This window comes from Macrotis lagotis, chromosome 5, assembly GCF_037893015.1.
Source record: "Macrotis lagotis isolate mMagLag1 chromosome 5, bilby.v1.9.chrom.fasta, whole genome shotgun sequence".
Classification (NCBI taxonomy): domain Eukaryota; kingdom Metazoa; phylum Chordata; class Mammalia; order Peramelemorphia; family Peramelidae; genus Macrotis; species Macrotis lagotis.
The window spans coordinates 161,204,475-162,357,907 of NC_133662.1; the positions used below are offsets into that span (position 1 = coordinate 161,204,475).

At 34.5% G+C, this 1,153,433-nt stretch overlaps 2 protein-coding genes, 2 long non-coding RNA genes and 1 other non-coding gene across 8 annotated transcripts; 4 read left to right on the top strand and 1 right to left on the bottom strand.

The window, feature by feature from the left end:
• Window positions 1-43,307: 43,307 nt before the first annotated feature.
• On the top strand, window positions 43,308-65,019 carry LOC141489956 (uncharacterized). Of its 2 annotated transcripts, XR_012469029.1 has the most exons (4): window positions 43,308-43,342; window positions 58,568-58,739; window positions 63,167-63,218; window positions 64,925-65,019. It is a non-coding gene; the product is annotated as an uncharacterized LOC141489956 (long non-coding RNA). The 2 variants fall into 2 exon arrangements; XR_012469030.1 differs by lacking the exon at window positions 63,167-63,218.
• A 37,056-nt stretch (window positions 65,020-102,075) lies between these two features.
• On the top strand, window positions 102,076-297,223 carry STXBP5 (syntaxin binding protein 5). 2 transcript variants are annotated; one of them, XM_074187788.1, is made up of 28 exons: window positions 102,076-102,526; window positions 105,551-105,648; window positions 121,852-121,933; window positions 123,931-124,031; window positions 160,738-160,872; window positions 163,555-163,618; window positions 168,178-168,261; window positions 175,228-175,351; window positions 198,446-198,524; window positions 214,220-214,374; window positions 222,865-222,937; window positions 223,943-224,090; window positions 224,284-224,351; window positions 224,657-224,697; window positions 225,812-226,032; window positions 228,547-228,725; window positions 239,318-239,443; window positions 240,570-240,721; window positions 247,928-247,993; window positions 252,809-252,868; window positions 252,971-253,018; window positions 268,323-268,373; window positions 270,559-270,798; window positions 273,655-274,024; window positions 276,969-277,134; window positions 289,331-289,442; window positions 290,263-290,483; window positions 292,941-297,223. In XM_074187788.1, the coding sequence occupies exons 1-28, from the start codon at window positions 102,374-102,376 to the stop codon at window positions 292,980-292,982; spliced, it is 3,459 nt and encodes a 1,152-aa protein (XP_074043889.1). In that variant the 5' UTR covers window positions 102,076-102,373; the 3' UTR covers window positions 292,983-297,223. The 2 variants fall into 2 exon arrangements, with proteins under 2 accessions (XP_074043889.1, XP_074043890.1); XM_074187789.1 differs by lacking the exons at window positions 252,809-252,868; window positions 252,971-253,018 and having other exon boundaries at window positions 102,078-102,526.
• A 103,561-nt stretch (window positions 297,224-400,784) lies between these two features.
• On the top strand, window positions 400,785-881,670 carry SAMD5 (sterile alpha motif domain containing 5). 2 transcript variants are annotated; one of them, XM_074187797.1, is made up of 2 exons: window positions 400,785-401,813; window positions 879,517-881,670. In XM_074187797.1, exons 1-2 carry the CDS (start codon window positions 401,316-401,318, stop codon window positions 879,568-879,570), a joined length of 552 nt encoding a protein of 183 aa, XP_074043898.1. In that variant the 5' UTR covers window positions 400,785-401,315; the 3' UTR covers window positions 879,571-881,670. The 2 variants fall into 2 exon arrangements, with proteins under 2 accessions (XP_074043898.1, XP_074043897.1); XM_074187796.1 differs by lacking the exon at window positions 879,517-881,670 and adding an exon at window positions 434,302-447,447.
• On the bottom strand, window positions 566,414-573,067 carry LOC141489957 (uncharacterized). Its single transcript, XR_012469031.1, has 4 exons — window positions 572,948-573,067; window positions 572,799-572,849; window positions 568,648-568,769; window positions 566,414-566,569 (listed from the first exon to the last, which is right to left on the bottom strand). It is a non-coding gene; the product is annotated as an uncharacterized LOC141489957 (long non-coding RNA).
• Window positions 881,671-1,042,377: 160,707 nt separating the features above from the next.
• LOC141490247 (U6 spliceosomal RNA) lies at window positions 1,042,378-1,042,486 on the top strand. Its single transcript, XR_012469106.1, has one exon. It is a non-coding gene; the product is annotated as a U6 spliceosomal RNA (small nuclear RNA).
• Window positions 1,042,487-1,153,433: the final 110,947 nt, after the last annotated feature.

Sequence of the window (1,153,433 nt, forward strand, 5' to 3'; positions counted from 1 at the left end):
CTGGGTAAACATATCTATTTATTGTTCAGCTTACATACCATTATCTAAACTCTATCACCATCACCCTAGTTGCCTAGCTCTGGACACTTTCCAACCTTAGAATGTTCTTCTCCAGAACTGAACTTACTGATTTAGGTATAATCTAACAAGGCAGGGCATAGAGGAATATTGTTTTTCTACTATTGAAAACTATACCTCCTTTATAGAAAGCCAAGATCCTTTTAGATATTTGGCTCCCAAAAGCTCACTACTGACTCATTGAGTTTTCTTCTTCTAAATCCTCTGAGTGTTTTTTAGATGAACTGGTATCTAACCATTCTTCCCTCATCTTGTTCTTGGGAAGCTGATCTTTTGAATTGAAAGGAAAGACTTTATATATTAACAAATGCAATCACAAAGGAAATTGTGTTCAGTGACCCTCACACTGTTAACAACAAGCAAGACATAAAATAGGAGATATATATTTACCAAAAGTGTGCACCACTTTCTAGAAGGATGTCTTTTCAAGGGTCAAATGGAAGAGGGTTTTCTAAAATTAGTGGATGATATTGTCTTGACTGTATTAAGCCAAGAAAATTCAATGTCTTTTTAATAAGATCCCTGATTATTTGAAAGAGCTTGCTTTGGCAATCCATACAGGAAAAACTCAACAAAAGACAAATGTCAATATATTAGAAAGAAAGCTGAATAGATTGGATTGGAAAATTACACTGTGTTTTGTTTTGAATTATCCCAAAGATGCTATCCATGTAGAGAGCAATCTTTTCAACACAACTATTCTCTCAGTTATACACTACCTTAGATACACCACAATCTTGGAAAACTAAAAATATCTAAGATATCAAGGTAAAAGGAGAAAAGTACAGTGGGGGAAAAAAAGAGTAAGCACAGTGTGTTTGCAAAAATGACACGTGCTCAAGGTTATTACTGGGGAATGAAGGATCAGAAAAAGAAGTCACCTTGCAAACAATAAGTGCTTAATAAATGCTTATTAATTTGACTTGACTTGATCCAGTCCTGGAAAATCAGCAAGGGTTAACAGATGACAACTCAAGTGTTCCCCTGGCATCCTCAGATTGTAAAAAGACTGAAAAGAAATCCTCTAGCATTATGAATAGATCTTCCAGGAAAGATCAAAGAAGAACATGGTTAAAAACTGTAAGGACTGAGAAAGTGCTGATGGATTGTGAACTGTGACAAAAAAGAGAATATCCACAGCAATGAAATAAATCACAGATTCATTTAGAATCTACTGAAATATTGAGATATCTGGATCTTTTCCATTAAAGTAAATTCTACAACTCAAATCAGTTTAGCAAACTTTACTAAGTTCCTACTAAATATAAGGCAACTAGTTGGTATAGAAGTTAGAAAGAACTGAATTTGAATCCAATCTCAGATATTTAATAGCTATTATGCCCTGGATGTGTCATTTATCTTTTTTTCAAAAGATGGAGATTAAAATAATATTTAATTCTCAAGGATGTAAAAGGATAAAATTAAGATAAAATATAGTATATTTTTATGTCTGTGTCTTGATTAGCTGGTTCTGGATCATTCTGTCAATTTTTATTAGCTGTTTCCACTGTCTGTTGTTTCTCTATTGTAATGATCGCAAGTTCAGCTGATTCTGTGTGTTTTGATCTGTATTGTATACTCTCCATTTTTCCCCCTCTCCTCTGGGGAACTGGAGAGACCTAGTTGTGCATTTCAGGGTCCTGAGAGAGATCAAATTGTGAATTAGCTAGGATTCACAGCTCATCTACCTCTCCCATTCCCTTTCCACTAGATTGAAAGTGGCTTCATCCACCCATTCTCCTGCTCTCCAGTTCTGCTACACCTCTGCCTCACAGACATTTGACCCTGCCCTATATTGAGTGTCAAAAACTGTTGTTGACTGAAAGCTTCAGGGTTCAAGTGAACAAGAGGGAATTCACTTAAAAGACTGATTCTTGACCCAGAAGAATTTAGGGACAAAAGAAGTTTAGTTACTCATCACTGTGGATATTAATATAAGAAGGATATTGAGTGGTAACATAGACTAGATTTCTTAGGAAAATCATTAGAGTTCCTGAAGGAAGTAGCAAAGCTAAGAGAGAGAAATTAAGGACAGTTTCAAGGGCCTTGTAACTGGGCTGATAACAACAACTGCCACCAGAGCAATTGGACTGAAAGCAGGGATAAGAACAGGATTATATAGGGTAATTGTTGGGAAAGAGGTTAGGGAAAAGTTAGGGTGGTGCTAGAGATAGATTAAGGAATGGGTAACATAAAATGTGTAGGTCCTTAGCAGTCATTTTAGTATTATCAAGTGGTATGTATGAGGTAGACAAGGGGATGGGAGTACATGTAGTAGCTCAAAGACTCATTCCTTTCAGTCTAGGGCAGGGATCCATTGTTTTGTTGATTGTAGTTCCTCATGAGCTTGAAGGACAGGATTTAACTAGTCCTTGCTAGGGAGGGACAACTTACTTTTCTAAAAAGTTCATTAACTTGGACAATGGGATGGAGGTAATTGTTAATGTAAGGCCATCTCAGTGGTTAATTATTTTACATTGTCAGTGCCAAGGGAATAGATTAGTTATAAAAGTATTTCTCTGTCCCATATTTCCTCTATTATAATACTAGGAAGTCTAGAATAGCATAAATTGGAACCAACTACAGAAAACCACAAATGCTAGATCAATGAATCTTAACTTTATTTGGTAGACAGTAGGGAACTACTAAAGGTTTTGAACAGTGAAGAAATGTGATAACCAGTACATTAGAAAGACTGATCTCATATCTTGTGTAAAATACTTGGGAGGGTAGAGAGATTGAAAGCCAGCAGACCTGTCAGGTCTTGCTTTGTATTGAGCCATACACAGTCAATTGCACAGAAGAACAAAGTAAATGCTTAAGTATATGATGAGAAGGAAGGAAGTCTCTTTGAGGAAAATATCCTTTCAAAAAATATTATCATTGATTCTACACTTTTTCTCATAACAATTAAGGAAACCAATGTCAAAACTATAATATGGATAGAAATTCTAAAATATAAAAAGTGTGTGTGTGTGTGTGTGTGTGTGTGTGTGTGTTGTGTGTCTTGAAAAATTAATAGGGTGGCTATCTGTAAAACAATTGAATGAGAATCAGTGAAAGGGATTCTAATATAAAATACAGGTGAACAGTTATCCGTGTATTCCAATAGAAGAAAGAGGTCCCCCCTTGTTTTGTAAGAAAACTGATAAATTAAAAATAATATTGAACTTAATCCTTTCCTCAATGTCAAAAGGATAACTTAGAAATAACTAGACTTCTAATAAAAGGAGAAAAGATAAGTATCCCTCTATTCTCTTGTCCTGGATTTTTTGCAGCAAAAAATGGTTTATATCTTGGCCCTGTCCAACATTTACATCCCTCTACAGTCTGTGCTACCATTCATTGCCTGTGCCCTTAATTCTATCCATGGCCTCCATGACATGCCTACCTCTGATTTATTTTACACAGAGATTATTTTACAGATTATTTTACACAGAGACCAGTTGGGCACAGCTAGAGCTAATGCAATATGTATGCCATTCTGTCATCCCCAAGTCCCTGTGACAGTAGTGAAGCCTTGCCATGTCCTACAGTAAGAAGTTGTTCAGTCTGTCTGACTGTTATTTCATTTGGGAGTGGTTTTCCATTTTCTTCTCCAGGCCATATTACAGACAAGAAAACTGAGGCACACTGTTAAATTACTTGCCTAGAATCACACAGTTAATAACTGTCTGAGATAGGATTTGAACTCGGGTCTTCTTGACTCTAGGTCTGGCACTCTATCTTTTGAGCTACCTAGCTTCCCCTAACAGAAAGAAAAGATTGAATCAAATGCATAGCTCAGTAGCTGCTACTCATCACTTCCTCTCCAAAACCTCCCTCTTAGCTATGATTACCCTGATGAGCCACATGACTGATCACTGATGGGGGTGTTCCAACCTCAAGTATAACTAATTTTTCCCAAGGAGTTTGCATTGTACCATTGTAATGAGTTTAATTATATCAGTGAAATAAAAATTTCTTCAGACAGGAACATGCTGTATAATGTTTGAATTATTGCTGAAATTCTCTTTTCTGCAGTATGATTCAACCCTGTTTATTCACTGCAATTATAAGCAGGGCTGGTTTTGAAAGGAGTGGCTGTTTAAACACAGGATACACACCCTAGCTGTCCAGACTAGGACCAGGTTAAGAGATGCAATTTGCGCTTTAATTAGTATTTTTATTTAATGGAAGTAAATGATTAGTGGCTAATGAATCCTCTTTTAAAAAAAGAAATTATGTCAGCAAATATGACAGTGATATAGTATCAATCAACAAGTATTTATTGAATGGAGAGAAACAGAAAAATGAAAAATAATCTTGAACTCAATTCTTTGCTTCATTTCAGAAGGAATACTAGTAATAAGACTTCCAAGATAAAAAGAAAAGATAAATATCTCTCTATTCTCTCATTCCAGATTGACTGTAGCTGACTATGTGTCAGCACTGTCTTAGATGCTCTGAAAAACACATAAAAATTAGACATGATCTTGAATTTCAGGTAAGGATACAAAGGGAGTGGGGAGGGAATAAGCATTTACATAAGAACCTACTAGGTACCAGACATTAAGTGCCTTATAAATATTATCTAATTTGATCTCTGAAAGGTAGACATTATTATAATCTCCTTTGATACAGTAGAAGAAACTAAGACAAACAGAAATTAAATGACTTACCCAGAGTCACACTGTTAGTATCTGAGACTGGACTTGAAGTCAAGTCTTCTTGACTCCAGGACTATTGCTCTCCCTGTTGTGTGACCTAGTAAGTTCAAACTAGGCTAATTATTTCTACATATTCCTCCAAATAAGAAAACTCAGCCTAATATCCCTAATATGTCTTTTTAATTTTCCAGTCAACCACCTGCCTCTTTCATCCAAGAAATTCATAATTATTTACCTAGGCATAGACCTTTCCTACTTTCATTATCCTATTTATCTCAGGGCCACCTTATGCTGTTCCATCTCCTATCTTGTTCAGCTGTGTGCTTTGGATTGCATCCTCCATTCTATTGGATGCAAAGACTCCTAAACTCTCAGTCTTCTTCTCAAAAACCAGGTAACACCATGTATCTCAAGATTTTTATGGGAAGCCATTTTTCCCTTTTATTCATCCCAGTTTGAAGGACAAAGTAGAGAGGTTAGCATAGTTTTTCTTTCCCAATACCACTTCCAGTGAATTTTCTTGCAAAGACTTATTCACTAACTACTCCATACAAATCTATCATTCATTTATTTGTTAAAAAAAAAAGTTTGGAGAGACAAGTTAAGACTTTTGGGCCTGAAAGAGTATCAAGATAAACAAAAAGACTGAAAATGCTAACTCAGAAAAATTGTTCAGAAGTATACTAATAACGTGATTACAATGCAAATGCAAGCCCTTCCTTTTGATACAGGAATCTCATTGTCAGGATTATGCTCCAAGGGAATCAAAGGTATTAAAAAAAAGACCCAATATGTTCCAAATATTTGTAGCAGCCCTGTTGAAGTAGCAAAGATCTGAAAACAAAATATATATTTACTGATTGAGAAATAGCTCAACAAATTTTTCATGAATGTCATTGGAATATCACTGCAACACAAAAGATAACTATAAAGAATTCAGAGAAGTATGAATTGATGCACAATGAAATTGGAAGAATGAAGAAAATATTACAACAAAAGCAATATAAATAAAGAAGGAAGGAAGGAAAGAGAGAAAGGACACTGTCTGCTATAAAATAATAACAACTGAGATTGATCCTAGAGAAAAGTGCATTTTCCTCTCTTCTTTTCAGAGGAATATTGCATATAATACCAGTTCAGATGATGTGCTGGTTGGTGTTTTCATGGATATTTTTACCTCTTTTAAAAATTTTATTACAAAGAAAAATTTGGGGTTTAGGATATGAAAAGTATGTTTAAAATAGCTAGAAAATCAAAAGATTTCACTAAAATAGGGATTTTTGAATGGAAGGGGGAAGAGATAACCAAAATTATTAATTCAGAAATCAAAATACAAATCAAGAGAATCTATAGGATTTAGAAAGGAACACAGGCCCCAAGTTGAAAAGAAAAATGATGAAAGCAGTCAGGAAGATATAAAGTAAATCCTAAAAAAGCATCACTCAAAATCTTTCTTTATAATTGTTCATCAAAAAGGAAATATATATATATATATATATATATATATATATATATATACATATATGACAACAAAGGAAACTGACTTTGGTCCAAAGATAACTGATCCTGATTAATGAAAATGGTCTTGCAAACTTTCACTCTGGTCCATCTTTCTAGTTCAAGAATTTCAACTCTAGCGGCATAATACAAATGCCCTTGGCCATCCCTCTTAATCATGGCCCCAGTTCTGCAAGTCAACAAAATAGAACTGGGTCCTATTCCACTATTCCTAGCTGGGGTATCCAGGGAACTTGGTACTGCTTCAAACACTCTAATTTTTTCAAAGCAAAAGTTTGCAGCTTGCAGAACACTCAGCTAAGAGAATTGAGGGAGCTCCAAGAGATAGGGGCTATTACAGACTGTGGTTCACTTTCTGGCAGATCACCAGCTTGATTCCAGGTTCCATCTAAGAGCTTTTTAACTGCAACAATTTTATATTCACTATTGGAACTGGAATTATGTTGGTAGACTTGCCCTCCAATGTATCCTCGTTAAAGGAATGTTTTCATTAATCAAAAAATGTCAGAGGTTCAAAGATGATCAGATACCATTGCTGTTCACACCATAAATAATGCTGACTAGCAATTTGTCGTCATTATTCCCATGATCCACAAAGTCTTTGGGTTCTGGGTGTGGGGGGTAGGAATATGGTTGTAGACCTGAGAGGAAAAGGCTGTACTGACAACTATACCATTGTGTGACATGTTTGGATATACTGTGTTGTTGCCATTTTGTAACCAGAAAATCATATACTGGTTGGTGCTTTTGTCCTTTGTTACTGAAGCACTATGGTAACTTGCTGCTATGGAAGGGAACCATATCCATAAAGCCATGGACTCCCACAACATCTAGAACTTCACCAGAAGTTCCATTTCCTATCAAATCAAGCCATGGAGTGAAATAGTTCTGGAAAAGACCATGAAAAGAATGTCTTTGTGCAACATTTCTCTCACATTCATAATGTGCATGGCATGCCATCATTCATCTGATGTCATCATCTTCTTTGATTATGGACAACAAGTAATCCTGACAAGGTGAGAATAATCCAAAGTGAATTTGTAAAACATGATTGTTGATTTCCAAACATTCATTATTAGAAAATCAGAGTTGGAAAAGAGTTAGAAATGCAAACACAATGAAGAAAACAAATTTAAGAAAAGTAAACTGTGCAAATACCCTGAACAGTCTAAGTGATGATCCCTATGTACTGAAAGACAAAAGAAAGCAGTAATTCCATCCTATGTGTCATTGAGGAAACAATAAGAAAAAAATAATGATTTTGGATATCTGGGCATGACCTAGTAAAGGATAGAAAATAGAGAGAAAGAATTTAATGTTTCTTGAAAGTGAAGTAACAATGCATACCTCTTGGGAATTTTGTGAATCACATTCTTATCTGAGTCAAAAAAAAAAAACATTAAAAAGAATATCAGAGACTCTCCCCACCAGCCCCTTCTTCCACACAAGGACATGATAACCAAATAAATTTCTTTTTTTCCCTTAATATATTTTAGTTTATTTTAAATATATCCCAATTTTATTTTTAAAAATTTTAACATTCATTTAAAATTTTTGAGTTCCAAATTCTCTGCCTTCTTCCATTCTTCTTGAGAAGGCAAACAATTTAATATAGAGTACATATGTAAAATAATGCAAAACATATTTCCATATTAGCAATGATGCAAATGAAAACAAACTAAAACAAAAAAAAGAAAAAATGTTTCAATATGCTTTCAAATTCCATCTACTTTTACTCTAGAAGTGGGTAGCATTTTTCATAATAAATCTGCAATTATCTAGGATCATGTATTGATTAGAATAGCTAAATCATTCAAAGCTGATCACAAAATTTTGCTGTTACTATGTACAATGTTCTCCTTATTCTGTTCAATTCATATTGCATAAGTTTGTAAGTCTTACCAGGCTTTCCTGAAAGCATCCTGCTTGTCATTTCTTATAGCACAATAATATTCTAACACAATCATAAACTACAACTTGTTCAGTCATTTCCCAATTGAAGAATAGACCATCAATTTTTAATTATTTTCTACCACAAAAACGAACTGCTATTAATATTTGTGTGTATATGTATGTGTGTGAGTATATATATAGATATATATATATATATATATATATATATATATATATATATATATGAAATCAATTCTTTTCCTTTTTCTTTGATTTCTTTGAGATATAGACCTAGTAGGGGCATTGCTGAGTAAAAATGTATGCACAATTTTATAACCATTTGGCCAAAGTTCTTAACTGCTCTCCAGGATTGTTAGTTCAGTTCACAACTCTCCAACAGTGCAATTGTGTCCCAATTTTCCCATGTTCTTCCAACATTTGTCATTTTCTTTTTATGTCAAATTAGTCACTTTGATGAGTATGAGGTAGTAACTTAAGAGTTGTTTTATTTTCTGTGTCTCTACTAGTGATTTAGAGGATTTTTTTCATATGGATATAGATACCTTTGATGTGTTTTTCTGTAAATTGTCCATTTGAACATTTTTCAATTGAGAAATAACTCATATTCTTAAAAATTTGATTCAGGTCTCTAGAAATTTGAGAAATGAGAGCTTTAATAGAGAAACTTACTAAACAAAACAAAACCAAAAAACCCCTTCAGAAACTGATGAATACTACAGTTAGTTTTTAAAAAATTTCTCTTATGTACTTCTTTCCTTGAATCCTAATTTTTCATACAAAAATGACTAATCTGTAAACATGTTTAACACAAATGTATACGTACAATATTAACCTGTTTGCCATTGAGGGGAGGGAGTGGGAAGGGAGGATGGATAAAAATTTTGGATTTTAAAAATATAGAAATGCATATGGATGAATGTTGAAAAACTTTTATAACATGTATTCGGAAAAATAAAATATCATAAAAAAAGAAACTCACTGCAAATAATTTCCCCATTTTCCTACTTTCCTTCTAATCTTGGCTGAATTTATTTTGTTTTTACAAAACCTTTTTAATTTAATGTATTCAGAATTATAAATTTATATTTTATAATGCTTTCTATCTTCTGTTTAGTCATAAACCTTTTCCTTATCCATAGATCTAACAGGTAAAATTTTCTAAACTCCCTAATATGCTTATATCTTTTATGACCAAATAACATACTTATTTTGACCTTATTTTTGCATACAATGAGAGATATTTGGTCTATAACTAATTTCTACCAAACTGCTTTCCAGTTTTTCCAACAATTTTTGTCAAATAATGAATTCTTGTCCCAAAAACTTATATCTTTGGGTTTATCAAACACTGGATTCCTATGGTCATTTAATTCTGTGTTTTGTATACCTAATCTTTTTCACCATTCTGTCAATATATTTCTTAGCCAGTACCAGATTGTTTTGATGATGACCACCATGTAATTCAGTTTGAGATCTGGTACTGCTAGGCCACCTGCTTTAACTTTTTTTAATTGATTCTTTTGATATTCCTGTCTTTCTGTTCTTCCAGATGAATTTTTTTGGATCTATAAAAAATGATGCCTACAAATATGTCTCTATTTCCTTGACTTTTCTATCTTTTCAGGTTATCATTCTGTAATTTTTCTCCTTTTCACAGCCAAATCTCTAGACAAAAATGATTCTGCAGGGGCGGCTAGGTGGTGTAGTGGATAAAGCACCAGCCCTGGAGTCAGGAGCACCTGGGTTCAAATCCAGTCTCAGACACTTAATAATTACCTAGCTTTGTGGCCTTGGGCAAGCCACTTAATCCCATTCGCCTTGCAAAAACCTAAAAAAAATGATTCTGCCTCCTTAAATCTCACTCATTTCTCAATCCCTTGCATTCTAACTTCTGACTCTACCTCTGATTAATTTTCTCCAAAGTAACCAATACCAATAACTTTTTAAAGCACTTCAGATGTGGCCAATCACTTTACATATATTATCTTATCTGATCTAACAGTATTTTTGTGATATAAGTGCTATTATTATTCTCATTTTCTGCATAGGGAAACTGAGGCCCAGAGCAGTTAAGCGAATTGGGCTAGGTCACATAGCTAGTAAGTATTTGAGGCAAGTTTGAAACTCATATCTGACTGACTGAGATCACTACTCTACCTATTTCATAACAGCTAAATTCACTGGCGTTTTTTTAAAAAACTTTTTCCTTACCCGTGTTAGAAACATTTAACGTGGTTGATCATTCTCTTCTAGAATCTACATTGCTTCCTCTTATCTTCTTTCTCTTGATGAAATTTAGAAAAGTGTCACCACTGATGGTGTGAGGTTGAAGGGCAGCTGTTATGTTGATCAGACCAGATCTGGAGAGAGTCACTCTGAGACAACAGTCTGCTTTCAGAAGAAAAAACAACTCCCCAAACTGATCTCCATAAAAAGTCTAAAATATTCAGTTTTCTACTGGTGAGCAATGCCATCCACAGACACATATCTCTTCCCCAGTAGTCTCTATAATTCTCCTCATGGTCATTGACACATATTTCTATGTTATATAAAAAAAAGTGATTGCTAATCATTTTTGAATTGGTAATGTCAGTTTCTACTATGAATGAGAGGAATGGGTAATTTGAGAAAAAAATGAAGACATATCCAGCCTCAGCACAAAGTATAGGAAAGGGGCAGAGTAATAATCTGCTCTACCAGCACCTACTTCTGAACCCCAAGGAACCACAAACTTTTTGTTATCTCTGCCATAGAATTCTATAGACTGCTCAAGGTTATAAGTAGGAAGCACCTAGAAATAGGAGACTATATTTGGAAGGAGAAAAAAGGGGAGGGAATAGCAAGTTGTGCATAATAGATTTTCAATTATATGTGCAGTCATCTTTTCTTAAAATTATAATGTTATGGAAAAACATAGTATATGCAAATGTATTTCATAAATTAAAATAAAATTTTTGAAAGAATATATTTGGTGACTTGGGGAATATTCTGGGACTAGGGGGAAAAGAATGCCTTCTAGGGATAGTTTATGGATTGAAGGAAGGAAACAAGCATTTAGTGTGTGTGTGTGTGTGTGTGTGTGTGTGTGTGTGTGTGTGTGTGTGTGTTAGTCAGTGGGCTAAGGGCTTTTCAAATCGTAACTCATTTGATCCTCACAATAACCCTGGAAGGTAAATTGAGGAAACTGAGGTAAATAGTGGTTAAATAGCTTCCCCAGGTTCCTACAACTACTAAGTGTCTCAGACCAGAGTTGGACTCCAGGCTCAGCATTCTATTCATTATTCCACCTAATTGCTTCCATTTGGGTTTTACTATTCCTTTACTGGTGCTTAAATGAGACTCCTGACTTAACCCACTTCCCTCTAGTTTACCAATGGGTGTGGTTTTACAGGTGAAGAACTCCTTTCACCCACACCTATCCTGAGTATTTATATTGCATATGAAGGCATAGACAGGATTATTTGTCCTAGATTATCAATTCCCTAAACGCCCCTCTCTGAAGTTGAGAATCTGTCCTTAAAAATAAGTTTTTCAAGATTTTTTCTCTATTGCTTCCTCCTCCAGTTATTGAAATTCACATATAATTTTATCAGTGCTCTTAATGTTGGTTGTACACTTAGCAGTCCCATGGATCAGGTTTTCTGCTGATGATGGCTAGCAGTAGTGTTTTTGTGACTCAGTTGCTTAATTGTATTGAATATCTTAATTTCACCGAATTACCTATTTACTTAGTCATACAATTTCATTTGCAGTGGAGTCTGTAAATAAAATCAATGATTTTCAAATTTACTGGAATTTGTAAGTCATTTAGAGATTTTTTGTCACTTTTTTTGCTTTTATTATTTTGCCTCGAAAGTAGATTTTTAATTCTACTCTGCTTCCTTTTACCTACAGTGAGCGAATTGTTGTCTTGTGTCCATTGAATGCATTTTCTATTTTTTCTTCTTCAATTTCCTTTTTGGATGTAAATAAATTCTGTTACATTTACTGGTTATATACTGGAATTGTTTTCCTGATGATTATTCCAGGAATTTTTTTTCTTATCCTTGTATTTGGATGCTATTTACTAATCCTTCCCAGAAAAGTTCTCCGTCCCATGATCTGCCTGCTGTTAATGTGAAAATATTTTTATAGAAAATGTATATTGTCAAATACTATTGATCTTTGAATGTGATTATGAGTATTCTGTATAATTATTTGCAGCATTTTGATACATAAAAAGTTAATTATACAATTTTTGTAACTTTGAAATTATTCCTGCTGCACTGGTATTCTTATATTACTTATTATTATGCATCCTATATTTATTTACAATCTTACTTACTGTGATGGTATGGTATAACTTTGAATGCATTTGTTTAAGTTTAATGTTACTGGTTTTGTTGATTTTATAGACATGGAGCATCCTCTTGTAAAGAAAGATGTTGAAGAAGTTAAAATTTACTGAAAGTATTAAAAAATATTCAAAATCATAGAACCCATCTGATATTAGGAGTAGAGCAAGCTAGCAAAGTTAAAGACTTTTAAATATTCAAAAAAGTAAAAGGATTAGATTACATAACATAAATCCAAATGATAATTTATATGATGCCCTGTGAATTTCCAGAATTATCTAATCATTCAAATATCTCTGATTGACTTGACCCTCATCTCTTCCAATGGTCTTCAGTATAATTAATGTAAGCGCTTTGAGAGTTTATGAGAGGCAATATGTCTAGTTTTCTTTGTATCTTTACTGGTTAACTGAATTGCATTTTCTAGGGCAACTTATCTTCTTCATACACTTTGCTTTCCCTTGTGAATGATTAGAACAGCTTATGAGAGGGAGGGCAGGTCAGAAGGGATTATGGATTTTATTGAGGAAGTCCTGTAGCATTCTATGGTTTTGCAAATTTTAAACAATTCTATTAAGATGAGCTGTTTTTAAAGACTACTCATTCCTACCCAATCCCCAGATGTCAGATAAAAAATAGAAACTAAATCCATTTTTTTCCTGAAAGTAACACAGCAAAGAAAGCTCCAAACAAAAAGCACTTCTCAACCCGACACTCTCTGGTGCTTTTATAATAATAAATGCTGTTAGAAGCTCCCAGAGGAGTCCTGGCATATCTCACATTCACCTAATAATTGCTGTTAGGTCCCTCCACAGTTGGAGGCTTAGTTTTATTCTCTTAACTCCACCTCTAGAGGGCAACTCATCACAGTGTCTCCTGCCAAACCCTAGGAGCAGTTAAAGTGTTAACATTATTCTTTCAAAGGAGGGCTATTTTAAGGAACTTATTGACAATCTTCTAAAATTGCATTAGGAAAGTAAGACTATATAACAACACAGTATCATTTTCCTTAATGCTTTCTGTTTTACCTCTGAAATGACTTCAATGACCCTCCTTTGATTCAGTTCATTCTCAAAGAGTATACTTTGTAGAGCCATCCAGACTTAATAGTGTCTAGGAGACTTAATAGCAACCCTCCAATTTTTTCCGCTCTATCTTCATCCAAACTCTTGGAGTTTCCAAGAGAGAGTTTAATTCAAGAGGGGAAAAAAATATACTTTCAGTGAAGTTTTGTAAAATGTCTTTGTCAGGCCTTGTGTCCAGATTTGAAAACTCTAACATATATCAATTAAGTACAGAAGCATATTTGCTAATAGAGAAAAAGGCAAACCATTGGCTGTTCCCTCTTTCCCTAGGTCAATAATATTCTAATAATTATTTAGGTCACATCATTATTATTGTTAAATGGTTATCTAGGCAAAGGCAAAGGAAAAAACTGATTTTTTTTTCCTATAGACAAACTTCTTACAGGTTGGTTGATCAGAGATAGTTAATCAGATCCTGGGAATTGGGAACATTGGATTCTAAAACATTTTTAGTGCAATGCTTTAATAACATTTTATTCCTTTTTACAGAACTAAATCCTTCTTGCAACTTAGATTATATCTATGCAAAGGCAAGTGACTGCCAAGGAAAATTAAATTTGTAGTGAAATTGGTTGGATACATTGAACTAGATCTGCATTTCCACTCCAAAAGATTTCCACTCTAGCAGGATCTGGTTAAGTGGATCAATGTTGGCTGCCAATTTACATAATTCAGTCCCCAAATTGGTGCTTCTCCAATTATTTAGTTTGTCTATTGACATCAATCAAGTAAATCATAGAATTATCAGATATTGATTTTCATTATATTCACTGACTTTGGAGTCTAAGAAACTAGTTTCAAATCCTGTTCTCCACCAGTTAATTCTCATATGACCATGGGAAAATCAATGAACTTTCCTGGGGCTTGGTTTGCTCAATCTTAAATGAAGGGGTTTTACTGGATAACCTCTAGATATCCTTTCTGTTCTAGATTTAAGTTGTGATCTTTTGACTATAGACTTAGCTGGGGTGTACATATACATATATATATATATATATATATATATATATGTATATATATATATATATACCCATATATTAATGGTCTTTTTAATTGAAATTTCATTTTATTTTTTCAATTACAAGCAAAGGTAGTTTTCAATATTTATCCATTTGCAAGTTTATAAGTTCCACATTTTCTCTAAAGTTCCAAGTCTTTAAAAAAACATTTATTTCTCAGATCACACATAAGATCATATCCATTTAAACATTGGCTTAACACACAATTTCCTTTCCTTTGATGTGATAAGACGATGTTTTCCACCTTAAATTTTGTTATCCTTATACTTGTTTTGATAATATCATTTTCAGAGGAAAAATATTTTGTCTTACTCTAGTAGACATTAAATTAGTATCAGCAAATTGTCTTTTCTTAGATTTATTTCTTTTAGTTTTCCTTTAGGAAAACTCCAATGAAATTCAATAAGAAGTACCTACTATGTGTGAGGTATTATGCTAAATGCTGGGGGTACAATTAATAAAAAGAGAGTCCCTGCCCTCAAGGAGCTTACACTATAACAGAGGGAGACAACATTCAAAAGGAGGAAGGAAATTAGGTGTTGGGGGTTGAGGATGGGGGGGCATGGGAAATGGGTCACAAGGCATTTTGATCCATGGAATTGAAACCAGGAAGGGCAGCAGACACAAAGAGAGTAGAATAAATAAATAACAACTAACCTGGCAATGTACCAACTAATTCAGACTACTGATATGTTTCAGGTATTTGAAGAATTTTTAAAACAGCTTTCAAAGTAATAGCACAGATTATGTTTGTCTGTGTACAAGAGGCAGTGTGATATAAATGGACTAAGTAGATCCTAGCGTCCTAGGACAAAACTTGAGTCAAATCCTTTCTCCCTGCCTATTTGATTCTGAACAAGTCACTCAATTGATCAAACAACACCTATTTATTAAGCACCAACTGTGTGTGTTTTGTGCTAAGCTCTAGGGTACAAACACATTGATTAAGCACCAACTGTAGGTTTTATACTAAGCTCTAGGTTACAAACACATTTATGTAGTTAGTTTTTTAGTTTTTGCAAGGCAATGGGTTAAGTGACTTGCCCAAGCTCACACAGCCAAGTAATTATTATTTATCTGAAATCATATTTGAATTCAGGACTAGCTCGTGGGTCACTTAGCTGCCCCTACAAACACATTTATTAAGCAGCAGTTATGTTTTGGGCTAAACTTGAGGTTACAGGGGCAGTTAGGTGGTGCAGTGGCCCTGGAGTCAGGAGGACCAGAGTTCAAATTTGGTCTCAGAAATCAATAATTACCCAACTGTGTGAGACCTTGAGCAAGTCACTTAACTCCATTGCCTTGCCAAAAAAAAACAAATATAAACTCTAGGTTACAAACACATTTATTAAGCACCAACTATATATATTATTCTAAACTCTAGATTATAAATATATTTGTTAAACATCAACTATGTGTTTCATGCTATGTAGGGATACAGAGACAAAAAGTAAGTATTCTCTCCCTTCAAAGGATATCTATCATGGGAGATAAAATATACATCCATAAATATATGTAAATGACATACAAGATTATTTGGACTAGGAAAGCACTAACTCCTATGGGCATCAAAAAAGGTGTTGGATAGGGATTGGTATTCTAGCAGAGTTTTAAGGGAAGATAAGGATTCGAAGAGATGGGGGGTACATTCTAAGAATCTGAGATAGAGCAAAAACTTTTAGACCTCTCTGAGCCTTGGTTCCTTCATTTGTAAAATGAAGAGAGTAATATTCATAGGATCAGTGTCCCAGTGTCACAGTATTGCTGTGAGACCATGACATAATATAATTAAAGCACATTGCAAACTTTGAAATGGCATATCAATGTCATCTATTATTACTATTACTATAAAGTATCCTTATGCTAAAATTTTGCCATGAAGACAAGGTGAACATGACCCAGATACGAATAGAATGATGCCTATCAAAAGAGATAACCAGAGAGATAACAGAGAGCTAGATCTGCTCAAGGATTTGGAGCTTTCTTTTGTTTTCCTTTTCCTGAAATCATTTGAAGTGAATATCTTGTTAATTTATGTAAAGCATTTTCCCATGGCAAATCCTGAGAACCAATAGCTGAAATGGAGAAGTGTACTGTTAAGTGTGGCTGGAAAGCACTTGGATGAGATACAGCCACATTTTGAAAAGGAAATGAAGTAACCAGAGCCCTGCACAACAGCTCCTTGCAGCAGGAGAAAGAAAAAAAAAAAAACAACCACCGCACGGAACTGGATCTTACAACATTCCTTCCAATGGTGAATAATGCTCCAAAACAAACTTTAGACATGAATAAAATTAAACATAGTGCTGCTTTGTAAACTGGGTCATTCTCACTGCTGCTTTTTTTCAAACAATGCAAAATTTGTAATATTTCCTAGATTTATTGGCATAATAACTAAAAAATGAAACACTGAAATCCTTCTTGGCAGAGAATTTAAAATTTAGACTAAGAAGACATAATAATAGTTTGGGACTAATGTATTTAATGGGTTTTTGCCTCTCTAATTCTTTCATTCTCTTTTCCCTTTCCAAAAGAAAATGACATGTTAGTTATGACAAAATTGAGGTTTTAAATATTTTGTTTAAAATTGTATTTCCTCAACAAATCAAACAATACAAATAAGTTCAACTCAACCAGTCTTTATTAATTATCTACTATATGTCAAGCACTCTTCAAGGCCTTATAATTAAAGACAAAAAAGAAACATTCATTGTTCTCCAGAAACTTATTTTCTATAGTGGAAACTTAAAGTTTAAAACTATCTCATGCTAATCTAGCCATTCTAGTGTCTAGCTAAGGCAGAAATTCTCTCCCCAACCTCTTTGACAACTGATTATCTTTTTGTGAGATAGGAATTTACAACCTAATGAAAATAATTTAGTTATTAATAAAAGTTTCTTAAAGTAAAAATCTGTCATTAATAACTTCTTTCTCTGGACCAAGAAAATTGCTCCTCTCTCTTCCATGTAACCAGCCTTTAAAAGATTTTAAGACAATAATTATGAACTCCTTAAGACTTCTTCAGACAAAAACATTCTAAGTTCTTCCACTTTTATTGTGTCTTCTAACCATTCCAGTTACCTTCATTTAGTTTGTTGATTTTGTTGTTTTTCAGTCATATCTGACTCTATGTGACTCCATTTAGGGTTATCTTGACAAAGACACTAGAGTAGTTTGCCATCTTCTCTCCAACACATTTACAAATAAGGAACAGAGTTAAGTATTGCAGCTAGTAAAGTTTGAGGCTCATTTCAACTTAGTTCTTCCTGATTCCAGGTCTGGTATTCTATCTATTGTGCCACATAGCTGCCTATAGTTGGTGTCATCTTCTTGCATGATCTATCACAGGATACTCTACTAAAGTTGGCAAAGAAAATAAAAGGTATAACTAATATATATATATACATATATATATACATATATATATATGTATATATATATATAAAACCAAGGAAGACAGAACACAGAAAAGGTCATAATCCAAGAGTTTGGATTTTTGAGAAGAAACTTCTCCATTTTGTATTCTTGATTAGTGGGAGGTTCTAGCAAGCTTCAAAGAATCTTGGGAACAATGAGATAGAGAATCCCTAAACAAGGAAGGATAATAGTGTGATGGGTCATGTTTGGTTTTGCATTTGTTCAAGAGAAAAAGACAACTTACTCAAATCCAACCAACAAATACTTATTAAAGTTTGCCTATTATTTACAAGGCACTGTGCCAGATGCTGGAGATATAAAGATTAAGAAAAAGTCAGTCACCGCCTTCAGGAAACTTTCATTTTGTTGGGGTGGAATATAGTGTACTTTTGTTGTTGTTGAGTCATTTCAGTAATATCCAACTTTTGGTGACCCCATCTGGGATTTTCTTGGCAAAGGTACTGGAGCAGTTTGCTATTTCCTTCTCCAACTCATTTTACAGATGAGGAACTGAGGCAAACAGAGTTAATGATTTGCTCAAGTTCATCCAACTAGCAAGTGTTTGAGGCTGTATTTAAACTCAGGTTCTCCTGACTCCATGATATCAATATAATGTATACAAGTGAATATCTATAAGTATACAGTAACACTGGGGGGGTATTGATATAATCTTTGAAGGAAATTAGGGAGGCACAAGTAAGAAGAGAATGTATTCCAGACATGGAAAATATGAATAAATATGAGAGTTTATGGGGATCAGTTAGTTGAATGACTAAAAATGCAATGTCATTAATAAAAATATTAAAAAAAAAACCTCACCCATGTATGGAATATATCCAGGACCCTCATGTATTATGGTTATAAAGTCAATTAAATATCTAAGAGTAATATAAAGAAAGGCCTTCCCCTGAATCTGGTTAACAGTATTGAGGAAAAATGACATGACCAAGTCACTTAAGTCTTTGGTATGTCACCAACTCACAATTAATACCCATAGGCAAGTCATCTCCCTAAGGCTAAAAATAAAAGACAAGTCATAAGTTTATCTATAGAGGGAATTCTCATTCCAATATTTCCCCACATTGATGAAATTGTAGTTCTCAAAGACAACCCAAAACTAGCTAAAAGTAACAAATATGTGAAAACGTTAAATCTCTCATTTACTAGCCCCTATGAACTTAACTACATTTGTATTCAAAGAGCTATCAAGCTAGTTTGGGGAAGAGGAAACATGAAGAAAAGTTGAGAGATTTCTTTGAAAAATAAAGTAGTTTTTCACTTGACCTTTCAACCAAATCATATTAATTCTTGGAAATATTGTAATTATTACTTCAATTTCTCTAGAAGGAATTCAATACCTCTTATGAAATTTAACTGAAGCCCTTATAAAGTACATTAAATTAGCATAAGAGAAGAAAAAGGAAACTTATAAAAAGATAATATGTAATTATTACTGGGAATGCAGTTGTGCTTAAAAAAAGAAAGTGTAGACTATTCAATGAAAATGTTATTACAAAACTACTATACTAGTAGCTAGCTGGCACAGTGGATATATCACTAGACACACAGTCAGGCTTTGTCTGCCTCAGTTTTTTCATTTGTATAATAATAACAATAATAGTGCTCAAGTCTGGATTACTGTGAGGATACAATGAAATGATATTTATAAAGAATTTTGCAAACTTTAAAGATTAGATAAATGTTGGCTATCATTATTGTTGTTGCTGTTATTATTATTATTATTATTATTCTGAGTTGTTTGTGCTTCTGTGAACTTAGATGAAATGGACAGGACCCTACTTTAGGTCTCTTTAAATAAAAAAGAAATCTGCTTTTCTAACACCATGTTCATACCGTTCCATTGAATCCTCAGATATGCACACCAAATTAATAGTTCTCCACATAAATTCTCTAATATGCACATAACTAGTACTAAAATAGGAAGAAACCAATGCCATATCTGTATTGAAATCAACATTTCTGGAGGGAGAAAAAATTGATCTTTTAAATTTTTTGTTATTCAGTCATTTTGGTCACATCTGACTCTTTGTGACCACATTTGCATCTTTTTGGCAAAGATACTGGAATAGTTTTCTATTTTCTTCTCTAAATCATTTAGAGTTGGGGAAACTGAAGCAAGTAGGTTTAAGTGACTTGTCCAGGCCAGATTTGAATGTCTGAGGCCAAATTTGAACTTAGGAAGATAATACTTCCTGACTCTAGACAGGTCATACTGTCTACTGTGCTACCTAGCTGTAATTTAAATGATGACCTTTTAAATTATAAAGTAAAGAAATGTCCAGTTATTATTTCCTTCTACAAATCATTTTACAGATGAGGAACTGAGGTAAACAAGGTTAATGATTTGTTCAAGTTCATCCACCTGGCAAATGTCTGAGGCTGTATTTAAACTCCAGTTCTCCTATCTCCACTGTGCCACCTTATTTTAAGGAGTGCATTGATAAAATGGAAAACATCCAGAAGGAAGCTGCCAGGATAGTGAAGGGACTTGATTCCATGCCACAAAAAGTCCAAATTTTAAAAAAATCCAAAATAGAAAAAAGTAATTATAAAGATTTAACATAGAGAAGAAAACCTTAAAAGGCACATTATGACTGTCCTCAAGTATTTGAAGGGCTATTGTTATATGAAAAAAGAATTAGATTTGTTCTAACTTGGCTTCAGAGGGTAGAATTTGGAATTAGGACTGATGAAAGTTATAAAGAAATAAATTTTTACTTGATATGAAGAAATAACTTCCTAATACTCTGAATTGACTAAAAGTGAAATTGGATGTTTTAGCAAATTATGAGTTTTCCTTCATAGGAATTCAAGAAAGTTTAGAACAACAGCTTGCCAGATTTATTGCAGAGTGAATTCTTAATCCTATATGGATTAGATTGAGTAGTCTGAGATGTTTTCCAACTCTTAGGATCTGTAAATCTGTGAAAAGATTCAGTTGCCAAGTTTTAAGACATTACTAGAAGTGGCTATTGAATGTAAATGAATGAAATTTATGGAATTCAACATTGTCTTATTTTCTTCACATATTGATATTATTATGGCAGATCCCCTAATATAACTTTCAGAGTAATCTTATGGTTCCCATTTAAACTTTGGGTCCCCAAAACTTTCAGGAGATGTCTGAGTGATAGAATTACCTCTTCAGAGAGTCATATACATGCATTTGTTCTTTTATCTAAATTTTTTTTTTAATTTAGGAATGGTACTTTTCTCTTTTATTCATGTCACATGTGGCATCTCCCATGTGAGGAATTTTCCATCACAGACTCTGGCTCTGGTTCTAGACTGACATAGATGGGGTAGAGTTTGTCCCAAAAAAGAGGAATAATACTTTTATTCATTTCTCTGACTCATTGGTCCCACCTTAGTGTTCTGAGGATACATCTTTTTTTTTTTTTTTAGTTTTTGCAAAGCAATGGGGTTAAGTGGCTTGTCCAAGGCCACACAGCTAGGTAATTTATTAAGTGTTTGAGGCCAGATTTGAATTCAGGTACTCCTGACTCCGAGGCCGGTATTCCATCTACCTAGACGCCTCCCAAGAAATTCTGAGGATACATCTTAAACAAAGTTTAGATGTGGTTCATGTCTAAGATCTCCCCAAAAGAAATCATCAAGATGCTTTCTAGAAAAGATACTTAATATGCAAAAATAGGTATAAAAATATAGTAAAAAAAATAAAATGTTTATTTCTCCCAACTCAGAAAAAATGCTTTATATCAAAGACTCCTAAGCACACATAAACAAATTTGAAAAAAATACAAAATAATCATTTGTTGCAATCAGACTGTGTTGGGAGGTTAAAGATTTGTATAATTGGGGAATGTACATTTTACAGCTGTACTATTAGAATAATTCACAAGTTCCAAACAAATTGGTCAAGTGGAATGGGTAGCATCTGACTGGTTATCATCTTCTGTGAAAAACAATGTGCTTTTAATAGACAACTCTCCATGGGAAGCCATCATTCCACTTGATCCATTCCTGATCTATGAAACTCAAAAACTTCTTCCAAAATTTGTCAGCTTTCAAGGACTGATGTTTAGTGTCCTGGAATTAGGCAAAGAAATAAAAGTCAGGGACTTGAAACAGTCTCAGGCTTACCTAGGCATGCATATACTCCTATTGCCATACCCTGGTAGCCACAATGGCCAGTAGGAAAAAGGTTCCCTTTCCCCATTTTTGACCTTTTGATCAAGGTCTCCTAGCAGTACTAGATGTGATCAAAGCAGAGGCAAAATTTTTCCCTTAACTTCTCTTAACATCCCTAAGATAGGAGGCTTTTATTGACTGAATTGATACCATCCCAAGGACCAAGAAGGATCCTGGTTGCTGATTCATCTCATCAAAGCAGAGTACATATCCAGCAAGAGATTCATGAACATACATATAGAATATATATCCAGAGTGCATGTCCAGCAAGAAATTCATGAGTATATAGAATATATATATATATATATATATATATATATATATATATATATATCCAGAGTGTATGTCCAGCAAGAATTCATTCCCACAGAACCAGCATGTTGACCTAGTTCCATGAGATCCTTCCTATTAAACAAACCAACAGAAAAGATGAATAATTATGCTTCTGAATATTTTATCCCTAAAGGGTTGAGGATCTGTGTGTGGGTGCTGCGCAGTGTTCTGAAGATTGTGGGTACTCAAGTACCAAATAATAATTACAGTAAATGGATAATTTACATTGCTGGAAAAAATTCTGCCAGTGCTCTGACAGAATCTTTTAACTGTGCCAAAACTTTTGCATAAACTCTCTCTAAGTTTGGAAATAGTTAGATGCTGATCAAGAATTATTCCTAGGTGAAAGCAGTAATTTAACTCATTTTACTGTCAATTAATCTGTTTACTGCTAATTTTGTGGTGAAGTGTGGGAGCATACTGGTAAAGCAATTTTGTGTGGGATGGTAAAATTTTTATACTTCTTTACAAAGCTGGTTTATGAAGAAAATTTGTGGTAATTAGTGCATGGTAATTAGTTTTAAAATTCTGTCCTCCATTATAATTCTATGGGAAAATTTAGTTTTCCATAGAAGTAAATTGAGACTTTTATTGAAGCAAAGGTTACACCCACCCACATGACTAACACTGTCATCATGAAAACAGCCCCATTTTCAAACAAATAGAAAACAATCTCTGCAAATATATTTATGTATATATACACAGCAAAGAGCTATCTCTACATATTTACTTATGTATATTCAACTGAGACAAAAGCTGATGGAAGATAGGAAAGAAAAAGATGGCTGGAAGAAATGAGGAAGTAAAAGAATTTAACAACCTAAGTCTTGACTTGCATAGGAGTTCCCTTTAAGAAACTATAAAGGAGAAGTATGACAAGTCTACCAAATATAGCAAAATGCAGAAGTTCAGTATCCTAAAGGAAGGCCCCATGTGTAACAGAGATCAAGATAGGGATGAAACTAGAGATAGAGATATAGTTAGTAATAAAAGCAGAAATTTGAAGACCATAAAGTTTGATGGGAAAAGATATTGTATATATATATACATACAAACATATAAACACAATTACTTGTATTTATTGTTATATGTTACAATAAAATTATCGATAATATTATAAGATTTCTTTCATCTAAATTGGTTAAAAATACTTTAATTCTGTAAGAAAATCCAAATTCTTCTTTTTTCACATAAACTTTAACTTCAAATTCTTTCCTCTTCCTCTTTTTTGTCTTCAGAGACTATATCTCCTTTATCACATTACTTATGGTCAAGACAAGTTCTTTCCTTATGAACCTCAAACATTTGTAATTACCAAAAAAAAAATCATGTGATTTTATTTTTAATCTTTTGCTTTCTTAATAGAATCATTAGATATTCTAAATACAGATATTCAAATCCTCACAATACACTACAGTTTCCATTTTATATTTACAATGATTGAAGCAAGAATGGTTCTTACGGATCATCTAGTGAAATCCCATTATTTTAACTGATTTAGAAACTTTTAAAGAGGCATAACCTGAGTGGAAACCTGAGTGGTTACAGCATTTCCAAAGTAGACTTTTCTTAATGCAATCATTCCCATACTTGAAGAACACTGAAAAACATTGTATAGAAAAGGCTTTTTTCAGTGTGTATATTATATACAGCTAAGAGGATGATAGCTACAGAGGGTATTCTGTAAAGCATGTTTTAAAGTTTAGAGGTATTCTCAGGAAAGTGAAGAGTTAAGTTATGAACTTAGGTTAGAGACAAACTTATTTATGCTCATATCTAGTATCTTTATTTGGAATGATAGATGGCATATTTAGTCTTACTCATGCATGCTATCTTAAAGTAACAGCTGGTTTCCTGATCCTTTTGTGTTCTACTCTATATTTTAGATCTATAATTATGTATAAAGTGATTTTATATATATATATATATACACAATGCTATATACACAAATATACAGAGAAATATCATATGTAATATATGTATATATTCTGTACAAATCATTTATAGCATATTTGTGTATATTACATATTTTAATAATATCATATATTGTGTAATATATGTTTTCCTGTATATAGTTTACATATTTCAATGTGTTTTTGTAGGTTCAGTTTATTATTTTGTATACCTTATAATTTACATGTATGCCTTCCTAGCTGTTTAGAACAAAAGTTGAAGAGCAGCCCTTTGTTGATTTAGGGATAGTGAATAAGTAGATAAAACCTAATATGGAGTAAGCATGAGAATGTGAGGATCATAACTGGGGGGAATTCTTGGAAATGTGTTGTCACAAGTGATGCTGCCCTTATAGACCCATTTTCCTCTGGCTCATTGGTTGCATTATGGACTCTTTAGCTTGTAGACTTCTCAGAAAAAAATCATTATTTTTTTTTATTAAAGATTTTATTTGAGTTTTACAATTTTTCTCCCAATCTTACTTCCTACCCCCATGGAAAGCAATCTGTCAGTCTTTACTTTGTTTCCATATTGTACATTGATCCAAACTGAGTGATGAGAGAGAAATCCCATCCTTAAGGAAGAAACAAAAAGTATAAGAGATAACAAGATCAGACAATAAGATATCTGGTTTTTTTTCCTAAATTAAAGGGAATAGTCCTTGAACTTTATTCAAACTCCACAGCTCTTTATCTGGATACAGAAGGTATTCTCCATTGCAGACAGCTCAAAATTGTCCCTGATTGTTGCACTGATGGAATGAGCAAGTCCATCAAGGTTGAACATCATCCCCATGTTGCTGTTAGGGTGTACAGTGTTTTTCTGGTTCTGCTCATCTCACTCAGTATCAGTTCGTGCAAATCCCTCCAGGCTTTGCTGAATTCCTGTCCCTCCTGGTTTCTAATAGAACAATAGTGTTCCATGACATACATATATTACAGTTTGCTAAGCCATTCCCCATTTGAAGGACATTTACTTGATTTCCAATTCTTTGCCACCACAAACAGGGCTGCTATAAATATTTTTGTACAAGTGATGTTTTTACACTTTTTCATCATCTCTTCAGGGTATGTACCCAGTAGTGGTATTGCTAGATCAAAGGGTATGCTCATTTTTGTTGCCCTTGGGGCATAGTTTCAAATTTCTCTCCAGAAAAGTTGGATGAGTTCACAGCTCCACCAACAGTGTAATAGTGTCCCAGATTTCCCACAACCCTTCCAACAATGATCATTATCCTTTCTGGTCATATTGGCCAATCTGAGAGTTGTGAGGTGTTACCTCAGAGAAGCTTTAATTTGCATTTCTCTAATAATTAATGATTTAGAGCAATTTTTCATATGGCTATGGATTGCTTTGATCTCTTCATCTGTAAATTGCCTTTGCATATCCTTTGATCATTTGTCAATTGGAGAATGGCTTTTAGAAAAAAATTATTGACAGAAGATTATAAGACAAGTATTGAAATGAGATATTTGCACACACACATAGGTATATATATATATATATATATGTATATACATATATATATATACACACAAACAAACACATATATATATACACACATTCGGTTGAACAAACTAGCTAGCATACTAGAGTCAAGTATTCTGAGCCTCAGAGGGGAGCTTCATGGTGAATGGAGTCTGATTACCTATCTTTTCTCTCTGTTAGAGCCATTAAATAAATCAATCCCTGGGGATAGTTTAGTTTCTATAGAAAGAATAATTTCTTTTCCAAAATTTCAAAAATAATTAGTCATGTGGTCCCAGTCAAGAAACTCAATCATGTGGAAGATGAGGGAGGGTGAGAGAGAAGGAAACAAGGTAAGAGATTGTTCTCCAGCCTCTTTTGGGCTCACTTGTGAAGAGACGAATTTTTATTCTTTGTCCAAAGCACTTTGTACAGTCAGATCTGAAATAAATGCTTCAAACTTCATTTTAAAAAATAGATGGAGATAAAAAAATAGAAAGATCAATAGAAGAATGCTCTTGAAGTACATTGCCACAGTGGCCAGTTATTCAAAATTATTGGTGCAAAACAGGAGGAAATGGTCCTCTCTTTTGGCAGTAGGGAAGGAGGTTGGTTTAGAGATAAGGCAGAACTTCCTGATGAGAGGTTAAAACCACAGTAGTCATTCAGTCAACTGACATATAACTATGATGTGGGAGGCCCTTGGCTGGGTGTTGTGGAGGATGCCAAGACCAGACCAATTAGGGAGATGAGACAAACACTAATTCAAGCATTGGCTCAATAGTACTATCATTAATGAGGAGAATGGATTCTAACAACATATCTTGTCTGAAACTATGTTATCACTGGTAGAAATAAAAAGATTGGTAAAGTACTGTATCTTAGGGGATCAGAAAGGTAAAACATGGTACAAATATGCAACTTACACACACTAAATAAGATCATGATAATGTTTTTCCTTTATTCTCAAAGAAGACCACAACATCAGGGAGATGATGCCATGAAAAGCAAGTGAATTAGATTTGAGTGAGGGGTTGCTATGCTGAGTTACCAGTCTTACTTTCTCCTGTGGAACTATCTGGGTCCAATGACCAGATATGAATAAGGATGATTCAATAGGACAAACATACAAAAATGCATACTCTCACAACTCTTCCCATGCCTCTTCATCTTGAGTGATTGCTGCCCATTCCTTTGTTCTCTCCAAATATGAGTTATCCAGTACATTTTCCTTCTCCCTTGGATCTACCTTATAATTAAAGATATTGATGCCAATACTTATTGTCTCCATCTGTTATCTCCCATTCTTTATACATGACCACCCTATTTCATTTTTATGGTTGTACTTGAACTTGATAATACATTTTGCACCATTTATTGGATGCAGATCAACATTATTGATAGGCTATAAGCTAGTTATTTATTGGTAAGCTACATATTTATGTGTATCTTTGTTCTTTGGGAAAACTTCAGCTTTTGAAATCTTGGTGTTCCATGATTTGCAGAACATTAAATTGCTAAGAGAACCTTAGTTTTTAAGAGATGGGTTGCTGTGGCATAGAATTTTTTAATATTGAAGGTACTGCATCATTATGCAAATACCAAAAAATTTGGTTTTTTTCAGCCTCTTTAGTTCTCATACCACTTCATTGCTCATCTTAAGTGGACCTATGACATATGTGCTTATAAACTAGGCAGATGGGGTGGCCTTCCAACTACATGTCATAATCTGGGCAAAATTTATTCTTCATCTACTTGGTTTTTCTTCTGAGTGTTATAGAAAATAACATCTTTCATGTGGTCTTAGAACTCATAAAGCCCCATAATTTTCTGAGTTTGAATGCAATAGGTACAATATAATGTAAATGTTGAACATCCCCAAAGGCACTGACGAACACCTTTGAGAAACTTATCTTCCTGATTTATGCCTCACTTGATATTGATAATCAGAGGATCATTGAACATAATAATCATTATGATTGTATCTGTTAAAGAATCTTACATATGTAGGAGACACCTTATCACAAAAGATTATCTAAGGCTACATTTTACTCCATTAAATCAAACTGGCATGCTAGTTTTTTTCTGAACTTAAGATTACAGCTCCTTTATTCACACATTTGTATAGTCTGGTCCCTATGCATGGATTCATGTAGAGGAATAGTATTGAAAATAAAAAATCAACTTCTCAAGCATAGGCACTGGACCAAGGGCTGAGGATATAACAAAAAATCAAAATTAGTCCTTGCTCTCAGAAAGTTTCTATTCCAATGGATGAGAAAACATGAGCATAAATAGGTACACATAAGATGCATGCCAACCACCAGTAAAGTAACTTTAGGAGGGAAGATATCATCAGACTGGGAAAAAGCAGATCCTTTCTGATGGAGACTTATTTCCTATAGGGTAATAACAAAAGCGATGAGGTAGGAATAAAGAGTAATCCAGTAAAAGAGAGTAGGGTAAAACCTACTTTTGTTATACATAACCAGTTTCCACTGCATGTAATGATTAAAAAGGAAAGATCTCTGTGGAATAGTCAAGACGAGCTCCATAGAAGACATCAGAAATAAATTAGGAAGGAATTAAGTAACTAGAAAAGAATGGAGAAGGTACTTCAATTGTGAGGACTAGAGTAAACAAAGGTGTGAGTGTGGGCATGATTTTGGCATTTGTTTAGCAACATCAGGGTTTTCTTATAGCTGAGTAATGGGGGATACAGGCAGAAAATCTTGTGGAAATCAGATTAACAGGGATCTTAAATGCTAGAGTAAACAGTTTGAACCCTATCCTGGAAGCAATAAGAAACAAACTTAAACACAGGAGTGGCACATAAGGTTATAGATTTAGACCTTAGGGTCTTAGAAACCATTAGGTCTAACCCCTTCATTTAATAGATGAGGAAACTGAGGCAATTTAGAGACTTTAGAAGCCAGTGAGTCCAATTCCCTTGCTTTACAAATGAACAAACTGAGACAAAGAGAAGTTAAATAATAGTGCCTATGGTAGAATTTGAATACAAGTCTTCTAGATCTCTGTGAAATTTTATCTGGTATGCCAAACACTGCCTCTCTGATTTAGAACAATTCTTTAGATGAACTTTTTTTTTTTAGGATTTTGCAAGGCAGTGGGGTTAAGTGGCTTGCCCAAGGCCACACAGCTAGGCAATTATCAAGTGTCTGAGGCTTGATTTGAACTCAGGCACTCCTGACTCCAGGACCAGTGCTCTATCCATTGTGCCACCTAGCCAACCCTAGATGAACTCCTTTAGATTAACTTTATAAATACATATCATGCAATTATGTATGTATAAATATTGGAAAGAGAAGAGCCTGGACATAAAGAGATTTATTAAGAAGTTATGATGGTTTTGAAATAAACTGAACTAGAGCTGTGGCATTTTAAAGGATAGAAAGACATAAGAAGGGATGTGAAGAAAGACTGATATGTCTTGTTCTTAGAAGGAATTAACTAAAAATGGACTAGCTGACCATCTGACCATCCTTTTGCTTTGAATATCAAAAATCCTTTTTAGATCATGTCTGAACATAACAGGCAATTACAATAATAAAAAAGAAGAGTTAATTTTGATAGAATGCTCCAAGGTTTGTATTACATTATGTATATATACATATATGTGTGTATATATATATATATGTGTATATATATATATATATATATATATGTTATCTCATTTGATCCTTGATCCTTACAACATCAATGTGAGAGAGGTACTATTATCTCCAACTGACAAACAGAAACACAGAAAGGTAAAGTAAATTAGTTACCCAGAGTCACAGAGCTATTACGTATCTGAGATAGGATTTGAACTCAGGTCTTCCTGATTCCAGCTTTCCCACTATATTCATTTCTCACCTACCTACCTTCAGTGCATGACAAAGAATAACAGTTTGATGCTTCAATGAAGCAGTCAGAAGACTTTAATAAATAGTGCCAGAATGATCTGCATAGGTCTGGCAAGATGATTACATAATTATAAAATACATAATTATATATAATAATATAAAATACATAATTATAAAAATATATTAAACCATCATTACTTATTACAAGGATAACCAGGACTTTCCTTAATAGGCAAAAAGACAAAGCAGTTAAAGAGAGTCCTTATCTTTTCAGAACTAGCTATAGAATTTATGAATATAGAATTTAGCTGTCAAAGGACAAATATTTAGGAAGCCTCATTCATTTTCAGATAGCTTTAAAAGCAAAATATTCAGCAATAAAATGCAGTCTATTATGAACCATTTTAGTTTTGCTTATAAGGCTGACTCATCACAGGAAACATTCTTTATACATCTAGCAGCAGCCATGCCTATATCAGTGAATTCTTTTACTTTATTTGTGAGAAATACAATTTATTTTAATATTACAAGGGCACACAGTTGGCAAGAGCAAATAGTATGCTGTTTGGAACCAGAGAAATTCTCTCCAGGCCAACAGAGGTCAGAGTCACATATTGTTTCTGACATTCTTCCAAGCTTTTTGTTGTGGTACATTTCAGAAGAAAAAGCAAGGGATAAGGAAGCCTTTAATATGCCAGTCCCTTATTGCTGCAAACCTCTTTTGAGTAAAACCTCCCCTTAAACCACTACGGCAAATAAGTATAGGAACTCAGAAGAAACAAAAGCCTAACGTTAGACCACAATACCCACCTCATTTAGCTAAAAGAATCTGTTGGTTAATCAGAGGTTTCTCTTTTTTCAAAGTTGTCTTTTTATTACCATAATAGATATGGGAATTCCAGGTGACTTAGTTCAGCGGTTGTGGTAACCAGAGAGGAATTATTGTTCCCTCTACTTCATGACTCTTGTCAAGTCTCAGATGTAGCCAAAGTATCATTGTCAGCTGACTCTAAAGGAGACAAGATCCTATTGTTTTTCCTCTCATCTGGGATTAAATGTTTTCCAAGATGATTAATATGACAGTGCCACAAAGGCCTATCTCCATGCTGGTTTGTGTCTGAAATGGACTCTTGACTTTAGTGATAATCAACCAATCAATCAATCAACATTTATTAAACACATACAATGTGCAAAGCATTGTGCTAAGTGAATTAGTGCTAAGTATGCTAAGTGAACTCTCCATGCAAAACAAAAAAGTCAAAAGACAGTCCCTACCCTCAAAAAACTTATAATCTAATGAGGAAATAACAAGCAAAAAATAAAAAATGCAAAGTAAATTATTTATAAGTTAAATAGGACATTATTCACAAAGGGAAGCACTAGAATTAAGAAGGGTTGGTGAAGACTTCTAATAAATACAGGATTTTAATTAAGTCTTAGAAGAAGCCAGGGTGGTCAAAATAGGCAAAGTACAGGAGGGAAAGTATTACAGGGATGGGAGAGAGATAGAGAAATATCCAGAGCCAAAAGACATAAGGAATGTGCCATTCACAGAAAAGCCAAGACATCAGTGTCACTGGATCAAAGAGAACGTTGATGTGGAAAACTGGAGAGGTAGGAGCGGACTAAGTTATGAAGTTATGAAGAACTTTAAATGCCACCCAGAAAATTTTGCATTTGATCCAGGAAGCAAAAGGAAGTCATGGAAGGGGTGACATGATCAGAACTGCATTTTAGGAAAATCACTTTGGTGGCTAAATAAAAGATGGATTGGAATGGACAGGTAGATTCATCAGCAAGCTATTACAACAATTCAGGCATAAGGGAATTAGGGTCTATGCTGAAATAGTGGCTGGTTCAGAGGAGATAAAGAGTTTATAAGAGATGTTGCTGAGATGAAAGATAAGAAGTTTCTGTTGGACAAGTTGAGCTTAAGATGTTTACTGAATGTCCAATTTGAGATGTCATCCACTTAGGGGTGGATACTGGAGGTCAGAAAGTTTGGAGCAGGATAGGTGATTTGAGAATCATAAATTTAGAAATGGTAATTAAATACAAGAAAGCTGATAAGATCGCCAAGTGAGTGTTTGGACCGCACCTTGGTTCCCTTCCATATATTCTAGTAAAGATTAACTGGTTGTAAAAAGGCAAAAAAACAATACCAAACAGAACAATAACTATTAATCTTACAAATCTCTAGATAAGTTTAAATAAACTTTAGAGCCACCTGTTGTACCCACCTGGCTATTACAAAGTAAAGGGGAAGAGCAAAGCTATCTTACTTCTTTCCTTGCTTATGGAAAGATGCCTGTCATCAAAGCAGAAAAGCAATATAAGTCCATGTTTGTGGATGGAACCCAAAATCTTCCTTGTTTCTTCCTGCCTTGTTTTATCAGCCCTTATAACTCTCATGTTATTACTTAGTTCTACAGGTTCCTGTCTTCCTCACAGGAATCATTTTGAATTGAACTCCAAGATCCAAAATTTCCTCTGACTCTTTGAGTAACATTGCTTCCTCATGCTGCTTGGTCCAGAAAGATTTTCTTGCTGCCTTTTTGACTGAATCTTGGCTGAACTGAAGTTTGTTAATTCATTCCTCGATGTATTTCCTTCTCTTGCCAGATGTGGATCCTGCTCATCATCTCACCAACTTTGCTTTGGGTCAGGACAAAAAAAAAGGAGATGATAAAGGCATATTATGAGCTACAATCCAAAGTAATTCAGTAGAATTTATTCCTCTTGATGAACTGAGTTTTCTGTTGAGAAACAGGGAAAATTTTAGAAATCACTCTCAGAATCAAAGACTCTTGGAATTGACAAAGAACTGAGGTATTCTAGCCCAACTTCTTCCTGAAGACTTTCCTCAAAAAGTTTTTTATTAAATGCTTACTTCCTTTCTGATGATTAAGGAACAGTATGCTAGACAGGATAGAGATCCAGCCTTGAAAATAGGAAACCCTAAAGTCCCTCTTCTAACAAAAGCTGACTAGGTGGTCAGGGTCAAATCATATAATAACCTCTCATTACTGTTAAAAATTCAAGGACATATGGCATTCTGGATTATCTTGTAATTTGGTAAAGGAAATTTTCTCATTGGGAGTTACTTATACTAAAGCAATCCTGGGTTCAGTTTTAAAAAATGATTTATCACAGATGTAGTTAAATTTCATCTTGTACTCAGAATATGATTTGAAATATTTCAATATCCTGAGTCATTTTGCCATTGATGCTCTGAATTGAAAACCCCTCTGGAGCCTTACTATCATGCATATAAGACCACTAAAAGTGGGGCCTGAGCACAACCCCCTAGCAGCCTGATAAGGAGGTAGTCTTCATGATCCTATCTCTAGTTACCATGATATATTTATTTCCTGTGTTCTCTTGACCTTGTTGTCTAGTATTTTCTGCCCACATGATTCTATCATTTCTGGAACAGGCAGTGATGGAATCTCACTAGTTCTTGCTTTCTATTGTCCATTACATAGGTAAAGTTGAGTCAATCCATCATGACATGTCATTGGAGAGCTCCATGTGAATTCCAGATCCAAGATAATCATACTATATGCCTTCAAAAAAGTCCCTGAAATTGCAGTGTTGAAATAGCACAAACCCACAAGACAAGCAAGAATTATAAACAGTCTACTTCCTTTCTCATCTGTGGGCTCTCTATAACAGAATGAAGGAACTTCAGTCAAGTGTGCACTAACAAGGTCTAGATAATTTTTTCATTCTTCCAACCATATGATCTTCCTTCAATCCAAACCATGTTGTACCATCTTCCCAGAGATAAACACAGACCAACAGAAAACTCAATATAATACTAACAGCACACATTTGTATAATTCTTCTAAGTCTGCAAAATTCATTCCTTTCAATGATCCTATAGAATAAGGTAATATAAGCATTATCATTTCCATTTACAATTGAGGATTCTGAGATGCTGTGGAATTAATTGACTTGCTCATGGTCCATTCCTCTTTTCAATTCAACTTCACAAATGTTTTTCAAATGACCACTGTGGATAGGATTTTGCAAGATAAAAAAATAAATTAATTCCTGCCCTCAAGGAGTTTACATTCTACTGGAGAAATACATTTACTAGATAAGCAAGTTCAGAGCACAAAAAAAGTGAGATAGAATGATTTCAGTAAGGAGAGAGTGGAATCAGGAAAGACTTCATGTAGGAGCTGGCACCATTTTTGTGTTTTGAAAGAAATGTAGTACAGTAAAAAGAGCTAAATCTGGAATCAGAGAAGCTAGGTTCATATCTTGCTTTTGGTGCTTACTATTTCTCTGATCTTGTGAAAATCTTAGGTTTTCAATTTTCTCCTCAATAAAATGAAGGTATTAAACTATGTGGTCTCTGATTTCCCTTATAGGATTAAACATGTTCCTATGATTCTGCAAGGAGGAGGTGAGGTGGGAATACCTATGTACAGAAACACAGATTCATTGACATAGAAAACAACTAGTGGGTTTCTTTTAACTTGAGCTGGTTTAATTGAAAAAGGGGTACACAATAGGGATAGGGAATAATATGAATTATTATAATTATTATATAATAATTATATTTTAAAATAAATATTATAAAGATAGGCGGAAGAGACTTTAAACATCAATTATAGTCTCCTCACTTGAACACAACCAAAATAGACAAATCCAAACCAAATCCAATTCATTGAGGCCTAAAAAAATGTATCCTTAGCTCAGAAGCCTATCAGAAAACTTTCCCTATCACATTCTAAGAGGAGTAGAAATGGTTAAAAATCGCACATACCTAAACCTATTTGGAGTCCCAAGCTAAGTATGCTGTTCATGCTCATAAGAACTGAATTTGTCTACCAAGCAAACTACCAAAGAATTATTTTATAGAGCCAGAAAAAATAATACCAAAATTCATCTAAATGAATTTTGAGTGAATGAAAAGCTGGACTTCAAAGAAAAAAATGTGAAAGAACATGGCCTAGCAGGTTCAGATTTCAATTTATGTTACAAAGCAGTAATCATGAAAATAATTTGGTACTAGTTAAGAAATAGAGTGGTAGATCAGTGGAATAGATTAATTATATAATATATAGTAGTAAATGACCTTAGTAATCTAATATTTGATAAACCAAAGATCTTAGTTTTAGGGAATAGAACTCACTATTTGACAAAAACTTCTGAGAAAACAAGAAAGTAGTTTACAGAAATGTCTCATATCATATACCAAGATAAAGTCAAAATGGACAAATGATTTAGAAATAAAGGGTATATCATAAGTAAATGAAGGGAGTATGGATAAAATAACATGTCATATTTATGGGAAAAGGAAGAAATTTTGTTTTTTCTTTTTTGGCTTTATTTTGTTTTTGTGGGGGCAATGGGGTTAAGTGACTTGTCCAAGCTCACACAGTTATTGATTTGAAGTCAGATTTCCTGATTTCAGGGCTGGTACTCTATCAACTGGGCTACCTCACTACCCCCTCAGTGCCCACCCCAAGAGTTTTTGACCAAATGAAGTAAACAGAATCACAGGAATTAAAAATAGATAATTTTGATTACATGAAATTAAAAATCTTTTTCAAAAACAAAGCTATTATAGTAAAATCTTAGAAGAAAAACTGGGGCAGAGAGGAATTTTATAGCAAACTCTTCTAATAAAGGCTTTACTTTGCAAATATTTAGGAAACAGACAAATTTACAAAACCAAGAGCCATCACCCAGTTGATAAATGGTCAACTGATATGGATATCAGTTTTCAGAACAAGAAATCAATACTATCAATAGTCACTTGAAAAAATGCTCTAAATCACTATTGATTAGAGAAATGACATTTAAAACAACTCTGAGTACCATGTCACAACTGTCTGATTGGCTAACTTGAACAAAAAGGAAACTGACAAATATAGAATATGGGAAAATTGAGACATTCATATATTGTTATAGAGTTATGAATTGACCCAAACATTCTGGAAAACAATTGGGAACTACACCCAAAAAGTTTTAAAACTGCAAATATTCTTTGACTTGGTCTGCATCCCAAAGAGAACAAAGAAAAAGTAAAATGACCTATTTGTATAAAAATATCTATAGCAGTTCTTTTGTGATGACAAAGAATTGGGAAGTAAGGGGATATCCATCAATTGGAGAATAACTAAATAAGTTATGATATATAATTTTGGTGAAATGCTATTGTATTATTAAAAGCAGGATAGTTTTAGGAAAAAAAAACTAAGGAGACTTATATGAACTCATCCAAAGTGGCTTGAGCAGAATCAGGAGAACATTGTGTAGCATTAGTGGTAAAATTATAAGGATGATCAAATGAGAAAGACAACTTCTCTCATCAGGAGTTAACTTCTCTGATCTAAGACAATTTGAAAGGACCCTTGATAAAAATGCTGCCCACTTCCAGAAAGAAAACTGATGAATTCTGAATTCAGAACAAAGTGTATTTTTAAAACTTTATTTTATTTTTGTAGAGTTTTTTGCAACATGGCAAGTATGAAAATATAGTTTGCTTGACTTTGAAAGTGGAATGTATATCAGATTGATTGCCTTCTTGAGAAGGGGGAAGGGGTAGAAGGGAAGGAGAAAATTTGGAGCTCAAAAATTTTGAAAATGATTCTTAAAATGTTTTTGCATATAATTGGAAATTTTTTAACAAAAAAATAAATTATATTAAGGAAAAAATGGTGTTAATTTTTCAAAAGAGTTATGCTTGTTGCTGGTCAGTTCCTTTGTTTAAAATGTAAATGATTTTGGCATATTGCCCAGAGTACAATGTGAACACAAACCATATCCCCAATCCAAAACACTTCTTTAGGGTCTTGAGGAGACAAACATTGTCCTTTAATTTCCTAGCCAGTGCCATCTAGAAGTCTTGAAATAGTCAATATAGCACAACATCACATATAAAGTTGAAAAATCACTAATAGGACTTTCAGCAATGTGAAAGGATTCTTAGAAATCTTGATGTTTATGGGAAATACAAGTTAGTATGCTGGTGGAAAGTTATCCCATATCTAGTTGGGGAAATATTAGGCAATTTGCCTATTTTCAAAGTAGCCACTGAGGGAGTCTTATGAACACAATGCATCAAAATCACATTGTCAATTGATGATAAACTTTGTCTTCTAGATAAAAGTTGAAACTGAAAGAGAGCCTTCAATTGAAGGGGAAAAGATTAGATGCTGATAACAAATTCTGTTTGATCCAAACTCTGATTCTGAAAAAGATATTCCAAATGACAAAGTAGCTACACCCCCCCACACACACACACACAAATTTAAATAAGAGTACTAAATTCAGAGGCAAATGCATTTTCTTCCTATTATTCCAGTCTTAGATTCTCTTAGGGAAGAGATGTTCATGCATACATATACATATATGCATACATCCATATACTGTATATACTGTAAAACTGTCTGGCACTCAGAATAAGGGAGCATATGGTAAATTATCACTTTTGCATATCAATCTGATTGATAATTGATTTGCAGTAAATGAAAGTAGAAATACTTACAATGTGTTAGAAGCTACTGTGCCTACATACCAAATCTCTCTACAAATGACTTACAGACATTCATTACCTCTTGTGCCACTCATCAGATAGCAATGGATTCAAGACAATTGACACCAATTTTGAATTTTAAATCTCTAAACAAAGGCTGATGAAATATACACCTTCTATAATATAACAAATTATTAAATGTCTTAGCCTTAAACAAAATGAATGCAATGATATATTTTTATCAAGATTTATGTTGGGTTCTTCAGATTTTCAGGGGCAGAGTATGCTTCTGTTCTAAGTCTTCTGTTTTGTTTGCTTTAGCAAGGCAGTTTCAAATCCATATTATGTAAGTATCAGACAAAGGAACTAGAGATATTTTTCCTGCAGAAGAGAAGACTCAGGAGTAGGGAGAGGGGAAGGCAAGAGGGCTTTCTTCACACATTTGAAGGAAGGATTAGGTTTGTTCTTTTTTTTTGCCTCAAGTGGCAGAAAGTGAATCTCATCCCAGAATCTAATCTTTAGGTGAAGGAACAAAAGCAGAAGAACCAGAATATAGATTATAAGAAAGTTTTCGCAAAACTATGGGAAGAAATACAGTCTATAAATAATAAATGGTTAAATAAATAAACAAAAATAAAGTTTTTTACCTTTAATTTTTTTATCTAGGAGTGCATGGAAAGGAATGAACTCCGCAATCTTTATCTAATTCAGTAAGACACTCAGTTGGCAGGATTAACCTTTTCTCCGGCATGGCTTCATTTTAACTCAGCTGATACAAATTGCTTTCATTAGAGTATTAACAGGCTTCTGGCTGCTAGTCTCAAAAAGAATCATTTGACTTAGCCTGATGAAAAAAAAGGATCAATATTCTTTTAACTGTATTTAAACTAAGGAGAGGAAGGAAACACACCTATAAATAATTGTAGATAATTAATATCTGTATGAAAATTCAGTAACCATGTTAATTAGTCCCATGTAGGACCAGGGAGTACACAAAAAGTCACATTCAAAGGTGGAAGGAAGAAAATAGATCTTCTAGAAGCTTTGATCAAGTAACACCAGGTACATTGTATGATTCAGCCTTTCAGGCATTTGGTCTTGGAAATTTCCCCTGCCTGTAACAAATCGGAATAAAACTAAAAGCCCAGGAAAGGACACTGGTAATACAGAAGTACACAGTATCTCACTCTTGTCTGGAGAGACCTGATGTGTTTATTCAGTAATTTTGCTGATGGCTCCCAGGTAGGCTTGGAGGAAAAATAGTGATAATCATAGATATTCCTTCTATCTAGCAATCTCCAGTAGAGAGGTATAGTGATTGAAAAATCTCAGAGGTCATCCACTCATTTTAAAGATAAGGAAACTAAGACAAGGGAGTCTGTCATTTGCCTAAGGTCATATTGGTTGTAAATGGAAAAACCAGAATTTAGCCTCAGAGCTTATAACATTAAGTTCTTTGTTCTTTTCACCACAAGTTGCTGCCTTCTGTGTTTTGATAGGGAAAGAACTATAGAATCATAGACATGGAAGGGTCCCCAGAAGTCATATAATCCAATATTTACTTAGCATATAAATTCTACATTATTCCCATGCTTCAAGACTTCTAGGGTGATGGAACTCATTGTACTCTGAGGTAACCCACTCTACTGAAGGACAAAGGTTTCACCTGTTGCATCAGTGTTCTGATGAAAAAGATTCCTTTCTGTTGTTTGAAGTTGGATCCAGTTATTTGCATACAATTTGAGATAGAGCTTTAATCTGAACTTGAGAAATACATTGAAGCTTAACTGCATGATACAGAAGAATGATTGCTAACTGTGGAGTCAGTTGACATAAATTCAAATACTACCTCAAATATTTACTACTTATGTGACCTTGGGTAAATCACTTACTCCTCTGAATCTGATACTTTATCTACAAAATGAGAAAACTGGACCAAACTGACTCAGATATCCCTTCCAACTCAAGATTTATGCTACTAAGATATCTATGTCTCTATATATGCATATATATAAAATATATGAATGTATATATCTCTATATAGATTTAGATATATTAACAGATAGATGTTTATAGATTTTATTTATCTTTATAGATAGATAAACACAGTTGTAAATATATGTTATGTACATATTATAAATATGGGAGAGGGAGGAGGGGAAGGAGGGAGAGGAGAGGGGAAAGAGAGAGAGAGAGAGAAACTTTAATAACTTCAAATTGCATTTATAAAGTTCAAAAACCACTTCATATGGCTTATTATTTGATCTTGTCAACATTCTTATAAGATAGATATTACAGATATTATTGTCAAAGATGAGAAATCTGAAGCTGAAAGAGGTTATGACCTGACTCGGTCACATAGTGTCAGGCAAAAGTCAGATCCATGTCTTTCTTACTACAATGTGGCATTATGTCAAATTTTTATAGGGCTGGGGGAAAGTTCAAATTATTATTATAGAATTGAATAAATTTTTGAATGGAAAGACTGATTGGCTTGGAATTTCTCCCCTTTCTATTCTTTTTTATATATTCTCTTTTATTTCTTCTTGAAAACCACATATTGCATAGGAAACAAAAATATTCCTTTTTAATAATATTATAGTGTATTACATGTTATATTTTATTATTAATATATAATTTTAGAGTATATTATAATATATAAGACCTTGGAATCAGCCATTCCCCCTCTCCTCACATATTATAGATGAGGAAGCATGAAAATTAAAGAACTACTTCAAGGATACGAATTAAGGCAGAACCAGGATTAACTTTTATTTATAATTTATACAAGTTTCTGATCTTTTTCTCGCTTGCCTCACAGCATACTATTGCAACTACACCCTGTTTAACCCCTCATGGGCACCATAACAAAACTGGCTTGTTAGAGCTTTTAATGGAATTTCCATTGATTCTTTGTAATTCAGTTGTCCCTTAAGAAAGATGTGGGGGCAGCTAGGTGGAGAAGTGGATAAAGAATGGGCCCTGGGGTCAGGAAGACCTGAGTTCAAATCCAGCCTCAGACACTTAATAATTACCTAGGTGTGTGGCCTTGGGCAAGTCACTTGCAAAAAAAATCCAAAAAAATCCAAAAAAAAAAAAGATGTTATGGAAAGACAGTAAGAGATTCTACATAAGAGTCAAACTTAGAGTCAAGAAGAATCAGGTTTTGGTCTCCTTCAAACAAACTGCAGAGCTTGTGTCAACCTACATTGGGAAAGAGAGTTTACTTCATGAAGCATTCCCGTCTAGGGAAATCATAGGTCAGTTTCAAAAGTAAAATGCTATTGTTTGAACCTCTGAAGCTTCTTTTTATGAATTGTTCTTCTCCATTATAATATAAGGTCTCTGAGAGCAAGGAGTAGCTTTCCACATGATCTGAATTAAATGCTTGACTTTTTTGACTTCTACTAGCTGCTTATATCTTTAGAGTACTAACTTTAGGTTGTTTGATTTTAAAATCTTTAAACGGTGGTATAATGGAGGGGGAAAAAAGCTCTAGTGTATTGAGTCAAATGATCTTGATCTAGTTCCAGCTTTATATTAACTAGTTGCATGGCCTGCATGCAACTAAATGTTCATGAACTTAATTTTTTATCTGTAATATGAAGGGCTTCATTTAGTTGATCTTTAAAGAAGCTTCCAACTCTAATATTGGCAGCTAGATGGTACAGTAGATAGAGCCCTAAACCTGGAGTCAGGGAGACCTGAGTGCAAATATGACACTTCAAATTCTTATTAGCTATGTGACCCTAAGGAAGTCATTTGCTTCCATTATTCCATCTATATTATGAAGATAATCATACCATGTCTCCCAGGGTTGTTATAAAGATCAAATGAGATAATATCTATTCAGCTCCTGGTACATAGTAGGCACTATATGAACTTAGTTATGATTATTATTGCTTGATTACTACCATTTATATTCTATTTTCTTTATTTGGGGAAAGGATATGTCTACATCTGTGACTTTATCAGTTTAGGCAATTTGTGTTGTAGAGATTCCTTTCACCAATAGAGGCTGGCCATTTGTCTATAATTTATAAACTTAAAAAGTTGTCTGAGAATTTTTCCTCATGATCCTTCATTGTTACAGTGACCCTCAAAGTAGTAGAATTTATTCCTGCTGGGTTATTTTCACTATCCATTCCTTTTAAGTCATGGCAAAACTGAAAAGCCTCATGATCTCAGAACTAGTTCTTATTTTTAATCAATCCATCCATTACAATGTAATACAAGTATCTCTAATGGAACTTCCATGGAACTGTACTAGATCTTCAGGTAAAAGGGAATTCTAAGAAATTCTGATTGTAAAGGGCTATGATCTCAACAGCATAGAGAATGAAGCTGACCCTTACTATCTATGACTAGAATAAGTCATGGATTATAATGGATAAAGCCCTGGCACTCAGCTCAGAAAGATCTGAGCTCAAATCCAGCTTCAGACACTTTACTAGCTATATGACTGGACAAGTCACTTAACCCTGTTTGCCTCAGTTTCCTCAACTGTAAAATTAGTTGGAGAAGGAAATGGCAAACCATTCCAGTGTCTTTGCCAAGAAAACCCCAAATGGAATTACAAAGAGTTAGACATGACACAAATGAATCCTCCACAATAACAACAAAAAAAGTTAATCATACAGTGATTAAGTGATTTGTTCAGAGTCCACAGCTAGTAGATGTCAAAGATGAAGACTGAAACCCATGTCTTCCCAGGCCCAAACCTAGTGTAACTCTATCCACAATCTCACACTGCTTTTGTGTCTCCATAAAGACCTTAAAAATTTAATCATAGAGATTAGGGACAGCATTTTATATGGAATGTGACTAAAATGTTATATATTTTAAAACAAAAAATAGCAGAATTTATATATGTATAAATCAATGTTGTTTCTCTTCATCTTGCAAAGTGGTTATCTTAAAGGACTTTACACCAATTCTAATAATATTTTTTTCCTTTTTCCTTCCAATATTTTGGAAATTTTTCTTTTGGAATTTCTTTCACTACTAGGAACACATTTTTTGAACTTCATCTGTGGTAGAAAATCTTATATTTTGAAGGTCATTTGAGTTAATATTTAGAAATGATTGATTATCATTTGTAGTCAAATCTGATGAATGAGTTTAATAAGATTAAATTGGGTAATACTATTTGGGGAAATTTTTTTGAAGGAGGAAGTAGATAAGTGGAAGAGATGTGAATGTAATTAAACTATAAGGTAGAGCAATGAATTTTCTTATTGACTAATCAATTAATAATCTTTTTTAAAGTTTATATATATTGTGCAATGGTTACAGTGCTTAGGCATTGGGCTAAGAATAGAAGATATGAAGAAAGTAAAAGAGTTATAATCTAATAAGGGAGATAATGCAAACAACTGTGTTCAAACAGGCTAAAATAGAAGATAAAATTGGAAAGGAGCATGAGAGGAAACCAAAGAAGTCAAGAGATGGAAACAGAGAAGGAGAAAATTCCAGGCCTAAAGGACAGTCAGTTCAAAATTTCAGAGCTGGAAGATGGAGTATCTTATGAGCTAAACAATTAGTTCAATGTTACAGTACATGGAGAGGGAGTGGTGTATAAGAAGTGTGTAAGTGTAAAAGATGAATGGGTCTAAAAGTCTTTGTAAAGCAAACATAGGATTTTATATTTGATCTTAGAGGAAATAGGGAGCCACTGGGTTTGAATATATAAGATTAGGATGACCTTGTCAGACTTGTGCTTTAGGAAAATCACTTTGATAGTTAAATGGAGAAAGGACTTAAACAGGGAAAAATTTGAGGAAAAGAGGCCATTAAGAAGGTTATTGTAATAGTCCATATAGGAAGTGATTATCATGTGCCCAGGTAATGGTAATATTAAAAGAGAGAAAAATTTATATAGGATTGTGATTCAATGTGATTCAATGATTCAATTGTGATTCAATGATTCAATTGTGATTCAATGATTCAATTGTGATTCAATGATTCAATTGTGATTCAACAGGTATTGGCTACAGATTAGATAAGAGTAGAAAAAGGGAGAAGTTGAGGATAACACCAAGGTATGAGTCAATATAATTGTGAGGATGATGTCGCTTTAGCTTCCAACAATAACTGGAAAGTCAAGAAGAAGGGGGGACTTAAAGTACCCTCAATTATAATGGGAAAATTAAAGAAAAGGGAGGGTTTTAGGGAAGGAGAAAATAATGAATTCTGTTTTATTGTTTTGAGATATTTGGGATCCAGTTTGAGATGTTCTACTGGATGTTGGAGATGCAAAACTGAAGGTTAGAAGAGAGGTAGGAATAGGATAAGTAAATTTGAAAATCATTAGCATAGTGATCATAAAAGAATCCATGGGAACTGATGAAATCATTAAGAGAATAGTGTAGAAGAAGAGAGCCCAAAGAAGAGCCTTAGAGAATATCCATGGTTACGAGGCACAACCTGGATGAAGACAGAGAAAAAGAAATGGAGAAGATGTGGTAAGAAAGGGAGAAGGAAAACAAAGGTGTCATGACATTCTAAGAGAAGAAAATATTGGGGAGAAGAGGGTGATTGACAGTATTAAAGGTTGAAAAGAGATGGAGAAGGAGAAGGACTGAGAAAAGGACATTTGATGTGATCATTGACTACCGGTAACTTTCTGAGAAAGAAATTTCAGTTGAATGAGGAGATGAGTAGTAAACTGAAGAGTAGAAAGAAAGAAAGTGAAAGGAAAGGAAATGGAGGTACCTATTGGATATAGTTTTTTGAAGGAGTTTAGTTACAAAAAGGTAGGAAGAATATGGGATAAGGGATGGACAGATCAAGTGGTGGGTTTTAAGGACTAGGGGAGAGATAACTATATCAGTTGACAATAGGAAAGCTGCTAACATATAGAGGGTGACTGAAAATTAATAAGAATAGGAATGCTACAGAGGGAAATATGCTTAAGACAGAATGGAATAAGATCACTTGTAAATACAAAGGAGATAACTTGGCAAGAAGAACCACTTCTTTGGGGGAAATCAGGGTGAAAGGATATAATAATGGAAGGTATTTGAGTGATATAAAATGAGAAAGAAGGAAGAAGAGGAAATAGTGAATGACCTCAATTCTTTCAGTAAGATATGAAGCAAGGTTTTTCAGATGAGAAAGTAAGTGAAAGGAGAACCATGGGCAGTTTGAAAAAGGATGAAAATATTTAGATTGTACATTTTAGTGAATAATATAGTGAATCAATTAAGGAGGTAAAGAAGGATTATCTTTACATGTGAGGAAACAGTTGAGATTATGTAACATAAATCTGTAGTGAATCTAATCATCATGAAGATTTTTCTCAGTCTTGTTTATGAGTAGGAGCAAAGGTATTGAATGGGTGATGGGAGTGATTCAAGACTGAAACTTGGTAGAACAAGATTACTGGGACTTTGGGGGGAGGATGTGCTGAGATGAGGTGGAAATAAGGTAAAGGTCAATGATGACTGAAGAATGAAGTTTTAATGATGACTGATTTTTAGCATCTTACCTCAAGACATTTAGAATCTATCTATTCACATTGAGAATTGTAAAAGTACCCTATATGGCCATATACATCCCACCCCTTCAGGCAATACAATGCACAAAGATATAAATTCATCTCAATTTCCTTCTTCTGTTTGTCTTTAGTAGTAGATGCCACATCCTCTTCTAAATGACAAAACTGTATATGTATATATGTGTATATGTATATGTGAATATTTATGTATATATAGGTATTATTCAAATACTAGTGATCAATAATATGTGAAAAGGTTTTTTTTAAATCATTTATTTTAAAGTCAGGGACATTTTGTTCCAGAGTTAGAAGTTAGAAAAATCAAAGACCTTTAAAATGTTATTCCTTTATGGATTAGTGGAGCATGAAACCTATTGACAGATACTTGAGCCATGCATTGCAATGCTGTTTCATTCAAGTTCATTTTCCCATTAAGTGATATTTGTCATTTAAGTTCTTTTAAAAAATAATAAGAACTTTTTTAGAATTCTAAGAAATGAAACTAAAAGCAGATGAGTACTATTACATTTGGCTAAGTTGTCCACAAAAATCCTTATGCAAGCAATGAAGCAATGCAAAATCAATGTGGTTTCAGGATGGATTTTCTCCAGAATTTAAATTTCACTTCTAATGCTTAGTATCTATGTAAAATCACAGGCTTTTAACATATCTATTCTCAATTTCCTCATTTATCAAATAGAGAGAGTTGGGTCAAATGACCTCTGAGATCTCTTCCAATTCTACATCAATGATCCTATGTGTCACTTATGTGTTAATAAAACACATAAGATGCATTTCACCATTTTGAGAGGCAGCAGAGCGTATTGAATAGAAACTTTAGAGTCAAATTCCCTCTGACACTAATTGTGAAACCATGGTCAAGTTTTATAACATCTCTGAGACAGTTTCCTTATCTGTAAAATGAAGCTAAATTATTAATCTAATAGTACTTTTTATGAAGATCAAATGAGATGTATGAAGTGCTTTGCAAATAGTGTTATATAAATATCAGCTTTTAAAACTTAACATTTAAAACTTCTCCAACTTTTTTCTTTTTTCTTGTTCAATGAAAGAAAATGACAAATGCCAGTTCTATCAAATTCTCCTTATATCTATCAGCTACCCAGCTCTACTTTCATGTAGAAAGACACCTTGTTTTACTTTTTTTCCCCTTTTAAAAAATTTCAATTAACAAGCATTTCTTTTCTTTCTTTCCCCTAATTGGAAAGAAAAGAAAAACAAAACCTTTGTAATAAATATGCATGATCTGGGGGCGGCTAGGTGGTGCAGTGGATAGAGCACTGGCCCTGGAATCAGCAGTACCTGAGTTCAAATCCAGCCTCAGACACTTAATAATTACCTAGCTGTGTGGCCTTGGGCAAGCCATTTAACCCCCATTGCCTTGCAAAAACTAAAAAAATAAAAAAAGCAATGCTAGAAAAATAAATAAATAAATATACATGATCAAACAAAAAAAATCACATTGGCATATTCAAAAATATACATCTCATTTTGCATCTCAAGTTTATTTCTTCTCTTTAAAGAAGTATGCTTCATCTTTAGATTTTTAGTATCAGTTTAGTAATAACTAATTAAGCTTTTAAATTTTTTGAAGTTACCTTGGATCATTTATAAAGACTGGAAAAAAAGTACCTTCTTCCACAAAAAAGCTGCTATGCAATGACCCTAAGTTTACACAAAAACCTAGACATATAGGCAAGACAAAGAAGTAAGGAGAAATATGAATGACTTAGTATGAACTAGTCCCTATCCTGAGAAATAATTGGTGACAATATAAATATTTTTTTTAGATTAATGCTGTCTGTTTACAAAATTGGGCCTGTAAGCAACTGTTATAACTTAGAAATGAATCTTCAGTTTCATCATTAACTCCTTTTCCCACTCATAACTATCCCACAATATCAGTCTCTAAAGTTACTTTTATATTTCAGTGGAGCCAAAACTCACTTAATGTGGATATTCTTTTCACTGATGTAAATTACTATCCAAATCTTATTGTCCTGTATATATCTTTCCATAAATATAGCATAGAGAATTGGTGCAACTCCTTGAAGACCTTCCTTTGGATCTAAAGGAAGGTCTTCAAGGAGTTGCATAACTTTTCTTAAACTACTTCTTGCATATGTCATCTTATTTAACACTTACTAGTTGTGTGACTTTGGCAAGTCACTTAACCCTAATTGCCTCACACCCAGGGTCATCTTCAGGAGTCCTGATTCATATCTGACCATTGGACCCAAATGAATCCAGAGGAGAAAATGAAGCTGATGACTCAGCACAGCCCCCCCCCCCCAACCCAACTCAAGGGCTTATCATGGCATCACCTCCCTGATGTCATGATCTTCTTCTAGAATGGAATGACAAACATTATCATTGTTATTAATGTATTTAGCCTACTCACACCATGCAGCTTTCCTGGATGATAGTTTAGTTAAAATTAAGTGAATTCAGTCACATTTTTAGGATACAGAAAAATTCCAGATTTTACTATTTCTTGACACATAACTAAAAAAAAACTTTGATGTATTTAGAAACCTCAAACTTCTACATTTAGACTTCCCTAAGGAATAACTATTCTATTGTTGAAAATAATGATGCAAATGATTGCAAATTTGTTCTCACATGCACTTAAGTAATTTTTTGTTCAGTCAATTCCCCATCTAATTCTGAGCCCTGTGGAGTAGATCCAAGTATGGATCTCCCTAACCAATCAATAATAGTACTAAGTTTATATTGGTTGCATAGGGATAGTGAGACAAAATAACGGATATGTCATTATTATTTTATCACTGTACGAATTTTGTTGTTGTTATTTTTCCTTCCTTTCAAAAAGGACCAATGACATCCCAGGTGATGTATTGACTTCCCTATGAAGTGGATTTAATGAGTCAGAGTTGTACAAAGTCATCAGTCTCACTCTCTCTCCCTGAGTCATTCAAGTCCAGTGGCAAGAAAAAAGTCAAGATACCTGGTGATTGTCCAGGATGCAGTAGATGACCTTGATGTTTTCAATGCCTGACTAAGTTCAAAGTGCTCCACAAAACCTGCTTTAGCCACCTCCATGAATGTTTAAACAAATTATTCTTATCCACCCATTCTGCTTGATAATATTTTCACATGCTTGGGATAGGCATCCTCCTAATGCACCAGCAGTTTTGAGACCTGTAGGTTACCCTCAAGCTGGTTTAACCCCTCTGTTGAATCAGTTTATTGGTGGCCACTAAGCTATATGACCCTGAAAATGGCTTGGCAAGCTCTCATACCAGAGGAATTTAGTCCTCCCTGAAAAACCTATGTAACTCTTAAGAACCACAGAGAAAATAACCAGCAAGTGACTCAATAAGGTTCCTAAAAGATTCCTTGCACAAGGGTCCACAAAGTTTTAAACCTAGTGTTACATAAAAGCTATAGTCAGAAGGTAATGAATGTTAAGCACTGTAGTTATTATTTTTCCTTTTCTGTTATTAAGGAAAAGAATGCCTTTAAAAAGGAAAACAAACTGTGGTTAAATTTAAAAGTCATTATTTTTGTAGATTAAAATGTTTGCCTATAAAAGCCCATCAGTTCCTTGGGATAAATACCCTCATCAGTTATGCTTTATTATATTTTATAAAAAATGAAAATATATAGTTCGGAAAGTAGATATGTAGATTGGTAGTTATTTATGTTCTCTCAGTACCCTTAGTATGGCGTTAATACAGTCTCAGATTTTTTCCCCACATTTCTATTCTCTTCCTTTCAAAGACCATATGAATTGATGCTTTGGTGTCCCAAAAGCTGTACTGTATATTTCACAGATCTCTTATAAATTCACTTTGTCTAATACAGCCCTTTTCCCCTCTATTTGTTCTCTTTAGTGCAATTATCCTATAATTCTATAGCATAGAATTCTATAGCATAATTCTATAAGCATATTTGCAACTCAGATGTTTCCAAACAAGTATATTAGAGGCTATAACAGTTCTGGATAGTATAAAATGTTAATTATAAAAAAAAACTGTAAATCTTTCCCCTTTTTTCTTCTGCTTATTTTCATTTCATCTTCATCCTTAAATACTCTTGTGATGACTAGTGCAACTCCCAAAATCTCTTTACATTAGTGTTATCCTCTACTATTTCCCTTTTATAAGATGTTACTACTCCCCTTAATTCTATCCCAGATCTTCTTTTCTCTCTAGTAATCTTATCAATCCCAACAACTTTAATTATCATATCTACACAAATGCTGTCCATATCTGTTAATCAAGCCACAAGAATTCAATCGTGGATCACAGATTTCTTATTGGACATAGATGTCCCAGAGACTTGTTAAACTCGATAAGTCTGAAACTGAAATCATTATCTTCCCCCTCTAAACTTTCCCCTCTTCTAAACCTGATTAAGTCAAGGCATCACTTTCCTCCCTGTATCTAAGGTTCATAATCTTAGCAATATTCAGAGCTCCTCTCTCTCTCCCTCATACCATAAATAGAAAATCAGTGACCAAATCTCACTGTTTGTGCCTTCCCAACCTCTTTCGCACTTGATCGCTATTTTCTTTGCTCAAATAACTATTGCTTTAATTGGTCTTTCAATCTCAATTCTCTCCCCATTCCAGTTCAAACTATAGACTGCAATCAATATAATTTTCTTTAATCTCAAATATGATCACGTGATTTTCCTACTCAATCAATTCTATTGACTTCCTGTTGACTCTAAGGTAAAATATAAACTCATATAACTTTTGAAATTCTATACAACATGGCCCCTACCCATTTTTTTGAGATTCATTAGGCATTAATCCCTTCCCACATTGCAATCTAACCAAATTATTCTTTATGTTCTTTTTTTGGCATGACATTTTAGTTTCCATCTCCATCCCTTTACATTTACTGTCCCTCTTGCCTGGAATACACTCCCTTCCTACTTCTGCCTCACAGAGTCCTTCTCTTATTTTTTCTACTTGTTCCCTTGTGCTGCCTTCTCAAATTCTCTCTGTCTGTCTGTATGTCTATCTCTCTCTCTCTCTCTCCTCTTTTTTTGTTGACATAGCTTTGGAAATTAGAGAACCAATTGTTTGGGGGATGACTGAACAAATTATGTATATGTATATAAATATATATGTGTATAAACACATACAATGATGAAATGGTGAAGAAATGATGTAAGGGGAGATGTCAGAGAAATCTGGGGAAAACTTATAAGAATAGATGAAGAGTAAAGTGAGAACTAGAAAAACAATCTTTAATATAATAACAACATAGTAAAAACTTAAGATTTTGGAAGATTTGAGAACTCAATGATCAGCCATGATTCTAGAGACCCAAATGAAGAATGTTATCCATCTTCTGACAGAGAAATGATGGATTCAAGAAGAAGAATGAGACACATTTTTGGACAAGACCAATATGAATATTTGTTTTAATTTATTACTTATCTTTAATATATGGAATTTGTTTCCCCGCCCCCGGGGGAGAAATGGGAAGGAGAGAAAATAAATGTTCATTTAAAACATAATTTAGAAATAAGGAACTATTAAGAAGAACAAGAATAAAAGGCATCATCTAAAATGTATTTCTTCAAAGAAGAGATATCTTTGCATTTAATATGCATAAATGAGTAAATATATGCATATATATATATATATACATATGCATTAAAATATGCCAGAAATAAGGGATAATTGATGGGCAACCCATTCATTGGAATGTTAGAATGTTAGAATGGATAAGAGTACACAAGATAAGTAGAAAAAGAATTGTGATTTGCATCCTTGGAAGGAATATCCATGCTAATGAGATCATAAGGTTCATTTGAAGATCTGAGTAGAGAATTTTTATATATTAATAATAAAATTCAATAAATTTAAAGTTAAATTTCTTATAACTTATCTATCCTATATATATATCATAGATTCTATTATATATTCAAATATACATATGATATATAGAATATCAATTTATATCCTAACAATATCACATTAAATATATATTTCAATATTCCAATATATCTATGATATCATACATGTGAGTATTCTCTCCAATACTGCTGATTGCAATCAATACATTTTTGCTCATTCTATACAATTCTCACTGGGTTTTTTTGTCATTTCAACTCTTCATGACCCAATTTGGGATTTTCTTGGCAAAGATACTTAGAGTGGTTTGCCATTTCCTTCTTCAGCTCACTTTATAGATGAGGAATTCTCATCTTCAAGAATGAACGACACACATCATTTATCATATTTGTGTGTGTATATATATATATACACACACACACACACACACACACACACACACACACACACACACACACACATATATATATATATATATATATATATATATATATATATATAATTTGTTCATAATTGTTTACATGTTGTCTCCTCCATTGGGTTGTGAAACTCGAGACTCCCCCCCCCCCCCCAGCCTTTGTATTCTTTTTATTCCCACAGTTCCAGGCACATGGTAGGGACTTTAAAAAAAATGCATTTTGACTTGACTTGTTTGTCTTTCAAGCAATCTTGTAGGATTTTAACAGGAATGGGACACAATTTGGAAAAGAATCTCTTTGATTGGTTTACCAAATCAAATGCCTCTTTAGAAAAACAACAATACTAAACTACAATAAGCCTTTATTAAGTTCTTAAGACTTAAGTATCAGGTACTGAACTAAATGCTAAATATACAAAGAAAGGCAAAAACAGTTCTTGCCCTCAGGGAGCAAACATTGAATAGGCAATTGAGTAAGCAATAACATTCTAAGGGATAAGATATTTTGTAAATAACATGTACAAAAATATTTATAAGGCATAAATCTGAAGGTTATCTCAGAGGGAAGGTGAAGTCAACCAAGCACAGTGGAATCCTAAACTCTCCACATCTTTCAGGCAATTGTGTTATTATACAAAAGTATTTAACTGTGGAATATTACTTGCCAAAGCCTGCCTGTTTCCATTATAAAAACCTTATCAAGAATGCCCTTGATCTGTTTATAGATTACTCTCATAAAAATTTTGAATAGACGAGAAAATTGGTGCATGGTTTAGCAGCTTTTTTTTTCTATTCTCTTGGTCACTTTTTCCCCTGCTAATATTAAAGCCTATTCAGGTGGGGTGGGGTGGGGGGTTTCCCCTAAGTCTTTGTTTTTTTTTTCCTTTTATCAATATCTCGAAAATTGATTTCTCATTGCCTTCATAATTACATCACCTACAGGACAGACTTCTTTTGTGTGAATATCAGCTCATATTTAGAGCTGAAAGAGACCTTATAAGTTATCTTGTCCTAAACTCTCATTTTGCAGATGAGAAAACTGACATCCAGAGAAGTTATGCTACTTTTCTAAGATTTATAAGGAGCAAGTAGTAGAATAGGGATTTGAAACCAGGTCTTCTGTTTGGAAGTCTACTTCCTTTTCCATTCTACCATGTTGTCTCCTGATTTAGCCCATTTGTTTTCCCTTCTTTGCTTGCTTCAATGCTATATCCATTTTCTCATGCAGCTTGTTTGGAACTCCATGATACAATCAAAATGGAGTGACTCCGCTGTTCTTGATGATGAAAAATAATTTGTAATTAAAAATCTTTACATATGTTTTCCATTTTTAAAAGTATGATTATTGTCCTTCCAGTTCCATCAAATACATTTGGGTTAACATTGCTTGGCTGTGTTTCTCACCAAGATTTCTCTCTATTTATAAGAAAGTGTTAAACCTAATTTTTTAGTTCTTCTCAATATGACTGTACAAATAGTCGATCTAGTAGTTTAGCATTAAGAATTTCTCTGAAATTCTCCATCATGCCTTCTTTCTCCAGGAAATTCATTATTGGGAAATCTCATTATCCTGTAAGATTGAATCAATCTGTCACTCACATCTCATCAGTACTCTCTGTACCTCTGATTGGACCTAGAATGGAACCACAGTACAGGGGCCATGAGCTCCAGGGCCTCTATTTTAGAAAAAGGGCTTATTGCACAGTCCTCATTTTATACCAGCAACACTGCTTTAGGATTTCTTTGTCATATAATACCTCTATTCCCTCCCCACTTTACACTTCCTTTTGTATTTTATTTCCCATCAGCACAATCCTTGAGGTTAGGGACTGCCTTCTTTTTAAAATTATTTTTGTATCCCTAACACTCAGCACAGTAGATACCTAATAAATGTTTATTAATTTACTAAATTTATATAAGTTATCATCGGCTACTCTTATTAGTTCACTGGACTGGAAATGAAGTGTTTATGTTTAGGAATTCTAGGTGCTTTTGGTTTACTAGTTTGGGCAATTCATTCAACTTCCAATTCCATTAAACTTCCATGGAAAATTATTATAACTGATGTTCCTTCATCTGTTTCCTTTTTTAAAAAAAAGCATTAATAAATTATTTAAATAAATCAAGTTAGAGGAATTTTTTAAATTTCAAACCAAGTTTTCTTCTTTTTTTCTTTCTTTTAATTTTCTATCAATGGTGATCTTTATTCTGTTAAGTTGGTCGTTGTATTGTACTCAGAAAAGTGATTCAAAAATCATTCTCATGAATCATTTCTGCTAAAATGGAATAAATGTCACATTTCATGTTATTTTGTGTTCATCATATACTATGCTTTTCAATTCTTTTCTTGAAGAAAGTAAACATGATATATAGAATTTGAAGGATTCTGTTTGATCTACCAATTTTTGAAATGATCTTACCATGCTCCAGGAAGTTCATTATAGGGATAAACTCATCATCCTGTAAGAGCTCATCAGCTTTGATACTCTGCCTCAGTCCTACCCTCTGCCTCACTGCTTGGATGGTAGGGGCATGAAGTCCAAACTTACATTTAAAAAACTTAAACTCAGAAATCTCTTCATTTCTCATCTGGCTATATTTCTTTGGAATACCTTTTTCCCACTCACATTTTCAGTTTCCTTTTGTAGTTTATCTTCCCCCATTAAATTATAAGCTTCTTGAGGGTGGAGACTGATTTCTCGCTGTATATTTGTGCCATATATTAGGAATTTAATAAACATCTTTTGATTATTATCTATTGGTCATATTCTTGAAGTATATTTTCCAAGAAATTTTCTCTGCCTTCCTTTTTATGCCTGCTTTTGCACTGAACCAGCAAAGTCCAAACATTATGTGTGGATTTATTTTTTAGAATGTATACTTTTTGAAATAGTTTATGACCAAGGAAGAGATAGAGAACATCATTCAAAACAAACTAGATAATTTTGATTATGTTAAATTAAAAAGCTTTTGCTCACATAAAACCACTGTAACCAAGATCAAAAGAAATGTAGAAAATTGGGAAACAATTTTTGCAACTAGTATTTCTGACAAAGAACTCATTTCTAAAATATACAGAGAACTGAGTCAAATTTTCAAAAAAAACAAGCCATTCCCCATTTTTCAGCTGAGGAAATCAAAGCAATCCATAGTCATATGAAAAATTGCTCCAAATCATTACTTATCAGAGAAATGCAAATTAAAATATCTCTGAGATGCCACCTCACAACCTCTCAGACTGGCCAATAAGACAAGAAAGGCCAATGCTCAATGTTGGAAGGGATGCAGGAAATCTGGGATACTAATACATTGTTGGTGGAGCTGTGAACTCATCCAACCTTTCTGGAGAGGAATTTGGAATTATGTCCAAAGGGCAACAAAAATGTGCATACCCTTTGTCCCAGGAATACCACTGAAGAGATGATGAAAAAGGGTAAAAACATGACTTATGCAAAAATAGCCATAGCAGCCCTGTTTGTGGTGGCAAAGAACTGGAAATTAAGTAAATGTCCTTCAGTTGGGGATTGGCTTAACAAACTGTGGTATATGTATGTCATGGAACACTACTGTTCTATTAGAAACCAGGAGGGGATTCAGGGAAGCCTGGAAAGAGTTGCATGAACTGATGCTGAGTGAGATGAGCAGAGCCAGAAAAACATTGTACACCCTAACAGCAACATGGGTGTGATAATCAACCTTGATGGGACTTACTCATCCCTTCAGTGAAACAACCAGAGACAATTTGGGGCTATCTGCAATGGGGAATACCATCTGTATCCAGAGAAAGAATTATGGACTTTGAACAAAGATCAAAGACTATTACCATCAAATTAGGGGGGAAAAAGTTATATTATTGTGTAATTTTACTATCTCATACTTTATTTTTCTTCCTTAAGGATATGATTTCTCTGTCATCACATTCAACTGAGATTAATGTACAACATGGAACCAATGTAAAGACTAGCAGAATGCCTTCTGTGGGGGTGGGGGAAGGGAAGCAAAAATGGGTGGAAATTTGTAAAACTCAAAATAAATAAAATCTTTCTTATAAAAAAACGAATGTCTCCTTTTTTTGTACTCTATAGCTAATGATGACATGTAATCTAGAATTATTTTCATGGTTGTCTTTTTTGTAAATATTTTTCATGAATACAATAATATTTGAACAAATATAACCATGAAATTTGAATAAATATACTTGCCTTTGGCAAATGGTAAAACCAACTCTATCAACTTTTTTGTTTCTCAGAAGAGAAAATCTGAGCCATCTTATTTAGCTTCAACTTTCTTTCATCATCAGCTTTTGTTTATGGGGATGGATATAAAGTTAGTGATAAAGAGAATGTTAATATTGATGTGATTCAGTTTTTTTTTTTTTAGTAGTTTAGCAAGTCATTGAATTTTGGACAAGTGTTTCCCATTTAGAGTGGAAATAGGAAAGTTTTATAGATAGTTTAAAATGTATGTGATTCCTTTTCACTACTCTGATTCCATCACTTCAGTGCTGGAAGCATTGACAGCCCATTTTATACTTTTGTGTCCTGGGTTTCCATGGCCAAAGATGAATCATCAAGTGGCCAGTCTACTGGAATTGAGTCTCTCCCAAGTTAGTTAGGTCTGTCTTTAGACAGAAGAAATAGGCTGTTGCCAGGACTATATTAAAATTGTTTTTAGCTTACTAGAACGTGCCAATGCTTGAACCAAGCTACAGTAGTCTTCAAAAATCTAGGGCCATCTCTAGGTCATGTTGAGACATTACAATGACTTTTGTGAAGGAGACTATAATGATATATAAAAAATACTTATCAGTTTTTATAATACATTTAACATTATACATTTAAGTACCTACTATAGGCAAAGTACTGTGATATATACTGGGGGTATAATATCAACACATGAAAAATTCCCTACTCTCTAAGAATTTACATTTTATAGAATTTGTTAAACTGTCTGAATCATTTCAAAATGGAAAGGATTTTATTTTATGGATAGATAATCTACTAATAGATCGTTATTCTAGATAATCTTTAACCCATAGCTATTTTTATCCTTTTTTATCTGATCTTTTTAATTTTGCCTTAATATCTTAGAGAAAAATTTTGGCTCTATCCTTATTGGCAGATTGCTTCAAAAAATTTATCTTTAGCATTTATAAATAATTTTATCTTCAAGCTAAACAATAGTGATTTGTACATACACATGCACACATAAATAGAATTTAATTATGAAAGATCTATTAATTTTATTCTCTTGGATATTATAAAATGCTATATTTTTACCATTCTTAATTAATTAATCAATTAGGATTTGATAAGTACTTAATATGTACTAGATACTATAGTCGGTACTAGGGACAAAGCTATAAAGAATAAAATGATTCTTTCTCTTAAGGAATTTATATTCTATTGGGGAATAAATACAAATAAATACAAAATAGTTGCATGTGAAGGAATTGGCAAACCACTCCAATATCCTTGCCAAGAAAACCCCAAATGGGATCACAAACAATTGAATGTGACTGAAAATAACTGAACTACTACAATAAATGTACAAGTAGCTTGGGACAGAGGTACTTGCTGCTGGGGGTGGGGAATCAAGAAGATTTTCACGTAAAAAGTAGTCTGTGAGCCATTTCTATAAAATAGGGAGGGATTTTTATAAAGCAGAGGGATTCCAAACCTAGAGGATAGAGACAGGAAAAAAACATGGAGATAAGAGAGGGAATGTCTAGTGAAGCTGGAAAGATAAAGGTTGGGGAGGGGTGGGATTTGGTTTTATGTAGGGCTTTAAAAACTGAACAAATGAGTTCACATGGTTTTTTTCCTGACCTAGTGGCAATAGGAAGACACAGTGAATAGTCAAGTCACATGGTCTTATCTTTAGTAAAAATCTTTTTTGGCAATTGAGTGGAAGCAGAAATTTGATTGGGGAGAGAGAAATTAAGAATTGTACTAGGATATGAAACTTGGAGACCAGAAAAACTGTGTACCTTCCTACCTGGATCTAGCAGCAGTAACTTTTATCACCTCTCCTCACTTTGCTGTCTAGTGAGATCTATATTTTTCCTTGTTTATCTTTTCAGTATTTGGAATTGGATAAATCTAATCATTTACAATTCTTGTAGTACCATCAATATATTTTTCATTTAATTAGCTTTCCTCTCAGAACTTTGATACTATGTTTTCAATGTTTATGTCTATAACTATATCTAAATGTATATTCACACCATGTATATAATTAATCATGATATGGATTCATTGTCCATAGTATGTAGATTTAAGTAAGTTGACATAAGGGAGTTTCCTGTTTTTCTTGCTTGAAAACGACTTATCTAAAATTATTATTGGAATCTGTTGCTTTGGGGAATTGCCTAAAGCATGAAAAACTTTGTTCCAGTCTTTTATTTAACTCAGTGTATATCTTTAAGTTTTAAGATGTTGTTTTTGATTACTTATCCATTTAAATGTTTTTCTTGTATTTTACTAGAGAATCTGATCAATTTGTGGTTCAGTTCATTATTGATTTTGGTTTTGTAGATTAAATTTTGTTATTTGCATTAAATTTTCCCCTTTTCAACTTTTCAAACAAACCTTAAGGTATTTTATTTTGGTTTTTTGTCTGTTTTGATTACTTTAATGATCCTTATCTCCAGAAGCAAACATTCCAAAGTCTGTACAAACTCAAATTCCTTGACTCTTCTTTCATTGCTTCTCTCTTTCTTTCTTTTTTTATTCTTTCCTTTACCTGATAAAATTATCACAGACTCCCCCTCATCCCATTCAGCTCTCCCTATCCAGCTCCTTAGTTGAGCAATCAGTAGATGTCTGAGGCCAGATTTGATGTCTTCCCAACTCTAGTTCTATTTCTTTTGAACCACTAGTTGCCTCCTATTTGCTTCCCCAATGACTTAGACAAATCTTGACATTTAATAGGCACTTAAAAATATATTTTTGCTGGATTAATTGGAGTTTCTGCTTTAGTTCTTCATTTTCCACTCTTGTTTTATGATTTTTATTTTAATAATTAAAAATTGCCTTCTAATTTCCATATACATTTTTTCCCTTTAGCCTTAATCTCTCTGGAAGTTTTTAAAGTTGTTTAGTTACTTCCTGTAGTCTTATAGAAACAGTTATTATACTCTGCTGTACACAAGGAGTGTTTTATTTGATTTCTTCTTTAACATTTATTCATTATATTGGAACTTTTTTTGATGGCTTATTCCTTTTTCTTTCAAGTTTTTCTGTGAAGTCTTTCCTGTAATGATATATTTCTTATTCCTTCTTTCTTTATTGTTATTATTCCTTTATTCTATTTGAAACTTTTATTTCTATTTTGAAATGGCAAATGGCACCTAAACTAAAGTACAACTTGTCAACTGGTCACCTTGACAGTATCCACTCCCCTCCTTTTTTTTTGCTTCAGAAAGCATCTGAGCAGGCTTAGCACTAACAGGCACCCATCCCACCCAAAGATAATTATTTTGTTCTGTTCAGTCTGCCAGGATGGAGAGAATTCATAAACCTCTATTGACTGAGAAGTGAAGAGTCTGGTTGAATTGCTACAAGATGAAATGGCAGACAATGATAAAAAAAAAAATTCAAGGAACCCAGAATGTGAAACTTGGAGCAAAAATATTGAATAGGAAAGAACTGGACATGGATGACAGTGGGTATTATATACTTTTTTTCTATAGGAATTATAATATGAGGAATTGTTTCTTTTCTAATTATTTTGTTATTTTTCATTACTTTATCATAGATTTTTTTCCCTCTATTTTGAGATATTGATGGAAAACTGGAGTAGATACTATTACTCTCTCAGTCATCCTGCCAGACGTTTTCATTCAATTTTCCTAAAATAAGGTTGAATATGGTTTATAATTCTTTATTCCTCCTAAAAAATGGAACCTGTCCTGAATATAATGTTATAGGAATATTCAGATACTGATAGATATATCCTATAACTTCCCTCCCCCTGCATTAAAAAATGTAAATGATCTCAAACAATTTCCCAGTCAATTCAGTACTTTGACTTTCTATACATATATAAATTATACACTAATCTGAACCAGGGAATTCCTTTTTTTAATTAAACAATACTATTGATTAACTCTGAATAGCTTGTTCTAGGATTGAAAAAAGGTATATGGTTATATTTAGTTATTAATTACTTTCAGGGATATAAAGGAGTGACCAAGAATTTCTTCTTAGGTTACTAAATGATAGAATAGGTATTTCTAGGAAACTAGTGCAGAAAGTTGATGGAAAATTAGTGTTAGGTTTAGAACACTTAGAAGTATGCCAAAGATAAAGTGAAAGATTCTTATATAAAATTTAAAAGTCAGTGAATCAGTATGTGTTTCTGAGTGGCTTTGTATGCACATGATAGGATTGTTGGATACACTGCTAGGGTGAACCTTGATTTGTAGAAATGTGAAGAAAAAATGAGAGTAATGGCATAAGTTGGAGGCATTCATCCCAGGCTATGTTGGCAACCAGACTGAATATACATTGAGTCTAATGCCCCTTGCTGGAGAATGAAACCAAGTGGATGTTAGGTAGCATTGCTAATAATAAGACTAGTGGAGGTAGTGGATTTCCAGTTGAGCTATATAAAACCCTAAAATACGATGGTATTGGAAAATACAAGAATGACCACTGAATTGGAAAAAAATAAGTTTACCCAAAGAAGGGTAATGCCAAGGAACACTTGTAATCATTTCTCATATCATCAAAATTATGCTTAAAATTCTGCAATCTAAGCTTCAGCAATGTGTGAACTGAGAATTTCCAAAGGAGCAGTTTTGAAGAGGCAGAGGAAGTATAGACAAAATTGTCAACATTTGCTAGATGATGGAGAAAGCAAGGGAGTTCCAGAAATCCATATACTTCTGCTTCATTGAATATGAAAAAGCCTGTTTGTGTGTGTGTGTGTGTGTGTGTGTGTGTGTGTGTGTGTGTCACAACAAGATGTGGCAAGTCCTCAGAGAGTTGGGAATCTCAGATCATTTTACTTGTCTTCTGAGGAACCTGTATGTGAACCAAAAGGTAATAATTAGAATTGAATATGGAGCAACAGATTGATATAAGATTGAAAAAGGAATCAAGATTATATACTGTCACCATATTTATTTAATTTAGATATAGATTATATCATTTGTAATGCCAGGCTGGATGAATAAAAAGCAGGAATTAAGATTACTAGGAGAGAGAAATATCAACAATCTTAGATGGGCCAATGATGCTACTTTAATGGCAGAAAGTGAAGAGGAATTAAGAAGTCTTTTGAAGAGGGTAAAAGAGGAGAGCATAAAAGCTAATTTAACAACAAAAAACCAAGATCGTAGCAACTAGTCACATCTATTTCTGGAAAATAGAAGGGAAAAGAAATGGAAGCAATGTCAAATTCTATATTCTTGAACTCAAAGATCACTGGAGATGGCAGATGCAGTCATGAAATTAAAAGACATTGTTCCTTGGAAGGTAAACTATTGGCAAATCTGGATAGCATTTTAAAAAGCAGAGACACTATGTTACCACAAAGTTCTGCTTAGTCAAGGATAGGGTTTTTCCAGTAGCAATGATGACGGTGAGAGGTAGACTATAGGAAAGGTGAGAGATGCAGAATTGAATTTTGGAATTATGATGCTGAAGAAGATTTTTGAGAGACCATTGGAGATCAAGGAGATCAAATCAGTCCATACTTAAAGAAATTAATTAAAATTAAAGAAATTAGATTAAATAATTTACTGGAGGATCAAATATTGAATTGGAAATGAAGATGGAACTCATTGGGGGGAAAATGATGTTGGGAAAATTGAAAGCAAAAGGAAGAAGGACAACAGAGGATGGATAGATAATGTCATGGAAACAATGAGCATAAATTTGGACAGACTTCAAAAGACAGTGGAAGATAGAAGGTCCTGGCATGCTGTGATCCATGGGGTCATGAAGAAAGACATGACTGAATGATTAAACAACTAATACCTCTGCCACAGAATAATTTCCATCTTCCTGACTACACATATTTAGAATGGATACTATTAGAATCTCTAATTTTCTTTAACATTTAGTTCAGTTGCAACCTTCTACATGAAGTTTTTTCCTGATTTGAGCTCCCCAAGCTAATAATGTCTCCCTCAATGCCTTGTATTTATCTTGTGTACACTTAATGTATATTTTCTCCCTTAATAGAATGTAGGCTCTTTGAGAATATTTTTGTCTTTGTAATTCTATGACCTAGCATGGTGCTTGGTATTTGCAATTCATAAGTGCTTATTGGCTGATTTCAGTGTCCAATGAAAGTTATAAAAGATTGCTCATAGATACTCTATCAGAAGACTTTAGTAGTCTTCACATAGCAAGAGAAAGCAGTCAGCTATTGTAAGTGAAAAAAAAAAACAGAACTCTGGTGTGTTTGTACTTAGAGATCCAAAATAGCTATCACTTGAATAATGAACTTTGTTGTTGTTGTTTAGTTGTTTCATTCATGTATTACTCTTCATGACCCCCCTTTGGAGTTTTGGTGACTAAGATACTAAGACTTGCCATTTCATTCTTTAGCTCATTTTAAATATGAGGAATCTGAGGCAAACAGAGTTAGCTTAGCTAGAAAGTTTGGATTTGAACTTGTATCTTCCAGACTCCAGACAATGTTCTATCCACTGCACCATAGTAATGGAAATATTAATGATTCAAGAAGAAAAAGAAGAAGCAGAAGAAGAAAGAGGAGGAGGAGAAAGAAGAACAAGATAACCAAAAAGAATAAAAACAAGAACAAGAACAAGAAGATGAAGAAAAGTAAGACCAAGAGCAAGGACAAAGACAAGAACAAGAATAGATCTAATTTAATGTTCCCTGGGAGACTATGTCTGGTCTGATATTTCAAAATGATTAAAACATGTCCTGGATCACATTTCTATTTGTCATAGTTAACATCAAGTGGTAAGAGGACAGTTCCACTCACAGTGAGATCCTATATTATAGGTAGCTAACCCACTGAGGCTGATATTGGTTCCTGAAATCTAAGTCTGCTGGGATATTTGAGGCAGTACTCATAATATGATACTGAAGCAACTTTTGTGAGGGGAGTCAAATATGGAATGAATGTCAAAAAGGAGGTAGACATGAAAAACCATATCAAGATTTTCTAAATTTAAAAAAAATCTTTAAGCAGTATAGTATAAACAGCTTCTAAGACAAAAACAAAGTAAAAAAACAAATTAATCTGGCAAGTAGTCTAAAGAGACCAAGTCATTTTTTAATACATACTACATGTTAGAAATTCCCTAAGGAAAATCAGCAGCTTGAACAATTTCCTGCCCTGTTGAGGAGGTCAATTATTCACTACACAGAAGATAAATAATATACCATGTGGAAAAAGTTGAAGGTCACATTCTACTGACATCATTAATGTAATTTTCTAAAATGAAGGATCTCACAAAAAAGCTTCTCAAGAAATAGCAAAATGGACTCATAACTAATTTTACAATATAAATTTTAGATGGGAAAGAGGAGGCACAATGAAAAAATCAAAGAGTTGCTAAAATACAATAGTTGAGCTCAAACAAATTTAAACTCAAAAGAAAATTTGATTTCATTAAAAGTATAAAATATTAATATAATGTTTTCATTCCAACTGAAATTCAAATATAATACCCACTTAGAGAGCTACACTTCCCCAGCTCTGCCTCACTCTCCTTCACAGGCTGAATTCTCAGCATTACAAGAACTGATGATTGGTCAGGTTGCTTTCCTCACCCTGAACCTTTCAGTATCTCTCCTGTAGAGATAGTTCAAATGCGGTCCTTGGGTGTACTCTCTGCAGCTCAAGTTTCACAGTTAATCCTCCCCTGAATCTGTAGTTAATTCTCTTTTATGCTGCCCAGGGTCAGATTGTTCACCAAAAAAAAAAATCACAATTAACCTGTTTGTACTTTAGTTTTCTAAGAACTTTACTTGAGGAAGAGTTGATGATTTATATCAACATTCTCTTTAGAGGTCCCCACCTAGATGAAATCACAATCTCTCTTTTTAAGCCCATTCATACATCAGACATATAACAAAACCTAATATGTACTTTTTTTTTTTTAGGTTTTTGCAAAGCAGATGGGGTTAAGTGGCTTGCCCAAGGCTACACAGCTAGGTAATTATTGTCTGAGACTGGATTTGAACCCAGGTACTCCTGACTCCAAGGCCAGTGCTTTATCCATTACACCACCTAGCCGCCCCATCTAATATGTACTTTCACAGTCAATGTCCTAATTTTGATGCCTACTTATGGAGTAAAAGGGGATCCTAAATTCTCTATACCAAATGAGCACAAACTTTGAAAAACTTCAATTACATAAATATAAACGAGCCATATGTTTAACATCTGAGCATCAATCTAAGCTGAGTTCAATGAGGCCTATCACCTAAAATTTTGGGTTCCCAGTGATTTTTTTTGGGCCATTTATCAAACCATTTATGTGGAATATAGTAGATATCATCCACTTTAGATGTGCTGAATGTATAAGCAAATATCTTTCCACGTGCTATGTACTGGGACACAAAAGATAAGTAACCCATAAATCCTTACATCAAGGGATTGAGTAATTGTGTTTGAGTACCAAATTGAGTACCAAAAGGGAAGAAAAAAGTTTATTCTCTTAAAATATTATTATAAATATACTTAGGAAGAGCTCATCAAAATATAACACTTTAGTAGGTACTGCTTAAAGATCGTGGTCACTTACTATTAATAATCAATCAAAAAGACTTGATTAAGCATCTACTATACTCCAGGCACTCTGTTAGATCTTGAGGACACAAAGAAAAGTAAAACAATCTCTACCTTCAAGGAGTTTACATTTTATTGGGGGGAGTTCACATCTTATTGAGGAAGACAAGATGAATGGAAATATTTAAATATGTTAAAAATAAACAAGAGTTAAATATATACAGAGTTATTAAGGAGGAAAGACATTAGCTGTTGAGAATCTGAAAAATCTTCATCTACAAAGATGGTGCTTCTTGTAGAAAGTGGTACTTAACCATCTCAAACAGCAAACAAGCCCCAGAAATAGAATGAGCACAGAACAGCTATAATTTTCATAAGTTGAATGTTTTCATTATATATTATTAATTCCTTAAAACTATAAGGTGCAGAAAATTTCAGACAGGTTTGCATTGGAGAAATTTCCCCTCTGAAAGTTCCCTAGGTCAATGAAATAAAAATTAAAATTAAAAAATTTTCAAATTAAGTTTTATCTGAGCTCGTGATTTGAAAAAGTTCAAAATTTAGACTGAACTGAGTAAAAGGAGAGATATTAATCTCTTTTCCAAAAAATCAGAAAAAAAACCAAACACTGAGTAGATGCAACATCAAGAGTTCTTTTCTGAATGATAGAGAGACTTAGAGAATTGAGAGTGGGAGTAAGAGCATTTTTCAAAAGATAATAACCTGGAGAAGACTTGTAGGTGGGAGTGGGATGATTGGTTAAAAGGAAAATTGAGGACTATGAGCTGTGGGGACATGCTGAATAAGTGGGGATATAGGACACCAATGGAAAGGGAATCTTGAAGATCATGCTCCTGGGAAATCATCATAATATGTATTTGTTATTGATATAATATCTGCTGTCTTTTTAAAGTAATTTCATAACTAATAAGTATGTTTGAACCATCACATATTATTACACATAGCCCAAAAAGTGAATTTTGAATTATGACAGATTTTTTTTATGTATTCTTTCCAAGTAGAGTTTGAGTGCTGCTACTTCTATTGTTACATATTTCTAGGTTTGAAGTATAATGACAATGTCCTTAAACATGAATATTTTAAGAATTAAAAATAAATTTCTATTTCAGGTGAGAAATAAGCAGCATGAGCAGATGAACTCCTAGCAACAAGGAAATTGTTTTCATGCTAATATACTTAGTCATTGAAAAAGAAGAGAATAAAAAGTATACAAAGTGTTTTTTAAAAGTACAATGCATCTTCCATTTTCCCCCAAAGTCCTACCATGATGACATTTGCAATTGTGGCCAAAGTGTCAACATTGGCAATTAAAGTGATATGACCAATTTTGTAAAATGCAGTACTATGATCTCACTGATATTAGTTACATCAATACCACTCCTCCCAACATTTCTCCCAACAATACAAGAATTTGTGTTATAGTGGATAGAAAAATGGCTCTGTATGAAGAAGACCAGAGTTCAAATCCTACCCATGTGGATTACTAACTGTGATTTGAGGCAAATCATTGAACTTCCCTGGATCTGTTTTCTTGCCTATAGAGTAAAGAGAGGTTGGATTAGTCTCTGAAATACATTCTATCTCTAAATCTATATGATCCTAATAGATCTACATAACATGATATTATGATTTGAGAAAATATGTCATAATACATTGAAAACTGACCTATGAATCAGGAAGATTTGAGTTCAAGTCATGTCCTTCCAGATGTGGATCTGGATTATCCTGTGATACTGGTTTTTATGCTGAGCCCCAAAACAGAATCATACCCCTAAAATATCAAATATCAGATGGAGAATAAATATATTTAATTCCAAGTCCAATGAATATTTTGAAAATAGAAAGATGAAATGTGGTTTTCCTGGGCCTCTCCACATAGATAGAGCACAAGTCTCTCTGAGACATGGTGTGAGATATTCTAGATCTATTCATAAAGTCCAGTTACATGCAGGCCACATGGTCCTTCAGTTCACGATCCACTTGTCATATTGACATTTTTAACAAAGACACTTTTGATAAGTATATTTCTACCTATTTTATGCTGTTGAATAAAGTTATTTCTCCTGTTATATCTTTCAAAGAAACTTGTATGATTTCGTGATGTGATATATGAGGAAGACATTTAAATGTGCCCCAGTTTTGGCTCCAAAGCCAATCAAAAGTTGATCTCTTCCACATGGCATTAGCAGACTAGAAAAGTTACTGAGTCAAGTTGGCATCTACCAAAGTTTTCATTCCCCTATTGAATAAATATACTTGCCTTTGGCAAATGGTAAAACCAACTCTATCAACTTTTTTGTTTCTCAGAAGAGAAAATCTGAGCCATCTTATTTAGCTTCAACTTTCTTTCATCATCAGCTTTTGTTTATGGGGATGGATATAAAGTTAGTGATAAAGAGAATGTTAATATTGATGTGATTCAGTTTTTTTTTTTAGTAGTTTAGCAAGTCATTGAACTTTGGACAAGTGTTTCCCATTTAGAGTGGAAATAGGAAAGTTTTATAGATAGTTTAAAATGTATGTGATTCCTTTTCACTACTCTGATTCCATCACTTCAGTGCTGGAAGCATTGACAGCCCATTTTATACTTTTGTGTCCTGGGTTTCCATGGCCAAAGATGAATCATCAAGTGGCCAGTCTACTGGAATTGAGTCTCTCCCAAGTTAGTTAGGTCTGTCTTTAGACAGAAGAAATAGGCTGTTGCCAGGACTATATTAAAATTGTTTTTAGCTTACTAGAACGTGCCAATGCTTGAACCAAGCTACAGTAGTCTTCAAAAATCTAGGGCCATCTCTAGGTCATGTTGAGACATTACAATGACTTTTGTGAAGGAGACTATAATGATATATAAAAAATACTTATCAGTTTTTATAATACATTTAACATTATACATTTAAGTACCTACTATAGGCAAAGTACTGTGATATATACTGGGGGTATAATATCAACACATGAAAAATTCCCTACTCTCTAAGAATTTACATTTTATAGAATTTGTTAAACTGTCTGAATCATTTCAAAATGGAAAGGATTTTATTTTATGGATAGATAATCTACTAATAGATCGTTATTCTAGATAATCTTTAACCCATAGCTATTTTTATCCTTTTTTATCTGATCTTTTTAATTTTGCCTTAATATCTTAGAGAAAAATTTTGGCTCTATCCTTATTGGCAGATTGCTTCAAAAAATTTATCTTTAGCATTTATAAATAATTTTATCTTTAAGCTAAACAATAGTGATTTGTACATACACATGCACACATAAATAGAATTTAATTATGAAAGATCTATTAATTTTATTCTCTTGGATATTATAAAATGCTATATTTTTACCATTCTTAATTAATTAATCAATTAGGATTTGATAAGTACTTAATATGTACTAGATACTATAGTCGGTACTAGGGACAAAGCTATAAAGAATAAAATGATTCTTTCTCTTAAGGAATTTATATTCTATTGGGGAATAAATACAAATAAATACAAAATAGTTGCATGTGAAGGAATTGGCAAACCACTCCAATATCCTTGCCAAGAAAACCCCAAATGGGATCACAAACAATTGAATGTGACTGAAAATAACTGAACTACTACAATAAATGTACAAGTAGCTTGGGACAGAGGTACTTGCTGCTGGGGGTGGGGAATCAAGAAGATTTTCACGTAGAAAGTAGTCTGTGAGCCATTTCTATAAAATAGGGAGGGATTTTTATAAAGCAGAGGGATTCCAAACCTAGAGGATAGAGACAGGAAAAAAACATGGAGATAAGAGAGGGAATGTCTAGTGAAGCTGGAAAGATAAAGGTTGGGGAGGGGTGGGATTTGGTTTTATGTAGGGCTTTAAAAACTGAACAAATGAGTTCACATGGTTTTTTTCCTGACCTAGTGGCAATAGGAAGACACAGTGAATAGTCAAGTCACATGGTCTTATCTTTAGTAAAAATCTTTTTTGGCAATTGAGTGGAAGAAGAAATTTGATTGGGGAGAGAGAAATTAAGAATTGTACTAGGATATGAAACTTGGAGACCAGAAAAACTGTGTACCTTCCTACCTGGATCTAGCAGCAGTAACTTTTATCACCTCTCCTCACTTTGCTGTCTAGTGAGATCTATATTTTTCCTTGTTTATCTTTCTATTTAATATTCAGTATTTGGAATTGGATAAATCTAATCATTTACAATTCTTGTAGTACCATCAATATATTTTTCATTTAATTAGCTTTCCTCTCAGAACTTTGATACTATGTTTTCAATGTTTATGTCTATAACTATATCTAAATGTATATTCACACCATGTATATATAAATCATGATATGGATTCATTGTCCATAGTATGTAGATTTAAGTAAGTTGACATAAGGGAGTTTCCTGTTTTTCTTGCTTGAAAATGACTTATCTAAAATTATTATTGGAATCTGTTGCTTTGGGGAATTGCTTAAAGCATGAAAAACTTTGTTCCAGTCTTTTATTTAACTCAGTGTATATCTTTAAGTTTTAAGATGTTGTTTTTGATTACTTATCCATTTAAATGTTTTTCTTGTATTTTACTAGAGAATCTGATCAATTTGTGGTTCAGTTCATTATTGATTTTGGTTTTGTAGATTAAATTTTGTTATTTGCATTAAATTTTCCCCTTTTCAACTTTTCAAACAAACCTTAAGGTATTTTATTTTGGTTTTTTGTCTGTTTTGATTACTTTAATGATCCTTATCTCCAGAAGCAAACATTCCAAAGTCTGTACAAACTCAAATTCCTTGACTCTTCTTTCATTGCTTCTCTCTTTCTTTCTTTTTTTATTCTTTCCTTTACCTGATAAAATTATCACAGACTCCCCCTCATCCCATTCAGCTCTCCCTATCCAGCTCCTTAGTTGAGCAATCAGTAGATGTCTGAGGCCAGATTTGATGTCTTCCCAACTCTAGTTCTATTTCTTTTGAACCACTAGTTGCCTCCTATTTGCTTCCCCAATGACTTAGACAAATCTTGACATTTAATAGGCACTTAAAAATATATTTTTGCTGGATTAATTGGAGTTTCTGCTTTAGTTCTTCATTTTCCACTCTTGTTTTATGATTTTTATTTTAATAATTAAAAATTGCCTTCTAATTTCCATATACATTTTTTCCCTTTAGCCTTAATCTCTCTGGAAGTTTTTAAAGTTGTTTAGTTACTTCCTGTAGTCTTATAGAAACAGTTATTATACTCTGCTGTACACAAGGAGTGTTTTATTTGATTTCTTCTTTAACATTTATTCATTATATTGGAACTTTTTTTGATGGCTTATTCCTTTTTCTTTCAAGTTTTTCTGTGAAGTCTTTCCTGTAATGATATATTTCTTATTCCCTCTTTCTTTATTGTTATTATTCCTTTATTCTATTTGAAACTTTTATTTCTATTTTGAAATGGCAAATGGCACCGCACCTAAACTAAAGTACAACTTGTCAACTGGTCACCTTGACAGTATCCACTCCCCTCCTTTTTTTTTTGCTTCAGAAAGCATCTGAGCAGGCTTAGCACTAACAGGCACCCATCCCACCCAAAGATAATTATTTTGTTCTGTTCAGTCTGCCAGGATGGAGAGAATTCATAAACCTCTATTGACTGAGAAGTGAAGAGTCTGGTTGAATTGCTACAAGATGAAATGGCAGACAATGATAAAAAAAAAAATTCAAGGAACCCAGAATGTGAAACTTGGAGCAAAAATATTGAATAGGAAAGAACTGGACATGGATGACAGTGGGTATTATATACTTTTTTTCTATAGGAATTATAATATGAGGAATTGTTTCTTTTCTAATTATTTTGTTATTTTTCATTACTTTATCACAGATTTTTTCCCTCTATTTTGAGATATTGATGGAAAACTGGAGTAGATACTATTACTCTCTCAGTCATCCTGCCAGACGTTTTCATTCAATTTTCCTAAAATAAGGTTGAATATGGTTTATAATTCTTTATTCCTCCTAAAAAATGGAACCTGTCCTGAATATAATGTTATAGGAATATTCAGATACTGATAGATATATCCTATAACTTCCCTCCCCCTGCATTAAAAAATGTAAATGATCTCAAACAATTTCCCAGTCAATTCAGTACTTTGACTTTCTATACATATATAAATTATACACTAATCTGAACCAGGGAATTCCTTTTATTTAATTAAACAATACTATTGATTAACTCTGAATAGCTTGTTCTAGGATTGAAAAAAGGTATATGGTTATATTTAGTTATTAATTACTTTCAGGGATATAAAGGAGTGACCAAGAATTTCTTCTTAGGTTACTAAATGATAGAATAGGTATTTCTAGGAAACTAGTGCAGAAAGTTGATGGAAAATTAGTGTTAGGTTTAGAACACTTAGAAGTATGCCAAAGATAAAGTGAAAGATTCTTATATAAAATTTAAAAGTCAGTGAATCAGTATGTGTTTCTGAGTGGCTTTGTATGCACATGATAGGATTGTTGGATACACTGCTAGGGTGAACCTTGATTTGTAGAAATGTGAAGAAAAAATGAGAGTAATGGCATAAGTTGGAGGCATTCATCCCAGGCTATGTTGGCAACCAGACTGAATATACATTGAGTCTAATGCCTCTTGCTGGAGAATGAAACCAAGTGGATGTTAGGTAGCATTGCTAATAATAAGACTAGTGGAGGTAGTGGATTTCCAGTTGAGCTATATAAAACCCTAAAATACGATGGTATTGGAAAATACAAGAATGACCACTGAATTGGAAAAAAATAAGTTTACCCAAAGAAGGGTAATGCCAAGGAACACTTGTAATCATTTCTCATATCATCAAAATTATGCTTAAAATTCTGCAATCTAAGCTTCAGCAATGTGTGAACTGAGAATTTCCAAAGGAGCAGTTTTGAAGAGGCAGAGGAAGTATAGACAAAATTGTCAACATTTGCTAGATGATGGAGAAAGCAAGGGAGTTCCAGAAATCCATATACTTCTGCTTCATTGAATATGAAAAAGCCTGTTTGTGTGTGTGTGTGTGTGTGTGTGTGTGTGTGTGTGTGTGTGTGTCACAACAAGATGTGGCAAGTCCTCAGAGAGTTGGGAATCTCAGATCATTTTACTTGTCTTCTGAGGAACCTGTATGTGAACCAAAAGGTAATAATTAGAATTGAATATGGAGCAACAGATTGATATAAGATTGAAAAAGGAATCAAGATTATATACTGTCACCATATTTATTTAATTTAGATATAGATTATATCATTTGTAATGCCAGGCTGGATGAATAAAAAGCAGGAATTAAGATTACTAGGAGAGAGAAATATCAACAATCTTAGATGGGCCAATGATGCTACTTTAATGGCAGAAAGTGAAGAGGAATTAAGAAGTCTTTTGAAGAGGGTAAAAGAGGAGAGCATAAAAGCTAATTTAACAACAAAAAACCAAGATCGTAGCAACTAGTCACATCTATTTCTGGAAAATAGAAGGGAAAAGAAATGGAAGCAGTGTCAAATTCTATATTCTTGAACTCAAAGATCACTGGAGATGGCAGATGCAGTCATGAAATTAAAAAACATTGTTCCTTGGAAGGTAAACTATTGGCAAATCTGGATAGCATTTTAAAAAGCAGAGACACTATGTTACCACAAAGTTCTGCTTAGTCAAGGATAGGGTTTTTCCAGTAGCAATGATGACGGTGAGAGGTAGACTATAGGAAAGGTGAGAGATGCAGAATTGAATTTTGGAATTATGATGCTGAAGAAGATTTTTGAAAGACCATTGGAGATCAAGGAGATCAAATCAGTCCATACTTAAAGAAATTAATTAAAATTAAAGAAATTAGATTAAATAATTTACTGGAGGATCAAATATTGAATTGGAAATGAAGATGGAACTCATTGGGGGGAAAATGATGTTGGGAAAATTGAAAGCAAAAGGAAGAAGGACAACAGAGGATGGATAGATAATGTCATGGAAACAATGAGCATAAATTTGGACAGACTTCAAAAGACAGTGGAAGATAGAAGGTCCTGGCATGCTGTGATCCATGGGGTCATGAAGAAAGACATGACTGAATGATTAAACAACTAATACCTCTGCCACAGAATAATTTCCATCTTCCTGACTACACATATTTAGAATTTAACTATTAGAATCTCTAATTTTCTTTAACATTTAGTTCAGTTGCAACCTTCTACATGAAGTTTTTTCCTGATTTGAGCTCCCCAAGCTAATAATGTCTCCCTCAATGCCTTGTATTTATCTTGTGTACACTTAATGTATATTTTCTCCCTTAATAGAATGTAGGCTCTTTGAGAATATTTTTGTCTTTGTAATTCTATGACCTAGCATGGTGCTTGGTATTTGCAATTCATAAGTGCTTATTGGCTGATTTCAGTGTCCAATGAAAGTTATAAAAGATTGCTCATAGATACTCTATCAGAAGACTTTAGTAGTCTTCACATAGCAAGAGAAAGCAGTCTGCTATTGTAAGTGAAAAAAAAAAACAGAACTCTGGTGTGTTTGTACTTATAGATCCAAAATAGCTATCACTTGAATAATGAACTTTGTTGTTGTTGTTTAGTTGTTTCATTCATGTATTACTCTTCATGACCCCCCTTTGGAGTTTTGGTGACTAAGATACTAAGACTTGCCATTTCATTCTTTAGCTCATTTTAAATATGAGGAATCTGAGGCAAACAGAGTTAGCTTAGCTAGAAAGTTTGGATTTGAACTTGTATCTTCCAGACTCCACACAATGTTCTATCCACTGCACCATAGTAATGGAAATATTAATGATTCAAGAAATAAAAAGAAGAAGCAGAAGAAGAAAGAGGAGGAGGAGAAAGAAGAACAAGATAACCACAAAGAATAAAAACAAGAACAAGAACAAGAAGATGAAGAAAAGTAAGACCAAGAGCAAGGACAAAGACAAGAACAAGAATAGATCTAATTTAATGTTCCCTGGGAGACTATGTCTGGTCTGATATTTCAAAATGATTAAAACATGTCCTGGATCACATTTCTATTTGTCATAGTTAACATCAAGTGGTAAGAGGACAGTTCCACTCACAGTGAGATCCTATATTATAGGTAGCTAACCCACTGAGGCTGATATTGGTTCCTGAAATCTAAGTCTGCTGGGATATTTGAGGCAGTACTCATAATATGATACTGAAGCAACTTTTGTGAGGGGAGTCAAATATGGAATGAATGTCAAAAAGGAGGTAGACATGAAAAACCATATCAAGATTTTCTAAATTTAAAAAAAATCTTTAAGCAGTATAGTATAAACAGCTTCTAAGACAAAAACAAAGTAAAAAAACAAATTAATCTGGCAAGTAGTCTAAAGAGACCAAGTCATTTTTTTAATACATACTACATGTTAGAAATTCCCTAAGGAAAATCAGCAGCTTGAACAATTTCCTGCCCTGTTGAGGAGAAGGTCAATTATTCACTACACAGAAGATAAATAATATACCATGTGGAAAAAGTTGAAGGTCACATTCTACTGACATCATTAATGTAATTTTCTAAAATGAAGGATCTCACAAAAAAGCTTCTCAAGAAATAGCAAAATGGACTCATAACTAATTTTACAATATAAATTTTAGATGGGAAAGAGGGGGCACAATGAAAAAATCAAAGAGTTGCTAAAATACAATAGTTGAGCTCAAACAAATTTAAACTCTGAAAAGAAAATTTGATTTCATTAAAAGTATAAAATATTAATATAATGTTTTCATTCCAACTGAAATTCAAATATAATACCCACTTAGAGAGCTACACTTCCCCAGCTCTGCCTCACTCTCCTTCACAGGCTGAATTCTCAGCATTACAAGAACTGATGATTGGTCAGGTTGCTTTCCTCACCCTGAACCTTTCAGTATCTCTCCTGTAGAGATAGTTCAAATGAGGTCCTTGGGTGTACTCTCTGCAGCTCAAGTTTCACAGTTAATCCTCCCCTGAATCTGTAGTTAATTCTCTTTTATGCTGCCCAGGGTCAGATTGTTCACCAAAAAAAAAATCACAATTAACCTGTTTGTACTTTAGTTTTCTAAGAACTTTACTTGAGGAAGAGTTGATGATTTATATCAACATTCTCTTTAGAGGTCCCCACCTAGATGAAATCACAATCTCTCTTTTTAAGCCCATTCATACATCAGACATATAACAAAACCTAATATGTACTTTTTTTTTTAGGTTTTTGCAAAGCAGATGGGGTTAAGTGGCTTGCCCAAGGCTACACAGCTAGGTAATTATTGTCTGAGACTGGATTTGAACCCAGGTACTCCTGACTCCAAGGCCAGTGCTTTATCCATTACACCACCTAGCCGCCCCTTCTAATATGTACTTTCACAGTCAATGTCCTAATTTTGATGCCTACTTATGGAGTAAAAGGGGATCCTAAATTCTCTATACCAAATGAGCACAAACTTTGAAAAACTTCAATTACATAAATATAAACGAGCCATATGTTTGACATCTGAGCATCAATCTAAGCTGAGTTCAATGAGGCCTATCACCTAAAATTTTGGGTTCCCAGTGATTTTTTTTGGGCCATTTATCAAACCATTTATGTGGAATATAGTAGAAAAAGGGCTTATTGCACAGTCCTCATTTTATACCAGCAACACTGCTTTAGGATTTCTTTGTCATATAATACCTCTATTCCCTCCCCACTTTACACTTCCTTTTGTATTTTATTTCCCATCAGCACAATCCTTGAGGTTAGGGACTGCCTTCTTTTTAAAATTATTTTTGTATCCCTAACACTCAGCACAGTAGATACCTAATAAATGTTTATTAATTTACTAAATTTATATAAGTTATCATCGGCTACTCTTATTAGTTCACTGGACTGGAAATGAAGTGTTTATGTTTAGGAATTCTAGGTGCTTTTGGTTTACTAGTTTGGGCAATTCATTCAACTTCCAATTCCATTAAACTTCCATGGAAAATTATTATAACTGATGTTCCTTCATCTGTTTCCTTTTTTAAAAAAAAGCATTAATAAATTATTTAAATAAATCAAGTTAGAGGAATTTTTTAAATTTCAAAACAAGTTTTCTTCTTTTTTTCTTTCTTTTAATTTTCAATCAATGGTGATCTTTATTCTGTTAAGTTGGTCGTTGTATTGTACTCAGAAAAGTGATTCAAAAATCATTCTCATGAATCATTTCTGCTAAAATGGAATAAATGTCACATTTCATGTTATTTTGTGTTCATCATATACTATGCTTTTCAATTCTTTTCTTGAAGAAAGTAAACATGATATATAGAATTTGAAGGATTCTGTTTGATCTACCAATTTTTGAAATGATCTTACCATGCTCCAGGAAGTTCATTATAGGGATAAACTCATCATCCTGTAAGAGCTCATCAGCTTTGATACTCTGCCTCAGTCCTACCCTCTGCCTCACTGCTTGGATGGTAGGGGCATGAAGTCCAAACTTACATTTAAAAAACTTAAACTCAGAAATCTCTTCATTTCTCATCTGGCTATATTTCTTTGGAATACCTTTTTCCCACTCACATTTTCAGTTTCCTTTTGTAGTTTATCTTCCCCCATTAAATTATAAGCTTCTTGAGGGTGGAGACTGATTTCTCGCTGTATATTTGTGCCATATATTAGGAATTTAATAAACATCTTTTGATTATTATCTATTGGTCATATTCTTGAAGTATATTTTCCAAGAAATTTTCTCTGCCTTCCTTTTTATGCCTGCTTTTGCACGGAACCAGCAAAGTACAAACATTATGTGTGGATTTATTTTTTAGAATGTATACTTTTTGAAATAGTTTATGACCAAGGAAGAGATAGAGAACATCATTCAAAACAAACTAGATAATTTTGATTATGTTAAATTAAAAAGCTTTTGCTCACATAAAACCACTGTAACCAAGATCAAAAGAAATGTAGAAAATTGGGAAACAATTTTTGCAACTAGTATTTCTGACAAAGAACTCATTTCTAAAATATACAGAGAACTGAGTCAAATTTTCAAAAAAAACAAGCCATTCCCCATTTTTCAGCTGAGGAAATCAAAGCAATCCATAGTCATATGAAAAATTGCTCCAAATCATTACTTATCAGAGAAATGCAAATTAAAATATCTCTGAGATGCCACCTCACACCTCTCAGACTGGCCAATAAGACAAGAAAGGCCAATGCTCAATGTTGGAAGGGATGCAGGAAATCTGGGATACTAATACATTGTTGGTGGAGCTGTGAACTCATCCAACCTTTCTGGAGAGGAATTTGGAATTATGTCCAAAGGGCAACAAAAATGTGCATACCCTTTGTCCCAGGAATACCACTGAAGAGATGATGAAAAAGGGTAAAAACATGACTTATGCAAAAATAGCCATAGCAGCCCTGTTTGTGGTGGCAAAGAACTGGAAATTAAGTAAATGTCCTTCAGTTGGGGATTGGCTTAACAAACTGTGGTATATGTATGTCATGGAACACTACTGTTCTATTAGAAACCAGGAGGGGATTCAGGGAAGCCTGGAAAGAGTTGCATGAACTGATGCTGAGTGAGATGAGCAGAGCCAGAAAAACATTGTACACCCTAACAGCAACATGGGTGTGATGATCAACCTTGATGGGACTTGCTCGTCCCTTCAGTGAAACAACCAGAGACAATTTGGGGCTATCTGCAATGGGGAATACCATCTGTATCCAGAGAAAGAATTATGGACTTTGAACAAAGATCAAAGACTATTACCATCAAATTAGGGGGAAAAAAGTTATATTATTGTGTAATTTTACTATCTCATACTTTATTTTTCTTCCTTAAGGATATGATTTCTCTGTCATCACATTCAACTGAGATTAATGTACAACATGGAACCAATGTAAAGACTAGCAGAATGCCTTCTGTGGGGGGTGGGGGAAGGGAAGCAAAAATGGGTGGAAATTTGTAAAACTCAAAATAAATAAAATCTTTCTTATAAAAAAATGAATGTTTCCTTTTTTTGTACTCTATAGCTAATGATGACATGTAATCTAGAATTATTTTCATGGTTGTCTTTTTTGTAAATATTTTTCATGAATACAATAATATTTGAACAAATATAACCATGAAATTTGAATAAATATACTTGCCTTTGGCAAATGGTAAAACCAACTCTATCAACTTTTTTGTTTCTCAGAAGAGAAAATCTGAGCCATCTTATTTAGCTTCAACTTTCTTTCATCATCAGCTTTTGTTTATGGGGATGGATATAAAGTTAGTGATAAAGAGAATGTTAATATTGATGTGATTCAGTTTTTTTTTTTAGTAGTTTAGCAAGTCATTGAACTTTGGACAAGTGTTTCCCATTTAGAGTGGAAATAGGAAAGTTTTATAGATAGTTTAAAATGTATGTGATTCCTTTTCACTACTCTGATTCCATCACTTCAGTGCTGGAAGCATTGACAGCCCATTTTATACTTTTGTGTCCTGGGTTTCCATGGCCAAAGATGAATCATCAAGTGGCCAGTCTACTGGAATTGAGTCTCTCCCAAGTTAGTTAGGTCTGTCTTTAGACAGAAGAAATAGGCTGTTGCCAGGACTATATTAAAATTGTTTTTAGCTTACTAGAACGTGCCAATGCTTGAACCAAGCTACAGTAGTCTTCAAAAATCTAGGGCCATCTCTAGGTCATGTTGAGACATTACAATGACTTTTGTGAAGGAGACTATAATGATATATAAAAAATACTTATCAGTTTTTATAATACATTTAACATTATACATTTAAGTACCTACTATAGGCAAAGTACTGTGATATATACTGGGGGTATAATATCAACACATGAAAAATTCCCTACTCTCTAAGAATTTACATTTTATAGAATTTGTTAAACTGTCTGAATCATTTCAAAATGGAAAGGATTTTATTTTATGGATAGATAATCTACTAATAGATCGTTATTCTAGATAATCTTTAACCCATAGCTATTTTTATCCTTTTTTATCTGATCTTTTTAATTTTGCCTTAATATCTTAGAGAAAAATTTTGGCTCTATCCTTATTGGCAGATTGCTTCAAAAAATTTATCTTTAGCATTTATAAATAATTTTATCTTTAAGCTAAACAATAGTGATTTGTACATACACATGCACACATAAATAGAATTTAATTATGAAAGATCTATTAATTTTATTCTCTTGGATATTATAAAATGCTATATTTTTACCATTCTTAATTAATTAATCAATTAGGATTTGATAAGTACTTAATATGTACTAGATACTATAGTCGGTACTAGGGACAAAGCTATAAAGAATAAAATGATTCTTTCTCTTAAGGAATTTATATTCTATTGGGGAATAAATACAAATAAATACAAAATAGTTGCATGTGAAGGAATTGGCAAACCACTCCAATATCCTTGCCAAGAAAACCCCAAATGGGATCACAAACAATTGAATGTGACTGAAAATAACTGAACTACTACAATAAATGTACAAGTAGCTTGGGACAGAGGTACTTGCTGCTGGGGGTGGGGAATCAAGAAGATTTTCACGTAGAAAGTAGTCTGTGAGCCATTTCTATAAAATAGGGAGGGATTTTTATAAAGCAGAGGGATTCCAAACCTAGAGGATAGAGACAGGAAAAAAACATGGAGATAAGAGAGGGAATGTCTAGTGAAGCTGGAAAGATAAAGGTTGGGGAGGGGTGGGATTTGGTTTTATGTAGGGCTTTAAAAACTGAACAAATGAGTTCACATGGTTTTTTTCCTGACCTAGTGGCAATAGGAAGACACAGTGAATAGTCAAGTCACATGGTCTTATCTTTAGTAAAAATCTTTTTTGGCAATTGAGTGGAAGAAGAAATTTGATTGGGGAGAGAGAAATTAAGAATTGTACTAGGATATGAAACTTGGAGACCAGAAAAACTGTGTACCTTCCTACCTGGATCTAGCAGCAGTAACTTTTATCACCTCTCCTCACTTTGCTGTCTAGTGAGATCTATATTTTTCCTTGTTTATCTTTCTATTTAATATTCAGTATTTGGAATTGGATAAATCTAATCATTTACAATTCTTGTAGTACCATCAATATATTTTTCATTTAATTAGCTTTCCTCTCAGAACTTTGATACTATGTTTTCAATGTTTATGTCTATAACTATATCTAAATGTATATTCACACCATGTATATAATTAATCATGATATGGATTCATTGTCCATAGTATGTAGATTTAAGTAAGTTGACATAAGGGAGTTTCCTGTTTTTCTTGCTTGAAAATGACTTATCTAAAATTATTATTGGAATCTGTTGCTTTGGGGAATTGCTTAAAGCATGAAAAACTTTGTTCCAGTCTTTTATTTAACTCAGTGTATATCTTTAAGTTTTAAGATGTTGTTTTTGATTACTTATCCATTTAAATGTTTTTCTTGTATTTTACTAGAGAATCTGATCAATTTGTGGTTCAGTTCATTATTGATTTTGGTTTTGTAGATTAAATTTTGTTATTTGCATTAAATTTTCCCCTTTTCAACTTTTCAAACAAACCTTAAGGTATTTTATTTTGGTTTTTTGTCTGTTTTGATTACTTTAATGATCCTTATCTCCAGAAGCAAACATTCCAAAGTCTGTACAAACTCAAATTCCTTGACTCTTCTTTCATTGCTTCTCTCTTTCTTTCTTTTTTTATTCTTTCCTTTACCTGATAAAATTATCACAGACTCCCCCTCATCCCATTCAGCTCTCCCTATCCAGCTCCTTAGTTGAGCAATCAGTAGATGTCTGAGGCCAGATTTGATGTCTTCCCAACTCTAGTTCTATTTCTTTTGAACCACTAGTTGCCTCCTATTTGCTTCCCCAATGACTTAGACAAATCTTGACATTTAATAGGCACTTAAAAATATATTTTTGCTGGATTAATTGGAGTTTCTGCTTTAGTTCTTCATTTTCCACTCTTGTTTTATGATTTTTATTTTAATAATTAAAAATTGCCTTCTAATTTCCATATACATTTTTTCCCTTTAGCCTTAATCTCTCTGGAAGTTTTTAAAGTTGTTTAGTTACTTCCTGTAGTCTTATAGAAACAGTTATTATACTCTGCTGTACACAAGGAGTGTTTTATTTGATTTCTTCTTTAACATTTATTCATTATATTGGAACTTTTTTTGATGGCTTATTCCTTTTTCTTTCAAGTTTTTCTGTGAAGTCTTTCCTGTAATGATATATTTCTTATTCCCTCTTTCTTTATTGTTATTATTCCTTTATTCTATTTGAAACTTTTATTTCTATTTTGAAATGGCAAATGGCACCGCACCTAAACTAAAGTACAACTTGTCAACTGGTCACCTTGACAGTATCCACTCCCCTCCTTTTTTTTTTGCTTCAGAAAGCATCTGAGCAGGCTTAGCACTAACAGGCACCCATCCCACCCAAAGATAATTATTTTGTTCTGTTCAGTCTGCCAGGATGGAGAGAATTCATAAACCTCTATTGACTGAGAAGTGAAGAGTCTGGTTGAATTGCTACAAGATGAAATGGCAGACAATGATAAAAAAAAAAATTCAAGGAACCCAGAATGTGAAACTTGGAGCAAAAATATTGAATAGGAAAGAACTGGACATGGATGACAGTGGGTATTATATACTTTTTTTCTATAGGAATTATAATATGAGGAATTGTTTCTTTTCTAATTATTTTGTTATTTTTCATTACTTTATCACAGATTTTTTCCCTCTATTTTGAGATATTGATGGAAAACTGGAGTAGATACTATTACTCTCTCAGTCATCCTGCCAGACGTTTTCATTCAATTTTCCTAAAATAAGGTTGAATATGGTTTATAATTCTTTATTCCTCCTAAAAAATGGAACCTGTCCTGAATATAATGTTATAGGAATATTCAGATACTGATAGATATATCCTATAACTTCCCTCCCCCTGCATTAAAAAATGTAAATGATCTCAAACAATTTCCCAGTCAATTCAGTACTTTGACTTTCTATACATATATAAATTATACACTAATCTGAACCAGGGAATTCCTTTTATTTAATTAAACAATACTATTGATTAACTCTGAATAGCTTGTTCTAGGATTGAAAAAAGGTATATGGTTATATTTAGTTATTAATTACTTTCAGGGATATAAAGGAGTGACCAAGAATTTCTTCTTAGGTTACTAAATGATAGAATAGGTATTTCTAGGAAACTAGTGCAGAAAGTTGATGGAAAATTAGTGTTAGGTTTAGAACACTTAGAAGTATGCCAAAGATAAAGTGAAAGATTCTTATATAAAATTTAAAAGTCAGTGAATCAGTATGTGTTTCTGAGTGGCTTTGTATGCACATGATAGGATTGTTGGATACACTGCTAGGGTGAACCTTGATTTGTAGAAATGTGAAGAAAAAATGAGAGTAATGGCATAAGTTGGAGGCATTCATCCCAGGCTATGTTGGCAACCAGACTGAATATACATTGAGTCTAATGCCTCTTGCTGGAGAATGAAACCAAGTGGATGTTAGGTAGCATTGCTAATAATAAGACTAGTGGAGGTAGTGGATTTCCAGTTGAGCTATATAAAACCCTAAAATACGATGGTATTGGAAAATACAAGAATGACCACTGAATTGGAAAAAAATAAGTTTACCCAAAGAAGGGTAATGCCAAGGAACACTTGTAATCATTTCTCATATCATCAAAATTATGCTTAAAATTCTGCAATCTAAGCTTCAGCAATGTGTGAACTGAGAATTTCCAAAGGAGCAGTTTTGAAGAGGCAGAGGAAGTATAGACAAAATTGTCAACATTTGCTAGATGATGGAGAAAGCAAGGGAGTTCCAGAAATCCATATACTTCTGCTTCATTGAATATGAAAAAGCCTGTTTTGTGTGTGTGTGTGTGTGTGTGTGTGTGTGTGTGTGTGTGTGTCACAACAAGATGTGGCAAGTCCTCAGAGAGTTGGGAATCTCAGATCATTTTACTTGTCTTCTGAGGAACCTGTATGTGAACCAAAAGGTAATAATTAGAATTGAATATGGAGCAACAGATTGATATAAGATTGAAAAAGGAATCAAGATTATATACTGTCACCATATTTATTTAATTTAGATATAGATTATATCATTTGTAATGCCAGGCTGGATGAATAAAAAGCAGGAATTAAGATTACTAGGAGAGAGAAATATCAACAATCTTAGATGGGCCAATGATGCTACTTTAATGGCAGAAAGTGAAGAGGAATTAAGAAGTCTTTTGAAGAGGGTAAAAGAGGAGAGCATAAAAGCTAATTTAACAACAAAAAACCAAGATCGTAGCAACTAGTCACATCTATTTCTGGAAAATAGAAGGGAAAAGAAATGGAAGCAATGTCAAATTCTATATTCTTGAACTCAAAGATCACTGGAGATGGCAGATGCAGTCATGAAATTAAAAGACATTGTTCCTTGGAAGGTAAACTATTGGCAAATCTGGATAGCATTTTAAAAAGCAGAGACACTATGTTACCACAAAGTTCTGCTTAGTCAAGGATAGGGTTTTTCCAGTAGCAATGATGACGGTGAGAGGTAGACTATAGGAAAGGTGAGAGATGCAGAATTGAATTTTGGAATTATGATGCTGAAGAAGATTTTTGAGAGACCATTGGAGATCAAGGAGATCAAATCAGTCCATACTTAAAGAAATTAATTAAAATTAAAGAAATTAGATTAAATAATTTACTGGAGGATCAAATATTGAATTGGAAATGAAGATGGAACTCATTGGGGGGAAAATGATGTTGGGAAAATTGAAAGCAAAAGGAAGAAGGACAACAGAGGATGGATAGATAATGTCATGGAAACAATGAGCATAAATTTGGACAGACTTCAAAAGACAGTGGAAGATAGAAGGTCCTGGCATGCTGTGATCCATGGGGTCATGAAGAAAGACATGACTGAATGATTAAACAACTAATACCTCTGCCACAGAATAATTTCCATCTTCCTGACTACACATATTTAGAATGGATACTATTAGAATCTCTAATTTTCTTTAACATTTAGTTCAGTTGCAACCTTCTACATGAAGTTTTTTCCTGATTTGAGCTCCCCAAGCTAATAATGTCTCCCTCAATGCCTTGTATTTATCTTGTGTACACTTAATGTATATTTTCTCCCTTAATAGAATGTAGGCTCTTTGAGAATATTTTTGTCTTTGTAATTCTATGACCTAGCATGGTGCTTGGTATTTGCAATTCATAAGTGCTTATTGGCTGATTTCAGTGTCCAATGAAAGTTATAAAAGATTGCTCATAGATACTCTATCAGAAGACTTTAGTAGTCTTCACATAGCAAGAGAAAGCAGTCTGCTATTGTAAGTGAAAAAAAAAAACAGAACTCTGGTGTGTTTGTACTTATAGATCCAAAATAGCTATCACTTGAATAATGAACTTTGTTGTTGTTGTTTAGTTGTTTCATTCATGTATTACTCTTCATGACCCCCCTTTGGAGTTTTGGTGACTAAGATACTAAGACTTGCCATTTCATTCTTTAGCTCATTTTAAATATGAGGAATCTGAGGCAAACAGAGTTAGCTTAGCTAGAAAGTTTGGATTTGAACTTGTATCTTCCAGACTCCACACAATGTTCTATCCACTGCACCATAGTAATGGAAATATTAATGATTCAAGAAATAAAAAGAAGAAGCAGAAGAAGAAAGAGGAGGAGGAGAAAGAAGAACAAGATAACCACAAAGAATAAAAACAAGAACAAGAACAAGAAGATGAAGAAAAGTAAGACCAAGAGCAAGGACAAAGACAAGAACAAGAATAGATCTAATTTAATGTTCCCTGGGAGACTATGTCTGGTCTGATATTTCAAAATGATTAAAACATGTCCTGGATCACATTTCTATTTGTCATAGTTAACATCAAGTGGTAAGAGGACAGTTCCACTCACAGTGAGATCCTATATTATAGGTAGCTAACCCACTGAGGCTGATATTGGTTCCTGAAATCTAAGTCTGCTGGGATATTTGAGGCAGTACTCATAATATGATACTGAAGCAACTTTTGTGAGGGGAGTCAAATATGGAATGAATGTCAAAAAGGAGGTAGACATGAAAAACCATATCAAGATTTTCTAAATTTAAAAAAAATCTTTAAGCAGTATAGTATAAACAGCTTCTAAGACAAAAACAAAGTAAAAAAACAAATTAATCTGGCAAGTAGTCTAAAGAGACCAAGTCATTTTTTTAATACATACTACATGTTAGAAATTCCCTAAGGAAAATCAGCAGCTTGAACAATTTCCTGCCCTGTTGAGGAGAAGGTCAATTATTCACTACACAGAAGATAAATAATATACCATGTGGAAAAAGTTGAAGGTCACATTCTACTGACATCATTAATGTAATTTTCTAAAATGAAGGATCTCACAAAAAAGCTTCTCAAGAAATAGCAAAATGGACTCATAACTAATTTTACAATATAAATTTTAGATGGGAAAGAGGGGGCACAATGAAAAAATCAAAGAGTTGCTAAAATACAATAGTTGAGCTCAAACAAATTTAAACTCTGAAAAGAAAATTTGATTTCATTAAAAGTATAAAATATTAATATAATGTTTTCATTCCAACTGAAATTCAAATATAATACCCACTTAGAGAGCTACACTTCCCCAGCTCTGCCTCACTCTCCTTCACAGGCTGAATTCTCAGCATTACAAGAACTGATGATTGGTCAGGTTGCTTTCCTCACCCTGAACCTTTCAGTATCTCTCCTGTAGAGATAGTTCAAATGAGGTCCTTGGGTGTACTCTCTGCAGCTCAAGTTTCACAGTTAATCCTCCCCTGAATCTGTAGTTAATTCTCTTTTATGCTGCCCAGGGTCAGATTGTTCACCAAAAAAAAAAATCACAATTAACCTGTTTGTACTTTAGTTTTCTAAGAACTTTACTTGAGGAAGAGTTGATGATTTATATCAACATTCTCTTTAGAGGTCCCCACCTAGATGAAATCACAATCTCTCTTTTTAAGCCCATTCATACATCAGACATATAACAAAACCTAATATGTACTTTTTTTTTTAGGTTTTTGCAAAGCAGATGGGGTTAAGTGGCTTGCCCAAGGCTACACAGCTAGGTAATTATTGTCTGAGACTGGATTTGAACCCAGGTACTCCTGACTCCAAGGCCAGTGCTTTATCCATTACACCACCTAGCCGCCCCTTCTAATATGTACTTTCACAGTCAATGTCCTAATTTTGATGCCTACTTATGGAGTAAAAGGGGATCCTAAATTCTCTATACCAAATGAGCACAAACTTTGAAAAACTTCAATTACATAAATATAAACGAGCCATATGTTTGACATCTGAGCATCAATCTAAGCTGAGTTCAATGAGGCCTATCACCTAAAATTTTGGGTTCCCAGTGATTTTTTTTGGGCCATTTATCAAACCATTTATGTGGAATATAGTAGATATCATCCACTTTAGATGTGCTGAATGTATAAGCAAATATCTTTCCACGTGCTATGTACTGGGACACAAAAGATAAGTAACCCATAAATCCTTACATCAAGGGATTGAGTAATTGTGTTTGAGTACCAAATTGAGTACCAAAAGGGAAGAAAAAAGTTTATTCTCTTAAAATATTATTATAAATATACTTAGGAAGAGCTCATCAAAATATAACACTTTAGTAGGTACTGCTTAAAGATCGTGGTCACTTACTATTAATAATCAATCAAAAAGACTTGATTAAGCATCTACTATACTCCAGGCACTCTGTTAGATCTTGAGGACACAAAGATAGAAAAGTAAAACAATCTCTACCTTCAAGGAGTTTACATTTTATTGGGGGGAGTTCACATCTTATTGAGGAAGACAAGATGAATGGAAATATTTAAATATGTTAAAAATAAACAAGAGTTAAATATATACAGAGTTATTAAGGAGGAAAGACATTAGCTGTTGAGAATCTGAAAAATCTTCATCTACAAAGATGGTGCTTCTTGTAGAAAGTGGTACTTAACCATCTCAAACAGCAAACAAGCCCCAGAAATAGAATGAGCACAGAACAGCTATAATTTTCATAAGTTGAATGTTTTCATTATATATTATTAATTCCTTAAAACTATAAGGTGCAGAAAATTTCAGACAGGTTTGCATTAGAGAAATTTCCCCTCTGAAAGTTCCCTAGGTCGATGAAATAAAAATTAAAATTGAAAAATTTTCAAATTAAGTTTTATCTGAGCTCATGATTTGAAAAAGTTCAAAATTTAGACTGAACTGAGTAAAAGGAGAGATATTAATCTCTTTTCCAAAAAATCAGAAAAAAACCAAACACTGAGTAGATGCAACATCAAGAGTTCTTTTCTGAATGATAGAGAGACTTGGAGAATTGAAAGTGGGAGTAAGAGCATTTTTCAAAAGATAATAACCTGGAGAAGACTTGTAGGTGGGAGTGGGATGATTGGTTAAAAGGAAAATTGAGGACTATGAGCTGTGGGGACATGCTGAATAAGTGGGGATATAGGACACCAATGGAAAGGGAATCTTGAAGATCATGCTCCTGGGAAATCATCATAATATGTATTTGTTATTGATATAATAGCTGCTGTCTTTTTAAAGTAATTTCATAACTAATAAGTATGTTTGAACCATCACATATTATTACACATAGCCCAAAAAGTGAATTTTGAATTATGACAGATTTTTTTTATGTATTCTTTCCAAGTAGAGTTTGAGTGCTGCTACTTCTATTGTTACATATTTCTAGGTTTGAAGTATAATGACAATGTCCTTAAACATGAATATTTTAAGAATTAAAAATAAATTTCTATTTCAGGTGAGAAATAAGCAGCATGAGCAGATGAACTCCTAGCAACAAGGAAAATTGTTTTCATGCTAATATACTTAGTCATTGAAAAAGAAGAGAATAAAAAGTATACAAAGTGTTTTTTAAAAGTACAATGCATCTTCCATTTTCCCCCAAAGTCCTACCATGATGACATTTGCAATTGTGGCCAAAGTGTCAACACTGGCAATTAAAGTGATATGACCAATTTTGTAAAATGCAGTACTATGATCTCACTGATATTAGTTACATCAATACCACTCCTCCCAACATTTCTCCGAACAATACAAGAATTTGTGTTATAGTGGATAGAAAAATGGCTCTGTATGAAGAAGACCAGAGTTCAAATCCTACCCATGTGGATTACTAACTGTGATTTGAGGCAAATCATTGAACTTCCCTGGATCTGTTTTCTTACCTATAGAGTAAAGAGAGGTTGGATTAGTCTCTGAAATACATTCTATCTCTAAATCTATATGATCCTAATAGATCTACATAACATGATATTATGATTTGAGAAAATATGTCATAATACATTGAAAACTGACCTATGAATCAGGAAGATTTGAGTTCAAGTCATGTCCTTCCAGATGTGGATCTGGATTATCCTGTGATACTGGTTTTTATGCTGAGCCCCAAAACAGAATCATACCCCTAAAATATCAAATATCAGATGGAGAATAAATATATTTAATTCCAAGTCCAATGAATATTTTGAAAATAGAAAGGTGAAATGTGGTTTTCCTGGGCCTCTCCACATAGATAGAGCACAAGTCTCTCTGAGACATGGTGTGAGATATTCTAGATCTATTCATAAAGTCCAGTTACATGCAGGCCACATGGTGTTTCAGTTCACGATCCACTTGTCATATTGACATTTTTAACAGAGACACTTTTGATAAGCATATTTCTACCTATTTTATGCTGTTGAATAAAGTTATTTCTCTTGTTATATCTTTCAAAGAAACTTGTATGATTTCGTGATGTGATATATGAGGAAGACGTTTAAATGTGCCCCAGTTTTGGCTCCAAAGCCAATCAAAAGTTGATCTCTTCCACATGGCATTAGCAGACTAGAAAAGTTACTGAGTCAAGTTGGCATCTACCAAAGTTTTCATTCCCCTAGCATAATCTCAAAATGGCATTCCTATCAACATGTCATCATCATCATCATCATCATCATCATCATCATCCGTCATCATTAAATGGAATTCAAGCTGAGGTTTTCTGTCTCTAAATTGAAGGCTCTTTTAGTACTTAAGTATTTATTACACATTGTGTTAGATTCTTTAGGAAAAATACAGGGATTAATAAGACATAGTTCCTCAACTCAATGAGTTATAGTCTAAGCTTGTTGCACAATAGTACTATTATCTAGACTAGTTTGTATCTCCCTTCTAAGTAGAAATGTCAACTGAATTGGAACAATATCTGAATATATCATTGGCAGCTGAGCCAAAAGAATACCTTCATGGAACTTGCTCATTGATTTGTTTATTTAAGTTCAATTTTGGAGAATAAGTCTAGAGGAAGTGACAATAGCAAAGGAGGAATTTACATATCATAGATAAGCATGAAATTTTAGATAGAATACTGTTGGAATAACACCAAAATCTTATTTGATATTTCATCATCATATGGTGCTGATATTTTGAGTTTATGCCAGAATAATGAAAACTCGGTAGATACTGCCAAATGAAAAAGTTTTGAAATATAGGATGAGGGATAGATTTCTACAAAGTATCTGAGGATAGACCTAGCTAAATTCAGAAGGGTTCCTACCCAAAGGGTTAGATAACAAGGTTGGAGGGGAAGTGTGATGTAAAGTGGTGGATTTGGAATCAAGAGTTGTGTTCAAATTTCACACTTACTAGAACCCTATATAGTAAGTCTACATTTGTAATTCTGAGCAAGTTACTTAACCTATCTTTATTTCTTCCTTTGTAAAAAAGGGTATAATGGTAGAATCTACCTTACAGGGTTGCATAAATGTCAACCATAATTACAAGGTTTAAAAGTTTTTGGCCACCTTTGACTCATTAAATTGTTTATTATGACTTGAATGAATTGCATTTTGCATTAGAAAAGGGAAGAGCCAACTCAAAAGAAATCTTTAAAATATTAAAATCACACATCCCTGACATATTTTTGGATCTTATTGTCAGGTTTTTATGTCAATCTATTAGCTAGACAAAATAAATGTAACTGTTGGCTGATGATTAACTATAGTAATTTGAAATTCAATACTGACTCAAGATTAATATAGAGAATATGTTTAGAAGTCCCTGTGAGAGAGAGAGACAATCTGAATATGGTGGACAGAGCACTAAAGTAGGAACTGGGAAACCCTCTTTTAATCCAGCTTTAACATTCACTCGGTAATCTAACATGGGCAAATCACTTACCATCTCTGGGTCACAGTTTCCTCATCTGTAAAGCTGAGGGACTGAGTATTAAATAATATCAGAAGTCCTCTCCACTGTTAAAGTGTCATGATTTCGTGATTTCTTTGATTAATGGTGTGCTGTTATTTCCTTTTAACCATTTGTTCCTATACTGGTCCTACTGGATAGCCAATAATAAATCTTCAGTATCTAGGAAGGCTCTTACAACATGCCCAACTAGACATTACTGAGATAATACCATCCCTCTACTATTGCCCTTTCTTATTCTGTTTAGCACTTGATTATCAAAGTGTACTCACTATCTAACAAAGGGGAAAATTGTGACTAGTATGAAAATGGAAGAGCTCATGCATAGCTGCTGGCTCTGCATGTATGTACCCTTAGGCTATATCTTCATCTTGGGTGGAGTTGTTGGTGTTATGCTTGCATTCCTGTGCTTCCAAGTGTGTGGAAAAACTATATATATATATATATATATATATATATATATATATATATATATATATATATATAAATATATTTTCCCACTCTTTATAAAACCACTGACTTGACTCCTTCTTTTGCTTTATGACAATCCTTTCCCCCATTTCATCCTTTAAAACTAGAAAAATCTTTGTGAAACATAAATAATCAAATTTTTGAAGTTCCACTGGTAATTAGACAATATAACTCTTTGAGACTGAATTCAATAATTCCTTTGTATTATCATTGACAGTATGATTTTGTGAAGAATTGCTATGTAAATCTTTAAAAATCATATTGAAATGTTATTATTGATGTTCTTTTGGCTGATAATTTTCTTTGGAGAGATCATTGTAACCACCATGATCTCATTTAAAAAAAAAATTACCAGGGGGCAGCTAAGTGGTGCAGTGGATAGAGCACCAGTCCTGGAGTCAGGAGGACCTGAGTTCAAATGCGGCCTCAGACAATAATTGCCCAGCTGTGTGAACTTGGGCAAGGCACTCCTAACCCCATTGCCTTAAATAAATTTAAAAAATTACTATCAACTACTACTCAGTTTCTCATGGGATTTTTATTGGAACTTACTAACAGAATAGAGAATTAAAGCTAAAAAAACTATAGGAAATTAAGGCACATCTAAAAATTACTTTAAAAAGAAAAAATACAAAATATTTCTAAATATGCTTGCTAAAAAATGATGTAGAGTCTTCCTAAATTTCAGCAAAGCCTTTGATTGTCATGCTATACTTGTGGATAAATTGGAGATATGAATTAGATGAGAATATAGTTACATAGTTTTAAAACTAGTTGAATGACTAAACCCAAATAACAATCATGGACCATTTAACGTTGATTTAGAAAGAAGTCTTTAATGGAGTGTCCTAGAGATCTGATCTTTGCCCTGTTTTACTAAACATTATTATCAGTGACTTGGTTAAAGACCTTATTGATATGAATAATAAATATGCAGATAATACAAAGCTGAGAAATGAGCAGCACTTTAAATGTAAAAGCTAAGATTCCAAAATATCTTGACGGTTTAGAATAATGCTGTTCAATCATTTTTCAGTTATGACTAACTTTTCATGGCCCTATTTGAGATTTTCTTGGTAAAGATACTGTAGTGGTTTGCCACTTCCTTTTTTAGTTCATTTCACAGATGAGAAAATTGAGATAAAGAGGTTAAGTGACCTGCCCAGAGTCACACAGTTAGTGTCTGAGGGCAAATTTGAACTTGACTCTTTCTGACTCTAGGCCTAGGGCTCTATCCACTACATGACCAGGTGCCCCTATAATAATGACATAACTCTGATAAGATGAAATTGAATGGAGGTAAATGTTAAGTCTTTTACTTAAGTTAAAAAGAAAAAAATCAGCTTCAGAAGTGTAAGATCTGGAAGAAATAGCTAGATAGCAATTACTCGGAAAAAATATCTGACTGTTTTATTGGATTATGTAACAGTGTATATGAGACTGAGTTAACAGTGTATATGACAGACCAAAATATTGATATAATTTAAAGATAAGCAGTATCATACCACTATTAAATGTCAAAACTGGGACTTAAATCTAGTTCTTATTCCAGATTCAGTTAATACTCTCCATCATATACCTATAGTATAATCTAGTCTCTCTGGACTGAGTCATGAGTTTTGAATTTGACCAAGCCCCATGCACCAGCTGCACAAAACCTTACATAAGTCACTTTAATTCTCTCTTCTTCCTTAAATATTTGGTTGGATTTTAAAAATCTCTTTGGTGTTTCCAAACTCTGAAATTCTATGAAACCATGACTTTCATTCCTCAAGGAAAAGAAAAATTTAGCACAAATGAAATTATAATACACATGACAAACTTAAAATGAAATATACTGAAATCTAATTCATGAAATTTAACATACATACACAATTTTAGTATATAACATGAAAGAAAATGTGCAGAATGAACAAGATGAATGAACTCTGCCCTGGTCAGATCATAAATGGAATGTTGTGTTCAGTTATGGGTGCCACATTTTAAAAAGAACATTTGTAAGCTAGAAAGTAACTAAGGAAAGGAAAGTCAACAAGATCATGCAACAGGAAGATCAGTTAAAAGATCTGTTTAGCCTAAAATAATGAACAATTATTGGATTGGGGACAGGATAGTGGTGGTGGTAGTGATAGTATCATGTTCTGCTGTTTTAGGAAGTAAAAGGTTTCTCCTCATCAAAGGCCTTCCAGCGAAGGTTATATAATCATATTGATGATTGTTATAGCTATGAATCCCAGTCAGGTATGGTTTATACTAGGAGGCCCCTGAAATCCTTTCTAATTCTGTGTCTGTGTGATTATTTGAAGTAGCCAGTATATTAATAAAAAGACAACAGAGCTTGTGTGCAGCTAAGAGGAGACACCAAGATGAAAGGCCCTGTCATAGCAATCAACCTCAGTTGACATCACATTGTGCTAAGACAACCAAGGACTAAACATTTTTCCTCCTTGGTGGGGGGGGAGATATCTTTTTTGGTGTTAGTGTGATAGCTTTAATGTAAGGAAACAAATGAGGGTGTTTCAGGGTAAGACCACCAATCAGTCTATCTGAACTTCAAGTATGCATTCTTTATCTTCAAGTAGGTTTATGATGCATGCTATTTTCTTATTTATTGTGGGGTAAGTGTTTGGTGAAAGTGTTTTAGAAGTTTGAGGAATGGTAGTCCTCTAACAGCCTTGATCCACATTAGGGAATTGTTTATTAGAATTATAATTGATTGGTGATTTATTCTCTTCTTCTTTGAAACCATAAAGTATTTTAAATGGATTGAAAAGATTATTAAGCTTTGGGGCATAGTGTAAGACCTATGTCTATAAGATGGCTACTGCTTTTATGCTTTTATGTCATTTGTCATCTCTCTTTTTCGCATTTAAAATACATAGTTCTTTTTTTCTATACATGGGTATGAACTGTTTTAGTGAAGGGTAAAATTATAGAAATCAGAAGACATCAAAAATTTTAGATGATTGGAAATTCTAGAATCAAAATACTGCTGCTGAATCTAAAGTTTCTTCTTCCTTTGTGTAGTAAAACAGATGTAAGCAATGTATTCTTCATTTTTGGTCTAATTTAGGCTGGGTATAAATTATGGGGACAAGAAAAAGTATGAGAAAAGAAAAAGCTATTTTTTTTGTTTTATGCAAGGCAAATTTAAGTGACTTGCCCAAGGTCAAACAACTAGGTAATTTTTAAGTGTCTAAAGTTGGATTTGAACTCAGGTCCTCCTGACTCCAGGGCACCGTCACCCAGTACTACACCACTTAGCTACCCCAAAAACTATTTTCTAAGTGAAAGGAAGAGAGAATAAAAGAAATCAAATACATATTCTCTAGAATTAGGCTGAATTTGGTTGGATAATGGAAACATGTTAATGGTTAACTGGAAAAGATAGTAATGATGAAAATCTGTCTGTGAAATCAATACTTTTGCTAGAGTCATGGTAAAGAGACTAGTGAAAACAATTTGAACTCTGGATTCACTGATAATTGTGTGACCTTATGAGGAATTATATGAAGATTAAAGTACTTACACAAGACTTCAATAAATATTAAGTATTAAACAATAATAACACTGCAAGTACATTAATGGTCCTACATTATACAGATAAAACCCACTGATCAATCTACCTTAATTCTGGATAGTAAATCTTTATTTTCCAGTAGGCTTGATACTGGAAATTTTTCCATTATTTTTTCATAAATTATATCACCAGGGAAATTGTATGAGAGAAAAAAAAGATTGACTGATCACATGATAAGAATAAGGAAGGGATAATAGGCAGACCAAGTGCTCTACTAATATTCTCTGTATGTCACATGAAAGCAAAGAAGTCTCCCAACTCAGTGGAATCCTTGCAGTGATTTTTTTTTTAGGTTTTTGCAAGGCAATGGGGTTAAGTGGCTTGCCCAAGGCCACACAGCTAGGTAATTATTAAGTATCTGAGACCAGATTTGAACCCAGGTACTCCTGACTTCAGGGCCAGTGGTTTATCCACTGTGCCACATAGCCGCCCCACCTTGCAGTAATCTTATGGAAGGACATGGAAAAGGATCACACCAGATTTGACAGTATGGATAATTTTTGATATCCATGGTTGGATAAAACATATATATCAAAGTCATAGATCTTTTTGGATGTTTTCATTAATTATAATATTACTGAACTACAACATGTAAGTGGATAAACAAAATATAAATTGAGGAGGAAGAGAGCAGCAAAAACTAGAGGTGTCTGGAAAGGTTTTCCACAGGAGGTCATACCTGAGTTGAGATTTTAGGAGTTTTAAAAGACTGAGGAGTAGAGGGAGTATGCTTCAGGAATGTGACACAGCCTGTCCAAAAGCAAGTTAAGTAGGAGAAGCAATGATGCATTTAGGTCAACTTTGCTAGAACAGAATGTGCATGAAGGGAGGTAATGTGAAATAAACCTGGAAAGTAGACTGAAGTCCTATTTTGAAGGGTTTTAAGTACCATGCTGAGTAGTTTGTATTTTATCCTAGAAGCAATAGAGAATTACTGAAGATACTTGAGGAAGGCAGTAAAATGGAATGGCAGTTTACAACTGTGTGGGGGATATATTAGAGAGAGGAAAGCTAGGAGATAGGGAGGCCAATTATGAGATAATTCAGATAAAGTAGGGTGAAGAGCTGAACAAGAATGGTGGTTATATTAGAGGTGAAAATGGGGTAGAGCCAAGAGGTGTGGTGGAGATAGAACTGACAAGACCTAGCAAGCTTATAAAGCATCCCCAGTATGTTAACATCACTTCCTGATTCCCAGAGTACAAAATAGCCTTTGTGGATCTCTAGGTGCTCTCTAATCCTTAGATATGAATAGCTAAGCAAAAATTAGCAAAAGAGCTTTGATCAGCTGAGTCAGCAAGGATGTCCTCAATGCAATTCCTTGACTCCTACTATGGTTAACTGAATCTTCTTTTATTAATATTTAAATAGCTTACATAAAGCACCAGAGACCTGAACCCAGAACACTTACACAAATTTTGGCATATTTGCTGAACTAGGAGATGAATTCTTTTGTTCAAGACAACCAATGAAACTAAGAAAAATGAAAAATGACTCTCAACTCTCCATTTCTCTGTTGATGGTGGCAGAGTGAGGGGAAAGGAAACACAAGATACCAAGAACACTTGAGAGAGACTTTAAACAATATTATAAACATTCATTTAATTTCTTGGCACTCTTTTTTGCTTCTATAGTTAATGAGCACTGCAAGATGACCCCCAATTTCCCATGATAGTTACTTTTGATTGTATTATAAAACCAAATTGCAGAAACTCCTTTGTTTGCTTTTTCACAGCCTCCAAATCAACTTTCCCCATTTAACTTTAACTTCTTTGTATCTTCTGTTTTCATATAAGCAAGAATATTCATATCAGTATTTCTCTAGAAATATTTTATCATTGAACAAGGATCTCATACTAATAAATAAGTTGATATTTATATATAGATATAAACTAAATATAGTATTATATGTATACATACGTATGTATATATATATATATATATATATATATATATATATATATATATATATATATAATATATAGTATCTGTCAGAGTTTACAATCTACTGAAATAGTCTTTGAAAACCCAAGATTATATCCAAGCTACCATGATGCATCAGGGGAGGCCTTTCATGGAGAGGGGAACAAAATCTCATTTAAAACAACAATTTTCTGATATAAATTGATGATATAAACTATATAGGCCTTAGAAGCTTATTTCTGAAGAATGAGTACTGGATCCCTTCTATCCACTCACATAGTTACGATCACCTTATTTTGTCTTTTTTTATCTTTTTTTTCTATTAAATAGCCTTCCAACTGATGTTCCTGTCTCAGGCCTCCCAATCTCACTTCCTCTCAGTGGCAAGGTGACTTTGCTAAAGCTAGGTGGTTGATGAGCTCTAGTGGCTCCTTATCACCACCAGGATCAAAAATAAACTCCTCTATTTGTTAAACTCCTGATATGCTGGCTACTTCCTACCTATCTAGTCTTAGAATTTACAATTCTACCACATTTGCCTCACTATTCTTCAGACATTCCTTTCCACCTCTTGATGCCTTTGCACTGGTCTGTCTGCATTGCTGGAAATGTGTATTCTTCCTCTGTTGGTTTCTTTTTGACTCATGCCTGACCTCCTGCAGGAGGGTTGCTCAGCTCCTCCCCTCAACTCTCTGTATTCTTCTCAGAGATTATCTTCTATTTTACTCAGTTACTCATGTACTACATATATAATTTATATGTATCTAGCTATTTACAAATTATCTTCCCACATTAGAATGTAAACTCCCTGAGGGCAGGGACTGCTTTTTGTCTCTCTTTGTTTCCACAGTTCTTAGCACAGTACCTATAGCACAATGTAAGTGCTTAATAAATCATTGAGAAGTGACTGATTAAGTTAATCTCTAAACTATTTTTTTATTATTTTATTGATTCATATGTTCCATTGATTTGTGTCTATGTTTTTAAATTGATACCAACTAATAATTTTAGTGACTGTTTTCTAATATAGTTTGAAATCTGGTAATACTATTTCTTTTATTTATATTTCTCTCATAATTTTCCTTATGATTATGGCCCTTTTGTTTTTCTAAGTTAATTTTTATCACTTTGTATAGTTCTATATTTCCTTAGAATTTTGATTGATATAGCACTATTTTTTTTTAGGTTTTTGCAAGGCAAATGGGGTTAAGTGGCTTGCCCAAAGGCCACACAGCTAGGTAATTATTAAGTGTCTGAGGTGGGATTTGAACTCAGGTACTCCTGACTCCTGGGCTGGTCTCTACACACTGCACCACCTAGCTGCCCCTATATAGCACTATTTCTTTAAATTAATGTGCATAAAATTGTTATTTTATTATACTGGTCCATCCCAAAGGTGAATAGTAAAAATATTTGTTTACATTTATTTCTGTAAGGAAATTTTTGTACCTTTATTTATTTAACTCTTGCATGTATGTTGGTAGGTTCACTCTCAGAGATTTATGCATTTTATAATATATATGGAATGGCATTACCTTATTTCATGGTTTTTGACCATATTCAATAGAAATAACTGCTTTTATGGATTTATATTAAATCTGCTTTTATGCTCTGTTGATGTTTGCTAGATATCCGTCTATGGGTTTTTTTTTTAATAGTATACTTGGTCAAGAGAAAATGCTAACACACATATAATTGACTGCATGTTTAGTTCTTGTTTGGCAGTAAAGACTCACTCCAATGTTTGCCAGAATATGTATGTCCCAAAATAGGTTAAAGTCTGGCAATTATGACAGTTTATTCGACAGTGGCTGCCTTGACTATTCTGTTCCCAACCTTATGGTTTGTTTACTTACTTGATAGTGTTTATTAAGCCTGCCAAAGTCCTAATCATTCTTGGACATTAGTCAGTTGCTATAAATAGATAGATTGGCCATAATACCTATACCAGGTGGAGCTCACAACAGCAGGATCAAACATTGAAAGCAACATGGCTTATAAGGACTTTTAATTCTTTACATATGGAATGTTATTCCTTGGAGTGAATGTGACAAATTCAGATTCTTTTAAATGAAGATGACAACACCCAATTTCATGTTCATAAACATTTTTAGATTAATAATGTTCTTAAGATCATATATTTTGATCTAGAATAAATTTTAGAGACTAAGTATCCCAATCTCTCATTTTACACATGAAGAGACCCAGATAGTTGTGTAGGAAGAACTGAAATTTTAACCAACATTCTCTAAATCTAGCATTCTTTCCAAAGATAAATTAATTTGTAATATTACTTCATTAATAGTAGGCATACTATATTGTCCAGAAAATTTTTGTTGAGAAAAATCTTCATCTTTTTCCCCTTTTCAGTTGGTTTTCTGGCCCTAGGAAGTATCATTAGAGGTATCTCCTATACATGAAGGAATGGAATAGCAATTCAAAGGAAAATATTTATTTAAATAAAAAATATTCAATTTACAATGCTTCAAAGCATTATTTTTGGCACTTTGAACAATATAAGATTAACCATTGAGAACAAAAGATAATGTGGTAAAATCTGAGACATTTTTTCTGTACTGAATTTGAAAACAGATGACCTAGGTTCAAATCCTAACTCTATATGACCTTAAGCATGAAAATTTGTCTCTCTTGGCCACAGTTTCCTCATATATAAAACAAGGGGGTTAAACTAGATCTCTATTGTGTCTTTAGCTTTAAATATATAGATCCAGGAAAAGGAATATATGAACCTTCACTTTCAGAAAACAGGGATTGAAGCAGAGAAGTAAAATATAAGCCTATAACCAAAAAAGTGAAATAAGAACCCAGAACATTTTTATATGCTAAAATGATTGGCATAATAAAATCGTAAATAATTTAGTCCTTATGAAATATACTTTGAAGGATCTTCCATTTCATTATTTTGAATACTCATTCCATCAACATAAGATGAGATGGCAGAGAAAGATTTCAATCATGTATGATCAATACTTCAAGGATTCATGATTTCATTGATGTAGATACTTTTACCACTGACAAAGATTGTATCCCCTCATATTTCTCAATAGAAGGTGCTCCTGGGTTGCTATGTCAAAAAAAAAAAATTGTCCCCTGGTGGCCAGCCTTCTGGTGGGAATATGCCTCTCTGCATTTAGCTAGGGAGATGGCAGACATACAGTCTGTTACTGCCAGGCTGTACTTGAAGCCTTTCCAGTTTGAAAGAGCCTTCCAGGGCTTTCATTTTGCTGCCATAACCTTTGAAAACTCAAGGTTGTTCCTACAGGCAATAAGACATTGGAGTTATTTTTTAGTGGTTATTAACCCCAAATGCTTAAATGGTTAAGTGGTAAAATTTGAGAATAGAGAGGATTTTTGTTAGGCCTTTTCTTATTATGCTATTTTAATTCATCAATCTATGGCTGATCTTACTGGCATGTGCACCTAGCAACCCAGTTTTGTCTATATGAGTCCTGTAAATACTTCAGAGAGAATCAACATTTTATTATATTTTTAAAATATGTGAAATATCCACACTATCTATTATCTCTCAGTCTTATAACATTACTTTCTCTAGTCATGTTTGTTCTTGATCTTTTTTCATGACATTCAGAATAAATTAGTATTAGTAAAATTCTACAGTTTTCTTACACTATTACCCTTCCCTGTAAATACCTTACCAGAGATCTTTGGGTGACTAGAATCTCTTAGTTCTGAGAGAGTGGTGCTCCATGATTCATAGCCTTAAATTCTGAGTATAATTTATAATTTTAAACATTTGCCTGAGGTTTAGAAAAATTAGGTAACTTGCTATTTGTCCCATCATAAATGTTGGAAGTAGGACTAGAACCCTGCCCCCTCTTCCTGACACCCAGTTCAAGATTTTATCCACTGCATCATGCTGCTATCAAGACAATAATCTGCATTGAAAAGATGAGCCTTTGCAACTTTGAGAAGTTTGGGATCATTGAAAACACTATTCAGTTCCCTAAATTTAAATATGGTCCACTCCTGTTTGTTTTGGAGCTTGACTTGGAGATGCTGATTTGGGTTTGTATAGTGTGTGTTTGTGTGTGTGTGTGTGTGTGTGTGTGTGTGTGTGTGTGTACATACACATATGTACAAAAATGATCAAGTGAAAGTTCTCTTTTGGTTAGATTATGAAACGTCTGATTGGAGAACTGGGGTTATATTATAAAATGTTCACATCCTGAGAATTCTTCCAGTTCTATATCCTTAATAAAAGTGAGATGGAATATGTCAATTGACAAAAATGAATATGGACTAAACACATTTATTTGAGGTGGGAGGGATAATCTATTAAATTCATTATTTTCTCTTACTTGATTAACACTAGGGAATTGTTAAATAGTTTGCCTTTTATACTTTACCATTTCGTCTTTCATGCTGCTTCTTTTGTTATATAAAAATCTCCTAGGTCTGAACTTATCCCTTTCTTTCTCTATTCCTTTCCCTCAAAAGATGATTTATCCTGTGCCCCATTCTATCTAACTAACTTAACAGTATAGTAGAAAGAGAAATGGGTTTGGAGTCAGGAGTTGAATTTGAATCCAGTTCTGCTACTTTCTTAATTTTATTCTTGGACAAATCACATAATTCTCTTCCACTTTAATTTCAATTGTAAAAATGAATTTGTAATAACTAACATTTATATATAGTTTCAAGATTTGTAGACAGTTGATGAGCTCCTAAGGCCCTTCCAGTTCTAAATGCTGTGTTCCTTTGATCTGAAATGAATCATTGCTTACATACTACTAATTTCAAACAGGTCAGTGTAAGAAAAATTTGATGGATGGGAGGGGGAGAGTGGTTTAGTGAATCTTGAGAATTCCTCACATCACAACCTAAGATGAATATCTACTGGAACTAACCTTAGGGTTGTATTCATGGTTTCTGGACATTGTGGGTACATTTGAGACACCATAAGAAGAATGCAAACTATTTAAGAGAAGTTCCATGGTATTAGTAGATAAAGAGCTGCCCCTATAGTCAGCAATATCTGGAACCAAGTCTTGGTGGGATGATCCTCTTGCCACTTCACTTCTTAATACTTGAGATGTCAAACTCAAATGGAAATTTTCAAATAGAAATTTGTACAACAATCCTTGGGGGTTAAATACTAACATAGTTTTGAAATCTAATGCTATGTTTTATTTTGTTAAATATTTTTAATTAAATTTTAATTTGGTTCCCACTGGTCCCTGTTTGACACCTGTGCCTTAGCTAATTCTCTAAGTCTTAAGTTGCTGAGACTGTCCAGATGTGCTTTCTTCATTCTTGCATTTCCTTTGGAATCCAAAGGTCTAGTGCCTAGCTTGTCTGTATAATTGTGTATTTTGTATTTCAAAAAAAACTGTACATGGTTGATAAATATTAAATTTCAACTGAAAGCACTCCCCAATCTTCCAGGACCCCTTGCAAGATGAACTGGGGTACCCCGAAGTGATTTCTGTCTCAAAGCCTGCAGAATCATAGAGGCAAGGAATCTCAGAAACCATCTAATCCAACCCCTTCATTTTACAAATGAAAAAACAGTTTCAGGAAAGCTTAGATTCTGCTTACAGAATAGCTTCCCTCCCCGTCCCGGACAAATAGTTGAAAGAACTACGTTTCCCAGAAATCTCTAAGGCCCAATCCAACAGGCCCAGCCAATTAGTCCTGAACTATGAGCCAATGGAAAGAGAAAAATTGAATGAACCAGGCTCAGGGCTTCCAGTTAAAGGGCAGAAAGGGCAGGTACTTGTTTCTGTCCCTTTCCTTAGCTTTACTAAGCACTTTTGAGTCACGACCCCCGCCTTTCCCGACCAGAACCCCCTCAAGCAACACAACTGGAGTGTATTTGGTCACTTTTTTTTACTAGTAATGACTCTGACAGGAGCCGTGGTTATGCATTTCCTTACATTTCCCTTTCACTCTTTTGAGTTCACATCCCCCTTTACCATATTGAATGCAATGGTTGGCTCAGTCAATCGATCACCTTCCAAATTTAAGTTCCTCGTGCCTTTGGTTCGCATGGGGCGGAGGATGTCGGTAGAGAGGGGAGAACCGCAATGGACTGGACCAGACCCGCATCCCTTCATCCGTGCGCCCCTCCCCACCTCACCGTCCTGGGGGGAAGAGGTGAGGGGAAGGGAAAAAGGAACATGTCCAAGGAAGCGCCCCGCGGCGCGGCGTGGCTACCAGCAAGTGGGCAGGATGGGGTGTATTTAGGGGGGAAAAAGCTTGGAATGGGAGTCTGTCCTGTTCTTGCCCCGAATCAACCGTCTGAAAGGAGTTAATGACCGCAAAGAGCACAGAGAGACCTCGCTTTCCTGGGGCACCCTCCCGCTGGTACTGGTCCGGCCCAGTCCTGCTTGCCCACTTCTGGACCTTGACTTTCCTGGGACTCAGTTTCCTCGTTTCTAGATGAAGGGGTTGGCTTGGATGGTTTCTGAGCTTCCTCGCAGCTATGATTCTACAAGCTCGGGGGCGGAATGCATTTTGGGGGTACCCCTGTTGAAGACTGGGGGGTGCTTTCATTGAAGCGTCCTTTGCCACCCATCGCTACTGTTCTCCTTTTGGGAGATTCCGTGTTCTCTTTTTTTTTTTTTCTGCAACATTAAAATGAATAAAGATTCAGAAACAAGCCAAGGAGCCAAGCGCCTGTAATAGGCACAACTGTTAGAGGTCAAGGTAGAGTCTGTCAGCTGCCCCCCATCGAGGGCTCGGGGCTCCCGGGGTGCAGCAGGCTCAACGCCGGCTATTGTCTGGGGTTTAGCAGGAGGTAATTGACGGGGGGGGGGGGGGGGGGGGGGGGGGGGGGGGGGGCCGGCTGTGGCCGCGCATGCGCACGCTCGGCAGCCCCGCTCCGCGGCTGGGGCTGGCGCTGCCGCTGCCGGGGCTGGTGCTGCCGCGGCGGCCGCAGTTGGCCGAGCCCGCTGCTCCTCCTCCGGGCGTTGGTGGCGTGCGCGGAGGCAGAGGAGCCGCGCAGCCAGCCGGGGCGGCGAGGAGCCGCGGGGGTGGGTCCGGTCCGCTTGGGGTCGCGGACTGAGAGTGAGGAGGGGGCGCCCGGAGGGACGAGGGCATGGACTCGGCGGAGGAGGGCGCGGTGAGAGCGGGCGGCAGCAGGTGAAGGGCCCCGCCGCCGCTGCCGCCTCCCCGCGGAGGGCCGGCGGCCGGCCGGGGGGCCTGGCTCGCTCCGTCCCTGAGTGTCAGGCTGGGCCCGCCCGCCCGGCGTCGCGGGATTTCCTGCCTCCTCCCCTGCTCGCTCCCCCCGCGGAGCCGCCGCCGCCCGCCCCGCTGACGCTCCTGTCGGCGCTGCCGCCGGGCCCGCAGCCGTGCCGCTGAGCCTCCGGCCCGGGCCCGCGGCCGGAGGAGGAGAGCCGGGGAGACCATGAAGAAATTCAACATCAGGAAGGTGCTGGACGGCCTCACGGCCGGGTCCTCGTCGTCCTCGCAGCAGCAGCAGCCGCCGCCGCCGCCGCCCGGGGCCCGCGAGAGCGAAGTGCAGGAGACGCTCCAGGCGGAGCACTTCCAGCTCTGCAAGGTGACTGGCCCCGGGGCCGGCCCGGCCCGGCCCGGCCCCGCCGGCCCTCTCCCTCCCTCCCTCCTCTGCGTGCTCTCTCCCCCTCAGCCACTCTCATCCCCCCCTCTATCCTGATTCCTCTGCTAATCCGGCCCCTTTCTGTAAGGCTTAGCTGTTCGGCTTTCTACTTCTCTCCCTCTCATCTATCCACCTGCTTCTCTATCCCTCTGTCTACTTTTCTATGGCTGTTTCTATTTAATTTACCTATTGATCTGTCTACTTATCTATCCATTTATCTACTCTTTATCTACTCATTTTCCTAAAATGTTTATCTATTCATCTTTCTATCTACTTCTCTCCTGTTCTGTCCACCTGCTTATCTAGCCATCTATCTGCTTTTCTAGCTCTGTTTTTATGTAATTTACCCAGCTATTGGTCTATCCATCCATATCTCTGTGTCTGTTCCTCTACTAATCTATTCATTTTTCTAAAATGCCTGCTTATCCAGCCATCTATTTTTCCATCTTTTTAAAATTTAATTTGTCTATTGATCTATTGATCTATCCCTTTATCTGCTTATCCATATCTCTGTCTATTCCCCTACTGATCTATCCATTTCTCTATAATGTTATTCTATTCATCTTCCTATCTACATCTCTCTCCCTAATCTATCCCCCATTTACCTATCCATCTATCTGCTTTTCCATCTTTCTCTTTATTTAATATCTATCCCTCTACTCTATTCCTCTATTTAATATCTATTCCTCTACTCTATTCCTCTTTTTAATATCTATTCCTCTACTCTATTCCTCTACTAATCTATCCATCTATATTTATCCACTCATCTACTTTTCCATCTTTCTCTTTATTTAATATCTATTCCTCTACTCTATTCCTCTACTTAATATCTATTCCTCTACTCTATTCCTCTATTTAATATGTATTCCTCTACTCTATTCCTCTATTTAATATCTATTCCTCTGCTAATCTATCCATCTCTATATTTATCCACTCATCTACTTTTCCATCTTTCTCTTTATTTAATTTACCTATTGATCTATCTACTTATCCGTATCTATTCCTCTACTAATCTATCCATCTCTATAATATTTATCTATTCACCTATCTACTTTTCCATCTCTGTCTTTAATTTACCTAATTTATTTTACCTTTATTTAATGTAATATTTATCTATTCCTCTTTCTATCTACTTTTCTCTCTCTGTGTCTGTCACCTTAGAAAGCACTTTGTGATTAAAAGCCTCTTAGCAGGCTATTTTCTCCAACTTCTCTGTTGTGAACTCTCCTGACCCTTCCTTAATGCAACAGTGATTCCAAGATTGCCTCATTTATAATGCTGACCATTGTTAGTATTTGGAAGCATCAATTGCAATAATCTGAAAGGTTTTCTGTTTTTTTTTTTTTTTAAACATAAGACACAATCATGAAACCCTTGTGGCCTCCTTTGGAAATGACTTCTAATGAAGATTGGTTAACAGGCAGCCTGATTTAATTAGCAGTTTGGCATTTACCTATGCCTTGCATTTTCTTTGTTAAAAATGTAGTGTGGATGACTTCTAACTTGAATTTATAAATTATTTCTTGTGATATTGGTGTAAAAAGTTAACGCTGGGATTCTTGCCTCTAAGTGCTGTAATAATCACAAGCCTGGGTCCTTAAGTTCAGGAAGGATGATGCAGCAAATTAGTTCCTTGTTCAATGAGACATTCAAATTAATTTGAATATTGATATTTTTTATCATCTGAAATAAGCATTCATTCCCTTAATATAGACAGACAATTTTGAGGACACACAGATATATTTTTAGTCTCATTGCTCTGTCTTTATTATAAACTTCATAAAAGTAACAATATAACTAGGTTTACTCACGTTGAGTTATGATGTTCCCTTTAAAAGTTTTAAAGTAAAAGGCTTGGTGATTGCTTTATATTTATCAAAGTATGATACCATTTCCCCCAAAAAGGGCATTTTATAGCATATGATACATAATGCTTTTTTTTAAATATGGGGGAAAAGGTTAAATATAGCTATAAAATGGATTTTTGGTAGCCATTACATAGATTCCCTCAAGGAGGAAAATTGTTAATGATGACTTTTCATTTTGATGAGGAATAACAACCTTTTGTCCTAAAAATTCTTGTGAATACTTCTGTGGTCTTTTCTGTAGACTCATCCTTTGCCCTAAACACCTCATAAGTATTTATTTCTGTATAAGTCTTCTCTACTCCCCCCCCCCCATTAAATATTAAGAGGATGGAATGGGGGAATTTTGTTTTTTATTTTTTGCTTTTTTATGTTTTTGTATTTTTAGGACCCAGAACTGTGCTTTGCCTAAAGGAGGTGTTTAATGTTTGTGTGAGTTGAATAACATAAGTCAAGCCCATTAATATGTTTAAAATAAATATTCTCTTGTTAGAGCTATTAAATTTTTATAAACTGATATCACACAGAAACATTGTTGAAAGAGTTGTTTGAGATTGTACATTTTAGACATTTTCCTAAAATGGAGTAATATTTCTTTTTTAGAAAGTAGGTTCCTAGGGAAGAGAGAAAAAGTATATATTCCTTTCTAAAACTCTATCTTGAAGGAATCTGATTAAGAGAAACAGAACTTGTTCTTCAATTTCTCTTTAATAATTTTAATGATTCCATTTACAATTGGCCATTTTATTAAAAGTCTTCAGTTTTCTTTTATTTGTATAAAAATGTTCTGTGACTTAAATGGCAGGCATTTTTTGCCACTCCAGAGGGAAGATACCTAAAGGGAAGATGTTCCAGGGCATAACATCTGAGACATTAAGCTAAAAAAAAATCACAATTTCACATATTGTTGGTTTTTTGCCAGCCTTCAACTTCTGTTTCAGAACATGAATAGGTATTTGAGACAATGATTGTGTTCGTTTTTTTTTTTTTTTAAAAACTAGACATATTCTTTTCTAACATATGATAATGAATTTTCCCTCTCTCCCTCCCTTTTTCTATTTGTCTGTTTTTGCTGTTGATTTCGGCACTTGCTTATCCCAAGACTGTTCGCCATGGATTCCCCTATCAACCCTCAGCTTTGGCATTTGATCCTGTGCAGAAGATCCTGGCAGTTGGAACTCAGACTGGTGCTTTAAGACTGTATCCTTTCATTTTAATTTTTAAAATCGGATGTTATTTCCTCTAATCTTTCTCTGCTTCTAAGCAGCAGAAAGTGAAAATCAGGTGCTCAGTAGAGGGACTTTAGTCTGGATATTTTTGTGTATCTTGCTGATTTGTGTGGCTTGCTGTTTTCGTTTGTGGTTTACAGTCCTTAAACATGAACATAAAGTTAAGTTTGTGTAGTTTACAACTTTCTTTAAAAGGAGTAGAAGTTTAAGAAGAAAAATGGAAATAGTAGCATCTGTTTGTAAAGTGTTCAACATTTTATCTTTTGCAGGAGTTCAGGTTGAAGAATTTTTATTAAAAGAAAAAATAACATTTTTTATTTTATTAGTTTCCTAAATTTTGTTGTACTTATTAATGTAACATCATGATGCAGTGAATATTAAGCAGTAGAGACTTAAGAGTTCATTTCCCACCTTGATGCTTTTCTAGCTATGTGATCTTGTGAAGTCTAGTTTTCTCTAGAAATTATAGTGCCTTCGGTTTTTATCTTACAGGGGTGGTTGATTGTGATCAAATGTGCTATAAGCCAAATTCTTTGCAAATATTAAAGAGCTGCATTCACAGTGACTGTTGTTAGATAGTAAAGTTGAATATTATCTTAAATGAATCCTGGGGTTTTAAATTTGAATATTTAAAAAGTGATATTCTACTCTTGTCAATCTGAAGAGTCAATGAATAAATACTCTTCTAAATACTTTTTATATATTATGTAAAATTTAAAGAAAATATTTTAGGTTATTTAGTTGTATTTGGAAGAAAAAAATGCTATGGAAGAAAAATATGTTTTCTGGTTCATCCAAAGAAAAATAAAATATATTTTTTGGTAAAGTTTTCCCAAACTCCTTCCTATCTTTTTTGAAGATTACATGTGATTACATTTTGAAGATTACATTTTATAGAAAATATAATTTCTATTCAGAGTTTCTTCTAGTCTGAGTTAATAGGAAAGACTTTTTATTTACAAATGTATGTCCTGTGTATTTGCTTTATACTATGTTATTGTGTTATTATCTATTAATAACAACCATAGCTATTATCTATTAATAACAACCAACATTTAGCTAACAATACAAATGAATTATTGTCAAACTTTAGTTCAGACTCATGCTGTACAAATGATAGTGCAGTTATAAGACAATTGGGGGATACTTTGAGTTTTTTCACTGTTTTTATTGAAATATATCTAGTATGCAGGAGGAGTTATAATTGTAATCAGTTGAAGCTTATACTTTTTTTTGAGGTCCTTTGTCAGGATATTTTGATAAGATTATTAATCCTATTTCTGCTTTCTGATTTTGCCAATATATTTTTGCTGTACATTCTAGATGTAAAAGACTGATTTTCCAACAGGTATACTATTCAAGCAAAACTTTTGTTAGTATTTCCCACATAGTTAGGTGACATGTTTTAGGAAGTACATTAAGAGTTTCTGGAGTACAAACTAGTATGGTGAAAAGCTTTGTATTTGTGCTGGATGAGGATCATTTGAAGCAAATGGGGAAGATAAAGCTTAGTGGAGGATATAACAATCATGTCTTAAGTATTTGAAAGGTTGTCATGTAAGGAAAGAATTTAGATCCATTCACCTTTGTCCTAAAGAGCAGAAGTAGATAATAGGTAAGGGAAAACTTTTAAAAAAGACTTTTCCCACAAGTACAGTGGGTTGTTTTGGGAGGTAGTAGAGAAAAAGACTTTTTTCTAGGTCTTTTCTTCAACATTATTGAATATTTTATGGAGAGCATTTCTTTTTAAGTGTGGATTGGACTAGATGGTCATTGAGATTTCTTTCAACTTTGAACTGTTGTGAACTAATTATTTGCTTTATGTTAAAATATGCCACTAAAGTCCTACTTTGAGTCTGAGGACCTTAGTTTAAGTTCTTCTTCTGCTACTTATTACTTTTGTGACCTTGGGCAAATTGTAACAGTTTTGGACCTCTGTTTTCTTAATTCGTAAAATGAGTGTGTTGACTGAAATGACTACTTAAATGTCTTCCACTTCTAGTTCTATATACCTATGAACTTAGAAATACTTTGTCTTTTCTCGAAAGAACTTAGATGATTAGTTTGAAAGGCCAGTCAATCACTAGGATATAAGCTCTTTGATGATTTATTTTTTCTTTAACCACAGTAACTCCTGACCACCTATGAAATCATTAGGAGTATCTATACTGATAAAATAATGAACTTTTAAAGAAGCATTGAAATAATTTATCAATTTGATATGTTGAAAAGTGGAAGAACAGGATATATAGTTTTTTAGATATATAGATATAATGTTTATTTCTCAGACTCTTATGTAACTCTGCTCAATTTACTATGTTTATATTTTATTAGTAGTTTAAAGGGTTTAATTTGTGATATTGTGTCCCTTTTATAGCTGAAGAATAGTTAGTGGCATATCTGGAGATTTCTAAGCTATCTCAACTATGCAAAGAAATGTTAAATGTGAAATGTTAAATTTCTGATTAATTTGTGGCTTTCTGCACATTTTCTCCTTCCATTGAAATGGTTTTCTTCTTATACCTTTTCTTTGAATCATATGAACCATTTATTAATTATAATATCCTTAAACTAAGAAATATTAAATGTCTGCTATATACTAGTCACAAGGCATACAAGTAAAAAACTTAAATGGTCCCTGCCCTTGAACTTATATTCTATTTGATGTGCTGGGAGTGTGCCTGAGTACAGCCTATTCATAAGTATATAATATGAGGAAGAAGCAAGCACTAAACTGGAAGTAAGGAGAGGTATTCTAAGAAGGTAAGAGGAGGAAGGAATGCATTCTAAGCATAGGACCTATGCAAGATATGGTGATGAGAGTAGAATAAGAGTTTGGCGTAATAGGATTGTGTGACTGAAACATGGTTTATGAAGGAAAGAATAATATATTAAATAGAAAGATAGTTTGAGGATAAAGTGAATTGCTTCAAATATTAGATTACTTCAAATATTAGATTAAGCAGTTCAAGATTTTTGAGCTAGGTTACAACATGGTCAGACCTATATTTTAGAAGTATTAATTTTGCGTTTGTGGAGAATGGATTGGAAAGGTAAGAAACTTGAGCCAGAACATGAGGATATTGCCATAGTCCAAGCAAGAAGTGGTGAATGTCTGAACTAGATTGTTGTATGAGGGGAGAGAAATGAACAGATGAGAGAGATTTAAATGAGTAAGATTTAGTAGCTAATTAAATATCGGTAAGAGAGAGAGAGATAACAAATGACTGAGGTTGTGAACCTGACTGATTTACTAGGTGGTGGCAGTTTGTCCTTCATTTTTAAAGAGGACCAATGACATCTCAAGTGATGTCTTGCCTTTTGAATGACATATTTTGGATTTAAGTAAGGCAGAGTTGCACAGAGTCATCAACCTCATTCTCTCAGTCATCAAACTCCAGTGGCTGGATTTACTTAGGTAATGATTGGATAGGTAATGGTCCAACGAGCAACTGTCCCACTGTAGTGAGGGAGGCTGATAGAGCAAGAGTCAGTCAAGGCTGTCAGTATAAAAATCTCCAGAGATAAAATAAGATGAACACTGAGAAAATGCCATTTAATTTAGTAGTTGAGATTGTTGATAATCAGAAAATACTTGCATTTGAGTAGTAGTATTGGAAATTAGATTGCTATGTGTCAGAAAGTGTTGAGAGATGGGAAAATGAAGATAATGAATGCAGAAAATTCTCTGGAGGAATTTGACTGAAACGGAAAGAAATCACAAGATTTGAGATTTGGAAGGCACCTAATTGATTCTCTTGTCCAATCCATGCATAAACATGCAAGACAAGTAGTTGTCCAAGATTTGTTTGGAGACCTTCAAAGTAGGGCAGACCACCCTTTCTAAGAGGCAGTCCATTCCACATTTGGAGGGATCTATTAGCAATATTGGAGAGGGTGTAGTTTGTGTGTATGTGTTATTTTTTTCCATATCAAGCATTCCAATTTATGTATCCATCCTTAGTTTCTCTCCTCAACTCCAGGCTCATGTTCTCTTCACCCTGTTGGACATTTAAGACTGAACTCATGGGAATTAGATCACAGAGAGGGAATAGAGATAGAAGGCCAGAATAGAGTCTTGGAGAATTCCTGTGACTTGAGAATGGTACATGATACAGCAAAGGAAATAGCAGTGTGGTTATCCTACAGATGGGAAAATCAAGAAAGAGCAATACTATGAAAATCCAGGAAGGAGATAGTATCCAGGAAGGACACTGGAAAGTTGGCATGCTTTATTTTTTTCTATTTAAGATTGAAAAGAGATTAACCAGTATTTTATGACTAACAAAATATTTAACATTAATTTACCATCTTTGGAGGCAGCTCATTTTATTTTCTTTTGCCTGTGCTTTTTATCAAGTTTTTTTCTTACGTGAACTTTAAATTTATTTATTTATCATCGATTATAGTAAGTGATTAATAAATGCTCATTGACTGACTTGTGAGCTGTTTTGAATCTTTTGTTCCTTTGACAACTCTTTAAATATTTATAAACTTCTATTCTCCTTTTACAAATTGAGCATCCCAAGATCCTTCAATAAATGGTATCATTTGCATAGATTTGAGTTTCTTTACTTTCCTGATTGCCCTCTTTTGGGTATTCTCTAGTTTATCAATATCTCTCCTGCCATAGTCCAAGTGATGAATGGACTAAAGAAGATTAGAAATAAGTGTATAATCTTTGTATAATCTTTAGTTTTTCTTTTACATCTGACATTACAATTTGATTTAAAAGAACTAAAAATATCTACTTAATTATTGTTTCCATTTTGAAATATTTATTGTTATATTGCTTTTAAAGAATTACATGTAATTATCATTTTTAATCCTCAGTAAAGCACTATTAAGTAGATTTTTTTCTTCTGTTGAAAGAAATGTGATTACATTAGTGTAGGGTAGGGATTCCAGGTAATTCTTATCAATCTAAACTGTTTTGTCACTTAAAAGCCTTCTAGTTGTCTAGATAATGGCCTGAAACTCAAACAAAAACGAGGGGGGAAGATGCTAGACCATACATAAGGATCCTTGTAGCTTCATAATGACTTAGAAAATCACATATTTATCTACAGTTTTTTGTATTTTAGTGTATTTTATTAAATATTTCCAAATTGTATTTTTATCTGGTTTGGGAGCCTCTTGGGAGTGTTGTGATTGGGAGCCTCTTGGGAGTGTTGTGAGCTACATTTTTCTTGCAGGTTATCTATTTGCTACCTCTGATCTAGGATACTGAGGGATTAAATGATTTGTTCAGGGTTACACAGATTTATTGAAAGGATTTGAACCAACTTCTTGCTCTCTCTTTGTTAGGTTTTCTGTTCACTATAACACATTGTACCTCATGATTATCATTGATGTGTGTAGACAGACATTATTAGTTCTTTTTTTATAATATGAAAACTATATTAAAGAGAAATTATTTGACTTGTTGATGTTCCACTATGTGGCAGTTAGGATTTGAAACCAATTGTTTATCTTCAAATCAGTATTTTTTTATGTATGCAATTGTATTAATAAAACTAATATTTGTTTCTGAAACCATGTAATCATTAAAAGATAAGGAATAGGAAAATGCTTCTAAAAGTTGAAGTTCCTCTTCCTTCCTTAATCATGCTTCATTTAAATTTGTATTGAATTCATGAAATGAATCAAAAAGCTGACAGCACTAGTAAAGTCTCATTTTTGTGAAAAGGTTGTCTATATTTAACTTAGTTTTTTTTACTCCAATTTAACTCATTTTGAATTTCCTTTTAGAATTTTTTTCTCTGGTAAAAAATAAATGCTAATTATTAATTTCCATGAAATTATGTTGAATGGAAGCTTCTTATAAGTACAATGTCTTATTCTAGTCATCTCTGTCCCTAGAACCTAGTACATTTGCTGGCATCTTAGTGAATGCTTGGTAGTAAATGCTTCTTGGTTGATTTAATTTTATATGAAGATTTATTATTAGCTTTCAGTTATTGTGACTCAGTAGTCCCATTGGTTTATCTTATTTTATCTATATTCTTAAATGTTTGATCACTAATATTGACTTCTGTGTGTTTTTCTCATGAAATCTTGAAATTTCTGAAGTATGTATTCTTTGCTAGGCTTGGCCCTAGAGGATAGCTGAGAAAATGCATATTCCTGTATTCATATCAGAGCTAATGGAGGGAGGAAGGAGTAGATAAAGAGTATGGAAGATTGCATGTGCTGTATCACAAGTTTGATGAGTTGTTTTGCTGAACTATTTTTCTTTGAAAATTTTTTTATCTCCATAGGAAGTTCACTGGGTAGGGCATGGTGAAGAACATATTTGGAAATGAATATGATGTAAAAACAAAACATAATATAGTAGAACATGCACCCTCTCTAGAGTCAGAGGTTTTGGATTCAAATCCCATCTACAGTTTGACTTTGATCAAGTAACTTAATATTGCTTAGCCTTAATTTCTTCATCTGTGTTGCTTAGCTTCAGTCTTTTCATCTGTAAAGTGAGGATGGTAAACTGTAATCCTGTAATTCCAACTCCAGATCTATTATATGAATATTTATAAGAATTTATTTAATGTTTCACATGCTTTTTTAATAACTATTTTTGTATATAAAATTAAATAAATTAAAACTAATTGCTAATTTTCTTAGGAGATAACAAGTCATGGAAAAATGGTTTAAAATTTTCTAGTAAATTGGATAAATTTGAATGGTGTATGCTTTACAATTGGATGGCATAGCTTATTATATGTAAGGTACAGTATAGTTCCAGATCTTCAGAATGAACAATCATGTCATATATAGAGGAAAAAAACATAGTGGTCATTCAGTAATTAATATAGTAATTAAATAAAGACTTAAGTAGCTAATTATTAATGAATAAATATATCTATTGAAGATCATATAAGGTAGTTACATGTGTAGCTTAAATCAGACAGCTTTGGTTATGTGTACATCGATGTGTGTTTGGGAGAGGTTTTTTGATGATTTTGTCATTGACTCTTTCAAAAGTTGTTTGAACATTAAGTATTAGTGTTAAGACAGTAGTTCTAAGGAAGGAGATAAGAATCTTCTTTAATGATTTGTAGTTTCATGTGAAGAATAATTGCTGTTAGGAATTTTTTCTGTTCCTGGTAGTTTTGAAAGAGGTTTGGTGGTATTAGTGTATTAAAACTAATATACTGATGTACTTATTCTTATTTGCTTTCATATTTAATTGAATATTATTTGGAACAATTTTGTAATCATTCCTAATAATGTATTAATTTTGTCTCCATATACAGTAAAACTTTTAAACTCAATCTTGTTTCCTTAATTTTAGAAAATCATTACTTTTGTGTCTTGGTTTAGATATTTTATTTCATAAATCTAGTATAAGCTTTTGTAGATTTTTTTTGAATGTAAACATTCACGTTTCTTTCTACCTTTTTTGCCCGCAGCAATTAATGTTGGTTCATATATACAAAAATTACTTTTGTGGTATCCTTTTTGCAAATAATTATCAGACATTCATTGCCACTTGCCAGATATTTCATAAATAATCTTCCCTGTGATTTGTTCTCACATTTATCTGTACCTTCCTCTTTTTTTTCAATTTTGTTTAGAATAAAATGCTTCTTTAAGTCAGGAACTGGCAGAAGATAAACTTTAAAAATAGTTTTAATAGTTGCCCACTCTACTTATTTTTCCCTAAAATAGATAATACTGGTATAACCTGGATAGTTTAGTTTTGGGGCTAAGATGTTTTACTGCTTACTTCCTTTACTACTTATTTTCTCTAAATTAGGGTTAGTGCTTTGGGTACTTTAAATTTGCTTGGTATTTAATATTTGTTTTTACATCATGAGATATATAGGTATTGCTTTATCACAGTAGATATGTCTTTGAAGCAGCTCTTTTTAAAAAATTTCTAAAATGTTGAGATCTTATATTTCTTACTCATTATAGGTCATAGTCCCTATAACTATATAAATTAAATTTTTTTTTCTTTTTTAGTTTTTGCAAGGCAAATGGGGTTAAGTGGATTGTCCAAGTCCACACTGCTAGGTAATTATTAAGTGTCTGAGGCCAGATTTGAACTCAGGTACTTCTGACTCCCGGGCCAGTGCTCTATCCACTGCACCACCTAGCTGCCCCATAAATTAATATTTCTGTTACCTCCTTCACCTACCAAAATTATTTTTATTGTAGTAGATGCTTGATAAATGTTTCCTTGATTTAAACTGTTGAATAAAAATTGTGGGAAATAGGCTACAGAGACAGCTTATGATAATTGAGAAATTGCATAGAAACTAGTTTGTTGATTGTTGAAAATATGTAGGGGGTTGCTAGGTGGCCCAGTGGATACCTTAAATAAATAAAAACTTAAAATTAAAAAAAAAGAAAATTGTCTACTAAAAAAAGAAAATATGTACATATCCAGGTGAATTTTATATATATATCTGAGTATAACTGTTATTTGTTCTAGATTTATTATTAAAGAATTACCATATTTTTTACTTTCTTTCATTACTAATAAATTAATAGTTCTTCTTCCCCATCATTTTCCTTCCAAATATGTGGATTGACTTGATTTTTAAAGCCTCTCTTGATTAGGTTTTTGTTATAGGGAATAATTAATTCTGTCCTTAAAAGTACATAATCTTGGGGCGGCTAGGTGGCATAGTGGATAAAGCACCGGCCCTGGAGTACCTGGGTTCAAATCCGGTCTCAGACACTTAATAATTACCTAGCTGTGTGGCCTTGGGCAAGCCACTTAACCCCATTTGCCTTGCAAAATCCTAAAAAAAAAGTACATAATCTTTTCTTGTAATGATTGTCACTCTGCTTTTTCACAGCAAGGTCCTGCCAAAGGTAACTATCAGTCTAGTGATATCAACTCCTCAGTACTTTTGTGCTAAATTGATTTCCTTCTAGGGTATTTTTTCCCCTTCCTTTTGAAAAGGAGAAAAAAAAGAGAGAAAAGTTATTCAAAGAGTTTCTCTTCATTTGTTACTGTTTTCATACTGATATTGTTTTTAAAAATCTGTTGTTTTATCTAAGACTGAATGTGTGTACTTTTAAAAATGTATTCAAGGCAATGGGGTTAAGTGACTTGTCCAAGTCACACAACTAGGCAGTTATTAAATGTCTGATACCAGATTTGAACTCAGATCCTCTTGATTCCAGGAGCTGGTATTCTATCCATCCCCCTAGCTAACCCCCATGGCTACTTTTGATAGACTAACTATGGCTATACATACATATATACATATACATATACATATACATATACATATACATATACATATACATATATATATATATATATATATATATATATATATATATATATATATATATATATTAGCAAATGGGGTTAAGTGGCTTGCCAAGGCCACACAGCTAGGTAATTATTAAGTGTCTGTATAGCTATATATTTTTAAAAATGTTTTCCACAGGATCTTACGTGGTACCTCATCATACTGTGAATATGACCTTAGGTGAATTTGAAGTGGGGTGTAAGCCCTGTCAGGTTCTATCATTCTGGAAAGTCTGAGAATTGCAGTCCAGTGAAGTACAGGGAGGCTCATCACCAGTAGTCTGGCCAGTTGATGAATCTTTTAGCTATGATCAGCCTGAAACAAAGAAAAATTCAAAACATCATGCAGTGCTGGGTAAATTCATTCTATTTCAATAATGACAGCTGCTAAGTGTAGTAAAAAGAACAGAGGGTGTTGAGTCATGTTGTATTAACTTTAATTTAATGAAGATTTGCATTATTTTATCAACTTTAATTTTGATGCTTTTAAGTGAAAGATCTTTGTCCATTGACCAAGTGTATAAAGTTACTGAATCATAGTTGATTTTCTTGAAATATATTTGATATTCTTGCTATTAACAAAACTGGAAAAAAAAAGAAGGAAGATACAGAAAAATGGGAGAATAAATCACAAAAAATATTATTTCATGAGATATCTTGTAATCTGTATTGTAGTTCTGCTAAGTATTTGCCAAAATGTTACCATAAAGAAGTAGAGAAATTTTTCTGACTTGATTAGACCCTTCAAATTGTCATAATTTGCTAACTTAAGTACAAAGATGAGAAAAGGTGAACATTAAAAAAAATTAAAGAATGTAAAGTTTAGGAAAAAAAGAAATAGCAAAAACTTGAAGATTATAGAGAAGACTTAAGACTTACACCTTTAAGGGCATGGGACTTTCTTTAGAAAAAGAATTGGTAGGTCATATTTGCAACAGTGTAAAAAATTATTCATATGAATGAAATCACACATTCACAACATCACACATTCACAAATGTTTTAATTGTGTAGCTCTGAGTAAGGAAACTACTTTACAATGCAAATCAGCAAGTATTTTGTAACTTTTATACTTACTAACTTATATAGAGATTAAGTGATTTGCCTGAATTTCCAAAACCAGTGCCTGTTAGACGATAGACTTGAACCCAAATCTCCTCTCTGAATTTAGTTCACATTAAAAATATTAAATTGCTTTTTGGCCGAGTTTACTGAGTGATAAATCTGCTTTTTCAGAACAAAGATAAGAATCAGCAAAAAGAAAGAAGAAAAAGAAGATATCTAATTGAAATAGCTCAATGCAGAACTATTTTAATAGGCATTCGGATTTGAGAAATGGGAAGAGATATTCTAAATAACATCAACAGTGATTTTAATAAATTTTTTATATATATATTTAATCACAAGTAACCTGTTGCCACAACAAGAAGTTCAAAAGAGCCAAATCTTAGCAAACATTTGATTATTTAATGTCCTTCATTTTCAAAGACCATGACATCAGGGAGGTGATTTCATGACAAAGACATGAATTTGATTTGATTGAGAAGGATGTGTTGTGCTAAGTTACCAGCCTCACTTTCTCCTCCAGTGCCATCTGGGTCCAATGGCCAGATACAAATCAGGACAACTGGAGATAGTCCTGATAGGAGGCAATCAGGGTTAAGTGACTTGCCCAAGGACACTTAGCAAGTGACCAGATTTGAATTCCTGTCCTCCAGACTCCAAGGTCAAGGCTCTGTCCTCTGCACTATCTAACTTATTTGATTATTTATCAAACTGACAGATATGTCAGCCAAAAGCTATGCTACTTAAGATTGCTACTTATTGCTATTTATTCTTATGAAGTTTGGTGATTGATTATAAACAATGTTATTTTATTTAGCAGAGAGAAAGTAAAATCTTGGCATGAGATCCAAATGTGCAAAAGCATGCAAAGGGCATAATAAGGATGAAAATGAAGGGACAAAAATAGAAGGAAAACAAAAGATGTGAAAGAATTACTAGAAAATTAGTTATTTACATTATCAGAGACAATGGGAGCTACCAAATATAAATATATATATCACAGTCGTGGATGTGTTTTAAAGATGTGGTAGAAATGGCCATCATTGAACAGGATTGGGAAAAGCAGTTAGAATGTATGTAAATAACAAAATATCTGATGTAGAGGAATGTAATGTATGCATGCGGAAAAAAATTGCCAGTCATATTAACATCCTCAAAAGAGAAAGCTAAGAAAACCATAACTACTGACCTAATTTATCTTTTTTCCAATTTTATACAATTTTTGTTCTAGTCATTTACACATGAAATAAGGGCATTCTCAACTAGGAGGGTACAAACAGGCTTTTAAAAACAATATCCCATAATGATCCAAATCTTTATTATTTCATAATTGATGGAGAGATGGAGAGATTATAAGATTCTACTATGTAATTGTTGATTTTGAAAAAAAAGCATTTGATTTGGTAGAATTATAAAGATTCTTTTCTACCAGTAAATTTCTCATTGACTTAGTTTAGCAGTATCCTTTAAGATTATTTGAAATAATCTCATTCAAGGACTATGTTCATAAACAAGCTGGTAAGATATTAAAAATGGAGATGTATTCCTACAAAACTATTAATCATTGTATTAGAAGAGATCAGAAACAAAATCTTAAAGAGTGACTCTCTTTGGATACTGGAAGTCGCTGGATGTTCCTACCTGCAAATGACACCATCCTGACTACATCAAACTTCAGGATATTGCAGAGCCTTCTCGAAAAGAGATACATAACCACTTACATGTTTAACTTGAACATATGTAAAGAAAAAACTAAATGGGATGAAAAATGAATTTGAATGGAAAACTTATGGACTATACATTTGGAGCAGATAGTGCAGATAGAATACTCTGTCCACGGTAAAAGGAGAAAACAGCTTGAATTGCCTCTGGAACATTACAAAACTTCTTTGATGATCCCAAACCCCCTTTGATAATGTCAATTTCTTTTTTAGCACCAGATGTTATTATATCAACAAATTGTGAAATACAAGTCTCTGAAAAAATAAAGATAGGTAACTCAGGTCAATGATGGATGTAACAAGGCTGCTGTTTATAATCAATGAGGAACTTTGAAAAAGACCTGGAGTAAAATAAGTCATTAAGAAATTATGGCAAGAAGAAAAGGAATATTGGAATAGCCAGAAGCTTCCGATCTTTAATCTTTGCAAATGTTAGAAGAATGCAAGAAAGACCTCCAGTTTTTTAGTAAACTCCCTAGGAATTTTTGGTTGGATATGAAGCAGTCATGTGGGATGGGGAGGTATTGATGAGTTGTGATCTGTATCTTTTGAAAGAATAGCAAACGTGACATAATCATAGATCCACATGAATATAGTAATCTGAGTTAATTTCAGGTGTCTCTTTATTTGTTTTAGTTTTTCGCAAGGCAATGGGGTTAAGTGGCTTGCCCAAGGCCACACAGCTAGGTAATTATTAAGTGTCTGAGGCCAGATTTGAACTCACATACTCCTGACTCCAGGGCCGGTGGCCTATCTACTGCGCCACCTAGCCGCCCCCTCAGGTGTATTTATGACAAATATTTACCTCTTATAGAACTATTTAATGATAAATACAATTATATGATATCTAGCTCCTAATTTATTTCTATCACATTTAGATTCTTACCATATATTATTGAATGCTAATATTGGTATTTCTATTACAGTTAACTCAATAATTAATCAGTAATGAATTAGCTTGTACTTACATGTTATTTCAATATTTATGAAGTTTTTAAAAAAGAAAATCATGTGATGTGTTTGCATGTTGCTTTTTTTAAATAAATTATTTGAAAATGGATATACTTCTGGGAAAAAAAACTTCCTAATGATTAGAAATGAAATTGTCTGTCTTGAGAGGTAGTATGTTTTACCTCTTGGAGGTTAAGTAGCATTTGGATTATCCCTGCTTTTAGATGTTATGAAAGGGATTCTTGATCAGGTATAGGTTGGACAAGGTGATCTTTGCAGTTTCTTCTAGGTTTTACATTATGTGATTTCCAAGCAAGGCAGGTGGATCTTCCTACACTAGAGAATAGATAGCTCAATTAATTCCTATTGAAACTTTAAGCCTACTACTTAAAAAGAAGTAGGAAGAGTAGTCCTGCAGTCATTATTCATTATTCCCATCTTAAGAGGTGGTAAAAAGCAGTACTGGAGGAAAAAAAGAAACCATTACTTTTGGCAATCTATTTTTTTTTGTCAATATTCATCCGAAATGGCATTTTTTTGGTGGTTTTTGTTCTGCTACCTAAGAAATGAGTTGGAAAGGTTTTTCTTGTTATTGGAGGAAAGAAAACATCTCATTGCAAAGTAGGCTTTTATTTAAGTAAGTAGACTTTTGAGTTAAATATGATGGCTTATTTCTGTATTACCCTTAATTGTGTGAAACCTAGAAAAATTAAATATATGATAATAGTTTGTAATAAAACATGTTTTTCTGAGGCATTTCCTTTTTTCTCGGTGCTATTTTCAGACATTTAAAAACTGAAACATCCTAAGGCATAGTCATAACTGGAATATTCTATAAATGAGTTTATACACATTGACTGTGGTTTTCATATTTTCTGCTTGGAAAAGAGCTCTAAGTGTCTTCTGGCTAAGTTAGTTTTGAGGGGTTTTTTTGGTGGGGAGTTTTGGGAGTCTATTGTAATTAATTTACAGCTATTAGATCCTTTTAAGCAATGGTGACATTTAGAGGAGTATCTTTATTAATAGGTGATTATGAATAAGTACACTTTTATATTTCTTTTTCTTCATAATTTAAAGCTGTTTGTTTGAATCTTTTGTAATTGCATGCAATTAACTTCTCATTTTAATTCTATCTTTGTTAACAGTGAGCTTTTAAAAAATTTTATTTTGATAACTAAATTTTGATAAAATTGATTTCCTTTGTAATCATATATGTTTATTTTGAGCATTTCAAAACATTATTCTCAGAAAATGTCTATTCATAGATTTCCTGAATTTCTAGATGGTCTTGTACATAACTGATTTGGAATTGGCTTCATCATTAGTAACCAGTCATTTCCTAATTTTTAAGATTTAGCTAGTTTCATTTGTGTGTGTGTGTGTGTGATATTGACTGTTGCTTGCCATTGTCTAGCAATTTCATATACTCAATTTGAAAAAAAGATCACAATGTAGGTGAGATTTTTCCGCAAAACTTGGACTTCTTTTTTTTTTCAAAATACTGAAGGAAGGAAGGAAACAGGTATTTATTACTTACTTTTTGTTAGACTCTGTGCTAAACATGTTACAAATCCCTTATTTAATTCTCATGACAACCCTGTGAGGTAAGCTATATTTTTAAATTTTTTTTTGGTCATCCATCCCTCTAGTATAGTTTACATTAAAGTCACTAAACATCAAAGGATACATTGATTTGTTTTGGATATTTTTTGCTTTAAAACTTATCATGCAGGGTGGCTAGGTGGCATAGTGGATAAAACACCAGCCTTGGAATCAGGAGTACCAGGGTTCAAATCCAGTCTCAAACAATAATTACCCAGCTGTGTGGCCTTGGGCAAGTCACTTAACCCCATTTGCCTTGCAAAAACCTAAAAAAAAACCTTATCATGCTAGGTTGTAAGGATACTATTATATCTGAATTTTATTTAAAATTTTTGCTACTGGGGAAAGTATCACTACAAATAATTCCTTATTCAGTATTCATGTAATTTTTACATTTTGTACCTTCATACACTCCATTGATTTGAGTCTGATATTAAGCATTATTAAATTTTCCACATTATTCATAAGTCTTCATTGCTTTTAGAATTAAAATTTATCCATTGATACTTCTAACACCATTTAAGCTTTTGTAGGAGTTGATTTCCCAATGGTTTACCCTAGCCTTGGCTTAAAGTTTATTAAAGGAAAAGAATCATAATCAGTTAAAATTTTAATTTATTTATGTTTATCTTATTATTAAGGTATAATATTTAAACTCAATTTTTCCTCGTTACAGTTCCTTCTTTTTGTGTTACCTTAATAAATAGCACAACTTTAAGCTAAAAATATGAACTTAAAAAAACATAAGCCATCTCAATTAGGGTTTTGTTAGTTTGTTCTCCTCTCATTACAAACTTTAATGAAGGGAACAAAGACAAAGCTCATACTTCTGGATCCTGTTTATTGAGTAAACCAAAGATAGGATTCCATTTGATGGGACTCAACCCAGACAAATTAGAACAGATACCTTGGGGACTATGAGTGATCAAACTACTTTGTCTACCCTTCAGTGACTACTAGGTCTTTTTCTGTAGGGTTTAACAAAAAAAGAGTAAAAAGGATAGATCACAAATTAATAATTGTTTGTTGAAATAGTTATTTTCCATCATTGCTATATATGGGACAAGGTGCTAAAGTAACATTTTTTGTAGCCAGAGGAAAACCATTTAAATATTTTATTTATATTTCTAAAGATTAAAGCATATCATTTGTGTTTGTAGAGCACTGATTTTTAGAAAAGGCTTACTTATGGTGCATTACTTAATTTTGATTTCTTTTTGTTTCAGTCATGTCTGACTCTTTGAGGGGTTGAGGAAACTGAGGCAAACGGAGTTTAAGTGACTTGCTTAGGGTCACAATTAATTAGTAAGAATCTGAGATTGGTTTTGAACTACTCATGAGGATGACTCTTCCTGACTCCAGGCTCTGGCTCTCTCTCTGCCTAGCTACCCTTTGATTTCTAAACAAGAGAAAACTTACCAATTAGTTGAATATACAATTAATAATCTGTAATCTAAATCTTATAATACTACATAAACGGGTAACTAGATATGTATCTCGAGTTACCTTTTATATCTTTTGTCATTTTCTCAACAAAAAAATCCTTAATAGCATTAATCACAGTTTTGGTCGTCCAGGAGTAGAATGCTATTGCCAGCATGACAGTGGTGCTGCAGTAATCCAGCTCCAGTTCCTGATTAATGAGGTTAGTGAAGTACTTTAATTTCACTTTGTTATATGATACATCATATTTTTCTTTTGGTTTCTGGATTTTGGGGAATAGTCAAATGATTCACAATTCATTCTCAGTGATAGGATCACAGATTAAGAGGTGGAAATAAATATTAGAGATTTTTCTGGTCTAACCCTTACATTTCAGTGAGATTCAGGAAGCTTGTTTCTTACTCAAGCATACTCAGGTAGTAAATCCCAGCAAAACTGGAATTCAAGTCAAGGTTCTCTGATTTCAAATCCAATGTCTCTTTTTATTACACTATGCTTTGTGAAAATAAGCATAGTTATGATGAAAATGAAATTTAATGATTGCTGCTTATCCAAGTTTCATATAATTTATACATTCCCTCCAAATATGGCAGATATAGATTGGAAAATTTGATGAATAATTTTTATAGAAATAATGGCTTGATTTTGAAATTATGATCAAATTGTAAACTTAAAAAAAGTATTCTGCATACAGCAGAGCTGTGGATTTGTTAACACCTCCCTTAAAGTTTGCAAAATCCTTTGCATAGATTGTAGTGTTTGATATTTATAACTTATTCTTTGGGAAAAGTTATAGATATTATTGTTCCCATCTTACAGAAGCAACTGACTTGTCTATGATTGTATAATTAATAAGTGTTAAAAGTAATAATTTGAATCCCTTTCTTTCTTGACTGTAGGTCTAGTACCTTCCAACTGTATCATAACATTTCTCTTAGATGATCTCTTACATCCTATTTAACTCCCAACATTCTATTAATTTGTATGTCTTGAAATATCTGACAAGTTGTAAATAACAAAAGACTACTAAAAATATTTTGGAAATAGAATTTTGGAAAATAAGTAAAAATGTAGTTGGTCTAGCAAATTTCAGATAATGAGGGAAGAAGGTAATAATTGCTTTGTCATGTATTAATAAAAGAAGGAGGACTATACCTTCTCAGTGTCTCTATCTTTGTTGGGAAGAGTTAGTTATAACTTTATTTTGATGGAAGAAAAGGTGAAGTATAAGGTGGAGGAGACACTTATTGAGTAGTAGAGGGAATTCAGACCTTTCAGAAATAACAGTGGCATATAGATCTAGAAAAAGGAGCAGCAAAATGGCATAGTGGGGAGGGTGCTGGCCTTGGAATCCAGAAGACTTGATTTTAGAGGCCTATAGTCTCAGACATATACTAACTCTATGACCCTGAGCAATTCATTTAGCCTGATACTTCAGTTTTCTCAAATGTAAGATAAAAGATATTTGTAATCTTCTTAACACGCCTATAGAAATGTTAGCTGTTATTAAATAAATACTGATAGATAGTAAAGGTAGGTGATAGAAAGTGTTAGTTTGGAATTGAGTTAATTTTTTTGATTTAAGTAAGTCATGGTAATGGTGTAAATAAAAACTTGGAGTGGTAAATGATAGTAATATTAGGAAGTTCAGTGCTTCAAATGAAAATTACTTGAAACTACTTTTGGTTAATTGCTCTTAATCTTTTTTCTTTTAGTCAACTTGTTATGGCAGTTGCTGTACATTAGTTAAATTTTGTGTAAAATTATTATGATTTGTGTTGATTCCTAATTCCACAATTATTTGTTTACATTCCTTCAACTACCATTATCTGCCATTGCTGCTATTTTCTATGATGTCCACTGTATTTAATTTGCCACACTTGATCAATATATTCTTTTTCTGAACTCTAGTTATATATATACACACACACACACACATATATACATATATACATATATATATATGTTTGTGTATTTAGTACTGGGTTCTGGTGTTAAGAAATTTCCCTTTAAAAACCTTAAAAAAAATTGGGTATATGTAAATTATACTTGTCTTGCATTTTGATTGGGGAAAGTTTTCCTAAATCTGTTTCTTAGAAATGGATTCAGAAAAGGACTTTGAACTCCAAGAGAAATTTTTTATAAATATTTAATGTTGTTTAATATTTATATGTAATGTAAATTGACATTATATTAAAGGGAGCTCTTGTGAGTGCCTTGGCTGATGACACCTTACATTTGTGGAATTTACGTCAGAAGAGACCTGCCATACTGCATTCATTGAAATTTAGCAGAGAAAGGTAAGAATTATATCATTTTATGAAATATGATCTTTTAATTTAATCTCTCATTTAGTTGTTTATTCATTTTCCATGTCCCCTTTTTAAAAAATATTATACTAATATATTATAAAAGTATAATTCACTTGTATTATCTTTTTTATCCATATATATATATATCATATATCCAAATATTTTTATATATTTGATCCATATATATAACCTGAAAGTCTGGTAAAGCAAGAATACTTAATACTGCTTAAAAAGATGAAACAAAAAAAATTTAAGTGACTTATCTAAGGTTATATTTTTAAGTTTGTGAAAGAGGATGAGAACATTTTTTTCTCATGCTGAGGACACTTTAGACCATATACCATATTTATTTCATAACTAAGTGCTCAAAAGATCTATAGGGTACCATTTTAAATATAAGTTTACAAACGAAAGCAGGCTTTGGCCTCTAGTTTTATTTATTGTGACAGAAGGAAAATATTTTATAAAATTTTGGTTATATGGTAGTTATGATATGGTATTTCAAAAGCAATTCAGGATCTCATTTAGTTTGGGATCTATGAATTTGATTTTTATTTTTAAATATTTTGATAAATATATTATAGTATGTCTATCATGCTATGCATTTTATCATTTATTGAAAAACCCATGACAAAAGGCAAAAATTGTAGGATTTACTTTTCACATCTTATTTTGCATATGAAGAAACTGAAATTTAGAGATACAGTGTGACTCTCCATCATAACTGACAATAGATATCTGAATCATGAGCTTCTTCCTCTACATTTAATGCTTTTTTGTGCTTCATCAATGCTAATTTATTAGCTCCTGGTTACCCTCTTTCCTTATTCCATTTCATCTAAAGAGTTGCATAATCTGGCCTTTTAAAGTCTCATTAATCTGGATTTATGCAAGCACTTTATTGAGTCTATACAACTTCAGCTATAGGTATAGCTCGATTGTCTATATATCTATATATTATATCTATATCTGTATCTATATCTATATCTATATCTATCTATCTATCTATCTATATATATATATATATATATATAGTCTAAACCTTTCTTCATATCTGAATGTAGATATTATAGATTTAAGTTATATTTCACTCTTCACATTCTCATGGTGCTCCAAGCCATCAATCTTTCCTTATTCTTTCCCCCACATGTTACTCAGTCATCTCTCCTACACAGCCTGACTGCAGTTAGCTTAGCTTTGCATATTAAGTCTGAATCAAAACGCTATCATTTTCTTACCTTAGCTTTCATACATTTTTAGGTTAAAGTGTTAGGTTTAACCTTTCTTGAATTATGCTAATATTACATTTCTTATGGTATCTCTTGGAGCTATTTCTTCATTAGTGTCCTTTATGTAGTTATTTAGTTTAGTCAGTTTTTAAGGAAAAGGACCATATTTATCTTCTATGCAATTTGTCCATAGAACCTAAAGATGACATTTTAAAAAATAACTTTTTTGGCCTGACATTTTTGTGGGAAAAAGTTTCTTCTATTCTGAGTTTAAATGAACCTTATGCTTATTCCTTTCTTATACTAGTCTTTGACTAGTTATGACCTTTTACCATAGTTACATTTCTTTATTATTAATGTAGGTCTCATTTTTTTTGTTAACAGTTTTATTTTAAAAATTTTGACTGAAAATCAGAATTGTAAAAAACCCAAAATTATCTCAACTTCACTAAAAGAATAAAGTAAATATATATTATATAATTACTGTTTCACTGGCTGCATTTTACAGTGAAAATAAAGGTGTTTATTGGCAGATGTATGAAAAATAATGTACGAGTGAATTACCATCAGAAAAGAACAGTGACCAAATATCTTTTCTTATGTCATTGAGAATATTTTCACAGACAGAATAATATCACTTATTCTTTGATTCTTGGTTATAAAAAATGAAATAAGTAAAATCAACAGGCTTTTATTGATTAAAAAATGCCTGGCAGTGTCCTAAGTTTTGGAGATATAAAGGCAAAAATATCAGTACCTTAAAGTTTACAGATTAATAAAGGAAGAAATGTAACTAAATAGCTACATACAGAGTAAATGAAAAGGTAAACCTTAGGGAACAAGGTATTTGGAGTAGGAAGGGGAGGGCTAGTGGGGAAAACCCTCCTGTAGAAGAAGATGTGCTTGAACTGAGTTTTGAAGGAAGCAGTAACCTTAAAAAATGTAGATAAGGATGGAGAGCATTGCAGTCATGGAAGTCAGAAAAGTTCCAGAGATGAGAGATGGAGTGTTGTGTGTGAGGAACAGAAAGTAGACCAGTATTTACTGGATTGTAGAAGGCATAGAGGATAATAAAGTGTAAGAAGACCAGAAAGGTAAGGAGGGGCCAGGTTGCCAGGTGCTTTAAAAGTCAAAGACAGTATTCTATATTTGATCCTGGAAATAATAGGGAACCATTGGAGTTTATTGGTCAAGAAACACTTTGGCAGCTCGGTGGAATCTGGCTTGGAATAGGGAGAGATTTGATGTGTGTGTGAGAAAGGTTACACAAAAGTGATGGCTGTGTAAACAGAAAGGAGATATATACAAAATATGTTGTGAAGATAGAAGCAAAAATTTGTCAACAGATTGTATTTGTGGGGTGAATGATAGTAGTTGAAGATTACAAATAGTGCCCTCCAAAGTAATAGAAAAGTTTGTAACTTATTAGAGAAAAGGGTTGGGGACCAGGGAGAGAGGTGGGACAAGATAATGATGGGCTTTTTTTGGACATATTGGGTTTCAGATAGTATAGGTTATCTAGTTTGAGATGTCCAAGAAACAAAGAAGATGATGAGGGACCTGGAGCTCATGAGAAAGACTAATTTAGATAATTTGAGCTGGAAAGAATTTGTAGCAAGTTGATATTTGAATGCAGGTGAACTAAGTGCAGGTGCACCAAGTAAAATATTATATAGTGTTCTATATTTCATCATCATTGTTCTCTTTTAAAATCCTATTTTTTAAATTTTTATATATTTAACAACAATCTGGGAAAGAGTTCATTGACTTCACTAGATTTCCTAAAGGGTCCATGACGCAGAAAAGTTATTAACTGCTGATTAACTGATGCATATCCACAGTTATGACATGGATTAAAAATTAGTAAGGGAGAAGAGGATCGTAATAGAAAGAAGAGGATTCTTTTTCTTTTAGACCTACTTTTTCAGTTTTATTTAATATGAGCATTAATAACACTCAAGAGGATTCTCAACAAGAGTGATTTTGAAAGATATTTTCTATAATAGAACTTATCTTTACAATCACATGATTTATTATGGAATGCAAGATACCATGGAATTGTTTGATTATCAGAAATAGCATACACAAACACACACACACAATAACTATTCCAATGAATATAGAAAAACTTTGAACATCCCTAAAGAAGAGGATTCTTGATCTCTAAAGTATTTGTTATATAAACATATTATTTATTTTTAACACATTTTTAAGTTTATGTAGTTTGTTATGATTAAGTAGTACTTATGCTTGCTTTTTTTTATTTGATTTTACATTAACCCTGTGGGATAGAGTAAATACTTTTGTACTTATTTCATTGTTCTTTTGACTTAATATTATTTTACATTTTATATAATTTTATATTTATTTATATAATTTACAATTATATATAAAAAAGATGGTTTTCATTATTTTTTTTTGGTTAGGTAATCGGGGTTAAGTGACTACCCTAGGTCACACAACTTGTACATGTTAAATGTCTGAGACCTGATTTGAACTCAGGTTCTCCTGACTCCAGGGACAGCACTCTTATCTGCTGTGCTACCTAGTTGCACCAACATTGATTTTTATAAGATTTTGAGTTCCAATTTTTCCCCCCCTTTTCCCTTTCTTCACATCTCTTCAAGACAACAAGTAATCTGATATAGGTTATACGTATTTAGTCATGTCAAGCATATCTCCACATTAGTCATGATGTGAAAAAAGGGAAAAAAATCACAAAAAACAAAAAATTTTTTAAAGTAAAAATAGTATGCTTTGATATGTATTTAGACTTTATAGTTCTCTCTCTGAATGTGGATAGCATTTTTCATTCTATACTCTATGTAACATTTTTCATATTTCTTTGAATTCTTCATCTTTGTCAATGTAGTATGCCATTTCATTCCATGAAATAATGTTATTTGTTTAATCATTTCATTATTTATCATTTCATTCTGCCTTACTGTTATAAATAACACCATTTGTAGTCTTGTATAAATTTACTTTTCCTTACTATCTAACCTCATTCTATATGAATTTATTTTTTAATTAATTATTTTTTATTAAAGATATTATTTGAGTTTTACACTTTTCTCCCAATCTTGCTTCCCTCCCCCCACCCCCACCCCACAGATAGCACTCCGTCAGTCTTTACTTTGTTTCCATGTTGTACCTTGCTCCAAATTGGATGTGATGAGAGAGAAATCATATCCTTAAAGAGAACAATTCTCAGAGGTAACCAGATCAGACAATAAGATATCTGTTTTTTTTTTTCCCCCAAATTAAAGGGAATGGTCCTTGTACTTTGTTCAAACTCCACAGCTCTTTATCTGGATACAGATGGTACTCTCCTTTGCAGACAGCCCAAACTTGTTCCCAATTGTTGCACTGATGGAATGAGCAAGTGCTTCAAGGTTGAACATCACTCCCATGTTGCTGTTAGCATGTACAGTGTTTTTCTGGTTCTGCTCATCTCACTCAGCATCAGTTCATGCAAATCCCTCCAGGTTTCCCTGAAATCCCATCCCTCCTGGTTTCTAATAGAACAATAGTGTTCCATGACATACATATACCACAGTTTGCTAAGCCATTCCACAATTGAAGGACATTTACTGGATTTCCAATACTTTGCCATCACAAACAGGGCTGCTATAAATATTTTTGTACAAGTAATGTTTTTACCCTTTTTCCTCATCTCTTCAGGGTATAGACCCAGTAGTGGTATCGCTGGGTCAAAGGGTATACACATTTTTATTGCCCTTTGGGCATAGTTCCAAATAGCTCTCCAGAAGGGTTGGATGAGTTCACAGCTCCACCAACAGTGTAATAGTGTCCCAGATTTCCCACATCCCTTCCAACAATGATCATTATCCTTCCTGGTCATACTGGCCAATCTGAGAGGTGTGAAGTGGTACTTCAGAGAAGCTTTAATTTGCATTTCTCTTAATAATTAATGATTTAGAGCATTTTTTCATATGGCTATGGATTGCTTTGATCTCCTCATCTGTAAATTGCCTTTGCATACATATCCTTTGACCATTTGTCAATTGGGGAATGGCTTTTTGTTTTAAAAATATGACTCAGTTCTCTGTATATTTTAGAAATGAGTCCTTTGTCAGAATCATTAATTGTAAAGATTGTTTCCCAATTTACTACTTTTCTTTTGATCTTGATTACATTGGTTTTATCTGTGCAAAAGCTTTTTAATTTAATGTAATCGAAATCACCTAATTCGTGTTTAGTGATGTTCTCCAACTCTTCCTTAGTCATAAACTGTTCCCCTTTCCATAGATCTGACAGGTAGACTAGTCCTTGATCTTCTAACTTGCTTATAGTATTGTTTTTTAGGTGTGAGGTGTTGGTCTAATCTAAGTTTCTTCCATACTAACTTCCAATTATCCCAGCAGTTTTTATCAAAGAGGGAGTTTTTATCCCAGTGGCTGGACTCTTTGGGTTTATCAAACAGCAGATTACTATACTCCTCTCCTGCTTTTACACCTAGTCTATTCCACTGGTCCACCACTCTATTTCTTAGCCAATACCAAACAGTTTTCATGACTGATGCTTTATAATATAATTTTAGATTGGGTAGTGCTAAGCCACCTTCGTTTGCATTTTTTTTTCATTAAGCTCCTGGCAATTCTTGACTTTTTATTTCTCCATATGAATTTACTTACAATTTTTTTCTAACTCATTAAAGTAATTTTTTGGAATTTTGATTGGTAGGGCACTAAACACTTTAGTTTTGGTAGAATTGTCATTTTTATTATATTAGGTCTCCCTATCCATGAGCAGTTGATATTTGTCCAGTTATTTAAATCTGATTTAATTTGTGTGAGTTTTATAATTGTTTTCAAAAAGATTCTGAGTCTGTCTTGGCAAATAGACTCCCAAATATTTTACACTGTCTGAGGTTACTTTGAATGGGTTTTCTCTTTCTAGCTCTTCCTGCTGTTTCTTGCTAGACATATATAGAAAAGTTGAGGATTTATGGGGGTTTATTTTATAACCTGCAACTTTGATAAAATTGCTAATTGTTTCCAGTAGTTTTTTAGATGATTTCTTGTGATTCTCTAGGTAGACCATTATATCATCTGCGAAGAGTGAGAGTTTTGTCTCTCCTTCCCAATTCTAATTCCTTCAATTTCTTGTTCTTCTCTAATTGCTGATGCTAACATTTCTAATACAATATTGAATAGTAGTGGTGATAATGTGCACCCTTGTTTGACCCCTGATCTTATTGGGAATGCCTCTAGCCTCTCCCCATTGAATATAATGCTTGTTGATGGTTTCAGATAGATACTGCTAATTATTTTAAGGAACAGTCCATTTATTCCTACACTCTCTAGTGTTTTTAGTAGGAATGGATGCTGTATTTTGTCAAAAGCTTTTTCAGCATCTATTGATATGATCATATGATTTCTGATAGGTTTGTTATTGATATAATTGAGTATACTAACAGTTTTCCTAATATTGAACCAACCCTGCATTCCTGGCATAAAATTCTACATGAATTTAGCAGTGAACTTAGTGAGTTCAAGAGTATGAACAGTTTTGTAATTTTTATTATTCAGTTTCAAATTGCTTTCAGAAAATATTAAGGTTATTTGAAACTTCTGAAGCTTTAGCGTTCCCATTTTTCTGTAGCTGTGTCAACATTTAATTTTATTGTCTTTGCTCATTTTAAAAGTGACTTTTGTTTTAACTTGATTATTAGAATTTTTCTTTGGTTGAGAATGGTCTATTTTTACATTGATCACTTACTTCCTGGAGAATGGCTCTTATTCTTTAAAATGTTGTGGCATTGAGGGCAGCTAGGTGGTGCAGTGGATAGAGCACCAGCCCTAGAGTCAGGATGACCCGAGTTCAAAGCTGGCCTCAGACACTTAATAATTACCTAGCTGTGTGACCTTGGGCAAGTCATTCAACCCCATTGCCTTAATAAAAAATATTTGAATTATTTTATACTTTTTAGATGTCATTTTTTAATATGCATTTATTATTGTAAAGATTTTTTTTTAGCCTGTATTAGAGAGAGGAAAGAAACTGGAGGAAGAAAGTTCCAATTAGGAAGTTTTTGTGATATCCAGGAAAAGAATATACTTGACACATAAAGATTTATACAGAATTAAAGTACTAGAGCAAAGTCTTTTAATCTTTAGCTCATTGGTGTCAAATATAAATAGAAAAATATCTATAGAAAACCATAAATGAACATTATCTATGTTGTACTGTACTTTTTTTATTTTGTTAAACATCTCTAATTACCTTTTAATCTTGTTTGGTTCACAATAGAATGAACTAAAAAAATAATATAAAATAAAACCCAAACCTTAAGAATAAATATGGTAGTAGTCATGAACTTAGAACAGTAGCAAAAATTAAGTTTGATTAAAAGAGATAGGCACAGAACTATATTTATACATAAAGGCATCATGGACAATGAGGTTTCTTTTTAAATTTTTGCAAGACAGTGGGGTTAAGTGACTCAATCAAGGTCACACACCTAGGTACTTACTAAGTGTCTGAGGCTGGATTTGAACTCAGGTCCTCCTGACTCCAGGGCAGTACCTAACTTCCCCAGACAAGGAGGTAATAATAATAATGATAATGATAATAATAATAATAATAATAATAATAATAATCATGTATCAAATCATAGCATTTAAGTACTGATAGGAAAAGAAGAGAGAAGTAGACAGCAATTATATGAGTGAGATTCCTTAATGAATTCCTTTCAAATCTATACAAATCTAAAAAAAATTTTTAAATGAGGATAAAAATTTAAATAGAATTTTAGAAATATCACTATGATGATTACTAAATAGGACTACCATTACTACTACTACTAAAAATAGTGTTGTTGTTTTTCAGTCATGTCTGACTTTTCCTTCATTAGGTGTTTTCTTGGCAAAGATACTGAAAATGGTGTACCAATTCCTTCTCCAGCTCATTTTATAAACAGAATTTATAACACTTTAACTGTTTAACAACAGATTTAAGTGACTTCCCCAGGATCACATAGCTAGTGAGTGTCTGCGGCTGAATTTGTACTCAGGACTTCCTGACTAAAGGCCCAGTGCACTGTTTACCTCACCACCTACCTAGCTGCCCCTTCTAAAACTAAGAACTAAAAATAAGAGCTTATTTTTATATAGCACTTTCAGGTTTGCAAAGCACTTTTTTAAGTATTTAAATTTTTTGCCCTCTCAACAACTCTTGGATATAGTTACTATCTAATATTTAGATATTTTCTTTAGCATTTTACAGTTGAGGAAAATAAGGTAAAAAGAAGTGGAGTATCTCAGACTTATATATTATATATATAAATCTATCTATCTATCTATCTATCTATCTATCTATCTATCTATATATATCTGAATTATACATGATATCTTTACCTAAAACCCCCCAACAAAACAAGGACCATTTATTAGGCTGTGATTTTAGAAAAATGCAGAAAAGTAAACACATTTATTGATGACAATGCATTAAAAATTATATTTGGTGGCAAAATCTTCTTTTCTGGGAATTTCATTACTTGTGTTTGTTGAGGAGCTAAGGCTGTCAGAAACCATTGCCAGGTTGACTCTCCATAGGGGGTGCCTTTTTGAATAATGTCTCTGAGGAATTGACTGAAAGTAAGATAGATGATAATGGGGGGGTGCTACCAATCCTAGGTAGTTTTGAGTTAAATACCAGTTGCTGATAGTTGGTCAACAATTGATATTGGCAGTGCTAGGAAAGTGAATCCCTGTCCACAGTAATTGCTGCCTTCTGTAGTAGCTACATATCCAGAACAGTACCTAGAAAGGATTGAGAGTGACAAAGGCAATGTGTAGTACAGAGTGCTGGACTGATCACAGACTCATCCTCTCTAAGCTAAATATTCCATTCAACCAAAGCAGGGGTCCCAAGGGAAAATGACTACTAGAAGAATTAGCATCAAGAGAGTGTTTCTCTGAGCAGGAACAATTTTTTGCTAACTTGAAGGGAAAACTGAACCAGCATACATTTGGCAATAGTGGAGCAGAGAAAGAGTCAGCAGCTTTCAGAGATCTGGTGTACAGCACTGCATTTGCTCATCTGGGCCAGAACACCTGCAAACATCAAGATTGGTTTTGTGAAAATGGTGGGGAAATACAGAAACTGCTAAATGAAAAAAACAAGAACTCTACAGGGTTTACCAGCTGGATAGATCATCCATTTCTAAGGTGGCAGCATTTTAATTACATCAAAAACAAAGTACAAATGAAGCTTAGAGAGATGTAGGACTCTCTTGACTTATAGAAAGGCTGATGAAATTCAGTTTTATGCAGATGGTAAGAAGCCAAAGTGCTTTTATAAAGCCCTAAGGCTATTTGTGGGCTAAAGACATAGGGTGCATCTTAACTACTCACTACTGATGGATCTACTTTGATTAATGATAGGGACATGATCCTAGAGAGATGGGTTGGAACACTTCCATAGTGTTCTTAACATATTGTCATTAATTAATGCAGAAGCCACTGATTGTTTATCTCAAGTTGAAGTCAATCAGTCCCTAGCTGAAGTTCCAACTGAAGAGGAGGTTTTGAATGCCATTAGGCTCCTTTCAAGAGGAAAGGCACCTGGTGTTTAATTCTATTCCATTTGAGATCTACAAAATGGGGGGTCCATTGCTCATCCAAAAGCTGACTGAACTTTGCCAGGCTCTATGGCATGAAGAGGTTCAAGGATGCCTCCGTTGTCCATCTCTATAAAGGTAAAGACGATCACAGGTATATTTCTCTTTTTAGTCATTGCTAGTAAGATTCTTGCCATAGTCTTTCTCAATAGGCCAGTCCTTCGAAGACCTGCAATATGGTCACCTCCCTGAGAACCACTGTGGCTTCAGAAAGTGTCCAGGAACAGTCGATAGAGTGTTTGTTGCTGACAACTCCAGGAAAATGCTAGGAACAGAACCAAAGTCTGTATACAACATTTGTAAATCTGACCAAAGCCTTTGAAGACTGTCACTCATGAGGGTTTATGGAAAATTATGTCAAAATTTGGTTGCCTGGAGAAGTTTATCAGTATTGTACGTCATTCTCATGACTGCATGCTTGCCCGACTTCTGGATAGTAGTTGTTACTCTCGAGATATCCCAGTTACCAATGGAGTCCTTGTTTCCATAATTTTTTAAGCACATTTTCAGCTGCTATCAATTGCTGTCACTGAGAATGAATACAGAGCATCAAGATCAGCTACCATACTATTGGCAAATTCTTCGACTTGAAAAGACCATAAGCCAGAACCATAGTGGAGGGAGTGCTGGTGCTTGATCTTCTGTTTGCAGATGGTTGTGCACTCAGTGTAACTTCTGAAGCTGAGATGCAACAAAGTATGGATCGATTCTCTCCTGCTTGTGCTAAGTTTGCTCTAACAATTAACACCAAGAAAACACAGATACTCCATCAGCCAGCACCACAACATCCATATATGGAATCATCAGTTTCAGCAAATGGAGAATTTTTGAGTATTGTGGACAAGTTCACTTACCTTGGCAGTGTCCTTTCTAGGGAAGTACTTATTGAAAATGAGGTTGACATAGGCAACTCAGAATTTTAGAGGTCCCAAAAGAAAGTATGATAGAGAAAAGAGGTATTAAACTGACTACCAAACTGATGATCTGCAGAACCATTATGCTGACCTCATTGCTATATGAAACTTGGACAGTGACAGTCTACCAATGCATTCAGAAACTGAATCATTTCTATTTAAATTGTCTTAGGAAAATTCTGAAGATCACCTAGTAGGATAAGATAACAGACACTTGAGACCTTTCTCAGGCTAAATTGCCTAGCATTCCAACATTACCACAGAGAGCGTAAGTATGATGGACTAGACTTGTTAGAATGCCAGAAGTACACTTGCCAATAAGACTACTTTATGAAGAACTCACACAGGGCAAGTGCTCACAATGGGGTTAGGAGTGATCCTGGGATAACTTGGAAGTCTCTTAAGAACTTTAGAATTGAATGGATAGCATGGGAGTCACTGGCATAAGACCACCCAACATGCTGTGCCCTCGTCATTGAGGGTGCTGTGCTCTAGGAGGAAGGCAGAATTGAAGTAGCTAAAAGAAACATGACATATGTAAGTTTAGAGTACCCACCCCAGATGTTCCCATGGACTATTTGTACCCGACTGTGATACAGCATTCCATGATCAGATCAGCCACTGTTGAACTCACTATAATTTTTCTTAAACATAGTGATGACATTTTTGTCATCTTTGATAACAGTGGATAAGAACTAAGCAATCAACTAGGGCTGATGGAAGCAGGGTTGACAATCTTTTTTTTTTAGGTTTTTTTTTTTGCAAGGCAAACAGGGTTAAGTGGCTTGTCCAAGGCCACACTATTAGGTAATTATTAAGTGTCTGAGACCAGATTTGAACCCAGGTACTCCTGACTCCAGGGTTGGTGCTTTATCCACTATGCCATCTAGCCGCTCCATGCCACCTAGCCGCCCCAGGGCTGACAATCTTAAGAATATTTCTCTTTTCGAGACTCAACTTCAAAGTCTGGGGGCTGCTTCTCCATTGAGGTTGTGTTCTGACTTGCCTGGCAAATACTCCATTTTATAATCTCCCCTAGGATAATTCGTTTTTTCAGCTGGGTTCAACTTCCCATCCCCAAAATTAGATTTATATGTGAATTTTATATAGCATTCAAAAGAGGAAAAAGGATTCCTATTCATTTCTTCCTATTATAAAGAGACAAATCAAAGAAAGAAAACTATATACCAAAATTACTTCTGAATGCCACTATTATGACACAAAAATTTTAAATGAAACATTAGCAAAGAGGTTACTATAAAATTTCAAAATACAACTAGGTTGTATTAATTAGTATAGTTGGTTAATATTAGGAAAATTACAAACATACTATATTATAGTAATAAAATTAATAACAATTACCTGATTTTATCAATAAATGGAGGGAAAACTTTTGACAATATTCAGTGCTCATTTCTTTTACAAAACTAGAAAGCATGGTAAGAAATAGAATTTTCCTTAATATGATAAATAGTATCTCTAGAACTAAGAGCAGTTTTTATGCATTGAGGACAAATAAGGAATTTTATAATAAGATTAAAGGTAAAGAAAGGGTGCCTTATATCACCACTATTATTTTATATATTGATAGATATACTGTTATACAGCAAGGTAAATTTATTTTTCTTAAGGAATTCAGGATAGGCAAAAAGTACAGAAAGTCATCACTTTTTGAAGAAAATTTGAAACCTTTAGAGTTAACTAAAAGTTAAAATAATAGCTTCATAAAAATTAGAAAATATAAAGTAAATCCACATAAATCATCAGTATTTCTATATGGCATAGTAAAACTAAACAGAAAGAGATAAACATATTTCATTCAAAATTACTGCAGAATTTGGAATTCTACCTACATACACATGCACACATATATACACATACATTAACACTATTATGACTAAAAAAATAAAACATTCTTTGCAGAAATATAGACCTAAACAAGTAGAAAAATAATAATTTTGTTCATGGATAGGTCAAGTCAATAGAATCAAAATTACAGTACTACATAAGTGAATTTATATATTTATTACTATTTTATGTTACCAAAAGTTTAGTTATATAGCTAGAAAGGATGGTTGATAGTTGTCCTTTTTAGTCAGAGAAGAACAAAATGTTATCACTATATTAAGTCTCTCTACATTGTGTCCAGCTATGGTTGATAAGACCAAGATGAACTTGGAAGGCTCTACCACAGATTGGGTACAAATAATTGTATGAATATTTGAGATGGAGATGTCTCTAAATTTGCAAATCTTAAATTTCTTTTGAGCTTCTGCAACTTTTCTTTGCTTATGGGGTATAGTGCCTTCTTTGATTGGACATATATCATGCTGGACAATTATCCAGATACTTTGCAAGCATGCTGTCATGAAAATGGTGTACAGTACTGATGAACTCCAAATTTTTCTGCAATCTTTTGCAAGCACTCAGGACTGACAGTATCAAAGGCCTTGGTCAGATTGATTAACATTGTGTATAGACCTCTGTTTTGCTCCTGCAATTTCTCATGGAGTTGTCAGGCAGCAAACACCATATTGATTCTAGAGAGATTGATATCAATCAAACATTGATGACAGTCTGTTGAAGACACTATGGAAATAAGTTCAACCCAACTCTCCAAGATCTTGTCCTTATCACTGATGGCTCTATCAGCACAGAATATTCGAGATGCTCCATAGGTCTTTGGTTCATTAATAGCTTTCAGGACAACTATGGTTGTTTTTTTATCAGAATAAAAATGAATTTCATCAGCCTTCCTACAGAGCCAAGAATCCTGCCTCACTCTAAGCTTTGCTTATACTTTTTTTTTTGTTTTTAACAAGGCAGTGGGGTTAAGTGACTTTCCCAGGGACACACAGCTAAACAATTAAGTGTCTGAGACCAGATTTGAACTCAGATACTCTTGACTCCAGGGCTGGTGCTCTATCCACTGTGCTACTTAGCTGTATTTATTGCTTATACTTTTTTTTTTTACATTGCTGTTTATTTATTTATTTTTCCAATTATATGTAAAGATAGTTTTCAACATTCATTTTTGTGAAATTTTCTACTTCTCTTCTTCCCTCCCCTCCCCCAAGAAAGCAAGCAATCCAAAATAGGTTATACATGCACAATCATGGCAAACATATTTCCATATTAGTCATATTAAAAATCATGAGAAAGAAAAAACTAAAACAATGTTTTTTAAAACCAAATTTTAAAAGTGAAAATAGTACATTTTGATTGGCATTCAGACTCCATAGTTCTTTCTTTGGATATGGATGACATTCTCCATCACAAGTTCTTTTTTTTTAATTTATTTTTTATTCTCATTTTGTAGAAATGTTTTTTTTTACATTAATAAAACATACTTGTTTACATGTAAACAAAATATCCCTCCCCCCCTTGAATATAGATAGACTTTCTTGGGCGAAAAAGTAAAGGGGAGAGAAAAAAAATTAAAATTAAAAAAATAATAGTAATAATTGTAGGTATGGCCAGGTGGCGCAATGGATGAAGCACCAGCCCTGGAGCCACGCACCCGAGCCCATATCCAGCCTCGTAAACACAATAATCACCCAGCCATGTGACATGCAAGCCACCTGATCCCCACTGCCCTGCAAAAACCAAAAAGAAGAAAAAAAAGACCCAAAATAAAATAAAATAGTAATAATAGTAGGGGTGGCTGGGTGGCAGACAGATCATTGGTCCTTGAGCCAGGAGGACCTGGGTCTGAATCCGGCCCCAGACATCCAAAAATCACCCTGCTATGTGGCCCCAGGCAGGCCACCCAGCCCCACTTGCCCTGCACCCTCCCCAAAATAATAATAACAAAAAATGTGCTTCGGTCTTTGTTCCAACACCATCAACTCTGTCGTGAGTAGATCACATTCTTTATGATAAGTCCATCACAAAAGTTACTTCCATATTTTTCCAACATTGCCATTGCTGATCGCAACTCCCTCCTTTCTTATTTCTCTACTACCATGTACTATATTTTCTCTCTCCTTTCACTCTGACTCTGCTGTAGGGTCACTGAGTGGTGCAGCAGACAGATCCCTGGTCCTGGGGCCAAGAAGCCCTGAGCCCCCATACCACCTCTTAGGCCCAGAATCTACCTGGCCTTATGGTCCTAGACGGGCCATCCAATCCCAGCCCCTTGCAGGAAGTAAAACAGAAAATGTGTTATATCTGACCACTGTCCCCCCATGGTATCCTCTCCTCCTTTATTTACATCCCCACCCCTTCCCCCTGCTCCCCCCTCCTTCTTACTCCAGTTGTCTATACCCCATTGAGTATATTTGCTGTTTCCTCTCCTAGCCATCTCTGATGAGAGCAAAGGTTCCCTCATTCCCCTTTGCCTCCTCCCTTCCATATCATTGCAATAGCTCATTGTCATAAAAAAAAATCTTATTATGTGAAATATCTTGGACTATTCCCCCTCTCCTTTTTCTTTCTCCCATTCCATTTCCCTTTTTTTTCCTATTGACTCCATTTTTACACCATATTTTATCTTTGAATTCAGCTTTCTCCTGTGCTTCAACTATAAAAGCTCCCTCTACCTGCTCTATTAACTGAAATGGTTCATATAAATATTATCAGTATCATTTTTCTATACATGCAGTTCATCCTCGTTAAGTCCCTCATATTCCCCCCCCCCCCCCCCAATCTCCATACTTCACCTGAGTCCTGTATCTGAAGATCAAACCTTCTGTTCAGCTCTGGCCATTCCAAAAAGAACCTTTGAAATTCCCCTGGTTCATTGAAAGTCCATCTTTTTCCCTGGAAGAGGACATTCAGCCTTGCTGGGTAGTTCATTCTTGGCTGCATTCTGAGCTCTTTTGCCTTCCGGTATATTGTATTCCAAGCCCTACGAACTTCCAGTGTAGTTGCTGCTAAGTCCTGTGTGATCCTGACTGCAGCTCCACGATATTTGAACTGTGTCCTTCTGGCTGCTTGTAATATTTTCTCTTTGACTTGGGAGTTCTGGAACTTGGCTATAATATTCCTGCGGGTTGGTTTTTTGGGATCTCTTTCTCGGGGGGGGGGGGGTTGGTGCATTCTCTCCATTTCTATTTTGCCCTCTGCTTCTAGAATATCAGGGCAATTTTCCTGTAGTAATTCTTTAAAAATGATGTCAAGGCTCTTTTCCTGATCATGACTTTCAGGTATTCCAATAATTTTCAAATTATCTTTCCTAAGTCTTTTCCATATCAGTTGTTTTTTCAATGAGATATTTCACATTTTCTTCTAATTTTTCATTTTTTTGGTTTTGAAGTATTGATTCCTGATTTCTGGTAAATTCATCAATCTCCCTGAATTCTATTTTTTGTCTGAAGGATTTGTTGTCCTCAGAGAGTTTTCTTATCTCTTTTTACATCTGGCCAATTTCGCTTTTTAAAGCATTCTTCTCCTCAATAACTTTTTGAACTGTTTTATCCATTTGACCTAAGCTGTTTTTTAGCATGCTATTTTCTTCAGCATTTTTTTGGATTTCCTTGACTAAGCTGCTGACTTCATTTTCATGTTTTTCCTGCATCTCTCTCCTTTCTTTTCCCAGTTTTTCTTCTAACTCCCTCATTTGATTTTCAAAGTCTTTTTTGAGCTCTATCATAGCCTGAGCCCAATTTCTGTTTTTCTTGGAGTCTTTAGATGCAGGACCTTGTGCTTCCTCATCTTCAGACTGAGTATTTTGATCCTTCTTGGGCTCATTTGCAAAATATTTCTCAATGGTCTTCCTCTTGTTTCTTTGCTTGTTCATTTTCCCAGCCTAAGCCTGTTTTGGGGGGGGTGCTTCCTGAGCTTTTGGGACACTCCCAGAAGGGTCTCAGTGTGTGAGGCTCTGTCCTCCCTCCTGGTCTGTGAATGACCATAAGCACCCCACTCTGCCATGGGGCCAAGGTGGGGGGGCCCTGTTGTTCTATGGGGGAGCCTAGACTGGGATCAGGATCTGAATGTGGTCAGAGCCCCAGAGTCCTGTTCCAGGGGTAGAGGACAGAGCTGGGCAGTCTCTCTCTCTTCACTCCCCTCCCTCAGCTCAATGGGCTCATGCCCTGGGGGCTCCTGCTTACTGGCTCCGCCTGCTTCTGTTTTGGAGTCTAGGCTGCTGAAAGACCAAGCTGCTTGCTGTGTGCCCTGAGGGCTGGGCTCCATGTGCTTGCTCTGGCAGAGGTCCCCTGCTGTTCCCCCACTTTGTGCGGGTGCTGGGGGGGGGCAGCTCAGGAGACTCCCCCGCTGCTGTGAGCTGAGGCTCCCAGCGCCCTGGGGCTGCCTCCAGGAGGCTGAATTTCTTTCGCTCTGCCGGGCCACCCCTCTGGCAGGCCGCCTCTCCGATCCCGGGGAGCAGAGCCTTTCTGCTCTTTTCCAGGTTACCTTGAGTAGGAGAACTGCCTCACTGGGTTCTGTCTCTCGAAAGTTTAGTTAGAGTCCTTAGTTTATGAGTTTTTATCAGAGAGCTCCTAAGACTCCATCCCTTCATGTCGCCATCTTGGCTTCGCCCCCTATTGCTTATAGTTTTGATGGAGTTGAAAACTACCTTAGAGAGGAAGAGCTACTAGTAAACCTCTATGGAGTTTTCATTTTTTCATTTAGTAGGTTCTGAATTTCTCCATCATTTTCATTAAACCAATCTTGATATTTGCAAGTGTTCTGAGACAGATGAGTAAATGTGATGTTTTATGACACATATCTGAAAGTTGTCTACTCTTTTTCTGCTCCACTGTTACTAACCATGTGTTGGCTTAGCTTTTCTTCAAAGTCAGCTACTAATTGGAGTTCATGGAAAAGCGCTTTTAATTTGTTGACCTTGAGCCTTCTAGTAGTCATTTTGCCTTTGGGCTATCACTTTTTTTGAATGTGAATATTTATCTTGGAGAGGAGAAGTTCTGGATCCACATTACCTTCATTATTCTTGCAGTCTCTCTTTTCCTTCTTATAATGACATAGTCTATTAAATGCCAGTGTTTACTGTTAGGGTGCATCCACAAAGTTTTATTGCATTTAGGTAAACAGAAGGTAAAAATAACTACATGAGACATACAAGTCTTCTTGTAATAAGTGACCATTGCTGTTTCCAGCTCCCTTGCTCCCAAGTATTTTCTGCCAGATCTGATAGTGTGTGTCTACTCTGGCAATAAAACTTGTCCTCTTTCAGAACTTAGATAATGAGTCTCTCCTTAAAGTTTTTCTTTAAGGGGAGGAGCCAAGATGGACAGGAATTCCCAGAAATTTGTTCCCCCCCCCCCCAAACTCCAAAAGCTGTCAAATTATAGTCAAAATTTAGAGGGGCCAAACCCATGGAAAGATGATACAATTTCTCAGTCCAGTACAACTTAGAGGAACCACAGGAAAGGTCTGTTTCAATTGGATGGGGGTGGGGGAGTTGGGTTGGAAAGAGCTGCAGCAAACTAACTCCAACATTCCAGGGACAGCCCATGGGTCACCTGGGTTCCTAGGGGCACTTGGATCCATAACAGGGATCACATGGGATGACTTGAAGGGATGTGAGAGAACTCTGCAGCACCAGATTGAGCACGGAGCCTTGGCCAGTGCCAGCCTCAGAGCAACCCTGCAGTGGGAACCTGCAGCAAGAATCTTGCAGAGCCACCCAGCACTTCCAGAGTGCTCAACCCACAGATGGTAAGGGATTGGGGAGAGACTGCAGAGGTCTCTCTGCTCTCCCTGGGACAGAACTTTGCTGTTTGCCCACACTTAGATATAGGTGCAGTGTGGGCCCCCATACAACCATAGAGGAGCAGGAACCCTTCTCATACAGCTCCAGGGCAGAGGGTAGGGCCTATGGTCATCCACAGACCAAAGCACAAGCAAAAGAGCAGTGAGAGCCTCTCATAAGACTTTAGAGGAATTATGGTCCTGTGGGGGTGTTCCAACCCCCCCAAATGATCAAACACCAGAAAAAGAAGAACCTGGCCATAGGAAATTACTTTAATCTTGTGGAGGATCAAAATGCATACTCAGAAGATGACAAAGTCCAAGCTTCTATATCCAAAACCTCCAAGAGAAGTGGGAAATGGGCTTGGGCTATTGATAAGCCCAGAAAAGACTTTGAAAAACAAGTAAGGGAAGTAGAGGAAAAATTAGGAAAAGAAATGAGAGCTAAACCAAATCATCATGAAAACCAAATTAGTAGCTTAGTGAAAGAAATAAAATAATTGCGATGGCTAGGTGGTACAGTGGATAGAGCACCCACCCTGGAGTCAGGAGTATCTGAGTTCAAATTCTGCCTCAGACACTTAATAATTACCTAGCTGTGTGGCCTTGGGCAAGCCACTTAACCCCATTGCCTTGCAAAAACTAAAAAAAAAAAATACAAAAAATACTGAAGAAAATAACGTTAAAAAATCAGTTTAGACCAAATGGAAAAAGCAACTCAAAAGGCAAATGAGGAGAAGAATGCCTTAAAAAGCAGAATTGGCCAGCTGGAAAAGGAGTTTAAAAAAAGCTCTCCAAAGAAAATAACTCCTTCAAATGTAGAATGGAACTATAGGAAGATGATGACTTTGCGAGAAATTAAGAAACATAAAACATTAACAAAAGAAAATGTAGAACATCACATTGGAAAAATAACCTAGAAAACAGATCCAAGAGAGATAATTTAAAAATTATTGGGCTACCTGAAGGTCATGACAAGGAAAAGAGCCTAGGCTTCATTTTTTTTTCAAGAAATAATGTAGCAGAATTACCCTGAGATCCTAGAAGCAGAGGGTAAAATAGAAATTGAGGGAATCCAGTGATCACCTCCTGAAAGAGATCTCAAAAGAATAACTTCCAGGAATATTATCGCCAAATTCCAAAACTCCCAAACTGCCAGAAACAAACAAGTCAACTACCATGGGACTACAGTCAGAATTATACACGATTTGGTAGCATCTACATTAAGGGCTCATAGGGCTTGGAATGATATTCCAGAAGGCAAAAGTACTTGGATTGCAACCTAGAACCAACTACCCAGCAAAACTGCACATTCTTTCAGGGGAAAAGATGGACTTTTAATGGAAGGGGACATTCAGATTTTCCTGGTGAAATGACCAGAGCTGAACAGAAAGTTTGATCTCCAATAAGCATAGAGAGTGTGTATGAGAAGGACTAATCATGAGGAACTTAATGATGCTGAACTCTGTGTATTCTTGCATGGGAAGAAGATACTAACTAATATGAACCTTCTATTTATAAGAGCTGTTAGAAGGTATATGGACAAGACATAGGAAGGAATTGAATATAATAGCATAATATAGTATAAAGTTGCAATGGGTGATAAAAGGAAAGGGAGGAAGGTAAAGGAGAGGTAGAATGGGCTAAGATATTTCACATAAAAGAGTCAAGAAAAAGCTTTTGCAATGGAGTGGAAGTGGGAAAGACAAAGGGGAATGAATGAGCCTTCATTCTCATTGGAAGTGGCTCATAGGGGAAAATAACATACACACTTAATAGATATAGAACTGTATCTTGCCCTAGAGAAAAATGAGAGGAAAGGGATGGGATTAGGGGGATGGGGGAGGGGAGAAGGGAATAGGTGATAGAAGAGAGGGACAATCATGAAGAGGATGGGTACAACACACTTCTGAGCGGGGACAGGGTGAAAGGAGAGAGAATTGAGTAAATGGGAGTGGGGAGGAATAGAATAGCGGGAAATAACAGCTAGTAATAGTGGCTGTGGGAAAAGATATTGAAGCAACTTCTCTGGTAGACTTATGATAAAGAAGGCAACTCATCCCAGAGACAGTCCATGGAATTTGAACCCAGACTGAAGGACATTTTTTTCCTTCTCACTTTATTTATCTTTCTTGGGAGAGAAGGGGGATTTATGTTTATTTTCACACCAAGATTATTGAAATAAAATAAAATAAATAACCCCCCCCAAAAGGTTTTCTTCGACTTCATCAGCAATGATGGCATAACTCTTTTCTAGCATTATCATAAGCCTGTTTACTCCTTTTTGGAGTCATACAAGCTTCTTGACTAGATAAGATTTGAGTGAAAAACCTTTACCAGTTTCATGGATGCTTCTCATTGTGGCAATCACTCCAGAACAGTGTGGATCCAGTTCTCACTTCAGTAAGACAGTCTTAATTTGTCAGCCTTTCATTAAGGCTGTTTCATTGTTTCATTAAGAGCAATTTGGATGAGAAACCTATTGAATTCTCTTGCAACAAAAGTTGTTCATCTTTCAGGTCTATTGAATTTCATGTGGTTTGTAATTGTGTGTCCATTTCATCTACCAATGTTTAGTGGAATCATCTTTGCAAAAGAGTGGTACAGTCCTTCCTAAAGGATACTCAGATACCCAGGGAGTTGCTGAATCCCATTGCTGTTTCTACCTAGTGAGAAAGTGGCTCTCTGCTCTGGGCTGTCTGTGTGCAGTGAAAGGACCAACCTTGAATCCAGAGGACTGTTAATGAACTCTTAACAGAGATAGTTCGCTTAAAATACAGAATGATCCTTGTATTTTTTGACTGTGAGGAATGTGGGAATTTCTTGTACTTGACTAGTTATATTTGTTATGAGAATTTTTATTCATTTTTGTTTTTTCTTAATGGAGATAGGAAATAGGTGTAAGATTAGGGTTTATCATCCCTTAAGTGAGATGAGGAGAGAGGGAATCACAGAGAAGCAGTACAACTTTGAAATGTTATATTTTGAATTTGTTATATGCTTTTGCTTTTTTCTTAATATTTCTCTATTTTTTCCAAATACATGAAAAGGTAGGCTTTCAACAATCATTTTTCTGTTGTTTTGAGTTTTACATTTTTCTCCCTCTCTCCTTTCCCTATCCCCTATGGTCCTATATGTATAATTATACTAAACATAGATCCATGTTAGTTATGTCGTGAGAGAAGAATTAAATCAAAATGGAGAAAAAAACAGAAAAAAAGAATATAGGACAACTTTTAAAAATTTAAAATAAATTTTGATCTTCATTTAAACTACACAAATCTTTCTCTGGATATGGATAGTGTTTTCTATTACAAGTATTTTAGATTGTCATTATTGTATTTGCTAAACTCTAACAAGTTCATCATAGTTGATCATCACCCAATGTTGCTGCTGGTGTGTATAAAGCTCTGGTTCTTCTCACTTCACTCAACAACAGTTCTTACAAGTCTTTTCCAGGCTGTTCTGAAGTCCAGTCCCTCATGATTTCTTATAGAGCAATAGTGTTCCATCACACTCATATATCACAGCTTGTTCAGCCATTCCCCAACTGATGGGCATCCCCTCAATTTCCAATTCTTTGTCACTATAAAAAACTGCTTTAGATATTTTTGTACATGTGGGTTTTTTGGGAATATAGATCTAGTAGTGGTATTGCTGACTCAAAGGGTGTGCACAGTTTTATTGTCCTTTGGACATAATTGAATTTAATATATGCCTAAAGAGAAAAATAAACTCTTAAGTAGTAGAGATTATCAGTTTCAGATACAGCCTTTTCTTGTTAAAAATATATATGAAAAATGCTCATTTTACTTGGTATTTTCTATCTTTGCAATAAAAAAATAAAATAAGCAACAGTTTACATTTCATCCTAAAGACAATAGAGAACTATATGACCAAACATTTGCTTAAGAAAATCACTTTGGCAGCTATATGTAGAGAATAGACTGAATTGGAGAAAGACTTGAGGAAGGGAGAAGATTTAATAGGACAAGTGCTGTAGAGCCAGCAAAAGGTGATAAGACCTTGTATGAAAGTAGTTGCTATATGGGAAATGAGAAAGGGACATATATGACAGGTGTGGCAAAAATGACAAATTTGACAGCTGTTTGGAAAAGTCCAAATTATATGATCAGTGCATTTATTAAGGGTCTACTATATGGCAAGCACTGGGCTAACTGGAGATTTAATTTTTTTATATTTAATATTTATTTATCATCATTTTGTACAAATTTTTTATGCATTAATAAAATATTCTTGTTTAAGAGTAAACAAAATATCCCCTCCCCCCAAAATATAGATTCACTTGAGCAATAAAGTAAAGGGGAGAGAAAAAAATTAAAATAAAAAAATAGTAATAATTGTAGTTATGGCCAGGTGGTGCAGTAGACAGAGCACCAGCCCTGGAGTCATGAGCACCCAAGCCCACATCCTGCCCCGTACACCCAACAATCACCCAGCTGTGTGACAGGCAAGCCACCTGAACCCCACTGCCCTGCAAAAACCAAAAAAAAAAATCAAAGAAAATAGTAATAATAGTAGAGGTGGCTTAGGTGGCGGACAGAGCATTGGCCCTTGAGCCAGGAGCACCCGGATGTAAATCTAGCCTCAGACACCCAACAATCACCCTGCTATGCGACCCCAGGTCGGCCACCCAGCCCCATTTGCCCTGCACTCCCTCCCCCAAAATAATAATAATAATAATGATGATGATAATGATAATAATAATAATAATAATAAATGTGCTTCAGTCTTCGTTCCAACACCAACAACTCTGTCACGAGTGGGTCACATTCTCTATGATAAGTCCATGGCAAAAGTTACTTCCATATTTTTCCACTGTTGCCTTTCATATTTATCCACTACCATGTACTATATTTTCTCTCTCCTTTCATTCTGACTCTGCTGTAGCATAGTTGAGTGGCGCAGCAGACAGATCCCTGGCCCTGGGGCCAAGAGGCCCTGAGCCCCCACACCACCCCTTAGGCCCATCATCTACCTGACTCTGTGGTCCCAGACAGGCCATCCAATCCCAGCCCCTTGCAAGAAGTAAAAAAGAAAATGTGTTATATCTGACCACTCTCCCCCTGTGGTCCATCCTCTCCTCCATCACTCACATCACTCCCCCTTCCCTCTGTCCCCCCCCCCCCTTACTCCAGATACCTATACCCCATTGAGTATCTATGCTGTTTCCTCTCCTAGCCACCTCTGATGAGAGCAAAGATTCCCTCATTCCCCCTTGCCTTCCCCCCTTTCATATCATTGCAATAGCTCATTGTGATAAAGAAAAATCTTATTATGTGAAATATCTTGGCCTATTCCCCCTCTCCTTTTTCTTTCTCCCATTACATTTCCCTTTTTTCGATTGACTCCATTTTTACTCCATATTTTATTTTCGAATTCAGCTTTCTCCTGTGCTTCAACTATAAAAGCTCCCTCTACCTGCTCTATTAACTGAGAAGGTTCATATGAGTATTATCAGTGTCACTTTTCTATGCAGGAATACATGCAGTTCATCATCATTAAGTCCCTCATATTTTCCCCTTCTCCTCCAATCTCCATGCTTCACCTGAGTGCTGTATCTGAAGATCAAACCTTCTGTTCAGCTCTGGCCATTCCAACAGGAACCTTTGAAATTCCCCTGGTTCATTGAAAGTCCATCTTTTTCTCTGGAAGAGGACATTCAGCCTTGCTGGGTAGTTCATTCTTGGCTGCATTTTAAGCTCTTTTGCCTTCCGGTATATTATATTCCAAGCCCTACGAGTTGCCAATGTAGCTGCTGCTAAGTCCTGTGTGATCCTGACTGCAGCTCCACGATATTTGAACTGTGTCCTTCTGGCTGCTTGTAATATTTTCTCTTTGACTTGGGAGTTCTGGAACTTGGCTATAATATTCCTAGGTATTGGTTTTTTGGGATCTCTTTCTTGGGGGGATCAGTGGATTCTCTCCATTTCTATTTTGCCCTCTGCTTCTAGAATATCAGGGCAATTTTCCTGTAGTAATTCTTTGAAAATGATGTCAAGGCTCTTTTCTGATCATGACTTTCAGGTATTCAATAATTTTTAAATTATCTTTCCTAAGTCTGTTTTCCATATCAGTTGTTTTTTCAATGAGATATTTCACATTTTCTTCTAATTTTTCATATTTTTGGTTTTGAAGTATTGATTCCTGATTTCTGGTAAATTTATCAATCTCCCTGAATTCTATTCTTTGTCTGAAGGATTTGTTCTCCTCAGAGAGTTTTCTTATCTCTTTTTCTATTTGGCCAGTTTTGCTTTTTAAAGCATTCTTCTCCTCAATAACTTTTTGAACTGTTTTAACCATTTGACCTAAGCTGGTTTTTAGTGTACTATTTTCTTCAGCATTTTTTTTGGATTTCCTTGACTAGGCTACTGACTTCATTTTCATGTTTTTCCTGCATCTCTCTCCTTTCTTTTCCCAGTTTTTCTTCTAACTCCCTCATTTGATTTTCAAAGTCTTTTTTGAGCTCTGTCATAGCCTGAGCCCAATTTCTATTTTTTCTTGGAGTCTTTAGATGCAGGAGCTTGTGCTTCCTCATCTTCAGATGAGTGTATTGATCTTTCTTGGGTTCATAGATAATGTATTTCTCAATGGTGTTTCTCTTGTTTCTTTGCTTGCTCATTTTCCCAGTCTAAGCCTGTTTTTGGGATGCTTCCTGAGCTTTTGGGACACTCCCACAAGAGTCTCAGTGTGTGAGGCTCTGTCCTCCCTCCTAGTCTGTAAATGACCACAAGCTCCCCGCCTTGCTACGGGGCTGAGGGGGCTGCTGTTCTATGGGGGGGCCTGGACTGTGATCAGGATCTGAATGTGGTCAGAGCCCCAGAGTCCTGTTCCAGGGACAGAGGACAGAGCTGGGCAGTCTCTCTTTACTCCCCTCCCTAGGTTCAATGGGCTATTGCCCTGGGGGCTCCTGCTTACTTTCTGCTTCTGTTTCTTGGACCTGGAATGCAGTGGCCAAGCAGCTTGCTGTGTGCCCTGAGGGCTAGGCTCCATGTGCTCACTCTGGCAGAGGTCCCCTGCTGTTCCCCCACTTTGTGCCTGGTGCTCCTTGGGGCGCAGGTCAGGACAGTGGCTCCCAGCGCCCTGGGGCTGCCTCCGGGACGCTGAAGTTCTTTCGCGCTGCCCCTCTGGCTGGCCGCCCCTCCGACCCCAGGGAGCAGAGCCTTTCTGCTCTTTTCCAGGTTAGGAGTAGGAGAACTGCCTCATTGGGTCCCTCTGTGGGTTCTGTCTCTCGAAAATTTAGTTAAAGTCCTAAGTTTCAAAGATTTGTGAGAGAGCTCCTAGGACACCCTCCACTCTTGTCGCCATCTTGGCTCCACCCCCTGGAGATACAAATTTAAAAATTATATGATCCCTGTCCTTAAAGAACTTTCATACTATCAGGTTTCTTCCAATTTTACATTCTTTCCAGCATACTACAATTGATTGGAGTGATTATGCCATGCTGTTTAAGATTGATATTTTTTGCAACGTACATTAAGAGCAGTCATTCATTTTTCTTTTCTTGATGGTGCTATTTTATGTTGGTATTCCAATTACTACCTCATTTTTATTCTTTTGATTATTCTTATGCTTCTTTTAATTGAATATATTATAGTATCATCTGTTTCTTACAAGTTTGGGTTCTTAGCCATACATACAACATTTTCTTTTAGAAAGTGTTCAATAGCTTTAATGCTGTACTTTCTATGGCCATTTAATACATCTTTGAGTTTTACTAGAATAATAAAATATTATAATGACTATTATTAACCAATGAAAGCATAGCAACTAGTCATCATTATTATCATCATTAACATTATTTGGATCTTAAAGAAACATAATAACTTTTGAGGTAGACAAATCACTACTGGAAAAAAAGTTTTGCTATTTCCCCCCCAGGATTGTAATTTGCCATCTATATAATCCTGATTTAATAGTATATAAATTTAGATTCCATATCCCTGTTATCTGCTTAAGAATAGAATTTGAATTATAAACATGTCACAAATTTTAATATGTATTATTCTTGGATGTGGTTTTGGTCCTGGCATTTTAGAAGAGATGTTAAAAAAGTCACTGTGTTAATACTGTTTTGCTCACAATTTTAGGACAAAAATATGGATATCAATATTTTCACTTTTATCCCCCTTTAAACTTTTTCTTTAAGGGAGAATTTGTCATAGAATCATGTCCATTGTGTCTTATCACTGTGATCTTTCTTTGAGAACTATGGAAAATCTTTCTATGTGTATTGTTTAGTATCAGCTCTAATTGATCTCTTTGAAAGTGAAATGACTTGGTTTAAGATGATTTTCTTCTAAGCTGGTACAATTTTTAGAAAATATACCTTAATTGAATACAAATGAAAATTTTTAGTTCAAAGTAGTTGATTTCTGATTTAATTAGAGTCCGTATCTGAAGTAGCTTTTAGAATGTGAACTCTTGGAGAAGAGTTTTTTTTAGGGGTTGGGGATGGGGTGGGAGGAGTTGTCCTATGTGTTGCCTAGAACTTCCCATAGTGATTGGAACCCAATAAAAGAGTGAATAGGAATTGTGAATTTGACTCCTTTGATATGGAACTACTAGATGAAAAACCTTCCTTTACCAGTGCAGGCCAGTATCTGTTCTGCAAATTGCTGCGTTAGAGAATCACCCTCAGAATTGAAAGGTTAAGTAATTTGTTCAGGCTCACTGAGCCAAAATCTATTGGAGGACAGTCATGAATACTATATAATTGACTCACCTTATTTTCTTATCATGTCCTTTATTTAGGCTGCTTTTTTTTCCCGCACATGCTTTTTTCCAGTACCATTCTTTCATTACGTTTTATTCTTTAGAGATGATGGTCTTCCCTGACTTGTATCTAGGTAAATAGTATCAACTAAAAATTCTGATATTAAAAAAATGTGCCTTTTTTCTGGAGGAAATAATAAAAAAGGAATAAAAAGTTCTGGATAATTTTATAAATATAATCCAATCTGTTTTCTTATTCCTATTTATTTTAGGTTGAGAGGTGGTTTAGATAGGAAAGATGGGCTTTGGAGTCTGAAAAACGTGGGTTCTAGTCTCAACTCTGACATACATTACTTGTGTAATACTGGATAAATTATGTAACTTCCCAATACCCTAGCTTAACTTGCCCAAGAATTCAAATGTACTATCTATATCATATTGTTTGTCTTCTCAAGGAGTAGGAGAGAGGCAGGATGGAGGGAAAGAATTTGGAACTAACATTTTAAAAAATGAATATTAAATTTAAAAATGTAATTGAGAAATATTAATATTGACAAAGTAAAAAGACTTTTAAAAAAAGACTAACTTGCAGAGCAAATCTCAGGACTGCTTTGCAATGTAAATGGTATTTCTTTATTAGGACTTGCTTACACCAATGAAATCACAGGTCCAATTGAGAAAAAAGAATATGAAAAGAAATGTGCTCTAAGAGGTGAGAATACAAAGAGAAAAAGTAAGACAGTTCTTAATAAGCTTACATCTTAATTGGAGGAGACATCATATAAGTGGGAGTTTTGGTGGGACCAGTAGTGTTTGGGTTCAGGACATTATATTTGTGTTGGGTTTTTTTTGGACAAGTATTAACTCTTTATTTGGTTTTTTTGGACAAGTATTAACTCTATTTGGTTTTTTTATTTTGGACAAGTATTTGGGTTTTTTTTGGAACAAGTATTAGCTCTTTATTCTTTTTTTTTGGACAAGTATTAACTCAAGGGTTTAAGACATTATAGGCAATGTGTGTGGAGTCATATTGTAATTCTCAGAAAGGCTATGCCTTTCTAGGCATGATAATGTTGATTTGATTTTTATTGGTGATAAGGAATTATGATTCTGAACATGCTGAGAGGATATTTTTTCTTTGTCATCTTTTTTTTTTTTTGGCAAGGCAATGGGGTTAAGTGGCTTGCCCAAGGCCACACAACTAGGTAATTATTAAGTGTTTGAGGTCAGATTTGAACTCAGGGCCGGTTGATTCCAGGGCCGGTGCTCTATCCACTGCACCACCTAGCTGCCCCTTTCTTTATCATCTTGATCATTATATCTTTCTTTACATTTTTTCAATTTTCTCCATGTTTTTTTTTCATTTATGGCCAGGTAATTCCTCATTTTCTCTGTCTTATGAATTCATAGGAATCTTGACTGAACTAAAAATGGTGAAGGTTTAGCAACCAAAAGCCCAGGGACTGAGGGTGGTAGGTGGAATGCCTGTTCAGAGGTGAAGCCTGTGATCTGCTCTCTTTTATAACTATGGTCTTTTGTAAAGAAGGGTGAAGTTTTTTTTTAAATCTTTTCACTAAGACCAAGGTCAGGTAGGTGGCATAGTAGATACAGACTGTGGACCTAGAGATAGGATAATTCATCTCCTACTTCAAATGTGATCTCAGACACTTACAGATTGAGTGATTGCAGGCAAATCACTTAACCCTATTTACCTCAATTTCCTCATCTATAATATGAACTGGAGAAAGAAATGGCAAACCATTCCAGTATCTTTGCCAAGAAAACCTCAGATGAGCTGATGAAAAGTTGGACATGTTTGAAAATGAGTGAACACATTCAATTTGGATCAATGTATACCATGGGAACAGTGTAAAGACTGGCAAATTGCCTTCTGTGGGGGGTGGGGGAGGGAAGTAAGATTAGGAGAAAAATTATAAAACTCAAAATAAATAAAATCTTTAAAAAAGAAAAAAATGAAAAAAGAAAATGTGAACAACAACAAATAGGGCCAAGTTTATCATTAAAATGAGACAGTAATTTTTAATTTTTCTTTTCTTTGTATTTTCATTTCTGTAAATCATACACAATGACATTCTGGTTTTGTATGCTCTGTATCAGCCCTTATGTATTCTTAAGTCTTTTTGAAATTCTTTATTATTCCTATCTTGCAATGAGATTATAGCTTATTATATTAATGTACCACAATTTGCTTAGTCATTCTTTAATCTATAAGTATTTCTTTGTTTCTCGTTCTTACCACCAGAAAAAGTGTTACTATGAATGTTTTAATGTGTAGGGAACTTTTCTTTAGCCTCTTTGGAATATGAGATCATGAAAATTTTATGACTAAGAATTGTTTTGGGTTTTTGTCATCTATGAATTTCTAAAGGTCTCAACTGTTATTTTTTTTTGCTATCTTATATCTGTCCTCCATTATCTAGTTTGGTGGACGTTCATAGGTAGGTACTCCCCCCCCTTTTCATTTTATTCATTACGTAATGAATATGTATTAAATAGCTAATGAATACCAAGTACTGTACTAGGTAGTGGACATACCATACAAAGATAAAATAGAAGAGTCCTTAAATGCAAGGAGTGAATATGTCCTGATTTTTGGTTTTTGAAAATAAGATCATTATACTTATGTCCCTCTTAATCTTTCCCTTAATTCTTTTTTTTTTTGTTTGTTTTGTTTTTTGGTAAGGCAATGGTGTTAAGTGGCTTGCCCAAGGCCACACGGCTAGGTAATTATTAAGTGTCTGAGGTCGGATTTGAACCCAGGTACTCCTGACTCCAAGGCCGGTGCTCTACCCACTTCACCACCTAGCCGCCCCCCCCCCCTTAATTCTTAATAGAATTGATGAAAGCATAATATGTAGGGAAGGAATGATCTTTTATATGGGGTTTATATATGATTTATATAGTTTATACTTTGTTTCTTTCTGAAAGTATGATGTCTCCTCTTTCATTTCTATATTAATTTTGGCTTCCATATATATATAAAACAATAAATCTTAATCCCCTCTCTAATTTGTCCTCTAAAAAAGTCTGTTATGGTGGGGATTCAGATTGTGAGGGAGTAGGTAGGCAACCATAATTTTTTTTATTAATGTTTTATATAACAAGTTCTAAATGAAAAGGGCTTAGTATTCTAGATCTGGTAAATTTTAGAAGACAGGTAAAAGAAATACTAATATTTAGTGGTCTGTCTTAAAAATTAAAGTTAAGTCATTTAGTACTATGAGTAGTAGGCATTAAAAAATCATTTAAATTTTTTTTTGCAAGTGTTCCCCTAAAGTATTTTTTTCTGACAAAATGCTTATACTACTTCAGAAGGTTTAACCACTTCTCTTAAATTCAAACGCATTTAATGGTTTCTAAAAAATCATTTCTGTGTGTGTAGCCTGATGGTAAACTCCTAATAATACTCAGACATCAGAAAGGATTTTATACAAAAGATGTTGTGAAGGTGGAAGCAACAAGACTTGGCAACAGATTGGACATGTGGGATGAGAATATTTGAGGATAAGTTCAGGTTGGAAGCCTGGGTAACTGAGAGGTTGTTGGCACCCTCTATGGTAATAGGAAAGTTTAAAGTAGAGAGAGGTTTTGAAGGAAAAAATTAAGTTCCTTTTTAACATGTTTATTTTAAGATGCTATAGATCATCTAATTGGAGATGTCCAAGAATTAAATTGGTGATGTGAGGCCAGAGGTCAAAAGAGAGGGTAGTGATAGAGAAGTAAATTTGGAAGTCATCTGCATAGAACTGATAATTGAACTCAAGGTGGGTATATTACCTCTGGAGTCAACTCATTTTGCTTTTAGACACCTTGAATTATTGGGATTTAAATTATTTGGTTTGCTTTATCATGCCTTAAATCAATCTTTCTGCAGTTTCTGTTAAATTCTACTAGTTTTTCTTGGGAGTTAGAGGTATACTAGGACATCAAAAAAAAAAGACAAAGAATAAACCTAATCATTTTTATATATGGCAGTCCTTCTAGTACCTGAAAACTACTATTATGCTGTCTTCTCTGGAAAGAGTATATACTTTGATTTAAAAAGGAAGTACTGCAAAACTGGTTTCCTTATTTTTTTTATTTTTTATTTTTATTTATCTATTCACATTACTACCATAGATTTGTTATAAAAGTAAATATAATCCCCCCTCCCCCCACAAACCTAGAGACCTCAAGAAAAATAAAGTGAGAGGAAAAGAAGTTTACTTCAGTCTGTGTTCAGATATCATCAGCTCTGTCTTTGGGATGGATCACATTCTTTATTATATGTCCATCAGAGAAACTACTTCGATATTTTTTCCCCTCAGTTGCTATTGTTAACATATTTCCCTCCATCCTGTCCTCCCACCCCATTTTATTTTCTTCTCTCTCCCTTTCACTCTGTCCCTCCTCAAAAAGTGTATTGTTAACTGACTACCCTCTCCCATGACCTTCCCTCTCTTCTATCACCTACAGTCCCTCCCTCCTCTGTCCCCTTTCTCCCATCCCTTTCCATTTCTTTTTTCCTCTGGGGTTAGATAGATTTCTATACCTTATTAAGTGAGTATGTTGTTTCTCTGAGCCAGTTCCAATGAGAATGAAGCCTCACTCATTCCCTCTCACCTTCCCCTCTTCCACTCCATTGCTTCTTTTACATGAAGTGTCTTAGCCTATTCTACCTCTCCTTTCCCTTTCACCCAGTACATTCCTTTCTTGCACATTAACTCCATCTTCATAATGTATTTTATAAGGTCAGTTCCCTCCTGTGCCTTGTCTACTTTTGCTCCTTCTAACTGCCCTAATAAATGAGAAGGTTCATATGAGTTATCAGTATCATTTTCCCTTGCAGAAATACATGCAATTCAGTATCATTTAAGCTCCTCATAATTTGCCCTTCCTATCTACCCTCTATACTTCACCTGAGTCCCATGTTTCATTGAATGCCCATCTTTTCACCTGAAAGTGAATGTTTAGTTTTTCTGGGTAGTTGATTCTCAGTTGTAAACTAAGCTCTTTTGGCTTTCAGAATGTTATATTCTAAGACCAGTGAGCCCTTAATGTAGACCCTGCTAAATCCTGTGTAATCCTGACTATGATTCCATGATATTTGAATTGTTTCTTTCCTGGTGCTTGTAATATTTCTCCTTGGGAGTTTTGAAATTTGACTATAATATTCCTGGGAGGTTTTTTTTGGGGGGGGCTCTCTTTCAGGAGGTGATCATGATCAGTGGATTCTGTCAATTTCTATTTCAGCCTCTGTAGGATATTAGGGCAGTTCTCCTGGAGAATTTCCTAAAAAATGAAGTCAAGGCTCTTTTCTTGGTAATGATTTTCAGGTAGCCCAATAATTTTTGAATTATCTCTTCTGGATCTGTTTTCCAGGTCAATTGTTTTTCCAGTGAGATATTTCACATTTTCTTCTAGTTTTTCATTCTTTTGGTTTTGTTTTATTGTTTCTTGATTTCTCACAAAGTCACTAGCTTCCCTTAGCACCATTCCACATTTGAAGGAATTATTTTCTTCAGAGAGCTTTTTTTATGTCCTTTTTCATCTCGCTAGTTCTGCTTTTTAAGGCATTCTTCTCCTCATTGACCTTTTGAACTACTTTTTCTATTTGACCTGAACTGGTTTTTCAGATGTTATATTCTTCAGTTTTTTTGTATTTCCTTGACCAAACTGCTGACTTGGTTTTCATGATTTTTCTGCATTTTTATTTCTTAAACCGATTTTTCCTCTGCCTTCCTTACTTGATTTTCAAAATCTTTTTTTTTGAGCTCTTCCATAGCCTAAGGTCAATTCCTATATTTCTTGGAGACTTTGGATACAGAGATATTCATTTTCTCATCTTCTGTGTGTGTGTGTTTTGATCCTCCATGGGACCAAAGTAATTGTCTATGGTCAGATTCTTTTTTCTTCTGTTGTTTGCTCTTTTCCCCAGTCTATGACTTGATTTTAACTCTTTAGTTAATGTTGGGCTCTGTATGTAGAGTGGAGGACACACTTTCCAAGCTTTTGAGGGTTTTGGGGATATTGCATCCTTTCCTTCCCCCAGCCCCCCAATTCCTTCAAGGTTTTATAAGAGGCTCTGACTGCTCTCCTGGTCTGTGCTTTGATCTGTGGATGACCAGGAACACTCACCTGCGTACTGGAACTGAGAGGAAGTCCCTGCTCTGCTATGGTAGAATGGGACTTCAGACTGCAACCTGGATCTTAGTATGGGCAAAGTAACAGAATCCTGTCCCAGGAATAACAGAGAGACCTCTGCAGTCTCTGACCCTCTTACCATCTGTGGGCTGAATACTCTGGAAGTAGCTACTGGGTGGCTTCATATGTCCCTAGGTGGGGCTGTGCTGAGGCCTGTTCTGACCTGGGCTCTGTGCTTACTTAGGTGCCTTAGAGTTTTCTCACTGACTTTCCAAGTTGTCTTCAGCAATCCCTGGGTTGAGAGGTCTGGAAACCTCTCCCACTGCCATGGACCCAGGCATCCCACATCCTGTTCCTCAATGGCTGGAGTTGATTTGCTCCAGGAGTGACTGGCATGAATTGGGTTGTAACCCCAGTGTAACAGATGCTTTCCATGGATCTTCCAAGTTGTCTGGGGTTGGAAAACTGTTTCACTTAGTCTTTCTGTGAGTTCCAACACTCTAGAATTTGGTTACTATCATATTTTAAGATACTGGGAGTAGTCTGGAGGAGAGCTTCTAGGATTTCCTGACTTCAGTCTTAGCTCCACACCCCCTTATTTCTTTATTTTCAAAACAGATAATTGGTTTTGTAAATGACAGAATTTTGAAGTCAGGTTACTAAGAATTTTTGCAGTTTTCCTTTCTTAAGAGTTTAAACCAACTATGAATAAGTAAAACTCCCATTTTACACCCTTCCAATATTAGTTATTTATTTTGGAGAGCAAATTCATTTTAAGAATGAATTTAATTTCTTTCTATATTTGATAACATGTTTTTCTTTTCTGTACTATAGAACTGTAATTTTATTAATGGCAAGGATGATCTTGGGAAAATCACTTTACCTCCTTAGGCCTTTTTTTCTCATTTTTGAAATGACAGGTTAAACCAGATAACCTTAAAAGTCCTTAGTCTTATAAAAAAAACAATATTATAAGCAAACTAGAAGATCAAGGAGTAGTTTACCTTTCAGATCTATGGAAAGGGAAGCAGTTTATAACCAAGGAAGAGATGGAGAACATTAATTAAAAACATTAAATTAAAAAGCTTTTGCACAGACGAAACCACTGTAACCAAGATCAAAAGAAATGTAGTAAATTGGGAAACAATATTTACAACTAGTATTTCTGACAAAGGACTCATTTCTAAAATATATAGAGGGGCAGCTAGGTGGCGCAGCGGATAGAGCACTGGCCTTGGAGTCAGGAGTACCTGAGTTCAAATGTAGCCTCAGACACTTAATAATTGTCTAGTTGTGTGACCTTGGGCAAGCCACTTAACCCCATTGCCTTGCAAGAAAAACACAAAAAACAAAACCAAAACCTAAAAAAAAATGAAATATATAGAGAACTGAGTCAAATTTTCAAAAAACAAGCCGTTCCCCAGTTGACAAATGATCAAAGGGTATGCAAAGGCAATGTACAGATGAGGAAGTTAAAGCAATCCATAGACACATGAAAAATTGCTCTAAATCATTACTTATTAGAGAAATACAAATTAAAGCATCTCTGAGGTACCACCTCACACCTCTCAGACTGGCCAATATGACCAGAAAGGACAATGACCAATGTTGGAAATCTAGGACACTAATATATCATTGGTGGAGCTATGAACTCATCCAGCCTTTCTGGAGAGAAATTTGGAATTATGCCCAAAGGGCAACAAAATGTGCATATCCTTTGATCCAGCAATACCACTACTGAAGAGATTATGAAAAAGGGTAAAAACATCACGTATACAAAAATAGCCATAGCAGCCCTGTTTGTAGTGGCAAAAAAATGGAAATTATGTTAAATGCCCTTCACTTGGGGAATGGCTTAATAAACTGTGGTGTATGTATGTGATGGAACACTATTGTTCTATTAGAAACCAGGAGGGATGGGAATTCAGGGAAGCCTGGAGCGATTTGCATGAACTGATGCTGAGTGAGATGAGCAGAACCAGAAAAATATTGTACACCCTAACTACAACATGGGGGTGATGATCAACTTTGATGGACTTGCTCATCTCATCAGTGCAACAATCAGGGACAATTTTGGGCCATCTGTGATGGAGAATACTATCTATATCCAAAGAAAGAATTGTGGAGTTTGAACAAAGACCAAAGACTATTTATTACCTTTTATTTTTTTTTAAAAAAACTCGATATCTTATTATGTAATTTTGCTATCTTTTGTACTTTATTTTTTTTCCCTTAAGGATATGATTTCTCTCTCATCACATTCAACTGAGATCAGTGTATACCATGGAAACAATGTAAAGACTAACAGACTGCCTTCTGTGGGGGGTGGGAGGAGTGAAGCAAGATTAGGGGAATAATTGTAAAACTCAAAATAAATTTTTTCTAAAAAACAAGTCTTTAGTTTTATGATCCAATATTCTTCCCCATTTAACAATATGAAAATTCAAATGTGTGCCTGACTGACAGATACAGTCAATTATAAATCTTTCTGTTCTATCAGTGATCTTTAATTAGCAAGCTTACTGTAAATTTCTATTTCACTTTTTAGGGGCCTCAAAATCAGATTATCTTTATGTTAGCCCACTTCCACTGTTTATGCTGCCAGTTTGATATCTTGTTTTTGTTTCCAAAACTCTTTTAGAGTTTTGGCTCCTAAATTCTTATTTAGATTGTGTGTGAGATAATTTAAAAGTAGGGAAATTTTACATAACATTCCTAATGCTGTTGCTGTTATTTGAAAAGAATTTTTAAAATGTAAATTTATGCTCTTCAAAGTTTTTCAGTGGTTTATAAATCTGATCTCACGAAGACCTGAAGGGAATATTTATAGTGTAAAGTAAAAGAAGATCCAAATGTTATAAAAATAAATCTGTAGGTTGCATATTATGTGGCCAGTTGGAAAATGCAAAATGAATATGATCATTAAAGTGAATATGAAGTCATTGATATTTCAACATAGAGTATTTGTTTTTATTCAGCTATTACTGTTCTTTGATTAATTTTTTATCTTCTTTATTTAATTATTTTTGATTATAGATCACTTCTTCAGATTATCTTGACCTTTGAAGTTTTATAATCATATATGATAGATTACAATGATGATGCTTATTTCCATTTTCATAGTTTGAGTAGACAGCTAGTTAATTACTCTGTGACCTTAGCAAGTCAGTTAATCCTTCTTGACATCAGGTTCTTCATATGAAAAAAATGAGGGTGCTGGAATAGAGGTATATTAGATCCCATATTCTGAACTGTGCCTTCTTGAAATAGCACATTTTCATCTAGTTCTTACCTTTGCCCGAATGTTTTAGTGTAATATTTAACTTGCCCTTAGATTCTTCTAATTCTTTTTTTGCATATCTTTTCTCTTGCAGGATAACATTTTGCCATCTGCCTTTTCAGAGCAAATGGCTCTATGTAGGCACAGAAAGAGGTAATATACATATTGTCAATGTTGAATCCTTCACACTCTCAGGCTACGTCATTATGTGGAACAAAGCCATTGAGCTGTAAGTTGATCAAATATCCCATATTTTAAAATTCTATTGCTACATAAAAATATATATATTGTTTAATAAATTTTGTTAAAAGGACCTGAATTCCTGCCAGATGCTTCTAGTGTTAGATTTGTAGTGGTCACCAGAATTCTCATAAGACAATTTATTGGCTTACATTTATGTGAGTCCTTCAAAATTATTTTTTAAAATACGTGTATCATCAGCTATTTAGCCCAGTGGATAGAGTGCTGAGCCTGAAGTTAAAAAGACCTTTGTTCCAATACTGTCTCAGAACACTTAGTAATGATGGAACCCTAGACAATATTTGTCCTTCGTTTTTTGAAGAAGATCATGATATCAGGGAGGTGATGCCATGACAAGCTTATGAATTAGATTTGAGTGGGGGAGGGGGGGGAGCTGTGCTAAGTCTCCAGCCTCACTTTCTTCTCCAGAGCCTTCTAGGTCCAGTGGCCAAATATGAATTAGGATGACTGGAGATGACCTTGAATGTGAGGTAATTAGGGTTGAGTGATTTGTCCAAGGTCATACAACTAGGAAGAGTCTAGTGTCTGAGGCCGGATTTGAAATTCCATCCTCCTGACTCCAAGGCCAGTGCTCTATCCACTGTGCCACAGAGAACCTCTGTTTGTGTCAGGTTTCTCATCATATTACAGTCCTCACTTATGGGTTAGCTGAGAGTATGAGGATGAGAGGAAGTCACATTTTTTTTTTAATTTTTATTAAGGCAATGGGGTTAAGTGACTTGCCCAAGGTTACACAGTTAGACAATTATTAAATGTCTGAATCTGGATTTGAACTCAGGTCCTCCTTTCTCTAGGGCCAAGTGATTTAGGGTCAGTGTTATATGAATTCTTGTCTAACCTACTGCAATTATGCCATCGATATATTGTGGGTTGGCATAAGAAATGAATAAACATAACCAAATTTTACCAAAAGTACTGTAAACACCCCATAATAGAGAAAGAAAAAAGTCAAACTTCTTCTCTGGTATGAAGGGATGACCAAAAAATTTTTCATAGATTTTCCAGTTTGCCGGAGTACCCCTCATAAACTAGTCAGATGAAAAAGGAGATAAAAAAGCTCTCTGAAGAAAATAATTTCTTCAAATGTGGAATGGTGCTAAGGGAAGCTAGTGACTTTGTGAGAAATCAAGAAGGGAGGATTGCACTTGATACTATTTTTTTGTTTTTGTTTTTTTGCAAGGCAGTGGGGCTAAGTGACTTTTTCAGGGTCACACAGCTAGATAATTATTCTGAGGTCAGATTGGAACTCAGGTCCTCCTGACTCCAGGACTGGTGCTCTATCCACTGTGCCACCCAGCTACCCCCTGATGATATTTTTTAAAAAAATTTTTCTTAAAATTTATAAAATACCTTGAGTGAAATTTTAGATTTCATTTGCTTATTTTAAAATATGTACTAATGGATAGTATGCATATGCAAAGGAGTAGAGACCTGATATAGTAAATAGAAAGCTTGTCTTAGCATTCAAGCACTCCTCTGACAAAATTGCTATGTGATTCTGGACAGTTAATTTAACCTCTCAAAACTCCATGTAATTCTCTGAGATTATAAATTATATAATGGTTGCTGATCTGCATTGGTCGAGGAAGTTTTCTCACTTTTACACCAATGAAATTATCATTTCTTCTTAAAATTTAATAGATAATGAATGTTATAGACATAATGAAACTATAATAATTTTTCATTTTCTTTTTTCTCCCTCTAGTCTGTTAATCACAAATGCTGATTAAAAAAATTCTTTGTAAATGTAAAATTGTTAAGTATTTCATTTATCAAGAAATAATGGATTATTTGTATGCTATATTATATCTGTATCTTTGACATAAGAGTAATAGTGATATGCTTCTTAAGTGTAGGCATAGATGTAATAGACATGAAATTTCAACTTTTTTTCTTTTCCTACAGTTGGATACAATTATCATATTTTAGTCCCTTGTTAGTATAGTTTTTCATTATCTTTCCCTATTTTCAGTAGAGCATAACTTCAAGTGGGTGGGACTGGTAGCAGGTGTCCATATAATCTCACAGATGGCTCTCGAAGTGGGAGTGGTCTCTCAACTTTATAGGGATTTAAGAATAGGGACATGCTTCCACCCACTGAATAGGCATCAACTCAACCATATTCTTATCTGTAGGGGCCCTATGTCTCTGAGTGAGAGTGGGTGGTATTGCTTTTGGTGATTACTTACATTAGCATAGGCCATTACTTTATCTTTAGTTTGGTCTATTTGTGATCTGGGCTATGAAATTAGATGGGCTGTCCTCCCAAATGGTAAGATTATAGGAGAAAGGAGAGTATATGACATACTTCTTTGTGATAGCTTTTAGCTCTGCCAAGGACAGTCTTCATTTAGTTTCTATATGTAGATTTAAATGCAATTGTAGTTTTGAAGAAACAGATTTTTTTCTTTTAACAGTTGTTAAATAGTAATGATTTAGTATAATGATTCAACACTAACTATATCTCCATGATGGTTCATGTCAGTTCATTTATATACTTTTGGTGGGGTAGAATCAGTTGACAGCATAACTATTATCTTTTAAAAATATTTGTTCACATCCTATTTAATTACTTTTATATAAATATATTTAAGTCTTTGGAAATTGTTAATTGAGGAAAATCTTAACTATACATTTTTTCTTTTTTTAGATCATCTAAATCTCACCCAGGACCTGTTGTTCATATAAGTGATAATCCAATGGATGAAGGAAAGGTAGATTGTATTTTAAATTTTATTACTGAAATATTTTTGAATATTCCACATAAGGACAAAAATATGTAAAAAACGAAAATATACTTAGCTTGATGTGTCATAGATTATCTAGCTTACCCATTTTGTTGTTTGTCAGGAAAACAATAAAAAGAGGATTAGAATCATTTTCATTGTAGGGAATCTAATCTGTAGCCTACACATTTCCAAATATAATAGAACTGAATTTAAACTGGACTCTCCTGTTGAAGTATTTATAGTACCTATTGGATCTCACTTTTATATTGAGCCAGTTGTCTCATAGGCATTTCAAACTTAACATGAAATATGTCTAAAACATAATTCCTTGTCTTATATCCCCTCTCTCCTTTCACCACCCAACTCTCCCCCCTTCCAGACTTGCTTCTAACTATCGAAGTTACCCAGGCTTGCAACCTTGGTATCATTCTTGACTCCTCCCTATCACTCAGTTCACCTATCCAGAGCTCAGCTCCCTAGCACTCAGTCCACCTATCCAGAGGTCAGCATTGGCTCTCACCACTGCCATCCCATCTTGTCTAGACTCTTGCCTCAAGTCTCTTCCCTCTGCATCTTTCACTTAACTATCAAGGTGGATTTTGCTAAATGTTGGATTGACCATGTTATCTCTCTACTGAGTGAAGGGACTAATGCAGGAAAGGAGCATTTTTTCTTACAGACTAGATCCTCACAATGACCTTGGGGGGAAGGTAACTCATCATCATCATCATCATCATCATCATCATCATCATTATTATTATTATTATTATTATTATTATTATTATTATTATTATTATTATTCCTATTTCACAGTTGATGCCAAGGCAGAGCACAATAACCAGCTACTAAGAGAGTTCACATTTAAACTCAGACCTTCTGAACTCCAGGCCCAGTGAGCTATCAACTGTTCCTCCTATCTGCTTCCTAGGTGCAGTTCCCATGGCCTGTTAGCTCTTGGATCATATGTGAACTACTTGAGCATTGGAAACTCTTCAAAACTTGTCATCTTCCTCAATTTACAGTGTTTTCATACTTTATTCCCTTCTATACAATCAAAAAAATAGCTCCCTTGCCCACCTTGCTCTTCCTCATACTTGATGCTCCATCGCGAGTCTGAGGGCTTTTACCTTGACTGTCTTTATTCCTGGAGTGCTTTGCTCTCTCAGTTCTGCCTCTTATTTTCCTTGGCTTCTTTTAAGACAAATCCCCCCCCCTCCCCTAGATTTTTCAAGGCAATGGGATTAAGTGGCTTGCTTAAGGCCACACGGCTAGGTAATTATTAAGTGTCTGAGGTCTGATTTGAACCCAGGTACTCTTGGCTCCAAGGCCGGTGCTCTATCCACTGTGCAACCTAGCCGTCCAAGACAAAATTCTTCTGCAGAAGACTTTCTCAATTCTTTCTCCCTCTTTACTCCCCAACCTCTCTAGGGATTTTCTCTCTCAGACTGCCTTTTATCTATCATCTTTGGTCTCAAATGTTAGTACATAAATGGTGATCATCTTCATGGTGGGTTTTTTTTTTTGGAAATTCTTATCTTGAATGCCTCAGCACAAAATTATAATTATGTTTCTTATTTGAATGCACAGTAAATCCAGCACTGCCACTTCCTTTTTTTTATTCCTCGGGGAGTAATTGTGAGGTATCATACATAGACAGACTGAAAACAGTGAGTCTTTCTTTATGCCCCATCTTCTGACACTTTGTCAGTTTGGAAGCAGAAGGGAGTTATATAGGACTGAAGTGCATTTTTGTATTTTTCTTTTTTTCCCTAGGTTATTTTGGCCAAAGAATTGATCACCAGATGGCTTTCCTGTAGTGATGAGCCTCTCTGTACTTAGGTTATTCCTCAGAAAGTATGACTATAACAGTAGAACCTACTGAATTTTGTGCTACTTTGGCACAGCTTGTGAAGGATAATGGAATTTGTGGTTGCTGATTGCTCTACTCCCTGTCCCTGTCTTTGGTCTTTCCTAGCACTATCATGATTTCATTCCTTTTCCCTGAAGTGCCTTGCTCCCCACAGATTCTTTCTGCTGTATTTTAGAGATAGTATAGTCTAACTCTACTTAGACTAGAGTGTACTTCTAATGTATTTTTAGGATAGGATCCATCTTTAACTATATTAGACAAGAATATATGTATGTATATATTTTACAGATGTGGAACTATTTGTTATTAAAAATGTTTTAAAGTTATTGAAGAATTAACTTAATGGTTTTTTAGTTTCTGCATGACTTGGTTTTTTTGTCTCTTTGGAATCAGAAGAACCTGACAAAAATAGCACAGACAAAACAAACTCATATTAGGGTTGTTATTTATATAAACAGGAATAAGTGCACAATAAAAGGCATTTTAAAAAAGGAAATACATTCTGACATTAACTTTCTTTTCTAATGATTCATTAAAAGACTTCCCTAAGAGTAAAGATTAAAATAAAACTACTCTAAATATACTTAAATGTAGTTTGTAACCGATTTTCATTTTATTTAGATAATTATTTTATTTATTTTTTCTTCAGCTTAGAGGCAGTCTTCAAAAATTTTGGTTTCTGGTCTGCGTTGTCTTATCTTCTTTTCAGATGATATTTAAAATCGGGGAGTTAATTTTCTTTTATACTACTACTTCTTGGCACTTCCCAGGTAGATCTTACTTTCTCTAAGAGGAGTTGTAAGCCTCTGCTTCTTCTGTGTCAACTTAACTACTAAATTGTTCACTGATTGAAATTGTGCCAAACTTAGGAATTGAATCAATTGAATCAATCGAATCAATAAGGGCTGTGGTCAATAATGCAGGATGTCCTAATAAATCTTAGTGCAATTTTACTTTTAGAATCTGCTTTCTTTTAAAGAGAGAGAACTTAGTTTCTTCACAGAATTTATAAATCATCCACTAAAACAAATATGGATTAATTATGTATCTTCACTTCTTCTGAAGATTGTTCCCATAATTCATTGTAAAATGATTTTTGTATGTATGTATATATGTATGTATGTATCCTTACTATTAGTAGTGCATTTTTTTCCTTTTGGCTGCAAGTAAATCCTCATTTCCTAGGGTAAATCAATTTCATACTGTTTGTTCCCCCATATTAAAGAAAGATTTTAAGTCATTAGTACCCAAAAGTAATGAAAGCCTCAGTGTCATAGTAAATGTACATCAAAAGCATTTAAAATATAATTTAAAATTTTTGAGTTAAAAGATAGGTTATTTAGTATTTTATTCAAAATTAGTATACTATTTTTATTAATATTAAATGAAAATTTACATATATGAAAATTTCTTAATTTTTAAAAATGTATTTATCTGTATCCAGAAAATCATCATCTGGTATCTCTATCCTCTGTTTATGATGTGACTCTATGCTTTGATGAGTCAGTTTTACAAAATAACCTAAGATAATCCATGAAGGGGAAATAGACTTGTAGAATATTTGAACCCTTGAATAGAGAATGAACAAATGCATAGTCTTCTGTAGAAAAGTATTATGAGCCAATGCAGTATTAAATGTCTTTATACTCTTTGCTATTTTAATGCATTATTGAGGAGGTTTTTTTTATAGAAATCCTTTCACTTGATATCTCGTAATAGAGACTTGCCTTATTATTATATAAAATGGCTAACTCAGTACTTCTTGATTGACTAAGGTATTTGGAGAGGTTGAAGAAAGGGAATATAAGAGAAGGCAAATTTTACCAGGAGGCTTATGGATTTTTAAATTGTTCAGGTGAAGTTTTTTGATTATTATATATTAATCACTCACCCCATATTTTGGCCTTATTTCTAGTTGGAGACCCTTTCCAAATTCCTGAGAACTCTGGTGCTTTTTGAACTTTGTTCCCCATTCCAAGATTCGATAGAAATCATAACCTTTCAATTCTGGAAGCATGTACTGAAAAAAAATTAAAAATACATTTTGAATTTTACTTTGAATTGTATTCAGAATATCTTGTTTTACATTGGTTATAATAGAGTTATAGGTGAAAGGTAAAATAGTATTTGCGTTCTCAGGTTCTACTGTTTCTTTCCTAGAATTTCTCCTGTAGAATATTGGACAATTAACATAATCCATCTGAACTTTTATATACCTGCCACTAATTTATATTAGACAGAGTAACATTTAAAATACTTCTTGATACTTTTGGGGAAAAAAAGACATTATGGTAATTCACTGTAGTAGCGATTAAAAAGAAGTAATAGCAAGTATTTAATGACAAAATACTATTCTAGAGAACTGAAAATGTATTTCCTGTGGTCATTTTTGTGATTTTTAGAACAGTTCTTTAAAAAAAAAGTAACTGTTTAATGTATATTGAAAGTGTCTAATTTTCAGAAATGTAAATATTTATATAAATGAAATACCACACTTGACCTCTGTGCATGATAAGGGGATGAAATAGTTCAGTGATTTTAGAAGTTATTCAAAGCAAATGAGGAAACATAGAATTAAGGTACTTGTTTCTATTAAAATCTTTACTTTCTGATGATAAATATTACATGTAAATGATAGTGTTCCTTTTGATATAATGGCTTTCCTTTATTATAGCTTTTGATTGGCTTCGAGTCTGGAACAGTAGCATTATGGGACCTCAAATCAAAGAAAGCAGATTATAGGTACACACATGATGAGGTGAGTCTCTTTTATTAAAAATCAAAATAATTTGCTAATACTTTATTTTTCACTATTTAAAAAGGAGCCAGATTCCTCTAGTACTTAAACTAATTCGTGTTTAAAAATTGAACATTATTTCCTTCCCTTATTTGAACGGATGGGAGTCTATGTTTGGAACCTTTTATGTACTATCATATTTAGTGTATTGGTCATTTTTGCTGAACTGTCTTTTTCCTCCTTTCCTTTTTATCTTTTATTATAAGAGAAGTAAGGTGGCTAGTTGAAGAATGGGGAGAATTCCAAAAAGTTATATAATAACAAAAGATATGAATAACTTTTTAAAAATATAGTAAAACAAATTGAGCATCTTTAAAAAAAAGATAGCTTTTTCAGGCCAAAGAATACATTTAAATGATAACATATTAGATGACCTTTTAAGTGAATAGACTTTCCAAGGGTTACATTAATATGAGCATTGAAAAAAAATCTTACTCAATTTTTAGAATTGATTTTTTTACTTGCTTGAATATTAAAATATATGTGTGTGTACTCATATTATATATAATAAAAATTGAAATATACTTATATATCTATTTTTGTCAATATATATTTAAGAAGATAGGGAACTTTTGAGGATTATAGAAAAATGAAATAATGTATTTGCATAGTATAGGTCCTATTCAGAATATTAATTATTGGTACTATTTTTGTCTAAATGATTAATAATTCTTAAGGGAAAATTGATATCCCTTATGAAAGATTATTACTGGAAGTGCCTTTCCTGACTCCCTCATCCCCCACCCCCCACTCTGATCCCCACCTCTCTCCTGCTTATAGTAGCTCAGATAATTTCCTACTTCACTAAAATATTGATACTATTCACTGATAGTTCATTCAAATTCCCTGTTCCATATCTCAAAATATCTCAACAAAATGAACTTTTCTCTCTTCCTTCCCTCCTATTTTCCTTATATTTCCTATTGCTAATCTTTTTTTATTTTGATCTTTTCCCTTCCTATTTACTTTAGGCCCTTCTTTTTCACTGTCTTTCTTGCTTCTTTAATTTCTTTCATTCACATTAGCCTATAGATAATCTTTGTAAACTTAAAAAAAAAGCAAAAACAAAAGCAAATCCTTCATTTATTTGACTCTTCAACCTATTGACCTATTTATTTCTTACTATTCACTGCCAGTCTTATTGTAAAAAAGTATATGTAACTTGTGCTTTTTTCTACATATACACTTGTCTCACCCCTTGAAATCTAGGTTTATTTTCAATCTTTCTCTTAAATTGTTCTTGTAAAAGTCACCAGTAACTAATGATCAGATCTAATGATCTCTTTTCAGTCTTCATGGTCTCTGATCTCTGTATTACTGGATAATTTTTCTTCCCTTGGATTCAGAGACAAGAGGAAAGAGTGTTTTTGAGTTCCCTTTCTCTCCTTTGTTTCCTTTCTTTGTTCTTTATCATTTTTTTTTTCACAAAAATGTATTCTTTCTTTCACTTCTTTATCCTTTTTAGTTCCCACTGCCACTGTTCTAGTATAGACCCTTATCACTGTGTCTTGATGATTTTAGTAGTCTATCATATTTTTCTTACTTTCCCATTCTTTGTCCTCCAACCCATATTTTACCTCACTTCTAGACTCATTTTTATTATGTATAGATCTGACCAATAAATGTTTTATAAAAAAGATACATATCCATGATAAAACAACCCCCATCACTATAAATTGGTGAAGCCATTTGAGTACTGGACATAGAAAGGTCAGAACAAAATGAATAATAAAGAATTGCTTTCTAAATTTAGGAAAGAGTAGGAGCACCTAGCTAATCTAATTCATATGAACTCTGCATCCTCTTGTGATGTCAGATTTGTCATGTTAGATTCCTGAATCATTGACAGTGATCTTTTAAAGATCATGGAGAACTGGAGAGGTACCTGTGTGAAGGATTCAATAGGACCAAATTAATGTCTGTTACAAAGCATCCTTATATATCATAAGGAGCTAGAAGGAGGACCAGCTTTTATCTGAAAAAGAATAAGCAAGTAATTGAGGCAAGTCCAGGAAGCTGATATGAATATGAACATTTACAATCTACATAGAAATAAAGATTTGAACTCACATAATCATATGAAATATCTTTTTGACTCTGATTTTACTTTATTTGTGATGCTTTCTTGTTTTTTCTCCTCACTTGTGAATTTAGAATTTAAAAAAAAATCCTTTATATTAAAAAAATGAAACTTATATGATCCTTTCCATATACATTTTAAAGTTACTTTTATTAATTTAAGACTTCAGTTTTTCTGTGACCTGAGCCTAGGTCCAAAATTTATAGTAAATCACGAAGTCCATTTGAATTGAGTTCTTCTTTTTAAAAATTAGTGATAACAGCAAAAAACAAAGTAATAATTTGCTCTTAGATATTGACAGAATTGATATTTTATTTATGTTTTGAGCTACTTGGATATGAAAAATAAAAACAGCTGTGAGATCTGTCTTTTTAATTTAGCATGTCCTAAAGCAACAATCAAATGAAGGCTTACTGTATTCTTAAAAAAAATATTTCTCCAAGGTGCTTCCTTTCATACTATAAGGACATCACATATCATAAGGCCTTATTCATGAGTTAGTAACCAACCTCCTGATGTATAGGTAGCAGGAAAAAGCAGGAAAATTATTTTTTATTCTATTTATGCATGGATTACTTATAGCAGGAATTGACAAACTATGACCAAAAGCAAAATGCAGTGCAACCTATTTTTATATAGATTGGTGAGCTAAGAATTTAAAAAAAATTAAATACCATAAAGCTATTTAAAAATGTAGAAATCATTTTTAACTCATAGACTATGCAAAAACTTAGAAGATAGAACATTTAGCTACAGTTTAAAAAGTTCAAGTCATCTAGCTCTAATGAGCTCTACATCTTCATGTGGTAATAGATCTCTCAGATTGGATTACTAAACTATTGTCAGTTGGTAGGGCAAATTTGACCTATGAGCCACTGTTTGATGATCCTTAGTTTATAGGAAAGTTCATCATTTCAGAAATGCAAATAATTGTTCAGTTTATAACTTAAGTTCATTCTTCCTTATAATTCTGCTATATAAATGATAGTTATTATTATTATTATTATTATCATCATCATTATCATCATCATCATTGTCATCACCATTATTGGCAAACTTCATAACTGTTCTGGGACCCCTTTTTTTTCTCTTTTTACCCTCTTAAAGTGATCCCATTAGCTCCTAATGGTTAAATTATTACTATGCATATGACTTCAAGATCTATAATTTAGTTCTAGTTTCTTTCTTGAACAATAATCTTGAATTCCTAATTGTCTGTTGAAGTCTCCCCAACTGTGTATTACACAGGCATAACAGACTCAATGTGTTCAAACCAACTCACTGTCCCTCTCAAATCGACTCTTCTTTTCAACTTTGCTATTCCTGTGAAAGTACTACTTTCTTTCCAGTCTCTCTGGTTTGCAGCCTAGGAGTTGCTCTTAATTCTACCATTTCTCACATCCTCTCTCCCATAGCTAGTCTTGTCATTTCTCACTTCATAACATCTCTTAAAGTAGGTCTCTTCTTTTCACTCACAAGGCCACCACTTTAAACATTCCTTATGCCCTCTCTCCTCTCTCCTCTACATAATTATAGTTCTGATCATATTGCACTTTTGCTCATTAAACTCCCATTGACTCTAGGATAAAATACAACCTATTCTATTTGTCTTTTGCAGGCTGGCCCCAAGATATCTTTCCAGTCTATTATACATTACTCAATTTATTTTATGCGTTACTCAAAACTGGCATCTCTCTCTAGTTTTTATAACCCATTTCTTATCCTTTTATTTTCCTCTCTTCTCTTAAAAATTTACATTTGCTTTTTTAAAATTCTTTTCTTTTGGTGTTTTTTTTTCAAGGGAGTGGGGTTAAGTGGCTTGCCCAAGACCACACAGCTAGGTAATTATTAAGTGTCTGAGGCTGGATTTGAACTCTGGGACTCCTGACTCCAGGGCCAGTGTTCTATCTACTGCACCACCTAGCTGCCCACTTTTTAAAAATTCTGATCTTAAACACTAATAAAAAAATGATTTTACTATATAGAACAGAAGACAAAAAGAGGATCTTCATTGCTTTTAAAAAACTATATAATTTCCATATATAACTTTGAAAAACTGATACTTGTTTGTTCATCCTTTATAACTTATTTCTGTTGTTCTCTGCATTTAAAAAATGTTTCATGGCCTTTTCTTTGGCAAAATACTGCTTATCTACTTCACCCCTCCCCCAACTCCCATTAAATAAGGGACAGGAAATTTTTTTTAAGGAAAAAGCATAATTAAGGAAAATGAATACACATAATGACCATGTCAAATATATTTTGACTAGGTGCTGTAAATTCATCACCTCTTTATCAGAAGACAAGTAATATGCTTCATCATTAGTCCTCTGAAGATATGATTAAATCATTGCATTTATTAGTGGTTTTTTAGCTCTTCTTTAGAGTTTGCTCTATTTATTATAGTTTTGTTCTGCTATGCATTCTACATAGTTCGGCAGTATTTTTACCCAGAAGTCTGAAATCTTTTTGTCTATTTTTTTTACAGCACAATATTTGATTGCACTCATATACCACAATATAACTTGAAGTTTAACAAATCTTTGTTTATTGATCTTTTTGTTGTTTTTGAGAGTTGCTATAGCCGAAATTGTCACCCTACAGCCAGCTTGGAGGTAGTGAGCTTCTCTAATCTTAGCTAGATCTATCTTCAGACAAAGAACATGTAATTTGTCACCAGTTGTATATTGGAAACATTCCAGACTTGGTTCAGGGCCTCATGTGCCCTCTGCACATCAGAGTTATTTTTTGCATTGACTCACCTCCTCCAAAGTTGAACTGTTACCTATTACCATAGTAGTAATTATGTTAAATAGATAATTACTCACAAGAGCAACTCATTTCTTCTGGTTCTGATCCTATCATTTTTTTGTTTTTGATCTCCCTGAATTTTTCTTGCCTCTATTCCTTTTTAATCATTCACCTGTCAGGCAGTCAGCTCTGGTTTCCATTCTGAGCCTTCTTCCTTTTTTCTTTCAAGGTTTACTCTTCTGCCCCTACACTGTCATCTCATTGGAAATTGAAAAGAATCCTGGACTTGATTTAGATTTGAAACTTGAACTCTGCTCTTCAGACTTCAAATCCAGACTTCCCTACACTACTATATTCTGTTCCTTCTCTTGTATTACAGTTCCAAGTGCTAACTTTTTTTCTTTTCTCAGATGTTATTCCTCCTATCTTATCTTCATGTTTCTGGTATTTTCTTCCTTTGTTCCCCATTTGTGCTACTCTATCTTTCTCTTATTTATATATTTTCTGTTCCCTAAGTATTTTATTTTTTTACTTTGATCATAATCTGCCACTCAGCCCTACAGCTGATAGCAATTAGGGTAAACTGTATTTGCATCTTACACATATTGCTACAGTTTTTCAGTGCGCAGTCTAGACAAAAGACTGTGTGAGTGTGTCTGTGTGTGTGCATGTGCGTGTGCATGTGTATATATGCATGTGTGCACATGTGTTTGTATTTATATGTGTGTGAGAATAATAATTTAATAAAGTCTATTAAGAAACTTCTTGAAAGGGGGATTATTTCATGTTTTGTCTTTGTATGCCTAGCACTTAGCAACCATGCCTGGTACTTCAGAGTCATTTAGTAAATGTTGGATAATTGTTGGATTTGAAAGACAATAGGGAATTACAGAAAATAACTATTAAAATTGCTGATTTATACCTCAATCAGTATTTGATTCCTTCAAATATTTAATGATAGACATTTCTACTTCTCTATTGCCCTGAGTATTTCTGGGTCACTCCCACTGAGTTATATATTTTTCAAGAATGCTCAGTAATTTTTAATATTAGCCCAAAGAAGAACAAGGATAAAATTTAAATTTGCTTTTTCAAAAATAAATAGGGGGCAGCTAAGTGACACAGTGGATAAAACACTGACCCTGGAGTCAGAAGGACCTGAGTTGAAATGTGGCCTCAGACACTTGATACTTAACTAGCTGTGTGACCTTGATCAAGTCACTTAACCACATTGTACCATAAAAATTAAAGAAAAGAGAAGAAATATTGCTCTCTCAGAGTCCAATGAAAATGATACTTAGGATAGTCATATTTTTTCCTATTAAGAGGAATCAAGACCTGGGGTGGCTAGGTGGCGCAGTGGATAAAGCACCAGCCCTGGAGTCAGGAGTTCCTGGGTTCAAATCCGGTCTCAGACACTTAATAATTACCTAGCTGTGTGGATCTTGGGCAAGCCACTTAACCCCATTTGCCTTGCAAAAACCTAAAAAAAAAAAAAAAAAAGAGGAATCAAGAACTGACTGAATATGTAGGGAAAAAAAGAAGAGATGAAATATATTTCATTTTGTGGTATACACAGTAACTTAAAACCCTTATTTTCTTTATGAAGTAAATTTAAAAATAGTGTTTAGTAGATTTTAGACTTTCATTGTGCCATAGTAATATTTTTATAAAGTTAAATATTTCCATAAAAGCTGCTCAGAAAGTGCTTGTTTTCAGAGATGTTAATAGGAATTAGTAACTATTTTTAAATGAGTTTATTGATGTTTTAAGTGTATTTTGTAAACCATAAAGTGTCATATAAAAATGCTCTATCATTATTATTATTATATTGATATACTTGTCTATATAAATATATCACTAGCATGTTTTCATAATGTTGGGGAATTTTAAAAAGGGCAAAAATTAATTTATTCATTTATAAATTCTTATAGTTAATATATTAAGAAATTATCTTACTGTTTCTTAGTGTAAGCATTCTTATTTGAGATATTCTAAAAACTCTGAAATATGTCATTTAAAAATATAAAAATCTTAATTTTTAATTGTATTTTTTAAAAAAATGACCTTTTTCTTTTTTCCTCTACCATGCCTAGGCTATACACTCAGTTGCCTGGCACCATGAAGGAAAACAATTCATTTGTAGTCATTCAGATGGCACTTTGACAATATGGAATGTAAAGTCTCCCACCAAGCCTGTACAAACAATTACTCCACATGGTAAGACTACTTATGATTTAATACTTATTGTATTATGACAAGTAACTTTGTTCAGTCTCCTTATTTTAAGGTGAACTGAAAGTTTTTGACACATGCTCTTATATTTTAGCAATACTCAAAAATTATAGATTCAGTTTGTTAAAAATTTAAATTATATATTTTAAATCAACTTGTGTTTTGTCTGTCAAGGTTTAGGAATTTAAGCTTTGAAAGACTGAGGAAAAACATATTTTTTATTAAGGAATCATTTTTTGAGAATGTCCTTTCTCCTGTAGTCTGAAAAAATCAGTTTTGAGGTTGAGCAAGTAATTTATCTCTCTGGATCTCAACTTCCTTATTTATAAAATGAATGAGTTGGAATACATGAAAATGAATGTTCCTAGCATCTATTAATGTTTTGTTACCATGACTTTTGGCATAAGGACTGGATCTGTGATTTCAGTATTAAAGTGAAGTAATTCACTGTGCCATTGTAGTTCAGCACTTTCGCAATTTATATAAACTAAAGAGAGTTGCCAAGGATCACATAGCCAATATGAATGTGCTATTGCTGCTTCCTGGCTCTAACCATGTTAAATCTCAGGAATCTTTAACCATCTAAAAATACATCTAAAAATTCCTTACTATGACATACATAGGAGAGTCAATAAATACTTTCTAAGCATCTTTAAGCATGTAATATGACTCATTTTTTTTCCAACAGTGTATGAACTTAGTGACTTTTGCCTGAAAGTTTCATATTTAAGGTATTATCAGTTAAATTAACATTGGTAGATAATTTACATTCTGTCATTCTTAGTTGTTACTTATGTTCCACTGCTACTTAATATTCTCCCCTTCTGCCACTATTACCCCAGAGGTAGCTGTGCAGAACTGGTGCTCATTTTTTATTCGGAAATATAAAGCTATATTAATTACTTTGAGCTTCATAAAAAGTTTTTATATTAAAACAAGTAAAATGGGAGATTGGATTTTTAAACATCCTTTTCTTTTGGTTTCTATCAATACTAAATTGTGTGCATATGTGTTTTAATATGTGTGTGTATCCAGAGGGATTGCAGTAAGGAAATTTAACAAATAAGTAATTGAGCAGGGCTTTTATTTTCTGAAGCCACAGGGATTTGTAGAGGGTTTTTTCCTTGCAGTGGTTGATTACTTTAGTGATATTTGAAGCATCATGATATGCAATATGAATTGCTAACATTTCAAAGTAGTAATCATTGTCTAGAAATTTGTTTTATATTTTCTGCAATAAAATTTTAATAGTATATCCAGAAGACATTTCCCTTTGGTAGAGATTTCCACCTTGCCATCATTCAGAGAATATTTTCTTCTTAGCACCATCTTCCAGTAGAGGGCGTTTGGTGTCTAGATGTCAGAGCAGCAAATCAGTCAAATGACTCAAATTTCCAGCAAGATTTAAGTTTTGCCAACTTTAATGAAGCTAGAGCAACAAAACATCTTCATCAGGGTCTTGTTCATATTGAGAAATTTCTGTCATCTATTTCTAAATCTAAAGAAAATGAAGCAGAGGAGCATCATGCCAGAGTGGCTATGGTCAGGAGGACCTGAGTTAAAATCCCCCAAACCAACATATAGCTGGGTGGTGCTTGGGAAAAATCAGATAAGCCACCAAGCCTTGTAAGGAAAGTGAGGCTGGAATACCTGTAGCACTTATTTTGCAGCATTGTTCTAAGACTTGAATGGCTATGTAAAGTGTTGTGTAAACCCTAAAGCATATAGTAAATGTCATTTGGTAAATTATTACTAAGCCAATAGAAGTGAATTAGTCTTGATCTCATTGTCTGTGATTTATCAGAAAAAAAGAAAAAGATAATAATTTATTGACTTAAGTGAAAATATCCTTCGGAAGCTGAAGAAATTAGTAAGAGTAAATTGTATTCTGATTTGATTCTTACTAATGGGGAATAATTGGTTTCTAGGGTAGAAATGGGAACCTGGAACTACTCTGTTATATAGCTTGTGATCAAGAATAGAATCTGATATACATTGTAGATTTTGGGAAAGCAGATTTCCAAAAGAGTAATGAGGAAAAGATAGTTAGACTTCTGTTTATTAAAATTTTAAGTGGGCAACCAGATTATATATGGAAAGCTCAAGAATGAAATTTTGAAAAAAGCAACAGTTCCACTAAGGGAGACTGGAATTGGGGGTGGGGGAGGGGATATACTAAGTGCCTAAAGAGGGGCAAAGCTGAGATTGGAAACAGCGGATTAGAGCTTCCAGCCCCAAGATGAGCCAAAGAATGTGGGCAGTTCTAACCTGGGTGAGATAGATAGACCCATTCATAAAAAAGATAAAAAATAATACATAAAGAAGTCAAAATTTATTCCTGTTTTTAACCAGTTTATTGAACTATTGTCTGCAGAAAATACTGCAGTTCTGTTGTAACAAAGATTTTTTTAGGTTTTGTTTTTTTTTTTTTTTTTTTTTGCTAGGCAATGGGGTTAAGTGGCCTGCCCAAGGCCACACAGCTAGGTAATTATTAAGTGTCTGAGACTGGAATTGAAGCCAGGTACTCCTGACTCCAGGGCGGTGCTTTATCCACTGTGCCACCTAGCTGCCCCTTAACAAAGATTTTGATAAAGTACCTATTCTATTCTAAACCCTATTAGATGAAGTTTAGATAGTATAATTAAGTGAATTTAAAAATTTTGAAAGGCTGGACTGAAAATAGTTGTTAATAGTTCAGTATCATTAGGATAAAAGATTTTTATCACAATGCTCCAGGGATCCGTGATTAGCTGTGTACTGTTAACATTTTTTTCAATCACTTAAAGGCTTGGAAAATGTGATCATAAAATTTGCAGATGATCTAGAGCTGGATACAAAAAGATTTTTCTAGGCTAGAGCACTGGACTAAAACAATTAAGATGAAATTCAGTAGGGAGAAATGTAGTGTTACATTTGGGTAAATAAAAATAATACAAATACAAGATGGAAGAGATATAGTTAGTTTGAAGTTCATTATCTTTTCTTCTTTTAAAGAACTGTCCTTGAAATAACATTTCTAAGAATCTTGGTTAGGGTGGTAAGGAGAAGAAAACTTTCATTTCATTTGTTTTGATATGAAATATTGGGAAAAATCTTAACTCTTAAGCGTTTATGTCTCAGAATGTAGGAGAATGGCTACCACATTATATCAAAATGGAATTACAGTTTTGTTTTATTTTATTATCAGTGCTGTCATGTTTGCAAAATGCTTTACATATTATCTAGTGTTGTCCCAAGACAGAGAAGTTAAGTAACTTGCCTAGGGTCCCAAAGTTAATAAGTATAAGTTGGATTTCAGCTCAGGGTTGATTCCAGGTTGAGGGCTCCAGCCTCTCGAATACCGAACTACCCCAAACTCTCAAATTCAGGGTTGTTCCTGCTTATCTGAAGTCTTAAAGTTGATTCCATTCAATAATTATAAGAGAAAAGCAGCCAGGTCCTAACATAAACTTTCTAGCAAGCTCAAGAAGTGTGGGCCAATCATTTGCTGCCATTTCAGTTCTATCTATTCATGCCTCCTAATTACAACAGTATTTTCCTCTGGGGAAACTACTATTTTACGTGAGTAAAGGGCATACCAGAATTTTACAGCTTTGTTCTACTTCCCAAGTTAATGTATTTATTCAGAATTTCTATGGGTGACATGGAATTGTAGCTTCACTTTCAGCCTATTGGGAATTCCTGTTCTAATTTTCTTGAAAGTTAACATAACTTTAAAAGGATTAAAATGACACCTAGTGGTAAAGTCTGGTAACTTTTTTTTCTTGATTTAGTCTTTTTCTTAAGAAATAACTAGAATAAAGCCCGTCTATTGAGTCATTATACCAACAATTCAGTGTTGAATTTCATGCTAAGACTACACTGTTTTAGAAATGCATACTGTTGTTCAAAAGGATAGATTGGACATGGTAAATTGCCATTTTATCGTAGGTAAGTGATTCCCTACATAAGAAAGCACATAACCATCTTGTCATTAGAGTTGTTTTCAAGAATGAAAAACTTTCTATATTTGTAGGCAGTTGATATCTAAAACTTAGAGCAGTTTATTACCTCCTCAAAAGTCCAAGTAGATTGGTAAACTTAATTATGTTTTTTCTGAAGTTCTTATTGACCTTCCTAGATTAGAGGATTGTTGCATAGGGATTGGAGAGCCAGTCTTGAAACCAAGAAACCTGTTTTCATTATTATTGGGTGTGTGATTCTGGGCAAATAAAGTAACCTCTTTCATAAATTATGGAGAAAGTGAATTTGTAGATGTGATTCTTCATGACAAAGTTCCCAATATCAATGAAATCAGAGATATTTTCCCTTTATTAGGTTACCTGATATATCATGATAAATCTCTCTTCCCTCCCTTGTCAAAACAATCATGACAAAAATTTCTTTAAAACATTATTTAAAATTTAACTACCTAGTGAGCTGCAGCTAATATTAAATACTTAGACACTGTTGAATTTTATATTAATAGCTATTTTTTTTCCAGGCAATGGGGTTATAAGTGGTTTGCCCAAGGCCATACAGCTAAGGAATTATTAAGTGTCTGAGGCCGGATTTGAACTTAGGTACTCCTGACTTCAGGGCTGGTGCTCTATCCATTGTGCCACCTAGCTGCCCCAATAGCTAATTTTCTAATAGAAGTATTCTAGATATCATTTTGAGCTATTTATTTCTCCCTGGGAGATCAGAAATTGGAAAAATAAGGGACTGCTTGAATTCATTGATATTGGAAACCTCTTCATGAAGAAATCACTTCTATATATTCACCTTCTCTATCATTATGAATGAGGTTACTTTATTTGCTTAGAAACACACTCCTGATTTGCCTTCAAAAGATTATTATACCTTCAAAGAGTAATCCCTAAAAGAGCTGTCAGATACAGAGTAAATCAGTTAATTATGATCGTTCTCAGTTTCCATATCTTTAGAAAGAAAGTATGGGATTAGATTGTATTTAAAGTTCCTTAAAACTCTTAATTTCTTCTTCTTGGAGGAAATAATCTTATAAAACTAATATAGAATCATTTATCAAATTTCTGTTTGTGTTTCAAGAATAGCAGTAAAAGTTAAGGAACTAGAGAAGGAAAGGGGAAGATAAAGTAATAGAAGAGACAATTCTTGTCAGTTAAATTTGGAATATAACACTCTGAAATATTCTGATAATAATTATCACTGGAAGTATTCTCAGACAGTAGTCCTTTCCCTCATCTTTTAGATAAAGAACTTGAGGCTCAGAGAGAAGAAAGAAAGTAGCAAGGTCACATTAGTAACAGAGTTCATAATCATTACAGCATAACTTGATTTCGAATCTAAGAGTTTTTCATACCACCAGCATTTATCAGTAATCTGCTATGTTCCAGTTTATTCTCTTTCTTCTCTTTTCTCTGATCCTCCACTAGACCTATAAAGTCCTAACTACACTTTTGATGCCCTTGTTCCCTTATCTTGAATCCCTTGGCAAATGAATAATGTCAAGTAGTGTGCTCAAAAAAAAAAATAATATGGTACAAAGCAATTCTTACAAAGTCAAAGAGAAGAATAGTGACTGGTAAGCTGAATTCAAGAAAACTTTTGGAGCAAAATTTTAAGTTGTGAAGGTGCTTATGGGGAGAACAGTTCTTTATTGGTATATATAAATGAAGTTTGGGGGGCAAGCACATTATTGGCAAGAAGCTTTGAAACCAGTTGGCTTCACTGGAGCAGAATATAAAAGAATTTTGTTAACTTATGACATGAGGGATATATTGAAGAGCTACATATGATATGTGATAGCAAAAATATATTATTTTGGTCTTTTTTTAAAATCAGTCATAACATAATGTCAGGTAACATTTTAAAATGTTTTACCTTAATTTTTCTTTTTATTATATTTTCTATATAATAAAATTCTTTAAGGAAAAAATAAACCTGAATACATATGATGTAGTATATTTTTTAAGCCCAATTCTTCTTTGCTGATATCCAGTTTTCTTAACAGTTCTTATCTAAGAATTTTGTTATTCGGTTTATCAAATATTTGTGAATTTGTTTTCTTTAGAACTTTAAAGTATTCATTATTAAGTGTTTACATTTTCTCCCTTCCACTCTACCCATGCTTACTGAAAAGAAATTTAAAAAGAAAGGAAGGAAGGAAGAACAAAGGAAGGAACAATTATATTATCATAAGCCTAGTCAAATAGTAGTAATTAATACTTTGTCCATGTCCACAAATGCATGGCTTACTCTATATATTAATCCATTGTATCACCATCATAAACTGCACAGCAGTCTTCTTTATCACTCCTCTGGGATCATGGTTGATCATTTAGTTGAATAGAGTTCTTAATTAAGTCTTGCAGAATTGTTTGTTTTTACATTTTTAATGTAATATTATAAATTGTTCTTCTGGTTTGCTCACTTCACTTCACTTCACTTCACTTCACTCTGTAGTTCTTCATATTCATTTTCCTAGGTCTCTCTGAAGCTGTCTTTTTCAGTTTTTTCAGTACAATAGTATTCCATTACATTGAAATATACTATAATTTGTTTTCTCAGACTCCAGTTGAAAGATACCTCCTCAGTCTTTTTGTCTTTGGAAAAAAGAACTATGATGAACATTTTTATATATAAAGGAATTGTTCTGTTCTCCTTGATCCTTTGAGTATATCAGTGGGTCAAAGGGGATATGTGCTGTTTATTAATTTGTTAAGCATAATTCCAAACAGCTTTCCAGAATTTTTGGACCAGTTCATAGCACTACTGCCAACATATAAGCCTGCCTGTTTTTCCACAGCCCCTTTGACGTTTGTCTTTTTTAAAATTTGTTACCTTTGAGGGTCTGAAAAGTATAAGATTGAATTTCAGAATTGGTTTAATTTGCATTTTTCAAATTATTAAAGATTTAGAGTATTTTTTCATATATTTAGATTACATTTATTCCTTTGAAAATTGCCTGTTAGTATTCTTAGACCATTTATCAATTGAAGAAGGACTATTTTTCTTTTAAATTTAAACCAGTTCCTTATGTATTTTGGAAATGAAACCTTGATCAGAGAAACTTGCTGAAAAGATTTTTTCCAGCTAACTATTTTCCTTTTAATCTTGACTTTATTTGGGTTTATTTGTGAAAATCTTTTTTTAATTTAATCTAAATTAAATTAAAATTGTTTATTTTTCAGATGTGACCTTTTGTATCTAGGTCATATATCAATTTCAAGGTTATCTTGGTATAAGCTATGAGGTGTTGATCTAATCTTAATTTCTGCTAGATTGCCATTCACTGTTCCTAGCAGTTTTAAATCAATTATTGAGTCTTTTTTCCTCAGGTCTTTAGGGATATCAGACACTAGGATACAAGATTTGTTTATTTCAGAATGTTAGGTAACTAATTCATTGATCTGTATTTTTTAACCAGTAATAAGTTATTTGGGAGTTATTCCTTTGTAGTATAGTTTGAGATTTGGTATTACTTTTCTGTTTATTATTTCCCTTGAGATTTATGATCTTTTGTCCTTTCAGAATAATTTCATGATTTTTTTTCCTAGTTTGATTGATACAGTACAGAATAAATTACTTTAAATATGTTCATTCAGGGATAAGAATCTGTCTTGATTTCTGTAAAGATTTTTTGTAGTTTTATTTATATGCATTTTATGTGCATATTGCAAGCATATTTCCAAGTAATTTATACATGCCTGCCAGTATCTTTATGATTCCTTACTCTGTTATCCATTTTTTTAGCAGCCCCTCCCAACTCATGCCTTTGAGAGATGGCATGGCATGTTAGGAAGAGTGCTTGACTTGGAAACAGAAAATCTTGGATTTAAATTCCAACTCTCATTCACTAGTTGTGTGACTATGTGAAGGTCATTTAATCTCTCCAACAGTGGTTTCTTATCTTTAAAATAGGAATAATAATAATCATATCATCTAACTTAAAGGACTACTGTGTCCTATATATAGCGCTATAAGATCCTGTCTTTATAAGAGTCAGTCAATAAACATGCATTAAGCACCAAGAATGTGCTAAAAGTTGAGGATAAAGTGCTTTATAAAATTTAAAGTTGTTTAAATGGCAGTTCTTAAGATTTTTTAAGTATAATTTCTATTTTTTAATCATAGAAATTGATACAAATATTGAATAAAAAACTAAACTCATATTTCTGGACCCTCCAAAGAACTGTTTTCCCCCACTTTGACAATAATACATTAAGTTTTGTTCTTTGGGTATAGTCATTCAGTCAGTTCTTAATACATCTAACTATTTGCAACAACAGAATAAATACTTTACTGAATAGTTATTGAAATATTGTCTCTTGCATACCTCTGCTCTCTGTTTAATAATTAGACAATCTGCACTGATAGTATCTACCCAATTGTCACCTTTTTTTCAGTGTTCATCTTTATTGACCTCTGCAATATTTTCTCTTCTCCAGATTTCTGTGAGACTACTCTATCCTAGTTCTATTTCACCTATTTTCACCTATTTAACCATTCCTTCTGAATCTTTTTTGCTAGAACTTGTTCCAGTTCATGCACCCTGGTACTACCCAAGGCTTTGTTCTTGACCCTTCTCTCCATTTTTTTTTGAGATCTCATCAGTTCTCATGAATTCAATAATTGTTATGATGTTAATGATTTTTTAACCTACTTATCCAATCCTAACCTCTCTTTTTCTTGTTAGAAATCTCAATTTAGATGTCCTACAGACATCTTATTGTGCCTAAAATTGTATTCATTATTTTTCTCCTTAAACTCTCTCTTCATTCTATCTTTTTTATTACAATGGAGAATGCTACTGTTCTTCATGTCACCCAGATTTAATGCCTAGGTGCATCCTCAACTCTTCTTTTATTTCCTTACCTCATAACATCTCCTGTTTGTGCTCCCCTCCTCTGACATATCTCCTTGGTTTAGGGTCTCATTATTTCATATCTGTTGTATAATTTCAATAGACTATAGATTAGTCTTTATAAGTCTCTGTTGGAAGTCTCTCCATACTTGAGTTTATTCTCAAACCAGTCATCAAAGGATCTTCCTAAATTAGCAGAGGTCTAACCACATCACTCCCTATTCAGTCAATTCCAGTAAGTCTTCCATCACCTCCATTGTAAAATATAAAATCCTCTGGAGGTTAGAGCTCTTCATAGCTTAGGCCCCTCCTATTTTTCCAGTCTTATTTTCCTCCAATTCCCCCCCCCCCCGCCCAATCATACTCTATTATCCAGTGGTAATGCTCCTGTGACCTGCTCCTCACACAAGATATTCAGTCTCCAAAGTTCCAGGTGTTTCACTGACTCAACTCCATCTTAGAATTTTGCCCCTCCTCATCTCTATCTGCTTTGCCATGGTCGAGGAGCTTTCATAACTCAATGAAAACCATTGAGCAATGTTATGGAGATTTACCCAGGGCAGATGGGTCATAGATCTGCCATAGTTCTGGAAAAAGGTGGTCCATTGGAGAAGGGAGTGGCAAACTACCATAGTATCTTTGCCAAGGAAACCCCGTGGACAGTATTAAAATGACAAAAGAGATGACATCAGAAGATGGGCCCCACTTATCAGAAGGTGTTCAATATATATGCTGTTGGGGAAGAGTGGACAACTACAAATAGTTTCTTTAGTATTAATGAAAGCGATCGGACCAAAACCAAGACATAGCTCAGCTACAGATTTGTCTGGTGAAGAAATGAAAGTATGATACTGTGTAATTCAGTTTTGCATAGGAACCTGGAATGTAAGATCTATGAACCAAGAAAAGCTGAATGTGGTCAAACAGGAGATGGAAAGATTAAACATCAACAGCTTTGTTATCAGTGAACTTAAATGGATGGAAATAGGTGAATTTAATTTAATTCAGGTGATCACTACATAATACATAAGGTGCAAGAACACCTTAGAAGAAATAAAGTAGCCCTCATAATTGATAAAAGGGTAAGAGAATGATATCTGTTTGAATCCAAGGCAAACTGTTTTTAACAGTACAATAATACAAATTTATTCTCCAAATACTGATACAGAAGAGAACAAAATTGATATGTTTTATGAATATCCTCATCTGAGACGGTCGGTTTTTTTAATCATTGCTGTCAGAATAGTAACTTTTTATGGTTAGTGCTCTTTTTTTTCTCATTTTAATAGTTGAACTCTGCTCCTGGGACAATGTGGACCAAGCTTTTTGTGGTGGGGTCAGGGGTCTGGTTCTTGGCCTACTGCTTGCCTATGACATTTCAGGTGCTAGTGGTTTGTTCCCTGCCTTAGGGTAGCCCAACCTAGTCTTGTCAGTATTCCCTGAAGCTTGAACTGCTTGCTCTCAGTACTGCTGGCTTCCTGAACCTGGACCTGACCCAGGCTGTGCTAAGAGTCTTTCACTGACTTACCAGCTCTTCCACCTATTCTGGGCTGTGATCCCCTTTTACCTACATGTGACAGATCTCTCCTGAAGTTCCTCTATGAATTGAAAATTTTTTGAGTTTTTTGTAGGTTCTGTCACTTTAGGGTGTGTTTTAGAGGCTTCATTTAGAGTTGTTTCAAGAAAAACTCTGGGAACTTCCTGACTTTGGCTCAGATCATGAGCTTCTTACTACCAAATTCAGACTTGAAGAAAGTAGGGAAAATCATCAGAGCATATCAGTATGACCAAAAATAACTTCCATTATGAATATGAAGTAGAGATGATGAATAGATTTAAAAGATTAGATCCAGTGCTCAAGGAACTATGGATAAAATAAATAAAAAGTATTATACACGAAGGAGCAGCTAGGTGGCACAGTGGATAGAGCATTCACCTCAAACACTGAATAATAATCTAACTTTGTGGCCTTGGGCAAGTCACTTAATCCCATTACCTGGCCATATAATACCCCCCCCCCCCCCCCCAATATTGTAGCTGCAACAAATCATTCCAAAGAAAAAGAAGAGCAAGAAAGCAAAATGAGTGACTGTTGAGGCTGTACAAAGAGCTGAGAAAAAAAAAAAGCAAAGGTAAGGGAGAAAGGGAAAGAAATACCCAACTGACTACAGAATTCCAGAGAATAGCAATGGGAAACTAGAAAGTTTTCTTAAATGAGCAAATCAAAGTGATAGAAGAAAAAAATAGAATGAAATGGACAAGAGTTCTCAAAAAAATTAGAGATATCAAAATGGGCATGATAAAAGAAAAATAATGGTAGGGACTTCAGTACAAGAGATTAAGAAAAGATGGCAAGAATACACAAACTGTGCAAGAAAGATCTGATAATCAGATTGGTGAGGTCACAGATCCAGAGCCAGACATTCTGAAGAATGAAGTCAAATGGGCATTAAGAAGCAATATTAACAGTAAAATGTTGGACTAAATTGAATTTCTTCTAGAATGCAGTTTTCTTAGTAGCTTTACCAAATACTGAGTTCCTGCACTCCTCCATGTTCCCCACTTACACCTATTCATAAGTGGGTTTTTTTAATCAGATTCTTATATTAGTATATTTGCTCTGTATGATGTATAATTAATTTTTTCCACTAATCCTTTTTTTTTCAAATAATTGCTCCTTAAAAGAACAGTTTGAGATCTAGTATTGAAAATTGTTTTGAGACTTTTGACCATTTTTTCCTCTGTGAATTTCATTATTATATTTTTGGTTATATAAAATTTGGAAAATTAAATAAATCAAATAAATAAAGTGATATTGATGGTAGTGCAATTTTTTATCATATTGAATCAGTCCATCCCTGAGCAATTAATGTTTCTACAGCTACTTGTCCATATTTCTGCAAAGGTTATTTTATAGTTAGATTCATATAGTTTTTGATTGAATCTTGGAAGATGCTTCCAAATTTCATTGTTTTTAATGGAATTTCTTTTTTTCTAACATATTTTGCAGGGTTTGTTTGGTTATATATAGCAACATTGATGCTTTTATATGAATTCATCATATCTATTGCAACTTTGCTAAAGCTATTAAAAATTTCAGCCTGGAGTTCTCAAATTGTAACATGTTATCAGGGGAAAAACCCAGTAATTTTATTTACTCTGCTTATGCTTATTCCTTCAATTTTTTTCTTGTCTTATTGCTATAATAAACACACGACCTGCTCATGATGAATCCTCCCTAGTTCTTAATTGCCTCTTCCCATTTTAAATGCTCATAGGCTACCTCTTTAATAATACAGTTTTTGGCAGAACCTGGAACCTCATAATTGTATTGGGTTCTCAAATGGATCTGTGATTTTATAAATACGGGTATTCTCCTCTATGCCTGACCAACTTGCATAATTTTTGTCCATTAAATCCCATAAATTCACCATAGCATGTCTATTCACTTTGCTGGAGGCCTTTGCTTTCTCTTGATTTTGTGAGGATACCAATGGAGTGAACAGACTAGTTAAATGTTATGCTTTACTCTCATTATGTGCCAAGATCCACCTTCTTTTTTGCTTATAGGTTTCATTCATGATAGTCATTCCTGTCTTTCCCTTGAATAATTCATTTGCAGGCAATTCACATTTGCCATAAGTTCCTTGACTGATATTTTGTGATTTTCAATTTTGGATCTTTGAATTTGTATTCATGGTTTAAAGCCAAACACCAAAACTGGAAGAATTTTAATATTTAAAAGATGGACCTTTGTTTCTTAGAGAAACTTGAAATTATTAAAGTAACTTTATGATTTTTTCCATAAATAGGACACTCTACTTTTTTCATGTTATTTAAAACCAGATCAGACTTTTTTTATTTCAAGTTTTTGACCAAGACATCTATATGTTTAAATTTCTTTATTTGTGTTTATGTGTGTATGTAGTTATATTTATGTTATGTGTGTTTATATGGCTTACACATATGACTATGATTTTATTAATATAGAATTTCCTCTACAAATGCAAGTGAACACTTTCTTTGAAACTTAAAGAAAGTCAGGTTAAATGACTTGTCTAAGGTTACACAACCAGAATGTATCAGAGTCGGATCTTGAACTTAAATTTTTCTGGCTCTCTATTGACAGTATAATAATGTCTGTGTATCTTTTTATGTATACATACAACACTGATGAAATAGCTCAATATTGTCCATCTAACATACATCAAAGTCTGGATAATAGCTATTCTATATCACTTGGTTTTTCTTCTTTGAACACCAAACTATTTTGAATAATTCTTAGTTTCCTTGAGGCCTTGTAATTTTTATATGACTTGATGCAATTAGTGTAGTGCCTCTTCCAAACAGGAGCTTCTAGACATTATCTCTGTCTATAGAAAATTTCTGCTTTACCTGGTTCTCCTCCATAATGATGGTGAATTTTCCAAGCGAATATTTCCCTCTTCTATAACTTGACTGCTGTTAATGATTGTAGAGCCATTGACCAAAGTTATTGTCATTGTGACTTTGTCTTTATAGCTATATTTTACTCTAGGTTTTTATATTCTTTACATCATTTAGCCAGTTGTGCAATGGTAAGGATAAATTCTATGAATATCAACTGCAGAAGCCTCCTGTTCTCTTTTCCTAGTCAAAAATGCTATTTACATATGTGTAAACCGTAATTTAAAATATTTATATAAATGAGAAAGTAGTTATTAATATTCTCTTGGTAACTTTTTTTTGGTAATAACATTTCCCCTAGCTCCAACATACTTTTATAAACTTTTCTTTCTTCAGATTCTTTGAGAATCATTCTCAGCATTCTCAAAATGTCATTTCCAGCACTGAACTCCTCTGAAGATGGTTGAGCTTTTCTAACTCCTTTTTTCCATCTTTAATTCCTTCAGTGCCATTTCCATTTTTTCCTTTAAGTATATTGATGACTAAAACATTAGAGATTAAATATATCAGTTCCAGTATATTTTGTGATAAATAGAACTTTATAAAATATTTACAGATGACTTTTCTTGTTTTATAGATGCCCCTGGGCAGACTTTGTTTAGTTGACAATTCTCTGGAAGCTTTGCTTTAATAAAATAAAAATTTATTTTTATGTCACATAGATTTTCCCCTCACAGAAAGTCATCCCTAATAAAAATATTTTTTTAAAAAAGAAAAGAATTCAGCAAAAAGAATCAGTAAAAAGGAGCCGCTAGGTGGCGCAGTGGATAAAGCACCAGCCCTGGAGTCAGTAGTACCTGGGTTCAAATCTGGTCTCAGACACTTAATAATTACCTAGCTGTGTGGCCTTGGGCAAGCCACCTAACCCCATTTGCCTTGCAAAAACCTAAAAAAAAAAGAATCAGTAAATTGATAAAATCTGGTTTTAAATACAATGTATAATATTCTTGGTTCTCCCTTTCCCTCACATCACCTACATAAAAGGAGAAGTATCTTCTTATACCTAACCTTGGTCTTCTTTATTTCATATAATTCATATAAATTTTTCCATGCTTCTACAAAATCTACATACTCATCATTCTCATGTACCACACTTTGTCTAACCATTACCCAGTTGATGGACACCTACTTCGTTCCTAGTTCTTTGTTATTCTAAATATATCCTCTTGACAGTGCTCTTTTTGGGATATACATATGTATGTATGTGTGTATATATATATATTCCATTGCTTTCCTTCATATATATGTGTGTGTGTGTATACATATATATATATCTATAATATATCTATATCTATATCTAGTAAATATATATACCATTGCTTTCCTTCTTTTATTTCCTATTATCCTATTAATTGTTTTCTTAGGATATGTTTGTTTGCTTGTAGTCTCCCTCATTAAATTGCAAGTTCTTTGCCAGCAACGACTCGCTTTTCTTCTTTTTGTATCCTCCCCTTCCCCCCTCCCACCAGTGTTTAGCCCTGTACTTAAATGCTTATTGAATTTGCTTTTCAGAATTGTTCTAATTCAGAGCACCTGACTTTATATAACCCTTTCTGCATTGAGTTTCCCTATCTTTCATCACCTTTACCAATTTTCTGGGTGTAAATTTAAACTTCAGAATTGAGGTTTTATTTACATTTATTTTTTGAGGGATTTAAAACATTCTTTCATATGGTTGTTACTGCTTTATAATTCTGTCAAGAAATATTCTTTCCTGGCTTTGACCTTTTCTTTATTGAGGAGGAATTGCTTCTGGTCTTATTTCTGTACTTGCCTATATAATTTAGAGATTTTAAATCTTAGGGTTAAAATTTTAATTTTAAAATTAAAATTTTAGGGTTAAAATAAAATGACAGAAAATACAGATTAGATAGGAAATTTATTCTCTAAGACTTATGGAGAGACCCATAGATGGGGACCACTCTGAACAGAGAGAGAGAGAGAGAGAGAGAGAGAGAGAGAGAGAGAGAGAGAGAGAATTTAATTTATCTATAAACAAAAGATAAAGGAAATGTTAACCTCCTTGGGGACCAATGCTATCTGGTCTAAATGAGAATGAATTGTTATCTTTTCCTGGATTTAAAGTATAATGAGGGTTTGAAAAGTTTTCAGGCTTCCTTAATCATTTGACTTCCTGAATTTGTAATCAACATATGAGGAAATAATATTCCATTTCTTACTCAGAAAGAAATATGAGTTTTGGTTTTCTTTAATTGGGAATGTAGATTTGAAATACTTAGGGGCAGCTAGGTGGCATAGTGGGGCGGCTAGGTGGCTTAGGGGCAGCTAGGTAGTGTAGTGGATAAAGCACCAGCCTTGGAGTCAGGAGTACCTGGGTTCAAATCTGGTCTCAGGCACTTAATAATTACCTAGCTGTGTGGCCTTGGACAAGCCACTTAACCCCATTTGCCTAGCAAAAAAACCCCTAAAAAATAAAAAAAAGAAAAAAGAAATAATTAGTAAATTTTCTCAATATCAAATGCGTATCAGAGATGTATAATAAATTTTTCTTAATCAATTGCTTCCCTTCTCCCTAAACTATCTTTAAACTTGTCTTTTTCTTGTCATTACTTATTCTGTTTCATGTAATGCTACTGTTTATATTCACCTACTGCCCTTCTCCATCAGATTTTACAAAAAAAAAAGTTTTGTTTGATATCGTATTCCCTTTAGCTGCCTTATCTACCCACTTAAGTAGGGGGACTTTGTTCTATCAAAATGTCTCAGTATAGGGTTTTTGCTATCTAAAGATATATAGACCATTAATATAATAATGAACAGATAAAACTATTAAGTCAAAGATTTGCCTCTTAATTGAATGCCATATTTTTTCTTGTTTTTTTTCCTTATTTTTTGTATTAACTCTTGTCTTTAACAAGTCAGCAGTAATAAGGTGATTCAAGAATGATTTCAATGTCACTTGAGATATTCCTCAATCTTTGCCAAGTTGTTTAAATCTTGGTGAGGTCTTTTCCTATATAGGATGCTCTTTAAAAAGCAAAGTTTGTTTCTGAGACCACATACTAAGTTTTTGTTTTGTTTTTGAAAGGTTCTTCTTCACTAAAGTAGACTTTAGGGAAAAAGGGGTCTCTTCCATCCTATGATGGGATGTTTTGAAATTCACAGTTACTCTTTCAATGTATTTTTTCATAAATATTGCTCTTTAAGAGTCATTCTTGGGCCGGCTAGGTGGCGCAGTGGATAGGGCACTGGCTCTGGAGTCAGGAGTAACTGAGTTCAAATCCAACCTCAGGCACTTAATAATTTACCTAGGTGTGTGGCTTTGGGCAAGCCACTTAACCCCATTGCCTTGCTAAAACCTAAAAAAAACAAAACAAAACAGTCATTCTTTAAACTTATACTTTATTCCTTTTAAAAACTATAAAGTTAAAATGATGTCTTTTAAATAAAATATTTGTAAAAAATTTACATAAAAAGACAGAAAACTATCAAAATCTTTGAATAATGGACAGGTATTCTAGTTTGGAAAGATAAGAGATTGCAAAATATTTATTTTAAAAATCAGATATGGAGAAAAAGGTGATGAATCTAACTCAAGCTGTTTGAATTCAGAATTTGCCCTTTTCTGCCATATTTGGAGTTTTTGTATGTTGAAAGCAAAAAAAAAGCAATTTATTTTTATGAAGAAATGTCAGAATATCAATTAAATTTAACTTTTAATCTAACTTGTATCACTTTTAGTGCTCAAGATGTCGTGATACTTGATACAGTGAACTGTATTAAATAGTAGTAGCTGCCATTAGCAATAATTTTAGAGTAATATAAACTTTTTTTTTCCATTTCTTCAGAGAAATTTTTAGCAAAGCAGTCTTCAAATTCTTACCTTCATGCCTTTTCCATGTTAGGCTCTTCCAAAGCCAATTTCCTAAACTTCGGGCTTGAGAGTCATCTTCAGTAGACTGGCCACTTCATGATGAATTATTTGACTAGGGGCAATCCTTGAAACAAAGAAAAATAAACTAAATGGATCTTACTTCTGTGGGCATCTTATTTCAGTATGACAGCAAAAGATGCTAAGAATCACATTATTTTTGGAGTATGTAGAAGCCTTTAAAAATGCTGTTTTGTTGATGTTTTTGAAATTGGTTTCCATCACTGTAATTTTCCTCTCTATCTTCTGCCACCTCTTCCAGAGAACCAAACAATAATATTGGTAATAGTACTAGCTAGTATGATAATATCAATAATAGTATTAGCTAATATTTATATAATACTTACTATATTTCAAGTACTATTCTAAGTTATTCTAAGCGCTTTGCAAATATTCCATATCATTTGATATTCACACCAACCAACAAGGTACTGACAAGGAAACGGAGGCCAACAGGTTAAGTGATTTACCTAAGTTCATACAGCTGTCACACACCTGAGGCAAGATTTGAATTCAGGTCTTTCTAGCCACAATCCTAATGTTCTATTTACTGTGCCATATAACTGTATAAAAGTATAATTTTTTTAAAAGATAATAAAAAAACAGGAGTAGAGTATATTAAAAAATGTGACAAAGTAAAATGTACCACACTTATTGATCTCAGACATCTGCAGAGGAGTAGGAGGGTTTTTCTCCTATCTTTTCCTTCAAGTCATGTTTTTATTTTATAATTTTGAAATATTTACTTTTGACTTTTTTTGTTTGTTCTTTCCATTTACATTGCTGTAGTCTTTGGGTATATTGTTTTCTTTGGTATGTTTCTTTCCTTTGGCTGTATATATTTCACTGCATCAGTTCATCCTTACATATTTCTTACATTTTTACCTATTTCAGCATGTATGTCATTTCTTACAGCCCAGAAATATTCCGTTACATTTGTGTACCACTCTTTTTATTTAACCACTTCCCAATCAACGGTCATTTACTTTGTTTATAATTATTTGTTATCACAAAAAGTGCTGCTATAAATATTTTAACATATATAAGAACTTTATTTTTATCAATGATCTCCTTGATATATAAGCCTGGTAATAGTCTGATTCAAAGAATATGGAAATTTTAGTTACTTCATTTTTATAATTCCAAATTGCTTCCCAAAATGCTTGTACTAATTTATAGCTCCACCACTAGTATACGTGTCTTTCTACAGCCCCTCTAATATTGACATTTCCCATTTTTTGTCAACTTGGCCAAGTTACAGAGTGTAAGATAAAACCTCAAGGTTGTTTGATTTATATTTTTTATTTATGTTATAGAGCATTCTTTCATACTGTTAACAATAGAAAATTTTCTTTTGAATTTTTTTGTTCAAAACCTTTGATCATTTATCTCTTGGGGAATGGTTTTTAGTTTATCTGTTCATCGCTATATCTATTAATGGTTTATATATCTTAGATAATAAACCCTTATCAGAGACATTTTGATGGAACAAAGTTCCCCTACTTAATTACTTTCTTTTTGACTATAGGGACATTAATTTTATTTAAAATTTTCAGTTTCAAATAATCAATTTTTTTATTCTATTTTCTGTAATTATGTCACTATCTTTTGTTTATTTAAGAATGCTTTTCCTACTCTTGGCTGTGAGTGGTATGTGATCTGCTTCTTTTCTATTTTCACATGCTCTTTAAAATTTAAGGTCAGATTCATTTAGAATGTATTGTGTGGAATGTGGTGTAAAGGTATTATTCTGAGCCCAGTTTCTTCACAACTTTCCTAGCAGTTATTTTTTTTATCAAGGAAAAAGTTCTTTCCTAAGTAACTTATATTTTCAGTTAATTGAGTTATTGTGTTCCATTATTTCTGATTAGCCCTGGTATTGTCTATTTTTTAACTAATATAATATGGTTTGAATGACTACTGCTTTATACTATAGTTTGGGATCTGGAAGTACTAGTCTTATGATGTTCAACTTTTTTGATTTGTCAGGTTCTTCTAGGAGAGCTAAAATCCTTAAGTCATCTCCATTTGCCCTATCTCTGAAAGGAATATGTTTTGTTTATATGGAGATTGTGTTTCTCTTACTGTTTTGCTTTTGTCTTTTCTTCTTCTGGATGGTCCTTCACTTTTGTGTATTTGAATTTCCAATTAGTTATTCTTTCTTTTTCTTAAGTGAAAATTGCCTTCTTGGATTCAAGTTGTTCTGCTCTGCCAATTATTTCTGTTGGGAAGGCAACTTTAATTTTTTTAAGGATTAAATCATTTCATGAACATTAGGAGGGATGGTGGAGCTGAGTATTTTTATAACCAGTGGATAGGTTTTTGTAGTCCTACTGACAGAACTTGGTGGGTGATGGGAAAGGGAATTTTGAGTGAGCCTGTTAATTGTTTGGATTACCCTTCACTGCTTTTGTTCCTTGGATTTTTATGTCATTTTGGTGCTTGATGACCCAAGTTTATAAGTAAAAAAATACTCAGCCTTAACAACTGTATTCTAACAAGGTGTTTCCTATGAATATGTCAAAATTATTCAAAAGTCTTCAAAAGACATAACAATGGAAATGATGCAATGGGTAATCATGAATTTAGAACACAGATGATGAAACATGTCATCTACCTCTTAGCAAAAAGGTAAATGATAAAAGTTGCATAAGGAGACATAAAGTTAAAGACATGTTCAAGGTGTTGTATTGCTTTGCTTGATTAAACCTTTAGTAAAACAGAGAGCTTTTATCAGGAGGTAGGGAGGAGTAGGTTAAAGAGTAGTGACAAATGAAAAAAAAAGGAAGGAACATCAATAAAATATTTAGAAAGAAAAAGTTAAGAAGAAAACCAGAGTTAAGTGGAGACACAAATATACATGGCAGTTTTGTTACTATTGGGTTTAAATTCATGTTCTTTTTAAAAAACTAGCATTCCTCATTTTGTATACAATTCCTTTTACTGTCTTTTTTTCCAAGGCAATGGGGTTAAGTGGCTTGCCCAAGGCCACAAGGCTAGGTAATTAATAAGTGTCTGAGGTCAGATTTGAACCCGGGTACTCCTGACTCCAAGGCCGGTGCTCTATTCACTGTGCCAGCTAGCCGCCCCTTTTTTACTGTCTTTTATAAGTAGAAATATTTGTGTTTATTGATATTGGTTAAATTTATCCTAAAAAAAAAAAGAATTTAATTTTGTAAAAAATCATATCACTGCAAATCATTGACTTTTACAGTTTTGAAAGAACTAAATTGAAGTTTCCACCAAGAACTATGGAAAGACACATGATGTATAGGAGTAGGCTGCAACATTTCACAATTCAGGAATTATTCAAGAGAAGTGTTACAAAGGATGTCTTTCATATATGTTCAAAAAGAAGACAGGCTAGTCACATTTCTGAGAAAAAGTTTATCAGTGGACAACTTTTGTGCTTTGGTATCCACATGTTGTGAAGAGAAATCAAATAAAGGCCTACAATACATTTATCAGATAACATGAATAAAAGTTGCATGAATTAGATAGGATACTGATATGTTGTCCTATGTCATTTTGATATGACATAGTGAAGAGTGAAGAAACATCATAGATCCATATAAGTTTTGAGTTTTCCAGGTGTTCTGTTGTTTAGTTGTTTTTCAGTAGTGTCTAACTGTTTTTGATGCTATTGGGGTTTCTTGGCAAAAATACTGCTTTGGTTTGCCATTGCCTTCTCTGACTCATTTTACATATGAGGAAATTGAGGAAACAGGGTTGAGTGACTTGCCCAGGGTCCCACAGGTGTTTGAGGCCAGATTTGAACTCAGGAAGATGAGTCTTTGTGATTACAGGACTTAAAATCTATCCACTGAGCCACCTGCTTCAGATGCTACTTACCCCCCCCCCTTGCTTTGCTTTATTTTGCATAAAGTTAATTTTATAATATTCTGATAGTTTAGCAATACCCATGAAATTAGAGAAAGAAGAAATTTTTGTTGGAAGGAAACTGGCTATAGATTCAGAAGACCGAGCAGAGGGTTTAATTTCTCTTATATCTCTGAACCTCTGTTTTTCCTTTGGTTAAAAAAATGAAAATGAACTATGTGATCTAAAGATTTTTCCTTCTTACTCTGGTGTTCAATAAGTCTAATTATAGGAGACTTCCTTAAGCTGTATCAGATTCAAGTTTAGGAATCAGTCAGGAAGGATTTATTAAGTGCATAATATATCCTAGGCACTGAGGGGTACAAAAGGAGGGTAAAATAAAGTGCCTCTCCTCAAGGAGCTCCTACTTTAATGGGGGAGACATCAAGCAAACGTGTATGTACAAACATGCTATATAGAGAGTAAATAAGTAAATAAGAGGAAAGACACTAAAGTTTAGAGGGATTGAGAAAGGTGTTTTTTTCCTTAGGTGATACTTAAGTTGGGACTTAAAAGAAGCCTGTGAAGTCTGTAAGTGGAGATGTGGAAGGAGAGCATTCCCAACTTAAGGGACCAGTCACAAAAAATGTCTGAGGCTGAGATTTGTATTGTCTTGTTCATAGAATGACAGAGGTCGCTGTCTGACTATAAGTGTAAGTAGCTAGAAGTAAGGTATAAGAAGATTGGAAAGGTTGAAGTGGGTTAGGTTGTGAAGTGATTTGAACACCAAACAGAGAATTTAGTAATTTTTCTAGGAGGCATTTGGGAACCCCTAGAGTTTGTTGAGTTGTGGGGCAAGGTGTGATATATTTGAACCTGTGCTTTATTAGGAAAATCACTTTGGTGGCTGAATATAAGATAAGAGTGGCAACAGACTGGAAATAGGCAAACCTATCAATAGATGTGAGGTGTTGAGGGCCTTCACCAAGGTGGTGGCAGTATCAGAAGAGAGGCATAATATTGAAATTGATAGGCCTTGGCAACAGATTGTATATGGTGAATAATAATGAACTTCTCAGAAGTAATAGGGATTTTAGGGTGGAGTTAGGAAGAAAGATAATGAATTCAGATTTTTTTATACACTGATTTTTCTATAGGATATCCAGTTTGAAATGACTGAAAGGCAGTTGGATTTGTAAGAATGCTAATAAGTAGAGTAAGATCATTTCTCTTACAAGTTATTCCCCCCCTTTTTTGTGAGTAAATGTAAGGAGCATGTTAAAACTTAACAATTATAGTAATAGTTGTGTTTGCTTTTCCTATTTCAGTGATCAATTAAATTTATAGGGTAGAAGGATATATGAGTGCTTATTTTGTACTTTTTAAATTCTGCTTCTGAATTAGAAATTCATCATTGTAAAAAATAAGATGCAATTCTCATCATTAATAGTTCCTTTTAAAGAGTTTGATACATATTTTAAATTGATGTTAGTAAGTTTCCTAATAATGTGATCCATCCAAAGGTGATATGAGCTATTTTAGAAAACAGTAACTATCTTCTGACTTGAGGGCTTTAAAATAAAAGCTGGATGACTCTCTTCCTGGAAATACTGTAGAAAGGTTTTTGTTTTTGGCTAAGGTGTGGGTTGAATAAGAATAGTTTACACCTTCTCTTGCTACTCTGATTCTTTCATTTCATAAGCTAAGTAAAAACATTTATAATTAAAAGGTTTTTTTTTTGGTCTAAGTCCAAATGCTCATAAATGTATTGAAACTATTTTATCAAACTGAGAATCTGCTCTGCATATATTCTATAATTACAAAATTGAGATTTGACTTCACTCCTTCTTTCTGTAAATATGTTGATAATATTACTTTTTATATGTTTTAAGATTGGACTTTTCAGCCTTAAATGAAGTACTAATCAAGTTTCTTTCAGTTGTAGTTCCTTAAACAGAGATTGTATGTCTCTCTCTCTTCTCCCTTCCAAAATAATTTTGAAATGTATCCAGTTACATTTTATCACATTTCACTTTCATTTTAAAAACTATCATGTAGAATACTTTAGAATTTAATACAAGGCAATATCTTTTAGGAAAGCAATTAAAGGATGGGAAAAAACCAGAACCATGCAAACCTATCCTCAAGGTGGAATTCAAAACGACTAGATCTGGGTAAGGTTTTACTTCATTGCCAGCATTCATTGTCTATGATTATTCAACATGAAATACTTTTATTTGTCTGTTTTAAGCAGCTATTCCACATCCCTCTAGTCTACTGTATTATTTCTGTGTTCCTTTGGTTTGAAAAATTATGGTGAAATTATAGTCATCAATAATTGAAACATACTAATATGCTACATTATAATTGTGATACTTGTTTTACTATGTTTCTTGAAATATTTCAAAATTTTCTTTGGCTAACCTTTCAATTTTTTTTGTAAATCAATTTTAAATACCAATATCTGTTTATTTGCTAGTGAAAATTTGAAGACAAACATAGAAAAATGTTAGAAATTAAATCACAGTGGTAATTCCTTACTAATCTTATTTTATTATAAAACATATATTTTTATTAATTTTTAATGTATCTTTATCAATCATTTTAAAATTAGCAAAATAAAATCTGTAAACTACAAAAATAGGTGCAATTTAACATTTATGTAAGTAATTCTTAAAAGTGGTATTGGAAGTCCTGTATTCAATCAAGTCAATAAATATTTATTAAGAACCTACTCCTATCAAACATTGTGCTAAACATTAGGGATATAAAGAATGACTAAGTAAACTGTCCCTGTAGTGTTAGTCTATAAATATAAAGGTTACCATTTTGAATTCTTTTGTTTACTTATCTGCCAAACAAAAGACTATTGAACTCTCACATATTCAAGGTAAACACTCTCCTTAATAGGGAAATGAAGGATGAGTGTTAGTTGATTGACTGTAAGTGAATGTAAATAGAAATTGTTTCTGAAAGTCTGAGGAGTTTTCCCTCCTCAGACTGATTTTTTTTAGTTTTTTTTTTTTTTTTTTTGCAAGGCAAATGGGGTTAAGTGGCTTGCCCAAGGCCACACAGCTAGGTAATTATTAAGTGTCTGAGGCCAGATTTGAACCCAGGTACTCCTGACTCCAGGGCCCGTGCTTTATCCACTTCTTCACCTAACCACCCCAGACTGATTTTTTTTAAACTAGGTTAAAGGGACTATTCTTTGCTTCATTTCTTCCTTACTTAGCCTTAATCATTGAATGTTTGTGCCTCAGTCAAGCCTATATATCTATTTAAGAGCCTGATTTTTTTTCTTTGCAAGGCAATGGGGTTAAGTGGCTTGTCCAAGGCGACATATCTAGGTAATTATTAAGTGTCTGAGACCGGATTTGAACCCAGGTACTCCTGACTCCAGGGCTGGTGCTCTGTCCACTGTGCCACCTAGCCATCCCTAAAGACCCTGTTTTAAAAAGGTCACGGTTTCCTATCACATCCAAAGTCATCTTATCCTAATTCTAAACTGGATCCTGGATCCTGGATCTAGATCACTCCAGAAGACAAAGTAAGGCTGATTTCCTTGCATATCCCTCCTTCACTTAAATCTAATTCTCTTGCTTATCATGACATCACATCCTGATGTGATGTCATTCCTCATGAACTTGGGGCAAACAGCTACAAGCATAATTGCTAGTGGAGTCATCCTTCTCTTTTTCCATTGTTTATTCCTCTTTAATTCAACCCCATTCTCTTGTGACTTAAGTCAGTTAAAGAATCCAAAGGACCTGAACCTGTTAATACTATTCTATGCAAACTTAGTATCTTCAATTTTTTATCCTTGAACTATTGTGGGGGAAATAGATGACAATAAGATGTTTAGAATTTCAAAATTATATGAAATAGAAATATTCATTGTTCCCAGCAAAATATATAATATGAAAGGTTATTCAAAATATGTGAAATTTTTAATTGCCATTTATGGGTTGAGCAGCTTTAAAACTGTGAATATTTGTTGAATGAGCTCTAGGAAGCCAACTGTAAAACGTCCTTATAAGGGGAAGTTTTTCTTTCCATGTTGACTGTAAAAATAGTGGAAATGGGAAAAGCAGAACATAAGACTATTAATAGAGTTGTCCTACTCAGGATAAAGTTTTTTTAAGTGAAATGATTGCAATTGAAATTTATAAGATGATTGTATTTTAATTATTAATTCAATTCAACAACTAAATATTAAAAAAGGATACTTAGGAAAGACATTTCCCTCACATATTCTGTTCCTTCTTTCTTTCCTATGTAGTACTTGAATTTACAGATTCACAGCTCCTTCAGAAATAGTAATAACAATTGTACTAGATAGCAACAATAATTCTTCCTTCCCTAAAACTATTTATGGTCAGAAGCAAACTGCATTTTAACTGATAGGTAGAGAAATTATTGGACAGACTAGTGAATCTACTGTCCTGGACAGTCTTTTCCATTTATCTCTTTAAGTTAATCCAGACATAATATTTATTCTTGGATTGTACTTTTGTTTCTTTATTCCAGTTCTTTTCTTTAGTTTCCTGAGATAGGTAGTTTTTGGTTTCCTTTAGAGGTAAAGGCTTATTTGTGTTCTTCAGACTTTTCTATGTCTTTCTCAGAATACATCTTCAGAGAGAAATTCTTCAGCCTTTGAATCATAAGATCCTCTGTGGTAAGACTGAAACCTTGGAAGAAATCTAGTCTACATTCCTGCCCAGTGAATAAATCCCTTCTAAAACATTGAGCCTCTGATTGAAAACCTCTAATGATAAGAAAATAATTAATGAACCAATTCATTCCATTTTCAGCTCTAATTTGGTTCATTATTATCCACTCTGGCCTGGGGTAAGACGGACAGTTTTCATTTATCCTTTCTTCCTTCTGTTTAGTAATTAGTACTATCCACTATGGATCTTCACATCTTAAATACAATTGATTTCTGGGGCAAATGTCCAAAGTTGCAAATTTTCAGTTATTTGGTCCCATGCTGAACCATGTTTAGGAGGTTTATCCATTGCTGCTTAGCATGCTTTTCCTAACATTGTGACTGGATTTGGCTGATTTCAGTTTGTAGGCAACTGGTTTTAGCTGCAGAAAATCACTTGCTGACTTGGTTGTTTTCCAGGCTTCTTGAAGCATCTACATATCTGTATATTTAGGAGTAAATTGTTAATCTTACAAAAGATTGTTTTGTTCCAGCATTAGCTTAATAGTTGGCATACTTTTTTGTTGTGATGAGATTATCTTTACTCTGGAAGCCTAAAGGCTGATCTTGCCATATTTAAAAAATGAGCTCCAAGAGATGCTCATTTTAAAATCCAACTTTAGTTGGAAATATCAGCAGCTTTCTTATTAACAAATACTTGCTTATTTTTTTTTAAAAATTGATGCTTTTTTAAGCAACTTAATTATTTCCATGCAGTTTCTTTTAGTTGTTTTTATTTTTATAAGGCAGTGGGTTAAGTGGCTTGCCCAAGATCACACAGCTAAGTAATTATTAAGTGTCTGGTCAAATCTGAACTCAGTTCCTCCTGTCTCTAGGGTCATTGCTCTGTCCACTGCCCCACTTAGCTGCCATTTCATGCAATTTCTATTTTGTTTTGAATGTTTTTAGATTTAGGAAATTCATGTTAAAGATCTTAGATACATTTAAGAGTTAGAACATTTTTTGAAGAGTTAGATCAAAGGATCTCATGGAATAGTTCACATATTTATATACCTATCACATGTTTCACATACGTATATTTCACATGCACAGCTATCATTTAGGCATGTGACTATTCTACTCTATTGTATAGTGAAACCTAGGAGATATGATCAAAGTTCACAGGGAAAAAGGATGTCACTTTTATTAATTTGCCAGTTGGGAATGGATGTATTATATTAATATTTTAAAATCATAGGTCTATATCAAAAGAGGTCCAAATTAGAACAAATTAGAAACCAGTCTTATCTAATGAAACCCTATACTTAAAATAAACAAAAGTACTTATATGTTGTTAAGGTTACTTTATCCAGAAACTTTGATTTAAGTTACTAAGCATAAAGCAATGATTATTCATTTGTCTTCTACCTCAGTTTTCAGGTACAGCAAAATTTAGGACTTGACATATATTTATATACTAAGTTGGGTATCCTCTCTCTACCTGAACCTAGGGCATTTTTATTCAGTCTTCCTTCCAACCCCTGTAGACTCTCCCAGGAAAATCCATCCATCATGTCCTTATTATGAAGGCCATTTTAAAATATTTCAATAAAGATATTATACTGAGAAACCAGAATTTTATATCAAATGAAATATTTATTGAATGACCACTATGTAAAAAGAAAGGACATGATATTTTTCTTTATATTTGTTAAGAATTCTTTTCTGAATGATTTTCTGCTTTTGTCTGCCTCTAGTAGAGTGAGATATGGAAGAGGAACCTTCCTTTAAAGCAAAGCTTGAAGGACAGCTAGTCTAATGTTCTTTAGTTATTACTCTGACTTCATCTTTCACATGGAACTAAAATTTTGATCTTCTCCATCAGTGCTTTTTCTCTAAATAACTTTATTACTTATATCTTTGACAATTCAGTTTGCCATTGCCATCTTACCTGAATGTTACTGTTTTTTAAGGAAAGTTAGGCATAACAAAAATTTAGTTCTTCAAAGATTTGTAGGTTCACCAGACAACAATATTCCCCCTTTGGAAGTTAAGGACAGTTCCACTCTCTTTTGATAGTTTTGTATGTACCCCATTCTATATGCTAAAAAAACCCCAAAAAACCCTGAAGGAGATCTCTCCATTCTGATAGATAATTTGAGAAGTGCTTCTATCAGTCATCTTAGTGAATACACCATCTAGCTGATGTGACTTCAGGACTTTAATTATGTTCATTACTGGGGAAAGAACTACTGCTATCATCTGGTGTGACTATATGTCATCAGGGAACCAAGGGTCCTAGGGAAGTAGGCCTTGTTTATAACAACTCATATAGCAACAAGCTATATGTCAAGTATTTGCTTGTAATCATTATTCACTATAGCTTCTATCTCAGAGGAAAAATTAAATGTAAGCTAAGCCATTTTTTTCCACTTATGTGTTTATTCCCATATTAGATGAATTTAGGTATGTGGTGTTTTGTTTTTTTCTCTAGATTAAATGTATGATGTGAATTTTTCTCTCTAAATTTTTTGAAAATCAGTTTTGTTAGACTGGCAGTCTTTAGTTTTTACTTTTTTCATTATGAAATGAAGGGAAATATAAACCTTTGTCCATGATATGTTCATATTTGTTTTATAGATTGAAAATTAAGCCCATCATTCAAAATCTTTGGATTCTAAGATTGACCTATGAGAATAATAACATTTTTCATATTTTTTATAAAACTTTTTAGATGTACTTACTTAAATGCATTCCTTAAAAATTTAAGACACTTAAATGAAAACTCATCAAAGACCTTTAGATTATTTGCCATTACATTTAACAAGTATTATGATTATACCATAATATTCATAACTTTCCAGTAGTTCAATTCTTTAAAAACTTACAGAAGTATAAGTTTTTTAATATAAGTCAAAATACTTCCATATCTCTCTTAAAAGTTTAAAAGCATTTATAAGGCTATATGAACATTATTTTAGATTGGCAGTTATATTTATTCTCTCTTTTATATCTTTATTTGACATATTAAACAGACAAAATGTTTATTAAAACCAAAACTTCAGATAATATTAAAACTAAAAAATAATATAAAACAGAATTTTCTCATTGTAAAAATGGTTCATACTTCTCCAGAATACATTATTTTACTGCTATATTTGTACTTTCCAAATTAGCCAGAATATAGTTACTGAAAATGAAGTTATAAATACACCCCTTCCTCCCCTAAAAAAAGAACTCCAGAAAATTTTCATGGTCTAAAACATTTTTGCTTAAAGCGTTACAACCACAGCTTAATTATGTACCTTAATCTTTTCTTGATACTTTAATAATTCTTAAAGCAAGTATATTATTAGGAAATGTAAAGAATAGCAAATAGTGAATTGTGATCTCATTTTTCAAAAGTATCTACAGAGAAATAATATATTTCTTAAAATTATTTTGACTGGAAATTATATAAATTGCTGAAATAGAACATAAAATAAAACAAAAAAATCATTGTAATCTCTCTAAATATTACTTATAACAGCGGTGTCTATCTACTAGGTATCTTTATCTCCTATAGGGCCAGTATTTAAAAAAAGTCTTTCATCCATAGTTGGTCAATATTATTGACAGACATCTTGAAGAAATACTTTTATTATTGCTGTTCTGTTAGAAAGATATTACACATTAATTTTTCCAAAAGATAGGATTGTTAAACTTTTGGAATAATTTTGCTACTATGTCCTGGAAGACTCGTCTTGAATTCAAATTTGGCCTCAGATAGCTGAGTGTATCTGGGTAATTGAGTTTGCCTCACTTTCCTCAGCCATAAGTGAGCTACAGAATGGAAGAGTAAACTGCTCTAAAAAAATCTTTATGGTTCACAGAGTCAAGACATGATCAAAACAACTAAACTAAGCAGCCTTTCTTATATGGTATTTATCATATTCTCCAACATTCTCCAGATATTTTCATACTGAAATACTAAAGTGAATCTGTGACTTGACTTGTTTTCAGTGATGCAGATTTCAATCCATCCATGCTCACCCATCCTTTGTGATTCTTATCCTGTCCTCCAAGGCTCCCAAGCATCATATTAGTGACTTTCCATGATTTCTTCTAAGGATAGCAATCTACTAGTCAGGATTTCTACATGTCATCCCTACCCTAACATTGGATTAGTCTGTCTTCTCTTCATGTCTTAAAATTCTTTGATGACATTATTTACTATACCTTTTTTTGAAGTTCCTCATTAAATGTATATTATAACTACTCAAAACAAACATATTCCTTTCCATTGCTCTCCATATAATAAGTTATTGTGAATTCTGTAGAGAGCATTAAATTCTGTGTTTCACTGCCTGCAAGTTTAGTATTAAAAAAAGATAGGCTTTTGTTTTCATAGGAATTTAAGAGTTATTATTGAAGCTCTGCATTATCCTGTAGGCAATCCACTCAATTTTTTCGTTTTTTTTTTCAATTCCAGACCCTACTTAAATGTTTTGTCTGCTATTTGAATAAGGCTTACTGTCAACTCTGTACGTTATCCAACCAAATTCATGTTAATATCTGGGGAATAGACATTCTCTGTCTAATTGATATTTCCTTTGTAGATAATCAAATCAAATTCTTTTGAGTGATTATTCATCTTATCTAGAAGGAGCTGAAGCATTAGTAGTAGCTTGATGTCATTAGCTCAATATTATTTATAATTAAGTCATCTAAAAAACTCAGCATCCACAGGGAATGAGATTTCTTTTCTATTTGAACTCTGTGATAAATCTCCATCATAATGGATAACACGTAGTGAACATCAATCTATTGTATTCTTCACTTAATATTTATTTATAGAATGTTGAAAATAATTATTCCTATTGTTATATTTTTCAGGGAATCTTGAGTGATTTTAATATGAATAAGAGACACCTTATTGAAAAAGAACATATTAAGCTGCATTTGGTCTACCAAATTAAATGCATTTTCATGATGGTGGGATATTATAGTGTTAATATAGTTTTGTCAGTTGTGAAATGATAAAAAATGTTATCTGTGGCTGAATATCATTTGTGAAAATCTTGTTTCATACTACTATTATCATCAAGCATACCCTTGATTTATGTACAAAGACTTATAAAGATTTTGCATAAATAACTTATAATTCGGTAGTTATTGATGTTTTCTTGATCACTCTTTTTGATGTTGATTCATTCAATTTTTTTTTACATCTTCAATACATTTTCCCCTTCAGATACTTTGAATAATATTAGTTTTTTAATTCCCTCTTGATTGTCTTTTTCAGCACTGGTCTTATTTATATAAACTTGGTCCAATTAAGCTGGCTTTCCCTTTTTGTTTTCTTTAGTGCCATTTTAATTTTCTTTATTATTTACCTTAGGCTATAGAGTTAGGATTTGAACGTGGTGCTACCACTGTCTTTAATGGACAAAACCTTTTTAGTAATTTTTATATTTTTTCCATATCTCTTTCCTTTCATTTTATTTTTTTTTCATTTCCTTGGGATGACTTTGTTGATCGAATATCTTGTACTTTTTTTCAAACATATGTCCTCTCATTCTTCTTAGTAATAGTGCTAGGGAAGAAGAATACCAATAGTCAAGTTTGTCAATGCTCTAAATGTGACATCCTTGTCCAGTGACTAGTAGTGGACATATTTCTGAAGGAACTAAGTCAACCTTGGCATCTTTCCTTTTGATTAAATTAGAAGAAAGAAGGAACTTGTGACTAAATAGAAAGGCAAACAGATTCTCCTTAGGAGAGGCAAAGAAAGGAACTGATAGAATGGGTTTTACAGAAAAAACCAGTTGAGAATAGAGATTCTGTAATGGATATTAGATTATCATATATAGCAATTTGGATGATAAGTTAATTGCAGAAGGACCACATTGACAATTTCTGTGGTTTATACAGCAATATTGATTGCTGAGGAGCAAAGAAATAAATTCTTCCAAGCTTTATTGAGATTCCATTTAAAATCTACATGTTCTGATACTTGATGACTTCCCTGAGGAGAGGAAGATGAGATTGAGGAGAAATGTACAGGAAAGCATGATTCAGGAAAAAAAGAATGAGAAAACCTAACTATACCCTCCATCTCCTATTGTGTTGGTCTCTGTTGATTGTTGAGAGATTACTACATCTAGCCAGCCCTAGACACTCAGTCATGCCATCTTCCTAGCCTGCTAATCCATCATGCCTCTTCTTTCTAGCTCTTACAACAAAGAAAATGATAATTGAAATTGGTAGAGGTAGTTTGCTCATTTAGGAATTCCTTCTGTCAGTAATATCACAGGTTCAATTTCATTTCTAGTCAAATTGCTATACTCTTCCAGTATTCCTTGCTCCAAACTGCACTTCTTCCACCCCACCCAATAATCCCCCCCCCCCCCGAATGTATCTCTTTATCTTATTTTCCCTATCTTTGAATTTTTTTCAAAAGAACAGCATGGGGCAGCTAGGTGGCGAAGTGGATAAAGCACAGGCCCTGGAGTCAGAAGTACCTGAGTTCAAATGTGGTCTCAGACACTTAATAATTACCTAGCTGTGTGGCCTTGGGCAAGCCACTTAACCCCATTGGCCTTGCAAAAAAAAAAAAACCCTTAAAAAAAAAGAACAGCATAAGCTTTGGATGCCAACCAAGGTCTCTCTCTCTCCCATCATCAAAGAGTTGTAATATTTCTGACAAGGAAAACCATTCTGAGTTGATTAGAAAACTCATTTAAATGTAGAATTTTCTTGCTACCTGTTTGTAAATCATTTTTTAAAATCAAAATGTAACATAAATTTTTTATTATCTATTGTCCTATTGGTTTTTTTTTTTACTGTGTCTCCTGTTATGGTGAGATGATCAGAGTATCTAACAGACTATAAAGTTTGTATAATTTCTTTCATTAGTATATTTAAAAGCCATAATTTTTTTAATAGAATAAAAGTTGAAAAACCTAAGAAAAGGTTTGAGGCTTGATTATATTACAGACTTTAATTCTATTGGTACTTGGCCTAACTGAACGAAGATAAAATCTTTTTAAATTTCTAGTTTCAGTTTGACTCAACAAATGTTTGTTAAGGACTCACCATATGCAAGGCACTATTTTGAATTTTTAAAATTTGAAATTATATTTAAGTGTGTCTTTATTCTACTTGATGGGGATGCATGAGCAGTGGGTCACATTGCAGTCTAAACATGCATTCTGAGTAATTCTTTTTCTATGTCTAATATCTCCTACAGTGCTTTCCCCTTGATCTCTAACTAAATTACAAATTCAACCATATCACCTCCCTATTTGGTCAATTCCAGTGATTCCTGATTGTCTCTAGGATTGAATATAAAATCCATAATGTAACCCCTCCTGCCTTCCAATCTTCTTGCTCTTTATATCTCTCCAGTGCCTTGATCCAGTGACACTGGCCTCCTTGCTTTCCCTCAAATATGACATTCCATTTTAAGAGTTCTTCCATCTCTAAACGTATTCCTTGCCATCTTAGTGCCTGAATCTTCATTCTCTTCTCAGACTCTGAGCTCTTTGACTTGGAAGGTCCACCTTCTTCAAGAAGCCTTTTCCGATGTCTTTTAATGCTAACATTATCTTCAGTTTATCCTTTATTAATATATTTTGTTTGTATGTATTTGTTTTTGCTGTCTTCTGCATTAAACTGTGAGCTTCTTCTATTTATTTTTTTTTGGTATCCCCAGATTTACAGAGTACGTGGCATATAGTAGGCATTTAATAAATTCTAGTTCACCGACTAGTACCAACTGAGTACATGGTCTGTCCGTAGAGTTAGCTCTTTCTTATTTTCTGCCCATATATCTATCTGATAGTATCCTTTATGTTGCTTTTTCTTAATTTGTTGTAACTGATTCACACCTATTATGTATCACTTTCTTGACGAACAACTGCAACTTTGATTCTTTAGAGCCTTTGTTACCTAATAACATCATCAGTATATTGAAGTTAGAAAGATGGGGTCAATTTTAGGCAAAATCTAAGAGTATACAAAGAATTCTGTTTTTTCCATAAGCAACCCAGCCAATGCCTTTTCAATAATTGTCTAAGTTATTGGTTGAGTTATTGTGAATATTATTTATGAGTTCTTGTACTGTCCTAGAAATTATTACAATAAAAGCACCTGTAAACAGGAGCTTATTAGAAAGCATTATTGATTCTATAGGAATTTTACAAGAAACTCTCTTCAGTTTGAGCTCAGCATTGGATTTCTTCTTTGACAGTTTCAAACACTTTTTGGGAATATTTCTGAGAAAAATATGAGTTGTATTTAGTGTCAGATCTTAAAAAATAAAAAAGTTTATTATATACATCAAGTAAGTACAAGAAGAGTAGTTTCCTAGACCAACATAATGGTAGTTAGAGAGTTAACACAATAACTTTAACATGCTGCTAAAGAGATAACTGAGAATTAGTATTCTCATACGTAATCCAAGAGTTATTTACAAGAATCCAGACCAAGTTGAGTCTGAACATGTATGTTGACTGTGTGAATACAGTGAAGGAAACCTATGCAAAAGCTGATGTTCAGATAGAAATGAACAGATTTAAAAGCTTAAGCACATAAGTACAAACTCTTAATTTTTTAGTTTAACTTCAATTTTTCTTATTTTTATTTCTACATCTACTTTTTCTGTTATGTCTTACTTGATGATGATGATGATAATAAGAGTCAATTCTTTATTTTCAAGAAATTTCAAGAATTCTTGATTTTGTCATACATGAGAATTGGCTTGTTGAAAGAAAGCTTTTTAATTTAATAATAGTTGCTCTGCTGAATCAAATGCTTTTTTTTTAGGTTTTTGCAAGGCGAACGGGGTTAAGTGGCTTGCCCAAGGCCACACAGCTAGGTAATTATTAAGTGTCTGAAACCAGATTTGAACCCAGGCACTCCTGACTCCAGGGCTGGTGCTTTATCCACTATGCCACCTAGCCACCCCGCAAATGGTTTTTTTAATAGTTACAAAAACAAGCTTTTATTTTCAACCCATTTTAGTCATTTACTATAAATTTGTAGTCTGCTTTGTAATATCAGATATAAAAGACAACCTGTTCTCTTCTCATATCTTCAGAAACACTCACAGTATATATAGAGTTTTTCCCCTAAAATTATAAGGAAAGAGGAAAGTAAGCATATGTGGTTCAGTAATTTTTATCCATAGTGGGGTTTTTTTTTTTGTTACAGTGCTTTACTAATCCTCTGATAATCCTCCCCTTTTTCAAATGACTTGAGAATCAATTTGTTATCTTCAGCATTGACCTCGTCTGTGCATATATTGTCTAATAGATTTCTTTTTCCTATTCTTGTTTTCTCTAGTCCATTTCTACTTTTTTGTGAGACACATTGGAAACCCTAATATTTGAAGCCAAAATGTGATGTAATTAATGGGGAAAAAAATTCATTGTTGAAATTTTGAGAGTACTTTTCTACTCTTCATCTGTTTGTTTTCCTATTTTCGTTTTCTCTTTAAATGTCCTCATGATAAATCTCGTTTAATTGGATCTCTCACCAAGTTATTGTCCTACCTTTCTATGAAGGAGTTATTGTTAATTCATAATATTCCATCATTATGCCTGTAAATTATAAAAACACAATTTTATTCTAAACTGTTATTGCTTTTGGTTATTACTCATATTTAGAGAAATAGATCATGTTTGTTGATGGAATTTGTTCTTTTATGTTCATTTGGTCTCAACTGAATTTAAATTAGCCTTAAGAAATGGTGATAGTTTATACTGATACTTTTTTTTAAAAAATCACATTCTCATTTTCTTTAACATGTTTAGTTTCATAGTTTATACTGATACATTTTTTAAAAAATCACATTCTCATTTTCTTTAACATCTTTAGTTTTTAAAAAATAGATAAGATTCAAATTTCCCAAATAAGGCATAATATTTTCTTATTTTTAAATTGATTTGGTACTGATTTTGTTCTTTTGCTATAAGTCATTAGTTTGACTAATCAGAAAACTTATGCAGACATGACTTTGATAACACTAAAAATTATTTTCTATTTTAAATGTAATCAATTTCTTATACATATTTATACATATATATGAATACACACACACACATACACAGAGTAAACATCTTATTTCTATCTGTCCATCTATTATCATCTTATCCAGGGCCTCCCAACTCTACTTTTAAAGAGAGTATTTATGATTAGAAAATTGCTGATTGTCCAGATAAGGAGGAGTCTCTCCAATCCTTTCCCAGCCCTTTTATTTCTATTAGGCTTGTCAGTCTTGCAACAAACTTCTCTGTTCAGTTCCATTCAAATATTGTCCAAAAATAGCTTAAATAATTGGAAAAATTTGTGGTTTCCTTTCTTTTTTAAAATGCCTAGATCCAGACTTCCCTTTGCATATCTTGCTAACTACCCAAGAAAATAAACTACTACCTGGGTTGAAGAAGAGCTCTCCTATTCCTTCTTCCTGTAAAGGAATTATAAGTATTTTCTAAAATTATGGTACTTCAGTGCTAAACTAATTAAAGACATTTTATATCAATTGGTTTAGGGGAATACCTTTTATATGAGACCATGTCAAGAATATCATCAGGGCCAACAAGCAGAAACAAATTTTAAAAGCAAGATGACCAAACATACAGAAAAAGATTAATCAAGTCATCAAAAGATTTCTGACACTCAAAGCATAACTCTGGTATGATGTTGACTCAAAACTTGGTACAACTATATTGTATCAGTTATATTAAAGTTATTCTGAACATTTTTGTATTAACCATATTGATAAAAAACATATACACATCCAAAAAAATAAAGTAAAAAAAGCATGCTTTAATCTGTATTCAAGAATTCATCAGTTCTCTCTCTAGAGGTGGATAGCTTTTTTATCAGGAATTCTTTGGAATTGTCTTGGATTATTGTATTGATTAGAATAACTAAGTCTTTTCACAACTGATCATCATCATCACAATTGTAGTTATGCTATGTAATGGTCTCCTGATTCAGCTCACTTCATTTTATATCAGCTCCTATTAAGTCCTTCCAGATTTTTCTGAAGTCATCCTGCTCATCATTATCTTTTACCACAGTACTATTCCATCATGATTATATACCACAGACACTCCTCAAATGATGTACATCCCCTCCATTTCCAATTCTTTGCCACCACAAAAAAATACTGCTGTAAATATTTTTGTCTATTTTTTGGTTTTTATATCTTAGTGATATAGACTTATAATTGGTATCGATGAGTCAAAGGGTACATATAGTTCTAAATCTTTTTGGACTTAACAATTTTTTCCTCCAGAATGGTTGGACCAGTTTGCAACTCCAAAGACAGTGCATTAGTGTACTTGATTTTTCATATCTCTCCTACATCTATCATTTTACTTTTCTGTCATTTTAATCTATCTAATAGTTTTGGGGTACTAAGTTATTTTAGTTAACATTTTGAACATTTTAACAACAACAAAAAAAAACTGTCAGTGTGAAAGTTTTCTTTCTTTCCCTGATAAAATATTAAATTTTTGAGATTGTAGTCTCTCCACAGTTACTCCCTATTCCTAGCCCCACCTGTTCAGCCTTACATTTGTTGTTACAAAATAAATATTAAACACACAGTCTCTTAGTTTCATGGGATGCATATTCACCTGTGGAACACTGGTCATGCTATTCATCATAGGTTAGACTTGTTGAATATGGTACAGAGCCTCACTTCTTGGGAGTGCTTTAGAGAGGTTAGGTCCTGTGATTTCATATTACTTATGTAATCAAGGTAAGGCAAGTTTGTAGTTTAGTGTTAAAGATAATTGTGGAACTCAAGACCATAGAGATTCTGATATGGAATCATTAGAAACTACATATCAGATAAAATCTCCAACAATTGCTCCTTTTTTCAGAAGAGGACCATTTAAATTGAGATCAGATAGGAAGCTTTATGGGAGAGTTTGCATGAAAAAATACTGCCTCAATGCTGTTATATGATTATAGTAGTAATTAATACTCCCCTGACTTTGGAATAATTATTATTCTGGATTGCCAAGATTTGATTTTTAAAATTAAAAAAGCATATTCTTATTTGTATTATGTTTGTCTGAGCATGCATAGCAGCTTTGCATTATTTATCTGTATGATTCTAACTAGCATGATATCTTAGGCATATTAAGTACATACTATATATTTGACCAATAATAAATTATTAAATCTAGCTGCTGAATGTGAAGGACAGAAATATGGCAGAAAAATAAGAAACATGCTTCCTTTACCTCTTTCTTGAATCCGCAAACATTGGTCACCTATTATATGCACTAATCACTATTAGAGATGTAGAGAGGCTAAAAAATGGAACTATACAATCTATTTTAGGGAAACAAGACTCAGTTTCTTGGTACAAATTATAGGATAATATAATTCAGACTGATAAATTTGGTTATGTCAATTTTAAGAAGTTTAGAGAAGGGAAAGATTTTGGAAGGTTTGGTGAGTCAGGCAAACCTTCATGCAAAAGGTATAACTTTGCATTGTAAAGGGAGGGATATGTTTTGTATAAATAAAAAAGAGGGAGGGGAGGACATTTAGTATTGAAAATAGAATGAACAGTGACAAGAAGGCAGGTGTAACATACTGTCATGTCATGTTTGTAGTTTAGAGGGTCAAATTTGGAAGTGAGTGAAAAGTTTGATAGGTTATAATGGACAAGGTAATGGTGAGTTTTGAAAACTTAATTGGGGAATTTTAGATTTTATGAAGTATATAACTAAGGAACAATAAACAGTATGTTCGATTTAGGAACACCCATTGAGCTACATTATTTATGGTTTAGAGAAAAAGCTGGAAAGCAGCAAGTTGCTCTTGATTCAGTAATGAATTATTGAGGTCTGACTGAAGTAATAATGAGGGTCTGTACAGAAGGAATAGTGGAATAGAGTGAGAGGCATGGGAAAGGAATGAATCCCAGCAACACTTCAAAGAATAGATATATTTTGGATGATATAGGAGAAAGGGAAAAAAATATGAAAGATGAGAGAGAGGATACAATGATAACTTATACTAAGAAATATAAAGACTATTTGTTCTTATTGTGAATAAATAAACTTTGAAATTTCTTTTATGTTTAGGTTTCAAAATAATAACTTGTTAATAATATAAAGTTAATTTTGGTATTTTTTATCAAATGAAAGTGATGTATGAGAAACCCATTCATACATTTCATAACCATAATTATTTCTTTTTCATTTTCAGGGAGCCTTTTATTATTCTTTCAGGAGGTTTGTCCTATGATACAGTAGGAAGGAGACCTTGTTTAACTGTTATGCATGGGAAAAGCACAGCTGTGCTAGAAATGGACTATTCCATTGTTGATTTTCTTACACTCTGTGAAACACCATACCCAAATGGTAAGCTATGTTATAATCCTTATTGCTTAATTTTTCCAGATTTTGGATTTCATTGACAAAGGAATGCAGATCATCAACTACTCTGTTGATTACATTTATCTTAGAGAGTTGCCTGGAGCACTGGTTAAAATAGCCAGTCTGTGTAGAAGTGGGCTATGATTCCAAGACTGAACCTCTAGCCACTGGACAACACTACTTTGCTGCCTCTTGTTGATCCTTTGTTCAGGAGTGTCTGACTTTAAGATCAAAGGTCTATATCATAAGATCAAAGGTCTACATCATAAGAACATTCCATTATTGTATTTTTGTATAACTTTTCTGGGGGAATGCATGCAGCTAGCACAACTTCATATATATTTTATTGTTCTTCCCCAGACCCTTTTTTCTTGGTCTTTGTTTTCTATTGTGTGCCATGGAATCACTGCACTATTTTGAATAAACGTAACTTTATCCTAAAGCTTTTTCTTTTCTTATCACTTCCATCTTTATGCATTCATGACAAATTGACTTTCTCCAGAAGACACAATTACTCTAGTCACTCTGTTTAGTTCTGGCTTCTCTCATGTCCATTGACTAGATAAGAATTGGCATAATCTTTGTTTTCTTATGTCACTTCCAATTCCTCCCTCTGCATTTATGACTCAGAAGACTCTCCATTTAGATTTACTCCATCACTGTAGTATTCTGTTCTGATCCTTTTAATAGTAATCTATCAGTCCAATCATTGTCTCCTCTATTTTTTTAACTCAGTATGTTTCCTTAACATTATTGTGGTATTAAAAGCATTTTCCATTTTGTGGTTAAGATTTATCTAGAGTCTCTCTTCAAGATTTGACTGTGTAAGTTTTCTGAATGAGGCTATTTCAGCCCCTTCAAAGAATCAGAACATCTTGTATAATACTTAAGTGAAGAAAAAGTTTTATGTGTGATTAGAAATCAGGTTATCTGCTAGGTTCAGTTATTTTCAGTGTCTGAATCTGAGCATCCCTCATAAATATTTAGATTAAGCTAGATTTAACAACTAGTCAGTATGTTTTAGGACATGGGAGAGATCAGGATTATTAAGTTACTATTTTTATCACTTGGTCACAGGAAAATGAGAGCTGGAGTATGTTTACTATAGCTATAGAGATGATTTCTATATTGTATATATTATTTTCCTATATATGTTTATTTTTCATTAATTCTCATGTCTGTTTTCCTGAATTCTTTATATTCACCATTTCTTCCAGTGTACTTATATTCCCTTATTTATATGTGTCACAATCTGTTAGAACAATTCCAAATTGAAGGTACACTCTGCTTCTGCTCATCTCACTCTATTTGTAGTTATTTGGAAGAATGAAATAAAAAACAGTGTTTGTATATGAAATCTATATTTGACCTCCTTGGCTTATATGCTTAGCTTAGATTTCTGGGTCAAAGGTTAGGTGAATTTTTTTAACCATTTAAGTATAATTCCTGAATAATTGAACTAGATCTCTAGAAACAGTTAGTCATTTTTTTTCATCTTTACCAATTTTCCAAGGGTAATAGGCTTAACTCTTTTTTTTTTTTTAGGGTTTTTTTTTGCAAGGCAATGGGGTTAAGTGGCTTGCCCAAGGCCACACAGCTAAGTAATTATTAAGTGTCTGAGGCCAGATCTGAACTCAGATACTCCTGACTCCATGGCCTGTGCTCTATCCACTGTGCCACCTAGCCACCCCCTTTAACTCTTTTTTTTAATGTATCAATATAGCTTTTTAAAATTTTTATTATATTTTTCAATTACATGTAAAAATAATTTTCAACATTCTTTTTTCTAAGATTTTGAATTCCACATTTTCCTCCTTTTCTTCCTTTCCTCACTCCTCTCCATGACAACAAGTCATCTGATATAGAGTAAACATGGACAATCATGCTAAACATATTTCCATATTAGCCTCATTTCTTTTTCAAGAAATCTTCTAATTGATTCAGTCAACTACACCTTCTTTTCTACCTCAACTTCTACCTTATATTTGAGGAATTTAAACACCATTACCTTCCTAGTGATCAGTTTTCTCAGTACTTGTCTTTTATCTTGATTCCATTTGAAACAGGACTGATAATACCTTAGATCTTAGCCATGTCAATAAGTATGTCACTTGCATGATTTTTGAATTGTTATTTTCATCTCCATTCATTTTTTCTGTCATCCTTACTTCTTCTAAATATATCTTTCATCCTTACAAGAAGCTAATATTTTTTCATTCCTCTCTGTTTCCCCAGTCCTTCAGTGAGTCTCATTTTCCTGTCATGGTCTTGCCTCTGGTTAATACATTTTTTAAAAGATTCTATCCCTCTTCTCCCCTATACTACCCTATGTATCTCTTTCTGTTTCTCTGCTTCTCTCTCCCTCTTCTAAATCCCTCTCTCCCTTTTCTGGATCTTTATCTCAGTCAAAATGTTTAAAACTGAATTCATCATCTTTCCTTTCAAACCTGCTCCAGACTTTTCATTTTCTTTTGAGATCATTACCATCTTCTTAGTTACTTTGGCTGAATACACACCAAGACATCAGCTTTAATTCTATCCCACCCTTTCTAGATCCTTATTACTTTTTGCCTGAACTAATATATTAACATCCTAATTGGTCTTCCTTTTTACAGATGGCTCTTCCTTTCTCTTCCCCCCTTTTCTTTCCCTCTTACCCCCTTGCTAAAATAATCCCAAGGCACAGTTCTGGCTATTGCACTCCCCTGTTAAAATGAAAACCTTTTATGCCTCCTTAAAGTCAACAAGTAAAATAATGTCTTTAGTCTTATATTTAAGACCTCTGCATTATGACTCTTGTTCCAAGCTTATTTTGTTCTACTTAGTTTGAACAACTCCATTTTGTCACCAAAGTGAACAATTTTCAGTTCTCATTACTCTATTATTCTCTCCATCTATACCTTCCAAATCTTTACCTTTCTTTAAGGATCATCAACAATGCTTACCTTCTTTTTTTAAAAAAAAATAAATTTATTTATTAATTTTGAATTTTACAATTTCCCCCCAAATCTTACTTCCCTCCCCATCCCCCACAGAAGGCAGTCTGTTAGTCTGTACATTGTTTCCATGTTTTACATTGATCTAAATTGATATGTTGCAAGAGAAATCATATTATGAAAAATAAAATATAAGAGATGTCAAGATTATATAATAAAATAACAGTTTTTAAAAAAATCCTTGGTCTTTATTCAAAGTCCACAATTCTTTCTCTGGATACAGATGGTATTCTATATCACATAAACCACCAAATTGTCCCTGATTGATGAACAAGTCCATTAAGGTAGATCAACCTCATGTTGCTATTATGGTGTAGAATATTCCTCTGCTTCTCCTCATCTCACTCAGCATCAGTTCATACAAATCCCTCCAGGTTTCTCTGAATTCCCATCCTTACTGGTTTCTAATGGAACAATAATGTAAATATATATATATATATATATATATATATATATATTTATATGTGTATATACATAATTTGTTCAGCTATTCCCCAATTAATGGGCATTCACTCAATTTCCAATTCTTTGCTACCACAAATAGAGCTGCTATGAATATTTTTGTACAAGTGATATTTTTTACCCTTTCTCATGATCTTTTCAGGGCATAGACCCAGTAGTGGTATTTCTGGATCAAAGGGTATGCACATTTTTGTTTCCCTTTAGTCATAATTCCAGATTGCTCTCCAGAAAGGTTGGATGAGTTCACAACTCCACCAAAAATGCATTAGGGTCCAAGATTTCCCGCATCCCTTCCAACATTGATCACTGTCTTTTCTGGTCACATTGGTCAGTCTGAGAGGTATGAAGTGGTAACTGAGAGATGATTTGATTTGCATTTCTTTAATAAGTAATGATTTAGAGCAATTTTTCACATGATTGGATAGCTTTGATTTCCTCATCTGTAAGTTGCCTTTGCATACATATCCTTTGACCATTTGTCAATTGGGGAATGGCTTTTTTTTTAAATAAATTTGACTCAGTTCTCTATATATTTTAGAAATGAGTCCTTTTTGTCAGAAATGTTAGTTGTAAAAATTGTTTCCCAATTTCCTACATTTTTTTGCTGTTGGTTACGGTGGTTACAGTCTGTGCAAAAGCTTTTTAATTTAATGTAATAAAAATTATCTAGTTTGTTTTTAATGATGTTATTCATCTCTTCCTTGGTCATAAACTGCTTCCCTTTCCATAGAATTTATAGTTAAACTATTCCTTGATCTCCTAGTTTGATTATCACATTGTTTTTTAAGTCTAAATCCTGTATCATTTTGATCTTACCTGGGTATAAGGTGTGAGGTGCTGATTTAATCTGTTTCTGCCCTACTAACTTCCAATTTTCCTAAAAGTTTTTATCAAAGAGAGAGTTTTTATCCCAAAAGTTGGACTCTTTGGGTTTATCAAACAGCAGATTGCTATAATCATTTCCTGCTATTGAACCTAGTCTAGTCTACTGATCCACCACTCTATTTCTTAGCCAGTACCAGACAGTTTTGATAACTGATGCTTTATAATATAATTTTAGATCTGGTATAGCTAGGCCACCTTCTTTTACACTTAAAAAATTTTTTTGGGAGGGAAAGGCAATGGGGTTAAGTGACTTGCCCAAGGTCACACAGCTAGGCAATTATTTAGTATCTAAGGCTGTATTTGAAATCAGGTCCTCCTGACTCCAGGGCCGGTGCTCTGTCCACTGAGCCACCTAGCTGCCCTTGCTCTTTATTTTCATTAAATCCCTGGACATTTTTGACTTTTATTTTCCATATGAATTTATTTACAGTTTTTTCTAATCCATTAAAGTAGTTTTGGGGGGATTTTGATTGGTAGGGTACTGAATAAGTAGTTTAGGTAGAATTGTTATTTTTATTATATTAACTTAAGTCTATCCATGAGCAGTTGATATTTCCAGTTTTTTTTAATCTGATTTTATTTGTGAGAGAAGTATTTTGTAGTTGTTTTCATAGTTTCTGAATCTGCCTTGGCAAGTAGACTCCCAGGTATTTTATATTGTCTGAAGTTATTTTGAATGGGATTTCTCTTTCTAGCTCTTGCTGCTGTATCTTGCTATTAATATATAGGAATGCTGAGAATTTATGAGGGTTTATTTTATATCCTGTGACTTTGCTAAAGTTGCTAATTGTTTCTAGTAGCTTTTTAGATGATTTTTTTGGATTCTGTAGGTATACATCATGTCATCTGCAAAGAGTGAGTTTTGTCTCTTGCTTCTGAATTCTAATTCCTTCAATTTCTTTCTCTTCTCTTATTGCTGAAGCTAACATTTTTAACACAATATTGAATAATAGTGGTGGTAATGGGCATCCTTGTTTCACCCCTGATCTTACTGGGAATGCCTCTAGCTTATCCCCATTGCATATAATACTTGTTGATGGTTTAAGATAGATACTGCTTATCATTCTAAGGAACAATCCATTTATTCCTATGCTCTCTAGTGTTTTTAGTAGGAATGGGTGTTGTATTTTTGTCAGACTTTTTCAGCATCTATTGATGTAATCATATGATTTTTGATAGGTTTGTTATTGTTATAGTGAATTAAACTAACAGTTTTCCTAATATTGAACCAACCTTGCATTCCTAGTCATAGTGTATTATCCTGGTGATAACATGCTGTAATCAATTTGCTAAGATTTAATTTAAGGTTTTTGCATTTTATTCATTAGGGCGATAGGTCTATCATTTTCTTTTTTTTTTTTTTTTGACTCTTCCTGCTTTAGGTATCAGCACCATATTGGTGTGTTAGAAAGAGTTAGGCAGAGTTCCATCTTCACCTATTTTTTTATATAGAATTGGAAACAGTTGTTCCTTAAATGTTTGATAGAATTCACTTGTGAATCCGGCTGACCCTGGAGATTTTTTCTTAGGGAGTTCAATAATGGCTTGTTGAATTTCTTTTTCTGAGATAGGTTTATTTAGGTATTTATTTCCTCTTCATTTAACCTGGGAAACTTATATTTTTGTAAATATTCATCCATTTCAACTTAGATTATCAAATTTATTATCATATGTTTGGGCAAAATATTTCTGCATTGTTACTTTAATTTCCTCCTCATTGCTGGTGAGTTTACCTTTTTCATTTTTGATACTAGTAAATTGGTTTTCTTCTTTTTTTTAAAAATCAAATTAACCAGAAATTTATCAATTTTATTGTTTTTTCATAAAACCAACTCTTGGTTTTATTTAATTCAATAGTTTTCTTGCTTTTGATTTTTATTAATTTCTCCTTTATTTTTTTATTTTTTAGAATTTCTGATTTTGTATTTTATTGGGGGTTTTTAATTTGTTCTCTCTCTAATTTTTTTAGTTGCATGTTTAGTTCACTGATTTCCTCTTTCTCCAATTTATTCATGTAAGCATTTAAAGATATAATATTTCCCCTGACAACTGCCTTGGCTGTATCCCATAAGTTTTGGTATGTTGTCTTGTTATTATCATTATCTAGGATGAAATCATTGATTCTTTCTATAATTTGTTATTTGATCTACTCATTCTTTAAAATGAGGTTATTAGTTTCCAATTAGTTTTAGGTCTATCTCTCCCTAGCCAATTATGGCATGTGATTTTTTTTTATTGCTTTATGATCTGAGAAGGATTGTATTCACTATTTCTGCTTTTCTGTATTTGAACATTAGGTTTTAATGACCTAGTACATAGTCAGTTTTTGTGTAAGTGTCATGTATTACGGGAAAAACAAAGTGTATTCCTTTCTGTCTCCATTCAACTTTCTCCAAAGGTCTATCATGTCTAGATTTTCTAACATTCTATTCACCTCCTTAACTTCCTTCTTGTTTATTTTATGGTTAGATTTATCTAAATCTGAGAGTAGGAGGTTGAGGTCTCCCACCAGTAGAGTTTTGCTTTCTATGTCATCCTTGTAACTCATTCAACTTATACTCTAAAAATTTCGATGCTATATACTATTTGGTGCATACATATTTAGTGTTGAAATTGCTTCATTATCTTTGGTACCTTTTAGGAAGATACAGTTTCCTACCTTATCTCTTTTAAAGATACCTATTTTTGTTGCTGCTTTGTCTGAGATAAGGATTGCTATCCCTGCTTTTTCCACTTCAGCTGAAAAAATATATTTAGCTTCAATCTATTACCTTTACTCTATATGTTTCTCTCTGCTTCATATGAGTTTCTTTCCAGGTTTTTGCAAGGCAGTGGTATTAAGTGCCTTGTCCAAGGCCATACAGCTAGGTAATTATTAAGCATTTGGGGTCAGATTTGAACTCAGGTACTCCTGACTCCAGGGCCGGTGCTCTATCCACTGCGCCACCTAGCCGCCCCCAAATGAGTTTCTTGTAAGCAGCATATTGTAGGATTCTGGTTTTTAATCCAATCTGCTATTTGCTTACTTTTTACTCCATTCACATTCAAAGTTATAATTACTAACTCTTTATTGCTCTCCATGCTATCTTTCTTTCCTCTGTTTATATTTTTCCCTTTTTTTCTCATTTTTCCATATTAATACTTAACTTCTTAATAAATATTTCCCTGATTTTCCCAATCCTTAGTACTGTCCTCTTTGCTCAGGAATCTTGTATTATGCATATGTATGTATCTGTGTGTGTGTGTGTGTGTGTGTGTGTGTGTGTGTGTGTGTGTGTGAAATACTTATTTTTTTTGTTTAGTTTTTTGCAAGGCAAGGGTTAAGTGGCTTGCCCTAGGCCACACAGCTAGGTAATTATTAAGTGTCTCAGGCTGCATTTGAATTCAGATACTCCTGATTCCAGGGCCAGTGCTCTATGCACTGCAAAGTCACCCCCTTAATACTTTTTTTTTTAATTTTTCAAGACAATGGGGTTAAGTGGCTTGCCCAAGGCCACATGGCTAGGTAATTATTAAGTGTCTGAGGCCGGATTTGAACCCAGGTACTCCTGACTCCAAGGCCAGTGCTACATCCACTGTGCCACCTAGCCACCCCCTAATACTTTTAATAGCAAATGAAAGTCCTTGGGGACAGAGCCATCTTTTTAAAAGTTTTAACTCATCGTCCTAATAAACCTCATTTATGTCACTATATTTTGTTGTTATGATAAAGCTATCTTAGAAAACACAAATGTTTGTATGCAGATATAATTATAAGTACACATTAAAATATAGCCAAAGTTGTAAATATTATCCATTCAGTGTTTTAATGTATAGATCAATGCCAAGCAAAAAAAAAGCCTAATCTCTTTTCTCCTATAAATTCTTACATAACTATGATACTGAAATGGTGATAATTATGTTTATAAATTTTCAGATTTTAAATCAGATTTTATTTGCAATATGTAAGCATAGGAACTTGAAATATATTAGCAAAATCTGCTTCATGTAATATGAACCCTTATATCATCAAGGAATCAATGTTAGATAAAAGTTTTTGGCAAAATAAAGTGACAAAATTATCCTCATGAAATTTCTAAATTCCTTTTTATTTTCTTCTGTTTTCAAAAAAAGTTTGTTTTTGATATTTTAGATTTTCAAGAACCATATGCTGTGGTTGTCCTTCTGGAAAAGGATTTAGTACTTATAGACCTAGCACAAAATGGGTAAGACCTGCAAGTTTGAATTACAGTAAAATTCAGTATTACAGTTCTATGACACTGATTTCAGCCCAGAAGTTTTTTCTTTGAATTAGTTTGAAGACATACCCTTTTTTCACATCATTCTTTCTAATGAATAAATTTTTTTTATTTGCAAAAGTCATTAAATTTTCAGTTATTTTTTTAAATCATCTTATAAGGTCTCCAACTCTTTTGCAGTCTCACTCAGGGTTCTTCTTTTTATTAATAAAAGTTTAGTTTCATTAAATAATAAGTCTTATTTTCTCCCATAAATGACTTTATGATGAATACATAGTTTCTGGATCTTTTGATTATTTTAAATAATACCTATTGCTTCAGTGTCTTTAAAGGTCACTCAACAAAAACCTGTCAAGGTTTTTTGTTTGACATTGCAGCTCAGAAGAGGAAGAGTTGGACACCCCTGCTGTAAATAATTTTTTTCTTTAGCAGTTTGTACATTGAATGCTTTAAAACTATACATTTTATTAATTCAAAGGACTTAGAGTTAGAAGGGGTCATAACTCCATCTCTTTAATTTTATAAGTGAGGAAACTACTCAATGTGACCCTTTCTAGTTAAATTTCAGGTTGACTATAAGATAAGGATAAATGAGTAAAAAGATTCTGTATACCTTCAAGTATTGTTATATATTTTATTTAATTTCATACTTTTCTGAAGACCTTTTTTGAACTTGTTTATAAGAATTCTTCTTTTCAGAGGGCAGTGATTTAAATAATACTTTCCTGTGGTAAAATCTATTTATATTTATAGGATTGCATTTCTTTACATCTCACATTCAAATTGTGTGATTGTTTTGAGGATTGTATGAACTTTAAAACTATATCAGAATTTTTATTTTCTTAAAATTGCCACTATTACAAACCTAATAATATCTATTTAGAGTGGTATTTTTATTTTTTACATTTAAATGCTAAATAATTTTTATTTTAAATTGATAGTTTTGATTTAACTTTTCTCCTTGTTTTAAAGCTATCCTATATTTGAAAATCCCTACCCTTTGAGTATACATGAATCTCCTGTTACCTGTTGTGAATATTTTGCTGATTGCCCTGTGGATGTTATCCCTGCACTTTATTCTGTTGGAGCTAGACAGAAACGCCAAGGTTATAGCAAAAAGGTACTTTATTTTAACATCTGAATATATTTTTTCCCGAGTGATTAAAATGGTTTTTATTCAGATATCTTAATAAATGGCACACCTCTCTCAAGGTGGGAGAGGGGAGCATCTGAATATATTTGGTTGAAGGTTGAAAGTTGAATCAAATGAGTCCTTGTGGTTCATTTATATAATACCATATCTTTTCTTATAGGAGTGGCCAATTAGTGGAGGTAACTGGGGATTGGGTACTCAGAGTTACCCAGAAATTATCATCACGGGGTAAGAAACTAATTTGACCAAACCACTAAATGTCATCTGAATATGATTGTGATTGACTCAAACAGTTCTTTGCATTGTGTTCTTTGTGTAATCAGTAGTACAATGCAAAGATAATATTTGTAAGGGCATATTATTTTGACATTAATTTTTATCTTTTTTCTTTATCATGGCAAGGCAACTCTTTTTTGACATTAGAGAATGATCATGCAAAATTTAAAGCTGACAGCTGTGTTGAGAAAGAAATGTGTATGGATATCTTTGCTCATTTTTTTCACCACATTCTTGCCTCATGTTTAAATTCATAGGCACGCAGATGGGTCTGTCAAGTTCTGGGATGCTTCTGCAAGTAAGTGATTTAGACAGTTTAAAATTATTTATATTTGAGGTGTCAAATACATATATATATATATTATCTTTTTATAATTATTATTGAGATTCTATTTTTAGTAATTTGTGCATTTTATCAAATTTTTAATGAAATTAGCTTTATTTATATCTATTTTCAAAATTGAATAAACATTCAGTATATCTAATTCAGTACATTAACACAACAAAAACCTTTTAATTTCTTTGTGAAAAATCAAAATATGCTAATTTTTTTCTTCTGTATACATCACAATCTATCCAAAGTTTATAACATTATGTTTCATAGTGCTTAAAGAGCTTAAGTGACTGGCCCATGGGCATACAAGTTTATATGTCAGAATACAGACTTGAATTTGGGTCTTCTGAATAAAAAATCTAACATTTTATTATAACTTCCTTAAATGTACCTGTGTGTAATCAAAAGCAATCTCAACAAAAAAAGTGCAGATTCTTTCATTCACTTGTATTTTTCCTCTCCTTCAACATAGAGATATTTGAGAGGGTGGAAGCTATTTTTCTTGATAGTGGAATATTCAAATTAATTTCAGTACCTGGTTGCTATTTTAGTTCACACAATTTATGCATGTGTAGTTACAAATAGATATAATGTAAAGAATCCTTCCAGTACTGAATTCTTACAATTATCATATTACTTGTTAGTATTCATTAGGGATCCAATTGATGATAGTCACTACCAAGATAAATGTAGGATATTTTACTGTCTAAGGATATGTAATGACAATATTGAATTTTTTTTCTGTAAAGAAAATTTATTTTTTTAATCACCAAGATGGCTATCTTCTTTGTGTACATGCACATATGTTTACTAAAATGAATAGTGTATATACACTGCTTTAATTTTCCATCAACTTGTATCTGTTTAAATAAAGGAAATTTTCAGGATATTTGAAAACTTTTGTGTTAGTAATTACTAATATAGTAATACTTCTCTTTGGACCATACACAGAAAATATCCATTTGGAATGAATATTGTTTATATGGGCAGAAGTCTTTAATGATACACAGTTAATTGAATGAATAATGTATATGAAAGCATCTGATTATGTTAATTTGTACATTTTTTTTCTTTTTAGTAACACTTCAAGTACTATATAAGTTAAAAACATCCAAAGTATTTGAAAAATCAAGAAGTAAAGATGACAGACCAAACACAGACATTGTAGATGAAGATCCATATGCCATTCAGATAATTTCATGGTGTCCAGAAAGTAGAATGCTGTGCATTGCTGGTGTCTCGGCACATGTCATTATTTATCGATTCAGTAAACAGGAAGTAACAACAGAAGTGATTCCGGTAATAGTTCTTATTTGCGTAAGGTTTCCAATGCCTGCCTTTTTTCAAGGATGAACTATTTAAAGCCCTTTTTGCTGTGAATGTTCCCCAGATATTTAACATGGAGTGTTCATTTCTGGGGGGTTACTTAGGTATACTCTAATACCTTTTCTAATCAAGCATGCTTAATCTTTTTTTTTCCATATACCCCTTTGACATTTTGACAAATTCTGTAGACTTTTTCTCTGAATAATGGTTTTAACGTGTATGGTTAAATGCTTAAAATTAAGAACATAACATTATAAAGCAGATTATTGTACTTCAGTTAACAAACTATTAAAGAGAAAAAGTTCATGATCCCCAGATGAAGAACCTTTGATTTAAATTAAGTAAAATTTTTTTCAAATTCTTCTAAGAACTTTTAAAATTTATGAATCACTTAGGCTTGATATTAACTTCATATGAATTACATTAAAAGCATAATAACTTAGAAAAATAAATTGGGATTAGATATCTACTCATGCCTCCCTAAAATCTGCCTTCACAATATATTTTTGCAGTATTATCTGTGAATGAGAAAATAGTTTTTAGAGTAAGCATCAAGCTATCATTATCGGCTTTATTGTATTATATGCTTTTATTATATAGTAGGTATATGATTATATAATTATTATATGCATATGATATGATTTTTATTTATTATTATTGTTACTAAACTTTGCCAGTAAATGCAAAGTTTAAGCAAGGTTGTATTCTTTTTTTCCACTGTTAATTAACATAATTTTAAATCCTATTAATAATAAAGCAGTTGAAAGAATTGAAAGTATAAGTCCAAGCAAAAAAGAAAAAAAACTTTATATTGTACAAAAGAAAAAAGGAATAATCCAATTCTAAATAACAACAAGACACATAATATAATTGCAAGTCAGTCTTTCAGTTTCCACAAGACTTGTATAGGTATATTTACAAAATATTCTTTAAAGAAAACAGCAGGTAATTGGTTGTCTATCTATTGCTTATAGTTAAACATGATCAATAAAATAGATGAGGATCTCTGCATTGATTTGTAAATTTGGATCTGTAGTATTCAAACTTTCAATGGAAAAACTTAATGGAGGTAAAAAAATGAAATAAAATTCATTTAGAGCAATAGAAAGTTTGAAATAGCCAGAAAAAAGTATGTGAAAAATAGGAATGAAGGGAGAATAGTACTTCTAGACATTAAATTATGCTATAAAGCATCAGTCATAAAAAAATGTTTGTTACAAGTTGAATAAAGAATCATAAACAGATAGACTTAGTAACACAGTGTTCAGTGGACCCAGGAATGTAAATTACTTGGCAGAGAACTGCTATTATATACCAACCTCTAGAATAATTAGAAATCAATGTGGTAGAAATCAAAACAACTGATATTCTACTTCATGCTCAGTTAGTTGGCAAAGATGAATTAAAAAAGTAATAATAGTCGATATCGAAGGGTCAGTTGTCCATTCTGTACTGCAGATTGGAATTGTACTTTAAAGAAAAAAGTGCATATTGTCCCAAAGCATTAACGTAATATACCAAAAGAAATCAATGAATGATTATATGTGTATATGTGTGCATATGTGTTTATGCATAATTAATTATATATGTTTTAATTCATTTTTATACACATATATAGGTATATTTATTTACCTTAACAGGAATTTACAAGTCTTTCCATACTTCTTTGCATGATTTTGGTTAATAATTTCTTACAGTATAGTGATGCTCTGTTATATTCATATACTACATAGTTTGACCTTTACTTAATCAATCAATGGACATCTGATTTATTTCCAAATCTACTTAAGCTATTGCTAAAATAAACACATATACATATATTCATATCATACCCAAAATATTTCTAACCATACATTTTGAAGACCTGGAAATGAATTCTCACTGTTTACAAAATTACCAGACAAATTGTGATACTTGAATGTAATGGAATATTACTGTACTGTAAGTATTATAAATCTGAAAAAAATACTGAGAACCATGGAAAGACTTAAGTGAATTATGCAACATAAGCTAAGCATAAAATGTGAAACTATGCACAGTAAGTTCAACAATTATTTGGAAATAACAAAGTCAGTTAAAAAACAGAATACTATAAATATTATAACTAGGCTTGATCTTGAAGAAAAATGAAGAAAATGCCTCTTTTCCTTTTTTTTTTTTTTTTTTTGCAGAAGTAGAAGTCAGTAAGCATACAATATCAAATGCAATTCCAGGTTTGGTTGTGATGTTTGTGTATTGAATTTTTTTCTTCGTATATATGTGTGTGTGTGTGTGTGTGTGTACATACATATATATATATATATATATATATATATATATATATATATATATATATATATATATAACTTAAGGATACAGCTCTAGGGAGGGAAAGGAGGAGGAGGAGTGATATCTTGGGAAGTGAAAATATAAAACTTTATCAAGAAAAATAAAGCAATCAGTATACAAAATTCATTAATTACCTTTTCTTTCCCTATTATACTATAGATGCTTGAAATACGACTGTTATATGAGATAAATGATGTAGATTCACCTGAGCTTGAACAAGTTCCACCATTGCCAACACCTGGGGGAGGTCCTAATCCTCAACCTATTCCTCCACAATCTCATCCATCAACTAGTAGCAGTTCATCTGATGGACTTCGTGACAATGTTCCATGTTTAAAGTAAGTTCTAAGGACTTAGAAATCTTGAGAGGCTATGCTTTTTTTAAACTAGTGTTTCTTATTACTTATTTGGACATAATGTAAACTTTGGCAAAATGATATTCTAATGATTCGAGGAAGAATAGGGAGCAATATTGAATATTCTGTATGGCAGGGTAGTTAAACATAAAAGACTCCCAAAACTGTATTTTCCTCTAGCGCATTGATGTGATATATTTATATCTATTATATATTTATATAGCTGTTTATAATTTTGTGCAAATTTTTCAGATTTCCTAGTTTTCTACACTTAATGTATCTTGAGTTTGTAGTCATAAGTATCTCTCAAGTTCATTATTTCTCTTGGAACTATGAAGAGAAAGACATATGGTATCCAAAGATCAGATATATCTAAGTTTAGTACTGATGGTTTTTTTTTTTAACTTTTTTCTACAGTTTATTTTATTACCTTCTTTGACCAAACCAATGTATTTTGGAGATGTATCATTTTCTGAAGGCATAACTAGTAGCTCAGGGTCTATAATTCTTTAAATACACTTTAAATTACTTTTTGTCTAAATGCTAATTAGCATTGAAACTCATATACAACTTGCTTGCATAGTTTTCAGAGATTATTCTATAATTTATCCTGTTGGATTTTCAATTCCCCACATGAATTTAATATCCTCTATAAATTGGGAAATACCTGTGTATACTTTTTAAAATTATTTTTTTCACATTTTTACAATAGTATTCATGAAAAGGTAAGCATAACCCCCCTCCCACCACAACAATAGAGAAAGCTCAAGAAAAATAAAGTGAAAGAAAAAAAAAGTGTGCTTCAGTTTGTATTAAGATATCATCAACTCTGTCTCTGTTATGGATAGCATTTTTTATCATAAGTCCATCAGAGAAGTTGCTTCAGTAGTTTTTCCCTACAGTTGGCTATTGCTAACTGTATTTCCCTCCATCCTATTCTTCCCCGCCCCCCGTTTATTCTATTCTCTCTCTCTCTCACCTTTCATCTAGTCCCTTTTCAAAAATGAGTTGAATTGGACTACGCTCTCCCATGATCTTCCCCTTCTATCACCTACAGCCCTTCCTCTGTTCCCCCATCCCTTTTCTCCCATACCTTTCTTCTCTTTTTTCCCCTCTAGGCTAAGATAGATTTCTACACCTTATTGAGTGTGTATGTTACTTCCTCTCTGAGCCACTTCTGATGAGAATGAAGGCTCACTCATTCTCCCGCACTTTGCTTCCTTCCACTCCATTGCAAAAGCTTTTTCTTGATTCTTTTATGTGAAAAATCTTAGCCTATTCTACCTTTCCTTTCCCTTTCATGCCCATTAACTCCATCTTTTTATTATACTATAACTTCAGTTTCTGGTCCCTCTTGTGCCTTGTCAATATTTTCATCTTCTAAACTGCCCTAATAAATGAGAAGGTTCATATGAGTTATCAGTATCATCTTCAGGAATAAAAGCAGTTCAGTATCATTAAATCCCTCATAATTTGCCCTTCCCATCCACATTCTCTATGCTTCACCTGAGACCTGTACTTGAAGATCAAACTTTCTGTTCAGCTCTGATCATTTTGACACAAAAATTTGAAAGTCCCCTATTTCAATGAATGTCCATCTTTTCCCCTTGAAAAAATACGATCAGTTTTGCTGGTTAGTTGATTCTTGGCTGTAATCCATGCTCTTTTGCCTTCTGGAATATCATATTCCAAGCCTTACAAGCTTGTAATATAGAAGCTGCTAATCTTGTGTTATCTTAACTATAGCTCCATGATATTTGAATTTTTTCTTTCTGGTTGCTTGTTATGTTTTCTACTTATTTGGGAATTCTAGAATTTGATTATAATATTCTTGGGAGTTTCTTTTTTGGAATCTCTTTCAGGAGGTGATCAGTGAATTCCCTCAATTTCTATGTTAACTTCTGCTTCTAGACAATCAGGACAAATTTCCTGGAAAATTTCTTGAAAAATAAAGTCTATCTATCCTCTTTTCCTGGTCATGAGTTTCAGGTAGCCCCAAAAGTTTTAAATTATCTCTTCTGGATCTGTTTTCTAGGTAAGTTATTTGTCCAATGAAATATTTCAGTTTCTTCTAGTTCTTCCTTCTTTTGGTTTTATTTTATTTTTCTTGACTTCTCACAAAGTCTTCTCTTAGACCCATTCTACATTTGAAGGAGTTATTTTTTTCAGAGAGCTTTTTTTTTAATCTTTTTCCATCTAGCCAATTCTGCTTTTTAATGTATTCTTCTCCTCATTGACCTCGTGGATGGTTTTTTCCATTTTACCTAAACTGGTTTTTAAGATATTTTATTCAGTGTTTTTTTGGTATCTCCTTCACCAAGCTGCTAACTTGTTTTTCATGATTTTCCCACATCATTCTCATCTCTTCCCAATTTTTCCTTTACTTCCCTACTTGATTTTCAAAATCTTTTTGGAGTTTTTCCAAAACCTGAAACCGTTTCATATTTTTTTTTGAGACTTTGGATACAGAAGCTTTCACTTTTTCAACTTCAGAGTATGTATTTTGATCCTACATGGGTCCAAAATAATTGTCTATGGTCAGATTCTTTTTTCTTAAGTTTGCTTATTTCCCCAGCCTGTGACATGATTTTAAGTCTTTGTAAAGTGGGGCTCTGCTTCCAGGGTGGAGGACACTTTCCCAAGCTTTTGAGGGTTTCTGCAACTGTTTTCAGGGACTTCCTCTACCCTCTCTGTGCCACCCCCCCCCCCAGCAGGTACCTCAATTCCTTCAAGCTCTTATGAGAGGCTTTGCCTGCTTTCCTTATCTGTGATCTGGTCTGTGAATGTCCACAAGCACTCCCCTCTACTCTAGAACTATGAGGAGAGTCCTTGCTCTAATATGGCAGTATGGGACCCCAGATTGTGACCTGGATCTGAGTGTAGACAAAGCAACAGAATCCTGCTCCAGTAGTAGCAGAGAGAGCTCTGAATTCTTCTCCAACCCCTTTACTGTCCATAGACTGAGCACTCTGGAAGCATTTGCTGTGTGGCTCCACAGACCTGCTTCTGGTTCCGAGGGCCCAGGCTGTGCTGAGGCCTGCTCTGCTCTGGGATCCACACTCAATCTAGTGTGGTAGAGTTTTCCCACTGACCCTTCAAGTTATCATAGTCAGTCACTGGTTTGAGAGGTATGGAAACTTCCCCACTGCCACAGACTGAGGTGTCCCTCAGGATGCAGGAGACCCCTGGGCTGTGTCCAGATGACTGGAGCTGGTTTGCTCTTGGTGACCATTAAGACCCAGGCTGTGCTGTGGTCCTTTCCAATCCTGGTGGAACAGACCCTTCCCAAGGATCTTTCAAGTTGTCTTGGACTGGAAAATTATTTCACTCAGTCTTTGTCTTGGTTCTGCCACTCTAGAATTTGGATAGAATCATAATCTAAAAGCATTTGGAATAGTGTTGGGGAGAGCATCTGGGATGTCCTGCCTTGACTCTGCCATCTTGGCTCTGCCCCCTGTTGGATACTTTCAAAGCAATTAGAAACAGTTAGTACCCTTCTCAGGACTGAAGTCTGAGATGCTACTGTTAACTCAATCATGTACTAAGAAATTTATATATACATTGTAAAACATCTTCTAGTCCTTTAGTGCCTTAATTGTATTCTTTTCATTTAACCTTTCTTTTTAAAGGGCCATTAGGAGAAATATTCTACTTAAGAGAGAATAAAATAATTTTTTTAGTCCTTTGTTATCTCCTTTTTATCCTCATTAACAATTGTGCACTGTGATAATGAAGTAGTTTTATTGATTTCCATTTTGCCTTTGGTATATTTAAAGAAATTAATACCTGACTTCTATGTTTACCATAGGTTCCTTTCAATTCTTTTTGTCATTTTGTTTCTTTCACTGCATTTCCACTTTAGAAAGTATTTTAAAATGCTCCTTTTGTCTGGAAAAAAAATTCTTCCTTCAACATTTTTTCCTTTCAAGACATTTTTCCCTCTTAAGCTATGATATCTTCAACCCATGATAATCACTTTTCACATTGGTCAGTCAATCTTTAAAGTTTAATTAGCATATGTCAAGCACTATTTTAGATCCTAAGATGTAAAGATAAAAATTGGAACAGAACTTGCCCTCAAGCTGGTTATCTTCTTTAGGAGTAAATATGTTCATAAATTTCTAAGTTATTTCATGCAGATTCTAAGCAATTTCAGGTAGTAAATTCAGGTTCTAGTTGCAGGAGGGTAGAAGAAGCAGGAATGAGAAAAGGTCTCATAAGATGTGAAATTGAAGCAGAGCTTTGAAGAAGGAGGTGAAGACTCTGCTAAGAAGTAGAGGTGAGGACAAAGAATCTTTCTAGCTTTGGGTACTGCCTGTGCAATGGCTATTCAATCAATTCAAATGGCTCTCTATCAATAACCTCTGTGATCAAATATGGAATCTTTTGTTTGACATTCAAAGACCTTTGTAACCTGAATTCTTTTCTTTCCAGTCTTCTTTCACCTTACCTATCCCCACATATATTTTGATCCATTGACTGGTGTCCTTTCTGTTCTTTGTCCAAAACTCCAGACAAAATCAATACAGCGATAGTAAGAAAAATTAATGAATTGTGGGGGAGGGAGGCCCTTGCATTAGCCATCTCTAATAAAGGAATTACATTCAAAATAGACAATAGAGAACTGACTCAAATTTATTGTACCAGGACCTCAAGATATGGTCATTAATGATAAAAATATGAATAGAGGAAGAAATTTAGAGGAAGAAATTCAGACTCTTGGTAACCATATAAAAATGAAAAACTAGTAAAAGGTATGAAATCTTATTCAGAAGTATCACCTTATATGCACTGAAATGCACAAATGTAGTAAAAGAGTGTTGTGAGAGAGTAGAGAAGATAAGACATTTTTAGAAGAGCTGTAAATTAGTTCTACCTTTAGGAAGATTAGAAAAATTAATTAATTGTTCCCCTATACCAAAATAAGGTTAAAATGGGTATGGGATTTAGACATAAAGAATGATACCATAGATAAATTAATAGACCAAAATATATTCTATATCAAATCTATGGAAAAGGGATATATTTTTGACCAAACAAGAATTAGAGCAGGTTATAAACTGCTAAATGAATGATTTTGATTATATTAAATTAAAGTTTTTGTATTAATAAAATCATTGCTGCCAATATTAGAAGAAAAGTGAAAAGCTGGGAAACAATCTTTATAACCAGGAGTTCTGATAAAGGTCTCATTTCTAAAGTGTATAGAGAATTGCATTAAATTTATAAGGTCCCAAGTCATTCCCCATTGATTAATAGTCAAAGGATATGAACAGACAGTTTTCAAATGAAGAAATTAAAGCTATATATAAGCATTTGAAAAAATGCTCCAAATCACTATTGATTAGAGATATGCAAATTAAAACAATAATGAGGTATCATCTTACACCTATTAGATTAGCCCAGATGAGAAAAAGGGAAGATGATCAATGTTGGTTAGGTTATGGGAAGAGTGGGACATTGATGCATTGCTGGTGGAGTTGTGAATAGATCCAACCTTCCTGGAGAGCAATATGAAACTATGCCCAAAGAGTGATAAAACTGTTCATACCCTTCAACCCAGCAATTACAATTCTAGGACTATATCCAGAAGAAATTGTTAAAAAAAAAAAAAAGGAAAAGTCCTACAGTTTCCAAAATATTCATAGCAACTGTTTTTGTAGTGGCAAAGAATTGGAAATTGCGGAGATGCCCATCAATTGGAGAAATGACTAAAGAAGTTATGGTACATGAATACTTTGGAATACTATTGGTCTATAAGAAACTATAAATGGTCAGACTCTAGAGCAGCATGAAATGACTTATGGGATCTGATGCTGAATGAAGGGAGTAAAACCAAGAGGACAACGTACACATCAACAACAACATTGTATGATGAACAACCTTGATGGAAGCAACCCCTCTCAGCAGTGCAGAGAGCTAGCACAACCATATTTGACAGATTATGGATTATATTATCTCCAACCAGAGAAAGAAAAATAAAACAAAATAAAACACAGCAAAAAAAAAAACACCCCTTACCGAATCTGATGAACACTTTATAAAAATTTTCTCTTATATAGCTCTTTCCCTTAGTCCTAATTCCTCATGCCAAAAATTACTAATTTGTAAATATATTTAACAAAATATGTATGTAAAATGCTTATCTGTTTCCAACTGAGAGGTGGGGGGGGTAGGAAGGGAGGGTGGAGGGAAACTTTGTAAATTGGAAATGTGCATGTACAAATGGCTTAAAATAAATAAATAAATAAAATTTTCATACCCCTTGATTCAGCAATCCTAACAACTTAGGGATATTAAAGACTGCATAGTTTATGATTAGAAAAAAAGTTGAAAATATTGCTCCATGATTTGGATGGCTGAACAAATTGTGTATGAATGTAATGGGGTGATGTATACTATGAAACTAGTTGGTTGTCCTTAGTATTTAAAGAGTATTATGATTACATCACTCTGCTGGGGTCAATATATAGTGTGTCTTACTGTGGCTAATCAGATCAGCACTATATTTGAAAGCTTTATCACAATCCACACACAAAAAAGATCTATATGAATATTTGGAGTGGAGGTGTCTATAAATTTGTGCATCTCATGTTTTATTTGAGCTACTTTGCTCATGCTGGATGATGTTCTGTGCCTGCATATCTCACGTCTCACAATTGATGTCAAAGTTTTTCAGTCACCCTGAGAGTATTTTTATAACATTTCTTCTGACCATTGTGTGAGTGCTTACCTTTTGTGGGTTCTCTGAAAAAGTCTTGTGGACAAATGTGCATTTGACATTTGAATAACATGGCCAACCCATTGGATTTGTACCTTCTGAAGAAAAGTAAATGTTTGAAGTTATGCTTGAGAAAGAGCCTCAGTATCCAGTACCTTACCCCAATGCCCAGACCAACTGTTCTTCAGACTCTTCCTAAGACAATTCAAATAGAAGCGATTAAATTTCCTATTATATATTGTGCATTATTCAAATGCATACAGCAATGAACTCAGCACAATGGCTCTGTAATCTTGAATTTGGTAGCCAGTCTGTTCCCTTTTCTCTCCTACACTTTCCTTTTGAGCCTCCCAAACACTGAGCTAGCTCTGGCAATGTATACATCAACCCTATATATCTGTTCATTCCTGGAAAGTATTCTGTCATGGTTAGAAAACTTATCCACAATATTCAGAATTTCTCATTTTGCAGTAACTGATGGGTTCCATGTAAGGATGATGTATAGTGTGACTGGTAGAGAACCTTGGTTTTCTTGGTGTTGCTTAACAGGCAAAAATTTCCTTAAGTCATGCACAAACTATCCCTTCACTTCAGTCTTGACTTTTGTTATCTTTTCAAGTTAGATAGTTTGCCATTGGCATGGCAGCTGACCTTGTTGCCGTTTTTTCATCCTTGAGGAAGGCATCTGACAACATTGCTGAAAAAACATCATGCTAAAAAGTATGGAAACAAGTACAGCCCTGCTTCACTCCATTGATGCCTGGGAAAGAGCACTGTCTATTATCCAGAACCTATGCAAGTATCTGTGATGGAGCTAGCATATAATACTGATGAACTTCTTTGGGCAATCAAATTTTGTCATGATCTTCCACAAGCCCTCATGACTGAAGGTGACAAGAGACCTGGATCAGATCAATAGGCATTGTGTACATACCTCTGTTCTGTTTCTGGCATTTTTCCTGGAGTTGTCCAGCAGCAAACACCATATTGACTATTCCTCAGCCCTTTGTGAAGTTGCACAGATTCTCAGGTAGATAACCTTTCTCCAGTAAAAGGATCAACCTAAAAGAGGTCAGAGGACTGGGGTTTAAATCTTGCTTCTGTGTGACCTTGACTACCTGTTTGACCTTGAGCAAAATATTTAACCTACCTGAATATCAGTTCTTCACCTGTCTAATGAGAGGATTGAACTAAATGGCCTCTCTGATGTCCCCCAGCTCTCTAGATCTATGATCCTATGTTTTAATAAGCAGAATGGTAATGTTGCTTCCATTTCTGTCTCCATTAGTTGGCACTCAAATGTCTTCTACCATGCTCATTTCCTGTTTATTCCAGGATTTCCTAACATGAATATACACATACACTTATATGATATGTAATGTTTACATATGCACATAAAACATTATACACACATGTATTTTTAATATCAGAGCTACATTTGTAACATATGAGAGTAGGGTAGGTAGTCATTTGCTGAAGCTTCTAGGAATTAGTTAGAAGCACATCTTTGTACACAACAGTAATTCTAAACAGGTGAAGGTTTCACTGCTGTCTAGGAAGGGTACAGTGAGGATCAGCCTATTTATGATCGGTACAAGAAGCACATTCCAGGAGGAAGACCTTGTCATAGAGGGTGGGGAGGAACTCACCAGTGGTGTGGCTCCTGGCAAAATGATGGTATTATTGTGGAGTGCTTAAATTTCAGGGCATAGCATGCCAGTCATCCTACCCTTTATGACTCTGATGGTCCAACCTCCTTCCTCCACTTAATAACCTATCTTATCATTTTTTTAAAATGTCCTTTGAGAGTCATAGATCCCATCCCAAAAAGTTTTGTAATAACTCAGTTTCCTAAGTGGATTTTTGCTGTCATTGAACATAGTTAATTTTTTTCAACTTTTGTACATGTCTTCTCATAAGTTAACATCAAGGGATACATTCAGTATGCTAATCCTTTTTTTTTTGACCTTGTGAGGCTAGTAGTAAAGCAAATAAATGTTCTAACAGTCATCCCTTCTTCTTGTCATATGATCAGTGGGTCTTTTTGATTACTTCTTTGTTGACATCTTTTATCCAGGTTTTTCTTTGTAGCTGAGTCTTCTTTCTGAATGATGTTCAATTTTTATTTTCTCTGTAATGTGAAGGCATTTTTGACCTCTTGGACTTTTGCAACTCTATGATCACACTCTGTATTATATTCTGATAGATTGTCTTCCCTGACTTACAGCCTTATATCACTACTTGTTGAATATTGGTATCAAAATGGTAGACTTTTGTCTCTGAGAGAAGTTTGAAATTATTAGAGGAAGTCAAAGATTTCTTGAAGATTGTCTAATACTATTCTCCTCCTCCTCCTGTTCCAGGCACAATTCTTTGTCCATTTGTTTTGTCTTTTCCAAATATTAATTTATTTTTCTTTCTTTTACAAACATTTTACAAACATTTGACCTTCTCCCACTCTCTCCCCCAACCCCCATCCTCCCCTTGGTTCTTTATCTTCTTTTTCTTTTTTCTTTTCATATTAAAGCATAGCCTTCTCTAATTGTTTTGAAGAACACTTCATTCTCTATGACTGCTTGGAGATTTGAGAAGTATTAGTCCCTTCACCTTCTCTTCTAGGAGATCAAGTTATCTGAACTTTGAGCATCGATAATCACAACTGGCAGAAATGGAGACATTATTCAATTAATGTTCATCACTGCAAATTCCTCCCTATCCTAAGTGGGATCATCATTACTTTCAATATTAACTACTACCTGGAAATTGTTGTGACAAACTCTTTTAGATACCTTTTGTATTTGTCATCCTCTTGAAAATAAAACATTGTATATAGTCAGCATAAGTTTGAATATCACCTCTACCACTTATATCTGTGTAACTTGGAGTAGGTCATTTAACTTTCCTAGGTAACAGTGTCCTCATCTGCTAAAAAATGAAGAGGATTGTTTTAATGTGTTTTAAGATTCTTTCCTATCTAGAACTATGATCTTTCTTAACATATTAGTACTTCATTATACCTTGACAGGCACATTCAACTTTATATTCCATTTGTCACTCACCTTTTCCCTGCTTTTTCTTATCTATTGTCTTCTCTTTTTCTTAACGTTAGCTACACAAACTTAGTTCCTCAGATACCTTCCCAAATTCAGACTTTCTTTCACTTCACAATTTCCAAATTACGTTCATAAGTCCTTTTCTTTCAAGCAGGTATTTATTTTCATATTCCTTGAAAGTCAGAAATAGAAATTTCTTTTGTAAAAGGTATTTCTACTCTTTAATCTCAAATGACAGAACTAAAAGTTATTGGAAGGTGTTATTAAAAAATAAGAATCTAGTTTGATATAAGAAAAAAAGTCTTAATAATTCATTGTTAAAAATTGGAATGTCCCTACCTCAAGAAGTAGTTAAATTAACCATCACTGAATACCTTCAAGCAGAAAGTGAATAACCACTTCTCAGGAATAATGGAGGGAATTCCTGCTCCAGGTATTTAGTATAATAGAAATAATCTGAGTGTCTTATTCTTATTATGGACTTTATTAATCTCATATCTAGTCAGATTGTACTGATTAATGCATCTTCTATAGAATGCCTATAACTCATGATCTTTGTCACTAATTAGGTACTTATATAAGGTCTTCAAATAAGGATATACATATTACATGCTTATATAAACCCTTCTGCAAGATAATATTATGCCTTATAATTTTTGCTTATTTGGCAGAATGTCTTCAAAATACATATTCTCAATAAAAAAGTTGTTGAATGAATCAATTTTATATTTTTAATTACAGTTTCAAGATAACTAGCTTTTAAAAGAAGAATAGAAATAAAACATTTTGATTTGTTTCAGGGTTAAAAATTCTCCTCTCAAGCAGTCTCCAGGCTATCAGACAGAGCTAGTTATTCAGCTTGTGTGGGTTGGTGGAGAACCACCACAACAAATAACTAGCCTTGCTATCAACTCTTCCTATGGCATGTATGTATAAATTGGGTTTATTATTAATCTCTTCATAATATAGCTTTATTCTCTCTTCTCCTTTTCTAAATTGTAAATTGATAATAACATCTACATTTTTTGTGTTTGTGTACTTCATTCTATAATAAATAATCTCTGATAACATTTCACTGACTTAAAATTAGTTGATTGATAAAGCAATTTAAAATTTAGGGTAAAATTATATTATTTATCCTCCATCACAGAATATTTCTTTTGACATTTTGAATAGAAATTCTAAGAAAGACTCTTCTTGTTCTTTCTATTACATGACTTAATTTATAACAGTCAACTGAAATGAAACTCAAATACAATGTTATATGTCTGTATATATGCAGATGCATATATATTTAATAGTCTGTGTAAAGTTATGCATATTTATATGTTTGTATATATAAATGTTTATATATATATATATATAAAGACAGGTTGTGATTAATACAAATAATGAATTTCATTAAGTGGTTACATGCATTCAAATTCACACTGTTCAGAGATATAATTATGTAAAATATGATCTTTGGTTCCAGAACAAGGGAAAGATATAGTGCTAATTCAAATAATGTTACCACATAAGAGAATTCATTATTCGCTCTAATTAGGAGCCCCCTGTAATTATTTTTGTTATCCCCAATGAACTTGTAAATACATAAATATGGAAATAGTATATTATAACACATAATATACCAAGAATTCTTGACTTACTTGGTGTGAAAACTGCTTCTACATTTCTATCTCACAACTTCTGTCTAGCTAATAGACAGAGAAAGCTGATTTAGAATTAGAGAGTTTAGGAGACTTTCTTGTGGTTTCAGCATAGTAAGCATCCAAGACAGAATTTGAATTCATGTCTTCCCAAATCCAAATCTATCACTTTTTCAGCCCTGCTGTTTTACTTTTCTAGTGTATTATTTAAGTAGGTTTTATATAGGACATCTTGCATATAATAATTCCACGAGCATGTTATTCATTTCTTGTACTATAATATTGAAAAGAAAGTCTGTTAAATGTATACCTTTATCTCCCAATCACAAATATTAACATGGACTTTTATCAATTCTTTTCTTTTTTTGAAAAATAATCTTTTTTTTTATTTTACCATTCCCAGAGTAGTTTTTGGCAATTGTAATGGTATTGCAATGGTTGATTATCTCCAGAAATCAGTGCTTCTCAACCTTGGCACCATTGAATTATATGGTTCTAATGATCCTTATCGACGAGAACCCCGATCACCTCGCAAATCTCGACAACCATCAGGAGGTAAGAGCAAAATGGTGCACTTCAGAGAAAATTTGAGAACTTTTAAATTATTCTAAACTATTCATTAATTGTTAAAGTTAGAAGACTCTGTGTTGAGAACCCTAATGTAATGATCGTGACCATAAATTATGAATTTTCCAAATATGCTATGAAAGCTTTTTAAAAACAATTGCCCTGTTGCTTGTTTTTGTTTACTCTTTAAGCATGACAGATAATCATTTCTTTTTTTTTAATTTTATTTAAGGCAGTGGGGTTAAGTGACTTGCCAAAGGTCACACAGCTAGGCAATTATTAAGTGTCTGAGGCTGGATTTGAACTCAGGTCCTCCTGACTCCAGAGACAATGTTCTATTCACTGCATCATCTACCTGCCCCCTGATAATCATTTCTGTTCAGCAAACATTCAATAAATTCCTATTCTGTGCAAGGTACTCTATTAAGAATTGCTATTAGGAAATGGAAATACAAAGACAAAAAGAAATAGTTCCTACACTCAAAGTACTTACATTCTACTAGGGAGTAAAATGTTTACCCAGGGAAGTAAATACTATAATTTGAAGGAGGATTAGAGAAGACTTCACAAAAGAGATGAGTCAAGTTGAGCCATAAAGAAAGACAAAATGTGGAGATCAGGAAAGAGAGCTCTAGACCCACCAACTAGTCTCTGCAAATATTTGATGATACGATATGGAACTCTGAGTTTAGGGAACAGTAGTTTTCCTGCAATGTGAAATTTGTGAAAGGCGAGGTAATAGAAAATTAAAATTATGGATATATAGTTAAGAGCTATACTGTGGAAGACCTTAAATGCTAAGAGGATTTATATTTTCCTAGAAGCAATGGTGCATCATTGAAGATTGCAAGTAAACTTCCTTTGTAAGTTTATTTGAATAGTTTTGTGTACTATGGATTGGAGGGGTAAAATGGAAAGCAGAGAAACCTATTAGTAAACTCATTGTAGGAGTCCAGATTAAAGCTCATGAAGACCTAAAATAGAATGATGACCATGTAGGTAGAAAAAATGAAATGGCTTTGAAAGATGAGGTAGAAGTATATATCACCATGTAAATATATTCACAAGTCCAAGGATAATTGGTAGGATGGCTAGGTGGTGCAGTGGATAGAGTACCAGTCCTGGAGTCAGCAGGACCTAGTTCAAATGTGACCTCAGTCACTTAATAATTACCTAGCTGTGTGGCCTTGGGCAAGCCACTTAACCCCATTGCCTTGCAAAAAAACCTTAACAAAAAGGATAATTGGTGCTTTCAGTTAATATTAAACTTATTTGACTAGGAGTCATCTTCACAAAGGTCCTTAAGTATAGGAGTTATTAATTCTAAATATAGGAGTTATACAGTATAATTCCAATACCAAAAATATCAGTTCCTTGGTTTACACTATACATTGATAATGTTTAAAAAAAAGTCACTGTTGAATATATATATATATATGTATATATACATAAATATATATATATTTAAATATCATTCCTCTTCCAAGATATATGTTTGCACACATACATGCACACATTCCAAATAATATTAGCTAACCTACAAGTATTGTAGTTCTTTTCAGTTTTACTTAAAACCAACCACTAAACCAAACCAAAAACAAACAAAATCCTTTTAGGGAGAGAAGGAAAAAAGAGAATTATAAGAATATTAATAGTTGCACTTACATTTCTGATCTATCTTTTTTGCTTTTTTTATTCAACTTGAAAGCAATTTGTTTCCCATTTTATAACTGCACAAGCACATTCAATAAAAGTGTCTTATCATTTACCAGTCATATTATTTTAGTTTTTTCATCTTTTAATTGCTTACCAATGTATCTTGATTGTAGCTTCTTTTAACTGTGGCATTTTTTGCTTATATTTTGATTCTGTGAGTTCATTCCAATCATTTAAGAAAATCATCAATGAAATGTTCTGGAATGTATGTATGACTTTCATCACTGTTCATTTATGATTAGCTTTTTTACACTAATCATGTAGCCTTTTAAAATTATTTGATTTGTCACACAGTTGTGTAGGAAAATTATATGTATAGTACATGTCTTTAAGGAAAGACTTCTTGTTTTAACTTTTTTTTAACTTTCATTTTTTTAAAGTTTTCAATTCCAAATTTTCTTCTTCCCTTCAGTCCATTACCCTCTCAGTGAGAAAGCAAGCAATATAACAGCCATTTTACAGATGAAGTCATACAAAATATATTTTCCTAGTCACCTTATTGTCCCTGCCTCCCCCCAAAAGCAAGAAAAGTAAAGTGGGAAAATTATGTTTCAAACTTGTAATCATAATTCATTAGTTCTCACTCTAGAAGTGGATTTCCTTTACATGTAGGTACTTTTCTTTTTTTGCAAAAAAGTCTCTTTGGAATAGAGACTTAGTAGTGTTATTGGTGGATTGAAGGGTATGAACAGTTTTTATAACCCTTTGGGCATTGTTTCAGTTTGTTCTCAGAATGCTTTGGACCAGCTTACAACTCCACTCCCAATTCTGTAGTATCCCAATTTTCATACACCTAGTCCAACATTTATCATTTTCCCTTTCAGTTTCTCAGAATTGTTTAAATTAGCATTTCTCTAACCATAGTGACTTGGGGTGTTTTTTCTTATCCACTCTGGGTAGTTTTTCTGAAAACTGTCTGTTTTTATCTTTAGATCATTTATCAGTTGGGTTTGATTCAATTTCCATCTAGTGGTGGAAACATTTTGTTATAAAAACTGTTTCCCAACATTCTACTTTTCTTCTAATCTTGGTTACATTGGTTTTGTGTGTATAAAACCTTTTTGATTTGCTATAATCAAAATTAACTATTTTACATATACTTAATGCTCTCTCTGTTTTGGGGGGGCATAAATTCTTTCTTTCTTCCTAAGTCTGACCAAGAAACTTTGCTTCACTCTCCTAATAGTGAGTTTTTGTATCAGAAGCTGAAGTCTTTGAATTTATCAAAAAACTAAATTACTGTGATCATTTACTGCTGTGTCTTGTGTGTGCCTAATCTATTCTTGTGATCCACCACTCTTTTTCTAAGCCAATACCAGATTATTGATAGTTAGCATTTTATAATATAGTTTGAGATCTAGTAGAGCTAGTCTGAGTTCTTTGCATTTTTTCATAAATTTCCTTAATATTCTTGATCTTTGGTTCTTGCAGTGGATTTTCTTATTATTTCTTCTAGTTTTTAAAGATAATTTTTGGTAGTTTGATTAGCACTGAATAAGAATATTACTTTAACAGAATTGTCATTTTTTTATTTTATTAGCTCAGTATACCTGTGAGCAGTATATTTTTCCAATTATTTAGTTCTAATTTTTTTCAATGATAAGTGTTTTGTAATTGTATTCATATATATAGTTCCTGGGTCCATCTTGGCAGGAAGATTCCTAAGTATTTTCTATAGTTATTTAAAATGGAATTTCTCTTTCTATCTCTTGCTGCTGGGCTTTGTTGGTTATATATAGGAATGCTAATGATTTGTTAGTTTATTTTATATCCTGCAACTTTGCTAAAATTGTTAATTATTTCAACTAATTTGTTAGATGATTATCTTGGATTTGCTAAGCATACTATCATATCATTTACAAAGAGTGATGGTTTTGTTTCCTCATTGCCTTTTCTAATTTCTTTATTCTTTTTTCTCCTTTTACTACTAAAGCTAGCCTCCTAGTACAATAATATTAATATTGAATAATAATAGTGATTATAGGCATCCTTGATTGACCCTGATCTTACTGGGAAGGCTCTTAGTTTATCTCCCCATTACAGATGATGTTTATTTATGGTTTTAGATAGATATCACTTATTTTAAGGAAAGCTCCATTTATTCCTATGCTCATTAATGTTTTTAATAGGAATGGGTGCTAAAAAATTTTTCTGCATCCATTGATATAATCATATTATTTCTGTTGGTTTCATTTTTTTATTTCAATTGTTCAGTTATATTGATAGTTTTCATAATATTGAACCAACCCTGCATTCCTAGTATAAATCCCACCTAGACGTAGTATAACATCCATGTGATCTTTTGCTGCAATCTCCTTGCTAGTATTTTATTTAATAATTTTTTACATTAATATTTATTAAGGAAATTGGTTTAGAGTATTTGTTTCTGTTTTATCTCTTGCACTTTTAGATGCCAGCACAATATTAATATCAAAAGAAATTTGACCCATCTTTGCCTGTTTTCTCAAATAGTTTACATATGATTAGAATCAATTAATTAATTAAAATTAATCAGAATTAATTAATTAATTATTCTTTAAATGTTTGGGAAAATTCACTTGTGAGCTCATTTGGCCCTAGGGATTTTTTAGGGAGTTCATGAATGATTATTCCTTTTTCCCCCCTAAGATGGGGTTATTTTAGTATTCTGTTAAGTATTCTTTTGTCAGTCTGGGCAAATTATATTTTTGTAAATGTGCATCAACTTCTCTTCACTCCTCCTTGGAACATACAGTGATATCACTTCATTGTCTATGGTAACTCTTAACAAGATATATTTTTCTTCTTTATAACTTTTTTAAAAAAGATTTATTTAAAGCTATAGGATTAAGTGACTTGCCCAAAATCACACAACTAGGCAATTATTAAGTGTCTGAGGCTGGATTTGAACTCAGGTATTCCTGACTGCAGGGCCAGTGCTCTATCCACTGTGCCACCTAGCTGCCCCTCCTTATCATTTTTTAATTAGATCTAGTTTTCCTTTTCTTTTGTCAGATAGTGATTGCTGCCCTGCTGTTTTTTACATCAGTTGTTGAAGCCTAATAGATTCCACTCTAGTCCCTGATTTTTACTCTCTGGGTGTATCTCTGCATTGTGTTGCTTATAAGCAACATATAGCAGAATTCTTTTTAATCAGCTCTACTATTAGCTTCTATTTTATGGGGGGGGATTAATCCCATTCACATTCACAGTTATGATTACTAATTGGGTATTTCTCTCCATTCTGTTTTCCCTCTTGTTTATGCCTCTCTCTCCCTCTCAAACTTTTCCTTCTCACCAGTGTTTTGCTTCTGACCATTGCCTCCCTGAATCTTCCCTCCTATCTGTTAATCCTTCCCCCATCTTCTTGTTTCCCCTCCTACTTCCCTATAGAGTAAGATATATTTCTATACCCAACTAATTGTGTATATTATTCTCATTTTGAGCCAATTCTGTTGTGATTAAGATTCAAGCAATCCCCTTCCACCTTTCCTTTTACTTTAATAGTCTTTTGTATTTCTTCATGTAAGATGGTTTACTTCATTTTATCCTCTCCTTTCTTCTCTCAGTGTAATAATCTTCTTTATTACCTTAATTTAAAAAAAATCATCGTCTCCTTATATCTACACCCTCTGACTTTTCATTCTAACCACACTTGTAGTGATCTAATTCTTTAGAGTTAAAAGTATCTTCCTATATAGGGATACAAACAGTTTAGACTTATAGAATCCCTTACATTTTTTCCCTTTCAATTTTTTACCTTTTTATGCTTCTCTTTAGTTTTGTGTTCATATTTTTTCGTTCAACTCTGGTCTTTTCATCAAGAAAGCTTGTGAGTCCTCTGTTTATTGAATGATTGTTTTTCCCTTGTAGGATTATGCCCAGTATCAATGGGTATGATTCATGGCTGTAGTCCTAGTTCTTTTATCTTCTGGAATATCATATTCTATGCCCTCCAGTCCTTTAATGTAGAATCTGCAAAATTCTGGGTAATTTTTACTGTGGTTTCATATTTGAATTATTTCTTTCTGGCTGCTTGCAGTCATTTCTGTTTCACCTGCAAGTTCCAGAATTTGGCTATAATGTTCCTGAAAATTTTCAATTTTGGATCTCTTAAGAGGTAATTGGTTGAGTCTTTCAATATCTATTTCATCCTTTGGTACTAGGATATTGGGCAATTATCTTTTTTTTTAATTTCTTGAGGAATGTTACCTAAATTGGTACCTAAAATTACTTTCAGGTAGTCCAATAATACTTCAGTTATCTCTCCTGGATCTGTTTTCCAGATCCGTTGTTTTTCTTTATTTGCAAGGCAATGGGGTTAAATGACTTGCCCAAGGTCACACAGCTAAGTAATTATTAAGTGTCTGCGGCTGAATTTGAACTCAGGTCCACCTCACTCCAGTGCCCATGCTCCATCTACTGAGTCACCTAGCTGGCCCCTCTTTGATTGATTCTTGATGTCTCATGGAGTCATAAACCTCTAGTTCTCATTTAAGGATTTAGTTTCTTCAGTTAACTTTTTTTTGCTTTCTTTTCCATTTAGTCAGTTCTTATTTTAAAAAGGAGTTTCTTCAATAAAATTTTATACATATTTTTCATTTTTTGTACTTCCTTTAAAAGCAGTTTATTTTTATCATAATTCTCTTATATCATTCTCATTTCTTTTCCCAATTTTTGTTCTATTTTTCTTATTTTATTTTTAAAATTCTTTTTGGATTCTTCCAGCAATTCTTTTTTGGAAGAGAGACTAGTTCTCATTTTTCTTTGAGGCTTTAAATGTAGCCATTTTATTATTGTTGTCTCTTCTGAATTTGTATTTTGAGTCTTTGCTGTTACTAAAATAACTTTCTATAGTTAGGTTCTTTTCTGTTATTGTTCTTGCTAATTTCTTCCACCCCATTTTGTTACTTTTAAAGTTGAGTACATCTCCTAAGTGGAGGGGCACTGTAGAAGAGAAATGTTTTTATTTGCAAGGAAAAGAGCCACCACATTTTTAGAGTGAGATATTATATCAAAAGATTTTAAGATGAAGAGAAGGGTAGATGACATGAAAATGTTTTAATCTATACATAAAATTTCAATCTTTCATAAATTTCAAATGATAAAATAAACATAGTACAAATACAAACCTTATAACATCTTTGAGAATTCAACAAATAAATTTCCTGGAACTGAAACATTATTATAAACTAGGAATAATAATAATAATATTAATAACACATTTATATATTCCTTTAAAGCATACAAAATGCTCATTTTTTACTAATATAGTGTTAATACTTGTCATTTCTTCAGCAGCCCATTTTTAGCCTTATTTTGAAGAACTGCAGGTACATAAAATGAATCTTGTTTTTTTGAAATCAACTTTGGCTGTAAAAATGAAAGATGCTTTTCTTAGTATATGTATGCAGTTGAAATAATTTTAAAAATTATTTTAGAAAACAATGTAACTTGAATGTATATCTATAATATTTGTGTTGTATTTGTATTTTTCAGCAGGCCTCTGTGATATTAATGAAGGGACTGTAGTGCCAGAGGATCGTTGCAAGTCACCCACTTCTGGTAATTGTGGTTTTTGTTATCTTTGACAATGGTTGTTTAAAAGCCAATAATTACTATGGCTTATCGATAATACATTAGTTTGAAGAAACAAATCTATAGGCTCGTTGTGTGTGTATACTGTATGGATTAAAGTTCTATTTGATTTAGGTGTTGTTAACTTGATTTGTGAAATGTATATGTATATGTATATGAAATATATATGTTTCATACATACATATACATGCATGGGTATACATTTATTACTTTTTCAGTATAATTGGTTTCTTTTATGATTTTATATAGATTATTTTATGAATTTCAGTACATTCTGAGGGATCTGTGATGCAAAATAGTTTATAACTCCTTCCTGAATACAATTCATTTTGATTAATTTTAAAAGGAGTATAATTTCCTTCACTAGACAGTCCATGCCTCTTAGCTGTTAAAAAGTCATAGCACAAAATTCTCCACTTTGGGAATATTTTATTTCCTTTAAAATGATCATTCTTTTTGCTCTTTAAGGTTTTAATGAACTCTAGTATTTTCAATTATATAAACATTCCTGATACTTTTTGATAGTGTGGAAAGGAATGTAGTTTTGACAATAGTTTACTTTCCTAAAGTCTGTAAGTAAATGTTTTCAGTGGAAAAAACATTAGCATTTATATTACCTTTTATATTAAGTGTAAAAGGTTTTTGTGTACAACTCATTCCTCCAATCATTTGGTTGTTTTGATGGTAATCTTTGATAGGAAGGAATACTAGTAGTAGTAGAAGTTGCAGTAGTAGCAGTAGCAGCAGCAGCAGCAGCAGGAACAACAGTAGATAAGAGTTTTAAGATAAAAGGGCAATTTTGTAAATAGTATAGAATGATCTCTCACCTCTGGCTGATCCATACCTTTATGTGCCTCTTTTCTTTGTTGAGATTTTTCAGGAACATTATACATTATTTCTTGAACCCTCTATACCCCCAATCTCTTATTTATAGGTTAAGAAGATATGAAGCTAATGAATTAGTGATTCAAGATAGAGAGAAAGGGGTGTGTGTGTGTGTGTGTGTGTGTGTGTGTGTGTGTGTGTGATCACAGCTAACTACTATATTTTATTTAATATTATTTTAATAATTTAATATTATTTATTATTTAAATATTAATTTATTATTATTTTATTTAATATTATTTTAATATTTTATCTAGTGAGTTTATTTTATAATCAGTAATTTAGCTATGGAATCAAAATTTTAGGAGAATAATGTGAGTAGTATATTTAAAATCTAATCTGAACTTAATTGCAATGAAACGTAATTATCAGAATATAAAACATACAACTAATACATATTTCTTAGAAACATTAAAATTATTAAAAGTTTGTGTATATATCCATACATTCTATTAGCTATTGAATATCATAATTTATCCCAGGATTGACAGAAAAATTTTTTTTTCCAACTTCAGTAAATGCTTTGGTTCAAGGAAGTTGATCAGGCTATAGAACAAATTAAACTTTGTAGATTAAATTCAGTGCTTTACTTAAGAAAAGTTAAGAAGCCATTACAAAGAGTTGAAAATATTTTAATTTGGCCCTGATAGCATAATTTTGTAGATAAAGGACTGTCCTCAAAATTAAAAAGGACTTCATCCTGTCTTTGACATATGTAATGTGACCTGCACATCACTTACCTGCCCCATTCCCCTGTTTAAACACTCAGAGACTGTAAGCTACAAATTATTTGCTGATCTTTATTCTGAGGAGGGAATTTCCTCACTGTGATTTACTCACACTAATGAAATTACAAATCTAGATTCCTTCACATTCCCACACATGCACAAAAGGCCCAATACCCCCTCAAAGTTTTTTAGAAGCCTTTAGCAATAGAAACATTTAATAAACATATTCATATGGAAAGGATCATGTGATGTTTGTAGAACAATAATGATTTGTCTAGCTCTGGATATGTCTTTTCTCTTTTTGAAACCCAAATAGGTAGGAAAAGTTAAGACTGTGATTCCACTGGTATATAGAACTACTAGGTGAGAAAACTGCTTCTTCTCTGCAACTTTTGATATTTAATACTTTCCTGTGGAAACACAATAGTGAAAGCAGTTTCTGTCATTGAGCCGTCTTGAACCAAGGAATTACAGGCTTTCTAAATGACTTTCCATCTATTATGTCACTTTTTTATGACTTTGCATATGAAATGGGACAAAATAAATCATCTCTTTTTCACAAATTATACGTTTAGGGGTGGCTAGGTGGCACAGTAGATAGAGCACTGACTATAGTCAGAAGGACCTGAGGTCAAATCTCACCTCTGACACTAAATATTTATTTATTTGTGTGACCTTGGGCAGGTCAATTAACCCCATTGCCTTGCAAAAAAATAAAAGAAAATAAAAACAAATTATATGTTTAGAAGCAATTGCCATCTCTTAGTATGGGGGAAATTCAGCTATATCACAAATTCATTGTTCTTTCTACTGTGCAACAAACCAGCTGAATATGGGAAAGAATAAGGTAAACTATTATATTAATGCAAATTACAGTGAAGTAATAAAAAGAAGGAAGAGGGAGCTAGTAGAAGTATAAAGTTAAATTGAGAAGTCAGAATTCTCCATCGAGATTTGTGTGACTTATGATATATGGGACAAAAGTGAAATTTAACTCTTTTTAAGTTATTTTGAGTTCATAATTTTAAAAATATTAATTCTGTCTATTAACACTTTCATTGTCATACAGAAAAATTCAAATATGCTTTATATTTTGATACTCTTTGTTTTTGTTTTTGAAAAATTAGATATTCCTTCCCTTTATTTCACTTCCATGAATATATATATGTTTGTAATCTCAGCTTACAAATGACTCTTAATCATTTTGAGGAATTTTGATCATTTTTGCATTTTTCTAGATCTTTTATAAGTTCTATATAATCTTTAGATTATAGAACAAAATATGATAAATTCATAATACTTTATTTTTGTACTTTTATTTTGAAATCTATTCCTTGAAAATATTTTCAATTTTTATTAAATAAAAATTCAGCAAATATTTTTATTTAGGTAATATATTAACACAATTTTTCAACTGTCACAAACCAGATAGGTCTATAAATCAATATGGATTCTTTCAGAGGGAAAAAAATCTAACTTTAGTTTCATATAGTTAATATATGTTTATGTGTGAATGATCTCAAATCTAGTAGTATTTTATTCTCTCTCTCCTAATTTTGTGTTTGTCATTGATACATTTTAAAATCTGGCCAATTGAAATTAAATCTTGCAGGATGTTGATATTTTGCCCTTGGTTTTTTAAAATGGGATTTTTAAGTTTTTTTTTAAGATGTAATAATCTCATAGCCACTCTAAAGTTAGTACTCTTTTAAAGGAAAGGGGAATTCAATAATACATAGTAGGCAAGATAATTTACAAAAAGGAAAAATAGCAGAAAAGTCAGGGAACATTTGCCACTCAGTATTTTTATCTGAAATACAATCATAATTAATAATAATTTTCCTTGAATTAATAAACTAAATTCTACAAATTCAGTTGACAATACTTGAATGAAAAAAGAAATGAAATGTTTTCTTGTGTTTGCAGTTATAGTGTACATTTATTTGTATATGTAATTGTAAGAGAGGCATATTTGCATTCTGGCAACTTGTGATGGTGGGGAAAAGAAAATTAAAGGAAAGCCACAAATAGAAAACAGAAAAGCACAAATTCCTAGACAATTTTATCTTACAGTTATTGGTAATAATAGACTTTAAGAACATTTCATATAGAATAGAATCAAGCTTGTACCATATGTTAGGAGATTCTTTAATACTGAAAAATTCAAAGTATACGTTAAAAATAATTTCTATCAAATAATTATTTTATTTCATTGAGTTTTCTATATTGCATCCCATTTTAAAAATATTTTCCTAAGAGAAGGGAATATCAGTTATATTTTATACATAACTCTAAATACAGATTTCTGTACCATATGGTACCACCATTCATGGTTATTACCACCATTCATAGATATAACCTCTGAACCATTCCAACTATCTACACTCCTTCAGTTCCCATATTTAATCAGTTACCAAGTCTTGTTGATTCTGCCTCTTAATGCATCCCTTTCTCTGACCTCTTTCACTAGTACAGAACCTCATCTCAAAAGGAATGTTGACAGACTAATTGATATTACTGAGGTAGCACTTAGAAACTTCCATCATACATGAATTTGCTACATTGGTATTCTTAAGGCACAATAATTTATATCTCCTGTTTCTTTACATTTGCACAGGTTTTCTTAACATGCCTGTAATATTCGCTTTTCCACCTCTACTTCTTGGAATATTTAATCACCTTCAAAGCTCAGTGTAGGTTTCACATTCTAAAGCCTTTTCCCAGCCCTTCTTCCTTCCACTTGTTTTTGTCTCCTTCCCTCCACTACAACTACTTATTAATTATTTAACATATAATTTAATTTAGTTATCTATGTACATGTTTTCTTCTCCCAGTAGACCATAAGTTCTTTCAGAGCAGGGATTATGATTTTTTTTCCTTTGCATCCCCAGTGACTAACAAAGTGCTTGTACATTAAAAATCTAGTAAATACTTGTACTGAATTGAATCTTGGCTTAAGATTTAGTTCTGATTGGCATTATTGAACTTTAATTCTAGGAACTATTGCAGATCCAACTAGACAAAAATCCTCCTACTTTCTGTAAATAATACAATTACATTTTAGAGACTAATTTGATTATTTTTTCTTTATTTTAATTCTGTCTTTAGCAAAACTTCAGTATTTGTGAACAAATGACCATACTGCATTTCATTGTCTTCATTTATGTAGGTTCTACATCTCCAAACAATTCTGATGATGAACAAAAAGTGACTAATTTTATAGAAAAGGGTATAGTATATGTTATTTAAAGCATTTCATTTATTTTATTTATACTTCATTTAATTTTCTTTGAATAGATTTTGACATTTTATTTCAAAATGTTATTTCCAGTGAAGACCAAAAGCAGGAAATTTTCCAAGATGGTAGCCAATGATATCGGTAGGAAATAGCAAATTCTCTTTTTTGTTCCTAATCCAGTGCCTTGCTATACCCAATGCTAACCCAACTTTCAAAAAATCATCAAATGGCATTTCATTGCATTCTTTGTGTATTAATTTTTATTCTTTGTGATAAGCAATAATCTTTTGAGCTACTTCTTCTAAACTCATTGGGCCTATAATTATCAAAAAAATCAATCACATGTGGAATGCAGCTTTTTCTGTAATTTAGTGTGAATTTGTCTGTTTTGGATAATATTTAAAAATATAAGAGGGTTCAATTTATTCAGCCAGCAGCATGTTTTCAGTCCATTTTTAAACTGTTCTTATTTCCATTTTTTATTTAAATTATTTCTCTATTTTTTAAAGGTTTCTAATTTATTTTTTTAAGAACAGTAATTTTCAGCATATGTCTCTGGAACCTTTGCTTCAAAGGAAATTTTAGACAAGTTCCATAGTGAAAATAGATAATAGAAGTTAATATTTTATCCACCCAGATTTTCTTTTGTATTTTTTAAATGTAAAACATGAATGTTATACTAAATAATCTCAGTGTAAAAGTATTTTCAAATGTGATATAAGACAATGTAGATGTTTGTCACAGTTTTGGTTTCATAATTTTGAAAATCACAGTTCTTGGGAAGAAATAAATGCCTGTTTATCTCTTTACCAGATTTGTATTGTTTACTGTTTTAGATCCCCTCCCCCAAGAATTTCTGAACAGCAAAATATCCCAGATTTTGTTCAAGTATAAATTTTTAAAATTCCCAGGTAAAATTTTCATATGTCCTTTGAAATCTGATTAATGTTGCATGCAGTTATGAATTGAACCCTGTTATAGTCTTCTGGATGAATATTATTGGGATGCAAAGGGGTAAAAATATGTGGTTGCTTCTGGGAAAGGAGCTTTTCTTTTAATGATATCACAAAAAAGCATTTTAATCTCTTTGACACTGATATTAGTGAATCAATATTAATTATTAAACATCAAAAATTGCATAAAGGAAATCTATAGAACAATTTTTTCTAGTTCTTTTTGTAGCATGTATAGTGATCTTTCTGAATAATAATCATTTGCTGAAACTCACCCAATATTTTCACACACATATATATATATATATATATACATATATATATATACATAAATATATATTTAGGTTAGGAAATACACTTTTAGGAGTAAGATTATTTTGGCAGTTTAATTTTTATGAAAGATAATAAACAGGTGTGCTATTTCAATATGGATATATTTAAGAGAATGTTTTGAGATAAAAATATTTCAAGCTTTTACCCAGCAAATGAGTTCTTGTCAATTTGAGAGCTTAAGTTAGAGATCAAGTATGAAGTTCACAAAGTATTCAATAAGCAGTTTTCCATGAGCATAATACTTGATTTTGCTAGAATGAGGTCTTCTATAAAATGTTGTTTCAAAATCACAGAAATATCAGATGGATCAATGAAGTTAGTTTCTCTTAAACAACTTTTGGCAGGGCAGGATTTTTTTTTAAATGCTGCTGTAAATACTTTTATATGGCAAAGTAAGTTATGACTTTGTCTGGATCCCAATTGTGCCTTAAGATAGACTTCCCATCTACTATATCATGTACTCTGGAGTTCCAAATCCTTTATTTGATAAAACTTTTCCTCTTTGTTTATTGAATATAGACCTTTCTTATTATTATCCTTTCCCTCTTTTATCACTGTCACACTGTTTTGATATCATCTGCACCATCATGAGAAGCAAATGACTTTTCACAACACAACTTCCAAGAATGTCACCACTTCTCTTTGGTAGATAGTATCAAAATAGTAGCAAAGCAAAAGTCCCATATCAGTGATCTGGAAAAGATTTCTTGGGGATTTTCTTCATTTTTCCTAAATTTAGTTCTCATATTTGGGGAAATGGCAGTTTCAAGCATTTTTTTTGGTTGTGTGATCATATCAAAGAAAAGATACCAAAGGAACTTGAGTGACTATATGGTCCAACCACCTCTGACTTGGATAGCTTGAATAAATGTTATATATGTGAATGATATAAATTGGGAGAAAGTGGAAATGACAAAATCAAGATCTGAAGTTGCATCACTATGTTAAAACCAACAAGAAGAAATTTCACAGGGATGGAGTACACAAACCAAGAGGAAACCTAGTTTGGTAGCACATACATATGAGGAATGCGCAAGAATTTTGGTTTTTGGCAAAGTTAATATAAATAATTTGGTGCAGTTACTAAACCCAATATAATCTTAAGCTGTATTGATAAAACAATATTATCTAGATCACAGGAAGATGACAGATTAAAACCTTATTTCTTATTGAACAATTTAAGAGAAACATTAATAACTTACATATCATTTAGATAGAAGGCCTCCAGAATAGTAAAGAACCTAGAAACCTTGTCATTTGATAAACAGTTAAAGGAACTGTATTTATTTAGTATTAGTGAAAGGAAGACTGAAAGAAGATAGGCAATTTTTCTTTAAATATTTAATAGCTAATAATGAGGAAGATGGCTCAGATATTCTCTTAATATAGAAGGTATTAAGGGACATTGTGATGAAGAAGACTAATCCCAGAGTTGAAAATTGAGTTATTCTTCTATTATTCTTCCTTTAAACTTGAGTGATTCTCTTGACTAATCTGAACCTTTTTAATTTTTCTATTAAGGAGGAAAAAAAAGCAATTTTAAAAATAGAGGGCAAATACAAGATATTGTTTTTAATATTTTAGCATTTCTAAATGACTAGAATTAATCGATAGAAATTCCAGGATTTTGGTTCATCTAATGGAGCTTTCTAATAACTAGCATAATTCTACAATTTGAATGGGATGCCCCCCATATGTAGTAACCTCTCTAAACCTCTCCTGAGATGCAATGCAGAGCTTGCGGAACCTAGAGTTGGGAAGACCTGAATTCAAATGGCAAGTCACATAATCCAGTTTTCACATATTCAGTTTTCATCAAATACAAAATAACAGTAATATCCAGAGTTATTGTATGAACGTTTATCCCTGTGTCTGTTTCATATTAAATTTAATAAATGCTTCCTTTCTTCTCTCCCCATTCCTTCTCTCCCACTTAACCTAACTTCTGTCTTCCTTTTACTTCCTTCTTTTCTCATCATCCTTTTTTCTTCACCTTTGTCCTCAGCTTCTCCTTCCTTCCTCTTTTCTTTCTTTCTTCCTTGCCTCCATCCTCCCTCCTTTCCTCCCTTTCCCTTCCTTCCTTTTTTCTTTCCTTTTTTGCTTGTACCTCCTGCTCTTCTTCATTTCCTGTTTTCTTATATTTTTTCTTACCTTCCTTTCTTGTATATTCTTTCCTGCCTTCCTATCTTCTTTCCTTCTTTCTTGTCTGAATTCCAGCCTCTTTCCACTCTTTCTCTCCCTCCTACCAGCATCCTCCCTTCTCTTACTCTAGAAAAATAGAAACCAAATGATCATTTGTGTGGGATACTTGACTAGTGATTACTTTCCTCTTTAGGATGACTTTTGAGAGAAATTTGTAGTTTTTTTAGATGTATAAGATTGATCATTAGCACAGGCCCCATCTCATGTATTTGATAATAGTTGCACATTAGTTATGTTAATTTTGAGGGCAGCTAGGTGGTGTAGTGGATAGACACCAGCCCTAGAGTCAGAAGACCTGAGTTTAAATGCAGCATCAGACACTTAATAAATTACCTAGCTGTGTGTCCTTGGGCAAGTCACTTAACGCTGTTGCCTTGCAAAAACCTAAAAAAAAAAGAAAGTCCAGTTATGTTAATTTTGGTATAATTATTTTAAGGTATCCTAAATCTATTTTAATGCATATAATAATAAAATGGAAAGAACATTGAGCATCTAAACCAGTCCTTTTAAAAAATCAGTTCAAGTATGCTATTTAGATCTCCCAAAATCAGTCTAATTCAGTGAATTTTCTACTGTACAATACTGCTGTGCTATGCTTTATAATTTATACATAATCTCACTTTTTCTTTCTCATGTAGAATCTTTTGTGCTTTGCTTCCCCTCAACCCCCTACCCTCAAATGTTTTCTAAATTTGCAGGTTTTAAAATGGAATTGATAGCGATTCATTTGAGAGTCTTTATACTTTGAACAAAAAAGGTATGTACTAGTTGTATCTAATAGAGTAGTAAATTTTTAAATAATTTCTTCCGTAAAGCTACAATGAAATGATTTCCAACTGTTTTGTTTTCTATAAAGGTCTCTCTTGCCACAGAGTTGGCTGTTGGAGATATGTTTAAATGGGATTGTACGAGTCTACCTTAAACAATAACTAACTGAATCCATATTTATATGATAGGAATATTTTTGTGCAAGGTAACTTTAATATTCTAATCTTTAATATAGATATTGGTGGGTAGGAATTAAATTTCACACTAAGAACATTTTTCTATATCATACAAAACAATATGTTTTCTAATGAGATTTCTTTTTCTTTTTCAGGATAATGCAAAACTGAAGATTACTTACATACTAAATGTCTTAAATTTTTTTATTTCATCATTTATGTATTTTCATTTTTAAAAATAAAATATATTAAACAAATTTAATTTTCTGGAGTCTCTTTCTACTTGTGCCAATACAGCCTAATACTTTGATGAATTATCATTTCACAACCTCTCCATGCGTCTCATCCTCTGCGATTCTTTGTTATGTTTTTCTGTAAATCCACTTACCATAAAGTTTCTACTTAGCATTTAAGAAAGCTTCTTCTGGTTCTTTTACTGTTGAGAGGAAGAACTTATGCTTGTATTATCCTCTCTCAGTATACATCACTAATCTCCTTCCTTTTTGAGTCATCCTTGCTATTCATAACATCTTTCCCTCCATTTTACTCATAAGTTATTGTTGGTAATATGCTACAATGTACTTATAACTCCCATTCATATTTCCATTGTCCTTTGGATGAACTGCAAGTTTGCTTCTTCTCAGATTGTAGTTTTTCATGTAGTTTTTTATGTAGTTTTCCATGACTTAGTCACATAGCATCAAAAGGGAAATATTGGCATTAAAGATGAGCTTTTACGGTAGCAAACCTTCAGGAGCATTTAAAGTGTTATGGAATTTTCCAAATGAAACATCCCGATCATTCCCTAGTCCAGTCTTGGTTTCACTGTCCATGTTCTGTGCCTGTCCAATAGATTAGATATACCAATAGACTAACCTAGTGGGCCACCCCTCCGAGTACATGTTATAATCCAGGAAATACACATTTTTCATCTACTTTGTTTTTCCAGTGTGAATTGGTCAGACCAATCTCTTTCACATGACCATGGATTTCATTGAGGAAGCTTTGTGTGATGTTCAGAGCTCAATGCAGTTCTCAGTGTCATCTACAAGTAGTGTTTGGAGAGCCTCGTCATTAATAGGGCATCCCTCTTCTCTTTGAATTCTGTGGACACTGGTTAACACGTTCTTTAGGTGAGCATATATCTCCCCCTTTAATGCATTGTGTAATAATGATGCTCAGTGGCTCACTGAACAAAGTTATTTCTGTTGTTTCCTCTAGGATGCAATTTTGTATTATCTTAACATACATGTGGGAGACATCTTATTTTTTGGAGTGCCTTAATATTGTATTTTGTTCTATTGAATCTTCTAGACTTTAAATATCTGAATACCACTGACTTTTTATTCTTGGGGTTCTCCATCTTATTAGCTTGCATTTTATCTAAACATTGTTTATCTAAGCTATAGCTTATTCTTTTGTTCGGTAGAAAGAGGGAACAAATAAAAATTAAGTAAACATTAGTGTTTAAAATTCTTCATTTTTTTTCTTGTCCTAAAAAAGAATATATTTGGGATTTGAATTTTACTCAGTGTGGATTTTGGGAAGGACACTGCACTAGGAGTCCAAAGATCAACATTTCGATCTCTCTGTACTACTTAACAGTCATGACATTGAGCTAGTCATTTAAACTCTGAATCTTAATTTCATCATCTGAAATATGATGGGGTTGAGAAGTTTCTAAGGTGCTGTCAAGCTCTGAAATTCTATGTTTCTAAAGTGAATGCTTTTTAAAAAATCTCAACTAATAATAGATACAGCACCATCTTATATTCTTTGTGCTTCTCAGTAATAGGATTTTTATGGTGTTGTCTGATATAGAAAGTAAAATCTGAAATCTTTCGTGTTCCTTTATATTTTCATCAAAAATCTCTTTTGTGTAATATAACTTAGCCTAATAAATACTATGTAAAAATGAAAGTTGAATGAAATGATAGTTGCCCATATCATTTTGGTCACCTCTTTTTGGTAAATATTAAAGTCATGATTTTTTTTCATTTCTTTTGGAATAGTTCCTTTTTTGATCTTGGATTCCTTTAATATTATTTAACTTTCAGAATGGATTCATATTTATAATTTGTATAGTCATTTCACTTCATATTTTTCAAATGCTAGTCCTTACATACATCATACCCTTAGAGTCTCCGTTGATTACTAATGAGAATGTAATCATCATAAATGATGGGTCTATTTCATGATGTCATGGCATTTTATAGATGAGAAGGAACTAGAGAATATTTAGTCTGATTTTCTTCATGTCAATTTGTTTTTTTTATTTTTTAAATTTATTTTCATTGCTATGTACATGCATATTTCCAAGTTACAAAATTTCCCTCCACCCTCCCTTCCCATCCTCATCCCCTCAACAGAGAACAGTCAGGTTAGCATTTTACATAACATATTTTGTTAAACATGTTTACAAATTAGTAATTTTTTGTATGCGGATTTAGGATTAAGGGAAAGAGATGCATTAGAGATAATTTTTGTAAAATGTTCATCAGATTTAGAAGGGTTGGGTTTTTTCCTCCTGTGTTTTTTGTTTTGTGTTGCTTTTCTTCCTCTGACTGATGATAATGTAGTTCATAACTAGTCAGATGCAGTTGTCCTAGCTCTCTGGGCTGCTGAGATGATTTGCTTCAATCAAGGTTGTTCATCTCATAATGTTATTGATGTGTACAATTGTCCTTGATCTACTCCCTTATGTCATTTTGTTTTCCTTCCATTTTTACTTATTCATGGCCCCAGGATGATTAGCATTATCTGGTTTTCTATAATTTCTCTGAAGGCTTATTTTTCTTTTAAGTTATTTTTTTCTACTTACTAAGACAATACTTCCAAAAGAAAAAAAAATCTTTTAAATACTCTGTATTGTTTTGTTTATAAGTTTGTCCACTTAACTGCTTATCATGTTTTGGTAATTGGTTTACATCATTTATATTTCTTTAAAAAACTATGTCAAACAACTACTTTACTTCTTTTTTGCAAGGCAAATGGGCTTAAGTGGCTTGCCCAAGGCCACACAGCTAGGTAATTATTAAGTGTCTGAAGCTGGATTTGAATTCAGGTACTCCTGACTCCAGGGCTGGTGCTCTCTGCACCATCTAACTGCCCCTTACTTTACTTGTTGACTGTTTCAAGAGCTATCAATCAAACAGGAAAGGACTGAAGTTGGCTAGAATCAAAGTCTTTATCTCCCACTTTCTTCTTTTAATTTTGATTTTTGGAACTCAAAGTAACAATTCTAAAAGTCAGAAATAAGTAAAAGACTACTGAATTCTAGGCAGCAAAAAGTCAGATTTTAGTTTCAGTTCTAAGACAAGTTGTATGACCTTGGGCAGAATGATTGACCTTTCTTGGCATGAATTCTTTCATTTGTAAAATGAGAATTACAATAATGTCTCTCTTAAGATGACTAAGGAAAAATTAAATTCAATGTGCAAGTACTATATAGATAGTAAATCAGTATATAAACATAAAGCACTATTGTAATACTGGAGTTCTTTCTTATATATCCTTTGCCCCTTCTAAGATCTTTCAACTTTTTCATGTTTTCCATTATACTACTAAATTCAAACAAGTTTTCTGCAAGTTCTTATTGTCATTAAAACATTTTGACAGTATTGCTCAAAAGAAATTCCTAGAACAGTAGGAGCTATAAATGTATTATAATAATGGGTTAGAAGAAATAAAAAGAAAATAAGTGAGTATATAAATGAGATACAATATAGTATTGCATATTTTATAAACACTTCATTAGATGGGAGAAAAAATCAGAAAAGAAGACATAAATGTTTACATTTTATGCTATTTATGATTTTATTACATAGATAAGCTTTGAAATTTGATCTTGCAATTATGCCAATAAAAATAGCTTCTTTAAATATGAAATTATACCTAATTGACATTTGTTTATATAATATATTTTTATAAAGTGAGAGCAATATAAACTATAAGTTTGACTTTCCTAAAATAAGATATTATGCATAGGAAATTTCTGGAACCTTTTGAAGCAGTGTAGGTACAGAAATCAAATGGACATTTTTTATGTTAGCCAAGATGGCCTATAAGTAACCAGTTGGTATAGGGGTTAGAGTACTTGAAATCAGGAAAACCTGAGCTCATATTCAGCCCCAGACACAATAGCTGTGTGACTCTAGACAAGTCACTTAACATCTGCCTTAGTTTTGCCCTAGTAAATTGGGGATAAAGTGGTTATGAGAATCAAATGAAATAATTGTAAAACACTTAGTAGAGTACCTGAAATTTCTCAAGTATTACAGGGAATTTGCTGAATCTTTAACTCTTTAGATCACATGACGTATATACACATGATATGAGTATATGCATACGTATGTACATATCTATTTATATGTCTGCATGTATACTCACATATAGTCATTCACAGACACATGCAGCATGCACATATATAGAGATGTATATATAATATATTCTTTTTTTTACATATGCTGACTAATGTTTATATAAATAACATTTTAGTAAGAAATCATAAAGGGACAAATATTTAATAATCTTTGGTTTATTGATTTTCATTCCATAATTTTTGATAAAAGATGTAGATCTAGGAAATCTAAAACTTTTTTTTGTAAACATGTGTATTCATTTCTCAGTGTGAATTTTGCTAATATAAATGAAATGTTGATATTATTAATAAATTAATGACTTCACGTCCCAAACTCACCACTTATATTAAGATATAAGTACCTTAGTAAGAACCTTAAATGAAAACATTAAGAACTTTTAAATTTCTAAAAGCAATATAAATTTCTAAAATATTTTAAATATATGAATATATTTTTTACATTGTAGAAATCATTAGTGACATGAAAATAATTAAATTTCTGATTTGGGTAGAAATTTAGAGTCATAATTTTTTCAGTAAGAAAAATTTCTTAAATTTCAACTTTTTCATTTATTTAAGAACACACTTTTATTATTAATATTTTAAATGTTTAAAAATAGGTATTTATGTCTAGCCTCTTTAGGGTTAAACATAAGTTCCTAGGTCTAGAGTTGGAAGAGGCCTTAGAGGCCATCTAGTCCAATTCTCAAATTTTACAGAGGAAGAAAACTAAGGACTAGAGAAATCAAGTAACTTGCCCAGTGTCACACAAGTAATGAACATCAGAGACATTATTTGATGCCAGATAATCTGACTTCAGAGTCAGTATTCCTTACACTATTTATAGTGCTTTATTATACATTAAATGATCACTCATATATTTGTAGGTTTGGTTTCCAAAGAGGGATCTCGCTATCTTGAATTAAAGGGGTACTCTTTAGGACTTTACTCCAAAAAACTATAGCTCATAAGTTCCACTATTAAAGCTTACTTTTAATAGTCATGCAGTAAACACAGTTCAAAGCAAAGATATTTACTAAAATTACATTGTAAGAATCGTAGCTACAAGACGTCTTGGAAAAGTTTCATGGGGTGAATGGGCATAAATTTAAAGACTGGTAGAGAGCATATTTATAAAGAATACAACTAGACAAGATAAACTCAGACCTCTGGTACTGTGGGATCTCAATGTTCATTCCCTTTTCCTTTCTTGGTGCAACATATCTTTTTGGGAGGCTTTCTCAGGTGGATTCCCTAGTTCTCATTTTAATCCATAGTCATCTCTTTTTGATGCCAATGGCCACCATCCTTTAAAGCTACTACCTACTCTTTGTATTTCTACTCCTTCCTGGATTTCATATTTCCTAATGGCATTAATACTGCTGGGAGGGAAGAGTAGAGTAGGGGAAAAAGTCATTCTCCCTCTACTCTCTCTCCCAAATCTGTGTAGTCACAAACTGCTCCACTTCTTTCATGATTAACTTGTTAAAGCTTATGGGGCTATGTTCTATTTTCAACCATCCAATGGCAAATTTCTTTCTAATTTAGTCAGGGAAATGTTTTCATATTGTCTAAATAAGTTGGGGAGGTGCGATTGGGAGATAAATTCTTGTTCTTTAATGTGTGAGTACCTCATCTCTTTTGTTATCTTGTACTTTAAATTCTGTGATCATAGCTAGTGAACAGGAGGGAAACCAAATAAATATCTCTCTTATCTTCCCACTTCACAGGAAAGATTTCATTTTTTTAAACTTATTTTAGACTTAATTTTGGTATTTGGAACATGCAAATTGATCTGGCATCAAATTCCTAAAATCATTTATATTGTTATTTGTAGTTGTATTGTTTACTTTTTAATAATAAACAAATTTAGAATATTTCCATTATCTAGCCATTTCTTAGAATTTCTAAGCACCATTATTTTTAACTTTCATTTCCCTTTCTTAACAGACCCTATGGGGTATGGCTAGAGTACCCAGGCAGCAAGCAAAAGCCCATTATCCCCACCATTAGATACACAAGACCCATTGAGGGTACCTGGAAATCCCTATCTATACCTGGTACTAAGCAGGACCACTTTCTCCTCCTGCCCCAGAACTCAACCTGGACCTTCTTGATAATGTTCCCCCACCACCAATGACTTCTCCCCATTCTCCATCATTATTAGAGGTAACCCAGCATCCTTTCTCTACTTTGGTCCTTATGTCCACTTCCCCCTTCCTAAAGGTGGGGGGGCTGGCACCTTGATACAACCTAAGAACTGAGTCTTTCCATCAACCCTTAAGCAGAAGTCTTCTATACATCATTGCCTTCCTCAATAAGAGTAGGTGTAATTTGAGAATAATGACTCTGTCTCTTCAATTCTAGTACAGTGTTTGGCACATAGTAAGTGCTTAATATTTTTAATTGATGCATTAAAACATTTGGTATGTCACTAGAGAGCAATGTAAGTATTAGACTATAATATGGTTTTCCTTAATATAGTTTTGCTCATAGTAGAAAATGCACCTTTTATTCAATATTCATTGAAACTGTTTGGACAATGTTGTGGGGATTTTTTTGGTTTGGTTTGGTTTTTAAGTGATTTTTGCTTTCTATGTCATCTTATAGTTTGGCTTCCAAGGGCTGGCAGTGATAGGTGTGATCAGCATGCTTTAAATCTTGTTCCTTCCTTTTGTTATGTGACCAAAAAAATCCCTAAAAAGCAAAAAAAATACTATTTCTAGACCTTATTAAAGTATGTCATGCTGTCTTGAATAAGATATAATAGTTTTGTTATATTCTTCCTAGATCAGGCCATATTTAGAAAACAGTTCAGTTGTGGGCATCAGATATTAGGAGGTACATAGATAAATTGTAACATATCCTGAAGGTAACATCCTGAATAGCAAGAGAATTTGCAATTTGAAGATATCATAAAGGATGGAAGATGTTTAGTCTGCCCATAGGTGATGATAATTGTCTAAGTAATTTGAAGATTTTATATATGTATATATATATATGTGTGTATATATATATATATATTTACTTTTTCTCATAGAAAAATATCATAAACAATGGGTAGAAGTTTCATAGAATCAAATTTAGGCTCAGGATAAGGGAAATTTTTCTAAAAATTCTATCCCAAATTAGCATTGGCCTGCCTCAGTTCCTTCTCGTTGCAAGCAGTGTTTGTATATCTACTTGTGAATGTTTTAAAGAAGATTCTTGTATTAGTTTGGACTAAATGGCCTCTAAAGACTCGTCTAGCTCATAGAGTCTGTGAATGGTCAGGTAGCATAGTGAAGAGAACCCTAGAGAAAGTCAGAAAGTCTGGAATCTAGTGTCAATTCTATCATTTATTAACTGTAAGATCTTATTTAAGTCATTTAACATTTCCAAGCCTCATATTCTTTAGGATGGTAGTAATCAGCCCAACATAAATACCTCATAGGGTTGCTTTGGGGATCCAGAGAGAGAACTGTAAAAATGACTTGTAAAACATTAAATCTGCCATAATATAACTGAATATAAACTCAGCATATTAGTAATTATATGAGTGTAAATATCATTATTATTGTTATTGTTGGACTTTTAAAAACAAAAGGGGATGGGTTATACATATACTGTGTAGTCATGCTGTTTACAAATAATATAAATTGAATAGGCAAACTACCTAAATTTCACTATTTCTTGTAAATGAATGTGAGTTTTGCTAAATTGTGAGGTTAAAACTTGGTTTTCATCCTTTTTCTAAGGTATAGAGATAGGGACTGCCCCTTTTAATTGTTATTAGGAACACCTTCAGTGAAGAAACTCCATCTACCTAGTTTTAACTGTATCATCTCTTCGAAAGTTGCCTAGAGCTCAAAAGATGTTACATGCTTTGCCCAAGGGTCCCAAAGCTAGTGTGTTTCAGAGATAGAGATTGAATTCAGGTCTTCCTGGTTCCAAGGCTAGGACATTTTTTTTCCTTCTTGTACACCTTGCTGCCTCTCTTCTCTTCCCAAATATTCTCTACCTAAATATTTGTTTTTCCAACAATATGCAATGGTAGTTTTCACCAATCATTTTTTACAAGGTTTTGAGTTTTATATTTTTCTCCCTCTTTCCCTTCTCTTTCCCCTCCCCCTGACAGGAAGCAATCTAATATAGGCTCTGCATTTGCAGTTATTTACAGTTGCTAAATATAGATATAGATCAATTTGAGAAAGAAAAATCAAATCATAATGGAAGAAACATTAGAGAGAAAATGATGACATAATATATAGGATAACTTTTAAAAATTGAAGATTTTAGTCTGTATTTAAACTCCACACAGTTCCTTTTCTGATTATGAATGGTATTTTCCATCACAAGTCTTTTAAAATTGTCTTTGATTATTGTACTGCTGAAATGAACATGTCTTATCACAGATGATCATCACCCAATGTTGTTAGTTTGTATAATAATCTTCTGGTTCTGCTCATTTCAGTCAATATCAGTTCATGTAAATCTTTCCAGGTTTTTCTGAAGTCCCATCCCTCTTATAGAACAATTGTGTTCCATCGCATTAATATATCATAGTTTATGCAGTCATTCCCCAATCAATGGTCATCCCCTCAATTTCTAATTCTTTGCCACCATGAAAAAATTGCTATGTGGGTTTTTTATTATTTTTCATGATTTCTTCAGGATGCAGACCCCAGTTTTATTGCCCTTTGAGCATAATTCCAGATTGCTCTCCAGAAAAGTTGGATCAGTTCACAACTCTACCAGTAATGCATTAGTGTCTCAGTTTTTCCATATCCCCCTCCTACATTGATCATTTTCCTTTTTTAGTCATATTGGCCAATCTGATAGGTGTGAAGTAGTACCTCAGAATTGTTTTAATTTGCATTTCCCTAATCAATTATTTAGAGCAGTTTTTATATGACTATAGATACCTTTAATTTCTTCATCTGAGAATTGCCTTTCCATGGCCTTTGACCATTTATCAATTGGGGAATAAAGTTATTTCTTTAGATATAGAATGTATCCTCTTAATTATTACATACTTTGCATATAAAATAGATTTTATGAAGAGGTGAGGCAAGATTTATTTTTTGAAAGTTCTTAAGTTTATTCTTGAGGGATTCATTAGTGTGTCAACAACAACAAAAATAAATTTAAAAATTCCCCGAACTTTGACTCATTTCTTTATATTTCATGTGCATTAAGGACTGGTCTTAGACATTATTTCAACTACCTCTAATTTGAAATCACAGTTAGTAACCAATATAGTTATTAGGTAAAAAGAGAATAAGTATACACAGATCTCTCTACTAAACTAGTATTGAGAGTGTTCTTGTTTTATTATTATTTTGTTAAGTTGGCTATTACTGTGTACCAACTTTTTTACCAGAAAGGTGTTAATAGTGGATGGAGCAGAGAAGTTGAGTTAGCAGACCGTGTACTGTCACTGACTAGTGATATAGCCATTTGCAGCATATTTAACCAAGCTGAGTCTCAATAGCTGGATGATAAAACCCAACATTCACAGTATTGGTAAGGGCCCTGTTAGACAATGGATACAAAATGGAATAAAATGCTAAATAAATGTTAGTTCTTTTTTCTCCCTGAAAATGGCATTAGAAGCATGGATCATCTCAAATGGTGACTCATCAAAAGACTCATTTTGATTTCGTTTTGGCATGTTGTATTATACACATTAGAATGAAAATATCCTGAATCCTGGAATTTCAATTCAAATATATTGAAAGAACATGATGAAGATTTGAGAGAAACTGAAAGTTTCCAAGCTTTACCTTTCTTTCCCTCCCTTGACTCCATCCATCCTGGAATGAAGCAACAGTCTGAGTAAAATTACCATTTTTTCCAATCAAAACCTTCCTTGTATATGTTTAATATGATTGCACATGTGTAATCTATATCTAATTGCTTATTTTCTCAGGGAGGGTAAGGGAGTGATAGAATTTGAAAGTCAAAACTAAAAAACAAAAAGAAAAGGAAAAAATGTTAAAAATACTTTGAATATGCAATGGGGAGATAAAATATAAACAAATAAAATAGGGATGTCTGAGGAAAAAAATCTTCCTATGACATTTAAAGGGTAATTAAAAGTTAATGATTAAAATAATTTATACATGGTTAGCTGGAAGCAAGGTAAGAGTAACTTATCACAGATATTAGGTAAAATGATCAATTAAGTAGATGTTAACTTCTAGTAAACATAAAAGCAAGAGCTGTAAGTCAACCATAATGAACATAAAGAACCATAAAGACCATAAATAACAAATTAACTTCATCAGCAATAAATATTTTTGTTATATTAAGAAACTGATAATTATACCAATCCTCATAATACTGTATATTGAATATAAATGTAGATTATAGCATTCTAAAATACTGCTTTTCATGTATAGAATAAGAAATATGTTAATTACTTATAAAACTTTTCTTATAGAGGAAAGCAGTAATGATTTTGACATGTAGGTATGGAAAAAAGATTTAGTCTTGACTAATGTTTAAGACTAAATAAAGGGTCTTGTTGAATTATATATACATAAAGGTGTGTGTATGTGTGTATATATAATATTTATATGTACATATATATGACAACTACATATATATAGATATAGATAGATATAGATAGATAGATATTTCTAAATTTAAAGTAATATTTTATTTTACAGCCAAGATGTCAAGAAAGTTAAGCTTACCTACAGAGCTGAAGCCTGATTTAGGTAAGTAAAAAATTAAATTTATAGTATTTAAAATCATCGTAATTGGAAAATATTAAAATAATTGGAGGATATAGAAATATCCTCCAGTTCTCTTAGAAGTAGTTATCTTTTTTATAGGTATTTGTTGATGAAGAGTTGAAGAATAAGCTCAGATTTTCAGAATTACTTGATCAGTCTTTTCTACCCTAAGATTCAAATCTGAGAGTTGAGAATTCATGTTTTTATTATACATGGAAGTACATAGAACTAAAAATCTTGAAAGCTTTTCAAATGCTTTATTGTCTAGCTGTATTTCCCTCATTCTGTACTTTTGCAGTTAATATTTTCTAACCCAAATATAGTTAGTTTTTTGCATTTTCCCTCATTAAATGCTTTCTAATATAGTTTGGCCTAATCTTCAAGTCTCTTGAGAATTTTTAGGTCCTGTCTCCTTCTTTTATATGTAAGCTATCTCTAAATATCTTGTCATTTGGAAATTTTGAACATGCCACCTTTGATTTGTCATTATTATTGATAAAAATGTCGGCCAGGAAGGGATCAAAACAGATTTTCAGAGTACTCTGCCAGAGATGTTTCAACTGGATCACCTTGATCAATTAATGACAACATTTTGCATCTGCCATTTTTTCAGTTCTAAATCTATGTAACCGCATGAACATGAAATCAGTTTATCATGTGATAAATAGAAGTTATTAGACTTAGATTGTTTTGTGTTCTAAAATTGAATATATTTCCTTTCTAAAATTTAAATAAAAGATAAAACAAGCATAAAATAATTATAATACAGAGTATATATATATATATACACACATATATATATCAAGATGGCAATTTTTTTTAAAAAAGTTCAACGAAGGAAAAAATATTTGGTGGCATCAGGGAAAACTTCTAAAGATGACGGGCTGTTTTTTTTATTTGTCTTATCTCTGAACACATTATACAAAAAGTTCACATCTAATGTTGGCTGGTTTATAATTTGATTTAGTATAATATTTATTAAAATTTATTAAATCCCTATTATCACAAATACCATGCTAAGTGTTAGACAAAGAAGAGAATTGGTTTCTGCCTTTAGTCTTTTAGAGTCTACTAGAATGAAACAATAGACACTCAGAAATTTTAATGGAGATTAATTTTCTGATATTAATTGGACTAGATGAATATTGAGCTCTATTCCAACTCTAAAATTATATGTAGTATGCATAGGGATGAACAAAAATGTTTTCAAAGTAAATTCAAGTAACTTGGAGGGAGGGAGGGAGGGAGGGAGGGAGGGAGAGAGAGAGAGAGAGAGAGAGAGAGAGAGAGAGAGAGTATTAATACTTGGAGGATCAGAAAAATCTGCTTATTGGTGACAATAAGAAACAGAACTGAGGAAAGAAAGTATTCAAGCCATGGAAGACAGCTGGTACAAATGTAAAATACAGGGAATAAATACATATAGATATATAGATATATATATATATATATGTATATATATATATATATATATATATATATATATATATATAATAAGAAATGGAAATGTAACTGAGATAGAAATGTAACATACAGGGAATAACAAATAGTCCAGTTTGACTTAGATTGGAAAAAGATTGTGAAGAGTTTTAAGTGCCAAAGAGATTAATGTTTTATGCCAGAAGGAAAAGGGTTTTGAGTCTTCTTGAGCAGGGGACCAATATGGTCAGGCATGATGTGTACACATATCAATCTGGGTATTATGTGAAAGATGCATTAAAGAGCATGAGATAGTAGAGACAAGAAGATCAACAACCAGAAGGCTATCTTCATAATTCAGGTGAATAATGAAGTTGGAAACAGAAGATTTTGTGAATATAGACTAAGACTTAACTTAATTGGGGGTAGGATTAGAAAACAAAGCATTTTAACTCTTAAGATTGAGACTATGAGGTAATTGGAAAGATGGTACACCCTTAACTGGGAGGTGATTGAGAATCTGATTATATATTTGATAGGGAATCCAAGCAAAGATATTTGGGCACTAAATAGGGTAGAAATTTAATCAATTGTATAAATAATCAAAATAATTGAAAAACCTTAAATCAGTTAGGTAGACAAGTTTCAGTTGTAAGGAAATTAATCTTAAGGAATGAATTCATACAAAAATTATCTGCCATTTTCTTGTTTGACCAATTTCTATTGACCAAATTTATGATTGTTTCAGATATAAAAGACAATTCCTTCAGTCGGTCACGGAGTTCAAGCGTAACCAGTATTGACAAAGAATCTCGAGAAGCAATTTCAGCTCTTCATTTCTGTGAAACGTATACACGAAAGACAGATTCTTCACCTTCCCCGTGTTTATGGGTTGGGACTACTTTAGGGACAGTGCTTGCCATTGCACTGAACATTCCTCCCAGTGGAGAACAAAGACTCCTTCAGCCAGTAATTGTATCTCCAAGCGGTAAGTATTTCTGATTGTATGTAAAACTCATGCAGGTTTCCAGTGCTGTGGCTTAACGGGAGGTTTTACCATTATTATTAATATTATCATCATCAACTGATTCCAAGAATTGACATTTATTAAGGGTATTTCTTTTTATACTTGTCACAGGACTTAAGAATAGAGCTTACAAACTTTTTTAATGAATGTTGACTAAAATTATCATTGTGTAGAAATGACAATACATGTCTTAGAATATTGTAGTAATAAATTCTGCTTTTCAAAGTAACAGTACAAATAATGGGCAAAACATAAGCTTCATTGTTGACTAGTCTAAGCTTTTTATACATGTGAAGTCTTAAAAGAATTTTTTTCCTGTTAGGGTGTAAGAAAAATATAAATAAAAAAATATAACTCACAATATTTGTTATCCCAAAAATGTAACATACAAAAATCATGTATAAGTCATATATTGAAAATGAGTCTAGACTATCTAAACATGGACCCTAATAGAATGGAGACAATTGTATTCACAAGGATAGAAGTATTTCTTTTAACTTAATTATCTTGAATCACGTAAATATTGATTGTTAGTATAATTCACTTCAATCATAAATGTTGACCCTTCAAAATTTCCTTTGGAGTGATGTTAAAATAATACATTAAGCTTTGAGCTTGAATTGTTAGCATTTTAGTGTATTAGTTATGAATTAGCCTGTTAAGTAATTCAGTTTTATTTAACACATTTCAATTTTATTTACTTAAATGCATTTTTCAATTTGAAGAATTGATTGTTTACTCTTTAATAGCATAGTGCTAGATTCTCTGAAGAATATTAAAGAGATCAAAGACTTGATACTGTTACCTAGAAGCTAAAAGCTTTTTTTTGTCAATCAACAAGAATTTAACTATTTTTTTATATGTCAGATGCTAAATTAGGCACTAAGTATAAATAAAACATTTTTTATTCTCCCCATCCTAATGGGGGGAGACAGCAGTTAAATATATAAATAAATACATATTATATCATATACATATTATATAGAGAATTAACATAAAATAAATAAATGCAAATATGTGATTATTATTTAGCCATTTTTTCAGCTGTGTCCTCTTTGTGATCCCAATTGGGATTTTCTTGGCAGAAATATTGGAGTGGTTCGCCATTTCCCTCTCCAGCTCATTTTACTGAAAAAAACAAACTAAAAAACACTGAGACAAACAGGGTTAAATGTCTGGTCCAGGGTGACATATCTAGTGTGAAATCAAATTTGAACTCGGATCTTCAGGATTCCAAACTGGGCACTCTGTGCCACCTAGTGGCAAATATATACAAATAGAATAAACTAACTGTGGAAGACAGTGTAGAAAGACTATGCAGAAAGTGGTGCTTTGAACTGTGTTTTAAAGGAAAAAAAGAATTATATGATAAGGTGTTAAGGGCATATTACATTCTATTCATGGGAGGATGATCATTGTATAGGTAAAGAAATAAGAAATGGAATGTCATTTTTAAAAAAACAGAAGTCTAGTTTAACTGAATTGAAAGGTATGAGAGATACTGAAATGTACAGAAAGGCTCGAAATAAAGGTTAGCTCCAAGTTGCATAAGGTTTTAAAGGTAAAAAAGATTTTATATTTATTTTAGAAACAAAAATCCAATGGAATTGACATGTGATCAGATTTTATGATTAAGGAAAATGGCTTTATCGTACATGTATAGGGTGAATAGCAATATGAGAAACTTGAAGTAGGAAAACAAATTAGAATAATCTATGAAGTGGTTCTGAACTAAGATGGTAGTATGAATAGAGAGAAGTGGGAAGTACTTTTATTTTTTGTATTTAAACATATGTAAAAATTATGTCATATTGTTATATTTTTAAAACATTTATAGACAAGATTTGTGCTTTGAAAACCCTATAATGAGATCTCTGAGGATCAGTATAATCCACCATGTTGTAACTGACAGTGTTGTATTAAGACTGGTGGTAGTATTAGACAAGATGACTTGAGGGAGTTTTGAAGTGCATACTGTTGCCTACATGATTAGAAAGAAAATTAACTTTAGAATACACTAAGAATTAAAGATTAATTCAGTATATATGATTGCAAACTTAATACATTCCACTTAATTAACCAAGCTGTTCAAATTATTTCATTTAACTGATTAAAACCCCTATGAGATTAGAAGACAATAAATATTGCAAGAAAAAGAAAACAGGTATCTTTTTGAACGGTAGGACTGAAATAATAAGTTAATTCCCTGTATAGTTGTGGGCAAATTTAAGGACAAAATTATTGTATCATGTTTTTCTGAATAAAAAGAGATAAAATACATTTCACAGTTTCTTAGAAAAAATAAATGGCAGTCATACAAAAGAGAGAAGCCTCATTATTAAACTGGCTGAAGGATTGTCACATATGTATATCTTTTATTTTTCTTCAGATAACCAAAAAATAGAAATGACTTATTTAGATGTTCAATGATAACAGATTATAGGAAATAACTCTAGTCATCCTCTGCTTCCTCTAATATTAAGTACAGTAATCTGAAAGAAAAATGTAATATTGATGAAGAAATAGTTATTGTATACTTACTTCATCCAGTATATCAATTTAATGTCATAGAAATCAATAGTAACCTAGTTGAATTTACAGAATAAATAATTTCTAATTATATTGTGAGATTTGTTATTAATATTTCTCTCCTTAAGGATTTGCCTTGAGAAAATTATCTTTCCTATTTAACCACTTTAGTATCTGAAATTTGATTCATAATTGATAGGTAATAAATTAGGGGAAATTATTTTAGAATGGAAAGTTTATTAATGTTGTAATTTATTTAAGTTTATTTGATAAATTTCTTTGTCTTAGGTACCATCTTAAGATTAAAAGGGGGAATCCTAAGAATGGCATTTCTAGATACAACTGGATGTTTAGTACCACCAGCACATGAACCCTGGAGAGAATATAATGTGCCTGAAGAAAAAGATGAAAAGGATAAGTTGAAAAAACGGCGACCTGTCTCTGTATCTCCCTCTTCCTCTCAGGAAATCAATGAAAACCAATATGCAGTGATTTGTTCTGAAAAGCAAGCAAAGGTGATCTTACTGCCAACCCAGAACTGTGCTTATAAGCAAAACATAACAGAGGCCTCATTTGTTCTTCGTGGTGATATAGTGGTACTGAGCAGTAGTGTTTGTCTGGCATGTTTCTGTGCCAATGGACACATTATGACTTTTAGGTAAGAGAAATTTAGGGTTATTTTTCAGGATTTGTTTTTGGGGATTTATTATTTTATATATTTAAATAAGGAAATGTCCTTATCTTTCTTTTTATCAAATAAATATATAAACCTCAGATATTTATACATAGCTTGATTTAATCTCTTTATATAGTTTTGGATATTAGATAGCATTTTCTTTTTTCCATTCCTTGGGAGAATGTCTGTGGACTGATCTAAGTAATAATAATTCACATATAAATAAATTCACATATAAATAAATCTAGGATTTATAAAGCACTTTTTTGATATTTTTGGCAAGGCAGTGGGATTAAATGACTTGCCCTAGGTCACACAGCTAGGTAATCATTAAGGGTCTGAGTCTAGATTTGAACCCAGATCCTCTTGACTCCAAGGCTGGTGCTCCATTCACTGTGCCACATAACTAACTGCCCCAAAGCACTTTTTCCTCCAAATCAGCTTCATAATGCACATAGCACATTAATTTCAAATCTATATTTAAAGAAATTGGGCTACCCATAAGTTCAGTGAATTTTCTAAGGTATGCTTTGCAACCTTTCTATATCTAAATGTTCCGGAGAATAAAAGTAAAATAAATAAAATTAAAATTAAAAATAGAAATATGTGCTATGATAATGACCATTGTTGTTTTTAACTATTGACAGTAATGATTCAAATTCTGTTATGTTTCTGCAGCCCTATTAAGTAGCTATATTATTTCTGTAGCATTGGAGATATGATTTTAAAACAATATTTATATCTGAGAAATGCCTGAGACACACAAGGGTTAAGTGACTCAAGATATGGCCTCAAGATGTGAGATTTGACTGACTGGAAGGTCAGCACTGTATTTACTAAACCATAGTGACTATAACTGTAATTTTTTTTTTTGGTGACACAGTTAGTGTTAATTGACTTGCCCACGGTTGCACATCTAGTATAATATTGATACCATTTTGTTTTTATGTGATTGCTGGTCTCTAAATAATTACATTCACTTTTTTAGACTTTGACAAGTAAGTAGTATGCCTAATAAAATGTTTGAGATAATTAAAAGCTAAATAAGTTATAAAACATACTCATCTTTTATTTATTAAAAAATTCACATATTCCATTCCCCCTTACCAGAAATTTGCATTGTATATGTAATTCCATGTTCAAAAAGTCTGGTACATTGAAGGGACTGAAATTATTATTCAATGAATGAATGTATCATATGAAGTGGGTAAAGTGCAAGGCTAATTTTGCTCATTTTACTGATAATAAAGTTGAGGGGTCAGAGAATTTTAGGAACTTGTTCTGTGACCATGGACAAATATGTCAAATATGTTTTAATAACCCTTCTTGGGACTCAGGAGAGAGAGAGAGAGAGAGAGAGAGAGAGAGTTGTGTGTAAAACACACGGTTTTGCCACTGCATTTTGATGAGGCTATACCTATGAAGTAGAAGATCTCAATGGATAAGGGAAGAATTCTTCCTTGATCTTCAAATTATTCCACAAGAATATATATATATATATATATATATATATATATATATATATATATATATATATATATAAAGAAATTGAATTAAAATTCACCCAATCTAAAATTAATCAGTCTTTAAGCCTTTAAGTGCCTGCTGGGTCAAATACTTTGCATAGACCCGAGGATACAAAAAAAATGCAAAAGGCAATCTCTGCCCTTGAGATTACAGTATTCTGAGGGAGACAACATGCAAACACCAATGTGCAGACAGGCTAATATAGGATAAATAGGAAGTAAACTACAGAGGGAAGGCACTAGATTCCTGTAGAAACCTTTAGAAGGTGGGATTTTAACTAGGACTTGAAGGAGGCCAGGGAAACTGGAAAATAGTGGTGGAGAGAGAGTATTCTGGGTTTGGGGAGAGCCAATAAAAAGATGCAGAACTAAGAGAGGGGATGACTTTTTCAAGGAATAGTCAGCAGACTCTTGTCATTGAATCAAAGAAGACTTAATGGAGTATAAGGTATAAGAAGATAGGAAAACCAGGGAACTAGTTTATGAAAGGTTTTTAATTCCAGAAGATTTCCTATTTGGTCCTAGAGTAGTGATAGAGAGCCATTGAAGTTTCTTGAGTTGGGATGTGTGTGTGTGTGTGTGTGTGTGTGTGTGTGTGTGTGTGTGTAAAACACTGGAAAGTGTTTCAATTTTTAAAAAATATTAACAATGTGGTTTAATAAATGTTATGATTATATATTACACCAGAAAATATATTTTAAAGAACAGAGTTTTCTTAAATTTATATGAGTAGTTACTAGCTTCAATCCATTTCAGAAGACATTTATAGCAAGCATTCTGCTAGAAGCTGAGGGATACAAATACAGAAACAAGGAACAGTTCTTGCCCTGGACTTCTATTTTTGGGAATGAGGGTAAAAGTTAGGTGACTGTGCCTTCAAATTATACATCAGGCTCATTTATTGTCTAACATCCATATACAGAAGTTATACAATAATATAGTTTTAACAACTATACTAATGATGCTATCACTTATTACTGTAGTAATTGTAACTTTCTATTAAACAAATAAAACTCCATTCCTCTTTCCAGAATAGAATCTTGAAAAATGCATTTGTTTATTACCTAGAAGAATTTTACTTCAGGTTCCAGTTACATATTTCATTAATAATTCCACAAATGATCATTGAGAAGCTAATGTAGTCTAGAGACAAAATTTTCTTGGTGATATCTAAATAAATGCCTATTAATTAATCTTTGATTCCCTCAATATAAACTTTTTAAAGAATTTTGGTTTTTTAATTGCTATTAGTCAGGTTTTATATTTTAAAGTTCAAGTTTACTAATGTTCTAGTTAATAGTGATTTAAAAAGATATTACAAACTAGTTAAAAACTAATCTTTTTCAAGATTAAATTCTACCTTTATTTATTATTAATAATCTTTTCATTCTTTTCTTAAGTTTGCCAAGTTTAAGGCCTCTGTTGGATGTGTATTACTTGCCACTTACCAACATGAGAATAGCAAGAACATTCTGTTTCACCAACAATGGACAAGCTTTGTACCTTGTCTCACCTACAGAAATTCAGAGACTCACCTACAGTCAAGAAACTTGTGAAAATCTCCAGGTAAATAGCAAGAATATTATTATGTTCTTCAAAGGTGATTTCTCCTCTGGGAATCCATATATTTTTAGTTTTTGACATCATGGTGATGATTTGTCTGATCACCTTGCATGATCAAGTTGAACACCTTTTCTAATAAGACATTTATGCAGTGCATTGTGTTATGGGCATTGTACAACAATTCTACAGTGAAATGAGTGCAGGAATCAGGATCTGAATTCATATTCTACCCCTGTCACTTAATACCGTTTTGATGCTGGACAAGTCACTTAACCTCATTGGACACCATTTTCCTCATCTCTAAAATGAAAAGGTGGCACTATGTTCTTGTCTTGTTCTACATGGTTTATCTATAAATCTATGAATATATAAACTATTATTTCCCATATCTATTTTTCCTTTCAGTTAAAGAATTAGGAAGTGTTCTACAGCCAACACCAATATAGCATTTAACACTGGAAAAAGAATTTTAGGTATTATTTTAAAAAGTGATTGTGTAACTTGTGTTTTAGATCTTTGTAGATGGATTCTTGAGCTTTATATACATATACATAGAATAAATGGAAAGGTATATTCTCTAAATATTTTGGCTTATTTATATGAGAATATCTAAGGTGATATGACACCCACACTCTTACCAAGTGATTATTGTATATCTATCACTGTTAGACATACTACAGTTTATAACCATTTTGAGAATAGATGTGTTCCTGAAAAATGCATAAGTCTTTAAAAGAAAAAAAAGTTGGTAAATTGAATACTGCTTTGAATTAAGAAAAACAATACTTTATATTTTTTCTTTCTAAAAGGATTTTCATTGAAAGGAGAGCATTGCTATCCTGTCTAATATGTAAGCATAAAGGAATTCTAAAACAATGTTAATCTCTCATAATTGATAATTTGTTATAATTCAGTTTTGGTCCAAAAATTTTATCAAATTTTTTACATTACCAAGAAGATCTCAAAAAGTATCTTCAGAAGCATTAGTATTGCTCAGATAAAGGAGAGAAAGCTCAATATGTGAATATGGATAAACTCATTTTTTTTGGTAAAAAATAATATCAACTATTCTCCCATCTCCTAAAATACACACACACACACACACACACACACACACACACACACACACACACACACACACAAAGACAAAATACAAACATCACCAACTTTTAGTTAAGCTATATTAACAATTGGTCAATAGACCAAACTGACACTACCTCTATCCTCTATAAACCTTTATTACCTCACACCTGGACTATTGCTATAGCCTACTGGATTTGTCTTACTTGGATAAGTTTCTCCCTAAGTCCAGTCCATCCTCCTCACATCTATAAAATGCATCTTCCTTAAGCACTGGCCTGCTCATGTCACACACAAACACCCACACTCATGTTGAATCAGTTCCAGTGACTCCCTATTATGCCTTTAGCCTCTGTTTGGCTTTTCAAGTTTCTCATATCCAGGGCCCTTTCTATGTCTCTAGTCTTTTTATGTGTTTCTCTCTTCTGTATACTGTGAAATCTAATACCACTGGTCTCTTTGTTTTTGCTCCTTGAACATGGCGCTCCAGACTTCTGATGTCCAGCATTTTCACTGGCTATTCCTCATTCCTGAAACAACTATCTCCTTGTGTATCTCTGCCTCATAGCTTCCTTCAAGTCTCACCTCAAGTCCTACCTTTTAGGGGTTTTTTTGTTTTTTTGTTTTTTTGTTTTGTTGCAAGACAAATGGGGTTAAGTGGCTTGCCCAAGGCCACACAGCTAGGTAATTATTAAGTGTCTGAAACCAGATTTGAACCCAGGTACTCCTGACTCCAAGGCCGGTGCTTTATCCACTACACCTAGCCGCCCCAAGTCCCACCTTTTAGAATCCTCTCTCAGTTCTTCTTAATCTGAGTGCTTCATCTCTGAGATTATTCCAAGTTTATCCTATCTAAAACTGGTTTGTACATAGTTGTTCACTTTTTTTTCCTTTAGACTGTACTTTTTGAGAGCAGAAATTATTTTTCACCTTTCTTTGTAACCCCATGATTTAGCACAGTGCCTGGTCCTGGGGCTTCATAAGTGCATGTGAATCAGTTGACTAATTTATGTTTTTAACCTACTTAGGAAGACTACACAGGTCCCTGTTAATTTTTCCTTATAAATGAATTTTCTTTTTAATCTTATTTTAAGTCAGTATATACTCCCCCTCCCCCTTATTTCTTTTTTCTTTACTTTTTTTTATTTAAGGCAATGGGTTTAAGAGTGACTTACCCAAGGTCACACAGCTAGGCAATTATTAAATGTCTGGGGCTGGATCCAAACCCAAGTCCTCCTGACTCCAGGGTTGGTGCTCTCTCCAATGAGCCACCTAGCTGCCCCTAGTATATACTTTTAAAGAATTAAAACTTGTTATTTTTTATTCTTTCAGACATTAGTTTATAATCTAATGAGTATATAATTTTTTGTGTATGTATATATACTTTTAGAAAAGGAAGAGGAGAGAAGAGGGTCATATACTTCTCAAAACACATTGTATGGAATACTTCATGAGTTGGTAATTTTTTACTATGTAAGTTTCTTATTTCACTCAGATAAGAGGGACAAAATATAGGGCTATAAAGTCTATAATCATTGGAAATTCTATTGAAAAAGTAAGCTATTTCTAATTATCATTGTGTCATTAAATGTTGTAAAGTATTTTTACTATAATAGATTCACAATTTAGGAAAGCTTAGAAGACCACATTCTATCAAGAAATGTACTTTAATATAATTAAATTTCATTAGCTATTCCAGTAGCAGTGAAGGTTGGATTTAAATTTTGTTAAAATTGTAACACTTCCAACAATTCATTTCAGCTAAACAAAATATGAAAAAATGTGCATTAGGAGGCTCTGATCTGTAGTTTCAAAGACAAAGAAAAACAGGAGCTGACATTTCTCCTGGAGGATGTAATGTGTGATATATAAATAAATTGGACAGCTAAATAGTGCAGTGAGCAGAGTGCCTGCCCTGAAGTCAGGACGACCTGAGTTATGATATGAAATCAGACTTACTAGCTATGTGACCTTGGGCAAGTCACTTAATGCTGATTGCCTCATATTCATGTCCTTCTATAGTGATCCTGATTTATAGTTGGCCACTGGACCAAGATGGCTCTGGAGAAGAAAGTGAAATTGTTGACTTAGCACAGCATTATCCTCTCTCAAATCCAATTCATGTGCTTGCCATGGCATCACCTCCCTGATGTCATGGTCTTCTTCGAGAACAAAGGACAAACATTATTCACATCATGTAAATAAATATAGGAAAGTTAAAGGGAGGTAAGATCATTATCATCTAGGAATTTAGAGAACATCTCACAGAAGACTTAGTACTTGAAGTGAACTTGGAAGAGAGTTATAAGGGTTCTGAGAGACAGAAAGAGAAAATAAAAAATAGATTATTCTAGATGTGAAATATGTAAGAATGCAGAGAGACTAGGGTTGTGATTCCAAGTGTGAAGAATAATCATTAGTACAGTTTTGCTTAAGTCTGTGGATTGCATAAAAGGAAAGTAGTGTGAAATAAAACTAGAAAGCTAGGTTGTAGGTGGTCTTAAATACTAATGAAGAATTTATAGTTTATATTAGTTAATAAGGCATTAGCTTACTAAATTAACTATGGAAGCTATTATACTAGTCTAGGAGAGAAGATATTAAGGCCAGAATAGGAGGGCAATTGGATGAGTACTGAGAAGAGGCCAGAGATGTGGTACAATTAGTATCAGCAAAATCTGACAATAAGGAGTGCTTGAGGGGCAAGAATCAGGAATCATTTATTAAGTGCGCCTTGAACTCCATGAATGGAGCTGTATAAAAATAAAACTGTCCCTTTCCCCAAAGAGTTATATTCTGTTGTGGGAGACAATGTATACACATATAATTTGTACAAAATACTCATAAAAATATATTTAATAATTTGAATTCATAGACAACTAGATCAGGAAGTATCTCATGTAGGAGGTGGTATGTGAACAGAGTTCTAAAAAGGATTAAGAATGTAAAGGGTGGACATAAAGAACGTGTCCCAGGCATGTACAACAGGGACACCCTGGAGACAGCTAGGTGGTACAATGGATTGAGCACTGGCCCTGGAGTCAGGAGGACCTGAATTCAAATGTGGCCTCAGACACTTAATTGCCTAACAGTTTGACCTTGGGCAAGTTGCTTCACCCCATTGCCTTAAATGAATGAATAAACAAACAAATAAATAAAAATTAAAAGAACAGGGACAGGGACAGCCTCTGTACAGACACAGACACAGGAAATGGAATGTCTTCTATAAAGAAATGCAACGCCAATTTGGATAGACTCATTATTGTATAAAGGGGAGTAAATGTGTAATAAGCCTGAAAAAGTACATTAGAACAAGGTTATGAAGGACTTTAAATGCCCAGTAGGGCTGTTTGCATTTGATCTTGAGCCTAATAGGGAGATACTGGAGTTTACTAATCAGGGGAATAATATGATCTGATATGTGTTTTAGGAATATCATTTTTGCAGTTGTGGAGGTTGAACTGAAAAAAGGAGAGACTTAATGAAGACCAATTACCATATTTCCCCATGTATAAGACACCTCCTTATCCAGAAAATTTGAAGTCTAAAAACTGGTAATGTCTTCAGTGGTTGTAGATTTTTTGCTTGCATTTCCCACTTTTTAGCACTTGTCTTTGCGCTCATCATTCACATTTATTACTGGTTAATTAGGTTACATTTTACCACATTTTGCCTAGAAATGGCTCAGAAAAGATTTTCATACAATGCTGAATTCAAGTTAAAAGTGGTCCAGTTTGCAAAAGTGAATGGAAATTGTGTTGCTGATTGTAAATTTGGTCCTCCTCCAACCTAGAAAACAATCCAAGATTGGCTATGGGTAGAAGAAACCCTACTGAAAATGCCATGACAGAAGAAGACCACAAGAGGAAAGACAGCCAAATGGTGGCCTGAGTTAGAGAGGGAATTGAAGAGATGGATTAAAGAACAAAGGGCAATCAGAATTCCTGTGTCTACAAAGATGGTTCAGCATGAGGCAAGAAGACTTGTTGATGAAAAAGTTACTGATTTCAAAGGAGGACACAATTGGTGAAACAGAATGGACTAAGCATGCATCTGTGCACCAGACTTGCAGAAAAGATGCCTGAAAGCTATGAGTGGAATATCCTTGAATTTCATGATGAATAAAACTTGAGTTCAATAACTTTAGGCAATACATTTTTTTTCAAATTTTTGGCCCTAAAATTAAAGTGAATATTATACATGGTGAAATGCAACAATTTTCTCTTGTAGTAGTCCAGCCAAAAAAATTATGAGTTTGAATGAGTAAAGAGAAGGTTCAGATACAAAAAAATATTATGGAAGTAAAAATCAATGAACTCTAAAACTAATTGGATTTGTGAGAACTAAGAGTAAGAAATCATACACAACTCTGAGATTTCATACTTTGATAACTGCAAGAATGGTGGTCCTCTTGACAAACCTAAAGAAGTATGTAAGAGGGGTCAATTTGGGGGGAAATGATGGGTTCCAGAAGACATAGACAATTCATGATGTTGGACCAGGACTGAAGTGATTGACAAAGGCTAGATATACTGATCTGGAAATTATCTGCATAGAGATGATAATTCTAACTCAAAAGTTAAGGGAGATTAGATCTAGAAAAGAGTCTTGGGTACAAGAATGTTTTGGAGTGGTGATGGGATATGGATGATGATTTAGCAAAGGAGTTTAAGAGTGGGCAGTTCGATAGGAAGAACCACAAAGAAAAAATAATGACATAAAAAATAAAGAGAAGATAAAACCTAAGAGGAGAGAGCATTTGAAATGGGTTGCTACAAAAAAATGTGGATTGACGCTAAAGTCATGGACCTGGATGACTGGAAAAGGAGGTCATTTCACAAAATTGAAGAAGTTTGGAAGAGCAAGATGATGAGTTCTGTTCTGAGAACAAAACATTAGAATTTTGAGTTTGAATCCCATAATGGGACATTATGGATTAGAGTTTATGAACAAGGTACATTGAAGAATGATTTCCATAGGACTCCTATAATCCAAGTATCTGATGAGATCATCAAGGGAGAGGATCTCTAAGAAGATGAAGAACAAGACAAAAGTTGGAAGGACACCCACATTTAGAGAATAGGAAATGGATGGTGAGCCAACAAAGGAATCTGATAAAGAAATGTTTGGATAACAAGAAAATAACCTAGAATCTGGAACCAGGATGTCATTGAAAACAAGTGAAAGAGCATATCTATGAGAAGATAGTGGTTAATAGTGTCATAAACTGCAGATGAATTAAGAATGATGAGGACAGAAGCAGGGTGAATGAATTTAAGACTTCAAGAATTCTTGGTAACCTTGTAGAGAAAGTTTTTATAAGAGTAGATAGTTCAGAAACCTAATTGTAATGTGTTACAAAGCAAGTGAGCAGTAAGGAATGTGACCCCTAGGAAGTTGAGAATGACAGAGAGATGAGATATAAGACAATAGTTGGACAGAATGGTACCATCAATGGAAGGTTTACATTGTTTTCTTAAAAAGGAGAAAACCTAGGCATATTTACAGATAGTAGGGGGAAATATTGAATATGAGAAGCATTGATCCCTGAGGCAAACTTTCAGAGGAGATAGAATCAAGGATACATGTGAAGAAATTAGCTTGAACAAGATAGAAGTTTACCTCTTCCTTAGCAAAACAGAGTTGAGGATGAATGAGAATGTACAATGATGTTGACATGTGATATAGATACGGGTAGCTAAAAAAAGAGGTAAAATACTCTCCTAAAAAAGAGGTGTGAAGCAGGTATGGGGACTTGAGGAGGAGAGTTTAAAAGACTTGTTGTAATAGAGAAGAATGTCAAAAGACCATATGATAGCTGAGATTGTCTCAAAGGATATGTAGGAAACCCATTTGGCACAGAAGCATGACTTTCTCCAGTGATGTTTATCAATACAGATATAGATAGGAATTGAAAAGGCAAATGATAAGAGTGATTACAAATTGAAGATTGGCACTTCATGAATTGTGGTAAATCAGGAGATCAAGAGATTGAAGGGTAGAAGACAGTATATAAATGAAATGATCAATAATAAAAGTTCATTACTCTTAAAAAGAGAAAATGAGGTAAAATCAAGGATGGTTTGTGTTCCAGCTAGCATAGCCTACTTGTAGTTATATGTACAGTTTCCCTTCTTACATACCATGCCTTTGCATGGGCTAGCCCTCATTCCTGGTATAAGGGTGGATTTCCATTGATTTTCCCACATCACTTTAAAAAACTCTAGACTGAATAAGTCAATCACAAACAGTATAGAACTGAAGGAGGCTATATACCTCTCTCTCTTTCTTTTTTAAGGTTTTTGCAAGGCAAATGGGGTTAAGTGGCTTGCCCAAGGCCACACAGCTAGGTAATTATTAAGTGTCTGAGACCAGATTTGAACTCCAGGGCCGGAGCTTTATCCACTGTGCCACCTAGCTGGCCCTATATATCTCTTTCAATCAGCCTAGAAACTTAGCTACAGTCTAATAAAAGAGAGGAGCTATTTCAAAACCAGATGAAAATTCTGAGAATCTATAAGTAGAGAGTAAAGAACAGGGTCACAGAGAACTGATGCAGAGAACTAGCACCTTAGGAAGAATCAGTAAAAGGAGAAAGAAATTATAGGCAGAGAAAGAATCAAGGAGGGCCCTAGGCCTTTAGGCATCTCAGGGCAAAAGACTCAGGCTGATGCCATCAGTTTTTCTTCCTACTCAATGGTGGAGGGGTGTCCCAAATAATGGTCAACTTCTTTTCCTTTTTCCTCCTTCCACATAGATTATCTGATACTTTGTTCTAGCCTGAATTTTTTCCTCAACCATGAAGAACTTCTGCCTAAATGTTAGGTATTTTCCTAACCAGGGGCTTTGGAATGATTGGGATTGAATTCATAACCTTTCACCTAAAATAAACTGCCTAAAAGAGAAGAGGAGGCATCCAATTCTTGGGAGTCAAGGCCTAAAGACTTAAAATGATAGCATATTATAGTGAAAAGGAGTCTCTTGTCACTTAAGTCAGTTCAACTCCTTTTTTATTTTAGGATATGACTCAAATACCCCCCTCCATCTGAGGTCTTTCTTGATCTCCATGCCATACCCTCAAGTTATTGGTACCTTTATCTTCCTGATATTGCTTTTGTTTTCACTTTGAAGATTTTCCATTTATTAAGTGTAGGCCAATAGGCATTTACTTTTTTTTTGTGCACCACTAGGCCCATGAATGAAGCCTCTTGCCCTTTTAAACTTTGAGAATAGACTGAGCTCATTTTGGCTTCAAGAACACTGTTAATTTACTTTGCTGAATAAAATTGTATGGTGATAGATGCTAGAGTGGGCATAGGCAGATGTTAGTCCTTGAGGAGAAACCGAGTTCCCCAGGGAAGAAGTAAAATTGGGGCCCCCCAGGAACACGATCAATTCCTTCCCCTGTCCCTGACCAATGAAGCAAGAGTAGCATGTATCCTTAGGGAAATTTCAGAGAAAATTACTAAGTGTCCTAGTCTTATCTGTATTCCTAGAATGGATGATCATTTTGCATATCAGAATTGCTATGGACTTTCACCATATTTTCCTCTGACTTGGTCCTGCTCAGACATAGCACACCATCTTTTGAGTAATAAGTGAAAGAAGAAGAAGCTGTAATTAGGAAAATTTGGGTTCAAATTTTATCTTCTATAAACTAATTATGAGCAAGTCAACACTTAACTTTTCAGTGCCCCTAGGCAACTCTCTTAGACAATTTGAATCACATCTAGAAGCATAACCTTGCCAGTTATAGGAGAGAAAAGGAGCCAGCTGAGTTCCACATCCATCTTATTTTATGAAATCTGACTATGACTTTACATGTTTTATCACTCCAAACACTAGTGTAAACAAAGGAATCTGAGTCAGTAAAATCCAAGAAACAGAAAAGGAATTATGTAAGTAAGCTGGCCATTTATGTTTTAATAGCCAGGATAAAAGTAGTCAGCAGCTATCAAATTTTCAAATAAAGAGAAGTTGGAAGGATAACTTATATGTTTGGATCAAAACAAAAATGATTACTGACATTTTGTTGAAGCATTTTAAGCTTTGTGAAGGACTTTATAATTCTTAATTCAATTGCACAACAATCCTGTAGGTAATACAGATGTTATTTCCAATTTATAGATACTGAAACTAAGGCTCAGAGGAAGAATTAATTACGTTTTCTAGTCAAATAAGTAAGTCAGTGACAAGTCACATCTTCTAATTCCAATTAAGGTACTCTACCTACATTATTACCACATTGCCTCCCCATAATAAATCCAAAATGTTATTGGATAATAGTCTGAATCTAAGATTAAATCAGATAGGAATAAATGTCAAGTCCACTCAGTTTTTTAAGCTACACATAGTATCATTGTTTAGTGAATAGAGTACTGAAAATGAATCATAGTAATCCTGGCAGTGGAACTTGGTCAAATCACCCATCTGGTTTCTGTACTTCAGTTTATTTATTCATCTGTAAAGTGAAAGGGTTGGTCTCAGTGGCTTGAAGTTTCCTTCCATTATTATGTGGGAAGTGGCTATCCCAAAAGCTAATATGAATTTAGATCCTAAGTGGTATAGAGTCTATTCTGCCTTGCATGTCAGTCCACATTTATAGTATTGTATTTAATTCTAGCTACTCTTTCTAAAGATAATTTTTGACAATCTGCAGTATATCCAGGGAATGACAACCAGGATCATCAGAGAATTCAAAAACATGTATATGAGGAAGGGAATAGATACTTTTTGGCAGGGATATGGAGGAAATAGCTATTATGGTGATAGGTGCTAGAGTGGGCATAGGCAGATGATAGTCCTTGAGGAGAAACCAAGTTTCCCATAAAAGTTAATTTTAATCTCTTTGACTTCAGAGGCCAGAATTAATAATAATTGCTGAAAGTTGCACTAAAAACAAATTCTGTTCAATTTCAGGTAGAACTTGATAACAAAAGTTTGAAATCAGAGTGAGCTGTCCAGTAGACAGTTAACTTCCTGTCCACTGGAGGGATTCAATCAAAACCTAGATGATCTCTTTTCAGAGATTTTGTACAATGAATTCACTTATCAAATAAATAATTGGATGAGATGATCTATCTCTAGTTTATTTCCATCTCTGAAATTCCATAACGGTGATACCCATTTTTATTTTTTATTCATTTTATTTGAGAATAGATTTTTTCTGTTTCCATAAATAGACTTATGTACTACAAATTTCCCCCCCTTAAAGTATTTCCCATAAACAAGTGGGTACAGCAAAGACAATGTAGTGTAATAATAGCTCATTGGACTTCACATTAAGTTAAGACCCATAGCAATGTCATGTATCTGAAATTAATTTAGAAAAAAAGATTTTGCAAAATTAAAAATGGAAGAATTTCATTTTAATTTGAAATTCCATTTTAATTTAAACTAGATTTTATACATCTTTTTGTTGTTGCTCAAGTGTTTAGTAGTTAAAAATATTGGTGCATAATCTTAAAATGAATTCTATTTTATTATAATATATTTGCAGTTTAATTTTAGAAATTGACAGCAATATATCCATTGAGCACTAGTATTGACTAATTGGAGTTACAGCATTTAGAAAATATTTTCATTCTTGATTTACCCTGTCTTATGAAAATCTGATTACCAGAAATTCAGACTTAAGAAAATGAAAAAGAAAGAACTTGGATCATCTTCTTGTCACTTGAAACTGATTATAAATGTTGGGATATGCTCTTTATCATTCAATCTAATGTATTGAATTATACATTCAATGATATTGAATGTATATCATTCTATAACTGTTTATACCCTCCCTAATTTACTTTCTAAACTTGTACTCACTACACTAAATTAACACTTCAGAAAAATCCTCTGGTTTTGTAGTTGACACTGGGAGGTCAGCCTTATTCCCTATTGACCTTGAATGCACAGTCAGGTTTCCAAAACACGCTAAAGTATAGACTTGTTCTCACCTTTTAAGAAAGGAATGCTAGGGGGAAGCTAGGTGGTGCAGTGGATAGACCACTGGCCCTGGAGTCAGGAGTACCTGAGTTCAAATCCAGCCTCAGACACTTAATTGCCTGTGTGGCCTTGGGCAAACTACTTAACCCCATTGCCTTGCAAAAAAACAAAAAGCTAACTATAAGAAAGAAATGCTAAGGCATTGCTATGTAAATACACCATGCTTTTAATATTGAGAAGATTTTGCTTTGATATTGCTAAGGGAAATATATATATATATATATATATATATATATATATATATATATATATAGCATCCTAGTCTATTTTTTCACTGTACATTTAAGGTGATCTCCTATTTGTATTTATAAGTTCCTTACAAGTTCCATAATGAAAATGATGATTACTTGAAGAATTAGGAATGTTTGTATTCTGAATAAAAGTTTAAATCTCTAATATATTTGATGTCAAAGACCAGGTAGCAGGTGAATAAGCAATAAAATAATAAAAACTTAGAGCTCGAAAAATATAATTTAGAAATGAAATTATTTCTCAGTATTACACAATGAACTATAATAAAATCCCAAAAGTTCACAGTTGGAAATCACCTCAGAAGCCATATATATATACCATTCCATGTTGAAAATCAATAATGCTCTTTAAAACTTCCAAATTAACGTCCTTCTTTGGTATAAACAAGGCTCAGATATTTGATTCTCAATGTTCTTATCTAATACTTTGTCACCTCACACAGTGGAAGAACAGTATTTGTATGTTGTTTGTAATTTAAGCTGAATCTAAGTATACATATTTATTTAGAAAGTTTTATTTCCTTTTTGAACATGATTTTAAAAATTGTTGGCTGCAACTTTGTCTGTATACAGAGGATAAAATGTAGTGTTTAAATGTAAATTCAGTTTTATAATGAAATTCAATGGGAAAAAGATGATTCAACTTAGAGAAATATACTTTATTACCAGCTTTTTAGAAATGCATTTTTAAAATAAAGTTTTGTTCATCCAATTCATTAATTAGTATGTACTTACAAAATCTGTTTGTAAATTTTAGCAAATATTATTGTAAAGCCAAGTTGAAACTATACCATAATGCTTTTTGGAATTATTTTATTTTTCACTTAAGGGGTTTTCATTTACCTTTCAATGATTCTATTTTGGTTTCAAAGGAAATGTTAGGTGAACTTTTCACTCCAGTAGAAACACCTGAAGCACCAAACAGGGGATTTTTTAAAGGCTTGTTTGGAGGCGGTGCACAGTCCCTTGACAGAGAAGAACTCTGTAAGTTAATTTATTTTTATTTTAGAAAAATATATTATCACCAAAAGGAAATATTTAAGCTATGTAAAATTTTATTGAATGTATGAAATCTCCAGGAATATAGAAACAATAGTCCTTCTGTACTCTACCCTGATTAAATCATTTCTGGTATGTTGTGTTCAGTTTGAAGGTCTGCAATTGAAGAAAGAAATTTTTTTCCTAATTTCAAGTCTTCTACCTCATCTGCTTCTATCCTCTGGCATATGTCAGAAAACATTTCAATTGTTTTCCACCTAGAGCCCCTCAGATAATCAATTATATGGCTATCATATCCTTCTTCAGACTTCTTTTCTTCAGGATAAATGTACTGTTCTTTCAGAATAGCCTCATTAAAGAGTCAAAGCCCTTGACTATCCTGGATATCCTTTGAATATCCTCTAGTTTATTATGAATTGATATATTTGACTGAAAATAAAGGGAGTGAAATCATCATCAGAGAAATGGTACAACAAAATAAAATTGTGCTGTTTCTATATTTTTCTATTTATACATTTATTAAGGAAATTTTTGAATTTTGTATACTTTATTATTATCAAAGGGTCTTTTTCAGTATACTTGTTTCAAAATATCTTCTAGTATAATTTTGTCAGTGTAATAGATTTACATGAATATTATAAAAAGTATCAGTAGACTATTCACATATTTCATGATAAATATAAATACTAAGTTTTTAAAAAAATGTTAACACCCATATATAAATGAATAGTTTGGAATTTTGAATGACAAGAAAATTTTCTTTTTTTTGTATTATTATTATTATCTTATCAATGAATACATCCAGTTGGAGAATCAGCATCTGGAAAGGCATCCAGGAGTCTTGCTCAACACATTCCTGGTCCTGGTGGGATTGAAGGTGTTAAAGGAGCAGCATCTGGTGTAGTTGGTGAACTGGCTCGAGCCAGGTTGGCACTGGATGAAAGAGGACAGAAACTTGGTGATCTTGAAGAAAGGACAGCTGCCATGATGTCAAGTGCAGATTCATTTTCCAAACATGCTCATGAGGTATGCCTTGCAAAAATATACTACTAAAAGAAAAACTCCAGAAATGAGGCTTTTTCTGTTCCATAATATAACAAATTACTGTTTTCTCAAATAAAAAGTCATAGACTGTAGATATCAGGAAATCCTAGCTTATTTCATGCCTAGCCCAACACACCAATAGCATGAAATAAAAATAAACACTCAGAACCTAAGTTTCTTCAGCTGTAAAGTCAGAATAGTTTGCTAAATAATCTATAAAAGAGCCCTTCCATATCCATTATTCTAAGTCTCCATGATTCTTATACTCTTTCATATGGTAGTAGATGGTATTTTGGTAGCTCATGTCTATAAACTCTTATATTTTAGAATTTAATTAGGCTCAATATTGTATTAACAAAACATGTAAAAGTTTAAACAAATACTTTAAGAGCTTGTTCTATAATTTCAACTTTCAGTATTACAGATTACACTCCATTCATGCCCTCTTATCCTATGCAGCTTTTGACCATGTCTTCCTATAAATCTTTTTTTGGGCCTTTCCACACTCTCAACATTACATAGATATCAGAGACCATGAAGCTGTCCATAAATTATCATTTTCTCTTATTGCATAAGCGGTTCACCTTTTCTCAATGTTCATTTTTCCTGAGTGTGATTCAAAATAAATAAAAATACAATGAAACATGTATAATATTAATATGTGGTTCTCTAAGTCAATACACAACTCACAAGGAACCTTATGCATGGTTTAGTGGATCCTGCATCTATTTCAATTTGACACCACTGCTTTCAATCATTTTTGCCCTTTGCTATTATATTTATCTACTTGAGAAGTAGAGCTAATATTTATTGGATTAGGCAGTTTCTAGGCTTTTGTTTCTGATCTCTGTGCTGTACAGACTAATTTAGATCAATTAAGATTACTTAGGAAATGATAATAGTCTGCAACAATGTCTTTTGTGAATTTCTCATTTTCTAGCATCAGTGCAGTTTTCAAACATGTTAATTTAGAGTTGCCTTATGTGCATGTCACATAAAGAAATATATCCAAAATAAATAGCTAACAGCAATTTTTCTTAAGAGATTTTTTCCTGCCTTTATTTCTCTATAATTTCATAACCTGTAAGTAAACTTAGTGGTATAGATGAATTTAAAAACTTTGAAACTATATCAGAAATAGTGTCTGACTACAGAGTATCAAGACTTCTTGATCCCTACTCTTTCAGTCATCTCATCATCATCAGTAGAACTTATCATACCACCTCATATAAAAGGATGCAATACAAATTTTGTTGGACAAATCAATTAGCAAAAACTTCTTAGGCATTGACTATGAACTAGGCATTGTATAAGGTCCTGGGGATACGATAACAAAAATGATACAATCACTGCCTTCAAGAAGTTCTTGATTATGGGTATGGGGAAGGTTCAGGGGTGGGTGGACTATGCATAAATAAATGCCTACAAAACAGATACAAAATCAATACTATGTAATGGAGCTAATGAATAAATAACAATAGGCATTTATGGACTACTTACTCTATGGAGGATATTATTGTAGTTGTTAATGCAAAACAGCTTACTTTTCTGGTATTTATCCCTAATTCCCATAAACTGTTATTCTTCATCTCAGGAATACTTACAGACTTGTTACAGTTTTATTTCTTCAGAATCAGGAATTTCTATTAATATTCCCATGTTTTACTCAGGCTGGTGTTCATTTACCCCCTACAGCCATTAGGAGTTTAGGGTTAGTTCCAAATAGTTCTGATTCTTAACATTGATGTTTTAGATTTCTGTGATACGAAAACTCCTTCAAGGAGGCTGGGGGAGGGTAGGTAGGTTTTGAATTACTGGTTATTGCTTTTTCCAATTTTATAACCTTTTTTAGAGACTTAGAGGCCATCTTTAATTGTATAATTTCTGTTGAAAACCCCCTCTATTTTTTGAGTATTTCTTCAATTAGCTAATTAGCCAAATAGAATTAGAGCTCTAATTCTAGAACACCTCATGATATCCCTGCCCTGGAGTCTTCTCACCTTTACTTTTATTAGAAGGCAAAAGTTAAAGAAAATCCAAGCAAGATCTCATTCTTCCTGAGCTTCAAGAACCTGATATTTTCCTCCAAATCAAGCTGGCCACCTTGCTTATATATCAATTAAGCTAACTACCTCTTTCCTCCTTTAAGGCATAGGTTGGTTTCAAAGTGAATTTGCATCAAATTCTAAAAAAATAAACTGTCTGACAAGTATTCTAGCAGTTTTAGTACATTCTCAGGCCTACTTCTTAGATAAGTTTATCTTTGATTCTTCTAAATGGGAATGAAATAGCCTTAAAATATTTGTATAATAGTTTTTATTACCTTTTTTTGATACTTTAAACTTCTAGTGATAGTGTCACTAACAAAAATGAAATATAATTAGAAATTTTTATTACTGTTTTGTACATACATATTATTTTCTCTTTTTTTCTCTTTAGATGATGTTGAAATACAAAGATAAGAAATGGTACCAGTTTTGAAAGTTAGGATCCAGTTATGTCCAACTTCATCTGGAAGAGGGGGAAACATCCCTTTTTTCTTTCCATTAATTTCTTTAAGAAAGAATTGAAGGGGAATTCATCACCGAATACTGTTCTTTCCTAGCACAATCATGCACTGTTTTTACCTCAGTCATGTGGCTTTATCTGAGGAGTGTTGTGTTTAAAATGCAAGCATACACACAACTGGAGTATCTGTATGTGTCCAGCCATGAATTAACAGCTTGAGAACCGAGCAGGTCACATAGGAGACTTGAAGAGGAAAAGAGAAAATTGGCACAAAATGACAGCGGCTGTATTGGTTCAGTCTTTGACAAAAACTCACACACCTCAGAGTTTTGTGCTCCTCTCTCAGCTCTCAGTGCCGAGTTTCTTTGAAGGAGAGGCCATCAATCAGGGGTTCTGAAAACAGAACAGTAGTATTTGCATCATTGAACTGAACTATTAACAGCTGTCATGAACTTCACCTCCCCATAAATGGGTTGGTCATTATCAACAGTGAAGAAGAATTAAACTGTTTGCTACCATCTGTTGAGACAAAGTTAAAGTATTGGCTATTGATAATGAAAACATACATTGATGACCTGTTTGGGCTATTCTTGGATCTCTTTTGTTGTATTCCTGTATTCAATCATACTATGTCAAATACAAAATAAGATGAATCGCTTTTCATTGAAAAGTGTAAAGAACATGAATGAACTGCTCATATTTCTGGAAATTTCTTTGTAAAAGGCTATGCAGTGTGAAAAGTGAAAAACCTCCATTGTGGTGAGGAGAATACTTCAATGTCTGTAGTTTTTGTTCTCATTAACTCAGCTAATGGTAGTTTTTGACCAAAAAAGTTATTGGTTAAATTTGTAAAAAATGTTAAAATTGGCTAAGGTTTTAATTTATGCTTGAATTTTTTATAAAATGTTTAACCAAATGTACCTTTGCATCTATTCATTAAAATTGCTAACATGGTTTCATTATTTCAGTAAAATGTGCAGCTCCATAATTAGGGGGAAAAGACCCTTTATTTGCTACCAGTACACTCAGGTGATGAGCCAGTTAAAACTTACTGCACATATTATCACATGGAAAATACCTAGTGTCAATAATTAACTCTTTATGAATCTATCCAATGACCTATTTTCTGTAGAATTAATATATTATAAATCTGTACATGTCCTTTCAAAATTTTAATGAGCCAAAAGAGAAGAAAATGTACATTTTGGTAACTAAATTATTATTTCCAGTACTAGGTCTAATACCAAATGAGACCAGCAATGAAAAATTAAGTACTGGTTTCTCAGTGAAATGTTAAGGACAGGAACAAAATGACTGATTAGATTTGGAAGCAATCTCACATTATTAATTCATACTTAATACAGTGAGATTCTCAACTGTTCTGTTAAAGAAGTAAACAAGAAGTGCATAATAGGAGCACTGAAATTAATGTTCATGAAATTAAAATATTTTGTTCTGCAAGTAATGATTGTCTTGTTTATTCTTTAAGGAATAGCAGAGCACAAATTGATGATACATCGAAGTGATTTTTTTTTCCTACTATAGGCCCATTAAGGCATACTTAAAACATCTTAACTGGATAATGATTAATATACATCTTTTTTTTTTCCTCTTTAACCATTTCATAATGAAACTTTTGTGTTTACATCTCATAAAAAGTGCACTACTGGACAAAAGTGTTTACATTCAGGATGGTTTTAAATATTGTTTGATAAAAGACAATATAAAAGAGATGATTCAAACCAGTTCAAAAACAGCAGTAGCCTTTTTTCTGCAGAAAGCTTTTTGGAATTTGAATGGAGCTCTGGTGAATAACTTGTTATTCTATTTAATATTATCCCTATGAGGAAACTATAATAATTAATATTTGCTTTATTTGATCATATTCTTATATACGATGTTCAAGGTTATGAAAGAGATTTAGTATCTCTGTGAAAAATGCAGTTCAATGTATGCCATGGAAAAATTTAACAATAGATTTGAAAAAGTTGACAAAAGCATTAAGAAAAATATTTTTTTAGTTCCCACATATGTGGATTAATAATGCCAGCTATTTTAATATGCCACATAATTACTTTATATGCCAATTATTTCATTTGTCAGTTCACCTATCATATGTAAAATGAACTAATATTTAATTATTTGATTTTAAAATGAAGGAAATTTATTTAATTTTACATGACCTCAAATGGATGTTGGCTTCCTTTTCTTCCTCAAATGATCTGTCATTTGACAGATGATAAACTAAAATTCATTCTAAGAAAGTTAAATGCATTTTTAAGCATGATATTGGATTTTTTTTCAGGGATCCACTTAATTAAATTTTTGGTGGAGAGACAACCTATCATAAGGATCACAATTTCTTAACAAATATCCTACAAAATTTGGTTCTAATTCTCCTTAATCTTCAATGAAACAGTTGCAGTAATAATTCCTTAATAAATATCCTATAGAAGTTTATCTTAAAAGGTGAAACTACTTATGTTTTTTAAAAATATGTAAAAAGTTACCAGCAAAGCCAAGACCATAAAAATACATGGAGTAGGTACAACAACAAAACATTGGTAATGCAAAGAATCAAAATAATGAAAATGTTTAATGTTCTTCTTTCTTACCTTTCTTAATATTATTCTTTATCTTATCTGTCCTAACTTTCAAATCACTGAAGCATTCTTTAGTTAATAGATTAAAAAACAAATAGTTTCTATATGTACTTCATGCCCAATTCATATCATTTTTCTAAATGAAGATTTATTCATATATATATATATATGTATATGTATGTGTGTGTGTGTGTGTGTGTATACATACACACACATGCTTGGAAAGGAATTTGAAACTGCTTTCTTGTATTTGCTGATATTTAAAAAATTCTGTGTAGTGTGTTTTTATGTTGTTAGGAGAAGGGGTATCATCCCCCAGAATTAGGTCATAGAAAAATAATTTAGTGTTTTTGGGAGGAATGACTAAAGGTACATTGGAGCTTTTGTAGATTTCTCTTAATTTCTTTCTTGATGGAAATATAAAAACCTGCTTCTGTTTATTTGTTATATGTAACTTATTACATTTAATTGCATTCAGTGCTTTCATTTGAAACTTTTATTTCTGCCAAATTGTAGATTCTTCTAAATATTACTTGATGTAAATATGTGTGTTTCCAACAAGTCTGAAAGTGTTCCATATGTTTATATCAGGGGTGGGATGGGGAGGAGAAGGGTGTTAATTTGGACAATATTATAGATTTCAAAGTTTTACCCCAATTTGTTTTGTATTTTCATTTGTCTTTGCTTAAAACACTTTTCAAATGACAAATTAGAAAGCTTATATCCAAAAGTTTTTTGTGTTTTGGGTGTTTTTTGTTGTTTTTTTCTGCTGATAGACTTAGACTTTTTGTTTGCTTAATAAAAAGCACTGATATTACATGAATTTAAACTTGAATTTTTTTCTCCATTTTTTTAAACAATGAAACTTTTTATTATTTCATTTTTCCACATTTCCTAGTTTAAATGAAATAGCACCTGGGTACAAACACACCAAAATCATACCTATACAGATAAGCCTTCATTTGAAAATTAGATGATTACAAATTTAAAAACCTTTGAGAGAAAGCTTTTCAAGGATAAAAAAAAAATTGGACCAGTTGCTGTGTTACCTGCATTCTTTGTCTGAAATTATTGTAACACTTTCAGATTTGTTTCAAGATCATTCAATAATAATGTTATATTTATACATACTGCTAAAGAATATACTTTTAGTTTTCAAAAGAAATTTTTATATATGTACACTTTAATTTAAGAAAAGATGAACTTGTTAAGTTTAAGTCAGAGTACTTAAAAAGTATGTATATTATCCATACAAAAGTTAAGTTTTACACTTATAATAAGAAATATATTAGTATCTCATATCGAGATACAAGTAATTAAAAATCTAACATATTTCACTAGAAACCTTTCACACACTTGGCAGGATAATATCATAGGTCTTGTAACCCCTCTTTTCAACATTCTCAATTATTATATTTGGGGAAGGAATACCCATAAACATTTAATTGCAAAATCTTTCTCAATAGCTGCAGTTTGCTGATGGATGCCTACCGTAACTTTTGTTTTAAAATATAAATATATATATATATAATATATAAATAGTTTTTCAGGTATTTTCTTCAGCATTTTTAAAATAAATTTCCAAAAATTAAACAGAGTTTATGTATTTTTGTCAATGAAAAGGTTTCTTTTATAGTTGATAGAATGTGTTTTTTCAGTTTGATATTTAGTAATCAGTATTACTGTGGAAGTTTTTTTCCACTTTTGATTTTGAAAAGCATAGCAGTTTTTTTTAATCTAAATGTTTATTTATTCACCTGGGTTGAAATTTATTACCCATATGTTAAAATTGTTGGATATTTTAGAATTTGAAATTGGGTGTGATAGTAATGTTTGCGTTTATTTATAGTTTTTGTTAATTGAACTTTTACTGATCCTGAATGATTTCTTTTAAGGTATAACATGGATCATTTTCCCTGTGGATACAAATTACTTCACTGCCACAGAAGTTTCTGTATAGACAGAAATTACTTGTTTTGGGGAAAGAAAATTAAAAGTGAACAGCTTACAATATTTTTTTAAGAGAATTCACTTTAATCCATTCACAGTTCAAATATTTGTAACTTTTGTTTTCGCCTATTAGTCAGTTTACTAAACTGTCCTGTAGCTATTTGTTTCTGTCTCCACAATCCCATGTGTATATCCTAATTTCCTTCATGTATGATATTCCAAACCAGCAAGTAAGTGTACTTCTGATTTGACTACACCTCAGAGGAATAATGAATGTCAATTTTGCCAGTATTTTTCATGAGGACAATTGATGAAAATGTATAGTGTATAGATTATGAATAAATCAGTATTAATTTAGTGTGTTTTTTGGCTCAAGAATTTAAAATGGGAATAAGTTATTGTGATAGAATTGTATTTATTTGAAATCTTAGCTTTTTTAAATTGTACTTTCATTATGAATGGTTAAAACATTCAGCTAAAGATATGCACGTTGAAAAATGAAAATTAACATTAGCAGAAGGCAATGCAAGGGGGTAATTGTGTTTCGAGTATATCCATTTTTTCTTTGTAAATAAAAAGTACTATATTACTTTAGACTTAACCTCTACTAAATGTAATAGAACCAAGATATACATCCTGCTTTCCAGTTATGCAACTGCTTCATTGTAAAAGTACCACCAAAAAATAATATGGTAAAGAACAAGAATTAAGTTTTTCTAGCATAGCCCATTCACAGGGCAAGCATGCTTAAAGTAGAGTTCTAGCTTCTTATACCTTATACTGTACATGCAGATTTTTTTTTAGTTCACTGAAGTATTTTTAAGTTGGTTGTGCTGAGCCCCAGTTCCTGTCTTGAAGGTAATTATTGGAACATGCATTTTAAATAAGTTTGCAAATCCATTTGTCTGTATAGTTTCATATAAACTACAAGCAAACTGTTGCAAACATTGAAATGTGTCAGACTACATACTTATCTTACATTCATGTAATTGAACTATGTCTTTACATCAAAAAGTTTAAAATAAGGTAATGGAATATTTTTGTAAATAAATACCTGTACAGCTGGTATTTTAAAAGCAAAAATGTGTTATATATGTTTCTGAAAAAGTGTTCATATATATGTATATGAATGTGTCATTCTAAAGGACACTGATTGGACAAAATAAACTACTCAAATCTCTCCTGAAACAAAATAATCCCTTTTTCTGGAAATTTAGTGTTTTAGCTTCTTCCCCCCCTTAAATAATTGTGAGCTATAATTCTATCAAAACTATTAAATTTTTAGGCCAAGGAAATATGTAGAGATATCCTATACTGACAAAGAGAAGAATTCAGACAAGTATCAAATATTTAGGGGGGAAAAATTAGTGCTTCTCAATTAGCTGGAAACTCAAGTCAAAAGATTTTTGTTTAGATTCATGTCTAGAAGCATCCAGCTGACTGCTACTGTTATTTAACACTTGACTAGTATGTGTGTGTGTGTGTGTGTGTGTGTGTGTGTGTGTGTGTCTCAGAATGCCAATATAATAATTTGTCATAAAAGACTTTCCTGGAATTTCATGGTGGGGGCAGGGAATGAAAAACTTGAAATTAAAGAATCCCAATGGTTTTGCTCCTTTTCATATTTCCATTACACTTGAGAAGTTAAAGGCTGTGGCAATTAGATCAATGTCTTAAAAAAGTTGGGGAAAAGCCTGGTATTCTTTTGCAATATGACCTTTCAACACAAGGTGGCAGTCCTATCATGCCTCTTTCAGTATTAGGATAGAATCTGACCCCTTCCATCTGGACCAGATGAAATTTTGTAATCTTTTGAAGTAACCCTGTTTTGTGTTAGATCTGTTGACCTCTTTTTGAATCTCTAGTACAATTCTTCAAATATAGATTAGGCAAAAATGAATTCTAAAGTTATATTAAATGAGAGTTTACTAATATTCCTAAGCTTTTGTAACCTGGTTTATTTTTTAAAAATCCTTCAGTATCTTTGCAGCTAATGTCATGCATCAAGGAAAGATATAGAAACAAAAGGGGAAAGACTGAATATCTGTTAAAATATCTTTTAATATCTGTTATTGATATTGTTGAATATCTATTAAAAAGATTCTTCTTGGCTTTTGAAAAGCCTTAATTAGCATGCCATTACTTAAATGGTTTTGTTTAATTATTAATGTGTATTCAAAGATATTCCAGTATGGCCTAATATACTAATTATGAAGAAATAAACACCTTCAATGTTTAATAAGTGTATTGCACTTTTACCATTGAGATAAAGCAATGATGACGATTTCATATAAATATAAAATATTTTGTTGTTTAGTCAGTTCAGTTGTATCCAACTCTTTGAATCTCCATTTGGGGTTTTATTCACAAAGATACGAGAGTGTTTTGCCATTTCCTTCTCCAGCTCATTTTAGAAATGAAGCAAAGAAATTTCAGTGACTTGCTCAATGTCATAGATCTACTAAGTGTCTGAGGTTGGATTTGAACTCAGGAAGATGTCTTCCAGACATCAGGCTCAATATTGTGTCATCTAGCCTACCCATAAATACAATCATTTTGTTTTACTATACTTAAAATTAATGTTCTATATTAGAAACCATTTTTCCCAATGTCAGCACAGCCAAACTGGCTTAGTTTCAATAGTGTTCTATGGTAAGCCTTTCAGAAGCCAAATTTTAAGACTTTATTTCACTTTTTCAAGTTTTATGAATTAGTTTTAAGCTGATGTTTCTCTAATCCATATACTGTTCACTTTGGAGTAGTGGAAGTTTCAGATAATCTCTCTGCCACTTACTATCTGTATGACTTTGGACAAGTTGCTTCATCACTATGCATTTATGTTTCTTTATCATTAAGGAGTTTTAATCTATAGAACTTTTAATATACCAGTTCTAAATCTACTAAAGCTTCCAGAAATATATTTCTGTATTAACACGGTGCCTTGCTACAATCATGCTCTGTTAAATATAATGTAAATAAATCTACACATTATCTTCTGTTGCTCATTTTAAATTTAGGTCAGCTCTTTCTGTACTTTTTTCTTTAATTTTATTTATTTAAGGCAATTGGGTTAAGTGACTTGCCTAAGGTCACACAGCTAGGCAATTATTAAGTGTCTGAGGTCACATTTGAACTCAGGTCCTCCTGACTCCAGGGTCATTGCTCCATCCACTGTGTGACCTAGCTGCCCCCTATTTATGTACTTTTAGAACCAAAACATGACATACTTCAAATAATTCTCAAATTGGTGGAGGTGGGGATTTTGGTTTTTTTTCTTTTCTAACTAAATATCTGTTGGGATAGTAAAGTCTAAATAAATTTAGACTGAAATACAAGTGAAAGTAGTAAAGGTGTAGTGGCAAACAGAGATTTGGGACTTTTAGTAAAAACTACCAACTTAATATTTCTGAATCTTAGAAATTTCTGTGATCTACAAAAAAAATCTGAAGTATTATAATTAGCAAGATAACTGGATGTATTTTGGTTAATGGTGTTGCTTTCAATTTATTATCTCTCCAAGCTTCACTATAATTTTGAATTTATTTTCATTTTACTTTGTCTCAATGTGAATTTGTATCTCTGTTGACTCCTGTTAATGTTTTCCTAAAATTATAAAAAGCAACTATCCCATTAAAAATAAAACCAGTTTCATTAAATTTCCTTACTGTCCCTACAGTAAAAACAAACAAAAAACCTTCCATGAAAACCTAACAACAAACACTAGGGATCTGGGTTTGTGTTTAATAGAAGATATGGGTACTCTATTCACAATAGTGTTTAATAGAAGATATGGGTACTCTATTCACAATACCAACTTAGAAGACAAAGTTTGTCAGGGGAGAATCAGAAAGTATAAGAGTATAAGAGAACCAAGGTTCAAAAAGTATAATCTAGTAACTATTGTAATTGACCACATCATCAAATTTAGACAACTGTCATCAATACTTGCTCAAATTTACACATGATAGGGAGAAGACTGCTTAAGGTAGCCAATAAAGCACAATCCTTACACAATTTTCAAGTCCTTCCTCCATAGTGTTTGAGATAATAGGTTGGTGCACCAGTCCTTTAAAGAGACTCTAGGAATAACTGAATTAGCCTTTTTTATTTTCCACACATACAACTATTGCATACTTTTTTTTTTCACAAATACCATGCTAATTTCAAGAGAGATTTATGCAAGGGCACTGTACCATTTAACTTTTGGAAGCTTTAGAACATTTTGTATCATGCACTTCTTGCTTACAAATTTATGTAATATATACATGTACATGTGTCTATATAAATCAATCATCTATATATTACATTCTATAACTTTCTTAATACTTTTAGATCGTTTTGTAGGAAATGCTATACATGTGCTCCCTCTGGTGACAAAAAATATGCTTGGTTGATAAACTTACTAGTACCTCTCTTCTGTTCTAAATAACATTTATTTAAGCTCAGTTCAATTTCTTATGCAAAAAAAAAATGTCGGGGTGGCTAGGTGGCACAGTGGATAGAGCACCAGCCCTGGAGTCAGGAGTACCTTAGTTCAAATCTGGCCTCAGACCCTTAATAATTACCTAGCTTTGTGGCCTTGGGCAAGCCACTTAACCCCATTGCCTTGCAAAAAAAACCAACTATATATATATATATATGTAAAAAACGAGTTCTATCCCTGATTTTGCCATAAATTATGTCAGGACTTGTGAACTTGGCCAAGTCCTTTAAACTCTTTCAATTTCCTAATCTGTAAAATAAAACCACCAGCCCTACCTACCTCACAGGGTTGTTGTGAGGATAAAATAAAATGAGATTAAGATATTTGAAAAGATAAAAATAAACATGTTACTGAATTTCAAAGTAATATTGTCACAAAATCGCTGTGCCTGAAAAATATAAAATATATGTATAAGTAATTTGCTTGTGTCTGACTTGAAGAATAATTAAGTAGATTTAATAATGAAGGTACTGACTGCTGGTAAACATAAACATGAATTCATTATTGATCATTTTTCTTTTTAATATGTCATTTAGTAGGTTTTTAGTAAGTGAAAGTGTGTCCTAGAATTTAATTCATTTGAGTCTAATATATTTTGCTTGCCTTGCTCAAATTTATTGACAACTACAATCAGAGGTGTGGTCCTATTCAAACTAAGAAGTGATTATCTAAAACAGAATTAGAAAAAGAATACCAATGCCTTGTTCTAGATATCCAACAAATAATTAAATCCCATTTTGTAAATTTTTTACATTGTATTTTTTATTCCATTGTGCCACTGTTCAGGTTTTAGCTATGATTTATCATTGCATGGCAAAATTAAAGGGTCCTTAGATTCAATCTAACCCAGTCTCCAAGATTCAAATAAAGAAACAGGTCCAGAGAAGTCAAAGGATAATACTTTATGCATCAAGCATAGTCTTTAAAGATTGGTCAAAATGTGTCAATTATAATGCAAAAAATGTTAACTAAAAGTTAGATGGAATGAATTACTCCTATTCTTGAGTAATGAGAACAGACTATACTTAAATATTCTTTATATTTGTTAAAACAGGTTCACAAACTCTGACTGATTTTAATTCTTAGATTTTGATTGAACCTAAATTGTCCTTTTTTTACTAACTGTAAACTTACCCACCTTTTATTCATCAGCTTATCAGTCCTCCAAAAAAATGAAGGGTATATAAAAATATACATTGGGTGAGCCCTAATGCAAATATATGCAGATTTTTGTATCAAATTATTTTTTGAAAACTAGACTATTATTTTAGTAAAATATGTTTAAATTTTATTCAATTATAGTATATAATTGCTTATAGTATATAATAATTTGGTTTTAAATTTTTATCACTATATCCTCTGAAGGGAAATTGGGGGGGGGGGATAGAAGGGAGAAGACGAGGAATTGGAAAATCAGCATGGGAAAGAGACCAATGCTGGGACCACTCTAGTCCAAATAATACCTGAATTGGAATCCCTTTTCAACACTCTGACAAGTAGCAATTAGCTTTTACTTGAGATGGCCCATATTATTTTGGGCCACCTATAAATGTTGAGTTTTTCCTTGCCAAGTCTTAATTTGCCTCTTTGCAACTTACATCCATGGTACAAAACAGAAGACTAATCCTTACACCTGATAGTTCTTAATTATAACCATCATATCCCCTAAGTCTTTTATTTCTCCTGATCAATACCTATTTATTTCTGTTAACCAAGTTCTTGTCAAGGCTTAACCTCATATAGGAAAAGGAAAAAATCTGCAGAAAACAGTTTTTAAAAGATGAACTGTCAGATAAACAAAACTGCCTCAGTAGAGAATTGTTAAAAAAATAAACTTTAATAAATTTTAATTTAATATTTATGAATGGCTTCCTGCATTCATAATCTGAATATAGGAAATACTCTAGTGAATTGCAAATCTGCCATATTATCATCCATATGCTTACCTCTTTTGCCTAGGGAGGTCCTAATTCTTTAAAGAACTTCTAGTTCTTTTAATATCTTAACAAATGTTTTAGTCCTTTTTCATCCCTTCATTCATTCATATACTTATGTAAAACATATATATATATACAAATGAAAATATGCACAAATTTTGTATATGTAAATATATATTTATATGTATAAATATATAATTTTTTTCCTCAAGGATGTCTTTTATGTCACCTCTTATATTTGAGTCATGGTTAGTGATATTACACTCTGTACTTACATCTGCCATATCTTGTGCCTGTTAGCATTGTGAGTCCTTTCAGGTAACTTAGATCAAGTTACTTCATAGATTAAAAATCAGAGGTCCAAAGACTTCTCTTGCCTAAGATCTAATGAGTAGGAGGGAACAAAGGTGGGATATATAACAGATCTAGATTATAACCCAGGTCCTTTGACTCCAAATCCAGTGCAAGTCTTCACCATGCCATGCTTGCTACCTTTCTAATAGTCTTCTGAGAAAATGTTATTTCATGATTTTTTCATGAAATGGTATTTCATGATTCAAATCATAATATCAGTGGAAGAATATTGATGTTAAATAACTATGCTATTGAGCAGTGAGGAGAATTATTACAAAGTATTGTACATCCAAATAACGTCTACCCTAACCTCATCCCACTCAATTTTGAGTTCAGCTAATTATTCATTTGATGAACATGTTCAGATTATGCATAGATTTAATTAGTGGATTTTGCAGCTGCTTGATATAATGTGGAAAACAAACATCTCATCCATTTTGTTTTTCAAAGATAAATGTCTAATTCCAATATTCAAAGACTCAATGAAATTAAAATTCTGTCATCCATAAATGGAAACATCTAGAAGAAAGAAAAAAGAGCCCTTCTTTTCTTTGCAAAGGACAGCCTCCAGGACCAGTGACAGTGGAAAACACTACTTAGGTAAGCATCTGTTGTTTTATACTCCCCAAATAACATTAAAAAATCATTTCATAATCACTTCTGCTTTTATATATCCAACTATGATTGGAAGATACTTTGTTTATTAAGAACTGATATTTTGCTTTATGAAGTCAAATGTTTTTGTAAAATAAAACTAAACATGATGGGGCCTTGTATTCTCTATGACTCTCCTTAAGATGGGGTATCTTTTAGAAAATTGCCTACCAAATACCAGTTTGTTTCTAAGAATGGAACAGTATATTCTGTTCTTTGAAAATCAGAACAGTTTTCTATTTTCATTCTATCTTATTCTCTATAATCCCACTTATTAAAGACTCATTCCAGTATAATACGATAGATTTACTTTTATGATAACATGATTTCATGTTATTCTTATTGCTCTTCAAAAACTAGAACAGGCACCTCCAGTACCAGTCACCAAAGGGTACCCTGAGGATAATTTTCATTATGATAATAGTATTTATTTGTGAGGACTATTTCCCTCACCAAGACTACAAAATAAACGAAGTTTGTATTTAGTGACTGACTCTCCTGGGTCTCTTGCTCTTCTGAAACATACTATCCAGCCCAGCTCCAAAATTAGCCTTCTCAAAGATCATAACTGTCATTCCCTCAGTGAAATTAAAATGAATTAAGAAAAAAAGAAACTTCATTAATCTGTTTTAAAGTAATTCATTTTACTGAGTTAATGACAGTGGGAGGTATAAAGTAATCCTTGCAAGGGTATTCCCATTTTAAAAGAGGACCAACATTCACATTTCCCCCAAAAGAACAGAGAGCAGTACTTTTACCTCATTTTGAAAAGTAAACAAATTATTTTTATGCAGAAGCCCTTAACCTGAAATTATTATATTGTTAAATGAAATCACACATTAAACATCTACTATGTTCCAGAAACTGTTCCAGATGCAAATATAAATAGATATACAAAGAAAAACAAAACAAAACAAAGCAACACAACTAGACCCTGTCCTCAAGGAGTGGAGACAAATGCAAACAACTAATATACAGGATAAATTGGAAGTAATCTCAGAGGAAAGGTACTAAGATTAAGGTGAACACAGAAAGACTTCTAGCATTAGGAAGGATTTCAGGTGAGATTTGAAGGAAGCCAGGGAACTTAGCAGAAATGAGAAGAGAGAACATTCCTAGCATAGGAGATAGCCAGTGAAAGTGGAGTTTGAAAGTTGTCAGAGCTGAAAACTGACTCTCAGAACAATTTTTCCTTTTTTCCAGAAGGAAGAGCTAAAGAACTCTAGTTTATGTAGCTAAACAAACTAAGCTCAACAAGTAGTTTAGTGGAAATTAGATAAATCAATACTGCAATTAGTAACATGCCTCAGTGGATCCATGATCTAAGTTGTATGGATAATTTTGCTGCTTGTATAGATTGGTACAACCCATGTACTCATTCTGTGCATTTCTTTCAACAGATTTATTTATAAATTGTTGATAAAAGATATTCCTAATGAACTAGCATCTCCCATGTAGGTGGGTTGGAGGGTGAAGCAATAGGAACAGCAGGAACACCAAGTTAGATAGTGACCTGAATGAAAGAGGGTGAAAAAGTCATAGGGAAAGGGTGAGATCAGTGTTTCTATCATTTTTTAACGATTAGTAGATTTAGTGGATCGTACCTAAATGACTATAGAAATAAGATGTCAAGCTTTGTTAGGTTATATACTGAAACAATAATTCCACAAGGGTTGATTTTAATTTTTTTCTTTGATTTAATACTCCTTGTTCAATGAAATATGATTATAGTATGGAAGAAGCAGATATAACTGAATGAAACTACTGAAAGCCTCTGTTAGCATAGTTTCTTTCCCTTTCATGTCTATATGTTATTCTTCCATTTGCATCTACAAATGATGACATTTAACTAGGTTGCATCTCAGACTGCAGATATCATCAGCGGGTCTTGCTATGGAGATCAGAGTTTGGCTGATGAGGGTGGAAAAGAACAGAACTGATTATTCCAGGCTATAGTTGTTTCTGCCTGTTGAACTTGGCTTTGAATGTAACCATCCCTTTGGCCAATACTGTCTCCTCTCATCTCCCTCCCTTCTCTTGCAGGGTGGTTGGAGGAATGAAAATAAGAGATCACAGCCTCAGGCACACATTTCAGCTACTAACAGCTTGCATAGTTGTTTAGGAGCAAAAGAAAAATCCCCAAATTAATTTATGATCTGACTTTTTGGGATATTTATATAAATGTATAAATTATTAAAAGGAGGTCTTAAGCCATATAGTTAAAACAACATTAAACTCTAAATGATTGAAAGGATATATGTCTTTCTTTTCTAGTTAGCTTATGTATTCAAATATATGACCAGTTTATGCTGGCAATGCAGTAATTGTGACTATTTTCTTTTCCTTCTTCCTTCCTTCCTTCCTTCCTTCCTTCCTTCCTTCCTTCCTTCCTTCCTTCCTTCCTTCCTTCCTTCCTTCTTCCTTCCTTCTTCTTTCTTTCTTTCTTTCTTTCTTTCTTTCTTTCTTTCTTTCTTTCTTTCTTTCTTTCTTTCTTTCTTTCTTTCTTTCTTTCTTTCTTCCTTCCTTCCTTCCTTCCTTCCTTCCTTCCTTCCTTCCTTTCTTTCTTTCTTTCTTTCTTTCTTTCTTTCTTTCTTTCTTTCCTTCCTTCCTTCCTTCCTTCCTTCCTTCCTTCCTTCCTTCCTTCCTTCCTTCCTTCCTTCCTTCTTCTTTCTTTTCCTTTCCTTTTTTTGCAAGGCAGTGGGGTTAAGTGACTTGCCCAAGGTCACACAGCCAGGTAATTATTAAGCATCTGAGGATGTTTTTGAACTTGGGTCCTCCTGACTCCAGAGCCAGTGTTCTGTCCCCTATGCTACCTAGCCTCCCCACATGTAACTATTTTTAATTGATATTTTATTTTTCCAAATACATGTTATAAAGGGTTTTTAACATTCATCCATATGCCTATGTATATTTTTAAGTTACAAAATTTCCTTTCACATTCCTTTACCCACCCCCTTCCCCTTAGTGACAAGTCAGATTAATATTATACATATATATTTGTGTTAAGCATGTTTACAGATTGGTCATTTTTGGTATGAGGAATTAGGATTAAGGAAAAGAAGTATTAAGAGATTTTTTTTAAAAAAAAAGTGACCTGCCATCTTTTTACTGCAGCCAGCCCCTCTTTTTACTGCACCAGCTAGCTTCCCCAAGGAATGAGGAACACCACCAGTTGATGGAGATTGTACAAACATCTGTATGCCTTCTTGCCTGCTGACCCAAACTTACCCTGGTCATAGGGAATGAGACACACTTTGGACATTCTCATTAAGAAATAGGGAACTACTTCCAACTAAGATGGCAGAGAGAAGCCAGGGCCTATGCAAAGGTCTCCTGATCTTTCCTCATATATAATATTAAACAAACTTCTTAACAGAGATCAAATTGACAAAACCCATTCTGTCTTCTGGGATTGTGGGTGAGCTGGGTGCAGAGTGCAGACAGCCAGTAAGGGCGGAGTGAGAGCCTGAGAGCAGGACTAGCCTGGGATCAGCCAAAGAGTCACTGGGTCCCTGATCCAACTGGGGAGTGGAGGCATTGGCTGTGGCACTGACCATCTGGGGCTTACTGGCAGGGATGGAGGGTGAGTTCCAGTGTGGGAGAGTTGCAGACATCTATCCCTGAGCTCCTCTGGCCTGGAGGAAGTCAAAATCCATACCTTCCTTTCAGCTGCAGCCTCTTCCTAGAAAACACAAAAATCACAGCCTCCCCCCAACCAAGCTCAAGTGTGAGAAGCAGAGCTCCCTCAGCTGTGAATAGGGAGAGTAATTCCCTTGACCCAGGGCATAGCCCACCATTATTAAAAGATAAAAGTATTCAGCAGCTTCAACCACCCCCTCTAGGCCAAGGGAGAGGGCCTCAAATCAGGGTCAGAGACACTACAGAGAAAGCAACCAGCACCCCCTACTGAACAGCCTACTTAGAGTTATTAAACTCAGTGAGGAAAGCCTCTAGAACCCCCTACTGGCCGGCCCATTTGGAGTTACTAAACCCAGTGAGTAAAGCCTGTAGGGAGGGGTCAGCTCTCACCCAACATAAGATCTTAGGAAAATGAAGAAAGGCCAGCAAAAAGGAAGATCCATAGGACAATTCTTAGAAGGAAAAGACCCTAACTCAGAGACAGACCTAGCACCATTTGGACTCCAGCACAGAAAGAATTCCTTGAAGAAATCAGGAAGGAGTTTAAAAATCATTTGGAAAATTTGGGAGATAAAATTAACACCTTGCAACAAGAAAACATATCCTTAGAAAATACAATTGGTCAAATACAAAAAGAAAATAATTCTCTCAAACCTCAATTGATCAAATGGAAAACTCTTACAAAAATGGAATTGATCAATTGGAAAAGGAGTTGTAAAAGGTAAATGAAGAAAATTTATCCCTAAAAAATGGATTTTATGGAAATCAATGACTTCATGAGACAACAAGAGTCTGTTAAACAAAATTTAAAAAGTCAAAAAAAATGGAAGAAAATATAAAATACCTCCTCAGCAAAACCACTGACCTCAAGAACAGATCAGGAGAGATAACTTAAGAATTATTGGCCTTCCTGAAAACATTGAAGAGAAAAAAAATTCCTAGACTTAATAAGATTTAGTGCACTGATATTATAGAATCAGATGGCAAAATAGTTATTGAAAAAAATACATTGATCCCCTCAAAAAGGGACCTCAAAATGAAAAGGCCAAAGAATATTGTGGCCAAATTCCAGAACTATCAGATAAAAGAGGAAATCCTTCAAGCAGTCAGAAAGGTAGATACCAAGGAACCACAGTAAGGATTACACAGGACCTGGCTGCATCAACATTAAGGGATTGAAGGGCATGGAATGGAATATTCCAAAAAGCAAGGGAGCTTGGAATGCAACCAAGAATTCACTATCTAGAAAAAACTGAGCCTTCTCTTCCAGAGCAAAAAGATGGACATTTAATGAAATAAGAGACTTCCAACTTTTCCTGATGAAAAGACCAGAGCTTAATAGAAAATTTGGACTTCAAACAGGAGACTTAAGAAACACATGAAAAGGTTAAAAAAGGGGGGGGCAGGTAAAAAATGGAAAACACTACTATCCAATAGGAAGAAACGGGCTATTTTCCTACCTCAGAGAAAGACTTTAATAACTCTCAAGAATTGTGACTCTATTAGAGAGACTATATTTAGCCAGAAGTGATGGACACTCATGACTTATTCATGAAACTGCTATCCAATAAGATGGAACTGGCTATATCCCTACCTGAGAGAAAGACTCTAATAACTCTCAGTAATTGTAATTCTATTACAATAATTACATGAGAGAATATACTTAGGCAGAAGTGATGGACACTCATGACTTTTCTGTGACTTAGATAGAATGACTTAAAAACAATATCTCCTTAAAAAGGGGGACAGTAAAGAAATGGGAAGAGGAGACTGAATGGGGTAAATCTCATTACATTAAGAGTAAAAAGGACCTATTGTAATAGAAAGGAATAAGGAAGGAGGTGAGAACCACCTGAATCTTACTCATCATATTTGGCTTAAAGATAACATACATGCACTCAGTTAAGTTAAGAAACTTATCTTACCTTTCAAGTATTAAAAGGGGGAAAGGGGATGGGGAGGAAAGAGGAAGCATCAGAAGGAAGGGAAGGAAGAAGGGGCAAAGGGAAAGAGGAAAAAAAGGGGAGGGGGGTTGGATTTAGGAGGGAAAACATACTGAAGGTGGTGATATTCAGAAACAAAATACTGGGGAATGTGGATAAAGGGGAAAAGGGGGGGAAATGCAGACAGAGGGAAGATAACATGAAGGACAATAAAGAGTTAGTAAATATAACTTGGAATGTGAATGAGATAAACTCTCCCTTAAAACATAAGCAAATAGCATACTGGATTAAAAAACAGAATCCTACAATATGCTGATTGCAAGAAACTCATTTGAAGCAGAGAGATACGTATAGAGTAAAGGTAAAAGGTTGTAGCAAAATATATTTTGCTTCAGCTACAGTGAAAAAAAGCAGGGATACAAATCCTTATCTCAGACAAAGGAGCTGCAAAAATGAATATCATTAAAAGAGATGAAGAAAGAAATTATATCTTCCTAAAAGTTATCTAGACAATAAAGTAAATTCAATACTAAATATGTATGCGCCCAATGTGATAGCATCCAGAGTCTTAGAGCAGAAATTGAAGGAGTTATAGGAAGACATAGACAGCAAAACTCTACTAGTGGGAGACCTCAACCTCCCATGCAGAGATTTAGATAAATCAAACCATAAAATAAACAAGAAGGAAGTTAAGGAGGTAATTAGATTGTTAGAAAACCTAGGCATGATAGACCTATAGAGGAAATTGAATGGGGATAGAAATATACTTTCTTTTCTACAGTAAATAGCACATTTACACAAAAATTTACTATATACTATGGCATAAAAACCTAATAATCAATTGCAGAAAAGCAGAAATAGTGAATACATCTTTCTCAGATTATAATGCAAGAAAAATCATATGCAATATTGGGACAGGGAGATACAGACCTAAAACTAATTGGAAACTAAATAATTTCATTTAAAAGAATGAGTATGGGGTGGCTAGGTGGTACAGAGGATAAAGCACCGGCCTTGAAGTCAGGAGTACCTGGGTTCAAATCCAGCCTCAGACACTTAATAATTACCTAGCTGTGTGGCCTTGGGCAAGCCACTTAACCCTATTTGCCTTGCAAAAACCTAAAAAAAAATAATGAGTAGATCAAACAACAAATTGTAGAAAGAATTAATTATTTCATCCTAGATAATGACAATAATGAAACAAAATATCAAACCTATGGAATACACTCAAGGTGGCTTTCAGGGAATATATCATATCTTTAAATGCTTACATGAATAAATTAGAAAAAGAGGAAATCAATGAACTAAATATGCAACTAAAAAATTTAGAGAAAGAACAAATTAAAGCCCTCCAATTTAATACAAAAGTAGAAATTAATAAAATTAAAAGCAAGAAAACTATTGAACTAATAAATATAATCAAGAGTTGGTTTTATGAAAAAACCATAAAATTGATAAACCTCTGGTCAATTTGATTAAAAAAAGAAAACCAAAGTGTTAATATCATAAATGAAAAAAGGTGAACTCACCACCAATGAGGAGGAAATTAAGGTAATAATTCAGAATTACTTTGCCCAACTCTTCCAATAAATTTGATAATCTAAATGAAATGGATGAATATTTACAAAACTATAAGTTGCCCAGGTTAAATGAAGAGGAAATTAAATACCTAAACAAACCTATCTCAGAAAAAGAAATTCAACAAGTCATTATTGAACTCCCTAAGAAAAACTTTCCTGGGCCAGATGAATTCACAAGTGAATTCTATCAAACTTTTAAGAAACAACTGTTTCCAATTCTATACAAAATATTTGGAAAAATAGGTGAAGGAGGAACTCTGCCTAACTCTTTCTATGACACCATATGGTGCTGATACCTAAAGCAGGAAGAGGTAAAACAGAGGAAAGAAAATTATAGATGTATCTCCCTGATGATTAAAAATGCAAAAATCTTAAATAAAATCTTAGCAAAATGACTACAACAAATTATCACTAGGATAATGCATTATGACTTAGTAGGGTTTATCCCAGGAATGCAGGGTTGGGTCAATATTAGGAAAACTGTCAGTATAATTAATTATATCAAAAGCAAACCTTTTGGAAACCATATAATTACATCAATAGATGCTGAAAAAGTTTTGACAAAATACAGCACCCATTCCTACTAAAAACACTAGAGAGCATAGGAATAAATGGATTGTTCCTTAGAATGATAAGCAGTATCTATCTGAAACCATCAACAAGCATTATATGCAATGCGGATAAGCTAGAGGCATTCCCAGTAAGATCAGGGGTGAAACAAGGATGCCCATTATCACCACTACTATTCAATATTGTGTTAGAAATGTTAGCTTCAGCAATAAGAGAAGAAAAAAAAATGAAGGAATTAGAATTGAGAAGAAAGATACAAAATTCTCCCTCTTTGCAGGTGACATGATGGTGTACCTAGAGAATCCCAATAAATTATCTAAAAAACTACTAGAAATAATTAACAACTTTAGCAAAGTCACAGGATATACAATACAGCCTCATAAATCCTCAATATTTTTTATATATGACTAGCAAGATGCAGCATGAAGAACTAGAAAGAGAAATCTCATTCAAGGTAACTTCAGACAATATAAAATACCTGGACATCTACCTGTCAAGGCAGACTCAAAAACTTTTGAAAACAATTACAAAACACTTTTCACACAAATAAAATCAGATTTAAGTAACTGGGCAAATATCAATGCTCATGGATAGGCCAAGATAATATAATAAAAATGACAACTCAACCAAAAGTAAACTACCTGTTTAGTACCCTACCAATCAAAATTCCAAAAAATTACTTTAATGAGTTAGAAAAAATTGTAAGTAAATTCATATGCAGGAATAAAAACTCAAGACTATCTCAGTAATTAATGAAAAAGTGCAAAAGAAGGTGACTTAGTCCTACCAGATCTAAAGTTAATATTTTTTAAAATTTTAGAAGTTTTATTTATTTTGAATTTTACAATTTTTTCTCAATTTTGCTTCCCTTCCCCACCCCCACCCCCCAAAGAAGGCAGTTTGTTAGTCTTTACATCATTCCCATAGTATGCATTGATCTAAATTGAATGTAAAGAGAGAAAAAACATATCCTTAAGGAAGAAACATATAGTATGGGATATAACAGAATTACTTAATAAAACAACATTTTTAAAAATTAAAGATAATAGTCTTTGGTGTTTGTCAATTCTTGCTCAGAGTACAGATGGTGCTCCATTGCAGATACCCTAAAATTGTGCCTGATTGTTGCCTTGTTGGTATGAGCAAGTCCATTAAGTTTGATCATCACTCCCATGTTGCTGTTAAGGTGTACGATCTTCTTCTGGTTCTGCTCATCTTGCTCAGCATCATTTCATGCAAATCCTTTCAGGCATCCCTAAATTCCCATCCCTCCTGGTTTCTAATAGAATAATAGTGTTCCATTAAATACATATACCACAGTTTGTTAAGCCATTCTTCAATCGATGGACATTTCCTCAGTTTCCATTTCTTTGCCACCACAAACAGAGCTGCTATGATCATTTTTATACAGGCGATGGTTTTACCCTTTTTTCATAAGCTTTTCAGGGTATAGACCCAGTACTGGTATTGCTGGATCAAAAGGCATGCACATTTTTGTTGCCTTTTGGGCCTAATTTCAAATTACTCTCCAGAAAGTTTGGATGAGTTCACAGCTCGACCAACAATGTATTAGTGTCCCAGATTTCCCACATCCCTTCCAACATTGATAATTGTCCTTTCTAGTAATATTGATCAGTCTGAGAGGTGTGAGGTGGGATCTCAGAGATGCTTTAATTCGCATTTCTCTAATAAGTAATGATTTAGAGCAATTTTTCATATGACTAGGGATTGCTTTAATTTCCTCATCTGTAAATTGCCTTTGCATATCCTTTGACCATTTGCCAATTGGGACATGGTTTGTCCTTTTTTTTTTAATTTGACTCAATTCTCTGTATATTTTAGAGGTGAGTCCTTTGTCAGAAACACTAGTCAAAAAAATTGTTTCCCAATTTACTTCATTTCTTTTGATCTTGGTTACAGTGGTTTTGTCTGTGCAAAAGCTTTTCAATTTAATATAATCAAAATTATCTAGTTTATTTTTAATGATTTTCTCCATCTCTTCCTTAGTCATAAACTGTTTCCCTTTCCATAGATCTGACAGATAAACTACTCCTTGATCTTCTAGTTTGCTTATAATATTGTTTTTATGTCTTCATCCTGTATCCATTTTGATCTCATTTTGATATAGGGTGTGAGATGTTGGTCTGATCCAAGTTTCTGCCATATTAACTTGCAATTTTTCCAACAGTTTTTATTGAAGAGAAAGTTTTTATCCCAATGGCTGGACTCTTTGGGTCCAGCAGATTACTATAATCATTTCCTACTATTGCACAAAGTCTATTCTACTGATCTACCACTCTATTTCTTAGGCAATAACAGACAGTTTTGATGACTGATGCTTTATAATACGACTTTAGATCTGGTAGGGCTAAGCCATTTTCTTTCTTCATTAAATCACTTTAGATTCTTGAGTTTTTATTTCTCCATATGAATTTACTTACATTTTTTTCTAACTCATTAAAGTAATTTTTTGGAATTTTGAGTGGTAGAGCACTAAACAAATAGTTTACTTTTGGTTGAATTGTTATTTTTATTATATTTGCTTGGCCTATCCACAAGCAGTTGATATTTGCCCAGTTACTTAAATCTGATTTTATTTGTGTGAGAAGTGTTTTGTAATTATTTTCAAAAAGTTTCTGAGTCTGCCTTGACAGGTAGACTCCAAGGTATTTTATATTATCTTAAATTACTTTGAATGGGATTTCTCTTTCTAGCTCTTTCTGCTGCATCTTGCTAGTCATATATAGAAATATTAAGGATTTATGAGAGTTTATTTCATATCCTGCAACTTTGCTAAAGTTGTTAATTATTTCTAGTAGTATTTTAGAAGATTTTGGGGGGGGATTTTCTAGGTATACCATCATGTCATCTGCAAAGAGGGAGAGTACTTGTCTCTTCCTTCCCTATACTAATTCCTTCAATTTCTTTTTCTTCTCTTATTGCTGAAGCTAACATTTCTAATACAATATTGAATAGTAGTGGTGATAGTGGGCATCCTTGTTTCACCCCCTGATCTTATTGGAAATGCCTCTAGTCTATCCCCATTGCATATAATACTTGTTGATTGTTTCAGATAGATACTGTTTATTATTCTAAGGAACAATCCATTTAGTCCTACACTCTCTAGTGTTTTTAGTAGGAATGGTTGTTTTAATTTGCAATTCTCTAATCAATAATCATTTGGAGCAGTTTTTCATATGATTATATGTAGCTTTAATTTCTTCATTTTAAATTTTCATTCTTCATATCCTCTGACCATTTATCAATTGGGGGCATAAATTGCAACCTTATACATTTGATGCAGTTCTCTATATATCATAGAAATGAGACCTTTATCAGAACTCCTAGTTGTGAAGATTGTTTCCCAGCTTTCTGCTTTCCTTCTAATTTTGGCAGTGTTGATTTTATTAGTTCAAATTTTTTTTAATTTAATATAGTCAAAATCATTCATTTTTCAGTTTATAATGTACTCTAGTTCTTGTTTGGTCATAATTTTGTCCCCTTTACATAAACCAAATAGAATATATCTATGGTGTTGCCCTTTATGTCTAAATCCTGTACCCATTTTGACCTTATTTTGGTATAGGGTGTGAGATGTGGGTCTTTGCCTAGTTTTGCCATACTACTTTCCAGTTTTCCCAACAATTTCTGACAAATAGTAAGTTCTTATGCCAGAAACTGATGTCTTTGGATTGGTCAAATAGTAGCTTACTGTGGTTTCCTTTGAACCTATCCTAATCCACTCATCCATTACCCTATTCCTTAACCAGTACCAGGCAGTTTTGATGATTGCCACTTTATAGTCCAGTTTTAGATCTGGTAGAGATAGGCTACCTTCCTTTACATGTTTGATCAGTTCCCTTGCTATTCTTGACTTTTTGTGACTCCAGATAAATTTTGGTACTATTTTTTCTAGCTTGGTAAAATAATTATTTGGTAATTTGGTATGGCACAGAATAAGTAATTTAATTTGGGTAGAATTGTCATTTTTATTATATTAGCTCAACTTAACCATGAGCAATTGGCATTTTTTCCATTTATTTAGAATTATGTTCTATTTGTTTTATAAATGGAAAGCAAAACAGAATAAAGAAATAGTTAAGAAAATGTCTTTTTTGTAGCATCTGCTAGGTTACCAGGCACAGAAATTGAAAAGTTATAAAAGGATTTTAAACTTTTGCCACTTTTCTAGAGATTTTAAAGTGTAGTCATCTAACCATGGTCCCCCCCCCAACTGTGATTCTCTCTTGAAACAGCTTAGCTCATCAAGTCCAAGGACTAACAGTGAGATGCTGCCTATATACCTTGTCAGCATAGTACTACCTAGTTTAATCTAAAGGGCAAAAGCGATTCCCTCTGAAACGGAGCTTGAATAGGAAAAGTGTCTCTGAAGCACTGAATTACATTTTCAAGGGGCTCCTCTGAATTAATTGTTACAATCATATTATAGATTTTTAGTTTTGGACTTCTGATCAAGATGGCAGAGAGAAGCCTGGCATTGTTTTAAACTTTCCCTCAGAACTGACATAAGTCAAGGCTCTCACAAAAAAACACAGAAAAACATTTTCCAGTAAAGTGTGTCTCAGGGATCAAGGGCATGCCCACAGTAGATTTCAGAGACAGGGTGATATGGGGGACTAACCTAAGATATTTGGTTGTAGGAGCTGAAGCCTTTGCAGTATTCAAAGTAAGAGGACTGGGAGAGCAGCATAGCTGCCCAGGACACTTATTTGGCCATTACAATTGGGCTGGGCAACCTGGAACACAAGCCCTTGGTGTTCCCAGTGAAGCCCCCAGCATTCCTGTGGGAAGACCAAGTGTTCCCCAGTACAAACACAGAAACAGCCCCAAGTGTGGTTGGCAGGACTTCCCCAGCACTGACTATCCAGAGAGAGCCTCTGGCATTTCTAGATCTGATGGCTTAGCCCAGATTCAACCCCAAGCATAGAGAGTGGGCCACTGGTGTCCCCAACACAGACAATCCAGAGAAAACTTCTAGCATTCCTTACTGGTTTTTCCACTGAGTAACCACCTGGAGTTCCTCACCCCTGTAAGCAAAGCCTCTGGAGTTCTCAACACCAAAAGTCTGCAACACAAGACCCTAGGGAAAGCTAACATCCTAAAATGAAAAAAGGCCAGCACAAAGCCAGTGTCTATTGAATGCTACCATGGACCTAAGGATATTAACTCAGAAAAAGAGAACACAAGGGAATCTATGTGTGATGTTTTAGAGGAGAATATGAATTAGTCTCTAGCCTAGAAAGACTTATTAGAAAAAGATCAGAAAGGAGTTAATGAAATGGAAATTTTGGAAACACAAGAGAAAATTAGCACTATGCAAGAGAAAATTAATATCTTGCAGCAAAAAAATGACAGAAGAAAAAAATCCTTTAAAAATACAATTGGGGCAGAACCAAAATGGCAGCAGGAGTATAGCCTTTCTTAAATGCTCTCTCCAAAATATTTCAAAAACCTTAAAATTATGACTTTAACTAAATATTCAAGAGGCAGAACACACAGAAAGATCCAGTGAGGCAATTTTCCAGCTCTGTTCCATGGGGTTGGAAGGGTGGCAATGCACCAGAGCAAAGGAACTTCAGCCTTCTGGAAACAGCCCAGGGTATCTGGGAGCACTGGCTCCTAGCCACAGAAGCAGTTTCCTGACCTGCACCCTAGGAAGCACCAAGCACAACTTGGAAGATTAGCAGATAGACCTCTGCCAGAGCAAGCACAAAGCCCAGACGAACCTAGGTCCCCTCAGCATGGCTACAGCACTCAGTATAGCCCAGATCCCAGGAAACAGAAGCAGGGCCATGGAGCTACCCAGCAGGAGTGATCAGCCTATGGAAAGTAAGGGAGTAGAGGAAGACTGCTGAGGTCTGTCCTCTGACCTTGGGACAAGACTGGAGATTTTGTTTAGTTGTTTTTTTTTTTTTTTTGCAAAGCAATGAGGTTAAGTAGCTTGCCCAAGGCCACACAGCTAGGTAATTATTAAGTGTCTGAGGCCAGATTTGAACTCAGGTACTCCTGACTCCAAGGCCATTGCTCTGTCCACTGCGCCACCTAGCCACCACAAAACTGAAGATTTAACCATATTCAGAACCTAGTTGCAATCTGGCACCCCATTGAGAAGGGACACCCCCCCTCCCACAGCCCCGGGGAAGGGTGTGCTTGTGGTCATTCAACAGACCAGGAGATCAGTCAGAGCCTCACATACTGAGGTCCTTGTGTAGTTGTCCTAATAACACTCAAAAGCTCAGGAAGCACTGCAAAACCAGGCTCAGGCTAGGGAAATGAGTAAACAGAAAAAAAAACATGAATTGTCCCCATGGAGGATCAAAATATTCATTCTGAAGATGAGAAAGTCCAAGCTTCTACATCTAAATACTCCAAGAAATTTAACAGGCTATGACAGAGCTCAAAAAACAATTTACAAATCAAGTAAGGAAGATAGATGAAAAATTGGAAAAAGAAATGAGAGAGATGCAGGAAAAACATGAAAATGAAGTCAGCAGCTTAGTCAAGGAAATCCAAAAAAATGCTGAAGAAAATAACATGTTTAAAAACCCACTTAGGGCAAATGTATAAACAGTTCAAAAATTATTGAAGAGAAGAATACTTTAAAAAGCAGAATTGGCCAGATGGAAAAGGAGATAAGATAATTCTCCAGGAAAACAAATCCTTCATATGTAGAATGGAACTAAAGGAAGCTGATGACTTTGCAAAAGATCAAAATACAATAATTCAACACCAAAGGAATGAAAAACTAGAAAATAATGTAAAATATCTCATTGAAAAAACAACTGATCTGGAAAACAGATCTAGAAAAGATAATTTTAAAATTATTGGACTACTTGAAAGTCATGATCAGGAAAAGAGCCTTGACTTTGTTTTTAAAGAATTTCTACAGGAAAATTGCCCTGATATCCTAGAAGCAAAGCATAAAATAGAAATTGAGAGAATCCACTGATCTCCCCTGGAAAGAGATCCAAAAAAAAAAAAACCAGGAATATTATAGCCAAGTTCCAGAACTCCCAAGTCAAAGAGAAAATATTACAAGCAGCCAGAAGGTCTCAATTCAAATATTGTAGAGCTGCAGTCAGGATTACCCAGGATTTAGCAGCATCTACATTAAGGGCTCATAGGGCTTGGAATATATAATATTTCAGAAGGCAAAAGAGCTTGGAATGCAACTGAGACCCAACTACCCAGCAAAACTGAACATCCTCTTCCAAGGGGAAAAGATGGATTTTTCAATCAAATAGGGGAATTTCAAATGTTCCTGTTGAACTTACCAGAGTTGAATACAAAGTTTGATCTTCAAGTACAGGACTCAGGTGAATAATAGAGAGGGAGGATGAGAAGGGTAAATTTTGAAGGACTTAATGATGATGAACTGCATGTATTCCTGAATGGAAAGATGATATCAGTAATACTCATATGAACCTTCTCCTTTATTAGAGCAGTTAGAATGAGCATATGTAGAGATGGCACAGAAGAGAGCTGAATTTGAAGATATAATATATTGTAAAAATGGAGTGAGTAGGTTCAGGGAAATGTACTGGGAGTAAGAGAAAGGAGAGATGAATAGGCTAAGACATTTCATGTAAAAGATATTTCATGTAGCTTTTGCAATGGTATGGAAGAGGGGGAAGGTGAGGGGGAATGAGGGAGCCTTCATTCTCATTAGAAATGACTCAGAGAGGAAAAAGAATACACACTCAATAGGGTATAGACATCCAGGAGAAAAAGGTGAGAAGGGGGATGGGGAAGGAGAGGGGAGATGTGGGTGATAGCAGAGAGGGTAGATCATAGGAGAGGTTAGTCAAATATAATACATTTTCTTTTTTTACTTTTGAAAGGTGGTGGGAATGGGTGATCTGTCTTGGACCACAGGGCTGGGTTGGTTGCTGGGTCTGTCTCTGGGGTGGGATGTAAGTTTGGGGGCCCCTTGGTTCCAGGACTGGTGCTCTATCTGCTGCACCACTCAGCTGCCCCACAGCACATTTTTGAAGAGAGACAGAATGAAAGGAGAGAGAAATTATAATAGATGGTGGTGGGGAGGAATGGATGAAGGGAATTACAAGCAGCAACAGCAACTGTGGAAAAATATGGAAGTAACTTCTATGATGGACCTATGATAAAGAATGTGATGCACCTGAGACAGAGCTGATGGTATCAGAACACAGACTGAAACACATTTTTTTCTCTTTCTTTTACTTTATTTTTCATGAGGTTTTATATTTTTGTTTACTCTTAAACAAGAATATTTTAGTAATGTGTAAATAAATTTTAAAAAAATTCAAAAATAAAGTAGCCAAAAACATACAATTGGACAAATGCAAGAAGAAAATAATTGCCTCAAAAATACAATTGGGCAAATGGAAAAGAAGATAAAAAAGCTAAATGAAGAAAATATCTCCCCTGAAAAAATAGATTGGGATTCATGGAAATTAATGACTTCAAATAAACAAAAACTATAAAACAATTGATCTGGAAAATAGATCCAGAAGAGACAATTTAAGAATCATAGGACTACTTGAAAACCTTGATCAAAAAAAAAAAAGAACCTTCACTTCATTCTTCTAGATAAAGCTAAGGAAAACTGCCCTGATATCCTGGAACCAGAAGGTAAAATAATCATCAAAAGAATCCATCAATCACCTCCTGAAAGGGATGCTAAAATGAAAACAGAAAGGAATATTGTGGCCAATACTCAGAATTATCAGCTCAAGGTGAAAATCCTCCAAGCAGGCAGAAAGATGCAATTCAAATATGAAGGAGTCACAGTCAGGATTACACATGATCTGGCTGCATGAACATTAAAGAATCAAAGGGCCTGGAATATGATATTCTGGAGAGCAAGGGAGCTTGGGAATCACCTATCCAGCAAAACTGGGCCTTCTCTTTTAGGGGGAAAAGATAATGAAGTGAGTTACTTTCAAACTTTTCTGATGAAAAGATCAGAGATAAACAGAAAATTTAATTTTCAAACAAAAGATTCAAGAGATACAATAAAAGGTAAACAGAGGAAAAGAAAAAGACTGCTATCCAATGCAATTAAATTGTTGCATCCCTTCCTGGGAAGAAAATTCTTATATCTTTTTAGAACTGTAATTCTATTAGAGGAAATATACTTAGGCTGAAGGTATGGACATTCAAAGTATGTCCATGATGTTGATGGAATTAATTAAAAATATTTAAGACATTAAAAGGAGGGGGCTATAAAGAGATGGGAGGAAGGGGAGGTAGAATGGAGTAAATTATATCACATAAAGACATGCAAAGGACCAATTGCAATAGAGGGAAAGAATCGAGGAGGTGAAAACTGCTCAAATCTTTCATCAAAATTGACTCAAAGAGGGATTAATGTTCATACTCAGTTGAGTTTAGGAATTTATCTTATCTTTCAAGTATTAGGAAGGGAAAGGGGGGAATGAGTAGACTGATAGAAAGAAGAGAAGGAAGAAGGGAAAGAGGGAAGGGGAAAGAAAAGGGAGGGTGGTGGATAGAAGGGGGAAGCCTACTGAGGGAAGCAGCAGAAGCAAAACACCGGAGAGAAGAGATTAAGATGAAAGGAGGGGAAAATACAAATGGAGGGGAGATAGTATGAAGGTTAATAAAGAGTCATGTGATTGGAAGGAACTCTCCCATTAAAAATGGAAGCTGATAGCAGAGTGGATAACAAACCCAAATTCTTCAATATGCTGCTTATAAGAAGCACATTTGAAACAGAGAAGTACATACAGAGTAAAGGTAAAAGATGAGTAGAATCTATTATGCTTCAGTTGAAGTGAAAAAAGCAGGGGTAAAAAAATCCTTATCTCAGCAAAGCAATTTTAAAAATAAATCTCATTAAAAGAACTAACTATATACTCCTAAAAGGTACCTTAATATTGAAGTAATTTCAATACTAATTATGTATGCATCAAGCAGTATAGCATCCAAATTCTTACAGGAGAAGCTAAATGAATTACAGGAAGATATAGAAAGCAAAACTCTACTGGACAGGGGGACCTCAACCTCCCTCTCTCAGAATTGGAGAAATATAACCATAAAAAAAACAAGAAAGAAGTTAGGGAGGTGAATAGAATATTAGAAAACTTAGATATTATAAACTTCTGGAGAAAATTGAAGAGTTTAGAAAGTAATATATACCTTTTTTTTCCTGTGGTACACGATACAAACACAAAAATTGACCTTGTATTAAGGCATAAAAATCTCATAATCAAATGGAGAAAGTAAAAAATATTGAATGCATCCTTTTGAGGTCATGATGCAGTAAAAATCACATGCAATAAAGAACCATGGGAAGATAGATCTGAAGCTAATTGGAAACTAAATAACCTATTTTTTTTTTGTTTTTTGTTGTTTTTGCAAGGCAATGGGATTAAGTGGCTTGCCCAAGGATACACAGCTAGGTAATTATTAAGTGTCTGAGGGCAGATTTGAACTCAGGTACTCCTGACTCCAAGGCCAGTGCTCTATCCACTGCACCACCTAGCCACCCTGAAATAACCTAATTTTTAAGAATGAGTGAATCAAACAAAAAAATCATAGAAAGAATTAATTATTTCATCCAAGACAATGACAATATCAAGACAACATACTAAAACTTATGTGATATATCCAAAGCAGTCATTAGGGGAAATATGTCTTTAAACACTTAAATGAATAAAACAGGGAAACAGGAATTCAATGAACTGAGTATGGAATGAAAAAGAGAAAGAACAAACTAAAAATCCCCAATTAGATATTCTGATAATTAAAGGTGAAATTAATAAAATCAAAAGCAAGAAAACCACTGAACTGATAAATTAAACTAAGAGTTGGTTTTATGAAAAAAATAGATAAATCTTTGGTTAATTTGATTAGAAAAAGAAAGAAGAAAACTAAATTAAATTCCTAATATCAAAAATGAAAAATGTGAATTCACTATCAATGAAGAGAAAATTAAAGTAATAATTCATAACTATTTTGTCCAATTGTATGCCAATAAATTTCATAATCAAAGTGAAATCTATGAATATTTACAAAAATATAAACTGACCAGATTAAAAAAAAAGGAAATCAAATACTTAAGTAATTCCATCTGAGAAAAAGAAGTTGAACAAGCCAGCAATGAACTCCCTAAGGAAAAAATCCCCAGGGCCAGATGAATTCACAAATGAATTGTACCAAATATTCAAGAAGCAATTAATTCCAATTCTATATAAACTATTTGAAAAAATAGGTGAAGAAGGAGATCTGCCAAATTCCTTCTATGACACCAGTGTGTTGATACCTAAACCAGGAAGAGTCAAATCAGAGAAAGAATATTATAGACCAATTTCCCAAATGAATATGGATGTAAAAAATTTTAAATAAAAACTTTAAGTAAAATATTAGCAAAGCAAATTTTAGTTTTGGTCATTCAAGGTTAGGTACAAATGAAGAAACTAAGTCCCAATAGTTTATATGACTTGCCCAAAGATATATAAGTAGTAAGTAGCAATGCCATATTAAATTTTAGGTCTTCTGACTAGAAATGGAAGTGTACTTTCCACTTCTGCTCTCTCCTTCACTCAATTATCTTGGTACTTCTCAGAGCTTTTAAACACATATTCATTCAACTCCCATTGTTAAGTCAGATTCCCAGAGTTAGGATGGTTGAATCAAACCTTGAAGGTTCAGGATTGACTGCTTTGATTCATGAGTTCTTAACTTGCAATCCACAGGGAGTTCATGAACTTTGATGAGGAAAAATATATATCTTTGTTTCAATTAATTGGCTTCCTTTGTAATCCTGAATGTTTTATTTTATGCATTCAAAAACCCAAACATTATTCTGAGAAGGAATCAATAGACTTCACTAGACTTCCAAAGTGATCCATGACAACACAAAAATGTTAAAACCCCCTAGTCCTAGTACCATTGTCTTAAGCCCCCAACAATCAATCAAGAGTTAACCAGCATTAAGTAGAAAAGGATATCTACTAAAGCAATAAAATAGGAACAACTAATACAAATATCAAACACACTTAAGCATGCACACATACAGGCAAACAAACCAATATCAGTAATTACTCTGCCACAAGCAAATGCTGACTCCAGAGTAAAATGAGCTCAAACTTAGATAGTGTATATATGGCAAAGGAATAACTCACAGCTCATGGTTGAGAAAGTTTTTCCTTTTATTCATAGGGCATTCAAGAAGTTCCCATTGATCATGAGTGTTCTGGGTCTAATTTAGTTTCTGATACTGCCATTTCCATAGAATGAGCTGGAGACATCATTCAGGGTTCAGTGGAAAAATAGGAAGGCCACCTGGAATGAGGTTCTAGAATAATTCCCATATAGTCTAGCTGCCCAAAATATGGCTCCTAGAAAGGAAGTAATAAGCACCATTTTCTAGAAGAGAACAAAAGAACATGGAATAGCAAAAAACAAGTAGCAGGACAAGAAAGAAGAAAGACTTATGACATGGCACCCACCAGAAGTAGAAGACAGAACCAGTGGAAAGAAGTGCCAACAATAATATCTCAGGAAGAGAAGATATAGTATCAACAGAAGAGAAGGGGCACTGACAGAAGTGCCAGAAAAGAGGCAATCAGGACCTGAGGACCAACTTGGAAAAACAAACTTCAACATTTCTTCTTCCTAAAATGTCATCAAGAGTAGCACTACAAATAACTAAACATTGATCATACTTGTCCTTGATGGGAATGTAGTCCACCAGAGATGGAAAAACTCACTTCATCTATTATGAACTGAGATGTAAATCCTTTATAGCTTATTATACAATCATATTTAATTAATAATTCTTCTAAATTAATAGTTTAATAAATTAATTTAAATAGTAAAGGATAGATTATTGATTATTATATAAACTTACTAATTAATAAAACTTTTCTGAAGTCTCATGAGTCTTTTCTTTGTAAGGAGAGCTGGTGGCTACACATAGAGGAGCATCAGATACTATCCATCAGGGTATGGGCAACAAATTAGATTAAATAAGAAAGAGGTTCATTTTTGTTAGAATAAAGCCTCTGACAAAATTAAGATATCAACCATTAAACTAATGTTTGTGGATGGCTTAAAACTCTTATAATTTTAATTGTGCTTTGTTTCTTCTAATTTGCCAATATTGAAGCAGAAACTGAAAATGAACAGTATATTAAGAATAATATTTAATTTTTATCTATTTCATGGTTCAATGAAGTCAAGCAATTCTTCATTTGAAAGTCAGTCTTAATGTGCTGAGCCTTATCTAGGCATTCCCTTGGAATGCAGATATAGTCTGCTGCTAAGAATTTACTGAAAGGATTTTCTTCTAGGTAGAACCTGATAGAGTTACTATTGTCTCAGACATAGATTTCAAGAGCCCTGGGCTGGTTCCTCCCTATGATGAGATATTAGAATGAGGTTTGGAGTTTCTTTTGTTTTCATCTGGAATTTTGATGTCATAGGTGTTCAAATTCCTTCCACCTATTCAGATCCATCAGTTTAGAATATTGAACAGCAGTGTTAGAAGAAGGTGTCTTAACCTGTTTTTGTGATGTTTTCTTAGAGCAGTGTAGTTTAGTGCACAAAATCATTAGATTACAAAAGAAACCAATTATACTGAAGAGCAGTTGCCCAAGTATTAAAAAAAAACAAAATAAAACAAATAAAAAACTCCCTAAAAACATGAGTTCATGTTCAGAACTCCATCTTAGAGTGTTGCCTGAAAGTTCTCAGGGGTCATGGCTACTTATGGAACCACAATTATGATTTGAATGGGCACCATCCTGACACCAAGGCCAGTCTTTGAACTACTCGCTTATAGCCATAACATGACTTGTAGCTCAGGAGCATTGGTTTATTTTGTGCATGTTTTTAACTTCTAGGCAACAGTCTAAGACCAGAATTTGTAGAGAAGATAAGTAAAGGAAGCATCTCACCAGGAACTCACTATGCCACAGAAATCAGAGGCCCAGTTTCTATTCCTAATTCTTTAACTCATGAGCAAGGCAATAGGGTTAAGTGACTTGCCCAAGGTCACACAGCTAGGTAATTATTAAATGTCTACGTCCAAATTCAAACTCAGGTCCTCACTGCATCATCTAGCTGCCCCAGTTTTACAACTCTTAACAACACTTAAAAAGAGCACTTATATGTCCTAAGCTTTTCCTTAACTATTTTTTAAATTTCTCTTTTTTCTCACTTCAGCCTTGAACTGATGTGTTTTTAAAACTAAATCTATTTGACATGTTTCTTAGAAATAACTTTTCTTAAAAAAGCAAGATTAATGCTGACATTCCTTTGTCATTTATAACTTCTGTATTATAGACTGAAACCACCCTATATATACAAGAGGATTTATTTAAGATATTAACTGTACAAAGTCTCAGATGACAAGAAGAAATTCAAAATGGAAAAACAGAATGGCATAAGATAAACATGTATTTATGACCAAAGTGATTTATGCCAAATCATATCACCATTCCATGTTGAACAATATAAATTTTTTCCTCATATTACAATTTTTATATTTCTGTAAATATCCTAAGAACAGTAACTAAAATGCTTTATTTCCAACCAAATCATATTTTCCTCAATAGTATTGCTATATGTAACTGGAATGAGAAGTATTTCTTAATAGGAAACATATCTATTTTGGGACCTAAGTGAAATATTGTTTTAAGACTTAAAAGAGGGAAAACATACACAACTCAACAAGAAGCATGAGTCACCTCTTTCTATTAAGACTTCTTGTACAAGGTCAATACTATTCAGTAAATAATGAGAACCTATTTTGGGCAGAATAATATGCGAATCACTGAGGAGGAAAGATAAATAGCTTAGATAAAATGTGAGACCTGCCATCAGGACCTTCCTTTCTAGTAAGCTTTTCTCTTTCCTACTCTTTAGGTAGATGTTCCATATAAAACTGGGTATTGAAAAAAATAGCACATAAGTACAAATAAGAGGAGTAAGGAGAGTGATCTTGGGGAGAAAAGTATCATCCATTGGGAGAAATTATTTGATGATGATGATGATGATGATGATGATGATGATGATGATGATGATGATGATGATGATATTTGTCCTTCATTATGAAATAAGATCATGACATCAGTTTGGTGATACCATGACAAGCACATGGACGGGATTTGAGTGAAGGGGTACTGTGCTAAATTACTAGTCTCACTTTCTCCTTCAAAGCCATCTGGGTCCAGTGGCCCAGATATGAATCAAGTTAATTGGAGATGGCCTTGCATGTGAGGCAATCGGGGGTAAGTGACTTGCCCAAGGTCATAAAACAAATGAGTATCAAATGTCTTAGACAGGATTTGAACTCCCAGTCTCTTGCCTCCAAGTTCAGTGTGCTATCCATGGTGTCACCTAGCTTCCTCTAGTATTTGAAGGTCTCATGGAAAAGGTGATATTTGATTTTGCTTACAAGTACAGGTCCTGGAGTCTGGAATACTCATCTTCTTGAGGTCAAATCTGACACTTATAGACACTTATTAGCATGAGAGCCTGGGAGTGTCATTCAGTCCTGTTTGCCTCAGTTTCCTCATCTATATAATTAACTGAAGAAGGAAATGGCAAACCATTCCAGGATTTTTGTCCAGAATATATCAAATGGTGTCATAGAGGTGGAGAGACCTGAAACAATAAAAAAGACAAAAATTCATTAGGGGAGAGAAAGGGAAGATCTACTATGCATAGGGAGCAATGACTAGAGGCCTTGGGGAAGAAAAGAGAAAGTAGATCATGTATTTGGGTTAGAACAAAGAATGCATGGAGAAAAATAGTATGATATAGTGCTGAAAATGGTAGGGGCACTCCATTGTACAGTCCTTGAATGGAAGACTAGAGGATTGTGCAGTCAACTCAATAGTCAAGAGGCTTTGAAAGGCTTAGTGTAGAGGACTGGCAAAAGAAAAATAACTCCCGCCATCTATAAAGGTGTCAGGAAGCTACTTCAATGGTATAATGTATCTAAGAAAAAGCATTTATACAAAGTGTATACTAATTTCCAGGAACTGTGCTACTTTGTATTTGAGATGAAGACCAAAAAGAAACATCCTTGACATTAAGAAGCCCATATTCTAACATGGATACACACACACACACACACACATTTACACAGACTAAATAAAAGGCAATTTCATGGTGAGAGGATCTCACAGAAACATTTTAGTTCTATGACCAAAAGGAATCTCAGAGACCATTTTGTCCAATACTCTCATTTTACAGATTAGGAAAAAGGCTCTGAGAGATTAAGTCCTTGTCCTAAATCAAAGAGGTCACAAGAATCAGAAACAGGATTTGAACCAAGTTCCTTTTGATTCTATAATAAATCATCTTTCCACTTCAGGGTAGATATGGAAGGTCAGCAGGTGCTATGACAGATAAGAGGTAGAATATTATATATGGGGAATATATGAAAGTCATTTAGGCCAGATTGTACAAAGCATGATTGTACAATGATATAATTGTACAATGATAATATCAAAGTACTGACTATAAGAATATAGGAAGCTGGGCAAGGAAATAATGGTGATGCTGACAAAACTGAAATGAGAAGAAAGAGCAGGTTGGGGAAGACAGAAGAGGATAACTTCAGGTTTGGGCATGTTTTGTGAGAGGCACTGGTTGTCCAGATTAAAAGAAGAGATACATTCCCCTTTTCCCAGTCCAAGCATCTTGATAGTTGTCTATTGAAATTGGGAAGAGCAATTGAGTGGTGCAGTGGGTGGAGTTCAAGATCTGAAGGCAGGAATACTCATCTCCAGAGTTCAAATCTATCCTTAGGCAGTTATTGATTGTGTGACCCTGTGCAAATCATTTAACCCTGTTTGCTTCTATCTGTACAATGGGCTACAGAAGAAAATGGCAAATGACTTCAGTATCATTTTCAAGAAAAATCTCAGATGGGGGTCACAAAAAGTTTGAAACAACTGAAAACAACAAATTTCTTCTCTTTTCTCTTTTCCTTCTTAGGCATTGTAATTTTTCCTTTTTTCTTTTCCTGTTTTCCAAAAACTCCCTTATTTCTCTTAAATCTTTTGCTATGTTTCCTCCCTTTTTAATATAGGAGCTGAAGAGACAAATTAGAACTGACATTTATAAATTTGATTTTTCTCAGTTGGCAATAGGAGACAGGAGCTCTCTTATGACAGTGCATCATTATTAAATAAATGACAATATATGTCTTATACTCTCTTAACAATATTCTCAATGTAAAATTTGTGAAGGCATTAATAAGAAAAAATTCAAGTTTATGAGATAGAGAAAAAAAGAGATGATTCCTAATCAGGAGATATGACTGTCTTAAAATAAGAAAAGACAGATTCTCTATTACTTTATCAATATTTAATTTCATAAAAAAGAAACATGAGGGTTTGGTTCCACAAATGAATTATTATAATAGGACAATACATTGGAGAATGATTTTAGTCTCACTGTTTCAAAGTCACATTGTTCCCCCCACCCCATTCCTTGCTCTTACTAGTCTGTGAATATGTTTTCTCAAAATAAAGACTTAGACTTTCATTTTAAACAGCAAAGAGGAAAAATGGAAAACTATTAAGGGAAAAAAGAATCTTATATGGATGTTATGGACCAGGTCATGAAAGAGACACTATTCTTCATTTTAATGGACTACTATCCTACCAAGTAAGTGACTATAGACTCTGTAATCTAGTGGCAATGGTTTTCTTGCTGTTCCAGAAACAAGACATTTTTACCTCTCAACTCTAGGCATTTTCACCAAACTTTCCCCTTGCCTGGAATGCTCTCCTCCTCGTCTCTTTTCTCTAGCTTCCCTGACTTCAAGTTCCAGTAAAAACCCAGGTAAAATTGTTGTTGTGGTAGTGGTGGTGCTGTCATTTCAGCTGTAGCCAACTCTTGGCAAAGATACTGGAGTGGGTTGCCACTTCCTTCTCTAGCATTTTTTACAGATAAGGAAACTGAGACAAACAGGTTTAAGCAACTTGCCCAAGTTCATGCACATCAAAACAGGATGTCTTTCCTGACTTCTCTTAATTTTAGTCCTTTCCTCCTCTTATTTCATACAATTATTTGCATGTTGTCTACTGAGCTACTCAAGAACTGAAACTATCCTACCCCAGTACCTATCAGAATGATGGGTACATAGATTGTACTTAATAAATATTTATTGACTATGTAGAAACTAAGGTAATTGGAACCATAGTTGTTTAAGATATTTAAGGTTCTTAAAATACAGGAGTGGGACCGTCAATCTGGGGAAAGTTTGGAGATCTAATCTTCATTGTGTTACCTCTAATTAGAAACTGGGACTTTGGATTGCCTTTTGCTAACAGAAACTATCCTAGCTTTCCTTTCCCCTAAATATTCAACAAATTAGTCAAGCATGCATATGCTAAGTAGAATGCTATATATATAGATAATGGATAGACTTTAACATAAATAAACTATACTCTCCATTAAGGCCATTTAAATCTCTGTTCTTGGTAAAGGAACTACCCTAGACTGTCAAAGACAATGCCATCTAGGCTGAAAAGCATCCCAGAGGGGATCTAGTATAACTCAAATTTGAGGAGAGATCTTTTTAAAGATGTTTCTAACAAATGGTCATCCAGTCCTTTACTTGATAATTTCTAGTGACAAGGAACCTACTGCTTCTTGAATATAATAGCTAGTATTTATATGATACTTTAAAGTTTGAAAAGTATTTTATACATATTTCATTTGATCCTCACAACAATCTAGTGAGGGAGTTACTATTATCTCCATTTTACAGATAAGAACCTGAGGCTGAGGGAAGTTAAGTGACTTGTCCAGGGTGATATAGCCAAGGGAAGATTTAATCTCAGGTCTCCCTGATTCTAAATCTACTGCTTCTATTAAACATTCCATCTAAGCCACCTCCTTTTTTGAAACAGTCCATTCTATTTTTGGCAATTCTTTTTGTCTGAAAGTTTTTCTTTCTGTCAACCTAAAATCTATTTTTGAAATTATTACTCAAAGGTCTTTAAAGGATCTGCCCTCTGGGGCCAGTCTAATTTCATTTTTTCATGAACCTTTAAAAATGCTTAGATACATTACCTCACATCCATTAAAAGATCGTGTCAGAGTTGGACCTTAGAGACCATATAGTCCCAACCCCTAATTTATGGATGAGGAAACTGAGACTCAGAGAATTTAAGTGACTTGTCCAGTGTCATACATCTAGTTTCAGAAGTGGGATTTGAACTGAGATCTTTTTGAATATGAATCCAGCACTATCCATGATATCTTGTCTTTCTTAATGTGATTATATTTTCTTTCCTTCAGGTTAAACATTCCTATTTCTTGCAACTTATCCTTCCCTAATATGTTTCTAGATCCTTCACCAACTTGAACTTTCTCCTTTGAATATATTTGATTTTGTCAGTGTCCTCTTGGGAATTAACTAATGTTTCCCATTTATTGCCTTTTTCCTATGTTGTATGTGCATTTGTAATTTTCTTCCATCTTCTCCATTTATGGTTTAGATTTCTTTAAGATAAATCAACATATCTCTAATCATAAAAACAACAATTATTTTTGATATTGGTTTGCTCTTTTTTAATCAGACCATTAGATATCTGCACCTTATTGCTGACCAGTATCCAACTGTCCCTAGTTCTCAAATTGTGGCCCCACAATCTGAACTCCATTATTTCTTAAATTACTAGTTCATTTTCCAAAGCTTCTCCCTTCATGTGGTAGGAAACATCAACTGTGTTAGTAAAGTCTTCAATTTATTTCCCAAGACTTCACAATTTCTAGTTTTGTTTTGTTTTAAATTTTTATTTATTTAAGGCAATGGGATTAAGAGTGACTTGCCCAATGTCACACACATCTAGGTAATTATTGAATGTCTGAGGCTGGATTTGAACTCAGGTCCTCCTGATTTCAGGGCTGGTGCTCTATCCATTGCACCACCTAGCTGCCCTAACTTCACAATTTCTAATGATACTTTTTCAATTTTTCTCTTATATCATTTGTCCCCATATAAATTAGGAAAATGGATAATTATCAGATTTGACTTTTAAATTCACTGTACCATATGCCTGTTAGCACACTTCCTTATTATTCATGCCAGAATAACATAAATGTTTTTACCCCCATAGGGAGCTATTAGCCCTTATGACACCTTCAACCAATTGTGTATTGCTGTCTTCTAGAGTCGACTGAATGGATCTTTGCAATCTTTTCTTGAAACATTAAAAGGCAATTCTTCCTCAGAGGGCATATGTCTAAAGGGTCTCATACCCATCATATCTGAATGAGGAAATAACAATAAAAATGGATGGAGATAGGAACTGGAATATCCCATAAAAGAAACAATAAGAAGGCAAGTCTAGGATTGGGCTATACAGTGTGTGAAAGAAATGTGTAATAAAACTGGAACAGTATTGTTCTCCTGTCTTTTTCTGGGACCTGTTGCTCCAGAATCTGCAGAGAAGCTTGATTTAATGCTGTTTCTGAGGGAAGCTGAGAAGATTTCAGGGAAGTTCCTGGTTTCTCATGGCCCCCACCCCTACCCCTCCCTGAGACAACTTCTGAAAAATTGCTATAATATAGGTTTTTTTTTTAGTTCCTACATTACTTTGCACAAATTGATGGGGATAAACATATAAAATATAATTTAGCATGTGATGAATGCTAAATCATACCATATGAAAAATGAAGAAATAATCAATATACCCTTTGTAGCCTATGCTTTGATAAATGGTAATAAATGAAGGAAATATGAACAAAAGATATAGATCAAAATGGAAACAAGTAATAACATTCTGTATGTCATTAGGGAGATAATATAACACCATAGAAAAGGTTCTGGATTTGGAATCAAGCATCTGGTTTAAAATCTTACATCCTGGGGCAGCTAGGTGGCACAGTGAATAGAGCACAGGCCCAGGAGTCAGGAGGAACTGAATTCAAATCCTGCCTCAGATACTTACTAATTACCTAGCTATTTGACCTTGGGCAAGTCAACCCCATTTCATTGCAAAAATATAAAAAAAAACCAGAAAATAAATTATGCTAATTGACCCATTCTGGAACCTCTAGTATGAATCCATTTTGATCATGATGATTTATATATATATAGTTGTCTCCTTCTCTTAAGATTTCATTTTTCCGACAAGAAGGGATCAAGTCTTAGGAGCTTTCTGATAAAATTCATCAGCTAAGGACTCTAACTAAACTTTCGAGAGACAGAACCCACAAAGGGACCCAGTGAGGCAGTTCTCCTACTCAAGGTAACCTGGAAAAGAGCAGAAAGGCTCTGCTCCCCTGGATCGGAGAGGCGTCCTGCCAGAGGGGTGGCCCGCCAGAGCGAAAGAACTTCAGCCTCCTGAAGGCAGCCCCAGGGTGCTGGGAGCCGCCACTCAAAGCAGCGGGGGAGTCTCCTGAGCTGCACTCCGAGGAGCACCGTGCACAAAATGGGGGAACAGTGGGGGACCTCTGCCAGAGCGAGCACATGGAGCCCAGCCCTCAGGGCACACAGCAAGCAGCATGGTCTTTCCCCAGCCCTGATCCAGGAAACAGAAGCAGGCAGAGCCAGTAAGCAGGGCCCCCAGGGCATGAGCCCATTGAGCTGAGGGAGGGGAGTGAAGAGAGACTGCAGAGCTGTCCTCTGCCCCTGGAACAGGACTCTAGGGCTCTGACCACATTCAGATCCTGATCACAGTCTAGGCCCCCCCAGAGAACAGCAGGGCCCCCCCACCTCAGCCCCGTGGCAGAGGGTGGTGCTTATGGTCATTCACAGACCAGGAGAGAGGACAGAGCCTCACACACTGAGACCCTTGTCGGAGTGCCCCAAAAGCTCAGGAAGCACCCCAAACCAGGCCCAGGCTGGGAAAATGAGCAAGCAAAGAAACAAAAGGAAAACTATTGAGAAATATTTTGCAAATGAGCCCAAGAAGGATCAAAATACTCAGTCTGATTTTGAGGAAGCACAAGCTCCTGCATCTAAAGACTCCAAGAAAAAAAACCAGAAATTGGGCTCAGGCTATGACAGAGCTCAAAAAAGACTTTGAAAATCAAATGAGGGAGTTGGAAGAAAAACTGGGAAAAGAAAGGAGAGAGATGCAGGAAAAACATGAAAATGAAGTCAGCAGCTTAGTCAAGGAAACCCAGAAAAATGCTGAAAGAAAATAGCATGCTAAAAACCAGCTTATGTCAAATGGATAAAACAGTTCAAAAAGTTATTGAGGAGAAGAATGCTTTAAAAAACAAAATTGGCCAGATGGAAAAAAGAGATAAGAAAGCTCTCTGAGGAGAACAAATCCTTCAGACAAAGAATAGAATTCAGAGAGATTGATGAATTTAACAGAAATCAGGAATCAATACTTCAAAAACCAAAAAAATGAAAAATTAGAAGAAAATGTGAAATATCTCATTGAAAAAACAACTGATATGGAAAACTGACTTAGGAAAGATAATTTAAAAATTATTGGAATACCTGAAATTCATGATCAGGAAAAGAGCCTTGACATCATTTTCAGAGAATTACTACAGGAAAATTGCCCTGATATTCTAGAAGCAGAGGGCAAAACAGAAATGGAGAGAATCCACCAATCCCCCAGAGAAAGAGATCCCCAAAAAAACCAACCCCTAGGAATATTATAGCCAAGTTCCAGAACTCCCAAGTCAAAGAGAAAATATTACAAGCAGCCAGAAGAACACAGTTCAAATATCGTGGAGCTGCAGTCAAGATCACACAGGACTTAGCAGCAGCTACATTGGAAGCTCGTAGGGCTTGGAATACAATATACCAGAAGGCAAAAGAGGTTAGAATGCAGGCAAGAATGAGCTACCCAGCAAGGCTGAATGTCCTCTTCCAGGGAAAAAGATGGACTTTCAATGAACCAGGGGAATTTCAAAGGTTCCTTTTGGAATGGCCAGAGCTGAACAGAAGGTTTGATCTTCAGATACAAGATTCAGGTGAAGCATGGAGATTGGAGGAGGGGGGGAAATATGAGGGACTTAATGAGGCTGAACTGCATGTATTCCTGCATAGAAAAATGACTGATAATACTCATGTGAACCTTCTCAGTTAATAGAGCAGGTAGAGAGAGCTTTTATAGTTGAAGCACAGGAGAAAGCTGAATTCGAAGTGTGTAAAATTCAAAGTGGTGTAAAAATGGAGTCAATAGAAAAAAGGGAAATGGAATGGGAGAAAGAAAAAGGAGGGGGAGAATAGTCCAAGATATTTCACATAAGATTTTTTTATTACAATGAGCTATTGCAATGATATGGAAGTGGGGAGGTAAGGGGGAATGAGGTAACCTTTGCTCTCATCAGAGATGGCTGGGAGATGAAACAGCAAATATACTCAATGGGGTATAGGCATCTGGAGTAAGAAGGAGCCGGGAGCAGTGGGAAGGGGTGGGGATGTGAATAAAGGAGGAGAGGATGGACCATGGGGGGAGAGTGCCCAGATATAACACATTTTCTTTCTTACTTCTTGCAAGGGGCTGGGATTGGAAGGTCTGCCCAGGACCACAGGGCCAGGTAGATTCTGGGCCTAAGGGGTGGTATGGGGGCTCAGGGCCTCTTGACCTCAGGACCAGGGATTTGTCTGCTGTGCCACTCAGTGACCCTACAGCAGAGTCAGAGTGAAAGGAGAGAGAAAATAGAGTACATGGCAGTGGATAAATAAGAAAGGAGGGAGTTGCGATCAGCAATGGCAACGGTGGAAAAATATGGAAATAACTTTTGTGATGGACTTATCATAAAGAATGTGATCTACTCACGACAGAGTTGTTGGTGTTGGAACAAAGACTCAAGCACATTTTTTGTTATTATTATTTGGGGGAGGGTACAGGGCAAGTGGGGCTGGATGGCCTGCCTGGGGACACATAGTGGGGTCATCTTTGGGTGTCTGGGGCTGGATTTGGACCCAGGTGCTCCTGGCTCAAAGGCCAATGCTCTGTCTGCCACCCAGCCACCCCTACTATTATTACTATTTTATTTTATTTTGCGTCTTTTTTTTCTTTCTTTTTTTTGGTTTTTGCAGGGCAGTGGGGATCGGGTGGCTTGCATGTCACACGGCTGGGTGATTGTTGTGTTTATGAGACTGGATATGGACTCAGGTGCTCGTGGCTCCAGGGCTGGTGCCTTGTCCATTGTACCACCTGGCCATACCTACAATTATTACTATTTTTTTTTTATTTTAATTTTTTTCTCTCCCCTTTACTTTTTTTGCCCAAGCAAGTCTATCTATATTCATGGGGGGGGGAGGGGTATTTTGTTTACTTGTAAACAAGAACATTTTATTAATGTAAAAAAAAACCATTTGTACAAAATTAGAATAAAAAATAAATTAAAAAAGATTTCATTTTTCCTCATTGCACATTTACATCTTCTCTCTGTCAATATAAGTTTTCAGGCATAGAAGCATTTCCTCAGAAAACTGCTTTATCTATTTCCAGAAGTTATGCTATTATCTTATTGTTTTTAACATAATCATTTGCTTCAGCTATGATTTGTTCTTGAAATTACTTAATTTTTATAAGATCAAGTACATAATCCTGGAAGAACTCTTAAGAGGGTCACATAGTCTACTTTTCTCATTTTATTGAGAATAATATTAAGGCCATAATAGTTCTGGTAATTAGCCCGGTTCATGTATGTAGGATATAAGATTTTTTTAAGGTTTTTGCAAGGAAATGGGGTAAAGTTCTCCCCCAAACCACTCCAAATACTTTTAAAAATGACTCTAACAAAATTCTAGAGTGGTAGAGCCCACATAAAGATTGGGTGAAAAAATTTTCCAGCCAAGGCAACTTGGAAGATTTGTGAAAAGGTCTGTTACACTGGAGTTAGAAAGGACCCTTAGCTCAGTCCAGGCCTTGCTGGAGCAAACCAGCTCTAGACCATGGGACACTGGGTCTGTGGCAGCAGGGGCAGTTTCCAGACCTTTCAGCCCAGAGATTGCCAAGGACAACTTTGAAGGTCATCAGGAAAATCCTACCACAACAGAGTGAGAGTAGAGTATAGTGCAGTGCATACCTCAGCACAGACTTGACCCCAGGAAACCAGGAGCAGACCTGGGGGGCCACCTGTCAGAGACTCACCTGCCACCTGCTTCCAGAGTACTCAGTCCATAGATCGGGAGGAAATTAGGGGAGATTGCATAGGTTTCTATACTATCCCTGAGGCAAGACTCTGTGGCTTTGCCCAAAAATCAGATCCAGTTCAGAATCTGATTCCATGGCTCAGAAAAAGGAGCAAAGCAAAATACAGCTTACTGCCTACAATTAAATAAAACAGGGACTAGTCTCATGATTCCAGGGCAGAAAGGAGTGCTTGTGGTCATCCACAGACCAGAGATGAGGCCAGGAGAGTAGTTATAACCTCTCATAAGACCTTAGGAGAATTGAGATTCCCTAGGGGGATATCCCTGAAAACAACTACAAAAACCCTCAAAATCTTGAAGACAGACATCTTCACCCTGGCAGCAGAGCCCTACCATGACAAAGAGTTAAAATCAAGTCATAGACTGGGGAAATAAGCAAACACAGGGGAAAAATCTCTGACCATAGATAATTACTTTGGTCCTATGGACCAAAATACACACTCGGATTATGAAGTCAAAACTTCTGCATCTAAAGAATCCAAGAAAAATAAGAAATTTGTCTCAGACTGTGGAAGAGCTCCAAAAAAGATTTTTGAAAATCAAGTAAGGGTGGTAGAGAAAAAATTGGGAAGAGAAATGAGAGTGATGTGGGAAAATCATGAGAAGTAAATCAGCAGCTTGGTGAAAGAGATACAAGAACAATACTGAAGAAAATAATATCTTAAAAATGAGTTTGAGTCAAATGGAAAAAGTAGTCCCAAAGGTCAATGAGGAGAATGTCTTAAAAAAGCAGAATTTGTCAGATGGAAAAGGAATTACATGAGGTCTCTGATGAAAATAATTCCTTTAAATGTAGAATGGAGCTAAGGGAAGTAATGACTTTATAAGAAATCAAGAAACAATAAAAAAAAGCCAAAAGAAAGAAAAACTAGAAGAAAATGTGAAACATCTCATTGAAAAATAGCGGACCTGGAAAACAGATCCAAGAGAGAGAATTTAAAAATTATTGGACTTCCTGAAAGTTATGACCAAAAAGACCCTAGACATTTTTCAAGAAATTCTCCAGGAAATTCCCCATATCCTTAGAAGCGGAGGGTAAGATAGAAATTGAAAAAAAATCCATCAATCACCTCTTAAAAGAGATCCCCAAATGAAAACTTCCAGGACAATTATAGCCAAATTTCAGAACTCCCAATATTGCAAACAGCCAGAAAGAGACAATTGAAATATCATGAAGCCAGAGTCAGGATAACACAAGATTTAACAGCTTCTACATTAAGGGCTCATATGGCTTGGAATATGATATTCCAGAAGACAAAAGAGCTTGGATTACAACTGAGATTCAAATACCCAGCAAAACTGAACATGCTCTTTCAGGGGAAAAGATGGATATTCAATGAAATAGGGGACTTTTAAACTTTTTTAATGAAATGACCAGAGCTGAACAAAAAGTTTGATCTTCAAGTACAGCAATAGAGAGGGTGGATGGGAAGGGCAAAGGCAAATCATGAGGGACTTAATCATATTGAACTGTTTGGATTCCCACAGGGGAAGATGATACTGATAATTCAAATGAACCTTTTCATTTTTTAGGGCAGTTAGAAGGAACACACATACACACACACACACACACACACACATATATGTATATATATATATATATATATATATATATATATATATACAAGGTACAGGAGGGAGTTGAATTTGAAGGTATAAGGTGTTAAAAAGATGAAGTTAATGGGGGAGAAAGTGAAAGGAGAGGTAGAGTGGAATAAGTTTTACATAAAAGAGACAAGCAAAAACTCTTGCAGTGGAGTGAAAGGGGGGAAGGTGAGGGAGAGTGAGTGAGTGGACTTTGCTCTTAACAAAAAAGGCTCAGAGAGGGAATAACACATATGCTTAATATGGTGAAAAAGTCTGTCTTACCCTAGAGGAAAATAAGAGAGGAAAGGAATGGGAAAAAAGGGATAGGGAGGGGGAAGTAGGGTGTAGGTGATAAAGACAGCTATCCATTGCAAAGATAAAACTGATGGTGTCTGAATACAGAATGAAGCATACATCCCCCCCACCCCCATTTTATTTTTTGTTGAGGTTTTCTTTCTTTGAGAAGAAGACTTAAGTTGACTTTTACAACATGACTCTTGTAGTAATGTTTTTCATAGCTACACATTTTCAACTCACACCAAGTAACTTGCTTTTTGAATGGGAGGGATAGATGGGAGGAAGGGAGAGAATTTGGAATTCAAAGTTTGCAAGTAAATGTTGAAACTAGCTTTTGCATATGGCTGGAGGAAAAAAATTTAAAAAAATAAATTAAAAACAAACAAAAAATCAAACAATTCAATTATGGTTATTTTGATGAAAATTTATGAGACAGCTAGATGGCCCAATAAATAGAGCACTGAACAAGAGTCCAAACCAAGTCTAAGAAACTTACTAACTCTTTGACCCTGAGTAAATTATTTAACCTGTCTTTTTCCCCCCTTCATCTTTAAATGAAGATAATAACAACATCTACTTCCCAGGGTTATTTTGAGGATAAAATGAGATATTTGTAAAGTACTGTGAAAACATTTAAGCACTATATACATAATTTATTATTATTATTAATTGTTATTATTATTAAATTATAACTGCAGCAGCTGCAGATATATTGAAAGTACTATGTCAGGTTCTAGGTCTACAGAGACAAAAATGAAAGTATCTTCTATTGGGATGGTGCAGCATGCTCAGAAGGCAATTCTATGAACTCAAGGGAACTTGAAGAGGGAGAGAATATTAATTAATCATGAGAGATGGATCAATGGAAGGTTTCCCAAAGGAAAATATTCATTGGAAAATATTGTTTTACTTCTTATCTAGCTGTTTTCACTGACCTATAAATAAACTGTTCATTCTTTGAAAAAAAGAACAAACTGTTTATATCTATATATGAAAAGATCATACTTGTAAACTCTGACTACTACTACTACTATTAGGACAAAATTTAATAAGCAGATGCGGGCTTAAGTTGATTTTGATGTGATGATATAAAAAAATTAAGGCATAAAAAGGATTGTATTGGGAAAGAGGAAAGGGAGGAAGAGGCTGTAGCATCTATTACTATAAACAATTGTGTAAAGAAGGAAATGAGAATTGTTTGAATCTTACTATCATTGGATTTTGCTCACAGAAGTAATAACATATAAACTCAATTGGTTTAGAAATTTATTTTACCCCACAAGGAATAAGGATGGTAAAGGAGAAAGAAAATGGAAGGAAGGACTGATAGAAGGGAAGGCAGATTGAGTAATATGACAGTCAAAAGCAAAACACTGGGATAGAGTAAGGAGGGAAATACAGTGTTGGTAATCATAACTGTGAAATGTGAATGGGATGAACTCTCTCATAAAATGGAAATGAATAATAAATTGAATTTAAAACCAGAATCTTACAAGCTGTTGTTTACAAGGAACACATTTGAAGCAGAGGGTAAAGGTAAAAGGTTGGAGTAAAAAACAATATGTTTCAAGTAAAAATAACAGGGGTAGCAATCCTGATCTCAGACAAAACATAATTAAAATAATATCAATACTAAACCTATATGCACCAACTAGTATAGCACCCAGATTCTTAGAGAAGAAGTTAAATGAGTTACAGGAAGATAAAGACAGCAAAATTATACCAGTAGAAGACTTCAACCTCCCTCTCTGTGAATTAGAAAAAAGCAAACCACAAAACAAACAAGAAAGAAAGGAAGAAGGTAAAAAGAATTTAGAAAAGTTAGATATTATAGACCTCTAGAGAAAACTGAAGGGAGATGGAAAGGAATATATCTTTTTCCAAATGCTACATGGCACCTAAACAGTACTATGGATCAGGGCATTAAAAATTTCACAATGAAAAAAATGCAGAAGGGCAGAAATGGTAAATATATCTTTATCAGATTATGATGCAATACAAAATTACATGCAATAAAGGGCCAGGGTAAGATAAACTAAAAATTAATTGGGAAATAAATCACCTAATCCTAAAGAATGAATGGTTCAAACCATAAAGCATAGAAACAATAATTTCACTCAAGAGAATTACAATTATAAGAGAAATAATACACCAAAACTTTTTTTAAATTTTATTTATTTAAGGCAATAGAATTAAGTAACTTGCCCAAGGTTACTCAGGTAATTATTAAATATCTGAGACTAGATTTTAGCTGAGGTCCTCCTGACTCCAGGGCAGGTGCTGTATCCACTCTGCCACCTAGTTGCTCCCTTCTGCCACCTAGCTGCTCCTTATCTGTCACCCAGGAATTCAGTCAAAACAGTTCTTAGGGGAAATTTTCTATTTCTGAATTCATTCATGAATAAAATGTAGAAAGAGGAAATCAATGAATTGGGCATACAACTAAAAAAGCTAGAAGGACAAATGAAAGATTCCCAATTAAATACAAAACTAAAAATTCTGAAAATCAAAAGAGAGTATAATAAATTGAAAATAAGAAAACTATTGACTTAGTATATAAAACTAAGAGTTAGGCTTTGCAAAACAAAATGAACCTTGGGTTAATTTGATTTAAAAAAAGAAGAAAACAAAATTAACATTAAAAATAAAAAGATGAATTTGCTGTCAAAGAAGATGAAATTAAAGTAATAACTTATGGATATTTTGTCCAGGTGTATGCTAATAAATCCGACAAACTAAGTGATTATTTACAAAAATATAAATTGCCCAGGTTAACAGAGGAGGGGAAAAAATACCCAAATAACCCCATTTTAGAAAAAGAAATAGAAGAAACCATCAATAAACTCACTAAGAAAAAAATCTCCAGGGCGAAATGGATTTATAGGTGAATTCTATCAAATACTTAATAATTAATTCCAATTCTGTGAACTATTTGAAAAAAAATAGATGAAAATGAGTTCTGCCTAATTCCTTCTAATACGCCGAGATGATACTGATGATCCAACTAACAAGAGCAAAAATAGAGAAAGAAAATTTCCCTAATGAATATTGATGCAAAAATTTTAAACAAAATATTAGCAAAGAGATTATAGCAATTTATCACCAGGATCATACATGATGACCAGGTGGGGTGTAGGGCTGGTTCAATATTAGGAAAACTATCAGTATAATTAATTATATTAATAATAAAACTAAGAAAAATCATATGAATATCACAATGGATGCTGAAAGTCAAAATGCAGCACTCATTCCTATTAAAAACACTAGAGAGCATAGGAATAAATGGATTTTCTTAAAATGATCTATCTAAAAATTGTCATCAAGCATTACATATAATGAGCCAAGCTAGATAAAGGGTGAAATAAGGATGTCTGTTATCATTAATTTTATTCAATATTACATTAGAAATTTCAGACTTAGCAATAAGAGAAGAAAATGAAATTGAATGAATTAAAATAGGCAATGAGGAAGAAAAACTCTTCTTCTTTGCAGAAGATATGATGGTATATTTAAAGAATTCTAGAAAATCAGATTAAAAACTACTTGAAACAATTAATAGTGAAGTTGCAGGATATAAAGTAAATTCACATAAAGCATCAGCATTTCTATACATTACTAATGATGTCCAGCAACAAAAAGAAAGAAAAAGAAATTCCTTTTAAAGTGACTGTATACAACGTAAAATTCTTGGGAGGCTACCTGACAAGACAAATCCAGAAATATATGAACACAATTAATTATAAAACATTTTTCACACAAAAAAAGTCAGATCTAAAAAATCAGCAAAAATGTCAATTGTTCATGGGTAGGTCAAGTTAATATAATGAAAATGACAATTCTACCTAAATTAATTTAATTATTCGGTGTCATACCAAGCAACCTGCCAAAAATTATTTTATAGAGTTATAACAATAGTAACAAAATTCATCTGGAGGAGTAAAAGGTCAAAATAGCAAGGGAGCATCTCAAACCCTATCTCAAAATAAGGTAAAAATGGGTCCAGGATTTAGACATAAAGGGTAATGCTATAGACCAAATAACAGATCAGGAAATACTCTTATCAGGAAATACCCTATGGAAATGGGAGAAATTTATGAGAAATTTATGACCAACATTATAAATTGCATAATGAATGTTTTTGACTATATCAAATTAAAAAGGATTTTGCATGAATAAAACTAATGCAACCAAGATTAGAAGAAAAAGGAAAGCTGGGAAACAATTTTCATAGCTAGTGTTTCTGATAGACATCTAATTTCTAAAATATATAGAGAGAATTGAATCAAATTTATAAAATAGCAAGTCATTCCCCATTGATAAATGGTCAAAGAATATGAACACTTTTCAGATGAAGAAATTAGAGCTATATGTAATCTTAAGAAAAATGCTTCAAATTCCTGTTTAGAGAAATGCAAATTAAACCAACTTTGACATATTACCTCATACTTGTCAGAATGGCTAAGATGATAAGGAAGGAAAAATGATCAGTGTTGGAGAGGATGTGGGAAAATTGGAATATTTTTTTTAGTTTTTTTTGCTAGGCAATGGGGTTAAGTGGCTTGCCCAAGGCCACACAGCTAGGTAATTATTAAGTGTCTAAGGCCAGATTTTAACTCAGGAACTTCTGACTTCTGGGCTGGTGCTCTATCCACTGCACCACCTAGCTGCCCCTATGCCACCTAGCCACCCCTAAGAAAACTGGAATATTAATGCACTGTTGTGGAGTTGTGAACTGATCCAGCCATTTCTGGAGAGCAATCTGGAATTATGCTCAAAGAGCAATAAAATTGAATACACCCTTTGACCAAATATACCAATGCTATACCTATATCCAAAAGAAATCATACTATACTAATATCCAAAAGAAATCATAAAAAATATTCAAAAGTATTCATAGAGGCTCTTTTTGTAGTGGCAGAGAATTAGAAATTGAGGGGACACTCATCAATTGGGAGATGGCTAACAAGTTATGGTAAATGAATGTTATGGAGCATGATTATTCTATAAAAAAACATGAGTGGTGGGACTTTAGAGAAACATGAAAAGAATCACATGAGCTAATGCTGAGCAAAGGGAATAGAACAAAGAAAACATTGTATACTTTAACAACAACCTTGTGAATTGATCAGCTATGATGTATGCAACTCCTCTCTGCAGTTGAAAGGACAAGAACATCCCTGTGAGACATGTTATGGACAATACCATCCACATCCAGAGGGGAAAAAAAATCACAGAATCAGAATGTATACTATGCTCACTTTTTCATGGTTTTCTTTCTTTCCCCTTAGTCCTAATACTTCTTAAGCACAAATGTATACTACATCTTTTATCAGACTCTTTGCCACCAAGGGAAGGGTGGAGGAAAACAAGGGTGGTAGAAAAATATGTAACTTATAAATTTGCAATTGGATGAATGTTGAAAAACTACTATAGGATGTAATTGGAAAAATAAAATAAAATGTCAATTATAAAAAGAATATAAAGGAATTAATGAAAAAAATTCAAAGGAAGGTGATTTAGCCATAACAGATCAAAATTATATTATAAAGTGGCAATCAACAAAACTATTTGGTATTAAGTAAGAAATAGAATGGGAGATTAGTGGAATACATCAGGTACAAAAGAAACAGTATAAATGACTATAATAATCTACTGTTTGATAAACCCAAAGATCCCAGCATCTGGGATAAGAACTTACTATTTGACAAAAGCTGCTAGGAAAATTGCAAAACATTATGGTAGAAGATAGGCCTAAACCAACATCTCACACAGTATACTGAGATAAAGTCAAAAATGGGTACATGATTTAAACTTAAATGGTGATTTAAACAATTTGGAGAACAAGGAATGGTTTATCTGTCAGATATATGGAGAGGGGAGCAATTTATGACCAAATAAGAGATAGAAATCATTATAAATGGATCATTTTGATTGCCTCAAATTCAAAAGTTTTTAACCTTCAGAAGTTGCAAACTAAACCAATGAAACACGATTAAAAGGAACATAGAAAATTTGAAAAATTTTATAGCCTAAATTTCTTGTTTTTATTAGAAATATTTTATTTATTTTGAATTTTACAATTTTTCCTCCTAATCTTGCTTCCCTCCTCCCCCCGCCCCACAGAAGGCAGTCTGTTAATCTTTACATTGGCACACATTGATCTAAGTTGAATGTGATGAGAGAGAAATCATATCCTTAAGGAAGAAACATAAAGTATAAGATTACCAAAATTACATAATAAGATAACTTTTTTTTTAAATTGAAGGTAATAGTCTTTGGTCTTTGTTCAAACTCCACAATTCTTTCTCTGGATACAGATGGTATTCTCCATTGCAGACAACCCCAAATTGCCCCTGATTGTTGCACTGATGGAAAGAGCAAGTCCATTAAGTTTGATCATCACCCCCATGTTGCTGTTAGGATGTACAATTTTCTTCTGGTTCTGCTCATCTCACTTAGCATCAGTTCATGCAAATACTTCCAGGCTTCCCTGAATTCCCATCACCCCTGGTTTCTAGTAGGACAATAGTGTTCCATCACATACATATGCCACAGTTTGTTAAGCCATTCCCCAATTGAAGGACACTCATTTAATTTCCATGTCTTTGCCACCACAAACAGGGCTGCTTTGAATATTTTGGTACAAGTGATATTTTTACCCTTTTTCATAAACTCCTCAAGGTATAGACCCAGCAGTGGTGTTGCTGGATCAAAGGTATGCATATTTTTGATGCCTTTGGGGCATAATTCCAAACTGCTCTCCAGAAAGGTTGGATAAGTTCACAACTCCACCAACAAAGTAGTCTCACATCCCTTCCAACATTCATCATTGTCCTTTCTGGTCATATTGGCCAGTCTCAGAGATGTGAGGTGGTATCACAGAGATACTTTAATTTGCATTTCTCTAATAAATAGTGCTTTAGAGCAATTTTTCCTTCTTGCAAGGTGTTAATTTTCTATCCCTGATTTTCCAATTGATTTTTAAACTCCTTCCTGATTTCTTCAAGGATGTATTTCTGTGCTGAAGACCAAATAATATTCTCTTCAGAGGTTCTAGATCTCTCTGAGTTAGGGTGTTTTCTTCTAGGTCTTTTCTTCTTTTCTTCTAGGGTCTTTTCTTTCTATGGACCCCCCTTTCTGATGTCCTTTCTTCATTTTCCTAAGATATAGTGTTGGGGAAGGTTCACAGAGGTTTGGTGTTGGGATCCCTAGAGGCTTCACTCACTGGGTTTTGTAACTCCAAGTGGCCCAACTGGTATTGAGGTGCTAGAGTCTTTGCTCACTGAGTTTAATAACTCCAAGTTGGCCAGCCAGTACGGGGATCTAGTGGCTTTACTCACTGAGTATAATAACTCCCCCCCACCAGTAGAGGGTGATAGAGTCTGGAACTCACCCTCCAGCCCTTCCCAGTAAGCCTTAGACCATCAATCCCACCACCAATGCCTCCACTTTCTAGTTGGTTCTCAGAATATGGCTCCCACAGTCTGAGTCTCCGGGGCCAATCTTATGTTATTCTGGCTCTCACCCACCCCTGCTGGCTGACTGCTCTCTGCCCCCAGCTCACCCACAATCCCTGAAGCCATACCTTGAGGTAGATATTCTTCTCCTAGCTTCTCTTTCTGGGTTTTGTCAATCAGGTTTCTGTTAAGAGGCTTGTTTCATATTATATATGAGGGAAGATCAGGAGACCTTAATACAGGGCCTGTCTTCTCTCCACCATCTTGTCCAGAAGTCTAGCCTGCATTTCTAATAAAATATTTATTTTGAAATACATAGAAAATTGAGTCAAATTTATAAGAATGCAAGTCATTCTCATTTGACTTATGATAAAAGAATATGAACAGGTAGTTTTCAGGTGAAGAAATTAAAACTAACTATAGTCATATGAAAAATACTCTAAGTGTTTATAATAGATTAGAGAAATGGAAATTAAAACAGTTCTAATATTCAATCCCACACCTATCATTTGACTAATATGACAGAAAAGGAAAATGGTCAATGTTTGAGCAGCTACAGGAAAATTGGAACACTAATGCATTGTAGGTGGAGTTGTGACCTGAACCAACCATTCTGGAGTTTCCAGAGGACTTTAAGTGTCCTTTGATCCAGCAATACCACTACTAGTCATTCCAAAGAGATCATAAAAAGAGAAAGGATCTTCATATACAAAAATATTCATAGCAGCTCTTTTTGTAGTGCCAAAGAATTAGAAATTGAGGGGATTCCCATCAATTGGGGAATAGGTAAACAAGGTATGGCATATAAATGCAAAGGAAAACTATTATTCTGTAAGAAATCATGAGCAGGGGAATTTCATAAATACTTGCAAAGATTTACACGAACTGATGCTAAGTGAAGTGATCAGAACAAGACCATTATACACTTTAATAGTAACATTATGTGTTGATCAACTATGACAGACTTAAATCTCTTCAGCAATATGGTGATCAAAGACAATTCTGAAAGGCTTGTGATGGAAAATGCCATTCACATCCAGAGGAAAAAAATATGAAACCTGAATGCAGACCAAAGCATACTATTTTCACTTTTTGAAATTTGCTGTATGTATTTTTTATTTTTTCTCTTTTGCTCTGGTACTTCTTTGACAATATGACTAATATGGAAACATGGTTAAAATATTTGTGCATGTTTAACATATCAGATTACTCACTGTCATGGAGAGGAGGGAGGAAAGGAAGGGAGGGAGAAAAATTTGGAACTCAAAATTTACAAAAATGAATGTTGAAAGTTATCTTTTTATGTAATTGGAAAATAAAATTAAAAAAATAATTTAAGAAGTTGTCACCAAGATTAAATTTCTTTGTCAACTGTTTTGATTATCTATGGGCTCTGGGGGGCAACTAGGTGGCACAGTGGATACAGCACTGGCCCTGGAGTCAGTAGGATCTGAATTCAAATCCAGCCTCAGACAAATTAACAATTATTTAGCTGTGTGACCTTTGGAAAGTCACTTAAACCCATTGCCTTGTCTGTCTATCTATCTATCTATCTATCTATCTATCTATCTATCTATGTATCATCTATCTATCTACCTATCTAACATCTATATATCTATCCATCTATTCATCTATCTATCTAATCTAGCTAGGCTCATCACCTGTCAGTAGATAATTCCCATTTGAACAGCTTAACTTTTTGAAAAAAAATTTTTATCAGTAATGCAAATATTGTTTTTTAAAATTACATCAAAATTTTCAGTAAACCATAGGTCAACAACACCAGTCTTAGAGCCAAAAGATCTGAGTTCTACCTCAATCTCAGATTATATCAAACTGTAAACTCTGACTAATTCTTTAAACTCTCTGAACCTCTGTTTCACAATCTGAAAAGTAGAGACAATATTTCCATGCACTTCAAAGAGTTGTGAAGAATAAATAATATAAAACACTTTGCAAATCTGAAAGTACTTTGTAAATATCAGCTATTATTACAAAAAAAATCTAATTTGAATGTCACAGCAATCATTTCAATAAGGTATATTGCCTAATTTAATTAAAATAAACTTCCTGTTTTCATGGACAAATTAGAAACCTTGTGTGCTAGACCCGCTATCATTTTAATTCACACAATAATCAGTTTACTGATTTGTCAATGATCTTATTTTAAAGTTATGTCATTTAGTATATATCTTTTATCTACTGTCAAATGTTCTTGCCACTAAAGTTATGTAGGTCAGACACATTAAAAGTCAGTGTTTAAGGGCCTACAAATCTGCAAGGTTTATTTACATCTTAATTAGTACTGAAATAATTAAGACCACCCTGATACTGAGCCAGAGCAGAATTGAATCTGACTCCAAGGAAATGACTATGAATATTAAAATCCTCCAGTCCTTTGCTGTATCATACTGTTCTTAATGGTAATGATCTCATGGGAACAAAATATTCTTAAATTACCATATTTTCAAAAGTGTTTGCTATATATGTACTTTAAACATAATGATAATTCAGAAAATTACATTAAAATCATTATCACAATAATATCAATGTGGAGCGGGGAATTCTTTTTTGGAATTCAGATTTTTAAAATAAAGTTTATATGATTCTATGAACCCTCTTCCACAGAGGATACAATAGACTTCATTTGTCTCTGAGTATGACATTTGTCATTAACTTTAATGTCTTTTACTGTGTCCTTAGAACTATCATCTACTGTGTCCTCAAATGTCTTAGTAAAACATAGTTCTATTGACTTTCTACACTAACTCCTGACCACCAACATGTTGTCCAGCCTCCAGGTCTTATCAGATTCAGATCTATCCAGATTTGTCTAATGAAAAGAGACAGAAGACTTTGTCTTCTCTTGGACTTTCCTCTGACACAGGCTGTCTAGCCCCAGGGTGGATGAAAGAATGAAAGATAGATAGATTGATAGATGATTGATAAAGGGATAGACAGATGATAGAGATGATAGATAGATGTTGATATACTTATGTAGATTTATCTATATTTATATCCATTCTTCCCCAAATTAGAATGTAAACTCCTTAAAAGGAGGGACTGTCTCAGTTTTTTTCCCATTTGTATCTCCATTGCTTTGCATAGTACTTGGAACATAATAAATACTTAAATGCTTTTTTGTTCATTCATTCTCTAATATAGAAAATGTGAAAGTCAATATTTACAATTCATGCTTTTCCTTTAGCATGAATAAGGCTTAATAGAATTCTAGTCAAATCTTGTATTACTGCAGCCTATTTCTATTCTGTCATCATGGTATTTTTAAAAATTATTTTTAAATATCAACAGTGTTTTATTTTTTCAATTACATGAAAAGATAGTTATCAACAACCATTTTTATAAGATTTTGAGCTCCAAATTTTTCTCTCCCCCTCCCCTCCCCCTTCTTCAAGACAGCAAGTAATTTGATATAGGTTATACAGGTACAATCATGGTAAATATATTTCCACATTAGATATGTTATGAAAGAAGACTTAGAACTAAAGGGAGAAACCTAAGAAAGACGAGACAACAAAAAAGTGAAAATAGTATGCTTCAGTCTGATTTCAGACCCCATAGTTCTTTCTCTGGAAGTGGATAACATTTTCCATTATGAGTCTGTTGGAGTTGTCTTTGATTTTTGTATTGCTGAGAAGACTGAAGTCTCTCATAGTTGCCATTAATGTATAAAATGCTTTTATTCTGATTCTACTTAATTCACTCAGCATCAATTCATTTAAATCTTTCCATGGTTTTGTGAAATCCCCTTCTCATCATTACTTGTAGAACAATAGTATTCCATTACATTGATAAATCACAATTTGTTTAGGATACTTCAATTGATGGACATTCCCTCAATTTTCAATTCTTTGTCACTCCAAAAAGAAATTCTATAAAAATTTTTGAACCTAGGTTCTTTCCTCTTTTTATTATTTCTTTAGGAAACAGATCTAGTGGTGGGTATTGGTGTATCCAAGGATATGGACAATTTTATAGACCTTTGGACAGTTCTAAACTGTTCTCCATAATAGTTAGATTAGTTCATCAACAATGCATTAATGTTCCAATTTTCCACATATCCAACATTTATTATTTTCTTTTTCTGATTTATTAGCCAATCTGATAGATGTGAGGTGATATCTCAGAGATGTTTTAATTTTAATTTCTCTAATCAATAGTGATTTAAAACATTTTAAAATAAATTTATTCATTTATTTTTTCAACTACATGCAAAGATAGTTCTCAACATTCATTTTTGTCAGATTTTGAGTTCCACATCTTTCTCCCTCTCTCCCTTTACTCTCCCTCCCCTTGAGATAAATCTGATACAAACTATATATGTATAATTATGGTAAACATATTTCCATATTAGTCCTGTTGTGAAGGAAGAATCAAATCTAAAGGGGCAAAACTGTGAGGGGAAAAAGACATAAAGCATAAAACAAATTTAAAAAAGCATGCAGGCTTCATAGTTCTTTCTCTGGAGGTGGTTGGCATCTATCAGAAGTCCTTTAGAATTGTCTTTGATCATGATACTGCTAAGAAAAGCTAAGTCTATCATAGTTAATCAACACACAATGCTTCTGTTAATGTGTACAGTGTTTCCCAAATTCTGTTCACTTCTCTTAGCATCAATTCATGTTAGTCTTTCCAAATTTTTGTGATTTTCATGATTTCAATTATTCCCCAATTGGTGGGCATCTCATCAATTTCCAATTCTTTGTTACTTTTTCTACTTCTTCTGGTTCTCCTCAATCTGATTCCCACCTACTCTTCCTGTTTATTTCATACTATGTTCACTACAGTCAAGCCTAAACTCTATGTTCTATCTCCTACTTCCTTGAATTGGGAAATTACTGAAGGCCACCTTCTATACTTGGAATGATCTCTCTGCTCATTATTGCCTTTTAGAATCTTTATCTTTCATCAAAGCACAGCTCAGGTGTCATTTCCTCTCTCAGCCTTCCCTGACCATCTTATTTGTATGGAAGATTATAGAAATACAAATTTATAACTGGAAAAGCTCTCGAAGTCCACCCAGTCCAAATTCTTCATTTTACAAATGTGGGACCAAAATCTATTGAATCAAGTCAAGGAGACATTAGTATTATTAAAGTTCACTGACCTGCCCAAGATCACTGAGAAATAAGTAGCAGAATTGGGATTTAAAAGCAGTATTCTGATTTCAAATCTGGCAAGCTTTCTACATTTCACTAGGATCTCCCTCCTACCCCAATTCCCTCCTATTACCATCCTAATTATACATATTGTATGCATGAACTGTAAATGTAAGTTCCCTGAGGATAAGAATTATTTTTTTAAGAAAGATTTTATTTATTTTGAGTTTTACAATTTCCCCCCCCACTCTTGCTTCCTTCCCAATACCCCCTACAGAAGGCATTCTGTTAGCCTTTACATTGGTTCCATGTTGTACATTGACCTCATTTGAATGTGGTAAAAGAGAAATCATATTCTTAAGGAAGGAACATAAAGTGTGAGATAGTAAAATTACATAAGGATATAATTTTTTTTCTAATTTGATGGTAATAGTTTTTGGTCTTTGTTCAAAGTCCATACTGCTTTCCTCTGAATATAGATGGTATTTTCCATTGTAGATAGCACAAAATTGTCCCTGGTTGTTGCACTGAAGGGATGAGCAAGTCCATCAAGGTTGATCATCACCCCCATGTTGCAGTTAGGGTGTACAATGTTTTTCTGGTTCTATACCATAGTTTGTTAAGCCATTCCCCAATTGAAGGAAATTCAATTAATTTCCAAATTTTTTGCCACCACAAACAGGGCTGCTATGAATATTTTTGTACAAGTGATGTTTTACCCTTTATCATCATGTCTTCAGGGTATAGACCCAGTAATGGTATTGATGAAACAAAGGGTATGCACATTTTTGTTGTCCTTTGAGCATAATTCCAAACTGCTCACCAGAAAGGTCGGATGAGTTCACAGCTCCACCAACAATGTATTAGTGTCCCAGATTTCCCACATTCCTTCCAACATTGATCATTATCCTTTCTGGTCATACTGGCCAGTCTAAGAGGTGTGAGGTGGTACCTCAGAGATACTTTAATTTGCATTTCTCTAATAAGTAATGATTTGGAGCAATTTTTCACATGACTATGGATTGCTTTGATTTCCTCATCTGTTAATTGCCTTTGCATATCCTTTGACCATTTGGCAACTGGGGAATGGCTTGTTTTTTTGAAAATTTGACTCAGTTCTCTGTATATTTTATAAATGAGTCCTTTGTCAGAAATACTAGTTGCAAAAATTGTTACCCAATTTACTACATTTCTTTTGATCTTGGTTGCAGTGATTCTGTCTATGCAAAAGCTTTTTCATTTGATGTAGTAAAAATTATCTAGTTTGTTTTGAATGATGCTCTCCATCTCTTCCTTGGTCATAAACCGTTTCCTTTTCTATAGATCTGACAGGTAAACTACTCCTTTATCTTCTAGGTTGCTTAAAATATTGTTTTTTATGTTCAAATCCTAGATCCATTTGGATATTAACTTGGTATAGGGTGTGAGGTCTTTGTCTAATCTCAGTTTCTTCCATACTAACTTCCAATTTTCCCCAACAGTTTTTATCGAAGAGAGAGTTTTTATCCCAATAGCTGGACTCCTTGGGTTTATCAAACAACAGATCACTGTTATCATTTCCTGCTATTGCACCTAGTCTATTCCACTGATCCACCACTCTATTTCTTAGTCAATACCAGACAGTTATGTAGACTGATGCTTTTGTAATATAAATTTAGATCTGGTTAGGCTACTCCACCTTCTTTTGCACTTTTTTCATTGAATTCCTGGAAATTCTTGACTTTTTATTTCTCCATATAAATTTACTTACTACTTTTTTCTAATTCATTCATTAAAATATTTTTTTGGAATTTTGATTGGTAGGACAATAAACAAGTAGTTTAGTTTTGGTAGAATTGTCATTTTTAGTATATTAGCTCCACCTATCCATGAATAGTAGATGTTTGCCCAGGTATTTAAATCTGATTTTGTTTGTGTGAGAAGAGTTTTGTAATTGTTTTCAAAAAATTTTTGAGTCTGCCTTAGCAGGTAGACTCCCAGGTATTTTATATTGTCTGAGGTTTCTTTGAATGGGATTTCTCTTTCTAGTTCTTTTCTGCTGTATCTTGTTAGTCATATATAGAAATGTTGAGGATTTATGAGGGTGTATTTTATATCCTGTGACTTTGTTAAAGTTGTTAATTATTTCTCGTAGTTTTTTTAGATGACTTTCTGGGATTCTCTAGGTATAAAAATCATGTCATCTGCAAAGAATGAGAGTTTTGTCTCCTCCTTCCCTATTGTAATTCCTTCAATTTCTTTTTCTTCTCTTATTGCTGAGGCTAACATTTCTAATATGATATTGAACAGTAGTGGTGATAATGGGCATCCTTGTTTTACCCCTGATTTTATTGGGAATGTCTCTCGACTATCCTCATTGCATATAATGCTTGTTGATGGTTTCAGATAGATACTGCTTATTATTCTAAGGAACAAAACATTTCTTCCTATACTCTCTAAAAGTCTTTTTTGTAGGAATGGGTGCTGTATTTTGTCAAAAGCTTTTTAAGCATCTATTGATATGATGATATGATTTCTGATAAGTATGTTATTGATATGATTAATTATACTAACAGTTTTCCTAATATTGAAGCAACCCTGAATTCCTGGGATAAATCCTACTTAATCATAATGTATTAGAGGATAAGAATTATTTTGCTTTATTTTTCTCTTTGTGGAATCCTAACTCTTAATATATACTATGCTTTGCACACAGTAGGTACTCAATGAATAGTTCTTGAACTGGATTCAATTTAAACAATTGGGAAAGAATGATTAAAATGTCTTTCAACCAAAATAGCAGAGAGAAGACAGGCACTGCACTAAGTACTCCTTGTTCCCTTCAAAAATAACATGAAAGAAACCTCTTAACAGAAATTTGTTCAACAAAACCCAGAAAAAGAAGCTAGGAGAAGAACACCTACCAACAAGGTCTGTCTCAGGGGACCATGGGTGAACTGAGAACAGAGAGCAGAGAGCCAGTACAGGGGGTAGCAGTGGGGTGAAAGCTGTAGGACTGGCCTTAGCTGCAGAGATTTTGGTGAGTGACAGGTCTGAGAACCATCTTTAGCTCCAGAATCTTTGGCTGGGGAGAGAGGAGCTCTGGTGAGTCCCAGTCAAAGGGTGGGTGAGTTCTACCACAGAGAGCTGCAGAGCATGCCTGGAAAATGACCAGCTGGGCAAGGGGCCCAAGCTCCATACTTTTTGTGGAGCATTCTTCCCAGAGTAAACAGTAACAGCTGCCCCTCTCTCCCCCAGTCTCAAATTTGGGCAACAGAATTGTTGAAAGGGAGATTAACTCCCACTCACTGGGTCCATCCCATTGTTAAAGGTCACCTCAGACTCTGCTGGCCCTTCTCACTCCCTCCTCACCCCCCTCCAAGATTATGGAGAGGGCTTCAAACACTCCAGAGAAAGCAAACAGCACATCATACTGGCTGGCCCACTTGTAGTTACTAAGCCAAGTGAACAAAGCCCCTAGGGTTTTTGAAAGTAAACCTCTGAGAGCCAGCCCCTCCCTCAACACAAGATCCTAGGAAAATGAAGAAAGGCCAGTAAAAAGGGAGTCCTATGGAGAAATACTTAGAAGATATAGATTCTAACCCAGAGAGATTTAGCACTTTGGAGGAGAATATAAATTGGTCTCCAACACAGGAAGTCTTCCATGAAGAAATCAGGAAGGAGTTTAAAAATCAATTGGAAAATTTGGGGAAAGAAACCCAAGAATATTAACACCTTTCAGCAAGAAATAAATCCTTGAAAAATAAGATTAGACAAATGCAAAATGAGAATAATTCTTTCAGATCCTCAATTGGACAATTGGAAAAAAGAAAATAATTCTCTCAAAACTATACGTGGACAAATGGAAAACTTCAAATTTGGAATTGACCAATTGGAAATGGAGTTTCAAAAGGTAAATGAAGAAAATTCTGCTCTAAAAAAAGAATGGAATCTGGAAATTAATGATTTCATGAGACAACAAGGTTCTGTTAAACAAAACCAAAATATTGAAAAAAACAGAAGCAAATGTAAAATACCTCATTAGCAAAACCACTGACCTCGAGAATAGATCAAGAAGAGACAACCTGAGAATTATAGATCTTCCTGAAAACATTGAAGTGGAAAAAAGCCTGGACTTAATAATTACAGGATTTAGTGATGGAAAGCTGCCTTGATATCATGGAGCCAGAGGGGAAAATAGTTATTGAAAGAATATATCAATCCCCTCTGGAAAGAGATCCTAAAATGAAACCACTAAGGAATGTTGTGGCCAAATTACAGACCTATCAGATAAAACAGAAAATCCTGCAAGTAGCCAGAAAGAAACAATAAATACCAAGAAGCTAGATCAAAGATTATGCAGGACCTGGTTACATCAAAATTAAGGGATCAAAGGGTCTGGAATGAGTTATTTAGAAGAGCAAGGGAGCTTGGAATGAAGCCAAGAATCCACTATCCAGCAAAGATAAGCTTTCTCTTCCAGGGGAAAAGATGGACATATAATGAAATAGGAAACTTCCAAAATTTCCTGATGAAAAGACCAGAGTTAAATAGAAAATTTGGACACCAAACAGGAGGTTCAAAAGACACATGAAAAGATCAAAAATATACAAAAGGGTAAAGGAAAAAATGCTATCCAATAAGATGAAACTGCCTATATCCCCACCTGGGAGAAAGATGCTTATAATTCTCAGGAACTGTAACTCTATTTGAGAGAATATACTTAGCCAGAAGTGGTGGGCACATAACTTTTTTGTGACTCAAATAGAATGATTTAAAAACAATTCCTCCTGAAAAGGGGGAAAGTTAAGGAGACAGGAGGATGGGGGGAGATTGAATTGGATAAATCTCATTAAATTAAGAGTTACAAAAGACCTATTGCAATAGAGGTGAAGAAGGGAGGAGGTGAGAACCACCTGAATCTTCCTCTCTTCAGACTTGGTTTAAAGTTAACTTAAACACACTCAGTTAAGTTAATAGACTTATCTTAACTTTGAAGTATTAAAAGGTGAAAAGGTGAGGAGTTAAGGGGAGGGGAGAAAGGGGGGAGTAATAGAAGGAAGGGAAGCAAGAAGGGAAAAAGGGGAAAGGAAGGGGGGATTGAGATAGGAGAGAAAATACACTGAAGGTGGTGATATTCAGAAACAAAATACTGGGGAATATGGATAAAGTGGAAAAAAAGGGAAAAATACAAACATAGGGAAAAGAAAATGGAGGGCAAAAAAAGAGTAATTATAACTTTTAATGTGAATGGGATGGATTCTCCCTTAAAACATAAGCAAATAACAGAGTGGATTAAAAAGCAGAATCCTACAATATGCTGCTTATAAGAAATCCATTTGTAGCAGAGAAATACATAGAGAAAAGGTAAAAAGTTAGAGCAAAATATATTTTGCTTCAGCTGCAGTGAAAAAAGCAGGGGCTAGCAATCCTTATCTCAGACAAAACAGCTGCAAAAATAGATGTTTTCAAAAGAGATAAGGAAGAAGACTATATCCTCCTAAAAGTCACCATAGACAATAAAGTAATTTCAATACTAAATATGTATTCACCCAATAGTATGGCAACCAAATTATTAGAGGAGAAGTTGAAAGAGCTACAGGGGGGAAGCTAGGTGATGCAGTGAATAGAGCACTGGCCCTGCAGTCAGTAGTACCTGAGTTCAAATCCAGCCTCAGACACTTATTAAATTACTTAGCTTTGTTTCCTTGGGCAAGCCACTTAACCCCATTTGCCTTGCAAAAACCTAAAAAAAAGAGCTACAGGAAGACATAGACAGCAAAGCTCTACTAGTGGGAGACCTCAACCTCCCACTCTCAGACTTAGATAAATCATATCATAAAATAAACAAGAAGGAAGTTAAGGAAGTAAGTGGATTGTTAGAAAGCCTAGATATGATAGATTTATGGAGGAAATTGAATGGGATGGAAAGGAATATACTTTTTTTCCTATAGTACATGGAAATTAGACAAAAGTTGACCATGTACTAGGGAATAAAAACTTAACAGTCAATTACAGAAAGTCAGAAATAGTGAATACATCTTTCTCAGATCATAATTCAATAAAAATCATATGCAATACTGGGCCAGGGAGATATAGACCCAAAACTAATTGAAACTAAATAGGCTCATTTTAAAGAATGACTGGATCAAACAACAAATCATAGAATTAATTATTTTATGCTAGATATTGACAATAATGAAACAACATACCAAAACCTATGGGATTCACTCAAAGAGGCTGTCAGGGGATATATTACATCTTTAAATGCTATCGTGAATAAATTAGAGAGAGAGGAAATCACTGAACTATATATACAACTAAAAAGACTAGAGAAAGAACAAATTTAAAAATCCCCAATTAAATACCAAATTAGAAATTCTAAAAATTAAAGGAGAAATTAATAAAACTGAAAGCAAGAAAGCTATTGAACTAATAAATAAAGCCAAGAATTAGTTTTATGAAAAAAAACCAATAAAATTGATAAACCTCTGGTCAGTTTTATTTACAAAAAAAGAAAGAAGGAAAGAAAATTGCTAGTATTGCAAATGAAAAAGGTGAACTCACCACCAATGAGGAGGAAATTAAAATAATAATTCGGACTTATTTTTCCCAACTCTGTGCCACTAAATTTGATAATTTAAATGAAATGGATGAATATTTTCAAAACTATAAGTTGCTCGGGTTAAATGAAGACAAAATTAAATACCTAAGTAATCCTATCTTAGAAAAGGAAATTTAAGAAGCCATTATTGAACTCGCTAAGAAAAAATCTCCAGGGCCAGATGGATTCACAAGTCAATTCTATTAAACATTAAGGAACAACTGGTTCCAATTCTATAAGAACTCTTTGGAAAAATAGGTGAAGATGAAACTCTGCCTAACTCTTTCTATGATACCAATATGGTACTGATGCCTAAACCACGAAGAGTTAAAACAGAGAAAGAAAATTATAGACCTATCTCCCTGATGAATATAGATCTAAAAATATTAAATAAAATCTTAGCAAAATGATTACAACAAGTTATCAGTAGAATAATACATTATGATCAATTAGGATTTTTTCCAGGAATTCAGGGTTGGTTCAATATTAGGAAAACTTAGTATAATTCATTATATCAATTATTCTAATTATTATAATCAATAATTATACCAATAACAAATCTATCAGAAATCATGTGATTATACCAATAGATGCTGAAAAAGCTTTTGACAGAATACAGTACCCCTTCCTACTAGAAAACACTAGAGAGTATAAATGGATTGCCCCTTAGAATAATATGTATCTGAATATAGTATCTTAGAATAATATCTATCTGAAACCATCAACAAGCATTATATGCAATGGGGATAGGCTAGAGGCCTTCCCAATAAGATCAGAAGTGAAACAAGGATGCCCATTATTATCACCCCTACTATTCAATATTGTATTAGAAATGTTAACTTCAGCAATAAGAGAAGAAAAAGAAATTCTAGGAATAAGAATTGGGAAGGTAGAGACAAAACTCTCACTTTTTGCAGATGACATGATGGTATACCTAAAGAATCCCAAAAAGCCATCTAAAAAATTACTAGAAATAATTAGCAACTTTAGCAAAGTCACAGGATATAAAGTGAACCCTCATAAATCCTCAACATTTCTATATATGACTAGCAATATACAGTGGGAAGAGCTACAAAGAGAAATCCCATTCAAAGTAACCTCAGACAATTTAAAATACCTGGGAGTCTACCTGCCAAGGCAGATTCAAAAAATTTTTGAAAACAATTACAAAACACTTCTCACACAAATAAAATCAGATTTAAATAACTGGGCAAGCATCAACTGCTCATGGATAGATTGAGCTAATTTAATAAAAATGACAATTCTACCAAAACTAAACTACTTTTTTATTGTCCTGCCAATCAAAATTTTGAAAAATTATTTTAATTAATTAGAAAAAGTTGCAAGTAAATTCATATGGATGAATAAAAAAGCCAAGAATGTTCTGGGATTCAATTAAAAAAGTACAAAAGAAGGTGACTTAGCCTTACCAGATCTAAAATTATATATGCCTGGTATTGGCTAAGAAATAGAGTGGTGGATCAGTGGAATAGACTAGGTGCAATATCAAGAATTATTATAGTAATCTGCTGTTTGATAAACCCAAAGAGTCTAGCTATTGGGTTAAAAACTTTCTGTTTGATAAAAACTGTTGGAAAAATGGGTAGTATGGCAGAAACTTGGATTAGACCATCACCTCATACCCTATACCCAGATAAGTTCAAAATGGATACAGGATTTAGACATAAAAACAATATTATAAAGAAACTAGAAGATCAAGGAATAGTTTACCTATCCGATCTATAGAAAGGGAAACATTTGATGACCAAGGAAGACATGGAGAACCTCATTAAAAACAAACTAGATAATATTGATTACATTAAATTAAACAGCTTTTGCACAGACAGAACCACTGTAAACAAGATCAAAAGAAATGTAAATTTGGAAACAATTTTTACATCTAGTATTTCTGACAAAAGAGAAATTTCTAAAATATGCAGAAAATAAATCAAATTTTCAAAAAAAACCCAAGCCATTCCCCAATTGACAGTCAAAGGATATGCAAAGGCAATTTACAGATGAGGAAATCAAAGCAATCCATAGTCATATGAACAATGGCTCTAAATCATTACTTATTAGAGAAATGAAAATTTAAGTATCTCTGAGGTACCACCTTACACCTCTCAGACTGGCCAATATGACCGAAAGGACAATGATCAATGTTGGAAGGGACATGGGAAATTTGGGACACTAATACATTATTGGTGGAGCTGTGAACTTATCCAACCTTTCTGGTGAGCAATTTGGAATTATGCCCAAAGGGCAGCAAAAATGTGCATACCCTTTGATCTAGCAATACCACTACTGGGTCTACACCCTGAAGAGATTACGAAAAAGGGTAAAAACATCACTTGTACAAAAATATTCATAGCAGCCCTGTTTGTGGTGGCAAAGAATTGGAAATTAAGTGTATGTCCTTCAGTTGGGGAATGGCTTAACAAAACTGTGGTATGTGTACATGATGGAATACTATTGCTCTATTAGAAACCAGGAGGGATGGGAATCCAAGGAAGCCTGGAAGGATTTGTATGAACTGATGCCGAGTGTGATGAACAGAACCAGAAAAACCTTATACACCCTAAGCGCAACATGGGGGTGATGACCTTAATGGACTTGCTCACTCCATCAGTGCAACAATCAGGGACAATTTTTGGATATCTGTGATGGAGAACACCATCTCTATCCAGAGAAAGAATTGTGGAGTTTGAACAAAGACCAAAGACTATTACCTTTAATTTAAAAAAAAACACATTTTTATTATGTAATCTTGCTATCTCTTATACTTTATTTTTTTCCCCTTAATGATATGATTTCTCTCTCATCACATTCAATTTAGATTAATGTATCCCATGGAAACAATGTAAAGAGTAATAGATTGCCTTCTCTAGGAGGTCGGGGGAGGGAAGTAAGATTAGGGTAATTGTAAAAATTCAAAATAAATAAAATCTTTCTTAACATTTCTTTAAAAAAGAATGGTTAATATACTTAATCCTTCTCTTTTTTTTTTCCATTATTCCTATAAGGCTGAACAAATTCTCTTCAGGAAGTTTAGTTAGTTTAGTCTAGCATGTTAGAATTTCAATGTTAGTTATAAAACAACTTTTCTTCTATATGTTTTAGACTTATCTGAGATGCTTTGTCTTCACAAATCTGCTTACTAGAGCATGGCAATTTCTTTTTGACAAAACTCATCTAAATTCATGACACTGGGAAAACAAGTAGAGAAAGATTCTTGAGATAATGTGTCATCTTTCCAAAAAATTTGTATTGGAATAACCTAGATCACGTTAATTTTGTGGTTTCCCTTCTCTTGCTTATGTTAGCACTTTTCCTGGTATCATTAAAACTTATGTACTCCCTATCATTAAAATATATATAGATCTCTGTAAAATTATGTCATCGTGCAGTGCTAAGGTTTTATTGAAGAAATCTTGGTCCCAAGCCTGGGTTCTCAATACAGAAAATGCAAACCAGGCAATAAAATAAGCCATATCCATAAAGAGCTTCATAAAAACAATGACTTTTCAGGTTCAAATAGAAATTCTGTTTTACAAGAAAATTATTAGGTATTACAACACTTTAATGATGAGAATTCATTGTATTTGCATAGACTTCCCAGTTTTCAAAGAATTTTTGTGTATTCCAGGTCTCAGCTTACTTATCTGATTTATGATGATGATGATATAATGATGATGATGATGATCTTTGTCCTTTTTTTTTTTTTAGATTTTGCAAGGCAATGGGGTTAAGTGGCTTGCCCAAGGCCACATGGCTAGGTAATTATTAAGTGTCTGGGGTCGGATTTGAACCCAAGTACTCCTGACTCCAAGGCCGGTGCTCTATCCACTGTGCCACCTAGCCACCCCTTGCCCTTCCTTCTTAAAGAAGACTATGACATCTGGGAGGTGATGCTATGACAAGCATATGAATTGTATGTGAGTAAGGGGGTGCTGTGCTAAGAAACCAGCCTCATTTTCTCCTCCAGAGACATCTGGGTCCAATGGCTAGATAGGAATCAGGATGATTGGAGATGGATCTGGATGCAAGGTAATCAGGGTTAAATGACTTGCCCAAGGTCACACAGCTAGTAAGTGTCATGTGTCTGAGATCAGATTTGAACATGAGTCCTTTTGACATCTATAAAGTAAGAATAGTCATGTCTTCTCTGCTACCTTGTAAACTTGTTGTGAGGATCAAATGAAGGATGCAAAAATTCTTTGAAAACTGTAAAGTCTGTACAAATGTAATGGGAATTAATTGGAAAGTCAAATTAAAATTAGAAGATAGTTTGGTAAATACAGAATAAGGAAAAGTAATATGGATAGTCCTTAGAGTAGTTTTTTCCAAGCTTTTCTTCAATAAAGAATCTGCTAATGTATGTGGACTAGGGCAGACTTTCTTTTAGTTTTCTCCTACTGTTTTTTTTTCCAGTTGGGTTTGTGATTTCTTGGAGGGAAGGGAATTTCTTCTACTAATGCAGATTGGCATCAAGTATTCAACTTATAAAGTTGCCCCAAGTCACATGATACATAAGTATGAATTGTAGGGCTTGAACCCAGATCTCTCTGATTCCAAATCTAGTACTCTAATTCACTAAACTATTCCCTTTGGTAATGATGGATTAACTTGACTCTGATGGATTAATTTTACACACTGACTCCTTCTTTTTGAGAAAGCTTGACAATCTTTGTATTTCTGTTTTGACTTTCTGTTTTTATCACTTTTCACACTTCATGCTTAGCAGACCACCACAGGACCAAAGATGCAGATACAAGACTTCTTGCCACAAAGATCCTAATTGTCGAAAGGCTAAGCACTACTGAGCTTAATTTTCTTATTTCTCTAATAAAGATAAATGATTTAATCTCTATTATTCACAGGGCTCTTGAAGGTACAAGCCTCAGGTGAAAGGTAAATCACTCCCTAGAGATAACAAACTCTCATATATTACTCTTTCAGTCCAGATGATACAGGCTCCCTAGTTGTCTGTTCAACTGTCACAACTTTCTCATCCCATTCAATTTCACTCATATACTTACCATGTCTTCATCCAATCTTTTTTTTTTTTGGAAGGCAATGGGGTTAAGTGACTTGCCCAAGGTCACACAGCTAAGTAAGTATTATGTGTCTGAGACCAGATTTGAACTCAGGTCCTCCTGACTCCAGGGCCAGTGCTCTATCCACTGTGCCACCTAGCTGCCCAACCCCATCCAATCTTGTTCATGCCTTCTTTTTTTTTCTTCTGTGATTCCCATTCTATTCTTAACAAATTTCCCTCCATTTTAGACTTCTTTCTCACACAACTCTCTCTTCTATTACTCACAGAATCTTGTCTTTCCTTGGAAGACACTGCATCCTTTGCTATCCTCTTCAGAATTGACTTCTCATAGTGCCTTGACATACATCAGAAGGAGGGAAGTAGCAGATTTTTCCCCCAAAATGCCTTTGCTGCCATGATTCAACTGTCTCTCTTCCTTTAAAGTCCATTCTATCCAGATATATCACATTGTGAAGATCCTGGTGACCAATATATGCAAAACTCATCCTCCTTGACTTCTTGAAAAATTCATTCTCTGGTTCATAGTCTTCCTATCTATTCCCTCCTTCCCTTTATACTAGTAATCAGATACATACATACATACATACATATATGTGTATAAACATCTACATCTACATATATATATATATATATATATATATATATATAATTATATAATCTCTCTGGCTCCCAATGCCTCCAAGATAAAATATATATTGCATAATACATACTTATCATGTGAATATATAAGTTCATATTTAAATAAATATAAGCATAATATATAAAATTTAATCTTTTAGCCATATAAATAATATATTTAAATATAGTATATGTAAATTTAATAAATAAATAATAATTATTTATTATCGATATTATAGGCAATATTAAGACATTAGATGATTAAATTGGGAGGGGAATGACAGTCTCATTTCTTTAATAATATAAATTTTGCAGCTGAATGGAGGGTAGACTAAAGTAGGGAGAGACTTGAGTCAAGGAGAACATCCAATAGGCTATTGAAATTGTCCAGGTATGAGATATTGAGGGCCTGTACAAAAGGAGAGAGGGGTGCATTTGGGAGAGATTTTAAGAAGTTAGAATTAAAAGAACTTGAATTTGATTGAGTAGTGATAAAAGAGAATGAGGACTTAGTGATGTCACCTAGATTTTGAGCCTGGGTGACTGGGAGAAAGACAATTACTTGATATAAATAGAAAAGTTAGGAAAAAGAGAGGGCTCAGAGAAAAATGATAATGAAAAATGATATATTATATAATTATATAATATATAATTATAACATATGAAAGTTATAAATTTTAAATTTATAAAGAATTAAATATAGAATGTCTAGTTCTTTTGTTTTTTAATTGATTACAATTACATGTTATGAAAGTTTTTCAACATTCATTGATTTTAATATACATGTTTTTAAGTAACATATTTTCCTTCTACCCTTCCTTCCCACACACCTCTCCTTGGTGGCGAACAGTCAGGTGAATATTATGCATACACATTCGTGTTTAACATGTTTTCAGATTAGTCATTTTAGGTATGAGGAATTAGGATTATAGGAAAAGAAAGAAAAGCATGAAATAGGAAAGAAATATGTAAGAGAAAATTTTAAATAGTGAATGTAGTGCTCATTCAGATTCTGTAGGGTTTTTTGGCTTTGTTTTATGTTTTGTTTTTCTTCTTCTTCTTCTGGGTGGGGATAGTACTGGCCATAGCCAGTCTCCCAGGGTGGTCCTGTCTGAACTGCCGAGAGGAGCTGCATCCATCATAGTTGATCAGCTCACAATGCTATAGCTAATGTATATAATGTTCTCTTGGTCCTGCTCCCTTCACCCAGCATCAGTTCCTGTAATTCATTCCATTTTTCTCTAGAGTTTGATCATTCATAATTTCTTATAGAACAATGCATCATAACTTGTTCAGTCATTCCCCAATTGAAGGGCATCCCCTCAACTTCCAATTCTTTGCCACTACAAAAATAACTGCTATGAATATTTTAGAGTATGTGGGACTTTTCCCATTTTTATGATTTCTTCTGGATATGGATCTAGAATTGGTACTAAAATATCTAGTTTGATACATCCAATAAGTAGTTGGAGATACAAGACTGGAGATTGGAAGAGATTGGAGTTAGAAAAGAAGATCTGAGAGTCATCTCATAGAGATGATTGAATTCAGTGGAACTGATGAATTCTCCTAAGTGAAATAGTATTAAATAAAACCTAGGAAAGATCTTGTGGGACAGCCTTAGTAAGTGGGTACGATCTGGATGAAGGGAGATGTTGGTCTGACTAGGTCACCTCTATTCTTTTTTTTTTGTTTTTTTTTTGTTTTGTTTTTGTTTTTTAGATATTTCAAGGCAATGGGGTTAAGTGGCTTGCCCAAGGCCACACGGCTAGGTAATTATTAAGTATTTCAGGCCAGATTTGAACTCAGGTACTCCTGACTCCAAGGCCAGTGCTCTATCCAATGTGCCACCTAGCCGCCCCTGGGTCACCTCTATTCTAAGTTAATTCTACTAGGTACCTATTACACTTACAATCAAATATAAAATTCCCTATTTCTCATTCACAGTTCTTTTCAGCTTGATCCTTTCACTCCTTTCCATTCTTCACATTCTTTCTTTATACTCTGGTGAAATGATACATGCCTACCTGCTCTAGGAAAATGATTGTTTTTGTGCTTTTAGCTATTTGCATTCCCAATGATTTTGGACAATGACTGGCACATAGTTAAAAAAAAGAATGACTGACAATTATTAGTTGATTGGTTGATTGCTATCTATAAAAATAGAGCTGATAGACATTCTGAGCCATTTATTTGCCTGGTCTCTCCTGATTTTCAGAGAAACTCATATTGCAGCTGCTAATGATAACTTTGGGAAAGTATGTGACATAGATAAATGTGTACATTATCTATGTAGTTTAGATAATATAGTTTAAGTAATAAACGTTCTGGAAGAATTGGTAGAGAATGATTCTCTTGAAGTCCCAAGTTCACAAATCAGGAAATTTCTAATCAGAGAATGGGAGTTTTTAAGATTGAGTGATCTCATAAATTTAACCTCCTAAAAAGATATAAAGACTTCCTGGTAATGTTAGTATCAGGAATTGCTTCATGGTCAACCCTAAATTTGAGATTTGAGGATCTGTCTTTTATTTTTATTTTTTTAAATTTTATTTATTTAAGGCAATGGGGCTAAGTAACTTGCCGAAGGTCACACAGCTAGGCAATTATTAAGTGTCTGAGGCTGAATTTGAACTCAGGTTCTCCTGACTCCAGGGCCAATGCTCTAACCAATGCCCTACCTAGTTGCCCCAGATCTGTTTTTTATTGAGAGAAAGAGGGTTTCCCCAAAAGTGTGACCCTTGGAGAGAGAAGAGGATCATAAGCATGGCTACTGGAAGAAATAGTAGAAAGGGACAAAAATGATAATATAAAGGGACAAGGGACTTGGACTTTACATCTACTATTTCTGTAAGATATGGGGATGTGTAAGAGCAGCATGATGGCACAATGGATAGAACAATGGCCTTGGAATCTGAAGGATGAGAGTTCTAATCCAGATTCTGACACAAACTGTGTGACCTTGGGCAAGTCACTTAACCTTGATTGCCTCACATTCAGGGCCATCTCCAGTCATCCTGATTCATATGTTGTCACTGGACCCAAATGGCTCTGGAGGAGAAAGTGAGGCTGGTGACTTAGCACAGCCCCCTCTTACTCAAAATCCATTTTATATGCTTGTCATGGCATCACCTCCCTAATGTTATAGTCTTTCTTCAAAAATGAAGGACAAACATTATGGGGATGATATATGACTGATAGAAAAGAGGGTTACACGTGGTAGCCCTTCTTGTGCTTCACTTCTAAAGAAATGAAAGCCCTTAGGAGGGCTCTATAAATTGAAAGAATTGCCCAGATTACAGGAATGTTGACTGCCTAGCACTCCAAGTTCAGTTCCTCTCTGAGGGGGAGGCCACACCATAATGTGGTGCTTACTATGTAGGACTTTAGAATGCCTGAGGAAAAGTTTAGCCCACCAGAGAGAATTGCCTTGATTGTTAATGGTCCACTATGGCTCCTTCATGCATTTCCTACACTGTTTATGGACTCATGAAATCGTTACGTCATCTACATTTGCTACGGCATGAAAAATAGGCTGTACTATATCCCATATATGAATTTATTATTTTGAATGCTCCCTTCTGGATTTGGGAGATATTTTAACCTTTGTCTTGTGAGACTGAGACAAAATTTCATTCAGAGACATTTACCAGTAAAAATTTTAAATGGAGCAAAATCAGCTAAAGGGAGAGTGTTATATTTCTAGTTTATATGCTGGGTTCATAGATTATACCAAATTTTCTGCAGTGCACAGAAGAGAGTATATTTACATTAAACCCAGAAATAAAACTAGTAAATAGCAATGAGAGGTATCATTCTTTGTTGTATAGAGAGTTGTGTTTAGAATCAAGAGAATAGGATTCAAGTTCTACCTCTGAAACATACTAGGTGGGTGACTGGGTAAATCATTAAATCTCTCAATGTCCTATCATAATTTGCTAAAACTATAAATCACAGAGAAAATACCAATCTGCATTGGTAGAGAAGATCCCTCACCACTAGATCTCCACAATGATGAGATCAGAATTCTGATCCAAAAAATCAAAACAAATTAGCAAAATAAAATGTAATATAATAATAATAACTTTCTATATTTGAAATCAAGAATGATTCATTAAATCTAATCATTTTCCTCCTGCATTAAGTAGCTTGCCCAAGGCCACACGGCTAGGTAATTATTAAGTGTCTGAGTTCAGATTTGAACTCAGGTCCTCCTGACTGCAGGGGGGGTGCTCTATCCACTGGGCCGTCTAGCCACCCCTTGATTGGGGTTTCTTAAAAGAAGTTTAAATGTCATAGAAAGTTACAATAGTTCCAATGACATTTTCTAAGGTAACTATGTTTTTAACAATTTCCACATTTCAAAGAACCCAGAAAGAAACCCATGAACTGGTGGCAGTTATCAAAAAGGAAAGATTCTGTTGAAGCAAACATTCTACTTACTGCCAAAAACCTATGAATCATAAAGCATAACATCACTGTGGGTTGTTTTTTTTCCCCTCTGATTTAGTAGTTGCAACTATATGGCCTTGATGTAATGAAATGCACGGAGACAGTGCAAAATACATTATTCAGTCACTTGCCAGCATAATGTGATTTAAATTGTTTTCCGTTTCATTATCCTTGGCTCTTGAGCACTTTAGTTGAGGCAGATTTATGAGTATTTCATAATTAACAAGGATCTCTGCAAAGCTGTCTCCTCTAACAAAGAAAAGTGTTTTGTTTTGTTTTTCAGATTTTTGGTGGGGATTTTTCAGCTTGCTTCCCCTGCTGAGCTTCCCCTGCTGTGTTTCCCATTCACCACCTTTACTTCTTACCAGCCCATGTCTCCATTAAGTTCTGGAGCAAATTGGCTCCTTAACTATTCTCATTTCAGTCTTTTTTAAAAAAAGAAAGTATTTAATTAGCTTCTAGGTTATATGAGGTTAATAACAGGAGATAAAATAAACAGCACTAAAATCTGAATCTAAGATATTGTGGCTTGAGAAAGTGATCTTGAATCTAAATTATGTTAAAGAGAAATAACACTATGCTCAACCAATAGGACGTACCAATGTCAAAGTCTATCTTTGGTCCCTTTTTAAAGTTCCAAAGTTGAATTTTATAATTTTGTTTTACATGTGAACCCCTTTGGGCAGCATGGTGAGGCCTATGGACCCTTTCACAGAAAATGATTTTCTTAATGCACATACTAAAAGGTATAGTATTCCAAAGAAAACCAATCATATTGAATACTATTATCAAAATAACATGTTCACACACCCAAGACTACAACTCTTGTTTTAAAGGCACACATTATTTGTTTTTCTGTTATCAGGGCAGCTCTATAAAACTGTTTAGAACTTTCCATGTTCCAGTTTGTTTGGAGAGCTGTACACTTATAATACCTATGAAAGATATAGGGGAAAAGAAAAAGTTATGGAGGTTTCTTGGATGAGTCAACTAGAAGCACCCATTTTATTTATGCTTTATATATTTTTCATATGTAATGTTGTCTCCCTTGACAGAAAGTGATCTTGAGGACAGAAACTGCTTAACTTTTATTATGTTCTTCCTAGCAGTTAGCACAAAGACTAATATAGAATAGATTCTTGTTGATTGAAAATGTTGTCAGGTGATTTATTGACTGATTAATTGAAAAAGTCATCAGGTGATTTGTTTTTCCATTTGGCTTGAGATTTGCAGCCCACTCCTCTTGAATCTTCCATACTCATCTTTCTATTTTGTCACAAATTAAGTTCATTCTTTGCAATTAGTGCCTAATCATCCTGGAGATAATAGAGTTGATGCAATAAATTTGCCTAATGCTCTTTTAAACAGGCAGTCAGTAAAAAGCAATCAATCCAAGGTACAGATGTAGCCTGATTCCACAGTGGTCCTGGGCTTTTTTTTTTTTTTTTGGCAATTCCTGGAGGTGGTCAAGTGGCCAGAGTAATGGACAGTTATTTGAAAATCTCAAAGTTCCAAATAAACTAATATTAGTAAAATATTTTGTGACATGTATTTTTATATTTTCACCTTCAAAAATGAGAACATTTCTGACTTTAAAAGAAAACCATGTATTGAAGTGGACAAGGCTGAATCATACTTTGGTCACTATTTTATGAAGAATTGCTTTTTTTTCCCTAGTCAGCAAGTGATTTCAAGAAAAGTAAGGTACAACTAGTAAGATGATGAAGTCAAAAGGAATCCACTACTGGCATGAGTCAGAAATGGGCAAAAATGGAAGACAAATAAATGACCTTGCCATTTTTGTCATTTCCTCCTGTCACCACATATTCTTCATTATTAAAAGTTTTCTGAGGAAAGTTCAGAGAAGAGTGAATTCAGAACGAGACCTTGTCTTGACTGAAAATGTTCTTTCCAGATGATTCTAGAGCAAGTTATGAAGTACATTTATAAGATTATGTAAATGTTCAATTCTATACTGGCTCAATTTCAAAGGAAACCATTCTGCTAAATCACTGACAATTTTGAAAGTTGAAAATTATCATCCAAAGGGATTATTTTCAAAATACTGAATCTTTTGCCCTTACCTATGGATCTTCATACATTAAATATGCATAAATGTTGCAAATGAATGAAAGTAAGCATAACAATAGAATTAAAGTGAATATATTATGATGAAAGGTTGTGGTAAATTGCATGACAAACCAAATGTTTAAGAAACACTTATTTTAATATTTCAAAGACTATAATTCTACCATGTTAGAAGTTGTCCAGTCTGAAAATCATTTAAAATCAGTCAAGTACAAGGCACAATTGATGCCTAGGATTCAAATAATGTATTTTGATCTTGTATGTTATTAATTTATAAAACTGTTTTGAAAATTTTAAAATAAATCTTGTGCTCTTTTTCATGTTGTTCACAAATTCATTTCTATTATAAATGGTTTGGAGAACAAGACAATTTTTTATGTTTCTTAATTTAATTTTCATTGTTATTTTTGGGGAATAACTTTTATCTTTAAAATATTAAAGTGACTCAATAGAATATTGGTTATATAACTTACTATACCAGCAGGACTTGCTACTTCATTTTTGACAGCCATTTATATTCATGTAATTTTAATAATTCCACCACAAAGAATTTATAAGAAGAATCTGATTTATTTATTATGTTTTGTGATCAAAATGTGATCTTGATTTATAAAATTCAGATTATATTAGGTTTAGAAAATTTACCCATTATATATTCAGAAGCTCTTAATTGTAAAGTGGTTAAAAAAAGAACACACAAAGCCTAGGATGAAAAGAGAAATTATATATTCTAAAACACTACTTTGCCAGCTTGTTGTAGAGGAAAAGTCACTGGACTATCCTGTAGAAAATCTTAACTAGTGAAAAGTGGTTGCTAGAATCAAAAAGAAAACAGAGCCCAGAAATCACCTCATCTTGCTATCTCTTGATTTCTTTAAAAGCAGAGATGTAGCAGGTAAGGGCAATAGCTGAATAAGTTCATTTATAAAATCATAGAGAAGAAAATGACTGAAGACTATTATCAGTACTGTATCTGTTCTCTCTCTCTCTCTCTCTTCTCTCTCTCTCTCTCTCTCTCTCTCTCTCTCTCTCTCATCCCTCTTATTACCTTCTCCCTCTCTCTTTCTTCCTCCCACTCTCTTCCTTCCTCTCTCTTCTTCTTCCTTTTCTTCTTTGTCCTCTCTTTTTTCTATTTCCCTTTCTCAATCCCCTCTTCTCTCCCTCCCCTCCTTAGACCTCTCTTTTCTCTTCTTTCCCCCTTCTTTTTTCTTTTCATATATCTTCAGCTCTTCCTCTTTCTCTCCCTCATTCTCCCTCTCTCCTCTTTTTCTTTTTCTTTCTCTCTCTCTGTCTCTTTCTCTGTCTCTGTCTGTCTGTCTGTCTGTCTGTCTGTCTGTCTGTCTGTCTCTCTCTCTCTCTCTCTCTCTCTCTCTCACACACACACACACACACACACACACACACACACAAACGGACACAGAGGCAAAAAAATAGTAAAGGAGAAAAATAGACATAGAGCTTGTTGCAAATTCAACTAAGCCAAATTATCTTGAGGACATTTTATATCAAACTGGAAGGATTGCAAATAGAAATAAAATGAAACAGACATGCGGAACTATATTTGTACACTTTTCCTTAGTGTACAATCTATTACATGTAGAAGACTTAAATAAAGGTTAGAAAGAAGACAGTTTTAAAGGATGTAACATGCAATTTAGTGCACACAATAAATGCTTAATAAATCCTTGTTGATTGGTTGATTTTCAAGATATCTCTAAGAGATGAATAAATAATAATAATAATAATAATAATATAAATAAATATGCAGAAAACATCTAGAATTTAGGAAGAGCTGAAGAAGAAAATGAAATTTCCTACAATCTTACAATGTTCCAGTATGCTTTTGTCATAGAACTAAATAGTAGGAAAAGTCTAAGAAAATTCTGGATGTAAGTCCAATAGGGTCCTGTCAGAGTAATGTCAAATATTTCTTTTATTTGACACAATTCCAGAATTCTGACAAGTTGTTACAAGAGCAAAATGTTATAGAAACCATTTTAGAATATCAATTGCTCTTTCTATTATGTGCTGTCCTTGTTCATACCTTAGGAAAAATATACTATGTAGTATCTTGAGGTTTTTTTTTCAGAGCATTTTCCTCTTCCCTGTTCAATTTATCATCAAAACAACCCCACTGACTAGGCAGAAATGATCTCTTGATCTACATTTTGCAAATTAGAAAATTGAGAAACACAAAGTCTACATTAATTGGCCAGAATTACAAAATTGTTTAACAAAAAAGCCAAGTACAAGATCCTTTTTTTCCCCCTAACTCTTTTACATTAATGTTCTTTCCATTAGTTCATTAAGACTTTTACAATCAAATAATCATTATTTCAAAGGGATAGACTGGTGTGATATGATCTAGGGGATTGAGAGGATTGTAAACTGAATTAATTTATTTATTCAACACCTATTAACCATCCACTATTACTAAGGCACTGACTTGGGTTTAGAGAATTTTAAATGACTACCACATACCAGTTAGCAACTTAATTAAAACTATTGGGAAGGCTGTGGTGATTGTCTTTAAACCCTACATTAATGGTGATGTAACCAGGCTTCTAATTAATCATGGGGTGTTTTGTGTATGACTGCATATATGAAAGGGGATATGACTTAGTATTCTCAGAGTGAATGCTATCTATATAACATGATGCTATATACCTGTGTATGATTTTGCATTGTTGGGACCAGAACTCCTTGAGAGAAACACACAGAAGTTTCAAAGAATCTTTAGGAGATGGACATGGAGAGAGAAGCAGTAGCAGATATGCATAATCAACATCTCAAAATGTCTATCATTTGCATCTTGTCTACCCAAAGACTATCTCCCCACAAGATAAAATTGGGTCCTCTCTCTTGGTATTTCACTCTTTATTGAAGGACTTGTGCATTTTCTTGTCTTCTAGTTTGTAGAATTTCTCTAATTTCTGTTTGCTATTTTGATAGAAAAATGAGTTAACTTACTATTTGCTATTTGAAACAGCCGACTATATAATTACTGTTTAATGGTCAAAGAGCTAGACTATGAGACCACTCTTTCCCTGAGAATTTTCCTCCTGAATTCAAGTCCATACTCTTAGTCCAAAGATATTTGAAGGGGGAAAAGAATTCCAATCTTAATCCCTCTCAGAGACTAAAGAAAAAGAGAATCTAGCCTCTGGGCTCCCTAACTTCAATTGTACCCACTAAGTGAATATCATATCACCAAAGACCTTGGTTTCTCCTTTCCATAGAAATGGTCCAGCCTTCAAATCACATGCATCCATTCATACCATTAACTAATTGATTTTATATATTTGGATAACCCTTGTTCAGGCATCTTATAACAAGTAAAGAGAAAGCATGAATTATTGAGAGTGTTGAACTTGAACTAGGAAACTTGATTCTAACCCTGGCCCTGATACATACTAATTACATAATCCTTGGTGAGTCACAATACTCAGGCCTCCATTTTCTTGTCTATAAAGTGGGGGAAATATTTGGACTACATCTTGCTCAGAGTTGTGAAAAACCTGCAAGCCAAAATTCTATTTTAATGTGGATTATTGTTTTGAAAGAAATGAAAACAAATGTCTACTGCAGGGTTATGTCCCTCCACAGTACCTTTAATAAGAAATAGATTCTTGAATGAAATATTTATATAGGAACAAAAAGGAGACTAAGACCATTTCAGGTATTTGTAGTAAAGAACTGCATTCAGAAAAGGATATATATCTAAAGAAGGGAATTTATAGATATTTGTAACTCAACCAAGGACAAACAGTTAAAGAGTATGATCAACAACAGTAGTTAAGAAGGTCTGTCAAAGAATATATGAATGGAATAAATAGTATTGAATATATGCATGTAGTACCTAAGGTTTACCTAAATAATCTCAAAGAAAGACCTTTATTCTATCTTCAATATATTTTTCATTTAAGGTTCCCTATCATTGCCCCAAAACAGTTTGCAAAAAAATTCAGTGTTCTTCCAAGAAGGAAATAACCATATTATATTTAATTGTTAAGGAGTGATTGCCATGTTGTAAGTATTTATAAAACTCTATTTAAGGGGTCTACTCCCCTCAGTTCACTTTTCAGGGTTATTTTTTTTTAGGATTTTACAAGGCAAATGGGGTTTAGCAGCTTGCCCAAAGCCACACAGCTAGATAGTTATTAAGTCTGTGAGGCTGGATTTGAACTCAGGTCCTCCTGACTCCAGGGCCAGTGCTCCATCCACTGTGCCACCTAGCCACCCCTCAGGGTTATTTTCATATAAGCATTGATTATTGTTTACATTTAGGGATTACTAACCTAATCTTTCTACCAGTTTCCCAGAGCTATGTAGCAGTATGAAAGTTGGTTCATTATACAAGCTTTCTGGGAAATACCTTTTTCATCTCTGTCTCTCTCTGTCTCTGTCTTTGTTTCTCTCTTTCTCTCTGTTTCTGTCTCTCTGTCTCCCTGTTTCTGTCTCTCTCTCTCTCTATCTATCTATCTTTGTATGTATGTGATATATATATATATATGTATATATCATTCATTTATGAACAGAAAGTTGTGAACAAAGAGCAAACGGTAAATATAAAGATTTTTTTTTATGATTCAGAGAAATTTAGAATACTAGCTAAAGGAAAGAATCCAAGACTTGCATAAAGGATATAAAATAGTTTAGGGACATGTAGAAAAAGGACGAATCAAATTGAGTCAGAAATAAAATGGTCTAAGAATGCACTGAACTGACTGAGAAGTCAGGTTTGAAGTGGTTTATGTACCTGAAATGAGAAAAATAGGATTCTCCAAAGCATCCATAAAATAAAAATATAATCTAAAAAAGTTCTTTGTAGAAATTTTTAGAAGATCAGAATCAAGAGAATTTTCAAGATGATTTTGAGAACAGAGGAAGTCATTGATCAAAGTACAAACAGAAAAAAAAACCAGTGGAATCAGATTTAGTCCTAGAGTTTTATATCAATTTTTTTTGCAATAGCCACTGAGTATATGAAACTTGCTTTTAGATATAGTAAACTAGTTATTAAAATAGAATATAGAAACTTGCAATTTAACTAGGTACCTTTATTGATTTAATTAACATTTTTCTAATATAATTTAGACTTTAATAATGGAGCCAGGGTTTCATCAGTCTAATTCTCCTTCCCATATTCAATACACTAGGATGGTACACTACAAATATTCTGAGCTCTCAAAATTCCCTCATTAAGGGGAAAGAACTGATTCTCCCAGAGTTGTCACATCAGAAATAAAGTCAAGGGTGTTTCTGAATGGATCATCACTAATCCCTCTGCCTCTAGAAAATTGAACCTAATCCAATATGAAGGTATCACACAATTTTAGTTCAAATGATACCTGGGGAAAGGACACACAGAGGTCATATATGCCTTCTGGATGCCTCTATTCAGAAGTTCAGGGGAAAAATACAGAAAATAACCCAAGCCTCAGGAATACTGCCCAGATGGCAGTATATGCTCTTCCTAGACAGTATATGCTCTTCCTAGACCCCAGAAATTTATTTGAGTCTGACCCTTTGAACATCACAATTTAAATGCAACTACATCAGCTAGATAATTAAATTCAATTGCAACTTATAACTTTCCTTGCATCTCCTTAAATTCCTTACTTAGCACCACTCCCATAGTAGAGCTGCAATGCAATTTCATGTGATACATTTTCAGTAATCCTTGTATCATCACAGGGTCTGAGATCATAGATTGAGAGCTGAAAGTTACCTTAGGGGGCATCAAACCCAAATCTTTCATTTTACAGATAAGGAAACTGGGAGCAGAGTAGTTAAATGCTTTTGCCCAGCGTCACATAGGTATAAAGGGTCTAAATATAATCACTAAATAAAGTCAACATTGAATGTTTAAATGAAAGTAATCCTGAAAAAATGGACTTGAAGGAGGAGATATCTTAAATAGATACTGAAAAATAATTGCAACATATGAAGTCTAGCTACTCATTCCTGTTTAATAATTAGATAAAATATTACAAATTAAAGATCTCTTCCTTTAGGAGAATACCCAAAATATTGTTTACAAAGTGTTTGGGGAACAATGGTATAGATGACTTACAATATATAGTTCTTTAATGCTTTTTTCATTCTGTATGATTTTTTTATATGTCTTATATACCTATAATACCCTCATTAGAGGTCATCTTTTCTATGGAAATTATATACAAATTACATATTTATATAATTTTATACATATTTATATACAAATAAATATTTAAATAGAAATAAATGTCATTTAGAGAGGTAGCTATATGATTCAATGGTTAACATGTTGATCCCAGAGTCTTGAGTTCAGTCCTCAGACATTTGTTAACTGAGCAATTCTGAGCAAATCATTTAACTTCTGTTTAACCTCCACCAAAGAAAAAAAATTGGAAAATCACTCTAGTATCTTTGCCCAAAAAACTCCATGGACAGTTTTGGCATGCCCTGATCCATTAGGTCACAAAGAGTCAGGCATGACTGAATAACAACAATATGTGTTATATAAATCTTTATATATTGATATATTTATTATACACACATATTATTCCACTGGTGTTCTATAAGCCATCTCATTATAGATGATATAGCTATATCATGCAGAATACCAATGTGGAAATTGTGAAACAAACTGATGCAGTGGGAAAAAAGATGGATTTGGAGACAGAAGACTTATGTACAAATTCTGGTGCTCTTACTTGATTACCTGTGGCCTCATGCTAGTAAAATCACTTGTCTAAAAATGAGAAGATTGGGCTAGGTAACCTTTTAGGTATCTTCTAAACCTATCAGATGGTTTATGGAATGATACTATCATCTGTTGTCTGTCATTCTTGCTACATGGATGACCTATCTTCTTTGATGGTTAGATAGGCAAGCCCTTAACAATATCATGTATGCCTCTTCTCATATGAACAAGTCCTCATTGGTAATGCTATGCTGTAGAATTCCACCCATTTGTACTTTTCTATTGTTCTTTATGTAATTTTTAATTTGATTTTTTTTGAAATCCCAATGTTCCCTGATTTTCAGTCACAAAGTTTCTTTAGGAGAATACTGGAATTTTTAAAATGAGCTTTTGTAGTTATTAGCATTGAAAGCAATGTGTCATGCTTGCAAAAGCACTTCTACTTCTCACTTCTGAGCCTAGTCACAAACAATCTATAGTGCCTGTCTGAGCTACCTATGTTTAATGGTGGTCCACTGTACGAAGTAGTGCTCATATAACTGAATATGTGTCTATATACTAGTCATTTTTCTAGATTCATTTACCAAGAGTTTTTTCTCCCTCCACACCTTATATGTTATTAGTATTACACTAAAGGTTATTATTATTATTATTTATTCCCCTTTTGGAGATATATTTGTATTCACAGTGTCTACCACAGTGATAAACTTATAGTAAGGACTCAAGAAATATTTGTGGATTAGTTGATTGATGGGATTGAATAAATGAATGAGCAATTCTACTAAAAATAAATTCTTCTGAAAACATTTCAGGACTATGCTATGTGTCATTGCCATGATGCAGTATTTCTGACAATATCCAAAGTACAGTTCCCCAAAGAACATTAATAAAATGGTATGATATCATGAAATCATTCAAAAGCTGTGACCATTTTTACAATGTTCAATTAGAAAGGTGTTTTTTTTTTGGTTTTAAAATTTCTTTTTTTTATGTACTTAATCATCAAAAAACACAAACATCTCAATTTGCAAAGAAAAACAAATTAGAAAATTGTATAAGAAATTGAGTTTCTGTTATGTACAATTTTTGCTTGTTGTTATTAAACAGTTAAGGATTGATGAAGATATAAACAAGATGAAAAAAGAGTAAACAAACAAAAAAGGTTCTTACCTCTGAAAATCCAGGGGAGATTTAGTCATAGTTATAAAACAGGGAAACAATTCCTACCTTCTCTATGATCTAATTTATTTTCCTTGTTCCCTTGCTCACATTGGAAATAGGTCAAGCTTCAATAACAATCATACATAAAATATGTTGAATGCTGACCTGCCATCTAAGAGTAGAATGAGGTGTTATTTTTTATAAGATATATAAGTGAATGGGTCATATTGTTAGGGTATCCTTTCTTCCTTTACTCTTGTGACTTTTTTTGAAGTCACATCAAGCTATGAACAATAAGAAAGATTGGGACTGTTTTCATCACTTATTTAGGTATGAGTTACATCTTACTTATATTGCTCTTTGTATAGATCCATTTACCCAGGCTTTTCCCCCCTCCTCATCATCATTATTATAATAAAAGTTATTGTTATTATTTATTTCCCTCTTAGAGATACTTTTGCATCTGCAGTGCCTCCTGTAGTGGTTAACTCATAGTAAGCACTCTATAAATATTAGTGGATCAGTTGATACTATGATCTGTGGTTTGGGGATAACCAATAAGTAAATAAGCATTTATTATATACTATGCATGAAGGAGCGAAGAACTGGAGATACAAAAACTAAAATAAAATAGCTTCTGCTCTCTAGGCATGCTTACATTTTCTTAGAGGAGATAATATGTATACATATCTAACATGTACCTGGATTTAGTCTTCCAATGCATATTGGCAGTTCTCAGAGCAAGGCAAGTTATATCTTCCCCTCAAGGATCTAGGGAGTAATCCTAAAGGCTTATGGTATTCTTTCTAATATTAAATGCCCAAGCCCTCATTCCAGTGTGGTGTCCTAATTTGATGTTCAGTTCCAGTCAATAACTCCTCAATATCATCAGTACCAAACAGCATCAATTAGCTTTTATGAAAAGAAATCTGAGAACAAACAGCAATAAGAAAAGTACAAATGCATCCCCCCCCCCCCGAATTAGCCATGGGAAGGAACTCTTCTCTCTACTACTTCAGTCCCTAGGAAGAATGTGCTCAACTTTAAAGAAGTTGTTACAAAGCACTGGCCCCACTAAGTCCATTTCCAAATGTGGTAAATTAGAATATGGAATGATGCCCTTACTTGCTTTGCCTTTTGTGTCTCACTACCAAGGTTGCTCCAAAGATTGCTTCCTCCTTGAGCTCAGATGCTGGTAGATAATCTGACCTTTGGAGATAGGCCCAATAACTAAATGAAAGAAAACACAAACAGGAGGCATAGCCATACAAAACACAGACTTGCCTGGAAAACTATGAACTCATAGACAAGCTCATTGTGGAGAAGAATACTCTTCCATGGCTCTCTAGAGTTCAGAGACTCTCCTTTCTTCTCATGGTCAGCAGGAAGGAAAGAGAATGAAGTTCTCCTTTTGGGGCCTTTTGTAAACATTCTTATTTCTGGCTCAGGGACAACCAAAGGCCTCTGATAGGAAACTGTTGGCATGAATTCTACAGTGAGGAGCTAGGTTCATTTATTTTAGGTCACTATTCCCTTCCAACAATGGATTCACTAAACATGACTGCTCTCATCGGTCAGTTCCCTAGGTTACACCTATATATGTATGTATATATGCATATATGTATGTGTGGATATAAACACACATATATGCAAACACATACACATAAAAGTATATATATATATGAATATTTTTATGCATATACATATCCAAATTCAAATGCAAGGTGATTATTGGATAGCACTAACAGCCAGGGGACTATATCTCAACCTTCAGTTGAGTCTTAAAGGAAACCAGGGATTATAAGAGGTGGCAGTAAAGAGGTAGTCCATTCCAAGAAAGGGGGAGATCAGTCAGTAAAAAGACTTGGATATGGAGATGAAGCATGCTGTGTTCAAAACAGAAGGTAAGACAGTTTGATTTCATTACAGTATGTATAGAAGGGAGTGAGGCATAAAAAAAGTAGAAACATAGATAAAGCATAGGTTGAAAAGATACCCAAAATACCAAATAGAAATTTATATCTGATACTTAAAGCAATAGGGAATCTCTGGAGTTTGTTAAACTGAAAAGTGACATGATCAGACCTATACCTTAGAAAAACCAAATTGCCAGCTATTTGGATGAGGATCCAGAGTGGAGAGAAGTTTGATACAGAAAAACAATAGAAGGTTATTACAGTATTCCACAGGAAAAGTGATGTGATCCTGAACTAGGTTGGTATCTGTATGAGTGAAGAAGCAGGATATATTTGAGACATGATGAGAATTTGGAAGTTACAATAGTTGATCCTGTTTGGAGATGTGAACTGAATGAGAGTGAGGAGAAGACAATAAGAATGAATATCAAGATAACTGAAAAGATGGTCCTCACCTATACAGAAATATAGAATTTCAGAAGTAGCATAGGTTTGTGAGAAAGAAGCAATAAATTTGTATTTTGGACATGTTGAGTTTTGGGGATATTCTTTTTTTTTAGTTTTTTCCAAGGCAGTGGGGTTAAGTGGCTCATCCAAAGCCACACAGCTAGGTGATTATTAAGTGTCTGAGGCTGGATTTGAACTCAAGTATTCCTGACTCCAGGACCGTTGCTCTATCCACTGTGCTACCAGCTGCCTTGGGATATTCTTTTTGAAATAGTTTCAAATACTCAGAACTTCTGATTTCTCACGCAAAAGGAGATAAATATAAATGCCTAAAAGAACTGGAAATTAAGGTGCCCATCAGTTGGGGAATGACTGAACAAATTATGGTATATGAATGTGATGGAATACTATTGTTCTATAAGAAATAATGAGGTGGGGACAGCTAGTGAAGTGGATAGAGCACTGGCCCTGGTGTCAGGAATACCTGAGTTCAAATCCAGCCACAGACACTTAATAATCACCTAGCTGTGTGTCCTTGGGCGAGCCACTTAACCCTATTTGCTCTGCAAAAACCTAAAAGAAAAGAAAAGAAAAGAAACCCTGAGGAACAAGACTTCATAATAGCCTGGAAAGACTTGCATTTACTGAAACTGAGTGAAGTGAGCAGAACTAGAAGAAGATTGTACAACAAAGCCACAATGGGTGATAATCCACTATTAAGGACTTGTTCATTTCAGCAGTACAATAATCAAAGAAAATTCTAAAAGACTTTTGAAAGTGCTATCCATTTCCAAAGAAGGGACTATGGAGGTTAAATGCAGACTAAAGTTTACTATCTTCAATTTTTAGAAGTTGTTGGGGTTTTTTCACTCTAATGTTTGTCTTCATTTTTTTTGATTCTTCTTTTATAAAATAATTAACATGGATTTATGTATAGTATAGTTATAATGTATAACTTATATTACATTGCTTTCTTTTAGGGGGAGGGGAGAAAAAGGGAGGGAAGGAGAAAATATGAAACTCAAAACCTTGAAAAATGGTCATTGAAAACTATCATTGCATATAGTTGGAAAAAATAAAAAATACATTTTAAAAAAAGAATAAATGTCTAATAGGTATGTTATTGGAATCATTGAATATATGAACCTTCCTTCCAAGTCATGAAACTCTTGCAATATTTTTCATGGAAAGGAATTTCATGATGGAGAATTATATAATTTAGTGAAAGGGTTCTCTCCTAAAGCCTTGAATCTCCTGAAATTTCTTGGAAATTTTTTTTAAATATTCTGAATTTTTAACTTTTTCCAAGAAAAAGAAGTCTTTTATATTCTAGCTATGTCATTTGTAAAATGCTTTAATTTTTACTCTTGCTTTTATACTGTCAGTCAGAAAATATAAACAATTTTAAAATAAAAATAGTTTTTAGTCTTTCTCAATATTTTCATGTATAAAATTCAATTATTATAGCAAAATTTAAAGAAATTCTTACATTCGCAACCTTTGGGTTTTTCTTCCTTTATTTTTTGTAATGAAAAATATGTCTTCTTATAACTGAAATCAATGACTGATAAAGTATTTTCATTCCAGGCATACTGCTGTCTTAGGCTCTGCAGAAAACTTTTGGATTCTTAAGGAAAGCTTGATGATGCAGAACAAAGTGAGCAAGCCAGGAGAATAATTTATTTGCTGACAATAATATGGAAAAACAAACAACTTTGAAAACTGTAAGCTGTGATCAAGAACCATTTATGATTTTGGAGGATTGATGATTAAACATGCTAACCAGAGATGTAATAAATTTAGGATGCAGAATGTATATATGCAATGTATTTACATATATATATATAACATATATAAACATATATATGTATGTATTTGAAATCATATCTTTTTTATGCTTATTATTGGATTCTTGTTTTGTTTTTTCTCCAATGCGATAGTGGGTAGAAGGGAGAGAAAACAGACTTCTGTTTATTTTTTAAAAAAGTAATAGAGAGGTGGGGATGGTGGTACTATAGATGTGGAATATTACATGAACTTTAAGATGAGGTCACTGTGTTATTATTTTTACTTAACTGTTTCAATTTGTTACCCAAAAATTTACTGTGATATGGACTTGGAACCAGGAAGACTCATTTTCCTTGATTATCAAGAATCATCTGTAATTCCTTGAAAGCAAGATTTTCTCACCTCCTCAACAAAACACAATATTGGCTAACACCTTGTGGAAGTATTCCCAAATTCTGAAGTGCCTTCTGAGTAATTGAAGGAGGATGACATCATGTCATAATATTAATGTTTTGTATTTATAATAAAATTCTTTTATAATTAATAACTGTGTGGTCTATAATAATTGCACAGTCTAGATTACTTAATATCTATCCCTTGACTGTATCTTGTGAGAGTATATTCTTATTTCTTGTTGAAAATATAGTCTATCTCTCTGTGATAGAAGAAATCTAAGTAGTCTTTCCTCAAGTTCAGTAATCTTCCTGATATGTTTTATGGCATCACAGAGAAATAGATGGTATATTCAACTTAGAGATTATTGGACGAGAATTATATTATAGGAGTTATAGGGGCATAGATGCTGTTTTCATTACTGCTGCTGATTAGAAACATGGGCTTTGTATTTTTCTTCATCACAGTTTAAAATACAGGAATAATAAATGCATAAAGGGCTTAAAATTGAAAAGGCATAGAGGGATAAGAGTGTCTACATATACCAGACTAGTCATTAATGAATGTAGCTATGATTTGAGGAGAATCACAGTAAAACTATTAGTGGTAGTTAGTAGTTAGTAGAATTTCATGGGAGTAAAAATACAAGAAAGGAACAAGTAATAAAATCCACTGTCTCAAATGTCTATGTGCAAATGCATAGAACATGGGTAAAACGAAAAGCAAGGTGAATTACCCAAGTCAAGATGCAAATATGATATAACAAATTACTCAGACTTGATAGGGTGAGGCTTATGATGAGAACATACCTCTTAATGCAAGGGCAATAAGGTAAGTAAAATAGGAGTGGGGTTAATGTTATATTTATATTAATGTTATATTTCAAAATATATATTATATATTTAATATATGCATGTAATATTCATAATACACAAACATGTTAAATACATTTGTGTGAGTGGCATATACATGCATACACATGTCATACAAAAATATAATTATCTGTGTGTATATACATATACACATATAACTATATAAACTCAGAATACAGAAAGGAGAAGCAGATGACAAAAATAAAAATAGAAATAATATTATAACAAGCATACTACAGACCATGTATATGAAAAAGCAAATTATGTTTGAGAAATAGAACTGAAGTAGAAGAACTTTGAATGACTTGCCTCAAGATCAGTTCATTCTTTAAAAATTGGAGAAACTTCAGAGGGCAACTTCTAATTCAGGTGCTGGTATTGATTAACAGAAGAATTGCTTTTTTTTTGTGGTCAAAGTTATGAAAATTTTGCGAGAAACTATGCTTCTTAGAAAATGATACAAATAGTGAGAAAAGATGGGTCTAGTCTGATTGGCATCTTAAATTTTTGAATTGTAGATTTCAAAGATTTGTAGAAACAAAAAGAAAAAAAGAATTACAATGGGAAAGAGTGTGTGTGAGAGTTCAAGGGGTCAGTATGGTTACAAAGGCAAATGTACTAATTTTTTTAAAGGAGATAAATAACTTTAATTCTATTTTTTGGAAAAATTCTAGAGTGTATAATTAAAAGAACAATTAGTGAATATCTAGAAAAGCAATCAAGATAGCATAGTTTTATCAATAGTAAGGCATATCAGATGTAACTAATGTCCTTTTATTTAGAGTATTTCTAGACAGGTAGATCAGGAGGTGTTAACAGATAATGTTTGTTCAGATTTTAGCAGGTCATTTGACAAAGTATCTCATATCATTTTAATTGATAAAGCAACTTTTTCCTCTTTTTGCCATGGGGCATGGGAACAATACAGTCAGGAGATCATTACCCCATAAGCAGACAAAGTCTCTTGGAAGCTGGTATGACAAACATACACATGTTCTGTGGTGCCTGGTTCCTAGGGAGAAATGGTGAGATGATAAAGCAATTAGAGGGGGCCTGGAACTCTTATTTCTAGTAGAATATCCTAAGGATTTCTCATGGCCTAGTAATATTTATTGATAACTTTATTTTATTTATTTTTTTAATTTTTAAAATTATTTTTTTCTTTACATTAATAAAATATACTTGTTTACAAGTAAACAAAATACCCCTCCCCCCATGAATATAGATAGACTTGCTTGGGCAAAAAAGTAAAGGGGAGAGAAAAAAAATTAAAATTAAAAAAATAATAGTAATAATTGTAGGTATGGCCAGGTGGTGCAATGGACAAAGCACCAGCCCTGGAGCCACGAGCACCCGAGTCCATATCCAGCCTCATAAACTCAATAATCACACAGCCATGTGACATGCAAGCCACCCGATCCCCACTGCCCTGCAAAAACTAAAAAGAAGAAAAAAAAAGACCCAAAATAAAATAAAATAGTAATAATAGTAGGGGTGGCTGGGTGGCAGACAGAGCATTGGCCCTTGAGCCAGGAGCACCTGGGTCCAAATCTGGCCCCAGACACCCAAAGATCACCCTGCTATGTGGCCCCAAGCAGGCCACCCAGCCCCACGTGCCCTGCACCATCCCCCAAATAATAATAACAAAAAATGTGTTTCAGTCGTTGTTCCAACACCATCAACTCTGTCGTGAGTGGATCACATTGTTTTTGATAAGTCCATCACAAAAGTTACTTCCATATTTTTCCAACGTTGTCATTGCTGATTGCAACTCCTTCCTTTCTTATTTCTCCACTACCATGTACTATATTTTCTCTCTCCTTTCACTCTGACTCTGCTGTAGGGTCGCTGAGTGGCGCAGCAGACAGATCCCTGGTCCTGGGGCCAAGAAGCCCTGAGCCCCCATACCACCCCTTAGGCCCAGAATCCACCTGGCCCTATGGTCCTGGGCAAGCCATCCAATCCCAGCCCCTTGCAAGAAGTAAAAAAAGAAAATGTGTTATATCTGGCCACTCTCCCACCATGGTCCATCCTCTCCTCCTTTATTCACATCCCCACCCCTTCCCCCTGCTCCCCCCTCCTTCTTACTCCAGTTGTCTATACCCCATTGAGTATATTTGCTGTTTCCTCTCCTAGCCATCTCTGATGAGAGCAAAGGTTCCCTCATTCCCCCTTGCCTCCCCCCTTCCATATTATTGCAATAGCTCATTGTAATAAAAAAAAATCTTATTATGTGAAATAGCTTGGACTATTCCCCCTCTCCTTTTTCTTTCTCTAATTCTATTTCCCTTTTTTTCTTATTGAATCCATTTTTATACCATATTTTGTCTTTGAATTCAGCTTTCTCCTGTGCTTCAACTATAAAAGCTCCCTCTACCTGCTCTATTAACTGAGATGGTTCATATGAATATTATCAGTATCATTTTTCTATACATGCAGTTCATCCTCATTAAGTCCCTCATATTTCCCCCCTCTCCTCCAATCTCCATGCTTCACCTGAGTCCTGTATCTGAAGATCAAACCTTCTGTTCAGCTCTGGCCATTCCAAAAGGAACCTTTGAAATTCCCCTGGTTCATTGAAAGTCCATCTTTTTCCCTGGAAGAGGACATTCAGCCTTGCTGGGTAGTTCATTCTTGGCTGCATTCTAAGCTCTTTTGCCTTCCAGTATATTGTATTCCAAGCCCTATGAGCTTCCAATGTAGCTGCTGCTAAGTCCTGTGTGATCCTGACTGCAGCTCCACGATATTTGAACTGTGTCCTTCTGGCTGCTTGTAATATTTTCTCTTTGACTTGGGAGTTCTGGAACTTGGCTATAATATTCCTGGGGGTTGGCTTTTTGGGATCTCTTTCTCGGGGGGATCGGTGGATTCTCTCCATTTCTATTTTGCCCTCTGCTTCTAGAATATCAGGGCAATTTTCCTGTAGTAATTCTTTGAAAATGATGTCAAGGCTCTTTTCCTGATCATGACTTTCAGGTATTCCAATAATTTTCAAATTATGTTTCCTAAGTCTGTTTTCCATATCAGTTGTTTTTTCAATGAGATATTTCACATTATTCTTATAATTTTTCATTTTTTTTTGGTTTTGAAGTATTGATTCCTGATTTCTGTAAATTCCTCAATCTCCCTGAATTCTATTCTTTGTCTGAAGGATTTATTCTCCTCAGAGAGTTTTCTTATCTCTTTTTCCATCTGGCCCATTTTGCTTTTTAAAGTATTCTTCTCCTCAATAACTTTTTGAACTGTTCTATCCATTTGACCTAAGCTGGTTTTTAGCATGCTATTTTCTTCAGCATTTTTTTGGATTTTCTTGACTAGGCTGCTAACTTAATTTTTATGTTTTTCCTGCATCTCTCTCCTTTCTTTTCCCAGTTTTTCCTTCTAACTTGCTCATTTGATTTTCAAAGTCTTTTTTGAGCTCTGTCATAGCCTGAGCCCAATTTCTGTTTTTTTTCTTGGAGTCTTTAGATGTAGGAGCTTGTGCTTCCTCATCTTCAGACTATTTTGATCCTTCTTGGGCTCACAGGCAAAATATTTCTCAATGGCGTTCATCTTGTTTCTCTGCTTGCTCATTTTCCCAGCCTGAGCCTGGTTTTGGGGTGCTTCCTGAGCTTTTGGGACACTCCCTCCTGGTCCGTGAATGACCATAAGCGCCCCCCCCTCTGCCATGGGGCTGAGGTGGGGGTGGGGCTGCTGTTCTATGGGGGGGGGGGCTAGACTCCGATCAGGATCTGAATGTGGTCAGAGCTCCAGAGTCCTGTTCCAGGGGCAGAGGACAGAGTTCTGCAGTCTCTCTTCACTCCCCTCCCTCAGCTCAATGGGCTCATGCCCTGGGGGCTCCTGCTTACCAGCTCCACCTGCTTCTGTTTCCAGGTCTAGGCTGCAGAAAGACCAGGCTGCTGGCTGTGTGCCCTGAGGGCTGGGCTCCACATGCTTGCTCTGGCAGAGGTCCCAGAGGTCTCCCGCTGTTCCCCCACTTTGTGCTGGTGCTCCCTGGGGTGCAGCTCAGGAGATTCCCCTGCTGCTGTGAGCTGAGGCTCCCTGTGCCCTGGGGCTGCCTCCAGGAGGCTGAAATTCTTTGTCTCTGGCGGGCCACCCCTCTGGCGGGCCTCCCCTCCAGCTCCAGGGAGCAGAGCCTTTCTGCTCTTTTCCAGGTTACCTTGAGTAGGAGAACTGCCTCACTGGGTCCCTTTGTGGGTTCTGTCTCTCGAAAGTTTAGTTAGAGTCCTTAGTTTATGAGTTTTTATCAGAGAGCTCCTAAGACTTGATCCCTTCATGTCACCATCTTGGCTCCGCCCCCCCATTGATAACTTTAATAAATACCTAGAAGGCTCACTTATCAAATTTGTGAATGACAACAAATATCAGTCAATAGGGATTGGAAAGGGAAAGGGAATAAACATTTATTAAGTATCTACTATGTTCAGGCGCTGTATTAAGTGTTTCATAAATAGTACCTTATTTGAATGGGGGTAGTTAAAAAGTTAAGCGACAGGAATAAGATCTGACAGCCCAGAATGTTGAGCTAAATCTAATAAGATTAAATTTAATACATAATTCCTAGTAGATGTCACTGTGAAGGACACTTTTGTCAATATCCACTTAATTTTATAGGGCAAAGAGGTTAAGTGACTTGCCCTAGGTCTTACAAGTAAAGATCACTCACTGAGGCAAAATTTGAACTCAGGTGACTGGTGGTCTATCCACTGAACTACTTAGCTGCTCCTGTGGGAGACAATTTGAATGATCAGCCCTCTACTCTTTGCCAGTGAGTGCATACAATTGATTTTTCCCTCATCATAGCACTTTCTACTTACTTGGGCTGGATTAGATTATGATATTCTTCTAAATTCTTTATTTTCTCTTCCTTTCTCTATCCTGATGAAGAAAATCCCAAAGGACCCTGCTACAATTTGCTTAGAAATAATGAGATTAACTCATGACAGTTTTAGTCTATGGAAATGTTTTTTAAACTATGGTCCAGGAGCCCATCAGGGTCCCTAATACTTTTCAGAAGAACTGTGAGGACAAAATTTTTCATAATAACACTAACAATCATTTCCAATATGATAAATATCAGAAGATATTGTTCACAGAAACAAAAGCTTTTTGTATGGTTGTCTTAATTTTAAAGAATGCACAGGGATCCTAAGACCAAAACGTTTCAGAGCCACTGTTCTAGGACAAAGATAGCAATTAATTGGACTTGACATTGTCTAGAAAACCAGAAAGCTTGAAAATACAGAACATTCACAAACACAAACACACACACATACATACATGCATGCATGATTATTTTTAACAATGAAAAATGTGAATAATTAATAAGTAAAATTTAAAATATTAGAGAAATTAATAGTAATGAACTATACTGTCTGTTGCATTTAACAATAAAACAGAAAATTCTTCTCTCCAGTTTCAGTCACAGATTAGTTTTGTCTCTTCCTGAACAGAAAAGAAATAAAATTCTCAGTGTTCTAAGCTATTTAGTCTACTTTAAAAGGCAGCCAGTGAGTCTTGCCAAAATGACTGTTAAATAGGGGTGAATATAAAATACTACAGTTGATTTTAAAAAAAATCAACAACCTCGGAGGCAGGTAGGTGATTTAGTGGATAGAACACCAGCACTGGAGTGAGAAGAATCTGAGTTCAACTGTGGTCTTAGACAGTTAATAATTACCTACTTGCATGACCTTGGGCAAGTTTCTTAACCCCCCATTGCTTGCCAAAAAAAAATCCTCCAAAAACCAAACAAAAAAAAATTCAATTTCACAAGTACAAGTTGGGAATACATAGCTAGGAGGTAGTTCATCTGAAAAAAAATTAGGGAATTTAGTTGACTGAAAGCTAAGTATGACAGTGCAGCCAAAAAGCAATTCAATTATGACCTTAAGCCTCATAAGATTCAATTGTGAACCCCACATTTTAGGGAACTGAAAGGAGTACATCTAAGGCAAACAGACTGATAAACAGTCTTGGGAACAGAGAGCATGAGGGAGAAAATGTATAAAGAAGCTTTGCTGGTAAAAGAAAAGACTTGGTAGAGAATCAATAGCCATCTTCAAGTATTTGAAAGACTGTTATGTAGAAGCATGACTAAATTTATTGTTATACTTTCCACATCATGAGGGCTATGGGCAGAGTGCTCCTTTGATCTGGAAAATCCACATAAAATTTTTGACACCTCCTTTCTTTGTACCAGCCAAGAAATCTGGATTATTTTGATATTAAAAGATAAACTATGTTGTTTTACAACACTATACATATATTTTATGCATTTCAAAGTTTCCAAACTTTTTCTGTGTCTGTGACTTCTGAAAAATTTCCTCACCTCCAATTCCAATTTGATTTCTTATGCAGAACTGTGATATGTATGTCAAAACTACAATGGGGAAAGTTGAAGTGTGAAAGGGATAAGAACTGAACTATACTGAGTCTTAGGTAAAAAGAATTATGGCTATCAAATGGAAACTGGAAAAAAGGAAAATTTAAGCTCAATGTTAGGAAAACTTTAACAATAAGCATTAATGAAAATTAGAATTATTTGCCTCAAGATATGGCAAGTTCTCTATTGCTAGAAGGTTTTACTCAAAGTCACCTTTTCTGGATATTCAATTTATTGATGTCATAAAGAACATTTGTTCAAACTTAGATTGTGTTAGATGACATCTGAGTCTCCTTCCTAATTTGGAGATTCTATGATTAAATCCCCAATCTGAAACTAATTTTGCAATCTCAAGAAAGTCTCTTAACCACATTGAGCCTGTTTTCTCATATATAAAATAATCATAATAATACCTTTTGTATCTTCACTTTCATGGAGTTATTTTAAGGAAGTCTTTTTAAGATTTTGAAATCTTAAATACTATATAAATATGAAATATTATTATTGTTTATAAAGTGTTTAATTTGAAGTCGGAGTTTAATTCACATTTACTAAATATTTCTATGTGTCCAACCCTTTGACCAAGGACTGTTCACTTAAGCCTTGTGAATCTCATTTCCTCATCTGTAAAAATTCAATGTAGTCATACTTACAATAGTTGTCTTCTGGGACCCTTATGAGGAAACGATTTAGAAAACTTTAACATGATATCAGAATACATTATCATTACTATTGTTACCCACAAAAATATTGAATATGGACAATATTCATTATGATATAATTCTTTTTCATAGGTCCAGTATTTCTACTGATATTATTAAATAAAATGATCTTCAAATGTTACTTTTGTGAACCTAGTGCCAGAGAACATAGGTGAGTTGCATATTTTAGCTAACAATCCTTCATGGAATCTCTGTGGTGATAAATGACCACATCAATTCAAATCAGTTCATGGTTTGCACCAAATGAGTCAAAATTCAGAAGTATTCTTCTTTGGATTTTTGGTGGCATGTATTACAGACTATTCTATCCTTGGGCAATTGCCTGTTGATCCAGCTTCTAGATATAAAACATTACAACACATGAAATACTAAAAGACCCAAATAAATATCAGAATATTTATTTACCATATTAAATTTTCCAGAAGGCAATTATCCAGGGCTATAATTGACCCTAATACATGTCACTGTGTTACTAAACTGACAAATTCAGACTACTAGCATAGATTCACAGGTTTATCCCTGACCCTTCATTAAAGGAATGCAGAATCTCTGACCATTTGTGACAAAAGAATAATTCTATTATCCCTCCTGACCATGTGTTCCCTTAAAACCCATCAACTCAATAAACATACAGGATTTCTGTGTTCTTAAAGTGTAGGGCTGATCATGCCACCACTCCCTTATTCATTAAACTCCATTGACACACTATCACCTCCAGAATCAAACATATTACTTTGACAAAGACCTTGACAACATGGTCTTCTTCCATCTTTCCAATCTTTATGCATCTTATTTCCCTCCATATATATTGGAATTCAATGAGGCAAAGCCTTCCTTGCTGATCCTCACACAGAACTCTCCATCTGCTGACTGGCCATTTTCACTCACTGATCTCTCCCCATCTAAAACTTTCTCCCAGCTCAATAGTTGTTTACTGACTGATTGGCTTGAATGTTCTACAATTAGCTTCCAGGGAAAAGGTCATGTGGATCAATCAAACTGGAAAACCATTGTCAGAGCTCTTGTGGTAACCCAAGGAAAAAGAATGTCTCAGGGCACTTTCTGCATTTGGGAAAAAATGAGCTCAAAGGTCAATGGCCACATTTACAGACCTTGTGCTTTCCACTTTTGGAAAAGGGATAAGAACTTGGGTTTCTGGGCATTTGCACTTATCTGCTAATATTCACTGAGATAAGACATCAAGGCAGCCTGCGCTTCAAAAGCATATCTCAGTCAAATGGAATGGAGTCTCACAGAAGGAGGTGAGGAGATATGACAGTTGACAGAGCTTTTAAACAGATATCAAGTGAATTTGCCATAGGAGGCTTCCAAAGAGATAACTGGCAACCTGTCAATCAGCAGGAAATGGGAGACAAGGAGATAGCAATCAGACAAAGTACAGACAATTTGATCTAATAGAATCCATCATGTTAACTTCCATAATCAATCGGTCATAGAAAATAAATTCATTGTTTAGTCAGTAAGACTAATTATTGATTCTACCTTCACAGCATCTCTTGTTTTGACTCCTCACTGAACTTATTAGCACTCCTGTTTTGAACTTTTCTTGGTCTCCTTGAATCCAGTCTTCCTCCTTCTCAGTCTATTTTTTTAGAGCTACCAAAACTGATCTTCTATCTGATCATTTAAAAATTCTGTGATGATTCCTGATAGCCTAACTTGGAAGCTGTAGTGAATCTGAGATCTCACTCATATGAATAGTTCAATCATAGTGCAGATTAGAAAACTTCCCTGTCTTCTCAATCTATGGGATTCTTGTTTAGGTCTTCTCATAAATTTTGATCTTAGGGTCTAATCGATGTTTTGGGGGAGCACTCTCCTGGACTTTATGATGTTTCACAGATAATTTTGCAGCACATAAGCTGTCTATTGGTTACTTCTTGCTTATAGGATTTCTTTTGAAGAGGGAGAGTGCTTTAAATCATTCAATCATCGAGCATTTATTAAAGTCTCCAAGGCACTCTGAAATGAAGGGGATTCACAAAGTGAAACAGTCCTTGCTCTTGAGGAGTGTACAGTCTAAGCCATTATAGACAAGATGCCCCCCCCCCCAGAAGAAAATACAAAATAGACAGAAAGGTTTTTGGGGGGAGAGAGGGAGGAAGAGAAATTAGGAGCTAAGGAGATATAGTACAGTGGAAAGAGTTCTAGTTTTTGATATAAGAGGATCTGGTTTCAGAGATCTTCCTCTTATATGTCTTTGGTCAAGATGTTTAACCTGAGTTTAGTACTTAATCTGTAATGGGGGGAGGGCTTAGTTTATAGACCTCCTGAAATCTGGCAACAGGTCTTATGAGGTCCCTGTAAATCCCAGATCAAGCACTCTCTAAGAGACTTTTCTGGTTTTCAAGGGGTGCGCTCTATTTTTTTCTTCTTTTAGATTTAAGAGTAACTTTTGGTACTTGAAATACTGTTCAAAGTATTAGAGATGACTGGTTAAGAGTTTTTTGAAAGGTTTCCTTTTAATCTAAGTAAGAAAACTCTATATTTTAGTATTTGGTCTAGATCTTTTGAACATCATTTCTTTTGCACTAATGTGCCTTCTTTAATAGGGGAAAGAATAAGAACAAGAAATATTCTAATAGAATCCTACTCCTACTTCCCTGCTGCTCTTGCTCACTCTCTTTTCCATGTATGTTTTAATATACATGAATAATGTATATAACTCAGACCTAATAATGAATATCTAATAATGAATAAGAATACCTCAGCTCCAATGAAGTGGTCAACATAGTGTCTCATTCAAAGCCAGACCTGACTAGATTGCTTGGTAAGGTGCTCAAGTCTATTGATTACTTATTACCCCACCAAAATTTCTTCTTGTATTTTTTTAGCTTGTAAAGAATATTGTGTATATGTGTGTGTGTGTGTGTGTGTATGTGTGTGAGAGAGAGAGAGACAGACAGACAGGCAGACATAGACACAGAGAGAGATGGAGATTACACTGATATAATTTTTATTTTGATGATTATATTATATTAAATATCTTGATTTCTACAGTGCTAGCAAAACATACAATGAATATCCAAAGGTACTATAGAGGAAGTCAATATGAAAATATGGTAGCTCTAAGATATAATACAATATACTTGAGGCCACAACGATTATTTTTCAAAACACATTTAAAAAATTATCTCATTGTGCAAAGTCATGGATAGCTATGTGTAAAGAATAGTGTAGCTACATCAGAGAGCATGAGGGGGAAAATGTATAATGAGCTTGACCACAAAGTCAGTTTGTGGAGGATTTTAAAAGTTAAACAATGATGTTTATGTTTTATCCTGGTTCCAAGAGGGAACCATTGGAATTTATTAAAAAGAAGAATGTTTTAATCAGATTTGTGCTTAAGGAAAACCACTGTGACAGTTGAATGAAGGTTAGATTAGAGTGGTGAGGCACTTGAAGCAGGGAGATTGTTAATGAAAATCTAGGTGAGAGTTAATAAGGGTCTAAAGTAAATTGGTGACTATCAAATAAGAGGAGTTAGTTATGAGATACATAGTGGTAGAAATGGGAAGATTTGTCAACTGTTTGGATTCAGGAGTAAAAGAAAGTACGGACGGAGTCCAGGATGATATAGAAGTTATGATTGTGAGAAACTGGAAGAATGAAGGTTCCTTAATCATAAAAACATAAGTTCTTGTTAACATCACGGTCCTTTCCTTCTGCTTCCTCCTCCCCCTCCTCCCCTGCCTCCTCCTCTCACCTCCTTCTTCTGCTTTTTCTCCAGATTGTATTTGACTTATCTCTAGGACCTACATGTAGTTTGTAATGTCTAGTAAGCAATTTGTGATGTGAGAGTGAAGGGCAAGACTGAGGCTCAATATAGATCTTTAATCATTTGCATAGGGATGACAATTAAATCTATACAAACTAAAGAGGTCACTAAGAAAATTGATGTAGAAACAAAAAGGTCTAAGATAGAGCCATTGTTAATATGCTTGCTTAGAGGATAGGCTATAGTTGGCAATCTAGCCAGGAGTTGTTAGGCAGTTATTTATAAGAGGTCCAAGAATGAGTAGTAATTTAAAAATGCAGATGAGACTATTCAGCAGGAAAGGGTGACTGATAGGGAGGTAGGGATAGCAGGTAGGGAAAGTAGCATAAAAAAATAAGAAATTCCCATACTGGTAATATGTGAGAGCACAGCCTTAACCAAATCTTAGTGAGGCACCATGGCGTATAAGAAGAACATTGGGAATCAGAAGACTCAAGTTCTAATCCAAGTTCTGAGTTCTTATCTCAGCTATGGCAACATAAAAACTCATTTAACCTCTCTGGTTTTCAACTGTAAAAAGAGAAATTAGACTGAATGATCTAAAGTTCCTTTTAATTGTAAATTCTATAATCCTATGTGTGAAATTAGTAATTTAATTTTGTTGTCAGAGTTTAGACTTTACTTGTATATCTGCACTTTATCCAATTAATGAATACACATTAAGTCATTGAACCTGTACACTTGTGAATGAATCTCTGGGATTCTAAGTTTGCCTGGTAAGGGGTTTCTCTTTGCTAAAAAGGAAGGAGGCAGAAAGCCCTCTGGAATTAGTAAAAGGATTAAGGGAGCAGTGAGCAAAGTAGAGGTGGAGGAAACTACAACAGACCATTTATTATTCAAATCCCCAGTGACATTTTTTATTTATTACTGATTAACAAATGATTAATTTATAAACAATTTCTGTTCCAAAGGATTATATATTAGAATGCCTTTATTTCCTAATTAGATTGTGCCTCTGAACATAAATGAAGGGAAAGTCTGTTGAATGGAACATGGAAATCATGGGTTTATTTCCTGTCTATAGCCCTGATTTACTGTATGACCTTGGGCAAGTCATTTATCCTCCCAGTCTAGTTTCCCTAATTATAAAATAGACATAAAATTACTTGCCAATTATCTTAAGGTTTAATGAGAAAGAATGAAATGTGTATAACACCTAGAAAACAGGCTTGTAAAAAAATGTTACTTTTAAAAAAATATAGTCTTGTGACTTCATTGGTGTAACATTGTTACTATCATATTATTTTTAACCTTGATGTTAGAGGATTATAATATCTTTTCTCTGCCTAGATAATCAATATATATATATATATATATATATATATATATATAAAATGGAAGGTTAAGTTAAAAGGAAGTTTCATTTTTCTTTGTAATCTGGGTAGAGCTAATATAAAAGTTAGTTTTCATTAAAGATTTTATGTGTAATATTTCATTTGTTTAACCACATCTTTAGGTAAATGGTGCATATAAGCCATTATGTCAACATAATTTAAACAGTAAGTAGTTCTTGATTTTGAGGGGGTTGAATTCTTGCTCAAAGAAGAGAACAGAGTGGAATGCTTGCTGGATCTGCAGTCAGAGGCAGAGGTTCAGTCTCAGTACTCTCAAATGCTCCCTGCTTGACCTTGCAAGAGTCATATAAATGTCCCTGGACCTTATTGCCCCCATCTGTAAAAAGGAGTTTGAACTCAATGACTTCTCGAATTTGCAGTGCTAACATATTGCTGCCTTTCTTAGTAGTTGTAGAATGGTTTAAATCAAGTTTTATATATAGAAATGTCCTTTGAGATAGAAAATAATTTGATACATTTTTAATCTGATAGAAATTAAAAGGGCACATTGAAATAGGCTGAAATTTATAATTGCACAGTGCAAGAAATGTTATTACTTCCACTGCCCCAGTTTATTTATTTTTCCACAAGCTAAGCAAGTGAGAAAATGTGTAAATTTATAGTCATAAATCACTCACACAACAAATCCTCATGACCTTACAATCTCTCAATGCTTTGTAGATCTGCTTATATATGAAACTACACTGTTCTAGTATTAAGAGAGCTATTGCTCATTGAATAAGGCATTTCTGACACCACTACTCTGAGAAAAAGTTACTTTTATTATTCAACAAGCAATATGGAGTTTGTTTCTTCTGTCAACATTTTTCAATAGAGTAAAAATATATCAAAACATCAAATTTAGACATTTAAAATGGGGAAAGTTTAGTTAGCCAGAAATTCTGGAGAAAAGATTTAGGGATTTTAGTGGGTTGCAAGCTCAGAATGAGTCAATCAATAATGCAGAAATCAAATTAATGAGGCCTGGGGCTATATTAAGAGGTGGAAATGAGAGGTGAGAGTCTGCTCACATCAGACCTCATCTGGAGTATTGGGTTCAGTTCTGAGTGCCCTGATTTATTTTAAGGAGGGCACTGAAAAAACTAGGGAATGTCCAAAGGAGGGCAATCTTGATAATGAATGATCTTGAATTCATGTCATGAGAAACTTGGAATGTTTAGCTTGGAGAAGACTGGAAGGAGGCAGGGACACAAGAACTATTTTCTAATATCTAAAGGAGGGCAGATAGGTGGTACAAGTGGATAGAGCACTGGCCTTGGAGTCAGGAGGACCTGAGTTCAAATGTGACCTCAGACACTTAATAATTACCTAGCTGGGTGACCTGGGGCAAGTCCTTCAACTCGATTGCCTTAAATAAATGAAATTTTTTTTAAAAAGTTTTTTTCTAGTATTTGAAGGATTGTCATGTGGAAAAAAAATAGGCTTGTTCTTTTGATTTCTAGAAGGTAGAAGAATAGATGGAGTTGCAAAAAGCACATTTAAGCATCACAGGAGGAAAAACTTCCTAACAGCTAGAGAAAAGGAATGGACTTATTCAGGAGGAGGTGAGTTTTCATTCCTTGGAGATTTTCATGAAGAGGTCCGAGAAATCATTTGTCTGGTAAAAGATACAGTTGGGGCAGTTAAATGGCTCAGAGGATGGACCTCTAGTCTTGGAGTCAGGAGAGTGGGAGCTTGAATCCAGTCTCAGACACTTGACAGTTACTAGCTGTGACTGTGGACAAATCACTGAACCCCTTGCATCCAGTCATCCTGAATCATACCTAGCCTGGAACCAGATGGCTCAGGAGGAGAAAGTGAGATCCCAGCAGAATTAAAATCTTTCAAGGTAGGGCTATTTTTATTTATTTAGATTTTTATCCTCAGGGCTTAAAAATAGGTGCACTATAAATAGTTATTAATTGAAAAATGTTGATCATGAAGAGGCAAAATCTGGGGTTAAACAAAATAGATTATTTTTTCTTAAAAAAAAGATAAGATTGATAGAAAAGAAGGGTCTCCAAAGACAGAAGGCTAGTCATTCTTGGACAGGGCCAGAGAGCTATATAATCTTTCTCAAGCCACTTCTCTGGTCTAAGCCTGACGGATGAAAGAAAGAAAGAAAGAAAGACAGACAGACAGACAGACAGACAGACAGACAGACAGACAGAAAGAAAGAAAGAAAGAAAGAAAGAAAGAAAGAAAGAAAGAAAGAAAGAAAGAAAGAAAGAAAGAAAGAAGGTGGAGGAGATAGGGACTAGGTGCCTCTCAGAGGCGGCTCCCAGTTCTAAAGCCTAAGCTTCGTCCCGGTGGCCGCGAGGGGGCACTGCAAGTCCGGTTTTGGGCAGGGAGAGGCGCGCCCGAACTGCCTCTGGCTTGCAAAGCCAGCCAGCCCTGGGGCCGGCCGAGGGGTCAGCGGCCTGGCCGGGGGACCCTCACAGGGGGTCCGCAAGTTGTGGCTTAGATCTAGGTCTGGCGGGGCCTCCGCAGCCTTAGCCTGTGCAGGTCCTGCGGCGAGGGGCGAGCAAGCCCACCCCTAAACTGACTTTGCAGGTGGGGGGTGATGAACGCCCCGACCACTCCGATTCTCGGTGCCGAGAAGAGCCAAGAAATGCCCCAAATAGAAAGGAGCAAGTTGGCGGGCGGGAGGGAGGGGAGACTTAGGGAGGAAGGGCCCAGGTGCATGGAAGCGGCTCAGGTGCCTGGTGGAATCAAAAGAGCATCCTCCTCCTCCTCCTCCTCCTCCTCCTCCTCCTCCTCCTCCTCCTCCTCCTCCTCCTCCTCCTCCTCCTCCTCCTCCTCCTCCTCCTCCTCCTCCCCTCCTCCTCCTCCTCCTCCTCCTCCTCCTCCTCCTCCTCCTCCTCCTCCTCCTCCTCCTCCTCCTCCTCCTCCCCTCCTCCTCCTCCTCCTCCTCCTCTCCTCCTCCTCTCCTCCTCCTCCTCCTCCTCTCCTCCTCCTCCTCCCCGCCCACGTTTATTAGGCGGTGGAGGCAGCACCCCCTGCGCGTGGCGCTTTCCCCACTTTCCCCAGTCATTCTTTCTCCCCTGCTGGGTGGTCACTGGATGCTTAGAACTTAGGCTGGCCCGTGGCGCAGACTCTTGGAACCAGTGGAGAGGAAGGGGCCGGGGGTGGGTCTTTTTGTTTAAAAAACAAAAATAAAGGCGCCGCCCTCTCCACTCCAGAGTCACGCCACTTTCTGACTTTCGCGTCCCCTGCTTGCCGAGTCTGTCGAGTTTCCCAGGTCCATTGTGCCCCGCGAGATTCCTTCCCCGGGCCGTGCGGTTGGGCACTCCGGCCTTCACGGGATGGCGCCCTTCTCCTTCTCCAGGAGAGCCAGAGGGCAGGGAAGCCGGAGGAAGGCCATAGTGCAATTGGGGCAGAGTAAAGCGAGCAAGCTCGGGGGGGAGAGACACCGGGCAAGAAGATGAAGGAGAAAGTTCCTTCCAATAAGTGAGGTGGAGGAGGCTCCGCCAGGCCACGCCTGGGAGCCGTCGGGCCGAGCCCTGCCTCGGACCCCGCGCCGGGTTGATTCTTCATTCCCAAAGAAGACACGACATCAGGCAGGTGATGCCGTGACGTGTGGGTGTGAATTGCATCGGAGGGGGGAGAGGCCGTGCCAAGTCACCACCTCGCCCTCCCCGGCTGCCCGGGGTTCCGCTAACGCCAAGCACCCCCAAACCCAACTCGGGAAGCGGCTCCGCCCGAGCGCAGCGCGCACTCTATGGAATAGGGGCGCAGCTCGCTAAGTGGAAGGGCGAGGGGCGAGCCCGGCCCCCCCCCCCCCGGCTGGGGGTTGCCACTTGGCGAGGGAAACCAGGCTGTCCAGCCTCGCCCTGCCTGTGGCCCCGGGCCCACCGCCCTTGTGGAGACTGGCAACGTGGGAGGGCCAGAAAGAAGCCGCGGGCGCTTCTGTAAGTGAGAGGAGCGGGGGCAGTGGAAGGGGAGGACCAGGGGAGGACCAGGGCTTCTGTGTGCCAGGGGAGTCCTGCTTGGGAGGGCGGCCGTGGCGCGGGGGGAGAGGAACCAGGCCGCGCGCGAGGTTCACCCCGCCCTCCCGCCGGCAGCGGAGAAACCACGGGACAGGGACCAGGGGGTGCTAAGAGGGAGGAGGAGGAGGAGGAGGAGGAGGAGGGGATAATAAATGCGTGGATGAAGCGCACCGGGGAGACTGCCTCTGGCTGGCTGACAGGATCCTCCTCCTCGACGCGCTACTGCGTGCTCCAAAGCAAATAGTAAATAGAGATGCATGAAACCCCGGAGAAAGGGGGACCGACGGGACTCGGCCGAGCGGTAGAGAAACTGGAGGAGAGCGAGGACTAGGCAAAGCGCCCCCTCCCCGAAGGGGGCTGGCTCCGAAGAGGGGCTGCGAGTCCCCCTCTCAGCCTCCCACCCTCAGCCCGGTGCCAGAAGCCCGCCGGCTCCCAGGAAGGAGCGGCCACGCCGATCGACCACCGGCTCCGACCCGCGGCTGCCGGGGGCCTTGGCCCGGGATTTCATTTTCCTGCTTTGCCCTTTTTCTTCCAGTTTTTTCCCTTTAAGGTTTAGTCTGCTGTTCCCCCGACTCCGGCCCCGCGTGCTCCTGACTTCAGCTCGGCGGACTGTGGATCTTTCAGCTCCTCCGAGGAAGTTCCCAGGACCTGAAGCCTCGGGTCGGGAAGGTGATCCTCTGCCCCGCGTGTGGCCAAAGTAGTGAGCACCATGGGCACCAACATAGTTTACGAGTGGTTGAAAGCCTTGCAGCTCCCCCAGTACGCCGAGTCCTTCGTGGATAACGGCTACGACGACCTGGAGGTGTGCAAACAGATCGGGGACCCCGACCTGGACGCCATCGGGGTCTTGGCGCCCCAGCACCGGCGCCGGATCCACGACGCCGTGAGGAGGCTGCGGGAGCAAGACGCCAACGCCGCCGGCCTCTACTTCACCCTGGAGCCGCAGCAGCTGCAGCCCCCGCCGCAGCCCGCGGCCCCTTCCCCCGAACTCTACACCAGCCACCTGGTGGAGCAGTACGAGGGGCAGGCTTGGAGGGAGTCTCAGCCCGGCCAGACCCAAGGACCCAGGGGGCTCTCCCGGAGCCAGAGGGCCGGCTCCCGCAGCAAGGAACTGGTGACTTACCCCAAACTCAAACTGAAAATCATGATCAGGGACAAACTCGTCCGGGATGGGATCAACTTAAGCAAGCCCCCGTACTCCAATAAGGTAAGAACGAAGCTCTCCGCACCCCCTCCCCCAGCCCCCCCGGCCAAGCAGGTGTCGGGGCTTGTCAGTCCCAGGTGAACAGTCTCACGAAACAGGGAAGGAGGAGTGAGTGATACACATGCTTTAATTTCATTTTCTCTTTCTTAAAAAGGAGGTGGTCGTCTCGTTTCTGATGTGCCAAAATTCAGTTAGGCGAAGGTATGACTGTGTTCCCCAAGAAACCCCTCTCATAGTCACCGATTCCTGCTGGATACTGTTTCCCTACTGGAGTCTGGGAGAATTATGAATGTTCTCTCGCCTTAGCATTTCAGTCTGAAGTATCTCTGGAGAATGGCAGATATACCATTATTTTACACCTTTCTCCCCGCCCCTTCTCCCTTCCTTTTCTCTCCCTCCATCTCTCTCTCTCTCTCCATCTCTCTCTTCCTCCATCTCTCTCCCCCTCTGCCTCCATCTCTCTCCTTCTCCCTCCATCTCTCTCCCTCCATCTCTCTCTCCCTCCCTTTCTCTTCCTCACCTTCTTTCTTTGTGTCTCTCTCTGCCTCAGTCTCTCTCTGTGTCTTTATCTCTGTCCCTATCTCTGTGTGTCTCTCTCTGTCTCTGTGTGTGTCTCTGTCTCTGTGTGTATGTCTGTCTCGTACTGTCTCTGTCTCACTCTGTCTCTCTCTCTGTCTCTCTCTCTGTCTCGCTCTCTCTCTGTCTCGCTCTCTCTCTGTCTCGCTCTCTCTCTGTCTCGCTCTCTCTGTGTCTCGCTCTCTCTGTGTCTCGCTCTCTCTGTGTCTCGCTCTCTCTGTGTCTCGCTCTCTCTCTCTGTCTCGCTCTCTCTCTCTGTCTCGCTCTCTCTCTCTCTCTCTCTCTCTCTCTCTGTCTCTCTCTCTGTCTCGCACTCTCTCTGTCTCTCTCTCTCTCTGTCTCGCACTCTCTCTCTCGCTCTCTCTCTGTCTCGCTCTCTCTCTCTCTGTCTCTCTCTCTCTCTGTCTCGCACTCTCTCTGTCTCTCTCTCTCTCTCTGTCTCGCACTCTCTCTCTGTCTCGCTCTCTCTCTCTCTCTGTCTCGCTCTCTCTCTCTGTCTCGCTCTCTCTCTCTGTCTCTCTCTCTCTCTGTCTCTCTCTGTCTCTCTCTTTGTCTCGCTCTCTCTCTCTGTCTCACTCTCTCTGTCTCTCTCTCTGTCTCTCTCTCTGTCTCTCACTCTGTCTCTGTCTCTCTCTGTCACTCTGTCTCTGTCTCTCTGTCTCTTTGTGTCTCTCTGTGTCTGTGTGTGTCTCTGTGTCTCTCTGTCTCTCTCGTCTCTCTGTCCATCTGTCTCTCTGTCCATCTGTCTCTCTGTCCATCTGTCTCTCTGTCCACCTGTTTCTCTGTCTCTGTCTCCCTATTTCTGTTTCTGTCTCTGTGTCTATGTCTCTCTCTCTCCCCATCCCTCCCCCCATGCCCCCCCTCCCCTCAATGTTGACTCCTGGACTCTCAAATATTTTCCCATTTAGTTTTTCTAGATGAGTCAAGGTATGACATAAAGAACTCTTTGAAGGTGTTGTCTAGAGAATGGAATATTTTTTTTTTATAATTTCAAAATGAATAGGGCCAAATCCCAGGGATGCCATAAAATTGGAAAGTAATGTCACCTTTAGATCCTTTGGGAGGCAGGGAAAAGTGAATAAAATCTATCTTAGGGTCCTGGAAATACTTTAAGGCAATGACTTGAGTTTTCCAAAAACAGAACTTATAAAGCAGCTAAATCAGCTGAGCACAAAAGGTTGACTAAGCAAATGCTTGAGGTCACTATGATGTCATGTGTTTGATGGATGTGTTCACTCCAATGAGGGGTTGGCTCATTAAGTAAAACTTTGGATTGCAGATAGCTCCAGATGAAACACATTTGAAAGACAGAAGAAATAAGAGCTAAAAAGCTAATGAAATTGTTCATCTTCAATATAGGAGAGATAATAGAGATAGGCAAATGCAAAAATAGATCATAAATGATGACAAACCTTTTATATGAAGCCTTTGGGAATTATCACAGTTCAGTAAAAGTGTTAGCCACTCTCTAGAAGGGACAAGGCCAAAGTACAGGTGGAAGATATGTGTTAGCAAAAACTATATATAAATAAGAAAATTTTATTTCACAAAATACTATACTTTTTTAGCTCAAAACACAGAATGCAACTTTGGTTGCTTCATAGTTTTAGGTTGAAGAATTTTGCTTCATCAAAGGCAAGCTGATATCCTAAGAAGATGTCTGAAGAGTTAGAAAAGAGTTAGAAAAAGCACAGAAAATAATAGAATGCCAAAAAATTGGTTACTTTTAGAAAGATCACTAGGCAGGTAAATGTAAATCAATGAAAGGAACACATCTAGATTCTTACTAGGTTGTGATTCTCTTTTGGAACCAGTAATCAAATGGAGAAAAGAAGGAAATATGCAAATGGATTAAAGAGCAGAACAGATAGTTTAACCTTTTGGGGGCTTTTACAAGGTACTTTTGAAATAAGGTTGAATATTTGAGTAACCTATGCTAGGGCATAAACTGGATACCGAGAGAGCAGGAAGCCTGCTTTACATTTAAGATGCATTAGCCTAAGTATATTCAAGGGAGGAGATTATATTTGATAATTACACTGTTTAACAGAGTAGAGAGACATTTTTCAATTAGGAATAGCAACTGGTCAGGGTACAGGAACCCAGCCATTAGTGTAAATGACTTATTTCCTAAGAGAACTGTTGAAAGGAGGTTGGAATCAGTCACTTGAATAGTCATTTACTGCTGAGGAGGTGATTGAGCCTGACAGTGAATCTGAGCTCCTCAGCATGGTGTGATGGGCTCAGGAAGGAGCCAGAAAGTCCTTCAGAATGAAAGATGCATCACTTTTCATAAGATACCCAGAAAAAAACAACAAGATTTAGACTGAGAAAAAAAGGAGGGTGGTAATTGAGAGGAGTGCTGAGAAGGAACCCATGCAAGAAATAAAACAGCAGGTCTATAATGTCAAAATAATTAACTGGGTGTCAAAGCTTGCTGTTAGTTGTGGTCTTCTACCTACATATAGGAGCAGAGTAAAACATACATCACACTGAATCTTATTCAGGACTTTCTGACTGTCTTAGATTTGTATTTATTTTCTATATGAAACATTTTTTCACACAACTTTATGATGAGTGTCATAGTACATAAATTTGATAATGTGTTACCAGAATAAAGCATTGATGAGTTTCATTTCTTCTTTTCTGTTTTTTTTTTTTTTTACCTCCAGTCAAATGAGTCTGTAGATTGTTTTGGAAGCTTTCTTAATCATTTACCATTGCATTGGTGTTTCAATTAAGGAGGGAAAAGCAATTAATAGGCTAACAGGCCTCATTGTTTGAAGACCTATATTATAGAGTCATATAAAAAAGAGGTGAATATAATCAAACTGAATAAACAAGATGATGAATCTATATTGGTAGAATTATGACCACTGGACTGCTCTGAATATTTTAACTATGGGTTGATGTTACTTATATTTCCTACTCCATATAATTTTAAAGGGTTCTCCTCAGTTTTTATCTAAGCCACAATTTAGATCATATTGTTTCTGCAGAATCTATGGGCTTCTATTCGACTTGGATCTGAATGTGAACTAGTCATTATGTGCTATTTGGAATTCTGATCATTACAATTCAGCTTCTCGTTTACAGATATTAGCATCCGTGATCTCTGTGACTTCATAAGAATATTAGATCTGTCTTCAAAATGGATTAAATCAGGAAATATTGAGGCAGGAAAGTTGAGTTCCTTAGAGAGGAAACTAGAACTATCTGAGAGAAAAGTTAAACTTGTTACTCTGATGAAATGAACTTCCTAATTGACCACTGATTCCATAACATAGTTCCATTCATATCTTGATTCTATAGAATGCAAGTGTTCTTAACTTTTTCCTTGGAAAGTTTTTGCAATAGACTACTAATTCATCTCCTTGCCTGGTTCTCTTATCTCACCCATCTGCCTTCCATACAATTAGAAAGTCAAGATGCTTGAATTACATATCCGACCATGTGAACCCTCATGAAAAAAATCTTCAGTGACTTACTTTGGCTTTTTAGTTTAAATGCTTAACTGAGACATTTATATTTTAAATCCTCTACAATCTGGCTTCCCCATACCTTGCCATTTTCTCTTCATGCCCTCCATTTTCATCAAACTGGCATTCTGGCCATCCCCCCATGCCCATTATTTTATATCCCACCTCCATTCTTTGGCAAAAGTGATTTCTCCAAGTCTGAAATACAATCCTTGCTGACCTTCTCATCATGGAATCCTTTGCTTCCTTCAAAGCACAACTCAGATGGTGACTCATATGGAATTACCTTCCTTATCTCTGTCCCTTTATTATCAATTAACAAGAGCTTATTAAGCACCTGTTACATACCATTCCGTATGCTAGGTGTTGGGTATACAAAGACAAAAGTGAACTTCTGTTTTTAAGGAGTTTTATATTCATTTGGAAGTATCAGCATGTGCTTGTACATGGACTAAAAATCTTAGTGCAGTTTCAGGCTTGAATAACTTGAAACTACACTAATATTTTTTTGGAGCACCTTACATAGTTATATGTGAAATAAATACAAGGAGATTGGATTAGGGAAACATAAGAAGCTTCCAGGATCAGGAAAAGACTTCCCATTGAAGGTAATACTTGGATTAATTTTTTTTAAGAAATGGGGAATCTAAGAGGCAGAAGTAAGAAATGAAAGCATTCTAGTCATGAGGAGCTACCAAGGGTAAAGGTATTGAGATACAAGTGTTTTTTAAGAGTAAAAGCAAGACTGGACGTTTCAGTTTAAGGGGGGGGGAAGGACAGTGAGTGAGTGTGTGTGTGTATAATCTTTTTTTTTTGCAAGGCAATGGGGTTAAGTGGCTTGCCCAAGGCCACACAGCTAGGTCATTATTAAGTGTCTGAGACTAGATTTGAACTCAGGTACTCCTGACTCCAGGACTGGTGCTCTATTGACTGCACCACCTAGCTGCCCCTTGTGTTTGTGTGTGTGTGTGTGTGTGTGTGTGTGTGTGTGTGTGTGTGTGTATTTTCCTGCCATTTCCTTCTCTTTAAAATATTTTCTATATACTTTTGTTCCTGTTGTAATACCCCTCTTCTCCAGTTGAATGTTTATCCTTGAAAGTAAGATGCTTGTTTCCTTGTGCTCTTAATACTCAGTGCCTAATATTCATAGTAGTAGACACTTAATAAATGTTGCTAATTTGAATTTAATTGACTGATTTGGTCACTTCATCCATCACTTCTTTACAAGTGGTTAGAAAGTGAAGTCAGATGGGTCATCTTAAGAAAAGTCAGTTTTGTGGTTTCCTAAATAGGAGTCTGTGGTATTCTATACATATAAAAGCATATGACAGGCAATTATACAAAAATTTCACCTTGTTTTGTACCTAGACCAACTCTTCCTATGGGATTATGATTTACAATTAGAAAAAAATTAACCCTCTATTCTACTGATATTGTTGTTTATTTTATTTTACTGAGCTTAATACAATGTAGAATAACTTACAAAGGTGCTTGTGAGCATGTGTGTTTGTGTGTGTGTGTGTGTGTGTATGTGTATGTGTGTGTGTGTTGGTGTTTGTCAGTCAGTCTGTTAAACTCTTAAGCATGGTGTTCATTACCTTGAGTGTATGGTGGTGGCTAGAACTGAGGATTCCAATTATTCAATTTCATGGGAAACTAGGTAAGAGGAAGAGAATGGCTTACATTGGGTAACAGATGACTGAAGTCTCACATCTACTAAACTCTAAAGTATCTCTTTCCATCCACCTCCAACCCTCACAGTCAACCAAGAAGGGATTAATTTGGGTTTAGTAATGATTTTTAAGACTCAAATGATCCTTTGGAGAGTGTATAGTCATTCATTAATGGTAAATTTTTTTCAGATCAGCCTCTAAGCCAGGAGTGGGAACCTTTTTTTTTGCCTAGGATCATTTAATTATTTATAACATTCACCTAGCATATTTGGTGAAACACATGATTAATTCACCCCTAAAAATCTCCTATATTTATTGAATTTTGAGTTCCACTTGCAATTACAGTGACAACACCAGACCAAATGATTTCATGGCCCTTACACAGCCCTCATACCAGATGTTCCCACCCTTGATTAGAGTCTAAGCAATCAAGAATGAGCATTTTGGATGAAGAATTTCATTGTTGAGTTTGGATGTTGGTTTGCCAAAGAGTAAGATACTAGGCAACATAAAGGTATTTGATATCTAGAGGGTAGGAGGGAGCAGTTTGAGGTAGTAATAGGAGTTCAAAAAGGGAGATAGGATGAAAACTCCAAATTTTATTTTTTCTATTATTTCAGTAAGTCAGACTAATCTCTTGTATTCATAGTGTTTCTGTATTTCAAATACTTTTTCATTCTCACTGCAACCCCTTCCTGGCAGACAGTAGAGGGTAAAAGACATCAGTATTCTAATGGTTCAAGAAAGTTGTGTTAAGTGACTACTGGCAATATTTTTGAAAGATTTCTCCTTTTTTCATTTTAAACTAGCAAGTCTATGACATGTCTTTGTAAAGAGCTGAAGACAAATACCAAATTCATCCCTATACAAGGAATGCCTTTAAAGTAATATAATTTCATCCACCCCTCAGTAGCCATATTTGCCCAGTCAGCAATTCTAACCATATTCTCCTACTCCTAAGATAACAACAACGAAGAACTTTCAATGATTTGTGGAAAGGAAATGTACTCTAGTTGAGGAAAATACTCTATTTAGAATCAGAAGGCATGAAAAAATCTACTTTCTGGCCTTTTGATCAGCTCACCTATAAAATAAGTATAAAAATTCTACAACTATTTACTTCATAGGGATAGTAAGGGGTAGGATCAAGTTTCCTTTTCTGCTTCTTTTTGGGGGGGCAGGACAGAGGGAAAAACAGGAAATAAAGCTTGAGATGCTCAGTTGGTATTAGTGATCAAATATGGTAGATACAAACTGGCTCTTGCCATCTTCTATTGTCATTGCACCCTGTTTTCTGTTAATCTCTTATTGATTCAAGGATTAATATTAAATTATTTTATTCTTTCCTTTCTTCTTTAAAAGAATTATTTGATTTAATGGAATATGTTCCCTCTCTCACTTTTACTGTCTGTATCTCTTTTTTAAAAAAAAATCTTTTATTTCTAGAGTTGATCTTGTTACCTCTGCATCAACCTATTCTTCGATCAGTCTGTGGTTCCTATATCTTCATCCTTTTTTATTCCCTGTAAAATTCACTCTGCAGAAGTTGTGTAATGCTCACTATGTAAAATATAAAAGGAATACTCAACATGTTGACTTAAAAAAGAGGAATAAAAATTCCTTTCTTTGAAGCTGGAACAATTTGTCAATCACTCAAGTCATATGTATTAAGAATCAAAGGCATATATAGCCTGTAAGCATAATATAGGATAGTCATGTGTGTCCCTCAACATACATAAAGTATAACATGGAAAAACTTTATCCATCCTGATTGGTAAAGAAAATATTTAGACTCTTGATTATCAGTTTTACATTGGTAATATTTTGTGTTTATTAAAGGCCCACAATATGCATGGCACGATGCCAAACACTGAAGATGCAAAGATTAAAAAATTATATAATTCTTTTTTATCAGAGTCTAGAATATAATAGGATAACATAACATGGCTAACATCATTTTTCATAGCTACATACATAGGCTTTACAGAAACTTTTCTCACATATGACTAGATTATAGGCTATAAGAGAATGTGAAGCAGGTAATGGATATATCTGAACAAAACCATGTTTATGATTTGAGGAGGGACAGGTGACTTCATTTGGTAGGAAATCAGTTAAGATGTTATGGACCATATGACATCTAAGCTGTCCCTTGGAGGAAGAGCATATCAATAGAGAGATGAGGAGTGAGAATTTTAGATTTAGAGATATACAGAGCCATAGAGATAGGTCTGTGTAGTCTGTAATATGAGAGTAGTTAGTGGTATTAATTAGGGGAACAATAAAGGAGCAGAACTGGGGCAGTTAGGTAGCAAAGTAGATAGACTTAGGAAGACTCTTCTTCCTGAGTTCAAATCTGTCTTTAAACATTTACTAACTGGGTAACCCTGGGTAATTCACTTATCCTGTTAGCCTCAACACTTGCCTCAGTTACTTCATCTGTAAAATGAGTTGGAGAAAAAGAAATGGCATTTTGCCAAGGAAAAAGCCCAAATGGGGTCACAAAGACTTAGGATGCAAATGATTGAGCAACAAGGTGTTTTGAAAACAAATAGTTGAAGATCTTAAAGGTCTATCTGAATAATCCATATTTTATCATAGAGATCACATAAAAGGGTTTTGAATAGGGATGGCCTGTAGTTAGGCCTATTTATTTTAAGAGGTGACTGAAGGACCAATTAATGAAGGGAGAGACTAGAGGCAGGGAGACACAGTAGGAGTCTATTAATACTAACAGGATGAATTAAAACATCTCTTGTGTGGACTTCACCTAGGTAGTATGAATGTAGCAAATGGAAAGAGAAAGGTTTGAAACTGTGGCAGTAGTACATTCAAAAACAGCTGGCAACTGGTTTGGGAAGTAAGGTAGTGAATTAAGAGGAGATTCAAAAAATTAAAGATGACTTTGAAGTTTGGAGCCCAAGTACTTAAAAAAAATGACTGTCTTTCTTTCTTTCTCTGCCTCCTTTCTCCCTCTTTCCCCACTCCTCTGGCCTCTTGTGAATCAAAGTAAATGTGTGTCGTATTAAAAGATAACTGTTCATCAAATACATATATCTTTTATAGTCATTTCCTGACTATTGGAGGAAATTTTCATTTTAACTTAATCACCAAGTACTAGTTTGACAGGGAGGATTTATTTTTTAAAATATTACCATAAAAACTATCTAAAGTGGATCCTCACAAAAAACATGAGGTACATAACCAATTTTACACATAAAAAAGACTAAGCTCATATATTTTGGAGAGATTCTACTACAGTTTCTAAGAGAAAGAAATGATCTAGGCTTCTCTTAGTGATTTATTCACATAGATTACAAGATGTTAGAGAGACAAAATGAGAATTGTAAAAACCATTTTTGGGCAGGATGACAGGGAAACCCATACACATCACCTGAGAATAATTTGCTTAAATTAGCATATACATATGTGTATATATATATACAAAGTTTTATTTATCATACTTTTAGGATTAAAAAAATTAACTGAGTTTTACAATAAAACAAGGGCAATTTAGTGTGAAAGATGTAATGAGCAGCAATTGTACAAATTTGAAAGAAATTTTACTGGGGGTAATTTTTCACTGTGGTTTTCATAATCTAGATCCATTTTTGGTTTGCTAGAAAAATACCAAAGTATATATGTTATAAAAGTAAAATTAGAAAATTTTAGTACAGATGTTATTGAGATAATTCCTATCTGCCTTTAAACTTTCCCCTTAGAGATAATAAACGATGAAGTTTATGAACTTTATAAAGAAGTTAAAAGTAGGAAAATACTTTGGGCTAGAAAAAAATAAGTTGAGTAGTAGAGAAAGCAATCTTTCACTGTTCTTATATCAAGTACTCCATATGCAATTGTCTTTGTAGAAATGTATATGCCATCATCGTATCCAACATTTTGAGCCTTGGCAGGTATATATACTTTAAGGATAGCTATGTATTCACAAAGATAGTAAAGATCTGCACTATCAAATATTCCCTCTGGGAAAACCATTCATTGATAGAAGTACTTGTGCATTAAAGTAGTAACAGGATTTTCAGTGCCATAAAGTGGTGCAGTCTTAGACAATATTTATGAAGTGATAATGCACTTATTTGCATAAGGAGCCACTCAAGATTTCTTTTGACTCCTGCTTGATATAGTATCTTTTACTTTAATCAGGTTCAGGTAAAGAAGTAATCTGACAAATATGAAATATACAGCCTCAGAGAAAAACTAATTTTGTCAAGTAATGTTAAATGCATTCAGGGCCAACAGGCATCTGAAGAAATAATGGGATCAATTCAAATCTGCATTTGTAGCTCCTCTCTTCAACTTGCCTCATTTGGGTAGTTGAGACTTTTTTTTCCCATCTTTGCACAGGGCATCTGTCAACCAAGAACCTTTTATTACTAGGTAATAGGATACAAAAGCAAAAAAATAAAATAATATCTCTACTCTGAAAGAGTTTGCATTTTATTGGGATGAAATGTACATGCAGAATAAATTTAAGGTGCTTAGAGAGCACTTTTGTACTTTGGGGATGAGGAAAGGAGAAAACGATCTTTCTTAAAGCAAGAAGAAATTCTGTGAAATTGAGGTGAGGAGGCAGGAACATGTTTCAAGAATGGGGTGCAGGTTAAAGATTGGACCTGAACCTTAACATTGATGCTTTGAAGGATCTGTGTTTTCATTCACTTTGACTATCATGGCACAGATAGCAAGCCAACCATTCACTCTCACTCTGTGTATTTTATATTTATGTCTTACCATAAATTCTCTACTGGGACTCATCTAGTGCTTGGCACAGAGTAGGGGCTTAATAAATATTCATTGATTGATCAAAGATCTTTCCCTCATTTTCTTGACATTGTATGGATCCCATTGGAGTTCATGGGCTGTCTATTGCCTGTCTTTTTTTCTTGTCGCAGAAAACCCATATTCTATTCCTGAATTTCTATTGTAATTAGATCAAACATAAAATAATATAATTTGTTCTTTTAGAACTGATCTTAGTATTCATTGGATACTAAATATTTATTTTATACATGTAATTTATAGTGATGCCATCAACTCTTAAATTTTATTATTTCTGTGTATATTTTACATTAAATGTTACAAGATTTTAACATAGTGATTTGGGTTGGTACATGTGCCTGTGCTAATATTGACATGCTTATCTTGACAAGATGTGGTGGGTGAATCAAGTCGTCTTCCACTGTTCTTTAAGGATGTTCATCTATTAAAAACAGTGCTGCAGCAATATGTTTAGAACAGATGCATTGTATCAAAATTTCTCTTAAGAAGTATGACATGCCTTTGGCTATTTTTGAATGTACTAAATAAAATGTTAAGTGTTGTGTGAGGAAAAGAGGGGAGAGAGGGAGAGATGATTATTTTTGAAGTGTGTGTAAGAAAGGTCCTTGGATATAACCTAATGTTATGAAAACCTTTTGTGGTATTACTCATTATTTAGCCAGATATTAATAGTTATAGAAGAGTATTAGTAATGCATTTACTTATTTATGGTCTTTTCTTAGGTGCTTAGCTATTCTCATTTCTTGTCTATGGACTGAAATATAGAAAACTTGTTTTTAGTCTCAGTTTCCCCATACACACTTTAAGATCCTACTAAACTCCAAGTTGTTGATAGTCTCTTCAAAATCTGCATAAGGATGATGACATTTTCAGAAGGGTGTGTGTCACTCTTCTCTCCCCAAACATTATTTTTTCAAAATAGAAAACCACCATTTATGCAATAATTGACTGTGCCCTTCACAGACCAAACAGCTTCCAAGAATTGTATAAATTGAATTGAGGGAATCCCTTTATGGATTATAAATTTACCATTAGAAGCTCTGACAGCAAGCTTTTCTGACCATGGGAAGACAAGTTTGGACTGAAGTTGATGTCAGTTTGGGGTGGGGAAGGCAAAGTTTGAGTCATTGATTTTGGTGACAACTTGAAGCTTAAATCAAAATAATTTTGATGATTGTCTTAAAATTTCAATTAATGTCTATGATATATATCAAGTAATTTTTATATGCTTCATTGTATGAAAGTGCCAGGTATGAAGATTAATGAATGCATGTGAAATAATATAGGAAACATGACTATCTAAATAGTACAACTGAGTGGACAAAGAATACCTATTATCTAGGTGATGGTGTATATTTGGGCTTGCTCGTCTTCTCTGTTTCTATCTGTGTGTATGCATGTAGTTTGTGTGCATGGGTATATATGGATGTAGATTTGTGTAATACCTAAATTTAAACATATATATATATATATATATATACATACACATGTTATATACAAGGCAGTGGAATAAGTTGAATTCAGAGCTGAACAGGAGGAACATAGCAGATTTTGCAGAATGATAAAATATCTTTGACAATCCTAAGCTTTTAGGGAAATAAAATTAAAATTTTTTAAAAATATCTACAACTGAAATTATGATATGATGATAAGACATGACATACTACAGTGTCAAGGAACTTAAAATAAATATTACACAGAAGGTAATGAGAGGTACATGATAGGTATGAACAGACTGCAGTCTATAACCAATGAAAAGTTTAAAAAACAAGGAATAAAATGTACATTATGGAAATGTATAATAGGGAGAGAATATGGAATCATCATGCAGCAAGAATGAAACACAGAAAGAAAGTCAAAATGTTCCTCTGGTATTCTTGAGATATCAGGAGAATGAGGAAAGTTTCTAATATTTTGAGTAGATCCTTTATTTCAAACTTATAGTTGAATGTAGACAAAAAAGAGTCAAAATGAATGGACATGTATGGTTTGTGATGTGTGCATCATTAAACAAACTAAAAGGATGATATAAGACATAGTGTTTGAAAAAGTAAGTTTATAACACAATTGTATTCTGCCATGATAGAACCACACCAAAAAATATTGTATTGATTTTTGGTGCCATATTTTGGGAAGACTGTTGATAAACTGGAGATAATCCAGGAAATAATTGAAACAAAATGGCAAGAGGACTTGAAATCATTCTTGGAAAATACTGTTTGAGGGAACTTTTAAGGGAAGGAGCAGGCTTAGGGGGAGCATTCAATAGTTGTCTTCAAATCCCCCAGCACTCATTTTCTTTTAATAGCCTCTGTTTACAACCTCTCTTTTTTCTTCATATATCACTATTTCTAGTAATTTGTTCTTATTTTCTAAGTTCACCCTTTTGTAAGGGTCAGTGGGATTGAAATCTTGGAGTTCTCTCAGTATGCAGCAGTGTTCTTGCCTCTGTCATTAGACTCTTGGGAAATAGGTAAAGTGTTTAAGAGAGTCTGGCATACCCCTTTTATATAAGGATAGGAATTGCATCCGCCTCCATTTACATGTGGTTTTTAAAAGCTATCAAATGAACAGAAAACTGTCAACAATGGGAAGCACACAAATGTTTGTGTTCTAAATGACTGGTGAAACAAGAGAAGAGCACTGTATTAAATTCCTTTTCCTGGAACAATATAAGCTACAGTGGTAGTTTCCCCACTCCTCTTTTTGATTTTCATTGTGACTTGCTTCCCAATCTCTGTTATCTGAAAATCATTCAAAGATATAAATCCCAAGATGAAATGTGAAAAATTATTCAGCAGTTACCCCAGATCCCAAGTTGCAAGCTCAATATTTTTTGAAAATTGAGATATCCTGGGTTTTGATTTATTTAGAATGTGAGGAGTTTTGGATCTGCTATAATAAGACAATCTCTGTATTTTTGGAATGTGAGACTATATCCTTATATAAAAGAATTCATTATTTTTTGAAATGTTCATTTATCCTATAGTCAGAATCAGTAACTGAATTGAATTTGAAATCGATGATGATGGGGTTCCTTGAAACTGATGTTTATAGGGATCCATTTTAGCTGTGTGACTATGGGCAAGTCCTTTAATCTCTCTGAGCTTCCTTTTTCATCTGTAAAATATTTAAATCATTGATGACTATGTGTGTAATCTTGGGCAAATGACAACCTCCCTAGACCTCAGTTTCCTCATCTGTATGAGGAAATAAGTTGAGAATTGAGAAGAGACTTGTGATTGATATATATGGAACCTTCATCTCCTAATGCATGTTGACACTATTTCTGCCACCATGAGAGAACTAGCCAGAGCACTGAGAGGTTAAGTGATTTGCCCAGGGTCACACAACCAACATATGTAAGAGCTGAGGCAAATACAGGTCTTTCTGAGTCTCAAGCCAGCTGTCTGCCTACTAGGTCATGTTTCTTCTTCTGTATTTTCCTGAGCCATGACAATTGAGATTTGTAATTACTATGACCTAGCTTCACATTTAGTAGCACCTGTGCAGTCACTTGTATGGAGCAGGCTTCAGATAAAAAGATGTAAAATTGAATAGAGTTATTGTTAAGGAATGTAAATGAAAATCCTTAATTTAGCAAAGGTTGGAAATTTTATTAAAATAATTCTTGAGGAGCAAGACTATCATAGACTTCCTTGTTTTAGAAATCAGAACCCTTGAGTTCTGTTTCTAGTTCTGCCACTTCCTAGTTACATGATCCTGGGATTTAGTTTCTTTATCTGAAAAATGGGGATGATGACTTCGCTACATATTTCACAGCATCAGAAGATAGTATACACATAGAATTATTTCATGTTGTGAAGTACTCTGCAAATGAAAGGGAAAGAAACTATGTAATACAGTAGTGAGGGTAGTGCTCTTGGAATTGGGAAGAATAGACTGACTTCAAATCCCATCTCTGATACAAACTGGTTGTGGAACCCTGGGAAAGTCACTTTAACCTCTCTTGTATTCTGTTCTTCGTTGGTAAAATGAAGGAGTTGAAGTTAGATTGCTTCTGAGAGCATTTTGAGCTTGAAATCTCAGATTCTTTGGTGCTTTAATCAAAATTTTATATTTATCTTTTACTACATGTAAAAGAGCCAATAAAATAACAAAATTATTTTTTCTGCCAATACAAAGGATAGAGAGATGAGCCATAATTATATTGGAGATTAATGGATGACTTTAATTTCTCAGATTCAGTCTTATAAAAAAGATGAGACAAGTGTCGACAGGTATTTGAAGTGTTTCACACAAAAAAAGGATTGCATTTCTTTTCCTGCTTGGCCCAGTATAGTAGAAGGACAAACAATGGGTAGAAAAGGTAAAGAGGCAGAATTAGGCTCCATGTAAGGAAAAATGTCCAAACAACCGAATAGATTGATCCAAAAGTGAAATGGGTTGCCTCAAGACCTGGTAGGTTCCCTTTCACTGAAGAATGACAAGCAAAGGATGAAAGATTACTTTTTGGCTATGGTGAAGAAGGCATGCTTGCTCAGGTACAGATAGCTCTGGATAATCCTTGAGATTCCTTCAACTTAAAGTCTAATTCTGGAATTAATGCAAATATCCTAGAAGTTCCTCAGTATGATTCTTACTTTTTTTTTAATCTAGGCTCAAGTGAGAAGTCAAACTTATGGGACCCTCCCAATTCCTTAATAGTAATGAATGATTTTTTTCTTCACCTTGGCATAGGAAATTCAGATTTTATCTCTGTACCCCAGGAAAGTGCCAATCCATTTATATTTTAGGATATATTCATTTATATATATATATATATTATATATGTAAGAATAGAAATTACTATACTGTTCAAGCAGTATGAAATTTTTTTGCCTTATTTATGACAATCACATTTTTAAATGAATGATTCCTTTATACTTTGCAAATATAGCAAATGATTTTATGCTCATCACTTTATAACAGAAAACTTCATAGAATGCTTCTCAGGATTCTCCATCAAGAAGCAGTGGTTTTTCTGGGGCGTTTTGTTCTTTCTGATGACTTTATCAACATCTAAAAGTAATACAGTAGTATAGCTTTGATGCCTTTCTACACTTTTTTAAAAATTTCTTCAGAATTTGTGGAATTAGCAATTTCTATGACATGGCTAAGAAAATCACTTAAACTTGTTTTTAGTGAAATTTATGAACAGAGTAACTGAAGCATTTTTAATGGGGATTTGAAGGGTTTACATAATTTGAATGGCAAATGAAACTCAGTTTATGACTTTTGAGAAAAGTTGAGATTTTTTAGCTCTGCTTCTGAGAAAGTCATGCCATTTAACTATTAGCATTTAAATACACAAAGTGATCCATAGTTCTAAAAATGGAAGTGGTTTTAGAGGTCCTCATTTAATAGATAATGAAACTAATACCTAGAAAGTTTATGATATTCTTAAAGTCACATGAACAGTAAATATTAGAAGAATCTAAAATCTAGTTCTTTGTACCATTTTGTTAATACAACTATTTTGGAAAAACCTTATATGGAAAGCAGTATTAATCAAAATAGAAATTGTGAATTTTGGGAACTCAGAAGAAATTTGTGAAAGAGTTGAAACTGAAATACTAAAAGCTCACATACACATTGTCATGCTCACTTACATACACACATATTTATAATGAGTTCATATCTTTATCAGTACAAATGAATGCATACTTATAGAGATACTTTAATCTTTCCCTATTTCAGTTTTGGGGTATTTCTTATAAGTTAACCTGACCTCCTCCTCCTAAATTCTTTGCTCATTTCATTGGTGGAGTAGTGAGACAGGAGACAAATCCTAGGAATTACACAATTTTAGGCTATATACAAATGTTAATCTAACTTTAATCACAGAAGATTAACTCTAATGGTGTGAGAATCTGAGATATATATAGCTACCCTAAATAAGTAGCAAATGATTTAGCAATGAAATACATTACCTAACCATACAGACTTCTTAGATACGCTGCTACTACAATATATACTGTTGACAGATCGAGAAAAATATTGGCAGTGGCTTTTCATATGGCCTGCAATTCTGAATTCTGTTGAAATTAATTTAAATTTGTGTGCTTGAAGGAAATATGTAATGGACAGCTTGACCTATATTACACATTCAAAAGTGTTCAACAAAGGAATCTCATGGTTTTTATAAGTCAGTTATTTTATTTTATAAGTCAGTTATTAATTCCCCAATCAGTGAAGGAATAAGTTATATTAACTGGTATTATCCTTGCCCGCAGGCTTAGTGGATTAGCCCCATGTTCAGCGAAGGTACAGAATTGGTTAATCCACTCACCTAAATACATGACAACAGTAATATTGCCTTGAAGTCTTCTTGTACAATATAGTAAGAATTTCTTTATTATTTTGAGACAAGTCTCATGTTGCTACTGAAGACCAATGGGTTTTATGACTTTTTCTAACTTTAGTTATTAGAAGTCATGGTTTGAACAGTGATCTAGTTGATACTTACTCTGTGTATCTTTTTGCTGTCCTTTTATTCTCAGATTATTGAATTGAATTTTACTCCTGAATTTGCTTCTCATGTTAACAAGACAAAATACTCTGACATTGTGCTGGGTAAAGTAAATGCTTTCAAAGTTAATTCTCAATAGTTAAAAGTCTTGGCAACAAAATAATTTTGGATACTAGTAGAAAATTTATGTATTTCAATTAGAGCTCATATTGTATCATAATTCCAGTTTTATATCCCATGCAGTTCAGTGTTTTGGATTTTTAATGGGGCTACTGCAGTAATAATAAAAGTGATTCAAAATGCACCCAGTAATTACAGAGATTTGCAGTTGCCTTTGCATTAAAAATGATGATGATTTACATTCAATGAAATTGCAGTCTGTGACTATATTTAGAATACTCTTGCTACTAAACTGCTTATTAGTTATGGTCACTGATTTAAAGCTTAAGAGCTACATATTAGAAGGCTGTAAAATTATTTATTATTTAATAGATAATAGTAAATTTACAACAGACATTAGGTTAATTATAATCTTGTACATTAAAGAATATATATTAGCCCTTTGTGCCTCCTTTGGTCCTTCTGAAATAAATTTCAAGTCAAAGAAAGTTTATTGGATTAACCAGTTCAGCATGTTTATTATTTATTAATTACCGCTTTCTGTTGTTTTTTCAAGTTTTGAGAAGATTTATGCAAATAATTTGTCTCTTGTTATGATGACTTACCTTCCCTAAACAAATTATTGGAGTGTTCTATTCTAGGTAGACAGAATTTATGGCACTTTGAAAGGATCTCAGATATGGCTCTCTTTTCTGGGTTGTGAAGAAGGTGGAAGGGAGAAGGTATCGAAGACAGTAGCTTTCATTTATATAGCCTCCTGGAGTTTAAAGGACTCTTTACTGACAAATTATCATATAATTATTACTATTCCCATTTTAAAGAAAAGGAAACAAAGAACCAGAGACAATTTTGACTTGATTCCAGTATCATAGTTAGCAAATGGCAAAAAGTTGGAAGTTCAGTCTTGGTTCCAAGTTCATTATTCTTTTTAAATACTCTTTAGTGTATTGACTCAACAAGTGTAGGCATTATGAAAAAAAAATTAAATCCTAAAACCCAGTAAAATGGAATGCTTTGATGCTGTACATAGATAGGTTGAATTCTAGTCTCTGTTAGGCTACATTATGTTTTTCAAATGAGGCACAGCCCTTCCAGTATAAATATTGGTATACAACAATTTTGTTGTGATTGTTATTTGACTTTGTTTTGGATGCTTACTATACAATTGAGGTTTGGTCTGTATTGATCTATGGAGGATATTCCCCATAAATAAAAATCAATAAAAATTTGAGTGTAATTTAAGATGTTAGACTCATTTACTTTTAAAAATTAAATATAGTGATCTTAAATATTATTTAGTAAATACAGAAAATCATAGAAAATGTACTTCCATTTTAAGGTGAGTGAAGGAAAAAGAAAAAGACATTTATAAAAGCAAATTTTAATTGGATAGCACCTCCTATCACAAGTCTATATAAAACATTGATGCTGAAAATTTTAAATGTGATGTGATCTTGGAATGTTAGGTAGGCATGCTGTGATGGAAAATGTATGGTGCTAGAAGTCTACTAGGTTATAGCTTAGTCTATGGAGTAAACTAACTTTTGTAATCTCAGGTAATTCACTGTAGTGGTTTTGTGAGAATCTAATGAGTTAATACGTACAAACATTTTGGGAAAGTTTTTGAAAACTCTAAGGCACAATAGAAATAGATAATATTTTTATTGATGGTTCCTTTGTGAGTCTGAGGAAATTTAAGTCAAAGGTCAGAGGTCCCTTTTTTATAGTATGGAGAAGGCATAGAAATGAGATTTTTCTATCCAGGGCCAGAAGAAATCTTTAGAGATCATACAGTTCAACCCCATTCATTTAGGAAGATAAAGTTAAGGCAGTCTGTTACTTGATCAAAGTCATATAGATAGTGTCTCGCTCAAGTTTCCAACTCTTAATTCAGTGCACTTTCTATTGAATTCCTTCCAGTCTCTTTTACCTTCCTCCTACAATGCTTTTAATGTGTCCTAAATGCCTATAACTTGTATAGAAATATGTCCTTGAAAATTTGCCTATTATGAGCTGTAGAAAAATAAATGTTTGCCTTGAAACTATTTTCAGATATGCAGTGTTTTCCATATACAAAATAAATTGGATCATATCTAGGCAGTATGATATTAACTTGGACTGTTTTAGAATATCTTGTGCCTGTCCATAGTAAGAATTGCCAAAATCCTGAATTTAATTTGGTTCCATCAAGTGGGAGGTTAATCTAGCTATTTTAAATTACCTCATAATCACTTGTAAAATATAATCAGTAATTTTAGGTTATGGTTGCACATATTGCTATCAGATGTAGAGCCTCTTTTAAGGTAGCACTTACTGAATTATGATTATAATATTTTTCAAACTGATTTATTCTCACATCCTGAAAAAAATTTTTTATATAGGAGGAATATGGATATTTATACTACTGTATACTATGTAGCAGAAGTATATTGTCTTAAAGAAAAGATAACATCCTTTGATCATTCCTTTGATTTTTCCCCCTTTTCCCCTATTTATTCATTTGACATGATCATTTATTAAGTATTTACTTTTTTCCTGGGACTGGGGATAGAAAGATAAAATGAAAACAGACCCTGTCATCAAATAGCATATATTCTTTTTTGGATATTTTTAGGTTTTTTTTTTTGGCAAGGCAATGGGGTTAAGTGACTTGTCCAAGGCCACACAGCTAAATAATTATTAAGTATCTGAGGTCACATTTGAACTCAGGTACTCCTGAATCCAGGACCAGTGCTCTATCCACTGCACCACCTAGTCACCCCAAATAGCATATATTCTAAAGAGGGCAAGCAACAATGCAGACACAGATCCACAATTATAAGTACAGAATCTATACATATCTATACATACTATATATACTATATCTATACATACATATGTGTATATACACACATACATGTGTGTTATTATCAATATAGACTTTGGTAGGAGTTGGTATTGTGGTATTGTGAAATGGATATACCAATAGTATCTTCCTTGTAAATTTTTCTCATACCTACTTCTTGATTTCCTTTCAAATGAAAACTATACAGAATATTTGATCTACATAGAAAATGTGATCTAGTGATCAAGTGTGACTTTGGATATTTAGAAATCTACAAGACAACTTGGTAAAATTGAAAGAAATTTGAATTGTAGGATCTGAGTTTGAAGCCAAGAATTTCTGCTTTCTACTACTTTTGTGACCTTGAGGAATTAACTTCTGGGGGTAGACTAGATAGTCTCAAAGATTACTTTCGGTTCTAAATATTGGCAAAGAGAGACCATACAGTTTATTTATAGTGACTGTTGGAGAAAAGCTATTTTGCCACTAAGTTTGAACATTGCTCTCCTTAATACTTTGGCCAAAGTGTATAATCACATTAGTATATTACCTAGACAAGGTAAGTGCTTAATAAATTATTGTCTGACTGATTCCAGATCTTGTGTTCTAGATCACCCTTGACAAGCTAGTAAAAAAAAATACATATCTATTTTGTCAAATTATCAAGCATTTATTAAGCACCAAGCCCTGTGTGATTGATTTGCAGAGCACAAAGAAAGACAACAAAGCAAAGCAATTTCTACTCTCATTGAGTTTACAAGATACTCTCTTCTAGATAAGGAGACTATATGAGAATAACTGTTCAAACAAGTTATATAGGATAAAGCATTAAGATTAAGGGATCTGGGAAAGACTTTCTTTTTTTTAGGTTTTTTTTGCAAGGCAAGTGGAGTTAAGTGGCTTGCTCAAGGCCACACAGCTAGGTAATTATTAAATGTCTGAGACCAGATTTGAACCCAGGTACTCCTGACTCCAAGGCCAGTGCTTTATCCACTGCGCCACCTAGCCGTCCCTGGGAAAGACTTTCAATAAAAGTTGAGAGTTTAGGTAAAATTTGAAGGAATCCAGGAGACAGAAATTGAGGATGGAAAGAATTCTGGGCATAGAGGGAGAGCCAATGAAAATGCTCTTAGTCGGAAGATGAGGTGATGTGTTTTAAGACAATATTACTGGATTTCAGGAAACATGGAAAGGACTAAGGACAATTGAGAAGGCATAAGTGGGGGGTCATAAAGGGTTGTCAAAGCTAAATGGAGGAATAGTAAGCCACTGGAGTTTATTGAATAGGGGAGAGAGTTCTTATATAGTTAGACTAATTATAAGAAGACCAGTTTGAAAATAAGTAAAAATTGAGAGGAATGGGTCAGGATTCTCCTTTCTATTCTAAAATCAATAATTCCCTCAGGACTTTGTGATTTTAGACACACACACACACACACATAAAATTTGTTCATGAAATACTGTGCAGTTATAGCAGTGATTTTATATGTGCAATTATATAATGATTTTAAACTGTTATTTTCAAATCTAACTGTTAAAGTGGAAGAAATCTAAGATGGCTTTAGTCAGAAATCAGCAGAATGTCTTTATTTATCTTGAAATTTAGTCTTAAAATAACATAGTTTTACACCTGATGTTATGGGATTAAAAATACTCTGCCTCCCTCCCCCCCAACCTTTAAAGTAACATTTTAATTCAGTGTAAGGTTGGAAGTGAAATGAGAAAGGAAAAATTGGAAAACAATCTCTATTTTTGCCACCTCTTTCTAAATTTGATTCCTGCCGATTCACGTGTCTTTTTAAATTGTTAGTCACAATTTTAATGACACACCTCATATCTTATTTGGTTTGGCCTCAAAGATCTGAAATAGGAGTACTGAAGAAGTAGCAAAGAGATCTCTTGTGGGGAATTAAGGAAAATCTGACTTTTATGGACAACCTGGGCATATTGAAGATCAGCCTTACTGAAAGTTGTGAAACTGGAGCTGGTTGACACTTTTTAACAATCATAACTAACATTTATGTAGCTATTTACAGTTTGCAAAGTACTTTACCTATGGGATCTCATTTGAGCCTCACAAAAAACCCTGAGAAGTAAGATTTAAGATTTATTATTATTATTCCTATTTTACCAATAAGGAACCTGCTTCTAAGGAAGATGAAATGATTTGTCTAGGATCACACAATTTTGAATTCTGTGATAGGATTTGAACTTGTGATTCCTTGACTCCAAGAGCCACCTCTTAGATACCTCCTGTTTGTTGTAAATGGGATTCTTGTTCAGGTAGATGAGTGAAACATGGACAATGCAATTAAGAAGTACAAAAGCAATCTTCACATGCTGGGCATTTTGAATATCTCTTCGAGGAGGGGATAGAGAAAAGGGGTGAGAGGAGGAGAGAAAGGAGCGAGAAAGAGTTAGCTCATTTTTACATCTGTGTTTGTGCTTGTGGGGGTTTCCATAGGTCAGAATTCATTCCAGGAAATTAATGTCATCTTTGTAAACTTTAGAACTCTAGTTCCTCCAAAATCTGTGTGAGATCATCTAAGTTCTGGTCTCAGTTGTGTCTCTTTGCAGATGGTGGGAGATAAGGAAAGCAGAGAGTGAGGAATAAAGTTGACAAATCAAGACTTATCTATGAAGAAAAGGATAAGGTGTTCTATTAATGGCATTTTGGTAGCAGTTTTTTGTATACTAATTACCAGCTAGTTACCCATTTTCTTTCCAACCCCACCCTTTCTAAAGTACCCCTCTTTCCACCCCTCTCTCCACCCTTTCAATTGCTTAGCAATTTTATTACTCAGCCTTCCTTGGACGATGCATGCAGTATAACATGATATAGGTCTTAAACTAACTATTTTGTAATCTTCCTTGAAGAGGTGATTTCTGTTGAAGCTCTGACTCTCAACTTTTAATTCTTCTCATCTAGAAAAAATTTGTGGGGGATGGAGAGGAGATATGAGTCAATTCAGCATCAGCATGTTTAGCTTTCCTTGGTAATCAGATTTTGGCTTTTAAAAACTGTCACTTTTGTATTCTTCCTGTAATTATGTTTAGTGGAATACTTCACAATGACAGATAATTTTTAAAAGAGAGTTAATGAAGAGATGAAATGCTTAAAGCACACATTATTCATCTTTTATTCAAAATAATGACATCTTTGATGAATAGACTTCACAAACGTCATAGCAGCATTATTGAAGCCTTGTTCTAGAGACTGTGCTTCAGTACCTGTCTACATGTGGATTAATGCACTGCTCAGTGATTGTACCAGGAGAACCAAAATGAAGATTTGCTTTTGTGTGGCCCAGATCCTAGAAATGCATCAAAAATAACAGCTATTAGTCTATAATTTTAGATCTGTTAAATTCTGTGGGAGAATCTAATTCTGCCCTGAAAAATTATGTAGGTAGTATGGGTTCAGAATGTGGCAAACTTGATAGTCTATGTCACTGTTTCAGAGCTGCAATTAATTTTTGGATGTTTAGGACTGGACTGGATGGAATCTCCTGGAACTCTTATAGGTTGGACTGAACCTCTTCAAGTTAGTTTCTTCCTAGGTTAGGTCTAAATTCAACCAACCTTCAAGGATGGAGGATCAACTGCCCCTTCTACTTACCCATAAGACACAAGTATACCTCCCTGCTATCTATAAACTTTGACAATATAAAAGGTTCAAGAGACAGTTTCTGGGTAATTTAATTATTTTAATAATCAGACTAGCACATTATTAACAAAAGGATGATCATTTGGCCAACTCTCTTAGACCAAAGACAAATATGATGGCCTGGTTTCAGAGCTTTTTTGCTCTTTTGAAAGAGGAGTGGCAGTAAACTTTGATGAGCTCACATAGTGGGAGGTGGGCTATATTAAAATGAGGGACTGAGAATAATATCATTTCACCCTAGGATAGAGAGTCTTATCTCTAAACCCAGACCATTCCTAACTTTGGGGAATCTAATCAAAGAATTTATCCCCACCCAAACCTGAGTAGAACAAAAGGGTCTTTCCCACCTTAGAGTAAAATATTCCTTGAAAGGCTGGGTAAGGTCTGATCAAGATTGAGGGGAATTAATTCAACTCATCACTAATGTCCTTCAAGAGGCTGAACTTTTTACTTTTTAAAATTGAAACTTTAGAAGGAGACAACTTTGGATCTACCCAAATTATTGATTATTAATAACCATTTTTCTCAAAACATTGAAGGGTACTCAAGTCCCCCCACCCCTAATACTTACCAGGAAATTGTTAGCACCTATTCCATTCACATGTCTACTCATTAAAAAATGCTGTTTCTAATGCAATTTAATTGTTCTGTTTTTATAAAAAGTCTTTCCTTACAAATAAAATGTCTACATTTGTGAATCTTTTCTTTTTGACATATATCTTAAGAATTGCTCATGAAGGTCATAGTGTACCTATAATCCCTGTTACTGGGGAATGCTGAGGATATTGAATTTCTGGAATTGTAAATTTTGCAATAAAGCTACAGTTTAATGGGTGTCCCCACTAATATGGTGAACCACTAGCTAGAAGTTGAGATCTACCACCAGAATATCTAAGGAGGGATGAACCAACTTAACCTGGGAAACCAGAGGGGGTTAAAGCTTCCCTGTCAGATAGATTAATAAGATGAGCTGTTTCATGTGTCCACACTGACAAGAAATGAAAACTCAGTCCTTAAAAAAAAAAGGAAGATAAAAGAACTGTTCCTGTGTCTAATCTGTATGAGGAAAGTAAAAAAAAATAGCAGCATGCCTGGAGAATTCTGGATTCTTAGTGAGATACAATAGCCATACACCCTTGAAAGGTGGTGGTGGAGGAGGGTGGATTCCCAGGAATAGAAAGAACAACATGGTAGGGGAAGTCCAGAATAGAGTCTGGAGAGGAATGAAGACATAGCAGCCTTGGGCACTTTCCTTAAATGGAGGTCCCAAGAGAATCCACTCAATCAGAGGCAAAACTTTCAGAAGTGGAGGATACTTCTAGTATGTGAATTCCAGGGCTGAAGTGAACTTTCAAGATGAGAGGTTTCTGGATTATTGTAAAGTCTAGGGTAAAGCCTGGATAAAGATGTAGATTCTCCAAAAGCATGTTACTTTGAAAAACGAGTTATAGAGCATCCACTGTGAGAAAACGAACTTTACTAGATATTGGAGGGGGTGAGAGTATAAAGCAGAAACAAAATGTAATTCCTGCCTTGGAGGAACTTAAAGAAGGTTTATAACTCTTTTGAAATCAAATTTAGTTGTAGCCAGTAGAGTAGGGATGGGGTAGATTTCATAGGACAGAGAACAAATACATTTATGTTGATTCATTCCACAAATATTCTTTAAGCACTTATGGTGACATAGGACATAGTTTCTGCTCTCACAGTTCAGACAAACCCTGTATCTGCAACAGGCAGTCAAGTATAAATATAATATATCATAAGTGCATTTGAGAGTTATGATAGAAGGCGTTGTGAAGTCTGTGGGTGGGGGAGCAAGGTTATGACTAATAGAGAAGAGGAAATTTTTGGAAGGGATGGCATTATAGTTAGCTGAAGGACTTTGTTAGCATTGTAGATGGCCTGGGGCAGGGAGGGGGGAAGAACAGAGATAAGAATTTTTTTTAATTTCTTACTTATATGACCTCACATAAATACTATTGTAGCTTTATATAGTATGTTTATATAACTATAGGAATGTATAGCACAAGATATTTATGTAACGATTTATGTGTAGACTTATGTCTGTTTATATTATGTTCTAATTTTGATAAGTAATAAAAATATGTTGTAGTTGAATATCTTTTCCTACACTGATAATGTCTTACATTTATATAATTATTTTACAGTTTTAAAAAATGAAATGCCAAATAAACAGGAAAGAAAAATTAGGAAAGGCTATCCTAGAGTAAGACATGTAACTTTAAAATGACAATCAAGGGAGAAGCTTATGACTAGGAGAATTTGGTTCAGTATAGGTGGCAGTAGGTGGGAGAAGGCAATCTTGTAGCTCTGGGTACTAAAGGATAAAACATCTTAAAAATTTAAACAATTTCTAGGATGCATTTTACTGGCAAAACCCTTAAGACCCTATTAACAAAGATTGTTTAATTTTTGTTTGTTCATTGTGGAGAGTCTTATGACGGGGAACAGGTGGGAACCTTCCATAATCCTAGTGAAAAGCATCACCAGTATATCTTCCAGTAATGTAAACTTTACTTATAAGTGATGAGTGAAGATTAGAAGCCACATGGGTAGAGAAACAAGGTGTTGAAAATCAGTGCCATTTATTACAATACCTTTAATTGTCTTACAGACAGATGTAGTAAATTGGTACTTACTAAGAGCATGCCATGAATGAGGACAGATGGGATATTTAAATATAGCTGGCTGCAATTTTTAACACTTGAAATTTTTATTGAGAAGAAGGAAAAAATATAATAGACAAAATTTTATTTAGGGTCTCCAGATTTTCTTAATATAAGCCGTTGTGCCCAAGAAATCTTTCCTTGTAAATATTCCCAGACAAAAATGTGGGCACTTATTTGAATGAGTGTTGAACACTTATTGAGTATTATGATCACTTCTTATTAGTGATCTACAGACTATAGAAGACTTTTCCTCATAACACTTCTGTGAAAATTTGACAAAATATCACTTGGCAAAACCTTATTTTATAGCTGACAGTCTATTTATATGCATGCTATTAAAATTAGAATGAATCAGTCATATATATATTTATTTGAGTTATATAGACTCATATAAAAGTTATATATATATATATATATATATATTTATTTGTAGGACTAATTGCATCTGGCTCACAGAATTGTGGTGAGAATCAAATGGGTTAATACATATGAAGGTATTTACAATATTTAAAGCACCATACCAGTGTCAACCATTATTATTGCTATGGGTAAGGCACTAGCTCACTAGAGAAGGAAATGGCCAACCGCCCCAGGATCCTTGCCCAGAAAACCCCATGGACAGTATCGTCCATTGGGGCACAACTTGAATGACCAAATAGCAACAAGCTACAGAGAGTCAGAGTCAGAAGAATAGATGCATGATCCCTGTACTCCAAAAGCTTATAGTTAAAAGGAAAGTGAATTAATCTTCCTGTTAATAGTCCTCATCTAAATTATTTTTATACTGAATATTTATAGAAATAGGGAGTAGCACCTAGGCTGTCACTGAGTCCTGGGATTGGCAGCTAGATGGCAGAGTGGATAGAGCTTTGTATGTGGATTCAGAATGAGCTGCTCAAATCCATTCTCAGACACTTTGCTGTATGAGTTTGGGCAAAGTTCTTAACCTTTCTTAAGCCTTAGTTTCCTCATCTGTAAAATAGGAATAAAAATAGGTTTACTCCATTAGGGTTGTTGTACTGATAAAGGAGATTTTTGTAAAGTGTTTTGCAAATGCTGACTTCTTATCATGCTCCTTATGAGTAAATAAAGGAAATAAAATCTAGCCAATCAAGTAGTAAAGCTTCCCCTGAAGGTGCACTTTGAGTGTGTTTTGTATCCAATCAGAAGAGCTCTTTCAAGAGAAAACACTGTATATCTCTCTCCATCAGCACAGGGTGTGAACATGAGAACTGAGCTATCCTTGATTATGATTTTTAAGTCTGACAAGCTGATAGGAGTCACACATAGCAATATGTCACTTAACCCTGTTTTCTTCAGTTTTCCCATCTGTAAAATGAGCTATAGAAAGAAATGGTAAATTATTCCAGTCTTTGCCAAGAAAAATCCACAAGGGTGATTAAGAATCAGACACTACTAAAATGACTACACAACAACAAATGAAAAGGTGAATTGTTGGTCTGATTTTCTTTCTTTTCTTTTTCCTCTCAAGGTAAGCAAAATGAAGACTTTGGAACTGTAATTAAATCTCCATTTTCAACTTTAGAACAACATCATCTCCATAATAGGATGAATGCTAAAAAATTTGGCTTTAGTCTTGAATTGAGAGAGGATTTTCACATCAGAAGACGTAATTGAGGTTCAAAGTGAAGAATAGGAGTTTCTGAAAAGCAGCTTGAAGAAATCTAGTTCCTTGTTCTAAACACAGAAACTTTGTAGTGTTGTAGAAAGAACATTAGATGTAGTCACATTGGACCCAAATCAAAATTCTTTAGGCAAATAATTTTCCCTCAGTTTTATTATCTGTAAAATGGAGATAACACCTATAGAACCTAATAATCTACAACTTTGTGGGAAGGGATAGAATGCATTAATCATGAATGTAAAGCATTTCCTATATTTTAAAGCATTACAAAAATATATCAGTCAAGATTATTTATTAGTTGATTTTCCAATTTATTTTTTCTCTTCTATCAGGTTGTTTTTATTGGCAAAGACTGATAATTTATCAAATGGATACATGTATGTATATGTATAGGATTCAGTATCCTTACCCTCCTCTCCAACTAATAATGAAAATAAAGCCTTGGACAGCTTTACCTAAAGCAAGAACTGGATTCTTACATGACCCAAGCTAAGTAGCCATAAGTAAATATTTGGGTAGCTTCTAGAATTTAGTTTTACTTCTAGAACATGGTAAAACAAGCAGTCTGGGTGGAATAAAAGGAGACAATCCCAGGCTGTCATTCATATGACAGTTTTATGTTGTCCAGCCACACCAAAGCATCCCAGTGGAGGGCACTGTGTGCTATTGATGGCACTGAGGTCAGGGGAATGAGAAACATGCCCTTTTCCCCTCACCAGTGTTTTGGTTTTCCCATAGACCTCTCTCCACCGCCGCCCCCCAAACCAACAAAACAATCACCCTCCCCAATTAAAAATCAAACAGTAGGAGAAGATAGATTGACTCTGTGTAATAAAAGTTGAATAGTTTTCTTGGATGAAGAGAGGAATTATGTCCAATACGGTTGTAAACTACTGGAATTAATTTCTTATTCAATGGAATTTCTGTATGTATACACAAATGTATTTATTAACTCTATGAATATTTAAAAATAAAAATCCAAGCCTGTATTTAATGTTCCAGCAGGTAGATTTCATGGGATTTGAGAAAGGACCTGACTTAAGTTAATTACTTCCATGGTTTTTAAGCCAATCTAATCATGTAGCTGAGGAAGACGACCATAAACACTTCTGAACAAATTATTATTTTTCTTGGCTGAGTGAATAGAGAACTTTATTTTTTTCTTGGAGAATTGTAGATAATTTTTTAGTGGGGGAAGAAGGAGGTTGTGAAATGAAGCATGTAAATTTCTGCTGGGAGAGGCAACTTTCTGAAATTAGGATGTTCCCTCTAGCACATGATTTTCTGCTTTTAGCAATTTTCAGGCGTTATCCCCTAAAGACTGTCAGAATCAGAAGGGTTTATTTCTATTCTGTTAGCGATGCAGACTCTATCACAACAGCTTTAGGATTTCATATTCTGGATCTGCTATTAGAATATGAACAAAGCATTTACAAAAGGAGAAACAATCACAAATATTTTTCTATGATCATGAAGCAAGGTGCACTCATCATGCAATTATCGCTCCAAGATTTTGAGACTTAGAATCAAATTCTAAAATTCTCACAAAGGCAGTGATATTGGTTAAAAAAATATTGCTCTCTCCCCTATATCTCATCTTCCCCATCTATTACCATCCCAGAAACACCTCTCCCCACAAGATGACCAACAATTTTGTAAGACTTTTCATAGGATCATATTTTGGAACTGGAAGGGATATTAGAGAATAGCAAGTCATTTTATAGATGAGAAAACTGAGGCCCAGAGAGGTTAAGTGACTTCTCCAAGTACCCACAGTCTCTGTATTCATACTCAGTTCTTCCTGATTTCAAGTCATATGCTTTATCTACTGTGTTGCCATCTTTAATGAGTATGATTTTTTTTTTTGGTTAAACCACAAGGTGTAAAATCACACGTGGCTACTCCTTTGCAGCCCAGGTTGTGAAATAATTTTGTGATTAAAGTCTTTAGAAAAACATAATTTGGTAGTTCACTTACATAATGGGAAATATTTTCTTTCTGTATTTTGGAGCTGCTACTGATTGGTTATCACTGTGGGGCAGTGGCAAGAGCACTGAATTTGGGAAAGAAACCCTGTGTTGAAAGCTCTACTTTGCTATCTATTATCTGAATGGTCAATTGGTCAAGAATCTTGATCTCTCTGGGCCTAATTTTCTCATCAGTAAAATAGAGGGACTGGATTAGATGACCTCCAAAGGGTCTCTTCTATCTCTAAAATACTGTCTTTTTCCAATCTCTAGTCTTTTGGTGGATTAAAACAAAAATCTGGCTTCTATAAAAAAAATCTATGCTATCTCTAAAAAATAAGCTCAGGATTAATTTTAATGGTAATCTATTCCTATACGTTTCAATATCCTTCTTTGCAATTTACTAAAAAAAATGATATAGCTGTAGGTCATTTCCATTTGTTCTGTCTTCAGGAGAATGAATAATCTTGATCCAAATAGTGAATTGAATTCTTTGATAGACTGCCTTGCAATTTACATTTACAAAAAAAATTTCAAATAAATAACATTTCAAACTATTTTTAGTTATTATGACTATATTCCTTTTGCTTTCTGTCTTTTATGTGATGATACTCCTAGTTTTAGTAAAGTTAAAAAAAAGATTTTTTCCTTCATAATTTATTGTAGGAAATAATCTTTTTAGAAGCATTAATCTGGATAAAGGGTTATCAAATCCAAATTACTCATTTAACATTTTTTAATTTTTAACAGTAATGATAATATTAGAATGTGAACTCTTTAAAATAGGTGTGAATTTTTCCTTTCTTTGTATGCTGAGCACATAGCATAGTGTCTGTCACAATGTAAACATTAAATTAATACTTATTTACTTAATAATTGACTTGAAAATACATCATAATTTAGAATTGTAAAAATGTTTTGAAATTATCTCATTTGGACCTCTCTACTCCCTGTAACGTAAGTACTATGAGCATAGTCTCTATTTTCTAGTTGAGGAAATTGAGTCTCAGGGAGATCTTGTGGTTTGCTGATTGTCACAGCCAGTATTTATCATAGGTGGGACTTGAACTCAGGTCATTTTGACTCCAAGGCTGACTCTCTGACTACTATACAGCTCTGCCTATCAGTTGATGAAAAAAATACGAAAGAAAAAACACAAATACTTTGGAGAAGGAAATATATTAGACATGTGTATAATAACAACTTTCCATTTAGGGATAATGAGCTGATGATGTGCATATTACCCAAAATAATTAATAACTACATATTAGTTAACATATTGCCATCAGCAGGTGGCTGTTTGAACTGGATTGTAAATGGCATGTACAGAAACAAATTGTAATACCTTAGAGAGATATGCAGGTGGTTGTTTTTTTAAATGATTATTTAAAATAACTGGTGTTGACAGAAGACATTTTGCAAATATATTTGAAGCTATTATTATTGGATCCAATTTGGGCAGGGAAAATACTGGCAGTTTGTCTTTTAAATATTTATTTTCAATGAACCCTTTACTTTCATTGCTTTAGTAGTATTAAACTCAGTCAAATTTGTCTTTCCTACCAATAGTCCCAAGATCATGTAAAATAGCCTTATTTTCTCTTCCTGCTTCCCTTTGTGCCATTTTTGAATGTCTAGGAGTTTTAGCACTCATTTCAGCTATGACAGGTAGTGGAATGTTGTCTGTGGCTTTTCATCAGTTTTACAGGGATCATGAAGGAAGTGAAGGGGTTAAAACTGTCAACACCTAACAGTGTTGAGAGAAAATGAGTGTAATGTAAATCTTGAGAACATCAGTGTTGATGGTTAGTAGACAATGAAATCTCAATAGTGTTTATGTTAAAGAAAAAAAATCTTTTTATGCCCATTCTGGCCTCTCACAAGAATATATCTTTTATTGTTTTTATTTTATTTTATAAAGTAAACTTATATATTTTAAATTACATGTTTTTCATTATAGATGCTTAATGTCATTAATACTTAAAAAGTTATTTGGGAAAGTAACTGTCTTTGTACTCATAGGATTGTGTGATCACAAATTGCTAGCTTGTATAGGATTCATCTTTACATTTGTAAATTTAATTTCCATTGAAAGTTACTGATGCAAATAGCACAATATGGGCCTTGTAGAATTTTCCCCTTCATGCTGATAGATAGGGTGCTAATTAGTACTGCTAGATGGAACTCTACAGTGATGAAATTTTACCTAATTCTATCATTATATGTTTCCTATTTCATTATGGATAACTGATATCTTTTAAGAAATATAAAATCAAACATGTTTAAATTTGTATTTTTCTAACAGACCCTAAAGGATAACAAAGAAATATTTCCTATATAATGTATCCTTTTAGATAGTAAAATGCATAGAAAATGCATTTACTTTTTATTAGTTGTGAAGAGAAAACTACTAACAATAGAAATCAGTCATATATTTTTATTTCAAATCACTGTATTTTACAAAATGTTTGTGTAACCTGAAAACAGGAACAGAAAACTATGGGAAGCCAAACTGGAATAGGGGAGAAACTGGAAAAGGATAACTTAAATAACCTAGATATGTTCAAATCCACAGGTCCCAATGGCTGGCATCCTAGAGTACTTAATGAATTGGCCGAAGTCATCACAGAACCGCTAGATATCATTTTTGCGAACTCGTGGAGGACTGGTGAGGTGTCTGAAGACTGGAAAAGGCCACAAATAGTGCCTTTCTTTCAAAAAGGGAAAATGGATGATGATCCTGGAAAAAATACTCATCAGCCAAACTTTTATGCTTGGAAAAATTCTGGACTAATCAACTTTGTATAACTGGGTGCTAATTTCTAAAAAGCAGGAAACAAAAAAGGCAATAAAACATCCAAATACTTATTTGAGAATTCTTTGCCACCCAGTTCTGCAAACTCTTGACTGTTTAAAAGGAAATAGTTTAAATAAATGGACTTGATTAATGTTAGATAAGGTTTTAGAAAAATAGCTTATTAATCACTGTAAAAAAAGAATAAGTTCTTAGTATTAGAGTATAATTATATCATCCTGTATTAGTTATTTTGTCTTTTACCATAATATTTTCTCTCCATTAAGGGTAATGCTCCATTAAACTATCCTAGGAAGGAGGAATAACCTAATCACAGGTACAGAGGGGAAAATGACACAAACCTGTGTACCTGGTATTGTGTCAAGACTACTGGACTTGGAATTTGGAAACCTGAATTTGTTTTCCAGCATTGACATTTATTAGATGCATGGGTAACCATGAGCAAGGCACTTCATCTTCTGAGTTTTAATTTCCTCCTAGTAATACCTGCACTACTAATTTCATAAGGCTGTTTTGAGAAAAAAGAACTTTGTACAACTTAAAATGCTAAAGAAATATATTGTTATTTGTGCAGGGGGATAGAAAGGAATTTTATCCTGGTTATAGTAGGGGCTTATATTGTAGAATGATGAAAAATATAAAAGAAGCTCTGTTATAAACTAGCACTGGGATTTGGGACAAATCTCATCCCCTCTCTGGACCCCAGTTTTCTCCTTTATAAAGTGAGAAGGTTGGGCTAAATGCTATCAATAGCTTATATAAAGCTAAATGGTGGTCCACTATATACAGAATATTTCCAGATGAGGTAAATGAGATGCAGAGACATTCAATTACTTCCTTCAGTCACTGATATCCTATACAGTTTTTACATTTTATGAGTCTAAGTTGTCCCATTTTGTGTTATGCTCTTCTAAGGTGAATAGTTTAGTGAAGGCTACTTATCTGGATGAAAGGCATTGCAATGCTTAGACATATGGATAAAACTAAAGCTGATTTAGTAAGCGGAGATATTCCCTCTCTTCTTCTATGCCATTTTAGACAGATGAGATTTACTTAGGCTCATGGATATACCGTACACAGATAACTGGAAAATAGGTTTATTCTGCGCTCATACTGGATCTCTTCCTACATGCAATAAATCAAAATTTTGAATACTTTGATTCACTCCATGCTAAGCCATATCCTTTCCCCACGGTTCCTGACTAAGGAGCCATACTTGTGGATCCATTCCATTGCCCATAGCTCTTCTATTACAGTCTCCTCATGTGGCATTCATTTTTGCTAGTCCTGTTTTTATAGTTCTTGAAAGAAGCTATGTGACTTAGTGGATAATGTGCAGAGCTTGGAGTCAGGAAGACCTGAGTTCTAATCCAGTTTCAGACATTAGCTGTTTGAACCTGGGCAAGTCACTTAACCTTTGTTTGCCTTAATCTACTAAAAGAGGAAATTGCAAATCACTTGAGTGAAAACCTCACAGATGTTGTTGGCATGCTATGGTCCATAGCATATGGGCCGTGGCCATCAATGGGCCATGAAGAGCTGGCCATGATTGAACAGCTTAACAACAATAAGAACAACAACAAAGGGTTAAAGATGCTAATAAATAATAAAGTTGACAAAACTTTATTTAAAAAATCTTAGTATGGGTGGCTAGGCAGTGGATAGAGCACTGGCCCTGAAGTCAGGAGTGCCTGAGTTCAAATATGGCCTCAGACACTTAATTCCTAACTGTGTGGCCTTAGGCAAGCCACTTAACCCCATTTGCCTTGCAAAATCTTAAAAAAAACTTAGTCTGCATAATCATCTTCCATATCATTCAGCTGAGAAATATTTGGGACTGGGTAACAGATGCAAACTCATATTTTTAGGATTGTCATGAACCAGAAGGAACAAGGAGAGGATATAGAGCACACTCATATGGCAGACAAAGGGCTGGATTAGATGACCTCTGAGATTCTTTCTAGCTCTGGCCTCTCTGGTTTTAAGATCCAAGAAAACAAGGAAGCAAAAAATGTTATGCAATTAGTCCAATTCTCTTCAGTGCCTTTTGCTCTGGGAATCAATTGAGCACAAAGGGAATCACAGTAACTTTTCAGACCATGAGGATACCATTGAGTTCATTACTGCTACTGTGATTGAATTGATTAAAATAATTTAGTTTCAGGGAATATTATATACTTGGGGAAATCATGTTTACTGTTGATTTTTTTCTGAAATATAAATATAAGCTAATTAAGGTCTTTAAAGTACTTTAAAGAAGTCCTATAAGTCTTGTGTTCCACCCTCTAGGAATTTTTTCCAAATTAATTAGAATTTTGCATTTTTGGGGATAGATTTTTTTTTCTTCCAGGGAATGAGTTTGATATTTACTTGGACTAAAACTAGAATTTGTTGTAACTATAAATGAGTTCATGTTTAAATCTCTAGTTTCCTAACTGCATTTTGTGTAGACTTCTCTTTTAGTCCTATCACATTCTATTTTGTATCATACATATTTGTAAACCTATTTTCCCTCCCTCCACAAATTGTAAGCTCTTTAGGGGCAGGGACTGTGTTATTTTTCAGCTTTATGTCCCTAGTGTTGATTACAGTGTCTTTTGGTGTTTAATAAAGCTTTATGAATTGGGTTGCATCAAATCTCATTTTCAGGTGTGACGCCTGTGTTTGTGCTAAGGTCACCAGCAGGCATGCATATGCCTGTCTTTATAGAGCTGGTTACTATGTAAAGACTTAATTTCTCAAAAGGTCAGTGTTAATTCTCTTCTCAGACTTCATGAAGTAGGCTTGATCATGCATTATAATAAAATAATGATACTTTCATTTATTTTGAATTTATTATACCAATTGTATAAGGGTCCAGTTTAAATATCTCAAATAGTTTCTCTTCTTTTTCTTGCTTCTATTAAAACTTGAAATGATGTAATGATCTTCCTAAATGAAGACCCTATTAAAGGGGGGGGGCATAGGGAGAAGAACAGGTGGATTTACTGGAGATAGAAATTTTTAGCATAAAAATGAATTTAAATGAGGGAGGGAAGTTATTAAATATGAGCCATTTTGAAGTTCATTCTTCATTTGGCATAAAATCAAAGTAATATGATGTTGAATTGTATTGGAGAAATTAAATTATTATTCCCACTTTCTAACAGGAATGGGTCCTTGAAGATAATTTAACAATTTCAAAACATTTTCATCCAGAAGCTTTTTAAAGTCATATAATCTGGCAGTTATAGAGAGTGTTTGACTGAGGGAAATTTTCAAAGATTATAAGAATTATCTTAAATCAATATTTTCATAACTCATAAGGAGAAATTGGGAGGCAATATGACTAGGATGCCAGCCTTAGGAAGACAGTTCAAATCCTGCTTCAGACTCATGCAAAATTTATGTTCACGTGGAGGTCACAACCTCTTGGTTCCCCCAAGCAAATATATTTGGCTGTAGAATAGAGAGAAAATTCTCATCTGCATCAGTAAAGATAGGAATTTCTCATATTAATAAAAATCACAGGACTGAACACTCACCCCATCCTGAGAGACAGGGAAAGAGAGCTTAAGTTATACATGGCTCTCTCCCGCCCATAAAAAATTTTCAATTTAGGAGATTTAGGATCATTTAAAAAAAGTTTCTGTTAAGAACTCAAACTTAGAGATATTGAAATATTTATTGGATTACATATAGTCTTTGACATTAAAGAAGAAAGAGATCATAAAAAATGACTGTCTCTCATCCCTACTGAAGCATGCTTCTGAACCCCCAAAAGTATAGTATTTACCTTCTACTGAAACAGAGTCATTACCTCCAGAAGCTTGCCTTTCCCTTTCTTGTCCTTGGACCCCATAACCTGCCTATTCTTATTAGCTTAGATTCTCTGACAAAACTCTCTTTTAAGGATGAATAGAAAGAATAAATTAGATATGATTTAAAAAGAAATCAATTTTTTTTCTAGACCACTATTTTTCAGGCCACATTTATAACATACAGAAGAGTCATCATCGTTATTTTCTTATAATTTGAACTTCAGATTTGAAAGGTATATGTGCAAATTAATGGGTGACATTTTTACCTGGATGCATTATGTTAGTAATTATAGACCAGCGAGATGAATAGTAGTCTCCTAACATTTCCTTCCACAAGGACACAAGCTGAGGATATAGTAACAGTAATTTTTTTATATGGGAAGGAGAATTAGGTGCATTGGTGGATTTTCTTTGCAAAAGTTTTCATGAACTAGATATTGAGGAGAAGAGGAAAAGGGGGAAGGGCTTGAAGTAGGATGTAATTAGAAAGGTGAAAATAAAAATCTTCAGCAAGAAATTCCTTTCTGCTACTGTAATGTTTTACAAACAATATTTAATTAAGGTTCATGTTATCATGTTCAGGCAAGTAGAGAACGCTCCCTAACACACAAAGGAAAAGAAGGATAAAATCTAGAATAATCTTTTTGGTAATAGATAGAAGGGGTCCAGACTTAAACTTTCCCCTTTACAATGTATGTGCCAAGTAGATGCTCAGAAATTAAATGTAGTTCAGCTAGTACCAGGCACTTAAGTCAATGTAATAAAATGGTAGATGTCTCTATCTAAATTTTTAAATGTTGAAAAAGTACTATGTTGAGGATCAAACCAATTTTGTTTTATGTATCCATTTTTCCTTTTAAGGTTTTCTTTTATAAAATATAAGCTTATAATTTAGTAACCTATGTGCCACATCTAGTTATTCTTGGTTTTTCATTTTTCAGCTCTATGATAACTATTGTGAATTTAAACTATCTTCATCATAAAATTCTTAAAAAAATGCATAGTCCTAGGAGCAAAAGATTTTAGATCTGGAAAAGATGATAGAGGTCATATAGTGTGCCCCTCTCATCATATAGAAGAGAAAATAGATTGAGAGAAAAAAGGAGTGACTCATCCTGATTTAAACAGATGGACAATAGGTCTTCTGACTTAAATATATTGGTTCCCTTACTCTGATTTTCCTTATATTTTTGATAATAAAATGAAAATATATTTACAAGTTTATATTTAATGGTTAATAATTAATGATAGTGACAAATAGTCCTATAAAAGAAGAAAAAGAGATGAAAGATAAAATCAAATCTTGGCATGTTACTTTCTTTTTTCTTTGCTTCTGTATGGATCTATGATTTCAGTGGTATAGGAAACTCCACATGAAGAAGATCAGCCCCTTATAGTCTTAGAAGCTTGGGATTTTGTGACTTTTAGTGACTTGCCCAAGTTCATATAGCCAATATGTTTGAAAGATCATACAGATCTGGAGACTGGAATAGCTTGCCATGCTGCCAGTTAAATCTTTCAGGTAGTTAAAATTAAGCTTCCTTTCTTTGAATAACAATATCAATATTTTTACTTTGAAAGGAAATAAATGGGTTAAATTTCACATTAGCAACTTGGTTTTTACTTTTTCATTACTTTGGCCAAAAGTTATTCCACTGAACTATAAGGAAGGAAGGAAATTTTTAAACACCATTTAAGACGGGAAATGGTTTTTAATAGATATATTCTGCCTCACACCCTAAGAAAATGTAGCAATTTCTCTTCTTTTTGAAAGAGCATATTTGGGCCAGAAAATTTTGGTCTTAGTAACTTTTAACTTAGTATTTTTTTTAAAAAAATGAAAAACAGCTTTAAAAACTTGCAGGAGAAAATGGTGAATCACTTGGGCCAAATATTAGACATTTTTATGTTCCTTTTAGTTTCATTAAGTTTGAAAACAAATTCTGTAGTAAATCCAGTTACTAAAACCTAAATTTGGTTAAAATTTCTGTTAGTTTTATTAGTACAGAATTATTTTAAAAAACCCAACATCTGTATCTTTGAGCAACATTACTTGGATTTTCTGTGAATGAAAGTTAGTTTTTTTCTATAAATTTGATGTTACTGTGAACCTTCATAAGTCGTATTATTTTCTTTTAAAAAAAGTAGTGACATGAAGTTTGTGCTTTGTGATGCCTACATATAATAACTTTATGGATTGTGTAAACTTAATTGCTCATTTGACAGTATGGGGTAAACCAACAGCACTTTCTTCTTCCCTGATCACTACTAACCTACCAAGACCTGAGAAAGGTACTTATCAGGAAAACTGAGAGAAAATCAACCAGGAAAACACTCCTATATACCAGGCCTAGCCAAGTTCATGCAAGACATGTGGAAATCTTCCTATTGTTCATCAATGATTCCCTACCATCTTGGGATTGGTAGATTATATGGAGTGTGAATTTAATCAGGTATCTTCAGTTCTAATATCAAGAGATTTATTAACTCCGATCCCATATTATCTGGGATTGGAGATAGAACTTATTAATAAGTATTCACTGTAAGTGAGTTTAAGTCCACTCGTTGCAGACTTCCATTTCTTCTCCTGATCTCTGAATCAAAGGATTCAGACTCAAAGACTGGAGAAATAAGACTCCTTTTCTTCACTACTTTTCCTCCCTCTCTCACCCTTATTTACCTTGGATCTATATAAATCCTGCATGAATGTTCAGGTTTCACTGTGCTCTGAGTTCTCTGCTTCATCACAAATCTTTACCTTTCTCTTAAAATTTCTTCCTTTTACACTTTTTCCATCTTTGACTCTTTGGAACCTTAGATTGACAGAAATGGGTATCTGGTTTAGATGTATGTATTTCAAGTACACTATTTTTTCACCTTATTTAAAGCCAACCTGCCATAATCCCTGAATTTGAGATAACAATCTTGGCCTGTCTTGTTCTTCTAGTTATACTACAATTTGTGATCAAGTCACCTAAGCAAGTATGATGTTCACATGTTAAATGCAAATTTGAAATAAATCTATTCTTTTTATCTTCTCTTTAGAGTTGAGAATTTTAATTTCTGTTGTTTTCATAAGACAACAGTACAAGTCACTGTATTACTTACACTATAGTATAATACAATACAATACAGAGAGATGAAAGTGGAATCATGGAAAGAATATTGCACTTACAGTTTTAAAAACAAACATAAATTAAGGCAAAACTCTGGGTGTGAGTTAGTTCTACCATTCATTAGTCATTTAACCATGCCTACATAAATCATCTACCATCACTTAACCTCACTTCTAAAAACTTTGATAAAATGGTAAATATAGTAATTGTATTGCCTACTTAACAGGACTCTTACAAGGATGAAAAGAGATTATGCATATAAAATATTTTGTAATTGTAAAGCATTATAAAAGACTATGATACCATTAATGATATGAATATTACCTATCACTTTGTTATCTTGGGTAAGTAATTTAACCACTGTGTCTAATTTCTCCTCTGCAGATCAAGAGATAAGTTATATGATATTTCAAGTCTCTTCTGTTTTTAACATTCTGTGATTTTTTAACTTTAATGTAATATTCACATCATGGGATATGCTAAATCATGGGATTTAAAGTGGAAAGATACTTTGGAGAACTAGTCCAAGTCCTTCATTTTACAATTGAAGAACTGATTCCCACAGAGATTGTAGCTTGGATCAAATTTAAACATTCTTATTTCACTGGAACTCTAGATATTATTTTCAGACTAAATTTGATTAGTATATTTTGTAAAATTATATAAAGGGAAGAAATTTCTTTGTAGCACAAGATGATTTTCATTGTGACTAAAAATTTTTCATTTTGATCAAGCTTTTAAAATTTCCACTTGAAAGATATAACTGGTGCCTACTAGAGTGATAAGCAAGCCATATGCTGATCTACTGAGAATTTTTTTAATTTAGAAAATAAACCTAGAACAATTTGTAAATGAACATTTCCCCCCTTTGGTTACCCTGAGGGACAGAGTGCATTTGTGTAATTAAAGGGCATTTATTTGATCTCTAAAAATACATCAAAATGCTAATAACAGGATGTCTGTGAAATCTCATTTGTTTCTTTGCTGAACAACGAATACAGAATTTGAATTATATGCATGCAACTTCATTTAGTTAAGTCAGTTAATTTTCATTATATCATTTCAACTTCATTTAAAAAAAAGACTCCCTTAAAAAAATTCTCACTAACAAAAAACCCAATCTTTGGGAGGTACCATTCTCTAGAGACTTTTTTCTTCTTCTTTCTTTCCCTTTTATTTAAAGGACTGATGAACTGCAGATGCAATTCCAGGTCTGATTGTTATAGTGAGTAGTTGAATGACTTAGATAAATTACTTTACCTTCCTTTCAGTATTTCCATATATAAAACAGGTGAAGAAACAGCCTTTAGTTACATACCTTTTTAAGAATTTGAAGGATGAGATTTGTATGAAAAGCCTCAAATTCCTTAGAATTCTGTGTCTTAGAAGAGGGTATAGGTAAGGCAGTAAATTTCTGTATTTCAATGAATTTCTGATTTTATCTAGGTGGGTGTTTCTTCCCTTAGTACAGATTGCAACCCATACATACTGCTTGGCCTATGCCCTTCTTACACATATTTGTTCTCAAATGTTTCATAAATGATCTAAATCAGCATGCTTGAGTCTTTCCTCAAGTCTTTTAACTTCTTCCAAGAATGACAGTGTTTATAGACATCTTAAAACCATATGATTCTTATCACCCCCCTGTCTCCTTTCCTATAAATCAGGGGCAGTCACTATGGACTTAGAAGGGAGTGGAGTAAAAATGAGAATCATTTTATATATTTCAAGAGATTTGTGTATCCAGTGGTTTCATTAAATGGTGATCAGCATATTGGTAATGAATCTTTCTGTACTGACAAACTGTCTTTAGGCAAGACTACACTTGAAATTTTTCTTGCTAGGGTTACTCTTCTAGCCTTTGAGAACCCAAGGTCACCTCTACGCCAATATGAGACAAAAATTGGAAATTCTGTTAATATTCATATTTGAAAGTTGATGGTGAGAAAATATCCTTCATTTTACGTACCTTAGCACTGGTAGTTGGCATCCTCCCCCCCAATCCCCATACTTCCAAGATGCTCTTTGTAATTGAGGGGAAGAACTCTTTTTTATTTTTAGTTTTTTATTGGTTTTTGCAAGGCAAATGGGGTTAAGTGGCTTGCCCAAGGCCACACAGCTAGGTAATTATTAAGTGTCTGAGGCCAGATTTGAACTTGGGTTCAAAACTGACTCTAGGACCAGTGCTCTATCCACTGTGCCACCTAGCTGCCCCAGAAAAGCTCTTTTTTTACCCAATTTCTAGGAATTTCAAATCTCATGTCTGTCTTGAGTCAAATTTCACTTTGGTAACTATAGGCTTAGTTGCACCTTTGTTGCTCCTCAGTCTTTTTTGGATGGGAGGGGAGTGGAATTATGAACATAATTCATAAAGAAATTAAATTTATGTCCTTTTAATTTGAAGTTAAGTTTTCAGTGCTTGATGATGTTTTCCTTTGTCTCATATTAAACACAATTTAAAATAATCCATTCCCACAGGACATGTGGGAATATATAATGCCATTGTGGATACATTGCTTGAATTTCACTTCTCTTATGATTCCTTCTTCTTAATCTGAGATATAATCAAAATCAGTGACTGGCACTTCCTAAAATAAAGTGATTCACTAATATCATTTTAAAGAAACTTTCCAAGCAAAATGCAAAACATTGTGATTACGATTTTGTACACAACTTGACTGACCCATACACTGAGACAGAGAAACTTAGGGTTGGGGAAAAACTCCTAAGCTTTTTCTTTTTACTTTTCATTTACTCTAGTTCAGTCTGTATCTGAAAAGCAATCCTTCTAATCTCCAAAATGTCATCATCCGATATTTTCTCAAAGATCTCTCTTTAGGAAATCTGCTGTTTTCCAAGTGACCTAATTGCACATTTGGATAACTGTTAGCAAGAATTTTCCTAACATAGAACCTAAATCTGCTTTTACAAATTCCACATATTCCTTTAGCTTTGCTCTCTGGGGTCAAGCAGACAGTGTCTACACAATATATTTTCTATAAAATAATTCTGGAAAGATTTGAAAATAACTATAGCATCTTTCCTGTATTTCCTCATACCTAAAGATTCCCAATTTCTTCTACTAACCCTTGAATAGCATAGTTTTGTGTGCTCTTCCCATATGGTTGTTGACTTCTGGATATGCTATGGTGTGTCAATAGCCTGTTGAAAATAAGTGCTTACAGTTGAACACAATATTTAAGATTAAGTCTAAAAACAGAACATAATCATTGTGTGTAAAGCACAGGAAAAACTATCACTTGTCTAGAAGCTAGGTGCTTCAGTGAATAGAGTGCTAGACTTGGATTTCATAGTTGACCTCAGATACTTTCTACATGTGTGACTTCTGAGCAAGTTGCTTGACTTTCATCAGGTTCAATTTCTTCATTTGTAAAATAGAAAAAATAATAGTTCTTACTTCTTGGGGTTTTGTGAAGAAAAAAATGAAATGATATTTGTAAAGTACCTTGCAGAACATAAAACTGTATGAAAATGTCTATTATATAGTTTTCTGAACATTATGCATCTCATAGTGTAACCTCAATAACTCTTCTTTTCTTCTTTTAAAGGACTGGTGGTACTTTATTAAGACAACTTTTTAGGTTTTGTTTCTTTTTTGCAGGGCAACGGGGTTAAGTGGCTTGCCCAAGGCCACACAGCTAGGTTAATTGTTAAATGTCTGAGGGCATATTTGAACTCAGGTACTCCTGACTCCAGGGCCAGTGCTCTATCCACTGTGCCACCTAGCTGCCCTATCATTAACTTTTCTGATAGTCATGCCACACTTCGTTTTTATTTTTGTTTTCTGTTTTTGTTGTTGCAAGGCAATGGGGTTAAAATGACTTGCCCAAGGTAATTTGGGCTAGGTAATTATTATTACCTAGGTAATTATTAAATCTGTCTGTGGTCAGATTTGTAAATACACAGCTAGGTAATTATTAAGAATCTGAGGCCAGATTTGTATTCAGATCCTCCTGACTCCAGGGTTGGTGCTTTAGCCACTATACCATCTAGCTGCCCCCAATGCCATACTCTTGATTTAATGAACATGCAGATAATTCTCACTCTAATTCTTGCTCTTCTCCCTAATTTATATTTGGAAAGTTTATTTTTTTTAACTCTTATTTATCTGTAAAATTTCATTTAGATTATTTTGGCAAATACATAGTGTATTACTTCTTTTTCACTCCCAAGAAAAATGTCTTTTGCAAATATTCTCTTTATTCAGGCTGTGAAAAATGGATTTAATTTAAAAAGTATTTACTGAGTACATATCTTATTCTCTGCATTTCATTAGTTATTGGTGGTGGATATAGAACAAGCAAGCACATGATCACAGAAGAAAATGTATCATATTAAGAAATTCCTTGCAATCTTTTTTCTCTCTATTGTGCTGAATTAAATGTGACAAAATACTAAAATGTTTGATACGAGTTATAATAAAAGCTGGTATTTAGATAGTGTTTTAAAGCTTGTGTAATTCTTCACATATATTAGCTTATTTGAGCCTCACAACAACCAAGTGGGGTAGTTACTCCTGGCATTATCTCCATTTTACAAATGAGGAAACTTAAGGTCCATAGAGCTAAAGGGACTTGCCCATGGTCATGTAGCAACTTTTTAAGCATTAGAGATGAGACTTGAACTTGCTACTCCTTGACTACAAATTCAGCCCATTCTATATTTGTGGTTTATCAGCAAAGGAGGGGAAATCATTGTTGATTTGTATCTGCCTCCCCCAGAACGTGACACTGCACTGTGCCTGAATTTCATCTATGAATTTTTGTTGTAAAATGCTTATTAATGTGTATGATATGTCCTCTTGTTAGTTTTTAAAGCATAGGAAACTGAGTTAAATATAAATCTTGTACCTTCCCCCCTTCATTGGAGAAGGTGAATATTTGCTGAATTTAGTTCTGGATCAAAATGGCTGGCATTTATCCAAGATTAGGGAGAACCTGAAATGAACCTTCAAAAATGGATAGGTGAAGAGGAGTGAGGAGCATATATAATGCCATTTTCATGTAATGTTACAGAGAAACTTTGAGGCACCTCCTCTCTCCGTGCTATTACTTCATCTATTTTTCCCTATCTCATTCCCTCATCTGCCATTATAAGTTCTGAAAACTGACAAGTGCTTTAGGCATTTCTACCTATAACAGTTCTGAGAACTGGTAGTACTTTTAGGTCTTTTTCTAGGCTCATTCAAGTCTATGCTGGTATTTTTATATTTTGCCTCTGATCTGATTTTTCTCTGTAGATAGACACATTGCATCAGTTACATTTGATATTCTGCCATTTCTTTGTATTTCAAACAGCTCCCTGGAGCCAAGGAGACTTTCAATTAGAGATTTGAACATCAGCTTTTAGAATTTGGTATCTTCATCTCAGGATCACTGTGACTTCTGCTCACTTTAATTTTATCCAAAGGAAGTCCAACTGCATTGTTAAAATATTGCAAAAGACATCTGCTCAAGTTTGGAGAATGGCCCTTGATTAGTGATTGTGGGACCTCGATGTGAAAAGGGAACTGTGGAGCAGCTTCTTTCCCCTCTTACCTTTGCCCTGGGATCTAAGAGCCCAATTAAAATAAGCCATTTTGAAATCAATGGAACTCTTCAGGAGAGTATATAACACTGGTTTACTCCCCCACCTTTTTCATCCTCCTTCATCCTCCTTCTTTAAGAATCTTAAACTACCATGAAAACTCTTCTTATGTGCAATGTAATGAAAAACTTTACTGGAATCTCTACTCACAGGGGACTCACAGGTGACAAACTTATATTTTTTGATAGGAATATCTTGTATTATCCACATCTTTAACCTAATGATTCTTATGTTTTTCTTCAAGATGATTTGCTTTTTCCTTAACAGAGAAACCAAAAAAATAAGTTGCTTCAATCCATGTCCACCAGTTTATTGTTACCTCAGAAAATTTTCCATGGGGTTCTAAATTTTAATAAATGATGTCTGAATTTTCCATAGATATATCTCCTAACCCTTTCTATTGGACTCAGTATAAGTAATTTAATAAATTTGTGCATTTGGTAAATTAATAGTAATCTAGATGAAATTCATAGTAATGGATAATTTACATTTGTTTATATTATTCAGTCCTTTATTTCCCAGTATATGTTTAAAATTTACTTTGATGAATTATTTCCTGGTACAATCCTTTTTTCTCCTATCCATCAAAAAAACTGAGTCAAGCTGTGATTTTTAAACCTATCATTAAAAAGAACTTAATTCTAGGAGATGATGGATTCAGTTGCCTAAAGCCTAGTTTTGAAAATCATTAAAAGCTTTGCCTTGGAGTATTGGACCCACATTATTGAACTCCTGTGCGATCTTCTTTCATTTTGTTTCTGAGCTAGAAGCTAGAAGGGCCTAGTGATCAAATATATCTTTCTTGGCCTAAAATCTGGTTCATTGACTCTCTTCTGATCTTATGCCATAATCTCCTTCCAAGTAAATTCAATGAGCAACTGAATTAATTCTGAAAATCTTGGCATCCTTCTTTTGGGACTGATGGGGAGCAGAGGGCATCTTGGAGGAGACAAGAATGGTTTTGGACTGAGGAATTGAGTGGTACCTGAATGTTTAAAAGACCCCAACACAGAACTGCAATAACTATATGAGATAATTTTCATCTTAAAGGAAAATAGTCAGTCTGCATGTGCTTTTGAAACTGGAACAACATGGCATCTGTGCACACATTTAAATCTATGTATTTTTAAAATATTAAACTACAATTTTAGCCTCAACCAATAAGAGTGAGAGGATAAACTCCTGAAAGCTATATACTTGTATTAAATAAATTATTATAAAAGCCAATCCATCAAAATAATAGACCTATTGAATGGATGAAATTTTAGGAGCAGGGCTAAGCCTTTGACAACTTTTTATTATGTAGAGAATTTTGAAATACAGTTATTTTACAGAGCCTACTATGTGGTGCTATATACAGCCAACCAATTCTAGGAATCACAATGACATATTACGTTTAGTTTACTGCTTGCCAGGGCAATTTTTTTTCCCCCTAGCTTTCTCTATTTCTTGGACCTTGCCTGATTAGCTTTAGGCTTTTACTAAGTCTGAAAGGTAGTTGCTTCATTGGTTTCACTTAATCACTAAAATTCCTTCACTTCTGTTGTTAAGTATATTATTCTAGATCATCATTTTTTTAAAGGGTGTCTTTGAAATTTTTTCTGGGAAAAAAGGATAAGGAATTTTTGAGCAAATGAAAAGCAGAGATAACTTATCAGTATGGTAATATAATGAGTTCAACAGTAACTTTGGTAATGAATGAATAACCCATTGACCACCACACTATGCTAAACAATCAATCACAAAGTATTTCTCAAGCTCTTACCTTTTGCCAGATGATGTGCTAGACACTGGAAATACAGAGAAATAAAGATATCATGTACACTTTGAAGGAAAATACAAAGCTGAGTTGGGTAGAGAGACATAGCGATGGGGAGATCAGGTAAGAGCTCACAGGTCCCCATTTGGAGCTTTCTTGGCAAAGGTACTGGTATTATTTGCCCTTTCCTTGTGTAGCACATTTTGCTAATGAGGAAACCAAAGCAAACAGAATAAAGTGACTTGCGCAGGGTCACACAAGTAAGTGTCTGAGGTAGAATTTGGACTCGAGTCCTCCCAAAATAGGGACACTATGCACTATGCTGCTTAACCCTCTAAAACCTCACATAGGAAACAATATTTGAGCTGAATTTGAAGAAAATTTAGAGGAAAGTAAGGGAGAAAGAGGTATTTTAAAGGCACTGGAATAACATGGGACATAGCTGATAGCATGTTGGGTGTTAAGAACAGTCAGAAGGTTGATGTAATTAAGAAAAGACATAGAAAATGTTGAGGTATAATTGAGGTGGTCAGATCTTTTTATTGTGTCACTAATCAAAAAAGTTATTAATATAAATTTATCTTTAGCAAGCCAGATAAAGTATTCATTAAATGCTTATTATGTATCTGACACTATGTTAAATGACAAGGATACAAACAAAAGCAAACAAGAAAATCCCTGTCCTTTAGGAATTTATAGTTTGAGGGAAGTCTATGCATAGGGAAACTTCTAAGTGGGATTAGAGGAGAAGGAGGAATTAGAAGTGAGTCTAGGATGAGTGAGTGAGATGAAGCATTGAACCTACCTAAAATAGTGGTCCTGGGGAGGGAGTCATTAATGAAAAGATTGAGATCAAAGAGTTGGCTACTTTCTTTTTGCAAGTTTAAGGAACAACTCTAAGATCCCATGGAATTTTATTCAAAACAAAACAACGGAAACTTGCTTTATTAAAGCAAATTTCCTTTCTGTGAGGAAGTTGGTTATGGTGTTCATTCAGAACCCTTGGACAAAAGAAATGTTTTTATATTCAAAAGATTGCCCATGATTGCCTGTTAATTTTTTCTTTGTGGGATTATAGACAGAGGCAAGTACTCTGAGCAGTAGTTCTGTTTAACTCTTTGATCTTCCTAATTTTTAGAGATACTTGGTATACTTCTACCTCCTTAACCTAATTTCTTAAAAAATGCCAAGTTTCTTCACTGATCAATTAAAGAACTTTATTAATCACTATATAATATTAAAATGGGATGCCAGGCCAGGTCCCAGTGATCTAATTCTCTGATTTGGGTAGGAGAATGAAGAATGAAGGCTCCCAGTTTCTTACATCCTCTCAGCTAAGTATTAGCAAATCTAAGAACCTAATTGCATTTTGCTTTCTTTGTTTTGATTTAGATTGGTATTCATGCTTATTTTCACAGATGTGTTTTTAGGAAGGTATGTTTTTTCTTTTTTAAAAAATTATTTTATTTCAATTTATATAATAAATATTTCCATAACCTAATAAAAAGATGATTGTACATGAAACTACAAATCTACTATGTATGATTTCCAACCTATTACAATATACAACAAAATTATTATGTAAATTTTTTTTCTTCTCTCCCATTCCATCACACCCTAGAGAAAGCCACCATTGGAAATAAATAGGTGGAAAAGCTAGGTTGCTTAGTGGATAGAGCACCAGCCCTGGAGTCAGGAGTACCTGAGTTCAATTCTGGCCTCAGACACTTAGCAAGTACCTAGCTGTATGGCTTTGGGCAAGCCACTTAACCTCATTGCCTTGCAAATACCTAAAAAGAGAAATAAATAGGTGTGTTTGAGGAGAGTCCCTGCTCTGTTATGGTAGTGTGGGGCACCAGACTGCAACCTGGATTAGAGTATGAGCAAAGCAAGAGAATCCTGCTCCAGGGATAGCAGAGTGACCTCCACAGTCTTCCCTGACTCCCTTGCTATCTATGGGTTCAGTGCTCTAGAGGCAACTTACTTGGGGGCTCCGTAGACCAACTTCTAGTTCCTGGATCCAGAGCTGTGCCAAGGACTGCACTCCATGTTCACAGTGGTGTAGTGGAGTTTTCTTGCTAAACTTCCAAATTTTCCTTGGGTTGAGAGTTCTGAAAACCCAAACTGTTTTCATGGACCTAGGCACTCCCAGGGACCCAGTGCCCTATGGGATGTTCCTGGATGACTGGAGGTGGTTTGCTCTGGTGTGACCAGTGTAGCCTAGGCTGCATTGTGACCCTTTCCAACCCTGGTATAAGAGACCCTTCCCTCACATCTTCCAAGTAGTCTGAAAATTGTTTCACTCAGTCTTTCTTGTGAATTCTATCACTCTAGAATTTGAATAGAGTCATGGTTTAAAGGCATTTGAAAGCATTTGGGGTGGTCTGTGGTAGAGCTTCTAGAATTTCCTGCCTTTACTCTGCCAACTTGGCTTTTCCCCAAGAAGGTATTTTTTTTAATTTGTCTTTTTGCTTCTAGCATGTCTTATCCATACACAATCATAGATTTCATGGTCTTGGTTCTTCCCTTGTGTTGCACCTAACAACAGCTGATATCTACAGAAGGATTCAGGGATTCATAAAACATTTTACATATATTATATCATTTGATCCTTATAATGCTATGAAGTATTTGTGAGATATTAAGTGATCTATTTACTTATTATGTACCCATGGCTTATTCAGTTAATAAGGATCAGAGGTAAGATATGAGCCCAACTTCACTTGACGTTACTCCACACTACTTCGAGCCTCTGTTAGAGAGCAGATATATGGACTAAAGAGCCTAGTGCTTCCACTGAAATTGTATAGTCTCTTGGTCCCCACGTTTCTACATGAGTAGAATCAGTGTTCAAGTGGGAGGTCTCCTCAAGGTCACAGGCCCCAAGAGACCCCAGTATTTGTGTCTATATTGTATAAAATTCCCAAGTGGTTATGTTACATAGTCATCACCAAACTACCATTTCTCAGAATCATTTCTCCCCATATTTCAGGGGTCCCTACCCCTTTCTGGGGCTTAAAGCCAAAGTGTAGCTGGTCCAAGTTTCAGTCAGTGGTGGCATAGTGGAAATAGCCCTAGGATAGATCTAAAGAACTCTAGGTCCAAGGTCTTTATCCTAAGGTCAAATATCTGCATAACTTCAGGCAAGTTATTTCATTTCATGAAACTCAGGAGTAACATTTTATTTATTGGATTAGATGAGATATTATATGTAAGGAACTTTATAACACTAAATAGTTCTATCTAAATATTTGCTGTTATAATTGCTACTCTCAGGTTCTCTGCCTCTACTGGACTGAATGAGCTAGCAGGAATGATAGTAGAATACCAGTGATGATGATTATGATGATGATGATAAACATTTATATAATATTTTAAGCTCTTGAAAGCACTTTACATACCTATCAGATACAACAATCCTATGTAATAAGTGGTATTAATACTCCCCCCTCCCATTTTACAGATATGGAAACTAAGACTTGGAAGTTGTGGGGGGTTTTTTTAGTTTTTTTTTTTTTTGCAAGGCAAATGGGGTTAAGTGGCTTGCCCAAGGCCACACAGCTAGGTAATTATTAAGTGTCTGAGACCGGATTTGAACCCAGGTACTCCTGACTCCAAGGCCAGTGCTCTATCCACTACACCACCTAGCTGCCCCCAGAAGTTGTGTCTTGGCCAGCATTATACCACTATTGTGTGAAGCAGGATTTGAAACTAAAGCTTTTTATATCCAAACCTAGAACTTTATTTACTTGCCTCACAGAAAAGGGTACTATCGATGTATAATGTTTGCCTACAGTAAAACATTATTAATGAAACACCTACCTGGAGAAAGGTAACGAACTAGGAAGAAATTTATATTATATATATTTTTAGAAATAGCTCTATTTTAGTTAGTATTGTGTAGTGGAGAAAGAGATGATCTTGAAGCAAGAAGTCCTGACTTTAAGGTCCCACATGCTGGTTGTATGCTTGGAAAAACTCATGGTTTCTCAGTACTCAAAGGCAATCGTAAGTTATGGAGAAGGTGGTAATCTGTGTCAGTTGATGGTATTTTCTTACCTGTGAGTGTCTTATACCAATGAAATTTCAAGTCCATTTTTAATGCCTATATTACTTTTCTAAAATTAATATTTTGTTTTTTCACAATCACATCCCATATTATTTTTAAGAAATACATTCAAAATATAAGCAGCACAAGATGGAGGATCTATAACTAGACAATAGTTCAAGTGAAAAAGATTTCAGGGTTTTGTTGTACTATAAATATGAGTCAATAGTGGAATATAGCAAGTTAAAAATTTAATGCAATTGTTAGTTGCATTAAAAGGAGCACTGTTTCATCTACTTATATATTTTGGGTTTCAACTCTTTTTAAATCATATTTATTCTAGCCCTTCTAATCTGTAGATCATTATCCTTGGCAGAAAATATGAGTTAAATAATTCTACATTCTCTCTACAATAGAACCCATCATTTCTTTTAATGTTTCTTTGACTACCTACATAGCCAAAACAAAACATTCCCTATTTTGTGAATTTAGCATTCATTGTTAGCTTTAGGTTTAGTCTGTGGTTTAATATTCTCAATAATCTTGTTATAAAAGACTTTACCATTCCTATATCCATTCTGCTTTCTGAACTTTCCTCCATCTTCTATATATTTGCTTTCTTGAGTTTTAAGTTGATCATTGAGTTCCCTGTGTATAAAGATTCATCTCCCTAGATATCCCTTTCCCCTTATTTTGCCTCATCAGAATAATTATAGCACCCTCTCTAGGATCCTTCTCTTAACTGGTCACTCAAACTTCCAATTTGGGGTGTCCTAAGAGGGTGATTTATTATTACCACTCCTAAGGTTCTAGGAGGGCAGTTAGGTGGTACAGTGGATAGAGCACTGGTCTTGGAGTCAGGAGTACCTGAGTTCAAATCTGGCCTCAGACACTTGCCACTTACTAGCTGTGTGAACTTGGATCCAGGGCCATTTCTAGTCATCCTGATCCATGTCTGGCCATTGGACCCAGATGGCTCTGGAGGAGAAAGTGAGGCTGGTGACTTAGCAGAGCCTCCCCCACCCACTCAAATTCAATTCATGTGCTTGCCATGGCATCACCTCCCTGGTGTCATAGTCTTATTTGAGAATGAAGGCTAAACATTATTAAGGTTCTAGGAGTAGGTAAGCCTGATGGGTTGTACCTTTAGCCCTTTGGTTCTTGAGCTCTTGTCTGTGTGCTATTAATAATCAACTCTCTTGAATATTCTAAAAAAGAGATTTAAAAAAGTTATATCAATAATATTTCGTACAATACATCCCCAAGACCTAACAAATACAAAGGTCCCTATAGAGAATAAGCTGACACTTGCACAATAAAGTGAGGCATATTTGCAACAAATAAGTAAGGTGGGGTAGAGGGAGTATCTTGAAACTCCAGGCAGTAGGAACCATTTTCCCTCTTTGTTGCATCCTTATGTTCCCTTTATATGTAGCTCCCTGATTAGAAAGTTACTAGTGACATTGGGAGAACAAGACTAGTAGAGAACTCCGTGAAACCCAGTGAAATACAATTTCTATTGTGGTTATATATATTTGCTTTGACTTTTCCTTTGATAGTTCCCCAAATTCCTCTTATGAATTCTTCTGTCTGCTGTAGAAACAAAAATATCCATCTTCCAACTGGTAATCCTCCCATGCTTATCTGTTTGACTCTCCATGATCTTATTACCTCATCCCTCTTTCTGGATCTCCTATTTTCTAAGATAGGGCAGCTAGGTGACACAGTGGATTGAGCAATGGACTTGGGTCAGGAAGATTCATCTTCATGAGTTCAAGTCCATCCTCAAATACCTACTAGCCATATGACCCTGGTCAAGTCATATAACCCTCTTTGCCTCAGTTTCCTCAATGGTAAAATGAGCTGGAGAAAAAAAATGTCAAACTGCTCCAGTATTTTTTCCAAGTAAACTCCAAATGGGGTCATGAAGAGTCAGACAAAATTTGACAAGAATAAATTTTTAAGATATCCCTGATAATGATTAAAAAACCCTGAATTATATATTAGTGATTTGCATTGGTGCATGTCAGTGATATATTCTTGGAAACAATATAATCAATCTTCTAGGCTCCAAAAGTGGCAGGTGATCTGCTTCTGGATAAACTATTGAATTCTATTTTAAGCTTTCCTATGGAACTTAAAACAGTATCATTACAATAGGAAGAACATTTTGAACAAAAACAATGAATTATCACCTTTAACCACTCTATATCCAGAATTGTAAAAGTAACAGACACACACACTCAAGGAGAGAACTAACAAAGATGAAGCAATTTTGTTCAGTTTAAAGAATAAACTAAGGGGGCAGCTAGGTGGCACAGTGAATAGAGCACTAGCCTTGGAGTCAGGAATACCTGGGTTCAAATCCGACCTCAGACACTTAATAATTACCTAGCTGTGTGGCCTTGGGCAAGCCACTTAACCCCATTGCCTTGAAAAATCTAAAAAAAAAAAAAAAGAATAAACTGAGAGGGGCAGCTAAGGAGGAGCAGTGGATAGAGCACTGGAGTCCTGGAGTCAGGAGGATCTGAGTTCAAATTTGACCTCAGACATTTAATAATCACCTAACTCTGTGACCTTGAGCAATCACTTAACCCCATTGCCTTGCAAAATACAATTAAAAAAATAAACTAAGAGATGAAGTGTTTTCACTGGGTCTCATGATAGGCCCTGGATATTTTTTTTTTTTTACATCTTACTGTTTTCCTGACCTGGAATACAATCCCTATTCCTAGGCAAATATTCAGAAGATAAAAGGATATAAAAACAGAGGATAATGGAAAGTGTTGTCAGTGAGACTTTAAATTCTTTAAATAGTGTTTATCACCAAAACTCAATGAATCAGGTAGAAATGCCTACTTCTAAACTCATACACACACACACACACACACACACACACACACACACACACACACACACAAACACACTGACAAAGAAGATAAATGTTATATATATTCAGGTTTCTTTTAATTTCAAATAAATCTTTCACTTTTTAAATAAAAAATCAGGAGATTAGTATTTAAGAAATCTAAAGAAAATAAAGATGGGGTAGGATTTTTTAGTTAATAAATATACTGTAAAAACTGTTTAGCAATTAGGTGGAAAATAGATTTAGATTCATCATAACATACAATTCAGTAAATTCCAGGTAGATGATAAACATAAAATTAGAAAAGAATGAAGGATAGTATGTTTATCTCCATCATGGAGAGGAGGATGAATTGCTTTTGTTTTCAATAAATAGAATTATTAGGGTGAGATGGACTTCAAAATTTTTTTAAAGAAGTGCTATAGAAAAAAAGTAAAAAGCAAGTTAGAAAAATATTTACAGCAAATGTAATAGATAAAAACTTAAGATATAAATTTAACTACTAAAATTATATATACATATGTATATATAATTTTAAAATTCACAAAGGTAACTCCTAACTCATAATGGATAAAATTTCAAAGTATATGAAAAAACAATTTTTAGAAGAGAAAAGAAGAATTGTTAAGAATAAGTTATATATAAGATACAAGTTATAAGATACAATAAGATACAAGTTATAAACTTGTAGAATATCTTTGGAAAACAATCTAGTAGTATTCAGTGAAAGTTATAAATTACTTTTCATTACCGGCATTAGGACTAGAAGCATGAGTAATGAAACAGTCCCTAGTCCCAGAGAATTTACATTTTAATGAAGGATTTGATAAGTTACCTATATGTGTATATCCAGAATCCATATAAAGAGAGTAAATACGAACTTGTGAAACAATTTGAAGGACCCTAGCATTCCCTAAGTTTGGGAAGGGGAAACTTAGCAAGAAAAGCTTTATGAAGAACATAGAGTTGAGTTAACATCTAAAAAGAAGCTTCAGTAAGCTGAGGTAAGGAGAGAATGCATTCCAGTCATGGTGGACAGCCAGTGCAATGCAATAGAGATGGGTGGTGCAGTATCATGTAAGAGAACAAATATAAGGCTAGTTTGGCTAGATAGAGTATAAGAAAGAGAATAATGATCATTGAGATTTAAAAGATAATTTGGTGCTGGGTTTAAAAAGCTAAATCTTGTTTGTGTTTTATCCTAGAAGCAATAGGAAGTTTTTGGAATTGATTTAATAAGGGAGTCCCATGATTAGAGTTTCACTTAAGGAAAATTATTTTAGCAGAAGTATATAGATTGGATTGGAATGATGGGAGATATAAGGTCAGTTAGGAAGCTGTTGGAATAATCAAGGTGGGAGGTGATAAGGGCCTGAACTAAGTGGAGTGGAGAAAGAATCTGTTCTGAGATATGTTGTAGATGTAGAACTAGCAAAATATAACATTTGATATCAAATTACATATGTGAGGCAAGGTATAGTGAGGAATCAAGGTTAATGCTGAAACTAGAAGGATATAGGTACCTTCAAAAGATATAGGGAAGTTTGGAAGAAGAGTGAGTATTGAGAGGGATATTAAATTTAATCTTGAATATGTTGATTACAAGGTATCTCTGGGATATTCCCAATAGAAAGATGAAGCTCAGGGGAGAAATTGGATCTGGGAGTCATCTGAATAGAAATGACAGTTAAATCCATGGAAGCTGATGAATTTTCTCAGAAGTACTATAGAAAAGAGGTTTTTGGTTTGAGACACTAACCCTCCCAAAGGGATCATTCATATATTTCTAGGGTTCTTTGAACTTGGAAAGGTAAAAAAGGAATATGACTTCGTTTGCTAACTCTAACTAACTAAAGCTTAGCATTTCCTACAATTATGACATTTAGTGCAAAATTATCTAAGATGGGGTCCATGGACTTCACCAGATTGTCAAAGGGTTCTAAGATAACACCAAAGATTAAGAAGATTTCAGCACCTGGATAGAACCTGAAAATATTATCAGCAACAACAGCCATAACCATAAAGAGCTGTAGGTTCAAGGAGTTTCTGAGAATCATTCTATGTAAGTGTAAAAAAACCAGACTGTTCAACAATTGTTCATAAACCCCTTGTTGACATATATATATATATATATATATATATATGAGGGCTAGCACAATGGTTGGTTGTTAATGGTTCTTGTCCTTTGTTATTGAAGAATACTAAAACAACACCACTATGTTGGAGACAAATTGCAGTGTGTCCAACTGTGACTGATCAGACCAATGAGAATTTGAAATGCTCTACCAAAGGTAGACACAAAGAATTCTTGTGAATACCTGGGTTAGGTACACTAAAATTATGCATCTCATATTTCCTCCTTTGAGGTGCTTCAATTCTGCCTTGCTCATGTAGTGTAGTACCCTCTCTGATGAGGACATGCCATACTAGATGATCCTGTGCCAAAGTTTTTCATGATGCACAATCAATTCCAAAGTTCTTAAGAGAGACCTTCAGAATGTCTGATTCTGGGTAAAATCTCCATAAAACAATTTTTTTTTTGTTGGAAAGAGTTTTAAAAAAAAGACTATGTACAGGAGCTAGCACAGTACACATACTTAAGGTATGTTTCTTGCTTGACTGGTTGAATAAATTGTGGTGTATAACTCAGTGAAATATATGGCAACTCAACCAGAGAATTATGAGAAATTAAAATAAATATCAAATGATCTTTATGAACTAATGCAAACTGAAAAAAGCAGAAGCAGAGGAGCAAAGTACTATTTAACTGCAACCATTGAAAAAGAAAAGTTAATGAGAATTATTAAACCAAATTGAAAATCCTTATGGGAAAGTAAAAAAGGATAATATATCAAAATTAATTTGATTAAATTTATTTAGCTATTAAAGAAGTTTAATTTATTATGTTAATGTTAAACATTAATTTTAATAAATTATTTCACAGTTTTTTAGATGAAAGCAAACCAAGTTCCAAAAAGCCATGTTCGCTAGTCTTAAAAATTTTATCATTTATTAGCAATGTTATTTTGGGCAAATCACAAAGCTTTTCAAAAATCAATATATTTATTTGTCAAATGGAAATACAAAAATCTATCTAGCCTATATCACAGAGGTATTTTGAGGTTCAAATGACATGATATTTGGGAAAACATTTTAAGAATTATAAGGCATTATAAAAATTCATGACAGTACTATTTTGAGAATTATTTGAGCTTATTCAATTTCTCAAATCCAACTCATATTCAGTTTCCTCCATGCATTCCTCACTAATTCCTTTGAGGACTTGTAGTTCTTACCAGACTGGCAACTAGGATGTTGTCATTAGGGCTTTGTCCTAAGTAAAAGGAAAGTGATGGGGCTATTTCTCCAATGTATTCTTGATATTTCTGACCACTGTTATTACTCCAACATACTCAGTTTCTTATAATAGTGCCCCACTGCTGGATTCAGTCCATAGACTCATCTTTTCATAACAAAAGATAACCTGGGAAGAAGGAGTCTTCACCTTATAACTTATTTAATCAGCCATAAATTCCCATAATGTCAGTTAGAACCCATATGGAAATAGCACAAGGTCAAGCAGATGATGTCCCATAACCCATTGTTTTGGATTATTTGAGTTTGTACTCCTTCTCCCATTACAGTGCCATTAGTAATCATTGATGGCATTGAGTGTTTAGGGGAAAGTTAGGCCAATGTCTCTTGTTCCTGTGAGTCTACCATGATCTATTTAAAATTTAAGACAATTGATTTTCCTGAAAGAAAAAAAAGATACATTCCATTGGTTTAAAGTGTGTGCATTGGACACTGACTCTGCAGTCAGAGGGCTTGGATTAGAATCCAATATAACACTGCCTTTGTGACCTGGGGTAAGTTGTTTAACTCCCTGGGTTTTAGTTTATTCATCTGTAAAATGGGTGGATGAGCTACACAATCTTTGAAGTCCTTCCCAACTCTAGATCTATGATCTTAAAGCACATACACTGCTCTGTAGAGGGAGCTTTGGACTTGGAGTCAGATGATTCCTCAGATGCTATTTTATTTTATTTTTCCAATTACATGCAAAGGTAGTTTTCAACATTCATCCATTTGCAAATTTATGTATTCCACAATTTTCTAGCACCCTACCTTCCTTCCCCCCTCCCCATGGAAATGAACAACCTGGTAAAGGTTGTATATGTATAATTAATTGTGTTTAACATATTTTCATATTAGTCATGTTGTGAAAGAGGAATTAGAACTAAGAGGGGGAAAAAAAACCATGAGGGAAAGAAAAAACACACAAAACGTTTTAAAAAGTGAACATAGTATTATTTTCTTTGCATTCAGAGTCCATAGTTTTTTCTCTGGATGTGAATGGCATCAGACCCTTACTAGGTGCATGATCTTGGGGAAATCATTTAACTTCTTTGAATTTCAATTAACTCATCTGTAAAGTGGAGAGAATAATATATCTATCTTTCAGGTTGATGTGAAAACCAAATGAGGTAACATATGTAAAATGTTTTGCAACTTTAAAATACTCTCTAAATGTCAGTTTCATGATAATGATGATTAATCAAAAATCTCTCTTCAGTTAAATTTCTTTCCATCAGTATCATTTGTATTTTTAAAGGTGAAATCAGAATTGAGGAAAATCAATTTATTCTGGACATCAGAATGATAGATTTTGAAAAGTGAGTTGTTTCAGAAACTGTAAATTTGATAGGTTTGTAGGTAACCCTTCAGCTTAAATGAAAAACATGCAGCACATAGAAAAATTGATTGCTTTTTTGTTTTGTAATGTTAATCTAGCAAGTACATGGCTTTAATGAAAAATCTATGAAAACTGTCCTTGAAAATCTAAGGTTCACATCTAACTGCCTGGTAGTTGAATAGTACATAGTGGGTGACTGTATGAGAGTTGGTGCTTAATGATGAGAACTATGTTCACTTAGTGTTGGTAGACTTGTTTAGCAGCACCTGTTTACTTAGCCTGTTTGCAGAGTTAGTCTCTGTCTACTATGCTCTGGAAATGAGATGTTATCTTTGCAGGTGCTGTCAACCATAGAGGCCCCCAGGCACATGAGATGTGATAGGATTTGGGTGGCATCAGCAGCTCTGGAAACCTTGTTATGCAAATTGAACGTATAAATAAACATGAAAATCCATAGTGCTTTTTAAAAGTAATGTATCCTTTCATTAAATAAAAACAGGGTGTGTAAAATCCATAACCAATCTTAAACACAAGCATTTTATTATGTGAATATTTCTTGAATGGGAAACTGAGCAGATGTTCCTCCAGATGTCACATCAGGGCTCCAAAGGGAATTGTTGCTAAATTCAATACCACAGTTAGCTAGATATTGAAGAAAATACTACAAGATGTATCTGATCTAATCACTAAGCCTCAGTGAACTAAAACTTAAACACCCAGCATGGAAGCAATGTGAGATTTTAGATTATTTTCTATGCAAGGGAAAATGTAATTTTGATGCCTTTGAGCTTTGCACATTTTAATTTTTATTATTTAATATGTATTAACAATCCATCACAAAGAGTTCAGTTAGTTTCCTATATTCAACTTTCATTACGGGAGCCTAATGTATTCCTGAGAAATTAAATTAAAATGTCATTTAAATGGAAAAACTGGTATACATATACTAGTTTCTAACCCAGCTCAAATAAGCCTATGTTAACATTCCATCAATGAATGATCCTACCTTCCCCCCCTTCTCCCTCCCCCTCTCCCTCCCTTCCCTCTTTCCTCCCCTTCTTTCTCTTCAGGAAGTCAGAAATAGTTCTTTATCAGCTGGTTCTGATAATAAAATCTCATATCTATACATCTTTGCAAAGCATTTCCCTCAAAACAACACTGTGGTATTTGTTCACGAGGAGTTCTTGATACTCTATCTGCCTACATTCATCTTTTTTTTTTTTTAAGAGTATACCTGTGGGGGTGGCTAGGTGGCGCAGTGGATAAAGCACCGGCCCTGGAGTCAGGAGTACCTGGGTTCAAATCTGGTCTCAGACACTTAATAATTACCTAGCTGTGAGGCTTTGGGCAAGCCACTTAACTCCATTTGCCTTGCAAAAACCTCAAAAAAAAAGTATACCTATGTTTTCATCAGGGTCTGGAGTTTCTGGTAAGGAACTCCTATCAATTTACTAAGAATAATCAAGTTATTTAAAGACGCTTTTTCAAACACAAGATAAAAGAAGAAACCCTGGGAAATCTGGGATCTGAACAGCACTTTCATGAGGGAGAGAAGAAAGTGATGATGAAAAAAAGTATTATTCCAAACAATTAACAAAGCTCACACTAAGGATCAGCAAATCTTAAGTGGACTCACACATTGTTTGCTCACTCTAACTTGTTCGCACTTTAGTAAAATGTTTTAACATAAGAATTTTCTCTGAAGAACTAAATTATTGTTATTGTAGGATTTAAGAATGTTTTAGAAGTTTTTAGAAGTTTCTTTTAAGATTGAGTAAAATGAAAATTTTTAGCATGGTGTAAGAGATAGAAATCTGTACTTGGATGATTTGAGTTTGAGTGACATTGAGAAAAATACTTCTTTAAGACTCATTAAGTGGACCACCTATCTCAGAGAATTATGATGGAGAGCAAACTCATTCCATTTCATCAATATTTATTTTGCACTTAGTTTGTGCTAGATAAGAATAAAAGGCAAAAATGAAACAGGCTTTCCCTTTAAGGACCTTCAAAGCATTGTACTTGATAAGGGGAGAATACTACATGTACAAAAATAATTAAATAGATCATTCAAGGATGGAGAAATCTTTAACAACTAGGGATTCCTGAAATACCTCACATGGGAGATGGCACCTAAGATAAACCTTGATACAAACTTTATTCTGAGATGTAAAGATGAGAAAGGAAGGAATTCCTGGTTTGTGGAATGATTTTAACAAATACTTGAAGATGAAAGATGAATGCTTATTTCAGAGAATAGCCAATATCCTAGTTTGATTGGAGGGAAAGGAATAAGCATTTATAGAACTCCTCCTCTAGCCTAAGTACTTTACAAATAATCTAATTTGATCTTTCACAACTGTCCTTTGAGGTAGGCCATAAGTATCCTAATTTCACAGTTGAGGAAACTGAGGCAAATAGATCAAGTATTTTGTTCAGAATCACACAAATGATTTGAAGCCAAATTTAATACAGGTCTTCCTGCATACAAATCAAGTACTCTGATATGCTACTGTAGTTGCCTCTAACCAGGACATAGGATTTCTGAAAAAGAGTGAAATAAGTCCAGAAAGGTAGCCTTAAATCAGCTTGTAGACGACTCTTAAATGTTAGGATGAGGAGTTTGTATGGTCAGAGCTGGGATTTAGGAAGATAATTCTGGCAGCTCAAGGGAAGCCGAAAAGAAAAAAGTCCAGGTGTGAAGTTTCAAAAACCTTAACCAAGGTGATGGTGGGAGAGAGAGAGAGAGAGAGAGAGAGAGAGAGAGATCAATGAGAAAAAGGGAGGGAAAAGACTCAACACAGGGATAGAGAAGGTGAAAGAAGTAGGAGAGCCCAGAGTAAGATCATCAAGTACTATAATATCTAATCTAATTTATATACTAAAGGAAAGGAATAATAGGTACTTAGTTTACTACAATATATGCACAAAACAGTCTGAGAGAGGTAGGCACATATCTACATTAATAGGAAGAACAATTTGTTAATTATAGGATGGGGAGAACAGTGTTTAGGAGCTCAATGTAAAGCTTGGGTATAGTCAGGGGGATTGAAAGGATGAGTCCTATATGGATGGGTAGGAAAGAATGTGGAGTGGCAACTAGGGAAAGGAACTTTAGTTTCTCTAGCCAGAGATTCTGAATCACAGGAATTTGGAAGAGACCTTAAGGTAATAAAATAAAAACAAGATTGTTAGAGTGGTAGTGGCAGTTTGGTTATGATTGTTTTTCCTTAAGCAAAAGGCAGGAAGATCTGGGAGGCTAACATTTAGTGGCAAGAAAATGATGAGTCTTGGATAATATTTGGTGATCAAGAAAGCAATCTTTGGAGTCCTGGGGCCTGGTTGAATATAAAAGGGTAAGACATATTTGTAGTTGTCCTAGACAGTATTCTATATCTGGTACAATGTAACACTCAGAACCTGAGGATTAGAACAAAGAGTCCTTTTTGTTAAAAAGAAATACATTCTAATATCTCCCCTTCCAAAAAAAAGTACAGGAAAAGATAATTTTTCTGGATTTTACAAATGTAGTAAGTGAGACAATAGGTTGATAGCTATTATAGACTTGTATTTGACAACTGTGTTCTTGTTGAAAGAGCATAGAACTAAGAGTCCAGAAAGGGAAGTAGTCAGTCCTGATTCTTTCACTTAGTAGTTAGAACCATGATAAAGAAACTTAGGCTCAGAAAGTGTTAAGTGACTTGAGCTTGGTCTTCATTTATAAAATGAACTGGGTTGGGGTTGGACTAGTTCTTTACAGTATCTTCTAGAAATTAAAATTTCACGATAAAGTCTTGGAACCAAAGTAGGAAATCTGAAATATAGTATGATGGAGACCAGTGGAGGGACAGCTAAAATCAGTGGTGGTAAAGAAAATCTTAGCTCTATCCTTGGAATTATCTGGGAATTATAGGGAATGGAGAGAGTCATGGTGAAGAGGGTGATGAAGTTACAATAGGAGACATTCTCCTCTAGTTCTTAAGTCACAAAACAAGTCCCAAATCTAATAATTAACTTAACCAAAGGACATAATATTTGGACTCTCAGGAGTCATGATGGGACAACTGCCTTTTATGAACCTTAGATAATGGTCACGAACTGCTAATGAGAAGGCAACAAATTGCTCCTCTTTTAGACCACTAGGAAACCATTTAACAAATTACAACCCTAGCCCAAGAAATGGTTCCCTAATGGCCTGAAAGAAATGAATGTATTTACAAAAGAGGAACAATTTCCTCCTTTGCTAGCAGCAGGATCGAGTCCAATAATATAAATAATTTTCCATTAATCTGCTGTTTCTTTGTCATTTAAAGTACTTTATGTATGCCCTTAATTAGATATTATGTTTTCTTAATAATTTTATATTTGGTGGGAATAAAAGGATTATAGCTTCCCAAAGTCCTAATACTACCTCCAGATAAAAAGAAAAGTATTCAGACAGGCTTTCACACTGAGAGTGCTATAAATAATAAGTGAGAATGCAAAAATTCAGTGTTGACATCAATCCCATTGTAAGAGCTCACCACAAGATAAGGGTTATAATTTAAAACAAATTTCCTTCAGGTACAAGTTCTTTTCAATATGGCCGTGACAAGAAGAAATGGGTCAGACATCACAGAATGGGGTGAGAAATGAATATTTGCGTACAGCAGAGACTGCTGTCTGTAGGAGTAGTAATTGTATAGCACCATGATTAATTAAGGAATCTGCCAGTCATGTGGTCTCAAACCATCTCTTCAAAAAGGGCACAAACCTCAGCTATTTACAGAGGGCTCATGTGATTAGAGTCAGACTGCTGTCACTGCTTCTCTTGGCAGTCTGAGACTTGTTGGCAAAGTGTCTTCAATTATAGGCAAACTGCCTGTTCTCATATCATCACAAATCAATTTGTCAGAATGTGTGCATTTGGAGGAAAGAGAAACAAATATTTTACTGACTTTGAAAGAGGTTGCAAATAGAAAAAGTCATAGGTAGTATGTTTGCTTGTATATAGACACATGTAATAAAAAAATCTTGTGAGTTTTAAAAGATTGAATTTAAGAAAGAATATCCATTTAACATTGATGTTAAGTATTTTTCTTGTGATTCTAAATATTTCGGGAACCATTTAGGGAATTTTCCTCAGTTTTAACTTTTAGTAAATGAATGACATTACCATGTATTTTGATATTGCTTTGGGTATATCTTTAAACAAATTCATCCAGCTTTTTTCATATTCCCCTCTATGCCCTCTATTATAATTATATAAATTAAGGCATTGGATATTGTAATTTATATAGCTATATAGATTGTGTAAAGAGCCCAAGACAGCAGAAATTCAATAAAGGATAATTAATGAACTAAAACAAAAAAGAAATCCAGGAAATGATCACTCTTTCACATTCTACTTTCTTAACTCCTGACTCCTTTCCCCATTCTTATTTCCACAAGAAGGATCTTCAGAATTATAAGAAGTAAAAAATGGACTTAGTAGAAGATAGATTGCATAAATAATGGTGATAGTGAGGAACAAGTTGCTTTAATGAGCATCCAGGAAGATCTATATTGGCTCTGTGGCCAATGATAAATCACACTTTTTAGTGTGAACCCAGCAGCAAGATAGGGTTAAGGGGTACACTTATTCTGGAAGTCATCAAGATAACTTTTCTAGTTATGCATGTGTTGGGGGGAGGGGAAAGCCATGTTTTAGAGATATTTCTTCTTGAAGACAGGTTGAAGTAGATGGTTTCTGAGGTACTTTCCAGAAGATATATTTTGTGACTTAGTAGATCACTGAGTTTTGCTATCCTCGTCTTCAAATCCAAGTATTTTCAAGGTCTAATAGGCAGGTAGGTGAAAGAGTGGGTCAGAGGAGGGTAGACTTAAAGTCAGGAAGAGTTTCTGACTGAATTTCAGTCTTGCCTTGGACATGCACTACTAGTTCCGTAATTCTGATGGGTCACTTAAACTGTCTCAGTCTTAGTTGTTTTTTTTTTTAATTTGTAAAATGCAGATAATAATAGTAACTACCTTACAAGATTATTGTGGAGATGAAAATAATTAACATACTATACTGTGGTTTATTGTTCTATATAAACGGTAGCTATTAGTTAATTTTATATTTTTAATAATAGGAAAATTTGTAATTCTTTATAGTGGATTCATTCATATGAATTACCTGTATACATCGATGTTATGAAACTGAAACCCAGAAATTAAACTAATATAAATAGAATTATTGTCAGTCATTTTCAGTCACATCTGACTCTTCATAACACTATTTGCAGTTTTCTTGCAGAGATACTGTAGTGAAAACTAGTGGCATAGTGAATAGGATGCCAGACCTGGAGTCAGGAAGACTCATCTTCCTGAATTCAAATCTAACCTCAGTCACATGTGAGCTGTATGTCTCTGAGCAAGTCATTTAACTCTCTTTGCCTCAGTTTTCTTATCTGTAAAATGAGCTGGAGGATGAAATCCATGACTGAACAACATTTTTATAAGCAGACTTACCACATAAGGCAAAGGCAAGTAAGGAATCAAATTTGGAAGCTACTGCAGTATGACTAGCTCCCCCCCCCCCCCCATGCCAAGAAGAATCAGTGATTTTTTTTTAATCAAATTGGGAAACTTCTTTGGGAATTAGAAACATTGACATAGAATTTTGTTTCACACCTTTGGGAAGAAAAGATCTTAAAACATTGTTTAGCTTCTCTGAATAGGTTATAAAGTGTTCATATTTGCTTAGTTTATATGATCATATTTTGAAATTTTTGGAGGCTCTGAGGTCATCTTTCTAGCCAAAAACATCCTTAGGACACTTTCAGCATCTTTTCCACTTTCTTCCCATATTACTTTAAACTCATTTCAAACCAAAAGCAGACTAAGGAAACAAGCAACTGATTTTGTTTGCACAAGATTAATTTAACACAAATATTATCAGAAATTTAGGTGGCTATATTGTCTCCTGGATTCAAAAATCTGTCTATTTGCAGAAAGGGGCTCTGAAAATGTCCCATTCAGATCTTTTGAAAATAAGAAATAACAAAGGGCCAGTCTGAATCAGTCTGAATCAATGGAACTGCTCTACCTACTTTAAAACTGTTGATGTAACATGTACCAACAGTAAGCTCTCCAAATAAAACAGTGACAACATTGCTGTTCTTTCAGTTCAATTCATTTCAGCAGGGATTTATTCAGTGCTCACAATGTGTAAGGCATTCACTATACGCTGGGGACACCCACAGATGAAATTGTCCCAGCCCTCAGGGAGCTTACAGGAGGTGCCTTACAGAGAAGTAAATATAACATAAAGTAGAATTAAAAGGACCAAGGAAATTTTCAGGCAATGTGATCTAGGGAAATCTGATGAAAGATTATTACATGCTAGGCAATTAAACCTAGATAAAAGAGAAGCCAGTGAAAGGAAGTTTCTATAAGGACATTAGTCTGTTTATTCTACTTATCTGAGATCATGGTTTGAAAGGTTCTTTGCATTTGTCAGAGGCAAATGATGGGTATGTTTGTAGGCAGAGCAGTTTTTGCATAGTGATTATAATATATAATGATGTAATGTTGAAAACAATCACATAAGCAATAACTGGTGTTTTAGATTTGTAAAACACTTTTATGTTATGCCATTTTTATCATCACAACTCTGTGAAGCAGGGACCAAAGGAACTATGATTCATATTTTACAGATAAGGAAACTGAGACCCAAAGAAGTTAAGATATTTGACCATGCACTGGTAGGGTTCAAACTGTTTTCTCCTAACTCCAAAAATGGTGCTTAAAAAACCCCTGTAACATAGACATATAGATTAGATAAACACAACTTGGATGTGTTTTCTCTAACATTCACTGTAACTTAGTACACTATAGTAATTGAAGGAGTCTGTAGTTGTTAAAGGTAAAAGCTTTACTTGGATGGACAGAATCCATATAATCAGATATCAAAAATACTTTAGAACCATTCTTTTCTTTCCAGAAGTCTCAAAGGTGGCTCTTCTTGTTGCAGTTAAAATAGAAATTTTGTGTGGGCAGGTTCAGCGAAGCCCTTTTAAAGAGGATTGAGTTATGAATCATATTCTTTTCTTTTAGGTTTTTTTGCAAGGCAAATGGGGTTAGGTGGCTTGCTCAAGGCCACACAGCTAGGTAATTTTTAAGTGTCTGAGGCTGGATTTGAACCCAGGTACTCCTGACTCCAGGGCTGGTGCTCTATCCACTATGCCCCTGAATCATATTCTTATTAAATTTAAAAATTTGATTGTTCCATGAAAAAATAATATTCTATAGGCTTAGTTTTTCTAGTTTTTGATGACCAGATTACATTTGATATCTTGTAATTTAGGAAGTGAAATGCTAATGAAAATTCAGTTTTAAATTCATATGTAATATGATATAATGTACAATATTTCTTGATGATCAGTTTTTTCATAAATGAAGGGAATTTTCCAAATTAAGAATTAGAGATCATTGATTTACAATACTTCAAATAAGCAAGAGCATATTTAACTTAGTAGAACATTGTTTAAAGAAATTCTAAACTTAGAGAAATGGTTGGTATATTTAATATATATTCTATTTAAAGAGACAAGCACAAAATATGTGATGTAAAAAAAAGGAAAGTCATCGTTTAATAAAATAATTTTCATACTCTGTGTTTTTTCCACCCCAGTTCCACTCTGCTTCTTAAAAAAGGGGAATTTAGAGCTCACAAAAGTGAGACTAATCTAGCTGACTAATCCATGCACTGTAAATTGCAGGCAACACGTGCACTCAATCAATTATTTCTCCTTTCTAGCATTTTAAATCTCTTTCTCTGTTGGTTCCTCCTACTTTAACTAGAATAATGCTCAAATATCTGCCATCTTGAGAAAACTAACAAATAAAACTTAATTTGATCATGACTTGTTACTCCCACTAAGAAATCTTATTATTTCTTAGAGTTAAATTTCCAGGATCCAAATTATATACACCTTTCTTGACCAGAGGTAATTAGGTGTGCCAAATATATTAGTTTACAAAATTGTTATGTACATTATTAATTGATGAGTTGGTTGAAACAGTGAAATGCAGAATGTCGGGTACCAGAAGAATTGCTTCCATTGACACTGATCAATGATGAAATGATTCCTAAATGCATTGCATAGCTCAGCATGGGTGCTCTTAATGATTTTTCCTATGGGATATTAACATACCTTGCAAATAGTTTTCAAAATTCATTAATACTGGAAAAATCCCATTTAGCAGCTTGAAAATTTGACTCCATGTATGTTTATCCAAGTTACTCCCTCAGTCATTATCATCCCCTTGTAACTAATGTGTTAGGAAGTTCAGAGAGCTTAAAGTATATCTGACTGTGGAAAATAGGCAGGTTCCCTGGGAATATAGATCTTTGTGATACAAAGTCACAAAAGAACGGCAGGAGAGGATGACTACACTGTCACTTAGTTTTCATTCAGGAACTGATTAGCTGGTTGGTGAATTATCCAGTCCCTTCTGATTCTTTTTTTCCCCCCTTCACTGCCCACCTCTTGATCATTTCCCCTGCTTGTTAAGACCTCAAATAGGAGTTAGACAGAAAAAGAATGATGACCTTGAAACAAGCCACTTTTTTCCTATTGTTAGCTGCTCTGGTAGAAGATTAGGGTATAAGTGAAGTTTTAGAATATTCTAGGTTTGGGAACATTAAATCAAATGAGAATGATCTAGGGGATTTCTAGTTTTGATCAGACTTTTTTATGTTACAAAGTTAAAGGCAAGTCTAAATATTTCACCATAGAATTAATTTTTCCTAAGAAGTTTCCTAGTCCAGTTTAACAAAGTTAGCTTGAAGTCAGAGGACCAAGATGAAAAGTCCAGCTTGCTGTGAACTACTTAAAAATTTAATCTTGGACAAATCGCTTCATTCTAGGACGTTTTCTCAAATGTTAAATGAGAGGTTTGTACTAGATGATCTCTGAGGTCCTTTGTGGTTCTGTAAGTCATAAGAGCTAAACTAGTTTCCAAGGAGGAGGCAAAATTTGTTTTCTGAGAAGCAGCAGAATGTCATGGAAAGAGGAAAGGACTTAGGATAAGGAACTCTGTGCTTGCATCCCCACTCAATGAATGAATGAATGAATGAATGAATGGAGCATTTATTAAGTACTTACTTGTGCAAAGTATTAAAAATACAAGTACAAAAACAAGACAATACCTGCTTTTAAGGAGATCATATTCTAAGGGAGAAACAATAAATAGGGAAGATTTAGCTGTAAATCAGATGGAAAGACCTCAGGGGCTTTAGGGTAGAGCAGGAAAACAGATGGTAATGCCTTTTCACTTAAGCTATTTCCTCTGATTAAAATCATATCACATTTTAATGTTAATCTATTTGACAATGCCAAGGTGACAAGAACTTTCTTTCCTGGGTTTTAAATATCTATGACTGTAGCATTTGCAGAAGTAGTTGCCAGCTACACGCACCCAGATTATGGATATGAGGTTGGCCTGAATACAGGATCATAAAGAAGAAAATATTTAGCTTCTCTTTAGTTTGCTCATTTTCAAAATTGGAATGATATTAACTATTTTAGGATTTTTCTTTTTTGGCTCTGATTGATTGATTGGGTTAATTTATAATTACTTTACTAGTAGGGACTTCTCTTGGGGGTAACTCACTCTCTGAAAGTTAATCAACATCTTATTTGCAATTTGCCATCTTAAAAGCTGCCTAGGGCACTGAAAGAGTGATTTGCCTGTGGTCTTAGAGCTAAAATGTCAGGGCCAGGGATCCCTGGCTCAAGACTAGCCTTCTATCCATTGCATCACATTGTTTCACACATACCTCACAATATTTATCTTCATCATTATTTTTAAAAGTCACCCAGTATAGACTAATTTCAGCATATATCCTCTTGCCCTGTAAAGACTCTATAATATTTTATTGTGTAGCGGATAGAAAGCAGTTCTTAGAGTCAGATGAATCTAGGTTTGTTGCTTGCCTCCAACACATACTAGTTGTGACCCTGGGGAATTAACTTAATCTCTCAGTGTCCCAGGAAATTTAAGAATATAAATTGCAGGGAACTGTCAAATTTTCATCAGTGGAGGAAGTTCCCACTCTATATTGAGGGTTACCTATTCAAATTAAAATCACAAGTTAAGACCAAAAGAAGAAATAACATTCTCCAAGCCAATTACGAAGATATTTTCTAGAAACAATGCATGTCTAGTTGTGACCTTTTCTATATTTTTGAAAAGCCTTACTATATTACCAATTCAGTAGGAAGAGGGCAAGGGGAACAGCTAGGTGGGTGGTGCAGTGGATAGAGCACTGGCCCTGGAATTAGGAGTACCTGAGTTCAAATCTAGCCTCAGACACTTAATAAATACCTAGCTATGTGACCTTGGGCAAGTCACTTAACCCCATTTGCCTTGCAAAAAAAAAGAGGGCAAGGGAATATACTCACAAAGCAATGAAGGAAAGAGAAAAAAAGACTCAAATATGTAGATATTTATAGCATCTCCTTTTAGGTAGTGAAAAACGGGAAAGTAAGAGGGGGCCCTAGATATTGAATAATCACTAAACACATTATGCTATATGAAAGTAATGGAATAGTTTTGTGCCATAAGCAATGATCAACAGTTTCAAAAGAAACTAGGAAGATCTAAATGAACTGATTCAGAGTGAAGTGAATAAAGTAATAGAAAAATAACTTTGAAAAGCTGTAGCATTCTCATCAATGCACTAACAAACCACAATTCTAAAGAAACTGAAGATGGATCTTGCTACTCAGAAAGTGGCAGTTGATAGATTCAAGATGCTGAATGAGACACAAATTTTTGCATATGGCTGATGAGGGAATTTGTTTTACTTTGCTCTGCATATTTTTTATGAGGGTTTGTTCAATGGAGTAGGAGGGTGAGCAAAGTGGAAAGAAAATAAATTCCTGTTAGAAAAATTAAGAATAATAAAATTAATTTAAAAAAAGATATAGCTTACAATTAAAGGATAATAATATTAATAACTGGTGCTAGAAGAACCTTAGAAATACAGCAGTCCTGGGGTGGCTAGGTGGTACAGTGAGCATTGGCCCTGGAGTCAGGAGTACCTGAGTTCAAATCCAGCTTCAGACACTTAATAATTACCTAGCTGTGTGGCCTTGGGCAAGCCACTTAACCCCATTGTCTTGCAAAAACTAAAAACTTATAAAAAAAAAAAAGAAATACAGTAGTCTAACTTGCTCAGCCTTATGCCTTTATTAAAGTTTTAATTGATTGTCCTTGGAAAGTCTTCAGGAGACATACAAAAGTAGAAGCAAAGAGAAAGGGGAAGCAAGGAAAGGTCCTATTGGAATAATGGCATCACACCTGGTTCAGGAAATGGGTACAACCAAAGGTGAAGAACAGGATTATATATGAAACATCAGCGTCTCACTTAAAAGTACACAGATTTTTTTTTTGTGCCCCTGATGTAACAGGAAAGAAGGAACAAGCATTGGTTAGGGGAGACTTTCATAAACATGCAACATAGATGTTTTCAGAAAAGATCAAAAAGAGAGATTGCATTTAGAGAAAAAGAAACTTGACATAAGAGGTTTTCTTTTCCTTACTCCTCAAAATAGAGAGGTTATTTGAATTGTCAAGAGATATAATAGAGGTAATGATAAGCCACGGAAGATCTTTGAGCAAAGGAATGACATGATCAGTGAGATTTACAGCTGAGGCAGAAAATTTTACTGGCTGGAAAAAAACTTGAGGCAAGAAGACCAACTAGGAGGACTAACAATAGGGCATAGTTTAAACAATATTTGAAAGCCACAAAGGGAATATTGATAGTGGGGGGGAGTAACAAAAGGCTGTGAGAGGTTGCATGGATTTGGGCCCTGATGACAGCTTGACTGGATGTTGGAGGAAGGAGAACAGTGAACATCCAGTAGTAGGACAGGTTCTGAAGGAAGACTTTAGTCATGAAAAGTCTGCCCATTACAAACTTGCTTATTTTTCCTTTGAAAGGTTTATAATATATTTCAGCAATATTACAAAGATCAAATGAATTTTGTTAAATGAAATATCTGGTGTTTGGATAGCATTTCCTTCCATTATTTTGATTCTATTTCAGCATATTAAAAATGATATGATATTTTATTTTTCCCCCAATTGCATGGAGAGATAGTTTTCAACATTCATTTTTATAAAATTTTTTCCATCCCTTCCTTCCTCCTTACCTTAGACAGGAAGCTATTATTTCAGCATGACTTGCAAAAAAATCTACAAAATATTCTTAAATTTGTATTTAGAGCTTTGTGTGAACTTCCTTGTCAATTTGCCATTTGGCAATTTATTTGGTGAAAAATCTTATCAATATTATTAAGCCTATTTAATGGTAATTATATGTGCTGTTATCTTGTTTTATGGAGTGTATAAGAAACAATGATCTTTTGTCAAATAGATTTTTTCAGAAGGAATGTGGTACTTTTAAATAATTTTATAGAGATATATATGTCATAGTAAATGCAGAGTATTTCCCCTTATTAATGAATTATGGTACCCATCATTCAGTAAAACAAATACTTAAAAGTACATAAATGTCATATCTTCTTTATTAGTCACTTTCAGAAGATGACATTGTTGTTGAAACACCATTTAGAAAGAATTTTGATTCTGCCATTCTATTAATTAATGTCCAATAGCTTTTAATGTTCGTTATCTGGACTAGTGTAATAACCAGAACCTAAGCATTCTCTGTGACTCTAGATTTTTTTTTCCCTCTCCCCACTTTTTGTTGTTTCAGTCATTTTAAGTCATATCTGACTTCGTTTTTTCATCTCATTTGGAGTTTTTTCAGCAGAGATACCAGAATGGTTTTCCATTTTCTTTTCCAGTTCATTTTACAGAGAAGAAATCTAAAGCAAATGGCATTAAGTGACTTGTCTATGATCACATAGGTAGCAAGAATCTTAGGGCAGATATGAACTGAAAAAGACATGGAACTTTATCCAGCTGCCCAAAGTTATCTTCTTAATACAATGATATGACCACATCACTTTCACTTTCCTTCCTGAGGATCTAAAGTCATTACTCATATCTGCCAAATAGATATAGGATGCTTCTTGACAGCAGTCATAGCCTCATATTTATGCACATTTCCTGAATATTGAAATTTGATGCTCTTTCATTCTGTGAAAATCTTGGTCATATTCTCCCAGTGTCATAGAGGAAGGAGGTCTTTCTTGCTTTTTACATTTGTGGATTCTGTACTCAGTCAATTTATTCCTTTTTCTTTACTTTTACTAAATGACTGTCCCCTGTCTAAAGAATAAATTTTGCTGGTGATTCAAAGAATAGTGGACATATATATGTTTATCTCTAATGATGACTTAAATTAAAGATGTGTACTAAGTTGTATCATCTAGGGAATGTGGATGCAACCTTACCACACTATATAAAAGTGAGTGCTGCTGATGATGAGGAAGAGAATGTTACTGCTGATCTTCATTCATCTCATCACTCCTCTTCCTGGGATCAATTTGGATAAAACTTATTTGCTTTCTTCTAGGGAGTTTCATGTGAAAGAGACAGTTATTGCCTTTTTTTTCTTATACTTGGTCTTCTAAAATGTCTTGTGGTTCCTTGGATGTGAACTTTATCAAAATTTAATCAAAACCTTAATACTAGCGATACACATCTATCTCAATATGCTGGGTTTTAAATCCTCTGGTGATATTTTGCCTTAATGATGTGAGCACCTGCGTAGTGTTGCTTCATGGTGAGAGAGAAAAGTGACCCAATCAAAACTATTCTGAATCAATGATCCCATCATACTTTCTATACTGACAGTTTATAGCTTGCCAGTTTGTGTGTTAAAACGACATTAATCACACAGATGGGTCTTTAGAAATTCAGCATTTTCTCAACTGTAAGGTTGATAATTTTCTTTAGGATTAATTAGTAGGGTTATTAATCCAAACAATTAAATTCACTTCTAACAGTACAGCTGTCTGATTCATTAATCTATTAATTAATCAGTAGATTCTCCAGATGTCTGCTGAGATACTGTCCCTTGAGTGCCAGTGTTCTTTTCATTCCCTTTTTTCCTAAGACTATGAATTATTTTCCTTCATTTATTTAACTTTACAGTAAAAGAGAACTAGATTAAGAGAGAAGTGTTGTACCTCTGCAGTGAGTGAAAATCTATTTTTAATTATTCTAGTTTATCCTTTTCATTCATATGCGTGACACACTTGTGTGTTGTGAATGGATGACATATGATACAATCTAAATAGCTATTCAAATGTACTTCTTTTCTTCATTCAGGAAGAGTTCTTACAGAAATAAACATTGGAGGTGGAATGAAAATCCTCATTATCAGGTTCTAAAAACATGTTTTACTTGTTTCAATAAAGCAAGGCTATTGAACTAGTATGTTTACTCAGTAGGATTATGTGTTCTCACCAGCACAGGCTTCCTAAGGAATTGATGGGAGAGAAGGTTGGGTAAAGAATTCTATCCAAGAAGATGGGGAACTGCCATTCTATCAGGGGTCATTCATGTGAAGAAATTTTACTTAGACTTCCTCCTTCCATTGTGTAGGAGAATTCTAGTGTTAATAGATTTGAGTTGGAAAAGAATTTATAGGCCATGGCATCCAAACCCCTCATTTTTAATGATGGGGAAACTAACACAGAGAAGTAAGCGGACTTTCAGTTCATACAGTCTCTAAGTATCGAAGGAAAGCTATGGACTTGACTCTAAATGTTGTGATTTATCTGCTATGCCATGTGTTTTTCATTTTGTTTTACATAATCAAATTTACAAAATCAAAAATTTGCCAAAAATTGATTGCTCTGAGGTTTGAAAATGGTAGAGTATCTATCACTGTCCATGTATTACCATTTAAGTCATAATGAATACATTTAGTTCAAAGGGAGTTACCCTACTGTATGGAACGAAGCCAGTATTTAATTGTCTTCAGTTTGCTTTCCAGTCTACATCTCCTAACTGGACTAGCAAAGTATTTGGAGGAGCATCAACAGGAGCATCAATGTATGGAACATTTTAGAATTTCAACTCTAATTGATTTTGATTCTGAATCAATATTAAATATAGAGAAAACACCTGTTAATTCATCTTTCAACCCCAGTTATGTACTCCAGTAGCCAAGAGACTTATCATAGCTGATGGATGCATGGTTTGCAAGCCCTGTTTTTATGTACATGAGAGGTAAGGCACAGATGATAATTTCCTGAAAGGACCAATCAAGTACTAAAATGGAAAGGTAGCATGAGTCAGGCTTTGAAAGATATGCCAGGCAAAAAAAGAGCAATGGTTTGTCCTTTCTTCTACACACAAAACAGCCTGTTACTCAACATGTTCCTGTTATTCGGATAAATAAGCTTAAACACATAAGAGAAAAGTCAAGGGGGAAAGGTCATAGTGAAAACTGTTCAGGCTGGACCAGTGTGAACAACACTGGTGCTATACATCATGAATCTGAATCCTCTAGAAGTTTCTGTTCAATAAAACCTTTCAGTAATCCTACTATTGGATATGTACAGCAGTGGGAAAATTCCTGAACTGTCCTAAACTCAGAAGATTTGTGTGTTGATTCTGCCTCTAACACTCTGACCTCATTAATCACCTAACCTTTCTTGCCTCAGTTTCCTTATCAATGAATGAGGCTAAAAGTTGTAGAATTGCCTCATGTGGTTTTTGGGAAAAAAGCATAGTATGTCATCTGTATGTTGAAGATAAAATATCATTTGTAACTTACTGTGTTAGAGAGTTATTCTTGGGCACTGAGAGGTTAAGTGAGCTGCCTGTGATCTGAGACAGTCGAGGCAAGGTTAGAACCTAGGTATTCCTTATTTCAAGGTCAACCTTTTATATGCTATATAATGTAGCCTCTCCCAATGTAAAAATGACACACACACACACACACACATATACATAAAATTACATTTTATTTAAGAATTGCAAACATATTTCTTTTACTTTTTTATGTGTGTGAAACTATTTTTTCTTATTTATCATTTTTAAAAATGCACATTAAATTTGACATGATAATAACAAAATTGTCCCATTTGCCTTTATTTGCTCCTGAGCATCTTTCTACTTTTTTATGTGTATTCTTAAATTTTTTATTATTTATTAATTTTTAGCATTCTTTTTTAAAATCTGAATTCCAAATTCTCTCCTTCCCTTCTCTCTCTCTCCCTCTCAGCCTCTGATAAGGCAAGTACCAGGATATTAATTATACATGTAAAATCATATAACACATATCCATTCTATCTGTGTTGCAAAAAAGCAAGAAAATGAAGTAAAAAAAATTAAACATCCAATTTTCACTCAGAGTTTATCTGTTCTCTCTCTCGAGATGGATAACATTTTTTATTGAGTTCTTTGGAATTGTCTTGGATTATTGTATTGATCAAAGTAACTAAGTTTTACACAGCTGATCATCTTTACAATGTTGTTATTACTGTATACACTGATTTAGTTCTGCTCATTTCATTCTGCATCAATTCCTATAAGTCTTCCAGGGTTTTTCCTGAATTCATCTTAGGGAAAATTTCTGATGACCTTTTTTCTTGTATCTTTTCTTTCATAATTTTGAACTTGGAACTTGTGTGGAAATTGTTTAATGTTTTTAAAGCAGAGCTCACCAGGTTTCAATAGTTTGAGATTAGAATTCCTTTTCCCTTCATCTCATCATTGATCCCATCATCTCTTGGCATAAAAGAGCCAAATGCTAAAGAATGATTTATAGTTTCAACATATTTATTCCCCTCCGGAACAGAAAGGCTGAGAAGGAATCTTTTTCATTTAGTTTAACATCCTACCCCCAAGAGTTCTCTTTAATGTTAAGATTAGATAAAGAAACACATCTAAACATGGACTCATCTTAATCCCTCCCTGCTTTCCATCTCTCCATTTGGAATCACACATGTTTTGACATAATTTATCATGGGCTTGACAAGTGTGTCACCCTTGATGATTAAAAAAGCATTAATGAGGTAAGACTTGTCAAGGCTAGAGCACAGCAATCTCTATGTTCAGTCAGATGGTAATGGAATGGCTTCAAGAAGCATTCAGAAAGCCCAAAATGTTAGAACAAATTAGTTGTTCTTGTGGACTGGGGCAGAGGTGAGGAATGGGTATTGAGACTCAAGGTCCCTTGAGGAAATCATATACTAACATAGTTCTATTTTTGGTTGCATTTTTCAATAATTTACCCAGATATCTAGGTCATATGAAAAATGTAGGAAAAAAAGATTTCTAAGACTTTGAATTATCATTTTAAAATGTATACTTAAAATAATTATGAATGAGATGGATTTCTGTTTTGTACATGCAGCAAATACAGCATGTATAGGCTTATTTATGAATTACAAAAGGTAGCTACTTTTTAGGCATACTTTGTCATTGAACAACACTTTTGATTTTTTTTCCTTTACAGCTTAGCTCAGCTAGCAAAATGGCTGTAATCCAGTAAGATATATACATTGGAAAGAAATGAATTGCACAGGTCAAAGTAAAAAATTCAATTCATGCCATATTTGTTTACAAAATGCAATTTTACAATATTATATAAAATAACATACTTCATTAACACTCTTCTGTTAATTGACTAATCTTTTTCTTTTTTTTTTCTTTTTTGCAAGGCAGTGGGGTTAAACGACTTGCCCAAGGTCATATAGCTAGGTAATTATTAAGCATTTGAGGTCACATTTGAACTCAGGTCCTTCTGACTCCAGGGCTGGTGCTCTATCCACTGTGCCACCTAGCTGCCCCTGGCTAATCTTTTTTTTCAATACTATTTTTTTTCATAACAACAGAATGGAAAGTCTAGTTACCTTGATTTTCAGAATGTATTTTCTTCACTTGCTCTGGGAAGATTTCAGTAATTTAAGAAAAATTGTTTTTAGGTAAATTGTTATTATATCCAAACTACTGTCCACTATTTTATATTGAACTAATACTTCATTTAAAACATTTAAAAATACTCATAGTTGTTATCTTTTGATTTAGGTATGTTTCTTTCACATGTACAATGAACATATACAATGTGAGCACAACTAAATTGGCATAGATAATAATCTTCCTTTCTCAGTCTTGATATCAAAACAGTTGTTTTCTAAAAACAAAATGAGTTATGGCATATGCTATGAATGTTTAATATCTTAATTATCATTCTAGTATCCTCTCAACTCAAATAGTACTATTAGAATAATTATTTTTTTGTGATGTTGGTCATATAACATAAAGGATTCAGATCCTTTCATTCCTAATGTGAAATTATTATATATTTCAGAGTTTTCTTGAGGAAGCAGCTGCCAATATAGTATATATATATGTAGGTTTATGTGTATGTATGTGAGATATAAGGAAAAAATGGAGTCAGAGAGTAGATACATTTAGGGAAAGGAAAAAGTGCAGAAAAAAGGAGGAAAAAATAGATTGGTGAAAGAGCCAGAACTCCTTTCATGAATACTAGCTTGGTCCATTGCCTCTTTCAGTTGAATTAACACTCAATTATTATAAAGAGAAGAGGTTGAAAAAGCAGCAGGGTCCAAGTATGTATAGAGTTCTGTCAGCTCAGCAGCAACTAAACTTTACATTACAGAATGTGCAGTGTCTGGTGATTTCCTATTGTGGAGAGAACAGCATTTAAAGTTCACACTGAATTATGCCAATAGATGTTTTCATCATATTTTATTTCTGCAATGTACAAATTCTGTTTAGTGGGCAATTACCTTAAAATTTATGGTAAGAAAGTATTGGGGGAAAATCTCAGTTCCATAATGCCCTTCTATATTTTGTTTTTATTTGTTTGAGATGAGAGCGGTTGAGAAGACTACTAGTTTTCTGCTAAGTAAAAGAGTCATTCTTTGTAGTAGTACTTTGCTGTGAGAGCAGAATAAGTGATTGAGTGATGGGCTAATGCTGAGTTTGTGATTGTAATCCTGTCTGCTCACTGTACCAACCTGGAGAGAAAATTAACTTGGTGATTCTTAGGTAATATTTTAAAATTAAATATTTATTATATTCTATAGCCTGCTCTGAGACAAACACATTTTTACAGGACACTTGCATAATTGCATGAGTGAAATGATAGGAAAAGTAAAATTTTTAATTAAATGAAAAGATAATCCAATGGTCTTGAATATTGTAGTTAAATTGATAGGGGAGTGGGAGCTTTGGTTGTTGGGAGATGCAGCCAGGTTAATCCATAAACTATTATTATTTATAACTGGTAAAGTACCCCATAGAAAGGATGTAATAGAAATAATGACACTTTCTGAACTCCAGGGCAACAAACTTCCTGGCTACAGTTTCCAAGTCAGAAAAGCTAGAAAGATAAATGCTAGCATGAAGATAACAGTTGAACACAGTCAGAATTTCATTCTGCATCTTAAAATGTTTCCCATACAATCACTGGAGGAAAATGAACTTGTCTTGTTCTGTCCAGGAGATTGCATCAGACCTCCTTAAAAAGAAGCCTTACTCAGGTGTATGTGTAACACGGTCAACTGCCAGAAAACTAATGACAACAACCACTATCAAAGAGAAGGAACATCTTTATCAGAATGTCCAGGTTTTTTTAAAGCCTAAATAATTAGAAATATTGATTTTAAATTTATGTTTTCAGTTTTACCATTGTATTCCATAACTGATAAGCTGTATTCATGGTAATTCGGACAACACATTAAGATGGATATGTGTTTGGGGGAGTGGGAGGTAATATGTGCATTAAGTGGTATCTATAGAGAAACATGGATAGGGATTGTCTCATTGGCACAAGTAGCCAGTGGTAGTAAATTTGGCATTTATCCATGGAAATATGGATAGCCTCTTATGATATATCAATGCCTCAGTTTCTAAAATTTTAGGCAGAAACTTAAAATAAGGCATGACTTTTCTTTGAAGGGTGATGTGGGTGGGGAAGGGAGGAATGAACACTTAGTCATTTAATTTACAGACTGTACAGCTGCTATGCATTTCTTCTCTATTATTGTCTGCTCTTTGGTCATTTTTTGTGCTTAAGTGTTTGTTCTGCCACAACAGAGAGGAAGTGAATCTCAATTAGGCAATATTGCTGATCGACAATTCCTTCTTAGACACTGGTTGACGATTGAGATGGAAAGAAAGGGCCTAAGCTGTCTTCTAAAAGGAAAGGTTTTATTTGATTGCCTCGTACCCCTCCTGCATTCTGATTGATAATAAAGCACTGTGTGCAGATATTTAAAAATGCAAGTGAGTAATTTCTCATTTTTAAATTTTGTTGTCATGATATGTTTTTCATATATTTAAAGATTCTTTTGTTTTCTTTTTCCCTTTCCAAATCAGTTGTGCTGATGTTCAGTGGTGAATTTAATATGCAGCATTGTAATAGTTTCTGTTTCCTATAAGTTATCCTCATGCATTTAGTTTTTTTTTTTTTTTATTTTTTTGGCTGCTATGTGAAGTGACTTTTGTCAACCTCTCTCCTGCTATTTCCTAAAGTTCCATAGTAATGCTAAAGTATAATCTATTCATTGTATTGCATTTTCATTCCTGTTCATTATGGAGCTATAAGAAAAGCTTTTTGTTATTGTTCTTTTTTTCATAGTAGGAAACTTGCACAATGTATAACACATAGTGGCCACTTAATAAGCAGTTGTAAAATGAATAATTGTTGAATTGAATGGAGGGTCTATTGCTTACTCCACAGGGTTCAATTTAGCATAGAGGACACAAGAAAGGTAAATTTGATTAACTGAAATCACAAAACATTTATTAAACACTTATAAGAGCAATTTTAAACTTTTTTATGGTATGCCTAACTGTCTGATATACAACAGGTTCTTGATAAATGTTTATGGATTTGATTTAATTTGACAGCAAACCTTGCACTGTGTTTTTTCTCCAAAAATACAAAGATTAAAAGCAAGCAAACCTTGTTCTCTAATAATGTATTAGAGAATGCTCTTTGGGGCATCCAGCTAGTAAACAAGTCAATAAGTAATACAAAATATTCAAAAAGAGCCAGTACTATTAATTCAGTGGGAGGCACTGTCCTTTGTTTCTTTTTTAAAGAAATTCTAAGTTAACATGGAAGATTATGGATTTAAATTTTATACCTCAGTTTCCCAAAGTGTCTTGATTTAAAATGATTTAAGTACAAAATTTGGAATATTATGTCCAAGTGATGCTCATAACATTATGAGCATATATAAAGGACTTGGATAGAAACAGGAGGAAAGAAACTGGAGGAATTCTTTAAAAAGTTGATAGACAGTAGTGTGCTAAAGAAGTAGTGTGCTAGAGAATCCTGTGTCCAAGAAGAAACACTTTCCAGAGCAGAGCTTGGGCCAGAAGGGTTTCCTATTATTTCTAAGAGAAGTCATCTGGCTCTTCCATAGTGTTTCTCAGTTCTTGTTTCCATAGAGGCAGTGTGCTTCAGTCACTAAAGCTAGACCATTTGTATGAGGAGAATCAGTGCTTTGGGGACATTACTTTCTTTTAATGAGCAAATCTCTAGCACTCATTATAATTCCCTAGATCTGTGGTCTCACTTTTTTGACCACACACTACTATCGGTACAATATTTTTTGAGCATGTGCCCAATATGGATATATATCTGTATATGTTTATATATATATATATATATATATACACATACATACATATTTTTGTGAATATATACACCTCAAATTTGCTAATAATTATATGTTATCTAGAAAACAAATTTTTTAAGAGAAAAGGAGGAAATAATATGGCATTACAGATGATAAAAAAACTGCTACAGTTTATTGATTGAGGGTGATGTGATCAGAATGGCACTTTAGGAAAATGACTTGAGCTTCTATAAGGAAGGAAAAAACCATACTTGAAGCAAGGAGAACAACTAGGAGGCTATATTAGTAGTCCAGGCGACAGGTGATATTGGGGTAGTGACTGTGAATGAAGAGAAGGGGATAAATGGCGGAGATGGTGTGGAAATTAGCCAGCGCTAGCAGAGAGTGCGAGTGAAAGATCTGGGTAATTGCTGGTGTGATTGCCCAGATAGCAAATAGGTTATAACTGTCCTGTGAGACTGATTTCCAATTCAGATGAGGACACTAAGAACTTTCACCTCAGGGGTGGAGTATAAGAATGAATACAGTTGTGTAGGAGACAGGGCATACAACTGGCTATTGAAGGTTGGGATATGACCATCTTCTCAGCTCATCACACACCCCAAGGAATCAGGCCATAGCTCCCTAGAGGAGCATGCGGACCACCCTGGCCCCTTTCCACCTATTTCCTCACATACTGCAAAGACTACAGCCATAGATTATAGTGCCAGACTGATAAGCCACTGTTGTTAGTAGAGATGGGTAGTAAGAATGTTTCCATACTGACTTTTTGCCATTTATCATACATTGTTTTAAATACATACTCATTATTTTTCTCTGACCTGGGCATCTTCTCAAAAGCATCTCACCAGCTTTTCCTCCTTCTGAACTAGAAATATGACAAAAATTCAACACATACTTTCAGAGCAAGGAAATAATTTTAATATGGAACCTGACTAAGCAATACTGGCTTCTAAAGTGCATAAAAAATGGAATAACAAAAGAGTTTTTTTTAACTTTAGCTTACAGACTGGTTTATTCTCAAGAGATACTTAATGATCATGTTATTGTTTGTTTGCATTAGTAACTAAGGCAAGGAGGATTGGACAGATTACCTTTATTTTTGATTTTTTCCCTAAGAATTGAAACCTTTTTTGAATGACAATGGGAAAAGGAGGGATCAGCAAAGACATCTGCTTAGTTGGCATGCATTTGTGAGAGAAATTATGCTTCACTTCTTCCTCCCCCCCCCCCCACCTTGTGAGTCCTATTCAGGAGACAGTTTCTCTACTAGTTTAAGTGCTATGTTAATTATAAAATCGTTTTCAAGCAAAGAATAAAAATCTAGTAGTTGGCAGATTTGGTCACTATTGATATACTGGCATCTTTTCCAGTAATATTTATTCAGGGAGGATCTAATCTCAATATAGCTTTCCCAGAAGGAAGGTAGTTTGGGCCAGTCTTTCATCATTTTGCCAAAGACCTTTGCCCGGTTTAGTTGGAAGAATTCTTTTGATTTTCAGACACATTGACTAAATGAGCCTGGGCATCTTGAAATTTGTGAATGAAGGCTGGCACATAAGCAGAATGAATTCATCTTGTAGGTAATTGTGCTAGGGATAGCTTCTCATGCAATTCCCTTTGAACACCCTCCTGCCATTTATTTTGGTAATGGAAAAACCCCATGGAGGACCTTGAGAAGATCCCTGGAGGATTCTTAAGAGCATTGTTGATTTTACATTAAATGGGTAAAGATAGCAGGGCACTTGCGAAAATATTGACAAAGAGAAAAACATCTGACCTTAACAGCCAAGATTTCTAATGTGTGTATCTTGTATGGGATGGGCAGAATCATTATTCCAAAATTTTGTTTTACAGCATTCCTCATCAGGATCCATATTTCTCTTGCTACAAACAACATACAGGTATTTCTCAAAAAATAAGAAGAAAAACTCTATTTTCTAGAGATTTTCCAAAATATTAATAATTGTGAATAGTTCAATATTTTTGTGCAAAGTCAGTGTTCTTCATAGTAGACTGTAGGGTTCAGAAAGGTAATTAGGTTTAGGATAGATCAGCTAAACTGACAGACATAGAAGATGAAGGATTTTTAAGTAATCTGGTTTTAAATAATGTTGGGAATTGAAACATCACCTGGGGTCCTCAGAAAATATATCTCATGAGGTTTTCTGTAAACATATAGTGAGGACTTATTCACATTTTAGAAATATGGTTCTGAAACTGTAGAAGCATCAATTCATTCCTCATATCTAAAAGTCTATTGAAATACCATTAAAATCAACCACATTTTTCCATTATATTTTCTTAACCTAACAGAATGTATATCAAGCAGATTACAAGGCTTCAGGTGAGTTTAGTATATAGTACATAACTCAAGATTAAGTGACTGGGAAAACCTCAGGGATATGGGATTACCAGACATATGGTTCTGATATAGAAGCTAGAAGGTAAAATTTATGAAACCAATGTCCTTGAAAGTTAAATGGGAAGAGAGAAACAAGAGACAATCTAGTTCTACAGGCATCAGTAGTAGACATAAGCTGGCAAGACTCCCCGTCCCTTTAAAAGCAGGATTTTCAAATTGAAGTTTTGGATTACTAACATATTATGAAGATTCTTCTCAGAATATGTGAAACATTGTCCATTATATATGCAGTTTAATAATCTTAGATGTGTAACTCTTTCAAGATATGTATTCCGAATGTACATTTCTATCAAATTACCAACCTAAGTATATTTTCATTGAAATAACATGGTAGATGTTGTTTTTCATACACTAGTGCTTTTTTTAATTGTCTTTTGGCTGGGTTTTTGTAGTTATTAGTTCATGTTGGCATGGGAGCATTGATTGGACCAGTTCTGTAACTTTATATAGTAGATTTATAACTCTGTTACAAGGTACTTAGCACAATAACTTGCCCATAGGAGTTGCTAAATAAATGTTGATTGGTTGGTTGGTTGAACTTCTTGTAAATCTATTTGAGATACTTTTCATTTTAACATTTTTTAATAATTGCAAAGAATAATTATAATAACTTGCTAATAAAAGTGTCTTTGATTTCCATGACATTTTACAAAGTTCTTTCTTAGTAATTAACTTATTTGAAACATCTAACACTCTGGTGAGGTAAGTAGGGCAGATTGCATCTTCCCCGTTACAATTAGTTTCCTAAATATGACTTGGAGGTTTGAAGTGTCTTGCACCAGTCACTTGGCTGGGAAATTATAGAATTGGAAATCAAACTCAGATTTTCTGATTTGTTCGCTCTTTTCATCAGCTCTTGTTCTATTGAAAAAAATAACTTCTGATAAAACTTGTAAATAGGATTTTTTTTTTTTTTTTGGTAATGGGAAGAGATGAGCACTTAAGATTTTGTTGATATAGAGAATGTGGGCTGGGAAACTTCCTCTACTGATGGGTAATGCCTATGTAATTGAGAGATCAAATGATTCAGCAGGGATCCCACAGACAGTTAGGGATTGGACCTTCCCTAACGTGGACCTTCAGGCCAGATCTTCTTTACACCAAGCACATTAAACCTTAGGAGCACAAATGGAAGCAAATGGCAATCCTTACTTTCAGAGAATTCAAAGTATAATGGGGGATAACGATGTATCCAAAAGGATAAATTATAATCAATAGAGAATTAAAAGGAATCAGGCTTTCCTGTAGAAGATGGTATTATCTGGGATCTGAAGGAAGTCAGGGAAGCTAGCCAAGTCTTTAAAATTTTCTTTAATTAAAAAAAGTTAAGTTGAATAAAGATGGCATACACAGGTTCTTTCCTATTTACTCCAAATTTTAAAATATTTGTCCTTTTTTTGAAAGGTTAGAGAAGATGGTAATGATTCAGTTTATTTTATACTTTAGACTCTGGTTTGGATTTTTCAGCTATTTCATCAGATTTTTTGAGTCTGTAGTGGCTCCCAATAAAAGGAAGACCACGGATTTAGATTAGACCAGCATGGCAGCCCAAATGGGGTCTCAGTTTCAGATCTTTTTAAATTTGCCTACCCAGAGGCATAAGTTTCACTTTCTTCTACTCAATTTTGGTTATAGAAGTGTTTTTCCCAGATATGACAGTAATTAGAGAAAAGGAAGCAATTAAGCTTCTAAATGATATTTGTTTCTATCTTTAAAAGGTAAATGTGAGCTTTAAAAAGTTACGCATTTTTTTTAACTCCCAGAAGGATGTTATCAAATTCTTCTCCTGGGTTTTTCTATAACAATATATTTAGCAGAAAAATTGAGAAAATAAATTGTTGGCCTTGGAAAAAAAGTGATTTTTCTAAAAACTTCATGAATTAGTTGCTCCTGGGAGTCCAGTTAAAGCTATCACTAACAATTTGTGCTAGTTTTTCTGTTGTTTTTCATTAAATAGTAGGGGGAAGTATATACCAATACAACATGATTAAGGTCCCCCATTACCCTGAAGGCTGTGCATTGTAAACTATGAACATCATTTTCTCACTTATAAGAGTCTCCCCGTGCTGATCACAGACTTCTTATTATTCAGCTTGCACTGCAGCCCACTCTGTTTCCATTTCCATTTATAATACTTCTTTGAGAAAAAACAAAGAAAACAAAACAAAACAAAAAAGCCAACATTGGAACGAGACGATAAACATACAATAGGGATATGTGGATAATCTACCTGAACACTTTTGTTCTGGTAGACCTGCTCCCACTGCTATCTGATCCATCTCACCAGAGCAAGGAGAGGAGGGAAACATTCCTGCTCTAAACTGAGACCTCATTCAAGAGGAATGAATGGTTTAGGTGTGATAAGCACACCCTTGGGAGAAACTGGTGCACTGCTCTAGGTTTCGTGTACTGCAATGCCCCCAGGGATGTGCTGTCTTTATGGCCATCTCTCCCCTGCTACCATCTGGTATGCAATATATTTGCTATAAAATTGTATTCGAGCATGGAATTGAAATTTGTATTATTACCAGTGGCTGAAGACTGCGAAAGACACTTGCAGGACAAGACAAAGCAAAAGCTGCTTATCTTCATGTTATGGATGTTTATCAGTTGTTCTCATTAGAGAAGTCATTTACTTACTGTGCCAGAGAGAAGATAGTATATATATATATATATATATATATATATATATATATAGTATATATCTATATCTATCTATCTATCTATATATATATGTGAGGTAGAATGCTTCTCAGTCATTAGTCTCATGACAAGTCTCTAAGTTTTAGCACAAAACTCTTGCAAATCACTATTTCTTTCTGGAGACTGCCTGATTCATCTTCCTATTAGCTTCATTCTGATTTAATTGCTCCCTTGTTTTAATAATAATAAAAATAATAATAATAATAATGCCTAAATATGTCCAAAGATTTTTGATGAATTGCAAAGGAAGAGGAGACTACTGGAAGTCACAGTGGGAAAGATGAAACTTAATTAAAATGATGATCTACTGTATTAAATGATTCCTTCTCTGTACTCTTTGTCACTGAAGAGTTGTATTCAGATAATCAGTAAAAGTGAACCTTGTTTCATTGGCCCTTGGAACTGATCTCCCAATTCATGAATGTAATTGAACAATTTCCACTCTCAGAAAAGTGTCATATTTTTGCTTTTAAGCTACACAGATAGCACTCTGAAATGTAATTTCTCTAGTAGTGCTTTTAACGGGAGTTGTTATATTCACATGAATACATTTTACTTTTTTAGGCTAATTGAAATTGCTAAGGCAGATGCCTCTACCAGACTTGGAATTCTTAACAGCTTATAGTTTATTTTTCCTTTACCATTTACCTGTCCCCTCATTTATCACAAAGAAAAATTGAATAAACTTGATAGAGTCATAGTTCTGGAGGGTTCCTCAGAGACTATTTAGTCCTATGCCCTCATCTAATAAGTTCAGGTCACACAATAATTAGTGTCAAAGACTGAATTTCATCCAGATCCTCATATTCCAGAGTCAGTGTTCTCTGCATAGTACCCCACAACTAGGGATGAATACTTACTTGAAATTTTTCCATCTATTAGAAAGAGCACTGGTTCTGGAAACCAGATTGGTTTCTAACCTTGGCACTATCACTTAGGTATCATGTGATTCTGAGTCTCTTGGTACCTGAATTTTCTAATCTACAAAATAGGGCTGATTATCAACTTTATCTCCTTCACAAGATTGTTCACTGAGTGAAATATGAAGAATGTTAAAAGTCAAAAGGAAAAAAAGTATCATCTAAGAATGCTAACTTGTGCTATTTTGTCAAGGTATTCTTTCCACTGAGAAAAGTGAGATATTATTGGAAAGATGTGCCCACAAGTGGGAGGTCTGATGATTGTGGGTTAAAGATAGGAAAGCATATTGAAAGCAAAGAAATATATTCATATATCAGCTAAGGAAACTGCTGATAGCAGCTTTAACTTCTTAGGGTACATAGTCAAATAGTAGTATTCTGCAGCAACTTAAGAAAGGTAAGTTTCACAAGAGAAGGAAGGGGAGAGAAAAGAGGGAAAATTCAAGGGAGAAAAGGATGACTTCTCTGGAATATCTGCCATGAAGATTTCAAGGTTTGTTACCATAATAAGAAGACATTTCTAGTCCAAGGACAGGAGACAAGAAGAAGTGACCAAGTACTTTTACAATTATGAAAGAAGTCCCTTTAGTCAAAATTAAAAAGTTGAAGTAATCATTTAGACAAAACTCCCAAGTGTTTCTTATACAAGAACAACAAATGATACAATAATGGATGACACATCTGCTTTTCATGGTTGACTATATTTTTTTCTCCTTACTTCTCAGTATTAAATCATCAGTTGATTGTGGGATTTTTACATTTTAGTCCATCATGATGTGATTATGTTTCCTAATTTCCCCTCTACTGCTCTATTACATTTGGTGGTTCTCTTGATAGAATATCTGGTTGTTATATCTCACTATATATGCTATCTATATAATCTCTGTTGCCAAGTAAGGCACATCCTAAAAAGGTATTTATGCTACTTCTTATGTGCAAATTATTGCTGTTAATATGCCACACTCTCCTTATACTCGCCATGTGTCTTTCCATTTGAATCACCTGCAACTGAGAGGTAGTAGATGATGATGATGATAATGATAATAATGCTGACAGTGATGCTGCTTATATGAAGAGAACTGAACCTCTAACAACCCTTCTAGCTCTGAAAAGTCAATAATTTTTATGTGGTGAATGGTAGAACTAGTGAGTATATCATGTAAGTGAAACCATTTTTTATTATATTCCCTTTTTATTTTATTTATTTTTATTTTTAATAAACCATTTAAAACATAATAATGATAACTGCATTTATTTACATAGTTCTTTAAAGTTTTCAGAGCCATATATATGTGTATATATATATATATATATATATATATATATATATATATGTATATATTACACTCATTTGATCCTTGGGGCAAAACTGAGGGTTGAATACTATAGGTATTATTATTAAACTGAATAAATGAAGAAATTAACAAGTTCATTCAAAACAAACAAATGAGCCAACAGGCAAAGAAACAATTAATAGAATACTGCCTCTGGGAAAAAGGCATTCAAGAATTTAAGATTAAACTTTAGCACTTCTTTGTAACCTAAAGGACAACACTCTCACAATAGTATCAATAAATGTCTCTAAAACAGATAATATTTCTTGTCTCTTCTTAAAAGACCACCAACTTAAAAAAAAACCCTCTTTCTGACTTGTAAAAGGAATGTATGCTTGTGTTTTTTCCAGAGAAGTTATTTGAGGTGAAAGAAGAGCTATGGCAAAGAGAGCTAAATAAGAGATAACAGTTTTATAAAGCTTTCAGGCTCTTACAGAACATTTAGTAAAAATGGAATCCCATTAAAACTCAACTATTGGGGGTGGTAAGTAGGTGGCAAATATATTAGAGATTAAGGGAACTAGATGAGAAGATAAGTCTCCTTCCAGCTCCAAAACAGATTTTTGGGTTCTAGGTGATTCCTTCAGATTTTTATTTTAAGGAACCTTCACCTAAGGAAAAGAGATATTTTCATTTGAGCCCCCCCCTTAATTATCCAAGGAAGCTAATGATAAATCTGAGGCTAATCTTGTATTGTATATCCCCCAGAGGGTTATGAAGGAAAGTGATAATATGTAACTTTAAAAGTTATTTCACTTTTTAGTTTTGTCTATTATTGAACCAGAATTTTTTTAAAAGTAATTATTTAGAAATCTTTCCTAAGTGTCACTTAATACTTATCTGATCCTGGGTACACCACTTAGGCTATGTATTCTTGTTTCCTCATCTCTAATATGAAAAGGTTGAGTTTGGTAGCTCTTAAGGTACCTTCTATTTCTGAATTTGTGATCCTAGGAAACAGAATAGAGAAATGAAGTGGCTGAAGGATGTATGTGTAGGAGGAGAGCTAGCAAAGAAAGCCACTTGATCCTATCAGCAGTGCTGCAACTTTTATTTAGATGTTTACCTAATGTACATTATGTTCATCAATAGTCTATTGTCTTTAGAAAAGGTAAAAGAAGTAGCAAGTTGTCTAAAGTGAATGAGTTAAAACTAATCTGTAATCAGTTTGCCTAGGATATATTTAACTTCAGGACTGGGCTACCTGAGAAATTGTAATAGCTCTCTTAGTGGTGATTTGTCCAAAGTGCAGTACAAATTCTTTAGGGACCTAAAGAATTTTAAAAATTGTTTTTGAAAAAAAATCAGTCAATTATAGACATATAGTTGCAAGATCACAATAGCTTTTTTAAAAATCATTTATTTTATTCATTTTATTGTTTCTATATTTTCAGGTAGCAAAAGTAATTTGAATAATTTTAGGTATAGCTATATATATTCACACATTTACATTTATACATTTGTGTTTATATATCTTTACATCTATATACATAGGTATATGTCTAGCATATATATATATAAACATCCATTTAAATATATATATATATTTTACTCTGCATATATACATATAAATACAGATAGATATATACAATATAAATTTCTACATATATGTCAATGTATGTAAGAGTATGTATATAAGCATGTATATATGTATATGAGTTTTCAAGTAGTTCTTATATCATTCCCTAACTTAAGACCCTATAGGGTCTATACTATATACTATAGCATCTCCCTATTGTACCCAATCCAAATTCTTCATTTGGGTCTTTAATGTCTCCCATCACCTTCCAGGATTTCAGATTCTTTCCTAATGCCTTCATCATGAATACATCATTCTGGCCAGACAAATTTGTTTGCCATTGGCTTCACATAAACTTACTCATTTTCTCTTATTTGCTTAGAATGCTCTCTTTTCTAATAGTTCATTTCTACTTCTACCTTTAGTTCATAGTTTCTTCCAGGGCACCTCATCTTGATTAGCAATCAACTTTTTGACATGATGGCCAAGAAAACAGGAGGCTGCATTTTCACTAAAATTGGTAATGATAATATTTACATAGTGCTTTATGGCTTCAAAAATAGTTTGCATATATTGTTCTATTTGATCATTAAAAGTGCAAAGTCCCAAATAAAGAAGTAATAGTTTCATTATGTTCTGGTGATGTAACTGGAGACCTTGCAATGCAAAGATCAGTTGAAGGAACCAAGACTATTTAGTCTGAGAAGGAAATTCTTGGCTGGAGGATGGGAATGAAGAAGGGCAGGATAGGTTTTAAATATTCGAAGAAATATCATGTGGAAAATGAATCAAATTCAATGTACCTAGAAAAATAGAATTAGGCAAAATGAATAGAAGCTACAGCAGGGGCAGATTTTAACTCTATAAATAAAATGAACTTTCTAACAATAGAAGTTTTAAAAGTGGAATGTGATGTCTCAGAAGTAATGAGTTCTTCATCACTGGAATTTTTCAGGTAAAAGATAAATGGCCATTTGTTGTTGTTATCAAGGGAATCCTGCCCAGGGTTGAATCAGATTAGGTCAGTTGGTCTCCACTATTTTTCATCATGTGCATGATTTTTCATAGATTAAAATTGTTTTTGAGCATATATCTCTAATATGTATGTATTTGCCTATTTGAATATTTTATAAATTAATTATTTTATAATAGTAATAATTATACTAATTACTATTATTAGTAATACTATTACCATATATAACTTTTACAAAAATAGAAATTAAAGAAAGATGGAGTAAAGTTTAAATAATATTTAATCCTGGAATCAATAGGAAATGATTGCAGTTTATTGGACTAGAAGGTCTGATAATCTGATAATACCTTTTTCATATCTCCTAAGCATATATGACTTACTTCATGCCTATTATGGTAATTTGCAATTATATATTAGCTTATAAATATTTCTTTTCCTTTTTGATATGTACTTTTAGCTTTAATTTTTCCTGCTTTCCCCCCATCCAATAGAAGATTGCAAAAAAGAGTGGATATACAAATATATGTAAAATATATATATATAATATATATATAATGTATGTATGTATATATATGTGTGTGTGTATAAAGCATATATACCTAGATATCTATAAACTTAGAATATCTATACATATACATTCATACATATATCTGTAAGGCAACACTATGCTTATTTTCTCCTATCATCTGTTTCTCTGAAGTTGGCTAACATTTTCTTTCATAAGTCAGAGTCTTTCTATTTTTTTTCCTAAATCAACTAGCTCATCATCTCCTACACAACAGCATTATTCCTTTTTGGGTTCAAATAGCATCTTCCTTTATAGGATCTCTGAGATTAATTTAGGTATTTATAATAGTCTGATATCAATGTTTCTAATACTATTTCATGGGGTAATAAGATATTAAAAAGGAAGTATTTTAGGGGAATGACTTTGAGTGATTTGCTTAAGATCCCAAAAGTAGGTTGTGACAAAAATGAAATATGAACATAAGTCCTCTGATTCCAAATCCAGTACCTTTCTTTCTTCTATTGCTTCAGAATAGCATCAATTTATCTATCTATCCATCTATACATTCATCTATTTATCCTTCCCTCCTTCTATCCAGTCCTTCAACCTACACATATAGGCATGCATACATTTAGACATACATATTGAAAGATGAATAAGGATATATATATATATATATATATATATTTATATTTATTTCATAAGATACTTTAACTAAATTTCCAATGTGAGTATTCACACCTTAGAAATAGTCAAACTCTACAAATCAAAGTTTAATGTATTGTTTATTGATAGTCTCCAAAAATGATGGAAAAAACTTAATAGTACAAATTGAGACATACGTACATTTTTCTAAAGACTCTGTTGTTACACAGCTCTGCATCTAATACATCCATCCTAGTAAGCTAACATTTTTATAGCACTTATTATGTGCTAAGTCCTATACTAAAGTGCTTTAGAATTATTATTATATCATTTGATCCTCACAATCACCCTGTAAGGTAGGTTCTAGTACTATCCCCACTTTAGAGATAATAAAACTGAGACAAACAAGGATCACACAGCTAAGAACTATTTGAGCTCTGAGTTGAATTCAGGTCTTTCTAAATCCAGGTCTAGCTCTCTATCCATTGCACCACTTAGTTAACCCACAATATGCAAACTTGTTCTCATCTATATTTATATATCTGCTATTTCCCTAACTAAACCATTAAACTCCATGATTGTTCTTGTTTTTGGTTCTGTTCAACTCTCAGTGATCCTTTTGGGGTTTTTCTTGGCAAAGATACTGGAGTAGTTTGCCATTTCCTTCTCTAGCTCATTTTATAGTTGAGGAATCTGAGGCAGACAGTATTAAGAGACTTGCCCAGGGTCAATAGTTAGTGTCTGAGGTCAGATCTGAACTTAGGAAGATGAGTCTTCCTGACTCCAGGACTAGCAGTCTATCTACCATCTAGCTGCCCTAAACTTCAGGATTGAGCTCTTTATTTCCTCTCCATTTCCTCTGATAGTATCTTTCACATTTAGGATGAACAATAAATATTGACTTTCTAAAGGATTTGTCATTATTAGTTTGGTTATGTAATGGCAATAGATTTTTTCAGCAGTACTGTATTTCATTCTTTCATAGACAGTTTCAACACAAAGCTAAGTTTTTTGGATAGTAGCAGAGATTATTTTAGCATTGTTCTAATTGTATGGTTTCTTTCCAGGTACAGATTTAGGAAGGAATAGGGTGAATAGAGTAAAATAATCTGAGCTCTCATTTGCCATTTGCATGATTCATTTTTCTATTATAATGGTTTCATTGGAGGAAATGATATTATTCAACATATGCTTGCAACAATTCCTCCTTCAAACAAAATATATTGTGGAAAAAAAAGAATCATTTGCCCATTATGACTGACAGCATTATTCCAGGTGTGACTGCAATCTTAAGACATGTTGTATACTTTAAATTGAAGCAAGATTTGGAAACAGCATAGATATGAAAAATTGTAAAACATTTAAGTGGCCAGGCAGTATTAAAGAATTTGAAGCTCAGCTAGGATATAACTGAAGGCTTCAGATCAAGTATGGTTTTATTATGTTTGCTTCCTTATTAAACAAATATTTATTTTCTAAACCATGGCACATTTCAGTTGAAGAAGAGGAAAATGACAATCCTGAATTAGACTTGCAACTTTCATAAAAATGGACAGCCAAACAGATGAAAACTAGCAATGCTAGATGGTTGCACTAATGATGTAGGATCATGGGAATGGAGTATCTTTATCTTTAGAAGTTTGCTTTAATGTACAGGGAACCAATATTCTTAAAGTGAATGAAGATGGTGACAAGGACTTTGCTTCAGGGCGTCAAAATGTCTATGGCATCTTCCCTCCCCTCTCTTCCATCTCAACTGAATTGTTTGTTTTGCTTTTTGTGTTTTTTTAGCTAATTTGAGTTTACATTTCATATTACTTGCCCCAGAGAGCAATATCTTAAATCAAATATCTTAAAATGAGACTAGCCTAGCCTTTATTTTTCCATTCCCTCTGTACTAACCCTTTTTTTGGGGGTGGGGTGGGATCTAAACATGATTTTATTGGTGTATAGGGCAAGGATTTTAAACTTTGGGTCTACAAACTTGGGAATTTTTTAAAAAATCTTAACTATATTTTAATAAAATGTTTCCTTTGTAATCCTATGAATTTTACTTTATGCATTTAACAACATTATTCTGAGATGAGATCTATAGACTTCACTAAACCAACAAAAATGGCCATGACACCAAAACCATTTAATAATCTCCAGTGAAGAGAGAACTCCCCTGAGCAAACCATAGATCAGCACGTTTTATGGCTCTCATTTAGTCTCAGAGAATAACCTGGGTCATTGAGAGGCTGTGACTTGTCTAGAGTCACATATCTAATATATGTCAGAGGCAGAACTTGAACCCACATTTTCTGACTCTAAAGCTGGTTCTCAATCCAAGCTCCTAGAGCTTGATCTTATTTGTGGACAAAAGGATCTAGTTAATTGTTCATTGACTATAGGAACACAACACTGTTGTACATTAATCATAGATGATGCAAAGTTTTTGCTATTTTTTTGAGCCTTCTATTTATGAGTCAGCATCATCATCGATTTGTCTGGTTTTTTTGCAGGGTGGGACACTTATAATTCTATAACATGTGAGGATTCACCTAGTGCTACATCTCATTTTACAAAGGGAGATAGTAAGACCTGGAGAAGCTATGGGTGTGATCAGGATCACACAGTTATTCAGTATCAGATCTGAAACTAGAACCCAGAGCTTCTGACTTCAAATCCCATGCACTTTCCAGAATGCTAAGCTGTCTCCAGTAGCAAAGGAGAGAGTTATAGGAAAATTCCATGAAAGTCTTTCTGGTTTGTGGATTTGGATATAGAGATTGGACAGAAGAGAATCAGAGACTGAATTTTTAAAAGATCATTCATGTAAGTTTTTCCAGGTTTTAATCAGAGCCCACATTAGTCCATTTTATAATTGTCTCCTATGTTGACCTTTATAGACATCTCCCATATTATATCCACTGAGATTATTGATGTCATTCATAGTTCTGGTCAATCTTTTTCAGAAACTTCTCAGTCAGGCAAGAGATTTTAAACTTATTTTAACTTATATTATTTTGACTGATATTTTTGTTTTTTACATTAATCATCATGTCTATGAATGTCTATTAACTCTGTAATATAGTAAAATAAAACAAATGGTTGTTTATGGAATTGAAAATCTCCCAAGCACAACTTGCTATTCCTTTCAAATGTACAACAGAATTAGCATGTATTTTTTTCTTCTTCCTCCCTTAACTTGTCCTATAAAAGTCTATCATTAGTATCAGTCACAAAAAGGTGTATATGTGAAATTATTCCATATATATATATATATATATATATATATGTATATTCTTTTTCTGGATACAGATAGCATCTTTTATAGTTGATTTGGGTGTTTATAGAAATTATAGCAACTTATTCACTGTCATCCTTAAAACAATATTAATGTTCTCTTGTTTCTACTCATTTCACTCTTTATTATTTTCTGCAAGTTTCTCCATGTTTTCTAAGATCACTGAAGTGATAATTTCTTATAGCACAGTAGTATTCCATCACTATCATTTATTATAACTTGTTCAGCTATTCCCCAATTTTTGGACATCTCTGAAATTTCCAGTTCTTTGCTGCCACAAAGAAAACTGCTATAAACATTTAAAATATATAGATTCTAAAGTTAGGTACAAAATGGAATATTTCAATTAAGTAAAAATTTAAGTAAAAAAAGTTTTTGAACAAAATAAATGTGGTACTTACTGTTATTGTGTAACTGGTTATTTTGTGTTCATATGCTGCCTTGTGAGAGGCAGCTTAGTAAAATGGCTAGAGAACTGACTTCAGAGCAAGGAAGTTCTATATTCCAGCTCTACCTTCTGACATGCTGACTGTGTGACCTTAGGTAAGTCATATAAATCTCAAGCATCTCCAAGACTTTGCAGAAAAGATGCCAACTTGCCTTGGTAGAAAGAATTTCCTCATCTGGGAGTTCCACATACCAGAGATTAGTCATTGTCCCTATCCTGCACAACATTATTATGATCCTCACTCAAATTTATATAGCTCTTTAATGTTTGCAAAGTGCTTGATAAATATTATCTAACAGAATTCTTACACAAAGGAATAAGACTCTATCCTGAGAGGTAGATACTATCATTATCATAATTTTGCAACATATCTAATAGAAAGCTTTTTGAGGGCTGATTGTTTAATTTTTGTCTTTACACCCCCACCACAAAACAGAATAATTGGTAGTCTCTGAGTCAGAAGAATTAGTAAAATACTTAATGTGGCAAACCCTCCTAAGGTCTGGAGAGAAAAAGAGAGACAGCATGTCTCCTATAGGGATATATATATATATATATATATATATATATATATATATATATATATATATAAAATTATACATATATATGTATAATATATATATTATATAAAGAATATAGAGAGAGCAAATGGAAGGTAACCTGAGAAGGGAAGGTATATCAGTTTCATGCAAGAATTTTTTTATTGTACCAATTTATATTGTGCATAAACAGCCCCTGGGGTTGACAGAAAAAATGCATTTAGTAAAATTAGGAAAAAGGAAAAAAATTGCCTCATTTTTAATGATGCTTCCAGAAGAAGACTATTTCTATTGCAATAAATTATCCTTTTGATTGCCTCTACATCTCTTCCTGCTCCACATCTCTTTTCTGAATAGCATCATTAAACAGTGCCCGATGTGAATATTAATGTACGCACAGTGAAGTCTAGCAGCCACAGACAATGCATTCCAATGTTGGCTTCATGTAAATAATTGGTCTTGGTTTTCCCTGTCCTCTGTTCTTTATGACAGCCACACTAGATTTTATAATGCTTCCTCCTAAATCTGCAGAACAACTTTCTATTTAGACAATAGCTTAAGGTGGCATAAATTCACACCTGAAATGAATTAGACCAACACTCAGAAAAGATCCAGATACGAGCAAATACAGCACTTCATTACTTAACCCCCCCCAACAAAATATCACACACATATCCCTGATAACATCTTCTGTTTTGTACATACATGTTCAATTCTATCAGCTTCTTTTACAATAGTAAATATTTTGAATTTAATATAATTCATTGTTCTTTTCATTGGAGGAAGGCACTATTAATATCTCTTTTATTAAGGCTTTGTGCCATTTTTATGCTAGTGGTAAGGGATTTGCTGGAGTCCATTTTTGTATTCCCTAGTTCCCACTTTTGAATAAGGACATGAATTTGATTGATGAATGATTGGAGTTGTGACTTGTAAATGTGAAAACTCATCTCTGGGCACTGGATGTAAGATGAAGAAATAATTCATAAGTTCATAGAATCAGAGCTGCAAAGGACCTTATGTTTTATTGAGTCTAACTTCTCATTTTACAGAGGAGAAAAGTGGGACTGGGAGTGGTCACAGAACTTGCTGAAGGTCACATAAGGCAGGATCTGAAATGAAGTCTTCCTTACACCAAGCCCAGTGCTTGGTTCACTAAGCCACTTAGCTCATATGGAGGAGATGGGAAGAGAGATAAAGAATTCTTGTTCTTGTCAGGGAGAGACTATAAAGTGAAAATGAGAATCCTATCTATACTCATTTTCACTTTATAGTCTTTAATAGGAACATTGAGAAACTAAATTATTATTTATAATATTCATAGTGGTTAAAATGCAAAATTTGGAATCAGGAGTCTTGAATTCAAATTTCCCTTAGATATCTGTAAGATGTCTGATCACAGAAGTAAGAACTACTAGCTGCTACACAGTAGATGGATGTAGAAAGAATTGACTGAATCCTTCTGAGATTCTTACAAGTTCTGCAGCCTTGGACAAGTCACTCTATTTCAACCTTAATTTTCTCAGCTTTAAAATGGATTTGCTTCACAGACCCATCATGAGGATCACATGAGATAACCCAAAGGAAGTGCTTTGTAAACCTTAAAGTCCCATGCAAATGCTAATTAGTAATTAATTAACCTTTCACGGCATCATCTGTAAAATGATGGTAATGTGGAAATATAAAGACACTCTGAGGGAGAGAGAGGAGGTGGTATGTTGCCAAGCAACTCCAACCACCACTATCACCTCCCTGACTATCATCTCTTCTCAGACCCCAGTGGGGACAAGCCCAGAACCTTGAGAACAGCGATACCTCCTCAACTGTCCATAGGGCACCTGCTTCAAAAAAAGAAAAACCCTTTGGTGATGGAGCTTGGCAACTGTTCCTTTAGATGTTTACAGGCAAAAGTACCGAAAAACTGAAAAAGAAAGTTCTTGCTACCAAAGTCCTTGGCACTGTCAAACAGGTCAACATTAGAAACTGATATGATTTCATCATTGGAAAAAGTCATTTAAAAAGAGCCAATTCTACCCTCTTGTGTACCCTAAGGATCAGAGGACATTTCTATCTGATTTTCAGCTGAAACTGTCTATATATATATTGGTTCCTCCATGTGAATTCAAGATAACGTGCTACTTTTCTATTTGTATAACCAGTGCTCAGTATGACATTTTGAAAATAGTACTTAAAACATGCTTTATTCATACTTAATTCAGAAAAATTATTCATTCATTCATTCTTTCTTGTATGACTTACCTCACAGAATTGTTTGTAAAACATGTGAATAATTATTATTATAATTGTTATTCTTCATCTTCCTTATAAGAAAAAAATTTCATTTTGAGTGAATTGATAGGCCAATTTCAGATCTCAAATTTGGATACTTAACTAGTCCTCTACACATTTACTAGATCTCTCTCTCTCTCTCTCTCTCTCTCTCTCTCTCTCTCTCTCTCTCTCTCTGTCAGAAGGAAACCTAGTCCTCTGTAGGGAACAAGAACAGAGTAGGAAGGGTTTTTCACATTTGCACTAGATTAGTAGATATATATATATTATTTTCTAATATGCTATGATAAAAGAGTTGATCACTTCAGTGGAATCTAAATGACTAATGCTCAAGGTTCACCTTAACCAAAGTAAGAAAGTCATCTTCCTTTTTAAGCTTTTGATGCTGGCATGAGATCAGTGCCAGCATCTATTTGAGCCTGATAAGCTCTGTAAAACAAACCCTGTATTTCTATGTATTAATAAAACACTATTCAGAAGTGATAAAAAATATGTCCTGTATAAAGAGACATTGGTTGATCTCCTTTTCTAATGAACATAATTAATGTCACAGAATGTTCTGAGATAGCCTTTGAAAGAATGAATACATTACATAAAATAACTAGAAATTCATTTTTTTTTTGTTTCTGAGATGATTCTCTAAGCTGGTGAGGCTTTAAATAAAAGGGCTATCTCTTGGCTTGTGGCTGAACACAGTTCTCACCCAAATTCATGGAAATGCTGCATTTCTGAAGCAAAGAAAAATTTCACAGTGTGAACCTAGCTTTTGATTTACAAGCAGCATTAATTATTCCTGTGAAAAGCTCTACAAGGCTCATAAAGAATTGAGTTCACCTCTTCCTTACAGTACTGTACCTAAAAGGTAAAGAATTAGAGAGGGCAGAGTTTGATACTTATTTTCTTTGGAAAATGCTGTCTTGAGGGCTGCTTCAGGCTGAAGGTTCTCATTCCTTCTGTCGCCAGGGGCAAGGAAAAATCAACAGCATTATTAGTTATTGTGGGTCTTGTTCAATGGATAAAATGACTAGGAATATCTTCTTCCTGATGCTAAATCCTTATATTTTATCTGAGGATGCCTTTAGGGAGGAAGAATTTCCCCCACCCCCATAATAAGATGATGATAATGATGACAATAAAATTTACTGTGGTTCTAAGCCAAGGAAAGTATTTTTGTACTAAAATGAGATTAAAATTATGACTTGTAAACTCAGCTTTTTATTTAAGTTCCCTTAGTTTTCAGAATTAAAAAAAAAATAAAAATATTAGAATATGGGCTCAACAACTGAATACAATGCCCTTGGAATAACCTAGTTTATTAGGTGGTAGTACTAGTTTCGGTATCAGGAAGACTTGATTTTCAATTTCATTCTTAAACATTAACTAGTTATATGATCCTGGCCAGGTCTCTACTTTCTGCATCAGTTTCTTCATCTATATAATGAAGGTAATAACAGCACCTATCTCTGGATCATGTGAGGTAAAACCTGCAACATTGAAAACTTTAGTCATTATATGAAAACTAATTTCTGTGCTGCTGCCTCCACTACTACTAACTACCTCTACCACTAACACCACTACCACAACTATAGACTCATCATCAGAGGGTTTTCCATGTGGTGTCAGATTTCAAGGTCCCTAGCAGCTCATAATAGACTATTAACTAAGGTTATCAAAGAGGGTTACGAAAGGCAAAAATGGAAAGTTTACTTATATCACCAAATCAGATCCCTGAGATAATTTAGCATTAATTCATGGAAATTCTCAAGATATATGAATTTGTTAGAAAGCAGTTTTGTAGAATCATAGATTTAGAGTAGAAAAGGTCTTCTGGGGCTTTCTAACCTAATGTCATCAGGAACCTGAGATCCTGGAGGAGTTCAAGACAAAGTCCTCTTGACTAGACAGTCAGTATTATACTATATTATAGTTATATTATAGTTTCTAGTGTGTCAGTTCTCTAAGTCAAGTAATTCATTAGAGAAAACAATGTGTTGCTCCTCAATTCTCTGAACTCATATTTAAATCCGGAGGTCAAGTTTATTCAACGCCTCATTGTATAGTTAAAGATATTTAAGTTGAGAGGTTAGGGACACTTAAACGGTTCATTTATAAGGAAGGATTTAAATAAACTCAGATCTTCTTGATTTCAAATCCAGTTTCTATCTCCTACTTGAAAACAAATTGTGGCTCTGAGATTTTTACCTTGCCCAAGGCAAGCATCCCCAGTTGAGCAAATTTACTAAATTCTAATGTGTGTCTGATTCAAAGCATAAAATTCTGAGCCTGGATTCAGGAAGAATCCTCTCCCTGAGTTCAAATCCAGCCTCATACTAACTGGGTGACCCTAGGCAAGTCATTTAAATCGGCTGGTCTTGTTTCTTATCTGTAAAATTTTGGGGAGAAGGAAATGGCAAACCACTTCGGGAGATTTTCCATGAAAATCCCCGATGGAGATATGGAAAGTTGGACATGTCTGAAAATGACACCACTACTACCACCAATACCATCACAACAACACAAATATCTTATGAGTAAGAGAAGGGGAGAGAGGAGGGAAGAGAAGGGGGAGGAAGAGGAAGGAAGAAATGAGTAGGAGGAGGAGAGAAGAAATGGGAAGGAAGAGGAGGAAAGAAATAGGAAGGAAAGGGATAAGGAAGGAAGGCATGAGGAAAGGAAAGGTGAGGTCAGAAAAGGAGGGGAAGGAACAGTTCTACCTTTGATATATATTGGGTTTTTTATTCTGGGCAACCACTTAACCTCTCATCATGCCAGGTAATAATCAGACTAAAAATTGCTAGATAGTTGCTGATATTCATTGGGATAGGGAGTTACCTATATCAGTGAAGTCAAAGATTAGTTTTTTTAAAAAATAACCAAGGCTATTTATGTGTTTCTTGAAATATGAACTTGACAATTAATTATTTTGGGTCAAATCATCCTTTACTGATTATTTCTGCCTTCTTTTTTTAGTACCTATAACACGAAGCTGAAATGAATTCTCATAGGCATTTTGGTTGATTTGGTGGCTTAATATAGGCAATATAGTTAATATAGGCTTAATATAGTTTCATCTCTGTAATATTTATGTTATTTCTGTTTTAACTACTTATACTTTTAATGTAATTTGTTACATTTCACATCCTTACTATTTCATGCCTTTAAAAAAGTCTTTCTCAAATATGTAGTAGTATTATTATGAAGGTGACACATTGGTTCTCAAAAGTCATATATCAGATCACAAACTCTGGCAAATTCTACCAGAAAAACTTTGAGCACTATCTTGGTAACAGATTACTACTTTCTGAGGGTCAGCCCAACTAAATACAGAGAGAGTCATCACTAGCAAAGTAGTCATTTAATTTTTTGATTCTGATAACCTTTGAAAAAATATTTAAAATACAAAATAATTATCCTTATTGTATGACCCATCCTGCCACATAGTAGGCATTTAATTAATGTTTATTGATTGATTAACCCACTCCCAATTTTGTAGTGGTGACAGTGGTGTGAAAAAGAGACAGAAACTCACCCAGTTTTAAAATGGATTATTGGCATCAATTTAATTGTTGGCAATCTAAGAGATATGTTTACAATGATCAATGAGTGAATGAAATCCAGGAGAAAGTGAATCATATCAATCTTGAGATTCTTGGTAAATAAGTGCAAAGTAAAGACTTTGTAGAATGGTGTTATGCCTTATCTAGAAGAAGTAAGTAAAAGCGTTAGCAGAATTGTTTTTATTGTATAACCAAAAGCAACAAGGAACTTTATAAAATTGTAGTACTTGTGATAACCATTGGGAAAAGACCACAATGAAAATAATTTTAGTTTATATGCTAATATCAACTGATAGGATGAAGAGTTAGAGAAATTTTCCAAAATTCTCAATGGGATCCTCCAAATTGTATATCAATGTATATTTTGATAGTTGGTGATTACAGTACAGAAGTTTGGCATGGGTGAGGATATCATGAATATGTTCATTGAGAAAAGAATCACGTGTGATACATGAACTGAATATAATCACAAAAATTAAATTATATTTTAACAATAATAAAATAATTTTAGAAGTGATAAGCACTGTGCTGAGCTTAGAGAACAAAAGATAGCAAAGAGAAAAAGTCTTTGCTCTCTAGAAGCTCATATTCTAATTAAGAGAGGCAAAACATATGGGAAAGCTTAGCTATACATCAGGAATCCAAATATTAAAGTGGTAGATGGGAAGTCCCAGTGAACATATGGAGCCATGTCTTCTACTACTTAGTTGAGAAGGAGCAAGTAATGATCTTGAGAGACCGAATGGCTTAGGGCCCCTGATTATTTAAGGAAAGGGATGGTGATGGGGTGGGTGCAGCATTCAGTTACGATTTTAATTGGACATGATTAGGGGAAAGAAAAGATTCCTTAAGGTCTATTCTTTTGGGACCCTCTGATGCCTGTTGGCATTTGATAGCAAATGGTCTGGGGGTAGGGAAAAGAAGGTTGTTAACTCCCAGTAGGGGCCATTTCTGCTGGATCATTAAAATTAGTTGACTTCTAGGCAAGAAAAGGAAACTATTAGAAATACTTAATTACAAACCCATATGCCTAATTTCTAATCTATATAATTTTAATAAAATTCAATCTATGCATGCAGAAAAGGACTCTTGAAAGGAGCATTAGTAGGGTTCAATGTAGCTTTTGAAAGTGATATTACAAAGCCTATCACATTTCTTATCATCCCACTATTTATAGAAATGTAGAAAATACACTTGTTCCCTGCAAAAAAGCATATGATTAGATAGAGCAAAATATCCCCTTATATGCTTTCCTCTAACAGGGTGTCTCTCATGTCTGTGTCAAAATTATACAAAATTATTTGAAAGCTATAATGATAGCAGTTTTGCTTGATGACCAACATCCCAAAATAGTGATCATCTAAGCCTCACTTAAAGAATGTCAGAGGCATTTTTCAATGTCTAAGTCATGTAGAAAGCTATTTTAGATGTAACCAGAGCTCTTTCCCTATGTTCCTTTTAGACTGAAGCATCTTACATATTACTTCTTCACTCACCCTCCCACATATCTCTTCTCATTCTCCATCTATGTCACCTGGTCTGAGAAATACAAAATGAAATACCTGCTGTTAGATCCCTGTTCACACTCCTGGTTATGTGCTTTCTCAGGAAAATGCTGGGCATGGTTATCACTTCACAATGTAATCCAGGTCTGCCCTCTTGAAGGCTCATTCATTCATTCCCTCCTTCCGCCACCCCCATTCCTCCCAAAGCAAGGGCCATCAAGAAAAGAAATAGCAACCTGTCACTGGAAGCCTTATCGCTTTCCAGATTCAAGCATCTTGCTTTTCTTTTTAGAGGTTCAGTTCCTCCCTCCCCCAGCCCCATTCAAAACTGATTTAATAAATTTTACTCAGGGCCAGTCATTATTAATTTTTCAAGTGCACAGATTTCAAATTCCTCATACTCCAGTTTTGCTGAAGTAATGAGAATTAGAGTGTGTTAGCATATCACATACCTACTGAGATCTGCTAACACATTCAATTTCATTTAGTCATGGTCATAGAAAAGAGAAAGGGAATGGTTTTGCATACCCACAAATCACCAAATCTGAGAAAAAGACAAAACATGAAGATAAAAGAAAAGTTTAATTTAAGGAAGGATTTTAAATCTTTTTGTGTGTGTGTAGTCTAGTGAAGCTTGTGATTTCTTCCCAGGTAATGTATTTAAATGCATAAAATACATGAGATCAGAAAAGAAACTGATAAAACTGTAAAAGATATATATATATATATATATATATATATACATACATATATATATATATATATACATATATATATATATGAAAGCAAGAGAGAAGAGAGAAAGAAAGAAGATAGGGAGGCAGAGATAAGAGAAGAGGAGGGAGGGAAACAGAAAGGATGGGAGGGAGAGAGAGCTAGTTTTTGGACCTCAGTTTTTAAATCTATTTAAAAAAGTCACTTTACAAAAAAAAAAAAAAGATGCCTGATAAAAGGTGAACTGAAGGATTGAATATCGCAACAACTCATTTGTCATTTGTCATTAACAACATTGGTCCAATTATCTTCTCCCCCCCATTTTTTCCTTTTTTTTTGCTAACTCATGACCTCAAAGGAAGCATATCAAGATTGTTCTTTCCCTTATATGCACTTTGGCAATTCAAGTTTGTTTTGAAATAGCATAATTGCATTTTATCTTTCTATCTTCATTCTACAAATTATGGGCATGATTGGGTGATTTCTTTGAACAACTTGATAATGTATGTGAGGTGGGAGTGACCAACATACTAGCGTGTTGATGTTTGCTCTTCTGTCCAGCCTGGTTTGAAATTCAGCTCCACACAGAAGGAAGGACCCAGAGCTGAATGTGACTATACTGGAGACTGTGGGTCTAAGCAATTGGGTATGCCCTAGGTAACCTGGTATCAGATTGATGAATGGACCCTTAGTCAAATGAATTGGAGAATCAATCCTTCTTCCTGCCAATCATATTTACTTCATATTTACTGGGAGACTTCTTTGTCATGTATTTTAGAACTGGGTTTCTAAGTCTGAGAACGAAGAAATTAAGTCAATAATTTAGGAGTCTGTTCAATTTTCATTCAGTTTTCTGTATATTCTCCCCACAGCTGTCAGTTTCAATATTGTCATAGTTTCTTGGAGGGTTAGGAAAAAATGTTGTTAGCTTGCTTAGTAGAATATAGTGTTTTGTGCAGGAATGCAGTCGAGTGCTGATGAAAATTAGAAATGTTTTCTATGGTAATGATTCTTTCTCCCACTAAGTTTTTACTCATATGCCTAATAATGGTAAGAATAGGACCAAAGTTTATGCTAGCAAATCTCAAGCTCTGCTAGACCCCATCTAATTTCAAAAGCTTTGACCATGGAAAGTTATTGACTTTATATATTTATTTCCTAAGGAATAGTGAAGGTAAAATGTGGGAAGACTCCCATTATCCTGGTCATTTACTGTCCCTAGGCCCATAATTCCTCATTTGTGATCAAGCAACACATATTTATTCAGTTTTTAATCTGTATCAGACTCTCTGTCAAGTACTGGGAATACAAAGAAAGTAAAAGTAACTTTCCTTTCCCTCAGAGAGCTCCACATTCTTATGAGGGAGACAGCAATAATGTTTGACCTTCATTCTCAAAGAAGACATCAAGAGGTGATGCCATAACAGGCACCTGATTGGATTTGAGTGGGGGGGGGTGGTCCTGTGCTAAGTCATCAGCTTCACTTTCTCCTCCAAAACCATCTGGGTCCAGGGGGCAGATATGAATCAGTGTGGAGTGTGAAGATGGCCCTGGATGTGAGGCAATCAGGGTTAAATGACTTGCCCAAGGTCATAGAGCTATTAAGTGTCAAGTGTCTGAGACTGGATTCGAACTCCTGTCCTCTTGACTCCAAGGCCAGTGCTCTATCCACTGCACCACCTAGCTGCCCTGGGGGAGACAATAAGAAAACTATGGGCATAAAAAAATGTACACAGGGTGAATTTGTAAAATGAAAGAATTGGATTGATGGCCTCGGTTGCAGGCCATGAAATAATTTTTTTTATTCCTTTGACAAAGCAACTCCTAAAAACTATCTACTAAGACATGGCAGAGATTGGTATCTTCAAAGAAGTACCCCACAAATGAAGTTCTGAAATACTAATGATTGCTTAATATAACATTTCCTGGACTTTTAAAAATCACTGAAAGTGTGTGCTGTGTTCTATTTGTGTGTGTGTGTGTGTGTGTGTGTGTGTGTGTGTGTACACATATGTGAGACAGAGAGAGAGAGAGAGAAAGACAGAGACAGAGACAGAGACAGAGACAGAGACAGAAAAACAGACAGAAAGACAAGAGACAGAGACAGAGTTCAAATTCAGCCTAAGACACTAGCTGTCTGAGACAGAGAGATAGAGGGCAGAGAAACACCTAAACCAAATATTGGCTAATGTTCAAAGCAGAGAAAGAACAATTAGCAAAATTCATAAATTATACTTCTGCTTAATGTTGCTTCCTAAAGCTACCTCTCTCTGTATAAGAGGTTCTTCTTTAATTATAAGTTCTTTGTAAGTGGAAGCAGTTAAGATTTTAACAGTAGGTTTGAATTTCTCAGTTCCAAATTTTACATCAGGAAGTCAAACTTACTAACAACTTTGATGTGGTAGTGCTTCTGATGTAGGCATAAGAACTTAATTAAATACATCATTAATATTTTAAAGATCTGTGGTATGATCCATGTGGGTATTCTCTTTCCTAATGCCGAGCACAATTACCACCCCCTAACCCCTTGTCTTAGTTTAATGAATGACTGAGCTCCAGCATAGGCTTCTGGTTCTCACATGTACTACCATGTTCGGCTCAGTGACTGATCATGTTACTCTGCTGACCCAACCTGAGGGTCGTCTCCATGATATAAGAACCTTGCCATGATCGCTCTTAATGCAGTACCTTCTCTCTGCTGATTATCCCCAGTTTATCCTATCTCTATTTTCTTTATACATGATTGTTTTCATGTTATTTCCCCCCAATTAAATGGTGAACTTCTTAATGTATCCCCAAAATTAAAACAATATTGGTGAAACATAGTAAGCTGACTTACAGACAATGGTAAAATATTAAATCATTAGCCCTGAGAATAAAATAACAACTGATAAATTTTCTAAGATTCTTCTTTTCTGTGAATATCAGCTACTTTTCCTGCTTTAGCTGTACTATGTGCATAGAAAGAATTTCCAGGGAGGGGATATGAAAGCTTCATTGACAGATTTATGTGAACATAGACCAATTCTGCAGCAGTATTGAATTCTCATAATAATTGTCCCAAATTCTGGCATCTTGGTGGGATAGTGGATATAGAAGGATAAATCTGGATTCAGAAAAATCTGGTTAAAATCTGGTCTCAGACATTTCCTGGCTGGGTGACCTGTGCAATCTGCTTAACTTCTGTTTGCCTCACTTTTCTCGAATGTAGAGTGGGGATAATATCACTCACCTCTAAGGCTTCTGAGATTCAAATGAGATAATAATTATGAAGTGCTTAATATGGAAGAAATTAAGTCAATAATTTAAGAATTTCATTTTCATTTTCTGTATATTATTCCCATAGTTGCCAACCCCAGTATTGTCATAGTGAAAGTGCTTAGCATAAAGTCTAAGCATAATAGTAGGTGCTATTTATTAACTTGTAATAGCAGGAATTATTGACTTGTCTATTCCCTAACTTCATAGTTGGACTTTACAGTGCTCAAAGGATTTTCTAGGGTATGGCTCTTATTTTTATAGCCCACATTTATATTATGTTTAAAAAGTATTTTCTCTATAACTGTAAAGTAGTTACTACTACTCTCATCACTGTCATTTGGCAAATGAAAAACTGAGGTCCAAAGAGTTCTCTTGAAATATATTGATAAGAGTATTTATTAAGCTCTCATTAAATGCCAGACTGGTCAACTGGGTGGTAAAGTGAATGAGAGTATGTTCATTTGAAGTCAGGAAGATGGATCTTCCTGACTTCAAATCCAACCTCAGACAATTATTAACTATGTGACCCTGGGCAAGTCACTTAACCCCATTTACTTCAGATATTCCTCTATAAAATGAGCTAGAGGCTATCTCTGACAAGAAAACTCCACAATGGTTATGAAATGTAGGACATGATTGAACAATATTGTCAGACAATATTGTACTAAGTGGGATACAAATACGATTAAGACAGTCCCTACCCTCAAGAAGCTTACATTCTAATATGAGAAGATAGACCATAAGACCTGATGGAAAGGAGAAGAGGATCCTTAGATGGGCTGGAGCCATAAGAAGGTGGGAGTCTGAAGGAAGCTGAATGGAGGATTAAGCCCTTGTATGATAAGACAAAAAGCTCACCCATGAGAGCTGGGGATACTGAGGTGAAGCTCAAGTTTCTGCCCTGTTGGAGATAGTCAGAGAATAGGATTGAAGTGAATAAGTCATCTTAAAATACAGGATTGGCTCAAAGTCACCCAGAACCAGAATCAATATTCAACTCTATCTCTGAACTTCCAGTTGTAGTACTTTACCATGTTGGCAATGTAAATAGATCACTTGTGATGATTTCTCTATCACTCCATCAGATTCTTATCAGGAGAATAAGTGTACAAACTTCCTGACACCCACTTCACAATAGGCTATGGTAAAAGGACTGTGAGGGAATTCTCCTTTCCTGTCAAGCTGTAATTATAGATGAAGTAAGAAATTGCAGAGGTAAATAATAATTCAGGTAGTAAAAATATTAATATAATTAACATGGGTAGACAGTAGGTAAAACATCACTTTTATCTCTTCCTATCTAGAGCCTTCTTGGATACCACATTAAAGTGTTCATTGTTAATTTCCACTATATCTTTACTTGGGCATTTTTCATTTTTGTACCATCAGATCATCCTTATTTCAATTCTGAATGTGCAGGATTTTTCTTCCCTTCTTTCATAGATGTTCACTTTTGATTGGCAGTTCAGGTGCTAAAACCCCAATGTAGTTAATTCTTCATAATCACATGAAAACAGAAGATGGACAAGTTCCAGTCGAGAATTTCTTTCCTTTTATTATTTGCAAAGTGTGCTGCCTTAGCAGTTCAGTCATCCTGGGGAATTGGGCTATTCCAAAGGAAAAGAAACCAGTAGGTCATTTCATTGAAGTGTGAGGAATCACACCTTGTGCAATTGTTCAGATGATGCAACCTAGGTTAAGAAGATTATAGGTAGGGGAATATTAAGTAAAAAATTAGAGAAAAAATTGCATTATTTAGATAAAACATCCAATGAGGGTACTTAAAATTTAGTTAAATGGTCAAACCAGCTGGGGGCAGACAGCTCTTTAGAGATAAAAGCAGAGGGAATTTTTACTTAAGGGGGTCTCTGTATGAAACTGCCAATTTGATAAACTCTTTCTTCTCAGATTACTTCTGTATGTTTTGGCCCCATTGTTCTTGGCAGAGATCTATTTGGGAATAAGATCCTGTTTCTCATTAACTGAATTTTTGGTTTTGGAAGATGTAGCTGTATGAAAGAGAAGGATTTTTTCTACTGCCATACATGTAAAGAAAAGCTAAATTTTAAATATAACTTCTTCCTTGACAAGCAAGCCAAGTCTATTGTGTCTCATCCCATTTAAAGCCAGGGAAATGATAAGATTCTGAAAAAGAAAACTAGAAGCATTAGAATGGAAGAGAAAAAATAAGTTATTATATGTTCAAAAATATTATATGATCACTAGCAAGGAAATTATGTCATGTAATTCTATTAATTCCAAAATATAAGACCACAAAGGAACATCCCCAAACATTTGAGTTATATCACTTTGCAAGTAAAGTAAGTCTAGTTAGTTGCCTTGAAATAGATGACTAGGGTGCCGAAATCTTATCTTTTTGTTTAGCAATTAAATACTTTTATTTAGTGTCTAAACTTTCCCCCAATATTTCCTTAAAGGTTGGCTTCATGGAGAAAGCTTAAAAAATTCAATTATGACCCTGAGAGAACAGGGATCTTTTATGCTCTATAAATTCCCTTAACCATTTTACGAAGACCAGAGTTATATAACTATAGCAACTTCAATACCTATGGGAAACTTGGCAAAATGTACCCTCAAATCAATTTTTAATGAAAATTGAATTTATGATGCGAGTACAGACCACCATCCTATCAGGGGAAGCGGAGACCTTGGGACAGTGTGGAATTATTGTAAAAGAACAGGAGAGTGGGGAGCAGAATAAAGAGAGGCTTGAGATAGGATCCAGTTTGGGATCACATGGCAGTGGATGATCCTCTTTCCCAGTTGCTAGGGAGCTAGCTCCACTTAGGACCCTATGTAGCCATGGGATGTAAGTATTGTAGAACTGTGTAAAAAAGGGAAGTTATTTTAGAAAATAGATTCTTTTCTCTATGCAATTTTGACACCCAAGTGTCCAGGAGTGGAGCTGGAGGAATTTAGGCTCTTTTAGCTATCAACTCAGCTACTAAAACTGTAACTTTCTGTCCTTGTCTGTCTTATAACCTTAGTTGTTTCACTATTTAACACCCACAGTAAAATTCAAAATGCATAATACATGTGAGGTTTTTATTATGATTCAGGTCCTTAATTTTTAACAATTTTGCGTATGATTAACTTTCAACTGTCTCCAAGTCCTCCTGGGGATTTGTTTTTTGCATTCTGCCCTACATACTGACAAAAGAATTTTGTGATAGGTTTGTGGAGTTTGGTGGGAGGGAGGCAAATTAATAAATTTTTACTGATAAACCTTCAATAAATTCTTTTATCATTTTATAATGAACATTTTTCATCTTTTTTTTTTAAATCATGATTTGTCTGCATAAAATAATTTCCCCCTTGACTGAGGTCAACCCTCTCATTTTACAGATTGAGGAAACTCAAGCAGAGAAGTTATTCATGCTAATTAATAATATTACTAATATTTTTGCTAATAATACCATTAGCACCACTACCAGTAATAGCCAGCACACAGTGGGCACTAAACATATATTTAATGGCTGACCAACTAGTATTTATATGATACTTTAAAGTTTGCAAAGTACTTTTCATCCTCATAACAATTATTGGTCTTTCAGGTGCCGTTATTATATTTTATACATAAGGAAACTGTGTTTGAAAGAGGTTTAGTTGGACAGAGGAATATATCTTTCAAATGTCTGAGGCAGGATTCAAATTAAAGTTTTTCTACTCTGAATCTTTCAGTTATGTATACATTCATTTTACCAAGCTACCTCTCAATTCATGGAGATGCTTGCTTCTTTGATTCTATATCCATAGGCTGTTTAATATTAAGACATTTTATTTAGACAGCTAGATGGTATAGTAGGTAGAACACTGGACCTTGGAAGACTTTGAGTGACCTCATCACTTACTAATTGAATGACCTTGGGTAAGTTGCTTATCCTCTATCTACTTTTATTTACTCATCCTAAAATGATAATAGCATATAATCGCATCTACCTCTGAGGTTTATTATGAGTATCAAAAAAGATAATATTTGTAAAGTACTTTGAAAAGTTTATAGAGCTGTTTTAATGAGTTTCCTCTTTCATTGTTCTGTTTTAATTTTATTCATATTTAGAAATCATATAGCAAATATTTTGCTTTTATCAAAAAGTGCCTCTTTTGTTCAATGAAACAGGGAGTAAGGAAATGACCATATTTATCCTTCATTTAGTAAAATTTTTTCCCTTCATATTGGGGATGCTGCAGAAAGTTACAAGTAACGCCTAGAAGAAGAATGTGTGGAAAGGAAATTAATTCTCAATTTTAGGAGAAAAGTCATTTTTCTCTGCTACCCACTTACCCACCCCCTGAATCTGTAAAAAAAGAGCTCTTCATATTCCCACTCTTTTCTGTCAAATTTAAATTGCTCAAAGTGCATTTATTTCTAGAAAAGAGAGCAAAAGGTTGCAGACCCCAAAATGTGTTCACTGGGTAACAAACAACCTTCTATGTTTCCTGGTTGTGAACAAAGTACTGAGCAGCATATGGAGACTTTGTTAGAAATGGAAGTCAAAGACCCTGGAAATAATCAACATCAATGAGGAATTTCAGTAGCTAAATTATATTGTTAATGTTTCTATTTTCAGAGACTAGCCTTTGCCTTCGGGCTTCAACTTCCACTCATTTGTAGCCTCAGAAAGGTCAATGAATGCATAAAGTTTTTGTGAAATATCAGCGTCAGAGTAAAACAAATTGTAATATTGTATCCTTTCTAATAAAAGAAACAAAAAAAACCTACTACCATATTTTACTGAAAAATTATTTACAATAGATTTTTTTAATCACAAATATGTGGCAACAATAATGAACCTTTATGACAAATTTTCACAACTTTTACATTATGTGAAGAGTTTTATCTAGTGGAAGGAATGCTGCCAGATGACCTGAGTTCCAATGCTGCTGCCTCTACCAACTATGAAGGTGGAGGGAGGTACAAAAAAAAAGACAAAAGACAGTCTCTGTCCTTGAGAAACTTAAAAATCTAATAGGGGAGACAATATGTAAACAACTACATACAAATATAGAGAAGATAAATAGGAAACAATAACAGAGAGAGAAATCTCTAGAATCAAGAGGAACTGAAATTAAATAACATATAGGTAGAATTGTTTTCATAGAAAAAATTGCTACACAAAGACTTTGGGGAAATTATTTCATGTTTTTTATTTGTTCTGTTTTGGCAAGGAAAGTATTTTTAACAAGTCTCAAAGCGCTAAATATGGCACAGATAAAATACTGGACCTGAAGTCATGAAGATTCCTCTTCCTGAGTTCAACTTTGGCCTTACCCTGGGCTAGACACTTAACCTGTTTACCTCAGTTTCCTCATCTGTAAAATGAGCTATAGAAGGAAATGGCAAACCACTTCATATCTTGGCCAAGAAAATCCAAAATACTCTAAAGAAGCTTTGGATATAACTGAAAATGACTGAGCAACATTAACAGGAAAATACTATAAAATTTCAATTACTTCATTTATGGAATCCATTGACCTTAAATGATATGCCATTAATGTTTTCACTTTATCACACACACACATAGATATGTACAGTCTGGTGGAGTGGATGAAGAAATTCCACCTCTTACACCAATGACTGTGGGAGCTTGGGCAAACATTTAACATTTCTATGGTATAGACTCATTGGCATAGCAAGTTACAGAGAAGGTACTAATCTTCAATGAAATAGTTTTTTCATCAGGAATTCCTGGTATGATGTGGTTAAGGGAAAAAAAAAAAGATACTGTCTCCAACTACATTCCCTTCCCCGCTCTTAGGACAGAATGAGATTTAGTACAGAGAGCATTGAACTTTAAGGCAGATCTACATGATCTGTCTAGAACATATTTTAACTTTATGACCATAGGAAAGTGACATGCTCCCTGATCCTCAGTATCCTCATATGTAAAATGAAGGTATCCAACTCAGATGATTTTGTGACCTGACACAACCTCTGAGTCTCAATTTTACTCTCTGAAAATAAATTAATAATCTTACTTGCCCCATGGGATGGATGTGAAAAGCAAATGAGATAATGTATCTAAAGTGCTTAACTGGACACTTTACCTAAAAGTGAACTATCATTATATTTCAAGAGCAAGGTCCAATCTTGCTTGCTTAGGATGCAAGAAAGATGATTTATGATTAGTTTTTCAATTTTTTGAGAAATTTAAAAGAAATATAAATTTACTACTGCTCCAAATTCACTGGGTTTTTATATATTATTAAAAGGAATATTAGTAATTTTTAAAAATCCTTTTATCTAAAATTAGAAGGCAAAATATTGTCCTGGCTAACACCCATAGATTGAACCATGCCACCGATTAAGGTCATTGAAGAAAGATGAAAACAATCATATGCCATTCAAGGGTGCATCTCCATGTGAGATAATTCTCACTTCCCCACATCAAAGAAATGTAGTAAACAAGATAATCATGAGGCAACAATAATTATACTAATTATTAATCTGTTTGCTGTTGCAAATCTATTTAATCCCTCTAATTATTTCTATGTTGTTATATAGATTGATATACTTCAAATTTCTTATGCCTAAGAGTACGTTTTAGAAAGTGCTTTGTTGACTCTCCTTTCATCTCCATTGATTGATTGAGAAGCTTTACTTTTCTCTCCTGAAACTGAGCTTCAAAGGGATTGTTGACTAGGAGGCAATTGTGGCCATTGGCATTATTCTTATGCCTGGCATTGCTATAGCAGTTAAAAGAAACTGCAAGTTGCTGAGTCAAGGTTATTCTTGAGCTGACCTGCCATTTGTCAAAATATGTTAATACAATTTTAGAACAATCTCTGGATTTGAGAGTGAGGAAAAAGGCACAAAGACAGTCTGTCCTAAATAGGTATAGACTATGGGGAGGGAGCAGAGGTGACAGGAAAGGAAACATGTGAGGCGCTAGATAATGGAGGGAAATTAGGCTCTAGGCTAAGATTAGGACATCTAGACCTATGGGTCTGAACAGAAGACAGTCATGAGGAGGTAGTGTATATCTTCTCAAGTTCAGTGTCCTGGGGAAAATCCCCATTAGCTAAAATTCCAGATGAAATTTTTCTTTAGTAGCCTAAGTGCAAAAGGTTCAGATGCCAACTACTGAATTTATTGTTGTATCTAATAGTTTCTCTGCCCTTAGTTGCCATTTTTCTAAAATAAAGATGATTTCTGAGGTCCCTTCCAACTCTAAAACTATGACATCTTTCCTTTTGGTACATTTTTCTATTTCACAGAAAAGAAAAAGTTCTTCACTAAGAGTTTCTTACACCAATTTAAATCACATTATGGTTAAGAGGAAAAAAAATTAGTTTTATTTTGCTTCCCTTACTAGATTCTGATCCCTCCTCATGGGGCAATAATAAATCTTAGTGGTTAGAGCCCTGAACTTTAACTGAGGTCATTATTTTGCACCCCCACCTAGCTCCCCAACTCTCTCCTCTATGTATTTCATCTCTCAATTCTGTTTCAAATTAAAGACATGGCTAGATGAGCAGTGAGGTGGTACTGAAAACCGGGTCTGGAGTTGAGAAGATCTGGGTTCAAATTCACCCTCAAATACTTAATGTCAGTGTTTCCCCTGAGCAAATCCTTTAACCCTGTTTGCCTCAGTTTGTAAAATGAGCTGGAGAAGGAAATGACAAACCACTCTAGTATCTTTACCAAGAAAGTCCCAAATGGGGTCACAAAGAGTTGGTACAATTGAAAAATGACTGAATAGCAATAAAGCTAGATGTCTTCTCTTATGTCCACCTTTGACAATGAGAAATGATAAAGTGTTCAGAAGTGAATTCACCACACCTGCTGTGACACATTTTTATAAGAAACATTACTTCACCCAGACTATTAATGATAGACTTTCAAGCAAAAAAAAAAAATTCAAGTTGAAGGACCTAGAGAAGAGGACTTCCTCTAGCTCTTGAAATTATGTCAATAGTTTCAAGAGCTAGAGGAAGTCCTCTTCTCTAGGTCCTTCAACTTGAATTTTTTTTTTTTGCTTGAAAGTCTATCATTAATAGTCTGGGTGACGTAATGTTGAGAAGCAGTCTGATATATTAGAGAGGACCTTTGACTTCATCAAGAAGAACTTGGTTCAAATCCTGCCTTAAATACTACTAGTGGTATGACCCAGGGCACATCAATTAACCACTCACAGTCTCGATTTCCTAATCTGTAAAATGGACATGATAATAACATGTAACTCCCATGGTTGTTGTAGGATCATGGAAAAATATACATGAAGTGTTTTTTAAACTTTAATTGTTTTTTCAGCGATGTCTGATTCTTCATGACTCCATTTGAGATTTTCTTGGCAGAGATATTGGAGTGCTTTGACATTTCCTTCTCCAGTTCATTTTATAGATGAGGAAACTGAGGCAAAAGAGGTCACACAGTTTATAAATAAATGTGACCAGATATGAATTCAGGAAGAAAAATCTTCCTGACTCTACCCATTATGGCAAGACCTAGCTGTTCTTTTTAAATCTTAAAGGACTATTTAATTACCAGATATTACTAGTTCAATGTGCCTGAGAAAGTAATCTAAATTTGCTTTGGATTAGTTTCCTCAAATGTAGGATGAGAGGAGTTGAACTTGAAGACTTCCAGCTTAAAATCTATTGTCCCAAAATAGTATTTTTAAGTTTTACAAAACATTTTCCTACTGAGAATCTTGTAATGAAAATAATATTATTCATGTTTTACAAATGAGAAAAACTGAGGCTTAGGGAAGGGTAAGTGACTTGCCTATCTCTAAGTCACTCAAAGAATAAGTATAGGTAATAGAAGAGGAACTGTTCATTCCAGAGGTAGAATTCTTTCTTTCCACTCTATACAGCATGCTGCCTCAATATGGGTAGTACATTCCTATATGCTATCTATAGCTACATATAGCTACTCCTAGGCATAAGGAGGTCATCCCCATCCATGCAACTGCCTACAACATTTTTTTCTGTATAGAATTGTCTTTGAATATCCAGAGGGGCAGGAAATCATGCTGTTTGCCTTTGGGATCATGATTCAGTTAACTAGGAGCAGAAAAATATCCATTTTCCGAGGAATTACCTTCACCATTGGGACTCATTGCTACTTTTTCTTGAGTCCTAAATTCAGGTCAAAAACAATAATCAATTCAATTGACCCCTTTCATTTTTTCTCTAGGCCACAAAGATTATCAGAGTTGACTTGATGGAATCTCTCTAAAATCTGAAAAGCTACTTAGGTTATGCCTGATCTGATGCTTACTCAGCATCACTACTAAAAGGTCAGCTACTTCAAAATGATATTTTTAAGTTAAGTCATCCTGTTGGAAGGCCTTAGGGTAGAACAAGACCTATGACCTCACTTTATATACTACATATATTTTTTCTCTCTGCTGTTTTAACAAAGAAGAATATTAGAATATGGACATGTCCCCAGATTTCATTTTGAATCAGATGAATTAAACAGCAGAGGGAGTTCATTATAATAGGTTTGTAGAAAAACCTAAAAATAGCTCAGGATTCCATATTCTACTCCATGGTCTTTTGCAAGATACTTGAACACATGAATGGTCTATAAAATATGCAAAAATATCTGTAAACCAGTATCATATTCAATGCATCTATCAAACTAAGAACAAAATTATAGCAAAGGAAATAAAGTTTATAAATGATTATATTAAAATATATAGAATTGCAAAGGAAAAAAGAAAGAACAAATTCAATTACTTGGTGAATCCCACTTAGTCAATAGAAGATATTGATATACTTCTACAGTAGCTCATGCTTTTAGTCATGTTTGCAGGAAGCAATAGTAAATGAGATTAAAAACAGTAAAAGGGCTGAGGTCAAATGACCTAGAAAATAAATGGATGAAAAGTATAAAAGGTATTATTGTTGCTGGATTTTTCCCCCTCCCTTTTTTGTTCTAAAGGGCATTAACTGACAAGATGTATGATTGTGCTAGAGGACTGTAGAGGAGATATGACCAGGCCTAGGAATTATTTGGGGACTTGTAATAGTGACCCAACTCCTGAGAATTGGCCATTAGACCTGGAGGGTGTTTCTCATTGTGTTTATTGATGTTGCTTCTGGCTTTTCTTGTAGTCATTTCTGGTATACTCTTTCCCATGGGGTCTCCCCTTGACAATGCTCATAAAAAGGACTGAAAAACTGGTTTTATAAAGGTATCTGGTTGTATAAACTGCAAAATGAATGATTTTGACTATATTAAACTAAGAAAATTTGCACTAATAAAATTGATACTGCCAAAATTAGAAGGAAAGCAGAAAGCTGGGAAATAATCTTCACAAGTAGGAGTTCTGATAAAGGTCTCATTTTTAAAATATATAGAGAATTGCATCAAATTTATATCATTCCCCAATTGATAGTCAAAGGATATTAAAAGACAGTTTTCAAATAAAAAATTAAAGCTATATATAAAAAATTATATGAAAAATGTTCCAAATCATTATTGATTAGAGAAATGAAAATTAAAACAACAATGAAGTATCATATCATACCTATCAAATTGGCCAAGATGAGAAAAAGGGAAAATGATTTATGTTGGAGAGGTTGTTGGAGGATTGGGGCCTTGATGCATTGTTGGTGGAATTGTGAATGGATCCAACCCTTCTGGAGAGCAATATGGAACTATGCCCAAAGAGCAATTAGACTGTTCAAACCCTTTGATCCCCACAATTCCAATTTTAGTTCTATATCCAGAAGAAATTATAAAAAAGGGAAAAGTCCTACATGTTCCAAAATATTCATAGCAGTTCTTTTTTGTAATGGCAAAGAACTGGAAATTGAGGGGATGCCCATCATTTGGGGAATGGCTAAACAAGTTATAGTACATGAATACCATGGAATACAATTGTTCCATAAGAAATCATAAATGGTCCTAGTTTAGAGAAGCTTGGAATGACTTATGGGATCTGATGCTGAGCAAGTGGAGTAAGCAGGAGAACAATATTGTGAGATGAACAACATTGATGGAAGCAGCTCCTCTTGACAGTTCAGAAAGTTAGGACAACTGTATTAAATCAGCTATGCACTATATTATCCCCATCCAGAGGAAGAAAAATAAACCAAACCAAAACAAAACACACAAAAACAACCCTTCAGGATCTGATGAACACTTTATAAAAATTTATCTCATGAATTTCTTTCTCTTAATCCTAATTTCTCAGACTGGAAATAACTAATCTGTAAACATGTTTACAATGCTAATCTGACTGTTGGGCACTGAGATGAGGAGGGTGGAAAGAGAAGTTGGAAGGAAATTTTGTACCTTAAAAAAATACATGTGCATATGGATGAAAATAAATTTTAAAAAAAGGCATCTAGTTTTTGAAGAACTCCAAAGGAGTTAATTCTTAGTGTGTAACCTCAGATTCTTACTAGCTGTTTGACCCTGAGTAATCACTTAATCTGTTTGCCTCAGTTTTCTCATCTGTAAAATAAACTGGAGGAGGAGGTGGCGGCAAACCATTCCAGTAGCTTTTTCATGAAAATCCCAAATGTGAGGTCATGAAGAGTCATGCATGACTGAAATGACAGAGTCATTCTATTTACTTATCACTTCTTTCTTTTTACACATTAATTTACTTACCAAATCCTATTCATCCTGCTTCCATTTCTGCAATGCTTTTCACATCAGTTTTTTATTCCTCCTCTGCTGATTTCTCCTGACTTCTCCCTTATAGTACTACAGTAGCTTCCACACTGGCCCTTTGGCTTCCAAATTGTCCTCTCAAATTCAAACTGCATGCCTTTTCCTGAGTAATTTCCCCTGAAGATTAGCACTGATAATGCCACTATTTTGCTCAGAAATCTTCAATTATTCCACTGTCTGAGAAAGAAAAAATAAATCAGTTTTCAAGGCTAACTTTCAATCTGGCCACAGTCAGAACTTTCCTAATATTTTATTTATTTCCTTCTACTCTTCATATATATCCTACTTCCTAAGTATGCCAGTTGTTTCTCATTCTGGTGACTTTGCTCATGCAATTCCCTTGTCTAAAATGCCCTTGCTTCTCTATTTACAATACAGAACTCTTTAGAGATGAGTACTCTTTAAATCCTTTAACAAGATTCCATTGGAGGCTCTTGTGGCAGCAGACATGGTAACTACAGTTCCAATAGTGTATCTTAAAGTTTCTGCAGGTAAAACCCTGTAGTTGGATCTTGGAATTGAGGGGGCACGCCTTCAATGCTCTTAGCTGAATGAACCATGGGACTCTAAACATTTACTTTGAAAAAATTAGAGGGTTCAAAGTGGGCATGAGCTGCCTGGATACCCCAGCTAGAATACTTCAGTTCTATTTTGCTGGATTTTGGAACTGGGTCCATGATTAAGAGGGTTAGCCAGGGGACATTTATATTGTCCTGCTAGAGGTGAAATTCTTTGACCAGTTCAAGACAGACTGGAAAGAAAGCATCTGCCAAGAATGTTTTCAATAATCAAGAGCCAAAGTTGGACGTTTGAAGGTAAGCAGATATCACTGTAGTTCCAACTATAAATGATGCTGATGCTGACTAGAAATCCAGTGACTTAATACTCTCTGCCCCCATCCCCAGTTTCTGAGAAACCAGTCTTTGGGTTTCTCGGGGATTATATATGCAGAGCTGAGTAGAATAATACAGTCACTTTACTGATGATTAGACCATTGTGAGACAGGTTAGGTATAGTGTGGTGTCACAAAGATGTGGCTAAAAATCACCATATTGGTTTTAAGCCTGTCATTGTTGGAATGCTATAGTGCCTTGCTGATTTGGGAGGGAAACCACATTCATAAGATCAAGGATTTCCACAGCTACTGGACATCATCAGAAGTTCTTTTTCTTGGAAATCAAGCCAAGTAGTGAAACTGTTCTGGAAAAGACAGTGAGAAGGATGTCTTTGCACAGCACTCCCCTCACTATAATAAACATAATTCAAGTCACATCATCGTGTATATGTAGACATAGTCCTCTTTGAGCATAAAGGATAATCTACCTATCTACCTATTTCCACCATTTAAAATCCTACCTAGCTTCAATGCTGCCTCCTTTACCAGTCCTTCCAGTACCCTCCCACCCCCTTCCAAGCAAAAAGTCGTGTAGTCCTTAGGTCCTCAACTGTAAAAATCAGGGGTTTGGATCAAAATGACCTTTCAGGTCCTTTGCAACTCCTGTTGTTCGTCCTATGGGTATCTCCCCTTTGGTTATGCCACTATAATATAATATCTTGTTTTGTACATAGTTGTTTGCCTTTTTTTCCCTTTATTAAATGGTGATCCATTTAAGGCAGAGACTGAATTGCTTTTTTTTTAAAGGCACATTGCATGGTAGGTGCTTAATCAATGCTCATTGACTGACATTCATTTTGTCTCTCTTGCTACATTATAAATGCCTTGTGAACAAATACTTGGTATACCACTGATTTTGTATCCTCCATCACACCTGCACACAGTTGGTACTCAACAAATGTTTCCTTGAAACAATTTGAAATAAATATCAGGTTAATTAGCAATTAATGCTGGCAAATCGCTGTATAACAAATGTTCATCTATGCACATATATTAGAACATATAGAGTGTTCTGGAGAATGCGGAGAACCACCATAAGAGAAATACTATCTGTGAAAGCTATTAGCTGGTGGTCAAATAATATAACTGTGAAGATAAGAATTCACAAGTGGGTTACAGTCTGAATTCTGTGCTATAAGAAAACTACCCAGAGGTCAAATCACAAAGGCACATTTTGTACTTTGATGGAAACAAAAACAACCTACAAATAAATAAACATCAGGGACTGTGCAGAAAGCACCCTTGAAATGATCTAGACCCCAGTATCCTTAGGCTTCCCATGATGTGAGGATGCACCAATCAGAGGCACCACAGGGGCTGTCAGCCAAGGGCAGCCCCTCACAACAGGACAGCTTGTTGATTTGAAGACACATCCTACCTTGCCCATAATGGTATGTGCAAGGTAGGCTAATCACCATCATCTGGAGATAGCAGGGGTTCTCTGTCCCCTTTTCGGTAGTCAATGCTCAAAGAGTAACTCCACCTTGATGTATAATGTAAGCACTTACATTGATGCATATAGAAACTCAGCTAAAAATAAACTCCCACTGTCAGAGATTTTTCTCCTGCAGCACATACTAGATTGCTGAAAGAAATTTTCTTTTCCTGTTGGAAATGGTAATGTTGCCGCTTGTATTTCAGAAATATAATTTGCTACACATCTATATTCATCTAAAATGCAATTAAGCAAGTGAGCACTAATACACTTATTGTGTGCCACCATGCTAAGAAGGAAGAAAAGAGAAGAGAAAAACAGCTCTTGTCCTCAAGGAGCTTACATTCTTTTTTAAAATATATTTTATTTTTATTTTTTCAACTACATGTCATGAAAGCCTTTCAACATTCATACACCTGCATATTCATAAGCTACCCATTTTCCACTATCTCCATTTCCGCCCTTCCCCTCCACAGTGGTGAACAATTTCATAAAAGTTGCACATGTATTCCTAAGTTCAGCAAGCTCATATATTAGTCATTTTGTGTAGGAGGAATTTGGACCAAGGGAAAAGAAAGAAAACCATGGGATAAGAAGGAAAAACATAAGAGAAGTTTTTTTTTTTAAATTGAACATAGTATTCATTCAGATTCTATGGGTTTTTTAATTGTTGTTGCTTTTCCTCTGGATATGGATGACATTGTCCTGTTTTAGATCTCCCAGGATTGTTGTAGATCTCTGAACTGCTGAGAGGGATGGTGTCCATCATAGCTGATCATCTCACAGTATTGTTAATGTGTGCAATATTCTCTTGGTTCTGTACTCTTAGAGAGAGTACATTCTAACAGGGATGACAACAAGTATAGTTAGAGGTATATACAAATCAGCAATTTTAAACTGGCAAGCTGGAGATAAAGGCATTAGTACCTGGGAGGTGAAGGAAAGACCTACTGTAGAATGAGATACTTGAGGCTTGAAGGAAACCAGCAATTCCAAGAGGCAGAGTTGAGGAATGTCTAAGTAATGGAATCCCAGAATTTGTCTGTTGAAAGGGAGTTCAGTCCCTATAAATATTTTTCAGTCTGTCCTTTAAGATCTCCATTGAGGGAGAGCATACCACTTCTCAAAGTATCAAATAGTACTTCTGGTGTACTGGACTGATTATGTTTTTCTTGATAGAGTCAAGCCTATGTTGGACTTTTTGCACCTTCCACACCCCATCCTCCCTGTCCCTGGTTTTGCCCTTTGAGACCATGTGGAGGGATTTTCCTTTAAATTCCAGTTCTCTTTCTCTTTCAGGTGTTGCTGTTTGGTCTCTTTTCATTCATGTCCAACCCTTCATGGCCCCTTTTGGGCTTTTCTTGGCAAAGTTAAAAGTGTGGCTTCATTTCTTTCTCTAATTCATTTTACAGATGAAGAAACTGAGGAAAACAGGGTCACGCAGCTAGTAAGTGTCTGATCTGAGAATAGATTTGAACCCAGGATGTCTTCTTGACCCCAAGTCCAGTATCAAGTACTTATTAAATACCTTTGTATGTGCCAAGTTCTGGGAATATAAAAATCAATAGCCCCTGCCCTCAAAGAGTTTTTATTCCTCAATTTAATGCACAGTACGCTGGTAAAAAATAATTGATGTCCTGTGTGTACCAGTATCTAGTTCAAAGTGTTTTTCATCCAAAAACTTGTGCATCAAGTATGGAAGCCAGTATAAAGTGTAGTAGGGATTTCTCGGGGCAAGAGGAGCCTTCCTTCGCTAAACTCTCTGATTATAGAAAATAAACTGAAAAATTCAGATATTATTTAAGGTCTATGACTAATTTTCACTATTAACTTGAATTTCTCCAAGTTACAGAAATAGTATAATCTTTAGCTAACACATAAAATTTAAATAGGAACAATAACCTCTCAAACCAGGTGCCTATGAATAACAACATTATTTTTCTTTCTTTTGGTGGGGCTATGGGGTTAAATATCAAGTGCTGAGTCTGGATTTTAATTCAAGATATTCTAACTCCAGAATCAGTGCCCTATCCACTACACCACCTAGCTGACCCCAATAAAAACAATAATTAAGATACATAATATTCCTAGAAATGAAAACATTCTGGAAATATTGAGGATTCAATTATAATAATATTGTGACTTTTATATACAAAAATGATACTGCTGACTGACCATCAATAAGGAATATTTTCAGTGCTTTCCCTCCCTCCCAATATCAATAATGGATTTACACTTATCCAATCTTGCTCTCATATTAACTCCTTGTTATGAACAAGAATAGGGAAGCATAGTTTTATAATGGCGAAACACACTCTAACTTTGAATACAATAGATAAATGTTCATGTATCAATGGGTCTCTGCCTTCCTAAACACAGGTTTTCAAAACTGAAATAAACCATAGTTAATCCCTGAATTGTTTATTCCCTCAGGAGAAAGCAAGTTTTAGTACCTGGCAAGTTTGGGCACTTGATAAATCCTTATGAATTGATTGAGTTCAGGTATTGGAGAGAGAGGTTGTCTTTGAGTATCTAGAAGTTAGCAAAATGTTTTGCATATCATGTGTATTTAATAAATAGAACCTTGTTTGATTAGATTGAATTGGACTGACATAGATCTTTCTTGGTTTTTTGTTTTTTGTTTTTTGGGTTTTTATTTTGCAAGGCAGTGGAGTTAAGTGGCTTGCCCAAGGCCACACAGCTAGGTAATTATTAAGTGTCTGAGGACAGATTTGAACCCAGGTATTCCTGATTCCAGGGCCAGTGCTCTATCCACTGTGCCACCTAGCTGACCCAACATAGATTTTTCTTGTTAATTCTTTAGTCTTTAAAGTGCTATATGAATTAGACCAGGGCTGTCCAAAATACAGCCTTGGCTGGCAGTGTGATTTTGTACAGTCTGCCAGTGGTTTTTAATTTTCATGAGTGAAAAGATAAAATAATAATTTGCATGGAATGCATATAAGATTTTAAAATTCCATCACTAGTAAATAATCTCATTGACATTAATTTTCTTTGGTGTTTTTAAACAGTATTATGGTTGGATCATATTACATGGAATTTTCAGTCTATCTGTGGGATCGGTTCTATCTGTATGATGCAGACTAGTCAGTATGTACCTACCTTTATACTGTTGTGTTGTGTCTTTGTTATTTTGTGTTTGCTTTTGGGCTCCCCCCTTCTCCTGTCCTATTGATGACATTAATTATTTCACTTTCTAAGAAGTGAAAAGTGCCATGACTTTTCATAGCACTTGGTAAATCTAACTAAGATAAAACTACAAATTAACTATTTTATTAGTGTACTGTGTTTTTTATTCTGGGTGCAGCCCTCAAATAATTATTTTATTTTAATGAGGCCTCAGGATTACCTAAGGTTGAACAGCACTGGATTAGACTAATATATTTTCCTCCAAACCTATATATCTCAGCTCTTTGTAGACTTTATACTCTTAGTTGTCGGGAAGGTTCATGCAGATTAGTAGGAGAAGCAAATGATAGAATTATTTGCAAAAGGACTCTTGAATGAAGAATCTTTGCCTCCAGAATGAAATACAGATTTCTCTGGTATTTGAAAATCTTTTACAATCTGATTCTAGTCTATCTTTCTAGGCTAGTTACACACTACCCTCCTTCATTTACTCTATATTCTACATCTAGTCAATTTGGTGTCCTATCTTTAGAAGATATGACATCATCCTTCTCTTTGCCTCTGTATAAGTTCTTTCTCATATCTTGAATGTATTTTTTCCTCACCTCCACCTTATAAAATGATTAGCTTTCTTCAAGGCTCAGCGAAACTACTATATCCTTTGAAGAACTGAACTCAACCCTTCACTTACTAATCTCTCAATCAAAATGGCTGTGTATGCACTTGGTTGGTAATTTTTTTCAGTGTTTGTGTTATTCCCACTCCCTTCCCTCCCAGTGGAATGTAAACTCCTTGAGGGCAGGGGCTGTTTGTTTTTGTCAGTCATATTATTGTTATTATTATTACATGGAACATGAAGGATTTAATAAATGCTTGTTAAATGAATGAATGAGCAAATTGTCCTACAACTACTGATTATCTGTCAGAATCATCAGCTTTTTGAAGGTTACCAATAGATACACACACACACACACACACACACACACACACACACACACACACACACACACTCAAGAAAGGACTGGTATCCTTCCTAGCAAGGAAATGACAATTATAAATACAATTTACCTGGATGAAAGTGGATGATGTCCTAAAATTTCAAACATCAGGATTAATATATCTACTTGTCCTGTACTATCCATTTCAGGTAGAGCATAAATATTTGTTCATTATTATTCTTTTTGATGTATCAGCAAGTCAGGCAGAAAATAGAAAGTAACTAAAAGTGATTGTGCTGCAACTTTATGGCTTTTCAGAGTGATTTGGGATGTGACTGTATTCACCATTTTTACCAATAACTTGTTACATTTGTAACTGCCTGTTAAAAGTTGCTCACCAGAAATGCCGTCAGCAAAAGTGATAGCCCGCTGGAAAGCCTATGCATAATCATTTTTATTATCCAGTAGCATTCTATAAGCTCGACTTGTCTGTACTGATAAACCCTGCCTACCAACTAGAATTGAATACGCCAGTGTTTTGATTTGAAAAAGGATGTTTTGTAGATTACCTCTGTTGGATTCTTATTAGCTGTGTTTATGTTCCATTTAATGTCTTCCATATGCCTTAACTGTTTTGGAAGTTTGGTACTGCATATGGAGATATGTTCACAGCAGTAGGTACTTTGATTCTATGCAATATTCTGTTCCCCTGCTCCCAAACAAATGGTTGTATATTCTACAGCACGACATCTTTTCATGGAATGTAGAATCATTCATTTTTTTTTATTTTTTAGTTTTTTGCAAGGCAAATGGAGTTAAGTGGCTTGCCCAAGGCCATACAACTAGGTAATTATTAAATGCCTGAGGCTGGATTTGAACTCAGATACTCCTGACTCTAGGGCCAGTGTTCTATCCATTGTGCCACCCAGTGGTCCCTAGTCCCTAGAATTATTCATAAGTGACAATGAATTGTTTGTAATCTCTGGAATTCCTGGATAGTCAGTATCTCACAGTGCTAAACTAACTTTACATATTTGTAGCTGAATGGTGGTTAAAGCAAATAGTTAAAACTTCCTGAGTGAAATTTTCCATTCACTTAGGTGAGAGGATTGAGTGTCCCTCCTCTAACCCTACCTTGATTAGGAGATTATTGGATTGTGAAAGGTTGGAATTCTTATAGGCACCATAGAAGTATTCTTAAGACTTTGATAAATTAGATATGCCAAAGAAAGGCAGGGTTCCCTTGGAGGACAACAGTGAGGTATACCAAAGAGGAACTTTGTAAAGTCTCCAGAAAGGGAGAAAAGGACTTTCAGTTATCAAGAGTTGTGTTTACTCTTTGTGTACATGCATACACACGTGTACATTTTTTCTAGATAGCTTTTGTGTGTAAGGGGAGAATATACTTTTGGTTTAGGGGAATTTGTCTAACATTATTGTCTTTGCTATATTTGCTTAGTGACTGTCCTTTTTAAAAGTTAATTAGCTCTGACTGATAATCAAGTGGGAACTTGTGAACAGCAATGCTATACTAATAATCAACTCTCTCTGGCAGAGATGGCCAACCAATGCCAATACAATTTGGTAAAGTAGGTCTTGATCACTGTGAGTGTATTTTGATAATATTAATGATAATAACAGTAACAGCAACTGCAATTGATGTTTATATGGTACCTTGCACATCTTATCTCACTTGAATTTTCAGATAACTACAAGGAAGATAATATAGATTATGACAACTTTAAAGATAGGAAAACAGTCTCAGAAGAGTTATGCCTTATTCATGATTACATTGTTATCAAGTATTAGAAGCATCATATGAACTCATTTTGTTGACTCCGATTACAGATGAACATTTTAGAAAAACAATATGACAGAATTAGATCTCTTATAGCTGTTCCCCTACTACAATTTTTAGATTCTGTGCCTTATATGTATGAGTATATTCTAAATGATAGTGGCTGGTTATTATTAGAGTTCAAAGTTACCTTATCAATTGTGCTACAGAAACTTTTCCAGATCTATATTCCTATGAATTTGCATCTATTCTGTCTTTTATTAACAATCATGAATGTCTGTAACTCAAATCCCAGCTAATGGATCTGTAGTAGAGTATGTAGTAAATAATAGCCAAAATCACGATATTCTATAATCTATTTATCTGTATTAATGTTCAAGATGTTTTGTTTCCATTTTGTTTGTTTTTGATGAGTTTTAAAACCCCATTATAGTTTGCCACTGTGGAATTTGTCATTGTTCTTTGAGAAGTTCTTTGATATTCAAGGAATTAAAGTTGAAGGGTTAAAATCCTAAATTTGCTGTAATTAAGTGCCCATAGTGGGAATAAGAATACTTAAAATTTTAAAACGCAGGTAATTCTAACAAATTTTAACCATGAAATAAAACATGTTCTCCATTACTAATCTTCTTAAAAGTTGGATTTGAATTAGTTGGGCTGACTTATTTGAGTTTCCTTTATTCTTTCTACTCTTTTCCTACTTTTCCTTTGGAGGTAAAAATAAATAAATAAATAAACGTATCAGGAAGAATTGATCAAGCATGATCATAATTGTTGAGCTGGATTTCAGAAACAAATCTAATCTCCTTATTTCATAGATAAGAAGATTGCAATTGATAGAACATTAGGGTTATTTATTTAAAGAGGTAAAGGAAAATCATCTAGTCAAACATTTCAAACTGGACTAAGCAATCACTTTGTTACTAAGATCAATTCTGAATCTTGGGAGATTTCTCTTTGATTATAATTAATTCATTTTAAAAATTTTGTTTATGGTTGTTTTTCCTTTTGTTGAATTTAGTATGTTATTTTTTTAAAATTTTGCTTTAGTACTAATATGATCACCGTCATATTAAATGTTTTTTGAAGATTCCTTTCAGTTCTTATCTCCCCTTGCACTGTTCACAATTAGCATATACAAACAGATTATTCTAAGTCATGTGCCAATATCTGTTGAAGAGGATAAAGAAATAGAGAAATACACATTTTGAACTTAATAAAGTTCTCCCAAAATAAGGCAACAAATCCTCTGATGCTTTGCTGTCTACAAATGGGTACAGGAAAGGGTGGAAAAATATATATTGAAACATACAGCTCAGGATCATTAATTTTTAAAAAGACAAAGATTGTAAACCACTTAGAAGGTTCAAATACATATTTAGAAGCATGCATCATATTTAATAGGTCTATACATATAGTATATTTTCTTCATAAAGTAAATAATAAAATTATGTAACAACAGCAAAAATTTGGGGAACAATATTGAAATTGTTGAAGAACTGTTTATTTTCTAAATATTTCAATATCTGGATCCAGACAGTATGAAATAATAGAAGAGGTGATGGTTCTTGAGGTTAGAAGAGTTAAGTTCAAATCCTACCTTTTACACCTATTATCAAGATAACACTTCATAAGACCTGAATTTCCCTATCAAATAGAGGGGACAAGTAGTGAACCATCAGATGCCTTTGAAGTGCCCTTCAGCTCCAGATAAGAGATCTTATATATCTGTGATCTCTTCACTTTAGCTTCTTGTTTTAACTTCTGATCCAGCCCTTCCTGTAATTCTCTTTTATAGTCCACATCCTCTGCTGAACCCTTCAAAGGGGTTTCACATACTTTGCTTCAAACCAATGGAATCCTTCCAATCCTTGCATACTTCCTATGGGTTATTCTTAACCCTCTTCACATGTCCTTCCTCTTCCCTTTTGGTTATACATCTCTATGATAAAGTCCTTCACACTACTTTTCCAAGTGAAATTTTTCTATGAACAAATATTTATCTTTAGCTATAGCTTGTATGATTAGAACAAGGCCACTCTGGTATTTTTATTAATAAGTCCCCAAGGATGACATTTAATATAGACTCATTTTATATTAACAAATTCATGGACAAAAGAATTTATTACCAAAGCTGCAATATCATAGTTTATATGTTCCCATTCCACTGGATGAAATCTAAATCATTTTTACTCCTGTGAAATGTATACACATCAGAGAATTTTAGGATGACATTAGAACAAAGGACTCAGTTGAAGCATTGCACGTACAGAATTTATAAACATCTACCTTTCATGCTTCATGCATACCTATAGGAATATTAATGTTGCCTTATATCTGTTATGTTCAACTTGGGTTTGTATTTGAAATACAGTTTTCTAGTTCAAAGCTTTTCTTAGATAGAAAGATCAAATTTGGGGATCATAGAGTCATTTTTTTGAAAGTGGTAATCTAGAAGAGAGGGGTTAAATAATTGAAAGAAAGCATAGATGGCAAATGGAAGATCTGGAATTTAAAATCAGGTTAGCATACTATGCACTGCAACCTCACTACTGCAGCTCTTATAAAAGGGAATCTGTGGTGATCATTCAAATGCATTGGGTGAGTGGAATTTTTATCTTGAATTCCTTATCTGAAGAAAGACATTTTAAAAAATGTGTTTGAAACTGCTTCTTTTTGTTTTCCTTTGTGTTGGTGCTCTTCATGTGTTTCTGAAGTCCTTAAAATCAGGCTTGAATTTGTATTCCTGTGGACCTTTTGATTGGTGAGTCCAGGAAAGAAGAAAGTACTTCATTGACCTCAAGTTATCCAACATACATTCTGAGTCTTGGAACATAATTGTCTAGCCTTGTGTCTTTATGTTCTTGGAATCCGTATTCTAATAAATGATGTGGTCTGCCAGACATAGGAGGTAGCAATGAAAGGAATTTCATTAAGAGTTCAGAATAGGGGTGGCTAGGTGGCGTAGTGCATAAAGCACTGGCCTTGGAGTCAGGAGTACCTGGGTTCAAATCCCGTCTCTGACACTTAATAATTACCTAGCTGTGTGGCCTTGGGGCAAGCCACTTAACCCCATTTGCCTTGCAAAAAACCTAAAAGAAAAGAGAGTTCAGAATAGGGGAAAATAGGTGGCATAGTGAATAGAGCACCGGACTTGGAATCGGGGGACCTGAGCTCAAATGCAACCCCAGACACTTATTAATTACCGAGCTGTGTGAGCTTGGGCAAGTCACTTGACCCCATTGCCTTGCAAAAACCTAAAAAAAAGTTTCACCTGAGATTCTAAGCGTTTTACAACTACCAGCTTGTGAAATGATATTATTGGGGATTTTTTTAAGTTAAAAATTCTTTGATTGGATAGGTCTAACAAAAATATTGTTTATTGTATATATGAAGTGAGTATGATGACTCTTGTACACATTTACATTATTTACACATATCTATTATGTGCACATTATCTACATATCTATTCACATATGTATAAATATGCATATATAATGATTATATAATATGTGTGATATAGATAAAATATATAAATTTATGTAATATAGATACTATGGATATGAATTATATAATAGGAAGTATGAAGATGCTCACTCACCTATACATTATATTCACATATCTATATCTAATATATTATATAATACATTATATAGCATATAGATGGGGATATTGATAATATATGATATAGATATATGTGACATAGATATGAATTATATACATAGGGATTTGAAGACATACACATATACATAATATACACATCTGTATATCTATGTCTTATTTAATATGTAGATAGCAAAAGTATATATTTTATGTAGAGGGAATTGAAAACTTTATTTTGTAACATATCCATATAATATATAAATGTAATTATAGATAATATAGGTATATTAAAACATGTCATGTGTGCATATAGTATAAATACATATGTGTATATACAAAGTGTAACTAGACAGAGACATTATATACATGAATAGTTAACATTTATATAGTGCTTTTTTGGTGCCAAAAACTGTGTTTATAGAAAAACACAAACACACATACTCGAGAAGTTATTTGTTTTTTTAGGAAATCATGGGGAATTTAACCATTGCATTCTCTCCAGGTGTCTTCTGCAATACATAAGGCTTTATAAATATAGATAAATATGGAGTCTTTGAATTGGAAGAGACTTTAGAGGTTTAGTTAATTCAACCTTATGCAGTGCAGCTATCTCTGGTTTTCTTGGATGAGCATGTTCTCCTCCCAGAGTGGTTTTCTGGGATCAGACCAGAAGGGGATAGTAATAGCAATAGAAATTTTCAATTCAGGCATACATAACTGCTCTGCTAGATTATTTCTTGATCAAAGAATATCCCAACCGTTTTCTGAATATTTTTGATCTAATTATCTTTCTCTTGAGAGAATTTTCTTTGTTCTCTCTCTTCTTTTTTTTTTTTTTTTTTTGTGTTGTGTAGGTATAGGTGCTTTTAATGCAGGTGTCTCCCTGTGAGTAGAGAACTCAAGCATACCAGAGCCTGTTTTTTCCCCATGAGTTGAACAGCCTTTGAGCCAAAATGATTTTCTGCCCCACTGGTTTGACCTTTTTGCTGAAAAATGTATTACCTAAAAGGGAAAGAAAATGCATACAGGAGTCTAAGATACCTTCTTCTCTGAGTTCTTCAGATATATGGTTATTGTCATTTAGCTATCCATCTATCCATCTGCCATATCTGGCAGGGCCTCTAGGTCAGCACAGATATTAGTGGCCATCTTGGAGACTTTAGATTGATGAGAAGAACTAAGACAAATGATTGTGAAACTATTTTCAACTTATGAATTATATTCTTTCCTGGCAATTATTATAATAGGCATGGCAATTTTACTTCCTGCCAGGGAAATCCATTTTTACCTTTTTTTTCCTTTCTGTCATATCTTTATTCTCCTTATCTCTTACCTGAGGATGAGTTTGGAATTCTCAATATTTTGTTTCTCATTTAAAGCAGATGTGAACAATGATAACACAAAGATAAATAAAATAAGTGTGCCACATCTGTCCACAATACCTTCATTTTTCTCAGGGTTTACATATCTATGTGCAATACATAGAAATCATAGTTTAACTTAACTTTCAGAAAATCAGAACTTGCTATGATGTTTGTATTCCTTTCTTTTGCCAGACCAATACCAGTTCAAATTTACATTGACCTATTCATACTATCATCAGGGTTTTCCAAAGCATAGCAATCTTGAATGGGTAAAAAAAAAAATACCAACTTATAGTAAACATTCCAAATAACTATTGCAAGCAGACTTTGCTCAAGAAAAACCAGCTTTGGTAGTGCATAATTACCCCCTCCCCACTGCCAGAACATTTCTATAATTTGTTAATTATAGTTGTCTTGCTTGCATTCTCTACAGTTGCCGTATCAGGTAATAAGAAGAGTTAGCAACAGTTTTACACTGTATTTTCCTTTAGTTCCAACCCTTTGTCTTTATATCAGTATAATCCTATGGCAGGGGTTTCAAATGGCATAATCACAATGCACAGTAAATATGTGAAGATAACATGGTAAAAGATACATTTGGAATTAAATACCCTAGGTTCAACTTTCAACTCCATTTTACCTGTGGGACCTTGGGGGCGGGGATCACTTACTCTCTTTGGGTGCTAGTTTCTTTATCCTTTATCACTATATGTTGTCTAAGGTTCCTTCCAGCTTGAAATCTCTCATGATGAAATATTTTAAATATATAGTATATAATGTTAGAGATGGAATCAAGAGGACCAGGTTTCAAATTCTACCCTTTTGCGAGAAAGCATCTAGGGTTGATTTAAGGATAGAAAGCTTAATTTGGAGTCAGGAAGATCTCCATTAAAACCCGTCCTCATATACTTACTAGCTGTGTGACCGAGGACCACTTTATTACCCTCAATTGCAAGATGGAAATGACAATAGTCCTTACTTAACAGAGATTTTTTTTTAAAGACTCATCTTAAATCTTAAAGCACCATATGAATGTTAATTATTATCATTACTGTTAACATTGCTGTATGACTATGGGGAAATCACCCAGGATCTCTCAGTCTCTATTTCCACATCTGTAGAATGGGAATAATAATAACTATCATATCTGCTTTACAGGATGATTGTGAGGCTTAAGTGAGAGAATGAACATAAAATATTCTACAGTGAGGAAGGAAAAAAAGAAAGTATCATGTGAGGGAGCATGTTATTCAATTATGATTATGATTATGATAATCCTAATCCTAACCCTAACCCTAACCCTAACCTTAAACCCTAACCCTAACTCTAGCTCAATCACGTCACTTAACTGCTCTGAGCTTCATTTTTCAGTCTATGTAAAATAAGAATAGGACTGGACTATAAATATGGTCTTTTTAAATTCCGTATCTATGATTCTGTCAGTTGCTATTACTATTTTATTCAAGTGTGAGCCATGTCAATAACTAAAACCAGGTCTGTGCATCTGTACTGAAAGGCAGTTGGGGTTAGTGGTGCTTGTCGTGATCAATCCAACTCATCCATATTTCTCACAGTTGCATTATTCCTACAATGATGCTGATCAATCATTAGCCCAACTATCAGTTTAACAGCATCGACTATTTACACTGGTCAAGATTGATTTGGTTGTCAACAAATTTCATCTATTACAATTGAAGGAATGGTTTGCTATGGACTCATTTACCTGTCTGGTGGAGCCTGTGATTCCAGACTCAAAATATTTTTAAATGAATATAATTAAATACATAGGATTACAGAGAAAAGCAAATTATCTGGCAATGCAGTAATCAAAAAAAAAAAAAAATACCCAAGTTTACAGACCCCAGGTTAACAGTCCTTGTCAGATATTCTATTATCTTTCTACCTTTCTTGTACTTAAAATGAAATAACAGTTTAAAAAAATTTGCTTACCAAAGTGTATTATTATTAAAGGGCATCTTTCCAGAATTTTTGGGCTCTTTGAGAATTTGGTTGAAATCATTTGTGCCACAAGTGAAACCCAATTTGGAAATGAGATTATCTTTCATCAGTCTGTTCCAACTCAAGGATAGATAATGAGACTAATGAAGACATTGTGCACTGTGAATTTCTGTGCAGCAAGTTCTTGAGAGAAGAGATGGTTCTTAGATTTTCCAGTTAGTGGAAATGTTCTGAGGTACAACTCTCTGCAGACCATGCACTTAAAAATTATTTACTAATTGATCTGATAAGAGAGACTTGAAAGGAATGGCATAACTGATTATCATTTCCCACTAGGCCACAATTAGTTTCTCCCACTTAAATGTTACTTTCAAGTCATCGTGTGGGTGGAAAATATAAACTGAGAGTGGAGCTGGAGATGAGAATTGGGTTAAAGGTGAAGGAAGAACAAATTTCACTGTTTTTCCCCCTTGCTCTTCATCTTTCTCCAATTTATTTTAAAGCACATTAATTCTAGGAAAGGAGGACATCTCAAATAGAAAAAAAAATTCATCAATGATAAATCTTCATCTAAATCTATCATGAACCTTGTAATAAACCCTGAGAAGGTGAAATTCAGGGAATCACAAAATCACACTGAAAGGGGAAACAGCATATGACCGGTTCCCTAGAGTCTAGGTAGGAAAGTACATAAATTAGTTTAGGCCAATGATCCTTTCTTCTCACTGTAATATTAATAATTTCTAACAATGGAAGATTGGATTCTAAAAAAGATAAGATGATCAAGAGAAGAGCGGGAAAATTAATCATGTTGATCTCAAATTTTTATAAGTATAACTTCACCTTTTCTGGGTGGGATAATATGTGTGTAGGTTGCATGAAAAAGAAAATAGTACATAGAGAGAGATGGGAAGGGGACAGCAAGGTGATACAGTGGATAGAGTACTGACCCTGAAGTCAAGAGGACCTGAGTTCAAATGTGACTTCAGAAACTTGATGCTTACTACCTGTGTGACCTTGGACAAGTAACTTAACCCCATTTCCTAGCAAAAAAGGAGAGAGAGAGAGAGAGCAAGAAAAGAAAACAGAATAAATATCCTAAGGTATATCAAATTTCTTTTGAGAAGGGGGAGGTGATTAAGGAATCATTATCCAGGGAGTCTATTCTATTAAGATTTCCTATGAAATTCTTTTCATATACAATCAAAAGAAGAGAGATCAACATGATGGAATCATAAGGTTATAGAAAATTCATTTGGAATTTTCTAATATTAGCCTGTAAATAAATATTTCCTAGTTTATTTTTTTCATTAGCATTGTCATCAATTTAAAGGCATTTTGAAACGGAAGTGAGGGAAGTGCTAGGAGATATACATTAGGGAGCAATCCTGCTTTCCCTGTGGGGCCAGCTGGGGATGGGGGTATAGGGCAGACCAAGTGATAGAAGAGGCCATTTTCTGCCTGTTTTCTATGATTGTACTCAATCACTTGGCAATCATAAGGCTATTAGAAGTATGCTGACTTGGAGACTCTAAAGTGCTTAGCTTTGCCTTAACAGCCTTGAGAGACAGCTTAGTGGACAGTCACAGGGTAGCTGATTGTTTTGAGAGCATAGAATTAGAAGCCTGGCCACAGTGATGGCATGTCATTACTGCTCAGCTTCTTATGAGGTTGACCTTATGAAATGTGGCAACTTTTGGACGTATATTTTTGAAAGTGCACATCTTTTGATGCCATAGGAATACCTTTAATATTGTTTAATGCATGTGGTGAAGTGGAATTTGGGAACTAGCAAAAATGTATCACCAGAGAAAGGGACTAGTCAGGTGTTCTAATAGATAGAGTAGCAAGACTGGAGTCAGGAAGAATTCTCTTCCTGAGTTCAAATCTGGCCCCAGATAGTTACTAACTGTGTTACCCAGGACAAGCAATTTAGCCACCTTTACCTCAGTTTCCTCATCTGTAAAAGGAGTTAGAAAAGGAAATCGCAAACTTTCCATTATCTTTCCAGGAACATGTCAAATGGCATCATAAAGTAGTCAGACACAACAGTTACCACTAAACAACAATATTGTGATTTATATCTATAATGAATTGTAGGTCCATAGACATGCAATTGGCAGAAAGAGTCATAGGACCCTAGATCTCTCTGCTATGTTCCTTATTCTCCTCTGGTATTGCCACTGCTCTGATATAGGCTCTCATCACTTCATGTCTGGACTACTGCATTAGCCTGCTGGTTAGACTCTATCTCAAGTCCGTCTTCCACTTAGTTGTCAAATTAATTTTCTTGAAGTCATATCACCCTGCCACCTCAATTTAGTAAACTCCAATGATTCTCTCTCACCTCCAAGATCAAATATAAAATGCTCTGTTTGACTTTCAAAGACCTCCCTCACCTGGTACTTTACTTTTCCAATCTCCTTATCTTCACTTGCCCCTGTGATGTCCAGGATGCAGTGATATAGACTTCTTTGCTGTTCCTCCCAATCCAATTCCTGACAGAGGTCATTTTTATTAACATGCCTTAAACACTCGTCTTACTCTTAGTTACCATTTAGCTTTCCCCTCTTCCTCTAAGTCTTAGATAAAATCCCATCTTAGCTTTTCCCAGCCTCTACTTTCCTTTGAGATTACCTCCTATCATCCCCCAGATATTTTGTTTATGCATATTTGTTTACATGTTGCCTCCAGCATCAGTCTATGAGTTCCCTGTCTCTTGCTTTTCTTTATATCCCTAGTGATTAGCAAAGTGCCAGTAATTTAATAACCTAAACATCTAAATTTTTCATTTCACAGGTGAGGAAACTGAAGTCCAGAGAGGTGAAGTTATCCGACCATGTTCAGACTCATAATAAAGGGCAGAGCTGAGAATCAAATAGAGATTCTCTAACTATAAGTCTAGAACTTTCCATCTGTATCAGGGTGTTATAATACTATTTGAAATTTAAGATTCCAAATTGTGTTAAAAGGAAGCATAGAGCACCCCACTGCGGAGTACAGAAGATAAAAAGTAAAGCAAGCCAGTATTATTGAAGGGTAGTCCAATAAGAAAGGTAGAGAGAAAGGACATAGGTCAGATATGATGAAATCCCTTGTGAAATACAGAACAAGTAGAGTCTAGTGGATTCTAATAGGTTTCCTATCTGGGTCAAGAAAGAGTAGGCAATGGGATGAAGAACTGGGAAACTGTATTTGAGATATAAAAACCATGGCTCCAGAATGGCATTAATTCATGCTGGAGAGTAAGGTGTGGTGGTGGTGAATTGGTCACTAGTTAATATACAAGTTGTGGATGGGTAGGAAAAAGGAGTTTTAGTCATTACTGCAGACGTTACCTTGCCAATATGATCCAGAGGATTTGAGACTCCTGTGGAGGCTTCTGTATGGCAAGGAGAAGCGGGGTGCTAGGGGAAAAACCAATGGGTCTCATTCTTTCTAAGGTATCATTGGTAATTGCTATCATAATTATAATTTTTCCTGTATACTAACAAAAATAATCTGATATCTTTGCAATATATTTGTTAATGAAAATTGTATGCCTATACTTTCGTATTGTGCTGTCATTTTTTCATTTATCTATTAATAACATTTTTCATGTTAGGGAATGATACAAACAAAACCAATGTAGGTAAATTTAGAAGGGAAATAAGTGACTAGAAAAAATATTTACAGCAGATTCTTTGACAAACATCTTATTTTCTAGCTCTTTAAGATACTGATCCAAATTTATAATAATAATCATTCCTCAATTGATAAATATTTAAAGGATATGAATGGGCAATTCTCAAGGGAAGAAATCCAAACTATTGATGGCTATATGAAAAATACTCCAAATCATTAATAATTAAAGAAATTCATATTAAACCAAGTTCTTTCTCACATTGATGTTGTAGAGAGTGTGAGAAACAAGGACTAGTAGTGGATTTGTGAATTGGTCCCACTATTCTGGAAAGTAATTTGGACCTGTGTTCCAAAAGTGACTAAACTATGTATACTCTTTAAACCAATGATAACATTATTAGATCTATGTTCCTAAGGAGATCACAGAAAGAGAAAATGATCTACATATATAAAAAAGTTTATAGTAGCTATTTTTGTGGTGGCAAAGAACTGGAAATTATAGAATATTCATCTATTGGAAAATGATTGAATAAATTATGGTGCATGAATGCAATGTAATGCTATTGTGCCATAAGAAATGGCAAATGAGATGGTTTCAAAGAAAACTGGGAAGAGTTGGTTGAACTGATTCAGAGTAAAAGGAGTAGGACCAGGAAAAATATATTTAATAATGAGAGTGGTAAAAACCAACTTTGAAAGATATACAGCCACCTCATTGATCAGCTATGATTTCAGAGTATTCTTATGCAATGTTGTCCATCTCTTGACAGAGAAGTGATGGTTTTCATATGCATAATGAGTGGGGTGTTTTTGGTGTCTGTCTGTGTGTGTGTGTGTGTGTTTGTGTTTGAAGAAAGATAGAAGAAAGCGACAGAGATAGAGATTGCCAATATGAATTGATTTTGCAAGACCATCCATATTTGTTACAAACATTTCTTTTTATTTACTTCTTTTTTCATTTTTTAGTGATGGTAGGAATGAGAAAAAAATTGCTTTCAATTGAAAATAAAAGTTAATTATTTTACAAGTCAAGGGAATATGACGGATTCAAGATAGTCTAGATGTGAAGCAATAAAAAAATTTGAGGTCATCTTAGGTGTTGTTGGGAGAGGAATCCTGATTTAGATTCCTATATCCTCTGAGCAATAACACTGGAAAACTACTGAAGGAGTAGAAACAGTGGGACTGAGAAAATAAACCCTACAGGAAGGCTTCTATAATAGAAAATAAACTGGTTCTGGGCAAATTACCAAGATATATATGGTGAAATCTAGTTTACTCTAAGAATAAGGCTGAGGAGAAATGCTTCAAGGAAATAGATTTCAGATTTTAGTTGAATTAAGAAGAGTTTATTTTCATGGTAGTATTCTGACCTTATTCATTCAGTTGTCTGTCTCTTATCCCTTGTATATTGATTTTATATAGTATCACAGGATCATAGACTCAGTGAAAGGAAGATCCTTAAAAGTCATCTGGTCCAACTATTTGATCTTACAAATGAGGTTACTGAGGCACAGGAAGATCGAGTGATATAAGTTTCTTGAGTACTGGGAGTGTTTTTGCTTTTTCTTTGCATGTGCTTAGTGTAGTGGCTAATATACTGGTATGTAGAAAGTCTTTAATGTTTGCTTATTAATTAAACGACTACTTTCCCAATGTCAGGCAAATAAGAAGAAAAGTTAGAATTTGCATTTAGGTCCTGACTACAAACCTAGCACTCTATATTGATACCTATGAATCATTTACTCCTAATTCACAAGACATTGAACTGAAGTCTTCAAACACAAGCAAATTGGAGTCTGGGGTAGTTTTATAGGTTTCCTCAACTGAGGAGCCTAAAAGAGAGAGAGAGAGAGACTATCACTCTAGATACTGAAACTCACCTTGCAATGCCCCTGAGCCCTATCTGCCCAGTTACATCTAATTCAATTAATTAACCTGCATTTATTAAGTGCTCACTATAGTCCAAGTGTTGTGCTAAGCACTAGGCATGGCAAATATACCTACTCATAAGGAGTTTATATTCAAATGGTTAGGTTCCATTACATTTATAAAGAAAGGCTATGTAGACACACACACATATGTACTCACATATACATGTGTATATAAATGCATACATAAGCATATATTTATATACACAATAGAGATTGTTATACATATACATATATATGTAAAGGGGGGAAAATATAAGGTAGTTTGGGAGAGATGATATTAGCAGTTGGGGGATCAAGAAAGACTTCCTTGATAAGAGCAAAGAATTGTCAAAAGATTGCCAAACCATTAACAACCACAAGAAAGAATGCTCCAAATTGCTATTATCAAAAGAAATATAATTCAAAACAATTGTGAGATTTTATCTCATTTTTAACAAATGACAAAGATGACCAATATTGGTATTTTGAAAAGACAAGGGTAGGTAACATAATGTTGTTGATGGAGCATTCTGGGAAAAAATAAAAGGGAATTATACAAATAAAGAAGTAAAAGTACATCTACTTTAAACCATAGGGTTTATGCTATCCATATACTAGAAAGAGGTCAACAGCAAAAATAAAGGCTTCATAGATGCCAAAATACTTACATTAGCACTTTTTTGTGAGAGCAAAGAGCTAGCAACAGAGCAGATTTCCATCATTGGAGGAATGGTTAAATATATTTTGTTACATGAATATATCTATCTCTATAGATTCATTACTGTAAGAAGTGATGAACATAATGAATGAATGCAGAGAAACTTGTAAAGACTTATATAAACTGATAAAAATAAATAAACAAATACATAATGACTACAGAAGTGTCAGTGGAAAGAAATACCAAGAACAAAACAGTTGCAAACAAGTATTGCAGAATTAAAAAGAATTTTGCTTAAATTCAAAAGAGAGATACAAGAAAAACATTTCACTGTACTCCATTGCAGAGGTTGTGTGTAGGGGAGAGAAAATTCACATAGATAATGCATATTTTCAGATTCTTTTCAATGCAATGACCTTTTTTTTAAAATTTTTTGCTCCTCTTTTTTTTTGCTTTTAATAATGGACTCTAACAAAATTCTCTCTAAATGTATGACTCTCTGGGAGGGGATAGTGAATGGACATGGAGACATTTAGATGTCATTAAAAACAAAAGATATCAAGTTCCCTTCCCGGCTTGGGTATTGATGAGTTGCATTATTTTGTGAACTCATTTATTTTTATATCTCCAACTCCTAGCATAGTGGTTTACAAATAGTAGGCATTTCATAAACGTTTGTTGATTTAAAGTAAATTGATTATATACTCTAAGGATTCATTCTCACTTGTTATAATTATCCCATGTAAGTTGCTTTTCTTGTGATTTTATATTTTTGGATTGATATAAGGCTTGTAAGGATTATTATTTAACAAGGGATGGGTTCATTTAGCCTTCTAATTTCAGTTTATTCACATAAAAGGAAAATTATGGTTGTGCCTTGCATATAAATACTCCCAGTCTTGGGAAACATATTTCCCAGTAGATAATTTTTAAATCTAATCCATTCTTTTTTTTTTAAACCTACTTAAAAATCCTCCAGCTCTTTTCTGATTGGTGAACTTTTCTATATACACTTGGTTGTGTATTCATTAAACACCTTTCAGAATTGTATATTTTTATAATTTGGCTTTTTAAAGGCCTCTTTTTTAGATTTTTTCAAGGCAATGGGGTTAAGTGGCTTACCCAAGGCCACACAGCTAGGTGATTATTAAGTGTCTGAGGCCGGGTTTAAACTCAGGTACTCCTGATTCCAAAGCCGATGCTCTATTCACTGCGCCATCTAGCTTCCCCTCAAAGGTCTTTTTAAAGTAATTTGCCTCCTTTGTCCCTTAAACATTTTAAAGTATACTTAAATAGAAGATGATATTATTTTAGATATAGAAAGCTGTTTCTCCACAATATCCTATAAGTCTTGATGTCTTGCCCTGTACCTTGCCACTGTCCTTCTACAAGAAAAGCAGTTATGCAAATCATTTTAAATTATACCTACAATATTTTTTATCAAATCAGAATTTGTCTTCTAGCTTATGATCCCATAGTACCATTTTCCTTCTTTTGTGTCTTTAGGAATAAGAACTAATGATGATAATGACAATGATAATCACTATCTTTTTTATAGTATTTTATGATTTACAAAAAGCTATGTATTTATCTATCTATCTATCTATCTATCTATCTATCTATGTATCTACATACATATAGGTGTATATTCTACTCATAGTAGCCATTAATGGTAAATAATATTGTTACCCCCATTTTACAAATAAGGAAACTATAGTAAAAAAGCATATTAAGTGACTTGGCCAGGATAACATAACTTTTAAGTGTCTGAGACTGGATTTGAATTCAGGTTTTACTGACTCCAGGTCCAGCACTACTCTAGTCATGGCCAGTGACACTATGCCACTTAAGCGAATATAAATATATGGAAGGAGGGGATGGTTAAATCTTGATATCCAAAAATATATTTTTAGAAATGAAGAAATATTAAAAATATCTATCAGCCTTCAGAGAATTTACTAGCCCAATTCTGTGGAGTGGGTACTCTCCAAAGTCCATAGTTGATGAGGCTTGAAGAGGAAGGATAACAGACAAACAAGGTTGTCGGGGCTGCTGTTTCTCAATGGTGGCTGGATCCCCTTCCTCTCCTAATTCATGCAGTCAGATAGACAGTTGGTTGAAACTGCAATCTTTCTTCTTTTCTGGCATGGCCTGAAAGAATGTGGAATTTGAATTCCAGGTTTAAGAATTCTAGAGATGGGGCATCTAGGTGGTACAGTGGATAGAGCCCTGGCACTGGAGTCAGGAGGACCTGGGTTCAAATCTAGTCTCAGACACTTAATAATTACCCAGCTGAATGACTTTGGGCAAATCACTTAACTCCAGTGCCTTGCAAAAACTGAAAAAAATTCTAGAGACAAGAAACTTGATTAATAACTTTTGAAGAGGTACCACCAGCATCCAAAATATGCTTCAGAAACCCAAAATATATTCTAGTCAGAGCCTTTGCTTCCCTTTTATTTTTTTGGGAGGGGGCCAGGGAAAAGGATCTCTGATTTCATTAGAATAAGAAACTACTTTTAGCAAATTCCACAGGCAGATGGAGACAGGGACTAACTTTGTGATTTTATTGGAAGGTGCAGAATTTCTTGTGAAGAAGCTGACTATCCCAGATCAAGTTGGCATCACTTTTTTTTTTCTAATTTATGGTGTGAGAATTTCCCCAAATTCTGAGAAATAAAATGATTTGCCAAGATTGCATAGTGAGTGACAAGTCCAAGTCTTCCTGTTTTGGAAGCTGACATTGTCTTTACTACAATAAACTGCCTTTCTTTCAGAGTGCCAAGTCAGTATGGAAAGAGTAGATAATAATAACTGTGTCTGTTATAGATATGAGTATTAGACAGTTTGCAGCACAATCCTTGCAGGTAGTCTTCAAATCCTTGCAAGTAGTCTTCATTATCTATTGGGAAATATTTCAAAATTCAGGGAGATAGTATAACAGAGGAAAGCATGGAGGATTTGAAGATAGAAATTGTGAGGTCTGATTGATTTAGGATTTGGGATTTGGGATAAATCATTTAATCTTTTTTGGCCTCTGTTTCCATTTCAGGAAAATTAAGAGGTTAGAATGAATGACCTTTAAAGTTTCTTCCTTTTTAAGTCTGTGATTATCTTGTGATTCCAAGACATAGGTCCTGATTCATGTTCACTGATACCGTGTCTTAATCATTAGTTGGAGTTTTTTGGTTTCTTTCACATCTTCTCAAGAATTAACTCCTGATTCTAACTAAAGGTTAAGCCCAGATGACATAGAGAGAACAATAGACTTGACAAAATTTAGTTGTGTTTGGTTTAGTTCAACAAAGCATGTACTTTAAGATCATTTTAATTCCTAAATACTCAATGACTGACACAAAGTAAAGAAAAAAAAATGAAGACCAACCATTCATATCCTTTCTTTTATTTTCACTAGATGGAATTATAATTATATCTGTTCAAGGAAAAGGACCAAAAATTATATTTTAAGGGACCTATCTGTTACCATATTACAAATTAAAATTAGAAACAATAGAATGTAAGAAAAAACTGGAATGACATTTTTCAAAATGAAAAGCAAATTATTTGGTTGGTTATGTCGAAATTTATATTTAAAATACTCAACTAATACTTTTGAAGCAATTCATCATCAAATTCTTAACCTTTCTTAAGGTGTAACAAATCAAAACTAAAAGATACTAATAGAAACAGTGCTAACCTTGACTTGGACTTCCCAATTCCTTAAACTCAAATCTGTTCTTTAGATATGAAGCAGCTGTAGTCAAAGGGCCTTAAGGTATGAATTAATAATTATATTGTTTAATGATAACTATAGCAACCACAATAGCATTTATATGGTGACTTAAAGTTTGTGAAGCACTTTACATGGTATCTCATGTGATCCTCACAACTACCCTGCAATTATACCCATTTTATGGATGAAGAAACTGATAGGGATTAAGGGAATTACCAAAGATCACAAAGTTATTAAGTATATGAGACAGGCTTAGACCTGAACTCTTCCTGATTCCAACTCCAATATTGTATCTGCTTTTCTTGCTCTCTCCATTATGTTTGGACCTATATCTTCCTCTTGCAAATGAGGAAGTTGGACTGGATGCTGAATAATATTTTCTAAAACTCTGCCATTCTATGATTTTTATGGTTTATCATTAGCCTAAACTTCATTTTGGAAGTGTTTCTAGCCTTTTTGACCCACTGTCCACTGCAACATCTTATAGCACAACTTTCTCCTGCCACATAAGAAAAAAAAATCCAACAGTTGTTGGTGGCAGTGGGCAAAGAGACGATAAGAAAGACACAAATTACTCCAAGTACATGTTGTTTTGAGAGAAGAGGCAGTAAGGCTGAGAAACAGTCTGAATAGGACATTTGAACCTGAGGCAAAATGTGCTTCTTCAGGAAAATGAAATGAATCTTTCCAGAGTTGAGAGGAAAAAAAAACAAGGGTCCTATATTTTATCACCTTATTGAACTTTCCCAATTAACCTTCTTAGAGGTTCTGAATTTTTTATTGTCCCAAAATGATGATTTAGAAAATCAAAAGTAATTCTTACTCAAAAAGAGATGGATATTTCTCTCCAATTCTTTATCAAATAAAGTTTAAAGAAAGGCGTCAATTTTCATCTCAACATTTAAGGAAACCTTAAGTGATTGATGGACTACAATGTGTCCTTTTAATATGAATTCCAATAGTTCCACAGTATTATCAAATAAGCTAAGGTTTCTGCCAACATCCATCTCCTTTACCTTTTGCTGCTGAGTACATACTGATAGTTGAGTGATTCACTTTGTATAGCACTATGCAATGCATAATAAGTGAGCAATGTGTGAAGTTGTGGCTTTGAGCAAAACTGGGAGAACATCCCCATTATTGGACTCACTGTGTAGTATATATTTCAACCTGGAAAAGCATTCAAAAGAATTTCTCCCTTCATTACTATTCCTTAATTGCTGCTTTATGTGTATCTAGTGAGTTTCATATGCTAACATTTCTTCTTACGAATGTGTATAATTGGCTAAATGAACTACCATAAGAGGGTCCCTTTTGATACCTGCCATTTCAGAAAATAAGTTATGAGTCAAGAAACAAGCATCCTCTAACAGGCCAACTGAATGATTTTGACAAGTGTAGTTTGTTTTTAATTATTTGTGTTTCACACTAGGCTAGTAAATGTCCTGTAGGATATTTGGAAAATTAATGAAAGCTTATCTATATTGGTTTAGGAGACTTCAGCACAGTTCCATGCTATTAAATCTTTAGTGGGAGAGGGATCAGAAGAACAATTTCTAATGTGAATCACTGGACTAGCAGAGATGGAAAGTAAATGTGAGAATTAATAATAACTTTGCATTCATGGGGTAGTTTTTTTTAAATAAAAATCAAAAGTCCTTGGTTTTACTATTCATATAATCTTCAGTCCTCTAACAAAAGGATCTCCTGATTTTTTAATATATAATTCTTGGTCTTCCAAAAATTCTTATATCTTCACTAATTCAACTATACTCTTGCAAAATTCTTTCTTATAACAGCTCTTTTCTATATTTTTTTGGAATAAACTGTCTAGTGTTCATACAACTAGTTGTTTTCTCAAACAAGACAAAGGCCTTGCAACCAAGAGACCAAATTCAAATTTAGTGTGTCAATGGGCATCTTTTCTTGGTTCAAGGATGGTAAAATTTCCAGACAAAACTATAATTATTTATCTTCCTTTGTAGTATCATCCTCTAACACACACACACACACACACACACACACACACACACACACACACACACACACACACACATACCCTTACACCCTTGTCCACTAGCCATTCCAAGAGGTTATGCTGAAAATTATATTAATTTTATTTGCCACACTGAATTTAGTGATAAGAAAAATATGAAAGACTACTATATTTACCCCTCTTTATGACTATCTCCTAAGACCAAAAAGGGGGGAAAATCTTATTTTGCTTTAATTTGTACTCAGCAGTGTCAGCCCTGTTAGAGGAAAGGGCATCCCTGCTGACAGTAATCATTATAACTCCAGGAGACCAGCTGAGATAAATGTGCCATAAGCCATCTTCTGAGTGGGTGAAACTTGTCCTGTTTTTTTTAAGGCCTACATGCACTGACTGTAGGAAGATTTCTTCCTAGTCAGTTTAGTATATATATATATATGTATATATGTGTGTGTGTGTGTGTGTGTGTGTGTGTGTGTGTGAGATAACTGATGGAATCTCACACACACACACACACACACACACACACACACACATATATATATATGTAATTTGTGATTCCTTAACAAAAAGAGTCTCTGACATTTAGCACACTACAATTTGCTGGTCATGTGTATTTCAGAGATGTCTTAAAGTGCAATTTTATGCCATCACCCCTCCTCTACTATAATAGCTAAGTAATTGCCTTCTTTCTTTTCCATAGGTTTAGGAATGAGGGGGGAAAAACCCATCACCAGTGGTAATCCAGACTCAGTGTTTCAAAAAATTACATGTAAATTGGATTGCAAATTGAAAAATAAGATGGAACTTATTAATGAATTGGTCCTCTTTGTTATACTTTTATGACCTTATTTTTAAGCCCCAACGACTTGAAAGAGATAAATAAATGTCTACTAAGTATTTGCTCCTGGGATTCAGTTTTCCTCTGTCAGAATAGTTACTCCCCCTCCTCATTTGATAGTTATTATGTTTCATTTATTCTTTTCCAAAATTGTGGAGAAGAAAGTGAGGAATCACTTAATGACAGCTCTGGTACTATGATTATATTTCTGGTAATCAACTTCTTTTCCTAAAAGAATGTTTTCCTTGTGCTTTCCACTATATTGACTTTATTGCATTTAGAGATAAAATTTAAGTGACTGAATCTACAAATATCGTTCAATGCACTTCATACTACTTAGAACTGCTACACATTCTTCCCCTCTTTTGTATTAAGTTGAGCCTCACAATTTATTTAACTTCTAATCTGTGAAAGGCTGTGTCCTAGATCCTATACTTTGAAAAGTAGATATTGGGTTTCAGATACTGTACTAATTATGAGAAAAACAAATTAAAAGAAAATTAAATCTCTTTCTTCAAGAGTTTATAGATTCTCAGGAAAACAACAAGTAAAAAGAGAAGACAATACAAATTGTATGTAAAATAAATACAAAACAGGGACTAGGTTAGAGGGTGGATAAGAATGAAGTGTCTATGGTGGTATTTGAAAGTATGATCATGGGGGCGGCTAGGTGGTGCAGTGGATAGAGCACCAGCTCTGCAGTTGGGAGTACCTGAGTTCAAATGTGACCTCAGACACTTAATAATTACCTAGCTGTGTGGCCTTGGGCAAGCCACTTAACCCCACTGCCTTGCAAAAACTAAAAAAAAAAATTATGATCATGGAGAAAGGGGCATTCAAATTGAATCTTAAAGGAAAGGGAGGGGTTTCTTAGACATATTTGATACATCAATATACATGTATATTTTAGAAATGCTTGATATTTAATTGGTAGAGGTTAATTAGTCATACAGTTTCAATTTATTCCTTTGTGTAGATATCCTTAATCAGTTGGGGGAAGACGCATCTGTGATATAATTTAATAAGCAAAATCCATTTGGGTTTAGTACATTTTCCAACCCTGAAAAACAGCTTCACAATGGATACTCCTGCAGTGTCTATTTTGATCATAGTTACTGCTTGATGTAAAATCCTGCTTCACTGAAGTCATTTTGAAGGGATGGGGGAGGAGAGGAGAGAGGAGGATGAAAACTCTCTTTATTGTCCTTTTATCAGGTGTCACTAAAATAATTGCTTCATTTTGTCTTAAATTTTATGCTATTTAGCCCAAAAGAATTTATTTACTTTTTATCTTTGCATGTTGCTTATTTACACATAGAAAGTTGAAAGAAGTCACTTTTCAGTCTTTACCTTCATTACATAAAATTAATATCACTAGCCTGAGAATCATGCCTTTGCTCTGCCTTTCAAAAACGGGTTTTTCTAAGTGCTTATTTGTATCAACTCTTCTAGGTGGTTCCCCCTCCCACTTTTGGTCAAATGAAAACACTTTTATAATTTTCCAAATCTCTCCATTCATGTTCTGATCACAAAAGCAGAGTGTAAACCCTTTTCTGATCAAAAGACTAAAATCTGCTTTGGCTCTGGACTTGGCTGTCAAAAGGACTGAGCCCTTCCTTTTAAAGTCACTACAAGAGAGCCTGCCATAGACCTCATATTTCATTAGCTACTTTAGCAGAGCAGATGAGAGCTGAAATTCTCTCTTCACTGGTGATCCCAGCAGGAATTATTCTCTTCCCTTTGTGACTGGACTAGAAATGACCTCTTTTTTAGTGATCAGAAGAGAAGAGAGTTTTCAGAATAACAAAGCATGTACATCTCAACCCAGTAAATAAATAAATAAATAAATAAATAATACTGAAACATCACATTATTACAAGGCTGGACAGCCACACACACAAAAATATCCCAAGACAATAACAAAACCTGAAACATAGACCAGAAAAATTGCAATAATGTAATATGGTTATTTTAAAAAAAGACCCAAATGGAGGTTTTAGCAACCAGGTAGTTGTAAGAGAAAGAATTAAAATAGGTTGCTGCATTTCCCTCCCTGTTGGGTAGAGGGAAAGGAATTAGTATGGAAGGCATCACAAAGTAATTTTCAGTAGTTATATCAAATGGAAGACTTTGTGATAAAACTCAAATTCCAATTCTGGTAAAACCAGCAGAGATTTTGTGTGATACAATGCTCATCAAAATCATAGAACTTCAAGGGACCTCGAAAATTATATAGTCACACCCTTCCAAGAATCTGAGGTTCAAGGTAAATTACATAGAATCTGATGATTGGCAGAGACCTTGGAAGCTGAGAAAATCTGGAAAAAAGAACACTCTTTTCAGTATATTTGACAGTTGCCCTCTTAGTTTTGCTTATAGACCTCTAGTTGGATTATGCATGGATAGCAAAACTGGTTACAGAAAGGCACAATTTTAGAATACAAAGATTTTAACTTGGGCAAAGACTATTCTAGAGTATCATTTGTTTTACATGTAGCAAATATTAGTCATCTTTTACAGTTTTTTTGGTAACAAAAGTGAACTTCAAGGTTTTTCTTTTCACCTTTTCACTTTCAAGGGTCTGGAAGGAAGTATGCGTTTAATTCAGTTCAAACTAAAGGTCTGTGAGGGGTCAGGAGTCTTTGAGGTTAAAAGTGTGAAAGGAGTAGTAAGTTCAGGCTGCATTTATGTAATTAGATAACATTTCATAAAGGACAAGAAAGTCTTCACACGATGGGGAAATCCACTAGTTCTTGAAGCAGCCTTTCAGCTCCTGGATCTCTTTAAATGTAAGGAAGTGTTTCTTTTTCTCTAAATTGAACATTTGATTGTTCTCAATTTCTTCCCAACGTACCCCATGTGATTTGCTAAACAATGGTCACACAGCTATCATGTGTAAGTTCTAGGACTTGACTTCAGGGCTCTCTAATAAGTTATGAGAAAAAGGGAGAAGTAAGAAAAGTGGAAGAAACTCAAATCAAATGCAAATTCTTTGTTCATTAGGCTGTGGTGCCCTTTTCTGTTACTGATAGATTTGACATTGATTAATATTTTTCAAGTGATTATATTTCTTTTTTTATTTAAATTTTATTCTTCCAATTATATTGAAAGATATTTTTCAGCATTCATTTTTATAAAATCTTCCTTCTTTAAAACAGTGAGAAATCTGATATAGGTTATACTATATCTATATGTATATATGTATATGTATGTTATGTATGCTATGTATAACTATATTAAACATATTTCCATATTAATCATATTGTGAAAGAAGAATCAGAACAAAAGGGGAAAACATGAGAAAGAAAAAACATAAAACAATTTTTTATTAAAGTGAAAATTAGTATGCTTTGGTCTGCAATTCAGGCTCCATAGTTCTTTCTCCAAATCTGGATGGCATTTTCCACTACATGTCTTATAGAATTGTCTTTGATCATTTTACTGCAGAGAAGAACTAAGTTGCTAATACACAATGTTGCTCTTAAGGCATATAATGTTCTCCTGATTCTGCTAGCAGTAATTGTATTTCTGGACTATGTGATAGTTACACTTTTGATTGCAAGTGGTAGTATGGTGCTTGATTGAAGAGTATTTCAAAAGATAATAGGATTATAGATTTAGAGCTAAGGGGAATTTAGGGACCATGAAATATAAACATTCTGTTTTATAGGGGAAAATGAGGTACAGATGGATTATGAGACTTTCTCAGGGTCAGATAGTGACTAAATATGTGAGTCAGTATTTGAACTCAGATCTTCCTGGCATTGAGTCCAATATTCTAGCCAAATAACTGCCTATTTTTAAAATAACAATTATTTGCTAATTGATGTTTGTTTTGAGTCTTCTCTTGAGTGTCAAAATTTTTCAGAGTTGTATTACAATAATCTTTTGTGTTTTAAATAGTATACTATAACTCATACATTGCTGAATGCTTTTATTGTGATGAAAGTCATGACAGTTTAGAAGAAAACTGTTTCCATTTTTATTCCAAGTGTTTTTCAAGAGCTTTGGTTGACATTTTCTACTGCCTCATAGTCAGACTAAAGAAATCAAAAACTCCACTGAGTTAGAATGGAATTGAGCTCTTTACCACCTGTTTGTAATTGCACAGGCCTTTCTAAATCATACCTAAGAATTGATGAACAGAAGGTAAAATGTTAAAAGCTGACTAAACAAAAAGAATAGAACCTCACCACTAATGGCTAGGAAATTCTTATGTCTTTTCCCTAGCAGAAGATACAGGTAATAAAATGTAATGAACGGACATCAGTATTTTAATGATTTTTTGGTTGGACATAAATAAAAATACTTTATTGTTTACTTTTAATAACCATTTCAGCTTCTAAAATTTTATTGGTTTTATAATTTATTTATTTCTAAAAAGCTGAATAACACAATTGCTTCTAAATCCATAGTCTTAGTAAAACTATTAAAATTTTCTCTTGAAAATAAAGGTAATATGAGACCTAAATTCATAATATTGAAGCTTTTGCACTCTTCTTGAAGTATTTCCTAATTAAATAAGTGCAGAACAGGATACTTTTATTTTTTTATTACTCTTTTATTCACATTTTTAATCTCAGATGACTTCTGATTCTTTACTCACTTGTAGCTTAGACCAAAAAGAAATGTATGACTTCTCAGAGACCTGAAAAAGATAAAAAGCACAAAAATAGACCTTTTCATAATATAATTCCTCAAGTCTAGTCTTTGTAAAAGGTAAAAATCTTTGAATTCTAAAGCTGTACTTTTCTGTATCCATCTTTCCTGCCCAGGCCAGATCCTGTTTTAAAATTTCCAACCCAAATCTTTTGCTTCAGGGGCCTCTGAACTTTTATATTTACCTTAACTTACTAGCAGTGTACCAGGGCTAAATAAGGAAAAAAGGAAAATGAAAGAATGGGAATTTTAAGAAGATTCAAGAATATTAAATTCTCAAGGTTTATAATTTCTGAGAATTAACTTGTACTTTGCTCTGAAGGGGATACATGACCAAAGTTTTAGTGACAAAATTTATCATTCTAAAAAGAAAACAGAATTAATACTTTAAGGATAAGTGAACCACCAATTCTAAGGAATGGTTCTGAATCAGTTGATTAAAGAGACCATGAAAGAGGTAAACTGATTTTGCCTACCAATTGGCAACATATATTCTGAACCTTGGAAATAACTCTAATTTCTAGACTTGCCCAAGATCATACAGCTAGTAAGTGGCAAGTGTCTGAAGCCAGATTCTAACTCCTGTCCTCCTGAATCCAAGGCCAGTGCTCTCTCCACTGTACCACATCCAGGGCCATCTCCAGTCATTTTGTTTCATATCTAGTTACTAGACCCAGATGATTCTGGAGGAGAAAGTGAGGCTAGTGACTTAGCACAGTACTCCCTTACTCAAATCAAATTCAATGCTTGCCATGGTATCACCTCCCTGATGTCATAATCTTCTTTGAAAATGAAGGACAAACATTACTAATTTCTAGACTTCATTTGTGTCCTCATTTTCTTCTTGATCCAGAAGAGAAGGGCTACTACTTCCTTTCAAAAACTGTAGAGAAGTCATTTTCCTTCCATGATTCACTTTAGGATACTGGATTTTGTGCAACAGATCCTAGTCAACTTTTGGTGTCACTTATTAACAGATTTCAAATTGGGAATTCTGATAGTATTGTTAAATGCCTTTGTTTAAAATAGAGAAGGTTGGAGATTCTGTTGATCCTGTACCTTCTCCAAAAGTTCAGATCCCAAGGTTGGTGGGTTGTGATCTCTATATCCCATTTATGCTGCAAGTGAGTACCAGTATTATGATAGGGAATGCTGAATACTGAAAAAGATGCTGCTGGCAAAAGAATTTTTGTGAAATTCTATTTCAAGGCTAGGTGAAATTGGGATCCTATTTTCTATCCCCAGGACATCAACATTTTGGAGATGAGTGTTTTCTCTTCCTGGTCAGCCTCTAATGTCTTATAGCCCTATAGAGAACTGTCTCTGTTCATGTTCAGTTGCTGAAGGAAGAAAGCATCCCTATCTTCCTTCCATGTGTTGGCAGTGAGGAAAAAGGGGAGGATATGCAATCAAGTATCCTCTTTCATATTCATGCAGGGAGGCAAGTTACATCTATTAAAACATCATGTTTATGACAGAATAGCAAACACTATAGCAAGAAAAAAGTCTTTAAAATACTACTAATGTATAGTTTTAGGGTTGTAGCAATCATTAAAAACCAGATTCATTGTTTTTAAAAACTTTAAATAGAAACAAAAATTCCAAAGACTTCCCAAATCTTTATCAATATCATCTCATTCAAGGCAAACTCTTCTTTGTCCTGTTTTATGAATCATTTAAACACATTTGATGAAGGTTTTTGTATGTTACTATTGTATATTAGTTGTTGTTTCCTGATTTATTCTCATCAAGATTTAGGCATTTTTAGTGTCAGTAAGGGCTCAAAGCTATCATCATCCAACAGAAGGTCTTTCTTGACAGGCAGAATGCCCTTTTGTAATCCTGAATGAAGACACTTAAAAATCAAATTAGAGTATCAGAAGCATGTATTAGTGACTCTAAAAACAAATCATCTATTTTAAACTATCACTTTCTTTAATTAACCCTCATTGATATACTACTCTAATCATTTGCTTCATCCTACAGTATAATTGAAATATAAATTCTATTTTTATTAAAAGTACTATCAATAAAAGTGACAATACTTATATACAGTGGTCAATGAACTTTTTGAGCATTTTATTGTCTCAAAATTTTAACATTACATCTTTTTAAAAATTTTAATTTAATTTTATTTTTCTCCCAGTTATATGCAAAAACAATTCTCAACATTAACTTTTAAACCTTGGGCTCCAAATTCTCTCCCTTCCTTCCACTCCACTCCCCCTCATTGAGAAAACAAGTTACTTGGCATAGGTTAAAATATATAGTCATGAAACATTTCTGTCATATTGTAAAAGTAAACATAACCCTCTTCCCCCCCTAAAAAAAAGAAATCTCAAGAAAAATAAAGTGAAAAAGCATGTTTTGGTTTGTATTCAGATACCATCAGCTCTGACTTTGGGATGGATAGCATTTTTTATTATTAGTCCTTCCTTGGGTCACAACTTTTCTGAGAAAATATAAGTCATTAAATTTGTTCATTTTGCAATATTTCTGTTATTTTGTATGAAATATATTTTCCATGTCATCTGCTCATGTAAGATTTTTACTGAGAGCATCCTGTTCATCACTTCCCATAACAGAACATCATTTTATCTCCATCACATGCCATATTTTCTTTAGCCAAACTCTGGGCATCCCCTCAATATCCAACTCCCTACCACCAGAAAAGAGTTATTGCGTAGTTGATTCTTGGTTATAATTTGAAGTTTTTTTGCCTTCTGGAATATCATTTCCCAAGCCCTATGATCTCTTAATGTAGAAGCTGCTAAATCTGGTGCTCTCTTGACTGTGGTTCCATGTAATGTGAATTGTTTCTTTTGTCTGTTTGCAATATTTTCTTCTAGATTTGAGAGTCCTGAAATTTGCCTATAATATTCCTGTCAGTTTTCATTTTGGAGTTTCTTTTAGGAGGTGAGCAGTGGATTCTTTCAATTTTTATTTTGCCCTCTGCTTCTAGGATATAAGGGCTATTTTCCTGAATAGTTTCTTAAAATATGATTAGGCTCTTATTTAGGTTATTGCTTTCATGTAGCCCAATAATTTTTAAATTATCTCTTCTGGGTTTGTTTTCAAGGTCAGCTGTTTTTTTCCCAGTAAGGCATTTCTTATTTTCTCCTACTTTTTCATTCTTTTGGGGGTTTTTTGTTTCTTGATTTCTCACAAAGGCATCAGTTTCCCTTAACTTCATTCTAAATTTTAAGGAATTATTTTCTTTAGAGAGCTTTTGTATTTCCTTTTTCCTTTCAATTCTACTTTTTTAAGGCATTCTTCTTCCCTTTGGTCTTTTGGACTGCTTTTTTCCATTAGACCCTGCTTTTTGTTGTTGTTGTTGTTTTGCAAGGCAAAGGGGTTATGTGACTTGGCCTAAGGTGACACAGCTAAATAATTATTCAGTGTCTGAGGTCAAATTTAAATTCAGGTCCTCCTGACTTCAGGGCAGCAACTTTACTGCACTACGTAGCTGACTCCCAACTGGTTTTTAAGATGTTATTTTCTTCAATATTTTTTGTATCTCCTACACCAACCTGCTAACTTGGTTTTCATGTTTTTCCTGCATCTCTTTCATTTCTCTTCCCAATTTTACCTCTACCTCTCTTACTTGATTTTTAGAATTTTTTTTTTTGAGCTCTTCAACGGCCTTAGACCAATGTTGAAACTTTGATCTTTTTACTTTCTTCTGAGTGTGTATTTTGATTCTCTATATGATCAGAGTAATTCTCTAAGGTTGGATTTTTTTTCTTCTGTTATTTGCTCATTTCCCCTATGACTTGATTTTAACTCTTTGTTAAGGTAGAGCTCTGCTTCCAGGGTGGAGAATACACTATCCCAAGCTTTGGAAGGTTTTACAGCTGTTTTCAGAGCTAACTTCCCAGACCTGCAAGTTTTTTAGTTCCTCCAAAGTCTTATGAGAGGTTTCCTGACCTGTGCTCTGGACTATGGTTTATCACAAGCACACCCTTAAGCACACCTTTTTGCCCTTTGACTGTGAGGAGGGTCCTGGTTCTGCTAAGGCAGTAAGCTCTATTGTGTTTCTTCTCCTCTACTTAGGACTGGGCCTCAGACTGCAACCCAGATCTGAATATGGGCAAAGCAACAGAGCCCTGAAGCAGGGATAACAAAGAGACCCCTGTAATCTCCTTCCAACCCTCTTAACATCCATGGGCTGAGTGCTGCCAAAGCAGCTGCCAGGTAGCTCCAGAGGTGTTTCCTGGTTCACTGAGGTTGGTCGGGTCTGTTGCTGAGACCTGCACTGGGCTAAAATCTGCTCTCACCATGGTGTGGCAGTTTTCCTTCTGACCTTGTAAGTTGTCCTTGGCAATTCTTGGCCTGAGAGATGTGGAAAACATCACCACTGCCCAGATGCCTGGCTGTCCATTCCTGGAGGAGTGGAGTTGGTTCACTCTAGCATGACTAGGGTTATGCTACAGTACCTTTCTATATCTGGTGTGACTGACCCTTCTCGTGGATCTTCCCACTTGTCTTGGGCTGGAAAATTGTATTACTCGGTTTCTGCCACTTTAGAATTTGATTAGAGGTTTGGGGGAGAGCTAGGTAAGTCACTGTTTTTGCCTTGACTCTGACTTCTGCATTGTATATGTAATATTGCATCTTTAATTGACCTTTTATATAAATAAAATAACATCATGATAAAGGCAAATGTTATTTTCTCTTCAGGTTTGCTAAATTCTAGCTTAGGTTTCAAGGCAATCAAAATTTCATTTTAACAGTCTATATTAAAAACTCAAAAGAGTTGTCTTAACATTGTTTATTTTAATATAGACAATAATAATAAAGGCATGTAGTTTTGATGATGCAAAAATATCATTTATTTGTAAAATTATCTTGAGAAAAATCATTTGATTGCTTGAAACATCTAGACAAGGTTAAACCGAATATATGACATATTGTACAAGTCAAAATCTGAACCTGAATTTCAGTAAAATTTTGACAAACCTTTGAAGGAATCTGATAAGATGAAATAAAATAGGGATAAATGTTAATTTTTATACTTTGATACAAAAAAAGCTTTGCAATTACAAGATAGAAGATGCTTAGTAGATTTCAATTTTTAAAAAAAGAGATCTAAGACTTTTATTGGCCTACAGATTCAATATGATTCAGCTATATATTGTGGCAACCCCCCAAAAGCTAACATAATCTTGGATTATACTAGGAGAAGCGGAGTTTCTAGACATAAGAATGTTCCAGTATACTCCACTTTCATCAGATATTATCTAGATTATACCATTCATTTTTCAAGGTCATTCAAAAACTCTGATAGGAGAGTGGACCCAAGGAGGGCAACAAGCTAAAGGACCCTGAATTTATATCCTATTAAAACTTGTTGAAGGACCTGGGGATGTTTATTTCAGAGCATAAAGGAGTTGGGGGGGGGTAAAAGTATTATATTGACTATCTTGGTGAACAGGAATTATATTTGTTCTGCTTGACCTCAAAGTATAGAGAACAAGGAACTGAGGTAGAAATTACAAAGAGGCAAATATGAGGTTTGATTCCTGGAAAATCTTGCCAAAAAACTGGAACTGTCCAAAGGTGGAGTGGAATGATTTAAGGCATGCTGGGAAGGTTTTAAGTGCAGTCTGAATGATGATTAGTTGACTATACTCATAATAACAAAATGGTATTCCTTGTCCTTTTAACTCTCATGACCTTATTTCTGAGTATATCTTGGAAATCTTCCGAGACCATATACAAAATGTTTTCAGACCCCAAGGGAATTTAATCCTCCTTTTCTTTCACCTCTTCATGCTGGTTGAACTGAAAGTTATCATAATTCGTAACTCTCCTTGTTATTGGCCACACAATCTGGGGCCAACGGTGTATATTGTTCTTTAAGTATTCTTTGTCAGGTACTTCAAATACTTTTTAAAAAAATTATTCTGATATTAAGGTTATCTTACTCTTGCATCTCTCAATGGTGTCAACTCTGCCACCAAAGTTGCCAACCTTTCAGTTCACTTTGATTAGTTCTTATAAAAACTGCTCAAAATTAATTTCACCTATAATCCCATCTTCCATAGGATATAATCCAGAGTAAACTTGAGAATTTTCTTTTTCCTTTTCTTTCTTTTTTTTTTTTTTTGCTGGCCTACATCGCAGATTTCTTCATGGGAGCCATGGCGATTGAGGAGACAGAAAAAGCATGTTTGTCTATTTTTAAAAGTTTTTAGTGGAAAATACTGGTCTTCAAAATTATTTTGTATTCTGAAGTCCTTCAAAGTTTAGCTTAAGACCCACCACACTGTTAACTTTCTTATCATGTTGTCTTAAAATGTTATCTCCATCTTTTCTCAAAGAATACTCATGTTTTGCCTTTTTGCCTTTTATTTGACTTATTAGCATATATATATATATATATATATATATATATATATATACACATATTTATAAATATCCTTTGTCTCCAAGTAGGTTGTGAATTCAATGAGAGATAAGATCCATTTTAGGGTATTTTTGTCCTTCCCTATCATTTTGTCCTTCTCTAACTAACTACCATTACAGCTTCAGAGCACCTAAAATGGTGTTTTATGTTGTCAAAATGCTCCTTAATCATACTGTAAATCTGTCTCCAATGGAAGAAATGTGTATTTTGTATACTTTTCTAATTTGTTTTTTCCTTTTTTCTTGTGGTGTGCAAAGAGTAGGAATATTAAAAGAAAACTCTTAAAACATAATATAAGAAATTAGCAAAATTTGGTTTTGATTAGGATTAGAAAATCTTAAAAATACTATTTATAGTACTATTCAGAGTGATTGATAGATGGCAACCTAGTATGAATATATTACTAAAGATTGGTTTTCTGCTGATAAATGTATTTTAATAAGATAAGTATGCTAATTTTGTGACAAAATAGGACAAATCAAAATTTAAGACAACTCTCTGAAGGTCTGATCTTGTTTATATAAACACATACACACATATATATTCATTCAGTCAGTCTAGGAAGACTTTATCTTTTCTCATTTTAATTTTTGCCACATCTCTAACATATTGGAAATGAATAAATTTCATTTTTATCTTAATATTCATATTTGTATTTTATTTTTATGATATTTTATTATGTTTTAAATTATATTTTAAACCCAATATACTCAGTGTATGATATACAGTAAGTTTTCAATAAACAACCACTTGTTACTATAAAACATCTGGATGATGGAAGTTTTACTTTTCAACCAGGTGTTTGCTGCTATTTATTACAACCATTACAGACTGACAGATAAATATATAGCCTACTATTCCCATGATCCACCTAAAAACTTTTAGTAAAAATTCCTTTCATTTGTCTCCTTAAAAATATCTCTTAATCATAGTGTATTATTTAGTAGTAATTTGTTCCCCTCTCTTCTCTGCTTAGCATTTATTACTGAAGAAACATAACACTCAATTCAATACAATTCATCAAACATTTATAGTACATGCTTTAAAGTTTTCAAGCTTTATATATACTATCTCATTTGATCCTCATGACAGTCCTTTAATAAGGATGGTGCTAGAATTATGATCTTCATTTTACTATTGAGGAAACTGAGGTCAGAAAGGCTAAGTGATTTGCATGGGAATCCTGTAACTAGTCATTAAATATAAAAAGTAAGACCTGCCTCCAGCATTCTATCCAATCATCCAATCAATAAATATTTAATACTCACTTGATAATGTGCCATGCACTATGCTGGAAATACAAAACAAAAATGACATTCCCAGTCCTCAAGGAATGTGCATTCTTTAAATATAACACTTCTTCCCTAACTGTACCTATTGTATATTTAAGGCACTGTACTCGTCCCTGAGAAAGATATAAAGTTTAGATGAGATTGAATACCAACCATTATGGAGTTTCTAGTATAGTTGAAGGATATTTTATATGAAATATATTTTATATCAAATATATATTTATATATCTAGTGAAGATAAAGGATGTAGTATAAAGGATATTTTATATAAAATATATATTATAAATAATATCTATTATAAGTATAGGTATGTAGTATAAAATAATGCATGCTGATTGCATAAGAGATATGTAAGCAAATTGCTATGTGAGGCCAAAAGGGGGGAAGTAGGACATTTTGTCATGTGAAGAGGTGGAGGGACTATGCATTTAAACCCCTAAGGAGAGAGTGAAAAAGTTTTGAAACAGCTGCCACAAAGAAGGAAATACAGAGACCTTGAGAGTAGTGTGGGAGGACAGCATCCTACAGAAAGCTCCATCAAACCCCAACCCCCATTTTACAAAACTTTTCAGCAATGATGCTTCATCTCTTTCTCTCCTCCTTTTGTCCTTTATTTTAGAGAGTGAGGCATATTTATGCCTCTCCAAAGCTAAGGCATCTTATTTCATTTCCACAGATTAATTTGCAAATGAAAAAGCAGAGTCCAGGAAAGAGGAAGTAATGTATAGAGGCATATAATAACTTGATATCAATACTTTTTTTCAGTATAAAAATAGGTTCAATTTTTTTTTCTGTTTTGCAAAGAAAAGTTCCAATACTACTCCTAATAATTTTCGATTTGAGTCTATGAATGTGCCTTGCTTCCCTCCTTAAATTCTCTCAGCCCTTTTCTCTTAACTCTGATTGGTCATAGAGCCAAGAAAAACAAACAAAAGAAAACAAACAAAAATCAACCTTGGTACAGGACAAAGTTACTATTTAGTATTAGTGGCACCTGAAACAACATTGTCACATCCAGGAAAGAGATTATCTTCACTCTCTCTTACTTTCATAAATGTTCTTTTCTCTCTGTGATTGTACTCAAGACTATAGAAATAAACTTTGGATTCATTCTTAGCAGCCCCTGGAATCCTGAGACTTCAGATATGTATGAGCTTGTTTTGCCATCTGTAGGAAATGGGGGGGGGGGGCTGACAGGTGCAGGGATGGTAGTAGAAAGGGAAATTATTCTCCTCCTTGCCGAGAGAAGGGAGAGAAAATATTGATGCATTCTAGGCAAAGAAAAAACTAAGGTAAATATTCTTTTAATTACCATTATGACCCAGATTTTTATATAAAAAGTGATTATTGCTCATAATAAAGCAGAGGCAAAACTAGGAATTTATTTTTTTAACCAGGGATAAAAAAGTATTATTTAGAGTTGAGGAGATGGTCAGATGCCAAAAAAAGAGTCAAATCAGACCTAACTACCTTCACAGAGATTGAAGAGGGAAGAGGAAGCTGGTGACAAGGTGTGAAGAAATAGGAGAGTAGTGGGGGAAGGGTAGTTGATCCATGAGGAAGTGAAAGCTTACATGTCAAGGCAGCTATAGAGATAGTGTAAAGGTTTAATTAATCAGATAAAATACATTTTTCCTATATTATTTGTAAACTAGAACTCAGCTATTTGCTGGTAAAAGTTGATTTGACTGCATCTGTCATCTTTTAGCATTGGATTCATGTTCTCCCAACTTATGTAAAAATTTTACATTTTATTTCTCTAAAATGGGAAGTCAAGACTATATAATCCCCATGTCCCTTTCAATTTTAAATCCTGTGACTTTATATAAACACACATCTATGCATACATGCGTGTATATAGATACATACTCTCACATATTTGTCTCTATGCATATAAATATATGCATATCTATATATATATGGGTGCATATATACACAGAAGAACAGCTTGTCAACTGCCTACCAGCTATTAAAAGCTCCTGTTCCAGATTGAACTACCAATCTGATGGTGCCATTGGTTGCTTTTGACATGTGCTAGCAAAATCTGATAAGGTCATGCTCTTTTCTTCAGTAAGCGGCAGAGCATCCCATCAGCCTCGCCCAATTCCTGATGATTGGAGCACACTTGCTACGTCCCCAGTGTCATCTTATGTTTCATTCAAGAGAGCTATTCTGTCTCAGATTGCATTTAACAAACCTTAAGCAAAAATAAAAAGGAATGAAGTAGTCAGTTCTCATTCTGTACCTCTATTGTAGGCTATTTACTTGTCTGGGGCGGTAGGAATAATGGATAATTTTTGTTAAATTAACAGAGACATTCATGGATACCTTTGCCCAGAAGGTTGTATTTTATATGCTAGGTATTTGTCCCCTGAAAGAAGATAAGACAGTTATTGCATTTTCAAATGCACATTAAAACATACATATTCATTTATTTTTTAAAAATTACATTGATAATATTTTTTGTCTTGCTACTATTACAGTGGAAAACATGGAATTTACAACAGAACAACACATCTTGTTATTATAAAGTAATGCTATCCTTCATTGTTCCATGATTATAGCTTCTTCATATTTTAAGAAATTTGCAATCATGCAAAATGTATTGAATTTGATAGACTCTCACCATAAAAGAGCTGAATACTTCATAACAACCAGCAAAAGGGCTGCATTTTTTTTGTTTGGCGGATTAACTGCTGATTTTGTTTCCTGCCAGACCTCTTGCTATAACAGAAGTCATAAATCTTAATATCATGTTCTTCCTTTTTAGGGATTTTGAGCATCTTGCTTGCCAGGGTTGTACCAGGCCAGGACCTGGCATAGGACAGATCATACTGGGTATGTTCCAGTCTCTCATCATAAAGAACAATAAGATTGAAACAGGCAAAATAATGACAACATGCTGAAAGGGATTAGTTGACCAACATATGTTTTAGGGATATTGGTAAGACTGGTCCTGCCAGTTTAGTTTTGTTAATAATGATGGGAAGGCAGGAATACTTGTCTGAATATAAGGCTTGGGTCATTTTGAATGCCAGCAGGGGAAGCATGTTCCTTCTTCCTGGCTTTCTGCCTTCTCAAGTCACTGTCCAATTGACAGTCAGAGCTGTAGTGTGTCAGTGGTATGTCAAAATGAACTCCTTCTGCAGCTCCAGAAATACCTCAGGGATTGTGGTTCTTTGCTTTCATTCGCAAAGCTCTTATGGAATAAAATGAGTGCTTTTGAAACTTCATTTTATTTTCATTCCATTGATATTGTTTAACAAAGCTAGGCTTTTAGTTAAATTTAGTTAAACCCATGTAAACACACACATATACAAAATTATATATTAAAAAATACATACATACATATATGTATATGTACCAAATATCTTTTTTTGAGAGTTTTTTTTTTGCTAGGCAAATGGGGTTAAGTGGCTTGTCCAAGGTCACACAGCTAGGTAAATTATTAAGTGTCAGAGGCCAGATTTGAACTCAGGTACTCCTGACTCCAGGGCTGGTGCTCTATCCACTGTGCCACCTAGCTGCCCCCTATGGAATATCTTAAAGTTTGGCTCTCCAGATGCAGTTATTAAAAACTAATAAATTTGATATTCTTAATGCTTTTCACATTTCTGATTCAAGTTTCTTTTCCTTTGGGATTTTTAAAAACCAATTCCTCATAGAGGTAAAGTTCGATTATAATTGATTTAATTATATGACTCATATAGTTATAAATAGTCAATTATACTTAATTTGGGTACTGCTACAGATTTATCTCACTTTTTTATGCTTTATTTGTTCCTAAAAAGGAGTAGCATGAAATTAGAGTTGCAGATACTTTGGAGGAAGCTCCCCTTGTATTACAACTGAGGAACCTGCAGTCTCTGTTTTGTGTGGAAAGGCCAAAACCTGTCAACCTTCATTTCCCTAATGAAAAGTGATGAAAGACTGAGAATGAAATGAGACTCTCTAAAGCAAATAATATTCCCTTGAATTCTCTGATTTATAAATACAGACTTTTTTATAGAACAGGTATGTTTTAAACAGAATGAACAAATCATTTGCAGATTTGTAAAAATTTTCCCAAATACATTTGTTTTATTCTGAATTAAAAAAAATAAAACAAACATTTCCATAACATAGTAGAGTAGAAAAAAATAATTGAATCTGAAATTGAAAGCTTATTATGTACAACTTGCTATTCCTTTTAAGTGTGGAATGAAGTTATCAGGTAACATTTGGCCTACTTTTTCTACTCCCTGCCCTAGAAATAACTACTATTAGACACAAAAATGTATGTGTGTGTGTGTGTGTGTGTGTGTGTGTGTGTGTGTGTATACACCTATATGTCTATATCTATACAGAGATCTACATATATATTTATCAGTTATTTCTATGGATGCAGGTAGATCTTCCTTCATAGATCCTGTGTAGTTAATTTGAGTATTTATAATAGTCATAATGTAACTTTAAAAGGACTTAGACTAGCATTTGCCTATTATAATAATTCTGGGGGGGGGCAGCTAGGTGACATAGTGGATAAAGCACCGGCCCTGGAGTCAGGACTACCTGGGTTCAAATTGGGTCTCAGATACTTAATAATTACCTAGCTGTGTGGACGTGGGCAAGCCACTTAAAACCGTTTTCCTTGCAAAAAAATAATTCTGGGAAAAAATGTCTGCTAAATGGATTAATAGGACAAACATGATTATTTCCAATAATAAGTAAGGAATCATTTCGATTTACATTCTATACTCTGATCAGTTTGTTAAGCAGGCATGAATTTAGAATGACTATTGATGAAGTCTTCCTCCCACCTGATTTGCAGAATGAGTGAAACACATTTTCAGATAGTGTCAATGTGAATATTTATTTATATTATATGATTTAAGAAGGCTTCCTTTTGAGGGGCAGCAGCAATAATTTAATTAGAAATCACAGAGATGTGGGCACAATGGATCCTGAAGTCAGGTGAACCAGAATTCAAATCTGTCCTCAGATACTATTTCTGTGACGCTGGGCAAGACACAAAAAAGAAAAGGAAAAATAAAAGGGAAATGAAAAAAATACACAGGAAAAATAGATCAGAAGGGAAAACAAAAATGCTAATTTTGTTCTTATTTTATAAATTTAATTGACTCCAAAAACTATGATCCTGTATAATTTTTTTTGTCCTTGCTTGCATGATGGAATGTTTGTTTGTTAATGTGTTCATTCTAATGAATTTTTAAAGAAGCAACTGTATCTATTTGTTATATAATTATAGGTAAACTAAAGCCAGCAACCCTTAATCTGTTTACAGATGACCTAATTACACAATATTCTTACCAAATGTTTTCTGAGCCAAAATCTGTTCATAAAATTCTTAAAAATGGAATCAATTCTATATAATCTGCATATTATGTATAACATAATTTCAGACATGTTAGAAAGCTGGCTAAACAGAAGAAAAAATAATCTTCCCCACAAGCTTGAAATTCCATATATATGTGCATACATATATATATATATATATATATATATATATATATATATATATATATATATATATATATATATATATATATATATATTCTCTTGTGAATCAGGCAGGAAAAATGGAGTAGCCCTACTTAAAATTCACCACTAATCTTTAGGCAGTCCTCTTCCATTAGCACATTATCCAATATTAATTTATGCTAATTAATAAATGACGTATCAATAGCTAACATTTGTTCAATGATTTAAAATTTGCAGAATTCTCTTTGTTCAATATCCTATTTGATCCTCAAAATAACCTTATGAGGTAGGTCCTATTCTTATCCCCATTTTACAGATGAGGAAATTGAGTTGGTTCAGGTACAAGCTCATTCTGTCTTTTTTTCAATTGGGTTAAATAAGCTTTTTTTTTCTCCATAGATACTTTGTTACCCAGAGTACTTTCAAGTGAGCTGTAATCACTTAGATGTGAGACAAATTCCATTGTTTCTAGGGAAGTCCCTGAATAAAACCAAAACAAAACATAAAGATTATGATTACTGAGGACTACAGGGCGAAAACCATTTACCACAATTCCCAGGTCCACTTTGATGCAGAGAAGAGTTTATTTCACAATTTTACCTAAGATTTAATTCTTTTCAAAAGAGAGGTAAGAGGGAAAATTGGAAATTAGTATGGCAGAAGCTAGGATTAGACCAACATCTCACCCTATACCAAGAAAAGATCAAAATGGGTACAAGATTAAGACATAAAAACAATATTATAAACAAACTAGGAGAACAAGGAATAGTTTACCTGTCAGATCTATGGAAAGGGAAGCAGTTTATGACCAAGGAAAGAGATGGAGAACATCATCAAAAACAAGCTTGTTAATTAAAAAGCTTTTGCACAAACAAAATTACTGTAACCAAGATCAAAAGAAATGTAGTGAATTGAGAAACAATTTTTACAATTAGTGTTTCTGACAAAGGGTTGATTTCTAATATATAGAGACAATTGAATCAAATTTATCAAAAAAAAAAGCCATTCCCCAATTGTCAAATGGTTAAAGGATATGCAAAGGCAATTTGCAGGTAAGGAAATCAAAGCTATCCTTAGTCATATAAAAATTGCTCTAAATCATTACTGATTAGAGAAATGAAAATTAAAAGCATCTCTGAGGTATCACCTTATTATACCTCTCAGATTGGTCAGTATAACCAGAAAGGACAATGATCAATGTTGGAAGAGATATGGGAAATCTGGGACACTAATACATTTTTGGTGGAGCTGTGAACTGATCCAACCTTTCTTGAGAGCAATTTGGAATTATGCCCAAAGGGCAATAAAAATGTACACACCCTTGATCCAACAATAGCACTATTGGGTCTATACCCTGAATAGTTCATGAAAAAGGGTAAAAGCATCACTTGTAGAAAAATATTCATAGCAGCCCTTTTCAGGGTGGCAAAGAGCTGGAAATCGAGTGAATGTCCATTAATTGGGGAATGGCTGAAGAAATTGTGGTACTATTGTTCAATTAGAAACCAGGAGGGATGGGAATTTAGAGAAGCCTGGTAAGATTTGCATGAGTTGATGCTAAGCGAGATGAGCAGAACCAGTAGAACATTATTTACCTTAACAGCACCATGGGGGTGATGATCAACCCTAATGGACTTGCTCATTCTGTCAATTCAATAATCAGGGACAATTTTAGGGCAGCTACAATGGAGAATACTATCTGTATCCAGAAAAAGAACTGTGGAATTTAAACAAAGACAAAATATTAATACCTTCATTTTTTATAAAGGGTCTTATGTATGTCATAATTTTTCTTTCTCTAATAATTTAGTTTTTTCCTCAAGGATATGTTTTTTCTTTCCACATTCAATTTCAATCAATGCATAGCATGGAAACAATGTAAAGATTATCAGATTGACTTCTGTGGGGGGGGGGGGAGAGGAGGGGAGGAAAGGGGGTGGAGGAAAAAGTGTAAAATTAAAAACCTTACCAAAAATGATAGGTAGAAACTACTATTTTATATAATTGGAAATAAAATAAAATATTTATATAATAAATAAATAAAAACAGAATACAAAGATACAAAAAAAGTTAAAAAGAGGTAAGAGAAGATAGCAAAGAGGGGTAGAACTCAAATGTCATTATATTTGAATGCTAAATAAATACATTTTAAAGCATTAAACAAATGTTAGCTATGATGTCATTTTTTAAGTAGGATAAACTAATCATGGGTAACAAGCTAATGGAAGAAGTAAACCCAAAGGTTTATGGTGAATTTTAATTTAATTCTATGTGCTTCTTCTGCTCTGCATTGAATTTTTGTTATCTGACTCACAAGAGACTATATTTATATATTGGGAAATTCAAACTTGTGAAGAAGATTATTTTTTCTTTTGTCTAGTTTCCTTATCTATAAAAGCAAATGCCTAGTAAATGGAGTGCTGAGTTTGGATTCAGGAACACCCGAGTTCAAATCTAGCCTTAGAAACAAGCTGAGTGACCCTGGACAAGTCACTTATCTTCTGTTTCCCTTAATCCATTGCAGAAGGAAATGATAAACCACTACAGAACCTTTGCCAAGAAAATCTCATGGAAAGTACCATTCTCAGGGTCACAAAGAATGGTTCATGAACAATTGAACAGCAACAAAATGTACCTGATTATCTCAAAAGGCCCTTCAACTTTAAAATGATATAATCTGTGATTTTTAATATTTTCATAGTGAGACATTCTACATCACACTTCTCCACTATTATTCTTCATTAATGCAGTTTTACTTTATCAAATTTCATGAAAGTGAAGTCAAAGGGAGCATATGGATGGTACATTTTATAATTTTTATTTGTATTTCTAGTTTAACACATGGCAACATGGAAGAACTGGTTGATGGAAGATGGAAGTTGCTAGTGCTTTAGTAAAATAAAAATTTACAATGTATACAGTTCTGTGCTTTTATGCTAAAGGGCTTTCAGCAGAATTGATATAGTAGATCATTTCACTCACCATTAAAGTATAACTGTCTCTAGGGTGAGATGTATCAAATCCATAAGTAAATGCTTATGAAATTGAATACAGAATCTTGCAAATTCTGTTCTTCCCTACAGAATGTTATTTGACTTTAAAATTCAATTTGGAAAAAAAGAAGCACTACTGTAAGCTCCAAAGACAATCCTTTTTCCTTGACTGCATTACTTTAACAGAATCCTTGCCCACCCAAATGCTAATTTAGGTGTTATTCACAGCACTTTGCAAACAATACTCTGGCATTTCTGTGGTGCAGATGTGTTCCCTTCCTTCTATCCATTATATTTTAGTTTATGGAACATACATTTGAAGCACAAAATAGAAATGAAATGAAATTTAGGAATTATCCTAAGAAGATAATTTGATTGATAAACTAATAATAATAATACTAATATCAAATGCATATTTATAGAACATTTCATTCAACTAAACCCAGTTAAAAATTACTAAATGTCTTCTGTATAGAGATCACATTAGGAGAGAAAAAATGTGTAGAAAAGATAGGATCCTCACCTTCCATGGAACTTATCAGTGAGTCGGATTATTAATAATAATAGATTTCATACACACATGTGTGTATACATAGCTATAAATAGAAACACTTGCCATATGTGTATCTGTATGTGTATTTGTATATTTACTAAAAACGGCAATGGCAAATGACTCTAGTTTCTTTGCCAAGAAAACCCCAAATTGGCCATGAAGAGTCAGATATGACTGAATGTACTGAACTATAACAACAATACATATATGTATATAGACATATTTATACACATATATGCATACACACATGTTATACATATATGTATATACAGATCTGTAACTATCTATCAAGGAGTAGCCAGGTAGTACAGTGGTTAGAGCACTAGCCTTGGACAGGAGTTCAAATCTGATCTCAGACACGTGACAACTAGTTGGAGACCCTGGACAAGTCACTTCACCTTGATTGCCTCACATTCAGGGTCATCTCAATTAGTCCTGATTTATTTCTGGCCATTGGATCCAGATGGTTCTGGAGAAGAAAGTGAGGTACAGCCTACCCTTCACTCAAATCCAATTCATGTGCTTGTCATGGTATCACTTGTCTGATGTCATGGTCTTCTTTGAGGACAATGGACAAACATTATCTATCATCTAATCTATCTACCTATCATCTATTTCTCTCTCTCTTTCTCTATCCATCCATACATTCATCCATCCATCTAATAGTGATAGAACCTATCTTCTAAGATTGTTAAAAGATCAAATGAGAAAATAATTGGCACTTAGCCCTTAGCACTGTGTGTGGAACATAAAGGTGCATTTATATATGTATGTATTTATGCACACATGCATGCATATACATAAATGCATATCATATGGTATCTGGTATATACTGTGTATGTGTGTTTGCATATGAATGTGTGAGTGTGTTTTATATACACATATGTATCTGTGTATATATCTATATAAATACATATACCTCTCACTCTAATCTAAGCCCTGTGCTAAGAGCCCATTTGATCTTCACAGCAGCCTTACAAAGTAGGTACTTATCATTATCTCCTTTTTACCAATAAGAAAACTGAGGGAAACAGGTTAAGTGACTTGTCCAAGGGAATATGATGAACATGTGATTTCACTAGGAAAGAGAACTCCTATGTGAAGAAATTCTACCAATGCTGTTCAATACTTTCTCTATAATGTCTAGTTTTAGATAATGACCCAGAAACAGTGAAAAGTTAAGAACTTACCCAGGGTCCCTTATGTGTCCCAGATGGGCCTAGAATCTAGGTGTTTGGGTTTTGAAGGTTTTTATGTAATATACTATATTAAATAGCTTATCGTGAAAAATACATTAAAATGATTACAATGCATTAAATGATTAAAATAATGCAGGATAATGGCTAATATATTTACAAGACTCTTGCTTGCCTCACCACAACCTTGTGAGGTGTTGGGGAAGGGAATAAACATTTATATAGTGTCTTCTTGTGCAAGACATTATAATAAATGTTTTCTAAATATGATCTTACTTGATCCTCATAACAACCTTATTATCTCCATTTTATAGATGAAGAATCTGACGGTCAGAAAGCAAAATTAACTTGCTCTGAACCACAGACCTGGTGTCACTTCCAGTGTTTGAACCTAGTCTTTTAACCAAGTAAGCCCAGTGCTCTTTGTTCTATATTGAAGAATCTCACAAACAAATAAATACATATGAACATATGAATAGATATATAATTGCATTCTGCTTTCTTACATATACTTTTTAGCCAAATTGAAGCCCTGTAGCTATGCTATCTGATAGTTACCTGTAGTCCATCACTCCTTGGTCTCTAACAACACCTAACACTAAGACAAATTATTCACATATCTAAATCACAATTGACTGGTCAGGTTCAAGTTAAATAAAAGACAAAAATATTTAAAAGAAAATTAAATTAGATTTAGAATGTTCATTGTAAAGTGAACAATTTAAGGTCCCTAATTTTCTCTAGTGTCCTCATTTTAGGAATTAAAAATAAAAAATTTTAATATGTTTTCTTAGCAAAATTCTCTGAGACACTGCAGAAGAATGAATCTAGGATTTAAAACCAGATATGAGATCCAGTCACCATTTGGTCCTGGTCTTTATGGCAGGTAGTGTATTATCAAATCATAAGATTTCAAATTGGATAGATCCTTAGTGAATCTAAATTATGTCTCTAAGTTTATGATTAACTTAGGCCAAAAGATGAAAAAAAAAACTGTCACTTACCATCCTGTGTGATCTTGAGTGAATAAATATATCTGTCCACTTCAGAAAAGTCTAAAATAATCAAATAAAATAACAGGAACAATATGTCAGACCATGTACAACAAAATAAGTGTTGAATCTCTAAGGATTTCCCTAGGTAGTTTACTTACTTTCTTCCATCATGCTTCCTAATTGCTAAAGAATCTCTAAAATTCCTCTTAGAATGCTTTCAGAACCAAAAATTAGCCTTCCCTGTCAAATCCTCTTCGGACTCGAGATCAAACATTAACTTCTCCATTTGGCATTTAAAGCTAACTTCCAATCGGACTCCAACCTGCTGATTCTTTTCTCAATTGTGTCTGACTCTTAATGACCCCCATTTGAAGTTTTATAAAAAAGATACTCAAGTGACCAACTAGATGATACAATGTATAGAACACGACCAGGGGTCAGGAGGACCTTAGTTCAAATTTTACTTTAGACACTTAGCTGTGTGACTTTGGCAAGTCACTTAACCCCATAGTCTTGCAAAAACCAAAAAAAGAAAAAAAAAGAAAAAAACACTCAAGTGATTTTCTCCTTCAGCTCCTTTTAAAGATGAGGAAACTTGAGACAAACAAGGTTAAATGACTTGCCCAAATCACACAGGGAATAAGCTAGCCAAATTGTGAGGTCAGCTTTGAATTCACAAGGACAACACTTCCTGAATCTACTAAACCTCTTAACTGTACTTCAAGGCTTTACTCATCCTGTAATTCAGATAAAGAGGTTTATTCCTTTTTTGTTGTTGTTGTAAATAACCGTATATCTTCCATCTTTTAAGAGGCTATTTGCTATAACAAGAATGCTTTGCCTTCTCAATTCTTCTTAGAATCCAATTGCTTGAATCCCCAAACTCAACTCTAAGTCATGATCCTTTACAGTAGGTCATTCCTGATCTCTCCTCATCTAAGTTATTGATACTTTTTATAAATGCATAGATTCAGAGGTTAAAGAAAACTTAGAGATGATAAAATTCTATTCAACCATTTTAAAGATGAATAAAGTGAAGCCTAGGGAATTAGGAACTGACTTCAGGTCATGGTATGGATGCAAATTGGAAAACTGATGGTATATTTTGTTTTTATTTTTCTTAATATCTATTTCTTCTCTCCTCTGTAGAATATAAATTCATTGAGCCCAGAGATGCTTTTTATTTTACTGATTGGTTTATTTTATGTATTTGTATCCCTAGTACTCAGTGCAGTTACTGGAATATATTATTGCTTAAAAAAACACGTTGCAGTTCTTCAACCTGTTCTTCTAGCCTCTTTACTCTCTCTGGCTCTGAATTACACTTGGTAGTTTCCAGGAGTCAAAATTACCCCTAATGGATAAAGGTTTGCTACCACTGAAGCACTGTTCTCCATTACAAAAAAAAAAAAGAATTGTTTTGAGCTAAATGTATTATGCAACAGAAAGAGTACTGACTTTGAAAAAAATTTCTTTATTTTTATAAATATAAGGCTGCTAAAAAATTCTCAGTACCTGAAAGCCGTGCTGGATATATCTCTCTGTAGTCTTTTCCTAAAATTCTCTAACTAGTAAAATGCTAACATATGTTTTTGTGTATAGAGTTCTAATGTATCAAAACCCTTAGAATTGTGACTATTTCCACTCTACATGACCCTACATTCATTGTTATATTTACATTTACAAATGTCTTGTTCAATCCTTAGAGAAGAGAGCTATTTACCATCATATACATAATTTTATCCTGTTCTTTTTCTTTCATTGTATTTTCTATTTTTTTCTACCTTTGAAGTCATCATTTAGCAATTACATCAGAAAAGAAATTGTCCACTGTAATTGTGAGTCTTGAATAGACTGGCTCAACAATAGAAAGGTCAGCCTGAGACAGTCATGGTAATTATAGTGCAACCCCATTATAATAGTGCTCATCATTACAATGATTTGGATAAATTGCCAATCACATTATAATGGCATAGAGTAAAAGTCTTTTAGTCTGATAACTTATTAAGGAAGGCCTGTTAGTTATAGTATATGGAATATATATACTTATTTTACATTTTTATATGACATGATAATTATCTAATGAAAATTACATTTATATGCCCTTTGTAAAGCTTACACAAAATTCCTATGGGGCTAATCATTGTAAAGCATTATATCCATTTTATAGACTAGTAAACTAAGATTCAAAGACATTAAATGACATATACTCTAGATATGGAAAACCTGAGTTCAAATCTGATCTCAGACATTTTGAGTTTTGTGACCCTGGGCAAGTCACTCAATCCTTTTTAGAACAGTTCCTTATCTGTAAAATGAGCTGAAGAAGGAAATGGAAAACCACAGCAGTATCACTGCCAAGATAACCCCAAATGGGGTCATGCAGAGTCAGACAAGACTGAAAGGACTGAATAACAACATCTTTATGTAGCAAGAAAGTACCAAGGTCTAGATTCAAATGAGGAACCCCGCCCTCAATTCCAGTTTTCTTATCATCACAAACTGTACTTTATAAAGAATAGTGTGAATTGTAGTTAGATACACTGCTGCGGACTAATCATTTTAACCTGGCATCTAACTCCAATCTTGTAGCTACGATTCTCATGTCTAAGACAGTCTCCTGTAAACTAGAGGTATTTAATAAATGCATGATGACTATACCAAATAATAGACTGAATTATATCAAATTATCTAAGCCCAAATGGTTCTTATTTAAAACAAATATGTATATATATATGTATATATATATATATATATATATACATATATATATATATATATGTATATATATACATATATATATATATCACAAATTTCTAGTCCTAGGAATTGTATTAGACAAATCTTTTAAGTATCACCCAAAACTTCAGAAAAATCACTCTGTTAAGGGGAAAAAACTGTCAGCACTTACAAAAGCTTCATTTGGTTTTCAATCAATTGAAGGACTTTGTAGAGGATGGTACTTGTTAAATTGATCTCAATTAAAATCAGTCTGAGTGTAAGATGTCTCTCCTTACAATGGTTAAATTGTGCACAGAAGAGGAATCTTGGTATTACCCCATGATGGCATCAGCACCTGTCTGAGCCAAACTGGCACCTCTCATTGTTTTGTTTTGTGTTGTTAATTTTCACCTCAGCCTTTTCTTTCAAGCCATCTTTGACCTATTTGGCATCTCTAACAAACCCTTTTCAATGCTTCTAGGTACTTCTCCCTCTCTGCATTGTAATGGAAATGTGGTGAAGAATCTAGGATGCTGGTGTCCAATCTTTCACCTCTGATAGCTTGGGAGGCATGCTGCAGGGCTGTCAGGGTAATGACAAGGCTAGTGCAGCAGGATAATTGGGTACTTGGAGAAGATTCATAAGGCAATATGCTACCATGGTGTGCCCTGGGGCAGAGGTAAAGGTGTCAGTTTTGGAGATAGGGTGCCAAAAAAAAGATAGAAACTTCTTGATAAATAATAATCTAGTTAAAGAAAGAAATGGTACCCTTTTTTGTGCAAATTGAGACTTTTTTCTTTGCAATTTATGGAACAATATTTTTAAAAGAAAGTTATACTTTATGTGTGACAACCCAAACTGTTTAGCAGAACTCATTGAAGGAAATATGGAATCTTTCACATTTATCATTGGCCTTTAATACAACAAAGTTTGTTGTCAAAGCAAACTTTAATCTTGTCATCTGACAGCTCATTATTAAGAAACAACCAGAACTGACTTTATTACTATAGATTAGAATTGGTTCATCTGCAAATTAAAGTTCTTTGTTCACTTGTGACAGGTTGCTTATGAGGCATCTGTCATGGAGTGCTAAATGGGCTAGCATTTTAAAAGTGTAATGTGATAACAATTAACCTATAATTTCTTCTCTCGATCACTACCCTTTTCAATTTTATTAGATAAACTTATCATGAAAGAGGATGGAAAGGGAATCATTCATGTGATTTTCTTATGAAGTGATAGGCGGTATTCTTCTTGTGACTGGCACAATCTACCATATACTTATTGTAATGTATTTTCCCCAATGAAGATGATGTCTTTATGGAGTGTGATAGTTTGGAGTGATCAAAGTCACTTTAAAAATTTATTGATGCCTTTTCCTTAACCAATATATTCCTTCCTCTCTCTCACCCTGTGAGTCTTTCCTGGTAAAAGAGTTGAAAATAAAACTATAATCCAGTGAAAATCAATATATTTGGTATCTGACAACATATCTAACTATCTCTCACATCTTTAACGGCATTATGGGGGATTATGGTACATTTCTAAAGGACAGATTTTTTAATAAAGTACTAGTGGTAGAAAACATGTTCAACCATCATATTCCACAGGCATTCAAAAAATTCATTTAATAAACATTGATTAAATACCGACTATATTAAAAAAACACTTTGCTAAGCTTTAAACAGTCCCTGCCCTTCAAGAAGTTATATTGTATGTGGGTGTGTTGGAATAACATATACATAACATATACATAAAAGTGCACAACATTTGTACAAAGTAATTTCTGAACCAACTATGAGATTGTATATCTGGATGGACAGATTGGGGCATGGAGAATTTGACACATCCTGAATAAATATGAAGTTTAATAAACATGAAGTGAATCAAATGGAATGTGATGTGGTCATACTGTAGTGTGATCATGGTTGTGAAATCTAGAACATTTCCTTTTCTCACTGTTTATGGTGACATTTCAATCTCACATTGTGTCAGATTATAAGTATTTGTATTTGATAAATTGGAAAACCATGGGAAAGTGATCATACCAGGATTTGTAGATAGAAGTCCCCCAAATGGAGAAAGTAATATTTTGAAAAAAAAAGTAGTATATCTGAAAAATAAAATTTTCAATATACTGTATATAAAATATATTTCTCCCACAGATGTTATAAAATACCCAAATATAAAAAAATATAAAGTAAAAATTTACTTAGTTTGTGGACATTTCTCTTGTTGTCAGACATGTACTTACTTTGGACAGTAAAGTACAGAACAAATGCACCAAACATTTATTTAATAAAAGGTGTTACATTTCCCTTTCTCAGCCTGCAAATGGAAACTTTCCCAATCCCAGAAAGCCAGTGAAATGTCATAAATGATGGATTTCCCCTTGAGGGCCAATTCTTTTATTAAAGTGGTCTACTCTTTGATTCTGTGGCTTTTTACCATGAAAAGCTACAAAAATCAAAATGACTTCATTGTTCTGGGACCAAAATTATTGGGTTAGGCATTCCCCTTGTTTTGAGTGATTAAAATGTCATAGCAGTTTTTGACCTCTTGATCACAAGGAGAATACTAGTTAAGCCTAGTTTCTAAATGATGTCAAATGTATAGGGCTCCACATCTGCATTTAAAGAGCATACCAATGAAATGGTATGAAAATATAGTATTTTCTTTCTGCTTGCATTCCATGTTCCTGAGAAACAGTTCCATATATGTTAAATGTTAAATTTTTTTATCTTTCTCCCAAATAACCTAGCTGTATATGAAGGAAAAGATCTTTCCTTTCTCAATAATGTCTTTTCTTGGGGTGGCTAGGTGGCGCAGTGGATAAAGCACCGGCCCTGGAGTCAGGAGTACCTGGGTTCAAATCTGGCCTCAGACACTTAATAATTACCTAGCCATGTGACCTTGGGCAAGCCACTTAACCCCATTTGCCTTGAAAAAAACCTAAAAAGAAAAAAAAAAATAATGTCTTTTCTCAATCTGATCTCCTTGCTCTTCAGATATGTGTAGGATCACAGTTTTAGAGCTGGAAGGGATCTCAGAGTTCATCTAATTTCCAACTCCTTCATATAATAGAAAATGTGAAGGGAAGGAAAGTGAAATGGTTTGTCCAGAGTCCCATAGCTAATAAGTGGGATTTGAACCCAGGCCTTCTTATCTCTAGGTCTAGCAATCTAACTGCTATTCGATTTGTATCAAGTTCAAATAGAAATCATGCATTGGAATCCCTGAAGATTACATATTGATTTAGAAAAATCACATATTAGTATTATCTATGTTTTATTGTATTTTAATTTATTTTGTATCCTCTTTGATTTATTTTTTATTTATTTAAAATATATTTTTATTATTGTTAATTTCACTAACCAGTTATCAATTATATTCCCATTGGGTTTAACTGGTGGTGTTTTTAGCCCTGGGCTGCCTACATACAAGAATATTTAATAACTATATGTATACAATACTATATATCAGTCTTAAATGAAAGTTAACTCTCTTTCACTTAAAGGAAAGCTAAGTTACAGATTTTTCTCCAGATTAGGAAAATACTACTTCATGCTGGGTAGGAAATATATTAGATATTTGTTGAATTTGGAAAATCAAAATTAATAAAAGATGCTGATATTTACATCAGATGCTTCTTTGAAAGATTTCAACAAAGGATCCCAAATTCAACAAGAAATATTATATGTACCTTTTGGTTTTTTGAGGTTTTGGGGAATGATAGATATCATTGTCAAAGTTGACTGCAGGAGAGATTGGGAAGGAGCTGCAATTTATCTTTGAAGATTGTCTACCTTCTTTTATCTACCCTGTATGCCCTAGTAAAACCTTCATGAAATGAGGGCAAGAGGGAAAGTGAATAAGTATTTATATAGTGCCTGCTATATATTAGGCACTGTGCTAAGCATTTTACAAATATCTCATTTCATTCTTGCAACAACTTTAAAAGAGAAGTGCTGCTGTTATCTCCATTTCACAGTTGAGACAACTGAGGCCAACATATTAAGTAATTTGTACAGGGTCACACTGCTAGTGTCTGAGGTCAAATTTGAACTCAGATCCTGGTGTAAACCAAGTGCAGACCACCTAGTTGCTTTCATGTTCCCCAAGGGGCTCCTGTGCTCAGAATTAGTCCTGACTCTCTTGCTCCCATCAAAGGATCATACCTTTTAAAGCAGAAGCAACTTTAGAAATAAACTTTGTAGGGGTTAGTGGGCATGGTGCCCTCTTGGTCAATCTACTTAAAATATTTTGGTCCTCCCTTCTTATCAGAGAAGACTGAATTATTATGATATTAAAAGATAAAATATGTTGACATATAATACTATACATATATTTTGTGTATTTATGATTTCTAAACTTTTTCTGTGGATTCTGCAAGTCATCTGAAGTTTCCACAAGACTACCCCAAAATTCCATTTAATTTCTTATGCTAACTTGTAATATATTGAAACTGCAGTGGGGAAAATTGCAGTGTGGAAGATATAACTGCAGTTATTCAACCCTTTCATTTTATTGAAGAGAAAGCTAAGACCTAGAAATTTAAGTGACAGAGCTTTTTAAGGCAGATCCTCTGGCTCCCAATCCAGTGTTCTTCCTTTTTACTGAAGAGAGAAGTCACTATTTGACTCCCAAGCATCCCTGAAAGGAGAGATTATAAGATCACAGTGGGCAGGCTGCTGATAACAGTGCTATAGAAAATCCAGAGTTCCATTATTGCAATTTATAGCCTCAGAGAGAGCCTTGAGAGGTTCAGGAATTTACCTAGCATCACACAGCCAGTATGGGTTAGAGGTAACACTTGAAACAAGATTTTGTTGACTTTGAAAATGACTCTCTCTACACTATACCATATTTCCTCCCTTTATAGATCATCAGTTGAATAAAGAAAGAATCTTAAAGGTAATCTAGTGTAATGTCCAAATTTTAACACATGAGGAAACTGAGGCTCAAAGTGAGGACACGATATGCCTAAGGTAAAAAGAAGTAGAATTTGAATTTCATTTCAAGTCCTTTAGCTCCAAACTCTTAGTCTTTCTACTGTACTGTACTGGCTCTCAGGTAGGATGAGAGTTTGCTGATGCTCTGTAATGTTAAATGAGTTGACCGTCATATAACAAATAAGTGGCAAAGCCATTCTTCTGACTCCTGGTCTAGATCTTTTCCTCCTATTCTAAGCTGATTCCCAACTTTTCCTATATGACTACTCCTAGACATTATTTACATTTTAAAAATAAATTCATTTATTTATTCTTCCAACAACATGCAAAGACAGTTTTCATTTTTTTGGTAATCCTTTGAGTTCCATATTTTTCTTCCCTCTTCCCCTCCCTCCTCCTCCTTTGACAGCAAGTAATCTGATACAGGTTATATGTATAACTATGTCAAATATATTTCCATATAATATTTACATTTAAAAAGAACCTTGAACCCACTGTAGTAGATAATAAAGAAATTATGGTTACTGTTTCATGGTAAGAATGATAAAGGAAATTATATTCTTTAGGCAAAAGGTTTTCTCAATGTACCTTAAATCACCCTCACATGAATAATTATGCCTTCTTTCAGCATCTATGTACTGACATTGTCACTGGACAAAAGACTAGAATTTCCACCTCAGATGGAATGACCTTGGAAAGGTCATTTTAACTCTTTGGGCCTCACTTTCCTCATCTGAAAAATCATACTACTTTTATAGGTGTATTCTCATTTGATCTCATAATAGACCTGTGAGACAGATATTATTATTGGTTCCATTTTTACAGATGCAGAAACAGACTGAGAGAACTGAATTGTCCAGTCACATATCTGAGACACAGCAACGCCTAAAATGAAGAGAGATGGTACAAGAAAATTGCTAAGATCCCTTATAATTATAAGATCCCTTATAATTTCCCCATTTTATGAACAAGATCACCATTCTAAGGCCCAGCTTAGTGCTGACTTAATTAGAGACTTCTCTGGCCCATCCACTTAATGAGCAACTCCAGAAAGGTTCTGGCAGACTTTTCCATTTTTTTTTAGTTTTTGCAAGGCAATGGGGTTAAAGTGGCTTGCCCAAGGCCACACAGCTAGGTCATTATTAAATGTCTGAGGTCGGATTTGAACTCAGATACTCCTGACTCCAGGGCTGGTGCTCTATCCACTGCACCACCTAGATGCCCCTTAGACTATTCCTTTTGAGAATTCTGGAATTCCATTTTACATTAAATAAAATATCTTTATTTTTTGGAGGGGGTAGTTTTCTTCTTAATTACAATAATAGCCAGTGAACTAAACAGCTGGGGGTGAAAAGAATTCTGATTCTGTTATATATGCAAATGGTTTTCACTCTAGATTAATTCATTTAGCTAACAGTTTTGATCTTTAAGCATCGGTATTCGATTGTGAAACATTTTCCTCATGAAGGGAAGAGCCCACAGGAGTCTGGAGCATATATCAAAAAAAAAATGATGTGAAAGTAAACAGGATATGTGATGTCAAGGAGTTGTTATCCTAAGGTGGTAGGAAAAATCTTTATAAAGCATTCCAGGATGTTGCTTGATGCAAATGACACATCCTAGTGTTAACTGTTACTTGACGTCATTGGCAAACCAATGAGTCTAACCGCAGCATCTGTGTGTGTTCTCATGATATCTGGGATGAATACTTAATGTTCAATTAAAAAGAGATTGAGGCACTGTTGTTGTTGATATTCAGGACTGCTTATGGAAAATACCCAGTCCCTTCAACATCATCCCCAAAGCCTGCATCTTTGGGAGCTGGCTACCATGCAAAACCCTAACCTGGAGATCTCTAATTCATTGGGGTGATTCATTAATTTGAGTCTACTAGACTCCATGGCAATAATGTGACATCTCTTTCCCAGATAATCACATTCAATTTCTTATTTGTCATTTGGAGGTCATATCCAATCATATAAGCAGTCTTGGTGTAATGGTGAAAGTACTGACTTCTAAAGAAGAAAAACCTGAGTTTAATTCAACAGAAGGCATACATTGATATATAACCCAAGGAAAGTTTTTTAATCTCTTAATGAGCTGGGCAACTCTCTAAGATTTCTAAATTGCTGATTCTATATCACTGAAAGGCAGATCACTACATGGAAGAAATGATCAATCTGGTAAAAAAAAAAAAAATCCAGTCTTGTGAGACATTTTATTTTATTTTATGCTATTTTCATAGATTAACCTTTAATTGCTGAACATTTATATATTATGAACATATATAATATGATGGAGACAGGAAGAGATTAAAGCATACTTTGACATCCTGAAGAGCTTAGAATATTGTGAAGAAGACAAAGTTCATTCATATGAAAGCATTCTATAAAAATCCAAAAGGGTATATAATCAAAAATGTTTAGTAAGAGATTTATTAGTCATTAAAGGGGAAAAGACACAAGATCATGGATGATAATAGCTGTAGAACAGGTAGGGGATCTCAGATGCTTTCTAATTCAATTATATCATTTCACAGATGAGCAAACTGAGGTCCTGGGAAATTAAATTACTTTTTTTTGAGGCAATTAGGGTTAAGTGACTTTCTTAGGGTACATGGCTGGGAAGTAACTGAGGCAAGATTTGAACTCAGGTCCACCTAACTCCAGGACCAATGTTCTATCTATGGTGTCATCTTGCTGCCCCTAAATGACTTTTTTGAGGTCACATATCTATATGACCAATGTGGCAATGTGGCAATGTGGCAATCAGCAGAGGTGGGATAATGGATTTGGGTCTGTATTCAATGTAAGCAAAAACACAGAGGTCATATGAACTATTCTCCATATAATATGCCAGCTACAGTATCTTTATTATTGGTCAGTATACTGACTACCTTCAATACTGAAAACTAGAGTAGATGCTCAGCGAGAAATGAAGACTCTCATCTTGGCAACCCAGATATAATGAGCCTGAGCCTCAATTGTTACTAGGGAATAATTTTCTTTTAAAATTTCTTTTAAAAGCATATTTTGGCATGTTTAATCTAAAATTACATTGTAGATTTATAGCTGGAAAGTAATCCATTACATAGAGGTCATCCATTTCATTACTGAGGAAATGGAGACAAAGAGAAATTAAGTGGCCAGGTTAAGCCACATAGCCAATAAAGACACATCTTTGTTTCTCCAAGTCAAGTTCCATATGCATTATGCCTCACAGGCTCAGTGTTCTCAAGTAGACCTACCCATGTGCTCTGCACTTTCAGGCTACTGGGTAGTTTTGCATCTCAGTGATATCTCTCTCATCCTTGAGGTTTGGCTTTAAGAGAATGGAAGGAGATTTAGCATCCACCTAACAAACTCTGGTATGATTATCCCTGCTTACATGATGAGCATTACAAGTAATAGGAATTGATTTTTAGAGGCAGTAGCCCATACTTTTAAACATAGACCTTAGGTTCAGACTCCTGGTTGGCACAACTGAAGGACTATTTTAAATGTGGAACAGTGAAGGACTGCGTCTTTAAAAACCAATATCATTAGGAATCATGGCAGCCAATGTGATTTGCTGGTGGTAAATTGAAATCACTGATTAAATTACATCTCTGACTAATAAATTCATAGAACAGTCCACAGCAAGTGCCAGCATAACACCACCCTGAGACATTATATAAAGGTTATCTGATTGATGAGGAAGATAAATCAGGGTAAGAACACATGGCTGCTTAATGTGCTTCCATGGCATTGTTTCTAGTTAGTCAAGGGATCCTTGAATCTTGCACAATCAGCCACACAATCCTCATGACTCTTACTTTCTTAGTCAATCTCCGAGCAACTTATATTTGGAACTGCTAAGGGAGAAGTGGAGAAATAAAAAAAGTATTCCAGTATTATGGTACTTGGATGGATCTGTGGTTTCACTGATTAAGCTAGGGCCCTAGTGGTGCAAATTGCAACCCATCCTTGCTTGTATATTCTATGATGCTCTTCTCCACATTCTCCTATAAATCTGCTGTGGGGAGGCCAGCCAATGTCTTCCTTTCTATTCCTTGCCTTTACATGAACACCAAAATGCTATTTATTCAATCTATTAGCTTTTCTACATGAAAACACAGAGGCTCCCTTTCTTTCCGTGTTGGTTTATTACTTCCCTAATGAAACCTAATTTTAAAATATATTTTTGTGTTTTGGATGAATATATGTGTCAATTGAAGTGACTTATGCAAAGCTAAAAAAGCTCTATGAAAACATCACTATTATTCTTCTAATTATATGCATGAATAAATGATGTCATTGTTTTCTTATTTTTTTTCTGTATTCTTTTTCCACCACTATTTCATATTCCTACTATTTCAAATGAAGGTGTATCAGGGAAAAAAAAAACTTTCATTGCAAGGACCAGTTGAACCTCACTGGAATTTTTGAAAGAGCAGGGTTTGTCTGTATGTGTCATTAATAGTTATGTATATATTAAGCTTGCTTGACTCCATAAGAACCTTCATAAAATTTTGGTTTCTTATACTGCTACTTAATTATGTGGTGTTCTCTGTCTTTAATCATTTTTTTTTATTTTGGATGTTAATTCTAGGCTTTTTGATTGAATTTTCTAAATTTCATATGTTCTTACTATCTTTATTGGTTTATGTTAGAGTCCAATATAAATGATAGTTAACTTACAATATAGTACTTATGATGTTCTATACTAGCCACTTTGCTAAACACAGTTTTATAAATGTAATCCCATTTGATCCTCAAAACAACTCTGCAGAGAATGTTCTCTTATTGTCTTCATTTTGTAATTGAGGAAACTGAGGGAAACAGTGACTTGCCTAGGGTCACTCAAGCTAGTAAGCAACTAAAGCTGGATTTAAAGGTGAACCATTCTGATTCCAAGCACACTGCGCCACCTAGCTGCCCGCTTAACCCATAGTGAGTGCTAAGTAAGTAATTGCCAGTTGCTTGATTACTTGCTTGATTAGCAAAAAAACTGTATTCTATTTTCTGTATGTACTTTCTTCAGCCAGGACCTCAAATACCAGAAACCTCTTTGATTTTTCAGGCAGCTTGATTACTCTAATCATTTTTGATTGTGCATATTTTGGGTGCTGAAGGAAGATAACTTTGGATTATAAAAGCCAAATGAAAAATACTTTCTTTCAGGACCACACTGCAGGGAAAGCTACTGATCAAGTTTCTATCAAAATGGCATAATTTAAAGATGGTTGAGAATTTATATGACAGAGGGAAGACTTAAGAATGATTTGGGGTGATTGTTAAGAGATTCTGGGAAGGAATAAATCACAGTGAAATATAGGACTCAACTTCTAATGAATAAGCCTCCCCCCATTATGTGAAAACTGAGGGAGGGATGTTATGAAAGGATCTAACTTTTCAGCTTAAAATTATGTACTGTACATATGAAAAAGTCATATCATAAATAGTATGATTTCTGATTTTTAAGGGGAAAACAATTCACCATCTTATAAATAGAACAGTTATGACAAATTCTTTTGTCTCCAGAGGAGAGGAGTCACAAAGCTAAATGAATATTGGATAGTATGCTATGCTTAGGCAGCATTGGTGATACAGTGGATAGAGTGCCTGGAACTAATATTCTTGAGTTCGAATCTAGCTTCAGATGTTTATCAGCTATATGACCATAGACAAGTCACTTAATCCTGTTTTCTTGGTTTTTCTCATCTGTAAAATGAACTGGAGAAGGAAATGGAAAATCACTCCAATGTCTTTGCCTAGAAAACTCAAATAGGGTCAAAAAGAAATTGGACATGATGGAAAAGTAACTGAACAGCAACTACAAATTTTAGGCTTAGAATCAAGAAGACTGGAGTTCAAATCATACCTCAAATATTTACTGTGTAAGACATAGAACTTCTCTCAAGCTCAGTTTTCTCATCCATAAAATAGATAGAAAAATAGCACCTACCTACCAGGGTTATTATGAAGATCAAATGAAATAATAGAAGTAAAATTCCTTGTAAACTTCAAAGTGTATTTAAATAATATTATTATTATGGTTATTATTATTAGTTTTTGATAATTTTTTTCATTTAAATTGTGTTCAACTCTTCATGCCTCATTTTTATGGCATTTTCTTGGCAAAGATGAGGAAGTAATTTGTCATTTCCTTCTCCAGAGTACTCATTTTACAATTGAGGAAATTGAGGCAAAGAGAGATTAAGTGACTTCCTAGATTCATCAGCATTTTCTGACTCCTATTCGATTACTCTATCCTCTGATTTCTGCTTCCATTTAAATAATACCTTGTCACTATTTGCTTTCCAATAGACTTCCATTTCAATTACAAAGTGCCCCAAGATATTTTATCATTCTTGTTTGTTATCTTCCTAATTTTTTGTTGATTAGAGACTAACAGAAACCAATTTCAATTTTGCAAATATGAAAGTTTCTAAATAACGACAATTGAATAAGTTTTTGTTAATTTCTAATTGAATTACCAAGGTAAATTAGAAAAAATATGCTATGATAGGTTAAGAAGGAAGATGGTGGAATGAAGCAGAGATAAAGTTTCTGTATGGGTTAATACTTCTTGAAAGGAAAATAGGATATCTTTATAGTTAACATTACCAGGGACATGAATCTTGCAGATCTAAGGACTGACACTTTAAAATTTCATATTTTATATAAGGGAATATGTAGGGAAAGAACATAAAACTTAACCTACTTGGGAAGGTGTATCTGATATGTACATAGTATCATATTTATAACTTGTCCTATAAATCTTCTATGGGGAGTCCAGTCAATATGTCTTCCTTTCTTTTTCTTGCCTTCATGTGAACACCAAAGGACTACTTAGTCAATCTATTAGTTTTTCTACATGGAAAACACATGAAAACCATGCTGGTTTACTGCTTTCGTAATGAAACCAAAAAACATTAAATATTATGTAGGGATTTTTATTAAAGACATTTTAAATTTAAAAACATGGTATTATTACCACCCATTGTACAGATGAGAAAATTGAGACTCAGCCAAACATAAATTATTTACCTAAAATAATATATCTTTTTGGTATACCTAAGGTTACCTAAGACCATATAGCTAATTTATTCCTGGGTCTTTTATCCATGGTCTTCCCACTGTACCAAAAGAAAACTAGAAATTGAGGGAATAATAAATTTCTGGAGAAGTCTAGGAAAATGAGCCAAGTAGAGATGAGGGAATGGTGTTCAAAACTGTCTTATTGAATCTTTTGACCAGTCTTGTTGAGGTTGCACATGAACTAAATAGATACTTGTCAGTGTTCTAGGGCTCCCAGAAGGGCCCTAATGCATTCTGTCATTCTAAGTGTGGCTATAGGCACTATGAGAGGAGGAGATCGGAATTATGAGCAGTGATTTAAGAGGAAGAAAAAAATGGGGAAATGAATACAAAAAGATGTTACAATTCCTCCAGTTGACTAATAAAGTTAAGATGAACCCTATAGGACAGAATGAGGGAAGGGCTTGTGACTGTATTTTGATATGTAATGAAATAAACAATGATATTCTAAGTACCCTTCCTATTTCTCTTTTCCTATATAAACTATCCCTTCCAGGAGTTGATATCTCATAGTGATTCATTAGAGAATATATACATGAATGCATATATAACAAATGAAGCTATTGCTTTAGATCTAAATGAATTTCTTATAGTAATGTGTTACATATTTATATCTCCAGAAAAGACTGTCAATGATATGCAGAGTCCAGCTTTGATATCACTATTGAAGAGATTAGAAATACCTTGAAATGGTTAAATGAGTTTATTAATTGAAATAGGTTTATAGATTGCACAATTTACAGAGATGAAGTGAAGATCCTTTTAAATCTAAAGTACAAAAACCTCTAAAAAATTCTACCCATGTTTCTGAAAGATTAAAAGAACATTCAAATAAAAAATGGTAGGGGAATTCAAGTGTGTCTTCTTGCGTGTTGCTCGCATTTTGCATTACAGATGAAAAATATGCCAAGGTGCATTGTGCATTAATCAATCAAAATGCAAAAAGTAAACGAAAAATTCTCCATAACAACAGAGAATAGTCCTTTGGGAAGATGTCATTGAATTGCTTGAATTCTGACACAGACTAACCCAGCTGTCCAGCTATTGATTTGGGAATAATTATCTGCTGCTTAGTAATCATTTACATATTCACAGGAATTGTTTCTTCCTGGTTTTCCTTGGTGGGATTAGGAGAAATGGAGGAAATAAATGACTGCTTAGGGGTATTGCTGTGGTTTCCAATGATAAGGAACTATCCTTATGTTATAGGTGCCATTTTGTTGCATTGTGTATTATGTATATTCTTAGAGGCAGAAGGGGTGATGGTCTCTCTAAGTCCCCTTTTGTTTCATAATTCCAGGAACCAATTAATGCCTTAGTACTCTAGACAGCTCTCTATTCCACAAAAAAATTTGTAGAGAAGACACAAGCCTGCAATCCTCATTGGTGTTCATAACATCAAATAAAAATTACAGGTCTGGGCCATATCCTCCCAATTTCAATAGCCTAGTAATAATGTTTGCTCTTCATGCTCGAAGAAGACCATGACTCCTGGAGGTGTCCCATTACAAGCATGGGAATTGAATTTGAGTGAGGGGGGGTGTTGTACTGAGTCGCCAATCTCACTTTCTCCTCCAGAACATCTGGGTTCAGTGGCCAGATATGAATCAAGACAATTGGAGATGGCCCTGGATGTGAGGCAATCAGGGTTAAGTGACTTGCCCAAGGTCACAAAACTAGGAAGAGGCAGAATTCGAACTCCCATCCAATCCAAGGTAGCGCTCTATCCAGAGCTCTATCCAATGCTCTATCCAGTTGATAGCTGCCATTATTCTAATAGTCTACAGAGTTTGTGTCATATTAAATAAATGTTTATTTTCTCAGATCAGAAAATCATTTAAGACTATTAAAGAAATGATTATAACATTTTCTGAAAGTAAAGCTATTGTTTTATTGTCAAACTTAGCATTACATGTGTTAACGTATTAATAGTATTTTTGTATGTAAATCTCTGTGTGTGTATGTGTGATTTGGACTTAAGATTTCATCATAGGATCACTAAGCATATGATTATTTAGTGTTACAAAAGACTTTAAAGACTGTCTAATACAACCCTCTTATTTTACAGATAAGGGAATTGAAATCCAAGTAGATCAAGTGACTTGACCATGATTACACAGGTCATTAATGTCAGAGTTAACATTTAAACAGTAGAGGGAACTACTGCCCTCCATTGATACAAATAGGCAACTCATCTATAATTAAAAGTCTTAGGAACATTACCTGAGACAACAAGAAGTTAAGTGATGGGGCACAACTTGAACCCAGCACTATCTGATTATAAGGTTATCTTTCTATCTCTTATGCATGTGACTTCTCTTTAAGCATAATTATGATTGTTAATAATAATAACTGATATTTGCATAATGCCTAAAAGTTTGCATGAAAATTTACTACAGTGTATCATTTCATTCTCACAGCAACCTTAAGGCAGGTATTAGAGACATTATCCCCATTTTTCAGATAAAAAAACTGAGACTCTGCAAATTCATACCACCAGAAGATGTTAGAAACACAGTTCAACCTCAGGTCTTCTTAATTACATCCATCAAATCTAATTCTTAACTAAATCCATCAGGTTGTCCATCTGTAATGTTGTAGTCTGGAAACCTCCCTTCTGAAATCAGTGTTTTCAACACAAAAGTCATAAGGGTGTGTGTATATTTGCATGTGTGTATCTGGGTGTCTGTATGCATCAATGTGTTTGTGTGTGTATCTATGTGTATGTGAAAATATGCACACCAATATTTTCTAACAATTGTTGTAACTCAAATTATAATCTTCACATCAAATTATTATTGCTGTTCAGTTGCTTTTCAGTTGGATCTGACTCTTTGACCCCATTTGGAACTTTCTTGGCAAAGTTAGTAAGTGTCTTAAGCTAGATTTAAATTCAGGAAGATTCTTCAAGCCAAGCCATCCTCAAGTTACTACCCCACAAGTTATAAAAATCTTTAAAAGATTAAGTAAAAAGCACAATTAGGATTGTCTATGAATGGATGCATGATTAGATAGTATTGAAAAATTTGATCCTTTTCATTATCTGAAATTTGACAGGATGTTTCATGAATTAATACACTTCTAAGTACCTACTATATGCTAAATACTGGAAATGTAGATACAAAAATGGAAGGCAGTCCCTACATTAAGGATAATTTTAAAGGCTGGGGAAAAAGGTGGCATGTTCAGGCTTATACATGGGATTAAGATGGTTGGGAAGTAGTGCATTGGACCTGCTGCCACTGAATAGATAAGTTGAGAATTCACCAGTCTTGGCCCAAAGTCAAAGAGGAGAGAAAGAGGTATTCTGGCCTGATATATGATACTAGTATCAGGTCCATTTTCTAGGTAAAGACTAAGACCACCCACTTAGAGTTCAGGGCAATTGACTGAGTTCTAGGTAGAGATGCAGATGGAAGAGAAGGCTGAGGCTTAAGAAGAAAGTCAGAAAATAGTATTATGATTATAGCAGTATTTTTAGGAATCTATTGTGCATTAGGAATGAAGAGGACATCAAATGAGATAATCATTTCTATGCTTTCAACAATGTAGATGTCCAGTAAGTTAAGGCTATGGCCAAACTGCAATTATATTATCAGTCAGAGAGAGAGAGAGAGAGAGAGAGAGAGAGAGAGAGAGAGAGAGAGAGAGAGAGAGAGAGAGAGACACAGAGAGAGAGAGAGAGACACAGAGAGACACAGAGGAGAGAGATGCTTTATATTATCTAGTGAAGAAAAATAAAGGTTTTACTTATTAACTGAAAGGTATCAAACATACTTAAAATACTAAGAACTAATAATTATATAGTGCTAATTAGGGCTAACAGTAGATTATCCCTCTGTTTTTCTAAGACTGAACATTAGCAGCATCACTCTGATTAGTATTAATATTGTCCTATAAATGATGATTTTTCCTGGTGTTTTCTTTAGTTGTAACATCTGAATGAGTTATATAAAACTAAAAATTCTATTCATAAGTCTTTTGGGTTCATAAAAAATGTTTAATTTTTTTTATCCATGATATCCTACTAAGGAGAAGGTAATCTTTAGCAGAGTGAAGCTTGGTAGTAAAATGGATAGAGCAGGCTTGGAATCAGGCATCTTCCTATTAGTTCAAATCCTGCCTCAGAAACTAACTGTGTGACCCTGGGCAAGTCACTTAATCCAGTTTGTCTCAGTTTCATCATCTGTAAAAATGAGCTGGAGAAGGAAATGGCAAATTACTCCATTATCTTTGCCAAGAAAACTCCAAAGAGAGTCACAGAGAATCAGATGTGATTGCATAGCAACCTTTAGGAGACTACTCAGACTTAATTTTCCTTGCTTAAAACAAAAAACAAAGCTGTTGATAAAAATTGAAAAATGCATTATTGGAAATACATAAAGCCCCAGTGAAACTTTTCCTCTATAACTAGAAAAATGATTTCAGGTTACCTTTCCTAAATATGTGATTGCTACTACCTCATTTTCCTTCTCTCCTTTCTTATAAGCAATGCCAAATATTTGGTTACCTATTTAATGTAACTCTTCAGGCCTTCTTAATTTGTCTCTGTGTATTTGTCTGAATTAACATTGTCCCTTATCATTTATCCACTATTAGATGGCAGGAAACATGCCTCTTAATTTGAATTTTCATGATACCTTGCAATATCACATACAAGCAGACATTCAATAAATGTTTTTTATGGTTATCACTAGAAAGTCAAAAGAATTAATTTTGGTTTTACTTGTCTTATTTTGCTAGGAAAAAACCTCTTTCTTGGTTATGACTTTTATAGACTGTTGAAATTTAACTTCTATCCAAGGGGAAATGGTATTTGGAAGGAAGAATTTTTAACTCTTGCCTGGGGTGCATGTATTTCAAAATGCAGAAGAGATTTCCATCCTAGTTAAATCAGATGCAATCTAAGAAACATTTATGAACCTGATTCTTAAGCTGGTTGTGTTTTCCTCTATAGCCATGTCTCTAGTCTTGATAAATGAGCCCACATTTTAGCAAATGAGCAATGGGAACGATTTATTATTTTGAAAGAAAGAAGTCAACTGGGGTCAGCATGTTGAATGCTTGGTAGTTATGTATGAGTGTCAGTGTACAGATTTATTTGGTTACATTGTTTGTTTACAGTCCATTGATTTCTGGCAAAGAAAAATACCTCCAGTTCAAACAAAAGTGAGACTGGATTATAAAACTGGGTCTGGTGAGGGGAAATGAAGGGAGGAACTCACCTTCATTTTCTGTGACCCATGTCTCGGTGATATTTCCCATTTAGCCACCTGACTTTTACTCTCTCTGGTTTTCATGTGCATATATTTGTGCATAAGTATGCTATTACCCACTTAAAATCACATTCAAGAAGATGAATCTTCTGTTTTTAGTTCTGTAAAAGTTCAGCTTTATTTACATGTTTCTCCTGGAAGCATCTTCGTATAGACAGTTTTGTATAGTATGCCTATCCAAAAAGCAATTAATTCCTTCTAATTTATTACTCAGAAAAAAAAATTCCAGTCTAAATCAGAACATGCCTGGGTATGCAAATTTCATGGAGTACTAGAACCTTTAGATTGCTTTGCTTTTCAGTAGCCAAAGTGTTTTATTAAACAATAATGAATTTTCCTGAGTTATTTTCCAGCAGTAGTAGAAGGGAGTAGTCATTTATAAAAAGGAATGTACATGATGAAAGACTCCCCCCACCCAATATTAAGGCTTTATCATCTAGATTCTACAGAAGGCTAATCAGGCAGAAAGACAATTGTATAAAGAAAGCTCTTCTGACACATTGAAAGGAAACAAGACATTTTGATCATCACCTGGGGAGGTGACTCCAGAGCACTCATCAACTGGACCATAACTGGGGCTTAAATACAATGAATCACAAAGGAAACATTGTAAGTGATAATGGCAGGTACTTATGCAGACAGATTATTAACACTCAGTAAGACAGAGAAGGTGGTATGCCAGTCTGACCAGCTGGAAACTTCACAGAAAGATTAGTAATTTTACCACTCTATCTATGTTTATTGTTCTCTGATTCAAATGCAAGAGATAGATTCATAAAACAAGAGAGTTGGTAGGCAGACAGCAAGAGATACTTTGCCTCTGGGTATCAATGGAATCAGATGATTCTCCCAAAGAACTTCCTGGAAAGAAAAAATAATAGCAGCAATAATAATAACTAACATTTATATAGGGCTTAAAGGTCTGGAACTGTACTAGGTGTTTTTCAATTATTGTCTCATTTAATCATCATCTTACTCTGGGAAGCAGGTATATCATTCTTCCCAATTTATATATGAAGAAAGAGAGGCAAGGTTAAGTGATTAGTGCAGGGTCCCAAAACTGCTAAGTGTCTGAGGCCAGATTTGAATTTAGGAAGGTGAGTCTAACTCCAGGCTCCCTAGCTGCCATACTCCTACTGCTACTACTACTACTACTACTGATGATGATGATGATGATGATGTCAATTAGTATTTAGGTAGGGTTTTTGAATCTTCCAAATCCCTCTGATGTTAACTCATTTGATTCTCACAAGACTAGGAGGCAGAAACCTTTTTAAAAATGAGGAGCCTGGGGTGGCTAGGTGGTGTAGTGGGGGGTGGCTAGGTGGCGTAGTGGATAAAGCACCGGCCTTGGAGTCAGGAGTACCTGGGTTCAAATCCAGTCTCAGACACTTAATAATTACCTAGCTGTGTGGCCTTGGGCAAGCCACTTAACCCCATTTGCCTTGCAAAAAAAAAACCTATAATAAAAAAATTTAAAAAAATGAGTAGCCTGAGTTTGAGCTAGGTTAAATGGCTTGCCTAGTTTCACCCTAGGCAGCTAATGTAGACAGCTAGGTGTCACAGTGGATAAAGTAGTGCACCAGGAATCAAGAAGAACTGACTTGAAATCTGATCTCAAACACTAGCTATGAGACCCTGGGCAAGTCATTTAGCCCTGAATGTCCCAGTTTCCTCATCTGTGAAATGAACTGGAGAAAGAACTGGCAAATCACTCTACTATCTCTGGCAAGAAAACCCCCAATGAAGTCATGAAGAATCCAACTAGACTGAAATGATAACCATAACAGGCTCACGCAGCTAAGTAGTTGAAATAGGATTTGAATTCAGTTCTTCTTGATTTAGTAAACCATTTAGCCACCCCTCCCCCTTATTTAGTTATTCATTTGGTCAAGAAATTCTTTCTGATATCCAGCTAAAACCTCACCTGCTTGGAGTGTCTGTTTTCTCTTGGTTTGATTTCTTGTAGACATGGAAAAACAGAATAATCAGGATCCTTCTAAGAAGGCTACCATTAACCTAAAGCATGGAGAAGTCTCCTTATCATCTTCTCTTTTCCAAATGATTGCTATAACCATTTCTCATGGGGTATAATATTGTACCCTTCACTTACTTTTATTGTTCTAGACAAATTCTTTTTTCTAAGGCTCTTGAGAAAAAAAATGTCTGTGTGTGTGTGTGTGTGTGTGTTGTATGTGTATCTCAAATCAGAATATAAATAAAAGCCTTGAAACTTTTCATTTCCCCCAAGCTTGGCAGTGCAACAAATAGAAAGATATGTCATGCAATCACTGTGCATATTTGCTACAGTTCCTAGTCAAGTCAAGCAAGGCTAATTTTTCAGCTGCTGCTCATTACTTGAGACTTCCTATGTTTTCAGCCCAAATGGAATTCAGCCTCAAACAAATATAACTGGCCTATTTTTGTTAATGACTATAAACTGGTTATTGTAGCACTGCTGAATCATTTAATAGAGGAAATAGGAAATATTGCTGATAGTAAAAAAATAGTGGATGATGCCAAATTAAATTTCCTAAATGACTGATAGCTTGTACCCTTCAGGATGTTTCTTTGTAGGACTTAATAGCTCGATAATAATAAAAGTCAGCCAAGGAATGAAGTTCCTGGTGCCCAGAGAATCATGTTTTTTTTTAAGTGGTTTGCATCATGCTAGTAGTGTCATGTGCTTAATTAAATACACTTTGCTGACAGTAACAGTGTCATGTGTCATGAATGGATAATTGTCTGGTAACCATAAGCCCTCTTTGTAAACACCAGGGGCTCTCTATGAGGTATGCATCAGTTGGTTTCAGCTAACAAGGCATAATTTCTCTAGCCTTTTGCAAGGAAAGACATTTTCACTCACAAAAAGAGAATAGAGAATGTATTAATACACCCAAGAAAGTAGAAACCTGAATAAACCAGATTCTGAAATACCCAAAGATGACTTTCCACCTTAAGTAATTCAAAGCACTTTCTATGAATGGTTTCATTATCTCCTTAGTTACTGCAAGCTAAGTTAGTGATTACTCAAAATTACAAACAGACATATTGAGGTACCCAGTTGGGATGTGATTTTACTTACTCAAGACAATAATGAGGAGACCTTAGCCAGGACTAAGGTTTTCCAACCACTGTACTCTATGCTGCTCTCTCTATCTTTGGTAGTTCCTAAATTCAATGTCCTAAATCTATTTGTCCATTTCTTATTGCTTCTTCCAGAATTCCCTTGTAGTTGTGCTTCCTCAGAGCTGCAGTCCTCATCCACTTACATCGTATTCTCTCCTGCTGCTCCCGTCTCTGAAGTTGCCATTTGCTTCTGTTCTGGCAAGCTGCCATGGCCATATACTGAAGCAGCCATATGTTCCTACAGCTGCTCCTACTTCTACCATGGAGTATGATTACCAGTCAGTGGACAACCCTTGGCCAACATGCCTTGGGGCTAATCAGAAGAATTTCAATTCTTCAGGTCTTTGACTTACCCAGATGACACACAGAAGAGTCATTTTAATCTGTTGTCAAGGCTGTTCTTACTTAACTCCATCAACAAAAGGTCCTCTAAGCCTTTCCTTGAAACTGGATGATCATCAATGACTTTCTCATGCCTGTTCCCTGCCCCAAAGTATAGATTGTGTTCCTCACAAAGTCTCTACATCTCCTAAATCTTTCTGAACCTGTGCATAAACATGTGCACACACATTCCCTTTCAAATCTTCACATGTCCCTTCATTTAAGCCCTATAAAATACCTTGAAACTTTAATAAGCTTCAAGAAACACTGATTGATGAGCAGGTAGAGCTAATTTTCTCAGGCAGTGCAGTAGATAGATAGAACATTGGTCTTGGAGTCAGGAGGATGGGAGTTTGAATCTGACCTTAGACACTTAACTCTTACAAGATGTATAAATCAGATGTTCAATTTTGCCTCACATCCAAGAATATCTCCAGTTGTTCTGATTCATATTTGACCACTGGACCCAGACCTTATATAGGAGAAAGTGAGGCCGATGACTTAACACAGCACCCCCTCACTCACATCCAATTCATGTGCATCACCTCCCTGACATCATGGTCTTCTTTGAAAATGAAGGATAAAAACTTTATTATTATTAGAGCTTATTTTCTAGAAGTCTTGCCACAAAAGAAATGGTGATGTGCTGGAGCCAGATGTTCTGGCTTGCCAGAGCTGACCATTAACATCCTTGTGAGTTTTTACACATCATAAATTGATGAACACTACAAATCAGGACTTTATTGGTTCATTTAAATGGTCACTTAAAAAGTGATAGTGAAATGTTAATAATTAAGAATAAACTTAAAAATTTGTCACCTGAACACTTTTTTGAGGGAGGAAAGCTAGTTTTTAAATTTTCCCCAGCACATCTCTGCTTCTCCCCTTCAGAAAAGCAACAACAACAAAAATACCAACAGAACTTAAAAGAACACATGGGCAAAATGGAAACTGCTGTTAATTAAACACTGATTTTTCATTTTAACTAATAGATAATGGTGACATTTTTCCTATCTTGTTTCTGGTGGAAAATGATTACTTTAAAAAATATTACAGCCATTTTGTGGCTTACAAAATAACATTTCTAATTTTGGAAAACACAGCATTGATCCTATGACAGAATTACTTTGGGGAACAAGGTTACTTACCAAATGAGGGGAATTAAAGTGATATAAATGAACTCTTACAAGGCACAAGGGTCCAACTGTGTACATTAGAAGAGGGATTTTCTGAAGAGTGGTCTATTTATCATATACAAAGCAGAAAAGGAAGGATGATGAGTATAAGCACTCTATCTTTGAGCATACTTGGATCATCAATAGGCTTGTAGTTGACTCCAAATCATGTAAGAGATTGTGAAGGTTCACATATGAAGAGTTCTTTATTCAATGAAAGGCTTTTGAAATACACTAGTCTCATTGCAAAATAGGAGAAATAAGAAGTTTATTGATGGTAATTGCAAGAAGGTACTCATTGGAACCAGTTTTACAGTAGTAATGAACAACAATATCTTGGGTTTAATGGATTACAATAATTTACATTTTTTATATCTATTTTAAAAAGAAATATGACAATGTTGTGCATGATTGCGCATAAATAAGAATAGAGAGACAGACATGTATGATAGCGATGAGTTTCATTGTCAATGGGAGGATCAACCTGAGTGACACAAGAGATTTAAGAAGGATCAGGAATATATCATGGAACAGCCAAGGCATGAATTGGGTCATAAAGGAAGGGATATATTTGAAAAGGACAAGATGGATTAGGGAGAGGGGAGTTCATTCATAAAATTATTGCTTTGGAGCTTGAAATGACCTAGAGGATCTAGGTCATTTTGAAGATGCTAAAACTGAAATACAGTGAAGTTAATTGACTTACCCAAAGTAACTCTTTAATCATCCAGATAGTAATCAAATCTAATTCTTCTGACTCCAAAGCTAATTTTTTTTCTACCATTGACTGGCATGCCTCCTCTACTTTTATTATAGGTATGGAGGAGAGTATGAGTGAATGCAGAGAGAAGGAGAAGACAAAGTGAGAACAAAACCCAAAATTGTCCCATTTTGCAATGCCTTTTATTAAATATATAAGATAAAACCATATAGAATAGGAAAAGAAAGAAATATTTGAGACTTAATGTAAAGTATTTTTAATACCTGGAAGAATGAATGCCCATTCTATTCAGAGGGGAGCCAGTAAAAGTTTTTGAATCTAGGAATGCTTTGCTTAGAGCTTTGCATTGGGATTGTTCCTTAGACATTAGTATGAAAAAATGAAAGGCACAAAATTTTGTAACAGGAAGATTAGTTAGTAGTCTCTTCAGGTTTGGGAAATTTTAAGCAAGAGCTGGCAAGGACCTAAATGAAAAAAAATGGCTGTGGGGGTAGAAAGGAAGGGACAGGTATGAGATAGATTATTCAGGTTGAATTCACTGGCACTGAAAAATTGATTGAATATATAATGCATTCTTGAACTGCTCAAAGATAGTCCATAAATAAAAAGCAGGAACAGCATGTGAGACTTCAATATGCACAGCAAAAATCAATTAAGATATTCATATTAAAAATTTGTGTATAATTGTACGATTTTGTCAATATAACTTATGTTCAAGCTTAGCTCTTTTCAGGTTGCTTTCAATTGAATTCATCTGTTAAAAATACTAGAAAGCACTCCTTTGTGTTATTTATGATGATTTTTAAATGTAAAAACTAATTAGCATTTTTGAAGTGTTATTAATTTGAAAGTTGTGATTCATTTTTTTCTCTTACAAAATAATCAAAAACAAATGGGGATTATGATTTCTTTCTCTTTTTTTTGCCAGAGAAAATTTAATCTGCCTGCAATTTAATCAAACATATGCCAGTGTGTCCATTGTTTTGCTGATTTTCATGTCTTTGGGAGTAGTTTATAGGTATAAGTGTTTAAAGGTGTTTTCATTTTAAAATATCATTTCCCATCAAATAACAGTATTCACTGGGTAGCTACAAAATAAAGCCTCCCCAAATTAGCAGCATCGATGAGCTGAAGGGCACTCAAGGCTTCTCCTACCTGGCATAACCATGGTAAGGAGTTACTTGAGACCTGACATATTAATTGTGTCTTATTGTTCTCAATGGGAGATTAGCTTTCTGTGGTGACTGACTCTCACCGATAAAATAAGAAAAATAAGTAAAAAACAGTAAGATGACTGTTAGTTCCATCCTTTCAGAGGACGACTACTTTTGACATTCCTTCCAGATGATGGTCTCTGAGAACATGCTTCCCTTTTCTTATTTTTCCTTTTCTCCCATATTAACCCCAGTGGCAGCAATGTGAGCCAGAAGATGTTTTCCATTTTTTCATTTTTTTAAAAATTTGCATCTTGGCAGACATTCAAGTTCACTCAAAAATGATTAAACCTCAGAATCTCACAGAGAAGTAAGCAAGACATAAATAAATAAGCCATATTATTTTAAAGCAACTTTTAACCAATCTATTTTTTTACATAGAGCCTAAAGCTTCCCAACATTGAGGTGAAATGACTCTGACAGCCACTAGCAAATATACTATTAAGTTATCACTTTTTTGATTGAAAATAAAAGAAAGTTTTTTAACAATGTATTCGACATTGATAAAAGTCACCTTTAATTTCTCCCATGTGAATGATCCTTAAGTGACCAGCTGTGATGACTGTCTTGCATATATCTTTTGCTTTTTTTTTTCCTGTTACTGTATTGTTCATGGTTCTGAGGGAAAGTAATAGCCTTGGATATCTTTTGCAGTGCTGGGAAAAATCAATTTTCATCTTCAAAAGATGAAACTACCAAACAAGATATTGACTTAGAAATAAAGTATTTCCTAAAGACTTTCCATGTCCAATTAAATGTCAGAATTCAGACCCTGGAGTTTGATAATTTCAAGTTTATTATCAATTTCTGATAAGTATGCATATAACTTTGTCTCCATAATATGCTCATCTTAATATCAGACAGACTCACAATTCTCCTGCTGAGCTCTCACTGCAGCTTTTTACCTAAAATCTGAAACATAGAGGTGGTTAGGTGGTGCAGTGGATAGGGCACCGCCCTGGAGTCAGGAGTACCTGAGTTCAAATCCAGCCTCAGACACTTAATAATTACCTAGCTGTGTGGCCTTGGGCAAACCACTTAACCCCATTGCCTTGCAAAAAAAACCCCTAAAAACAAACAAACAAAAATCTGAAACATGCTTCAAGGCCCAGTTCAAATATTTCTTTCAGGTTGTGTTAGTAACATTCAGTAGATTCCAAATGTCTCTTGAGCAATCTAGATGGATTCTAAGAGGTCCTATTTTCCAGGTAGCTTGAACCCAAGCTACACTAACTCCACTTTCACAAGGTTGCAGGGGTAGTTAAACTTAAGTAATTAGAATTCAAACTCAGTTCCCATGTTTCCAAGTTAAGTGCTATTTCTGTTAATCTCTTTTTGTCTCCATCATATTCCTGGACTTAGCCTTTGAATCCCTCCACAATCAGTCATTATCCCCTTGTTCTAGCTTTGGCTTATGTTTTTCCTCCTCTTTGCATTTTGCACTGACTATTCTAACCTATTCTTTGTACTCCAAAAATATTCTGCATTCTGCTGTGCTGTGTCTTTTTTTTCCTAACTGAGCATTATTCTTTGACTATCTTTTGTTTCCTCAATTTGTCTTTCCATTTCCTTCTCATCCTTTCTGTAAAGCAGTGTTGCCCACATAGGTTATGTATATGTTACAGGAGTTTGTCTGAATGTGGCTCACAGGGAGGTATACATAGATATTTCTGAAATCTCACCCATATCTCTCTTTATTCCTACCCTGAGAGGGGCAGGGGATTGGGGTCATTAGGCCAGTTCACTTTGCTCTCTCTAGACAGAGGATATAAATATAGAACTATATCTTTCTGTCCCCCAAACATAGCAATCCTTGGAAAAACTTTTAGGTTCAAGCTACTTTTAATGCTAAAAGAATGCCTTAAGGCATATCTTAAGGGTTGATTCTCTTTCTATCAAATGCTAATTACATACACATATTATCTCAAATAACAAATAGTGAGTGAACTCATTTATCTAATCCAAGACCAAATAGAAATTATTCAGGTTTGAATATAACAGACAAAATGCAGAGTGAATGAATTTTACTGGGAATGATGATGATGATGATGATAAAGAGAGAGACAGTGAGGAAAGACAGACTGACAGACAAAGAGAAACACAGAGACAGAAACAGAGAGAAACTGAGAAACAGAGGGAGACAGTGAGAGAGAGAGAGAGAGAGAGAGATCTTTCAAAGTGTGTAACAGTACAGTAAATTGGAAATAGTGATTTAATTCTGGCACAAGATCCTCTATATTCTGGTTTCTTACCAAAATTTTTTACTCCGTCCAATTACATGTAAAGAGAGTTTTCAGCATTCATTTTTTGTTGAGATTTTAGATTCTAAATTTTTCTTCTCTCTCCTTTTTCTCCTCACATTCTAATCAATCATGTCAATAATATCTCCATATTAATTTTTTGTGAAGAAGAATTAGAACAAGGGGGAAAAAAGCACAAGAAAGAAAGAGAATTTAAAAAGTGACAATTGTATGTTTCTAATTGCATTCATACTACATAATTCCTTCTCTGGATGTGGATGGCATTTACCAACAGAAGTCTTTTAGAATTGTGTTTGATCAATGTATTGCTGAGAAGGACCAAGTATATCACAGTGGATTATCCCACACTGTTGCTGCTTCTTTCTTTTTTTTTTCTATGATTTGTTCTTTGACTCACCTTTTCTTCATGATTAGATTACTTAGTTTCCAATTTAAAATCCCCAATTGAGCACCAAATTGGAAATTCTGAAAAAAAGAAAGTGGCCTAGCAATATCTGATCTCAAACTGTATTACAAAGCATTGATTATCAAATCGGGTCCTGGCTAAGAAATAGAGTGGTGGAATAGATTAGGTAGACAAGACACAGTAGTCAATGACCTAGTAATCTAGTGTTTGAGAAGTCCAACGATGTCAACCTTTGGGATAAGAACTTATTACTTGAGAAAATCAGATTCAGATGGGGAAACTGAAAAGCAATAGGACACAAGCTAGGTATACAGCAACATCTCACATAATTTTACCAAGATAAGGTCAAAATAGTGCATGATTTAGACAAAAAGGTGGCCCATTAAAACAATTAGAAGAGCAAGAACTTGTCAGATCTTTGGGGAGAAAAGAATTCATAACCAAATAAGAGAGCATTATGAAATCTAAAATAGATAATTTTGATTATATTCAAATACAAAGCTTTTGTACAGACAAAGCCAAGGTAACACAGATTGGAAGGAAAGCAAAAAGGATGGGAACAATCTTTATGGTGAATGTCTGTGATAAAGAGACAATATTTAGAGAACTGAGTCAAATTTATAAGAATACAAGTCATTTCCCAATTGATAAATGGTCAAAGGATATGAATAGGCAATTTTCATATGAAGAAATCAAAGCTATCTATAGACATGTGAAAAAATGCTCTCAATCACTTTTGGTTAGAGAAATGTAAATAAAAAATACAACTCTGAGTTACCATCTCACACCTATTAAATTAGCTAATATGACAAAAAAAAAGAAAGTGATAAATGTTGGAGAGGATGTGGGAAATTGACATATTATAGACATAAAATTTGACACCAGAGATAAATTACTAGACCAAGAAATACTCTGTCAGATCTATGGAAGAGAAAAAAAATTTTGACCAAACCAGAGTACATTATAAATTGTAAAATGGATAGTTTTGACTATATTAAATTAAAAAGGTTTTACACTAACAAAATCGATGCTGCCAAAATTAGAAGGAAAGCAGAAAACTGGGAAACAATTTTCAAAATTAGTTCTGATAAAAGTCTCATTTCTAAAAATATAAAGAGAATTGCATCAAATTTATTAGGTTACAAGTCATTTCTCAATTGATAAATGGTCAAAGGATATGAAAAGTTTACAAATAAAGAAGTTAAAGCTATAAAAATAATATGAAAAATGCTCCAAATTATTATTGATTGGATAAATACAAATCAAAGCAATTATGAGGTATCACCTCAAACCTATCAGATTGGCTAAATGACAAAAAAAGAAAATGATTAATGTTGGAGAAGTTGTGTGAGGATTGGAACATTAATGCATTGCTGGTGAGTTGTGAATTGATCCAACCATTCTGGAGAGCAATATGGAATTTTGTCCAAAGAGCAATAAAGCCGATCATACTCTTTGACCAGCAGTTCCAATTCTGGGCCAATATCCAGAAGAAATCATAAAAAATGAGAAAAGTCTTACATTTTCCAAAATATTCATAGCAGCTCTTTTTGCATTGGCAAAGAATTGGAAATTGAGGGGATGCCCACCAATTGGGGAATGGTTGAACAAGTTAAAGTATATGAATATTATGGAATATTATTATTCTATAAGAAACTATAAATGGTTGGACTCTAGAGAAGGATGGAATAAATTACAAGATCCAATACTGAGTGAAGGGAGCAGAACCAAGAAAACATTCTACACTTTAACAACAGCATCGTGAGATGATCAACCTTGATGGGTGCAGCTCCTCTCAGCAGCTCAGAGAGCTAGGACAACCTTATTAGATTGGTTTTGGACAATGTTATCCCCATCTAGAAGAAGAAAAAACAAAAGAAAACAAAAAGCAACCTCCAGAATTTGATGAATACTACATTCATTTTTTTAAAAAAATTTTCTCTTATGAACTTATTTCCCTAATTCTAATTCCTCATACCAAAAATGACTAATTTGTAAACATGTTTAACACAAATGTGTCTGCACAATATTAACCTGACTGTTTGCCTCTGAGGGGAGGGGGGGGGTGGGAAGGGACAGTAGAAGGAAATTTTATAACATAAAAATATACATATGCATATGGATGAATGTTGAAAAACTTTCATAAAATATTTGGAAAATAAAGTATCAATTAAAAAAGAATATTGGAACACTAATACACTGTTGGTTCTGGAGGACAATTTGAAATTATGCCCAAAGGGCATACCCTTTGATTCAGCAATACTACTACTAATTCTGTATCTCAAAGAGATCATGATAAAAGGGGAAAGTGTTGCATGAACAAAAATATTTATAGCAACTCTTTTTGTAGTGGCAAAGAATTTGAATTTGAATTTTGGGAATGACTGAGCAAACTATGGCATATGGATATAATGGAATACTTTGCAATAAGAAATGATGAACAGAAGATCTCAGGAAAATCTGAAAAGACTTCTACAAATGGATGCAAAGTGAAAAGAGCAGAACTAGGAAAACTTAGGATACGTTTTCATCAGTATTGTGTGATGACCAACCATGAATGACTCAGCTCTTCTCAGAGCTCAGCTTAGACTCAGATGAGTCTAAGCCAGGACTCATGGAGGAAAATATTATCCACATGCAGTTCAAGAACTGATTGACTCTAAATGCAGATTGAAGCATATTTTTCAATTACTTTATTCTTTTCTGTGCTTTTTTCTTTTTTTGTTGCGTTTCTTCTTTCACAACTGTGACTGATATGTAAATATGTTTTATAAGATAGCCCATTTGTAGCATATCAAATTGTCTACCATCTTTGGAAGAGGGGAGGGAAGGGAAGGGAGAAAAATTTGGACCTCAAAATCTTATAACAATGAATGCTAAAAATATCAACATATAATTGGGAAAAAATAAAATACCATTAAAAAAACCCTCTCTCCCAAGTATCATACTTGTGAATAATCAATCCATAATGAGAAATTATTGTTCTTATATTTATCTATTCCTCTCCCTGCCAACCTATATTTGAATTTTCATTTTAAAAAATTCCCTTTTGGAAATCCAATCATGCAGTGATAATGGCAATTAACCCAATTTTCTCTGGTTCATCATCTTTATCATCTAACAATGTAAAAAAAGAAAATATTTTTAACCAAAGTCTGATAGAAAAAGATAGAGTTGTTGCATAGTAGAAAATAATCAGTGTTCTATCTTAGATCTATTGCAGAGGGACCTTCACCATTTCCCCTGCACATTGTAGGTATACCAATGTAGTAGTCTTATAAGAGGATACAGACAAAATTCAAGCAGAATAATAGGTATGGGTAAGCTGTGATTTGTTTCTCTGGAAGGGATGCCCAAAGAGATGAGGTCACCAGCCACCAAATTTATTATTATTATTATTATCATTATTATCATTATTATTATTTACTATGAAATGTCATCTATCTGTTATCATTGCTGAAACTCTTGCCAAGGATAAAAAAATCCTATAAGTAACATAACAAGACTTAAGATTTAATAAATTTTCAATAAGAACCCCAAAACTCAGGTCAGGCATATGGCAGAAATGAAGTTCCATTGGCTCTGCATTGCTGAAATATGAGAAATTCCAACATCTGGTATTGGAAAAGGAGGAGACTTTCTGGATTTGGAAAACTCATGCAAGGCAAATTCTATATAATACCAATGAGATTTTTTTTCAATGAAAATGCAAATCTATAAAATATTACTATTAAATAGAGATCTGATGAAAAGCAATTATTGGAATGCAATGCATTTTATAAGAGGATTGGATTGGAGGAAAAGACCATCCGCCTGCATAGCTCATTTTGCTTTGTAATTGCAATTTCTAGACCATCTGAACAATTGTGTGACCCTTGAGAAAAGAATTAGTGATTGCAATCATAACCACCTAATCAGGCATCTTGTAAGAAGCAATACTTGAAAATCTTCCACATACACAGGGCATGTCAATTGGCTTAAAATTTTCCCTCACATATTTCCTCCAAGACCCAGGATTTCACATTTGCTAATAATTCTCTAATCTCATTAAACCAAACATGAATGTTGAACTAGGGAAACAAATAATGTCATTTACAGAGTATGGGAAGCTTTAGTTTAACTGCTGTCACCTTAAATGACGCACAAGTGCTTCCTGTACCTCCTTCATAAACACTTAAATGTGTTGACAGTGAGAACCTAGCTTGCCCATTAAGTTAAAAATGATGAGTTAGGAACATTTCTTCCCATCCTCTTTGAAAAATGAAGAATAGATTATTAAGCTGCATTTTAGATTTGGTTTTGATGGAGTGGGACTCATTGCCCCAGTGTCATAATTGTTTGTGGGTTTATTTGGTCTTTGCTTTTTTCTCGGGATATCTCACTCTGACTTAGATGGCACAGTAACTTTCCTTTGACCTCTCCTTATAATCAGCTATTTTCACAAAGAACGAAAAGAGCAATTTATATGGATAAGCACCTGTTGTTGGAAGCAATGTTTTAAATCAGTTATAATGGAAGAATTTAAGGCACAAATGAATTATTCACTATAAAATGGAAGCCTAAGTCTCTTGCAATTTGTAATTTAGCAGTGTATTTTTCTTGAAACATGTTATGCCTATTAACCCTTCATTTTAGGAACCTTAAACTGTAGTTTTTTTTTTCTTGTGTATTTTTAAGGGCCTAAAGGGTAAAAAGGCTTTATTTGTCAGTCATTTCCATTTCATTTAAAGAATAGTATATGTGTATTGTGAATGTTTTGCTATATCTGGTCTCTCATTTGTAGTTCAAGTGAATTCACGTGAAATAATGAAAATGCATAAACAATGCTTTGCCTTTCTCTGAAATATTGTTTATTTCCTAAAATGATCAGATTCAGAACAACATTAAAAATTTCAATAATCATAAACCACAACTGGAATGTGAAAAGATTTTCAATTATTAAATGATGAAGACTTTAGTTTGTAGGATGTATATTTTGGTAATGAATATTTTCTTGGGGTGTGTGACTGTTAACACCATATATTAACTTTTGGGGTTTGCATCTGTGACACACACAGTTTGTGTGTGTGTGTGTGTGTGTGTGTGTGTGTGTGTGTATGAGTCTGTATGTATTTAAGGTAGATAATACATATTTGGGTACTTTGTCTTCTGTAGGTTTGTCATTTAGAAATGCAGCTCTGAACTAAGTGAACAAATGCCACCAAGCTAATAGCACTTTGGCTTTTTTCCCCCTCACTCATCAATGATCAAAATAATTTTTAGTCCCTCTTATCAGGAGCAGAATCTAATCATAATCTTAGAGGCGAAAAGTTAGGGAACTATCCATTTAGTTTCTCAATCCTTCAAGTAGGACATTGATAAATCATGCAATTTCTTTTTTTAGAGGGACTTTGGAGTTCTTTCCACTCCCTTCCCCCAACAAACAAACATACACCCAACAAAGTGTTCCAAACAGAAACTCACCTCCAGCTAAGATCATCAATCTGTTTTAGACTCCCTTAATTAACCTGTTTCTTAATTTACTGGGAGGTAACTTATCGTGTAAGACTTTGAGTTCATCCCTTGGTCAATTTTTCATACAAGATCCTACCTTTCTTGATCTCCTACCCTCCGACCCGTCTGTTGTTATAGTTTATATTTTTAATTGCAATTTCTAAATCATCTGAACAATTGTATGATCCTTGAGAAAAGAATTAGTGATTGCAATCATATTAGAATTTCCATTAAAAGCCATATTTTTCAAGGGTTAAAAGTTTATTACATAAATCCCCTTTTATAACAAAGGTGAACTATTGAGATCTTGCAGATTTTAATATATGCCATCTCATAGCAGTTGGAAAACTGTCATTTCTTTTGAAAATTTAATCATTAACAAATTAAATAAGCTACCAGTTGCTGGTAATTTGAAATTACTGCTTCTTTACCAAGATCCAATTGACATGACTTTAATGAGACTTTCTATCTTTAAGCCTCCCTTGCATACTGACAAATTGATTCGTGTATTTTCTTTCTGTTCTGAAGATTCTCAAAGTTAATCTTCAAAAATTTTACAAAAAAATAAAAATTCTCTATTGAAATTTTTAGAAAGACTAAATTACAGTAATGAGGCAGCTAGATGATACAGAGCAGTTTCCCTAAAGTCAGGAAGACTTGACTTCAAATCTGATCTTGGACATTCCCTAATTATATAACCAGAGCACATCATTTAACCCTGTTTGTCTTGCTTTTTTTTTTTTTTTCATCTGTAAAATGAGCTGGAGAGAAGCAAATGGCAAACTACTTCAATACCTTTGTCAGGAAAACCCCAACAAAGAATTGAATGCAGTTCAACAACAATAACAATATTACAGTAAAGGACTAAAGGGAGTCCATTTGTAAGCATCATGTCCACATACATTTGGCAAAGATGGTTGGAAGGGGCTTCAGTTTTTTGATCATTTTGCTTTCTTACTCCGAATTGTTGAAAGTTGTTTGACCTTTGTTCTTGAAGAGGACCATGACATCAGGGAGTTGATGCCATGATATGTATGAGAATTAGATTTAAATGAGGTAGGACTGTGCAAAGTCACTAACCTTATTTTCTCCTTTGGGTCCTGAGTAGAGTGAGAGAACTTGACCTTTTTTAAGATGTCTCAGTTTGACTAGGACTTGCTCATTCATTTAGGTTAGGTATTCAAAAAAGAATGAGACAAAGAATGGCTTTAATATAGTCAAAAAAATCAATTTGGGAGGGAAAGACCCTTGGTGATTCTAGGCCATACAGACAAAGGAAAGATAGAAAGCAGAGGGGAGAGGTGTTATATCAGAGAGCCATGTTTAAGTTTCCAAAGGGATTAACTTTACTTTTCCAAAGACATAAAATTGACCTTACATTGACCACTCAGATTAAGTTGTAGTGTAGCTAGTAATATATTCAACCTTAACTTGAAATTTCTTCCATTTTTTCTTTTTCTTAAGTGTTAGTCCATGACTAAATCAAATGCTGATGATTTAGTACATGCACAATATATATTTGAGTGTAAGAGAGAATGAAAAATAGAAATGAGGCAATTGTCATTCAAGATTAAAGCTCAAAAGAGAACTTTCATTTTTTGTTTCTATGCATTCACTTACTTAATTCTTCATGACTAGGTATTGAATGCCAAAATGATATATAAGCCTGAGATGCAGTCACCTTCCTTTTTCTGTAAGCATTATCACCAAAGCAATCAAAGAAGACAATTATTCAAAAATTATTTATCAATGAAGAAAAAAATAAACAATGGGAAAGCCCTCTAAGCAGTTCTGAAATGAAAGTCTATTGTCTACTAGAGTGGTCTCTAGGACTTTGAAAGGGAAGATGGCTTCAATTGTGTTCAGGTTGACAAATTGTGATCAATACGCTGCTATTGGCCTGGTAATTAACAGATGATGGCTTGTCTCTATGAATAGTAAATGATGAGCACTAATTAACATTTGTTTTGATTACCTGTCTTTAGTGGATGGAGACTGCTGTTATGATGACACAGGATGTTGGAAGATGGTCTTTTGGAGTTTTTGATTGTTACCCAAATGAGCCAGTTCTTTTATTCAAGTGTTTTCTTATTTCTTGTTGCTATTCAGTTTTATAATGCGACCCACTGTGAGCTTAGTGGGAGCCTTGGAACCTCTAGTACTTCTCCCCATTAATTTAACTAATGAATCATAAGTGTGACCTGTAAGCTTAGTGGGAGAGAGAAAAGCTTTATATAGTAAAATTCCTGAACAAGACATCAAAGGGCTGAGAATGGTTGATTTGTATATAATTCAAATCGAAGGAAGTGAGGAACCTAAACATTTTCTTAATTATTACATGATGTGATTAAAAAAAAACAAGAGTAGAACTGTAGACAGAGGATCACATTTAGAATTCTCATTTTGCTTCTTATCACCTGTGTGAGCTTTAAGCAGACACTTGAGGGGGTGACTAGGTGGTGCAGTGGATAGAGTACTGGGCAGGGGGAGTCAGGAGGACCTGAGTTCAAATCCAGACTCAGACACTTAATAATTACCTAATTGTATGACCTTGGGCAAGTCACTTAACTCCATTGCCTTGCAAAAGCCCAAAAACCAGAGAAGGAGAAGAAGAAGAAGAAGAAGAAGAAGAAGAAGAAGAAGAAGAAGAAGAAGAAGAAGAAGAAGACACTTCAACATCCTAAGCATCTTTAGCTAGAAAATGAAAGGGGGGGATTTGATTGCTAGGTTAAGGTTTTCCAATTCTGTAACCTGAGTGGTCATTATATTAGGGTATTCGAAATTCAAAAAAATATATTTTGCCCACTTTCACTAATGTCACTGTTGGATTTATTTTTAAAAGTCTCTTCTTTTTCCTTTCCTCTTTATTTTTTGGAATTCTATTGATGCCTGTCCCATATTTTACTTCTGATTATTTACCCTTTCTCTCATTTGAAGTCCAATCTCTTGAAACGACCTTATCATGTAATTTCAGGGGTACAATTAAGATTTGACCCATTTGTCTATATTACTGCCCTCACTTCCTGTTTGATATTTGAAATTCCTTTAAAAAAGGGACAGATTCATTTATCCTAAAGTTAGTGATTTCAGTATGTTACCTTTCATAGAAAGCATTGTATTTCAAATGCAAAGATTCCTGGGACAGATAACACACTGACAGCTATAAATGGAAATTATAAAATTCTTTCTTGGTAACTTTGTAGAGTGTTGGGGGTGGAATTGGGGTAGAAGAAAGGGATTGTGATATCTAAAGGTATACAGGAAACCCAAATAGTGCCAATTTCACAGTTTTCTCTGGAACTGGTCTTTGGTATCATACTTTCAATCAGAATTACTTATGTTTATATGGTATTTTGAGTATACAAACTACTATTTTAACAACAAAAATATTGAATGTGGGGCATATAAAAATACTATTATATTCATTTTTACAGATGAGGAAACTAAATCTAAGGAGGACTAAAGAGTATTGTGAAAGATCACAAAGTGAATAAGCACCAGTATTAGGACTCCAGTTCTATTTCCTCCACACCTCACTACTTCTGCTAAGTTTTCAACATAATTTTATCCTTTTCTTAGTCATCATTTCAGAACTGACAATGCAGATGTTAACCTGATGGCCACAGGTGAAGCTCATTGATTCAGCCAGAAAGAATACCAGTTCAACATTGAATGGCTTTTAACTGAGCTTTCTTGGCAGCTTTATGCTTAGCTATACTACCAGATGTTTTACTGACCCACCAGAGACTCCTGCATCTTCAGGGGTTTGCAAATAGAGTATTTTGGTGACTGATAAATACCAGATGTATTCTTAGTTGCCTATTTACATTTATTTCTTTAACTACAAAGGATGTCCTTGGTTTTATGTGATTATTTTCTTCTATGTGAATATTGCAATGCCATTTATTTTTTGAGATGGAGAGAGAAAAGGAGCAATATTTCAAAAAAGGTAAAAAAGCAAGGGCTCATGAAAGAGTATTTTACTCATCAGGAAGTTTTTTCATCTATGACCCACTTTAGCACTAGAACATTTTTTCTTTTCTTTTTTTTTTGTGAAGAGTCGTTTTGTACTTGGCTGCCTGTCCTTCCCATCTCTGCCCAGAATAGGCTCTTTTATATTCTTCTGCCTTCATTGTGTTTTTCAGTATGATTTCACCGGGCAACACTTAATTAAACTTCATTTCCTCTTTTTCCGCTTCAGGTACTATTACGCTGCTTCCTTCAAGAGATAATTTGTGTGCTGTTTATTGAAGCTGTGGATTTAATCATTTCAACCCCATGCTACTGCAGAATAGCTATAATAAGATGTATTGACATTTCTCAGGAGCAGAATGTTTCCCCTTCATAGCCAGTAGTTTTGCTGGAGTCTTGAAGCCAATGTTTGCATTATTTCATTTCAAAAATAAAAAGTAGCAATTCCTCTTAACACAATGAAGCATTGCATTCATTAACGTCAGTAAATGAAGTTAGAACTTTAAAAAAAAAGAAATATGTTAAACTCTGGAAACTAGTGAAAAGTTCTTGAAGATGGAGAGTAAGGTATGAATGAGTGGCAGGTCAGAGGTTCACAGGGTTGGAATCTCCAGAGGAGCCTCTCACTTCCTTCAGCAAAGTGAATGGGGAAGAATCTGAGTTGTTCAGGAAGCAGCATAGGCCCATCCTCCATGAGTTTACCTGTGTGTTATTCATATTTTATGCATGAACGAGGGAACTGGGATAATTGCTGGTTTGTCATCTGAGAGAAAGTAAGTTAGAGAAAGGAATGTAGAATTGTAGGTAGATTAGGTTATCTTTTGTCTCCTTTCTTACCTAGCCCTTAGTCATTGAAAAGGCAAGGCTGCAGATTACCTGAGGCCTGGAAAAGATCTTAATTTAGAAAAGCCAAGATGACCCTCAAGTCCTATTGACATATGTCCTGCCACTGGACTTTGATGACTCTGGAGGACAAAGTGAGGCTGACAGCTTCGTGCAGCTCTGCTTCACTTGAATCCACTTCATATGCAAGTCAAGACATCCTCCTGTACCAGCAAGATAAGTAGCTATATAAAGATAGAGAAAAGAGCAGGCACATAGATTACATATGGAGTCTTATGATTTCAGGTTGCTTACAGACCCAACTACAAGGAAAGTTGTTTTTTTTTTTTAAATAATTATAGATGCTAAAATTTCAGTCTAAGGTCATCGAATACCTCAGTGGAATGTTCTTCACATTATCTCTGTTAGGAATATCTCTAGTAATGTAGTTTGGACCTATTTCTTAAAACAGTCCATTCTACTTTTGGATAGTTTTTCTTTCAAAAGTGTTAAAACCCACTTCTCTGCCATTTTCATTAATTAGTTCTATTTCTGTCATGTGGTATCAAATGGAATCATCTTTCCATAGGAAAGGCTTTCAGACAGTTGAAGGTAACTGCCATGTGTCTATAAAATTTCTTTCTTACTCAGAGTAAACATCCCCCATTCTTTCAACCAATACTTGTATGACATGAATTCAGGTCTCCTCATCTTGAGGATTATCCTCTGAAAATGTTCGATGTATTTTGATGTATTTTATTAATTTTTTTTTTATTTTTTAGGTTTATTTTTTTTGCAAGGCAGTGGAGTAAAATGGGTTGCCCAAGGTCACACAACTAGGTAATTAGTAAGTGTCTGAGGCTGAATTTGAACTCAGGTCCTCCTGACTCCAGGGTTGGTGCTCTATGGCACTCTATTTACTGCACCACCTAGTTGCCCCAATGTTTTTTATTTTAATTTCTTATTTTTTTTGTAATGCAAAGGGATTAAGTGATTGCCCAGGGTCACACAGCTAAGTAAGTATTAAGTATCCAAGACTGGATTTGAACTCAGGTCCTTCTGACTCCAGGGCTGGTGCTCATCCACTATCCTATCCAGCTGCACCTTTAAAATATAATACTGAAAACTAAACTCATTACTCCATACTTATTCTAACCAAGACAGAGTATAGTGAGGAATGATATGTCCATTCATTCTGGATATTTTATTTCTGTTAATGAAACTTAAAAATAGATTTCACATGAACTGTTATCTAACTGTAACTTTTTTCTTTTTTATCTGATTTAAATTTTTTTAATTCATGTAAAACTAATTTTCAATATTTATTCTTTGTAAGAGTTTGAATTCCACGTTTTTCTACCTCTCTCCCTTTCCTCCCCCCTCTGTCACAGTGAGTAATCTAAGTTATACATTTACAATCATGTTTAACATATTTCCATATTAGTCATGTTGCTAAAGAAGAATCAGAACAAAAGGGGGAAAAAACTATGAAAAAGAAAAAAACATAAAATATTTTGAAAAGTGAAAATAGTGTGTTTTGATCTGCATTGAGACTCCATAGCTCGTCTCTTCCCTCTTCCTTCTCCCCACCCATGCCTCCTCCCCTAGATGTGGATGAGAAATTGTATAACAAGTCTTTTAGAATTGTCTTTCCTCATTGAACTTTGGAGAGGAGTTAAGTCTATCAGTTGATCATCACACAATGTTGCTATTAATGTGTACAATGTTTTGCTGGTTCTGTGCATTTTATTCAGTATCATTTCATGTATGTTTTTCCAGGTTCTTTCAAAATCCACCAGCTCATGATTTCTTTTTTTTATTGTTTTAAATTTATTTTTTCTAACCTCATGCAACATTTTCAACAATCATTTTTGCAAGGTTTTGAATTTCACATTTTTCTTCCTCTGCCCCTCCTCTCCTGATAGAGAGAAATCTAATAAAGATTACACATATATGACTGAGTTAAACATAAAACCATATTAATAATGTTGTGAAAGAAGAATCAAATTGAAATGGGAAAAAACATTAGAGAAGAAAAAACATACTACATAAGATAACTTTTAAAAATTGAAGATAGTGTGCTTTATATGCATTTAATTAAACTCCTTCGTTCATTCTCTGGCTATGAATGGTATTTTCCATCACAAATCTTTTAGAATTTGCTTTGATTATTGTATTGCTGAAATGAACAAGTCCATCATAGTTAATCATGACTCAATGTTGCTGTTTATATGTATAATGTTCTCCTGGTTCTGCTCACTTCACCCAGCATCAATTTATGTATGTCTTTCCAGGCTATTCTGAAGTCCTACTCCTTGTTATTTCTTACAGAATAATAGTGCTCCATCATATTCATATACTACAATTTGTTTAGCCAATTGATGGACATCCCCTCAATTTCCAATTCTTTCCCTCTATGAAAAGACCTGCTATAAATATTTGTGTATGGGGGGTTGTCTTTTTGGGGGATCTCTTTGGGATATAGACTTGGTAGTGGTATTGCTGGATAAAAGATATGCCTGGTTTTATTGCTCTTTGGGTATAATTCCAAATTGCTCTGTAGAAAGGCTGGATTAATTCACAACTCCACCAACAATGCATTAGTGTCATAGCTATAATAATCTCTTTATCATGTGCTTGTTCAATTGATTTTTTTAACTCAGTCCTAAGACTTGATATTTATTCCTTTTACATTTTACCTTATTAAATTCAATCCATCAGTTCATCTTCTTGAAATGATTTTGTACTTTCATTCTGTCATTCACTGCATTAGTTTATAATTCTCAGTTTGATGTCATCTATAAATTTTTAAAGCATAATTTCTTCCAAGTCAGTGATAAAAAATATTGAATGCAGATGCCAGGTCTGAGATTAGGAGCCTCTTTATATCTATAACTGGAGCTCCCCAGTGGATACAATGTCTTCTATTGATGGAGGACCCTCCATTTCCAGGAAACATGGGTAATATGCAATGAAGAGAGATTGGGGATTCCCTCTCATGGATGTAATCTTCCTCTGCTTCTGGATACTTGAGTATAACTTTTTTCAATTCTCCAGGGATTAGTTATTTATAACTCTCCCCAACCAATCTGTTTGTGTGCTTATCCATTCCTATTTTTTCTTTTTTTAATTCAATTGGGAAAATGCATTCACACTTCATAAAGGATCAGGATGTATACTTACAATTAGTTTATTATTTTTAGCATCTTTTTCTCCTTTAGTCAACAGGCATTTGTTTCACATTTACTCTGATTTCTGTAAATTGCACTAAGAATAACCCCCTACACATACACAAAAAAGGGCAAAAATTGTTTCTGTTTTCAAGGAGATTACTCTTTATTAGAGAACACATGTAAGTAGCTAAGTGCATTATATATATATATATGTATATATAATATTATGTATATAATATCACACACACACACACACACACACACACACACACACACACACTAGATCAAAGACACAATAAACTAGAGGGACCAGAAAAGTTTTATGTAGAAGATGACAAGGGTCATCTGAATGAATGAACCCTGAAGAAAGCCTCGACTATGAAGAGACAGATGTAAGGAGAGATAAAATTCCAGACAGGGGAAACAGCGTAAAGGCAGATGGACTGAATTTGAGTAAAGTAGCACTTGGACTGATGAAGTCATAGTTTTATATTATGCAGAGGAGAGTTAAATCTAAGAAGATTGAAAAGGTCAGAAGTGACCTGATTATGAAGTTTTAAATGCCAAGCAAAGGACTGTATATTTGTTCTTAGGAGCGAAAGAGAGCTACCGGAGTTTATTGAGTAAAGGATAACATGGTCAGAATTGGATTTTAAGAAAGATTAGTTTGATAGTGTGAGTAAAGGATGGATTGCAGTGGAGAGAGATTTGGGTCAGGGAGAGCAGTTAGAAATCTATTGTTGAAGTCCAGAGGAAAGATATTAAGGTATTGAAAGAGAATGTTGTCTCAGTGAGTGGAGAAAAGGGGATATATATACTAGAGATAATATCAAGTTACAGATGACACCATCTGGCAGTGGATTGTATAGGCAGAGACAATCAGGCATCTAAGATACGACCAAGTTAGGGTGAAAAGGGATTGGTGACACCCTCAACAGGAATAGAAAAGTTCAAAAGAGGGGAGGGTTTTGGGGGGAAAGCATGATTTCTGTTTTAGATATGCTGTTTATTTGTTTTTTTAATGAGTCTTTTTTCTTCTTGTCTGGTCCAGGCTAAAAGTCCAGAGTTCCCTTTTCAATACTGATTATCAATGATTTTTTAATCCTCTTCCCTTTTCTAGACTTAGACTGATTTGATCCCCTTAGGTTACTCCTGGGGGCGGGGGGCTCACTGTATTAGTGCTAAACTTCATGTAAATACCTGATAACTTTGACCCTTACTTCAAGTCAGAACTCCCAAACATGAGCAATTCCTGAACCTCAGCTTCCTCCACAGTAAGGTGCCACCCTATCTGGTGATATCTGGTGATCTGAGCATAGATGTCAAATCGCAGTAGGTTCAGAAGCCAGTAAGAGGAGCTGAAGTTGAGAAACCTACTGTTTAGTTTAGATAAGAAAAATAAAGATATAGTTTGAAAGCTAGCAGGGATAAGATCAAGTGACAATTTTAAGTAGTGGGAAAATTAGGAGCATGAAATCAGTAGACAGGAAGAAATTAGAGATGAGAGAACATGAATGATAATAAATCAGTCTGCTGGAAAATATGAGATGGATGGGATCAAGGTTACAGACATAGTAGTTGGGGTTGGCAAGGAAAGAAACACCTTTTGTGAGCTTTCTGATCTATAGAGTTGATCAGAGTTATGATACATTCTGTTAAGTGTAATTGTTATTCAAAAGCTAAACTTATCTTAATTTTTGGAGCTCCAATCTTTCACTTCGCAGCCATTTAGCCCCTCCTTTGTGTTTTATACTCTTTCTTCTTTGCCAAGAACATTGGTCCAGCATTATCTATCCCTGCCGTATTTTATTAGGTTCCTTTAAGTTTAGTAGAGTTGACCTTTCATTACTACTCTCTCAGTAATTTCAATAACTGCTATAGGTTCAAAAATCATCATTCAAAATCAAGATGTACATCCCTCATCTGTTTCTTGTGCTTTAATGGTGTGTCTTCAGCTATCTACTGGGTTTCTCTATTTCACTGTCTCAATAGACACCTCGAATACAAAGATCTAAATTAGAAAAATCTTTTCTCCTAAACCTGAAAATATCATCTTCTTTTCTTATACCGAAAGAGTTGTTCTTGACTACACTATCTCATTCTCTCCCTATATTCAATTAATTGTCAGTCTATCTGCAAAACATTGATTGCATGCATCCCTTCCATTTCCCCTCTTTCAGAACACCATTACAGATTTAGGTCCTTCTCACCTTATAATTTTTCTGACTCCCCAAATTATTAAAATTCCCCTCCATGAAATTGCTTCACAATTACTGTTTTCTTTTTTTGTGCACCTATTTCCTCCCCAGTAGAATATAATGAACTTGAAGGCAGAGACTATTTGTTTTTGTTTTTGTGACCCTAACATCTAGCACAGTCCCTCTTTTCTGATAGGCAGTTTAGTGAATGCTTATTGAATTGATTGGAAAGAGAATGGGTTTTTAAGTTAGGTGAGCTGGATTCAAATGATGTCTTTGCTCCTTACTATATTTATGATCTTTGTTGAACCAGTTATCCTGTCTGAGACCCAGTTTGTTCATTTATAATAAGGTGGTTAAACTAAATGACAAATGACATTTAAAGTCCCCAGGATCTTACTGAATCTGTATATCATGAGTTGAAAACTTCTTTTGAGACAAATTAATCTCAAAAGTCTAATTTTTAATTTTATACAAATCAAACTTTTCCCACCAATAATTCAGAGGACTAATAAGACATTAGTGTGTGACTTCTGGTCAAGTATTGTTTGGAATGTTTCAAAGTTGACTAATTAAATCAAAGATGAATTTATAGAACCAAATCATTTTATCAATATTCTCATTAAAAATCTGTTTTATTCCTCTATATTGAATATTATTTTGCATTTAATCATTATTCCATTTATTTATTCCTTTGCATGATTATGTCTCTTGATTTAAAGAATTCAATAAGTTGATAGGATATGAACTAGAGATAATATAAATTTAAAAAAAATAGTCATTTCTTGTCATATATTTTAAATTATCATTTTTATCTTGGACAGATGACGGGAATAATCTATAATAATTTTCATATGACCTGCATATTTGAAGGAAGTAGTCCTAAGGCTATTCCTGTTTTATATTATAACTATCATATAATTTCTATTCAAAATTATTATCAGATGACAAAAAAAATTCATTTTAAGGAAATATATTTTGAAAGTTGGAAAAGCTTGTGTCTGGTTCATTTTTATTTATTTTTGAAAGCATTTGTATTGCCTACAGATCCTTGGTGCATCTACAAATTGGAGGAACCAGTCTGGTAAGCAATTTGGAATTGTGCTAAAATATGATTAAAGTTTCCATGCTTTTTCAATTGGAGGATTCATTGCTAGGTAGATACTCCCAGAATGGCAGTGATAGAAAGAAAGCTCCTATATATACAGGCATATTTATATCAACTTTGTTTTTTTTTTTGGTAGTAGCAAAGGACTGGAATGATAATCATTTGGGGAATAGCTAAACAAATTGTGATACATGAATGTTATGTAATATTAATGTTCAGTAAGAAATAGATATGAGGAAAACAGAAACATGGGAAGTGTGAAGTGAGCTGAACAAGGAACAAAAACTAAACAAGGCAATACCCTATTATATAAATATACACAATGACTGCAGCATTGTAATTTGAAAGAAAACAAAAAAAATCTGAACTTTATTCAGTGATCAAGTTTATCACTGGTACAGAGATTTAAAAAAATATCCCATCTCTCCCTCCTTTGCTGAAGTGGTAGATTATGAATGTGAAATGTTCTAGCAGAGTGGTTAGGTTTTGGTTAGATTTTCCAATTTTTTTTTGTTTTGTTTGTTTCTCTATTATTATTTCTAATATGGGTTGACTCTGGGAAGATAGAGGAGAAGAATACACTTGGAAATAAAAGTAGTATAAAAATAAAATATTTTAAAAACATAAAGAGGAAAGTATTAATGTTGACTGAAGATTTTAGAAGCATTCTGTTTAAGATATTGTATTAACAGTTGAGTGTGAAGGGCAAGCATCCCTGAAAATTGAAAATAGCCAAGTAGTTGTTTGAGTGGAAGCTAAAATAATTTAATACTAGATCTTAGAAACTAAGCAGAAAGTTCTAAATAACAAAAATCATGGCCTTTCTTCCTAAATGTTGATCTTCTTTCTTGAATTTAGAGAAGAGAAAGTGGAATTATTTTTTTCATTGTTCTCTTCATTCACAGGAAGAACTTAAGCATATTAATCACAGCAATATTATTTTCTGGGATTTGCCAGAATGAAAAATTATACAAGACCAGTTTGCTTTGTTGATTTTTAGGTTGTATACGTGACTCAAGCAATAATCTTAGAATAGGGTTTGGAGAGAGAATAGGATAGGTCTAGCATAGGATAGACAACTAAAGCAGGCTTTAAAGTATGTAATGGTATTGTAGCTCTAAATTCCTTTGCTGTTAATTCTAAATATAAGGGAAATTTCTTTCCAAAATACATTGTATTCCATTATTTCCACAGTCAATTGATCAAACTAATATGAAAACACATTTCAATTTATTAAGAGTGATTGAATTGAGAGAGCTAAAATACCCAAGCAAACTCTGTTTAAATCTATATTTGAGGCATTGGCTTAATTGTGATTCCCTTTCCCCTTAATTTTAATTCTCCATATTTCAAACATTTGATACTTCAGTAAATCTCTGGTTTTTCAAATCATATTAATTATTAAATGTGTTCAAATAATTGGCAGATTTCTTTATTAAACATTTAATTGATGTATTATATATACATACTCAAATATAGATATAATATATACCTATACACACACTCAAATATTTATATTGCCTATAAACTTTTTTGTAGCTGCATGATAATTAGACAAATAACTTAACCCGCTCATTAATTACTCTACCCTGCAATTACTTTAAACACGTAATTCATTATTTGTGTTATAGAATCCTATTTAGCAATAGTTTCTGCAAGTATATAAAAATATCCTTCTATTATACTCCTACCATGCTTATCAGTTCAAAACTGGGCCCAGGATTTTAACATTTCTTACACTTAAAATTGGTTGATGTGGTTTCATAATAGGAGACGACAAAAAGACATTTTGTAGTTAAAGACAAGTATCTGTTTTGCTGGGTGAGGGGGAAAGCTATACAAATTTCTGATACAAATTGCTGCCAGGAAAGAAGGGGTATATTCAAATGATTTCAAATGTTCCTTCCAGTCCTACATATTGTAGGACAGTGATGAAATCAGATGAGAAAATACATCTATAATCTCACCTCATATTGCTGTATTTTCAGAATTAAATATGTTCGTCTAAAATTTCTGAAATGTTCAAAAAATTTTTAACTATCTGGAAATTGTTTAGCCTGATTCCTTTGAGACCAAAAGAAGTAGTATTTCTAAGCTTTTTTTTATTAAGGGAGTGACTCTACTTCTCAAAGATACTCTGAAGAAGGGACTATTTGCACAGGGGAGAATAAATGAGTGAGAGGGAAGGTACCTGTGCAGAACCTTCTCAGTATTTATTATTTATCCATAATGACTGGTTTCCATGAGGAAAAGATTGCACATATTCTAACAAGATTGTAACTGATCATTGGTCTGTGAGGTGAGGTACCCTCTCTAATTAAGGGATACTAGCTTTAACCTTACCAAAAATGACTTCCTATCCTAGGGGAGCTTGATTTTTAAAAGGGGGTATCAGGCTTTTTTCATGCTTTGTGGTTCGTTTATCTCTCTAACACAGAACCCTCAAGATAAATTCATTAAGTTTATGCTTGTCCTTTCAAATTTATAAATTATATGCACATATACACATATGTGTATATATATATTTGATTTTATAAGAAACCTATATACATTATAGAAAACACACAAAATGTAATCCATGTTTTGCATAAGTCCTTCAAATACTTAAAGGCAATTCCTTCTTCTCTAAGCTTTTCCCCCTTCACAATCCATCTCTTATAAATCTCATCTCTGCCAATCTCTTATGAATATCCCCTAATTTATCAGCACTCTTCCTATAATACATATATATATATATATATATATATACACACACATATATGGCACGCAAATATACAAATTTATATTTATATACATATATGTGTATCCCAAAGATGGAAATGTCTGTATGTCCATATTGGATTACCATTCTCCCATTTGTGCTTAGTGAAAGAAATACAATACAGAAGAAACAGACAGAGCCTGAAGGTGCAGTCTCAAGTTCATCTAGGGTACTTACTGCCAAACACAGGCACCTGGATTTTTCCTTGTTGGGACATGTGTATGTGTATGTGTGTGTGTGTGTGTGTGTGTGTGTGTGTGTGTGTGTGTATGTGTGTGTGTGTGTCTTATCCCTTCCATGTTAAGATCAAGAAAGAGTCCCAAATACACTTGGAAGGTAGGAAGGAAGAGAACTTTGGAGGATAGTGTCTTTCATTTAATGTCTTCTGTCCTTCCTGTTTTAGAAACCAGTCCTTAAAACAGATATTTTCTCATCTCAAAGTGAAAGTCTTTTACTACTGAAGCAGAGTACACTTCATCAGAAGTGACCAAGGTTGCTCAGCTTAGCTCCCACACATGTTCAGTGGCATGACTCTTATAAGATGTTCTATCTAAATTGAGGTGGGGAAAGTCAGGAGAGGGGAAAGTTGTGGTACAAAGGAGAGCTCCTAATGATAATCCCCCTTTACAAGTGATTAAAAATAAGTTATTGGAGGGGGGAAGTTCCATGAAGATGTTATTAGATGGAGGAAGTTTATTTAGAATAATATTACAAATCCATATGAGAAGTGATGAGAATCAGTAAAACTTCATATTCTGACTCTTATTAACCATAAAGTTACCTTCTCTGAATCCTTTTGTCATCTGTAAACTGAAAGGTTTATCTAGATTATCTCATAAAATCACCCCCTCCTCTTCTCTACATTTCCACATCTCTACATCGGATGTAGAGATGTAGAGATGTAGAGACCAAATTAACAGGAAATAGGATAAACAGAAAGTAGTTCCCATGATTAAGGGTAGGAGGCAACAGTGCTATTCTGTCAACTTATGACTACGTCTTGATGTGTAAGGAGAAGTATTTCTCAGTTATCAATATTTAATCAGTATTTCTCAATACTGATGTCCAAAGATGTCAATCAGGGCTTTTCCCTACCTTACACCAAGGAGCTATTTCTGGGATAGATGAAATTGTTGTTAACTGGGATAATAATATCTACTATCCATTTTTTCATGCCTGCTATCAGTTGAATGGTTTTAGGCAGTTTTAAATTTAATAGCTTACAATTATACATGGACACATTGTATTTTTCTGTAATGATATCCATGGTTTCATGGTTTTACTATCATATGAAATTCTGATGTGGAACTTCCTTTACCAGTGACCATGACTTGGAGATTACCTGGGATTCTTAAAGGTTAAATGTCTTCCCTAAGGTCACACAGTCAGCATGTTCCAGAGACTATGAGGCCAGCTCTCTATCCATGATGCTTCGGAATATACTTACAATATATTTTAAATATAGCCTTAAAATGAACACATTTCTAAATTAAAAGCAGTTTCCTACCTGGCTCCATTAATACTCTGCTTGCTGAAGATCATTCAGCTACCCACTAAAATATGAGTTTTTTAGTACCAAAACTAAAATGGTGAAAAAAGTCTCAGTGCTTCTAAGAATGATCATTTCCCCAAGAGTAAATATGAAAAATGGATAGTAGATATTATTCCCCCCAATCACTACTAATGTCATCTATCCCAATTTTACCCATTCACAAAAGGATAACTCCTTAGGTAAAAGCCTTTCCTGACAACTTCTCCCATTGGCATTGAGAACAGTATCTCCCTTGTCTTTTAAATCATGCCTTTTGGTCATAAATTAACACAATAGCATGTCCCGATCTTTGATCTTTGGGCAAACTAATCTCTTTCATGCCATTTCCTGTTCAATGTTTAGCATAATAAGATTATAGTATCTATATAAAGATATATGTATCTTTAATAAGATATAGTAATCTATATCTTTTACTATTACTATATCTTTAATAATATATAGTAATCTATATAAATGTAAATGTAATAAGATATAGTATCTATATAAAGATAAATGTAAAAGACATATATGTACACATAAATTATCTTTATATTCATATTATGCAAATATAATGTGTTCCAACCATATATATCATACTATGTATCTGAGTAAAGATACATATATATGTAAAATATATAGTCTTTTTATAGGTATGCATATACATATACCTATGAAAGACTGTAATATGATACATAAATATAATACAAATATAATATATAACAAAATATATAAATACCATATAGCAGATTATATAAATATAAATAAATACATATAACACAATATGACTTGATACATGTTAGCATAATATTGTAAATATGCATAATTCATGGATATATATCACATGCTATATAGAACACACACATATGAACTATATGTATGGTATTTTTATATGATTGCAGATTACAAGTAGATAAATTTCTGGTCCTTGTAGAGGGGTAATGTTGCTTAGTGACTAGAGAGTCACACAAGTGACTGTACTTCCCTGTGACCTAGAGCTCTATAAGACTAAGTTGTGTAGTAGGTCTTGATTATAATGGTGGAGTGATTTTCCTCATTTAAAATTCCCCTCTTTGAAATCACAGGTCTTTCTCCCAACCACCTTCATTTCTCTACCTTTGGATCCCCAACCACCTTTTTAGCATTTTTAAGACCATAGTTGTTTATTCTAAGATTCTTTCTACAGTTGGACTCTGTCTTCAATGGCACTTGTCCTTTGATGACACACAAAGTTTCTTAGCAGGAGTTTCTGCATGTCCATAAATGTTCTCATATCACCATTGCCTTCCTGAAGATTTTTATTAGGGCATCATACCTCTTTGAAGCCACCAAAACACAAGCTGGAACAATTTGTTGACATCCAGACATTTCTGATGTGTTAGCAGCACCTCCTCATCTTTCCTTTTTCCTTGCTCCCTTTCAAATCCTAAATCCTCTCATCAAAAACTGCACCTGGTTATATAGCAGTATTTAAATCTCAGCAAAATCAATGTTAGATATACTGTTCCTTCATGAGTAAAACATAACATGATGCATTTCATTGAAGCTAGAAAGACCTGTTTGGAATCCTTCATCAAGTTTTTGTGGGAAATAAGGAAATATTAGAGGAATGAATAAGTTTTAGAGAGTTGGTTACCAAGTTTGAAATCTAGGCCACCAATGTCAATAAAGCTTCTTACATAATCTGTCTTATTTTCTTTTTTGATACACCTTTGCCTGAACATCTTGCATGTAATATTAATTAAAAACATTTTTTCCACCTTGACCATCATTTCATGTCCCCCTAAACATAAATAAAAAATAAAATGAAATAGCTCCCAAATAGATTCATTTTGCTTTCCTCATGGATATTATTAACTGTATAGCTTTCTCTTTGAGGGTCTCAATGAATCCTAGTCTATTAGAGAAGCATTATTTCTTGCTGTATTCATTAATCATCATGATCGGTTAATAGTTATTCAGTGAATGTCTGCCTTGATACTGGTCTGCATATTCTTCTACGTGGAAAGGAAATATATTCCCTTATTCCTAGGTGCTTACTACATAAAATATAAATGTATAAATGAAAAAATGTAAGAGAAATAGTGAAGAATTGATCATTCATATATAAAATACATTTTAAAAGACAGAATAAATATGCACATTGGAAATTTTCCTTATGTTCACTGAAATAAATTTTATCTGCAATTTCTTTAGTCAGAAAAAAGGGGAGGAGAGCTAGGTGGCACAGTGGATAGAGCTCTGGCCCTGGAGTCAGGAGGACCTGAGTTCAAATGTGACCTCAGACACTTAATAATTAATTACCTAGCTGTCTGGCCTTGGGCAAGCCACTTAACCCCATTTGCCTTGCAAAAACCTAAGAAAGAAAAAAAAAGAAAGAAAAAAGGACAGATGACCCAAAGGATCATAGATTTAGAATTTCAGATAATTACTAACTGTGTGACCCTGGATAAGTCATGTAATAGCTGCTGCCTCAGTTTTCTGCATTGTAAAATGGGGATAATAAGAGCATTTATCTCCAAGGTTGCTGTGAGATAATATTTGTAACACTCAGCCTAGTGATTGTTCTCTCTCTCCTTCCAATGTTGACTAAAGTCCTTGGTCTAAGTCTTCTCATTCTAAATCTAGTGTTCTGTCCATTGAATTAACTCCCTGTGGAGGTAACCCATACTTGGTTCCTGAAACTCATGAAACAAAAAAAATTGAAAGTTAAATAGATTTGTTGGAATTTTTATAATAAGTCCCCCCTCTTCCTTTTTTTAAACCAATGATAATAGAACCATCACATTTCACCTCTAACACCTCAGGATTCTGATTTGATCCAATTCAATTAAATATATATTTTAATTGCCTGTGGGTACCAGCCAATATACTTGGATTAGGTTATTTAAAAACAAAAATGGAAAATAATCCCTGTATTCCAAGAGTTCATTTACCAGGCTGTTGTTCAGTTGTTTCAAATGCATCTGACTCTTTGTGACTCCAGTTGGGGTTTTCTTGGCAGAGATATTGGAGTGCTTTTCCATTTCCTTCTTTCCAGATGAGGAAACTGAGGCAAATAGGTTAAGTGACTTGACCAGGGTCCTAGAACTCAGTAAATTATCTAGGGTCAGATTTGAGCTCAATTATTTTTTATTCTAGGACTTGTACTCTATCTTCTTCATTACCTAACTGCCCCTTTATTAGGGGTGTGTAATATATAAAGCAAGTAAATACAAGAACAATTGAGGGAAAAAGATTATTTGAATAATTATGTACATAAGGAAAAACTTTCTGAGGGGAGGGAAGTGATGGCACCTGAATGAGCTTTAATAGAATGTAAAGATTTTATATGGGGATGGTGAAAAGGTGTCAAGGTGTCAAGTAGTCTATATAAAGATAAAGATATGTGCTGAAATATCCAGTTCAGAGAACAGCAAGTAGACAGGGAGGAAGGAAACAAGCATCATTTAAATGCCTGCTATATGCTAGTGTATATGCTCATATATAAACTAATCTATCTATATATCTATCTGCTATATACTGAACCCTTTACTGATATTATCTCTTTTGACACAATTACTCATTTGAATAGGCCAGGTTTTCTAGAATATAGAGTAAATGAAGGGGGGGAATACTGGAAAATAAGTCTAAAAATTTAATCTGGCTCAGAATCAGGAGAACAACTTATATAATATAATTAAATAATGAAAATAATGTAAAAAGACAATCAATTTTGAAAGATCAGAGAATTCTGGTCCAACCATGATTCTATAGGACCAGTGATGAAGAATGCTACCCATCTCTTGACAAAGAGATGTTGGAATTAAAATGCAAAATTTGACCTAATTTGGGAATTCATTGTGCAACCTATCTGCCCAAATAACCAGGTACACATAGGATATGTACAGAGAAGAGAGAGAAGGTAATCCTAAAGGGAAAAGTGCTAGCACCTGTGATAATATAATCAGAGAAATATATATATTAGATAGATTGGTAGATATATATATAAATATAAAATCAGAGAAATTAGAGGGAGAGAATTCTAGTCACTAGTAGGAAGTACAAAGATATAGAGTGGGAATTGGAAGGAATTTCCTTTGAGATAATCAGGAAGTAGTCCATTGTTGCTGGCTCATAAAGTGTATGGAAGAGCATTAAAGATAAGAAGATTGGAAAAGTAGCCAGAGACCTTCTTGAGAATAGCTTTAAATGACTCTGTCTCTATCTCTCTTGTCTTTCTCTGTGTCTCTCTTTCTCTGTCTCTGTTTGTCTCTCTGTCTCCTAAGACCCATATTTATAGTTCCTAGGTAATGCCCTTGTTTGAAACATTCCACAATTTCTCATATATTTCACCCTTCCCTTCTGGATGAAACTAGAATTCTTAAGAACAATCAAGGATAGACTGCCTCCCTAATAATATAGTCTTTTTTACTCATTCAATTTTAGCTTTCTGTCTCTCTAGGATTTCTGTGCATGTGTGTGTCCTTTTGTTTTTTTTTATCCTTCTGAGGTTAAAGCTTAATATTACAGATGTTATCCCTGGTTTATGGCTTTATGAAAAATTTTAATGCATTACCTTCATGAAAATAGTGAGAAGGCAGAAGGAAATTTTAATAATTTCATTGCCATTTGCAGTAATCTTTCTCAGCCCATTTCTGGAATTGATAGAGATATTTTTCAAAGCCTTGCAAGTAATAATTATGGTATTGAACAAATGACAGCTTGTGTGTGTTAACTCTAAGCTGTGTACTTTTATTGGAAACATGCAAATTATGGCTCATGGAGGGCTGCATAATAATAGCCTCTAATTATGTTATACTTCCCTGAAATCGCACAGTGTTTACATATACAGGAGACATAATACTAGAACCAGAGAGATCTTTCTAGTTAGTTATTGCTTTGCTAGATTTGACCTCACAATGGGAGGAGTGATACCAGCACTGGGCCCAATAGACTGTGTTATATGAGGGAGTCCTCAGCACAGTGCAGTTAAGCAATAACCTAAAGAGGTATGTTAAGTAGCAATTTGATGCCTGCCGAGATTTGTCTGAAATTCATATTTCTGCTTTTAGTCTGCATCATGGGCACTTAAGGAGTTCTTGGACAATTTAAAGCAATTTGTGGGTCACTCCATTTACTTTTTTCCTTAGTGCCCTACAGCTGGTAAATTGTCTGAAATGCAACAGGGTAGAGATGGGATGCTTGTTCCATTCTGTCCTACAGGGGAAGATGATTGATTTGACATTGATAAAACCAACATTAGAGTCAAAGCATTTGTTCAAACGTTAACACTGATGTTTGTCTTGGTTCTGACATTTAAAGAGTCAACACTTCTTTCCCTTGCTACTGTGTGATATTAAATCCATGAGCTATGAATCTTAGAACCTTCAGTGAATGTTAAAAATGGGAATTGTGGTGGAGTGGCGGAGGGAAAGGAGTATGAATATGTTGCTGGAAACCGAAAATTCCCAATATCCATTCTAAATAGTATTGTTATTTTTCCTGAGTACAGTATTATTACATTATGAGAATATACATGGAATGTACCTAAAAGCACAGACTTTTTTTCTCAACATATTAATGTATTAGCCTGTGCTTTCAAAGACATGTTTTCTCATTTGAATCTTACAAAAGCATTTCAAGATAAGCAAGGCAGATTGGAAAGCCTGCTAACCTCAGATGATGGAGTGGAAAAGTCTTGGACTTTGAATAAGGAAACCTAGATTGGATCCCTGTATTTGATTTTGACTAGGTTGTGACTCTATATACCACAGTAAATATAGAGCAGACCTGAGTTCAAATTCCAAACAGATTCACAAAGGTTGGACATGACAGAAATGTTTGAACAAAACCCTGGGCAAGTCTCCTGACCATTTTGTGGCTGATTTTCTCTCCTTTTCTTTTCTATCTTTTTTTCTTTCCTTTCTTTTTTCTTTCTTTTTTCCTTTCTTCCTTCCTTCCTTGCTCAAGATCCCAAATATAGTCTAAACACTATCAATTGTGAGCTATTATAATTTAGAACTCTTCAGTTCATTTATCACAAAATAGAGGCAGACATATTACAGAAAAGAATATATTCAAATGAAAAAAAATATTTGAATCCTATAGTCAGAAGAAAACAGTTCAAATTGCACCTTTGACACAATCTCTGTGACCTCACACAAGAACCTTCACTTTGCTCAAACTTGGTGTCATCTGTAAAGTGAGTGACTTAGACAAGGTGACTACTGAAGTCCCTTCCTAACTCAAAAACTATAATTCTAACATTGAGTGTAGTTAAGGAAGCAGAGAGTCGTTAAGTCCTATTTAACTCCTTTCTGTATCACACAGAATCTCTCAAGTGCTTCAGTATTTTTTTAAAAATGAGGCTAGTTGACCAACTGCCCTGCTGGGACAAATTTTACATGACACAATGCCATTCATCACTGGTAATGTTGATATATGTGCTTTCTTGGGTATTGGGCTGTTGGCATTTCCCACTGCCGATATGGAGCCTTTATTTTCAGATTTTATCAGAAACACCATAATCAATCAGAAGCTATTAATTTTTCCTATTCCTACCAAAAGATCAAAATTGTTTTCCCTGTGTCTGTTTCTCTCCTGAAAGGTGTTCATCTTAAACTTTTGCTCCTAATCAGGTTGCTTTAAATTAGAGGGAGATCAATTTTTTTCCTTTTTCACTTAATCACATTGATCATTACAATTGTCCAGATGAATGACCCATATCTCCATTTGGCCATTTTGCTGTTTTCAATAACCCTTAATTTAAAGGATGACTACTTTATCTCTATTTTACATTAATTTCTTTGTATTGAGCATAAACTCTAACTTTTCTTAACATGCCACATATCTATTAGCATCAGCATTAATGTTAACATAACAATTTCTGGCTTAATACTGACTTCCTGACCTTAAAACTGCTGTTGTTGCACATAGGAAAATATTTCCACATGTCTTTATTAAGATCACTCTCCTATCCCTACCACAAGTCACTCAAGAAAATCATTTTTGTTACTTTATAGTGATTCTTTTTGGACCACACATGTGATTTCATGGGGAGGGGACTACGATGTAGGAGTCTGCACTGCTGAACAGCCACAATTCTGAAACAGAACCTCAGAGAGTGGATGGAGACAGGGGTAGATTGTTAGGGACTGTTGTGTGTGAGGGCATTGTAAACTATTTTCACCCAGGGTCCTTGAGCATCAGAACTTTGTGTTACTAAATGCCACGGGAGTGGGAGTAGATTAGGTACTGGGGAGGATATTTAAGCACTTGTATTTGGTTCAATAAAAGGAGTACTTGGGGATCTTGGAGAACTTGTTATCCTTGTCTTCCTTGTCTCCTGCCCCTTCAACGCTTGCCTGAGGAAGATTGAGGGAGTCCAGTAAGGGAATCAACATTAGACTAAGTGACTTACCTAGCACCACACACACACACACACACACACACACACACACACACACACAGACACCATCCACTTATGTTGAATTCCAAGATCTAAGAAAGCTCCTGAGACAGACTGATAGGTGGGTAGGTGAGTAGGTAGGTAGTAGGTGGGTAGGTAGAAAGAACAAAAGATAGGTAGATAGATAGATAGATATGTAGATGGATGGTTGAATAGGTATATAGATGATAGATAGGGAGACAGACAGATATGGTGGCTGATGCTTAGAGAAGCTGTCTTCCTCTAATAGTAATACATAAAATTTTCTGGATGACCAGGATATGACTTTAGTGCTTTCTTTGATCATTTAACTTCACAATATGGAAGGATTCACTGTTAAATGGGATGTAAAGGCAAAAATAATGGAAAAATTTATCCTTAGTGTTTTGTAATCCTTTTGGTCCTCCAATTTTCCTGCACTGGATTAGCATTATATGTAATTTCAACCTAAGAGAAAATAGATGGGGTATGTATGGTACTTATAGAATGAAATGGCATGTAAATCAATTGTAAAGAATCAGAGAATCATAAAATAGGCAAACATCTTTGACTTACATAATCAAGTTTTAATATGGTAAAGTTGATTGTTAAAATCAGTTCTACTTAGGAAAATATGATGAGAGGGACTGAAGGTGATCTCTCTCATCAGTAGAAGACTTTAGGGGGTTACATTACTTTTGAGGTAAAGTTACTTTTGAATCAAAGCACCTAAACTCTTGCTGGGGGAAAAAACAACATTGATATATTTCAGCTGTCTAACCTGAATCATTTCAAATAAAATCTCTCTCACAAAACAAAGTGCAGTTTCAATTCCAATGAGTTTATCATCTCAGTGAGTGAAATCCCGGCCACAGTCTTGGATCAGACTGTGTTGGGCTCAATGATTTGTTGTTTTGGAGAGGAAACCATCTGATGCATCACTGCACAGCAGTCTTCTGCTAGTGAGTATTCCTAAAAGCCTTGCTAGGTGACAGATTTGTGAAACGGGGCCATAATTTACAATTTTTAATATGAAGATGTTATATCAATTACCTAAGAAAAAGTATCCTATGAATTTATATCCTTTAGTTATTAAAAAGTGGCAACTATCTTAAATTAGTTATTGAAAATAAAGAATTAAGCGACAGAAATTAATCACTGTCAGGCCCCATGCATGGGCTCTGGATTGTAGCGCTTGGCAAAGCATTTGTTTGGAAATGGAAAATTGCTATTATGGTCACCCTAATAGAAACAGACAATCAAACAAATCTTAATTTAAAAGATTTCATGCAGTCATAAATCATGATGGCATTAAGCTTTAAAGTACAAAAAGCAACTTCACAAAGAAGTGGGGTATACCCAGCAACACCCACTATATTCTAAACTAGATGTCCATGGGAAAAAGGATTTTGGCTTTCAGGGTCCAGACAAGTATTGAAAATATATAATTCTGTTTTGTAAAATGGTCCCCGAATTTCCCTTTCTTAACTCCTGTTATATTTTATATTTCCTGGAAAGACTTATAAAGAGTTTTATTTTGCTACTTTAAAAAAAGTCTTTCTTTATTAACCACATTGTGCTTAAAATGTATGATCATTTGGAGGTTCCTTTTGTAGCTCATCTTTTACTGAATTCCTCCTGTAGCTGTAAATCCTCCAGCTCCAAGTTTCTGGTCCATCCGAGTAAGGTTGTAAAGAAGTCAACCTAGAGCAGGTTCACAAACTGTCTTTTAGGTTTAGAAGAAGGTGAGGTCATATCCCCAACCAATCCTTAGCTATAGAAATAGGAAATCTCAGTAGTATAAAAAGGCACAAATGGAGTGGTGTTTGAAGCAGCCAGACCCAATCCAGAGTTGGAGAAAATGGAGGGAATCCAGTGCAGCTGAGATGAGTGTTTGGGTCATCATTTTGCCTGTTTGTACAAACCAACCTGCACTCTGCCCTCCCACTCCCTATATGTATGATGCTTAGGAAAGGTAAGGTTATTACAGTATCCTTAAATAAATCTCTGAAGCTTTACATGACCTCTCCTCAACCACAGGAAGAGCTGATAATTTTATCTCCATGGTTTTTGGAAATGGTCTGCAAGAAACTGGCACAATAGAGTGATGATGGCTTTGGAGTCAGGAAGATCTGCATTCAAATTCTGACACAATAACTAGCTTTATGAACTTGTATTAACTTTGCTTAGAGTGTGCTTATCTATAATACAACTTCCCTTACCAGGTTTTTGTGAGAATCAAATGAGTTAACGTATGAAAATTTATTTGAAACTCTTAAAGTATTCAATATAAATGTTTATTAGTACTATTGGTGGTAGTGGTAGTGGTAGTAGTAATAATAGTATTTAGGATATATTATTTCAAATCTCTAAAACAAGAGAATCAGCTAAATGAATTCAGGACTAAGTTCTCTTAGTCTAGAGCCTAGAATGTATTCCTAATGTAACAAAATAGATTATTGTTCAGTTGTTTCAATACTGACTCTTCATGGGCCCATTGGAAATTTTTTTGGCAAAGATACTAGAATTGTTTGCCATTTCCTTTTTCAGCTTATTTTACAGATGAAGAAATTGAGGCTTGCACATGGTCACACAGCTATTTTCTCTCAGACTGGATTTGAACTCTTGTCTTTCTAACTCCAAGACCTCAGCTGTATCCACTGTGCCATCAAGTTGCTATAGAAACAAAGAATTACTAGATGTGTTACATAATTAATAAATACATATACTTCTCAGACCTCTGTATGTATGTCTATGAAATATATATATATATATTCTCACTTGCATGAAGCTTATTATACAGAAGTATAGAACACATAAATTAGTAATGATAATAAGAATAAAAAAAGTAAATATATAAACAGTGTTCCAAAGTATTTGATAAGTCCATGAAGGAGGGTCAAGAAAGCTTCATAGAGGAAATGGAATATTTGTTGTCTGTTGTTGTAGTTTATCCTTCCTTATTGAAGAAGACCAACAATATCATAAGTCTGCTATCTTTACTTGCAAGTGAATTGGATTTGAGAGGGGCAAAGCTGCCCAAAGTCATCAATCTCACTCTCTTCTCGAGAGTCATTGCAGTCCAGTGGCAAAACAAGGGTCAAGACAACAGGATGCAGTAGATAACCTTGGCTTTTCTAAATTAAGGATTTTCCCAAATCTCAATCCATGTCTGAGTCCACAACCATTCAATGACCAAAGACTTGGTAAGAACTAAGTCGAAAGATGTCTCAATATATCAGTCTAAGAAGGGAAGACCTTCAAAATCGCTGCCAGAACAGAAAACAATTACTTATTTACACTCTTTCTAAGCCATCAAAATCTAAACAATGAGCCACAAAGGATTGGGTTAAACCGATTATTGAATGAATGAAACTCAGAATGATTTGAGTTTTTTAAAAGCCTACTTTTCAAAGCTATTTTACAAAAAAAATCAAATATTAAAAATGCCTAGATCATAAGTAAATTGTCCCAGTTTGGGGGGGGGAGGAAGAGAAATAAAGAGAGAAAGAAAAAAAGAAGAGATGGGAAGAGAAGAGGAGGGAGAGGAAGAGCAAAAACAATAACAAGAAGAAGAACTGCTGCAGTAGCAGCAGCAGTAGCATTTCCCAACTTCTGTTCAAATTGACAGGTTGGGTTCCTGTGGACAGCTACTACTACTCTCAGATAACATATATAGACAATTTAAACAACTAAGAACTGCTTCCCCAAAATATACACAGTATCCATGCAAGGATTAATCTTAAATTTGGATTATAATAGCAGTAAGGCACATATGTAAGAAATATGTGTAACAAGGTTTAACTCGCATTACCTGTTCTGGAAGTGCTAATTTCTGTGTAGACACATCACACAAAACTCTTGTTATTGTTGCTGATCATCCTTCATTCTTGAAGGAACCAATGATATCATGATGACTTGCAAGTGGAATCTGAATTAGGCTTGAAGGATATGTCGGATCTAACAGGTAGAGATTAAAACTATCTCAAATATGGGAAATTTCAGGAGTGAAGGAAGATAGAGAAGTAGAAAAGCCTGAGATGTCATAGTGGAGTACTGATAAGCTCATTTTTACTGCACCACAAAGTTCATGAAGGAGAATAGTGTAAGATAAGAATGCAAAAGTACATTGTTCAGTCAGCATCAGAGACCTATTTGACAGTATGTGGACAGTGAATGAACAATTCAGCTTATTACACATTATCTGGCAATGATGGAAATCAGCACCTACTATGTTACATAGTTATCTGTGTTACATCTACTGTGATCTACAGAGTTTTATATTTCTAAGGCTATTGGAAAGTACCTTGGATTTTTTATTTTCAAAGACAAATGCATTAGGTTGTATTAAAATGTCACTTATCACCATCATCTTTGTTATTTTTATTACTATTATTATTATCCTTGTCAAAGGAGCAAGAGGGGTTCCATTAAGAGACTAGGGAGGGGACAATGATTCAATGTTGTCCTATTTCTTGGTGATAATATTTAGCATGTATGGTGAATCACCATTCTGACCTAACATAGACTAATATATAAATATCAATTAAATGTACCAAAGATTAGTAGTTAAAAGAAAAATCTATGTGTGATCAGATATACGTCCTGTATATTTTGCTGATTGTTATATCCTTGTAGTAAAAGAAATAGTCTTTATCAACTTCAGCTTAATTTTCCTCTTTACTCTGTTGGCTTTACCATCTGTCCCCCTTGATTCATAAGGGATAGGGCTGGGTTATTTTTTTGTTTTTGATTTTGTTTTAACTAGGTTTCGGACTGTCTGGTGTCACTAGGCTTCCAACCTTTACAGATGGGGATCAGTATGTCCAACTGAATTGCAGCTGTAGTCTATTGTAGGCCAGGACACATTTCTTTGGCCTGCAGCCCTTATTTAGAATTGACAGTGATCTGGTGGCATTAATCACAATAAAAGAAGTCTTCTGCCAAAGTGACAACCTTCAGTTTCACCAAAAACAATGGAAAATACCACCATGAAACTGAAAATAATTAGTTCTTTCTTCTTGGATTTCTCTTATATGTGTTCTTAACTGTGGACAATTTCTCAGTATGATGGTTTAAAATAATTGAAAGAAAGGCTAAATTTCAGTTAGAGGTCATTGAAAATAACAAAATATTTTTCTGTTCAATTTCACAGTCCCCCTGAAATCTATCTGAGAACTTCAGTTTAAGAAGCCCAACTTTGAATTACTAACTTGTCTATCAAGACAGGGTAGGAAGAAACTATATGAATACAATTACAAAATACTTTTCACACAAATAAAATCAGATCTAAACAATTGGAAAAACATCAATTGCTCATGGTTAGGTCGAGCTAATATAATAAAGAGTACATTTCTACCTAAATCAAATTGCTTACTTAGAGCTATGCCAAGCAAACTATCAAAAAACTATTTACAGAGCTAGAAAAAATGTAACAAAATTCATTTGGAGCAGCAAAAGATCAAGAATATCAAGGGAATTGATGAAAAACAATTTGCAAAGGAAGGTGGCCTAGCTATACCAGATCTAAAACTAAAGTGGCAATCATCAAAACTCCTTGATATCAGTTAAGAAATGGGATAATGGACCAGTGGATTAGGATTGGTACAAATATTTATAGCATCTCTTTTGGTAATGACAATGAGAGGCTGCGTACCAATTGGGGAATGACTGAATAAATTATGGTATATGAATGCTATGGAGTACTATGGTTCTATTAAAAAACTATGAATGGTTGGACTCTAGAGAAGCATGGAACGAATTATAGAAACTGATTCTGAGTGAAGGAGCAGAACCAAGAGCTCATTGTATAAATTAACAACAATATTGTGAGTTGTTCAACTATGATGGATGCAGCTCCTCTCAGCAATTCAGACCTGTTATGGATAGTACCATCCACATCCAAATGGAAAACAAAAAACAAACAAAAAGAACAATACTCCCCTCCAGAATCTGAATGGATTCTATGTTCATTTTTTATAAACTTCTCTTTTGTTTTTCCTTTCTATCCCATGGTTTTCTTTCTTTTCTCTTATTCCTAATTCCTCATACACAAAATGATTAATATGTAAACATGTTAAACACTATTGTACATGCACAGCTTTTACCAGACCATTTACTGCTGAGGTGGGTGGGAAGGGAAGGTGGAAGAAAACCATGTAACTTATAAATATGAAAATAAATGAATGTTCAAAAACTACTATTGCATATAACTGGAAAAAAAGAAAAAAAGACAGGGTTGGAATGATGGTGACATATCTGAAATGTCCTTCATTAGATTGTGTACTTTAAATTTAGGAGCAAGCATAAGAAATCTACATACCTTATTTCTAAGTCCTCAGTACCCACTACCAGCTATATTCAGAACTCAAAGAAATATGAAAAAACAAATTCAGTTTTCATTTTATTCCTTTGGGCATATCATAGAATATGTTCATTCCTATCATTCTTTATTGAAGCAAAACTGACCAGAAATGATCATCTAATGGTAGATTTTCATTTCTATCATCTTCTTTGTGAAATAGTCTCATTTTAAAGTGACCATGCAATATAATGATTAATTGAATAAACTGAATTTGGTTAGCCTGAAGAAGACAAGATAAATAGTCACATCCCAGATGCTGTCATCCTTGGGATATGATGCCTTTCTTCAAAGAACATACTTATCTTTTTGCCCCCAAATGGTCTAATGTCCAAACTTACTTCTGTTAGTTTAATCACTAGTTATCTGGGCTTCCATGTTTAACAAAAAAAAAAAAAAGCACTGTTTTAGAATTCTGAATTCTTCCTCTGCTGTCAATCGGTTATTATCTCCTGTGTTACTTGAACATTTCTCTTACAACTGTTCCTATTACTCTTCAATTGACACCATCATGTACAGATCATTTTTACCATCTAACAATTATTACAAAACCTAATTGATTTGGTTTTTTTGCCTTTCTTCTCCTCCCTTTCTGAGCATGCTGATTCATCTCACTGTTGCCAGACTTGACTTTGAAAAGATCGAATCATGCATGTTGTGTGTGTCTTATAAATCTCCAATGGCTCCCTAGTTCCTGTCATGCCTTGGTCTAAATAGTCTAGTTCAATATATTGTGGTAAAATCGAGCTATTCTGTGATTTAGGAAAGCAACAAAGAATTTTCTTATTTCTGTGTCTTTGAATTTTCTTTTTATCTGGAATTTTTTCCTTCCCCTTTCTATATTATTGAATTCCAACATATTCTTTAAAGAACAATGAAATGCCACCTCTTTTATAAAATGATCCTTGGATCATTTAATAAAGCATTACTATTTCCATCAGATCTCAAGTAGTTCTCTGTTTTATAACTCTACCAAGAAATTATATTAAGCTTAAAAAATAGTTATCTGGTTATTTGGCATATGGTAATATAGAAGTATGAAAAAGAGGGGCTGTTTCATATTTAAACTACTATCTTTTCCATTGCTAGCTAGCATGTTATATATGCCCCTATACACAGTAGGTTCTTAATATTTTTAAATTTTTTTAAAGTTCCAAAAATACTTTATTTAAAAACTGGAAGTATGAATAATAAATCCATAATAAAATAACACAAGAAACAAATGTTACAAATGTTATAAAAATCAATAAGAAGATTATTGTTCATTTTTTCAATCAAAACACAGTAAGGTGTTGTGATTTTATCAGCTTAGGCTGCTAGGTAAGTCATTGACCTACCAATGCATTTTAAAACTCATGTAGAACTTTCAATGAGGTCCAAGGCATTGTTCCTCAATCTTTTATGTGTGAAGGGTTACTTTGACAATCTGGGTTTAACCTATGGAACCCTTTTCAGAAATATTTCTTTTAGGCAATTGAAGTATTTTTAAGCAATTTCAGTTAAAGGTTAATGTAAATAAAGATATAATGTTCTCTCATCCAAGTTAATAGATCTGTTTAGATCTATTTCCATGGACTCCAAGTTAGAATCTCTTGTTTAGTGGGCAGCTAGGTGGCACAGTGGATAGAGCACTGGCCCTGGAGTCAGGAGTATCTGAGTTCAAATCCAACCTCAGACATTAATAATTACCTAATTGTATGGCCTTGGGCAAGCCACTTAACCCCATTTGCCTTGCAAAAACCTAAAAAAAAGAATCTCTTGTTTAGGGGATTGTCTGAGATTGAGTGATTGCAAGAGTCATGGAGTCGCACAGCTAGTAAATATCATAGGCTAGATTTGAATCCAGGACTTCCTGATTTCAAGTCCAATATTCAATGCTGCCCTTGCACTGTGATTGATGATTTATGAATTAGTTTTTCATCTTTTATTTAATTGTAGTTTAATAACAGCCCTTTTATGTAGTTATGGCAGTGTGTGTGTGTGTATATATATATATATATATATATATATATATATATGCCTCTTTCAAGGTCAGGTGATTAAGAGTTCCTTTGGATCAGGGACTATTTCCCCCCCCTCTTTATATATTCCCAAGGTTTAGTCCAGGGACACAGATGATGCTTCATAAATCCTAGTTCACTTGACTAGTAGGTGTCATTATTAGACTCCAGCCTAAATCTGAGTCATATCCCTAAACATGATAGGGAAGTCTCAAATGACTATATAAAATAGAATTCAACAATCTACAACACTCCAATGCGGCTATTTTGTTCCAGAATAATAAGAGGCACTCTACTGCTAATGTGAACCTGTCAGAAAGCATTTCTTACTTAGCCTCAGTAGCTCTTGGATGAGAATACCATAAATAGGTAAAGCACCGGTCCTGAAGTTAGAAGGACCTGAGTTCAAATCTAGCCTCAGACATTTCGTAGCTGTTTGACCTTAGACAAATCACTTAACCCTATTTCTGGTCATCCTGATGAGCATCTGGCCACTGAACTTAGATGACTCTGGTGAAATAAATGGAATGAGTGAGGCTGGTAACTTAGCACAGCACCTCTTCACCCAAATTCAATTCACATGTATGTCATGGCATCACCTCTGATGTAATGGTCTTTGAGACTGAAGGACAAACAGCATAAAACACCTGAACTTTTACCTTTCTCTCTTCCTTCTTTTTTCATATTTATGAACTACATTTCTAATTGTTTGCTCATAATCTTCTAAACCATCATCTCAAATGATATTATGAATTGCCAAAACTGGGGGCAGCTAGGTGACACAATGGTTAGAGCACCAGTCATGGAGTCAGGAGGACCTGAGTCCAAATCTGACCTCAGATACTTAATAATTACCTAGCTGTGTGACCTTAAGCAAGTCACTTAACCCCATTGCCTTAAATAAATAAAAAAATAAATTGTCAAAATTATGCTTACTGTCCCTCTCAAGTTCTCATTTTTCATTGTTGGTACTATTGCTCTTCTTAATCACTCAAGGCTGAAAACCTTGGAGTCATCTTTGACTCTACCCTAACCCCTATTTTCAGTCTGTCACCAAGTCCACCAATCTTTTCTTCAATATTTCTTGTATTATTGCCTTGTTTTATATTTTCACTGACATTGTGCTGTCACTTTTATTTAATATTCTATACCTACATTCTATTTAAAATTTTACAATTTAATATTCTAGCCTATTACAAGAGCCTCCCAACTGGCATCCCTACCTCCAGGCTTTCCTAGTTTCAGTCAGCCCTGTACAAGAATGCCAAATTATTTCAAAATCATATGACATAATTTGTATGGGTACCCCCTTCCAGTGACATAGCATGAACCATGATATGCCTCATTGTATTATCTTCATCCATTACAGTGTCACCCTATTCAACCCACCCCAAAACTCTTGCCTTGTGCTTTTATTGATGTGACCTCTAAATTTAACTGGCTGGTTTTTGGATAAAAAAGATATAAAATGTGTCATTGAGATAACAAGGACTTTCTATATTGGTCTTATCAGCAAAAAAGTTGGATGTCTGCTTTCTACAACCCAGGATCAACTACCACATAGGCATTTAGTGGAGGAAAGCTGGATGAATCTTCCTAAGATACTGGTTTTAGCTGGATCAGAAAACCTGTAATGATTTCCCATTGCCTATAACATTAATTCCAACCTCCTCAGTCTGGTATTCCAAGCCCTCCATAATCAGGCTTCAAAATCCCTTTCCAATTATTTTGCTCATATTTTCCTGGTATGAAACACTATACCAGTCAGGCTAATATAGTCTATCTCCATCCTCTTCTCTGAGCTTGAGTTACTTCTCCAATCTTTAATCATCTCTCTCCTCCTTTGACTTTTAGCCCAGACTTTTACTCCTATTTATTTTGGACTTAGGATCCACAGCTTATTAGGTTTTTATCTTTTATCTTATCTAAATTAGACCAAACAGAAGCTGCACTTTCTCCCAAAGTCTGTCTTATATAATATCTAAGTACAGTTTAAGAGGACAGTGAAACTGATGGAAACATCGAGAATAGTGATGATTTTAAATGGATAACCCAACTTTATTTGAAGGAAAATAAAAAGAAAATTATATTTTTCTAGTAAATATATTTATGCAGAATAATATATTTATCCCTAATTATGTGTCTATATCTATCTATTTATCTTCTTTTTTCTGTTGAAGAGATGTTCTTTTAGAGTTGTGCCTTATTTCAATAGCAGAAAATTTGAAGCAGCATGACAAACTTTAAACTTTTTGAGGACAGGTACCATGGCTTTGCCATTTTCGTAATACTAATAGTCCTTATCATAATACCTGTGCCCATCATATTGTTCAATAAATGTGTTAAATAATCTATATATTTGACTATACCAGGTTATGGTCCTTCTGCCTTGTCCCAAATACCACTTGATATGGCATAAGAATTGTATGGCAGGGGCGGCTAGGTGGCGTAGTGGATAAAACACCAGCCTTGGAGTCAGGAGTACCTGGGTTCAAATCTGGTCTCAGACACTTAATAGTTACCTAGCTGTGTGGCCTTGGGCAAACCACTTAACCCCATTTGCCTTGCAAAAAAAACTAAAAAAAAAAGAATTGTATGGCATAAATGGTTAAATAATACTCCAAGGATGAAAAGTATACTTTAAAATAGGCAACATTTTGATGTCTCATTAAAGTAAGTAATATGTAATTAATTTTGCTATTAAGAAGGTCTAGTATCAAGCCTAGTGCCTGATTATATATATATATATATATGTATATATATATATATATATATATATATATGTAAGTATGTATGTATAGTAGGTGCTTAAGAAAGGTTTCTTGATTGAATACCAATAAATAGCTTCATTTACTTGCTTATGCAGAATCTTATTAATCTTTGCTTTTGACTGAACCTGTTTTTATTTATGACCATTTTAGTAGTAATAAAAGATACCAGATGTCCTTGTCTACAAAGATGGAAAATTTTTCAACCTCTTACACACCATAAAAATATGATACTGGGCCTAAGATTCTGCAAATTCTTATTTGTCTATCTCCAATTTGCTATGATAGCAAAATGAACAACTTTGTTCAACTTTGCAAACTCCTTTTCCTTCACTCCCATCAAATTTCCATTGACCCAATTTTATGAGTTGTTCTGTTATTAATAGTGTTAATTCCATTAATCAGGAAAGATTTTCTGAGCACCTGTGCCCTATACAGGTGTGCTGGTAGATATTGTGGAGGATATGGGGAGGTCCCAGGTGGCTAGGCTGCTTAAGTGTGAACAAAAGTGATTATTGTCTAATGTGCATTCCCAGGAGCATGCCATAAGTAACTCAGGTACTGGAACCGATATTTATGGATGAAGCTGAGAACATTTCAATGTAAATATTCCAACTTCCATAGTGTATTTATTTTCTGAGTTCTCAGAGTCAGAGCTCATGCTAAAGTTATAAAGTGAACACATCAACCTAACACTGGAAATCAGAAGCAGATCTGTCTTCAATCACTTCATACATAGCTGGCATACCTCTTTTATTCTTAAGACAGTTCTTTAGTTCTATTAAATAAATACATGTAAAATTGACATATAATCTCCCTGTCCCCTAACCCCCAGATAGCTCATCATTTTACAGCTTAAATGCAGGTTGTTAATTGTTTCCACCAGATGTTATTTACTGTAATAATTTCTGGACCAGATGATAACATTTAACACTTAGAGTAATGTTTTGATGTTCTAGCATGCCCCAGTGCATTTGGACTTATTACCAAATCATCACTACAAGGCAGGAAGTTTCAATAATTTATAGACGTCATTATGCCTGGCAGAGTAGTAACCCGCCAAGTGAATGAGCGAACTGGCATGTGCAGATCCCCCTCTCCTCTGATATCTCCTGCCAGCTTCTCCTCAGCTTGTTTTCCTGACATTTTAAATCATATAGTCAAACATATTGAATTGAATTTCAAAAGAAATTCTTGATTTTCTCATGGAGATGGATTTTTCCCTCTTGTTTGCACATCATGTACATGAAACAATTTAATCATGTAACCCATGTCTACCAATTATGCACTGATTGCTTTTGATGTGGAGAATGCACTTTTATCTCCTACCCGTTGGATGCTGAGTGGTTTAACTCCTCTATGTGGATTACTGCCCTTCACTATGCCCAGTTTGAGATCTGTACTCCCAGGATTCTTTGGAAATAGTCTCCTAAAGCTGGATGAGAACTGTCACATTTCTTTGTTTTAAATCTGTCTATTCAGTGTCTGAGGTTTTTTTTAGCTTTGTTTTTGCCAACATACTTTATTCATGAGAAGAAGTTTTGTGTTTTGGGCTTTTTTTGATAAATTATGCTCAAACTATATTACTGTTACATTTACATATTTAAAATAGGGATAAAGAATAAAAAAATCTTTAGGAAAGACATTCATTTTTCTGCTGTTTCTCTTTCCTCACTGCTGCATTACTCAATCTTCTACTCTGGCATTTTTTTCTTGTTACTCATTTTGTGATTTATGAAAAGTCTAAGAGATAGAATGTCTGTGTAATTAACAATCATTTTTATGAATTATAACTAGCAAATAATTAATAAAAGGATAGTCATTTGACTTTCTCTCTAAAACCAAGATAAATCATAGAGGTGATCAACACTTACATTCTCTTGGAGGAGTGGATGCTCCTAGAGGTGGAAATCAGTTCTGATTCACTTATAATTCATGAGAGAATGAATATTAGTTATCTCAACAACTGACCAGTAATAGCATACAGAGAACTCTTTAGTCATCTAGATTTGAAATCTTGGCATCATCTTCAATTTTTTCTCCTGTGCTGTGCCTATCTTCATCTAATTATTATTTTTGTAAGAGTTTTCTGGTTCCAGGAAGAGTAAGACTATTTTATTTTATTTTTTAAATATTGTATTTTTTTCAATTATATACAATAGTAGTTTCTATCATTTTGTAAGGTTTTGAATTTTACACTTTTTTTCCTCACTCCCCCTTCCATCCCCACTCCACACCACCCCACCCAGAAGGCAGTCTGATAATGTTTAGGTTATTTCCATGCTATACATTGACTGAAATTGAATGTGTTGAAAGAGAAATCATATCCTTGAGGAGAAAATAAAATATTAGAGATAACAAAATTATGTAGTACTTAAGCCACTTTTTAAAAAATTAAAGGTAATGAACTTTGGACTTTGTTTAAATTTCATAGTTCTTTCTCTGGAAACAGATGATATTCTCCATAACAGGTATACTAAAATTGTCCCTAATTATTGTATTGATGAAATAAGCAAGTCCATTAAGGTTGATCATCACCCCCTGTTGCTGTTAGGATGTGCATTGTTCTTCTGGCTCTGCTCCTCTTCCCCAACATTAGTTCATGCAAGTCTTTCCAGGATTCTTTGAAAACCCATCCTTCCTGGTTTCTAATAGACCAGTAGTGTTCAATAACATACATTAAACCATAATTTGTTCAGCCATTCCCCAATTAATGGACATTCACTTTATTTCCAGTTCTTTGTTACCACAAACAGGGCTACTATGAATATTTTTTGTACAACTGACATTTTTACCCTTTTTCATGATCTCTTCAGGGTATAGACCCTGTAGTGGTGTTGATGGATCAAAGGGTATGCACATTTTTATTGCCCTTTTGGGCATAATTCTAGATTGCTCTTCAGAAAGTTTGGATTGAGTTCACAGCTCCACCAACAATGGAATGTCCCAGATTTCCCACATCTCTTCCAACAATGAACACTGCCCTTTCTGATCATATTGGCCAATCTGATAGGTGTGAGATGGCACCTCAAAGAAGCTTTAATTTGCATTTCTCTAATCAGCATTGATTTAGAGCAATTTTTCATATGATTATGGATCTCTTTGATTTCCTCATCTGTAAATTGCCTTTGCATATGCTTTGACCATTTATCAATTGGGGAATGACTTGTTTTTTTCATAAATTTGACTCAGTTCTCTATATGTGTTAGAAATGAGTCCTTTGTCAGAAATACTAGTTGTAAAAGTTGTTTCCCAATTTATTACATTTCTTTTAATCTTGGTAGCAGTAGTTTTGTTTGTGCTAAAGCCTTTTAATTTAATGTAATCAAAAGTATCTAATTTGTTTTTAATGATGTTCTCCATCTCTTCCTTGGTCATAAACTGCCTCCCTTTCCATAGATCTGACAGTTCACCTCATTATTCAAGGCCATCCCTTATTTTCCCTCATACAGCTCTAATCCTTGTTTAGTCCCTTTTCACCTTCTGCTTTGCCCATTGTAATAGCTTTCCAGGTGGTATTGTTGCCTCCAGTCTCCTTCCTCTCCAATCCTACCTCCATACAGTTACCAAATTGAAATTCCTAAATCACAGTTTCTAATCATTATTTCCCTTGGCCTCCAGAATGAATTACAGATTCCTCCATTTGTTATGTTTAGGCTCCATTCTATATTTCTAGATCAATTAGTATTGTTCCTTTTCACCTCTGCCTCTTTCCATCCTCAGTCCTTGTCAAGACTCAGCTCAAATGCAACCTCTTATATTAGGCCTTCCCTTTTCTGATCCCATTTGGAACTTAGTGGTCCCCATAATATGATGTATTTATTTATAATAATATATAACATTTATAAGGCACTTATTATGTGCCCAACACTATGTCAAGATCTCATTTGATCATGATAATTGTGGAAAGTTAGTGCAATTATTATTATGTCCATTTTATAGATGAAGAAACTGAGACAGACAATAATCAAATGACTCAGCAGGGTCTAATAACTAGCAAGTATCTGAGGTTGGATTGGAACTTAGATGTTCCTGATCATATTAGGTGTTGTAGTTTGTTTACTTAGCTACTCTACATGATATCCCCCTATAGAATATAAGCTCCTATAGGGCAGAGTCTGTTTCACTTTTGTCCCTGGTAAAGTTAACACTTGGTAAAGTTCTTGACATACTTCTAGTCACCTATTAAATGTAGTCAATCAGAAAGCATTTATTAAAAATTACATGCCTAACACTATCAAATATAAAAAAAACCTGTATCAGCCTTCAAGGACATGCATTTGAATGGAGGGGTGAAAACAAATATACACTCAAACCAGGTACAAAGTAACCCTACAAAGAAAGGCCATAGAAGATGGGGAAAGCAGGAGAAGATTCAGGTAGGGAGGGTGTTTGAGTTATGTCTTTAAGGGGGAAAAAGATTTTATAAAGGAGTGTGTGTGTGTGTGTGTGTGTGTGTGTGTGTGTGCAGAGTTTTGGGTGGGAGATGGAATGTCCTGTGGGGAAGAGAGAGAAAAGGTCCAATGTGGCCATAAGAATAGAGGTGGCACAGTGGATAGAGGACTGCCCTTGGTTTCAGGAGGACAGGAGTTTGAATCCAACTTCAGACATTTGACACTAACTAGCTGTGTGACTCTGGGCAAGTCACTTAACCCTGATTGCCTCACATCCAGGGCTACCTCCAATCATCCTGATTCATATAAATTCATATAAATCCTGATGACTCTGGAGGAGAAAGTGAGACTGGTGACTTAGCACAGAACTTCCTTCCTCACTCATACTCAATTCACATGTTTGTCATTGCATCACCTCCCTAATGTCATGGACTTATTCAAGAATGAACAACAACATTATTACAAATAGATTAAAGTCATTATTGTGAGTGGCTTTAAAAGCTTTTCTAGTTTATCCTGGAGACAATAGGAAACCAGTTGTAGTTTAACAGGTGAGCAATGAAGTCAGATTTACACTTAAGGGAATTCACTTTGGCAAATTTGGTAAAGGATGTACTGTCATGTAGAAAGGGCAGCTTTGTAGAGGGAGATATAGCAATGTTTGGCAAGTGATTATACATATATATATATATATATATATATATATATATGTATGATGACAGGAAGTGAGGATAGTGAGAGAAATTGGTGCAGTTTCAATAATATAAAGAATTAAGGATTAAGGAAGGGAGTGACTTTGGGGTGAAATATCAGTTTGGGGCACATTGATTTTTATGATGACTCTTGGAAGAGGCATTTTGAAGTCTGAGAAGTAGTGACTGATGTGAAAATGAGGCTCAGTAGACAAGTTGTGTCCAGAGAAACCATTTTTAATTGACATATTATTTTTCCATTTATATTCTATGTATTCAGCTATTTGCAAATTTGTAGGTTACATCTTTTTCTAACACCCTCCCTTCCCTTCCCCCCTCCCCTGGACAACAGTCTGGTAAAAGTTGCATATGTACAATTGTGTTTAACATACTTACATATCAATCATTTTGTGTAAGAGGAATTAGGACTAAGGGGAAAGAAAGAAATCCATATGATAGAAAGGATAAAATAAGAGAAGTTTTTTTTTTTTAATGAACATTCATATTTGTATTTTTATTTCTTGATTTTTTCCTAGAGAAACTATTTTCATTTAGATTCGTGATAGCTGATAAGGTAGCAATGAGAGGATGTAGAGGTACAAGAGAAAAAGGTTGAAGACAGAGCCAGGGAGAATACCTATAATAAGGGAACTTCATATAGTTAATGAGCCCAATAAGAAGACTGAGTAGAGGTCAACCAGGAAATCCAGGAAAAGAGCCATGTTACCCAAACTCAGAGAGGAGAGAACTTCTAGGGAAGTGGAGGTGGGTCTCTAGTGTCCAATACTGCCTAGAGGTCCCCAAGGAGGAGAACTGAGAAAAGACCATGACATTTGGTGATTAAGAGAACTTATGGAATTTCTTCTGGAGCAATTTATTAATCAATAAGGTGGGGGGTAGAGGAAAGAAAAGCAATGTTTTGAAGAAGTGGAAAAAGGGGCAATTTGCAGGAAACAGTAACATGACCTTATGATCTGTGATTCATCCTATAAGCTAACAATATACCATTATTGGTATTTATTGAGAGAGGTTAACTAGAGTGTTTAGCACAGTGTGGTAAATATGATCATGTGATTTTTTAAAAAAAAATTTATTTATTTTGAGTTTTACAATTTTTCCCCCATTCTTGCTTCCTTTACCCCACCCCCCACAGACAGCATCTTGTTAGTGTTTACATTGGTTCCATGTTATACATTGATCTCAGTTGAATATGATGACAGAGAAATCATATGCTTAAGGAAGAAAAATAAAGTATGAGATAGTAAAATTACATAAAAATATAATGCTTCCCCCCCCCCAATTTGACAGTAAGTTTTTCGTTTTTGTTCAAAGTCCATAATTCTTTCTCTGGATACAGATGGTATTCTCCAATGCAGATAGCTCAAAATTGTCCCTGGTTGTTGCACTGAAGGGATGAGCAAGTTCATCAGGGTTGATCATCACCCCCATGTTGCTGATCATGTGGCTTTCACTTAGAATTTGTGATTGGGGGAAAAAATACAACAAAAAACAAACAAAACTCCAAATTGGGCACTTTGAGCACAAGTCTTTTAGAGACAGACTTATTACCTAAGTTCATATGAATATAATCTAAAATGTAATCCTGGTTCATTTGCATGAGACTATCATCATTGGTAGAGAGAATGACTATTCAGTACTGAATGTTTTTTAGTGAAGGGCAGAATTGGGGAGGGCTTGGGAGAAGAGGTTTGTCCTAGTTGTGTAAGAAACCCTGGAGAATGAGGAAGGATTTAAGAAGTGACACATAGAGGGCCTCAATACATTGATTTCCAACTTGATGCTTTAGAAACTTAAGAGAATTTTCCCTTGGGTGAGATCAAGGATTCTCTCCCTTCTTCCCTTCTTGTGCCTTCATTGTCTGTCTGCCTCTTTCTCTATATATATCTCTCTACCTCCCTCCCTGCCTCTTTCTGTTTCTGTCTTTCATTCTCTCCCTCTCTGTCTCTGCTGTCTATCTGTCTCTGTTAATTGAACTGAATTATCTTGATCCCAGTAGAACAGTTTATTGACTCTGTATTGTCTGGTATATTCCACCTTAACTTCTCTGATTTCTGTTTGCTATTGGCTTGGTTAAATGGGTATATATTCTATTCACTATTAATAAACAAAGAAACGAATGACTGAATAAAGATGTCAAATAAAAGTAATGAATAAATAAATACATCCTTGCATTTCTACTTAGAGAGGGAAAGATGATCTTTTCTGCTTTTTGAAGTCTCTCTATCCCAAGCAATTTTCTAATTAAAATTTACAGGGTTCAAGAACAAGCCCTGAAATTCCCCAGTAAAGATTAAACAAAGATATAATTTAAATAATGCTTTCAATGCATCAAAAACAATAGTAACTTAACTATCTTTGCAACCTGTAAAACCATTTCCCTAAATCCATTCACTCCAGTAAGGGTGGAGAGCAAGTTATTTCTCTTAATTGGATTAATCAAAGGGGCTCCTACTCTTATATAGTTACCACTATAATTCTGTCTTTAGGGAGATCAGAGCTTTTTTAGAATCTTGGCTCAGTTTCCCTTTAGAAACTGGGTGGACAGCTAATGTTACAAGAGGATTTCAGTGCAGGAGGCTAAATCCCTAGAATTTAATTAAGTGCTGACAAGGTTTATTTCATTCAGATGAATCTTAAAGGATCACAGAGTGCTATAATATTTCTTAATAGTTTCTTTAAAAAAAGAATGGGGGAGGATTGGGGTGGGTTAGTGTGTCTGCTCAGATAGAATGTTTAATAGCTGCAAAAAGGAAAAAAAAGGTTCTGCTACTAATCCTGAGGCTTCTTGGTACACTGGAGAGGGGGGTTAGTCTGGACTGCACATCATGAGTTATTCATTGAAATCCTGCTCTGCTCTTTACTATCTGTATTATCTTGGATAAGATTCTTAATTTCTCTGGATGTCAAATTTTTAACCTGTGATGATTATTTCCAATTTGTCCTGTATATAGCTGGTTTATACATGGTTGTTTGTGTGCTGTTTCTTCCATTAAACTGTGAGCTCCTCAACAGCAGGATCTGTCTTTTGCCTTTCTTTGTTATCACCAGCGCTTAGCTCAGTGCCAGACTGGCTCTGAGATAAAGTTTTTGACTGGGTTTTCCCCAAGTTATCTTTCAGTTCCAACCTTCCATAACTCTGGAGTCTTGAAAAGGTTGGTATGAATCTTGGAGCCATACTGAAGAAAACTAGTAATAGAAGTGTCACTAGTCTTTTAGAGACAAAGTGAAGGAAGGATGATATTGGTATTTAGTGGTCCAGATATTTATATACCAAATGCATAGAGTGTGAAAAATTAGCATGTGAAATGGAGATCAAGTGGGAAGGTAAATATGATGACCTCATAATTGTCACTGAACCTTGATAGGGTGTGGTTCACGACTGAAATATAGAAATGAAAGAGTACCCTTTATTTATAAGGAAGACATATAATCGTAGTGTCAGGATACTGTTACATATTTATAATAATGACTATGATAATAACAAGAATGTTTCATCAGTACTCCTTCCTTGGAGATTCTTCACTCCAATGTCTCCATTTGGTTGACTTGCTAATATCTCAAAATCAATATTTCTTGTGAATGCTTCATTTTTCCTTAAAAATCCACCCCTTTCCTATTTTTCCATTTCCAGTGATGGCATCCTCGTCTACCCAGTGAAACAGGCTACAAACCTGAGTCAGTTTTGATGCTTTCTGTCACATTCAATCAGATGTTAAATCACCTCAGTTTTACCTGCATGATATCTTTCTATTTTATCCTCCTCTCTTCATCAAACACCATTACCGTAGGTCATACCCTTCATCTCTACTTGCTTGGGATCATGTAATAGTCTTCTGATTAAGTCTCTCTGTCTAAAGTCTTTTCTGTCACCAATTCATCTTTCACATTGCTAAAAAATTAAGCTTCTAGATATTGATTTAATATTGGAAGGGCAAGGCTCATCAATTGACAAAAATTATTGTAATTCTACTTTAAAAGCAAAATTTTCATCTTATCACTAATTTCTTTTGCCTTATGAATACAAAAATAGCAAAATGAGTCAATTGATACAGCTTAATCTTTCAAGTTATTATTTAACTCTAATCCTTTCATTAACTATGCCACTTAGCTCCTCAAAATTCATCTTTTCCCCACCAGACATTTATGAAGCACCTACTATGTGCAAGACACAATGTTGTACATTGAAGATACAAAGACAAAAACAAAATGAGCCCCATCTTCAAGGAGTTTGTATTCTATGGATTTCTTCTTGTCTTTTGTATAAATTTGAAACTTATTCCATAAACTAAGCCTTCCTTCCAAAATCTGGCAATAATCTACCTTTGCAGGCCAAAGTCACAAACTTTTTCTTGATGTTCTTGATGTCCCAACCAAACTGCAGCTTTGAGAATCACTTGACCTTTACTTCCCGTTTCTAGCTACCATGCATCCGTGATAGTCTCGTCTGCTTGGAATGCATTTGCTTTTCATTCCTGCCTTTCAGAAACCTCCTTAACCAACAAATTACCTCTTTCTCCTCCAAAGGATTACGAATTCTCCTAACATTTTATACAGTCCTTCCTTGAAAAATTTGTTATGGCTCCCTCCTTTCTGTAAGATAGTTATTCTAATGTTACTTTTTAAAATTTGCAGCACATAGACTTCTGAAGTTATTAAAGCTTAAAATTGAGAATTTTAGGACACATTGTATTTTGTCATGGGATCCTAGAGGGGACACTATATAAGGCCATCTACCCCTCCCTAGCCCATCTTGTTTTGCAGGTGAAAAAAAGGAGACCCGGGAAAGGTTATGATTTACCAAAGCAAAGGTAAGATTCAAAGGCAGAAAACTCAGAATTTGAATAGTCTCAATTCTAGAAATTGTGGCTCTGGCCACATGCAGGTGTTTCCAAATTTCTTGAATTACAACAAAGACTTTAGGAATGCCATTTCACATTAATGCCTATTTTTTTTAGGTTTTTGCAAGGCAAATGGGGTTAAGTGGCTTGCCCAAGGCCACACAGCTAGGTAATTATTAAGTGTCTGAGGCCGGATTTGAACTCAGGTACTCCTGACTCCAGGGCTGGTGCTCTATCCACTGTGCCACTTAGCCACCCAATGCCTATTTTTTAAAATCTATCTTCTGTCCTCTGCATTGCTTCCTCATTACCTCCTCATTCAGTTAATGAAATTTGAAAAAAAAATGAATATATCCTTTAATCACATGACAAAAGATGGTTATTATGTATTTTTGTTCAGATTTATTATTTAGTAACTAAATGATAAATGGAATCTGACATAATGTCATTGTCCTTTCCTGTCTTACTCTCAGAGTAAAAAGTCATCAATGATAAATTATCATCAGTTATGCATATATTTAAGTAGCTTTCTCTTACACTGGAACATAGTTGTTAAATCACAGGATAAAGGTTTATCTTAGACATATGGTATTAGAGCGCTGACTAGAATGGTTTTTATATTTCAAGATTTTAATAGACACAGCAATTTTCAATAGCACAGTTTACTAGCGGTCTGCATGGTCTAGTGGGGGAAAAGCACTTACTTGGGAATTACTTTACCAAGATACTAGAATAATAGAATATAAGCCTCTTGAAGTCAGGTACACTCTCATTTTTATATTTGTATTCTCAGAGCTTAGTACAAAGCTTCGAATATAGATGCTTAATATATGCTGACTGATTGAATGAATGATTTGTCTGTTGAGAAGTGTGGGAATGTGTCCTTGGGAAGTCACCATCTTTCTATGTCTATTTTGCTATCTGTATAGTGGGGACTATAACTTCTTTGTCCTCTGAACTATGGGAGTAGATTCTATCTAAATGATTTGTACAACCCCTTTAGTCCAGAACTTATTTTCAATAAATACCTCCTGGTGTCAGTTTGTATTCAAACTATAAAATTAAATGATGAGCTGTTTGGAAGAAGATTAAATGCAAATTTTTCATGATAATATAAACAAGATTTTAAGGGGGAAAGAACCAATGTTGTGTATGTATGAGGTGATTGTAATTAGATTTGTTTGGGGCTTGTCAGGTTTAAATCTTCATTTAGCCAAAGCTAAATAAATCTTAGAAAATAATTATGTATTATTTGTCTTTTTCAGTCAGTTATCTATGCCTCCCCAGCCACTAGTTCTATGACACATTTTTCAAAATCTGGTAATGAGGTTGGAAGATCACCTGCACTGAAAAAAAGAAAATATTTGATGGTTAAAGAATTAGGTTACAACTCCATGCTGGCAGGTGTCCATGCTCAGGGATGGGGCAGGCATGAGGGTGGGGGAGGTGAAATTTCCACCTTCAGCTCACACTAATTTATGAAGATCAGCATGATTTGAGTCTCCTGAATGCTGAGTCAGGGAAGTTTGGTCTGCATGGGATTAATTCACTGATTGGTTTTTGGTGAGGCATTTAATCTTTCTGAGCCTCAATTGCCCTAAAGATGACATTGAGATAATTCCACAGGATCTGCCTGTATGAGATTTGCACATTCCAGTTTATAAAACCCTTTGTTCTCTTCCAAGAAAGGCCTGGAAGCACCAGTGCTCAGTTGAAAGAGAACTTCAGAGCTCTTTTATGTCAGTTCTGAAATCGTTTGGTTTTTGCTTCTTTTTAACAATACAGTTCTCTTAGCTTTCTGAGAGATAGGAAGATTTGTGTTTGAATTCTCCTCTGACATTTAACTAGCTATTTGGCCAAGGGTGAGTCATCGAATATCTCTGAGCCTTGGTTTCCTCATAGGTAAAATGAAGATAGTTCTATCCATAGTAACTACTTAATAGTGTTGTCTTAAGGATCAAATTAAATTATATAATGTACTTTAAAAAATTTAAAGCCCTATATGAAAAATTATAAATTTAGAGCTTAGAGGGGGTCTTTGGAGATCATGAGCCCAACTCATCTTTTTATTTATTTAATATAGTTTTATTTTAAAAAATAACAAAAATCTCTTTTTTTCTCTTCCATCCTACCCCATGATGGATGCATAAGCAGTAGGGGGATAGGAAAGACAAATTCCATAAAGTAAATTTGCAGAGTCAAACAAATTTGTTCACTGAATGTGTTAAATATTTATATATATATATATATATATATATAGTATATATATGTAGCACATATACATAAACACATATACACATACATACATACATGTGTGTTTCATTCTGAACTTTAACCCCACCCTTTCTGTTAGGAAATAAATTTTATAAATGAAGAAACTTACAGAGTTTAACTCACTTGTCAATAATCAACCTTTGATTCTAAATCCAGGGGTTTTTCTGCTTCTCCATACAAATATCAGCCACTATTATTTTCACAAAAGTGTGTCAGGTATGACTATAGTTTTTGTCAAAGCTTTTATGCATTCATTTATGAGAAAGAATTGAATTTTAAAATGTGATGTATTTTTTTAGAGTTTCAGACCTTGAAGGATTCAGCTTCCCAAAACTTGACCCAAAATTGTGCCTATCCTGTTCATGTCCTAAAATGGAATCATTAGTTACCCCCAGTAAAATTGAGATTTCCTCAATAGAGAGAAGAGGATGTTGACTATCCATCCCAGGCAATTTTATATCCCCAGAGAATCTGGCAGAATTTAGGTGACTATGATTTTAGTTAGTTGTTTAAAATAGTTGATCTTTTAAGAGAAATATTGGTAACAGTTGGCTGCAAAGACTGTTTATCAGGATAAGAGTTTAAAGAATATAAGAGGACTGATGAAAAAAGCTCACATGCCTGTCTACTTGGCCAATGGCCCTCTTCAGAGAGAGAGGGCCCTTGTTTTTATTTTGGTTTTTGCAAGGCAACGGGGTTAAGTGATTTGCCCAAGGTCACACAGCTAGGTTAATTAAGTGTCTGAACAGATTTGAACTCAGGTCCTCCTGACTCCAGGGTCAGTGCTCTATCCATAGCTGCCCCCAGCGGGTCCTTGGTAAAAAAGATACTTTTTTGAATTAGTTGACAGTGATACTCAAAACAACTTTTTTTTTCAATCTAATTGCTCTAGATTCAGGATCCTTCTGGATAAATGGTGAACACATACCGTCTGCTAAAGTGCCATATATTAGAAAAACTCACTATATAGAGTTACTCATAAGATAATGATTTTAGAGCTAAAATGTATTCAGGATACCTCCAGTTTGACTCTTTCATTTTATGGATGAGGAAACATGACTTTCCCAGTATCCAATAGGAAACAGGATAACAGATAAAGAATCAGAAGATACCATTATAGGTGATCTAGTCCCACCTGCCTCAATTTACAGGTGAAGAAACTGAGACACAGGAGATTAATTGACTGGTACTAGGCTCTACAGGGAGTTATGACAGAGTTAGATTTTGAACCCAGGTTGCCTGATTCCAAATGCAGCATACTTTCCCCTATATCTTGATGCTAAATGACAGAGGTAAGATTTGAATCTTATTCTCACACACCCAGTAGAGGGCTCATTCCATTGTACTGTGCTATTTTAGATGTATAGTCTATGAATTTTATCACTCATAAATAAGAAATGGTAAAAGTCACAAGATGACATTGTACTGTAACAAAAACTGAATCCTGTTTAATAATTATGCAAACCCCACCTCACTTCAACTACTAGATATTGTGGTAAGAACTTTGTTGGGATACAAAGAAAGGTCAGTATAGTCCCTGTGGCCAAGGAATTACAGTCTAATGGGGAGATAATATGTATACAATTACATATAAGCAAGATATATATATATATATATATATATATATATATATATATAATAAATTAGAGATAAACTTAGAGAAAAGGCACTAAGATTATGGAGGACCAGAAAATTCTGCTTGCAGAAAGTGAGACTTCAGGGGAGACTTGAAAGAAACCAGGAGGATATGAGGAACAAGTTATTCCAGGCATAGGGGTCAGCTAGTAGAGATTATAGTTGTGAGATGGAATGCCTTATGTGAGGAAAAATATGGAGTCAAAGTCATTGGAGGGCGGAAGATGTGGAAGGGAGTAAGGTGTACCAAAAACTGGAAAGCTAGAAAGGGGCCATGTTATGAATGACTTTAAAAGGCAAGCAGATGATTTTATTTCTGATCCTGGAGGAAACAGAGCACCAGTGCAGTTGATTGTAAAGGAGTGAGATGGTCAGATTAATTGGACAGCTGAGTGGAGGATTAGAGTAAGGAGACATTTGAGGCAGGGTGCCCCACCAGCGGGCTATTACAATTAACCAGGCAGGATGCAACAAGTCTTTACTAGGATGGCAGCAGTGTCAGAGAAGAGGAATATATGAGAGAAGTAGAGATGATAGGACTTGACAACTGATTAGATTTTTTTCTCTTGTTCTTTAAAAAAATAAAAGGAGAAGAAAAGGAAATGGGATATGGGCTATGCTAGCAGAGCCTTCATCCCTAATTTAAAATGATATGACAAATACCTTTTTTTTGGGAATCCTTGGGGTTAACTTTGGAAGCTCTTAGAAAAATGTGTTTGGATGATTGTCTTTATAGTTATTTAAAAGCATTTGGTGGAGAAAGGTTAGCTTACATAAAATGTAATAGAAAATGCCTTTAGAACTTTTAAAAGACAGGTGGACAGATGGGGTACTCAGTCTTTTGATGAAAGATGTGAAGATTTTCTCAGATGATGACAAGTCAAGATAATTTAATGGATGTCCCACTTCCTCTAAATGCTTACAACCTGAATAAACACTGAAAACCACATTTTCAGACCCCCTAAATTTGACCCCTAAAGTAGAAATATCCTTAGAAACTGACACTCAGAAAATCGAGAATTGATTGAATGTTTTATATAGCCAGAGAGAAGAACATCCACATCAATGAATCTAAGAGGGTGTCTGGTGGTCACAGTATCCCAATGGTAAAATGTGCTGAGGTTATCCCACATAACTTTCTTTGTGGTTGGCCACAAGTAATTCTGCCACCATTTCCAAATACTCTGTGGTTTCTCATTCAGTATCTATAGCTTTTCCCCATTTTACATTGCTCCAATATTTTTTTCTCTATAATGGGCTAACAAACTCACAGTGACTTCCAAATTCTTAGCTTCTTCTACACCTACACCCAACCTTTTTTTTTTAGGTTGTTGCAAGGCAAATGGGGTTATGTGGCTTGCCCAAGTCCACACAGCTAGGTAATTATTAAGTGTCTGAGACTGGATTTGAACCCAGGTACGCCTGACTCCAGGGCCAGTGCTCTATCCACTGCACCACCTAGCCACTCCCCAACCTTTTCCAAGTTATTAACAATGTTTAGAATAGGTTCAAAGGACTGATAGTTTTCTATTTTTATGAGCATAGCACTTCAATAGAAGCTAAGTGTTTTTTCTTAGTCCTGGGGTTGGTATCATAAGCAATTTTTGTTCTTTAATTTGGGCCATCTTTTAGTTGGGCAGTTATTTTCATCAACATTTATCAGACATTTCTTCCCTGGTTCTCTCTGTCCCTTCTACCCCCCCACCCCAACTCTAATCTTCTCAATTCTGGACTGAAGTTCTAGATTTATGCTTGTTTTAAAGCTCATATTATACTCCCCTACCCCTTTTCCATCCTACCAGTGAAGGCTCAAAATTAAAGCATTAAGTGAAAACCTGTTCTTATGGAACATTTATAAACTACTTTTGACAGGCTGTTGTCTAAGATATGATATGTTCAGAAAGACTGGCCACATGGGCTTTTAAAGCTTTTCTGTGTCATCCCAAAGAAATTATGGCTTTCTGAAACACAGGACTTTTAATAAATTTCTTTGACCTTAAATGAAAGGAATTTTTTGAATCTTCTTAAATGTGTTAACAGGGTGTAGAGAATAAACAATTCTGTAAAGGGCATCTCCCAAAAACTGCTGTGAACTGACTGGGGTTAATGTCCAGAGGTAATGGACTCTCCCAGTGGGTCATTAATTTCCAGGAATTGGCCTCTGCTTCAATTGCTATTGCTTAAGTAAACAATAAATAACATCAAACAGATATGTAATGAACTATAAAACGACCAGTTCTGAACCTGCATTGTGGAGTTGCCTGCAGCATAAGGAGACCCACTTCTATTAATCACTTCCCAACTTGATTGATTAGTTTCAATCAGCACCCTGTCCCCACTGTGTTCTTTTTAAATGGATTAATTTCATACTCATGAGGTCAGGTAATAAAAGCATTTATTTTGGGGATGGTAAAAATGGTTCTTTTCACTTTTAGTGGCCCTTTCACTTTTAGTTTGCATCAGTTTTTAGAACCTAGCCTTAAACTAACAGTGCCATATTTTGAATTGTTTTCAGTAAGTAATGAGAGTATTAAATAAGATTCCTAAGGATAGTATTATTTAAGTTGTCACAAATGTTTATTAAACTCTCATGAGGTGCCTGTGTAACCCTGTATGCAGCCCTGTGATGAACAGTAAAATAGAAGATATTGTTATGGCCTACTAGGAGTTCATCATGTAACTGAAGAATTAAAGTCTTTTCTCATAATGCAATTAGAAAATAATAGAAGCTTGTAGAGGAAAACCTTCTTTTTTGTCAGTGTGGGAGAACTGGAACTGGAACTTCTGGAACCCAAAGAAAATTTATTTTGAGAATGAGAGGGAGGGAGGGAGAGAGAGAGAGAGAGAAATAGAGAGACAGAGAAAGAGAGACAGAGAGAGAGACAGAGAGAGAGACAGAGAGAGAGACAGAGAGAGAGAGAGACAGAGAGAGACAGACAGAGACTGACAGAGACAGACAGACAGAGACAGACAGACAGAAACAGACAGAGACAGACAGAGACAGACAGACACAGAGAGACAGACAGACACAGAGAGAGACAGACAGGCAGACAGACAGACAGAGACAGGCAGACAGACACAGAGAGAGACAGAGAGACAGGCAGACAGACTGACAGACACAGACAGACTGACAGACACAGACAGAGACGGAGAGAGATATGCAGAGACAGAGAGACAGACAGACACAGAGAAAGACAGAGAGAGACAGAGGGAGATATATACTGAGACAGACAGACAGAGACAGTGAGATGGAAAGGGGCGGGGCAGAGAGAGAGAGAGAGAGAGAGAGAGAGAGAGAGAGAATGCCCCATGATGGGGAAAACCCTAGGATTTTATGAGGCCTCTGCAAAAACGTAAAATGGAAAATGAAGAACTTAATTTCAGGTAGCTTCCTATTTTAACTCTCAGGCAGGTCAAGCATTTGTCATTACCTATAAAACAGCCTTTTATATGTGTCTGAGTATGAATATGAGGGTGTGTGTGCATGGGGGTGGGGAGAGAGTCACTTAATCACCCAGCTCTAGATAAAGCCATGGAATTATATGTCTCTCAGGAGAGTTTTCTAGATAACTGGAATTAACTGATGCAATACTCACCACTGAATGTCAGAGGGTCCTCTGGGATCTGCTAAGCATCATGTACCTCTTTCAGGTGCTCAGACTAGTGGGGTATTGCTTCCCCTTTAGATCCATCCCTTCATGGATCTTTAAAATTCTCAGGAGATATAAATAGGCTACCAGTTGTATGGAACTTACCCTTTCTATCATGAGTGGGAGAGCTACTAGAGTGCCTCAATCCTCATAGAAAATAGTAATGCTGTACTAAGGGCAAATACCTAAAAAATTACTGGTTATAGGGTATGTAGCTAGAGATAATTGTGGTAGTGGTAGAGTCCTGGAATTAGGAAGATTTGAGTTAAATCCTCACTCAGAAATTCCATACCCTTGTCAAGTCACTTATCCTTTATTTGACTCAGTTTCCTCAACTGTAAAATAGGGTTGTGTTGCTGTGAGGCTCGAATGAGACAATGTTTATGAAGTGCTTAGGAGCCTGACATATAATATGCTTATTCTCTTCCCTTGCCCTTATTTCTGCATCTTACAATCAGATCACATGCTGTCCTTGCTTCCATCCAACCAGCTACTCCCATTCACCTCCTACCTTACCTAGTTATGATTCACTTAAGATCACTTAGATCAGTTGTAACAAGTTAATATGCTGGGAGGTTTAGTGAAAAATAGACCGCTGCTTCAGGAATCAGAGTTCCTGGTTTCAAAATTCTTCCTGAAGCATTTCCTTGTTTGATCATGGGCATGATATTTAACATTTATGAACTTCAGTTTCCTCATATATAAAATGAGAAGATTATTTCTGAGAATTCTTTTAGTTCCAACTCTGTATCCCCAAAGGTGGCACAGTTGAATAATCAGTGCCTCCTTTTCCATAATTTGGTGTAGTAGCAGTTGTTTTTTCCATTTTATGTGTTCCCACTCTTGTGGTCTTATCATCTCATACCTACATTTAGTTGTGGTTCCCGTGCTTTGTTCAAGACACATCTAAGGGAACCTTCCCCCCATTCCATAGAATATAAACATTCTGTTCATTAAATTCCCATCAACATTGCTTTAGAGAGGAGAACATGGGCCTTTGGAAATCTGAATATTTCTCCAACCTCTCTCTCATCATATTCAAACTCTTGCTTCCTTTTAAATCTCCCTTCCTATCCATAGAAAGAAAGAACAGCTTTCTATATCTTTTTAAGGTCTTGTTTGTGCTCCTTGAGAATTGTAGGGGAGGAGAAAGAGTCTTAATAGCATCTTATGTGCCTAAAATAAATTTATTTTTAACATTTTTGAATCAAATTTTAATTCTCAGTTAAAAATTTATGTTTTTCTTTTCCTTTTTTTACTCTTCCCTTCTTTACCTTCTTTACAAACATGCATAAGTAAAACATATTTTGATATTGGCAAGTACAAAAATATATGTCATCTTCTGTATTATGAGACCTTTACTTCTCATAAAATATAGGCAACATACTTCATTGTTGGTATTTGTGAATCCTGTTTGGTCACTGTGTTGATTAAATATTATGGTTTTCAAGGTCATTCCTTCCTACATAAACAAGCAACAAAAGAAGACTTTAGGGAAGAAATGGGACTTGATCTGGGCCATGAAGTGAAGAATTTGGAAAGATAAAAAAAGTTTGGAAAAGAAAAAAGTTACTAATTAAATATAATTAAATACAATGAAACATTAGTCTACAGTTTTTAAAGGTTAGCATTCAGATCAAGGGAGGTGAAAATCCCACTGTACAATGAAGTGTTGTGTTCAGTTCTGAGTACAACATCTCAGGAAGCTCATGAACAATTAGTAGCCATCCAGGAAAAGTAACCAGAATGGAAAGGGACTCAAAATCAGAGCTTTGAAGATCATATAAGATATTAGGATGTTTTACCTGAAGAAAGGAAGGTCTAGGGAGGATGGCCTGGTTTTCATGTATCATACATGGAAGATGGATTCTACTTCCTCTGTCCATTATGATATGGAAGAGATTTCAAATATGGATGGCCTCAAGTCCTTCCTACCCTGAAATGTTGAGACTCTTTGTTTCTGCTTAATGATACCATATTTTCACAAAAATCATTGACAAATGAAATGTTTCCACAGGATTATCGAGCTGGGGGGAGGACTAAAATCCATGTTACATGGGAATCACTTGATTTACTGAGAATAATTAGACTGGAGAAAAGAAGACTTAGAGGGAGGTCATGACAGTTTTCTTCAAGTACTAAAAGAGCTGCCTTGTGGAATGGAGATTATATTTATCTTTTTTAGTCTGGATGGCAGAATCATGAGTGATAGTTGGAAGTTATAGAAAAGTAAACTGGTAAAAAACCAATTAAAATTGTTTCAAAGTTAAGTGAGTTTTTATGAAAGGCAGTGGTGCCCCATAATTAGAGGACTTCAGAGTGAGTTCAACTGACTTGTCAATCAATCAATAAGTATTTTATAGGCACTTACTATATACTAGGCACAGTGCTAAGCACTATCGTTTACACAAAAGGTAAATATAGCTCCTGCCCTCAGGAAGCAGGTAGTCTAATTGTGGAAATAATATAAATAAGTTTTTTAAGTTATGCATATAAGATATATATGCCTATATATTTTTATTTATGCATATAACATATACAGTGGAAATAGGTTATCTCAGACAGAAGGCATTAGAGAGGTAGGGAAGATGGTGGGGAAGAAGAAGGCATGACCAGGAAAAGACTTTTGTAGTAGGTAGAATTTAACTGAAGGAGAACACCAAGGAGAAGAGAAAGCTCAAAAGGTAAGGAAAGCAGCCATTAAAAAAGTAGCAAATGCCAAGAAATGGCAAAAAGGGAAATGGTGTTGAATGTGGAGGGGGTGTAAGTATAAAAAGATTGAAAAATTAGTAAGAAGTACAGTTATTCACAATTGGATTTAAAAATCCAAGAGAGAATTTTGAATTTCACCCTAGAGAGAATAGGTAGCCACTAGAGTTATGGAGAGGTGGGGCTGACATGGGTAGATATTGCTCTTTAGGAAAAAGCACTTTGATTGTTGAGTGGAGATGACCTGATGTAGAGGGAGACTTGTGGAAGTGAAATCATCCAGAAAACTTCTACAATAAATTCAGTTGTCATGTGATGGGGGCTTGCATTGGGATGACAGTTATTTGTAAAGTGGAGAGAAGAGGACTTATACAGAGATTCTGTGAAGGTAGAAATAAGAAGCCTTGAACAGATTGGGTAGGTGAGGTGAGTGCAAGTGAGGAGTTGAAGTTGAAACCAAGATTGTGCTTCTAGATAAATGGAAAGATGGTGTTTTGAATGTAATAGGGAAGATCAGGAGAGGAGAGGGTTTGTGAGGAAAGATAAAGTTAGTCACTAATCAGGGATGTTGCAGAAGAGATTCCTGTTCAAGCATGTTATTATTGTTGTTATTTAGTCCTGTCTGACTCTTCATCACCCCTTTTGGAGTTTTCGTGGCAAAGAAACCAGAATGATTTGCTATTTCCTTCTCCAGCTTAGTTTACAGATGAGGAAACTGAAGCAAAGAGCATTAAGTAACTTGCCCAAGGTCACAGAAGCCAGATTTGGATTGAGGAAAAAAGAGTCTTAGTGGACTCTATTCACATACTATTCACATTCCATCTACCTTGCCACCTAGCTGTTCAGGCATTGATAGTAAAAAATAGGTTCTGAGGTCTTTGAATAGTGATATTTATTTGTTTGAAAATCAAGAATATATATTAAAAGGTAGTCCAAGAATAATTTTAATGTTTCTATAATATGATTGAAAATTATTGATAGTACAGAATTATACTAAATTAATTTTGCTTTGAGATTTATGAAAAGATTTCCCCTGCCCCTATTTTTCCTTTAAGAACTTGACTAAAACACACAAATTGTAGCAAAAATTCAAATGTTTTGTCTTCCTAGGCTTTTCAAATAGTTGATAACCCATTTTAACTGTGCATGACCTTGCCAAACCATCCTGAATAATTTTTTCTTCCCCAGTACATACTACATAGGTTATTATTTCTCATAAAGGATTGTGAATTTTTATTTTCAGGCTTAACAAAAGAATTCACCTCATTCACATTCCAAGGAACAGAAAAGTATGAAAGATGCATTTCTGGGCAGACAATAAAGAGGAAGAAGAGAAATAGTCCTGGTATATAAACCGTGTTTGTTTGTTTTTTTCTATTTTCATGTCCCTCATTCTCCTCCTTTTCTCTAGACCCAACAATAGTTCCCAAATTTTAAATGGCTGAAATGGTCTTCAGCAGCAGCTTTAAATTGGACCCGGGTTATATGTATTTCTCTGGACTCTGAGACCTTAGGAAAGAGCTTTATTTTACTTATGAGCAATCCATGATGACTGAAATCAGTCTACAAGCTCCTAGTAACATACCTTGATTTAGCTTCTGAGAAACCTCCCTGAGAGTGTTTTCCTTGTCTTCAAAATCCCCAAACTGGGGCATGCAGGGCCCTGGATACTGACCTTCAGAGTGGATAGAGAAAACATCCTTTTTTCAGAGTTGTGTTGCCTCCACAAATGGAAAGGGGGAAGGTATTAGATTGATAATTATGAAACCTTATTGGATCACTATTGTCCAGACTGATTCATGATTATTTTTAAAAACTATATTTCAGAATTTTTGTAGTGATGCCTTTAATTAGTTAACTACATGGTACTATGCAGAGATCACTATATTCCTAGTCACTAGACTCTGATTTCACAACTGCTTTCAGAATTTCCTTCAGATGTTATCTTTGTGACTGGATAAATCACCTAATTTCTCTAGACTCAATTTCTTTGTCTGTGAAATAGGAATAATAATATCTACCTCCTAGAATTGTAATGAGAATGAAATGAGAGTAAAGTGCTTTGCAAACCTTAAAGTGTTGTATAAATACTTGCTAGTAGCAGCAGCAGCAGCAGCAACATCAACATCATCATCAATGGCATTATTTTTTAAAGATTTTATTTATTTTGACTTTTACAAATTTTCCCCTAATCTTGCTTCCCTACCCCACCCCCCCACAGAAGGCAGTCAGTCTTTACATTGTTTCCATGATATACATTGATCTAAGTTGAATGTGATGAGAGATATAATCATATCCTTAAGGAAGAAAAATAAAGTATGAGATAGCATACATATGAGATAGCATACACAATAGTGTTTTTTTTAAATTAAAGGTAAAAGTCTTTGGTCTTTGTTCAAACCCCACAATTCTTTCTCTGAGGGATACAGATGGTATTCTCCATCACAGATACCCCCAAATTATCCCTCATTGTTGTACTGATGGAATGAGCAAGTCCATCAAGGTTGATTTATTACTCCCATGTTGCTTTTAGGGTGTACAGTGTTCTTCTGGTTCTGCTCATCTCGCTCAGTATCAGTTCATGCAAGTAATGGCATTATTTTTAACAATTATTTTTTCACTCAAATGTGTGGAGAGGAACAAAAGAATTTAAATGTATAAATGACCATAGTGGTCCCCTACCACACTAGTAAAGTTTAGGAAAAATAAATATATTCCACATTGGGCCCAAAATTTGGACAAGATTAATTTAAATGGTCCCATTTACTGAAAATGATACAAGTTCCAAAAGTGAATAGTGGACTATCTTTTATTGCTGAAAGATATACTCTTGTGACATTTTTTTCTTCATTCTTGTGCAGTATGTATAAAATGAGTTCATTGTTATCTGAGCCAAACTAGTGTTTGAAGCAAGGATTTGATTGTGTGAATGATCTGTACAGGCTTAATGACAATATAGATTATAATGCAATAAAATGATAATCCATCTCTTCTTTGATCACTGTGCTTTTTTAATATAGTAGTGGAACCCTGTTTGCTAAGGCTTATCCCATGTGCTTCCAATTCTTGTGCAATTGACAGATGGCATATTTGATGATTTACCCAGGACTGTATCAATGCTAAGGACTGAAAGGATGTTAATTTTCATACCTATGAACAACAAAAAAGCAAAAGCTTTGTTTAAAAACATCTTTGCCTCAGAACTCCATGGGAAAGAGGATGTAAAGAGACTAAAGGCTGGCCGGGAAGCAATCCATTATGAAGATATCTTTTATTAAAACTTCCTGATTCAGCAACTGCTCACTTCCTGATGAATTCTGATTTGACATTAAAGAAAACCATCCTTTTTCTGATTGTGATGAGCAGTCATTTCATTGTGGCCTTCCTTGCAATGCCATTTAGTTAGCCTATGTAGAGGGTAAAACCAAGATGTTTTGATTTAAAAAAAAAAACCAACTTTTTTTTTTCATATGAATCAAAGGCTTTAAAAAAATTTATACCTGATCAATTTTGGGAGACAAAAGTAGATTAAAACAAACATACAATTAAATTAATTATTCCAGGTCACCGTTTCATGTTATGGTAATAATGAGTATGGAAAGAGGACTTAAATCAGAATACCTGGTTATGAACCCTGACTTTGGCACTTATTAGTGATCATTCTGCCAGCATATTAAATACCTACTATTTTCTGAACATAGTACTAGAAATTAGAGTTACAAAGACAAAGTTAAAGCAAATTAAATTCTCTGTTTCATTATGCTCACCTTCAAATTGAATCTCTTAATATAATGCATAAAATAATACTTGCATTTTCTACCACAAAAGTTGTCTTAAATAAAATACTTTGTAAACTTTAAACCTCTACATAAATATGAATTATGATGATTATGACAATGAGGGATTCTTATTCCTATTTGTGTGTATATATATATATATATATATATATATATAAGCTACAATATGTATATTCATGATAGGTGCACAGAAACACACACATATATACACATATAACAAATCTCTTAGAATTTTAATTGTACCATTTTCTTTGATCCAAATATTGATATAAAAAGGCTTTATTTTCATAAAATTCTAACTGGGCAAATGCCTAAGGATCTGGTTATTATTGCTTTTTGTTATTGCTATAAAGGATCAATTTTTATATCATATCAATATTATATCAATTATTAAAATTGTTACCATGCTTATAATAATGAAAAAGCATATTATATTATTATATTATATATTATTATATATTATATTATATATTATATATATATATATAATATATTATATATATTATATATATTATTATATTATATATATATATTAAATTATATTAGCATGAAAATGCTATATATAAATATAATTAGCTTTATATATAAATAATGTATCATAGATATTTTAATTTTCAAAACAATGTCAGTTTTTTATTTCCATTCAGGTATGGGTCAGTATATATGATGCGCCATTAATGCTGAATTGATAAATAGTTTGAATTGGTATTCATCTAGCAATATATTTCTACTATACAAGTCTAGAAGAATATTAGGGACTTTGGAATTCAGTCAGATTTTATCTTTTATATCATGAAATAAACACTATAACAATGCCTTCAGGTCAGTTCTCTCTCTCTCTCTCTCTCTCTCTAACTATGTGTGTGTGTATCAGATATAATTAAATTCTCAATTTTAGGAATCAAGTTCATATTAAATCAGGTTTAGGGCCATCAGAAGGGTAAAGGAGCAGGCCTTTTTTAAGTTCCCTCCTGTATGTCCAACACTGTGATAAGTTCTTTACAAATATTGAATATCACCTCATTTGACCTTCACAACAGCTCTGGGAAGAAGTTGATTTTATTATTCCCATTCTACAAATGAGAAAACTAAGGCAGACAAAGGTTAAGTGGCTTGCCCACAGTCACATAGCTAGTATTTGTGCTCAGATTTAAACTCAGATCTCCCTCTCTCTAGGCTCAGTTCTTTATTTTATTGCACCAACTAACTGCCCAAGTTTTGGTGATTGACTTTTGGCATCAATTAAACCCTCCAGTTTGAGGGTTTGAGACAATGTATTTGGCAACACTGATGTGGGGAAATAAGCAGATAACAGTAGAAAAGTAGAAGACTGCCTACTCTGACATTCTCCTTCCCTTTGACTTGGCCACATCTGAAAAGTCTTTTATGAACATACTCTCCAATTGATCCTAAGAAAAGAAAGACTATTAGTTGAGTATTTCCTCTAGTTCTGCTGACTATGCTTTTCCTCTGTTCTCATCGACTAGAGTATGCAGAAATGAAAAAGAAAATATTCTTTAGCAAATATTTAAACAATAGATATTTTCTTTTAAGAATTTTGGAAGGAAAAATAATTCTAAAATGTTATATTTTCTTTACACAGTTGTCTGTTTGGATCACAAGTTACTATAGGGCAAGCATGGAAAATGATTTCTTATTTAATTGAATCTAACAAGTGCCAGTCTTGCACAGGTGAACACTAAAACTCTATAAAGCTCTTTGCCCTCTTTTTAACAAGTACTTTGTAGAATGTATGAGAATGATTCTACCCCACTGTGGTAGTAACAGTTAATGCTCTGACACAAGATTGTAATGTACTTTGTGTCCCTGATAAAAGTGAATATTTGATTAACTCCTCTGTATCATCTATTTCAAACTTGTGTTATTGTCTAGTCAATCAAAATTTATAATTTATGAGTATATTTTGTATTATGATACTTGTAAATTGAAAAATGCAGCTATTACAGAAATGATTTAAATTTCGGAGATAATGTTCTGGATTTTTTCTTAATTCTAGATAGTACAAAGGAACCTGTCTCAAGCTACTATAATGAGCCAGCTTGTTCTTAATAAAGATAACTTTTAGACTGAATATTACTTTCTACTCTTTTAAATATTTTATTTATTTGCTTAAAAATTACATGCAGTGGTAGTTTTTGCCAATCATTTTGAGAAATAAAGTGAAAGAAAAACTAAAAAAACGTACTTCAATCTGTGTGCCAATACCATCAGCTCTATTTCTGGGGTGGATTGTATTCTTTATCATAAATCCATCAGAGAAGTTACTTCCATATTTTTCCACAGTTGTTGATGCTGACTGTAATTCCCTCCATTCATTCCTCCCCACTACCTTTTATTATATTGTCTCTCTCCTTTCACTCTGTCCCTCTTTGGATGTGTGCAATGAGGCAGCCGCGTGGAGTAGCAGACAGAGCACCAGCCCAGGGGCCAGGAAGCCCCAAGCCTACATCCCACCCCAGAGAACCACCCCACACCCAGCCCCATGGTTCAGGACAGACCACCCAATCCCACCAACATGTAGAAAGTAAAAAAGAAAATGCATTATATCTAATTATCCTCTCCCATGATCCCTCCTCCCCTCCTCTATCCCCTTTCTCTCCTTTTTCTTCTAGATTTCTAGACCCTATTAAGTATGTATGTTGTTTCCTCTGAGCCATTTCTGATGAGAATGCAGGTTTCCTCATTCCCCCTCACCTTCCCCCTTTCCAGATCATTGCAAAATCTATTACTTGATTCTTTTACATGAAATATCTGTCTATCCTACCTCTCCTTTCCCTTTCTCTCATTAAATTTCCTTTTTACCCATTGATTTCATTTTTACAATATATTGAAACCTTCAAATTCAGCTTTCTCCTGTGCCTTGTCTACATAGGCTCCTTCTAACTGCTCTAATAAATGAGAAGATTCATATGAGTATTATCAGTATCATCTTCCCATGCAGGAATACACACAGTTCATCATCATTAAATCCCTCATAATTTATCCTTTTCCACCCTCTCTAGGCTTCACCTGAGTCCTGTACTTTGAGATAAACTTTCTTTTCAGTCTGGTCATTTCAGCAGGAACATTTAAAATTCCCCTGTTTCATATAAAGTCCATCTTTTCCCCTGGTTGAGGATGTTCAGTTTTGCTGGGTAGTTGATTCTCAGTTGCATTACAAACTCTTTTGCCTTCTGGAATATTATATTCCAAGCCCTAAATAACCTTAATATGGATGCTGTTAAGTCCTGTGTAATCCTGACTGTAGCTCTACAATATTTAAATTGTTTCCTTCTGGCTGCTTGTAATATTTTCTCTTTGACTTGGTAGTTCTGGAACTTGGCAATAATATTCCTAGTTGTTATTTTTGGATATCTTTCAGTATATTGGTGGATTCTCTCAATTTCTATTTTACCCTCTGCTTCTAGACTATCAGGGCAATTTTCCTGAGAAATTCTTTAAAAGTGAAGTCAAGGCTCTTTTCCTAATCATGACTCTCAGGTATCTCAATAATTTTTAAATTGTCTCTTCTGGATCTGTTTTCCAGGGCAGTTGTTTTTTCCTTTGAGGTATTTTGCATTTTCTTTTAGTTTTTCATTTTTTTGATGTTGTTTTTATTGTGTTTTGATTCATCACAAAGTCATCAGCAACCTTTAGCTCCACTCTACATTTGAAGAAGTTGTTTTCTTCAGATAACTTTCTTATCTCCTTTTCCATCTGACCGATTCTGCTTTTTAAAGCATTCTTCTCCTCAATAAATTTTTGAATTGTTTTATCCATTTGATCTAAGCTGGTTTTTAACATTATTTTCTTCAGCATTTTTTTGGATCTCCTTGACTAAGCTCCTGACTTTGCTTTCATGTTTTCCCTGCATCTCTCTCATTTCTTCTCCCAAGTTTTCTTCTTTCTCCCTTATTTGATTTTCAAAGTCTTTTTTGAACTCTGTCATAGGCTGAGCCCAACTTCTATAATTTTTGGAGTCTTTAGATGCAGAAGTTTGGACTTTCTCATCTTTTGGTTGAGTGGTTTGGTTCTCCACGGGACCATAATTGTCTATAGTCAGATTCCTTTTTTTTTTTTTCTGTTTACTCATTTCCCCAGCCTGTGCCCTGGTTTTGGGATGATTCCTGAGCTTTTGAATTGGGGAACCCTCCCCCACAAGGACCTCAGACCTCAGTATGTGAGTCTATGACTGCTCTCCTGGTCTGTTGAATGACCACAAGTTTACCCCTCTGCCCCTGGGCTTTGGTCTATGGGGAGCCTAGACTGAGGCTAGGGTCTGAATATGGTTAAAGCCCCAGAATACTGTTCCAGGGAAAGAGGACAGACCTCAACATCTCTCTGTCTCTCTGTCTCTCTGTCTCTCTGTCTTTCTCTTCTCTCTCTCTCTCTCTCTCTCTCTCTCTCTCTCTCTCTCTCTCTCTCTCTCTCTCCTCTCCCTTACCTGCCTTGGGCAAAGCACCCAGGGAGCAGCTGCCTGGAGGCTCCTGCTGGGTGGCTCCATGGACCTGCTTCCAGTTCCTGGGATCTGGGCTGCCCTGAGGGCCACAGCTGCCCTGAGGAGGGCCAGACTGGCCTGGGCTTTGTGCTCACTCTTGTAGAGGTCTCCCTACTGACTTTCCAAGTTGTACTTGGTGCTCCCTGGGGTGCAGGTCAGGAAACTGCTTTTGCTGCCAGGCACCCTGGGGCTGTTCCCTGGAGGCCGAAGTTCCTTCTCTCTGGAGCTGCTACCCCTCCAACCCCATGGAACAGAACTTTCCTACCATTTTCCAGGTTACTTTGGACTGGAGAATTGCCTCAGAGGATCTTTCTGTGAGTTCTGTGTTGAAAATTTGTTGTCATAATTTTAAGGTTTTTGAAATATTTTGGAGAAAGCACCTAAGACAGGCTGTTCTCCTGCTGCCAACCTTGGCTCTGCCCACCCCCCAATACCTTTTTGATGCCTAAACAATTTATAGGAAAATTCCACTTTATATATTGTCTCTTGTATGATGCCTAAAATCAAGACTTCCATTACTATTAGATTATCCTGAATACTTCTTGTAATGATGAAAATGTTAACATCAAATTTAGATGATCTCATTCTAGTTGCCTAAATTGCTCCTATAATTTATGATAGAATTCATGCTTTCTTTTTTACAATTTTGGTTTTCTTTGGGCAATTGACTTTGTGGTTTCTAAAGCTTGTTTCTTTTTCTTTTTCTGGTCATTATGTCTATTATCAACTTCTACATTTCCAATCCTTTTTATTACCTAACACAATATATGACAAATTTTATTTTTCATGCCAGCTATTATTTTAGATTCCTTGAGTTATTTTCATTCAAATAATAAATATTTAGTTTCTTAAAAAGGCATTAAAGTGAGCCAAAGAGACATCCATTTAGACATGAAGGATAAGAGATCAAGAAATTTTGTCATAATTTGAGATATATAATATATTTATCCAAGGGAATGGATATAAAGATACCTTCAAACTTATAAAATCCTGATTTTTGCAATGATCTCATGGGAATCTGCCATCACTCTGAATGAAATGCCTAAGAAAAACTAAAGGGGATGTGGTGTCTTTCACTGATGCATGTCATTTACATATATCTGCATAAAATGAGCTTTTGTCTAATTTATTCAACTGAAAAGTTGGAATTCATTTTCTCTGAGATACTTGCAAGCATAGATTTTTCTTGGTGGAAAGTTGAAATAAATACCTTCATTTCTTCAGGGTGCATAGTGAATATTTAGACTCAGGTAATACGGAGCATGGTTGTCATTCTGGAGTATCTCCAAAAAATAAAAAAGTGTTTGACTGTTTATTCCCATTTACAAAAGGAAAAGAGGATTCAGAAATAGTTATTATTTTCAGATGTAGACAAAGTTCTTAGGTGCAGTCTTGAAGTCTCTTAATATATGGTTGACTGTTTCATTTGCTTGGTTTAAATCATATCAAATTGATTCATAATGATGTTATCTGTATTACTTCCATTATTTTGTTAATTGTTTTAAATTCATGTTATACTGCTTTCTTGGCTTCCATTTACTATCCATTTTATTGCAAGCAGAGATTGATTTTGCTTCTCCTTTTTTGGTATCTGGCATCATAATCACTTCAAAAATACTTATTAACTTATATTCAAAATTAAAATTTAGGGGTGGCTAGGTGGCAAAGTGGATAGAGCACTGGCCTTGGAGTCAGAAGTACCTGAGTTCAAATCCAGCCTCAGACTGAGTAATTACCTAGCTGTGTGGCCTTGGGCAAGCCACTTAACCCCATTGCCTTGCAAAACAAATTAAAATTTAGTCGAAAGTGATCTAGTCAACCACATTACATCATAATTTAACATGCCCTCCATACAAACTATACCATGCTAATAGTTGTTATTTCTCTATTTAAAGACAAAAACATTCCCTTCCAATTCAGATCCCCAATTTATCTCTAACATAGATTTGCCTAGAACAACGATGTGACCATGGCTACACAGTTATTAAGTGTGACTCTGAAACCCTTCAAACTAATATTATGATGCTAAATGATATTTTGTATTTTTTTCTTTTACAATCCTAACACATATTGTATATGCAAGGAAATTTCTCCATCTTTTGAATTAAATAGGTTCTGCCTAGGAATATATAGTTTCTTAAAGAAGCATCAAAATGAAGCAGAGATATCCATTTAGACATGAAGGATAAAAGACCAAGAAATTTTGTCTTAAATTGAGATGATATTTAAACATGTAACCTTCAGATTTATCCTGAGATTTATTTGCCTGGCGTTAGAAAGTAACTTCTGTTTGCTGTGTGGGCTCTACTCATAAGGAGACTTGTTACAAGGAAGTCTCAGTGAAGTGGTTAATTTATTCCTGCCAATTGCCCATGGAAATGGAATTAAGCCTCGTTAACTTGAAATAGAATAGATGTCCTTTATGATGGGGAGGGCAGTAACTTTCAAAGAAGACAGACTTATAGGAACACAGGGCACAGTCTCTATACCTGAATATAGGGAGACTTGAAGAGATTTCTGAAAAAAAATACTTTATAAATCTTACTTTTTGATTTCTGAAAATGAATTCAGTTGAGCTGAAGTTTTTAATTGCATTGAATTGCCAAGTGAGTCAAGAACTAGTGGACATAAGGATTAAAGAGATGCAAAAAAAAACTGTAATAACAATAAAATGTAATAACAACAACAAAACAACATAGCACACATAGAACTGCGATGTTTCAGTTAGATTGAATCCTGTATTGTCATTGATGGGTTTCTCAATCTTGTCAGTAATGATGGTCTCCCACGGTGCCAGCAAACGACAAGCAATTTGCTACAGTTGCTGCTGTGACCAGTTCATATTAAGATGAAATGTTATCGTGAAAGAAGAATATGAAAACTTGTACATATTTCTGTCTGATGCAAAGGGGGAAAAAAATATATATATATACATATATATGTATGTGTATGTATATACATATATATACATATATATGTATGTGTATGTATATACATAGATATACATATATATGTATGTGTGTATATATATGTGTGTATATATATACATATATATATATATATTGAGAGAGAAAGAGAGAGAGAGAGAGCATTATCTCCATTTGACCAGAGAGAACTCTCCTAGAAAAATGAGCAAGGGTGATAATCCATCAATAGTTCCTTTGCATTGTGTTTCTTGTGCCTTTATTGGATATGATTTTGTTTCAGAAAAGTCAGAATGAGCTTGTGTGAATGCTAATTATTTATGAGGTATTAAGTATCTTTAGAGTGTTTCAAATTGGTTTTTTGTGCATTATTATTTAGGGTTTTTGGGGAGGGAGCATGGAAGATAATTTAAAAAGTTTCAGGTATCTGTCCCCAAAGGTATGCAATTCACACATCTTTTGATTTTTAAAAATCCTTAATACAATAGCATTTCCAAAATTATGGTTCCCAACTAAAAATTAGTTTCATTGTAATTAAATGAGCCCCATCTGAAAATCTAATGATAGCAACTATCATTTTTGCATTAAAAAATAGTTGTGTATTGTTTTAAAACTACTGTGTAAGCTTAATAGGGTATAGAAATCTATCTTACCCTAGAGAAAAAATGAGGAGAAAGGGATGGGATAAGGGGGAAGTGGGGTAGGAAAGGGGGTAATAGGTGATAGAAGAGTGGGAAGATTGTAGAACCAGGATGAAAGGAGGGAGACAACAGAATAAATGAGAGTGGGGAAGGAATAGAGTGGAGGGAAATACAGTTAGTAATCGCAACTGTGGGAAAAATATTGAAGCAACTTCTCTGGTGGTCTTATGATAAAGAAGGCAAGTCACCTCAGAAACAGAGCCATTGGAATCTGAATACAGACTGAAGTACATTCTTTTATCTCTCTCTCTCACTATTCTTGAGGTTTCTCATCTTCTTGGTGGGGGGGAAGGAGGTTTATGTTTACTCTTGTAACAAAATTATTGTAATAATTTAAAATAAATAAACCAAAATCATACTGAAAAAGAAATATGACATGAGACTATAATCTCCCTAAGGTCAAGGAAAAAAACAAACAAAAAACTACTGTTAGATGCTGAACCCAATGCAAAAAAATAACAAGATATTATCCCTGCCTTTGAGGTGTTAATCATTCACCAGGGAAGGTAAGATTCAGATAATACTATTTAGTACAATAGAATGTAAAAAGAATAGAATGTAAAAAGTACACTGTCCTATGTGACAACTTGAATTGATTGCCAAGTCTTGTTGATTCCATCACCCCAGCATCTCTTGCATCCCTCCCCTCCCCTCACATAACCATTCCAGATGAGTTCCTCATCACCCCTTGCCTAGACTGTTGCAATTATCATTATTGCTCTTTTTGGACTCAAGGGACTCTTCTTTCTAATTCTTCTTCTTCCATAGAGATGTCAAGTAATATTCCTAAAACACCAGGTGATCATGTCACTGTCTTGCTCATTAATCTCCACTGTATCTTTGTTTTCTCTAAGATAAAACATAAATTCTTCTATTTGGCATTTAAAACCCTTTGACACCTGTCTCCAACCTACCTTTCCTCCACATATGAATACACATATCTGTATATATATATATATATATATATATATATATATATATATGTATATATATACATATATATACATACATATATATAGGCACATACATGTGTATAAGTATAACAAGCATGTACATACACATATGCAAATATGCAGATAAATACACACATATACCCATAAAAACTCCCTATTATTCTTTCACTTTTCTTATCAGCCAAACTGGTCATCTTTCCTTTTATCAGAGGCAACTAGCTGATGCTGAAAATAAAGAATTGAGCATAGAACCAGGAAGTCTTAAGTTCAAATATGGTCTCGAACACTTATTATGCATGTGACCCTATGCAAATCATTTAACTTCTAATTGCTTCAGTTTCCTTGACTGTAAAAAAAAGAGTAATAACATATACCTTACAAGACCATTGTGAGAAATAAAATGAAAATATTTATGAAGCACTTATCTTCCTGGAATATAATAGGTGCTAAATAAATGTTTGTTCTCTGCCCTCCCTTGATTCTTTTCTAGTGTACCATCTCTAGTCTCCATGACTTTAGACAAACTTCCCATCATGCTTTGAATATGCTTTCTTCTTACTTCTATCTTTTAGAATTCTTTATATGTTTCAAAGCTCAGATTTCCTTGGTACTAATGCCTCCCCACCAAATTAATTTAACTTTTGTTTATTTTATACATATATGTGTGTGTAGACATATATACATATATATGAATATGAACAAATGTAATTTTCTTTTCTAGAATTAAACTCCTTAAGGACAAGGATTGTCTCATTTTTTCCCCTCTGTACCCTGGAATCTAGAATAATACATAAAGTATATTAGCTACTTCATGAAGATGTATTGATTATGTGGCTGATTAAAAGGAAATAGTAGTAAGGGAGAACAATCTAGAAAAGGAGTCTGGAGTCACATGGTAAAGACCTTTAGAGTACAAACTAAAGCATTTAGTCAGTTAGTGGGAAGCTATTGAAGATTGTGGATTAGTAGTGACAATAAAAGCTTGGTGCTGAATAAATTACTTTGGCACATTCTGTACAATTCATTTGAGAGGATCAAAAAATAGAAGATGAAGAGATCATTTAGTTTGGGGAAAAGTTAATGAGGGTTTGAACTAGGATGGGGAGAGTAAAAATGTGAAATAGGAGGCAAATGGGAGCAATGGAGGTAGAATTAACAAGATTAAGTAACATATTAGATATAAAGAAGTAAAAATGACTCCAAAATTTGGAGTATAAATAATTAGAAAGATGGTGTCATGGACAGAAATATAGAATTCAAGAGGAGAAGAACATTTGGGAAGAAAAACAATTTTATTTTGGATATGTTGAAATTTGAAGTGTAATTGAGACAGCAAGGAATCTGGAAGCAAGACAAAAAAAAAAGTAATGGACCTGGGAAGAGTGGTCAGATATGGAAATGAGGATGTGGGAGCCATTTACCTGGAACTGGAGAGGATGAAAATGCAAAGGAAGAGAGTGAAGGTGGGGGAGAAAAGAGGATCAAAGACAGTCATTTAGATATTCCCATATCTAGGAATAGGAGAAAAATAAGAATAAGGTAGAAAGATTTAGGAACCAGAAGTAATCAGGCAAGAGAATCAGAAAAGTTCACTATTATAGTAACCAAAGAAAGATGGAAAATCAATAATGGAGGTATGGTTGATATTAGAGAATAGAACAAAGAGGTCAGTAAGGATGAAGAGAGAAGATCATCAGATCTAGGGAGCAAGAGATGATAGGTAATCTTTGAGAAAGGAGTTTCTAACAAGTAGATTTCATATTGCCAAAGGCTGAATCGGGAGTGGCTGGTAAGGATTTATGAAAAGTGAATAAAGTGAAGGTGTATTACATAAGAGAAATATTTATGAAATTCAGACATTTAAAAGCATATAAACACATAGATCAGTTCCTTGGGGAGAAAAACCAAAATCTCCTACATCATAAAGAATGACAAATTTGTATTCTTCCCCTCTCCCCTCCAGATCCCAGCATTCACAAGTCTTATGACAATTATAGATATAAAACAATGGCACTTGTATTTCATATTTTAAAAAAATTCTATTTAAAATATGTGAAGCTATCCTCCAGGTAGTCATCTTGGTAAGTTCCATATTTATTGATGATAGTGAATGATGTTAATGAAAAATTTTTTGACTTGAATTAAGACTTTGGTCCAGTTACTGTGTCCTCTCTCTCATGGATTGCCATTCTCTCCCCCTTCACTGATTCGTCTCAGTCATGGTATAATGAAGATGATTCCCATTTCTATGGTACTTTCAAGTGTTTCTATGTTCCACCTATCTTCTCTATCAAGTCTGTTCCCCATTACAACAGTCAGAAAGGGAGAATAATTGAATTAAAGTTCAGAACTGCCCTAAGACATTGTGAATGACTCAGATGAAGAATCTGTCTCCTCTTATGAACAGCAAAAAAGAAATATTCTTTATTTCCTTTTCTCTTTTGTCATGGGAAACTCTATTTTAGAATTATTCTTAATTTTGGTGGTGATCAAGCAGTCCCTGTGTTTGACTCTATGTTATCCCAACTTGTTTTGCAAGATAGAGAATGTAGAGAGATAATGTTCCAGATAAACATAGAAGATACAAGTTGTTCTGCCCCAAAGCCCTTCAAACTTGTATAAGGTGAATTGTAAAGAGGACATAAAAATATTTATAGGCAGTTTTTTTTAAACAATACACTGCTTCTCTTAGGGCAAGAATTGTTTACTTTTTTGATGTCATAGACCCTTCTGGCAGTTTGATAAAGCCTTTGAACCTTTTCTTAGAATATATTTTAATGCATAAAATTAAATAGAATTCATCTTTTGAAATTTAGTGACCAAGGAATTAAAAAAAAAAGTTCCTAGGCCCTGGGAACCCCTTAAGAACTTTTTTATGACACAAAAAGTCTGCTATTTGTTTTATTTGGTGATGAATGGGAGGATTCTGGCTTTTTTTCTCATAAGTGTGTATGTTGTATATGTGAGGTAATCCACAGGTATTTCCTTTAGGGTCCTTCACTTGCTTAAGTGTCTCTGAATAAACTTCTTCCCACTTGTTACTCCAAATGTTTTCTTGCATATTGTCTTTTGATCATGATCAAATCTATATACAACAACCTATCCCAGGCTTATGGGTCTGTATTTTTAAAACTGATCTGTCTACTAATCATGTTAGAAAGAAGAACAAAATACCAGGTGAAACTTCTGTACTGTTCCGGGGAGTGTTTTTATCTGGGTCATTATAACTGTATTTTTGTGATTTGATTTTCCTGTTATGGATGGACTCTGGGAAACATCTTGTACTATAGATTGTGCTTCTAGTTATTTAAGGTTGTAACTTAAAGTATGGGATAGACCAATGAGTTTATAGGAACTGAGTTTTGTCTTTGATCACACCTTCTTAGACCTTTCCTCTTCTCTTAAGTGTTACCAGTGCCAGATAATTTGGAATCTTTTGCCTTCATATGCTATCATATGTGTATAGATCACACAGATTAGTTGTCTCCATTTTTTACTTAATGATTAAATTACTTTTTTTGCCTAACATACAAGGCTTTCTATAATTTGGTAATAAATAACTCCCCTTTCTAATCATATTCCCCTTACACACCTTTGTAATACTCTTTGGTCCAGCCATTCTGCCTAAGTGGCCTCCATCATTTTTGTCCCTAAGCCTTTGTCTATACTCATCTTTATGCTGTGAATGACCTCTCTTTTCCTCTTTTTTCCTATTAAATTTCTTTAGTTTAATTTTACATCTTACATCTCACTTAAATCTCTGAAATCTAACATCTTTAATGAAGGTAATATTTTTCTTCTTTGAAGTTCAGATATGATTTTCTTTCTCTAGACTAGTAACACTTTGGGTTTTAGCTCTCTGACATATTTATCATGCAATATTGTATATTAGAATTATTCATGTTTCCTTCTTACAGACATAGTAGGTTGTAAGAATTTGAGTGTCTATTTAGGGTCTATTTCTTATCTTTGTATTTCAATAAATTTCCCAGCACTGTAATTTGCATGGTGTTGCTATTCATTTGTTTCAGTCATGTCCAACTCTTCCTGATCCCATTTAGGTTTTTTGGCAATGATACAGGAGTAGTTTGCCATTTCTTTCTCCAACTCATTTTACATAAGGAAACTGAGGCAAAAAGGGTTAAGCAACTTGTCCAGGTTCACAGTGCTAGTCTGAAGGCATATTTGAACTCCAAAGGCCCTGTCCTTTGGAAAAATAAATTGACCAAGTACAGTATGGATTGGAGTGTGGAGAAAAGAATAAGGAGGTGATTTTTAGAATTCATCATGTTTATTTTAGCTTTCTCATTCTAATTGATAACTCTCAACCTTCAGTAGATTTCCTTTAAATTTTAGATCTTAGAATTTTTGTTCAAAAGGTCAAAGATTATCTATTAAGTTCCTAGACATATACTTTTCCCAGAAATAACTTTGTCCTCGCATTCAATGCCAAAAGTTAACATTAACATCTATACTACTTAATAATAAAAATATTCCCAATATAGAGTTGCATAACTTTTTAAAAAAGAAATTTTATGTTTTCAGAAAATATTTAATATAATATATAACTCTTTATTTTAATAACTAAATCTTTTTATGATCTATGAATCCAATATGGCCATATACTTAACAACTCCAATACACTGAACACAATCACAAAAGATAAAGATCCTGAGGCCCATATGTAATGCAAGACGAAATGCCATAATACATTTATCAAATCAAGGCTGATGAGTTCCTGGAATGAGTGGAAACAATCTTTTTGTTTTAATTTTGAAATATTGACTGACCAAGCATCTGTATTCTGTGGTTCAACAGAGAATGTAATTTTTAAATACATATATCATCGTCCATGGTACTTGAAGATGCTGCTGCTGACAGAATTACTACTGAAGTCTACAATTATGCTTTACAAGACTGATGTGTGTGTGTGACTGACAATGCCTGCTTTCTTCAATCCTTAACATGCTTTACAATTTACAAAGAGTCATTGCTTCTAATGTAGGAGAACCATGACTAGGACTGCATAATATATTTAAAATTTTTTACTATTATTTTCTTTCTGTCACATAGAAACTGATAAACTGATAAACTCAGTTGTTTGGTCTTTGTCATCCCCAAATATCCAATGGGTTTACAATGGGTACATATACACACATACATACATACATATATGTGTGTGTGTATATATATGAGAAACCCACAATGATCTAGCATATAAATATATATATATAATATATATTATCATACTTATTTTCATTTTCTCATATTAATTGAAAACTATCAAATGTCAATAGCTTTCTCTGAAGTTCTAAGTCTTAGTGTTTCTGGAAGGGACTTTGATCTGGTCCATTTTTTCCAGCCTTTTCACTTTATAGATAAACAAACTGAGTCCCAGAGAAGTAGGCAGTAGATATTAAGCAGTAGAACCAGAATTTGAATTTTTGTTTTCTGAATTTTCAGGGCTCTTGTCATTACACCAATTTTCTAATAAACTATAAAATGTTTATGGTTAAGGTTATCTTTATATATATGTATATATATATATATATATATATATATATATATATATATATAATCTGTTAAAGACAGACATATGTACACATACGGATATATCTCACAAGATACTGACCTTAGAGGTACCATTTTATAAACATTTATATATTGCGACCAACCACATTTGGAGCACTGTGAAACTCCCCTGTAATGGGGTTAGGTAGTCCCCTAAAATACAAATTAAATTTACAGTACTATTGCTTGATCTCAGCATTACTAACTATGGAAATGAGATTGCCCTCCTCCATGATGCTACTTTTCTGAATATTGTGCCTTTATTGTCTAATAGATATGCTTCTTATTCATTTTTTCTCTGCATTTTTAGGAGAAAACAGTTCTATAAATATTATCTAAATTTTTCACATATAATAATATGACATTATAGCATTTTATCAACCATGAATAGTTGAAAGTTAATTTGAATGAACTTGATCACAGTCAGTTAACACACATTTATTGTTTACCTGCTGTGTTCCAGATATTGTGTTAGGTGTGATATAAGGGGGAAAGAAATGAAGCATCCCCTACTTTACAGGAATTTACATTCCCAGGAGGTAAAATAACAGAAAACAATAATACCAGCTTCTGAACTTTATTAATCTCATCAATGTAGATATTTTATCCAATGGTTCACATCATCAATCATCATCTATGACTCTTGTCCATGGCCTTCTATGAGTCTTCCCCTCAATATGCCAGGGATTTCTTCATATCTCTTGATTACTTAGGTACTCCTATGGGTTATCCAACTTTTAATCTCTTGTTCTCGTTGTATTTCTGGCTTACCTCTTTTTTTGTATATCTCTTTAATTATATCATATTTGATTGTAGCATAGAATTGCTCATCTATATCTACTTGATAAAGAAGTTAGAAGAGAAAAACAAAAAAACTTAATTTGGGTTTAATAATGAAGTGTTCTCATTTGAGAATTTTTCTCATCTAATGGTTGTATTTTTTGATGTTGAATCTATATTTACTCCATTCACTTCCCTTTTCTTTGCTATGCTTTTTGTTTCTTTTCTTCCATTTTTAATTCTCTAACTATCTTGGCTTCTGCTAAATGCCTTTTATTCTTTCTCCACCTCCCACTTTTAATTAAAGAATTTCAATATAATCATATTTAGATTATGTAAAAAGGAAAATCAGAAGGAAAAACACCTCAGACACTTAATAATTACCTAGCCGTGTGGCCTTGGGCAAGCCACTTAACCCCATTGCCTTGAAAAATCTAAAAAATAAAAGAAGGAAAAACAGAAAGCAAAGTTTTCATCTTTCTCTACCTGCCATTTCTAATAAGGATTTAACATATTTAAGTCATACAAAAAATAAAAGTCAGAAGGAAAGACAGAATATAGAGACAAAGAAAAGTAAGAAGGAAGGAAGGAAGACAAGGAGGGAGGAAAGAAAGGGGAAGCAAATTTATTTTCACATACAGGATAATAATAATCCTACAAAGAATATATGAAAATATGGTACAAATGAGTTGTTTTATTTTCATTTCATGATGGCATCATGGTGTAATGTATAGAGGACTAACCCTTGAATTAGAGAGATATGGGTTCAGTCTTGTCTCTATAAGAAGTCACTATGTAATCATGAGCAAGTCACTTAACATACTAGTGCTCTATCTAAATCTAAGGTTCAATAGATTACAGACAAATTGCTAATCTTCATCAAAGGAGCAAGTTTCTTACTTTCCCCTCCTTCCAAAAGACAGTTTTATTTCAAGGACCTATATGGGAATTTCATATACTATAATTGTAAGTACTACATGTGAATGTATTGACTAGGTTCAGGTCCCTGTTGCAACATGGTGAGGTGCCTAGACCATACTCTCATCACTCCCAGCTCTACTCTTCTCAGGTAGCCTTGCCTCTGCACCAGAATCCCCTGCTCCCTTTTATATATTGTCTTCCCTCTTTAGAATGCAAACTCCTTAAGGCTAGGAGCTATCTGTTTTGCTTGACTTTTATATCTTTCTCCTCCCTCTTTGTAAGGGAAGTCACAGTCAGTCTCTCTCTCTCTCTCTCTCTCTCTCTCTCTCTCTCTCTCTCGTATAGAAGTAGTCAGTAAGACCTGAGTTGAAATCCTTTCTCAGATACAAGCCATATGAATTTGTACAAGTCACTTATATACATATGTATGTATGCACACACATATGTATACTCATGTATACATATATATGTAATTTGCATATTTCTTATATATAAAATATAAATGTATTTGTTTTTCAGTCATTTCAGTTATATCTGATTCTTTGAAACTACATTTGGAATTTTTTTTGGCAAAGATACTGGTGTACTTTGCTATTTCCATCTCCAGCTCATTTTACTTAAAAATCTGAATAGGCAATACAGCAATTTCAATACTAAATATGTATGCACCAAGTGGTATAGCATCAAAATTCTTAGAAGAGAAGCTGATAAGGTACAGGAAGACACTACATTAAAACTCCACTGATGGGAGACTTCAATCTCCCTCTTTCAGAATTAGATAAATATGAGCATAAAATAAATAAGAAGGAAGTTAAGGAGGTAAAGAGAATTTTAGAAAAACCTAGACATGATAGACTTTGGAGAAAATTGAAAAGGATTAGAAAGGAATATAGTCTTTTTTCTGCAGTAGATGGCACTTACACAAAAATTGACCATGGACTAGGGCATAAAAACCTCACAATCAAATGCAAAAAAGGCAGAAATAGTGAATACTTCCTTTTCAGACCATAATGCAATAAAAATTATGTGCAACAATGGGTCATGGAGAGATACACCTAAAACTAATTGGCAACTAAATAGCTTCATTTTTAAAGAATGAGAGGACCAAACAACAAATTATAGATGGAATTAATGATTTCATCCTAGACAATGACAGGAGACAATATTCCAAAACTTAAGGGATATAGCTAAAGCAATTATTAGGGGATATATTGTGACTCTAAATGCTTACATGAATAAAATGAGAAAGAAGAAACCAATGAACTAAGCACATGACTAAAAAATTAGAGAAAGAACAAATTAAAAACCCCCAATTAAATACCAAATTCTAAATTCTAAAAATTAAAGGAAAAATTAATAAAATCAAAAGCAAGAAAACTGTTGTACTAATAAATAAAACCAAGAGTTGGTTTTATGCAAAAAAAAAACAAATAAAAAGATAAACCTTGGTTAATTTGATTTAAAAAAAGAAAACCAAATTACTAGTATCAAAAATGAAAAAAGTGAATTCACCACCAATGAGGAGGAAATTAAAGTAATAATTCAGAAATATTTTGCCCAACAGTATGCCAATAAATTTGAGAATCTAAGTGAAATAGATGACTATTTACAAAAATACAAATTTCCCAGCTTAAATGAAGAGGAAATTAAATAACTAACTAACCCTATTTCAGAAAAAGAAATTCAAAAAGCCCTCAATGAGCTCCCTAGGGAAAAAATCTCCAGGGTCAGATGGATTCACAAGTGAATTCTATTAAAGATTTAAGGAACATTTGGTGCCAGTTTTATTTGGACAACTCTTTGGAAAAAAATAGGTGAAAATGGAACTCTAATTCCTTCTATGATACCAATATGATGTTGATACCTAAATCAGGAAGAGTCAAAACAGAGACGGAAAATTATAGACCAATTTCCTTAATGAATATAGATGCAAAAATCTTAAATAAAATATTAGAAAAGTGATTACATGAAGTTATCTCTAGGATAATACATTATGACCAAGCAGGATTTATTCCAGGAATGCAGGGTTTGTTCAATATTAGGAAAACTGTCAGTAGAATTGATTACATCAATAACAAACCTGACAGAATCATATGATCATCTCAATAGATGCTGAAAAAGCCTTTGACAAAATAGAGCAACTATTCCTACTAAGAACATAAGAATAAATAAATGCATTGCTCCTTAGAGTGAAAAGCAGTATCTATATGAAACCATCATCAAGCATTATATGCAATGGGGCTAAGCTAGTGCTATTCCCAATAAGATCAAGGGTGAAACAAGGATGCCCATCATCACCATTACTATTCAATATTGTATTAAAAATTTTAGCTTCAACAGTAAGAGAAGAAAAAGAAATTGAAAAAAAAATTAGAATTGGGAGGAAAGAAACAAAACTCTCATTCTTTGTAGATGACATGATTTTATACCTAGAGAACCCTAAAATACTACTGGGATAAAAACTCTTCCGTAAAAACTATTGGGAAAATTGGAAGATGGCAGAAACTTGGATTAGACCAACATCTCAGACTCTATACCAGGAGAAGATCAAAATGGGTACAGTATTTAGACATAAAAGATAATATTATAAGCAAAATAGATGAACAAAGAATTGTTTACCTGTCAAATCTATGGAAAGGGAACAGTTTATGATCAAGGAAGAGGTAGAGAACATAAAAAAAACAAATTGAATAATTTTGATTATATTAAATTAAAAAGATTTTGTAGGAACAAAGCCACTATAATCAATATCAAAAGATGTGGTAAATTGAGAAATAATTTTTATAACTAGTATTTTTTAATTTTTTTACTTTATCTTTATTTAGAATTACTAAAATATTCTTGTTTAAAAATAAACACAAAAATATAAAAACCTCATGAGAAATAAAGTAAAAGAGAAAAAATTTGTTTCAGTCTATGTTCTGATACCATCAGCTCTGTCTCAGGGGGATCACTTTCTTTATTATAAATCCATCATAGAAGTTACTTCCATATTTTTCCATATTTTTTCATAGTTGCTGTTGCTGATTGTAATTCCCTCCATCCATTCCTCCCCACTACCATCTATTATATTTTCTCTCTCCTTTCACTCTGCCCCTCATCAAAAATGTGCTGTGGAGCAGTCGAGTGGCACAGAGACCCAGCAACCACCCAGTCCAGTAATCTGGGACAGACCACCTATTCCCACCACCTTGCAAAAAAGTAAAAAAGAAAATGTGTTATATCTCACTATCCTCTCTTATGATTTACCTTCTCCTCTATCACCCACATCCCCCCTCCCCTTCCGCGTCCCCCCTTCTCTCCCCTTTCTTCTAGATGTCTGTATCCTATCGAGTGTGTATGCTGTGTCTTCTCTGAGACATTTCTGATGAGAATGAAGGCTCCCTCATTCCCCCTCACCTTTCCTCCTTCCATACGATTACAAAAGCTACATGAAATATCTTAGCCTATTTTACCTCTCCTTTCTCTTATTCCCGGTACATTTCCTTTTCACCCATAGACTCCATTTTTACAATATATTATATCTTCAAATTCAACTCTCTCCTGTGCCTCATCTATAAAAGCACCTTCTACCTCCTCTATTGAAAGAGAAGGTTCATGTGAGCATTATCAGTATCATCTTTCCATGCAGGAATATAGACAGTTCATCATCATTAAGTCCCTCATAATTTACTCTTCTCATCCACTCTCTATCCTTTACCTGAGTCCTGTACTTGAAGGTCAAACTTTCTATTCAGTTATGGGCCTTTCAATAGGAACATTTGAAATTCCCCTGTTTCATTGAAAGTCCATCTTTTCCCCTGGAAGAGCATGTTCAGTTTTGCTGTGTAGTTGATTCTCGATTGCATTCCAAGCTCTTTTGCCTTCTGGAATATTTCATTCCAAGTCCTACAAACCCTTAATGTAGTTACTGCTAAGTCCTGTGTGATCCTGACTGCAGCACCACAATATTTGAATTGTGTCCCTCTGGCTGCATGTAATATTTTCTCTTTGACTTGGGAGTTCTGGAACTTGGCTGTAATATTCCTGGGGGTTGCTTTTTTGGATCTTTTCCCAGGGGAAATCAGTGGATTCTCTCAATTTCTATTCTGCCCTCTGCTTCTAGTATAGCAGGGAAATTTTTCTGTAGAAAATTCTTTAAAAATGAAGTCATGATTTTTCAGGTAACTCAATAATTTTTAAATTATCATTTCTAGATGTTTTCCAGATCAGTTATTTTTTAATGAGATAATTCAAATTTTCTTCTAATTTTTCCATTCTTTTGGTGTTGACTTAATTGTGTTGATTTCTCGCAGTCATAAGCTTCCTTTAGCTCCATTCTACACCTAAAGGATTTGTTTTCCTCAGAGAACTTTCGCATCTCCTTTCCATCTGACCAATTCTGCTTTTTAAAGCATTCTTCTCCTTAATAACTTTTTGACCTAAGTTGATTTTTAACATGCTATTTTCTTCAGCATTTTTTTGGATTTCCTTGACAAAGCTGCTGACTTCTTTTTCATGTTTTTCCTGCATGTCTCTCATTTCTCTTTCCAATATTTCTTCTATCTCCTGTACTTGATTTTCAAAATCTTTTTTGAGCTCTGTCATTGCCTGAATCCAACTTCTATAGTTCTTGGAGTCTTTAGATACAGAAGTTTGGACTTTCTCATCTTCTGATTGAGTGGTTTGGTCTTCCATGGGAACAATTGTCTATGGTCAGTTTCCTTTTTTTCTGTTTTCTCATTTTCTCAGTCTGTGCCTGGTTTTGAGATGCTTCCTGAGCTTTTGAGTATTATTGGGACCCCCCCACCAAAAAAAGGATCTCAGTGTGTGAGGCTCTGAATGTTCTCCTGGTCTGTGAATGACTACAAGCAACCCTCTGCCCTGGGGCTGTGAAGGGGGTTCCCTGCTCTATGGGGGACCTAGACTGAGACAAGGGTCTGAATGTGGTCAAAGCCCCAGAGTCCTGTTCCAGTCTCCCTCCACTCCCTTACCTTCCTTGGGTTGAGCACACAGGGAGCAGCTGCCTGGTGGCTCTATGGGCCTGCTTCTTTCCTGGGATCTGGCCCCACTGAGTGCTATGGCTCTGCTAAGGGCCTGGCCTTTGCACTCTGGCAGAAGTCTCCTGCTGATCTTCCAAGTTGTGCGTGGTGCTCCTTGGGGTACAGGTCAGGAAACTGCTTCTGCTGCTAGAAGCCAGTGCTCCCAGGCACCCTGGGACTGTTCCCAGGAGGCAGAAGTTCCTTCTCTCTGGAGCTGCTGGCCCTCCAACCCCATGGAATAGAGTCTTCCCTCTATGTTCCAGGTTACTTTGTGCTGGAGAATTGCCTCACTGGATCTTTCTGTGGAATGTCTCTCGATAATTTAGTTAGACTCATAATTTTAAGGTTTTTGTAATATTTTGGAGAGCAATTTGGAGAGAGCACCTAAAGAGAGGCTCTTCAGCCACCATCTTGGCTCCCACAACTAGTATTTCTGACAAATGATTCATTTCTAAAATATATGGAGAACTGAGGCAAATTTATAAAAAAAACAAAAAACAAGCCATCCCCAATTGACAAATGGTCAAAAGATATTCAAAGACAATTTGCAGATGAGGAAATCAGAGCTAACATGACAAATTGCTATATGACAAATTGCTCTAAATCATTACTGATTACAGAAATGCAAATTAAAGCATCTCTGAGGTACCACCTCACACCTATCAAATTTGCCCATATGACCAGAATGGACAATGATCAGTTTGGAAGGGATATGGAAAATCTGGGACATGGGGCATTGTTGGTGGAGCTGTGAACTAGCCCAACCTTTCTGGAGAGCAATTTGGAATTATGCCTCCAAGGCAATAAAAATATGCATACCCTTTGATCTAGCAAGATCCCAAGGTCTATACTACTTGGTGTATACCCTGAAAAGATCATGAAAAAGGGTAAAAAAAATCACTTGTACAAAAATATTCATAGCAACTCTCTTTGTTGTGGCAAAGAATTGGAAATTTAGTGAATGTCTATCAATTGGGTAATGGTTAAACAAATTGTGGTATATGTATATGATGGAACACTATTGTTCTATTATAAATCAGGAGAGATGGGATTTCAGAGAAACTTGAAAAAACATGCACAAAATGATGCTGAATGAGATGAGCAGAACCAGAAGAACATTGTACATCATAACAGTAACATGGGTGTGATACTCAAACTCAATGGTCTTGCTCACTCCATCAGTGCAATAATCAGAGACAATTTTAGGGTATCTGTGATGTGTGATGGGGAATACCATCTGTATCCAGAGAAAGAACTGTGGAGTTTGAACAAAAACAAAAGTTTATTACCTTCAATTAAACTATCTATCTATATATCTTATGTACTACATAATTTTGCTACCTCTAATAATATATTTCTTCCTCATGGATACATTTTTTTCCTTTCAATACATACAATTTTGATTAACACATGGCATGGAAACAATGTAAAGATTATCTGATTGTGTGGGAGAATATGGGGGAAAATAGTAAAATTTAAAAAATTATAGGTAGAAAATACTATTGTATATAATTAGAAAAGAAATAAAATATTTATATAATAAAAACACTGAAAAAAGTCAGGGTTAAGTGATTTGTCTAGGATCACATAGCTATGAAATGTCTAAGGCTGCATTTAAACTTAAGTCCTCCTGACTTGAAGCCTGGTGTTCTATCCATTATTCCACCTAGCTAGTCATACACACATACATACATACACACACACACACATATGGATGAATGTGTGTATACATATATGAATATTTGTACATAAAATATACTCATGTATGCATAATATGTATATGTCCATGTTGTATATACACTCATACACACAAATGAGAAAATCTTTTTTTTCTTTTTTTTTTTGCAAGGCAATGGGGCTAAGTGGCTTGCCTAAGGTTACACAGCTAGGAAATTATTAAATATCTGAGGCTGGATTGGAATTCAGTTCTTCCTGACTCCAGGGCTGGTGCTCTATCCATTGCACCACCTAACTGCCCCCCACAAGAAAATCTTTAAGTAATATTATAGTAGTATTCCAGTAAGTACTAAAGAATCTATCTCTTACTAGTATATATTTATAAATGACCCAGTAGTAATAGAGTTTTGTATTATTCCATTAGAATTGTGCAACTACCTTATTCCTGCAGTATACTTGTTTTGGTGCTAATAAAGTAAAGGCTTACTTAATCTCATGATGAGATTTCCCTGAACAGTCTTGTATTTCTGTCCCTTTAAAATTGCTTGCACTCTATTTGATTCTTTTATGGGCAATCTTGAAGGGAATATTTTAACTCACTACAGGTAGTTATTGCATACATCACCCTAACCTTGGCTTCCTGTATATACCAATTCTTCCTCATTCTATTCTAATCAAACACACCATTCAAGGTTAAGACTTTTATGGATATCTAACAGTAGTTATTTCAATGCTGAAAGCATTATGTGTTTTTGGAACTGGGGTAAAAAAAAATACTGATCTAAAAATGTCAGTCTTATAGCTGTTCACAGTTAACCTCAGATTAATACACATGCCTTTTGGTGGATACTTTGAAATAAAAGCTTTTTTGAGGGGTCTCTGGATTTCTTAGCTCAACTAAACAGTCTTATTAAAGCCTTATTATAATTTTGAATTTGAGGCCAAAACTAAGCAAAGCCAATTCTATTGCTAGATTGTCTACCAGTAAAGTGTGAATTAAGATATGATGCTCCATATGTCAACCTCAGCAGAGACGAAGACCAATTAGCAAGTTTATGAATTATCCTTTGTATTTGAAGGAAATGAGGTGTGTGTGTGTGTGTGTGTGTGTGTGTGTGTGTAGTTTGTACACACACGAGCAATTTGGGGGGCTGGAATAAGGGTAGTTTAAAAATTGTATACAGCCTTTAATGACCATTGATAAATGAAAGTTTGCATTGCATAAATTTAATTTTTCTAAAGGAGGAGGGTGGAAGGAAAGAGAGAGATAGACTCACAAAGAGATAGGAGGAAGGTATGAATTCAAGCAGAGAGGGAGAGTAAAAGAGATAGACAGACAAAGAAAGAGAAAGGGGGAGAGAGAGAGAGAGAGAGATACTTATATATCCATATGCATATAACATATGTGTGTGTCTATTTTGGACTTTTCCTTCAAGTCCCACTGCCAGGGATCTTTTCCTCTATTTAATTTTGCTTTGTTTTCCTTGAGGATAGGGTCTTTTTTCTCTGGCATATCTTAGGCACTTCATAAATACTAAGTGACTGATTGACATTTCATTATTGATATAATGATAACAATGATCACTATCACTTATGTTTTATTTACTGTGTCCCAATAATCATGCTAAGTTCTTTATCTTTTTTATCTCATTTGATTTCATTTATTCCTCACAGCAATCCTGGAAGGTAGACGCTATTATTAGCTTCATTTTACTGATGTGCAAACTAAGCAAGTAGAGATTTAATGAGCTGCCCAGGGTCACATAGCTATTAAGTGATTGAGCCTGAATTTGAACTCAGGTCTTCCTGTTTCCAGGGTCAGGGCTCTATCATCTGTACCACTAGTCAGTCAATACATACCTGAACATTTTGCCAATATAATCCCACTGTGGCAGATGGTAACCACCTTGAATATTAGTCCAGTAATTGATAGTTTGTGTGTCAAATAATGAGTAATTAAATTAACTTCAGAAAGGCAGATCACTTGTTTGGCAGGTGGGTGATGAACTTTTTGGTTAGAGAAAAATTTGAAAGCCATTTAGCAAATTATAGTGTATTCTGTAATCTATACAGGTGAAAGGAATACCTTTATGGACAAAATAATTGTTCTTTGAAATATTGGACATACTCAAATATATTCAGATATACTCAAATATTCCCATGACTCTGTGACTTCATAGATTTGAATCTTAACAGTGTAGATGGTTCACAATCATCTATATCTGTCTATTATATGAGATTCTTATCTCTGACCTTCATAAACTCTTCCCAGGGCTTTCTGTCCAAAATACTAGAGACTTTCCAACTTTTCTCTTGACATTGGGAGGATATCAGTGAAGGACATTGCATGACCACTGGTCATCTCTTATTTGCTATACATAGCAAACCTATCTTCTTTTTATATCACACATTTCCTTAAATATATGCTTTGTTCTGTCTCTTAGTAATTTCGTGTTTGCTGAGTGTACAACCAGCTTATGCCCTCTCATTTACATATATGTCCATTCCTTAATGTCCTTGTCATAACTATATTAAAGAGTAAGTGCTTAGAGGTCAAGTATCATGTCTACTGAATCTACTTAATATACCAGTGGTAAGACACTGGCATCCAGGAAGCTTAGTTATTGTTTAATGATGATAAAGTCATCTAATTCCATTAAGAAGATGAACTTATAAAAAGAAGAAAAAGAGTTGGGAAATGCTGATTTTTCTTTTCCCTTCTCCTCAACAACAAGCTGTCATGGAAATACAGAGACATTTTCCAGAATGAAAAGATTCTTGTGACTCTGTTTTAGACAAAGATTTAATTGTACTTTAAAATGAGTATCCAAGATATTAGCATGTACCTAACCCAAACAAGCATATATTAAATCATCAGATTTTTATATTTGGGAATTGGGATCAAGTACTTAAACACAGCAAGTCCCAATCTAATGTCTATGGAAAAGAATTGTCCATGAAACTCCTTTTTTTTGGAGGATGGGGAATAGGGGGTGGAGTAAGAAAGAAAAAGTGTTAATTGAATGTATTGATAGTGTTTTTCAAGGAATTTATGAGTTAAATTCCCATCTCAGGTCAAGTCACTTAGGAGTATCACAGTTCATGAAAACTGTTTTTTATCCTTCCCATTTTCAACCCAGACTTAAGGATATTCCCAGAATGAATTTTCCTCCAATTTTTTTCTTAAAAGTGAAAAAGGAAAGGAAAAATACAGTGAATTGTAGTTTTTTTCTTTTTCTTTTCCACTGGTTCAATTTCACCAATTTTACCTGAGGGTTCATGGATTGTATATACATTCAATAGCATCTTTCTCTTGGAAGCCACTCAGCTGGAGTCAGCAATTTAAAGACAGGTCTACAGATTTACAGACCCACAAATGGAAGGAGTTGAAAAATGACTGCCTTTGCTGTATAGACATCTATTTATCCAAAACAAAAATCCACTTAACCCACATTAAAGATCATTCTGCACCATTTTATTATATTTAACGACTAACCAGTTCTCTTGGGAGAAAATGAAAAATGCATTTGGTTGAGTTTTGTTTGTATTTGCAATTGATATAGTTCAAGTTTTTGTACAATTCTACTATGTGTGTGTCTTAACGATTTAAGAACTCTGAGTTACACTTATTTGAAGTAAACATTTGCTGTCTAGAATAGCCAGCTGATTTGGAAACCTGTGTTTATTAATATTACTTGTAGTAACTTCATTTTCTTAACATTCCCATTATGTCATTTTATAACATTTATAGTTTGACATGATTTTAGAGATTATAGGATTACACACTTAGAGCAGGGGTCTTCAGAGATGCTCTATACCAGTCCCCTCATTTTACAGATAAAGAAACTGAGACTCAGAAAGGTTAAATAATTTGTCAAGTGGTGGAGTTTGGATCTGATCCTAGGTCTTCTGACAGCAAATCTAGTATTCTTTCAGCGACATCATTTCCAGAACTTTGATTTTGCAGATGAGGAAACACATCCAGAAAGATTGAATGACTTGCTGAAGGTCACTGAGGTAGGAAGTAGCAGCACTGCAATTTTTTAAAACTTAGATCCTTCATCTCCAAATTCAGTGATGTTTCCACAGCAGATGGTATTCAATGAATCTAAAATTGTGATGCTCTTCTACATTTGGAAAAGCAGCATGTAGATCTTTTCTAAAGAACTTTTTACTCTTATTAGCAACTTATATCTAGAGGCTACATCATGGATCTTATTCTTGGTTCCTTACCCAGCCCCCAACTTAAATGAGGAAAGTACCTCCACTGAGTTTGCCTGCTGTGATGAATTTGCTGCACAGTCCTGTCCTTGAATCACAAGCAATCAGTGAAGCATGGTTTCTGAAGTTGATGCTCATAGGGAAGAAACCTCAAGGAAAATCTTTTTCCAGGCTGTTTTATTTTTAAAGAACAAATGTAATCAATAAAAAATACAGGGCTGTAAATGGAAGGGCAGATTCTGTTAGTGTATACAATTTTAAGAGGTGCTCGCTCATTTCTGAAATTAAATAGCTCAAAAATGTCTCATTTCTAAACAGCATTTGGAGGTATTTTTTCCTGTGCATTTTAAAAATTGAACATTTTAGTTAATATATTTTTAAACTGGAAAGTGGAAACCACTGTAATGGTTATTCTAGTGGAAATGGGCATTTACTGAAAGTTGTTGAGTAGAGAAGACAACTTTGGACCCATATTTTAGAAAGATTATTTTTAGAATTTTTGTGCACATGGGATTAGAGAGGGGAAAGGACAAAAGCAGGAATTACAATTAAGAATAGTTCAGGGGAAAGTTGATGAGGATATTCATTATATCAGTGATAAGATAGAGAAGAGACAATATGTGATATGTTCTAAAGAAAAAAATAGATAAGATTTGGCACCTGGTTGAATGGAATTAAAGGGAGTGGTGAAAGAGAAAGGGAAAAGTCAAGTTGGACTCCCAAATAACAAGCCTGGATGGTTGGAATGGTGGTACCCTCATAAATATTTGTGTGTATCCTCCCCAGATCTAGATTACTATGGAGGCATATTTTTACCCAAAGAGTAGCTTAAACTACTTGGGAAGATCCAAAGATAAGACAATAGTACCTACCAGCAAGCTTATATCTTTATAGAGAAGCTAATTCTCCTAGAACTATCCTAGGAGAATGACTATGGACAATACTATCCCCATCCAGAGGGAGAAAAGCAAACAAAACAAAAAAAAAGCCCTTCAGAATTTAAATGAACATTCACTTTTTAAAAACTTCTCTTATGTATTTCTTTCCTGTCTCATGGTTTTCTTTCTTTTCCTTTACTCCTCATACCAAAAATGACTAAGCTGTAAACATCTTAAACACAAATATGTATGTACAATATTCACCTGACTGCCACTGAGGAGAGAGGGGTAGGAAGGGAGGTTGGAATGAAATTATATAACTTAAAAATATGCATATGCATGTGGATGAATGTTGAAAAACTTTCATAGCATGTAATTGGAAAAATAAGATGAAATATCAGTTGGGGGGAAAGATTGAACAATAACAACAAAAGAGAAAAAGAAAAAAGAATCTAACTCAGAAATAATTTCATAATCCACTACTCTATAAACATATCACATTATGTTATTACGTGCATGCAACTATCAACAATGTTAGTATCAACACAGTAATTTCATAGATCGATCCCACATTCTTCATCCTGTTTAGATCTGGATTAATAGAGTACCCTAGAGTTATGTTGCCTAGATAATTTCATGGCATTTGTTCTGGTTTACAGGTTACCCCCTAAAGCTACTGGTTCACTGTGGGACTGATAATATCCCATATACACATTTATCCATTCAACAAGCATTTGTTAAATACTTAATTCATTTACTAGATGCATTCTGTTCTATAATGGGAAATATCTAAAGAATAGTAAGACATAACTTCCAGTTTAAGTTTATAACTTCCTAGAAAATACCTAAGCAACTATGGAAATAGAGACATTAAGAGAATATCAGGGCTTCAAAATTAAACATTCAAGAATTATTAAGCACTTATTACTAAATGGAAGATATTATGCTAGGAACTAGTAATGGTCAGATAAAGTTATTTTATTTCCTCAAAGAGCTTATTATTGTTGCTAATAGTTGTTGCTTATCCTTCATTTTCAAAGAGAATTAATGACATCACAGGAGATGTCTTGACTTAAATGTGAATTGGATTTAGGTAAGATAGGGTTGGACGAAGCTGTCAGCTTTACTCCCTTTTTTAGAGTCATCAGAGGTGAGTGCAAGACAAGAGTCAAGAGGACTGGTGTTGACCTGAGGTGCAGTGATACTAATGATAATTATTCTAGCTAACACTTATAAAGTGCTTCAAATTTGACAAAAGGCTTCAGATAGATTATTTCATTTGATCGTCATGGCAGGCCTAGGAAATAAGTAGTTTTATCTTTTTCTTTTTTAGTAAAACTGAGAAAGCTTAAGTCATATGGTCTCACACAGTTAATAAGTATTTGAGGTCAGATTTAAATTCAGAACTTTTTCTGACTCAAAGTCTGACTCTCTATCCATTGTACAACCTCACTGGTAACTTTCTGCTATGGAAGATGCATCATATACAAAGGCTAAAGTTAGAGTATTGAAGATAAAAGACTCAAAGTGATCTGGGAAAATTTGATTGAGAGTGCAGCTTCAGCTGCAGGAGTCAGAGAACTGAAGAAAACTAGATTTAGAGAGTAGCATTGAGTTGACCTTGAAGGAAAATAAGTTCTGAAAGGCAAAGAAAAGGGGGGAAAAGGTCCATTCCAGGACCAAGACCTGACATGTAATATTTCATGGGAGGTAGTGTTGAGTTTGGGCAAAAGCTTCTCATCCAGTTTGACTAGAATATAGAACCCATATTCTTTTGCTTCCTCTATAATATTTCTACATAAATGAAATGTCACTAATACTGAGTTTTAATGCTATTCCCCCCCCCTTTAATAATAACACTATTGAAAATAGCTCATTAAAAAAATTACTCCTGGACAGCCTCTCCTCACCAGTCTTGACAGTGTCTTATTTCTGCTTGTTCCAAACTGAACAAAATATTTCAGGAAGTCTGACTAGTTCAGGTAAAGTGAGGTATGGTTTCTCTTCTTCTGAGATGTATATCTCTCTTTATTTAGATTAAAATACTAAAAAAACCTGAGAGAGATACAATAGCCTCTGCTCTAGAGATTTGGACTTGGAATAAGGAATATCTGAGACAAAGTCATTTAACACATTGGTTATGAGTCTCTATACCTCAGAAAGTACTGTAAGAATCTTAGTTGTAAAAAAAAAGCAGCGACCTATATTACTAAAAGTAATTTCTTATAACAATAAAAGCATAGGCTAAAGTTAAAAAAATCCATTAAACTTTTTGATTGCCAAAAAAACTTCTTGATTGCTGCACCACAAAATTGACTTGTTTTGCTCTATTAACATCTTTTCCAATGAGTTTGTTGAAACTAAATACATGACTTTGTATTTCTCATTAAATTGAATATTACTAGATTCAACCTGTTGGGATAATAAAAGCTCATTTTAATTTAACACATCGGATCAAGGAATCAGAAGATCATAAATCTAAGACTAGAAGAGACCATAGAAGCAAACTACCCCAAGCTCCTAATGTATAGATGAAGAACCATGCACCTTAAGAGACTAAAGGATTCATCCAAGGGCATACAATAGGGATGCAAAGATATGTCGACAAAAGATGGCATGCTGAGTTTGCTGGAGAGCTAATAGACCAAAAGACTATTTCTCATTGTCCACAATTCTTGACAGTTGCTTACAATGACAAAGATGACTGTGTCATAGACAAACCTACTTGATTAAACTTTTTTAGAAAGATTTTATTTATTTTGAGTTTTACAATTTTTCCCCCATTCTTGCTTCCCCCACACACAGAAGGCATTCTGCTAGTCTTTACATTGTATTAAACTTTTTTATGCCATTGATTCTCTGTGATTTGTCTCCCCATTTGAAAATTAGTTTATTTAACTGTCTCAATAACTTCCTAAATAGTGTAACTTATCAGCTTTTCAGATCAATGAAAATGAGAATTGCTTGCCCTTATAGTTCAACTGTTTTCTATGGTAGAATATCAAAATATGGGTGTTTTGGAAATATGGAAAAAGAGATTGGAGTGAAAATGTTTAGGTATATATGTCTTTTGTTGCCCTTAAAATACAAAAAGAAAACAAATTCAAATTTGAGAGGTTATATAGAGCCCTGACAAAGAGACAAATTACAATACATTAAATTGCAGATAAGTCAAGAGTTGGATTTGTAGGTTAGTTTGATTATATGTGCCCTGGGACAGAAGTTGAAGCAATATAAGCATAGAACTCAAGATATTAAGTACATAGTGAATCTGCACCCCTTGGATGCAATTGTGGGAAATAAAACTTGTTTTATTTTTTTTAGTGAGATTAGGCACTTAATCACATTAGCCTTTGGGGACAACGGTGAAGTCTTGATTTTTTTTTTCCAGTAGAAGAGACAGCTATAAGAGTAATATTAATAATATATGGAAAGATTTCACATTATTTTTAAGGCCACAGAATTTTTTCCTCTTGTTTTCTTTTTATTAACTTGGAGAAAAAATAGCATTTCATGCCAGACATTAATGAAGCTGATATCCAGAATACAGAGGAACCTAGAAGTTGCTCTAACCCACCTGAAGTCAAAGTCAGAACTCTCCTACGTGTGTGTGTGGGGGGGGGGGGGGCAAAGCAAGGATTGGGCTGTAAATAATTTACCTGTTCCTTCATAAAAAAGGCAAAGAATACCTATGATGTTGGCAAACTTCCAGAAGCCCCTTGGGCACTGCATATGTGGGATCCTGTGGCCAATGAACCCATGCTAAACTTTTTTTTTCTCCTTTAGGAACCTGAAATTTAAGAGCAAGAATTATCTCTGCTTTTTATTGCAGTAGAGAATGAATATCAGCATTCCATTTTTAGCAACTATGTGTTTGAATGTGTCAATATAAATATTTAAATATGTAGTATACAAATTCTATAAATTATTCCCACAGATAGAAATTGATTAAAAATAAATATGAATACTTCTAGGTAGGAAAATTTTCAGGACTCATTTTTTAAAGAAAAAAATGGTCCTTTGCAACCACAACACACAGCCTTAACATCTGTTTTAAAGCGTGTTAAAATCCTGCATCTCAATGTCAATTTGATCTGGCTTTATGGTATTGCTTGCTTGATTATGGCTCTCACTGGGGGAGGAGAGTTTTTCGATATCATCTAAACCTCCTGAGCACAATTCAAAGCAGCTGGTATTCTATATATTACATAATTATGAAGCACAGAGTGTAGTTTAGAATACTTAAAAGGCACTAGGGGCCCACTTCTCAAAATATTTACAGCCTTTTATTCTTCTAAAAACAATAATTTGCATGCTTAAAATGATATATGTACCTTCACTGTGGAAATTTACTTTAGTCCCTCTTTTTTCAGAAAACTTGCCCTGAAAATATAACTGTTTAGTAGTGAATAGGCCAGAGGGAGCTGCACTTGCCAAGGTAGAATGCATTAATGTTTTTCCCAAAGCCCGGTGTATGCAAGGGGAGATGTGTAGAATCATCATAAGAGAATGGTTGGGATAAAAGTTCCCCTGCTGAGAACAGGCATACCATTTGAGGGGTCCTTTGAAAATAGGGTACCAGCAGGTGGGCAACATCAACAAAAATCAATTTACATTTTAAAAGGATGTTAGGGGGCTAAGTGTATGTCCAATAGACTAAGATCAATGAATAGAGTTTATTTAGGTTATTTTTTTCTTTTAATTGTAATGGAGTTCATAGATCCCTGCAATTAGGCACCAAGCCAGGTCCTCTTGCCAAGAGCTGTCAAAAATGATAATTCTTATGTCTCAGATTAATGATGGAGTAGAAGAAGCTGGGGTCATTTCAAAAGAGAAGCTAAGAAGTAAGCAGTATATAAAAAGTGAGTTTAGGAAGACCAAGATGGAAAGAGAACATATTTAATAGATTGCTCTAGATGGGAAAAAAAGTACTATCTAGGTAGTTGAAGCCTACCAAAATTTAAGTTTTAAAGAAACTTCTTGTTCTTTTTTCTCTTTCATGACACTCTCAACTAATGCTATTGGCTAAAGCCTGTTGAGGATAATGAAGATGCCTTATACCCATAGCGGAGTTAAGGGGTTACTTTTCCAAGTATGTGAAGACTTCTGGTGGAATGGGCAGATGAGAAGAATTTGTTCCAATGACCATGAAGGCAGCAGAATCAGCCACTTCTGAAGCACTCAGAATTGGGTCATATATCAAAGATACCAAGATCATTCACAGCTTCCTGGGCTATGGCAATCACCCTTACTTTTGCCTTGACTCTGGACTTCATTGACTCTTGGAAAAAGAGTGAGTGAGGTCTGGTAACTTTGTGCAACTCTTCCTTACTTAAATCCAATTTACAGACAACCCACGTCATCATCCTGTGATGTCATTGATCCTCTTTGAAAATGAAGGGTGAACAATAATACCAACTAATTAAAAGTTAAAAGCGTTTAATATTCTATGTTTACTATTTCAAGTTAGAATGGAAAAGATGTTGCTCTTTAGGAGTTTATAATTCAAAAAAACTGATATGAACAACTCTGTAGAAGATATTTAGGGAACAGCATAAATTATATGTAGAATAAATACATATGTAATGGTAAAATCATGATATTTTGAAGAAGATGCTGATATTAGGTGAGTAAGTAGAATTTTCATCACCATTGTCTTTCAATAGCAAGAGCTTCAAAAGAGAAGAGCAAATTGGGAAGTTAAGATAATGATAGTGCCTGAGAACAAGATTTGGATTTCTGAAATTCAGCTTAAAGAAAGGAATGGCAGGATCTCAGCCAAGGACAACTTGAATTTGAAATTGTGAGGCCAGTAAAAATGAAAATGCACACTCCTTTGTTTTAAATTACAGAGTGATACAAAAGAGCTTTACATTGAAAAGAAGAGGAAAGGAGGAAACAAATGTTAGAAACCACCTTTTACAGAGAAAGAATACCTATATATTACTTAGAAATTCAAAAGAGACAAAATATGAGAAAGGAGTACAGCAATGAATATTCTTATATACAGTTGAACAAAGCACAAGTAACAAGGTAGATGAATTAGAGATCTTAATGAAAGGAGGAAAATATGATATCATATGTATCACTGAGATTTGGTAGGATTGGAGTAAAACTTACTTAAGGGGAATAGCATAGATAAACATTGTAATAGGTAAGTTGTTTATTCCAAAGATTTTCTTCTGAGGAAATCCAGGCACTGAGGTAACAAAGAGGAAAAGACAAGTTTGTATGGAATCAATATACAACAGACTATCTGGGCACAAAGAGAAAACGAGAAGAGAGAAAAGCAGGTCACAAATCAGCCATAGCAGCATGATGAAAAAGTCATAAGAGATTTCAATTGTCCAGATGTCTACTAGAATTGTCTCTTCCAAAAACATGGCAACTAATATTTTCTTCACTTCTCTTAACTCTAATTCCATTAACCAATCAATAAACATTTATTACATGCCTACTATGTGCCAGGAAAATTCAAATATAGTTGGATTTAATTTAAAAAGGGGAGAGAACTAATCAGGAATGGAAATGATGAAAACTTTGAAGGGAAGTGATCAATATATCTTAACATATGTCCTAAAAGTAGAAAGTCTGGCATGTACCATAGATTTGGAGAGCAAAGGGGTCAGAGGTACAAAGAGAAGATAGTAAGATCCTAAGACTAACATTCTAGTGGCAAATTTAGCCCAGGGAAGAAGAGAGAAGTTTAAAAATGAATTGGCAAATAAATCAGAGAAACAATTCTAATAAGAAAGATGATGGAAATTATCTAAAGAGACTAATGTGGATATACAGGGAATTCATCAAACAACTATGATTTTAAAAAAGAACTGTGTGTGGGAAATGGAATAAAAAGCAAGAAAAAGTACAAAAATTGAATACAAATGTATATGAACAATGTCAAAAGTAGTAAAGCTTATAATATATTGGTCAGGACAGGTAAACTGAAGGATAAGTGAAAATTGGTTTATTTTGCCTTGTTTTTAAGTTATTTTAGTGATGAGGATCATTGGAGACAGGATGACTACTCAGAGTACATGAGAGGTTAATTCCGGATGATGGAGAGAAGGCAAAATTGCTTTTTTTTGTACTTGGTTTTTGTTCACTGCCCACGTGAAATGATCTTGGTTTGCAAAAGATAAAATAAAAATGACTACAAGGGAGAAGGAATTCAAGATTAAGTAAGAAGATAGTAAGAGAGTACTAGCTGAATTTTATGAGTTCAAGTCATTAAATTCTAGTAACTATAACCCAAGAAAAAAGTGACACTTGAAACTGCTGATTCATTGGCAGTTATCTCCGAAATAGTATAGATAATGAGAGAAGTTCCCTAGGACTAGATGAGGGGAAAATGCCCCAGTTTTCAAAAAAAGAGTAAAGCTTTCAAACTATGTCACAGAGACTAATTTTAGTTCTTGGCATAATTCTAGAGTATATTATTAAAGGACTAGTTAGTGAATTTTTAGAAAAGGAAACAGTAATCACAGAAACAAGAATGTACAGATATAGTCTAATTCAGTAAACATTTATTAAGCTCCTATTAAAAGTCAGGGACTGTTATAAGCACTGGGAATACCATTAATAAAAAAAGGCCCTGCAACAAATGAAAAGAGGTAAGAAAGGAATGGAGAATACCAGGAGAATACCAGCTTCATAAAGTTGAAACCAGGCAGAGCAGCAAATGATGAGTGGAAGTCACATTAGTTCAAACTTGTTTTTATTAATAGGGTTTTTTTAAGGTTTTTTTTGTAAGGCAAATGGGGTTAAGTGGCTTGCCCAAGGCCACACAGCTAGGTAATTATTAAGTGTCTGAGACCAGATTCGAACCCAGGTACTCCTGACTCCAGGGCCTGTGCTTTATCTACTGTGCCACCTAGCCACCCCTTGATAGGGTTTTTGATAGGGTTTTGTTACTATTAGATAAGAATAACTTGTAGGTGCTTAAATGAAATTTTAGTAAAGCAGTTACTAAAGTCTCTCATGAAATTCTTATAGCTAAGACTCCATAATGGGGACTAGACAGTGTGAAAATTTGATGAATTCATAATTGTTTTGACATCCAAACCCAAAAGGTAATCATCAACAAGCTAATATCATCTTGGAAGATACTAGTGAAGTGATTTTTAACATTACAATTAATGATTTGAAAATTTGCCTAACTATACCAATTTAATTCAATTCTTTGTGTGTGTGTGTGTGTGTGTGTGTGTGTGTGTGTGTGTGTGTGTGTGACAATTGAGGTTAAGTGACTTACCCAGGGACACAAAGGTATTGCTTTATGTGTCCAAGGTAAGATTTCAACTTAGGTCTTCCTGACTCCAGGAACAGTGCTCTATCCACTGCACCACCTAGTTACCTCAAGTCATATCAATTCAATAAATATCTTTATATGCCTACCATGAAGCAGGCACCAATTTGGTTTAATTATTATTTCTAGAACTAATGGTAGAAAAGAGGAAAGTTTGTAGTACATGAGCAGATTATTGGAGAATAAAAACATGATTATTTTAGGTTAGGGTAGAAACGGTGGGAGTTAGCATAGTGGATCAGATATAACGGCTGAAACAGGAGTATGCTATGCAGATGATTAGGAAACAGTAACATAGTGGGCTGTGGGACCAGACTAGAAATGATGAAGTGTCATTAATAGAAATAACACTAAAGAGGATTCATGATCATCTGCATTTCTGCCGAACCCTAAGGACTGCTATGCCTTTTTATCTGCCTTAAATTTATGTATTTACATAGTTGTTATCCTTCTGTATTAAGAGTGTGAACCTCCTGAGAAAGGCACCTATTTTATATTTTTTAATCTGTATTCCCAGTACTTTTATCAGTTCTTGGCATGTAATAATCACTTAATGATTAATTATATTCATCCACCCATCCATCCTTCCATCCATCCATTCAAATTTTCATGCTCTAGTTCAAAGGAAACATAATTCTCTTCAATTAGAAATGAATTCTTGTCCCATTATAGCCTCTTAGACTATTGAATTTCTTTGAAATCTCAGCATTGTAGATACATTGAAGTCTTAAGAACTCTAGGTATTAAGGTTTTGCTCACTTCACTCAATATAAGTTTATGTAAATCTTTCCATGCTTTTCTAAAGTTTAGACTTGTCATGATTTCTTACAGAACACTAGTATTCCCTAACATTCTATAACATAGCTTGTTCAGCTATTCCCCAATTGATAGGCAGCCCCTGAAAAAAGAACTGCTATAAATAATTTTGTACATGTGGGTCATTTCCCTTTTTTTATAATCTTTCTGGTAAATAGACCAAGTAGTGGTATTGCTGAATCAAAAGATATGTACAATTTTATTTAAAATCCCAGATTTTAAAAAATTGTGGAATATCCTTGGGTTTTCAAAATCACCTTCACAAGTATAAGATAGGTGAAGGGTCTGTAGGCATCAGGTCATCTAAAAAATTTGGAATTTAATGAACTGTAAGCTAAATGTGAGTTAATAATGACATGGCCACAGAAATAATAATGCAATCTCTGTCTACAGTAATAAGTTTTGTCATTAACATCTTTGTTTAGGGAGCTGATTGTCCCATCATACTCTACCTTAAGTAGACTTCTGGAGTACTACATCCAATTTTAGATACTATAATTTAGGTAGGTTATTAATAAGAGAGCAGTCACAGGGGGAAAAAACAAGAATGGTTTAAAAAACCCAAAAAGTAAAACAAAGTAAAAAGCAAACAGAAAAACCCCAAACCCTTAAGATCATGCCTTAGGAATTAGTCAAAGGGATTCAGAAGGTTTAGCCTGGAAAAAGAATTCACTTAAGGGAAGATGTGATACTAGTCTTCAAGTATTTGAAGGATTACTCTGTGTGGGAGAGGAAATATAGTTGTTTTCTCTGATTCCTGAGAACAAAAAAAAATGGTATCATTGGCTCAAAGTTTAAGAGAGGCACATTTAGGCTTGGCATTAGAAAAAATCTTCCTAACAATAAATGCTACTCAAAATTTGAATGGGTTATTTTGGTTCAAATTGTTCAAGTAGGTGTTATATGAGCATTTGATCAGCTGCAGAAAGGATTCTTGTTCAGACGTAAGTTGTACTAGATGGTCTTCTAGTTCTTTCTCATTTATGAAATTGTATGATTATGTAAAGTACATATATAAGAATTGCACAGGAATAAAGAGGTTCTTAAAATGTACAGGGAGAGCCAGTCAATGGGTCAATCCCATCAAGCTATCTAAGTAAAATGAGAGATGAGATAGAATGGAAATTCCTCGAGGGCAGACAATGGTGAAGATTTATCTTCAGCATCTAGCTTAGTATCCAGCATAGAAGGTTCTTTTTTTTACTGGGGTTTTTTTTTTTTTTTGTGCAAGGCAGTGAGGTTAAGTGGCTTGCCCAAGGCCACACAGTCAGGTAATTATTAAATGTCTGAGGCCTGATTTGAACTCAGGAACTCCTGACTCCAGGGCCAGTGTTCTATCCACTGTGCCACCTAGCCACCCAAATAGAGGGTTCTTAATAATAATTTCTTGAAAGAATGAATTTTAGTGACTTATAAGGCAGTTCCTTCAAATGTTTAACAATCTTTGGGTACTGATTAGTCTGTAATTTTGGTGTTTTGCATATGACCTCTCACAGTGCTTTACGTATAATAGATGCTCAATGAAGTGTTTCATTAAAAGAATAGGCTCCAATATTTTTTTAAATTCAATGATTGATTGAGTAGAAAAATGTAAAGTTCATTTTGTATAAAGCAATATTTTGAGTGAAAAATGTTATTTCATGTTAGTTCTGCAAATCTAATCAAAAGAATAGACAAAGATTGAATAATAAGTATTAATAAGTATTGAGTTCTGAAGTCTTCAGGAAAAGAAGCTTATTTGCAAGGTTGGTAACCTCTGAGATATGTTACATCATGGATTTCCTTTTAGTAAAAAATAAGTTTGCTTTCATCAATACAAGACATGCTATGGTACAAAGGAAAAAATTATTCATTTCTTAAAAATAAAAGAAGACAAAAATCTTTCTTAAGTCTTCATTTTTATGATTTCCAAAAGGATACTCTGGGAAAAACAATTACTGGTTAAAAACTCTGGACAAATTATTATCATCTCTATGGGAAACCTGTTTTTTTTTTTCCCCTGGTGTCCAGGAACTGAATGGATAGAAGATACCAATGTGATTATCTCACAGAGCTTTACACTCCTGTAGTGAGTGTTATCATTCAATTTTCACACAGCAAGGGTGACCAAAGCTAATTGTTTGGATCCTGTTTATGTCCCACCAACCCAGATGAAGTGGACTATTTTACAAAATAATCTGGATGATTAGTTGAAGGCCTTATAAATGTCATTTCAAAGCCCATAACTGAACTGAACCAATGAGATCCACTTTAATTTTTCATATTGTGAAAAGGTAGGACATTCAACTTGAGAATTGCTTTTGTAGGAATAAATTGATCTAAATGGTCTAATTGGCAATCTAGCTTAATTTATGTCACTTTATGTGACAAACATTTTATGTCTAGGTACTTAGTAGAGTGGAAAGAGAATTAGCCTTGAAAGCAGAGATCCTGAGGTCTAATCTTGACTCTGCTTTTTTAACCAACTATAAGATCTTGGGTAAATCATTCTACCTTTATGAACCTTAGTTTCCTCATCTTTTATTTCTAAAATGATGTGGGGTATATTGGAGAATTCCAAGGTACTTTTTAATTGTTTTAAATGTAATTATAATGAGGAACTGTGACTTCTTGTGAAAATTAGGCTAAAATATGAGTTTAAAGACTTCCCATCACTGACAATTCCTTTCAAAAATCAGTATTGACTGTGTTTCTGAACCAGCTATAAAAAATGAAGGAGTTGATGAAGCTGAGTCTTGGTTCATGTCCTTTTATTTCTTTTGTAGGAAAAAACCCAATAATTTCTACCATTGTTATTAAACTCAGAGATTTATTTTAAAATATAAGCATGTGCAAGGGTCAATGGGTAAGTACTTGGCAAGATTTGACATAAACATCAAAAGTGCTCTGTGACAGAGAGATGGAGGACTTTGGGACTGAATAGTGAAAACACAATATCAAAAGCTATCACTATTTTATTTATTTTTATTTTTTTTCTTTCTTTAAAAGGGATTGATGATAGAGTGGATAGTTTCAGAAATATCTATAGTAAAAGGAAAAGACATCCATAAAACTTTAAAAAAAAAACTTACCTGAAGCATCATGATATAATGAAAAGGTAGTTGTCCTTAAAGCTAGGAAGATCTGAGTTAAAGTTCTACATCTAATAATATAAAATAAAATAAAATAGTAAAATATTTTCTCCTTTTGACATCTATTGTAGGTTGTATAATCCTGGTCAAATCATAACATCTCACAATTCTCTAAGACTCCATGTCTTAGACAAGACATAAGATTACAGTGATACAGGGAATTTCCTCAGTGGTAGTTTCCTATCCAGATTTAAAGAGCCATTCTAGTCGCTTTTCTTATGCCTGTAAGATAAGGGTTAGAATGTCTTTTAGGTTTTTGCCAGGCAAATGGAGTTGTGCCTTGCCCAAGGCCACACAGTTAGGTAATTATTAAGTGTCTGAGACTGGATTTGAACCCAGGTATTCCTGACTCCAGGTCTGGTGCTTTATCTACTAAGCCACTTAGCCACCCCAAGGGTTAGAATTTGACAAAATTATAAAGCAGTTGAAGTTTATCTTCCTCTTGTCAGTTCACATTTCCTTCTCTGTGCCCCTAACTTCCCTACTTAGATGTCTTCTCTATATCCCATTCCTTTATTTTCAGTTATTATTAAGACAATCTTGATAGTAGATAAAGGTTTAAGTTATCAGTTCCCTTTCCAAAGGCATATATGTTTTAAAAGATGAAGGATGTCATTATCCTTTTGTTTCTTTGCCAGAAACCCAAGGGGGTATCTAGTACTATAGCTCTTTTAATGCCTTGATAATACAATTGTGGATGTTCTAGTAAATGTTTAACAATTGACTGTGGAAAAAAGTTATTCAGGCCAGCTTTCAGGTCTCATCAGCATCATTTATATTTTCTTCATTACTTTCTTAAGGCCAAACAATCAACAGAACAATAAATCTAGTCCTGATTTGTGGTATTTGCCAACTTCCAAGGTGTTAAGCAGTGATGTTGAAAACTTTTAATCAGTTCAAGAGCACACTCGTGCTCAGTAGCATAGCTTTAGAACTCAAAGGAACTTTATTTTTTAGTCCAATCCCCTTACTGTACAGAGAAAGAGACCAAGACCTAGAAAGATTAATTGACTGGTCTGAGGTAACATAAATAGTAGCAGAAATGGAATTTCCACTCAAGATCATAGAATAAGAGCTTGAAGAGTCCTTAGAGATCATCAGATCCAATTCCTTTATTGTGCACATGAAGAGATACAGAGAGATCATACAAAGAGAACTGCTCAGGCCATTACACCTAATAAGTGTCTGATATGGTAAAGTTCCAGTCTTCCTAATTCTAGGCACAGTGACCAAGGTTTTACACTATGCTGCCTCTGACTTCAGAGTCAGAATTCTGTTCACAATACCTTTCCAATTCAAGATGGCCACTTCACATACAAACAGAGGCAAGGGATTGAGTAAGGTAGATATGTCCAGCAACAAGCATAGGAGCATCATTACAAACATGTATTTTCCTGATATACCTTCATACCACTTTCTGAGAGATTAATGATTGGTAGTTTAAGAATCCCTCCCCACCCTACTGTTTGACATGTGGAAGAATTTAGTTTATCTCAATTATGTAGCTGTTTTGCCCATTCTCCTCCAGTGCCTTAGGGTGTAGTCTGATGGTGAACCTTAGTTCTAAGAGCCAGATTAGCAGAGAATGGAAGAATTGAAAAGTCCAAGTGAATTAAAAAGGATTAGTAAATGGAGTTATTGACAGCTCCAGTATTTATTTAGTATCTGGGCACCAACCTAGCTTCACTTTCACACTGTAAAGGTTAACCATAAGAGGAATGCTTTTTTAGGGCACAATTCATGAAATATGCCAAAGCATAGGTTAATATGTGTAAAATACTTTGCAAACTTTAAAGTACTAGCTATATAATTGCTATTCTTAACATTGTTATAGTCATCTTCATCATTATTTTTGTCATCATCATCATCATCATGAAACTCTACACTAAAATATAAAGAAGTACTGTTCTTTACTAGTTGTGGGATAAGAATGTCCAAGGTTCTCAAGCCATAGTTTTAGGAACAGTTTCTAGGTTTGTTTAAAAGTGAAGAAATTTTTTAAAAATCACTATTATTCTTTGCATGTTAGGTTACCCTAGTAGAATTACATTTATTTTCACTGTGCCTCAAATTTGCTCCAAGGAAACCACCTTTGTCAATTCAGTTCAATTTCCTTTTCCATCTTTAATGATTTTGGTTAGCTGCTTCTATTTTTTTTAGGTTTTAGGTTTGCACAAATGTAAATGATAATGAGTTTTTATTTTGTTTTCTTTTTTCAGCAACTTTGACATTCATCCCTAATCTATTTACTCTGTAGAGAAAGTTACACTGTAAGGGCTTAGAACATCTCAGAATAAAAATTGTCTTCTCTTGCACAAAAGAAATTTCCATGCAATCAAGTTGGTGAAAAAGTTGGTTTTCTCTTGAATGGTATTTGTGTTGCTCTACCAATGTCTGACCTATACAGTGTACTGGTGGATTCTATTATTTATTCTTATTTTCAGAAGATATCTTGAAAGATCACAAGGAGAAACTGTTGATTACATTTGCTAGCTCACAGTGTGATTTCCAAATTCAAATCTGATGAAGCATCTGCATCATTTACTTGATTTGCTTAAAAAGCAGAAAGGATTTTCTGTAAATAAATCAGTCAATGCCCCATTTTAAATTGTAGAGCTTCAGTGGCCTTGCTTAGTCTGTGTGTGTGCCTGTTTATTTAAATGATAGTTTTAATTGATGGCTTTTTAAATGAGTCATTTCTGAGAATGTTCCCCATTCCCTCAAAAAAAAATAAGCAAAAAAAAATACAAAAGCAACCCTTTCTTTTGTAACAAAGAAAAATTAACTGAGCAAAACCAAACAGCACAGGGACTGCACAATTTGTGAATGTAGCATTTTGTACCCACAATCTTCTGTCTTTCTATTTCACTATTTTCTCTACTCTAAGGATATGATCAATCTCTAAATTTATTAGAATGAGTATGCCCAGTTTATTAACAAGAAACTTAACAAATTTGTCCATATGTGACTTTATTCAGGTAATTTAAAGCTTTTTTGCAAAGATAGAGGAAAATTGCATTACTTTAGGCAGATTTACAGAATAACATACAATTGTCTCTTGTAGAAGGGATTACAGTTTGACTGAAAATGCATCTTTTTCTCTAGCTTGCCCATAATGCAAAAATTAAACCTTAATGTTCCATGATCATGTGATAAGAACAAAAGTTCACAGATGGGCAACACAAGTGATAACATAGTAGTAACTATGAGAAAATAAGAAAATTTCCTTTCCGAAAGGAAAGCCTCCACTGGTAAGGTAGATCTTTGGGCTGTACTTTGTAAATGGCTTTTTCACTCTAGATATAAAGCTGTAAATAGAGTTTTCCAATATATTCAATGTATACAATAAACAACTTGGTACTTTAAAAATATATCATTACTGCCAGTAGTTAGACTCATTAAGCATCAGATTCCTTCTAATCCATATTTCCTCAGAAGCATCTGAAGGATCAAACAGCAAGCTGATTTTAATAAGGCTTCTGTCATCTCTTTACATTCCCTGACAATAATGAAATTTAAGCACAATTGCATTGGGCTTAAATGGAAGAGCCCTAGTGCTGTATTTAAAAAGTGGACCTACCCTGATGTTCCTCGGGGCTTGGCCTTGGTAATCAACGTCGATACAATTCTATAAATCTATAATCAATTGGAGATTTTGCTCTGGTGTCTCCTACCACAGGTAGATCACAATTTTCACTTTGTTCTTCAAGTAAAGAGAGATAGATGATGAACAGAAAATATGTTTGGCAGGTACTCTTTGCTTATTAGCTTCCCTAAAAGAAAAAACAAACAAACAGAACAAAACAAGTCTATATGATAATTTGTATTAAATCCAGCAAACTTTAGAAAGTACTATTTTGACCTTTTAAAAACATTCTTATGTTTGATGCATACTATATACCTCTTGACATAAATGTGAGAAATGCAAGGACAGAATGAAACATATGTGGGTATATTTGGATATGCCCAATGAGGGAATTTGTTTCTGTTTGACTACCACATGTGTGGTATAGGAGTTTTGATTTTGTTTTCATATTTTTTCCTAATAGATTGTGGGAAAGAAGAGAAAAAAAACATTTCTATTATTTCATAAAATAAAATTTATTAAAAATTAAACAGTAATATATTTATATCTTTCTTTTCTGATACACCTGAGTTAGTTCCATTTTTGTGTTTTAGTTTGCTGTACTTCACCTCGATTGAAAAAGAATAAGTTTGATGGATTGAGAGCAGCTTAACCTAAATGAACTTTGGGAACTGCTGAGGTCAAGGTATTGAAGATTGAAAATTAAATGGAATCATACAGTATGTCATGGTCAATACCGAGAATGGAAGACAACAAATAGATAGCCCAAGCAGTGGCATATTTAGCACCCCTGAGAAATGAAAAGAGCACAAGGAAAGCCTCAAATGTGTCATATAGATCTATAAAAATTTATGGGAAGATGTGAAGAACTAAAAAGAATCACAAAAACATAGATTTAGAACTAGAAGGGACCTTAAAAGCCATATGGCCAGAATCCATTAATTTTCACATGAGGTAACTAATATGGAGACTCAGAGTTTAAATGACTTATACATATTCATATTGCTATAAGTTACAGAGGCATGATTTGTGATGGAACTGAGGTTACCTCTCCCCTCAAGTACCAAAGTTAGTATAGTACATTACAGCTAGAAATAATAGAAATAGAAATAATCTAACTTGTCAAACCTTTCATTAGGAAAGAATACTGAGGTCCATCATGGTGGAGTAACTTACTACCAGACTCCTCTTTCCCCTTTCCCAGGTTCACAACTGATTAGGAGGCAAAGGAAATATTCATATCTTCTCCCAATCTAATGATCATTGATAACTGTACATTGCCTCTACAAGTTTTAGAGAAGTGTAATTTTCCTCAAGATTTCTCTAAAGTCATATTACTTACATCCAATCTTCCCAGTGTCCGACATATCCCATAAATCAACATTTAAGTATTTGCCTTAAGAGAACTGTATTCAACTTGTCCGATGAACAAGCAGAAAAAAATAACTCTTTTTGGAAAGTAACTTTTTACTCTTTCTCCAAAGCAATTACAATGAACAAATTCATTAAGAAGTCAACAGAGGTGGATTAGCCTTGTACTTTCAATAGGGAATAGCTATTTCTTTGAATAGACTTTTGGAAAATGAATTTGATAACCTAGACCATAGGAGGAATTCCAGAAAATAGTACCTTTAGAAAACTATGGGATTTGCAATGGAATTCAGAGGGAAAATCAAGTTAGAGTTGAAAGTAGAGTGAAAGTTTGTTTTCCATACCTTTAAGGTAAACATATCAGAAAACTGACTTTCAGAATAGGTCAATAAATGGTTTAAAATAAATTCTTTGATTTACTTTTATACAATGAACTCCTTTATGAAACGAAAACTTTTCATTATGGATCATTAACTCTTTGACAAAAGGGTTAACAAGTCATGACTAAAACCAAACCAAAGCACCTCACTCTCCATCATGATTGGTATCTTGAATTACGGCTACGTCATAATATCATTTTGCTTCCAGTCAGTCATAGACCCTTCCTGGCAATAATTTTCTGTGAAAAAAATATGTATGGTTCAAGAAAGCCAAATTATGGTAACTATTTGATAGAAGCTAACCTCCCAGGGGATGATTTCAAAATTAATGTATTAGGTGCCAATATTCATTAAAGATCACTTGGAAAAGAGGAAACTGTATCATCAAAAAAGTTTCCTAATTAGAAGATCTGATTTTCTGAAATTTTATTTATTCATACTTTCTCCCTAAATATTGCACAAAACAAATAATACATGTATTTGTTAATGACCAAATTTTATCTAAGATTATTTCATAATTTTAGAGATGACCTGAAATAATTACAGATTATAAATTTTTAACAGCAATGCTCGAAATAACTTTATTGTGATTTTTCAACATTTTCACTTTCTTTCTTTTTTACTCTTCTGTTGTACCATATTATTTGAAAGAATGATTACTAGTTATTCAAATATGAGTTAAATGTATAGGGTGTAGTATTTCTTAATTTCAGTGATATTCGTAAATTTATATAGATCTTTCAGGTCCTTAGAACTGACAGTGATTATAGATAGCTTATCTGGCACATTTTCTTCAGAGTAGTTCATATAATTTTGTTATATTGCCATATCTTTTTTATCTTTTGCTGTTTGCCCATGTGAATAATTGTCTCTGTTTGTTCATTCTATTTGGTACTTGTCATTTTGCTTTGGAAGTTTGAGTTCTAAATTTCATTAGTGAGCCTGATAGTTGATTGGATTACTTCCCAATTATTCCTGCTCTCTTTAGATATTAGTATACTAATATATTTAGATAATTCTGTTTTGTAAAAGGAAGCCATTTACTCATAGTGTTCCCCTGATATTTTCACTTTTGCTGAGATAGTAAGTAATGTTCAACTCTGAACACTGTTTACACAAACTATCCATAGAAACTATTTTCAACTCATTTTTTAAAACCATGATTATAACTTTTAGTTGAGCAAATATTGAACTTTGTTAATCCCACCTGTGTCTCCTGCCGAGTAATGATATGTACTGGCACATTTAGTTCCTCAGCCTTTGAATAAAAATGTTGCCATGGGAACGTGAATTTGTACCCCCACCGTCCTTTGCACAAGTACACCTGCATATGGTACAGGTTTCCATGGCAACATTTTTGTTCTGAGGACATAGAATTTGAACAGAATGTGCCATGAAGCTCTTGAAACATGTGCACTGAAGACAGTAATGTGAGTATACTTAATGCATGCATTAGAAATGCATGTGGTGCCTTAGTGGGCATCATCCACTGTGCTTGTTTCTAGTCCTCTGACCCCCCTCCTCCCCTCCCCAGAGTGTAGCAGTCATAGTGCACTGAAATTATAGCAGTTTTTAGTCTGTCTTCTCTTCAGGGCCCCTTCATTCCTGACCCTCCCCCAACCTCAACTCTGCAGAAATAATCATACTCAATGCCCATCATTACCACATAATAATTTCTTGATAATCCTGTATTGCAAGCAAAAGGTGTGTCACTATCAGTTTTAAGCTCTGTCCAGCATTTTTCTTTTCAAAGGGAGACATTCAGCTTTGGAACCTCTAATGTCACAAAAGAGTCTGCTAATGATTTCTTCCCCTTTCCTTCATGTATACTTTGTTTGAAAGAGGTCATAGGTTTCAGTATATAAGAACTTGGTAGGCAAAGGTTAAAAATTAGCTTTCAGGTTTTCTTTTGAGGCATTCTCTAAAATTATTACCCCTTATAATAACTTTATACCTAATAAGAAATGAGATCATGGCTCCCAGATTAGAATGACCCATGGTCTTTCTCCTCAAGTCTTTCATTCTTTGGTGTCATTTTGCCTTATAGCATAGATCATACAAGTAAAAAGAAGGGTATTATTGCTCAGTGATATATAATTTGGGGCTATTATTATTATTATTTTATCACAGTTATTTCTATACATCAGAGAACATGTTCCTTTTGCCAGGTGTGTGGGCACATTTGTGATTTTTCATGGGTTTGAAAACATTAGGTAGTCATCTCTGGGTCATTCCCAGGTGCTGTGAACAGTCTGAAAAGAAACCCTTGAGGGTTATTACTAAAGTCAGCCATTTTCAGTTGGCAAGGGCAGAAGCCAACACTACTACATTTTAAAGGAAACATAACTGAATCACCCTCATTGATCAAGATGAAGGAACTTTAAAGGAAAATGAGATCAATTAAAGGTATTGAAACTAGTAAATACATTGTGAATACATTTGTAGAGTGTAAATTTAGAGTATAAATGATAATTGATTTATCTGGTCAAGTAAAATCATTACTCAGTTGCATATGGTTGGGTTCACTCAAGTTGATGTCAGCATAAATAAAATATATAGTTATAAATACAGGAGATGAATTGAAGGAATCCTTGGTCAATTTTATCAGTTCTGTAATCACCTTAATGAGGATGTAGGACATTAACTTTGGAAAGTATTTGAGAGTCACATCCTTATTTAGTGTGGAAATGCTCACTTGCTGAAAGGACTCAGGGAAATCTTGGAGATTGGCTGACTGGGATTCAGAAGGAAGGACTACCACTCTCTGTGTGGCTATGAAAGCAAATTGGTAGACCACCTTCTTCTCTTGAGTTTTTGTTTTGCTTCTCTTTGTGCAGAAGACAGAGCAAATTGTGAAACAAAACAGGCTGGATCTGGGATCTGGAATCAGGAGAAAGATTAATGATGCTCAAGAGTTCTCAAGTTTGAAAATTCAAAAGTTTGGAATTGTGATTACCAAAATTTCTAGAGTGATGAGGTTTCATGTAGCTTGTTCTTCAGAGAGAGAAGAATATTGCCCATGCATTTCCTAAATAGCATCTACTGGGAAAGTCAAGTCAATGAGACATTTTTTCCCTTTCTTTTTTTTAGGCCACATAAATGGTTAAGTATCTGAGTTTGAATTTGAACTCAGAAAGAGGAGATTTCCTGATTCCAGGCCCAACCCAACTGAGTTGCCTTACTTGTCTATGAGTTACATTAGTATTTCTATTGGTATTCTTCTTTCCATTTATATAACCATTGCTTATGTTCAGGCCCTAACACCTCTTGCCTGAACCACTGTAATGGTCTTCGAATTGTTCTCCATGTCTCCAATCTATCTCCTCTTTAATTTATTTTCCACACAATTGTCAAAATGATTTCTCCTCTGTGCTTTGCACAGATATCTCCATGTTTCTCTGACACTAAATAAACTCTACTATTATTTAAAGATTCCAATATACTCCTCTATTTGGCATTTAAAGTCCTTCATAACCTTGTTCCAACCTACTTTTCTATTTTTATTCCATGTTATTCCCCTTCACATACACTGCAGTCTATCCAAAGTACCCTTACCATATTTGTGTCACAATTCCCATGTTCATGCCTTTGCACTGACTGTCTTCCATGTCTGAAATGCACTCCCTCTTCACCTCCACCTCTTAGGATGCCTAGTTTATTTCAAAGCTGCATTTAAATATCATCTTCGGTATAAAACCTCTACTTCTCCGACATTCCTAATTCTCCCCTCCTGCCCCTGCCAATCTGTGTACTTGTGTTTATACATATTTTGTCTTCCTGGTCAAAATATAAACTTGAGAGTAGAGACTGGTTTATTCATTGTCTTTCTGTCTGCATCCCCACATCCATCACACACAAAGATACATTTGCCACAAACATATACAGAGGATTACATATATGTAGAGATACTTCTATCAGGCAATAAGCATTTATTAAATGCTTACTGTGTACTAGGCAATGGGCTAAGAACTAAGGATTCAATAAAAAAGTAAAACCAAAGTACAACCAATAGTCCATGTTCTTTTAAAAAAAATCAGTTTGTTTATCTTTTCAGCTACATATACAGATAGTTTTAAACAAACATTTTTTTGGTAAAGTTTTAGTTCCATATATTTCTGCCTTTCTCCTTTCTCTCATCCGTCCCCTAGACAAAGTAATCTAATATAATAATAATACTTATGCTAAACATATTTCCATATTAATCATGTGTGAGCATAGAATCAGAAAAAAAGAAATATGAAGTAAAAAAAACATGAAACATTTTTAAAACTGAAAATGGGGCGTTTTGTCTGCATTCAGACTCTATAGTTACTTCTCTGGATATGGATGGTATTTTCTATCACCAGACTTTTAGAATTGTTTTTAATTATTGAACTGCTGAGACAAGCAAGTCCAACAAGATCAGCATAGTTGATCAACATACTATGTTGCTATTTTTTTAGTTCTTTTTTTTTGCAAGGCAATGGGGTTAAGTGGCTTGCCCAAGGCCACACAACTAGGTAATTATTAAGTGTCTGAGGTCAAATTTGAACTCAGATACTCCTGATTCCAGGGCTGGTACTCTATCCACTGTGCCACCTAGCCACCCCACTATGTTGCTATTAATGTGTACAGTGTTCATCTGGTTCTGCTCATTTCATCCAGCATCAATTCATGCAAGTCTTTCCAGGCTTTTTTGAATATAGCTGCTCAGGATGTCTTACAGAATAATAGTACTACATCACATTCATATATTGTGATATATATATATATATATATATATGTATATATATATATATATATATATGTATGTGTGTGTATATATATATATGTCATTCCTCAATTGGTGGACATCCTCTCAATTTCAAATTCATTGTCACTACAAAAAGAGCTGCTTTTGTGGACTTTTGACTTTTTCTTATTATCTCTTTGAGGTATAGACCTAATAGTGGTATTGTTGGATCAAGGGTATGCACAGTTTTATTGCCCTTTGTGAAGAGTTTCAAATTGCTCTCCAGAAACGTTGGATCAGTTCATCACTCCACCTCAATGCATTAGTGTCTCAATTTTCCCACATTCCCTCCAATTTCCATCAGTTTTCTTTTCTGTCATGTTAGTCAATCTTATAAGTGTAAGATTCTATCTCAGAGTTATTTTAATTTGCAATTCTATAATCACTAATGGTTGAGAGCATTTTTTTCATATGACTATAGATAACTTTACTTTTTTTCATCTGGGAATTGCCTATTCATATTCTTTGACCTTTGTCAATTGAAAAATGACTTGTATTCTTATATGTTTAACTCAGTTCTTTATTGAGTCCTTTATTAGAAACACTAGCTATAAGTTCTTTTCTGGTAGCATGAAAATAGAATTGAGGAGAAGTCTCTCAGTTGGGGATTGACTGAATAAATTGTGATATGTAACTGTGATGGAATCTATTCTTACTCTGTTATAAGAAATAATGTAAAAAAACTTTACATGAGCAGATACAGTGGGAAACATGCTATTTACAATGAAACAGAAATGTTGCAGGATGATCAACTGTGAATGACTTACCTTTTTCTCAGCTTACTGTGGCTCAAGAAAACTCTGAGGGACTTATGGTAAAGAACACTCTTCATCCCAAAGAGGGAAGTGATGGTCTGAAAACAAATTGATGTATATTTTTTACTGTATTTTTCTTGAGATTTCTCTTTTCTTGTGTGTGTGGGGGGATATGTTTACTCTTACACCATGACTATAGCAGTAATGTTTTTCATGACTACACATTTCTAATAGATTTCAAAAATATGATTTCTCAATTGAGGAAGACTGTGGTGGGAGGAAAAGAGAATATGGTACTCAAGATTGTAATAGTGAATGTTGAAACTTGTTTTTGCATGTTAACTAGGGAAAATAAAATAAAATTAATGTAAATTAAAAAAGAGACACTAAGCTATAAAATTTTTCCCCATTTACTGAATTCCTTTTAATTTTGGTTACATTGCTTTTATTTGTGCAAAACCTTTTTTAATTTAACGTAATCAATTTTACTCATTTTGCTTTTGAAATTTTCTCTGTTTCTGTCATAAAGTCCTCCCCATTCTGTATATCAGACAAATTAACAATTCCTTATTCTCCTACCTGGTTTATGATATCATTTTTTATATTTCAATCCTGCAACCTTTTTGATCTTATCTTGGTATAGGGATATATACATGCAACTTGCAAGGAACTATATTATAAGAAATATACAAGTTAAATTGAAGATATTCAACAAGGATTGAAAAACTTCAAGAGAATTTGAGAGGTGCAGAACAGTGGTCTATTTTGAAGATTCTTTTCCCTAATCAGCTAGTCCTTTCTATCCTTTTTAGGATCCCTTTTCACAAGGCAATAAAAACCTCAGAAAGAAAATGGTTTAAGCCATGTCTTAGATGAGATGATGATAATTGAGCTCAAAATACTATGGGAATGTCATCAGATACATTTACTATATTGACTTTGCCAGAAATGAAGATAGGAGATAGAAAGGGGCAATGGAGAGGGCAGGTATTGTAAACAACATAATAAAACTATTTTACAAGTTTACCTAGGTATCTGCTCCCAATCACAACCTCACTGTAGGGTAGATGAAGTGATGAACTCAAATGATTCCTAAAGAGCTGAGTTTGATTCCCTCCTCAGATACTTTTTGTTGTTGAGTCATTTCAGTTGAGTCTGATTCTTCATGACCCATTTGGAGTTTTCTTGGGAAAGATATTGGAGTAGTTTTGCATTTCCTTCTCCAGCTCATTTTACAGATTAAAAAAAACTGAAACAAACAGGATTAAGAGACTTCCTCAAGGTCCCACAGTTAGTTTCTGCAGCTGAATTTGAGCTCATTTATTCCTGACTTCAGGTTAGATGCTCTATTCACTCTAGATAGCTACCCTCACATACTTACTATCTGTCAAATCCTGAGAAAATCACAACTTTTTATATTCTGTTTCCTTTCCTGGAATACAAGGATATTAGAAGTACCTGCCTCACAGAGTTGTGAGAATCAAAAGAGACATTATATGCAAAGCACTTTATGCTATTTGGCCTAACATTTCCTCTAAGTGAGAGAGCTAGAAACTAAACCTGGGTCTCCTGGCTATAATCTGAGTCATTCATTCATTCATTCATTCATTATTTACTTTCTTATTAATTATATCATATATGAGTATTTGGGCAGCTAGATAACATAATAGAGTGACAGCCCTTGAAGTCAGAAATATTCTTTCATTATTAGCTGTGTGTCCCTGAGCAAGTCACTTAACTGTTTCCTTGCTCTCCTGTAAAATGTAAAAAGATGGAAATGACAAACTAGTATTTTTGACAAGTAAATCCCAAATTGGGTCATGAAGAGTCAGACATAATTTAAAAGAATAAATATTAAAAATAATAGGAGAGCTTATTCTATTTTAGTATGGCCTGACCTGCTATATATCAAAGTTAAGTCTTAGTATTTTCCTATATTTTATGCATTTTGGGGAAAAGAAGAGAATGAAAGATGGAATGATAGAAAAAATGCAGAGCTATTTATTATTTTGCTCTCTTCTCTCTGCTAAAGAGCATAATCTTTGAACTGGAAAAGTAGTTATTGGAAAGTTAAAACTTGATATAAATAAGGTATTACTGATGCATGTAGCTACTCTTGATGAACTCAAGTCACCAGGCTTCAGTAACCCAAATCCCAGAGTCCTGAAAGAATTGCTTAACTACATTCAGAATTCTTTGAAGGACTTTGAAGAATGGTAAGGGTTTCATAGCACTAAAAACGGACAGCTGTCTCAATTTTTCATAAAAGGGAAGAAAGGAGTCTGTAAACTACAGGTCAATTCATTTGAATTCGATTTTAGGTAAAATACTTGGCTAAATTATTAGAGGAACTGTTAATGAACTTTTAGAAAAAGTAGCATTGATCACAAAGAGCCAGAATGATTTTATTAAGGACAAGTCAGAACAGATGACTTTGTATCTTTTTTGAGGGAATTAATAGAATGGTAGATCAAGGAAATATAATAGCATTTATTTATATTTTAGCAAAGCATTTAATAAGTCTCTAGTGCTATTCTGGTCGACAAGATGGATAGATATGGGCTACCTAATAGTGTGGTAGTTGTGGAATTGTTTGAATAGCTTTGCATAAAGGGATATAATCAGTAACTTAGCCTTGGAAGGAAAGTCTCTAATGGGGAATAATGCTGAAGGTCCCATAGAATCTGAATTTTATCCTATTCTTTTTAATGTCTTTTAATGAATTACTTGGGTAAAGGTAATGAGGATATGATACATCCAGGGATAGATATCCCTGGATAATAGAATCAGGGTTCAAAATTAAGATTGAAGAAGACTAGAGTATTAGGCAGAATTTAATATGATAAAATTTCATAAGCATAAATATTAAAACATACCAGGGTTCAAAAATCAATCTCACAAATTCAAAAATCACATCTCACAAGATGAAGGAGGCATGCGTAGACAGGTCACCCCCCTGAGTAATATTTGGGCATTTCAGTGGACTGAAGATAATAAACTTATGACAAATCATTACCAAGATAGCCAAAAAATCAAATGTCATATCAGGTTGTATTGAAAGTCTCAACTTCTAGAAGTGAGGAGGTAATAATATTATTGTACTCAGTCTGGGTAAGATCTCATAGGGAGTATTACCTTCAGTTATGACACATCATATTTTATAAAAAGTATTTAAAAAGCTAAAACTTTGTGGAAATGTGATAAAATATATGCACTATATGTACCTTACTAGGAAGAAAGATGGAAGAGAAGGAATAAAGGAAAGGACAATATTTGGAGGATACCAGACAAGGCAACTAAGTTGCCTTGGTTAAGTGCCTCAAGTTCAATCTTGATCATTTGACGAAACTAGAGATATTTAGAGATGGCTATGTTATAATATTTAAAGGACTATCAAATAATGATAATAATGGTAATGACATTTAATAGCTTTTTGAACCTGAGGAGTTATTCGGTTTCCTCTTCTGTAAAACAGCAGTATTAATGTTTGAACCTATTTCTATGTTAGCTAATATCTTTCCAGATATATGATTGGTTAACAGGACTTAGCAATGTGATGTTGAATGTACAAAATTTTGGAAGTCAGGTTAGCTTTACTGTTGCATTCTCCCCTTTATTCTTACTGACCTAGCTTCCTTATAGCCTCTACTTTCAAAAATGATTTAAAGTGACTGTCCTTCCTCTTGCTGCTTTTATCCTTTTCCTTCCTATCTTCCCCAGGGAAAAGAGAAAATTTCATTCCAGTTGCTTAAGAGTAAAATAATTAATAAGTTATGAATGAGCTGAGTTTATTATTTCTTCACTCTGCCAGCTTTTTCTGTAATGAATTTTGGCAGGAAGATCTAATTAAACCACAATAATAGTCCCTGAGAATAGTAACAGGAAGCATGTTAAGCAGCCAACTCAAATTTCTTTTTTTCCCATTTTCCCCCTTTATTTTGTCCCTTCTAACCTTCAGAAAGTACTTTACTCAAAGAAGCATAAGCTATGTACCAGAGAGTCATCCAAGTGCAATGTTATATACATTTTATATACACAATACTTTGCCCTCTGGCTCATATGTAAGGAATAAAAGATTTAGGTATAACTGGATTCATTTATAGGACTACTGCTAAGATAAAGTAAAATATCAGCTGTACAGTTGAATTGGCTTATCTTTTAAATAAATCTCAAAAGACTTACTTAAAAATCTAAATATTTAGTATACTAGGATCTGACTTCTTCCCCTTGATCAATTTCATTCACATTGCATTTCTATCAAGGTAAACTCTAGTCACATCACCCTTCCATTTTTGCAATTGCCTAATAATTCACTTCCCTTTCTCAAATTTCTTTCAACATCTCCCCTGCAAACAATATTAAGATTAATTTTAGTAAGAGTCATGTTAATCAAGTTTTCCTTCCCCTCACAAACTTTCAATAGCTTCTCATTGTTTTTTCCAAGTTTCATTTTTTTATTTCTTTTCCAATTACATGTAGTGTTAGTTTCAACATTCATCCTTTTGCAAGCTTTTGAGTTCCATATTTTTCTACCATCCTTCCCACTCCCCATGGCAGCAAACAATTTGATATAAGTTGTATATATACAATTGTTTTTTAACATATTTCCATATTAGTCATATTGTGAAAGAAGAATTAAAACTAAGGGAGGAAATATAAGAAAAAAAGAATCTTTAAAAAGTGAACATAGTATGCATTATTCATCATTCAGAATCCATAGTTTCCTCTCTGAATGTAGATGACACTCTCTTTAATAGGTCTCTCAGGATTGCCCTTGGATCACTGAACTGTTGAGAGAAGTTGCCTCCATTGCAATTCATCTCATACATTGCTGTTTAGAGTATAAAATGTTCTCCTGGTCTTTCTCACTTTACTCAATATCAGATCTTGCAAGACTTTCTAGGCTTTACTTAAGTCAGGCTACTCATGATTTCCTCCAAAACAAAAGTACTCCATAACATTCATATTAGCTTGTTCAACCATTCCTAAAATGATGAACATCATAAGGAGCATTTCAAAAAATTTCAGAAATATATCTATTAGTTAGCCTTAGCTTTACAATGGCTTTCTCTTTCCTTAACCTTTTTAATTAGATCTATTTTTATTTTTGTTTGTCTGACACCAGGATTGCTATCCCTGCCTTTTTTAAAACTTCAGCTGAAAGATACTATAATCTGCTTCAGCCTTTTACTACCTTGGATGTATCTCTCAGCTCTGTTTCTTGTTTTTTTTTTTTTGGGGGGGGGGGTTAGGTTTTTGTTTTTTGAAAGGCAAACAGGGTTAAGTGGCTTGCCCAAGGCCACACAGCTAGATAATTATTAAGTGCCTGAGGTCGGATTTGAACTCAGGTACTTCTAACTCCAGGCTGGTGCTCTATCCACTGTGCTACCTAGCCACCCCAGCTCTATTTCTTGTTAATAACATATTATAGAATTCTGGTATTTTAATCCACTCTGCTATCTGCTTCTGTTTTATAGGAGAGTTCATCTCATTCACATTCACATTCACAATTAAAATGACTAATTTTGAATTTCCCTCTCTTTGTATTTTCTCTCTCCTTTCCCCCATCCCTCCTCATCAATGTTTTGTTTCTAATTGCTGCATCTATCAATTTGCCCTCCCTTCTATCAGTCCTCTTCCCTTTTCTTCTCCCTTTCCCCTTTTACTTTACCTTTTTTTACTTTTCTTTCATTTTCCTTTTCCTTTTCCTTTCTCCTTCCCTTTTATCAGCCTCACTTCCTTCTTTTCCCCTTCCCACTCATTTCTTTGTAGAGTAGTATAAATTTGTACATCAGTTTGGGAATGTATGTTATTCCCTCTTTGTGCCAAATCTGTTAAGAATAAGATTTGCTTAAGGCTCACACCCTCCCTTCTTTCTCTCGGTGCCTCAATTTTTTTGATGTTATTTATCCTCTAATTCCTTCTCCTGGTATAATCCTCTTTTTCCATGTCTTAATTGATTTATACCTGTCTTGTACCCACACCTTCTGTCAAAGTATACTCCTTTTTTGGTATCCTGATAAAAGTACAATTCTCAAGGATTTAATGATTGATTTATAAGCTTCATCACATCATAATCACTTCATACCAACACCCTCTGTCCAAATATTCTCCTCTCAACTATCTGATTAAAAGTACAATTCTCCTCTACTGCCTCCACCTTTTTATCCCAGCATAATTACTTTTCTTTTCCCCATGTCCTAATTGTATTATAGCTGTTTTAAACATTTTTTCTATCAAAGTATAGTCCCTACAGCTGTCCTGATAGAAATATAATGCTCAAGAATCATAAGCATCCTTACAACATAATCAATTTAAACACATCTTTTCAAGAACAACCCCTCCAACAATACCAATATAAATACAACCCTCAAGAGCTAAGAGTTTGATCACATAAGTTAATTTATAATATGCACTTTGCCTAAATGTGTTCCTTTCAACTGTCCTAATAGAAATACAGTAATCAAAAATTATGAATATTTTCTTCCTACTCTATGTATGTATGTATGTAAACTATATATATAATGCTTATTGTTTAATATCTTGACCCCTTTTCTGTTTATCGTTTTACATATCTGTTGAACTTTGCACATGAAGATCACATTTTCTGTTCAGTTCTTTTTATCACATTAATTTTGAAATTTCTCTATTGTTTTAAAAATTCATCTTTTCCCCTGAAAGATTATGCTGAATTTTGCAAAATAATTTATTCTTGATTGTAATCCAAGGTCCTTTGCCCTCTGGAATATCATATCCCTCAGTCCTTTAATGTTGAAACTGTATTATCCTGTGACTCCCTAGTATTAATAAATTACTTATAGTATTTTCTCCTTTAGCTGAGAATTTTGAAATTTGGCTACAATATTCCTTGGCGTTTTTATTTTGGGATCTCTTTCTAGGGGAGACTGATGGATTCTATCAATGATTATTTTATCTTCTTGTTTTAGGATATTAGAATGGTTTTTCCATGATAATTTCCTGCATGATATTGTTCAGGTTCTTTTCTGATTGTAGCTTTTCAGGTAGACCAAGAATTCATAAATTATCTCTCCCAGATCTATTTTTCAGGTGGGTAATTTTTCCTTAGAGATATTTTGAATTTTCTTCTATTTTTTCCAGCCTTTTGTTTTTATTTCATGAAATTTTGGTGTCTCATAAAGTCATTCATTCATTTCCATTTATCCAATTCTAGTTTTTAATATTTTGCTTTCTTCAGGTAACTTTTTGTATTTCCTTTTCCAGTAGGTTTTTTTTTCAGATGGTCATTTTTAACTTTTAAAATTATGTTCTCTTTAGTTATTTTCAAAATTCTCCCGCATGATCCTCATTTCTTTTTCTCCATTTTTCTTCTTCTTCCTCTCTTTTGTTTTTAAAATCCTTTTTGAGCTCTTTCAAGAAGTTTTTTCAAGTTGATATTAATTCGTCAGTCCCTTTGATCCTTAACATTATAGGCATTTTGTCCCTGCTCTCCTCTTCTGAGTTGGTGTTTTTAACATCCCTATCAGAATAATAGCTTTCTATGGTTATTTTTTTTGTCATTTTGTCAGTTGAGCTCTTTTCCCATGGCATAGTGTGGATAATTTCAGTCTTTTGGTTGTTTTTGTTGTTTTACTGGGGCCAGGATTCTGGTTACTGGCTTTCTGCTGTGGTGTTTCCAGTGTTCCAGTTTGCTTCCTGAACTTGGATAGCCCAATACTACACTAGCTTCTCAGGGCTTTAAATCTTGTTCTCTAAGCTGGGATTGTAACCTTCACTGCTGATGAAGCTTTGAGGATACCTTAGGTATGCTGTGGTTAAAAGTCTCTCACTGGCTTCTCAACTCTCCCACCTACAATGTAAGTTACTCCAAGATAACTGAATTGAAATTCATGAACTCCCTTTATTTATGAAACTATTTTAATCATTGTAAGTTCATACAGCTGTTATTTTGTAATCCTATATAATTTATTCATTTAAAAATAGTACTTTGACAGGATCCGTAGACTTCTTCAGACTGTCAAAGGGATCCATGACATGAAAATGTTAAGAAGTCTTCCTCTAGCCTAGCTTCAGCATGATGTCATATTACTCCCCTATATTAACTTATTTCAGTAGTCTACTCACTGTCTTTACAACCTAGCTTGCCTTTCACCATTTCCCATCCTTATTCAAATAGTTCTCTCCATCCAGAAGGTTTTTTCTCATCCCTGCATATTCACACCCTGTTTGATCTCTGGGGGTTCTTTTCAAGCCCATGATTCCTTCTATAAATGGATACTAGGATTTCTAAATAGGAAATCAGATCTCATTTGCATTCTGTAATGCTTTGGTGGGGTCACTTATACACTTTTTTTATTTAGAGTTATTTTATTTAGGAGTAGATGTCATCTTATGTTACTTCATTTTCCCCACAAGGCATTTCATAGCCTTGAACTGTTTCTTTCAATCTCCTTCACCTGTCATGAGTGTAGAAGTTATCTACTTTCTTTGCTAGCCTTTCCTAGTTTAAACTATATGCTATAGTCAAAGCAGAAATACTCTGGGGTAGTGACCAGGATAGGGAAGTCATCTGGGACATGAAGGATTAGGACAATCCCAGGTTCCCAAGTCTGGCTGTTGAAACTGTAAGTTAGGAAAGACAGACTGGGACTTAAGCTTTGATCGCCTTCTTGGAGACTTCAATACCTATTGACCAACTAGTCCATGACATTCATTCTCTTAGTTTAGACCAATCTGGAACCTTAAGGTAAGGGGGCATGAGGGTTTCATAGAGGATTTGTCCAAAAAGGAATGACCCACTAGGCCATATACTATATGAATATACTATATGGAGACAGTAGGGACAATTGGAACATTGGAAAATGTGGGATCCAGTAGATCCCATGGATTGGAGTAGAATTCTATTGAGGTCCATAAGGTGAAAGTGCTAACCCACTACAACATTAGCATATCCCTGATTGTGATCTACTTCCTATATCCAGGTATATGTGTTCTCCATAGAGACATGTTTTTACAACTTTAGGATACAGCTGTGGTATATGAACTAGTGAGATAATATTTCTGTACCTTAATTTTCCATTGTGATCATGATGCACAAGACATAGCAATCTTAGTTGTGGGACAGGCTGGTTAATTCCTAATGGTGAATGGCCATCACCACCAAATTCCATGGAATTTCATTCTATTTGACCACCTTCAACTCTTCCTATAGAGCATGCAAAAAGATGTAGTAGGTGGGGGGATGCTGAGCAGTCTTCATGGGGTACAGATTTCCTCCCTAGAGACTGAGATTTGTAATCCTCCAAAAACTCATCATCTGTGGCACTTTCCTCTTGGATAATCATAAACTTGATACACTTCTGAGAACATCCACCCCTTTCTAAGACTCAGATTTATTGTATTCCTAAGTCATTCTCTTTAATTATCTAGTAAATTCCTTGAAGACTTGGTTTTGGTCTTAACCAACTTGGATCACCAATTCTTAACACACTTTGTTGTTGTCATTCAGTCATTTTTCAGTTGTGTCCAACTCTTTGTGAGTCCATTGGGGATTTCTTGGCAAAGATCCTGGAGTGGTTTGCCATTTCCTTCTTCAGCTCATTTTACAAATGAATAAACTGAGGAAAACAGGGTTAAGTGACTTACCAATGAACAATAAGCAAGTGGATGAGATTGAATTTGAACTCATGAAAATGAGACTCCAAGAGAGTGCTTTATTCATCAAACTGCCTTGATGCTTTAATTATATTTATTAATTTAGTTAATAAATATTTTTAACAATTGAAAAAATGAATTATTAAATGAATCCACATTTTTAATTCATGTAAGTATAAATGATTATGTCAAATACAAAAAATTCTTTCCTCTCCAAATTTTTTTCTAATTTGAAGTTTAATTAGACACAGCATTAACAGCTGACCTAGGACTATTAGTTTGGAAATAATGCTTGGAGATAGTATGTTTTGAGTAGTTTAAAATCAGAGAAGAGAAGAAACTTAATTTGACAGGGAAGGGTATAGGGACAATGTAGAGACAGTGTGACTGGGTGTGTGCCAGCTGGCATGAGTAAGGAGTGAGACAATCACAGAGAAGGACGGTTGCTCAGTTGTATCAGAATGAATGGCTGCCTGTCTGAACCAATTTCATTCACCACTGGAGTGAAACAGGGTTGGATGTTATGTCTAGTCTTAGTCAGCCTTTTCTATTTCTTGCAAAGTTGACTATACATAGTAACTAGACAATCTCATCATCTGTTTCCTCCTCAGCACCTCATGGTCAAACATATGTGGTCATCACTTTATTGAGCTTGCTCCATAATCACCTTCTTCTGCATACTCTTTCCTCCTATGGTTTTTCTCTCCAATAACTTCTTTATTTTCCTTTATTGATTCCTTTTCTTTTCTTGATGAGTCAAGGTGAGCAACCCCCAAGTTTTTCTCCCCTTCTTTCATCCCCTCCCAGTCAATGTTTTCAAAAGGTTTTAACTGGCTGACTCCAAGGTCTCCTAAAACAAACAAACAAACAAAAAAAGCTGGGTCAACGATTAAAAAGACCCAATTCAAAGTGTGTAGAATGAATGACAACAGAATACCCTAACAACTGCCATAAAATGAGGTGTGGTGGATAGAAGAAATTCTTTCCTGATATAGAGACATGACTTGAAGCTATAAAACAGAGCTGTAAATATGTATAAAACAACACCAGCTGGCATATACTAATAGGGGCTGCACTGCTCTTATTCAGTTATAACTTTTAGCAGGGAGCCAGACAAAGACAGAAAGAGAAAATCACAGAGACAGAGGGAAAGAGACAGAGAAGAGTGGGAGGAAGAGAGAGAAGATACAGAGACAATGAAAATGAAACCTTTCCATTCACATTCAGACATGATGTATAGGATAGGAATTTTAAACTAAAGGGATCTTAGAGCTCACTTTGTAATGCCTCCTCATTTTGCAAATGAATACCAGAGAGATTAAGTGACTCTCTCAGGATGATATTGGTGAGTAATTGAAAGTTTGGCTTGAAATTATAGTAAATGTTTAAAATGCATTTCTCCAAAAATATAAATGAATGACATACTTTTAAGTCTCATCAGCATTATTAGCATTTTTCAATCACTTTCTTAAGTCCAGGTAATCAATAAAGCAATAAATCAAGTCCTAATTTGAATCCTTTGCCCACTTCCTGAGGTGTTAATGTTCACCTTAAAAATTTAATATTTCCTCAAACTGACCCCAGCCTGATTTGAATTTGTATCCTCTGATTCCAAATCATCATTCTTTTCACTCTATCATACAATCCCTCAAAGTCATTAATAAAGTGATCCTCAGCAGAGAAGGACAATCAGAAGGAAAAAGTTCAAAAACAATGGAAATGCTATTATGTTCATGGAAATAAGCAACTGGTTACTTTCCTAGGAAGTTAAGGATCTTTAGGACATCTTAACAAATCTCATTATCATATAGATCACATCAGAATCAGACTCCTTCTAATCCAGTTTCTTTTTGACATCTAACGGAATGCTCAGCTTAAAGCAATGGCTTATTGAATTAACTTACCAAGTATTAAAAGATACTTATTAAATGAAAAAGCTCTGCTCCTGGGTTCAAATGTTGCCTCTGATAGAACTTCCTATGTGATTCTGGGTAAGTCACTTCATCTCTTTGAGCCTCACTTTCCTTATCTGTAAAATAAGGGAGATGACCCCATGAGGCCCCTTCTAGCTCTTGAACTATGCTAGTGTGATCTACTTTCTATAAATACTGAGTTTCCAAAGATTCATAGTCAGTTTAAGGATGCATGACTTGTGGGAATGGAGTAGAGAGTGTTATTTTCTTAAACAAGAGCTTTTCAAGATTTTTTTAACACTCCCTTTCTTCTGGTTTTCCTCCACTGATCCCCACCACCACGTCATACAGATTCTAATGGTTTAAAATGAAAAGACTTATTGGATTCTGTGTTATCAATTGGATAAGTCCTCTCTGGAGTCCTCTCTATCAAGACCCTCAGAAACCATTTGAATTTAAAAAAGACTTACCTGTAGGCTTAAAAAATACAGCAATATTATATCTAAGGAAACAGGGAAGGAGCTATTTTAAAAATCTATTACAATATCCCTATCCCCAAGGCTGGCTGGGAGAAAAACTAGGGGACAATTATGAACTTTCTGAGAAAGGTTCTAAGGACTTAAGCCTGATAAGTTGACAGCTTCCTGGGGAGAAATTATCCATCCTCTCAGTGACTAAGACTTACTGGTACTTAATGGGGAGGCTGAGCTTCTTCAGTGGGGCTTCACAATTTAATGGGTACTGCTTTTTAAAATCTTATGGCCCAGTCTCCCGAGGGTCTTAAAAATCCTTATTGTTTTTAATAGAGCATGTCTGGCTAGAATGACCATTACCACTTCCTTCTTGGCTTCTGAAAATACTTCATTTTGTGGTATAGATACTACTGCGAGGTTACTTTCTAATTCTAATAAGAATATTCTTAGATCATATTATTCAATAAAATTATCTTACTTTTTTAAAAATCTCTCCATAATTTACTGAAATTGCAGTGGGTAGAAAAGTATTCTATTACTGAAACATTTTGGGTTGGATATTTGCCTTGTAAGAATATTACTTCCAAAAACTGTTTGAGAGCTAGAAAAACAGTAGGGTATTGTTCTGCTCAGTAAATGTGACCCAGCTTTGATTATAATTCAGGTAGAAAATTAAGTAGGAGATAGTAAAGTAATACTTTAATAATCTAAAAGTATTTTGCTTTTAGAAGAAAATCAAGACATTTTTTTCAGAACATAAAGGAGAGGGTTAGCCAAGTAAATATAGGGGAAAATGTATGATAAATGCTGAAACAGCCTAATAAGCAACTAAGGGAAGCATCAGTAGATATTTTCATGTTAAGGCAATGTACTTAATTTTGACTTAATGTTACCACATCTTTCCTGGAAAACTAGTCAAGGAGAGAGATTTTCTTTTTGTTTCTTTTCTTATTAAGGCTCAATACAGTATATTAGTCCTCTACATAAGGACAGTCAAATGTATCCTGCAAGCAACCCTCCCTATTTAGTTATACAAAGATGTGGCATTGAGAGAAAAAAGTAATTCATTGCAGGGGGCAGTTATTTCCATAGGAACAATATTATAAATTGGAAACTATGTTCCTGTGAAGCCAAACTAAAAAAAAAAAGTTTGAAATAAGAAAGGAAAGAAGAAAGAGAGGTGAAGGGAAAATGAGATTAAAACCAAAATAGAAAGTGTTTACTCTTTATTAGGCAAAACCTTCTAACAGGTTCCAGTGTTGTTTGGATTATCAATTTGATTAAGTTGGAACATGGTGAAGTCTTTTACTAGCTCTTCTATATACTCTTTAAAAGAATAGGATATTACTTGGTTCTCTATGCATATGAAATCAAACTTTCATTTATGACATTTTCCATATGTTTTGATGTCTCATCTCCATGCTTCTTATACAACTTTGGGAGAGAATCCCATTGTCTGACATTTGATGCCTATCATAGCCAAAAGAAATTTTGTTTTATATAGTTTATCTAGTTTTATATAGTTTATCTAGTTTTGTTTTATATAGTTTTCCAGACCAATTTTTTCCTCATATGACACCATCATCATCAAGAAGTTGATTTCAAGTATAAAAATCTAGTTTATAAATTCTGAAGCTATTTTTTCTCATTCTAACTTTAATTTTATTTCTTTTACTAAACTTATTTGTGTGCTTATTTCTAATTAGTCCCTGGGGCAGCTAGGTGGTACAGTAGAGTATTAGCGCCGGAGTCAGGAGGGACCTGAGTTCAAATATGAACTCAGACACTTAATAATTACCTAGTTGTGTGACCTTGGGCAAGTCACTTAACCCTATTGCCTTACAAAAAAACAAACAAAAAATTCTAACTGATTCCTCTCTATTCATCCCTATTACTTTTCCTTACTCTATCTGTCACTAGCCCTTAGCATATCCCCCCCCAAAAAGAAAAAGACAATAATAGACACTATCCATTTCATTGTCCCTATTCTTACCCTAAATCTATCCCTAATTCTCTATTCCTATTTCTCGTTCTATTAATTTATTGTAACCTTATCCCTAATTTATGGGTGTACATATGTATATTACACTTAAAACAATAAAATGTGGTAGTAGACATGGTTCATAAGTTGATATTACTAAAATATTCAAGATACAGTTGGAAAAACCAAAATAATATTAATAATGATAAATGACATCAACCACCACTTGGTCTAGACATATATGTGTATGTTCCTGTGGGCATGTGTGTATGTTTTACATACATGTATGTTATATACATTTTAAGAAATTAAAAGATCCAGAACATTTAGGTTTATATCAAATCAATCAAAATTTTGGGCAAAAGGATTATTAGTTAGAATCCTTTCCAAAAAAAAATTAGAAAGTTTGAAAAAATATTTTACATAGCAGAAGTACAGATAAAAGAGTACTTTATACCAAACTAGTAGAGATACTCTATGGAGAATAAATTCAGAGAAGGTAGCAAATCACCAATCCAGGATGCTGACTATAGGTAAACAATGTTACTAGGAAGCCAGAAGCGTGATGGATGTTAAAATTGAGTAACAATTGATTAAAACCAGAATGTTTATGGAGAATAAAACCAAAGAAGATAATGTCACTATTTTAGGATGTGACTAGAGCTATAGAATGTCAATTTTTAAAATGCCTATTTTTTAGAATAGGATACTAAACCACAATTAATGATAATTATAGAAAAGTTTTTTATGCTGATTTCCAAAGACCTTTGTTCAAATTCTACCTCTATCGCTTACTCACTATGTAAACTTGGCCAAATCACTTAACTTCCATGGACCTCAATTTCCTCATCTCTAAAATGAACAAGTTAGATTAAATAGCCTCCAGTTTTACATCTATGGTTCTATGTTCTAAATAATGATTCTACTAAGTGGCAGAGCTGTGACTCAAACCATATCTCTATTTCGTACCATTATGCCTTTCAGTAGTTTTGTGACTTATCCATAGCCATAGGGTAAATCAAAGGTATCATCCAGGTCTATCTACCCTAAGATTGAATGTTCTACAATTCCTCTGAATTGTCTTCTGGAGAGAATACAGTATAGTAGAAATAGTACTAGGTTGGGATTTGTAATCACTAGTTTAAATACTAACTCTGCTCTTCTCTATGATCATTACTTCATTCTTTGCTGTCTAATGAAAGTTATTAAATACCTTAAGCCTCAGTTTTCTCAATTATAAAATGAGTACTTTGAACTAGATGATGCCTGGGTGATCTTCTAGCTCCAATTGTAGTAGAAGTTTTCTGTCAGCTTGCTATATCTCTCTAGATACTTATTAAGATTTAGAGCTGGAAAGGCGAACCATTTATCCTCTCTGTCTCAATTTTCTCCAAAGACATAAGAAACTCTAGTATAATGTATAGAGTACTGAAGGAAAACCAAGTTTCAAAGGTAGCCTTAAAAGTTCCTGTCTATTACACTGACCAAATCACTTGATTGTCCTCTTAAGGTGGGGAGGGAGTTTCATTGTGGCAATTGGAAGAATACTAGTAATGAACAAAGTCATAGATATTTGAAAAAATTGAAAATAAATAAAAATGGAAAACACATTGATATGAAAAGGTATATAATTGAACAGATAAAGAAAGGAGTAAGTAATTTAACAAGTATAAAGCACTAATAAATTTTTACTTAAAAAAACCCCAAAAACTTTTCAGTGGTTAAAATACAATGTTCATTTTCAGGGTAAGGGTTTAAAAGAGGGATTATTTTTAATAAAATCAATCGAACTATTTAAAAGGGTTTGGTTTTCTTATAAGTCATGAAATCCCTCTACCTACATGCTCCTTAGCTATCAGTGTTGTATTTATAAATATTCTTAGTTCATGAAATGTCCTTTCCACCAAGCACTGAGAAATTTAATACAGAAGTGGTGCTTTATTGATGCTTGGTTTTTCTGACCTTTCCAGTCTTGTGCTGGTGACATATTGGTCCTCTGTCTCCAGCGCTATGAGAATCTAATAGATAGGATGGAATGGGTCAGATAATGAAAGTCCCTGGTACATTAACTTTCAATTTCATGAATGTCTGAATATTGCAGAGAAGATGAATAACGGGACTCTCTTTGCTTTTGCATTTTAACATTTATAAGCTGGTTAAATTCCTCCCACACCACCTCATAGCAGCTCTTCATTTTATGACAAGAGCATGTCCATTTAAATTTTTGGCCAAGATGATAAGATTCTGAAACAATTTACAAACCACAAAGGAGGCATCTTTCTGAGAACGATGATGAAAACTGGTAGTCATTTAATTTATAATATGTGAATTTTCCATTTTAAAAAAGCAGCTCCCTTTTCATCTCCTTGTTTTACTGAAACAAGAGAATAGTTGGGGGGTGTGGAGTTGCATGCCTAATCTATTATTAGCAGGTTAAAATCACCCCCCAAAGCAGTATTATTGTTCTGGAGAAGCATTAATCTGCACAAAGGATGTAATAGCAAAGCATGGGAGTATGAAGAGTCTGTTAGATGTGATTAATCATTGACACAAGGCTCAAAGTCACTAGAGTGATGTGGAATAAGGAGTCAGAGAGTTGTTGGGTGAGGATAGGGATGAGGAGACACACAGCTGTTAGATTGTTGGGGTTAGGATGATGAGAAGTGAGCTCATTTGTATTCTCTCGGGTTATTTTATAGTCATTGCATCATCTGCTTGCCCTATTCTCTTCTAACCACTATATTTATGGCATCTATTTTTGTGAAATATGACCAGCATTAGACTTTACTGTTTGGCCTTTTGGATTGTGCTGATACAACATCTGTATTTTTTTTAATGGGTGCTATTTTCCATGGTATATAAGCATTTTTTTTCAGATCAGACATGATGTTTTAAGTGAGGAAAACAGCTACTTGGGTTGATTCATTGAGAAGTTCTGTTCTACAAGCCACACCCTGCCCTGAAATTCTTTAACACTGGATTACGGACATATATGTTTGTATATATTTATTGCACATGTGTGCATGTATAGGTATATAGGATATTGTGTGTTTATATGTGCACAAATATACATCCATGTAATACATATATATCCATGTAAATGAGTATATATATATATATATATATATATATATATATATATATATACATACACACACATGCAACTAGGTGCGAAAGTGGATAGAGCACTAGGTATGGAATCAGGAAGACTCCATTTCATTAGTTCAAATCTGTTCTCAGACACTTAGTAGCTATGTGACCTTAGGCAAGTCACTTAACTTTGTTTGCCTTAGTTCCTTATCTATAAAATGAGCTAGAGAAGACAATGGTAATATCTTTAAAAAGAAACCCTCCCAAAGGGCAACAAAAAGAATCAGTTGCAAATGAAATGACTAAACAACAATATATGTGTGTGTCTGTATACTCTTATTCTATATTTAAATGGTGAAATAGATTTTTCCCTGTGAATACCTTCAAGTCCATAATACAGAACAGGCAAGGAACATACCATCTACAAAATTATTTGCTCTTTGATTCCTTGGAGAAATCACCCAGGGCAATCAGTTCCATACTGACTACACAAACTCTTCATGAGAGACCTGGCATTATATAGTTTCTGCCTATGTCCAGCTTTCTCTTTATCATAGAGCTTTACAGCTAACCCGTCCCCATTTCAAACCATTCTACCTGCTTCAGGCCAAGTAATTCACAAAGCACAATGATTTGGCCATATCATAATTTCATCAAACTCCTCTAATTCCCAATTGTCCAACCTATAAATATGAACCTTGTGAGTATATTTTATGGATGCTTTACCACGCTGTGCCATTCAACTTATCTCTGCTCTTCCATAGCTAGGTTTCTCCCCAGAAAGGGTACTCCAACCATGCAAGGATAGGCTTCTTTTATCTCCAGATTTTTAGAGAAGTTGATTCCTTCATTCAGAGCAGCTTACCAGATCTCCTTTGCTAATATGGATCTTTCCATGCTTTTAAAGCTTGTATGCCAATTCTCCTCTAGAGATGTGATATAGTTTTTTTTAATATTTGCAATTCAATTCAACAAGCACTTATTATGAATGAACTGTTTGATAAGTAGCCTGCTAGAGGGGATTAACAGGCAACTTCAGTGTCAAGATATGTGTTCAAGTACTGCCTCTGTGATCCATAAGAAGTCACTTAGTCTCTCAGTGTTTCCAAGTACCCCTCTTAGATTATCTATTGAAAAATAGGTGCCTGTCTATATTGAAATTGGGAGACTATTCAGGAGAAAGTCCCTATAGCACTGCAATTACAAATTAGGTCAAAAAATGTAAATGCCATTAGGCTAGGTGCTAAAATTTCAAGGTAAAATAAAGAACAATCCCTACTCTCAAGGAGCTTTCTTCTAAATTTAAAGGTAATTTTTTTTATTATTTCAATGTCCCTCATTCTTAAATAAATATATCAGACTCTCATTTTTGTCATGTTTTATGTATTTGTCTTGCCTGAGTTTGCCCATCTCCTTCATGATGAGATTTTTAGCTCTTTTAGGTCAGAGAAGGTAACTAATTAAAACTCTGCAAATATACTAGATTCTAAGATGATGCCAATCACTATCATTTGCTGGATTTCTTTAAAAAAGCAATACTGGAAATCTACACATTTATAACCTATATCAGATTACTTGTTTACTCAATGAGGGGAAGGAGAAAGGGAGAGAATTTGGAACATGAAGTTTTAAAAACAAATGTTAAAAATTATTTGTATATGTACCTGGGAGAAAATAAAATGCTACATCAGTACGATTTCTAAAAGTAAAAAAAAAAAAAAAGTAATGCTAAAATCCCAAGGAATGATTCTTCTCTAGTCACTTGTATTTCTAAGACCGGAGGGGTCCATTGGATAAACTGAGGCAACCTTCTCAATCCTTTATTTTTAGTGGGTTTTTTATTATAATAAGTAATAACTTTGTGATGGGCAGTAACTTAGGGAGACAACTAAAAGAGGAGGTAATTCTGTTGGTTTTATGGAAGCAAACAAAATGCAGACCAAAAGCTGACAAGCATACACCCTAAAGGCAAAACAAATGAGATTGTCCCTCTTCCTCTTCGGTGTAGCATCCTTCTGCCAAACCTTCTGTGATTCTAATGGGACATCTCAACTACTTGGAGACAAGGACAACAACAAACACAACCTGAGTCCCCTTAGAGATGACCCCCCCCATAGACTTCGTATCTATACACTGTTTCTATAGAAGCAATCTTTTATCTGAAATTTGATTTGTTAACTCTATCTTCTTTAAAGGATTTTTCCACTTGCATATTTATTGCAAATGTAATAGGTTCAATTTTTCCATCCAATCAATTTATCATTATTCACTGTATCTTCTTTTTTTAGGTTTTTGCAAGGCAAATGGGGTTAAATGGCTTGCCCAAGGCCACACAGCTAAGTAATTATTAAGTGTCTGAGACCGGATTTGAACCCAGGCACTCCTGACTCCAGGGCCAGTGTGTTATCCACTAGGCCACCTAGCCGCCCCCACTGTATCTTTCAATCAGTGCTCTTACTATTCTGTCAATTTGATCTTTGAAAAGTCAGAATCATCTTTGAATTTTCCCTCACCAATTAAGAATATCTCTCTGGTCTCTTCCTTTTTAAAATTTTTTATTTATTTTAATTAATTAATTTATTTTGTCACTATCCAGAATACCCTCAACTTAAACCATGGTTTTTCCAATAGACTCCTTCCTAAATGATCTCCCTGTCTAGCCTCTCTCTCCCATTTCTAATTCATCCTTTTCACTGCTGCCAGATTCTTCTTCCTAAAAGGCCAATTTCATTGAATCTCCCCTGTTCTCAATAACCTGTAGTGATTCCCTACTGCCTAGAAAATAAAGTCCAAATTCTGCTGCCAAGGCCTTGTACACCGTTCAAAATATTATCTGACATTTTATATTTTATTCATAGGAGCATGGGGCTAGATTTAGAAAGCATCTCAAAGGTCATTTAGTGCAAAGCCCCCACTTTATAGATGAGGTGACTGAGGTCCAATTAGATTAAGTGACTCACCCAAGTCACACAGGGAAGAAATGTCAGAAATGTCAAAAAGAGTTATTGTTCTTTCCATTGTACTATACTCTTGCCTAAAAGAGTTTAAAAAGTAATTTACAAATATCTCATTTTAATCAAGAAACAACCTGCCATTATAGGTAGCTATAATCTCATTATTCACATTAATAGATGATGAAACTGAGAGTTGGAGACATTAAAGGCCTTGTCCAGGATCACCCAGTTAGTTGAAAGCAAAAAGTAGAATTTGAACTTTTCTGATGATAATGCCACTGCACTTTCATTATTCCAAAGCTGCCTCTGACTAACTTCATCTCCCACTATTTCCAAACATAACCCCCCTGTTCCAGTTCCACTAATCATCTCATTGTCTCATGATCCTCTCTGTCTGATGCTCTTTTCCCCTTAGATTATTTCATCAACCAACTAGCTCACTCATTGGACGCAGTGTTATGTCAGTAAATTTGGAATGACATAGCTTTAAAAATATCATCTTTTCCAGAATCTCATTTTAAACATTTGTCTCTGTACACAGAAATCTATGACCTTGAAATACACAGCATTTTCTTTGGTACTGTCTAGTGAACTTGGACCTGACATAGATAAAGGAAGAATCTGTATTTATTTCTGCCTCTGTGGGATAAGAAAGACTCTTTTAATCTCTAGCCTCCTCAAGAATTCTCCTGAGCAGACATTTCATTCAAGGAGCATCTTTGAAATGCCAGGCTCTAGAGACACAAAGACATAAACAAATCAGCCTCTGCCTTTAAATTGTTTACTGTAACTGGGTAGAGGGTGTGTGGGCAAAAAAAAACATGTACACAGGGAAGTAAATATAAAGTTTATACAAAGTAAATTTGAAGTAATTTGGGGAAGGGAGGATATAAATCTTTAGATACTCAGGAAAGGTCTCATATCGAGTGATACTTGATATGATCCTTGAAGGGACAAAGGGGTTCAGAGAAGAGATAGTGAGGAGGAAATCCATTGTAGACATAAAGATGTGCTAAGGTGGGAGAGAGAATGCTGTGTATTGGGAATAATATTGGAATCAGTTGGGATCAGTTGACTATTATATAGAGGGCATAAGATAATGTAAATAAGAGTAAAAAATAATGAATAGGAGTAAATATAAGTAATGTAAAATCAGTCTGTGAAGATAGGCTAGAGATTGTTAAAAGCTCTAAATACCAGACTAGAGAATTTATATTTTATCTTAAAGATAATAGGGAGCCACTGATGCTTCTTGAGCAGATAACTTAGATGTTCAGAATTGTGTTTAAGGTAGATAGATCATTTAATAGTCGATGAAAAGATAGAATGGAGAAAAGAACCTGGAAGTAGATGAATTATGGAGTTTTTGAGATAATTCAAGTGAAGTGTCCTATGAGCCTGAGTTAAAGAAGTGGTCTTTCAACTTAAAAGTTGAAAGAAGGGGACAGAGGGAAGAGAAGTTATGGAAACAGAACTGATATTTTAACTACTATTGACTGTAGCGAAATATGACTTGTAAAATGATGTGTTCTGAGTTAAAGAGGAAAGTGATTCAATATCAACTTGAACGAAAGTTCTCTAGTGGAATACACAAAAATGGATGCTCTCGTTCCTCACTTCTGCTTTATTGTCTCACATTTCAGCTCAAATACCTTCTACAAGAGAACCTGTCAAGCTCCACCAGGGAGTTAGGTGGCACAGTAAATTGAATGCTACTATAGAGTAAGGCAGATCTGAGTTCAAATCCAACCTCAGATATTTATTATCTTTGTGACCCTGGGAAAGTTATTTTACTTTGTTTGCCACAGTTTCCTCTTCAGTCAAATGAACTGTAAAAAGAAATGATAAACCACTCCAGAATCTTTGCCAAGGAAACCCCAAATGGGGTCATGAAGAATTGGAGGAGAATGAAGTAACTAAACAAGCTGCTGGTATTTCCCATCCTGTCTACTTTGTACATATCTTATAATATATACCAATTTATGTACATAATATTCCCCACATTAGACCATAAACTCCTTGAAATCTAGCTTATTTTGTCTTTGTGTCCCTAGTACTTACATCAAGTCAAATCAAATCAATAAACATTAAGTGCTTACTGTGTGAAAGAACAAGTAATAGGAATAAAAATACAATTAGCAAGACTATCTCAATTCATCTTACATTTTAATGGGGGAAAGAAATACAAAAAAAGGAAAGATGAAGATCCATGAGGACCATCTTAAATGATAGTTCTGGGAGGACTCATCCAAGCAAAGGGAGAAACTGGCTGTATGAAGACCAGGGTTGAAAAATATTCTGGGGCATGATAGAAAAAAGTCTGGGAGGAGTCTGGAATACAGTATGGAAAAGAATGAAAAAGGAGAGTCTTCCAAATATGGACTCAAAATTCCCAAGTAGGTGGCTCATCAGAGCAGAAAAGAGCTAGAACATATTTCTAAGTGTGAACTAAATATCATATTTCGGGTTAATTTCATCAAAGGAAACACCAGATGTGTTTTTTTTATTGTGGAAAACTTGTTGCTCTGATTTTTTTAAAGCAGATAATACAATAAAGAGATCATAAAGGTAGATATCTATACAAATTAATGGTTGGAACTGCACTCCTCTGAACCATGAATTAGAACTGGCTTCCATTTGCTTCCTCCCATGACCTTTGATCATGATTCTAAATATATAAAGCTGATAGAGAAATTATAGGCAATTCTCTAGTTTGGAAATTCAGTAAATCCATGTATATTTGGAAATCTGATGGTAATTGCCTTAAATTATGACAGTGAACTTGGTGAGGGAAACATTTCACAAAGGTTATTCTTGACTTATTTTTTTTTGTGTACAAGAGTGAGGCTAATAGGATTAAATGACTTATTTGATCACAGCTTACAAATGGAAATGCATGTGCCCTAAATAGTTAGTCTACCAACCAAGCCATTTTGATAATATATAAATATATACATACATACAGATATATGTAAATATATACACTTATGTATGTATATATACGTGTGAATATGTATGTATATAAATAAGCAGGCATGTATGCAAATGCAACAATGCCTATCCAAGAATAAATTTGGACGTATAGTTGAAAAAGCTGAGTCCACATAGAATAGGCCAGGGCAGCCAGACTTCTTTCTTCCTTTTTTTTCCCTAGGAAGTGGAGTCAAATGACTTGCCCAAGATCACACAGCTACTAAGTACCAAGTATATGAGACCAGATTTGAACTCAGGTATTCTTGATTCCAGGGCAAGTGCTTTTATCCACTGTGCCACCTAACTGCCCAAATAGTCAAATATCTTTATCTAGGTAGAATACAAGTTGGGAAAGTAGTTCTCAGGGGTACTTTTCAATTATTAAAAGTAGTTAGCTAAGATCTAACTGATAGGAATTTGCTTTGTGACTCTTCCAGGGTTTCTGGAAAACTAGGAAAACTAGTAGGAGTTAAGAAAGCCATTTTAGAAATTTTTAGAAAAATATACTATTATCCATCTCTCTTAACCCCCCATCCTTCCACTGCATAAGGAATGGCAACTGCCTTTTATATACAAAAAAAAATAAAGTCTGGCATGGGATAGTATCTGAAATTTTTATTTTCAAATAAAATTAAATAAATGTCTATTTTTTTATGTTTTCTTATTTATTTATTTTAATTTTTTTCAAGGTGATGAGGTTAAGTAATTTTCCCAAGGTAACACAACTAAGTATTAAATGTTTGAGGTATACAATGAACCTGTTTTTATGCTTTCTGAACTAATCAGTGAATCTAGAGATTTCACCAAAGAACATAATTGTTTTGGTTACAAGGCAGAGAGATTGTTGAATTAATATTTATAACTTTCTATGGGGGGGAAGGCAGTTGACAGATTTGGTGTATAGGGACTCTTTCTACCAATGAAGATCAGCCACTCTTTGAGGAACTGTATTCTTACAAGGTTGTCTGGAAAGCACTGAGAGTTTACGACACTTGCACAGGATTGCCCAGCCACTGGGGATCAGAGGAGGATCCTGGCTCTCAGCTAGTCAACATCTTCCTACATCTATAATACTGAAAGAAAACATAAAGCATTTTCAACATTTTTTTATTCCATCTGTATTCTATATTTAGGAGATTTAGAATTGGAAGGCAACTTAGACATAATAGAATTCAAATTCCTTATTTTATAGAAAGGGAAATTGAGATGCAAAGAATTAAAATTATTTGCTTAGGCTTACATTCAATAATAAGCAGATCCAAAATTTGAAGATTATCAGAAAATGATGATCCTATTTTGCTGCAGTGTATCATAAATTGGACAGTCATTTAGCAAAGTGGATAGAGTGCTGGGCTTCGAAGTGGGAAGATTTCTCATCATGAGTTCAAATCTTGTTTCAGACACTTACTAGGTGTGTGATCCTGGGTAAGCTACTAAACCCTTTTTACCTCACTTTCTTCATCTGTCAAATGAGCTAGAGAAGGAAAAGGCAAACCACTCTAGTAACTTTGCCAAGAAAACCCCAAATGGAATCATGGAGAGTTGGACACAATTGAAAAAAATGACTGAATAACATCTCACAAATGTTTCATAATAATACCCCACTTTTCTAGTCTATTAAAGCTTGCAAAGCATTTTGCTCACCACAGTGCTGTGAGGTAGATAGGCTAGGAATTAGTACTAATATGAGAGTTTCTGACTTTCTGAAAGGTGTTCTTCCTGACCCAGGGTCATATAGCAAGTAAATATTTGAGACAGCATTCAAACCAAAACCTACTGTCACTAAGTTCAACTCCCTCATCTCTTATGACAATGCCTATAAAAAGCATACAAGGTCGAGCATGCAATTAAACTCAGCATGGAAAGGTGCACATGAGAAGGATAACATTTCCATACCAGAGAAGTGAGTCTTTTGGTTTTCTTTGATGTCCAGCTGAACACCAAGAATAAAAGAAGCAGAGAAAAGGTGAAAGAAAGATGACAGATGGAGATGACAGAACAGGAATGCTGGCAATAAAAAGCAATGAGAGCTCAGATTTTATATGTGCTTTGAAAATTGGATAAAATGGTAATTAGTATTGAAGCTATTCTAAGAAACTCATTCCTCCAACTCTAAACCTCATTTGTGAGACATGGGGTGTGTGTGGTGGGGCGGGTGGTGGCGGTGGTATGGGAGATGGAAATTCACATGTCTAATTCTATGAATTAATGGACCAAACTGAGTTAAAACTGGTAGTTATAAAAATGTAGATGTTTGAGGTTATATATCCTGAATGAGGATTATCTTTTTATTTTGTTCTAGTTCTGTGACTTCATTGGTGTAGAGAAGCATGGGAACTTTTTCTCAGTGACTTAAAGTTCCATCGCCTGAATTAATGAATGAATGGATGTCTGAAAGAAAAAGAATTTATAAACCTCTTTGTATGAACCAAGCACTGTGCCACTTATTAGTGATACAAACAGAAACAAGACAGCCAGTGTCTTTAAAGAGATTTGACGGGGATAAATGGTAAATTGGAATAGGAGATATTCTAATAATTCCAGTCTCCAATTCATGAGATATAAAGTAGAAATGAGGAGGGAAGTGTAAATACAAGTGGAAAAACCATAGCCTGGGGACAAAGTTGGTGGGGGGGGGGGGGATATTTCCTCCTAGAAGCATGAGATAACCTAGATATTAGCCCCACCCCCCTAAAAAAACATGCAAAATAAAACAAAACAAGGAATCACTTATCATAGCAAAGATTCTCAAGGACTGAGGCAAGTGGTACTGAGTAGTTTAATGATTTGCTCAGGGTCACACAAGTGACATATATATGTCAGAAGCAGAACTTGAACCCAGGTCTACCTGCCTCCAAGGATGTCTGTCTGTCTACCATACAATTCTGCCACTCTATTTTGGGGGCTAAATATTCTACTCTTTTAGTTATTATTTTCATCAACTAGGCTTAGAATAATTAGAACTATTCCAAAAATGTTCCCAGGTTAGGGACAATTAAAATTATAATAATTAGAAATGCTTAGAAAATAATTATAAAATTAGCAAAAATATAATTTCAATAATATTCAAATGAAATAAAATTATAATTTTAAAACAACAATTTTTAAAAATTATACTGTTTGGTTCACTTGATTCACTGAGTCTCAAGGTTAGCTACTTCATCTTCAACAAACTCAGATTTTTATTCCTTCTGCAAATCTTCCAATCCAATCTTTTCTGTTAAAGAAAACTGAGAGCTGGAAAAAAAGAAATATGGTATATTTCTAAATGACTTTCTAGGCAAAAATTTAGTTCAGCTTGATCTGAAATTTATATTGAATAGTTTGAAAGTTCTATTTTTTTCTTATGTTCACATTGGTGTGGATCTAGGGGATATTTCTTAAACAAAGAACAACAAGGAAAAAAAAAGCTAAAGCCAGGAGGGAAATTGGATTTCCTGCAGACCAACCTCTTTCACATTAACAGAGGAAAGTGCTAATGTGAAACCCTGTGACAGTAATCGCATTTCCCTTTAGCTTTGTGGGGAAATCACAGTCATCCATATTAGCATTTCACACTAGTTAGGGAAGAACAGTAAAATGATCCAAGGAGACTATTCCATAGGGTGAGAGAACCATGAGTGAGAATTGATTTGGGGAGTGAGTTTTCCTGGATAAAGGCACCTCTCTAGTAAATTTTGTATAGAAGCCAAACACTTTTCAGATAAGCCTTTGAGAAATAAAGTACAAGAAGCAGTGACCATGACATAGGAGCAAAGCTAGGCTGTAGTTTATTCAAACACTGACATGCAATCAATATTGCTAGGACCTATTGATGATTTATTTGGATAATTACTCATGAGCTCTTAACCAAGATTCTGTCAAAACAGGGCAGCCATATAATAGGATATGATTGTACTTTTATTTTTGGTAGATGAATTTTAATATAATAATGAAAACAATACTGCCCAAGGTAGGATCCTGATAATTACCAGTAGATTAGGGAAAAAATATAAAAGTTTTCAAAATCTTATTTTAGGTTACTATCAGGATTTGACTTCCCAAAGCAAAAATATTTTTTTTTCTACTAACCTGGATGATAATAAATATCACTTAAAATGAACATAGTAAAGAACAGTGACCCAGGAGACTGCAAAATTGCAATCTCGATGAAGGTCTATAATTGCAAGGTCTATAATTATATAAATTTTGTACTTCTTTAAGTACCTTAGTGCCTAGGACTCAGACACAGAAGGAACTTATTCAATTCAAGTCAAAAGACATATTTTAAGCATTTATTGTTATTGAGAACACTCTTCTAGAGATCCAAAACCAAAACAAAACAAAAATTAATCCTTGCCCTCAAAAAGCTTATATTTTACTGGGGAGGTACAATATCTACATAGATAAGCAATTTAGTTATATATTTGTTCTACCCTCCTCCTCCCCAACTTGACACACATACATTTTTCGGTAGATTCCAATGGGAATGACTGTCTCCCTGATTCTAAGATACCCTGTTAGTTTCTAGACCTTTAGGTCATGAGCCCTCATTGGTAAGTTTATCTTTTATAATCAGCCAGTAAACACAATTAGCTCAAAACAAAGACATTTTCTAAGATGGTATAGAAAGAACAATAGCTAAAAAACACTCTCCCCTGAGATATACTTTCCCAGAAATACATACTACATCCATGGTAAGTGAATGCAGATAGTTAAATACTCTGGTATCTAGTGAGGCACACATGGAGTATAGCAATGTAAACACCTCCTCTAATACCATAGGGTTCTCATATCCTTTCTCTTTTTGTGGTGTCTCCGTACTTCTCCCTATAGGACAAAGTATCTGAACAGCCGAGCTGTCTTTGCAGCTTAACTTTAATTACCAGGGCCAGTTCTCTCTTGAATCTATAGTTGGTCCTCTTCTCTGCTTTCAAAGGTTATATGCTCCTTGCAAAACAAATTGACAGATGGTATAACTCTAGAAGAGATAGCATATAATGAATGGTGAAGTAAAAATCAAAAAAAGATTTCAATGGATTAGAACATTGTATTAATCTAATAGGAATTAAAAGGAAAATCTTATAATTTATTTTGTAAAAATCAGCTCTGCAGGTATAAAAAAAGAGATACATAGCTAGGCATTTCATCTGCAAAAGATCTAGGAAGCTTAGTGGGTTACAAGTTCATATATCAGGAATGTGATATGAGAAAACTGTGATGGTAATATATAACCTTAGGCACAATGTCCAGGTTGAAGTTTTTAAATATTCTGTGACACTTAACTTGTTTGAATTTCACACTGAGAAAGTAGGAATGTGCCTTTCTCCCTTGTCCTCCCCTCTAACTTCTCCAATTATATTTCCACTAACCTCTCTTGGTTCTATTTAGTGAGGGATACCTGGTTGGACAAAAAGGGTTTGTCACCAAAGCGCTCTCTCTCTCTCTCTCCCCTCTCCCCTCTCCCTTCTCCCCTCTCCCCTCTCCCCTCTCCTCTCTCCTCTCTCTCCTTCCCTCCTCCCCCACCCTCTCCCCATCTCCCTTCATCCTCCTCTTTCTTTCCTCCCTTCCCTCCCTCTATTTCTCTTTGCCTGTCCTCTCATACACTCCCTCTCATTCTCCCTCTCTCTATTGATCTCTCTCTCTTTCTTTCCCTCTTTCAGACCATCTCTTGCTCTAAGTACTTCTTTTACTTACAGTTGCCTTTAAATATTGTACCTAAGGTTTTAAAATAAGACTTGAAAAAATTCATCAGATGATATATTGCAAATGTATATTTGTATACAAAATAAACCAAATAATCAATGTATTAAAATCTCATCAATTTGTAAACTGTACAGGCATGCAGATTACAATCTACATATGCCTGCTTTGTATGGGACTCCTTTCATGTCCCATCATGACAATAGGTGTTCCTAATATTTTGGGAGGTTTCCTTTATTTCTCTTCACATCACAAGAATACAAGTGAAGTACATTGACCATCCAGCAATTATCCCTCACTCTGCCCACATGATTAGCCTAAAAATATAGGCTGTATATTATTCACTAAACTGGATAAGAAAACGAAACTATATAGTTTCATTTTCTTATCCAGTTTAGTACATGAGGGAAAAAACCCATTACCTTTCAATCAGTGTCTTTTGGAAAACTTTTCATTAACCTGCAAGTTCTGTTGATGAATTCTAGATAAATCTATTCTTAAGACTTTTCAACTACATTGCCCTTAGTGTTCCTGAATTATGGAGAAGCTAGTTTTCCCTAAGAAGAAACTGGCTGCTGCAAGTCATCCAATATATATGTTATTGCCCAGAACAGAATAGATTGATTCTATTATAGGATCTTCAAACAGGTACAGAGAGGCACTTCCTACAAGTAATGCCTAATATTACTGCCTTAGCAAAATTGATGGCTGATGTCAGAGTTCTGCAATTGGTAGTTAAAAAAGATCCCTTAAATACAAGAGGTCAACTTGGGATCACTCTTTCTTGGAAGAAAAAAAATGAGCATCAGCCTATTACCTGGGTAACAGCTTTATGTGTTCCCTTTAGTTACCAGATGGAAAACTACATTGGCAGCTTTAACAGATAACCTTCATTAAGATAATGGAGAGGGGTCACACTTTTTTTTCTGATATTGCTTGCTATCTGTTGCCACTTTTAAGCATGCATTTCCCTTAACTGGGATAACTTTTTTTAATGCCTAAAGTCATCTCTTTTGAAAAGAACATGTTCTAATGAAATCTAGTTTAATTTCACCTCAGTCCATCCAGTTCAGTCCTTCAGCAGCAAACTGACCTAATAAGAAATGAGAAAATTGTGTTTGTTGCCCTGGGCTGCAAAATTGCAGTTTGTATTGAAGGCATTTAAGTTTTATGACATCGAATTCAGGAATAACCTCTAGAATCCCTATTTCCAAAATCACTGTTCAGTGTTCTAGTCCCGTAAAAATCTGACCAATTCACTATTTCCAAGGTGAAATGAAATAGCATAACTCAAGTATTTCTAAACAAAGAAATAATCAGATGCACAATGACCTAGCTCAATTAATCCAATTATGTCCTGGTTGTCTGTGAAGAGACTTGTGAAATTTGTACCAGGCAACACTTTCAACAGATTTCAGTAAATTATGAGGCTGTATAGCTTTCTAGCTGTAGATTGGAACTACTGAGTCACTTAGAGAGTTCAGTTCTAAATCTAATGATTCAACAGTAGGTGTAGATTTAAATAGATTACTGCTTTTGTTTTCTGATGAAGAAAATTCTCAATATTGAGCTTCTTTAAACTCTTGAGAGAACATTATCTATTTTGGAATTGCTAGTCATGGTTGGCACCATTTAGCTGAGTTGAAAGTATAGACCTTAGGGTATATTTCCATTTCTTTGATGACTCTACTGCTTTCAGATTTCATTATTAAATAAGTCCTTCCCTTGATGTGGGATATGATAACCTTGATAGATGCTTCCAAACTTAGCAAAGTAATAAATAATATTCTATTTAAAAATAAAGATATAATAATAATAAAAATATAATTCATATGAGTAACAAAGAAATAGTAAATACTGTAAATATAAATCAGTTATATATATGTGTGTGTGTGTGTGTGTGTGTGTGTGTATTTACAGGGAGGGAGGGAGGGAGGGAGAGAGAGAGAGAGAGAGAGAGAGAGAGAGAGAGAGAGAGAGAGAATGAGACTCTAAGATAAGGATTAGACTATGATTTCACTGGTGCAGAGAGCCCCTGAGTTAGGAAACTCCCTCTACTAAAGAAGTTTGGCACCTTTTTCATAACCTTAAAGTTTAAGAGAATTGCCTAGAGGTTTGAAGCATTAAGTGACTTGACCAATGTAATACAGCCAGTGAATCAAAAGTGTAATTCAAACCCAGATCTTCCTCAAATTGAGACTGGAACTCTCCATTACTCATTACTATCTCTTCAAGAGAGTGTAAGATTTTTTTTACGTAGATAAAAAATTTGCAAATGTAGTTGAATTGTGAGAGTTAATCAAAAAGGAATTCTGATATGCCTTATCTATTCTTTTTCTTATTATTCTTCATGGTTGTTTCATTATATCAATAACCATTTAGGCTTTATCATCAGCATTCATTATAGCCTCTTGTTTTTGCCTATGCTAACTAATGTGTTTTATAATGCCTTTTCTTTTGCCATTAAAAAAAAAAACCATTCATTTTTTCCCCTCCAGAAGAGGATAGTGAAAACACTAGCGCTTTGATTTATTCAAATGTGATGCTTCAGGCCATATTTTCATGCCATTAGTATTGTGTTATGTTAGAATGAAAGTGCTTAATGGACGTTAAGCATTATTTTTTGTTCTGATTTAATACTACTGTAGCTTTTTTTTTTGCTGATCAGTACTGCTTTAAGATTAATTGCCCAAATTAGTGATAAAGATTCTATATATCATGACCAAATACAAGTTTATGAAAATAGGGCCTAGAACCATAGAACTCCCCAAGTTCTTCTAATCTGGACATAGCTTTTCAAATATTTTTCAAATAAAAGAATTCTTCTATTCCTCACCTAAAATTTCTCCCTTTTCCTCTTTTATGATAGCAATTAAATAGTTGTGATATTTTATTCTGCCACGTGACTAAGACTAGTACACAGCTGTGTGCAAGTCCAAAATGAGGTTCTGATGCTAAGAGATAAAATTGAAGCTCTATTGTGACCCCAAACTATACTAGGATCAAAACAATGAAAGGGAAATGGGGTGACTTAAAAGAACTCACCCTCTTTGGTTTCTTTGTGTCCTTTCATCAGCTTGTCTCTTTCTTTAAACTTGGTTTAAAATTGTTTTTCTTCATTTTTCTATAAAACACAAAGTGGTGAATAGATGGCACAAACTCTGTTGGAACCAGGAAGGAAATCTAAAACATCTTTATATGTATTCAAAGTCAAGAAGCAGATCTTAGTGTTGTTTGATTGATTCTTGTATAGTTCAAACAGCCTAGGCAAAAATTAATCATACAACATTCATTTGTTATGTGTCTACTGTATTTAAAGTAGTGTGCTAAACTCTGAAGACACAAACTCATAGAATAAAATAATTCTTAGTCTGAAGGTGCTTATGTTCTAAGAAAGGAGATTATTAGGTCCTCTATCAGTACACACAGAGCAAATAAGAGAATAATGCAAAATAGTTAATAATAAATTCATTATATTAATAATAAAATAATAATTATAGTTGGAAAAGTAGTTTGAAAATAAAGGTACTATCCATTGTGTAGTCAATAATTCTTTTTACAATATCCCCATGATAGAGATAAAAGAAAAAAAGGTGAGAGGAATTTTAATATTCTGGATTAAGGAGATTCAGTAAAAGGTGATGATGAAGTAAAAGGTAAAAGTATCTTGGAATGTGACAGAGTATGGAAAAGTGAAGATCATGGGAAACTCATGATATGTGTATTGAAGTACCCAAGTAGGGGAACAGGTTTGGGTTAACAATTGTTGAACTCCTTAAGAAGGAGAGCAAACATCATAGGATCTTGTTAGGGCGATATCATTGAATTGGGTGAACTTCAAAGGAACAAAGGTTTCTGAGAGATACTCACAGAGATGGGATCTGTATAGGGTCAATGAGAAATAGTGTGTCTCCTCCTCCTCCTCCTCCCCCCTCCCCCTCCTAGCCCAGCACATCAGGACTGAGACACACTATCTTCTTAGGAAAGTATTCATGAATTCAAGAAGATGGAAACAGGGTGGGTAGCCATGGGTCACACATTTTGTTGTTGTTGTTGTTGAATTGTTTCGGTTGTGTTTGACTCTTTGAGATCCCATTTGGAGTTTCCTTGGCAAAGACACTGGAACAATTTACCATTTCCTTCTCTAGATCACTTTACAGATGAGGAACTGAGGCAAACTGGGTTAAGTGACTTAGGCAGCAAGTAAGTATCTGAGACCAGTTAAGCCCACCACTATCCTCCTCAACATTTAGTTGACCCACAAATTTCTAGAGAATACTATAGAAAGAGGCAGAAGAGAGAGATAGGGACTTGATCGAGATAGGGGAGGGTGAGTATAAGAAAGCATCAGTTCCTAATGGAGAAAGAAGTGTTCACCCAGGGAACCTTCCACACTGTACTACTTGGATTTGGAGATTAGTAAGAGTTGGATAACTAGAGTTAGCCCAGTCCTCCAAATGAGTAAAGCTAAGTGGCTTCAGGCCTCAGCTAAAATGTTGGTTTGATTTTCTTTGAAATAGGACTGAGACTCTGCTTCTTGGTTGAGTTCAGATTACTACTTAAAAGGAATCCCAGTGACTGGACCCCTCATGTATAGTCTATAAAGAAATATCTCCACCCTGTGGCCTCTTCCTCCTCCTTACTGAGGATGAGCAGGGATTGAGCCCTTGAAAAAGAAGGAACAAGTGCCTTTAGGTATATATATATATATATATATATATATATATATATATATATATATATATATACATAGAACTCAACTGGACACATTGGGGATGAAGTAAGGAGGTGGAAAGGGACATAGGTTAATGATAACAGGGTGCTTCCACTGGAGCCACATGACAAAATTCAGAAGCCTGGGACCTCAAGTATCCAGTGAGTAAGGCCAGAAATGAGGAAAAGCAAAGGAAAGGCTGATGAAACTTCAGGGGCCTCAGACCTAAGCTGATGGGCTGATGCTATTGTCTCTCTGCGGTAGAAGGAGGTAGAAATTTGAATCTAAGCACCCAAATTATGTCTTAAAATTACTGGATTTTCTTCTGGTATTGACTACAAGATAGTGGGAAATTTAAAATCTAAGCACTCTGATTGTATTTCTTCAGCTCCCAGGTTTTTGGTTTGTCTAACCACCAAAAAGGTTTTGGACTGCCTGATCTAGAACCAACTGCAGATACCTAACCCATTTTATATACTTACATTTCCATTATGATATTCCCATTTGACTTTTATGGCTATGACTAAAAAAATGTAGGCAATTAAGCAACAGTTGTGTGACTAGCTCTAACTGTGAGACTTGAACAGGCAGTCTCATTAGGCAGAAGAAACATAATATATAAAAGTCTAAATAAATCCATACATCCCAGTCCTCTAGATGAAAAAAATAGACTCCATCACCTTCAAAAGGGAAGGGCTAAGTGAGAGAGGAAGCCTATTTCCTGAGTGTCACAAAGAAGTTGGTGATAACTCAGGGTCTCTCCTATAAAAAAACCATCCATGGGTGGCTAGGTGGCACAGTGGATAAATTACTGGCCCTGGAGTCAGAAGAACCTGAGTTCAAATCCAGTCTCATAATAATTACCTAGCTGTGTGACCTTGGGCAAGTCACTTTACCCCATTGCCTTGCAAAAACAAAACAAACAAAAAAAAACAAATCAAAACTAATCATCCAAAGAACTGTAAGCATCCTAACCCTCTTCAATGACCATTGGTTTGTCAGCAAAAGAATCCCCCCCCTCTTGGTGTTTGTACATATGTACTGTAGAGAATAACACAATCCTCTCAGAATCTCAACCTTGTAACCTAGAAGTCAGTTGTGCTGGACTCCCCACTATCTCTCATTGTTCCCCACCCAACTCCTCCTCAGCAACTAATGGATTTCTGAGGCCTATTGATTTCACCTTTGCAATATCCCTCTAACACATGCCCTTCTCTTTTCTGAAACCACAACCACTCTGGTACAGACAGATCTTCTTCACTTCCCATCTGAGTTCTAGTAATAGCCTAATGGTGGTTCTACCTCAAGTCTCTCCCCATTCCAATCCATCCTCCATTTGGCCACCAAAGTAATTTTTTTTTCCTAAAGGGCAGATTTAATTATGTCACACCCCATTCAATAAATTACAGTGACTTCCAATCACCTCCAACAATCAAGACCTTTATAATCTAACCCCCTCCTACTTTTCCAGTCTTTTTACACCTTATTTCCTAATATATACTCTTCAGTCTTACGCACCAGACTCTTTGTTACTCTACAAACATGGCACCATTTCTCAACTCTGAGCATTTTCTCTGACTCTCTCAAAATATTCTTTCCTCATCTCTACTTCTGTCTCTGGCTTCCCTTAAATTCTAAGTAAAATTTCATTTTCTATTAAAAACTTTTCTCGTATTTCTAGTGGCTTTCCCTCTACTAGTTTACTGCCTATTTACCTTGTATATAGTGTGTTTCTATGTATTCATCTCCCTTATTAAGTTGTAAGCTCCTTAAGGGTAAGGACTATAATTTACTTCTTTCTATATTTCCGGCACAGTTCCTTATACTAGGTGTTTAATAAGCATTTATTGTCTGGGAGACTGACAATTCAAAGTCCAACCACAGTTCCAGGGAACCCAAAATGAAACAATATACCCATAATACAATACCCATAAAACAATACCATAATAAAAAGATAGAATGAAACACATATTTGGGAATGGTCAATATGGGGAATTGTTTTGCTATTTTTTGCTAATTAACGTATTTGTTAAAAGTATTCAGCCCCCATGATGGAAGAGAGGATGAGAGGGAATTTGGTGAGAAAGTAAATGACTATTTTAAAAAATGAGAAAAACAAGAAAAAAGTGGACCAGTTATCAATGTATTTTTCTATTTATAAATATTCTTGACAAGACTTGATCTGCAAAGATTAGTTTGACTGTCATATGGAAGTAAACCAATGTAAATGTCAGGTCCAGATGACCTAACTTAAGAATCCTGATTAGCGCTCAGAGCATATGCAAATGAAGTTTTCAAATCTCGATTTAGTGCCATAAACACTAATTCAATAACAGTAATCTTTAAAAGTGCAGCCAATTAATAGACTAAACAACTCTACTCTGTAAAGTGTTTTATGACTCAGAGGATAATTTAAAAAATCATTTTTGAAGATTTAAATGTTGCATGTGTAGTCCTTCTTCAACAAATGCTTTGTCTCTGTTTCCACCAATGAAGTGATTTTTCCATCTGAGAAGAGGGTAAGAGTGTGGCCATCAAGGTAGAATTAATTATATTAAAATTGATTGCAACAGACAAGTAGGAGGGAGTGCTTTAAAATAATCACCCATGGACTGCACTTTAGTTGAAGAGATACACATGAAGAATTGCTTTACACTCTGCATTAGCCCATCTTAATGATTTTATCACTATGATATATACAGGAGCTACAATCCTCACAGTGGGTAATGAAGCCCGGCAGATTTACTTGATCCAAGATAGCTGATAAGGAGACAGGCAACAGTAGTTAAAGGAACTGGCCTTTTTCCCACCCTTTTGAACAGCAGCATTTCTCTTTTATACCATATTATTCAAACATATTATCTATTCAGTTTCATTTTTTAATTGCAAAATTATTCAGTAGTTTGATGGAGACATTTTTTTTAAAAATTCAGTTTGAATTTTATTCTCTGAGTTCATAGACTGCCACTTTCTTATCTCTCCCAAAAAGAAAAGAAATAATTCACCTCAGCTACCCTGTGGTTCATTGAATTAGATGGGGGGAGCTGGAAGCAGGTAGAAGCAAAGTGAGAATGCAGCTTAATCCTTAAATTTAATCTAAGGTTTGTTAGATCCTTTAGATTCTTGTGTCTCCTTCAGTTTCATTCTATAGAAGGGAAAAATGTGAAGTGATGGTCTCTGACAGGTCAAGTCTGTTCAAGCCAAGCAGATATATTGGTGTTTTTGTACAGCAAATTCCTCCCACATCGTATTTTCTCTGACTTTCAGTAATAGTCCTGTCACTCAGATTTTTGTCACCTGAAGTCAGTAAGTGGATTGCTGAACTACTTTGGACCATAGGACAAGGGGAAGGATTCCTAACTCTGGAATTCAGGGAATCCTGAATTCAAAACCTACCTCTGGTTCTTATCAATCGTTAGAATGTCAGTTTTCATTATCTCAGAAATGGAGACAATAGCCTACCTCATAGCATTGTTGTGAACATCAAGAGAGAGATAAATTATGAAAAGAATTTTGCAAATCTTAAAATGGTATATAAACATCAGTTATTATTTAAAAATCCAATATTTTGACTTCCAGTTAAAATGGCATCATGTTAGGACTTAGAAAAGCCCAGAATCCTTATAAAGTTCCCAGTAAAACTAAAAATAACAATAATAAAAAAAGAACAAGGATAAGAAAGCAAAGAGAAATAACTATCAAGTCTCCATAAAAGTCCAGAATGGCACAAGAAGACTGCAGGAAATCTAACAAGGCTTTGAATAAAGACAAGCCAGAGTGGGCTCAAACAAAGTGTGTATAAACAGTCCAGACCCACAGACATAGTGTTAGGACAGTGCTTGGGTAGGGCAGATTCTTCAGACAAACTCAAGTCATAGGGGAAAAAAAAAAAACACTGCCAAAGGAAATGCTAGGGCAATGCTTAGACAACTAAGCCCCTAAGATCTTACAGAAAGCCTGCTACTAACAGTAGGCACCATCTGGCTGGGGCCTGTCAGGTTAACAGAAATGGAAAAATAAAACAAACAAACAACAACAACAAAATAACTCCAGTTTCAAGACTGAGAAAAGAAAAGGTTTAGGATGGACCCATGGCCAAAACCTAAGTTGAACCACTAGACAAATGTGATAAAAGCCCAAGAAAGTTTGCAGAAGGTGGACCTGGTCTTAGCCACCAAATCCAATCCCACTATTTCAGAGAATGAGAAGGAGTAGAATCAGACCCAAGAACAATGCCCTTTCCAGAAACTGGGACTGGAGAATATGATGAAATTGGCAAACACAATGAAGAAGTATTATTGAATGAGAGATATTCAACATGTAAACTCAGAAGAAGAGAATAATTTCCCGGTACAATAGAAAAGAATGATCTAGGGGCAGCTAGGTGCTGTAGTGGAGAGAACATTGGCCCTGGAGTCAGGAAGATCTGAATCAAAATTCGGCCTCAGATAGTTAATAATTTACCTAGCTGTGTGACCTTGGGCAAGTCACTTAACCCGATTGCCATGAATAAACAAACAAATAAAAAGAATGACCTAGCTGCAATGATTGCCTAGAGGAACTGAAGCAAGAGAGATATAAAATGCATTGGTATATTAATGATCTAGGAAGGAAAGAAAAGGAGAATTTGTAATTTGAACAAAAATTGGTCAACCTGATCCAACCATTGGACTCATTGAAAATAAAGATAGGTTAGATAGAAAAGTTCCTTGAAGCAACAAGATGTATTTGAAAGAAAATAGAAAGATTGAAAAATAATTCCAGAAATTAGATATTTTCAGAAACCATTGATTTGAGGAGTGATAATTTAAGAATCACAAGATTACCTAAATAAATATCATGCATGAAGACACTATAGATACTGAATCAATATCATTACTTAATATATTTTCATTGAACTGCATAGTATTTATGTATTTACAGGAAAGGTTAATAAAGAAATCAACAGTAAAACTATAATATGTGACAAATTTACATTTTTCAGACCTAGAATTCTCTATGGAAATAACATAGGTTCATAATGTTAGGAAATGCAGAAATAAGTTATGAACCTTAAAAGCTGTCTTGCCCAATTCCCTAATTTTTTAGGTGAAGAAATTATTGTCCAGAAAACTGTTGTTACTCACTCAAATTGTAAAGCTAGTTATGAAGAGGAAACAGAATTAAAATTCATCTCCTGGTCTCCAGTATGGAACACCTTCTGCCTTATCAGAATTTACCTTTCTTGCTCCGTACCTCTCCCTGCTCCCTGCACCCTCCTTCCAACTTTTTAAAATCAATTATATTACAAGAGTACAATGATCTCTAGATAAAATGCTTTCTATTCCTTTGACCCATTAGAATGACAATGATAACAACAAAGCATCATTGTATCAACCATTATTAGGACTCATAATAAAAGTATCACACAATAGACAACATATATAGAATGTAAATTCAAATATGCATATATATTAAATTTATAAATGTATATATAGATGTATATTTAACTTGAGGATTATTCTATAGTATGAGTGAAAAACAGTTCTTGCTGCCCACAAAATCATGTAGTTTAACCAGTGACAGTGACAGTCTGTCATAATATTAACTAAGCTCTCTCAGGGCAAAAGGTTAGCATTTGTAGCTCACTCCTTAAAGTGCTGATGTAGATTCTAAGCATGAAGAAGTCTTCAGACCCTGAGTAAGACATTTATTTCTGTTGCTATGCATCTTCTTGGGTTGCTATGCTTGAAGCAGTTAGTAAGGATTGCTTTGCTTAATTTGGGTTTTATTATTCTGTCTTATTTGAGCAATTTATTATGTGTTCATTTAGGGCATTGAAGGCACATAGCCCTCCTATGGATGATTTATGAAACCCTTAGACATTGTAGACTGAAAAAGGCTTTAAAAGCAATTAAACAAACAAACTGTGGTTTTGGCAGTTGGGGAATAATCAATTTTCAAAAATGATAAAATGCTTATAAATTATGCAGGTGATGACAGATACTGGATTAGGTGTTCCAAAGAAACAGTCACCTCTCACTGGAGGTCAGAAGCTGTGCTGTTTACTCACTAAATTTTACCACCTGGCTTTGACTGGTTTACAGACTATTTCAGGATGTAATAATAGAGAACATCTAACCTATCCAATCTTGTCTCTTATGGCTAAATTGGTCAGCACTAAGAAGTGATATGATTTCTTGCTTTTATTGTGAAAATTTGGGAAAATGTAGGCTTTTCCCATGATTTTGATGAGAAGTTAAATATTTCTATCAATAACTCAACAAGCATTTATTAAATGTTGATTATTTGCCAGATGTGTGGTTTTTATGTCTTATGGTTAGACATTAAAAAAAAGGAATGTACTTTGTCCCTGCCCTCAAAAAACTCACATTCTAATGGAAAAGAAATATGGATCAACTATGTATATATAAAACATATAATATAAAAATGGAGATATTCTTCTAGGGAAGGCATTAGGTAGAGGGGGTTATAGGAGAGCCTGGAAAAACCTCTTAACAAAGGTAGGATTAGAGCTGAATCCTGAAGGAAGTAAAAAAAAAACCCATGAGAAGAAAAAGCATTCTAGGTTTAGAAGACAGACTATGAAAAGCACTAAGATGGGAAATTGTATGTAATGTGAGAAACCTATCAAGAAAACCAACAGTAATCCTAGAAGTAATAGGGAGTCAGTGAAGTTTATTGAGGAAGAGGGTGATATGGTCAGATCAATGCTTTAGGAAGATCACTTTGGCAGCTGAGTGGAGGATAGACTGAAACAAGAAGAGACTTGAGTTAGGGAAACCAACCTGCTTAGTTACAGTGGTTCAGATTTGGTATGATGAGGACTTTTTCTATGAAGTCAAGCTTTCCAAGTAAAGTCAGTAGGGACTGAATCTGTGTAGCTGCAATAATTGTAATGTTGTAGTAATGCTGCTACATGGAATAAACATTTCAGTCCAAGCTCTTCTGTTTTTGTATCCCAGATTCATCAGGTTTCCAGGTGGTAATTAACTGACTCATACAGTGACTCCAGAATTTTTAGGGAGGGATGATTACCTCTCTCTTAAAGCTATTATGATATTGTGAACAAGTGAACTCTAGAAAGGTGGGTGTTAAGAAAGCCTTGGGTTGACTTAAAATAATTGCCTGCAGATGATGATATTCTATGAAGCAACAAGTTGATGGCTAAAAGATAAAGTTGTTATCCTACTTTGGAATAAACAAGTTAAATATTCATTTACCTTGGGCTTTCACTAATAGCTCTCCCAGAAGAAAATGTTGATTCTTAATCAATAATACACCATCCTTGAGAACATTTTCTTCATTAGGGCTGTGCTTAAGTCCCGGTGTAAGCTGTCAATGTTGGTTCCCACATGTTAATTAGTTCAGATTTCTCTGTTTCTCTGAAGTGCTGAAATGTGTCTCTGGCAAGAATCCCATCCATTCATTCAAGCTAAAGATAATTATGTGAGCATAGGTCAGAAAATAGCTTATGGATGCCCATTCTTAAATATTACTAGATTTTTTTTTTTAAATTGGCCGCTAATGAACAAACTAAATTTCCTAGAGTGAAGATTAGTAACTTGGATATAACCTATTTGGAATCACATTCGAATTAGTAACCTTGTTTTAACACTTTCCAATTATTAATTGACAGTTTTTTAAAAGGTTAAATAGTTTGATACACATTATGCTCATCTATAAAGAAAATGCTTTAATATCCTTGGAAATAGCTTTGTCCATGTGTCTTCATACTATTAGAACTTCGCTAATTGCCATCCAAAAGCTATAGGATCCATAAATCTTCAAGATGGAATTATAATATATCCTGAAGCTTAACTCAAAGAGTTATTAGCAGGCTACCACATTCTTTGGGGTGTCAATAAAAGAGGATGACGCCAGGGATCAGCTTGACCTTATACCCTCATTTAACAGAAATGTAGACCATTCAATTCACTTACCCCACCCCCAACACCCAGCACTTAGTTGGGGTTTTTTTTTTTTGGTGGGAAGGAGATGAGGGAATGATGAATTACAAAGAAGTCAATACCTTTTTTTTTTATAAAAGGCTAACTGTAGTAATATAGTTTAAGATCATATTTAGCATTTCTTATTCCTTTGTTTGGATGGAGAGTCTTCTTCCAAGTTGAAAAGACAAAGAACCACGTGTTTGAATTTATTAGTTGCACCTACCAATTGTTACTTATAGAAGAAGAAAAACTAGTATGTAATTAATCATAAAACTGAAGTTTCCAAGTCTTATTTTCATAACCATCACAAGTGATTGCACTATATATAGTTCTGATCATTTTCACCTTTTTAAGTGTCATTACTGATATTCAGAACTGAGGTTACAATATTTATCCTGTCTCTAATTTCTCTTCCATTTTTCTTCATTATAATCGCTCCCTCCTCCGGTCCCTCGTAGGGTTTTGTCAGTACTTGTCCTATGTACATAGTTTATCTTTTGTATGTTGCATATTTGATACCTGTCTTTTCTCTAAATTAGGTTATAAACTTCTAAAGGTCAGACTAAAATTCCTGGTTTATTTATCTTTGTATAGTATAGAATGCTCAATGTCTTACACATAGGTGCTGAATACATTTTTTGGTTTGAAATTAATGGAATTGAAGTCTCCATATTATTAGAAGGAAGATCATGCTAGATGTTGAAAAATCTTGGTTCTTATTCTGCTGGAAATTATGAGACCTTAGGAAAACTATTTATGCTCTCCAGATCCCTATTAATCCTGTTGATATTTTGTATGCAAACCCATATCCATGTCCTTTGTTTAAAACCTATTGTTCAGTGTTTTAAGTAGAAAATGTATTAATGTAAAGTTGTATAGAAACACTGTGAAAGGTACCTCTTATCCCCATGTCTACCTAAATCTTTTTTCTAAGGAGATGTTGCTTCTTTGAAACTGGAGAGGGCATCTTTCCCTGAGTTTATGCCAGTCAGTTATAATTTAGTAACACAAATCCCTTCACAGTTTCATCATACAAATAGACACATACATACATACATAGATCTTTGTTATGATTTTGGAGGGTGATAATCTAGAAAGGGAGTGGTGGGATTTGGTGGCAAAAAAACTTAGTTCCCTCAGATTCCTCTCTGGCCTTCAAGAAACTACAAAAAATGTGCATCTAGTACGTTCTTCCGGCCACAAGATATAACAGAAGTAAAGATAATTTATTTTCCCCTTGATAGAATTCCAGATGTCCTGGAAAACCTTAGGGAAGGAGTGATGGTCTTTGAGGTAGACCCTCTTTCCCTATGGCTTCCTAGAAGGAATTTTGCTAATGCCCTTCCGATGTGAAAAAAAATGACTTTGACTAAGCCAAGAATCTATAAGCTTTGATTTGATCATTATTCTTATACCAACTCACTTTAAACTTCCTAAGTCTATCAGTTTTCATGGTTTGAACAGTTCTTTCACTTCAACATAAATTCCTTTACCTTAACAAACATCTTTTTTTGGTTACTTCTCTTCATTTGATAGTCCATTCAAACAGGTCTCTTTTTTCCTTGTATAGAACATTTCATTGTCTCTCTCTGTGACATTTCATAGCTTTTCCATCCAATACCTAGAATGAACCACCAACTAACTTCCTCCTCTTAGAACTCTTATTTTGCATGTTGATTTTTAAGAACCTCCCCTAAGGAATTTGAATTCTCCTGAGGCATTTTACCTTTCTCTGTGTTTCTCTTTCTCTATTTGCCTGTCTGCCTGTCCTTCTGTCAGTCTCTTTCTCTGTCTCTTTCTCTCTATCTAAATGTATATAATATATATATATATGTGTGTGTGTGTACAAACACACATAGATATTATACGTACTTAAATATGTGTATATATATATGCATACATACATGTGTGTGTGTGCGCATCTATTTACTGACAGCAGTTTGGAAGATGGACTGGTGTGGGAAGATGAGGCAAAGAATTCAATTAGAAGTTTCTTGCAGGGGGCTGCTGCTAGGTGGTGCAGTGGATAGAGCACTGGTCCTGGAGTCAGGAGTACCTGAGTTCAAATCCAGCATCAGACACTTACTAATTACCTAGCTGTGTGGCCTTGGACAAGCCACTTAACCCCATTTGCCTTGCAAAAAGCTAAAAAAAAAGTCTCTTGCAGTAGTCCAGAATTGGTGTGGTGGTTACTTGATTAAATGGAGGGAAAAAAAAAGATCATTTATGAGAGTGAATGCCTGTCAGTGAGGGGGCTTAGGGAAGTTCTCTTATAGGAAGTGACTGAACTTTGAAGGAAAATGGGAATTATGAGAGGAGGAAGTAAATAGGTGGTTCATTCTAGATATGGAATGGTTCCCCCAATAGTCATGGGAAATTTCAGATAATGAATAGCTGGATCATGAGGAAAATATGTTATCTTTTGGACATGCTAAATTTTAATGTCTTTGAGACTTCCAATTTGAAAAGCTGGAGGAGGGAATGAGTCTGGTTACATAGATTTGGGACTCAGTGACATGAAAATGATAATTGTGACTAGGGAAGTTGATGAAATTATCAAGTGAAATAGTAGAGAAAGAGAAGAGAACCTTGGGTTGCAACAACAGTTAGAGATGGTGACCTGAAAAAAAAAAGATCCAGAAAGGGAGACTGAAAAGGAAATATGCAGAGAATCAAAAGATTAGAACATCACAAAAACCCAGAGCAGAAAGAAATGGGTCAAATATAGCAAAGAAGTCAAGAAGAATGAGGATTGAGAAAAGACTATTAGATGTGGCTGCAGAGTATTGATAACTTTCAAGAGAGAAGTTTTAGTTTCAATGAGAAGGTTGGAAGTCAGACTGCAGGAGGATTTCAGAGTATGATAGAAATGGAGACACTGAGAACAAATGATTTTTCCAACTTCAATTCAAAAATTTAATTGTATTTGGTTTATTTCTTGTCATAAAAAATCATTGTTTAATTGGAGAGGATTCTATCAAGTGAAAGAAAGGACAATGTGATAGATTTACATCTCCAGAACCAGAAATAATAACTGGTTTTTATGAAACTTGTAAAGTTTCCAAAGCCTGTTTATCATATTTGGGAATTAAGACAATCCTATGAGGTAGTTATTGCAGGTAATATTATCCCCATTTTCTAGATATGAAAGCCAAGGCTCATAGAGATTAAGGGACTTGCCCATAGACCCCCCAAATAATAAATTTCACAAGTGAGAATTAAATCCAAACTCTAGGTCCAACAGTTTCTTTGCCACATAACACTGCCTCTTACATAAGCAAAGGGCTAATAAGCATTTATTAATCACTCACAGATACACTTAGGCATGTATAACATATATAGTAAGCAGATGCAAGATAACCTTAGAGAGGAAGGTAGTAGGAATATGTTGTTGTGATGTTTGAAGGTGATGTTTGAACTGATTCTAAGGAAACCAGGGATTTCTAGAGGCAAAGGCAATGAAGGAGAACATGGTGATAAGGGAAGACAATCACTGCAGATGTACTGATAAACATTTTATACAGAAAATAGCAAGAAAGTCAATGTAACTGGACTGAAGTATATGTGTTTCTGTTTGTGTATATGTGTGTATTTCTGTGGAAAAGAGTTAAGGAGACCACAAAAGTTGGAAGTGACCAGTTTGTAAAAAGCTTCAAATGGCAAATAAAGGTATAAATTGGCTTCTAGCAACAACAGAGAGCCATTGTATGCTTACTGAGTGGGGAATGAGAATAACAAGGTCAGATTCACATCTATGAAAATCACTGTGGCAGCTGAATGGCAGATGGATTGGCAAAGGGAGAGATTTGAGGTAAGGATGCCAATTAGGATGCCTATATTTACATGTGCATATGTATGATTGTATATAAGTTCATGTGTGTATGTATTCAAAAATTTCTTCTTGAAGTAAGACTTGATTCTTGGGAAACTTGAAATGGATCTTGGACATTTGAAGTGTGAGTGTGTTTACTAATCATGGATCCTAGGATGAATCACTCACTCTCTGAATCTCAGTTTTCACTTCTGTATGTATTTGTACTACCTTGGGTCATCTTAAGGATCCAATAAAATGATGGCCATGAAAGTGTTCTGTAACTATAAGGTGCTATAAGCTATTAGTAGTAGCTATTTCTCTCAAAGTTTCAAATGATGATATGTAATATGCAAGATTTAGTTTTACATTTTAATATAACCCTAGCACCATTGGTCTAAGCACTTCATAAGAGCCCTCTACAGAACTGTTCTTCCATTTTTGGTACCACCCTATTATCCAAAATTCACCTGTGACTCCAAGAAGCTATAAGATGTATAGTAGCCATACCCCAGGTATGTTTCAGCAAATGGATCTAACCAGGTTGATGGTAAGCAACAGACCTCAAATCCATCAGTGAGTTAGGGAGTGTCTACCCCAATCATGGCAAGTATTTCCACAGCAGAATGGGTGGATGAGAACAATGGCCTTGATTGTAGCTGAAGCAGGTGCTATGTTTAACATCATCCCATGCTATCACCAGTCATCTAGTCTTTTGTCTTGCCACTGAACTTTGATCACTCTGGAAAATTTTATGATTTTATGCAACTCTGCATCACTTAAATTCAATTCATGTATATTTCAAGATATCACCCATAGCATCATATCATTGGTCATCTTCTAAAATAAAGGATGAACAACAACAAAATATAGCAGGTGCTTATTGCTAGAGATGGGGAAGGAAATTAAAATACCTTTGAAGACAGAGGACCCAGGTTCAAAGCCACCTTTTTAAATTGTGACCTGTGTGATCTTTCTCTCCATAAGTTGAGGACTATAGACAGAGAAGACTGGAGAAATACAATTAACTTTTCTCCCAGCTTAAAATCTATAATCTCATGATCCTAACAAAAAAAAATTTATCATGAACATCAGTGAAAGCAGATAGGTTGCGAATATCATTCTAAACTTTGCAAATCACTTCCATTAAGCTAATAATAATGTTTGCCCTTAAGTTTTTGTTTTTAGGTTTTTGCAAGGCAAATGGGGTTAAGTGGCTTGCCCAAGGCCACACAGCTAGGTAATTATTAAGTGTCTGAGACCAGATTTGAACCCAGGTACTCCTGACTCCAGGGCCAGTGTTTTATCCATTTTGCCACCTAGCTGCCACCTAGCCTTCCCCCTTTAAGTTTTTTTCAAAGAAGATTACCACCTCCACCAAGGAGGTGGTGCCATGACAAGCTCAAGAACTGGATTTGAGTGAAGGGGTGCTGTGCTAAGTCACCAGCCTCACTTTTTCCTCCAAAGCCATCTGAGTCTAGATATGAATCAGAACTGCTGTAGATAACCCTGGATATGAGTCAGTTAGGATTAAGTGACTTGCCCAAGGTAAAACATCTAGTAAAGCATCAAGTGTCTGAGATCGGATTCGAACTCTTCTCCTCCTGACTTCAAGGCTGGTGCTCTGTCCACTGCATCACCTAGCTGTCCTTACATTAAGCTACCCTAAAAATAAATAAATAATATTGGAATTAACATCCTGACAAACATAGGTTATGACTAAACAGTGAAGAGAGGAGATAGCTTTACTCATGGGGTCCAACAAACTTGAAAGAACAGTATTTCCCTTTTAAATTTAATCTTATTTACAGATAACTTTTAGGTCCTTAGGGCAGTAATCCTTTACTTTAGCTAGATCACTGTATTAGGTGAAGGGGTCATTATTTACTTTTGAAATGATATTTCTTGAAGCAATAAATCCAAAGATTGAGCCTCTTGAAATTCTAAATACCTTCTGCTGTATCATTTTCAGGATTTAATGAACAGACTTGCACTGCAATGAGGATGTTTTTCAGTAGTCTTCCCCATTGATAAGAAGAAATTAGAACATAGCAACTATCAAAAGATAGCTTGAAACTACCATAAATTTCACCCCCTAAAAACAAAGGAAAATGAAAAGCACATCAAGCACCAACTAGCTTTCATTGTTTCACGATTTACCAACTCACTAATTGATCCTGTTCCAGCATCCAAGAAACAAAACTGAACATAAAACAGCATTTGAACATCTGTTTAGAGAATATGCTATACAACACTAATCTATGTTAGAAAGCTCAAAGTTTGAGTTACCTCATCGAAAAATGCTGAAGGGAAAAGTCATGTATAAATGATGTCTATCTGAAAGTGATAAAATGGAGGGAAGAATTAAACTTGATATAATTTCTTTGGCTTTTCCCTTTTATAATCTCTCTTCCTTTCAAGCATCCATAGTTGACATATACATCAACATTCCAAATGGGATTCAAGGTCTTCCCTTCCACCATTAAACTGTCAATGAAATCTCTTAGCAACTCAGGCCATCCCCCAGCAATTTTGATCTTTTATCTGTCTTGGAAGCACTTTATTTGCACAGAGAAAAAGTAGCCTCGTCCTCCTTGGCCATTCTCAGCTCTCAACTTTGATTTCCCCCTTTGAAGGGCTATTGTGCACGCATCTGCCATCCTCCGGCATAAATGTCACCTTCCCAATGTGTCATGAGTGATATGAATTACACTGCCCCGGGGAGTGATCTCTTAAACTGATGTGGTTGCCTAGTTCAAAGGCTGAGCCTCAAGGATGCCATATCACATAGATATAAATCATCAACCTTTCACTGCAGAGAGGAATGCTGGAAATTTCCATGCTCTGTGAGCAGAGTCTTTGGAGAAAATATTCAATTCCTACTAGTTATTGGGATTTTTTGGTTTTCGTCTTTTGAGGTGTCCAGTTTTAGCTGTGTTTGTAGTTTCTACTAGGCTATTGCACTGATATGTGAATATATTGAAATATAATTGATGAATTTTAGTTATATATAATTATATTGGAAGAAATGATGAATTAGTGGATCCAGAGAAACCTAGGAGGACTTACATGGGAGGATGCATTGCAAAAGAGAGCAGAAACCTTAATTAGTCTTAGAAAAATAATTCTGAAAGACTTTAAATTTTGCCTACTGTTATACCCACTCATGACTTCAGAGGACTGATGATGAATATATCTGGGTGGCTGCGGTAGAGGGAATCAGAAGTGGTCTCATGCAGAAGGTAGCTGAACTCTAAAAGAAACTAGATTTTGAGAAAGAGGTGAGAAGGAAGTCTTTTCTAGACATATTCAGTTATAATGGCATGGAAATGTCATATGTGAGGAATAATGAGACCAGTTTGACTAGACTGTATTTTTCATGAAAAGGAGGAATATGGATGAAAACGGAGATTGAAGTCAGGTTATGAAGAACTTAAGTGTCAAGTTAAAAGTTCATATTTGATTCTAGAAGATACTTAAGCAGTCAAACCTGTGTCTTGGTATTACCAATTTAGCAGCTATGTCAATCAATTAATATTTATTGGAAATCTAGACACTTTGCTATGCTGTGAGGATATATAGAAAGATAAAAAAAATAGTCCCTGCCCTCAAGGAGTTCAGAATCCAGTGGAGCTATGTGGATAATAAATTAAAGAGGGGATGCACTAGGCTGAGAAAGCGCAGTGAGACTATGGTACAGGAGTAGCTCATCACTGACACCTAGTGAGAGTATGTCAACATCTAGTGGGGAGTGCACTTCTCTTCTCCCCCACATGAGGCCATTTAAGAAACTGATGTATTTTCATAGCCATTTTTTCTGTCCACATAAAGAAAAAAATATAGAAAAAGTTCCTTTTTTTAAAAGAGTATAAAGTTTCTCCAAGATGTACAAAGACAGCAATACATTAATTTGGTTCTATTCACCCTCAATTGTATATGCTTGTTCTAAAAATAGCAAAGGCCTAATTTTTCTTCCATTGCATTATTAAAACAATAGACCTTTGCATCGATGAAAAGAAGTTAATTTTTACACTGAGCGACATTTATAAAAGTAATAAATGTTATGTCAAGGATATACATTTGAAATGATAGTGATTCTGTGATTATTTTTCTTTGTCCTAGTTTCAATATATATGTTGCCTGCCTCCCTCCATTTTTTGTTCATTTTTCTCAATGCAACTAAATTAATTCAAAAACAAAATCTTTTTCACCTTGCAATAGTGAAACAGTTAACTGAATATTTCCTTATATGTTCACTTGATTCTTCCCAAATCAAAGGATTATTAATCCTAGAAGTTTCCTTTAGAGATCACTAATGATGTGTATATCTCACATCTCTGACCTACTGAGCTTTTCCTGGATAATTTTCAAGTCTTGTTACTTAAGACATAATATTGTACTTCTAAAATGTGTTTTCCCCTTTTGTCAATATTATGCCTGGTCACTGCATTAAATAGAAACACATATCTAACATGAATTTCAATATTTTCTTGGTACTTAGAATGTCCCTGAAACCAAGGAGAAAAAAAAATCTTTAAAAAAAACAGAAACCTTTGTAGAAATTATATGTAAAATACCTTTGAAAGCAGTTCATGATAAGGGCATTGTATTCATAATGGGAAAGAATGATGTTTTTTTTAAGATACTAAATGCCTCCCCTCTTTGATCCTGCCTCCTCCCCCTGCCCCTCCACTTCTCGATACAATATGAAATGGATAAGTCTATGTTCTCTCTCTCTCTCTCTCTCTCTCTCTCTCTCTCTCTCTCTCTCTCTCTCTCTCTCTCTCTCTCTCTCTCTCTCTCTCTCTCTCTCTCTCTCTCTCTCTCTCCATATACATATAACCATATTATGGTATATAGATATATAATTATATGTGTACATATACATGAAATATATGAATGTTTACAACGTCCATCAGGTCCATGACACACAACTGATTTTTCATAAGTACTGTCATAGAAATTAGACCTGGTGTAGGCACATTAGGTCACTTAATGCCAGTGGATGATTACTCCCTCTATATACATCACTTGTGCTTTTAATGTACTTAGGGATGTGGCTTCTATCTATTCCTTTGGGATCTTTTTGAAGATGGTCTGATAGTCAGCCCAAGCTCTAGCTTCCCTAATTTTATTACTTACCACTCTCACCATAATAAAATAATCCTTTGCCCTGCTACCTTCCTCAGATGCTTCCATTCTTAAAATACTTGTTTAGAATTAGAATAAAAATAACCATTGTTCATTAGATTTAAATGAATGAATTCATTTCCTTCTATTGATAGGTCAAATCCTCTATCCTGAGGTTATTGCCTCATTTTAGGAAATAAATCTCATATTTTTACAAGGTATTTACTAAATTTGAATATCATTGCATGTTTGTTTTCAAATAAATCTTGGAATATCATTACATGCTTATTTTCATATACTTTTATCCCAATAAGTCTCTAAAAAGAATAAATATTTTATAGATTAATATAATACATAGGTAAATCCCTACTATTGAAGTTTACTCAATATTCTTTCAAATGGCTTCTTGGGTTATATAAATTTAGTTTGAGGTCATTATATGGATAATTTGTTACTAAGTAAAGTAGTTTGTCAGGTTACGAGACATTAATCTTCCAATAGGTCTTTAATTAGGACAGATGCACTAAATAATTCATAGCAAGACTTGGCCTGGAAACATTTATAATACTCAATTATAGCATTTTACAGGCAATGGCAAATTGTTTTTGTGTAGTCTGGAAATTGTGGGACTTAATTAATTACCTTCAATGTTTTAGACATCTGCTGCACACTCCTCAAATGCATTAAATTGGCAACTCATGGAAGGGCTAAAAATAGAGTTCAAATCCCCCAGATGGCAAAGGGTGAAGATCAACTGTGAAGGAAAGAAAGCCATTCTGTTGTGTAAAGGAAACTCGACACCATATTAGATTGACAACATTTGGCTTAGATGACTCTCAAAAGTATTTCAGATTGTAAAAGAATGGGAAATAAGCTGGGCATTTTATACAAGGACTTTCTCTTTAGTATATTTCTCCACTCTGGTATTTGAAGATATTAAGAAGTAAACAAACAGGCAAACGAAACCTGGGTACTGATGTAAAACAAATATCAATCTCTGTCATATATCATTTCATAGAAAAATTTCTTTATACATGAACAAATATTGCTTCCTATTAGTTGTATCTGAGACATGAAAAGAATGGAGAATACATATATCTTTGCAGAGCTGTTTACATATGGTATTTTTAAAATGATGGAAAAGAGAATTGAGAACTTATCATTTATAATTTGATCTTTGAAATCAGATGGGGATAATTTACAATAAAGAAAAATATGTGACCATTTAAATTTTTTAAATGAATATTAATTTTGTTCTCTTTTTTGGAAACCTGTTGAGAAATACAGAGTTGTAGAATCTCAGTATTAATAAGAGACCACAGCGGTCATCTGGTCTAATTTGAATAGTATTCTTCAGTACCTGAATAGGAAGCTCCTAGACAATATACTTGACTGGTAGTTTTCCTGATTTTATTTGAGGACTTGTAGGAGAAATTCACCTTGAGAATTATCTTTACAGTTGGTGACAAAGGGAGTAATAAAATTTCAAAATTTTAAGCCTTAATCCAGTCTTGTGGTGGCTTGGGTTCCTGCCATGACAGTGTGATTTTATAGTTTCCACTCTGATCTTTTTTAACTACTCAAGAATCTTCTGTTTGGTTGGTAACTTACTATGCCCACTATGACCTTGATTTCCTGATTTGTTTCTTGTCTTTCCAATTATCACTATACTATATCTCTTGATATATACTATTTCTTTTCAGCCTTTAATTTCTCCTTCTATACTAATTAAAGGTTTCCCACATCCACTTACTTTTCTCTCTCTCCTTCTCTCCCTCTCCCTCTCCCCCTCCCTCTCCCTCCTCCTCCCCCTCTCCTTCTCCCTTCTACCCCCTTCTTACCAACCTACCTACCTGAGATTCTTCTACTAACTTTCCCTATATTAGTTACAAAATAGACTCTTCCTGAATAACAACTCTTTAGAAAGGGGAAAAAAAATAGAATACACTAAGAATTAATGCCAATTATAAAAGATATTGAGTGTTTATATGTTAGAATTTTGGGGAAAAGTACAGGCTAATATTTATTTGCTCAACTTAAATTCCTCTCTCCAAAGATACTGGTAATCTTAGTTGTCAAAACCTATTGTCTTTTTTTCAGTTGTTATCCTATACTTAATGTTCTCCTGCATTTGACCACTTTGACTATGCCTCCATCCACTCTGGAATTTCATGATACTACTCTGTCATGGTCCTTCTCTTCCATGTCTGCTTCTCAGTATCCTTTGTAGATTTATCATCCTTATCATATTGCATAATTATAGAGCTTTCATAAGATTCTATACTTTTCTCTGTTCTTTCTCTTTGTGACCTTCTGGACCATTTCTATGCCAAAAAACCTACAATCCAAATATTTTTCCTGAGCTTCAGTCCTCCATCTCATACCTCCCTAGTAGGAGTTATTTCTCAAGCTCAGCATATTTAAAAATAGAAATTTTCTTCACACTACATGCCAATATTATATTTCTCCCAGATTTCCATTTCCACTGAAGGCACCATCATTCTTTCAGTCTTTTATGTTCTCACAGCAACTTTCTTGAATCCCTCACCTTAACTTGACACATAGATCTATTCAGTTTCCAAATCTTGTCATTGCTACCTCCAAAGCAACTATTGCCTATGCATCCTCTTTTCTCTGTTTAGTGACCATTTTAGTTTGGGCCATTCCTCAAATTTCTCCTCTCTTTAACCTATCCTCCACGTAGCTTCAAAGTGACTTTCTTTAAGTTCTGATCTGATGGTATCACTACCAATCTACTCTAGTGGCCCTCTCTTGCCTAAAGGGCAAAATACAAGCTTCTCTATTTAATTTTTATAAGCCTGTCTCAACCTGGCCCCAATTCCATCTTTTCAGATCTTTTGTTTGCACAACATTGTTCTTATCTGGAGTCCAGCCACACTGACCAACCACACTGAAAACTCAGTCACACATTGCTACTCTCTTACATATTCTTTCTCCAACTCTGTTTCAGAAAATTACTCTCTTTTGTCTTTCTTTCTTTCTTTCATCTTATTTATGTTTTTGCAAGGCAATTGGGTTAAGTGGCTTGCCCAAGGCCACACAGCTAAGTAATTGTTAGCTGTCTGAGGCCGGATTTGAACTCAGATACTCCTGACTCCAGGGCCGTGCTCTATCCACTGCACCACCTAGCCGCCCCTCAAATCTTTTCTTTGACATTATTTGCATGGCCTTTGCACAAAATGTTTAATCTCCCTGGACCTTAGTTCATCTATAAAATGAGGGGATTTGACTAGAAAGATAGCTTTTGAAATCCTTTCTAAATCGATGACCATGGTTATGATTATACTTGAAGTTGTATCAAAAATCTACTATAGATTATTCCTCACTGTACTGGTCTTCAAGGTTAGCTGAAGTAAGACTTTTTGGTGTTGTTTTGTCATATGTGAATCTTCATTGCTCCATTTGGGGTTCTTGGCAAAAACTGCTAGAGTGGTTTGCCATTTCCTTCTCCAGCTCAATTACAGATGAGCAACTGAGACAAACAGTTAAGTAAATTGCTCAGGGTCTGGGACCAAAATTCAACTGAAGAAGGTGAGTCTTCCTGGTTCCAGGTCTGGAACTCTTCACTATGCCATCTAATTGCCTTTTATTATCTAATATCTAATATCTGCCATCTAACATGCAATCCGTTTAATATCTAATATTTAAATGCCCAGAAGAGTGAATACATTTCTTTAAAGTTGCTAATGGATAGCTATAAAACTTAGTTCTGGCCATGTTACTTCCCATATTAAGAAACTCCAATGATTCCCTAATGAAGGTAATTTAAAACAAAGACTTGTTTGTTTCACTTTCTAAATCCTTCACCATCTTTCCGGATCGATTTAACAGCTTTTGTCTTCGTATACTCTTCATTCCAATCAAAATGGTCTTGATGTTCCTATGAATAACCATCTGTTTAATATGTCTACACTGCTTGGGTCAGTCACCACCTCCTCATCTTCACTTCTAAGTATCCTCTAAGTCGATGACTAGAAAAGATCTTTCTGGTATCCCCCCAGTTGTTAATACTCTCATTGCCAGTGGCAACACACACACACACACACACACACACACACACACACACACACACACACAAACTTTGCATGTGTTATTTATTTATCCATTCATTCATTCATTTATTTATTGGTTGATTGATTGAATTGTTTAGCTGTGTGTCTGTAGAATATATGTTCCTTAAATCAAAAATTGCTTTTGTTTTATTTTATCTGATCCTCAGTATCAGATAGGTTGGGCCTATTAACACACTGAACACATTTAGTTAAAAAAAATCAAAACAAAAAAATCTTGTTCACTTGAATGGAATTAATGGCAAAAATCATGATACTCTTGGTTAAAACAAGAAAGTGTGTGAGTGAAAGAGACTTATTCAGTACTTGTTAGATGAATGACCACTATTATTATGCATTTTTGCTCTATGCTTTGCTTAGCTTTAATTCAGTGTTGCTTCTTCACATGACTCATTCTTCACTTATACTGATCTTGTTCTTATATAGGGCCATCTTCAGTCATTCTGATTTATATCTGACCACTGAACCTAGATAGTTCTGGAGGAGAAAGTGAGTCTAGTGACTTAGAGCAGCACCCCTCACCTAATTCAATTCATGTACTTGTCATGGCATCACCTCCCTGATGTCATGGTCTTCTTCAGTGATGAAGGACAAACATCATCATCTTTCTTGAAAATTCTGACAATCCTATCCTTTTACAAAGAAATTTGTTTCAATAAAAAAGTAAATTTCCCTCTAATCAATCTATAGTTTGAAGGTATTTCATTTTGCATGATACATAAGACCTTCAGTATTATTTGTTTTTATAAATTGAATACTTAAGGTACTTATTTAAAGTAATTTTAATTATTTTAAGAATTTAAATAATTGCTTTGTGATTATATACTGATCAATGTATCTGTTATATGACTATTTTTATCAAATTCTTAGCTTTTTAAATCAACTTCTACACAGTAGGTTATTATGCTTTCCACATCTCACACTTGGGGATAGCTGTTAATTAATTGGAGAATATCAAGAAAAAGACATTTGAGGTAGTGAAATTCTCAGGTTCATACCATATAATAAAAAGAGCTGAACTTTCCAAAGTATTTTATAAATAAAATTATCTCATTTGAGCTTCACAATAGCCATTGGAAACAGGCTTTATTATTATCATCTTTACCTTACAGTTGTAGACTTTAAAGTAGCTAGAGATTAAGTGACTTGCCTGACTCACACAGTTAGTTAAGTTTCTGACCTTTTATTTGAACTTAGATTTTCCTAACTCTAGGTCTGGCATTCTAGCCACTGTAGTTTCACCTAGCTTTCTGAAATGAGGAATTTTTCTTGGGAGAGGAGGCAGGGGCAGGAAATGTTTGGGTATATTTAATCAGGAGAAGAGAAAATTTAAGGAAGACTTGCCTATCACATAGAAGAGGAAATATACTAGCTCTGCTTGACTATAGTATCTACTTTTCCCTTTATCTTCCCTTAACCTTCTTTTCAGCTCCTTTTGGTATATTGTCTTTGTCCATTAGAGTATAAGGTCCTTGTGAGCAAGGACTATCTTTCATTTTGTTCATATTTGTATCTCCACTGCTTAACACATAGTAAATACTTAATGATTGTCTGTTGCCTTTCCTTGCCAAATTTTAACATTTGAATTAGATATTTTTTTTTTTAACAATTAGAACCAGGACTGAAGCCAGCTTCTACTGAATCAGTAGAAGCAATTTTAAAATTACTGTTGTGAACATTTAGACCTCAGAAATGGACAAACTCTTCAAATCAAGGCTTAATTCATTGATTCCTTGATTAGACTTAAAAGAAATTGAGAAAATATAAATAATCAGTTTAAACTCAAAATTGTGTCTCACCTGTTCAGAAAGCTAGTTGTTAAACCTTTACCCTCATGAGTGCTTCTCAGCAATAGAATAGGCTAGTTCAGGAGGGAATAATTTCCTCCTCAGTGAAAGACTCAGACAAGATGCTCAGCTTGATCACTTGTTGAGTAAATCATAACTAGAGGGCATTCTTGTCCAGAGCTAGATTGGACTAGATGAGTTTTGTGGACTCTTCTAACACTGAGTTTGTGAAGAGCTAAAATTACCTTGATTTCCAGAAGAATATACATGTATTGCAAACACCTCCCTCTAATATTTTTGTATCATTTATATGCTTTGAAATTTTATATATACATATAAAATTATTTATATATTTATAGATATATATATGAATGTATATTTATACATAGATCCATATGTGTATATGTATATGTATACACATGTCACTGACTTTGTATCATCCTGTAATATGTGTATGTATATGTGTGTATATTTGAATGTTTGTGGATATAGCAATGTGTGTATGTATGTATGTATAGATTTATATACATACAAACAAAATTAAGTTTTACTAGCCTAAGACCATATTAAGATTTTTGAGATGTCTCATATATTATATGGAATCACAGAATTTGATGGTTAGAGGGGAACTTAATGGATATATAATTCAACCATATATGAATGTTACCTGCATTGTACTATACCTGACGGGTATAGTACCTGTCTAACTTCATCTAACTTCGTTCAAATAGAGTGAGCCTGCCACCTCTCAAGCATCTCGTCCCACTTTTGTATAGTTCTGATTATTAGCTTTTCCTGATATCAAACTTAAATTGTTCTCTTTGCAACCTCCACTCAGCTCCTGGTTCTGTCCTCTGTAATCAAAAAATACATCTAATACCTTCTTCAAATATTTGAATCCAGCTCTCATGCCCCATTGTGTCTTCTTCAGATTACATGTCCTTATTTCCTTCAAACTATCTTCACATCACAAAGTTCAGGGTCCTCCATCATCTTGGTTGTCTACCTCTGGATATTTTTTTCACTGGCCAATGTCCAGTGAATGTTCATTCTACTTTTGATGCTTTTTAATAAGGAAATCTTTCACTCCACAATTCACTTTCTTGTATAATGTGTCCTACCTTTATTTTCAAATTCTCATTTTCTTAATTTCTTTGTCCCTTCTAAAGTGAAGGAATTAAAATGGTAATGGTTTCATGTTTGTGATTGTGTTCTTTCTTGTTTTAAGGTGAAGGTTACTACATGTTGCTACAGCAACACAGCATTAGGACTAAGAAAACTTTAAAGCAAATCAGATATAAATATATTGTACAAAGTATATGTACAAAGACATGAAATAGAGGAAAAATTTATTGCAATTTCCATGTCATCTATAAGAAATGGAGAAAAAAAAACAACCCCATGATCCTCTTGTCTGTTTGGACCTAACTCATCTGGGGAGTAACCATCTTATTCACTGACTTTATTATTTATACCAATTCAAACAATCAAAACATGACTTTTATTGTACCAGGGGAAACAGAGACGAAAAATAAAAGAATAAAAATAAAAGAGCTAGCATTCTATTGGACATTGAAAAATGGATGAGAAATCTAAGCAGTGTTCTCTTTATTTACCACTAAAACTAAAAATTTTTCAATAAAAACAAAGAAGAGTATGTTGGAGAATAATAAATAGCTATAAAAGGATGAGGAACTGGAAAAAGAAGAATTTGAAAAAAGTTAAAGGGGAAATTCAAGAAGTAAATATGAAGAGATAGGCTTTATCAACTGGTCAAAATCAGATCATTTTGACTAGTACCTATAAAAATAATGATTCTCCCAAAATCCATTTGAGATGTAATAATGTTCTCTCAGGGATGTTGAAGTATCTGACAGAAAGATCTGTAGCATCAAGAAAAAGAAACATTTGGCAAGTCATTTAAAATTCTTTAGCTTAGTTCACCTTTCCCCTGTGATTCCTTCCTTCTACCACATCTTCTGCCAAGCTGGAAATAATACATTGCTGGGGTTAACAGTTTCCTGATGGTTGAGCAGTTGTTCTAAAATGAAGGAATTAAAATGGTAATGGTTTCATGTTTGTGATTGTGTACTTTCTTGTTTAAAGCTTTTGGAGGTGAAGGTTACCCCATGTTGCTACAGCAACATAGCATTAGGCCTAAGAAAACTTTAAAGCAAATCAGACATAAGTGTATTGTCCTTTTGACAATAAATGTAATAAACTATATTAAATTAAAATTTAGTTTAGTTATTGGAAAGTTGTGCCTACAGAGAAGAATTTCTATTCTTTCTCTATAATGTAGCTATTTAATCCTACTGTCCCAGATTAAAAGGTGTTGTGAAATTCTGAATGACAATTTATGAAGATGGTAGAATTCCAAACAGGGGTGTGCTCTTAAAGATTATCCAATCCAACTCTTCAATTTTATAGAGAAAGAAAATGAGGTCCATAGAAATGAAGCGATTTGTCCAAGATCATAATATTAAGAAGAAAAGTCACTACCCAAATTGCAGGTTGTCCAGCCCTGCCTCAAGTCTCATCTCAATGCACCATGCTCCTTTATTTAAGTCACCAGTTAGCAAATGACAAAGTGAGGATTCAAATCTGGACCCCTATCTACTAGTACCAAATGCATATTTTGGGACTAGATCTTGATAATGAGACCAAGTTCATGAGTACAAATCTCTGGAAAACCTTTTTTTGTTTTGCACAAGGGAAAACAAAATCTCTTTCATGTTCAAAGTGGCTAATACCAATTATCTTGCAAATTTAGTCTGTGGTCATAGGAAGGGTGAGGCTCACACATGTGAATGACAGGCACAATGCAACCCAATACCAGTTCTAACAAATGGGTGCCAGTAAATCATGTCATCTTCCATTATGAAAGTTAGCACATATTCATTATTGTAAGCATAGAAGCTTTTTAGACTTAGACAACAATTTTCCTGTGTGGATGGCATATCAATGCAAGAAAAAAATGCATTTGCGAAATCTGCTATCAAATACTAATGCTGACTTTCAAATTACATAGGACTGGCATATGATGTCATTAATTTTAATGGGCATTGTACACAGGGACTGTAGCCCAGGGCATGTAAAGTTGATAACATCCCATTCCTATCTAATGCAGGAAATTTATGTATGAGTATATCATACTACTGTTAATGATAGTTATTAGCTCTTGTTTTGAATGGTTTATAAAGTCTAAGTTTTTTGTTAAAGACCTGTAATTTATAGGCAGATAAGTATAAATGTCCCCAAGTGAAAATAATGACCTACTATTTATTTTAGATTAGTTTCTCTAACTCTTAATTATAAATTGTCCAGTTTGTTTTAGCAGATTCCCCTAATTCTAATAATGGTAATTCAACTATTTGTAAACTCATTTATGCTTGATTTCCTTTTAGATCAATTAATCAATCAATAAGCATTTAGTAAGCACTATGTGCCAGGAACGATATACTAGGTGTTAGAGCTGCTTAAAAAGTAACAAGAGGGGGCGGCTAGGTGGCATAGTGGATAGAGCACTGGCCCTAGAGTCAGGAGTACCTGAGTTCAAATCTGGCCTCAGACACTTAATAATTTACATAGCTGTGTGGTCTTGGGCAAACCACTTTAACCCCATTGCCTTGCAAAAACTAAAAAAAAAAAAAAGTAACAAGAGTCCTTGTAGTCAAAGAATTTAGTTTCCATAAGAGAGATAACCTATTCAGATATTATATATATATATATGTAAATACAACATATGGACAAAATAAGCACATAGGCAAAAGATTTCTTGAAATAATTTTCAGGGGAATGACTGAACAAGTTGTGGTGGTATAGGATTGTGATGGAATACTACTGTATAATAAGAAATAATAAACATAATTATCTTAGAAAAACATGGATAGGCTTGCACAAAATATTAAGAGAGTGAAATGAGAACTTAGAGAACAATTTATACAGTAACAACAATATTATTTTAAGAATGCCTTTGAGTGAAAAAGTTATTTTGACTAATATAAATACCTAAATTAACTATAAAGGACATATGAACAAAGATGTTATCTGTATATAGAAAAAGAACTGATAAATAGAAGTACCTATAGAATAACTATATAATATATATATATATATGTATATGCTTGTGTGTGTGTGTGTGTGTGTGTGTGTGTATGTGTGTGTCTAATGGTCTATTAACCATGTCTAGCATAGAAGTTGGGGGGAGGGGAAAAAAGGAAATTTAAATGATAATTTTTAATATATTTAAAAGGAATAGTAAGTTGTGCATAGAAAATCTGCAGTCACATATGTAATCATCTATTTTATTGTACTGTATGGAAATGTTTGTTTTATTCCATAAGTTAAAAAGAAAAGAAATAACAAAGAAAGAAATTGTGTCAAAAGAGAAATTAACAGGATAATTTTATTATATATATAAAAGAAAAAAAGTTGTACATAGTAGTTTTTCAGTTTCATGTGCAGTGTCAGGAAAGATTGATTAGTGCAATAGTTTTATAAAACTGTTGTAGAAAATGTAACTAAATAGTCAAAGTGTTTTTCCTATACATCTTGATCATTTTTAATAACTTGTTTTTATTATACATTTTTATGTCAATATGTTTTTATTCAATATTATATGTTTTTTATGTTATATCTAGTTTTATGTCTATCTAGTTCACTTGTCTATCAATGCTCTACTATCTCCTATCTTGGGAGCACACAGCAGTATATTTGCCTTCAAATCAAAAGACCTAACTTCAAGTCTCATCTCTGATATTACTACCCAGCAATGGATAAGTCATTAAACTCCTCTTAGTCTCTGCTTTTTATTTTATTTGTAAAAAAGGGACAACAAAAATTAAGTTGTGTACATTAGGAAATCATTGTACAGAAAATATTTTCTAAGTCAATCTGAAATTTCTTTTCTAAGTCAGAAAAATTCTTATAATTAGCTATTATTCTACTGCTAAATTTTTTTTGATAAAGATTTAAGAAATAGTTTTTCCTCAGAAACTACTTCATTTAATTAGTAAAGTAAAACCTTAATAATTCCATCTCCAATTTTTTCTTATGACTCTTTTAATCTCTGTCTATTAGACTTTAGACCTTAGATTTCTCTACCCCATCATTGATCTGAAATGTCTTCAGATCTCCAGGGTAAAGGAAGAACATGGCCATGTGTTGCATTAGATAATTCCCATTATTGAAAAGCTGTGTTCAATCTAAAATGACCTTTTCTTGTATTTATTGTCAGGCTAGCTTTACAACACGTTAAATTGCAGCTTTTGTGCAAGGACTGAAAAGCATGTTGTTCTGCAGAGAATGATGCTCTCCAGTTTGTTTGCTTAGCACAGCCCGCTGTAAAGACAGCTGGCTGGAGGATGCAGGATGTTTTGGCAGAACTCACTAGTTTTTCATTCTCTACTGCCTGTTATTAAGTCAGCTGCAAAGAAAAGCCACGGTGCTTGAACTTGAACTGGGGAGAAAGATGGACCAGTGATTATAGTGAATAAAAGTTCATCCACGAAGGAAGTAGCTATCCTTTTGGGAAACAAAGTGAAATTTCATCAACAGTTTTAGAGCTGCTGAACGAGAAATATCTTTGAGGATGGGTATTTGAAGTTAATTTTGAAAGCATAAAGCCTAATATTCAAAACCTGTGCTTTGTTCTGGCTTTGTTTATCCCTTATGACTTTGATTTTTATGATTACTGTTTATAGGTTCTGAATCATTCAAATAATCTGCGGGTATTAGAAATTTGGCAAAGGATTGATTGGTATGTCCAGATCTGGGGGTGGGGGGTAGGCTGGAAGGTGTATTTATTTCCCACAATGAAAATGCAATGAAATACCTGTGGGGTAAAACAGGTAGAGCCTTGGATTTGGAGTCAGAAGACATGAGTTCAAATCATTGTTTATGCTTTTGGCAAATCACTTAAATTCTGTCTCCGTTTCTTTTTGTGGAGAGGTTTGGTGGAGAGTGGTCACTAAGTACAAAAGGTTTAACCTTATCTATTTTCTGACCTGGGTAAGTGAACTCCTCTTTAGTCAGCAAGTTGTCCTCTCTTCTTAGGGGCTCACCACATGGGTACCAGACTTAGCAAAGACATCCTCTCCACTTTTATCCCATTGTGGTCAATCTCAGCAGCTTCCTGAGTCAGGGTCCCAGGTGCAATTCACCACATCTAGTCAGTTTTCTGTTTGTTAAATAAGCAATTAAACTAGATGATCTCTAATACTCACTGTTATTTTTATTTTGTGTTCCATCCCATTCAGCAAATATTTTGACTCCTGCTAGGCATGAGACACCATTGCACATCCACTCATCTTTATTATATTTTTATATTCATTAAGCTGTTGCACTGAATGGGCAACTATCCCTAAGAGGGATAGTTGTTATTTGTTACTTCTATAACCTGAAAAAAATAAATTTATTTTTTTTCTTGGTTTTTAATGCATGTTTTAAGTTAACATGCTATAGACAGGTAGAAAATAGAGAGGACTGTTCTTTCGCTTATGAAGTGTTTCACTCAGCTCCAATATCATGTTATGCAAGACACCAATATTTCTGCCTTTATGGGATACCTTGAATGGAAAGTTTGGTTTTATGGAATGAAATTAGCAACTATAACCTGTAACTTCATATCTATCCAATCAGCAGAAACATCTCAATGCGGCAATAACACTCTCCCAAGTAAAATTTGATTTAAATCCATGAGCTTCCATTTTGTGTTTGAGAAGTTCCAGGATTCACAATCTCGGCCATTTGATACTGCTTCCCTGTCCATTCCTGAAGGGACAAAAAGCCAAAAGGTGTATTCTAATTTCTCTTTCAGTGAGTATCTCTGCCCAACCTGCTTTCTCTTACTCATTCTTCCCACAACTTACAGCAATAATAGTGCTGTTAGGGGACCACAAGGTTAGTGAACTAGCCTGTGATTTCTTTGAACTACCATATGAGGAAACTTTTTCAATTCAAGATTCTTCTTTCTATGTAACTTAAAAGATTTAAGAGTTGGATGGGGGCACTGAGACAGGAGTGACTTTGTATCACTAGAATCCAAGTCTTCATAGCACCAAAGTCAGCTTTCTACCTACTATACCATGTTACCTTTCAGGAGAGGGTAAAGAAAGCTATATCAAATCTAGGAGGAGTCATTGAGTACTTATATAGAACAAGGCTGAGAGAATGCTTCCAGTCTGAATTCAGGGGCTCCAGTAAAGATTAAACTCAGCAGACTTTTTTTTTTTCTCTTGGGACTAATTGATGCTTGACAATGACTGGAAAAGAAGGGAAAGTCAGATTCCTTGCATTCATTGGAATGTATACAATTCAAAATTCAAACAATGGAAAACAAATCTGTTGGTTATTTGGAGGAGATTATTAATCTCAAAACCAATGCTATAGACAGCATGGCGTAGTAAGAGAAGTGTTAGATATGGAGTTAGCTGGGAGTCAGCTGAGTGACCATGGGTCAGTCACTTAAGTGCTCTGATCTCAGTTTTCCCCATCTATAAAAATGAAATTCCTGGAATTCGTTTGAGATTCAAGTGAGATAAAGTATGTAAAGTCTTATCCTTCATGATTTTATGACTTTTTAATACGACCTGGGTCATTCAAATAACCTACACATCTTTAGAACTTGACAAGAGAATGATTGTTATACGAAGCTCTGTGGAGGGAATGCTGGAATATCTATTTAATTTTCTTAAATAGAAATACCCTAAATGTAATGAAGTAACTACACAGTAACTGTTTTTATTAAACCTTAAAAATGTATTAATAAAAATAACATATGAATGAATATGGAAATATGTTTTACATAATTATGCATGTATAACCTATAATAGACTGCTTTTTACCATAGGGAAGGGGAAAGGAAGAGAGGAAGGGAAAAATTGTGAAGCCTTAAACCTAATAAATAAATTATTGTTGAAAACTATCTTTGAATAAGGAAAGAAGGAATTCTAACTCTTTCCGTGACAACAATATGGTGCTGATACCTAAACCAGGAAGAGTTAAAACAGAGAAAGAAAATTATAGACCTATCCCCCTCATGAATATAGATACAAAAAATCTTAAATAAAATCTTAGCAAAACGATTACAAGTTATCACTAGGATAATACATTATGACCAAGTAGGATTTATCTCAGGAATGCAGGGTTCGTTCAATATTAGGAAAACTGTTAGTATACTCAATTATATCAACAAAAAATCTATCAGAAATTATATGATTATATCAATAAATGCTGAAAAAGCATTTGACAAACTACAGCACCCATTCCTACTGAAAACACTGCAGAGTGTAGGAATGAATGACTGTTCCTTAGAATAATAAGCAGTATCTATCTGAAACCATGAACAAGTATTATATGCAATTGGGGTAGTCTAAAGGCATTCCCAATAAGATCAGGGGTGAAACAAGGATGCCCATTATCACCATTACTATTCAATATCAAATTAGAAATGTTAGCTTCAGGAGCTGCTAGGTGGGGCAGTGGATAGAGCACTGGCCCTGGAGTCAGGAGTCAGGAGTACCTGAGTTTAAATCGGACCTCAGACACTTAATAATTACCTAGCTGTGTGGCCTTGGGCAAGCCACTTAACCCCATTTGCCTTGCAAAAACCTAAAAAATAAAAAACAGTTACCTTCAGCAATGAGAAGAAAAAGAAATTTAAAAGAATTAGAATTGAGAAGGAAGAGACAAAACTCTCACTCTTTGCAGATGACATGATGGTATACCTAGAGAATCCCAAGAAATCATCCAAAAAAAACTACTGGAAACAATTAGAAACTATAGCAAAGTTGCAGGATATAAAATAAACCCTCATAAATCCTCAATTTTTCTATATATGACTAGCAAGATATGGCCAGATGAGCTAGAAAGAGAAATCCCAATCAAAGTAGCCTTAAATAATATAAAATACCTGGGAGTCTATTTGCCAAGGCAGACTCAGAAACTTTTAAAACAATTACAAAACACTTCTCATGCAAATAAAATCAGATTTAAATAACTGGGCAAACATCAACTGCTCATGGATAGGTAAAGCTAAAATAATAAAAATGACAATTCTACCAAAACTAAACTATCTGTTTAGTGCCCTACCAATCAAAATTCCAAGAAATTACTTTAATGAGTTAGAAAAAGTGGTAAGTAAATTCATATGGAGAAATAAAAAGTCAAGAATTTCCAGGGATTCAATTTTTAAAAAGTGCAAAAGAAGGTGGTTTAGCCCTACCAGATCTAAAATTATATTATAAAGCATCAGTCATCAAAAATGTCTGGTATTGGTTAAGAAATAGAGTGGTGGATCAGTGGAATAGACTAGGTACAATAGCAGGAAATGGTTATAGTAATCTGCTGTTTGGTAAACCCAAAGAACCCAGCTATTGGGATAAAAACTCTCTCTTTGAAACTAACTGCTAGGAAAATTGTATGCTAGTATAGAAGAAACTTAGATTAGACCAGCACCTCACACCTTAAATCAAGATAAGATCAAAATGGATACAGGATTTAGACCTGAAAAGCAATATTATAAGCAAACTAGAAGATCAAGACTAGTTTACCTGTCATATATGGAAAGGGCAGCAGTTTATGACCAAGGAAGAGATGGAGAACACCATTAAAAAACTAGATGATTCTGATTACATTAAATTAAAAAGCTTTTACACAGACAAAATCACTATAAGCAAGATCAAAAGAAATGTAATAAATTGGGAAACATTTTTACAACTAGTATTACTGACAAGGGACTCTATATTTCTAAAATATACAGGGAACTGAGTCAAATTTTTTTTTACAAAGCCATTCTCAATTGTCAAATGGTCAAAGGATATATAAAGCAATTTACAGATGAGATCAAAGCAATCCATAGTCACATGAAAAATTGCTCTAAATTATTGTTTATTAGAGAAATGCCAATTAAAGCATCTCTGAGGTACCACCTCACACCTCTCAGACTGGCCAATATATCCAGAAAGGATAATGATCATTGTTGAAAGGGTTGTAGGAAATCTGGGACACTTATACATTGTTGGTGGAGCTGTGAATTCATCCAAACTTTCTGGAGAACAGTCTGGAACTATGCCCAAAGGGCAACAAAAATGTGCATACCCTTTGATCCAGCAATACCACTACTGGGTCTATACCCTGAAAGAGATGATAAAAACATCACTTGTACAAAAATATTCATAGCAGCCCTGATTGTGTGGCAAAGAATTGGAAATCAAGCAAATGTCCTTCAGTTAGGGAATGGCTTAGCAAACCGTGGTATATGTATGTCATGGAAAACTATTGTTCTATTAGAAACCAGGAGGGAAGGGAATTCAGGAAAGCCTGGAGGGATTTGCATGAACAGATGCTGAGTAAGATGAGCAGAACCAGAAAAATACTGTACATCCTGACAGCAATGTGAGGGTGACGATCAACCTTGATGGACTTGCTCATTCTGTCAGTGCAACAATCAGGAAAAATTTTGGGCTGTCTGTGATGGAGAATACCATCTGTATCCAGAGAAACAACTGTGGAGTTTGAACAAACACTAAGGACTATTATTACCTTTAATTTAGAAAAAAAAAAAAAGCTGAGATCTTATCGTCTGATCTTGTTATCTCTTTGACTTTATGTTTCTTCCTTAAGGATATAATTTCTCTCATCACATTCAATTTGGATCAGTGTATACCATGGAAACAATGTAAAGACTGGCAAATTGCCTTCTGTCGGTGGTGGGGGAGAGAAGTAAGATTAGGGGAAATATTGTAAAACTCAAAATAAATAAAATCTTTAAAAAAGAAAAAAATAGGTGGCAGCTAGGTGGAGTAGTGGATAGAGCATCGACCCCGGAGACAGGAGTACCTGAGTTCAAATCCAACGTCAGTCAACTAATAATTACCTAGTTGTGTGGCCTTGGGCAAGCCACTTGACCCCATTGCCTTGCAAAAAAAAAATAAATAAATAAATTAAACTGTCTTTGCATGAAGTCGGAAAAATAAATTATTTAATAAAAATAATGCATGATAACAGTAACTAGCATTTACATAGTGCTTTTTTTCCTTTTTGTGTTTTTATTTTTTATTTTTTGTCTTTTTTAATATTTATTCTCATTTTGTACAAATAATGTTTTTTACATTAATAAAATATTCTTAAGAGTAAACAAAAGACCCCCTCCCCCCATAAACATAGACTTGCTTGAGCGATAAAGTAAAGGGGAGAGAAAAAAATTAAAATAAAAAAATAATAGTAATAATTGTAGGTATGGCCAGGTGGTGCAATAGACAGAGCACCTGCCCTGGAGCCACAAGCACCTGAGCCCACATCCGGCCCCATACACCCAGCAATCACCCAGCCATGTGACATGCCAGTCACCCGAACCCCACTGCCCTGCAAAAACCAAAAAAAAAAAAAAGACCCAAAATAAAATAAAATAGTTATAATAGTAGGGGTGGCTGGGTGGTGGACAGAGCATTGGCCCTTGATCCAGGAGCACCCAGGTCCAAATCCGGCTTCAGACAACCAAAGATCACCCTGCTATGTGTCTCCAGGCAGGCCACCCAGCCCCATTTGCCCTGCACCCCCCCAAATAATAATAATAAAAAAATGTGTTTCAGTCTTTGTTCCAACACCAACAACTCTGTCGTGGATGGATCCCATTCTTTATGGTAAGTCCATGGCAAAAGTTACTTCCATATTTTTCCACCATTGCCATTGCTGATCGCAACTCCCTCCTTTCATATTTCTCCACTACCATGTACTATATTTTCTCTCTCCTTTTACTCTGACTCTGCTGTAGGGTAGCTGAGTGATGCAGCAGACAGATCCCTGGTCCTTGGGCCAAGAGGCCCTGAGCCCCCATACCACCCCTTAGGCCCAGCATCCACCTGGCCCTATGGTCCGGGACAGGCCATCCAATCCCAGCCCCTTGCAAGAAGTAAAAAAGAAAATGTGTTATATCTGACCACTCTCCTCCCATGGTCCATCCTCTCCTCCATCACTCACATCTCCCCTCTTTCCCCTGTCCCCCTCCCCCCTTCTTACTCCAGATGCCTATACCCCATTGAGCATATATGCTGTTTCCTGTCCTAACCACCTCTGATGAGAGCAAAGATTCCCTCATTCCCCCTTGCCTCCCCCCCTTTCATATCATTGCAATAGCTCATTGTAATAAAGAAAAATATTATATGAAATATCTTGGCCTATTCCCCTTCTCCTTTTTTACTTTCTCCTATTACTTTTCCCTTTTATTCTATTGACTCCATTTTTACAACATATTTTATCTTCGAATTCAGCTTTCTTCTGTGCTTCAACTATAAAAGCTCCCTCTACCTGCTCTATTAACTGAGAAGGTTCATATGAGTATTTTAAGTGTCATTTTTCTATGCAGGAATACATGTAGTTCATCATCATTAAGTCCCTCATATTTTCCCCTTCTCCTCCACTCTCTGTGCTTCACCTGAGTCCTGTATCTGAAGATCAAACCTTCTGTTCAGCTCTGGCCATTCCAAAAGGAACATTTGAAATTCCCCTGGTTCATTTCTCTTTGACTTGGGAGTTCTGGAACTTGGCTATAATATTCCTAGGGGTTGGTTTTTTGGGATCTCTTTCTTGGGGGGATCTATGGATTCTCTCCATTTCTATTTTGCCCTCTGCTTCTAGAATATCAGGGCAATTTTCCTGTAGTAATTCTTTGAAAATGATGTCAAGGCTCTTTTCCTGATCATTATTTTCAGATATTCCAATAATTTTTAAATTATCTTTCCTAAGTCTGTTTTCCATATCAGTTGTTTTTTCAATGAGATATTTCACATTTTCTTCTGATTTTTCATTTTTTTGGTTTTGAAGTATTGATTCCTGATTTCTGGCAAATTCATCAATCTCCCTGAATTCTATTCTTTCTCTGAAGGATTTGTTCTCCTCTGAGAGTTTTCTTATCTTTTCTTCCATCTGGCCAATTTTACTTTTTAAAGCATTCTTCTCCTCCATAACTTTTTGAACTGTTTTATTCATTTGACCTAAGCTGGTTTTTAGCATGCTATTTTCTTCAGCTTTTTTTTGGATTTCCTTGACTAAGCTGCTGTTCATTTTCATGTTTTTCCTGCATCTCTCTCCTTTCTTTTCCCAGTTTTTCTTCTAACTCCCTCATTTGATTTTCAAAGTCTTTTTTGAGCTCTGTCATAGCCTGAGCCCAATTTCTGTTTTTCTTGGAGTCTTTAGATGCAGGAGCTTGTGCTTCCTCATCTTCAGACTGAGTATTGTGATCCTTCTTGGGCTCATTTGCAAAATATTTCTCAATGATGTTCCTCTTATTTCTCTGCTTGCTCATTTTCCCAGCTGAGCCTGGTTTTGGGGTGCTTCCTGAGCTTTTGGGACACTCCCACAAGGGTCTCAGTGTGTGAGGCTCTGTCCTCCCTCCTGGTCTGTGAATGACCATATGCGCCCCCCTCGGCCACAGGGCTGAGGTGGGGGGGGCCTGCTGTTCTATGGGGGGGGGGGGGCCTAGACTGCAATCAGGATCTGAATGTGGTCAGAGCCCCAGAGTCCTGTTCCAGGGGAAGAGCTCTGCAGTCTCTCTCTCTTCACTCCCCTCCATGCCCTGGGGGCTCCTGCTTACCAGCTCTGCCTGCTTCTGTTTCTGGATCTGGGCTTCTTAAAGACCACACTGCCTGCTGTGTGCCCTGAGGGCTGGGCTCCACGTGCTCACTCTGGCAGAGGTCCCCCGCTATTCTCCCACTTTGTGCCCAGTGCTCCCCGGGGTGTAGCTCAGGAGACTCCCCCGCTGCTGTGAGCTGCGGTTCCCAGCGCCCTGGGGTTGCCTCTGGGAAGCTGAAGTTCTTTTGCTCTGGCTGGCCACCCCTCTGGTGGGCCGCCCCTCCAACCCCGGGGAGCAGAGCCTTTCTGCTCTTTTCCAGGTTACCTTGAGTAGGAGAACTGCCTCACTGGGTCCCTTTGTGGGTTCTGTCTCTCAAAAGTTTATTTAGAGTCCTTAGCTTATGAGTTTTATGAGAGAGCACCCAAGACATGCTCCTTTCTGGTCCCCATCTTGGCTCTGCCCCCCTACATAGTGCTTTAAAGTTTTTAAAGCACTTACCTTATTTGATCTTCATTACAGAGTAGTAGGAGTGATTATTATCCCCATTTGCAGATGAGGAAACAGACTGGCAGAGATTAAGTGACTTATCCAATCCTAAAGCTGAACTCAAACTCAGGATTTCCCGATTCTGAGTCTAGTACTCTTATCCACTATTGTGACACCTTACTTTCTGTTTGTAAACTAATTCTGAAATAAATTCAATAAATAAATCCAGAATAAAACCATAGTATTCTAAGAAAGTACAATTTTTGATATCATGAAGATTTGTGGCTTCTATCTAGGCAGGACAATGTATACCAGAATCTCATTAATTTAACCTAAAAACGAATGAGAAATAAATCTCAAATCGATGAAAGAATGTCTTATTAAGTAGATATACATATATATGTGTGTGTGTGTGTGTATATGAGTATATACATACATATGTATGCATCCATATAATATATACTATATGCTGATGTATATGGATACTTATGAATCATTAAAATGAATTTTGCTCATTTATTTTGACAAGTGCAAATCAGAGTTAATTACTTATTCACATACCTTATCACTAAGCAGCAAATGTCCCTTTGGTATTTGGCTCAGAAAATGGATGATTTTGCGAATGGGATAATTCTGAAGAGCTATTACATCCTCCCACAAGCCTTGCTAAAACTTCTGTTTTCCTGTTGTGAGAAATAAGGAGGTTGCTGATAAGGCAACTATGTACCTGGGCATTCATTACCTGTGTGACACATTAGGATCTCTACCTATTGTCCTTTATTGCCGATGTGACATGCATCTTCATACTCATTTTGTATGGAGAGCATCGTGTTACATTCAGATACTGCTCTGAGGTAAGCAGTACTTTAAAAGAATTTTTCCTTTCCATGAAATGGTTCAGCTGAAGTAATTATTTATGTGAACAGCCTGGTGACCCAAGGTTAGGCCCTGTGGATCCCAGTGTGGCCAAAAAGGGGTGTGATTGATAGGTACCTGAACTTTTCTCACCCTAGTCGGGTCCTGTTCCTAATGAAGCATCCAAGGCTTTCTAAGCCCATGAATGTGCTCGCCCACAGCAACTGCAGAGACTGTCATTGGGAAATGGGTGTTTCAGAGATAATAATTGGAGTACATTTACATCTCACCTTGGGAAATTAAGTTGAGGTGGGGGTATATGGGAGGGAGGAAAAGAGGCAGAAAGAATGTTATAGGCTGCCTTTAGAGTTTTGATGGAAGGTTGACTTCTACAAAGAGATCTCAGTAGGATGGTTATTAACAATGGAAAGCCCAGGAAAGGAAAGCATTTAAGAAAGCTTTTCTTCTCCGACACCTAAAGAGTGTTTACCTTATCATTCACAGTGAGAGTTTAAAGAATAATGTAGTGCAAATAAGCCCCTGCTCATGTACCCAATATGCATTGTCACTCTGAGTGTGCACATTGTATGTAAATATAGATTACCTTCTTTTATGTCCCAATATGGGATGAATAGAGTTCTGGTTCCTTTCGTATCTCTCATACCTCAGTAATTGAAGAGGAAGGCAATACTACTTCCCCATTCAGCCAATTTCCTTCTTCAATATTTTGTAATTATAACCCTATACAATTGTTAATTTATTTTTTCCCTCATATATTCTAATTCTCTTCCCCACCTCCTGCCACCCAGACATGGGTCTAAGGTAGTATATACCTCATTTATCCCTTCCCCTATTTTTATTTTTAAGAATGATTTCTCCTAAATCTTCCCCTATTCACCCAAGAAGATTGACCTAATAACATCTCTAGCACATGTGAGGGGAGGATAGTTGTGAGAAGGACAACTAGATGGTATAGTGTATAGTGTGCAGGAAGACTCATCTTTCTCAGTTCAAATCTGGTTGCAGGCATTTATTGATTATGTGACCCTGGGCAAGTCACTTAACCTTTTTTGCCTCAGTTTCCTCGACTGTAAAGTGATCTGCAAAAGAAAATGGTAAAAACACTCTAGAATCCTTTCTGAGAGAACTCCAAATGGGGTCACAAGGAGTTGGATATGACTGAAAGAACCAAACAACAGCTTTTTAGGAATTTATAATATAATTTTTGTGATGTAGAGAAAGTAAGTTCAAATCCAAGGACTATCATATACATTATGAATGACTTTAACCAAATTTCTGGGTCTTTCTTCTTGGTAAAGTGACCAGTTGACCTCTAAAGTACCCTCCAGCTCTATAACTGTGATGATCCCCCCCCCAAGATTTAATTTTTCTTATTTAAATAGCTATAGTCATTATCATTACTTTGACCATACTGGACAGAGCTAGCACTAGCAACTAACCAAAGAAAATTTTGATTTTTCATAAGAAAAAACCAAGGTAATTATGATGATGATGATGACGACGACAACTATAAATGTTTAAATAAAGGACTAAAGTTTTCATGATCCTTTACACACATTATATTATGCTCATTGGAGTCTCACAACTAACCTGTAATGAAGGTATAATAGGCTAACAACATTAACAAATTATTTCCATTTTACACATGAAGAAATTGAAGTTAAGAGGGGTTAACAGACTTGCGGATCTAACATTTACTGTTCAGAGAGAGAGTAATAGACTTGCTATAGATCCAACAAGCAAGAGATAGAATATCACATGGGAAATCAAGAATGAAGTATTTTGAGTAAAGAAGAGAAAGAAGACTAGTTGGATGATATGGCAGATTGCCGAAGAAGAAGAAGAAGAAGAAGAAGAAGAAGAAGAAGAAGAATGTTAAATGGGGTTAAAAGTAGCTTAATTCCAGGTTGGGTAGGGCTTGAAAAAGTATGTTTATCTTTTTTTTTAGAGGAAATAGGTATACAATGTAGTTAGGTGAGTTAGTTTCTGCATTTGTGAAATGGGGATAGTGATAACACTAGACAGCATTGTTGTAAAGATCAAATGAGATAATTACATTAAATGAAGCAAAGAGCTTTATAAACCTTAGTGTCCTCCATGAATATCAACTTAAACAATAAAACTAGAAAAATCTAATACTCCTTTCACATAATGACCTTCAAATATTTCAAAACATCTATCATGACCTTGTTAAACTATTTTTTCCCAGGCTAAACATCCTTAAATTCTTGTATCAATCCTTAGTTTCGTTGGTATAAAACCTGCTTACCCGATTTTCTTTAAGCATTTCAGGATTGGTTGTTTTTAATTTGCCCTACTTTGCTATTAAATACTTTACTAATTTTGACAGAACCTTGAAACTATTTGAACCATTGATTGGTAATATATACTGAGCATCAGGATTACTAGAAATAAGACATCATGCAAAATAGCTGATATATTTATATTCATTTGGAATTAGTGATTTGGTATTCTTAAACTAGGTTGATGGGTGACTTTTATCTTTGGTTTTATCATTATCATTTGACTTTCCAATCTTTTTAAGTTTGAAAATTTAACCAAGTTATCCATTATTTTGAAGTTATAAGTGGTACCAGTGGCTAGAGTTCTGGGCTTGGAATCAGAAAGACATGAGTTTAAATCTACCTTCAGATATTTTCTAGCTGTGTGGCCCTAGATGTCACTTAGCCTCTATTTACTTTATTCTCCTCAATTATAAAATGAGGATAATAATAGTACCTATCTCCCAGGGTTGCTGTAAGTATCAAATGACTTAATGTTTGTAAAATACTCAGCAGAGTACCTGGCAAATAGTAGGTGTCATATAAATGCTTGTTCCTTTTTCCTTCCATACCCCTATTGTGGACATTGGTACAAAAAAAACATTAATCCAGTGGATCTGTGATCTCATTAATTTGGATGTTTCCTTCATTGAACTATGCTTTCTTGCTAATCCTATATAATTCTTCTCCATGTCATCTCATAAATTCACCATAAGATGGTACACCCTTTTGTGTACCATCATTACCCAAAGAGCTAGAGATCTTCCTCACTGTCTTCTGACTTTGCTGTAGTATCTGAATATTTATGTTGTATGCAACTAATACAGACAACAAAATTAAACATTTTATCAAGTGTGCTGTTCTCTATGATGAGTCTTTTCTTTAAGGAAATAGATGAAGCATTTCATAGTGCCCTGTTTCCCCTTAATCTAGTTTAAGAAATTCTTTCCTAGCCTACTAGACTTCTTGTTGCTGCTTCTCTTATAATCTTCAATGTTTTTCATCATCCAAACATAAAGGCATTTTATGGCTTCATTCTTAGTATTTGGTTCTTGCTTCCAGCAAGGGTTCAACTGCTACCAAGCTTTTTTGAAACCAAGCTAACATTAATAAAGCTTTGTTGTGACCCAAATTGTCAGGAATAAAGGCTCTTTCCATATCTCAAGGCTCAGTAGTGTGATGGCCTTGCAATCTGGAAAATCCACATAAAATTTTTTGGCTCTCCCTTCATATCTTCCTTCTTTTTCTTTTATGAAATGTTTACAGTATTAATAGATAAAATATGTTGATATTATACAATACAAGTATTTCATACATTTCTGAGGTTCTAAACTTTTTCTGTGCCATCTACTGACTTTTGCATTTCATTTGCAGTTTCTGTAAAATTCCCCAGAAATTCCAATTTAAATTTTTAAGCTGACCCAGCAATGTATTGAAATAATGGTAGGAAAAGTTGCAATGAGGAAGGAAAAGCTGTTGTTCTCTATTGTGTTACACTTTTTCTAGTATACAGAGCAGCTTATGGTTTGGGCATATCTTCTTTCACAGACTGTAAGTCCCAATCAGGGCCCTTAACATCTTAAGATGGAGCTCTTTGGCAGTTTGGTAAAGCCTAAGAATTCATCTCTTAATGATGTTTGTAAATGTGTAGGAATAAAATGCATTGAATTACAATGGAAAACACTGAAATATAGCTATCATATAGTTTCATAGGCAGTCATCTTTTATTATACAGTATTATGGAAATTCTTGGGTTTCCCCCCAATAAATTAAAGATAAAAAATGAAGAAAAATGGTAATCAAGATTTAGAACAAAAAGTTCATGAACTCCCAGGGTAATGATCCCTAGAATGAAATTAAGCTTTAGAAAACAAGAATGGTTTAAATATTAAAAATTCCCATTACTCTCCATTTAAGTAAAGCTCTTTGGGAACTCCCAAATAATCTCTCCAACTAGCTTTTCAGCAGGCACCTCCCCTTTCCGATTCTTTTATGTGTTGTGTTCCTCTATTAGAATTTAAGTTCCTAGGCCACTAGGTGGTGCAGTGGATAGAACACCAGCCTTGGAGTCAGGAGTACCTGAGTTCAAATCCAACCTCAGACACTTAATTATCTAGCTGTGTGGCTTTGGACAAGCCACTTAACCCCAATGCCTTGCAAAAACCTAAAAAAAAAAAAAGAAGTTCCTTTAGGTCAGGAATTGGTTTTCATTTTGATGGGATTTAAATTCTTACTTTGCATAGGGTCTAGTACAAAGTAAACACTTAATAAATAAATTATCCATCTATATACCTTATCTGTGACCCATCAGGGTCACTATTGCATGGTAGATATAGTTCTGAGCCTGGGTCAGGAAGACTAGTTTAAATCTGATCTTAGACATTTACTAGTTGTGTGAGCCTCAGCCAAGAGATTTAATGCTATATGCCTCAGTTTCCTCATTTGTAAAAATGAGATGGAGTAGGCAATGGCAAACTACTCTAATACCTCTTCCAAAAAAACCCAAAATGGGATCATGGAGTTGGACAAGATTGAAATGACTGAACAACAGCAGTAGCATGGCAAAGAAGCATGGGAGGGACTACTGCAGTTTTGTAGAGTGATAGTTTATTTTTGGTCCCCTATACACAAAACATTATGATTCCCAAAGAAACAGAACACCCACCTTACAAAAAAGACATATTAGACTGTGTTTTTTTACCAGACCACCAGGACAGTGGTTTCCTGCATGAGTCGTTATTGCATGAGTAATTAGCTTAATTCCATACCCAAAACTGTGATCAGATAAATATTTCCCAAGTAGATCAGAATTATATGGGTATCTTGCATTTTCCCATTTGAATGTCTTTCAATTCACCCAGTTTATTAGCTTGGTTCAGTATCTTTGAGCTTTACTCAAAATTTAAAGTGTAGGTTTTTATGATTCTGGTAGAAGCAATTGCTTCCAAGGGAGAAAACATTCTGTAAATTACATGTAAATGTTTTTACTTGGCTGGGTTCTTTTGCATCTGTGCAGAGGATCATTTTAATTTACCCAAGAATGAAGATTTCCAGTGATTGAATGGAGTGTGCATGCTTGTGTATCTAATTTCTAGTTCATTTACACAGGATTCTAGCAGACACCAGGGGCATTTTGCTTTAATGTAAGTGGTACTTAAAAAATAAAATAAAATTATAATAAAAAGCTAAGGATTAGTTTGGCATTTCTAATTTTATTTCCAAGCTGCCCTGAATAGTCAGGTGAAATAGACCTGGGTTGGGTAATTTGATAAGATGGTCTCTAAGCAGTAAGGCTTCGTTTATTCTAATACTGGAAAGAAGCAGAACTGAAGTGTTATTGACCAATAACAGCCAAACAACTCTCTCTTTTCTTTGTGATGACATCATTTGTAATGTTAATAACTGCTTTTTACATTAGTATCATTCTTTAAATTTTTTATCTCGAGGATTATTTTAGCCTTTTCATAGTTAAATATTTGAAAATATAAAAATTGTTAAGGCTTCATTATTTCAGTGTTGTCTCTTATGAACATTTCCAGAAATAAGCAGCTTTGAGTTGTTTATTGACAGTGAAAAGGATATGACATTTTGACATTAATCAGTTGCTGGGTGAAGAGAGAGATATACAGGTTTAGATGCTCTAATTTTATTTTTCCATCATGGAAAAAATCTAATAATAAAGGCCATTGGAATGTGAAAGTGGTATGAATATTAGCTTCCACCAGATTCAGAAACCTAAGACTACATTTCCCTTATTTTTCCTCACTACTATTTTCTTGAATGCTGAAAATTAATAAAATGTGATATCTTGAAAATGTAGCTGAGCTACTCATTCTCCTTTGTGGTCATTTTATTAAGTGTTATTATTTTAACCTCCCTTTAGTTTTGCACTGTTCTTTGTGTTTTACTTAGCTATTCTCCCTTGAGAGGGATTGTGGTTTAGTGGATAGAAAACTGGTCTCAGAGTCAGGAAGACTTCATTCAGATTTACAAATTCCTTTTTCTAAAGAAATCACAGGTCTAGTTTTTATCCCTCTATTTCCCAGCATTGTAAGTTAGGAACTTAATTTCAAATCCAGGAATTGAGGGTTCAAATCCGCTTGCCTGCCAATTCACAATGCCTCAGTTAACATAATCCTTATTAATACAAATTAGTTTAAAAATGGAAATCTTAACTACCTATATCTCAAGTGGTTGGTAAAAGTACTTGTGGGATATATTATGCTGTCATTCAATGTTTAAATGGGAGGGAAATGCATCACTTGTGTGACAATCAATGTCAGAAGTCTAATGCTCAAATCCACTTGATATGATCTACACTGATAGACCCTCCTTTTCTAGAACTTCACTATATTAATGAAAAGGTCAAGACACCATTCCTATATTCTCCAATACTTCCTTATGTAATAAGAGGATAAATATTTCTCCTCTTTACAACTGATACTATAAAGGCTTAGTAAGGTCAAAGAAAACTAATCAGGATAATAATGGCATTATGGTATTATAACTCTCAGTTCTATCGTGCCAACATATCTTCATATATGCCTTTTCCCTTATATTCCATAGAACACCAAGATGAGGAGGAATTTGATCAGTCCAAGACTTTTTGGACATCCAAAACAAATTTTACTTATTCTAAAGGATTAGGAAATGTTTGTTTTATTCCATAAATTAAAAATAAAATAAGACTTTAGAAAATAAAAGAAACCATGGGCAGGATGGAATGGTCCTCTACTTGAGATTATGTCTGGACCGAGACATGCTTCCCAAGTATCTGTGGCTTGGATTTGCTGGTATGTTTGTTAGTCCAAGAACTTGTCCATGTTCTAGGGCTTTTAGCCAAAGGTATCAGGATGGAAATGATAAGGACATTTTAACACCCCTAAACTCATAACCCCAGAAATTCCAGTCTATTGCTTGCCTGCCAATTCACAATGCCTCCCATAGTTAACATAATCCTTATTAACACAAATTAGTTTAAAAATGGAAATCTTAACCACCTATAACTCAAGTGGTTGGTAAAAGTACTTGTGGGGTATATTATGCTGTTATTCAGTGTTTAAATGGGAGGGAAATGAATCCAATAAATATAATTTTAAAAAACTAACATTTATTTTCCCAATAAAACAGGTGGCTTTAAGGTTTTACAGGGTATTTCTTTTTCATTGTGCTAATCTTATAAATTGTAAAGATTAATTCATTCAATTTTTAAGCATTTAAAAGGGCTAAATGAAGGTCAAGCAGAGAGTTGGATATGAACAACTGAACCTGCCTAGCTGACCCTTTCTGGAAGTCCTGAATGTTTTTGGTTTGTAAGTCTTTATATTGTTCAGTAGGACATACACACACACTACTTTTCTTGTGTTTTTGAAGTGAATGAACAATGCTTCCAAGGTAGGTGATATCTTTCCTAACATAGAGGCAAGACAGCTTCTATCTACCACTTCTTAGAACTGGCTATCCCTGCTGATTGTTTCCACAGAAATCAATCTAAGCAGCAGTGACAGAGAACTAGCTGCAACTAAATTAGAGAAATTGGAAAGACACATCTTGGCTTCACATAAAATCTGGATTTGCCATCAGGAAGAAATAGAGTGAAGTAAATTGTAGGAACTCTTCAACATATCCAGGCCTTCATTCCATCTTCCAGGATCAAATTCTGGTGCCCAGACCATGTCTCTAATGCTAAAATTTGAATTCTTTCAAATGCCAATTCTGCCTTGTGCTCATTGCACTCCCACTGGCATGATTCAAATAGGCAACTGTAGGTTGGATTTGATGACAACTTTCACCAATCTTTACTTTCCCCAACTTTAGTGCATCCTATATGTGGGCTTCAAGATTTCAAGAACCTGACCCTTGACCAACACAAACATCCATATGCATCATGACTCACACCAATTAGTCAATATAGTTGACCTTTCCTTTTAAGCTCCAGTTGTTCTCTCCCCTGTACTCATATTCACCTTACTCATATCATAAAATAAAAGTACTGGACTTGGAATCAGGAAGAATCAATTTGAATCCTGGCTCTGACAAGATGGGTGAACCTGGACAATAACCTCATAGCCTCAGTTTCCTCATCAGAAAACTGGGAATGATGATAATGGTTTCAACCTGGCAAGATTGTTGTGAAGGTTGAATGAGCTAATACTACATGTAAAGCATTTTGCAAACCCTAAAGCATCACATAAAAAATAGCTATTGATTTGGTCTAAGATATATGAGCCCATTTCCCACTCCCTGCTTCCCCTAGATACTCAAGTCTAATACTAGTACAGTCAGATTCCACCTAATTCAGCTGTTTCCCACAACCCTCTTGCCCAAAGGAATTTTTCCCATATGCTACCAATAGCATCACCTGAATCCTATTCTTCCTCCAGGCCTTGCATCACTTCTTCCTCTTATATTGACAAACTCCTGCTTCCAATCCACATACTACCTCTTGCCTCCGGCCTCTTAGCAACTTACTATCTCTGACTTTATATAACTAATCTGATATCTCAGGGCAGTCCCTGAACATGACTTTTAGTTATGGCTTTCTAATGAGGCTGCAGCCTTCACCAAAATATATAGATATAGGGGCAGCTAGGTGGCTCAGTGGATAAAAGCACTGGCCCTGGAGTCAGGAGTACCTGGGTTCAAATCCAGTCTCAGACACTTAATAATTACCTAGCTGTGTGGCCTTGGGCAAGCCACTTAACCCCATTACCTTGCAAAAAAATAAATAGAGATAGAGATAGAGATAGAGATAGAGAGAGAGAGAGAGAGATAGAGACAGAGATAGATGATATATATGATATAGATATACATATAGATGATATGGATAAAGATAGAGATGGAGATGGAGTTGGATATCGATATGGATATAGATGATATAGATATAGATATGGATGATATATACATATAGATGATATGAATAAAAGATATAGATAGATAGAGATAGAGATGATATAGATATACATATAGATGATATGGATAAAGAGAGATAGAGATAGAGATGATAGATATACATATACATATAGATGATATACATATAGATGATATACATATAGATGATATACATATAGATGATATGGATTAAGATAGAGAGAGAGATAGAGATGATATAGATATATTCCATATATATATATATATGTATATATAAATACATGTATATAAAACAATTCCTATAGCTGAGTATCTCTTGTCTTTTATCAATAGAAGACTATATTTGGATGTGTATACACACACACACATGCACACACACACACACATATACACAAATGTATATATACAAATAAACACATCTTTTCCCTTCTACATTTTTCCTTTGTACATTGTTTCTCATTATGTTATTGTGGTAAATAACTATCTAATATTCAGGAGTTACAAACTAAAATCCTATCTCAAATTTCCATCCAGAGTTTAAAAAAACTGATAATAGAAGTATGTACTGAATGATTTTATAAATATATTTGTATATACATTTGTGTCTAATAGTAGCCACTTCTGGAGTGAAGGGAAGAAAAAAAGAAATTTACATTATACATTTAAAAGCATAGCAAGCTGCATACTTAGATTTGTAACTTCATGTGCAATCATCTTTTTATTATATTACATTGTGCAAATGCTTCATTTATTCCATAAATTTGAATTTTAATAAATAAAATTTTGAAAAAGTTCTACCTTTTATTTTTTAAATTTCATTTATTTTTTCAATTACATGTTTTCTACATTCATCCTTTTGAAAACTTTTGAGTTCCTACTACTCTCCCTTTCCTTTCCCCTCCCTATGGCAGTGTGAGCTTAACATATTTCCATATTAGTCATGTTGTGAAAGCTGAATTAGAACTAAAGGGGAGGGGACCATGAGAAAGAAAAACAAAAAGAAATTTGTAAAAGTGCTTTGCTCCAAATTCAGACTCTAGTTTTTTTTTTTTTTCCTGGATGTGGATGACATTTTCCATAACAGATCTCTCAGGATTATCCTTGATCATTGAACTACTGACAGTACCTGAGTCCATTTCACCAAGTTCTATTAATATGTATAATCTTCTCTTGGTTCTATTCACTTCCCTGGACATCAGTTCATGCAAGTCTTTCCAGACTTTTCTAAGGTATGATCACACATGATTTCTTACAGAACAATTCATCCATTCCCCAATTGATGGGTATGCCCTCAATTTCTAATTCTTTGCCACAACAAAATAGCTGCTATGTATATTTACAGATATAGGTCCTTTCCCCCTTTTTTATGATCTGTTTGGGATATAGACCTAGTAGTAGTCTTATTGGATCCAAGTTATGTATAATTGTATTGCCCTTTGTGCATAACTCCAAATTGCTCTCAAGAATGGTTGGATCAGTTCACAACTCCAACAGCGCATTGGTGTCCTACTTTTCCTAATTCCTCTCCAACTTTGAGCATTTTCCTTTTTTGTCATTTTAACTACCTCATATACTAGTAAGAGTGTGACTTTGACCAAATGACCTAAAATATCTTAACACATAGCTTTTTACTTCACAGGACTGTAATAAGGAAAGTACTTTTAAAACTCCTAAAACACTATAGAAATATGAATTATTAATATTACTGTTCTTAGTCCAACCATTGTTTCCAGAATGTGATCCTTATTTTGATGTGCAAACCTGATTAATGTGAATTAAATTCAATTTAGTATATTTAATTTTGTGTGGTGGAATTGTTTGATACCTTATATTACCCTGTTACTAAATTTAGTTAAATGAAGATTTGAGGTCTGGGGAAAATCTGTTTTTTATGGCATTAAAAAAGCCAGCCATTGAAAGAGTCTGTTCATTGGAGAAAGAAAATTGCGAAGACGGTGATTTAATATTTAGAAAATAAGGTTAGATTTCAAGTTAGGAGATTTCATTTTATGTTTTGCCTTCATTACTTAGATGCAACCTTAGGTAATTTTGTTAATTTTAATGAGCCTCAGTTTCCTCATCTATAAAATGGGAAATATAATTCCTTACTCATAGAGCTACTGAGAAGAATAAATGGGATAAGTTACTGAAAACACTAGATAAATGTAAAGTTCATGGGAGCTGTTGAAATGAGATGGGAAAGAATTGTAACTGCCTCATAAAATGATTGGTATTCATTACTGGTAGGTGGATTTGAGCTAAATGATGAGATTAAGTATGTAAAAAGTCATTTTATTTTAGAATAAGGAACATATGAATGCTCAGTTCCTAAAGAGATTATAAAGATATGCAAGAATATATAAAACCTAATCGAGGAAGATTAAGAAAAAAAATTTGAACATGCCATTGCTGAACTTTCAATTTCTCTGACCAGATCTAAGGGGAAAATTGTTGAATTTTTAAATCTCGGTGACTATATCATCAACACAGGTGATAGCACCATATAACTACTGGAGGGAGTGCATCTGGATCTTAGTTTAAGGAAAGAAAAAGGTTTTATTGCTTTTTCTAATATAACTGTGATAGATTTGAATGCTCACTAGTCACAATAAGTTTTATTTCAAGAATTCAATATCCAGGAGGCATTATGCAGCAGTCATACCCTAGGCTCTCATTAATGAGAACTCTGTCCTTGGTTCTGGGCTGTTTCTGGAGTCTACTAGCATTGTCTTTAGTCAGTAAAAGATTTCTTAATGGGTGCTTTCTCCCATTGTCTCAGAGCTGGCCACAGCTTTCCTGGCTACTCTGAACATTAACAGGGATTTCCTGTAAGCGCTAACATGGCTTAAGTCAGTGGAGTTCACAACTCCTGAAAACATGTGGGGAAAAAAAAGAGAGAAATCATGGAGGGGGAGGAGGGGGAGAGAGAGAGAGAGAGAGAGAGAGAGAGAGAGAGAGAGAGAATCAGAAAGATAGAGACAGAGAGACATACACAGAGAGATAGACAGACAGAAATAGAGAGGAGTAAAATATTCTGTGTATCAAACACTATGCTAAATTTTGGGGATAAAATACAGTGTATGGTCTCTGCTTTCAAGGAATTAACATTCTAATAAGGAATGTTAAGGTCTTTTAGGTACAGTAGTAGGATTGAAGGGGCAAAGCCCAGAGGTGTTTTAAGTATATGCATAGGGATGGCTACATTTGGGGGTCTAGAGTATGCAGTTGGGAAGGCCTGATCTGATGGATCCCCAACTTACTGAAAGGCTTTCAGGTAGTGATTCCTTGATTTTGAAGTGGTGTCAGTGGACATCTCCTCAAGCCCCACCATGGATGTGGTAGGGGAAATGGGACTATAGCCATTCCCTAGGCTATTGGAAAGTGGAGAGTGTATCAATCTGAAAGGAGTGGGAAAAGTGGCTCTCTCCCAAGGAGGATGAGAAGTCAGATTATGGAAAGGAAAAAAATGGATGGATAGGAGAACTGGCAATTGGGGCAAAGAAACAATTCTGATTAGATTTAGGGGAAAGCCCTGGAGGAAAGATGAGCTCCCCCATCCTTTTTGAATCACCCAATAGGCTGGAGTTAGATAATGGACTTTCAGTAAGGGGAAAGAAAGGAAGACAAAGGGGTTTTCTTCACAGGAGGCTCATCATTTCACGTTAGCTCAATATATACATTCATTCATTTATTTGTTTATTTCTTTTGTGTGGAGAACAGTATACTAGGATTCAGGTCAGATATACATTTTAGATAAAAACTAGTGTCTGTCTTCATGGAGTTTATAATCTATTCCCCTCTCCACCATCTTCCTACCCCAACAGCTCACTCACCTTCGCAAGATACTTGAGCTAGAGAATTTCAGAGGTATGTTTTATCTACCTTTCTATCTGATGTTCAGGTCCTGTGAACTTTCTTCTATAGTCATGCAGACATCAGATGTGATCCTGAATCCATCATTCATTGTTCCACTCATAAATCCTCTTCCAAAGAACACATGTTCAGGATCCCTCCTCAAAAACCTGGTAGGACCCCTTAGGTAGTCTATTCTGGGTGCCATCCTCCAGTAGGGAAGTGGACTGCCTGGAGAAGTGGTAAGTTTGGTGTTGCTTGAAAGGACTAAAGAAATGTTAGATATCTATCAGGAATCTTGTAGAAGGGATCCCTGTGTTATTTAAGGAATTGACCCAAATGTCCTTTAAGATATTTTCCAGCACTAAGAACATGGTTATTTAATTGATTCCCTGTTTTACTCCCTAGAGACAGATAGTTGGCATAATGGATAGATTGTTGGATCTGGAAGCAGGAAAAAGTGAGTTCAAATACAACTTCAGACATTTACTAGTTGTGTGACCTTGGACAAGGCACTTAATCTCTGCATGCCTTAGTTTCATCAACTGTAAAATAAGGATAATAACGGCACCTACTTACTTCATAGGGACCAAAAGAGAATTTCAAGTTTGTTAAGCACAGTATGAGCATATAGTAGATGCTTAAATACTGTTTCCTTCCTTCCTATTAAGTTCCATTCTGAGTTTCAGTCTATTCTCAGACTGTCAGAATATCTTTGGTTCTTGATTCTGTCATTAATTGTCTTAGTTACTTCTCCCACTTTGTATCATTTGCATATTGGAACAACACACATACTAATTTCAATGTATGCATCTTACATATTTATGGGCATATATGTACACACATATGCATGTGTTTATATGTGGTATGTGCATATCATATTTAATATATGTAAATATTTATGCATATTATATCTACGTATCTATCATATATATGCATGTATCTTCATCCAAGTCCCTGATAAAAAAATATTGAGAGATCTTAATTCAAGGAAAGAGGTTTTAAATTGCTTTTGTTTTCAGATTCTTTTTTCCAGAATCAAATCTTTCTGACCTAGTGTTGTTTTTAATAACCTTTAATTACAATATTTCCTCTGATTAACACAACTGACTCTTCTGTTCTTGAGATGAGAAGGGCTTCCTTTGTGCCATCACTAAAGAGGTGTGGCAGATGTCTCAGCAGAAATGAAGGGGCATGTGTAGGGAGATGGTAGTACATGACATGTCACCAAGAATTCAGATCAGGAGTGGGACTGGGGTGTGGGGAGGGAGGATTGAGAATGGTGTAAGGGTAGAAATCTCCCTGAACTTTATGAGGCCAAAGAAGGGCTATGTGGTTGTTCCTTAACAGTGGTTGTCTCTTTACAAGCTATGATGAATTCAGGAGTCACACTGAGCATTTAATATTATTCCTTTAGGTGATCCAAGCAGAGAAAAACCTCTGAACCATATGGGGAATCTCCCTTCAACTCCTAATTATACAGCTGGGCAGCCTGGCTCTCCTGCAGACCCCCTGCAAGAACGACAGTGATTGGCTTGGATGCCTCATGTGGTGGAGTCCTTTGTTATCCCATCTGTAGGTTCTCTCTTAACTTGCAAACTGCTGGTGTTTGTTGCTACAGAAACTGTCTCTGGCCACTTTTACAGGCATTAGTAAAAGAGCAAAGAACCTCTATGTGTTCGATGAAAATTATAGACTGTGTTTTCTTTCCTCTTTTTCTCCTCATACTTAGTGTGATTGACAATATGGAAAGGGTTTTTATGCCATTGACAGGGGCTTCCATGAAAAACAGTATTCCTCTCCCCTCCCTAACCCCTCAACCCCCATACCCTTTGGCCTGTCACTGATGAAAATTATTTTGAGGGAAGGAATCACTGCAAAACATGATTAGTCAAAAGCCAATAACCTAAAACCAGCATCAAGATATGGAGTAATTGATTTTGTTTGGTGTAAGGCACAGCTGCCCATGAAGGAGGCGAGCCAGCTAAGAGCTCACCCCCTTCCTTTGCAGGTGCTGTAAAAGATGTACTGATTGTATTTCCATTGACAGGGGCAGGGTCCTTTACAGCTGGGAACGATACAGGTACAAATAATAAAACATGGTTCTCCAGCCTCCCTTCCCTCCCTTGTTACTGGGAGCAAAAATGAGTTAGAGATGATTTCTTTTGTTTCCCCTATAGACCTCTAACTGGAGTCTATTTAGAATTTCCTTGCAGCTTGCTTCTTTATACATATATTCTTGTCAGGTCTAGTCACATATCAGGTTCACCGAGTGAAATATGAGAATAGGAATGAAGGGAAGCAAGGTCTGGTGTTGGCACATTTGCTGGAAGTAACTTGTGTGAAGGAAACATTCCCAGTAATAAGTGAAAGCAAGGGAAGTGTAAGGCCAAGATAGGATCAGCATCTGCTGCTCCATTACTTACTCTCTGTTATTCAGATGCTATAAAACTGAGCAAATGGAAGCATGAAAGTTTGATTTCATTACCTTGCCTGTGGTCTCCTGTCAATCTGTTGTCCCTTCAAATAATAAAGATGACCTAAATGCAAATGGTAAAGAATAGAAGCAAGATAGTGATTGATTTGACCTTGGTCATATTAGAAAATCAGATTGCCTATAAAGATGCACTTTAGAGCAGTGGATAGCCTTTCCATATTGACAGATAAAAACAAACCAATAAGCTGAGTTAGCTTGAGGAAACCTGAACTGGAAATATCATATTTAAAAGGCTATTGCATTTTAGAGAATCTGAATCCAGAGTAAAAGGGGGTTAAAGAGATATTATCATATATCTCCAACTTTAATATTCACTCCTAATGGAGAAGGAATGATAAGATAGCTCTTCATCAAACCTATTCTGACCACATGTAAATGTTTTTTTTTCTTCTTTTACTGTAAGCAGTTCAGGACAATGTGAATGATAACAATGAGGTTCTCTAACTGACATATTATCATTGTAGAACTTGACAAGAGCCAGAAATCCTATCACTTTAATCTGTGACCTCAGAGGCAGGGTAGTATAGAGCATTGATCTTGGAGTTAAATATGGATTCAAGTCCTACCTTAGATTCTTAATAGCTTTGTAATCCTAAACTAGTTTATAAAAGCCTTTAAGTGCCTCTTATGCGGTCTCTGAGCTCTAGTCTCTGAGGTCTCTCTAGGATTCTCAATCTTGGTCTAGGTGTAATAGGCAAAGTTAGCAACAATCCAGGTTGTTTCCAAGTCTGGGCCAGGGTCTAAACTAAAGGAAAACTGAGCTGGGTGGGTGGGTCAATGCTAGGTTTCTGCATTCCAGATGATTCTGGATCCACTTCGGTAAAGGCTAGGTGATCTTATTAATGGCTACAGGAAATCTGGCTCTATCTAGGGAAGAAAAGAGTAAATTATGAAGTAATTTTGGTAATAGGGGACTTGGGGAGATGAAATAAAGATTTACTCTTGTCATGGAACAATTTCTAAAACTGCCCAGCCTGAGGGAAGCATTTCTAACAATAAATGAGATTAAAAAGACTTTTAAAGGAAATTTAAAATCATGTTCAAAAGATGTAGAAGACTTGAAAGATCTGTGGACAAGGTGCCAAAAAAAGCCCTTAAGCATCATTCCTAACTCTCTGCACTATTTACTAACTGTGTTAAACTGGGAAAATGAGTCCTCTGAATCAGTTTTCTCACTTGCTGTAACAACAAAAATTACTTCACTTGGAGATTTTATGATTTCCTCTTCTGAGAAGAACCCTTTTAGATATGTGACCTTGGGTAAGTGATTTCACTTCCTAAATCTCATTTTCTTCTCTGTAAGTTTTTAAAGTTGATTTTAAAGTATTTTTCTAGTTCTAAGAGCCTTTATTTCTCATGTTCTGGATACACTTTCTAATTTCAAAATTTTCTGCCTTATTTCAGCATTCAAAATTTATAAGATCATGGGGAAAATGTAGGGTGGTACTGACAGGTTCAGTTCTGGAGTTCATTATTATAAAAGTGAACACACACACACACACACACACACACACACAGACTCACCTGAAGCTAATAGAAAGTCCTCTGGGGTCAGATCTGAGTTCAAATCCTGTTTCTGATATTTTACTACATGTTTAATTTTGGGTAAGTCATTGAACGTTTTCTGGGTTTCACTCTGCTCGTTTATAAAGCAAGGGTTTATTAACTGACCCTGTTGTCTTTTTTTTAGCTCTAGATCTATGGTCCCAGGAGTAAAAGAAGTCCGTCAGTTGTAGGTAGGGGTGGTGCATGGAAAGCCTCTAGCCCTGAAATACTACCCAAACCTTCTCATCTAGATCTGAATTTAAAATAATATATCAGGAATACTTTCCTTGGAGAGGAAAATACTGACTAAAATTTATACCAGTGTGAAAATAGATGATCTCTTATACTTTTCTAAGAGATTTTGGAGAGAGGGTAGAGATGGGGAAAAGATAGAGACCAGGAATTGGAAGGAAGAGGTGGTTTTAAATAGCAAAATGCTAAAGACTACTTTGACAGTCTTAAGAATCCTGATTAATAAATTGACCAAATAAGCTTTCAGAGGACCACTAATGACACATGATAGCTATTTTCCAACAGATCAGAGATGGACTCAAAATTCAGACTGAGACAAATAGCTTCATACATGGTCAAGGCAGAAATTTGTTTTGCTCGACTAAGACTATTTGTTACAAGGAAATAATTTTTCTTTTATTAATGTTGATTGAGGAGGAGGTGGGAAAGAAAGAAAATAATTGCTTGTTAATTAAAAAAAGCATTAAGTGGAAAAAGTGGTTGGATAGAAATGGAGGTTAAGTACAAAGAAGAAGGAACAGAAAGGGGAAGAATGTATTGCCCTAAATGAGAGCTACACTGCAATTTTGCAAAGGAGCAGTTCTTCTAAAGCTAATCCAGTCACAATGAAGTTCTTAGCACTTGATTTAGATCATCTTCTTCAAGGTTTCTGCAACCACAATGGATCTTTTGATTTCGTCATAGAAATCAAAATGGAGTTAGTTATGAAACAAGAGGAAAAGTCATGTAAGTCAGTATTATGCTATGTGTCAGGCAACCTGGAAGAGAAATTAAGGGTGAAGGAAGGCTTATAAATGTAATAGTTAAAAATTCCCAAATGGTCCCCATGAAATACCAACTGTTTATTATCCTTGATTCAGTGATACCAAGGTTTATCAAATACGATACATCCTCTAAAACAGGCAACAAAGTCACAAGAATTTACTGGTCACCAAGCCAGTTCTGCAGTCCTGGCTTTTGTTATTTTCTTAGAAAGGAAGATGGATACACACAAGTCCTTTATAATGAGCAACGCTGTGAATGTAAAACCCTTACTTGTAAAGAATAGAGTTGCCCCTTAACAGGTATGTTGCAATAGAGAGAGAAGAGAAAGAATTCTGATGGGGACTTGGCAGCCAGGTGTCCTCCCAAAAAGAAATGAAAAATGTCAGTGGTTCCAAACTAGGGACTACTGATAGGGTAGGTGTCCCTCTACTTCTTAGCCTCAATGATGCTTGACTCTGGCTTTGTGTAAATCTTCCATAGAAGATTTATAGAAAGATGTGAAAACTTCATCCGTGCCTTTCTAGATCAGGTACAGCTAATAATCAACCAATAAATCAAACATGTTTGAGCAACTAATATATTCAAGGAAAGTTGGAAGTATGAAAACAATGTCTGAACAAGAATATATTCAAGTATTATAGCATATACATATCATGGACTGAGGATTTTTAAAAAAACAATCTCAGACAAAGGAGACAGAGGTACTTCTTTGAAAAAGAAAAGGAATGTTTCTTCAAAATTGTCATTCAAGAATTATAGAGTGGGTTGAAAGGACTAAAAGATATAGTAAGACTAAAAGGGACCCACCAAGGGGGAGGAAATGAAATGGTGATATGGGTCAATGATACAAAGAGAAGGAATGCAGCCATACCTACTCTCAAGCAGTTTACATTTTACATTTATCACCCACAATAGCTCTGGTGTGGGTCTGGACATGAACTTTGGAGAGTCAGGTCAGATAGAAAAACCATACCCAAACATGCAAAGTTGGGATGTAAAAATCTACCAACTTTATTTTTGGAAACTCAAACTTTTTAGTAAAAACTTATCTCAGGAATGACAAGTTAAAGGAGACTCAGTTTCATAATTTCCTAGGTAAATTTACAATATTTGTTCTTAGAAATCTGCATACTTCTCTATCAGAAAAATCTTTTATACAACTATCTCCAGAGCCACAGATTATCCCAGGTCAGGCTTCACTGGAGAGCCAACAGATCCATACAATGAGTGATAATCCATACATATCTTTGATGAAGATCACCAAGGATATGTGAACATCACTCCCAGGGACTGGCCCTCTACAGATTCCCCTTTCTTAGGCATGCTGAAACTTTAGGTGGTATGTTAGATCATTTATGTTTTGTCCCAGTGACAAAAGACATTTAAGACAAATGGGAATAATACACAATATCAATAATAATGCAAAGATACCAGGAAGCATGCTCACTAATGGGTTCATAAAATGAAAAGGATGAAATCTATTAACAAAGTTAAACAAATTATCAATACCTGAGTCCCTTTCCATTCTAGGTGCCAATGCAATATCATTAACAATTTTATGCAATTGATTCATATCCATATTTACAGAATCATTATACCATATTCCATTCTAATAACCTTTTATATTATCCCATGGAACAAGTGAGGTATTATATTTCAAAGGAATAACACAAATAGCAGAAAATCCATAATCACGTTCCAATTGTCCCATGTGTTCATTACAGAAGTTTGTAATGCGTTAATCAAATGATAAAGATCTTTGTTAATTCTCTCCTGAGCATTTTCTGATAATTCTTGAATATATTTAGCTTCCATTTTTCTTTATTCCCTACTTGTACAGAAATAGTCACAGAAGTGGCTGCTATAATGGCTGCCGCAATACTTAATATCCCAAACACAATGCAGCTAACACGTCTCTTTTGCCTAATTCTCTTAAGAGAATTTCTTTTCTAAGAACTCATCAGTAGGAGACATATACCAGCCTTCTACCTTGGTGGGTATTATAACAAATGTTGGTTGTCTTATCATGAAAACAACATCATCATCCATTACTTCCTCATGCCCGAATAGTGCAATTGTAACAGTTAACATTATGCCCCCCCCTTTTTCTCTGATAATATTGACATCTTTGAAAGATCCTATCATGAAGGCAATATCTGATCTTGTGCATGCAGTCACAAACAATTTCTTTTCTGCAAAAGATATTTTGTCCAACATCTTATGCCATTGTATATACCTTATCTCATCTATAGCTGCCATAGCCTTCCATATCTCTGAATTAGCCAACCCTATTTCTGGGTATATAATTGGTTAAATATAGCCTGGAATACCACACGGAACAACTCAGGAGAATTCCACACTTGTTGCAAAATAGAAAGATCATAAATTCTTCTATTTGGGGTATGACAGGCAACGCAGGGTGGAAAACATTCATTTTTGAAATCCCAAGCATGTAAATTTAAACAAGGAGATTCTGTAGGAAATGTCTTTCTTCCTTCAATACTTTCTATAAATGGAATGCCTGATATTTCTAAGGTCCTAAATTCTCCCATGTTATAAATATTTGGATGAGTTTAATGATTAGTTTTACTTAATTTAACACATGGTTCAACAATACATGATTTACAAAAACATATAGGTTTCATAATATTTAAATCAGAAAAAGTATGCCTAACTTTTCTTCTCATCATCTCTTCTTTGATATCTCCAGTAGGAACTTTGCTAGATCCCAAATAATCTGCAGATTGACCAATTAATACAATTTCAGCTATACTCTATTGTAGACTAGTGACCCATGGAGGGTTTTGAACATAAGTCCAATATTCAATTCCTTTTACAGTCCCCAAATTGTTCATGAGTGATAAATTGTCCCATAATTCCATGATGTATTCTCCTCTTATTTTTTCCCTTTTTGATTTCTTAAGTGTAAGTTATTCATTTTCTATATTACTTGATTCTTCTGGTCTGCACAGTCTGATGTTTCTTTCTGGTACCCAAATAGTTTTTCCATCTGTGGACAAAACAGAAGCATACCCTCAACCCCAGGTTAATAATGGATCCAGTCATTTTCATTACCGATGTCTTAGGATCCTTGCATGTAACCATGCTCTTCTCTTCATGTTACATATCCTTTAAAAAATCTTTCTGCAGGTGTTAATTGTTTATCATTCAATGTTAAAAAATTCATAGTATATAAGGCGAGATTTATTCACCTCCCTTGTTTCCTTTTAATCCCTATACATTCCCTCTTCTCTTGCATTTCCAGAAATCTCTTAAGATCTTTATATTTTCTTTTTTACTAAAGCTTGACCAATGGGGTTATAAGGAATACCTGTAATATGTTTCATATTGTAATATAGGCAGAATTGTTTAAATGCCATAGAAATATATCCTGGATCATTATCTGTTTTTATGGATTTTGGTATCCCTTCAATAGCAAAACAATAGAATAAATGATCAATCACACTTTCTGTTGCCTCTGAAATTTGTGCTGTTGCCATTGTATATGAACCAAATGTATCTACAGTAATATGAATGAATTTAATTTTTCAAAAGTTGCAGAGTAAGTCACACCCATCTGTCACAACTTGTTAGGAACCTGGCTTCTAGGATTCTTAGAATAATTTGGAGGGGTATGTAAATATGGAATGAATAGTTGACAGGATATTATTGTATTCCTTGCTTGCTTTCTGGTGACTTTAAATTCTTTCCTTAATAAAGAGGCATTCTGGGGAAATTTTTTTGTGACACTGCCTAGCTTGCTCTTCTACTAAGCTTATAAGAAGTGAAAAGGTTAATTGATCAGCCCTAGGATTGCCCTCATATATAGGCCCAGGCAATCCAGTGTAGGAATGTATGTATTCAATAAAAAAAATTATTTGTATCTCTTATAACTTCTTGTAACTCTTTAAAGAGTTGATATAATTCCTCATCAGTGCTATGTTTAATAAAAGCTGTTTCTACATGTCTGACTACATGATAACTGTACTTACTATCTGTAAAAATGTTAAGAGTTTGTGGCTGTTCTATTAATACCATTAATTGGGCATATAATTCATTCTTTTGTTTTGATTAAAAAGGAATTTGTAATTTTTTTTTAATTGCATTTAAGCTCGGACCTACAGGTCTAGAATAAGGTCCATCACATTGTGTAAAAATTTCAGGAAACCTAGAGTGTCATAACTTCAGATATTTTCCTCATTACCTCTACAGAGCAATCAATCATTAAATCCAGGCTTTGACATCATTACAGTAAAATAGCTTATATTGGTAAAATTAGATCATTTAACTTTTCAACATCTTGCTCATCAGTAAATTACCTAACTATGGGTTACATAATTTTCAATCTCCCAATCATTTTTCAAAGCCTCTCACATTTAGTCAGTATTATTGGAAATAATTGTAGTTGAGCTATAACTTCCCAATTTCTTATACAGCCTTCTTCTAAGTGTACCATTTTTGCCTCTTTAAATTTAAACAATAAATTCTTAACCTAGTGTTTTATGCTGACATCTCATTCTCTTAAAAGTTAACCTTTTAACTAAATATCTGTTACACATAAATTTCTTTCACATTTCTGTTTCATAAGTTTATTTTCCTCTTGTTCAAATATGCTCCGATTTTCAAAAAGAAAATAAGATTCTATGAATTTAGTTATATATATATATATATATATATATATATATGAAATTTCAAAAAATCCAATGTAGTTTTACATATATATATAAATTTCAAAAAAATCCAATGTAAAACTTTTACCAGTGCCAGGGTTACAGGATACATATATAATTTCTTCTTAAATAGCAGATATTAAATAAGTTACTTTGATCTAGCATGTAAATGTTCCCTTTAATAAATACTAGAAGAGCACAGCTTTTCACAATCTCTCTGAGCCAAAAGACTTTGAGAAACATAACCTTGTTGGCAAGGTATTCTCCAGTTTTCTTATAACAAATCTGATACTTCAATTCATTCATTGTTTGTTATTGTAACACAATTTTATAGTTTCAAAAAAATTGTCTGGATCTGTTCTTATACAAAGTTTACTAATTATACATAACACATTTCAATTTAATGTATATTCCCTTTACTCCCTAAAATTCTGTAATACATAAAAATTTCTTGATACCAGATGTTTCCAAAATCCCTCTTTATGATTACAAGATTTTCTTTATAGTTCTTAATAATCTTATAAATTCCAAACTCATATTCAAAATCTCCTTAAACTATTTTCCTTTTCAAAATATTAAAGTCTGAAAATCCTTCTTATCTGTATCACTGCTATTCTAATTTCTCAATGCTCTAACTTAAAAGAGCTTTCTATCCTCACTGACAAAATGATGTTCTGGGAATTGGAGATTCCTCACATTTTGAGACATCAAGGTAGTATGCACTAATTATTTACCTTTATTGTTTATCATTCCTTGCTCACCCCCCCCAAAAAAATTTCCACACACACACACACACACACACACACACACACACACACACGCACGCATGCAAGCACTAATTAAGACCAGACCAAAAATTATTTTAGGGACAATTTCAATTTCTCCCAGGTCCCTTATAAGTATAATTTGCCAAATCAGTAAATAAAATTCGATTAGTCTATCAGACCAGAAAAGAGACAATAGAAAATAAGAGGAAAATAATAGAACCCCTTCTCCTCCCAAAACAACATGATTCTCAGGAAAATCTCCTTTTTTTTTGGTGCCAATCATAAATTTTGGAAAAAAAGAAGATCTAATTTTGAAAAGAGAGAATGGAAAGATTGGTCAATCAGAACACAGAGAATAGCAGGCCTGAAAGACAGGTGAGAGCTTCTCTCTGCCTGTATTTTAAAGCAAACACATATAGACACATAAACCAGAGTCAGAGCATTTAGAACCAGAGAGGCCCCCAAAATCTGGGGAAACCCTATTCTGCTCTCACACTAGAGGGTCCCTTGAAACATTACACAAAGACAAAATACAACAGGATAACACCACCACAGGTGACAAATATTCCAAGAAACCAGAGGAAAACTGCAGAGAACCTTTCATTTTTCACAATACATTTTTCTATTCAAAGGTTTTAATATCTAACATTTCTTGATTTTAACTATAAATAACTATAACTTTTTTTAGAAGGCAAACAGTCACTCAAAAGTCCTTCAGTCTAACTGGACTATACCCTGTCCCCCATCAGCTTAGAGTAAGCCAAATAACTTCAACTGTCCTAAATCTTTTCTGGGAGGGGAGTCTTCTTTTTTTTAAAATCCTCAGTAATCCCATTATTTTTTGTAATAATCAAATTACCTATTTTAAAATGAACCTGATTATCTTATCTTTATGAAATTGAATAGCATTTGTGATTGTTTATTTAACAGATAACATAACATTTAACACATCTATAAATATTATCACTTTTGTTTCTAAAACTTCAAATAAATTCCCCTTTTTAACATTTTTTAACATTTTATTTTATTTTATTAAGTCTTCATGAAGCATTTCTCTCTTACCTAGTGCTTTTTCCTTAATTCTTCTCTCAATTAACTTCAAGATCTAGATAAGCAAGCCAAGCTGTCTGATCTCTCACACCTTCTTTTTCAGGAAATTTTAGCCATGCCTGTTCATGCGCCTGTAAACTATACCCAAGTTGATTATCTACTCCTGCCCATGGACCAGTCTAAAGAAAATTTCAAATGTTATTCTTAACCCTGCTACTTCATTTCTTTTAGCTTTACTAGTACAATTCCCCAAAAATTCAGTTTGCCATATTAAGTAATCTCCTGGTGTAAGAGCAGTTTTTGCTATCACAGTCCAATCTTCTGGAGCTAATATTTCTATCATAGTTAAAACATATGGGCTACTGTTTGTTGCTGATTGTAATTCTTTAAATGTTTTTAAATCTAAATTATTGTATTCTCTTAAAAACAATCCGTGGAATCTTTGGATCAGGTCTCTCAAGCACAGGAAAAGAGAACAATAACTCTCATGAGCCATGGAATCTCCTCTCTTTTAACCACTGCTTTTTGAGTAATATATATGCCCCTTATCTCTGGTAGCTTTTTCTTCTTTAGACCCTAAAGGAGCAGTTATTAGAGTTAGGAGAAAGTGGAGCTGGCTGGGGGAGCCTCTGCCACTGGAAGTCCAGGAACAACAGCCACTGAGGCAGCCTGAGGAGGGCAGGGCCCAGGTTCCAGGAGATTTTCCCATACAAGTTCCTAAAGCAGAGCCAAGAGGAGGATTCTCCATGAAAGGTATGGCCCTGTGGCCTTGGCCTCCACACCCTTCCTTGCACCCTGAGGCAGGGGCAGGTCTGGAGGTGGTGTTGGAGGCAAAAGCCACCACTCTTTGTTACTCTTACCTTCCTGCTGAATAGCTTGAACATCTACATCAACTTTTAATATACTCTGAGGCAAAGAAACATCTCCAGGTGGAGTCAGGCAGATTTTTAAAATATTCCACAATAGGGGGGTGGCTAGGTGGTGCAGTGGATAAAGCACTGGCCCTGGAGTCAGGAGTACCTGAGTTCAAATCTGATCTCAGACACTAAATAATTACCTAGCTGTGTGGCCTTGGGCAAGTCACTTAATCCCATTGCCTTGCAAAAACTAAAAACAAAAAAACAAAACAAATATTCCACAATGAAAAGACTCCTATAGGAAATGTCTCCTGACCTTCCTGTTTAAAATGTTCACTCATCTGTTTCCCATTTTTCAAATACTTAATACTCCTTCTTATGGAAACCAAGGACAACATTTTTGTACAGAATCAATAAATTCTTCCAATTGTTTTGTTGTTATTTACAAGCCTCTTTCTTTAACTATCTGCTTTAGCACTTTCAAATAATGTCCTCTGTTCTTAAACTGTCCCGTCCCATTTTAATGCTCTCTGTTTTAGACCTGATGAAAAAATTTAAAAAAATCATTTACTTTAATTGCCTGCTGTCCCTTTTGACCTGCAGGTGTCCAGACTTTATCTTTCCTTTCAAGATTGATTCCCTTCCAGGTCTGGCTGTTTGTCTGTCTGTTGGTCCCTGTTCAGGCACCTACTATTGCCCCATAGCTCTGGTGCAGGTCAGGACGTGAACTTCCAAGAGTCTGGTCAGGTAGAAAAACATACCCAAACATGCAAGGTTGGAATGTAAAAATCTACCAACTTTATTTATGGAAACTCACACTTTTTATAGTAAAAACGTATCTCAGGAATTACAGGTTAAAGGAGACTCAGTTTTACACTTTCCTGGGTAAATTTACAATATTTGTTCTTAGAAATCGGCATATTCTTTATCAGAAAAACCTTTTACAACCACCTCTGGAGCCACATATTATCCCGGGTCAGGGTTCACTGGAGAACCAACAGATTGATACACTGAGTGATAATCTGTACATATCTTTGATGGAAAAAATCACCAAGGATATGTGACTATCACTCCCAGGGGCTGGCCCTCTACAAACATGGGAAACAAGACCATATATACAAAATAATCATTAAAAATAATGACAGAGGTAGTACTTAAGCTGGTTCTTGAAGGAACAGAGGGATTCTCCAAGAACAAAGTAAGAAGGGATTATATCCAAGTTATACAAGACATCATTGGTCATATACTTTATCCTATCTTCTTATTCTTAGCTATATGTGCATTTCTTATACATTAGCATGCTTCTTGGTACATAATAACACGAAAAATGCTTGCTGAAAGAATGAATTACTGTTATTGCCATCATTACTAAACCATGTTGAAAAAATTGTTTATAGTTTTACTGTGATGTCATCATTTCTGAATGGCATTTATAGTAGATATATTTATACATGAATATATAATATAAATGTTTATATTCATGAAAATAATAACTTTTTCTAAATATATTTTTCAAATTGTACTTTTCTTGGTTACAATCCACATAAAATCATTTTCTGATATCAATGGTAAAACTTATCAAGCTTCATTCTGGAAAAGCATGAAGACACTAAGGTAATTTGTGCTACTCTCATGTCAGGCAAGTAATGGGACAATTTGATGTGGTTAAAATAAGAACTAGTGCTGCCATCACCTTTACTTAAATTCTGTCAGTGTTCATTAATTCTAATATGTAAGAGATGAAACTCCCTCTTTAAAATAGCACCATCCACCCTGGATCGAGTAAATTCTTGCTGCGATGTTGTCATATTCTGACAACCTGATTCCTCCAGGGCCCAGGGTAGAGAGAAATTAAAATCACAACTGAGCATCTGGAGCTAAGATAAAATGTTCTGAGCACCAGGAGGAGGAGAATTGAATTAGGATTAGATAAAATTGCATTTTATGATAAAGCAATGTTTTGGGTTTTTTTTTTTTGTATTTCGGGCACTTAGAATGCTACTTATTGTTCCCCCAACTTGTCAAATAGTTGATTCTGCTACTCTTTTTTTTTTACTGTATGTCCCAATCAATGCCATTTGTTGGGGGAAAATGAATAAAAATAATTTCTTCATTATTTATTTAGGGCAGAATGGATCAATTTCATCTTCATACTTCCAGTGGAGATGCCTAATACATTTTTGTTGATGTGAATTCATTTTTTTCTCAATGTACTCCATTAGTCAACCCTGACTCCTATCATTGTTTCCATTTTCTCATCTTCCAATCCTTGAATCCTTTGTTCTAGACAAGTAAAACCTCGCGTTTGGCCCTTTTTCCTGTTAAAAAGTAGCTTTCCCTTTCTCTTTCAATGAGGAACTTCTGTCTCCTTTGTCTGATACTGGTGAAAAACTGTGTTTTCAGCTGGTGTCATTTTTATGCTATAATACTTGAACATTTTCCAGTTATGACATTGCTTTTTGCATTTTCAACTTGCAAATACAAACCTTGAACTTCAATAGCTCTTCAGTAAAAAGAGTGAGAAATCAATTATTCTTGGTTAAAATTACTTATAGCATCTCAGAGTAATTTCACAAAACACTTGTTTGAATTACCAATATACATGATATTATACATACTTATTCCTCTGAAAATGAGTAACTATTAAGGCAGTCTCACAAATTCAATCCAAGTTTAAACTGTAGTTACAGGCAGAAATTCAGGTAAATATGGGTCAAAGTGGCTAAACTTTTAAAATATCTTTTGAACTACAATGTTGAAGAAAGGTATTTTTCTTGTCATTTTAATTGATAGCACTTATATGGTTATGTCTCCGTAAAAACTATGCTCCATCTCTATTTCTACTTGTTGAAATTTTTCATACCCTTCAAGGGTCAGTTCAAATATGATCTTTTCCAAAGTGTCTACTAATTCTCCATTTTCCATTAGTATCTTTGCTTGTTTTGAATTCCAGAAACAGCATGCTTTCCTCAGGTTAAGCCCATGACCTGAATTTTCAACATGAAGCTCATTGACTGAGTTTATGATATTCAATAAATTCTCATCTCCTAGAGTTTACCTCCTATTGGAGGGTTGGAGGATGGCTCCCAAAGCTTTTCTTTATAAGAGGACTTTGGTCAGAACTTTCCAGGTAGCTCTTTTTTCCCATCAGTATCTCTGCTGAATTTGGAGTTCAAGAAATATGACCCAGCTAATTCTTACATCCTACCCTTTTACCGTTCTTTTATGCATTAGCTTCTTCTATTAGATTGTAAGATCCTTGAGGACTGATCTTATTACTATTAGTATTTTTCTTTGCTTAGCAGAGCATCTGACATATCATAGGCACTTAAATATTTTTTGAATTGAATTGAATGAGTCTCATTTTATCACTCTCTTTTAAACTGCTAAAAACTACTTTATTTATTTTTGATGGTAATTATGTCTTATCTCACCTAGTCTGCAGAGAGCTTCTAGAAGCAACATTTGTTTTTATCTTAGTATCTCATAATGCCTAAAATATTTGCTTAAATATAAAAAAAGTAATCATTAAATATTTTTGATAGAAGTATAAGAATTGACTTTTTGTGGACATGCTGAAAATTGCTATTGGGTTTTAGTAAATAAAGCACTGGATTTGAAATAAGGAATTCTTGGATTCAAATCTCACCTCAGAAACTAACTCTATGGTCCTGGGCAAGTAACTTAAACTCTTTGAGCCTCAGTTTCCTCATTTGTAAAATGGATATAATAATAAGTCCACTTCACAGTATGATTGAAAGACAAGAAATAAAATATGTAAAGTGGTTTGAAAGCATTAAAGTATTATATTAATGTGAGCTATCATCATTATCTGAAATCAAGCTCATCTAACAATGAAGGCTTCATCTTATGGTTGTATTAGTCTTTAAAAAATAAAAAATAATAGTTTATGAAATATAGACTTCCCTTGTAATCATGGAAGTCTACATAGCAACTTTTATCTGTTTCTATTTTTCTTAGTTGACAGAGAGGTGACCTTGCAGTCAGAATGACCTGGGTTCAAGTCCCGGGCTCTGCCATAGACTGGTCATACAACCTGCACATGACAGAATATCTTAGTGCTTCAGGAAATTTGATAAACCCATTAACTGAGGAATGAGAGCTGATCTGCATAGCTATAGGGAATTCCCTTTCCCAAGAAATTCCCAAGTCAAGACCCTAAAAATATATATGACATTTATTATATGAAGAACTTAAAGAATGCTGCTTTTCCTCTACTTTAGGGCAAAAGTCTTACAGATAGGATTGCTATGGTTATTTTCAAGTTATCCTGCAAAGTGATTACAGAGTAAAAATTAAAATACCCATTTTTAACCCTATTAATGAAGATTTTTTCTCTAATTGTTGTGTTGGATTCTACAAACTATCTCATTCCTTAAAATCACAATTAATAATAGATTGATCCTCAAATTTAAGTAAAGATGTATTGGTACCTTTTGGTAGTGAAATTAATAATAGTAATAATAATAATAATAATAATAATAATAATAAATTGCATTTATTTGATACTTTATAAAGTTTTCCTCAAAATTGTCCAACAATATAGAATATTTGTAGAAATCGCATAGTTTATTTGAGCATTTTATACATAGGGAAGCTGGGGCCAGAAAGAGAAAGTGACTTAATCCAAACCTAGTACCTTTCCTTTATACCTCACTGCCTCATAATTTTATTTAATATTAGTCAATTCTTTGAAAGTTTTTGTAGAGAAAATAAAATAATGATGCAGAAGAGGTTATACTTCAACTAACTCTATTTTATCTTGTTTCCATAGAATATATGGATAGAATAATTATTTACTTGTGGTTTAGCCCCATTGGTGATTATTATTGATATATCAAATGGCTGTTCAGGTCCTCCAGCACTTCATATCCAAAAATATATTACTTATTTATTTTCTAGTCTGACTTTCATTAATTCTTCCAACTCATGCCCTATAGACCTCTTATTACTATATCATTCCAAAATCAGCTTTCATTGCTATGCCACTGAATATCTTTGAAGTGCCTCATAGCTTTTTTGTTGACCTGGCTTTCTCTTCTTCATTTCACATAACCTCTTCCTCTTCATACCATCACCTACCTGACTGAGGTTCCTTCTTTTATCTAACTCTGAAGAATAATGACTTTGACTAATATAGATTAGACTAATATAGATTGTTAATAATATAGATTGCTAATTCTTTGGTATTAACTATATTAATGTCCCCCTCCATTAGTAGATATAACTAACCAAAAGTTGGTTTCATGGTGTTTTATAGTAGAAGTGAAACTCAGTAAAATTATGGCTTGGCCCTGTAACTTAGTTGTATTACCTTTCTCTGATTATAATGAGCATAATTGTGTGATCATGCCCAATTATATCATTGACATCAATTTCATAATTATAGTGTGTCATGATGAGGGTATTCAACTGGTTAGGTAAAAATGCATGATATATCTGAGCTAACTTTAGTTTTAAGTTCATTGTCTTTTAAAAAATTGTATTGGGATATGTTACAGTAAGTCGAATAATTATCCATCAAAAACTCTAATAATGAAGTATATGATCTATATGAAAGATATGCAACTCTCCTGTGTTCATCTACTCATTCATGTAATTTCATTGTATATTTAAAAAACTGAAAAAAAAGATATCTCCTGTCTTAAGGGATTTAAAATACTGTGATTAACATAACACATGTACAAATATCTATAATTGAAGGTTAAATGATAAATATTAATGAAATGTTGTAGGAATTCAGTGGATGGAGAGACCGGCTAAGAATTTATACAAAAGGAAGAGGCATTAGATTTGAGATTTTGAAGAATCAATAACATTTCATTAGATAATAGATGAAGAAGGGTATCTTAGAAAGAAGGAATGACATCAGTCAGCAAAAGTACCAGGGCAAGAAAATTGAAAAAGTATTTGGGGAAGATAAAGAAGTTATATTTTGCTGATGCCTGAGGCAACAGGCTAGTGTAGCTAGGTGATGTAGTAGATAGAATACTGGTCCTGGAGTCAGGGAGACTCAAATTCCTGAGTTCAAATCTAGTCTCAGACTTTTTTTAGTTGTGTGAACCTGTGCAAGGCATTTAACCCCATTTGTCCCACTTTCCTCATCTGTAAAATGAGCCATAGAAGAATATCTTTGCCAAGAAGACCCCTGTGTATATATATATATGGACTATAATAGAGAGAATCTTGAATACAAAAGTTAGGACTTTGGACTTTAGAACCTCAAAAGAAAAATTTTAAGCCGAGGTGACATAATTAGAGATTAACAGGTGATAATAAGTAGGGAGAATTTAATCTTGAAGAATATAGAGACAAGAGAATCACTTAGGAAGCTAAAGTCTAGATATAAATGAATAAGTACCTGAGCTAGGAGAGGGATAGTAGAAAGGGAAACTCATCTGTTAGCTGACTGAAGTAGACTGTGCTCATTTCCAATGCACCATCTAGCTATTCAAGGCTGTTACTCCAAGTATCAGCAAAATAGAGCTTATTGTTCCCAAACTACTTCTTCAGTTTTCTTGCCCTCATACTTTTGCTGACTGATGACTTCTACCTTGAAGCTCTAGCCAACTTATTACATTTTTAAGATAAACAGTTATACCATGGAAATTAGTAATCACTACAAATCCGGTCTCTGTTATACTATTGCCTGGAGTTAAGAAAGTATTAATGATGCTGATTAAACTTTAAAGTATGTGTGTGTGTGTGTATGTGTGTGTGTGTGTGTGTGTGTGTGTGTGTATGAACAGATGGATAGACTTGTGTGTATATTTTCAGTAGGAGAAAGTTGGCTGTTAATCATTTGACAGTACACATTTATATTATATTGCTCTATAAACAATGTTTGAGCTCAGCAGAAGTGTAATAGAAAGCTGAAAGAATAAAATCATAACCAGGTTGGAGGGCTGGCAAATGTAGATTGAAAATAATAATTATTATTTACTAAATAATTATCATTATATTATTTTATAATTACAGAAAATATAATTTTATGTATTTATATATCACTAGAAAGTTTACAAAGAGCATTATATCTGCTGTCTCATTTGAGCCTCATTTCACTCACAAAAAGAACATTGGGTTAGGATGCATCAGGTCTGGATTAGTTTCTTTTCTCTATATGATTGGGAGTAAGTCTAGTGGGTTCTTATCTTTAGTTGTAGAATCAGGAGTTGAGCTAATCTCTATGCTCTCTCCCAGATCTAGATCTTGGAACTTTGGGCAGATTGGTGGAGTAATGTTAAGAGACAGGAGGAGAAAGATGGGCCACTTAAAGAGAAAGAGAAGATCAAAGAAGGAGGATGAAAATAAAGATACTACATTGTTGTGAAAGCTCAAGAAGAAAAGAATCTTGACTAATGGTCAGCATGGTCAAATCCTATTACCAATAAACTGTCTTTTTTCCATTTTGAAAATTAAGGCCAGGCACTCATAAGACCTGTAAATGTGTATGTCTGTAAATGTATGTACATACATACATACATACATACATATATATGGCAATAATATAAATGAATTTATACTTAACTAAAGTAATTCTATAAAATTATCACAAAGTACTATTCAAAGTCTTTCTCTTCTGTTTGTCTCATTTACAGAACTCAGGACTCTCTCTTCCACACCCCCACGCCCTAATTACTTTCAGTTAATAACTCAAAATTATATAGTCTTAATTTTGTTAATAACTAGCACTTAACATATAATGCTTTACACACGGTCGGTGCAATTTTTTTTAATTGAATTGTGACATTAAGCAAGTTATTTTCCTCTTCTGACTTTAGTTTCCTTAGCTAAAAAATAAAAGATGGCCATTAAAGTTCCATTATTCTGTATAGAGCTCATATTAAATAATTTTAATAATTCTAGGATTATGCATATATCTATATTATCCTTAATTTTGTACCTTATATGGAGTTAGTTTCCTAATAAGCTTTCTCTATTATGCTACTCAATAGGCTTTTTAAAAAATCTTCAGTAACTATTTAATGAATAAACCTTTGAAATCAATGAATAAGATGGTTCTATACAGCAAATCTTTTTATATACAATATCTGTCTTGTGTGTTTTCAACAGATTCAATCCCATTAAAGGAATTTAGGACCTTTCCCCGTGTGACTCTCTAGGGGTAAATGTTCCACTGATCACTCCTACTTGAGTCAATGAATCATCTAATAGCCTTCTGACCCAAGTGTTAAGGCATAATGACAACTGAAAAATTCCTGAATGGATAAGTTACTTTTTACAACTGACATAACAGTATTAACTAGTGTATATATTGTTATGTTGTTAAGAGATGTCAGGGATCAGAGTTGGAATTATATGTCAAAAGCCATCATTAAAGCAAGTAGTAAAATCATAGTAGGTTTCTATGTTAATTGAATCTACTCTGTGCTTAAATAAAAGTTCTTAATCTTTCAAACTGTCAATCTTGTACCCTTCAGGAAAATGAGTTCACCTGGAAACGAGACAAACTATATGACAGCAAGAAACATAGCACACATCATTAAAACAAGAATTATAGGTTGTTGGATGATATAGATTTTGCATAACTTCTTTTTGGGTGCATATCACTAGATCATGCATTCATTTTGATGGGAACAATCAATATGCAAACAAAATTTAATGCATTCAGAAATAAGAATGAATAAAACTACCTCTTGTCATGATATCAGTGCATTTAATTCAATAAATGGTGACTGACTATGTAATTCACTCAAGAGCCTGCATTTGGTAAAGGGGAAATTTAGGAAAAAAGATTCAGTTCACTTAAGTCTAATTCTGGGGACCCCCATTCTCCCCAAGGATCTTAGGCTTCTTTAGTATAAGACCTGTATAACAGTAAATATAAAATCAAGTAAACTATATAAAGGAGAGATCTCATCAAAGTGTTCTGGGAAAATGTGAAGAGTTTGAAAATACTCTCATTTGGAAAGATCAGGGAAAGAAGTCTTTTGAAGGAGGACACTCCAAAGTTAAATCTTAAGAAAGGGGGGAAATAAAGGTCAATAGATCTTAATCTGAGGATTAAGTGCTCTCTAGACACAATTGAATGTCCTTCACAAATAGGCAAAGGCAGTGTAGTATTGAGGATACAATAGTAGAGTTTGGATGGCAGTAGGGGCAGCTGGGTGCTACAATGGATAGAGTACTGGCCTTGGAGACAGGAGGATGGGAATGCCACCTCAGACATTTGACTGTTACTAGTTATGTCACTTTTGGGCAAGTCACTCAAACTTGATTGCCTTGCTCCCAGGGCCACTCCAGGCATCCTGATCCATATCTGGCCATTGCAGCCAGGTGACTCTGGAAGAGAAAGTGATGCTGGTGACTTAGCACAGCATCCCTCACTAAAATCTGATTCATGTGTTTGTTATGGCATCACCTATCTGATGTTATAGTCTTCTTCAAAAATAAAGGACAAACATTATAATTATTATTTTTATCAATGGCTGGCAATGATGGTAAGAGAAGATAAATTCACAAGGCCTAGAAAAATACTGTCAGTACTGAGGTGAAATTGGAATGAAGACACAAAAGGGTTAAATATAAACTATATAGGAAGAATCAAGAGGATGGAAAAAAAAGAATAGGACCACTTCCTAGTATGGAAGAGATGATACCTGAAAAAAAGACAGAAGGCAGAGCTGGATAATTGTTTTACTTTGCTTTTTTCCTACCAAAGAAAATGTTGTTTGTTCTGAAATGACAGGAAGTTTATATCCCAAATAAATTATGAGGTAATAAGTACACTTAGCCACCTTTGATGAATTTGACCAGGCTTAGATGAATTACATCTTTGAGTACTAAACAATTGGTAGATGTGATGGATGAATTGTTTTCAGGGATGTTTGAAAGTAAATAAAGATTGTAGAAGTATTACAGGACTGGAGAAGGGTCCCATATTTTGAAACATTAGAACAGATTATAAACTATAGGCAAGTTAACTTAACTTTTTTTCTTGGGAAAAATCCTAGAATACATCATTAAAAAAGATGATTTGTAAATATTTAGAAAATGAAGGCACTGATTTCTGAGATCTGGCATGAATTTTTTCAAGAGCATTTTATGCCAGATTAACCCAATTTCCATTTTTGACAAATCTAATAAACTGCGAATTCTGTATACATACTTTACTTCTGATTCTATTGGAAAAGTTGGAGAAATGTTGGTTAAATAATTATACAGTTAGATGGATTTGGAACTGGTAACATAACCAGATACCATTAATGGTTCAATATTGACTTGACAGAAGATTTTTCAGGAGAGTGCTCCAGGGATCTATTCTTCTCACTGTTCTATTTTACATTTTTAATTAATGTTTTGTATATTCCTTACCAAATTTTCAGATCACATAAAGCTGGAAAATTGGCTAACACAATGGATGACAGAATCAGGATCCAAAGCAATTTTGAGATATTAGGCTGAATCTAAAAAGATGATGTTCAATCATGATAAATTTTAAGTCTTACACTAGACTAGAAAACATTGACTTTATAAGTATTGTATGAAGTGTAGAACAATTAGATGGCAGTTTCAGTGGAAAATTTCTGGGGTTTTTAGTGAACTGTATGCTTAGGCTAGTGATAGTAGATAAAAGAACTAGTTTAATTGGGACATCATTTCAGGGAGGTACAGGAGTGAGGAGGTGTTATTCCCTTTGGTTCTCTGTCCTGATCTGAACAGATATAGAATATTATATTTAGCTTTAGTTCCTACAGTTTAGGAAGGTTATTCATCCACTAGAAAAAAAAAGAGGTACACTGGAAAGTAAAAGATAGGACAGTCAAAACAGTATTCAGGGATAACTGAGGGTCAGTGAATGTTCCATCCTCTCCATAGAATATCCTATGATCAGGGTCAGCAAGGGATAGTTGAAGGGCCAAATTGGGCCTGCTGCCTGTATCTGTATAACTCACAAGCTAAGAATGTTTTGATTTTTTTTACATTTTTAATGTTTTTGAAAGTATGGGGCAATTTTAGCCCACAGGCTGTAGTTTGCCAACTCCTTAATCTAAAAGAAGACCCTTAGCATATTAGGTAAAGGATGAGAGGGTATAAAAAAAACAGATATGATCTTTATTAGAGGAAGAAGTTCCCACATTGATGAGATCACACAACAATAAAAATATAAAGAAGTACAAAGTACAAGGTGAGGTCATTTTCTTTTAAATATGAAGTGAGGTTACATTGCCTTTTTGTTGTTGCTGTTGAATATTTTAGTCTTGTCTGTCTCTCTTTGACCCCCTTTCTTGGCAAAGATAGGAAGTGGTTTGTCATTTCCTTCTTCAGCTTATTTTTTACAGGTGAGGAAACTGAACCAAAAAAGGATTAAGGGACTTGACTAGGGTCAAACAGTTACTAAGTTTCTGAGGTTAGATTTGGACTCAGTAAGATGAGTTCATCCACTGTGTCACCTAGTCACCTTCACCTTCCTTTATATATCAAAAAAAAAAACCTCTATAAAGCTACTAGTATAGCTGTACTCTGTATATGTTTGTACAAGTTAATAAGTTATCTTATTGTTCCATGGATCTGATTGTAATTTATATTAAAATATGACATCCAGAAGAGTGTAGGTGATATATTCAACTCATGGTAACTCAGAAACTACATCAAGTAATTCAGTTTAATGATATGATACCAGAGAATGATGTTCTTCTGTAGCTATCTCATCATATAGTCTTGTTACCTAAAATTATTTTACATTCCCACTTAAGTGTAACTGCCTAATTAAAATTTGTCTGTGATCTATGGTTTGGCAGAGATAAAATACCCAAGTACAAGGTAATGTTTTAATGTTAAACTTTTAAAGTCAATTTAAACAATCTAAATCATGGAATTTTAGATTTGGAAGGAATCTTAGAAATCATCTAATCCAAAATTATAATTTTACAAATAAGGAAAAGTAAATTATAATGAAAAAAGCATAATTGACAATATTTCTAAAGGTAATTTTTTAAATTAAATAAAAGCTTATCTTTATTGTCGTTTCCAAACTAGTATTACTTATCATCTTTGTACCTTATAACCTTGAGATTGTTTTGTGTCCTTTAAAATTGTACCTAATTGACACCAGCAGTGTGGCTGATTTAGTTGCTTAACCTCACTCAGTCCATTTGATCATCTATAAAATGGGAACAGTAATAACCCTTCAGGGTTCATTGTGAGAATCAATCAAGATAACATGTATAAGTGCTTTGTAAACCTCTTGGGTATATAAACTTAAGTTTAATAGTTAACTTTGAACTAACTAAATCATTGATCAATATCACACAATATCAATGTGGGGTTAAAATAACAAAATTCACTTCTTTCACAACATGATTAATATGGATTTTGTTTAATATAGTTATACACATAAAACCTATATTAGATTGTTTTCTGTTGGGGGAGGGGAGGGAAGGAAGAGAGGGAGAAAAATGTGAAACTCAAAACCTTACATAAAAGTGATTGTTGAGGGGCCAGCTAGGTGGCACAGTGGATAGAGCACCAGCCCTGGAGTTGGAAGTACTTGGGTTCAAATCTGACCTCAGTCACTTAATAATTACCTAGCTGTGTGGCCTTGGGCAAGCCATTTAACCCCATTGCCTTGCCAAAAAAAAAAACCTAAAAAAAAAGTGATTGTTGAAAACTATCTTTGCATGTAGTTGGAAAAATAAACAAATAAAATATTTAATAAAGATAAAATAATAGAATCCAGAAGGTGAATTCACATAGACTGCCCAAAAGTTTAACTCTGTCAAGGGAATTTTACACCTTTTTTGAAAAATATCTGTGTCATAAAAAGATCTTATTATTGGAAAGGCAACCAAAGATGATAGGACAAGAGCTCAGAAAATACCCAACAAACTAGTCTAAGTGACTGGCTGGGGCTGGACATGCAACCATGTCTCTTGATTCTGTATTTTTTTTCCCAAGGTAATGTTATCTTTCAGTGGTTTTCAGTTGGATCTGACTTTTTTTTTATTATCCCTTTTGGAGTTTTCTTGGCAGAAATGGTTTGCCATTTCCTTCTCCAGCTCACTTTACAGATGACAAAACTGAGGCAAAGAGCATTAAGTAATTTGTTCAAGCTCACGCAGCTAGTCAATTTCTCAGGTTGGATTTGAATCCTGATCTTTCTGACCAGGCACTTTATCCAGGGCACTACTTAGGTACCCTCTCCTATCCAATGTTTTTGGAGTAATTGGAGTTCCTTTAGCAAGAGTTATTGGAGTTGCTTTAGAAAGAGTTATTAGAGTTCCTTTAGAAACCCAAATCTCCATGACAGTCAAATAATAAAAAGAAGAGTCTATCGGAGTTGGCAAATTCTTTTCATTTGGTAAACTGATATTTTAAAATCTTGGACTCTCAAGTATGATATATACTTGCCGCTATGCAAACATATTCTATCACATAAATATCTGTTAATCATTAGCATCATATTTAAGGGGGGGGATAATTGGAAGAATGAAGTTTGTACAAAGTGACCCAAAATTCAGTAATGTTTTTAATGAAGAAGAAATGGGAGAAAAGTACTTAATACCTCTGGTCATCTCTACTCTGATGTAAATTGTTTCTCCTGTAGGTACATTTATCTCTTTAACCTAATTACCTTTTAACATTTTATCTGTTAGAAAGAATCACAAATTCTTAGAGCTGTAAGAAATCTTAGGGATCATGAGTCCAATCTCTTTAGTTTTTAGAAAAGGAAATCTACAGTCAGCAAAGAGAAATATCATGTTTTCCATTAGACGAATGTCATGTTATCCATTAGTGAAAGATAGGACCTTTGATGACAGTACACCTCATTGTTCTGAGCATTGGAAAGAAGTATGGAGATGACTTGTGTTTTCAATAATGTATATTTGTTTTCAAATCTCTCTCTGGATTCCTATTTCCTTTCATTAATTAGTGGTTGTAGAGAAAATACTACATGTGTCATTCCAGAGAAAATAGTTTGGATGTCCAGGGCAAATAAAGGTGATGTGATATAAGAGGAAGAGCAGAGTAAAGGATGTATTGTAATGGGGAAAGTGGTAGGCTTGAAGTTAGGAAAGATAGGAATTTGAATCCTGCCTTTGATAGTTACTAACTGTAGGACCCTGGGTCACTCAAGTAATTTCTCTGAATCTTATTTCATTGACTCAAAAAAAAGGATAGTAATACTAATTCACATGGAAACTATGAGGAAAAAATACAATGATGTTGGATGTCAATCAAGCATGTCAATTCTGGAGGCTAAGGCATGGATTCTAATTCTGACTGCTCCTTATACCCTTGTGTGGAAGGAAAAATATCTTCCCCGTTAGTCCTTTTCCTTATAAGGCACTGAAAACTATCATTGAGTTTGATTGGCTCAGGGATTATGACTTTTTGTACCCAAGAAAACATTCATATTTAGATATTTGAAGAACAGACTCCCATAGACAACAAAGAAGGAGAAATAGAGTGATAGAGAGATACAGATATAAGGAGATAGGAGGATAGATAGATAAATGGATAGATAGACAGACAGACAGACAGATAGATAGAGGGGGCATTTTAAAGTGCTTACTACATACCCTCAAGAAGTTTATATTCTATGAGGGGAAATGTAAGACATAAAGGAGAGCTGGGAAGTGGACAAGAGTGGAGTAAAGCAGACAATGAGAGATCCAGAAAGTCAAATTATCTGTGAATTGAGGCATGGCCAAAAACCCTACTGAATAAAGGTCTAAGAAGAGAATCACTGATCATGAGGAAAGTATGGGAAAGTACTGACAGGGAATTGGATCAATGCCATATCCTCACTTTCTCTGCTCTGAATCTTCTTTTTTTAAGGCTAAATTAACTGTTGGTTGGACTAGAAGTCTCATTTCATTCTAATTTCAAACCTGAAGTGCCTGATCAATGTGGTCAATCTTGGCCTACTACACTCTGGGAATTGCAAGCCATCCCTTGGGCTCTCAATTTCCTTATTTGTAAACTAGAAGGGTTGGATTAGATGACTGTTCTGAAGTTCCTTCTAGCTCTAAATTCTAGGATCCTAAGAAATGTTTTATTCATTCATTCAATTATTTTCTTATTTTTGTTAGCATGCAGACTCTTTGACCAACAAAGGGCCATGCAAAATAGCTAAATTGAAAAAAATAGTAATGCCAAATTGAAAAAAAATTCCTTGATGACTTTCAATGACAAGTGCTTGGAGCAGTAAATTCTTTTAAAAAAGGATATCCTCTCTCTGATTGTGTTTATTTCAGTCATGGGATGACTGGAAAAGGCGAGGTGAAATGATCTGGACCCCAAGCTTCCTCTGGAAGAAGTCCAGCAATCAGTACACATCAGATAAAAATCAATGGTATATAATCATCTGGCCTGGAACCTTTAAACTGCAAGAAAAGATTTGTTGTGAGGTGATAAAATAACATACAATTGGGGGAAATTGTCACATTTTCTGCATAAAAATTTTATCTCTGTAAAATTATACACTTTAATGAGTGAAATAATTTCCTTTTGACTGTCTATAGAAGCGAAAATCCTAACTTTGGTTTTCTCAGTTATCTTCCTCTTGCCTTAATTCTCTTCCTATTTCTAAACTAAAGCACAGCAAGATGGCTAATTAAGCAATTTGAATTCTGGGAAATAGTTGATATTATGCCAATGTAGAATGTTACTTTTACTAAATATATGAGCTCCTGTGGAATTAGTTGCAGGAAAGGGAAAGAATATATAAGGAAGACTATTGCAAGGGTGGTTGGGGTTTCCATATAATAATATCTTTCATAAACCTTAATGTCCTTCTGGAACACACTTCATGATCTTTAGATATTAGAACTGTTATTTGAAGAGTTGTATTATAGAGTAATAGTATAGAGAGATGACTGAGTTAGCCAGAGGATCCATGTTGAAATTCTGACTTTTTGATGCTTACTTTTTTGTGTTCTTGGGCAAATAACTTAGCCTCACTATCCTTGGTTTACCTTTCATTGGAATTTTGTTATAATTAGCACATAGCTAACTCATCACATTCCCATAGCTCTCATATACATGTTTTCTTGTTCTTTGACCCTCTTCCTTCCTGCTTATTTAACCTTCTTAATTGGGTAGTGAATTAGGAAGTACTCTAAAGCATTTATAGGAAAGATGAAGGCATCCTTCTCATGTTCATGTATTCACCCACTACCCTTTCTTCCTTGGAGCTTCTGATTCTCAGCTTATGTGTATGGGTGTTTTCTTGTTTGTTTTTTGTTCTTTTAGTGCTTCACTGTTTAGATAGGAGGTTGCAATGAATGATATAGACAAGATTAGTGGTATAAGTGGTCAGGATAGGTTAATGCCTACGTGATTTGAGTGACTGTTTTGAGCTCTCTCCACATTCCCCAAAACAATTTCTTCCACTGCCAGTCATGCAGTCTTTGGCCTCTGACTTTTTTTCTTTTACTAAACAGAAGATAGAATGACAGACCTAGAGTCAGAAAGTTCAGGCATGTCCCAACTCACCCATTACCCCATTTGGAGTTTTCTTAGCAATGATACTGTAATGGTTTGCTATTTCCTTCTCTAGTTCATTTTACAGATGATAAAACTGAGACAAATAGGGTTTGAGTGACTTGTTCAGGGTCTATCTAGTAAGTGTCTTCTAAGTTAAGATTTGAATTCAGGAAGTTGAATCTCTTCCTGATTCTAGGTCTGATGCTCTATCCACTGTACCACCTAGCTGCTCAGATTTAAAAATCTAATTTCAGAGACTTCCTAGTTTTGTGACCCTAGATCAGTTATTTAACTTCTGTTTGGTTCAGTTTTTTTAACTATGAAATAGAGATAATAATAGTACCTAATTCTTAGGGTTGTTAGAATTAAATGATATACTATTTGTATATTGCTAAAGCCAGCACATAGTATTTTGATTAAACTCATCACCTCTAATCTCATTACTCTGGTCTTAACTCAAGCTTTGACTGACACCATTTCCTCAAAACTCTTCTACCCTCCTTTTGCTGGGATGGAGTGTGGAATATCAAAGTCCTCCCAATGGAAGAAGGCAATGGAAGAAACTGGATTCTTAGCTCTCTTTATTCTCTAATTGCTGCCCAGTCCAGTTTCAACTCCTCAAAACAAAGTGCCCCTAGCAAGGTACTCCCTGCTCTTCTCTCTACATTTCCTACTTCCCACCATTTCTACTACCAACCCCCAATTCCAAATATTTTTCAGTCTCCTTTTGCGTTTTGTTTTCATGCAGTAGATTGTAAACTCCTTTGATGGAATGGACTATTTTTCTTTCTATTAATGGTATCCCATTTAGTACAATATCTGGTGAGTAGTAGGTACTTAATAAATGTTTATTGGATTGGGTTGGATTAAAAGATGCTAGTTTTTATCATACTTTCCTTCTTAGCAGTGTAACACATTAAGCTTCAATAAACTTTATATTTTTTCATATATTTATATACATATTAAATATTTTTTCTTAATTCTTCACTTAGAGTTACTCTCTATGAAGAGATTGCATCTGTACTAAATATTATACACATGAATTGATACAGTGCCTTAAACCTGATAACCTATTGTACAGCAGTTTCAAAAGTCTAGTTGAACTCATCCATAAAATGTTGTTTTGTCCTTTACAGTAGGTAGCATTTGACCACTGACACTTTATTCTTTTATCTGCTAAAGTTTCTAGTGCTACTATAAATAAATAAGTTACTCAGATATAACTATTGTTGCATTGTTTCTGGCCACAAATTCCTTAAGCTCTTTAACTATTCTCACATTTGTAATAAAGACGTGACCAATAGGGAAGTTCCATGTTTCTATGTTAACTGCTTAGCAACTGCATGGATGACAATTTCTCACTTTAAGGTTTCTTCTCAGACACCATCCTTTCAAGGTCTGACCTCAATGAAATTTTGGTACTGAAATTATTGATTTTTCAATTCCACATGTATTTAATAATGTAAATGTAAAACGCATAATGTAAAAAAAAAACCCAACCAAACAAAAAAAAAACTAGGCCAGTGCTAGGATTAGAAAGACAAGCATGAAAAACTTCCTGCTCTCAAGGAGCTTACATTCAACTCATGCATGTATTTGAAAAAGCAGGTGGCTACAGAAATCTTGTTTAAAGACCAACTATTGGTTGTTGACAAGCTAGGATTACCTAATGGAGACAGCAAATGGAATTCTCTTCATTGCTTCTCCTATATTTGGCATGAACCAAGTAAATATCTGATGATGCCTTTTCCATTTCTGATTTTGTTATCCTCTCCTGATTCATTGCCTGTTAAGTTAATCTGTCATATGATGGATCATTAGGTCTCAGTATGTGCTTTTACCAGTTTGTGGCAGGGAAGGAGAGAATATATATAGGGAAATAGGAAGGGAGGAAAATCACGGGAAATGGGCCATTGGCAAGCAAGGACATGAAATGAGTCCTGGGTCTTGTTGTTTATGCAATTAAAACCCTAGTGCTGAAAATGAGAAATCGAGTTTTTATCACAAGATGTCTGGAGCAGACCCCAGAGTAGTAGTGTATGATTTCAGTACCAGATGCAATCGGAAGGTTCCCAACTTCATACTAGATTACGCTAGGCATTGATTCAAATGAATAGCTTGATGGGTTTGTGCAAGCACCAATCAATCTGTACAGTTACATATTGTGTCAAATAGCTTTTGTACATTGATGATATGGGATCATACAATTGAAACTATGTAATATATTTCTTAATTTTATTAGGAGAAAAAGAGAGATCAAAGAAAAGACTTTTGTTTGGGAAAGATGGAAGGATAACAATTACAAAAAAAGAAGACAGGGTTGCTCAAGTCTTATACTTTTTCTGTTTTCTATGTAAAGGAAAATGACCTTTATGCAGGCATTGATAGAACAAAAATGATTAACAGTTGCTACCCAAGTTAAGCAGGCAGATAATGAGAGCACCCAGCTGCTATCAATAAATTGAAATCACCTGGTCAACATAAATTACATGCTCAGGTCCTCAGCGAACAGGCTTATGTAATGATGAGGTACTTTCATTGATATTTGAAAGTTCATGGCAAACTTGAAAGATATCTTGAACTGGAAAGTCTTATATTTTACCAATTTTCAAAAAAGAGGAAAGAACAGTTTTCAAACTATTGGTCCAGGGAACTTGACTACAGTTCCTCAGATAATTCAAGAATGATTGTCAAATATCTAGAAAGGGAAACAGTGATGACAAAGATTACAGATGAGCCTCATTTTCTTTTTCAAACTAATAGAAGAAAAGAATGCTTTTTTAAATCTTAATTTTTGGGCAAGCTTTTGTTAAAGTTATCTAGCACTATTCCTGTGAAGACGGTATAGAGAGACAAAGTAGAAAATAATATGATCTCATAGGTTCGTAACTAGTTCAGTGACCAGAATCTAAGTGTAGATGTTAATGATTCCATGTCAGTGTAGCAAGCTGTTACCAGGGGAGTTCCCCAGAGATCTGTGCTATTTAACATTTTTATCAATGACTGCTGATTAAAATTTTTATAAATTGTTTGGATAGGCGTGGCTAGGTGGTACAGTGGATAGAGCACCAGCCCTGGAGTCAGGAGTAACTGAGTTCAAATCTGGCCTCAGACACTTAATAATTACCTAGCTGTGTGGTCTTGGGCAAGTCACTTAACCCCATTTGCCTTGCAAAAACCTAACAAAATAAAAAATAAAAAAGTTGTTCGGATAAAGAGGCATATATGATATGTTTATCAACTTTGTATATAACACAAACCAGAAGACATAACCAACTTAGAAGTTGACATAGTAAGGATCTGAGAACCACATTTTATATTAGCAGACCAGTCATTTACATTACCCATATTGTTTTTTAATTTATTTTGTTGAACATTTTCCAGTTACATTTTTGATGCTTTTGATATGGAAAGAGTTGAAAACCAGTAAGATGAAATCCAATAGAGTAAGTAAAGTTTTGTACTTGGATACCAAAAAATGAATCAACTTTAACAGTAAAGGGAGGGGGCAGTATGACCATACAGATGTTGTCTGAGAAGGTTCTGGATGTTCAATATACTGTAAACTCAATTTGAGTCAGCAGTACAATGTGGTAACCGAAGAAGTTAATGCTATCTATTACTACCTGAAGGAAGACTTAGCTTCCAGGAAGAGTAAAGTGCTCAGCCCCATGTTCTCTACCTTTATTAGATCCCATCAGAAACACTGTATTTAGTTTAGGGCACCCTGGTTTAAGAAATTGTCTAGAAAAGGCTCAGCATGCATTACAATTCTAAAACATGATGATTGAAGGAAATGTGTATTTTGAATACAGGTGATGTTTGTCCTTCATTTTCAAAGAAGACCATGACCTTGGGAAAGTGATGCCATGACAAGCACATGAACTGGATAAGAGAGAGTCTGTACTAAGTTTCAGGCTCAGTTAATTCTCCAGAGCCATTTGAGTCCTGTGACCTCATATGAATCAGGATGACTGGAGAGTGCCCTGGATGTGAGGCAATCAAGATTAAGTGACTTGCCCAAGTTCACACAGCTAGTAAGAGTCAAGTGTCTGGAGTTTAAACAAATACCAAATTTTTTAAAAAGTATTTTATTATGTAATTTTGCTATCTCTTATATTGTTTTTCCTTAAGCATATGTTTTCTCTCCCAACACATTCAATTTTGATCAATGTATAGCATGGAAACAAGGAAAAGACTATTAGACTGCCTTCTGTGGGGGGGGGGGGAATTGAGATGGGGGAAAAATTGTAAAATTCAAAAAACAATTTTAAAAAGGAGAGAGATTAGGAGGGAGAGAAAATGCATGCTTATTCACTGAAAAATAAAATTCAATGAAACATTTAAAAAGTGTCTGAGGCCAGATTCAAACTCCTGTCCTCCTAACTCCAAGGCCAATGCTCAATCCATTGCTCCACCTAGATGTCCTTGAACCTACAGTAAAGAAAACTGTGCTCTGCAGGGTTTGGGAAGTAGATAAATTGGTAGTCTTCAAGTATTTAATATCCTGCAAGTTAGAGGAGGGATTAGATTTATTTTGGTCTCCCTCTAGGGCAGAATCAGAAACAATGAGTGGAAGTTGGAAAGAAGTTAATTTAGAGTTCATGTTAGAATAAACTTCCCAACAATTAGAGCTTTCCAAAAGTGCAATGATCTGCCTCCAAAAACAATATGTGTTCTCTTGTCATTAGATTCCAGTCAGAGAATAAGCTGTCACTGGTAAGTTATGTTATAGTAGAAATTCTTTTTATAATTGACTTGGATAAGATGGTCTTCTAACTTTCAAATTTTGTGATTCCATGATAGTTGAATCCCCACATTTTGTGGATGAAGAAGCTGATGTTCAGTGAGGTTCAGTTTTTCCCAAGGTCACCCAGATAGTAAATGACTGGGTGTGGATTTTAAACCCCAATCCTCTGTCTCCAAATCCAGTGCTCTTAATATTGTATCTTTCTGCCTCAGAAAAGACATTCAAAAACTGTCTGTAACTAAATTGTTTATATTAAAAAAGAACCAAAATATTTGTTACAATATTAAAGAGTGCCTTGGACAATCAGAAGATGCTGTAAGATCCCATCAGAGAGAGAGATGTTAATTAAAAAGAACTAGAGCCCAGGTCCTTCTTGGAGCTATTCCATATGAACTAAAATAAATCCAGTTTGAGATTTGAGATGGGATGAATATAAAAGAAAATAAAACTTGAAAGGGAGAATAACTATCTAGGAAATGCTTTCTAGTTCATTACTTTTATCCCCAAATGAGAATATTGGTCTCCTCTTTCTCTTTCTAGACATTTATGTAATGTGGTTAGAAAACATCAGATGGAGAAAGTCAGGAAAAACATGGGACTCCCATATCTTAATGAAATTCAGCTATTCCTGAGATGAGTTAACTGAGAGTCCCCAGTATTTTCTTCGTCTCATAATTAGCATCAATTGGATAAAGGTATATATGGTATGTTTATCAACTTTGTGTATAACACAAACCAGAAGATATAATCAACTTAGGAGGTGACTTAATCAGGATCTAAAAGGATCTGGACAGGATCTGAGAGTACTTGTCCTTACTTCCTGTCATTCTTTAAGGCGTTGGAAAGAGGAAGCAAAATAGATTTAATATATGACTAAGTATTGACCCTCTGGTGAGAGATAACCCATCCTGATGGATCAATCAGACAACCCACAAGTACCTTTGTTCTAGGTACCAGAGATACAAAAATCAGAACAGTCAACTCAGTTTGCAAAAAAAAAAGCTGGAAAAGCAATCAATGAATGCATTTTCCTATCAACAATATCATAATTCATCCATGAATGACATCAAGTTATTTCTTCTTAGAGACATAGTGGTCAGTTTTATGCTGCCTGTTTTGTTTGTTGTTCTATTTTCACTTCGTTTCTGGGAATCAGTAGTACCAATTTCTGTGGTGTATGATTTTCAGGATGCTCAGTTACTTAAGGAAGACCAATTAAATTTTTGCTGACTATGTCAACTTCTGATTCTTTATGATGGGCCATCTTAATCATTGATGCTAGTCATATATTGAAAAACAGTCAAAAGCTTTTTGTGGTATTTACTGGAAAACAATATTCTGAAAGTTCCTATGGGAACTAGCAAAAGCTCTATGTGGGTAGTAAACATTGTTTTCAGGACTTAGTCCAGTGTTAAAAATTATTTAAACTGTTAAAACTTTTCCTATGTGTAATTAAACAGGAATTAGCATTCTCAAACTGACTATAACTAATTTTCCTAACATTATATTAGGAAATGAATGAGACAGCCAGGTGGTTTAATGGATAGTCTATTGGACCTGGAGTCAGGAGGACCTAAGCTTAAACCTGGCCTCAGACACTCACTAGTTGTGTGACCCTGGACAAGTCACAACCTCTGTTTGCCTTAATCCCTGGAGAAGGAAAAGCAAACCCCTCAGGTATCATTGCTAAGAAAACCCCATACAGGCTCATGAAGAGTCAGACATGACTGAATGAATGAACAATAAATTTTGAAATGGAGTATAGATAGCTATTCTAACACTTCCTAAATCCTTGGATTATAAGGATGCATACAGAGCTGCCTGGATAATTCATTTGAAGTAGATGACATTTAAGAAAATAACAAAGCAAACTGATAATAGGAAAATATTCACTTCCCCTAAAATGTCCACATAGGGTACCTTTTCCCTAGGTAAACACAGCACTGGTGGGAAAGGTATATAGACATAGACACATAGAACAGTATGGTCTGGGAGATTTCATGGAGGGAACAAATAAGACACATGGGGGATTTACAAGATAAACATGTGTGACCGTGGAGTGTATGTTAAAGAACGAGTTACAGGAACCTATGTGGTCAGGGTATATGTGTGAAAGACAAACATGTTAGGATATGACTAGGTTGATGCATGACCAGGGCAAATCACACCTCCCACTACAGAGCCACCAATATTATCTGATATTGTCTTCATGATGCTCTCTATGTATCAAATGTGTTACCATCTTGTCTTGGCTCTTAGCTTGGTGTCTTGCCTGCTCTCAATCACATTGCTTTTGCTGGGAGTTCCACTTGTCATGCAGTTGAAGGTGATGTCCATTGGCCATGCAGATGCTATTCATCTTTTGGTATCATCTGCAAGAGATGCTGTGACTGGTAGGCTAGTAGTGACAGAGGCAAGTTGCCTTTATTTTAGTGTACAGCCTAGGGCTATGGGTTTTCCTCCCCCAGGCAGATAAGTAGCAAAAGCTAAAGGAAGTTCTTAGGTTAAGATTAGGGATAGTTCTTTTAACTGCTTTTCTCCTCTTGAAAACATACTGTCTGACCTCAATAATTATCTGACTGAAATGTTAGAAAATTGCTTTTAACCCTCTTATATCCCTTCTTCTCAGTATGTGTTCCCAAAACTCTTCTCCCAGGTTCCCTCAATTAAAAAAAACACTAGAAACTATGGAGGGACTGGGGAGAGTAAGACTTGCTTTACTCTCCCCAAATACTTCTTGACTGACATGCTAATGACTTGGAACAAGAACAAAAAGCTAATTGAAGTCAGCATGATCTTTGGCTTCTGCCCTCAACCACTTTCTTCCCTTTATTATTCAGAGTCACTGATAACAAAATCACTTTATTTTATGCATTGCTTTCACCAGCACAAATCTTACTGGCCTCCTCATATTTGGATGCCTAAAATCAATCACACAATGTGTGGAATGGAGGTGATACAGCTAAAGAGCCATCTCTATGAAAGATAATAAAAAATATTACTGAACTGAATGTTCAGTATGGTTCAGTGGTTTAGTGACAGTCAGAATTTTAAGGGATATCATGAAGAGTGGGGTGGGACAAATTAGTATCATTTGACACCAGGGGGTTGAATTAGAAGCCTTGGGAGTGAGGTCACAGATAGAACACCCATGTAAATCTATAAAACCTCAAAGTTCTGTAATTTTATTGAGGTAGATATTCCCTCCATCTGGCACCCAAAAGATGATCCTCAAGAATTACTGTAGCTGAAAAATTCATGACTACCATTAACTCAGTAATGAATCTCTGAACTGAACTTGTTTTTAGACCCATTAACATACCTGAAACTTTTCCAACTTGTTAGCAACTTGGCAAAGCTTGGGAAACTCTGAAAGTGGAAGCTGACCAGGAGGGTTAGAAGATTCAAAAACACAGAGTCATTTATTCTGAGTTGGGTTTTTTTTTTTTTTTTTGGCAAGGCAAATGGGGTTAAGTGGCTTGCCCAAGGCCACACACTAGGTAATTATTAAGTGTCTAAGGTCATATTTGAACTCAGGTCCTCCTGACTCCAGGGACAGTGCTTTATCCACTGTGACACCTAGCCACCTAGCCACCCAGTCATTTATTCTGGATAAGAGAAAGTTTGAAGAAGGACAGGATGGCACATGTGATTTTAAGACTAGCTATTCTTCCTGGCTCTAGAGAATAGAATTAAATGTAAACATTTTAGGCTACCAATGGTGGCTCAATTTGAAGAATTATTAACCTTTTTAACAATTAAAACTGTCAAAATGGAATAGGTTTGCCTCAAGAGGCACTGACGGCTAAACAGACTCCTCAACAGAAATGTTAACGATGATTCCTAGGGCTTGACTAAGATAACCTCATATCAGTCAGTCATACTGGAAGTCAAGAAGATTTGAATTCAAATTATGTCACTGTTATTTACTAACTTTGTGACTCTGGGCAAATTACTTGATCTCTGTCTAAGCTTCTAAGATGGTTCATCTATAAATGGAGATAATAATTGGTGCTACCTAGCTGAGTTGTTTTGATAATCAAATTTATATACACACAATACACACATATAGAATGTCTTATAGTATACGTATTTATGTACACATTTCATGTGTGTTTATTATATATTAATGTATACATATATGAAACTTTTACTTCACAAACCTTAAAGTACTACATAAATACTATCTATAAGTTTAACATTAATAAACATAGTTTTAGAGAGTAGCCTGGTATATCACCTGACTTGTCTATGGTTGCACAGCTAGTATATATCAGAGTAGAGGCAGGACTCAAATCCAAATACACCCAAGTACCATACCAATCTGCCACTAATCTTTTTCTCATAACAAACACTTAATCAGTGGTTGAATGAATTCATGAAAAAAAAAGTTAATACATGTGTGGTCCTATTTCATCATTTCAGATGTCAGAACCATAAGAAATAGCACATCATTATAAATCTCTTCTCACAAGGCTAGGACAACACTCTGCCCTCCCCCACACCCTTCAGAAATAGAAGCTCTTCATATTATTGTTGGCAAAGGCATAGCTTCCTTGCTATTAGCAGTGATTTGGTATGGCTTCTTTAGTTCTTATTGGTTGTGTACTTTGAGGAGAGTAAATACCTATTTAAAATTGAGTTCTCATTTGTTAATGATTGACAGTGGCCTGGGATTCTAGAGGAAAGGAGCTAATAAATGAAAAGCAAACACAGACATTGCACACAGATTTTTCCATCAGGACCAGATGGCTGAGGTGTATTAATGACTGGTTCATAGCAAATAAGTTTTGAGATTAGCATTCAGAATAAGCATATGGACCTTTTGTATTGACATCAAATATCTCCATATATCTCCATTTATTGAAACAAACAGAAACACAACTTCTTCTGATAAAAATTTTCTTGACTATGTGAATTTATTCATTAATAGAAATGTTCATTTTCTCTGACCTTGACCTCTTTTTATGCAAAATATGGATCATTCCTATTTCTATATTATCTTGCTTATATTGCTACCAAATGTCCAAAGTGATATCAAACTTTAGTCAAGAGACTCAAGAGCTCCTATATTCCAGTCATGGATTTGAATCTACCTGCTGGCATTGCCATTGTGTATGAGTTGGAAAAGAAACTGAAACCCATCAAGAGATCATATACAAAGGCAAGAAGGTTGTGGCAACCCAAGGCAATACCAAGAATGTAAGCAATAGCCAATCCCTTATCAGAAATCCTACCACACCTGTCCTTTGTCTCATTGACTATCTCTCTCTCTCTCTCTCTCTCTCTCTCTCTTTCTCTCTCTCTCTCTGTCTCTGTCTCTCTCTCTCTCTCTCTCTCTCTCTCTCTCTCTCTCTCTCTCTCTCTCTCTCTCTCTCTCTCTCTCTCTCTCTCTCTCTCTCTCTCTCTCTCTCTCTCCTCTACTTCACACACTGACTATTTCCTTTGGGATCACAGCACACAGATGCAGGTGGGGGGCTAACAGTTCCTCTTTTCATTTCCTCCCTATTTCAGACTAGTATTTTTTCTTTCCTTTTTTCCTTTCCCTCAACCATATTAGTCAAACTGCCTCTTATGTTGTTTGGCTCAGTAAGGAGTTGGTTGGGTTAAGGATGGGGATATAGTAACAAGTGACAAATCAGAGTAAAAGAGGCAATTGCTGCAGCTTATCCTATGAGTCAGTCTTACTACTGGGGCAACCCTCTCAGGAATACAGTCATTCCAGTGGCAAAAGAAGCTAAATATTACCTGCATGGTAACAAATTGTGAGAATCTTGTTTGGATCATGCTTGATCCCTGACCCCAGAGAAATGGATGTGGGATTTATGCTTTAATGCTTACTGATTGCATTTACTTTCACAAAAGACCCATCTTCTAGAATGGTTATTACTAGTGACTTTTAAAATTAAATTGTCCCATATGGTCATAATCTGTGATCTCAAATCACAGCAGAAAGGGAAAGTTTTTGATTTCTAAGGGCTTGAGGAATTCATAAGGATGTGCATCTTAAAACCCCTGCTCTATTTTGTGTCACTGAAATACCTCAAAATCATGTCACAATGTGTCTTACTATGTCCCATTTCCTTTTCTCATCATATCCCAGCTTCCTGGACTTGCTACTTGGGTTCTCTTCAGTTTGGGTATAATTGTACTACTCCCGCCCCCTTTTTAATTGCTGTCAAAGTGATTGCAATAAAAACTCTTCCATTCAATGCTACTTTGATTCCTCATCATGGCTGTAAAGGTGACTGTGTTCACAAAGGTCTGTCTGACTGAAAGTCTTGGAGAACAGTCTAAAATGGTTGGACTCTAGAGGAACTTGGAATGAATTATAGAATGTAATGGGAGGAGAACCCAAAGAGTAAAGTATACATCAACAACAATATTGTGAGATGAACAACCTTGATGGAAGTGGTTCCTCTTAGCAGTCCAGAGATCTAGGACAACTGTATTAGACTAGCTATGGACAATGTTATCCCCATCCAGAGGAAGAAAAACAAAACAAAACAAAACATACACACACACACACACACACACACACACACACACACCCCGCAAAAAAATCAACTCTTCAGAATCTGATGAACACTTTATAAAAATTATCTCTTATGTATCTCTCTCCCTTAATCCTAATTCCTCATGTCGAAAATTACTAATTTGTACACATGATTATCAAAATATGTTTTTACAATGTTAATCTGACTGTTCACTGCTGAGGGGAAGGGAGTGGGAAGGAAAGTTGGAAGGAAATTTTGTAACTTAAAAATATACATGTGCATACGGATGAAAATAAATAAATAAATTTAAAAAAAGAACAGGTCAAGAGGTAGCCTCTCTTAATCCTGGAACCACCCTAGAGTAGAGCAGCTAGTGCTGCAGTAGATAGAGCATTGGCCTTGGAGTCAGGAGGACAGGAGTTTGAATCCAGCCTCAGACACTTATCACTTCCAAGCTATGTGACCTTGGGTAAGTCACTTAACCCTGATTATCTCACATCCAAGGTCATCTCCAGTCCATAGATTTATTTCCAGCCACTAGATCCAAATGACTCTGGAGAAGAAAGTGAAGCTGGTGACTTAGCACAGTCACCCTCTTACTGAAATCCAATTCATTGCTTGTCCTGGTATCACCTCCCTGATGTCATGGTCTTCTTCAAAAAATGAAAGACAAACATTATTACACATACATACACACACACACACACACACACACACACACACAGACACACAGAGACATGCCTATTTGGATGGATTTGCTTAAGTGAGGAGCCAAAGGGTCTATCCACTATTTGTGGAGTTTTGACTGAATGTAGATAAATCCCTAAGCCAGATAGTACCATAGAACCAAGGTATATTGTTGATCTGGGGAAGACCTAGTTCTAGAAGGTCAAGGTCTTCCATTACATCTGAGCCAACCACAATAGTTTTGATCCTATTATCAGGCCACTAGGCTCAGATAGTTCTAGAGAAGATTATCTTTGTACAATACCATCTCATTCCTCATTTTAATCCAAATTGCATGCATATCATGATATCACTTGCTTGATGTCATAGTCTTCTTCAAGATCTAAGGAAAAGTCAATGATGATGATGATGATGATTATGTCTTAGTAATGGATCAGGTAGAATGAAGGAATGGATTCAGCTCAAGGTTCATCTACTTGAGGTCTCTCCAGGTCCTTTAAACTGCTAACTGATGATATCACCCATATTTTGCAGTAATTGTGTTCAAATTACTATATGAGGTACTAAGGATGTATTTATATGGGAATGTTTATTTAATAAAAAAATACAATCTCAGCTTGAAGGTATTTATGATCCATATGTTTACAAATAGCTATAGTAAAAAGCTATAGCTAGCAATAGACAGTTAAAAGTATTATTAGTGTAGAAAGAGATCACTTCTGACTGGTGTGGTTCAAGAAAACTTGGAGAAAGTACTGTATGAACTGACCTTGAAGTCTTGATAGAATTTCAGTGTATAAGTGTATTGCTGGCTCAGGAAATAATGTGAACAAAGGTGTGAAGAAAGGAAAGTGAAAATTATTATGAAAATTATAGGATTATTATCTTAGAACTTGGAGATCTCCTGGTCTAATGCCTTCATTTTGCAAATGGGGAAACAAGCCTAGAAAAGTGAAGCAACCCTAGTTCTTGCAATAATATTGATCAAAATTAAAATCCATCTAAGATTTCATGTGAATGAATGAAAAAGAATATAAGTGCTTACTTAGCTCCAGGCACTATGCTAACCCTAGGGGGACCATTAAAAAAAAAGGCAAGATCCTTCTTGCCTTCAAAAAGACCACTTTCCAATAGGACATGTGAAAATGTGATTTTCATCTCATTTGTTTTAAATGAACCCTTAGCACATTTCTAAACTTCAGCAATCCTGGAAGAGCATCCTACATTACCATCCGTTGATCTGTTTAAACTGAATTTATTTCTTGCTACATCAAAGAAAATTTCACTTGTGAGGAAACTTTCTTATAGAAATAAACTCCCAGATTGTATAAATACTAAAATAAAACTCATTTGGTCAAGGTAAATGAATGCTTGACTATCTCCAAAGCAATTCTTACAAGATCATCATTTAGGGGCAAAAAATTTGAGAAGCATCTTCCACTCTTTCTCCCTTTGCCTTTCCCTAGTTCCAGTGGTATTTAATATACATTGACTTAGAAATATAGGTATTCCGATTTCCTTGCATTCTCCAATTTAATGCTTTTGACCCTTTGTTGCCTGTTAGGAAGATATGAACTCAGAATACCTAAATGAGCCTTGTTGTAGTCTGGACGCTTTTGGCAATCTAGTAAAAACTATAGAACCTTTTATTTTCAGAATAATTTTTAAGTACACAAAATTATTATTATTATTATAATAAAGGAAATCACTTATATTGTGATAGTCATCAAATAAGAAAAAATTAAGTGCCCGTATTCTAAATTGTTAAATCTATAAAGGACTTGAGATATACTCTAGCTCAACTTTATTATTTTAGATACTTCCTGAAGTCCCAGGAAAATGTTACTTTCGCAAAAGGACAACTGAAGAGGAGAAATTCTACAGAAAGTTATTGGCTATGGAAAAAAATAAAATAAGTGAAATAGCATTTAACAAAAGACTGAATTTTTTTCAGATAATCAGTCATTATTCTGTGTGCAGATCTGGCTTTTCTTCCCCTGATAAATTAAGTAATGATAAAATTAAAAATTAAAAAATCAACAAAAGTTCTATTTTTCTTTAATTAAACTGACATTTTAAGACTATTTATAGATAATTCTGTGTTGATATACGCAAAAGAGAATTTGTTAAAAATATTTTCCATATGAAAAACTTCAAAATCAATTAAGCTATTTATGGATTAATATATTGTACCATTGATTTTAATCTTAAAAATAGATTTTTCCTGTCAATAAGAGACAATACTTTCTTATTTATTTCTCCAGGTAAAATTTCAGATGAAAAGATTATGGCTTGGGGAGGTTTGAAATAGAAAGTTTCTTAAACAGTAAACGTAGAAGCTGACAATCAGTTATGCTGTAATTAATGTAGAATTTAAAGCTAAAAAATACAGACGGTCAATGATGTGTTCAATATCTCTCATGGAGATCTATTTTTCAGTAATGCTTATCTTTCCAAGGGGCATAGTTAATTTCTCCAGTACTCTGTAAATTATTACAGAAATTACAAATCTACTAGAAAATCAATACAACTAATTGTAAATTAATAGATTTCTAAGTGTGAAGGAGCGTGTAATAATGTAGATGAGTTCTGTAAAGAACATGCCAATTCTGGTATCAGGGGCGCAGAGTCTCCAGCTGCTTTATGTGACATCTTCAAGTGTAAACACATTTCTTTCTTTTCCTAACCCCCCCACTGATTTAGTCTGCCACTGCAGCGAATAACATTTCCATTAGCCTCCTACTGTTAAATCGTAGAGTAACCATAATAATAATAAAAAAAATTCCACCATGCAAACAAACTAATAGAGCAGCAACTGGGGTTACCGTCTGTCTTAGCCATTTGCATGCAGCCTACAAATATCCATGTCCAAGGCAAGAAAAACAAAGCAAAACAAATTGAACCAAATATCACCCCCATTTGTTTTTCCTTTTTGGGATCCAGAGGGGAAGAATTTAGCAATTTGATTCCATCTGGATGAACTCTAGTGTAGAAATTCCCTCTACTGATGCAGATCAGAAGTTGATCTGTAACTTAAAGTCTTAGAGAATTGCCTAGTGACATTACCCATGATTACATAGTTAATATTTGTCAGGGATAGGACTTCAGTACAGATCTTTCTGTCTCCAAAAGTAGCTTTCTCTCTATAAATGTAAGGGATTCAAAACAAAGTGTTTATGTTTCTATGTTGTCTGTAATTAATTATTTTTGTTCTTTCCAGACCATTCCAATGCTTTTGTTTCTATTAATTGTAGAGCTGAGTTAATTTTCACACAAACTCAAAATTATCTCCTAATCATTTATTAAATTGAAGAGTTTTGGAGTTTTGGTTAAGATGGAAGCATGAGAGTAAGCCAGATTTCCTAGATATGCTCCAGCAATGAACTATAAAAGTACCAACTCTAAGAATGATCAAAAGAAAAAATCCAAAAAGAGCAACTTTAGTTAATATCATCATCCAACCTAGGAGTACAAAAAAAGACAGATGTTGTAGCACTTGGAGGAAGAATCTAACTTTCAGGTAATCAGTCATTATTCTGCAGTGCAGATCTGGCTTTTCTTCCCCAGGTAAATATGGTGACAATAAAATTAAAATCTTGCCATGGGGAAACACAAGTGCTGAAAGAACATTCTGACTGAGAACATGCCAGGTAAAATGGAAGACTGTAGCGGTAACCTGAGTAAGGATCTTTTCAGGGAGATATGAGATTGTCCTGACTACCGATAACAAATCAGACTGTGGACATTAAACCTTGCCAGTGATCTGAGTGAAGAAACACCAATGAATGCAAAGGTAAGAACCCAGGAAGTCAAGATCACATCATACAGAGCCTCCCTACACTCACTGAAGAATAGATCCACTTGATCCCAGACTTGATTTTGTTTATTTGTAGGTTCCTTTATGACTTGTTTAATTGTTTGTTTCTTATCATTGATTTATTCAAATTCACTTTCTTTATAAACACTTTATTTTTGGTTTTTCTGTTTTTGGTGAATATATATTCATTGTGCAGAGAATAGAATAAAAGAAGGTTTAGAAGGAAAGAATAGGACAGTTTTAACATCAGACTGCCCTACTTCTGCCACTTTCTTTGTATTTCCAACACTTACCACAGAACTCAGACCATGGTTAGTGCTTAATTAATATTAATAATTGAATGACTGATGAACTTAATGTATGTGTTAAAAATAAACTATAAGAAATGTTTTCATATAGGCATGATTCTTTTAAAAATTATTTGCCAAGTCCCTAAGAAAAATCAGAATATTTTTTTATTAAGAAAACATTTAAAATTTTTTTTGAAAAAACAGAAATTGAAGAGTTTGTGGGTAAAGTTTGCCTTAAGTTGGTGTGATTCAACATGATAAATGTAGGTGAATGCTTAACATAGTTGTACACATATAACCTATTGCTTTCTGTCAGAGGGAGAAGGGAGAGAAAGGAGGGAGGGAGAAAAATGTGAAACTCAAAACTGCAAAAAATGTTTCTTGAAAACTAGCTTTGAATGTAATTGGGAAAATAAATGGATAAAATATTTTTAAAATCCCTAAAAAATGGTGTGATTTATCAATAAACATTTGCCAAAGCATTGCTTTTCTCAGAAACCTCTACCAGACCCTTTGAAGACATATAAAAAAATATAGAAAACATTATCACCATCACAACTGTCATTAGCAACTTTGTGTATAAGTATATTGAGGGGAGAAGGGGCAGTGGAAAATATACTTTTATATTTTTCAACTTTGAGTGCCAATGTATGCATGTGATATAGAAATTTGACTATAAAGGTAGAAGAGATACTAAAACTATTTCTTGGGCTTAGAATTATCTCTGATTTTTCTTTCCCACTCATCTACATGGGAGAATATATGGGATTTATGGATGAAAAACAAGGAAGTCCCAAATCCTAAAACTGGACAAGTAACCCCCAATTGAATGACAATCAAGTATGCTTCAGCCTTCAGAAATGAAAATCAAGAAGCATAGAAAATGCTCACCATCTGCAAAAGTCTTCCACAAAAAAGACCAGAGTTTCTGAACCAGGAGGCTTAATCCAAAGAAAAGATTAAATTTGAAGAGATTAGCTGGCTGGGCAGACCTTGACTTTTTAATCCTAAAGAACCTGGCACCTAAAGCAAGGTCCTGATGGAGATAAAATGTCTTCAAGTCAAAATTCTGGAAGGAAAGAGACAAGCTACTATAACCTTAATTTAACCACTGAATCAACAATAGCCCTAGGAGGGAAAACAGTCTACCAAGGCCTACTATAGGTTATTCTGAATAAAATGCTCTAAACTATGTGTCATTTTAACCAGATACAGATGCCTAGAAGCAGCTAGGTAGCACAAATACAATGCTAAATCTGAATTCACAAAAACTGAGTTCAGGGGCAGCTAGGTGGTGCAATGGATAGAGAACCCATCCCTGGAGTCAGGAGTACCTGGGTTCAAATCCATCCTCAGACACTTAATAATTACCTAGCTGTGTGGCCTTGGGCAAGCCACTTAACCCCATTAGACTTGCAAAAACCAAAAAAAAAAAAACCCACAAAGATATAAAAACTGAGTTCAGATCCAGTCTCAGATATTTACTAATTGTGTGACCTTGGGCAAGTTCCTTAACTTCAAGTAAATAAGAAACAATTAAACTTGAAGGGATTAGCTAGCTGGGCAGACCTTGGCTTTTTATCCTAAAGAGCCTGCCACCTAAGGCAATGTCCTGATGGAGATGAAATGTCTTCAAGTCAAAATTCTGGGAAGAAGGAGACAGGCTTCTACATTCTTAATTTAGCCACTGAGTCAACAATAGCCCCAGAAAAAAAAATCTACCATGGTCTACTATAGGTTATTCTGAATAAAACTTTCTAGGAAATATCTGAGACTGGATCTGAACCCAGTTTTTGAGAATCTAGGCTTAGCATTCTATTTACTGCGCTACCTAGCTACTTCTTCTTCTTCTTTTTTTTTTTGCAAGGCAAATGGAGTTAAGTGGTTTGCCCAAGGCCACACAACTAGGTAATTATTAAGTGTCTGAGTCTGGATTTGAATTCCGGTACTCCTGACTTCAGGGCCAGTGCTCTATCCACTGCACTACCTAGTGGCCCCCACTTTGCTACTTCTAAGCATCTGTATCTGGTTGAGATGACACATCAATTAAAGCATTTTATTCAGAATGACCTATATTTGGCAGGAATCGGTGAGAAGTAGGCCTGGTAGAAGTAGTATGATAACCTCCCTAGAAAATATTAGCAGCCTTATAGCAATAGAGGTTTGAATTACTTTTCTACTTCTGTGCTCTTCGCTTTGTATATGTGTCCTTCCATATGTCCATGCACTTCCACACATTGCTTTGGCCATAGTGTGCCCTTTCACATATTTTTTTTTAGTTATTTTGCAAGGCAATGGGGTTAAGTGGTTTGCCCAAGGCCACACAGCTAGGTAATTATTATATGTCTGAGGCTGGATTTAAACTCAGGTACTCCTGACTCCACGGCTGGTGCTCTATCCACTGTGCCACCTAGCTGCCCCCCTTTCCCATATATTTATTGTATGTACCTACCCTTTCTACTTATGATGTGTTTATAGCCCAAATTTATATGGGAAATATTCCATTTGCTACTTTCTTTCTAAACCATTTCATTTCATGTCTTTACTTTGAAATAATTGAGTTTTCAGGCTTATTAATAAAGATAAATGTAATGATAGGGATTTGTAAATTATGGTTTTCATATACATGCACAGAGTATTTTATACCTGGATTAGCTTCACCTTGGGGACATACCTGTTTTGTTAACTTATACATGCAATGACTTGGAAGCAATGCCATTGTAAGGTCACTGAGGATAGGGCCCCTTGCCTTACTCATCTTTCTCTATACTACCATTCATTGCACATAGTAGGGACTCCATAAATGTTGAATTGATTAGAATTGAAGTGCCTGGACTCGAATTGAATTTAGTAAAAATATAATATATAAATATTACTGGAATGTATCCTACCAGAATTATGCCAATCTATTTTCCTGTTGACTGGCCATATGGTGATATTTCCCCATTTGGTAATGCAAATAGGATGACAGCAGCACTAAGAAATACTTGTCTTGATATTATGTATGCCTGCCCAGAGTTTGGAGGCAGGAATTCTTTCATTCTGATCCAAAAGAGAAATCCAAATTTCAAAGTATAAGAAATGTTAAGATGCTGAGGATTAGTTCTGTTTCTTGTATATAAAGTATATGTAATGTGTTCGCTGCATCTGTTTAGGGCACAACGTATTTCCTGCTCTCTGAGAGTTTACATTCTGAGGTTGTATTGACACATACATACACATGTGCAAACACATAAACCTCAGGAAACACATAAACTTAGGAAAATCTCAGGTAATTGGAAAAGTTACAGTGAACTCTCAACTTTCATGATTAAAAGTCAAATCATGATAAAATAATGTTAGGTGTTCAGGAAGGAAAAACAAATCTTATTTCCTAGCTTATTCCAGAGCCAGAATAGACCCAGCCTAACATGATACATCATCTATATCCAAAGTCCTGTATAATTCATATATTTTAAATTAATTCCCATTGTTATGACCCGGAGGAAATAACAGATCCTCAGTCATCAAAGAACAGTGTGTTGTTGTATTTACTTCTCTCTCCATAAAACAGAAATGATTTTCAATGTCATAGGATAAAATTAAGAACTTTTTTCAAGTTAAAAATTTATTAATCAGACAGTAAAACATTAACCCCTGAGAACTATAATGAATAGAATTTAGTTTATGCATAAAGAATATCCATAAAAATTATATATGCTATAACAAATGGTCTAGATAATATATAAAGGAGTCTACTAGTTGGAGGAGTGGATGGAGCATTGTGCTTGGAATCAGGACAACTCATCTTCCTGAGTTCAAATCCAGTTTCAGATATTTACTGTGTGACCCTGACAACTTAACACTGTTTGTCATAGTTTCCTTATATGTGGAATGAGTTGAATAAGGAAATAGCAAACCATTCCAGTATCTTTGCCAAGAAAACCTCATAAAGAATTGGACCCAGTTGAAATGACTCAACAACAAAGCTAATACATAAAAGTAGCTATGCACACACTCCTATATGTATATCTTTGTCAATATACTATATATTTGTGTGTATATTTAAATATGTATGTTTATATGAAATACATATATGCACATTTATAGATACTGTGGTTAGTTTTAAAACTTTATTGTTTGAAACTTGGGAGTTGAACCTTTTTTGGGAGGGGAAGTAATAGGATACATGTTTGTCTGTGTGTGTGTGTGTGCCTAAAATGGATTCTTATTCTCTCTTTAACTAGTTTTATGACATTGAATAGACATTCTGTGGTATTTGCTGAACTAAGACTTTTGAAGGAAAAGTATCTATCCTGCTGTTGTTTTTTCAGTTGTTTTCAATCATATCTGACCCTTCATGACTTCATTTGGAGTTTTCTCGAGTAGTTTGCCATTTCCTTCTCCAGATCATTCTATAGATGATGAACTGAAGCAAATAGGGTAAAGTGATTTGCCCAGTCACACAGTTAGTAAGTGTCTGAGGCAAGATTGGAACTCAGGAATATGAATTTTCCTAACTACAGCCTACTATTCAATCCACTTTGCCATCCAGCTGCTCATCTGTCTTGTTAGAAAAGACATAAGGAACAATGATTCCTGGATTGACTTTCTCTTCCTCTTTTATTGGATATATGCAACAGTGATGTGTTTAAAGAGGTGAGAAATAAATATTCCTTGATTAAATGAACCTTTGACCCATGGTGGGAATGGTCCTTGAAGATAAACTCTTAGAGCTAAAAAATAAAATTGAAATCATCCAATCCAATTACCTCATTTAATAGATGAGCTTTGGAGAAGGAAAGGAAATATCCTACTTCTTATTATACAACTAGTGAGTTAGTCACAGAGCTAGGATTGAAATTCAAATTTTTCTCATTCTTAATCAAGTCTGCCTACTATATCTTCATACATCCTTTTGGTATAATTGCAACCTTGTTTATTTTCCATTTGAACTCTTTCCTTTTCCCATCCAGAATCTGCCTGAATCCCAGATTCTAAGCACACCTGCTTTGGATGATTAAATATATATTGTACTACTTTTCCCCTCCAAAAAAAATTGTCACATGAAGAACAATCATCATTTTTCCCATATTCAGCCTCAACCCAGCAGGACATGAGCCTAAACCTCATATTTCCCTGGGCTTCCTGCTTCTAATCGGCACATTCTCAATGTCACAGCTCACAGTTTCAAAAGGAGCAATCTCCAGATTAATATTTTGACTTTGGAATTCCAAAGACAAATGCATTTCTTCCTTTGATGCCTGGTGTTACCAGACAAAAAAAGAAATGGTAAAAATCAATAAAGTCACATTTAACTTGCAAAGTGATACAAAGATGCTTGTTGTATGAGAAAGCAAGGAAACCTCACTGCCAGACTATTCTTTGTGTTAAGAATATTCCTCTTTGAACAGCAGTTTTACTATGTATTTATCTTTATTATGCAAAAGCCTTTGGCAATGAGAAGGATATTTGTATCTTTGGTTTTATGAGACACTGCCTATCAAAACCAGATAATAATGTCATGATATATGGCCTAGAAGTATCCAGTTCAATAAGCACAGTGGCCTTCTTGGCAATTTTGATTGAAAAGAGGCATAAAATCCTTACTTTGCCCAGTGTTTTAGCATGTTTCCAGACAGCATCTCCCTTTCACATTTTTCATTTCTGTGAGGTTTGGCATTAAGAAGGAGAGAAATGGCATGATACAGTATTTCCAAAACTCATCATCTTACCCCATTTATACTTTTCTTCCAGAGAACTCAACTCAGAGTCCATTTTGAAAGACATTCATTTTATCACTTCAGACAGGAGGAGAGAGAGAGAGAGAGAGAGAGAGAGAGAGAGAGAGAGAAAGGGAAAGTGGGAGAGAGGAAGAAGAGGAGGAGGAGGAGGAGGAGGAGAAGGAGAAGGAGAAGAAGAAGGAGAAGAAAGAAAGAAGTCCTATGCCACTTTGCTGGTAATATAATGACAAAAAAATGAGAGGTCAGCTGTTTTGCGTATTTTTGGGGAAATTTTGAAATAATTGATTTTCTATCTCCCTTGGCTTAGGAGATAAGGAAAATATGAAAAAAATTGTTCAAAGTCTATACCTGCAGATCTTACTAAGCTGGAAAGTCTTCAGGGACCTCACCAAAAAAATCTTTTGTTTGTCATCTAGGAACTAGGCCAGCTAAGAGGTTCATTACTTGAAAGTCAGTTCATTTTCTTTTTTTCCCCTGTTTTTTCTGTTCTGAATATTTTAGTGAGTTCTCTGCAAGACATTTAAAACATCAATTTGTGAGAATAAATCCCATTTGAGGGAGAGAATACAGAATGCAGATAGCCACAGAGATGGGAAATTTTCTCAATCTGGAGCAGGATCTGCGAGTCTTCTGCTTTCTGATCAGCCTTGCACTGCTCTGTAATCTCACATTTCTCTTCCTCTGTGTCAAAAATCTCTCTTTCTTGATGTCTAAGTTTTCAGAGTCTCTTCTTAAAATAAGTATCAGTAAGATGATTTGGAATTTTAACACCAGAAATATTAACCCTGGTAGAGGTGACAATGACAGATTTCTGATGGGTCCTTCACAGAGGAATATGGTTGATGGTCAGAGGTCCAGTCACCAGTAACAAGTCACTAGCCAGATGCTTCAGGAAAACCACTCACTTGCCCTATGGCAGCCAATAGGCATGATCAGAACTGTACTTGGGATGATACTAGTGCAAAGATTCCTCACATGCTCATCTGAGGGAATTTTTGCCATGACTTTAGGAGTTTCCTAGGCCCTTCTGGGCATTTTTATCCATTTTTATCACCACCAACTGGCTTTGAGATAGTAGCAGGCAGGTCTTTTTCAAGCCAGGTTTTTGGTGCAGAGTATTTCCACTTCTACATCTCTGGACAGGAATATACTACAGACCTGGATTAATTGCCGATCCCTCAGTCAAGGACTAGGTTGTGACTGCCATTCTTTTGAGGTTTATTTTTCTACCACCTTTTCAGCCAAATCTGCCTTTTTGACCTTCTTTTCCTTTGGTGCCTTTGGGGGTTTTTGTCCCTCATCTTGAGAGAAGGGAAAAAGGGTAAGTTTATTTATTTATTTTTTTAGGGTTTTTTTTTTTTTGCAAGGCAATGGGGTTAAGTGGCTTGCCCAAGGCCACACAGCTAGGTAATTATTAAGTGTCTGAGACCAGATTTGAACCCAGGTACTCCTGACTCCAAGGCCGGTGCTTAATCCACTATGCCACCTAGCCGCCCCCAGGTCAGTTTATTTTCAAAGGGTATATCTATAGTTTTTTGAATAGCTACTGAATTGTGCTTACATGAATGTATTGAGATATGAATTACTGTGCTGAAAGAAATGAAAAATATGGTAAATACAGTGAATACAGGGAAGTATGGAAAGGTTTACATGAATTAATGCAGAGCAAAGTTTTGAGTACCAAGTAGATAATATATACAATGACCACAAAAATATAAATGGAAAGACAAACATCAGAAAATAATCAAAAGAACAAGTTTTGCCCCAAAGAAGCAATATGAAAAGAAACCTCTTCCTATTTTTTCATCAAGGTGGCAGGTTCACTGGCAGAAATCATTGTACAAGTGTTTTCAGACTTTTTAATGTAGTTATGAATTTTGCTTATTGTTCTCCTTTTTCCATAGCTGTTTTATTTTTAATTTAAAAAATATTCTTTGTATTTAAATGGTCCACTGGAAGTTAAAGAGGGGCAAAGGGTAATGGGAGAAATTTAGCAATATAAAAACAAAATCTAACAAATTTATTTTTAAATTAAAAAATTTAGTGATTCTACTTTTTAATTTCTTTTTACTATTCAACATTTTAATGCCTCAGCAAATTATTTATGGCATGAGGGAATGTTGATCTTTGAGAATGAAATCAAAGTTATTTTGAAATAATAAAATATCTATTAATAGGGGTGGTGGATAAAAGATAAAATGACTTAGGAAACAAAGGTTTGAGCTTCCAAGCATATCTATTTATTAAATAATGATTGCCAGTTGCTTAATAAATCAGGATCAAGTTCCCCTCCACTTGGCCCTGGACCCAGGGTACAGGGGGAGGTGGATTTTTATGCATTAAAAAGAATTAATCAAATAAAACTGATTAGAAAATAATCAAGGATATAAAATTAGGCCAACTGATTTCCTATTTGCAGGAAATATTAGGGACTTTCCAAGTTGGAAGGGGGAAAATTAACAGGTGTAATTCCCTAAAATCAGAAAAAGAGGTCTCCAACTTCTTCCAATTCTATTCAAATCAAAGGAATATGGAGCAATAACTAATCATTACAGGACCAGTTTCAGAGAAGACATATGTCGGGGCATCTAGGTGGTGCAGTGGATAAAGCACCAGCCCTGGAGTCAGGAGTACCTGGGTTCAAATCCGGTCTCAGACACTTAATAAAGACCTAGCTGTGTGGCCTTGGGCAAGCCACTTAACCCCATTTGCCTCACAAAAAACCTAAAAAAAATATATAAAGTTGAGAAGACACATGTCTTGCCTGAATTGTATAATTGTGAGAAAACTTCTTGCATATATCTTTAAAGGTGGCCAGTTTTCTGATCTTTACATTAACAGACTCTTAATATGCAAAGATTTTTCTCAATTGCCACAACTGAATAAAGTATTCCCCTCAAAAACAGAAATTGGACTAGACCCATAACTGAATAGAAAGGGAACTGATCAAATGCCATAATTGATTAGCAAGAAAGAGTCAATGTGGTTCATTCAATTCCCACTATCACTTGCTATTCTAATTTGCTTATAGGATCATAGATTTAGAGATGAAAACAATCTTAAAGGCCATTAAATCCAACTTTCTTTCATAGATGAGGAAACTGAGACCCTTATAAGTTGCATGATTTTTCTATGGCCACAAAGTTAATAAGTATCTGTAGTGGGATTTTAACCCAACCTGTCTCGACTCCAAGTACAGTGTCCAATTGATCCTCTTTATATTCTCTTTACAATTATCCCTTCCACATATGGAAGGGAGGCAGAGGTTCTTCTGCATTTCCATAATCTGGAAAATTCACTTGAAATTTTTTGGCCCTCCTTTGGTACCAAAGAAGAAGACAAGTCTGAATTATTACAGTATTAAGAAATAAAATATATTGATATTATACAATGCTATAAATATATTTTATTCATTTCTGAATTTCTAAACTTTTTCTCTGTCATCTGTTGACTTTCATGTGTCACCAGCAGCTTCTGCAAGGCTCCCCGCAAAATTCTTATTTGATTTCTTATGTTGACTTGTGATATATCAAAACCAGAGTGGAGAAAGTCATGGTGTGGAAGGGATAAACTGAATTTAGTGTTGAATAACTTATAAAACTAATTAATTTCATGAAAGTAATGCTTACATTCTCACATCACTGAACTTGATCTGACAGCTATTTTGTGTTTACTTATTACTAGCTAAAAGAAATAGGTGAATCATGGAGAAAAACAACGATTACAAGGATAACTAGAGAAGTTTAGGGGAGTGTCAGTGTCATGACCATGTTTTAGCATAGTCCTTCTAAAGAAAATAAAAATTAGTCTTCTCTGCTTCTTGAGTGGAAAATAAAATATTATGAAGATAGAGAAAGTAATGAGGAATTGGAAGTTGGTGGAAAATTATACCATATTAAATTTACTTGACACTCACACATGTAAAAATAGCAACAAGGGACATGGCGACACCTGCAGATTGAATTGTCCCTCCCTGCCCTAGTGTTCACCATCAGTATTCATATAGGATTTCATTCAAGAAGAGAGTTTGCCAGCTGAATAAGGTGACTGTCAAAACAGCAAGCCATTGTGATTCTGATGTGTTCAGTTATCAAATCCAGGGGATGATGCTAGATAGAAAAACCAATTTCCAAACTCCCCCTAGTAAGAGAAATGACCTCCTTCTCTGTCCACCTGTCAAAAAAAAGAGAGAGAGAGAGAGAAACAAGCAAGACCAACAGGCTCGCTGATTTTTAGCGTTTCAGTTTAACTTAGCCTCTCTGGACAAACATCGAGTTTCCACATAGGTCTGGCAACGCTTCAGCTAACTGCAATTCAACAATGCTAAAGAGACATCATCTCACAAAAGGCAAAATTTAGAAGCATCAGCTATCACTACAGAGAGAAGATTGAACAAGCCATGGTCATGAATGAACGACCCAGAACAATGAGCAGAGTCTGTGGCAATCTAAGTCACACAGGTGAAAGAGAAAACACACAATACTTAAACTATTTGCATAGAGAACAAAGCAGTTGTTTCTGGAATCCATTGTTGGAAAAGCAAGGACGAGAGCAGAAAAATACCACATTATTGGGTTTACTGAAAAGTTCCCCCAAGAAATTGCTCCAAAATTCAAACACATCCACACCAGGTTGTAGTGTTATACATGTAGCACCCCAAAGTATATCCCAGTGTTACATGGGTATCACCCCCCAGATAATTGCGAGCCCAGAGAGGTCCTTCTTCAGACTGTCCAACATTCAAAATGGCAAGTACCACTGGCAGAGCTCAGGAGACACATGTGAGCACAAACATGGTAAGATCATTACAAAGGAGACATATTATACCTTCCTCCCAGCTCCTTCAGGAGGCTGTGCAGCCATGTAATCATGAAGAAGTAGAAAGATGTGTCAAAAGGCCCTGGATCATGTGCCGAAATAGAAAATATTGTTGTAGTTGCCAATGACCTTTTGTAGTTATATCCTTCACTTTTAAGTCATGCTGTCATCTTACTGTTGCCCTTTAAAGGTCATTGCCATGGGTGTGCCATTACCACCATACTAAAATATGCCTGTAATTTACCTTATCCTCGTAAAACAAGCTACTAAAGGTGGATGGTGACTTCTAGAGTCTGGTGGGGGGGTACAGATATATTAATCTACCTATTATAGAACTGTGACCTATACAGATATTGATGAGGGACAGTGGGGAACTTTATATGAAAATTGCTATTAAAATCAACGGGGGATGAACCATTTTGAATTAAAATTTCTCATATTATCTAAGGTATAATTCTTTACATTCTTTATTTTTTACGACTCATTTTAATGAAACTCTGACTGGAATATATTTTCTTGCATTTTTAAAAATAGGGTCCTGGGATGCTTTGACATTTCATCTCCCCAGCAGGATAGATGAGGGCTGCCTAAAATGCAGCCCACCGATGGGTTTGCTAAATGTTTTAGTAAATGAAGTCAAGCTACCACAGAGCTCTCACTAAAATGTCAAATCAAAATATATTGTCTATTGTTTCAATATAAACTTTAAAAAGTAAGGTTGGACAGCCCTGGGATAGATCATAATCTTTCATGTAGTCTCCACCCTGTGCTGTCCTTATACTCCAACCCTCATAAATCCTCAATAGAGGGAAATTAGAATATAAGCACCTTGAAGGAAAAGAGAGGTTTTGCCTTTCTTTGCATGACCAATAAGCTCTTAATATTTACTTGATTGATTAGAGGATGTTTCTAGAGGGTTTGATACAGTTGATGCTGTAGCTGCACAATGTAAATAATAATAGTGAATATTAGTGACTTAACCTCATGGTATACTGCTGTTTTTATAATTAATGGGCCACTAGACTAAGTCATTTTGATCAATACTCCTTTAGCATTGCACACTAATGCCTCAGCATCAGATTTACATTCTGTTTTATGAAAAAGGCCATTTCCAAAGGTTACATTTCAGTTACACAATAGGAAGAATTTTCCAACAGAACAAATTGTTGAACAGTGGGACAGGTGATTCTAAGAAGCTGAAGCTTTTTCTTTTTGAAAGTCTCCAAGAAAAAGATGGAGATCTATTGATATAATGGTATCATCTTTACAACATGCTTATATTATGGAACTGCATAAGAGACAATGAGTGGTGTAATGGATAAAGAATGGAACTGGAAATCATGCAACCAGGATTCCTCTAGATTTGTCTCTTGTTTTCCTGGCCAGGCAAATTTAATTTCTCTAGTTTCTGAGAACCTCTCTATCAAAGCTAATACTGATCATAGTTGACATTCATGTGGCACTTTACATTTATATTGTGCTTTTCTAAATATTATGGGTATCATTGTGCTCACTTTATGGGTGAGAGAATCGAGATCATCAGAGGTTTCTTTGTTTATAATGTAAAAGGCAGAATTCAAACCCAAATCTTCTTGACTCAAATCCATCATTCTATCCCCTATCCCATGTGACCTCTCACTATTAGGATGTGAGCTCCTTAACAGCAGGAACAATGATATAGTTTTATTTTCATATCCTCTATTATTCCATGATCATAGTATATAGAATTTAACATTTACTGAGCAATTAATAAAAATGTTTGTTGAAATGCATTAAAGAAAGGAGGTAAGACTGTGTGATCTTTAAGGTCCCTACCAGTTCTGACAAAGGTTCAGGAATCTACAAATTCTTTTGATTAAGAGTTCCTTATCTATCTATCTACCCATCTATCTATATAATTATATACATACATGTTCATATGTAACTTGCAATATTTTGAACATGTAACCCACCCCCATGCTTTTTGTGTCTAGAAGACAAGATTATCAAAACAGTTTTTGCTGCCAGGCAGATAACTCGGCCAGCTTTCCTGCTGTGTCATAGATTTGGGAGAGCTTTGACATTGTCAGCATACTAACAAATGCTGAAAAGTGAATCAAAGTGGGATTAAAATCCAAGCTTTCCTTTAAGCATTTAAACCTTTTTTTTATTAAAACCAAAAAAAGGAGGGGTTCTATGCATGAATACACACACACACACACACACACACACATTCTCTCTCTCTCTCTCTCTCTCTCTCTCTCCTTAGGGACTTTGCTTCAACTATTCACAGAATCAACATTCAGAGCCATTTAAGGGGTAAAATTCATGGCTGGTTAAGTTGAGTCACTGGTGAATAATATTAGAGCTGGAAGCTAAGTATCAGTTCTTGGTAATTCAGGAGGTGATTGAGTCATCAATGAAGCTATGCCATTTGTAGAACTTTTAGGGGAACATGTCGAAATGTGCAAGATTACATGAAGAAAGACATAATGGGAGAGGTGAAACAATTTCACTAAGCACTAAGCTATCGTTGTTAAATGATAATTTTAGTTTGTCTATTAGTCTAGATGATTTACTTATTAAGGAAAAGAAAATGTCCACAACATCATCTCAAAGAAAAGCCCTTAGAAGAGATGACTAACACTGAGAACAATATGAAAAGTTAATAACAAAGTAAAAAAAAATAACAGTTCTATTTCTCATCTCTGGGTAGATTGGGTTTTGAAGAGAATGAATGATGACAAAAGGATCATTCTTTTTGTCATTTATAAATATAGAGCTTGTGCTTGGTCAAGAAAGGATGATCCCAATGAAAACTCACTCCATGGATGGTGACTTCAGAGTTGCAATAGCATAATACATCTTTTAGCTCAAAGCAGTCAATGAACATTCTATTTTTATTCATCTTGAGTCAAATTCTCAAATATGGTAATTTGTAAAACTGTCTATCTGTAGGTAGACCATGATTTAGAGATTTAACCATTATAAGAAGTCATATGGTATGGTAGAATGAGTACGAGATGGATTTTCAGGAGATATGGATTTCAAAAAGACTTTTTTATGTGTACATAAATGCTGTAAGTTAAAGTAATCAATCAGTAAGCACTTATTTAAATAAGTAATATATGCTAAGTATTTTGAAATCTATTTGAACCAGATTAAAAAGTATAATATCTCAGTATTAGAATATGTTTTCTGATTCCTAGTTTAGTTCTATTATTTTTACATACATACATACAAACATACATACATGAAATGTACAAGCATTCATTTGTGTTTTTTACATATTTATATGAACTCTCATTCATAAAGATGTAAAGCTGGCTATATTCTACCACTACCACAACCCCACATTGCATTCTAGAATTTCTTAGATTTTTCTCTCATGCTTTCATCTCAAGTCCTAATTCTGGTGTATTGGTTCCAATATAAAAATTAATTGCACATTTTATGTCCAGTATCACTTAACTGGTTAATATCAACTGGCTTTTTTAAAAAGAATATTTTTATGAGAATGTAGCAAAACCAGAAATAAGGCATTTCTTTCTCTAACACCTGGGGACACACAGTCTTCCCTGTAGCTCCACTCCTGGGAAGGATAGATTTTTTAAAAAAAAATTAATTTACAGTTGTATTTATTTTCACATTACTAAAATATTCTGGTTGTAAGAGTAAACATAATTCCCCCCCCACCACAAAAATAAAAAAAAAAAAACATCACGAGAAATATAGTGAAAGAAAGAGAAAAAAATGTTCTTCAATCTGTGTTCCAATACCATCAGCTCTATCTCTGGGGTGGATCACATTCTTTAACCTAAGTCCATCAGAGAAGTTACTTCCATATTTTTCTACAGTTGCTGTTGCTGATTGTAATTGCCTCCATCCATTCCTCCCCACTACCATCTATTATATTTTCTCTCTCCTTTCACTCTGTCCCTCTTCAAAAGTGAGCTGTAGGGCAGCTGAGTGGTGCAGAAGACAGAGCACTGGCCCTGGGGCCAGGAGGCCCCAAGGCTACAATCCCACCCCAGAGACCCAGCAACCACCTAGCCCCATGGTCCTGGATAGGTCACCCAATCCCACCACCTTGAAAAAGTAAAAAAGAAAATGTGTTATATCTGACTACCCTCTCCAATGATCTACCCTCTCCTCTATCATCTATATTCCCCCTCCCCTCCCCTGTCCCCTTCCTCCCATCCCCTTTCTCTCTTTTTTTCTCCTCTATTTCCATGCCCTATTAAGGATATATATATATGCTGTTTCCTCTCTGAGCCATCTCCAATGAGAATGAAGGCTCCCTCATTTGACTCCCCCTTCCTCCCCTTCCATACCATTGCAAAAGCTTTTTCTCGACTTTTTTACATGAAGTATCTTAGTCTATTCTACCTCTCCTTTCCTTTCTCCCAGTACATTTCCTTTTGACATCATTGACTTCATTTTTAAAAATAGTATATTTTCATATTCAGCTCTCTTGTGCATTGTCTATATATGCTCCTTCTAACTGCCCTAATAAATGAGAAGGTTCATGTGAGTATTATCTGTATCATCTTCCCATGCAGGAATACACGTGATTCATCATTATATTCCTCATAATTTACCCTTCTCTTCCATCCTCTCTTTGCTTCACCTGAGTCCTGTACTTGGAGATCAAACTTTCTGTTCATCTCTGGTCATTTCAACAGGAACACTTGAAATTCCTGTTTCATTGAAAGACAATCTTTTCCCCTGGAATAGGATGTTTAGTTTTGCAACAAAGCATTCATTCCCACCAAGTTCAACCCTTCTTGACTACTTTTGATTCACTGCTTCATTGGGTCAAGTATGTTGTTTGGACTTTACTTTTCTTTGAATTCAAGCCCCTTACCTGATGTAGAAAGTATAGATACAACAGGGACAGAGGCAGCAGAAGGGCCATGAGTTCATGGCTTTGTTTTTGGCACAGTTGAAGCAGGGAGCATGTCCCTTGCACTAGTTCTCTCCATGCCTCACCTTAGCATATAGATGACTCTGATTCTTAATAACAATGCTAATGGAGACTGAACTCTTGACAGATCTTACCAAATTGGTAAGATTTTTAGTAGAAATGGTAGATCATATTTACCCCTTATCTGGAGATGGTTAGGTTGGGAAAGGCTTATCATCAGCAATCACTAGACATTAAATTGACCACTAGATATCTGAGTTGGACTTGTGTGAAGGTTAGTCATAACTAAGAGTGAGAGATCATTTCTACTGATTTAAAAAGGAATTTATTGTCTATATATTGCCTTTTCTAATTGGGACAGTTAATTAGTCAATATTGTGAAATACAGAAGTTCTCATCAAGAAACTTATGCATAATTATAAATGATTATTGCTTCCACATTATGTACCAACAGGGTGATTCTTTTTCTTTGAAACAACTCTGAAACTATAAACTAAAACCAGGAGGGTTAGTGATCTGCTTAGTGAGAGGATCTTTTGAACTATTGAAATAAACATCTATAATATCAACTTAGTGTGAAAGAATGGCTAACATTTGGCAAGAGAAATGAAAAACTATTCAATGCATTTACTAAATATTTGTTACACTCTTAAATTCTGCAAAATATGATTTCCTTTTGAATGAAGATGTTGATTATTTCTAGTCTTTCCTTGTTTTTCTTGCATCTTTTTATATACATAGTCATTTTCATGTTGTCTCCTTATTAGACTATAAACTCCTTGTCATTTGTTTTTCTTTATATTCTCAATTTAGCATAATGTCTGATGATGATGTTGAGTCATTTTTTCAATCATGTCTGACTCTTTGTGAATCTTACTTGGCAGAGATGCTGGAGCAGTCTGTCTTTTCTTTCTCTAGCTAATTTTACAGATGGAGTAACTGAAGTAAGCATGGTATAGTGACTTGCCCAAGGTCTCACAGCTAGTGTGTCTAAATCCAGATTTGAATTCAGGAAGTCTTCCTGATTCCAGACCAGACACTCTAGTCACTGCATCAACTAACTCCTTGAAACAGAGTAGGTCCTTATTAAGCACTTATGAACTTGATTTGGTATAAACTACTGATATGCAGGTTTGGGACTGATAAGTTAAACTTACTTTTAATCAGCATACTTTCATTCACTTAGCAAATACTTGTTGAGAATATATTCAGTGCAAACAAAGCCTTATGCAAGGTGGTTGTAATTTTCCATCTTGATCTGTTTATTTTATTCCAAGACCTCATTATTAAATTATTCTGTTTTATCAAGTGCTCTCTTAAATATGCTTCTGCATGCATAGATAGAGATACAACCTGCTCACCTAGAAATGCAGTCTATGCTAAGTCTGCTCTTGCCTGTCACCACAGATTTCCTCCCAAGTACCAAACCACAATTCATAAGAAGTCTGACAAGAGGTTATACCATGATTTTACCTTCTCCTGTTTCAATGTGTCTGACCACCTATGAAAGCCACTAAATAATAATAAACTCCTTTATGAATTACATCCACATGAACTTACCCAACAATATATATCAGCAAAGAAGAATCAAACAAATGGTCATGTGTATTTGCTTATGGAAATGGAGGGGATTATGATAATTATTCAGATCAAATGATTGCAATAAATATTACAAAAGGGTTTTCCTTAAGGAATTCAGACTTATGAAAGCATATTATGCCAGGAAATAGTAGAAAATATGCAGAAGATCACCTCTTCCAAATTTAGCAAGACATGACTTGGTAGCTGAAATTGTATATCTGGAGATCATTTTCATAGCCTTTTTTTTCTTTCATGCAAACAATAGTTAGATTCACATTTATTTAAAATGATACTGGGAAACCTTAATATTTCAATCCTTATATTCCTGGTAAAAAGTCTGCTTTCTTTCTGTTGTAAGAAAGGGATTGCTCTTTCCATATATTAATTACAAGCTCAGAAAGACAAAAGATTAGAAAAACCTGAAAATTTATCTTGCCCTTGGTCCTGGCCTCACGGAAGAGATAACTATGTATCCTTCTTTAGACCAGATAGTATTGTATAAGGATGATATGCTTTGATGAGCAATTGTGCAGCCTAATAGACACATCTCCCTCTAGATTCCCTTATCTTTTTCTTATTATAAATAAACATCCCTGTCTCCCTCTGCTGGAAGTGGTCATTATCATAATGGCCTTCACCTATAATTTTCTTGGTAAATCTTAGGAAATAAACTTCATGTCTAACATATTCCTGTCATTTTTATTTAACATAAAATTATTTAGTTTTACAATATATAAAAGCACAAAAAGATATATGAAAGTTTTTTTTCCACAGAGAGAGAGAGATAATGAGAAAATTGACCAGATATACATTGTCTCCAGCTTGAGATAGTAATTAAACATTTTTTTCTTAATTGTCTTAAAAGTCCCTATTGTTGGGGCAGTAGGTGAATGTCAAGTTTTCAGGCTCTAGCTCATTGTGTACCCCCTCAGAACAGAAACCTAAATGAAGCTTACATCTGCCTTATGTCTAGGGTCTCCCCAAAAGGGATTAACACACTTCCATCAGTGTACAGAGAAGATCTAGCAAAGGACAGTTATTTATTTTCTTCATCCAAAAAGAAAGCTTAAAACACAAAAGATTAGTAAGTGTACATTGGACAATAATTAAGCATGGAACAATGTCCTATTACTCCTAAAACATTAAAGTATGAAACACTTAGTAAGACTACTGAATGGCTAATTCACCCTTGCCCCTGCCCTGCAGTGACTGAACAACAACTCCATTAAGGTCTATATCTTTTGACAAGCCAGGACATTACTTAAGCTCATTCTCATATTAATGGTCACCTTTTCCTCTGGGAAGCTTTGTCTAAGCTGTAGGAACTCCTCATGTATAGCAGCTGGCATTAACTGAGGAGCCCAAGGCATCTTCAATCTTCCCCAAGAAACCATAAGCTCAAAAACTCTAACTCTCAGGATTATAATTAAATTAATTAATTTAATGTTTATTTGAATGATTAATTTATGGACCAATGTTATATTTGTATAACTGTGAGTAGCAGCTTGTTTCTGATAAGTTTCTAAATACTGGTTTAGTTTGCTTTTTGAATTCTCAAGGATATTTTGAGGAAATTTATAATCTACCACTGTGTGAGATGATGAAGATATGGCCTTACTCAAAAATTCTAGCTGCTGCTGCAGACATGTTGGCACTACTCGAGAATGTTAGTGGATTTTCATATATGATGAATTAAGCAAAAATTAAATTGATGACATCATCTTGTAGGGATAAGCTATATAAGTAAAGTAATCACCAATGGTTCACCACAGCTCCCAAATAAGAGGCTACAGCAACTGGATGTGGTGAATGTTTTCTTTGGAATCTGAAATTCATGAGACTGTGGGCCAACTTAATAAGCCAAGTTGGAGTCTACATCTTCTCACAGAGGGTGATACATGACTCACAAAGCTAGATAAGAGGCCAGGTAGCAAAAGCATCCCTAGTAACAACTTTCCAAGTGGAAGCATGTGTGGACCTCAATGTGGACCCTACCTTTGAAAAGTTTCTAAAAGCAGTTTGACAATGACAACAACCCTTTCCACTTGATCTGCTGAGATTTCTTCAAGACTGATCTCTTTGTTTATGATATGGTAGAATTCTTGGTTCTTTTAGACTATCCACAATGCTATAGTATAGTAATATAACCATGATATTTCTGACTGTCAGAAATCACTATCCTCCAAAACTTGCAAATCTTAAAATTACCTTCTTTTAGTGCAAATGAAGAGGATCTTAGGCTAAAGGTCAACCTTGACTTTTTTTTTTTTTACTATAGAGATAAGCAAATTGAGACACCCCAGGGAAATCAAGTTATGTGGTATTTGTCTTTCAGGTCAGATGTTATATCTACTTAGAGGTCTAAGGTTCTCCTTGGAAAACCTTCAACTGTCTTCCTACTCTCTGACAAAGAACTAACCTACCTAGACTAGAGTCACCATAGCATCCATCTTATAAAATTCAAGTAAGGCTAATGTATTTTTTCTCTAAAGGGTGCTTGCATTGTGACCCTTTAGTGAAGAAATACCTTAACCCTGCTGATATTTTTTACACAAATACAAAATATATTCAAGCATATACAACATGCAAAGCAGTTGGAGCATGAGAAAGGACAAAATTCAACAACTAAGAGGAGGTTAAAAAGGAGAAACTCATCCCTCAGTTACCAAACCTTCACACTCCTAAAATTCTGTTGCTTGTGGACAATCTTGAGCAGAGGCAGATCAAGGCTGATCAAGAACTTTGCCTAATGATTTTGTGCTTCTGTGTCTCTGTCTCTGGCTTTAACTTTTTAAAAGTTACATAATCTGCCTGCTTCCGAAATCACTATCCCTTCATCTAGCCACCCCCAGGTGCTGTGGAGTATGCTGGAGCCACTTCTAAAAATCTTTCTAAAGATGATTCAGAGTAAGGATTTACACTGCAAAAATAAAACAAAAATCTATAAATCAGAACTTGGTTTATTGTTTTACTTTTTAGAAAACGGTATTAATAAAGACTAAACTTGTATGTCAGCAAGCCAAATTTTCTGAAAACTTATTTGCTATACATGTATCAGTACTCTCATTTGTTGTTTTTGTTGGGTCATTTCAACTGTTCCTGGCTTTTTGTGACACCATTTGGGGTTTTCTTGACAAAGATACTGGAGTGGTTTTGCTATTTACTTCTCCAACTAATTTTACAGACAAGGAAACTGAGGTAAACAGGGTTAAGTGCCTTGCCCAGGATCACACAGCCAGCCATTGTCTGAGGCCCAATTTGAACTCAGTAAGACTCATCTTCCTGACTTCTGGCCTAGTACTCTAACCACTATGCAACCTAGATACTCTCCTTTTTGCTCTACAAATATTACTTGGGTTCAACTGAAGTGTATTAGAAGGCTCAGAGAATAAAACCATCATGAGATGTTAGGCCTGGTGACTAGAGACTAATCATAATTATAATAAACTGAAATTTATATAAGGCTCCATTCTCTATCATATACTGATATTGGGACATTATTAAATATTTAGGATTTAGAATTTTAAAAGTCCCTAAAGATCATGTATTCCAACACCCTCATTTTATGGAAGAGGAAATAAAAGTCCTAAAATTTAAACAGTCCAGTACTAAGTAGTAGCTGAAATTTGTACCATTATCTGATATTCTCCAGCCAAATCTGATACTCCCTTTGAAGAAGTCAATTAGCTTTACAGAGCCTTAGAACATGGGCCTTGGTACTCTCAAACCAATATCCTTTCAATCAATTATGTTAATGGAATTGATACTATGCTCATTCTACATTTGTTTCAGATGCAAAAGTTCATCATTTTAAGACCAGTATTTTCCCATTAATTCTGTAGTCAAATGAAACTTAAGAGGTCACAAGTTCTGAAGAATCAAAGAAGTCTATGACTCAATGCACAAATAATTTCTGGTAATTATGTTTGGAGCTAAATGTTGCATATGGAATATCATTTAAGAATTACATGATTAGAAAATAAAGTGTGCTCATAATGTTTCAAGAGTGGTAACAGAAGGAGAGGCCATGTTGGATCTTATTATGGTATTTGAGAAACTTAAAAAAGCCTAGAGAAAACTCTTCAGCTCATTAGGTAGCTTCTTATAGGGGTTCTATGGAAAACAGGAACAAATTATAAGTCATAAAATCAGCACTGATTAAGCACTTAATGTTTATCCTTCATTTTCGAAGAAGATCAAGGCATCAGGGAGGTGATGCCATGACAAGGACATGAATTGGATTTGAGTTGGGGGGGGCATTGCTAAGTCACCAACTTCACTTTCTCCTCCAGAGCAATCTGGGTCCAGTGGCCAATTATGGATCAGGATGACTGGAGATGACAAGGCAGTCAGGGTTTAGTGACTTGTCCAATGACACACAGCGACACAGTCAAGTTTCTGAGGCTGGATTTGAACTCCTGTCCTCCTCACTCCAAGGCCAGTGCTCTATCCACTGTGCCAACTAGCTGCCTAGATTAAGCATTTACTATGTCCTAAACAGCCTGCTAAATCCTGGAAGCCAAAAGAGGGAAATTGATAAGGGGAGGTGGGGAAGAAAGAAGGTACTGGAATAGGATCATGATGGATAAAAGACCATCGAATCAGCAAGAATGAATGGATTATGATCTATACCAAAGGTGGGAACGGCCACTTCAATGAGATCATGGAAATGTTACATCAAGACAACCTGTTTAGTTAAAAAAATATTTCTTAATGTTTTGTATTATGGTTTTATAATGTCTCCCAACTAGTCTGAAATCAAACACCAAGATCAATATTTTTTTTTCTGTAGATGATTGTGAAAAATGGGTTTTACCAGATAAAATTGTCTCTGATACAGTCTGGATCCTTCTAACTTCAAATCTAAGAGAATTTCTTAAAATGTTCAAATCTCCTGAAAGTCCTAAATACTCCTGCTCTATCATTAGTGAATAACATGCATCCTCCTGCTACCTCATAAATCCTGTATGTGCTATATCATTCTGTGACCCGAAGCCACTTTGTGATTCAAGAGGCATATGATTGATGAAATTGTGCATTAACTGATTCTGAAGACCCCTGGGCATTGCTTTGTTCATAATGGATAGCAAGATGATCCAACATCGACTTACTTGACTTATTTCTTGAAGAGGGTGACAGTGGAAACATTTTAAAATTATTTTTTCTTGGTCATTGTGTAGCTGTAAATGTTTGTAGTGCTATATTTATTTATGTTGTCAAGTCTATATGACTTAAACTAAAATAATAGCTATAATTGACTTTATTTTTTAGTAAAGACCTTTCATTTCAGTTTTATAGGGATTTCCTTTTCCTTTTTCTTTATTTTAAAACATATTTCATTCAATATTTTTTCAATTGCATGTAAAAAATTTCTAATAATCATTAGTTTTATTTATTTATCTATTTATTTATTTATTCAGCCATATGAAAATGTATATTTTTAAGTTGCAAAATTTCCATCCACCCTCCCTTCCCATCCCCCTCCCCTCAGTGGCAAACAGTCAGGCTAGCATTGTACATACATATTTTTGATAGCCATGTTTACAGATAAGTCATTTTCTATATGAGGAATTAAGATTAAGCAATAATCATTATTTTAAATTTTCAGTGTCAAATTCTTTTCCTTTCTCCAGTCCCCCCTCCTTGAAAAGATAACCAATATGATATGAATTATACATGTGGAGTCATATAAAATATATTTCCATATTAGCCATGTTGCAAAAGGAAACAAAGACAAAATAAAACAATAAGAATAAATATTGCAAAAGAAAAAAATGTGCTGCAATCTGCATTCAGAGTTTAACAATTCTTTCTCTGGAGGTAGCTAGCATTTTTCATCATGGGTCCTTTGGAATTGTTTTGTGTCATTGTCTTGATCTGAATAGTTAAATCTTTTGTAATTGATCATTCTTCCAATATTGCTGATACTATGATACAGTGTTCTCCTGGGTCTGCTCACTTCACTTTTCATGAATTAATATCAGTATTCCAGGTTTTTCTGAAATCATGGTTGCCCTTTCTTATAGTTCAATGGTATTCCATCACCACCTTATAATACAATTTGTTTAGTCATTCTGCAATTGATGGACATTTCCCTTGACCTCCATTTTTTGCTTTCAAAAATGAACAGATACTTTGTACAGATAGTTTTCTTCATTTTTGTATCTCTTTGGGATACAAAATACTTGTAGTATTACTGAATAAAAAAAATGCATAGGTATTTTTAGCCATTTGGGCATGGTTCCAAATTGTTCTCCAGTATAGTTGGAATAGTTCATACATAATTACAGAAACAATTCACTGGAGTGTCCCATTTTTTTCACGTATCCTCCTGCATTTTTCGTTTTCCTTTTGCATAATATTAGTCGATCTGAATAGTTGTATGGTAATATTTCAGAGTTACTTTAAGATATAATATAATCATATGACTTTTGTTTGATATGGTGAATTATCCTGATATTTTTCCTAATATTAACCCATCCCTACAGTCCTGATAAAAATCTCACCTGATCACAGGGTATGATCTTTGTGATATATTGCTTTAATTTCCTTGCTAATATTTTATTTCAAATTTTCATATATATATATATTCATTGAGGAAACAGGCTCTTATTTTTCTTTTTCTGTTTTTGCTCTTTCTAGTTTATGTATCAAAACCATATTTGAATCATAAAAGAAATATTACAGGACTTCTTTCACTATTTACCTGAAGTTTTATGATTAATTTTTCCTTGAATATTTTGTAAAATTCACTTGTGAGGCCTTCTGGTCTTAAGGAATTTTTTTTTGTTAGAAAGATCGTTGATTATCTTGTTAAATTCCTTTTACTAAGATATGGTTATTTAAATATTTTATTTTCCTCTTTTTTTGGTAAATATTCATGTATTTCAGCTAGTCAGTTTTACGACATATAATTAGGTAAAATAACCCCTAATAATTGCTTTAATTTCATCTTCCCTGGTGCAGTGACCCTTTTTATTTTTTAATCTGGTAATTTGATTTTTTCCTTTTTTAATCAAATTGACCTGTGATTTATATTGCTTTGTAATATACATGCTCCTAGTTTTCTTTATTAGCTTAGGGTTTTTACTTTCAATTTTATTCATCTCTTCTTTGATTTTTAAGGATTTGAATTTTTATGTTTATTTGGAGATTTTTAATATTTTTCTTTTTTCTAGTTTAGTGTGTTACTTGCCCAATTCATTGATTTTCTTTTTGTCACTTTTATTGAGGAACATGTTTACAAAAATAAATTTGCCACTAAGTACTGTTTTGGCTGTTTCTCACAAATTTTGAAATGCTGTTCCATTGTTTTTATTTTCTTTAATGAAATTATTGATTCTTTCTATGGCATATTCTTTGATACCTTCATTTTTTAGGATTAGTTTAATTTCCAGTCAACTTTTAATCTTTACTTCTACAACCCTTTTCTAAATGTAATTTTATTGTGATATGATCTAAAAAGGGTACATTTAATATTTCTGCTTTTGTACATTTACTTATAAGGGGTTTTATGTGCTAATATATGGTCAATTTTTGTGAAAATGTTATGTGAACCTGAGAAAAAGCATACTTTCTAGACCCGTTTAGTTTTCTTCAGCAAGTTATCATATCTAACCTTTCTAAGATTCTATTCATCTCCTGAACTTCTTTCTTGTTTATTTTTTGGTTAGATTTTCTCATTTTAAGAGAGGAAAGTTAGAATCTCTCACTATTATAGCTTTTCCATGTTCTCTAGTAATTTATCTAACTTTTCCTTTAAGAATTTAGATGTTATGCCATTTAGTACATATTTGTTTAGTATTGATATTACCTCATTATCCACTGATTCTTTTAACAAGATGTATTTTCCCTGCTTATCACTTTTAATTATGTCTATTTTTACATTTGCTTTATCTGAGATCATGATTGCTACCTCTGCCTTTCTTTTTATTTCACCTGAAGCATCATAAATTTTGCTCAAGTCCCTATTTTAACTCTTTATGCCTCTCCACAAGCAAAATATTGTTGGATTCTGACTTCTAATCCATCCTGCTATCTGAGTCTGCTTTACGGATGAGTTTATCTCATTCATATTCACAGTTATGATTACTAATTGTCTATTTTCTTCCATCCAGTTTACTTCTGCCTGTCTTTCTCTCTCTCTTTTTATCCTGGTTATTCTCTCATCTGTTTTGCTTTGGACCAATGCTTTCTTTTATCTATCCTCTCTTTTATCACAGGATGAGTTCCCCTCATCTTGTCTCCTTATCCCGCTTCATGGTTGGGTAAAATAGATTTATTTTACCAATTGAGTGTGTGTGTTTGTGTGTTTGTGTGTGTGTATGTGTGTGTATTTCCCTGTTTTGAATCAATTTAGATGTGAATTTCAACTACTTTCCTATTTTCTTCACCATTGTAAAAGCTTTTGTTGTGCCTCTTTTATTTGGAATAACTTTTCCCATTCTTCCTCTCTCTTCCTCTTTCTCTTAGGGCATACCTCATTCTCACTTATTCATTTTTTCATATCATCTTAACATAGTCAACCTCTTTATATAAATCCTTCTAATTATCTTAAAATACTTAGAGACATGCCTTATGTTCCCATATAAAAATCTTTATTGAATCACTTGATTTCACTTTCATGTTAACCTTTATATGGTTATTTAGAAAATTGTATTTTAAAAACAAATTTTCTATTCAGCACTTGTCTTTCCATAAGAAATATCTGAAATTCCTCTATTTCAGTAAATATTCATTTTTCTCTTGAAGGACTATACCATTTTTCTTTTTTTATTGATATTTTATTTTTTCCAAATAAATTTTAGGAAGGTTTTATAACATTCATCCATATGCATATATGTATATATATATGTATATATTTAAATTACAAAATTTTCTTCCACCTTTAAATTACAAAATTTCTTTCCACTTTCTCTTCCCACCCCTCTCTCCCCATAGCAGTGAACAGTCAGGTTAATATTGTATATACACATTTGTGTTAAACATGTTTACAGATTAATCATTTTTGGTATGAGGAATTAGGATTAAGGGAAAGAAATATATGAAATATTTTTTAAAAAGTGAATGTAGTGTTTGTCAGGTTCTGCAAGTGTTTTTTGTTTTGTTTTTATTTTTCTTCCTCTGGATGGGTATATACTATTTTTCTTGATTGTAATCCTAGATCTTCTTGCTTTCTGTAACATCATATTTGAAACCCTCTACTTCTTTAATATGTTGATGGCTAAATTTTGTGTGAATCTTTTATGTTATAATATTTTAATGGTTTCTTTGGGGCTACTTGGAGTATTTTCTCTTTTGACCTGAAAATTTGGCTATAATATTCTGGGAAGTTTTCATTTTGATATCTATTTCAGGTGGCAGTTGTTTTACTTTCTGATTTGAGGACATCAGGGCCTCCTGGGCCCTGGATATTTGATGTTCAGTTTCTTCTTTCTTTGATCAAAGATTTCAAATAGTTCAATACCAATTAAATTATCTCTCCTGGGTCTATTTTCTAGATCAATTGCTTTTCTGATGGAATACTTTGCACTTTTTTTATTCTTTTTACTTTTTGTTTTTATTCTCAGTGTCTATGGAGTCATTATCTTCCACTTGCCCAATTCTAAATTTTAGGCAACTATTTTTTTTCAGTGAGCCGTTGTACTCCCCCCCCCCCAATTTGACAAGTATCTTTTTAAGGACTTATTCTAAATAGTGAATTTTATACTTCTTTTCCCATTAGACCAATTCTATTTTTAAGGGTTTTTTTTCAGTATTTTTCCATGGGTCTTTTACCTAGATGTTCATTGTCATTTCAAAATTTTCTTCTATTGCTTTCTCCTCTTCTCCTCATATTTGATTTTTTTAATTTTAATTTTTTTTTAGTTTTTTGCAAAGCAAATGGGGTTAAGTAGCTTGCCCAAGGCCACACAACTAGGTAATTATTAAGTGTCTGAGGTCAGATTTCAACTCAGGTACTCCTGACTCCAGGGTTGGTGCTCTATCCACTGAGCCACCTAGCTGCCCCCTACTCTGATTTTGAAAATCATTTTTAGCTATTGCAGAATTTTTTCTGTGTTTGTGTCCAATACCCATTTTCCTTTGGGTCTTTGCTTCCAACTGTTTTTATTTCCTTATCTTCTCTGTAACCAGAGTAACTTTTTATTGTCAGGTTCTTTTTTTGTTGTTTATTCATTTTTTCTATCCTATTTCTTGATTTGGAACTTTTGTATTTGTTCATGGGATAGGCTCAAGCTTTAGGCTTTTTCATATTGCTGTTTTCAGAGCTAGTTCCAGGTGGGGATTGGAAGTTTTTGGTGCTTCCAAGGTGATTTTATCTGAAAAGATGTGTGGTCACCTTTTTTTCTTGGTTGTATTCTGATATTTATCCAAGAAGGGTCTCTCTTTTCTTGGAATTGTAATTGATAAAGCTCCTCAGGTTCCCTGTTGATGGAAGTGATACTATCCCTCAGGATTTCTACTCTCTTTTGACCAAAAGTGCTCCTCCTTGTCTTTGGATTATGACCCAGAAGAGGGTATAGGAAATGTAGTTGCCAAAAACCATCAGATATTGTGTTCAGGGATAGAAAAGATGTCATTTGAAGTTTCTTCCTGATCAGTTGCAAGATCCCCTTACATTTACAGAGTTGAGAATTCCCAAAGCCGCTGCCATTACTTTTGCTATAGCCTAACCCCACCATTAGTATTTCATCTATGTGACTGTTGGTCAGCCTCCTCCCCCTTATCACAGAAGATTTTTTTCCCAACTTCCTAGGTTATCTTGGTCTGGAAGACTATCTCATCCCTACCTATGTTGGCTTTGTCTCACCAGAATTCAATTTGAGGTATTGTTTGAAGTTGTTTAAGGAGGAATGTTGGGAAAGCTCAACTGAGAACTTTCTCTGCTTTGCCGTCTTAGTTCCACTCCTGAATATCATCCTAAAGTCTTAAAGAGTTGCTTTGAACACTGAGACATTATGTGGTTTACTGATGATAAACTAGTTAATGCATGTCAGAACTTGAATCTATTTATTACATCATGCTGTCTCTGACTTTTATATATAGTGCTTCAAAATTTGCAGGACCTCATCAAATGTGTACCTTGTAATAACCCTATGGTTATTATCATGTTACTATATAGCCTATAGGCGCAATGATACCTATGATATGAGGCAGACTTCATGCTCCAGGTGTTATTATACTCCAAGTATTATAATTTCCATTTTATAAATTAAGTGATTAAAGTTGAGAGATTAAATCACTTGTCCATGATACCCTTAGCTATTTAGTATTTACCTGGATTCAAATCCAGACTCTCATGATTCTTATATCCTAGCCACACTATCTTTGAAACACGAATAAATATTTTGTTCTCAGAATGGTATTAGCAATCAGAAATATCATGTGATCAAATACTTAGTCAAGTCTAGCTATGTCTTTTTCATGCTCTTGGATAAAAGGTGGACAACAAAAGCAGCTGCATCCTTCAGAACAGTGAATGTAAGCATAAGACATCTCTTCAATGTGCTGCTATTGATCTGTTGGCTTAATGACTAAGGACTCCCTATGGAAAAGGAGCTGACTTAGAATGGGCAAGATTGGTATCCTGATCATGTTAAGAGCCTTGCTAGGGGAAATGCCAATTAGGATGAGGCTTGAAAAGACAGCTGAATTCCTTTCTGTTTCTTTTGTCATAAAGTAGGGAAAGAGACTTGTCTAATAGAGAAAAGAGCTATCATTTTAAACTGAATGACTTAAAAATAGGTTGCTCTTTTTTTATTTTCACATTTAGGATGTGAAATCTTGAATACCCATTTTGATTCATATTTTACAGATAGAACTTGGAGCTAGATTCTTGCTTAATTCACTGTCAGACATAATGCTGCTCAGATTTCATTGATTAAAACATGTTCCTTAGAATAGTGTTTTAATTATTACCTCTCCTGACAGGAAATAACTGGAAAATTCTATTTATCAAATATAAGCTATAGGGAAAAGGTTGTATGGTATAGCAAATGAAGAGCTGATCTGTGAATCAAGAAAGCCTAGGTTCAAGTCTCACCTCTGAATCCTTGAAGACTTTTAAGACACAGAACAGTTGTTTGTTTTCTTTGGAACAAGATTTTTCAACACATGTTCTCTATGTTGATATAATTATTTTGATTATACTTTCCTTATTTTTTACCTTCTTAGACTTGATTTAAGTGTATCTTTTAAGTAGCAGAAAAAATAGGCTATACTTTGTGTTCACTCTAAAAGGTTTTTTTTTTAAAAAATAATAGATTAACTATATATGAAGGGGCCACAGAGAATTGTTCTTAATTTCTACAAATTTTTCTCTGTGTCTTTTAATATTTGAAATTGCATTTCTTTTTGCAAAATCTAATTCACTAAAGCTGGAGAGGAATTTTAATTAATCAATTCATTGAACACCTAGAATTTAGCAAGCACTGAACTATGCACTAGTAGTAAAAAAGGGGACAAAAGAAAAAAAAAGACTCTCCCTGTTCTCATGAGGTTTACCAAATAGGCCAGGACAAAAACTAAGTATAAATAAATAAGAAAATTGAACTTTCAAAATGTCTTAACAATGACATCATTAAGGTGTTATTACAACATAGGCAAATAGATTCAAGTTCTCCTCTAACCCTTCCCTCCAATTAACAATGTAAGCATTTGAGGTAAGGGACGGGTTTTTTTCCTTTTCTTCGTATTCCCAGTGCCACCTAGTAGAATTTCTTTGACTTAGAAATTACATTAATAAGTGAATTAATTTACGTGAATTTATAAAAATATTGTTACTAAAGAATATTAACCTATCTCCAATTCAAAATTTCCTATGAACCAATGCTCTTGTTTAGAAATTAAATTAACCTAACAACTACAGGTCTTATCTTATTAGACTGGTGTTAACTTGTCCTCACTAATAAATTCAGTTGAACAAATATTTACTGAGCATGTATTGGCTTCTGGTTGCTAGGAAACAGAGGCAATAGACAATCACTGCCCTCCAAGAGCTTAAATTCTTGTGAGGGAGAAAATATTTACATGCCCAGAAAAATCTAGGTGGCAGAGTGGAAAAAATGTTGGATTAGGAATCTGGAAGACCTAACATCAAATATAGCCTTAAATATTTACTAGATGGATAACCCTAACAATGCACTTTGTCTAACATACAACATGATGAACACATAGTAGGTACTTAATAAATCCTTGTTTTCTCCCTCCCTCAATTCTTTCCTTCCTTCTCCCTCCCCAAAATTATAGAACAGTACAATGACATACAATAACAATACAATTTTCTCTCTCATGTACATATTTAAGCACTCTGTAACCACCACTTATTAAACATTTTATTTGTTCACTTTGACAGTCTGACCATTGAAATGTAGATAACTGCACAAATCTCTACTCTTAAAGAACATATAGCCTATCAGTGGAAACAAAATAATATAAAAATATATATACAAAACAAGTATAAAGATAAGAAATAGAAATAAATCCAATGCAGATACTTTGTGAGGAAACCATTAGTAGTTGGGGAAAATAGAAAAAGGTTTCATGTAGAAGTTGAAACTTAAACTACTTCTTGAAGATGGAGAGGACTTCCATGAAGTAAATATAAGGAGGGAATGAATTCTAGGCATCAGGGACACAGAGAAGGGGGATAGATATGCATTGTGTCATAGATAACAAGTGTATGGAAGTTCCATAATATGGTCTCAAGCTACCTTTCCAACTCTCACTAATCTTTCTCCTGTAGTGTTTTGAATGAAACCGGACATTTTCACATTAATTAAGCATACCTTTATTGTTCCAAAATTCTTCCTTTTACTCATTCCTGCTCCTCCAACTGTACTGTTCTTTGATCTCATCCATATTATCCTAATTATGCTTCTTGACCAGTTCCATTGCTATCTCTTTCATTAAACTTTCCTAGGTCTCTTCAGTCAGATGTCTTCCTCTGCATATACTAACTTATATTGAAATTATTTGTTTTGATATCCTCTAATAGATTGAAGTCATGAAACAGGATTTAATAAACTGTTGATATTTTGATATAATTTAGCCTGGCCCCTGGCCCAATTATGTTACTTCTACTAGTCCTTTGATATTGAAGAAGACCACATCAACCAATCAAGTAATTGGGGCCATGAGTTGCACAGTTATGGTTATCATAGTGAGGCATACCCTGTGCAAGGTATCCTTCTCATTTGCCTTTATCTAGAATCATTCCACCTCTTGGCCTGTTGATAAAAAGAAAAAATAACAGGAATATTGGTAATGGTCCGGCTTCTGTGGGAATGAGTCTCTTGGACTTAAATTAGTTTCTCTTCCTCCCATATCAGTGAGACACTACATCACATCATCTGTGCCATGCAAGCACCAGCATGTACCATTTGGCAACTGATACATTCTAACCCATGTCTCATCAGTATGGCCTTTCCTCTCACACCTCTACCTTTGAGTTACTCTTCATTAGGCTCCATATTGATCAAATTAAAAGCAGTGTGTGGTATAGGAGGTAGAGATGACTTTAATTCCAGTAAATCCTGGGTCCAAAGCAGAGTGCCCCAGGACATTTTCTAAGACTAAAAGTTGTGGATAAAGTGTCAACTTACATTTACAGAGATTTTCCTTATCTGAAATTTCCATATACCATTGAAGCAATTCCTACTGATCAAATGACTTTAGTTATATGACCATAGTTTTAAGGCTAAACTCCTCTAATCTATGTATAAGTATCTGAAGTCCACAAAGTTTAAATGAATTGCCTATAGTCATACTTACATAGCAGAGCCAGGATTTTAACTAGGATCCTTTAATTCTAGTCCCTTTGTGCTTAACTTGTATCATTTGTAGATAAAATTCCATATACAGAAGGTGAATGCAATGTGTTCCAAGTTCTCTCAGCAAATACCACCCTCAGATTCTGATTGTCTTTTTCTTCAACTCTTTGTGACACTGCCAACTTCATTATTTTTAAATAATGTCTCACATTTAAAAAGTAAATTCTTGACCTCTTTCTTAGTAAAAAACAGAGTTTTAATACTTTTTTAAATTTGGAAAACTACAATGAGTTTAAATCTTTTGTTTTTAGCCTGGTAGTTTTAGTATTTTTTTATGGCTTGTAGTTGAAATAGTTGAAACAAATGTAGTTATTATTTCTTACTAATTAGGTAGTAACTTAAATAAGAAAATTCATATTGGCAGTGGGATCCAATTTTCATGTCATGACATTTATTTGTTAGTTTGGTTGAATTAGAGCTACAAAAAGTATCAGATACATTCCCATGCTGATGACCAAATCAGGCACAGTGATGATATACTAGGAGAAAGCCTGGTTTTAAAATCAGAGATCATGAACTCAAAATCCCACTCTGTTGCTTACTATCCATAACTTTAGGCAAATCATTTTACCCCATGGGTCTTGGCTTTCTCATCCATAAAAAAAATGGTCTTTTTAATAGATGATTTGATTTCTAGGATATCTTATACATATGAAGTTTCATTAATATTAATAAAGATTTAGAGTCTATATATTACAATTGCTACCCTTTTTTCTGGGAAAATACCTGGTTACCCCCTAAATAAGACTGTTGAGCAATTTTCACCTGGGTCAGAGTTGTCTTTAAGAATTTGAAGTTCTGTTATGTTGAGAAGGGATGATATTTGCATTGGTTCCAATATGTAGAGTTCAGGGGAAGATTCTAGCAGGTGAGAAGCAATTTTCGAACTAAGAGATGCCCCTAAGAGGAATTGGCTGTTTTTGGGGGGAAGGGATTTCCTTTCAACTGGAAGTTTTCAAGCAAAGACTTTATAACTTTATATTGGTTGTGTTGTAGAGATGATTCCTGTTAGGATATGACTTGACCTAGATGTCCTCTGAAATTTCTTTAAGCTCAGAAATTCTGGGTTCTGATTCTGTAATCTAGTTTTGGTTTTGGAATAGCCTGTGCACAGTGTTTACCTTCCAAAACTGAGCAGGAATTCTGCAAGTTTTCTGAATTCATAATACCCAAACTCCCCAACTGATATTGAGTCAAATTAATGAACTACTAATAGTTTATTTTTTAGTAGCAACTTTTATAGTATAGTACTTCAGAGTACTCTCCTCATAGTAATACTATAAGGTAGCTAGGTATTTTCCCCATTTTATAGATAAGGAAACTGTAACTCAGAGGGGTTATGTGACTTGTCCATGGTCATACAGCAATTGTCAGTAATGAGATTCAGAACTAAGTTTCCCATGTTTAATTTAAGCATGTTTTCCATTAACCAAGGAAAAAGGAGTTATGGGATGCATATTTTCTCTGATGTCTTTAAAATGAAGCTTCATGAGTAGAAACTGGAAACTGTATTATTCCTTTTCTTTCCAGGACTTCCTAATATTAATTGCCATAATTGACATTCCATAAGTTTTCTGAATCACTCCTGTGAAGGACTGAGATTTCTAATTCACATCATCTTAATGCTTTTTTTTTTCTTTCCTAGGTAAGTGGATGTTTTCTCTTCATTGCTTCTGAAAGTGTTTGGTTTGTCTGGTAAGTCATCTTTTTCTAGTGAAGCCTATTGTGAATGTATATGAATCATCCTGGGAAAGCCCAGGAGTGGTTTTTCCTGATCATGTTGATGTGCTTTAAATTATTTCAGATGAAAATAATTCAGGTTCTCACTCTCTTGTTACAAGGTGTTGTTTTTGGAGTTTTCCAGACTTTGTTCTCAGGTCTGGTGAGGATCAGGCTGCTGACTGAGTACTTGTGAAAATTTGCCTTTCATAGATAGGTTTATACAGAGACAGGTCATTCTTTAATTAAAAAAAACCTCTCTTCTTAATTTTATTATTTCTGATAATGACAAGATCTATGCCATATTTGTATATCTGGTTGTGGCTATAAGTTGTTATAAGATTGGATTCAGAAAAGTTTACAGTATATCAGCCAACAAGTTTTTTTTAGGTGCAAAGAACTGTGGGAAATGAAGTCAAACTATGTCACAGTCTTTCACAGTGTGGAGCTTCTTATCATAACTTTGTTGGTAGCAGTTGTTGATGATCTTCATTTATTTTGTAGACTTTGACTCATCTAAGTAGATGAGAGGGTGATTCACAGTGTCTTTCAAAGGAAATTCAAGAGATTTAATCTCTAAGTATACAAAGTTCACTTGGTTGCTTTGACTGGGATATTGGTCCCCTTTCAGTAGTTACCCAGGGATTACTTCATCATGTTTGCTGACTCTGGAAATTGTTTACTTGAATCTTTTCAGACCACAGAAATGTTCAACTTTCCATTAGTTGAATTATCCTGAGTTTGTATAACTTGCCATTTGTAATTTTGGTTTGTTAAGAATGTGGGGGCATTGGGTTTTTTAAAAACGATTTTTATCTTTTGATAATCTAACCTTTAAAGTGTGCCCCCCCAGTGGGTGCCAATTCATGCATGTGCATGAGTGTGTATGTTTAATAGAACATGTTTGAAGAAGAATACCCTGAGGTCAACTAAATTGTTCTCAAAATGTTCAAAAGACTTCAGAGATGTTACTTTAAATAGCTTGTATGGGATGCTGACCCCATGCTGTTTTCAGTCCTGCAACAGAATTTTTCTAATAAAGGATCTGGATTACAAAGATCAGGAAATAGGAGACAGAGAGAAGGAAAGGTGAAGGAGGTTAGATTTCAAACTTGCATAGGCTTTTCTCCTTCCTTTGAAGCTTAATCAAAATACACAGACATGTGAATCAAGATGTTATTTGAACAGCTTGTTTGACAAAGGACTAGGATGGTGAAACAAGCTTTCCATGGACAAAGTTGTCTTCACAGTAGGGTTTTTTCTTCACCTTTTGACCTTTCTGGATATTATAAGTAAACTCCAACCATCATTTTTAAATGTCAGAAATTATTTCTTTGCACAATTTTCATACTTGGGAAAATATGGGTGAATATATACAAATACTGTAATCTCCTGCTATTAATTTAAGCAGCTATAATTTAGAGTTAGCAAGACTTGGATTGATAGTCCACTTTGTGGATTTGATTTTGATCATTACTTTTTTTCTTTTTTTAGTTCCTTTCATACTTTTCTCAATAGCTTTGCTACTAGCATAAATGCAATAATCACTGACTACAGGATGTTTAGTGTGACCTAAAGAGATAGTTTGAAAGATGCTCTGTGTGAGACATAGTCTACTTTAAACCCTAAGCTTCACCATTTTATTAGGAATTTGATTTTTAAAATATCACAATCACAGTGACTAGCTTTCTACTTTTAGATCATTTAAAATGAGTTTCTACCAATGGACTTGGTTTATGTCATTCATAGTGGTCTTCCTAGAAACAACAAGGTATAGTTAAAAAGAGTCTTAACCTTGGACTTAGAAGACCTGAGTTCAAATCCCAGCTGCATTGTTAGATGAAATTGAGCCAGTCACTCATTGTTTCAGTTTTATGGTTTTCAGTTATAAGAATGATAATTCTCCCCACTCCATGACTTTACTTTGATAATCATAGGAGATAATATGTCTGCTGTGTTTTATAATCCTAACTACATACTGATAAATTAGTATATGATAATTTTAATTCCTCAGAATCTGTCATTGTGATGTATCTCTAAATGAAAATTTCTTTTTATGCAGATAATAAAAATGTTCTTGTAGCAAAGGAAAGGCTTTACATCTAAATTTGGATTGAACTAAATTCTTTTAATATGTAATATCAACAAATCTAAAGTAGACTATGAAATATCTTATAATGAATTTCCTTCCTTTAGGTATTGCTAGACAAACAATTCATTAAATCATTCATATGTGGATTTATTGAGTGCCTACCAAGTATATATTACCATGCTAGGGAATATGGGGGATATAAATAAACCTGAAATTCAGTTACTTCCCTTGAAAAGATTTTATTCTAGTTGGAGAGATAAGACACAAATGCACATGATAAGCTAAATAACTATGCAGCTGGCATACATTTACTTGCCAAATGAATGCCATAGAAAATAAGCACTCTGGTAGCTTAGAGAATGACCCATCATCAGAGACTTGAGTGAGAGAGAAGGCTTCAATGAGGAGAAAGAATAAATTGATTCTTGACAAATGGGGAAAACTTCTAGAGGTAGGGAAAGGAGGGGGCACACACTAATTTGGGTTTCTCCCAGCTACAAGTACTAACTAGGTGTATACAAAGGGATGGTTGCTCTCCTTCAATTACGAGAACAGGAGATAAGCTCTCTATGTTATGAGAGAATTTTGGCTTCCTTGATAAGAGAGAAATATTTCAAAAAATATAAAAAAATTAAACTAAAAGAAAGAGTTTGAAGAGGGTCAGTGAAACGCTAGCCTATATTAAGAGGTTTCTCTGTGATACAGATAAGGAAAGGAATGAAACAAAAAAAAACACCAAATAAATAATATTTGGAGCTCTGTGACAGGTAGGCTTTCCCCTTGATGGAGGTGATTTAAAAAGGAAAAGAATATTCTCCCTGTTCTTCAGGGAGTAAAGAGGAGAATTTACAGGTGCTTCCAGTGAGAAATAAGAGAAAGAAAGGACCTGCCATGGTGGGCAGTGCCTCCCTGCTGAGTCAGCCGTTTGTCCCTCTGAAATGGATAATAAAAGTCCTGCTGTCATCTTGGGGGTTTATCTGAGACGGGACAGCAAGAATCTTGAGGCTTGTCAGATCTAAAGGCCTCCATCCACTCTTGGTGATTCATTAGGGGACAACAACAGAATGCCATAAGGCACTCTGGAAGACTTGCTAGGGGGAAAGAAGTCCTGGTAAGGAAAGAAAGGCCTTAGGGATAGTGGTGGCCTTTTAATAACTTCTGCCAGAAAAGAGTTTATTTCAAAAGAGAAAGACAGATAGAATGTATATTTCTTAGCCATAGTTTAAATATAATCATAATAGCAATTATTAAATTTATATAGCACTTTAAGTTGTACAAAGTACCTTACATATTTAATTTATCAAAAAATATTTTAGGTGCTGTTATTATGCAATATTTTAAATGAGTCAACTGAGTTTGAAAGGTTACATTATTGGAACAGGAACACATAACTGTTAGATTTGCACTATCATGGTCCTGACTTCAAATCTAGAACTCTATCTACTATGTCTCTTGGTTATGTAGAAGACTGAGCAGGGAGATGCCTGATGAAGGTGAGTAAAATGTCTATTTGATTAGAGTCTTGTGACTGACCAGCAGGGCTTTGAAGTGAAAATGAAGGAATATTATAATTATCACTTCCACATTTTGAGGCTTAAGGTCATGGTGGCTTAACAATAGGCAAGAACTTCATTCTGAGAGTGGGTCAAGAAATGGGGTAGGGGAAGCTCATGCATTCCCAAAATCTCTCTCCAGTTATTGGTAAGAGCTGCTTTGCAGCAGGAGCACAAGGTTATAGATTCCCCCTCAACTTGCTAAGCATAATGCAGAGACTAAAGTTCATTACAGTGGAGTTTCCTATCCCCAAACCTGTCAATAGATGGGGCATTGATTAGATTTTTTTCTTGACCACGGACCCCAATTCCCCACTCTCTTTCCCCCAGCAGGGGATCTCATATCTTAGGATATTGAGAAAATTGGAGTCATTTAATTAGAGCCCCCTTTTTCTCTTTTTCAAAAGTCTCTTGAAACAGTCTTCTACTCTTTTCTCCTTTCTCACATGCTCTGACAATGAGGTGACCCTTCTCTTTATTTTTGTGATTGCTTCTGTCTTTTTACCTTCTTCAACCAAATGCAATTCCAGTTATCTCAATCTCCATGCCATCATCCCTCACTAATTTTCAACCTCAATCTGTCCTTTGGTTTGTTACTTACTATTGTATTTCAATATGCTCAAATTGTCTTCCTCATTCTTAGTGATATTTCACTAGGTCCTACCATTGCTTTAAATTATCATCCTATAACTCCTTCACTTCTTGTCTAAAATCTTTGAAAAAGCTAGGCCCTTCTATTTCCTTTCTTCACATTTACTATTCAACCCTTTGAGTTCCAACCTCACCAATCAACTGAAACTGTTCTTTCCAAAGTTATCAATTATCTTTTAACTACAAAATTCAATATTCATTTTAGCTTTTATTTTTCATGATTATCATATTCTCATATTCTTATCTCCCTGGAATTTCATGATATTATTCTACTCTACTTCTACCTGTCCAACTCCTTCTTCTTGGGCTCTTTTGTCGGATCAATTTTTTTTATATACAAAGGTGGAATGGAATGTCTTAGTGTCTTTGCCAAGAAAATCCCAAATTGGGTCACAAAGACTGAATAACATGAATGAATAACAAATAAAAAAGATGAATAATTGCATTAAAGATAGAAAAATAATAGGTGCTTAGGAGAAGTCAAGCCTGAGAAATCTGAGGAAAGTGTGAGAACTGGCTAAAAGGATTAGGGAAGTCTTAATGAAGCAAGAAATACCTATCTTGGCCTTGAAGGAAGGAAAATAGTTTAACTGGTAGAGATGGTGGGGGGAGGGAAGGGAGGTTTAGGGAACAGCACGGACAAATGCAGATGCAAAAGAGGATAAGAAGAGTGCAAGGAAGAAATAAAAAATCATCCAGTTTGGCAACAAAACAGTGTATAAGAAGAAGTTATCTGAAATAACATTATAGAATCCTGGAGCTACACTATGGAATTCAAGGCATGGAGGGCCTTGAATGCCAGGCTAAGAAGTTTATACTTTATTAAGTAGTCAGTATGGGATCACTGAAGGGTTTGTGCAAGGGAGTAATGTAATCAGACATGAAGCATTAGGAAAAAAATTTCTACCGGCTTTTAAAGGGTATCAAGAGATAATGGAGACTAAATTTCACATGGTAAAAGTGGAAAAGTTAAAGAACATTAATTTGGTATATTTCCCATAAGGAAAAAAAAAGAGATTGGGAGACTGAGTAAATGTGAGAATGATTGTGCTATTAAAATAAATAAGGAAGCTTTGAGGTACATGGGTTTGAAGAGGAAAGTGCTGTTTAATTTTGTATTTTTGGAATTGGGAATAATTGTAATAATAATAATAATGAAGTCAACAAACATTGAGAAAAGGTTTGTGAGCTGGGCAAGGTAGATGTGCTGGTCCTAGTATATCAATATTAAATCTTAATTTAAATTCTTAAATAGCTTGAATTTCTCCATGAAAAGGTTCTATAAAAGGGATTATTGTCATGCTATTGAACTAAATGTATCTCCCATAAATTAGTCTATAACAACCAGAGGCCTAGACAGTTCAGGAAAAATAATCAGTTTATTCTCAAATTATGCACATACAAGAACAAGTGCCACTTCTTCTACTACTCCCTTCTCTGGAATTATCCAAAGGGATGAACTATGTATGAGGCCTCAATTCATTAACCCTCTTTTAGTATTTTTGTAGTAATAGATTTCATGTATCGTCAGTGCTTTCAACATATAAATATTTAGAAATTTTATGAGTATAAGATTAAGTAGGATTTATAAGATTATAAAATAAATTTGCTAAATTTTATATTTGTCTGGTTTAGATTAAGTCTTTTAGATGTTAATATCTATAAAAGAACTTAGGCTTGGGAGGGAGTAGGGCAAATCAGAAGTAGGAAAAATTTGGTAACATTTGTGCACCATTGAGTTATGAATCATTTCATTTTTTAATTGAAAATATTACAAAGTTCTACATTACAATGATAGAAAAGTCTCATGGGACACCGGAGATTATATGTTTTATGACGACCAATTTTATGTTTTAGTTTTTCATTTTTTTCTGCTGCCAGTGGGGTTCTTATTTTTATGTGCTTTTTATCTAAACCCAGTCTCCTAGAGTGTGCCTGTGCATTGTATTATGACATGAAGATATTGGCATGTTCCATGTTCCCAGTCATTAGATCAGAATTCCTTGGCTTCCTCTAACACCCAAACCCTTCTTTAGAAATAATCCCTTTATTGTTGTCATACTTTGCTTTTTATGTGGCCCAGGTTTAGAAGAACTTTAATGAAAAGTTGTTTTCAACTGAAAAGATGTAGGATACTGCTGGGAAGGAAAGGTTTTACAGAGATCAATTATCTAGCTTTGAATTCTCTGAATCTATTTGTTTCTTTATCTTCTCTCTTTTGCCTCAAATCAAATAACTTTGCACCAATTTTAGTGTCTCCAAATTTGAACTAGGTAAATAATATGATGTGAAACTCACACCTGTCTACTTTCCTTTTTTCAGTAGCTTTGACAAAAAGGCTTAGAGAGGGGAAATAAGGTAGAAAGTATTGGCTAAACTGAGATTTGAGGATTATCTATGGATTTCGATTATTCATAGAATTACAGGATGTTAGTGCCAACAGGAGCTTTAGAGATCATGACTTCTGACCTAGCCACATAATTTCCAACTTCACTTTACCTTAGACATGTTAACTAAAAAAATATTAGGAGTCCTAGAGTAGAAATGACAAATTACATCAGCCTGGGGAGAAGGGTAGCTCTGTTTTTGACATGTTCAGGGCCTCCTGAGTTCTCTAGGTTTAGTGTTTCTGGATAATATAGCAACTGAAAGATACAAGTTCAGGTAATTCCTTCACATTCAGTATGCCACCATATAGGTAATATGACACAGTATGAATCTGTCTTAATATTTTGTATATCATGGTACACTCCTGTCATTACCAGCCTTAAGTACCTATTCAATATATGCATATATATACATACATAACCCTATTTTAATTTAAATTTACATATTTAATGTGGGAAAAATATATACTGGAAATAAGGAGTGGAAAGGTCTAACTTGTGATTTCACTGGGACCAGGATTTTCTCAATGAGAAAATGATGGACAGAACTGTAGAGCTTCTCTGGAGTTTATAGTTTTAATCCAGGGTTCATATTCCCTTTTGTGTGCTGTAGATCCCTTTGGGAGTCTGATGAAATCCATGGATCCCTTCTCAGAAATAATGCTTCTGATGCTTAAAATAAAACTCATGGGTTAAGAAAAACTGATTAAACAGAAAGAATATTTTTTTTCTTTACCCAAGTTCACAGACCCCAAGAAGTCTGAGAACTCTAGATTGAGAATTTCTGTTTTAGAGAAATGCTTGGGACACAGGGAGGTTAGGTGAGTTGTCCAAGATCATTCAGTCAGTATATGTCAGAGAAGAAATCCAAATGCATGCCTTTTTTGCCTCCCAGGCTTACTCTCTATCCACAATGCCACTTTCTCATGTCTCTAATACTCAATTTGGAATTTTATGTACAATAGGACTTGCCCAAACTTAAACAATATTACAAATATATTCATATTAATATATACATTTTCTATATTTCTCCTCCATATATGTCATTTTTACATAGTTGTTTGCATGTTGTCTCCCCCATTAGACTCTGAGTTCCATTAGAGGAGGTACTCACGTTCGCATTTATTTATATTTCTCAACTCTTAGCAAAGTACTTGGAATGTAATAAGTGCTCAATAAATGTTTTCTATAGATTGACTGACTACATCCATTTTTGACCATGATTCTTTTATTTTGGTAATTTTATCAGGGATTAGATTACTAAAGAGCACTTCAGAATATTATATGCAACATTTATGCTGTGTATGTTTTCCATGTACTTTATATGGGTTCACAAATTTTTTTTTCCCCCTACTCTTTTACTTTTTATCCAGTTCAATTTAACAAACGTTTACATATCCCAGAACCTTTGTCCTCTCTGATATTTTAAAGTTGGATTATGTGAAATTTTATATGACAGATGCAGGCTCATCATACTGGCATTTATTCATGCAGTTAAACAACCAAAATGTAGTCAGAATAAGATCAATAAATGTATTAGTTCTACAAATTCAATACTATAGACATCATGGAATTCTAGAATCATGGAATTGGAAGGGACATCAGAGGTTAAACTTATTGCTGAAGAATGGTTAGAAATATTAGTTTATGGGGAACTCACTGCCTCTGTGGACCTACCATTTGATCAGTGAGAAACAGTAATAGGAAATTCTATCCCTCCTCTTGAGCAGAATCTTTCTTTTTTAACTTTTACCTGCCAATCATAATTCTACTGTTTGGAATCTGCAAAAGTTCCATTTAATTTTTTGTCTAAATAGATGAATGAATAAACAAATTAATTAGTTAACATTTGTTATATGTGATTCAGTAGCCCCAGTCAAAATGTCAAACCCCTAGGATGAGTAGAGTTCAAAGAGCCTAGTATTATTTCCTTTTCACAGATGATGATAATAAGGTTGAATGACTTGCCCAGTGAATATGAGAGACTAGATTTAAACTGGGTTCTTCCCTTTCTCATTTTCAGGCCCATTCACTAGCACAGTGCTTCTCAAAACGAAATCCCATAGATTCCATTGTATTGAATAGACCAAAGAGAAAGTCAAATTCTTATGTGGAATATTTTTAAAACAAAATTTTCAGCAGCACTCTTGTCTAGTGAAAGGTCAAACTCCTTGGTAGTTCTTGAAGTCTTTTGCGAAACTCTGTATGATTTGCCTATTAAAGTGTGTGCACAGTTGTGTGTGGTTGGATTTTCCTCCACATGTTTCCAACAAAAAGCCTATCACAACAGATTGAATGCAGAAGCACATATGAAAATCCAGCTGTCTTCTATTAAGCCAGATATCAAAGAGATTAGCTGAGATATTTAAAACTATGTTATCTTCTCACTACTTTTGTTTTAGAAAATATTAGGAATTTTTCACATAAATGTTATTTGTTAGCATATGATATATTTAATATTTTATCATAATTTTACTTAAATGAATTAAATGAATTAATAAACATTTTGAATCTTTATCAACTTAATTTTTATAGTAAATAATAATAGATATAACTCAAAAAAACCCCAAAAGCTCTTTAAGATCTTTCACAATTAATCATGTGAAGGGATCTTAAGATCAAAAAGTTTGAGAAGTACTATATTAGTAGAGCTGTTCAAAGACATATGTAGTCCAAGTTTGAATGGTTTGGGGGGGTGAATAGGAGATGGAGGTGACAGTGCGCTATATGGTCTTTATGTAGCTGTGTCTTCATTCTATTAGTGACATGAGAATTCTGTTGTATAGATCCAAAGAACCCCCCTATTCCTTTTTCCTGTCTTATCTTTACCTCTGTTCTTTAATTGATCCATCTATTCATTTATTAACTTATTCAGCAAGAAATATTTATTAAGTGCATGCTTAGTATAAGATGTGCTAGTTGCTGCCATTCTTGAGACAACATGTTAGGATTATCAGTCTTAAAATTAGGTAGCAAGGTCAAGGGCTTCCTCCTTTATATTCTTGGAATCAGGAGTAGTCTCTCCTCAGGTTTCTGTTACCCTTGTTATATTAAACAACTTAACTGCTTGGGTACCTTCAAATATTTGAAGATATACTCCCACCTATGTCTTTTCTTAGACTACTTAACCTTAGCTATATCAACCATTCTTCATCAAAATTAATTACAAGTCCATCCACAATCTTGGTCATCCTCTTAATATACCCAAATGTATTGATGTTCCACTTAAAATGTGGCACCTAAATCTAAACTCAGTACTCTTTCTCTCTCCCTCCTGTTTTATCTCTGTTTACCCATCCTTCTCTTATTTGGGAAAGGCCAGGAACTTTGGGTACAGAAAATACTGTTACCCATGCAGATTGGTAGATTGGCAAATTGGCAACAGTAAGTATAAGTTATGTTCTCAGCTTCCTGGGTACAGAGAATTTAAACAGATAGCATAGTGGAAAGGGAATAGCATTCTCTTTTGGAGTCCTTGAGTTTGAATTCAACCTTTTCCCCTTAAAGCTTGTGTGATTCAGGGTAATTCCTTACTCATTCTTGGCATCAGTATCCTCATCTGTGAAATGTGGAGGCTGAACTAGATAAACACCAATGCATCTTCCAGTTCTAAATTTATTATCCTATGGAGCAATGCACTCATAGATAATATGCATTAGAGACTGGGCTTAAATTCATATCTTCCTGATTATAAAACTAGCCTGCTCTACTCTAAACTTTACATTAAAACAGCCTAAGATCAAATTGATGGGCAGCTAGGTAGTACAATGCCATTCCTGGAGTTGGAAGATTCATTTTCCTGAGTTCAAATCTAGCTATGTGACCCTGAGCAAGACATTTAACCCTGTTTGCCTCAGTTTTCTCATCTGTAAAATGAATTGGAAAAGGAATGACAAAGCACGTGAGTATCTCTGCTAAAAAAATCCCAAATGGGGTCCTGAAGAGTCAGACATGACTAAAATTCCTTGAACAACAACCACAACAGGGATCAAATACTTTTGTTTTGATTTTTTTTCTAGGACATCTAAGAGAGTAGCCATATGTAGGGACAACTATTGAGCTTTCAGTCAGCTAAACCACCAAATCTTCTTTCACATTAACTGAATAAAATTTCTGTCCTTAGTCTTTATTTCAGACACAGTCACCAAGTAATCATTTCCTTGGGTACATGAGAGAAATTTTCACGAAATCTTAGACAATGCTTTGCTTTACCTTGAGGAATGAGATCTGTGACTTCACAGCACAATGAACTAAACCAATATAGACAGCAATAATATTGACCCATAGAACATTATAATTGCATGTTGCCTTGTTTTAGTTATCTTGTTTAATTTTCCTTGTATGAAATTAACAAAGAGTAAGTTAGAGGTGACATTGTCTTGTTAAATTATAGCTCTTGGTTGTGATTGCAATTCAGCTGAGAGCCCTTAGATGAAGTATTTACCTGCATTTAATTCTGAACAATCACACCCCTGCAGTAATGGATTCAAAGGCTGTGTTTTCCAATTTTTGTTGATAAAGACAGCCTACTAGACTCTAAACACTTTGTCATTTATGGAAAAATCCCACAAAGCTGTTATGTTTCAGTGCATTGAAAATTGAAGTCAAGGTCTTTTGTTTCATAATTTTTAAATGAAGCTTTCAGCATTACTGAGATGATTGTTTCCTAAAGAAGACTATATTCCTTTGCAGATTTTAAAATGCTTAAGGGTGCAAGAAAATATTAAAAAATAATTTCATACACCACAGTTAGTATTTTATATTGCACATTGTTTATGCACAGTTAGTATTTTATATTGCACATTGTTTATGCAAAATCTGTAATTAATTTAAGCAGTTAAGTCTATTAACATCAAAGGGTAAATCTATTTAAAAGAGAAATTGTTTTTATACAAAGGCTTTTTTATAAACTTTAAATTTATGAAATATATTAATGGAAATTTTTCTCGTGTGGTGAATTTACCCTCTTTGAAATAATGTTTCCTTGAATAAGAAATATATTTTCCTCATTATTTGCCTCTCAGGAAGTATTAAAAAGTCATTTAAGATTATTAGTTTAGCTATTGCTCATATTTTGGCTTTAGAACAGTGCATATGCACTGTTGAAAATATTACTAATAAAAGTAGCTGACGTGACTAGCTTTAGTCTCTGAGAAGGGTTTTATATCCTCTATCTCTTTTGCTTCTCCCTACAAATCTCTGAAGCAGGTTGCAAATAATATTATCATTTTTCAGATGAGGAGACTGAGGCTTAGAGAGGTGATAGTCTTGTCCAAGGTAACAAAACTATTCTTTCAATGTAGTAAGCATTAAAACTACTGTCCAGATAAAGGCCACAAAGTTTGACAAACAAAAGCAAAAATAGAAACAGAATACCTGATAATGTCTTTGATCTTGAAACTCAAATACTCCAACATCTCTTGTCCCCAAAATTCTATTCTTGACTCCTGTTTTTAAGACCATAGGATTGTAAAAGTACTGATTGAGAGATAGAAGAGACCATGGAAATGATCTAGTCCCAAGTTCTCATTTGGCAGATGAGGACACTGAGGCCTAGTGGAGAGAAGTGTTTTTTCCCAAAAGCCATTCAGGTAGTAATTGACAGGACCAAGATTTGAACTGAGGTTCACTGAATCTAAAGTCAGATCTCTTTCTGCTTTACTGTTTAGATAGCAGAAAAGCCTCCTTATGGGTCCACTTGTAGCAGGACAGTTCCTCTCCACTAAGAACCTGTGACAAGATTCAGATTTTTAAAAAATTTAAAATTTTCAATTTAAGATATATAGAGATTTTTGTTACTAATTTAAATCTAAGGATTCTTGTACCATATCACACATTCAACAAGCAGTTATTGTTTGCCTCCTATGCATTTGAATCATGCTAGAAAACACTGGGAGGGGAAACAAAAGTGTCTAAAGATGAGGATACTGTAGTTTTGAAAAATTTGCACACAAGACTGTGTCTGGTGGACAAAGAACTAACTTTGGAGGCAGGAAAGGCTAGAATCAAGTTCCTACTCTTTTACATAGTGGCTGTATGATCCTGGACCAGTCATTTGACCATGAAGTAGTCTAGGAAAAGATGGTAAGCTCCATTGATAGAAGGAGTTTTCTTACCTGGGAGATCCTTCTACATAGCAATGAAATCTTAGATCTAGTTCCTTCTTCCTTGCCAATTGTCAAAATGTTTCTTATTGTATCTAAAGCCCAAACCCGGTCCATTTCTGGGAACCTTATAAATTAAAGAAAAGTAACAGAGAATGAGAAGATAATTCATCTAAACCAAATAACTTTTATTTTTTGAAAGTCAGAAGAATAGAAAAAAAGACAGAAAAGGAGACACAGACATATAGAGACACAATCACATGGAGAGAGAGAGAGAGAGAGAGAGAGAGAGAGAGAGAGAGAGAGAGAGAGAGAGAGAGAGAGAAATGTCTATTTCCTTATTTTCATAAAAATTTAGGATTGGAAAGTAAAATCCTGGAACTTAAGAAAACACTTAAATGTTGAATGGAAGCTCTCAGATACATAACCATATGTGAGAAGTTAATTTGTACCAGAATCAAGAAATGTTTTCTATTCTTTGGCATGGAAATGAACTCCTCTTTGGATAGCTATCCCCCACACCCCATTTGTATGGTCCACAAAAAAAACAACTTCTTATTCCTTGGGATATTTTCTATATCTCAGGATAACAGACCCCACCACCCACCTCCAGACTCTATCTCCCTATATCTGTAGGTCATCATAGGACCCCAGAAGTAACTCCCTTATTCACAGCCCAGGATTTCCTCCCCAAGGCAAATATTCAGTTTATTGCTGGATCTTGCCTCACTGCAGCAGGAAGGATCATACCAAGTGGTTCTGCCCTTCTTTTCCTCTCTCTCTTTTGGAAGGTCCTTCAGGAAAAATAGTCTTCTCTTTCGTTATGGCATCCAAAGGCAAACCAAGATGGATTCATTCCAAACCATTGACTATGTCTGTATGGTTTCATGGTCTGTTTGTTTTTGTTTTTCCTCTGATACTAAAATTACAAATAACTGATGATGCCTAATAGAATTTTGATGCAACTTATGGGAAAAAATTCCTAATAATCAGAATCACCCCAAAATGAAATTGATTACTTTGGGAAGCAATAATTTTCCTATACGTGGAGGTCTTTGGGCAAAAGTTCTATGGCCATTTGTTAAGAATATTAAAAGTTATTTTTATGATAAGGGTAGAGATAGACCAGATGATTTCCCACTCTTAAAGGTCCTAAGATTTAACTTTCTATATACAATAGTGTAGAATCCCAGGGACATCTCTTGATGCTGATTTAGGCCCACTCAAGTCTAAAATAGTATTGGAATTCTATATTGACCTATTCTGTGAATGCATGGTCAGGATGGTAAACTTCATTCAATCTTAATTTTTTACATAAGGAGAGATTTATAAAAACTACTATATATATATATATATATGTATACATACATATATATATGTATACATGTCGTCTCAGCTTTAAAGGACTAAAATTATATGTCTAACTTTGAAGTATAATGATGGCAGTCCCCTGAATACAATCCTGTTAAATATATTAGACTATGAGTTCAGATCAAGTAACATAAACACACATTATATAAAAACATATACACACAAATTTATAGATATCTACATAAGCATATGTGTATATGTGTGTATGTTTGTGTGTGTATAAATATTAATGACAGATCTGAAGAAAAATGGAGAAAAGCATCTTCAGTTTCTGGATCTGGAAGTCTAAGAATAGGATTTGAAAATAATGACAGTTATCTTCTATTTCTGCTGAAAAAGCATACACAACATGAAATTAGGGTAGTTTAACCCTTCTGGATGAAGAAACAGCAGCATATTGCTATTAGAAAATAATGATCATTTTCCTTCAGGGGATGCCAAGCAAATACCTAGAGTTCCAATTCTTTATGAGCTTGTTCCACAGTAGAATTTTTTGATAGAATTAGGTCTATATGATTAATGACTGTTTGTGTTCAGCATTAGGGATAATTCAACCTTATTTTATTTGGAATGAATGAAATAATATTTACAAAATGCATTCTGTATTAGGCACCATGCTAAGTACAAGGGATACAAATACTAGAGCCATCTCATGAAAGAATAGGTTTTCAGGTATTTGTTTGGCATCCCCTGAAGGAAAAAGATCATTATTAACTGAAATTCCTCAAAGAACTTGTTTTTTTTTTAATATGGGAAGATATTTCATATGGGGAAGTCATAACCTTGGTCTGGGAAGTCACAAGAATAGAGACAAGAGCCCTAGGGCAATTGATTGTATTTAATTTTACAAGTATGGCAGTGTTTGTTTGATTACTGTTTAAAAATTGGGGAATGGAATTCTGGTGAGGGAAGGGTGAAACAAATTGTCATTGCATGAAGATGTTCAATTAACAACACTATAATGGCTTTGGGTCTATACCTAAATCTTCACTGGTGTAAGGAACTCTCTGAGGCAGTTCCATTTCCCATTATGGTTCATCAATTGTTCTACAAGGTGGAGAGTTTCCTAGAAGACTTTGATAAGTTTAGGGATTTACTGAGACTTACATAGCCTGTATGTGTCTGATATATGATTCAAACCTAGGCCCCCTTGATTCTGATATTAACTTTCATTTCATTCTATCTTGCTTCCTTTAATTGGACTTAGGAACTGTTGCTTCATCAAAAAGTTTCATTGATATCTTATAAAATGTTGCTGTTACTAGAAATATTCATTGTTTCTTTTTCCCTTGACGCTCCACTCCTCATTCCACAATTCCTCATTAGTTGGAGTTATATTTGATATAAAGACAATCAGAAATTATTGCAAATTACTGAGTAAAGAAATGATAGTCAAGGAAAATTAACTATATGAGAGATAGAGTATAGTAGAGAGATAGACAAGTTAGGAGGTGTTTTCCTTTGTCCAGGGAAGATATGATAAGGACCTGAAATAAAGTCCAAGTTGTATACATGGAGAGAAGTTGATAGATGAGGGAAATGTCATAGAGGTAAAATCAGATGGTACATAAGACAGAACCACTCAATTTTAGCATGCTTCTATTCTCTCTACTAGGGAAAATCATTTCCAGATTAGGAAGAAAAGAATGAAAATGCTTAATAGAATTAAAACCCAAGATAAGTGAGGGTTTGGTGAGATAGGATAAAGCTGTTGTTGAAAAATTCATCACCAGACCAAAATGACATGTATCTTAACATACCTGAAGATGTGACAACTGAGCTACTACAGATGATCTTTGAGAAAATCATACAAAAATAAGAGTATCATAGGATGGAAGAGAAGTAAATATTTGTCTTTATGATGGGCAAATATCTCAGTTATTTTAAAATAGGGGAAAAGAATAGAATTCTTCAAATTATAGGCTGGAGAGCTTAATTTCAGTTTCTTGTAAAATTGTAGAACATACTACTAAAAGGAATAGTTTATGAGGATTTAGGGAGGGAAGTGCGAACCACTAAGAACTAAAACTGGATTGGATCAGGAAGAGTTCAGTGCCATCCCCCCAAAAAAGATTAAAGGAAAAGTCTTACTGTAAGATAACATGTATGGGGGAGCGGAGCCAAGATGGCGACATGAAGGGATCCAGTCTTAGGAGCTCTCTGATAAAAACTCATAAAGTAAGGACTCTAACTAAACTTTCAAGAGACAGAACCCACAAAGGGACCCAGTGAGGCATTTCTCCTACTCAAGGTAACCTGGAAAAGAGCAGAAAGGCTCTGTTCCCCGGGGTCGGAGGGGTGACCCATCGGAGGGGTGGCCCACCAGAGCCAAAGAACTTCAGCCTCCCAGAGGCAGCCCCAGGATGCTGGGAGCCATGGCTCACAGCAGTGGGGGAGTTTCCTGAGCTGCACCCCGGGGAGCACCAGCACAAAGTGAGGGAACAGCGGGGGACCTCTGCCAGAGCAAGCACGTGGAGCCCAGCCCTCAGGGCACACAGCCAGCAGCCTGGTCTTTCTGCAGCCTAGACCCAGAAACAGAAGCAGGCGGAGGCATAAGCAGGAGCCCCCAGGGCATGAGCCCATTGAGCTGAGGGAGGGGAGTGAAGAGAGAGAGACTGCCAAGCTCTGTCCTCTGCCTCTGGAACAGGACTCTGGGGCTCTGACCACATTCAGATCCTGATCCCAGTCTAGGCCCCCCAATAGAACAACAGGGCCCTGCCACCTCGGCTCTGTGGCAAAGGGGGGCACTTATGGTCATTCACAGACCAGGAGGGTGGACAGAACCTCACACGCTGAGACCCTTGTGGGAGTGTCCCAAAAGCTCAGGAAGCACCCCCCCAAAACAGGCTTAGGCTGGGAAAATGAACAAACAAACAAGAGGAAGACCATTGAGAAATATTTTGCAAATGAGCCCAAGAAGGATCAAAATACTCAGTCTGAAGATGAGGAAGCACAAGCTCCTGCATCTAAAGACTCCAAGAAAAACAGAAATTGGACTCAGACTATGAGAGAGCTCAAAAAAGACTTTGAAAATCAAATGAGGGAGTTGGAAGAAAAACTGGGAAAAGAAAGGAGAGAGATGCAGGAAAAACATGAAAATGAAGTCAGCAGCTTAGTCAAGGAAATCCAAAAAAATGCTGAAGAAAATAGCATGCTAAAAAACAGCTTAGGTAAAATGGATAAAACAGTTCAAAAAGTTATGGAGGAGAAGAATGCTTTAAAAAGCAAAATTGGCCAGATGGAAAAAGAGATAAGAAGACTCTCTGAGGAGAACAAATCCATCAGACAAAGAATAGAATTCAGGGAGATTGATGAATTTACCAGAAATCAGGAATCAATACTTCAAAACCAAAAAAAAAATGAAAAATTAGAAGAAAATGTGAAATATCTCATTGAAAAAACAACTGATATGGAAAATAGACTTAGGAAAGATAATTTGAAAATTATTGGAATACCTGAAAGTCATGATCAGGAAAAGAGCCTTGACATCATTTTCAAAGAATTACTACAGGAAAATTGCCCTGATATTCTAGAAGTAGAGGGCAAAATAGAAATGGAGAGAATCCACCAATCCCTCTGAGAAAGAGATGCCAAAAAACCAACCCCTAGGAATATTATAGCCAAGTTCCAGAACTCCCAAGTCAAAGAGAAAATATTACAAGCAGCCAGAAGGACACAGTTCAAATATCGTGGAGCTGCAGTCAGGATCATACAGGACTTAGCAGCAACTACATTGGAAGCTCATAGGGCTTGGAATACAATATACCAGAGGGCAAAAGAGCTTAGAATGCAGGCAAGAATGAACTACCCAGCAAAGCTGAATGTCCTCTTCCAGGGACAAAGATGGACTTTCAATGAACCAGGGGAATTTCAAAGGTTCCTTTTGGAATGGCCAGAGCTGAACAGAAGGTTTGATTTTCAGATACAGGACTCAGGTGAAGCATGGAGATTGGAGGAGAGGGGGGAAATATGAGGGACTTAATGAGGATGAACTGCATGTATAGAAAAATGATACTGATAATATTCATATGAACCATCTCAGTTAATAGAGCAGGTAGAGGGAGCTTTTATAGTTGAAGCACAGGAGAAATCTGAATTCGAAGATAAAATATGGTGTAAAAATGGAGTCAATCGGAAAAAAAGGGAAATGGAAAGTGAGAAAGAAAAAGGAGAGGGGGAATAGTCCAAGATATTTCACATAATAAGATTTTTTTTATTACAATGAGCTATTGCAATGATATGGAAGGGGGGAGGCAAGGGGGAATGAGGGAACCTTTGCTCTCATCAGAGATGGCTAGGAGAGGAAACAGCAAATATACTCAATGGGGTATAGACAACTGGAGTAAGAAGGAGGGGAGAGCCGGGGGAAGGGGTGGGGATGTGAATAAAGGAGGAGAGGATGGACCATGGGGGGGGGACAGTGGTCAGATATAACACATTTTCTTTTTTACTTCTTGCAAGGGGCTGGGATTGGATGGTCTGCCCAGGACCATAGGGCTAGGTGGATGCTGGGCCTAAGGGGTGGTATGGGGGCTCAGGGCTTCTTGGCCCCAGGACCAGGGATCTGTCTGCTGCTCCACTCAGTGACCCTACAGCAGAGTCAGAGTGAAAGGAGAGAGAAAATATAGTACATGGCAGTGGAGAAATACAAAAGGAGGGAGTTGCGATCAGCAGTGGCAATGGTGGAAAAATATGGAAGTAACTTTTGTGATGGACTTATCATAAAGAATGTGATCAACTCATGACAGAGTTGATAGTGTTGGAACAAAAACTGAAGCACATTTATTGTTATTATTATTTGGGGGAGGGCGCAGGGTAAGTGGGGCTGGGTGGCCTGCTTGGGGCCACATAGCAGTGTGATCTTTGGGTGTCTGGGGCCAGATTCAGACCCAGGTGCTCCTGGCTCAAGGGCCAATGCTCTGTCTGCCACCCAGCCACCCCTACTGTTATTACTATTTTATTTTATTTTGGGTCTTTTTTTCTCTTTTTTTTTTTTTGGTTTTTGCAGGGCAGTGGGGATCAGGTGGCTGGCATGTCACACAGCTGGGTGATTGTTGGGTTTATGAGGCTGGATATGGACTTGGGTGCTCGTGGCTCCAGGGCTGGTGCTTCGTCCATTGAGCCACCTGGCCATACCTACAATTATTACTATTATTTTTTTAATTTTAATTTTTTTTCTCTCCCCTTTACTTTTTCGCCCAAGCAAGTCTATCTATATTCATGGGGGGAGGGGTATTTTGTTTACTTGTAAACAAGTACATTTTATTAATGTAAAAAAAACATTTGTACAAAATGAGAATAAAAAAAAAGAAACCAGGAGGGATGGGATTTCAGGGAAGTCTGGAGGGATTTGCATGAACTGATGCTGAGCGAGATGAGTAGAACTAGAAAAACACCGTACACCCTAACAGCAACATTGGGGTATGATTAACCTTGATGGACTCACTCATTCTATCAGTGTAACAATTGGACATAATTTTGAGCTATCTTCAATCGAGAATACCATCTGTATCCAGAGAAACAACTGTGGAGTTTGAACAAAGGCCAATTGGACTAATACCTTTAATTTAAAAAAAACAAAACAAAAATATTATCTTATTATGTAATCTTGCTATCTCTTTTATTTTATTTGTTTTCTTAAGTATATGATTTTTCTTTCAATACATTCAATTTAGATCAGTGTATAGCATGGAAACAAGGTAAAGAGTAACAGACTCCCTTTTGCTGGGGATGGGGGAGGGAAGCAAGATTGGGGAAAAAATGTAAAATTCAAAAATAAATATATTTTAAATATTAAAAAAGATAACATGTATGTGTACACAAATACAAACACATACACACACAAACACACACCTACCCACAGGAAAGAGATACAGGTAACTGGGGGGAATGCATAGGACATTAAAAGCTGGGAGTAAAGAAAAGCTTCATTATAGAACATGATGTGAGTCAAATCGTTATGGAAGATAGGAATTCTATGACTTACCATGAGGAGGCAGAACCAAGATTATGAAATTTGAGTTTAGTCTTGAAGGAAGCCAGAGAGATGGAGGGAAAAATATGTTCAGACAGGTGATGCCAATTCAACTAACATCTGTGGAGTACCAATAGCATACTGAATACTGTACTAGGATGGAAGAATACAAAGGTAAAATAAAAGAATCTCTGCCTTCAGTAAAGTTATATGCAGTAGCATAATCCTTACCCTGGTACATCAGCTTAAATCCCACCTACTCTCAGTATGATCTGGGGCAAATCATCAAACTTCTATGGGTCCCAATTCTCTCATCTATAAGATAAAAAGGATTAAACTAGATTACCTTTCATTCTGAGACCTGTGATTTTTAGTAGAGTTAAGTTCACTGAGTAACTTTAATTCAATGAAATTATATGAAATAATACACAAAGTGTTTTCTAAATCTTCAAGTACTATATCAAAGTAAGTCATTTTTATTAAATAATATATATGTTAAGAAAAGTCTCTTCTGACACATAATCCACTTACACTCTATCCTCAATCACCTCTTAAAAATTTATTGATTGAGTTCCAGTTAAGATGATGGAGAGAAGACAGGCACTGTGTTGAGTGCTCCTCTTTCCCCTCAAAAACAACATGAAAGAAACCTCTTAACAGAAATTCGATCCACAAAACCCAGAAAGAGAAGCTAGGAGAAGAACAACTACCAAGAAGGTCTGTCTCAGGGGACAGTGGTGAACCCAGAGACAAGAGCAGAGGGTCAGTGGGGGAAAGCAGCTGGTGGAAGCCAGAGGGCTAGCCTCAGCCCTAGAGATTTTGATAAATTTGCCCCGGGGGGTGGGGTGGGAGGAGCTACCCGAGGGTGAGTTCTAGCACAGAATTTTAGAGCCTGCCTGGAGAACAACCAGCTGGGCCAGGGCTCTGAGCTCCATGCTTTCAGTGGAGCCCCCCCACAACAAACAATAAACAAGCTTCAAGCTAAGGGTAGGCAATAGAATTCACTCAACAGAAAGAGATTAACTCCCTTCCCCAGGGCTCAGCACATTGTTCAAAATCAATTCAGACCCTGCTGCTGCTGAGGGTCCCAAATACTCCAGAGAAAGTAACTAGTGCTCCCTACTGGCTGGCCCTTGGAATTACTAAGACAAGTAAACAAAGTCTAGAATCTTTAAAAGCAAACCTCTGACAGCCAGTCCCGCCCCCAACTAAAGATCCTAGAAATAAGAAGAAAGGCCAGAGAAAAGGGGGGGCCCATGGAGAAATACTTAGAAGAAATAGATACAAACCCAGAGAGATCTAGCACTTCTAAGGAGAATATGAATTGGTCTCCAGCCCAGAAAGACTTCCTTGAATAAATCAGGAAGGAGTTTAAAAATCAATTGGAAAAACTAGGAAAAGAAACTCAAGAGAAAATTAACACCTTGCAACAAGAAAACAAATCCTTGGAAAATTCAATTGGACAAATTCAAAATGAGACTAACTCTCTCAGATCTTCAATTGAACAAATGCAAAAAGAAAATGGTTCTTTCAAAACTACACTTGGGCAAATGAAAATCTCCTTCAAAAATAGAATTAACCACTTGGAAAAGGAGTTACAAAAGGTAAGTGAAGAAAATTCTTCTTCTCTAAAAAAAAGAAAATGGAACCGGTGGAAACTAATGACTTCATGAGGCAGCAAGATTCTGTTACACAACACCAAAAGATAAAAAAAAGAAGAAAATGTAAAATAACTCATCAGCAAAATCACTGACCTCGAGAACAGATAAAGAAGGGTCAAACTGAGAATTATAGGCCTTCCTGAGAACATTGAAAAGAAAAAAATCCTGGACCTAATATTACAGGATTTAGTGATGCAAAAGTGCCCTGATATCATGGAACCAGAGGGTAAAATAATTATTGAAAGAATACATCAATCCCCTCTGGAAAAAGATCCGAAAATGAAAACACCAAGCACCAAGGAATGCTGTGACCAAATTCCAGAACTATCAGATAAAAGAGAAAATCTTACAAGCAGTCAGAAAGAAACAATTTAAATACTAAGGAGCCACAGTAAGGATTATGCAGGATGTGGCTGCATCAACATTAAGGGATCAAAGGGACTGGAATGAGATATTCTGAAGAGCAAGGGAGCTTGGAATGCAGCCAAGAATCTACTATCTTGCAAAACTGAGCCTTCTCTTCTGGGGAAAAGATGGACATTTAATGAAATGAGAAACTTTTAATATTTCCTGATGGAAAGACCAAGGCTATATAGAAAATTTGGACATCAAACAGGACTCAAGAGACACATGAAAAGGTAAAAAAAAAGGTAAAGGAAAAAAATGTCATCCAATAAAATGAAACTGGCTATATACCCACTTGGGAGAAAGAGTCTCATAACTCTTGAGAATTGTAACTTTATTAGAGAGAATATACTTAGTCTGAAGTGATGGACTCTCATAACTTTTCTGTGACTCAGAATGATTTATAAACAATTCTTCCTTAAAAAGGTCATAGTAAGGAGATGGGAGGATGGAGGACTGAATGAGATGAATCTCATTACACCAAGAGGTATAAAAGACCTATCCTAATAGAGGGGAAGAAGGGAAGAGGTGAGAACCACCTGAATCTTCATCTCATCAGACTTGGCTTAAAGTTAACTTAGACACACTCAATTAAGTTAAGAAACTTATTTTACCTTTCAAGCATTAAAAGAGGAAAAGGGGAGGAGGGAGGGAGAGAAAAGGGGAACTAACAGAAGGAAGGGAAGAAGGGAAAAAGGGAAAGGGAAAAGAAAGGGAAGGTGAGGTTGATCTAGAAGGGCAAATGCACTGAAGGAGGTGATATTCAGAAACAAAACATTAGGGAATATGGATAAAGGGGGGAAAGGGGAAAATACAAACAGAAGGAAAATAGCATAGAGGGCAATAAAGAGTTAGTAATTAAAAAAACAGAATACTACAATATGCTGCTTACAAGAAACTCATTTGAAACAGAGAGATACATATTGAGTAAAGGTAAATCATTGGAGCAAAATTTATTTTGCTTCAGGTGAAGTGAAAAAAGCAGGGATAGAAATTCTTATCTCAGACAAAGCAGCTGCAAAAATAGATCTCAGTAAAAGAGATAAGGAAGGAAACTATATCCTCCTAAAAGGTATCATAGACAATAAAGCAATTTCAATACTAAATATGTATGCACCCAATAGTATAGCATCCAAATTCTTAGCGGAGAAGTTGTCAGGAAGTTGACAGGAAGACATAGATAGCAAAACTCTACTAGTGGATACCTCAACCTCCTGCTCTCAGATTTAGATAAATCTAATCATAAAATAAACAAGAAGGAAGTTAAGGAGGTAAATAGAGTGTTAGAAATCCTAGATATGGGTGGCTAAGTGGTGCAGTGGATAGAGCACTGACCTTGGAGTCAGGAGTACCTGAGTTCACATTGGGCCTCAGACACTTAATATTGACCTAGCTGTGTGGCCTTGGGCAAGCCACTTAACCCCATTGCCTTGCAAAAACTAAAAAAAATAATCCTAGATGTGATAGACCTCTGGAGGAAATTAAATGGGGATAGAAAGGAATATACTTTCATTATTATATACTCTTATTATGTAATTTTGCTATCTCTTATACTTTATTTTTCTTCCTTAAGGATATGATTTCTCTCTCATCACATTCAACTGAGATCAGGGTATACCATGGAAACAATGTAAAGACTAACAGAATGCCTTCTGTGGGGAGTAGGGGGTGGAAGCAAGAATGGGGGGGGGAGTTGTAAAACTCAAAATAAATAAAATCTTTCTAAAGAAATTATTGATTTGTGATTTTTTATATTGCACTCATTTCTAGATATTCCCAATGAGAGATTTAGAAAGTAAAACAATTAAGCATAACAACATCTGAAAGTGCATGCAACATTCTATACTTGTAGCTCCCCTCCAACCTATTTTGAAGTTTTTTCATTAAGAGAAAGGTATTTTCTTTCCATCCTATTCTCCACCTCACTGAGAAATAAAAAAGAGGAAAGAATCAAATATACATAGTCAACCAAAACAAATTATCTCATTGCCTATATACTAAAAATATATAGCTTTCATTCTGTACCTATTTCTCTAGCAGGAAGTGAATAGCATAATGTTATCATCAGATCTAGAACTCTCATAGATCTCAAAGTTGTCTTTAAAGTGTTGTATAAATTTTATTTCTTGTGTCTCTCATTTCATCAATTTATGTCTTTAAAATTATACTTATTTTTAATAATAGTTTTATAAAATGAATTGTTCTTTGATTCTATTCACTTTTCTTTATCAGTTCATCTAAGTCTTTCCAAATCTTTTTAAAATCATTTATTTCCTTTTTTTCTTGCTGCATAATAGTATTCTATCTCATTAATATTTAACATTTGTTCATCAATGGACATTCCTTTAGTTCCCAGTTTTATGTTATTACAAAAAGAGCAGATATATACATATATATACATATATATATATATACATATATGTGTATATATATATATATATATATATTGCATATAAGACCTTTTCTTCTTTCTTTGATTTCTTTGCAGTACAGGCTTAGCAGCAGTTTTGTAGATCAAAGGGCATGCACTCTTTAGTAACTTTTGCTTATGATTATGAATTTCTTGCCAGAGTAGTTTTATCCACTCACCAATTCACCTAAAATGAATCAGTTTGCCTCCTTTCCCAATTCTATTCCATATAGTCATCTTTATGCCTAGTTTGGTCCAATCAAACAGACTTTCTTACTTTTCCTCACATAAATCACTCCTTTTCCCATCTCCATGCCTTTTAATTGGTTGTCCTATATATGTCCTACATTCCTCATTTGTAACTCATAGAATTCCTATCTTCCTCCAAGATTTAGCTTATGTTATGTTCTACAGTGAAGCTTTCCTTTATACTCTTGGTTTCAAATGTCTTATCTATCCCCCCCCAAATACCTTGCATATCTTTCATGTGTGTTTGTATATGTGTATGTATATACAGACACATGTTTTCTTCTAGCATTTAAATAGAATTATTTCGCTATTTTCATTGTATTCCCTGATGTTTATCAAAGTGCTTCATACATCATATGTGCTTAAGGGATGCTTATTGATTGATCAATTGATTGATCCACTATCACTATGATTAGCATACTCACTCTCTTCCTTGAGTTTCTCCTTGTCCTCAGTATAGATTACCAATGAATAGATGCATTGTTTATTGACCTTTGCAATTATTCATCTCTAGCCTATGTTCATTTTGAGTTACCTGGCATCTATCAGCCTTTTATAAACACCATTGGTTACTTTCCTTGCTCCCATTTTTCCTACATATGTTTTGAAACTACAAACTAATCAATGAGTTACTTAGATATCATGAAGAAATTGAAGTCCATAGGGCTTAAATGATTTACCCAGGTTTGCACAGTTCTTGACTGGGTCCCAGAACTAAAACTCAGATCTCCTCTTTTCTTTCACTACAATTCCATGCTTTATATATGTGACTAAGCATGTTGTGTGTATGCTTCAATTTGTTCTTTCTGACATATGTATATATTCTTTTCACTCAGATTGTATATGCTTTGAGGACACAAGCTATTTCTTCTCTTCCTTTTGTATCCCATCAAAATGTATAGACTCATGCCTACTACATTGAAAGGCATTTGAAAAGTAGAATTTCCTGATAGTTTTCCCTTTGAAAACTTCAGACTTTCAATTATTCTATGATAAAATCTATTTTAGGTGGAGCACCCAGAAAGTTAAAGCTGTTTCTTGGACCAACTTATTATTCCTGAGAGCTAATGCCATTTTTCATCAAAGGAAAGATATTACAAAAAGATCCAGAATGAATCCTTAGTTGTTTTTAAATCTCCTGGGGACTGTTCCCTTATTATTTGTTATTTCTTGAGTTGTCAAAGGCAGGATTTATGAATGGGAAAGGTCTGTTTATTTATAGCTTTGTTTCTCTCCTATAAGGCCTTTGTGATGCCAAGGTTATTTAGTATTTGAAAATGAAGAAGATGCAGTTTTCCTTTTGTCGATCAATGGAGTGTTGACTCTGAAATTAAGCAGATACCTATTCATATTTCCCACTATGCTTCATTGACTTCTGACTGATTATGGTAAAGAGTTTATATTTAGAGTGAGTTCCTTTGTTTGTTCCTAGAGTCTTGATTGGTTGAAAATCAGGAGTCGAAAAATGTTTTCAGACAGGCAGCTTTAGGGATGTTGTTGTTGTTATATTAATGGAAGTGGGAGTAGGGAAAAGAGGGTCCTTGACTACATTTATACAGAGCTGATGCCTTTATATCCATTTAACATGATGAGTATAGACAGCCAATCAGGATAACCTACCCAAATTGAATTTTCTTGGCCTGATTAACCATAATTTTGTTATAAATAAAACTACAGGCATTTTTAACAGAAAAGCAAAACAGAAAATAAGAAAGGAAAAAAAGAAAGGAAAGAGAAAGAAAGAAAGAAAGAAAGAAAGAAAGAAAGAAAGAAAGAAAGAAAGAAAGAAAGTAAGTGCTAGGGAGAAAAGATAATAACATCCCTATAGAGTCTCCAAACATGACTAGAGCATTTCTTTCAGGTATCTCTAACAATTTCCATTGCCATGGCACCTGGGTGCCTCATATAGTTTAAAAAATTCACCATTAAACCAACAATATTATCTGCATACTCCTGTCGGTCCCTGATCTTGTGCTGCACAACAGTTACATTGTGAACACACAAGGAGCTGCCTCTCTGCCACATAAAAATTCAATTAAACGCTTCCGATAAAACCTTAATTAAAAGGCTGTGAGAACAAATGCACCTTTCACTCCTCTTTGCAGCCTGCCAAATGGTGGCTCTGATGAACCACCAGAGGGAGTGAATGTGATGAGCAGTGGGAGTGCACTCCAGTTAATGCCTGCCTGCCAGCTGCAGGCTTTTCCTCTTAGTCAGCTGGGCTATAGGTAAAGGAGGAACTTTGGGAAATGAACAGGTTTTCAAAGAAACTGGTCCTGAATCATTTGTAATTGAAAGTTCTGTGAGAAAACCATCATCTGGAGCATAGATAGGATCATCAGCCACAATGGAGACAGGATTAGAGGTTGACAGAGAGAGTATAGTCATCCCTAGGAGCTATTTGCATTAGCCACCATCCTCTTTTCCATTACCTAAGTCATCTGGGCTATTGTTATCACTACTCAGACCTTTGCTACAAAGTTCAAACATAAGAAAAACATTTGTTTTCTTCTCTTCTTTTATTTTCCATTTCAGTGTATCAATGTGAATACTCTCTTTTCAGGATCTATTCAATGAATGGTGTGATTTCAATAGGATATAGAATCTATGAAGGTGGAGACAATTTACTTTATTTCTTTATAGCCCAAACGCCTAACATAGTTATTGAGATTCATGAAGTAGTCCCTAAATACTTGTTAAATTAATTTTGTCCAAATACCTCATGGAGACTGAATATTGCAATTATCATTCCTTCATTATCTCTTACACTGTTTACCTGTGTGACACCATCTCTGGCTTCTTCAGACTGTTGTCTATTTTTATTTTTTTTGTTTCATCTTTGCATACGATAACTACAAGAAACAAAAATACTTCATTTATCAAACATTGTGGGGATTTTTTTTCACATAACTTTTTTTTGCAGATGACTGAAGCTTCTCTAGTTAAACTAAAAATTAAAAAAAACTATGAAAATCTCATTCTTTCTCCACTTGCTATAATCAGAGCACATAGAACATAATTCAACCTTTTTATATACTAAATATTATTATTGTGAATATCTATGATTATGCCATGCAGTAATATTTTAAATTCCTTTTCCATCATTTATTGCTTTTAATAACTCATAATTAATAGTGGCATATTTAAATACAGGGTGTGCTTTGTATATACTCTCATTAGATCTTCACGGTGATGTGAGGCATACACTACCAGTATTATACATATTTTATGACTGTGGAAAGTCAGTGAAATCAGTGCTGATGTGTGATTTGTCTATGATCCCATAGTGATAAGGCATCTTGTTATCTTTATCTTCTAAATCCAAATCTCAACCTCTGCCTGAGTGCTACCTTTCTTCTATCAGATGTTACCTCTGTTTTTGGTGTGTCTACTGTGGGAGATCTTATTTCCATTTGCTATTCAAAAACTACTGCATTGAGACAATTTATATTTATAAGAGACTCTGAGTGAGTGCTTGAAGGGATCTCCTTTGGAAATCAAGTGCATATAGTTTTGTTCATAAGCTTTCTGACAATTCTTTACTTATTTGTTCTTAGTTTTGTTTTCGTTTTTCTTTTTCTTGCAGTTTGGGGTAAGAGTCAAAAGACTGGGGAATTTGAGCCTGGGACACTGGGTGCTAGAAACGTTTTTCACTACCAAGAGAAAATTAGTCTTTGGTTATTTGAGATATTCCCCATTCAGACACTATCACAATCTAACTTCAATTCTGTTACTTTATGCTGTGTGATATCTTACAGAAAGCTTGATAGAATCATTTATTTAGAACTGGAATAATCCTTGGATATAATTCAATATACTTCTGTTATTTTATAGAGGAAACAACTGAGGCTAAGAGAGTTAAGTGACTTGCTCAAGGTCATAAAAGTTGTATGTATCAGGGGGAGGATTTGAACTTAGATTCTCTCCATTCCACTATGGCTTGTTGCCTTCCTAGAGGATGAGAAAGGTTCCAAAGTGGAATACCCATAAGAGGTCATATTGATTGTGGAAAGATTTTTCTCATGGATTCTGAGGTCATGGCATGCTGATTATGCTTTTGTGCCACCACTCATTTCCTTACAAATTGAGCTCTGAACCTGGAATCAGAAAGAACTGAGTTCATGTACACTCAGATACTTACCATCTGTTGGATCTTGTGCCCACTTTATTTCTCTTTGCTTCAGTTTCCTTAATTCTAAAATGGAATTAATAATGGAACCTACTTCACAGAATTTTTGTGAGGATGACAATGTGATGGTTATCCCTTCTACATCATGACTTTCCCCCATCAAAGTTTTGATATCAGTTGGCATAAGAAATTAAATGGGAATTTTGGAGGAGTTTTTCAGAAGCCACAATTGACAGGCAAGAGTTAGCAGATGATGCAGAAAAAATTTAGAAATTCATAAATGCATAAAATAAATGCATAAAATGCATTAATAAATGCATAAAATACATGAATGGTTTGCTTAATATCAACATATTTTATCTTTTTATACCATAATAATTCAGACTTCTCTGGTATGAAGGAAGGGCCAAAAATTTTTATGTGAATTTTCCAGCTGTTCCCCTAACATGCGTAATGTGAAAGGGATAACTGTATTTATAAAAGTGCTAAGGACAGCATCTGGTACATAATGTTTGCTACATAAATACTCATTTCCTTCACTTTCCTCTGATCACACTTCCATCTGTGTGAATACCATCCATCTTTCAAAGGGTTCCTCCCACCTCTGTCATGCAGTCTTCAAAACTGATATCCTTTGAATTTCTGCTACACTAGCAGTAGTAGCTCCTTCACAACTTTGCATTCAGCTTTTTAATGTCTTCTCTGACTTTACTGTTGTTTCATTTGTGTGTTAATGCAGCTTTCCCTACCATACCATAACTTTCATGTGAGTAGGACCTGCTTTTTTATCGACACAGTATCATGGACAGTGCATGTTGTTTAATTGTTTTCAGTTCTGTTTTGACTATCATCCCTTTTGGGATTTTCTTTGAAATTATACTGGAGGAGTTTGCCATTTCTTGCTCTAGTTCATTTTACAGATTAAAGAATCTGAGGCAAACAGAGTTAAGTGATTTTCTCAGAGTCACACAGCTAGTGTCTGAGGCTAGATTTGAACTCAGGTCACCATTGTGCCACCTATCTACACATAAGCTGTCAGGAGGGAGAAGGAAGTAGGAGGCTCAATTGTTTCAGATACTTGATAATTTTTAGAGAAATCTTAAGACTATGAATAGGAAAAAATTAAGTTTTTTAAAATTTTATTTATTTATTCATTTATTTATTGCAAGGCAATAGGACTAAGTGACTTGCCCAAGGTCACACAGTTAAGTAATTATTAAGTGTTTGAGTTCACACATTTGAACTCAGGTTCCCCCTGATTACAGGGCTGGTGCTCTATCCCTGCACCACTTAGTTGCCCCCAAGAAACCTGGAAACAGTTCACTTCCCGGAAAAGACAAAAAAAGAGCTCATAAAATATCTGAGGCTTGATTATCCATATTGCAATCCATTCAGTTTAACCCCAATAATTATTGTTTTCTGGTTGACACCTCTTTGTCTTGAGAATCTTTTTTGTTGGCATCACAAAGCTCCCTATTTACTTATATTACTCTTGTAGAGAAAAAAAATTGAAGGTCATTTTCTAGTAGATAAAGGATTAAAGTAGATAAAAAATACAGTCTTAAAAATTATTGCAAATCATATGAACAAATATTTCAAATCACTAATAAGAAGAGAAATGTAAATTAATAAAAGTTAGGCAAAGCTTCAACTCACACCTATAAAATTGAGAGATGTAATTTTCATTGCTGGAAAGGCTAATTGTGGAGCTTTCAATTGGCTCAATTATTATAAGAAGTATATTATAAGGAGTTTGGAATTAAACAAGAAAAGTTATTGTACTATTCAAAATTTTTGATCTACCATTCCCACTGAAAAGTACACATTTCACCATCTATATGGAATCTCTCTTTCATTTAGACTTTGCCCTAGACATTGTCCATGTTGTGGACAAACCTTTGATAAGCATACGTCCTCTACTTTTGTGCCTTGACCACTAGCAATAATAAGAGGATTGTCTGGAAGGTATGTCTTTGTTGTTACAGCATTCATAGAATTATGTAAGATAAAGTATGCACACATGCATGAACATATATGATACATTGTTGAAATTGAACCTGTAAAGGTTGTTTTTCTGTATTAAATGTTTTTTTCTGTATTAAATATTTTCATTTTTCAATAAACATCAAATACAGTAATAACAGTAGGATTTTGCATTCTCAGTTGATTATATAAGTGAAAAATAAAATTAGTTGTAATTTTTCTAAAAACTTCATATAAAAAACTGGATGGTTTAGCAGAGAGAGCACTGAATCAGAAAGATGGTTTAAATAAATACAGACTCAGTCACTTTTACTAATTGTGTGATCCTGAGCAAGTCTCTTTTAATTTCTCTATGCCTCAGTTTCCTTATCTTTAAAATGCTAATTATTAGAGTACCTACTTCCCAAAGGTTGCTACCTTGAAAATTTACTCCTCAACAACTTCAAAATTGTGTTATGGTGATGTCTATGATGCCTCTACTGAAATTGATGGAGGAAAGTATTAATATAAAAATCTTTTCCAGATTATTTTTGTCTATTCATTTTCCCCCTTTAAGTTCCATATGTTTTTGGAGGTATTTGGGGTTAAGTGACTTGCCCAGGGTCATAGAGGTAGTGCCTTTGTCAAATTTGAACTAAGATCCTCCTGACTCCAGGGACCATGTGCTATCCATTGTGCCATTTAACTGTCTTGTTTTTCCTAACTTTCTTTTTAAAAGATGCATTCTTAAATGCATTCAGGGTGATCCAGATAAATTGGTTCTCTCATTAAACTTAAATTTGAACTTGTCTTCCTATTTCATAATTCCAGATTACTCATAATCTTTCACCATTCCCTTCTGTAAGACTTTACAAATGACTACATATAAGGAAAAAAGTGTAATCCCTGGCTATCACTTTCCAGTTTGGAAGACCAAATATATGCTTACTAATGGGTTCTTTTGGTCATCTTGCTACAACAATTGTTTTACATTAATCACACTTCCTTGTGATAATCAATGCCAATGTCTTTTCATTTATCCCTTTCCCATTTTTACCATCAGTTTGCCTAAATTATATGCCAAATATTCTTTTCATTTTATTCTGTCCTCTATTTGGTATTAATTTTGATCTTTACTCTAACAAGCTAGCTGTTGATTAAGAAATGATTCCAATTCAGCATAGGTAACCAGTACTTTCCTATTGGTGAGAATATAATCAGTTTTACTCTTTGTTCTGTTTATCCTCATATTTCAGCCTTTTCCAAATCTTTTCCTGAACAAAATAATTTTGATACATGAATTGAGCTTTAGATTTCTGTATAAACTTTAAACTTTTGGTCTCTCTTTTTCCCTTCCTCTTGAAATATTCGCAAAGTTGCAAAACTTATTTTTTACCTTCTTCCTCTATACCAAACATTAACATATATATTAACTTAATTTGAAAAGTCTTATCATTATCAATATAGAAATTTTCTGTCTTCTTATACTTTGTAACAGATGTTTCCACAATTATTTTCATGATGATCTTTTTTCTAAATGCTTATCATGAACAGTGCAACATGAGATGACCAAATATCCCAAGAACTATTTCTGTTGTCTTTCAAAGCATGATAGAATCAATTCTGACAATTCATTTACTTGTGTCTCCAAGTACAGCCTGTGTGTCATTCTTCCACTTAGCTGCAACTTCCTATTTTGTCACACTTTCATTTATGAGTGACAAGATTGATAAAATTCATTTACTCTAGTAATAATAATATAATAATAACAAGAATAAAAGCTAGCATTTTAAGGTTTGCACAGTATTTTGTATAAATTATCTCTTGATTCTCACAATAACTCTGTGAGGTAGATGCTCTTATTTTTATATCCTTTTTACAGATGAATAAACTGAGGCTGAAAAATGTCAAGGGATCATCCCAGGATCATGCAGCTAGCAAATGGTCTGGAAAATATTTGTATCCAGGTTTTCCTGACTTTAAATCTATATTTCATAAACTCATCAGTCACTGTAAAAAGCTTTCACATTTGAAGTAGTATAAATTAAAATAATGGAAAGCTTATACATAGTTTTATTCATTGTAGGATGATAAATGCTCTATTCCCACAGATTGGTATCTGACAAAATGCCAGGTCAAAGGCTATTCACTATTTTAGAGGATTCCCTCTGGTAGCTCTTCTAACAAAAGCATCCTTCTATAATGGAACTGCTTCCAGAACTACCCAGCATTGATTGAGCAAAGGATTTCTAACAAATTAGGTTATGAAAAAATGAGTTGACAATCTGAAAGTGATGATAGATGGGGATTTGCAGACTATCAACCAACAGGCTCACATGTATTGTTGTCATGAGAAGATATTGCAATTGCAAGTGTTCAAGAATTCCTACAAGCCAAAATTTAATGAAACAGGGACTGGCTAGCTGGTAGCTTTCCCCCTTATTTGAACAAGGAAAATTCTCTTCAAATGACAGGAAATTAAATTTGAACTTAGAGGAGAAAGAACTCCATCTTCCCATATCCCTGCCTTGTCAAGTTTACATTTTTCAGGATTCACAAAAAATTTCTAAATGAGATAAACAAGATTTCATGTTTCAGTGATTCAACAGAGGCAAAAGCACATGCTACAGAAATACTTTAAAAACAAGCTTTGCTGATATTCTATACTACTACACCATAGTCCTTAACTTTCTGTCCCTTCAGGTACTTGAGTTTAGATTGATTACAAAAGCAGAAAGAAAAGGAAAACATTAAAACAAAACCAAATGGCACCATGACAAGATCATATCTAAGATTATATACAAATTACACATATGTAGTTTCTCAACCCTGTATAGAGAAGAGAGAGGTTTGAGAAATACTTTTTTAAAAGTAGAGGGTTTTTTTTAAAAATAGGTTCATCGACTTAGATCTAGAATACATCTAACAGGTAATTAGATGGATAGAATGCTATGGCTAAAACAAGTACACCTTATCTTAGTAAGTCACTTAACCTCTGCCTATCTCAGTTTCCTTGGTTGTAAAATGAAGAATCATAATAGCATCTACCCCACTGAGTTGTTATGAAAATCAAACGAGATCATATATGTAAAGCAGCTAGCAGGCTTGTTCTTTTCTCTCTTTCCCTAGAAGTCATCTAGTCCAAACCAGTTCATTTTACAGGTAAGGAATCTAGAGCCCAGGAATGTTAAATGATTTGCCTGAGTTCACACAGGTAGTAGGTGGAAGAGATGGGAATTGAATCCAGGTCCTCTGATTCCAAATGACAATCCCTTTCCATTGTAGCATGATTTCTCTCATGGTTGACTCTCAGGAATAAATAAAGTATATGAGTTTGGACTGATTCCAAAAACTGAAATTTTGTTAATAATGTGCTGCAGCAATATCATAAAAAATATTATGAAAGATTATGAGGGATGTAATGGAATAGTATTTTACTCTTAAGTAAGAATGTGAGTTCAAAAAAGCCTGGGAAAATTTGTGTGAACTAAGGAAGAATGAAGTAAACAGAACCAGAAGAACAACATGCCCAGCAACCTCAACAAGATAAAGGAAAATAAAACAAGTCTAAACACTGTGTAATTATAATGTAGAATTATTATCTTATGCATTATGCATAAGGGATAAGAAAATGTACCATCTTTGAAAAATGTGAGAGAATTATGCATATGCCCTCAATCATAGTTAGTGAGTCAGTTTATCTAAACTAATTTTTGTTTGTTTGTTACAAGGAAAGGATCACTGGGTAGGCAAAGGGAAGGGAAATGCTATAACTATAATGTTAAAACAAAAGACATCAGTTGTTTTTAATAGTGAAGATATGCTAGGCCTGACTCAGACCTATTGATTATTTGGATATTGGAATCCAGCTGATTGGATATTGAATAATGGATTCAGCTGATTAAGTTTCATAGCCTAAAATACCCAATGTTACCCATCATCACAACATCAAAGAATAGACCTGGAATTCTTGATTGTTATTGTGTACTTTGGCAACAAGGGAGTGATATGAATATTTTGAGCCTGAAGAAACTAAGTTTCAAGAATGATCTCAATAATGTTTGAGGAAAACTAAACTCACTTGCTTAAGGAGAGAAGGTTAGGTTATTGCTTCAACTGCAGAGGGAAATAACACAATATTTAATATTATAATTTATGACATTTCTCAAATGGTCTCACATCTCACAAAGCAAACCAGGTCGTAGATTTTCTTCATTAAATTATATGAGCTCTCACTCCACCATAGATTATTCCCAGAGGTGGATTATCATAATTTCTGCATTTCTCATTTGAGTCCAAGTTGAGTTTAAAGAACTCAAGACCCTCTGGTGTTTTGTGAATTGAGGTCATAAAATTAAAAACTATTAAGGGAAGCATTTCATTTTTTCATATTCTTTAAAGACAGACATAAAATATAGCTTGACTGAAATTATTTTAGATATGAAAAGTTCCCAAATTACATTAAAATGAATTTTCTAACCCATCGCCCAAGGTGAGAAGTGACTCCTTATTGTTGTTTATTTTTTTTTGCATAAAACATATGCAAACCCTCAGGGAGCATAATCTTTGTCTTCCCAGTAGTGAAATGTCAAAGGTTGTCATTAGTCATTGAACCTGAACATATTTTATTGCTCTGGTTCTAGTCAGGATAGTTTCTAAGTGATGCTAGACATATCCATCATAGTAATATTAAAACAAAAGGAAATCTTAAAACATAAGATCAAGTATGAGGACCAAAGATCCTCACATTAAGTGATCTCACTGATCAAATGAATTATTAGCTATCAGTACTTTATGACCATGTTTGAAAAGATTATTCATTTATTTTCAATTCAATTAGGCAAGCATTTCTCAAGTGCCTACTATTTCATAGATACCATCTTAGGTAATGTACCAAAGTAAAGCATCCTCAAAGGGGCTACATTTCACAGTGAGAAGCAATAATAATAATGTTTGTCCTTCATTCTCAAAGACCATAACATCAAGGAGGTGATGCCATGACAAGCAAGAGAATTGAATTTGAGTGAGATGGTGCTCACTTTCTCCTCCAGAATCATCTGGGTCCATTGGTCCTATATGAATCAGGAGATGACCCTGGATGTGGGGTAATCAGAGTTACCATATTTCCCTATATACAAGGCACCTTGTATAAGATGTATAAGATGCACCTTAATTTGGGGGCCTTAGATTTGGAAAAAAGTATTACATAAAATTATTGAACTCAAATTTTATTCATCATAAAACTCCTCATCACTGTCAAACTCCCATCCATTAGTTTGTCCTCATCTGTGTTTGATGATAATTCACTGTCTTAGGAGAGACTCTGACTGCTCTCCTGCATGTGCTCTGGTCTGGGATTGACCAAGCACTCCTTGGGCAAGTCTGATGTGTAGAAGCATGCACAGTCCACTCCGTTTCATGAACCTGAAGCACCAATTGAAAATCAGTCACTCCTTTTTCATCAGCAATTCTTTTTGTCCCATGTTGAACCATTTTTTGTGGACACAGGAATTTCAATGGCTCTTTGCTCTTTGATCCATCTCTTCAATTCCCTCTCTAAATTAGGCCACTTTTGCTGATCTTCTTCTCATGTCTTCTTCTGTTGTGGCATTTTCAGTAGGGTTTGTTCCTGAAGCAAGTCTCAGGTTGTTTTTTCAGTTGGAGGAGGACGAAACTAACATTCAGCAGCATGGGTTCCATTCACTTTTGCAAATTGGATGACTTTTAACTTGAATTCAGCACTGTATGAAAAGCTTTTCTGAGCTATTTCTGGGTGGAACATGGCAAAACATAACCTAATATACCGGTAACAAATGTGAAACAATGAGCACAGACAGAAAGCATGAAAAAACAGGAAATGCAAGTAAAAAAATCTACAACTACTGTATAAGACACTCTCAATTTTTAGATCCTAAATTTTTTGAAAAAAGGTGCATTTTATACATAGGGAAATATGGTAAGTGATTTACCCAGGATCACACAGCTAGGTAATGTCTGAGGCCAGATTTGAACTCCTGTCCTCCTGACAGCAAGTCCAGTGCTCTATCCACTGTGCCACCTAGCTGTGCTGTGAGGAGCAATATTTACAGAGATAAATACAAAATGTGTAAATATTCACCCAATTATCCTAGAGGTAATTGTTATTGGTTTGAGAGTTGAATCTCCTGTATTCCTAAATCTCTAATATGTTATTTATCATGCCATGTTACTTTCTACCGTGATGAAAATAACAACTGAAATAGTTTTGGTTTGTTTTTTTTTGGCAAGTCAATGGGGTTAAATGACTTGCCCAAGGTCATACAGTTAGGTAATTATTAAGGATTTGAACTCAGTTCCTCCTGACTCCACAGCCAGTGCTTTATCCACTGTTTCACCTAGTAGTCCCTGAAGTAGTTCTTTTGAATCTTCAAAAATCCCTTAGTAATCCATTTCACTAGCTAAGAAAACTTAAAATTGAAAATCTTTCTTCCTTTGTAACCTAAGTGTCTTGAGGAACATTACCACTTAAAAATCAGATTAGGATTTTGCTTCACAAAAGGATGTCCCAATATTCAGTAGGTCTTTTTTCCTGATTCCTGCTTTTCTAGACCTTTCTCAAATTTCCCCCATTTCTGAGATCTGAAACAAACCCCACTATCAACAAAAAAAAAAAAAAAGAAAGAATTCTTGTCATCCTTTGGGGCTGACTAATATGGTTCCTTTTAAACATTGCAAAGGTGGTTTGCTGTCAGCCTATAATTTATTAAAATTACTGCTGGCATCATTTTCATTTCTGTGGCCTCCATCTTAGAATTTCATCTTATAATCAGGAAAACATTTTCACTTTTAAAAAAATGAAGTCTATTCTTTTAGCGACATGTCTAATCTTGTTAGACTTAAAAAGAAGTGGTGAGTTGTCTAGATAAAAACGCGACCAAAATGCTAAGTTAGCAGCTGATACCTTCTCTTCTGGACTGACTCAAAATATAAAAGATGAATGTTTTTAGAACATCTGTCTCAGGATATTGGAAACTGCCAGGCTCACCGGTGCAGAATGTGTGCAGTATGGAATATTGATTCAGATGTCATAATTAAATGAGCTCGAGATGAAGCTCAAATAGAAACTGTTTGGAAAGATGGGCAAAAAGTCAGGAAGAGCTATGAAATGGTGCATCTTTCCCTAACCATTCCTGTCAGAATTTCAAGGGTGAGAGACCTTATCAATTGGACCAAGAACTGTGTGGGTATGATGTGGTTTGGCATCCTATCAATTCCCTCCCTTCCAAGAGAGCATGTGTGTGACATCTGTGATTTATTTCCGATCTACCATTCGGCTGAGCATGAGTCTTAAGGTGCTTGCCAAATTACTGTACTCCTCTACATGCTAAAAGGCTGCTGTCACATTTAAGAAAGGTCAAAAATATGCTCACTTTTTGTAGGTGATGCTAGATAAGAAATAAAACATTGCTCTATGTCATGACTCATGCAGACTTACAGATGTGCAAAGTTGGATTGAATCAAGTTGACTTTTTCCCTCAGAAACAATTTTCCCATTATCCCCCCTTCTCCATCTTATTGCCTTCATATTCCTACCCTCATAAATAGTGGTTTTAAGTTCTTTATGATCATGCCCTTTGTTCTTAATGGTTTTCCTTGACACCCCATGTTCTTCCTATGTAATCTTTGGTTTTTCGAATTATTCTTCTTTCATTCAGCTTGCAGTTTAAGAGGAAAGTCTCAAACATTTCCTTTTTACCTCACCCCACTCCAGAGAAGTGTAAGGCAGAAAGAATGATTATTATATTTCATATCAGCTTGAGAGAAATTTTGTCTCTATCAAATCTCCATCTCTTGGAAGACTTGTCCACCCTGGGGTAGTCCCTGCCTGGTTCTGAAGATCTGATGGAGCTATTGATTATCACTATTATTTAAATTTGCACTGTTTGGTCCATTCAGAACATATTCTTTGCTTAGATCATTTCATCATGGAAGTTTTGTTTTATTTTTCTTATCCCACAGAGGAAAGAAAAGTTGATTAAGGGAGCAGGATGAGGAAAGTTGAATTGCTTACAAGTCATCATGCATCAGGTCTCACAGTGTAGTTTCTTTATAGTATTTGAAATAAATAACAACATAGGACACCCACCTATTTGAAAGTAAATCCAAAAGTCAAAGCTAAAGATAAATGTTTGAGAAAATTCTGTCCTCTTATAGTCACTGCCCGTTTTCTGTTAGTGTGAAAAATAGATCATTGGCTATAAATTTCCAAGAATTTCACATCCTCTCTTGCCTTCTTTGGAGGAAAAAGAGCACAGTCTAACAGTAAACATAGACTTGCTTTGAAAATGGAAAGAGTCACATTCAAGGCATTGAGATAAAAGACAGTAGCCTAAGAACAACAGTGAAGGATCCATTATCTTGCTTGAAAAGGTCAAAGAAAAAAAAGAAAGAAAAGAGACCATTGGTTGAATGTAAGAAAAGTTGTTAACAAAAAGAAAGCAAAGGCCCTGAAGGAAAAGTAGGATGAGAAGAAAGAATATTATCAAATGCTGTGGAAGATGGTGTAAATTCACATTAACTCTATTAGAAGTACTTGGAAGGACTGTTCACTTCCTGGCATTCTTTGGGATAGGTTTTGTTCTCTACTTTCATTTCTTTTTCCTTAACATAAAAAAAAAGAAAATGAAATGAAAAATAGATACTCTTCACATAGCATGAATTACTTTCTTTGTCAGTCTCATTTTCAGTATTTCATTCTCATTTTAAAATCTATTCTAAGGATAAAGGAAGTTTGTCTGTGTGTGTGTGTGTGTTTGTGTGTGTGTGTATTTGTGTGTAAGAGAGGTAAGGACAGAGAGGCAGAGAGAGAAACAGAGATGGAGACAGAGATGTGAGAGAGACAGACAGAGACAGAGAGACAGAGAGAGAAGAGACAGACACAGACACAGAAACAGACAGAATGTCAGAGAGAAAGAGACAAAGAGAGAAACAGGAAAAACAGAGAAGAAAGAAGAGAGGAATAGCATAGACAGAGAGACAGGGACAGAAGTAGATGGAGATGAAGAGAGAAGGAGTGAGAGATAGAGACAGACTAAGATCAAGAGAAGCAGTCAGAAATATAGACATATAGACAGATAATGCCAACTATTAATAAAAGTCTTTCCTAATAAGTGTGATGTATGGGAAAGCATTTTCTTCATTAAAATCAGTGAATTAGGTTAGATGGCTATAGAAATTCCTTTTAGCTCCAGAATCTGTTATAATGACTTCTTGGCCAGGATAATTAGCTTGAACACAGAGAATTCATTACAAAGGAAATTATAGAGATATATACATATGTGTATGGATTTATATACATGTATGTGGGATGAACTTGTATACATGTATGTATGGATTTTATATATATGTATGGACAGAGACAGAGACAGAGGTAGAGATATAGAGACAGAGATAGATAGAGATAGAAATAGAGATAGAGATAGAGATAGAGATAGAGATAGAGATAGAGATAGAGATAGAGATAGAGATAGAGATAGAGATAGAGATAGAGATATAGAGATATGTATAGTAACCACCATGGACTATTTGTACCCAACTTGTGGTAGAGCACTCTGAGCTCATATTGCTCTAATAAGCCACAGTCGGACACACTGTAACTTGTCTCTAGCTTAGCGATGTTATTTTAGTCTTCTTTGATAGCAGACAAGAACCAAACAACTATATGTATATAAGTGTGTATGTATATACATAAATATGTAAATATTATATATGTATATATATATATATACATGATCCTATCACTTATCTTATCACTGATCCTCTCAACTTTCCCCTATCTATATTTTCTTAACTTTGTTATAAAAAAGGCATTATTTTAGGATGCTCCATTATCTCTAAATTAAATGATAATTGTTACTGGCACATTTAGGCACTCAATCTGTTCCTAGTCAGTTAGTCTATCTTGCTCTCATTGGGAAATATGCAGATATTTTCTTGCCATCTAAGCATTATGCAGTTACAGATTGTCAGAGAAAGAAGAAATCTTTGGAGATCATTTGGTCTACCTTTTTCACTTTACAAATGTATAAACTGTTCCAGAAAAGTGAAATGACTTTTCTAAAGTCACATAGCTCAGATTCAGGGCATCAAGTTGCCACTATCTATAGGGATTTGCTTAATTGCTTATGAAAATAAAATCAATAAAAAGGCGCACTAGAAATATGTTGTTTGAGGTTTTCTCTGATTCCTTCTTGATGTCTTCCAATTAGTTCAATATAACATGCTAAATATCTTATTATACCTTGATGATCTATCTTATTTTAAGGTAATTTGAATGTTTTTGTCTTATCTAATTGAACAAATGGTAGAGTCCTCAAGGAATTCTTGTTCTTCATTATCTCTTACTTTTTCCTAATAGAGAATTCAATATACATTTCTTGAATATTGAATTTTGGTTTAAAGTGAGTTCACACATTTCTGGTTTCAAAATATAGAATCAAAATGAAATAGGATTTCTTATATCAAATTTTATGCTTCATTTTTAATATCTATCTGACATAAAAAGAGAAAGAAATTTTAAATTGAAAAGAATAAAAAAGGATTATTTAATCCAAATGCTGAATTTACAGATGAGGAATCTTGGAATCTCAGGCCTAGCAAGCAGCAATAACTTGCCAAATGCCATAGTGTGAGTGGCAAAACTAGTGTCAGAATTTAGGTTTCTTAATTCCTACTTGGGTAGCCCCCAGGACAGCTCCCATAGATAAGAATCCCATTTTGCATTTTATTGTCAATCCCAAAGGGACATGAGAAACAGATTAGTCTCAGAAACACTACAGCAAGGTAAGAATGACTTTTCCATTCATCTCAGAGCTTACATTTCTATTTCTTGAAATGGGGGAAAGCACGTGACATATTTAGACAACCCCTGTTGAAATGTTTTGCCAAGGCTAAGCAAGCTGTCAGTAGCAAATGATTCATCTATCATGCACTTGGATGACATCTGGCTTAAGTGTGATGAATGCATGTTTGTTTAAATCATGTGGTGGCCATGATATGATTTGACAGAAATGTTTGCAAATATTTCAGGAATCCCCTAAGTGCCAACCCCAGGAGGAGGAGTGAGCTCATTATAAAAAGGGAAAGGCAGGAAACTTCAGCCTATAATATCAAAGCATGCTTCAATCTCCTGAGGTCATGGAGTTTGGAACAGCACCTGCCACCCTAGATGAAGATTGAGAGAGGGTTACATTTAAACGGCTGTGTGGATGACATTAGCATACTAATAATGTGACAAATGCTCAGCAAGCAGAACATTTAGAAAACACAATTAGTGAATGGGAAAAAAAAGTGTTTTTTCCAGATTTCTATCATATGTGTCTGTGTGCGTTAATGACGCCTTGTATATCATTATTTTTCATTATTTATTTAATTTATTAGTAATTTTTACTCATTATTTTCAAGGCTGTTATAGTTAGTCATTCAGTTGCATAGACTGAATAGCAAATTTGGTCATTGTTGTGAACCACAAAAGAGCCAGATAGTAAGTATGCTCCTCATCTTTAAATTTCACCTTATCATTTTAGAAATAACTTGTCTTAATTGGGATACCACATAATGCATTGGAAAGAAGACAGAGGAAAGCAAAATGTAAACTCGTCAAGGAGAAGAAATTATTTTGGTTTTGTCTTTGTATTAGCAGAATTGCCTGGTAGGCACCTTTTACAGAGTAGACATTTTGAATGTGAAGAGAATGGGGAAGGGAGAAAGAGGAAGGGTGAGGGGACGGGAAAAAAAAGAAAGGAAGAGGCAAGAAAAAAAATTAGTGAATAAGAACATAGGATATCTGGTTTATTGAACTGAGTTTTACCACTAATTCAATGAATGACTCTGAGATTCTTTATCTCTAAAAGGAAGGAATTCAGTTATATGCCCTCCAAGATCTCATTCAATTATATAATTCTTTGAGCCAATCTTTCAGTTATTCAAAATGGTGGCAGAAAGTCATGACATATTCTACATCTCACATGCTATTTCTCTATTACCAATAGGTTTGAATTTCCCTTGATAGATCTTAGAATAAGAGAATTACAGAATTTCAGAATCACAAGTAATTTTAAGTCAGGAGGACCTGAGTTCAAATTTACCCTCAGACACTTAATAATTACCTAGCTATGTGACTTTGGGCAAGTCACTTAACTCCATTGTCTTGCCAAAAAAAAACAAAAATGAAGAAAATCTTAAGATGTCATCTGGTCAAACCCTCCCTGATTCAAAAATTCTACCTCTTGTGCCCCCCCCTCCCCAGTACTGATTCATTTTCAACTGAAAATTAGAAAAATTATCAAGTCATTATTAGAACTGCTACCAGACAGGATGTGATAATCTGTGCAGAAACTTTACATCTCTATTCACAATGCTTGTGCCTTCCTAGACCAAAGTTCCCTTTCCTGACTTGCACCCTCCAGAGTGATTGTATCATGAATGTAACTTTCCTAAGGAAAGGTATTGTTTCACTTTTGTATTTCTATCCCCAGGGTATAACACAGTGCCAGATTCATAGTAGACACTACATTTTTTTATAAATTAAGTGATTGATTTGTTGATATATAGGGAATATCTCTTTATTTTTGATTCTACACTACATAGTCTCCTTGACAGTTCCAAACACCGTTGCTGCTGGACATTATATTTCTGTTAATGCACCCTTTGAGAGTATACCTGACTGCCCTGTCATTACATTGCTGCCTTATATTGAATTTGAAATCCACTAAAGCCTGTCGATCTTATGCATACGAACCTTTTTCTTGTTCCTGTGAATAATGTAGAATTGTCAGTGTTTAAAATCTCTTAGCAGCTGTTTATAGTACTGTATGTTAAAATAAAATATAGCACATTCAAAACCATCTGCATATCAAAAAATTAAAGGCTTGTATAGAGTACATTTCAATTTCAAGTGAGTCATCTCTGAAGAAAACCAAGTAAAACTTGTGTTTAAGTTTGATGTTTGGTGCATTTGATGATAAATCTATTTATGCAAAGAAGTGGTGAGGAGAAATAAATTTCATGGGTACAATTCTACTTTATGACTCCTTTACAGTCATGATCTATCTTTCTTCTTTGCTTGACAAATAAGAATGAACAAAAGAAATTATTTATGAACTACTAAGCTGATACTTCACAAATATTTTAAAATCATTTATTTTACAGTATTGTCAATCATATATAACATTATTTTTGTTTCAAGTTACATATCATATTCCCATTTGGACATTTTAAAAAGAGAGGATTAAATAGTGTTCAACTGGAAAGTTGATATTTTATGACTCAACCAAAAAATTGAAAACATATTATTTGTATATAATGTTCTTCTAAAGTATTCCTTGTGACTTAGTAATAACAATACAGGAAAGAAGAATCATCTCTACTTAGTTTTTGAAGAAAAATAGCATACTTAGGTGGGAAGAAGATTGTTTACCTGTAGCTTGAAGGTGATCCTTTCTCTTCTTTCTGCCAAAGTAACACAATTCTGAAAATGTCATTACAAATATTTTTAACCCCCCCCCATTTTATGGATGAGAATGTTTCAAATAATATTGTCTCTATCCCTATTATTTAACCTAACTTACAATACTCCTTAGATATAAAAACATCAAAATATAATTGTAAAATCTCCATGTTTAAAAAAATTATAATAGATCTAAGTATTTTTAAACACTTGAATTTAACTACACCAAGAACAAAATCCAATACTGATTTCTTAATCTCAATTTCAAATTTATAGTTCTGTATTGTTCCTCAAGGGCTCATTTGGATATTTTTAAGACTATACCTTATGCTCATCTAGATTGACTTAGGGGAGTATCTTTACTTCATAATGTGATATTATGGAATACTGACTCCAAAGAACATTGCCTTAAAAGTCAGAAGATTGATATTCAATTCCCTTGTATAACTATAGAACTTTGGGAAGGTCACAACTTCCCTGGGTCTCTATTTCCTTATCTGTAAAATGAAGGAGATTTGGACTTATTATGGTGTTTTCTGATTAAAGATCTATAAGAAATGGCCATTTGATTCCTCTGGTAGATAAATTTGGAATTTAGGACTATTATGATCCATCCTTATTCTTTGGTGTGGAAATGAAACCAAATTTTCTGGTTTCATTTTCTGTATGATGTGAATTCCTTCATGAGATAAGTGGAGAGGTAGGAAGAGAAGAGCAATAAGATGAAAGGGAAGAGGTTTGTTGGGTGTTTTGTTCCCTTCACATTGATGGTGGGATTGAATCAATGACACTCGCTAATTTTGTTTTCTACATTTTGGTCTTGCTATTTCTAAATAGGCAAATAAGGCAAGTTTCCCTGGCCAATGAAGCTGCACTTTTATTAGACAGTTAACTTCTCTTTTTCTTAAAAAAAGAAATAAAAAAAGAATAATAGTAGTGCCCATTGGTTGAAGTATGACTGAACAAGTTGTGATACATGAGTATAATGATACAATGCTGCACTGTAAAAAGCTATGAATGTGATGAATACATAGAAGTAAGGAAAGATCTGCATGAACTGAAACACAGTAAAGTAGGCAGAACCAAAAAGAAAAAAGAAAACTCAAAACATACACAATAGAATACAAAAATATAAATGAAAAGAATAACTCCCCCACACAAACACAAAAATGTTCCAAAATTTCAAAGAATAATCATGGTTTAAAAGAATAGTTAAAAGAAGTCACTCTTATGCTATATCTTTGTAGTCTTTGAAGTTGCAGGTCCATAAATATACATTGCACATCTTTCTAAACTCTGACAATTAAGTTAAAGGGCAGCTAGATGATATTATACTGTAATAGAGCATTGGACATGGAGTCAGGAAGATTCATCATCCTGAATTTAAATCTGACCTCAGACACTTACTAGCCATATGACTCTGAGCAAGTCACTTTAACCCTGTTTGTCTCAGTTCCTCATTTGTAAAATGAGTTGGAGAAGGAAATGGCAAAAGTCTCCAGTATTTTTTACTATGAAAACCCCAAATAAGATCACGAAAATTCAGACACAACTGAATAGCAAAACATACATAAACAATTAAGCTAATCAACTACACTGAATTTTTTTTCATTTTTTTAATCATTAAAAAAAATTGTATTTGTTTTTTGGCAATGTTCCCTACTACCTGTACCCTATCACTTAAAACTTAAATTTGGTGTATGTCCAGGATCCTTTGAAAGGTAGAGGTGCTAGCTGGGAGGAGAAGAAAGGTAATCAATAAACAATGTAAATACATATTGGACAGCTATTTATTTCCTCTGCAAAAAAAAGATTCTTAACACAAAAGACTCACAAGTATGCATTGACCAAGTCTTAATAAACAATGGTATTTATAATTATTATTTTACTGAGAAATTAATATTTAAAATAGTGAAACATGAATTACTCTCAGGACAGCCAAACAGGTACCTCATATTCACCCATTTCCCTCAAGGTCCATATTTTTTCCCAAAGAAATATTTTATTTATTTTGAGTTTTCCAATTTTTCCCCTAATCTTGCTTCCCTCCCCCACCCTCCCATGGAAGGCATTGTTTCCATGGTATACATTGATCTAAGTTGAATGTGATGAGAGAGAAATCATATCCTTAAGAAAGAAAAATAAAGTATGAGATAGCAAAATTACATAATAAGATAACGTTTCCCCCCCCCAAATTAAAGATAATAGACTTTAGTCTTTGTTCAAACTCCGTAATTCTTTCTCCGGATACAGATGGTATTCTGCATCACAGATACCCCAAAACTGTCCCTGATTGTTGCACTGGTAGAATGAGCAAGTAAATCAAAGTTGATCATCACCCCCATGTTGCTGTTAGGATGTACAATGTCTTTCTGGTTCTGCTCATGTTCAGCATCAGTTCATGCTAATCCTTCCAGGCTTCCCTGAATTACCATCCCTCCTGGTTTCTAATAGAACAACAGTGTTCCATGACATAAATATACCACAGTTTGTGAAGACATTCCCTAATTGAAGGACATTCACTTAATTTCCAATTCTTTGCCACCACAAACAGAGCTACTATAAATATATTTAAGTGATGTTTTTACCCTTTTTCATAATCTCTTCAGGGTACAGACCTAGAAGTAGTATTGCTGGATCAAAGGGTATGCACATTTTTGTTGCCCTTTGGGCATAATTCCAAATTGCTCTCCAGAAAGGCTGAATGAGTTCATGGCTCCACCAACAATGCATTGGTGTCCCAGATTTCCCACATCTCTTCCAAAATTGATCATTGTCCTTTATGGTCATATTGGCCAGTCTGAGGGGTGTGAGATGGTACCTCAGAGATGCTTTAATTTGCATTTCTCTAATAAGTAATAATTTAGAGCAATTTTTCATATGACTATGGATCACTTTGATATTCTCATCTGTAAATTGCCTTTGCATATCCTTTGACCATTTGTCAATTAGGGAATGGCTTGTCTTTTTGAAAATTTGACTGCGTTCTCTGTATGTTTTAGAAATGAGTCCTTTGTCAGAAATACTAGTTGTAAAAATTGCTTCCCAATTTACTACATTTTTTTATCTTGGTTACAGTGGTTTTGTCTGTGCAAAGCTTTTTAATTTAATTTAATATAATCAAAATTATTTAATTTATTTTAATGGTGTTCTCCATCTCTTCCTTGCTCATAAACTTCTTCCCTTTCTATAGCTCTGACAGGTAAACTATTCCTTGATCTTCTAGATTGCTTATAATGTTGTTTTCATGTCTAAATCCCATATCCATTTTGATCTTATCTTGGTATAGGGTGTGAGGTGTTGATCTAATCTAACTTTCTTCCACACTAACTTCCAATTTTCCCAACAGTTTTTATCAAAGAGAGAGTTTTTATCCCAATAGCTAAACTATTTGGGTTTATCAAAAAGCGGATTATTTTGATCATTTCCTGCTATTGCACCTAGTCTGTTCCATTGATCCACCATTCTGTTTCTTACAGTTTTGATGACTGATACTTTATAATGTAATTTAGATCTGGTAAGGGTAAGCCACCCTCTTTTGCACTTTTTTCCATTAAATCCCTGGAAATTCTTGACTTTTTATTTCTCCATATGAATTTACTTATAAATTTTTTCTAACTCATTAAAGAAATTTTTTTGGAATTTTGATTGGTAGGAAACTAAACAACTAATTTAGTTTTGGTAGAATTGTCATGTTTATTATATTAGCTCTACCTATCCATGAGCAGTAGATATTTGCCCAATCATTTAAATCTGATTTTATTTGTGTGAGAAGTGTTTTGTGATTTTTTTCAAAAAGTTTTTGAGTCTGCCTTGACAGGTAGATTCCCAACTATTTTACATTATCTGAGATTACTTTGAACAGGATGTCTCTTTCTAGCTCTTTCTGCTGTATCTTGCAAGTCGTATATAGAAATGTTGAGGATTTATGAGGGTTTATTTTACATCCTGCAACTTTGCTAAAGTTACTAATTATTCCTAGTAGTTTTTAGATGATTTGGGGGGATTCTCTAGGTATACCATCATGTCATCTGCAAAGAATAAGTTTTGTCTCTTCCTTCCCAATTTTTATTCCTTCAATTTCTTTTTCTTCTCTTATTGCTAAAGATAACATTTCTAATACAATATTGAATAGTAGTGGTGATAATGGGCATCCTTCTTTCATTCCTGATCTTATTGGGAATGCCTCTAGCCTATCCCCATTGCATATGATGCTTGTTGGTGGTTTTAGATAGAGACTGCTTATTATTTAAAGGAACCATTCATTTATTCCTACACTCTCTAGTGTTTTTAGTAGGGATGGGTGCTATATTTTGTCAAAAGCTTTTTCAGCATCTATTGATATAATCATATGATTTCTGATAGGTTTGTTATTGATATAATTAATTATACTAACAGTTTTCCTAATATTGAACCAACCCTGCATTCCTGGGATAAATCCTCCTTGGCCATACTGTATCATCATAGTGATAACTTGTAATTGTTTTACTAAGATTTTATTTAAGGTTTTTGCATTTATATTCATCAAGGAGATAGGTCTATAATTTTCTTTCTCTATTTTACCTCTTCCTGGTTTAGGTATCAGTACCATATTGGTGTCATAGAAAGACTTAGACAGAGCTCTGTCTTCACTTATTTTTCCAAAGAGTTCATATAGAATTGGAACCAATTGTTCCTTAAATGATTGATAGAATTGATTTATGAATCCATCTGGATATGGAGATTTTTTCTTAAGGAGTTCAATAATGGCTTGTTGAATTTCTCTTCCTGAAATATGGTTATTTAGGTATTTAATTTCCTCTTCATTTAACCTGGGCAACTTTTATTTTTATAAATATTCATCCATTTCACTTAGATTGTCAAATTTATTGGCATAGACTTGGGCAAAATAATTCTGAATTATTAGTTCAATTTCCTCCTCTTTGGTGGTGAGTTCAACTTTTTCATTTATGATACTAGCAATTTGGTTTTCTTCTTTCTTTTTTTAATCAAATTGACCAGAGGTTTATCAATTTTATAAATGAACTTTTGGTTTTATTTATTAGTTCAATACATTTCTTACTATCAATATTATTAATTGCTCCTTTAATCTTTAGAATTTCTAATTTTGTATTTAATTGGGGGTTTTAATTTATCATTTCTCTAATGCTTTTAGTTGCATATTTACTTCATTGATTTCTTCTTTCTCTCTAATTTATTCATGTAAGCATTTAAAGATGTAATATATCCCCTGACTGCTGCTTTGAGTGAATCCCATAGGTTTTGGTATATTGTTTCATTATTGTCATTATCTAGGATGAAATAATTAATTCTTTCTATAATTTGTTGTTTGATCCACTCATTCTTTAAAATGAGGTTATTTGGTTTGCAATTTTGGGGGAGTCTATATCTCCCTGGTCCAATATTGCATATGATTTTTATTGCATTATGATCTGAGAAAGATGTATTCACTATTTCTTCCTTTCTGTAATTGATCATTAGGTTTTTACATCCTAGTATGTGGTCAATTTTTGTGTAAGTGCCATGTACTGCAGGAAAAAAAGTATATTCTTTTTAATCTCCATTCAATTTCCTCCATAAGTCTATCATATCATATCAAGGTTTTCTAACAATCTATTTACCTCCTTAACTTCCTTCTTGTTTATTTTATGATTAGATTTATCTAAATCTGAGAGCAGGAAGTTGAGGTATCCCATTAGTAGAGTTTTGTTCTCTAAGTCTTCCTATAGCCCTTTCAATTTCTCCTCTAAGAATCTGATTTGGATGCTATACCATTGGGTGTATATATTTAGTGTTGAAATTACTTTATTGTATATGGTACCTTTTAGGAGGATATAATTTCCTTCCTTATCTCTTTTTAATGAGATCTACTTTTTGCAGCTACTTTCTATGCAATAAGTATTGCTACCCCTGCTCTTTTCACTTCAGCTGAAGCAAAATATATTTTGCTCCAGTCTTTTACATTTATTCTAAAAGTATCTCTCTGCTTTAAATGAGTTTCTTGTAAGCAGCATATTGTAGGATTCTGTTTTTTAATCCATTATGCTATTCACTTATATTTTATGGGAGAGTTCAATCCATCCACATTCAAAATGATATTTACTAACTCTTTATTGCCCTTCATGCCATTCCCTCTGTTTGTATTTTCGCCTTTTTTGCCTTTATCCATATTCCCCAGTATTTTGTTTCTGAATACTATCACTTTCAGTGTGATTGTCCTCCTCTATCAACCCTTCCCTTTTCTTTCCCCTTTCCCTTTTCCCCTTCTTCCTTCCTTCCTTCTTCTGTTAGCTACTCTTTTTCTCCCCTCCCCCTCCCCTTTCCCCCTGCTTTAATGCTTGAAAGATAAGATAAGTTTCTTAACTGAGGGTGTATAAGTTAACTTTAAGCCAAGTCTGATGAGAGGGAGATTCAGATGGTTGTCACCTCCTCCCTTCTTCCCATCTATTGCAACAGGTCTTTTGTACACCTTAATGTAATGAGATTTATCCCCATTCAATCTCCTCCATCTTCCCATCTCCTTACTGTCCCCCTTTTTAAGAAGGTATTGTTTTTAAATTATTCTGTCTGAGTCACAGAAAAGTTATGAGTTTTCCATCACTTCTGGCTAAGTATCTTCTCTCTAATAGAGTTACAATTCTCAAGAGATATGAGAATCTTTCTCCCAGGTGGGGATATACCCAGTTTCATCTTATTGGATAGCAGTTTTTTTCCTTTACCCTTTGTTTTTAACCTTTTCATGTATCTCTTGAGCCTCTTCTTTGATGTCCAAATTTTCTATTTAGCTCTGGTCTTTTCATCAGGAAATGTTGGAAGTCTCCTATTTCATTAAATGTCCATCTTTTCCCCTGGAAGAGAAGGCTCAGCTTTGCAAGATAGTGGATTTTTGGCTGCATTCCAAGTTCCTTTGTTCTTCAGAATATGTCATTCCAGGGCTTTTGATCCCTTAATCTTGATGTATCCAGGTCCTGCATAATGCTTACTATGGCTCCTTGGTATTTAAATTGTTTCTTTCTAACTGCTTGCAGGATTTTCTCTTTTATCTGATAGTTCTGGAATTTGGCCACAGCATTCCTTGGTGTTTTAATTTTGAGATCTCTTTCTAGAGCGAATTGATGTATTCTTTCAACAACTATTTTGCCCTCTGGTTCTATGATATCAGGGCAATTTTGCATCACTCAATCCTGTAATATTAATTCCAGGCTTTTGTTCTCTTCAATGTTTTCAGGAAGGCCTATACTTCTCAGTTTGTCCCTTCTTGATGTATTCTCAAGGGTAGTAGTTTTGCCCTTTCAGCTGAGTGAGCTCTCTTGCCCACACCTGAGCCTGAGGGGGTGGTTACCATTTGTTCTGGGAAGAATGCTCCACTAAAAGGATTGAATTCAGGTCCAGAGACTAGCTGGTTGATTTCCAGGCATGTTCTGCAACTCCTCTGTGCTGTAACTCACCCTCCCATCAACTGGGACTCACCAGATCACCTCTCCCCTTGGACAAAGGTTCTCTGGCTAAATTTGGTCCTGGGACCGCCACTCACCAAAGTCCCCAAGGTCTTAGGTCCTCTGGGTTCCCCACCTTGTTGTCCCTGTGCTGGCCCTTTGGTCTCTGCTCCAGGTTTACCCATGGTCCCCTGAGACAGGGGGTTGTTGGTAGGTGTTCTTCCCTAGCTTCTCTTTCTGGGATTTGTCGATCTAATTTCTCTTAAGAGGTTTCTTTCATGTTATTTTTGAGGGGAAACTAGAAGCATTTCGCACAGTTCCTGTCTTCTCTCTGCCATCTTGTCAAGCTCCACATTTTGTAGCAAACTATCAGTCTAGCCATTGGGCTCATTCTAAGCTCATAGTGACAATTTTTACTCCAAAAAGCATTCTATCATCACTAGGGTGTACCTCCAAAAGAGTAAGTATAATTGTTTGAGGGAACCAGGATCTCCCAACCTCTCAAACTCTGTTTTGTCTACAAGGCTGAGGATCAGTCACCAATGCTCAGGAAAGAAACATAAAGCAAAAGATTAAGTTAAAACATTTATATTGGATCTACTTCATGTCAGACACTATGTTAAACACTTTGCAAATATCTCATTTAATTTTCATAACAACAAAGTAGGTACTGTTATTAACTCTATTTTGCAAGTTGAGCAAACTGAGATAAACAGACACCTGAATTTATACCACTAGGAACTCATGTATTCCTGACTCTAAGCTTAGTACTCTCTATACTGCATCCCTGGCTGCCTCTAAGAGTCAATCTTGGGGTCTAATCTCAAGCTTACCTAAGGTAGGACATGTTTTGGTTGTCATGTGAATAGTTTGCCATTTCTTTTTTTTCTCTCTTTTTAAAGATTTATTTTGAGTTTTACAATTTTTCTCTTAATCTTACTTCCTCCCCCCCACAGAAGGCAACTTGTAAGTCTTTATATTTTTGTACAAGTGATGTTTTTACCCTTTTTCATCATCTCTTCAGGGTATAGGTCCAGTATTGGTATTGTTGGATCAAAGGGTATGCACATTTTTGTTGCCCTTTGTGCATAGTTCCAGACTGCTCTCCAGAAATATTAGTTGAGTTCACAACTCCACCAACAATGTATTAGTGTCCCAGATTTATCCACAACCCTTCCAACAATGATCATTATCCTTTCTGATCATATTGACCAGTCTGAGAGATGTGAGGTGATACCTCAGAGATGCTTTAATTTGCATTTCTCTAATAAGTAATGATTTAGAGCAACTTTTCATATGACTATGGGCCACTTTGAACTCCTCATCTGTAAATTACCTTTGCATTATCCTTTGACCATTTCTCAATTGGGGAATGGCTTTTTTAAAAAAAATTTGCTGAGTTCTCTGTATATTTTAGAAATGAGTCCTTAGTCAGAAATACTAGTTGTAAAGATTTAGTTTGCCATTTCTAATGGGTTAGAGGAGAGTGTCTGTCCTTTATCCCTTATGTGAAAAAGAGTCCTGGCATGCTTCATAATCAGGAAGAGAGAGAGAGAGCAAGTATTATTAACCTTATATGCATGATCTTTTTTTAATTGTCTAATAATGATATTTTAGTATTATTGGTTTCCTTATAATTCAAATATGTTATTTCATGCATGTAAGAACATTATTCAGACTGCCAAAAGGGTCCATAGCATAAAAAATATTAAGAACCCCAGCTTTAAGATCTAAGGAATATTAATTTTTTTCTGGTTTAGTAGCTAATATTCCCAAAAGCATCCACCTCTTCCTCCTATTAACATCATGACCAAGATATTCTGTGTCATTCCAAAGCATCAGATCTTTCATACATGATTGCCAATGAGAGGCTGGGGCATAAGGTCAGCCTTCCATGACATAGTCATTATTCCATGTATAATTCCTAAAAGTTTACTTTCTGCTTTCTATTTTGTAGATATGGGGGAAATCATTCTAGTAGTGGTGATAACAAAGAGTGGTTCACTCTTTCTTTTTCTTTCAGTCACAGGTACTGTTATGCAACAGTTTAAGTATAAGTAGTTCAATTTGGCTTAGGCTAGGAGAGAAGGCTAAGGAAGGGCTGATGAGATAACACACAGGGGCTGCTAAACCTCAGTGGAAATGAGATATCTAATCAATTAAGGCACTTGTTGACAGGAGCCACAGAGGATAACCTCTTTCCCTGCCAAAAATGAAGAACTCCCAGGATAAAGGATTGTGTTTTTGCTTTCAGTTAAAAAGAAACTTTCAGAATGGTCAAATAATTTTACCCTGCCAAAAAACAAAATTTACAAGTGTCATACTCTATGATAGACCTGTCCCTTAAACAAGAAAAAAATCAAAAGAAGGAAATACAATTCAACCTAATTCTTTCCACCAATATGGGAAGGAACTCAGACCTTATGGGTTAGATATTTAGATCAGGGAGGGTTATGTTGAAGACATCAGGAAAGCATTTTGCCTTTGTCATCATAAAAGTATCTGGTATTTCTAGGATGCCAACTTCTACAAGTAACACATCTTGACTTTGAAGATATCCTTGAACATGGATAAATTAAATATTTGAATTTGAAATGTATATGTTATGAGAAATATTTGAAATAAGGATTACAGGTCTAAAGGAAATAGTTCAAATAATCACTTCACTTCAATTTGCTTCTGTTGCCTTCTGAGTATGCTATCATTTTGTCAACCTTATGGCATCCCAGTCTATTTGGAATAAGCCACTGGAAAGCTCTATTTGGTACCCATGTAGTAACTGACCATGTAGCTTCTGGGTAGATCACCAAGGAAGACTAAAGCTTCATTCTGAGCAAAGAATCTCATTATCACCTTTTGTTTCCCTAAAATCAACACACACACTCCCACCTGATAAAAACCAGATTATTTTCAATTTTTTAATATATTTCAATTTATTCTTATCCTTAACTGTGCAGTTTTTCCTTAAATGGGATCATTTGATCTCTGATTACATCTAACCAGTGTATAAAGCATGCTGACTACATGAAAACCAATCCTAGAAAATGTTAAAAAGTTACCAGCAAATTTCAGCTGCATACTGTTCATCAGGCTAAGACATAAACCAATACAAGAATGCCCGCTTATGTAGAAATATGGGCCTTTCTACACACTACCCACAATCAAACTCAGATTGTTTCCTTCATTTGGGGAAATGATTTGCATAGTCAAATGTTTTTCACTGGAGAATTTTGAGTAAGCCACAAGAAGCCTTAACTTGAAGACAGACCACCTGGATTTAGATTTTGTTACAAGTTTTCTCTAAGTTGCATATTCATTGGTGGGTTTGAAATTTTCTTTTTTTGAGTATGAATTTCACAGAGGTCATATTCTTTGATAATTTTCATAACTAATAATATGAAGAAGTCTTATTTTGATAATTATGTTTACCTGCAGTTTATTTTTTCCTTGTCTCAAGTTTTCCTAGTTGTAAAGTACCAGAATTTATCTCAGTATCCTCTGAGGTCTCTTATAGCTCAAATTTCTGATACTATGATTCAAATTATCTATTTATCCTATTTATGAGTGAAAAAGATAAGTAAGAAATATGATGGGCAAGCATGGATGCATTACAAGCTATGTTATGGGAACACTTTCATCAATAATGTTAAATATTTGGATGGGATGTCTGAAAGCATAGATGTGACATTTCTCAAATTATCACTGTGTAATGTAATAGCAGCAGTAACAGTTGGTTTGGACACTGGAAGGCTGCATTAAGCACAATAGTAAATTATGCTTTTTCCTATGATCATTTTTCTTATTGTCAATCATGTAGTTTTTATTTGGTTGTAGGAATTCTTTCCTTGATCTATTCATTGTGCAGATTTTTCTTTTGTTTCTATTGTATTGATTATCCATTAGATTACTTTTATTTATTTTTTTAAGGTTTTTGCAAGGCAAATGGGGTTAAGTGACTTTCCCAAGGCCACACAGCTAGGTAATTATTAAGTGTCTGAGGTAGGATTTGAACTCAGGTACTCCTGATTCCAGGGCTGGTGCTCTATCCACTATGTCACCTAGCCACCCCCATTAGATTACTTTTTAAGCTAAAAAGTTGACAACATAGGTACAAGGAATTTTCTAAAGGAAATTCCCTTTGCCAATTGAAAAATGGGGTTAGGCTAATATTAACATAATAAAACCCTTTTCTATTGAAAATACATTGATTGTAAAATATCAAAAATAATTTATTGAAAAATGTCTTTTTTTAGGGCCAGTTTAAACTCATTGTGATTTTACCTAAATTTAAATCCATTATCATTTTTTCTATATAAGATTAAATATGGGTTCCAAATTAAAGAGCAAATCAAGCCAAAACATCATATTAATTACTTCATTGTAATTAGATGACATCAAGTCATATGACTCCATCTAATAATTCATCAAACAACTCTTTCATCTCTTGGCATATTTAATAGGGTCTCTTACCTTAAGGTAGTTTTAGAAAGATTATTTTCTCCTTACCAAAAAGGAGAAAAGATAAAAAAAAAATTGATAGATAATATCAGTACACATAATAAATTGTTAAGACCGTTAGAAATACTTTTGGAATAAATAGATGTTATTTTTCCAAGCAATAAAAATACTAACATATTAGGTAGAAATTGTTGTATTTATCAAATGATACTGAAAGTGGTTTACCTTCAAATAAGATCTTTAATACAGTGAAGATTCAGAAGTGAAATCAAAAGGCATCCACTGGTAAAATCTGCATGAACTCAGCCAACAGTATGCCAGCAAAGAAGCATTAAACAAATGACTATGGAATGTGTATTGTTTATGGAATTAGAAGAATTTCAGGTAATTCAGAACCAGGTCATCACCACCATAAATTATAGATTTATTCATTGGGAACATAGACTTATTAATTAATGCTGATTTTGCCAGGAAATTATAGAATTATGCCACTATAGAATATAAAAATTTTGTACCTATCTGGAAAGACATGATCTGGTGGCTAGAATTCTATGATATACACTTCCTATCTTTCATGAACTGACAGATAATATTCCCTAGACCACAGAGATCTTACCTTGAGAACACAACCAATAAACTCTGGTAGAACCAGAGCATCATTACAGACAAAATTATTGCCTGCAGTTTCCCAAAAATAGCACATTGATACATAAAAATTTAAGTATCGTGTTTTTAATTATACAACCCTATCAAATAGTCATAATCTCCAAGTTATCTGAAGTGAAAAGCTTGCAAATAATTGAGATTTCTTAGAAGATGCCAGATCAATTAGGAACAGATCATACCCTTCATCCTTTCTTACTATCGGAGTTATGCTTTTACTAAGTTCACAGATGAGCATCTTAAATTCTAAGGATTTTATTCAAAGACAAAAATGGTATTTTATTTACATGTAGAATCTTAAAAATAAAAGATTACCAGATTGGGGACATTCCAGGACTATTTATATCTCTCTATTCAACAAGATGAGAAAGGATTATATAATAAATAAGAAGAGACATAAATACTGATGATAATGATGATGAAGCCATAAGATAGATTACAGATAGATTAATAGCTGATAGAAATTATAGACATAGATCTATAGATAGATAGAGAGATAGATGATAGATAGATAGATAGATAGATAGATAGATAGATAGATAGATAGATAGATGATAGATAGATAGATAGATAGATGATTTATAGAATGATAGGAGACATAGGTAGGCAAGGAAGAAAGATAGATAGATAGATAGATAGATAGATAGATAGATAGATAGATAGATAGATAGATAGATAGACAGACAGATAGACTGATAGACTGATAGACTGATAGATAGGCTAAACTTTGAATGTGATGACACCATTCAAGTACAGCCTCTGATATTGTCTAAGTTACCACTGTAAATCATTTAACCCCTCATTGCTCTGGCCATTCTCTTGGGATGTAAGTTAAAAATGAGTTTCCAGTGGAGAGTGTTTCTACAAAGTGAGTTCTTAACAGTGACAAAAATCACACATCTTGACTAAAAATAATTCATATTCCTGTAATGTTTTAAACTTTGTAGAAAAATATTTACCTATAGGTTTCTGTTTTACATATCAGCAAACTGAGTCTAAGATATTAAAAGAATTGTTCATGGTCACACAGCCAGTAAGTTTCAGAGCTGGAATTTGAACTCAGTATTTTTTTTCTAGATCCCCTTTCCTTTTTTTTATCATACCACACTGCCTCTGGAAGAACACTAGAAGTGTATTGGTTATTTGAATATTGTTGACTTTTCAATGTACAACAAAGATGTGAAAGTCATGTTGTTTGTTCTTATATCCTGAGATTTACATTTTAATCTCTTGGAGAAACATTCACACTCTTCAAAACGAAGGCCATGAATTCTCTTCCTCCTTTCTGCCACATATTGAAATAGTATTCATGAGTAAATCAGGTCTTATTCAGGGCTAAACACTTAAATTCTTTACGCCGTCTTTAAAACATGAAATTAATGTCCTCTGACTGATTCGTGAAGGCAGATTTTTGCTCCATTACCCAGGGCCCATCTCAGGGTGACATTATCTTTGCTGGAGTAGTCAGTGTTGACATTTTTTTGATGGTAATACTAATAGCTGACATTTACATAATGCTATATGGCTTCCAAAATGATTTCCTTATATTATCTCATTTGATCCTAACAACAACCTGCAAGATAGCTGAGGAAGTATTATAATCTTCATTTTACAGATGAGAAAACTGAGGCAGAGAGAACAAGTGTTTTCCTCAAAGTCAGTTATTTAGTAAGTGATATCATTAGGATAGGTGTCTGACTCCATCTCTAGGGCTCCTTCCATAGCATCACAGTTTTGATTAGTCTCTATTGTTACTAATATACAATATCATTGTGACCTTATTTTCTAATAATACTGAAGAAATAAGTAGAATTGAATTATTTTACTAATTCTAAAAACTTTTCTTTGCTCACATAACCAGTCAGGATGATGCTTCTTTTTTTTGCCTAAATAGTGTATAATAAAATTATTGCTATAAAATTAAATTCAAAATTAGTTTCAGAAAAATGATAATGAAATAAATTTATTTTGTCTTGGTAACCTAGTACTAAGAATTGAAGCACACACATAAAGTTTATATTTACATATATATGAACATATATAGAGATTTTTGAAAGGTGATGGTAAAGTGATTGTGGGATGAAAAATAAAACACATAAAAAATACTTTTTTAAAAAAAGTTACTGTTAAAGAGAAAAAAGGAGATCAGGTTCTTATAGTAGCTCCTCCATTAACTTGTTGAGTGTTTGACTTTTAAGAGACATTATTTAACCTAGAGGCAATTAGATAACATAGTGGATAGAGCTTTGGGCCCGGAGTCTAGAAGACCTGTGTTCAAATTGGGCCTTGAATACTTGCTAGAGCTGTCAGCCTCGGTAAGTCAATCACCCTCTATCTACCTCAGTTCCCTCAACTGTAAAGTTAGGATAATAATAACACCTACTTTATCCAGGGCTATTGTGATGATCGAATGAGATAATTGTGAAGTACCTATTATAGTGCCTGTGGCAGCTAGGTAACAAAACTGATAGACCTGGAATCAGGGAGACTTCTCTTCTTGAGTTTAAGTCTGTCTGACTTCAGACATTTAGTATCTGTATGACCCTAGACAAGTCATTTAAATGAACTGGAGAAGGAAGAAGCAAACCTCTCCAATATCTCTGCCAAGAGGACCCTAAATGGGGTCACAAAGTGGGACACAAATGAAATAATTAAACATCCAAAATCACATGGTCTAGCACTTATTGTGTACTAAATATGTCTGTCCCCCTTCTAGGCTTCCTTGTATCTCATTTCTTTGGAAGATGAAGCAATTGTCTAGAGGAAGTTAAAGGTCCTTTCTAACTCTAAAAATCTTTTTTCCCCAAATTTTCAATACAACTCTTTTTCAAGAGAATAAGGATGAGTGAAGATTTTCCTTCATTAGGCTGGTCATATTTTTACTTGCGATTTTATGAAGATTCTTGAATACTAGTATGTGGATTTTACTTTCAGTGAGGCTGATATCTCCTGGTTTCATAACAATAACTATCTTTCACAAAATTTATGTAGGAGAAGCAACTTGGTTTAATAAATAGAAAGTTGGTCTTTGAGTTAGAAAGATTTAACCAGTCAAGTCTGGCCTCTGACACATACTGGCTGTTTAGCAAGACAAGTCACTTAACTTTTCAGGGCTTTAGATAATTTTTAAAATCATAAACTGGAGACCAGGTGCCAGCCTCCCCTGGTAGATAGAGGTTCCCAAAGCCAATGAACTCACAGGTTCCATCCTTGACCGTAAAAAGCATATAGGACATTGAGACTTGAAAAGTGTTTTACAAATATTATTGCAGTTGATTATCACAATGAACCTATAAGGAATATATTATTTATGCTAATTTTTACAGATAAGAAAACTGATTGTGAAAAGGTTGCCTGGGGTAACACAAATTGTTAGCAATTGTATAGTTTGGTTGTTTTTTTTTTTGACAAGACAATGGGGTTAAGTGACTTGCCCAAGGTCATACAGCTAGGTAATTATTAAGTGTCTGAAGTCACATTTGAACTCAGGTCCTCCTGACTCCAGGGTCAGTGCTATATTTACTACACCACTTAGTTGCCCCTAATTGTATAGTGTTTTAAGGTTTGTGCAGCACATTATTTAAGTTATCTCATCCCCTTTTACAAATGAGCAAATTGAGGCAGACAGAGATTAAGTGATCACAGGATCACAGAATTAGTAAGTATCTGTAGATGAATTTGACTTTCACTCTTTCTGATTCCAGGTCTAAAGCTTTATCCAACAGAGTAGTCTATCTCATCTTTTCCTTGCACATCATAGTGGTTAAGAGTGTAGCATCTCTGTAGTCCATAAGTCTCCCACAAAATTTTTGACCCTTCCTTTTAACCAAAAAAGAAATCTGATTCTTATTTTCTTTTATGGGATGTTTACAGTATCTGATTATACACTTTGGGTTGATATTAGACAATAATATACATATATTTTATGTACTTTTGAGTTTCTAAACTCTTTCTGTGGCATCTGCTAGCTTTCATGTAGTGTGTGCAGTTTCTGCAAAACTCCCCCAAAATTCCAATTCATTTCTTATGCCAACCTGTGCTATACTGAAACAGTGATAGAGAAAGTCATGATGTGGAAGGGATAATTGTAATGTTCCTTGGTGCATCAATATTTAAAATAAAATTATCATTTAAAAACATATGTAGAATTTCAACCATGTTTATATCTAGTATTGATTTTTAAAGACATTGTTCTAAAGAAGACACTACATGATTTTATCTAAGCAGAGATTGGATTTGGAAGAACTTTATTTCATTTCTATCCCTGTACCTACTACCAACATGCCCTAATTCTACAATTACCCCAGGATCAAAAAGAAATAATATATAACTTGAAAATATGTTTAACATAGTTTTACATATATAACCTATATTAGACTGCTCTGTTAGGAGGAGGGGAGAAGGGAGGGAGAGAGAGGCAGAAAAAAGGTGAAACTCAAAATCTTACAAAAATGATTGTTAAAAACTATCTTTGAATAGAGTTTGGCAAATAAACAAATTTTATTTTAAAAATTAATGTTATATAAAATATCCCCTTTTTGAAAAGTTAACATGATCTCCTGGAAAAGAACCAAATTAAGTGGGAGGATACCTGAATTTTGGTTCTAATTCTTTCACAAACAATTTGAGTGATTTTGTGGAAGTCAGCCTTAATGTTATATAAATATTCAGTTATTTTAGGAAACTTCAAAATATTCTTTTTCACCCTCATTCAAATTAAAGGGAAATGGCAGAGAGAAGGAAAAGATGAGATAGACATCACAGTACCTCAATGATTACAGTACTATTCCTTCTTTGTAGTTGTCTCTTATTTCATGAACTTTTAATCTATGAAGATATTTTCCTCCATAATTTTTCAATAGAACATGGAACTGAGTTATTAAATAACATTTCCTTCAGATATGAGTACAGGTCCAAAGAGATCAAGTTTTTATTGTAAAATAAAACAATTGAAGAATTGGTCTAAAATAATATTCATGCTATGCAGGAAATTTCCAAGTTATGTAAATTTCATAATCATCATATTTGAGGTATAAAACTTTCCCACAGCATTGTGGGTTTTGTGTCAGGAAGACTTGGATTCATAGCTCACCTCTGCAGATGACTAGCTATGTTAACACAGACAATTCATAATTTTTCATCTTTGGTTCCCTTATCTGTAAAACAAAGGGTGATAATACCTACAGTACCTTCCTCACTGGATTATTATAGGACTTAGATAGCATGTATTTTATAACTCCTTTGAATATCCTGAGACACTATGCAAATGTATGATATTGTTATTATCTTCTCTGTAAATTTATTAAATTCTCCTAATTTTATTCCATGGACAAGTGAAGCCTTGAGGGGAAGGTATAAAACCTAGAAAATATGTGGTTCCTACACTGGCCTCATGAATTATATGCCAGAGCACTGGAGATGCAGCAGTGTTTGTAAGCAATCTGCCAAACAAGAAATATCACTTTTAAGAGCGTTTTTCAAATGCTATATACTTCACTAGCATAAGTACTCATTTTTTTTTTGGTTCAGACTTAAATAAATCCTTTTAATGGAATAAAATGCTCTAGGGATTAGCATATACAATGTTTATCATTCATTCAGCTCATCTTGAATAGGACCAAGAGATGTGTTTTGAGAAATGGATTGCTATTCAGTATATTTTTAACATGGATTCTAGAAATGCCTTTGAAAATAAATGGGGAAGGGAGGTAGAGAAGGGGAAAGGGAAAACTTTGAGTTTTCCTAAACTTTCCACTAAGGCCTGAAAAATCATTTTCTTCTGCATAATACTCTATCAGGGGAGTAGATGCTTTTGTTGTGCAAGTAGGTGATAGAAATTTTAGTTCCACATACAGAGCAAATGTTGATGCCTGAAGGAGATGAGAAGAATGCACTTTGTGTTTTAGAATTCTGAACTGTTCTCAGAGAAGAGAAGGATTCACATTGAGGGCATAAGGTTCCTCTAGGCTATCTTGGGTGTTGTGTTACCCTTATCTGACTTTCATTTTTTGATTTGATCTCCCCTCCTGCCTTGGGAGTTCTTCAGCAGATAAAGCGCTCAAGCCTTAAATGGTCTGGACACCTGAAACAGATCAAATCGAATCCTCAGGAGAACGTTGGGAAATAAAATGCAGCAGGAGAGAAAGCAATTGAGAGGCAGACTCTGATTGCTAGTGGAACAGAAGAAGAGACTCTTGAAGACAAAGGGCAAAAGGGGAAGAAGTTAGAGGTCTGTCAGAATAGGAAAAAAGAATGAAGATGGGGTGTGTCTATGATCCTACCTAAGACGGAATTCAAACTAAAATCTGATCAACTTAACTGCTTTTTGTCTCAGCAATATCCTCTGTGGTTCCATCATTTTACCATCTTTAGCTTTACTCCTATACAGTGTGCCAGTATTTGCATTAACTATTATAAAACTCAAAATACTTGGCTGTCTAGATGCAGAGACAACCAGGAAAGACCTATGATATGAGTAACCTAAACAGAGCTAGAAGTACAGTCAATAGAGTATCAGTGTTGAAGTCAGGAAAACTCATCTTCCTGAGTTCAAATCTGATCTCAGACATCTATCTACTCCCTGTGGATCCTGGCTAAATCACTTAACTCTCTTTGCCTTGGTCTCCTCATCTATAAAATGACCTGGAGAAGGAAATGGCAAGTTATTCAAATTCTTTGCCAAGAATATTTCAAATGGAGTCACAAAGAGTGACTGAAAAATAACTGACCAACAACAACATATTAGCATACTAGTACCTTGAAAGCTTCTACAGTCGATGTGAATGTAGAAACTGGCTACATGTAGAGGAATTGTGACATGAAACATTGGACAACATTTTGAATCCTGGTGTTATTCTGAGAGAAAGTTTGTTGACCTCTCAGTTTTGTCATCTATAAATTAAGGTTAATAATATCCACATTACCTTTAAGTTTCTTTTAAGGATCCTTGAGATCATATGGTAAATTTTAAAATATGTCTTTAGCTGTGTGGTGTCAGATAAATGATTCTTTTTCCCAATGTGCAATATCAGATGGCTGGGCTTCATAAATGGTTCTCAAAGTGTGGACTGTGAGTCCTAAAACAATCCTCATAATAATAATTTTTAAATTTCCAATAAAATAGATCTAATCCCCCTAAATAAAAGTTCTTTAGAAGTCCTCAGTACTTTTGAAGGTATCAAAGGATCCTGATTCCCAAAAGTCTGAGAACCATTGGGAGATTGCAGGTCCTTGCCACCTTTAGCATTTATGATTCCACCTGCTATCATTTTGTTTCATGCCCGACTAAACCCTTTACTTGAACTCATTGTTCCAAAGGACAATTAAGCCCCAAACTACAAGATCTCAATAAATTAACTAATAAGTTTTCCTTAAGCATCATTCTGGGCAAGCTTTAATGTTAAGTATGAGCAAAGAACTATCTACATTATTAATGAATGTGAATATATGTGTTTGTTTATTGTGTATGCAAAGGACTTTGCAAACATATGAATGCGAGTTTCAGTAATAACAATTATTGTTGTTATTTTTATTTTTATCTCTCTTTGTACTCTCTTCTCTTTCCTTACCTTTCCATGGGATATATTGCTGCCTCTATTGTAGATAAAATTGATTCCCTGTCAATGCAGAAATACAGTACTGTAGAACTAGAAGATCCCTTTTGATTCAAAGCCTCATTTTACAGAAAAGGTAACTTAAACCTTTAAGAGGGGAAGTGATTCCCCTGTAGTGTTTAAAACTAAAATAGACATCTCCTAATGTTTTTAATGTAGGAGTCCTTCTATATCACTACATGTTGTTTAGCCATTCAGTTCTGACTGACTTTTTTATTTCATCTGGAGTTTCTTGGTAAAGATACTAGAAGGGCTTGCCATTACAGGTGAGGATACCGAGGCAAGCAGGGTGAAGTGACTTTTTCAATGTCACACAATTAGCAAATGTCTAAGACTGGATTTAAATTTAGTTCTTCCTGACTCCAAGTCCAATGTTTTATCTACTGTCTAGATGCAGAGACAACAGGGAAATACCTATGATATGAGAAACCTAGGCATGTAATCTGAGGCATGTAGCTATTTCCTAGGCAAACAGAGGTTAAGTGACTCACCCAGAATCATGTGGCTAGTATGTCTGTGATTGGATTTGAATTCAAGTTTTCCTGACTCCAGACTCAGTGCTCTTATCCACTACCAAACTGCAGAGTTACCTCTAGATTTCTCACATGATAGGTCTTTAATCATTGTCCCTGCACCTAGACAGCTAAGTAATTTGAGTTTTGTAGCTGATAATTATATAGTAATATAAGGTTTGCAAACTATTTCATTTGATGATTAAAATAACCTTGTGAAGAAGATAGCATTCATCTCCATTTTACAGATAGGGAAACTGAAGCACAAAGATGTTAAAGATCTTGCTCAGGGTAACATACCTAATTAGTGTCTGAGACAGGATTTGAATCTAGATCTTCCTGACTCCAACTTAGGTACATTCACAACACCATGTTGTGTCCAATGTACATGTGCTTTACTAACTCTTTCATATTTATTGAGATTTTTTTTTCCCTTCTCCTTGTCAAGGAACAATTTAAGTCCGTAAAGGATATTAGAGATCATTAAGTCTAACATCCTCAAATTAAGGATCAGGAAAGTTAAGCCCAGAGAAGTAGTGTTTTGTCCAAGTTCACACAGCAGACCAGAACATAAATTCCAGTCCTCTGCATCTAAGTCTAATGCCCTTTTCCATTTTATATAAATGCTTCCTCTTCCAAAAGAGGTAGTAAACATGTTAGCTATCATTTCAATCATGTAGACTTTTGATAAGAGCATTCATATATTAACACGAGGACTGGCTAACTTTGGCTATGTCCTCTCAGTTTGATAGTGAAAGTTGTCCTCCAATCAACTATATAGAGCCATTTTCAATGATTTTTTTGTACATTTAAAAATTATACTAAATTTAGATAACATGCAACAAAGATAAGAGACTGCTAAAAAAAGGTAAATTTTATGCCATTCCTTGAATCTTGGATTCTATGGGTCTCTGAAACCTAAAATCTATTATACTGTGATCCTAATCTTTGATGCTTATCACTGAAATAACTGGAAAGCAGATTAAGGTAATAGGATTTGTGTGATTGGCTGGGAAATGGGGGGTAGGAGAAAGAAAAGTAGACTGGGAGCATGTAGTTAAGAAAACTGAGATTACTCCAAAGTTCACATCTCAGAAGGTACAAACAATACTTTCATCTTCACAAGTTTCTCCCTGTGCTGCCATTAGTCTCTCCATCAAATGTTATTATCTGGTAAGACAGCCTCTGAAAATAAGGGATGAAGAAGTGGACAGCATATGGGCCATCTCTCTACCCCAAGATCTTTAAAAAAGGGCAGAATGGAACTTCCTAGGAAGCCATAAATTCAGATGCATATATTTTAGGATCATAGATATATAGAACTAGCAGACACCTCAGAAACCATTGATCCGGAGAATTATCCAATTACTTTTCCATTTGTAGAGATAAAACTTGGTTTCATATTCTCTGGCTAGACTTTAAAAAAAGTTGCAAAGTGGGTCCCTAAATCTTTTCTTCTTCTTCTTCTTCTTCTTCTTCTTCTTCTTCTTCTTCTTCTTCTTCTTCTTCTTCTTCTTCTTCTTCTTCTTCTCTCTCTCTCTCTCTCTCTCTCTCTCTCTCTCTCTCTCTCTCTCTCTCTCTCTCTCTCTCTCTCTCTCCCTCTCTCTCCTCTCCCTCCCCAAAACACTAATGATTGAGTTTTATTGTTTCAAGAAGATCTCTGATTTCCTCCACCTACTGCAGTCCTATGCTGTTACACAAGGAAATATCTTCTATACCATAATACAAAATTTCATGAATTACTTTACTCTGCAAAGCAACAATACTTTCTAGAGATGAATCCTCCACACTTAACAAACTATAGTCCATCCCTCTTAAAGACTTTAACTTAAATAACCCAGACTGAATAACTGGATTTTGAGCAAATGTCCTAGGCTGCCTAAATGAAAATAGTAGTTTAATGCTTCCTTTTGGGTAGAGAAAGCAGTGTCAAATTTACAATTAGTCATTCAATCCAATTCATCTCAACCAATATTTATTAAATTGCTATAATGTTCAAGACATTGTACTTGGAGGCCAGGAATACACAGATGGTAAATGACAGTGTCTATCCTGAATGACCTTACAATCCAGTGTGGAGAGGAGAGAAGATGACATATACTCAAAAAAGTACAGAATGAAATCGCTATTAGAGGCAAATTTCTAGGAGATAGGGCTCAAAGCAGGTTTCATAAAATAGATAACATGAAAGGGGAACAAGAAAAGGAAGCAAAACTTTATTAAGTAAGTGCTATGTGCCAGATACTGTAATAAGCTTTACTGATATTGATGGCAGCACGGAGGGGTTCAATAGCCAAACTTCATTGGGAGTGGTGATCAAAAGGAAAGGGAAGAAAAGAGTCCATTCAAAGCCAAGAATCAAGGGGTTAGTGATACAGAAGTGGACATCCAAATCCCTGATTTTACTGAAAAGAAACTAAAGAACAGAGATGAAGTCACTGGCTCATTCAGGGTCCTATAGGTAGATATCTACCTGTAGAACTAAAATTCAAACTTACATCCAGTTCTTCAGTGAAGTGAGCTGTATTTTCACTTTTTGCTTGAAGATTAATTTCACTGTGTACCTCTAGGAATTGGAAGTAAATACCTCTACCTGAAGGTCATCTTTATTATGTGCCCAATCATATCATGCCCAGAATGACAGCAGAAACGGTGATGGTATTTATATTATCAAGCCCTAAGCCCAGTTTCTGAGTAGAGTTGTTGTTGTTATAGGTCATAGGACTGTATGTGTGATTGCTAATGAAATATCATGGCACCACTGAGAGAACAAAATGTTAACAATACCCTGGGTTCCATCAATATATTAATGCTAATATTATAATATTTTCTACATATATTGATGCATTCTCTCCACCCTTATAACCTCATTTAAGGGATGAAAGAAATCAGCTAGTAGATGGAAAGTTATATTCAGTGAGGAATATATTCTATAACCCTGTCCCAGTTAATAATAGCCCTTGACCCAAGTCCTAGAACTGTTTAGTGCTAAACAATTGGCAAAAGAAAACAAAGCACTTTAATTCAATAATTACAAAGTATCTACTATGTGTCTGAACTCATGTTATACACTGACAGTACAAAGTTTAAAATAAAAGGGTCTTTGTCTTCAAGGAGATTACATTTTATGGAAGAAGTCCAGGTACAGTATCTACAATATAAAAGTAAATGCAAAGAATATATTGAGTAGATACAAAATACTATGGAAAGGAGAGTAAGAAACTAATAGAGGAGAGGGTACGGATCAAGAGAGAGAGACTTTATGATGGGTGTTTGTGAGGAATGTAGGGTGTTGGTCTTCACAGGGTATGGAGGGGAGCCCTTAGGGAATCCATTACAAAGAGGGGGGGGATGGCCCAGCCAATCACAAGACTGGGAGAGTTTTCCTAATCCCAAACTGGTTCTCAACCAGTCAAGAGTGACCTAGAGATCTTGACCTAATGCAACTGAGTTTGCACAATTAGGTAATTGAATATTAACCCACCCCCCCTGTGATGATTGGGGTTCATTAGCATATCATGCCTCCTATGATATGGGAGGGATCATATTAGGGGCATGTCATGGAATGGGTGGACCTCTTAGATTGTAACTCTGAGAGCCTATGAACATCCAAGAGGGAGGGGAAAGAGTTTCTGAAGACCATAAATTACCTGAAGTTCCAAGACTAATTTGGCTTCATGCCTAGGTGAGGTACCGGTATCTTGTAAGGTGTATCTTGCAAGGTTCGTGAATAAAATGTACAATTTTCTCTCACTCTAGCAGGTTTATCTTTTCATTCATTTATAACAGTGTTGTCTTCAAGTATTCCTTTGGTTCTTTGCATGTAGAATCTCCATAATTATTTTGAGAAAGCCTATTTTTAAAAATTAGCCTGTAATTTATTTTCTTCTAGTCTTAAGATTAACATAGAAAGCAGTGATATTGGACAGAAAACATTTATTTAAATGAAACCTGGTGGCTTATTTTTAATTCCACTTGAACAGAAATTAAAATTTGATTGCTTAATCCTTCCCTAAGCATTGTCATATTCTTCTGACTCAACTTCCATCAATGACAGGGAATCAGCAAGGAATGGGAAAAATTGGGGTCTTGTTGTTCTTCCTTATTTTTGTGTATAAATCTGCAAAAATATTACCTGTATGACATTTGCTAAGTCTCCTCTTTCCTCAGTGTCATTAAGAAACAAAGCATGTCATTTTGCAGAGGGGCTTAGCAAGCTCTTGAGTCTTCTAGTTCCTGAAACCCCGTGGAGACATTGGTATTGCTAGGAACAATATCTGTAAGAAAATGAGGCTAAAGCAGAATAAATTGACAAGAAGATTTTTAAATTGGGAGCTGCAAAAAAGTCAGGCATCAGGTTCCAGAAGAATAGCACAATGTGACTTTGAATCAGGTTTGATGCTAAGAAATTCACAATGTATGAGGTGTATATAGTGTATTCTGCAACCCTGGAGACAATGAGGAAACACAATGCAGAATTCCTAAGAAAACGGCCTAAATAAGAAGGGAACAAAGCCTTTCTCTACTTTCTGTTGTAGTTCCACTGAACTGTCTGAGAAATCCGTTATTACTAGTTGAACAAAGAGCCCTGAGTCTAGAATCAGATGACTTGAGTGCAAATTCCAGCTCTATCATTTACTCCTTAAGGAAGTTTGGGCCAAAAGGACTTCCTTCCTTTCTTTTGTCTTTGTTGCCTCAATTGTAAGGGGGGCTCATTATAGCATCCAAATTACAGGATTGTCATGAGGATCAAATGTGATAATATTTGTAACAAAAAAGAACAATATCTAGCATAGTGCCTGGCCCAAAATGTTTATTTTTTTTCTCTCCTTTGTTTTCTTAAATTTAGGCAATGCAAATGATGACATCTCCCAGCTATATAGATAGGATCCTAACAATAAATTCATTGTAGAACTAAAATTTTGTAGCACTATGTCTTGATCAAAAAGTGAGTTTTTCTAGCAAAAGTAGAGAAGCAAATTAGTATTTTGTAGGGTAAAATGTTGGCTGCCCCCAGTTCTCTGAACAGAGTAATGGAGGAGCACTGTTGACCACATGGATAATAAAATAATCATGGAACGCTTTTAAGTGAGGAATCTTATTTTAATTGTACAGGATTGCATCAAATCTACCTCTTCTAACCCAAAGTTCATTTTAATTAACCTCCTCCCCAAACCAAGTGTTGTAAATTCCCTTGCAGGATCAGACTGAGCACTGTAGTGTCTGATGAAGATGACCTTTGGAAAATACAGTGCCATGTACTTCAGAGTTGAAGAATAGACAGTGTACTGAGTGTCTCTTAGATCAGGTAATGGTGTATGGAGCCTTTCACCTCTACATCATTGGTTTTCATCTAGTATAGATTGGTAGCAGTCGAAAGACCTTGCTTTTTAACGGTTGTTCGGTGACCTGTATAAAATTAAATGTTGATTTCAGCCCAGCTCCAAGTAGACATCAGTGTATTGGACAATTGCTGCTTCAATGCCTGGATTTTATTTTCTTTTTTGGTTGGGTGTGGAACATAAGGTAGGGAGAATACAAAGACTGAATTAGACTTGAAAGAGTTATTATTTCACTACTGAAAGAAGGAACTCCAGGGAGAGAACTGAACTATCTCTTCAGAAAGACTACTTCTCCAAAGACAAAATATTTACAATTGTGAGTTTTTTTATATTTGTAATCAATAATAAATAAGTGGTTTAATTTATACCAATAAAAAATCTACTTACATCTATTTTAGACAGGTTTAGTGGAAAGAATATGAGGCATAAAGTTGAAAAGACTTGGTTTTAAATCTGCCCCTCATAAATAAGGTGATGCTAGAAAGGTGCTTACCCTCTTTAATCTCAGGTTTCTCATCTATAAAAAAGAAGATAATTATTGCTATTGTCAAGAATATCAGGCACTTGATATATGAGACAGGGAGACAACATCTGCAGCCAGTAGTCCCAACAAAAGCCTCTTTCCCACCGTATAGGTAATAGATTTTAAAACATAAAAGAATGAGTTTCTGGACTGCTGTAGGTAAGTTGATCTGTTATGTAGCAGTGGTAGAGCTGTACCACTGTAGAAGAATAAGCAAAAAATTCAAATGAGATCTCCCTTCAGTCTCTATCCCTCACAGGAACATTCTGGTTACAGAATTTTAGTGCTTTCTGAGGCTTTTCCCTATTTGTCTGTAGTCCTCAAAGCTAATGTTTTGTGTGTAACTGAAGAGTATTTTGCTCTAGACTTTGGTGAAAGCTGCTTGAGGTCTTGGTCCAAGAAACACCAAGTTTTCTGTGATACAGATGGCTCTATATCATAAAGTCAACAATAATTTTGTCCTTTATAAAACTTGAACCTTATTCATAGGCAAGTTTGTATGAAATTGAAGGACCTTTGTAATCAGAGACCAAAGGACTCTGAGAAAAATAATTCTTGTACTACTTACCTCAGAGGATGGTAAATGGCTGTAATTTATTTTTAAGGGGTGACTTATTGATGTTTAGGGGCTAGATGCAAACATTTTGAAGCATTCACAAATGGAAGTGTCTAGAAAACTTCACCATCAATAGAGACTCTTTCTTCCACTTAAGATATATATTGTCTCTTCTGTATGATATGGCAATCATCTTTGGTCAGAATACTCAGAGTCACCAAGCAAAATTACTTCAGTTTCATATTTTTCAAGGAATCTTAAATAATTTTGATTAATGAGTGAGATATGCCTCGATGGAAGAGAACCTAAAAAGTGTTAGTATGCTGACTCAAATACTTTTACAATGATTAATATATCATAAGTATGGTGGCTGGGGTTATATTCTCTGCATTTTTCTGTCATTTGGGTGAATGCAAAGATATAGCCTCAAACTCATAATCTAAGAAGCCTTTGCATCTAGGAACCTACTCAAAACTATCCTGAAAGCTAAAGATTAAGGACTCAAAATATTATTGTGGAAGAAATAGGAAGTAGATTGTCATACAAACAAATCCAATCAAAAGTTTGATAACTAAGTTATGTCTTAAATGTTTAAAAAAGCATTTTATTATGCATTTCACAGAATCAAGGAATTATAACTGAAAGAGAATATAGTCCACCTTCCTCATTTTAAAAGTCAGGAAATTGAAGCACAGGAAGTTTAAGTGGTGAGATGGGTAATAACTGGGGATTTAGGAAAACTAGATTGTCTAGCTCCAAACCTAACATTCTTTCCACCATACTACATTTCCTCTCATTAGTTCATTTGAACCTCACAAATCTGAGGGAAAGGGAATAGAGAATCCAAGTATTATTATCTCCACTTAACAGATGAAAAACCTGGAAGCTAAGAAAAAAAATGTTTGACCATCTATTTCACACTGCTCCTTTTTTGCTTTTTTGACTCATTTTCATTTTTTTTAGGTGTTTTGCAAGGCAATGAGGTTAAGTGGCTTGCCCAAGGTCATACAGCTAGGTAATTATTAAGTGTCTGAGTTTGGATTTGAACTCAGGTACTCCTGACTCAAGGACCAGTGCTCTATCCACTGTGCCACCTAGCTGTTCCTTGACTCATTTTCTTTTTTCTTTTTTTTTTATTAAAGATTTTATTTATTTTGAGTTTTACAATTTTCTCCCCAATCTTACTCCCCTCCCCTCCACAGAAAGCAATTTGTCAGTCTTTACTTTGTTTCCATGTTGTATAATGATCCAAGTTGAGTGTAATGAGAGAGAAATCATGTCCTTAAGGAAGAAACAAAAATATAAGAGATAACAAGATCAGACAATAAGATATCTGTTTTTTTTTCTAAATTAAAGGGATAGTCCTTGAACTTTGTTCAAACTCCACAGTTCTTTATCTGGATATAGATGGTATTCTCTATTGCAGGCAGCCCCAAATTGTCCTTGATTGTTGCACTGATGAAATGAGCAAGTTATTCCCCCACGTTGCTGTTAGGGTGTACAGTATTTCTCTGGTTCTGCTCATCTCACTCTGCATCAGTTCATGCAAATCCCTCCAGGCTTCCCTGAATTCCCATCCCTCCTGGTTTCTAATAGAACAATAGTGTTCCATGACATACCACAGTTTACTAAACCATTCCCTAATTGAAGGACATTTACTTGATTTCCAATTCTTTGCCACCACAAGCTGGGCTGCTAGGAATATTTTTGTACAAGTGATGTTTTTACCCTTTTTCATCATCTCTTCAGAGTATAGACCCAGTAGCAGTATTGCTGGATCAAAGGGTATGCACATTTTTGTTGCCCTTTGGGCATAGTTCCAAATTTCTCTACAGAAAGGTTGGATGAGTTCACAGCTCCACCAATAGTGTAATAGTGTCCCAGATTTCCCACAACCCTGCCAACAATGATCATTATCCTTTCTAGTCATATTGGCCAGTCTGAGAGGTGTGAGGTGGTACCTCAGAGAAGCTTTAATTTGCATTTCTCAATAATTAATGATTTAGAGCAATTTTTCATATGACTATGCATGGCTTTGATCTCCTCATGTGTAAATTGCCTTTGCATATCCTTTGACCATTTGTCAACTGGGGAATGACTTTTATTTTAAAAAACTATGACTCAGTTCTTCGTATATTTTAGAAATGAGTCCTTTGTCAGAATCATTAGTTGTAAAGATTGCTTCCCAGTTTACTACATTTCTTTTGATCTTGGTTACAGCGGTTTTATCTGTGCAAAAGCTTTTTAATTTAATATAATCGAAATCATCTAGTTTGTTTTTGGTGATGTTCTCTATCTCTTCCTTAGTCATAAACTGCTCCCCTTTCCATAGATCTGACAGGTAAACTAGTCCTTGATTTTTCTAATTTGCTTATAGTATTGTTTTTTATTTGACTCATTTCCTGAAAAGATTTTTTTCTTATTGTTAACATTTGTAAATAGTGAATCTCACCCATTACCCCATTGCAAGAATTTCTCATTTGAAATATGTTGCTAAGAACTCACTGATGTATATATTAATTATTTATAATATGATTGTATCATCTATATAGCAGTTATTTTAATAACCATAAAATTATCATTTTAAAAGGTTTATTTGTCTTCCCTTATAACTTATTTAATGGAACTCAAAAACATGTCTAGTGATAAAAAAAAACACTATGTCTTGAAGTCAAGTATTGAGAAATGATTGGAAATTGGGGATAAATTGAAGCTAAGCTGTGACTTTCATTGTCAACTCCAGTGGTGACAAAAGAGAAGCAGTTGTTATTTAAGTATTTCATCTGCATGAAGAATGAAAGCAACCACTAATTGAGCAAATTGAGAGTAGACAATGTGAATGGGCTTTTTAGTGTACCTTGGTCTTTAGAAATAAAGTTTAAGAGCATTTGCAAAAAAAAGAGTGAGTGGGGGTCTAGGGGAGGGAAAGAAAGAAGCCTAGTATTAGAAGATACATAATTGTGATACAATGATCAACAAAATTATTTTCTACTGGTTAGAAATAAAGAGGTAGTATAATGAAATTGATTGGGTACACCACATATAGAAGCAAATGGGTTTGGGTTGTTGAATTCAAAGACCCCCAATTTGGGAGTAAGAATTCACTATTCACCAAAATCGATGGGTAAAATAGAAAATGGTACAAACCAACATTTCACACCATATGCCAAGATACGCTCCAAAAGAATACGATATATACAAATATTTATATATATATATATATGAAGGTCATATCATAAACACATTAAAAAGGCAAGGAAAAGCCATCTTTTCAATTTTTCAATATATATAAAGAAGGGAATAATTCATGATCAAAAAATAAAGAAATTAATGGAAATATAATGGAAATTTTTACTTTATAAAATTAAAAAGTTTTGGCAAAACAAAACCAATATAGTTAAAATTAGAAAGCAAATGGCTAGTTAGAAAAAATCTTTGTAAAAAGTATTTTTCTGATAAGATAAATAATGAACTAATTACATTTATCAGAACAAGAGCCATTCCCCAGTTAACCAATGGTCAAATTGATTTGGATAGGATTTCTTTTAAGGAAGAAATCAAACCTATCAATAATTAGATTAAAATGCCCCAAATCACTCTTAGAGAAATGAACATTAACATAACTGATATTCTGCCTTATAGCTGTCAGTTTGACAAAAAAGAAAAATGACAAGTATTGGAAATACTGCAAGAAAATGATCACATTAATATACTTTTAGTGGAATCATGAATCAATTTAGATCTATGTTTTGAAAGTTACCAAATAGTTTCCATATGATATCCCTACTTGGCCTATACCCCAAAGAGATAAAAAGGGAAAAATACTTATGTGTAGAAATATTTATAGCAAAATTTTTGTTCTGGCAAAGAACTGGAAACTCAGGGAGTGTTCATTAGTTGTGGACTTACTGAACAAATTATTGCTTAAAAATGTAATGAATACTTTTATGCCAATGAGAAATGATGAAAGGAATGTTTTTTGACAAAACTGAAAACTTTTATAAACTGATTCAGTATGAACTAAATAGATTCAAGAGGGCAATTTATATTAAAAAACATTTAAAGGCTAAGAATTTAAAAGATATGAAAACCAATGAACAAAGTGGCCCATCAAATTCCAGGGGGGAAAAGTACTCATACTCATCTCTTGACAGAGAGATGATGGTTTCAGGGTGCAGAATAAGAAATATGGTGTTTTGAAGATCTAAAAAATGTCTGAATTTGTTTTGCTTGACTATGCATATTTGTTACAAGGATGTTGTTTTTCTCTTTTTTATAGGATGGGTGGGAGGGAATAAGACTTTTGTTTCTTGAAAACTTCATTTTTTTAGTTTTTTTTTTTTGCAAGGTAATAGGGTTAAGCGGCTTGCCCAAGGTCACACAGCAAGGTACTTATTAAGTGTCTGAGGTCAGATTTGAACTCAGGTACTCCTGACTCCAGGGCTGGTGCTCTATCCACTGTGCTACCTAGCCGCCCCCAAAACTTCATTTTTAAAAGAGTATCTTTTATCATTGGGACACAAGGTATCCCAAGCACAGTAGTATCTTTATTATTTATCAAAGATTTTATTCAATAACAAAAGAAGAACATTAGGAACATAACTTTAAACACATATGCAATTCAGCAGGAAAAAATAGGATTAAAGACTTGATGCAAGCTAGAGAAGAAACAATGAGATGCAACAAGAGTATCTTTGTTGGAATGGCTACCTTTTTATTAAAACATACCTGCTAGACAGATGATACTACTGATAGAGTAAGAGAGTGTGGTAGAGGGTACAGTGATAGATGAGAAATAGCAAGGAAAAGAAAGACAAGAAGAATGTATTAAGTGCTTATTATTTACCAGGCATTGTGCAAAACTTTGAGCATACAAGAACAAACAAATAATATTTGCTGTCCTCCAGAATCTTACATTGGAATAGGGGAAGACAACACAAAAATGTTGACCTGATCCTGTTCTCAAAATGGAGGGCAGGAAAAATTCACCTGTGGGATGAAGGGGCCAACATATTAGTAGGGTAGAGAGGCCTTAGATTCTGAGGGGAAGTCCCAGGATGAGACATCATAGGATCAGTATCTGGAAATTCAGAAGCATAGCCAAGAAGAGGAGAAGAAAACTTCAAAATCTATTTATCCTTAGCACCCATGACCTATGTAATCACACATTCAAGTAACCTAAACTCAACTCCAGTTTCCTTTTCTATAAAATGGGAGTAATAATAGGTCTATCTCACAGGGTTACTGGAAAGATTAAATGAGATTTTATACATACATACATATATATATATATATATATATATATATATATATATATGAACTGTTTTGCAAACCTTAGAAGGCTATATAAATACAAAACATTGCTGTTATCATCACTGAGCTCCTAAACTCTCAGATCCAACAATTCTTACTGTACTATTCTAACATGATGATTTTCCCCTGTAATTTCCTTCAAACCATAATTAATTCCTCTCTCTATTCCTTTTCCCCTGCTCCTCATTTACACACACACACACACACACACACACACAGAGAGAGAGAGAGAGAGAGAGAGAGAGAGAGAGAGAGAGAAATCCAGATTTTTAAAAAAACAAAAACAAATATGGAAATGGTTGATGAGAATTGATACTTGGTAGGTGGTAATTCAAAAACTAAGCTGTCCCTCCTCACCACCCTTGATGTCTTTATCTGAAAAATCTATATGCTGCCTGATCACCATGACAACTAAGAAGGATGTAATTGCAACCCTGGAAAGCTAATTCTTTCCCTCAGATTGTGGCATACATTTAACCTGTCTGAAGTTTCAACAAACCATCTTTTAATGATGTGTTTTGAGAGGTTGAATTCAGCATCTTTGTGTAAAGTTCCTTCCTTCACCTTAACAAATTGGCACATTTATTTTATGTTTGAAACAAGGTTACAGTATTTTCTGATCTTTTGTGTTTAGTTTGTTAGAGTTATTCACAAGAATTGTATAGTGATAACCTGGAAATCATTTTTCCTCCTGAGGTGTTCACTTTTGTGTGCATCCACTGACTCCTGGACTCCAAATCATAAAAGCTGATCTCTAGTCTAACTCTGATATTTATTAACTGTGTTACATCAGGGACATTATTTTCCTCCTCTGAACCTCAATTTCTTTATCTATAAAATTTTTCTACTATCTTTACACTGGTAGAATCATTATGAGGGTTAAATAAGATAATGAGAGAAAACATTTCTGTTCATCCTAAAGACTTTTATTATTATAGAATCTCAGAGAAGGAAGTTATATAATAATATACTATGTAATAATAATAATAATTTTATATAATGAATGGTCATATAAGATAAGTGAAATTTATATAATAATAATAATAATAATAATAATAATCAATGGAATACTTTCATAATAAATAAGATCTATGCTCTTTTATCTACCAGATTGGGGTTCATAATCCTGATTCTGATATCTTCTGGAGCTGGCAACTGCCTGCAAGTTAGTGAATGGAAGAGATAGAATGTTGGACTTGGTATCTTCAATTCAAATCCAGACTCAGATATTTACTAGCTAGCTTATCCTGGAGAACTTTCTCAGACTCAGTCAGACTCTCTACATTTGTAAAATGGTGGTACAAAGAGCACCTACTTCAGAGAGTTTTTGTGAGAACCTAATATGATAATATATGTAACATGTTTCACAGATTTTAAAATGCTATAGAAATGTTAGCTATCATTACTATTTCAAGGAAATAGTGACCAGTCACATGAATATTTAAAACTGATAGCCTGGGCAAGTTAAAGAATCTCATTATATAGATAAATCTCCCTCAAGTACCATTGTTGCAGCACCCTCTGTTTTCAAATGATTGTTTGGGAGGTTGCTGCCCATTTCTAATTAGGAAAATTGTATAATTGTGGTTATGGATGCAGACTCATTTCTCAGTTCCTTGGGGGTGGGGAGTATAGAATCAAAAGAGAAGCATTCTATGACAATGGACAAAACATAGGAAAATATGAAGAATGGATTCTAATGCCAGCTTGGTCACTGTTAAGTCCCTTTCCAGTCTCACTTATCCTTTACCCAGGTGAACACTGAAGGGGTGGGAGACAAGAGAGACAAGAGTGACAAGTTCTCCCTGTACACCAAGATCTCCAAGATCTCCATTTATTTACCAAAATACAAGTGCTTAAATATCATCCCCAGTCCCTGGTCCACTCCTGTGGCATTTTTCAATCAACCAGTAAAACAGTGCCCTGGTGCTCAAGGACCCCAGGTGATAAAAATTTACAGTACTCCCACACACAACAGTCCTTAACAGGTCACTTTTTAGTTGGGTGATATTTGATCATTCTATATGACCTCTCAGTTTCCTTATCTGTAAAAAAGAGAATGATAATGCTTTTACCTATATCTCTGTGATTCTAAAATCAGGAGAGCTAGCATTACTTTAAGATTTGCAAAGCAATTTTCATGGAAATTAATGTTTTATTTCCATTTTACATGTGAAGAAATTGAAATATAAAGAAGTCAAGTGACTTGCCCAGAATTATGCAGTAATTAAGAGTTTAAGGATAGATAGGTAGATAGATAGATGGATAGATAAACACCCACACATAAATATATTTTATGTACACGTATTTGTAAACTGTAATATATTATTATATAAACTACAAGTGTAATATATTATTATTTTCATTACTTATTTTTCCGCTATCAGTCTAGCACTATGCTAGGTATTGGGGAGGAGGGGTAATGAGAGAATGGGGTGGGAAAGAAGGAAAGAAGGGAAGAAGGAAGGAAGGAGAGAGAGTGTAGAATGAGAGGAAAGTCAGGAAGGAAGGGAGGAATGAGGGAGAGAGAGAGAAAAAAGGAAGGGGAAAAATGGAGGGAGACAGAGAAGGAGGGAATGAGAGGAAGAAAGGCAAGAAAGAAGGTAGGAAAGAAGGAAAGATGGAGAAATGGAAATAATAGGAGAGATGAGGAAGGAAAGCAAAAAAGAGAAAAGGAATAAGTGAGAACAAATAGGCAGATCCCTGCTCTCAAGGATGGCTACTTTGCAATTTCCTAGAGTAGAATGCTCCTGAGAAAATAGATCTTTAAGAAACCCCTGATCTTCCTTATTTTCAGTATTTTCTTGTTCCTTAAATTATCCTGTGAGTTCATATTTGTGTGCATACTGATATCCTCTAAGTAGAATCTGAGCACCTTGAGTGCAAGGATTCATTTTTTTTGTCTTTGTATTATTATCACTTTCTCGGAATGATCGGTGCCTTGCACATGGCAGTTGCTTAATGAATGCTTGCTGGATTGTTTTGGATTGTGGTTGGGCATAAATCTAGAATTTAAAAGACTGAAGTTCTCTCCCTGTCAATAACTAGCTCATGAATTTCATCTAGATACTTCTTTCCCTATGTCCATTTCCACATATATAAGATGGTAATTAAAAAATGTTAAAAGGCCTCAGATCTTTCATGAGAAAAATAATCATTGTTCACAATATTTTCAAAGACCAAGCAGACTGTGAAGCAAAATGGTACAAAGGAAAGGTACTGACTCCAAAATAAGGAGACCTGGGTTCAAATCCCACCTTGGCATCTTACTACCTTCATGAGCTTGGAAAAGTCACTTAAAATCTCTGGACTTTAGTTTTTTTAACCTGTAAAATGAAGGAGTTGGATTTGGTAGGCTCTGTGATCCCTTCCAACTGTACATCTATGATATCTAGACCTACTCATATGACATTGGACAAATCACTTAACCCTGTTGGCCTGGATTTCCTCATCTCTAAAATGAGGCATTTAAGCCTCTAAGTTTTCTTCAGCTTGAAGTTATATTCCCATGATCTGTGATCCTATTACCTTCCAAAACTTGATCTTAGTAGCTAAGTCCCACACCATCTTGGTGGAACTTCAATATTAGAGAGGTGTTTCTTTAGTGACTTAAAGATAATGACCTTGCCTAATACACATTTCTAATAGTTATGACATGATGCCAACACGATCTTCAGTTACTGTGCTGACTTTGTTCAACTCTGACCAAAGACACTGATGAAGATTATATGGCTAGTGTAAATGTATAACTGGTATGAAAATAGTCAACTTGAATTAAACATGTACATGAGAAATTTAAAATCTGAAGTCAATTTGGTCCCCCAGATCTGCTTAATATCTGATTTTCAAAGTTCTCTAATCTTGTGCAAGGAGGTTGTTTTTCCATTAATGTTTCCTTTGATGTTTCCATTTTGTTGTTATTGTGAAAAAATCATAGCTACAAGTCTAGACATTTATGATTATTTCACAAGGACAAGTTCTTGTGAAACAATCCCAACTTTGTGCCAGCTTAGTCTGTCAATCTAAGTACTTGAAATCATTTAGTTTGAGGGTAATAGGCTTCCCCTCTCTGTTTTTCTTTCCTTCATAGAGATTGAGATTACCCATGTCTCTTGACAACTAATACATATCTAGTATTTCAAGACACATTGTCAGTTGATATTCACATTTTTACCATTTGCTAAATATCCATTTAGAATTCACTCCAAATTTAAACACAATGTGTGCTCCTTCCTTGGAAAGCAAAGGACTTTTTCCCCCTCATTTCTCCAAATGTCAGTCCTTCATACACACACACACACGCACAAACACATAAACAAACACACGAAAATGATTATAACTCATTCTTACTTTTCTCATCAGATTTTTAGAGTACTTTATGCAGGTGTTGTCCATGAGGAGTCTGGGGATTAAAAGTTTATGGGGAAAGGCCTATTGTTTTCATCAGGTAGTGATCACTGATCCAGAAAAATTCACACATATTCTGGCTTTCTATTTTTATTAGGTTGTCCATGATTCACTGACTAATGACCAAATTGTTTGGGAGATAGTTCATAGCAGATATCCCTCCTATATATCATTTTTATATGCTATAAACATCCTTTCTTTTTAACTACCTTATAGATGAAAATGTTAAGTATAGCTCACAGGTGCTAATGTACTGCATCTATTAATTTGGTGAAGAAGGAATGTCCGTAGTAACTCAATATTCATCTTTAATTTTTGTTTTATTACCTATACAGAAGAATTTAATGGAAATTTTATCCTGTTGATGGAAATTCTACCTATTTTTTTGAATTTCTTTAATAGTTTAATTTTTACCAGGAAGTATAATTTATGTTAGGGTAGCAAGGCAAAAGATATAGGAGAAAAAAATAGAATTCCTATGACTAGAAAAATCTGCATAAATAAACATGTTAATTTCCATGCTGTCCCAGAAGACTTGCCATATTCAAATTTGCATATGACAAAAGCTAGAAGCAATAGTCAATAGTCAGACTCCAAAAATATTCAATTGGCAAAAACATCAAACTGAACTGAACAGAATAAAATTCAGCAAAGATAAATATCAAGTCTTACAGTTGGGTTCAAAGAATTATTCTCCTAAGTACAAAATGTGGGAGACATATTTGTGAAAAACATCTGAAGGTTAGTTAACAAACTGCAAGGTCAGTATGGTTCAGTACAATGATGTGGGAAGCAAAAAAAAATTGGGGTAGTGGTAAGAGAAGCAGATCAAGGATATTGTGTTCAATTCTAATCACCACATTTTAAGAAGGAATTAATAATCTGCAGAGTATTCCAAAAGCAAACTAGGTTAATGAAAGTCAGTGAATACATAGCATTCGGGGATAGGTTGGAAGAACAAAAGATATTTAACCTACAGAAGAGAGGATTAGGGTGGGAGATCAGGAGAAAAGATTTTGATAGCTGGGGTCAAGTATTTGAAGGACCATAATCTGGAAAAGGGATTTGACCTGTCCCGTTTGAACCAGCAGCAATGGGTGTGAATAGCAAAGAGGCAAAATGTAAGTTAAAACTTCCTTATAATCCATGCATTATCTTGAATTGGATATCTTCCAATGTAGTTGGGATGTTTACTAGGTATTTTATAGACTAGATGGTCCAGAGGTCTCTTCTAACTCTAAAATTCTACAGTTTTCATGACTTGAAGACATCAATATGTAACTACAAATATTGTTTCTCTTCTTGTGTAACATTTCTTCAGATATCAGGTAACTAGAAATCCATTAGACTCTAAAAATCTATCTTTGATTTCTTACCAATTTTCCTATAGAACTTAATAATCATATCATATAGAAAGAGGAAATGACATGATTTCTGGTAGTTAACACAGGGTAATAAGAGGCTGGAGCAGCTAGGTAGTGGAGTAAATAAAATGCTGAACCTGAAGTCAGGTAGCCTCATCTTCCTGAGTTCAAATCTGATCTCGGATACTAGCTGTGTGACTGGAAAAATCATTTAACCCTGTTTGCCTCAGTTTTCTCATCTGTGAAATTATCTGGAGAAAAAGTGATAAATCATTTCAATACCTTTGCCAGAAAAACTCCAAATGGTGTCACAAAAAGTTGGACACAATGAAAATGACTAATAACAACATTAAAGATAGAATGAAATTCAAAGAAAAAAATGATTAAGGGGTGGCTAGGTGGCACAATGGATAAAGCATCCGCCCTGGAAGTCAGGAGTACCTGGGTTCAAATCTGGTCTCAGACATTTAATAATTACCTAGCTGTGTGGCCTTGGGCAAGCCACTTAACCCCATTTGCCTTGCAAAAACCTAAAAAAAAACTATTAACTCTGTCATATTCTGGAAGATAAGTGCATCCTTTTTCTCCCTTTAGAATTTTCTCTCCCTTGAAAGAATCATCCATGTCTCCCCTAGAATAAACTCAGAAATACCTCTGCTAAGACATGTAAACCTAGTATACTTTATCAATGAAATCCCAGATGAATTTAACTCAAGATTTTCTCATTACCTTTTGGGGAGACACATAGCTCTAACACAGCAATTCAATTCTTCAAATATTTATTTAGCCCTTTTTATGGGCAAGCCAAAGTGATAGGTGTCAAGATTATGAAACAGTCTCTGCCCTTGTGGAACTTGCATTTTGGTTGAGCCCACAACATATACACATTCTCGATATCTTACTATTTCCCATACACATAAACACACTGGTGTGGCTAATGTGGTTCTGGAAGACAATTTCCAGGTTTAAGGTACCTTTGTAGGTCAGATTGTTATATCCTAAGATCTATCTATGTTATTATTTACTCAACATTCTTTGTTATGTAACCACCAACTTCCTCTAGTGCATACAGACTATTCACCTAGATCTTAGAGTCATAGTTAATTTAACAGTTTAATTAGAATAGTAAAATTATGGTAAAATCAAGAAGTATTAATTAAATACATGTATCAAAAGGATGCATCATTCCAGACTTTGTCCCAGCCCTATTAAGTTAAATTCCTTCACCTCCCCCCTTCCTCTAACTTTCAGATTGAGGTTTTTCTTCCTTCTCTACAATTCCCTGAAGGTCATGAAAGACAACCTAGAAATTTAGAATCTTATCAATGACCTCCCATCACCCATCTGAATGAGAACAGAACACAGACAACACTCCCCACACATATGGAATCAACCCCTCCCTCCTCCTCCTCCCTCCTCCTTAATAGAAGCCCTGGATTCTTTGAAAGCTCAGCATCCACTTCCTATTTGAGGTCTTTCCTCATTCTTCTGTCTCTTGATATGAACAAGAATGGAATAGAGGAGCTGCTAGGTGGCTCAGCGGATACAGCACTGGCCCTGGAGTTAGGAGTACTGAGTTCAAATCCAGCCTCAGACACTTAATAATTACCTAGCTGTGTGACCTTGTGCAAGCCACTTAACTCCATATGCCTTGCAAAAACTTATAAAAAAGAAAAAAAGGGGGGAAAAAGAATGAAACAGGATGAAAAGATGAAGATGGCTTGGGACCTGCCCCCACTGCAAGAAGTACCCTCATTAGCTGGTCCTAGGCACAGATCAATCAATTTGTTTTAAATCGATTTATTCTGAAATAAATAAAAGGTATAAAAGGAGTACTACCAGCTCACATTTGGGATAAGCACCTGAAATGCCAATGAGATGAAAATTAATTAGAGCAAAGTTCAGACAACACTTAAATATGAAATAATACATCATGTTAAACAGAGAATACAAAACAGTAGCATAATTGGAAGAAAATTCTGGCTCTGTTGGCTAAAAAAGTTCCTGGAGAATAACTAGCCATTTCTATTCAATGTATCTAATGAGGGTCTAGGATTGAGAAAGTCTTTATTAAATTTATATATGTTTATGAGATTTAAATTAAAATAATACAGGAATGTGACATCAGCTTCTTATTAATTTTTATGAACCTTATCAGTGATAGCTTTTTAATATGAAATATTCAGAGTTAATTTGATGTTCCTAGTGAAAATCCATTAAACATATTATTTTGTTTAGAGAATTCCATTCCCCCACTCAAACACACACACACACACACACACACACACAACACACACTCCCACCACTATAACAACTAAAGTGATAATGACAGATTTATATTTTCTACCATTAAGACTAATCACAAAATGTTTAGTCATCTCCCTCTACTTCTCAGCAAATATTTCATACTAGAAGATAATTGTAAAGTCCTAAATTACTGACATCTCATTACTCTGACAAGACCCAACTATAGGATGTTTACTAATACTGTCTCTAGAATTATCATAATAATTAGAACTTAGTGGTGATGTCAGAATAAAGGAATGGCTACTTTTTCCTATTGTCAGCACCCCAAGTGATTCTGGTGCATGTGTCCACACACTAATGATAATTCACCATGAATCTCTGAGTCGTTAATGTAAATTAGCAAGGGTTACAGCTTCTTTGACACTAATTCTTCAAGGGTCTGGTCACCTGAGAATCCAATGATATGATTTCTAGCAGACAACACGTAGGTATTGATCTTATAAAGTAAACCAAGGACTGACCACACAGCACGGTTTGTAATTTGTTTTTCATTTAATGGCAGCATGAGCTTTCTGTTCATTAGATCTCATACTATCCCAGGGCTCAATCTCTGAGCCTTCTTGCACCTGCTCTTAATGATTACCTTGGACAGATTTGCACTTCTTTGTGAAGAGGCTTGGCCAAAGGGCAGAAAGCTATGTAATGCAGTCATATTGGAAATGCTCACTCTTCTCACCCAGCTACTTCCCTGTCACAAATCAAAGATATTTAGAACATATGTGGTTTCCTTTTTTGTTCAACTTTATTGGCTGAGAATTAAAACTCATGCATATCAGTTTTATTTGTAAGTTTCTGACATCTCATCTTTCAGGCAGTGCCATATATTTCAAAGAGACGAGTTACAGATGGGTTTAGATGTAAGTGAATATTTTTCATTTACACACACAGAATGGGAGGTATCATAGTTTAGTGAAAGATTGTAAAGGTTTTAGGAAAAACATTGACAGACTAGAGAGTATCCAGATGAGAACACAAGCTTGGTGAAGGGCCATGAACTTAAGGACCTCTAAAAGGAACTAGAGATCTTTAACTGGAAGATAAGAAGACTTGGCAGGGACATAATAGGGGTTTTCAAGTATCTGAAGGGCTATTATCTACAAGAGAGATTAGGCTAATTCTGTTCTGTTCTAAAAAGCAGATGGAGAAGCAATGTATGGAAGTTAGAAAGAGTCAAATCTTGGCTCAGAGTAAGGGGAAAAACTTCCTAATGGTTAAAGCTATCCAAATGAAATTGATATTTTAGAATCTGGTGGTTTTACTCCTCAAAGGAAGTCTAAAAGTAAAGAATAAGGGACCAAAGATGAGATATGTTATACCAGGGTTTCTTTTTCAGGAATAGTTTGGTGTAGATGGTCGCTAACATCCCTTCTAACTCTGAAATTCTATAATTATGAGAGAACATGGAACTGGGATATATGTATTCAAGTATCACCTCTGTCTGAATTCTTTGAGCCTCAGTTTCCTCACCTGTGAAATAAAACTGATAGAATATTATAAATAGAGCCTTGGAGTCAGACTATGTAGGCTCAATTTTTCCCTCAGATAATCAAGAAAAGTTTAGAGGGGAGGTATGACCCTATGAGGCGGTAGGTAGTTCATTCAGTGGTGTTGTTTTCTAATATGTCTTGACTTGTAATTTAGTCAGTAATGGACACTCCTTATATGGAACCCTCTTCCCTCCAGAATAGATAGACAATTAATTTAGAACTTAGCATCTTAGTTTCTTAGAGCATTGGGAAGTTATTTGCCCATAATTAGTAGTTTGGAATTATTCTGTTTTTGAAAAGTAACTAAAATACCCATTCCTTTTGACTCAGAGGTTTCACTATTTGGTGACTACAACGAAGTCAATAACAAAGAGAAAGTCCCATGTTTCACAAAATACTCATATCAGGACATTTTGTTTTACCAAAGAGATAAAGCTAGATAATATATTTAAAGCATTTAACATATTGAGTGGCACATAGAAGGCATTTAATAAATGCTTGTTCCATATCCTATCTTTCCAAGAATTGAAAGCAAAACTTGTGTTGATCACTTGGGGAATGGCTTCATATAGTATAATACATGAATGTAAATGGATTTAACTATGCCATAAGAAATGATGAGTATGAAAAATTCTAGAATCATGGGAGCATGTGAACTTCAAAATGAAGTAACCAGAATTAGGAAGATAATATTTAAAATGGTAACAGGATGTAAATGGGCATACACATGAGTGTATATACTATGTATACTTTAGTTTATCAGTTCTTTCTCTGGAGGTGGATAGCATCTTCTTTCACAGTTCCTTTGTAGTTTATATGAATATTTATTACACTCAGAATAGCTTAGTCATTTATAGCTATTCTTTGAAAAATACTGCTGTTCATGAGAAAATACTTCAAGAGCTAGGTACTCTTTAAACTTCTTTAAATGATTATAAGTACCCAGCTCTTGATAAATTAAAATTATTGATTTTTTGAAATAATGATTAAGCTACATTTTGCTTAGCAAACACTGCCTTTATCATCTTAATTGTGTAGTTTTAGGCAAGTTATCATGCCTATCTGAGGCTCAGTTTACTGAAATGTAAATTGAGGGGATTAGGTTAGATGATCTCTTCAGTCTTTCAGCTCAAATGTGAAACCATTCTGACTCTCCTATGAGCTCCAAGAAGATTAAATGTAAGATTCCTTCTATCTAGAAGCAAATGAAAAAAGATTTGAGACTTGTGCATACCTTCAGGCCCTTAATAGTCTTGGTAATTATTTTTGAAGCCAAGTGTGGGATTTAGAAATTCCTATACCAGTTGTTAACAAATATTAGAAACCTTCCTTGAGAGTAGCTAAGATTTTTTCCATTAATCTATACACTGGGATATTTGCTGTTGAACATGCAAGAATAAATGGGTAGGACTCCCACTGGACATTCAGGAGAGCAAGGGATATAAATCACCCACAAACAGAGTTGACCACAAAGATATGACTTCTTGACATTCCCCCTAAATTCTCAGAGTCATCTAGGGACTTACCCAAGACAACCCCCACGCACTTTAAGGAAGCTAAATTCTCATTCAACACTCTGGCTAACATGGAATCTCCTGTGCAAAACTCCGCACTGATTATGTAAAACAACAGCCAGCATCGTGATATTGGTGGAGGCTTTACCACTTGATTTTGTCTGGCTTTTCTTGTCCTCACATTCTGGGCCAGTATTTTGCACCAAACTACTTTCATTGATCATCTCCTCTATTCATAATTCTTGATCCAGTGGAATCTGAGTACAGAAGTTCACCAGATTGCATTGTTCCCCCCCCCCCCCCCCCCATTCCTCGCAATACACAAATCCTTCTAGGTGAAAAATATGGAGTGCCTTAAATTGGGCAATTTTACATACTAATTCTATTACCCAGGCAAGACACTTAACTTTTTTAGACCTCAGTTTTCCCATGTGTAAAATGAGGATTAGGTTAGATGAACTCTAAATTCCTTTCAAAATCTCCTCTTAGTTAATTAGTATATTTATGGTATCTCTTTCCTTTATGCTGTCCCACTCCCTACATGTATGGAAAGTTCAAATGGTCCAGTGAGAAAAGTCCTTACTCTGGGGTCAGAAGACTTTGGCCTTTGACACTCCTTGTATGATTTTGTGCTAGTCACAACTTCTCTGTATGAGACTCATTTTCCTCATCTATAGGACAGGCTTGGACTGGGTGGTTACTGGGTTTCCTTCCTATTCTAGCTTCATATCTAACCACTGCCCCTTTTTGACTCACTCCTGCACCCAAACCTAGAAATGGAAGCATTAGGGAAGAAATGAGATCCCACTGAGCAATTCTCTTTTTGAATGAAACTCCTTATTTTAGGTATTCAGACAAATATTCACCTTGAATGCTTTCAACTTTCATCATTCAACTCCCTTTTTTGAGTTGAAGTTTGAGGAAAAACTTTGGAATATGAACATTCTTACCCTTCAGAAGATATGCTGTGGATTGTGTTAAAAGTATTTAAAGATTAAGCACCTTTTAAAGAATGGGGGGGGGGGAGGGTGCAAGTTTGCAACAAATTTTCCCCTAGAATTCTACACTATTTTCTCTAAATTATTTGTGAGCTACAGAGTCTACAATGAATGAAAATCCTGCTTATCTTCAGCAGAGAGGAATTAATCTTTAATCTTCCATTGCTTGCATTGTTGTGCCCATTGATACTGATTTTGTCCTCTAGAAACAGACAGAAAAAGCTAATCAGTCTTCCATATGATAAGCTTTAAAATATTTGAATGTCCTCAGAAAGATATATGAACCAAAATGATATTCAAAAAAAGGAAAGGGAATTATGTTGGGAATAAGGAGACCTGAATTGTTGTTCTGGAACTAAAAGTATGACCTGCCATTGGAAAGGCAAAGTCACTTCCTGTTTCTGAACTCATTTTCTCATCTAAATTAAGAGCTATTTCCATAGAATTTGAGAAATGCAGAACAGTGGACTCCTGGACCTGAGTAAGGAAAACTTCAGTTCAAATGTAGCCTCAAATATTTAGTCCTCCTTCTTCTCTTTCCTCCTTTTCCTTTCCTTCCTTTTTTCCTTCCTACTTTCATTCTTTCTTTCTACCATTCCTCCTTATATTCCTTCTTTCTTCCTTTCTTCTGTATGTCATCTCATTTGATCCTCACAACAATCCTGTGAAAAGGAATGAACAAGGATTATCATATAAATTGCATGGAGAAGAAACTAAAACTTAAAGGATTGATGATCTGTCCAAAGTTGCAGAACTAGTAATTTCCAGTTAGAACTTGAAGGCAGGCCTCCTACACTATAGTGTAAATGGGAAAAATTATTCCCCTGAAATTAGATGACTAGGATTAAATCTCATCTTCTTTGAAAACATAATCTCTTTGAACCTCAATGTGCTCAATCATAAAGTAGGTATACTAACACCTCTACTGGCTATCTCACAGGTTTGTCTGTTACAAGTTTGGGAAAGCACATTGCAAACCTTAAAAGGTTTATGGAAATAGCTATTTTTGCTCTAACTCCAAATTCATTGGTCTTTACAATTGTGTGCCACAGCTGCCTCTGAGTAAATAATAGTAATCAAGACCGTAGACTTTTTTTTTATATTCCTATCAAGAGAGATACATATAATCAAACCAACCTATTTCTGTAGCATGGAAATGTAATGAATCCTTTTAGCCTCTGAGATAAAATAAAATTCCTGGGACAACTTTTAAAGTTACCCTTACCTTTGCAGCCTTGTTTCACATTTTTCCTTCACAAGGTCAAAATTCCTTGCTGTTTTCTAAACTCTGCATTCCATCCCCTCCCTCAATACATTTCTATAAGACATTCTGCATACTACATCATAGAACTGCATTGGGTGGGTCAAAGAAAGAAGTAGAATTCTTATCTCCTAAATCTTAATATATCCTATCAAAATTCATTCAAGTTATCCCTAAGGGCAAATATATATCCTAAGGTAAATGAGATTATGTGGCACTTTTACCCCAAATTTTTATGTAGGTGAAATTAGCATCAAGAAAACCTTAGAAAAGAAAATGGAGCTGCATAACAGTACCATGCACTCTGAAAGGTATCTGGGAAAAGTCAGTGGTGAATTAACCTATTTGTTTTTCTGATAGAGGCAGTTCCCCTAAGGGAATGCTTGGTATCCAAGAAGCATGGAATCAAAGCAATCTCACTAATTCACTGAGGCTTATTGATGCCTTCTTTCAGAACCTTTTGGAGTACTCTGTTGTGTCTGAATCACATCTCTTCACTTTCTTCCTATGTGTACCTACTATACTAATTATCACCTTCTTCCTTTCATAGAAGGCACAGTGGATAGAGCATTGGCCTTGAATTCAGGAGAAAAGGTGTTCAAATCTGGTCACAGTCACTTGAGTCTAACTAGCTGTGTGATCCTGGGCAAGTCACTTAACCCTGATTGCCTCACATTCTGGACCATGTATATCTGGCCACTAAACTGAGATGACTCTGGAGAAGAAAGTGAAGCTAGTGACTTAGAACAGCATCCTCCCTCACTCAAATCCAGTTCATGGGCTTGTCATGGCATTACTTCCCTGATGTCATGATCTTTGAGAATGAAGGGCAAACATAGCTACTGCCAAGATCTCCTCTAAAGTTATAGGAGAGACTAATATCATGGCTAGATTGCTAGACAATTAGGTAAATTAATTCTTGAACCATTTATGAAGTCTTCCCAAGCTACCCACCCCCTTCCACATACACAGGATTGCTCCACAAAGTTAGTGCTACTTCTTTGTGGGATTGATTTTTTTTCCAGTGTATTTAGAAAGTCTTGTAGAATTCATGCAGGCTTCTGCAAATCATTCTGCCAAGTCACTTGACTTCTTCTTAATCCCTGTGAGTTCCATGCATGCTAGGTCTTTTCTAAGTAGGCAGCCAAGCACACCAAACTGGAGTTGTTGTATTGAGACAAAGTAGCCCCAAGGGACCAGTGTGAGATCATCAAATAAATAATGTTCATCTGTGACGAGCAATGGATCTGAAGTCAAGTCTCTAGAAGTGAGAATATTTGCCCCTCTTAAAACGGTTTCTCCTAATTTGCTAACATACTTTATTCTGAGAACTACAAAAAGAGTGTCCTGTTGTCAGAGATTAGGGTGAGGTTTGAATTTATTCAACTGGTTAATAAGTTTTTCATTAAGAAGGATTTTTTTTTAAAAGTTGACTAGGAAATTCCAATTAGAGTTTGTTAAAGAATTTTAAATACTTTAGAAATACTCCTCAATATCTTTCTAAAAAGAGAAAAAAAAAAGATGAGTCCTTTGTGGAAGATCTTATTAGTGGAGCCCTTGAAGCAAGTGGTAGAAAATAGCTTTTCATTACTTCAAAGGCAATATTAAAAGACCATGAAATTCAGAGCTCCCAGTTTTATCACAGATATTTTTATGTCAGAATTTAAGCATTTTCCTACTAGATATTATTCTAACAACTGGAGTTTTATAGAAAATAATTAATGTAATTTGTCTAGATCATAGTATGATTATTAAAATGATAAGTATAAATTAAATAGATATTCTAAATTGAAGATATTCATATCAGATGAGTGGAAAGTGTGATTATAATTAAATGGGTAAAGTGTATAATCTGTATTGGGAGTGTACTTTCAACCCATTAGGAGGATAAAACATGATTATTTGCTAGAATATAAACTGTCACAAAAATTCTTCTGCCTGTTTTCTTCTGCTCACTCTCTCTGAACAAAAAGAAAATGTGCAATTGGTATTTTCTTTCATCCTTAAAAATGGTGATGATATTTTCTATAGACTACATGAGTGAAACAATAGTATTTTGGAACAGAGGTAGAATAAAGGAAAGAATAGAAAAATAAATGAGAAGTGATCTAAGTCTTAGTACTTTACTGTTATACACTCGCTTATGCTCAATTCAACAAATCCAATTCAATTCAACAGTTATTAAGTGTCTACTTTTTGTGAGGCATTATGCTGCACATAAATATATTAAATAGCAGTTACTTGAATGCATTATGCATTATGTATAAATGAATGCAATAAACAGGATATATATATATATATATATAAATACTGAACACATGACACCTTTAACCAGACACTTGCCATTCATCGTTGTTATTAATATAATGAAAAAAAAAGGAAAGAAAGATACAAGTATTTTTTTAAAGCATTTCCAGTCTTAGCAACTATTTGACTTATTTATTAAACTCAGTAATGAGTAGAAAAAATTGCAAATAGCCACATACTCTTAAGGCAAAAGACAATTTATAAGAATAGTCAATATAAACTAAAATCCCCATAACCAAAAAGGAAAAACTGGTATGATTTTTTTTTTTACCTACTGGGGCTTCAGAAAGCTTCCTTTTATCTGTTCTTTTTCTTTACTTTCTTTTTCTTCTTTTAAAACAATCTGATACCTTTACAATCTATTCTCATTGCCTGGCCTATATTCTCTTTCTTTCTATGATTTGTTCATTATTTTCTCTCCATTCCTATTTATTATTTTTAATACAAAATTTTGTTTTGAAGCTTATGGCTCCTTTCGTGCAAAAAAAATTTCTTAGTATCATCTAGCAGAAAAGCATAAGTTATTTTGAATGTAGCTGAGAAGAATTAAAAAAAATACCTTTCATTAAGTGACTAATATTGTGCCTCGCATCTAGGATCATCTCCAGTCATCTTGACTCATATCTTGCCACTGGATCCAGATGGCCCTGGAGAGAAAATGAAACTGGTAATTTAGCACAGCTCCCCCTCATTCATGTAATTTTGATGGCATTACCTCTCCTGATATCATGGGCTTCTTCAAGAATTAAGGATAAACAAAAATATTGTGCTCATAATATAAATTATAATCAATAATCATGTATTAGTTTCTTATTGGAAAAACATTAAATAGGGCTTACTTGAGTTCCTCCTGAGGAAAAAGTGATTTATTTGCAATCAGGTCTCTTCTAAATTTAAATCCATGATTCATAGGGGCCTTGGTGTTTCAAATCAACAGAATTCAATTTGCTGATCACTAAGTATCTTCTATATCCCAGATACTTTACCCATTTTCCGAAAGTCACAAAAGTTAAAATGTGGTAGATATTGTAGCAGATATAGGATTTGAACACAGGTATCCTGCAGCCTAGTCAATACTCATTTGTTATGCTTTTAGGAGCAGAGCTGTCTGGTAAATGGTTAACAGTTAACTCTCCAGAAGGAAAGATATATCAGTGAAAGCCCTATTGAGTTTAATTTGCAAGATTAATATTGTGGCCATCATTTTTAAAGTTCTAGACAACTGACAAAACAATAAATCCAGCCCTATTTGTAAAGCCTGAAAATTTTCAAAAATTTAACAACAGCCCTTATAAGTTGGTTTAATCTCCTCTGGCACACTCCTACATTAGGAATATCACTAATTTTTGTTAATTATGGAAAGGAAGGAATCTTATAGAATAAATAATCAAATTCTACTTCATTTCATAAATGAGAAAACTAGGGTTCTGATAAGTAAAGCAATATAGTGACATGGCCAACATGATTTTTCATGTGTAATGGTAGAAACTTCTGATTCCCAATCTAGAACTTTTGCAAGTAATTTATCCTTTGAGGAAGTTGTCTTTTATAGTTTTGAATTCTATATTATATATATATATATATATACACACATATATATATATGCAGGCTTATATACATGTATGTAAGAATGTCATAATAGTCATAGGCTATAATCAATTAATTTAATGAGTAACTAATTATGAATTTTGATTAAAGATAATACCTTGGGTATAAAGTAAATTTTATTGAAAATGTCATGGTAAAAATATTGGGACAATAGAGTTTTTGAAAGAAAAAGTGAACCACAAATCTTAAAGATCCTGAATGAGAACTGTTATTCCTTTGTTTTTGTTTTAAAGATGATGTGTGAAACAGGATGCTGGACAAAGGAGTTCTACATCAAGACCATACTTTCTACAATATTTCCCAAAGCTTTCTCTGATCCCTGTCCAGTGTCCATAAAAAGATAATCTAAAGCCCATCTTTTGATGAGTAAGTGGACTGAGAAAGATAGAAGTCTTTTTAATAAAGGTGAAAATGTGGATTAATAATGATTAAATAACTATTCAATGGATTGATTGAAAAATTCCACTGGAATATTTTTTGGTACTATACAAAGAAGATGAGAACTCTGTTATACCTCTATAAAACACCTCTTTGCAGTTTAAGCTCTTGTAGCTATAACAGCACTGAGAAGCCTCATAGTAGATTTCCAGGAAAAGTACTTAGGACTGGAATCTACAATATTTCATCCTGGTAATTAAATATTTCAGTAATATAAAAGGGTAGATAAATATATGATTGGGAAATAATTAATACATCATTGTTATACAGTAGAATAAACATTGATCTTGGGATCAAAGAACCTATTTTTCATTTCTGAAACTACCTGTGTGGCCTTGAGTGAGTCCATTAACCTCCCTAAATCTCAGTTTCCTCATCTGAGGAAGGTGAATTAGAAAGCTTCTGTGATACCTATCAATTTTAGATTATTATACTATAATATTATAATATACTATAAATGAAATATTATATTATATATATGAAATATTATACTATAAATGAAAAAGTCTTTAAGTACGTGCATGATGCTAAATGCTGGGATTATAAATCTAAAAAAGCAAGACAGACCTTATTATCAAGGAGCTCACATTCTAATTGAAGTGATAAGAAAATTCAGCTTTTGGGCAGCTGAAGAAGCCCAGAAGTCCTAAAGGTAATCCTGTGAGTTGGTAAAAAGGTCCAAGGCTCTTTAGCTTAAATCAGTAGGTTGACTCTCCTGGCCCTCCCAGATAGGTTTTAGGCTGCCAGAGCTATAGTGATAGCAAGTCTTCCATAATCAATGGGGTCCACAAAATCTGCAAACTAATCATATACATTATTATATAATCTTAACATGTAGAATTGATTATAATTATATATAATTATATAACCCAAGTAGGACTCCAAAAGACGTTGCCTAATGAATGTCTAATACACAATCCAGTAATGTTGAAAAAAACTGCTATCAGATGTGCTATGTTCCTTTTAATAATTATTAAAATATGAAAAGATCTTAAGAACCTATAATGAGAAATACCATAGTAGCTTTGTACCATAGCACCATAGTAGTCTTCTGCCTTATTTCACTAAATTATTTTTAAAGACTTATGTTATGAAATAAGATTATGGTAGAGCAAATGTTCCATTCTAGAATATTCTACCGGTAGAATTGTGGAATTTGACTACTGAATTGGACACTGCCAGCTAGAGCAATTCTGATGTCAGATAGAATCATATAACCAAAATATGAAGGATTTCCCACATAATTAGAAGAGAAAAAAATATAGATAACTATCTCTGTCAAGCTTTCAAAAGCTCTCTGCACCAATACTATCAGAGGAAATTTGAAAAGTTGAAATAGCATTTGCAGATTACAAGATACAGTTAAGCATTTAAATGATTTGGTGTATGTATTCCTTGTTGAATCTTTTTTTTATTTTAATTAATTAATTAATTTCCATCCAAATACACATGTATATTTTTAGGTTTCAAAATTTCCATACTCCCTTCCAACCCCTCTCCCCACAGCAACAGTCAGGTTAGCATTGTATATACACATTTTGGATAAATGCTTACATATAAGTCATTTTTGGTTTGAGGAATTAGGATTAAGAGAAAGAGATACATAAGAAATATTTTTATAGTTATTGAATCTTTATGATTATTTTTAAGAAATCTAGCATTTTCATTAAGATAGTGCCATGAATTTGGTAATAGGGGAACATCAGAGGCTTAAATAGGCATGGCTTTATGTTACTAGATTATATGATGTTTCTGGTCATTAGAAATGTACCAAAGTTCATAGAATCATGCTTTAGAAAATTTAATTGGGAGGAACTTTAGAGATCATCTGGTGCATTCTCTTTACCTTTACAATTGAAAGAACTAATTTCTCCAATATTTGTACCTATGACAAAGTAGAATTTGAAGTAAGTTCTGTAGACCAGAGAAGGAAAATAACTTGCCAAAGGGAAAACCAAGTCTACAAACCATGTCTTCTAATTCCCGGTCTAATGTTCTTTTCATTAAGCAATTCGGTATTAAGGATCCATAAGTTCTTGGTCTAACACTAATATTTGAAAACATGTTTTCAGTAAAGTAAAATTATATATAATATATATATATGTATATATACATATATTGCAGTTAAATAATCATAACAATGATTTAATTTAATTTTAACAAGGACTTTGAAAAATAAGGATGCTTTAAATTAGTTAACTTAAATTAGTTAATCTTATTCAGCAAACATTTGTTAAGAACCTTCTATGTGAAGGGCACTCTGCAAGACTCAAGGAAAAGATATTTGTTTTCAATATGATACTATGGAACCTAGAATGTAGTACAAGCACAAGACACATATACAAATGGTTACATTCATAGCATTATATGATATAGGTATAAGGAGAAAGGAAAGAAAATATTAACTTCCTACAATACACAGCTATGTGCTAATCACTTTTCAAATATTATTTCATTTGCTCTCACAACAACCCTGGGAAGTAGGTATTGCTATTGTCCCTATTTACAATTGGGGAAACTGAGACATATAGGTGTTAAGTGACTTGCTCAGTATTACATAGCTAGATGAGACCAGATGTAATTCAAATTTTCCTGACTCAAGGTCCACTTAATCCCCTGCACTACCTAGCTGTCTTATGAGGAAGTTATGAAACAATATTATGCATATATCATAAAACAAAAGAAAAGAAAGCTGCTATGTGAGTTGGAGAGAGAAGATGCTACCACTGGTTTGGGCATCGTTGAGGAAATAGTATTTGAATTAGATGTTAAAAGTTGGGTGGGAATTCAGTCGATATGAGGAATATTTTGGAGTTGGAGTCATCATTTTAATTGATTGGATTTAATTTGCAGTACCATTTGAATATCAATTAGAAAAATATTGCAGAAGGTAGATGAGATGCTTCAGTAGCTAAAAAGGACATTAGAGCTGTAGATTTGGAACTGTAGATTTAGGAGATATCTGGAAAAAGCTGGTAGGAGAGAGAATATTCAAATGATTTTGCCAATGGGGAGAATGTAGAGAAAGAAGACATGATGACCACAGACAGAATCTTGGGAAGATATTACTTTAAAACTCCTGGGAAATGATAAGAATTCAATAAAGGCAAAAGAGACACAACTATTACAGAGGTAGGGAAAAAAAGCAAAGGTGGTATCTTAGGAGTCATAGGAGAATTAAATATATAATAGAAAGGAATGAATAGTCTCAAAGCTGCAATGATGTCAAGTAGTATGAAAACGTGGAAAAGGCTATGGTGAAATTGGAAGGTCGTGGCAGATGTTTTTCAAAGAAAAGTTTAAGAAGAGTCACGAGGGATGAAAAGAAAGTAATTAGTGATGATGTTGTGAGACATCTAACGTGGACAACTTCTTAAAGAATTTTAATAGTTCACAAAGATGAGATGGACTCTGGATGGAGTAAAGTGGAAGATTTTTTTTTAAATTGGGAGACCAGCATTTTTTAAGTCAAATGGATAGGAACTAGTTTTACTAGAAAGTCTGAGAGTTTCAGGGACACTGGATTTGAATGGAGTACAGGGACTGCTAGAGTAAAGTTCTAGAGGAAGCTACAGGGAATAAGATTAAAGTTACAGGCAAACAAGTTAGTCTTAGTGATGAGCCTTAGGGATGATGTCGATTCTATGACCTAGTGTCAAAGTGATGATGCAGAAACGAAGGAGTTGAGGGAATTATCTTTGAATAAACTCAATCTCTCTAAGGAAGTAGTAGGTTAAATGTAAATGTAAACTTTAAAAGAACAGGAAACAAAAGTGAGAGCTAACAGGTTGTGCACCAAAAAATTTTAATGGGAGAAGATTCTGTGACTATTCCAATAAATACCTAATAGAATGACTACATGAGGAGCAGAGAAATTTGGTGATTAAAGTTACTCAAATAATTGCTTAGCTGCAGGGTGTCCCAAAATTCTTGTGCACTTAAAGCTTAACAAATTTAGTAAGTGTCAACTGCACTAAGACTTTTGGGACACCTATATGCACATTTTTCTACATGATAACACTTTGAAAATGAGGAAGGATGATGATAGATGCCAAGATGAAAGTATGAGACCTAAATTTAGTGACAAAGGAACTCATCCTTTCTTCATGGCTATGAGAATACTATTTATATACCTTATCTTGGCCCCATGTCTGAAACTGAACTCAGTTTCACCAAATCCAGTTTTCCTTCCAGTCTTCTTTACCCCTGCCCTCCACCTCTTTTAATTGCTCTGTAAAATCTTGGGGTCATTTAAGTTATCCCTTTCCTTTCCCCTCCACAACCAATTAGTCCCTAATATCTATTAAAGAATACTTCTTGCAACTATCCCTTCTCCATTTGTGTCTATCTTACTCTAGAGTCATACTTCGTCACATTTGGATTGCTTTAATAGCAAATCTCCCTGAATCCAGTCTCCCTCCTCTAATATAGACTGAATGCTGCTGCCACTCTAATATCCCCTTAAATATTGCTTCCATTTCCAAGTTCCAAAATCTGCAAATCTCTTTACTTCCTAACATATTATTTCTAAAGTGTTCTGCTTTTCTCTTAAGCCATTCTATGTTCTTGCCTATCCAAATTATATTCACTACTCCTTGGTGTGTATTCTATACTCTAATTAAGAACATTATCTTTGTAGCCCATGAACTTACCATGCTCATTCCTGTGTAAAGACAGCCTGGTGTCTGAAAAGAGCACTTGGAAAAACATTTCTCCTCATGGAAAACATAGGAAGTCTGTGCTCTTGAGAAATTCTAGTACATGAGTAGATATTCTCAGATTGATTTGTAAAAGCTGACTGTGTGAAGAGACTGCTTTTTGACTATAGAAGTATTCAGAAAGCTCTGTCACATCTTTTGGCTTCATTTAGTTATTCCTTTGTTCATAGCTTCTGGTGAAGGACCATGCTAACCTCAGAGGATTCACAAGGTTCCAAGAATAGTGCATGAGGTAGATAGGAGCAAAAGGCCTGGCTGAGTTTCAGTCAGTACCCTGGTGCCCCAAGGAACAAGTAACCTTTGGAAGTGACCTCTGGAACCCTGGCCCAGATAGTGGAGTTGTAGGGTCATACAGCAGTCATACCACAACAGACATGAACTTCTTGGGATTAATTCTATGTAAAAACTGAGCTAAATTTTATACCTATTCAGCCAGAGACCAAAGTGATGTACTGGAAAGTATATCCCCCAGTTATTGGGAGGCTAGAACTCTGCATTTATTCTAGTTCTTCTTAGATGTAAATGTCTTTTTTTTGTATGTTAGTTGATATTAAATGATTATATATGGCACTGGGTCTTAGTCAAGGGCCTCTAACAATGAGAGAAACACAATTAGTATAGACTTAAACCAATGGCAAAAAAAGAAGAAAATGCCTTGGAACTGGCAATATCTGCCTCTGTGCTTTTGTTCATACTCTTCCCCCGACACTGAAAGTCTACAATTTTCGCTCTAAGGTTCCAAAGTTCCTTAGGTTCCTCATAATTTAAATCAAATCTTTCTCCTGAAACCTTCCTTGGCAAATCCAGTCCTCATTGATTTGCTTCTTTTCCAGATTTCAGGAGAATTTCCATTCTGTGCTATACAACTCAGTACTTAACAATAAAGACCAATACTTCCCTTGGTCAACAATACCAAGGAATTATCTGTAAAGCATAACTGAATTTTACAGATAACTGGAAGCTTCCCTTTTAAGCATCCAAATTTTATTCTACCCTCTTGGGAGATAAATCTAACATGTATTAAGCACTCTCCTGCATTCTAAAACAGAAAACAATAAACATTCTGTTGTTATGACTGAACATTTTCCTTATAAGCATTATATATTATGCCATGTTGCCATCTGGGACTTTTGAGGTGACTATGGCTATATATTCGTTGCTACCCTAAATGACCCTAGACTTCTTTGTTATAAACTAGAAATGTTTCTGTCTCCTTCTTGCTGTTACAGTGTTTGATATTATTTTTTCCTAATGTCAGTATACCAGTCTTAGCCCTCTCCCCTTACTCCACCTACTTTTAGTTTATGACTGTTAAACTGTTGTGGTTTCACAACTCAAATATCCAAGCTTTTAAGAGCTATATGTAATATATTTCCCTTTTTTATACTTAGATCCCTGGCATCTAGCATAGTTTCTGAAGCTTACTCAAAATTTTTTGATTGATTTGCTTCAAAAAATACTTGTCAGTGAGTTATTTTTTCTTAAAAGGAGAAATATATCAGTTTCTCACATAATGCCTGAAATTCCATAAGTTTAAATTTTCTGGTAGAATACTGATATTAGTTATTGCTGCTGTTTCATAACATTGAAATTATATATAATACTCATTGTGCTGGGGGGATAATCTTAAAATTGAGGTTTTTTTCAAAACTGGTAATTATTGGGTTAATATATCAAGGTAAAATGCTAACAAAATATGCCAAGTATATCTTACCATAAATTTTTATGGTAAAATTGTGTGCTTAAAAATTAAAATTTCTATATGCTAATTCATATAAACCTGAATTTGTTCTTTGAAAATTGACATTTCTAAAATGTTTTGTACCAAAATGTCATCTAGCTCTAAAGGCTATTGCTATTCACCTCCTTAGAAAACATTTTGACACCCTCCCCACCTAAAAAACACATCTGTACAATTCTTAGATATACAATTATTCATATTCAACATGGATTCAAAATGTTCCAGTGGAAAATCAAATGATTATGTTCCCTCATATGTTCAGCAAGCACTCTGAATTAGCCAGCTGCTCTCTTGTCATGGGTGAACGCTATAGTCTTTTTATAAAAGTGATAGCAAATACATCTGTGGCACCAGTCACTTTATATGCACAAGGAAATTCTTTTTCAGCAGTGACTTATAGTAGGAAGGGGCAAATAGCATATAAAAGCAAAGAATCGATAGGGACCGTGCTTCACCAATCTCTAGAAAGGATTGTTGAATATAATTCATTTTAACCAAGTGAAATCACTTTGTTTTATGGCAAGATAGTAATCTTAGGGTCCAGAAGTGAAGTTTTATTATTATTATTATAATTATTACTGTTATTATTATTATTAAAGATTCATATGTCATTTAAAATGATCTCTTAGACAAATATAATACATAGAATTTATTTGCAAAAATTATGCTGTAAATCATTATTCATTAATTTTTATCAACATGCATTGCAAAAAAAATTCATCTCCCAAGGATGAATGTCTTTCTGTTTATAGGGGCACTATTTCACAGTTATGTGATTTATTTCCTTTTAATTCAATTGTGTTTTTTTTAAACTTCAGTCTTTGAAGATCCCCACATAATACAACCAACACTATTTGTGTAGATACACCCTATAATGTGTGTCATATGGAGGGTAAGTTTAGATCATGTAGTTCAGAAAATCTGGGCTTAAATTCCAAACAAAGGTGTGACCTTGACATGAATGATTATATCACCTCTCTCTTAACTCCTAATGGAATGTATATCCCTCTAGGGCAGGGACAATTTCATTTTTTTCTTACATTCTCCTTGCCTAGCATGGTTATCAGATACACAATAGGCATATAATAAATGCCTGTTAAATTGAATTAGAATTAAAAATATGGGAGCTAGTCTATTTTAATGAATTACTGAACACTCTATTAAGCACCTACTATTTCTGAATAGTAGATAAACTACTGGAGTCTAAAAGACCTGAGTTTGAATCCCTACTCTAACACTAGTTGTTTGAATACAGACAGTTCATTTAAAGACTCATATGTAAAATGGGATAATAATATCCCTATCTCATAGTGTTGTGAGAATTATATGAGTTTTGTTTATATATATGAATGTATTTAGCTTTTTGTTAATATATATTTATATATATTTATGTATTCATATATATGTGTGTGTATTCATATATATATGTATTTAGCTTTTTGTTGGACTATAAGATTTTGTTCACTACAAAATATAGGTCTTTCAGGAAAAAAAAGAAAGACTTTATCTTGCTAAAAGAAATATAAATTAAGGAGTTAAAATATGCTCAGTTCTATATAATATTGAGAGTTAAGATCCCACACATGAGCAGGAACTTCTTTCTTATACTGTTGAAACAACCTCCCTATCATCAAGATACACTTATAGGCTTATAGAGTGATTCTTTTTTATATCTTCCCTTAAAAGCCATTCTGGTTAAGCAGAGAAGAGTTCTTGGTAAAATTTCTGTTGGCTTCCTTTTACATTTGGAGATAGGTAATTGTCTACTTAGCATACCATAAATAAAAATCAGAGACCTCCATGGATAAAGTCTCTACAAAATGGTGCTTTTGTTTAGCACTCATAGTTCAATGGTGTCATGAGTCTTTCACTATAACATCTTCCCATGAGAAGTAACCAGCTAATTCTGCTCAATTAAAGTGTTCACTGAAGGGAGTAAAGAATCACTTCACAGTATAGGTGAACCTTAATTTAAGAAAAGATAATATATGCAAATCTGACTTTTATGTAACAAATTAGAAGGAAATTATATTTTACTCATAAATCAGAGGGAAATTATTTCCAAAATTTGGGCTTAAATACCACTTTTTTATTCAATGATTGTTTATTAATATGAGAATGTGGGTAGAAGTCATGTGTTTGCTGTAATGATTGGCATCAGAACCACAAGCATTGAATGCCAAACACTGCTTGGTACTGAATATTCAAAATCAAGAACAAAATATTTCCCTGACTTCAAGGAACATAAATCATGTTGGAAGGAAACATGTACACAGATAAGTATATGCACACATAAAAAAGTGTAGAGTATCTTCAAATGGGAACTTTAGCAACTTGGATGATGAAGATGTCACTAATAAAATAAAGCATTAGGCATAAACAAAGCTTTAAAAAGATTGAAAAGTTCCAAGAGACAAAGGAATATTATTTCAAGTATGTTGAATAACCCATGCAAATGCAGAGACAGGAGAAAGAAAGTCAGATAAGTTTATCATTGCATGGAGGATTTGAAAGGGAAATTAGGCAGTATTTAATGTGAACATTTTGCTTTTCTCTTAGTACCTAACTTCTGACTAATCTTAGCACATATGCAATTGAACTAAACTTCAAGTAATTTGGCAGTATGCATTTCTATCCTCTGCTGCATAGTGAGAACTATGTACTGGAATTTTTTTCCTACAAATTCATTGCACTTATTTTGTGTGTTCCTTGAACAATTCCAGACTCAAAACTATTATTGATTTCATGTTACTTTTCTTTCACTCTTGCCAAAGTACTTGTTTTCAAGGTTGCCAGAAGTTCTAAGAGTCATCATTTTCAACTTGGGCACTTGCAGTCAGGGAAAAAGTTCAAAGTTCTCTACCCAAGATATAGTTGTATTATTCTTCTCTTCTCAAAATTTTATAACAATAAGGAGAAATATTATAGAAGACCACATGAAAGCTATAATCTTCTTAGAACATAAATATTAACACAGAAGGGAAAACAGTTCAACTCAGTTGTCTGAGAAAAAGACAGATGCAGTGATAGACAATAGACTTGTCTCCTAGCACATAAAAGCAATACAGAACAGGCATTTACTGTTGGTCTTAACTTTTAACACACTCCCAATCTGACCTTAACTGTCATCAGATATCAAATGAATGCCAAGGAGGAAAGAGAAAGAGAAAGCCAGGAGCATTGATACCATTGGGCACTGGGGTCTTTGGATTTTTGTGATGTGTATTTATGCTCCTCTGAAATATATCTCCCGACCTCAGGAAGGGCACCAGCATAGAATGCCATATGTGTGTGTTCCCTAGGGGTACATCTCCTATATGCATGATAGCACTTGAGAGTGGGAGTTCTGGTATATATAACATTAGTCAGGTCATCTGTGATGAACCAGTGCCTAAGGCTCAGCTCAGCAAGGGAGTTACATGCTAGATCCTCCTTTTCTGAGTTTATTCCTTTACCATCAGGTAGCTGTCAGTTGGAATTTAAACCAATTCTTATCTACTGTCCATTTTTTTTTAAGTTACATTATTTTCCCCAAATCAAACCCTGGCCAAGTTACCACCTCAATTTACTTACAAATAGAGCATTTATTTTGTATTATTGATTTATATATTTATGGAGCAGAATTTTAAAAAATGAAAATGTTTCAAAATGAAAAGGTTAAATTTGGTTTTTAATTTCAAAAATATATTTTCCATAAATTATTTAGATAAACATCACAAATGATTCTATGTCTAATTTCATCCTTGATGAGTCTTTATCAGAATCATAGAGTATTGAGTGACTTTTTTAAAACCATGATTGAAGTGGGGTGCTTAGGTGGCACAGTGAATAGAGAACCAGCCCTGGAGTCAGGAGTACCTGAGTTCAAATCCAGCCTCAGCACTTAATAATTACCTAGCTGTGTGGCCTTGAGCAAGCCACTTAACCCCATTTCCCTTGCAAAAACCTAAAAAAAAAATCATTATTGAAGATATGCTCTAATGTTTGTTTGCAAGGATTTTAACACTTGCATTGAGGGATTTCATTCAATAAAGTAGAACCCATGGGATAATTTTCTATTCTAGTTTAATCGAGGAGTATCCAAAAAAATGTTTCTGTAAATGAATGAATGTATTCACAGCTATTCTAAAAGCCAGAAAACTATATAATCACTTTTGCCTTAGCTGCTAAAAAAAACTTAGCTGGATGTTTATTAGTCAGTCATTAAATAAATATTTTTAAGTACCTTTTATATGCCAAGTGCTATGAAAAAGACTAGGAATAATAGCTAATATTTGTTTAGAATTTTATGTGCCAGGCAATGAGATAAGGGATTTACAAATATTATTTCCTCTGATCCTCACAACAGCCCTGAAAAATAGATTCTAATATTATCCCCCTTTTACAAGGGAGGAAACCAAGATAAACAAAAGTTAAGTAACCTATCCAAGATTACAGTTATTAATTGTCTAAGCTTTGATTTGAATTTGATTCTTCCTAACTCCAGTCCCAGTAGTCTATCCACTGTGCTGCCTAGTATAATCTGCTCAGCTCAGAAGACTGAAAGCATCTAATACATGTGTTTGATTCAAATTATGTCTTTTCTGTCTTAGTCTTACTTTTCATTGTGCTTTAATATACATGCCTCCTTAAATCCTTCTGGAAGAAGTAGGTGAGAACTAAATGAAAATATACTAAGAAACCACTATAAGTCTTAGGGTACATGTAAGTCCTCTAAAAAGTAAATTTTCATTTTTCTCTATATGGATAAACTTTTTAAAGTTAGTTTAATCCTTGAAATTTTCAGTCAAAGAATTTTCAAAGATTGCATCACTAGGAATTTAGTTTAAAAGATAGAATAGGGTCATTAAAAATGTACTCAACTAGGAATCAAGAGATCTGGATTCAAATCACAACTTGCCAATTGTGTGACTGTAAGTCACTTCACATGTCTGCTTCAAATTCTTCATCTTAAATTGGGAGCAATAATATTCCTTACTACCTGTGTCATAAGATTATTATTAGGTTTGGGGCAGCTAGGCGGCAAGTGGATAGAGTACCGGCCCTGGAGACAGGAGGACCTGAGTTCAAATGCGGACTCAGACACATAATAATTGCCTAGCTGTGTGGCCTTGGGCAAGCCACTTAACCCCATTGCCTTGTAAAAAAAAACAAATAATAATAATAAGAAGAAGAAGATTTTTATTAGGTTTAATTGAAAATTTGTATGAGGTGATATTTAGATAGAATGTGATCTATTACTGTTATTTTTAAGAATTAGGAATTGGAAGATATTAAATTTATTTGCAGAAAATATTCTTCATATGAAGACATCATAAGAAAATGTATTTCTTCATAGAAACTGCTAAACTTTTCATTTTTCAGTGGGAGGGGTGGTAACACTTAGCATCCTTTGGTGACATCAATATTTATAATTTAATTTATTCAGCAATGCTTTGATTTCCAAACCATTTACATTAATTGACTTCCTCTCTTCTCACTCCTCAACCTTCTTGGTCTGGCTTTTGATTTCATCACTCAGCTGAAACTTTCTCTCTCTCTCTCTCTCTCTCTCTCTCTCTCTCTCTCTCTCTCTCTCCCTCTCTCTGTCTCTCCAAAATTACTAATGATCTCTTTTCTTTAAAAAGAAAAATCAATTTTTATTGATATCATTTGTTTCACATGCCCAATAAATTTTTTCTGTAACCCCACAAATCATTTCTTATAAAAAAGATTTTTTTCAAAATGAAAAAGGAAAAAAATTAGTAAAATTAATAAACATAATGACAAAAATAAGATATTAAGTGCAATATTCCACACCTAGATACCCCAAACCCCTGCAAAGTGCAAGGGTGAGGCATTGTCTTCTTGAATCTCTTCTAGTCCAAGGCTGTCCTTTATAATTCTGTAACATTCATCTTTAAGTTTTTGTGATTGTTATTATTATCCTCTTTACATCATTGTAGTTCATTGTACTTTCCTGCCTCTATTTCACTTTGCTACAGTTCATGTAAGTTTCTCTATATTCATCAAAATCATTGTTTCTCAAAGCAAATTAATATTCCATTATATAACTGTACTACACTTTGCTTAGCCATTCCTCAATTGATAGGCATCCTTTTTGTGTCTAGGTCATCTTATAGAAAATAAGCATTACAAAGTCAGGGACTACCTGGTTTTTATATTTCTATCTCTAATACTGAGCACATACTTACATGGACTTATTAAATATTTGCTGAATGAATGAATACCCATAGGATTGGTGATTGTCAGCAATGAATCTATAAACACTTCTCACATCTGAATGAAGTGATGAAACGGTGTTTCACTAAAGGGTCCCTGTGGAGTTTAGGACAGAAAGAAAGTTCTGCTATCCCAGTCTTTCATATAAATCTTGTGATTACCTTATCATGAGTCTGAAATTAATGTTCTTTTCTGGGAGGTGGTCAAAGGATTGGGAAGGGATGAGTTTATTTCCACTTGAATTATTTTTTGCTCTACAAGGAAATATATTGATTTAAGGGCAAAATTTCTTACAGACCTAACTGCTGACTAGGCTGCCCCAAGAGGTTGGGGGGTTTCAATCAGTATAAGTACCTAGTAGATTTATAATCAACAGGTATTTAGATGGCAGGCACTACAATAGGTGCTGGGGATTCAAAAGCTATAAATGAAACTTTTCCTACTTATAAAGATTATTTTAAAATATAAGGTAGATTGGGAGCGAGGGCACTAGCCATTGAAGGGATCAGAAAAAGGCTTTGGTGCTTAATTTGTGTCTTAGTGAAGAAGAGGAATTCTATGAAAATAGGAATGAAGAGGGGGTGATTTCCAGAAATAAGGAAGAAGTAGTTCAAGGGCATGGTTATGGGAGATGATGGAGTAGCATGTGAGAAGAAGGTTAGTTTGTTCTGAATGCAGAGATCACAACAGAGAGTGCTAAGTGGCTAAAAAGTTAGGTTTAAGCAAGAGTTCCACCATATTGTATGTCTAAGCAAAAGCTTCATGGTGATTTTATCTGCTGATGATGAGGGGATTCTCATTTCGTTATTGGCTCTGAGATTCCTTCCAAACTGGTGTTAATAAAATATGTACTGTCTTTATTTTGACATATATCAAATGTCTGTATTTCTGTCACCCAAATATACCACTTTCCAGTATAAAAATCATGAGATAGACTCATAATGTCAAATGTAATGAGGTCAAGTATATGCCTCAACAAGTTTTTTGAACCTGCCAAAACCACTAGGCTGAAGATTTTTTTCTATTTCTAATTGTGATTTTATTTTCATTTGCAGTCTCACCTCTCTAGCATCATGACATGTTATTATAAATAATAGCTAGCATTTAGGTGACTCTTGAAGGTTTATTTAGCATCTTCCTAACAGCAATAGTCAGATGTAGGCAGTTTAATTATTGCTGCCATTTTCCAGATGAGAAAACTGGGTTCAGATTAGCTTGTGAATGAAGCAACTTTGAAAACCCTTATATAAAAAGAAAGATATTTATCTCATTAAAATGTTATATACTTCCTTATCTTCTTAAGCAGATAATAAATTTGTCTATCAATGGAAATCACAGTTCCTTTTGACTTAGAAGTTGATTTTTGAGAGTTGCTGTGACTGAAAGTCACTATCATGCTTTGTCTAATTTAGTAGCAAACCTCTCTGAACTTAGCTAGGTCAGTTTCCATAAAAGACAACTGTGGGTGCTTCCAATACCATGGAATTTATTATTTTTGAAAATGAAGAATGAATAACAACAGCAATGGTGATCAAAGCAGCTAGGTGGTAAAATGTATAGGGAACTAACCATGGAGTCAGGAAGACTGCAGTTCACATCTGACCTCAGATACTTACTAGCTCTATATGACCCTAGACAACCCACTTAACCCTGTTTGCCTCAGTTTCCTCATCTATAAAATGAATGGGATAAGGAAACAGTAAACCAATTCAGTATCTTTGCCAAGAAACACCAAATGAAGAATTGGACATGTCTAATTAAGTTATGAGCCACTGAGTTATCTCAAAGAGTGTTAACGAAGGCAGGATTAAAATCCCCAGTTTCTCCTTGACTCCAAGTCCATTGGCCATTCTGAAAGAGCATTCTACCTCTACTTCTGGCTCACAATATCTTCCTATTATTCTGTGGGAAGCTTGGCCTAACACTATTTTTTTTCTTATTAGAAATATTTCTGTAATACCCTTTAAAAATGGCTACTCAGATTCTGATTCTGAGCATAAGCAAACAAGGCTCTATGCTCATTAATTAATTCATTAATATTAATAATCCTGTGTTGTTCTTTATGACCAGAATTGGATGAGATATCTGCTTATAATGCATGTTTTAGATTCATGTATTTCATGGCATTGAGAAAAGGGCATTATGCCATAATTGTGTCAATCTGTATAATGAGCAAAAAACAACAAAAAAGTCAAATCAGTGGCTAGAAAATGGTTTATTTTCCTCCCTAAATGTATAGTGATTTGCTGGTACCAATAAGGTATGCTTATAAAAGTTCTTTTAAAAGGCTTCTTCTATCATCAAAAATAAAAGGCACTGCCCTTAACAAAATGTATCTGACCAATCAATTCTAGCTTCTTACAACAGCAGCAGTGAGTGTTGGAATGAGAGACAGAAGACTTTAGCTCAAATGTGGCCTCAAATACTTTCTAGCGATGTTACCATGGGTCAGTCACTTAACCTCTGCCTACCTTAGTTTCCTCATCTATAAAATGAGGAGGATAATAATAGCATCTGCCTGGGTTTTGGGTATGAAATAAATTAGTATTCCTAAAGTATGTTGCAAACATTGAAGCATATAAAAATGCTATGAACTACTTTCACTATTAGTCATGTTGGTAATAGTAGTAGTAATAGTATTAAAGGGACAGCTAGGTGATGCAGTGGATAGAGCACTGGGCTTGAATTCAGGAGGACAGGAGTTCTAATCTAATGAGACGTTGACTCATACCAGCTACATGATCTTGGACAAGTCACCTTAACTCTGATTGCCTCACATACAGAGCCATCTCCAGTCATACTGATTCATAGTCAATGGAACCAAATGATTCTGGAGGAGAAATTGAGACTGGTGACTTAGCACTCACTCAAAAGCAGTTCATATGCTTGTCATGGCATCACCTCCCTGATGTGAAGGTCTTCTTCAAGAATGAAGGACAAACATCATCATCATCATCATCATGAGTATTAATAGTAACAGGAGCACCAGCAGTAGCGGTCATCATAATAGCAATAGCAGTAATCCTAGTAATATGCTCAGGACCTGACATAGTATGAACTTAATTTTATATATTTAATAGATATACATATTTATACATATATATATAATACACTTCTAGATCCATATTATCTATGTATATATGTACACATATCATTAAACACACATATATATTATAAACACACCATACTACTACTAGATACATGTAAGAGATCTCACATATACACACACTCATATATATATATATACATATCTATATCTTTCAAGACATATATATATGAGAGAGAGAGAGAGAGAGAGAGAGAGAGAGAGAGAGAGAAGGAGATGAAGGCAATCTGAAATACAGAATAATAAAGGAAAGTCCTGGGCAAAGGGGAAGCTGCATGGCAAATGCCAGGTGTGAAGTTAGGAAAATTCACCTTTCTTGAGTTTAATTCTGGTCTCGGATACTTAACTAACCATATGAAACTAACCACTTTCTTCATCTATAAAATGAACTTGGGAAGGAAATGACAAATCACTCCAGTTCTTTGCCAAGAAAACCCCAATGAGGGGGGGGGGCAGCAATAGTCAGACATGACTGAAAAATAATTAAACAACAACACTGGGGAAGTAGGACTGGGCTGAGTTCTGAAGGAAGTAAGGTTAAGGCAGAGACAGAATCAAGGGAGAGAAGAAGGTACATTGTAGAAGGGAGCAAGATAAAAGAGGAAGGAAAAGGTAAGGAAGAGTCAGGTTATAAAGGAGGAGTATATCTGTACTCGAAATAGTGCCCCTTTTGCATAGACAAGGAGATAAAGTGGTGCATGGCTGGGCTAGAGAAGGGAACAGGAGCCTATTCCCCCAGTATTTTCTACTTTTATCAAGTTCAAACTCAAAGGGTTTCATTCTTCACCTCACCACTAATTCTCATGTTCTTCCTCTGAACTACTTCTAAATTGAATTTAAACAATTATTTGTTCTATTAATGTAAGTAACCCTTTAGCACATTATGCTTAAAACACATTATACTGATTTTTTTTTTCAATGAAGTGAAACTTGAAGCAGTTTGATAGGTTTGGGAAAAGGGGAGCCCATTATAGCCAGAAGGAAATGATAACCCTCATATGGATTTCAGCATTAAAAGCATATCTACACAGAGTTGAAACTAAAATCTCTTATGATGTCACAAAAATAACCCTGATCAAGTAAGAAAAAAACCAACTCACCTTTTCGAAGATATAATTTAAAATATTAATAATCTTTTATTAGTATTCTGTGGTAGACATAACTAGATTTGGAAGGAAAGGGGAAGAGATATAAAAAAGGACAAAAGTTGATTTCCCCAGGAGCCTAATCAATGAATCAGGCTAATGTTTAATAGGGTCAAAGCCATAATTAAGATCAGACAACTGGGGGCTTTGTCCCCAGGGTACCAAATTTAGGTGATGCTTAAATAGAACAAAATAGCAACAATAGTATTTAGCATGTAGTTAGCAGTAATGATGAAGGTTTGGGGCATGGTTCTCTCTATCCCACTCTATCACCCCTATGTGCAGTTGAAGGAATATCAATTTTCCTAGATGTGACTTGAGATATTTGCCTTGAAGAGAAAAACATAACTTTTGGGGTTAATCGTTCTAGAGACCAAAGAATTATCTATCTATCTATCTATCTATCTATCTATCTATCTATCTATCTATCTATGTGTATGTGTATATATATATACATATATATATAAATATTTATAGCAGTTAGTTTATAAAATATATTATTTTTTAATTATTCTCTTTTAATCTCACCATTATTTGAGACCAGCTAATCAAAGAAAACAATCTTATGAATGAACCTTCCTGTCCTGAGCATTGTAAAAAGGGTCTGAATAAGTTAATATAAAACAATGCTCAAAAATTTTATGGTAATAGATTTTGAAACATAGTTATGGGAAATAACAAGTTGCAAGGTCTTGGTGCAAAGAGGTTTCTTTGGAGATCCTAAGATCCTCAGAGAAGCACTATCCCCATGTTCCAGTGCATTTAAAGGTCTATGCTGATATAATATACTTTTGTTTTAAACTAAAATAAAACATTGGGGGGAGGTAGGTGGTGCAATGGATACAGCTAGGTGTTGCAGTGGATAGAGCACTAACTGGAGTCAGGAGAACCTGAGTTCAAATCCAGCCTCAGACATTTGAGACTTTACTAGCTGGGTGACTTTGGGTATGTCACTCCACCGCACTTCGAAAACAAAGCATAAGAATAGTTAGAATGGGGGCGGCTAGGTGGTGTAGTGGATAAAGCACTAGCCTTGGAGTCAGGAGTACCTGGGTTCAAATCCGGTCTCAGACACATAATAATTACCTAGCTGTGTGGCCTTGGCCAAGCCACTTAACCCCATTTGCCTTGCAAAAAAAAAAAAAAACCCTAAAAAAAAGAATAGTTAGAATGTCAAAATTCAACTTTTTATCCTGTGTATATTTTTATCTTGGTATGAATTCTGCTCTATTTTCAGCTGAAATTGTTTGATCTTGTGGTATTTTTTAAAAAATACAGCACATGGCATAACAAGAACAATACAAAGGAATATCATTAAAAGATTCACATCCACACTCTCATTTTATGAACACTATTTCTAAATGCAAGGTCCCTTTGCAAGTATATTTTGTTGTTACCCTTCCAAGCTACTGGTTAGTCTTCTATATTTAAAAACCAACATTGTTTTTGCCTTTTTTCATCAATATAATTAAACGCTTTTTTTAATCTCTTGTTTGAGAATACATGACTGTGACATTTTACCTTACTTTCAATGAATTACAATATTTGTGGAGAGGCAAGCCTTTTATAGAAAGAATTAGCTGTGAGAGACAAAAATCAATATAAGCTAGTATCCATTAAAGTCCAACACTGAATATAATTAAGTGCCAAAAGGTATTATTTGAGACACATGGAGCAAAGGGCAGCTAGTCAGAGTGAGTCTTTAGGCAATGGATGAAAATGAATTAGCAGAGAATATTCTTTGAGTGAAGAGTATATGAAGAATCTATTATTTTATCAACTTTTGAAACTTCTATCCATGTAGATAGTAACTGTCTATGGTTTAGTATATAAATCCAAGAAAATTGCCTTAGGCACCTAGAGGTTAAATTACTTACCCAGGGTAACAAGACTCTAAATATTAGATGCAGAAATTGAACTCCTTTTCCAGCTAAATTGTCCTGTTTCCTTTATTCCAGGGTGGCATTCTACCCCATGTCTCTATATCTTATATAGACTATCCCCTATGAATGGAATAAGCTCTCACCTCCAAAATCTTTGGTACTACTCAATGGTTCATCATTAGCAACAGATGTGATTTTATTAGTGGGAATGCCATTAACGAAACTACATTGATAGCTGCTTTGCCCTTGTACCCTAAGGACCATTGTACTTTTCTGACTTGTAGCTGAGGTCTTCCATATGTGGTTTCCCCTCATTTTAGTGTGAATTCCTTAAGAACTAGGTCTGTCTTACATTTCAAAGAGAAATAGCACTTGGTGGTGGGGGGGACCAAGATGGTGGCATGAGAACAGCCTTTCCTAGAACTTCTCTCCACAATATTCCAAAAACCTTAAAATTATGACTGTAACTAAATTTTGGGGAGATAGGACACACAGAAAGCTACAGTGAGGCAATTTTACAGTTCAAGGTAACCTGGAAGATAGTGGGAAAGTTCTACTCCATGGGGGGTGGAGGGGGCAACATCACAGCCAGGAATATCTAACTGGAGCTAAGGAGTTTCAGTCTTCCAGGAACAGTCCACTGGGCACCTGAATGCCTAGGTCTTGGAGAACACTGGCTCCTAGCAACAGAAGCAGTTTCCCTACCTGCCAACCCAGGAAACACCAAGCACAACTTGGAATATCAGTAGGGAAGCCTCTGCCAAAGTGATGTGAACCAGCATGACCCTCAGCATAGCTATAGTCATCAACATAGCTGCAGCCCTCAATGCAGCCCAGATCCTAGGAAATGGAAGCAGGCTTGAGAAGTCACTTGGCAGCTGCTTCTAAAGTGCTCAGCCCATGGAAGGTAAGGAGGTGGGGGGAGACTATCAAAGTCTCCCCTCTTGTCCTGGAACCAGGTCTCTTGTGCTTTATCCATATTCAGACCATGGTCTCAGTCGGGTACCCCACCATGGTCATCCACAGACCAAAGCACAGGAGAGCAGTCAGAGCCTCTTATAAGACCTTGAAGGAACTGAGATCCTTGTAGGGTGTCCCAATAATACTCAAAAGCTCAGGAAGCACACCAAAACCAGGCATAGGCTGGGGAAATGAGTAAATAGAAAAAAAAAAGGGAACCTGACCATAGACAATTACTTTGGTCCTATCGAGGATCAAAACACACAATCAAAAGATGAAAAAATGCAAGCTTCTGCATCTAAATCCTCCAAAACATGAAAGCCAAGCCAACAGCTTAGTTAAGGAGATCCAATAAAATGCTGAGGAAAATAACATGCTAAAAACTCGTTTAGACCAAGTGGAAAAAAACAGTTCCAAAAGTTAATGAGGAGAAACATACCTTAAAAAGCAGAGTTGGCCAGATGGAAAAGGAGATGAGAAAGCTCTCTGAAGAAAACAACTCCTTCAAATGTAGAATGGAGCTAAAGGAAGCTGATGATTTTGCAAGAAATCAAGACATAATAAAACAATATCAAAAGAATAAAAAACTAGAAGAAAATGTGAAATATCATATTGAAAAAACAATGGATCTGGAAAACAGATCCAGAAAAAGACAGCTTAAAAATTATTGGCCTACCTGAAAGTCATGATCAGGAAAAGAGACTTGACTTCATTTTTAAGGAATTTCTACAGGAAAATTGCCCTGATATCCTAGAAGCAAAAGGCAAAATAGAAACTGAGAGAATCCACTGATCTCTAGAAAGAGGCCCCCCAAAAAATAATAACCTCCAGGAATATTATAACCAAGTTCCAGAACTCACAAGTCAAAGAGAAAATATGACAAGCAGCCATAAGGAAACAATTCAAATATCATGGAGCTGCAGTCAGGATCACACAGGATTTAGCAGCATCTACGTTAAGGGTTCATGGGGCTTGGAATACAATGTTCCATAAGACAAAAGAGCTTGGAATGCAACCAAGAATCAACTACCCAGCAAAACTAAACATCCTCTTCCAGGGGAAAAGATGGACTTTCAATAAAACAGGGGAATTTCAAATGTTCCTGTTGAAATGACCAGAGCTGAACAGAAAGTTTGATCTCCAAGTACAGGACTCAGGTGAAGCATAGAGAGGATGGAAAAGAAGGATAAATTATGAGGGATTTAATGATGATGAACTGTGTATATTCCTGCATGGGAAGATGATACAGATCATACTCATATGAACCTTCTCATTTATTAGAGCAGTTAAAAGGAGCATTTATAGTTCAGGGACAGGAAAGAGCTGAATTTGAAGGTATAATATATTTTTAAAATGGAGTCAATGGATGAAAAGGAAATGTACTGGGAGAAAGGAAAGGAGAGATAGAATAGACTAAGATAGTTCATGTAAAGGAATCAAGAAATAACTTTTGCAATGGTATGGAAGACAGGAAGGTGAGGGAGGAATGGGGGAGCCTTCATTGTCATTGGAAATGGCTCAGAAAGGAAACAACATTTATACTTAATAGGGCATAAGACATCTAGAAGAAAAAGGAGAGAAACGGGGTGGGAAAAAGGGGACAGGGGGAGGGGGAATGTCAGTGATAGAGGAGAGGGTGGATCATTGGAAATGGTAGTCAGATATAACACATTTTATTTTTTACTTTTTGCAAGGTGGTGGCATTGGGTGGATTGAATGGGACCACAGGGCTAGGTAGTTGCTAGGTCTCTGGAGTGGAATGTAGACTTGGGGGCCTATTGGCCCCAGGGTCAGTGCTCTGTCCACTGTGCAACTCAACTGTCCCACTGAACATTTTTGAAGAGGGACAGAGTAAAAGGAGAGAGAAAATATAATAATTGGTAGTGGGAAGAAATGGATGGTGGGAATTACAGGTAGCTACAGCAACTGTAGAAAAATATGGAAGCAACTTCTCTGATGGCCTTATGATAAAGAATGCAATCCACCCCAGAGATAGAACTGATGATATTAGAACACAGACTGAAGCACATTTGTTTCCTCCTTCTTTCACTTTATTTCCAGTGAGGTTTATTTATTTCTGTGGGGAGAGGGGGGATTATGTTCACTCTTATAAGGCTATTTTAGTAATGTGTAAATAAAAAAATTTTAAATAAATAAAAAATTAATTTAGGAACTGGCACTAAAAAAAGCACTTAGCACTTAGCACGATTTGTTTCCACATAGTCAACTTTAATAGATTCTTTATTCATTCATTTATTCCTCACCTACAACAATTAGAACTTCAAGGCTTCATTAAAGTGCTGTTTCTTATAAGAGTTCTGTTTTGATTTTTTCCAGTCACTATTTTACCCTCCAAAAGACTGCCCAATATTTATTTTGAATATGTTTTGTATTTTTCTATGTAAATAGAATAGAATATTTCCAATAGAGGTAAACTCCTTGAGGACAGGAACTCTCCAGTTCCTAGTTCAGGAGATATAGTAGCTGTTTAGTTGAATTTTTATATTAAATTGAATTCCTAACTCCAAGCCAAATACTCTACTGTACCATGATACCTTAATTTTATCAAGTATGCTTTATCCAAAGGATCAATAACAAATTCTTTATCATTTTCATGTGGTCATCAGTTTTTCCCCTTGGAGACTCACTGACTGGATTAAAAATCAAGTTGATCATCAAATTTTGAATTGGCTCAGTGACAGGCAAAAAAGAGATGGAAGAAAGTATGATTATGGTGGAAAGATTCAATCTGAAGTCAGTAGTGCCGAGTTGAAATCATGTTTCAAACTCTTATTTGCATTGCTGGGTGATCATTTTAAAACTGCTGAACCTCTCAGATTCTTTGATCCCTCGCCTGCAAAATGGGAATTGTTACTTGCAGTAACTATACAAAGTTGTTGTGAAGATTAAATGAGCTAATGTATGTAAAATACTTTAAAAATCATGGAGTTTTTGTACAGTGCGCCCTAAAGCCTGCGTGCAAGTTTAAATCATTAAACTTGTTGCTCCATTAACTTATTAAGCTATATTAACTTATTGCTCATAGATTTTTAGGATACTGTGTATTGATAGTTTTCATTATAAAGATAAGGAACCAGTTCCCCCTTCTGTAGTTCTTTTTCCATGTTGTTATTGACATTCAAAACATATGTTTCTCAGTAGACTCAGAAAACCTTGTTGTTTACCTGTCTGTTGACCACACTTTAATGAAAATGCTCTGAGTAACAAATGGGCTGATAAAGCTGTTTGCTTTTCTCAAGACTTTCATGCAGGGGGTGGCTAGGTGGTGCAGTGCATAAAGCACTGGCCCTGGAGTCAGGAGTACCTGGGTTCAAATCCAGTCTCAGACACTTAATAATTACCCAGCTGTGTGTGTGTGTGTGTGTGTGTGTGTGTGTGTGTGTGTGTGTGGCCTTGGGCAAGCCATTTAACCCCATGTGCCTTGCAAAATCCTAAAAAAAACAAACCCTAAAAAAAAGACTTTCATGCAGTTTGTAATTTATTGCTGATGGTGGATTCACATAGGTTTTTTTTTTCCATTTGATTGATCAGAAACGGGTAAGAAACATTTTAAAAAGGCATTTGATTGCATTCATCAAAGTGAGAATTTCCCTTCTTGCAAAATCATAGGCCTATTTGAAATCTGCAATTGACTTCAATCCATTTCTAGAAGGCTTACTTATTTGATTCTCAAATTCACATGTAATTTCACATTTTATTTGTTCTTCTTACCTCTCTTTGGTGTTATGGTTACTGCTATACACCTTCCTACTGTTTAATTCCCCTTGATGCATGCTAAGAAAGGTTATGGAAAACAAGATCTGTAGCTTTTCTCTTTTGGTAATGGAAAGAACTCAACAGGATTATTAAGCCCGACCTCTTTAAATGACTTGTGAATAAGTCATACCCATTAGACAGTAGCCACTCTTCCAAACCTAATCTTGAAAATGTATTTTTCTTTCTTCTCTTAAAAATTCCCTTATATTCAAAGTATACAGTTATCAGAATTAGCCAAATAATTGGATTTATCCAATTTCCCACAAAATTTTCTTTGGACACAGAAAATGTGACAATTTTAACATTAAGAGAAAAATGAAACATACCTTTAAAAAAGTTTACAAGTATAGCTCTCATTGCATTGGACTAGTAACAACCTTATTCATCTGTAATTTTTTTTATTTGTAAAGTGGGAGCTATGGAAGCATAGGCAGAGTTTATCTATTCTACCTGGCTCTTTTTTAATGTTTGTCCTTCTTTCTCAAAGAAGACCAGATCAGGCAGGTGATGCCATGACAAGAACATGAATTAGATTAGAGTAAGGGCACGCTGTGCTAAGTCACTAGCCTCACCTTATCCTCCAGTCATCTGAATCCAGTGACCAGATATGAATCAGGATGACTGGAGATGAAAGCAAGGCAATCAGGGTTAAATGACATTCCCAGGTTCATACAGCTAGTAAATGTCAGAGACTGGATTCAAACTCCAGTCCTCCTGACTCCAAGTGCCCCATCCACTGAGCCACCTAGCTAATCTGGAATCCAAATTCATTTCTCTTTTTACTGTGTCATTCTTCCTTCCATGAACAATAGCAAGTATTTATAATGTATATGTATATATATGTATATGTATGTATTTGTATATAATGATGGTACTTTCTCTCTCTAGATATATATAAATATATATATATATATATATATTCGTAAATAGTACTATAGCATTATTATGTTTGCAAAGTACATTACAAAATATTATCTCACTTAACCATCACAGCAAGCCTTTAAGGAAGATGCTATTATTACCCTGTTTGCACATGAGGAAATTAAAGCTAAGAGGCTAAGAAATTTTCCCAGAGCCACATAGCTAGTAATTACCTGAAGCAGGATTGAATTCAGATCTTCCTAATTCCGAGTTGCTAACTTTAGGTTCCCAGCTGCCTATAACATGCTTGATCTTACATCTTAGGGTTGTTTGCTGAAGAAGTGATACAACGAATAGTACCTTGCAAATCTTAACAATGCTTTATAATAGTTTTGACTATGATGGCCATTATTTTGACAAATCTGGTTGGAGAAAGTTGTGAGTTCAAAAGGTACATAACAAACAAGAGTGAGAGTCTCACATATCCTCTCACATATCTGAATCCCAGCTCTGCCACTAGCAACCTACCTAATTATGGACAAGTCATTTACATTCTTTGGACCTCTGTTTCCTCATCTGTAAAATTTGGATGTTGGATCAGGATCATTAGCATTTAGAACTGAACAGAATTTAGTATATCATCTCATTATCTAGGAAAAAACAGTATGTAGAGACTTGGTTTAGAATGCTAGCTCTGCTACTTTCTGAGACAACATGTACAGTGCTCTGCAAGATCCTGATGTTCTATATAAGTAGTGGTTATTGCTATTATTATTATTACATCTATGACTTTGGATAAAACATTTAACCTCCTAGACCGCCATTTGGTTATCAAGAAAATGAGACATTGAACCAAATGTCCCTTTTAGCTTTAAATCCCCAGGGCCCAGTCCAATGCTTTCATTTTATAGATAAGGGAACAGAAGCCCAAGTGTTAAATGACTTCTCCAAGGTCAAGCATATAGTAAATAACAGCTGGAATTAATTTAAAGATTGGAATACTGTACATGGGAGAAACCCATTCTTATTTATCCTACAAAATCTAACTCAAGCAATTGTTTTCATAGAGTATTATTGTAAGGAAATAAGTTGTATATGTAAAGATCTTTTCTTACCCATGCATCACCTCTAACCTTTTGTGTAAAATGTCTTTTACATTAGCATAAATATTAAGCAGATGCCATTTATGCTATATATATAGAGCTGCCTTCAGCTAATCAGTTTTTCATGCATTTAAATAGGAATATTAGAATGATGGTAATTACTTCAGTTTTCCATGAGTGATCCATCAAGACATTGACTTTCCTCTCTAGATGGGGGTGTGCAGTGTAACTAGGACACAGTTAAATTATTAGCTGTCCTGGGATATCTTTGGTGGGTTTTTCTATGGCATTTATTCATTCACATGTTTAAGTCCATTATCTTTTTCATAAAAAAAATGCAAATGGTACTTTACAAAGACTTGGTGAATCTGGATGAGAGTAGATGCAGAAAAACTATCACAAAGAAATCTCTTGTGAATTCAAGACCTCTTATCGTAAATGTCCAAGTGAGAGACTAGTCACATGATATATATTTTTGTTCTTACTAATTCAGCATGAAAATCGTGAAATCCAAACATGGAGTTCAAACTTCAGCATGGCTTTGTTGCTTTACATTGTATTGAGGCTGGAGTAGCCAACCATATTTTTAAACTGCCTTTTACAGCTGATGACATTCCCATGCTTCTAAGGGACAGCTTTTCTGTTCTTGCATAAATAAACTAAGATATGGGAAAGCATTTGTTTCCTGAGAAGAAAACACTAAGACTTTCTCCATTCCCTCTAGACTTTTATCAGAGGAATCTTCATGCATTTCACTGAATAATGGTGATCATTACAATATTTCCTTAGATTTTTGTCATTCTCAGTAGCCTGTCTATCTTGGTGGAACAGGGAAAAATGAGATGCATTAATATATACCTTATATCCTAAATACAGATACTGCAACTGAAAACTGAATCCTCATTGCTTTACCAAAGAAGTTCTCATGGCCTGGCCCTATTAGCATATTTCAAATGAATTTAGAAAGTAAAAGCTTACAATTTTGCTGTTTCTTTCTGAAGTTATCATTTATTGCTTTCTCTTTGTCCTTGTGAGTTTTCTCCTTATTCCCATTCTGATGAATTCATTTTTTTCATTTTTGAACCTATGATTTCATCAATGCAAAAATGAAAACTTACTCCACCAATGAAAATCAGCAACTCATTTCTAACTAAGAGGGTTAACTGGGACACTGAGAGGTTCCAGTATGTATCAGAGTTAGTAAAACTTTAAATTATTCTGACTCTAAGACCAATTCTCTATTGACTATCTTGGTGAGTTATTATTTTAGCTTTTAGTTCCTAGAAGTTATTTGTTGTAGATAAGGAATAAGGTATTTGGGAAGTAGGTAAGGATTACTTGTAGAAAGTTACTTGTAGAAAGCTTAAACTTCTGAGAAAACATGCTATATTCTATGAAATACCACATCTTTAAGGATTTGGAACTTTTAAAGAATTATTACTTTCTGGTTCAGTCTTGGTATTGGATGGTTTGGGGGAATAGATCTTGCTGGTACACAATGCTTTGAAACCTTGCTTGCTGAAAATGTCTATGAAATTTACTTTAATACTCATTGCTAACTGTATATCAAAGCCTGTCTATTCATCCTTTCACTTTTAGTTAGCCAGATAATCCTTTCTCTCAATCCTTGGACTTCAGAATTTTAACTCTTGTCACACACAAATGAGTTCAGGGTCTCACAGAGCACCAGAGGTATTATTTCCTTATATCTACATGTTTTATACCATCAGCATATTATATAACAACACTTTGAAAATGTCTAAGTAGAAATTGACTTTTGCTGCCAATATCAAGATTTATTGGTTCAAGAGTTATTGATCAAGGCCAAATCTGGGCCATTATTAGACCTTGAGGATATATAAATCTTTATCAGCTGAACACAAGTCAATATTATTATGCTTCACTTATGCACATCTTCTTCCTAACCATATTGGGTTTGCAGCAAAATAATGAAATATGAAAGAAACTACTTAGTGAGTTAGTTGTGAAGAATGGTGTTGAGAACATTTCAGAACATGCTGTGTCTCTAACCTAAGATAAAGCTAGATGCTTTGTCAGCTCTTACTATTGCAATTAGCTCAGCCTCAATAACATAGGGAAGCTTTTTTTAATTCCATTGATTCACTTGTCCAAAAATTATAAGAGCAAAGGATCTTTGAGAAAATGTAATCTTATTTCCTTATTTTGGAAACTGAGATCTTTAGAGGTGCTTTTAATTCCACCAATGTCAGTAGCAAGGGCAGAAACAATAACCAAATCTCCTCACTCAGACTTGTTTCTCTGTCATATTATGGCATCATTTTTAAAGAGTTGGTCTTAGAACTAGGTAGACCCAAGTTCAAACTCACTTCCGAAACATTCTAGTTGTATGAACTTAGGTAAATAACTGTCTCATAGTACACTGGGAAAATCTCAAGGACTCTTAACTACAGAGAAAACTATAATTTGTATCAGGGGTGGGTGTTTTCTTCTTTAAGAATTCCTTACCCTCATGAATCCCAGCCCCTGCCAGCTATCTCCTTACTGTCCCTAGATTTTATGATTCAATAGAAGACATACTCAGTTAAAGGGTTCTTCTGGCATTTGAGATTTGTTTTGGAATCAAGGGATGTTTCAAGAAGTTCTGTGCCAAAGTCTATAGCTGGTAGGCAGGTAAGAGAAACAAGACTACAAATACAGATATTTGCAAATACTGTTGTAGCAAATATCAATATTAATAATTAGTAGAATGTTTCATTTTTGCCTTGTCTTCCCCAGAGTCTAGCATAATAACTGACATGATATGGTTCATTAATGAATGCTTATCAAATGAAGGAGTATTATTGAAAGAGGTAGATCTCCTACATCCTCTTTGGGGTTCTGTCATTTCTTTTGGGAATAGTACTAATTTTCAAAAAGCAACTGTCCATACCCAAGTCCAACAAATAGATACTTATTGTTCATTCATTTCTAATTCTTTTAAACTCCATTTGGGGCTTTCTTAGAAAAGATACTGAATGGTTTCTCATTTCTTTCTCCAAATCACTTTTCAGAAGAGGAAACTGAGGCAGAGTTAAATGGCTTGTCCAGGGTCTCATAGCTAAGTACCTTAGACCAGATTTTATTTCAGAAAGACTAGTCTTCCCATCTTCAGGCACAGCACACTGTACCTCCTAACCACACCTATGATCTATAATTTGATAGACTAGGCCACTGTATCTCTTAGCCACCCCTAATAAGTACTTTATTACTATTGTAGTAACAGATTTAATTTTATACTATGATTATATGGCATAATTCACAAATTAAGTACATTTTCAAGATTTACTGTAAATCTCTATAATCATATCTATTATCAAATCTGTTTTTTTCTTAAAACAATGCGGGGGTGGCTAGGTGGCATAGTGGATAAAGCACCGGCCTTGGAGTCAGGAGTATTTTAAAGGCAGTTTTAGTTATTGTGACGACTACCATTGAAAGAGCTATAAATAAATTAAGTTTCGCTTTGATAATTGAATTTTCTCCCCTCTGAATTCAGCTTTCATGATGGTACAGTGGATACAGCACCTGCCCTGAAGTCAGGAGGCCCTGAGTTCAAATATGGCCTCAGATACTTGCTAGCTGTGCAAGCTTAATCACTTAACCCCGATTGCCATGCATCCAGGGTTGTCTCCAGTCATTGTGATTCATATGCCGTTACTGGGCCCACATGACTCTGGAAGAGAAAGCGAAGCTGGTGACTTATCCTAGCACCCTCCTATCTCAAATCCAGTTCACTTACAAGTCATGGCATTACCTCTCTGATGTCAAGTTGTTCTTCATGAATGAAGGACAGATGTCATCACATTGTTGCAGTATGGTAGAGTAGAAGGACCAGCTCATTTTAGGTCAGAGCATCTGAGTTAAAATCCTGCTTTTGACTCAGGTAACATTGGTAAGTCATTTCATCTCCTTAGATCTTGGTTTTTTGTTTGTCATGTGATGAACTTGGATTGGTTGACCACTGAAACCCTATTTAACCCTGGGTCTATGATCCAATGATATTCTAAATTACATTAGTTAGAATCATTTAAGTACTTTCTAGTAACTTTTATTCCTCTAATTAGAAAGAAATATGATAATTTTAACAAAGCTTGTGAAAAAGTCACTCATTTTTTGGAAAGGAGGTCTGGACTAGATGACTGTAGAATAGATGACAATTAGTTAAATTCTGAACTGGTTGAATAAATGTATCCAAAGCATTGCCAATAATGATTCAGTATAGGCTTGGAAAGAGGTCACTAGTGAAGTGGTGCTGGCCTTGTTATGTTTAACATTTTTACAGATGATTTGAATAAAATCATAGATGACATGCTTATCAAGTTTTCAGATGACACAAAGTTGGAAAAATAGTTAAAATGCTACATGCAGAGTCAGTAATTTTTTTTAAGATTTTGATAGTCAAGGTCATTGGTATGAATTGAATAAGACAATATTAGCGGGGATAAAATTAAAATCTCATTCTTGGGTTCAAAAAGCCAGTTTCACAAGGACAACACAAATGTATAACTTAACCAAAGACTGTGAAAATATTTCTGAAGGTTTTAGTAGACTACAACTTTAATACAATTTCAAAGAGAGATATGGCATCTAAGAAATATAATACAATGAAAGATACCATTAAAGTAATATCCAGAATGCAAAAGATCAAACTATTAATAGATATTTAAATACCTACTAAATGCTCAAAGGGTACTGTGTTTAGAGCTAAGGATATCAATTATAGTATTTGAACTAATCCCTACTCAGGAAAAAAACCTACATTCTAACAGGGGAGAGAGAACCAGAAGGAAATTCAATGGATAGATTGGCAGATAGCCAAATAGATTAGTAGACAGATGAGAGATCTCTATAGACATATATTTAATGTATAGAAGTTTATTTGAGATACATGTGATACAAATATATATATATATATATTCTAAATATATAGTAGTATATATATGTGACATAGATAATTGACTATATTATATGCAGACTAAATATGAAGTGTATACCTATATATAGAACATGTTTATTTCCATATCCTAAGTATTGTTTTGCATGTTTGTATGAATATATATGTTCTTGTGTGAATATATACAGACACGTATGCATATCTCTATCTACCTACCTACCTACCTTTTATTCTTCTTCAAGATAAAGATCAGCCATTCCCTACAATGATTCTCACACAGCATAAACAAAAGCCTTTTGTCATCCTGGTTACTGTCATCTGGGTCCTCTTGTAGCTCATAATTATCTGTCACAAGTATAATATTCCAAATATGATTCAACTAAGGCAGAATTCAGAGCTACTTTGTAGAACATGTGTATATACATATATATGCCTAGCAACAGATGTACTTAAAATGTTGGAGGTCTGTAAATTGAGTTATTGGGCAGCCTACAATTATTTTTCACTCTTGTTAATTTAAATCTTTTTTCTGTTTATATGTTTCTCTACTGATAACATTTATAATGCTTCTCTTACTCATTTGCAATATATTACAGCCTGTTCACATCCACCATATACCTCTTTAGGTTGGCTAGACTATCATGAATCAGATAATATTAGAAAGAATAATTAAAACAGATGAGGAATATATATTCTATTTTATATTTCTAGGAAATATATTATTAGACTTATGCTCAAATTTGCAGAAAAACTATTTCATAGAATGACAGAACTAAGAATTGAAAGGAACCAGACAAAATCTACTTTCCTATGCAGTGCCGAAATCTTTTATTCAGTAGCTCTAGAAGATGATCATTTGGCCTCTCTTTGAATACTTCTAGTCAGAAGGAGCTCACTTTCTAATGAGGTGTCCTTTCTAGATCTAACTGCTGGAAAATTCCATCTTCTGTTGAGTCAAATTCTTCTTTTTTCTGCAAATTCCACCAATGTTTTGCCTGATGTAAAACAGAACAAGTTTGATTTTATGATTTTTGAACATAACCATCCTAATCACCATTAATGAATTTTCTCTAATTTACAAAACTTCTTAAAAATATGGTGTCTAAGATTAAATATAATATTACAAATGTCTTATCAGATCAAAATATAACAGGATTATTACTTCATTCTGGACTTTTTGTTTCATTGCCTTAAAAATATGTTTGCTGCCATTGCTTTTAGTGAATCACTTTAGTTTATATTAAGATTGTGGGAAACAGTATTTGCCGTGAATTACAATCAAATTAAAGTCTTCTCCATTCTATTCTTATGAAATTAAATTTTTGAATCAAAGGGCATCACTCTAGAACTGCTACTGATAGGTTTGAAACCACATTTCCCGTTCATTGAAATCATTTTGATTCTATAATCTAGGTCATTTGCCCCTCCAAACTTTGTATCAAATGAAATTTAGATAAACATCCTCTATATTTTTCATCTAAGTTATGAAAATGGAATAAGTCCACACATACCTTCAGAAGTCCCAACTGAATTCCAATTTTGCCTTTTATTAGGATTGTTGGCCTAGAGACAGGAAGATCTGAAACCCAGCCTCAGATACTTATTAGTTTTGTAACCCTAGGCAAGTTACTTAACCCCTATTTGTCTCATTTTCTTATCTATAAAATGGAGACATACTCAAGAAGGAAATAACAAACCACACTAGTATCTTTGTCAAGAAAATTTCATGGACCAAATACATGGGGATATGTAGAGTTGTATACAACAGAATGACTGAAAAAAGTAAAAAAAAAAAACTGTGGGTCTCAGTTTCACACCTAAAAAAAAGAGGAGGAGAGGGTTTCATTGGATCATAAATTTTAAGTTAGAAACTGCTTAAGGTATTACATAGCTCACTCCTCTTATTTTACTGATAAGAAAACTGAGGATCAGAGACATTAAATATTATTGGATGAACTCTAATGATTTTTCTAGTTCAAAGTTATAATTATTGAAAAAGAACAGATACAAGAACTGATCCTAATATCCTTACAGTAACAACTTCAGTCAAGATGTATATCGAGTACTTTTAAGTTAGACACTATGCTAAAGTCTGCAAATCTTACTTCATTTTATCCGCAAAGATCTGTGAGGTAAATGCTATTATGATTGCCATTTATCAGTTGGGGAAATTAAGGTAGATAGAAGTTAAGAAATTACTTGCCCAGGGTCATACAGATATTTTCTGGGTCTGTATTCCAACTCAGATCTTCTGGTCAGCACTCTATTCACTGTGCCACTTAGATACCATCTCATGACCTGGCACAATATCTGGCAAATTGTAGGCCCCTTAATAATACTTTTTAAATTGAATTGAATTAGCAAGTTTGTTGAGAAACTAATCAATAGTGCTATCATCTTGTCTGTATTCCATTTATCTTGTTCACATAGATATTATGAGACAGTGTCAAATGCCTGCCCATAATAACAAGGACTTCAATAGAATATAAAATGATTTCTTACTAGTTCAGAGTTGTCAAAAAACAAATACCACATTGATTATGGAGGAATCTTGATTAATTGACACACTAATGCTGTAAAACTCTGACTATTTGATCTGAGCATTACTTTGATTTTCTTCTTATTGACATCCCAATTAGTTTGAAGTTTGAAATAAATGGGATTGCTATCAGAACTTTTTATATTGAAGAGCACCAATGAGATGACAGCTGTTAAAACAGTAGATAGATCTGGGACAAGAAAGACTCATCTTAGTTTAAATCTAGCCTCAGATAGTTACTAGCTATATGAACCTGAGAGAGTCACTTAACTTTATTTGACTCTGTTTCCTTAACTGTAAAATAAGCTAGAGAAGGAAATGAAAAACCACTCTATCTTTGTCAAGAAAATGGGCTCATGAGGAGTCAAATATGATTGGAATGGCTCAACAACAACAACAATCATTTGTATTTCTCCTACACATTATCTGATCAAGTATACTGGAGCAAATCCTTCTAGGGAATTGAAGACAAAAACCAGAAAAATTGGGGGGAGGGGAGAACAATTTAAAAGGGAATATAAAAAGTTTTTTAAATATTTTCCTTTTATAGGAACAAAGTTATAGTTTATGGCAGATGATACTGAGGGGGAAATGTTGGAAAGAGTTATTTAGTGTCATTATGCCATTGCCAAGATATACAGTGTACTTGGTATTCCTACAATTTGTTACAATATTCAGTCCTGCATCTTTTAAATACAGTAAACTCCAACTACCTTGAGAATTCTTAGATTGGTACATCAGAATAATGGATTTATGGGGGATGGTTATGGACTATACTGTGAAGATCCCCAAAATGGCAGAGGAACACAGGGCAAAACTCACAAGAGAGCAGGGGAAAGGGGCAGTAACAGACATTAGAAAGATTTCATATGGTTCTCAGAACTTCCCGGTGAGATTCCAACTGACCATATATACTAATTAAATTATTGAACTCCTTGGGGATGATGAAGTACAGTACACCATGTGTGAACTCTGCTCATTATGACTCAGTAACCAGTAAAGAGATTCCATCTTTACCAAAACATCCTTTAACCCAAGTCACAGTCACTCAGCTAGAAAGATCTCTGTCATCCCTACAAGCACCCTAAGTTAACACATGTAGTCAGACAGGATTCCAGCAGGGAAGCTCTGTGAATACATTGGGCAGCCTCCCTCCATTCATATAGAACCTTTCAAAGATATAATCCAGGCCCACCTCTCCTACATTTTCAAAAATTATATTGACCTAGAGTCAAGTCATTCTTGATATATCATTGTTTTGATACGAACTATTAAGTTCAATGTTTTCCTGTTGTCTAACAACTAAAATATATAATTATTCAGCTTCCATGGAGCCTATATTAGAGATGTACAGAGAGAGTAGTTTATAATACTCAGGTGACCCTAAAGCAACATTAGCTGCTGTGCAAGGTGGAGCCTGCACCTTCTAAACTGGTGGATACAATGGAAGGTGCCAGGAATCTGTTTAACATAAATTGAAGCTTCTATTAGCATTGAATACCCACCCTCTGTAGGAGAAGGCAGAGAGAGAGAGAGCAGAGAAGTGATTTATAGCTGAGATCAGCACATTAGATGATAAGATCATGTGCCAAGGGATCATGACTTGAGCTCAATGCAGATCAGCACTGTTTATACCAAAGTATTTTCTCAGCCCTGGGGCCAGGTGCTGCCTGTGTTCTCAGATTCAGATGTTGAGTGCAGGCCTAGGGAAGCTGATACACTCTACCAATATTTTACAACTGATATTGACCTCTGGATCTAGCACCTAATAGCCTCTAGAGTGTAACTCTGAAACTTAAAAATAAGATGGGTTTCAGAGCTGTATTCTCAGTTTAAGTAAGTAAAATAGTCTATTTAAATAACAACTAATAATGATGAATATAATATATTAATTGTTATAATAGATAATAATAATAAAATGAATTTTTTTTAAAAATTCCATGTTTCTATCTTTTTCTGAGTTATTTTTTTTTTTGGAGAATGGGTCCCTAGAATGGAAACTGTCACCATCAAGACAAAAATAAGTAAATTTTATAGTTATAAAAATAAACTTCTGTCATACTTTACATTTTTATGGGCTAAAGTTTTCTGGTTTTCTATAACTTCTCAAACATCTTGTGGTATCAGCATTTCACTCTCATAGGCTTAAGGTATATTAGAAATGTCAGGGACCTTATAAATCATCTGGTTGATGATATAGATGAGGAATAGAAATATAGATGAGGAAACTAAGTCTCCTAGGAGTTGTGACTTATTTTAGATCATATGTCTCCGCAGAACTGAGACTAGAAACTGTGTGGTTTTTTTTCTTTAATTTGGGGGATTTCATAGTAATTAATAAAAATATAAACTCCCTGAAGACAAAAGTGCTTTTATCTTGTTTTTATCTCTGTGTATAAAATAAATCCTTGCAAATACTATATATAAATGCTTATTGGATGGGAATTTCTTGAATTTCATTTAGGGACTGAGTATGTTGAACCTCTTTGCTTTCTCTCTTCCTTTTTTTAGCAAGGCAATGAGGTTAAGTGACTTGCCCAAGGTCGCACAGCCAATAAGTATCAAGTGACTGATGTTGACCTCAGATCCTCCTGACTGCAAGGCTGTACTCTATTTTCTGAGTCATCTAGCTGCCCCCTTCTTTCTTTCTTTCTTTCTTTTTCTTTCTTTCTTTCTTTCTTTCTTTCTCTTTCTTTCTTTCTTTTTCATTTTTTTGTTTGTTTGTTTTGTTGCTGTTGTTGTTTCTTGCCAGAATGTAAATTCTTTAAAGGATGGGGAAGATGTATTATTTAACCCCTACAGGAGTATATAAGCCCAGCTCTCCCTATAGATGTTGATGAAAGGATTAAACTATTTTCTGTTTTCTTGTTATGTATACAGAAAAACAACCCCTTTTGATCAATCACAGAAATCATATTTTTAACATATGAAGTAATAGAGATTAATCCCTAAACTGAATTATTAGACTTTAATTGTAGTTCTATCACTAACTTGTTATATATGACCTTGTGCAAGTTACCAGGACAACTCACTGTGTTTTATCATCTCTTAAATGTAGAAATGAATAAGAGCCATTTGTACATTTTATGAGGTTGTGAAGAAAAGGTGAGATGGGAAACGTGTTGACAAATATAAAGAAATATGCAAATACAAAAGCCTATTATTTGTTAAAATGTTAGTTATATGAAATGTAATCTACTTTTTGCTTTATTTTTCTTTCTCTTAAATCTCCTGTCATTGCTCTTGTTATTGTTATTTAGAACTTAATAAGTTGATTGTAATATCTACTTCATCAAAGTTCCATTTATGAGTGAACCGAGAATGTTGTAGCTAAGTATACTTCCCCCCAAGGGTAAATATTTTATTGTCAGGATGTTTATAAGGAAAGAAAAAGAGAGAAAGGAGAGGGATAAAAAAAGGGAAGGGGGGGCGAGAGAGAGAGAGAGAGAGAGAGAGAGAGAGAGAGAGAGAGAGAGAGAGAGAGAGAGAGAGAGGAGAAATGGTAGGGAGAGAGATCTTCACTAAAGTCATCAAGTTCTATTCAGGTGTGGAAGTGATTCTGTGTTCTAGAAGGTTGGTGGATTAATATATTTCCTAGGTTTTGACAATCTCAAAAGACTATTAAGGTGTGAGTATTGTATGTCTGTTATTCAAACTGACTCCCAGATGATGATTTTTTTGAACTACAGAAATCTACCATGACTTTCTATCTAAGCACAGATTTATTGACTTTTTGCTGACGTGATCACTGACACCAAAAAAAAAAAGAACCTTGAGGCATTAAAAGTCAAAGTACTGTAGCATAGCATTTCTCTTTTATTTTGGTAGTTTTTATTTTTGCATTATCTTCAGTTTCAAGTAGATCCTTCCCCATTTATACATATAATCAGTAAACCTCTTATAATAAAATAATAAGTTCAGTAAAAAAATAAGTTCAGTAAAACTACCTTCTGCCCATATCTGCTGGTATTGGCCATATTTCATACCCATGGTCTGTCATTTCTGTAATGAAGGGAAAAGGGGGACATAACATTTTATTGATGGACTTTGAACATAGCATTGGTTGAAAAATAAAATTATGAGAACTTTTCTTTCAGAAGCTATAGAAAATTATTTTCTATACTAAAATCTCTGAAATCTTTTTTCAGCTACTCAGAATATAGTATAGTAGAAAGACTACCAGGAGACTGGCTCAAATTTTGATATATTAATATAGTAGAATGTTATTCTACTAAAAGTGAAGGGAAAAGGTGGTATTGTAGACTAGACCTGTAATTTTCTTGTTAAAGGAACGGCTGGATAAAAAAAATCCTCTAGCAATACTTTTGGTACCTTCTCTAAAATTTATGGTCTTAAAGAGTTGCCTAGCCCAGTGAGAGATAAAGTGGTTTACCCAGGGTCAGAGAGTTAGTATGTGTCAGAAGTTAGACCTGAACTCAGATCATCTAAGTTTAAAGGCCAACTCTTTATACATTATGGTAAACTATATCTTAACCACTGAGTATAAGAAATTCAAAGTGACTAATAAACCCTTATTGACTGCCATAAATTGATTCATTTTCAGGCAAGCAATATGTACAATAATTATGGCCAATATAAATGAAAGCAAAAAAAACAAAGTCTAATAATATAATTATAATGATTCATTTGACCTTAAGAAAAGAAAGAAATGGACTTACTGGAGAAGAAGACTGTGGAGTGTTATATGCCCTGTCAAATTAAAATGTTGATTGACTTTGCTTAAATTTTTTTTTATTCATTATGTCAAGAGAAGGCTCACTGGAAGAAGCAGAGGTAAAAAGAGTTTATCCAGAAATGACTGTGATTCAAAAATAAAAGATATTCATGTATTTTTAAGACTTCTGGGTTTAATGTCAATAGGACCTAGGCACAAAATCTACCTCTGACAGTTCCTAGAACTATGAACACAGGTAATTCTTTTCAGCCTCTGTTTCCTTATTTGTAAAATGGGAAACATCATTATAATACTAACTACAAAAAGTTGTTATGATAATAAATAGAAATAATTTATGTAAATCAACTTCAAAATGTTATCTATTATTATCCTTTAGTCAGGATTCAGAAAGTTAGGGAAAGTATACATTTACCTTGCAAAAGCAAAACTAGATTTTAAAAATGTCATTGTGAAAACATCTTGAAAATGACCTCTTATAATTCTCTTTCTGCTGATGTTCATTTTCAAGTAGTAAAAATCTAATTTATTGTTTTAAAGCTTTCTTCATAGTTTAGTATAATTTTATGTAGGAAGTCCACTAGAATTTGAATTTTCTCCTTGAAATTCTTGCTATATTTCATGTTCCCTAATCCCAAACAACTTGTTGCTGAGTGATTTTGAGAGTTGTAATCAAACTTTCTAAAATCCTGTACTTAAAACCCTGATCTTTCCAATAAACTATCTTCAACATGCCAGAAGCTTTATAACCATTGGAGTACTTGAGCAATTGAGTTCCCCGTTCTTCCTCTGAATATGGGGAGAAAGTTATGGAGGAGCACTTATTTAATATTTGGAGACCAGAATTGGAGGTGTTAATCTTATCTAAATGAATGAAAAGAGTAAAATCGGGCGGCTAGGTGGTGTAGTAGATAAAGCACGGGCCTTGGAGTCAGGAGTACCTGGGTTCAAATCCGGTCTCAGAAACTTAATAATTACCTAGCTGTGGTCTTGGGCAAGCCACTTAACCCCATTTGCCTCCCAAAAAACTAAAAAAAAAGTAAAATCTCTTTAGTATAAGGTCAGACTCATCTCTATGACAAGATCCAGTATACTACTGGAATACATTGCTTAGATGGAAAACTAAAGGAAATTAATAATAGCTGATTATCATAAGCTATTGTCATCAAAGCTTTACAAATATACTATGTCACCAAAGCTTTACAAATAACACCATGTTCTAAAGCCAATATCACTGAGAGATTTAGTTACTCTTGCTTTCCTGAGCATGAAATGAGATTGAAAGGCAGTATTAAATGGATTATTAAACTTAAGATATAATGTCTTGTGATCTTGCACATCAAATTCCCCTCCTCTGAACATAAAGAATTACATACACTACTGTCAAAATATATGGTCCTCTGTATAGAACTCCGGTATCTAAAATGTTGGCATTAAATTTTTTGTCTTTTATGAGAAATTGAATGGTAGCCCCTCAAGTAGATTATCATTGCTCTGCAGTTGCATCTCATTTCCAGATATATAAAGGCATATATGGAAAGAGAATGCATAAACAATTAACTACTTGGTAAACTCAGTTTCTTATAAAACCTTTTACCTTACTAAAATAAAACAAAACAATTACAAAAAACTTTTCTTAAAAAACTCTTTACTAGATCTTTCTCCCCCTTCTATCAATCATGCTTTATGTTGTTTTCCCTTTAGCATTATATTTCTTGAAAGATTCTATATGAGAAGTTAGCTTAAGAAATCAATTCACATGAGGGCAGCTTGGTGGTGTAGTGGATAGAGCACGAGCCCTGGAGTCAGGAGGAGCTGAGTTCAAATGTGACCTTAGACACTTAATAATTGCCTAGCTGTGTGACCTTGGGGAAGTCACTTAACCCCATTGCCTTAAATAAAAAAAATTTTTAAAGAAATCAATTTACAGATGAAGAAACTGAAATTTGTATAAACTTTCTTAGAGAATCCCAGATACTTAAAAGTAAAACTAAAGCTTTAAACCTACATGAATATGTAAAACCCATCATCAATGGCTTTTTCCACAGAGATTTAGTTACTATTATTCTCTCTTAAACATGTGATAGAATCTTGTTTTTCTAGTAGCTTGATTACTGTTCTGAGGAGGATATTTCATATCATGGACAAAGAGAGAATAACATATGGGCAGAAAAATGATGAAGAAAATGCCTTTCCTAAGAGAGCTAATTTAACTCTTGTCTTTCAAAGAAACATAAAGAAAATTGTTGAAAGATTTTGAGTCTTAGAAAAAACAGAATGGTGGGGGTCAGTATTTCAGAAATAAGGAGAAGTCAAATCTGACAGATCATTTCACAACTGAAAATGATAAATAATTATTTATGACTTTATTATTTGTTGCTCTGCTAATGAGTAGTGATTTTTTTGTTTCTAAGCAGAGAAATTGGACTTATTAATAGAGATATATGATCTACTACTACTATTGAGAAAATACATTTTACAGTATTTTAAATTAGTGGAAGAACCAGGCTTCAAACTCAAATCCTCTGGCTCCAGATCTAGCATACATCCCATATGCCATTCATTCAGATGATTTCCAAATCTATATCTCTAGGCCTAACCATGATATCAACTTTTTAAACTACCTACTAATATCTATTGCTCTACCTATTCCTCCAACTCATTGTGCCCTTAAAAGAAATTGTCATCTTTCCTCCAAGATCTATTCTTTCTCCTGACTTTCTTGTTTCTGAAAATGGAACCGTTATCCTCCCTTTAACCTAGACTTGAAACCTTGATATAATCTTTGACTCAGAGAATAAAAAGTCCCTTAGAATCAGGAGACTCTCTGGGATTTACTTATTTCAATGTTCTGTCTGCCTCATCATAATAGATAAGATAATGCATTCATATAGAGCACTGGACTTAGAATCAAGAAACATCACCTTTATAAGTTTAAATTCAACCTCAAACAATTAACAGCTAGATAGAGCACCAGCCCTGGAGTCAGGAGTAACTGAGTTCAAATCCAGCCTCAGACATGTAATAATTACCTAACTGTGTGGCCTTGGGCGAGTCACTTAACCACATTATCTTGCAAAAAAGGCCCTAAAAATAAAATTAAAAAAATAAAAAAAAACCTATGTGACAAATATGGGCAAATCATTTATTTGTCTCAGTTTCTTCATTTGTAAAATGAGTTGAAGAAGTTATCTTTGCCAAGAAAATCCCATATGGAGACACAAAAAGTCAGACACAACTGAACAACAAGAAATCATACACACACACACACACACACACATATATATATAATTTACATAAATATATATGTTCCTATGTTAAATGTTTTCAAATCACTGAACTATTTTTAAAATGTTTTATTTTTTTTGTTTTTCCTTCTAGTATGAAACCATTGCAGTTTAATAGCAATTGTGCCTTGATTCATGTTGTTGCAAAGACATTATACAGTTAAGTTCCATTCATCCAAAATTCAATCCAACAGATTGCTTTAAAAACTAGAATGTTTCTTACATTTCTATTTTGTGATGATAAATGATAGTGATGCTTTGAAATGCTGCAATAGTCTAAGGACCTTTAAAGCTAGTTGTATTTTTGTTTTATGTTAATTCTTTGGAAAAGTGTAACTTTTTATTTGTATGGTAACTCATTTTAAGAGGCATTCAATTAACCATATTATCATATTCTTCAACTGATCTGGATAAATAGAAATATGGAAGGAAGGAAGGAAGAAAATGCTTAGGCCAGGTACTATGCTAAGCACTTTATAAATATGATCTGATTTGAACCCCATAACAACCCTGATTCTATTATTATCTCCATTTTACATTTGAGAAAACCAAGGCAAACAGAGGCTAAATGACTTGGTCAAGGTTGCACAACTAGTAATATCTGAGGCTGGATTTGAATTCATGTGTTCCTAGCTGCTTTACTGGCAATGCCAATGAGCATCTCCATGTTGAAACAAATACAAGTAAACAGAAAGATTGGCCTTATACTCAAGGATCTTATATTCTAATGGGGAAAGATAGCATGGAAAATGAATCTGAAAAGGAAAGGCAGGAGGGAAAAGGAGGAAGACACCCTGCATGAGGAAGAGTTTTGAACTCTAAAAGCCAGGAAATGATTGGGAGAGGAATGAAGGTTTGCCCGAGCCCCTTAAACAGAATAGAGGCTCCAGGAGGAATTCATCAATGAAAGAAGAGATGAGCTTTACAATGAAGGCTCCAGGTTAAGATAGCAACAAGAAGAATTGAATGATCCAAGGCAAGAAGGTTGCAGATACTTGGGGAAGTTCCAAGATGAGAAAGTATGGTTTGTACTCTAGGAGCCAGTAAAAGAAATGGGAGGTCAATAAAGTCTCACCAAGGTTCCTGAGCCCATAGCCATGTTTCAAATGTATGTGTACAATCACTAATAGATAATTACAACTCAATTCAGTTTCACCACTCTAAGTGACAAACTATCTCTTAACTGATATGATTGCCTTATTTGGAGCTTCTACTATTTGAAAATCCTCATTCATCTATCTCCTTGCCTTAAGGTTTTTCCTTCCCTCACATATCCTTAATATCATTGGTAAAGTACCCCAACTGCCCAGGGCTGACCACATTACTCCTCTTCTTTAAACACTTCATTGACTTCTTATGGGTTAAAAAGATACAAGCCCTAGCATCTAAAACCCTCCATCAGTTGTCTCCAACCTATTTCTTCAGCCCTAAATAAGAGTATTCTCTTTTCTTACAGCCTTTATTTCAGCTTAAACCTATTGTTTCAACTGAGCTACTTGTTCAGATGATCTTGTTCTGGTCTCTCCTATTTTACTGCCTTCTATTCCCCATCTCTGGAAAGGACCCCTTCCCACTCTCTGCTATAACTTTCCTTCCTTCCTTCCTTCCTTCCTTCCTTCCTTCCTTCCTTCCTTCCTTCCTTCCTTCCTTCCTTCCTTCCTTCCTATCACAGGCACTACATGACAAGAACATATAAAAGCAGAGATAAGAGGTTGTTTAGTGGGGAGGAGGATTAAAAAAACACATTTTTTATAAAAAGCAATAAATTATATGAAATGAACCAGTTCCTGTTTATAAAATTCAGGGAATGAAAGACTAGAACATTCCAGAAACAAATTATGCAGACTTTCCTACATGATGCCTCTCCTGATTCCTGTAATTAAAGGTACTCTCTTCATCTATAATCTATCAGACTTCTATTCTTCCATCTTTTCTTTCAAAACATCAATTAACTTATTTCTCAAATGAGACAGAGCAGAGAGGCAGGGAGACAGAGAGAGAGAGAGAGAGAGAGAGAGAGAGAGAGAGAGAGAGAGAGAGAGAGAGAGAGAGAGAATCTTGCTAGGCACTGGGAATATAAATACCCCCAAAATGCAATAGTCCTTGCCCTCAAGGTGCTTACCTGACTTCTTACATGAAGAAGAGCTGAAAAAAACAAGGGAAGGAGCTATTCACAAGAGGGCAAAGTCTAGAAGGACTTCAATGAATAATAAGTTAAACTAGGTTTGAAGAAGTAACTTTTCTAATGCCAGCCTCACATGGTTGTTATGAGGGAAAATGCCTTATTATATACATTAAAGCACTATAAAATTATGAGATTTCCATTTTCATTTCTCTACTCCCCTTTTAAGTTTCTGAGGTCTAAAAAAAGTTAATTAATTTTGTAAACCTCACTGGTGAAAAAGTTGCTATTCAGTTTTTTTTTTAAACTCTAAGAGGTCACACATTTCACTTTAAAAATAGGAGATCTTTAATACATAGTTCTGGATACCTTTGAAGGAGAAATTTAAATAGAGTATGGAATATTACAGTCTAAGGAATCCATGAAAACAACTTGATAACGTTAGGAGAAAGTTTCACAATCTCCTAGGAACAGGAAATTGGAAGCTTCGAGAATAAGAAAGACATTTGGGATTTCATTTCAGTTTTGTATGTTCTGTATTGGGACATTTGATGAACAGACCAAAGGAAATATGATGAAGAAAAGATACCATGTTGCTTTCTGAAATCCAAGAGTTAGTTAAATGCCAAGGAAGATTCTTCTAAAAAGAAAGGAGCAAAAAACCAACAACAAGCCCATACCTACATTTTTTCTCTTAGAAGAACCTAAGCAAGAAATATTTAAGAGAATTAAAAATGATACTAAGTCAGAAACCATTATCATCAGCCTCACTCTGCATGTGTGTATTTTGGCAACTGTGAATGGCAGATTGAGCATGTTCAAAGAAGAAGAGGCAATTAAGAAGAAGAGAAAGTGGAAACTGCAATGTGGTGATATTGTCTGTTTACAGAAAGATTTATGTACCACTTTTCTCAGAAATACTTCTCTGTTTATTCATGCATAAGCCTGTCATGGTTATCCAATTAAACTCTGAGATCTTTCAGGCTCATCAGCTAGAGTGAAATTCTGGTTGTCTGAAAGTTGTGAATTTTGATGAACCATCCATGAAGTAACAAGAGAGAAGTATGCTAATGAAAGGAATGCCTCAAATTTCTCATTTAGAACAATGTTTTCAAGAACAATGTTAAAGATCCAATTTTATTCCTCAACTGGACTTACAGAGAGAGAGAGAGAGAGAGAGAGAGAGAGAGAGAGAGAGAGAGAGAGAGAGAGAGATGGGCACTAGTTGGTAGCAGATGAGTGTCAGTTATCAGAATATGATTTAGAAATCCATTGAAGTTATGCACTTAGAGTCTTGAAGAACTTTTTTTTTTAAACTGAGATCCAGAATGACTTCCCAAGGTCATAGACAATAAATGGTAGAATTAGAATCCAAACCCAGTTCCACTGACTTGAATTTCAGTACCCTTTCCATTTTGTCATCCGGATTGTAAAGGAAGTGAGGAAAACTGGAATAAATGTGATGATAAAGTGAATAGCATTCTTAGAGATGATAGTAACCTAGATCATCAGGGTGTTGAGATTCTGTTATAAGAAAGCCTCCTCAGCTCTTCACACTAATTCCTGTAATAAGCAGAAGCACAAAGCTAATGATGTGGAAATTTTTATGCCATCTGACTAAAGTCTACAGGAAGCCCCGAGGGATCCAGGAAATGGAGGGAACACACAGTACCTATTTCCAAAGCTGATGAATGATTCCTGTGATTTTTGAGGATGTATAAGTTAAAGTGATGTTAATTTAGCACAATTTTGACCAAAGTGTATTTTTATATAAATAAGTTTTTGAAGATTTTCCCCTTGAAGACAGAGGAGAAAAGTCTTGGAATTCAAAAATAATTCTTTCCTTTCTATCTACTAACTTTTTTGTGAAGTTAGAATTATGGGAATTCCTAGAAAAATTCTTTTAATTCTCTCTTAATCTACTGTTGAAGTGCTTTCTTGTTTTATCTTCCATTTCTAGAGAGAAATTGTGTGTTTTTTAATTGCTAAGCCCTGAACTATTAGTTTTAGTTTGGGTTTTTTTGTTTGTTTTTAGTAATATTATGGCTATCTATTCAGAGAACTTGCTTTGTCCAATATAATAGGTTCCTTGTAAACTCATCTCTAAATAAAACAAACAAGACATTTTTGGGGACAATTTTGTCTATTTCACATCCCTACCTTATTTAATCAACTTCCAACATAGGTTCTCTATTCCTCATGTACAGCCTTTGTGGCATTTTCATTGGCCATCCCCTTTGGAATGTGTTCTCTCTTTACTCTGCCCCAAGAATCCCTTTCTTCCTTTAAAGTACATCTCATGCAATACCTCCTACAAAACTTTTCCTGATTCTCCCATATGCTGGCCTCCACTCTCCCTTGCAATTACATCACTTTATGTTCTTTATATTTACTCTGTTGTTCAGTTGCATCAAACTCTTTGTGACTCTATGAAACAGAACACCAGTACGAATCCATGAAGATTTCTTGGCAGAGATGCTGGAGTGATTTGCCTTTTCTAGTATATTAAAGCAAACAAGTTAAATGACTTACCAAGATCATACAGCTAGCAATTGTCTGAGGTCAGATTTGAACTTAGGCCTTCTAAGTCCAGGCTATATCCATTGAGTCACATTGCTGCCTCCAGACATATATATATATATATATATATATATATATATATATATATATATATATATATATATATATAATATATATATATAGTGTGTGTGTACATGTAGCATATACACCATATAATAATCTTCTCTATTAAAGTGTAAACTCCTTGAAAGTAGAAATTATTTATATTTATTTTCTTAGTGTCTATGATAGTTTACATAGTATACAGTCAAAGAACATTATGGTACTAAATAAATACATGTTGATTGACTTATTGTCTAGGCACCACTTTTACCAATATACTTCAGAGCTTGCCAGGTCATCATCCATGATGTTCATGACTAGCTAGAATAAAAATTAATTCATCACCTGCTAGCCAATCCTATAAGAAAGAGCTTCTCCTAATATAGCAAGGTTGATCCTACAGAAGAATATACACATCCTATCATAGATGTCTATCTAAGTAATATCCTACAACCTCCACGTAATGAGGTGAGAAAGCAGAATAGGACAACTGTCCTAATGCTACAAAATGAGTGTTTCCAGTTTCCTGTCACTTATTTGAACTATGTAAATGAACAAGTCCAAACAGAGTAGGTAACAAGAGCAATCTAGCATGTGGATAGAATTTTAAGGTTTGAAAAATACTATGCATATGTTAACTCATTTAATCCTTACAACAATCCTATAAAATGTATTATCCCCACTTTTCAAATGAGGAAACTAGTTTGAGAGAAGTTAAATGAGTTGTCTACAGTGACAGTCAGTGTCTGAAACAGGATTTGAACTCCCCACTACCTCATCTAGCTGCCTATTAGCTATATACATTCCTGGTTGGACTCATATTTGTGGTACAGTCTGCTTTCCATTATGTCTAACTCCTTACTTGAAACTAGCTAGTACTATTTCTTGAGTGAACTCCCCTTTTTGAGTATGACTCAAGTCCACTTAAACTAAAAATATTATTAATTATCTTCTGATAAATTATTGAGAGGTAGCAAGAATGAGTCAGGTAACTTTGGCATGCCATGTGAATAGAATTGATGATAGAGCAAAAACTCCATTATAAGCAGCCTTGGAGCACGAATATATTTGAATGGGATTAAAGTTATTTATCATCAGTGAGGGCTGTAGTTCATATGATGATTTGCTCCCCTGTACAGCTATCTGAACATAAGATTCACCTCTACTCACTCAAATTTCTATGTTTAAACTTAAAATTCAGAGTTTAAATGCCCATAAGCAATAAAATTATCATTAAAAATGACTTCTTCAGGAAACATGAATGTCAGCAGAAATGCAAAGTTTAAAATGATATTTGAAAAACTCATGTTACATTTTAGTTAGCTCCAAGTTCTATGTGCACAGTATCTGCACAGATTTATTGAGAAAGTTCTTTCATGTGTATTTATATGTATATGTATATATATATATGAGATATTCCTGTTGCTATCAATGAAGAATAGGAAGGAGATATAATAGTGCTAATGCTATAAGTATCCCATATTTTAGTCCCCCCCCTCAAGTTTTTTGAGGAGAAGATATGAAATTTTTCTGTAGTCACTTATCAATACAGTAGTAGAAATAAAAAATTAAAAGCAAACATCTCCTGGGGTTCAGGCTATAGCTCTAACTCCCCAGACCCTGTTGTAGTTGAGAATATTATCACAGAGACCTTACAAAATAATGGAAGAACTAAAGGTTTTCTCTCTCTCTTAAGGAAAAGATATAATAGTGAAAACATAGCATGAAGGTATTAAGAGAAAAAAGAGAGAAAATTCAGTTTCCATCCTTATATAGAGAGCAAGTAATACCCAAATTCTGACTTCCTATTTTTACTTATTGATGCAGGTAAATAGAATTCAATCCCAATATGAAATTAATTAAATTAATTAAACAAATTAATTAAAACAATTAATTAATTAAACAAATATTTAATATTTTCTTTTGATAGCAAAGAAAAGAAATAATTCTTTCTTCATGAATCTTGTGTGGTTATCACCATGTTGTTCAGATAGAATCTTTGTTAACCAAAGTACCAAAAGAGGCCCTGAAAGCACTATGATTAGAAGTTTAAGATTTTGCAGGTGTGCAGAATTGAACAGAAAGTTTGATCTCCAAGTACAGGACTCAGGTGAAGCATGGAGAGGGTGTATGGGAAGGGCAAATTATGAGGAATTTAATGATGTTGAACTGTGGGTAATATTGCTTGGGAAGATGATACTGATAACTCAAATGAACCATCTCAATTAATAGAGCTATTAGGAGCATATATAGACAAGGTACAGGAGGGAACTGAATATGAAGGTATAATATACTATAAAGATGGAGTCAGTGGGCGAAAAAGGAATATACTGGGAGAAAGGGAAAGGAGAGGTGGAATGGGTTAAGATGTTTTACGTAAAATAGTCAAGAAAAAGCTTTTGCATTGGAGTGGAAGGGGGAAGGTGAGGGGGAATGAAGGAGCCTTCATGCTCATCGTAACTGGCTCAGAGAGGAAACAACATACACACTTAATAGGATATAGAGATCTATCTTATCCTAGAGGAAAAAGCAGAGGAAGGGGATGGGGGAAAGGGAACGGGGGAGGGAGGGTTGTAGGTGATAGAGGAGAGGAAGATTGTAGGAGAGGGTAATTAGATACCACACACCTGTTTTTTTTGTTTTTTTCAAGGTGGCAGGATTGGGTGGCCTGCCCACCTGACTGGGTGGTTGTTGGGTGTCTGGTATGGGATTTGGGCTTGGGTCTTCCTGATTCCTGGGCTCTGTCTGCTGCACTACTCGGCTGCACCACAACACACTTTTAAGGAGAGATGAAGTGAAAGGAGAGAGAGAATAGAATAAATGGGAATGGGGAAGAATGATGGAGGGAAATACAACTAGCAATAGTAACTGTGGGGGAAAAAATACTGAAGCAACTTCTCTGATGGACTTATGATAAAGAATGCAATCCATCCCAAAGACAGAGCTGATGGTATCTGAACACAATCTGAAGTTTTTTTTCTATTTCTCTTTATTTTTGTGATATTTTTCTAGATTTTGTGGTGGGGGAGGGAGATAATGTTTGTTCTTACAATAAGACTGATGTAAGTAAATAAACAAAATTTTTTTAAAAAGATTTTGCAAGTGTGATTATTCTTTTCTTAGTTGTGTTTCAGCAAGATTTTGCCTTTAAATACAAAATATGTTTAGAACCTGCAGAAATATTTGCAATATTACACAAATATACATACATCTTAAAGTGTAGCATGGACCAATCTGGGAAAAAGTTCAAGCTTTTAGGTAATTTTTAGGGTTTCTTCTTTTTTTAGGTTTTTGAAAGGCAGTGGGGTTAAGTGACTTGCCCAAGACCACACAGCTAGGTAATTATTAAGCGTCTGAGGTCAGATTTGAACACAGGTACTTCTGACTCCAGGGTTGGTGCTCTATCCACTGTACCATCTAGCCACCCTTGTTTTAGGGTTTATTCTTAAAACTTACTTTAACATTCCTTGGAAGGTTCTTCTAGCACCAGAGAATAAAAATTCTGTTCATACATTAATTAATCTAAAGCTTCCAGGGTGAAGATGAGGTGCCAAAAAAAAATAGTCTAAAGACTGAAGGAAGCCTCAGTGAATAAAACATTACAAAAGACAGATGCTAACAAGGAGGTAGTTGTAGTTCCTTAGGATATTTCCTAGACCTCTGCTTATCTTTGCAACATTGGAGAGAGCCCTAGAAGGTGGAGTAGTAGAAAGAACACTGTGTTTGGTGTCAGAGGACCTCTTTTAAAATACTGGATATGTTCGTTGTTTATTGTACCACAAGAAGAAATTATTTCCTTTCTTTAGATCTCAGTTTCATCATCTGTAAAATGAGGAAAATGCAATACATAATTCATTTTAATTCTAAATGTTTGATGCCATGCGGATTTGTAAGACCTAAGTCCAGGTCCCAGTTCTGCCACTAACTGGCTTGGAAGAGAACAATCATTTATTAAGCACCTAAATACACCAGTGATAACATTGTGATAATGCTTTGCATTATAATATCTTTGCATTTGGAAAATTAAAACAACTCTGAGGTACCATCTCACACACATAGATCACATTGACCATTATGACAAAAATATGGGAAATGATCAGTGTTGGAGGGATTGGGAAAGTTGGAGCACTAATACATTGTTGGAGCTATGAACTGATCCAATCAATTTGGAGAGCAATTTGGAACTGTGTCCAAAGGACAATAAAACTATGAATACCCTTTGATCCAGTAATAACACTCCTATCCTAAAGAGACATAAAAAAGGGGAAAGACTTACACGTACAAAAATATTAATAACAGCTCTTTCTGTGGTAGCAAAGAATTGGAAATTGAGGGGATGTTCATCAATTAGGGAATGGTTGAAAAAATTGTGGCATATGAATGTGATGGAATACTATTGTTCTCTAAGTATTCATGAACAGGTGAATGAACTTCAGAAAAACCTGGAAAGACTTACATAAAATGAGTAGGAGAACATTATGTGATGATCAACTGTGATAGAATTAGCTCCTCTCAACAGTTCAGTGGCCGAGGACAATTCTAAAAGACTTTAGATGGAAAATAGATCAAGGACTGTATAAACTAGGCCACCTCACTGGTTGAAATTGCATCTCCTTGATGGAACTCAACTGATTCATTTAAAAATGGATAGGGGCAGCTAGGTGGTGCAGTGAATAGAGCACTTGGTCCTGGAGTCAGGAGGACCTGAGTTCAGATCTGGTCTCAGACACTTAATAATTGCCTAGCTGCGTGATTTTGGGCAAGTCACTTAACCCCATTGCTTTAAATAAAATTTTAAAAAATGAATAGATAATCCTCAAGGTGCCTTCCAACTCAAATTCTATGACTCCACAATAGTTTCACTTCCATCTTTTTCAATCCCCCACACACACTCACACACACACACACACACACATACACACACATGCAATACATACATTCACACATACACACATTCACACACATACATATATACACACATTCATACACACACAAACACACACACACACACACACACACACACACACACACACACACATACACATCCTTCAACTTCCCCCAAGAAAGACATTCAAAACCAATAGTAGCTTAGTTATTGTACTTTATTGAAACCTCAAACATTAACCCAGTCGAGGTCATGGCCATTAGCCCCACTCTTAATTTTCTCAGCAGAACAGCAGCTGTTGTTGTTGGCCCTAGCCCTGAGCTGTGATTTACTGTAGTCTGAATGGCTTTAAAGTGGACGAGAGTCCTCAGCATCCTTTGTAAAGCTGCTTGTCGGTATGTAGGAGTCTGTTGAGACCTGTTAGTATAACAATCTAGCAATGGATCTTTGCTTTCCAGTTCCCCCCATAGGATATCATCCCAGGGCTAACTAAGCAACTTAAGCAGCTTTCTGAGGATAAACTTAAATGGAGACATTTCTGCAAGCTCTTCTTTTGAAATATACTGTCATAGAGCTCTAGGCAAAACTGATTGGCATCATAAACTTCCTAGGAATGAAAGGAAGGAAGAAGGAAGGAAGGAAGGAAGGAAGGAAGGAAGGAAGGAAGGAAGGAAGGAAGGAAGGAAGGAAGGAAGGAAGGAAGGGAGGGAGGGAGGGAAGAAGGGAGGGAGAGAGAGAGGGAGGGAGGGAGAGAGGGAGGGAGGGAGAGAGGGAGGGAGGGAGGGAGGAAAGGAGGAAGAGAGAAAGAATGGTATTTATTAAGTCTATGTTTAAGATCATGTATTAAATACTGGGGACGCAAATACAAAACTGAAACAATCCTTTCCAATAATAAGCTTGCATTTTAATGATAGAGACAAGAGAGACAGAGAGAGACAGAGAGAGAATAATGATGAGAGGGGAGGACAGAATCTGAGTCCGCAGAATCATGAGTTGAACTATTATGGCTGGGGACCTGCCCTTTCAGTGAACCTTAGACTTATTTGTAATATTTTGGAATAGCATGCAGTGTGAAACAGAGTCTAGAGAAATGACCTTGTAGCCAACTTGGGTTCAAATCCTTCTCCCATCATCTATTGTCAGTATTACCTTAGGGAAGTCATTTCATCTCTCCCATACTTTTAAAAGAAGACAAGCTGCTGATTGGCATTGGTAGATTGTCTTCATGTTTCTTCTCCTCCATCATTTAGCTAGCTTTCCTAACAAAGAAAGAGATGCCAAATCAAGCTGGACAAGAATACTTCACAACTCAGGAAGGGAGGGTTCTCATCTCTGATTGACCCTTGTCTTACACAAATGCTCCCCACTTTATTTTAGGGGGCATAATATATGCTCATTAAAAAAGCAAACCTACAAGTAACATGTTGTGGTCTTGTTACATCAAAGTGTCCCTGGCATCTGAAACCACATTTTTATCAAGATATATTCCCCTGTCACCTCTGCCACCCTGTGTTGCCTTGAACTGCAAAGAAAAGACAAGGTGTGATTGAGTGGGTGTTTTTTCTCCCCCTGCTTGTGTATTGTACCTGAGTTTCGTCTCAGTCTGGTTCCTAAATAGAATAATCAATGCCATTATCTCTTCCTCCCTCATCTAAATCACATCAGAATTCTCCCAGAGATCGATAGTTACAACAAAGGAGGCCAGAGCTTTCATTCCACGGGGACTCATTACTCTGCTGCCGAAGATCGGGGTATAGATTCTGGGGAAGGTTATCTAGTGTTCCATAGTAGTTAACAACAACTGTCAGTTATTAATACAGCACTGTGACCTCACCTTTCTAGCGCCTCAGCTGATGCTGGGACATGCTTATAACAAAATGAGACCGTTCTGATCTCTCCACACCCTTGTTTTAAGTCTTCCTCCTCACTCCCTTCCATACTATTTTAAAAATGCCACATCTATGAATTGAAAATGTTGGGGGCTTCATTGAGATTCCTAGCAAGTGCAGGTTGCTTTTAAGCAGGCTAACATCTGCTGCAGTATTACAAAGACTAATTAAAATAAATTCAGAACCTAAATTAGTCCTTTCAGTAACATTTATTGCCTAAGCCACTGGGTGATAAAGTGTATAATATGGTTAAGCTGAAAAGAAAAGAGCATCTTTGATTGTTTTAGCTGACCAACCCCAAAAAGGGGAGGAAAGAATAATTATATGTCTAAATGTACCAATAGCAGGCCCTTCTGTCCCCCCAACTCATCCATACTGAATGTTTAATTAGGAGGGGGGTAGAAGAGAGACAACAGAATGTTTTTACTCAGCTTTCAACTAAATATCACTGATCTATACAGTTCCCATATTGTGATCAAAGAATGATAGAATGGACAAATCTTAAGAAGACTTATCATTTTGAGTAGAGAGATTGACCAACAGAAACTATCATCTCATTTTGGACAGCATGATGACCTCTGTGCAGCTGGGTCCTCTCCCATAGGCTAAAACACAATATTGGCCCCATTTCAGGATTAAAGAGGGAGCTGACATTTTCATCAGGTCAGTCTCTGTAAGTAGACTCACAGATGAATCTGACCTTATAGATCATCTAGCTTCATTGTTATAGGTGAAGAAACTGGGATATAGAGAAGTTATGTAATTTGCCTAACATCACATAATATGGGGTGGAACCAGTGTTCAAATCCAGATCCCTTGACTCCCAAGCCTAGCATTTGTTTATTTGTCTTCATTAGTGTCACATTGTAGTGCGGTTCTTGCAGAGTCAGTCCATGGAATCATCTTATAAGTGAGCCTTCAATAACAAGTTCCTTTAAGATATATCAAAAATGGGGGCAACTGGGTAGTGCAGCAGATAGAGCACCTCCCCTGGAGTCAGGAGGACTTGAGTTCAAATCTAATCTCAGACATTTAATGATTACCTAGCTGTGTGGCCTTTGGCAAGTCATTTAACCCAATTGCTTTAAAAAAAAGTTAAAAACAACAAAAAAGATATATCAAAAATGAAACTGTCAGAGAGTTCGAGATTAGAAGATTTTAGACTGAATTATTTTCTTTCATTTTGTTTTAGAAATCTAATTCCAGTATATTGTTTAAAAATTAAAATTGTTTAATTCTCACAGCAGAAATATTCATAAACTCAACTTGTCATCACATTTATTTATATCTCCAAGTTCTTATTTAAAGAAAACATATCAATGAAATAAGGTGACCGTGATGTCATTCTTCATCCATATTAAATGTCATTCAACCAAAAATCATTTTAATATGACAGACTATGCTTAGAGCTGAGAATACAAAGAAAACTCAATATTCTGAACCCTTAAGGACCTTATTATCTCACAGGGAGACAATCTGTATGTAAATAGGCATAACAGAGGTGAACTGGCAACTAGGTGGAAGCCCCTTTCTAGAACATGATATTGCTGCTGAGCCTTGATGTAGATCAAGGATTTGAAGAGGCAAAGACCATTTCAAGCAAGAGGGAAAGCTGATTCAAAGGCATAGAAATGGGAAATGGAGCAGTATATATGAAGAATGACAAGCAAGATGCCTGACTGAGTAGTAAAAGGTATGGTAGTGAGTAACATGTAAGAAGACTGGAGAAATAGGAAGACACCGGGTTGTGGAAATCTTTGAATGTCAAAAAAATGAATTGCTATTTGATCTTAGAGATAACAGCAAGTCACTGAAGAAGAATTTATGTTATTCTGACCTAATAAAACCCTACATAACCAGCTACATTATTTACTCAGGGAGGAAGTACACGTCTCCTTCCCTACTGTCAATTCAGTCTGCTGGAAACAGAACTGTCAGATTTTGTTTCATCCTACCCCAAACAGGGACCCTTTTTGGTCATTCCTTGCCTCTAGCATCATCCCACTGGAGGATGATAGGTGTACTCTTTATTCAATTGGGTTTGTTGAGCCTGAAGACAGGTTCCCAGTCTGGGGACACAGGGCAGCTGTGGCTTTGTGGTCTTACATTCTATTCAAATCATTCATAGAGTTCAGAACATCTGGAAATGCAGCAGAGGTATAGTTAGGGCCAGATGTTGCATTCTTAGACTTGGAGACACCAAATAGACAACTCTATTTTCTAGCTTGTCTGGTTGAATACTAGACAAGTGCCAGCCGCAGGTGGAAAACACATTAACTCATTGGAGCCTCTGAGGAAACATTTTAGATGGTGGGATTGGTTCTTTAGTGAAAGTTAATGCCCCTTGCAAATTGCCCAACATACACTTAGGAAATGACTTCCTTATAGATGTGACCCACTAGACGTATTTGTTTATACAGATGTTGTTAATGTTTTGCTGAAATTGGCATTGAACTTTACAGAGAAAGATTTGCATAATATTTTTATTCTGACTTTTCTGACTTCTCAGTTAAAAGGCATGAGGAGCCTTGGGTTCCTGCCCCAACTCTACAAAAAACTAGCTATGTGGCATTAGGCATACTCTCCCTCTCAGGACCTCAGTTTGCACAACTGTAAAATAAGAGAGCCACAATTTGATTGTCTATAAATGACCTTCTTGAACCAATATTCTACAATACTTTGGCACTAAGATATATATTCCTTTGCTCAGCTCTTTTTTAATAAGGTGAATACAGTCCCCAGTTAGCCTAAAAGTTAAAATAAAATAAATTATACATAAATATTTTAAAATTCATTATCTTTGCCTCTTAGATTGTTGCTCCTGCTGCTCAATATATTTGGGGGCTTAACAATCTCTTTGTATTTCTTTTCACTCTCTGCACAGGAGTTAATGTTCAAGGCACGTTGGCACTGCCATGCTCAGTCTTATTCTTTTGCACATTTAAAGTACTTTTGTTAGACATTTTTCACTAAAAGACTCTGAGGCCTTTTTAATTAATCACTTGGCACCTCTTCTGGTATTGAAAGATGTTACCTGCCTTCCAGTGGTGGGAAAACAGATTAATTGGAAAGTGCTTGTTATGAGTGTGCATGCATTTGACTCCTATGGTACCATTTTTATTTTAAGACTGAAATTTATCTTCTTTTTTCCTGTAGTTATCCTCTACTTAGGATTCAAGATAAAATAGATTTTTGCATTTAATAGTATTTTATCTTTTCCAATTACATGTAAAGATAGTTTTTGACATTCGTTTTTTGTAAGATTTTTGAGTTTCATATTTTTCTTTCTTACTTCACTCCTCCCCTAAAACAGCAAAAATAGCATTTTAAAAAAAAGTTTCTTGAGTTGTGATTAAAATGACTTGTGTGTATGTGTATGTGTGTGTATACATATTTGGGCAGCTAGGTCATGTAATGAATAGAGTATTGGACCTGGAGTCAGGAAAGCTCATATTCCTGAGTTCAAATCCAATCTCAGATATTTACTAGCTGTGTATTCTAGGGCAGGTCACTTAATCCCCTTTGCCTTAGTTTCCTCAGCTGTAAAATGAACTGGAAAAGAAAATGGCAAACCCCACTAGTATCTTTCTCAAGATGGATCATGAAGATTAGACACAACTGAAGTGACTGAACAACATCATACATATTAGTTGTTTATTGCCTTGCTCATTAGACTCTGAACTACTTGAAGGTACGGACTATGTCTCTTTTCCAGCACTTATCACAGTGACTGGTACATAGTAGGCATTTAATAAGGGTTTATAAATGTCTATTGACTAATTGTCCAAATATTCATTAGTACATGTTTAAAGGCACAGGACCCTAAGAAATCTAGAAATAACATGTTTGCCATAATTCTGCACCAATACAACCCAGTATTCATTAATTAGGTACCTGCTAAGTGATAGAGACAAAATGAAGTAATATTACACACCCAGGGAACTTGCATTTATCTGAAGATGGAATGGGTAATAAGAACTAAGAAAACAGGAAACACTTCCTGTATGAGAACTTAAAACATATCAACAGATAAGAATAATATGCAATTTTTGGAAGATGATAAGATTATCAAAAATCAGGGAAACCCAGGAAATGCTTCCTGTAGGAGGTGGCCCTAGGTAAGAACAAAGTATATTCCAGGAAATGGGGAAGAGGCAGGGAAGACAAATCGTTCAGAAATATTACCTTACAAAATAGCATTTACCCTCTAATAGCTTTCTGTGATGTTCTTAGATTGATTAAGAAGCTGACAAACAGTTAATTACATTTCAACATCATGAGAACAGAAAATGGAATTAATGTCCTTTGTTTTTACATCAGTAAAAACCCAGTCCTCCCTCATTCTCATTCTAATCCTACTTTGTAAACAATAAAAGTAGTTAAGCTAAAACATCAAATTTGGTGACTATTTCTAACAGTATATGCAAGATTCTGCCCCACCCCCGCCATGGTTCCCACATCTCTCTTGGAAGGAGGGAAATAGGTTTCATCATTTATTCTCAAGATTTTGTCTTGATTTTTATACTTACTTAAGAGTTCAGCTCCCTTTTAGTGACAACAGCAACAACAAAGAAGCATAAAAATGTGAAAAAACTGTAACAGAGTGAACTAATGGTCAATTAATAAAAAGGTCATTGGCAGCTCCTTCCTGGAGTTGCTAATGAGACCTCTGGAGCGAAGCTCACATCCCATGACTTAATATGGTTAAGTTAATTCTTTAACCATCTAAGAGTGGACTGACTGACTTGCATGTACTTTAGCTCTTAGGAGCGATTTGTAATTAATATTAAATAAGCCAGTCCATTGTGCCCTACTTTGCTCATCTCTCTCTCTGACCTCTTCCTGCAGTGATGAAATGCACTAAATTTTTGGAATTCACAGACTCTTGCTGCAGTTTGTAGACCTTCTGAGCTGGCTTCAGCCCTTCAGGACGATTGGAGTGCTAATAAACATCTATCACTGTCAGCTCTTTACTGTTGTTGCTTTTGTTGCTATGGACCAAAGGAGGGCCCTAAGCAAACAGCTTGTACCTTTAAATCAAAGGACAATCATTAAGTAACATTTACCCAACATCTTCACTCTATAAAACTGAGAAGTTGCATTAGGTGTATCACTTTAACCTTTGCCATGCTGAAAAGGTAATGATATTGGAATCTAGATTCCATCCCACAAGGGCCCATAAACATGTAGGGCAGGTTCAGTGTTGTGGCTCACTGGACCATAATTCACACTTTCTTTGCCTCCCCTCACCTGAAAAATAAGGCAACTCATAAAATGCACAGTCTAATGGAATACTATGCATCAAAATCACCCCCCGCCAGAGTTTCTAATGCTGTGGATTCATAGGAAACTTGAGGTGAGGTGTAGCCTGCTCCTTTGTAGGGGACAGATCTTGTTGAAATGACTAATTTGTCCCTGACTCAGATGTGGCAGGATACTTAACAAGATGTAGATGCTGATGCACTCTACCCCACTCAGCTCCATTTCGGAGAAGGGTACCTCCAATGAACTGGGGCAGAAGAGAGATTATATTCTCCATGTTGAAATTCTCTCCATTTCTGAAATTTATTTTTTTCATTCCTTATATTTAGAAAACATCAATTACATACTAGTAATCTATGATGCTAGTAAAATTCAAATCGCTTTTTCCTCCTTGATTAGTCTGGATAGAGAGGATTATTTTCTATAACTTTCATCAATGAAAAGCTATACAATTCTGAATCACACTAAAAGAAATGTATAGATGAATAAGTAAAGCATAGGAGATCCTTTTATAAGCAATATCATTATAATCCAAAGATAGATGGATGGATTAAACCTTACAAATCAAACAAGATAGTCCTGCCCTCAAGAAGCTTACATTCTAAGCTGTGAAGCAAAACACAATGGGGAGATGGATAGGGGTGAGGGCAGGGGATAATAGAAATAGATGGAGAGTGTGGAATGGAGCCAAGAGTGAAGTGGGCATTTCCTGGGTGTCTTATGGAATAGATGTCCTGTCTAGGGACTCAACTATCAAAAAAAAAGAAACATCATCCACCATATGATACTTGTGATTGCTAAGAAATATACCCAGTGCTGTTCAAGCTATAAAGAAGTATAAATATATCCTATTCTCAAAGAAAGTAAAATCTATTGGAGTCACAGAGCTCATATATGGTGATTTAAAATGAAAAGATTAACAAAGAAATAATATTTGGAAATTAAACAATATAAACAAAAATACAGGCAAATGGATTTTGTTATTTGGTATCTGGGGAATCATTTATTTTTTAATTTTATTTTTATCCTAAATTTACTACATGCCAAATAAAATGGATATTATTATATACATAAGAGATCAGAAAAGAAAGGATTGTGCATGAAGTTGAATATCTTAATTATGTTCAGCTTAAGTCTGTGGAACAAGGTACATACCTAGATCACCTAAAATACTATAACTCATGTGCTTGGGAGATAATTGAAACCTGTTCCTAGGACAGAAGAACTCAAACATCTTTGGATGTACTAGTCTACATAAGACCAACACATGGTTGGGAGTAGCCATCCCACCCCTGGGGTAGAGGATAAAGGTAACAGGTTCTTACACAGGGTGGGAGGGAGACATGTTGCATAAAAAACATAAATTCAACCTATACATTTAATACTGTCTTGATTGTGCTTGTTTTCTGGCCTTCTTTTGATCTTCTTTGCATTCTATTCAGGCAATAGATAACTCAAGGCTGAAATTGTCATTTAAGCTTCATACAATCACAGATTTTCACAGACTTCAAGTCAGCATAGCCATAGCATATGGTGGATATGGAAACCAAATATCAGAAGAAAAGTGATTTGCCCAAGTAAACGAATTAAGTAGGAAGTTCAGAATCTGACTCCAAATCCAGTTCTCTTTCCATTGTACTTCTATTTTAACCATTTAACTTGTCCTTGAATGGTGAGTTGAGGATTGGGGGTTGGCAACATTTTGGATAAAGAAAAGATTGAATAAACAATTGTGAACAGGATGTATTTAATATGTCTTGGTGGCAGAGGATTGACTAGTTGGAATGGAATGAAAGTTTCATGATGGGGAGCAGGAAGAAATAACGTTCAAAAGGTCAGTGGGAGACAAAAAAATCAGACTTTAATTCAGAAGAATGGCTGGTAAATAGTGAAATTTGGTTGATCAATTTTCAGATTTTCTGTGGGAAATAAAATAGTGGAAGAAAAAAATCTTAAATACAAAGTAAATTTCCATTTTCACTTCCTGAATAAAAATGGGAAAGAGATTTTAATAAATGAAATAAGATGTTAGGACTTTGATTAGGAAATTTTTGAAGTGGCCTGAATAGGCCTAAATTTCATTGACCTTACAGGAAAAACTTTCACTAAATTCAATGCAAGGGAGTCTGAATATAGGCTTTATTTTATCACTACAAGTAATTTATATGGATTTATAGATAGAGTCATTAATCAACAACTCTTTGTTTATTGATAGGATCCCACTACTTTTGCCACCGTGCTAAATATTTGAATGCATGGGATACAAAAGAAATCTATGACATGAGTCCTCTTAATGATTTGCAATCTATGCAGGTTGATCCTTACACCCAACATTCCCATAGATGAACTGTGATCCATGGAAGAATTTTTGTGAGTGTAAGCCATTTTAGATATTATATTGCTAAATGCTTACTTGAGATAGCAATATGGTATAACAAATTTGGGCTTTACAGAGAGATGATTTTAGTTAACATGCTGGTTCTGCTACTGTTAACTCAGCCAAATCATTTCCCATCCTTGTGCTTTAGGCTCCTCAACTGTAAACTCAGAGGTATGGATTAGAATGTCTCTGAGATCTCTTCCATCCCTAGGTCTATGAATCTTTGACTTTGAATTGCAGAAAAAAATGAAATGAAAAAGCTCATAGACAACAAATTGGACTGTGATTCAGAAAGCATGAGTTTTTGTCTTATACTTTTTGGTGTAATTCTGGCAAGTCATTCATCTCTCTAGATCTACATTTCTTCAGCTCTAAAATGGCAACAATAACATCTGCATGACTACCAGATGAGAAATTACTTTGAGAATGAAAATACTATATCAAGGTGAGTTGCTTTGTTAATATTTTCATCTGCAATATAAGAGTGTTGGACTTGGTCATCTCTAATCTTGGTAGCTCTAATATCCTACAATTCTATAAATACTGAGTGGTAGTTTCTTGAATTGTGATGGAAGCTTGAAGAAATGTATAATTATGAACAGGCTAAAATAGGGAAGATTTCAGACAGAATTTGAAATATTAGCTGGATTATGGGAGATGAGTATCCACAGTTAAAGTGGTACAAGGGACAATACCCAGCCAGTCAGTAAATTTTTATTAACTAACTTCTATTGGACAGTCCCTGTCCAAAAGAAGCTAACAGTTTAATAAGAAAGGTCACTTGAAAGAAGGCAGAATGGTAGTTGTATTCTATATAGGTATCTTGATAGTCTGGTCAGCTTCCTCCACCCTCTCCTACCAGAACTACCTACCCTCTGATCCTAAGTTCCAATCATTGATTTTTTGACCTCATACTTTTAAGACCTGGTATACTCTATCATTTCTTGGTCACTTCCAGACAATGCAGCATAGAAATCATTACTCTCTTGTAGTTTCCTTTTATGTATCATCTTCCCACATTAGAATGTAAGCTCCTTGATAGTAGAAGCTGCCTTATTTGCTTTTATTGAAATTTCCAATACTTATCAGAATGCCTAATACATAGTAAATACTTACAAAACCTTTATCATTCATTCATACATTTATTCATAATGTACATATATTATGGAAACAATGAGGAAACTGACCTAACTGCTATGGTGAATATTTCTATGGAATAAAAGATTATGAAGGTATTGGAAACCAAACATGGTAACATGCAGTAGGAGCAACTATTAATGCTTTGACAGAGAGTGACTTTAAGAGATCAATGCTATAAAAAAAAGAATCTGGAAAAACAACCAGATTATTAAAGCAGGGTGATGTTTTCTGCCAATTTGTTGGCTGGTCAGTGAATAAAAAGGAGTTTGACTTGGACAGATAGTATGTGAATTGACACAAACATTCAAAATAGCAGTGATCAATTGGAATTTTAAAATGTGATGAAAATACCAAAGAGCAATCTAACCTCTCATAGTTAGTATGGGAGGAATCAGCATAGTAATACTGATTGGATCCATGGGAATGGATGATCTGTCATGATTAAGTAGACTCAGGAGACCGGAAGCCTATGGGGCACTACAGGAGAGGGGTGGGAGGAATTTAAGGAACCAAAAAAAAAAAAAAAAAAGACAAACATGAATGGAAAGAGAACTATATTAGACCAAGTAAAACAGTGCCAGGGTAACCTACGGTATAGAAGGTGTCAAGGAGTCATAACAATAACAAACATTTTACTCAGCATTTAGTTCTCTATCGTAAGTACCATGGAAAATTTAATTTTTAAGTCATGTCTCCCCTTAAGAACCCTATGGTCAAACGACAGGAAAAATACCACCATAGAAGGTTAAAATAAACAACATTATATTACAGAATCATAATAGGAGGCTGTAAAATTTGTAAGGTATAAAAAATTATGTAAAATCTAAAAAACGAGAGTTGTGAAATGGGGAGAATAGATTGTTTCCCAGAACAGCAAGTAATTAAGTTCAATTGTAAAGTATGAATAGTAAATCAACAAGAAAAGATGAAGAGGGAGAGCATCCCTGGATTAGGGTACAATGAGAGTAAAGATATGGAGATATTATAAATTGGTATAAATAGAGTAGTGAATGTATGTACACTGTACAGAGGGGAGTGATATGAGGTAAAACTGAAAAGATTGGTGGTGCCAGATTGAGAAGGACTTCCAGATAGAGGAGTTTGTATTTTACTCAGAGGAATTGGGAGCCACTAATGGTTTTTGAGGAGTAGAATAGTATGGTCATATTTCTCTATAAGGAAAATTATTTTGACAGTGTCAGGAATATTGATTTTTCAGGGAGAAAGGATGAAGGAGGAAAATTTTTCTATAAAGCTTTTGCTACAATCCAGGCAGGGGCTAATAAAAGTCTATATTATAATGAAGATAATAGGAATAGAAAAGGGTTGAAGGAGACCTCTAGTTTTGCCCATGGCACCACCATTCACCATTGTTTGTAATTTTGAGACTTAGATTTTTTTCTCTCTACCATTCAATCAGTTTCCAAGTATTGTCTAATTCATCCCAACAAACTCCTGTGACTGCCCCATCCTTCAGGGGAAGAAATAATGATCTTGGTTTTGAATTATTCAGTTTGAGTTGCCAGAGATACATTCAGGTAGAGCTGTCCTATAGGCAGGTAGAGATATCATCCTAGAACTCAGAAAAGAGGTCAGAATTAAAGATTTGATTTCAAGGTTTGTAAAGTCCAAAATTATATCTGTGAATGATTGGATTTGGCAACCTAATGTTGACCTTATTTTAACAAAATTCCTCTGCTGTGAAAGAATTTAGATGCCCTAAGGTATTGCTTATAATGGAATTTCACCTACAAATGGGAAATGTTCCAGCAGCATATCTGTGCAAAGGTACAAAATTAGACAAAGGAGGGCAGACAATGAAGTAATTATATTTGTCTCTAATATAATAGTCTCCAATTCTCTCACAATTCAAAAAAGGAATTAGCAAAAAAATCAGTTATCTAAATTAAAACTAGATTGGGTAGAGAACTTCAGAATGGACATAAAAGTATGTCAGGAGGTAATAGACAAGGTGATTTGTTAGGTCTTTTCTCTCAGGTGCAGAGATTACTGGGTAATCTACAAAAGGTGATGCAACTCCCTTTGAGCAATTTCTTTGCAAATATGTTCTTCAAATTCGGAAAGAATTTTAATCTAAAAACTTGATGTTCTTTGATAACACAGCCCAGATATAAAAACCTGTCTACTGCAGGTATTTCTAACCAATTTTTAGAGGAACTCTTAACTGGTTTTAGTTTTTCCTAAAAACTCTTGGTGGATTAAAACCTGAACTTGCTTTCAGTGTTTGAAATAAAATAAATAGAGTTTTGGAAAGAATAGGACAAGAATTATGTTTATGGAGATATAAGTTAGCAGAAAGACTAGTGGACTGGTAGTAACATGACCTGCATATATGATACAAGACAGGCTACATCACTAATGAGACTTCACTTCTTAGTATTTAAGACTGTAATTTTGAAGATTTTTTAAGCTGGTTAAGGGTTTAGAATGATCTCTTCTCCCTTCCTTAGATCATAGAAGAAGAGATGTCCCTACTTCTCATTAAAACCATTCCTTTTATGTCCCTTCCAATTCCTCAGACAGAAATTCTCTTGACTCCCTAAACTATCTCCAAATCTGACTTCTCATCAATTCTGGGCCTAAACTTCCAGTTACCTACTGCATATATGCTTCTGGATTTCCCATCATCACCTGAAACTTTATCTAAGAAACAAGTGTGTTATTTTTCTTCAATAAAACTTCTTTAATCCTGTCTTCACTATTTTTGTCTATGACTTCATAAGTCACACTATCTCCCCTTTTCATGATTCTGGGATTTTTCTTTTACCATTTATCTTGCTTCACTTCATATTTAACCCACTCATGACTATGCTACTTACAAAATTCATGCATTTAACCTCTCCTCTCTATTCCAAATGACACTAAGTTATGACAAATTCAAATAAAAATCCATTTGGGTTACAACAATAAGTTCTAATCTTCTCACTATTTATCCATCTCAATTTAATCCATCATAACATAGGCAGAATAATTTTTAAGCATAAAATAAATTAGGCCAAATCACTCCTCTTCTCAAAACTTTAGGTGACCATGGTCTTTTAAATTCAGCCTCCATTTTCTGGCATGCAAGGCCTTGTATAGTCTACTTTTACCTCACCTTTCAAATCTTATTTCCTTTCTCCATATTTTATATTAGAGCTTGAGTTTTTGTTCTTAACCCAAACTCTATGTTTTTATACCACCTAAACTTTTCTCACAATGTTTCTTCTGCCTAGAAGGTCCTGCTCTACTTCACAAGTAGAATTTCTAGCCATTTTTAAATGCTCACTGTTCTCTCTTTTGTGGTCTTCTTGATGCCTTAGTCAGTAACACCTCCTCCCTTGCTGACTTTCATGTAATATGTTATTTTATAGATATGTAGTTTTGTGTCATTCTCCTAGTCGATATTAAGTTACATGAGAGAGCATAAATTTAGTCTTAACTAAATACTATATCTGCCTTATCATCAAAGAGCATAGAATAATGGAATTTTATAGTTGGGGACGGGATTGTTAGAGATTTAATCCAACTTCTTCATTTTTTACACAAGGAAGCTGAAGCTTCAAGAATTGATATGATTTACCCAATTTCACATAGGTAGTAAGTAGCAGCCTTGATTATCATAACATTATTTCAATCCAGGTCTTCTGAATCAAAATCTAGTGTCCTTTCTATTGCCTCATATTACTTCTTTGCACAGTGTCCTACACATAGTATATATTTTAAAAGTTGGGGGGTTTTGCCTAATGGATGGAGAATTTATATTAAAGCTTAAAAGAGCTTTGTGTTTCTTCTTCAAAATATTGTGTGTTGGGGCAGCTGGGTGGCATAGTGGATAAAGCACCAGCCCTGGAGTCAGGAGTACCCGAGTTCAAATCCGGTCTCAGACACTTAATAACTACCTAGCTGTGTGGCCTTGGGCAAGCCACTTAACCCTGTTTTCCTTGCAAAAACCTAAAAAAAAATATTGTGTGTTTCTTCTTTGCAATAAATTTGACAATAGGTGATAGATATTTGGGGTAATGTTTTTTTAGTTTTTGCAAGGCAGTGGGGTTAGATGGCTTACCCAAGGCCACACAGCTAGGTAATTATTAAGTGTCTGAGACTGGATTTGAACCCGGGTACTCCTGACTCCAAGGCCAGTACTCTATCCACTGTGCCACCTAGCCACCCCTATTTGGGGTAATTTTAACAAGCCAATTCAAATCATCATTTAGTAAGCTCCTACTATGTTTCTGGCACTATATTAGGAACAATAGGGACTCAAAGATAAAAAAAATGATCCAGTCTTTGACATCAAGGAGTTTTTCTGCTACTGGGAAAACAATATGCACACCAAAAATTATTTGAGGGGACGCTGACAAAAGAAAGTTTCTTGTAAAAGGTGATGGCTCTTGAAAGGAGTTAAGGGAGGAAAGAGGCAGAAGTAAGGAGGTAGGATATTTCTGGCATTGGAGTCAACTACCCAAAAACACAAAGATGAAATAGAATTTTACAAAAGAGGAGCAGCAAGTTAGACCAGTAGGGTTGAAGTGTAGTATGACTGAGGGAACTGAGTGTGTATAATAGCCTGGAAATATCAAAGGGATCCAGATTATGAAAGACTTTGAATAAATATTTGTTAATTGACTAAATGTCAAACAGAGAAACATTTTATCCCATAGGCAGTGTGAATCATTGAAGATTCATGATCAAGACTATTATATGGTCATTTCCATAACTGAGGAATATCAATTTTGCAAATATATGATGATGGATTGGAGAAGAAAAATGTTAGGAAGGGATATTGGTTAGTAATGACTGTTGTGAAATCTAGGAGAGATGATGATGAAAGACTAATAAGGTAGTGAGAGTAGTAGTTACATGAGTAGAAAGAAGGGAATGGGTGCAATCAGTCAATAAAAATAGAATCAACAAGACTTGATGATTGACTAGTATGGTGAGAATGAATGAAAGTGAAGAGTCAAAGAGGTATTCTTGGTTCCGAACTTGGGAGACTGGAAGGATGTTGGAATCTTCACTAGTAGCATAATCTAGGAAGATATGTGGATTAAGGGGGGAAGGTAATGTTTATGATATACATATATATCATACATTTATATATATATATATGATATGTATAAGGATGAATTTTTTCAATTGATATTTATTTTCCATTTACATGTTATAAAAGTTTTTCAACATTCATCCACATCCATATTTTTAAGTTACATGACTTCCTTCCAACCTCTCTTCCCATATCCCTCCTCTTAGTTATGAACATTCAAATGAATATTGTACATACATATTTTAGTTTAACTTGATTACAAATCATTTTTGGTATGAGGAATTAGAATTAAGAGAAAAGAAAGAAAACCATGAGATAGAAAAGAAATACATAAAAAAATTTTTGAAAGTGAATGTAGGGGTGGCTAGGTGGCATAGTGGATAAAGCACCGGCCTTGGAGTCAGGAGTACCCGGGTTCAAATCCGGCCTCAGACACTTAATAATTACCTAGCTGTGTGGCCGTGGGCAAGCTACTTAACCCCATTTGCCTTGCAAAAACCTAAAAAAAAAAAAAGGGAATGCAGTGTTCATTCAGATTCTGAAGGGGTTTTTTTGTTTTCTTTTGTCTTCTTTTTCTTCCTCTGGATAGCATTGTCCTTAACAAGCCTCCTAGGGTTGTCCTAGCTCTCTGAACTGCTGAGAGCATCCATCAGGGTTGATCATTGTACAGTGTTATTGGTTCTGCTCCCTTCACTCAGCATCAGTTGCTGTAATTCATTCCATGTTTCTCTAGAGTCCAACCATTTATGGTTTCTTATAGAGCAATAGTATCCCATAACATTCATGTGCCATAACTTGTTCAGCCATCCCCCAATTGATGGGACTACCTTCAATTTCCAGTTCTTTGTCACTACAAAAAGCACTCTATCAATATTTTGGAACATGTGGATCTTTTCCCATTTTTTTTATGATTTCTTCTGGATATAAGCCTAATAATGGAATTGCTGGGTCAAAGGGTATGAATGGTTTTATTGTTCTTTGGACATAATTCCACATTGTTCTCCAGAATGGCTGAATCAGTTCACAACTCCACCAATAATGTATTAATGTCCCAATCCTGCCACAATCTGTCTAACATTGATCATTTTTCTCTTTTTGTCATCTTAGCCAATCTGAAAGGTATGGGATGATACCTCACAGTTGTTTTAATTTGCATTTCTCTAATCAGTAATGATTTGGAGCATTTTTCATATCATTATACATACATATATACATATATATAAATATATATATATATATATATCTTTAGTTTCTTCATTTGAAAACTGCCGAAAATGAATTGTTAAAGCAAGATTCAAATTCGAGAGAAAGATGAGGGTTGAATATGTTGATTTAGGAATCAACTGTCCAAAAATGATGTCTGACAAAAAGAAAAAAAAAGTCTCACTTTAGGACAGGGAGAGAAATGATAAAGTTTGCCAGTGCTAGGTCCAGAGTAATTAGGAAAGGTTTCAAAGTCTATGGATGCTTTAGTTACAGCTGTACAGGAAAGAAATGATGCTCTGAGACTTCTTCAAGACAATTCAAAAAAAACTGAGACCACATTACTGGAAAAAAATTATTTTGAGATACATCATCTTTATAATTGCTATTTTAAATAAGTAAAAGTTAGAAGTAGCAATTCTTTGCATTGCCCTACAGGAACAAAAATCTTATGTAGTGAAGCCAAGAAGAAAAATTTAAAGAGAAAGAAAAAGGCTTCCCCCCCCCCCAAAAAAAAAGCTTCCTTATATCTGAGAAACCCAAAATTGAATCTGAGCAAGGATACAGTGAACCTTAATTTAATATTGTGTCTTTTCCTCATTGTAGTCCACCTTGGTAAAATTAGACTTTTTCCTCACTGATATAAATTGATTTATAAATACAAAAGAAAGTAACTCATGAGAAGAGGTTTATTTTTAAAATCATCATTTCAATTATTACTCAGAAGATTTAAATCTTACACTACAGTGCTCGTTTCAGCAGCACATATACTAAAAAATTGGAATGATACAGAGAAGATTAGCATGGTCCCAGCACAAGGATGACATGCAAATTCGTGAAATCTTACACTATAATTCTACCAAGCGGTCATGCCTTTCAAAACTTAAGTCTAAGTTTTCCTTGATTTTTAAGCACTTTTTGAATTTCATCTTCTGGCTATACAAGAAATAACTGCAAAAAGAAGCTTGACATAATGCCCATTCCTAGCCAGGGAGAAGGACTGTAACATGAATGAAAGAAGTTGACTGTCCAAAGAAGCAAACTATAGCGGTTGACTTTATTATGATAACTAGTCATTTATTTCTTCTAGTGCATAAACTAACTTTGTTCTTTAGTTTTGCAAATTTAAGGTAAGAGAACATGTAGTAAGTTTTGCTAGTCAACAAAACAAAATTCTATCATTGTACTGGAAATTCATATATTAATGAGAAGGTTGTAAATTATTTTACCAAAAGAAAATTATTTAGAGAATATAAATGTACGAACTATAAAATGTTTAAGAGAGATTGCAAAGGAGGCAAAAACTCATTTTAAATTATATAACTAAAATTTTAAGATTTGTTAATGGAAATTTAAAGTATAGTCAAGTGTATAAATATACTACTGAAGATATTTATTTTGTTCTTCAGGATCTGAAAACTAGGAAACATAAAGGGATCATAGGGGTCATAGATTTTTTATTTTTTTTATTTTTTCAGAACTACTCTCTAAGGTATTTTCTTTCTCCACATCATTTTCCTCTTTCATTTTGTTTGGAAATTTGCATCAGTTGAAAGGTACAGTAGAATGTGAAATAGAGAAAAAGAAACATATAAATGTAATTTATCTTAAAAAAAATAAATTATTGGGGCAGCTAGGGGGCACAGTGAATAGAGCACCAGACCAGGAGTCAGGAGGATCTGGGTTCAAATTTGACCTAAAACACTTAATAATTACCTAGCTGTGTGACCTTGGGCAAGTCAAAACCCTTGCAAAAACAAAACACAACAAATTGTTTACACTTAAAGAAACACTTCACAAAAATAGAGGACAAACTCTGTCTCTTCATTATTAATTCTAGTAGTTCAGCTTTGGTCTTCATCAAATGGAACCCTGCAATGACATTTTATGCATCTCAGTTATTTCTAAATATTCCCCTCTACCATCCATGAACTGCTTTTGAAGGAGACATCAGTCTTACATCTTTCAAGATCTAAATTATTTTGAAACAATCAAAATATTAAAGAGAATCCATGTTACATACCAGTACACATCAAAAAGATGTCTTCATAAAAGTGATATATGTACAAGGGGTGTTGTGATGATAAAATGAGATTATATATCATAGAAGAATATTCTTAAATTTGCACACTAGTTAGCTAGCAACTACAATTATCCCTTTCACATCAAAGGAATTAGTGGTACGATACCCCCACAATCTGAAAAATCTGTGTAAAATGTTTATGCCCTCCCTTTTACAAGAGAAGGTCTGGTTTTTTTTTCTTTTTCTTGTATGGGGTGTTTACAATTCTTTATTGCAAAATTTGGGTTAAGTATATATATGGTCAAAGACTCTGTGTCATCTGCCTTCCCATGTTGTCTGAAATTTCCATAAAACTCCAAAATTCCCATTTAATTTCTTTTTCTTTTAGGATTTTGCAAGGCAAACAGGGTTAAGTGGCTTGCCCAAGGCCACACAGCTAGATAATAAGTGTCTGAGACCAGATTTGAACCCAGGTACTCCTGACTCTATGGCCGGTGCTTTATCCACTACACCACCTAGCTGCCCCCCCCCCCATTTAATTTCTTAAGCTGACTAGCAATATAGTAAAAGGGATAAGTCTATATGGTGCTTTAAAGTATGTAAAGTTATTTGCAAATATCTCATTTGATCTTCCCTTGAAATGTTGGTGTTAGTGTTATTATTTTCCTCATTTTACAAATGATGATGAGACAAGATTGTGATTTGCCCAACATCATACAACTAGTATGCATCTGAGCCAGGATTTGAATTCTTGTCTTACTGAATCTGAATTCTCTGCAATATTCATGACAAATTGGTATACTTTCTTTGATCAGCTCCAGTAAAGAGGAATGTATTACCTATAAGTACTACGAAAGTTTGAAGTAGAAGTTATTAATAGTAATATTGAGCAAAATGGATACAGGATCTAGACATTAAAAACAATATTATAAGGAAACTGGAAGACCAAGTAATAGTTTACCTGTCAGATCTATGGAAAGGGAAGCAGTTTATGACCAAGGAAGAGATGGAGAACATCATTAAAAACAAACTAGAAAATTTCGATTACATTAAATTAAAAAGCTTTTGCACAGACAAAACCACTGTAACCAAGATCAAAAGAAATGTAGTAAATTGGGAAACAATTTTTACAACTAGTATTTCTAACAAAGGACTCATTTCTAAAATATACAGAGAACTGAGTCAAATTTTAAAAAAACAAGCCATTCCCCAACTTAAAATGATCAAAGGATATGTGCAAAGGCAATTTACAGATGAGCAAATCAAAGGGTGATCCATAGTCATATGAAAAATTGCTCTACTTATTTTTTTTACTTATTTTAGATCAAACATTTAGATCAATGTTTTGTTTTGTTTTTGCAAGGGTTGTGACTTGCCCAAGGTCACACAGCTAGGTAATTATTAAGTGTCTTAGGTCAAATTTGAACCCAGATCCTCCTGACTCCTGGTCTGGTGCTCTATTCACTGTGCCCCCTAGCTGCCCCAATAATTTATTTTTTAAGATAAATTACATTTATATGTTTCTTTTTCTCTATTTCACATTCTACTGTACTTTTCAATTGATGTGAATATCCAAACAAAATGAAAGAGGAAAATGATGTGGAGAAAGAAAATACCTTTAAGAGTAGTTCTGAAAAAATAAAAAAAAATCACTTATTTTTATTAACCACTACTTATTACAGAAAAGAAAATTAAAGCATCTCTGAGGTACTATCTCACACCTTTCAGACTGGCCAATATGACCAGAAAGGACAATGATCAATGTTGGAAGGGTTGTGGGAAATCTGGGACACTAATATATTGTTGGTGGAGCTGTGAACTCATCTAAGTTTCTGCAGAACAATTTGACATTATACCCAAAGGGCAAAAAAAAATATGCATACCCTTTGATCCAGCAATACTACTACTGGGTCTATACCCTGAAGAGATTATGAAACAGGGTAAAAACATCACTAGTACAAAAATATTCTTAGCAGCCCTGTTTTTGGTGGTAAAGAATGGGAAATTAAGTGAATGCCCTTCAATTGGAGATGGCTTAATAAACTGTGGTATATGTATGTTGTGGAATATTATTGTTCTCTTAGAAATCAACTGGGTGGCACAGTTGATAGAGCACCAATCCTGGAGTCAGGAGTACCTGAGTTCAAATCCTGCTCAGACACTTAATAATTACCTAGCTGTGTGACCTTGGTCAAGTCACTTAACCCCATTGTCTTACAAAAACTTTTAAAAATTCATAAAAAAAGGAACCAGGAGGGATTGGAATTCAAGGAAGCCTGGAAGGATTTGCATGAACTCATGTTGAGCGAGATGAGCAGAACCAGAAGAACACTGAACACCCTAACAGCAACATGGCAGTGACAATCAACCTTAATGGACTTGCTCATTCCATCATTGCAACAATCAGGCACAATTCTGGGGTATCTGCAATGGAGAACGCCATCTGTATCCAGAGAAAGAATTGTGGGATTTGAACAAAGACCAAAGACTATTACCTTTAATTTTAAAAAAAAGTTATCTTATTATTTAATTTTCCTATTTCTTATACTTTGTGTTTCTTCCTTAAGGTTATGCTTTCTCTCTCATCACATTCAACTTAGATCAATGTATACTGTGACAACATTGTAAAGACTAACCAACTACCTTTTGTGGGGGGTGGAGGGAAGGAAGCAAGATTGGGGAGGAAATTGTAAAATTCAAAATAAATAAAATCTTTCTTTAAAAACTTAAAAAAAATCAAGAAGACAAAACCTAATAACAGAATAACTCAAATATTAGGAAAGGAATTGAGATGAGGTCTCAAACTTAAAGTTATTATTGACCTTGTACAAAAGATCAAAAGTTGGGCAAACTGCAAAGGACAAAAGATCTATCTGGGAATGCTAAACCTTGCCTTCTTGAATATCTCCTTAGGGACAGCATTAGCTCCATTAGAGACTAAAATTAGGATAATAGACCTTCATAAGTAACAAAGATTCCAGAATCTACCTAATCCAACTTGTATTTGAACAGAAATCTCCTAATATCTCCAACAAATTGTCATTTGCTTGAAGAAATCCAATGAAGGGAAACCAGTGACCTCCTGAGGCAGGTATGAGGTTAATAATCTCAATTTTAAGGGATAGAAGGATCTGGTGATGGGGAATCCAATAGATCATCATTGCTCTAATCCAGTTCTAAGCATGTCACTCTGATACTTTTCTCAACATGTGAATCAGAATCCCTGAGGTAAATCCATATCACATCGGGTTTTCAGGGAATTTGGCAGCCGCAGAGACATAGTGTGTTAACTGTCTAATGTGTGTGTCAACTGTCTAGTGTCCTCTTTAGAGTTCTTTTTACCACTGTCTAATGTGGCAATTTTTCTGTGATACTTTAGTCACATCATGTCCTTCAAATGTTGATATGTACTGTTCATCTAAGATGGCTTTTTTCTCTTCAAAAATAATTACCCCTACATTTATTCTGAGTCTTTCTGGCAGAACCATAAGACTTTGAGATTACATGATACTGTACTTTTATTTGAAGATTATTCAATAAAAGCAAGGGTTGGGGCTGGAATCCAACTTAGACCTCTGATGCAACTCTTTAATTTTGTTGTTGTTGTTCAGTCATTTCAGTTATGTCCAATTCTTTGTGACCTATTTGAGGTTTTCTTGGCAAGGTACTGGAGGGGTTTGCTATTTCTTTTTTTCAATTCATTTTATAGAAGAGGAAAGTGAAACAAGCAGAGATAAGGAACATTTCTGAGGCTAGAGTTGAACTCACAAAGATAAGTCTTCCAGTTTCCACAGACTGAGCCATTGAACCATCTAGTTGCCCTAATTTTACAAATGCAGGAACTAAGAACCTGAAAGATGAAGTCAAAGTGGTCATTCCAAATTCATCATTCTTTCTACTGTAACATGTGGCCTCCCCATTTCTAAGGCAAAAATATTGAGTCTTTATCAATTTATTTTTCTATCATATAGAATGCCATTGTTACTAATAAATACACATTATCAATACTATCTCTGTATAGTGCAAAGGAACAAAACAAAAGCAAAACAAAAATGAGAAGTGAAATTCTCTGAAAATGTTTACTCTATGCTCATGTGTCTGATCAATGTCATACTCTTGAAAGTCAATTATTCATTCAAAGTCCACATTTTCTATTTATAGTCATACTTAAATATGAAAAGGAAATGAAAACAGCTAATGTTCATGCTTTGCAGAATGGAAAATGTTGGGTACATGAACATAGCTTCAAATTGCTGTACAAGAAGAAATTATGAATCTGAAGAATACAGAAAATGGGAGAAAGCAAAATAAGTACAAAATGATATATTGACTGATATATATATATATATATGATTATGACAACATAAATAAAGGGGAAATGACAGCAAACTTGGCCCTAATGAAAGATGAGCAAATGCCCTCCATTCTCTTCTCTTCTTTGCAGAGATGGGGAACATGGTTGTGGTACACCACAATCTCTATCAGACTAGCAGACACACTAGTAGCTTTGCTAAACTGATATTTTTCTGTCTCTTACTTAGCTATAGGGAATAACTATATGGTAGGAGAGGGACAGAAACACATACACACACACACACACATATATGCTTGAATATACATGCACACACATATATAAATGCATATATGCATACATATGTGTGTTCCAAAAATCCAAGTGAAATTTTAATAAATAAACTACAAAAACATAAAACTACACTAAGATGCCCTGTATTATATTATATAAATGAAGGTGATATACTACTACTACTACCACCAGCACTGCTACTACTACTACTAATGATGATGATGATGATAGCTAGCATTTATACAATGCCTACTAGGTGCTAAACTCTTTACAAATATTATCTCATTTGATACTCACAATAACATCTGTCTGGTAGGTACTATTTTTAACTCATTTTACAGATGAGGCAACTAAGGCAAACAGAGGTTAAATGATTTGCCAAAGGTAGCATAAATAGTAATTGCCTGAGAATATACCTGAGCATAAATAGTAATAGAGACTGAGAAAAATCTCAGTAATGCTTTATTTTTAATCTAAGTTACCCTGTGTTCCTCTAGAAAGAAAAAATACATGGTATATCTGCAAGCATCATTTTTTCACATGGTCATAGGAACCTGAGACATGCATGTGTTCCCTTTACCTATTTACCTATTCATCTAGATTGGGTGCCTGAGCATGAATTACCCAGAAAATCTTATGATTCTCTGCAAGCCTCTTTATTCACTGTTTTTGAAATCACAGAAACAGACTAAAAATTTGATTATTTAATAGATTTTGTAGAAAAGGTTTGGTATTCTACATGTATGTAATGTGTAACTATGTGTGTATATATATACATTATATATATATACATATATATGTATGTTACATATATATATATATATATATATATATATATATATATATATATATATATGGTGTATTTTAGACTAATTCCCAGATGTGATTTTTTCCATGGACTCTCCTTTTGAATGATGAGAGCACAATGAGGCACCTTTTTTCTGGTAAACCTTCTACAGACCATAGGAGTGTTTCAAATGATAACCTCTATTCTTTGGGGAAAAAACAACCCCTGCTGTTTTCATTATAATCTTGGTGAATCATGTGAGACAGTTTTTTACAGCTGTAGTTGATTTCTCTACACCCCCCCCACACACACACACACCATTTTTTTTCTGAGGGATATGAAATGGGGGAGAATCAGATGGGCGGGAGAAGAAGCTATTGTGCCTTGATTCCCTTTTACTCCAAATTTCATTACAGACACTTTCTCCATCAAATGCATTGTACAGACCCAAGTGTCACATGTTTCTTTCCAGATGTTATTTCAGATTAAACTACAGGCAGTCGAGAGTAGAAGTGGCATGAATTTTCCTCCTCACTTGGTAAAATTACATCTCCTAGCAGTCATTTGTAGAGCAACATTGCTTGCATAACAATTGAGCTGATATGATATTTTAGGTTATGATGTCAAGATGTATTATGCTGCAGCCTACCAACTTTAAAAAAAGAAAAAGAAGAAGACCCCTAAAGAGAGTGATTATGGCAGATTGGGGATTGAAAAGGACCTAAGGGAGTGTCATCTGTTATAAGAACCTTAAAAGCTTCTAATGACCCGTTATTCCCAAGAGGTATTTTACTACTATCACTCTCTAATTTATTTTTGCTAAACTGGATTTGAATTTTTATGTGATCTTTCTTTAAAAAAAAGATAGCATCATTCATTTTGCATTATTTTTCTGAATAAAATTATTGGCCAATTTAAAATAATGGTTTAATTAACTCCAGTGTAAGATGTAGAACATTTTTTTACTTTGTGTTTTTTTTGGGGGGGCGGGGGAGATGAAAGGGAGCAACGGCAGAAATTTCAATAAATATCCTTTACTAAACCTACTTGTGAATTTCTTCCACAGAATGTCATATCTGTTTGGGGTTGATTCATAAGCCATGCATCAAAAGGCAAAGATCATCCTTTTTCTTTAAATATACATGATCCTGGTAAATTGAAGCCTGTCTGCCTGAACATTTTCATGGCTGAGAATTTATTGATTAAAGCCTAGAATTAAATTAAGCATTTTAAAGATGATAAAATTGATTGGTGAAAAAGGTGTTTTTTTAAAGCCAAATAATAGATTCTCTTCACTGCCATTTTAATGCACCAGAAAGTAAAAGTCTGATTTCATGCTATTTCTCTGAACCTAGCTTTAGGTCACACATTGGGATGACTTTTGTTTTATTTTTCATCTCTGAACTTGATGATCAAATGAAATAAAATTTGTAATACATTTAATAATAAGACCTGTCAAATAGAAGGTGCTTATAAATAGTTTTCCTTCCATGGAAGAACTGGAATTTCACTTTAAAAAATAATGGGGCAGCTAGGTGGCGTAGTGGATTAAAGCACTGGCCCTGGAGTCAGGAGTACCTGGGTTCAAATCCGGTCTCAGACACTTAATAATTACCTAGCTGTGTGGCCTTGGGCAAGTCACTTAACCCCATTTGCCTTGCAAAAACCTAAAAAATAAAATAATGGGGGCAGCTAGGTAGCACAGTGGATAGAGCACCAGCCCTGGAGTCAGGTGTACCAAGTTCAAATCCAGCCTCAGACACTTAATAATTTTCTAGCTGTGTGACCTTGGGCAAGCCACTTAACCCCATTTGCCTTGCAAAAACCTAAAATAATAACAATAGCATTAACAATAACAATAACAATAATAATAATGGCAGAAAGTACAACTACCTAATGGCAACTAAGTGGTACAGTGAATAGAGCACTAAACTTGGAAATAGAAAGGTCGACTTCCTAAGTTCAAATTCAGCCTCAGATACATTTTAATAGTGTGATCCTGGGAAAGTCACTTGCCCAATTTGCCTCAGTTTCCTCATCTGAAAAATGAGCCAGAGAAGGAAATGCCAAGCCACTACAATATCTTTGCCGAGAAAACCCTAAATGTGGTCATGAAAAGTCAAATATGCCTGTACCAACTGAACAATAACCACCTAACTCTTTAGATAGATAATTCTATTGTCTAGTGTTTCTTTTGTTCTAAAATCTTGAAGTAAACTTTAAACTATTTTTTCTATTCTATCCTCAATATCCCTTTAAGGATATTCTGAAGGGAACCATGATAACCTGAAAAACCTTCATCTGAATTAAAATTTAGGCAATCCAGAAGAATCACACCTTACAATTTTATCTAACATTTAAAGTGTACTTCTCTCCAATGACTTGAGTTGGGAAATGTGGTTAATGGGATCTTGTAAAAGAGAGACTAGTTCTTGAATGCACTTTGTTGTGAAGTATCATTTCAGGTATTTCCCAGAAAAGATGAGATTTTTCCATTGCCTGGTCAGTTTTATAACCAGGAGGGCTGGAATAGTGCCAGAAAGAGGATGGATATTGATGTGTGTTCAGCGTATTAATGTTTCGATGACAAAGATGACATACACGTTTTAAACTTAACCCCATTTTAGCATATGCATTATGGATAGCAGCTTTCAAAAAATTAAGGGAAATGAATGTAGCAGTGTGTCTAGCCAGGGACTAACAAAAGCTATTTTCCTTCCTATTTTCTTACAGCCCATTTCCCATGAGGGACCAGATGAGTATGTGATAGCAATACAGATTCTGGGGGTATGATGCCCATCTGATCTACAGGGAGAACGGCTAGATTCAAATCAATGTCAGCCTATGCCTCCTAGGCAGAAGTCTTTTAGTTCAGAATTTGCCACACAGATCAGAAAAACAGCTGGCGACCAGTAATACATTATACAAAAGACCTTTTAAATGCTTTTGTTGTTTCCAGCAATGATGGAGTGTGAGTCACTTCAAATATTAACTATTGAATTTGTGAACCTGGTCAAAAGTCCAGAATCCTGTTAAGCAACTAGTAAAATCTAATGCCAGCCACAGCAGAATTTTGACACAGAAAAATACTTTGGAATAAATCTCAGCCTTCATCATTTTTTCCAATTTAAAAAGTTTTATCCAAGGAAAGCATTGCCTGGAAAGCTGCTTCTGAGATGGCCTATAAAATATAAACATATGTTCAAGCAAACAAACCTTGTGGGCTGTTTTGAATTCTTGGAAAGGAAAAAAATATATTGAGTTATTTAGTTTACTAGTATGAAAAATGGAGTCATTTGCTTTTAGTGTGTCATCTGAATATTTTAGGCCAGAATTATTAGAACTGTATTTTCTGATTGTGATTCATATTTTTTTTTGAAAGATTGTAGAGTAATGGAGAGAAGTACACAAAGTGTTTTTGGACATTTAAGGAAATAATCACTCACTTAGGCCCCAGAAACTTGTCATAGTTTGACAATTCTTATTCTCTTTCCAAGGTGATTTGGGAAAAAGGAATAGGAGAGGGATGGAAAAGTGAATGAATGGGATTATCTATTCCTATCCCTGCATAGCTGGATTCTGGAAGGAATTGTAACCAAACATTCAAAAAAGGAGGTAGAGAATAATCCTAGCTCCTTTTGGGGACATTTTAAGCCTTACTGAGACAGACGGTATTGGAAATTTTGTGAGTGCTTGATAAATTTCAGCCTCGTTAAGAGATGATTTGGTATTTAAATGAATTTCAGATTAGTTTCCAAAACCTACCAGGCTGACTATACAGATTTCCATTCTGAACATTCAGAGCCAACCTCAAGCTAAGTATCTCAGGAACATCAGCACAATGGGTGTTTATATTTGGTACATTTTTTCCCATGCATTTTCTCAGGAAACCCATAATTTGGGATTGAGTTTTGTTGCTATAATCACTAATTGGCACACATTTGAGTGCATTTTTCAGTTTTATCCCTGAGATAAAATGGCCAAATGAATGCCACTCAATCGTCCTCTGTGTGCAAAGTACTCCATAGTCATTTATCTTGTGTAATTTGTGCATAGAGAGTATTTATGTTTTGGCTGGAATTGTTGTAAGCAAGTCCTCTCCAGGCTTATTTGAAGGCAGATATAATTAACAGGTGGTGTCCAGTATAGGGAAAGTCTTTTATGGATTGTTGGATCTGGATATTAGGCCATGCCTAGATAGAACAAATATAATTGCCCACAGTTGCTTTTATAGCAAAACCCCATTTCCCAAAAGTCATGCTCTGGTCTTGTTGAATTGCCATTCAAAATGTAAAACACCGATTCTTTTAAGAAATGTGAAGCCTGGAAAGAAAATTCACCATAAATATGGGAAATGTTAGAAATACTTTGCAGATGAGAAAACTGAGCCCCAGAGAAGTTGCTACAGAGGCTACTCCATGCTGCCTCATCAGTGATGTATAATTAGCAAAAGATTCAACAAATTAATGGAAACTAGTTAAGAACTGCTAAGAATATAAGCCAGTTTGTTTTACATATACATATATATATATATATATAAACACATACACACACACACACACACACACACACACACGCACACACACACACGCACACACACTCACACTTATGGATGAGATGAAGAAACCAGTTTTGATAGGGTAAATCACTTGTCCAGGATCACACAGCTAGTAAGGATGTGAAGCAGGCTGAGAACCTGAATCTTTCTTTTCTTTTGACTCCAAGTCTGATCTTTGATCCCTTTTGCCATACCTCTTGTTGTTTTATATCCGAGTCAGAAAATATCCTAGAAAGGCAGCTAAAAACAATCCTAAAGGGGGCAGCTAGGTGGCACAATGGATAGAGTACCAGCTCTGGAGTCAGGAGGACCTGAGTTCAAATCCAGTCTCAGACACTTAATATTGACTAGCTGTGTAGCCTTAGGCAAGTCACTTAACCCCATAGCCTTGCCAAAATTAAAAAAAAAAAACTAAAATTCCCTGATTCTTGGTATTTTGATACAAGGCCAAAAGGGTAAGTATAACAACCACAAGGAGTGATGGCAAGGGAAACAACCTGCAAGAAAAAAAATAAGAAAAAAAATAAAGTTTGAGAAAAAATGTATTAGAGCTATCTAAAGCTGTAGACAGAGAGTTCTGTTGTGGAGATGAAACTCAAACTGCTTTTACATATAAAGGCAGTAGATGACTAGCTACTTGAATCCTAAAGCCCTCTCTCCTTAGGACTTAAAATTTTGAAACTTTCCCTAGGACTTGAAATTCTTCACTTGGAGATACATTTGTTAATACTAAGCTATGTATTTTCATGAATATTAAATTATATTATTAGATTTGGCTCAAACTCTTATAGATGGAGGTGAAAACTATTGTAATCTTATGAGCTCTTTGTTCATTTGTTTTTAGTTGTGTGTGACTCTCTTAGGGACCCCATTTTATGATTTTCTTGGCAAAGATACTGGGGTGATTTGTCATTTCCTTCTACTGCTCCTATAACAGAGGAGAAAACTGAGGCAAGCAGGATTAGACTTGCCCAGGTTCATACAGCTAGTAAGTGTATGAGGTCAGATTTGAACTCAGGAAGCTGAGTCTCCTTGACTCCAGGCCCAGCACTCTATCAACTGTGTCAATTAGTTACCCCACCCAAGAGGGCAAACCAAAGAAGACATTAGTTCAAATCCTGCCCCTGGATGAAACTGGTATACAGTTGAACTTGAATAATTCACTTATTTTCTGAAGCTGTTTTCTCATCTTGTAAAATATAGGTAATAATTCTTGCATCATGATAAGAATAAAATGTCATAAGAGACATCAATCCTTAGCTGTTCTAGTACAGTAAAAATACTGAAACTCAGGAAACCTGAATTCCATTGCCATTTCTAATGCTGTATGTGTGAACTTGAGGATGTTATAACTTTTGTGGGACTCAATTTCCTCATCTCTTAAATGGGGGAGGGGAGGGTAAGAGTTAGACTAGATGACCACAGCATTAATCCATCTGTCCACTTGTTCTCTTTATATATTGACTTTCATTCTCTTCCAGAAAAACAAAAATCTCTAGGAATTTTCTGTTTGGGCAGATTTGTTCTCACCTATCATTTAAGGGAATCTGAATGTTTGGAGTGTGCTTTACTGAGCATGGATTCCACATAGTATAAGGGAAGAGTTAGTAGAACAAGCCATAAAAACATGGGCAGTAAATAATAGAATTAGGATTTGAGAATGGGTGCTCTTAACTTCAAATCCAGGACTCTATCCATTATACAATTATATAATGTAATCCCATACTATTGTGTACAGAGCACTATGCTAGGTATTAGGGAAGTTAGATTTCCCTGCCCTCCACAGTGAGGGAATAAGACAGTGACTCAGATAATTAGAAAATGGAGTATGCTCTAAATGCATCTGGAGATTATGCAATGAGTTAAACTATATAGATATTGAATTTAGATTAGGTGGTGCAGTGAATAGAGCACCAAATCTGGAGTCAGGAACACTCCTCTTCCTGAATTCAGATCTGACCGCAGACAGCTGTATGACTCTGGGTAAGTCACTTAACCCAACTTCCCTTAGGTTCTTACTCTGCAAAAATGAACTAAAGAAGAAAATGGCAAACCAACCCCAGTAGCTTTGCCAAGAAACCCCAAAAAGGGATATGAAGATTCAGATATGATTGAAAACTTCTAAACAAGAACAATAATATTACATATTTATGGCATGTAAGAATATGTCATGTATATATATAAATATATATATATATATATGAAGCAGTAGAATGTATTCTAGTACATATGAAAATGCTGGTGGCACATGAGGCTTGAGGAGGGAAGATCATCAATCATAGAGGGCAAAAAAAGGCTTCCAAAGTGAGATTAAAATATGAATCAGATTTTAATGCAGAAGTTAAATCAACTGTCATATGAGGTAGATATAATTAACAGTTAGTGTCCAGTACAGGGGAAAGTTTTTTATGGATTGTTGGATCTGGATATTAGGCCATGCCTAGAAAAAACAAATATAATAATAATAAGAAATAATGATATAAGAAATATATGCAGAAATATATACACATATTTGCAAATATACATGTATATATATATATACAAATATACAAATATAATGATAATAAATAAAAGGAATGTTGTGAGCAAAAGGAATCAGTATGTAGATTGGCCAAACTGTAGAGCTCATGGAGTGAACTCTGTGAGCTACCAAATTATGTAGAGTTTTGCATAGTAAAGCAAGAAAACTCAGATGTGTGCCCTAACTCTAAAGCTGATGGGGTTCAGCATTCAGAAGTCAAAAGGTCAGTAAGAATGGCATTGATGACAAGGGTTCAATCCTAGGGGAGAGAGACTCATTGTTCTCTGCCTATATTCTACATTCTTTACTAAATGTAATTGGTACTGGACAATGCTTTGCATATTACAGCAACTCAATAAATATTTAGCATGGCAAATGGAGATTTGGCTCAAGCTCTTATAATACTGGAGGGCAATGGACATTTTATAGAAAAACAAACATTTCCACACACTATAAGGGAAGCGTTAGTAGGACAAATCCATTGCTAACCCAATGAAAGACGAATTAAGGAGCAAGGTTTCTCATGATAAACTCTACCGCCAGAATCTTATGCTAAACCATACCTTCGGAACTCTGAAATGAAAAAGTACTAAGTTTAAAAGTGACGCTTCTTGCGTAGCATTTTTGTTGCTTCTATCACCTAGTATCTAAGAATAATCAAGACCCAAGAAACCTATAATCATATGAAACTGAGGTTCAGGCCTGATAAGTACCATATCTACTTTTTCCAGGAAAAAAAAATATATATATATATATATATATATACATATATCTTTATATAATTTGAGGCTCAGTATCCTCTGGGGGAAATAAAATTCTAGCTTAAATATTCATAGTTTTACTTTTTATTACTATCCTAACTTACTCTGCCTTATTAACATCTTTTTTTTTTTAGGTTTTTGCAAGGCAAATGGGGTTAAGTAACTTGCTCAAGGCCAGACAACTAGGTCATTATTAAGTGTCTGAGGTCGGATTTGAACTCAGGTACTCCTGACTCCAGGGTTGGTGCTCTATCCACTGCGCCACCTAGCCACCCTATTATTAACATCTTTTAAAGCTGCATAAATGTGGCAGTTAGGTGGCGCAGTGGGTAGAGCACCAGCCCTGGAGTCAGGAGTACCTGAGTTCAAATCCGGTCTCAGACACTTAATAATGACCTAGCTGTGTAGCCTTGGGCAGGCCACTTAACCCTGTTGCCTAGCAAAAACTAAAAAAAAAAAAAAATCTGCAAAAATATCAGATGACCTAATAGTATTCTGATAAAAGAACAATTTCAAGATATCACTTTTTTTCCCCTTCTTTTGGGTATTTGTGACTACAGTAAACAACTTTGAAACCAAGTAGGAGGGTTAGGGACACAGTGCTCCCATAAGTTAGAAAACTGGTGTAAAGTTTTTTGGCCCTCCCTTCATACAAGAGAAAAAGTCCGAATAGGGTGTCTTCAGTGCTTCACTGTAGCATTTGTTTTGATATTATGCAATATCCTACTTATATTTTATGTATTTCTAAATTTCTAAAATTTTCCATGTCATCTACTGGCCTTCAAGTATTGTCTGTGGCTTCTGCAAAACTCCACCCCCCCCCAAAATTCCCATTAATTTCTTATGCCAACCTGTGAATTGTAATTTGAATTTAATGCAAATTGATCTATTTCAAGAAAGGGATTAACAGGCCAAAATGAGAAGTGGTGACAATTGCTTTTGTTACTTTGGGTTTATAGAAATTTAGAAAGCAGGATTGCAATATCATTGAAAATAACAAAGAATAAGGATTTATGTGTAATGACAAAGAAGAATATGAACCATCTTAGCGGTCACCTAAAGAAGATAATGAGGGAGAAGGACATCCTAGCTCTTCCAAGCTGCAGTGAGTTATCTGAGAAAACTGAAAATGTTCTCAAATTCTGTGCATCTGAAATTTTCATCTTTTCCTGCTAGAACTTCCTACGTGACCAAACAGAACAAGACCAATTTCCTTACTGCAAGGTGAAGTCTTGCCTCCCCAAGAGTTTTTAGGTATTGCAAACTGATGATAAAATAGCCAAAAAAAAGCTGATTCAGTCTGTTTTGTGTCCAGACCTCTGAATTCATTGGTATTAAAAATTCCCAAGAAGGAAACCCCTTATACAAATGCCAATCTGTCAGTAATCTGGTACTAGTTGTTATCAGAAGATAACCGGCAGGCACCAGACGTAAACAACTTGGCCATTGTCTCACAAAGATATGACTTGAATTTAAGTCTTCCCGACTCTCCAGGATGCCCTACTGCCTTTCATCACTTTAATAGCAATAGAAAATATAAAACATGAAATGTAATAATAACCAGTGTCACTGTATATTTCCCTGGTCAGACTACATTCAGAATATTGTATTTAGTTACAGACTGACTAAGGGGTGAGCCCTGAAGGTCATATTATCTAAGGATCAGACAGAGAGAAAAAAAGATGTTAAGCAAAGAGAAAGGAAGACTTTGAGGGAACCTGATAGCTGACTTCAAGTTTTTGAAGGGTTATTTAACATAGAAGAAATATGATGCTTATTCTATATAATCACATTGACATTACTAGGAGCAATGGTTGGAATCTGCCTTAGTTTGAATTCTTCCAAACAATTAGAACTCTACAAAAGAGAATTGCCTCTGGAAGGGGAAGAAGGGGAAAAGAACAAATTTTTATTAAGTAAAATGTGTATGCTTCAGACACTGTGCAAAATGCTCTACAATTATCTCATTTGATCCTCAAAACAACCTTGCAAGCTAGGTGTTATTTCTTCTACTCTATAGATGGGGAAACTGAGGCAGAGGTGGAGTGACTTGCCCAAGGACACAAAATTAGTATATATGAGCCTAGATTTTAATTCAGGTTTTCCTGACTCCTGGTTCAAACTGAACCACAAAGCTGACTCAGGAGTTAGTGGGTTCATCATTTTTAAAGGTAATATGTTGCTTTTTTGCCATATTGTTTGTCCTTTGTTCTCAAAGAACAAACAAGTGAATTGAATTTGAGTGAGGGTTGTGCTATGCTAAACCACCAGTCTCATTTTCTCCTCCAGAACCATCTGGGACCAATAGCCAGATAAGAATTAGGACAACTGGAGATGACTCTTGACCCTGGATGTGAGGCAGTCAGGGTTAAGTGACTTGCCCAAGGTCACACAACTAATAAGTGTCAAGTGTCTAAGGCCATTTGAACTCAGATCCTCCTGACTATAGGATAAGGGCTTTATAGGATGTCTACCTATAAAGGATATTATAGAGATCTATGGATTAGGTTATCTTACAACTCTGAGTTACCTTGCAACTCTAAGATTCTGAGTATTTTACACAGAAGTAGGTGCTTAATAAATATTTATTGATTGATTATGCAATTTTATAATAGTTTAGTATGTCATAAGGAGGTACTAAACTGGAGAAGAGACCAAGGGTGGTAGCGGTGAAAATGGAAAAGCAAGGTATGATGTCCTGCCTTGGCAGGACTTGATGACTGCATGGATATGGTGAGCAGTGAAGCAGTTGGAGACTAACTTCATAGTATCAAGCACTGGAGACTAGGAAAATGATAGTAAAATCGACACTAATAAGGGACAAGTGAACGCTCTTGTGGGGAGAAGACAGATGAACCAAAATTAGCTGTAAGACATTTAAGATAGTATAGTTGGAATTGTATATGTAAAGTCAACTATATGTTATAATGAATAAAGTACCAGACTTGGAAGTCTGGAGTACCCGAGACCAAATTTTGTCCCAGATGTTTCCTAGTCATGTGATGTTATATACTAAGTTCATGATACTACATAAAGGCTTTAAAAATATATAATTGTAAGCCTGGAACTCTAGAAAAAAATAAAGCTCTAGTTTATGGGAATTTTTCTCTAAGATGATTTTTAAAGCTATTTGCTAGATGGAATCTCTGAGGAAAGTAAGGCTGAGAGAGAGACAAGAAAAGTGATTTTAGGACTAGGGTAAGCCTCCATTGCAGAGGTAAGAGGGGGAAGCAGAGCCTATAAAAATACAGAGGAGTGATTCAACAATTAGAGGAACTTGGATATCAGCATATAGTAGGCATTTGATAAATATTTATTTATTGAGTGACAGGTAGAAGCTAAGGAAAGAGAAAATTTCAAAAGTGTGGAGACAGGTAATAGTGGATCATACTATAAAGAGTTCAAAGAAAATAAGGACTGGCAAAAGGTCACTGAATTACACCATTCACTTAACCTCCCGACCAGATCTTGGTCTCTTTACTTTCATCACTTTCCCTCAAACATATCCAAGATCTTTCTTAACTCATTGTGATAATTTGCATTTAATAGTCAGTGTGAGCAGTACAGTTGACTCTCTGGACCAAAAGGGATTTGAGCTGAAAACAATATTTTTCTAAGCATCTCCAGATGACCTTGGTGCCAAAAGAAAGTCCTTTCCTAGGTCACTCCTCCTCCTGGGCCCCTGTTCCCTGCATTTTATCAGCAGAAATTGGTTCACTTCATGAGGTTTATAACCTCCTATAAAACTGCAGAACATTTTATTCTTTTTTCATTAAAGCCACCTTTGGAATCACTTTAGTCCCTTTATAGGCTCTTATTTAATCCATTTTTTTGTAGACTTAAGGGAGGAAAAAATTCCATCAGTGGTCAAAATAGTAATTACATATTATAAGTCACAGCCTAATGGCTTACAAGCTTGGGTACTAACTGGTTATCTTTCCTGGCTTCCTTTGCTAATGAAATCTTTTAACCCCCAAAATCATCTCTCCTCCTTCATTGAAACAAGGGGAAGAAAAAATTTAACCCAAGTGCCTATTTTCTTATGTTTATAGGGGCCACTGTTTGTGTTTCCTTCTATTAAAGCCTTATTACCATGTAGCAAAGCCTCTTTTATCAAACCCTAGGGAAATAGTGTATTAATAAAACATCAAGAGATTTTGTTTCTGATATTAAAAAACACATAACATAACCCAGCTTCACATTTGCATAAAATCGTCAATTGAAATCTTCAGAAAGAGATTAAATCACAGGAAGCAGACCAAAAAGGGGGGAAAAAACAACCCCCCATAAACCATATTCATGCTTAAAAAGAGAAATTCTTCTGCTCTAGGTATTCCTGAAGGACTTTAAAAAAATCTTTTAATTAATGACAGCCCTTAGGGCACTGAGCAGTTGTTAATTAAAACAAGGGGGAAAGGGAAAGGAAGCAGGAAAGAATGTGGAGATGAACACGTTTCCTTTTTCTCTGCAGGGGGAGAACATTACAGAGTCAACTTGTTAATAAATATGGATGTATTTGGGGGAAAATACATTTTAAAATGGAAGAAAAGTTCTAAGCCCCGCTCAGCGTATAGGGGCCAGATGAAGTATGTTGTGGGCAGGTGCTCCAAGGCACTGTCCTTGCCCTTCTTTTCATCTGTCTAAAATGTCCCCATAGGGAAACTTACTTAGCATCCAACTTCAAGTAGCATCTCTCAGCAGATGATGAGCCCAGTTCTGGAAGGTGCAGATCAGTCTCACATTTTCTCTCATTGGCATAACCATTCACCCAGTTTCTCAATGTTTGCTGCCTTAAAGTATCTGAATGACTTTCATGGTATCAGAGTTTCATAACTAGAAGGAATCGATCCTCATATTTTGCAAGTGAGGAAATTGAAACTAAGAAAGTTTAAGTGACTTGCAGGTAGTCATACAGGTAATATCAAAGGTGAGGACTAAACCCAGATCATGAGACTATAGACTCTTTCTATGGAACTTAAAAAAAAGACCTTACAGATAATAAAGTTTAATACCCTCATTTTGGGGATGACCAAAAAGGAGTCCAAATTCCTGCCTGAAGATGTGGTAATGGTGCCATTTACTCATATAGAAGAGGGATTAGATTTATTCTATATGGTCTTAGAGGGGCTAAGGTAGGAATAGTGGGTAAAACCTTAATGTAAGGGGAAATGGTATAATATTTAGTGCCTACCAAAAATTGGAATGGACAGTCTTGAAAAGTACCTAATGGTACTTCAAGAAAGACTGGATGACTGTTGGGTATATTGTAGAGGGATTGGAGAACCTTCCAACTGATATGTTTGGATACTGGAATTCTCTAAATTTTGAACACTGTGGTCTCTTCCCTTGAACAAATAGTGGTCCCACCCTCCCCCTTACAGGTAGTGTTGGGTACTTAGTTTCACAGATTTATCCCTTTTTGACAAATGGCATGCCACTGAGTGAAATTAGCTCAAATCAATAATCACAAATCTGAGAAACATTTTGGTGCAGTTGAAGAAAGATTGGATTTGGCAGTAGAATGGCTAGTCTTGAATTCTGGTACTGAATGGATCAAATGACTACTTCTTTAGTTCTTAAATTTCCTCATCTGTCAAATGAAAATTGAGAAGATGATTCCTTCCATATATAAAATGTATGAAATTATTTGAGTACTCAGAATTTTCTAGTCCTTTAAATCACCAACCCCTACCATATGCAACCTTTTCTTTTTCAACTGTTAAAGAGTTTCATAGGAAGCAATTGTTTCTTTTCCCTTGTTCCTCCTTGGACTCACACAAATTAAAAGGGTTTAGGGGAATTTAGCAATAAGATTTCCTCCTATATCCCTCACAAACAGCAAAAGAAATTGTGTTTTTCCTTCTCTTGTATTTAGGAATCTAAATTGAACAGTCAAGGATTTAGAAATGAGCTTAATCAAAAAATAGTAGAAGTTTTTATTCTCTTTTCATTTTAGAAGTGACAGCTGTTAGATTAAGTCCAGTCACTGTATTCTGGGGTATGGATAAGGCAACTCTTGAACATGATGTTTCTGGAGTTTCCCAGGTTTAACATGCACCTAATTTTATATGCTTCTACAAGGTTTTTTAAAGTCTCAAGAAAATAACTCAGGCCTTTAGATTTTATCTTTCACATATGTGAGAGTATAAGGACTGCTCTGTTGTGGGTTTTTTTCCTTCTTCTTTTGATTTTCTTTGGTCTATGCATAACCAACTCTTTTGTGTATTACATGATGGCAATTCTGTGTAGAGACCATGGACAATTCATTAGATTCAGAGCTTTTTTCTAAAACACCAGCCAAGGTCAGTGGTGAAAATTTTGAATTTTGTTTTTGTTTCTAGTTAGATTGCATGCTCCAGGTTTTCAGATTCCTATTTTTTGCCCCCAAAAAAGAACAGAGCAGAAGGTAATTAGGATGCTACATACGGTAAAACTTACACCAGCCGGCTGTGTATTACAGCCAATACCTACTCAAGTAGAGTCCAAAGGAAGGGAAGTCATTTGTATCTTCTTTTTATTATTATTATTATAATAATATCAGACAGAGCATTCTTGGATTTCTTTCAATGTGCAAAAAATGCTTTTCAATCCTAGACATGACATGTTTGTAAGGATTCAATCCTTAGTTTTCTGAAACACAGTGGAAAGAGACATTGGTCTCAGCACAAATGAATAAAGCCTAAGACAGACAGTGAATAGCTGAGCCAGGATCCAAACCTAGCTGCCTCCTGATTTTCTTCACCTAGTGTAAAATCAAAAAGGAAATGAATTGACGCAGTAAAAAAAAAAACATAAACTAAAATTGAAATCTTTTGTATAGTACATGGATTTTCATAGCTTAGAATGATTTTCCCCTTTACTATACTAAGCATTTTTATATTTCAGATAAAAATGAATTTACTGAGTATATCCATTTTTGTTTAGTCCTTTAGTCCTTTCAGTCATATCCAATCCTTTGTGACCCTATTTAGGGTTTTATAGAAAAGATACTGGAATGGTTTGCCATTTCCTTCTCTAGCTTCTTTTGCCGATGTGGAAACTAAGGCCAAGAGGGTTAAGTAACTTGCCCAGGATCACACAGTTGGCAGGCAGTGAGGCCAGATTTGAACTCAGAAAGATGAGTCTTCCTAACTCCAGGCCCAAGCTCAATTCACTGTGCTACCTAGCTGCTCAGTATAATTTTATCAATTATACTATTGCTATCCGCATATCAGCATATCAGAATACCTGGAGACTTTGTCTTAAATATTGGGCAAAAGTAGCTATGCTGGGGGCAGCTAGGTGGTGCAGTGGAGTCACCCAAGTTCAAATCCAACCTCAGACATTTAATATTTACTGTGTAACTTTAAGCAAGTCACTTAACCCCAGTCCTTCACACACACACACACACACACACACACACACACACACACACACACACAAATACACATACAAAAAAGTAACTAAACTGGAATCAAGGTCAGGTTCTAACCCAGGAAGAAAAGGAAGAAAAGTACAAAAATGGGGAGACAGAGTCAAGGTGACAGAGTACAAATAGGGTCTCTCCTGAACTCTCCCCCAAACCCCTCATCTAACTTTAAATAATGATTCTAAACAAATTTCAGAGTGGTAGAACCTATAAAAAGACAGAGGGCAACAAAAATTTTACAGCCCAATACAATCTGGAAGATCAACTGAAAGGGGTCTGTTTCACCAGGGTAAAAGAGGAGCACAATGCAGAGTGGACCATGCTGGAGTGACCTGGCCCCAACAATCCAGGATTAGGCAGCCAAGCCACTGGGTCATGGCAGTGTTTCTAGACCTCTCAGCCCACAGACTACTAAGGACAACTTGGAAGTTCATCAGGAAAAGTCTGTCACACCAGAGCCAGAGCGGAGCACAGGGCAGTACAAGCCTCAGCAGTGCAGACTGGATCCCAGTGGACCAGAGCAATCCTTGGTAGCCATTGAATCAGCACCAGCAGCTGCTTCTAGAACTTTCAGCCCACAGATGGTAAGGGAAGCAGAAGGAGATTACAGAGGTCTCTCTGCTCCCACGGGCACAGGATTCTGATGGCTTGCCCATACTCAGAGTTGGTTCACAGTCTGGTCATAGTCCCAAGAAGAGGAGTTAGCTGCCATAGACCTCCTCCCAGATCTAGAGTAGAAAGGAGTATTTATGGTCACTCACAGACTAAAGCACAGACCAGGAGAATAGTAAAAACCTCTCCTTAGACTATACTACTTTGGAAGAACTAAAACCTTGCAGATTCCTAGAAGTATTTCTGAAAACAAAACCAAAAGTTTGAGACAGTGCCCCCTCCCCCCCTGGAAGCAGAGCCCATCTTAACAAAGAGTTCCAAGGAAGTCATAGACTGGGAAAATGAAAAGACCAAAAAGAAAAATCTGATCTTAGAAAGTTACTGTGGTGCTAAGGAAGATTGAAACACATACTCAGAAGATAACAAAGTCAAAGATCCTACAAAATAAAATCCAAAACCTCCAAGAAAAAATATAAATTGTTCCCATGGAAGAACCCAAAAAGAATTTTGAAAATCGAGTAAGGGGTGGGGGTAGAGGAAAAATTAGGAAAAGAAATGAGAATGATGTGGGAAAATTATGAAAAACAAGTGAGCAGTTTGGTGGAGGCACAAAAACTGCTGGTGAAAATAACATCTTAAAACCAGACTGGGTCAAGTGGGGAAAAAAGCACAAAAAGTTAATGAGGAGAAGACCTTAAAAAGCAGGACTGAAAAAATGAAAAAGAATGAACAAAAGTTCATGAAGAAACTAAATCCTTGTAATCTAGAATTGAACAAAGGTAAGCTGATGATTTTGTGAGGTCAAGAAACAATAAAATAAACCCAAAAGTATAAAAAAAATAGGAGACAATGTGAAATATCTCATTGGAAAGACAACTAGAAAATGGATCTGAGAGATAATTTAAAAATTATTGAACTACCTGAAAGCCATATTTAAAAAAAAAGAACTTAGACATCATCTTTCAAAAAATTACCATTGGGGGGGCAGGGCAGCTAGGTGGCACAGTGGAAAGAGCACCAGCCCTGGAATCAGGAGTACCTGGGTTCAAATATAGCCTCACACACTTAATAATTACCTAGTTGTGTGGCCTTGGGCAAGCCACTTGCCTTGAAAAATCTAAAAAAACAAAAAAAGCAACAAAAAATTACCAAGGAAAACTGCTCTGGTATTCTACTACTAGAGAGTTAAATAGAAATTGAAACAATCTACCAGTCACCTCCTGAAAGAGATTCCCCAAATGAAAATTCCCAGGAATATTATAGCCAAATCTCAGAGCTTCCAAGTCAAAGAGAAAACATTACATGCAGTCAGAAAGAACTAATTCAATTATCATGGAGCCACAATCAGTATCATAGGATAAAGCAGCTTCTACACTAAAGAATCATAGGGCTTTAGAATATGATATTTCAGAAAACAAAGATACTTACTAATTATCCAACAAAATAGAGCATACTCTTTCAAGGGAAAAGATGGATATTCAATGAAATAGGGGACTTTCAACTTTTGATGAAAAGACTTTCAACTGATGAAAAGACCAGAGTCAAATGTAAAATTTCATCTTCAAGTGTGAGCCTCAAGTGAAACATAAGAAGGTAAGTAGAAAAGGAAAATCAAAAAGGTCTTATGCTTATTTTCCTGCATGGGAAGATGAGACTGATAACTCATATATGATAACTTTCTCATTTGTTAGAGCAATTAGAATAGGAGTATTTATATAGACAGGGTTCAAATGGTAATTGAATATGAAGGAACACTATATTAAAAATATGGACCTAAATGATGAGAGAGAAATATGCTGGGAGAAAGGAAAGGGGGTAGAGTAAAGTAGATGTTGGATGTTGGGGGAGTGAGTGAGGCTGACTCTCACCGGAATAGACTCCAAAAGGGAATAATATATACATTCAATATAGAAATCTAGCTTACCCTATAGGAAAGTAGGGAAGAAAGGGTATGAGAGAAAGGGGGGTGATAGAAAGGAGGTCAGATTTTGGAGTGGATGGTCAGAAGCAAATCACTTTTGAGGAGAGACCTGAGAAAGGAGAGAAAGAATAAAATAAATGGAGGTAGAGGGTATAGGATGAAGGGAAATATAATTAACAATAGTAACTGTGAGGAAAAATAGTGAGACAAGTTTCTCTGATAGAGATCTCATTTTTAAAAATTAGAAAACTGAGTCAAATTTATAAAATAATTAGAGCCATTTCACCCATTGGTAAGTGACCAAAAGAAATGAACTGTTTTTTAATAATTACCTAGCTGTGTGGCCTTGGGCAAGCCACTTAACCCCACTGCCTTGCAAAAAAAACCCTAAAATAAAAAAAAAGAAATGAACAGTTTTTGGATGAGGTTATCAATGCTACCTATAGACATACTTTAAAAAATCTTCTAACAGTATTGATTGGAAAAATGCAAATAAGAACAATTCTGAGGTACTACCTTATACCTCTTGGATTGACTAACATAACAAAAAAATGACAAGTGCTGGAAGAGATGTAAGGAAAATGAGACTTTAATACAATGTTGAAGGAGTTGCAAAATGATTCAACCATTCTATAAAGCAATTTGAAACCATACCCAAAGGACTATAAAACCACACCTACCTTTTGACCTAGCAATACCATTACTTGGTCTAATTTCCCAAAGAGATGAAAAGTGGGATGGAGGGGCAGTTAGATAGATTGGCCCTGGACTCAGAAGGACATGAGGTCATATCTGATCTCAGATACTTACCTACCTGAGTGACCTTGGGCAAGTCACTTATTCCCCCAAAGAAAAGAAAAATGGGATGAAAACAACCTATATGTATTAGGATGTTTATAGCAAACAAGGAACTGGTGGCAAGGAACTGGAAATTGAAGGAATAACCATCAGTAGTGGTGTCTGTGATTATGATGGGATGCTATTCTGCTATAAGAAATATTGAGAAGGATGCTCTCAGTAAAACCTTGAAAGACTTTCATGAGTCAATGCAATGTGAAATGGACCGTATACAAAGTCACAGCAATACTGTAGGATGATCAGCTGTGAATGACTTTGCTTCTCTCAGCACTGCTATGACCAAGATATTTCTGAAGGGCTTATAACGAAGAATACTATCCAAATCCAGAGATGAAACTGATGTTATCAAAATACAAATTGAAGCATTTTTTTTACTTTTAAAAAACCCCAGCTGTGATGAACTTAGCTCCTATCAGCAGTTCAATGATCAAGGACAGTTCTAAAAGACTTATGGAAAACGCCATCCACATTCAGAGATAAAAATATGGAGTCAATAAAGACCAAAGCATACTATTTTTTACTTTTTTTTAGTTTTTTTGCTAGGCAATGGGGTTAAGTGGCTTGCCCAAGGCCACACAGCTAGGTAATTATTTATGTGTCTGAGGTCAGATTTGAACTCAGATACGCCTGACTCCAAGGCCGGTGCTCTATCTACTGTACCACCTAGCCACCCTATTTTTTATTTTTTAAAACTTGCTTTATGTTTTTTTCTTTTTCTAATTGCTTCTTTAGTTCTGATTGTTTTCACAACTTGACTAATATGGAAATATGTACATATAAAACCTATATCAGTTTACTTGCTGCTGTGAGGAGGGGGAGGAAAGGTTGGGAGTTTTAAAAAAATGTGGAACTCAAAAGTTTACAAAAATGAATATTAAAAATATCTTTACATGTTAAACAAAATGACATTTAAAAAGATACAAAAATAGATAGGGTGGGTCACTTGGCTGCAGGTAGCACACTACCTTCTGTTTTGCAGGAACTTACAAGTCAACTCCTAAGCCTCATATATATGGCTCTAGAGCCTCTTCACAGGACTCTTAAATTATAAATGATATGCTACATAATTGTAATTCTTCCCTAACCAACCATCAAACCAAAGGGAGGGGAAAAAAATGCAACCATCTCCACAAACTGTATTAGTCATGCCTTGGCTTCTTAAAAGACACAATGCAGTTTTCATTCTTTTCCTGTTCCCCAATTTCTTCAGTCTTTTTCCATTCCCTATGACCCCACAAACTGCCTTCATATGATCTCAGGAATACAAGGTCCACATTTCATTCCATTTCATCAATATTTATATGAATTCTCTCCAGTAATGGAGACTCTTTTCACACTCCTTTTTTCTACTCCTTTGACTGTGTTCTTTAATTATCTCATTACCATTTGTCTCAATTTCAGAGTTGTTTATTTTCCATTGCTCCTCTCCATGCACTTTTTGTTCCATCTAGTACTGCCTATCTGCAGTCACCAAAATTCAACAATCTAACTCCCAGGGTTTGCATGGGCTGTCTCCTATACCTGTTATGTGTTGCCTCCTCATCACTGCCTTTTGACAATAATAACTTCCTTCAATTCAGAGATTAGGTGCCACTTCCAATGATAAACCTTCCTGGCCTCCCTGTTAGTACTCTCTCCCTCCTTCCTTCCCTCCCTAGTAGAATGCAAACACCTTGAAAACAAGTATTATTTTTTATTTGAACCTTGTTATTCCAATATCTAGGGTAGTGCTCTGCATTAGATAGAAAACAAAGCTTGTTAAATTGAATATAAATTCTTGTTAAATTGAATATAAACTCATAATTATAGAAGCACAGTATTTTAAACATTTAGGATCGTCTTGTTTTTCAGATGAGGAAGAAGAATCCCAGTGAAATTAAGTGACCTACCTTTGATCACAAAGTTATAATAGGATTTCCTAAATTGTTGCCTTAAGATCTTTAGCACTTCAGACCAGTTCTAATTTATAGGGCAGTTCTAATTGCTCAGAGTAATGCTATACTGATATATTGCTGGTGACTTAGCAAAGCTCCCCCTCACTCAAATATAATTCACATGTATGTCATGGCATCACCTCCCTGATATTATGGTCTTCAAGAACAAACAACATTGGTATAGACCCCCTTACCACTCACGCCTAAATAATGAGTTCCTATAGAAAGGATAAGTAATATTTGGGTTATCATGCATTATATGTGAAAATGTAAAACAGCTATAGATTTGTGATTTAAGAAATTTCCTAAATTATTCATTTTCAATGCTTATGAGATGACTGATCACAGTATGTCACTTGTGGCCTAATATTAAGCATAAAGAATTTTTGTAGGTAGGTAATTCACATAGATAATAATAGCATGCAGATCTTGACAAGAAATAAGTTCATAAGTTCAGATATTAAAGATAAATATTGCGTAAGTAATATAGATAATGAATTTCTAAGTAGATAGTTTTCTGATAAGCAATGTCATTTTGAGAAGATACTTAATTATTGATGTGCAATAGATCAAAAGGATTAATCAAAAGGGGATCATAATTCAGAAGCACTATAAATTACATTTTTATATTTCCATTGTACAATTCACTAGGTTTTCCAGTTTAATAGTCACATGGTATTCAACATTTATGTGACATATAATGAGAATATTAACGTTTATTCCCTGACTGAGTTTAAAATGAGATAGCACATATCCTATCCTGTCAAGTCATATGCTGTAGCTGACAGTGTTGATACTTGCTTATATATATATCCATGTATGACAAATGAAAAGATCTAATAATTTACATTTTATATAATGCTTTATAACTATAAAACATATACCATATATCATCTTATTTGCTCATCATAGTCTTTTTGAGTTAGATAACAAAATTATTATTTCCATCTTATACATAAGGATATTGAGTCTCAGGGAGGCTAGGTAGTCAAGATGTGATGGAATGATGATAGTCATGATGAAGTCAATACAGATCTTTTGACTCCCAAGTTCAACTGTCTTTGCATTATACCACACAGCTTTTCAGAAGGTAACCAGGAGTCTTCTCTACCTCCATACCCCCATGACAAAGAACTGGAACTTCCCTCCTTTTGATTTTTGTGTGGTTCATAAATTCCTTGCAATTTGCAAGAATAATCTGTTGGTGGCCATCCATTCCTTTCTCTTGCTATTTACAGGGCACTTTTTTATTTATTCTCCGGAATTCCTTTCAGCATCAATTTTGCCTCTTTGGGTTTTTTTTTTTTTTGGTTTCATTGGTCCCATTGCAGTTCACCCATATGCTTGCTGGAGGAATCAGTTGTTAATTATATATTTGTTTTGCCTTTCTAAATTTAATAAAACTGAATTGCACAAAATTCATTTCAGCCTTTCCGTAGGTAAAACTTTTAAACTTATCTTGGCTTTTGATGTTCAGGATGATGAGAGAACCAAAAACTTGATGATATAATAAAATCAATAATAATAGTTAGCATTAATAAGGTGTTTTAAATTTTAAAATATATAGCACTTTACATATGTTAAGGATTATATATAAATTTGTACAAATACATGCATGTTTGTATGTGTCAGTTGATTCCAATGTAAAATTAAATGAATGTGGGCACTTCCCTGTGATGATTTCTTCTACTAAATAATCTTTTAAACTGGCAACAAGGCTGCATAGTCTTGGAGAGCTTCATAGACCACTAAAAAATTAAATAACTTGCCTGTGTTCACATTGTGATTCTATGATAGAGGGAACAATTGAATTCAGATGCTTAATGTTTTATGCCTTAAGGGGGAAAGGAAGGAAGGAGGGAGGGAGGCAGGGAGGGAGAGAGAGAGAGAGAGAGAGAGAGAGAGAGAGAGAGAGAGAGAGAGAGAGAGACAGAGACAGAGACAGAGACAGAGACACAGATAGACAGAGACACAGAGACAGAGACAGAGACAGACAGAGAGAGAGGGACAGACAGAGAAACAGACAGACAGACAGAGAGAGACAGAGGGAGACAGGGAGACAGAGAGAGAGAGAGAGAGAGAAAGAGGTAAGTAGATATGTAGGTAGGTATTCAGAAGTATGGATAGATAAATAGATGGATAATGTAAGTAATAGATGATAGATAGATAGATAGATAGATAGATAGATAGATAGATAGATAGATAGACAAAGGTATAGATGATAAAGATATAGATGGAAGAGGAGGTAGTAGTAGGCCCACACCAGTGTGATCATCATTTAAGATAGCAAAATTAACTGTCTCTCTAGGAATCAGAAAAAGCCTTTGATTATATGTGAGTCACCTTGTCAGGCTTTGACAGCATTATTTTAGGTAGCTTTAGGCTGTTGATAATCAGTGCTCTGTTCAAGAAAGAAATTGTGTCTAGACTCTGAAATACAGGGAGTAAAACGTGAAATTATGTTATGCTGACTTCTGTGGATTGAAGTAAACTGTTTAATTGGCCAAGATGTCCATTTTTTACCTTTACAAAAAATACTTTCATATTCTCAGATCAGAGGTATTAGATATTTCTGTTTTTTCTTGCAAGTGCTTCAGCTGAAGCAGCATATAAATTTTTATTTTTATTGCTATCTTTTGTTTTTATATCACCTTCATTTCTGAATATTTTCCTTCCCTATTACCTAGCCAATAATTAACCTTTTGAAAGGAAATGTAAAAAATAAAGAAAAAGAGGAGTTTTAATAAAACATCAATACATTATTTGAATCATATGCAAAATTCCATATTTCTAAGCTCCCACTTCTGCAAAGAAAGAATGAAGGTTTATTTTCCCAACTATTGTACAGGGCTAGTTTCTTGGTGATTATAATTATATAGAGTTTAATTTCATTTTCATTCTTGTTCTTTCTCTTTATATTATTGTAAAATATATAATACATACATACACACATTTATAGAGTACATCTATGTACAGATATGTATTTGTATATATTTTTCCTGATTCTACATACTTCCTCAATTCCTCTAAATTTCACCATGCTTCTATGAATTTTTCACATTCAGTCTTTCATTCAAAAAGTGCTGCAATATTCTGCCACATTCATATACCACAATTTGTCTAGCTGTTACATAATCATTTTTAAATTGCCACTTAATAGCACTTTTCCAGTTACACGTCTAATTTTCAATGTTCACTTTTATAAGATTTTAAGTTCTAAATTTTTTCCCCTCCTTTTTTTATTTAATTTCCAAATTTTTCTCCCTCCTTTTTTATTTCTTTTTTATTTTGGAAAGGGTTTCCAAAGCAGCAAGCAATCTGATATAGAATATACATGTTAAACATATTTCTACATTTATGTTGTATAAGAAGAATCAGAACTTTTGAAAAAAACCACAACAAAGAAAAAACAAAAATGGTGAAAAATAAGGTTTTGATCTGTTTTGATCTGCATTCAGACTCCAATAGTTCTTACTCTGAATGTGGATAGCATTTTCCATATTAATTCTTTTGTAATTGTCTCATATCATTGCACTGCTGTTAGTGTGTACAATGTTTTTCTGATTCTGTTTGTTTTGCTAAGCATCAATTCATGTAAGGTTTTGCAGGTTTTTTGAAATCTTCATGTTCATCATTTATCTCAGAACAATATTACTCCATTCATATACTATAATTTGTTCAGCCATTTCTGATTGATGGACATCCCATTAATTTCTTATTTTTTGTCACCACAAAAAGAGGAATGTAATCTTTGCTGATTCTAGTTTTTTGGTAACCACAAAACCCAGCCTAACTGCCACTGACCATTACTTCAGAGAGGGAATCTTTCCTCCAAAAACTTTAGATAATTTTGAAAATTTCCTGGCAGGACCAGTTTCAAACAGGAGAGGACTTTCTCAGCTATGGAAAGAAATACTAATTGTAGGCATACGTACTTCCTCCTTTTAGGTCCAAAATGTGTTCTTTGTATATCTTCCTTATTGCCCTATCAGATTGTAAAGATTTAAAAAGGATTTAAGAATAGGGGATGACACTGTAATCATAAAAAGAACACTGATATTAGAGTCCAAAAACCTGGCCTTAAGCCTAAAACCTGCCATTTACTTGTTCTATGACCAAGACATTTAATCTTTCTGGGCTTCAGTCTCATCTAAAAAATGAAAGTGTTGGATGATCTCTGAGACCCCTTCCAACTTAAATCCTATGACTTTTGGAAAAAGTGACTATTCCTATAATTTTCTGGTGAACTAAACTACACCATTCAAGGAAAATCAATTCCATGTAGTCCAGTCATCAAATGAGTTTAAAATCCCTCAAAATGTGATAGGATGAATGGGACCCTGTGCATTTAAACTCATTATTAGGGTCATTGGTATTTCTATTTTCTAGATTTGCTCAGTGTTAGCCATTTAAGTAGAATATAAATCAGAAAATATCAATGAAACTTCAGGTGGTTCTTCTTTGACCAAAACAGACATTTCCAACCAGAAGTATGTTTCAAAATGTCTACCGATAGCCTCTCTGGGGTAAAAAATGTACATATCACAAGCACATTTTTAAATTTAATCTTCATATTTTAACATTTTCTTAAGTCCAGACAAACAATAACATAATAAATAAAGCCTTGATTTGTATTGTTTGTCAATTTCCAAAGTATAAATGCTCATACTGAAAATTTAACAGTCACCTCAATGCACCTTTGCCTTCATCTCATTCCTGGTGATCTATAAACCTCAAAAAATTTCCTCAGGACTTAGTAGAAGAGCCCATTGAAGATTTACTTCTGAACTTTTTTCATCTATAAAATGGGGATGATAATACATATATTGTCTACTTCAAGAGATTGCTGGAAATTGTAAAGAGCTATTTAAATATGAGCCATTATCATTATTATTATCATTATTTATTATTATTATTATTGTCATCATCATTTTCATTTTGTTGTGGCTCACTTTTCTCTGACTCTTCATAACCCTCTTTCAGGGGTTTTCTTGGCAAAAATGGTGGAGTAGCTATTTTATAGAATCTGAGGCAAACAAGGTTAAGTGACTTGCATAGGATCACACAGTGAGTTGGTGTCAAAGTCAGATTTTACCTCAGGAAAATGAGTCTTCCTGGTTCCAGACCCGACCACCTAGTGGCTATGATGATGATGATGATGATGATGATGATGATGATAATGACGACGACGACAATGATGTGGAGGAGGAGGAGGGTGGTTCTAGCTTCAGACAAATCGCTCATCAGAAAAACTTTAGGACAAAGAATAGATAACTGAAATATGAAGAGACTCAGAAGTTGTCAGCAAAGTTCTTAGAAATACTCTTGGCAGCCCTTTTTTATTCTTTCCTGGCTTAAGTTATGAGGACAGGACCTCAGGCTACATTTTAGATCTTAATCTGTAGAGATTCAAAAATCTAATGTCCTAAATGAATCCATTCCCATCAGCAAAAGGGCTTCCTTATTTGATGCTATTCAGTACAAATTCTACCTTAATGTTCCATGTAAAGGACAATGATGATGATTAATTCACTACCCAAATTGATGGCAGTATGCTAAGAGTTACCTCAAGGCATTTCTTTGGTAGGAAATATTAAAGATTCAACATTTAGATCAGTGCATCTAATTCATATTTCTAAGCCTCTGGGCTTGAAGAGGCACTTGGAAGGATTCAGTAATTTTCTCCCTTGGTTTGTTCAAATGTTTAAGGAGAATGATTATAACTTTTTGATAAGAACTAGAAGCCTTCTCTGTATACAGGGAGACTTAAATGCATAGTGTTTTTGCTTTTGTTTTTCCCTAAAGAGCTTATAAAGAAAGACTGCAGAGATGCCGATAGGAGCCTTACTTAGATGGATCCTCTAAAATTTAGAGCCAATAAAAGCCTTCCTTCCTAACAAAGATAACTTCTAATATGTTCTTTCAATCTAATTCATACATTAATTGAGTATCTAATGTGTGTTAGGAAGCAATCTACTAGAGACTAAAAAGATTATAAAGAAGAGTAAAATATTCCTGGAGATCTCTAATAGAAATTTGAAAAGTAATGACCTCTCTGGCAGCAAGGACATTAAGATTTGCAAAGCACTTTTACAAATATTATCTCATTTGATCCTCACAACCACTGTAGGAAATAAGTGCTATTATTTTCACCTTTTATACAGATGAGCAAGTTGAGACAGACAGAGGTTAAGTGACTTTCCCAAGGTCACACAGTTAGGAAATGTTTGAGTCTAGATTTGACCTCCTGTCTTCTTGACTCCAAGTCCAGTGTTCTACTCATCATAATATCCATATGTCAGTTCTTTGCTAGTTATCCTCATAAGGGCAAGAGTGGTGTGGAAAATGGAAAGCAATTCTTACTCCGGGTTAAAAACTCCTTTCCTGCACAATTTCTCTCAGCTCCTCAAGGTCAGTCCTGAGAGACCTGTTACAAAAAATGCCATCTACATCCAGAGAAAAAAATTATGGAGACTGAAGAGTATGTTCACTTTTTTTTCTTTTATATTTTTGCTTACTTTCTCATGATTTTCCCCCTTAATTCTAATTTTTCTTTAATATCATGACTAATATGGAAATATGTTAAACAGGACTGTATATGTACAATCTTTATCAGATTGTTAAATGCCATGGGGAAGGGAGGGGAAGGGAGAGTGTAGAAAAATATGGAACTCAAAGCTTGCAACAAGATAAATGTGCAAAAAGATGAATGTTGAAAACTATCTTTGCTGTAACTGAAAAAATAAAATAAATCAAAAAGCAAACAAACAAACAAACAAACAAAGCCTCCTGTCCTACAAAGTTGTTTTGAAGACTGGATGGGGTTAAATGACCTGCTGGAATTTGACAGCCAAATATGTATCAGAAATCAGCCTCGAAAACAGGTCTTCCTGACTCTGAGACCAGTACTACATTCACCACAATACAGTGCTTCTTCTTCTTATTTTTATACTATTGTTTGTCTGCAAAGGGGAATCACACCCTTACATGTGGGTGCTCAGTCCAAATGGCATATGAATTTTGATTGCATATAAATTTTGATTGCTTATACTTTACAATGTATTTTAGGATTTAGAGGCTAAATTTTTTCCCTCCTTGTTTATTATATCATTTCTTCCCTTAAAATAAAAAAAACTGAGGCAATTAACTCTTTTATTGCATGTAGTTTTCATTTTTGGTATCTTGAAACATAGTTCTGGAAAAATCAGGTTTTTATAAAGTCCATTGGTATATAAAAAAGGCTACCTGATCAAGTCTTTAAACCCAAATCACTCTAGCTCTCACCACTTGGACAATAATAAATTCCAATCCAAGCCTCTCTTGGCACTTTCGGGTTTGATGGCTCAGATAAAGTGTAAATAGCAGTGTTTCTATTATGGTCAGGAACTCTGAGGGTCTTCGCCTCCCAGATTGATTCTTTTGTGAAGGCAACCCAGGCCAACTTTTGCCTCAATTCTTACCTTTCAATGCGTATTGCCTCAGACAAACTAAGACCTGAGAAAGACTTTAGTTTATAAAGGCCAAGGTCTCCCACTTGTATCCTGGGTCATTACAAGTTGTCATGATTTATGTCTTGCCACTGGACTTGGATGACTCTGGAGGTAAGAATAGGACTGATAGGTTTGCACAGTTCTGCCTCACTTAAATCCAAGTCATTTTCAAGTCAAAATATCACCTTTCTGATGTCATTGGTCCTCTTCTAGAACAGAAGACCACCACCAACATTGGGTTCTAGTTCTGGCTCTTTCATTGGCTATGCAACCTTGGGAACTATGTCACCTCTTTGTCCTTTAGCCTTATCACCTATAAAATGAGAGGGTTAGAATAGGTGATGAATCTCAGGCCCTTTCCAATTTGATTATCCTAGGGGCAGCTAGGTAGTAGAGTGGATAGAGCACTGACCCTGAATCAGGAGGACCTGAATTCAAATTCAGCCTTAGACACTTAATACTTACTTAGCTGTGGAACCTTGGGCAAGTAATTTAACCCCCATTGTCTTGCAAAAAAACAAAAAAAAATCCAATTCGATTGTCCTAAGTCTCTTAAAAGATAAATTCAAATCAGTTCTATGAGGCTCTAAGTATTTCATGTATGCATACTAGTATTGCCTTAAAAGAAAATGAGCTTGGCAAAAAAAATTATTTTAATGGTCAAATAAAACATTTTGTAGAAGTTGTCAATTTGACCCACAAGATTAATATATCATGTAATCTTGATTTAGGAATGTTCACTTTCATAAGATATGAGTAAGCACAATCACTAAGAACATGATCAATATATCTAGATAAGGGCAGTTAGGTAATACAATAGATCTTGGAGTTAGGAGAATCTGAGTTCAGATTCAGTCTCAGATACTTATTGGTTGTGTGAACCCAGACAAGTCACTTGGCCTCTATTTGCCTCAGTTACTCATCTGCAAAGTGGGATCATACTGGAGTGAGAAATGGCAAACATCTCTAGGGGCCTTTATCACTGAACCATCAAGCTATGTCCTCATTTATTACTACTGACTCCATTGCACATAAAAAGATATTTAGAAATGTCAAATACCAAGAATTGTGGGAAACTTGAAATGATTTTTATTAATTTATAGAGTGAAATAAGCAAATCTAAAAGCAGTGTACACAATAATCATAATGCTGTAAATGAAAACTGTTCAAAGAAATTAGGAATCTGATAAAAAAAAAAGGTCAATATTGATTCTAGAGTACCGATGTTGAAATATACCTCATTCTTTTGGGTAGGATATAGAATGAGGTATACATTGTCAGACATGACCAAGGAGTTATATTAGTTCAATTAACTATTCTCTGTATTACTGAGGTATGCTATTGGAGGACAGGACAAAGTTTAGAGAAGTGAGACTGAGGTTAAAATAAAATAAGTTACAAAGACTTTAATTATAGCCCTCTTATTTGTTGCCTTTGGAGAACGATCAGCTTATTTAATGTAGGAGAGGCACATCACCAAAAGATTGGCCACTGAATAATAAATTTTTTCAATTCAAATACCTACTTTCAAGGACATGAAGTGTCTTAAAGCTACAGGTGGAAGGAATGATGAAATTAGGGATCTTGATAGTATTGGGGGGGGGTAGCTACATGTTCAGTAATAGAGTTTTGGACTTGGAGTCAAAAAAGGACTCATCTAATGAGTTCACATCTGGCCTCACACACTTACTAGTTGTGTGACCCGAGGCAGGTCACTTAACTCTGTTCAGAATGTTTAGGGCCATCTGATTTTCTGAGCCCCCTGATTTTATAGATGAAAAATATGAGGTCTAGAGTGGAGCTAAAGAGAGTCATGCAACCATGCCAATAAGTGAACTACAAATTAAGATTATGTAACCTCAACTGGAGGGGGCAACTTGGTCACAGTAGAAAATCTACTGGGTTTTAAACCCATCTTTCTAAGTTCAAATCTTGTCTTAGACACATATTTTCTATGTTACCCTGAGTAAGTCACAACCCTGTTTGCCTTATTTCATCTGTAAAATGATCTGGAAAAGGAAATAACAAACCACTCTAGTGTCTTTGACAAGAAAACCCTAAATGATGATCACAAAAAGTGGTATGTGACTGAACAACAACATAAATAGTATTGAAGACTTATCGGGAAAACATATGCTTATTTATCAGATTGCTATTTGTTGTAGGCAGATAATTAGTTAAGCCTTATCAGACTTGAAGGGTAATTTGTCAACCTAATGTGGGGCTTTTTATTTCCATGTTAATTCCCATTACACATTATTAATAGGTTATTAATTCACTATAAATAGCCTAGGGAAAAGACATGTAGTTAGACTTGTTTATTTTATAATATTTTAATGAGGCAAGAAGAAGAGTTCTTAAATAGCTGAGCAATTTGAAAAGCAATCAGGTTTTAGAAGAGTAGAAAAGAACCTAGAAGGCCTCACAAGTTGACCAAAGAGTGTACGTATCTAAATGCCATAAGAACCTTAGAGGGAAAGGCACTAAAATTCAAAGAAATATAATCGAAGTTAATCCAACTCATTCTCTTGCTCCTAGTGAAGTTTGGGCTCTATTTATTATCCACCACTACCTGTGAACTGTCACAAAGGATGCCTAATGGAGAGTCCAAGAAGAAAAAGAATTCTTTAGGAATGGAAGATCCACAAGTTTGTAAATGACTTTTATTAAATGCACCAAGCCCTAGAACATTATAGCTTAATTATATTCCACAATTTCTCAAAGGAGTTCAGCTTAGCTATCCACTTAGTAAAAAAGTAAGTGAATAAAAATGCTTATTTTTCAAAATATTTCATATTGTTGAATGGACAAACTGGATTTGATCCAGCAGAATGAACCAAAAAGTTTTCATCAAAATGCATGTGTATGTATATGCACACACACACACACACACACACACACACACACACAGATGTGTACATATATAGGCAGATATACGTGTGTTTCATGCATATTAATGTACACCCTATAGCTTTGTGTAGTGTGTTTATAGAGAAATCTAGCATATATCTACAATCATATATCTATATACTTTAGAAAATTGTCTAGAAATCAAGCATTTCCATTGTTGCATAAAAAAGCAGAATAGATTAATTGTGTTATTTATGCTTCTTTAAATATTAATGTTAAAAAGAAAAAATAAATGACATTCCTTATTTACATACATATACATATTCCATCTTGCTTATGGGTACAAGGCAACTAGTGTTCAAATCATGGACTCCTTTGGGTAAAGATCATCAGAGCATTTCATTGAGAGATCAATATTAAATAAATTACATCAAATTTGCAAGTTGAAATATTCTAAGAAAATGGTAATCTTTTAGGGAGAGATCTTTACATCCCCTTCAGTCATTCTAAAGTAGTTAGAGGAATATGGAAAAAGAAATGAAGACCAGGATATAATATGAATGCTTTAATAACAATATGGATGTTTCATAGAAGTAAGATTTAGATCTCCTGGGTTCCCATTGTATTTATCATTCTTGATTTTCCAAATTCTTCTCTTTCCCTTTCATAATGGTTCATGAACAGTCAGACTTCTCTGAGGGAAAAAGATATAGGCTAGATTATTATTTAAAAGGAAGAATTTTTCTCTGCCATTTTATTTTTTGCTAGGATTGGAAGATAAATTTAGCAAAGAAATAATCATTTCTCCAATTTCTATAATATACCAATACTCAGTCCTTTCTTTATAGTTCAAAAAAATTAGCTCTAAAAGGATGAGCTAAAAATGCTTTTTCAGGATTAACAGGTGAGACCCAGGTGATACAAAGGAAAGGGAAGAAGAACTAAAGGAAGAAGTAAAAAAGGAATGTAATAAGAATGAGAATCTCTGATATACATATAGTATTGAAGGTTTGGAAAGTGTTTTGAATACATTTTCATTTGATGTTGTAATAGTCCTGTTAAGTACTGTTACATTTAGATCTGTCAAGTGAATTTATCAAAGTCAAATTGCTATTTAGAAAAAAAAATACTTCAAATCTAGGTTTTTCTTGACTCGAAAGACTCTTATGTCACCCTACTGACTACCATTCTTTCAAAAATGGCATTGAACAGAGTACAACTATTCAGAACATTTCTCCCATCTCTAAAGGAAAAGAATCCAAGAAAGAAAAAATTGATAGCTAGACAGACATGTGAATTTGATCCAGAAGGATTCAGATTTATTTCCAAGTAATAGAGGAAGTAGATCAATAAAGAATAAAAAAATTTCAAAGATTTCAAATAATAGATAGAATGTAAGTTTCTGGAGGGTAAGAATATTATGCTTTTGTACTGAATCCCAATACTTAGCAGAAGGCTGACATATAATAGGCACCTAATAAATGCTTCTTGATTAAAAACAAATTTTCTAAAGAAATATTGGTGTTTCTCTTGTGATTACCTTATAGTTCTAAATTAATATTATTTGATAAAATTGATGTTAATATTATCACTGTGAGTCATCCATATTGTATTTAGTTTCATTTTATTTAATCTAGGTGCGTTGTAACTCAGAGTTTAGGCCCTCTAAAAATTCAAATAATTTACTAAAAATTCAGGCATTTATTGAAAACCATTTTAAGAGCCATGAAAGAAATAAACAAGGCAAGATCAAGACTATAGTAGTCAAGTAGAAATTAGTAGAGAAGGCAATATGGAATAGTAGAAAGAGGATAAACTCTGGAATAGAGAAAGCCTGTGTTCCAATCCTAGCAGGAAAGTTCCTATATATATATATAGCCTTTCAGAATTATCTTTTTAAATAGAGAAATCCTAAATATAAGTTAGCTTTTGTGGGATGAATTGGAGCTGTTGTTATAAAAAACAATTTAGATTCTTTCCCTAAGGGGAAATCATGGTGAATTGGTCTGTCTTCCTCATACTCTAAATAACCTCAAATTGTTGTGCTTTTTGAATTCTTATTTTATTATTATTGTTTCTGTTTCCTCTCTTGGAACTCTCATAGACTGTTACTTCTCAAAATTACCATTGTCGCTGCCTGTAACATGTTTTTTAGCTTTGGTTAGGAGAACCAGGCAGAAATTCAAGACATCCATCTGGTCAAATGACGGGACAGTTATACAAAACTAGACAACCAATTACTATAACAATGGGCCATTACGTATCATGGAGGTGCAGAATGCTTGCCAGAAGTATAACAAGAGATACAACTAACAGAACCAAGAGCAAAGGTAGAAAGTTGGAAGGAGGTAAATTTAAGTGTGGCATAAGAAAAATTAGAACTATCCAAAAGTGGAATGATTCTTCCTGGAGCTCTAGAAAGTAATAAGTTCCCCTTAAAGTGTATGTTTTAGTATGTGCTGATCCTTATTCAGATATTAATTAGACTATATGAAAAATTTCTTCTTCCTGGTTCAAATCTGGTCTCAGATGCTTAGTGGCTATGTGACCCTGGGCAAGCCATTTAATTCTATTTGCCTCAATTTCCTCTTCTTTAAAATGAGCTGGAGAAGGAAATGGCAAACCATTCCAGTATCTTTGCCAAGAAAATCTCAAATGGGATCACAAAGAATCAGATATGACTGAGAAATGACTAAAGAAAAACAATAAGCTATACTGATCATCATATAAGCTTTGCCTTGCTCTCTTTTTTGGTTGGGTATTGATTTTGTTGTTGTTTTGTGACTTGGACTCATTTGCTTCTCCTTAAGCAGCCTATTAGCCTTCTGTACCTGAGGACTCATCACGCTGCTTCTGTATTTAGCATGATCATCCAGTGGACTTTAACACCCTTATTGCAACTCAAAGATCCTGAGCTCATGTCAACTACCAGTCTCAGTTTTCCCACATAGGAGGAATTATAGGCTTGTCCCAGGACACCTGGCTTTTAGATATCATCTTTTCCCCTTTTTGTTTTGAAGAGGATCAATGACACTACCAGGTGATGTCTTGACTTGCATTCATATTAGATTTAAGTGAGAAAGAGTTGCACAAAATCTTCAGCCTCACTCTCTTTTCCCCAGTCACAGAAGTTTAGTGGCCAGACAAAGGTCAGGATGACTGACAATAGCCTAGGAGGCAGTGGATATCAGAACAAACTCTAAGTGCTCCATATTCCCTGCTTCAGTCACCTTCATAACCAAATAAAGTATTCTCTTCTACCATTCCACTGGGGGAAGTGTGCATGCTTAGGATAGGCATCCTCTTAACTCACTGACCACATTATTTGACCTGTCTATCTAAATGGTTTTACTAGTATGTGACCACCGGGCTTCTTGAAGCCACAGGCTAGAGTTTGGTGAATGGTAGACACCAATCATGAGCCCCTAAAAAGGGGCTCAGCAAATCTGCACACCAGAACCCTCATGTTCATCCCTGAACACCCCATATAGCCCAACTTTAGGGTTATTAGTGACAACAGGAGATCAAGACAGAGAATACCATGAGGTTGTGGTAGGCTCCCTACAGACCCCTGTTTTCTTGGACTCTAACAGGTACCTCTCTTCCATTCTGATTCCGGTCTTTTCCAGAACTTTGGCTCCTGTGAGCCTTACACTTGGCTATAGTGCCTCTGGGTTGCTGCTGGCTCCATTCTCCTTGGCAGTGTGTCTGATATGGCCCGTCTGTGCTCTTAAATATACTTCTCTATTTGGATAGAAAGTTCCTCCGAGAAGTCATTAGATAGTGAAAGTGACATTTTTAAAAAAGAATCAATATTTTTTAAAGAGCCCAATCCCACAAAAAAGTAAAATATAACAAAATGAAAGGTTTAGATTTACTCTAAAAGTCTTGCAATTTGTGATCCTGTGTTAATGTGACATTTTATTCAATAAATTCTTTGTTAGTATTTTGTTCAAGGCTTGTTCCCACTTTGGAAGTATAATATAAGATCACTGCCCTCTAGGAGATTATAGACTGGAAGAAGGGATAAAACATGTGCATACATAATTATATATAACTAGACTTGAAACTTTGGCAGCTAAAAAACCACTCAGGACTTGCCAGGCTGAGTAAATACTGATTCCCTAATGGCATGAATCCACAGAGTTGGAATAAAATACTAGAAATATCTCATGTAAAAATTTCATGATGAAATCTCACAAAAACATAAAAATTCATGACTGCAAAGAATGTAATTAAAATTAATTAGTTTCTTCCTTTTGTTAACATGCAGTTAACATGTATATGCTTAGTGGCTATGTGACCCTGGGCAAGCCATTTAATTCTATTTGCCTCAATATAACCCTTATTGGATGTCACAGTGAGAACAAAGTCCTGGAGAGATTTACTGGCCTTTTCCTACAGAATTCTTCAGACCATGCCATTAAGAATGCAGATGACAAGTCACTTTTGGAGAAAGATGAACCTTCTTCTGAATCCACTGAAACTTCTGTTGGTGCCAGTCATTTCCTTCTGCAACCACATAAGGAAAAGTATCTGAGACATATGGTAGAAAGTTTGTTGTACTATATCTGGAAGTGTGTTTATTTTGCTTGATTCAAGATTTAAATGGAAAAAAATAACTCGAAAAATTCTCACAGAGTGAATAGTTGGTTACAATTGTTATCTGGTGGGCAAAGAACTCATTTCCCAGGTCCTTTCACCAATTTCAGAGAATGAAATCATTAGATCATGTTTGAGGATGTAAGGAACTGTCACTGAAAGTTGAATCAAAATTGATGCCCTTGTTACAATGAAAATCATCTCCAATTACCCAGGACAAACTGGATTCTGGTTTCATAGCTCCCCTTAAAAGACAGAACAGAGATTTCCTGAAAAATTGGATGTATAAGGAAATTCTGTGTATCAATCCATGTTTTTTCCATTAATTTCATAATAAGAGAGAGACAGAGATGTGTTTGTACAGCCAAAAGCAAAAAATAAAGATGAATCAAGGTGACTCTCTGATTAAACAAAAAAACTATGCAGAGCCAACATTTTGAATTCAAAATGACCAATTCAGCTCAATTCAATCCAGCAAGTATCTCTTGAGTGAATAATGATAAGTGTGTGTGTGTTTGTGTTGATATGGAAAGTCTTACAGTTTCTAATGTCCTTTGTTTAAAATGTTCAGTATGTCTGTAACTTATTGAGCACTTTCTTCAAATGATTCCTTCTTCACCCTTAATCAGGCATTTCAAAATGTTGGGAATTTACTTCTTGTTTTAGCCCCCTCTTCTTATTTTTGTAGATGAAGAAATTGTGTCTAAGAAATTAAAAAGAACTGCTCAATATCATGCAGATTAAAAATGGCAGAGAAAGAATCCAAATCAAGTCATTTAACTCTAAACTTCCCTTAATTCGCTTTGCAGATATTTTAGTGGATAGTTTTTAATTCAGTCATGTCCAACTATTTGTGACCTTATTTGGAGTTTCTTGACAAAGATAATGGAGTAGTTTGCCATTTCCTTCTCCAACTTCATAATACAAATGAAAAAACAGGCAATAAAGATTGAATGACTTATCCAAGGTCATACAGCTAGTGTCTGAGACTTGATTTGAACTCATGAAGATGAGTCTTCCTTACTTCAAGCCCAGCACTCTATGATCCACCTGGTTGCCTAAATATTATATCCAGAATATTTTGTATTTACTTTACCCTTTGGAAAATGAATATTAGCACATCAAGTTCATCAGCTGGATTTGCTTCTTGGCTTAGCAATGCTGATCCAAACATGTTAAAAAGCAAAGTTATTTAATGGTCTAGTCAGGATGAGAAGCAAGTCTACATCCTAATCCAACATTCTTTCTTCTAAGTTAAATAGACTGCCTTGGACATTGTAATATTTTCTAAATAGATCTACCTTATATGGGTTATATGAGGGGCTTTTAGAATTCCTTTAGGGTGCACTTAAGATAATTCCAACTGTGATTTTAAATTATTATGTAGTATAATACCGGATTCCTTATAATTTCACTTGTTAAGTGTCACCTTTATTCTTATTTCTTGGATTCTTTCTAAGCGTAGTGAGTTAACTACTGCCTTCCACCACCTCAATCCAGATTTCATGTCCTGCAACCAGTAGAAGAATAGCTTTCTTAGCCACATGTGGCACTTGAGACCATGCTTTGTGGTAGCATGCAGAGGGCACCCTGGAAACTCAGAGACTAAAATGTTCTGCCCAATTGATTGTCAGCTGAACAGTGGAAAGTTCAGCTTTGAGCAACAAGACAAAACTAAGTTATCCCTCTAAGTGTGATTGGGAAGGTTTAGGGATTTATTTGGTTATTTTTTAAAATAAGAGACAGCATTCAGAGAGGCATTGTAGACTCGTAAAAAGAGTGCTGGATGAGGAGCAAGTAAACCTGAGTTTAATCCTAATTTTAACATTTTCTGTTTTTCTGACCTTGAGAAAGTCACTCTGGGATCCCATTTCTTTTTTTTATTTATTTTGAGTTTTACAATTTTTCCCCCAATCTTGCTTCCCTCTCCCCACCCCCCACAGAAGGCAGTTTGATGATCTTTACATCATTCCCATAGTATGCATTGATCTAATTTGAATGTGATGAGAGAGAAATCATATCCTTAAGGAAGAAACATATAGTATGAGATATAGCAGAATTACATAATAAAACTATTTTTAAAAATGAAAGGTAATAGTCCTTGGTCTTATTCAAACTCCACAATTCTTTCTCAGGATACAGATGACATTCTCTGTCAGAGATACCCCAAAATTGTTCCTGATTGTTGACCTATTGGTATGAGCAAGTCCATTAAGGTTGATCATCACTCCCATGTTTCTGTTAGGGTGTACAGTGTTCTTCTGGTTCTGCTCATCTCACTCAGGATCAGTTCATGTAAATCCTTCCAGGCTTCCCTGGATTCCCATACATCCTGGGTTCTAATAGAACAATAGTATTCCATGACATACATATACCACAGTTTGTTAAGCCATTCCCCCATTGATGGATATTCCCTCAGTTTGCCACTACAAAGAGAGCTGCTATGAACATTTTTCCACAGGTAATGTTTTTTACCCTTTTTCATAATCTCTTCAGGATATAGACCCAGTATTGGTATTGCTGGATCAAAGGGTATGCACATTTTTGTTGCCTTTTGGACATAATTCCAAATTGCTCTCCAGAAAGGTTAGATGAGTTCACAGTTCCACCAACAATGCATTAGTGTCCCAGATTTCACACATCCCTTCCAACATTGATGATTGTCCTTTCTGGTCATATTGGCCAATCTGAGAGGTGTGAGATGCTTTAATTTCTATTTCTCTAATAATTAGTGATTTAGAGCAATTTTCCATGTGCTTATGGATTGCTTTGATTTACTCATCTGTAAATTGCCTCTGCATATCCTTTGACCATTTTTATATGGGGAATGGTTTGACTTTTTTTAAAAAAATTGACTCAAAAATTTGACTCAGTTCTAATTCCCTTCCTTTGACATAAACATTAGCCGTAAAAATTGTTTTCCGATTTACTACATTTTTTTTATCTTGGTTACATTGGTTTTGTCTATGCAAAAGCTTTTTAATTTAATGTAATCAAAATTATCTAGTTTATTTTTAATGGTATTCTCCATCTCTTCCTTGGTCACAAACTACTTCCTTTTCCATAGATCTGACATGTTAAACTACTCCTTGATCTTCTAGTTTGTTTATAATTTTTTTTTAATGTCTAAATCCTGTATCCATTTTGATATTATCTTAGTATAAGGTGTATGTTGTTGGTCTAATCCAAGTTTCTTCCATACTAACTTCCAACTTTCCCAACAGTTTTTATTGAAGAGAGAGTTTTTAATCCAAATAGCTGGATTCTTAGGGTTTATCAAACAACAGATTACTATAATTATTTCCTGCTCCAAGTCTATTCCACTGATCCACCACTCTATTTCTTATTCAGTACTAGACAGTTTTGATGACTGATGCTTTATAATATAAATTTAGATCTGGTAAGGCTAAGCCACCTTCTTTTGCACTTTTTTCATTAAATCCCTGGAGATTCTCAGCTTTTTATTTCTCCATATGAGTTCACTTACAATTTTTTCCTAATTCATTAAAGTAATGTTTTTGGAATTTTGATTGGTAGGGCACTAAACAAGTAGTTTAATTATGGCAGAATTGTCATTTTTATTATATTTGCTCGGCCTATCTATGAGCAGTTGATATTTGTCCCATTATTTAAGTCTGATTTTATTTGTGTAAGAAGTGATTTGTAATTGTTTTCAAAAAGTTTCTGAGTCTGCCTTGACAGGTAGACTCACAGGTATTTTATATTGTCTGAGGCTACTTTGAAAGGGATTTCTCTTTCTAGCTCTTTCTGCTGCACCTTGCTAGTCATATATAGAAATATTAAGGATTTATGAGAGTTTAGTTTATTTTATATCCTGTAACTTTGCTAAAGTTGTAAATTATTGCAACTTTATTGCAATATTATTTCGAAAAGTTTTTTAAGATGATTTTTGGGGATACTCTAGGTATACCATTCATCTGCAAAGAGTGAGAGTTTTGTCTCTTCCTTCCCTATTCTAATTCCTTTGATTTCTCTTTCTTTTATTGCTGAAGCTAACATTTCTAATCTGGTATTGAATAGTAGTGGTGATAGTGGATATCCTTGTTTCACTCCACATCTTATTTGGAATGCCTCTAGCCTGTCCCCATTGCATATAATGCTTGTTCATGGTTTCAGATTGATACAGGTTATTATCCTAAGAAACAATCCATTTATTCCTATGCACTCTAGTGTTTTTAGTAGGAATGGGTGCTGTATTATGTGAAAAGCTTTTTTAGCATCTATTGATATAATCATATGATTTCTGATAGGTTTATTATTGATATAATTATTTATACTGACAGTTTTCCTAATATTGATCTAACCCTGCATTCCTGGGATAAATCCTACTTGGTCATAATGTATTATCCTAGTTATAACTTGTTGTAATTGTTTTCCTAAGGTTTTATTTAAGATTTTTGCATCTATATTCATCAGGGAGGTAGGTCTATAATTTTCTTTCTCTGTTTTCATTTTTCCTGGTTTAAGTATAAGCACCATATTGGTGTCACAGAAATAGGCAGAATTCCATCTTCATCTATTTTTCCAAATATTTTATATAGAATTGGAACCCATTGTTCCTTAAAAGTTTGATAGAATTCAGTTGTGAATCCATCTGGCCCTGGAGATTTTTTTCTTAGGGAGTTCAATAATGGATCAGTGATTTTTTTTTCTGAGAGGGTTATTTAGGTATTTAATTTCCTCTTTATTTAACTTGGGCAACTTTTAGTTTTCTAAATATTCATCCATTTCATCTAGATTATCAAATTTATTGGCATAGAGTTGGCCAAAATAATTCCAAATTATTACTTTAATTTCCTCCTCATTGATGGTGAGTTTACCTTTTTCATTTATGATACTAGCAATGTAGTTTTCTTCTTTCTTTTTTTTAATCAAATTGACCAGAGGTTCATCAATTTTATTGGGGTTTTTTTTGTAAAACCAACTCTTGGTTTTATTTATTAGTTCAATAGTTTTCTTACTTTCAATTTTATTAATTTCTCCTTTAGTTTTTAGAATTTCTAATTTGGTATTTAACTGGGGGGCTTTTAATTTGTTCTTTCTCTATTTTTTTAGTTGTATATTTAGTTCATTGATTTTCTTCTTTCTCTACTTTATTTATATAAGCATTTAAAGATATAATATATCCCCTGACAGCCGCCTTGAATATATCCTATAGGTTTCTGTATGTTGTTTCATTATTGTCATTATCTAGGATAAAATAATTGTCTTTCTATAATTTGTTGTTTGATCCACTCATTCTTTAAAATGAGGCTATTTAGTTTCCAATTTGTTTTGGGTCAATATCTCCCTGGCCCAATATTGCATATGATTTTTATGGCATTATGATCTGAGAAAGATGTATGCACTATTTCTGCTTTTCTGCAATTATTAGGTTTTTATGCCCTAGTACATGGTCAGTTTTTATGTAAGTGCCATGTACTACAGAGAAAGAAAGTATATTCCTTTCTATCTCTGTTCAATTTCCTCCATGAGTCTATCATGGCTAGTTTTCTAACAATCTATTTACCTCCTTAACTACCTTCTTGTTTATTTTATGATTAGATTTATCTTAATCTGAGATTGGGAGGATGAGGTCTCCCACTGGTAGAGTTTTGCTGCTTATGTCTTCCTGTAACTCCTTCAACTTCTCCTCTAAAAGTTTGGATGCTATACCATTGGGTGCATACATATTTAGTATTTAAATTACTTTATTGTCTACGGTATCTTTTAGGAGGATGTAGTTTCCTTCCTTATCTCTTTTAACGCTATCTGTTTTTGCAGTTGCTTTTTCTGAGATAAGGATTGCTATCCCTGATTTTTTCACTTCAGCTGAACCAAAATATATTTTCCTCCAACCTTTTACCTTTATTCTATATGTATGTCTCTGCTTCATATGAGTTTCTTGTAAGCAGCATATTATAGGATTCTGGTTTTTCATCCACTCTCCTATTCTCTTACATTTTAAGGGATAGTTCATCCCTTTCACATTCAAAGTTATAATTACTAACTCTTTATTTCCCTCCATGCTATCTTCCCTCTGTTTGTATTTTCCCCCTTTTTTACCTTTATCCATATTCCCCAGTGTTTTGTTTCTGAAAACCATCACCTTCAATATGTTTGCCCTCCTATATCCAACCCCTCCCCTTTTTTCTCCTTTCCCTTTTCCCCTTCTTCCTTCCCTTCCTTCTGTTGATTCCCCCTTTCCTCCCCTCCCCTTTTCCCCTTTTAACACTTTAAAGGTAAGATAAGTTTCTTAACTTAACTGAATGTGTATATTTTAACTTTAAGCCAATTGATAAGAGTAAGATTCAGGCAGTTCTCACCTCCTTCTTTCTTGCCCTCTAGTGCAATTAGTCCTTTGTACCTCTTAATGTAATGAGATTTACCCCATTCATTACCCTCCATCCTCCCATCTCTTTACTGTCCTCTTTTTTTTAAGGAGGTATTGTTTTTAAATCATTCTGTCTGAGTCACAGAAAGGTCGTGAGTGTCCATCACTTCCAACTATTCACTCTATTAGAATTGCAATTATTGAGTTATTAAAGTCTTCTCCCAGGTAAGTATATAGCCAGTTTCATCTTATTGGATAACAGTTTAGCAAATAAGTCATGTGTGTCCATCTCTTCTGGCTAATTAAATTCTCTCTAATAGAGTTACAATTCCTGAGAGTTGTTAGTCTTTCTTCCAGGTAGGGATAATGCTAGTTTCATCTTATTTGATAACAGTTTTTCCCCTCTCCCCCCCCTTTTAAAAATTTTATCTTCTCATGTGTCCCTGGAGTGTCCTGTTTGATGTCCAAATTTTCTATTAAGCTCTGGTCTTTTCATCAGGAAATGTTGTAAGTCTCCTATTTCATTAAATATCCATCTTTTGCTCTGGAAAGAAAAGCTCAGTTATGCTGGATATTGGATTTTTGGCTGTATCCCAAGCTCTCTTGCTTTTTGAAATATTGCATTCCAGGTCCTTTGATCCCTTAATGTTGATGCTACCAAGTCCTATGTAATCCTTACTGTGGCTTCTTGGTATTTAAATTGTTTCTTTCTGGGTGCTTGCAGGATTTTCTCTTTTATCTGATAGTTCTGGAATTTGTCTACAATATTCCTTGGTGATTTCATTTAGGGATCCCTTTCCAAAGGGGATCAATGTATTTTTTCAATATCTATTTTGCCCTCTGGTTCTATGATATCAGGGCAGTTTCCCCATCACTAAATCCTGTAATATTGAGTCCAGGACTTTTTTTCTCTTCAATGTTTTCAGAAAGACCAATAATTTTTAGGTTAACTTTCCTCAATCTATTCTCGGGGTCAGTGGTTTTGCTGATGAGGTATTTAACATTTTCTTCTATTTTATTCAATTTTTCAGTTTTGTTTAAAAAAATCTTGTTGTCTCAAGAAGTCATTGGTTTCCATAGACTCCATTCTTTTTTTTGGGAAGAATTTTGTTCATTTACATTTTGCAACTCCTTTTCCAATTGGTCAGTTCTATTTTTGCAAAAGTTTCTCTTTGATCATTTGAGGTTTTGAGAGAATTTTTTCTTTTTATATTTGTCTGATTGTATTTTCCAAGGATTTATTTTCTTATTGCAAGGTGTTAATGTTCTCTTGGGTTTCTTTTCCCAAATTTTCCAATTGATTTTAAACTCCTTCCTGATTTCTTCAAGGAAATTTTTCTGTGCTAGAGACCAAATTATACTCCTCAGGGTTTCTACATCTCTCTGAATTAGGGTCTTTTCCTTCTAGGAATTTTTCTATGGTCCCCCCTTTCCTCTGGCCTTTCTTCATTTTCCTAAAATCTTGTGATAGGGGAAGGGGCTGGTTCACAGAGGTTTGGTATTGAGATCCCTAGAGGCTTTACTCACTGAGTGTAATATCTCCAGCTGGCCAGTAGGGGTGCTGAAGTCTTTGCTCACTGAGTGGCTAGTAAGGGGGTATTGGAGGCTTTTCTCACTGAATGAAATATCTCCTCCCAATGAGTAGGGGGTACTAGAGGCTGGAACCTACTCTCCAGCTTTTCATGTAACTCCCAGACTGTCAGTCCCACCATCATACCTCCAATCTCTGGTTGTTTCTCAGAGCAAAGTAGTTCCCACAATGAAAGCCCCCAGGGCTGATCTTAGATTAGTCTGGCTTTTACCCCTCCCCCACTGGTTGTCAGCTCTCTGCACTCACCACACCCCAATCCCTGAAGACAGACCTTGAGGCACATGTTGTTCTTCTAGCTTCTCTTTCTGGGTTTTGTCCATAGGACTTCCATGAAGAGGTTTGTTTCATATTGTTTATGGGGGGAGATCAGGAGACCTTAGCACAGGACCTGGCTTCTCTCCGCCATCTTGGCCAGAAGGAGGATCCCATTTCTTTATCTGCAAAATGACCTTAGAGTGCTGACTAGAATGGTATCACTTATGCCTGTGTGACAAATTATTTAACCACACTTGCCTCAGTTTCCTCACCTGTAAAAATGAGAGGATTAGAATAGCTGACCTCTAGAGTGCTTTTCCTTTCAAGAACTATGTTATGAGCCAGAATTCTAATACATGGTCTTGTGAACCCATTGTTTCTAATATTCCTTTCAGTGTTCTTTGCCATGCCACCTTAAGGGACATTGATCTGATTTTATTCAATGTATGAATGCATCATTTAACTATTTTTATACAGTGGGAAGGGTTTCCTCTGCCCAAAAGGGATGCTAACTCACTCATTTCTTCCCAAACAGAGGGTTAAGCAATCCAATTATATACCAGAATCAGTGTCTCTTTCAATGCCATGGACTAAAGAAGATGTGTTATCAAGAATTAGTTTCAAAATGACCCCCAAAGATGATCAATGATTTGGGAAATCAAAGCTGAAGAAGAAACATTGGCCCCTTGAAAGGTCCCTAATGGAACCATAGAGCTCTGATCCCAAAAGGGTTTTAACTAAATGACTACTTAGTTTATTGGATTTGTACATAGGAAATGTTTAACTGAACCTGATCGAGGGAAAGCTCCTCTGAGCTATATGACAAAAAAAAAAATGACAAAAAGCTTTTCAAGGTCAGAGAACTCAGCACAGTCACTTCAGACAAGTGAGAAAATGAACAGTCTTCACCAGGCTCACGTGAGCCCATTGGGAAGAAAATATCAGAAATGTTTTCAAGTTGATAGAATGCATTAGAATAAGTGTATTACTGTACATATTAAGTTAATATATGCTGAATTATAATAGCATTGGGCATTCACTTGAGCACCTAAAGAATGAGTTCCTGTAAAATGGTAATGTCATTAAACACCAAAGGAAGTATTTATTACTGTGATTATATACAAAAAGGCATTGCCTCAAAAAATTCCTTACCAGAAAGAGCCCAGCTTTTATTTCAATGATCACTCTGTGAAATAAGAGAGCAACTTAGCAAAACTTAACTGAGGGAAAATGCAATCCACTACTTTTAACCTCTGCCTTTGAATCTATCTGCATTTATGGGCAGTGGATAGAGTGCCAAGCCTGAAGGCAAAAAGACTCCTCTTCCTGAGTTCACATCTGGCCTCTTCCTAGCTGTGTGACCCTAAGCAAGTCATTTAGCCCTGTTTACTTCAGTTTCCTCATCTGTAAAATGAGGTAGAGAAGGAAATGGAAAATCACTCCAGTATCTTTCCTTAGAAAATTCCAAAAATGGTAACAAAGAGTCTGAAATGACCAAACAGCAACAACAGTCTACAGTTATAGTGGATACCATTTTAATTTTCTAGGTTCAATGTCAGCAATGAAAGAGATCACTCAAAGATCTATGCTTGATCCTGTGCTATTTAATATTTTTATCGATGAAATTGAAAAGACATCAATGACATACTCATAAGACTCATAGAAAACACAAAATGTAGAAGGGTGATATCTGGGATACAAAACTCACTTGACAAACTAAATGATCCAGATTTATCTATCCAGATGAAGTTCAGTAGAGATGAATGTAAAGTCTTACATTGTAGAAAAAAATTCAATCTGAAGGACTGGACAGGGGAGGCATAGTTAGAAAGCATTTGTTCTGTAAAAGATCTTCAGTTCTGTAAAAGAACTGTAAGCTCTCATGAAACAGTGGTGTGATGCAGTAACCTCCAAAGCTAATATAATATTCAGGTACACCCCAAGATTTTTCCAGGAAAGAGGGAAGAGGTGATGGTCTTCCTCTATTTTGCCATCATCAGAATGCTTCTGAAGCATTCTGGAAACTAGATTTTAGAAAGGATGTTAATAAACTGATAAAAATATCCAAAGGAGAGCAAGCTCCATAGTGAAAGCTATTGAGTTCATGTGATGATCACTTGAAGAAACTGAGTATATTCAGGCTTGAAAAATGAATACCAAAGGAGGATGTGGCAGTAGAGGTGGTAATGTCTTCAAATACTTGAAGTTCTGCTATTTAGGGAGATGGATTAGATTTGTTCTCTTTTATTCCAAAGGACAGAACCAGGAGTATTGATTAGATTCTTTAAAAAACCATTTTGGTTTTGATATCAAGAAAAATGTCCAAGATGGATAATCAGTTGTCCAAAAGTAGAACAGGCTATGTCAAAAGGTGACGGATTTCCCTTCTTTGGAAGTCTTCAAGCAGAGGAGGATTCCTTTCCTATATACTCATGTAAGGCCCTTCCCACTCTATAATTTATGCTTCTGTGAGATAAATGTCAAGTTCTAGATATTACTTTCAAAAAAGTAGATTAAAAACAATTCATCATTTTTTAAACTGAAAAACGTCACTGCCTTGACTCATATTCGGGCAAGAAATACACCTGTAAACCTTAGAGGCATGGATTTAAGGACAATAAAGGACTTTGTAAGTCACATGATCCAGCCCATAATGCAGTAAAAATCTCTTTTGAATACTTTCTACAAAGTCATTAAACATCTACTTGAAGGAAATTCCACAGTCTCCTGTGGCAGCCCATCCAACTTTTGGACAGTTAATATGGTAAGGAAGTTTTTAACATCAAGCTTACTTCTCTTACTTACATCTGCTTTTATGAGAAATCTATCCATTTCTCCTAGTTGTGTCTTTTAAGACTAAGAAAGCAATTTCTTATCCCTTTTCCACATGACAACTATTTGGAGATTTGAAGACATCCATCTTATGGCTGAGTCTTTTCCAGAATAAATAACCCTGAAACTGAACTCTGATGTAGCATGGTCTAAACATCCCATTTGCCTACTTCTAGAATATTCCAAGCTGCTTATGATCTTCATGAAATGTGGTTCTCATACTTGCCATAGAGATATTTCTGTCTAACTAGAAGACTTTATCTCTACTAATGCAGCCTAAGAACTTGATAGCTTTTCTTGACTATGCTATTTAACTTTTTTTTTTATAGGTTTTTGCAAGGCAAACAGGGTTAAGTGGCTTGCCCAAGGCCACACAGCTAGGTAATTATTAAGTGTCTGAGACCAGATTTGAACCCAGTACTCCTGACTCCAGGGCCGGTACTTTATCCACTATGCCACCTAGCTGCCCCTGTGCTATTTAACTTTAATTAAGGTTGTAGTCCATTAAAATCTCACAGAACTTTTTCAATGCAAATGTTTTGGAGCCACCCTCTGTTTATGAAGTTATTTCTTTGAACTAAAATATAGAAGTATAAAAGCTAGTATCCTCACAGTTATATGAGGTCAATAATATTGGAATTATTATTTCCATTTTATAAGACAATGCTGCAAATGTTTAAGCAATATACCCAAGGTCAAACAACTAGCAAGTAACAGAGCTTGGGCCCAAATTCATTTCTTCTGACTCCAAGAACAGCAGTATTATCACTAGAGGACAGAATGTGTGTGTGTGTGTGTGTGTGTGTGTGTGTGTGTGTATGTGTGTGTTGACATGAAAAGTCATCCAACTGTCAAATAAATTATCCATTAATAACTAAAAACAAAGTGCCAAATTTCAGAATGATTTACCCTTTTGATGGACCAACATTATAATGTACTTGAAAGTTGTCTTTAAATATATATAACATTCAAGAAGGTAATAATCTCTGATTTACTCATATAGTATTTAGATTTGTCTAGTATTTCTATTCATTTCATCCTAATAACAAACATGATATTTGTAAAAGTTCACCATTTTATAGAATTTTCTTTTTACAAGTTCAAAATTGAAGCCACAAGAAAGCTAAGCAGCTTATCCAAGCTATAATAGCTAGGAAATTATGGGACTTATATCTGACCTGGGTCTTCTAACTTATGTCAAATCCTTATTCTATTAAACTCCACTTTCTTAATATTTTGTGCATAGTCACACATATATATTTATATGTGTACAAATATATACACATATATGCATGTAAATATAGCAGTTATCATTATACATTGCTTTAAGGATTGCAGAGCACTTTTTAAGTATTATCTCATATTATCCTCAAGGACAGATAGTGATTAAGTGACTTGCCCAGGGTCACCCAGCTAGTAAATGTCCAAAAGTTATAAGACAAAGGTCTTATTTGACCCCAGGTTCAGTGTTCTACCTATCTAGTTAGCTAATGTTAATAGAGCTTACCTGTATAGACTGAAATGTATCTTTTTTGCTGTATCTGGGTCAACATCCATGCTGCAAGAAATAGTTAATTTTCTTCTCAAGTTCAAATGTTTAAAATTGATATGCAAGAAAAGCCTTGTGCCAAATAAACATTGTGACAAAACCAACAATCAATTCAGAAAAGCTTTTCATTCTTTAATATAAAAAAGGTAAATAGGAAAATAATTGAATAATCAGCCAAGATTAATTGTCTAACTGATTAGTCAAGCAGCAAAAATATAAATATGATTGAGTGCATAGAGGAAAGGGAAGAGAAGGCAATCATTATATTGGTTTCCCTTTGGAGTAAATACTATAGCATTTGTATGCCTTGTGAATTTTTATTAAGAAGTCAGAGTGATGCAGAGAAATAGTCATGCTAATCTCTTAATTTAAAAAAAATGTCCATCTGTTGTTTGGTAATTTTTTTAGTACAACTCACCCATAAATAGCAGCTGTTAAGAAAATATTAAGTGCTGGAGCTTAAATGCATCTTAGAAGTCATCTCATCATTTGACCTCTTAATGTTGTACATGAGGAAACTGATGGCCAGAAAAATAGGGTAAAAGTAAACAAACAAACATTAATTAAAGTGCTTACTCTGTTCAAGGCACTGTGTCAAATGCTTCCTAAATATTATCTTATTGGTTCCTCATAACAGCATAAGGAGGTGGGAGTTATTATTATTTCCATTTTGCAATTGGATAAACTGAGGCAGACAATTTGAATAACTTGCCTAAAGTCTTTGGGATCCTTGAAAACACTACAGTGTTCCCAAATGCATTGGAGTTCAATATTTTCTTCCTAATCTGGCTCTTTTGATTATGGTCATTATTCATTCATTTACTTGTCATCTATTGTGACAGTCCAGTAATAAAAGATCCAAGATAGAAAACTAAATCAGGTAAATTGCCAGACTGGGTGCTGATGAGATAAGTCCTCTAGATTATTTTCTCAGTCATTTGGCTAGCTGGATGAAAGTATAGTCAAATCCTTTTTAACCTTTCTTTCAATTAGTATCATTTCTCCTTTTATTTAATTTTTTCTCAATTACAAATAAAAAAATATTTAACATTCTTTAAAAGAAATTTAGTTCCAAATTTTCTCTCTTCCTTCTTCCTGCCCCATCCTTGATAAAGGAAGCAATTTGATATACATTATTGATGTACAATCATGCAAAACATTTCTCTATTAGCCAGGTTGCAAAAGAAAATACAAACAAAAAACATGAATAATAAAGAAAATAAAAAAGTATGCTCCAATCTACATTTGGATTCCATCAGTTCTTCTCTAGAGGAGGATGGCATTTTTCATAAGTCCTTTGGAATTGTCTTATATCATTGTATTGCTGGGAATAGTTTAGTTATTCACAGCAAATTATAGTACACTGTTTCTATTACTATGTGTAGTGTTCTTCTGGTTCTACTAATTTCATTTTATACCAGTTCATGTAATTCTTTCCAGGTTATTCTGAAAGTATCCCACTTGTGATTTATTCTACAATCACATACCACAATTGATGGTCATCCCCTCAATTTTCAATTCTTTGCCACACAAAAGAGCTGCTATAAATATTTTTGTGCATAAAGATAATTTTTCCTTTTTCTTTGATGTCTTTGGGGTATAGAACTAATAGTGGTATTTCTGAGTCAAGGAGTATATACAGTTTTATAGATCTTTGGAAATAGTTTCAAATTGCTCTCCAGAATGTGAGATCAGTTTGCAGTTGTACCATCAGAATATTAGCATCCCTTTATTTTGTGCATCTCCTCAAACATTTGTTAGTTTCCTTTTATATCAAATTAGCCAATCTGCTCGATGTGAGATAGTACCTCAGAGTTGTTTTAATTTGTATTTCTCTAATCTATAGTGAGGGCAGTTAGGTGGTTTGGTGACTAGAATGACCAGCCTGAAGTCAAGAAGACTCATCTTCTTGAATTTGAGTCTGACTTCAGACACTTACTACCTGTGACCCTGGGTAAGTCACTTTATTCTGTCACTTTATATCTGTTTGCTTCAGTTTTCTTATCTGTAAAATGAACTGGAGAAGGAAATGGCAAATCACTCCAGTATTTTTGCCAAGTAAATCCCAAATGGGGTCATGAAGTCAGACATAACAAAAATAGTGATTTAGAGCGTGCTTTTTTTATATGACTATAATTATCTTTGATTTCTTCTGAAAGGAAAACCTGTTCATACCCTTTGGCTATTTGTCAATTAAGGACTCAAATTATAAATTTAACCCAGTTCTCTATATCTTTGTGAAATGAGAACTTTATCAGAGAAACTTGCTATAATAGTATTTCCTTCTAATCTTGGCTGCACTGGTTTTGTTTATGTAAAAAAATGTTAATTTCATGTAATCAAAACTATCCATTTTATATCATGCAATAGTATTTTTTTCAGTATATAAATCAAATTCCATTTGCTTGTCCAGTTTTTTTCCTATTAAACCTTGACTTCTGGCCTAGTTTTAGTTATTTTTAATCCAATTTCAACTGAACTAAGGTTTGCAGAATTGACATTATGTCTAAGAATAGTTTTTTTGGTTGTTCATGTCAGTGACTAGATCATAGATTTTCTGGTTCTGGTCCAAGGTCCCCTCAAAGTCTTTTGAATAATCTTTTGAAATAGTCTAGAATAGTCTTTTGAAATGAATCAATAATTTTTTTAGCACACTTGCCTTCACACATTCTTCTTTAGCCCTTCTAGTTGGTGAGTCAGAAATCTGATGCAGTGTAAAGAGTCCTGGAATTTGAAGGCGAGAACCTGTGTTCAAATTCTAACTCTCTTAGGTCCTAGTTGTGGGGTCTTGGGTAAATGCCTTCCCCTCTTTAGGATCACTTCCTCTTATCTGTAAAATGAAAGTTAGATTAGGGTTTTCTAAAGTTCCTCCTAGCTCAAAAATACTATTACTCCAAGCCTCAATATTTTGGAGAATAGTCCTGGTTTTAATTAGGATTTCCCAGGGATGGCTAGGTGGTGCAGTGGTTAGAGCACCGGCCCTGGAGTCAGGAGTTACCTGAGTTCAAATCCAGCTTCAGACACTTAATAATTGCCCAGCTGTTTGACCTTAGGCAAGTCACTTGACCCCCATTGCCTTGCAAAAAACCTTTAAAAAAAAGATTTCCCAGAAATATTATCTTCAAGTTGTGCTGCCCAAAATTTTGTCATATTTTCCCCCTCTCTTGAGTTTGCATTCAACTTAATCAATCATCTGCCTTTTATCTCTTTTCCTGCATTTAAAAATGTAACTGGTATGTTAGCAGCAAGCCTGCTTTCCTTTTTTCTTCCTTTGGCAATGGAGCTATATTGAAGGCTTAACAGTATTTTTAGTGATGTGATTCTATTGGAACTATTCTCTGATTAGATTACAGTGGCTGGCCAGCAGTGCCCTGGAGATCATTCTTGCCAGAGGCCTGACTTCTAAGGGAGTTTATTATTTCTTTATGCATGCTTAGTTGTCAGTCAACAATATCTATTGAGTGTGGATTCTGTGCAAAACACCATAATGAACATTGTTGGGGCATGAAATTAGAGAAGGTATAGGAGATGTGGACCTTGGCTCTTGCCTTCAGGGAGTTTACATCTACTTAAGGCTTTTCTCAATATTAAAGTTATTCTAATGAATATCATACTCTTTCCAAATCTCATAGCCCTCTCTGTTCTGACTTTTCTTAATCATTTATGAACCACACAATAAATTCTTCTGGATAATTGATATTATTTGTATTATAGTTATTTACATACATTTTTTTTTGTCCCTACCAAGCCACAAGCTTCTTGAGGTCAGGAACCCTGATTTATTTACCTTTCACACTGCTCTGAGCTTCATATGGCCTTGAACACAGGATCTCACTAAACATTTATAGAGTAAATGAATGGTTCTAAATTGTAAGTAAAGCAGGTTGAGAATTGTTTTATATTCTACTTTGCAGAATTTTCAATTTAACTCAAAGCTTGGAAATTGGCAATTTAATTAGAAACTTATAGCATATATTTCACAATGATATTTTTTTACCTTATGAACATTTAGTTTGCCCAGCCAGGCAAAAAGTTTCCTTTTCTCCTTGCTTCAATATTTCTCATTTCCTATACTGCCTCTCACAAATGCCTTTGAAAATCTCAGGTGCCTAATATAAATGGAACAAATGTTACTCAATTTTTGGATAGTAATATCTATCCTCCATTAGTGGATAGATTTTTTCCTATATTTAAAAAAATATATCAATGAAATTTAGTTGTTAGACTGTCCTTCCACTGACTTATTAAGAACATCACTCAAGAATATCACACAAGAATTTATTAAGCATCTACTTTGGCTGCCTAAGCTGGATGATGGAATTACAAAGACAAATAATAAGGTCTCCTTCCTCAAGGAACTTAATATTCTACTGGGGAAATAATATATTCATAGATAAGTAAATATAATAGACACATAAGTCTATATTATATATATATAATATATATGTACACATTCCTATATCTATGTGAGATAATGTTTGTAAATAGTAGCATTTGTAAAACTGCTTAGCAGAGTATCTGGCACAATTGATATTTTGATACTATAAAAATTATCCCCCTTCCCCTATAAATATGTGTGTGTGTGTGTGTGTGTGTGTGTGTGTGTGTGTGTGTGTTAAAAATGTGTTTATAGGGACAGCTAGGTGGCGCAGTGGACAGAGTACCAGCCCTGGAGTCAGGAGTTTCTGAGTTCAAATCCAGCCTCAGACACTTAATAATTACCTAGCTGTGTGGCCTTGGGCAAGTCACTTAACTCCATTTGCCTTGCAAAAACTTAAAAAAATAAAAAATGCTTATATATATATATATATATATACACACACAAATATGCATGTATATATATATATATATACATACACTGATAGAGAAAGAAGCAATAAGACTTATTTTTATTCTCTCAGATTTCCATTTCACAGAATATCCCATCATTTCACCTGTCAAAGTCTCAGTTTCTACATTTGTAAAATGAGATAGTTGGATTAGAAGCCTTTTGGGATCTCTTTCAGTTGCAGATTTATGATTGTATGATCTCATCAAAACTTCATTTGCAAGTTTTTCCCTTTTGTCTAAAAGTAACAGATAATGACTTCATTTCAGGCCCTCTTATTCATCAGGTCTTATATTAAACAGCCAGACCTTGGAACAGAATTGGGTGCTATCATAAGAAAAGACACTGTTCTACCACAAAACAAAAATGTGCTTTCTAATGGATTATCAGAAAGATTGGTGCCCGTTCAGAGGGTTGGTAATTATTCTTATCCAGAAAAAAAAAAAAAGAAGGAAGGAATGATGCAGAAATTTGAATGTCAGAGTAAGTCACAATTAGATGATCTGTTTATTAGATTCAAATCCTCATCCAGACCCTTGCCACTTGGTATCTGTTTAACTTAGAGCCAAGTCCCCTGCCTTCTGTTTACTTCAGTATCTTCTGTAAAATGAAGGAACTAGCAGCAGCTAGGTGGCGCAGTGGATAAAGCACCGGCCCTGGAGTCAGGAGTACCTGGGTTCAAATTCGGTCTCAGACACTTAATAATCACCTAGCTGTGTGGCCTTGGGCAAGCCACTTAACCCCATTTGCCTTGGAAAAAACCTAACCAAAAAAAATGAAGGAGCTAAACTGGATTGACTCAGTCTCCTCATCTGTAAAAGGAAGCATCAGAGGCTAGATAGCATCTGAGGTCCTTTTCAGGTTCAAGACTATCTCTCCAAGTACAAACTGGTATAATACAATGTGTCATGTAACTAAAGCATGTTTTTTTCTTCCTAATGCTTTATATTAACAGAACAATAACCAAACAGTTTACATTAACACTTTATAAGCTCAAATTATAAATATTCCTTAAAGTCAAATGAATTCACTCTGCCCTAAATGCTCCCAAACCCTAAAAGTCCACCCGGAGATATTCTGTGAAGCATTGCCCAGAGGGGCTAAATGGGCTTCTGGCCTTCAGCCTTTGCATCACCAGGATTCCAAAGCATGTTTTTCATTTCTCATTCAGAATTTCTTCTGAAATGCCTTATATATGAAAGGAATTATGCCTCTGTTTAAAACTAATTTCTTTCCTATTCTTTCACCCTCGTAGAATATTGGATTAAATGGTACATCCCAGTAACCCTCTACTACTTATCATTTACATGGGAGGAAAAAAATTAAAACTTGGTTGACCTTCAGTAATGGGGACAATCATTTTCTAGGACACATTGAAAGCAGTGCTAAATTCAATTTAATGTTCTGTAACAAACAAGGCGAAAAGATATAGAGATACCGATTTTGAGGAAAATGTTAATTATCTTAAGCTTAATTACAGATAACATCATGATGAGAATACATAAAAGGCTTGAAATGCAGCCAACACATTTCCCTAAGAACATTAAAAAATGATTGTTGTTTACAATTCACAAATCGCTCAGACATAAAGCTGAGATGGGAGAAACAGAAGCAGTCTTGCCTTGAAATGAGAGCTAAAGCTGCTATTTTAAAAACCATTATAACATGGGAGCTCTTTCAGGGGCCTATAAGTAAAGAGAAATATATGAAGTTTCCTTCCCCCACCCCACTTTAAAAAAAATGTAATGATTATCCCTACACAAAGCATAATTTTCAAGGGAACTTAAGAAAATTTTTATGAATTATTTTTAAATTTTGATTGTTGGTTAAGGTTAAAAAACAGAATTCACAGATATGTGATGGAAATTTAATGAAAATAAACTTGAAGAAAATGTAAGAGTATTTTTTTAAATCACATCCACTTACTGAAAATCCATCCACCATCATGAAAACTATCATATTGTTTTCTTAATATCTCATGAGATTAGACATAGAAAGGTTGTATTCTAGAAATGGAGATAATAAACTTATCCATGAGATCAGGGATCCAACAAAACAGGATAATAGGGAAGGGACTTTGGGTGGTTACTTAGTTCAGATCCCTCATTTTATAGTTGAGAAAACTGTCCTGGAAACTGAGGAAAATATGAATCAATGAACCAATCAGTAAACTTTTTTTAAACATTCCCATGCTAAGCAATGGGAACACAAAAACAAAAATCAAGTGACATGTCCAAGGTCAAAAAAATTGTGTCTGAGTCTAGACTTGAATCTCTAATTCCAACTCTAAATGTATCCCTTATAAATCCTTTTTTGTTATTGAGAACAGCAATTTGAAATTTATAGAATCAAAGAACTGTAAAGAAACTTAAGAGACCATCCCATCCAACTCCTTTGTTCTATATAATGGGAAACTGAACCCAAGAAAAGTGAATAACTTGACCAAGGTTAAATGGCTAGCTAGTGGCAGTGCTGGAATTAAAATCTGACTCCCAGGTACCCTGACTCCCTCCAGCCTTGGTTCATCATTGTTCCAACCTCTGGCCCAGCTATACTTCCCTGCACTAGACCTTGAGTTGTCACTATTTCTTTCCTTCTGAATCTATACTCATATCATGTCACCTTCATAATATTTCACTATCCCATTTAATTAAACAAATATTTATTAAATCATTATTACATGCAAATTTGTGAAGATATAAAAATAAAACAAAACATGGCACTTATTTCATAAAACATATAGTCTATACCAATATTAAAAGCAGGATCACAAAACCAAAGACTATTGCCTTTAATTTTAAAAAAATTTTATCTTATTATGTAATTTTGCTATCTCTTATACTTTAATTTTTTCCTTAAGGATATGATTTCTCTCTCTCTCATCATATTCAATTTAAATTAGTATATACCATGGAAACAATGTAAAGACTACAGATTGCCTTCTGTGGGGGTGGGGTTGGCAGGGGAGGGAAAAGAGATTCAGGCAAAAATTGTAAAATTCAAAATAAATTTTTTTTAGAAAAAGAGGAATATCTGTTATACATAATAAATTTGCATTTACATGAGCAAAAATAAAAGCAGGATCACAAGGTAGAATAGATTAAAAGATCAGCAAATCAGTTTCCATGTTAAGTTTCATTGAGTAGATGTGTTTCTAATAATAATAATAACTAGCATTTATATAGTGTTCTGATATATTCTTTTTGCCTATATTCTCACTACTGTTCCTCACAACAACCCTGCAAAAGCATGTGTTATTATCTCCATTTCACACTTAAGGAAACGAAAGTTGAAATTGGTTAAATGATTTGCCTAGGATCACACAGCTGGAGTCTGAAGCAGGATTTGAACTCAGGTCTTCCTAATATCAAGTCCAACATTTTATCCATTGCTCTAGTCACTATAACAGGTAAGAATGGGGAGGGGGGGAGCATGGGAAGAAATAAGTAACTTGTGCTTCTTTAAATAGCCTCTCCCAATATATTGCCTATTTCATAATAATGTTAGTATTTATTACTGAATAGCCTTATGGCATCCTCCATAAAGATGGTACAAGTCATATTATACCCATCTCAGATGAGGAAATAGAGACATAGGAAGTTTAGTTCCCATAGTCACATAGCTAGAATCAGACTGAAATTTGAGCCCACATCTTCAGATTTCAAGTCCAATATATTTTCCCTTCCCATCCTAGAAAGGAAGCCTGGAAAAGGTTGTAAGATGATTTGGGAAAAGCAAAGAGGTTGATAGGCAAATTGCTTGTGAGGGATTTTTATTGAGTTCCTGAAAAGATTTTGTCCAACTGTTGTGTCAGAGTTTTTGCTAGAGAGCAAGAGTGAGTTCTAAAACATACCCCAATTCATGGGCTCCAGAGGCTGTGCACCAGATGGTACTGCTTTGTTGTTTCCAGAGACAGGTGGTGAAGTCTCTTACAGCCACTAATCGAGCTATAGACAATAGCTTCAAAGCTTGAGAGATGGTCAGAGGAAAGGAAAAACAGTGTGTCCTTCAGTGGAGAGGATTGAGCTTGGATTGATTCTAGCTTTCAGTCTGTAATTTCAAATTTCCCAGGACTTTAATTAACTGAAATTTTGGTAATAAAAAATAAAGACAAAAAAATCAAACTATTTTGATAAAATTCAACAAGTTGACATTTGTCAGGCAAACAGAATATTTTCTATTTGAACCTGGAGGCGATAAGGAGTCACTAGAATCTGAAGAAGGGAAACAAGTAGTAAAAGGGTAGAACTCAAACTTTAGGAAGACTGCTTTTACAGCTGAGTGGAGGGTAGACTGAAGTAAAGAGGGAACAGAGGTAGGAAGACCAGTCAGAAGGCTATTACAGCAGTTCAGTTATAAGGTGATGAGGGCCTGTACCAGGATTTATTTATAATTTATTATTCTTTCATTTAGTCATTCATTCATTCAACAAATGTCTACTGTGTACCTACTATAAAAACCCTATTTGTGTTAGACAGAATCCAGGTTAGATTTTTAAAAAAATAACCAACAGTTGAACCTTCTGCCAGACCCTACAATGAGAGGCAAATTGCAGACTAATGATAACAATCTAGCTCATCTTTAGATTGTACAATTTTGGAAAATTTAGAAAATTATAAAACATGTTACAAAGACCTCCTCATTGAATCATTACAATAACCCTGTATAGGACTTGAGCTCTAATCTCCTTAATCATGCTATGTGCAAAGGCAAAACAAGTATTGGAACTGTTTTCTGTGATTCACGGACAAAGACCCTGTAATGGAAAAATAATTAATAAAAGTTTTTTTTTCCTTCATATATCTTGGAAAGTCTTTCAACATTTTTTTAAGTAATGAGGAGTAAAGCTCTCCTGTTGTTATAAGTTCCTTAATTAAGATTGGTTTTCATTATCTCTAATATAATTTTTTGGCATTGTTGTTCAGGTTTGTAAATATGGCTCAGTGAATAGAGCGTCTGGTTTGGAACCAGTACCCCCACAATACTTCTGTGCTGCACAAGCCTGGTGCAAGTCATTTAGCCTCTGTTTGCTTCAGTTTCCTCATCCATCTCCCATTATTATTATTAGTTGGTCTTTTCAGTTTTATATAATATGTGCAATTTGAGAAAGCAAGGATTCCTATTAGAGGAGCTGCCATTTGCATGGGGCCCAAAAGACCAATTAGAAATTCAACAGACATTTTTAGCTCAGAGAAAAGCATGAGAAAATATATAGGGGTGGGAAATTACAGCGGAAGAGCAGTACCACTTTGCCTAGAGTGTTAGGAATGTGTAAGGAAGTAGTAAGATAAAAGTGGAAAAGTACCATGGCAGTAGACTGGAGGATCTTGAATGTGACTTGAGTAATTTTGAGCACAGGAGTGACATGGCTAGATATATACTTTAATAAAATTGGACTATCAGTAGTTTGAAGAATGGATTGGAGGAGGAAAGGATGAAAAGTGAGAGAAGACTATTGCCACTATCTTGGATGATGGCAATTATAACACATAGATACTATATATATTCACTACTATTAAATACTGTTAAGAAACCCTTGTGAACTGAGAATGCATGACTATATAACTATTTATCCAAGATGCCTTTGTCCTTTCAATCCCCTCTCTTCTTGCAGTAGCCAAATTCACTACAGGGCATCTCAGCAGTGCAGAACTGAATTATTTGGGGCCCTAAACTCAAGAAATATTCATTAATGATGTGGTCTTTGCTTTATTTTGAGCTCCAAAGAGACCATGGAGAGTGGTCCACAAAAATACCATCCCTGATGTTATCATTTTCCTCTTGTCCTTTCCAGAAGACTGGATCAAATCTTAGTTTCTTCTGTGGCTCCAGCAGAGATTTTGTGGGATATTATCATCCAGGAACAAACAGGAAAGAGATTTCAGCAATGTGTTAGCTTTAGTTCTTAGAAGAGGAAAGGCAGCCAATGGAAAGGAGTATGGAAGAATCAGTTACCACATTGGCAAAACTCTAGCCAGGAAGGATCAGAGGCAATGGGGTATATCTGGGGATGAGTGGGAGTGGGGGATGATGGCAATAATGATCCCATGATATTCAATCCGGGAAAATATCAGGTAACTATTAGCTCAGTCTATGTTTAATCTATAAGGATCAAAATAAAAGAATAGCATGATCTCTGCCCTTAAATAGCTTATAGTCCAATGTGGATTTTTTAATACATGTAGAGGCAGCTAGGTGGCACAGTGGATAGAGCACCGACCCTGGAATCAGGAGGACCCAAGTTCAAATCCGGTCTCAGACTCTTAATAATTACATAGCTATGTGATCTTGGGCAAGTCACTTAACTCCGTTGCCTTGCAAAAAAAGAAAAATACAACATGTACATAGACACAAAAAAAGCATGATATGGAATAGAATTTAATAAGGGCAAAGCACAGACAGACAAATTGCTGAGTGAAGGGAAGGAGGGGAAAAACTTTATAGAAGTGGAATCTGAGCAGGACCTTACAAGCAGGAGCTTCAAAAGATAGAAGATGGGGGCTCAATCACTTACCAAAATGGAATATGGCAAAATAAAGACACAAAGGAGGGAAGAAGGCAACATGAGAAGTAGAAAACAGGAAAGAGTTCAGTTTAGTTAAAATATAGAACATGTTGAGGGAAATTTTGTGAGATAAAACATTAAGAGGCAGTTTAGACCCAGCTTATGGAGGCCTTCTAAGCAGAAGTTAAAGCTCTATTCTATGGGCTGTGTGAAAGCAGAGAAGTTTCTTTGGTTTAAAAATAAAAATGTAAACTTCTTAAAGATAAAACCTATTTTTACAAGATCTATTTTTCCCATTCCCCTCCTAATTCCTTTAAGTAATTTGCTAATTTATTAAGCCTTCCCTCTGCTGATTACTTCCTCTTTATCATGTACACAGCTTGTTTGTAGATATTTGTTTTATGCTGCCTCCCCATCAGATTGTCAACTCCTAGAGCATAAGGCCTCTTTTTTAGCATAGTTCCTAGCACATAGTAGGTGCTCAATCAATGTCTAATGATTATTAATTGTCTCATTTAATATAACTTCTGGCTCATAGTAGACCCTTAGCAAATGCTTGCTTCATGGATTAATTGATTTATAGAGGAGTCACAAATCAGTACAATGTAGTTATGTTAGAAGGTATTAGAGAAAGGAAAGATGGGAGTCAGGAAGATCCATTCACAGACCAGAATCTAACAGATTTAAATGACACAGAGAAACTTTGCATAAGAGAACAAAAGATAGGCTATTCAAAGAGATAGGACTGAGACTTAATTTAAAATCTGAAGACTGGCTTTCCCTAATCTCACTTTGAGTACATCACAGTTCTGTGCCTGCCCTTTCTGATTCATTAGCTTCATGTTTCTTCCTCAACTTCCAAAGGCCTGTAGAGCCCCACTGGGGCATGTCTTCTCTTTTTGATGACCCATGCTGACCCCTGGAAAACTGTGTTCCATTTAATACGAAATAGACTGTAGGTCTGATTTCTCTCCTTTTTAAATTCAATCCAATTAAAACTAACAAATATTTACTGCCTACTAAGTCTTAGGAATTATATTAGTTTCTAGAGATATCAAAAAAAACCAATAAGCAGAGAATCCTTGCCCTCATTAAATTTGGATTTTGTGCATTTCTGTGTGTATCTATCTGTGTAGAGAGGGGTAGGAGTGGGGAATATTCTATTTACTAACTATAAAATACAAAGTGATTTTTAAGGAGAACACTAAGGTTGTTGAAAATCATGAAAAGCCTCTTGTAGGAAGTGGTATTTGAGCTCAACTTTGAGGGGACCCAGGACAGCAAAGAAGCAAAGAGGAATAGGAAGAATATTTCGATTTCAAATGTAGAGGATAAATAGAATGTCACATTGAAGACATAGCAAATAGACCGGTTTGGCTAGAACAAAATATACATAAAAAGGATTCATGTGTAATCAGCCTTGAAAGATAGAATTGGAGCCAGATTGTGAAAAACTTTAAATGTCCAGAAGAAATGTTTACACTTCATCCTAGATGCAATAGGGAGCCACTAAAACTTCTTGAGAAGGGGAGTAAGGGGGTTAGAGAAATCCTTTAAGAATGTCATTTTTGGCAACTGTGTGGAAGCTATATTGAAAAGGGAAAGACTGGAGGTTAGAGAAAGATTAGACGATTACTGAAATAATCCAGAAAGAGATGATGAAGGCATGAACTAAGGTGGTTGCCTTATTGAATAGAGAAAAGAAGATAATATGTGAAAGATTTAAGGAAATTGGAATTAATAAGACTTAGTAATCGGTTGGGAAAAGTATCACAAATTAATCTATGACTGAGCAAATGGTTAATTCAGCTTAATCCATAGTTATAGGTAAACTTTGCAGGCCTCCTATTCTCAAGAAACTTGTGTGCCTTGGCATCAGATTTTTTTTCATAGATTTTTTATTATTATTTTTAAGGAGTGGTGGGAGGAAGTGGTATTTCTGGCCTCTATTGCCTAACATAGAGAAATATTTGGAGTATTGTAATTTCCTATTGAGTGGAATGGGAGATTGGTACCTTGACAGATTCATGGAAAAAGTATTTTGGAACAATTTAAATATATTGATCTCCCTTCAAAGCAATCATCAAAGCATTGGAGCCAATACTTATAGAGAATAAATCTAATAATGAATTTTGTCCATCAGTTATTTAAATTAATCAGCAACTGTATAATCAAAATCATGAAAAAATTGAATAAAGTTTTACGCCAATGTTTTTGGTAGAAATAGACCCCTTCTTCTTCAGATAAGTGAATTATTGGTTATAGTAATATAGTAACTTAGAGTTCAAATAATGAATAAGATTCCTTAGGAAAAATAAATTAGATTAAGATAGTGATCTAAACATTTTATCAGTTATGATTTTAAGTTTGAGGCAAACCCATAACTTTAAACCATGGGGGGAGGGAATAGATGATAGCTGCATGATGCACAATGAGACATATTTTTGTGCATAGCTAATGAGGGAATTTGTTTTGCTTTACTATGCATATCTGTTACAAGGGTTTGTTTTGCTTTTGTTGTTTTGGGTGTTTTTCAATTAATGGGGGAGAAGAGAAAATGAATTTTTGTTAGTTGAACAATTTTAATTAAATTAAATCATGAGGGAAACTTGTTCGTCAGACAGATAATATGAGAGAAGAGTCAACATTTTTGTAAAGGGTTTTTTCATATAGACATACACACCATAACTATGAAGCATTTAAAATTATCACCACTGCCATTCTTCAGTATGTTATGCCTCATTTCTTGGACAGTCCAGTAATCTTCTTTCAAAGAGTATCAAACTATGTTGTGAAAATAATTTTGACAAAAAATTTCAATTCTATTTTCATTTAGATTGATGAAAGTATATTGCTACTTAACTATTGTAAACCAAAAAGGTTTTTCTCTCCATTTAATTCAATCAATGAAACTTTAAAACTTTTCACTCTCCTCTAAGTAGAGCTTTAAAGCTAATTGGCAACAAGTGAATGATTAGTTCAATTTTGAGAGTGAAACCATTAATTTGGGATGTGATATTTAAAAATCTGCTTCAATTTCATACTATATCTATTGACTATGGGATGTTGGATTAAATTAAAGTATGATCTCTAGCAAATAATCTTGAAAAAACATTTCTTTCTCTGGTTGTAAAATGGATAATATAACTTTTCCTTGGAAATCTCAAAGATTTGTTTGATATATTTTGCCAAAACTGAAAGGTTGATACCCTCTGCAATGTAGGCCAGATTTATGGTATGATATTTTTAAGAAAACTACAAAAAATATAGTTTATGATTTCGCAAACTATACTAATTGTAAATTTTTTAATTAGATAATCTACAGTGACAATGGTATCCACTATTTTGAAAGGGGATAAGGTGAAGACCATCACATTTACATTCAACTCATATTGTCAGATAAGATGAAAATTATTTATTAATAGGTAAATGCTAGCTATTTTCATCATAATTTCTTTATCATATAACAAAAATTAGAGTTTTCTTTATATTTCCAAGAAAAAGAAAAATTATGATGTAATACCTGAATGGTGCCAGTATTTTAAGCTTAAATGGCATGTTGTAAGATGTTTTTGCAAAGATGTCTTCTTTTTTCTTCTTTTCTTGTGATATTTTGAAATTGACAGCCTCCAGCTGGCTGCACCAGACTGTCCATTTCAAATGCCTTTAAAACTTTTTGGAGTTGGCAAAAATATATCAAAATCAGTGCACCTCTTATAAATGAAGGTTGATAATCAGAAACATTAGAAAGAGAATATATGTTTGTGATGAAATAATAATGGTAATTATTATAAAATTAATTTAGACTTAAGAAAAGTTTATGCCATCAATTTTCATCTTTACATATACTTAAGTGCATAGTAAACATTCAGTAAATATTTGCTGAAAATGTCTCTCTCTCTCTCTCTCTCACACACACACACACACACACACACACACACACACACACACACACACACATATATATATATATATATATATATATATATATATATATATGCCATGAGTATATATATATATGCCATGAGTATGATGATGGCTATAAATATAAATCAAGCATTGCAGGCAGCCAGAATCATAAAGAATTAACACAGAAAAATAAAAGAAGAAAAAAGAACATCAATCTATCTTCCAGTTTTTCAGATCAGGCAAGACCCTGATCCTGATGAAGAAAAGCTGTTCCCACATGCATTGGGATGTTTTCATTGATCTGATTCTTTCATCATCAAAAGGGAGCTGGCTTTTTTTTGCAAAGCATTAAAAATAGCAGAGTAGTAGTAAAATTGCAACAACACTATCTGATTCTCTATATTGTATGGGTTTTGTCATTGAAATCCAGGCTTATGTACAAAAAAAAAGTCAGGAGAACTCATTTATATTGTACTTGTGAGGAAAATAGTATAAATATTATTACATTCATTTTATAGACAAGAAAACTGAGACTCAGATTGATTAAATGACTTGCCTAGATTTTAGAAGCAGAAGAATTTAGATTTGAATCCATGTCTTCCAATCTATACCCAGTGATCTTTCTATAATATTATGCAACAGATTTAATACTTTGTCATTTTCATATAAGTTATTCTCATAAGAATAAAAATCATTCTATCAATAACCACTAGAAAGGTTATTCATACTCTCAAAAAATCAGAGAAATAACAATGAAATAATATATATATAATGTCTCAAAAATGTTAAATATATAACATATGAAATAATTTCCTATATTATTTGAAAGCCATATGCCTTTATATTATAAGCACTACCAAATCATGCCTACCCTTTGATTCTGGGTCTGTACTCTAAGGATGCTATTGATAGAAAAATAAATCTGAATAAAACTATTTATGGAGGTGAGAAGAGAATTCATAACAGGAAGAAAGGAGGGAAAGAAGGGAAAAAGGAAGGAAGGAAGGAAGGAAGGAAGGAAGGAAGGAAGGAAGGAAGGAAGGAAGGAAGGAAGGAAGGAAGGAAGGAAGGAAGGAAGGAAGGAAGGAAGGAAGGGGGAGGGAGGGAAGAAAAGAGGGAGAGAAGGAAGGAGGGAGAAAGTTGTGTTGGACTAAACATATACATTTTTTCCCTATCTTTGGCTAGACCTGGGGTTTCAATGATAAAAGGAACTTCCACTGAAGGACTTCCACGACAAATACAAACTTCAACTTTAATCTTAGAGAGTTGTCTATAGCAATGAGAAGTTGTGCTCCAACGTGGCATAGCCAGTATATGTCAGAGTTGGAACTTGAACCATGACATGACTTTCGGTACTAAGGTCAGTTCTCTATCCACTATGTTACACTTCCTTTCATATAATGTAATTATATATATATATATATATATATATACACATATATGTATTGTGTATGTTTGTATGTTTATATGGACAAAATAAATACAAGAATATTTCTAGGGAGAGGAATGAACCACTGGATGGATAAGGAAAGGCTTTATTTAAATTTTCAAAGAAACTAGAAATTCTAAAATGCAGAGATGAAGAGAGTGCATTCCAGCCCAGAAGACAGTCAATGCAAAAAGAAGGAAATGGAAGGTGGAGTACTATGTGTGAAAAATACCAAGAAAACCAGTTCTGAAGAGCCCCATTCCCTGGAGTCAGGAGAGATGGCTGTGGGCATTCCCTCCCTTACCATCTTCCCCTAACTGATGGATACATTCAGAAAATGTGTAACACCTGGGGAACTCTCACCTTCAGCAAGAGGAAGAAAAACAAATGTCAGCTCAACTATATAACACTCAAAGGACAAGATATTTGTGACTGGGGATACATGCTCTGAGAACATTAGCATTACCAGAAGCCACTTAGTCTCTAGTAATTTCTATTCAAGTCCTTATGCACACATACTTCTAGGACAAGCTAGAGTCCTTGCTCCCAGAATTCCTGCCATCCAGTTCACTAGGGTTAGGTGAGCTTCTCTTTTGAGTTAAATTGGACTCTTTTGAGTTAAATTGCATTTTTCCATAAAAAGAATATGTAAAAGAGGCATGAGTATAGCTGAAATATAATAACTTGTTCTATATTTCAGATTTCTAATGAGTTGAATAGAATTTTATGGGTCATCCTAGGAACCTCTTAACTACCATTTTAATCATTTTTTTCTTTTTAAAAAAGGCTTTAGAATTCCAAACAAATGATTTACAAATAAAATTCATGTACATTTTCCTACTTGCTCCTCACAACAGCCTTATTTTTTTTTTTTTTTTAGTTTTTGCTAGGCAATGGGGTTAAGTGGCTTGCCCAAGGCCACACAGCTAGGTAATTATTAAGTGTCTGAGGCCAAATTTGAACTCAGGTACTCCTGATTCCAGGGCCTGTGCTCTATCCACTGCTCCACCTAGCTGCCCCCACAATAACCTTATATGATATAAGTTGTGCAGTATTAGATTGTAAATTCCTTGACAGCTCTATCTGTATCCATCGTACATGGCAAAGTGTCTTACAAATAGTAAATGCTTAATAAATATTTTTTCAATGCTTAGCCTGAGAGATACTGAAGAAAAGTGGATGGATGGATGGATGGATGGATGGATGGATGGATGGATGGATGGATAGTGGATGAATGGAAGGAAGGATGGATAGATGACTGGATAGATAGATGAGTGGGTGAGTAGGTATGTACCAGAAGACTATAATTTGATCATTAAATTAAACATTTTTAATCTTGATTCAGAATATCATTTCTGTTGAATCTGATTATGTGTAAGAGAAGGTGGAGAAGAGGAATTGTAGATATGGTACATATCTTTTGCTATACTGAACAGAATCAAAGAATTGATACTCATTTCTGTGTGTACATTAGCAACAGTACACATTATTAATAGACCTGAAATATGATGTTTGAACATTGACCAGAATATGTGTACATTCTACCAGTCAAAATTGTTTTGTAATTCTGAGGACTTTAGAGTTGAGATAAAAATGCTGTTTCTGGAAACAGCAAAGAGGGACTCGGGGGCTAGTATTCATCTCAGATATTCAAGTTGCACTCAAAAGAAAGGATACTGTGTGGTCATTAGAAAGGAGGGGATGACTTTTACTGTGGAGTAGATCAGGATACCCCCATAGGAAAGAGTAAAACTGTGGCTTTCTACACATGCAAGATTTTCAGGCATTCTACAAGATTCTAGAGCACTAGAAAAGGAGAAATATGTCTGGAGCAAAAGAAGTCAGAAACAGGAGTACATTTGCAGAGCAAGGTCACAAAGGGTCCAAGTTTCTCCAATAATTACATTAGCTCCATTGACTTCACAATTGCTACATAATTCTGCAGCATGTGGATTTCCCAAATAAATTTTTACTTTGTAGAGTATGGTTTGCTATTCCCCCCCCAAACATTTTTATGTTGCTTTTCAAAGTGGCATCAGCAAAGAGGCCAAAGTTTAATAATAAAATCTAAAGATTTTAGGAAACCTTTAAAAGACTTGTATTATAAGAATGTGATTGTGTTAGATTAAGCCATATGATGATCAGTTCTCTATAAAATGGTATCAAAACTCTACCAGCACATTGAAAATTGGGACAAGAAGCTTTAATAGTAATATTTGGTAATAAATCACTAAGTATAAGGTCCAAAATATTAAATGGCATTTCCTATTTCACAACTTGCTGTTTTAGTTTTATTAAAATATATTTTCACTAAGTGGAGACATCTTAAATAAATCTTTTTACCCCCACATATTGTGTTCTATACTAGCTTTTGTAGCAGAAGGGAATTTTCTATTTTTTTCATTAAAAAATAAAATCCAGAATATAATCTTACTTAGCCACTTATCTTGCTTTGCCCACGTAAAGCAATCTTGCTTTATTTTTTTTTAAAGTGAAGGGGAAGTCAAAGACTTGAGGCAGTCACATGATGAACAAATGCTACCCCCAATAAAGCGGAAAATTTGGAAAATATATGAAATTCTGGACTCCTATTCTTATTTGGAAAAAAATAAATCGAGCATTGCTTAGGGAAGATGATAATCATAGACTCCCAACCTCCAGATGGAAAGACCCTTAAGATGCCCCAGACACACTCTAAAACTTTAAATTCCAGTCTTCATTGGTAGAAGGAATTACCTTTCCAGAAGTTCTTTTTCTAGCAGTATCTCAAACACATGGAGCTGCTTATGGCCCCCTATATTCCCAAGCACCATTTGAACCAGATTAAAATGTAATTGAGAAATAATGAATTAAATAAAAACATAATTTAAAAAATAACATTAATATGTTGTTTTCAAAGTCAATGTGACTAGTCTAGCCCTTCATCTTATAAAAATGAAGAAAATCAGGTCCGCAGAAGTTAAGTAATTTGTTCAAGATCACACAAGCCTTAGACTGCTAACAAGGTTTTAGGCTTATGCATATTTGTTCTTCTTAGATCTAACAATGAATTACCTATAGTAGTAAAAATACAATATTTATTAAGAATAAAAAATGGGAGGTCTTTGGGGAGGTTCAGATCAGTGATTTCATTCCTTTGAGGAACCACAGCTGAATAAATTTCAAGATTATACCTGTCTTGTAATTTACAGTCTTAGAAAATTGGCTGAAACATTAATTTGCATATGGTCAAACAACTAGGATGTATCAGTGGAGGAACTTTAGCTCAAGGCTTCCTGATTCTCAGGCCTATTCTCTATTCTTTCAAATATTTATATACACACTTATACATATATGTGAATATACTTAAATATATCTGCATCTATACTTTTTTTACATATGTACAGATTTATTCATGTATAATCAATAGACTGTACCACATTATCATCATTGACTTATACATGAGAACTATCATGAGTAGCATTAAGCTACTTATGAGCAGAAAAGGAGAGGAACCAATATAGCAAAAATGAAAATGAAAGGATTATATCCTGAGTGCTATCCCAGGTGCCATATTTGTTGTTATTCTTTGGACCTGTAATATCATTGATGTTAGAAAGTGGTGAAAATGCAAATGGAACAAGGGTGACTAAACTGTTCATAAGAATCTTGAGAGGGGAGTGTCACATTGATTTTGAAAATCATATTAATATTATCTGTTTTATTATATTTTTAATTCATTAATTATTTCCCAATTACATTTTAATCTGGTTCAACTGGTGCTTGGAAATTTGGGGGCCACACTGCTGTAAAGAACTTCTGGAAAGTTAGTTCCTTCTGTCAACAGAGACTGGAGTTTGCCTGGGGGTATGGAATGGTTCAGACCAAAATCATATAATTAGTAAGTATAAGAAAACAGACTTAGGGGCTGCTAGGCGGCGTAGTGGATAAAGCACCCACCCTGGAGTCAGGAGTACCTGGGTTCAAACCCGGTCTCAGACACTTAATAATTAACTAGCTGTGTGGCCTTGGGCAAGCCACTTAACCCCGTTTGCCTTGCAAAAACCTAAAAAAAAAAAAAAACCAGACTTAAACCCAGGTCTTCCAGATTCCTGGATTAGGTTTCTATATAGTCTCTCCTAGACTAGAATGGTCCCCATCAAATATTTAAAAGCAAATGTTTTTAGGAGATTTAGCTAACTACTCTCTACTGGATTCATAGACATTGGAACAGTTTGTTGTTTCCTTCTCCAACTCATTTTACAGATGAAGAAACTAAAGCAAATAAGGTTAAATGACTTGCCCAAGGTCACCTAGCAAGTGTCAGAGACCAGATTTGAACTTGGGAAGATGTAGCTTTCTGACTCCAGGCTGAGCATCCTATCCATTATGCCACCTAGCTGGGTAGCCACAGTGAACTCAGAAGGATCTGAATTCAAATTTGACCTTAGAAATATACTAGCTGCATAACCTTGGACAAGTCACTTAACCCTGACTGCCTCACATCCAAGACCATCTCCAGTCATCCTGATTCATATCTGGTCACTGGACCCAGCTGGCTCTGGAGGAGAAAGTGAGACTGATGACTTAGCACAGCACTCACTCACTCAAATCCAATTCATGTGCTTGTCTTGGCATCACTTCCCTGATGTCAGAGTGCTGGTGAGTGGGGAAACAGGTCAAGTTCTTCCAAACTGGCCAGTTGAACGGACAAAGATGGATCCAGGCATATTAACCTTGGGTTACAACTCTTGGGATTCTTAATGCTGTTTTGGTAATGGCTGCTCTGTGATGGAGAGCAAAGATGACGCATTTATTTGGTAACCATACAAGTACAAGAATACAAAGGATGGACAAACAGAAATACTGCACCTCTTTACAAAATTTACTTCCTGTGCATGTTTTAATCTTGGTTATGAGCCTTACATCCTCCCTAAGAAGGACAAGGGAGGCCAGGAGGAAGGCCATCTGGGAAGTACATTTAATCAAGAGAAACCAGATCTTGGGCCTACTCTTTCCCACCCCCATCTTTTCCATCTTCAGCATGATAGACTCTGGACAGTATTGGCCATGAAGTGTGCCAGTCAAATTCAGCAGTTATATTTCAAGAAAAGGAAAAAGACAAAAAAGTAACACATGGTCAGATGAATATTAGAGGTTTTGCTCTCTGATCAAAGCAATAGATTTGGGCTGATTTCCTAATCATAGGCAATCAAGAAAGAGGAGAAAAAGTCATTAGCACTGTGGTCTTTAGAGCAAATATTGTACACACACACACACACACACGCACACACACACACACACACACACACAAGCACACATAGACACACAGCTTCTCATTATAGAGGAAACTGTATTCTTCATTAAAACATTTTACACATACATATGTACACACACACACACACACACACACACACATGCAAGTATGTAACCAGAACTGAGTAGGAGAGATAAAATTGATCAGAGCAACAGTACCCTTAATCTGACAACTGCTGCTATTGTTCTACCTTCTTTGTATCAGTGAAGAGGAAAATAACTATTACTGTCATCTAAGTCAATAAATATTAGCTTGTCAATAAGTATATACTGCTTGTAGCTTGAAATTCTGTTTTTGATTGCATTTTTCAATATTTCAAAAAAATTTGAAAGACGCAAGTTAATTAGGTTTGGCATTTTAATACTCCTCCTGGCCCTGGGTTTCATATGCAAATAATACAATTTAGCTAAATGGCATTTTGAAAATTATATTCCTTTTTAATTCCAGGAAATGTGAAACCTAATTGATTAGCTTTTCACTAATCTAATTAGGAAGCCCTTTTTTAGTTAGGAGCTAGGGATACAAAACATAGGAATCAGGTCTGGGTGATTTCCCAGATGCAGAACCTGACTTTATTATTGCAGATGATCACCTTATTTGCAACTTATATTCTTACTGAATTGGGGCAGAGTTGGGCAGCTGGATGGCACAATAGAGAGAGTGCCAGGACTCGAGTCAGGAATACTCATCTTCCTGAATTCATATCTGGCACTTACTAGCTTTGTGACCCAGGGCAAGTCACTTAACCTTGTCTGCCTCTATAAAATGATCTGGAGAAGGAAATGGCAAACCACTCCCGTATCTTTGCCAAAACCTCAAATGGGGTCACAAAGAATTTGAGAAGCCTGAAAAATGACCAAACTAAACACAGGCAATATGTGCCTGAGGCAGGATACAAAGAAAAATGAAAAAAAGAATCTTTACTTTCTAGGGGCTTTATGTGGACGGTGTGGGGGGAAGAAGGCATAACTTAAAAACAGAGAAATATAAACATGATAATTGAAGGAAAAGGGAGATAACTTCAACTAGAGAAACAGGGAGACACTAGGAAGATCAGAAGAGAGGATTAACAACCAGGAGAATCACAAAGGTCTTTCCATTTGAAGTGGAATATAAGCTAAGTCTTGAAAGAAGCAAGGACTTGTAAAGGAAGGAGGTGAAGAAAGAGTGGATTCCAAACATAGAGGACAGCAGCCTGTCCAAAGGCAATGGGACTGGAAATGCTAGGTCACTGAGTTCAGGGAGCAGCCGGAAGGCCAGGTTCAGTGGAATGTTGTATAAATGAAAGATGAGGTCTTAGAAGGTAAGCTGGATGGGCTGCCCATCAGTTGGGGAATGATTAAACAAATAATGATCATTGACCATGTAATGGAATATCATCACATCAATAGAAATGACAAAAGGGATGGATGTAGAGAAATCTTAGAACAACTTATGTAAATTTCAACAGAGTAAAGCCAAGAATACAGTTTACAGTGATGATAATACCTTTTTTTTAAAAAAAAAAAAAAGCAGCTTAGAAAGATTTAACCACTCTGAGGAATATTATGACAAAACATGAATCAGAGGACCAACAGCAATTCTTGCTAACTACCTCTTAACAGTCAGACATGGCCAATGTATGGATTAGTTTTTCTTAACTATGATTTATAGATAAAATCAATCAAATCACCCCACCATATCTAAAGTATGGTATGCCTCAACTAAGTGAGAATGTCACAATGTCACTTTAGACTGTTTGAATATGTCTTGATCAACTACAATGATGTTCCATAGAAAAACTATTCAGATTGACTAAAAAGACTTAGTTGTCAAGCCCTGTGGATATTCTAGAAGAGAGAAAACTCTTCAGAAATTGAAATTTTAAGTAGACAGAGATCAGAGTGAGCACAAGCCTGGAGAGAAGGTTTCAGTAAAACCCCTGAGGCATGACCACTTGATGGGCTGTGAAAGAAGAGACCATCTTGGCCTTGGTTTCCTTCCTTCCCTTCATTGACCAGGGAGGACTTTATGAGCTTTGAAAGGTTCAATCTACACAATAGCATCCTAGAAACACACATAAAATTATTACTGGCTAAATTTGGATACAAGAACAGACAAGATATGAGAGAGAAAAGCAGAGTCATGGCTCCCCAAAAAGCCTAGCAAAGAAAGTACATCACTGTTGTTCAATTGTTTAGTCATGTTAGATAGTGTCCTGTAGTATGTTATAGACACTCCATGTTGTGTGATGACATTCCATGTCATGTGAAAGAATGTCATATGATGGTGTGTCGTGTTGTGCAAATGACACATGACATATTGATCCTCAACACATGATAATGCATCGTGTGGTAGCTGGTATGTCATGTGACTGTCGCCATGATATATAAATGGTATGTTACTTTTTATATGATGGCTATAGTGTCATGTGAATGACATATAACATTATATGCTATGTCATGTGGTGAGATGAGGCATTGTATGATGGAGCTGTGGTCATGTGGTGGCACATAATGTCATGTGACAGATACAACACGTCATGTAATGGACTCCAATCATCTAACTTTTGTTTGCTTCAGGTTTTTTGCCTGTAATATGGGAGTAATGAAATTCCTATTTAAGGTTGTTTCAAAAATCAAATGAGATAATATTTGCAAAGAACTTTGCAAACCTTAAAGCACTATATAGAGTTAACTATTGATAATAATGATGATGATGATCCAATGAAGCAAATAAAAATGGGCAGAATAGGACAGAAGGACAGAATAGAACAGCTTTGAAATTAGTATGTTAAAATGAGCATATATTTGTTTAAAAGTTAAAGTAGAAATTTATGTTTCATTAATTATCATCTTTTTTATTCTTTGTCAAATTCAGAAAAATAAAAAAATGAAAATTTGGAGTTTTTTAATAAAATTAAAGCACAATTTAAATACCAGCTGCCAATTATATATATATATACATATATATTTATTATACTAAAGGCTTTGAAGGTTGTTGAACATATTTAGACATAAATTGTACCTTCAGTAGATTACTTAGGGGAAGATGGAAGAAGATGAAGACATAAAGCTGCTGTCCAATAAGGAGGTCATAGCAGTAGTCTGAGGGCCTGACCAAGAGTATGTGAGTCCAGACTATTAAGAGTTAATGCTCCACTTTACCTGTCTATGAGGTAGTCCTCAAGAGAGCAAATAAATTCAGTTTGAAACTTGAAACTAATTAGTGTTGAAAATAAAACTTCTAACTACAGTCATTTGGGAAGATGAGAGACACTCTTGCTACAAAATATAGAGATTTTATAGCATTTTGAGCAGAGATTTTCAAGATAAGTCTTTAAAATTATTTTCCCCCTAATAGTATCAGAAATATGACTGCATGTGAGTTTAATTGAAGTAGTCAGGGAGGCAATATTACTATCAGTGTCACTCGGCATTTAAGATAGCTTAGACTGGTAAGGGCACTTAGATTAAAACTAAAATCTTCAAGAATTCTTGGCAATAGAAACCCAAATTATGGTTTTGACAAAGATATAAAGTAAGATTAATAATTATATTTCTTCTAATTTAGTAGAGAGAGAGTTATTTTTCTTATTTTTTACTTCATATTGGAAACCAATTTAGTTATATCCATTGAATTGTCATGAATGGGAAGTAGGGGCTAAATTATATTAATTGAAAATAATATACTCACTTTCCAAGGGCTTAGGGCATCTTGGACATTTACTACACAAGTAACTTTGAGTTGCACTTAGGCTCCAGATAAATATCTTTTTCACCACCTTTTCACCTATTAACTGCCCATCATTCCCATGCTTAAAATGGTGTTTAATTCAAATAATCAAACGATATTTACATGGCATAGAAAGTAATAAAGATGAATAATATATTAAATAGAAAAGGAATTTATTCACATAATATAAGAAAGAATGGGGAGATTATATGAAAATCCAAAGAAAGCTATGAATACTCATGACTGGTTTCATTTGAGTTAAATGTAACAGACTGATAGGATTTTTACTGTCACCAGAGCAGGATTGGGAGTATGAAGAGAAAGAGAACAACTTAGCCCTACAATCTCTAAGTAGACTGTTACTTTGAAAAAAACACTGCCTATATTCTGGGGACAAAAACATTAAATTAAAAATAATTTCTGCCTACAAGAAGTTTTACATTCTATTGGAGGAAATAAATACATAAACATGAAATATCGATTAATGTAGATTATATATACATACATTACATGTATATTTAAATAATATATAGTCACAAATATAAACATATACAAATTCATATAATTTTATGTATATCATGAAAAATTTCCCAAAAGAAGTAATTAGGAGGAAGCACATTATCTGAATCTTGATGGGAACTGGGGATTTTAAGGGATGGAGGTAAGGAGGTAAATTCTCTTATGTACAAATCTGTACAAAAGACATTGAGATGGAAGCTGGAAAGCCAAATCAATCAGAGAGTAGGAAGGTCCATTTGGCTGAAAGGCAGAATATACAAAAGGTATGTAAGTCTGAAAGTTTGACTGGAGCTACCTCCTGAAGGGTGACAAATGCAAAAGTGACAAGTTTCTATTTTATCCCAAAAGAAATAGACCACCAAAATTTCTTGAATGGGGTAGTGTATGGTTGGGGGCGGAATAGTTACATGATCAGAATTGTGCTTTAAGAAGACTATTTTGTCAACTGTGTGGAAGAGATACTGGAAAGCAAGGAGATCAGAAGTTATTCTCAATATTTGAGGCAGGGGTATGCTAAAGCTCAGGAGAGCTAATTGTTAATTTTTTACTTAGAAATTGGGCAAAGGCTATAAATTAGGACTTGATTTATTGTTTTATTGATTTCTAGTCTTAAGAGAGCAATCAATAAATTGTTAATAAGACTATTTCAACTTAAAATTTGTTCTGCCTTATTGAAGAGTCAATTGTCAAATATTTCCCAGCACATTTCATTGTAGTGAATAGTGAGGTCCTGGACTAGGATTGTATTGAGTTGAATAAAGAGAGGAAGACAGATGAGATTTTGGGGGACTTGCATAATGAATATAATAAAGACAAATAGACTAAAAAAATGCAGGGGTTATTTTTTAAAAAATGGTTGAAGGTCCAGGCTAACTAGAGCTTTGACACATGGGGAAGAAAGTGAAACATAAGTGAAAGTTGAAAAGACTGATTGACTGCATACCCTTTGATCCAGCAATAATACTACTGGGTCTATATCCTGAAGAGATCATGAAAAGGGTAAAAAACATCACGTTTATAAAAATATTCATAGCAACTCTATTTGTGGTGGCAAAGAATTGGAAACTGAATGAATGTCCATCATTTGGGGAATGGCTGAACAAATTGTGGTATATGTATGTTATGGAGCATTATTGTTCTATTAGAAACCAAGAGGGTTGGGATTTCAGAGAAGCCTGGAACAATTTGCATGAACTGATGCTGAGTGAGATGAGCAGAACCACAAGAACACTGTACACCCTAACAGCAACATGGGATGATGATCAACCTTAATGGACTTGCTCATTCCATCAATACAATAATCAGGGATAATTTTAGTGATGGAGAATATCATCTGTATCCACAGAAAGAACTGTGGAGTTTAAACAAAAACCAAAGTCTATTACCTTCATTTTTTAAAATAGTTTTTAATGTACAACATAATTTTTATTTCTAATATTTTATTTTTTCCTCAAGAATATGATTTCTCTCTCAACACATTCAATTTTGATCAACGTATAGCATGGAAACAATGTAAAGATTATCAGATTGCCTTCTGTGAGGTGGGGGAGGGAAGGGAGGGTAGGGGAAAATTGTAAAATTCAAAACTTTATAAAAAATGATAGGTAGAAACTGCTATTGTATATAATTGGAAAACTAATAAAATATTTTTTGAAAAGGGGAGAAAAGAAAAGACAGATTGGGACCAATTTGTGAAAAAACCTAATGTTCTAGGCTAGAATTTAATTTTATAGGTAATGGAGAGTCAAAGATATTTGAGTAAAGAAGTTCCATGACCAATACCAATGCAAATTAAGGTGGGTTAAAGTTTAGGGTACAGATAAGACAAGATGATTCCTAAAGACCTTTTTCATCTCTAAAATTTTGTAATTTCATGATTTTCCATTAGTGGCAATTTGTAAGACAATTCTCAGAAAACACACGTTAGGGGTGCTGGTAAATTAGAAGCCAGGGAAAGAACATGAGAACTTGAATTAGGGGTAAAATAGTGAGAATGGAAAGGATGAGTACAAGTGATATTATGGAGGTTGAATCCATGGGATTTTATCATCAGTCAGGTATAAAGGATTTGGAAAAGGAAATTATAAAGAAGTCAAATTCTGAACATTGGGTGACTAAGTGAAATTTAGTACTTTTAACAATAGAAAAGACAACAGGAGAAACAGGTTTTTAGGGGAAAGCTATTGAGTTCAATTTTAGGCATGGTTGAAATGTTAATGAAATATTTAGATGGAAAAATTAAGTCTGGAATTCAGAAAAAAAGACATAGGCTTAAGATTTGGGAATCTTGCACATAGGCAACAGTACAATTAATGAAATTGCCAATAGTGAGATTGGTAAAATATACATAAACAGAGGAGAAGGAGAAAGAAAATGGTTTCACTATTTGACCTATAGAGCAAAGACAGCTTCTCATTATGGACTACTAATTTAACTTAGTCTCTTATTTTTCCAGTGATAGACCACAGTTCTAAAATATTATTCCTACTGTCTCAATTTAAGTATAATGGAAATCTCTGTAGAAGTCAATTTGAAAGTAATGAAAAAGAAATTAATATTTGCTTCTAAGCTTTTATTGATTTCATAATAAAAAGAGTATATCAATATTGTATGTATATATTTGTGTTTAAATTCACATGTCACTACCCAGCATTTACCTCCTTGTTAAAGCAAGCTATCAGAGGACTCTACCATTCAATCAATCAGTAAACAAGCATTTATATACCTACTATCTGCCAGTGAGGAACTGGAGAAAAAAATGATGATGAAAATGATAGTAATAATTTGTAGCATTTTTAAGTTTTGCAAATTGCTTTACAAATATCTCATTTTATTCTCCAAAAACTCTGAGAAGTGGCTATTGTTATTATCCTCATTTTACTGATGAAGAAACAAAGGCAGGCAAAGATTAAATGACTTTCCTAGACTCATGGCAAACAGGTGTTTAGTCTTCCTGACTTCATATCCAAAGCCCTATCAATTGTACCATAAAAAAATAAATTAAATAGTTTTTTGCTTTTTTAAGAAGTTTACTATCAGAAGCTAGTGAACTTTTTCATAAATTAGATGCTTAAGCAATGACTGATGAAGGAATAAAGGTCTCCAAAAACTTCAAAGAAAAATGTCAATTCTCAAGTCTAGACAATCATCAGAACAAAAGATCAAGCCCTTACTTGTAGGAATGCTGATTTCTGAGGTATAAATGGTCACACTAAGAATTTAACAATCAGCTCTCCCAAACAAGCTTCCAGTATTCTCTAAGTTACAAGGAATATGAGGAACTTAGAAAGCTTTCTATGAAGAGTGACAGAAATGCTTAACAGGTAAAAGGAAGAGTAAATGTCAAAGTATTTGAGATTTGCTACTTTGATGAGAAGATCAAGGTAAAATCTAAATGATATTATTCAATATTGAATTATAAATAATATTCAAGAATATGTTTCTAGTATCATAAACAGTAAGATGAAAAGGACCTTTGTTTTCTACTATCCACTCTTTCTACCATTTATTCCTTCAGCTTGTAGATGAAGATTGCATATACAGAAGGTAGCAACTAATTTCTACTTTCACACTATAATCACCACAAGGAAAATATGAGATTTAAGCATATATATATATATATATATATATATATATATATATAATATATATACATGTTTGCACATATATGCATACATATAAAAACATATATATATATATATATATATATATATATATATATATATATCACTTATTCTATCCATCTGCTATCCTTTGCTCTCACCTCATCATATCTCCTTTTTAGATTTTACATTTCCTGGATATTTTCTTGATACATATGACCTACAATTATCTCTTGTACTATACCTTTACTCCTACCATTGTCCTTTGAGTCATCCCAAATTTTGATCTTTTAATGATTATGGTACACCAGGATTCCTAGCCTCAGGGCATTACTTGGAAGTTATATATGTTTAATATGGTGAAGAGAAAATTTCTTATTTTCTTATTTTCTACTTGTTAATGAGGTTCACTAAAGAAAGTTATCTCTTTATTTCAAGATATCTTATATGATTTCTACATGTGTTTGAAACATTATTTGAAGAGAACCTCTAAAATTATGGTTTGCTCTATTGAATCAAGCAATTTTGGTTCAAATGTGATTCCAATTATCATTGGCAAGAATACATTTCTAAAGAAATTCTGCAAAGCAATTCCATTTTCAATCTTGTGTCTTATGTCCAGACTTGTTTTTACATTCATTGCTTTCTGAAGTTTCGTCAGTCAGTTAGTATAAACATTTATTAATTGCTTATGACAGGGCAGACATTGCACTAAGAAATGAGGCTACCAAAATAGGCAAAAAATAGTCCCTGCCTTCAAGAAATTCACAATCTTTCTACTGAGATTTATCCTTTATTACAGTGGAAGGAGTAATATGACTACTGGTATGATCTTGTCCACCATATTTCTCCCTGAAAAGAATATCACATGTTTGCTGAGATGAGACAATATCTAGTCTGTTTTGGCCTCCTCATTGAGGATAATTCATTACATTTACTAATACAGTATTTGATAAACAGATACTTCTATCCATTTTTCCATTTATCAAAATCAGTAGCATATTTTAATGTTATATCGCAACAGTATCTTCTCATCTTTATCCTTTCCTCCAATTTGATAATAATTTTGGTTTTCGTGCTTATGGGCTGACTAAATCTAAAAGCTAATTCAGCAATGACTCCTAAGTAAAATATTGCTTCTATAAAGATATAATTTCATTTTTCTCTGATATTGTTTGATCATTATCATGCCCAGTTTCTTCCAGGTCTCTTCTTTTTTTTTCTTTTTTTTTTAGGTTTTTTTGCAAGGCAAATGGGGTTAAGTGGCTTGCCCAAAGCCACACAGCTAGGTAATTATTAAGTGTCTGAGGTCAGATTTGAACTCAGGTACTCCTGACTCCAGGGCCGGTGCTCTATCCACTGTGCCACCTAGTTGCCCCCCAGGTCTCTTTTTAAAGAGAACAGTCGTGATATACAAATTCAAGAGTTCTCAGTAATCTCTCAGCCATTTGATTTTTTCAAATTTCTTTATCCCAAACCATATTTTCCAATTCTTTTGGTTATCTTACCTGTGCCCCTTTTGTAGTAAAGTCACCAAGTGCCAAATAGGTTGATTTTTTGGAGAGGCTGTTGTCAATTTATCATAGAATTTCAAGATACAAAAGCAATGGTTCAATGGAGTTTGAATCTCCTGTTGTCTTTTTTGGATTGACCTAAAGATGATCTTATGAGTCTAATAAAATTGGAGAGTATAAGAGAAATCATAATGCTGACTATAAAATGTCAGCACTAGAGTCCAACAACTCATTATGTAACTCTTGCCATACGGACATAGTTGGACCCTTCTGCCTGTAGATTTAAAAAATTGCATATGTGGGAACAGTACATTCCTAAGTAAATGTATTTTGACGATGTGCTTTATCATAAAACACATCTGTAATTCATGGTTTTTAGGGCCTGTTTTACTGTTCTCCTGGAACCCCAAATTCGGAGCTGCATTATTACTTTGAAAGTTTTAGAGACAATAATTTCATATAATACAATCCTGTCTTTGCCTTCTTATGTGAGATCTGAATATCCCTGAAAGCAGAGAGAAATGCAATTCTTACATTTTAAGAATTTGAAAGGTAATTAAAGAACCTTTTTAGACACTTGGTCTTAAAATATTTTATTGTAATTTATTTTATAACTGAAGATAAAATGGTAGGCCAGATGCTGTGGGAAATAAATTATATGGTAGCATGGAATTGAGGACAAGACAGGTCTGCCTTCAACCTCATCCAAGAAGGTTTATTACAACCTTGTTTTAGTAGTTTAACTGTTTCAGAGGTTTGGACTTAAAGAAGAATGCTATAGCAAGTAATAAATCTGAAAACTCATGTACCTTCTCAAAAGGGCTTATTTTATACCTTCACAGCTACTCACATTCTATAAATCAAAATTTCAGTATTTTCTTTAAAATAAATATTATTTTAAGATAGATATATTAACCCTCAGAATATGCTACCCCCCAAAATAGGGGGTTTTAATAAGAAATTAAGTGGAACAGGGTAAAGCTTAACATCAGGTGACCTGAATTTGAAGTATAGCCTTATATAAGTTTAAGCTATATGTCCCTGAGCAAATCACTTTTCCTCTTTACCTTCAATTTCTTCACCTATAAAATGGGAACCTAGACCCTATTCTATAAGAATGTTGTAAAAAATCAAGAGAAATAATCTTGAGCAAATGATTTAAATTCTCTCAGTTTTCTCATTGGCAAAATAAAAGAACTAGATTAAATGATTTCCAAAGTCCCTTCCAGCTCCAAATCTATGAACATTCAAAGCATTAAGGATGTATTTTGCTGTTGTTATTGTTCAGTCATATCCAACTCTTGAAATCCCATAGACCGTAGCACGCCAGGCTCTTCTATCCTCAACCATCTCTCAAAGTCTATCCAAGTTCATGTTCATTGTTTCCATGACACTATCCATCTCACCCTCTCCATCCCCTTTCCTTTTTTCTTCAGTCTTTCTCAAAATCAGCATCCTTTTTCAAAAAGCCCTGTCTTCTTATCATGTGGCCAGAATATTTAAGCTTCAACTTCAGTATTTGAGCTTCCTTTGAATAGCGTGAATTAATTTCTTTAAAAATTGACTGATTTGATCTTATTCAAAGGATTCTCAAAAGTCTTCTGTAGCACCCCAATTTGAAAGTGTTAATTCTGTGTCACTCAGGTTTCCAACTCTTTTCCAACTTTCACACCTATACATTACTATTGGAAAAAGAAAACATTTAACTATGAAGACCATTTTTGGCAAGATGATGTCTCTCCTTTTTAGTATGCTGTATTAAGAGCTTACTCTTTGCCAAGTGTTAGCATAGGTGGTGGGGATACATAAACAAAACTAAAAGTACTAACCCTTTAAGGATTTTATTACATTTTCCTTGAGTAGAGTTATATTTATTTTGACTTGGTCTACAATGATTGAATTGATTGTTTTTAAATGATGTCTGCTGTGTTTTTAAGCATTAACATATGAATTCCAATGTACTCTGAACATGTTTTAATTAAAAATGAAAAATCTGTGTTTTTTTCTTAGATTGAAGAAAAGACAGGAGTGGCTAAGTGGTGCAGTGGATAAAGCACTGGCTCTGGAGTCAGGAGTACCTGAGTTCAAATCTGACCTCAGACACTTAATAATTACCTAGCTGTGTGGTCTTGGGCAAGCCACTTAAACCCACTGCCTTGCAAAAAAAAAATACAAAAAAACAACAAGGAAACATGCCTGATGTGATGAATATAGTATACATTAAGAAGAGGGTAGATGTCATAGTTTTCAACTTTTATTATCAATATACTGAAAAAATAAGTCATACAATTAAAAAGTCTAAGGGTTCTACTAACTGCATTTCATTATGTAGGTTATGCTGAAGAAATTAAGGACATCATACCATAGCTTTTCTTTAATGTCTTAGGATCCTATTGTTTATAGATAGTGGTCAGGAAAAAAATAGCATGAACTTCTATGAACATTGTTATTCTCTGTTTGGAAGAAACTTTATAATAGATAATGAAAATGTAGGATATTTGATATCTTTATATTTCATTTCCTCTCTTTTTTCTTACTAGAGATGCAAAGAGAATGGTAATGAAATAAAGGTACTCTCAATTCTTGATTCTAAAGGACTAGCAGTGAAATGTATCCCCCTCCACTTGGTGTAAGGGAAAGGATTTAGATTCAGGGGTCATAGATTTAAATTCCAACTTTGGTATTATTAACTACTTTTATTATCATGAACAAGATTTGTCCCATCTCTGGGTCTCAACTTCCACAACTGTAAAGTTAGAAGATTGGGATAAACTATTTCAAAAGTCCCATCTAGCTCTAAATCTGTGAGCCGATGATTCAGGTAAGACTTGGATTCTAATACCACATCTGAGCCTCAGTTTCTTCATCTGTCAAAATGGGTCCAATACTTCTAATATCAATCTTTTTGTAAGCCATTTTTGAGAATCAAATGAGACAATGTATGAGGAAATTCTCTGTAATTGTTAGCCATTATTATCCCAACTTTGGAAAAAATTCCAATGCTGTAGTCTATTCCCTATACCACCTAGCTTCCTCAAATAAAAGAAAACAGTTATTTAAAAAAAAAGAAAACACTATGGTGATAGATTACTTATTATTTGACCTCTCTGACCTTGGTTCAGTCCCAACCTCTCTGGGCTTTAGTTTCCTCATATATTAAAAAAAAAGAAATTTGAAAACAATGGTCTCTAAGGGCTATTCTGGCTCCAAATTCTATGGTTGGACAGTCAACTTTGAAACTTGTTTATGAATGATAATAGGGAAATATTTCCAATGCCATTTTTAAAGCTAGGGAGGATTCTGTGTTGCTAATTTTCTAACTGAATGGTTTCCAAGCTTTTCCGCCTGAGGATTATTTTTGTCATGTGATAAAATGTTGTTGCCTCTTTTGCCTTTATTCTCTATACTCTCACTCCCCATTCTTATACATTAGATGAGTGTCTTAATGTCTTTAAGCTTCTCCTTCATTTTTGTCACATATTGGACAAGTCACACATCTCTTTCAGATGTCAATTTTCTCCAATTTGATAAAATTAATGGCTCTAAATACTAAGATTCCATGACAGTCTTGTGACTTATGAAAAAGATCCATGATGTATATATAAGCATACATACACACCTTTGTTTCAGAGTCACCATGTGGCAATGACATTTTTCATTATCATATTCATATTTCTAATTGTGGTTTTTCTTTGAAACTCATTTTTAATAAATATTTTGCTTTTTACATTTTTTTTAGTACATACACAATGGATGGGAGGTACAAAGAGAGAGGACAATTAATTCAAAGTTAGATTGAAGAGCAGGGAGAAATCCATTCAAGATTAAAAATTTACTTCAGAACCCCATGCAAATAACTGAGCTGATTCCAGGCATACATTTGTCTCCTTTCCATCTCTCCCAAGAAACAACTTGCTCATGCTTCTTTTCCTTTGGAATATTCATTACCCTTCTTTACTTCACTTAACTTGAATAACTCATCAGCATTTATAATACACAAACGTCATTTATTATTTTTACAACCCATAGCTCTATGCTTAAAAGTAAAGATATATGAAATTGGATTGAATTTCAGGGAATAAAAAGTAGAAATCCTATGGGTTGTTTTTTTTTAAAAAAAGCCCCTAATATCATCTTGTTCACTTGGCAAACAATACTTCTTCAGAGTATGATAAATTTAGAGCTGGTGGGCTACCAAATCTAACCCCCCTCATTTTAGAGATTAAAGAAATTTAGGTCTAGAATAAGGAAATGATTTGTCCATAGGATTAGAGGCAAAGCCAGGGTTCCAATTGAGATCCTTTATACTCCAAATTCAATGTTCTTGCCTCTATTTTGTAATTTCTCCTTTCTCAGAAAGGGAGAGGGGAGAATGTGGATGGGTGGAAGAACAGAAAGATTAGAAGTTCTAGTGATTTGAGCCATTTGCTTGTGTGAAAATCATAGAACTGACTGTATCTTTCAGTGATATCATCTATACATACATGATACTTTCCTTTGTCTTCCTTTTTTAAAGGAGAATTTCATAAAACACTGGCAGATGAACATTGATGCATCAACCATACCAAGGAAACAACTCCAAAAATATCTTCCCTGCAGCTTATGAGTCAGAAACAAGTCTTTGTATATAGAGGACATATGTTTTATCTTAGTTACTGGTGTTACATGTAATAAACCTCTTCCAACACCTCTTAATAATGTCATACATGCTGAACACCATAAACTTCAGAGGAAAGATGGCAATACCATGGCAGAAGTTAAGATAATTAAGCTAAACCTTTAAATGTCAACATACCTGTTAAAATAATGCCTCAAAAATTGAATTTTTTTAAAGACAACAATTATTTGTTGTGGAATTTAGTCCTCTGTCTACCTCTCATGGCTAACCATATTGATTTTTAGGTGAGCCATTTTGTCCCATGTAATAGGAACAAATATATCAACACAGATGATATAATCCATGCTAATATACATCTTCGTTATGACTTAGCTTAAAATATTCCAAATGACCTTAATACTCCTGAATTTGTTTGTATATGTAACTGTAAAATCCATGTTCAAAAATAATAATAGTTAGCAAGTGTTTTTTGCCTGAAATAATTCACAACAAATAGCTTCAGATTAATATCCTAGAAACTCATCAAACTTTGACTGCCATCTTGTGGACAGATACAAATTAGCCCTTAGAGGAACAAGAGTTTTTGAGTGCCTCTCTGAGCATGCTCTCCCCAAAAGTGGCATGATTAACCCAAAGGAAATGGCTCATTCATTAATTAAGCTACATACTAGGGAAGTGGTCAGCCACAGTCAGTCAAGCCTCAGTTAATTGTTCTTTATCTTTGCAGAGCACTAAAATGCTTGTCAGAATTATGCATATAAATGATCTTAATTTTCTCCTTCCTAATACCCGGGGTGGGTTATGTCAGGGAAAATTGCCTGGGTGGTTTTAAAAAGCTCTGTCTCCTGAAGTGTAAAAATCTAAGAGTGTTTTAATTAATGCACTGGCAATTAGCAGTTTATCCCCAAAGTATACAATTTTCTGTTGACAGCAGCCCACTGTATTGTTCAGAGATAAGATAGCAGTTCTGTAGGTGTATATTTCATTGAATTATTATAAAGTTAGTATGACAAAGGAGAAAATTGCCAAAAGACCATCTCATTTTCACCTAAATATTTGGATGCAGATTAGGTGATATGAAATTAAGTCTAGAAGTAGAGGGAAAATAAAACACTAAGTAGAATAAATCGCTTCAAATTTCTTCAGAGAAGGACATTCCTTTGCATGCCAGCCTTTCCATTTTCTTTTTTATACTGTGTTAAATCCAGTGAAATGAACTCCCACTTCAAATTTAGAATGCATGCAATCTGAATGATATAAGCACTCAAAAGATTTCATTTTCTATAGAGCTCCATCCTTATTCAAATAACAGCTCTTCCATCACTGACCCTGGCTGAAGGATGCAAGCTTAAGCACACTGTTTTATTTTTGACCAATACTCCATTTTGCCTGTTAATACAGAACTATGATGATATGAAGTATACAAACACAATACACTATGGAATGGATTTGTCTGAACAATCTGATCTTTTGAAGCGAGCATGTCCTGGTAGCATCAAGTCAATGAAAATAAATATAAGCTGGAGGAAGGAAGGAAGGAAGGAAGGAAGGAAGGAAGGAAGGAAGGAAGGAAGGAAGGAAGGAAGGAAGGAAGGAAGGAGAAAATTAATAAATGAATGAATGACTGACTGACAAAAATTAAGAAGGCTAGAACAAGCTACAAAACAAGTCTCATTCTTGTTGGTAACATTTTAAAGCTCATTTCTTCCACTGTCCTCTCCCCATCTCAGCTTTCTAGGTTTTCCTAATTTTCTCTTAGATTCATTCCCTTTTCCTTTCTATGGTATGCCTGTCAATGTTAGCCTCTGTTCAAAGCTGCTGTTTAGAAGCAGTAGCTGAAACTGGGCATGCCCAGTAGCTGTGACTCCCCACTTATAGTCTCTTCATTATCAACATGACAGTAATTAAATGCATCTGCAAGCAGATCAGGTAGAAATCTCCCCTGCTGTGTATTAACAGACATTTAAAAAACACATTCCAAGGGAATTTTGCAAATTCCCCTCACTATCATTTCTTTTCTGTTGTTGCCATTGCAGATTGACCTGAATCCTTTTTCTATGTCATTCTATCAGAGGTGACCCCAAATTCTCATAGACAATATCAATTAATCATCAAGCATTTGTTCAGTATTTATTATGCATGAGACATTATGGCAGACATTGGGAATAAAAAGACAAAACATTAAAGTCCTTGCCTTCAAGGAGCTTATTTCGTGTGATGGAAGACAATATGTACACACCTAAATAAATACAAAATAAATCAGGATAATTTGGGAGGAAAGGCCATTGGAGTTGGGGAAGTCGAAAGATTCATGTAGGAAGAAGCCATTGAACCTCTGAGCTTTGATGGTGATGATAAGGGGCTAGGGAATACGTTCTAGACAGGGGGAACAGTTGGCATAAAGAGATCACCATCTGATGGAATGAAGAACACTAAGGTAGCTAATCTAGCCACCAAAGAGTGAATAATTATGGCCAAAGAGTCACATTAATAATGTTTGAAAGGAAAATTGAAACCAGATTGTAAAGGATTTTAAATGTGAAACAGATGAATTTGTATTTAGCCCTAGAAGTAATAGGGGGACCAACTGATTTGTTTTTGTTCTTGTTTTATTTTTTTGTTTAAGTGGAGGAGTGACATGGTTGGACTAGTGATTTAGGAAAACCACTTTGGCAGTTTTAGGAAGGATGACTTAAAGTAAAGAGAGATTTTCAACATTGTGACCAAATAGAAGACTATTGGAATAGTTCAGATGGGAGGTGAAAAGGGTATAACCTTATCTATATCTTTATCTATATTGATATAGATATAGATAATGACTGTGAATAGAGATAGAGATAGAGAGATGCTATGGAGGCAGAAATAGTAAGACTTGGTAGTGGAAGGGTGGCAGTTCCTGAATAGAAATAAGAAGTTTGAGCTGCCTATGGGATATCCAATTTATTGATGGGAATAAAACTTAGGAGAGAAACTGGGGAAAGAGAGAGGAGAAAAAAGACAGGCAGACAGACAAAGAGACTGGGTGACAGAGACACATTGGAACAGAGCAGAGACTGAGAGACAAACCCAGAGATAAAGACAGTCACAGAGAGAGGGGAAGAGATAGAGATAAAGAGACACAGAAACTGAGAGACAGACAGAGACACAGAGAGACAGAGAGAGACAGAGAGACACAGAGAGACAGAGAGAGAGACAGACAGACAGAGACAGAGACAGAGACAGAGAGAAATGGGTGATATGTAAAAAAGACTAAAGAGAAGCAGTCAGGCAGATCAGAAGAAAGACCAAGAGAGACCTGTGTCACAAAAATGTACAACTTAGTTTTCCCTAGTGGATTGTAAAAAAAAATATGATGTGAGACCTGCAGAAATCTTTCAGATTCCCCCTTCTCACTATGCTTCCCTTTTCATTGCTGTTATAATTAATAAATCAAAGAAGCATTTAATAAAGCTTTTTTACTATATTACTGATATTGTGCTGAATTCTAGGAATAAGGAGAAAGACTCCTATCATCAAGGAGCTTACATTCTAATAAATAAATCAGTACAGAAATATAGGTGGAAGGTTGCCTTAGCTCAAAAATATTATTCCCATATGAAATATGGGAATTTCAAGCATCATTCAAAGAAACTTTGCTAGGCCCCTGTTCTCCAGGAGCTTACAATTTGTCAGAAGACATAGACCAAAAGGCAGAACTCTTTGCTTCCATAAAGAAGTCACTATTAAACCCTATCTAAGGATGGCATAAATTAAATATCTCCACATCTTGCATCTATCCCATGTTGCAATAGAAAAAGTACTGAACTCATATGGCCAAGAAATGGGCAATATGCTAACACTGTACCTGAGTCTGGATCCCAGCTCTCCTACTTACTACTTGTGCGTTCTTGGGCAAGTCATGTAACTTATCTCAGTCTCTCTTCATTTATTAATGTCTCTTTCTACCTCTAGATCCATAATCTAGATACACTGACCTAGCAGAAGTCCTAATGAACATTCACATGGACTATTACATTAGCCTAATTAATTTTCCCTGCCTCCAGACTTTTCTCTCTACCCAGTATCCAAAGAGATTCTCCTAAGCACCAGTCTGATCATGCTATTTCTTTGCTCAAGAAACTCCAGTGGCTCCCTATTGCCTCTAAGATAAAATGCTGATTCTGTTGCCATTTCAAGTCCTTCACATTTTTCCTTTAGTCTGCCTTTATGGATTTAGTGCACCATTTTTCTATTTTACATATTCTAACTAGAACTTATTCCTCACACATAGAATTCTAGCACTGTCTGACTAAGCTTTCTTCCTTTCCTGGGATGCATCCTCCCCTGAGAAGCCTCAATTCTGCCTCATAGAATCAATTTAGATCCTATCTTCCTATAAGAAACCTATTTGTTAGTACCCCCCACCCTTGAAATTACTTTTGTATTTATGTAGAATGAATTTATTTTGTATCTATGTACATAGATGGTACCCTTTGGTAAAATATAAATTCTTTAACTAGAGACTGTTTCATTTTGATCTGTGTATCTCTAGCAACCAGCACAATAACTTGGTAAATAACCTAGGCACTTAGTAAATGCTCATGGGATTAAATAAATTATATTACCCATGACTGACTATTGTCTGAGACCTGTCTAAATAAATTTGGAGAGGGTCAACATTATGTTAGCCACAGGATGATCATTTTTTCAATCATACCAACTCTAGAAGAGGATGTACTAAATTAAAGAAGATGATGAATAGGTAACATTATATATATATATATATATATATATATATATATATATATATATATATATAACTTTGAGGCTTGCAATAAACTTTACAAATTTACTTCATTTTACCCACATAACCCTGAGAGGAAGATACCATTATTGCCCCTTATCTTTTCTTATTTTTCGGTCATCTCAGTTGGGTCTAACTCTTCATGACCCATTGGTATTCTGTAGTCACAAATACTATAGTGGTCTGCCATTCCCCTCTCCAACCCATTTGACATATGAGGAAACTGAGGCACAAGGGATTAAGTGACTTGGCCAGGGTCACACTTAGTTAGTAAGTATCTAAGACCATATTTAAACTCATATCTTCTCACTACAGACCTATCTACTGTTTCACTAATTGGTCTCTTATTTCCATCTTAAAGATAAGGAAAATGAGACAGAGAGTGGCTAAGTGACTTAACCAGGGTCATACAGTATGAGTGTCTGAGATTAGAGTTTAACTGAGTACTTGCTTACATCCATGCCACTTGCCACCAAACTGACTTGAACAAAAAGTTTCCATATGGAGTGAATTACATATCTCTGAAGTGTGTTAAAATAAAAAATAGAGAAATAGCAAAAAGCAATAACCAGAGTGCCAGATTTAGAGTTAGGGAAGAACATTATCTGTGATTCTTGCTAATTTCATGATCATTTCTAAGCCTTTTAACTTGTCTAAGTTTCCTTGTCCAAAAAAAAAAAAAATGAGCACAGTAAATTCTCAGATCAGAAGAACACAATGCATATACAGTGCTTTTGGGAATCTTAGTTTGCTATATAAATATGAGCTTTTTATTTTATTTCTTATAAGTTGCTTCTTAGCTTATGCATACAAAATTTACAGAGCTCACTGCTGAGTTTTGAAATGTCTTTTGCCACATGGCAGTTTGGACCAAAATGAGTGATAGCATCACTTTTTATGAAATAACAGTATGATTCATCTACTGCTAACACTATCTGGAAATCAACGGCTGGGCTGCATTTTTAAAATTTGTGGCATGATATCCACATAGCTTTTCTCCAGTTTAAATTGCTTGTCAAACTTTAGCTCACCATGCTATAAAAGTCATTTAGGGATCGTGTTGTCTTAGGTCACTTTCATGTTTCTGGTAAAAGAAGTTATGATGAGCAACATTTCACTTCTATTGAAGTGACTCTCCAGGTTCTCAGGATCAGTGACCTGGGTTTATCCCACATAAAGTGTATTTTTTTGCTGTTATCTAAGAATTAACTCAGTGCTCTGCATTTTTCTGGCCTATCCAAGCCATCACTTATAACTAGTATGTATATACATACATACATATATATAGACATATAAGTGGATTTCACAGCCATATTCTACAACTCACTGGAGTATGGCTAATCAATTTATAGTCTTATATTTAGATTGAAAAGACAAAGAAGAAATTGATAATGATATATAGTTGAAAGGTGAATAGGGAATAATATAATGTTAGAAGGAAGCAAAAAAGTTAAGAAATTGATGAAGATAGAGATAAATCAAATGGTGACCAAGGATTATTAGAACATTTTTAGGAACATGTAGAACAAGCTGAGCATACACTTTCCATTGTCCTAGCTAAATACAGCATTATTTCACACAAGGACACAAATGCATTCCCCTACTGTTTCTTAATGTGAGAAATATCTAAGCTACCTATAGGACTTTGCAATGTCAAACTTTTGAAAATAAAACAAGAACACATTTCCCCATTATTTCTTCATGTTAGAAATACCTAATTTACCCATAGATCTTTGCAATGATGCCAAGCTCTCTAGAGACACAAGAAAATAAAACATGTCTAAGTATCTTGATTCTACTCTATTTGTTAAAATTCTATTGAAAGAAGCAAATAATTTTTAAAGCATCATTTAATAGTATGTGGAAGTTAGAGCACTACTAATTGCTTTGCAGAATCCCAAAATAAAAGAAGCTCAGGTTTGGAAGGATCTTAGCTGCCTAGCAGTTCATACCCAACCCCCCCAAAAAAATCCCATTATAGCAGATACAACAAATGCTTATTTAGCATTTATTTATATTTGTTTTTATATTTAACTTATTTAGCATTAAGAAGATAACCACTACCTGCTGAGACTGTGTATTCTACTTTGGGGTAGCTGTAAATTGTTAAAAAGGTTTTCCTTATAGGAAGCCTAAATTTCCATCTTTCCAATTTCCACACATTACTCCTGGTTCTGTCCTGTGAGGTCAAAATGGAATGAATGGAATTCTTCTTTTATATGATACTTCTTCAAATACTAAAAAACACTTATCATATCTATTCCCTCCCTCTAACTCTCCTTTTCTCCCATATAAATATTCTCCAGTCATTCGAGTGATATATGTGTGTCTCTCACACACACACACACACACACACACACACACACACAATGCAAAGCTCAAGTTCCTTCACAATTCTTATGTGCCCTTCTCTGGCTATTATTCATTTTATCAACATTCTCTCTTAATTGTGGTACCTGGGCTGGGTGCAAAACTTAGGATGTGATCTGGCCAGACCAGAGAACATAAAGACTATCATGTCCTTGTTGCCTGAATCTTTACCTCCTTTAATGCAACCCAAGATGCACTAGCTTGTTGAGTTGCCTGATTCATTTAGTTTCAATTCCATTAACATTCCTATCTCTTTTTTTAGGAAAAAAAATGTCTCTCTGAGAAAGACTTCCTCTATCTTTCCCAAGTTTTTTTTTTAATACATGTGAAAGACTATATAAATTTATCCTAATTGAATTTCATCTTTTTCAATTCAATACAATTATCTAGCTTAGCATTTTTGGATCCTGGCTCTTGTCATTCAGTGTGTTAGCTATTCCTCCCAGATATGAGCTGTTTTACCATTTGATATGCATGCTTTCCTATTCATTTTTCAAAAATGTCAAACAATACCTAACCAAGTGCAGACTGATCCTTGGGACACTCACTGGAGAATGCCTTCCAAACTGGCATCTAGAACTACTCTTAGTCTGGTCACTGAACTACTTCTGATGCATCTAACTGCACTTTCATTTTACTTACATTTCACCATCTTTTCCATAAGAATAACGTAAGATAGTTATCAGACATTTTCCTGCAGGGTAGATAAATTAAACTCACAGAATTCCCTTGCTTTATCAGTTTAATACCCTTGTCAAAGAGAAGAAATAAGGTTAGTCTGACAGGATGTATTAAAACTTTTTTCTATATCAAATCTTTGATTCAGTTGATAAAGTGGACTCCCAGTGACAAAACATCATCCATAAATGATGATGACTGGTATCTACTTTTCAACTTCAGTCTCTTAGGTTATCTGGGACACAGAAAAGTAGAAAGACTTACCCAGGATCACCCAGACAAAATGTGACAGTAGAGAGCTTGATTCCAGTCGTCCTGATTCTAATGCTGGCTTTCTGTCCTTTCTAGGGATTCTTAAACTGGTATTTATGATTTTGTTTTGTTTTAATACTTTGATAACTATATTCCCGTATAAGTGATTTCCTTTTTTAATCTTATGTAATTTATTTATACATATAAAAGCATTATTCTCAGAAGGGGTCATTAGGCTTCTTAGATAGCCAAAGGGATCAATGACACACACAAAAAAACTTTAGAATCCCTGTCCTATACCCTGCTACCTCCCCATTTTGAAATCCAAAATAACATTTTTGACATTTTCCCTAGTCACTTACTGTAGTAGAAAGAAATTAGATTTGATGTTAGAACCATTTTCAAATCCCATCTTGACCATATTATGCATGTCACTTTTCCTTTTGGGACCTCAGTTTCCTTACTTATTAAATTGGGTGGGGAGAGGAAATAAAATAAATGATCCATAAGTTTTCGTTCACCTTAATTATAAGATCTTATGTTCTCTAAGGCTCTTTCCTATTTTAAGTTTTATAAAAAGCATTGCTTCAAATAAAAATGTTAAGCATCATCTAACAATCCATTCAGCAGGATTTTGCTCACAGAAGATCTCTGAGGAAGGCAAAAAGGAAGTAAGGAAGAAAAGAAGGAAAGAGACAAGGAAATGAAAGAGAGAAGAAGGGAAGGAAGGAAGGAAGGAAGGAAGGAAGGAAGGAAGGAAGGAAGGAAGGAAGGAAGGAAGGAAGGAAGGAAGGAAGGAAGGAAGGAAGGAAGGAAAGGGAGCAAGGGAGGGAGGGAGGGAGGGAGGGAAGAAAGATCTTCACAAGGTCTTGATGCTTTAAAGTAACAAAAAGTCTTGTGTAAATATGCTAATGAAAAATGAATCCCACAAACCAAAACCAAAAGTGGTGGGAAGAGAACAATCATAATAGAAATTGAGATGACAGTAGTTTAGAGTTTTTTTCATTTAAAATGGAAACTATTTTATTCTCCAGGGCCTTATCTATTATCAATTGTTATTCATTCATATTACTCAGTGCAGCACAGCTTATTCCAAATTTTCCCTGAGTATAAGATGACTATTGTTTAGAAGTCACTTTTAGGGATGAGTAGACAGTTTGAGATGGCCTATTCATTCTGTCTTTAGCACAGATGCTGTGATCTAATTATTTTGATGCTAATATATATGTATATCCTTTTTAATGTGGATGCCTGATTATGAAATATTGGATAGAGACCAATAACCAACAGATGGCAATGATTTCAAACCACAACCATCCTGGGCCAAATTTTCACCAATAGCCAATAATAAAAATGCTCAATTTACCTAATACTTCTACTTCTTCCCTATAACCATCCTTCATCCTCTCCCCAAATCCCTTATGTATTGTCTCTAATCATTTTTTCTACATGAAAGAATATTTCCCAGTTTGCTTCATACCATTAAAATAAATGGAAGTAAAGAGTCTATGACATCAAAATACTTAGTAGATAACCTTAAAATTGTTGTGATAATTCATGTTTTTAAGGCAATTCTTGATTAATAATAACATTTAGACAATCATTTAGGAAAGGTGGGGGTGAGTTAGGAGGAAGGACACCAGATCTCTGATTTCAAGGGAAGAAGGAACACCTTGGGAGTACATTAGTCCTGTAACTTATATTCTTAGAGAGTTGCTGAGGGCATTGAAAGTTTATAGAACTTGCTCAGAAGTCAAGCAGGCAGGATGAGTCAATTGGGACTTGAACTGTACTCTCCCAGACTTCAATGCCAACTTTATATCTACCACATTAACCTGCCTTTTGTCCTTTAAGAATTACAATGCACTGTTTATAAATCATCTTATTTGAGTTCACATAAGATCTTTGAAGAAGGAAGGAAGGAAGGAAGGAAGGAAGGAAGGAAGGAAGGAAGGAAGGAAGGAAGGAAGGAAGGAAGGAAGGAAGGAAGGAAGGAAGGAAGGAAAGAAAAGGAATGGAAGAAAGTAGGAAGGAAGAAAGAAGAAAGAAATATTTATTAAGCATCTATTATTTGAAGCCTGGAGAGACTTGCATGAATTGATGCTGAGTGAGATGAGTAGAACCAGATGAACATTATATACCTTAACAACAACATGGGAACAACCTTGACCATCAGTGCAATAATCAGGGACAATTTTAGGGGATCTGTGATGGAGAATACCATCTATATCCAGAGAAGGAACTGCGAAGTTTAAATGAAGACTAAAAATTATTATCTTCAATTTTCAAAAATTGTCTTATGTATTACATAATTTTGTTATCTCTAATGGGTTTTTTCCTATTGGATCTGTTTCTTCTCTCAATACATTCAATTTTGGTCTATGTATATCATAAAGGCAAATGTAGAGACTATATTCGATTGTCTTCTGTTAGGGGTAGGGGAGAAGGGAGGGAGAAAGGGAGAAAAAAATTGTAAAATTCAAAACCTTGCCAAAAAAAAGAATGGTAGAAACCACCATTTTATGTAATTGAAAAACAAATAAAATATTTATATAATATTTTGAAAAACATCTATTCTTTGCCATGCACTATACTAAGTACTTTGCAAATATTATCTCATTATACAAGTTTAATTTTCCCCAATGTGTAGATGAGGAAACAGGCTCAGAGATGGCAAATGAATTTTCCAAGGTCACACAATTCGCAAACATTGCCAAGACTGGAAACCACATCTTCCCAATACAAAGACTACATAATTCTTTTTTTTTAATAACTGAATAAGCACTATAGATGAATGTATCTATAATTAATCCAATAATCCCCAGAGTCTGTTGGTAGATTTGTACTCAAACTTTCCAGTTTAGTAAAACCTGCCAGAACTTGCCTTCCACTTGGAAGAACCCAAGAATCATTTCTCTACTGTGATGAGATACCAAGTTAGTGGAGGGCTATTCCATTTGTATCCTTTTGTACATATATATACATATATGGATATCTACCATATAGTCACTTTTCATTTGAAGCAGACAGTTCCACAATTAATTTCTTGTTTCTGTAGGATAAACATTGCATTTCATTGATTATTGTGTAGGAAACAGGCTGGTATTTTGCCAGCTTTCTAACTGTTAGTGGGTTTCTGTAATAGCACCTTGGTGAGAGCCTTTTCAGAATCCAGAAACTCCAACCTCAACCCCTATCTATTAACTACCAGACCCTGAATAACCCTCCATATGGTGCTGCCCCGGAGTTTGATAAATATCTTGCTGATTATTTATATGACTTTCAGCATATTTTGACAGGTTGATCACATTAGTCCCTCCTGCAAACCTGCAGCTTTTGTTGTCGCTATTTTCCCATGGTTCTCTATCACTGTGTTAAGTGTTCACACCGAGTTTCTGCCACTGTAGATGGAGGAAAGGGGAAAAAATGAAATAGAAAAAAACAGTGCTGAAAGGCAGGAAAGGGGGCAAAACCTCTATTTAGTAGAGATCTCTGGGAATATGTTTGTGCCTTCTGTCAGCATGTTGCTTGATTGTAAACTGCTTTACTACTTAGATCAATAAAGGGTAGAGCCTAGGGATAGTAATTATGTTAATTGTAGGAGTGACTAGAAACCAGGCAAAGCACTATAGAGCCAGTGTTTTAGCATTAACAGGCAAATTCCTGAAGGTGGATGAGGTCTGATGCCAACACTGGAGCTGTTCAGATTAGCTTTACTTTAAGAAATGTCAAAAGGGCTTGTGAACAGAGATGATGGGCAGTCGGAAGAGCATTAATCTGGGTTTGAAAACCAGTCTCTACATAGGAGTGGGTAATTGTGGACAAGGCCTTTAACTACTCTTTATCTCTGGTTCTTTTCACATTAATATGGGGATAATATTTACCCTATGGATCTCATAAAGTTGGTGAGAGGTAGATGCTTTTTTTGAACCTTAAAACACTAAATGCGGGCAGCTAGGTGGCGCAGTGGATAGAGCACCGGCCTTGGTGTCAGGAGTACCTGGGTTCAAATCCGATCTCAGACACGTAATAATTACCTAGCTGTGTGGCCTTGGGCAAGCCACTTAACCCCATTGCCTTGAAAAATCTAAAAAAAAAAAAAAAACCACTAAATGAATTTTACTAGGTTTGTTATTATTATTAGGTTTGTTACTATCATTCGTTCATTTATTTGTTCATTCATTTATTCATTCGTTCGTTTGTTTGTTTGCTTATTTTTTGAAGTTATTGGATAGAACTCTAAAAAGACCTAATTTCAAATTTGGCCTCAGATTCTTTCTAGCTGTGGGACTCTGGCTAATTCAAGACACTTAACTGTGTCTGCTTCAATCTGTTTGCTCATCTTAAAATGAGACTAATTATAGGATCTACCTTCTAAGATTGTTGTGAGACTCAAATAAAATAATATTGGTAGTATTTAGGACAGTGTAGCACAGAGTAGGCACTTCGTAGCTTGTTTCCTTTCTTCCTTATTATATTATAATTAAATTACTACTGCAGGTAAAGATGAGTGAAAATCAATTCCATTTATTCAGTTAAGACTTGCTATACCTGGTAAAATAAGAGATGATTCCCCCTAAAAATTTTTCTCCTCTGCCTGAATTAAGTTTACAACTTATAGAAAGAACAAAAGTATAAAAAACTAAAGTGCAATTCACAGTGGAAAATATCACCAAGCATAAATCCATTTAATGCACATTGTCAACAAAAAATTCTAGAGCTGAGGCAAGTCAAGAAGTGAATAGTCAGATGGAGGCAGTTACAGGAATTTTCTTTGGTTAGGTTCTGAAAGAGGTTAGGGATTGAACTGACCACAGGAGAAATGAAATTACCAGTAGAAAGACTGGATTATATCAATGGAAACTAAGAATTCATTCAAAATATTTCATTTGAAAATATAAATTAAACTCTCAAATATCAGCTTCTAGAAAAACAGGTCATAAAGGAGTTCTCTTGTCCTCAAATTTAAAAAGGAAAAAAATGGGTTGAATAAACAACTTTTAACAACAAACAAACAAACAACAATTTAAAAACCCACTGAAACATTTTATTTACATAAGATGTTAGAAATGGAAGGTACCTTTGATAGTTCCTAGAACAACTTGTCATTTTACAAATGAAAAAAGACAGACTCAGGGAGATAATACCTTGCCCACATCATAGAGTAACAACTCCAGGATCTGATTATATATCCTGTGAATCCAAATTTAGGATTGCTTGTTTGATTTTTAAGGTTTCTCTTGTTTTCAGGAAGTTTTTTGCCATTTTCACTATCAATGCCTCATCTTTAGTCATAGTCTACTAAATATACCACATGTAATCTATTCTAGACTATTAAACCTTTATTTTAAAAATAATAATAACAAACAAAAATTATAGAAAGTGTACTAGAAAGGAACTGAGGTCAAGTTTGATCTTATATCTTTCTGCCTCTAATCCTATAACTCTATCCAATGTGCCACTTCACTGCAAGAAATAAGTAAACAAATAATATGAATAAACAAATGAACAAATGAATGAATGAATAAACAGTAATCATAATAATGTTGATGATATTTGTCTTTCATTCTCAAAGAAAGCCATGACATCAGGGGAAATGATGCTCATGACAAGTCCATGAATTGGATTTGAGTGGGGTGGGGATTGTGCTAAGTCATTAGACTCACATTCTCCTTAGGTGCTATCTGGATATAGTGGCCAGATATGAATCAGGATGACTGGAGATGGTCCTGGTTATGAGGTAATCAGGGTTAAGTGTCTTACCCAAAGTCACATAGGTATTAAAGTGGTAAGTGTCTGAAGTTGGATCTGAACTCCTGTCCTCCTGGCCCCAAGGTCAGTGCTCTAACCACTGTGAAATCTAACTGTCCTTAATAATAATCTAGAATTGAGAATTACCTTCAGGTTCTACTTCTGCCCTTATTATATGAGTCACTCTCTCTAGTACTCAATTTCCTCAGAGGAGTTATATTAATTTATCTCTAAAAAATCCTATATTACCCAAATTTTCTCTCATTTCAGTAATTTCCCATATCTAAAGTTCAATCATTTTAAAATCAGCTAAGTAATTATCATAGTGTGTATAGAGTTCAAGACATAGATAGAATCAGGAAGACCTGAGTACAAACCCTCACTTAGAAGATTACTTAGCCCTGTGACTCTGAGTAAGTCATTAAGTCCTTTTTGGTCTCAATTTCATCATATGAAAATAGATGATGATGATGATGATGATGATGATGATGATGATGATACATGCCTTACAGGTTGATATAAGAATCAAAGAAGCAAACAGATGAAAAGTGCTTTGGAAACTATAATTATATAATTATATTTATATTGCATTATATAAATGCTAACTGTGAATAGTAATAATGAAAGTTACCAAATATATAAAGGAATCAACAAATAGGTTTCATGTTGTTATTGTCATTGTTATTGAGCCATGTAGAACTTTTCATGACCCTATTTGGTATTTTCTTGGCAGAAATGCTGTATAGTTTGCTATTTCCTTTCCCCAGGTCATTTTACAGAAGAGGAAACTGAGGTGGCCAGTGTTAAGGGATTTGCCCAGAAGCACATAGCTTCTGTCAGAAGCCAAATTTGAACTCAGTTCTTCCTGCCACCAAGCCCAGCACTCTATTCATTGTACTCCCAAGTTGCCTCCATAGGAATCATGGAACCTAGAAAAGTGCCACCTTTCACAATTAGGCCTTACCTAATCCCTCCAGTTGTTAGCACTTTCATTCCATATCTTCTGCAATGTCATTGTATTTTTTGGTATATCTACATATACAGGGTTTTATAAAAAATAAAAAAGCCTTAATGTAATTAAGTATTAAAAATTAAAACTATTATTAAGACTTTGGGGATAGGATGAGTATGTATCACTTCCCCTAACTGAATATGTTTATCGAGATTTGGGGTTGCTATATATCAAATCACCTAGCATAGTGCCTGACAAATAGTAGGGGCTTAATAAATATTACTTAAATTAAATTAGAAAAAGTGCTATTTGGTATCCAGCTCCAAAAATACATTTCATTTCCATTCCCAATGGCAGCCTTTCCATGAGGCAAGATGATAAAAAAAGTCTTGACTGTGATTGTGGCCTTGGCAGGAATGAGTCTTTGGCTATGATGGGATTTTTTTTATCCTCTCCTCTGGTTTTCTAGGAATCATAAAGCAAGCATGGTGAATGGCGTGATTTTCCTTTTATTTTATTAGTCTATGAAAGAAGGCATGTGGAGGTCATAGGCAGACCAGCTGGAGCATGTCTCAGGGATTGGGGATCACCCAGAAGCATTGTGGAGTTAGAGATAGGGAATTGTAATGATAATTTGGGTGGTTATCACTATAAAAGCTAAGAGCTGCATTAATCCTCAAAATAAGAATAACCAGAGAACACAGTTAAATGTAGCATTATCCAATGTGATGCCATGAACCCAAGGAGGAAGAGATGATAGTAAAATATATGAAAGGCAATCAGTATAGAAGTCTAGGGAAAGAAGGAGCACAGGGGCCTGGGAAGAGAGAGACTAGTGTAGCCCATTGGCCCATTGACTCTCCCAGGAAGCATGAGAAGCCAGATGTGAGCTGCCACTGTTGTATTTTCATTGTGAGTATTTGCACCTCAGAAATGACCACAAATGGCTTGAATTTTTGTTTTGTTAGTTGTCTAGATTTAAGAAAGTGTTAATAATGCAGATTATCTTAAAAGTACATGTGTAATTACTTTTTTCAGAAAACCCAGTTGTTTAACATTTCCCAGAACAGCCCTGCATTACTCGATAAACATTACATGAGCATCACAGGAGTGCGGTAAAGAAACCCAGAGAATGAAGACTCACAGAAAAAAACAATACCAACTACAGCAACAATACCTGACATTTATATACCGCATAAAGATTCACAAAATCCATTATGTTCATTATCTCATTTGAGCCTCACCAAAGCCCTGCTTGGGACTTTACAAAAATCCCTTCTCTAGGTCTCTGTATCTTATCTGTAAAATCCTTGGGTTATTTTACGGAGCCTCAAGATCTTATGAGCTTAGTTAATATATTTTTAATGTCCAAATAGCATATTTTCACCATTTGATATGAAGCAAAAGCAAGGAAAAGGAACTAATCTATATAAAATTGCATATTCACATTTCAAGTATATTACAATATATGTCTATAGCAAAAAAATATAATTTTCCTAGTTAATAAATAAAATCAGGGGAGATGGACTAGATAATCTTTAAATTCCTTTTGGACTCTAAAGTACTGTTTGAGAAATGGGAGCTTTCTAAGCTATCAGGTTACCTGGGCTATATCTCTGCCTGTTGTGGGAACCCTATACTAGTTAGATAAGATTTCTTGCCTTTTCCTTCTTTTGTCCCTGTGCAATCATTTCAGTCCTGTCCAATTCCTCATGAGTCCATTTGGAGTTTTCTTGGCAAAAATATTGGAGTGAGGAGCAGTTGGTGGAGTAGTAGATAGAGCACCAACCCTGGAGTCAGGAGAACCTGAGTTCAAATGCAACCTCAGATACTTAACACTTACCTGGTTGTGTGACCTTTGGCAAGTCACTTAACCCCATTGCCTTACAAAAACCAACAACAACAAAAAAGTACTGGAGTGGTTTATCATTTACTTTGCCAGCTGATTTTTCAGAAGAGGAACTGAGGCAACAAAAGTTAAGTGACTTGCCAAGGGTCACATGGCAAAAGTGTCTGAGGACAGATTTGAATTCAGGATGAAGAGAAGACTTTAGGCCTGGTTCTCAATCCACTGTACTTCCTAGCTTCTTAGTAATATTAAAAAAGATTTAAAAACTCAAAGTGCCAATAACCATATAATACATGTATTATAAAACATATATAGATACATGTATTTTTTTGTATATACCTATATTCGTAGGTCCTTCTATACACATAGATCTATACATGTAGATAGATGATAGATTGATGATAGATAGATAGATAGATAGATAGATAGATAGATAGATAGATAGATAGACAAACAGATGGATAGGTGATAGATCCCTTGAAACACCCACACACATATATATCCCACATTTTATCCAGGAAACATAATTTGTTAAAAGATCCTATTATCTTATTGTAACATACCACAGCAATGGCTGATTCATAAAATAGATAAAATAGAATGGACTGAACCCAAAGATACTTATTTTCCTTAATATCAGAGTTTTCAGAACCAATTAAAAACATTAACAAGAAAATGTCTCTGATAAAATTATACCCACATGTAATAACATTCTAAATTGTGGGATGTCAAAAGGAAATATGAAAGAAGTTAGAGAAGAGAGATTCACGAAAGTCAGTGTCAACAAGGAAGGTTTTGTAAAAGAGATGGGGCTTAGTCTAGGCTACAAAGAATAGAATATAAATAAGTGAAAAGGCAGAAGACAGACATTCCATATAGGAAAAAAGAATATGAAATAAGACATTCAGATGGGAGTGAGTAATAATGAAGGACTTGTGAAGAGTAAGAAGTAAATGATCCTGAATGGAGATTTCATGTTCGTAATTAGAAAGAAATATGATGAAGCCAAATGGTAGAGGCTTGGAAACCATAAAAATTCAGACTTGATTCAATAAAATGTCTGTGCGCTAGGTTTTTAACAAATTTTTTTTCCTCATGAGATCTTTTGTGGTTGTAGTCTTTTTCTCCTTTTTTTGTAATTTTTTTTAACTCCACCTCATTTGATGTTGGATTTATCCCTGGGACAATGCTGTCTCAGTTGATTCTAACACTGAATTTACTCTCTTTTTTGTACTTCAGAGAAAGTTAACATTGTCCTTAATATAGCAAATTATTTCCTTTCCCTTCTGCTGCTTCCCCTCTGCTTTGGGGAAAAAAAAAATTCTCATAATATTTATGTGAAGCAAAATAAAATTCATATATTAGACTTGCTAAAAATATGTCTCATTTTGTATTCTGAATATATTAACTCTTTGATAAGAAGTAAACAGTAGGCATCATCACTGGTCCCTGTAATCATGGTTGGTCATTGTGGTGATTCAAGTTGTCCAAAACTATTTCTCTTTACCATTGTTTTATTAATATATAAAGTATTCTTCTAATTCTTCTCACTTTTCCTCATAACTTCATACAGCTTTCCAGACATCCTGAAATCAAGTCTTTCATCATTTTTCTAGCACAGTAATACTCCATTACATACTTAAACCATTATTTATTTAGCCATTATTTATTTAATAAGCACTCCTTTAATTCCATTTTTTAATCATTAAAAAAGAAAAACCAGGGGCAGCTAGGTGGCACAGTGGATAGAGTACCAGTCCGGGAGTCAGGAGTACCTGAGTTCAAATCTGGCTTCAGACACTTAATAATTACCTAGCTGTGTGGCCTTGGGCAAGCCACTTAACCCCATTTGCCTTGAAAAAACCTAAAAATAAACTGTCATTAATATTTTTGATCATATGGACCTTTTTCCTCTTTCCTTGATATCACTGAGGTATACATTTAGTAGTAATATTACTCCATCAAAAAGTATTGAGATCTGGAAATTAAGAGATGATATTTATAGCAACTTTTTTTATAGTGACAAAGAATTGGAAATTGAGGGGATGCCTTTCAATTAGGGAATGACTGAACTAGTGCTTTAACACATCATGAGCATTTGTACTTTAGAAAAGCATGAAAAAACTTACATGCATTGATGTTGAGTGGAATGAGGAGAACCAGGAGAACACTGTACACATTAACAGCACCTTTGGAAGATGATCAATGATGATGGATGTGACTCCTCTCAGAATTTCAGTGACCAAGGAAAATCTTGAGAGAACTGTTATGGAAAATCCCATGCACATCCAAAGAAACAACTATGAAGTCTGAATGCAAAGCAGAGCACACTGTGTTCACTTTTTAAAATTCTTTATGTTTTTTCTTTATTTCCCATGTTTTTTTCCTCTTCTTGGTTCTATTACTCTTTCACAATATGACTTTTATGGACTTTTTATGACTTTTAATATCTGGAAATATGTTAAACATGATTGTACATTTACAACATGTATCAGATTGCTAACATGGGGAGGGAGAAGGAAAGGGACAGTGCTAGAAAAATGTGGAACTCAAAAGTTTTCAAAAATATGAAAGTTGAAAACTATATTTGTATATAATTGGAAAATAAAATGAAATAAAAAAGAGATTGGTCACTTTGGAGGGAGTAGTATGATAAGATGAGAAACCAGACTGTGGAGAGTTAAGAAGAGAGTGAGGGAAAGGGAAGTCGGGGCATCAATTGTAGTTGGCCTTCTCAAGGAATTTAGCTATAAAAGGGGGGGAGATATGGAATGATAACTGGTGGTGATGAATGAATCGTGAGGATTTTTTTTGAGGATATGGGAGATAAGTGAGAGAGCATGGATGATAGACAGCACAATCTGTTAGAGAAGACAAGACAGAAATGGGATCATTCATGTATGCAGGAAGGTTTACCTTGGCAGGGAAAAAAGGCCACCTCATCACAACAGAAAGGAATGAAGAACAGTAGAAGGCATCTAAGTGACATGAAATACAGAGTAGATGAGAAGAGGAAGATTGCAGTGAATGACCTCAAATTTTTCGGTGAAATATGAAGCAAGATTTTTAACTGAGAAGGTGATGGAAGGGAGAAGCTAGGGGGAAGTTGGGGGAATTTTGAAAAGGTTTTGAAAAGCCAGAGTGGTGTGATGAGTGAAATAGTGGGTCAATTTAGGGAGATGTAGAAAAATTACTTTGCTGCAGTGAACACCCAATTGAGATGGTATGAAACAAATTTGCACTTAACCTAGTCAGTGCAGTTTTGCGACTTTATCCAGCTTTGTTCAATAGCACATGAGTCAATGCAAAGGCAATGAATGTTAGGAATGATTCCAAACTCAGGCTACGCAGGGCAAGATCAGTGAAAGGATCAGGGAAACATTGGATAGGATGGGATTGTGGCATGTGAAAAGAAGAGTATACAATTATGGAGGAAGGGTTGGGAGAGTGGGCATCAGATAATCTTCACTCTTGCCTGAAGTAAACAAAAGAAAGTTCTACAAACACTTTTTTGGTAGCAATACATCAAGTTCAACAGGAAAAATAGTCACATGGAAAGGAATGAAGTAAAAAAGACAAGATAATACTGAGGAGGAAAAAGCCACAACTAACACAAACTTCCTCTTCTTGTAGGGGGTTATTAAAATAGGAAACCAACTTGGGGAATGGCTTGATGAATTCTGCATATGAATATAATGGAAGAAATGAGGAAGAGATAGCTTTAGAAAATCCTTGGTAATATGAATGAAATGAGCAAAACAG

Excerpts from the sequence above, each read along its gene's own strand:
- SAMD5 (XM_074187796.1), top strand. The coding sequence starts at position 401,316 with ATGGGCACCAACATAGTTTACGAGTGGTTGAAAGCCTTGCAGCTCCCC. Across the intron at positions 401,814-434,301 it reads AGCCCCCGTACTCCAATAAG|GTCCCAATGGCTGGCATCCT; the intron begins GTAAGAACGAAG and ends TCAAATCCACAG.
- STXBP5 (XM_074187788.1), top strand. The coding sequence starts at position 102,374 with ATGAAGAAATTCAACATCAGGAAGGTGCTGGACGGCCTCACGGCCGGG. Across the intron at positions 105,649-121,851 it reads CAGACTGGTGCTTTAAGACT|TTTTGGTCGTCCAGGAGTAG; the intron begins GTATCCTTTCAT and ends CATTAATCACAG. Across the intron at positions 224,352-224,656 it reads CCAGAAATTATCATCACGGG|GCACGCAGATGGGTCTGTCA; the intron begins GTAAGAAACTAA and ends TTAAATTCATAG.